General features: G+C 42.3%; 56 protein-coding genes, 9 long non-coding RNA genes and 1 other non-coding gene across 154 annotated transcripts; 35 read left to right on the top strand and 31 right to left on the bottom strand.

Moving 5' to 3' along the window:
- Window positions 1-2,769: 2,769 nt before the first annotated feature.
- On the bottom strand, window positions 2,770-4,792 carry LOC105692970 (protein farnesyltransferase/geranylgeranyltransferase type-1 subunit alpha). Its single transcript, XM_012412564.3, has 5 exons — window positions 4,375-4,792; window positions 3,852-4,206; window positions 3,544-3,744; window positions 3,267-3,453; window positions 2,770-3,188 (listed from the first exon to the last, which is right to left on the bottom strand). Exons 1-5 carry the CDS (start codon window positions 4,511-4,513, stop codon window positions 3,090-3,092), a joined length of 981 nt encoding a protein of 326 aa, XP_012267987.1. The 5' UTR covers window positions 4,514-4,792; the 3' UTR covers window positions 2,770-3,089.
- A 138-nt stretch (window positions 4,793-4,930) lies between these two features.
- Window positions 4,931-10,617, top strand: LOC105692962 (serine/threonine-protein phosphatase PP1-beta catalytic subunit). Of its 6 annotated transcripts, XR_002306044.2 has the most exons (8): window positions 4,931-5,125; window positions 5,542-5,616; window positions 7,227-7,714; window positions 7,836-7,934; window positions 8,175-8,414; window positions 8,503-8,652; window positions 8,837-8,873; window positions 9,229-10,617. XR_002306044.2 is itself a non-coding variant. In XM_012412545.3 (7 exons), exons 1-6 carry the CDS (start codon window positions 5,074-5,076, stop codon window positions 8,605-8,607), a joined length of 1,059 nt encoding a protein of 352 aa, XP_012267968.2. In that variant the 5' UTR covers window positions 4,932-5,073; the 3' UTR covers window positions 8,608-8,652; window positions 9,229-10,617. The 6 variants fall into 6 exon arrangements, 4 of the variants coding, with proteins under 4 accessions (XP_012267968.2, XP_012267971.1, XP_020712014.1 ...); XM_012412545.3 differs by lacking the exon at window positions 8,837-8,873 and having other exon boundaries at window positions 4,932-5,125; XR_002306043.2 differs by having other exon boundaries at window positions 4,933-5,125; window positions 8,503-8,873.
- A 171-nt stretch (window positions 10,618-10,788) lies between these two features.
- LOC105692963 lies at window positions 10,789-20,357 on the bottom strand. Of its 3 annotated transcripts, none has more exons than XM_012412549.3 (8): window positions 20,197-20,357; window positions 16,643-16,779; window positions 16,366-16,522; window positions 16,092-16,180; window positions 12,215-12,364; window positions 11,867-12,121; window positions 11,532-11,632; window positions 10,789-11,017 (listed from the first exon to the last, which is right to left on the bottom strand). In XM_012412549.3, exons 2-7 carry the CDS (start codon window positions 16,740-16,742, stop codon window positions 11,544-11,546), a joined length of 840 nt encoding a protein of 279 aa, XP_012267972.1. In that variant the 5' UTR covers window positions 16,743-16,779; window positions 20,197-20,357; the 3' UTR covers window positions 10,789-11,017; window positions 11,532-11,543. The 3 variants fall into 3 exon arrangements, with proteins under 3 accessions (XP_012267972.1, XP_012267973.1, XP_012267975.1); XM_012412550.3 differs by lacking the exon at window positions 20,197-20,357 and adding an exon at window positions 18,867-18,889; XM_012412552.2 differs by lacking the exon at window positions 11,532-11,632 and having other exon boundaries at window positions 20,197-20,356.
- On the top strand, window positions 20,358-26,779 carry LOC125502225. The gene is made up of 3 exons (XR_007280079.1): window positions 20,358-21,173; window positions 22,041-24,211; window positions 24,486-26,779. It is a non-coding gene; the product is annotated as an uncharacterized LOC125502225 (long non-coding RNA).
- Window positions 26,780-35,782: 9,003 nt separating this feature from the next.
- On the bottom strand, window positions 35,783-46,876 carry LOC105692948 (homeobox protein Nkx-2.2a-like). 3 transcript variants are annotated; one of them, XM_012412528.3, is made up of 4 exons: window positions 46,282-46,876; window positions 39,974-40,083; window positions 39,672-39,875; window positions 35,783-37,850 (listed from the first exon to the last, which is right to left on the bottom strand). In XM_012412528.3, exons 1-4 carry the CDS (start codon window positions 46,362-46,364, stop codon window positions 37,351-37,353), a joined length of 897 nt encoding a protein of 298 aa, XP_012267951.1. In that variant the 5' UTR covers window positions 46,365-46,876; the 3' UTR covers window positions 35,783-37,350. The 3 variants fall into 3 exon arrangements, with proteins under 3 accessions (XP_012267951.1, XP_020712005.1, XP_048516324.1); XM_020856346.2 differs by lacking the exon at window positions 46,282-46,876 and adding an exon at window positions 41,403-44,757; XM_048660367.1 differs by lacking the exon at window positions 46,282-46,876 and adding an exon at window positions 40,354-44,738.
- Window positions 46,877-48,901: 2,025 nt separating this feature from the next.
- LOC105692950 (Golgi resident protein GCP60) lies at window positions 48,902-52,186 on the top strand. Its single transcript, XM_012412531.3, has 4 exons — window positions 48,902-49,352; window positions 49,873-50,948; window positions 51,118-51,177; window positions 51,393-52,186. Exons 1-4 carry the CDS (start codon window positions 49,175-49,177, stop codon window positions 51,492-51,494), a joined length of 1,416 nt encoding a protein of 471 aa, XP_012267954.2. The 5' UTR covers window positions 48,902-49,174; the 3' UTR covers window positions 51,495-52,186.
- Window positions 52,187-52,674: 488 nt separating this feature from the next.
- LOC105692945 lies at window positions 52,675-63,067 on the bottom strand. Its single transcript, XM_020856354.2, has 7 exons — window positions 61,250-63,067; window positions 60,721-60,852; window positions 60,464-60,544; window positions 59,992-60,219; window positions 58,649-58,852; window positions 58,138-58,332; window positions 52,675-58,066 (listed from the first exon to the last, which is right to left on the bottom strand). Exons 1-7 carry the CDS (start codon window positions 61,271-61,273, stop codon window positions 56,174-56,176), a joined length of 2,757 nt encoding a protein of 918 aa, XP_020712013.2. The 5' UTR covers window positions 61,274-63,067; the 3' UTR covers window positions 52,675-56,173.
- A 1,198-nt stretch (window positions 63,068-64,265) lies between these two features.
- LOC105692957 lies at window positions 64,266-65,703 on the bottom strand. The gene is made up of 3 exons (XM_012412538.3): window positions 65,504-65,703; window positions 65,183-65,317; window positions 64,266-65,075 (listed from the first exon to the last, which is right to left on the bottom strand). Exons 1-3 carry the CDS (start codon window positions 65,556-65,558, stop codon window positions 64,795-64,797), a joined length of 471 nt encoding a protein of 156 aa, XP_012267961.2. The 5' UTR covers window positions 65,559-65,703; the 3' UTR covers window positions 64,266-64,794.
- A 388-nt stretch (window positions 65,704-66,091) lies between these two features.
- Window positions 66,092-68,116, bottom strand: LOC105692954. The gene is made up of 3 exons (XM_012412536.3): window positions 67,863-68,116; window positions 67,330-67,528; window positions 66,092-67,247 (listed from the first exon to the last, which is right to left on the bottom strand). The coding sequence occupies exons 1-3, from the start codon at window positions 67,963-67,965 to the stop codon at window positions 66,812-66,814; spliced, it is 738 nt and encodes a 245-aa protein (XP_012267959.1). The 5' UTR covers window positions 67,966-68,116; the 3' UTR covers window positions 66,092-66,811.
- Window positions 68,117-69,778: 1,662 nt separating this feature from the next.
- On the top strand, window positions 69,779-71,614 carry LOC105692949 (ubiquitin-like protein 7). The gene is made up of 4 exons (XM_012412529.3): window positions 69,779-70,310; window positions 70,475-70,680; window positions 70,763-70,899; window positions 70,987-71,614. The coding sequence occupies exons 1-4, from the start codon at window positions 70,166-70,168 to the stop codon at window positions 71,558-71,560; spliced, it is 1,062 nt and encodes a 353-aa protein (XP_012267952.1). The 5' UTR covers window positions 69,779-70,165; the 3' UTR covers window positions 71,561-71,614.
- Window positions 71,615-71,747: 133 nt separating this feature from the next.
- LOC105692947 (tektin-2) lies at window positions 71,748-73,724 on the top strand. The gene is made up of 7 exons (XM_020856358.2): window positions 71,748-71,877; window positions 71,951-72,113; window positions 72,231-72,491; window positions 72,558-72,728; window positions 72,800-73,022; window positions 73,092-73,315; window positions 73,379-73,724. Exons 1-7 carry the CDS (start codon window positions 71,832-71,834, stop codon window positions 73,578-73,580), a joined length of 1,290 nt encoding a protein of 429 aa, XP_020712017.1. The 5' UTR covers window positions 71,748-71,831; the 3' UTR covers window positions 73,581-73,724.
- A 51-nt stretch (window positions 73,725-73,775) lies between these two features.
- Window positions 73,776-76,585, bottom strand: LOC105692952 (U3 small nucleolar RNA-associated protein 6 homolog). Its single transcript, XM_012412533.3, has 9 exons — window positions 76,444-76,585; window positions 76,244-76,370; window positions 76,026-76,166; window positions 75,743-75,933; window positions 75,413-75,637; window positions 74,999-75,341; window positions 74,702-74,872; window positions 74,441-74,615; window positions 73,776-74,366 (listed from the first exon to the last, which is right to left on the bottom strand). Exons 1-9 carry the CDS (start codon window positions 76,533-76,535, stop codon window positions 74,029-74,031), a joined length of 1,803 nt encoding a protein of 600 aa, XP_012267956.2. The 5' UTR covers window positions 76,536-76,585; the 3' UTR covers window positions 73,776-74,028.
- A 375-nt stretch (window positions 76,586-76,960) lies between these two features.
- Window positions 76,961-78,386, top strand: LOC105692967 (aprataxin). Its single transcript, XM_012412561.3, has 3 exons — window positions 76,961-77,793; window positions 77,871-78,004; window positions 78,071-78,386. Exons 1-3 carry the CDS (start codon window positions 77,501-77,503, stop codon window positions 78,229-78,231), a joined length of 588 nt encoding a protein of 195 aa, XP_012267984.2. The 5' UTR covers window positions 76,961-77,500; the 3' UTR covers window positions 78,232-78,386.
- On the bottom strand, window positions 78,335-394,005 carry LOC105692966 (3-phosphoinositide-dependent protein kinase 1). 4 transcript variants are annotated; one of them, XM_048660351.1, is made up of 7 exons: window positions 393,967-394,005; window positions 323,248-323,289; window positions 247,192-247,272; window positions 178,846-178,896; window positions 82,891-83,136; window positions 81,080-82,366; window positions 78,335-80,959 (listed from the first exon to the last, which is right to left on the bottom strand). In XM_048660351.1, exons 1-7 carry the CDS (start codon window positions 393,988-393,990, stop codon window positions 80,849-80,851), a joined length of 1,842 nt encoding a protein of 613 aa, XP_048516308.1. In that variant the 5' UTR covers window positions 393,991-394,005; the 3' UTR covers window positions 78,335-80,848. The 4 variants fall into 4 exon arrangements, with proteins under 4 accessions (XP_048516308.1, XP_048516309.1, XP_012267983.2 ...); XM_048660352.1 differs by lacking the exon at window positions 247,192-247,272; XM_012412560.3 differs by lacking the exons at window positions 178,846-178,896; window positions 247,192-247,272; window positions 323,248-323,289; window positions 393,967-394,005 and adding an exon at window positions 90,451-90,666.
- LOC125502260 lies at window positions 150,441-156,806 on the top strand. Its single transcript, XM_048660376.1, has 2 exons — window positions 150,441-151,121; window positions 156,154-156,806. Exons 1-2 carry the CDS (start codon window positions 150,975-150,977, stop codon window positions 156,310-156,312), a joined length of 306 nt encoding a protein of 101 aa, XP_048516333.1. The 5' UTR covers window positions 150,441-150,974; the 3' UTR covers window positions 156,313-156,806.
- On the top strand, window positions 182,136-192,890 carry LOC125502262. The gene is made up of 3 exons (XR_007280144.1): window positions 182,136-191,891; window positions 192,047-192,274; window positions 192,433-192,890. It is a non-coding gene; the product is annotated as an uncharacterized LOC125502262 (long non-coding RNA).
- Window positions 374,879-381,001, top strand: LOC105690759. Of its 5 annotated transcripts, XM_048660369.1 has the most exons (5): window positions 376,855-377,387; window positions 377,575-377,776; window positions 379,921-380,013; window positions 380,224-380,475; window positions 380,550-380,688. In XM_048660369.1, the coding sequence occupies exons 1-4, from the start codon at window positions 377,167-377,169 to the stop codon at window positions 380,464-380,466; spliced, it is 759 nt and encodes a 252-aa protein (XP_048516326.1). In that variant the 5' UTR covers window positions 376,855-377,166; the 3' UTR covers window positions 380,467-380,475; window positions 380,550-380,688. The 5 variants fall into 5 exon arrangements, with proteins under 5 accessions (XP_048516328.1, XP_048516329.1, XP_048516326.1 ...); XM_048660371.1 differs by lacking the exons at window positions 376,855-377,387; window positions 380,224-380,475 and adding an exon at window positions 374,879-375,320 and having other exon boundaries at window positions 380,550-381,001; XM_048660372.1 differs by lacking the exons at window positions 376,855-377,387; window positions 380,224-380,475 and adding an exon at window positions 375,344-375,864 and having other exon boundaries at window positions 380,550-381,001.
- Window positions 394,006-421,297: 27,292 nt separating the features above from the next.
- On the top strand, window positions 421,298-591,211 carry LOC105690812 (myocardin-related transcription factor A-like). 2 transcript variants are annotated; one of them, XM_048660344.1, is made up of 14 exons: window positions 421,302-422,952; window positions 534,185-534,285; window positions 534,401-534,639; window positions 534,757-534,995; window positions 579,603-579,668; window positions 582,588-582,884; window positions 583,195-583,646; window positions 583,750-584,034; window positions 584,882-585,022; window positions 585,761-585,944; window positions 586,037-586,336; window positions 586,421-587,019; window positions 587,101-587,604; window positions 587,677-591,211. In XM_048660344.1, the coding sequence occupies exons 1-14, from the start codon at window positions 422,913-422,915 to the stop codon at window positions 588,016-588,018; spliced, it is 3,789 nt and encodes a 1,262-aa protein (XP_048516301.1). In that variant the 5' UTR covers window positions 421,302-422,912; the 3' UTR covers window positions 588,019-591,211. The 2 variants fall into 2 exon arrangements, with proteins under 2 accessions (XP_048516302.1, XP_048516301.1); XM_048660345.1 differs by lacking the exon at window positions 584,882-585,022 and having other exon boundaries at window positions 421,298-422,952.
- An 852-nt stretch (window positions 591,212-592,063) lies between these two features.
- On the top strand, window positions 592,064-597,796 carry LOC105690804 (4-coumarate--CoA ligase 3-like). Of its 2 annotated transcripts, XM_048660350.1 has the most exons (8): window positions 592,064-592,832; window positions 593,012-593,188; window positions 593,308-593,642; window positions 593,723-593,869; window positions 593,967-594,010; window positions 594,137-594,212; window positions 594,298-594,575; window positions 594,670-597,796. In XM_048660350.1, exons 1-8 carry the CDS (start codon window positions 592,491-592,493, stop codon window positions 594,993-594,995), a joined length of 1,725 nt encoding a protein of 574 aa, XP_048516307.1. In that variant the 5' UTR covers window positions 592,064-592,490; the 3' UTR covers window positions 594,996-597,796. The 2 variants fall into 2 exon arrangements, with proteins under 2 accessions (XP_048516307.1, XP_012264325.2); XM_012408902.3 differs by having other exon boundaries at window positions 592,067-592,832; window positions 593,967-594,212.
- Window positions 596,065-609,813, bottom strand: LOC105690805 (titin homolog). 5 transcript variants are annotated; one of them, XM_048660331.1, is made up of 8 exons: window positions 609,655-609,813; window positions 608,570-608,725; window positions 603,548-608,332; window positions 603,377-603,470; window positions 602,539-602,801; window positions 602,258-602,413; window positions 601,840-602,153; window positions 596,065-601,661 (listed from the first exon to the last, which is right to left on the bottom strand). In XM_048660331.1, exons 3-8 carry the CDS (start codon window positions 608,306-608,308, stop codon window positions 600,062-600,064), a joined length of 7,188 nt encoding a protein of 2,395 aa, XP_048516288.1. In that variant the 5' UTR covers window positions 608,309-608,332; window positions 608,570-608,725; window positions 609,655-609,813; the 3' UTR covers window positions 596,065-600,061. The 5 variants fall into 5 exon arrangements, with proteins under 5 accessions (XP_048516288.1, XP_048516287.1, XP_048516289.1 ...); XM_048660330.1 differs by lacking the exon at window positions 608,570-608,725; XM_048660332.1 differs by lacking the exon at window positions 608,570-608,725 and having other exon boundaries at window positions 603,419-603,470.
- A 123-nt stretch (window positions 609,814-609,936) lies between these two features.
- Window positions 609,937-611,348, top strand: LOC105690808 (probable 39S ribosomal protein L49, mitochondrial). The gene is made up of 3 exons (XM_012408910.3): window positions 609,937-610,157; window positions 610,731-610,920; window positions 610,998-611,348. Exons 1-3 carry the CDS (start codon window positions 610,056-610,058, stop codon window positions 611,270-611,272), a joined length of 567 nt encoding a protein of 188 aa, XP_012264333.2. The 5' UTR covers window positions 609,937-610,055; the 3' UTR covers window positions 611,273-611,348.
- A 160-nt stretch (window positions 611,349-611,508) lies between these two features.
- On the bottom strand, window positions 611,509-614,641 carry LOC105690807 (elongation factor 1-gamma). Its single transcript, XM_012408908.2, has 7 exons — window positions 614,488-614,641; window positions 614,212-614,361; window positions 613,988-614,051; window positions 613,527-613,669; window positions 612,710-612,973; window positions 612,100-612,558; window positions 611,509-611,978 (listed from the first exon to the last, which is right to left on the bottom strand). The coding sequence occupies exons 1-7, from the start codon at window positions 614,497-614,499 to the stop codon at window positions 611,823-611,825; spliced, it is 1,248 nt and encodes a 415-aa protein (XP_012264331.1). The 5' UTR covers window positions 614,500-614,641; the 3' UTR covers window positions 611,509-611,822.
- A 142-nt stretch (window positions 614,642-614,783) lies between these two features.
- On the bottom strand, window positions 614,784-616,915 carry LOC105690820 (actin-related protein 10). Its single transcript, XM_012408936.3, has 5 exons — window positions 616,701-616,915; window positions 616,363-616,515; window positions 615,854-616,138; window positions 615,495-615,774; window positions 614,784-615,393 (listed from the first exon to the last, which is right to left on the bottom strand). The coding sequence occupies exons 1-5, from the start codon at window positions 616,775-616,777 to the stop codon at window positions 615,058-615,060; spliced, it is 1,131 nt and encodes a 376-aa protein (XP_012264359.2). The 5' UTR covers window positions 616,778-616,915; the 3' UTR covers window positions 614,784-615,057.
- Window positions 616,916-616,929: 14 nt separating this feature from the next.
- LOC105690818 (nuclear RNA export factor 1-like) lies at window positions 616,930-620,193 on the top strand. Its single transcript, XM_012408934.3, has 10 exons — window positions 616,930-617,127; window positions 617,456-617,681; window positions 617,785-617,974; window positions 618,063-618,306; window positions 618,403-618,599; window positions 618,690-618,802; window positions 618,956-618,992; window positions 619,072-619,313; window positions 619,396-619,564; window positions 619,636-620,193. Exons 1-10 carry the CDS (start codon window positions 617,043-617,045, stop codon window positions 620,044-620,046), a joined length of 1,914 nt encoding a protein of 637 aa, XP_012264357.2. The 5' UTR covers window positions 616,930-617,042; the 3' UTR covers window positions 620,047-620,193.
- Window positions 620,194-620,363: 170 nt separating this feature from the next.
- Window positions 620,364-623,202, top strand: LOC105690819 (protein angel homolog 2). The gene is made up of 6 exons (XM_012408935.3): window positions 620,364-620,902; window positions 620,983-621,361; window positions 621,509-621,684; window positions 621,776-622,149; window positions 622,287-622,533; window positions 622,746-623,202. Exons 1-6 carry the CDS (start codon window positions 620,681-620,683, stop codon window positions 623,130-623,132), a joined length of 1,785 nt encoding a protein of 594 aa, XP_012264358.2. The 5' UTR covers window positions 620,364-620,680; the 3' UTR covers window positions 623,133-623,202.
- LOC105690821 (beta-1,3-galactosyltransferase 5) lies at window positions 623,117-624,509 on the bottom strand. The gene is made up of 2 exons (XM_048660378.1): window positions 623,870-624,509; window positions 623,117-623,809 (listed from the first exon to the last, which is right to left on the bottom strand). Exons 1-2 carry the CDS (start codon window positions 624,360-624,362, stop codon window positions 623,262-623,264), a joined length of 1,041 nt encoding a protein of 346 aa, XP_048516335.1. The 5' UTR covers window positions 624,363-624,509; the 3' UTR covers window positions 623,117-623,261.
- Window positions 624,510-624,562: 53 nt separating this feature from the next.
- Window positions 624,563-627,900, top strand: LOC105690791 (protein crooked neck). Its single transcript, XM_012408880.3, has 13 exons — window positions 624,563-624,719; window positions 624,826-624,915; window positions 624,986-625,146; window positions 625,227-625,423; window positions 625,513-625,814; window positions 625,887-626,001; window positions 626,087-626,262; window positions 626,348-626,560; window positions 626,623-626,769; window positions 626,850-626,926; window positions 627,002-627,119; window positions 627,190-627,450; window positions 627,529-627,900. Exons 1-13 carry the CDS (start codon window positions 624,684-624,686, stop codon window positions 627,697-627,699), a joined length of 2,064 nt encoding a protein of 687 aa, XP_012264303.1. The 5' UTR covers window positions 624,563-624,683; the 3' UTR covers window positions 627,700-627,900.
- Window positions 627,899-631,715, bottom strand: LOC105690793 (inositol-tetrakisphosphate 1-kinase-like). The gene is made up of 5 exons (XM_012408882.3): window positions 631,199-631,715; window positions 630,973-631,071; window positions 630,634-630,775; window positions 630,328-630,464; window positions 627,899-630,233 (listed from the first exon to the last, which is right to left on the bottom strand). Exons 1-5 carry the CDS (start codon window positions 631,310-631,312, stop codon window positions 629,661-629,663), a joined length of 1,065 nt encoding a protein of 354 aa, XP_012264305.1. The 5' UTR covers window positions 631,313-631,715; the 3' UTR covers window positions 627,899-629,660.
- Window positions 631,716-631,720: 5 nt separating this feature from the next.
- On the bottom strand, window positions 631,721-677,428 carry LOC105690788. 8 transcript variants are annotated; one of them, XM_048660325.1, is made up of 14 exons: window positions 675,132-675,874; window positions 674,434-675,013; window positions 674,233-674,326; window positions 640,814-640,988; window positions 640,219-640,400; window positions 636,516-640,126; window positions 636,083-636,449; window positions 635,954-635,990; window positions 634,254-635,805; window positions 633,895-634,083; window positions 633,213-633,702; window positions 632,684-633,041; window positions 632,353-632,544; window positions 631,721-631,855 (listed from the first exon to the last, which is right to left on the bottom strand). In XM_048660325.1, exons 1-14 carry the CDS (start codon window positions 675,147-675,149, stop codon window positions 631,721-631,723), a joined length of 7,980 nt encoding a protein of 2,659 aa, XP_048516282.1. In that variant the 5' UTR covers window positions 675,150-675,874. The 8 variants fall into 8 exon arrangements, with proteins under 8 accessions (XP_048516282.1, XP_048516283.1, XP_048516284.1 ...); XM_048660326.1 differs by having other exon boundaries at window positions 636,083-636,443; XM_048660327.1 differs by lacking the exon at window positions 675,132-675,874 and adding an exon at window positions 677,313-677,428 and having other exon boundaries at window positions 636,083-640,126.
- On the top strand, window positions 632,127-632,790 carry LOC125502267. Its single transcript, XR_007280153.1, has 3 exons — window positions 632,127-632,266; window positions 632,439-632,498; window positions 632,651-632,790. It is a non-coding gene; the product is annotated as an uncharacterized LOC125502267 (long non-coding RNA).
- Window positions 641,124-651,452, bottom strand: LOC105690792 (probable E3 ubiquitin-protein ligase IRF2BPL). The gene is made up of 5 exons (XM_012408881.3): window positions 649,712-651,452; window positions 645,433-645,587; window positions 644,356-644,542; window positions 643,869-644,113; window positions 641,124-643,745 (listed from the first exon to the last, which is right to left on the bottom strand). The coding sequence occupies exons 1-5, from the start codon at window positions 650,454-650,456 to the stop codon at window positions 643,605-643,607; spliced, it is 1,473 nt and encodes a 490-aa protein (XP_012264304.1). The 5' UTR covers window positions 650,457-651,452; the 3' UTR covers window positions 641,124-643,604.
- On the top strand, window positions 650,327-666,071 carry LOC125502261. 13 transcript variants are annotated; one of them, XR_007280140.1, is made up of 7 exons: window positions 650,327-650,477; window positions 656,904-657,706; window positions 657,810-660,189; window positions 660,795-660,913; window positions 665,130-665,326; window positions 665,414-665,471; window positions 665,568-666,071. It is a non-coding gene; the product is annotated as an uncharacterized LOC125502261 (long non-coding RNA). The 13 variants fall into 13 exon arrangements; XR_007280139.1 differs by having other exon boundaries at window positions 665,414-665,502; XR_007280143.1 differs by having other exon boundaries at window positions 665,130-665,330.
- Trnat-cgu lies at window positions 668,034-668,105 on the bottom strand. Its single transcript has one exon. It is a non-coding gene; the product is annotated as a tRNA-Thr (tRNA).
- LOC125502266 lies at window positions 669,786-674,139 on the top strand. Its single transcript, XR_007280152.1, has 3 exons — window positions 669,786-671,760; window positions 671,865-672,140; window positions 672,233-674,139. It is a non-coding gene; the product is annotated as an uncharacterized LOC125502266 (long non-coding RNA).
- LOC105690795 (transmembrane protein 50A) lies at window positions 675,928-677,206 on the top strand. Its single transcript, XM_012408887.4, has 4 exons — window positions 675,928-676,150; window positions 676,432-676,538; window positions 676,618-676,778; window positions 676,891-677,206. Exons 1-4 carry the CDS (start codon window positions 676,052-676,054, stop codon window positions 676,995-676,997), a joined length of 474 nt encoding a protein of 157 aa, XP_012264310.1. The 5' UTR covers window positions 675,928-676,051; the 3' UTR covers window positions 676,998-677,206.
- A 153-nt stretch (window positions 677,429-677,581) lies between the features above and the next one.
- LOC105690789 (hypoxia up-regulated protein 1) lies at window positions 677,582-683,635 on the top strand. Of its 2 annotated transcripts, none has more exons than XM_012408878.3 (9): window positions 677,582-677,732; window positions 677,888-678,025; window positions 678,233-679,193; window positions 679,275-679,537; window positions 679,762-679,895; window positions 680,107-680,300; window positions 681,083-681,371; window positions 681,496-681,925; window positions 681,998-683,635. In XM_012408878.3, the coding sequence occupies exons 2-9, from the start codon at window positions 677,894-677,896 to the stop codon at window positions 682,448-682,450; spliced, it is 2,856 nt and encodes a 951-aa protein (XP_012264301.2). In that variant the 5' UTR covers window positions 677,582-677,732; window positions 677,888-677,893; the 3' UTR covers window positions 682,451-683,635. The 2 variants fall into 2 exon arrangements, with proteins under 2 accessions (XP_012264301.2, XP_012264300.2); XM_012408877.3 differs by having other exon boundaries at window positions 677,583-677,732; window positions 680,107-680,345.
- Window positions 683,636-683,813: 178 nt separating this feature from the next.
- Window positions 683,814-685,442, bottom strand: LOC105690794. 3 transcript variants are annotated; one of them, XM_012408885.3, is made up of 6 exons: window positions 685,220-685,434; window positions 685,091-685,147; window positions 684,791-684,993; window positions 684,596-684,719; window positions 684,200-684,401; window positions 683,814-684,005 (listed from the first exon to the last, which is right to left on the bottom strand). In XM_012408885.3, the coding sequence occupies exons 2-6, from the start codon at window positions 685,142-685,144 to the stop codon at window positions 683,908-683,910; spliced, it is 681 nt and encodes a 226-aa protein (XP_012264308.2). In that variant the 5' UTR covers window positions 685,145-685,147; window positions 685,220-685,434; the 3' UTR covers window positions 683,814-683,907. The 3 variants fall into 3 exon arrangements, with proteins under 3 accessions (XP_012264308.2, XP_012264309.2, XP_012264307.2); XM_012408886.3 differs by having other exon boundaries at window positions 684,212-684,401; window positions 685,091-685,442; XM_012408884.3 differs by having other exon boundaries at window positions 685,091-685,433.
- An 18-nt stretch (window positions 685,443-685,460) lies between these two features.
- Window positions 685,461-689,233, top strand: LOC105690790 (vam6/Vps39-like protein). The gene is made up of 10 exons (XM_012408879.3): window positions 685,461-685,680; window positions 685,774-685,947; window positions 686,028-686,280; window positions 686,352-686,584; window positions 686,651-686,895; window positions 686,999-687,442; window positions 687,549-687,866; window positions 687,953-688,487; window positions 688,563-688,887; window positions 689,037-689,233. Exons 1-10 carry the CDS (start codon window positions 685,611-685,613, stop codon window positions 689,098-689,100), a joined length of 2,661 nt encoding a protein of 886 aa, XP_012264302.2. The 5' UTR covers window positions 685,461-685,610; the 3' UTR covers window positions 689,101-689,233.
- Window positions 689,234-689,632: 399 nt separating this feature from the next.
- Window positions 689,633-714,808, top strand: LOC105690802 (spectrin beta chain). 7 transcript variants are annotated; one of them, XM_012408893.3, is made up of 14 exons: window positions 689,645-689,925; window positions 695,774-695,962; window positions 697,206-703,112; window positions 703,277-703,368; window positions 703,776-703,880; window positions 704,228-705,592; window positions 705,804-705,946; window positions 706,028-706,086; window positions 706,605-706,661; window positions 707,877-707,981; window positions 709,349-709,504; window positions 710,084-710,351; window positions 710,468-710,650; window positions 712,455-714,808. In XM_012408893.3, the coding sequence occupies exons 2-14, from the start codon at window positions 695,827-695,829 to the stop codon at window positions 712,456-712,458; spliced, it is 8,580 nt and encodes a 2,859-aa protein (XP_012264316.2). In that variant the 5' UTR covers window positions 689,645-689,925; window positions 695,774-695,826; the 3' UTR covers window positions 712,459-714,808. The 7 variants fall into 7 exon arrangements, with proteins under 7 accessions (XP_012264321.2, XP_012264322.2, XP_020710809.2 ...); XM_012408897.3 differs by lacking the exon at window positions 707,877-707,981 and having other exon boundaries at window positions 689,642-689,925; XM_048660323.1 differs by lacking the exon at window positions 706,605-706,661 and having other exon boundaries at window positions 689,643-689,925.
- Window positions 693,999-694,673, bottom strand: LOC125502268. Its single transcript, XR_007280154.1, has 2 exons — window positions 694,439-694,673; window positions 693,999-694,349 (listed from the first exon to the last, which is right to left on the bottom strand). It is a non-coding gene; the product is annotated as an uncharacterized LOC125502268 (long non-coding RNA).
- Window positions 707,969-708,983, bottom strand: LOC105690803 (peroxiredoxin 1-like). The gene is made up of 2 exons (XM_012408901.2): window positions 708,589-708,983; window positions 707,969-708,485 (listed from the first exon to the last, which is right to left on the bottom strand). Exons 1-2 carry the CDS (start codon window positions 708,869-708,871, stop codon window positions 708,097-708,099), a joined length of 672 nt encoding a protein of 223 aa, XP_012264324.1. The 5' UTR covers window positions 708,872-708,983; the 3' UTR covers window positions 707,969-708,096.
- Window positions 714,809-717,126: 2,318 nt separating the features above from the next.
- Window positions 717,127-729,340, top strand: LOC105690796 (sortilin-related receptor). Of its 2 annotated transcripts, none has more exons than XM_020855137.2 (11): window positions 717,127-717,395; window positions 719,316-719,582; window positions 720,196-720,357; window positions 720,469-720,714; window positions 720,853-721,109; window positions 721,191-722,244; window positions 722,376-725,598; window positions 725,719-725,972; window positions 726,055-726,535; window positions 726,648-726,851; window positions 727,023-729,340. In XM_020855137.2, exons 1-11 carry the CDS (start codon window positions 717,144-717,146, stop codon window positions 727,082-727,084), a joined length of 6,462 nt encoding a protein of 2,153 aa, XP_020710796.1. In that variant the 5' UTR covers window positions 717,127-717,143; the 3' UTR covers window positions 727,085-729,340. The 2 variants fall into 2 exon arrangements, with proteins under 2 accessions (XP_020710796.1, XP_012264311.1); XM_012408888.3 differs by having other exon boundaries at window positions 717,128-717,395; window positions 726,645-726,851.
- Window positions 718,234-719,941, bottom strand: LOC125502264. The gene is made up of 3 exons (XR_007280150.1): window positions 719,800-719,941; window positions 719,255-719,445; window positions 718,234-718,490 (listed from the first exon to the last, which is right to left on the bottom strand). It is a non-coding gene; the product is annotated as an uncharacterized LOC125502264 (long non-coding RNA).
- On the bottom strand, window positions 728,018-731,650 carry LOC125502257 (MFS-type transporter clz9-like). Of its 2 annotated transcripts, none has more exons than XM_048660361.1 (2): window positions 731,251-731,650; window positions 728,018-731,183 (listed from the first exon to the last, which is right to left on the bottom strand). In XM_048660361.1, the coding sequence occupies exons 1-2, from the start codon at window positions 731,256-731,258 to the stop codon at window positions 729,965-729,967; spliced, it is 1,227 nt and encodes a 408-aa protein (XP_048516318.1). In that variant the 5' UTR covers window positions 731,259-731,650; the 3' UTR covers window positions 728,018-729,964. The 2 variants fall into 2 exon arrangements, with proteins under 2 accessions (XP_048516318.1, XP_048516320.1); XM_048660363.1 differs by having other exon boundaries at window positions 728,018-731,165.
- On the top strand, window positions 731,647-733,949 carry LOC125502258 (zinc finger protein OZF-like). Its single transcript, XM_048660364.1, has 2 exons — window positions 731,647-732,326; window positions 732,466-733,949. Exons 1-2 carry the CDS (start codon window positions 732,108-732,110, stop codon window positions 733,414-733,416), a joined length of 1,170 nt encoding a protein of 389 aa, XP_048516321.1. The 5' UTR covers window positions 731,647-732,107; the 3' UTR covers window positions 733,417-733,949.
- LOC125502265 lies at window positions 732,494-734,330 on the bottom strand. Its single transcript, XR_007280151.1, has 3 exons — window positions 734,195-734,330; window positions 733,050-733,283; window positions 732,494-732,631 (listed from the first exon to the last, which is right to left on the bottom strand). It is a non-coding gene; the product is annotated as an uncharacterized LOC125502265 (long non-coding RNA).
- Window positions 734,031-737,932, top strand: LOC105690800. Of its 4 annotated transcripts, XM_048660374.1 has the most exons (5): window positions 734,031-734,169; window positions 734,656-736,236; window positions 736,323-736,353; window positions 736,430-736,564; window positions 737,800-737,932. In XM_048660374.1, exons 2-5 carry the CDS (start codon window positions 735,868-735,870, stop codon window positions 737,859-737,861), a joined length of 597 nt encoding a protein of 198 aa, XP_048516331.1. In that variant the 5' UTR covers window positions 734,031-734,169; window positions 734,656-735,867; the 3' UTR covers window positions 737,862-737,932. The 4 variants fall into 4 exon arrangements, with proteins under 4 accessions (XP_048516331.1, XP_020710798.2, XP_048516330.1 ...); XM_020855139.2 differs by lacking the exon at window positions 737,800-737,932 and having other exon boundaries at window positions 736,430-736,782; XM_012408891.3 differs by lacking the exons at window positions 734,031-734,169; window positions 737,800-737,932 and adding an exon at window positions 734,372-734,513 and having other exon boundaries at window positions 736,430-736,782.
- Window positions 736,857-741,437, bottom strand: LOC105690797 (kelch-like protein 18). Its single transcript, XM_012408889.3, has 9 exons — window positions 740,289-741,437; window positions 739,755-739,885; window positions 739,381-739,521; window positions 738,937-739,296; window positions 738,692-738,870; window positions 738,421-738,601; window positions 738,095-738,311; window positions 737,852-738,021; window positions 736,857-737,770 (listed from the first exon to the last, which is right to left on the bottom strand). Exons 1-9 carry the CDS (start codon window positions 740,664-740,666, stop codon window positions 737,560-737,562), a joined length of 1,968 nt encoding a protein of 655 aa, XP_012264312.2. The 5' UTR covers window positions 740,667-741,437; the 3' UTR covers window positions 736,857-737,559.
- Window positions 740,631-744,440, top strand: LOC105690798 (sterol carrier protein 2). Of its 3 annotated transcripts, none has more exons than XM_048660354.1 (2): window positions 740,631-740,655; window positions 742,162-744,440. In XM_048660354.1, exon 2 carries the CDS (start codon window positions 742,170-742,172, stop codon window positions 743,793-743,795), a length of 1,626 nt encoding a protein of 541 aa, XP_048516311.1. In that variant the 5' UTR covers window positions 740,631-740,655; window positions 742,162-742,169; the 3' UTR covers window positions 743,796-744,440. The 3 variants fall into 3 exon arrangements, with proteins under 3 accessions (XP_048516311.1, XP_020710797.2, XP_012264313.2); XM_020855138.2 differs by lacking the exon at window positions 740,631-740,655 and adding an exon at window positions 741,627-741,743; XM_012408890.3 differs by lacking the exon at window positions 740,631-740,655 and adding an exon at window positions 741,714-742,055.
- Window positions 744,441-749,375: 4,935 nt separating this feature from the next.
- On the top strand, window positions 749,376-774,314 carry LOC105690784 (CDC42 small effector protein homolog). 2 transcript variants are annotated; one of them, XM_012408864.3, is made up of 3 exons: window positions 749,376-749,739; window positions 767,694-768,031; window positions 772,086-774,314. In XM_012408864.3, the coding sequence occupies exons 2-3, from the start codon at window positions 767,780-767,782 to the stop codon at window positions 772,092-772,094; spliced, it is 261 nt and encodes an 86-aa protein (XP_012264287.1). In that variant the 5' UTR covers window positions 749,376-749,739; window positions 767,694-767,779; the 3' UTR covers window positions 772,095-774,314. The 2 variants fall into 2 exon arrangements, with proteins under 2 accessions (XP_012264287.1, XP_048516334.1); XM_048660377.1 differs by lacking the exon at window positions 749,376-749,739 and adding an exon at window positions 758,930-759,088.
- On the bottom strand, window positions 774,158-777,542 carry LOC105690763 (another transcription unit protein). Its single transcript, XM_012408840.3, has 6 exons — window positions 777,384-777,542; window positions 776,231-777,169; window positions 775,767-776,140; window positions 775,100-775,690; window positions 774,803-775,007; window positions 774,158-774,692 (listed from the first exon to the last, which is right to left on the bottom strand). Exons 1-6 carry the CDS (start codon window positions 777,427-777,429, stop codon window positions 774,514-774,516), a joined length of 2,334 nt encoding a protein of 777 aa, XP_012264263.1. The 5' UTR covers window positions 777,430-777,542; the 3' UTR covers window positions 774,158-774,513.
- A 71-nt stretch (window positions 777,543-777,613) lies between these two features.
- On the top strand, window positions 777,614-848,732 carry LOC105690810 (tight junction protein ZO-1). 11 transcript variants are annotated; one of them, XM_048660334.1, is made up of 20 exons: window positions 777,628-777,997; window positions 782,679-782,829; window positions 798,484-798,685; window positions 839,764-839,933; window positions 840,514-840,716; window positions 840,793-841,224; window positions 841,309-841,375; window positions 841,467-841,617; window positions 841,722-841,873; window positions 841,963-842,257; window positions 842,345-842,516; window positions 842,607-842,832; window positions 842,907-843,081; window positions 844,389-844,598; window positions 844,817-845,080; window positions 845,161-845,402; window positions 845,698-845,893; window positions 846,114-846,535; window positions 846,831-847,033; window positions 847,458-848,732. In XM_048660334.1, the coding sequence occupies exons 1-20, from the start codon at window positions 777,688-777,690 to the stop codon at window positions 847,670-847,672; spliced, it is 4,458 nt and encodes a 1,485-aa protein (XP_048516291.1). In that variant the 5' UTR covers window positions 777,628-777,687; the 3' UTR covers window positions 847,673-848,732. The 11 variants fall into 11 exon arrangements, with proteins under 11 accessions (XP_048516300.1, XP_048516291.1, XP_048516299.1 ...); XM_048660333.1 differs by having other exon boundaries at window positions 777,629-777,997; window positions 844,742-845,080; XM_048660336.1 differs by lacking the exon at window positions 846,831-847,033 and having other exon boundaries at window positions 777,630-777,997; window positions 844,742-845,080; window positions 846,114-846,530; window positions 847,458-847,616.
- LOC105690760 (facilitated trehalose transporter Tret1-like) lies at window positions 795,096-797,745 on the bottom strand. 3 transcript variants are annotated; one of them, XM_048660355.1, is made up of 4 exons: window positions 797,495-797,745; window positions 797,019-797,249; window positions 796,666-796,852; window positions 795,096-796,585 (listed from the first exon to the last, which is right to left on the bottom strand). In XM_048660355.1, exons 3-4 carry the CDS (start codon window positions 796,772-796,774, stop codon window positions 795,225-795,227), a joined length of 1,470 nt encoding a protein of 489 aa, XP_048516312.1. In that variant the 5' UTR covers window positions 796,775-796,852; window positions 797,019-797,249; window positions 797,495-797,745; the 3' UTR covers window positions 795,096-795,224. The 3 variants fall into 3 exon arrangements, with proteins under 3 accessions (XP_048516312.1, XP_048516313.1, XP_048516314.1); XM_048660356.1 differs by having other exon boundaries at window positions 797,019-797,217; XM_048660357.1 differs by lacking the exons at window positions 797,019-797,249; window positions 797,495-797,745 and having other exon boundaries at window positions 796,666-796,979.
- Window positions 848,733-848,930: 198 nt separating the features above from the next.
- LOC105690815 (cytoplasmic aconitate hydratase-like) lies at window positions 848,931-859,074 on the bottom strand. The gene is made up of 16 exons (XM_048660346.1): window positions 858,908-859,074; window positions 857,902-857,994; window positions 857,655-857,821; window positions 856,928-857,073; window positions 856,748-856,817; window positions 856,331-856,654; window positions 856,081-856,252; window positions 855,782-855,999; window positions 851,206-851,365; window positions 850,876-851,096; window positions 850,624-850,780; window positions 850,328-850,563; window positions 850,114-850,250; window positions 849,872-850,019; window positions 849,633-849,799; window positions 848,931-849,546 (listed from the first exon to the last, which is right to left on the bottom strand). Exons 1-16 carry the CDS (start codon window positions 858,912-858,914, stop codon window positions 849,294-849,296), a joined length of 2,676 nt encoding a protein of 891 aa, XP_048516303.1. The 5' UTR covers window positions 858,915-859,074; the 3' UTR covers window positions 848,931-849,293.
- A 254-nt stretch (window positions 859,075-859,328) lies between these two features.
- Window positions 859,329-862,823, bottom strand: LOC105690816 (HAUS augmin-like complex subunit 6). Its single transcript, XM_012408927.3, has 8 exons — window positions 862,638-862,823; window positions 862,144-862,441; window positions 861,836-861,989; window positions 861,584-861,726; window positions 861,294-861,493; window positions 860,775-861,171; window positions 860,420-860,671; window positions 859,329-860,327 (listed from the first exon to the last, which is right to left on the bottom strand). Exons 1-8 carry the CDS (start codon window positions 862,725-862,727, stop codon window positions 859,837-859,839), a joined length of 2,025 nt encoding a protein of 674 aa, XP_012264350.2. The 5' UTR covers window positions 862,728-862,823; the 3' UTR covers window positions 859,329-859,836.
- A 341-nt stretch (window positions 862,824-863,164) lies between these two features.
- On the top strand, window positions 863,165-872,828 carry LOC105690822 (poly [ADP-ribose] polymerase tankyrase). Of its 3 annotated transcripts, XM_012408938.3 has the most exons (13): window positions 863,165-863,306; window positions 863,402-863,617; window positions 864,928-865,130; window positions 865,214-865,539; window positions 865,643-865,896; window positions 866,027-866,360; window positions 866,602-866,732; window positions 866,912-867,140; window positions 867,216-867,601; window positions 867,689-868,081; window positions 868,285-868,823; window positions 868,908-869,254; window positions 869,332-872,828. In XM_012408938.3, exons 2-13 carry the CDS (start codon window positions 863,425-863,427, stop codon window positions 869,570-869,572), a joined length of 3,576 nt encoding a protein of 1,191 aa, XP_012264361.1. In that variant the 5' UTR covers window positions 863,165-863,306; window positions 863,402-863,424; the 3' UTR covers window positions 869,573-872,828. The 3 variants fall into 3 exon arrangements, with proteins under 3 accessions (XP_012264361.1, XP_020710793.1, XP_020710794.1); XM_020855134.2 differs by having other exon boundaries at window positions 863,282-863,617; window positions 866,611-866,732; XM_020855135.2 differs by having other exon boundaries at window positions 863,282-863,617; window positions 867,689-867,895.
- A 7,264-nt stretch (window positions 872,829-880,092) lies between these two features.
- Window positions 880,093-901,091, top strand: LOC105690809 (protein phosphatase 1 regulatory subunit 3C). Of its 4 annotated transcripts, none has more exons than XM_012408912.3 (5): window positions 880,093-880,340; window positions 893,876-894,127; window positions 894,459-894,953; window positions 896,114-896,813; window positions 897,915-901,091. In XM_012408912.3, the coding sequence occupies exons 2-4, from the start codon at window positions 893,882-893,884 to the stop codon at window positions 896,357-896,359; spliced, it is 987 nt and encodes a 328-aa protein (XP_012264335.1). In that variant the 5' UTR covers window positions 880,093-880,340; window positions 893,876-893,881; the 3' UTR covers window positions 896,360-896,813; window positions 897,915-901,091. The 4 variants fall into 4 exon arrangements, with proteins under 4 accessions (XP_012264335.1, XP_012264334.1, XP_012264336.1 ...); XM_012408911.3 differs by lacking the exon at window positions 880,093-880,340 and adding an exon at window positions 882,800-883,829; XM_012408913.3 differs by lacking the exon at window positions 880,093-880,340 and adding an exon at window positions 882,804-883,829 and having other exon boundaries at window positions 893,876-894,115.
- Window positions 901,092-907,102: 6,011 nt separating this feature from the next.
- LOC105690773 (serine protease snake-like) lies at window positions 907,103-910,584 on the bottom strand. The gene is made up of 6 exons (XM_012408854.3): window positions 910,429-910,584; window positions 910,193-910,347; window positions 909,964-910,076; window positions 909,615-909,868; window positions 909,122-909,291; window positions 907,103-909,052 (listed from the first exon to the last, which is right to left on the bottom strand). The coding sequence occupies exons 1-6, from the start codon at window positions 910,514-910,516 to the stop codon at window positions 908,885-908,887; spliced, it is 948 nt and encodes a 315-aa protein (XP_012264277.2). The 5' UTR covers window positions 910,517-910,584; the 3' UTR covers window positions 907,103-908,884.
- A 2,297-nt stretch (window positions 910,585-912,881) lies between these two features.
- LOC105690764 (venom protease-like) lies at window positions 912,882-917,904 on the top strand. Its single transcript, XM_012408841.3, has 6 exons — window positions 912,882-913,037; window positions 913,877-914,110; window positions 914,198-914,465; window positions 916,467-916,726; window positions 916,815-916,981; window positions 917,077-917,904. The coding sequence occupies exons 1-6, from the start codon at window positions 912,977-912,979 to the stop codon at window positions 917,248-917,250; spliced, it is 1,164 nt and encodes a 387-aa protein (XP_012264264.1). The 5' UTR covers window positions 912,882-912,976; the 3' UTR covers window positions 917,251-917,904.
- Window positions 917,905-918,250: 346 nt separating this feature from the next.
- Window positions 918,251-920,028, top strand: LOC105690776 (serine protease snake-like). The gene is made up of 6 exons (XM_012408856.3): window positions 918,251-918,405; window positions 918,602-918,670; window positions 918,755-919,022; window positions 919,090-919,358; window positions 919,476-919,639; window positions 919,714-920,028. Exons 1-6 carry the CDS (start codon window positions 918,345-918,347, stop codon window positions 919,885-919,887), a joined length of 1,005 nt encoding a protein of 334 aa, XP_012264279.2. The 5' UTR covers window positions 918,251-918,344; the 3' UTR covers window positions 919,888-920,028.
- Window positions 920,029-920,735: 707 nt separating this feature from the next.
- Window positions 920,736-927,048, bottom strand: LOC105690770. Of its 3 annotated transcripts, none has more exons than XM_048660349.1 (9): window positions 926,712-927,048; window positions 924,648-924,858; window positions 923,629-923,989; window positions 923,271-923,567; window positions 922,881-923,104; window positions 922,489-922,719; window positions 921,918-922,446; window positions 921,579-921,842; window positions 920,736-921,490 (listed from the first exon to the last, which is right to left on the bottom strand). In XM_048660349.1, the coding sequence occupies exons 1-9, from the start codon at window positions 926,724-926,726 to the stop codon at window positions 921,304-921,306; spliced, it is 2,319 nt and encodes a 772-aa protein (XP_048516306.1). In that variant the 5' UTR covers window positions 926,727-927,048; the 3' UTR covers window positions 920,736-921,303. The 3 variants fall into 3 exon arrangements, with proteins under 3 accessions (XP_048516306.1, XP_048516305.1, XP_012264272.2); XM_048660348.1 differs by having other exon boundaries at window positions 926,694-927,047; XM_012408849.3 differs by having other exon boundaries at window positions 921,918-922,428; window positions 926,694-927,026.
- Window positions 927,049-927,651: 603 nt separating this feature from the next.
- LOC105690767 lies at window positions 927,652-929,816 on the top strand. Its single transcript, XM_012408845.3, has 3 exons — window positions 927,652-927,947; window positions 928,071-928,332; window positions 928,418-929,816. The coding sequence occupies exons 1-3, from the start codon at window positions 927,856-927,858 to the stop codon at window positions 929,063-929,065; spliced, it is 1,002 nt and encodes a 333-aa protein (XP_012264268.1). The 5' UTR covers window positions 927,652-927,855; the 3' UTR covers window positions 929,066-929,816.
- Window positions 929,636-931,695, bottom strand: LOC105690765 (interleukin enhancer-binding factor 2). Of its 2 annotated transcripts, none has more exons than XM_012408843.3 (5): window positions 931,557-931,695; window positions 931,022-931,328; window positions 930,638-930,944; window positions 930,272-930,529; window positions 929,636-930,191 (listed from the first exon to the last, which is right to left on the bottom strand). In XM_012408843.3, the coding sequence occupies exons 2-5, from the start codon at window positions 931,319-931,321 to the stop codon at window positions 929,905-929,907; spliced, it is 1,152 nt and encodes a 383-aa protein (XP_012264266.1). In that variant the 5' UTR covers window positions 931,322-931,328; window positions 931,557-931,695; the 3' UTR covers window positions 929,636-929,904. The 2 variants fall into 2 exon arrangements, with proteins under 2 accessions (XP_012264266.1, XP_012264265.1); XM_012408842.3 differs by having other exon boundaries at window positions 931,022-931,343; window positions 931,557-931,651.
- Window positions 931,629-933,020, top strand: LOC105690780 (proteasome subunit alpha type-2). The gene is made up of 3 exons (XM_012408861.3): window positions 931,629-931,775; window positions 932,170-932,502; window positions 932,588-933,020. The coding sequence occupies exons 1-3, from the start codon at window positions 931,735-931,737 to the stop codon at window positions 932,916-932,918; spliced, it is 705 nt and encodes a 234-aa protein (XP_012264284.1). The 5' UTR covers window positions 931,629-931,734; the 3' UTR covers window positions 932,919-933,020.
- Window positions 933,021-933,161: 141 nt separating this feature from the next.
- Window positions 933,162-1,117,751, top strand: LOC105690823 (RNA-binding protein Musashi homolog 2-like). Of its 7 annotated transcripts, none has more exons than XM_012408940.3 (5): window positions 933,162-933,394; window positions 949,441-949,546; window positions 1,036,390-1,036,531; window positions 1,112,802-1,113,039; window positions 1,113,319-1,117,751. In XM_012408940.3, the coding sequence occupies exons 2-5, from the start codon at window positions 949,477-949,479 to the stop codon at window positions 1,114,120-1,114,122; spliced, it is 1,254 nt and encodes a 417-aa protein (XP_012264363.1). In that variant the 5' UTR covers window positions 933,162-933,394; window positions 949,441-949,476; the 3' UTR covers window positions 1,114,123-1,117,751. The 7 variants fall into 7 exon arrangements, with proteins under 7 accessions (XP_012264363.1, XP_048516315.1, XP_012264365.1 ...); XM_048660358.1 differs by lacking the exon at window positions 933,162-933,394 and adding an exon at window positions 997,513-997,667 and having other exon boundaries at window positions 949,440-949,546; XM_012408942.3 differs by lacking the exons at window positions 933,162-933,394; window positions 949,441-949,546 and adding exons at window positions 995,372-996,444; window positions 997,513-997,667.
- LOC125502263 lies at window positions 946,041-947,340 on the bottom strand. Of its 5 annotated transcripts, none has more exons than XR_007280147.1 (3): window positions 946,863-947,302; window positions 946,373-946,748; window positions 946,041-946,294 (listed from the first exon to the last, which is right to left on the bottom strand). It is a non-coding gene; the product is annotated as an uncharacterized LOC125502263 (long non-coding RNA). The 5 variants fall into 5 exon arrangements; XR_007280148.1 differs by having other exon boundaries at window positions 946,373-946,627; window positions 946,733-947,292; XR_007280146.1 differs by having other exon boundaries at window positions 946,373-946,627; window positions 946,863-947,289.
- Window positions 1,117,752-1,142,861: the final 25,110 nt, after the last annotated feature.

The following is a 1,142,861-nucleotide window of genomic DNA, read 5'->3' as shown; positions in this document are numbered from 1 at the left end:
GCGCGGACTCGTAAATTTTAGCTGAAAAACGCGCGCCCCGTTGAATAATGTACTCGAAGGATAAATGTTGGAAGCCTAACGACAACTGTCCTAGAAACGGACTCCGGGTTACACACGGAATCCAATCGCAGAGTTATCCCACAACGTAAACTGCAGGATATGCATCAGAGATCAAAGGGCCTTGCTTATAGGTATATATGTCATCGTGTATTATAGAAACTGAAACCAGGCTACATCCGTATAAATATGAAACAGATTTCTTTCTTGTTAACTCTTCGAGCATATTACCTTGGAGTTCGAAAAATTATTCAAGTGCGACTTGGACTATTTAGTATCAATATTTTCTGCATAATCAACCAATGACACCGTTATTAGGCGATTCTGAATCTCGATCGAAAAACTACAGAAATTCAAACAATGATGATTACGAATAATTAGAACGTTCAAATATACCCTCAAGTACGGACCAATCGTATATTAAAACTTCAGTCCCTTGCGCTATTATATTGTATCTTGATTGATGTACCTATGATTCCATGGTAATTTAATAAAAGACAAACAGATGTGCAGTGAAAAGAGAAGATGAAGAAAGGAGAACATAACAATGTACACGTGCAAAAACATTCTCGATTCACCGATTGATATACCTAAATGATCATATTATACATCATGCCAATTAGTGAATGAATTATTCTAATACGCATAAGTGCGTAGAACGAATGGATATAATATTGCCTATCATAGGGTTGTAAATAGATCGAACCACGTCGTAAAGTGAAGCAAATTTATGAAAAAAACAAATTCGTTAGGCGTGCACTGCAGCAGATATTTAATTATCGTGACTGCATTTCGCGAACTTGCGAAAAAGACTAACGACAGAACAGTTGGTCGATCCCTTTTATTCTATGTATGATCATCAGGTGCTGACGATATAGTCAGTATAAATATTATAATATACAGTTTAAAAAGAACGAATATTATTATAATAAATTTTAGTGGGTGTAAGCGCGCACGTTATTTATTAATTATATTATACATATACATACATATATTATACATAGATAAATTATTATAATATATAATACGGTGTTATATAGATATGAAGGATTTTAAAAGGTGAAAATTCACATGGCGGTATATTTTCAGTGTAAATCAAGTGTATATGTATATAAGTATATCGTGGCAAGACTACGTGTTCCATAGCTTTAATCTTCACGTCAGATTGGTAGCAACACAATTCTATGCTTGCACAATTGAAAAGACGCCTCATAACTATCAATTCCGATGCACTGTAGGTGAAACTTATTATTAATAAAACGCAGCTGGATGGAAAACCTACAGAAAAACCTTGCTGAACTTTTGTCATTGAAATTTACGATTCATTCTATATTTATAGGCATACTTGGTCACACAGCGTTTCCCTTACGAGTTGCAAATAAATGATGAAAACGTCATGAGAGTCCTCAACATTATTTGATCGCAATGTGTGCTCGTTGATATAGTAGAGCGGCACTCTGAGACGGTCATTATTCGTGGAAATAAAAATCCAATATCTTTCATTTTATACTGCTCACGAGCTAAATAAATTTTACGTATCTCGATTCCAGTTTTGATTTAAGCCAGTTTATCTGTCCGTAAATATACTAAATCAAATATAAAACTCTCCCTACAAAGTATTCCAATCTATGTATAACGGTGCGTAACGAGAATGCCTATGTGATCAGAACGTTACATATGCTGAAAATATGGTGTGTTGTGATTATCTCTTATTAGTTGACTCGATGGGAAATGTCCTGTTTATACAATAAATATAATGGCAATCCCAGATACTCGAGTACGTATGTGAATTAATTTGCAAATCCAATTCAGAGAAGTTTGTATGAATTTCACGATGCAACACTAAAAATTATGCAAAGATCGACCGATGAATTTGATTTTTATAACGGAACGAGCATATTTGATTGGCCCCGAAGCTAATTACTTCATAAAAAATTTGCAAATAGGTCTGCGTTGCCACCAATGGGAACGAATGTGTAATATAATTGTTTGGATGTTCGTTGTTAAATGTTTAAGCTACGTATACCGAGTTCAAATTAATCGCGCGCCCCGCATACCCAAACCATCCCCCTTATCCTTGCGATACGTTAACTTATCAATTGATTAATCTAATTCCGTAACAATTTGGTAGGGAATGAAATAATCTACTGTATCAACGAGGTAAAATGATAGTCATCCGGTCAATAATTCAAATAAACTCATTTAATTTGGAAGCTAATTCCAAAAAAATCAAGTATTTGCTAAAAATCTATGTTACTGTTATATTTATGTATGAAGTGCAGCTGATTATTGCGTATAAACCAATATCCTCAATCGATTAGGCAGTATGGAAATGAGATTTGATTTTTTTATTGTATTTGAGTTATAGTTAAGGGACTGAAATTAAAACACGGAATACAAAATGACGATTATCAATTGCCTGGGAGATTTCTGGTCGACTAACTTTCGTTGAGCACGTGTTTCACGTTCCATAAATCACCGCATTGATATTCAAGCAAGTATAATATGTGTGCAGATGAGCCCTAGCGTAGCCGGCGTTGATTATTATTGATCAATTGTATTATATCTATGGAAATATATATGTAACTGTTTTATAAATAAATAAGTAATTACCGTTCTTGGTTTTAGCGCAACTCTATTCGCCAATTTCCTTGAAAGTGAACAGAATTGATGAGCAGAGGAAGTTTATAATCGAGGAAAAACACTTTCAGGTCGACTTTCATTAAATTTCTCATTTATTTCTGTACAATTAGATGGGTGGTTAAGAAGAAAAACGAAGAGTCTAAACGATATCTAAAAACCATTATTGAGGCGCTGCATCGTTCCGCTTGTCATGATGTTCTGGACAGGTTTTTTAAGTACCAGATGGGAGAAAATCTATACTTGCTTCAACAACGAGCGCCGTGAAACATCGATGGTCTGCAAATCGTCCGAGATCGTGATTAAATTTGACATTGGATGATTCAAATTAACACGGAAACACGTCCAATTCTGAATGGAGACATAAATCACACAAATATGTGGTGCGGGTGCTAAGACGCTTTTTCTGACATTTTGGATAGTTGCTGACTAATGTACTCCCAATATTTTCTTCTGATTGTATCGTGTTCCTCGGCTAAGTCTTTACACAGCTGGAACAAAAAACGTCAGTTAAGGATGAACACGTGGCTCTGAAAATTGGTAGTTAAGTCGGAGGACGTGCAACTTACCTCCAAAGCTCGTTGTACACTAAAAACTGATTTGGGTGGTTCACCCATGGCACATCTTTCTTGACAAATGTCGATCATGCAAGCGAGAAGATGGACCGTCCTTGAACCCTCGGCATACAAAGCCTCACAACTTTCCATGACTGTTTTGTTCCTACCAAGTCCACCTTCTTCATCGTGTTGTAAAATCCTGAGAAGATGCGAAGATGATTAACCGACTTCAATGAGACAGAACACAGAATAATACAGGTACCTAAAGGTACTAAAAATTTGAACAAACCCTCTCAAATAATTCCATGCACTTTCGTTTCCTTTTACCAGCTTAATCTTCTTCAATGTGAACTGAATTTCTCGATCAATAACTTGTTGCTCAAACTTTGTCGTGTTATTCAACACAAAGTAGCGCTGGTTCCATGCAGAATTATTTCTTATATCTTCATTCAAGAGCTGTTCTACGTACTCCAGCTCCCCTTCAAACAAACTGGAGGTACAAAATCTTATAGCCTTTGGTATGAAGAGTCTGATCGTTATTAGAAACAAGTATTCAACAGTATTTGAAAATTTCCATAGATGATATAAAATACTTGCTTGAAGGTTTTGATGAGCCATTGGCGGTGTTGCCATGCATGATAATTCTTTGCATCTTTTTTCAGGATAATTTCCGTAAGAGGTAAATCCACACTTGGATCTTGAAGCCACTCAACTATGACTTTCCTGTGATGCCAGACTTGGTAATTTTTAGGATTAGTACGGATCAATTTTTCTATGTATTTCAATTCATCCCAAAGATTCTTGTCCAAAGCTTTTATTATCTCCCTTCTGTACTGCCATACCGTGTAATTTGCCGGATTCAAAGTTATGCAATCTTCAGTTAAACCCAAAGCTCGCTCAGACTTCTCCTCTGTCTTCAAAATTGCTCGGAAGTAATTGTAGGCATCTGTGACTGCAAAAATTAATTTATGACAACGGATACGTAAATTATGAGTAGTTATATATTTCAAAACATCCACGAGTGGTTGACCCAACAATCAGTGAATAAGTAGGTGAACGAACAACAATGGAGAGAATACGTGAACAATGAATTCGAATAAAGAGCGAATTCGAAACTTACACTTTTCGGAATAGGCAATCGCAACAATGGGATGAGGACCGTCATCCTGTGGGATTGGCGTAACGTCCTTCCAATCATTCCTATCCCGATACAACACCCAACTAGTTTCTACCTCCTCTTCTTCGGATGAGTCCGACATATTATTCTACCCGGCAATAAAAATACTCCTACGTAGGTCACACTATCTCGAAAATGATACGCTGCTTTACGTGAAGTACATTCAACAAAACAAAGTTGCAATAACAACGATCAGCCGGGACGACTTCGCAGAATGCAGGATATGACATTTACGATAAGCCGGAGAAACCGTCACCACAGGTAACCATACCGTAAGAAACACTGTGGCTTCTATCCACGAACGGCAACACTGTGTGATGGTAAGACAGATTTTTGTTGAGGACTTCTAAAAATTTCTGGTTTCTTCAACAAGTGTGTATTATCTGAATACTATTGGACCTCAGACATGTCACTTTTATTCACCTTTTTATTGAACTTCATGCCTATTTACCAAATGCAACAGAAGCCATAACGTGGTTACGCTGTTGTCAGATCTACATCCAGCATAGATGGCGAAGCTGGTATTTTCCTAACGACAATGTGACATCTGGCGGTTGTCTGCAAATGATCGCGAGGCTAAGGAAAACATAGAGGGACTGAGCGAGTAGCAAGCGTTCTATTTTCCAGAGTAGTGCGGAAAAAATGGCGGATGCGGACTTGGATATCGACAATCTCATACAGAGATTGCTTGAAGGTACGTTAAATATATATAATAGGAAGTTGCCCTCGCTATGATTAAAGTATTATTGAAAATCGTAGCGCGCTACTCATATACAACGAGCCTTCTTTTCCCTCGCGGTAATTTTATTAATTGACGCGAACCAATTTTTTAATCCTGTGTACTATGATGTTTTCTACTGCCAATGAATATTATTTTCTCATCTATACGTAAGTGTGTTTAGTTAAGATCTTAGTTTATCTAATTGTCAAGTGTCTGTTTCTCTCTCTGCAACGAACATGGTTTTTCTATTAGAAAAAAAGCGAGCTGATTGTCGTCCAAATGCTACAGGCATTGTTGTTTATAGACTTCACATATCGATTTTATTTATTTTCGTAAAATTTCTGTTTGTTTTTCTCTCATGCTACGTTTTGGGATCTTTGTGGGTAAAGTATATCAAACGCAGAACGAACAACAGGTTCAGAAAAAGGCTAAGCTTAAAGACATTTTTACCCCAGACTTTGTCGGTATGCAATTTAGTCTGATTTTTTCAAAGTACTTATACTTCATTCTTATTGAAGATATGCATCCACGTTTAAATTAAAGGCGTAACATTCGTTGAATGCAATATCAGCACTATATTTCATCCATTCATTCATTCCTCACGTTTTTATCACCACGTATCCATATACCTGTATCTATAACTTGTAATCCTCTCCTATTTGGTGGTGCCAGACTTGAACTTCCGTCATATGGTCCCCTAATAACATAATGTTTACCTTACAAGATTTGTTCAATATATTTGTATTTTATGCTACCAAGTCCACGTGGCTTCGCTCGGATTAGACCAGGCTTTAAATCAAATTTGTTAATAAGACATACAAATTCCACACCACCGTTACACAGCTACAATCCTCCATTTTAGGAAATTTCACTCTTAGGCTTAGTAACGTTACACCATTTTCTGCACAGTTGTGCCCCACCCTATGTTCATTAGTGATAGCTCATTTTTTAAACGCACATTCTTAACATGACCTCATCCTACCATTACCTGGAATCAATTAAATATTCCTCAATTTTATGTGCATCTGATTCATACTACTCTAAAATGAATCATCTCACACTTTACACATCTCCTCTCACATTATCAGGACTAAATGATATGCTGCGAAGAAAACAAAAGGTATCTGAATTTTTATTCATGGTACCTTTCACCTGATTCAATGCATAATTATTAAATTCAGACTACCCAGCTTGAGAATGGCTAGAATTCGAACTTGAAAAACTAGATAATGGGATTCGATCCTTAATGTTTCATGCATGGATCATTGTTTCCTAGACGTGTATCATACTAAACTAATGTACCTATCTTGCATTGCTGTACAACAGGTGACCTATGCATTTTACTCCCCAATAATGATAATCATGAAAACTTATCCAACCATATTGCAAAGGCTTTCAAAGTCGTCTATAAATAACAAATTAACACCAGTAAGCTGGATAACATCTGCTGTAGTTTGCTGACGTCGCTATAAATATAATCCTCCATTTCAACTTGGCTTCATCTAGTGTCTTGGAAAAAATGATAACTATTATGACGGTAACAAGTGTGGCGATGAAGATCAACGCAGCAGTCATATGAATGAAATAAAAAAAACCCACAGGTTATTTGCATCTTATGAAAAGATGTGAACAAAATTTGTTTTTGAATCTACTTGCAACTTCTAAAATGAGAGAGGGGGTCTCATTCCAGCATTCTTGGCCTTGAGATACTTTTAACAGCACCTCTTGTTGGCACTATGTCATATTTTTTATGAATAATTTTTGGCCCTCGTACTGGGAACCCTATTCTATCATTTAGAACTTTACTAATGAAATGGGTATTCATAGCAAAACTGAAGCACATTCCAGATGATGGTCGAAATTCGATAAATTAAACTTAAACTTATAATGTAGCACTGCCTCAGATGAACTTTATTTTTTTACCTCGCAACAGTGTCGAGCAAACTACATAGGTATCATTAGATTCCTGTGAGTTTATATCCCCTTTGTTCTTGAGTCGCAGTTTTATTCATTATACCTGATATGAAATGTCTCTAGTTAAACGGGTAACTGAATATCGAAATTTTGGACGCAGTGAGAGGATGTCGACCTGGGAAGTCCGTGGTGATGACAGAAACGGAAGTTCGAGGCCTTTGCTTAAAATCGAGAGAGATTTTCCTTCAACAACCAATACTGTTGGAGTTGGAGGCTCCATTGAAGATATGCGGAGATATTCATGGCCAATACACGGACTTACTACGGCTTTTTGAGTATGGTGGCTTCCCTCCAGAAGCCAACTATCTCTTTTTAGGTGACTACGTGGACAGGGGAAAACAGTCTTTGGAAACAATATGTCTTCTCCTCGCCTACAAGATAAAATACCCTGAAAATTTCTTCCTGCTACGAGGCAACCATGAATGTGCCAGTATAAACAGGATATACGGGTTTTATGATGAATGTAAACGCAGATATAACATCAAGTTATGGAAAACTTTCACTGACTGTTTCAACTGCTTGCCAATCGCAGCTATAATAGATGAAAAAATATTTTGCTGCCATGGTGGACTAAGTCCCGACCTACAGGTAACTACAACATCATTTGAAACATAAAACCTATTTGTTTTTAAAAAATTGCAAACTCGAAAAGTACATGATAATAATGTTGCTGGATAGCTATAAATTTACACCAATATTGTCTTTACAGGGTATGGAACAAATACGAAGAATTATGCGCCCGACTGATGTTCCAGACACAGGTCTCTTGTGCGATCTTCTCTGGTCTGACCCTGACAAAGATGTTCAGGTGAGTGTTCGATAATTTATAAAAGCAATGTTGCAAGATTATAATGAAAATCCCAGTCGTTAGACGTGATAGCTTTAGGTCATGAATTTAAATCTATTCTATCTCTTTAATATTACGTAATAACTTATCAGATAACAGAAGACTATAGATTAGGTCTTGTTATTCCCCTAATATTTACAATGTTTTTTATCTCTGCGTAATGCGAAGCCTTGTGATATTTTTTTCGTTTTGTTTCATTAGGGATGGGGTGAAAACGATAGAGGAGTATCTTTTACGTTTGGCCCCGATGTGGTTTCAAAATTCCTCAGCCGTCACGATATGGATCTCATCTGCAGAGCTCATCAAGTAGTCGAAGATGGTTATGAATTTTTCGCAAAACGGCAACTCGTCACCCTTTTCTCGGCTCCTAACTATTGCGGGGAGTTCGACAACGCTGGTGGAATGATGAGCGTCGATGAAACTTTGATGTGTAGTTTTCAGGTAATTGCCAGCTACCTATTTACTACACGTTGAAAATCGATGATCTGAAGTCTGTTCTCAAAAAAATCCGGATTTTTTGAAATTCCAGATTTTGAAGCCGTCCGAGAAGAAAGCGAAATATCAATACAGTGGCATGACTGCGCAAGGCGGTAGACCCTCGACACCTCAAAGGAATCCAACGAAAAAAAAATGACCGCCTACTGCTGATCCCGCGTAGCAGCAAACACTGTCGTTCTAGGTAAGACAATAACCAGCTTCGAAAGTCTTATCCGGGCGCAAGTGACCGAATCATTTAAACGTAAGAGATAATCTATTGTGACTTTCGTGACTATCAGACGGAAAAAGTTCCCTCAATATCCAGATATTTCCTAATAGGAGATTCGATCTCCGTCTAATGAAACTATTATTGCAAATAAATGCAGGAAGGACGCGGGGCTTCAGTGACACAGATTGGAGGAGGTAACCTAGTCTCTTCAATTAGAAATATAGCAGAATATATTTATTAAATTATTTTTAATTCATACGTGGCAGGTCTAGATAATAATTCGTAACTAATATTAAAATGGAAGGAGGTTACAAGAGACCCTGAGTATCCCATCGATAATAGAATATCCTTCCTGATACTTAATACTTTTTGTTCCGATAAATGTTTATTTTTAAAGTTTTATCTCATTTGGGATTCATTATCGAATGATGGGGGATTAGTTCTGTACTTAGTACCTGTTTTTTGCCATTTGCAGCCGTTTGACGTAATCGAAAAGTTTACCAAGTTGCGTGAATATTGGGCTTGATTTTATTTTTCTATATGTTTCAGCTGTGGAACGCGTCACTTCAGTACATACTAAACTCATAATTATTCAATCTTGAAATAAGTAACAACCTTTTCCTTAATATATCCTAATACTACTGTTACAAAACGATGTTATGTTTCATTACAATATTCAGTGAAAAATTTTGTTCCTCTAGAATACAGTTGTCGAATAGGGACTACCGAGGCAAGACAGGGTGCTTTGGGGAAAGCAGGGCATAACAAAGTTTCGTAAAAGTAAGTTACCAAGAAACAAGTGATTTTTCTGTGCCGACCAACCGTATTCTTTCTCAAAGTACCCTATTTTGCCATACTTGGAATTCAGATTCTTCACGGGTGATCGCCAATTTTCCGATCTTTGCCATTTAGTCGACATTCATCTATCTATCGATCTATCTTTGCGTTTAACAGCATTTCAGTTTTCATTTAACTATTTATTTTTATCGTAAGCGCCTAGTTCCGAAAATGTAATTTAATAATTGGTGATATTCGGCAAGGAACGCCGTACTTACGTGTAAATTATTGTTGAGGAACCTCTATCATTGTTCATCGCTTTTTTTAATCGTTTATAATGTACCATTGTATCCTATGGTTTACCAGATACACAATTCCATGTATTAGCTTGTAAAGTAGTCGCGTAATGCACAGGACACAATGTTACGGCAAAAAGTTTGGTGATATATAACGATGGTGGAATTTGTTTTCAATGTAATAGGCCTTCATTTATTTTCTGCATTTAAAATGACTAAAGAAAAAAATCATAACGAAGTATAAGCAGTATTCCGATGATACTAACAATAAGATGATGCTTCTATATTGATGCGCCTTTATTCGACGTATATTTTAAGGGGATTATGTATTGATCGAGAAAAAAACGGGAGACAATGTAATGGTAGCAGGATTACAACCAGTAAATCAGTTGTTTCCTAACGATCCGTTTAACCAGTGAAATAAATATGTAATAGATCTTAAGGGCACTCCTCCCGGCTATTGTACAAAGTTAAGATACTCTATCGTGTTTTATTGTGTTGAAAAAAAAAAGAACCAATTAGCACGATTTAATGTTATGGAGAATAAGAGATATTTATTTTCACTTTACTCTCCTGTCTGTATCAACTTTTTTCTCAGCACCTACCCCTTGAATAAACGGTAAAAACATTTTCCCTTAGACTACGATATATCCGGAATAGATATATCTATATATATACATGAATTATGGGTATATATAAATATATATTATTTGTAAATGATTTTTCTGTTGCGATTTAAAAAATTGAATAAACCCGTCACAATCCGTACTTCCAAAAATCCCAATCGGTAAATTGCAACAGGAGAATTGTAACATCTACAGATGTAAAACTTTCAAAAAATAATAAACATACATATTGTTGTAAATCGTGCTTAATATTTTATTAAAACTGGGCGTTACAAATTTTTCAATATTTTACGGAAAGCTTCATTTTCTCTTCTGTCAGCCGGCTGATATCTTCCTTGTTTTTTCATATATGTATATTGAAAAAGTGTTTTGCGCCTGCGGGTTTTCATGAAAATTCGGGTAAACATTTCTTACATTTAGCAAAGAAGTTTATTTATTGATAATATTGATGAAACTATAATCCTTATAGAATTTCGAGGTAAACGAAAATGTTAATAAATAAAATTCCGGGGGCGAGTCAGACTTTGAACATCAAATTTCTGAGTGGGCGATGATAATATGTGTTTTTTTCTTTTTATTCATATTCGTCGGTTTCACTCGATTCTTCTCGGGTGGTAAAGAGTCCCTAGAAGACGTGAGCTGAAAATGAAAGATAACGTAAATATTTTCGATCCGTAATCGCAATTGGTTATTTAATGACGTCGTATTCACACTAATAAAAATTATTTCACAGGACTTTAAAACGTAATTATTACAAATCGACGATCATCTAGGACATAATAAACTACATTTAGATTTGCAAAAAAAAAAAGGATCACAAGTTTTTCTAACGAACTTCGACAACCCTATACCCTAACTAAACATTTACACAGTACGTATAACAATGAAAGATAAAAAATAGGGCTGAGCATTGAAGAAAATTTCCAAAACATGTAATATATGGGATAAGAAATGTAATATTCACAGATTTACGGAACGTTCACATGTAGAGACACATGTTAATCATAACTATTAATTAATCTTGAACGAATTAGGTACAAAATTTCGCATATGTATGTAGGGAAATGGGGGATTTCTGCACTCTATTGTTCTTCAAGTCACTTGATTGATTAATGACAAACGTTTTCCATTATGAGAGTATTTTTATTCTGACCTCACGTTGTCATTACCAATGGCAGTCATTGTACCATGGTTCCGTAAATAGAACTCGTGGGCATGGCTTTGAATAATAGCAAAATTGGGAGCAATAGTTCTCTGAAATAATAGATAAGAAAATTTCGATATATCATTATGGGAATCTAAAGCGCGCCAGAAACTTCAGATCACAATATATCTGTGGTATTTTTCTGAACCTGATCGCCGTTACTCTAATTTTTATCCTATACTCCTACAGAGTTGAACTGTAAATATTTTCAAAGAATTAATAATATCATCTATGATGATACAAAATTCCAGTCAATCGACCGTCACTGATTGTGAATTGCTTACCCAGAGGCCTGAGGGGGTGTCGGCTCCAGAGGTAACGACGCTTGACGGGGCTCAGGTAGCTATCCCTCAGGTAGAAGGGTGTCCTGAATTGCGCATAATTCGGGATGTAGGGCGCGTAGCTCGGGTACCACCATGGGTCCCTGGAGAACGCGCTAATCGGTGCCGTTGGTGAAGGCTCAAGCAAATCCCACAACGGCTTCTTACGCAGGAGAGATGGGAACTCGGTCAGTGCGGCCAAATCATCGAGCAGATTTCCTGTGTAAATATGTTTCAAAATTGTTTGTTAGTTAAAGATTCAATTCCATCGAAGGAGACTTAAAAAATCCGTCGCATTGTGGTGATAATTACCGTGAATGTCGAAAAGTGGTTTCGTCGATAGATGGTTGCCTCCTCGGTTTTTGTGTCGGTTCAACAAGGGCGACTGGCTGGGGTACATTTTATCGATATCGGCAAGACGGTCGAGATGGTCGTTCCAGGCTTTGTCAGCATCGAATTTAGCTGTTTATTTCAGAAATATGAAAATATTCAGTGAAAAAAGTACTTGTAGGCACGCAATTACGAATTGAACAAAATTTCCCATCTGCCTTATAATTATTAGTTACATAATTTATGGTTTTATCCCCACAGACGTAGCTGTGGTATATATTTTTAATAGACTCTTTTTTTTTTCTAATGAAAAAACGAAAAACAAGCCAATCACCAGCCGCTGTGTCCATAAGGGTATAAGAATTTAAAATCTGCTGTAAGTTTAATTGTCACAAAAAAAATCGTTGTTTTTTAATTTTAATTTTTGTTCGTGTTTTATCAACGAGATAATTCCATTTCACATATTACATGTGTCATCAATATACGCTTCTATAATTATACATGTACAGAAAATCACATTTCAACACAGCTATGAATCTACGTGCGCTAATAAATGACGAACAATTTGAGATGATTGATTCTTTCACAATGGTTTGTCGACTCGGCACACAATCTGAACCAATTTTTTACTCATTTAATTTTTTTTTTTTTTTTGTTTACTTGAAAAATGCTGATTGCTGCAAAATTAAATTCGCTCTTTCGATGATTTAGTATTTGAGCTGCGTTTAAACAGGAGATTTAAAAAAATATTTTACTTCATACATCATGCAACATTTCCCATGCTTTTTGTTAATTTAACCACCTTCGCATTACAAATGAAGACGACAAGCTGAGGATGCGACAAGATTTTTTCAAGAGATAAAATTGCTCGCTTGGTAATAGTACAAAGATTAGATTGAATGGTCATCTCCTAATAAAATGCAAATAAACAGCAATTTGAACAATTTGGAAGGATTAGAGCCATTTTATTCCGCGCTGAAAAAATCTTAGGAATTGAATGGGTCTTTCAATACGTCGTTCATATAATGTATATACGTTGTGTTTCAAGATGAGAAAATATAAATGAATTGCGAACTGGTTATAAAAATTTACTGCGTCTCTACGAAGCAGGTGAATGAAAAAAAAAACAAAAAGCACATACTGACCTTCAAGTAATTCCTTGTAAAAAATCTCCATATCTTCCCGCGAACTCGGGATGAAGAGGAAAAAAAAGGTAATCAACTCAATGTTGATTTAGAAAATAAAAATTTCGATGGCATATCACATTGTGCGCCAAAATAGGGCAGAGTTATTCTCTTTGTATACCGGATATAATTTTTGTTTCATTTGTGGACAAGAAAAAAATTGTATATAAATTATTCAAAAAATATGCGCGTAAAACTGCAGCGCACTACCCCCAGAGAAGTTCACCTTAGAACCGAAATAATTATTCGTAATTTCGTGTAAAAAATTGTCGATAAAATTCTATATCACTGTAATCGTGTGGTTCTCATTATCTCAGGGTGTTAGAAACAAAAATTACATATTTTGGTGGTCGTGGAATAAGAGCTTAAGCTATTGGGAGGTATTAAAGAAAACATGCCATTGCCTGAAAAAGACAGAAATTTTTGGATCGTGGTTTAATTAATTCAAATTAATTGTCATATTGTTTGTAATAAATTTTGCCTTATTCTGTTAGTAACACTTCCGTTTCCGTGCATATTATTTATTAGAGCGTATATTAAATGTTGACGAGTTTTCGCGCCGAAAGTTTGCCTCGAAGTTTGATGACACCATGAAGTGACTCACTCGTCGATCAAAATTTCGGGCAAAAAATCGGAAACATAATTAGAACACGATAAGCTTCATTAAAATTTCCAGCTTTTTCAAGTTTGGCGGCCATATTGAATGGTACTTCTTTTTTTTTTGGTTGACTACGATTCAATATTTTCTATGTATTTTCTAATTCTTTTTGCAGATCAATTCTTCGCTCCAAACATTTATGGCACTTTTTTTTCTGTACATTTATGTTTGGTCGTGTTATCGGAAATTCGTTGGAGACATATGGACACCAGATGCAGGAATTCGATAAAAAATACAAGTCGATAGGACGATTTACAATTGAATACATCATTTGTAAATTGAGCTGCGGCTGAGAGTTGGATCTATCCGCTGAAACGTTTAGTACTCGAATCGAGGAGTTTGGCATTATTATAAACAGCTAAACCTTAAAAGCCTACTCAATTCATAGATCAAAATAATTGAGGGGCGTATGCCGGCGGCAACAGGGAAAATTTCGAACCGGTGAATAGTGACTTTCTATAAACATCACGTCTCAATACCATACTGTTGAAAAGATTGTGTTCTTTTACGTTCCATTTTCGAGCGATCTGTTTACGTTTCAGATCGCTCAAATCGATCTCAAGATTCAAAATGAGCCATTTTCCGAGTAATGCTCCTGCAAAAATCAGAATCAGAAGCATGCAAAGTGAAAAACGTTAGCTCAAGGGTAAAAAATATCGAACACTGGTGCACAACGGGTTCGGGACGAACACGACGGATAAACGATCATTAGAATTTGTTAACCACCTTGTTTTTGTGACTGGATATAATTTATGCAAACTAGATTGTTCGCGACCAAAAAAACCGTGATCTGAAAGTGGATGTCGAATTCCGATATGAATTAAAAATTATTCGTCTTTACAACTGTCCTTATTACTCGATGACCAGTACATAGATTTCTAATTATTCGCGTGTCGAACTTCCGGTCATCGAATCTGAGAAACGATCTTTTTCACTAACGATAATTATACCCAGATATGGAATACGGTTCGTATTAAAGTATTTGTCAGTTCTTCGATGTGATTTTTTATTGAATTATTCGCATATATTAATCTTTGAAATATGATTGTCGCTTAAATATCAGCTATTTGCATAATTTTGAAGTTCATATTATACACCTAAACGAAACTGATCCGTATTCTTAATCCACTCAACGAGCGACATGTTAATGAGAATTGGGTTGTTTCGAAATATTAATTGACTTTTGGTGTGATTGGTATTCTTTATCAACGGATGTTATATATGTATAGATGACTGCTTGGCATATAAAGTATAATTAAAATTTGTATACGTATGTATTTAAATATATATACTAACTTAGATACAAATAGAGTAATATTAGTTTACCATATTTATGATATGATGCCTGATTAATGATAGTCATTAATTACAGTTATATATATTATTGATTTACTAACAGATGGTAGGGCTACAAGATGTATAGTATTATATGTATACCATTTTTATTACTCATTCGTAGATTGTGTTACCGAAGACATTATATACTATATCGAGTGTATAGGTACTTTTGTTTCAGGATGTTATTACCAGATCTCTTATATACGTCAGCGTTTTTACTTCTGAATTACATTTTACGTGAACGTGCCATGAACATACTACAGGAAATCGACAATTTAACGACTCGAATGACGAAAACCGAGTCAAAAATTATCTACCAATAATTGGTTCTCATTTTCACATTACTGTATAATACAATTGAAGTAAAAACGCCCGTATCTCACAAATTAGATCTTCAAACTAAGGTTCAAAAGGTTCCCCCACGTCACATACAGATACATTCATATGTGTGTATTATATTTAATGCTGTGACCCCGAGTGCGTTTTATATTTTGAAATCATCGGACGATTCTCTTGTCGGTATGATGCGATGGTTGCGTGAATGATAATTTTTTTTTTTCTTTTCTTTCATTTCAAAACTTTCGTTTTCAAGAACATTCATTTTTTTGTAGTTTTTTTTTTTTTTTAATCATTTTTTTGTAGTTTTCGTTTTTTCGTTTCTTAGCTGTTTAGTACGTACCGGGGGTGAAGCGCTCAACCGGTCTGTACTGGTGGGGGTACAGCTGCCTTGGGGAGTAGCCGTAAATCTCACGATGAACGGGGAGGTACCTTGGAAAAAAAAAATATTCGGGATACGTAATTATTAACTCCTACTATCATCTGCACTCCGCAATCGATCGATCAATCAATCGGATCGCAATACTCGAAGGAGATCGCAAAAATCCGTTCTTCAAATCGCCGGAAAATTGATAAGGCTCAGATTGATGGAAATTGAGGGTATCGTAGAAACATACCTGTATCCAGGCACGTTGATGCGGTCGCCGGCGTGGGTGGGGTCATCGTAGATGGACTTTCCCCATGGCCACGAGGTGGAATGCAGCTCAGGGAAATCGGAGCGGTAGATGCTACGGGGCCTGTGGGTGTGTTCGGGAGCCCTCATATCGTCGGTTCCTGAAGATGATTTAACGCGCGAGTGTGAATGAAATCGTCGTTACATCACGTGCGCATCTCTCCGTTATACATTCTTGATGATTATCCTCCCACATTATAAGTTGGATTTGTGAAACGTACCTTTAAGGGCGCGCACGTAGCTTTGCCAGAACTTGGCCTTTTTTGTGATGGGCTCATTGCGACCAATCATGGCGAGGTTGCTCTTGAATCGCGCGTCCATATTGCCGCTCTACTGATCTGCTAACCACACTCGTTCGCTGTTAACAGAAAATTAATCGATCGATCATTCGATGAACGTGGCGTGGTATTCGATCGAGCTGAATTATTTCTGATCTTCTATTTAAAAGATGGAATTTGCAAATATTTGAAGGAACGTTAACTATCCTGTGGATTTTAGTTTCCCGCGTTAACTGTTCCTGTTTATGTATAATAGGATTGCACGAACGGCAGTTATATTTATAACCGTCAGTTATGTTTCTGTAACCTTGCATCAGGTAATTGCCACGGATATATTTTTAGAGATGGCAATCTCGCGCGCTACTTGCTACTGGAAGAGGAGAGAAAAAGAGTGAAAGCTGATGTGCTAAAAATGAGAATGCCAAAATTTGAAACAAGTGTTTCCGGAATTCTATTCGACGCAGGAGCTCCGTGACTAACGCACCCCTTTTATGAAGCGTATTCGTGTGCTCACGGGGTAAAAGCTCGCCGTACGTGCCCGTACGCACAAATTTCTTGTTTTGGCCAGCCACAACGTGGATCTAAAAATATATTGAAAATATTCGCGATAATCGTTTAGAAATGTCTAGAGCCCACTCGAATAAAAGCTCTTTTCCGATTGGCCGTGACGTTTAGGGAGATGGCCAATCCAGAACACCGATGTAGACACCCGAGTCGCCTTTTATTTTTGTTGACGCAATGGCCGGATCTAATTTTAGCGGTTTCCTTCTGCCCGCCGATCTTTCACTGTGTGATTTCACATATTTGCAAACTCCGATATCCGCAGATCCGCGCCAAACGAATCAGGAAGCGAGCGAAATCATTGCCGCTAGTAGAAATTTGAGATAAATGAAACATTTTTTTAGGGGTCGTGTGCTCAAACCCACCCCTGGGGGGACGCGGAATTGTACAAGCGCAACTCGAAGGGGTGACGCTTGAGGAAAGAGGGGCTCGTCCGAAATTGCGGGAAATGACGAAGCGATGCACGTAAATCAAGGATGGTGCCAATGATGGCGAGGAAAAAGGGGCGAACGAAGATGCAAATAAGTATAATGGACGCACAGACGCAACATGCTTCCTAGGCGCCCACACTCGTCGCCTGACGCAAGAGGCCCAGATTCGCGCGTCTCTAATTTTAGGTTGGCCGGGGCGCGGCCATTTTTAGTTCGAAACAGGTGGACATTCAATCCCGGCTTCCCCTGCAACGTTGACTTTGACCGATTTCCGTCTCGCGAAACGGGCTTCTATTCTTTCACTGATAATGACCCAATAAACGACTGCGGGAACTGTCGGTGATCGTTTTCACATCCGGTTCTTCGCCGTTTCTCACCTCTTTTCAACTTTTCATGTTTATTCATTTTCAAAATTTAGAACCGGAGGCTCCTAAGGTTCACACGCCTTTCGCTGGTGCATTTTCAAAAATCGTTTTCCCGAATAGTATAAATTGGGCGATCGTAAAATCGTTTCATATTTATCCGGGAAGTGCTGATCCATAGTTATATATCCCCGCGGATGTTACATGGATAAAGCGATGACTAATCTAGAGAGTTGAATATCTCAAAGGTTCGAGTGCTCATCCGAGCGGGTGTAAATTAACGGTCTTCTAAATATAATCGTGGCCTGGTCAACCCAAACATCTAGGGCATAGGTCCAAAAACTGAAATACATCTCCGCGTGCGAGTTATCGACATCTTACGATACATCGCCTTCCTAACAATAAGATGCCTGCATCATTTGCTCTCGTATAATAATCTTCGTCTGAAATATTATCAAATTTTTGGCCTAAGAGATACTCCGTAACACGTGGCCTTGGCTCGTCTCTCGCTCGTATAGAATTCAGTGACACACGCGTGGGCTAGTTGTTTTTTTCTTCTTTAATCGCGGAAATCAACGGTCAGCTATATGCTATGAATTCCCCCTGAACGTCCGGTTATAATTTACAGAATAAAAAAGAGATTCGATAAGCCGGAATTCGAATAAAAATGTTCCTCCAATTGAAATAAAAAAAAAAAGTATTTACTGCACAAATCGTTGATAAATTTCTTTTCCGATATTATCAATTTTTCCGAAGTCAACGCAGTGTTAAATTGTTGTTTTGTGAAAATTTTATTATTCAATAGTTACGTACGTAATATAGCGTACTTTACAACCGTGACGAATGGCGGGGACGACGGACAATTAGTAGTCGAACGATGCGTCCGACGCAAATAAGTTCGTACTACTTTATTGCGGTTGCCGGTTGACAGTAGTAGAGGTACCGCGTTGGTCCGGCAAAGTAAGCCAGCAATCTCGGCGCTCTATTTTTACGCGAGCTTATAAATACGCGGCGTTATATAACCCCTAAACAAATCCTCGACATTATAATTATCATAAACAACGTGCTCATGTCTCAATCTAATCAACTGCACCTGCTGCATCCCTAATCCTCTATAAACTTTGACAGGAATCGTTGCCAACGTCATCGCCCGAAGCGCAAATAAATTTGAAAAGTAGAACCGCCCGCATGTTTCTCATTTTTCTCATTATTATTTCACCCCTTCAATCATCGAGTCAAGTGCGAGCTTGCCTTCGATAAACAAACTTATTTATACATCCTCAGGCATGGTCTTCTCAAGTATCTTACTGTTTCTATATTTTCATTTCTGATTTACAGAAAATCTTTTTTCACTTTTTTCTCTACGATCTTCACGCGCTATTTGCCTACGTTATTTATTCATATTCATAGCACTTCCAGATTGAAAAATCGTCGAATGTATAATTTAACGTGAATAAAACTGCAAAAACAATACGATCTGAAAATCGCCAGCATTTCAACACAAATAAAAATCAAATAAATGGGAGTATAAAAAAATGTGGCAAAAATTCAAACAGAAAAAAAACGGGAAATCAAAGACAAGGGTGTTAATTATGGATTCATGCAAAAACATTAGTCTTTATTAAACAAGTATATGTGATAAGTATGAAAAATCTTGTTAGCTACAGAGCTTTTCTCATACTAATAAAGTTGAAGTACATAATCACATCCAGAAAAATTATGTGTAGATGATTGTAGTCACACTATATTACCACAGTACATGATACATGTATGTATTATAGTTTTATTATTTGATACGTATGCAACGTATAATGTGTACGCTTACGTAGCTACGTGAAATAATATTTTTGTTCGTTTCAACACCGGTTTCGATTGGATCTCGTGAATAATTATTCAAATTTGGTGTTTGGGTGATTAGTCCGTGCACTCACAGCAGCTCTATAGTTGCGGTATGGATGAATACAAAATTTTCTCAATTTTTTTGGTTTTCTTTTCTCTTTTTGGTTTTTTTTTTTTTTTTGAATATAAAAATGACGGCGTTTATGATCAATGGATGGTGAGTTTAGTTTAAAATCCTCGCTCAAAAAACTTTGTTATATTTTCGTTGATGCGGATCGATAGACGATCGATCAAATTATTTTACCTATAGATTCGGATGACCGTTTGGTTCGGGGGTTGGACCTTACACTGCTCGTCCGCGTCGAAAAAAGCTCGACTAGTATAGGTCGCTCCGTGCTGCCGCACCGCGGGAAAATTTGAAAATTCTTGCGAGACATTTATGGCAACCCCCACTAGCATACTCCGATTTTGCAGGTCAAAACATCCAAATCTTTCGCTGAATGGACTCCATCTTATTACTCCTCGTCTTTATTTATTATTAGATGAATTGTATACCTTCGTATTTTTACAGCGATAATATGAATTACCCTAAACGATCGAACCGTGCGCAAAACGGAATCCACCGCAGCTTCTTTCGATCCTTCGTCCGCTTATTTCTCTCTCCTAGGAGGAACTACTTCGCGTGACGTGTGGATTTTCGAGGGCCACAGTCTTCCAGCGGAAGGGTCAAGGGGTGAAAATCGCGTCGAATCCTCCGAGGGGGGCTGCGGATTTTTCTTTTTTTTTTCTTTCTCAGCTAGACGCGAATCGGGTCGATCTTGACCGCGGCGACCTTCGATTTCCTGCCGATGTGTTGATATAGCAGGTGTCTGGTGGTTGACGTTCTTTGGCGATCTTGCCAGTGACAGTTGTCACATACCTATACCGCGTGTATGATGTACACATGAAATATGCTACGCCGAATAGGTGCGTCTGTTTACGACATTTTCAGTGACGTTGCCACCAAGCCGAATCCCGACGTCATACGACGGAAATAATGTATCCGTGTGCAAAATAGATATATAGCCACGGAGTAGAGGCGGAATCGCTGCCGCGGGATTTCCCGTGGTGTTGTTTCTTCATTTCGTTGATTCGAATTTCTTCAAGTTTTTCAATCCACTCATCGGGCGAGAATTTCGTAATTGCGTGCAACGTATCATAAATGACGGACGCTTCGATGACAGCTGCGAGACCGGAGCTGCCAAAGGTTGTAGTTCTCCACCTTGTCCCACTATCAACGGGGTATGTATGTCTGTCATAATTGCCAATTTCTCTGCCGTGGCCTTCGACTCTGTCTACATATATGCTACATATAAATACAAAATATATATGAGTCATAAACGACACCTATGTGACATATGTAGGTGCGTATGTGCATACGGGCGCATATACACATAATTATTTCGGAAATTCATCCTCGCGTTGCGTCCTCACGACGCCGTTGTACGCGCAAGCTATAAAATCTTATCGGTATAGGACGGGAGAGCCAGTATAGAGGTCCAATTATTGCTGCACCGCTATTTTTATTTGCGAATATATATTTTTGCGCTCGTATCTGCGGGATGTGTGTATTTTAAATTGGGCCACGCCCGGATGGTCACCGTCTCAATAATAACCGGGGATTTATAATCTGTTTCCCTTTCATTTCGTGCCCGACGATTTCTCACCGATTCGAATATCAATGTTCCGCTGCAGTGTTCGGATAGCAGCACGTTGGGCTCCGTATTCGATGGGACGTAGATCGTTGCCAAAATTGATCTAATTGTAAATATTCTCTAGTCAACGATTCGTCTAATCACTCCGGCGCATGATCTCTCCCTATTATACCTGTCGCTCTCGCCGCTTAACCTTCGGAACTATGACCGAGGGACATTGCCCGTTTTACTTTTCACCGTATACTATCATAACCAGTGTACATATGTATCTCGCAATACATAAAGACGCGTCGACCGTCTAATTTTAAATTCTCTACCCATAGACCGCGCGTCAATCGCGAACTAACGCGCACATACGCTATCAATCGATCTATTTATTTGGAACGCAAATCATTGGGGAGCCTCATCGAATTCCAAACATTTCCACCTGATCAAACACTCTATGAATTTTCAGATTTTGACGGACAGCGAGTCGCCAGATCAGATTTGATCTCCTCAAGGCCGCATTATTTCTTGGACTGGAAAGCTCGTCCTGCAGCGTGTCTCTCCTGAACACCCGAGACTTGCGAGGAAGAGGAGACAGTTTCTTTCTCTTCTTTGTTGCAGGCGAGTGTGCGTTACAGAATCATATTCTACTTTTTTCTGGGTGACCCAGTTTCTCTCTCGAGATTTGGTCCCACTTCAAAATTAGATGTTCAAGGCACCCCCACGTCGTGGAATGCCGCAAAAGTTGGAGCAAACTGGTTACTCGTCGACACGCCAACGTCGGCATTTAATTAAATTGTTTTATGAGTCACACATTCCCACCTAATTAATACAAAGTATAGGAAGACATTTCGCGGGGATGTGCCAAGTCGAAGGGAGAGTTTAGGCATAATTTTCCAAAAGTGACGCGAAACCCCGCAGATTGCGTTGAATATCCAAATAAAAACTGAGCGCTGAAGGCATCGAATCGTAAACTATAGAAGAATTATGTACCAAGGGACCGAAAATAAACACCGTGCAGTAATGGTTTAACCTTCGGGATTTAGAGAGCAGTGCGTCATCCGTCATTTGTTTAATTTTAACTCGGATTCTCATTCATATTTCGCAACAGAATCCGTCCGTTAGTTCCTGCAGTATTCAGGGTTCAGCCCCCGCACTTTCCTTTCGTTTATACGCGATGACTGAGGAGATATATACGAATGTGCGTACACGGACCTACGTCATTTTACGCTGACCGGAAGCTGGGAAAACAGTGAACATTGAACCCGATTAATTATTCGAGACAAACAACTAATCCGTGCCAGGAAATACCCCGTGAAAGATAGCAGACTGATACGCGAGGGCGGAAACACAGGAGAGTTGAAATGTTTAATTTATTATGTTTTCGGAAGTATCACGACCAAAATTAATTAGCTCCAAGTACGGATACGGCGATCGATCGACGGAATGTGGTTGACGGATCCAACAATTTGACGAATCGAACGAGCGGCGTAATGCGCCGTTGCGAGTGAATTGCTACTTTATTCGTATTCGACATTTGGGACGGTGATTCTAGTCAATTATCACGGTACATCTTGTGTTACAAAATTAGCTAGCTCGGCCACTCTCGCATTGGCAGTGTAAAAATAACAGGCAAGGGAATCCGTTGTTTATTCAAAGAGATACGAGGCCTCCGAGAACGAGATTCTTGTTCGAGATTACATCGACGTGCAAGAAATTTGCTGCTGAGAGAGTAAATGATTTATACCTAAAGTAATGGCGATAGCAAATCTGCTTTTTCGTTGCTTCTTTCGACGTTGTTTTTTATTTCTTTCCCTCCTTTCATGTCTTTCAAATAAGACTAACGTCTCGAAGACGAGGATGGCCACCGGGCTCGAGATCGTCGCGTATACGTATATTCTTCGAAAGGTTAGCTAGAATGGAGCAGACAAATGCGCGAAAATCAATAAGGCCGTCCTTAGCCTAAGCTCATCTGTAGACACTGATCCTTCCTAAATTGAAACTTATGAGTTTTTCCCTGCAGACCTTCGTAACGGCTTTTCTTATTTTCTCTTCGGTACCTACGCCATTCTTCCTGCGCGTTAAGCAGATCTTGTCTCTCACGTTTTCCCCCCTCCTCCTCTGAGGATTCTGTCGTCCTGGTAACGGATAAAGTCGAGGATTCCTTAACCTTTTACATCGGACCTGAGTCTTGATGTACCAATTTAAGACAAGCGAAACTACCCGATACAATCTCCAGTCTCGAGGGCGATTGTAAAATTACCTGCATGACGTTCGAACTGATAAAGCTTACCGATGTTTCTATTCCGATCTTTCTTTCGATTTTTTACGAGGAAATTGTTACGCAGCAGGTCTTGCGTTTCGAGTTTTCACCTCGTCAACTTTTTACGAAAGGATTGTCGGAACGAATAAGCAGAAGAAATGGGGAGGGGAAAAAATTTGACGCGATATTGGCATGTTTGCAGCTATACTTTGAGAAAGGGCGCCGAGGCATGAAACCAACCGGTCCCAAAATATTTGTAGATTCTGAGCTTTGTCCGTCTAGTTTTCTGAACGACAACGCATTGTGCATCGAATGGTCATACGAGACGCAGAATCTGAATACCCCTGAGACGGGCATTCAGCTGGCTAGTAATCCAGGTAAGTGTTAAAAAAAAAAAAAAAACTATATAACATCTTACCAAATGACACGATTTTTCTATCAATCAATTATGAAACGAAAAATGCTGGACGGAAAAATGAAAAGTGGAAGAATCTCTTCAATTTATCGTCGACTGGGGTATGCGCCTTTTGAAGGATCCTCTTCTTCGTCTCTTACTGTGGGGACCACCCCTGCAGCACGAATACCTTTAAACTGAGAATTATGGCAATGTAACAAAATTTGTCAGCGCACATGTCCTTTATACCTTTATAGGCTTCAGAAACTCGGCCAGTATCCAAAGACCAAAGGACGAGGCATCGGGCCCACCGAGGACTGCAGCAAAGGACTAAAGTAGTTACGCTCACCTTTCTTCACCGACAATAAGCGTTGCAGCCGCAAAATGGATCGGCTATTTCACGCCCATTGCTTTTGTCAATAGGCAGATGGTCAAAAATAAAAGGTCGTAAGTCACGCCTTTCAAAAAGTCACATTAACTGCCCCTGCAGCTCATGCCTTTTATTTATTAATTTTTTTTCATATATATTCTATCGAGTTTTTGTCATTTTGTTATATACGTATATACAATGTATTACGTTGAAACCGACGGAATCTTTCGGATGTTCGAGGAATCTTTTTGAATTTTCAAAAAGTTCGATCAACTTTTAAATATATATAAATGTGTAAGCCCCCGATGCAGCACTTATACTTTATATTACCGGCCTTTTGTTCATCTTCGACCGCATGTTCGGCAACGTTTTTATTAAGCGTTTAATTAAAACCCATCAATCTTTATTACCTCACAAACTTTCATATTGACTGTGATTTCATGACGTCATTCGGATCCCCCCCGAGGGGCTATGAATACGTTTATAGTCCGCAGGGCTCCTACGAGATCCACCCATCTCCTCTCCCCTCTCCCCTCTCGCTTCGCTTGTCCAAACTCCAATATAAATTTCAGTTTACATATATCAGAATCCAAAAACCGTCCGCATCGGCGAATCACTCGGGGAATCCAGATTGCATGTCCGATGATTTTTCGCTAAGATTAATGTTAGAATTTCAGAGTTCAAGACGCTACGTCGCACCGCACGAGACACTTGATCTCTGACCTCGTGTGTATCTGAAAAATCAATTCGTTACCAAAACCCCATACGCGGGTATTATCCTGGTCGGGTTCTCCTGATCTCTCCCACGGCTTTCATATGTTAATATTGCCAAGGGACCATGTAATATTAGTTGCGTACCGCTAAGTTCGGTGTCAACGTATCGTGAATATCATACCCAACACACATACACAGAAGCACGCCACACAACGCATACACATTTATTGACGTATTTAACGTAGAACATTGCACGAGCTGGCGTATTGTATATCGGTGCGTACAATCATGCCCTTACCGAACATGTGTGGAACGCATATAAGCCAGGCTATTTAAGGCTTACATCACGTTTGCCAGCGGCCGGGGCTGTGGCTGCGCGAGGGGTTAGACTCGGGTATGACATGTATATTACAAACTACGTTTATATCAATTAGCGTTGACGTTTCGGGGAGTAAGCGCTAAAAGGGTGCCTTATTCGCTCCTCCGGTCGGTCGGTCGTTCGTCCGTCGTCAGGACCTCAGCGCAGGATGTATCCGTGAATTTTCACCCCGTCTGAATATGAATTTCAAGAGCCGGTGAACACATTGTAGCGGAAAATTGATCGGCGAATTTTCTTTGTTTTTTTTTTTTTCCATACGTTTCATCGATACCGTCGTTCCCCCTCTGCGGGTGGATTTAAAACCGCAACGAGGGTTTCCTTTTTCACGGAATTTAAAAACGCTATCGAATTACCGCGATGTATTTACCGAGCTAAGACCGGATTCAATCACCGAAACGCGGAGGCGGTAAGATCGACCCGGCGTAGCTAAGCGAATTTTTGACTCGACCGAGCGCATAATTCGGCAGACGTTTTTATGTTTTCATTTGGAAAAGTGCATTTTCCGTCTGTTTCCGGTTAGCTTGCCATTCGGCTTTATTGCACGCTCGGGGATTCACCCTATTCGCGACGAGTATGAGAAATACACTAGGTACACACGCGCGTTTCTCATTTGTACTTTTCAGATAAATACACGGAGAGTTGAGGAAACGGATCGGCTAACGAATACTTGGTCATATCTTCCCGTCTTTAACCTTTCATCACCGGAGGAAAGGAAGAAAGAAGACGACGGCGTAGTGAAAAACTCTTTTAAATCGTTGACGTTATACGACGATTTCTGATGTCGTTTCTTATTCGCAAACTGTTTTTGATCTTTCGCGTCGCGTATTGAAAGGAACTCCCCGTGCCCTCGTTTGTATGTTTAGGGCGGAATTTTTAAGTTTCGAAAGTGATAAATCAAAAAATTTTTCGAACACCTGGGACGTGATGGTTGACGCGGTGCGTTATAACTGTTGCGTGGTTTGTAAACTGCAACTATGAACTTGGCCATTCCCACTATACCAGCAGCCTCGACATATTTTCATTATGCGACGCAACGATACATACTTACGCACATTTACTGTAGGGACGTATATACCGATACCTGTATTGTCGCAGCGATCTATAGACGCCGAATTGCCGCGACGCGTCGTTCGAATCTATTTAACTCGGAGAGAACCCCAGACTCCGGAAGGGAGACCCAGGGATGAGGGTCTTTCCGAAAGGCGTGTCCTTGTCCGGGTTTCTGCTCCTGTCGTCCGCGCGCCCTTTTAAATAGACAAAAAAAGCAAATAGACAAATGGACGTGACGGCTGACGCTGCTACTGTGGATCCCGAAGGAAATTGACAAAAAAATTTTCTCAGCGCTTTCCATGGCCCGTTTTACGTCGAGTTTACGTCTTAGGTATTCAAAATTATACCTGCCGAACTCGTGGAAACCGATTCTTCTTCGGGAGAAGTTATTTCAAAATTCATTAGCGCAATTACTCCGTTCATTAATTCCTTTTACAGTCGCCAATAAATTTGAGAATGACGCAAGGTATGACAATGTGTTCTGGTCTAGCCGTTTGAGAGGGATACCTTTCGTTGTTACAAAACCGCAATTACACGGGGGACAGTTTGGCGTTTAACGTTTAGCGTTTGGCGTCTGACAATTGGCCGGATGTTTCATTGTCGCCAAGTTTTCATTGTCGAGCGTTTAGGGCGTTTCGTAGGGTGTCACAAAATCCCCGGGGAGAACCGAGGCGTTCCGAGTCAAGGAAAAGACGCCGATTCTGGTAAGGAGGAAATGGGTTTTAAACGCGGAAAATTTCTCGCTTTGTCCTCCGCGTCGAGGATAACCTGTGACCCCGCGCTACCGGAGGGCGATTCCTCGTTGCGTTCACCTTATTCCGTTCATGCTTCGTTACCGAACCGCCGTTCGAGCTAACTAGAATACAATTTGCAGTCGGCACACCCTCCGAGCGCACGCTTTCGATCGCACAGCTTGACGGAACTTCTTTTACTCCGCTTTCACAGTTCTTTGATACGCTAAAGAAAAAAAAGTAGAAAAAACGCCGCTCGGGCGCTAAGATTTAACGAAGAAGGTCAGTGGCGTATTCATTTTGAATTTATAGAGCTCCTAAACTTTTCACGTTCTGACGGCCCGTTATAAACTTGATGCCCGCTAAGATTCAGCCGGTTGTGTTAATTAGTCAGCCGAAGAACAGAGGCGAGAAGCACCTCGAGGCGCGTTTGGTTTAAAACATTTTAAAACTCGTTAGCTGAAACTTACGCGATCAAGGTGTAAAATTTTCGAGTTTGGACGCCGGACGTTTCAGCGTCGGTACGAAAATTTCTCCGCTACATCATCAAGCGCGCACACCTACGCAAAATTGACCCGTCATGGCACCGCGACGCTCGACGATGACTCTAATCGGTAAAATCGAGCGAACGTTTGCGAGCGTGAATATAGGATACACCCTGAATCGGATGGTGCACCAGTCGTGACGTCAGCCGCGTACTAAGTGCTGGTTTCTGTTACCGGACGTCGGGTAATAGCAAGCTGTCCATCATACGAGCTACGGCGACCCATTGTCTTCACCGCTGATTGCGCGATAGTTCCAGCAACGCTTCCTCATCCCCTATAATTTCGGCACACCTCTCCCCGCAATTTTCTACTCTCTACATTTTTCGAGCAAAAATAAATCGCGGAATTGTTTTTCTCCATCTCTTTCCCGCTAAATGGGCTTCGAGAGACTCTATACCGAGTACCGCTTCGCGCTGGTTGACGCTCATATTGTTCAAAAATGGTTAATAGTTTCGGAAAAAATTGACGAAAAAAAAAAGAAGAATTTCCCATCGACTTCGCCCCTTCCATCGCGGTACGATCGGCCTTTGTAAGGTACACGCTTCTTATTATCATGATAACCGCTTTTTTTGCGCATCGGGGTGTGTTTCCCGGGCAGCGCTATCGACCACTGTCGCGTAGGCCACGCCTTTGCCCAGGTGAGGGTTGAAAAGCCACCCCTCCGCGTGTGTCACGTAGACAAACGCGTTTCTCATGTGTGCAGGGATACCGCTACGTACGTTTGTTGCTCCAATTGACCTGGAGAATCCCGTATCTTACCGAGCCAATCTCCACCGCTAATTATCCGAGAATCATCCGCGACTCGAAGCTTTTTCCTCACCTCTTCGTCGAGCAATTCTTTGGCTAATTTTTTTCCAAGAAATGCCCGAACGCGGGGCTTGTTCGTTCGCGTGAATGGATATGCATTATACGGAATTTGGGGGGGCATGTTTTGATTTTTCTCTATAGGCGAATAAGCGAGCTGCGGGCGATCGTGACCTCCGTGGGTCTGTTTAACGGGCTTAGGGTAGCCGGAAGTTTTGCGGCTTTGTGCCTCAATTCGACTCAATTCTAACAAATTCTAGTCGATTTAGCCCCCGACTCGATCGGCTCGATTCGGCCAGAATGTTTACATCGAAGCTTAAATATGGCTTAGCAGGGACTCCCTTCACTGCTGCAATTTTCGCCGAATATTCAGAAGAAATTGAGCGGGAAACGTTGGCACGCATTAACGCCTTTTACCAATAGATTTACACCGTTTCCAAATCCCAGATAATCCGCGCTGGTAACCGGAGAAAAACGTTTTGCTCGGTAATACCTCGAAAATACTTCCACATCTTACTTACGTCTAAAAACTCTTCGCAGATTCGTGAAAAAAATTTCAGAGGTCTTCGAATTCAATGCTCGACAGGTATAATTTCGCATCTTAATCGTCGTCGAGCCTGCAAAGTACGCCGAACTTGCGGTGTGGAATCGCGTCTTCGTACACCTCGTTTTCTCTAGATTCCCTCAAAATCTCTGACGTGGTTCACGGAAAGTAACGTACTATACATACCTACTTTCGGACGTTCGTACGAAGCCGGGTTATAAATGCGAGTAAATAAAAGTACGAGGCGATACGTTGGCGCAGTTATAACGCTCGGCAGCCACTATAATGTGGAGCAAACCGTAATTAGAAAACATAACTCACCGTAGCGCCTGAAAACAGCTTTATACCTATTACTGATTGTCAATCGTTGAAATATCAGTGTAACCATCGCTTAATGGTCAGCACGCGTGTGAGGCTCGTTGTCACGCACTATAAGTAACCCCTCGGGGCGTGGGACGGCGTCGCTAACGCTCAAAACCCGATCGCTTCGTGCACGAGAAACGGGTGGACGTGAAATTACCACCGAGAAAACTAGACTCCTCGGAGACGGGACCGACGATCTCGAAGCGAAGCTCAGTGCGAAAAAACTTTGCCGTCCATCGAGGAACGTCCGGAGTTTTGAAAACTCGTCGATTTTGGGGGCGCGAGGATCAACCCTCCATTTTTCCAAAGCCCTTTATGCGATCCCGTGAAAATAAACATGGCGATTCGGATACGATGTAAGAAAATATATCGATGTACCCGGCTCAACATCCCTTGTATTACCCGACCGTTGGCAGAGCAGCTTTTGCAGAGGTACAATGAACGCCGCGCTATTTGCTTTCTTATGGCACGCTGCGGAGGATCGGAGTTAGCGAATAACATATCCAGGTTATATTTATGGGGAAATGGGATTCCCGATGAAGAAAAGAAAAAGATTATAGCTGCTCCGTATCGAGCCGCCGAAAGATATATCTTCCGAAGATTTATTCAGCTTTTTCTGTGCGGCACGCAGTCTCGGAACAGATATAGCACGAGGACGTATCGAGGAGATGAGGAAACTTTGAATTACAGGGTAAACATCGATAGGATCGATATTCGTAATTTTGTGAGCTTCGGGACGAAAGTCGACCGTGCCAGGAAGAGAGTTGACTCGACTCCGACGGTGTGGTGAAATGTATTCGCCGAATTGAGAATGATACGCGCGTTATATTCTATTGTTTGATCACTTAACCCAGAGCTAACAGCGTGTTAACTTCTGTTTAACCGACGTCTGTTTATTCAATCGACCTTCCACCGTCATTTGAACGGGGGTGAGCTTTCCGCACGCGCTCTGATTAAACAGAACCTCATCGATTCCGCGTGGATATATTATGATAGCAGAAAAAAATTAGGCCGCGATATCCCCTTCACGCCCCGAAGAAGGTTTTTCCAAGATCCATTCAGGTTTTTTTTTTTTTTTTTGTAAAATTGAGATCACACCTCCGGTGGGTGTCCTCGTGTCTCAGTCCTCAAATATTCATTGGACTCGTCGTGAATTGGGCTAGAGTCGCAAACGCGAAGAGTAGATATCAATTAGGATGGTAGTTCCGGCCACGTGACCTCGCGGGTATACGTTCCGCTCTCGTCACCCTCTGTAATAACGGTGCAACGTTGGGCACGTGACCGGCGTTCGGTTAAAAACTTTACTTCCGGTAGCGTATCGCTCTGACAAAAGAACATCGCGCATCCCTCGCGGTGTTGTACCTTTTTTTCCACCCCCGCTTCTCGGCAGTCGCACGACCCGAGGGACTCAAGGGTTGAGAGGCCACGACTTTATACTCCACGCGAACGGCATTTGTTATACTTAATTTTCTATGAAAACAGATTACGCCAACGACGTAGACGAGCGTTGCGTTCGTTGCGCGTTACTGAAACTTAGTGGAAAGTTTTAACGTGGCGAGCTTTTTCAATTATACAGAGCTAATGACGAGTGGGTACCGCATCGAGACTAATTGTTATTTAATGTCGCTGCGAATTCTCTACTCGCCGGTACGCCATTGATAATATGGATTGAAGTGCAACGAGCAGGGAACGAGTGTCATAACTTTGAGAAATAATAACTTTCAGATCGTGTATAAAAACGCAGCGAAATTAATCAAAGCAAAATTCAGCGACCACCGACAAAGCATATTCGCCGTAAGAATTGATCGCTTCCGTTTCCGGTCTCTTTATGGTACACTGCGGCCCACCGATGTATTAAGATTACTTAATCAATAAAACCGAGTTGCACGCCGGGATCTAATTCATATTTTATTTACTTTTTTTTTTTATCCTCATCTCAAACAACCGCTCCTCCGATCGATGCGTTCGATCGAGTGAAAATAGCGAGGAAAATAGTCCGAGATCGATAAGAAAGTAAATGAAATTTTCTCAGTAAATTATATGAGAATCTTTTCGCGAGAGGCGGTTTTACTGCGATCCAGAATCCCGTTCGCCCGTGTGGACTCTAATATCCAATTAGGAGTGTAGAGTCGATTCCGGGGAAAAAGTGACCATCCGCGATCGAAAAGGGACGGTGTCGTATATAAAGAGGAGAACAATAAAGTTGGAAAAGTTTTTCAATTGTGAAACTTTCCCTCCCTGGTGTTGTGGCGCAGTGGCCGCTGACAATTGTGTTGCGGATAAAGTTTGAAAAACTCGCGTTAGCGTGTAAATACGATGTTGAGTCGACCGGTTGGTTCGTCCGGTTGGTGAGTATAAGCGCAGTGGCCAGAGAATATAACCATATTCGTATCTCCGACGAGAGTCTCGACAACCCAATGGAACGGGGGGGGGGGGGGGGGGGGGGGAAAAATCTAGACTTCCTACGAATCGCTAAGCTGGGGTATCGGCCCGGACCGTGACAACGGAGGCCAAAATCTGCCCCTAAGAAAAGCAAAAAGAGCTGGAAAGAGTACGTCGGAATACGGAAGCATAAGAGGGAGATTTTATTCAGTCGGGACGCGAATACCGTCTGCGGTGATTCGACTAAAAAATTCCAAGTAGTTCGAAAACCTGATGAACGATTAGGAGTCGGGGTAGGGTACCCGAGTTGCTCTTGGATCACTTCTGAAAGTAGATTTCCTAGGAATATCTTTTTCTAAGACAGATGAACTTGGCAGAGTATCGTGATTCGTGAGGGTGATTTTCAACTTTGGGCACTTGTCAAAATATCTACATACGTATGTACGTTTTTTTTTTTTTTTCTCAACCAAAATCCCGCCTCGAGTATATAGTTAACATAAAAAAAGAAAAATCGCGAATAGGGTCAGTCGGAATGGCCAATCAATAACAGGAAAATAAATTGATAGTTGTCGAACGGCGGGACGTCCCCTAATATTTCCGAATGTAATCGAAGGGGTGTGCGCTCTTCGAAATCTAAAGCAAAAAAAAAAGATAAATAAAAAAGTAGAGAAAGCTAGAAAAAACGAAAAAACATTGACAATGCTACAGCCGGGGTTGTATTCCGTTCCAAGGGTGTTTTATTGGTCGGTTTCCGTAGGGTCAAAAATTCTCCATGAATACATGCACGTATAATATACATAAGTTTAGCTATACAACGCTCCGCTAAATCTCGTGAAGTATAATAATTTTGCCACGCGGCTGTAACGAACTCGATCACGTTGGATGTTCAACGAAATTTCTTTTATTCGTTCACCTCGTCCATCTTTCTTTCAACCCTTTCTTTAGCATTTAAATTGGATTATCATGTGACGAACGACATGAGTCTTTTTGGGGTCAAAAATCAACATTTTTTTTTATTCAAATTCGAAGGTGATTCTCATGTATTTCGATCTCAGAAATCCGAATTCACAAGTTGAATTCAGCTATGTATAGAATTAATCGAGTTATCGCCAATTTTTCGCTTTTTGGAGCAGAAAAATCAAGATATATCGATGGGAAAAATTAGTGGCTCAATTTACTCAGCGGATTCGTGTTCCTGAGGTCAAAATACGTTAAAAAAGTGCCCTGCAATCAATTTTTAAAATACTTCATTTTTGGCTCAAAAATCGAAAAAATCCAAAGGGGTACCCCTTGAAATTTTGGCGATTTTCGACCAAAAAAAAATATTTTATTTTATATGCTATTCTCATGTATTTTGATCCCAGAAATCCGAATCCGGAAGGCAAATTGATCTATCTATAAAATTAATCAAGTTATCGCCAATTTTTCACTTTTTCAAGCAGAAAAATTAAGATATCTCGACAAGAAAAATTCGTAGCTCAATTTACTCAACGGATTCGTGTTTCTGGGGCGAAATGACGTTAGAAAAGCATCCTACAATCGATTTTAAAAATACTTCATTTTTGGCTCAAAAATCGGAAAAATCCAAAGGGGTACCCCTTGGATTTTTTTCGATTTTGGGGTAAAAAATTAATATTTTTTTTTATTCGGTATTATAGGCTATTCTAATGTGTTTTAATCCTAGGAATCCGAATCTACTAGGTAAATTGCTCTATCTATAGAATTGTTGGAGTTATCACCAATTTTTCACTTTTTGAATCAGAAAGATTGAGATATCTGGATCAGAAAAATTCAAACCTCCTAACATGCGGATGAAATACAATGATGTGAAATTAAAGAAAAATTACAGGACAAAAAATTCAACGCAGAATGAAATCCAAATGTCGGGTGTCCAATTGGGCATCGATCCTTTGGGCAGGACCTGATGAGGTGAACTAGAGCCTCGTAATCATCTTCCAAATATTTTCATACTCAGTTGGATCGCGGTACGTTTGCCTAAAAACCCCGAATCGTCGACGTCAAGAGTAACGGGCTATGTCCAAATCCAGATAACTCGTGGTCATATAAATCACGGGGTGCGGAGCTGGTACCGCGTCAATGTTATCTGCTGCTTCCGGTCGAGTGGGCAACCGTTCGCCATTCGCCGCTCTCCGTGACTTCGTATGAGTAGCATTTTAATATCCATCCGTGCACACGAGTAACGTATACGGGTAAAATCTATCGGCGCGGTTACACGTCTTGTCCAGGATAGGATGCCGTTAGTTTTAGGACCATGGGGACGTCCCCGTCCTCGATCGCGGAGGTCACCACGTGGCATATGCTGGCCGCTGTCCAGTCCATTTACTTTGCAACGTCATTCAACGAGACCCCGAAGAGCGAAGGAGCAGATAACTTAACTCGCTTCAGCCCTCGAGTCCTTAAAACAGCCATCCACGTCGAAAGATCCACCGAGTCTGTACGGATAAGTTTACATATAGGAATATCTCGTTAATTTACACGAAGTTTACTGTGACATACTATGCTGTACGTACGATGGAAGTAGAATTAAAGCTCGGATTAAACGATCTAATCGTCGGAAGAATAATAATTATTTGTTAAGTCCTGTATAAATGCCCGCAACGCCCTGTTGATTAATGAGAAATGAGAAAGCGATGATACGCATCTTTCAATGGTTTTAGATACGTAAACGATGTACCGATAAACATCTGAGCGATAATCAGCGATTATTCTTCATCTTCCATATACCTACGCGGCGCAGCTGTCTTTCGGGGAGTAACTTCATTGAAAAAAAAACTTTTTGTACGTTGGAATGGCTAAATAAATCTGCTACACATTGACCTTAATGATTCATGATATTTTCCGAACCGCTCGATTTGACCTGAAACCGTACAACTTCCACGATCGTTATCGCCAGATAAATTGCCGCGATCCGTTCGATAACTCGCCGCTAGTTGTATTTTTTCATACTCGCATCAGATTACGAACTGATGAAAAAATTCCACACATTACATTCCTCTTTTCGAAATAGCCGTTTTCACTCGTTCGCGATTGTTTTTAATTTATCGCGACCGAATTTACTCTGCTAGTCAGCGATAAATTGAGTTTAATATTTCGCTTCCTCCGTTCGGTTTGACCCGACGTCGCGACAACCCCTACCGTCGTTGGGGTAGTGCCCTCAGGAAATCTAAACCGGTAGCAAGATGGCCGATCGGAAACGGAAACCGGAAGCGTGTCACTCAAACTATAGCGGCATCCGGCGTCCCCCGAAAGTGGAATATATGTGCAAGTAGTGATCACGCGAGTGCAGTCCGCATACATTCGCGTTATAATACATGAATGATCTCTGCGGGGAACGAAAGAAATCACCCGAGTAGTACAAAGACTCGCGGATGGTCAGAACTGCGTGGAAGATCCAAAGCGAAATCTTCAAAAATGATCGGGTAAGTAAGAGCAGACAATATTTGTATTTTTTATTTATTAGTTTTATTAAATATGCGTCTGATATATTATAGTTTACTATGTATAATACACAATGTACATATATACAACCTACAACAATAAATACTAAATTACATAATGCGAAAGACGATCAAGAATGTTACGTAATACAATTTTTATACCTAAATGTCGTTCGGTGAAATTAATTTTCTGTTTCTACCTGACGTTTTTTTCTTTTTCTTTATTCACATTTCACTATATTATACATACATGCATCACTCTAAGGAGTCCACACGAGTAAAGTACACGCTAATTTTTTAAGAAAATGATACGCGGCACACACGTCGTCATCATTCATCATAATCTCCGATCATCGCTTCTGCATGAGGAGAAGAAAAAAAGGAAGAAAAAAAAAAAATTCGTCGAAACTTTTTTTCCTTCGAATCTCGTTGTCCTATTGTGTAATTGCATCAGACGTGCAAAACTTTTTCTTGTATCCTGAACTCTAATCACAAACGACATATACGAGATCTTTGAAAACCCTCACGGGTAGGAGTATAGCTGGCGATCTAAAATCGAATCTAATATACACCAGATGAGTAGATCATAGAGTTATCAATTACATCACCAAGTATATCACCTGAAGTGGGTCGTAAGAGACGTGAAAAAAAAATGATATTGTGATTAGGTTTTTTGACACGTTTCCCGCGCGTAATTTTCTATGTTTTTTTTTTTTTTTTTTCATTTTGTTTCTCTTTTCTATAAAATATTATGATTTTTTTGCTCGATCAGCTGTTCTGTTTTTTCGTTTTATTAAATTGTTTTTAATTTTTTTCCTTTACACGTGTGCACCGGATAGATAAGTAATCTTTGCCGCTAGCTTATCTACCTACGGTCTTAAAAAACGCCCAATATATACGCAATTGTCGCGTCAATCCATTACGTAACCGTCTTATGAAAAATAATCGTTCGACGTGACATGACGAAAGAAATGAAAAATCCCGATACGATCATATGCACATTACGATGGCATACACGGGGCAAACGCTAATCGAATATCGTACAACTGTTTCATAGAGGAAAATTTTTACCCGATAGTAAACTGAAGCGATTAAAAAAATTTCCACCGACTGCGCCGTCTATGAGGAATAGTGAGATGATTTATGGCGAATGCATAGAGAAGTCTATGGTGTTTAATTTTTATGAACTAATTTGAACTCTGTCTAGAATGAATTTGTACAAAACTTATATGGTAAGAAATATTCAAAAATCACATTAACAATTAACTAACTAGATATTATACGTATGTATTTATATGGTATATAATTCATGTACGCTCTAAATCACTTTTCGTCGTTATTAAGTTATACACACGTCTCCGCTATAATTCGTAATTCGACTATATAATCGCATCGGTATAGTACACACGATTTTCTGTCCCCGCCTAGCTAGCTATTTGGCGTACACCATTAGGACGAACCCTTTATCATTCAAATTTAGATACAATATATGTAACTACGAATTCACATTAGTACGCGTTTCACGCTACGCTACGAGACTTGCTACCGAATAATAACTCCTGCGCGGACCGGATTACGCGAGGGTGAAAATCCGAGTGAAAAAAGGAAAGGAGGAAAAATTCCGCGTACGATCAAAGGACTGATTGACAGACAGAAATCGTGAGCACGTTATCTACAAATATATATCTATATATATGTATATGTATACTGGTATCAGGTATTGCACTATGACGATCAAGGTGTGGTCCAGGGCAAGAAATTAAAACGTAACAATCCCGAGGCTTACCACCAGTAAGGTTTCTGCATGTACGGAGCCATAGGGACCTGGCCGGATCCCGGGTAAGACGCCGATTCCATCAACTTTGACTGACAAGGTTTACCGTCGCGTACCAAGACAGGTACGGCGACTCTTCTGGGCGAACATCCGCTTCCGCTAGCTTCGACCCTCTCGGTGGCGGCGCGCTTCGTCTTGTACCTGTGATTCTGGAACCAGATTTTCACCTGCGTTGGCGTCAACCTTATTATCGACGCCAAATGTTCGCGTTCGGGTGCGCTGAGGTAACGTTGCTGCCTGAACCGTCGCTCTAGTTCGTACGTCTGCGCTTTCGAGAAAAGGACGCGTCGTTTACGTTTTTTATGTTCACTTTCGTGGGGCTGAGACTCTCCCTGATGTTCCTCCTCGAATTCCTGTTCGTCCTCTTTGGACTCGTGACCGTTCTCCTGGTGCGATGGAAACGAGAGATCCGATATTGTCGGACTGGTCGAATCCGGCTGCTGCAGAACTGCGGGAAAACAGAAAAATAATCTTGGCTGATTTTCGGATCCCTGCGGATAACAAGCCCGACCCCCCCGCCTGCCCTGCCCTGCCCTGCCACTCGCCACTATTTATACCTTCCGTTCGCCTGATTGGAAATACGCGAACGTAAGCGGTCCGACGTGACCTTTGTCCCTGAGACGACTTCGACGCTTAATTTGTTCTATATCTATTTCCGATCGAGGGCAAACCTCGAATACGAACAAGATCACTTCCGGCGAGCTTTTTTTACCATTCCGATCCAGACACAGAGAATACACGATGTTTCCCGTGCCGCACGATGTCCGCAACGGCGGACGAAGACGCTTCGCTCGATATTTTGTGGTCAGTGGGACAATATTATTTTAATTATTCGAAAAGGTGGTTATGTCGCTATGACGTGGCGAATGAAATTCACTCTAAAGTCGAGAGCCGAGTGCAGCGATCGCTCACTGAAACTGACGACTTGAATAACCGGCCAATTAAGCGATGCGGAGCAGCTGCATCGTCTCACACGCTGGCATCGAATCATCGATAATCGTTAGGTTCTGATTGCTGCAGGGCAGATGGACAGCCCTATCGATTTTTTAATTACCAAAAGCGCAGATAGCCGCCACCCCACAACGCACGTTAACGGTCGATCGTTTTGAGTCATCGCGTACGATCGGAAATCAGAGTCTATCACCTTCTCCGAATGATCGACTAATTCAATAAACTATTTGCCATTGTTGCGAGGGTAAAACAAAGGAATTATCAGATCTTCCCGTCTCCTTGACCCGCGAGATCGTCAGGGTCGATGTTTCGGCTATTTCGTCTCGTAACTCGTAACAATATGCTGCCCGTAACCCCATAACGCGTTACTGGATGTCTGACTGGCTTCAGGGGAGGGTGTGAACTAATATAAATCCTATTTGATACCTACATAATATCCTAGGAGCCCTGCGGGACTGCAGAAGTAGCATTGATGAAACGCCCGGCGGTTCGTGGGGATGTCGTATCGTTTTCATGGGGGATTAAGCCCGGGACTTTGGTTGTGATTTCATTATTTGCTTAGGGAAAGAGCGGGTGTCTATTGGAGTACATATTGTCCCCTCGCTTCTTCGTACCCGAAGTTCCGCGGCCTGCTGCACGCGTACGCGCGTTTCGATGACGTACGTCTTTATACGCATTTATACACACCCGCACCTTCGTTCGTGATGTCGGCGGCATTTTATTCTCGCGGGTTTATAAAATTTCGGAAAACGCGTTGCCTCCATTGCTCGCTATAGATTTGGAATTCGAAACCGTTTAGATCATCCGTGTAATCGTTACCCCCTCTCCAGTAATTGGTGTAACCGTGTGTTCTTACGAGTAACAAAACGGAAACATGTTCGCCTATAGTTATCGACCCTTGAGGACGAGGTGTCTGAACGAAAAAAGAAAAAAAAAAAAAAACTGAAAAAAGAATCGGAGGGCTCGATGGTCGCCGCGTTTAGTAGGTACAAGGTACATTTCGAGCACAATGACACGGGTTGGGCGTGACAATCTGAATTCATTGAAAGTTTCGGTCGCACATCTGTCTCCGAGACATCTGCCAATCCTCGGTACACGTTCGACCAATCACTGAACAGATTCACGAACCTTTTATAGGCCTATTAGATCCTGCTTAGCTAGATTCGACCAATTGTAGGGTCTCTGGCAAATAAGGGTTGCAGCCTCGAACCCCAGAACTCCATGCGAACGTTTTACTCGATGCATTTTGCGGTGTTTTCGGTTTGAGTTTCGTTGATTTTTTATCGCGTTATATGATAATTACTCAAACTCTTCTTACCGTTCACTTCGTCGAGCGGCTGAGGTATCGTCGGATTGAGCGACGGTCCGGTAGGCCAGCCCAGAATCCCGGGTGGCGGAGGTGGTAACGTCGTTCTTGCTAGATTGGCGTGAACACCGGGTTGCAGCATCGCTGTCGTGTGTTCGAGGAGCTGTTGATAAGTTGATGGAACCTCGGTTGCCGGGGGTAAGACAGCGGTGGTTCCTGAAACACAGAGAAAATACGAATCGATTATGCAGGAGTCCGGGTAGGGGTGGAAATCACCATTCAAATTTTTAGGAATATAATGACTCGTTTATTACCTTGAAGTTCCGTTTCATCTGTAGTTGGTTTGGAGTCATTGAGCTCCAGAATGTCACAGATATGAAAACCGGACGTTCGCGCGGCTGGCATCTTCATGCTCTCCAGTAACCTGAGATGAAGAAGAAATTCATCAGTCAGAAAAGTAGTTATCACTGTCACTTGAAATTACCTACTCTATCTGTGATACAAATTTTGTATCTCTCAGAAAAATCGCATCAAAAACGTCCGGTTAAAGAAAGTTTCGATTGTGGAAGAACAAGCTGAAAAAGAGCTCGCTGATCTAATCCAATTCTACGTCAAAAAGTATGAAAATCTCAAAGGCAAAAGGCCACCAGTTGTAATGCGATTAAATTTCGGTTCGTTGTGTTCGAATCCGTACCGTCGACGGCGAGCGCAGGAGGCAGAAGTTCGAGCAGCCGCAAGGATAGGATCTACCTGCACCGCTTACTATTTCTCGAGGATTCCCCGGCGAACCTGTACCCTAAGCTCTAATCCATTTCGCCCATTATTTCGACACGTCCACCACGTTATTCCCAAACAAAACTGCAAAAAACAATCGATGGCCATTCCGTCTACCTGCATTCGGAATCAAATATTGTGCTACAAGTTCCACCCCCATATTGTACTTTTAATTATGATAGACGAGGGAGTAATCGAGATGAGGTTTGTGGGGAAAAATATGCTGACGAGGCGCGGGCATTTTAGGGGAGATGCTGTTAATTTCGCGCTGCCCGATAATTGAGAGAAGCTTTAACGGCGTTGAAATCTCCGAAATAATGCACCGCGGGTGGTTCGTGCAGCCTCGAGTTTAGTGGACCAAAATTTTGTGCGTCAAAACGATCATAAATTCATTAAATATGGAAATAAGGTTGCACCTGGGTCGCAACGAGCGAACGACGGGGCTTTATACTTTCTAAAATTAACGTCACTCGCCCTTTTTTTTTTGTTTTACTAAACGCTCGTTCCTCCGCCCCAGTAGTCAAAATGGTTAATTTCCCTAAGTGGCGCGTATCATGTCGACAGGATATGGTCCAATCTGTTCGCCAGTCTCGCGTGTCCGCATTGATTTAGGTGTATCTATTCGTTACGGTTTAAGGCTATAGGCACTCCTGTGCACTCTATTAGTTATCAGGGGTTATTAACTAATTCGGTCACAGCTCGTCTAACTTTGACCGCGCGTCAGATTATCAAATTTTGCAGCTACCAGTAAACTCTGCGGTGAAAGCAAAAAACATTTTTAATTAAAAAAATAAAACGAAAAAACACCAGGATCCGGAATAATCAACCTAAATAATTAACTATACGTGATGACCCCTTCATCATCATTACTCAATTTCATCAGAAGTCGTCAATCGGTATCCATAATCTATGGAATAAATTGATTGACAATAGAATAGTTACTCTATTTGTATTTTTTTTTTTTTTTACCTAGAGTTCAAAGCGAGCTGGCTGTACCAGACGTGGTTCAACAAACTCGCCGGATACGGAAGCAGGGGCCATGGTAAAATCTTGTTTTTATCCGCCATCTTGAAAATTTGGTGGATACTTTCGTCAGTACATTTTCGTCTTTCCAGAATGTTTTTTTTATATGCACTGCAGTTATGGAACTAAGAGGTTTTGCACGTTTTTGTTACCAATAGTTTTTGTACTTTCCGTACAAAAATAAGGAATTCTACTAAATATTACGTTCGCTTATTAGATGGTTAAAATTTGAAGAATACCGCACGTAAAATCGAAGCACACACTGCGGTTTATCACACAAACTTAATATGTACTTTATACTTTGACTAGATTATAGTTTGATTATTATCGAAATTCGCATCATGTAATTATTCAAAGTCCCCAGATGTATGAGGGAATGATATTTTGGAGTGCGTTCTTTTTGAAACTGAGTTAAGGACTTGTTGTACTTTTTGAGTGTCTCCGACGAGCACTTGACCAATAGTGTTCCCTACCTCCGGTGAGCTTGGCTCGCGCTCGAACTCAAGCACCCTCGAGCCAGGAGGGCGGCGTCACCCGGGGGCGGGACCACCGACTTTCGCACCCTACGACGCAAACCCCTGCGAGAAATTTCCAACTCTATACCCCCGAGTCGTACACCGTCTCCCTGCCACACAAAACAAAGTCGAAACCTGGGACTAAATTTTTCTATTCTATTCAGTTGAAAGTGCTCATTACCGAACACCCTTGATTAGACAGCAAATTACACACTCGCACTTTTTACCATTGAAAATTTGAAATTATTCGACATAAGAGAATGTGATTCTTAGGCAAAAATATTTGTCCTTGTTTTTAAAAAATGTCATGTTAATTTTGATTAAAAATCTGTAGCGCTCACTCGCCTCGCCAAACCATAAAAACTGACTCTTGACGGTCTGAAGATCCGGTGAGACTACTAAGCGTCCTTGGTAAAAATTTCCTTTCGATATTGACCGTGGAAATTTAGCGGTAAGTTACGGAAGGGCGGAGCAAAATACGACCCCTGCGTTAACCAATGGGAATAGGAGCACCAGGGCCAATCAGGATTCGGGTATTCAACCCCCGGTAACTTCTAGCCAATGGAAGTCAGGAATCGATTAGAACTTTTCACATCGAGGACATACTTTACTTTGAGTACTAATGTGAATGGGTATTAGCGGTCATTTGATTTTTTTTCTCTTCTTTTCTTTTTTACCATTACACTAAAGGCCCGTACAGCACTCCTGGATCGGTATAGCTGGTAATTCTACACGAAACTGTGTCATACGCGTGACTTTTTATATCCTCACTTTATGGGGTTGGTTCGATCCGACCTACTAGACATACCTGCACCGTGTAGCGATACAAAAAGATTCGATCTTTTCAAACCCTTGCAGCTATACAACTTTACGATCTCTGAGTCGCCGTAGAACGTCGGACGTAGCTGGCGAGCAAAATACAAATTGCCCCATATCTATGCAACGCATAGGTAAAGACGTAGGGTGAATCTCCTGCTCCATCAATCCCTGGCGATTGTCACGCAAACTCTGGTATACCAGCCCACCTTGATTACTCGGGGTCTTGGAATCGCCTACTTTGCAGAATGCGAGTCCTTCTAGAGTATAACAACGCAGAAGTATGGCGTGAGAAAATCAGAATCGAGACGATGCTATTTTTCCCGGTAACTACATTGTGTAAAAACTAACATCCGATTTTTTAAGCTTCCTGGCCTCACGCGTCTATAGAAAAGGCAAAAAACATCGGACTTGAAGAGTGCAGGAACGGCCGCACGAATTGAAACAGGTAGCCAAAATGATATATACCCAAGCGAAGCTACCCGTAAAAGGGCGAATATCCGGTCCATTCGAGTCCGTTCCGTCTCTTCCTTTATATCGCTTTATTCTCGGTGTCGAACTTTTGTATAAGAGTCAAAAACTGCGGAAGGGGGCGGCCGCGCACCATCCAGTTTCTCGTGGAAGATTTCACTCGTAGATTTATGACTTTCTGACTAAAAAAAATTTTTCGATACCTTCCCAACACTTGGCTCGAGTGCCGACCGTATGGGAATCCTATTATGATGTTAATTTTCACAAAAGGGCCGACGCGCGTTGATTTTTGAAAATATTATATTCGCGGGTCTAGAGCGCCGTAGACTACAACTAATACCTAATTCTGTTAGAATCAAGTTTAAGAGACTCATTTTATTCGGAAGAAAAAAACCCTCCCCCGGCAATCGAGCCGTGAACATTTGTCGAGTTCTCACGACTGTTTGGCGATATCTGTGCCAACTTGTTTCAAGCACGCAACCCAATTTGTCTACGTCTCGTTGCTGGTGCAGCAGGTTTACGGCCACGACACCATCGGAACACGGTAAACAGAATTTTCGAAAATAATAACTAGAAGATCCTCAGAGCGGTAGCTGTGTACTCGTTTTTTGATACCGGTGTTTGAATTCAACTCCAAACTCGGATGTGCGAAATGGGATTAGCTTAACGAACAGCAGCACGGTTAACCCCGACTTAACTCGTGCGGCTACACTGTAATCCAATGTTTATTTAAAACACTAATGAAGGATTCTACCAGCGGTTAAGTTAATCGCTGCCCAGCTGTAAAGTCGAGGATTACAGGATTTAGAGGCGATGCAAACGTGCGAACGGTACGGCGATTTACCGGACAACAACTTGGACACCGTAGTGTAAAATCTTGCTGCAGATCCAAAGAATGCATTTCGGCCGTGGATTTCAATGGAATCTCGACGTATGATCGGCAAAAACTATCATCGGGATTCGTCGATGACAATGTAATCGATGTCGATGGTAGAACTAATTCGACTCTGACTCTCTTGTTGCGTGGTGTTGCTTTTTGTGAACTCGAAAAGCTGGAATTCTACGGACGAGGCGGCAAGTGGTGGATATGAGGGGGTGGGACTTGGGGTTGACAATCAGACTTATTGTCAGGTGGCAGACAGTGCAAGAAGACGTGCCCTCGTCAATGGGCCTTTACCCATTTGAGGAATATTTTGAAAAATCTGAAATTAACATGACAATATAAATACCTGTTCGGGCGGCGTTAGACCCGAACTAGGCAGCACCTGAATGCCGCATTTTACTGCCCGTACGTGCTCGAGCAAAATTTACCGACATTTTCTAAATTCCCTGCAACACCCGAACACGCGAATCTGTCGTAAAGCAATCGACGGACAAGTGTAGGTGAATGACTACTGCTCGAAGATCCTTTGGACTCTTCGAAACCTGCTTAAATTTCAAAACGAGCCTCAAGTGTTTCTCCTAGTTCCTCTCGTATCACGATGTCGGCTCTAAAGAAGGCCACGATCCTTTTTTTTTCTATTCTTCTCAGAGATTTCAATTTCGTTCATATGGATTTCATGTCGGATAACCAGTGTTAATTTTTTACGATCATCCCATACGAGAAAAATCCAAGAGCGACTGAAACTGGAATGATTTTTCGCTTTTGTTCGCGATTTTTTGCACTTGTAGATTACAAGACAAGGGTCCAGGACAAGTTTTCTGAGTAGATGGATCGATAGAATCAACTTCAAAGGCTGTACTTCCGGTCATCGGACGCGCGGTGCAGAGTAAGCCAGAGCGACGGTTGTCCCTACCCGCAAAATAAACAGTTTTCAATGGAGTAAACTGCCTGGAATAACTTCTTAAACGTTTCTTAAACTGCTCCTTTAAGTTCGGACTAACTGGCCGTGAAAAGTTTCAAACACGTTTTCGAAGCTGCGATCTATAGACTAAGCCTGATGCCTGCAGCAGTTTTTCGAAAACTTTTCGCACTCCTGCAGTGTGTATCTACACAATAATATATAGGTATATATATATACATAAGTATACTAACATAACTGGAGATCCGAAAAGTCCCGCTGCGCGTAGTACTACGAGGGTCATACTACGACCATTCAAAATTTCTTAGGGTCAAGCTGAGCCTTTGTCGGGTTCCAATGAATGAACGTAAACCTACTGCCTCCTCTTACTTGTTTTCTTCCTTTTCTTTTTTACTTTTTTGTCGTCTCCTCCATTCCTCTTCGCGGAGTATAGATCAAACAAAGCTCAGAGTTGAGAATCAGTCGATCGTTTTTCATTAGAAAATTATTATATCCATGCAAACCATATTCAGAATACACGGTGGACAACTGTACTGTGACTGAACGGTAAAACAAGGGGCTCATGATTATTCATAAATTTATCGTGTGAGCCAACAGGTGTGCGTACTTAAGCGCAGCTATTATGATCATTGGTATCGATGGTGCAGAGCAGTGCAGCTAAGCAGCGGTGTAACATCGCGTACCACTCTGCACAGAAGGGCGCGACGAAACCCCAAACACGCCCGGTGGCAACCCCGGCTATCACCCCTCGGTGTAGTCGAGGTCTCGGGATTCAGTGAGCTCTTAAACGTTCGTTTCCGCCGAGGGTGAATCCTCCCAATTTACCTACCAAGGCATTCTCTTACCACCGTTGTTCGACAAAAAAAAGTTGTGCATTAATACACATGTGCACCGCTGCATCTGCGTGTGTTTCATATTTTTGTGACAAAGACTGTCGGGAGAATTTATTTGTATATTTTTTCATGCTCTTCGCAACTTTTTAAGAGTCTACCGGAATCGAATTATACGAGAAACTCGATCGGGTCCTCCCGATTATTGGAATGCGACGAAATGCTAACCGGCAAATGCACTCCTGCTGCACGCTTACTGCAATATACGTATATTCTGCCATGTGGTATCGATTGCTGCGGTATGAATATGGGCACTGTGCTCTGGAGTAGCCTTGAAATATGAAATTGCTTGGGCAGCTACTTAGTTTCAAAAGTCTCCCCGAACCCTTACCTGTAATCATCTTCATTGCTGACATAGTCCGGAGGTATAAGATGCCAAGATGCATCGTAACAGTCGTCGTAGGTGGCAGCCATAATTCTCAAAATGACACTGTACGTATATCAATATATTCCTTACGTTTTCCAATAATTATTTGGTCACAAAATTAGAAATCCCACGCGTTCCTTTGAATATTATTTTACAGTCGAAACCGACTGATTTTCGGGGAAAAGTCCATTAGAACTGTAGGTTTGTTACTTCTTGTAAAAACCTTTGCAGACTTGATAAACGGAGTTGATTTGATATGTTTTCGCGATTCACTTACAAATTTATTTGTAAGTTTTTCGCAAGCACTCGATCCCATTTAACGCTTGGAACCCCATGAATTACGTTAATTTACACCTCACGATGATGTCCGGGACAGATGGCTGTGGTAAATATGTCGTCGGTACAACTTTTAACGCGGTATAGGTATGCATACGGTACCCGAGAGCTTAGATGTTCCCGAATATTTTTAAGCTCGGGAAAATTGTGCTTGATATTATTGGCGTGTATGAATTTCAAAGCGATCCAACCTGTGCGCGATCGCAGACTAGGGAACATACTCGATGCATTGATTACCTATATATTATATCGGAAATATGGCTGCCAGATAGGAGCTTTGGTAACCTTATCTTTTTGATAACACCCTATATAGATTAGTTTGACTACTGCACTATGTAACAGGGACATACATATACCGAAAATCACGCGAGAACCTGATGTGATACTTGTTGGAAAATTTTATCCGTTAGAATTTCGACAAGGTAACAACATGTAACAACATAAAATTGTTGTGTAACATTAAAATTGTCTACCTCTGCATATAAGTATACTAACGTTTACGTGTAGTATATTTATTAAATACCATACTGCAAATATGAATAGTTGTGATTACAGTTTTTTTTTTTGTTTGTACCTATTCCGGTAGAGAATAAAAATTTACCATATAAATATCGATTATGATATGTATTTACTGTAAAGTACGCTGATGCTCATGTTATCAATGACTGCAGTTTTACCAATTATAAAAAGTCCACGTGCTGCAGTTTCATAAAAAGAAAAATTATTGATAGTTATCAATAATCGCTTAATCATCTCTTCGCGATCACTATTACTTTTATATGAACTTTCATTTTTTAGACTGTTATATAAGCTGACTACAATTAGCTATAGATAATTGTTATCATTTCTCACTGATTACTGAATGTACGATTGTACCAAACTAACACATCCAAGACGGTCGATTATTGTGCAGATTTTTGGATTTATGACGTGAATAATTTAGAATGACAAAGTGTTATTCTATATTGAATTCACCATGGAAATCAGTAGATCAATCGAAGATCATTCAAAATGATGCATGAGGAAACCTTAATTTTTTAATGACGATACAAACCCTCGAAGTGAAGTATCTGAGCTTAGCCTACAAGTGTTCCCAAACAGGCACTGTACACTAAGCTTTGATAAACCAATATTAGAACCATATCTGCACTTCTTAATAATGTACCGATTTTGATAAATTAATTTCTAACGAGTCCATATCTACTCCAGATCATTTCCTGCTGCTATTATTGGATTTTAGGAATCTCAAGTACGTGATTGGATACGTGTTGCTACGATTTACACTATTGTACATGCTCCTGAATAAACACCTCACATTTATGCAGAGATATCGATGCGTAATGCAGCAGCTATATAACATGTTTATATGCCAATTGAAGCAGCAATAGTAGCCTCAACGATCAATGCCAGGATGTTACAGAATCCATGTTTGCTTTGTTTTTTTTCTCCATCGGTCATACCCCGTTCCTGCCCCAGTACTTTATCAAGTTGAAATAATGCTTTAATTTTCAATCACAAAAAATAACTGTGATATTGCCGGTTGCTACTGTGCAAAAAGAAAATAACGAAAAGTGATCGCACTCTCTAAAGCCATTAAAATTCCTCTGGATCGAATCTCTTATTATTAAATTATAATTTTTCCACCAAATCATCGGTGAGCGACTCCTAGTATGACATACATATCATTTTCATCAAGCACACCGGTGACATATGGTCGCAATCTTGGCTTATCGAACTCGGCGATAAGAACATATATATATTTTTTTGTATTCAAAATTAACTGACCATATCTGGTATATTGAATAAATACATGGGAATAATATATAACTATGTTAATAAAGAAAAAAGGAAGAAAACGAAGATCATGCATATGTATATCTAAAATAAAAAATAAATTTTATCATCTTTATAAAGCATGATGATAGAGTTTTCAATTCTGGAATTCTGATTTTACAAGTATTTTATTAATTGAAAATTCAACTTGGTAACAACGTAACAACGCTATGCTTAATAGTACTAGCATTGAGAATATATATATCTATTCTCAACAATATATCTATGATGGGTACTAGTTTTCTGTTGAGCTTGAAATTCCCATTGTTGAGTTGAATTTTTTTTCTGCGATGCCCCGAAAGCTTGGCGCCATCTTCAGCGGTTAGCTTCAAAATTCAAATCGTCGTGGTTATCGACAGCAACTGACCTATAGAATTATAGTATAGCCTTACCGACCATTGCGCTTACGATGCTTTCGCTTTCAAGTAATAATGAATCTACTAAGCAATAATTGTTCGCGAGAAATAATAGTCGAAGCATACCACATCAGTTTGACGAATGTTGTTCGATTTTCGTGCATCGGAGCATAATTTAGCACAACGTGATGTGCCTATAAATAGAGAGCAATAAGTTTACGTCGCATATTGCAGAAAGGTTTCTTAATTCCCGGCATCGTTGACGCCGTCGCCGTCCATCGACGTGTCATCCAACAGCAGCAGCAGTAGTGAACAGCTAGGTATATTTGCAAATGGCGTCGTCAAACGATAAGCAGTCCGCTGCTCAGCTAGACTTAAATAAATTAAAACTGTCACCGGATAGAACAGTGATATCCGACGATGTCCAGGAAGACACGAAAATATTTGAGCCACATTTATGGGGCTTTGAAACCCGGGAGCTCTACAAGATCGCGTTAAACTTTTACAAAGGTAAGTCCACGGCTGCAGGTCTACCTTCTGACAGTTCTCATTGTAAGCGCGTATAGATCGAATACTTGCCTAAAATATTCATTTCCATCCGAAGGTTACGTGTATTACTTCATAAAAATTCCAACGACTCGGCAGCTATTCTCGAATCTAGAAACTCATCAATCACTTAGCGTAGCCAGTAATCCCGAATTTTTAATCACCGGTGTTTTCGAACTAGGATCGATGAGCGCAATTCGTGAAATCACGTCTGTTTTGTGTTTACATTTTCGTATTTTGCTGAAATTGAATTTTTACGTCTTTAGCTTTCGAACCTGCTAAAACTCACCACCAGACATACTAATGTTGCCAAGCAATATGTTTCCATAAATCACAAGCTGCTTTTGTATTTATTGCCACATCTTTGTCACATGACGATTTTCTTTCGTGGCATGTAGCTCTGCTGAAAATGGCCATTGTTTCAACGTGAGCCGCAAAGGATATAATAAGACTACGTCGTGAACTATTTTAATAATATTTTCAGAGAAGGAAGGAAAGGCGGTTCACTTATCTTATGAAGACAAATTGAAGCTGGTTGGATTCACACAACAAGTAACACATGGTAAATGCACTATAGACAATGCACCACCCCTGGGAGTATTGGATGTTATTGGCAGGGATCGTCGCTTAGCTTGGCAAAATCTTGGAGACATATCAAAGGATGAAGCAATGGAAGGATTCATAGTGTTACTGGACAAACTATGCCCACTTTTCAAGACTGTAGTTGAAGCGCAGAAGAGGGACTTTGAGGAAAAAGTTAGGCTCAAAAAGGAAGAAGAACTTAAGGAAATTGAGAAAGAAGAACAACGTAAGGAACTCGAGGAACAGCGAAGAATTGAGGAGGAGGAGAGAATAAAACAGGAAAATCAGAGGAGGCAGATTCAGGAGGCTCTCAACCAACAGACTTACCATCAGTTTAAAGCATATGCTGAACAGCAGTATCCAGGCAATCCAGAGCAGCAAGGAGTTTTAATAAGGCAGCTGCAAGAGCAACATTATCATCAGTATATGCAGCAACTTCACCAAAACCAACTAGTAATTGAAGAGCAAAGCTCAGACACTGAAAAAAAAGACAAACTATCAGAAATCCTGAACAATGAGGGTGAGAAAAACTGTGTCGAATCCAACGAAACTACACCATTAAATGAAAACGATTCAGACGAAGCTGAGCCGGACTGGCCCCCGATATCTCGAGCGGAGATGTGGACCAGGACTGGGGTAGAGGAATTTAAAGAAATAATTCGCAAGGAAGCCGGAGATGCGGTGATTAAAGTGGGCCATGGTGAAACAGTTACAGTCAGAGTACCAACCCATGCAGATGGATCATGCTTATTTTGGGAATTTGCAACTGATGGTTACGACATTGGGTTTGGTGTTTATTTCGAATGGTCAAAACCAGAGAGTTATCAGGTTTCCGTACATATTAGTGAATCTGAAGATGAGGATGACGAAGAGGAAGAATATGAGAGTCGAGAAGATTTGGAAAATGGAGCAATGAATAGAACTTCAAAGTCTGAATATAGCAAGCCAAGCACACCACCAATCAGCGTCATAATACCTGTAAGTCACATCAGACACAATATTATGTTTGTAAAATCAGATTCCTCACCTGATGTAACAATTTTTCATTTGCGCTCTCTGATGTCATACATGCACCATGAGCTGTTATTGCTGTGTACAAAGAGCTAATAATTAGCGCGCTCTTGATAATTTATGGTTTATTCTAAAGGTCTACAGGAGAGATTCTCAAGAAGAAGTGTATGCAGGCAGTCACCAATATCCGGGACAAGTAAGTAGAAACGAATTGAATAACATACGATTTATTTCTCTTTGTTGATGTATACAATCAATTTTTAAACGCATTATGGACACAGATTGAGTAAATGATTCGATAGACATGATAATTTTGATTACAAAAAAAAAGACATCCATTTGTGATACCTCACTGCCACAGTCAAGAGAACAATGCTTGTTGTATGGTGATAGAATTACTGTTCTCCACAGGGTGTCTACCTTCTGAAATTCGACAATTCCTACTCACTTTGGCGAAGCAAAACTCTGTACTACAGAGTTTACTACACACGGCCGGGCTTTACGAGTAATTAGTATTATTAAGTATTTAAGTAAATTAATCAATTATTCAAGTATGTACCTACATAGTTGTTCGACACACTAGCCTGAAAATGACTGTCTGTACGCTAGTCTAAAAAAAATCTATATTTCACGTACGGTGTCACCTCTCGAAAAAAAAAAATTGAAAATGAAAATAAAAAAAGAATATAAATATATATATTTATTATATCCATAAATCGAAAAGCGTAAGTAATTTTTTTTATTCCTCAGATAATTAATAATTAAACATTAATAAGAATATTAATAATAATAATTGAAGTAATAATATTCTTAATTATAACAGCACAATTATGAGAGAAATTCACTAATTGAATTGTTCTGACGTTGACGTTTAGAAATATCCTACGAGACGTAGTTTTTACATGATTAAATATACATATAAATCGTATATGGAGAGTTTTGAGTGAAAACTTGTTGGTACATCATTTATACATAATTTAATATAATATAGGTACGTATATCTAATTGTATAATGTGTATATGTGTTGCTGATGCAACGGTGCGACACGCGCCAAACAATGTGCGTAACGCGAAACACCTAAATAGAATTTGAAGTCGGAATGTAGATAATTTTGACTTGGGATTGATCTTACTGTATATCATTTATTATATGTTTAAAAATAATAATATTTGTGTTATCGGCAAACATATATGTCGGCTAAAAACCGTGTTCTATGCTTCAAAGTTTATTTCCCGCAATTTTGTACACCTTTTTGAATTATTTACTCGTATATGAACGCCGCAATAACCGTCGATAAACAACGATGATATTGTGATATACGCAGGTATGTATAATAGATGCCGTATATAATAGTAAGGAATAATTGTCACACCAAAGTGGCGATTCATTATTTAACATTTATTATACAGTGTTTTACTGTATTTTTCATGTACAGTAATAATGCGGTATATAATTAACAATTTTATCATGGCATCATCGTAATAATTATATTTAGGTACAATTTGACTGAACGACATTTGTCAACTACGTTTAAATCTGCATCTTCTCATTTATTTTTTGCATTCAGCTTTTAATTTTATTCTTTTTCAAATTTCTCTAAACTCTTTCGCACAGCTGTTCATTTACTTTTAAAGAGCACTTTTTGAGACGGCATACGTTTTTCTTTAATATTCATATTATACATTAACATACTTTTATTACCTATCATCATATTACCTATGTATTTATGTATCCTAGGCTCGAAAATAACTGGGCCTACGGACTGCCCGATTGTTAAAACCAAAAAAAAAATCCAACATCCGTTCACATCAGCTACAACGGTCTACGAACGCCAAAACTTTCTGCACAATTTGCCACGTATACCTGCTCCGAAATAGAATTACTTCGCACGGTGAAATGTCGCTAATGCTAAATATCGTTCCGAACCCCGATAATATAGTAATTGCCATTGGCTTAAGCTTCTTAAATTGACAGTAGGATTACTTGAACAATAATAATTGCTTAGTCAAAATACACAGATATAAGCTTTGAAATACAAATACAACAAATATATTTTTGTATATTATTATCAATAAATTCAATAACTTTCGATTATCGATTGAATACCTAATAATAATTAATGTAAATTTATGTATGTATATATTGAGCTATCGATGCATACCTCGAAAAATTCTGAATCACTTATCGTAATCTCTTTCAAATTTCGCTTTCGAATACGAAGATCCTGAAGAAGTATGTATGTACGCGAAGCGTTCAGACTTCACCGAAGTATAGTATATAATTATATATATTTGAAAGGCAAGTTGACTTTATTTTTACACCATACGTTGTTCGTACAAGCCCCAATTTTCATCTACTCGGTCGAAATAAAATTATAACATTCATCTAATCGGTATATTTTCATTTCACAAGGAACTCGTACGATTTTACTTACTGCCAGAATAATACCAATCAGGTATATGAACATAAGCTTCTAGCGGTATGTATATCAGAAGCCAAACTGTTTGACGCTAAAATTTGAGAATCTCTAGAGCGAATGCAGTCCCGATCTTGTCAGGGCATTCAGGCTTGTACAAACAACGCTCCAACTACGATTGCTATATGGTAAGCCCGCTTTCTCATATTATATCTACACGTAGATCGCAATGCAAATTCATTCGAAAGCTATTATTTTTTTTCTTTTAATTTGGTCTCATTTATCGACTAAAGCATCAATTAATTATTTAATTGATTAATCAATAATATAGTATCCAAACATTTTCTTACGTTACATCCTAAGGCCCCGTTATTAAATGCGTCTCACAGCTGGATATACTGTGTCCGATACTGTACAATTAGTATCAGGTACACCGGTAATCATAGAATATAATATAGTACATAGCAATAATCAACAAAAAAAAAAACATTCGACAACATTATATAATAACGTTAATGTTAATGTTTTTGTTAGTATTAACCGGTCAAAATAATTGCCTAAGAGGACGTATCAATTATAGTAGTATGCGATTGTTATACATATTTGGGAATGTCTTATTAATCATTAATTTGTATTGTACCTATTTTACCAGTGGAAGGAATCGCACCAATTCATCGATTATAGTTATTTCTATACCCTACGGCCGAATCATCAGACAGACCGCAAGTATACATATGTATAACCGTGCTATATATCTACATTTTTGTTTATTCATTATTTCTGACCACCGAACGGAGAACTTGTTGAATTGAAAGATTTGAATCATGTACGCTGCTATGCTGTAGATATATGTTATCCAGTCTCTGATTTTCATGTGGAGATTATTCGTGCTAGCTAATTATTTTCGCAGTTCGTGGTTCGATCGACCCTTTTCTTTTTTATTTATTTATTTATTTTTTTTTAATCTCATACACGTATAGCTATCTCATTGTCAGTACGTGTGACTGATTGTGAGGCGAATTCCTCAAAAGCAACTATTTTCTTCACATCCTCTGCAGAGATACCGTAATTGTGGTAAGTACTTTTCTATACGTATAATTGCTGCCGAATAGCGATGATGAAGCCCATAGCTCTGAATTGTACGTATACGTGTTCCATCCTCTATACTTTCGTATTACACATTACGTACGATAACATAATTACTGTTAGCGTTCAAGCTTTCGGTAAGTCGCCTATAAATACAACTCTTTGATTATTAACTCAGAGAAATTTTACGTAATAATTATTTACTTCACGAAATTTAATTCCGCAACGGTAATAATCATCCCTTGAAAATGAAATTCAATTTTTAAAGTCTCAGATGTGGATTAGCTACCCCTTCTCTCATACCGACCTTTGCAGCTCTCGCGTACGGATATTATGATGTATGGTCATATACATAATACCTATGTCTAAACTTAATTTTACAGCAACCCTGAAGAATTATTTAGCACAGCACACCGAGCAGTTAATATTACTGTTATCAGATAACTACCTATTCTTCAATACCAATAATATAATATAATCGTTACGTTTTTCCTGACATCGCGTACATATTCTGCCCGTATAGTATTTATGTATGCGTAAATTATTATATACGCGCGTATCGCATATGCTCACGATCAATACCCATATACACTTCGGCAGCTTCGCTATATTATAGTATATTATGGACATACTATCCCTAAATATGTACATGGTGCATTCCACGCCAACTCGCAAACCACCGACCCCGACCATTTTTGTGTCAGAACCAATTTTTTTCTGATAAAAACCTCATTTTTTGAAAAGCTTCAAAAAATTCAAACCTTTTTTCAACAAGTTATTGGAATACCTATACTTCTGGATATAGCCTGTTCAAGGCTTATTGTTAGTTGCTTGCTAATGTGAAATTTTTTCTAAAAATCATCGGAACGAGCCGGTCGCTCAGAAAAATTTGAAATTTTGGGTGGTTGAGGCGAATGTTGGAAGAAGAGATTGGTCGAAACAAAAATGGTAAGGGTCCAAGGTGTGCCAGTTGGCACAGAATGCTCCATATGCAATATAGGTATAAATGATTGTGCAATATTCGCGAGTTTATCGGGGGAAAAAAATGAATTAGTATGACAACTCACTAGTGCTTGTAATCTGTACGTATAACGTTATGAGCCCGTAGCGTATATTACTTATTCTTACTATACAATATACACGTATATGTATGTTTATAATAAAATCGTGCGGTGGATTTGAGCGATCAACGTCAGGAACGATTACCTACTTTTTGGCAAGCTCTATTTTAATATTTTTAAGATTGTTATCAGTTAATTACTCCTCATTCTGCTATCGATGCTAGGAGCTCATCATTTTTCATTATTTTATTTAACTTCTTTTTCATTCCCCTTCTTACTTGGTATTCCTTCTTTTTATCACAATAGAAATACGAAGTATTTCGTACAACTTAATATTCACGGACGCAGTTATGACAGTTGCATGGTATTCGGGATGTATGAAAAATGCCTGTGAAAATTCTTTTTTTTTCTCAACGTGTACGTATATATCTCTGAATAGAAATATGTAGAATCGATATATTTCTGTCGCTGAACTTACGGAATAAATTGTTCTCACTCAAACTTTTGGGCTTACGGCGCCGGTTTTATCGCTGTAAAAAAAAAAAAAATTATTCTTAAAATACGCTATAGGAATGAGAAAAAACGTCATCGCGCCGTCGAAAAGAGCTGTTCTAACATTCTCCACTTGTTATAACGAAGTTTCCATGTTAATATTTGTACGCCTGCTCCCGTTTCGCGAGAATTCAATTCTGTCCGTTAAACTCCTACGGAAGTTACGATCCACGTTTCTTCTTGACGATGTTCTTTCAGTCAGCGAACGCGTGAGTCTCGATAACCTTCCCGTTCCTGGATCTCCATCTGGACCCTGACAATAGGGAGATACTCCCACAGTTGTCGTATTAATTCCTGCAGGAGATACACAAGATTCTCTTCCCGTGCAACCGTCCTCGGAAATTGCCCTTCGGTATTGACTAGGCAATATAATTCTACTATTTTGTACCGGTATCACAACATCGTAAGGCATCGCGTCGCCCCGGTTACCGGAGAATAAATATTCCGGTTCTATACTGAAGGTTCGATGATGTTTTCTCACGTTCCCCCCGGTGTTTCGGGTCTCGCGTTCAGTGAAGGATCTCTTGAGCCGAGAGAGCACAGGAAGATCGAGAGCCTCCTCGTAATTTGGTGGATTCTCACTTGGAACGAGCGTCCTGCCACCGAAAGGATCACTTGGACATATTTCCTGAATCGGACTTGCGAATATAAGAGTTCTGGAACTCCCACCCTGTAAATCCCTTTTAGAAAAATCATGAATTTGCCCCCGGGAAGAACTCAAACTTTCAAGACTGCCCTGGCAAAGCTGACCGGTTCTGCGGAGGTGGAGGTCGACCGGTAGATTGTTTTCCTGCAGGGTGTTGGAATTTACGTCGACTCTTTCCCAGTGGGCACCGCAGCAGTGCGGATTACAGGCGCGGCTCATCGTCGAGGAACCTGTAGCGCTGGGGAAAACATCTTCACCGTTTTGATGCTCGGTTCCGACTAGAGTTTGGAGTTCCTCGGGCGTGACCAGCGTGTACCTTCTTCTATGTTGTTTCAAAATCGATTTTATGCAGAAATAAGTCCTCGAGTTCGGGATCTTCTTCACTAGTTCCGGCCCCTGCACCGGAATTTCGTATTTCTTCGGTATAGCCCCGCGACTCACGTTCGCAACGGAATGATGCTTCGACGAGCAAACAAGCTCCTGCGAGGGATCGTAAATTTCGTGCAAGGAATCGTCGTCCTCTAAAATTAACGCCTCTGCTCTGCAGCTTGAGTTTCTCGATTGATGGCCGGTACCAAAATCAACATCCGTCTCGTCGTGTTCCAATATATTTTCCAAACTTTGAACGTTCGCCTTTCCCATCAACATGTTACCGCTAAACAGCTCTGAATTCGTCCTCAAGTTCGGCGCCGAATTTTCCCTCAACATTGAAGTCCGTTTCTGCAATTCAAAAATTTGCGGCTCCCCCGTCATATAAGATGATCGACCGGAAACATCCGTCGAACTGCGTGCCGATTCACCCCCACCGTTAAGACGATCGTCACCGCGATTCGCTTCATCCGTAAGTTCCACCGCTTGCAGGAGCCTCGCGCTGTTCGAATCCTCGCTACAGTTCGAACATGTCCCTGTGTTGCTTTCCAAACTTCTCCTCGATACGTCGTCTACAATTTCCACATTTTCTCTGATGATAGCGTCTGATATACCAGCTACCGCCATTCGTACTTCTTCGGCACCGTGGCAAGGACACTCGCAATTCGCAGATGTATTTCCACCCTCCGGACACTGCTCTACCGTTACTTCACCTTGGATATCATAGGCGCGCTCGTAGAGCAAAGCCTCCGAATAACTAGGTACCATTTCCATGCACGGTTCTTCCGGAACGGCTGTTCGCACCGGTACCGGAGCTGGTTCCATCAGAAGAGCCTCGCTGTAACTCGGTACCAGCATATAAGAACCCGGAGCACTCAGCTGGCTGGAGGAGGCGTGAATCGGTTGACCGTTTGCCGATGGCGCGTCGTAATTTATCCCGAATAATTTGGTAATCTGTAAAATTGATCGTTGATTTAATCGGCTTCGAAGATTACGAGTATCGTCAACATTTCGTATAAGCTGACCTGGTAATCGGCATACTGCGTGTTACACTCGATTATGATTCTCAATGGCCAACTGAGGAGTAGCGCGCTCAAACTCCAATAAACGTAGGCGTTCGTGAACCAAGGTCTCCCAAGTACCGCTACCAAAGACGTCGGATTAAAGTTGTACCCCAAATCTAGACCCTCCCGCATCTCCATGTAATCGTCTCTGTGTTCCTAAGAATACGAATATCGATAAAGAAAAAAAAAAAATAATAGAAAAAACCAATAGATAATAATAACGGATATCATATATGAAAAGGAAAATAGGTATTTGCTGATGGAACAGAAGCGAAGACGGAAAATCTATTAGCTGAGTAACGTAGATGATAAAACATAGCCTCAGCAATTTTTCACCACAAGTTTACAACACGATCGATTGATAGAGCATTAGAAAGATTGAAATATCAATCTCTTAGAAAAGCCGCTCTCCGACACCTGCCGACCACCTGCAAGGTGGTACAGGAAATAGCTGCTAGCGTGATGAATTCACCTGTTCAGCGAAAAATCTTGATCTGGCCTCTTCAAATTCCGTTGCAGACCTCATGTTTGAAAAAGCGAATCCCTTACCGAGAGTTATCTTGGTGATCGGGAGTTTTGGGTCAAGGACTAGCTCCTTGCTGATGTCCTTGACGCCGCAGTAACCATAGAAGTAAAATGAAGTTGCCGCGTGCGTGTTCACCCTCTCGTAGTACACCTGTAGGTAAATTGCTATTAATATTGTGCATGTCTCTCTTTGTATCCTATATAGCGGGTGAAGTGGGAATTTTGGATTTTAATCAAACTACAATACAATCCTGCAGCGATGCGCATTAATAAAGGAATAGAGGGGTCTTTATGTTACCGGTGTGTAAATATCCGGGATCAAGTTCACGACGTAATTATTGTTTGCGTGACTCGATCTCAGTTGGAGAATATGGAACGCGTTAGTGGGGTGAGTTGACGAGCGTTTCGATGCTTCGGGGATAAAATCGGATTACGTAAATTCAAATTTCCCTCCGGATGCGAAGATTTCAACCGGCCCCATCGCCGCGCGCCTTGCCATATTTTTTATGATGTGATTATATGAAAGCGGAGTAATTACAGCTGGATCAGCAAAAATTGAAAATTATTAAATTATTCATGGTTTTCAGAATAAAAAGACGGTGATTATAACGGCGATGGGTACACGTACACCCGAGGGGTGAGATTGAACGGGTTTGAAATTAACGCGTTGCTGAACAAAGGAATTAGTAGCAGCAGCAGTAGCGGCAGCAACAGCATCATCGGGGGCAACTGGTGCAGGAGTTGCTTGGCTAATAACGTGGAAGAATTACCGGAGGTTACGTGCAAGAAAATCGAGTACCCTGACCTATTTAAAGCCCCTTGATTTTGCAGGCTGACACCGCGGGAACCAAATTTTTACGCTTTCCTTCCACAATGTTTTCGATTAGTTTTGCAGCAGCCGCATAGAGATAAATAAAATTTCTAACAACTGAAACGAAAACCCAAAGAAAACACAACCGCCGATTAAACTTAATTAAATTCAAACAAAGAAATGCAAACAACCGAGTCTTTTTATAGGTACAGAAGAGATAAAACAATTGACGGAATCCCATCACGCTCCGTGGTTATTCGATCGCTTCTTGTACATAGGTGTACGCCTCTATTTGTACATAGGTATATCATTTATATACGTACACAGGATTAACGAGTGAATTTCTATTCATTGGAGAATTGAAAGAAAGCAGATTGTACGTATAATTATATGATCGTCGGAAACATGCATATATAACGAGGTTTGACGGGGGAAAAAATGCGCGAAGATATGACGACAATGGAGTTTTAATATGATACCTGAGTCGTTGTGTAATTGTCGCCGTTCCTGTAACGAGTTATCTGACGTTTTCTGCGCACGTAATGATAAGAGATAGCCTTCCACCAGATCGTCGCCTGGGCCATCTTTAGCTGTGCTAATTTTGTTAGTATGCTGTCCTGGCTCCTCGCGTGCAAAAGGTCGATTCTTATCGGCGAGTGGTAGCACTCGACCAAGTAGACCAGGTACAGCATGCCCATGAAAGCCACCTCAAGGATAAAGAGCACCCCAAAGTTGAATGAATAAGGTTTTCAACACACGAGCGTAAATTCTCCGACCGAGAAGATCGTTGACAAATTTATTAGTTCTCTTTCATCGATAGTAATGGCCTCGCTGAGACAACGGGCGACTATATTTCACTCCAACACCAGCCATATGCGTATCCATCCATCTTACACCCAACAACTAACTTTCAAAGCGCATTAATTCAAAGAATAATTTACTTATACTAACCGGTATGTAAACGTAACCATCGTCGCATGGTGAGACGTGTTTTGTGCTTGTAATGGGATACTTTAAAAAGTCGATGACGACCTAAAATTAGATGAGATTGATTAAGAATCTGCACGGTATGCAGACCTTTCATTAGTCGTCGGTATAATAACTATTACCCTTCACGTAATTAGAACGTAACACAATATACTGCGAAATAAATTTGAAAATTCGAACTTTTTAATGAGACTATGAGCCTATGTGGGGTCGAAATTCACCTTCGTAACATTCGCACATCTGCACCACGTGACGGCTGCTAAACATCCGTAAATCAAAACGGACAACACCAGACATTTGCAGTTTGCTTCTTTTTGTAAGGCACCGCAAAAGGTCTGCGGAATCGGCCGCTGCTGTTAAAATTCAACAATTTTTAAATCTATCATTCAGATGCCGCAATTATAGGAAGCAGGAATTCTTTCTCCTCAACGCAAGAAAAGAATAAAATAAATAGGGAATGATAGGTCAGTCTGGGTGAGAACTGTAAGGAGATTCAATTTTTGCATCATCTCTGCGGAGATTTTCTGCGGAGAGCACGTGATTTTACGCTATCGTTATATCACGTCCTAAACTTTAGATTTTATTTTCACAAATTAATTCAGTTTTGTTCGGTGTTTGAAATGGGGTAAGTTGAGTAAAAAACAAAATTTTGGTACGGTCGGAAATGTCATTATATATGCAACAATGTGATGTTGAGTGATTTTTTGGAATACTGAAATAAATTAAATATGGAAGGTTCGCTCAACTCACCTCTTCGGCAGCTTCCTGGTTCATTTTTGCCCTTTGAGCGTTAGTGAGTCAAAATTAACAATCATCGATTCCGAAGAAGGATTTCAACTTTTATCAACAACAATATAAAGATACACCAACGTCAGCAGTGTCATATTAATTCATTCGAACCGCCGTTAGTTGATTTTTATATTTATTTCGTGGTAGAATGACATGGCATTTTTTGTTTATACTATTTAAAAATATTGCTGGAAACTATGACCAATCACCCTAATTTGATTGTTGTAGATGAACAATTAACAATATTAACGCGCGTAATTATAATAACATTCCTGTACTATACCTACAGGCTATGCTGCTCGAGCTATATTATTTTTCATGAAATCGGATTGGATTCGATTGATTAATCACTTTAAACATTTTATATTACATGAGCATCCATCCGAATTGGGGATGCAGATTGTCAGCTGCTTGAACATGTAATTTATATTATCAACTCGTCGACTCGTCATAGGATCGCGATCAACTTTACTTATATCACACCCCTATAATATTTGAAAGTGAAACGAATGAGATAAACAATGACTTTCTCAAAAGAAAAAATACTTTCATTTAAAATAATTCAAGAGACTTAATATATCGGAGGGTTTATCACAATTTGTCACCTCATCGCAATTTCAATATTTATCGAAGAGTAGTTGACTGTCCGAGACAAGCCGACAAGGGGACCGAAGAATCAGTCAAAATTTTGTACTTTTTCTTTTTATAATCCCAAGCCATGGGTGGATCCGCCTTCAAAGAGCGTTTAGGGGTAACTGCCGACGCCAGTACGGCGCCCTCCGTACTATAACGTGTGAAAACGTTGCCCGAAAACCACCCCTAGAGAAAATAAAGCTACCTACTAACCATCTCGCTTAAGTGAGCCAGATATTGATAACAAGCCGAATTTCATGCATTATAGATTTTATTTTATTTTTTTCCATTTTTATACTAAAAACACCAGACACCCTGCAATTTTTTACCTTTTTTTTTTTTTTTCTTTGGTAAGCGACTTTTTTTTCGTTGTTATTCACGTGACGCATTTTTTCCGACTGTTTTGCAAGCTGTAACGAATTCAGACTGGCGCCAATCACAGTCAAAAATTTTGTTAGCTGTATACATTCGTCGATTACATTCGCGACAATCGGAATCTCGTGGATTTAAATTTTCACACGAATCTCATTCAGATATTCCCTTGAGTTAAGGCCTCGCTCGCGTCATAGTTTCGAATCTGAAGACATCGCGTGCAAAAATTCCAATTATTCTATTCTGACATCGCTAAACCTAAGGGATGCATGTTCAGCCCTCGAAGAGATAGCATAATTGGCGCTATATGGTGAATTTTCAACGATTGTATTAAAAAAATTTATATAAAATGCGTGTCTCAGAAATACATAGAAGATTTTTAACTGCAGTTACGGAGTGTCGTGCTTAGAATTATCCTGTTGTGCGATCCCATACGTTTCTAAATATCTATGCAGTGTATAGGAATTATGTATATCAGTTGGAACGAAGATAGTTGATGGGGATGAAATTGAAGCTGCGAGTTGCGACGCGCAGACGAAAATAATAAGGACATCCTTTGGCGCCAGGATGTCGGCCCTCTATCGATTACAATTTGAGATGACATCATAGGTGTGGGTGTAGATGGAAATACAGCTAAGAAGTATTATACTATACGTATACGGGAATACTTTCCCATCTTTGCGGATCCACGTGATCTGAACTGGAGCTGGGGTATATTCTACGAAATATTACAAAAGACTTCTCTGTTTGCACAATAAAGATGCTTTTATAAAAAAAATTCCATTTATTCTTATTATAACTCTAGATGTACCGACCGCACGTTAATTCATTATTCATGCGTCACCTATCTGGTAATCAATCAAATTGCAAATGAAGAATTTGAATTATTAATTATATATCAGCCCACTAATCATTTTATTTAGTGAACAGCAGAATATTTGTAGGTATGCATTATTCTCGGTGTATACTGTTTCAATCACGGAGTAATGATCGAGTAGGGCAAATATAGGATGAACTCTTTTGCATTAGACCGAGAACTTGATCAGCGTAGGTACGTGTTTGTAAAAGTAACGTAGCGGTAAGTACATACCTATATAAGCTGAACTGGGACACTGGGAGACACAATTTTACTTTCTGGATGATCGCCAAAACCGCATACACTATACAGCATACAGAATTGATCCAACTAACGTAAAATTATAATAGATTTCAGCGCGCACGTGCCCGTGATTATTTACCTAGTGTGTGCATTGTAATATTTAATAAGTCCTCAGCCAACGACTCAAATCTGATAGTATATTGATTATTTCGCCGTTGCTTCACACAATCGAATATTCAATGTGGCATCCCGATAAAAATTGTAAAGTAAAGTAGAAAAATTAAGAATCAAGATCAGTTGTACTTTCGCTGTATAATTCCTGCAACCCCCAACGAGGGGTGTTATCGACCATTTTTCAGCGGAAACTTTTGAGTAGGTACCCTGTAGTCCGTGATCCTGCATAATAATAATGGCCTTGGGGCATCTTCGCTCGTGCTTTCGAAGTATCATCATTTATAACAGTATCTTGTTTTGTGTCGTTCTTACGGAATACGTGGGGTACTACTTTCATCTTTGAAGAAACAGCTGAATAATTTAAACGGGACAAAGAATAGCTACTGCATGGGGCTAGACGCCCAAAGATGTGTAAATTATTAATACCGTTTGCCATGCGTTACACATGCAAATACCCATATCCACATGCGAAGTAGGTAATGTATATCTAGCCAAACGTCAGGTATAAGTCTGCATACTTATGGGCTTGCGTAGCCGTCGTTCAATGTGGTCTATCCCATCCGATAGATGTAAAAAAGCGATCGATGAACCCGACAACCATAGGCGATCCGAAAACACGGGGCGATGGAAGATTTTTAAATTTGTCTATCATTACTGATTTACCGCAGTTCAAGGATGATGGTTTAATCCAGACAAACATTTGATGTGATATCAGGTCAAAGGAATGATCAACGATCTCCCTCTTTTTTTATTTCCATTACGTGTTTTTTTATACACAATATTTTGTTTTTTTGTACATGGAAAAAATCGCGTCGAATTTCAACACGATCTATATTAAAATTACTCAGTTAAGAAAGTTGTATAAATCGTAAAATCTACGTAGATATATGGGAATTCCTAATTATTAGCTATCTGATATTGCTGTGGAATGATAAAGCTCTGTAATTCATGTATACATATAAAAAATAGTGAATCTTAAGCGTAAGTGTATAATAATAAATATGTACTATCATCAATAATAATGCTTATAGTCTCAGACTGTACACGGTATGTATAAAGTGTATAGTAAAGTAACTCAATTTCTCGATACAAGAAATATCGATAATTTCATTAAAATTGGACGGATATCGTTTCTATGTACCAAATCTCATGGTACCTAGAGATCGGTTAAACCGAGGGAATTCTAAGAGTTAATCTCTTTCCTTAACAATTATGGGCATATCAATAATTACAGTAACCATTTCAGAGCTGAGTAAGTCAATGACAAAAGACTGACAGAAACTGTCAAACCAGCAGCACTGTTACAACGATGATCAAAATAACAAAAACACCACGTTACTTCGTCATAATAGTCCCTATGAATGTCGAGCTCCGTTATCGAATTTTGAACATAATGCCCCAATCTAACATCCTTTGCAGCTGGACGACAACCCTCATACTTGTCTGCTGGAATATCCGTCCTGAAGCCACGCAAAGTACTGAGACATTCTCTGGTGATTATGGTCTCCGCTGCAATTTGATAAATACAAGTTGAATTAGTCGTTACAACGTGAAACCAGACCATGTTGTCTAGATTTATAGAAATGATTCCAAAATAACAAATGAAAAGGGCATACCTCCCCTTCGTTCAATGACTTTGACACATTTGTCATCAGCTTCAGGACATGTCTCTCCCCAATACCAGAGCCAGTTCAGAGGTGTACCACACCCTGGATGGTTGCTGTTGCATCTGTAGCAATACAATGTGCTCCCTACAAACCAAAAATTGATAGTGAATGGAAAAAATTTATTTAACTTTGAAAGAAATGAAGACATTTATGGACGTATATAACATGAAAACGCTACTTATTTCTAATAAGTATAAATTACAATGTATACTGTTTGGACCAACAAGTGTCAGAGATATTCATGCTAGGTTTATGTGCCACTAAAGTTACCTGGTACACTGAGGAGCGCCAGCAGTACGAAAATCGTGAGACCTCGAACAAACATATCTCACAATTATAGATCAATAGGGTAGTTGAGATTCAAATGTGACAAATCAACCCAACGAGCCACAAAAAACAAACCTAGCTTCGACTAACCATTACCCAAGCCACACCCCACAACTTACAACTGCAACTGACGCTTTTCGGAATTACGCATGGTGTTTGGTGCTGCTCTCTAGTGATCTATTATGTCAGTGGCTATCATCGTCGATATTCAGTTGTTTTGTCGGACTCGTTGTCGAATAATTGTCGTTACAAACGGGAAGGTGAATAGCAATAATATAACTCAATAATTGTCGACAATTATAAACTGTACTGAATCAGTTGTTAACTTTGAAGGATGTGATAAACTGTGATGGTGATAAATAGTGGGTGTAGGGGATACGAAACTTCAAAGACCAGTTCCTCGCTCCCGCTCGTCATGTACGCAGGTCTCCACGCGTCGTTCCGTTGATGAGAGGTAAGTTATTTTCAAACTACTCTCTCTCACTTACAATTAGAATAATCTTCATGGTTTGGTAGCATCTACAGATATTATTATATTTTCAAACATTTATTGTGATCACTGTAAGAGTAAAATTTTAACAAATGTATCATACTCCGCTTTGATACGGGACGCGGTGTAAATATAATACAATTTAGAGAAATGGACGAAGCGCGTACCTACATACAGGTTTAATACAACTTGCCAGCAAATAATTCGTCGATTAATCAATTCTTCCCACGTCCTTAATTATTTAATCCTAATTAGTTATTCAATTTTTAAATACTTGAGCAAAATTTTAATTTTTGATTGCTTCTCCGTCATATATAATTCAGCGGTGAACAATAAGATGATGAAAAAGGCAAGAATATATTATATCATACAGTCTACGCACATACGACTATAATGGAACTAAAATAGGAAATCGGGGATGACTTAGATAACACGATTGAAAGTACTAAAATCTTCTAAAACCAACTTAATGAAGTCGCAAATCAATTCATAACGAGACAAACATTATGTATATTTTGCAACGTTTTCGGACTTAGTAGTCGCTTGCCACGCGACTATTTCAAATCGAGTCCAAGATGGCATAGGGTTCTCAAATAATGAGAGATTATGTCTAATGTAAATAATATCAATATGCTATTCAATAAATTATCACTCTCATACTCACAAGCATACATGCTCAGGTAATGAGCATGTGCCTGAAGTGTTATGTACAACATTGTCTTCAGTCTGTATTTATAATGTTAACCCACATCTTCGCGCGATTACTTGAATAGGACGAAGAATATGAAGAGTACAAAAACGAATACGCTTACGAAATATATAACTTTCTTAATCACGACCGGCCCTGCACCCCTGACGCTCCTTATTATTTCATTATTAAGTGCATATACAGTTTTACTTTCTTCTATCAACTTGTTCTTCGTATCCTCATCCAACGTATCCGCTATATCGTTCATTGTATTTCGCAAGTCACGTTTTAGTTGAAAAACATTGTAGTCGCCAAAATCTGTTACGCAATCACCACCCAAAGGAACGTCTTTGAATGGCGATAGCTTTCTCATCAGTTGCCTTTTTTTTCGTAAAATTATTCCGCCGCTCAGTAAACCCATGTACAAATGATATATATACGCCATTAGTTGATTTGGATCGGCGTCTTCAAGTTGACGAAGTCGCATTAGGTATCTCACAACACTGTCCCTGAAATGGCGATTAAATTCAATCACGTTGCCCCATGAACTGAGACATTGAATTATAAAGTTCAAAACGATTTCATTTATACCTGGGGGTGTAATTCTTCATCCATCCTTTTCCTAGATAATATTCGAGATCCAGTTCAAACGCTTCAGTTCTTTGAATACCAGGGAGTCTCAGGGAACCAACTTTTGTGTTTTTTAATCGGATCATTGCTCCTTCCAAATACCGAAAAATCTCATAGAATACTAGTAAGCCATCTGCCCATACTCCACTGTCTGAGAATGCTGTTGAAAAACATTAAGCAATGTTATTACGGTTTGAATGTTTCATCGATCTTGAATAAATAATTTTTTGACTAGGACTTATTAGAACGGATTATGGCATGCATTGACATTAAAGAAGCCATTGGTAGATAAAAATGAAAAATTAACTCGATTTTCTATGTTTACGAGGCTTGTACACGCCCATTTGGAGCAACAAGGGATCAAGATAAACGCCCCAAAGAAAACCAAATTCTAATTAACTTTTGTAGTACCCGATTATCAAGCTCGATACAAAAAGTAGATAAAAATTGAAGAGTTTCAACGTCCCGCTAAAGAACCTAATTTCGTTCCTCACCAAAGGCTAACTTCGCATTAACCAGCGCATCGCTGACAGCATGAATGTCTCGGGTAGCTTTCCGCATCTTCTTGCAGAATGTATCTTCTTCCGAATCTCCCATTTTATTCCGTGACGATGAAGCGGTTTTGAGAATGTTTGGATAGCACAAAGACCAAGTAATTAAGTCATCGCGTTACACCGAAGCTCCGTATTGAATCCAGCTCCGTACAGTGGCGGCCTTCTGACGCCAAATGCCAAATCGTCAATGTTTTTTGTAGTCACGTGGACCTTCACCTTTAAAGTAAAACACTAGATGGCGGGTTGGAAAATTACGCAGTACTAACGTCACGTGGTCCTGTTTGAACCCCGGTGCCAAGGTATCATCAGTGAGACCGTAGCTCCTACGCCCCTAGGTTCGATTGATTTTGAAATAGGGGTGGCGAACCATGAACACCTTATGGAACCCTGGTGAAAGGTGAGGTAAGGTTTCGTGTCGAGTGCGCAGAGAGCATCAATAATCCAACCAATCGAGCTAGAATTCTGGATACGGTAGACGAATTGGAAGTACCGAACTTCCACGACCCTCTACCATGCCACAAGCGAGCTTTGCACCATTTTAAAAAATCTAGACGAAGGTGTAGGAGTCCACGAACTTCACATACAATTCTTGTACTCCCATCATTTTGTTTTGGCGCGTACGACGCCCTGCGTCGTCCAGAGAATCCGTGCGGACCGCAAGATGTCTGGTGGTCGCGCAACATATCAGGAGACCACGAAGTAACCGGAGCTCATTGCCAATTTATGCTGTACCATCGCGATCGACTCGCCAATCTGCCTGGGCTAATAACAGAATTGACAATATACACGCATAGTCATCCTATACCACGCAAATACATTGAATGTACCGTTCAAAATTATTTCAAACGCCTGAGTATTTCATTTCGTCATTTCGTCATTACTATCCATTGCTGAGTTAAATCGCAAGTAGAAGATTCCAAGTTGTCCAGACCTAAATATGGTTGAGACTGAATTACGTTGTTATTTGGATGGCGAGAATCAGTTGGAATGGCCGATGGACGATAACAACTATGTGCATGTATACTGGTTCATTATGATCACCCTGTAACCATCGGTCGTAACTTAATCATTTTTGACGAGATTTTTGCACTCGAAACGCAACGCGTACACGAGACATATCGTCGACTGAAGGTACAATACCATTTATACACGTGGAACAATAGCAAAAGCAATCAACCACCGACGATTTTGTAAACACTTCATTGAAATATCGATTTGTGAGCAAAGACTTAGAACGTCCATAAGGCTCGGCGATTGATTAGAGTTGGATTGACAAGGGCAACTGGAAACCCGAAAGCTCAATCGTATGCAATAAACTGTTTCAGTTTATCATAACTTGACTTGTTCCATAAGGTGAACGAAAGAAATGTGGCTGGGTAGGTTTACGTAGCGCGCTAATATAAGTTGATATAGCCTCCGAAGTTCACATGATCCAGAGCACCGCCGCGGTACTCTCCAGGGCTCTATAAATCGAGCTTTGCATAAATGTTGTACATATGTATGACATGGTTGAATCACGTATGGAGGTCGTTGCCGTTTGTTGGAGGGCTTCGCTGTGTCCCCTGGCCGGGTCACAGTCGAGTCTTTCGTTCGTAGGAGAACATGCCCCGACATAGCAACGTTGGCACGTGGCAGCTGGGTTATCGCATTGAGACCTAAGACACATACGCGATTTGCCTCCATCGCTGTGATGTCACCCTGCTACGAAGCATTTATTAAAGGCGGTACAACAATTTAAGAGACTCCACCCACAACTCCCCGAGACAATCGCTGTCCATCAATGTATGATGTGTGTACCTACAAGGAACTTCGACATCCAGGCCATCAGATGTTCCTATGCACCCTTTGCACTTAGGTCGCTTATTGTGTGAAAATAGATTTATGGACTAAGCCTGAAAGTGAAAAAACCAGATGGGAACAGCCATCACTTTTGTTGAAGTTCCTTGAATGTACTATGAGGAGCATCTAGAAAGATTCCACACTGATGTAATGAATATTCCATTCAGATTGTGTGAAGCCTAAATATAGCGTGTCGACCGTTCGGACATTCTACATTTCGAGAATTATGTGGGAGAATAGCGATTTGGAAAAAGTGATATTTCGAAAATGGTAGCTTCCCGCCACTAGTGACGTCGCAGTGTGGAACTGACAAGTGACAAGTGGTCCGCCAACTGCAACACAACAAAGCCTTGACGAAAGTCTGATACTACTAGTAGTGAAATACTCGTGAAAAGTTGAAAAATATGAGTACTAAATTAATCTTGGGGGTGCGATTAACTCCACAAACATTTTCGACGGTGAAGCTAGATAATTTCAGTCTTGACAACAAAGTTGAACAGCTCAAAACTGAAGCAGCTTTTAAAGTTAACCTCCCGAAAGAATCTCTGGGTAAGATGACTCTGCTTAATTTGTGTACTTCAAATGGTGAAGACATTACAATTCTTTCAAGAATTATTGCTGTTCTTAATCTTCAAACCTACCATATGAGATTAAAAACTTATCCATTACAACATGATTGTTATTTTCTACCATCAATTCATCTATTGGTTTAGAATTAATATACTGTGGATGCATCCTGGAAGACGATGCAACGTTGGCATCGTATGGTTTGAAAAGTGGAGTTATGGTTCATGTTCTGAAAAAAAAAGAACCTGAAGTTCCTGTTCCTGCAAAACCTATATCGGAAGCAAGTGTTTTACATCTGGCTTCTGCTTTCCGATCATTCAATGTCAATCCAGCATTGCGTAGTGCTCTGCATGTGAGTCCTATGTATATCTTATTTACATAGTCTACGTGTGAAGCATTTTCTATTACTTGGATCACCTCATCCTTTTTCTTAGCGCCTAAGCAAGAGATCGGAAGTTATTGAAAATATAATTTCGTCATCACCGGGCTTGAGCGATGACTCAGTTGCCATTGCTATGCTTCAAGACCCAGACTTAATGGCACACTTCACAGATCCAGATACTGTCAGAAGGTAGTCACACCAGAGATATTCTCAATACAGAACTCACAGAATATAAAATTTGAAGACTTAGCTGTTGAGTTGCTATCTCTATTTCAGAATAGCTGAACTGCATCCTTGCCTTGTTGAAGCAGCGCAACATATTGCTGCTGCTGTACATGAAGAAGCCCACAGTAACTCGGCAGGAGCATCTAATGCATCTACCTCATCAACACATCATACAGCATATTCCTACAGCCTTGACAACATGAGCGACGATGAGGAGATGGCAGGAGATTCGTCACAGTCATCAGATTCCACTCAGCCTACAGGACTTTCAAGAAATCAGTCCAATTCAGCTATCACAACTGCTCAACTTTCAGCGGCGTTGGCTCGGACAAGATCCAGAGGCTTCCCACTTTCAACCTCATCATCTACGTCAGGCTCAAGACTCATAACAACGGAAATGTTTTCTCAAGCCATACAGCAAGCTTTTTCTTCTGGATCTACACAACCGCTTGTTCCACCTTTACCTCCTGTTCTTCCTCAACCATCTGAATTGCAGACTCAACTGGCTCAAATGCATGAAATGGGTCTCCAAGATGATGCTGTCAATGTTCAGGCATTACAGTTCACCAATGGTGATGTACAAGCTGCTATAGAGTTGGTTTTCAGCGGATTCAGTGATACCTAAGTGCGAAATTTTATCTTTGAGAGTCTAGACTAATAAACACCATTGCAGAAAGCACTTCGTTGCATTGATTTATTCCTCAAAACGCTAGTATAATGTTAAGGGTTAGGGATCTTGATGGTATTGTTACCCTGGCAACATTGTCTATTTATCTGTATTGATTTAATATCCATATTTCGAACTTTGACAACTGTCACAGACCTTTTGAGATCTCTGATTTACATTCTAGTGTAGCAATATTTGATAAATCCAGTGACTCGTTATTAGGTATCTAATGGCTAAATCTGTTACAACATATGAGAAGCCAACACCGCATATCAGTAAGTTGCGACTTGACTGTTCTTACCAAATTGTAGACATTTATAGAGTGATTGAGATAACTATTACTTTAAGCCTTGCCGGATTGGTATGCCAAGCAATGGGAGCTCCAGCAAAGTGCTGACACCAGAAGAAGTGATGCATTCGATTTACGAAATGCAGGGCGTCAAATACGCTCAGAAACCAAAATTAAAACAGAATGGGATACATACATGAATAATACCAGACTGGCTGATAGGTAAGACGCTAACTGTTATGAATCAGGCAAACTAGATGGAATTGCGTTTTTCATGAACAAGGTATGGAGTTCCTAGTAAAGAATGACGTGATAGTTATACACTACATTTTTCAAAAGAGTGACTGAACTATCCCGATGGCGTGAGCTTACTGATAAACAACTCCAGAGCTTAAATCGAGAGATAAATCTTCTCAAAGATGGGCGTAATGACACTGAAAAAGAATTGGAAAACTTGAACTTACCGCTACAAGTCACAGCCGAGTGTATCTCTATGAGAGATTGTAGGAGAGGGACGGAATTAACTTATGACGAGGCGAATGATGAGTTGAAAAAAGAGCTCTGTGTCATCGAAGGCGTTAAACAATTACTAACAAATAGGTAAATGTGAAACTGTAGAAATTTGCCATGGAATGAAGAATCGAAATGTTTACATCTGATGTGCAGGGTTCAGGCTGCATGGGAGAAACTGAACCGTTTGGAAGAGGTCAAGTTCAAACTTGGATTAGATTTGCAGGACAAGATTGATGCTATTGAGATTGATACAGAGAATTTAAACTTGAATCGCACCAGTGCAAGTATCAGTTACAAACCAAATGCTTTGCGAACACCAAAAAAGTAAAAACTGACTTGATTATATTATGAAAAACTAACTTACCACAGTTTGAAGTTTAATTCAATTTTTACAGAACTATATCATACGAGGCTTGGTTGGATCATTGCCGTTATTCCAAACTTCTAGCTGATAATGAAATGAGTGATACATACAGTTTTCGAGAAGCGATGCAAACTGTCAGAGAAAGAGCTCGAAATGATATAAGGGCACAACAAGATGTCACAGATTTTACATTGCGAAAGAGAATATATGAAACGCAGAAAGCTCGGAATGAACTTGATTGGCAAAAAATGAAAGTATGCTGTAATTATAAGGAACAATTCGACCATATAAATTCTTATTAATGGAATCGAAATTATTGTCAGATGCAAACTGAAATGGAAAGAATGTTAAAAGAGATTTCAAGATTGGAAGATGCTCTCTTGGCTAAGACTGATGCAATTAAATGTGCTGAGACAAGACTGGAAAGCCGGACATACCGTCCTGGGTTTGAGCTATGTAGGGATGAAGTTGAATTAGGTCTCAAAGATGAAGTTCTGCAATTGAAACAGACTAAAGAAGATCTCACTGCTAAAATTAATTGCGCTAAGTGAGTTATCTTAAATAACTTCCAAGCTCCAGGTGCCTGAATCTTTGCATAATTTTGTTTCAGAGCAACATACAACGGCTTAGAATCCTTGCTCATCCAGATTGATAAGAACTTGGATGACAAGCAACATTCTCTAATGACTGACATTATGTGTTTGGATTTAAGAGCTAGATTAAAAACAGGTGATCGTGCACCCTTGGCGAATGAAACTGACCGCAATATTATGCTTACACGCATGGAGCAGGAAATACCAATTGAACCATAATTGTCACACGGAAATTTTACAGATTTGATAGTCCTATACCAGCACTTTTGTAGCTTAACCGTTTTACTCGTATATTAAAAATGTATTTCAATGAATCTATTACTGTTTTAAAGCAGTAGTGAAAATAAAAAACAGTAAAATCAATCGAACGTACTGATACGCCAAGGAGCCTATTAATGCAGTGAAAAATGACAATTTACTGTCCTTAAATAATTTATTACATGGAATTAGGTTCTTTTACATTCATTTTCATAGATGATCCACGACTTCAAATTTAATAACTAGACAATCTAGAGATACATGAACACAACGGATCTTTAATATTATCCTAATCATCAAATACACGTATACCATTCACATCATGATCCATTACACAGTTCTCTCGATTAGAAAATTAAGGCTCTGAAACAAGATGAGTCTCATACGTATCCAGTTATTTTCTGGCTTATTAAACTTGTTCCATTACATCGCAATTGGTTTTAATCAAACTGTATTCGGTAATGAAACTATCGGCAAGGGGGGCTTCCAATGTTTTTACAGCCCTCATGTGAATCTCTCCTACCTTCTTGGGATCACCCACTTTTAACTCAAACATAACGTAATCCATCCAAACGTCTGTATTGCTTCCACCAAACTGCATTGTAGCCATCTCATGAGGACGTCGCGCATGTTTCAACGAAATCTCAGGCTGCATAAGTTCTATAGCTGCCATTTTTTTATGCAATTCCAAGCAGATTGGTGGTTGAAGACACAGATTATCGTACACTTTACGTGCAGCTTGGATATCTAAATCGCAAATGAAAGTATTTAGAATTGAATTTATTAAATCAAGATTTTAATTGTCTGCATAGTGAACTTACTCTTTGACAGAACTAGCCATTCGATATATGTGGGCTTTATGTCTTTAGCAATGGTTGGCCCTTCTTTTAACGCAGCTTGAAAAACTTGTTCAGTTTTTTCTGGGCTCTTAGTTTGGACGTGCAGCAGTCTCATTCTCCATAACGGCAAAGCCTTATCCCCTAATAATTCTATTGCCTGTCACATAAAATTGGAGAATGAGATAAATCGGGAATTCTTCAATTCGACAAGTTTCGATTAAATGTGGAAAGGATGAATATTACCTTCGTGAATGCGTCTGTGGCATTTTCTTCTTGGCCAGCTGCAAGATGATATCTTAATCTAGCTTGCCAGAGATCAACACTTTTGGGTAATGCATCAGTAGCCCAACACAAAACTTCATACAATCGTTTTTGAGAATTATCATCCTTTTTGTTATTACTGAGCATTCCAATCTAGAAAAGTTAATTATTGTAGATTATTTAATCAATTAATCAGGTTAATTTTTCTGACATGATGTGGCTTTTTGAAAAAATAGAAATTTTCCAAAGTCAATCTATAATTACTAAAAAAAAACTTACCCATTGCAAATAATATTTCTCTCGCAATTTCCCAGCCTGATGAGCTTGAGTCAAAGCATTTCTGAGTAACTTTCTCTTGTAATTAGGCAAAGACCCAGTATCTTGATTGATCTCAAGTATGCAGTCAATATACAGTGACCACATTTCTTCAGTTTTTATTTTTTTCACAGCTGTCTGATAAACCTCGTTGCATAGACTAATGCGATCTCGCAATGAACTTTGTTCAGATGTATCAATTTCCATTGGTGTTCCACTACTCGATGGTAATACAAGACCTTCAAGCTCTCGCCGAGCCATCGTGTCCCACATCAGAGGTTCGTGAGCATATTCTTCGACCATATCACTATTCAATAATAGTTGCTGTGATCACCATTTCAATTTACAAGTAAAATTAAAGGCAACCTATTTACTCACCACACAATCTTATTCTGGATTTTTTCGGTGTTATCATACTCCTTTGTGATATTCAGCAAATCGATAATAAATTTAATATCTTTGATGCGTTTGAAGGCTTGAAGATATATAACATAAGCCCGTTTCAACTCTATGGGCATATCCTCATCTTCTCCAACTGGTAATGGGTTTTCGCTTGAGCTTGTAGTATTTTGTTTATTGGCTAATGCTTCTGACAACTCTAGTCTGTTATAACGTTATAATTAAGATCGAATAATCAAAAGGTTTCAATGTAATGATTTCAAATAATTGAAATATCAATTTGCTATTTCCTAAGAAAGTGAAACTCACTTGAAAGCATCAGTGAAAAGTAATTGCGAATCTGGGTGAAAGTGAAGACCCCTCAGTAAAAATTGCCTTGCATTTTGCATGTTATGTGCTTCTTCTGCTTCCCAGCGTGCAGCAATATGCCAACACTTTGGCTTATCCTGATGTACTTGCAACATTCTGCCTATCATGCGGCTGATGCTGCTATGAAATTTCTGCAATATGGCAAAACGATGAATCAAGTAAACAGACGACTATCAATTGAAATATATTTTAATAAATCATGCAAAATTCTATCTTCACTCACGACGTGCTTGCAGAATTTCATGTATGCAATCCAAAATCGCAGGTCATCTTGGAACTTGAATATAGCTTGCTTGTACAGCATATTCACTTTATTTGCGATGCTATAGTCAATATCAGACTTTTTGTGATTGATACCTAATTTCTGTTGAGAGAATTCAAATTAGGGTTACATTCACAGCTAAATGATAATTCTAAAGGTACATCATTCAATATGTTTACATCTCTTCGCTGTCTGATCAGTTTCAGCAAATCCATCTCGTACTGAATATAGCGTAAGTAATCTTCCTTGCACTTAGTATGTCTCTGAAGTTTATACTCGTATTCTTTCCGTTTTTTAGCGATTCCCCTGGACATCAGAGAAAAACAAGTCTGTCAATAATGGGTACAACAGAGGTTAGAGTAACAAGCATTGAACAAACCTTATTTCATTTTTATCAAAGAGTTTAATCCGTTCCATTTGTTCCAATTCGGGGATCATATCCTCACATCGTTTTTCAACAAATTCTGCCATTTCGGTTCGTATTTAGGCAAAAATATTACAATTTAATCAGAGGATTTGTCAACAATGTGTTGGATTCTTGGCTTGGCTGAAAATACACATCAGTAGCACATGTCAGTGGGTCTAGCTTGTGAGCCATATCAGCCCAGTAAATCAGCCACAGCTGGTCTCGTCTGAACTTGTGCTCTATGGCTGGTCTAGTTGTCCTTTCTGATGATTGGGTCTGCCATATTCAGACGAACTTCCCTTGATTTGAATTTTTTTCGAATTGCGCATTTTTCTGTGACATTCATCGTCTTAGGGTTTGTGTAATCATTAAGTAACCATACTACGTACTGTGTGGTTACCCAATACTATAATCGTTGACTGAAAATTTTCAGTTAACGCTATAACAGATGCGTTAGTCATCAATGGAACCTACTGTTTCAAATCAAACATGATTCAAACATGGGTTCAAACCTTCGCAGCCGTTGTTGCAATGGAGTTTGCAGAGAGCGAATCATCATCAGAGTATTGCCTAACAAAAATTATATTAGCTCAACCTCAGCTCGACAGATTGACGTTATACCTTCGTGACTCCGTCTTTAATAACATTCGTTCACCGCTTGTACTCCTCGCAAAGCTGCGAAACTACCACTGCGAGACTGTGCTGGTGATTTTGTTTAATAATAATCTTACCTTGGATCTAAGTGATTATTTTAGAGCATTCACGCTGGTTCTGTTATCAAGTTGACTTCTATCTGTAGAATTTTGGAGTATTTGGAATTGCTGGTAATATATTGAATACACCAAGCACACCACGTAAAAATAAAAGGAACACGTGCAGTAAATAGTTCAACGGCAACAATGCGCAACAATATAAGAATCGAAAAAATATAGTTGCTTACTGAATATTCTCGTAAATAGTGAATTTTGTTTGTAAGTACCTCTCTGACCAAGTGCCCAAATTGACTATTTTCAAAAAAATAATCGTAACGATGAAGAAGCATCGATTACATTCAAATACATCATCCGAACCACCGGCGAAAAAAGGGCACTGGGCATTGGGATTAGTTGATTCAATGAAAGATCCTGAGTTACTAGTTGAAGACGATGATAAGGTTGTAGTCATAAAGGATAAATTTCCGAAAGCTGAATTTCACTATCTAGTGTTACCGAAAGAAGATATTCCGAGTATTCTAACTGTCAGAAAAGAACACGAGGACCTTCTTAAACATATGGAAAGTGTCGGAACTAATTTGGCCGCTAAACATCCTCACAGGGAATTCCAGTATGTATCAAATGTAAAGGATTTCGTATTTTAGTTACCTACTTGACTAAATTTAATACTTTCGCAATACCACGCAGATTGGGATATCATTCAGTTCCAAATATGCAAAGATTGCACTTACATGTAATAAGTACAGACTTCAACAGCACTTGTTTGAAGACTAAAGTGCACTGGAATTCGTACACAAGTCCTTTTTTTAGATCCTCGCAGGGTGAGCGACTATTGAATGACTTGAAGTATTATTTGTATCAATAATTGACTTTAGTAACTATTCCAGATATTCGTCGAGAGTTAAATGAAAACGGCAAAATAAAAAAAATGAGCTGTGAAGAATGCGACGCGTATTTAAAAGGGCCTCTGAAATGCCACAAGTGTTCGACTATCCCGAAGAACATGCCAGATTTGAAGAGACACATTTTATCCCACATAAAGAACTGAATATTGAATTTATGCATGGATGTAACTTATATCATATCTTTATTCGAATGTAGAATGAAAGGATTTTGGATTTTGTGAAAGGTTTTAATGAAGAAATCATATGTAATGCGATATTTCTGAAATTTTTACTATAAATAAATTTGATGTTCATGTTAGTAGGGTGTTTTCTCGCCAATAACATTACATGCTAAGTATTTACAGAGTCTTATAAAGTGGTTTTTTGTGTTTATGCGCGTGTGTGTATAATATATGGTGTATGGAAAATACAATGCTTTTTTTAATGTATATGTATGAGAATTTACGTATTAATAATACTGTGATTAATAGTTTCGATAACATTTCTTGAAAATTAAACAAGACTAAAATCAATTGCGAATAATTAATTTTAGACAAAAACTAGATATGCAAGACATTCACTGATATTGCTTGCATTTTTGTGTCTCAGTTTGAGTTCCTTTTTCTTATTTTTTTTTAATTTAAATTTTTTTATTATAAATCCAACATAAATTATTAAATTAACTATTGATTACTAGATTTAATTCATCTAAGTTGGCTTTGTAGAGAACTATGACCTTTTTTCATAAGCTTTATACAGCGAAAGCATTGCTTCAAAATATATCTTTATATTGATATAATCAAACCTATGTTTTCGCTTTCGATATATATATGCTTCCACATTAAAGTTTGCAACACCTATTTAAAACGATAGATTTTGTAAAGTTTACAGTAGAAATATAACATTTCCACAATTCAAAATCCACAAAGTCTCGTTATACGGCTAATACTACTTTGTGCATATTGATATCGGAAAATGTATTCCAACAAGCCACTATTTTTCGCCGCTATAATTTTTTAATCCCTAAATAACATCGATCGTCTCGCCTTCGTTAATGCTTCCGTCCGCCCGTTTTGTAGGTGACCCGCCAAAAGCGGTCATTTTGGAAAAGCCACTGAAATCGGGAACAATTCCGAAAAACTCTCGGTTGAGAATTGATCAAAATTTTTACGAACTTTCACAAAAACTTGAGTTCAACGACCAATAATATACCCTGTTTATATAAAAATACACGGGTTAAACTGCCCCAAGAAATACAACCTAAAGTTTTCTAAATCTATAATTTACAGTTTCCTAACTATACACAACTAATAAACACCTAATATACATTTAATATCATACAAGATAGGGGCAACAGTTTAACCGACTACCGACGAATAATTGTGGCTTGTTTTTTGTTTGCTATTTACAAGGACAAATTTATACTATATTAAGATATTTATAATCTTTCATAAACATTTAAACACACGAAATAAATAACAGACGACTTTTCATCATTCATCATAAATTAACGAACAGAGATAACTATTTAAATATTATTACCTAAGATGATAGTAATTAGTCAACATGAACATTATACAGGGATAACTACGAACTATGGTATGGTCTTTAGTATTTCTTAAGCTATGAACAGAATAGTTTTCGATACAAGTCTTTGAGACATAGGGACATGTCGTCCATCGCCTTTCCCTCCTTCTTCTAACTCCTCTTCTTTCACCCGACTTCCTCCTTGTACAAGCGAGAAATGAGTTCAGCAATATTTGTACGCAAATGTCTTTGCTACGTCACACACTTTGGGTTATGTCCGCGAGGGCGCCATATCATTTATACACGAAAAACACCTGGGTAGGACTGAATTGTTTCACGAAGCCTGTTTCTTTTTTTACCTATTCAAAATTACTTGCTAATATTTACAAAGACGCATACGAAGACCAAAAACTCGTATACTCCAGGCAACGTAAATTAAAGCTGCAAGATTGTCCGCCATAGCGTTTTCTTTTTCTTAACTTCGATTTGTTTGTTTTTTGGTTCACTCAAGGTTTACCCTAAATTTGCTATCTAAATTGAACTTTCGGGTCCAAACGTATTTCGCTAAGGTACAGTATTCGCTATTTATTCGCTAAATTTTCTAAGCCGAAGCAAGTGGATTCTTTTTCTTCTAGAATTCAATTTATACGTGAATTCGCATCGCTCGTAGAAACGAAAACTTTGACTGGAAAAGTAAATGATAATTGATTGATATCTGATTCAAGCGTTTCTTTTACCTATCCGAATGGTATTCAACAACTAATCATTTGAATGTTTATTTCAGTTAAAATCTATTACGGTATTTATTGTAAATTGTAAACTTTGAGATTTACGGGCAGTGTAAGTAATGATTTTGGTCTGTGGATTTCCTCCACATTTTTTTCTTAATTTCCGGCGGTTTCTTTCTTCAATAAGCTCCATTGAAACGAGCGACGAGAACCCAGTTCGTTTGATTTCGGTAGAAAAAAAAAAATCTCCATCTCCAGCAACGCACCTTTTGCGTATAGGTGCCTAACTTAATAAATACAAACAACACAACTATAACTAATAACGTGCAACTTCGAATTCACCTAAATTTTCCTAAATATTTCGTATCGGACACATGCCTTATACGCGATATAAATAACTCACATCAATAATTAACCTATTTGATTTAATTCTTCCTATGAGGCACCTCTCGCAGACTTAAATGTTTTTTGAAATTTTATATCAATGATGTTCACTTATGAGTTGTTTTTTTTATTTTGTTTATACTCAAGCCGTGGATTCCAGGAGGCCGTAATAATGGACTCGCATCTCTTCAATGGCTCGGCACCAATCCAGCGCAAAACCGTCTGGGTCTTCGAGATAGTATGTTCTGTTTGGCTGTAAAATAAAAGTGATCTGGTCAGTATCGTTGGAATTCGATTTTTGCTCGAGACCGCGTATTTCAGATTTTTTAAAATCGGGTCGAAGTAGTCTACAAGAAATTACGGCGATGCTTACCGTGTGGATGAAGAAGATTTTGAAGTTCTTAGGTTCCACCCGTAATTCGGGACTCCATGGAATTTCTCCTTTGACGACCATGTTAACCATATCGACGTAATACAGATGTGGTCCAGTTGTTAACAGAAGCATTCTTCTCCTGGCAAAGAGTCCTTTCCTCTTGTAAACCAATCCTTGTTTGAGAATTAGATTGCCTTCGACAAGGTAATCCCATTTGTTGGATGATCTTTGTTTCTTTAGTCTGGAGTTGATTTCTTCCGGCGTAAGATCAGCGATCCCTGCCTGCTTCCTTGGTTTTTCAACGACGGCTGCTCTCGGTTCAGGTTTCTCCTCCTCTCCAATTCCAAGACCAAGTAACCTCGTAAGTTGTTTATCGTCGAGGCCTGGCTCTAGATGATCTGGTACTCGGTAGTGCGATCTTAATTCTTCATGCTCCGAGGTACCGGGTAGGTAAGGATAAATTGGTGGTGGTGTTTGTTCGTGTAGTGTTTCAAAGTCAACACCTTCGAAGAAAGGATGAGCCCTGATACTTGGATATCCGGCACCATGTTCGTCCTGCGCCCCTAATCTCTGTGTCGGATCCAAAACGAGAAGTTGTTCTACCAAAGTTTTGGCAAGTTCGGAAAAACCATCAGGAACTTCGTAGTCGAGTTTTTGAATTTTTTGGAAGATCATATAGTCGTTTCTTGCTCTGAACGGCGGTAGACCAGCGACCATTTGATAGATAATGCAACCAAATGCCCATAGGTCTGATGATCTGCTAGCGTTTCTGTCTTTCAATATTTCAGGAGAAAGGTATTGTGCTGTGCCGACGAATGAATTCTTCCGTTCTCTAACGTGGGTCTCATTTTCGTTAACGGGAACTTCTGGTGGTTTCAATATTTTCGTACAACCGAAATCCGTGATAAGTACGTGCATCTTTTCATCCAGAAGGATGTTCTCTGGTTTCAGATCTCGATGAATTATACCAAGACCGTGAAGATACTCCAAACCCCTCAGGATTTCAGCTGAATAAAATTTCGTGCACTCGATGTCGAATGAGCCAACCTTGTTGATGTAAGGTAAAAGTTCACCATTCTTCGCGTACGAAAGTACGAAGTAGAGACGGTCTGAATCTTGGAAGGTGCAGTATAGACGGACAAAAGAATGCTTTGCACCCGCCAACATGTTCAGCACTTCCTTCTCACGTGTCACATATTCAGTCTTCTTCTCCTTGATGATGTGACGTTTATCGCACACCTTGATGGCATATTCCTTGCTCGTGTGAATGTCCTTAGCAAGGTAGACCTGAAGCAAAGAGAAAAAAAAAATCGTTTCGCGTTAAAATTCTGCCGGAGAAGAGGTACAATACATCGTGTGAACATGATTAACTCTACATCGAACTTCTTTGCACTTTTCCCACTAAAAATTGGGCAAATTAACCAATAAGAATACATAAAAACCATAATTATAAGCAGTCGAAACGTGTCGAGTAATGATAAGGCGTTCAACCGGTTCACAATCTTAATTAAAATTCGCTAACTCGTTACGAGTTTTGATTCAAACACGGTCACATCCGTTTCGAGGATTATAAAGAAGCATTGCGAAACGAAACAAGAAGGGAAATATTATATTAGAATATAGGTACTCATCACCGGGATTCCGGGACAATGAATACGTACTTAAGACACATGAAATATTCACGAAAATATTTGGCCGTGGTCAATTAGAAAATATTATAATATCCTCGGCCTTATGAATTCGTGAATTATAAATCACTATTTCGATCATTCTACAGATATATTTATCCTTTTTTTTTTTCTTGTACTTACAGTTCCAAAGCTACCCTCGCCGATGACCTTTCCAAAGATAAAGTCCTTGGGGGTGTATTTCGCGGGGGTGCGATTCGTTAGAACCAGGGCAGGGTTCGTGGTGGGAGGAACCCTTGGCGCCATGGTGGTTTGAGGCGCCACAACCCCGTTGGTCACGTCGTTCGTCGGTGGAGACATTTTTGACACCGGCCCCTCCACCGCTACTGCCGGCTGTGGCGAAACGGTAAGCGCCTGGTTCGCCACACGCTAAAACAGAAGATAGAGGACATTTTTATTAGTTGAAGAGCTAATAAAATATGTTATTTTAATTCGTGAATGTTAATTATGTTGGGTGAAAATCTGGACAGGTGTATTTTCAAGTATAATACCACCGCGCGCATTTTTTTTCATTTAGAATCGGACTGGCATAATATTCGTGTTTCAAACTAATTTGCAGCTTAATCGTATAATTTTATTTTAAATTCACGATAAAACTTGTTTTTAATTCTTTTTTTTTTCCCCCTCCAATTTTATTAGTCTGCATAGAGCTTTCCCCTACCCGTTCCATACTAGGCGTCATCAAATAATCTTTTGACCTTCTCAGCTTACGCCGATTATTATATTTGTATTTGATTACGTAGAGATCGCGGTGGTATAACGATTTATCAAGTTGACAAAAAGGTGTTCTCTATATCTCTTATAGTGCTACAATATACTCCAAGGTGTCCGCATAAGTTTAGACCTAGTTGAATCGTAGGAATGAATAAATAAAAACTAAAATAATCGCAACAATAACTGATACCAGTAGATACGTTAATGCCTATATCCCTCGGTTGTGTCCTAATTTTTCACATTTACGATGTCAAGGTCCCTTAGTCCGGGGTCTTATATTATTGAAGCAAATGAATACCACGTATCACAACGGAAGATCAAGCTCACCGGTGTGCTTTTTATTCTACTTTAGAGAGAACATTATGCCGTTATACCCCACACAATGTGCAAATTCAACGGCACGGGGTAAAAAATAAGAAGAAAAATAAATGCAAAGTTGGCGAAAGAGCAATGTGTTTGCAAAGCTACTCCTCGAAGAATAAGAATAAAATTTCGCAACTGGTCAGACTTGAGAGCGATTTGTGTCTGTAGCCAAACCGATAATGGTATACCTTATACCAACTAACCATTCTAGCGCAAACTGGTTAAATTTATACGAGCGAATTCTAATGTCAAAGAACCTGAACTTTGACGATATGTGGTACCACTGTACGGCTATAATACGAGCCTCAAGGGGAATCCACAACGTAAATTTAACGGCCGTCAGATGGTCGCATAACACACTCCTCGATCGAAAGAATAAAATATTATAAAAGGAGGAAAAAAAGAGCATGGAGGATACAAGAAAAAAAAAAGACCAGTATATACCAAAACCGAAACGTGATGTGTACGTGATCCGGTCGTGATTGTCGCTAACTCGACGCACTTTCTTTACACGTATGATACGTGTACGCATATTATATGCGATGAACTCTTTTTTTTCTTGCAATATATTCGTGGATGTTTTATTGGCGTGTCGGTGTATATCTGATACGTTCGTATATGTGTTTTCGTCAAAAGTAATTAGACATGGAGTTCAGACGGTTGACTTATGCGACATCGGACAGACTCGACGCTGTATAGCGTAAGTATTACAATATAAGAGACGAAAAAGATTACAGGTACATTAAAGGAGGGGGTGGGCGCCAAGGCACACGAGATCCGCTGCCGTGTTTTGTGTACCCTCCGGTGCTTTTGGTTCATTCTAAAAGCAAAGCCGAGGCGAGATAATAAAACGAAACACAACTATTTAGCATTTTGCTTTGAAACCGCGTCGGTCTGTACGAGAGAGCAGTAACCGCAACACGACGGTGCAGAGCTTGGAAGTCAAAGGAACAAAAAAGGAGAGAGAAAAAAAAAAAAGAAAATAATAAATAAATAAGAGGTCGAAAAGCAAATGAAGGAACGTACATGCTTGTGAAAAAAAAGATTACGAGTGCAGTAACAGCTGTACGAGGAGTGTAGATTGAGAACGTAACGTAACGACAGGTCGTGTTTTGATCATATTCACTGCCAAAGTGAGAGAATATTTGTTCAATTGTTTTCGTCTAGACGGTGCCAGCAACAATGTCAATACAGATTGGCGACTGTGAGGGGCTAAACAAGTAGTAGCATCGAGAGAAATATTAATAAATTATTATAATTGGTGCGATTTGAGACGTAACCTTTGATTATCATTTACCAGGTGGCACATATGTTTATTATATCCACATATCACACGACACCAAACTAAAACAAATTAAACCAAACTGAACACGCGGTTGGTTTCTGTTTCGACTCGGCGCGCGAAACTCTTAACAAATAAAGATCCCTCTCTCCGGTACGTCTATATAGCGTTCTGTAACGAGTCTTAAACCCGCACTTCCGGTCTAACAATCGTACACGATTATTGTTTCGTATAGTCGGGTGTTAGCAGAGGATCATCTCGACCGTCACCGTCGTCGACCCTTCCACGTAGTTAACCACGACCCGTCTAATCCGGTCTCCTAATTTGATTTCCTTCGATGAAATAATAATCAGCTATATATATATATATTTATAGCTTCGTTCGTTCTCCCTCTTCGCGCGAAACCGCGTAACTTTTTATTTTTCCACTTTCGTCGTACATTCGTACAAATTCCTAATCTACCTTCGTCCTTTTTGAGAATAATTGGTTATTCCGACGTTCCCTTTTTTGTAACCAGGGGTGGTACCGCACAGTAGTGAACAGAGGTGAAAATGCAGGCGGTTGTTTACGCGTTATTGGCCTAGCAACAGCTGTTTGGCATTGATGAGTCGGAGACAACCGTGGATGTTTTGATAAACAGTATTTCGCGGCGCCGGCCCGACGCCCCGACGCCCGACTCGAAGATAATCCTATCAACTATTATTTAACTCGCTGCTGACACATTCTTGTTAACGATAAGCTATTAGCAATTTTGATCTCTGGTATAACGTTCAAGTATTAAGTATTAGGTGTAATATCATAGGTACCCGAGCACCGCCACCCCACCCCTCGATCTACCTGTACATCTATGTGTAACATGTGAATATACACATCCACGAGATATAGAATACTTAAATCGAACGTCGATATCTTTATCGACCAGTTCGATATTTTATTTGAAACTTTACCGTTAGACGGCATTAACCTTTCGAAAATTTTACTGCCAGTCACACAGGTATGGTATACCTGAGTCACAACCGAGCTGAAGTTAATCTAGGAAGCTTGTCAAAGTTTTGACTCTGTTTCTACATCGATACGAAGGAGGGGAAGAACAAAATGAAACAACGCAAGACTTTCCATAATCTTCGGAAGATTGGAAGCTACAGTGATAAGAATGGAACAAAATGAATGAAAAAGAATAAATAAACAAAATAACGCGATGCAATACATACGTAATGCTTGTTATGGCATTTACGTGTTTTGTCGTACGTATTACTGTATATATAATTTTATTTTTATTTCAATCGCTGTACTTTGACCGAGTAATTGATCCACAAATTCCTAAAGATTATCTGGCGAGCATACTTAAAACGGGTCGGTTGGTACGTAGTCATTATCCGTTCGCACAATTAACCCAGACACTCATAAAAAAATACGTGTTTCTCAAGGATCAGTTTTTGTTTTTCGAACCAAGCCACATCCGAAAATATTTTTAGTCGCATCATTACAACAGTTAAATTCTGCCAACTTGTACTCTTACATAATGAGTCTCTCATATTCTGCATCAGCAATAATACAAGCAGCAACGGTAATGCGCGCGAAATTCCAGAATTAGTTACGTGCTCTCAACTGTATGTGGATACCTCCCAGGTATTTCACGATAAGCATCATCATCATCATCTGTTGTTTTTCATTTCAATTATCATTATGTATCATCGTTTCGATTCCCTGTTTATTTTATTTCTTTAAACTTGAGATAGCGAAGGAAACAAATACTAGCGGATACTAAGTCACCTCTCACATTTTCCCGCGTTCAAGAGCGAGATATATATCTTCGAGATCCTCAAGCCTTGAGACAAAAAGGAGCAATAATCCAAGGCTAGAGTATGAAAAACAGAACGCAACGGGTATTAACCGAGCCGTCGATATCCTTCAAGTGTTGAAGCATGTAATAAAATTGATAGGTATAAATATTGTATGTACATCACTTACTATACATGCACACAACTACGCTTGCATACCTCGACAGGTTCGACTGTAGATGATGAAGGTACAAATAAATCGCGGTTTCTCTTTTAATTGATCGAGTTCTTTTTTTTCCCTAGAAGATTTGTGCATGTGATTGACCGAACAGAATAAGGAATTTCTGTTTTATCTTTCAATTTTATTCATAGTTGTATTCTTTTATTTTCATTATCCGGCGCGTCGAATGATTTTAAAACAAACGGACAAGTACGTTAAAAGAATTACACGGTTTTCCTATACTAGTTTCCCTGCGTCATTCCCCTCTCCTTCCTTCCCCCGTCCTTTAGTCCTCCACGTTCTCCTTCTTGTACTTCTTCTTCTACTTCTTCTCCTCTTCGCGGGTATCCCTCCACGCTGGTTTGCTGTGGGGCCTTTCCAGACCATGGCGTTAGCCATCCGTGGAAGGCCGACGACCTCCACGCAAGTCTTGGTTGAGAAGGCTTTACTTACACACGCCTTGCGTCCGGAGTACGTATACTCTTGAAGCTGAAGCTACGGTGGTTTTATACATTTTCTTGTTGGTGAATCACCCGGTATATTACAAGCGGCATTCCAACGGCTTTCTAATTTTAGCTGCGCGCATCTTTGCTGTTGCTGCTAGTGATGCTGATGTCTTGTTTTGTTTTTTGTTGGTTGTTTTTTTTTTTTTCTTTTTTTTTCCCCTCTTCTATGTATACGTGTACACTCCGTATTATGTACTCTGCAGGACCGCGGAGGTCGTAGTTTTATTTCACGAGACGGAAAGATAGAAAAAGAGAGGTACGACGACTTTATAAGTATTAACTTATATACTCGAGTGTGTGTTCCTCGCCGCTTTGCCGCGAGGAACACCTCACAGAGATGACCCGAGACTACGAAAGGCACTCCGATACCCGCGTGCTGCACTTTTGTTTCGTGAATGAGATGCTCTGCATTCGCAGACGCTGATGATCGGACCGAGGCTAAATTGGAACTAAGAGACTAGAGGAGATGGATCAAAAATAGAATAGTACAGAAAATAGGTTGAACGCAACCGGAGTTTAAACTCAACAGATTAACGATACAGACGCCCTTTATTTCCGTTACGATCGTCGATGGAAAATATTTAATTTCTCGGCCTGCGTCACGCTAGAAAAATTATTTACTTTTCGCTTTCAGGTACGAGACTACCACCTTATATCGCGGTCAATTTTACGACTACGCATAATAAATCAGGTTCATCACGACCACGAAAAAGTGCGGATCACGGGCGTTGAGAAACTTGAGCGTCAAAATTGTTGTTGAAATTTTTTTCGGTGCCTTTTTTTTCGGATTAATATTTTGCTGCAGCTGTTTGGCGGGTATAAAACGAGAAGATTAGATATAAAGGTATATGGTGCTGAGTTTGTATAGATGAGACGAAATCACCGACGGCATAATAAAACTAAACGAGACAAACATGTTGCTCACACATACATCATTATTATAATTTTTTTCCTCTTATTTTTTTATGTTTGTCTGTTATTTTTCTTTTTTCCTTTAATGTTTTCTTTCATATTTTTCAACGCAAAGTCATGGGAAAATAAGAGCAACGTTGAGGAAAGTACGTGAAAAATAGGAAAATGTTTAGTTTTTTTTTTTTTTTCTCAACTGACGCGTGAAGAGGTGTGGCATGGCGGATAAGCTACTAAGGATATTCCCGTACATTCTTGAATAGAGTAAACCTAAGGAAATTAATCTACGTCTATTATTGTTTGAAATAACTCTTGCGTAACCGTTGGTGTTGTATTTTGCTAATACTAGATACGGACGTATGTACTATAAATAGTGTTGTACGCAAAATACTATCTTCGACGTATTCAAAACTTCAGTAGACGTATCATTTTGTCGGTTAATAATAACCGCGCCTGACAAGGGCTTCTGTTTCTTGCAATAAAATTGGAACAACAACAAAAGCGAAGTAAAACTGATAGGAGAAAAAAAAATGGAGGAATAGCGATGTGAAAAATAAAATAGATGATAATGAAATATGAAAAAAATAACAAAATAAATAAATGAATTTTGTCGTTTAATCTCGGCAATTCCCAACACATTATTTAAACCGCTAGGCGACCTGTGCGACTGGCAAAACAACTACGGATCTCGTAAACAACTTTCGAACTCTACGTGTGCGAGCGGCAGAGCTAGAAGCGAATTTATTTAAATACTAAAATCTTACATTATTCATGCCACGAGACAGTATGCCGCTAGCTTCTAGGTGTCAAGGGGGTTCCCATAATGTAATATCCCCTTTTTCTTATCCAAATGGCTACTCTAAGTCAAGTCTAGAAAAATATTGTAAGAAATCGTTGAATTTAGACCCGCGAGTGAATTATTTGACAGTTGTATAATAAAAATATCGTCTGGTCAATTTGGTATACCAACACCATTGGTAATTTGAATCGGTCATTATCAAAGTGCGAACGACTGTCGGGAACGTAAAAAAAAAAGAGAAATTTGGAAGAAAAAAAAGGAAACCTGATGGGAGCGAACGTTAGTGCGAGAGAATTTATACGACAGATTAATTTGATGTGATCTGTTTTTTGCTTGATGCAAGAAAACGATCGGCAAAGAGCGTCGGTGACAAGAAGAACTTAGTTGAGTAATACAATTCCCGAGATACGATGATGTTTTGCCGAGTTATTGAATGGGATAGTAACACCAGAGATGTAAAAATTTTCTAGCAATGATTTCGTGTTACGTGTAAGCGAAAAAATGTCAATTTTAGTGTTTTGATTTTTCTTTTCCATCTTCCGCACTAGGAAGATTTCGTTAAAGAGCATCGCGTTAGTAATGTGGTTTTTATTGATGTGTGTTTTTTATGAATTTTTGGGTCGTTTGAAAGAGGCGTTGTTTGTTAAGATAAGCACTGCTGCTCTGAGTTTTTTTTTTTTTTTCATACGTACTACCATCATCTCATCCGATAAGAAAGTTTGTCCGGACTAATTTTGAATAAGAAATCCTGTGGGTGTTGTCCTTCGCATAACTTGCTCTCCCGATCTCTCTCGTGTGTATTTGCAGTTATAGCCAATTTGGTTTATAACAGCAGTCGTTGAAGAAAAGTCACTTTGTGAAATTTTTATTTATTCGTTGTTTTGATATTTTTTTTTTTCTTTTTCGTATCACTCGTCACTAATTTAATACTAGAAAACAAAATTCACTCCTTTGATTTTTCATTTTTCGTCTCTCTTAACTATCCGATATTCATAAATTATACGAATAATCAAGATGATGAATCGTCTAAAGTCGTACTAGAAATTTTGGCAGTTCTTGTAGAAATCGTTGTTGAAAATTCACTCGTTTTTTATCCGGATATAGCTTACCTTGAATAATTTCTTAAGCCTCCGGTAGCCGCGATGTAATCGCGACACGTACTGCTTGTTGGAATCCAGTTTGAATGATTAAAGCCACAGTTGATGGAATGAAAACAAACTTGCAACTCTCAAAATAACGTTTATAACTCGAGGAACTCAGAAAACGCGTCCGTGGCTTTTGAGAGCCGATCGCTTACTGAACTCTGCGGGGTGCGCAACCCGGCTGCTAACCCGCGCTGGTCGCTGCTGCTACCGCTATCCCCTCCACTCGTTCTCCCTTACCGCCTTGCGCTTTACGAACGAACGGAGGCGGAAATCCCGCGCATGCGTATTCAACGAGATACGGTGCTCAACTGACGGCGCCAATACCCCCACCACTAATAACAACGGCTAAAGCCCGCGTACACGCGCGTGTGTTGCGCGTTTGTTTATAGGCGCGTTCTGGGAAATCCCAACCCGAGTAACGGACTCTGGAGCCTTCACATTCCCACTCCGGCTTTGCATCCGGTCGGTTGGACGGTCCTTAGATCGGTGCACCACCGGAGCAAGTCTCACTCGGAGTCGCGGTCTCAGACTCGCCGCAGTATTATGTAGCTGCAGTTCCCCATGCGACCACTTTTGGCAACGGAATTCCATTTGTATTTTTTTTTTCTTCTCTTTCTCTCCAATCAGAAATTTCACCGTAATTATCGTCTCGTGTCCGGTGATGCGGACGACTTTTTGCGCTCTATTTTAGGCGATAATATTTCTTCGCGAGGAGGAAAGTTTAGAGCTACGTACGGAATCATTATCAATTTATTCCTCCTCGCGTTTATCATCTATATAGGGAAAAGTCTTGCGCCAATAGATACGTTTTGTATACCAGTATCATATTTATAAATGGGTATTCTTGGTGGTGGCAATTCGAGGTTGTTACTCCAAGCACCAACGATATGTGTGTATATGAAATCAATTTAATTTCCATAAAATTCATTACCCGCGGCTTTCCGCTCTCCTTCAACGATATCTTGTTTACGCATATTATAATTTCTGTACATATATGTGTTACAAGTATATCATCACGAGCCACGCGTGCTTCAGGCCACTGTCAGCTCTCCGACGATCCAGCTGCTTGCTTCTCTTGCTGTCAAAGTCCAAAGGAAAGTCTGTGTACTGATAAAAGAATATATATGTTTAAGGTTCGATCATTCTTCTTGTTATAATACGCATTATATAGCTGTTTACGCATTCCCGTTCTACGCCCTATGTCATTCCTTAGTCCGTTACCAATTACTGTTCGATCCGAACCTACTGCGATGCTCCGAAATCATTCATTTTTCTATTCATTTTTTTTTTTCATACATTCCAACAAATTTCGTTTATGTACTCACTGTCAAATGCTGTAGAAACATGTTGTTGTTATTGAGGGATTGAGACTGACTGAAAAATGAGGGACAAACAAGAATGGACAACTGATAAGAGCGAGTCGGTTGCCCGCTGAACGGATCAGATTCAAAAAATCAACCGTGAATAAAAATATTTTCGTAGGGTACATACAATTGAAGTGTACGAAAATATGTTTGCGCGATTGACGAATGACTGTATGGAAGTCAGTGGCCAACCTACTGAGATACGTAAACGAAAACAAAGTCTTGTGATTTTGGGAGTACCCAAGTACGTAAAAATACAAAAATTAAGCATCGCATCGTATCGTCATTTCAAACATCGCTCGAATCCATAAGATTCGGAGAGTTTTTTATCTATGCGAAAATTGCTTACGTTAATTTACGAGTATTAGATATCTAATAGAGTTCCAGGATTTAACAACTTGGAAAAACAGTTACACTTACAGTTTGCGAATCCGTGCGCGATAAAGGCAATACGATACACCTAAATATACGTCAGCGCGAGTCAATAAAACTCACCGGTGATTGTTGAGCGATAAGAAATCGGGTGGGTAGGACGGGCCACGGGGTACGAGAAGGTAGAAGATTTTTTTCTAATCCATCGAGAGTGTGTTTCTGTTACGAGTGGATGCATAACACCCCTGGAAAATTTCTTGGAAAATAATAAAGAATCAATCAATCAAAATTTGAAAAAAGAGCTTTCTCCACTCGCTGCGTTTCAATGATAAAAATCAAAAGAGAAAACTACGGATGTAATCGCTGGAATAAGTTTGTTCTCGAAGGCACCAGTAAACGCGTTGTGTGTTTTAGAGCTGGTTTGAATTGGGTCGGTGCAGCTTGTGCTGCCACCTACTTGATGCATGGAAATAGTCGCCTCGGCGCGACGGGGAGAGCGATTCGTCTTTTTACCTCGCCTAATTCGAGCTAACAAATCTCCTTTATCGTTGACGTTGTTATGCCATTGAAACACGAATAAAAAGTTCAAATAGTTTACAAAAAAAAATAAAAAAAAATAATGAATAACAAAAAAAAAATTGTAGAAAAAATGTAGAAAAAATGTAAAAAAAATCGATTAAATAAATAGAAACATGGATGGGAACAAATGACAACGAAACGGAGATAAATAAATAAAAATGTAAAACGGAAACTAACAAACACGCGACATTTCGTATGTTTCGCTACGTCGCTTCTCTATACGCTCGCTCGAGCTAGGTTGTTCGAAATCAATAAATGAGTTCGCGGAGCTTGCAAGCTGTGTTCGAAACGCTACGAGGGTAGAAAAATCCCGTTTTTACCGTATATAATATTGAAACGCACTTTGCTCGAAGATTTCAAAATACGCGACGGAGGAGGGTCTCCTCTTCCAGAGTGATCGGAACTCCGTACCGACGAAATACGTGCAGAGGTGAGGAGGCGGATGGCAAATGTGGCGATATCATACATATATGTATATCATCCCCGTGCGTCGAACCCGTGGGCGGAGGGCAGAGATGCAGCCTCCTCACTCTCAGTCCTCGTACACGCGAGTGAATATACGTATGTAACGTAAATGCGTGGGTCTCTGCGTTCTGGTATACATATAACGCACGTTATGACCACCCAGGTTATGCATGTATCGTCGTTATTCGTATCATAACCGCGCTCGCAGTACAACGATATTAATTGTTTATGTACATTACACGCGGTCTAATGCACACGTGATGAAACCGTTTCCTTTCTATCCGAATCGCATTTATTTTTTTATTCAAAAGAAATTTTCTTATACTTTCGGTCACCGTTACTATTGCGTTGCAGGTATGCGGAATGGAAGAGGAGCGTTGTCGGGGGTGGTGGGTCCTCTATTGCGATTTGGAATTATAATTGCGTAGGTCGTCGTCGTCGTCGTCGTTGTCGCCGCGTCGTTGCATCGAGAACTATTTTAAGCGAACGTCATCGTGACTCATTACTCTTGAAGGGCATATCGGAATTTTTCGAGACCTTGCATATTTGATTTGTCGGAGTGAGAAGTAGGAGAAAGATTTTGTCTCACGGTTGCACCGCGTGGAGCCGGACCTCGAGTTGGTGAAGAAAGCGGTAATAACAACAGTTCCAGCAGCGGCAGCAGCAGTAGTGACTCGTAAACAAGTTGCCCAACTGCGCCGCACTACAGACCGTGTGTACGTACACGTATACCGTACAGCATAACGCATAAAAAAGCAAGAATATATCATTATTGCGCAATGATGGAAGTGCGCATTTAAGGAGTAGGTAGGTAGAAAAGGGGGTAAAGGGAAAAATATTGTCTTGCGTGCAAGGTGCGTGAGCATGCAGAGCGTGCCCACGACGTTTTTAAAATTGGCTTTCATCCTTGGGTAATGTACGCCGAGCATAATTCTGCCCATAGGTTGTAAGGTATTATAACGCGTCTTGTTGTATCATACCTATGGTTTAACTACCCTGTGAGCTAAGTTACAATCTCGACGTATAGACAATCGTGCCAATCTCTTGGACCATCTGGTGGCTTGCACAGCCCGTAAAAAATAAATAAAAATATAAAAGAAAAATGATCGTAAACTTTCTCATTCATCTGATATTCTTTTTTTGTTTCTTCGTCCTTTCTTCAGTTAGTCAACCTCGTTTGATTTCACCGAGAATCTGCTTTCTTACGAGGGATTTACAACCCTCTCGATACGTTCCAACGTCACATCGAGATGGAAGCTACCGATATCCTTGAGGTACTACAGGTGGGTATTTCTCCGTCATGGTGGAAAGGATATTTTTTAATCTTCGTTTTTCTCTAATCGTAAATGTTGCACGTACATTGGGGAAATTGAGGTCGAAGCTTCTCCAGCGTGGTGCTAGGCTGCTGGTTACTGTCTAGGTATAATACCTATATCTATATCCGACACAGGTACCCAACAAGATATGGGCACGGACAGCTGCTCTCGGATGCGGAAGTGCATATTTGATGCACTTGATGTTCGGAAGATATAGGCGAGCTACCGCGAATTTCACGTGTATCAGCTGTCACTCAAAAGTCACCTACGCGAACTTATATAGGTATACGTGTAATAAAATTTTACCCGCGTAAAAAATAAAGTCTTTTGCATCGACTCCCGCCGAGTGTTATCGTAGCAGGGGTATTACCTATACATATACTAATAACGAAGATGACGGAGTTTCGAATGGTTGTAGGACACGTCACAAGAGACAATTACAACAATAGGGGAGGGTGGCGATGGTGGTTTTGTGAACAAAGTCTACGCAGGTATACGTATACGTAGGTTTGAGCAACATGGCGAAAGGTATACGGATATAGTAGTGGTTACGTATACGTTTATAATATATGTATTCGAGTGGTAAGTTCTGTAAAAGGGTTAACGTTAACGGATACAAAGGCACTTTGCATAGACTGAAACAATGAGGGCTACAAAGGTTCGCGCGTACATAATCGTTTTCCAGAGTTGTTTGACGGGTCCGAAATTAATTACCCTGTACGGTATAACGGGAAGAGGGTATGCAGGCTAACCGTGGCTGGGGGTGGTGAGGGTGGTGAGGGTGTTGTATAAGGACAGGTGCGCAGATAATCGTGCCGAAGGTGGGTAGTACAAACAGTTTACGTATACCTGTAAGAAAGAGACGGAAGAAAGGGGTCGAGAAATATAAGGGATATTCATTTACAATGCAAACGTCAATTTTGACAGTTGAAGTAAATCGGCGAGGCTATAGGTAATTATATTGAAATAATAGAAAGGTGCGTTGTAACACGCCACTCGCAGAACCTGGTATAATACGATCAGAAAATAATACGAACTCCCTTTATCATCTTCTTGCGCAGCGGACGTATTTCGATGAGCTAACTAAACAATTGTATAATATCCATTGTACGAGCAGTTAAAAAGCGGCTATAGCGTACACGCCAACGTGTATATCTACCATACAGATTCGGATGACGCCAGCAGCAACGACGACCAAGGCGGTTATAACACGTTGGCGTTTGCGTTTGCGGCGTCGTTGGTACAGCGCGTCACAATGCGTCACGATGCGTCACAACGCGTCACAATAGCCCTTCGAATGTGACGTCTTGTTGTACTACATAAATTCTTTACCTCCTATGGGACCGATAGCCCTTCAAATATTATATCTAAGGGGTACATATATTTGAATATATATCTGTAGAAAGGTATTCGTGTTTTTGTCGCGTGTTGCGTGACGGGCTTCCGCAGCTTATTTATTTAATTTTTTTTTTTTTCCTATCCATCATTACCGTTGAATTTCTCTTCTTTTTTTTTTTTTTTCATTCTAAACTTTCTGGGATCGTACTTGCCAGAGTTTGATGCTATACTGCATATCATTTTTTCACCCCGTGGAAAGACAATTTTTTGATCTTTGTCAATCTTTTTCATTCTCGTCTGCAATATGTGATTCTTTTTCGCGTCCACTTCTAATCTTTGAACACGTTGAATATAATTCGAAGTAATCAGAATTAGGGCCACCATGATATCCTAAGCTGGTGATATATTTCCTTGGTGAAATGCGAGCCGCCCCGGAGGGTTATGGGAAGCGTGTATAAAACGGGAGGGTAAGTAGCATGGCGCGGGCCGTCACGTGTTTCTTCCTCTTCCAGTTCGGTTCGCTTGGTGCTTTTTTTTTTTTTTTTTTTTCTTTCTGTTTATATATTTTATCATCCCTCGTCCCGATTCCCTGTTCCGTGTTTCGGAAACAGTCAGCGCGAGACTAAATCCCCCTTTTTGGATAAGGATTTGCCTCCAACTCGCAGATGTTTACCGCCACCGTGACCCAGAAATCAAAGAACGAAACGTTCAACCTCCCATGATCCAATCACTTCGTATATAATACACATACGCATATGGTAATATATACACACGTATGTATTTTGTGCGTACACATTTTTTATATACCTTATACATTATTCCAGTGTCCGTGTATGGCTTGTGCCATTCGCCCGTACTTTTTCACAGGTATTTGTTCGCCTGTGCAGCACAAACAAACACACGAATCCGACTGCTGTTCTATTTGCACGAATAATCATGTTTTCTTGTTAAATACCCCCGCGTATAGCTTGTGTAATATAATTTATATGATGTACATCATCCCCCGCGCTACGTACACGCCACGCAATTTACATCCGATTAAAACGCCTATTTATATCATCCATGTATTATTACGTACATACCTTATTGTGCGATAAGGGAGGCTGAGACTAAATGGGTGTAATATCATCTTTTATTTGCTATAAAATACCCGCGAATGCAATCTACCGATTCACGAACACGTGAATTTTCATTTATTTTATAAATAATTCCTAACCATCTTCGGATTTTTACATTCCTGCATGCGAATTGTTCCATTCTTTTTTCTATCCTTTATTTCTATGTCACGTGGCACAAACGATCAAAAGTATACTGCGGTCATCGACATTGGATTGTGACTAAACTTTCAAAATTCGCGACTCTTAAAATTGACGATAATATCTAATGGAATTTGGGTTTTACCAGATTTTTCTCTTGCGTCAATACATGCCGATCTCTAATGCGATATTCGCAAGAAAGGAGAATACATTTATTTTATTAGCTCGTTTTTTTTTTCATAAAACCTAAACTCTTAGGGAAAGCGGAGGAAAAAATAAGATAGAATCAAAAGAATGGAGAGAAAAAAATTAGTTCCACGCGTCCCGGGCTGGTAACGATCACCGACGATGATCTCACGTTTGCCCAAATACTTATAATGTATATAATTAGGTGTAAAGTAACTAGGGAGGTGGTGGAGCGAGACGAGTCCCGGTGCAGAACGGAAGATTTTCAAATTTCAAGTAATAGCACGACCAGAGCTAAAGGACACCCGATTCGTCCGTGCAATTGCACCGGCAGGTATACGCGATATGTATAGGGTAACCTGGGTGTGCAGGTAGCATCGGTGCTCTGCGGCTAGCGACGACTTGTTTACCGCTCTCGTGCCAACTAGAATTTGGCACCACACGGACAATGAGTCTGTTTAATGCATTTCACGCGTGAGATAATCCGTATAGCGGACAGTTTTGTCCGTATCAAGTTCCCCACGCGTTGTTGCAGATCCGAGCGGAGCTCTCCTGCGGCCAGTAGCAGCGGTAGCAGCAGCTACCGTCCTCCACCGTGGTATAATACACGCTACGTACAAACGTGCGATATAATACACATACCGCGTTAGTTACGCAGATGTATATATCTCGGTTGCCGCGGGAGACCAAAAATCGTTTTTGCGGTAATTTCATGATGGGTTTCGCGTCATTTTGTTTGATTCTAATGTGCGAAAGTCGTCGCTTCTGCCAAAAGCTCGTGAATTAATAATATTGTACGAAAATATGTATAACGCAGAGGTTGTACGTAACGGCGGACGGCAACGCCCGCGACAGTACGCATAATATGACGCGACGTATGCTGCCGCCGAAATGAGCGTCGTTCCTGGTGCGTCAACAGGATGTGTGCAAAATTGATTTGACTTTCAAGAAGGAAGACCGCTACTGCAGGATCTCGTCAAACATTCGTAGTGGATTATTTATGTATAAAGAGACTGCGTCATGATCGTCAACGCCTGCGAAAAAAAAAATATGTAGGGAAAGAAAACCGATCGGGATTTTATTCCATATGTAACACACGCGAAATGAGGGGAAATTCTAGTTTTCGTGAAAATATATTTCCATTTTGATAAGATAGTTCGGGTTCTACTCGAGTTTACTTTTATTACCAACTCTGATTTCTGGTCACGTGTTTTTCTAGTACGACAAACTTATACACCTGATCGTATAACACGTTGATGGGTCGATCTCACCGCACGTATATTTCAACCTTATTCTCATTTTTATGCCCTATGTTTTCCGTCCCAACTGAAACTCGAGTATCCCACCAGCTAGAGGTCTGTACGAAGAGAGACACACCGTGCTGCCGCTGCTGCTGCTCTTCTTCCGTTTAATACATTTTCTACACACGTTTATTCGTTTTTGCAAAATAAATTAGCGCATAGCGTAAACTACGTACTTTCTCATTTTCCGGGCGTTCTACGGTTTTTGGTTTTGTACCTTTTTGGACCTATTTCACCCCCTCCGCATCAACTGCTCTGTCCTTCTCCCAATTTCTCGTTTAGTTGCGGTGTGAATATAGCCGGCGTACTATACTAGAACACTGGTGCGAATATAATTTCGCGAAAAGCGGAGGCGAGTGAGCGTAGCTGGCGATTGACGAAGACAATAATTGGCGCGCAACGATGGCGCCAACCGTGTTTCGTGCCAAGACCGACATATTTTGCTAGACTTATTATTCCCGTTTCTCCCTGATGCGCTCTCTCCGTTTCCTCGTCCTCCCCATCGCTATTTCCTAATCCTCATTCTCCTCGCTTTCCACATATTTCTACTATCTTCTCTATTACACTCGCTGTTACATGGTATTCTGTGGTCGAATATTCCTCAGGGACGATCACACTGGCACGATGGTTAAGAAGATACCCACCCGCAGAGTGCGGAACTCGACGGAAAAAAACCCTTCGTCCATAGAACCGAATGATCTCATTATTCTCGCTGAAAAATTTTTTATACCCGCAATGTGCGGAATCTATGCGGCATTAACGCTCGCGAGATAAATAATGTTTTTTCGCTTTCTATGGGTTGATCAAAATTTGTAAAGCCCTGCTACGGTAAACAGCGAATTTTTGACAAGGCAATAAATCGTAAATATTTCAACCGAATATGAGTCAAAGAACGCCCAGTCAGCAATTCCTCGAAAAGTTGGCGTCCGTATCGCGGGTTTCCGCGTCTACAAAACCGCGCCCGAACGAAAATAAATATACAGTAAAAAAAAAATAGCAGAAAGAAAATTATTACAAATAAATCATTGCAAAAAACAATGAATCATCTTATTCGGCTGACAAAAAAATTCGTAGGAAAAACCATTCTCAATTTGTCGCATAAAATAATATGACACATGCAAATTTTATGGCGTGTGATATATGTATGTGCGGTATGTATATCGCGTACTTCACCCTCCGTACCCTTCGTCAGAGCGTGATGTCGTAATCAGATCAAGATACAAAATTCCCCTTTCTGGATGTTACGTTGATATCCTTGATTCGGTAGTGTGGACCTATACGGATCGCAATAGGCTGCAGGTTCAGAACCTTCGAAGGGTAGTACAGGGACAGACGTTGACACACAAACACACGTGAGCGTTGCACCAATATATACGTATAAAGGAATACTCGATGGGCATTCATATGTGCACGTAATACAGGTATGTATTGGTATGTACCGCGTGTACATACTCTTCGGAATACGTGCCGCGGGAGAGCTCCACTATGTGGGTTTTTCATTGAGTTACCGAATGGCATTCACTGGTCGATGAATTCAGATTCTGCCACGATTGAATACTAATGAGACACACCACCAAGGCACCAACACTCGTCGGTTCAACTCTGCCATCTACCATGTGCTACTCTCCGGTTTACAGAGCACACTACATTGTGCACCGTGTACGAGTCCACTTCTGTTTAGTTGGGTATGCAAACCTATGATAGAAGGGATCGTAAAGCGCATAGATGAAAAAAAAAATAGTAATCATTCGGATCGCACGAATTATCCTTTTTCTTTTTTCTCTATTTTTCTCCATTAACTCGACTATCCACTCCGAAGTTATCTGGGACATCGGTCAAGATTCGACGCCTCAACAAAGTGGCCCTTCAAATCGGATTGAAGCCATTGATCTTGTAAGTGCACGACTACAGATGTTATTGAACTTCTATCCAGAAACGGTCCCATCGGACGCGATCACGGTCTCACTTATTGTTGAGAAAAAAAAAAAACACCTTCAACGTTGATTGCATACTGATCGAAAAATCCCGAACACTTCGGTGTAAGTTCAATCTCGAGTACGTACGTAGTGTTAAACGGTGGGTTTAATTCAAAGACGATGGAATGAACCGGGCAAAACGCGACCCAGGGGTGAAATGAAGAATTTTTCGTTTCCAGGCGATGCTGTTGGAGGAATCGTACGTTTTGCCCCTGAGGTTCGACCTGTTTCACTCTCCCCTATCGATGAAAGTTTTCTTGGAATGGCAGAATTTTTCATTACGCGTACGCTCAATAGTTAGATCTAACGCGGTAACGCGGCAGCCCACGGGTTTCGTCAGACGCTATTCTCGAACGGTCCTGAGAACTGACTTTCGAGTCCGACTCACGAAAACGTGTTGTTGGACAATGCAAAACAGAATATCCTTCGAACGTAAGAACGCTAAAATCAAAGCCTGGACTTTCAACTTTTTCGAGAGTCACAAGTGAATTCAACTATGATCCTCACTTACTCAAAGTAAACTCTAAACGTGCATGTCATTGTAATTATGAGCGCGATGAAATACGGTGAAAAAAAGTGTTAGGTGTAATTTTCATCATAATCTGCAATAATAGACATTCGCAATGACGAACCATTTTATTGCAATTCAAGAAACTTCGATCAGTCGTATCGAAAAAATTAATTTCAAAATCGATGTGGGGCCACGAATGAAAATATACGATCCTATATTTCACTGATGATAATTCGAACCACCGAAGAGTACATTAACTGCGAGACATCTGGTGAACAGAGTCGTTGCGGCTTCTGGAAAAAAACGGGTCAAGGAGCCATCATCGCGAAACAATTATAAATCAGATGATTTGGTCCTTTTAATTGTGAGACACTTGGCGCTCCCTTCGGTTAAATGAAAATAAGGTCGAGTGTTGAAATGTCATCAAGGACAGTAGAACTTAGAAGTGGTTCGAGTTGGAACAGCATCATCGGAATTCATTCGCCATTTTCTGTACGCTGAATGCCGGTTTCAGATAGCGTCGAACTGCGATATGATCTCTCAGAAATTCGTCGCATTAACGAAACAGCCCTTCGAGCCGGAATCGAAGTTCGCGATCAAAAATGCACGAGTAGAGATATCGAAGTTCTATTCAGGAACGGTTTCATCGGACACGATCGTGGTCTCACTTAAAAGAAATCTCTAACATTGAGTGCATACTAATCGAACAAGCCTGAGCAGTTTGGTCTAAGTTTAATCATGAGTAGTGTTCAATGCCATTTGAATTCAAACGCAATAGGAAATAGAGGTGGGGGGAATGAACTCTCGGGGCCAGCGCGAAGGATTCTTCGTTCACAGATAACGCCTCCCCAAAAAGAATCGTCCGTTTCGCCCCGGAGGTTCCTCTCGTTCCGCTCTCCCCTGTAACGAATGTATCCTCCAAAGGTTGGCCTATCACTGTGCGCTCAGTGGTTAGATTCAACGTGATAACACCGTTAGTTCCATCACAAGGAACGCTAGAACGGCCGTGAGAATTGACGCTCAGATTTTACTTACGAAATCACAGCTGATGGTTATTGCAGAACAAATATCCTCCGAGAAGTAATCACTCGACACTCGAAACTACGTTCGAGTTGAAACTTATTCGAGAGTCGCGAGGAAAAAACCTACGATACTCGTTCACTTGAGATAAAATAATAGACGAGTGATGTGTTTGGTAAAGGTTAATCATTGCAAATAAATGTATTTTTCTGTCGATCAGGACTCTTACTTCACGCGAAGCATCGGTTACTTAGTGTCAAATGAACCAGGCGCGAATCCTCAGTTTCGAGGGTTGCATTTCCTAATTGGGGGTATGGGATAAAATTTGACGCACCGAAACACACGACGATCATCCTTCAAAGTCTTAACAGATGCGACGATGGCTTGGAGATTATGTGAAGCGACTACATGACGAATTGGCGACGCGTCTATCGGGCGCCTCATTCTGCGGTCTCGATATACACATACATACATATATTCCCGCGAGTTGAACTATTTAGTCATTCCTAAGTTACAAGTCATACAAGTCACATGTCGAAAGTCACGAGTCACAGTCATACTTGTATGCATATAACTCGGGTCAGCGTTGGGTTCGATCCCTGAAACCATAGAGAGACTGGTGTTCGTCATTTCGTGGGTACGGTGATGATGATGATGATGATGATGATGGTGATAATGATCGAGACGATGATGACGATGGTAATGATGATAATCGCGATGGTAACACGTCGAGGTTGAGGGATCCATATGCGAGGAAGTTGAGAGTAAGGTGGCCCCACGCTACGTCGGCGAACGGAGTGGTGTCGAGTCGGAGTGACGAAGCGGCACGTGGGAGCGTTGACTCCGGAGCGGACAGCTAACTCGGCATTAGGCATATACACAGACATCTCGGTTAGTTTATCCTACGATTTGCACGACTCGCGTACATTCGTACCTACCTCATACATGCCTGCCTACCTACCCATCTGTTAGATTTCAGCGATATCTACTTCTCTATAACATATAACAACTTAATACGACGTTCTTTTGAATTCCGAGAACATAGGTAATGACCCAGACTATTAGACAGGTACACCCAGTTCCCCATAATTTCGATCGATAAAAATCATATAGATATACCCCTCCTTACTTACCGAACTGTCATAAAACAGACTTTGTGTGCGACACAAATAATTTATGTATATCGTACGTTCGTGTGAGTGGACACATAAGTTTGGTAGAGTAAGTTAGTTTCTTATATCGTTGAATATATCCGAGCTGAAATATTTCTCTTACTTCTAAAATAATCTTCGATTATCGAGAGAGGGAAAGTCAAGTGCAGGTGTACGTTTATCGCGACTGACTTTCACGCGGCAATTCAATATCCCGTGTCGTCGCTTTCGTTTTTTTACTTTGCCTTTGGATTTTTGATTGTCTACACGGTTAATTATTCCACGAGATACATGCACATTAATAATATTAAAATATTCGTAAAATCAGTTGGTAATATTCAAACTACGTCGTAGACTAGTAGATCTATGGCTGTTATCTATTTGCACCGCAAATATCACCCAAAGGAATCGCACACACGGTCCACACGAAGGTCATTCGTGAAGACGATAATAATGATTAGTCATTGTACAACAGAGACACACGTATAGTTATAACGAGATAAAAATTTGCCGTTACACAGCGTCGAAATTAAAAAATCATAATTAAACAGTGATACTACGTAATTTTGCGCAATTTTATCACACCAATGTACATACTACGTATACGATCTCTTTTCTTCCACGAGACAATCATGTATCTGATATGGTTCCCTCCTACTCTCCCTCTCACTCCTCTGGTTTTCGTCAAGATTTTCCACAATTTAATTACACGGTCAAATTTAACGCACGTACGTCTACGTGTACATCTGTATATAAGTCTCTGCATACGTCGCGTCGGTTGCGTTACAAGAACTGAAAGAGTACCTTTTATATGAAGGAGCCGCAGGAGCATCCATCACCTTCGGAGTGCTGGTGGAGCAATTAATCACGAGTCATTGTTGGCGCTTTCCTGATAGTGATAGCGCGGTATCACGTCACGGAAACTAAAGAAAGAAACTGGGAGTTCGCAGGTTCTACCTACTCGATTCATAGATAAGAGCTGAAACTTTTTAAGGGGTAAAAAGTTCTACTCTACCGTTGGCGGTGCAGCGCAAACCAGAGACTCACAATCGGTTTCTATGTTCTATTGTGCTGATCAGTTATTATCGTCATAGAAGCGAAAAAGTAAAAGAAAACGGCAGACGGGAAAGGCAGTTCTGTCGTTCTCTTTTTTTTTTCCTGTACCAAAGAGATTTTGACCAAACTAATTATATTCCCCGAACCGCGCTCGATTTTGTTCGCAGGGCGAGAATGGGAAAATCGTACAACCCCAAGCTATTTAGAGGGTGATGAGCGTGGGGCGTTAGGAATGCGAAATTTAAAGGGATCTCGTTAAAAACCGCGTAAGGAATAACGGGGGTTGCGGTGAAAGGTACGATTGATGGGCAGGAATGTCAATGACGTACTTACCATATCGTAACAAGATAATTAAAGATTTTTCATATTTTCTTTTTTCTTTTTTTTTTATTTCTTCTTCTTCTTCTTGTCTTCGGTATCCAGTCAAGGTAACGTCGTTGTAATTATTACCTACTTTTACTCGAATTATCGACACCTGATCGACTCAGGAATTCGGATCGCCTGCATGGATGATTAGTTCGGTCGAAAATATATAGTTTTTAAAAATTCGGCTTGGTCTTTGTTTCTTTTTTGGTATTTTTCCAATAGAACAAAAGGTGTTGCGGTACAACCGTGTGCTTTATTATTGATCGGCTGATCACGAGAAATTAATTCTTATCGATTTTTGACCAGGTAAAAAAACTTACGTTTGACATAATCCGTTGGCTTTTTGTTACCCTCATTACCGTGCATCGATCGAGATTAATAAATATCCATGTGATCGATTGTTCTCGATTATTACCCAAACATATTCCGATAATCTCAAGATCTGCAGATCCTCTTCCGCGTATTTTGCATATAATACAAACACAGTATGGAACAAGTTTTTCTTTTTTTTTTTGTTCAGAAATGATATAAAATTTTTTGAGAGTGGAATAAAATTTCACGGTCAAACGTCAAAAACATCTAGTCAGATATATGACAAACCACGCAAACACTTATCTGTCTACATATAACAACTGAACGATAAATTCTTTTCGCTCTTGTATCGCAGTTGTCTTGTGTTATCTTAAAAAACGTAATCTTCGTGGTCTAAAAAACATGTACGTAGTTATACGTACATAGAGTGCAATAATAATATTCTACGTATCTACATACATTGTATGTAAGATAATATGTTGACACAAACGGTTGCATTTTATTTGTAGTCACATAGGTGTAAACACAAAGTTGTTAACCAGGTGTACGTTCGTACATTACAACTTACGTGTAAAGTAAAGAACGAAGCGTTCGTACCTGGGCGCATTATTATAATAACAACAATGATGATGACAACTCGGGTATTACGCGAATATATCTGCAAATATATTCGCCGGATTTACAAAGCTTTGCAATTAGATGAGAATGAGATAAACCAATGTCGTCATCACCTGAAATTACATCACCAAATAATTTTCCCCTCCCTCGTAACGGAGACACTGTTGATCGTTAAATACGCGTACATGTAGCCCACGTCCGCGCCCAATAATAAAACTCCTTTAAACAAACACCGGGGTAAGTCACGCGCCGCGTTCGAAAAAGAAGTAAAAAAAAAAAAAAAAAAAAAAAAGAAAACGGTGAAGAGACGAAAATGAAAAGGAAAAACTATCGTATGACCGTCGCTGCGTCATAATACGGCCCGGAATAAGCGAAAGGGGAATCGCAGAGCTTCGAAATAACGAAAGCTCGCGTCATCCTCTGTTGGGGTTTTATATTTGGTGCCCGCTAAGCAGAACCCGATCTACCACTAGCCTTACATTATACGAGGGCACGTGAGTTAGGATCTACGAAACTAACTGACAGTCAACTCTGACAGCTTTTAGCTTTTAACTCTAAGTTCATTCATAACGACACAATAACGACCGACTTGAGGCGAGCCAAGAGCTGAAGCTCGCGGTATGTGCTGCAGCCTTTCCGCTAAAACAATCAATCAGTTACTCGACTTCGGGGGGTGCTCCTGTCATTTCTGTCAACTTACCGTTCCGGTGACAGGGAAGTCTGGTACGCCGAGGAGTCGGGGAATCGAGGGTATATATACATATACCGCGATGAGAAAAGAAAATCACACCTTCGAGATAATGAAACAAGAGAAAAAAACAACAAAAAAAAAAATGAGCAAAAATAACCGTCAAATCTCATAAAACCGAACACGTCCACGATGTTTGAAGAACCGAACAGGTGCGCGATCGTCCCCCCCGATGGCGAAGCGAATGAAAATCGACGAGTTGTACGTATGAGAAAATTTTCTTCCGTTTTTTTCTCTGCCTTTCCTCGTGAATTTTAATTTGAGAATCTGTTGTCCTAAAATTTCATTCATAGCCCCATTTTTTTTTCAACGATTTTGCCGTCGACCGCATCTCGTTCGCCGGTTGATATACGCGTGGGTGGGTGAGGTACGATACGTACGTGTACGTATATCGCGTACATACGGACCAACAATATGTGCAGTGCAGGAGAACACGACCTAATAATTTTCCGTCACCATAGTCGGTACGCGGGTACAATATACTCAACGTTACATACGTATGTTCCACGTGTTGCATATCTGTTCCCTGGTTGTAATTGCGCACGTAGATATAATAAAGCGGAGGTTTAAAGGGTTATTATAGGTGGCGACGTACGTACGTTACGACACGGTGATGCTAACGCTGCAGGAAATTTGCTACAAATTATACGTACGACATGTTGAAAATCTCGCTAAACTTTATCTACCCCTACCGGATCAAAAATTACACGTGGTGGCGGCGGCCTTTGTAATCGGGGCGATTATTGAGATCAAAAATTTCCGATGTAGCATTGACGATTCAATTACCCGACATTTCAGAGGTTCATAATGGAGGCATTAAATTTACGTTATCTTCTGCACAACGATCTGATTAAAACGCGCGTTAAATTTATTTATAGCCGAAAAAGAGAGAAGACGTCCCGAACGACGGTTTCGTCTCGCCTTTCACTGCGACTTTCCTGTCTAGATGTTAAATTAAAAATTTTTACCCCCAATCAAACGACAAATACAATAAAGTTCGGCGGTTTTTTTTTTTTTTTTTATTTTTTTTCTCTTCCTTTATGGGTTATTATATACTCATCAGCGCAATAATTGAACGAGTCTTCGGTTATACGCGATAAATACGAGTATTCATACACATGATGACCAGAGAAACCAATTTCCTGGGATGTAATAGCGGAAGATTTTAGTATCGGTTATTGAGGTATACGACGTACATATATATATATCCTCGTGGTTATATGTATATACGTACATACGTATATTTACATCTTTACGTACATATATCCAGCGTGACGTTCAAGTTGTAACAGCTGTCGATAAGGCTTCAGTTTTAGTAACCGGATAAGGCATAAGATTTGGTTATACGAGCGTCGGTTTGTTTTGTCATCGCTCAGTGACAGCTGCACCCCGATTTTTTTGATTATTCTATTGGGTCACGGAAGTGCAGGGAGAACGAACCAGAAACAAAAAGATAAAAAAAAAAAGAAAAAAAAAACAAGAAAACAAAAGAGATGGCAAAAAGCACGAAAATAAGATCGTCGAATAAATTTCCCCTGATTTGATTCTGCGTTGCATTTAGGTGTATCGTAAGTTCGAAACTCACGTGACGTACATACGTCCGAGCGTATAACTTCGCTCGGATTGGCTTACGCGCCAAAAATTGAACAAAAATAAAAAAAATAAAATGAAAAACCAAACGAGAAAAAAAAAAAAACTTCACGAATTCCCAAAGCGCGAGCGTATGTGTTCGGGCTACACATATATTTCAGCTGAAAATATGGTCTACCTTCAATGACGTCACTGCTACCCGTCACGAGTTGCGTGACGTAGAGTCCAGGCCGACTGCCAACCGACTGATTGATATAGATATGAGCCAACAGCGCAAACCAGCTATGGTTATCACATGTGATGTTACTGACAGCCGCAGCGGTGTATCTGCGTCGCCGCGAATCGACGAATGCGGAAAAACTGACGCCCGTCTACTTTTAGGGTAGCCGAGCGGAGAAGAGGGCGTGAAAAATAATCCGCACCAAAATTGACCGCGGGGGAAAAAGGAAAAACGACGACGAACAATTTTTTCAAATCATACAGGAAGGTTCTTACCGTGTCCTGTTTTCAGTAATTATGTAATTTCTGGTGTTTTTTTTTTTTTTGGGGGGGGGGGGGGGGGGATCGAATTTCGCTACTCACCATCGATTTTTTGCAGAACATTTTCCGTGTAATATTACCGATCCCGAAACCGTGCAATTATTTATCGAACGTATCACAATTTTTAGACGGCGATTTTTTCTTTTTTTTTTTTTCGTCGGTTTTCTTCTCCTTTTTCAATCACAGTTTCCTCACTTCGCTGGAATTTGATTCTGGAAATTCTCCTAAATGGGTAAATTTTCAATGCTATACGAGATTGGTGAGAATTTAATTACTAGTTTAAGTTACGTAGTAACCGTCTAGTACGGTATGTACTATACATTATAACCGTTCTCTACAAAAGCGTTTACATTATATATAGTATAACACCTTATCGGGATTCTGTAGTACATTACGTATAGAAAGTTAGTTTTGCGAGTAGGAAAACGATTTACGTCATTGAACTAATTACAAATGGCATTACAGTAGCTGGCATTCCCCGCGGTATAACTTATGACCGCGTAAAAGCAATCGTCTCTCTAATATTCTCCATTTTTATCGTTAGTATTCAGCTGGCGAGGTGAAGTACACGTACCGATACACACGTAGCCCAACGTATCGGTGTCGTATAATCAGAAGTTAAAAACAAACTAGAATAAAAATACAAAAAGATATTGAAAAAACAATTGTTAATTGTTGCAGTTTATTGCCATCTGCAAATAATGATAATGCCAATGTGGGGCGAATATTAAATAGATTATTACGAAGCTGCCTGATTATTTTATTCAACGGTGAACGAGACGTTGAAGACATCGGCGAGTGCTTCGTTGCTTCGTGAAATCTACAAGGGATATAAATTTCTCCATTTTTTTTTTTCTTTCAACGAAATCAAAAGTCTGTCAGATTATGCCGCAATCCAAACAACGTGCGAAATTGCGAGACGAGAAATATGTACGAAACGAATGCTTGAAAAAGATCAAATAAAATGGAAAAAATTTAGTTTACGTCTTAATTAAAATCCGCCGCGCTTTCTTCTTATCTGGTACGATATTATACGCTTGTACATTCTCAGGCTATGCGGTGTGTAAGTAGTTATACTTAGGTACGAGAAACTATAATAATAGCGGTACACACGAACGTACGTACACCTGAACGTAGATCAGTTGCGATGCACTTACGTACATATGAGAACGAAGGTTACCTGCACCCGCTGTACACACAACGTACATTGCGTATACCTATATGCATAAGTTCACTAAAAGTGCAAAACTACATCTTACAATTAGCTGTCGCACACGTGCACCGTACACCGTCGGGTAGTAAAAATTTTATACACATATAATCCAGAGCTGGCTCCTCCAAGGCTGTATCGTAATACCGAGGCGTCAAGGTGTGAAACTTACAATTAGTTGGACTTACGAACGCGTATTTCTTCCCCTCATTCCATAGGATTGGCGCGTTTTTGCCCCCAGAGAAACTTGCGCGAGAATTTGAGGACATTCCGTACACCGATGGATATATCGTTGTCTTTCACCACGTGCGGTACGTCGCGTCGGGAATACGATCCTCTCGTTTCTCATTGATTACTTAGCGTTAAATCGTTGCTTTTTCTTCATTTGATTATGTATTTTATTTTATTTTATTTTTTTTTTGTTTTCCCTCTCTTTCCTTAATTTGTAAAGTCGCGGGGTGCTGAGTTTACAATATCCGTGGATGAGGTCATGCGTACATGAGACCTTGGTAACGATATCTTGCGGCGCGTGTCGTTTAACGATTCTATTTTTTCCACAGCCTACATAGAACCGATCACGAGTGCATCAAAGTTACTGATCCTCTCGTGCTCCACGCGATTTCGCTCTGAATATACACGTACGTAATCTACAACGTAATACGTCATAAGAATAACGCTGACTCGCGTATCGCCGTGCTGCTTGCGTCCGTCGTACTTTTCTTTTATTCTTAATAAAGTTAAAGAACTGCAGTACGGCCACCCCGATAGCCGCTGCGTGACGATCCGGATCATTCTTTTCAATCAAACTTACACCGTCGTCAGTTGCGACGAATCTGTCGAGAATGTTGTTGCAAAAAATTACTTGAAAAAAAAAAATCGAAAAGTAATATACACATGAATGAAATACCGTGGTGCATTCGGAGTAGCCTGATGTTAATTTTTCAAAATTTCCATTCAACGTAGCGGTGCGAAATAAATCCTGCGACCGAAGATCTATTATCGCGAATACAATGTGGTACGTATCTATTCATTTTTCTTTCTTTTTTTTGCTCTACTCTCTGTACTTTGCTACGTTCGCCATGACATTTGATCTCGCAGCTTCCGACCTATATACATCGCTCTAGTTTTTCCTCAACATCTCATCATCGCGATCATCATCGACATCCGAATGTAAGGAGGGATATTTGGACCTTCGACCTCCGTCAAACGCCGGTCATGAGAATCGATCATTTTATTCGTCGTGATGTATCGCGGTTCGTCGGAGACCAAAAAAAGAGAAATTTGAAAGAAACGAGGAAAAATCAACTCGTGAGCTTCGAACAATCGAACAGCTTTTACGTGTAATTTGTATTACTCGCGGTGTACGTGGATACAATTTCGTCGAACAAAGGCCGCGGTGTGGTGGTCGTCGGGATGGATCATTGCGCGAAGTAATAATATGGAATGCACGTTGGACAAGGCTGGCATGTCACTGCATCGGAATGTAAAAGCGGCACGAAAGATCCGATGCCGATAAACAAACATCCTATTTGGTCTCATAGTATTTACGAACTATGTCGATTATTTTAAGCCGTTCAGGGTCATCTGATAACTTGTTGGCGGCTATAGGGTATATCGGACGACGCCAACACTTAACAGCAGTCCGTACCGCATCGTACAGAGACCGCGGCGAGGCTGCAACTCGACCAACTATACAGGCTTGGCTTCTCTTAGCTATGCAACCTCAACACACAACGATCCACGAACTAGAACCGCAACTTTACTCAAGAGGATACGACGGGACAGGATGGGATAGGTTAGCGTCAAACTATGCGAGCGATGCACGTACAACGCCGTGGCATCGATAGAGACACACAAAGCGTATGCAGCGCGATATGGAAACTGAGCTCACCCCGGAGCTGAACAAAATTATCCTATGCGCATCTGTGTAATAATAGAGAGAAAAAAAAGTAACACCATTCAGACATCGGTAAAGTTCAATCGTTTCGTGACCTATGCGCGGATTGGAATGGACTGGAAAAAATGTTGCCGATTCCCTTCTATTTTTTTCTCGTTCTCGTCTTCTCGCGCCGAACTTTTAACGGAGTAGAATAAATAGGAAAAACGTTAATCGTAAGTCGGAGATTCGATCCAATTTTCGAATCGATCGGTAACGTGCGTGTCGCATACTCAAGGGTGTTTTACGCGGTGCCAGGTATCGAAGATGATTCTATATCGTTCGGTATATTCGATAGCGGCGGTAGTTCGGCGAGAGAGGACAAAGGCCCGGCTTCGTGATTTGGAGGCAATCAAGATCACCCAACGTTGACACGTGCTGTCGTTACGTTCGCCACGACCGGCTATACGGTACAATAAAGATTTTCGTAAATATTTACGAGCTCGACCATGTAATATCGACAAACATCGGCGCGCAACGTCGACGCGGGACGAGGAGAAGTTTCATTTAGACTTCCCGTATAGGTACCTCGCGTGGGGTATAATAAATACAAATACACACATATATAATATATACTTATATATAACGATGCAAAATGGCGAAATGAATATAACGGCTATACCGTAAGAGTGGAGTAAGCTAGAGACGCTCGGGTTATACGAGAGACAGAAATCGCGTCTCAAGTTCTTCCGCCTCTTCGGGCGCGAGTCGCGCGTGAGGAAATATCAAATTTCCGACTATCGGATCTACATGGGAGTCTGAATTCATACCATCGTGCGTACGGTAATATATGAATTTTCACACATTTGGATATATTGGAGGGAGCGCATAAACACGTTGCGATAAGTTTTGACGCAAAATTGAACGTACGTCCGTATCTACGTTAGCGCGAGGGTCGCGGCAATCGTTGATATATACGTACGATGTTACGATCTACATGTACATATTCGCTGGGGTATGTGTGACCTGTATCTATGTACTTATTATACATATATATATATGTATATCGCATACGGCGTACAATACGTGCGGTTGGGAAGCGGCGACAATTGAACGTATGTGCGACTATGTGCGTGGGTCTTTACCCGTCAAAGTTAGATTGATTGCATCGCTGATGTCTCATGTTTTGGCGCCAGCTTGAGAGGAAAACATTTATCGAAATACATGTTCTGACGAGTCACGTAACGTTACAAAAAAAATCCCCTATCTACATACACTTGTAAAATCCTACAACTTTATCATTATCGTTAATATCGATAATTGATTAATCGATTGCCCATATCGCTGACCGTGCGCCTGATATCCGCTTCGCTATCTTTTGTGTGAACGTACAAAACGTTGAGAAAAAAACAACAACAACAACGAATTCCAAATAATAATCATCCGTACGAGAAATCACACACGAAGTTTACGTTTGTCGTCAAATAAAACCACCGACGCCTAGTATCCGTACCGTATCATTAATATCTATGTACTGTATGACACCTGAGGCGTCTTTTTGAACTCGCGGTGCAAAACATTACCGAGAAGTATATGGCCGTCATATTGTTAAATATTGGGCTTCGCATTACGAGTTTTTATTTGAATTTTTTTTTCACGAGTATCTATACGACTACCTCTGTACCTCGCGTACGTGTTTTTCGCTCCCATGCATCATCGCGCGCGGCGGTGCAGCGTTATTACCGAGAACAGAAACGTATGACGAAACTTTTATCGATAATCATTTAGGTGAATGTCATAGATTTTTTTTTCACGCGATTCTATAATCTATATTACATGATCGGTGGACGGTGCTAGGAAGAGAATAAAAATGTGTGGGTAGTACAGGCTTGTTGATATCATCGTTCACCGTTCACGGAAAAGTGACGATAATAAAACCAAAAGGAAAAAAATCTCTAAAGTTAATAACCGTGAGTGAAACCCGCTTTTTGATTCCGGAGAACCTGTACGATCCTGTGATTTTATTTTCGGTTTTTTTTTTTTTACGTTCGGACGACTCGTTCGAACATATTTTGTCATCTGTGGTCTTGGAAAACGGTGATTCGGAGTCCCATTTTGTCGAAGAATTTGCATGAGAAAACAAGAGAGATAAAAGAATATAATAAATGCGTTCTATCGATACGAAAATCCGGAAACCTTTGGAGGTCGATTCCGTAAATATTTACGCAACGAAACTGACCTATACTCAAATATAGACGCGCACCTGTAACTAATTTAAAATCAGTAGTCGAGAGGGGCGCTGACAAAGTGCGCGTCGTTTTGGACCACTCTTTTGGCGTCTCGGTGTCTGGAGACCCGGGGCGTCCACACTTTGATCTAACGGAAGGTCAGCGGGGACGGAAGTCGTTGATTGCGTCAGAAATACTGCGGTGCCGCAGCGTTTATTCGGCGTCGAAAAAAATTCTATTCCTCCGCTTCGATTTCCCTCGTCATTTCTAACGCGACGACGATGAAAAAAAAAAAAAAGGAAAAATAAAAAGAAAACGAAGAAGGCCACACTCTCAAATTTTTCGTATTCACTTCTTTGTTTGTTTCGATGCAGCAATGCCGTGCGTCCACAAAAGATTCTACCGGTGTTAAGCTCTTCGATTGAAGAGACTCGCGCGCGTTGACATTTCGTACGCGCGGAGAGTTGATGGACGTGGTTGCACGGAGGGCCGAGTCATCGGGGCCATAGGAGGCCAACTAAGACGGTGAACGATCAATCGGGCTCCTAGGAATTACCGGCGTTCCAATCGCAAACGAGGTCTTTCGTCGAGGTTCACCCTACGTATATATCCGTCTGTTATGCTGATGCTCCTCCTCCCGCTGTGTAACGTCCACGCGGGCTCACCAGATATAGATGAGGGTGTGATTGGTGGCGCGTACCCCGCACACGTATACTTGGCATTGTGTGCATCGCGTATATCTACGTTAAGCTCGGTAATTTCGCATATTTTTGTTGGTTGGCAAAGTGCTTTTGCAGTGACTGTGCACCTTGTGTTATATTTACGAGCAGAAAATAACGCACTCTGCCAAGTCGAGTAAGGTGTCGCGCGCAGAGATATAACACGCCGGTTAAATCCAGTTCGACGATTCAAGATGCGTGTAAACATAGAATCGGATTATTAAGCTCGTTTCACTCTGACCGGGTTTCGGTCACGTGACACGATTTTATCGCCGAACGAAATCAAGGGCTTGCTCAGTGCCGAAAATTGGCGAAAAAAATTTCCTCCCAACGAAGGTAACGTCGCGCGCGTTCCCATCGGTGAATTTTCCTCAATTTTTCCTCGCCGAACCGCGAAAAAATTCTCAACGATCGCGACGATCGGAGCTCCGCCGCAGGTTGAAAACGGCTTAATGAGATACGAAGGCGAAACCGAGGTGGGGGAAAAGAATAAAGATAGCTCCGGTGCACCCCGTGGGTTGGCATCGTCGCCGACCGACTGTCAGGTCGGTTATTTCCATCACTAGTCGGGGTTCACGACCTGCAGGCTTCTTACGTGTGATGTAATCTCTTCGGAGTGACGCTGTCGCCGTTCTCGCAGGTGAAGACGACGAGGGGTACGGAGAGCCGGGCGTAAAATCGGGGGAGGGAAGGAAACGTTCGCGCGATAGGAACGATCGTCAAAAATTCGAAACCCGACGATACGCGGCGATCGGCGTATCGTGGCCGAGACTCGGCCAATTTGAAACGAAACTCCGTACGTGACGAGTTTATGGAACTTGTTTCCAGATGAAACAGTACGGTGCCACGCCGATCGCCGCGATATAGTTCAGATATATCGGATCGCCGTAAGCTGACTTCCACCGTGTATCAGCCATAAGGAACAGCTCCGTACACCCGAGTTCCGCAGCTCCGCCAGCTTAAGCGCGTTGGCGGAAGTGCGAGCTCATAAAATTAGAGTCAATTGACGTCATGGCGGAAGTTGCAATTCGCGTGGGCTTGCGCTGAAACGGTTACGTGGAGTCGCGAGTTCCTGAACCGCAAAGAGTTTGATAAAAAAAAAAAAAGTGGCCTGTAACGCGAGCGCGGATCAAACTTTGGCCAAATAGTTTCTATAGACGCCGAAATTCACGGGGAAATTTAATCACACCTCGAAGGATCGTCAGCGAGATTCCTCCGTTACGAGTGGATAACCCGCGTTACCTCGGTAGGTCACATCCGGTACGGTGTACAGAAATACGTAAATTATATATATGTATATTTATAATATAGATATATACGTATGGTTTCGTATCTATAGGTATATTATAAATGTGCATACATGTATACGCTATATTCAGTTGCATAAGCGTTCTAGATAAATAATTCGCGTGGGCAATACACTACAGTATGCGCTTACTCGTAAATCAACTATACGTTCCGTGCTGCTTATTGAAACCGCGCGCCACGTTTGGTATAGGTATAATGTACGTATTGTATATACGTACATTGGCACACGTATATATATAGAGTACATTTAACAAACGAGATTTCTCGCAATGCATATTACCCGTATACAGGTAAGTAAAATGTGTAAATATATATGTACATACGGAGGATATGTACAGCGTACCTCACGTACAGGGGTAGGAGGCTAGACCTTCGTGTAAGAAGCAATAAAAAGAGTTATTATTGTTCCTAGAAAATTGACACCCGTTAATATTCCATTTCTTTTAGTCCCGTTTGCTTTTTGTCGTTTTCTTTTTTTTTTTTGTCTTCGGCGCCAACCCCGCGGAGCCGAGTGCGTTTAAACCGGCGCCTCGACTGGACGCGCGTACACGCGGCGCTAAAAATAGCAGGTATTTACCTCCAACCCTAATCATTCGACACACCTGGCTGGAATGGTAATCACGGGATGCAATTAATGCACTTTTACCGTACCGCGAGGTCTCGGAAACGCTGCCGTTGTCGTATAGATACATCTAAATGTACATGCATACGTATACTTACGAACACACGTCCGACCGTTATACCGCACGTATCTGGGAGCGCTTCGCCAGTTTTAATATCTCGAGATACCGAGCTTTGCTCGACTGTTCATACCTGCCGCGGTTGTATACCCGTACCTCTACGTACACCTGAATTCCACAAACATTTTGCATAAACGTGCAATTCGCAAAGCAAATCCAACGGCAAGAACTCTCGACGAGTTACTTGTCCGTATGCATATGGGTATACATTTTCATACGTATGCGTTCCACCGATACGATATAGGGTAGTTATTATCTGCACCACTTGGCGAGTGACGTTTCCTCGACAACTTGTTATTTCGTAAATTATTCAACAAGTTGCATATATTAAAGATTGTTGCACGCTTGTACCGGGGTTTTTTAACCCCAACTCGGTATACCCTGTCCTCGCATTTTTCATTGAAATAAAAAGAAACAGAAAATGATAAAAAAAAAAAAAATGCCTTTCATACCTCATAAATCGAAGACATAGGCGAATAGGTGATCGGTAATCACCGTTTAGGAATTATCGAAGAGTTAACCTAATACTTTGACTAACCGATATTATGATAAATCGGTGCGTCGGTGAACGCTGCAGTTAAAGTTGCACCTTTATACTTGTACGTAATGTATATACCTTTATATACTGGCCTCGGCTAACTGTGCAGGAATGCAAGCCTCCGGGGCATTCCTTGGAAGTTTGTGTCGTACGCGTACTCAATAATTATTTACCGAGTTATTCAGGTAAGCACGTGGTGCGGGTGAGGAACAGCGGCGGCGGCGGCAGCAGCAGCAGCAGCAGCCGAAGCAGCCTGATGTAGTGGATGTATACCTATGCTATAATGTATTAAATTATATTATATACTCGCCTATTTATGCGTAACAGACGACGGACGTGTTGGCGTATAGAATGTATGTACGGATGTATACGTAGATATTATATATTTTAGACATATACGTGTGGTTTGGTAACGAAATTCAATCCTATCCAACGTTTCCATCTACGCGACAAAATATGAATAACAACGAGACACGCGAGACTCCGCAACGACTGGTTAAAGAAAATGACAAATTATTACAACAAATTCACATTAATTTATTCCAGATGTTGAATTTTATAGTTATAACGGTCGTTTACTATTAGTTACCAAATCACCGTTCGCCCGTTTGATGTTCATCTCTGCGATGTATCCGTAACCACCCACACATCTTTGAAAATTTAGAATATATTAACGAAAATAATTCATGCAAAATAGGAATCTGTCGCTTCGGTGATTTTAAATTTAGAAGAAATAAGCGTAGTTATACTCGAATTGTATCCTTGACCAAGGATTAGTGCCTCTTTTCAAGACGAAAATTCCCCCTGAGATCAAAAAAAAAACGAAACAATAAAAAAACAAACATTTTTAAATAAATAAATAATAATTACAGTCAACGTCATTTTTTACATACCGATTCGCGTATGGTCGAATACGCCGTACGCGGAGTGTCGTGTTCCGTGATAAGAAAGTGATTGATTGTTATTTTTGTTACGAGTTGATATCACGTGACGCAATAACGTCAGCGAGTGCGTTTGCATTGTGCGAATATCAGGTATGGCGAGTGGCTCGAATCTCCCAATATTTTTGGCGATGCCGACGTTTGACGTCGAGACGGTACGAGGTTCTCGCCCCGGCGAAGCTCTGCGTAATAACGCCGCAGACCGCGGACGTGATTTTCATGGGAAAAAGATTTCCCGGCATACGGTAAATATTGGTAGAAGTGAAATTCGGTTTGACCCCGGTATTACGTGGAGGGAAAAGGTAGGAATCGGTAATTAATTCAATTACTGGAAATGTTGTCGGTTCGAGATTCTTCCTGGTAATCAGTCGGAGATTGAAGATCACGGTGTTCGCGACGTGATGATAGTTATTGCGATTTACCTGGTGGAGAATCGGATATGCGATCCAATGTTATTCTACGTTGCAATTTTATTCATTTCGCCTTGCCTACAGGAATCGTATTTCCTTGCTGCACGCGCCGACGTTAGTCAGAAAAGTCCCTGAACTGTTCCGGGATCGCGAGTTTGCTTTTTAATACACTACGATGATGCTCGATTTCATTGACCCTTGATAAAAATCATAACACGTTTCTTTAACTCACGTTTTCCACGTGTTTCATATTTATAAACTCGGCGTAGGTAGCAGTACACTCGATTATTATCGACGTTTACCTTACGTAACGACGTTAGTTCTGCAAGCTTTTAAAATATATTAATAATATACATAATATATTATACTACGTCATATTTTCAAGAATTCCCACCTGCGGCTTCGCAAAAATATTGTCATCAATTATCTATCGACGTTTCCCTCATCTCCTAATCGACCGCGGGAAAAGAAAATGCCACAAATTGAGGTATATAAAAATCTGAAGGCTCGAATCTCTACAGATTCGCATTCGCAAGTAACGGGCTCTCGTAGCGGCCAGAAGTTAATTGAGGTAATTCCAGTTGGAAAAAATTCGTCGAGTAGCTTTTTAAGCAAAAGCAACAGCTTCAACGGAATTCCAATCGATAATTTAAGATATCGCGATATCGCACCTCCAGAGGGTATTTAAGCTGAGTATACTTATTATGCGATTAACCGAACGGAATTATCTTCAAGTGGACTTTCAATTGCAAAAATAAAGCACCGCCGGAGACGACTTATTCTTTCATAAACCACTCGTAAAATTAACGATATATATATCGTAAAAGCGAAACCTCGTTCACTCCGCCGATCTTCGCCGCTGGAATCCGCGGGTTATAAGAGAGAGAATAAAAAAAAAAACAAGAATCTGAAAAAAGAGAATGTACGGAACACGGAGTTCTACACTAATTTATAGAATATAATAAGTGTGAATAACAGTCGCAAAAGCAATTCTAACGGTCGATTACTACGGTCCTGCTAGGGACTACCGGTGGGATCGTAGTCGTAGCAGCAAGATCGAGTCGGTTTTACAGCGAAACCAATACGAGAAGACTGGTGTGAAAAAGGCGAAAGGTGGAATTCCTGCGTGTTTGGTGTCTGTGTTTCTGGAAGCATTACGACGATACTTCCGACCTTCTAGGTGCTCGACACAGATGCTGTTGGTGGTGCAGCGGTATCCTCTGTAAGAGGTGTTTGTTCAAAGGAACTCGCGAACGCGAACGCGAACGTAAACGTAAACGTAAACGCGAATGCTAAGGAACGCGCGCACGCGGCCTTAGAAGGTCGCTTAGCCAAGAGGCAGCAGCGGCACTATAACCAGCACCAACAACCAGCAGCCAGTCTGCCTTCTTGTCATCTGCAGCATTACAAGACATACCCAGCTATGCCCACATACTCAATCCGCAACCTACGCGACTACATGTATCCTCAATCTTCCGTCCTCCTCCTCCTCCTCATTTTCCTTCTCCGGGATGTGCACCGCGCCGTGGCCTCAGCTGAACTCAAACTGGCTCAACGAGGCGCATCCATCGACCAGGTATAGAATGTACGTACGTTACTACGTACAGGCGCGAGTACGGAGAGTCACGAGGTGCATCAACATCAGAATCAGCAGCAGCAGCAGCAGCGGAGCGACATCCAGTTCCTATCTTGGTAAAACGCATCTTTTCGCGTCGATTCTTTTGCCCGTCCGTGTGGTTGACGTTGAAACGTCGCGGTTTCTTATATTCTTCGAACGAAGCAGAATTTCCCAACGGCGGAGGTTTCATCGCACGAGGGGGGGTTCGATGCTTTGGTTCAAATATCGAGGCATCCACGCCGAGATAAGAACCCGACCGATCCGTGACTCCATGACTCGCTAGTATTTCAAACAAGTACCATACGCACGTGACCGTACTCCTTCTCATCCTCGTTGGGCATTTTTGTCATCCGTTGCTCCCGCGTGTTAAAAATTTTCACGCAATGATACGTACGATGTAGTACGTTGATATATTTATAAAACACATGGAAGTGTTGGTCGTCTCTGTACTCGGCATTGTACCGTAACTAACGTCACTGTATGGGTTCAGTTAGCAGTTAGTTACTTACGACAATCGCCTCGAACATTCCTCCGCGTCTTGGCTCCCACGAGTTAACACCGCAACGGCGATTATAGCGGCTACACGTCCCATACACGTAGACTACGTACGATTCGGTAGGATACACAGGCTAGGGTAAAACGCCGAGCGAATCGGTCCAGCTATGCGAATCGTACGGTAAGTTTACGTCCACCCGTACACCGATTTACTTGGAAAATTGGAGAGGGGTATTCCGTATCGCGGTACCGGACTGAAAATAAAAGTAAAAAGGGAGAGAGGCGGAGAGAGAGGAACCCGTGAATACCGACGTTTGCCGTATATCTGTATCCACATTGTAAGCGAGTGTGCGTTATATTCCTGGGGTTACTAGATCAGAGAGCTCTATCGGAAGGCACGTGTTTGCCCGCTGAAAGTAGTCCGATGCGCAATAACGTACGACCCGATGTACACACCACGAAGCCATCGATGATTCGTATATATATATTATATATGTAAGCATATTTATTACGAGCGTATACATTTTCATATATGTGTTATAAAATACAAACGTCAAATTCACGTGTCCGTACAGATGTGGGTACAGATCCTCTCTAACTTCGAACCGACTCTCTCCTCCTTTCTTTTTATCTTTCTCCGCAAGCACCGCGAGTATCGGTAATAAGAAACCTTTCGAAAGATCGGCGCCCCTTTTTTTTAATCGTCGTACCGTGCGGATCCCCTTAAACTCGCCAATAGTTAAAGATACCGATCGACGACGAACGATAGATTTTTCCACAGAGAAACGCGACGTTTCGAACGCACACGGATCGATGAAACCACCCGCGAACAACACCTGCACGTATACGACGTAACCGTATCTCGTGTGAGAGTATACGTCACGTATGTATTTTTATTACAATTAAGTGTCGGATTCGCGAAAACGTCGAGCGGAGCGCGGGCGTGCCGCGATCCAACAATAAGTTAAGGAGTAAGCAAAAACGGTCCTTCTTGTAGAATATTATAATTATTGCGACGATTCCGTTTCACACGTTCGTGAGACGGTATTTTGAATCGTGTGCGACAGAAGAAAAGATATCGTTTGTTGCTCATTGTATAGAAGCTATTGCAATGAACGGAATCCGACATGAGATGGCTAGAAACAATTGGTACATAGGGTAGACGCACCGGTTTCGGTCACCCTAGTCCGGTTTTCGCTACATCTTATTGAACAAAGATGTTTTCTCTTTCTCCGTTTCTCAAGGCAATTGAATATAATAAATTTTTACATCATAATGTAGCCGAGAAACATTGACGTGGATATAGTGCAATGGAGTAGCTATGGATAACTTAAAAATGAGCAAGAACGACAAAAATTGGCGAGCTTTTTTTCCAAGAGCTGCACGGGAGAAAATGTTTTCAGTTTGATTTTTTATCGTAATTTTCCGTAAGGGTCTCGGTCAATTTATGTAATAAAATAAAATGATATTATACTTAGAATTTGAGAAGCCTTACTTCAAAGAAGAATCATCATTCTGCAGAGGCCACTGGAAGGTTTCCTTCGCGGTTCCGCCTGTAATCTAGCGTCCTTATCATCTTATATTCACGGAGCACAGCGCTTCTGCGGAAAGGGGGTGATATACTTCCCCTTCGTTTTTTTTTCGTCATTTCCTCCTTTTTTTTTTTTTTTTTTTTTTTTTCTGTTCTTCCGTTTCCTCCCTTTTCATCCGCATTCTCTTCTTTCACTTCCCGAATTCACCGGGTCTTATGTATGTATACTTTCTTCTGAAGTTATATCGACGTAAGTATATATATATTGGTGCACGATGGTATTACAGTGTTGGTATGCTAAATCCAATTTTAATACTCGAGTCAAACGAGAGGGCACGAGGAAGTATAATGTAAATCCCTATTGATTTTATGCGATAACGACATCGGGAATATGTCAGCGATTTTATTTTCCTCTTTTTTTCCTCTTTTCACCTCTCCCTCTCTCTCTCTTTATTCTCTTCTCATTTTATTTGTACATCTATTTTTGTATCAATCTCTCTCATTTCTCCGTGCACTCGCTCACGTCGGCTAGCTACTGTAGGATGAGGGAAGATGATGCTTATAAGACGCAGCGCGGGGGGAATAATTTCGCCTTTATTCACCTGGTTACGTTGCTTAATCATTTTTTCACATTCCATACGTACCGTATTTAACGTGATTGTGCGACAATGAAAAATAAAAATTATTCCAACCGGTCATTAGATTGCGCACCGCCCCCAATTTTGTCGCATCGCGAGGTATGCGCGTATGCCTATCGGTTTTATGCGATTGAATAAAATAATAGGAATCTCGTCTACGTTATACCGCCGACGCGGTGTTACGTATTCCTATGAAGAGACGCGTTCGCCGTACGTAGATACCTGTTGATTTACGAGCGAGTCATACGCTCTGAATATTATTAAGAAATCGCTGAGCAACTTGAGCGTTGGTTGCATCGCGTCGCCGGGATATATGGGAATATGTACCGTGCGATACATACGCGATATCGAATACATACAAGGCGGTAGGTTGAGGAAAAAAGAAAAAGTGAAAGAAGAAAATATCTCGTGGCGAGCGGTCGATCCGATCGTTGCATGGTAGCGCATCTTGACTTGGCAGTGATCGGTTCGTACCATTTGAAAGTAATCTTTTTTTTTTTTTTTCTCTCCATTTTTCCATCCAGAACAATTCCTGCGTTGGTATGTTTCACTTTCGTGTGCAGTAGCCCCCGTGTATACGTCGGGAGAAATTGATTCTTCATTTTACTTTGACCCCTCTTTGTGGCGACGAATGTCGAGAAGATTGACTGGTTCCCCTAACGTCCCTAGAAAAAGGGAAAAAACCAAAGAAAAAAAAAAAAAAAAAAAAGAAAGGAATACCGAAAATGAGCTCAAATCGTAGCCACTTTAGATCGATCGATTTATTTTCCATTCGTAGTCGAGGAAGGCAGGGGGGTCGATAGGCAATTACACGTCTCTTGTATAGTTGCTGCAACTCTCTGGACGGTTGCGACGGTTGAATTAGCCGCGCGTTGTACAACGTCGAAGGGGACTTTGGGATAATGGGGGAGTCGTTGGTAAATGGATCAAAAGGAAGAAAAAAGGAATGAGGCGAAGAACGGAAATAAAAAAAAATAAAAATAAAATAAAGAAAAAGCAGGGGGCGAGGGGGCAATTGCAAAGTGGTCGTAGGTGTTGCCTCCGCGGTCGGTTTTTGCTTCGTTGGTGACTAGGTCCTAGACTCTCAGCTGTGAACGAATGTGATTGATAGGTCGAAAACGCGCGCGGGGATCTTTGGCGTCTGGTTTTCGGAGTTATCGATCCCCTTTATCTCCAGACCTCTGACTATTCTCGCATACATCACCGAATACACGAATCACAACTACACGACCCACCTAACGTTACACTCCGGCATTTTTTTTCACCCGCAGTTAAAAGGCGCGTCCGGCCACCGTTATCGGACGAAGAAAATTTCACCGATCTCTATCGACGCACACGTCACGTCCGAGTCTACGTGGAATTAAAATTCTCGAAAATGTATACGCCTGCATATTACACGTGCGTCGCGGGGTGGATGACTTTTCTACGTCAGGAGTGGTAAAAATCGCGTGCGAATGTGGTGGGACAAAAAGGAGGAATTCTTTTTTATTTTATTTTATTTTTTATTTTATTTTTTTGTTCTATCCGTGTGCGTGCGTAACGTGCGTCTGGGTCGGGTTTGATCTAAATACCTCGCTGATACGATCATTCGTTTGGTCCTACGCGGAGCGTGTCTCGGCCTATCCGGTGATACACGTGCCCAGTACGTAGAGAGAAGTGAACCAGTGACTAACGGCGTGCAACGCACGAATATTGAAAATGAAATTTGTGTAGGTGGAGTAATATTCTTACTCGCGTACAAGGGCGGGGTGTTACCGCGGCTCTAGGAAGTATGGGTATATATACGTTACATGTATATTACGGTAGAAATGTACGTTTACCACCCACCTAAACCGTACACTCCGAGTTCGACTCCGTACTACTTTACTTGGTACTAAATTGTTACACCGCGATACCGATATGTTGGATCAATAACTGATCGAATACCTCGTTCCTGTTCACGATCCCATAAATCCTATTGCCGGTACCGCTACTTTGTTAGGATAACGTTTAGGCGCGTGATTTCAAAATAGAGGAGCGGGTAATGCGACAATTTTTACGATCTTCTATAAACCGAGTTTCAACTCGGGATCGATTGTCGGTATTTTTTTTTTTTCTTTTTATTTCCCTTTTTATTATACCGCCATCCTTCGAGGGCAGAGGAAATTCGAGTGAAGCGAAACGCACATATTTTTCCTGCTGAAAAAAAAAAGGAAAAATTAATAAATCTAGGTATTAAGTAACGTCAGTTACACGGACTTAGTCGTCATTTCTCATATTCCGATTCATTGAATAAACGCAAACGTACGTGTACGTCGATCAAGAGAAATCGTGTCGCGAGCAGCGGAGTTACAAGGAGTCTATAATAATTCATCGAACGTATGTGAGTGAAAATCCGTAAGGGTCGAGACCCGGTCGGGTCGTGAAACGGTGGACAAGGAGAATCGGGCAGATGAAAATAATATCTCAATCAACGTCCGGCACGAGGGTTAAGTCAATAAACGAAATCGGAAACCTCTCGGGATTCTTCAGACCCGGTTGGAACGGGACCGGCTTTATGTAGATTAGATAAAAACCAGCGTAACAAGCGCCTTCTAGATAGTTCAACTCAGAATGAACGTTATCTTTTCGCTTCTTTCGGGAAAGATTTCATCCGTGTATACAATACGAGGGGACTAAGTTTGACTTGAAATAATGCCCTCGGTTCAGTCCATCTTTCCGTGAATATAGCCTCTCTCCATACATCAGTTCTCCTCGAATGCCTGCTATCTGAACAAAAGGAGAAAAAATTCGAAACTAGACAGATTTACGAGTTCACATTTATCATCTCACTAACTCAGATAATTTCGGGCACCGGTTTTCCTTTTTCCCCCCCCCCCCCCCCCCCCCCAACAGAAGTGATTGAAATTAAAAAATTAAATGGCTCAACCTTCCGTGTGAACACTTTACTTTCACATCTCTTACGATTCGACAGGGACCGCTTGAGACCCCGAGTTTAACGGTGTTGTCGGAAATTGGGGGTGAAAATTGTAGTTTCGGCGTGTCGAATCGTCTATCGACGGATCGATGAAATTCCAACCACGCGTCGAAGTCTCCGCTGTTCACACGGAAAGTCGTCGGAGAAAGTAATGGCGAAAAAATACTGACGCGATTCATTTTTCGGAAAGGAAATGTGAGTAATATCCGATAAATATCCGGTACGTGTACATGTACATTGTACACGTACGACGGTATCGTTGAAATTGGCGTATTATTTTACCGGTGAGTTGTTTAGGCGTATTGTTAAGTAGGTATGAGTCAAGTCGCGCGCCCGTTCCCGCTCCCGCTCCCGCTCCCGCTCCCGCTTCCGCGGGGTTCGGGGTACTCCGGAGTCCCCGAGGTTGTAAGCAACATTGTCCAAGCGTGCAACGCGTTGCATTCCTCTCTCACGCTGCAGCAGCGAGCGGAGAGCGGTTGGTCGGGCGCAGCCCACACACAAGTTTTAAACATTAAAGGGGGCCCCACCGCGCGCGTATAAGGCCCGGTTCTTGGGCTGAAATCTCCCTCCCTTCCCCTTACTTCCATGCAGTCCACCCCCTGCGCCGCCTTACTACCGCAGCACGAGCTCCGAGAATGCACATGGTGTGTGTATGTATAAAACAACGTATGTGAAGTGTGTATGGTGATAAACCGAACTCGCTAGTCAAGGGCCTGCGGACGTCGTACTTCCACGAATCGGACTGCCTTCGCCGTTGCCGTATAGTCGTACAATAGCTGCTGTTGCCGCTCCCGCCGCAAGAGGAAACCCAATTTTATCGGTCCACGACAGTAGGGGTCTCGTTCTTTGTCCCGCGCTTCTGGTTTCTCCTCGCTCCTCCTATCCTTGACCTTCGGAGGTACGACGATCCTCGGAAGGTGACCGAAAGGCGGAAAGCCCCGTGCCAAACGTTATAAACTTAGGGTTGAATGAGTCAGAGCCCGCCGACCGTATGGAAGAAAGTCAGCCAAGATTCTCACCTTTTTTGGACGCGCTATAACGTTGCCAATATTTTAATTCAAAGTCCGGACGCGCCTTTTTTGTTTTTTTTTTTTGCACTTGCCGTTTGCACCGCATCGACCTTGGTCCGTAGATTTTATTGCTATTTCCGGCCCGAGTTTTTATACCATCGACTGGTCACGTGGCGAATATCAATAGCTGGGGTATATTACAGAGTGTATTTCGTGGCCTAGTCCGTGATAATAACTGGTTCGCAAAACTCCACGTGGCGCGACGTGGGCGTTCGTCGATAACGCACAGAGAGCCCGCCAAAATTATATTAACCGTATCCTCCGCACGTAGTGCGATAAGAATTATTAGAAAAGATCCGATAATAAGCTCGCACCATAATCACTATTAACGTCCGAGTCTCGAGGCATCCGGGGTATCCAGGTATTCGGGGGCGTCTATAGGTAGGTATCGGCAGCGTCGGGAATTTCTATGCTAATTCAGTCGGTTTTCATCGGCCCCGACTGATGTCGATTTATTTTTTTTCTCTTCCTTCCAGAAATCGGACACGCGGATTACGGATTATGGACAAAGAACTGCAGATTGAACAGTACGTTTGAGAGTGGATAGTTGTCGCAAAATGCCAATAAAGAAGGAGAAGCACGTACAACATTCGTTTCTCGTTATTATTTATTTTATCCTTCAAACTCTCGTGTTTTACGCGAAGGCGTTAATTTTTTATCGACTCGTTCGTACAACTGTACGAAAAATCAAACGAGATTTCGACTTTCTTTCCGCACACTTTCTTCTCCTCGGATTTATATTTGAGGAAATAAAAACCAAGCTGGCCACGTGTAATTTCGGAGTTGAATTTTATCGCGGTTAAATTCGCAATGCCGCTGAGCTAATCAAGGCACGCAATAATGGCCATCAAGTCCGCAAACGAACCGCTTCGGAGATCAAGGCTGCTCGATGCACTTTCCAAGGTTATAAAATTCTACTCGATCTTTTTTTTTTTCTTTGGGACGCCCCAACACACGCGAGACATGCGGTACACGTACGCCGAATCTTGCTGCAGGGGATGGTGAACGCCCTTGTCGTGAAGGAATATCGTCCACTCGTCTTTGATCATTTTTTTTTTTTCAACACTCGCAATCAGTGCAGTGCAACGATTGACGATAGGTACGATTCTCATCGATTTTACGAAGATCGTGTGGTTATTTTTTTTCCTTTCGTTCATTCTTTCTTTCTCCTCCTTCCTATGCCGTGCATATTAATTGTTGTATTTTATCTGACTTGTTTTTTTTTTCATTTTTTCATTTTTATTTTTCATTTTATCACACCGTCGTACGAGTTCGGCGTAACAGTAACTGTTGTAAAAGTCTGCACGTGGGATAAAGCGTAGTATGATTTGCCACGGTCAAACCATCGTACAGTTAACAATACGTTACATGTACGTTACACGTTACCGATAATCACGTGATGCCAAGTGTAAACCAGTGATCGCGTACACGTGTTATTCTTCTCATTATGTATATACTATACATATGTATATAACACTGGTATATCTACATACAAGGGAAGCTGCGAGAAGTAACGAGGTCCGTCGTACGCGATCCTCCCTATAAGTAAATCGTTTCACATGCCGCGTACATAGAATTAAAATCACGCAGAGACGTGAATTATGTTACACGTGTTGAGATAAAGCTCTATCGACGCGAATTCTCCGACATTGTATTTGTCGGCGTGACCTCGATGAATTTTTCGGGCTTCTCGTACGTCGTGTATCTCTTTTTTTTTTTTTTTGTCACCCTCGTCCCCGTAACGAGGAATGTCGACTCGCGAGCGAGACTGTTCGCGGTTGCCTAGCTGATTTTTCGATCTGTTAATTTTTCGTGGCGGCGGATGCAGCGTTCGAACGGCACGAGAGGCGCAGAGGCGCGCGATGCGATGCGATGCAGGACGTTCCCATTCAGCATACCATCATCTTCCGCGAAATGATGTTTACTGCTTTCAGAGTTTATAAAACCGGTCGCCGGCTGAGGAACTCGCCACTATAACTCCGTACGTTAGCTGTAACAATTACTCCCGAGTCGTTTTTCAACGTTCGACCATTTTAGCGATCGAACTTTATGTCGTACACACGTATATCTATCCAACGCGCGGATGTGCAAAAAATATGAGACCTTGGACGATTCTGCATGCCTTCCCTTATCGGTCAGATATTAGGCGCAGTGCACAGGGGGCTTATGCGCGCTATCATTTTCTACATCGCAATTGATAAGATTGAAAAGATTCTACGGACGATATCACAACTTTGTTTCGGAACGCTTTTGTCATTAAACCACGTTATTCCGAGAATCAATTGCGTCTCGCTCTGAACAATCTTTTGACAATTTACAAATTCGCGATTTTCGATAACGCGGGTTTTAACTCACAAGCGATTAGCTATTGAGCCGATCGTTGATTACATTAATGAATGTGATTTCATATCCTGGGCCACCGGCGCTGCAGGTGCGCACGATCGGTCATTGCGTAATGGAAATACCTGCGAGATATTGTCGGTCGATGAAAAATCGATGAAAATTGTCTTTCTTCGCACCGTAGGAAATCTGTGTTGACCGGCGATTAAGCATACAGCGAGCGATCGTAGAGGAGCCGTTGGAGATCTTCGAATCGCCGTGCGCGCAGGTTTGTATAGGTGCTATATAGGCCTCCGATAAATGCTGCGTAGTAGACGAAGATAAGCTAAGAATGGAGAGCGAAAGAAAGACGAAGAGGAACGTCTCTTGCGGAGGCAAGGCAGGAAAGCGGCTGGTTACCGACGGATGGGAGGACATCGAACTGAAATGGCCTCTGGGAGCGCATTCCACTCTCGCTACCTCAGCCTCAGCTTCGGCTTCAACCTCCTCTCAGGCTGCGGAGCCTCAGCCACCGACATTCCCACCTGCCCCTTCCCCCGACCTGAAAGAGCCTCATCCCTTGCGCAGCATCCTCCTTTCGGTCTACCAATCTTTTATTTCGCCCGTGCATTCCTCAGCTTCCAGTTGCCACGGGATGTTCCTTCGTTCCCCGAACGATTCTCATCGACTTTCCTCAATAAAACACCAACCTGAGTCTCGCTCACCATGCCCGCCGCATAAATATATCTCCTCCTTTTCACCAACCGTCGAATGTATATTTGCGAAAAATTTTCGGAGATCCGATTTTCATGGATTAATTATTTTCATCGGGCCGGTATTTTTTGGCGGGCTCCGTACAGAATGACCGAAAATTCTTCATCGTTTCGAAACGGAACGGTAAAACGTGACATCTGGGCCTCCTGGTGAGAAAATCGCCGTAATGATCTCGCAAAAATCTATGCCCGTCATCGGCGTATAGAAAAGCTAACGGTGGATCGCGACCAGCCGTTGCCGCTGTGGCGATTGATCTTTTCCAGACAAGGGAATCGATGGGACCGAAGTAATCGTTAAAATAAATGGAGAGTTGAAATCGGTAACTGGGACTTGGCGAGTTATCCCCGCGATCGAGAGCCGCCATTTTGGTTCATCCGCTGCAAGAACGTTTTGCCGCAGTGTTTGGCGATTCTTGAGATATAATTTTTTTTTTTCCCCCCCCATTATGGTACGAAAAAAAATGGGAGAAACATGGCTACTATAATTTTGCGTGGCTGGTAATTTTATCGCGCCTAGTCGTAGACACCAAACACGATATTATAACATGACTCGAATTTTCTTATCGATATTACCGCTTGTATCGAATTATATCAGCACTTAACCTTCAGCTACGTGTTTTGTTAACGAAATAATAATAAATATTTTACACATAGTAATGACAGATTATTATTTATTTATTTATTTATTTTTTTTTCTTTTGAGAGAGAATCAACACGTTTCCGAACGTTTAATAATTAGCAGATGTCGCGTGTGAACCGTCATGGAGATGTATATATATATACGTGTTATATAGGTGATACATACATATACGCACTAATACAATCGCGTTATAAATACGTCGATATATGTGTGTACCTGATGAAAAAGGCTTTGCAATTAGTAAAAAATGTTAAGCACTTGTCGTTTTACGACGAATCAAGTTGCTTTGCATAATAGTGAATTTTGTAACCAACTCTCATGCTTTGTACACGCAATCGCGTGTTTCTGTATTCAATTATATTATATATATTTATAAACTACGTATATAAATTTTTCAATTTTATGGAAAGGGCCGTCTCGCATTTTTGACAGAGGATTTTCATTGTAGTATATTATAGTTATTGTTACGTGAGGGGAATTACACCGGCAATTTCTATTCAATTACTCGTAAACGTCCTCATTATTGTACCTACTGAAAAAAAATTCTAGGGGGGAAAAAGATAAAAAAGGAATCACGACACATGTCATATGTTTATTCATGTTTACTCCGTTTCACGTATATATTTTCGTCTATTATAGTATCACTTACCATAAATATAGATATTTAAAACTGATTCCAGTTGCGGTTGAAAAATATCTCGTATAATGTACGAGCAATAGCCCATACAGTAAGTTCGTTCCAGAGACTCGGTTGAACTGATTTGAACTTTCTAATCTGTATCTTAAGACAACCGTTATCGCCCCTCGAATAGCTTTTGCCATTTTTTTGTTTTGGCTTCGCTAAATATATTTATATACATATATATATATATATATATATACAAATTTTTTTTTTTTATTCGGTTTCTATTTTTTTCACACCGTCTCAATGGATTTCGCGAGGATGTAGAATACGTTTTACTATGGATGTATAACGTATAACTGTATAAGGAAACGTTGATGTGCCGGAAACCTCCAACGAGTAGCTGAGATAAGATAAGCGACGTTAGCTCGCCCATTCGCGACGATCCGACGTACGCTAAGCACATCGATGCTAATTATCTAAAATCCTCTCCCTGTACCTTCCCCTTTCACCGTATAATTTCATTTATCTACCTACCGCACCTCCTCCCTTCGACCCGTACCTTTCTCCGAATCGTCGTTGATCTCACAGTTGTATTTGGCGTTTAACGCAATAAGCGGATCCGTACGAATACCGCTTTACATTGTAACAATTATATCTCCGCGGTGTTGGCGGTGTGTAATAATCGGTAGACTGTAAATCGTTCGAAGGATATTCGATCTGATAAAAGTTCGAAAGCAAACTGGTAGCATAAGGTAGGTGCGTATTTTATATACGGAACTCGTTGTAGCCGTGGATTTCACCGGCGTAATGTTCAATGTAACGATATAATAAGTTTTTGATAATAACTACGAATGTGTTCATCGTCGTTAGATTATATTCCGCGTGTGTGTTAAGGGCCTCGGAATTCGCCCTTGTTACGTACATCATTTGGCATTATCTACACACGTGTTTTTTAAATGCGCCGTTACGTTATACGAACGACCGTGAGCTACCTATTGTACATATGTGTACAAATGTGAGAAAATAGAAGAAAACAAAAAAAAAACGCGAATAAAAAATGTTAACGCAGAGATAAAATTCTTCGAAGCGTTGGACGAGAAACCGAAGTAACCGCGAGGATCGAGTAAAGGGAGAAATGCATTTGATCCACACGTACGTACGTACGTTCATCCATACGGAGCAGAGTCGCATATGGATACCGTAAAGCGTGTATGTATGTACATACGTATGTACGTATCTGAGAATCCCATTCAACTGAAAGACTATGAATGAGGTGTCAGAGCGAGGCGTAAGTGCATCATGAGTTTCGAGCCATATACCGGTCTTAGTTCTTCCCTTTCCCTTGATCCCAAAAAGAAAAGATGAGATCGTCGACAGCCTGCAAACATGGATCATTATTTCATTGATGACCGTGTGAGAATATATGTATAGCTGCACGAGGATCTCCGAGGCGCATTCCACGCTAGAAAACTTTTAATTCATTGTCGAGTCATTCGATCCCATCATTCTTCTCGTTATAACAAAATGAACGAAATTGATGTAAAAAATCTAAAAACAGTTAAAAAAAAAAAAAGTAGATCAAAGTACGATGAGAACATGGATCGGTTTCCACGAGATTCATTGTTTTTTTTTTTCGAGGTTTTTTTTTTCTATGCTGGGAACATTCCTTCAGGTTATTTCCTAGATTAACGTATTTCTGATTTCTTGTTCATCGCCCTCCATTGTAATTTTAAACTCGACGCTGTTACCGATTCATTGGACTCTTTGGACGGTATAGTTAGCCCACATTGACGGTTATTGGCGTGGCTGACGTCGCCTCCTACATGGACTTTACAATTATGTAGCGGGGGATTTAAGCGATCCTTTGATATATAAATGTTCTCTGTTTTAAATCATGCGGTTGACATCAATGAAAAAGTCCTGCGAGTCCGGGGGAGTTTAGGAGGGTGTGCAATTTTCAATTAGAAACGACATATTTCACGGTAAAAATTGAAAAAAAAAAATAAAAAAGAAAAAAATAACGTAAGGGTGGAGAGAACACGCCCGCAAAAGGGATCATTGGAATTTAATATACACCGGATGTAAAGCACGCCTTCTGAACACGCGCCAAGGCTTCGGTTTCGGTCCCAGTCAATAGTATTACAGGTATATAGGTATAGGTATAGGTATAGGTATGCGCGGAGATATGTATGCACAAGGGATATGGTGGAGGAATTTTGTATAGAAATTTAGTGAAATTCCATGAAATTGCATGTAATTTATGACATTGTCACATTTTTATCATCTCCTACTGCCAAGACAAGAAAAAGGCAAAAGGAGAAGTGGAAGAAAAAGAAGAAGAAGAAGAGGACGAGGATTGCACCATCGTGACTTGGACGACGACCGACCGTGTGACACGAGCTTCAACTCGGAGGCAAAAGGAGCCTTTCCCCCCCTTTTCTCTTTTACCCGCTATCCGTTTCTCTCTCTCTCTCTCTTGTTCCCCCCTGCCGAGTAATAAGGCCCCGCCGTGGTAAGACGATGTTAGCGGATGTGCCGTTACCAGGCCGCATTCCCTTCGGGCACGCATGCGCGACGCGACGCATTCCATTGTCTTTTACATTTCAGTTTGTTTCTCTTTTCACGGTATTCTTGGCGCGTATCGATATCTCCGGTTTCCATGTAGAAATAGAAAGGGCCCAATTTCGTACTTCGCTGTACCGCCGATTATTATCGGCCGTCCGTCGTCAAAGACCAAAAAAAATGAAAAAAAAAAACAAAAAAATGAACCAATTCAGCGAACTCTACCAGGATTTTGATTCTCGAAACTGGTCATGAAACGTCCAGTCATCTGTCCCTGGGTAGTAGATGAGAAAAAAATCGAAACGGTACCACCGATAATTTCCTCAGGACCGAGATAATGTAGCGTTAGACATTGATACATGCATCGTAATGATCGGACGTTAACAATGCGTAACTTCGCATGGTCATACGGGCGTTGTAGGTATACAACTTTATTGGTTATCGAAACGATCGAAACGGGTGGGCAAGCGAAACCAGAATATGCAAATCACTTGAATACGGTATGAAGATAAAGATAGACGGAATAGAGAAAGAAGCGGAAATTGCGGAGATTGTTGCGGTCGAACGATAAGTGAAAAGATGATGTATATTTTATTGTCGGACGAATCGCTTGGCCCATAAAATTGTTGGCAGTCAAGTGAATGTCTATGCCATACTAAATGTCCGGTGAAAACGTACCATCCGAAAGGGCACAAAACGCGAAAGATTAGTGGGATATGTCTAGCAATAAATGGTCCAGCCAAATATCCCGACTATTCGCCGGTCGGTTCCGGCGAAATAGAGAAAACGAGGAAGTGAAAAAGGATGGAATAGAAAAAAAAGAAAAAAAAAAAAAAATCGAATAAAATAAAATGAAACGTTTCGGTCAGTCACGATATTATTATACCTCTCGGCATTCGGGTCCAATCCATTCGCCGACCGGATATAGAATAAAAGGAATATAAATATTTTTTTATTTTCCAGAAAAAGTTCAACTATTTAACGGGGTAAATAACGTCGTTGGGTTTGTTGGTAGAGATGATTGGATTTGGCGTTGTAAATTTCAAAGGACGTACGCTGTGCAAGGTGATTCTGGTGTAACTTTTGAACAGATTCCGATGATCACTGAACTATGAGAGAGAAAAAAGTCGAGTCAAGTTGTAATACACAGGGAGGCTGCTAACTCACGCACAATGTGGATACGTATAGATACGGGGGTCAGAATCTAAAATGTGGAGAAGCAAACAAGCCAATTAGATTTGATTACGTAAGCGTAGCTGCACTAACAATAAGAAAACCGTTGACATAGCAGGAGCAGCAGCAGCAGCAGCAGCAAAAGCTCCCGCTTAACAGAGAGAGTCGCCCACCGCAAGGATCGACTGTTGGAGTTCCATAACAATAATTTTGTGGCCTATTAGGCATCAGCTACGACCTAAACCTACTTAGTTGGCGTTAGGTAAGGTTGCCGCGTTTGAGTCACATGCGTTCGATTAGGCCAGAGCCCCGTTACCAGAGGTTGAAAAAAAAAAAAAAGGGAAGAGATACACGATAAGAGAAAGATAGAAATAGAGAAATACTCGTGTGACTCAGAACTACGTTTCTGTGGCGACAGCCACCAACAGCACCAACAGCACCAACAGCAGCAGCAGCAGCGAACTAATAACATTAACTACCAATATGGTGGGGGAGTCATTGCCAAGTGAAAGAGAAATGGTTTTATTTCTGCTAAGCGACGTTACCTAAGCAACTCTTTCGATGGAATCACTCGTGCGAATGTCTGTCCCCCTGCTTTGTAACGTTGCTGACCATTGAGGGAGAGTTTGTCCCAAATTCGTATGGCCTTGCCACGCGTTTCCAAAGAACTAACTCAACATCGTCGTCCACGCTTGACAAACTGCCTCGTGACACAGATTGTCGTACACTCACTGTATTGTGGGACATTGGGAAGACATTTGCGATGAAAAAAAAAAAAAAAAAAAGGTGGAAAAAAAGAAACGAAAAATGAACAAAAAAATAAAATAAAATAACGCAAATAAACATGGTAGGCAAAAGGAAATTGATGGTAAAATCATGGTCATTTGGCATCTCGTTCCAGGCTCATTTTTGGCTAACGAAGAGAGTAGTGAATTTTTATTCTCTGGCACAGATTCGCTATCGGATGATCTTGCGAAACTTTATTGCGCCTCTGAATAGATTCTGGTGTAACGAATAGACCTCTGTATACGTATATTCGCGCAAAAAAGTAGGTCCTGCTTTTGCTTCTAGTTTAGCTTTGTTCCGTATCAAATATACTTGTAATGAAATCTTTGTGTATAACTCTACATAACACGTGTCCACGTTTCAAATGACAAAGCCAATGGGTGGACAACGCCGGTATACAGAGACGATAAGTATGCTCTATAGAAACGATATATTTTTCATTTATGGAGCTTATTAGATCGTCTGACGTCATACCGTTCTTATTAGTGGTGCAATTCTCGTAACGGAATGTCGGTCACTAAGTTATGAAACTGCAAGAATTCATTGGCTGGTATAGAGCCGCGCTACAGAACGGGTATAAAAGCATATAATGCGTAGTTGTGGTACACTTTCTCCTTTAGAAGATGGATGCCACGTATATGTGGTATTTTATATGTACGGATAATACCATATACGTGTGGACCGTATCCTATTAATTTCGAAAACATGATAAAACTCGCCCGGTAAAAACCTGCGTTCAAATAATCGTCGTCGTCATGAGGTGAACATGCCGAACGTAATACACGACGGATTTGGTACCAGTCAAAGGAAAATCGACTCCTCCGTTAAATCGCGATTTAAATGATGAATCCGGATCATTCGACAAAGGAGGTGGTAGAGTCCGAATAATTTTCATTCTCTTCACACTCGAAGACCCGAGAGGATTCTGATAATTCAAAACTTTTCTCCGCGGCGGTTGTGGTATTGGATTTCACTGCCAAAGGATTTCGGTTTAAGATTTTAAACAACCCTAATCTTTGTCGGAACCTAACGAGGCGGCGAATCAAATGGGAACGATTCCGATTAAACTTGGAAGATTTTTACGATCGAAGGAGGCCAAAGTGAAGAAAAAAAGAAGACCGTCGTTTCACGGCATAATTTTATGTAATTTAGTTTGGGGCTACGGGCCGCAGCTCGACGTGAGCGCAAAAATAAAAAAAAAAAAAAAAAAAAAAAAAACTAGAATAAAGCGAAAAAATAAATAAATAAAAGTAAAATGAAAAAACGAACGGGGGTAAAAAAAAAGTAAGGCGGCAACCCCAGCGAGGCACACGAGACCGGAATCACAAGTACTGGGTCCACTCGGATGGTCCCACCACCACCCGTTCCTGAACGACCGAACCGCGAATGGCCGAGACGCATCGGTCAGCAGAAGACTGCTGCGTTTGCGTTTTGTCAGACCTTACGTCTGTGTCTAGGTGGTTAGACATCGTCAGGATAATTGTAGGTTGTCGAGTTAGACCTCCTGGTGCAGTGCAGCACAGGGTACGTGCAGCGTTACGGGTATATCCTAGTGTTGTAGAGCGATATACTATACACACACAAGTATAAATGTACAAAGTTCTCGTTCCCGGCTCGCGGTCTGGTTAGCGTTTTGAAAGTTAACACCGCGGAATTCACTTTCCCCGCAAGGTTTGCAGTCTTGCACGCTTACCAGGTCGCCCTCTTTTTATAACTTGTCAACAAAACTTGGCCAATAACACCTCCGGGTAACTACAAATAATACGGCACCCACAATACCTGCAACATACCGGAGTTGAGCCAATCGCGCGTCTGGCATGGCCTCAAACTATACAGACGTGTAGCGTTTTATCCACGCAGCGCAGCGCAGCGCTTTGCTGTCAGGGAATGCGAGATTAGAAAGAAAAAAACGAGGGCGAGAACGGAGAGAAAGAAAAAGTATAATATTAATAACAACAATAATTCTGGATAAATGAAGGAAAAAACCTCGGGACAAAAACAACCTGTACGCGTCTGAATTGAATACCCTGGGGTTTCCCCTATCAGTGAACAGCTATCCAGCTGTAGCGACTGAATTTCAATCGATTCAATTCATTTCACCCGGACGTGTTTCACCTTTTCTATATAACCTTTGCTTCGGTAACGATCTAGAGACTAGAATAGAAATCACTCGTCCGTAGTCCCCGGGGATGGATAATAAGAGGGGGATCCTAAAATAAAAATGAAGAGAGAAAAAAAAAAAAGGAAAACCTATTTCGGACCGGCGTACCGATGTCGTAGGTGTGTAGGATGATCGCGCATGGGGTAGATCATGAGATTTGGAATGGAAAACAAATGTGGAAAAAATTAAGAAGAAGAAGCAACCTTACACACCGATCCTCCGCACACACTATACAGTAAAAATATTTTTAATTATCACCAAAGAGTGGCTCAAACTTTCGAGAGCATAGTTAAAATAGACCAGTTAATTGCTTACGGAGGTGAAGAAGAAAAAGAAGAGGGAGAAAAAAAAAAAAAGGATGACGACGAGGAGGTGTTACACCATAAATAGTAATGGCTCGGTAAACAGCGAGCGGCGAGTATCACGAAAATACAGCTGCTGCAGTTGTTGGTATTTCAGATAATATTACGAGGGTAAGGCCAATTCGGAGTTAGGCCCACCGTTACACATGCGTTACGCTTTTAAATTATTTATACCAATAATAACTATCCGGGACGGTTATCCGGTGTAAAATGTAATCGCGCACGTGTCGGTCAGTTTCTCACCTCTGGGTTAATAAAAAAACCATCGAACCCATCTCCCCCCTTCTGTCAACCCCCGTACCGGCGCTCTAGTATTTTACTATAGCGCATACGTGGTGATGCACACATCTGTGTACCGATTTAAAACACGGTGTAAATATCCATCTGAGGCACGTTAAATTTAGAAAGGTGTTAAATTTACATCCACTGAACTCATTACTGCGGTTTCTTAGCTCGTACTAGACGAGCAAGTAGCAGTTTATATCTTCATTCAATAAGACCAGTATTGAACACCCGCGCTTCGCAATTGAGATATTTCAATAGATTTCAATTATAGACTACCTTTGTCAACGTATTCGTGTTCCTGAGGTCGGAATACATGAGAGAAATGTCGTACCATCGGTTCTAGAAATATTTCATTCTTGGCGGAAAAATCAAAAAAAAATCCAAAGGGGTACCCCTTGGAATTTCGTCGATTTTGGGTCGAAAAAAAATATTTTTTTTTATATGCTATTTTTATGTATTTTGATCTCAGGAATCCGAATTCACAAGTCAAATTGGTCTTTCTATAAAATTGATCGAGTTATCGCCAATTTTTCACTTTTTGGAGCAGAAAAATTGAGATATCTCGATTAGAAAAAATCGTAGCTCAATTTACTTAACGGATTAGTGTTCCTGAGGTCAAAATACATAAGAAAAGTGCCATACGATCAATTTTAAAAAATAAAAATTTTTGGCCAAAATCTGAGATTTTTCCAAGGGGTACCCCTTACGATTTTTTCAAATTTTGGCCAAAAATTTTTATTTTTTAAAATTGATCGTATGGCACTTTTCTTATGTATTTTGACCTCAGGAACACGAATCCGTTATCCAAATTGAGCTACGATTTTTTCCCTTTGAGATTTCCTCAAATTTATGCCAAAAAACGCGAAAAAATGGGGATAACTCGGTCATTTTTGCAGATAGATCAATTTAACTTTCGGATTCGGATTCCTGAGCTCAAATTACATTGAGATAGACTAAAAAATCAATTTTTTATTTTTGACCCAAAAAAGCTAAAAAATGGCGATAACTCAGTTAATTTTAGAGATAGATCATTTTTTCTTCCAGATTCATGTTCCTGAGATCGAAATACATCGGAAAAGTGTCATACGATCGATTTAAAAAATACTTCATCTTTGGCTCAAAAATCAACATTCGCTTTATTTCTACGTTATTCTACGTATTTTCAGCTCAGGAGTCTGAATCTGCTAGCTACATCAAACTGTGTCTCGAAATGTTCGGGTTTCCGGTAATTTTTTGTGTATAATTATTTCTGGTTAATGGGGTGGATAAATCGGATTTTTTTTCTCCCTCTAGGTGTGAATAATATACAAGGAAGAAATGGGAACAGCGATAGATTACAAGTCGTGAAACACAAAACGCTAAACTACCCTAACTGACCGCCTCTTCGCTTCGGAGATCGCCGATGTGTATTTATGCGGGTTTCCGTATACCTTTACTTTGTTAAATACCTACCGAGTCTCCCATGCTCTATACCCACATAGGATACACTGGAGTGTGAACTGAGAGAGAAACCCTGGTACGGTGTCACAAAATATTTCCGTGTTACCTCCGTCGTGTGTGTTATTTTACGTTTAATGTCTACCGAGAAAGCGATGGCTCGTTTAAATCATGAATAGTTTCAACCATCCCAGTTACTTCGAAACCTTCGAACGAGAACAATCGATAGTGCACGTATGCCACGAACGTATGCTTCGACAACGACGACGATTTTACATCTAGTTTGATCAGGTATTTCCGAATTCGAAAGCATTCCGATGCCTCGATTCTCGAAAAGACAATTAGCCCCGTCGTTGCAGCCAAAGGGCGCGTTCCGAGTTATACACGCGCGTGAAATAAAAAGTAAAATTGACTTTTACCGTACAAGTTATAACGACGGTCACAAGCGTACGATTTTACATACCTTTATAAAAAGCGGCGTCATCATTTTCAATTGACGTCAACCTCACAAAAATGTGTTTACTGTAGTCGAGTTTACACGAAATGTCATAAAAGTTTCCAGGTCGTCTTATTTTTAACGACCGCGAGAAACTCGTACATCAACCGATCCCGGGTCTTGACCGTGGTTGAGGAGTTTGGTCCGGGCCTCTCCGCACACGTATACTACAAGAGTAAAAGGTTGACCAGGTATGTACACAATTACGCGCGCGTATTATAACGTACGTTGAATACACATCGCATACCTCGTACCGCGTTATAATGAACGGCGTTCAAGAGAACAGCGAAACGCGGTAGGTATGCGTGATTTTCCTCGTAAAACATTCTGACCTCAATTGCGCGAAGTCGATGACAATCGAGAATTACCTGGACAAACAAACAGCCTACCCAACCGAGCGGAGACGTCAAACCGATAACTTTATTTGCGTCGTCGAATTTTTGAACTTTGTACCGGCGCGTAGCCGTCGTCGGAGCGCTTACACATTATCCGATCCTCGTTTCTACTACGACCGTTGCCGCTGCAACGTTTTCATTGAATCGCATTTACGTTCCGCCGTACACATTAGTTACGCGGACTTTAGAAACTGACCCTGACGTCGTCGACTTATAATAAGATCGATATTAGAGTAATGAGCCCCGTCGTGAACATCGTCGTTATAGATGCGACGGTAGAATGTTACTCGATCGTTATCGGGGAAGGACGCGATGATTAAATACCCATAACATTGCCATTACTTTGTTAAGCTGTACCGTACGGCTATGTAACGTACAACTAGTTATTTATATAATAATTTCCTATCTGTAAATAGAATGGCTTATGCAATGAGCGTGGTATTTTGCGACGATGTGGTGGTATCAGCGTGCGGTATATGTAACGTTAGTTTACTCGGTTACTTGTGTAATATGTTTACGTTGTTTTCGAATAGCGATCCGCACCCGCGTAAACGTCCCATGTACGAGTGACCGTACGTATAGTGCGGACCGGTGTACGATATATCGGCACGGGACTCGGAATTCTATAGAACTCGGACCTGACGCATCCTGCCACTCCGCGATTATGATGGAATTTCATTTACCGAGTAGTAGTTGAACGCGAAAACATGTTTCCTGGTGGTACCAGTGGACTGCATGCGGCAATATCTTGTAACTGCCGCTGCCGCTGCTGCCGCTGCCGCCGACGACGACGACGATGATGACGATAATGATGATAATGGCGATGCACGGTATACTAATTGTGTGTATTCATATTTCCAGGAAACTCACTATCTCTCTTTACTCTTCGAGCTATCCGTGGAACACCCGGACTTCGGGGTGCTACTACTTTCAATGTTTACCTCCTCCAACACCTGCCAACTTTTTACCAAAGCTAATCGGGCTTTCCTGGAATGAGAGGAGTGCCGGTGCGGAAAAAATATTTGCTAACCTGATTGGCGGGGAACCACCAGCTGCAGATCGGGGCTGCAAATTTCGAGAAAAGATTGCAACTGACCCCTCGCTTCGTTACCGTTCGTTATTATTCATTCGTTTATTTTCATCTTACCCACGTTGAAGTAATGCGATGCGGAGCACTCTTATTATTTCCATATTTCCACGATCTGAGCAGGATGTTTTCTGGCTATAAATATCGTAATTATGGATTCGAAGGGGGGGATGGTGGAAAAAAAACAAAAAGATTACACGAAATAAAAATGTGTGTATCGGTGACAGTCGAGAGTTCGCGGTGCTCGGTGGGAATGGGAAATGTAATGTAGTAGGTGACGTGCGGGGGTAGAATATATAAGTAAGTAAGTATGAACCTTTATCGTTATATGGCTCGGAGGTTGCGTGTATATCTGGGGATACGGTACGGCAATATACTCTATTGTCGCGGACGTTCATTTTTACATCTGCAGTTAGTGAATACTCGATTTATGGCGTACTCCACCCACGCGTCGGTGGAGAGGCAGAGGTACATATATACCTGCCTACCCACCTACCAGCGCGTGAACGGCTTGAAATAGTGGTCTGAACTTGTCGTAAAAGGTAAAAAAGGAGAGCCTGAGTAAAGCAAAGCAAAGCAAAGCAAAGCAAAGCAGAGTAAAGTAAAGCAGAGAGAATTCGCGTGGGAGTCCCACGCTGAGTAGTCGGTCGTTTTAAAGTGTGGGTACTGAGCGTTGATATAAATTGCGGATGTGATGCAGTCAATCGTTTTGCAGTATAACTCTGATCGTGTGTAGGTAGACAGAAAATCCTCTGCTACAATGGAACGTCGAGTCGCGCGGAGTACGACGTCGAGCGACGTGGGCATGCATTCTATACCTGGACACGTTCGCGTGTAATATCTCCGTAATGATAACTGGATGATGCGGATTATCGAAAGACTAAAAAAGAAGAAATCCAAAAAAAAAGAAAAAAAAACAGCGCGGCAAATTCTAACCATAAACCGTTCCCCACCCCGCGATACTTATCAAAGGGTAATATTGAACCCTCATTGAAAAAAAGCTGAATCCACATCCGCGTTTCCATGAATGAACGTAGTACGGCGTACTCGTTATCAGCAGTTGTTTACAACGCCTTGTGCGGTTATCTATCTGGGCATAAGGCCAGAGTTAGCGCGATGTACACTAACAAAAGCTTCTGCCTTTATACGGAAAATGAGAAAGAGAGAGACGGAGGGAGTCGTGTTTGTAGTATGAGCTGCTGCTGCTGGTACTCGACGCCTGGCGCCTCGTTCCGTTTAATTATTATTTCAAATTACGTAAACGTTACACCAGCCGTGATTTTTATCATACTTATGGACATATGTCGGTAACTCACAGTTTATTCCGTAGTTCACACGCCAATACTTCTCTGGCTATTCGTCGGCTTTCGTTTGAGCACATGTCGCATCGTGACTCGTTGCCGGACTTTGATCGAGCATAAGTCAATATACTGTGTATACCGCGATCTCGTCGATCATCTCGATATTTTTTTTCTTTTTATTTCCCTCCTCGCTCCCTTTTCATCATTATTATTCTCTTTCTTTCCTCTTTCCTCTTTTTTTTTTTTTTTTTTTTTTCAGTTTGGCAGAGGGTGGGATGATCGCACAAGTTTGTTGTTCGTATTACTTCGTATATATACATATATACGCAGAACGAACCCTCGTATCACTTCTGCCTCGTAGCTACAGGGAGAGAGAATCAGTCGAAAGAGGATGAAGGGTGGAAACACACAAACACAAAACACAAAAACACAAAAACAAAAAACAAGAAAAACAAAAAAAAAAAGAGAAAAATCTGCAAAAGTTTTTGGCTCCAATCCGTTACCGCACAACGACCAGCTGGTGAATATTATACGCTCCCTGTAAATATTGCACACACCCTCCACCCCATGCCAGATATGTACGTTCGCTGAAACTTATCAGTTCTCTGCAGTCAACTCTGACGGTCAATATTGATCACTCTTCTTTTGCGTGCCGGATGCAAACAGTGAGACCTGGAAAAAATACTTCCCCGAACACTTGAAATTTTATTCCGGGAAACGTGGAAACCGTAGGGGTATATCGATGCCAATAGTAATGAAATTTGAAAAAGTGAATGATTCCGAATGAAATAAATACTACATGCAGCCTACCGCAACGTTTGCGGCTTACACTACTTCCAGTCTCATGTGTTGTTCGCTGCGCCGTGTGACGCGGAAGTTAAAAATGCAACACTATGACCTACTAGTGCTGCAAACGGCAAACCACGGTTGTAAGTAACAAGTAAATAACGTAGCGTGTGTATCGGTATTTTATATATATATAGACGGAGAAGCTTGTCGGTCGCGACTACTATCAGCTGCAGCCACTTCGAATGTAATATCCACACGATGCATTCGGAAACGAGAAATTGCATGCATATGTGCGTGAAAACTCACCGTTGGGTGTTACTCGCGCTTGCGGTGTGTTCCGGTAGTTTACACGAGCACGAGCACGAGCTCGAGCTCGTTGATATTTGCGGTTAAAATGTGTGTACGTGTAGATATTTTTTTTAGCCGGTGTCAATTCCTGCGATTTTCCCCAACCCGTGGGCGCCCTCGGGGTAATCGAGATTTACAGCCATCTGGTTAGGAGCGATGACGCCCGCACCGCTTCCAATACTTCCACCGCCGTTAACAACACCATTAACGGGTTCGCTCCGTCGAGAAACAGTCGAGCGGAGTGGAGAAGAGAAAAGAAGAGGGGCGCGGGGCGCGGGGGCCGCGTAAGGGAGGACGGAGGGAGAGAGAACTTCTTTTTTTTTTCCACCCCCTTTTTAACCGTCAACGTCGTTGTGACGCGCGACTGTTTCGCCACGTGTTGCAACGTCGACGTCATTTCACAACTGCGACGTACCCCGCAGCAGCGGCAAGAGCAGCGGGGCTCCCCGTCAACTACCACGTGCTTCCACCTTCCACACCTGTCCTATTTGACATTGTCGCATTACGTGTACCGGGTACACATTTTAATCCGAAGTAACGCGTGCTCCGATCCTTTTGACCCCCAACGTAGAAACCTACTCAACATCTCTCTGACGTCCGACGTAGGTCACGATACACGTCGGACGGTTGAACGCTACCGAATAATCCATCGGTGCAACTATATGGTGCGGTGGTGCTATTCTGGTAGGGCCGGCCGGCCACCTTTCGTAAAATCCAATCTCTCGCTACTCCCATCATTGTCCATCTCTCTATTTTCACTTCGTCTACCGACGTCATTTGACACGTACAGAAATATCCATCCCCCATTATTTATTTATTTTTACGTCTCTTTTTATCTCGTCTCCTACGTCTGATCAATTACGACGTTCTACTTCGTTCGAATTACATTTCGAAAGACGCACCGACGAAGGTATAGTACAGAAGGTACTCTATAAGGATAAAAAGAAAAGATTCAACGTCGCAGCATCCCTTAAGAAGCTAGCTCATGTTTACCTTTCTTTTCGAGATGCTGAGAAGCCTCCCTCCTCTCCTTTAGTTTTTTTTTCATCCTCTCGTTCCCTCGTCAGATAGAAGATTGGCCGGTGTTGTCCGACTACTTCATGTACACTCCACGGAGTGAAAGATGCACTTTACTTATCTCTCTTTTTTTTTTTTCTCCTATACACGGGGCGTGGAAGACAACTCATCGCGCGATAGACGAACGACTACAAAAATACATGGGAAAAGAGAGACGAGAGAAAAAAAAAGGTGTCGCAGTGGTGTACGTCGCTGTATGAATTACATCTTGTATTACCCGTACAACGTCATCGGATTCGATGACGACCGACGACCGACGACGACGACGACGACTACGACTACGACGAGGACGCGAGGAAGAGAAGAGGGTTGCGGGTTTGTTGTGAAGCTGCAGTGTCATTGAGCGATTTCCGGATGACCGGACATATTTTCCATGCACATACCTAACTATCGGGGGATCCCTATCGAGGCCAGGGCAGTCAGTCAGGCCAGGCAGGAAATTGCCAGCGCATGAACCACGACCACGTCACGTGTGTGCACAGCAACGCGGCAGATACTAACTACGCCTGTCGGAACGACCGGACCGGACCGGACGGTGGTACGTCGATAAACCGGCCGCGTAAATAGAACACATCGTATACAGACAGACGTGTGCGCGTATTACAGAGCGCGCGAAAGAGGGAGATGAGAATAAACGCAAGAGAGAAAGAACGGTCCGTATGAATGGTAAAAATGAGAAAGGATTCGAACGGGTGGAATGAACTAAGAGACATGTCTCGAACTTTATGTGCACCGGATGTAAAGTAGAAAAAAGGAAAGGAAAAAGGGGATAAGAGAGGCCAGAAAGAAGTAATGTGCAAGTCTGTAAAAACATCGGTGGGCTCGAGGCTTACGCCGCGCGTGGGATGTTAAAACGTGACGGGGCGGATCGAGGAGTTGCAAATTGATAAGAAACTCCCGTTTCTATTTTTAACGATAAGCCTTACGCCGCTGCGTTCGTTTATAATGTTGCTCTGTTTCACGTAGATTCTGCTGCTGCTGCTGCTGCTGCTGTTGCTCCTGCCGTTCCCGCTACACTGCAACAACGGCAATAATTGAGCGACCACAGCTGTGACAGCTTGCCTATTTTATAACGGTCTGTGTATATCGGGCAGAAAACGTGTTTCGCAGAATACCGATCGAGCGACATATTAATGGGTTTTGTTCTCGACGTCCGATCGCAACCGTATACCGGTCCAGGGTACCACGTCGAACCGTATCGCTCGTTTCGTACGACGAACAAATAATTCGCCCTACCTCGTGGATCGCCTATAGTAGTGCCGAGGTGTCGCAGATGCCCACATATTGACCGTGTGCGACACGCGGATGAATGAATATTTATTGGGTGGATTATTACCCGTTGATTTCTCGGAGACACCTCCGCGGATCGAATGAGCAGCGACGTTTCTTTCGAGCGTTGAAGGTGCAGCGAGACTTCTCGGAGAAGTAAAGGCGTAGTTCTCGGCCTCCTGGAAGTTTTAAGAATGCCCCGACGACTCGGTCGCAGCGAACGCGAACGTTCCACATTTCATTTCCTAGGACTCAACAATGGTCGATCGATATTAGCATATTTATCGGTTAAAAATAATAAAAATAATATGAATGTTCGTCGAATGAAAAATTCTTTGCATTTTCGCACGCGGTTTTAACGCCAACAGAGTGTGCACAGCGAATCATGGATTCCGCTCGGTCTGGTGAAACGGTGCGCGCATTCCGTATTAAAGAACAAGGAAGGTGAGAAGGTGCACTGCAACTTCTGAGAACCGGCAATTTATTCTTCTCCCAATCTTTCATTTTGCAACATTAAATGGTGCGGCGACCAACTTTTCAGCCGGGTACAATCCTCGAGGGAATTATAATAAATTCCTCGAACATAAATACACGTGCACGTGTACGTATCTCTACGAATAGTAAGACGTATTAATTAAAAGTCCTCTCTTCGTCCCACTCGGCGCGCTAGCCATTTTCGCAATTTGCTCTTAACGCGCGAGTACAAGGGTGGTTGAAAAGCAACGTGAACGAATAAGGGTAGAAAGTAACGGTAGGCTAATCTCAACCGCTTTCAACAGTCCTTTCATATTGTTTCGTTTCTGTTAAGGGAAAGTCTCTCTTAGCCGGCAATGGAAGGGTAAAGAAAATGCAGGGGAAGTGGAATGACAAGATCGGGTACAAGGTTCAAAAGTTAGGGGGTCCCATTACGATATAACGACTCAAGTTGAGCATGTTTTCGCGGCTTAATTGCCGCCCAAGACTTCCGCTAATTGCTTCGAATCTCCTCTACCTCGTGATTCACGTTCAAATTTGCCAGGCTTTGTTCAATTATTTCAACGGCGAACTTACCGTTCTTCCGGGGGGCCCCTCGTTCGCCTATGACTGCTTTTTTTTTCCGCAAAAAAAAAAAAAATCAGTTTTCTACCGCGAACGGTGCGTAATTGCGACGGATCGCGACGGATCGCGTCGGTCCCGGTTCCGGACGACGTGGGTGACGTCGACGTCCGTACGCTACCGACGTTTAAAAGAGTCATATGCGATGGTTGTGCGTCGACAGGAACCCGACCCAGCCGACCCGGCGAACAGCCCAGCCGAGTCAGCGCGACCCAATACAGTCAAGTAGGTCAGTTCGCGTGGTGTTCAGACGGCGGCGGTGAGTTACATAACGCCCAGGGGGAGAGAAAGTCGTTGTCTCCGCGACGGAGAGGTTCGGTTGCCTTCTTGCCTCTCCTCTCACCGTGTTTACAAACAAACCCCTTCTCCTCTCAATCTCTATCACCTCTCTTTTTACCCCCCCCCCCCCCTCCCTTCCTCCCCCTTTTTCCCTTGCCGTCGTCGTCGTCGTCGTCGTCGTCGTCCACCGATTACGTTGTCGTTTACACGTTAGCGAACAACAAATCCCAACGATCCCCGTCGACTGCATTGCGCAAAATTGTCAAACAAGGAAGGGAGGAGAGAAATAGAAAAAAAGCCCTTCCCTCCCCCTGAACTCCCCGTGAGGAGGGTACCGGTGAAATTCTCTTCAACCCCGAAGTTGTCGTCTTGTGCTTTCGTCGCGTCTCATTCACTCCGTTCTTTCCTTGATTTTTGTTATTTCATTTTCACTCTGAATATTCTCGCATTCTCTCTCCTCTCTCTCTCGGTTCCATTGCGAGGTTTTACTTTTTTATTCTTCCTCTACCTCTTCTCGGGTTCTGTACCGCTGCTCAAACCCCGCGGTAGAAGAAAAGCGGAGTTGGCAGGTCGGTCGCCTAGAAAGACGTCTGTAACCGTTTTACTAAGTTTTTATAAGCGCGTTCCGGATTCTTAGGAATCCGGCGCAGCTCTAGACTGTAACTGTATTTAATTGATGTTTACAATAACTGTTATCCTCGTTTGGTGGGAGTCGCGGAACGATACTTCACATCCTTGTATTGCAGGCCAAACTTCCTCTTCTCCTTTTCTTCTCGTTCTTGTTAGTTTTCTTCATCTTTTTCTCGTCGCGCGGTTTACGGTATTATCAACCCGCGCGTTAAGTAGCGGAGACAACTTTTTCGATATCAAGATCTGAAATACCGTCGAATTCTTTGTACGTAGTGGCCGAATTGCCTCCCGGACATGTCGCCCTCGTTTAGAGAAATCAACGTAGGTTGCACGTCGCGTCGGTGTTACTTCAAAAATACCTATCACACCTCCCCTCGTAGGTATGGGTATAGCGAAAGACGACGAGACCTATGTAGTACAACGCGAGAGTTGCTAGACGGACGAAAATAAAAGAATTTTCTACATCTGATAGGGATAATTTTGAAACGGTGCAGAACGGATTGATCGAGATCAGCGTGGCGAGCAGATAGATCGGAATGATTACGGAGTGAAAGAAAAGAGAGAGAGGAAAAAATAAATAAAAAATTTTTATCGCCATCGCGTGGCTTTCGTCCAACGAGCCAAGGACTGTTCGTGGTCGTGGTGTAGGATACATAAAGTTTTGCCTCGCGAATCAACTAGCATAGCGGTAGGACATGGACTTTTTAACGTACGGGAGGTCGCCTAGAGAGAAAGGGTTAACCCACTTTTGAAGCGAGTTATTTTGCGCATCTTGTTTATCTGTTATACAAGGACATTTCGAACCGAATGTTTAAAAATAAACTCGATTATTGCTATTCTCGTAACTGTAAATCCGATATTCTAGCTACCGATTCATCTATATCCACACGGTATATATCAAACATTTAAAATCGCTAGAATTCCAAATGTGAGAGCGACTGAAAGTTAGGACCAAAACCGGAAAAGAAGAGCAGCTAACAAACTCAAATAAAAAATTCCGCAGATTTAATTTTTCCCAAAGAACTCGCCGTTCGAATTCGAGACATTGAACTAGATAATGATCGGATGCTTTCACTGTGTGCGAAAACCCTGAAAACATATCCAGTGAATCGCATAGCTGCTATATTTGTAAAATTTCCCTCTCTTATCTCGAGCCCGCTGAATGTATTTTGTCGCGATACAAATTAGGTAAACGGCAAACCGTTACCGCTCTTTATTTTTCATTCGTCCGATCCTAATTTTTTTTTTTTTCATTCAAAAAATTTAACGCGCAGTTCGCCCTCATCGACTTACATCGCGTACGATACTCGAGCGCACTTCCATACACGCGTTTATTTGCTGTCCTGTTTGTTACACGCGCAATTTCGTGTTCAACGGTGTAGGTGTGAAACCCGCGAGTGCGTTGCATGACGTGTAAAGGGGAATTTCGCGGTACAAAACATTACCTGCATATATAGAGGCACCGAGAAATACAGGCAGAGTGGCCTAGACAAGTAGGTCGCGGCGCAATATACTCTCCTGTATATACGTGTATATATATATATATAGACTGTACTATTACATAAGTTGCTATAGGTGCCTACTTCGACGCCATACATGCAGTAGCGAGGGATAGAACCGAGTTTTATATAGCTATATGCCCACGTGGATGTTCTGGAAAAATTCGACGAGAAAATAAATGATTATCCGTTGTCCGAAAATCCGATTCCCGGATATCGCGGTGTACTTATCCCTTGCATCGATTCGTCCATATTTTCTCCCTCCACTTTTCGCTCTCGTACATCAGAGCTGATTATAATTTCACTAAATTCTCTCTCCTCTATCCGCGAGTGAAAGTAGGCGATTACGAAGTCGTCAAATAAAATACCGAACGAACGTTATAATTGCTTGCTATTTTTAAAAACCGTTGAATAATCGCGTGGAATAAAAATAAAAGGAACTAGACTTTTTCGAGAGGATAATTAAGCCGGGACGTGTGCGTACGTCGGTTCAACGGCGCGCAGATGTAACACAACAAGTATAATGGTAATAATTCGTGCAATAAAAAGTAAGTAAGCACAGTACATATCGATTAGCGCTGATTCGCGAAACTTACTTAAAGCCGAACGATGTTTCGTTCTCTCGCTACCAAACAAGATGCGAAACGTATATGAGTTTATGCATGTAAGTTGGTAAGCGTACACGTGTGCGGTATCCCTATCCGTATACGAATGTGTGTGTGTATAGAGCAGGTAGAGTTTATACTAACAATAAGTCATGGTTATAGAACAAAGCAAAGAGGTGGTTGTTGCTCGGCGTAAATTGTCCCTGTGTCGAAAGTTGTTGGTGAGTTATTGCGTTGTATCTGGACGGGCTGCCAGTAACTGGCCTACTTCCATGTCTTACTTGCCGATTCGCAATCACGTAAGTCTATATAAGTATATATGACCCTTATATATTTATTTACTCCATACCAATTTCACACACGTGTAACACACGTATACATACGCAAGACCCACATGTCCGTACAGGTATTGACACAGAGCCGAACCATTTTCCACGTAACAGTCACTGTCTCCTGACCATAGATGGATTCGCGATTTTCATTTTGACATTTGGTCGATTCGAATCAGCTGATTCCGATCGTGAGTCACGTCGAAAGTCAAGGATAATTTTTGATCCCACGCGGCGAAAATTTCACGCGAAATATAATCGTCGCGCTCGGTACGTTACTCGTAGACATTATCCCTCATTTTTGCATTCATTGAAATCCCGACGTATTCAACGACGAATTAAAATTGAAAAAAAGAAGAAGCAAAAAAGAACGAGAATCGTAAGCGAAGATACAGGCATTGATTAAAACTGATGTAATTCATGGGATATATATATCCACGTACGCGTGTATTGACGTAGAAAAGACGCACGTACGACGCACGATACCGTTTGTTTTATAATACGTAGAATATTTTCTCCGCGTAATAAAGTACACAATATACGTACGTACGTGTAACGAACGTAAGTCGCGTATACATGTACGCACGTGGAAGAACCGAAGCTACGTAAAAATTTTTCTCAAATTAATTTTTCATCCATTTTTTTTTTTTTTTTTTTTTTTAATTCCTTGCGATCAGCCGCCACGTGATGTTCCGTTATTGATGCCTTGTTAATTTTCGGGTGGAAATAAAAATCTTTCGTCGACTGAAAATAATGAGAAAAAAATCCGAGGCAATCGAGAAGTGAGAGAAAAGATTTCTGCAACGTCGAGTCGTCGTGCACACGATCGATAATTGACCGTCTAAAAGGCGCGAAAAAATGAAGAGTTTTTCTACCTATCACTGCAACGATATTTACGTTACAACGAGAAGAAAAAAACTATAAATAAACTTAACAACAATATTGATTGTAATAAAAAGTTGAAAGTCATCGCGCGCAGTGGCGGGAATTATGATCCATACGTAAGATAAGCGCAGCATGAAATATGACCGAGTATATAATATAATGTGATATAATATAATGTAACGTATAAACGCCAAGAACTAGGCATACCGTATTCATCCTACTCAGGAGAAAATTCTTCACAGAAGGTGTTGATAATCGACTAATAACGACGAATTTCCTCGTTTTTTTATTCCTCATAATATCGGGCGCCCGCTTATACGCGAAACGATGTCGATCGTTAAAATAGGAAGCCTTCCGCATATAAGAGGCTAGCGTATAATGATTAATGAATGTCAGGCGCCATTTGATTAGATGCGACGCGATCGCCTCTTTTATAGTTTTCTCGATTCAATGCCATTCGTTTCTCGGTACAGGAGCTTCAAAAGCGCAGGTCTTGGGCCGCGTTCATCTGGTTAAATATAGACCGTTAATTGCATTCGGGGAACGAAGAATGTATCATTTATCCATTTGTTTTATCATCGTCATTTTTTTTTTTTTTTCTCTTCTGTTTTCCTTCTTTTTCTACCTTTTTTTTTTTTTTTGTTCCTACCAAGGTCGGAGTAATCTCTGATAATGAGATGGAAATGGCCGACGACAAAGTTATGTATGTTGTACGATTACGTACGGCTATAGGTTACCTTTATTCGTGTATTTCTACCTCATAACCAACGCTCCGCAGGCTCGAAGTCGTAACAACAAACAGTTTCGCAAAGTTGCGCAATATTACGGCGACGACGCCGACGTTGTTAGCCGCAGTGAGTTCGGGTCGTGCTCGCGACTAGTTACTATACATATTTGGTAGCTCAAATTTTCCGTTTATAGATCCACCTTTCGCATATACATACGTACATACATGTATAGGTATGCGTGTAGATTTACGAGAGGCGCCACACGAGTATCATTTTTACCTCAAGCTCTTAGAATATTATTTCCGCGGTCCCCTCGTTCGGCAAGGGTCTTCGGGGGGTCCCGCGTGCGGTTTAATTCCACCTGCCTCTCCCTGCTAATGTCACGGCTATAAACTATTGCGAAATATTACGTAAGTTTTGCTAATTTTTTTTAGGGGAAAAAGTAGGTATTCCGTTCCTACGGTCGCCGCCACGTATGGAACAAAAGAGAAAAACAGGTTCTCTTAAGGTCTTGATACGTCTTTCTATATACGGTCAGAGTTTGCGTATAATAAAAATAGCCCCTTCCACGCCACCCCCCCTTCCCCCCTTCGGATTCCTCCTCGTAAGATTTTCTTGATTACGACTAAAACTGACCCACCGTATAATACACGTGATTACGTACAATATACATAAAATATGACGCGGAGTTGTTGCGAGGCTATGGGAATGCTTGAAAATTCGGTACTCACGATCTCTTTCGTCGCATTAAAAATAAAATGATGTAAAAAAGAAGCTTTCGATATACCTCACGAAGAATCCGATTCGGTTGTTTTATTCGACGAAAATTTTATGTCCCATTTACTTTATCTCTTGCTGCATAACCGCGGTGGGTACAGATATGAACAAATTACTTTTACAATAGAATCTTACGTTTCTTCCTCAGACTTTCTATCTCATAGTGATCGTAGTACCAATTACACGCAAGTTAGAAAAAAAATATAATTAAATGAATGAAAACACCTCACAGCGATTCTTCATAATTCACTTATTTTTTGACACTATTGATCGCGACGATTTGTGATTCAGAGATAAATCGATGTATGTGGATAGAAGCTTAAAATTCCCCGAGTCGATAATTTTGTTTTTTTTTTTCTCATTCTTATCATTTGCAAATTCCGTTCTGTTCGGTATCTGCAATTCTCTGCTGGGATGGAGTACAGAATGGAGGATTATATCGGCGCAAAATGTGGGGATGAAGGGGGAGGGGATGATGGTGATTCACGTCTCTAATTCGCGTCACACGTTGTGTCACAACAATGCGTTCGCTGTACATCCATCCAAAACAGGATGACTAAACCCGTAGTGAATAACTGTCCCGATATTAGCGGTTTGAACTGAAAAATAAAAAAAAAAAAAACAATTAAAATTAAAAAGACGACCAAAAAAATGAAGAAGAATTACGTAATAACTGCCCGGTATAGAGAAACTGCAGTATCGCAACGTATAAAACAAAGATGCGATGTATGCTGCAAACGTATATGTACGTATCGTACGGTCGTATGGATGTGAAAATAAATTAAACTACAGACAAAATGAAACGGAAGGTAACGAAACAAAATTAAATGAAATGACCCACGACACTATGTAACCGATGTACGTACACGTATGTACCAGAGTGAACACCTGTACATTAATTGTAAGTCGCCTAATGGCTATTTTTGGCACATAATATATAAAGTACATATATATACACGTCGTACATTTATACATGTATCAACTACCACCACAGGTTGGTGGCCACAAAGTGCGGTCAACAAACTTCTGATCGGTTAAATGATGCCACCGATGTATAAGTGGTATACACAATGAGATACCGTCTATAAATTTGAAGCGTAAGACTTGGTATTTATATTTGTCTATATTTATACATACATCTATGTGAACGTGTGTGTGTGTGTGTGTGTGTGTGTGTGTGTGTATATAGAAGTACATGAGGTTAAAAATGGCAACAGGTGGTTCCCCTCGCAGCGAACGGGTTCGCGATATCGGAATCAAAATGAGGACAGTTTCGTATTTGCTATCTCCGAACGAATTTGAGAGATGCGAGGTAGGGGGGGCAGGGGAGAAGGGGTGAAGATGGGGGAAGGAGAAAGACGAGATGGATACACGTGTACCTTGAGTACACGGAACTTTGGATCTAGATAACCGCTAGAAAGATCAATCCAATCCAGTTTTCCCCCGCGGAGTGGAGCCGTTGATTGGAGAAATCTTGGAGCGGTCTTTGTCGTCGGTTACAAATGTTTTTTTTTTTTTTTTTCTCTTCTATCTCTCTATAATGCACACGTTTGTACGTGTTCACGAACGTATATACGACTGCAAATCTAGGAACAGAGATTAGTTCCTGGATATTCTATGGATAATGATTTTATTCCGTTGTCGCAATATTGGGTTACTCGGTATTAGATGTATTATACCGTATACTTGTTTTTCGGTTTTTCTGTTTCTATGGTGTACATCCGGGATCTCTGTTGTATATATATATATGTATACATATATACCTTGTATCCTTCGGAGATATCTGGGATACATATGGTCTAGAAGTATAGTTACCGTTGCGCACAGTTCGGGATTACAAATCTCTTTCGCGGGAATATTGAATTTCTCGTCCAACGCGGACCTCGATTACCCACGAGACTGCAGCGCGGTGCAAACTCCTCCGGTGCGCCACCATAGGTATATCTGACTTTGTAATTTCTCCTCTCGCTATACACTAGCCGATATCTACCGCTACCGGCTACTGTGTATGACCCGCACCTCCACGTTTCCATATACATCGACTTTTCTCATAATGCACCGAGCTGCTCGTTCACGATATCCACATACCTACCTATACATAGGTGTTACACTGTACATACGTATATCATTCCACCGAAGGAAAAATGAAAGAATCGCACCGCTGGAACGATTGATCAAATTTTTCGTTCTCCATTACCCCCGATAACGTCGTCCCTCTCGACGAACGACGGACGCGTCGAGAAATTGCACTGTTCGAAAATTGACGCGATACCCGTGGCCATGCGGGGCGAATTCGTGACGTAACGTAATCGGTCGTAGCAGCTCCTCGGTCTGGCTTTAGCAAGGCTGTCGAGTTTTGAACCTCGAAAGACGGAGACTACGACACATGACCTATTTATATAACGTAATCATCGTCCGTCTCACACACGTCGGTCGGTGGTGTTCATGTACTGCAAGCTAGACTCTTTACGTCTGTATTGGATGGCATATAGTTTGCATTATACGCTCCTAGACGATGCTGATGCTGATGCTGATGCTGATGTTGCTGGTTATTACGTGTGCAGCTTGTCACTTGCCGCTGATTTACAACTGCCATTTGTTTTCCGACACAGGTACACGATACTCGGTATGCACGTACACCGCACCTATACCGGCATAACGCGGAGGCTCTTCGTCTTCCAACGTCTCCCAAGGCGTCGAGGCGATACAGACAAACCGAAGAAAAGTACGACCTACAATGTCGCATGACACCACGATTATACCGGATTTAAATTAACCGTAGAGTACATTATCAGTTACATCATTCGCACGTTGCACAATAACAACGCCGATCAGATTTTCAACTCCTGCAGGTGTATTCGCTGTTGTATCTGACGTACGAAAAATGAGTACAGAGTATTGATGAATAAAATGTGATAAAAAAAAAGTGCAACGGTATATATTCTACTTTCCGATGACAGGGAAAAGTGAGTGTATTTGTTTATCCCGTATAGTACCACCTGCCGCTCGAGGGTTGCCTTGACTTCCTTCGGCTTCCGGATTAACATTCCAGCGGGCCGAGCGGCTGCGGATAATGTGGCGTATATAAAGTCTAGCGATAGTAAAAAATATCGCTAATTCCCAGTCCGCGAGTCTAGTAGAGCTAGTTGGCTGCAGGTTGTAAACGTAGGCAAGAAACTCGCATTCATCCGACAAATTAACGAGTTTAATAATTTCCACTGTTCCAGGAGCAAAAACACTTTACTCCAACATTTCCCCTCCCCCCCTCCCCCCCACCCCCCCATCCATAAATATACCCTCGTTACACATCGTGTTCGCTTCGCAACACGTGATCCGAATATTTGCATGTCCAGCGTAGTGCAATATGTCGGTGTCATCCGCACCTGCACTGGACACTATCGCCACCCACCCACACTCGCAACGTTCTCCTATACAATCGAATCGACGCGACGGTGTTCAAGGAATAAGGAAATTGCGCGTGATCCCCGCTGCATCGAGCAGATCATCGTCGAAACCAAGAAATGGAATAGCAAATTTTTCCGCGCCAAGTTGCAAAGCTGGGTGGTGGTTTACCGGTCCTGGCGTTGACTGAATTGACGCAATCGCTGCATCCACGAGCGAAACACTGAAATGTGTGGGAATTGTAAATTGGGTTATAGGGTATACGCCATGACACGTGGGTAACTGGCACATTGCATCGGTCAACCGGGCGCACGGTACTCGTCGAGAAAATTCCCGGGAAACCAATCAATCTATTTTCATTCGAGAGGAGAGACAACACGGGTGTCGGAGCAGCCGGTGCCGTTGGTGTTCGTGGGTTCGTAGAACGTCGGATATCTCTTCGGTGTGCGTAAGTGGACGATATAGTACGCGATACTCCGATGCGGAGTCAAAAATGAAGCCTAGGGTCCGTTAATAACTGGAACACTCCTACTCAGGTATATTTATGTTGAGATATGCACGAAATACTCAAGTCGAAGTAGCGGACACGTGGCCGTCAATTCTATACACCTAACGCCGCATCTCGCGAGGCTAAAAAAAAAAAGGGGGAGATATTATTCGTAAATTCTGCTTGTTGATCGAGTGCGCAATAGTCGTACAAAAGTCGCAGTATCATGCACGAAAGGTTCCTCGTGTTTGCGACGCGTAGTGCAACGCGTAGCCAGTTGTTATGAGATGATACGTACTTTTGTACCGCTACGTTTTAGTTATAGTTGAAGAAAAATACGCGACTGAAGTAGGCAGAGATATTACGCACGCAGGAGTTATTTAGTGGGTCTCGGACCGTCGTCGGTGCACGGAGGACGTGATGTGCGTTGCCGAATTTTCACGTCTCCTTTAATCGAAGCATCGTGGCGAAGATCATGGAAAAGAGGGAATTTTTCAATCTAGTTAGACCCTTGGTTTTTAAACAGCTCTTTGATCCCCGTTTTGTCGAACTTCCTTAACTCTCTTGCTTCGCCATAACACGGAGATCACGGGGATGAAACCGAATAAGGTCCCGGAAGTCACGTTTCTTAGATTCCGGAATATACGGCATTTTTTATTTGAAATGTCATGTTTAACTTTATTTTCAAGCAATAATGTTTTATCGCTGGATTTCGAGGGTTCCAAATAATCTGCGGCTAGCGTTTCCCTTTCTCTTTCTTTCTTTCTTTCGTTTTTCTCATCGTTCGCGGGGAGATTTTAACGCGAACGTATATATAACTCGAGTTCATATCTTGAAATTATTGGATAGAACGGTGGGGGGTGGGGGGGGGGGTGAATCGAGTCCGTTAAGAGGGATGATCGAGGAACAAATGGATTATCGTTAATTCCAGGAGTTAGCGTCTCCTTCCTCTCTTCGGGGATGATTCACGCCTTGCTAAGACCAATGCTTTTCAGAAACTCTCGGCGAGGCATTGAACGTCGTCGCGGATGCAGAGATAAGTTGTATATACTATACGTAGTATCATAGCGGCAGTTGTGGCGTCGTAGTCGTAGTCTCGTAGTCGTAGTCTCGTAGTCGCAGTCGTCTAGCGATCTACTTTTCACTTCTGAATCCTATTTTCTAGTACTTGCCGCGATAGGGAAGTTTGAAATATGAGAACTGTATCGTCGTTCCATTCTCCTTCCGTAGAGCTTCTGCCGCTGCTGGTGTTGCAGAGAACGAGACAAACACCGGCAAACTATACACAACGCAGAAGTATATAAGTACGAAGTTGAGGGCAAAGTTGAACTTTAAGGCAAAGTTAAAGTTGAAGTTTGTCCGACCTTTGTCACTTGCAACGGGCGTGGCCTGCGGTTGAGCTATTGCTCGGGCACATGCGGCACGCTGCAATCTTCTCCGCTGCGATGTACTCGCTTCTTTTTGCTATTCATTTATTTATTTATTTATTTATTTATTTTTTTGCTCTCTCCTTCCATTTCCCGCCTTTTTCCCCTGTAACCCTCGATTTTCTACCCTTCGACCGCCACCCGCCGTAGCCGACGACGACTTTTCGTTCTCAAAGCACGAGGCAACCAACGTCGGTGGGTTGAGTTTTCTATACGGCGACGGGGATCCGAACCCCCACCGCACCCGTATGCCTCGCCGGTGCGACACGCCGACTAACTTTATGCTTCTGACACGCAAATGTTCGCCAACATTTCCCGACTTCTCGATATTGGCTATTTGAATTCAAGCCAGAGTTCTGGCGCCTGTACGTTGCTACACAGTGGGTACCAGACGCTAGTTTCTTTATGATATATCGGTGTATAGTTACTCGTAACTACACCGTCCGCCTACCATTTTTTTCATTCTTTTTGCGTCATTATTTCATTTTTTGCTCCTATTTTATTTTCATTTTTTCCTCTCCCCACCCCCCACACCCCCCCTTTTTTTTTTTTTATTAACAATTCATTTTTTTTTTTCTATTACTTTTTGTTGCAGCGCAGAGCCTAGAAAACTTGTATAATGTTATATCCCAACGTAACTCATGCACTTTTCACGGTAATAAACGTCGAATATAAATATTAAACTTCCTCTTATTCTGTACTAGGTATTATACACATAACTATACACAACTGCAGGAGTTGGTAATGGGCAGTCAGCTAGCTGGTATATATTCGTTCATTGTGCTCGTTTTATTCGGGAAAACCAAGAAACGCGTTCTCGTAAAATACCCGAGGATTAAGATTTATACTTTACTCTCAAAAAGGTTGCCGGGTTGTCTTCACCGAGGCGTATAGCGGAAGGTTTGAGAACGTTTTCGGGAAAGGGGGAAGAGAAGAGAAGAAAAGGCAGGAAAACGAGAATGTTATTTCGCCAGCGAAACGATTTTACTAATTTTCCCTCGCTCCTTTTTTTTTTTTTTGTTCGCTCGCTACGCTAACGGGCTGATCGCTTGTCCCGGCGTTAAAATACCTAATACCTTCCAAGAAGAAGTTATCCGGGATACGCGCGCATCGAGAAACGAATAAAAGGGGGAGGTGTGCGGGAAAAAAAAAGCGAGAGGGAGGTGGAAAAATAACGGCTTTTCAAGAAGTCACGGTGGCGAACAAGATGGACGGAATAAGAGGATTGCAGATTCGGTTAATAAGTGGTGAAAAACGACTCTGAAAGCTTCTCGGCCGAAAAACGCGGGGGGAGTCACACGGGGGGGGGGGGGGGGGGGGAGGAGGAGAGAGTGAGTGGCGCGACCTCGTACCGAGTTCCTTCTCGAAATTGGTATAGAAAGCTCCGAATCAAGCGACGGAGGAATGGAAAAGAGCAAAGACGATGACGGGGTGGGGAGGGGGAGGGGGAGGTTTTTGCGTTTGATTCCGCATCCTTGGAGTCGAATCCTGGGAGGGGTACGGAAGAAGGGGAAAAGGAAAGGAAAGGAAAGGAAAGGAAAGGAAAGGAAAGGAATGAGAAGGAGGGCCCCGTGCTTAGCCAGCTTGACGTGAAACCACCCGCGTAATTGCAGGCGCGGCGCAAAGCTTCATAAGACAGCGTCGTTATCGAGCTGGCGCGTCGCGAGACTTGAACCTAGCGGCAAATCGGATTAATGCCTCTTAGAGGAGGCGACGGCAAATGGCGGCAAATGGCTAAAGAGACTCGAGCGAAAAGAGCAGGCAAGAAATCTCCGAGCCAAAGAGATTTTGCACCGAGCGGAGCTATCAAGAAGAGCAAACGGCGCGCGAGTTCGCTGCAGCTGTAGCATAGGAATATATCTTTCGCGAGCGGACGATAATTGTGTGTAATGAAGGAGGAAATGAAAAGAAAAAAAAACATGAAAAAATCAAATACCGCGACAAGAACGCGTGTGCTTTGACTGAAAATTAGTAGACCCTTGTTCCACCTTGAAAATATTGCGTAGTTTTCAATGTTCGAATATTATTAGCCGAACGATCGGGAGTCGTACTTGTATATTTGCGAGGAGTGTGAGCAAGTGAATTGCAGCAATGTATTTCCGCGAGTTGTTATCGCTTCTGTCGGCGGATTGACCCCAGGGATATTATTGTTTTTCACTATGGTCGAGGAGAGAGATCAGAGTTTGCGGAATGTTCCACAACGCCGATTCACCAGCTTGCTTTGTCTCCGGATCGTATACCGTATACCACATATACGTATAAGTATTATGTTTTCCACTGCAGCAGCAAACTTCGAACCGCGTACCAAGAAGAATCGTCGCGTGCGTATGCGTGGGGGGGGTTCCTTTTTTTCCATTGCAACGCATCGAGGCGGATTCGAATGAACTTGCGATCGTAAGTGCGGTGGTTGTTGTACGACGTCGAACGCGGCTCCGAAGCACCGTGCATCAAAAGTACAAGGTATATAATACATACGAATGGAGATTGCCGAAGGATATCATTTTCTATATATCCTAGCAGAAAATATTTTTCCGCGTATTTGCCTCCTCTCAACATTGGTCGCGTATAAAAACGCTATTGAGGGTATAGAAAAAGAGCGAAAAAAAAAAAACAAAAAAAAGGAATCCGTGAAACGAGGCGTGCGCGTGTGTAGGTACGATGTCAGGTTCCTCGTATCCGCACGTACACACGTGGGACACGTAAGGCCCGCGTCTACGTATGGAAAATTTGTTTCACGGAGTAAAATTTGGTGATTCAGTGCACGATAAAATTGCCATTTGTGCCATTTGAATAACTGTGCGCAAACGTGAGTTTCATCTGGCAAGAAGCCATAATGTTCTTCTTAGTTACCTCGAGGAACGGGCGTTACATGTACGCGAGTAACCATGTACGCATCACCTATACACGTATAAATCTATATATATATATTCGTTGGGTACATGTACTAACGTTTTGACGTACGCGCGGATCTCCTTGTTCAAATTACGATCCACCCGTGCGGTTTATCAGGGCCAATAACAAATCAGCTGTGCGTATAATGTAATAACTGTCCACGCCTAGGCCACCAGACGAGACTACTGCAGCGACGTGTTCCGTTCGCGGTTGTTGGATCGCGGAAAAGCATCATCAGCCTTGCCAATGTTAATATATCGCTCGTTTTATTTATACTCTATAAACAAAGAATCTATAGGACTCTCGACGTAGCGGCATAAGGAACACACCGCAATAATATTAGGTTACGGAGTGCATAAATATCTGCATAGTCTGACTAACGGTAAATATATTCTTCGTGTTATGATACGTACACACGCACGCACACATCTATACACGCGTAAGATGTGTACGTACGTACAATGGGTATAGGTGAACGCACATCGGTACACCGAGCGGCGGCGGCGGCGGCGGCGGTATATAACGTGGTACGCCCCGGAGAAACGCGCACACACACGACTACCTTATGGTTTTCTAAACGCGTGATATAACGCGTGCATACCTCACCTATGCGCCGTATAAATTTCGCACACGAGTAAGCGTTAACCGCACATACACCTAAATATGAATTGCACGCGAGTTCGGTAAGGACTTTCGACCGCAGAGCCTTGCTGCGCTCTTACGAAACACCCCGTTCGTAAGGACAACACCACCACCTTCGCGGTAGAGCCAACGTCATATCTATCTACCTGCTCTGAATAGCGTCGACGCCAACGTATCTGTCATACGTGTTGATAAACCAAGTTTTTTTCCAACCACTTTTTTCTTTTCTCTCTCTCTCTCTCTCTCTCTCTCTCTCCCGGTGCAGTTATAATTGGTAGGGTAGCACATCGCAGGCGCGGTGGTCGCGCTGACGCGTTGCAGCGGCAAAGTACTTGATATCTGGAGCAGGTGGACGAGAGGATAGGTAAGCAGGTACATCTGCATGCGCTGAAGAATATTCTCTACCGGGAGTGTGTCCGGAGAGTAGAGTAGAAGAGGAAAAAAAAACGAGAGAAAATAAAAAAAAAAATATGAGAGAAAGGTGAATTATTACGGGCTTGTTTGTTGGCTGCAGTCGCTGCCTGATCCGAATTACCGTGTGTTTCGTGAACGTTGCACACACAGCGGCGAACCTTTTTTATTTCTTTGCTGCTTTTTTATTTAGTTTTTTTATTTTATTTTTTTTTTTTTTATCGCAAGCACCACGTTGTATACGTGCAGTTCTCTGCAGCACGCTTCGAGGAAACAAACGTGCTGCAGGTTGGATTAATTGTAATTCTAGGTTGTTTTCGGCAAGTCTGGTAAGACACGAACAAACCATAAGAGAGATTCGTGCAGTTTTCATGCGAGGCGCATAGCGTGAGGATGGATTTCTTTTGCGGTATTGTGAGAGCGCGTGTGTATTGCAAAGATTGAGATTTCGTTGCTCTCCGAATGCCGTTTCTTATATCGTTGCGAAATATCATTTGTACTTTTTCTCGATTTTTAATCCAATTCGGCTAGTTTTTTCGCCGTTCTTCTTTCGGCGATGATCCGCTCGGAGCTTTTTTTCCTTGTACACGGGGTGTCCCCGTGAAAAAAAGTTCGGATAAATTTAGTAGGGTAGTCTCTGTCGCAATTGGCGGCGGGGTGAACACGAAATTACTACTTTATTCCAAGTATATCTGACACATACATCTTATAAAACATTTTTATTACTCGGCTATTGCAATATTCATTATTCATCCGTTTTGCGACGCGTCGCATTGCCCCGTTCAACGAGCCATCCTTATTCCATACCATGCGCGCCCGTATACATACATATACACACGCACTTTGCACTTTGACAAATGCCACGAATCACCCTGACCTCTCCCTTTCTATACCGACTTTTACTTCGCCCCGTTACTTTTGGCGATAGCTTTTATTTTCGCGACAGTCGAGAATGTTCCTCTTATTTCACCGTTTCGCGCATACATTTCTTTTCACGTCGAAAGATCGAGTATCGGGACTCGGCAGCCGTCGTATATCAACGAACGCCTACGGATACGAGGTGTCGATTTAAAATAAACCGGAAACGAGATTTAGGGGAGGATTAGAACGACCGGTGGCCTACTCTCAGTTTGGATCAGGTGTTAATGCGTGAAACGTTAAGCTCCGCCGAAGTGCGTGGAATAAATGTAGGCGTATACTGTAGGTATAGTGAGCGCGTGTGGAGCAGATTTGTACATTTTCTACACGCCTTATTTCGCCGTAGGTATAGGGAGAGTCGTGTAGCCGGTGTACATGGCCGGGTACGAAGGTGTAACGATTTGTCTCGGGTGTCTCGTTACGATCCCCCAGGAAATCAGACGTGCCCGTTTACATAACAAAACACTGTCGCAAGTCGAGGTGAATGGGGCTTCGACGATATGTTACCGGATAAATCAACTAACGCCGCTGTTACAGAAGGTCGTGATTCCCAATGCCGTACGGTTGTTGCCGTTGCGCGGATTGATCGAAATGAATTTAAGCGCCATTCCGTCTCGTTTCGAACAATTAACCCGCGTCTCCCGACTGGAATCGCCGCGGTTCGCGCCGCACGAATATCCGAACATCGTGCGGCAGCGGCGGTAACACGCCATTTGCCATATAAATGTCATAAGGAGAAGAAGGAAAAAAAAAAAATTATGATCAACGAGGAGGATATTGTGCAATAAATAAACACTTACATATACCTACATTATGTAAATACGTTTACTCGTAACTACCGACCTATTTCCCCGCACGCAGATATAACGCCTAGTTACAGTTCGTCGATGTAGTTGACGTTCCAATAGCGCGTGTCTCGCCTTATTATTCTATGCCTGCATTATATCCGCGTTGAATGAATTAGCGAGGGTTGGTATATCGAAAACCGCAGAAAAGACGCCGGGCTATTCTTCCTTCCGACCTGCTGTTATGCCAATATTGTATGCATAATAATATACCTGTATCTCGGGACCGCGCGGCAGCCATGCACATGATGATTTAATGAGAACGCTCGTGACCGAAGAACAGTTGGAATAGACAGGCGAGCGAAGCGGTAATCGATACTTGAAAATTCGATTGAATTTTTCATTATTAAAATTTTCCACTTTTTCTCCAACCCCCCCCCGTACGGACGTCGAACGAGACCTGTGCGAGTGAAATGTCCTCGCATTGTTTGGCTGCATATTATTTTCCATGAAAAGAGCCTCGATGTGTACCTCGATATCCTCAGAAGTCTGTGCCGCCGCGCTGCGATTCGAACAGTAGCTTTAACGCTCGCTCGATACGTACGCTGTCGTAGTAGGAGAGATTGCGGTTGAATAATACCTATGAAAAGCTGTCTTTGGCCGTGACGCGTAATGTACGTATAAGCTTGCTTGACTTTTTTCGGCCAACTCATCATCTTCGTGACTGAAGATTTTCAGCCACGTATTCGGACGGTATCGCAATTGCGTAAATTAGATAAAATCGCGCGCAATCTACATTAATCCCTCTAATTACGTTTAGTCATCGTTTCCGATAACTTCCATATCGATGATGGTGGGCATAACTCGCTTGCGATGACGCAAGCGGATTTGCAGGCTTTACGTACCCAGTAATTCGGACTATCGCGATCTGGTGTTCTTTTCTCGAGAAATCGCCACCCCCTTCTTAAATAAATTATATCTCGACAATCTAACGATACGATAACGCGTAACGTGTTCTACAACCGTCGATCACCGGTAGAAATTCATCCTCGATGATATAAATTGTTGAAAAAAAAATAAAAAAAATTATTAGATAGACAAAAGTTGAAACGAAAAAAAAAAAAAAAATTGAATGTTAAATTATATCTCGGGTAATTGACTGGGCGATTATTACGCGATAGATCGGTTAATAGGTATCGCAAGTGGTTACCTGCAGGTATTGGCTGTATAGCAGTTTGTAAGATGTGTTCATAAATACGGTAGGTGCATATATAATCTCAAAAATCAATTAAATTATTGCTGGCGAATAAGTTGGAATGACCACCGGCTGCACATGCACCGATCAATGTCCACCTACACCCGATCGCTTTGTATTTATTCGATATTGCGGAGTGATAATGATCATATCTTGTTTGGCGTACCTGCAAGTGCATTACGATTCGGAATCGCCCAGACCAAAGGATAACATTCGCAATAATTGTACGATATCCGACGTGCTCGGGTGGCTTACCGGGAAGTTATAGATCTTCAATAATCTGTCTACGAATCGTCTGAAATATCTGAGTGTATAATAAATCGAGAGGAGAAAAAAAAAAAGATCTGTTAGATTCGTAAGATGGGGTGTTGAATATGATATAAATATTTTACAATATACATGAATGGGTTGACTCTATGACTCTAAATGGAACTTATTTGAACTGATAATCAGTGAGTGAAACTATAGCACGATTAACGACGATAATAAAATCAAGAAGCGATAACGTCGGCTCATTTTACGATAAATCCGACGATGCATATTCAAGGATCTGGACGGTAATCGAATGGATTGACCGTGCGAGTGATGGACAACAAAACGACGGACGTGGATAGACGAGACACTAGGGTACGCGGTGGACAGTAAGTATAACCAGCGCGGCTACGACGTTGGCGTTCTTTTCAATGCTGCATTATCATACACTTGGATAGTGGCGACATCCGGCTTTTCGATGCCGGTTATCACCACCTCATCTAAAAAGATTGGATTACATTTGCATACAATTGGGCATTATGGGACCTACTTTTTTTCTCTTCTTTTTTTTAGTCTTCTTCTTAACTGTTTTTTTTTTTTTATTCCGTTGAAATTGTTCCATCTTTTTTTTCGATTCTCCTTTATTGTTCTCTATTATTTATTCATTGCGACGAAGACGTCAACGTCGACCCTCTTAGAGACCGTTCTCGTTGATACCGCGAGAGCGGATGAGTGACACTCGAAAAGCTGTTGGGTTAGGTCTGGAATCTGTTGACTAATTTATTCTTCCACTATACTACCGTACCCGCGATACGGCGCTCTGATCCAGACGTTTGGCAAATCTGTCGGGGAGATATCGAGCTAATAAGTTTTCGCTAGAAGATTATTGTTACACGACGATCGGATATACCTGCGACATTGTTGTCGGTCGATTGTAAGGTAAATCGTTGAAAGAAAAGCCAACTGACAGTAGCTGCTGTTGGCTGGGCTGTGAATGCTGGATCTCTAATCAGGTATTATTTACACCGAACAAAGTAGATTCTGCTCTACGAGATATTTTCTCACTGAAAAGGGGGAGAATTCGAAATGGGACGGTGTAAAAGAAAAGAGAGCGGAGCCTCTTGTTTTCGTATTCGGTCTCTGTACTATGCACCAATACCTACGGCGTACGGAATTCTTGGGGGATGCGGAGTACCGAATGATTGAGCAACGCTGAGCGAGAGCGGCGGAGGTAGGGGATAAAAAAATTGAAAAAAGAATTTAGGGAAATGCGATAGGGAGTCTTCTTCTTTTTTATTCTTTTACTTTTCACTGGGGATCCTAGGCTACCGCCCTGAGAAATGCACTTTCAAAGGAAGAATAATAAGTATTCGTAATGCACCGTCGTACCTCGTGGATATCTACTAACGAACGAATCGACCCGAACACAATGAATAACTCTCTCATCTCGGATATCGCAGACGTTTAGGGATGATTTCCGTTTCCTATAGGTTCGTTATATAGGTACCGTACTTTTTGTTCTTTTTTCTTCTTTCTCTTTTGCTTCATACACCGGAGGGGGTATGGAGCACCGTTTGAGTTTCTAAGAGCAGGATGAAGGAGGTGCTAGCTGACACCTTACCAACATTGCCTCCACGCTATGTGAACACCTCGCCACCCGATACGTCTGATACGCCTTCGAACTTCCGTTACCTCAATCTCTTCGTATCATCTATACTCAGTGTTCGTTGCGAGGTAATTATGTTGAAATCGAACGCGGGGCGTAACCATTCGACGATCTATGCGGTACGAAATACCTTTCGTGTCCTTTTATTCTCATTCCTATTTTCTTTCTCAATCTCTCGCTTCCTCTCAATCTCTCTCTGTATGTACATCGCATGTACGAACGTACCTAATTGGATATTTACTTTATTTTGTTTGTTATGTCTTCTTCATTTAATCTTTCATCATTCTGCGACTAAAACTATCCGGATGATTCCATTTTTCGGCTCCAAAATGTGAAGAATTGGCGATAACTGGATCAATTTTACAGATAGACTAATTTAACTTGTGAATTTGGATTCCTGGGGTCAAAATTCATAAGAATAGCATATGAAATATTTTTTTTTGGTCCAAAATCGCTAAAATTCCAAGGGGTACCCGTTTGGAGTTTTTCGATTTTTGATCCAAAAATTAAGTATCCCAAAAATCGTCCGTATTGCCCTTTTCTGACGTATTTTGACCTCAGGAATTCGAATCTGAAAGAAAAATTGATCTATCTCTAAAATTGACCGAGTTATCGCCAATTTTTGGCTTTTTGGAGTCAAAAATATAAAATTGATTTTTTAGTCTATATTAATGCAATTTGAGCTCAGGAATCTGAATTCGAAAGAAAAATTGATCTATCTCTAAAATTGACCGAGTTATCCCCATTTTTTCGTGATTTTTGGCATAAATTTGAGGATATCTCGAAGGGAAAAAATCGTAGCTCAATTTACTCAACGGATTCGTGTTCCTGAGGTCAAAATACATAAGATAAGTGCCATACGATCAATTTTAAAAAATAAAAATTTTTGGCCAAAATTTGAAAAAATCGTAAGGGGTACCCCTTGGAAAAATCTCAAATTTTGGTCAAAAATTTTTATTTTTTAAAATTGATCGTATGGCACTTTTCTTATGTATTTTGACCTCAGGAACACGAATCCGTTGAGTAAATTGAGCTACGATTTTTTCCCATCGAGATATCTTCATTTTTATGCTCCAAAAAGCGAAAAATTGGCGATAACTCGATCAATTTTATAGGTAGATCAATTTAACTTGTGAATTCGGATTCCTGAGGTCAAAATACATAAGAATAGCATATAAAATAAAATATTTTTTTTTGGCCCAAAATCGACAAAATTCCTAGGGGAACTCCTTTGGATTTTTTCGATTTTCCGGTTGAAAATGAAGTATTCGTCAATTGTATGATGCTTTTCTGACGTATGTTGACCCCAGGAACACGAATCCGTTGAGTAAATTGAGCTACAATTTTTTCTCATCGAGATATCTCAATTTTTCTGCTCCGAAAAGTGAAAAATATACGATAACTCGATCAATGTTATGAACAAATCAATTGGGCTTTCAGATTCGGAGTTCTGGGATCAAAACATATAGGAATACCATATAAACCAAGATAGGAATCATCGATTAATTTGAGCTTCAACGGAAACCAATCGAGATATCTCATTCGCTAAGTGTGCGCTTACCTACTATGTAAGCCTTATAAAATGGCGATGCAAACATATCATATCATATCGCACATGCTGATCTTATATCAATTGCACTTATTGTTAGTCGTACCCAATAAATCGAATCAATGTCTGATGGATTTTTTTGGTTAATTCTTCACCCACTGCCCTGCCAACCAATATTGAATTATGAATGACTAAAATTTGTGCAGCAGGTGATATAAATTTTGTTTCTCCTTCACTCCGTTACACATTGTTATATCTTAGTCTCTTCCATACTTTAGTTTATTAGACTGCGCATTTAATGCCGAGTACTTGGGACCCAATAAAATCACGTGATCGTTGATGAATTTTACGACGTGTGTAAGCTACGGAATGTTGTCGATGCTCAATAATACTAAATACCTGCAGGGCAACGGTATTCCTTATCGCTACATGGAATTCTGACATTTTTGAAGGATTATAAAATCCCGAGTACTGACGGGAATAATAAACTCCTAGATCGATCAAGGCTCAATAACGATTACGTGACTTTTCCGATAAATTAATCCAGAATACAGCGTAAATGACAAGTGCAGGGGTTAAGGTATACTGCGAATGACGTATACGAAGAATTCAGGCTTATTCATGCGTTCAGATTACTTGAATTCTTCTACCATGTATTACCTCCGATGTCAACGAAAAATTCTCACAAACGCAAGCAAACTTAAATTATGGAATTCAGTCGCTGAACACTTCCTCGTTTGTCGTTGATAGCGGCGTTTTGACGAATCGTTAATGGAATTTATTAATTAAAATCAACGAGATCGATGGATGAGTAATGGGCCGAGTAGTCGGTCCAAGTGATTTATGGCTTCAACGAGTAATCGGTTCGATCTATTCCATTGATCTCATACAGACGCCATTAGACGGTCATTCGGAATCGCTATTTGTCAACTGCTCAAACGATAAGTCCGGGAAACAATTTATTGCAGGAACTCTGGACCCGCTACCGCTTGGCGTCGTCATCGAAGAAAATTGTCCCATACAAAACTGTCTACTGGTTTACAATCGGTTGACTGATCGGCTGGTTGCGTCAATAACTACTTTCATACCAGACGCACATCGTATCGTACGTGAATTCGTACACCGACGTATTTATTACACGCAATTTTTTCACATGTGTTACATAATCTTCTCGTACCCCCCACGCAGGGTTACACACACGAGCGATTTGTTTCTCTCCAAGGGCACGACGCCGCCGAAGGGCCGGTGCCGAATTATAATCGTCGAAAGAGCGGAGAATGCTCTCGTCGCGCAATCGGTGTTGTATTTTTACGATACGAGAGGCGCGTACCGCGTAGTGACGCGGATGCGAGTCTGGGTATCCGAACGAGTTTTGAGGGTGAAATAATTGAACTACCGAATATCAAACGATCCGGTGGAGTTAAGACGCGACGTCAGCTCGAAGCTGGTGGAATTTAGTTCATTAACGATTCAATTTAACGCAAATACGAGTTTAACTCCATTTTCCAGGTAGTTGAAACAGGACTTTGCCTAAGCCAAATAGGCCCGGCGATCGCCGCCGCTGCACCTACCCTTGATATATACCGGGTCCCGTTATTCACGGGGTTGATGTACGCCAGTTTCTCTTATCTATCCCCCAACCCTCTATCTCTCTATATCTCTATCTATATATACCTTCTGTAATAGGTACTCGAATATGGTGCATCGAACTGGAACGAAGGGCCGTTACACGTCGTTCCACCCGACCATCTATCTCTTCGTAATCGGCCCGGATTTGTACACCGAGAGAAAAATCATGGCGCTCTTAACAATCCGCACAACTCCCCTCGATCCAACAATCTATCCCTCTACGAATCCCCTTTTATTGTTTCTCTTTTACGTTCGAATGATCGAGTGTCTCCCGATCATTTTTTAGCACACATAAATCCAAAATCTTAGATGAATGTGACGTACCACATGAAAATTGTCGCACGGATACCAGTCTAGGCAAACTACCTGTGTACACATAGATCGTGAAATTGAATGCCGTATTTCATCCGGTTCGCATAAGCGCTTCTAAATTCATCCGTTATGAGTGACATTTGCATTACAAATTTGCAAATTACGTCAACACTCACGGCGGAGCCTGTTCCGGCGCAACGCTTCTATGCTTCTACTTTTTTTCCCCCTTTTTCTCTTTTTTTTTTTTATTCTTCTTTTTCTCCTGGTCGCGTAGTCGCTGTCAACCCGTCTCAGAGCGATCGTCGGTGTTTGCAAAACTCTGTGAAATTAACCGATCGGAGCGAAGCGCGCGAATGAGTCGGGCATACGTTGATGGTCAGGTGTCCGATGGACGTGCATTTAATGCGAATATTATAAAAAGATTGGTAAGGTAATCGGGAATGTTTGGAATTTCCTCTCTCCTGATAAATGTTCGATATGACGGGAATAATATATTCATTTCGATTTCCCACGATCTTATCAAACTCCGAGGTCACGGTAATGAGGAATATTGAAGAAAAAAGACGAACAAAAATGTAAAAGAAGAAAAAAAAAAAGAAAAAGAAAATAAATGGAAAGCTGGAGACACACGTTTGTAATATAATGAATTTTTTCATACGTGTTTGGCACAGCGGTCGTCGACGGGTAAAATTTCACGTTTAGGATCTAGCAGCGGCGCGTGGCGTTTTAAGAATGTATAAATAGCTGATGCGTAGGTATGATGATTCAATAATTGCTCGGTCTCTGCCCTGCCCTGTTTCGTATACATGCTTAATACCTGTCATCGTGGTGATGCCTTCATCGAGTGACTACGGAGAAAAATAAAAAAAAAAAAACTTGAAAAAAACGAATTCTCGTGTACTGGAATTAATTTTTTTTTTTTCTTCATTCGAAACACGGTGGGTAACAATCAAAGCGCAACACATGAATGAAAATTGAGTGTTTCCCGAATCATAAAGTCTCGAATTGTAATTCGAAGATAGCACCGCCGCCAATTTGGCGGACAAAGAGGCGACTTGAATCGAGATTAGAAAAGTATGGAGCGATCGTGTCGCCCGATATCGCGATTACATTGGGTCGTAATCGCGGTTCGATCTACTATATAAACGATCAAAATATGATACGATAACGTTTCTGGTATCTGATCAGATTTGTTGTTACTGTCACATTTCTTTTAAATCTAATTGTAGCGATATACCTACTCGCGATGCACGTACGAGGTGTATCCTGTGATACAATATAACATGCTGAAGCTATAAATGCGTTGAATAACAGCTTTGATATCACCTCGCTTCTCTGATCAATGTTTATTTAACGCAGTCAGGGTTAACTCTCATTGACGTCATTTTGTAGTTTTTCTTTTCGCACTGGCAACGACAACGTGAACCGCGACTCTTCGTCCGACTCATTTGATGCACGTGTTTTCGTGTTATCGCCGTAACTTGACAAAGCTCGTTTCTCAATTAACTCCCCCCCTCCTTCCTTTTAACACGACTATCGAGGTTTTCTACTCAAAAAAAAAAGGAAAAAGAGACAAATTTTGGAAATACTCGTGCACGGTGAATTCGTAGTTGACCGTTTACTTAACTTCCGTGTATAAAATTAGAAACAAAGGCGACGAGGATGATTCGGTGGTTGAAAATTGACGAGTTGGCATTAGATGGCATTTGACGTTCGTTCGGGCCTCTTGTCTTTCTTCGGGTTATTCCCATCGGTGGATGAATCGGCTGTTTTCATTTTGTTCGAATGGTTTCAGAGTACATAGCAGCGATCCACCGGGTAATCGAGTCCGAAGTTTAATGAATTTTCAGAGTGTTCAACCGATGGATGTTAGTTCACCGATCGCACGCGGTGCACATAACGTCTAGGGTCAAACTGATCGAGCCGATTGATTTTGATCGATATTGGAACGATCGGTCGATGCGGCCTTAGCACTTACAATTAGTTTTGAAAATTCGTGCGCCTGTCTCCTTATTGTCTTTCGATCATTCGATCGAAGGATCTGGCGAACTTTTTCAGACGCGATGGCTGGAGGGACGTTCGGAATGGACGTTGAGTCAGTGTTACGAAGAACCGCGATAACAATGAAAAATTTCCCAATCAACACCGCATTTATTACAGCAGCAAACTCTTCTGTTAACGAACCGCTATTCATGCGGCGATAATTAAGAAAATATCTCTAAGCAACCAATAAGCATTCTACTCACATTACCGGGAAGTCCCCGTTCGGACGAACGAACGCGTAAATATGTGTACGGGTAAATCCAAGTTGGAATCTCGTTGAAACTGCGGAGATACGATTAAGGCGGGGATTTATTTTTCTCTTCAGATTGTGGATTTCGCTCATTGTTAAATACTGCAACAACAGGAGTCGTGGTACGGAAGAGCTGAAGGGGCTGAAAAACTGTGAGGAATAAAAAGGGGGAAACGAGTTGGAAATTGTCGCGCTTAATCGTGCGGGACTTGACTCGAGTAGCAAGTAGTCGCAAGGAGAAACAAGCCGGGGAGTCGGTAGTTGTTCCTTCTATTGTCTCTTTTTGTACAATTAACTGAATTTCTGTCCCTCCAGATCCGCACCGGTGCATCCGGTGCGGCACGTTGTATACGTACGATTCCGGTTGGCAGGTCTGGTGCTCCAAAGGACAATAAACTAATCTAATGGTTCACCTACAAAATACCTACCGCAAGGGACAATCGACTTGAAAGATTTTTCTATCTCGGCACAGTTCTAATTTAAGTCGTAAGATCTGTAGTGGATGTACCGAACCACCGTCTAGATTCAGACCGGCGGCACAATTCACGGTGAAAAAACTCATCGCGTCCGACGGTACCTTCCGCCGTCGAGCAACTGGTGTCCAATGATGCGGAAAACCGCGGCAGTCGAGGAACCTCGTCGAATGCACTTCTACTTACATTTTTAGAATCATGGTCGGGTTACCGCGGTCTTTTCCTACGGTGGTGTAACAATTTTCTTCGCCAACGCGACGTCGACTTTATCGGTCTTACATTATATGAATTACCATTCGTGCGCGCGGGGTATATTCGAGGCGATGTGTTACAAGGGGAAGAGATAGAGAAGCGACGCGTTCTCTCGTGTGTTCGTGTGTACGGGAGAATCGTTGATCCGCACGTGTGCGATGACAATCGGGAACCACCTGTTGCTCGTCGACGGCGCCGCGACGCGCCGCGATGCGACGTGCCGTACGTTGTGCGTCGCGTCGACTTTATATATACATACACCTATGTACCCGTACCCATCTACGTACCGTCTAGATGCCTACGTACGTGTACGTACGTACCTAGTTACGTCTCGTTCCGTCCAAGTCATGCGTACGGCTTTACCCCGTGGTGGCCATGTTCACGTCGTCCCGTTTTACTTTGGTTCTTCACAGCTCCATTTAGTGATCCCGGCACCTCGTCGGTTCGGTGGGGTACAGACGAATGCACGCGCCCCGTTCGATCACCTGCGTCATAATCTGGCATCTCGTAATTTTTTTCTTTCTTTCTTTCTTTCCTTCTTTACCCTCGTTTTTTTTTTTTTTTTTACACGCGGCATGACCTTAATGGTTTGCATTACGCTACGATAGTGAACACATTCTTTTCCTCTACGATTACGTAATTAACGGAGTGAATTATTATCGTTGTTCTTCATCCTCTCGCGAGTCTCGTGGCTATGGCGAGTTTTCTTTATCAAAGATAAGACGTTGTTTAATCTCAATACGCGTAGTTGGATTCTCGGTAAAAACTTTCTCCACCGCAATTGTGATGGGATTTTATTCGGTGAGCGTACGCTATCGCTAGGAAATTCACCTAGGCAGTGGTGGGAGAAAAGTCTGCACACGCACGATTTTGATAACTGGATTTACCGAGGAATACCCCGCGTAACATCCGTAATTAATAACATCGTGGATTGTTATCGTATTTTTTCCAAACTTCTGAAATATCATTCATTCCTTGGAAGAATCTCGCTTCACTTTTCACTCGTCATTAATTCGCTAAGGGTCCCGAGTTTCTGGTGCTCGTTGGGAAGGCAGAAATGGGGAAGAAAATGAAGCGAATTAATCGTCAAGATGTAGGAGCATCGTGTGCGCGGAAAATTCGCGTGTGCGGGACGAGGGGGGGAGGAGGGGGGGAGGAGGGGGCTATATGCTTCGGAATATAGTATCACTAATTGTAATCAGGTAACTTTTAACGAGGTGGAGTACGAGGTATACAACAGGGTATGTGTGTACCTGTCGACTCGGGCGCGTGCAGCCGGATCATTATAAATTACTTATCTCTCAGTTTGTAGCAATTCCCGAGGGAAACGTTGGGAATTCCCGACGTAGCGTAGCGCGGCGCAGCATAGCGTCGCCATAAACTGGTCGATTCCCCGCTTCCTGCTGCGACCGCGGGACCCCTGCGTATTTTGTATTTAATATTCGAGGCTCGTTACAGACTCGAGATAGAGAATTCAGATTAAAATGCTCGACTCGATATGTGGAACAATAATGTATGTAACATGTATATAGAGGTATGTACGTATATACGTATGTACGTACGCGATGCTCTCCTCGTCCGTGTTTAAACCGACTATTAATTGTAAGCTGCAGTGTCTGGGTCGCACACGTGGAAACTAAACTCTTACGCTCTTGACGCAAGACGTCCGACGTCACGAGTGTTACACTTATACGCTATAGATCATGGACGAAACACGTCTCTCCGTGCGGTGGTTTTATGTACGGGGTAATTTATACGATATTACGCTATATACATATACCGTATAGTATAAAATACTCACGTATCTGCTATAGGCGTTACCGATTGTCCTCGTGGTCACGTATTCAACCCCGCGTTCGTTAAATACTCGCCGATATACCTATATGGTATCGACACAGGCGGGTAGGTAGGTATAACCAAAGAGAGTCGGGAAACCGGTGAACCGGAAGTAGATCCCGGTGTAGTCTTCCTCTTCTCTTTATCGACAATGCGACCCAACTTATTCGGAAGCCTTTCAACGGCGGTGGAAGTCGCGTATGGATATCGAAGGGTTTCCCCTCCCGAAATGATAGGGAAATGAAAAAAAAAAAAAAAAAAAAAAGACGAGAAATCTTTCGTTTCGTATCGAGCAGACGTATGTTTCGAAAAATTTATTTCCACCTCGCAGCTATCTAGGTGTGCGTCCACCAACACGTGAGAAAATTTGTCCTCTTTTCTAGTTTTTCCCTCGTCTTTAACTGGGTCATACAGATAAGATGGCTCACGCTTTCCTATCATTCGCGTTGTCACTGGCGCCTGTATCGGAGTAACGACTCGATATCTCACAAAGCATGTACATACGTTACACACATAGTCGTCGGAGGCAGAACGGCGTATGATCAACTTGTGTTCCAACAAAGTCCCGTGTTTACCTCCAAGCAGGTAATTATTTTTATCGTCGGTTCAATGACGAAATGGGGCTCGTGTTTGAATAGTCTGCGACAACGACGACAACTACGACGACGATCATCTGTCGTGCGTATCGCGTAACTGAGCCGGCGAGATGCGCTAACGTAAATATATGTATAGGTGTACGTATCTTTCCTACATTCTTACCTACGAAAAAAAAAAAAAACGAAACTAGAGCCAGTTGGCGCCGATCTTCTTCGCCTCGTTTCAGGTTATGCTTTACGTTTGGGGATACACGTCCCACGATTCTCAAAACTAAATTACGTACACGTTGGGGTGGTCCTCGTTTCGATCATTTTTGAATTCCGTTGCTCTCATAGCTCAGATGTCTGCAAATAAATACAAAGAATTCTCCCATTTGTATAACATGCGGTTTTTGAGACTTGACGGTCATTTTTTTCTTTCCATTGCTGCGCTGCTCCAAATAAGGACCACCTTGGTACGCGTATACAATTATAATGGTATCACTTTTTTTTTCCCATCCGGTAAAATCCATGTTTCTCGCATAGTCGGATGGAATGAACATGGGCTAGAAAAAATTACATGTATGATTGTAATTTTGTACGTCGTACACGCGAACGCGGAAGTGGTTAGACGACACGGTCGGCGTGTTATGTACTCGTAAACGTCAATCCGTCATAGCTAAGAGTGAAGTTAAGTGTCCTCCGCGTATGCAGTTAAAAAAAAAAAAAAAAAAAAAAAAAAACAATTACAAAAATGTTGCACTCGCATAGATCTGGAAAGGTAGATATATCCGGACAGCAGGAAGTACGACGATCGTTTTATCGGTATTTCAGATCTGCGTTGAAAAGCAATTTTATTCGCCGATTCGTTCCTCCTTCGATGCTGGAAAAATGGGCTCGGCAATTTTGTTTTTAATTCTCTCTTCTTCGTAGAAAGTGGAGCGATTCGGAGCGAGGAGATTTTACACACGTCGGATATTACAAGTGTATCGTTGCCTCGTACGTCTCTCTTTGCACTATGTGGCTTCTATGTAAGCTGGAATCTAATCCTGTACTTGCTGATCAATAAATTCAATGCCTCACTCGTGCAATTCACAGAGGCTATGCAGCTACGTGAAATAGGTTGCACCCGGTAGGGCCGCGTCAAATTCAACGGTGAAATGTACGTAAATTTTTTTCTCTCAATTACAGCGGTAATGCACGTGATGCGGAGAATTCGCGGAAAGAGAGAAAAAATTATCAATCACGCGTTGTTCACGTGTTGATGTTATTTAGCAGGAAACGAGAGACGGAGAGGAACGTATAAAAAAAAAACAAGGGAACACTACAATGTAAAATAAAAATGAAATGCTTCAATTGGAAAAGGAAACAAACAAGTTTAATAAAACGGTTCGTTGCAGCGAAACGATTGGATGATGATGTAGTCGCGGTGTGAATAATACGAGTTGTTTACGGGTTCTCTGTCTTTTCTCCGATACTTAAAAGTGTACGGAGTCTGATGCAACGTCGAATCTCTCTCTAACATCCGCCGGCATTGCTGTAATCGCCGAAGTACTACAAAAAAGATGCCGAGATATTTCGTAACTCGACATTCAATAAGTTAAATGTACAGCCGCTCTTACGGCTGAGGTTTAACGAGATAACCTCCTCCTCGGTAGCTTTTAACACGCCACGTGATTGTTGAATAGAATTTTTCATAAAAATACGTATAAATAAATCCAGCGGGATTTTCAGGTAGGCGTTATATTCCCGCGGACATTTCATGTATACATAACAAAACAGACCTGCGACAAAAGAGAGGAAAATCCAGACTGAGGTCGGTTGGATTTTTTCCTCATAGCTTTCCGGGAATTCTCGTCAATGGAGGTTGTGCTTGCGGCCTGTAAAACGGTCGTAATAGATATGGCCTTATACATCTTATCACGTATCGTGCGGTCGCCCACTTTGAGATAACGACAGGAGAGAAGTAAGCCCCAACTTAGTTGTCACATCGTACCTAGTAAGTCGCCGTTCATCTTTTCAACCTTTTTATTCATCAGAGATTTATACGCAGGTCATTTACCGTCGAGCGTAAACTAATCGCATCAGCGTTTTCAAACCACGACAACTAACGTGTAAGAAGGAAACGAAGATGAGAATGAAAAGAGCGGAGAAATTTTCCAGTTGAATTCGTATCGGCGGATTGTTTGGCGTCGTGTTGTTTCTTACGAAAGGTTTTTATTCGATAAAATAATTATCGAGCACTTACCAATTCAGCAAAAGGCAGATGATCGTCGGGTTGAAAAATTTCGGGTTCAATCTGTAACGTATAAAAGCATGTTAATTGGTATAATAAAAACAGAGAGGATGAGATATGAAGACGAGAGACATGGGAATAAGAAAAAAAAAAAAAAACGAAAACTGTTTTTATTAGCCGGTATACAGGGTCCGGTCGTTGGTGAAATCACTTAAATGCATCATTGGTTAATTGCAAATCAGTATTTCTAGTCTTGGGCAATTAACGAGGTCGATTGGTAAATAATTTCTTCACGACTGGTACGCAGGAATGCGTAAACCGGATTCCAAGCGTTCCGATCAAGGCCTCGCTGCAATCAATAACTCTCTCGTTTCAATCTTGATTCAATCCCATTTTAATCCCAATCAACCGTTTAATCGAAACCACCATTAATTTTGTACATTTCTGTTTGGATTTTTTTTTTTGTTTTTTTTTCTCCATCGCTATATTTATATACCGCGTCATTTTTTTTTTTCCTCTTTCTCGGCGTGAAATCTACGTATTATATTTTAAGAATGTTTCCTTTCCATCACGAGTCGAATAAATTATTCCATGTTTGTTTTACATACATGTATACAACTATACGGTGTACACGTGGACACCCGTGTGTATGTATATCTACACGGTGTATGATATTTGAAAATTTTCGAATGCTACTGCGCGATAGGCGAGTACATAACTGATATCACCGTTCTCGAGGTTACAATGAACGGCGTCTAGTTCAAAAATTGAGGAAGAATTAGAATCGGAAGGTAGAAAGTATTGTTCGACAAATGAATTCCACGCGTAATTAGCACCGAGTAATAATTGGCCTTCGAGAAAGGGGAGCCTCGTTAGCCCCACCCCGTATAATGCCCTGAGACGGGGGAGAAATTGGGACGAAAATAGTCGCGGTGGAGCTAAGATATCCTGCGAGATTTCTTCGCCCCCGAAATTTCTATGCACCGCACCGCGGGGATAAGGCTATACATAACAGGACTCGCCGGAATGGCTTTCCGTACCATTCATCCCTCTTAACACTTCGTATTTTATTCAACGGAACAGACGCTTCATATCGACTTTACCGCCGACCGGTCGAATATCGCGCAACGCCCCAAAAACTCGACCACGTGGCTTGGAACGTTTTAATGTACATGTGGAGGTATATGGTGTGTACGTCGAGTGTACAGGTATGCGTAGGCGGCTAATAAGGGGAAACTCTAATTACATTTTACCTCGTTGAGTAAGAAAATACATAAATATAAATCTTTATGAATATTTTTCATTGTTAAGTGCGATTATACGCACATTATAAGTTAGGGGGTAGCAACGGAGGGTCCACCGCTTTGTACCTGGGAGCCTACGTCGTATCGCGGGTAGATTTGAACGGTGTAGGCGGTACAACGAACAAGTAAAACTCACCCGCCGACAAAACGCTGTTACAAGTCTAACTATACCTATACGTAATTGAATAAAGGTAGTTTGTAGGCAAACTAGGTATGTTTGAAAACAACTCGTTAATTGTATTGCCATTAGTAAGGAATTGCGTATACCTTTCATTAATACGGTTTGAAGTGATTCCATTAGATAATGGCTTGCTGGTTGCAACGCGGCGTTGGCTAGAGGCGACTTTGTTTCTAGACCTTATACAATTACACTACGTGGGCGCAAAGCGTACCGGTGCAAGCTCTACGTATATTCCACCTACAAACGCACACGTACGTCCACGCGCATCTATACAAACGTCCCGCGTTACATCGGGTGGCTACCGGCCCCACATTCTCCTGAAGAAAGTAACTCGGTATGTATTCGATTTGTTAGATGCAGCGGCAGCAACAACTGCAGCAGCTGGGTCACATTTTCCGCTTACCCGTTCAGTTAATTGAATTTCTTATAACTGCAAATCTAATAGGATCGTTGAATAGACGGATATGGGTAACCTGAGGAGGAGAAAACAAAAATTTTGAGAAAAAACTGAATTTCTATGTCACTTGGGCACATTTGACTTTGTTAATCTCATCCTCGATCGCGTGCCACCGCTGCAGTAGCGTGGCGTGATAAATTCTTTCATTTTTTCTATCCATTTGTTATTTATTGATTTCTTTTTTTTCTCAATTTCAATTTTAATATTATTATCAAACGAAATCGGTGCCAAGGGAACCGGTCAAGGAATAATTCCAAGTTACCGGCTCTTCTATAAATAATTAACTATTTTCGTTTCACGGATGTTTAATATACCTGAGATATATGAGGTACGGTTACCTGGACTTTGATCTGTTTACAATCGTCACCTTATAAATTGACGTCAGTTTCTCTTGTTGTTGCTCAATATTTTGGTGTATAAAAATGTACGCGTGCAATAACTGCAATTCGTACGGGTGAATGTTTTATAAAAAAAAAAAAAAGAGAAAATTATATAAAAAAATAAAGATACACACGAGATAGCGTCAGTGGAATTTTCAGCGATTCGAAGGAAAGATAAGGAATAAAAAAAAAAAAACAAAGAATGATTGAAAAATAAAAAATCGATCGATGGAAAAATTGAATCAAAGAAGCGGACGATATATCCACACCCCGTTGATGTGAACGACCGAGAAAACCTTCAAACTTTAATTAGTCTACTTAAATCCAAGCGTCAGAAAGAAAAACATGAATTTCATTAATCAAATATAACCGAAACGATGACGCGCGACTGGCGTATCATCAGCTGTGCCGTCGATCAGAATCATATTGATTATCAACAAATAACATAACTGCTCTGATATATACGTGCAGAAACAGATGTCGAAGAGCCAAACAAAAAAAAAATCCGAGTCACAACTGTAGTTATTTTTTATAATACTGCAAATCTTGTACACGGTCAAAACTTTGATTCCCCTTCAGTTCAATCCGTTGCCATTTAGATCAATCGTTGCAAGGTATATTTTAATCTGCATGACATATGTCGGATTATAAGGGGAAAAAAGAAGAAATTTTTCGTAATCTCGGACGACATTTCCGGAATTGATTAAATTTTTTCCTTTTTCAGACCTCACGGGCGTGTATTAGCTGATATGCTCCGTAGATAAATTTATCCGGGTTTATTAATTTAAATATTTCCTTGTGTGCTGCCGCATCGCTGGAAAGTTGAGTGAGAAAAAAAAAAAAGATGAAACGTGATTTGATTACGATTTATTTTCGACAATCGACCAACACGCTGAAGAATCAAAAGAAAGGAAAAAATTGAGAAATTGAGAATCCAAAAAAAAAACGAGGAAATCATCACACTACCGTGATGAGAAATATACCTGCTACGTAGATACATATATTATTTGTTGATCAAATATTATCAAGTGACGTGCGTCACTGTGGATTCTCTCAGAATAAATATGGACAGTGCATCGATGACGTATACGGTGAAAAGTTGTCCAAACATTTCGAGTATAACTTGAAATATTTACAACCGGAGGGGGAGAAAAAAAAATACAGAAAAAATGAAAAATTTAACATCACAACGACACGTATGTAGAATGCAAATTTCGATGCAAATGTTGAATATCATATCACCTCACCTCAGATGCGTCTTTTTCACCTGCAGCAACACAAACTGTGTACTACAATGAGAAAGAAACGAAGAACGAATCGTCAAAGATCTCTCGAATTTCCGGTTCCTTGAAAGAAGCGCGACACAAATGCTTAGGAGTTGTGTATACTCGTTCGGAAGTATTTTTTTCTCACCAGAGAAAAAAAAAGGAAATGAAGGGAAATTACACCGTGAAATTGCATACCAGATATCGTTGACGAGTGAAAGTGCGACATTGGTGAGTATATAATGTAATATCGAGAAACTATACCGAGATATCTTCGTTAATTTGTATCGCGTTTAACTAGCGGCGATAACTAATTAGTCAACAATCAGTAATTAGACCGTTCTTCTTGCTTCGTTGCGGTCGGGCCGCGCGCACGCGTTCAGCTTATGTATGTACAACGGGTCAATGAGTATCGAATAGATATATTATTAAACCATATTGACATAATTGATTGTTTATAACGAAGACTAGAGATACGACGAACCGTTGACGGCCTTGTAATTGCGTTACTTTACATCTACATTAAATATATATAAATAACTGTACAAATATCGCAATAATAACTCATTACCATAACGCAGCGGAATTCAATGCGGTAAGACGTTACGATATTGTATAATTTTATGCACTCCGCGATCCGCTCTTCCCATACCGGATTTTGACAGGGAAAACCGCAGACGGACTTGCAACTTCCGGCAAAGGCTGAGCTTCGTGTACGTACGTAGCGTATACCGTGTTTATATTTTTATTTACGCACGTATATGTAACCGGCGCACATACGTTGGACCATGGAGGAAAAACTATTTTATTGGTCAATTTAATTAACCGCAAGAGGAAATTACGTTATAACGGGAGACATCGAGAACGTTGTGAAAAAACCAACGGACGGTGCGAAAGAATTCTGGTTCTTCTTTTCCTCGACGCAGAATTTGGAACATTTGTAGGTGCGAGTATAAGAGAATGTTTAACAGGGGTGACAAGTAGGGCGCGTCGCGATATGGGAATCAATTTTATAATCACCGAAGAGGCTATTTTAGCTGGCGACTCGTGGCTTTTGTTAGCCACGGGGGTGAAAATCCGTTGAGCGATCCTCGACCTCCTCGGTTGTTGTTGTTTTTGACACAATGGAATCGCTTGGCACGGTTGCCTATTTCTTTCTAGGAAGCAAACCTGGCGCACGGTTGAAAACAAGCAAAATCCGTAGAATTCAGACGAAGCGCGGTTGAGCCTTGCCGCCCCGTCGGGTACGCTATGCGGAGTTTCTCAATCCCGAAGGACCTCTTCTCCTCATTCTTCTTTGCGCTTTTGCGGCGTTGTAAATTATCGGGTCCAGCTAAACCGACCGAACGGCCAAACCGACCGTAGTTGCTTGTTGTTTTAGGGCTATTTGGTATAAGGTTAGGTAAAAGGGAGAACCGTTCGCTGCAGCGGATCCGTTCGTTTTGCCGACAGGGTCGAGGAGGCCTGAAAAGGATCGCGTGGAAAATAGACTCGGTTTGTTGAGAAACTAGTCGTCGTATTAGTCCGATGTCTGAGAATACCTAATACTTCTCGGAACGAGATGCAGAGAACTAACGAAATTAATGCCTCTCCTAAACGCCCGCTAAACAACACCCGCTCGGATTCCGTCAGGATCCTAATCTCCCGGATCCCCGAGCCAGGACCCTTTTCACCCATTATTCGATCTCACGATATTCGACAAAGAACGAAATAGAAAACAAGCTTCCCTGTATCGTAACGCGAACTCAAATTAACCCTTTTGCGAGGTCGAAGTTCGACGTAATCGTAATTTTACAACCCGCGCGTACGGCGTCAATCCGTAGCATCCGAAGCACACGTATGTACATACGTACGACGACGGAGTAGAATTTAGCAACGATCTCTCCGCATGGATCCGCGAGCAAACATCATCGAGACCGAATCGGCAGAAGGAAGGGGAATAAAGTATAAATATTATAAGTGGAGATCGTTGGGGGTTCGCGGAAAAAAAAGGGATCAACAGAATCCCCGTTCGTTCGTTGTACGATTGTTTGTCAGACTAGACATGAAATGCACGAGGCGCAAAACACACGGCCGAAAACAGAGGCAAACAAGAAGAAATGGAGTAGGTAATACGTGTATCTACGCCTCGGTTCTCGTACATCGCATATATGCGTATACGCCTTTTGCCACTTGGATATTAAATATATACAAACGACGCCGTGTATCTTCAAAACACGATGAGCAATCGTGTTCCGACTGCACTTTGCAACGTTGATCGTCGACGCACTTTCGCCGATTGTGAGCGAGATTCAATTGACGAGATTGTTAGGAACGTAGGAATAACTGCGTATCGCGAGACGGAGATTGAAAAAACCCAGCGGCTGCTTATCAGGATTTCTAATTTTGGAATATTATTCTCAAAGCAATCCGAACGTCCCTACGACGTCTGGGTCCGGAATATACGAGGTTCGTCGGATCTGGCGACAGAAATATGATCGCTGACGATATTTATCGCACTACGTGTATCCGTATTGCGTAGGTCTTGAGTTATCGAATGTATTGGGAGATTTTATAATTTCCGTGTTGACTCTTTCGATCAATCTAATTGAGTAATTTCGCTCGACTCGAGCTGTTTGGCGAGTTATGACGGAATATTTTCTGTTCAAAACTTTCCTATTTTCCCCCTTCGAACGCCCACTTCCCGCGAGAAATTTATTTTTCCCTTCCCGTCACCGAAACTTGCTCCATTTGCGTTATTCGTTGAAAACGAAGGACTTCGTTTTTCCTCGCGCGATGCAGATCACACTGCCCCTTTTTAATCACTTTTGGCAATTAGCTAATTCGGCCGATCAACGGATTAATAAAATCAGAGGATTCGAAATTATGGTCGTTTCATCTTCGACGTGTCAGAAATCCCATTCGTACGTAGGAGGTGATGGTGGGTGTTCGACGTACGCGCGTGATGGAAAACTGGCAGCATATATATATTTTTACGCCCAGGAGCTTATTACACGAGGGCACGCACGACCCCCGTGCAACTCCTATACGTGCGTACGTACGTAATAACACGCGCTGTGGGCTCCCTGTAACGAACAAGTAAACACGATGAATTCCATCTGTTTGTTCCACCGACCGTTTTCCGCCTCCCGCGATATTACATGTATTTTTTCCCGAATTGTTTCTCTCCTTTATTCCGCGAACGACACAGCGCGAATGTGATAATTTTGCGTTACAAAATATACGTATGGAAAAAAAAGAAAGAAGCGACGAAAGAGAAACAAGAAATCCGAGAGTCGCTGTGTGCGAGATTGAGATTGTGAATGCTGTTTGCCTGGGTTCGTTGCAGTCGGTGTGTATATATATATATCTTTTTAATAACGGGTCGGTAGGTTAAAACTGATTTGCTCCAATTTCGCAAAATGTACTCGTAATTATTCAAAATTATCCAGTATATTTATATTTCCACACGCGGAGTCGGCCACGAATATCGGCAGATAACGACGCCGAGGTCTGACGAGATAAACGAATTTCGCGCGGCGTTGTTGTACGTGCATGTTCGAGATCCTGGCGAATGTCGATTGATCGTTAAAACCCCGATGCGACTGCGGAGGATAATAATTTGAGAAGCGAAAAATCGCGGTTATTTTTCGCGCGTGGGATGGAAATATTCTTTTCCGCACGGCGTTTGACGGAAAAATTCTCAGTCCGCGCGTGTATGCTCGCAATGTTCTTTGACGGCGTGCGGCAGCCTGGCTTTTCTGGGTTAATAGGAACTGAACTATAGTTCAAACAAAAGACAAGTATACGAAGCGAAGTTTACCCTTTTAATTACCGAGACATTGCGGCGTTACTTTCTCGTCAACAATACCTGACATACCGTAAATCTTAGGCGCGCCCCAAAGGAAATTCCTAACCGAATAAACCGAATTCCAATGCCAATCATTATATGCGCGGCTCGAATGGAAACGGTACAATCTGTACAGTCGATCGGTAAACAGTTTTTCATTACGAGCGGGCAGAGCTTAAGGTGATTCTTTCCTCATACGCACCCATGTAGCACACGGGCGCAGTACGACCCCCCGCGCGGTAAGCAGAGGTGGGTACAATAAAAAGCTAGTGCTCGTGTAAAAGCGAAATACCTGCAGCTGAGGCTGCGCACGTTGAAGAAAAATATTTTCTAACAACGGTATATTGCCGGGGCAATATTTAATCAAGTTCTCCTCGGTGCTGTAATAAATTCATGGTTTTTGAAGAAAAATTTTCCCTTTGTAAACCCTAAAAGAATTCCGACAACCATACTTTCACCGTGGTGTTTGTTTGCTTGTCACGCGTGCAAAAATGTCCTTTCATCGTCCCTTTTATTTTTCCCGCAGGGTGGGTTCTCCGTATATTTTCAAGTACTTCGGTACTACGGAATTATTGCCCCGAGTGGAGTGAATTTTATGGGCTAATAATTAGGGGTGTCAGAATTTGTCGTAAAACAGTTGAGTGTAACCCACTCGTGTCTTGAGAATCTATTACCCGCTGCAGTTTTGTACGATTTATAGTTCGCGATTAAAACCGGTAATTGTATAGGCAATGAGTTAGCGCAATTACATCTTGAAGTCTAGTACACCTACCCCCGACGCTCCTCTAAATTATACCTAATAAACCGTATAACGCGGACGATTACTGCTTCTCCACTACCGATGCATAGTAGGGTAACGTTGTACGGTAACGCAACGTAATTTCTTCAGCCCCCTTACTTTTGCACGTGTGTGTATACATATATCCACCCGTACAAATTCTCGCGATTATTATTATACACGCCAATTGGTTTGTTCAATTTATATCCCGTACGCTCCGTATATACTCGCAATTTACTCGAAACACTGTCAAATATCGTCGCGCATACGTACGCGTATAATGTAATAATATAAAACGACAATTTATAAAGCTAGCATATTTATATATATACGTGTGTAACACCGTGAGCTAAGCGCGGGAAAATTGTAAATTGAATATAAACATTTGCTCCTGTTGTTCCGTGAAGTCAGCATAAAGGGTTCGAGAACCCCGGGGAGCGTAGATGGGTAGGTAGGTAGGTGGTGGGTAGGTACGTAGGGAAAGCGGCGAGTCCCTCGGGAATACGTAACAATATACGTGGGTATACACGCGTACGTAAAAAAAATGGGGAGGTAACGAGCAAAGCAAAGGTGGGTCGGTTGGTTGGCATGATTCGGCGCGGCAGGTACGCTTCGTGTGCAAGGTAATAATTATGGAAAATTAAACGGTGGTCATTCGCTGGATAAATGCGTCGTTGCTCCGCGGTTCTTTTAATGCATTTATAAGACTATATCAAATATTTGACCAACCGACTCTCGAACGTTCAGGTATACGTGCGCTCTACACAACCGCTGACTCGTGTGTTCTTTCGATATTAAGAGTACCGTCGTCGTCGTTTCTGCCTACCCCGCGAGTAAATTAAGTTATTCTTATTTTTTTTCTTTTTCTTTTCTTTTTTCTCTCTTCGTCGAACAAGTTTTTCGAAAATCGAATCCAACTGGAACGAGGTTACCTGATTAGAAAAAAACGATATCCGGTTCGTAATTAGCGAATTTTTGGTCGATCGACGGCCGTGTCCCAATCAGGTCCACCGAATACGGTATTATAACGTAAGTCAATAAATAAGATATCTACATATGTACGTGAGAAAATACGTTCACTCGCATGTGAATATATATTATAAAGAAAGAAAAAAAAAAACCAGCAGCGGCAATAAGGAAAGATGAATATTTAAACTGGCGCAGGTGCAGAGCGTTTATATGTATATCTACCTACATATAATACTTACATACCCTATACCCGTCGGCGAAAGTTTTAACTTTGGGAAATGTTTACGCAAGATTTGCCAAAACTTGAATTATTATTAAAACTTTCTCCCGGGATTCCTGCCGTCATGCGGTCTAGAGTAGCTAAAGAAGTATTGGAGTCTAGACTGTGGGTATAGATACGAAAACTCTGAATTTTCTGTGTTTGGTATACAATATACCTACAAAGATGGTTTTGTTCTCGACTCGTCGAAACGAAATGGAAAAGATAAACCAACAAGAAGAAAACAAAAAAAAAAAAAAAAGGAAGGAAAAAAGAAAGCATCTTAATAGACCAGAGTCGCGCAACGGAAATTCCAAAGTCACTTACATCACGTCGTAACGAGATTCTACTTATCCAACCTGTAATGGTTGTAACTAATTAACGGTGAGAAAATTCCACGTGCAATAAATCCGAGTCGATACTAAATTCTCTCATGTAATATATATATGAAGAAAAAGTTATAATGTTAAGTCCATGTAAAGCAAGATCTATAGGATTCCGTAAGGATCACGAATAAAGTATCCAGTCGCGCGCAGATCACGGATCTTTAGGTACACGTACCACGGGTCGTCGTAATATCAAAGGTGTTGGTAATATTCTCGACCGAGCTAGAGAGCCGGGCTCCGAAAGAGATAGACAAAAGGTTAAGCGAGTGGATAAAGCTGCCGAGACGGAGGTGCACGAGGTTGATCCTAGGATCGAGGAGAGAGGTGCGCAGGTATGTACGTACGTAATAAGGATCCTTTTCACCATATAAAACGCGCGCGGACACCGCGGAATTATATTACAGATCGTTTAATTTTAGCATGTCTATAATCTGCGGGTGTTTTGTCGGATACATTTAGTTAGCTCGGTCTAGACGAATTTTTTTTAGAAAACTTTTTTTTTTCCTCCTTCAACCAACGGTTAAATATGATCTCTCGCTCCTTTTTCGGCGCTGGTTATTTGGAGCGCGAAAATTCAGCGGCGAGACTTATTATCGGTATCCGAAATCGAGAATCTTCCGGTGTGAACGACGCCTAAATGCGAGACGGTCGTTCATTCACAAGAACCCCTGCGGGCCCCTGGACCGTTTCACGACGCATTCCATCGCCAAGACCACCGAGCCTTTGGCCTTCCATTTCCTCGACGCCGCACCGATGCAGAATGCAGACCAAACAAAGCTGCCGAGAAGAAAAGGAAGTGGTGGTCAACTTTCATATATGCGGAAAGGCCGGCGCGTGTTGATCGCATAGCGGGAATATATTTCGTAATATCTGGCATTTTTACCGAGGGGAAATTTTCCAAATACAACGGGGGCTGGCGATAAGCGGATCGCTAGCCCAGTGGAAAACGAAAACTTTCGTCCAGTTTTTCTCGTAGCGTCTACAGCTTTTTAATCCCAATGATTCGTCGGGTACTTGATTATGAGAGCGATTTTCAAGTTCTTTCTTATTTGGCCGCGCACCGACGCAATTGTGGTTTTGCGGTGTACCGAGTCGAGTCATGATTTCAGACATTAGAAGAAGCAGATTCTCTGGAGGGTCGGACGAGCCGGAGTCGCTCTTTTCCACGAAGCTGGGCGTAACGAAGTTCAAAAATTTTCGCCACGATTTTCATTTTCTCCACGTATTTCGCGCGGTATTTTTTCACGTTACTACTTCGGCCTTGTTCGCATCGGTTGAAATTCGAGGTATTAAGATCGCCTCAATTATCGAGATGCGCGTTAGATAAAAAAAAAACTCGATATTCGACTGGAAGAAAACCTGTCAATCTCATCGCGATAACGAAGAACTCTGTCTCAGAAGGACGCTCGTAAATCTTTGATTTTTTGCTCGAACATCAGCCGCACGGATCATCGCTTAAATTTACTACATTCTTATCGACGTGTTCTACCGCTTTATTTTATCTTTACGATTCGCCATACTTATACCTACCTACCCGCCAACCCGCCGCTATTGATGCCGGTAGTCGCCGTGCCATCACCTTACCTTGCTGCGGTTCGGTATTTTGTTTATAAATCAGCGACTCGCTTGCGAAAAAGAATTCAAAAAAAGAAAAAAGTGAAAGAGAACGCAAAAACCAAAAAAATGTTCGTCTCGGAAATAAAACTAAAAAAAAAAAAAAAAAGGAAAACTTGTGCCTCGAGAGTAAAAAAAACCTTAAAAACAGGAGTTAGCTGATCAGTTTTATTACCTCGTCTTCCACACACATCGCCACCGCGTGATTTGATCATGCCGATTTCATCACCGCTCGACGATCGGTTCAACGGGCCAGTTATCTAAAGAATTTCATTGGTCCATTGACCCTGGATGTCGGCCTCGTCCTTGTCGTCTTTGACTGAAAAAAATCGTCTGAACAAGGATCGCGATCTTCGATCAGGTTGGTTATACGCCGTAAGTCGCACGTTTTGTTTCGCCATTTCAATTCGGTAATATCCAATTATATGCCAACTTCGGTATCATTTCGTATAATCAGACAATGGTCAAATAATCGTTATCCCACCTGAAAATAACCAGGTTGCCTATTCTCGTTTCTTCGCAATCGTCGTATCTTACGAATGACCGAAAATCGCCGATTGTTCGGAACTGGCAATAAATGACGAATGTCAATTACCGGTGCATTGTGGGAGTTCGAAAAATGATTCGAAACGTCAAACTGTTGTCGTCATCGAGCTTCCTCTGCACCCATCCGCGGCGGTAAGTAAACGATGTTTGCGTTTAACGATGGCACATTGTATTCTTGGCCTTATTAACCGGCGACCTGCTGGCAGGGCCTTTTGTTCGGTGTCCCAAGTTTCTTGGCATTTCTCCTTGTATATTACACATACTTTTTGTTTGGGCCTGAGTTACCGCGTGTCTTCCTACCCCCGTGTAAACCTCAAACTTCTTCTACCCGGAATCCGGCCCGGTTTCGGAACACGAAAAGAGAGAAAAAAAGAGAAAAAAAAAAGAAAAAAGAAAAACTACTAGAAAGTGTCATCAACTTTTCCTCGCTACATCAATGGCCCATTCAGCGGTTAACATTGAAATTTAATTGAACCAAATGTCTTTTTCGGTTTCCATGGTGTACGAGCAATATAAACAGGAAAGTCCACAAAGACGAGAAAAGGAAAAAGAGGAGGAAGAAGAGGAAGACTGAAACGAGTCGATGTTGACTCTTGTTATACACAATCGGTTATCCAGAGCAGAGAGCAATGGACTTTAGGACACGAGTTATTATGCGGTGTGAAATATTCTCATGACCAAATACATCATGGAATACACATACGGAGTGGCGCAGGGATTGCCGTGCACAAACGTGAAATTTTTTGTACACGCGTACACCGCGCGTACACGGTCGGTTAACAGGAGAGTGTTTAGTTTTCGAGGGTGACGGACGCGTTGGGATCTAAAAATGCCTCGGATTCTGAGAAGATGACGGACACGAGTTTTACGGGGCGAGACTTTACCTGGTCGTTACCATTTGTGAATGGACGAGGAGGAGCTGAGCCACCGCGTGGGCCTTCGGCCTCACAAACCGGCACTGTACAAGCCATGCCAGGGCATCGTGACACAGCGCCGCAACCTTCCACCTTTCACCATCACCACTACCACCATCGTCATGACCACTAACACGTCGGCACTGTGCTGTGTACCGGCCAAGTTTTCATCCGAGGTAAACACGAGACCAACTGTCTTCGGTCGGTTTCTCGCTCGGCCATCGCATTCCATTTGGCTTGGGTCTTTCGAGAAATTTATGTGTGAAAATTTAGTTTCTCCTTTTTTTCGTTTTCCTTTTTTTTTTTTGTTCTTTCTTGTTTTTTTTTTCAGACCGCGCCGATGCGACCCGTGGCAACCGGTGGGTTTTCGGAGTACGTGTGGGCCCGGTCGAGACCGGAGAGTAGATCAGACCCTCGTCGGTATGTTAGTTTCTGGAATTTTGGCGCCAAGACGGCAATTCACCGCTTTGTGTGCGGCCATTCAAGTCCCCGAGAAGTAGACTACTAAACTCGTTTCCTAGATTTCCCACACGAGCTGCTGCGGCGTAATTAGTCCGAGGTACTTATCCAGCGGGGAGCCGAACTGTTGTTTTTTTTTTCTTTCTCTCCTTTCTTTTTTCAATTTTAAATTTTAAGAAGGGGGAGGGGGACTCCCCTCTAACGGGGTGCCCCGACGTTCTTGCATTCAAATGCTAATAAAAGTTCCAAACTAATTAGACGGTGACAACAGGACGTTGGGCACGTGTAGCACAAGGACTGTTCACGGGTACTTGCGTTCATGTTCCTACGAGGACTCACGGGAGTGTACGATGTTCTAGGTACCGTATATATATATTATATAATTATATGAAAATTGATGTAACTTACTGCTGTACACAACATCTAAATAAACATGTCCATGGTTTTGTATCGTGGAGCAATTTCACGGTGTGGAAGTCTGTTGATTTGTCTGAGGAGTTATTTTTTTATTTTTTTATTTTCCCCTGGCTCTATACTTGCTTTTCTTTTTCCTCTCCTCTTTTTTTTTTTTATATTTTCCTCTGTTCTCTTCCAACATTTAGAGTGAAATTCGACGCGGTCGTAGAAAAAAAGCAGCCCATGGCCATTGGGGTATGTAAAAGATATGGGTTGAATTTCTAAAAAATTGCGTAGTCCAGACCCGGATTCTCTTGAAATCTATGGATATATATATATTGTATATAATGCGTATGAAGAAAGCATAAAAATAACAAAGCGAGCGCGCTTTAGGAGAAAGAAAAAAAAAAAAGAAGCGAAAACATTCGAGTTCTCCTAATGTTGCTCAAAGACCCTGAACTAGGATTCTGCTCCGGCGGACCTTTCCAAGTTTTCTAGTTGACTGGGCAGAGCGAGCAGGTAAAATCCAGACACAAAGACACGCCGACATTCCTCGACAGGCCCTGCGGAGGAAACAATCTCGATAGCTTAAAAACCTGCGGGCTTTCCGTTAGCCGGTGCATTGTTAAGCAATGAATTTTCCGAAAACTCATTGTACCTATGACTTTGAGCGGTATGCAGCTGGCCAACACGAGGAACATTGAAAACTTCGTGTTGTGTGCTCGCGCTGCAGTCTTGTCCATCGTCTCACTGTCCGTGCCAACAGCCAATAAATTATTCATAAGACCAGCGAATGGCTGAAGGAATTGTTAGGAAAATAGCTAGGCTCCCTCTTTGATTTATTAAACTCGTATAATTTCATTACGTGTACCGGGAATAATAATTTAAGGAAGTAGTTATTACAAATTCTAATTGCACCAGGAAGATACTCCGTACAACCACGGCTAACGACAACGACTTCTCTCACTCACAGTCGGACCTCCTTTATTCTCCGTTTCGTTCCGCAAAAAGTCCTCACGCGGAATACGATCGTTGATCGGAATCGCATGATTTTTCTACACATGGTGAGATTCTTACGTTAAACGAAGAAAATATGTTTCAGGATACCGTGCTCTTTGGAAATAATAAATTCCGAACCTTCGTAACTGTCTATAAATTTCGGTGAAGAAAAGAGAGTTTTTCAACCGCTCAAGGATGGACCCGCGCGATGGATGGTCACTTTTTACCTGGAAGAACAGCTTCATTAAGACTCAAAGCCGGAGTTTCTCTGAAAGGCGGTGTTTCACCTTTCGATCGATTAATTGTCCTTCGCGTTACGGAATAGGCGCTCCGTCGTATTCGAAGCTTAAAAAATGGTCGGGTGAAACGCGTCTTATCGGCAGAGTCGAATGACCCCGACGAAGGAGTGGCACACGAGGTGCACACCTTCAAAACTCAGAGGCGCCTTCAAAGGGTTCGAACATTACGAGAGCACCTGCTCAGACACCTGCGCTACGAGATATGAGATGTATAGGAAAAAAAAATCTCTACCGTCATCCGTCCATCTGGATCTAGCTTTGAAAATACATCGGTAGAAGGTATACGTATACCGTGTATATGCTTTGCGGAGAAACGACCTCCGGTCAGATCGTGCGGAGGAGAATATCATTATTTTTGTCAAACACGAAAGGCGAGCGCTACCGTAGGTATGTATATATAAATGTATAGGTATGTCGTCGAAGGTAATCAACTAATTCGTTAGAATTTCGGCAGTAGATCTGAACCCGTGCAGGGAGCTATAGGAGCTCTGGAAAGAATTTAATCGAGCGAGTATCGCATGCTCCCTTCTTTTACTACCCCTTAGCGGCTCGTTAAGGGTAGATTGGTGTTCGATTATCGCATCATTTATCGAGCATTAGCTAGTTAGTATTACCAACACTATAGTATATCGGGGTGCATTTACGCTGATTGAAATAGGCGATAGGTCGCGGTTCGCGTCTGAATTTTGTTAGAATAATTCGTTGAACGCGAATTCGTTGGCCACGGTAAACGCGAGTCGTCGAACCCTCGGGCTGGTTCTGGAGAAGAAAAAATTTTTTTTTCTAATTACAACAGAGAGTAGAAATAATTGGCACGTGGTTCGTTTACCCGCGCAATTAGCACGCCAGACTTTCAGATGCAGGCGTAAATAGGATCGCGAGGGTTTCTTCCCAATCTTTAGTAAAGGAGCCAGCTGATATAATTTAAAAAATGAAACACACACACTCACACACACACAATGATAATAATATAAGGAAATAATAGCGCGATATCCAGGGGAGTATAATTGTTCCGAATTATTGCCGATGAAGTGAAACGTGCCGAGTCTTTCCCATACCGGTTGGCTGCAGACGTTTGCCAGAGATCAGAGATAAGACGGGTATAGGTAGACAAAGAGGGATAGAAATGTGATTCTGCTCGTGGAATTCGTTCGATATTGGCAGGACTTTGGCTAGAAGAATTTCCTCCGGTCGGTCCCCCTCGCTGGTTCCTCTTTACTTTTGCAATACAATACACACGTATACACGTACCTAGATGTATATTGCACATACGTTCACATCAGGGGGACTAAGGGGTTGGCGCAGCCAGTGGTACAGTCGGCTAAAGTCACGGTGCGGTACAACGCGACAGTCTAGACAAGATTACGGAGTGCTCGGCTTTGTTGCGGCTGCATATACGGAGACCGAAATTCTTCCTCGGAGACCTCTTCTCTTCTTCGTTTCTCGCTATCTTCTCTTACTTTGGTTGTTCGCCATTCCTCTCGCCGGCTTCTCTTTTCCTACGCTGGCTGCAAAGTGCATGACGTAACACCTCCTCCATTTCCCGTTTCCGGTAACACCGTACCGACCATACTGCCGCTGCACATTCTTACCTCATACTACAGAAGAATCGCTTTGTCGCGGGATCATTACCGGTGTAGACTCGCCGTTTGGATAAACACCGCTCGCTCATTTTTTAATTCACGCCTTCCTCGATTTTTTCATTATTTTGATATTCCCTTTTATCTCGCTACCGTTGTTTGATCGCTGGGAACCGACCCGAAATGTTATCTACTAACTGCGCCGCGGACGCGACTACGTCGAATTTTTCATTAGTCAAGCGGAATAACCGGAAGCCGCAAAACCGGAATCGATCGGCGCTTTCCTTTTGTGCGATATGACCGGATTTACGATTTTACCGCGGCGAGCGCGTGTTCGAAATAATTATAGACGAGCTCGATGCGACAGGCGAGGTATGCAAGGTCAATGGTGGCCAGTGGCCAGGGCGATCAAAAATGGTACTGTTACCATCCCACGTTTTCCGCCGAACGGCAAGACGCGATCTCTAAATGGCAAGGACGTAGGCATTGCGACGGTAGTCATCAGCAATAATCGCCAGTCCCACGCTCTTGCTATTTTCAGAAGCCCTCTCCACTTCGGCAACCAAAATTAGGACAGCCTAGAAAAACTTTCGACTTTGTTCCGGACAATTAATTCTAAAACATCGTGCGTGTGCGACCAAGGTAGAAACACGACGATGCGTGATGTAAGTATATCGCTTTTCAATGAAGTTTCGGTCTAGCTATCTCTACGATTCGCCTAGTTTCGTACGTGGGATGTCCGGTCGAAAATTTCAGTCCACCGCAGCAACGTTTTACATATACATATAATAATAGTCCGATAGACGTGGTCGTCATGTGCACGACGGTCGACGGTAACTTAACGCTTCCGAGATAATAATAAGTTTACGAGCACGAAAACTTGGACAGCGAAGATCAAAAGGGCGGAAGTACGAAACGTTTCGAAACAATTTCTATGGAGACAACGGGACGTTTGTTTGTAACCGTCACTGGCGATAGTGGGAACCAGGCCAAGAGCACCGCGTGCCCCGAGCGCGACATCAATCTTTCCTGCAGTCCCGTCTCCGTCCCATATATATATATATATATATACAAACCTACCTGTATTTCGTACGTACGTACGTACGGTACCTATCGCGTTCGCATTTCGTTCGGATCGGTTTGCGCGGCGGAAAAATATAATTGAATCGGTCGGTAGTCAGCGGCGGATCGGAATCAGCCCGATCGTCGTCGTCGTCTCGGGGCGCGCGTTGCGATACGCCGAGATAAAGTCGGATTGGGATAAGCGTGCTCCGAACACAACATAATATTGTACCTCGATATCACGCGCGTCGTTACACAACGGCGTTGGGGTTCCATGGTTCAGAAGCGAGGTACGGGCATTAATCGGGGTAGAATTGCAATAGTTGCAGTAGTGGCATATAAAGGAAAGTTACACGTGGAGAGAACGACATAAGACACCAGACACCAGTCAGTCACAAGAGGAAGACGAGACGAGACGATGCCGAGGGAATTTGCTGGAGCAGCGTCTGGTGCTACGGAGATAAGATATGTCGCCGCCTTCTATTATATGCCGTGACCCAGCGCGATGAAAATTAAGAGGAGAAGTGTAGGCAGCTATGGAGAGACCGATGACTGGGTCAGAGATGATTCCAAGACAATGTAGGTTAGTTAATCGGCTTGCTTCGCTGGGAAATGAAACGCGTGTCTCCGCATTGCCGTTTAGATAGGGAACCCGGTGAGATTCCGGGTTCTCTGTTACCGAATGCTTCCGCGGTACGAGAATTTCCGTACATCGAAATCGTTACAGAGATAAGAGAAATTTTATGGCTCCAGGCTACGTGCGGGCAGTACGAGAGGTATGCACCGTGACTCTTAACTCCCGAATAAGAAAATATTAACGGATTGTACGTCTCAATTAGGGTAATTTGAACGTTATAGAATTTCTAAGCTCTGCTGCTTGATGATCGTCCGTACGTGTTGAATTTTTATACTTTTTATTTTATAAAGTTGTTAAGTTAAGAGCGCCTACTTATATTCCATAAGCTGTATTCGTAAGAGTAGCGGTGGAAAAAATGAGGTAACAAAAACTGAGTGAGATGAGCAGCGAGATGATTATTGATATATCGCATTCACGCCGCGGAGTGTTCAAGTATTTTAACGACCATGACTAGCTGCTCCTCGAGTTGTTACAATAGAAACAAACAACCATATAACGCCAACGAATGAGCCCTGAGCAGTTAATCAACCTTCAAATACGGAAGTGAGCTACCTATACTCGGTTCGCGTTATGCAAGGCAACCGCGCGCCGCGAGCTGCAATACCATCGGGATGGGAATAAAACGAATAAAAGACGTAAAAAGAAACTGGCGAGGTAAGAGAGAAAAAAAAAAAAACTTGAAATAATTACGTTACCTGGCGCCTCGGATAATTGCTATTTACGGTTGCACATCGATAATTGTTTGTCAATATTACGCAACGAGCTACGACGTCGACGCGTGAACGGTAGGTACGTACGGTATCGAAAGGAGGTGAAGATTACTCGAGTTCTCCGTACGGCGTTCGAAACAATTTCAAACTCCGTATTTCAAACTTCTCCGCTTCACCCCGGTAAAAAAAAAAAAAAACAGAACCCGCCGTCTTCATTAGAATAATGAATTTTCTTTGATTCCAACGGGGGAAGCGGGGAGCGGGGAGGGTGGAGGGTGGAGAAAAACAACCGTCATTCGCAGCGCGCCGTTTTAGCCTTGCTCCCATTTTTGCCCAACCCTTTTACGCTGCAGTAGACAAGTAGGGCAAAGGGAGGGAAAGACGGAGGGTGGGTTGACTGATAGATCTGTAAAGGCGCGCCCTTCTTACAGTTATCTGGCGCTCTTCTGGTTGGCGGAGTGTTCGACACGTACGCGGGTGACATCACGTTAGGAGATATGCTCGTATCGACGGTAAAACCAACGTTCGCGAACAAGCCGCTCTCGAAGCGTTCGCTCGTGTTTTAAGGGTTGTTGTGTTCAAAGCAGGCTTTGTTTACTTCACGGTCCAATGAGGCGCATATAATGGCTCGCTTCTAGATGGACGAAAAGATATATGGGCGACGGTAAAAATATGGGACAAATAATAACGCCGCGTGCTCATCGGTCACGAGCTGTGCGCAACACGGGTTATATATGTACATCTACACATTCAGACATACACGTACACGCGAAAACTCTCCTCGACACAAAAGGCAACCAGCGTAACGTAATTAACCGTCCTTTCCATAATCACGAATAAATCAATTCTAGGAAGAAGGACAAAGCGAGAGAAAAAAGTTCGAAGATGAATAAAAATCGATGGACGAACGAGAAGGGGTGACTCTACCGTACGTAACACTACGACGGTTGAGAATTCAGGCTTTTCTCATTGAGTTTCAAAATTTGGACATGCGTATTATGGCCGAAATGATTTATCTCTTTTCTTTTCGTTTTACTTGTCTTTTTTATCTCCTTCTCTTTTTTTTGTACCTTTCTATATCCTTACGCGTATTGAATAATAATTCATACGCCAGGGGATCTTTGTACGGAAGATTTAAGGTTTGGGTTCTCGCGTCTCACCCCCCCTTGTTAACCATAAAAGAGGGAGAAGGGAAGAGAGGTGATCTGTATAAGGTAAGAATTATTGTATTGGGAAAGAAAGGTGGTGAGGTATAAGGTGTGTTAGGTAAGTAGTACGGTGACGCGGAGAAGTATGTCGTAGGTACGTACGCACGTAACGGAGTAAGATGAAAAGATGGTTGAAGATATTCGAACAAAATTGCAGCTGCCTCAAAATCCGAGCAACTCACACCTGCACCTCGAATAACACAGGGAAGCGTGAGCCCGAACTAGACCAAACCCAAACGGAATAGCGGAGTTGCGCCAAAACCTGGCTCACACATACCGGGACAAAAGAGATTTTCTCGCATTGTTCCCTCTCAACTTTCCCTCTTCTTTAGGTTCCCCTATCGGTGGTCTTTCGCTTTACGGAAAGGTGCAAGGTAGAAAGCGAGGAGGACGCATCGGGGCACAAGGTGTCCTAAATCTTTTGATACATTAAATCGCCAAGCAAATTGAATAAACCGATATTCAGTGCAAAGGTCGGGTCCCCCATGCCGGGCCACCAGGCTTTGTTAACTCATCGGCGTGCTGCAAGAGGGAAACAGAGAGAGAGAGAGAGAGAGAGGTGGGGGGAGGGGATGCGAAAACCGGGGGGTTCCGGGGGTCGCGAGGGAAGAAGGTAATACGGGAGGGAGTGCTTTCCAGAGTAGAGCGAAATTGGGGTGGTTGCTTCACTTAGCCCTGAACTAGTTATTGGGCCGCGAGCTGCGAACCGTCAAAAGATCAATTTGCCCGGTAATTTAGGGGTAGGTACACCTAGTCGAAGTGTTGGTATAGGTATAACACAACACGAACGGCGTCCATCGGTACCCACGGACTCGCCTACGTGCCTGCAATATGTACTGTTTAACCCTCGGTTACAAGAAACAGAAATATCGCCAATCTCTTTGATCTTCATCAAGTGCGCTCTCGAGTGTTCCGAGGAAAGACAAGCGGGCGAGCGCAAACGCCGCGAGTGATACGTATACATATGTATAGGTAGATCGAGGCGCGTATATACATGCATATATACCATATGTATATGATACACAGTCAGCGAGTCAGTCACCTGCACTCGTTAGGTCGTCCGATTAAAGCTGAGCGCGTAGCAATCTAGCAGATGCTGCTTCGTTCCAACTTTTGTTGTCGGAGTCGAGGTCCCGCGATCGCTCCGGTATATTTCGGGGCGTGTGCGTAGGCTCATGAGGATGCATCCTTTTCGGGTCTTTGCCTCTACCCTATACCACGGACAGGTGCAGCCTGCACTCGCGCGTTATTGAGGCAATCTGCTTCCTTCGAGCCTCAGGAAGGGGTTAAAGAGCTCTTAAAAGCCAGACAAGCCACTGCCTGTTGCCTGTTGCCTGTTGCCCGTTGTCTCGCACACATCGAACCGCCGCCGCCGCCGCACACACCGCGGCGAGGTGTGACGCGCTTACCTACACGCCAAAAAACGTAACGCGAGAGCGAGTAAGAGAAGGAGTACACGTCGTGCGAGAGGAGAAGAAAACGACGCGTAGGATTCGTAAGGGAGAGGGTAGGAGCGAGTGAACCCTTACTTAGATTATACCGAAGCCACCTGCCGACAGATGTTGCAGGGAGACGACGACGCAACACCGTTCTCCTCGTCGGACCGACCCAACCTAACGATTCCTTTACTATTTTCCCATTTGCTTTCATCCCTCTCCCCTGTCGCGACTTGCTTTCTTTTTCTCTCTCTCTCTCTCTCTCTCTCTCTCTCTCATTTTTATCCTCTACCCAGTCTTTACTCGCGCTTACAAGTTACACACTTTCAAGTGAGCAGCTACCCCTACAAGGGGCGGGGGGTTCGCGTCGCGATATAGTCGTTTACTTCAACCATCTCAACTCTCGTACCTCTCGAGGTTAAGGTCCTATTTACCGGCGTGTACGCGAGACAAGAGCGGCAATACAAACGCAGTACGACGCGCTTGAGATATTTCTAATTTTCAGGTCATCTTAACATCTCGTCTCGTCTCAAGGGAAAATTAGTAAATAGCTGTTACATTGGAACTGTTTCAAGTAATATGGAACTCCCCGTGTCAGATTTGTACGATTATTAAGCACGAGGTCGTAGCTCCGAGTAGGTGTAGGTGTACGTAGTTTTTATGTTTAGCACAAGGAGAGAGCGAGAGAGAGAGAGAGAGGCGAAAGTAGAAGAGGTCTCCGGAACGCGAGCGAATAAGACGAAGGATGAACCAAAGAAGGTAAGATAAGGAGGTTGCGGAGGTGAAACGTTATAGCGGTGTACGATCGTGAGCGCGTCCGCGTGATACCTTTTGCACTCGTCGGAGGTGGTGGGCAGGGGTATATACGAGGTGGGTAATACCGACGCTCGTTTAGCCGCTCCTGAAGCATCTAAGAGAAGCTGACTTGTGAGACGAACCCGAGGCAAACGCCGCGCCACTGCGGAGCACAGTCGGGTTCTTTCAACCTCGAAGAGCCTCGGGCGTCCAAAGACAGCTGCCCTCTCCTATAGTCTGTACTTATTGCGGGAAAGAAGAAGACGAAGGTGAAATGAAAAAAAAAAATAAGAGAAGAAAAAAAAATCATACAAAATAAGGAGAAAAGAAAAGGAATGGGAAGAAGAATGAATGAAAAAAAGAGAAGAAGATGGAAATAAAAACGAACCACTCACGGAGCTGCACCTGCCCGGCACGCGTCGAGTTTGTATGGCCAGAAACTCCGCGTCTAGGAGTCGAGGAGCAGAAGCAGCGGCTCTTTCCAAGATCTGACGTCATGGCTTCGCTCGCTCAGACGCACGCTTAGGGCAGAGCCAAGATGTATACTTTTTCGATGGTGAGAGGTGCGGTAAGTGCGATGCAAGGAGATTTATGATACTCCGAAACTACGTATGAGTTTTTACGTTCTCAACCGTGAGCTCGGTATAAATGGCGTACACCGGCTGCGAGATCAAATCGGCGAGTTAATTCCGAGGAGATTTTCAACCGCAGGTGATATTGCCGATGTACATCCGTTACCCCGGCGTACGTTGTACCGCGATATTTGTTCAGACGAGAAGACAAAATAAAATGAAATATTCACCGAGAGAATTTATTCAACGTTTTTCCCCGTCTTCTTTCCTATCTCTCAAATAAATTATACAAATTTTAGTACATTCCGCGCGAGAGATACACAGGACGTTCTACGTACACATACCAGTAATAACTTCGGGGTAATTTCTCGTGTATTACAGATGCGGAAAATTGCGATAGCGCAGCAACGTTACGTGATATTTACTATACGGTGCAGGCTACGAAATCTGTGTAGGATCAGAGAAAGTTTCTTCAATATAGTGAGACCGAGTGGCTAGACGCCGTAGAGACTGCGTAGTAGTAGACCCTCCATTATGTGAACCACCGCTTCGCGAGGGACGCTGTAAGAAGGCTGAGGCGTACGACAAGAGAGAGAAAGAGAGACGTAGAGGTAAAATTAGATGAAAAGTGAAAGTGTAAGAGAGACGGATAGAAAACACTGCTTCCTTGTTATTGTTCCGCCCAGCTGACTTGAAACTCTGTAGCGTCAAAAACGAACGAACGAACGAACGGGTTGGTATCCGGTACTGGAAACGAATTATCTGGAAGCGAAGAGCGAACGCTGACCGATACCCACGCACGTCAATTTTTCGCGCCAATTTTCTGCTCAAATGAATCAAATTATGAAACCACTCGATTCGCGACTCTCTCTCTCTCTCTCTCCCTCTCTCTCTTGGTTCGCGGGCTCCAGGATCGAGGATTCCAGCTCCTGCGGCACATTTATAAGCCTGTACGAAAATAAAGAAAATTGTTCTGAACGTTTCGACCACAGCGAATAGGTAAAAGTTGGAGCCGTCAAGGTTTTCAGAGTAAGCATATATTGGAACAAGGATCATCGGCGGTTGTTTTCAATATTGACACGGGGTGGTGCAGATATACTTTTTCCCCCCCCCCCCCCGTCTTAAATTCGTTCCAGTTGAAAAACCTTTGTCCCCGATAACTTACCGCGCTGTATAGATGGCAATGAATTAGAGGGAGATTCGGGCATTCTTTTCTTCAGCTCCTTTTTCTTACGTATTCCACGACGACAAACTCCGGGGTTTGAGGACACGCGACCCGCAGACGGCAGGTGTTCGAGAATGTTGCTCCCGGCAGATGTTGCTCGTTCGTTGTACTACGGGCTAACCTTACCTCGCCTCGGGGAGGGCAAGGAACCCCCACCCACCCCATCAAAGTAGGAATACAAGGAGGTATAATCTACAAGGTATTATAATGGTCGTGTTGCTTTTCGCTCTTCGCGAGGCATGGAAAGCAAGAAGCAAAGCAAAATGAAAAATCGGAGCACACGAGAGGGTAGGTTTTGTTTCCAAATGTATCGACTCGGCGTGGCACGATGTGATCGAATTTTCAAGCGCGATGCCTCGTCGCTGTAAAACCTCGGCGAACGTAAAATGAATTTCTGACAATTACCCACGTTCGGGGTTATGTGGGGCAAGGGAATTACGGAGGAGGGTTGAAAGATGCCCAGATGACGGTCGACCTCAGACAATTACCGTCTGCTTGGGAGAACAGCTGGTCCATAGACCGCGAAGAATACAGATATACGTGCACGCGTATCCGTATCATCGATGTGCCGAGTGAGTAGGTACAGTTTTTGGAAATCGGTGGTGGCGGGTAGGAAAGCCCTTCGGGGTAGAGATTATTTTTGATTTTTATACCCTGGAAATAACCGAAAATATTCCTTCGTCTGCCGTATTCGACGGGGTGAATACACGGGGTGGCGACGTGTGGTCAATGAAAAGAAAACCGATACGGTTGTGGTAATAGAATCCGCGTCCAGTTTTTGGAATTTAATTTTTCAATTTTTTTTCCCTCCTTCCTCGTCGACGTGTATACGTTCGCGTTTCAAAAGAAGCTTCTCCTCCTCTCGTAAAAACTATTCATCCGTCCTGACACGTGTGCCGTGCGCGTCAGAGGTGCTCAAATGAAAGATTTTATTTCACTTTTCGAACGGAAATTCCTCAGAGCGCACTTCTTGCCGGTGAAAATACCGACCTAATAACGAAATGTGAAACTAAAGCCGTAACGTTGTTTTGTTAACAAACCGCAATCCACGGGTAATCTATACCGGAGACAGCTTTCCCAAGTTACGTCAGATTGTTTTGTAGCTGAAGTACGTAGAATAGTTTGGAAAGCGGTCGAACGGGCCCCCCTGCCCGTGTCATACTGCAGCCAAGAAACGTAGGTATTCAATTCAAATTGAATTTACGATTATCACGTGGCGGCCACGTTGGCGTACATCGGGTCTTAGCGTGTCGTTGCATGATTCTCGAAACGAATTTCCGACGTCACACGGAGCGTCTTCGTTTTTTCCCCCCTTTCCTTTCCCCTCGGCGAGCGTTTTTTTTTTTTTTTTTTGTCCCGTCCGGGTTGAAACGGTTGCAAGATGTCGCCATTTCCTGTCTAACCCGAAACGGGACGTGAAGTCCTGCGGCGAAGCGCCCCCGGAGCCCTTCTCGCGTTTGAGCTTAAATTTAAAAGTTTGAACGAGCAGTTCCCGCAAGCACGATTGAGGTCCGCGACGACGATACTAGTTTTATGTAAATGGGGACTTCCTGCGTTTCGAATCCAATTGAATTGATAATTCGCATAGGAAACTCGTAAAACTAAAGGTATCGGATCATTTGAATAAAATTAAACCCGGACAGAGTGACGCCTTTGAAAATATTGCCGTCGCACGCCTCGGCTGCACTACCGTCCACCATAGAAAAACCAGACGAGGGCTGCAATGTCACCAATAAATGATCGCCGGTATGAAATTAGGCCGAATCTTCAGTCCCAATGCAGCCAGAGTTATGAAGTATATATGGTTTCTCTCATCTTACAAGAGCAATCTTCGATTTTGGCGCTCAACTAGAACGTCAACGCTACCGCGATCGAAGGTTCACTCTAAGGACGGCTAAGGACTCTCATGGGTTCATATGGCTCCGTGTCTTCCGCACGGAGGCGTGGATAAGTCCCAACATCTGCTCCGGCGGCGAGACGTGCGATTTTCGTAGGGCTGAACCAACCAAAGGGTACAAGTCGGAGCCCTTCGCTCAGCGTTGCTGGGAAAAAAAAGAAGAAGAAGAAGAAGAAGAAAAAAGAAAGATCAGCGCGGAAGTTGGGAAGAGATATGAAGACGGAAAGGGGTGATGAAAAAAGTGGATATTTTTGTGGGATGAAAACGTGGTCCGGTGTATTCAGATAGCTTATCGCATGGCCTGCAGTCATTGATCCATTAGATGCACGACTGCCCGACACCGAAGTTATACACTTTATAAGGTACAAACCACGTCTGCGAAGTGGGGGCGTCAAAATAGGCGCGTGTTCTCATTGGGTCGTCCCCACGTGTGCCGGAACACGTATAACCGATTCCTTCTCTATGATCCAGGCAACCGGATAGCCCTGGAATAGAGGAGTGAAGGAGCGAAGGTGCTCGAAACACAATCCGAATTACGAGGGCAGTGTAATTGATGCCCAAAAGTGTTGTCACCGCATGGTATTTTCGAATGATCCAGCGGTCATTGCAATATCCGAGACACTCCTACGGGAGATTTGTTTTTTTTTTTCTGTTTTCTTTTTTTTAAATACGCATCGGGTAGTCCACCGAGGTGTTCGAGCACTCTTCCGATACTCGCGACGATACTCGCTCGGTCGACGGATTCGCGATTCGAGGTCGAGCCTAGATACATTAGAGATGGTAAAACTTCGAACGGAAGTGTAATTTCCATTCCACGATACGGTCTAGCCAGCCTTCAATTGTTTTGCCATTCGCGGTGTTTGACTTGGCAAGTGACGCGACATAACATCGTTGTTACGGTAAGCTAGTTCCATAGCCGGTGACCCAGCAGCTTTGAATAACCCGTCTCGTCATCGGTGCAAGGATGCGACACAGATACCAAATAGTTCGACGTTTGCCGTAATTCCCCTAAATTTCAAATATGAGAAATATGGTTTTAGGACACTCTGATCACAGACGATCAATTGAAGCCAATTAGAAGAAATCAAACCTACTCGTTCGGATAAGCAACCGAATCGTTGGGAAAGTTTCGCGAAAAGGCAAAATCCTATAGTTGGAAAATAAGCACAGATTACGCGCGACACACGAGCTGCCGAACTGAAACGGCACATTAGTGGTGAAAAAACTTTGAAATCCAATCGAATTAGGAGGATCGTGTTATTTCGTTGGCTCGCTGAAGCAAGTATCGCGAGCGGAGGACGAACTTTTCCGTTGACTTCGACCCGCTAAGATTCCTCTTCGTGTACGTACACCCTACGTACCGCGGTTACCTGTCCAAAACTCGTGTAGTCGTAAAGCTGGTGCAGCAGTGCTACTTGTGAAGTTTCAAACCAGCTCCGGGAATTCCTAAGCTCCGGAATGCCTTGCGGTGCACCGTCTCCAAAATATCGTTGCACAAGACCTTAGCGTGTAAAAGTAGTATCCGTTGCAACAAATCTTTGGCCCAGATCCTCGAGGCTCCCTAAATGTTTGTAAACAAACTTGGAAACGTCAGGTATTTTGCCTCGAGAGAAACGTGCTAATTAATAGCGTCGGCGTCGGTGTATCCAACCCGCTCCTCCCCATGATTGTGGCGCGGCGTCGCGACGATACAAATAAAACTGATTTAGAAATTTATTCAACGTTATACACGCGTGAGCTTTTTATTCGGGCGTCCTTGACAACGTGTCGCGTCGACTCCGGTTTTGCCACTGCTGTTCGGCTAATGAACCGAATGAACGTTGAAATTTTTCACATCCATGTCCGTAAACAAATTTTACGACCCTTTGCGAACGTGGGACATGTGAACCGTTTGTTATAATTTTAAATTGTTCGAAACTTTCAATTAGGTTTGACGCGCGTAACTTTCCACAACTGCATATCGATGGAAGTGAATGGACAGCTGTTGCCGTGGATAATAATTTTTTTTCAATTTTTTTTTTTCAGGGTATTCTTATCTGTATTCAGATACATTCTCGACGTATCTATAACAGCTCTCTCGACGAGGACGACGACAACAAGCAAGACCGCAATACGCGATAGTGACGACGTTTGTTTTGTCTCTGACCCACCACGAGGAATGCAATTGACAAATCACTTCAGGAAACACCCAGTGTTGCGTATAAATGATTACGATTATATACCAATTTGTGTGTGAACTCTTTGACGGTGACATTTGTCACGTGGAGCGAGTTCATCCAACTGTATATCGTAGGTTCGGTGATCGCTCTTCCGTCTCGTTGGTGTACAACGACGACATCGAGGAGATGAGGAGGAGTCGGCAGGGGGATGATGTCTTTCGTCGTGATTCGAATCTCTAGCGACATACTCGATGACGTTGTTTGGCTCGCCAATAATACACCACCGGTGTCTAAATCGGTTTAACCTGGCCTGAATAATGTGTCTATTAATACACCCAGGTGCTGGAAATTTAGCTTTCTCGTTACGAGAACTTTTGGCCTTTGCTTCGTTCCTCGTTCTTCTTCTTTATTTTTAGTGATTTTTTGTTTTTTCTTTTTTTTTTTTGTTTTTCATTCTCCTCCCCTGTTTTCTTTCGGAATAAATACAACGTCGGAATGAGCTGGTTTGAAGAAAAACATTTCGAAGCGGAAACAAAGAATCGTTTACATTTTAATTTTACAACGGTAGTTCGGTTATGTATTCATTTTTGGCGAGTGACGACAGCAATCGTTTGGTAAATTCCAGACGTCGATACGACTTAACCGACCGACCGACGAGTTTTACCGCGCGGTGCAGTTTCGTCGTGGAGTTCGAGGAATTGTTTTTCAAAAGTAAATACCCAGAGGTAAATCGATTTTCCGCTAATTGAATGTCGCGTCGACGACAAAGATCAGGTTCTGCGGAAGCAAATGTGTTTTGCCGTTGATCGTTACCCTGCGATGTAAACGTCCCGGTTTAAAAAAAGATTTTCTACAAACTCGTGACACGTTCGGATCAGAAACGTAAATCAAAAACTACCGCTGGTCATTTAAATTGACAACGATTAATTCTGGCCGGTGATTCATGGGTTGATGCTCCGAGAACGCTCGTTCAATGGACCGGTAAAAATAGTCCACCCATCACATCCCATACTTCGCACATCGGCGACAACCAAAATATAATCCAACTCACCATAATCCCGAATCAGCGCCAAGCGTATTGTCGCATTTATCAATAAATCCGTCAAAATCCCCCGTAACGCCGAAAGCCTTCCGGCTTCCCAGCAAAATCTTCGATCATCGTCCGGCGTCCTCGTAACAACCACCAACAGAGGTACTCGTGACAGTGGTGGTCCGGCGGAATAGTAACTCGATGACTGTGTCGTCATTATGCGGTCGCTTTACTCTTCATAACGTGTACGACTCCTCTGTACGAGTGCAGCGGTGGTAAAGCGGTCTATAAATACGACTGACGTGGAGCATCGTCGTCGTCTGCGAAAACTGTGTATCTTCGATTGAATCGGATCGCACGGGTATGCCCATGGCTTCGGTCGACCTGACGACGGTAGCAACACTCGTGCCGTTGGGCTCTTGCTCGAGGATAATATAATATGTAAATGCGACCACGTATCAATTCAACGGGAGACGATGTGCATAGCGGAGGCGTATACCGGAGAAGGAGATATAATCGTGAATTTATCGATAATTCAACGGCAACGTAACGACCCAAACAAACAACGTCCACGAATAATGTATAATTAGAAGCGCGAGCTGACCGTGCAAATTGTTCACTTAATAAGGTGCAATTCGTACGTGCGATTATTAGAAGAACTGTGCGTACATTTGCTTGTGTGTGGAGTAAATTTGCGCAACACACATACCCGTGGCTAATCAACGTCTCGCGTGTGCACGTGGGACAGTGTACGACGAAAATTCTTTCTTGGCAAGTACATGTACTTGCGGAAGGTACGAGCGAACGAGTTGTAGAAGGTTTGGTCGAACGGTCGTAGTCTAGCACCTTGGATTGAAAAATTGATAACAGTTGTTTTGAAATACGCGGGACATTCGAAGCACCGATGAAGTTTAACGGTTGAACAATATAGGAAAACAATTCGAACGACGACCTCCGTGATCGATCGAATTTATCGGCGTTGAGGTCATATTTTAGTTTCGAGTGGTCGTCGACCGCTTCTCCTCGTCTTCCCCAAACTCCTAACGGAAGTCCTTAACTGTCGTGGTAAAATTTACGGCCCAGGGGTTTGAATAAAATGGCGAGCTCCGAGTGCAGCCACCCGCTACCACCCCCCGCTTTTATATGAGGCGCAGGTATCCCGAGATCCTCGGAAACTCTTCAGGAAAAGCAATTAAGCCTTTATTGCATCCCGTCGAACTTGTCAGCATCGCTTACGCGGAATGATTACCTTCTAATATTCCTTCTTCTTCCTTCGCTTCTGCCGCCTCCTTAATTTATTCGCGAGTTTCTACGCTTAATACCGCTGCAAGTCACCACGGATTCGGCTCTATACAACGAAACTTTGGCACATCAACTGCGTGCGTCGCGATTCTCTTATAATTCAACTTTACTTGTGAGCAGAGATCTTCGGGGCACATCCGAACGTTAAACTCTCGTGCCATCTGTAATTTGTAACAACATACCTTGTTTTACAAACCAGACGATTATGCGCGACGTATGTATAACCCCGTCTAACACGCTAATGCGAAAAGGTACGCGCCGGCATGCATTAGCGACGAAGTGCCGATTGGCAAATTGCGCGATGTGTGTAATTTGTTAGTTAAAATCGCAAAACTACCTCTTCGTATTTCTAATTTTGGCTCTCCTGTGTGTGTTTCTTTTTTTTTTTTTTTTCTTTTGCATTCACTCGCCCGTCGATATATCTTGTACTTTCAATGTTGGCACCCACAGATTTCGACCACGCTATCTTCGGAATTGTGACTCGAGCTTTTTGGCAGACTGAATTAACGTGGGATTGAATTAGAATAATCCTTGGCGAAGGACCCTTCCCGCGATCACACTTACGGATGCAATAACTAAAGATCGGTGATTCCAGTGATCGTAACCGAGAGAGCCTACCGGGTAATACGCAACTCTAAGGCGAAGGATGAGGCGATTCGGATCGCGTTGCGGATGTCGCTATAACAGACGTTTACGTAATTTTTACATTAATTATTATGCGTACATGAGGAATTGTTGCGTAATTTCTGTCAACGTTTATATACCCTGCATTAGCGAAGGAGTAAGAGATTTTCGATTCGCAGTTCCTCGAATGTCTATAAACGGAATCATTATTATTTAAGAGTGACACGACCTCGACTTCGTTCTTTGAAATTATTTTATGTAAATATTAATGAGAAGTAATACAGGTATTTACTCGGTCTCTTTTTTTCCCCGTAAACTCCTGTTTACTCTGCATAATTCAAGCGCGGACTAACGGACCAAAGAAAAAAAAAAAAAAAAATTGAAATTATTCTCACCGATTTCGCGACACTACGTTCGCGGAAATATCTCCGTCTCTTTGTCTCTTCCCCTCCGGCTCTCTTTTTCTAATTCATTTCCTCTTCTACTTTGCATCTCGAAATCTTTATTTTTTTTGATACAGCGCTTATTTTTCCGATCGAATGATTTCGATTCGACATGAATAACCAGGAATTGACGTTGTGTCACATCGCACGATCCTGGACGGTCGTCGAACTCGAATGAACAAAATTTCATCGATAGACGTTGACTCGTAGCCTAATCCTTGCAATGGATGAAACACTTTCTGAATGCACCGTTGTTCTAGGCCCGTAAATAGCCTGTGATGAAGTCTTGGAGGCTATCCACGGAGGGTTGAAGTCGCGGTTAAAACTACATGGTTTCCTGATCCTATTTTTCCGGTTTCGTGTATCATAACTAGACAAATGAGTCTGCATTAGGAGAAGATGAAAATGAAAGAAAAAAAAAACGAACGAGTCCGGTCATTGCATCGGAGTATTATTATCCGGTTGGAAAACCATGGGGCGGCAGAAGCGTAACTATAACGCTATTCTAATAAACAGAGTTGTATATAAGATAAAATGAGTAGGCAAAAACTCTTGCGCAAATTCTTGATGATTTACAGTCAGAAGAAAGACGCTTCCGCGTTGAATGATACCCTTATATACCTATACCTAGACCATACAGTGGTTGACTGCAGAAACAGCTGCTGCGTCGGCTTTTTTCGCCCTTTTATACATAAAGGATGAGTAGTATATTGTATATAGATCGTACGTAGGTAGGATAAATAGGGAAAAGCTTGCGTAAACCCAGGCCATATATATGCCTGTATAACCCGACGTATATAAACCAAGCCAGAGGAAACGACCTTGTAACGACCGAGCGAGGATGACGGAAAACTTTCGCCGCGAGTTCTAACCGCGATCTAAAAATCCTTAAGCACCGCCGCTGCTGTCGCTGTTGCAGGACCGCGACGCGAATGCCGTAGATTGGGGTCACCGCATTACGTCCATCCATCCATCCATCCATCCATCCATCCATCCATCCATCCATCCATCCATCCATCCATCCATCCAACCGTCCGGTCATCATTCGTCCGTTCGTGTTGCGATGTTTTCATTGTGTGCGAGAATATATACATATACACGTATATATCGCAAACGCGTACGCGTCCCGGCGAGGAGCGATCGTGGTCGAGTTGCCGCTGAATGTGACCAAGCCCCCTCCGTGCGTTCGTAGCTTGCGTGTATACTACCGCGATCAGCGAGGGCGACAACAACGTCCACGACGGCATGGGTGAATCACTCATTCATGCCACGGACCAATGCGACCTGGCCGGGCTACCAGCCACGGGCGTTGGTCGCGTAGTTGCCCGGTTACGCAAGAATCGAGCTCCCCTAGTCCACGGTTCATAGAGGCGCGATGCGGGGTATAGGTGTAGACTGGATGGTATGGCTGGAGGTATGTCGGCTTCTAAATAATCCCGGAGCTCGACGATCGTGCGGACATACCCGTAACGGAGAAATTCTCTTTTGTTTCTCGTCGAACTCACCGTCGGTCGTCACCACCACCCACCTTCGTCGGCCCAATTTTCGAACGCATGCTTCGTCAGATTCTCGATTTTCTTCATCTGCATCCCGTGATGTTGCTGCAATCCGAAAATACATGCGAGTCCGTGCGCGAGGACGTGTATCTAATTTGTTTTCGTCCTGACCGGCCACGTAGATTTTCGTGTAACGCGACAGAGATGGAAAAGAGAACGAGAGAGAGAGAGAGATAAAGAGAGAGAGAGAGACGGAGTGAAAGAGGAATGAAAAAAGGGCGTGTGATGCACCCGAGAGTGGTCGGGGTCTGGGAAAGTAGCGTGCGCTCTGCGCGGTTGAATGGTGACGTAGTACAAACGCGTGTTGTACGGATGTGTACGCACGTAACGTACGCGCGTTCGAAGCGCACGAAGCGGCTCGCGGGTCGTCGGTGGTTCAGACGCTCGTCGTGATAGAATGCCGGGTGTTAGCCGGAGTTATTATTGGTTTAATTGGTCTTAATTTGTTCGGTGGATTCCACTGGATTTATTCTGGTTTATGAAAGTTGTTAAAAATAGCCTCGGTAGCAGGAAACAAACAGTTTACCCGCGTTTGACGTCGCGTCGCATTCGTTTATATTTAAATATTGAGTATGTACGTTACGAAAAGAAACGCGATTCGAGGAGCTGATATAATTCAAGGGTACCAACGGCCGACACGCTCGGCCACTCGATGATTCTCTCTCCACGACTCTCTCGCTGTACTTTTTATCCTCGCGTGAATTCTTGCGCCGCGTCGCCTTGCCCCCGAGGAGAGAGAACAGTGCTCACGGGAGGTTCTCATCAATTAAGAATTATAAATAGGCGGGGATAAGATCTTCGGGTCGCGGTGGCCAATTAATTGAAAAACGGTTTGGCTCCACCGCGGTCCCTCCGCGCTATACACCAGACTCCGACGAAATTCTCTCTCTCTCTCTCTCCCTCTCTCTCTCTCTCTCCCTGCGCAGGATTGTGTACAAAACTTCTGGCTAGTTTGTCGAGACTGTGGTATAAATTCTACGGTATTCGCATATTTTCGCAGTTAATTTATATCCGAACCTTGCCAAATTTCCAAGTAATTAAGAGAGAGGGACTTCGTACGTCGTTCGGTCGCGAAGCACCGCGAACTCCTCGTCTCCTCCGCATCTATCGCACAGCTCGCCTCGACACGTCGAGTAACAAGTTCTAGTTGCGGACCATTTCGGCGAGTTCTCACGAAGGGTAGTTGTAGCAGGGGCTCTAGGGTTATCTTAGTTATGGGGTCCCGTGGAGAATTGCCAGATCTCGACTCAAGTTCAAGGGTTAGGAAACGCAGGGGTTGGGTCGCGCTGCCGGCGTACAGGAAATGTTAAATCATTCGCTTTATGGTTGGCAGTAAGTGGTTATGGCTTGGAACAAAATATTATGGGGTTTTTTCCCCCGTTTCTTTTCTTTTTTCTTTTTATCCGCGGTCTCTTTTTCTTTTACGAGTAGAGATATTCAGAGTTGATGTCTTTATTCGACGAAGATGGGTTTCCAGAATAACGCACTTACTCTCTCTCTCTCTCCTCCTCTTTTCGCTTCTCGAAAGAGGACGGAATGAAAAAAGTGTGGAAAAGAGTCGTCTGCATCCGCAGTGCGCACCTATCATACTCGACAGCGTCCGTATGGACTTTATTTCTCTTCTTTTTCTTCCTTTTCTATAAACACAAGAGTTATGGGATTCCTCGCTTTCAAATTGACTTACCGAAATTTCTGTTCACAATGCCGTCTGGCATTCCGCGCAATCACGAGATCGCTCGGATTTACTGTAATCGTTCTACTTACTTACTCGCTCGCTCGCTCGCTCGCTCACTTCCCACGTTCGCCGTTGCGTTATTATACCTACTCGGCAGTTGGTGCAACGGCAAAGCAACCTCGTGCAGGTCGCGCGGTGACGCAAATTATCTTATTCGAATGTGTATTAAAACTCATGTCGGATAACACGTAGGTTAACGTGTTCCGAGGTGCATATACGGTGCAGGTAGCTTACCGTTGCACTGTATAAACTTTTATATTATTTATACGGTATAAGCGAGCAGCGCGAGTGTCGGGGACTCTTGAAATCCAGGAGGACGAAGAGGTGACGGTGACGGCGGCGGTGGCGGTGGCGGTGGCGGCGGAGTAGGAGGAGGAGAAGTGCAGTTCGCTGCAACGTTCGTGTATAAGTCGTCTGATTTATTTCTCAAACACTATACGAGCTGCGGCAGCGTGGATATAGGAGTCAGTTCTTCGTTTACGAGCGTTTTATTTGTGCGGTGACAACTCTCTCTCCCAAAGGCACGCTGTAATCAGGGTTTACAGTTTTTCATATCTCGCCGAGCGTGACCAAAGTTGAATGAATGATAAAACCTGCAGCGCGATGCAGGTTATACGTCACTGGTAAAAATTTAAATTAAAAATAACAAGAAGAAGAAGAAGAAAAAAAAAACGAAGAGAATTAAACAAATAAACCAACAAAAACGAAGCGTATCCAACCACCCACCTATATCTGTATCTACCCACCTACGTGGACGTTTTACGCGCACGGTAAACGGAAGAACGCGGATAGGTATCGCGGCGGCGGCGGCGGCGGCGGCGGTGTCCCGTGACCCGTAAGATAGGAAAACTCAGATCTGTTAAATACACGGTTGTTTACAAGACAGGAACCTTTGGCTGATAGCCCAAATAAATTAAAACTCGCGTGGGCATCTCGGTATAAACACGTGAGACGACCGAAACCATCGCAGGTTTATCTGCCCGCGAACATAAACACCGTTTTGCCAAAGAGTAGCGTAGACTCCGCTTATATTCATCTTCGTCACGTGAAAATTTCGCGGCGATTATATCGACTCCCGAGAGCTAAATTTCTTCGTTTTTTTTTTTTCTCCCCCCCCCCCTTGGCCGTCTTTGAGAAATAATTATAGACAATCCGTATCGGAGTGGAGATTATATAGCCGTATAGATTCATAAGCTCCGCGGCGATACAGCGAATACTTTGAGAATAAGAGAAGAGATGAGAATGAGAAAAATGGTGGCTCTTTCGTGGTCACTTAGTCCAAACCCAATCTCTTGTTTATATTGACTCTGAGAGCTCTCTATGATATACCGCGAGGTAGTAGAATTCAATCTATATCCCCACGAAGAAGACAAACGGATTTAGGAAGCTAGTGGGCGTTTCGAGAAAATAAATAGAAATCTAAGATAAGATTTGCGTCGCCCTTTTCTTTCTCCCTGTCGCTCGCTCTCTCTCGTTCGCGCGTGGACATTTTTTTTTCCATCCATATCAGGGGATGTCCCAGCGTGAGAGAGAGTTTACCGAAAACGAGGTACCGCGTGGAAACCGATCGGAAATTTCTACCTCGTTTCAACGCGGTAATATCATCATTCTCAACCCTGTACATATAAGGACCCGTACACCGCGCGTAGCTACACAAATTCGTTATTCCAACACATGGAAACTCACTTCCTCTCACGATCTTCAATTCATGAATGAGTGTGGGCATGAATGGGCCCACAAGCTACCCGCGTAGGTGCGCATTTACAATATACATAATACACGTATATTTGTACACGATACATCGGTAAATACACACCGTAACGGATCGCTGTAATAATAACGAGCAGCTATTACACTTTTCACGTACCTTTTGCTCGTGATCGCGAGTCTCGCCACCACCGTCGCGACGACGGATATAAACGCGCGCTGCCGAAAAACCAAATGAAGAAAAAAAAAAAAACAAAGAGAGAGCGGAGAACCGCGATCACCTACCTCCCTCTGCAGCCGTAAAGATCGATCCTCGTTCGATGCGTAGGTGACATCGCGTTGGGCACCGTTAACGAGGTGTGTATTTCAAAAGGTGACACGAAGCCGTAATGACGATGAAATTTGTTGCTCGCAAAAGAAGGCCTTCGCGTTTTCCTAACACGCAAAGATGAAATGTGGTCGCGTATTATCTTCCGCCGATTGAACCATCACCATTTTTTTTCCCGGTATGTATATATAATATACTTTGGGCTGCGAGAGAAGGCGATACAAGGGATAAAACCTGATCGAACGATCGTTACGTTACGTATAATATTCTTGAAACATGAATATAATTGCGCCGAGAGATATTCGAGAACCTTTGTATATTATGTGAGGGAGGCGGTAGACCGCTATTTATCATGTCTTCTAAGTCATTGTTACGGGATGACTATGCGTGACTTCTGAAAACCTACTACGGTTTGTCCCTCCGTTATTTGTTGTTTTGTTTTTTTTCATTTTTCATTTTTCTTCTTTTTTTTCTGGATACACGTTCATCAGACGGTGTAACAAAAGTGTTCGGACGTCAGTTCAACGCTGAGGGATTGAGAAACGTTCAGATAACAAAAACTATATGTACGACGTTGAAATTAAAACGTTGCCAACGTACCAGCCGTGACGACACAACGCTGTAAACAACGCGACATTATCGGGCGTAATAAATAAAACGGTTATACGAGTCATATTACGCGTCGGCCCAATTTCCGTTGCACACGCGATGCAGAGGAAGCTGCAACGCAGGTCAAATAGAAAGAAACGAAACTTGGAAGTGGGACCGAAAAAGTGATGGTTCGAAATATCCGTTCGATTCAGAAAATCAATTGGGATGGATATTTCTGAGACGTTGTATCGGGCGAAACGGGACCGCTGGGTTATTGTAAATAGAAAATGTATACCAAACATCGAAGGGACGTGAATGTTCGGTGTTGTAATCGTTGGGTCAAAATCTTAAACCACTTTCCCGGTCTATAAGAGGACCCCTCGTCGAGGTATCTCGGCGTCGGCATCTCACCTTTGCAGTTGGATGACTGGCCGTTTTCTCGAACAAAATTATTCCGGATCGCATCGATGCATTTTCAAGAGCTGCTGCTGCTGCTGCTGCTGCTGCCGCTGCCCCGGCCGCTTCTTCTTTTTCTTTTACTCGTTCCGAGAGAAGGGAAATAACAGAGAATTACGGTGTACGACGCTACACAACCTACCGATGCACCCTATGGTATGGTATGGTACGGTGTAGAAGCAGAAACTGCATCAGAAGGAAGCGTCGTGGGGCGCGTCGCTTTACGGAGCGCCGCATATAAAGTCGGATTCCCGCCAACAGTTTATCATTCTAGTTCTCAGCTCCTTTGAAGAATCGGCAATGTTTGCAAAGGACTTCGTCCGGGGACCTCTCGCGAGCGTCCTTTTCCATTTCGTGCTCGACTCTCCCCCCTCCCCCCCCCCCCCCCCCCGTTCTCTTTCTTTGCGCTTTTTATTTATCCCCATTTTTTTTCTCTTGCGATATTCAGAGGAGTAGTTCGTTGCGGATCGCGCGGTCCCACCGGGGCCCCGGAGCGATGCCTTACACGGGGCGAGTCGCAGACGGTTAAACAAACTGATATTTTTTCCGTTCATATTTTATTTATCCTCGCAAATTGATAGCATCCGAATATAAGGGCGTGTGCACACGTACGCACGTATACGCGTGTACGTCACACGCACGCGGGATGGAAATTGAGGAGCGAGGGGGGTATCTCGCCATCGTCGTTGTCTGGCCGCAGCGATAAAAGTTGTCTCTCCGCCGAGGCGCGATGAATCGGTTCATACTTTCACTCACTCGAACTTGTATTTGTCAAAAGCGTGATGCATGCGAAAGAATAAAATCGCGAGAGATGTAGTACAACAAACGCACGCTCGATAGCCCCGGGCATTGCTCGAGGAAATTACGCGGTTTGTCACGACCCAACTTCCACCGCGTATACCTACCTAGCCCCCGCACTGCGGTATGAGAGAACGATCTGCCGTTCGCGATATTCCAGCTGTAATACATTTTGATACAAGGAGGAAGAAATCGCTCCCCCCCCCCCCCCCCCTCCTCAGACCCTCCCAATTTTTCACTCGGTCCTTTTACTTTTTCTCTTCGAATCGTGGAGGTGAGACGCGCGCTTCGAATCGTTTGGAAATATGCCGCAAGTGTATACCGGCAATAACAACGACGTAGGAAGAGAAGAGAAAAAAAGGGAGGAGGGAGAGAAAAAAACGTATGATATCTCGTGAGGCTAAAACGTGTGATTTTTCCGACTTTCCCACATGCCCACGTAAAATGGATCAACTCACTTTACAATGACCCGGAAATTGACGTTTCCATTGCATAATGGCAGGCTTCCGTTTACCGCGCGAAGAATGACTGTTCACTAGTTGTCACTTTTATAATGGCCTCGAAACCTGAATGGACTGACTCCCTTCCTCGCAGTAAACGGTGCACAACATACCGACACATTCGCACAGTACGTAAATACTATACATACGTATCCCAACACCGATGCTGTAAGTCATCCCGCGATCAACATCAGTGAACACGGGCGTTGTAAAACTGTATACATGCGTATGACGTACGTGACGCGTACACGCAGTTCCCGTGGTCAACGCTTCCGGACCACCACGTGCTCTCACTTCTGCCCTATATTTCCACGGGTTTTCGATCGAAAGTGGTTTACCGCAAGCGTAATTGGCTTTGGAACTAATTTTTTTGGTTACTTTACTTTATTTTTTTTTTTTCTCGTCGTCGTCGTCGTTTTTTTGTTTCGTTAGCCCGAAGCGCGACGTCGGAGAGTTTTTTAAAGGCTCCGGGGTGTCTTTTGAGATGGGGCGGTGTGAGTATCCTATGGAGGAGTCGTTGATGCTTAACGAATCTTTGTCCCGAGGAATAAGAAGAGGTGGGTGCCTCGGAACGGCGCGTCTGCCGTTAAAGTCTCCGAACACAATGTCAATCATTCAAACACTTGGCGATACATTAATACAGGAAGTTTCAACCGAGGAAGAAAGAACAAATTTCTTTTGTGGTCTGACTTTATACGCATTACTAGTCCATTGAGTCTGGCGGGCTTGCTTAAAGTGCCTCACAAAAGCGGGCATAGCATGGTCGCCTGTCACTACCGGTCAGACATAATAAGGAAGTCCGGACAATACAAGGATTTTCTCCACTTGCTCAGCGGCTCTCAACCGAACGAAACGACTGCAAAGTTGCGAAATTTTACGGTTCAGACGCGGCAAACGCGAGTAGGAGAACGCAAGAAAAATTATACCGCGAGGAACGAGATAACCGAGGACGAGAGGACGAGTCCATTCATTGTCAGTTGCACTCGACGAATGTTTTTATCTGAAAATAACAAGATGTAGAATACGCGGTAGCTGCACCGACAGGCATTGTTAACCGAACTTGAAATCGCCGCGTTTTCTCGTCGTCTTCTTAACGCCTTAACCGGCGTCATCGAAACGGCCGTAGTGAAACGAAAGCAACAATGGCGGCATCGTTGCGGAAACGGAATCGTTGTCTCGTTCAGCCTCGAAGCTTTATTCGAGACACTTTTAGATTCTCCGTAACAGGTTTACTTACTTAATGAGATACTCTTGAAACTTCCTCAACGAAATTCTCGCACCTCGAGGTAAAGCGATACTCTTAATTGGCTGATGTGGTTGAAAACTGCCACTTTAAGCTCGTCTCTCTTTTTAGGTAAATAACTTATGTAAGGTTTTATCAATATCCGGCATTTTCGGAGGGGTACACGACACGCGACACGACCCCCTCGGGTTTCCTCGCCAGTCTCCGAATTTCGACTACGTCGAATCTCTGGAAAAAAAAAGACATTCTCGGGACGATATAAAATCGTAACAAATTGCCGTAATTCTTTTCCACCGGCGAACACCTGCAGCTGACGAGTATGCGCGTTATAGCTCTCAATTCCATTCACGTCTTCGCCGCACTACTGCAGTGTTTACGAACGTGCGGGCGAAATAGGCAGTAGGGGGGAAAAAAAGTAAATTTCCAACTCTCTCAAGTCTCAGCCTCTTCGGTGAGAGGCGTGTGACGTAGAGATTCATTCATGCTTTCAGTCTTGTACAGTCTTTTGTTTCGCCTAGGCAGTAGGTAGGTAGGTAGGTAGGTGGGTAGGTGGGTAGGTGGGTAGGTAGGTAGGTAGGTAGGTAGGTAGGTAGTTTCTGAAGCGCGGGAGAGTTTTGTTCCATAGCGTGCAGGAGTTCAACGAGCGCGGGGGCGGGTTACAATTGCAGCACGTACAGTTCCGGGCCGTAGCGGAGAGCGGAAGACTGCCGAGAGAAAAAAAAAGAGTGACTCGCCGCAATTATCCACGTGTCGCAATTAAAAATAGAATTAACATTCAGCGGGATGTGTGACGGATAATTTTTTGATCGAAAATTCGTTCGGGTTTTTGAGTGAAACTTTCACGAACGATGGTGCAGTACCTGCATTAGTTGGTATACTTGAAAAGAGAAGGATAGGGCGGGTCCAATATGGCGGCAGTCTGGACGGCCTTCGTTGGTCCAGACAGCCAAGGAAGGAATCTGATCCGAAAATAAATAAGAGTTCGTCAGCGCGGCGTTCAGTGCCGTCACATATCGCTCGCACCGCGAGCTTCTGGGAACTTCTCCTTCCACTACGAAGTAGTTATAAGGTTGGGTGCGGTGTGCGTTGCCGCGCGGCACACCGTGTAGGAGCGAAAGAATCCAAAAAGGAAACGAGAGAAAAGGAACAGGAAAGGAAGGAATATAAGGAGGGAGAGGTAAGGAGGTGAGGAATGTTGCGAAACGGTCGACGTAGGCGGCTCGGTTCTTGTTCTCCGTTGCAGGGGCGCCCACCGTTGGGCCCCCACACGCGAACGCGACACGGCCGCCGGACTCGCCCAGGACATATTACGCTCGCGATCGCCACGCCGTTTTCGCTACTATTAGTTTTACACCTCGATCACGGCGTTCGAGTCCGATGCTTCTTTTTCGTCATCCCCGAGAATTTCTAGGAGAACGACGGCGAGGGCCGAAAAAAGAAATCTGACGAAAATGTGAGAGAAAAAAACGAGGCAATTCAGGCCGGCGATAAGGCCGGGAAAGCTCGAGGGCGAGTCTCTCGGTCGCGTTATTGTGAATGAGACTTTAGGCGTCCGGGACCCGCTTCTCCGTGTGCGGTGCGATGCATTCCTCGTCTGCCCACCTTCTTCGCCCTTTTCCCCTTCTTCTCCCCCGCCTTGTCCCCCTCTGCCCGCAACCTCCTATCCCAATCTCTCTTCCATCGCCTTGGCGGGCCGAGATCCCTTTTTTCTTTCTTTCGTCTTTTTTCTTCTTCTTCTTATTCCCTGGGACCGATTCCTGGAACGGACTGGTCCACGCTGAATACCTCGACGTCTCCGTTGTACACCTAATGCCGCTTGCAGTTCAGACGCCACGCGCCCTCGATCGATCCCATATATGTAAGACGGGTGAGAGGCGTATTTGTGGTGGTGCATAAATTGAGGAGGAAAACATTTTTCCTCGATCAAAAAACTCCTTTCACGAATGCATTCATTTTCAGAGATCACTTTCAAGATCAACCGATGCAAATAACAGTCCCGAATTTAACATTGGCGAATTGGAAACGATGGGGGAAAAAAAAAAAAGGAAATCGTTTCGAACTCGCCAGAATGTAGTTGACGGAAAAATGTAATTCGCTTGCCCCGGCAAAGCTTGTGTTGACCTGACAAAGATAACAATAATCTTTCGCACCATTGGCAAAAATTTTTGCCAGTAAGGCAAAAATGATTCTGCTTTGTATGTACGTTTAAAGCGATGCCATCTGCTTCTTCTGTAGGAAAAAAAGAGAATTCGTCTCGCTTGCAAAATCCAAGAATTAGGGCGAATTGTATTTTCTGCATTTTTGTCGCGTCACTTTGAATAGTCCCAAACATTTTTCGACACGTACCCATAATACCCTCGACCCCGCGGTCGGACTACAGGTATTATACATTTATCGTTTCCCAGGGAAAAATATCCTCAAAACAAAATATCCTCCAAAGAAAAAAGAAAAAAAAAATATATCCTCCAGAAAAAACATCGTCAAAATAAAATATCCTCGGGACAAAATACTCCCCAAAAGATAAGAGAGGGATCCTACGGGGGGGGATATTTCGTCCTCGGGATATTTTGTCTTAGGGACGTATGTTCAATATAAAACATGCATACACACGAAAATCGTACATTTTGTCGAATGTTAAAGTTTCCGGTCGATGTGTAACGAAGAGAGAATCTCGTTTCAGCCGATGATCGAAGCAGTTTGGCGAGAATTTGAATTCCGTGTAATTCGTGGAAAGTTAAGTTGGCTAAGCTCACCGCGTGGGAAAATTTGTAACGACGTTTGCAATACAAGTAAAGCTAGCCAAGGCAACGGCGTTCGGTTGACTGACACAGAGCCCAGGCCTGTAACGTCCACGTCTTACAAACATCGTCGGATGAAGAGCCGCTGCCGCTGCCGCTAGCTTTTGCTGTTAGATTCACACGATTACTTCTAGCGAACGATGCAGACTCTCATGCAAGAATTGATAGACGCCTGAAAGTATCAATTTTCCCACGAAGGAAGGAAGCCAGATTCGTGGAAACTGGCGTTATACATACAACTATACGTAATACCATATACTTTTCGAAACAACTATTTTTAATTGCCTTCCACCGCATCATCGCTAATTAACTTATCGAGCGCCCGTGCGCGCAACATTATTCGCATCTAGTTACTGCGATCTATACACGGAGAAACATTAGCATCGACAACAACGACCGGAGCTCGGAGCGTCTTTAAAATTCGTGAGATGAACCACCACCACCACCACCACCACCTCGCGATACACCGACTATCACGCGACGCAAACGATCCACGTTCGCAGGATCACGTGCGGACGTATATTTCAAAGGAAGGATATCGTATCGCTCCGAAAATCCAGTTGCAGTCTTGCACTTTGAAAAATATAACGAGGGTGAATTTTCTCCCAGCTTCGTTCTACGGACATTAGACCGGGTTCTTCGTACACGTTAGTCGTATACATTGGAAGATTTCGTGTAGTTTGGTCTCATTTTGGATTTGCTTCGCCTTTACCTATGTAGCTGTTTACACGCCTCCGCGGCAGAGTTCCCTGGGTACACAAAGGTGTCGGATAACTGATAGGGCATCCACTACGAGATCAAAGCTTGTAACAAAACGGGGTGAGCGAAGAGGAAAGAGGGTGGCGGGGTGGCGGGGTGGTAGAGGAATATCCGTCCTCTTTCGCGGGGTGGAGGCGGGGGGCAGGGGGGGTGGTGAGATAGCGACGTGGACAGGGGAGATTGGGTTTTGTTGTGGATAGACGCGCGCGCGCTCGCCCAGCGATAAGCCAACATAGCGAAGCGGAGCGGAGTGAAGAGCACCGAGGAATAGAGGAGAGGAGAGGAGAGGAGCGAAGAGAAAGGAAAAGAAGCGGTCCAACCCTGAGCTCGTTTCACTTACGGAAATAAAATCACGCAACCCCTTTGAGTGGGCTGACGATTCTGGGATCAGGCGGGCGAGAATTGTACGTCATTTTCGAAATAGCCTGTGGAGATGTGTATATATATACATATATACGAAGTCCCTTTCTGTATTTTGTAATAATGGGATATACGAGCGTAAAATGCAATAGGTGTATTACCTGTACGTGCGAGTCGGTGGTAGGCGTGAGCTTTTAACTGCGTTCTAACGTATAGATATATAACTACGTATATTCGTAAATAGAATTGGAATTGTATTTATAGAGCAGCGAGAAAACAAGCCAAGATGCGGTTATAAATAGTAGAAGATAGATACACCCATCGTAGTGATAACGTTCTAAATACGAGTCGCTCGAGTGTCGTCCAAACAAAATATAGCACATCATGTACTCGCGTTATGTATATGTATACGTACCTATCTATATACGACATGCGTGCGCGTCAACGTGACGAAACAAACTTATTATAACCATCCTCTCTTTCTATGTTTCTTTCACTTTTCAACTCCAATTCGTCAACCTGCCGATGCAGTAATGCAACAACGAGCTTCTTTAGAATTTGCACCCGATAACGTATAGGTGCGATCGTGCTAAAATACTCGGAGCTTGTGAAACACCGCAACGGCGGGTATATTTTTTTCTTCTTTCGCGTCTTCTTTTCTTTTTTTTTTTTCTTCGCATACGTTTTGGTTGATTTCAGTTGGTTTGTTTTCTCTTTCATAAAACGTTGCTTGAAATAATTACGCTCACTGCATCACCGCCGTCATCATCAGCGGCAACGGCATGTGACTTGGTGCACGATTTAACTCGCTGCTGGTGTTGTCGGTGGTGGTGGTGGTGGTGGTGGTGCTGCTGCAGCAGCAGCAGCGACGCCTTGACCTGAATCCGACTAGGTAGGTACGTATGTACGTACGACGTCGTACTCGCGGTATACGTGGCGACGACCACGACGACGACGACGACGTAGCTACAGAAACGGGTAGAAAGAACCAATTCGGCGATTAGAACAAAAATTATTCTTCACAGCACACGTTTAACGGCCGTCTTTGGAAATTTTTTTCCACGGCGATCACCTGCCTTCTTCTCGAGTGCGACCGACTCACCGAGCCATTGAGATCCGAAGTCGATCTTTTGAAGCTGCGGTGTCGTTGTAATACCCCGAATTCACAAATATTTATTGTCCGGTGAACGCATACCCTCTGTACACAGCTGGAATCGAAACGGAAAAAATGGTACGCTGCAGCGGTGCTACGAATTTAAGGGTCAACGTACAAGCTCCCCGCACGCGTGTCGTAAATTTAAGAATCTCGAGCTGTTCGCAAACGGTGTCCCTGCGGCGTGACTGGATCTCCGGTATATCAACGGAGCATGTGGAGATCCCGTGACGTCGTCGAATTCTTCTTTGTCAACTTCGGAAAATTACCCACATCGGGCGCGTTGTTTTACCCGCGCGGGTGAATTTCGGTGATAATTTCGACGCGCCTCCGAACTATCGCGGGATTCACAGTGGAGATTGGTCACGAGCGCACCTTTACGTTAACTAACTATAACGTCGGCGGTTATTTGTCCTATTTTACGGCGATTATGCAATCTTTGTTTACATCGAAGAAGGCGCCAGCTGGCTGAGACTGCGTATATACTCGCGCTGTGCAAAGCCCGAGCATATCGCTCCGGATAGTCTAATTAAGGTGGTATTATTGAAGGTTTTAGGTCGCTACGCGGCACGTTGCCTCTGTTGACTTACTCACTGCATAAAATTACCCTGATACTCAATTTCTTATCTGCGAGGGTTAGCGGGGCGCAAACATTGCTTTGTACATTTTTTTTTTTCCTCATTTTTCGCGCGACGATCGTTCGTCTCTCGAAAACGAAATATCTTGATAATGCCCGTTTCACGGCTCACGCGCGTACTACGTTTTCCAGATATTTTTAGTCCGCAAACACCCGTTGATTTATTCGATGTCATCCTTTTCATTTCAATCTCCACACACGCCAGGGGAGAAAAATAGAACGTCAATATTGCAAAATTTGAAGCGACGTAAATTTTTGGCGAACGTACTTGAAAAAAAAAAAAGAAAAAAACCGCAACGTCCGTCTGTGCTTGAGGTGACTTTCCCAGGATTGTATTGAATCGGATAACAAGTTTTTCTGCCGTTTCGCGTGGCGCCGAGGACAAAGTCGTCGCGATACGCGCTCGCGGTTTCCGGGTCCTCGAAAAAGCGCGTCGTCTCTGGCGCGGTTCACACGTAAGAGGAAGACTTCTTCGTATTATATCATGTACGGACGAATGCAATAATAATAGATACGCGCGAGAGAGGCCTAGAAAACGGGTCAAGGTGCAGCCTATCTCGCACGCCGCGCGCGCGCGCGCGCGCGCTCAATAACAACTTGCATAAGTTCGGCCCGTCTGACCATCGGCTGCATACGTTCGCCCGTTGCCCCGCTTGCGGTTGTCCGTCAAGAAAATATTACGAAACCCCGAAGAAAGTCATTACGGAACAAATAAACAAATTAAACAACAACCGACAAACAAACGAATCATCTCCCGTACGATACCGCGTGTATTGTGCGGAGAGTAGGCGAAGATAATTCGTGTAATTTTGAAAGAGAGAGAGAGAAAAAAATAAAATAAAATAAAACAAGTAATAAAAATGATTATCTCCCCCGAGACCGAGAGTATATGTATATACGCGATTTCCAAGAGAACTATCCAAACTTGTTTCGCATATGTTTACAAATTATTCTCAATCAGTTCAATTTGTGCAGACGTCGATGTACGTGGGATACGCTCGACGCGGAATATCTTCGTGTTCCCGACTCGCTGGGGATAGCTACCTAATTTCGTTGTATAAGAGAATTTTCATGCCTCGAACCGCGATGCTCGGATAATTTTCCCCTACCTCCGTTACGGGGAGCGCAGTAGGTATATATGTATATGTATACCGGTTCTGTTCCGGAGGATCGGGCGACATGCAGATGGCTCGAAATAATTAAATTGCAGAAAAGTTTTCGTCCTGAACTTCTTCGGCTATCGCGTACAGAGGTATGTATAGAGGTATCCCGCGTCGAAGGGGATAGGATGAGTGGAACGAGCCAGACCCGCGGTAGCAGTACGAGCTGTAGGCTAGGGTTCGGGTAATCGCGAGATGAAGAGAAAATTAGAGATAAGGAAAAGAGAGAGAGAGAGAGAGGTCGCGTGACCCACTCGATACAGTGAACCGGGCATAGGATAATTGCGAGCGAACGTTAAACATTTGCGCAGGTAATTACAGGTAATTAGGAATCGGGGCAGCTGCAGGGGGACCAGTTTGCGCAAATTCATACCACCGCGTCGCACGTCCGACCGATGAAGAGTCGCCTTTCTGGCTTCGAGCCCGCGCTGCCGCCGCTGCAGCGGCACTTACACGTACGGTGTGCCCGCGGTTCTAGGGTTGCACAAGTGCGCCATTTGCTCCATAAGAGATCCATTTGGTAACGACATCTCGTGCTCGTTTGTTTATTCCGTGGCGCTAATTGAATCCGTCTGTTGTTAGACGTTGGCTTGATCGATCCGCTCTCTTTGCGCGGTTATATTATATACAACCTATACCTATGCAACGAGTAAGATATGGGTTAGCGCTGTATATGTTTATATGCGCCTAGCTGCCGTACTCGATAGCGAAACAATAAAAGCGGCCGCGTGCACGGTTAACACACGTTCCCGGTGTATTCGTACGTACGCGTACCTATACGTATACGCTTACCGAGTAACGATGTGCGTCGCCGTTTGATTTAGGCTTAACCGTGACTGTCACGCAGCCATGACGTACGCTATTTCCCTCGAGATTAATAATCTCGAATCGAAGCGCGCGCAAAATTTATTTCCCACGCTCCGAATTCACAGCTGACCCGGGATCCGGCGAGATCGATCGACGCGCGTTCGTTGGTCATCGATGAAATATCGCTTTCCTTATCCCGCTTTTATTTCGCTTTTTGTTCTTTTTTTTTTTCCACGCGGTCGCCGGAGATCCCGAACAGCGTGGCTGCACCGTCGATCGCTGTAATGAGCTATTAGCTAATCGCGGATGCAACCGTTGACTTCCGGTATCAACTTGCCGCATCATATCGTCGCGACTGCAGCGTCGCTGCTGGGTTGCAACGCGATCGCTGAGAGGCCGCGTGGTCGGCGGAAGGAAGGACTTCTTCCTGTCTCGCTACTCGCGGTTCGTAGTGGTCGTCTTCGTTACGTAGAACGCCCGTTTTAAGCGTACCACTTCCATTGAGTACTCAGGAAGTCTTGCTAATTTGTAATTTGGCAGCGTTTCCTTTCCAGTTCGTTAAAAGTCTGCCCCCCGTTCGTATTCGCACGCGCATCCTGACTCGCCATCCTTATCCACGTACCTCACCCCTCCTCCTACTCCTCCTCCTTCCTTCGCTTAATTTATTTATTCGGTTTATTTTATTTTATTTTAGTTTTTCTTTTTTTTTGTTTTTTTTTATTTCGGTCGTTCCCTCGCTTCTCTTTATTTCTATTCTGGAATTCCACCGATTCTATCCGCATTCGGACGGACATAAAAACATACGTACGTATATACCGACGAGTCTTCTTTCGCGCGATTTTACAGTTCTCGGAGTATACGTATACACATATACGTATGGGTACGTGGAGCGGATACGCGGACGTGTTGTTGAGGAGTCGGAATAGTACTGCGGCAAAGACAGACTTTCGTAATCGATTTCGATTAGATTTGAATCAACTGGCACGGCCCGTCCCGCGGCCGTACACGTGCCGCGGTACTTGAGCACATCGAAATACCGGCCCGACGCGATCGTATTAGACGAATAGTAAATACGCAATTTAGCCGAGGATTTATAGAAAACGGATTCCATAAAACGTAACTTTTTATTGTAGGAGAACAGCTTTCTCCACGTAACCTAGATGCCTCGCTGTCACGACAGAAAATCATACCCGCGTGGCTCCCGCGGCCCGATCTATACGTATCACATGCGTATTATACTCGCGATGTGCGGTATTAAAGCCTACGTGCGGGACTACCGTGATCAAATGGCCGAACTTTGACACCGTTCGGCGGATGCGCGTATCGTACCTATTCGTATCCACGTGCGCGGAAAAACCGATTTCAAATATTTCAAATTCTCTACCCCTCGAGAGTTCTATTAACATTCGGAATTACCGATAAATCTCACCGTGGAACATTCGTTCCGTGTACTTCTCTTCATATTTGGCCATTCATCTCCCAGCGAATGCGTAAATACGATAGGTCCGAATAAAAAAAAAAAAATGAGAAAACCAGGCGTACCATTTTGCGTACAAATACTCGGGACATAAATTGGTTCGTTAGTTTTTCGAAGCGTTTTTTTTACTCGGTGCTTCGTAGTAGACAAGTGCGTAAGAAGAAACGTAGAATTCACCTCATCTTACGACCATTTATTCTCTGATACCGAGCTGTGCTCTGTACCGTTGGTTCTGGTGCCGGCGGAGGTTATAGTTTATAGGTACCACAGGGTATCCCGAAAGCTCTCCCACGCTGTACGTATACGCCGGAATATGCCGCAAGGAGGATTAACTCCCGGATTACGGTATACGCGAAAGACTTCCGGGCAGGTACACTGCGGCAGGTTTCTGCTTTCGAGTATTGTAAGCGTATATCTCGTAGCTCGTATCTTCGCGAAAGCTCGTTTCAGAGATAGAAATGTCTAAAAAGATACGAATCCGGCATTAGTTCGGTGGACGAATGGATAAATGAATAAACGAACGAACGAATGAATAAATTTTAACGCCCCGTGATCGTGTATCTGTGAAGGGCGGGGAAAACAAATACATAGAAAATCGAAGGTCGGTCGGTGGGGGGGGAATTCGCAAACATATTTTGCCAGTTATCTCGAGCAAAGACACCGCCGACCGGATGAGTCAGCTGATAGGAATTTTCTGTTTTTCCCGAGAGGACTTTTTCTCCTCTTCTCTCATTCGAGCTTTTTCCCTCCTCGGTTTTTTCGTTCCTCTCTCTCTCTCTCTCTCTCTCTCTCTCTCTCTCTCTGTTTCTCTCGACTACGGAACGGCGACCACCGCTACCCTAATTCATTCGTGCTTTCGATTTCACGCCTCTGGAAAATATCCCTCAACGTCGTTCCTAGATAGATAGATAGAGTCCCCCTTGGGCCCAAGCCCGTGCATGGCCTTAGGCTGTTCGTAATACGGAACACGCGACCCCTTAGCGCAGACTCCTCTCTCGAATCCCCGAGGCCATGAGAATATATGAGAATATGCGCGATATGCAGAGTTTCTAAGATTCGTTACTTCCACGATAATCACAACTCCCCGGAATCCCCTATAGCGGTATTATACCGGGCACATATGTACGTGTCTCTATGGCGGCGGTCTGTACATAGAAAATAATACAATACCCATGTAAGGTATTAAACATATAATACACGTCTGGTAGGTATGATACGGGCTGCACACGCGCCTCGTCATCGCGGGGGCACGTAGATCGAATTAAAATGCCGAAGAGCGTTCTACGATTATCAGAGCCAATCATGGATGGATGGAATAATGCCCTGGGAGCTTATGGACATTCTAGACCTGCATGTTCAAATAATTAACTATGGAATTTTCTCGCGTTAGTTTTAACCGTGTCATTTGTAGTATATTTATACGTTTTATTATACAGGCGGTTCGAGGTTGCGCACATCGTATCTAATTTTTCATATTGAAACGAAGTCACTTCATGGTAATTTTCCGAAAAGTTGACGTCGATTCGGATCTCGGAGCGCAAGTTGAAACTTAGAAAACCAAATACGCTGGGTGACATTTTATTCGTTTTCTGATTGGCCGATGAAATTTTGAGGCCCTCGATTAATTGTCGTTCAATTATTTCATTATTTGTAATTGTAATCGTGAGTGCATGTGACAGTGATATCCGTGAATGAGCTACGTGGCTTTTAAGTACGCGAGATCACAATTCAGGGCATATAGTGCGTTCTTTCTCTCTTCGGAGCGAAAGATTAGCAATAAATCAATCAATGTCATAGACGGATCAATTTGACTTGCGAATTCGTATTCCTGGGAGTAAAATACGTAAGAATACTATAGAAAATGCAGTAGAAAAAATGTCGATTTTTGGGCTAAAAATAAAGTATTCTTTAAATCGATCGCCAGACCTTCTTCCAACGTAATTACACCTCAGGAACACGAATCTGTCGGTCAAATTGAGCTGCGAATTTTCCCTATCGAGATATCCTGAATTTTTCACTTTGTTGATCGAAAAATCGGCAATAACTCGATCAATCTTACAGATAGAAAAATTTAACTTATGAATTTGGATTCCTGGGGTCGAAATTCATAAGAATAGCATATGAAATATTTTTTTTTCGTCCAAAATCGCCAAAATTCCTAGAGGTACCCGTTTGGATTTTTTCGATTTTTGAGCCAAAAATTAAGTATCCCAAAAATCGTCCGTATTGCCCTTTTCTGATGTATTTTGACCTCAGGAATGCGAATCTGAAAGAAAAATTGATCTATCTCTAAAATTGACCGAGTTATCGCCAATTTTCAGCTTTTTGGGGTCAAAAATGAAAAATTCATTTTTTAGTCTATCTCAATGTAATTTGAGCTCAGGAATCCGTATCCGGAAGAAAAATTGATCTATCTCTAAAATTGACCGAGTTATCCCCATTTTTTCGCGTTTTTTGGCATAAAAATGGAGATATCTCGAAGGGAAAAAATCGTAGCTCAATTTGGACGACGGATTCGTGTTCCTGAGGTCAAAATACATAAGAAAAGTGCCATACGATCAATTTTAAAAAATAAAAATTTTTGGCCAAAATTTGAAAAAATCGTAAGGGGTACCCCTTGGAAAAATCTCAAATTTTGGCCAAAATTTTTTATTTTTTAAAATCGACCGTATGGCACTTTTCTTATGTATTTTGACCTCAGGAACACGAATCCGTTGTCCAAATTGAGCTACGATTTTTTCCCTTCGAGATATCCTCAAATTTATGCCAAAAATCGCGAAAAAATGGGGATAACTCGGTCATTTTTGCAGATAGATCAATTTTTCTTTCAGATTCAGATTTCTGAGCTCAAATCACATTAATATAGACTAAAAAATCAATTTTTCATTTTTGACCCCAAAAAGCTGAAAATTGGCGATAACTCGGTCAATTTTACAGATAGATCAATTTGACTTTCAGATTTGGATTTCTGAGCTCTAATTACACGAGAATACCATAGAAACCCCAGTAAAAAAAATTGTCGATTTTTTACCACTTGAAAATCGATAAAATTTCAAGTTTCACCCATTTGGATTTCTGCTGGACAGATACTATACACACTTGGAAAGTCATGTCATCGTCTCTGAGTCTTTTTCTTTTTCATCAAAAAAGAAAGAGGAACAAAATGAGGGCAAATTCCTACGTAGCTCTGCACTCTTCCTCTCATCGGTCTAATCTTTTATTATTTATGGGGTGTTTATAAATCTTGAAGGGTTTATCTATAGCAGGGCGAGGGCGTAACATAGACCGAGAAAAGAAAGAGGATTAAACACATGATGCGGTCTCACTGCAGACATGAGCTAAGACCGTCCGTATTTATAAAAAAGAGGAAAGAAAAAAACGTGGAGAACTGAAAACATAAAACAAAAAGTGGAAATAATCATGCGTTGGTTAAATCAGTCCTCACCCCTAGAGACGGGAAGGGGAAACTATGCGGGTTTATTTCCGGGCAACAGAGAAGAAATATTTTTGCTTCTCCAAGTGCTAGACGATGTTGATGGATTAACGAGAACAAGAATTACGCCCATTTTCAATACCACGCTCTGTACGTTTCTTGACTTTAATTTCATGGGCCTTAGCAGGGGAAAGATGTCGGACGTAAGTGACATGTGCGGAAGGAAGCGATGCGTCGTGTGACTCACTGAAACAAAGTAGAAATGGAACGTCGAGCATCCGCGAGTACCGTCGCCCTTGAATAAAAATTGACTTTATTCCTTTCGTTGGGCCGAAGATGCGTTGAGACAGAAGTGATACCATCGGTTCGGAGTAATGCGGTTTGTTTACCGTCTCCAACCCTTCGAGTCTTGGAGACACGAGATAACGCTAAAAAATTAACGACACCGCGTGTCCCGATTTCCTCGGTACACATCAACCTCTTAGCGAGTCGAAATCCCGATGCCTACCCTCGAGGAAAGAAAAAAGCAAGGAATAATAGACATATGCATCCTATCGCTCGCAAATCATCGTACGGTAAATAGGGAGGCTTGATATTAAATGCAAATTATCCGTTGTCGGATAATGGGGTATATACAAAATGTAGCAAGAGGTATAAACTGGCTGTCCGTATACTTACGTACCCACAATATATATACCAACCTCAGCGACGTTTTACACATTTAAATATATCCGAGTGTACATGCGCCCCGTGCGATGTGCCTGTTACGGTGCAGGTCGGTTTTCCCATGAATCGGGAATACGTAATGAGGTTGAAGCGGCGGCGGCAGCGGCAGCAGCGCGTCGCGTTGGTCGGGGTTTAGGAGGGGGAGAATCGGTACCCGGATCGCAGGTGAATAGGTGACTTACTTACGAATCGGAAACGGTGTAAGTCGTCGTCGGAACACGTGCCGGGCCCAACAACTTTGATCCCATCGGGTTCTGATCCGTTTCGTATAGTTTCTCTCCTAAGTATTTCCGCGCGTATAATCATCCCGCGTGTCGCTCGCGTCTCTTGAATCTTTTGTCCGACATCCGGCTTCTTCGGGGGAGGGGGGGGGGGGGGTTACTATACCTGTACGGGAAGAGCCTTTTCACCTTAATCTACAACCCTTTATACGCCCGTACAATAAAACTGCAATGGAATTAAAGTAAAAGAGAATGATGAATGAGCGGGAGATATCTTTCTCCCTCTTCGTTCCGGCACGTCTCCTAGAATGCAAAGTCCAGACAGTTTCCGGCATGCACAAACGTAGTATAATATAACGGTGTATAGGTACACACGGTAACAACGTCAGGTGCGGAGTTGGCTTTCCATAGATTTCCATTCAACTTTGACCAAGCTGGACGTCGTTCGGTTCTCTATTCAGTTACAGCGGTTCGATTGATGGTCGTTTCGCGTTCGCTCGAGATATCTTCGGGCTGGACGATGCGGCTTCGAATTATTCTGTTTGTTTGGGGGTGTCTCGGCGCCAGAAGAATTATCTACTGTCTCTACAGGCTCGTTGATAGGGCGCACCGACAGTGTCAGGGCGTGCTTGGTAGGCGGCACGAAACCGCACACGTTCACAAGTGGAGGAAGAGAAAAAAGAGAAAAAAAAACAACAAATCTCATATACGCACACACCATTCGCTTCGTGCGTACATGTATTACGAACACGTGCGTATTCCATTCTTCCATCTCTTTCTAAATCATTAATCCCATTTCGAGTTCCATATCCTTATCTCTTTTTGTATACTTCGCGTACTCGTGTGACCCTCTATCGCAATCAGCTGCGCGAATACGCCGATATACGTTCCCTCGGTGTCGCGGAAACAAAAAAATGAAAAAATAAAACGAAAGAATAAATAAAATAAAATAATGTAGAGGTGGAAAAAGCGTGAAAATCCTGCACGCTTTACACGGCAGGTTACGAATCACGTACGGATCAGATGCGACGATCGAATGCTCGGATTTCGAATCCGAATGATCCGCGATGAATAATCTAGTCTGCAGACGAGGGGATTACGCGTGTGTATACGTACCGATGCACCGATTACACGTAATGTCTGTATACGTATGCGCGACGCATAGTGCATCGATTGATACGTCGGGAGAGCATCGCAACTGCGCGTGAAATTTACATTAAATTCAGAGAGACGATTTTCTACCAGAGCGTGTAGTATATCGTGGACCGACTAACGCACGCCACAATATGATGAAATCACGAGGTGGCGGTTGTTGCGGTATCAGAGTCTGGAGGAACGATTTGATTTCCGTTGACCTCACGGTCGTTCAGGACTTTTCAATAACTTACAAGCAATTCGTATTGACTCAACGTTGTCGCCGTCACGGTCAAGTACCCCCGTTAGTCATATTTTCTGATGATAATAGATTACGAGTGAAAGAAAAATAAATAAATACACGAATAAATAAGAAAACGAAGAAACCAGAATGAATCGCATAAACCAAGTTGAGAAATTGTTTGCCTTTCGGTGGTTGGAGATAAAAAAATTTATCTGTTAGTCCGAACGAACGACGAGGGCGAAAATACCGGATGAATAAGGATCTCGTGTGCCTACCGAAGTCTGTTCACGGGAACGGTGGCGGTTATACCTAAAGCAGCTATAGTACCGCGCGACGTACAGGCTGGTAAAGTTTTCAATAAGATTAGGGGTACATTAATTTTCGTTGGCGGAATTTAGCAAGGGCCGCTAAACCGGGTACCATAAATTCTGTCAAAACTGTTGTATTATTTAGATACGTAATATCGCGTTTCAGCATATATACATATTCGCCCATACGTAAATATGCGTAGGAAACGTAAGGGTAACGAACGCGGCTGGCCCACGCTGACTACTTTACAGCTACATACCGAACAGCGGCTACGCATGCAGCCGCGTATGCTCACCTACTAGGTATACAAGTCCGTTATAAGTTATGCGCGCTTTCTACTTTCGTGGAAAATCGTTGCGAGCCTGTCACATCGCACATATTTCAACGGTAACTCGTTGGAGAATTTCCAATTAATAAACTCTACTGGCACGTATCTCCGAATAGTCGAGGGAAACACTTTTTTTTTTACTTCTACCTTGTTTTAGGAAAAATACCAACAATTTTATTATATTTCTTTTATTTTTTTGCTACCATGTGACACGCGTGTCCAGGTCCATTAAAATAACCAGGCGTCGCCTGGTTTAGTGGAAAATCGTCAACAGCTGTGCGCGAGGAAAGGAGAAGAAAAACACGCGAGGGAGGAGAGCCAGTCAAAACATATATATATTCTTTTAAACTGGGAAGATCGAAAAGTCTGCCGCGTGCGCGGAGCGCGTTGTTCGCTGTCGGATCGCAGAAGCCAACCGACGAATTAATTGCCGATCGGGCTAATCAAAGGCTACAACCGAGACGATCAATTTGAGATTAGCGGACCCGTTAGGGTACCTACTTTCGACCGAAGAATTGAAATTACTATCTGAATAGGAAATAAAAAGAGAAATAAAACAAACAATAAACTTGTTCTTGACTCTCAGGCGCGTTAGGAGCCTTGAAACACAATACCTAAACACAACGTGAAACGAAAGATCGTTGATCCGTACGGGCTCTTGGACTTTCCCAAATCTCCGATCAATTCATATCTAGCGGATCATCGCAGCGTTAGATAAAGAAACCGGATCTAATTCCCGATCCAGCTGGACTCGTTAAAGAGAACGGCTCTTCGCGCGAAAAAAATTTTGCCCGATTCTCGGGTCGTCGCTCCAGATAGAAACGTTGTTATTATTTTTAAAATAACTATTCTTTTCATTTCTCTGTTCAGCACGGTTCGATTTTCAGTTATACTATTCCGATCTCCATTTTGTTTCGTCGAGATACAACTTCGTTTCTTCTGACTTTTGTTCCGTTTTCAATTTTTAATGCCGCTGGATGACTTTAGTCCGCGAGTTCTTTTCACCCGCGCGCGACGTGTACCGCGCGTGTACTCGCGCTCCGTACCTCTCTCGGTTTATTACACTTTGGGGACAGCAGCACGCGTATAACGGTCGATGAATGCCGTCAAAGCGACATTCAGTAAGTTAGCCAGACCAAACCTCATTGGTAGCGCCAGCAAGTCGGTTAACTAGCTACCAGTAATCACTTGGGTAATTATTTTACGTTGAAAAGCTCGTCCGGTAGCGGTGTGGGTTAAACCACCACACTGTCGCTGCTGCTGCTGCTTCCACTACTACCATCACCGTTACCACCGTTGGGAGCGTAACGTCGGACTGTCAAAGTCGAAACGCACGACTGACCGACGCGTGACATGTGGGAATTTGACGTACCTATGTTAATTGAATTAGAACGTGCGTTTAGAATGCGATTGGCGAGATTCAATCAAGTCAACGTACCGCGCTGTCGCGTCAATTGAATTGGCTATTAGTTTTCGTTCCAATATATCCATAACACGTCGACAAACTTCGTCTCAGCAGGGAGATGCTACCGGCATTTATTTCTACGCTACGTGCGACTGCAAGCTCGCATGCGAACGGGTCGAGCTCCTTGAAAAATAAAGCAAATTCCATACGATCCCCGGGGACTGTAACCCGGCCACTCCGCGTCATTTTCAGTTTCATTTTTTTTTTTTTTTCTAAAAAATCCGATTCATTGTTTCAAAATGTCGCTGCGGATTCCCGTGGTTCCTTTTTTTTTTTTTTTTTATTATTGTCAGCCTCCGACGGTCAACCCCAACTTTTGGCACACCTTGTCCCGGTTTTCCATGTTCCGGCAACTCCGAGATGAATGCAGAAAGTTGTAAATCCATATTCATACAGTCGGAGTCGTCGACAATGACGACTTTGTTCCGGTAACAGGTCCCTCTTTCATCATTCAAGTGATAATGTTGCGGTCACGAAGAATGTATATAGGAGAAAAAAACGTAGTATTTCGACCAGGTGTTAAATCCAGGAAACCGTGCTCGGTATGTCTACTGGTGGGTTTTATTTGATCGCGGTGGTTTTTTTTTTTTTTTTTTTCGTTTCTTCAGCTTTTTTTTTACCTCCAACTCATACTTTCTAAAGTTACACACGTATCGAAGGTGGGTTTTGATTGGTGATCAAGAGCGGCCACAGAAGCGAATATTTCTCACACTTCGTTCTAGCATATTCCTCCCTATACTCGCCATTAAATCACGACTGGTTTTGGCAAAAGGTTCAAAAGTTGGCACGCGCGTTTCCCGGCCGGTGACCAGGCGCGCAAGAACACGCACGTCCTTGTCGTCGCGCGTGTTTGTCGGAGGCGGGCATTGAACCGGACGACGTGTCTGGATAGGAGGCACATATTAGGTTGTATAACTACTCTATTACAGGCGTAACAACATTGTCGAAACGAACGCGGCGAGGAAGCCCGTAGGTACGCACGGTGTTAAGGTACAAAGCACGTTATATGCCTGCGTACCGAGTTTACGGCATAGCTGGCGAATCCGAGCAAGAAAGCGGAAAGAAAAAAAAACGAAGAAACACACGGGCAATAAATAGGCGGGTAAGGAACACGAGCAAGAATTACAGCATACCGGGATAATGCAGCGGAAGAAAAAGGAGAGAGAAAAAATAAATGAAAGGGAATCAGGAACAGAAGTCGAAGGAGTAGAAAATGAAGGAGGCCGGGTATAGAGGATCGTACGCTCGACCCTTCGCGTCCCAGGGATTTCAGGCAAAGTCACGCGGATCAAGCAGCCCGGATTTCGTAATCGGTCAGTGACACTGCCGCCCACGGTCCCGATATTCCGAAGTATTTCGTTCGGTGCGCCCAAGGACAGCATCGCGTATATATATATATATACATATATATTCACACAGTCCGGCCAGGAAGTGATATCGTTGTGGTTGGTTGTGTTCGCCGTTTTAATTGTCGTTTTTCAAAGTTTACGGCTCGAGTAAGCCGCCACTGCTGGGCTCGTTCATTGTGCTGTCATTAATATATACGTAAACTTGGCAATCCGACCTGTACCTGTGTTCGTATTCCACGGGCGTCATCGCGCGTGGATGGAACACCGGTCGAGGCGTTCGTATATCTTCGACCTCACACGTTATTCTTGCGTAAATTATACCGAGATCATGCCACCGACTATCCATTCAGATTTATAGTTGAAAAACGATCGGTCGCTGAATGAAAAACTTTCGATACACGTACGTTCCTTAACTGCTACTCGCGTCCGCATACATTTTTGAAAAGTTACGATAGGAGCGAATTTTCACGCAGTCGTCAAGACCGTCCGCAATTTGAAAGAAACCGAAATGAAATGAGGGCGGACGAACAACACCTCGAATCTTCGAGAACTATAGAACGAAACGACCCTAAGATTAGCGTGACACGTGAGAAATTAGCTTTCGTGGACTCACACGATGATTTTGTTTTTAGACGAAAAACAGATTAGATCTGGTGTATCGGTTGACGTTTCAATGAGCTGCTTTACCGAACATATATTTGCTCTCTCGTCCCCGTGTTTAGTTCACTCGCCTTGAAGTCGCGGCCGAGAAAATGTAGGTTTTACTAATGAAACTAATGTCCCCAACGTCGTTTCTGGTCTCGGAAGATTCTATTTTTTGATAAATGAACCGGCACAATTGTCGATGAATTTGTCTTCTTCAACGTTCTCAAACTCCTCCCAATTTTCTACCGTCCTCCACATTTCCCCTATCACCGTCGCACGTACCGATTTTGAAAAATCGAAATCTCCCTGAATCGAATTCGCGAGAACCACGTGTCTGCACTGCGACACGTTTTTTTACGGCTGTCGAGCGATCGGAGAACAAGGTCCGGCATGGGGTAGGGTGGTATAGTTCATGGGGAGAGGTGAGCGGCGGTACAGTTCTTTCGTACTCCGGTCCATCCGTCGACCGATTCATTCGTCGGTTCGTTCGTTCATGGTGTTCTCGGTTCTTTAACCGCGCGAAGGGTAGACGACCAGTTGAAATAACAGTCGTTCGCGGTAGGAGCACAACTCGTACCTGTCTCTGTGTATATAATATAAGATTCGAGTTTGTATTAAAAAAAAAAAACGAGGTGGTGAGAAATCGCACGCACCGAACGTCGTTTGATCCAGTCGTGAGAGAGAGAAAAAGAAAGAAGGAAGGAAGGACCTTGGAGGTTCGAAGTAGTCGTCGGGTACGAGGTACCCGTATACCTTAACGAAATTAAGCTTGTGTAAGTAGAAGAGCGTAAGGTATGGGAGGTAGAATAGAGAGAGGCGAACGGGCCACGACGTATGCCCGCGTGGTCTTTCGGTAGGCGAACGAGCAAACGGGCAAACACGCAGCGAAGCAGAGGCAAAGGTAGAGAGGCGGAGGTAGGGGCAGTCGTGTTTTGCATCGAGCAAAGGTCATTACCATCGACTGGATTCTAATTAGACAACATCAACCTGCCCTGGCCAGATCGTGGAGGCGCGCGCGAGCCCGTCGGCGGATACGTGCGCGACGTGGTGGCGGAACGCGGTGCAAAAACGTGGCTATTTATAGCGAACTAGACGTAGCTACGTGTGTATACCATTACGTACCCGACTCCCTTTATTCAACGTGCTCGTTTTACCGTGTACGATTCCTTCTTTTTTCGAGTTGGTATTTCTCCCCCTCCCTCCCGTCCGCCCATCTAACAACTTTTGTATATATCTATACGGCTATCGAGCATGAGATATACCTGCATATTTGATTGCCGGACGTTGCGATATTATACATTTACTGTACGCTCGTCGCGACGGAAAGGACTGTTTTACAATTTCGAACAAGATCTATAACGCGTGTAGATCCATCCGTTGGAGAGCGCCGTCGGAATCGGCGATTTCGTCTAATTGTTTCCAGGAGTCGTCGAATCAGTGAGAGAAAATAACGTGGTCGGGACGTCGCGTTATTTGCGCAGTTTGCGAAGTTCTACGCATCCGAATCGCACGGGTGCGCCGAACTGCACACAGCTTACAGGTCGCACGTAAATCGTACGTGCGTACGTCGAAAATTGGTTGTAACGGAGGTCGAATAAACTGGATTTGATATTTCGTCTTTATAACGTCGGCGTGGAACTGGGATACGCCCGCATCTCTAGGACGCGGTGCGGCGTACGTTAATGGAGAACAGCGTCGGCAAAGTAATCGCCCGCGTCTTCAAATTGGCGTGGGCGTATTATTAAAGGGGATGTATTTGTCTGGCTCCTCGTTTTTCTTTTATTAATCCGGGCACAGACCGATTAAAAGGAATGAACAAAAAAAAAAAAAATAAAAAAGTCAAGAAAAACAATTACGAATTAATAACGCGGCTGGAAAAAGTTTCGGCTATTTTTTCAGTTTTTTTCCGTTACCGTTTCAACGTTCGACCGCTTTTTCATCCACCGAACTGGTTTTAATCCGCGAAATTCAAAATTTACCAAAGATGATAAAAATGAGATGTGCGGGTATTTCCTGCAAAAAGGTGGAAATCATAACCGTCGGTATAATTGCGTTATATGGATTTTATAAGCTAATTCACGTACATTGTTCGACGAAACAACAAACGTTACGAAACATATTCGAGTGCGCAGTTAGAAATGTTGGTCACGTTGCGCTCGATAAAATATCGTCGAAACTCCCTCGTTCTCGCCGAGGTATAGCTGCTGATAAATTTACAGCATCGAGTTTATTTTACTTGGTTCGCCCTTCGAGGTTTGAAATGCAAAAATCGCCAACATCCGGAATATTTTAACCGGATGTCTCCCTTGCCCAAGGTCGCGCCAGGTTCGGCGAGATTCTGCAAGGGTTTTTTTCCCCGCATTGTTGTCGCAATGTCGTTATTATTTGCCGTTAGCACGTGGCAGAGAGGCGCGTGTTTTTTGGTATTGGTGCGTGTATCTACTTTTCCCGTTTCTCGACACGTACACCCGTGCGCGTGTGTGCGCGTGTGTGCGCGTGTGTGCGTGTTCGTGTGCGTTCGTGTGCGCGAGGAGGCACGCGCAATAAGGACTCAAGTGCGGGACGCTCCACGTGCAGGACAAATCGATCGTCCTTGTACTCGCAGGGCTCCCAAGGCTCGTCGACGCTCGGGGTGGGCGTTCACTCTCTGTGTACAATAATAGAATGGAATAGAATGAAATGCCACCCTAGAACAGGTTATAAATGACGTTCTCTAATTTTAGGGAAGTGGCGGTTACGACTCACTCGTTTTACTGCCCTCCGAATATCGTTAAATAGGACTCTAAAAGATCGGCGCATCCGGTCCGCCTCGTTACTTCTAGATTCTTATCTCCGCGTACGCGGACACAACAAACATAGCGCATCCGAACTCAAGTGACGACATATTATTTTCACCTTTTTTCCCAGTTTTCTTTTACTTCCAATTATTTATATTCCGACAACACTTGCGATCAAATAACACAGGCGAAGGTATTATTACACAATTAACGAAGCATATAGAGTCGCCAACTTTATATATATCATTGGGTTAAGCAAACTCGGAAAGTGTCGAGCAAAAAAATATAAGTTAGACGTTGGCCTTAGAGCAAACTTGTTCTAATGAAGGTGTAGCGGTACGCGAAGACGGGGGTCACGAACAACGTTATGATTTCCATATTTTAACTTTCATTTAATTATCTGTAATTAGAGACCCCCGACGTTTACTGTTTCATACATGGGATCGTTGAACGGACGAGGGTCCTTCGTCGTCGCAAAACGAATAAATACTACCTTCAAAGAACCTACGTATATTGTTTTTTTTTTTTTTCTCTCTTTTCCAGCTCTGCAGCGAACATTTGATATCGGTAGGTTGTTTATACCGCTTCAATTTCACTTCACCAAACACATTGAAAATATGTTACTCTGGTTCACCGTTGACCGAGTTCCTTCGACAGATTCTCTCGGTAAAAAAAAAAGAAAAACCGAATCTCAAAGATTGCACTCGAATTCTTCGGAGATAATCGTACATTTTGTCGATGCGGCTTCTCGTCAGCACCACGACGTTGTCCCGCTTTTATGAAACAACATTTTGTAATTTAAAGAAGCAAACTTGAAATCGTAGGTCGTTATATCACACACGATTCGAAACAACAAGATGCAAACGAAGAGTTGGTAAGTAAAATTTATCTTAAACACCGATCGATGCATATTTGTGACGTACGTGAACATCAACGTGTAATTTTGACGCGTGTGTGATGTGCTCGTATACTGTGCAATGGTCAACTTTTACTACAGTACGTAAGCAGCATCATGCTGATTACCGATCCCGCGGTCGTTGCGGAATCAAAATTAGCTCGACCTAAACGTTTATAATTTTGTCATTCGAACGGTTCGAAGGTACCGGTGATTTCGTAGCTAGCTTTCCCGAGGACTGAAGAATGCGAAACATTTCGTTTCGTCTCTCAATCGGATAGAGCCGGTTATTAGATGCATCCATAAATAAAATATCGCTTTTACATAACGATCATAGGTATATGGTAAGCAGACGACTACCGGGTGGTACTATACCGTTCAATGTGTGACTTTCATACAGTATATATACGTACTCTTATTACACCCTCGAGCAAACGACGTTGACTCCGTCGAACGATATCTAGGGTTGGCTTGGACTCCTCCAGAGACATCTCAAGACGCGAAAATAACCGTTTTTCCAACTAACGCTTCGGCAAATTTACCGAGCAAGCGACGCTACGTAAAGAAAGATATCGTGTGTGTGTAAAATAAATCTCGGACGTTTTTGAGGCAAAAGTGCGACTCACCGTTCCCAAAAAAATAATGTAATATTTTCGAACATTTTACGGCGAGTACGCAATGAAATTTTCGTCGGTCGATTCCCGACCGTTCTTCCGTATTCGAATGTATACCTACGTACGTACAAAACGTCGAAGGTTCTTACCATCACCTACCGCATGTAACTACTGCGTGTTCGCACGCGCGTGTAACGAAACAAGAGGCTCAGAAGCCGTTCAAGTATCAGTCAGCTCCGCGGCAAAGATCGGCTTTACAATTACAACGTGTCACGTATCGGGGAAAACAAGCGTCTGCGTAGACCTTACCCGTAAAGAATTACCTTCCCTATGCTTCACACACTCCCGGTATATATATATGTATACAAGGTAGGTTATACCCGCGTGCATTATGCACGAATGAACGTTGGCAGGTACGTAAGGTATATAAGGCAGGTACCAACCAACCACACACGTGGTACCCACGACATCGCGACGTGAATAAACGGGTTGCACTGTGCGAAGTTATGGAGTCCGTAGAGTCCCGGTCCTGGAGCGTCGAGTTCGGTTTGGTGGAGTCGTCCGGCAGCATGGAAGGCGAAGGAATTTGTTGGCCAGGCTGCGGGCCGCGGCTTGATGTTCCGAGGATGAAGAGCTTCGGCGTGAACTGAAGTAAACGGAAGGTGGAAGGTGCAAGGACAGGAAGTGAGTGGCGGACGGCTGCGAGGGGAGAAATGGAACGGGTCAGAAACAGTCGGTATAACAGGCTAGGACACGACAGCAAGGAAAGCTAGGACTACCGCTGTAACGTCCGCCCCGAGTTCTCCCGGCTTTGAGAGAGAACAAGCGGGTTACGTCGAGGGGAACATCATCGGATAGGATAGGATGGGACGAAACGGGAGGGAGGGAGGGAGGAGGGTAGGGTGCACGGTCGGGGAGGAAAATAAGGGGAGGCGGGAAAAGCAGCCATGCGGACACACGGGATAAACGTATGCCGACTACTCGTGTATACGTATATATATATATACTTATTGTTCCCCGTAGGTGTCTACCTACATGTACACCCGTAAAAATATACATGCGCTACCGTCGACGGAGACAAACCTCCCATGCAGATGTGTTTGAGCGTACAGCCATCGACTGGGTCTACCTTATACCCTGCACATCCACAAGAGGTTCCGTCTGACCTGTGACTACACACGTACGACCGCTGTATTGTTTTTTTTTTTTCTACACATACCTCGTACAAGTGGACAAGGATAAGTAGTCCTCCGCGTCGTATAATTTTTGATAGAAGAATACAAGGGGAGGCAAGAAGTCAGCGGTAGCGGTGGCAACAGCCGAGGCGGGTGAACGATGTTTGTTTTAGAAAAGTCACTTCGGATTCGGATAGCTTCCGCATGTGGGCGGTGTAGATTTTCGTGCGATGCCAGGTGCGTCGCGGCGCAGAGTCCCCGGGTACGAAGAAGGAAAGACGCAGTAGGTTCAGCTTGTACGGTGTTACACGGCTGGGCTCGATGTTCGATTTTGTTTTATTTTATTATTTTTTTTTTTCCTACTTTTTATCACCGGGTTCTTTGCCCTCTGCGACTTGTGACACGCCCTGTAGTATCGTTCGCAGGTACACAAGGTGTACCACTACGTACGTACGTCCTGGATGTATATAATACGTATATAAATATAGGCATTGTGGAGCAACAGGATATGACGATGTTCGCGTGAGCGCGATACGGGCGGTGAGCTCGAACAATTTCCTCCTTGAGGTCTGGCACCTAAAAGTTGACTTCACGTTCAGATTATGGGGGCGGCGGTGGCTCTTTGACTTTGTCATTTTCGTGGAACGGGGAATATTCAGAGAAGCGTTATTCCGATCCGAAGGTACGAGGCAACCGGAGAGTACCATGTGAAATTCGCAACTCGACTTTCGCCGAAAATTCTCCAAAGGGATTTCGGGATAGCGGCGAACGCCGATGGGCGATGCACCCTTGAAACGAACCGGACAACCCTGGATATACGGAGTGTCGCCTCTCGCAACAGGTGCGTGATTCAGGTTAATCTCTTTCTCCTTATCCTTTTCCACCGGTCCAAAAGTCCCCGCAACTTTCCCACCCTCTCCCTTCCCTCGGGCGACGATTCCGAGGGTAATGGAAAAAAGTAAAAAGGCGAATTTACATCGAGAATCATTGCACTCCGACGTCCTTTTGAAGAAAAGTGGCGATTCTTCGGGACCGAATTCGTGCTAATTACGGAAAAACCTCGAAGGAGCCCCGCTTTGTACCGAGGAGTCCTAAAAGTGGCCTGCTGCAGACGCGACCTAATGACTTTTCACGCGGCAATAATCGTGGCGAAGGTGGAAGTAGCGGAGGGGGGATCCACGGTGTTGGTGGGTATGTCGCGCAAACACGGAGATCACCGCGAAGCTGTTTTGAACAAGCCGCCTGCCTACCGTCCAATGACCGTGTTCGGTAATTAATTAATAATTTACTGCTAATTGCAACAATAACGGGGCGCTGTAGAGCCGTTCGCAATAACGAAACTCGGAGCGAGAGAGCGGTGGGCATGGAACGACTACCGTGACACCCCGGCATCACCGCAGCGGCAGAACCCATGCTATGGATTTCGAGTACCACCCGAGTGCGATCAAGTTCAGTCGAGAGGGCATTACCGTACCAATACAGCGCTCATTTCAATGGGATTAATGTAGAATATTCATTAAAATTAATGATGATGCCCATTAAGGGATTAATTGCATTCTGTCAGCGATTACCGTCACTGTAACGCTTTATTGCTGGTAATTATACAACAAACCCTACTTCCATGTAATGTAATGTTCGGATTTTCCAGGGTATACGCCGGAGCGATACGCGGGGATGTTTTGCGGTCGTATCGGTACAATTTCTCCGTTGTTATTGCTGTATTCCCGCGTTATAATATGAAATCAGCGTGATTTCTTGTTTTTGATGTTTCCGGATTCCGGCGTAACACTCACCGCCCTCGGGGCAATCTAATCTCGAAAGGATACCTACGCCCGACTACCGATCCGGAAGAAAGGATCGTTGGGATTTTTGAATGCGACAAAAAAAAAAAAATGAAAAAGAAAAAAAAACCGTCCGTTCTGACGGTCTGGTATAAAATATGGGTCCACTAAATATTCGGAAGCCTCTGGCTCCTTCGGCGTTCACACTTCACCCCCACGGTCTCGAGGAACGTCTCCTACGGGATTAAACTGAGCACATTCCGGGGTTTAATAACATTCCTGGATTTAATAAGTCGCATGAATGACGGGAATTAGTTCAATACGTCCAACTTCTCTAGGTATATAGAGTAACGAATTCGGCGTGCATTTCGTAATTAAAATCATTTCAATGGTTACATCCGATATTTTACGAAAGATGTATGTGTGACGTAACGGTACCGATAACTTTACGAGGGAGAAAAGTTATGACGCGTCGCGGACCGACGTCGGCAAGGTGTGGCGCAAAAGAGTCTCGACGTCGGCGAATCCAAGAGAAGGTTCATTCCGCCCTTGGACGACCTGGATTTCACTCCCCGGAGTAAACACGTGAACTCAAGGAGGGGAGGGGGGGATCACGCGCTTACCTGAAACGCCGTGGAACCGCCCATGAATTCTTTCGGAATGAACAAGTGTCTGATTAAAATTTTATGCCCTTACTATTAATCAGGCGAGCTAGCTAGCGAGCCATTAGTAGAGCCCGTATCTCGTATTAAAGGGACGTAAAATAAATATTCGGGTAACTAGCCGAGTCGTTAAGCGGAACAAGGGTACACCCTCGAAGTGATTTGTCTCACCTTTCGTTGTAAAAAAATATAACGTAAAAAATAAATAAGAAGCGGAGAAGCGATAGGCGAATTCGCACGCGGTTTAGACCGTAGCGATGCGAACCGTCGATCGGTTGTAAATATATTTCAATGTCCCAGAAATAGGATATCCTCCGCGATCACCCGAGTCCCGCAGGATTCACTGTTATGGCATTCCATAAATTGTAACCCGAGGCGCAGGTAACTACAGCGATAATATTAGTTTCTAGCGTCGTAGCGATGTCCATCTTATCAACGCGGCAACTTTAGAAATACGATTCCGAACGATTTTACCATCTTCAAGATATTTCTCTCCATCCTTCTCGCGTTTGAGGGATAATATCGGGGAGCGGCGGAAACCACCCTTTTACTTCCATCACTCCATCTGTCGAGCTTACCCCATTAATTCCGTTAACCCCTTTTCCCGTTCAACCCTTGTGGCAAATATTGTGGCGGTTGGATATCGCGGCTCGCGCTACCACGGCGAACGGCCTAGTTTTTCCCGTCGATGTTTCTCCCTTAATTGAATCTCTTGTGTTTCGAGATTCTCGAGCAACGGTTCGCACCGAGACGTCGACGGTCGATTCTCGACGAATTCGTTTGCCACCGGTGTATAACAAACGATCCAACTTCGACTTACCATCACCGGTGAATCAACGGGTGAATCAACAGAGGAGCCAGACGGAGACCCGATCGGCGAACCGCTCGCGGAATCGTGAATCTGTAACACGGATAAATAGAAAAGTTGAGTCATCGATCGATCGAAGCGGCGGCGGTAATGGTCGGGGGGGAAATGAGCGGTGGAAGAAGAAGCGGAAGAAAAATCGTGGCTTTTGAGTAACTCGGAACGCAATTAGCGCAGGAGTGCGCGGGGTCGGTTGGCAACGGGGGGGTGCGTACAAATGTCTTTTTAAAAGGATAGCCTCTGAGAAACGGAAGTTGTCGGATCTTATCTGTCATTAAGATCGACGTAACGCACGGCCGATCTCTTTTTAGAGTTTCCCACCCACCGGCTCGCGAGCAATGAGCCAAGGAATTTATTTTCTCGTGTATTGGTATTTTACGCTCAGTTAGTCTTTTCTTAGATACCCCCTCCCCCCCGCCGCACGAAAACCGCAGCCAGCATCTACACGACATACCGGAGCGAAGCGATTTGGTTTTTCTTCCGTCAAACCCACCGAACAGATTACGAAAAAGTCACGTACGCGTGTCTCCGCGCCTCTAACACGCGTATGTAACTACCTTTTCGTGCAAGAAGTCATCGAACCTCTGTCTCCCCCTTTTCCCGCCGTTCCGTCCCTCGCCCCTCCAATGCGCCCGCCACCTTGTAATCGGAGATTGGACGAGTCACGTTCTGGCAAAAGTATTTCTAAGCAGTTCATGGATTGTTTTCTAAACAATTTGCACATTTCTAAGGTCGATACGATCATATCCCCCCCCCGGTACGTAGGTATTTCCGTATAACTACGGGTATAACGCGATATGTATCCACCTTGTACTCGGGGACACCGCGGGTATCGCTGTGAGATTTCTTTTTTTCCCAGAACCGATGTGAATGACCTTGGGGAACGTGGAGTCGAATAATCGTACCCCGATCAGGGAGCATTTTATTACAAAGCGCGTGTCACGGTATAAATTACATACGGTATATTACATAGAGTATATCGTATTGTGAAATCGTATCCCCGTATACCAATATAATCTGAAAACATCTGCGGAGCGAATTTTTGTTCGTTTTCTTTTTTTTTCTTTTCTTTTGGTTTCGGTTATTTTATTCCGCACTTCGCAGTGAGAGAGAGAGAGAGAGAGAGCGTGTAACTTTTCCGAGCGAAGGATTTCCGCGGATGACGGGGAAATGACGCCGGGCGTATCGCGTCGTACGCCCCGGAGGTAATTTTTTGTTCCATTTTCCTTTTCGATCGAGTACGGTGTACCTCGTACGTACATAAATCGCCCGAGGCAAAGAGACGAGCTAGAATCAAAATCTGAAGTTTGCGTCCGATGGACGAAATGTTCCGACGTGCGCGTGCCTCGCTTCTTAACGGTCTAATTGAGGTACTCGAAAGCTCGGATTCCTGGAACACAGATTTTCGTCGACGCCGTCAAGATCGTTAGGCCGGCGGCGTACAGAATGCAAAAGAGGAATATGAATCGTAATTCTTCCTTCACTTTTTCCGCCGCGATCTCTTCAATTAAAGTTTCAACGTCACGTAAGCGTCTCCCCGCAGACGTATTGTACGGATAATCGAGAAACTCGCCGGTACGGTACACGTCCCGACGCCGCTTGTGGACTTGTGAGCAAAGGAGAATCACTCGGATTCGCTCAGTCGCGTAAACCGCAGAACCCGACGGGCAACACCAATATCTATCTTCCCGTCTCCGCTTCCTCCTCCATCTTCATCGTCTCGAACCGTCCAGCCAGCCAGAGGTGGATACGTACGGGGGCTGTATCTGCTAAGTAATTCGCGACTCGCCCGGAGACTCGTTTGATAAACAAACGTGCGTGCAAACTTGCAATTCGCATAGTTTCAGCGGTCCGGTATACCGCGTATACGTATAGCTGCCGGCCAATCCCTCCTATCCGAGCAGCTTTATTCTCATCCTTACCGGTGCACTCGGGTGTACGCGCTATAGGCTGCCGCTATACTACCGTTACTACTAGACGGTAAGTTTCCACCGTCGTCAGCTCGTCCGGCGCAACGCCCTTTCCCTTTTCGCGGCTATATCCTCGTGTTGATGAACTTGGAACTGCGAGATATCATTCCACGAGCCGACTTACACTTATCGTGTACGATGAACCTGTCTAGCTATGCGCCAATCCCGTCTCGCGTGCAATATCATTTCGGGGAATATATGTTCCCTGCGCTGCTTATTTTCGCGTTCCGCGCGGCTAATGGAAAAGAAGTTTTTCGTGCACCGCGCGGATGATTCATGTCTGATAACAACAACAACAACAACAACAACGGTAATATTACTCACCATAACGATAATAATCGAAATATCTGCAAAGGGATGTTTGTTCTCGTAGGTGAAGGAGTTTCGGGGCCTCGTTTCGATTCCGGGGCAGAGCGAGGGGGGGGGGGGGGGGGGGGCGGGGGGGTTAAAAGGAAATTCGTTGAGATTCTACGAGTCAATTTACGTCGTCGTAGCGAGATCAAAGTTAGTCTCTCTCGAGTCGAGAAATGACGTCGTCGTCGTCGGGAGCAGCAGCAGCAGCAGGCATGTAGCCCGAGCGAGGCTGGAGCTTTGAAATATAAGGCACCTATATATACATCTGCCGGGCTAGGTGGCTGTGTACGTAGGTAATACATAAGATATACGTACATCCAGCGGTATGTTTGCATGCAAATCGTAGGATTATCGCTGAGGATCTGGATCTTGAACTGAGGGTTGACGGAGGAAAGGGTGGATCGAAATGTGGGAGGAGGGGGGGGGGGGAGAAATGTGGGAGGTGGAGAGAGGGAGCTTCGGGTAGTCGGTGTACGAGGTACACCTATACGTGCGTCGTCTCTCCCTTTTCCAATAGTTACCAATCAGCCGCGCCGTCTCCTTCTCGGAATCTTAACGACTGGACCGAAGGATGAGGAATATAGGTATAGGCACCGAAGCCTCCGTCCATGCCTCATACCTATTTGAGAAGATCCAGTCGTCGTCGTCGTCGTCGTCGTCGTCGTAGTGCGCAGGGTAATCGGAAACGAGGTAGTGTTTTGTCGCGGGATAAGTCTCTGGAACGTGGAAAAATAAAGGACGAAGAAGCGGAAGCTACGATACCGAGCCAAACCGAAGGGGGACGTAGTGCAGCCTTACGGGGTCGACGTCCTCCTCGTGACAGTTTTCAAGGGAAAAGGGCATTATTCTCGTCGAAACGCCTAGAGCCAGACGGTCGCACGCCGGAACAGAAAGGCTGGGAGGCACGCGCGCGCCGATGCTGCCGCACCATCAGAACCAGAACAGAAGTCGCTTTCGTACGTCGTGCCAACCGAAATAGACAAACGGACGGATGGCATCGGATGGACGGACGAGCGTCTCGACTCGCTAGGAATGGAGAAACGAAGAGCAATGCTTTCTTTCTTTACCTTATTTCTTCCTTCGTTTATCCAACACCACCGAGGGATGCTTTTTCTCGCTCTTATTCTTTCAGTTTCCTGCCATTACTGCTGCTGCTGCTGCTGCTGCTGCTGCTGCTACTGGTGCAGTGACGTCACACGAGCCTTTGAACTTCTGTTTGAACGAACTTTTCATATCCGCATGCGGCGCGCTTTCACAGATACACTTATATGTATATATACATATATGTACATTTATATATTTTTATACCTTCGGTTTTTGTCGCTACCGCGTAAAGATCAATATCTTTTGCTGATTGATTCGCCATACCGCATCGATGAGATGTGAGGGATGCAAAAAAAATTTAATAAAAATAATAACTAAAATACTTCATATAATCCCGTATACTTAACTAGATTAATGACTCGACTTAACGATGGAAGGACTAAATTTCAAGGACGTGATTGATGAGAGAGTTGTGGTACGACAGAATTACGCTTACGGAGGGAAGAAAAAAAGAAAATGAAAAAGAACGAGGAAAAAGAAGCGAGTATATAGAAGTGCGAGGGAAGAAAGAATGCGAGGAGTTTTGTTAGAGAGGTAAGCTTTTCTGGAGAGCTCTCGAAAACGTTTAGAAAATCGTAAATATCAACGGTACCATGTAAAAGGGCCGCTAAGGGGGTTCCAAAGTGGGGAACAATGGCGTGATGCCAAGTTGGTACGGTGCGGCGGCGATAGTTATGCTGGCTGCGGTAAAAGTAATCGATGGGGGTCCCGTCGATGCATCTGGTTTATCAAATGACCATTCGATGTTACGAAAGTGTAGGAGTAAAACGGCTCCCGCTCCCGCATCATTGGCTCGGATGTATTATACAATATTGTACGCACATTACACCGCCGACAATGGGTATAACCGAGAACCGTTCTTTTGGCGCTTGCGAGGCTGAATATCCAGATGCCAATCGTGAGATAATTAATTTTCGCCTCGCAATTTTCTCCAGAGTTCGAAGAGCTCCGAGTTTCATCTCGTTCGCCCCTTTTATCCCTGAGATTAGGAAGACAGGAGCGAGAATGAGAGAGAGGGGAAAAGAAATGAAGAGAGAAAGAGGGCAGGGAGATTCGTGAGATCCGGAAAGTTGTCGTTGTGATCAGGTCCGGGGGGGATCGGAGCGAGATTATTGAGGTCTACTTAAAGTTACATTTCGCATTTCACCTAAGCCAAGATTGTCGTAGTTTAACGAGTTTCACCCGGGTTACAATTTTCGAAAGAATTCACGATCGCGAATAAATAACCTTCTACCAGTTTCCGCGTTGCTGGATATGTGTACGTGTATGTGTTGTATGTATACACGCGTCTAAGCAACGCTTCAGAAATCTCTTCCACCATCGCCGCCGATGTCCCCGACCCCAACCTATTCCGCAACAACAAAAGTAACCCGGTGACAATGGACCACTTTGTTTGTTGCCTCATAGATTAGAGGAGAATCACGCAGATACAACATCCGCCAATTCATCAGATAAGCTCCGATATACCGCGTAGTCATTCAATAGAAACTTCTCCGCGAGAGATTCTCTTCTCTGCAACGAGATAAATCAGATATCTGGATTCCTCGCCGTGTTCCCGCGTCCTTCTTATTTCTTCTTTTCGATACCAGAAAAGAAAATAATCAACGAACGAACGAATGAATAACTAAAAATAAATTATTCCAATGAAAATAACGGTGATAAAACAGAAAAGAAGTCAATTTAATTTGTTGAAATTTATCGCGCCGCTTTCCCAAAAAAATTTGCTAATTCACATCCTGTCGTTCCCGCGCAATTACGCGGTTATTTTGAAGATTTTCGGGTTGTGAGGTACGGTATGAAAATAAAGTAAGAAACCACCCCGGTTGGTTTATTTCTTTCTTTATTTCTTAGTTTTTTCAAAAAAAAAAACACATAGGAAGTAGGTATATGTACGTACCTACATCTCAGTTAGGCCGTCCCCCTCCCTCCCCCCTCCCATCTCTTCCCCTCTAAATACAAAAAGTGCATAGCTCTTACACGTACATCCGCTGCAGGGTGATGCTTTGCTTCAGAGTTCAAAAACCTTAATGCGCGTGCGAGGCGACGGGCGTTCGCAGCAGCAACAGCAACAGCAGCTAGCGACGGTTTTAATCGTAGCCGTAGATCTAAACGCTCGTACGCCCGAACAAGCCATAAAATTTTAGGGTCTTTTTCTCCGCACCGCAAACACCGACCGAATAATACGATAACCAAGAAAAGCTTGTATTAATACGCACGTATATACATGTGAAATTTATTCGCGATGCAGTTTGTCAGCTATCTTGATACGACCCGCAAAAAAAATAGAAAAAAAAAATAGAAAAATTGACACGTAACAAAAACTTGACACATCGGCAGACGTGAGCGTTTATCGGTGTCGATAAACGGATCAGTGCATCGTATTTTTTATTTATTAATTTTTAACTACAAATATTGCGACGTTTGTAAGACAGATACAATACGTGCGTTCACGTGTGGAACCTCGAGCGGAAATAATACCGGAAACGTAGGGCTTTCAATAATTGTTTGTATATAATATCGACGTCAGTATGTGTATATAGGTATAGAGTGAAACGAACCGCTTACGCCACGAGGCAATTTCTGCCAAGGGCGCGTAATCGTGACGTCATCGATTCGATCTTTCCCCGCCCACGACTCGTAACGACGCAGTGGACCAGATTCGATGCGTTAAATCGACGTACGTACGTCCGTATAAACTCGATATTGCGTCGTTACAATTTCGAAGATATTTCGAACGCAGCGACGCTTTGATCGCACTTGAGAGCGGCTCAAGCCTTTCGCTGTACGTTCGCGGTAGCGTTTAAGCGCATATAGAATAAGAAAGCCAAAAATAAAAGCAAAAACATGCGGTGCAACGGGGCCGAGATGCGTTGGCCCTGGGCTCTCAGCTGTTGCTCCGAATACCGAGGGGGTCCTCCGCACCGGAAGTAAACGAAACCCCGAGAAAAATGAGCCAGGGGAGCTGAGATACGAGATACGAGAGACGAGAGAAACGCTCAGTCGACTAAAAAGAAGGAAACTGAAATGAGAGGGGACAAAAAAAAAAAAGAATTGAATAAATAAATCAAAAAATGCGGTACACAATCTTTCTTTCACAGAGACAAAATTTCACACCGTAGCCGCACGTACGAAAGCGTTGGAGGAGTTGGAATCATTTCTTTTCTTTTTTCTCCTCGATTTTTTGTTCGTTCGCTTCAGCAAAGAATGAATGAATTCGCACTTTTTACGCGTGTACGTAATCGCAACGGGTTCTTAATCGTTTCGAGTAATTGCTGATTCTAAAATTGTCGCGAGGTCGAGTGTTTGAGAAAACTATTCTCGATGTAGATAATTGTTGTTTAGCTAAACTTTAAACCGTTCAGATATACAATATATGCAAATATATGTACACTAAGAAACTGACGATATTCGTGCGGTTTGTTTCTATCAACGAGCGTCGAGTCTTGACCCTTCGCTCACTTGAATGTTTTTTCCATAAAACATCAATGAAGAGGAATTTGTATTTTCTTATCTTCCTCCGAACATAATGTTGTAACTCCGAGCAGCTTATCAATTTATAGCAAATTTCCGGTATAATCTTTTTATTTCTTACGAATAAAATAACACGCCATTATTTCCCTTAGTTTTTCCCTCCCATCCGACTCGTCGCGTATTCGTGTCGTCCGCGGCGTATCTTCTTCTCCCGCAAGTATCACGAGCCCGGGCTGGTTAAGGCTTAATAGTTACGGTGGATGAGGTGATAGGTGAAGCGAGGCGCGGTAAGGTGAGGTTGTATTAATCCAACTCAATGAGCGTTCCGCTTCCGACTGTAAGGGAATCAAAGCGCTTTCAGCCCCGTGACTTAAAATTTCGTTTAATTAACCTCTGGCTTTCACGCCGGCAATTCCGGGAGACGTTAAATTTACGTAACGGTTCCCGTAGTCTCCGTTCCCTCGTATGTGGGAGAATCGCGAAGATGTCCTTGGAGCGTTTACGTTAATTCCGTCAATCGAGCGGCGCACATATCTGGCGAGGGGGGAATTGGGGAAGGAGGGAAGGGTGGCTTATAAGTAGGTAGCGTTCGCGTGAGAAATTCTACCCACTTCTGCAGGAATTAGTGATTAGGTTTTAGACGGTGTCTGAACTGGGTTACTCAAGATTCCAAAGTCGTTCGACTACAATTCCCGGCAATCAAGATAGGGCGAAATCGTCTCTCTCCAAGGAGTCGCGCAATTTCCCACGGACACGCACAACGTCGGGCGGCAGACACTCGTTAAGATCGCGAAAAATGTATTAAATTCAACTAGGGTGTGCGCTGTGGAAGGCGAGGCAGAGTCGCAGATGGTCTCCTCGCAAGTGGGGTGCAGGGCACGGAATTAGCTGTCGTCTGCAATTTTTCAAGGCGTACATAGATATACGGGGAACGGATGCGGCGGCGGGGGGTACACTGGGGGGGGGGGGGGGACTCCGCGCTCGTAGGTACCGATGGTAGGGTTGAGAAATTAAAGGAATCAAAGGTTGTTCGCGGAAAATTGATTTCAGCTCGACGTATAGAATCTCTTGAATCGGGCGGAGGAAACTGGTGTAGGGTGAGTAAGGTACACGTCTATCTTCCAATATCTGCGGCGCGTGGACGCGGGGACGGCAAAGGTTGGCCCGTCAACCTGCGGGTCGGACGAGGTCGCCCGGGCGCAATAAGAACACTCGCCCTATACCTTCGCGAAGCCTTCCCTTTGCCGATTCACCCTCTTCCTGTTCCTGCGCTCCTCCTCCTCTTCTTCTTATTCCGTTTCTTCCACTTTTTCTTTCTCTTTTTCTCCTTCTGCTTTTTCTTTTCTTTTCTTTTTTTCTTCCTTTTCTTCTTCGTCCTCGCCGCAGGCGATGCTGGCGTGTGCGCGACAGCGACGTGCCCGGACTCCATTACCGGACGGGCATAGCTGGAGCGACTTTATTCCACAGGATGAGAAACGAGAAAAAGGAAACTGAATAATAGAATGAGCGATAGAAAATAAAAAGGGCAGATAAATAAATCGATAAATAGAAAACGAATTAAGCCGGATGTGTTGTAGGTATTCGGAAGAAAAAAAAAAAAGAGTGATTGTGCAGCGTCGGAAGATCATCGCGGCAAAAATGTCGGACAAATGGGATTTTCAAGTACACGCGTAAACGCGCTTGACATCTGCACTGCAGAGTTGCGAGCGGTGAGAAAAAAAAAAAAAAAAAGGTGGGAAAAAAATTGCTCGGAAACGCGATAGCGTTATACCTACACGACGCAGACACGAACGCGACATTCATAATTCTGACGCAAGAAGCGTATACACACGGGGAGGAAGTTGCCAATACCGCGATAACTCTATAGTTCCCTCTCGGGAGTCGAGCGGCGGAGGAGAGTACGAATCTGCGGATTCAGCGGTGCACGCGCCATGCCGAGGTTATCAGGGTCCACGTTGACCGTATCCCCTTCTGGAAAACATGAATGAAAATATTCGCTCGTGCGATGTACTCGTATTATCGCGACCGTTATCGTCGTAATTGCCACGACGACGACGACGACGACGACGACTCCCCGTTGACGTACGCCGATCATAGCCGTACGCGCATAATGTACTCGTAAGAGCCGGAGACTACCTTTATCCGCCGTTTTTATTCGTCGAGGAACGTGTACTTTACGACGAACGAAGTTCACGTTGGCATTTAATATTTTGGCAAAAGTGAATTGAGGAAAATAAGTTGCAAGACGGACGAACACGGAGCGTATATATATATAATACCGTACGCGTACGCGAGGCTCGGGTTTCTCCCGGAGATTCGTTTTATCTCGCAAAGTCGTCGTCTTATCCGAGAGCCAGTTTTCGTCGCTGTTATTACGGCCATTCGCGAGGTCTGCTCGTACAACGAAATCCGGGGAGAATTGGATTCGTACAACCAATTATCGAGAGATAAGTTCGGCCGCGAGTGGTACGCCGCAGATGATTACGATTATCGTATATGAGAAAACGACGATAATCTGATAAAAGATCGATATATTACCGCACGCCAGCGACAAATTTACGCCCATCTAATTCCATAGGCTCTACTTGTCTCTGGTTGTTTCCGCTTTCCTTTTTCTCTGGCTCTCTCTCTTTCGCGCGCGCGCGTCTTCTCTCCAAATATTCCGAATATCATTTTTTCCACCCCGCGCAGGTCGGAGGTTACACAAATTCCGAGCTGTTCTCTCCGGTCCAGTCCTCCAATTAAACGCGAGCCTTACAAATGACTATTTTCGTCCTAACGTAAATATATATAGAAAGGAAAGTTTTCGTAATCCCTGCTCACCTGAGGGCTGCAGCGCGTACGTGGAATGTGTGCAGTACGTACACGGTTAACACGTACCTTGGCACGCGGAGGTTTTTTCCCCTGAAAGTTAAGCCGGGCCTTTCGTTGGTTGATTTTTAAAAATAATTTTTTTTTCGTCCCGATGTTTTTATCCTCCTCCCAGTCACCGCCGGTAAGTAGCCGGCGTAATGCACCGCGCGTTGCATATATCTGTGAATCTATCTCGAGTTAAAGAATGATTATAGCCCGTCGGATTCCATTAAGAGATAAACACGGGAGAAGGCTAACTCATTCGTGGAATTCGACATCTGGGTAATGGAGAATGCGAAGATGATTCGCTTTTTGCGCGACCTTACGTCAGGAACAAAGTATAACGCGCACACCTCACCTCACGATCGCTAATATTCTCGTAATATCATCTCGCACAGATTTTGAAGTTCGCAGCTCGGTTTTTTGTCCGCGTTGCTGCCGCTGCAGCAGCGGCGGGATAAAACGAGCGCGGAAAGCACCTCTACCGGCTTTGGTAGACGTGTATACGTGTAGGTGTTACATACATAGGACAGATAGATACGTAACGTAAAAGCAGCGAGGAACTCCTCGCGCGTTCGATCCCCGATTCACATACGTATACGTATAGCCAATCGCTTTATTACAGCAAATCCGTATTAAAGTTTGGCGCTCGTGCACAGGCTGAGCGTTGTGCAGAGGTTCGTTGCTCCGGCTCGTTGACTTAACAGAACACGTGTAGTATTGAGCTAGGCTTACCGTAGTAATAGATATATAATTACGCTGCTTATCGCAAAACAGCTCGAGCGTGGAGCGACGGTTTAGTCGGATCATTTTATTCTTGATTTATTTACTCATTTTCATTTCGTTTAATTTCCTCTTTTTTTTTTTTTTTTTTTCTTTCATTTTTACACTCGTTAGTTTTTTTTTTTTTTTTTCTTTCCCCCCCCCATTTTTATCATCGGCGATTCAGCTGACGTTCGTTAGATATTATCGAGATATAATGTTTACCAGCACTGTCAGCTTTGCGATAAACTTGAAATGTATCAGATATTTCAAGTAATTTATGCAAAATTAATTTGATGACGTTACACTCACGTGACCGCACATTTTTCACAACTCTGTATCGCGATACGGCGGGACGGAAATCGATAGGAGTGAAAGCCGCGCTTTACTTTAACCCTCTTCAATTTTCATAATCCCGTATGAGATCCTGTAACATGTTTCGAGAATTTCCGGGAATTTCGACATCGATCGGAGTTGCCGTATCAATTTATTTAGAGAAATTGCGTTAAAGACCTTCGGGATGTGTTGGTGTTTGATTTTCCTTCGACCCCATTATAGAAACTCTGTGTAGAAAAGGACGCGTGCAAACGCTGAACCAGAGGGTAGACTTTGATTGGAAAAACGTTAAGTTTAAAGCCGGAGAACTTTCGGTTGGTAGGATTAGAAAGCTCGGCGCTGTAGTTTTTCCTCGTTTTCTTCCACCCTCTGGTTCGACGCGATTAGATACAGATGCTTCGTTGACGTAGCGGTCCGATGGCTATCCGTGCCAAAAATTTCGGCGTTTTCTAATTCTGCAAAAAAAAAAAAAAAAAAATGATCGAAATACCAAATGGTAAAACGACACAACGCAATGAATAGGTGGCGTGTGCGCTGAGCTCTCTCAAAACTGCGTTACGAGGGCTGCTTCGATGTCGCGGTAACGGTCAGCGATGGAAAGAAAGAGTTGGAAGGCGAGAGGAGAAGAAAAATGAGTCTCCAGGTGACCTTTGACCGTTAGTCATCGGACTGTAACTCGCGTCGATTGGATTATTTGGTCTCACGTGTACCGACCTCATCGTCCCCTCATCGCCGTTGTACGGAGGACTTTATAAAGTGCAGTTAGTAGGTTGTTAAAAAGGTTGAAGCACCTTTTCACGACGCATTTCATGCAGGGAGTACCGCGGGCATATAATGTTATGTTAACTCGCTGCTAGGCGAGACGGATGACTCGTACGCGACGCAAGTTTTAATTTTGCTCTTCCCCTGACGGCCCCCCCTCCCCCCCCCCCCGTCTCCCCTTCACCTCCGTCGGGCCTGTAGGGGGTCCCGGAAACTTTTTAAAACGTGGCAGAGGTGGTAAAAAACACCCTTAGAAAAGTGGACGGGGGTGCCTCGGGCGGCGGGAGGGAAGGAGGAGCAGAAGTACGTGCGCCACATTGTGAGTTCGTTATAATACTTTGACATTCTTCGTGTCTTCTTTTTTCGCCCCTCTTCTTTTCTCTTTTCTTCTTCTCCTATTATTTTTATTCTTTATTTTATATCTCCTCTTCCCCGGAACCCGGAATAACACGCCTCGTATATCTATTTATACCGGTGTCACCTATAGGTGGCGGGATCGGTTGTCTGAGGAGCGAAGATCCCGAAATCGATCCAGAAATCGATGCTGCGTCGCTCGAATCGCGGTAGGATACCAACCCGAAAGGATTCGTTACAAAACACACGGATAGTCGAACCTCTTTTCGTATATATGCAATCCTCGCCTCTCCCCGTTCCCTCGCTCTTTCTTTCTATCCTCTATCCTCTATCCTCTCTCGTCTCTTTCTCGTTTTTCCCTCTTCATCCCTCGTTTCAACCCTCATCTTCCTCCCCCCGCACGAACCACCAGCGTTGCTCCTTCACGCCACGCGAATAATTCGCGACGTTTTAATATTGTCGGTGCGGTGCGGTGGTGGTGTTGGTGTGCGGCAAACGAGTGAGCGAACGAGGAGAAACCCGGCAGCCCGTCGATTGCCAGGGTGAATTTAAGGGGTGGAGCGCTTTCGATAAATTTTTCATGGTTTCCACCTCGGTGGAATCGGATTCTGGGCCGATATGCATTCGAGGACGCGCGCCTTCGAACGAAAATGACATTAATATTCATATTTCACTCGGAATTATTACCGATATAAAGCTCGTTCTCCTCCTCCGTATCCTTCATCCTTTCCTACCTCCCTCCTCATTCTTCACCATTCCTCGCGCTAGCGCCAAGGTTTATTGCTATGCGTGCGTGTATATTTCCGCGAGGAATGTATTCGAACCACCTATAAGAATCACCTCCTTCCACGCTTGTACGCGTATCGTGCGTAAATAACTCGCGCGAGCTCGCGCTGCAATCCCACGCAGAAATGATAACGAACGGGAGCGGAGAGCGCATCGCAACGAAGGGATGGTAAGACCTGGGGAAAAAAGATGGCCGTTAGACGCGTCGTCGTCGTCGTCGTGGCGCGCGGTCAAAGATTCAGTTATTATGACGCGGGGCGCCTCGTACTTGGCTCACTTTATTTTCAGACCTGAGGGTCTCGTTCAATCTACTTCACCGTTTCACCACCTCGGCATACTCGAACGACTGAATGGATTGGCTCTTTGACGCGGCGCCGCCTTCGGTATTCGGTATATTACAATCTTTATTCCTCGTATTTCTTGTTTCATATTTTCTTCTACCAACTCGGTTTCATTTCGTTTCTCCTCTTTTTACGCCTCGGCGTGGTTCGTTCGTTCTTTCGTTCCTCCGGAGCGCGCGTTGCCCGCACCCGACTACCGCCCCGTCGATCGTCTCCGTTCACACGCGGTTTTTTCTTTATGCCCTACTTTCTTATTCACCATTTCTCATTTCTTGCGGCGAACGTCGTTGTAATTATCATTCGACGGACGACCGTACGTACGTCCCTGCGTACGTGTCATCTTGCCGCGTACGCGATTCAGGATATGACGCGCCACGTCAATCGCGCCTAAAAACGAATTCCTCACCCACCGACGCGTCGTGTGTGCGCCTCTATAGCCGATTCGTTCCTATGGAATCACGATCGTTTCCCATCGCTTGGCAGGTATGCCTGAAAAGCATCGAAGCGAGCGTCGGACAAAAACCGAGTGGCAATTTATAGATAAATATTCGAAGGGAAGATTCGCGATGTGGGTAGGAGAAACATCGTTCGGCTCTTCCAAAAATTGCATCGGCCGAGGGGGTGGGAACGGGTGTTTTTGATCGAACGAGTCGCAGCTGCATATATACAATAATGTACACGGTCGACATATCGGATGCACAGAGGCAAAAAGTATGCATGCGGGTCCCAGGTTTTGGCTCTTGAAAAACGCGTTGAGTACCACTTCACGTTTCCCGCCGTTTCCCGTCGTTTCCCGCCACAACTCCCTCAACTCGCCCATCTCTCCCTCCTTCCTCCCTCTACCGCTTTACCTCCCTCTACTCCCGGGTCCCTACTACGCGACGAGTAGGGTCCTTGATCCCTGGTTCCCGCTTAACTGCGCGCGCACCCCGCGTACTATGGTTCCCCCGGGCTACCCTTCCCTGCCTCCCCCCGTCCCTCCGTCCCGCCGTCCCTCCGTCCCTCCGTCCCTCCGTCCCCCTCCACCCCCCCGCCCCCCGCCACTTCTTCTTCTTTGCGGACCCTCTTCGCCCTCCCGCTCCGCCGTCGCCGCCTCCTCCTCTTCTTCCCTCTCCTTCCCCAGGAGTCGCCGGGTCTTCGTCCTGAGAGTCTCAAGACCTTGGGCACCACGTACCTGCGCCTCCCGCGCGCTACTCGCCGCGTACGTCCCCTACGTACCACCTTCGAACGGCAGGTTCCCCGCACGCAGAAGGTGGGTACACACGCACCTATACTCATGCACCGCGGTTCCTTTACCAGACGTTATAACGTAAACGTAAACGTGAAAGCGACGCGACCGACGTACCACTCACTACGACGCGAATATCTTGAGAAGGAGCAGAAAAGCTGCTCTGGAACTCGGGACGTGCGACCAAAATCTCGGCGAATTTAATCCCCGAATTCTTTACTCTTTGAAATTATGAAGAAGGCTTTGAGAGGGATTTTTAGCAGCTCCTTTAGCTGGAAACGTTTGATATTCAAACCCCCTAGTTAATAAACGCAGTAGCGAAAGAAAGATCGTGGGACACGACGACGGGGTCGGAGACCGTACGAAATTTCACGAGCTTTGACGTTTTACTCGAGAAAAATTATAAGCCGGGGTGTGCGTGAGTCACGCGATATTTGCTAAAAACGATGGTGATTCAAGTTATAGTAGGAGAGATAGACACCCACGAATCGCGGCTCTGGCGATTCGTACGGATGGATAATATGTCTCTGATTCACGAAACCACCCCCACCCCCACCCCCGCCGAACGGCGAACGGCGAACGTACGCGTTACGGCGTTGGCTGAAATGAGCCCAGAGATTGACTCGGAACGTTCACCTCCGCCTCACCTCATCCCCTAATTAATTACCATTTGTAACCGAGGTTGAAGTTCGTCTAAATTCCACTCGACGCTGGGGACCGTCTAGGCCCTTGATCTTCCCATTACGAGCGCCATCAACGTCTCCGCTGGCATCGTCGCCACCGTTTCGAAGGCTGGGTTGGAACAGAGTCTCGCACAATTGTCGCTTCGACGAAAACAGATCCACAATGGTTTCCCGTATTCTCGAAAAAGGGAGATGGCGGATCGCGGAGAGTGTGAACCGAACGTCTAGACGCGTTTTTTGCCCCGGCACGAGGCCCGGCGCAAACAAAAGCTGCAAATGCCATTCAATCGCGGGTTCGGCGAGGGCTTTACGCCCTCCCCCCCCCCCCCCCCCCCCCCTTGCCCCCGGGTATCGCCCCGTATCCCAGTAGGCACGTCTAGCTAGCTGCCTGCTCGCGCTCTCCGTCTCCCTTTCGCTTTTCATCAACCACCAGCCCTATCAAACTTTCCAATTTCCAAAGCTTCTTAGATCATCCAACCGCACTTTACTCAATCGTCGCTGTTTTTTATGAAACGCCACGGGCGTCAACGGGGGGGAGAATTTTTCACCTAGACACTCGTGTTCTCAACACGCTCGTCTCCGAACAAGTTGAATTATTTTTTTTCAATTAAGTTATTGTTTTTGTTTTTTTGTTTTTCATCATCTCCCCTCTCTCTCTCATACCCACCTAAACTCCGAACGGAATTCTCGTCGAGGTCCCACGTGTCTCGCGGACACGAGGGGGGTATTCGTTGCTTATGGATATACATCCTACGGGAGCGATGCGGTCGACGTACACAGACCGTCCGCCGAGTTCTCTTTTCACGATGGGTAAGTAAGCGAGGGTTCAATACCGTATCAAATGTGCGAGATGTAACCAGCTTCGGGAATCCAACAGGTTCGACCGCAACGAAGAAGCAGGTACAGCACTGTACGGCGACCGCAAAAGGTGCAGCGAGTAAAACACGCTCTCTCTATGTTATAAGGAGAGCTCTGTATACGATACCCCTTGTTTTTACGTCTATTACGTACACCTATCTTCGACACCGGTTGGATACCCGCATATGGAAAGTGTTAGTTGACGGAAATACACGAGTTGTACACGCTCGCGGACGTAACGCCACATGTAACGACTCAAAGTACACCCCGTGGCTCGCTAGTCGTATCCGCGAGTGGCGAGTAAAATTACATTTACACCTGTGGAACGGTACGGCGGTCGCGAGGACGTCGTTTCGCCGGTAGATGCGGCGAAACAGAAATTACTCCGGCATATCTCCCCGAAGGACGAGGCCTCCCGTTCCCGTTTCAACCCAACGACGCTCGTGGTCCCGATCAGGGGTGCGGGATAATAGATTTGAGGTGTCCCGACGCGGAGACGCGGATACGGATATATTCAAAATCGTTGCACCCCCTGCCTTCGAATTTCCGAAGAGGGGAAACTCCGCAGGGTTCCGAATCGCGAATTTATTCTCCTTCCTCGCTATCGTCGGGCGTGGTGGACGTTGACGCGCGTCGGCGTTCCGCGCGTTGGCGTTGATCGCGAGACGAAAGTTTTCACCGGCGAGAGAGAAAACGGAGCGAGTAAGCGGCGTGTGTCGCGTATCGGCGAAAAACGAACGGACGGACGGGACACGCCGGGCATCGAGAGCCTCCGTTCGGCGGGAACGGTCGCACGTGGTTCTCATGACGATGCGAGAACGAGAGGAGGGAGTTGCACGGACGGCGGAGATGCACCCAGGACGACGAGGACACAAAGGACAATGACGCGACACCGTGGCCAATGTCAGCGGTCTCGGTGGCTACCGCCGTCCGCGACGCTGTTGATTTTAAGTATCTGATTGCACAGCAGCGGAATTTCCACCGAATATGGCTGCGGTGGGTCTGGCGATGATAGCCGTAACGGAGATAACGTAATTCCGGTATCAACTTCCGACCGAATGACAATAAGTGTACAACCCGACAATGTCGATGTCTACATTCGCGGATATAGGGGTCGACGTTGTCAACGACGGACTTACATTTACGTACGTTGCGTACGTACGTATATCCGTTATCGCGCGGAGAGCCGCGAAATATGGCAGCTTGGAATATATAAATATATTTTTAGTTTTCGTTTTTTTTTCCCCTTTCCGCCGCCTCTTTTTTTTGTTTTTTTTTTTTTCCAGAGATAACAAATTGCAGTTGCCACGTTTCTTTCGACTCGCGTACGAAATACGTTCTCAAAGTGTAAATAGGTATACGGGCGTCGTCATACCATCCATAGACCGTAGCGTTCGAAGTGAACCCGAAGCTTGCGGAAAGTTTTTATTAAAAAAGTTCTTTTTTTCCGAATTTCAACATGGCGCGATAACGTCGCCGAGACGCGGACCATGCATGCTCTACCCTACTTTCCACGTAACCAACGAGCGAAGGAGCTGGGCGACGAGATGTTATAGTTTTTCCAACTTACTTTTTCATCGTATGTGTGCCGCGTACGTCGGAGCGGCTATTGCGACAAGCTATACGCGGGAGATTGGAAAACCTATATGAGAAAGTTAAGCAGCTTCTCCGGCGTGTACAAAAATGAAAATTGAACGATGTACATACGTAGAGGGAAAAAGAGAGAGAGGAGTACACAAGCGGGCTGAAATTATTGTCCCGGCAGAATTGAATGGCGAAATTTAGAGAGGATCAGGATCGCTCCGGTTATTATACTCCCTGTACCGGTGTCGATCTAATTATAACGTTTAGATCCTCTTTGAGTCTAGAATTCGCTGGGCCGTCGCGGCCGCCGCGTGCGACGAAGAACGCGAGTTGGGTTACCGAACGAACGAGAGAAACGAGCGAGCGAGCGAACTAACCCGTGCAGAGATTAGTCGGGGCGATCAAAACTCTAGGTCTACCCATTTCGCATTTTGCACCCAAATATAATTGGGATTGGCTGGTCGGGTGCGTTCTTAGCCCTAATAACATGGGCGTCTCATCTTGTCTCGTGCCAACGGAAACTCAATTAAAATATAAATAGCCCGTAGCCCCATTAAGCCTCTACCCGCAAATAAGAGGGCATCGCATCGTCCGCTCTCACGTCAGCCGTCCATCTGACCTCGGTCCGTTACCGACCCGCTTATGCGGTTACAACGATTCGTGTATTACGTTACACATACACCGTAATACCGATAAAGTAAATTTGCATGTGCTTCGCGTATACGTAGCGACGTCTTTGTCGCATCATTAATAAAACGATTCCGTCTGGCCGTCGTCGTGTCATAGGTATACGAGAATAATGTGCGTACCCGACAAATCTGAATAAATATACCGGGATTATTTTGATGTCGCAATAACCGTAGGGAGAAACTTTTCGCGGTGTCTATCCTCCAGCCAAAGCCCGTTAGAAGATCGATATAATCGTTGACCCGTGGCGAGCAGCCCTTCGTACGATGCTCCAGGTGGGTAAAGGTTCCTCTTCGATTTTAGCGCCCCTTTCCGGTTCACCGACCGTCCTTTTCTAGTTCGCTGGTCCACCCACCCGGATTGCCGTTCGCGGTACGTACGCGCCCTTAAGTCTGGACAGAGAGGAATATACGACGGAGCACCCCAGACCTACCGCAAGCCGAAATGCTGGGACCCGCTCGTTGCACGCGGTCACACATCGGTCATTCACATTATCCTGACCTCTGCGAGCGGACGCGAACGGTCGCACGTAATCCCATTCGGTTTTCAATGTCAAATTTAAATATTTCTTTTTCTCTCTCGACACTCTTAAATCACGGATGTCTTATTGCGGAGAGAGCGCGCGCGCGCGCGCGCCGCGCAACGCGGGGTTCGCATACATTCGCCGATTTCGAACAAAAACAGAATCTCGTATCAACGGACGGACAAACACACGCTCGACGATTTTACGCGGGACTCCTCGAATGAATTTCAATCGGAATAAATGAATTCTCAAGTAAATAAATAACCAGTAAATAATGATGAATCTCCGCAGGATGAATTCCGAATCCTGTTCGCGGCTTATCGTCGACTTGATTAATTATAACGCGAGGCAATTCGTGGGGTGAGCGCAACGATGTGACGTATGTTCGGAATATTACGGAACATATTACGAGAGAGAGAGAGAGAGAGCGCGGTTGGTATACGCCGTCGTCTAGTCGTACCAAATATCCTCCTCGTCACGGTCTCACTTCTGACGGTACATTTACTTTGCTCAGCAGTAATCACGCCGGTATTGTTCCCAAAGAATGTAGTTCGGTACACCATCAAGCTTTTGTCTAAATCTGCACAGTCTGCAGAGGGATTTAGGATCTTCGGATTGACGATGCGTTTCTCGACGTCTGCAACGAGCGAAACTTCTGATCCCTGAAAAAATACCATTCGAAGACCGATATGCCCCCCTTTCCCCCCCCCCGATACGAAAGGCCGAATATCGATCGATCGATCGGCCGTAGAACACGCGTTCGCACCCCGCGGCCGGGCGATTCACGCGCGCCCCGATGCTCTCGCAACATCCGACCTTTTTACACGGAGATGAGGCCGCGTCGAGAGCACCGGTTGAAAGGAAGTCTGGCGAGCTGGTCCGGTGGAGTCTAGTGGCATTCAATGACCCGGGTGGGTTCCTAGTAGGAAGGCTCGGGCTTCAGGGTCAGGGGCCAGACACGCTACCAACACAATCGCTAATTTCTAGATACCTCACGCACGTCTCACGTTCAGACTCAGCAATGTGGTATTCGTCGTATTCGTACGCATAACAAGTCGCGCCGCGCCGCGCCGCGCCGCCGTTGCGATACGAATTTCGACGTACGCGAACGACGCGGTACATACGTATACGTATGCGTACACGTGATCACCGCGCGCGATCGCCATGGGAAAGTATTTCGGCGCATGAAAGAACCGCTCTGTTGTCCCTCCTGTCTTTGCTCGCTCGCAGAATTCAGACCTCCGTAGTATAATGTGTACGACAATACGATCGAGCGTCTCGTCTCGTCCGTACGGTGCGGAAGCCGCCGCTTAACAACGACCCCGATACGTTTGTGTTTCGAGAATCCTGCCGTGAAAGGATGAACCGCGAACTGCGAACTGCGACCTCGCTCCTAACCGATATACGGTACTAGTTCTCTCTCTGGCCTACGATTTCGCCCTTTTTGAATTATATCTAGCGGCCCGCTTCTTTTTACTCCTCTTTCTATTTCCCCTTCCTTTTCATCCTTACTCGGCTGTGGTTGAAATTTTGAAGATGAGAGTTTTTTGACGGGGTGCAGGCGAGAACGGAGTGAGTCATCCGCACAATGATCTGTTACATGTACTGCTATATAGATGTGTAAGAGAAAGATGTTTACAGCACCCGTCACTCCAGACTCACGACTTAAATTTATCGTTATCTTCGTCCCGGAAATAGCTCGTTCAGAAAGCTCGCTTCTGGAGACGCATTTTTCGGATCGGTACTACGTGCAGAAGAGATGAGATCGAGTCGATCTTTTCTTCCTTTCTTCTATTTTTTTGTTTTTCATTTTTATTTTTAATTAAATATAATGCGGCGATGTTTTATATTCAATGGAAATCATCCCGCGGAGAATGGATGCGTGTGTGTGTGTGTGTTAGGTGATAGCGGCGGGTAGAGAGAGTGACTAAGCGACGACGGAATTATATTAAGACATTTTCGCGTTCGGAATGTTAGCAGGCGCATAAATATTTTCATATTTATCACCGTTCCTAGTTTATTATGGGAATAAAAAAGGCACAAAGTTGATGTTCGTAGCTCGTACGAGTGTCTTTCTACAAATGCCTTGTTTCCATGCCACCGTATAATTTTCATCCGATTGCTCGATAAAAACCGAATGATACATTAAAATAGGAAGAGAATCCTCACGGTTTTGTTCCATTCAACGGTAAAATGGGGAAACTTTTTCCCTCCACGGTTACCGATAAACGTCCAAACTTACGGATGTCCAATAAAAGTCTCGAGTCCATTGGCTCCTCGCGTTATCGGCTTCCCGCCTCTCTCAGACTTGAGTCACCGCGACTAAATGGAACTCGATGTCCCCGTCGAAAAGACCGTAGGAAATGGAGAAAAAAAAAAAGAAAAAGAAGTATGGAGAATTGAAAAAGGTTCGATCCCGTCAAAAGAAATATTATACGCGAGGCAACGAAAAATTTGACTTTGACCGGGTCAGTGACGCGCCCGGTCGGTCGCACGCGCGCGCCTACTGCGTGCGATTTTCTTGCTTCATTTTTAGATCTTTGGGATCCCTGTTTGGTCGTAGTAGGCCGAAGGTTCGCCTGCGTTCGGCGGGGAGGAGATCGTCGACTGCAGATTATACTCTTTGTCCGCGGCAGGTTGCCGACAGATTCCGAGAATATGCATCAACGCGGTCGCGAATTAAGGATATTTATTGGTCTGGCGCTACCCATGGAATTTGAGAGCTTGTTTACGAAGAAATCTACGGCTACAAACTGGGTCTTTGTTCTATGTTAATCAGCCCGGTAATCGCGTCGGATGTTTCGCCGATGCCTATTCCATTCAAAAAAATCACCTTCGAATCCGTTCGCCGTTCAGAGGTCCTCGCATTTTTAGAGGCACGAGAATAGAACCCACCCTCTAATCAAGCAGCCTCTCCGAGTGCAGTCGTGACGCGGGAACCACTTAAAACATCTACTTCCAGTCGGACTATTATTCCAAGCGTAGAGAGAAAAAAGCCAGGCCGAAATTGAAATCCGCCGATTCTCCGTTCGGCGTATAATAAAATTTCTCTGAATCACGGTTGCATAATTTCAACGGAGGAGAAAATATCAAAGGAGAGACCGAGTACATGCGGCGAATGACGTGGGAAACAAGTTTCCTTAATTAAATTCGACCGTCTCTAAGGAGATCACGATTGTCGCAGTTCGCAAGGGTTTTACCGCGATGAATTATTAGCGATCGTTTCGCGCGTCGTCTGCGCGTGTATCTCGCGCGTCCTCACCTCCGATTCTAGGTGAATACATTGAGCAATTTGGCGATGTACGTTGTTTGTTTTTTTTTTTTTGTTTTTTTTTTCGTTTTTTTCCGTTGTTCCTGAGCTCGACAAGGACGACGACGCGACGGGCCGGGGGCAGGGAGGAGTCCTGTCTGGATCTCGAGCCGTTGGTGGGGCGTAGTACCGCGGTAGGGGTCATGTCCCTTTGGAGTCAGACGCAGCCGTCTACCCGAAACCCCTTCTCGAAGTAGTCAGCCCAGCCAGCAGCCAGCCAAGCCCCTCTCTCTGCCATCCGTCCGTTCGTATGTCCTGTCTGGCCCCATACCACGTCACGGCGCACCATAACCATACCGCGGGCATGGGGCACCGTCCCGAACCATACCGTTCGCTAAGTGTACCACCGAGCGCCTCGCCGAAAGTCAAGGCTTCTTTATTAATAAAAACTGACGCAAGATCCCCGGTCGCTCGTCTCTCGTCTCTCGTCTCTCGTCTCTCGTCTCTCGGGTCTCGCGTCTCGTTTGTTGACGCTATTTAATCGCCCGGGGGGTAAGACCGGCTCGATTTTGGCTAGACATTTATGGAGAGGCACGTGTTGAGCTCTCACAAAATACTTAATCGATCGGGCGCACGTTTCCCAGACGTCGACGAGTCGTTCGAAAAGGGCCGCGCGCATTTTGGATCAAGTGGAGTTAATCAAAGAGACGTCGTTAAGGCTGTTGAGCTTTCGGTTGAACAGTCAACGGCGACTGAGATCTAAATCACCTTCCACAATTTCTTCTTCTCCCTCTCAATTTTATTCTTCTTCCTTTTCCCCTTTCCCCTCTCCCCTCTCCCCCTTACCCTTTACCCTCGTTCCGTTTCACCTACGCAAACTAGGGTGGAAAAGAAAATGAAAAAAGTATCCGACCTACCGGTAAAAGCCCGTATAACTAATTTAGCGACACCTTTACACAATCTGCACATAGTATACATCGACTGTACGTATTTCACGTGATATAACGGCACGCGTTGCTCTTGTCAGCGTAAATAGTTCGTGTCCCGGATAACCGATTGAGTGAGACTAATTCGAAGAGTGTTTGACCTCGCCTCGACAAACGTCATGTCGCGATCTTCCACGGGACTCCCACGCTCTGCTTGATTGTAAATTGAATGCGACAGTAACTGATTCACCTATAAAAGAGGTTGTTGTATGCGGAATAATTGTTCGACTCCGAAGAGAATTTTTTCAACTTTTTCAGCGTGTCGCCAACACCCATTCATATCAGCTTATTACACTGCGATATAAATTGCCGATTGATGTAATCGTTGCTTCGTCCTCCAGCTCGTGGATACGTACAAACACTAGACTCGAATTAGTTCCAACTCGAAATTTATCAACGGCTGACGGATCGATCGTTACCCGCGATTCGGTCGAATCTTCGGTAGAGTTGTAGAACGAGGGTGAAATTTTGCAACCGGACAGGTGTACAAACCGAAGAATAATTAGGGTGTAGAGGATCGATGGGGTTAAGAGCTGGGTGAGAGGTGAAGTCCGACGTTTCTAATATATACACGGGAATTCCGGATTTGAAAATTGAGCCGAATTTTGTACGTTATAAAATAGTAGATGGGTAGCGTCGTTCGCGAGGATAGTGTGTTTTATTTTACTTTCTGTGCGTTTTATACTTTGTAATTTTTCTTTCAATGGCGTGACCGGGGATATAAAAGAACAAGAAATAAAAATGTTTATACAGTCTGAGCGTCGAGTGTTATATCTTATTGGCATGAAAGCAATAAAACGCGCGTCTTTTAGCGAGTAGGATGCTGGAGTGTGTGATCGATATGAGCGTAAAAGTGGGGGGGTTGCCCACCGACACGTTTATGTGTACGTCATATTTTAACGCATACCGTACACACCCACCTCAGGAATTATAGATCACGTACGAAATAAGGAGAATGAAAAAAAAAACAACCGAAAAAGGGGGATTCCGAAATTCCCCGCGCAGGTAAATTCCGTAAATGATTGAAGATCAGACTCGGTTACTCCGCGGCAATAGCTCGGAGCTCACATTATCCCGGTGCGCGTCGGTGATTTTCAGCATTGACGGTGACTGTTGTGGTTCTCGGTTAATGTGGCTCGTTATACCGTCGCGACGCCCGCGCCGCACCACCGTCAGTTCACCACTCGTGGGATTTTATCCTCTCAATTAACGTGCGTAGTAATCGCGGGATACGCACGTAAATGTAGTACGTATTACTCGCCAGGTCTTCGGAAGATGGATTCCCGTACGCGCGTACGAGTGTAGGCGACGTTCGCCGGATCAAAATTTTAACGAATTCCACTTTTGACGGGCTATGATCCGCACGTGTAACGGCAGCGTTCCTCGTATCGTTTATCGATCGACAATAATTGCTTTTTTCTTCTTTCAATTAAGAGTTTCATTCGGAGTAAATTGATTTATTCGTATTTACATAATATACGTAACATCCAATTATTCACTCATTTATCAAGTCTAATAAATTCATATTTCAGTTGCCCGCCGGTGGAACGGGTAGAGGTATTAATATAAAAAATTAAAAAATTGAAAAAAAAAAATATGATGAAAAAACAAAAAAAAAAGGATTTTTAAATAAGTTTCCGCGCTGCAGTGCGAAGCTATTGGAATATATTATATGGGCGGGATAAAATGTTATACGGCGTGTGTATAAATGGATTAATTAAGTCGGACGTATTTTACAAAATTTATCACACAACGCTAGGTCGTGTTGCAGGTGTTATACGTATAACCTACGGGAGTCTCGCTAATTTTCGCGCAGTACGTTATACGTGGGCGGGGTGTACCCGCGGCTCGGGCGACGGCCGCTTGCAGTAGGTGTTACGTTATGTACCGTACGGGTTATAGCAACGAGTTTAAACTGAATGATACGAAAGCTATTTTGCGCGGGCGTGTGGGTATCGCGTACAGTTTAAATATGGCCGGTCTAGGTGTGCGTAGGTTCAGTTGGTTGGTACGGTACGTACAACGGTTGGGAGTAAAATCCGCGGAGAGTACCAAATGAAGAGTTGTGCGCGCCTAGTGCGAAATAATATAGCTACCGCCGGCACTATCAACCTTGTCATTCTCTGAGTAGAATTTATGCTAATGATTCGTGTAATGATTAGCATGGTTTATGGCCTCTGATTTACTACTCTCGCAGGCTACGGATATCCCACCCCGTTATTAGATACAAAGCGGTTTAGGCCTCCCTTACTTCCACAGCTGCTCAAAACCGTGATTTATACCCGTTAAAAATGACGAATCGCTGGGGTCAACCATGAATTTCTAAACAACGTATTACCGACCTCCCCCCGCTGCAACGTACGTATCTAGAGACCTCGGTACTTGAACTTGCTCGATGACCCAACCCTTTCTCGTTCATCTCGCTTCCTTCGATCGCCAGGTACCCGAAACGGTCCTACCAACGAACATCGTGACGCGAGGTTTTTGGTTTTTTTTTTCTTTATTTTTCGAAAAACGAAAATTGCTCAGAATTGATCAACGCTGCGAACCTCGAGCCTAGAAACGTGGGAGAAATTTAGGGTTCGGTATTGTACCGGTACAGAGTATGTTTAGCGGCCGCTTAATTCTGCGAAGAAGGACGAAGGACGAGAAAACTGGTTCGTCCGTTGATCGCGGCTTTGCGGTTAGACGGTGGGTATTACACGGTGAGTCGGTAGGTTGCTCTCTCCCCGTTCATCCCATGCGCGTAAATCTATGATTTATTTAACGTTATAACTCACCGTACACGGTGTACAATACCCGGAGAGCCCCCGAATCACCTTTATCCACGCCGGTGTAACCCACTTCCAACAGGCGGTAGTAGGGTAGGGTAGAGGTACGTACGTACATATTACCTATACCGTTGCCACAACTAACGACGTCAATGTTGCAGGCGTAAATTTATTCAAATTATTCATGCGCGACAACGAACGGGGGGGGCGCGGACGGGGTAAAAATATTTGTCTAGGATCGGCGTGGCGAGAATTCAAGCCGAACGCGACGTACTTTCGGATTAGCCGATGAACGAGCTACAAATGCGCGGCAGAAGCGCGAAGGACCTCGGGGACGAGGGACGGGGTGCTCGGAGCCAGTTATTAATTTTACATTTCGCACATGGTCGACAAAGTATAACGGATCAGGGGTCGCCGCTGGGGTCAATGGGATCCGCCGATCGGAGTTGGAACTAGATAAGCTCCGAACGAGTCCGAAATTTGCGTTGAATTTTTTTTTCAAATTTCATCCTCGCGATACGCCGATATGGAAAAACGGGAGACACTTTGATTTATACGTCCAGAGCAGACGCCCGAATTTTCAAAAAACTGATATAATTGTAGGATTGTTATACATCTTTATTTTTGTTACTTTTATTTTCATCGCTTCGGTAGCGGCGTGGCTAAACGAATTCGAAAGCGTAAAGAACAGGTGGGCCATAAATTCAAACTCTATCGTGTTCAATCCTCGGTACATAATCCTCGGTCTACCCGCACTCGATCTTCATTTATCCCTTGCTCTTGATTTTCAAACAATTTTTGTACCAGATAGCGGCCAGTTCATATATTTTTTGTTTTTTTTTTCTAAAAATCCCGACCGCTGTAATCTCGCGAAAAAAATTCACGCGTTACATCTATATACTTATTGTTGGTTAATTTTAGATTTTATTTTCAACCAACGCGAACCATCGCGGACGACTACGAGTCGGGATCGATTCGATTCTCTCTCTACGGCGAAACTTTATCGAGAATTTTTTCGGCTGAAGACAAAAAAAAAAAAAAAAATAGTGAATAAACGAAAGTAAAGAAAAAGGTCGCATTCAGGTATCCGGAATCTCCTCCCCTGCGTTTCTTGGGGAGAGCGAAAAGTGGCAGAGAATTGCGGAAATAAATGCTGCAGGCTTTGTTTTAATTGCAGCGATTGTACGCCTTAGCTTTACAAATGTTTCCCCTTTCTACCCCCTAGAGTCGAATCTCCTAACCCCCTGCCCTCTCCCTTCCTTCCCTGCAGTTTCCAAACGTTCCTGCAGCAACTACCCTGTTCCAGTTATATATACTGAGCGGCTCTTTGAAAGCCGCGCGACTTCTACGCCCGACGCCAAGCCACGTGGAAAAAAATTGCGACTCATTATTTTGTAACGCATGACTTTTTATCATCATGGAGAAGCGGAATACGCCGAGGCACTGCGGCAGCGGTATTCCGTACTTGCTCTATATGCCATGCCCTATATGCACCGACTGCCGAGCTATTGCACGAGCAAAATGAGCGCGGAGTTTCAGGGGTTGAAACTGCGTCCGTACGTACGTATGTGTATTTTTTTTTTTTTTTATTTTTTTTTTTTTCAACGTTACGTACGCTATAAAACACGTAAAAAAAAACGTGAGCGTAAAATCTGAGAAGCGCGTTAAGTCGTAGCCACGTAATTCATAGAGTTACTTTTGAACAATTTGTTATTTTTTTTTTTTCTTTTTTTTTTTTTCAATTCTTTCTTCCTTTTGTCCGTCGTACAATCAACTCTAAGAAACATTTCAAGTTGGAATATTTCTCCCCGCTTTTATAACTCCGTGAGAAAATTAGTGATAATATTGTTACTGTAAAGTGAATTTTAAAAGTTTTGACACCGCGCGGTTAATAAATTCAGAAGTTTCAGTGACTTTGGAATAACGCCAGGAATCGAAAATCCTTCTTACATTTTCTTTCCTCCCGCATCGATGTTGCAGGTGCAGTATGCAGTAAAAATTTTATACCCACTACTCGCATATGTCACACGGAAAGAACTGATTTTACCGGTGAACCGTAGCGGGTAACCGTCAAATGATGTGCCCATATCTCGAGCACCGAGAAGTAGACTTTGATGCCCGAAAGAAGCCACCCGAAGGATGATTTACTTTTATCTTTCTTACCGCGTGTTTCAGGTGCCTCGATCGGATTTCGCGAACGCCGCGCGATGGGCTATTTCGTAGGTTCTTTTCATTTGCGGCAACTAAATTTGGCTCGCGTAAAATAAAAAGAGTACAAAACAAAAATGAATGTAACGAGAGCCGAGGGGTAGGAGGAGAGAAGAGGAATCGCTGCAGACGGCTAGTAAGAATCGGGAGAACAAAGAAAAAAGTATGTAAAACAAGATGAAAATAGAGAGGATGGCGCGAGTTTGAAATCGTTAACAAGGTAAGCGGCTGTTCATATAGCGTCGGCCGATGTTTTATTCAAGGTTTTAGGAGTGTGGATTCGATACGTCTGTAACGTTATAGCGTCAGAAAACTGGTCCCTCTCGATGGGTCCCTCCGTCTTTTTTCTCATTCTACATATTCTTCTCTCGCACGTTTCTTTATGAATAATCTTGTTTGGGTCGTGAGTCGTTAATGGTCGTTGCGTAACGCGACGAAGAAACGGGCACGCTGTCTACCGCAGCGTTAAGATCGCGCGCCGCTTTTAACCTTAGCTGTGAGGTGTAACAAAAACGTGTGTCTGGAGCTCCTTCTTTTTTTCTTTCTCCCTCTCCCTCCCCCTCTCCCTCTCCCTCTCCCTCTCTCTCTCTCTCTCTCCTTCTTTCTGTTCGTTCTAAAGTGTCGAGCATCGATATACTTACAAACGCTCAGGTGTCTTGGCTCGGGTATCGGGTTACGCGAATAAAACGACGATACCGCATACGTGTGTTTCTTCGACACATTCGTAAGATTACCCACCACTTCGCGTTGACGACGCAACGAGAGCGGACGCGAAACGGTCACGTCTTCTGAAAATCCATGAGCGTAATTAATCCCCTCAAATATAACGGAACGGCGGAGTACCGCAGGGGCGCGGGCTCCCGCTCCTGCGGATAGGTAAATACAAACAATAGCGGGCGAACGAGCGAATGCGTACATACGATATAGTAGTATCTTCCGGCTAGATCCAGTTTGCCGTTGGAAACAATTATTCGAGGTTGAAAATCTGCAACGGGGAGAAAAAACTGCGCGGAGATTGAAAGCGCGGATTGATCGTTGACACAGCTAACAAATAACAGAATAGTCGCCGGGCGAATCCAATATCATCGGTATAGGCCCGACTAGGATAGATTGGATCAGGATGGGCTAGGTTTATTGGGAGTTGCGGTCGAGTGGGAACCAGAGACACGCGTGATTGGAGCCGCTCCCTGCGTCCTGGGACCTACGGACGTTCCACGATCAACCGCGTACGACCCGCGGGGCCGAACGGCAAAGGTCTTCTTCGCTCGAAATCACCGGGCAACGATCGCTGATGAGTGATCAATCTTGGCGCGGGGGGAGCGGCGAGCTACCGACCTTTGCTCCGGTTTTCCCGCGCGTCCACCCCAAAGCGGAATAACAAGAACGGGCGAACCATGTGGAAGCGCCGGATATACCCTACGTCGCGACGTACGGTCGAATTACGAAGGTGCGGAGGAGAGGGCAACTGGTGGGATTTGCTATCCGCTTTTGATCTCTCGAAAGAGTCATGCGGGCCGGTTCGGCGGAACGGACACACGTCACCCTCCGTACGATTAAATTATTAATCAACTTCGGATTAAGTTCGCCGTGACCAACGGGCTTTATACTTCACACGCGTATCGCCGGCGGAACGCGATCGCTGAAATATCGCAAGGGCGGAAAACGGCGAGCGGAGAACGGATAACGGTACACCGATGGGTGTTACGCGCCACCAGGGTTGACTTTTGTTGGGACGGGATGTTTTGAAGACCGCGTTCGTCGTGACGAAAAGATGGACATCGGAGTCATACGAAAGGGAAAAGACCCGGTGGGCGCGTCGGGTGGTTCGTTTGCGGTTGCAGAGCGTAGAGATGTCGACGAGGTTTGACGCGGATCGTCGTGTGACACATGGCCACCGGACAACGATCGCAGCCGCAATTAAGCACTGACGCATAAATCAGTAGCGTATACGGGGAAAGTGCCTTTCGCAAATGGGGGGTGCAGGGGTGGCTAGGACGCGTCGGCGAGCGTTGCGGGAGGAGGAAGCGGACGCGGAAGTGCCGGAGCGCGTAAGATGGCCGACTAAACAAATAATAAAGACTCACGAAGCGCTCGTAAAAATACCGCGATAAAGTCTAGGTGAAGAGTCTGAAGGGTCCGTCCCTCGAAAAAGTCAACTCGAGTAGGGAAAGAAGTCCAAAAGAGAAGCACTAAACTTCGCACCCTTCGCATTCCGGGGCGTTAGGGCGTTTTCACACGGCGGAATAAGACGGGGGCGCGAGCGAGACGAACAAAACGTTACACACCTCGACGCCGGCTATGCCTGCCCAAAAGGAAAAAGCCCGACCGAGCGTTCCGAAGAATCACGGCGTGAAACTTACGATATCCTAACCTACCTACGACCCGGCACCCTGCAAAATACCCCTATTTCCTTATCCGCTTGACAGCCGCCGCGCCGCTCCGAAGAAAATGACGACACGCATTGCACACGCGTCAAAACTACGAAGAATTCTCCGGGGGGATCGAGACGAGGGGTGCTCACCGATAACCGTCTTTAGACGCGAAAAAACTCAACCGACGATCCAAAAAAGCCCCTGTGTTTCCCTGCTACGCGGGAGAATCGCACCGTTTCCCACTTCCTCGGTTATAGGTACGTACCTACCTACCGATCGCAAGGAACAGATTCCAAGTGAAACACACGCGCGTACGTACGCGTCTTTTATTATTTTTTTTCTTTTTCTCATCGCTCCTCGTCTATTCGAGTGGGTCGTATTACGTGCCAATGTATGACTGGAGATTATAAAGAGATCGAAGATTATTGATTCGAGAAAAGAAGCTGAGGGTTGAAAGTTGGAGTATTTATCCCCCTCCAGGGTGCTCCGGGGCTTCTCTTCCTTCGCCAATATCTTTTATTCGTTTCCCCTCTCTCTCTCCTCCTTTTCCGCAGTCCGTTTTCTTTTTTCTTTTTTTTTTTGTCCTCTTTTTCTTCACATTCTAATTTCTCTTTTTTCGCGTCCGCGTTCATTTTCTTCCGCATTTAATTGATATTCTAGAGTCGAATCGGAGAGAATTAGCAACTCCGCTCTCTCGACGGGTGATTATCGACGAAGGCGAAAATGAACGCGTTCGCGTGAATATGTGCGGCGGCGCCTGGCTAAAAGTCACAGAGGGACCGAGAAACCGAGAGACCGAGGGATCGAGGGACGTGAGTCATTGTCGGGCCAGACGCGATGGTGCGAGGAACTGGTCGCTGCACCGAGCCAACGAGGTAGGAGAAGGAACGCGGTGGTAGGTGAGCGGCCACCGAGAGGGATGTTTTAATGGCTAGTTACGTTGGATTCGCTGGTATTTAATCACAGAGGCTCTCATCTCCGCCTTATTTTCCGAACTTTCGTTATTACCATTCCTTCCAATTTTCAGAGTACAGGTATTCACACGTACATACGTATACGTATAGAAATTATGCAGGTACCTCCGATTCTCTTTTCTCGATCGGATTAGCATTCGTCGATTTGATAATTGGGCGTCTCCGACGCTCCTCTTTTCCCCTTTTAATTCTCCCTCGCACCCTTTGTTCTCGATTCGCGAGGGGGCGGGGGAAGCCAAACTTTATATCATATTTCGAGTCGAACGGACGCGCGACGGGTTCGTAATGGTTACACCGAACAACGAAACGACCGAGTTGCACCGGGTGCGAATTCACGGAAACACGAATGATGCATCAAATTAGCGAGAAAGGGGTTGGTATGTATCATCGGCTGTGCGGACGACACTCGAAGGTGTCCCGGAAATTAAAATTAAAATAAAAAAAGCGAACGAAAAATTGCCAAACGGTTCGTCGCCTGCAGTCAGCGCGCTCCGAAAGCGTCTTTTTTTCTCTCAAAAAAAAAAAGAAGAATAGAAAAAAAGAGACCCGTATGAAACCGACTTTCCCATGACGTTCTCCGTATCGAGTATACGCCGTACATACCTATACACGCGGGTATATTATATGACTAATTCGTCGCAGTTTCCTCGGGAATTTCCGTAGGTACGTGTACATTTTTCCGATGGGTCGTACCATGGTCGTACCTACGTTCGGATAGCGGGGCGCATGGTCCGAGGATCGGAGTAAGTTTAACAAATGGATATCTTGGCGAACGTGGTGTATCGAACTAGTAACGGACGGGGGTAGATTTTGCAAAGCAAACACCCGGTATAATTGCGTAGTACCCACGGTTAATAATAACGAATGCCGGGCTTAGGGGTGGTCTGGGGCGCGTGGCACCCTACGTTGAGCGAATGCCGCGTACGGCGTGCAGTTCCCCCCCGGGGTTGCACAGACCCCCTCGACCAGCGAATGGGAGGCGTAGCCCGGGGGAGGAGGGATGTCTGGAGCGTGGACCCGAGGGTGAATGCCCGACGGCAGGCAGGAGCGATATACGAACCGCGAAACGTTTTTTCCCCGCTGAGACTGTACCCGGACTCCTATGCTGCCGCTGCTTCTGCAGTTGGTACCCAACCTAAACTCTATCTACGAGGTGTCTACGCTATGATACCTATCCCCACCGTCTAGGTTATACTAACCCCTGCCCGCAACCTCCTGCGTCTCTATCTATGTATTATACCTACCTACGTATGTACGCGTATACCTATAATATGTATCTTCGCGCAAGGGCGGTTCCCGAGGGACTCTATTCTCGAAGGCATGTCTGCGATGCAGCTTAAGCTTTATGCTACGGCCAATGTTATTACGCTCTTCTTTTCCCTTTTTCGTCCTCCATTTTCCTTTTCTTTACCCGACAATTTTTTATTTTTATTTATTTATTTTTACTACCTTATTTCTCTCTCTTCGTCGACTTTTTTTCATACTCACTCCTCACACAGGTGGACGTATTCCTTCGTTATCGGAAGCACGGGGCGATTCAACGCGGACGGAATCATCCCGTCGTGTATCGTCGCAACGCGCGTGGGCAAAGCAGCGCGAAAGAAAATTGCTTTATCCGTACGTACGTACGTACGAGCTCTACGAAAAAAAGATACAACGGGGGCGTACGACGCGCGCTCCGAGTTTCTAAATTAAAGTTTACGTCCGATTTGCGCACGCGGGGGATGATTTCTCTCGAGAAAGAAATAAGGGGCCCCGGTATACCGCGCGTGCAGTAGCGTCGTGGTCCGGATCAGGGGTTGGAGGGAGGGAGAGAGGGAGGGAGGGAGGGAGGGTCAAGACGTCAGGAAGAGATTAAAATTTGTTCGGCCATGAAAGAGTCCTGCCGCGGAGGGAATGGGCGAGTCGTACGAGATGTCGGATAGTAAAACGTCGCCGAGAGGATATTCGGGATGGTGTGCGGACGGTGTGCGGAATCGAATAAAGGAGTAGAGAAAATTGTCCGTTCTCTGAAAAGTTGACGGACGCTGGTACATGCGACGAGAGTCGCGGAGCGTCGGCTACACTACGGGAATTAGCGGCCGTACGTTAAAGTACCGGGAATGAAATCGCCCCGGTGCGGTATAAAGTTCCACTTGAAATCTTTTCAAATACCGTGTCTTTCGTCTGAACGCTCCATTTCCCTCATTATTATTATTATTATACATCTACGCCAGCTCAGCGTCGCCGTACCGCAGGTATTTTTCGAATGGGATACTTGCGAAATTTCATGCGTTACCCGCGCTCCAAAAATTTCGCCCCGACGAGGATATTATCGAATCTATACGTGAGAGCGAAAACGAAGGAAAGAAATTTTGAAAAGAAGCGATACGAGCCATCCGTGGTCCTTGGTAAAGAGAGAAAAAAAAAAAGGGAAAAAAAAATGAAAAATAGAAAGGAAATATAAAAGCGATCGATCCTAATTCTCATTCCCGCCTTTTGCGGTGATGCGGCACACGGTGTAGGTACGTTATTCCGACCACCTGCGCGAAAAGAATCAAAATTTATGACGCGCATCGCGATCCGAATAGCTACATATATACGAGACGAATCTTTATGGAAGGAATGAGAGAACCTGTGTAATGTTCTTCTTCGAACATCGTATCTAGGATACGGTTGCATCTGCGGGGAAAACGCATATTAAGCGGAGAGTCGTTTTACGGCAGATATAGCTGCGCGTTGCAAGATTCCTAAATATTTATAGCCGCGAACATTCGTTTGGCTTACGAGTTTAGGTACTACTTTACGTGTTATGGCGCATGTTTTCATAAATTGTTCGCTTATATCCTATACCTATCGCAAACTTTCCAGCCTTCCGAGACTAGCGCTACCGCCGACCTGCACACAACACCCTCCAGGTTTTGTGCAACGTCGTTGCCCCAACGCAGTTACGTATTGCCCCCCTCCGCACTACAACTGCGAGCATTCGTTGTAACGCTGTTAATTAGATTCGGGTACAATTATGCTGCGAAATTCAAAGTCCGCTGAAGACGTCTCTCGTTGGTCAAGCGGATTCGACGCTCGATTGAGATGATATGGGAATTCTCGAAAATATGAATGAAAAAAACGAAGGAATAAATAAAAAAATACGCCAAGCGCACGTGCGACCGCGTACGTCGGACGGTACAAGTGACAAGGTGCGTTCTCGATTTAACTCCCGTGACCGATTGAACATTGCACCGGTAAGCAAACGTGTTTTCCTAGCCTCGGTACAGCCTGTAACTATACTTAATACGATATTATTACTCTCTAAGAATGCGCGGTGGAGAACCTATTTTATTTTTTTCCATCGTTTAATTGCGATCGTTAACGTTTTATATCGACATTCGTGAGATATTACGCCGCTGTGACAGTTAATTGTGATCTAGTGGCTTTGCACGGAATGTCGTACAACGAACACGCGTGAACGGATGCGGTTAGAAACCAAAATGGCGTATGACGTAGCAAAAAAATTTTGATCCGCTGCCGCTTGAAAGGGCTTGTATTTCTGAAACCGTCGCGTCTCAGTTCCACGTTGTAATACACCAATCAGTTTCACCGAATGGTAATTTTTGTTCGATGCGCCCTTAATGGGTTTTCAGACCCCGCGTGCATGACATAACGTTTGCGTACGAATGTGACGATGCAAGAACCTAATTGTGATTGATATTTGGTATTACGCACGCGTCATTTGTCGCGTAATGGGTGGAGAGTACGCAGCTTTCGTTGGGAAGAAACACAAAAAAAAAACAAAAAAAAGAAACGCAGGAATAAAAAAAACCATAATCTACGTTTATGCACGGTTCGATCGGCATGCAACGAGTGAGTCTTTCATGTACCTATACATTACTCGCCCTTAATTATTACAAATAGTCAATACAGTCGACGAGCTTATTTGAGGGGGAGTAAATCGACGGTTTTCTTCTTTTTCTTTCGGTTCCCTTCCTTTTTTCTTCTCTCTTTCGTCTCTCTCGCTCTCAATTTTTCTTCGGTCTTCCTTTTTCTCATCTCCCTCTCGCCAGTTTTCACTTCCCCTCCGCCCATACATACCCCCGTAGATTGCACGACGAATTTTCAGACTGCTTATATAGCAGCTACTCTTGCAGGGATGGATCTGTAGACAGCATAGCGATCAATCTCTCGCTAGGGACAATATTGACGAGTCTGTCTCGCGGAGGCTTACGGGCGTCTCGTGCTTCGCATTATAAGTTAGAAAAAAAAAAAACTAAAAAAACTAAAAAAAAAAAAGAACCGAAAGAATAAGAAAGAGGAAGAAAAAATAAACCAAATGAGAAACGAAGATGGAGAAAAAGAAAACAGAAAATAAAATAACCACGGCACGTGCCTCCGTATTAGCTACTCTTTTACATTTGTTTTATCTTTTTCCCTCCTCTCTCTCTGTCTCTCTCACCTTTAATTTTCTTTATTTTTGATTTTCGTATTTCTCTCTTTTCCTTCTTTTTTTTTTTTTGGGTTTAATTGCTGCCTGTTAACTCTTCAACACCCTCCAGTTTCCATGCTGTTTGATAATTCTACACATGAAGCACGACGAAGGAGGAGAGACCCGAGCGTTCATTAATTCTGGCTGTTCGTTCGAATCGTCACATTTACGCTGACGAGTCATCGCGAGGTACTCCACCCGCGTAATAAAAAAAAACAAAAAAAAAAAACAACAAAGTCCTCTTTCCTCACGTGCGCACATGTGTACGTCGTGCGTTTATCTCGTAGCTATGTGTGTGCGCGCGCGCGTCTACGGACGGCGTGTATTATTGCTGCACGTATTTAGCCGAGAAAAAGAAGAGACAATATATAATACGTATATATATATACGACAATAATCGGGGAAAATCGAGAAGATTATTTTGTCCGTACGAGTTCTCGTCAGTTAGTCATCCGCGCGTGTGCACCGTACACGAATATCTACGTACGTACGTGTGCATATGTATATTTTATACGCGGATACGTATCCTAGGTACACTCCTATCTACGTACGTACAAACGGATATGCACATATGCTCGCGACCGGAGGGAGAAAGAGCGGGAGAGAGCGAGGTGGAGATAGTTGGCTGCTACACGGGAAACTACAAACAGAAGCGTAGAAATCTGCAAGCTGCACTCGAAGCTGCATTGGAAAGTAGCGCGCGCGGTTCTGTTTACAAACATAGGGAGCGAGGGAGAGGGTGCTGTCGGGGTCTATGGCCGACGACGCACCAACGCACAGAGAGACACCGACGCATTGGTTATTGCCCCCTCTTCGGTAAAACATAGACAGAGTCCGACCGTTCCCCCCACCCCCCGTTTTCCACCCTTCCAAATTGTGCAGTCCAAGTAGCGAGGGCTTCGAAACACGTGCCCCATTGTCGAAATAGGTGGAAATAAAAATCAAATAAAACTTCGGATAACGCAGGTGCGGGGACTGTCTCTGAAAGGAGAATGGAAAAAATACTCCCCTGCCCCTGCGGGCCCCGACTATAATCCCCGTCTCGTAGGAGATGGAAAATTAATTCCACTAGGTGAGCGGCGCGACGTTACCGCTGTGGAAAAAAAATTATGCTAATTTTTTCTTTCGAATGTGACGCTATAATACGAAGGCTTCCCGAAGTCTGTCGATTTTCAAGATCTTCGCGCGGACGCGGGTAATCGCAACGATAACATTTTTAGTCCGGTTCAGGGTATAACGTACAGCTGCGTTTATGTTTCGAGATCAATTCGTGAGTCGTTCGAATACTTCGCTTGACGAGGTTTTTTTTTTTTTTTTTTTTTTTTTTTTCTCTTTTTCTTTTCTTTTCTGTGAAAGTATAGGTGTCGCTGTACGTGGGGAGAGCAGCACCCTAAGCCCAGACGGCGCGGATAGGGGTGACTGTCCCTGGGCTGGGCGGACCCTTTGCTCGAACCCTACTGGGACATTTATCTGTCTGTCTCAGCGTCTGTCCGTCCGTCTGTCTGTCTGCTGCTACCACCGCTCTATATTGCGTTTTCAAGCCGCTCGATTTGGCTGGTTTATTTGTGTTCTTAAAATTTTTTTAATTTCAACGAACGAGAGAACAAGAGAATTACGAATGGTATACTGCAGCAGTTCAGACAGCTATACGATTGCCGGAACGTATAGCGGTGGAAATTCTTTCACCCGTTATCCTCAACCCCAAACCCTTTTCGGAAGGGGTTCTTCAACCCACCCATCACCCCCTCGGAGCATTATTAGAGAATCGTTCGTCAGTCGCGTTCCCGACGACGACGACGACGACGACGACCCATTTGTCCGGACGTGACGTAGCAAGGATCTCGCTTCTTAGACAGCTATGCCAATGAAATTTTGAACCCTAAGTAACGGGGAGGGGGGGTGGGGGATGAGGAAATCGAGGGAGAGAAAAAGAGAAGCAGCGATGCTCGGATCGGAAATTTTAAACCAAATGTCGTATCGTCGTACCACGAACGTATCGAAGATCGGTAAATTGAATTTAAATTTTTAACTTTGTCGGTTCTAAAGTAGGTACCTATACGTAGGTATATGCGTATACCTCGTCGGCGAACGTTAAACCGTACCCCGTTGTGTATCTGCTTGTAAAAAATTCATCCACCGCATATTATTCACATCACAAATCTGCACTTTAAAAGGAACCCTATAAAATACCTATTAAACTCGTCCGCATCTGACCTTACAAAAGTTTCAAGTGCACGAACTTACACGTATACACGTCATCGTTCACCTGCGGGAAGGTGAACCCTTTTGGAGCTTTTTTTTTTTTTTGTTTTTTTTTTTTTCTTCTTTCATTCCCTCTTCTTTCAATCTCTGCTAGGTTTTTATTTATGTGCAAGGACCGTACGTCGATGTACAGTTGCGGTTCGAGCTATGTCGGGTATTTCCTGGCCCGTAAAGCCGCGAGTCTCGGTCGTTCGAGTGCGCCGAAATATCGAGGGTCCCCACCGCGACCTAAACGACGAAAACCTGTTTCTCAGTTACACGCCACAAACTGGAAAACGCTCCACTTGGGGGTTACTTATTGCCTCGCCGGTAGATAATTAAAAAGTTTGCCGATTTAAATGGGCGGTTACTTAAATCTTTGAAGGTCTTTTTGATAAGGCGTTTTAAGGTAATCTATATGTATACCTGTTTAACGGGTAGGTATATATGTATTATACGGCGAGAGGTATGTATACATACGTAGATTCTTGATGGCGGAGGTATTCACCGTGTAATTTATTCCCTTTTTAATGGGGACAAGTTATTGTAACTCGAACTACCCGATCCGTAAGAGACCTTTGTTACGTAGGTACGACGACGATATCTAAGTATCCGACCGAACTCAAACTGACACTCTTTACGCGGGAAAGTAAGTTTGGAATTTCAGTACTTTGGATTACCCGGAGATCCCTCGCGGCTATTAAGAGACTCGCGGAATCGGTGTTAAGGAGCAGATTCATTTCACGATTTATCGTCACCGTTACTCGTCCGGATACAGGTATCTCGAATTCTGCATCCTCGTCGAACTGTACGCGTTCGGATTTTAATAGGAAAAAAAAAAAACTAAACAAATAAATAAATAATCCCGCACCGCTCGATATCGACTTTTGCGATATTCGACGTTATTCTGAAAGCAATCGGTGCGAAAATTCAACGTGCGATCGCACGCGAATTTCATCCAACAATATACGTCATCGCAGAAGCTGCTTATCTCGAATGGACAAAATAGAATACATACAGTGGTGCAGCAGAGCCGCAATGGCGCGTATTCGCAACAAGTGAATTTCTTCGCCATTTTCTCCCTACCCTCGTTACGCCGCAGCGGAAATAGTTGTATAAATAAATACATATAGATATAAATATATATACGTAGGTATATGTATAGCCCGCGCGTACGTCGAGGTCACGAGCTTCGATAAGCCTGGATAAATTTCCATCCGATAGATTACTCGACAAATTCGAACGTTTCCATTATTATTTATCTGTTGGAAAATTCTGCTCGGACAATTCCCTTCGAGCCGCTCAATGTCCGTTTCGCCGTCATCGCGCCCGGCGTATACTCGTCTTTTACGCGAATAAAGTGTTGCATTGTACGTTTGTATGTATATTACCACGGGGCGTATCGCGATTGCCCGTCTCACATCGTTCTCGTTTATTGCTCCTTGTTTAACATTCGATTCGTTGACCGATCAATAAAATTCTGACAAGGCCTGGAAAGTACCGTTGATTGATTCATTCGGAATTTCGCGTAACGGACCGCCAACGTCGATGCGAACGATGTTGTTACAACTTCCCACGTCCCCGTCATTGATGCCCATTTGAAAAATTTATCTCTCCGCCGTACGCGATTATTGTCGTACGGTACGGTCGTCGTTGCAACAACGGTCATTAACGATACGCTCGTCAAGTGAATTTTGAAAGTCGCGTTATAACTCCTCGCTATATCGCTATATACGGAGCGGCGAAAAATTTTCGAGCGACTTTATTTCAGATATAATCTGACTTTTCTCTTCTTTTATTTTTTTCCCTACTTCCCGTGTATACAGCAGAAACTGTTTATTATACGGAAATTGAATAAAAATCGTATAACCCAATCGTATAGACAGTTTTTAATTTGAAATTCTATTGTCGTCGTCGCTGTTCCATATAGGATTACTTGATGATCTTTCTATAAGAACTTTATAGTACGTTCGCACACATACGCGTACGTAGAAAGCAGTTGAATCGCAGTAACCGGTAGGTAGGTAGGTAGGTAGGTAGGTTTCTGTATATCCAAACAATGGATCTCGAACTCGAAATGATTCCAGGAGTCGAGCGTTCGCATGGCGCTTCCATTGTGACTACCGGTTGATTGCTCGGCCGTTAAGGTTTTTAAGCTAAAAGATTCGTTATTCTATTGTGTACACAATCCAGAATGGAATAATCAATGAATCTCTACATAGCCGCACCGCACCGGATGCAAGGTCTCGATTACACGCCACGCGTTTCTTTCCCCTATTTATTTTCTCTTCTCCTTCCTCTCTCTCTCTCTCTCTCTCTCGCACGTACAATGGTATTCGCGGCTCCCACGTGCGGGTGCAAAAAACATCGCCCGCGATCTCCGACTCGACTCAGAAATTGCTTTATCGGAGTTAGTGTGTTACGTGGGGTACGTACGTAGACGGGTACGGTCGGGTCACGCCGTTGCGGCGCCAAACGCCAAGTGTATAAAATATGCCGTAAAGTCGGAAAGTATTGTGCACGGTATACGGTATAGGTGAGTCGCTGCGCGGACTCTGCCCACCGCTCTGCAACCCCTTCGAAGTTCGTCGCGCGTCCCATGGATCCCGCGTGTCTATATACGCGCGTATTACGGTATCGGTAACTCGACCTCGGTTACCTGGGCAAATAAATGACCCATCCGTGTAAGCCGAGGCTTAAGTTCCGCAAACGCGGCGTATCGAACGAACCTACGAAACGAACGAAAGGAGCGAACCTCCGGGCTCGCAGCGGAGAGTCGAGTTCGGTTGAGTTTTAGGGGGAGGCGAGAGGGTGGCCGCGAGGGGGATGGGGGGGGGGGGAGGGGGCTCGAGGCGGGGTGAACGGGGCAGGGATCAATGGACGCTTCCCCGTGGGGCACTATACTCTGTAGTATACTACTACGCTGTTTCCCCTCCCTCGTGGAGAGTCGCGCATCTCTCGCGCGGGCTAACGGCCTTCCCGCTCTCCTCGAACCACTTCGACGTCCCACCACCGTACTCGCTGACACCCCCGCATCCCTCCCCGCCGCGATTCAAGCTCGGGCTCCGCTCCCTCCCGTACCCCTTGCGACGGAACGACCAATCCGCGAACGAAGCGGCACTTGCCGCGCGCGGGAAACTGCATCGCCCGCTCGTTCGTATGCGTGCGATGCACTAGCGTCTGCATTCTACGTATATTTCGCTCGAGGTAGACTCGAGTTCTATGCGAACACAACGCCGCCGGTATAGGTATGTCTCTGTACCTACGCGCGTGTGTACGACGTCGTATAAACGCGAATACGATGTGAAGCGCGCGATGAGGACCGTAAATAGTTTTTTCACCGGCCTACATACTCGTATACCTATACCTACATACATATATACCACTCGTCGTGCAGATTTTGCGCGCGAAATCACTTCTGGGTGAATATGCCACGGATATGCGTGTCTTCGAGTTTTCGATTAAGCTGTGCAAAAAGTAGGCTATTTTCTTCTGTAGCTTTATTAGGGTGGGTTGAAAAAAATTTCCCACCTAATGATTACTCGTTCGATTGCACGAGTAGATGATTTTGTCTTTCAGATTTGGATTCCTGAGCTGATTATGTGTGAGATTACTCTTAAAGTACCAAAAAAGAATTCGATTTTTGAGTGAAAAATAAATCACTGTTTTAATTGGGTTTAATATGCTTTTCTTACGTATTTTGACCTCAGGAATCCGAATCTGAGAGAAAAATTGATCTACCTGCAAAAATGACCGAGTTATCCCCATTTTTTTGTATTTTTTGGCATAAATTTGAGGATATCTCGAAGGGAAAAAATCGTAGCTCAATTTGGACGACGGATTCGTGTTCCTGAGGTCAAAATACATAAGAAAAGTGCCATAGGATCAATTTAAAAAAATAAAAAATTTTGGCCAAAATTTGAGATTTTTCCAAGGGGTACCCCTTACGATTTTTTCAAATTTTGGCCGAAAATTTTTATTTTTTCAAATCGACCGTGTGGCACTTTTCTTATGTATTTTGACCTCAGGAACACGAATCCGTCGTCCAAATTGAGCTACGATTTTTTCCCTTCGAGATGTCTCCATTTTTATGCCAAAAAACGCGAAAAAATGGGGATAACTCGGTCATTTTTGCAGATAGCTCAATTTTTCTTTCAGATTCAGATTTCTGAGCTCAAATTACATTAATATAGACTAAAAAATCAATTTTTTATTTTTGACCCCAAAAAGCTGAAAATTGGCGATAACTCGGTCAATTTTAGAGATGGATCAATTTTTCTTCCAGATTCGGATTTCTGAGATCAAAATACGTAAGAAAAGTGTATTAAATCCAATTGAAAAAATGATTTATTTTTTGGTGAAGTACCCCACTTGATTAATTATTTATTCAAAAAACGAGTGGGCTACCTCAAAATATCAAGTGAAAATTTTTTTTTTCAACCCACCCTAAGCTTCATACCATTTTGGCACCGCTCGGGGTTTTTCAATTTTTCATACGGATTCTACCGTTTCACCGGTACGTTTATCTTTGTGAACAGGATCGGGATAACGTTCGATGTCCCGAATGAAAATTTCTGTGCGTAGGAATCGCTCGAGCGCAGGATGCGCACCGTCAAAATCGACGTGAACTTTATCATGATCTAGAGCAGCAGATGTCCTGCGCGGCTGTAAAAATATAAAAAGCAGCGATGCATTTAGCCGGCAGTATGTTGAGTCATTATGTGTAATCAGTAAGCGCGCGCTGATTACGAGATCGGTGGTCTTGTAATTACGTGTAATAAGATTGGTATATATACAGAAGGAGAAGCAGGTGCCCGACGCCCATGCTCGTACCGCGTATACACCGGTATCCCCGCGTCGAGACGACCGCGTGCTCCGCCACTTGGCGAAACAAAAAAAAAAAAAAAAAAAAAAAGGAATCTAACAACAACAAAAAAAAAAAGAACAGGAGAAGTGGATAGAACGCGCCACTTTACCTCGTGGCGTGTGTAATAACTTCCTCGCCCTTTTCACCGGATAGACAGAAGTAGACTCGAATCGTGAGTTTCGATGCCCCCAGGACTAAAACGGCAGCGATAAGATCCCTAATTGAGCTTGAAAAATTCCGCGGGTAAGTTTTGTTGTAGAGTGCGGCGAGTGTCGGGCGCGGAGTGTCGCGTAGCGCGAGTCTATTCTGGTATGAAATGTAAGACGAGTATAAGAATTCGTAAATGAGAAGAGGGGAAGAGAGAGGAGGGAGGTAGGGTACAGAGGCGGTGGAGCCTACCGTTCGCGACCATATCTCTCGGTCTAACCAAGGTAGGATTCCTCTAGACGCGAATTCTTCGGTCGCGCGAACCGCGTGTCGCGACTGCAAAGTTACGCACGAGTAGAAGAGAATTTCGTCGCGGAGTATCGGAGCGCGAAAAGCAATTCGCGATGCACGGAGATGTGAGAAAGAGAGCTGCGGCGAAGATAAATAAAGATAAATAGAAATAGATGCGGAGGAGAAAACGCGAGGAGAGCCGGGAGAGGGGGAGAGGGGGAGAGAGGGAGAGAGGGACGGGTGCGGACGTTACATGTACGTGTACGTCGTACGTACGCGATGCGCGCGTATCTTTTCCTTTTGTCGTCTGGTTTCTTTCGTTCTTGCAGTGCGTCGCCGTCGGGTTGGCGGGAAGTCGCACGGAGAGTACAGTGACTCCGTAATAGCGGGTATAGAATGCAATGCAGGTTTGCGTGTCACGGGACGGTCTGACGTCGCGCCTGCATCCGGTGGTGGTGGTGCTGCTGCCGCCGCCGCCGCCGCCGCTGCCGCTGGAGTAGCGACGTCGTTGAGACGGCGCGGTGTGTATACGGTCGAAGAACCGATTCGCCAAACCCCCATAACTGATGCAGTTTGTAACGTTGCCAGTATATATATTACGACCGCAGCGATGATGCAGTCCGCGTGCTTACGAAGAACAAACCGATGGAATTTTCAACCCCATTACGTTACCAACGTGCGGCGGCCTGTAACGCGCTAAATCAGACTACCTGTTATACGGTATCAGAAAACCGCGATACCGCGAGTATACATATCGTCCCCATACTATTGAGACATTCCTCCGAGTTACCGCGCGTCGACGAAATTATCGCAAGGATCAAAAGGCGTACAAGGATCATCGTACGGGATTGTAGACAACGACGGTCGATGACCTACCCAGGCGGATGAGGTTGTAGGGCGTTGCCTGCGGAACGTGGAGACGGGAAATACAATGGCGAGCGTGTCATTGCCGCTGCGGCGTTTGCGCGAGGGCATAAGGCACGCGCCACACCGCCCTTATGTACCCGTACGCACCCCCTTCGGGATCCGTACACCGCGCGCGCTCTCTATAACTATTCTACGAATGTTCGTATTTATTATACGTGTCCATAAGCTCATCTATCACGATAATTGGAGGATCCCACGCGAGGCGGGAAAGTGGATAGAAAAAAACAAAAAAAGAAATAAAGAAAAAAAAGAAAAAACTAGGGAAAAAGACTAATGCGAAGAGAATGAGCGTACGGTAAAACAATGCGAGCTACGGCTTTTGAATGATTAGGTTTGACTCGAGGTTGTCGGTTCTCATTTTTCAAGGGGCTCCGCGGTGCGCGCCCCTTGTACGACCACTCGCCGCTGCGGTGAACGAAAGCGAAATAGGTATACCTACGTAGACGTATAAAACCGCGTAGGGCCGTAAAATTTAGTCGTTTTGAGCGTCTGCCGGTCCGTTCGTATCGTCCTTTCAACCGTGAACCGTAGGTCTTCACCGCCGGGAGAAGGACGACGAGAACGTACGAGGGATAAGAGATGGAGGATACCGGAAAACAAAACTCGGTATACGCGAAGAGAGATACGAATTAATACCAGTCTTATCTCCGGAGACGTATAATTGAGTCCGGAAAATTTCTGACCTGCGCTTTATTGCGGCATTCCAGAGAAGGATATATAACCCATTCCTTATTCTCGGAGCCATGTGATAAATTAATTACCACGTGACCCGGTGAGAACGAAGCGTTGCCTCGGACAGCGAACGCGAGCGTGTACGTAATGAAATACAAGTATAACTTTGGGAGGTGGACGACATCCACGGTCACCGAATTCAAATACCAATATCTTCACTTTTTCAATTCTCACCCCTCAAGACGAGGAACGTCGGCGGCGGCTCATCTCTCCGCCGATATACGATTCGGCCGATCGAGCGGGGTACAAACAAAAGTTTAATAGCCAATTCCGGGACGTGGTGGTGCATTTCACCGTGCCGACGCGTCACGGCAACCGTCGACCGATGTAGGGTAGGGTGAAAACGGCGGCACCCCTGGAGAATGTACTCGGCGTCAAATATTTGAAATAAAATTGCATGCGCGCAAAAAACGACGCTGGAGAGGGCTGTGCGGGAGGAGGCGTTATACTTCGAAGGAAAGCGCGAACCCGTTGGGCTTGTAGTTTTCTTCCAGTTCCCCGATCCCCCGGCAGACGTACGACACGCTTGACTTTGTTTTATTTGCTCGAATTCCACGGGCGGGACGACAGTGCGACTCCGCTACTGTCTTCGTACCAATAAGACAGCTGAAGCACTCTCCTCCTCTTCGTCGTCGTCGCCGTTGTAACACGTGGCCAACTATTCGTTTCTTGACTAAATATAGCGGGTGTAGATTTCCTCTTAAAGTTCACCGTCTCGTCGCTGCAAAAATGCACGGCAATTTCTACGCCCTCGTGGAAAATAAAATCAATGGAAATAATACCTCTCTTCGATTTATATCAGAAACTAGCTGCGCCAAAAATTGCAATGCGGATGAAATTAGCAAAAAAAAAAAGACAATCCACTACGTGAATGTAAAGGAAATACTCTACTCGGAGTTAATTGACGTACACAGAGAATTGGAATGACGATGATTGGAATTAGGGATGTACCCCATAAGGCATATAATAACGCATTCCTGAGTCGAGAAATGATGTGGACACAAAGCAGGGTATATATAATGGGGAGAGTGAAAGAAAGCGGATCGTAGTGAGCTGCTGAAGCCTCGCGCGGAGTTGAACCCCAGGGGTAGTTTGAACAATGATTCACTCGGGTGGTGCGGAACATATTTTTCCGATTCCCCCCCCGCGGTCACCCCGGTGAGTCCTCGTTGTCACACGCAGGCCTATTTTCATCGGGGCTCTTCGAGTGACATATTTTTCAGAGGCGGTGCGCGCCGACAGGGGGAGGCAATCGCGGCTTATCCGGATCGGACAACTCCGGTAGGAAGAGTAAAATAGAGAAAGCGGAAAAAAAGAAAAAAAACATTATTGGGAGAACAAAAAACGGCGGGGGAAAAAAAAAAGGAACTAATGATGATAGGAGCGAAGGATCGCGCGGCGCAAATATTTTCAACTCTTGGTATAGCCACCGCGGTGTGGTAGCTCCACTGCAGAGAGAGGTGAGTAGGAGAGTAAAAAGGATTCGAAGCTCTGTTTTTCTCATTACGTCAAAATGGGGCGAAAACATCAGCTAGTGGATTATTAATGACGTGGTAAGAACCATCGGGACCTGGAGAGTCTTATCCCCGTATCCCCTAGGCAGGAAGGGAAGGAAAAAAACACGAACATTCGCTAAGCGACGAAGCGAAGCTTCCGGTTCGAACTTGCGGGCACGTGGAGCCAGCCACGGTTTTGTCTATGAGGATTTTTGTTCGAACCGAGAAATTCTTCGAGTTGTTTCCCTCGTTCCGGAAGGTATAACCGCGCAGATGAAATGAGAGTAGTGAATTTTGAATTTATGATATTATTTTTCAGGCGCGAGGGGGGTCGCGAGTTTGTTACTTTTTGACGAAAACTAAAGTTTCTCACGGATATGTTTCTTTCGGATTTCGGTAGGGTGGATATCTTTTTGAAATCGTCGGTCGAATTTCCTCAAGAGAAACGGTTTAATCCGGGAGTAGCAATTTTCCGCGAAAAGGCAATCAACAACGGAGCCTATCCCTCGAATTGACGGGTATCAGAGTCTGCCGATCTAAACTAAAGACAGGGCGCGGCTTCGGAATTCTTGCGGTGAAAAGTTTCATCGATGGATCGAGAGGTTCGCTTTCCCCGAAGTTCGATGGCTCGACGCGGCGACGTTGGAGTTCGCTCGTTCGAGGCTTACGTGGCGTCGAATGAAAAGCAACGACAAGATTACGAGAGGCTGTCCAAAGTTTCTTTACACGGGTCGGGCGAACCGAGGCTAAAACGGGACCGTATATCGATGGGCTGCGTTCAAAACTGCTTGCTCTAATTCTCTCTAGCTGGCGCGTAATGTGTCGGGGGAGCGACTTTAACCCCCAGCGTTATTTTCTACGGTGCGGCTAACGTTAAGGTCTCTTGAATAGCGAAACCATGAATTTCGTTTCTCCCGCGTTTCTGTACACCTACCTTACACGTATCTACCCCTCGGCAAAGTGGGTAGAGGCGGATTATTAAGAGTAGCGTGAAAAGCGAAAAATAAAAAAAAACAAGAAAAAAACGAAAAACAAAAAAAAAACCGGTAAAGTGTACGCTCGTATTATACGGCAAGTGAACTCATACTACCACGGGTTATAAATTAAATTAACATAATTTTAACTATTATGACGTATATCCTAGATAAAAATGCCAGAGCGAAATGCACGATTCAGATATTATCGTACGATAAGCGATCCCTTGCTCTCATCCCTTGCGTGCGAGTCACGCATCAGCCGAGCTGTGGGGCTTTCTTCTTTTGTTGGCCTCATTTTTTCCTTCGCTCGCCATAATGCGTCAACGTGTTGGCAGAGATGTGAGTTTTTGTTGGGGGAGAAAAGAGGAAAACAAGAAACGAATGAATGAATAAAATTGTAAGTATATATACGTATTCCACATTATAATATCCAGGGTGGATTTATTTTCAATTGTGCCGAGTTTACACGCTGAGACCCACGCGTTTTTTTTTCTTATTTTCTGTTTCATTTTACATTATCAAGATTTTTTTACTCCCGACACCCAGACGAAATATTTCAATATTCATGTTCGTTTGCTAAAGGTCGTTTCGCGAATTCCTCCCAAATCCAGCGTTCGAGTGCTCGTTTGAAGGTGTGCTCTATTTTCAAGGGCGCGGTGTAACGTACATCATTCGGATGAATTTTCTATTTTTCAAGACACAATAAGACACCCAGACGCCGTAGACGCGGCCGTCTGGATTCCGTAGGCACACAACGTGGCCCCATATTCGTTTCTGAGAGAGCGCTAAATTACGGCCGTAGCCGAGTAGAAAAGCTTGGGAATAATTATTTAAATGGTTCTGTTACAAACCTATGCATACGTATGTACGTGTACGGTAAGTGAGCCGAGACGCGACTAGTAAACAGTTTTGAAAGACACGCTGCATTAACTCGATAAAGACCAGCGCTTAAAATTAGTTATGTCTCACGAGTTTGCCAAACTTAACATCAACTCTGTATACCGTAGAGGCGAGTAAGAACCGACGTACTGCAACGCGTACACCTATAGTACACGTATAAGAGAGAACGGGGTGCGGAAAATGTTGAACGACGCTCTCGGTAATTCGATCTCATCAAAATCTTTCGGAGTCGGGACGGCCGGGAGGAACGCCCTTGAAACCCTAAATATTTGATCGGCGCTCGAAAGGGTGAAGAAAAATAAAAGTTGAAAGTTAGTGGAAAAAAAAAACGAAAAAAAAAAAAAAAACGAAAAAACCCGGCGTGGCGTTCGCTCTACCGCCGCACCGCTGTGTACGTCGTACTTCCGCGTCTTACCGTTGACTCCGGGGCGCCATAATTTTAGTTGGAAGCTACGGCTGCTATATACCGGCACCCTTTGGAAATAAAATAAAAACTCTGACTTCCTCTATTACCAATTCATGGGCCGATATATTCGAGCCATCGAGAAAGGACTAGTCATCGTAACACCGTCCCACTCCGATTCACGTTCGGCGCGTATCTCCGGACTTTCTCCTATGGAGAAAAATAGGAGATAACCCGAACCACACGCTGCTAGCCACGCCACGCCGCGCGTTCTATTCTCAATAGAGCGAAGATTCCTTATCCCTGGCTCGCTCGCGGTGCTCCCCGCATCGTTTCGTTCTCTTCTATTTTCTTCTTTTCTCGTTTTTCTTTATGCTTCGTATAAATCGACGAAGCTGGAGCTGATGGCGGGAACGAGGAGCGCGTCGCTCGCTCCTCCGAGGTCTTTCAATACTCCGCCGAGGTCGAGGGATGTGTCTGCGGCAGCGACTGTTGGGGTGCGAAGGGTAAAAAAAAAAGCGACGTAAAAAAAAGTTGAACAGATCGTAGAAATAGGGCGGAATGAAGAGAATGTGGAATCGACTGGGACAAAATCGTAATAGAGATTTAATTTTTTTTTCAATCGTAGCTAACGCGTATCGTGCGTCAGCGTCGCGACGACGGGGATGACGTTTGCCTCCGAGTGACCGCGTCGATGAGACTCGATCGATCGACGGTCGAGGAACCGATTTCGATACGTTTCGAATTTCTCCGTAAGGCAACACCTTCAACGATTCACGAATACGGATCAACGTCTTGCGGAGGATAAGTCGAAAGCGTAGGGAACGATCGTCTGCGTAATGGCGTCGGTTTCGACGACGCGGTAACGCGACACCGTCCGCCTTTCGACGTGAATTTTGTCAATTATTTACGAACGATTTGCCGGTAGCGAATATATCACGAAGGGAAAATAATGGCGGGTAAAATTGGAGTAAGTAGGTACACGCCGGGGATAAATTCTCTATAGCGAGAGTTCGAACAATTCTCCGTAAGATCGGTCCAACGACGATTGGGAATATGCGGGGAGTGGAAGATGACCGTGGCGGGCACAGACTCCGCGCGCTCCTCGTTTTGCACTTTGCATACGGCTGTGTTACGCACATGCGACGACAAAGAGCGGAGAGAATCGCGGCAGTCAAAACAACTTTTTGAAGAATCGTGGCCAAATGTGCGTCGCGTCTGTAACGCATAAGCGGGGTAAAGGGAGGGGGGGTGAAACGTGGAGAAATAGCGAGTCAACGCGCCCCGCTTATAGCCGACGCGTTTCGGGCGAATCATCGTCTGGACTTCCGAAACATGCGGAGTTCATTTCTGGGCGCCTATACTTGACAGGGCAACAACATCAACCGGGTGGGAGCGTAGCGAGAACCGGCGGTGAATGAGTGAGTCTAGACGGGGCAGGTCGTGCACCCGATGCAATTTAGCGCCCCTCGGTTAAATGCGGATTCAATTTCAGATTCATTCGCACCCTGCCACCCGGTCATACCGCGAACCCTGAGCTTCCCGAGCGATGAATCATTATTCGGGGATAAACCCGGAGGACTCGCTCCAGTCGTTCCCTTGTACCCGCTGGATTTTGCCAGCGCTCGCCGATCGCAGGGGGGGAGGGGAGGGGGAGGGGGTCGTTCACTGGTTACGGAGGTTTCAAGAAATACCCAACCCCGTTCGCAGCCTTCGCGAAGTTGGCGGGGCGAACCGAAAGATCTTTGCTTACATTGCGGTCGAAGGCAACCGTGAGCAGGTGCCCCACGGTTTTCGTCCTTACGGGCGAGCAGCAATCGACTATCCGGAGGACTAGGTTACTCGGCGTCGGGGAGAGAGACGCGGGAGGATAGGGTTTACCGAGGACGCCTGGAAAAGCCGTGGGCAAAGCGCTTTGCTCCCCGGGCAAGTTGGGGTACCCCGAGCTAAGTTAACCCGACTCGAGGACCCTTACGGGGAAAGAAACTCGGACGCGACGAGGTCTCGGATTTCAAGCGATTCGTATACGAGTCGACTCTCCCTCCCCCCCCCCCCCTCCCCCCCCTCCCCTCCGAAGCGATACGGCTCTCGGGCACGCAGACGGACCTCCCTAGGAGAGTAGCTGACTCTCGTTTCCGAGTCTCAACGACTCAGGCGAACACCGTCGCGGTAACGCCGACCGCCACGAAGAGGTGGTCTTACGCACCACGACCAATCAACACCGTCGTCGTACGACCGTCGTCGGTTAGCGGTAAGGCGGTATAACGCGCGCTCGCTTTTACTGCGAAGAATTCGCAGTCACAACACGAGTCGGTGTGAGACTCGTTTCCACGCCACGCCGTGCATAGGGCTCTCCGTGTGTAGCCCGTTGCTGCTGCGATGTGAGTCGAGACGCTGAGACGCGAAGTCGTGTAGTCGCGTAGTCGGGTCGGGTCGACACGACGTTAGCGGGTGGGTAGTGGCGAGAGATAGCGTCGGAGTCTAAACTTAGACGACAGCGGGTTGTCGCGTTTGTCAACCGCCTAATATCTTCGTGTCTGCAAAAATATTCCACGAAATTTTATCTCCGAGGCGCACACGACACATTGAGTCACACCGGTTTCATTCATAGCTTATACACGAGAATGTTAATGTCGTCCAGGATATCCAGCCACCCGCCTCGACCGTTAAGGAAATGCAACTCGTCGTATCGCGCGCGGATCCCCGTAGATTCCGGATACGAAAAACCGTTAAAAATACAGCCGACCCCGCGTATCGACGAAACCGACCCGAATTACCCCGTGAATTTTTGACGAAATTTTACCGTTTCCCCGGTAGGTAACGTCCGCGGTACCTCGACCCGATATTAAAACGAGACACCCGACGCCGCCAACGGCATCGAGTTACGCTCGCCACGTCTCAGCTGCGTAACAATATTTCCCGATGCGTGAATTTTTTCGGGGGTTCAACGTCGCCGCGAACTTTCAGAGTCCCGAGGGACGGCCGAGAAAAATTCGATCCTGCAGGAACGCGAGGTGAAAACCGTTGGACGATCCGTCGGCACAAGAAGCGATTTCCTATACGTATTGTCACGACCGAATGCAGTATCATTATGCAGTTATGCGCGACACGTTCCACTCCGTCTGCCGGTCAAGGTAACGGGTCCCTGAGTCTACGGAATCTCGGATCAAAGCAGTTACCGCAGTCCTTGACCCGAGAGTAGCTATAATATAGGTATAGGCATGCACCGACTGCTTATAATACACCTTTTGCGCATCGAGTCACGTTGAACCGCGAAACGTACTTTCCGTCGATCTCGATCCGGAATGGAATTCGGGTTTACCGCGACACCGGAAAAACTGAACAACGAAATATTACTTCCAGAAGTCGGGCGAGATCGTTCACTTTCGCGATGAAAACTCGCCCGTTTTCCCTATTTCGCTGATACAAATTTTTAGTCGCGCCTTTGGCGTCAAGGGGTCCCGAGAACGACGTTACGGAATACGGGCCATGGGGGCCATCCGGCAACGTTAAGTTGCCGCGTTACAGAAGCTGCTCGTATAATATCAGCTACGCTTCCGAACCGGGACGTAGATCTGCTCGCGTCGCGTCATAGTCCGAGCGAACGATGATAAGAGGCATAAAAAGGGCGTGCGCAGTAGTAAAATGTGACACTTGAGGATTTTTATCCGGTCGCGAGGCGCGCGGTAAGGTCGACGTTCGCGATCGCCGTTCCCGTATCCTGCAGTACGCCCATTCGACTTTTATATTTTACAACCTCATGCAGCTCGGCAGAGTCGCGGGGCATCGCTCGCATTCCAAATCACCCTTACTCGTTCCGCTACGACCCGAAATATTATCACTCCTATAGGTATGTACACACACACACACCTATATGTAAGGAAAATGAGATCCCATAGACCAGCGGTCTTCGGTACCTCACTTCACCGTTGATCTACCGGGTGTCTTGAGTTCCGCAAAATTAGACCCACGCCCGAGTCGAAGAGGCGAACTTTACCGAGGAGCGAATGTATAATAAATCCGCATCCCTTAAACCTGGTCCGGCTTGACAAGACGTTGAGAAGATCGGTATACATACACGTATGCCGGAGTACGTGATCGCGGTTACCACCTAGCTCTGTACGTACTCCGGCATATATGTATAAAGTTATTCGTACGCGTTTTCGGAGCAGCTTTAGCGAGCGAAACCTCTGGCGCCGTCTTCTTGAATAATTCAGCAGAGAGGAGGACGACGCGGACTCCAACGTCCCACTATAAGGTACTAAGTGCGGTAAGTTTCCTATCATACGTGTACGTATGCTGAACGTGTAGATAAAAAGAGGAGAAGTAGTAGACTGCACCGACTTAAATGCAAAGGTGGCTCGGTTAGGTACAACGTACACACGTTACACACGGTGGACGTCCGTAGGATACACCGAGTGTGTACGCGCGATGCGGATGATACAGGGTCTATATAAACTGCATAATCGGTAATTATCAGAGGCGCGATGGGCGGCGGCACATGAAAGGTGCGTGCTTCAAAAGTGCAGCGCGTATCGCGGCGACGCGCTGCACTTTTTCGGTCAAAAGTTAGCCGCCGTAAAGCGGCTCGGTGGTGAGCACCGAGGAGGACCGAGGGGATGTGTACGACGCGTGACGCCGGGATGAGGCAGAACTAGGCGAAATATCAATTAGCTGTAATTAGCCACCGCGGTAGTAAACTTAATGTTATACAAGGGACGTTGGACCAATTAGCCAGCTGTTTATAACAAGCCCGTTAATGGCCCGTGACAGTGACGCCTGTGACGTCACCGTTTATCGTTTATTGCAAGTAAGTCATTACGTACGTCGGTGTTCCTTACTTCGGTCGACGACTCCTTTTTTTCGCCCATTATTCGAACTCGAACGAGATCGTCTTCCCTCGCTACGCGAACGGGGGCGGGGGGGATAGTCGGCAATATTTTCCTCTTCCTGACATGGAAATTTCGAAGCGATGATGTTCGCGGAGCGTGGCTAGTAAATCTGCCGATCCACCGGAGCGTAACTCATTGTCGGGATCGACTGATGTATGTATATGCAAAAATGTCGATTCACCGAGCATATTTACCCAGAGGATGCCACGTGGCGTCTATTACCAAACGTTGTCGACGCTCGGATCGGCGGATACGATGACTGGCGACTGGTCTTTGATCCGCGACACGCCGCGTCTCGCATCTTCGATAACATACCACCACCGTGCCGAGAAGAGAACGTTCCTCGTACGAAGTCGTACGTGTAAAGCGCGGCGAGATCAGAACTACGAGTACGTCGAACGCGCCGTGGCGGTTGTGCAACCGTCTTTTGTTTTGATTGGCACTTCCTGGTTGTAACCACCCGGAGTACAACCGGCCGTAAGCAAGCGCAAAGAGAGTAGATTATGCCACGGGGACGAGGGATCAACCTATTTACTTATACAAACCCGAAGCGAAGACGCCCGTCGGCGCTTATCCGTCGGAATTGACTAGGTTCACGCGGTTCAACTGGCCAACGAGATCCTAAGCGGAGAACGTCGGCGGTTCCGCAGCGAGAACGATGAAAAGGTCGAGTGCAAGATATGCGTGTAATATCGAATCTTCCACTCTTCTCAGCACGTCGTACACGTCCATTCCTCGCGTGCTTTTAGCCCTCGTTCTCACCAAACTCTCACCCTTTAGACGCCGGACGGAGCATTCCACCGAGTCGAGTAGTGAAAGACGTGCATCTGCCTCTTGATATTACCGGTTAACGGACAGCGATGGGTTCGCCGGTGATTTTCACACGAAACTGTAATGTCGTCGTGAACTTTGAGGCACGTCGCTTCCTGCGTACGAGCGACACTCGTTCGACAATCGTCGGACGATAAGAAATCGAAGCGCGAAACGGTATTCCGCGGTTCCGATGAAAACTGATATATTCATTTGTTGAGTAACTGCAGGCGTGAATGGCGAACGACGTTCATGCATGGGCAACGGAGCATGTTCCAGGGACGTTACAGAGGACTGAAGAGAGGGCTTTGTGAACCGAAGACCGCGGGAAGATCTCCTGATGTCGGTGCGCACGGGCACGTCTTTCAGGTGTGAGAGCCCCTTAGCAATATCATTAATATCATTACGGCAGACCGGAGACTATGCAAGTGTGACTAACAAAGCACTTACACACACCGAACCGCATCTGTAACGAGGAGTCCACCACCTCCCATTGTGTGGAAGATCGGCTAATCAACCTGTCTACTCGGATCGTTGCTGCTTCCACGTACACCTATTAACGTGTATATAGTTATACCCTCCTAGTTGCATCCTTCCAGTCGAGAATGACGAAAAACAACCATACCACCTGCACCGCGGAGCGCGTCGCAATTATCCGTTTTACTGGTTATTGTATTCCATTATAGTATAGGTATCTAGACTCGCGCAGCGAATTCTTTTTGCCGCATCTTGTTACCCGAACAGGCGTAATTATTGGGCGGCACTCGGTTAGAAAATTAGAAGATCCTTCGATTTCGGTCATCTCCAGTAATTCGTTCGTCTCATATCATTGGTAAGAATATGGAGATATCTGAGTTGTGAAGTGGAACGCTGAATGGAGTTAATAAATCGATGAAATGAATAAAATCACATTTATATAATGTACGCCACACTTACGAAGATATAATAATATTATTGGCTCCGATCTCCGATACGGTTGTTTACGAGACTTCTGTAAATTTTCCACCACGCGTGCTCCGTACAGTCGTTACGATACATTCGAGACATCCGTAGAGCGCGGTAATACAAACAGCAATATCTCACACTTAGCTCCAGGCAACACCACCGCTATCATCGCCGCCACAAAATCGTCGAGTAAAATAGCGGTGGCATCGGCATCAATTACGAATATGTATAGTATGACGGGCACGTGCTACGTACAAAGTCACGCAATAAGATATATACGCAACGTTTGAGCTAATATTAGCCAAGTAGTTAACGGGCTCGTGCGTGGGTACGGTTTGTTATCGGAGCGATGATGTTGCAAAATTTGCAAAGTTATTCGTTTAAATCAAATATCATCGTCGCGATGCGATTGCGTACACCTGGCTTCGAGGTCCCGCGAACGCGATCGTCGATCGATCGGGGAAAAAGTCAACCGCTATTGAATGATCGCATGTCCGTGTAAATAATCCGTCTGAGGCGATAAACTCTCGACGAAGAAAAAAAAAAAAACGCCTTCCCCAATTTTACCCACCGGCACCTCTCCGACGTGTCTCTCCGCGGAAATCGATGACAACCTCCCGTCTCTGTCGCGTGAATTACGATTTTATCGCCGAATCAACTACAGCTGATTATTTTCCATCTCCTTGATTCGCCTCGACGTTGACTCGTGCACGGAAAACGGCGGCTCGTAGCGTGCGCCGTTGCGTTTTCTTTCAGCTCACGTGATTCTACTCGTCAATGGGATTAGGACTCCCGTTGTCCTTTGCTAACGATCGAGTCGCAGGGGACGCCGTCCGCAGGCAGTTCCGCAACGTTACGAATCCCGCCTCCTTGCAGTGCTCCTGTTTCGTTCGACATGCTCTGCACCCGAGTCTTGCGTTCGTTTTTACCAACCTCTCGCGTTCCCTCAACCCACGCCATCCCCCGTTTTTTTTGTTTTTTTTCTCTTTCCGGGCGCTCTTTCGCGGCACGAAATTCTCGACCGATGATCATCTCCGGACCAAGCCTCGTCAGCGAACTTTTGTCATAACGCCGTTTCATTATTAAGGAAGCAAGCGAGGCGAATAGGAGACAGACGACGCGACGCGGGGACGGGACGGGAACGAGGGGTGAGGGGTGAGGGGTGAGGGAGGCCGGGGGTGCGGAAGGACGAGTGGATATTAGATCGAATCGCGCGGGGCCCCCGAAGCAACAAGAACGTGCTTCACTTCCCAATGGGGCGAGGAAGACGTCATTCTTGCCGTTGAAGCTCGGGGCGCTTCACCGGTCGACAAACTCACAACTTCGCTCTATCTATGATTGCCACTCAAATAGTCATTCGTCACGGTCCGAAGTCACGCCGTTGCCAGATGCTACGTTCTTCGGAGTAGTGCAGCTTTCGGGGAGAGAAAAATTTTCGAAGATATGAAAGTTTGTCTTATACGATCCGTATGGATGCAGGCGAAGAGCGAACGGATATTATCTTCGAAGAACGCAGGGGCTGGACTGGCGAGCTCGTAGCTTTTTTCGACACCGACTAACAAGGCAGCTCGTCCATTCGCACTCCTATTCTTCCGACACCGAGCACCCGGATCACCGAACGACGTGACGAGGATCATTCATTCTTCCGCCAGCTGCTCGCACGTCATTTCCGACTTAATGAATGAGCTTAACACGCCCATCGGATCTGAATCCTGAACTGGATGCGATATAGCCGATTCTGCGATGTACAAGAAAGCACAAATAATCAAAATTAAGGGGGTCCGGAATTCGCGGGGGGAATCGTTCGCGCTCCGATGATATTTCGAAGAGTCGCTGAGTAAAAATCGGTAAAAGGAATGCGAGTTGATGGCAGACCGGCCGTTGCGAAATCGACACGCGGTGAGAGACGACCGAAAGTACGGTAACTCGCAACGTGTGTAACTCAACCCCCTTTCCCTCGCGTATGTCCATACGAATACCTGTACGCCGAGGCGAGTACGTACGCGTACGTACGTCGTATACGTATATCATATGCGATAGTTACGCAATCCGTCCCTCGGTCTGGGTTCATCGTCACAGCTATTACATCGCGCGGGTCTTCTTACGCTCCTCCTGCCCGCCGCGAAGAAGAAGAGATACGAGGCAACGTACGTCTACGCGAGTCGAGCGAACACACGAGCGACGTGAAACATGTACAGTCGCATTCCTCCAATGATTTAGCGTGTAATTGCTCGAATGACGGCGACCCGTATACCGCAGCTCTCGGCATCGGCATCGGCATCGGCATCACAGCTAACATCGAGTGTATCGGAAAGCATCGCTGTATCGTTCAACTCGAACCGATGCGCTCGGGAGACGAACGTAACGCACGCTCCATTTCTACCGAAACAGCATCGAAAGCTCGTGCACGCTTCGCAAACATCGAATAAAGAAAAGATCTTATCTCAGCTCCGGTTCCTCGCGATTTTCTCGTTCTACCCGCTGGTCTGACTGGAGTTGTAACCGAGATTGCGCCCCGTCGTCGTGTATCCGGGTAAAAATTTTCACCGATAACAAACGAGGCGTTCGCCGAGGGTTTCGCGGTCCCAGATGTTCGCGTTGTTCTCGAGTTGCGGCGCGAGTATTAGCCGCTCGGTTATTACCCAGGTCATTATACAGATATATCCGGCAGGTGCGTACTTTATACAAGTGAATTTGTGACACGCGTGTCGCGCGCTATGATTCCGGGTTGTTATCGCGCGGTATCGAGGCGCCTCGCAACGAGACTAATGTAAATTAACAACCAATTAACGTTGTCACGCGCTCCTGCGTGCAATCAATGAGCGAAACACGCCCCGCATGTCACGGTCGCTCACTGCTCACCGTCTCTACGTAACTACACACGTGCACACCCACAACGGTAGGTATACCCGCGTCCGTACGACAAGAAACTCCGCGGGTTGTGCCCAAGTATAATGTAACGATATTACATATACACCGACAAATAATATAACGTAGTGCACCAAGCGAAGCGCACGTTTCTCGCGTGATTCTCTCACTACCTCTCCTCTCCCTCCCCCCCTTCCCCTACGCCGCCACCCTCGGAACACATATTTAATTAAGTTAAACAAGATGCGCGACACTACTCGTAATTAACTTTTCGCACTCGCCGCCGTGATACGCAACGTCAGCGTCGCCCCATGAATCGAATGATTTTTTCCAACCGGCGTTCCGAATGAACGAGGACGCGTCGTCGGTAATTCACGCCGAGTTGCCGAAGGTTGAGAATGGAAGGAAGAAAGAAAAAAATGATACGTTCGTTTTAAAAACGCCGATTCCACGAATATATACATAACGATATACGGGTATAGCGGTGATTCCGATCTAGCTGCAGGGATAACAAACGGCTTTTAGATTCGACGGTAGTATTCATGTTAAACTCATCTTATGCAAGAAAATGGGCAGGCGGTACTTTATACTTTATGTATATAACGCCGGCTACCGTAGCTACGGTTAAATAAGAGCATCGAAAGATCGCTATACCGCGTTACGTGTATTACGTAGCGTACAGATATAGCGACGGAGGAGTACGGGCGGCGGAATCGTAATGCGCGTAGGAAACCAGCTAGGAGGATATCCGAAATCAGGAAAGAGTCCCGGAAGCGCATCGATTACTGGGGCCAATAAATAAAATAATCCGTAGAAATGGACGGAATAAATCACGTCGCGCGTAGGCAGCCTTCCTGATCGGATCGGAGCCGGAGGAAGATAAAAACGGAGCGGCAACGCCATCGCCGGCGTTAGCTCCGTATCGGTGTGCCCGAATCGGAAGGAATTGATCAGCGAGGAGGACATTGTAGCTGTCGGCCGGTCACCGACACTACGTGCCGACGACGCTCCTCGCCACCCCCCACCCCCCCTTCGGAAAATTCGCACGTAAATCTTGTCGCGTGATCGTTATAACCATTGACGATCGCGAATCGCAATTAACGATCGCGTTCGTTCCCGAAGGACCGCTGTACGCACACGCGCGACACCCGTACGCGAAGTACAGTTGTAGAATAAACGGCCCGCGGCGGAAGTTGATGTAAAAAATATCATTTCGCTACACCTTCGAAACCGTATCAAGAATCCTCGATGCTGGGAGCGTCGAGTTTGTCGTAAAAAGAAGCTGAGAGCTTTTTCGGCGGTGTAATTAAGAGAAATGGGGTGAGCGACGAGGATCAATTTTCGCGAGGGTCGGAAAATGTGCAGCCGCAGTTATACGCGAAGAGTCAAAGGAGACGCGACTGCCGGGCTGCAGCGATAGGCGACACTCGATTTCGAGTGGCGAATTTCGCGGCAGTTTCAGAGGGTAGCGGGAATATCGCGGTAGGCGGCGAGGTATACACGGTTCCAGAAGAGGGAGGGGAGGGTAGGAGGAGACGGGGTGGTGAAAAAGAAAGGGGACGATAGGGTGGGTTTGCAGAAACGATGGTTTGAAGGAGATATTTTTGGCTGTTCCTTCTGGCAGCAGCGCCATCGCTAGCAAGTATCGCGTCGAATATTAATTTTACCCGAAGAGCTTTAGCTACGGCGAAATGCTTTCGAGAATACAAAATAGGCGCTCTGTGCCGGGGTTGAGTTTCTCGTGCTTATACTCCGCTCTCCACTGTTTCGCTCGGCTCCTGCAACGGCAGCCACCACCACCACTCGCCGATAAAGCAATAAAGCAATAAGGCAGAAAATAATAATCATATATTACACGGGCGAAGCAGCCAGGGGGTCCGTTCTTCACCCTCGCGCATTCGACGCCGCCGCAACGTATCGTCGAACGGTTGTAACGTTACATTTTTCCGCTACTCCGCTCGCCTAATATCAGACTTTATCGAGGTATAACTACGACTCCGCATTATCACGGGATACAGACGGTACAGTTATTCACCGCGGTTCGTACACCCGATGAATCTGAAGATAAAAAACCGGTGTTGTTAGCGTTCGACGTTTCCCGTAATCAACGCCACCGAATTCGTACGATACGAATTATCCTTGGCGGTTACATGAACAAATTCATAAATTCATCGAGGGAATGGAAGAAGTTGAATTTAACTACCGGGTAATACCGTTGGGAATCTGGTCGCGGAGATAGTGTAGCCGGTACCCCAACAACGAGGGATTCTACTCGGAGAAAGGATGTACAAAAATTAGCCATACACGTGCCATTTGCATACGTGCAACGGTGGCAAAACGGCCAATGTAAACCTCCGGATATGGGGTATTTTGAATACAAAATGTACGTTGTTGCTTCGAAAGCACTCCGTGCCGCCCCACGTGTCGCGGTACCATCGGGAACTCTCGCGATGACCGCGGTTCGATGTCGCAAGGGACTTTCACCCCCCCCCCCTCCCTTCCTCGTGTGCCCTTACCCAAGCGCTCGTATTCACCGAATCACGCACCGGTGCAGAGGGAGAGATGGGAGCGGAAAAAAGAAAAAAGAAAAACTTGAAAAAAGAGGAGGGAGAGAGAAAGAGCGAGGAGAAAGCAAGGGAGGGAAGTAGGTCCTAGAGTCGGGCAGATGCGCGCCCCGGATACTCCATATGTCGCCCTCAATATCGGCAGTCATCGATCACTTCTTGAGGGAGCCACCAGCAGGTGAGGTGATTTAGCGCACCCAGTAGATATGAAAGTGGCTCACTCGTGAGTGGGCCCGTCGAATATATACTACCTCACTCATACCACCGCGGTAAACGCAGCGAACTACTCGTACCTCGTGCCCTCGGTGGTTCGTACCGGTGTGTATCCTCATATTTATACACCCCGTATACGACGATATGGTAGCGAACGTTCGCGACGACCCTAACGTGAAACACGTATGAGCCGCTATAGCGGCTATGGTATCGGGAGTAACGTTGGCGCGTAAGTATCGGGCGTCGTTGAAATGCCCTATTCTAAACGTACCGGCTACGCGTAATATCTACACCTACGTAACAACGTCCTCCGTGTGGTACCATCCATCCCTTCTTCAGGAATTTATGGGCGAAGGACAAGATCATAAAAAAAACCTATACACAGATGAAGCGCACAATAGCCGCGTTGGGGAAATGCTAAATTTCGGACGTTTGCGTATAACGGGGGTATCGAGGGGGACGTTGTTTTATTTGATTTTCTTTAATATTAGACCCGATTGCCTAAAATTTATGAATCTTAGCAAGATATATGCGGCGGTAGCGGTTGTCTCCCCTAAAAAGTGAAGAGGAGGAAAAAAAAAAGAAGCAGATCCATGTTTCTTCTTATTCCCCTCATTCCGTGTATATAGATATATATATATTTCTTTTTCTTTTATTTTTAAACAGACGCGCGATCACCGAGTCGGAATAAATAGTTGTAAAATTTATAAGCGTTAACGTAGCCATTTTTATTATACCCGTGCGGTCTTTTTCTTCTTCTCTTCCGTTTCTTCTTTTTTCATATTACATTTTTTTCCTTTTTTCCCCCTATCCCTTTAACCCCTGGAAACCGCCATCAGGGGTTTTGGTAACTCGATTATCTTGAAGAAATAAAACGGAACGACTTGATTACGAAGAGCGGTACGTATACGTATCTACACGAACTTTTCAAACCAGCCGAGCGTGCGTCTATGAAGAAAACCGAAAGCTCCGTTTTTCCACACCGTTGGATTTCCTAATTATTGCAAACGTATACATCACATTGTCTCGAAAATAAAAGAGACTGAATGATAATAATAATAACGATAACGATAACAATAATAAAATTCTACTACGTATATACGTCCTCTGACTCCGATACCGGGAGTATCACCCCATTAAAAGGGGACCGAAATCCCACAGGATTAAAAAAAAAAAAGCATGGAACAAAAAAAGCAACGAATTCAGGAGACGGCGCACACGGGGTTAATCCTACACATATCCCACCTCTAACGATAACTCTCAATCACTTAATTTCGGCGCTACACAGCGACAAAAAATAAAAAAAAAAAAAAAAAAAACACACAGAGAAAAAAGAGAACAGAAAGAAACACCATGAATAATAATGATTATAACGATAACAATGACCCCAAATATACCTACAATAAGTATATATGAATGTACGGGGCTGAATTTGATGTACTTTATCTAAGCACCAGCCGGGCTAACGACGCACAAATGTTGATATCGCTTTATTCAGTTCGTTCGGGTGGGCGGACACATCTGTTCACAGAGTGAAATCGTCTATGTATACACGTAGTGGAGAAATTTATATAAATAATGTACCCATATGACGCGTGTGTTGCAAAGAGATACGGGAAATGTTATAGGGGCGGTCGAGCTACCTGTAGATTCTTCGAAAATCTCTGACCTGATTCCTGATATTTTCGGCTTTAATAATCCGGATACTGGAAAAGTGGCTCAAGTTTTAAACCTCTGATCCTCACGATTTTCCGACTTTTCAGATTTTCCTTATCCTTGTCAGATTTCATCCCTTGTGCAGGGTTCCGGATTGTCTTCTTACGAGGTCGGGACGACGCGGCTCGTACGATGCGCCGGAGTGAAACGCAATGTGAATCAGAGGAGATGGAAGGACGAGGAAAACGGAAGGAAGCTAAGGAGGAAAAATAAACCGAGGGGAAAAAAAATAAAATAAAATAAAATAAAATAGAAAAAAAAAAATATAACGGAACAAAACAGAAACAGATGGCGGGGGAGGAAAAACAACAAGAGCAGCAACAATAAGAGCGCAGCCGTTATAAGATAAAAGTTTCTTTAATACCTTTGAAGTCGCTCACAATCAGTGGGTTCATTCCCGTCCCAGACAAACTCGGCTCCGCGGAGATTTCGTTGTTTTAATTATTTTTAAAGGTAATTACAGGCAATGGCTGACATCAAAGATCTCGGCCGGGGTTTAACGATACCTTCACCTTTATACGGTATTATTCTTTTCCTTCCCCCACTTCCGCTCGCTTCGACGCAATTATGTGGCCCAATGCAAGATCATCCTTCGTTGCAGCATCTCTCCGCATCAATTTATATCGTACGGCGAACGTACAACCTCTAATTAGCCGTACAACCGAATATATACGTATATATATCTGAGCATTTATACGACGAGTGAGCTGTACATTCCGAGCAATAACTGATGCTGATTATCGTTCACATGCGACGACGAATTCACAAACGGATCTCCTCCCTCCCCCCTCCGCCCCTCTGATAATTATCGAACACCCTAGGCGTTGCGCGACCTTTGCCATTTCCATGGAAATAAAAATTTGCCGCGTTTCAAATTATCTCCGAAGCACCCCTGTGGATATTTCTTTACATACGTGTGCAAGAATGCGTCTATAGGTATGAGGTATCGCCTACATAACAACGATATGAATCGATTTCACCTCCTGGCACTTCGGAGTAGCAATAAATCGGGTAAAACTTCTTGATAAAATCCACACTGGCTGGCTGCTGCCTGGGCGAGCACCCTCCTTTTCCCTCGCCCCTGCACACGCGCGCGCGCGCTTCGTAGGTGTGTGTGCGCGCGTGTGTGTGTATCCTCTCTGTTTCTTGCCCTGATGCGAAAAAGCTCCGGTAAGAAGTTTGGCAATTTGTAAGCTGAGTCGTCTACCGCGCGCCGATCCCGTGAACTCACCGAGCGACGGGGTTGGTTCCCACGTTGTGCAGCGCAAAGAGGGAGCAAGAAGTTCACGAGTCTAAGGGAATTTCCACAACGTTCGCCAATGTCGGACGCTAAGAGAAAACCCGCCACCTTGTAACGCGTCTCTGAGAAACGGGCGAACGCGGGCTGCGGTTATCTCGTTGCACGGATCGCGGGAGAATCGGGCCAGCCACGCTCACCGTACAGCCGATACTCTTTTCGCACCGGGTGCCTCGATCGTCAAAAAACCCACCGACTATAATAGATTCTTTCGATCACGCTAATCCCTACTAACGTTTAATAACTTTCGGCTCCGGTAATTCGTTTCCGAAAGGTGCTCCCGCTGGCCCTTTTACGACTTCGGAACGACTTCTGTTCGATCGCTCGCTTTCTTTCACATAACGTGAAATATACTCGACTACCGGGTTATTTATTTATTTATTTATTTTTTTTTTTTTCCCCCCCCTGTTTCTCTTCGCTTTTTTTCTCTACGGGATAGAGGAAAAATAACGAAAATTCCGAACCACATCTTGCTCAGGCCGAAACCTAATTCTTACGGTTTTGAAATGAGAATTTTTATTCACCGTATTTTTTTTATGACACATTTCGGCCTGTTTATCTCCTTCGAAATTTTTTAATCTGAATTGTTATAGAGAAAGAAGGGAGTTCTTTTTTACGTTCAATTGCCTACTATTCACTCAGCGAATTGTTTTTCCTTCGAGGGTTTGTTTGTTTTTTTTTCTTGCGTTTTTTACTATTTTGTTTATAATACATTTTCACCATTTTTTACTCCCATCTGATTCGATAAAGTAGAAGAGGTCGTAAAACGGATGAGCGGCTCGACGAACACCCGGAACCACGTGGCTCTGCCGCTATGTCTTTCCGAAAGCTGAAATTTGTCACGTGTTGTTGGGTGAGGAGGAAGAAAAGGAGAGAAAAAAAAATCGTTACTTTTTGCTAACGCCAGTAAATTTCACGGGCGCACATATTGCGGAAACCTAAGCTCTCCGCTAACGATACTCTAGATTTACCCGTCGAATATTGCTCGCAACGAGCGCCATAACTCATTTTAAAATGCAGTCGCTAATGGGCCCTTCTTCGCGGGACCTTTTCACCCTCCCGCACCCCCCCCGCCCGCCCCCCTAGTTATATATAATATAAGTTTCCTAGGCAACAAGAAATACGGGAATAAGAACCGTTGGAGAAACAAGTCCCTACAAATCACTCGATATCACCAGAAAACCACGCGGCTTCTTCTTCCTTCCCTCAAAGCCGTTGCACATACATATACATACGCGTAGAACGCGGAGGGTAAAACTCTATGGCTGAAAGTTTCGAGGGCGATCGAGGCACAACGACAACTTTTCTTATTTATGGGAGAGCTTATTTTCGCAAGGTCCTCCGTGTTGCACCGCTCCTGCATATGGATATCGCCCACTTCCTCTGACAGAGGAGGATATGTGGGTACCTACTTTCGACGTGTGCATGCACAACTGCGGCAACTTCTCCCGTATATATAGATGAACGTAATTCTTAAGTCCTTCCGCATCGGTTTATCAGCTCTTGGACCACCACCTTTGCGACGGTGAAAAATGAAAAAATAACCGTGACAACGTCGGTCGGTTCGCAGAGGAACGAAATTCTCGTACTTATTCGTCGATATCCGAACAATTCGTTCGCTACGCCACGAAGTTCGTCCGCCGGTTTCCGCGCGGGACATCGGAACTTCTTTGTGAAAAGTTTTTCCAAAAGGCGGTCGAATATATATATACCGACGTCGAAGATTTGATCTCCGGTGGATTCGAGTGTGTCACAACTTGCCTAATGCGAGGTGGTTTCCGAGTACCCTTGGGCACCCTTCGCCCCTTTCATGGCACAGTTTCCGCCTCCTCTCTGGGTTATATGATGTATAGTCAGCTGTACGGTGGTTTGTTCTCGGCGTACTGTACGTATAGAGGTATACGCGTATACGCGGGGCGAGTTGACGGATTAAACGAAGCTTTCATAAGTTTCCCGGTCTTGTTCGAGACTTAACTCAAACTTCGAAAGGTCTAACTACCGTTGAAAGTACGTTACTCAGCTGGGGCCTCACCGTCAGTCGTCCGGTTCAATTATTGTTATCTGCGTCGGGAAATCAGCGCGATCTTCAAAACAACGAACTCCCCGACACTTCGCTCGAATAGCGGGAGTCCGTTACTCCGCACACGACCCAACTTACAGCGGTTAATATTTAGGCACGATTAGGGAAATAAGCGTCACTACCGCGTCGTTGTCACGTAATTATCAACCCGCACAATTCCACCCCGGCAATTAGACGATTTCTTCCTCATCGGAATCATCGTCCGTTGTGGTATTTTTTTTTTCGTTCCAAACGAACGATTGATATTTTTAATGATATTTTTCTTCGAGGTGTGGCTCGAACGTCGTCCGCCTCAGCGTCTTGAAATACTTGAAGCGCTCGTGGTTCGCGGAATAAAAATCAAGACGGCGCTAAAATAAGCCGATATTATTTTTCATGGGGTTTTCGTGCGGCTCGTCGGCGGTTCTGAACAAATATTTTTTTAACATCGAACCCTGGGCGGGGAACGCAGCCAAATTGATCGAGGAGTTAAAAGCACTTCACACTCGTCAACGTATAGGTATATTGGTAATAGGTATACGAAGGTGGTTTTTTTTTTTATTAAATCTGCAGATTGAATTTTCGCCATTCATCTTTCGCAAAATGGAAAACTCTGTTTACCGGTCAAATATAATTCGGAGTCGTTGTCGAGTATCGGCGAGATTTCGATCCGCCGGATGTAGAATTACGGGTGAAACCTCGATACGGGAAGTGAGCCGGGGGTCGCAAATGGCGCGTGAAGATTTCCCTTTATATTTAAACGCACGTTCGATTCGGGCGCGAAGAATTTTGATTGGCCGTTCCGATGATGACCCGATCGAATCAACCGTATAAAATATTCAACGCTCTCTCCCGTAGAAATGTACCTATACTCCCGAACAGGCGTGCGGCACCTCTGAAATTTCTACACACGTAGTAACCACAACAGAAAAAAAAAAATGATGAAAAAATGAATAAATAAATAAAACGAATCGAGTATCACGATCGCGTATAATCGAATAAATTCCGTAACACAATTCAGACTGAATAATTCACGGAATTAGTGACAATAATTTTTCATTGCCTTGATAGATTTTCTTCGTTTTTTTCGTCTTTCTAATGATCGTTGTTATCGCGTCGTCTCGGCAATAAAACAGAGCTTGATTAGTTCAATAAATGAATTTGAAAAAATAAATAAATAAATAAAGAAATACCTCTGTATACCATTAATATTCATTAGCGTATTTAATTTCACTCGACTCATTCATCATTTTGACGAGCGTACAATATATAACGCGATACAATAACGCATCAACCCTTTTATACGTTTCGCGTATACCGCAATACACAACGCGTACACCCCGACTCGGTGAAACGCGTAAAAAACTGTAAAATGAAATATAAAGAAACCGAACAAAATGAAATAAAAAAATGACGAATAAAAGGAGAGTGGGAAGTACCGCATAAATAAATAAATAAATAAATAACGGAGAGAGGGGAGAGAGAGGGAGGATGGACCGTCCCTGCACTCCGTTGAGGTGGCGCTCTTTACCTTTCGTTTTAATTGAATTTTTCGAATGCTCGGTGCGACGTCGCTGCGCATCACTGTTCGATGTTTTTGCGGTATCCCTTTTCGGTTGTAAAACATTTTATAGGGCAGGGGTTAGAATATCGTCAGCGTTGGTTCCGCCGGCACGGGGGTGCGCAGGTATAGTACCTACGGTGCTCCGCTCGGTAGTAACCCCGAAGGAGCAGGAGGGAGGTATGTGGGATGGAGCCGCTGTCTCGGTTGGTTCGAAGAGGCCCCGTTTACTCCCTCGCTATTTTATCTCAGTCAGCGTTGCTTTTTCCTCTTCTTCTTTTATTGCTACGGGAAAATGCGAGAGACGCGCCTGTTCCGCGTGACCCGCGTATTTCCACGATACGGCGAGAGTCAGCGGCATTCCTCGCACGTGAGCCGGATGTCCGATAGACATTGTTTCAGTCATTTGTTAAATAAAACACACGAACAACTAAAAGGAGAGTCACCGAAGGTCCCGCGGATCCCTGACGCGGTGAAATATTCATCCGACGACGATAAAGCTTCATCTCCGCATGCGAACGTTTCTATAAACGGGCGAGTCATATTGGAAAAAGAAGGGTGAGTTGAGAAAAAAAGGAATATCGACATCGTGTGCACCGAACGTCGTTCTTCTTCTTAAAAAAAAAAAAAAAAAAAGAAAACGGTTAACAAGGGAAAGGTAGAACGGACGATTTTTCACCTCCGATAAGCAGACTGCACGTACGCCCAACTAACAATAAGTCGTAATAATATAATATATATATCCGGGGCATCGTGGATTATACATTAGCGTTACCACAACGGTTACAAACACGAGAGTCAATTGTCTAAAGTGAGCGTGTACCTTTCCTCGGAATAGGTTAGCGTTCATTTTTTATGTCTCCTAATTGGTCCCAGGGGAATAGAAAAAAAAAGAGAGAGGGACGGAGAGAGGGAGAGAGATCAAGAGGGGCATGGGGGGATTAGGAGTACCGAGAAGGGCGTGGGGTGTACAAGGGAGTTTTAGAGTACGTACAAGGGCGAAAGAGGGTGCGTATAACCGTACGCCGGTGAGGATCGAGTTAAACAAGCAGCACCACAGGCATTGGAAGGTATACAGGAACTATTCAACGAAGCTTATACGTGTACCCAACTTAACCTGAGAGTACACCAACTCGCCCCTGTATTTCAGGCAAATTCCAACCTATTAGGATGTCAGGTAGGTATTTGCAGAGGACTGAACGCCGGTAGAATGTATGATTTTGTTGAAGAATGTCCCTCTTCCTTTTTTTTTTTCTTTTTGGTTCTTTTGTTTCTCCTCGTTTCTACGTGCAAAATTGGACACGCGGAGTGAAAATGCTTCCGATATGTCTGACGACCCGGCTGTACAACCGGCTAATTCCAGGTGAGAAATTATCTCGGGATTTCCGGTGGGAAAATTTGTCACGTCTCTTATCAAAAGGCTGAGCTTTCTAGCGGGGATTTTTGTCGCGGAAGGCGAGGCGAGACCTCTATTAAAAATTCGCTCTTCTCTCTTTATCGCGAAACTTGGGCAACGCTGTCCCGATCGCGGTGTGTGCGGAGTCTGCTAGACGGATGGAGTTAAAAGTAGCGACGTATACCGGAGGGTTGCGATTGGCTGCAAGTTGCAGGTAGCAACGGACATCGACCTAAGCTCGGTAATGTAACCTGCGGGATTCGTTACCTATAGAAACAGCTGCGAGCTTTCGGCTGGCTTCTTGCTGCAACGTTCCGGCCGGAGTTTGCGATGTTAGTTACGACTTATGCAAGCTTTATACGAACGGGATGAAAGTCCCTCCCCATTCATACGGTGTCCGAAGCGGTCGGTGTCCCTCCGGTTCTCCGATTCGTATCGTATCCCCGTTGGAAATAGAATTTGTCGAAATGTCGTCGGAGGCAGACCCAGATCAAACGAAGAAGCGCCGCCGAGCTGATGTTGCGAAAGGGGACGAAGAGGGCGAAGAAGAGCGGTAGCGGGAGGGAAGAGGAGGAGGGAAGAGGAGGAGGATCCCGGGGATACGGAAGTCTGGCCGGCTAGAGCGAATATTGTTTAAAACTGGATAGTTGGTGCTATGGGACGACGGTGGCGGTGGTACCCGGGGGAAATGTAATTCGATGAAATACGAAACGTGGCACGTGAACTCCTCGAGAAAGCTTTCCAGAAACAATTCTATGAAATTTGTACACATCTCTGCGTCTCCGAGATAATCTCGCGACACATATTATCCTACGACGTGGAAAGAAGAAAATGGACGACTCGTTTATGCGGCTTACGATACGCAGCGACGCGGAATACACACGTAGCTCCCGTACCCCTTTTTTTTCTCCGCGTGTACGTGAAACGGAGAATCTTGCAACGTTATGAATTTATTTATGTAATAATAACTCATCCCATTAAGATTACAATAACGTATATAATTTAATTAGATATCTTCCTCTTAGTACGGCGCAACGGTATACGGGAATATGTATGCGGTCTGCTCCGGCGCTGCCGGTGCTTCTCCTCAAAGAGATATAGGTTCGGTATAACGAAGACGCGAAAAGCTTCGCCGTTGGCCATCGCGTGTTTAATGAATTTTCGCGAATACGTACGAGCACGTGTATCTCCGCGTTCGGAGGTATAAACGTACCAAGGGACACCGCAGAAGCGCCGTGGCTCGTCCTTGTCGTTGATTCTCCGGGGAGTTGGTGTAACTCATCCTATAAAATACGATAAACGGCGTCAGCGCGTGTCCTACCTCTTATGTATAATAGGTCCATGCAACATCCTGTAGTAACGATGTAATACGCTGAGTGAATTTCTTCTCCTGTGGGAAGGACCGTTCGGCGATAGAAGGAACGGTAGCAGGTATAGGTAGTTCCTACGAACCGAACCGTGGCGCGAGTTAATCGAGTGCACGGAAAAACCAAAAATGAGAAGTTCTCAGGTCTTGATCATATAGGTAGTACGTGCACCTGTTCAAATACTCGAGAAGCCAGTGCACCGATTTCCGCATGAACGTAAACCCATTTTATACCGTATATATTGATTCTTCGATATTTTTATCCCATAAGCTAAAGTCCGGGATCCGCGGAGGTTGTAAACCGCTGAATATTATGCTTTTCATTCTACACCCGATACCCAACGAAAGACTTCCTTCTATTTCGATATAGTCGCCAGCGAATATCGATTTTTAACGAAACGTAGAAATTTACGGGTAAATTTTTGGTTCCGAAATCGCGATTTCCAGAGCCAAAAATTGAATATTTTTTGAATCGTTTGAACGACTGCAATCGAATGAATTTGGACTTTGGTATCACGAATTGGCCGATTGAATTCAGTTACGACTGAATCTTATTGAAATATCTCAATTTTTCTGCTCGGAAAAACGAAAAATTGGTGACAATCAGATCCAAGAAGCTTGCATGTCCGGATTTCTGAGCTTGAAGCTGACTGACAAGATTAAAAATACACCAATAAACCAAAAAATGTAACTCTCGCAATCAGTGTTATCCTTGTCGTATTTTTTTCTCCCTCCTCGACGCATACGCGATTACACAAGCAAAATCTCAATTTCATGTACAATCTCATGTACCCATATTTAGTGCTCATATCTAATACGGACCGTTTGTATTCTTTACTCTGCAGAAAACCCATTTCATTAATTTTATCTACATTTTACGAGGGACGTCCGGACTGAGGGCCAAACAGATTAATTGCTGGGCGCACTCAAAATAATTATTGTATCGTTAAACGCGTTGGTGGTTCGAGGCCCCGGTATAAGTGTCCGTTTGTTAGAATAAAGTGAGGAGGAGTATCGGGGTAACGTTTGACTGGCGGCAAACAGATGAATTGTTGTTAATATGCCATCGCGATCGTTGTTACATTTTTTTTTTCTCCTCCCATCTTTTGCTAAACACATATTTTAACAATGTTACAAAACGAGCGTGTTTTCATTATAATAACTATACGGATATTTTCATCGCTGTGTGTATTACACGTGCAACACGGATAACCGGTAGGTAGGTGTAGCGCGAGCGGCGGTGGCGGTGGCGGGTTGATTTACGCGAACCGGACGTTTCTCAGATAAATAGCCATGGGAACTTTATAAATGTGCAACCATAGAATTGTTTTACACTGCGTAACACCCAGCTAACAGATAGTGTAAAATTCAATTATAGTATATAACGATAATGGCGAGAACGTAAACGATTTAATGCCGATATAATAACCTGGCGTAAGCTTTTTTACACTTTTAATTACGGTTTCGAATATTATCATTAATTAAGCGCAAATTTATTGTTACACGGTCTTTTTTTTTTCTGTCTTCGTTTTCTCTCAACTTTGTAGACAACGCGTAGTAACGAACACCTCGTTCCTCGTCCTATTCGACGTATAACTCTCTGTATCTTTCTCTTCTATTTTTTGGCCCATCTTTTCAAGTTACAACTTTGACTTGATTATCGCCCGAAACATATTCACGGCAGTTTGTCGTACGGTAAAAATCCCGCGACGACGACCGTCGTTCGTACAAGTTCTAAAAATTCCTCGGAATGGGATACTTTCCAGCGTTGTTCAAAACAACAGCGAAATCCACATTGCTCTTTGAAAATCAGTTTGAAAATATAACTTCAGACGTTGCAATATAACGCTTGTTCTCGCGTGGATATAACGTCGAAAAGTTACGTACCTTGCGCACATTTTGCGCAAATTTTTCGGATAACTTTTCCATGTACACGTAATCGAAATCAATTTTTCACCGCTCATTGAAAATCGTAAACGGTTTCGCGCGATCTCGTTCGATCGTCTTTCAATTTGGTAGAGAGTAAATTCTCGTCAGGTCGGATGCAGCAGGTCTTCCGTTTCGGGGGTGGTGTTGCAGTAAATACGAGTTAATGAGAATTAGAGGAGTTCGTTGAGCCGGCGAATTAAAAAAAAGCACATACCGTAATCCGGAAAAAGATGTAAACAAAATGCGTTTAATCCACTTAGCGAGTCATTTATTCTTCGGTAGCGGCGCGTACGGTGCAGTTTACGTACGACGCGTGCTTGATGAAAAAGGAAGACGAAGGAAGGAAGGAGCGCGTTAATTTGAGTATCCCCAGCGTCTCGCTATACGTACAACGGCGCATATCTTCTCTCTCGACGGGATGACGTTAACTTGGGATGCTGCAACGTGTTTTCCCTATAGTCGTCCCTCCGTACATGTAACGGTGTTGAATGGTTATTGGATTGAGAATCTGACAGACACGTATCAGCCCCCCTTCTCCTCCATCTCCTTCTTTCCTCCGCTTCAAATTACGCGGTGCTGTACGCGAATACACCTCCGTATCGCGCGTCTAAAATTTCACTCTACTGCAATTTACGTTGTATATACCCATAGCGATGGAAAATTCTGCTTCCGAAAACTTTCGACTATTCTCATTTCTTCATCTCGTTTGTGTTTTCTCTTATACGTCAAATCGTCCGTAGCGATAATTCGATATTGTCGAGATTTCACGAACAGTTGGCCATTCGCTAAAATTTATAGTACGTACATACGCGTACCGGTGAGTACGAAAGGCTCAATAAAGCGGCAACACGTTGCAGGTACCGATACCGCGATGCGGATTTTACAACGGAATCGTTACCTGCGTTGAAATGGTTACCGATATTACCAGCCCACTGGAGTTAAGTTCAACCTCTCGCCTTCCGGTCTACCAGGTACCGATGGCTGGGTTCTTTTTATGGGAAGCGTTGGCCTCCAACTTGGTACTCGCAGCGGTATATAGAAACGGCCGCAACGAACAAAGAGAAACGTCACGATGGGTGTAAAAGTTAAACTTGATGTACTTTCAGACGATGGTTGAGTGCAGGCAGCAAAATGTTGCGCGTATACTTTATTGTTATTGTTATTATTATTATTATTATTATTATTCTTTTTGCAGGAGCTTTCTTTTTTCGAGCTTTAATAGCTGCAGCGGCACCGCGGTGTTTGTATTGTTTATTATGCGGTGGGTGGGGGGTGGGGGGCAGGGGGGGGAAGGAGAAAATTTAGGGATGGCGAGGGTGAAACAACGAGGAACACACGCTGCGCAAATATTCGCTATTTCCGGAGTGCTTTCCGCAGGGATAAATAATTTGGGACACCCGAGCGAGTCGTGCATTATTTAAAGGCGTGCCCCTGGTCACAAAATCCAATTTTGATGTGTTCATCATGGCTGTGGGAGCACAACGGTCTAGTCGTTATCGATTCAAGACGGAGTTCCGGAAAATTGGGAAGGGACACGCACCGAATAGCGGTGATAAATAAATAAATAACTAGAAGCCACGTGGTGTGCCATGTGGTATAATACGAAACGGAATATAAGGCCGTTAGGCGAGGCCTATAGCGATGGCTATAACATCGGATCAGAAGTATCGAGATCCATCTCGCGTTACGTCGCCACGTATGCCAAAAAAAATTTCTCTTCGAATATGTAAATTTTTTTTTCTCCGTTCTCCGCTTTCGACGCGTGAATATTATTTGTTTTTTTTTTCTCTCGTTTTTCTTACGGTCCTTCAAAACGGTAACCGTGGAACGAGGGGAATTTTTCACCTGAAAATCTCGGTGGATAAAAAAAATGTGATAACGTTGACCGTTGAAGTGTCGGTGAGATCGCGGGTAAGGCACACCGCAAGATTGCTTGTAAATTTTGATCGCGTTTAAGCAGGGTTTGAACCCGTCGCTTATACCTATAGTAAGTATGGCCCTTATATTGGGTTCGGCAGAAAGAGGGCACGCGCGGGCTATCGACTACAATCTAAATGGTAATGTTCCGAGCAGCTCAAGTGTCCATTTTGGATTTTTGCTTCACTCCCTGGAAGTATTCTCACATATATGAGAACTTATCTGTAGATATATCGGATATTTGGAAAAATCGTTTTTCTATACCCATCCCCCCCCTTCCCCCCCCCCCCCCCCCCCCCCGCCACCGCCCTTTGAATTACGCGCGAGGGATCAGCATCGAAATATGTAATGATAACTGAATGGCAATAGCTACTCCGGATTGGACGTAGAGGCCTTACACGGGGTAATATTTTTTTTCGCAGTATACACGCCAAGGGATCAGTTTCGAGTAGACTTCCGACATAAAGTAAATACTCTTGACCACGCCGCTAAACTACCGGGCCCCGACGGACCCGGATGACCAATTCGCCGCGTATGTACACGGAAACTTGTTCATTTTTATTTTTTTGCTCTTTTTTTTTTCTCGGTTCGTACAACCTGCAGCGAATGCGGAAGAAGTTCAAAGATCTACGGAACCCGCGGGTTGATCTGGTAGTTCGAGACCGTAAACTTTTATCGTTGAAATTAATTTCACCTCATCCCGTTGCCACGGTGTAAAAAGTATTAACGAAGAGGTCGGTTGGGTTGGATTACACGGTGTAATCGAGAAAATTGGTCTTTTAAAGTAAAACGAGGCTAAAATTGAGTCGCTCGCATCTGCTCCGAGATAAATGTATACGTATACAATATACATAGCGTACGTCCGTGTATTCACGATCGTCTTACTTAGCGGAGTCACGCGTTAAAGTGTTGAACGCAAAGTAGAAGGGTACGAACCCGAAGAACCTCGAGGGGTTGAAAAGATCGAGCTTGCGGAGAGTTTCTTTAACGGGTGACCTCTTTGGCGTGAGAAAATTACCACCGGATTCACGTTCGCATTACCCTTGCAAAGGAGACCGCTAAATAGATCTGGGCAAAGCCTTCGATCGTTCCTCCCTCATTACGGGATTTACACCCGAACGAAGCCTACGGTTTTGGTGGCCCGTTTTCATTTTTGATCCGCAAATATCTTCTCGCCGCTGTTTCTCATACGATGAAAATATCAGAACGAAAATCACAACGAGGACGAGGGGAAAAATTGCTGAAAATTTTTCAGAAGCTTGTACGCGTTGGTCACTTTATGGAAAGATTCGCTAACTTTGTAGAAAGAAGCGGGGGAGAAAAAAAAGCGAAAAAAAAAAAAAGGGAAGGGAATAAAGAAAAATTGCCTGGAGGGCCATTTCGTGAATGTTAACTAAGAAAGTGAAGTTAGGTAAAGCAGCAGCCTCAAGGCTAGTTGGTCGGTCGTTCATCGATTTCCTCAAACCCGACTACAGGAGTTGCCCCATATCGACGACGGTTTAGTCGTTTCTTGTTCCTCTTTTCTTTTTCGCAGCAATTACTATGACCCGACGCAACCTAGATGTAATAGATATTTATACGTATAAAGAGGACGAGATTAACGTAACAAGTTGGGGCTTATTCAGAGTTGAGGTATACGTTACGGGGGACGAAACAATATTGGTTCAACGACGGTGAATTTCATCAATTTCGGCTCGTTTCCATCGTCGACAAATACATAGGCGGGGTAACGAGTACTCGCTATCTCGTCGGTAGCATATTGAAGTTCGACAGTCGTCGAATCGGAATATCGTGTGATTATTGTTACAGTTGAAGACTTACTTGGTCTAGATGCAAATTATCGGTTCCCGCGGGACTGCTAATCTGAAATACAGGTAAAACGAAAGGTAAGTATTATTGATCGGTAAGTGGTATATATATCTATAATGATGCGGAATAATCGCTGCGAAATTATATGTTTGTACGTACACGTCGCTCAATGGACAATTCGATCACTTTAAACGCTCTATATGGAAGGTCTGGAATCTAACGAGCACGTAGAATCGCATGATTGAAGACCATCATTGATAATAATCATCCGCGATTCGGTATTGCCAATAGCGTATAACAAACGATTCGAACAACGTGTACGTGTACTGGGTACACCTACGTACTCGCATACACGTACGATTTACGATCCCATACCGTGTACACTGGCACGTGCTACCCGGTGTCACGAGATTGAAACGATCCTACTATACGTTTCCATTACGTTCAATCTATAATTTGTTTATGAATTACGTTACGCGGCTAATATAGGCAGGTGTATAAATTCGAACCATTCCGACCGTGTTACACGTTCGCTTTATATTACCGATCCGCTTCGATCGATTATAGCGCTGCTAATTTTCAATCGAATGACACCGAATTTCCGTCATGCGATACCGCGACGATTCCAGCGATAATTAATTAATTCCCCATTTCCTGTCGTTATAAGAATCAAAGAAAAGCAAAATCGATAAGAAACAACGAATGCAACACCGCGGTTCGGATTGCGGATGAATTGAAAAATTCTCGAGTCGCAATAACAAACGAAAGAATCACGCAGTCGTGTCAATGAACAACAATAAATAGTATATGAAGAATAATTGATTGGTGTCCATTGGCACTTGGCTTCTGATGCAATCGCTGTTTGACGTTGCGTAAATAAGCCCCGATGGCGTAGGCACGTGATACAATATTTTTGCTACGCAGTTATCGTTTATCACGATTACCCAACGCACTATCATCCGGTGCGATAACAGATTATCGCACGATAAACTCACGCACCTTATACTCCCACGTACGTAGGTACCGCGCGCGCGGTTCGCTTCCGCGGAACGTTATTACACGGAGTAGAGTGAGGGGGATATATCCCTTAAATATGTTCGCAGCTCCTTTATTCGGCGACTGCCGCTCTCACCGAAAGAAGAAATAAGGGGACCGAGAGTTAAGTTATCCTTGATAAGCTCCGTTTCTCGCTCTCCTTTTTCACGAATCCGGAGGTAAAGCTCCCGCCGCCGCTTCTCTCGGACCGAGCGGGGAAACTATTCTCGCAATAAGATCAACCCGTAAACCTGTTACCTTTGCAAAACAGAGGAGAGAAACGATGAAAAAAATTCGTCAGATCTACAACCCTCGTTTCGAATTACTTAAAACGTTTACGGGGGGGCCACCGTTTGGTTTATCGTTCTCATTTTTGTTCCATTCTCATAATGTCGCGAAAAAAGATCGCTCGGGAATAACAAAATCTGTATCCTCGGTATACGTACGGTGGAAGAAAAAAAAAAAAAAAAAAAAAAACGGAACGAGGGAGAAAAATATTATGGCAAGAAAATGAAATAGATTTTGGTAACTACGCGGTGGGTGGTAGATATACGTGTACACGTAGGGTACGTAACGTGGTGAGGTGCGACTAAAAAGCTTTTCGCGAAACTCGTAGAATGGGTACGTAGGTGGCGAGTAGAATCGTAAGACGATCGTAAGTCTGACGAACGAGAATGGTTTTTTGTAAAGTGAAAACGCAAATAGCCTTCGCACAGCTTAGAGTTCTTATACGTCGGACTGTTTTCCATAACCTTCTTCTTGGCTACGTTTCAACCCCCCTCGTCCTCCCCCCTCCCCCCTCCTCAGCCCACCGAAGAAAAATCAGGAACTCGGTTAGATCCGCTGCATTCGATGCGGTGTACGCGACGTTCACTCACGCTCCGTTTAGTTCGGTTCGATTTTTTTTGTTTTTCACCTCCGTTTCCTTATTCTTTTCGTTACTCGCATACCATTTGATATTTCCCCCGCTCCGCTCCTCTCCTCTCATCTCGTCTCATCTCATCCACTCTCTTTTTCCTTTACTTTACTTCACTTTCCTTTACTCTCATCTCCCACGGGACTAATGAATATTAACGCCTCTTTCCTGGAAATGTGCACGGGGGATACTCCCGGCGCACGCATATCAGGAACACGCCGCCGCAGCGTCATGCGGGCAGAAACGCATTCGACTAAACTGGCTACCTAATACACCTACGTATATTTTCATTTAATTTATTTACTTGTTGTTGGTTTTTTTTTTTTTCAGTATACAGTTTATTCACTCGTTTATCTCGCAGTGAAAGTACGGTACGTATGGGGTGCGGGAAAATTCGGACTCTCCGCAGTTTTAATTAATGTATTTATATAATTCGTAATTTCACAAGAAGAACAGAGTCGAGATGTTCGTCATAATAGTCGGGCGCGATGGCGTAATATACGGACTAAGACCCTCGGAGATCATCGCTATAATTTACCTAATCTTTTTTGATTCCGAGAAACTCCGTTATAAACGTCGTTTGAAGTTGTCGGAAATAATAGGAAATGACCTGAATTCTAGCGGCGTCTTTTTTTATCCCCGTGGTGACTATTATTAAACCCGATGGTGGCTACTGTCTGCTCCGATGATGATTATGCCTATACATACATACCATCCTATACCGCGATGTTCATCGCGCTCGAGCCGAGTGACGAAACAATTCGTAAACAAGTATATTATTCCGTTATGAAAGGTGCTAACTGCCGCGAGCACCGTCATCGAGGGAATTAAAGTTGAAAACTTAATCAAACCACCCCCACCAGCATTCTTCCGAAAAAACCTCTTATTACGAAACTCTCCGCGGATTCGCAGCTTTGAATTTATAAAATACATTTGCCTTTCCCTCCCGATCCTCAACCACTGGAAACACCACCCCCGTCGCTCTCTCCTTTCTCCGATTCTCTTTTTCTTTCTTACTTTCTTTCTTTCTTCCTTTTTTCATTCAATTCTCGTCGGAATCGAAAGATTTAGGTGCGTATGAATAAAAATCAAATCAATCATAATATTCCCCCCCTCTGTCCCCCCTCCCCCCGCCCCGCCGGCGATTGCCTCGAATGCCTCGTATCCGAACACGATCGAGGTGGTGGGGCGTGTGTGATTTTTGGCTCTTTTGATTCGCAATCGCAATCGGGATCGCGGTGTTTTGTTTAATACGCCGGGGTGGGAAGCCCTAATGGGGTCTTGCAACGCATCCGAGAGGCCTGCAGGTCGGTTGGCTGGCGTTTGAATAAATTAAAGATCGAGGCTTTACCCGGCTACGGTGAAATTTTCCGTGCCGAGGGTATTTGAAAGCGGGCGGTCGGTTGTTTTCACTTGGAAATACAATCTACTTCCCCGTCTGCGTGCTCCGGCTAAATCCGCAGTATTGAATAAAACGGTAGAAATTCTCTCTTTATAAATCTCCGTAATACCTCCAATTTGCGGCATTACAATGCAGACACCACTGAAAGCGGATGCGAAAATGAATCCTCCCTATATACAAACACACACACGTTGCTTTACGTATCTCCTTCTACCTTGGCGAGCGTGCCGCAGTAGGATAGCGCGGTTCCTCGACGCGCGCGAAACAACTTGAAATATTCATTTTGAAAAAAAAAAAAAAAAAAAGGAGAGAGTAAAAGGAAAAGGAGAAAAATCACTCGGCTACGATAAAAGAGTATCCTTATAATACGTACACGCCAGGATATCGCTTTCCCGCAGTTGTTCATCCCTTGCAGCAAATTCGCCACATCTATGCATAAATAACCGGCCCTTACACTTTATCTTCCCGGCGCTACGTACTCGGGTATCCGAGAATTCTCTTTTCTGCATTATCTCGGCAATTCTTCGTAATATGCGAATTATAAAAATGCGGGACAATAAATTCTATCCGCATCTATATTACGTACCATATTTTATCTCTGTAATACACCGAGCATTCCCACGCCCCGTTGAATATTTCCACTCGTCGTTGGCCCGGTGTTGTTAATCCAAACCGCGTGGATAGGATTGCGCGCGGTATGAGGTACCGTCGGTTGATCGCGAAAAATTTTTTCGACCAGCGAAAAGATCGTAGCAAAAACTAGACCTTTGCAAAATTCGGGGAAGCGGGTTACCGACCTTAGAAGGGTTCAATATTCTCCCGGGTGCGGGACACCGACGCGTTGATTCAACTCGGAAGACGTGTAGTAGGCGTAGGGTGTGGATGTATAGGGTAATATACATACGGCATTCGGGTAACCGTCGACTGTACGTGAATCGGAGGAGGAAGGGGCTGGTATATACACGTTCGCAATATTCGCTCGCATTTCCTCGTTCGTCGGGCTACGGTGGTGCAGGATGGCAGGTATACAATGTCGCGAGGAACGCCGCACGCGGCATACATACGCGGGGAGTACGACGAGTACACGTACACCTGTGTACAGAGGGTACACACGCCCTCGCGATCTCTGTGGGTCGCTAGCTCGTTGAAACCGAGCCTATCCCACTAACGTGGGTTGGGGAGGCACCGGTGTGGATCAATAGCCCCTGTCTGGCCTCACCCTCTGGTCCTCAGTGCCCTCATTCGCTACCGACTCAAACTCCGAGCCTTCTTCTTCCCCCCCCCCCCCCCCCCCCCCCCGACACCCCCGTCGGCCCTTCACCCCGTCGCATCTCCTTCTCTCTCCCCCCCTCCCCCTCTCTCTCTCTCTGTCTCGCTGTCTCTCTCGCTTTTTGCACTCCTCTCCACCACCTGTACGACGCTCGGTGTACGTACGTACGGTGCACGTAATTTGTATATAGGTATACGAATATAGGTACATGGGGTAAATATGTATCACCTGTATTTATACATGCATGGGATATGTACGTATATTGTATCGCCCTCGCGTTTTCTGCCCATCCATTCGTTCGTTCGTTCGTTCGTTCATTTTCGCAGACTCTCTGTGTACGAGTAGAGGACGTCTCATCCTACTCGTTCTATAACGTCGCCGTCGACTCGAGTGGGTACGTACGAATACGAACCTACCTCTCGTATATAGGCGTTTTCGCGTCTGACCCATTTTTTTATCTTTCCATCTCTCTCTCTCTGTCACTCTGTCTCTCTCTCTCGTTCGCTCATCTTCCACATTTTTTTTTCCGTACCACTTTTTCCTTTTTCACAAGTTTTGTCCGTTTTATTTCATCCCCTTTCTTACGCTAACGCCCCAGTTTACTTGCACCCCTCGACTCTGCCGGAATGCTAAATAATACCAGACGGGTCGACTCCGAACGAGAGATGAGGAATGAAAAAATGATTAAATAAAATATCGCGTAACGATATCTCAATCTCTTTCCCTGACATCTAATCGTGTAAATAAAAATTCAATGTAAATTTTGTTAAAGGGGTTATCTCCATCATCGGCTGCGGCGGCCGTTGTACGTGTAACGACGAACGAGAATCAGGTGAAAGAATTATTATGACGGAGTTGTTCGAAAAAAAGGGATGAGGACGAGGCGAAATCGAGACCGTGAGACTCTCGGTTGGTAGCAATCGGACGATTCACCGCAACGATGGTTGTCTTGGGAAACTTAGACAGGTCGATTCACATTATACCGCCGTCGCCGTCACCGTCACAATCGCCGTCAACCTACCCACCGAATCGTATTCCCGTCCCTCTCCCTTCCCCCTCTGTACCTCGTCGAGTATATTCTAATTTTTTAGTAGATAACGCAGCATGTGGTGTTTGCTCTCGTGGACACATCGAGATCTATAGGCGTCTGGATGGTTCTGCGTCATTTCGACGGAACTGAAAACGGGTGTAATTGAAGAAGAACGAAAAAGAGAGAGAGAGAGAGAGATGAGAAATCCGAGTGAATACGCGAAGCAATTTGACTCGGCGCGTGGCTTCAGATTTCGCGCACCCATTCGACGAATAAAAAAAAATTGGATGGCCAACGGAGAGAAAGGTCCACAGTTTTCATCGAGTCACGGGCCAGGAGTAAGAAGAAGAGATAGGATATTTTTTTTTTGCTCGATATTAGTCAAATTTTTCTCGCCGTCTCGAGTCCTGAATTTTTCTCTTCTTCGCACGAATGAGGATGAAAACGAAACAGGAAGTCTCGGGGAAGAGAGAAAATCACGCACCAATATCCCCCGCAGGGTGTAAGCTTTCCCATTTGGTATAATAAATTTGACCGAGATATGCAAAAGCTTTTAAGGAAAGCAAAATCCGGTATAACAACCCCGCCACTATCGAGCGAACACCACGCATCAAGTTCTTTCATTATGATTGATGATCGTCATCGTCATTTTTTTTTTTTTTTTCACCTCAGCTCTCGTAAATAATTGAAACGCCGAAATAATAGACCTGGGAACCTGTAGCGATTTTTGGAAACCGAAATCTGTCCGGGCTGAAGCGAGGATAATAGAACGTGAGAAGGAAGAAGATTGAACCGAAAGTCAGAGGAGAGTCGACGTGCGGCGAGACAACGCGATCGGAGATGTTAAAAATAAAAATTCTTCCAAATTTTTCCTCGCTAGTTGTTTGATTGATCTCGAGCGAGTCGGTGCGCTGACTGCTGTTCTCATCATAAATTAATCAATCCACGTCCCACCTGATACTCGAGGGTCTGTGTAAAAGGCCGTTTCACGCGTCTGGCACTTGTGGCTTTCATGCACTGCATCGTCCAATTATCTCAAGTTAAGAGAGGCGAGAACACTAGACACAATAACCATATCCCAACGGCGGACGACGGGTCGCGCATTTCTCAACCTGTCCGTCCTCGAGTCCGTCATTATACGACTATGACCCAAAACGTATTTATAGTAGCCGCTGCCGCTGCTTCTGCTGCAGGGCCACCCACTGTCGTAAGTGACTCTACCTCCTAGGTGTTGTAAACAAGAAAGAGGAGAAGATCAGAGAAAATGTGAATAAGAATAAACGGGGGGGGGGAGAGGGAGGTAGGGGGTGGGGGGAGGAGGAGTAAAAGAGATTGAGATGCCGGTGTCCGCGTCTACAATTTCTCACTCTCATTTTTCTCCTCGTTCTTATTTCACCTCCCCTCTTCCTCCTCGTAGATGCTACATAAATATATATGAATATATATATGTATAAAGATAGGGAGATAGATAGATAGACGGATAATGAGAAACGGTGGCTGTGATGAGACCGGCGCAACTTGGCATCTCACGTTAGACCGTTACGTCACTTATTATATTACACGCCCATCATTAACTTCACGTGGCTGCAGTTTGTCGTTCCTTACGTCAATTACACGTTTGATCGACCGCCCCGCTATACTCAGATACACGTCTACGCATCCCTGCGACATATTCCAGCGAACGATATTATATATATATACATGTATACGCGAAACACAAATATATTTAAATTTTAATCGTTGCTGAATTAACCCCCTTTCGGAAAAATTAGTCTCATGACGTCTATTAGCTGCTCGTTGAGCCCCCGTATCTCAGAGCGCAATTATCTCGACTTCGTTTGGCGTCGGCTGGTTCATTGTTGAAGAATAGGAGGCATGGGCAAGAAAACAAAAAAAAAAAAAACACCAAAAAATTGTGTAAAAACGCCAAAGGACGAGTTTTTTTCTATTTTTTGAGGTTGTTATTTCCCAACGTGTGAAAAAGGAAAGGCGGTTGACGATTACTTAACTTTATCTCAAAAAATGAGAAGTGAAGTTCTGCCTTCGTAGTAGGGGGTTGACTTTTTTAGATTTAAAAAAAATATTCTCGTTACATCGAGACGCGGAGTTTCGAATTTCGGAGAAGAATACACAGCTGCGTTAGAGGTTCGGGGTAAACCTGGGACCATTAATTTTTCAGTCAAAACAGTATTTATTACGCAAATAGTTCGGAATGTTTCAACTGACCTATACTAACACCGGTGATGGCGCCTGGTGTCATAATTGTTATTCTTGGACTAGAGGAGGATAACTGAGACAGTTATTTGCACTTATACCGTAGCACCGGGTGCTGTCGGAGAGACGCGTTTAGTTTCCTGGTAAAAATACAACTGTCAAAAGCCGTGGACGCGTAATTATTAACCCGAAGAATTTTACACATTATTTTGAGAAGATTCTTGTAAAATTTCGAACATCCATCAAATGATTCGATGGTCCGAATCGGGAGCCGCAGCTGTTTCGACGAATATCGTCGTCTCGAAAGGAGGAGAGGTGTGCATCCATTGCCCAGAATATACGTCTAAGAATACCCGATTTCAGGTGCAGTGATCTATTTCTTTTCTTTCATTTTTTCACCTCCGCCAGAACCGGGATTTTTACCCGACCGCGAGAAGAAGAAAAAAAAAACAAAAAAAAAAAACGAACAAACCAACCGCTTGAATAATTGCACCGTTGAATTTTCGACCGATGTGACAAATGATGCGATTCGCGACTCGCGCGGCGAATATAACGAATAAATCAGATCGGATCGAGTGCGAATTTTCCCCGTCGTACCTATCCGATGTTAAAAATAGCGAGACAATGAAGAGAAAAATAAAAAGGAGAGAGAAAAATTGCAACGGAACGGGGGTAACAAAAATAATCGGTAATGATGTATACGTACAAGTTTCTGTGAAGGGTAACACCGCGATTCACGCCACCGCGACGTGACTGCGGTGGACTCAAGTGGATAGAAAATCTGATCGCAAGTAAAACTTTTACCTCATGGTCGGTGAGGAGGGGAAATCGAGGGGGTGGGCACGAGTGCAAAACTACAAACTGTGCGGGGGCCACTTGACGTAACAACCGACCTGCAGACTCGAACACGACAGTTCTCTGTACCGTACAGTCGGCGCTGGAAGTATTTGTAAAATTCATTCGGAGCTGTGAACTTTGGAAATTTCACGCCGCGTCAGGCGGATGACCTCGACCCGCGTTTTTTACAGACTCGTCCCAGACGCGGCGATAGGGTTGGATTTCCTCGGAAATGTTAGGAGCCGGTATATATACGACTCGTTACACTCGAGCAAATGAGGGTTCTTCGCGACGTTAGAACCGAAAGTTCAAGCTACTTTGCTAAATATTTGCACGTTATTAGCCCGGGGTTTGAGGGAAATTCAATTACCAGGGAATAATTTTATCAAAATTAATAAGTATGCGCCTCTGTATGTATACGTAACTGTGAACAAGTTGGGCGATGCTAACGATACATACTGTAGATATGTAGTACATATCGAGTCGCTCTCGAGACCACCAACGTCTCGAGAGCGACTCAAAGTTAAAGTCGGGGGCTCGCCTAATTTTATCCCGGTCTTCAAAGAACCCCCGGAATCGCAACCCGCTCATTCCGCATCGAAAGTATAATGAATTCTCACCTGAACGAAAAAACAAAAAAAAAAAAAAAAAACAGAAAAGAAAGACGAAAAAAGACAAATTTCAAGCGTCAAAGAGATAAAAGCCCTAGCGATTCTTGTGCGCGGTAACAGTTTTAATGGATACACCGCCACTCCGTGTGGGGCATGAAACGCGACTATACGGCGTCAATCTGGTGACAGATGACATGAGAGAAACTGAGGGTAGCAGTTTTGTTTTGAAGAAGCCGAGTTATATAGCCGTATTTCGGCGGGTGAGGTAGGTAGGTGGGTAGGTAGGTAGGGGTGGTTGAGAAACGTATGACACAAGGCGAGAAGGGTAAGGTGAGTGACGACTCATTACTTAAAGTTACCGCCCCACCGTAACTCCTCGTCGTCGTCGTCGTCGTCGTCGACGTTGTCGTGGGGGACTCTGAATATGTTAATTACAGTTCCTTAGTACCGTCGGTATAAATTGGGTGAGATTTCGGGCCCGAGCCGTACCCTAAAGTCTGGTGGTTCGTCACCCTCCGTTGTCCCGAGCGCCCTTTTCGTCGTCTTCAATGTCCTTGCTCCGCGTCCTTGCCCCGCGCGTCCTACCAAATGGTTAAAGGCTGCCATTGTGGTACCACCGCTACAACCGACCATGATTTATTTAGTAAGACTGAGTCGTTAAGTCTCTACCTAGGATCCCGTTGAATACCCATATGCCGTATGACGAATGGCTTTTCAGCCGAGTATCTTGTAGCTTCAGGCGCCCCGTAATAGTCCTAATTACAAGCAATAGACGTCAACCCTACCAACCGACCTGATATTCTACTATATCGCGATACGTGTAAATAACGATCGCCCCCCTCCGCTTTACAAAAAGAGAAAATCTTTTCCCCGTACGGTTGCCCAGCGTCAACCGAGTCGCCGAACCGACGAAAATTTCGAGAACGCTCACCGATCCATCCAAAGAACATCCCTTTCGCTCGTCTCGTTCGCCGAATAAATCTACGGACGTTTGATCCATCGATCCACATACGGCGAAACTTTCAATGCTTACGCGGGACCCGTGGGATGATAAAACTATAAGATAACGTTCGCGGTAATTTCCGAGGACACAGTCTACGGGGTCGAAGTGTGCCATTCTGACGAGACTCGGCCCACCCGTGCGATAAACAGCCCGTCCCTTTCCTGCATCGACGCTGGGACCACTAGGTGGACCCGGAGGGTTGGTCGAGCGGTAAGGGAAACCCGGTAGACATTTCTTTATCCGTTCTGCCGCGTAGGAGTTCTACATAGAAACACACTTCACACAGGCAGGTGTGTACGTGTGTTGTTCGGAGTGTGCGGTACAGAGTTACAACAACCCGTTAACAGCCGTTAGAACTAAAAAACAAGAATCGTTAAGCCCGTTGACTCGAACCCTCTCGGTTTAATTCTCTGAAACTCAAACTCGCCGTGAGTTTGGCGACGGAAGGTCGGTAGGTTCGAAAGTCCGATACCCCGGGAATCGAGGTGAAATCGCGCGAAGGGGTGTTGGAGGTTGTTGGTAAACATGAAAAGGTAACAAATCTCGTCTTGTAATGAAGGGATCACATTTTGCGGTTACGTGAAAAAGAAAAAAAAACTGAAAAAAAAAAACAGCCGGGCAAAAACCAGCTCCTTTTAAGGTATCTCTGCGCGAGAGATGGACGGAGAGGAGAAGAAAAAAAAGGGAGAAACGAGAACGGTAGAAATATCGCCGATAGTCCGGGCAGGGTTTCTTTCGCAGGGGAGGCCTCAAAAGGAGGTCTTTACGCGTTACGGCGTTAAGTACATTTTAAGGTTCACGAATGTGTGGCGAATAACGGTAAACACGTGATTCCCACCTATCCGTACCTCGTGTATAGATTTTTTTTATTGATTTTTATTTTATTTTATTTTTTTTTCTTCCACCGTTTAAAAGCATCCGATACACCACACCCGTGGCGATGATCCGAATTAGGGACTTCCGGCTTCCTAAAAAAGGCGAGGAGAGAAAAAAAGGAAGTCGAATCGGAGTGGGAAGAGTAACGGGGGGTGGAGGGGGGTGGGGGGGAAGTAGTATCGATACGCTCAACGTTAAAACGTCCATCGAGCAATTTGTAAATAGGTCGGGATTAATCGAACCAGTTATTGCGTAATTCGATCGTTTGTCTATGTAACATTACCCACTAGCGAGAGACCGTAAAGTACGAATGCGGGTGCAGGTGATTGACAAGCAATAAAACTCCCATATCTGCGGGAAAAAGTCACGTTGCACCTCCTACGCTGTTGCTGCAAGCAGCTTGAGCACGCTCTATCTCGCCATTATTACAATCTTACATCTGCAGCCAACCGATACTGCAACTTCCGCTAGGCTGTAATAACTCCGATACGTACGAGTAACCGACCCACGGTTACAATATACTTGGTTCAATGACATTTATTCCTACGTCGCCTCGATACCAACCTCGTGTAACAGCGTGTGAAAGCGGATCAAGTTCACCGGACACGGGAATAAATTCAACGACGAATAACGCGGACTAAATATATACATATATTCATAATCGCTCGGGTACTCGAGCCGAGCTTTCGGAGGGTAAAAACGAAGGTGATGAAAAGAGGCGACGACGATCGTTTGGCGAGGAATGCGTGAGGTGATATCGCCGGAGCAAATCATCCCGTAAGATATGTCCGAGTAATTTTCAGTCGTAAAACTTGACCGTCTGACTTATTGCGTGCGTTTAAAGTTAAGAGCGGCGCGGCGCGGCGGCGGCGCGGGAGCCGGTCGCATCGGTTATACGTCAGCTATTAATTGCATTCCGGAGCTGATATGAATTTTGAAACGATGTGTCTACACATCGCGATCGTTATAAATGAGTAGATAGCATCTGCAGGCGATTGGAAAGATGAGTGAGGAGAAAACTTGATTACATTTCTGAAAGCGTTGGAATAACTTTTTAAATTGATGTTTACCAAAGAAATCAAGCATTGCAGCGTAATATTCGAAGCGAGGAGCTCCGGGGTTTAGGAAATCATCTATAAGATCAAGGTAAATATATGCGGCGTAACAAGTAATCTGGAAATAATTCGCGAGGTAAAATTTTATAATTTATTCTAAGGGTTGTACGTACGTACAGCGGCGCGTAGCGCAATGTATATCGAGGTATATGCAAGCGTATCGTTTACCCAATTATTATATCGGAGAAGATTTTCGCCGAGAAACCGTATTCCGCGCGTCGGAAACTCCGTTGAAAAACTTTCGTTCAACCCTTCGCCTCCTAATTCATTTCCATTCCACGTTATAACCGCGCGGTAACTTATACCACCGCGCGATAATTATCGCTCCACACATCCGTATAATTATTCAAAAAGTTATCCGCGCTGCAAAACGCGAACTTTACCCGCGCCGTCATTCGGATATAAAGGTGGTTAGGTGTGTATATATCGGACGGTAGCTCTACTTCCGATTTTCCCTCTCTCGGAGCACGTATTTGATTTGCTTAACTCTAAACGTTTAAAGCTTCTCGCTCCTCTTCGCGGTGGCCATAATTCGAACCGAACCAATCTCGGATTCGTATAGCTAATACATTCGCCTCTTCCTCGTCACGTTTCAGATCGTTGTCAGCTGGATTTACCATTTCGACAGTCAACTATCCGGCACCGCGGCACTCTCCCCGCATTTACATGCTAATGAAAGCTATACGCTTATGGGGAGGCCGCGAGTTGATATACATACGTACGTATGTACGTGTCTCCATGTATATATATATAGAAATTGCGCGCTATGTACCGCGGTGCAGCATCGGGAAATAGGCAGTGCTTCAGTTACGGAGTTTTATTACCTCGTGCGTAGCTGGGTGCGACGACGGCGGTAACGTTTCGCGGGTTGGACATGAAAGTCGGATGCGGTCGTGTTCGCTCGGATGGTCGTAGGTTGTGTAAGGTTGTAATGGGCGATGCGAAGGAGTCTCCCCGGGTGGCGGTGGGCGGCAGACGGGGAACGGAGGGGCTGGGGGACCGGGGGGCCGGGGGGCGTTCGGTATACCTGTAGGGTACGTTTGGTATGCATTGGACCAACGGGGTGGACGCGAAGACGATAGCCTAGATTCCAATCAACCTTTTACTGCCTGTAAAAGTACTCCATTTCGTAGCTCGGCACGGCAGCAGCGGTACGCCACCCTTAAACCTGGTAAGTTCTACTCTATTACCTACACCCGCTCGTGCAGCTAGTGGGATTATGCTCTTAGCCTCGGAAATACAATCTACAAGAAACGATTTTTCAAAGCTTTTTCCCCCGCGCAGACTCTTATTTTTACCACGCGTTCCACTCCCTCCCTCCCCCTCACCCCCCTCCTGCTGCTGCAGTCTCACCTCGACTACTGCACACTCGCCGAACAGCCATGGCGATGCAGGCGATGCAGGCGATGCAGGCGATGCCAATGGCCATCGCGTCGTCGTATACATAAAACTTCCGAGGGGAAATTCATCCGACGTGTATATCCAGTTCAGGGGTCGCGATGGGCTAACAATATTCCTTTATTGGACAATTAATTCCACCCCTTTTCTTTGTCCAACGGAATTACGGATATACGCGTCTATAGGAATGATCAGCCGTTTCTGAAAATTTCAGACTCGGGTCGTCTCGTCGAGTATTTATCGTAAGAGGAGAACGTTACGTTATTTTTGTTTGTGAAACTTGAACGCGAGAATTTCCCGCTATCGCTTCATCGGTGCACGAGTCGTTTTTTTTTTTTTTATTCTTTCGCTTAACTCGTATCGGAATATACATACATATATACGCGAGTCAAATCGCACAAGCGGGACCACACGCGTCGTCAATTATCTAGAAACTACCGCATATTCGCTCCAGGTTGGACGCGAAGCGACGAAAATATCGCAGGAGGACAGGTATTTCGAGCGGAGGAATCTTGGTAAGGGACGTCTGGTTGACCCGTCGAAGTACGAAGGTCGGAGGTCACAGGTCGAAGAATGGAGAGCGATCCGCGTAGTGCCTGGAATTTAATTGCCTTCGGGGTGAAACGGGAATCAATGAGACGTCGACCCCGGTTCAAAGTACTGAAATATGCATTTCCCTGCAGGATGTAGAGGGTAAAACTTTACCACGGTTGAAGCACTCTGGATATCACGTCCCGGAACTCTGATTCGACCGGATAGCGGGACGATATAATATGCGACGCGATCGAAGGAGAGAAAAAAAAAAAAAAAAAAAAGAAAAAACATCGCGATAAATAAATAAAGGGATAGAAATAAAAAGCAGGAGGGAGGGACGGAGATTCGAGACAAATTTTAAGGCGAAATATACAATAATATATACCGGAGGTTGGTCCATCGGACCGGACATTCCTCGGAGCCCTCGTCACCTCGCTGTCACGTAGAGCTTTATTTACTGGTGCAAAGCCCATCAACTGGGCTCAGCTTATGGGTGAGCGAGGAAACTCCGATCTCGTCTTGCCTCCGTAACGCCTAAAAACACTGTTGCCATGGCAGGGGGGCGCGGGAAAATTCGTGGACACAAAACCATTGCGAATCCGACAGCCAGATGGGGTCCCCGTAGGCCTAAGCCTCGTAATCTAATATTCCTCTATTCCTTCCTCATCATTCTCTCTCTCTTTTTTCATTCTGTATTTCGGCAATTTTTTTCATCCCACGTTTCCGCTCCTCGGTCGTCACCTTCACCCCACCCTTTCCCCGGCTGCACTGTCAGTCCGAGAGATATTCACCCTACTACGCGACCCGTGACGACTTCTTCCAGTATGAAACAGGACCTCTCGTCGTCCCATCCCGTTTCCGCATTTCTTTATCCCCGTTTCATTTCTCGGTCTTTTTATACGTAGCTTTTTTTTTTTTTCTCTCTTTCCTGCAAGGCGTTAAAATCTCATAAAAACTTCTCAAATTTTCCGAACATCCATAGAGTTCGCTTCTTTGAGCATCCGTCGATAATCGTCTTCGTTTCTCATTCTTTATGTACCGCGACTTTTGTTGTTTGTCGAAAAACTTCAGACCGCTCTGTAGCACCACGAAGAATTTATTCAACTAGCATTTCCTCATCGAGATATCTCGATTATTCTGCTCCAAAAAGCGAAAAATGGGCGATAACTCCATCAATTTTATAGATAGATCAATTGAGCTTTTGAATTCGGATTCCTGAGATCAAATTACGTAAGAATAGCATAGAAAACCCCCAAAAAAAATGTTGATTTTTGGGCCAAAAATAAAGTATTTTCAAAATTGATCGTATGACACTTTTCTTACGTATTTTAACCTCAGGAGTCCAAATTTGAAAGAAAAATTGATCTATCTATGAAATTGACCGAGATATCGCCAATTTTCGGCTTTTTGGGGTCAAAAATAAAAAATTGATTTTTTAGTCTATATTAATGTAATTTGAGCTCAGGAATCTGAATCTAAAAGAAAAATTGATCTATTTGCAAAAATGACCGAGTTATCCCTATTTTTTCGCGTTTTTTAGCATAAAAATGGAGATTTCTCGAAGGGAAAAAATCGTAGCTCAATTTGGCCAACGGATTCGTGTTCCTGGGGTCACAATACATAAGAAAAGTGCCATACGATCATTTTTAAAAAATAAAAATTTTTGGCCAAAATTTGAAATTTTTCCAAGGGGTACCCCTTACGATTTTTTCAAATTTTGGCCAAAAATTTTTATTTTTAAAAATTGATCATATGGCACTTTTCTTATGTATTTTGACCCCAGGAACACGAATCCGTTGGCCAAATTGAGCTAGGAATTTTTCTCATCGAGATATCTCCATGTTTCTGCTCCAAAAAGTGAAGAATTGGCGATAACTCGTCCAATTTTATAGATAGATTAATTTAGCTTTCGAATTCGGATTTCTGAGATCAAAATACATAAGAATAGCATATAAAAAAAAATATTTTTTTTCGACCCAAAATCGACGAAATTTCAAGGGGTACCCCTTTGGATTTTTTTGATTTTTCGGCGAAAAATGGAGTATTTTCAAAATCGATCGCTTTCTGGACACTTTTCTGATGTATTTTGAACTGAGGAACACGAATCCGTTGGCCAAATTGAGCTAGGAATTCATTAGAAGACAGGAAAATACTAATTACAAAAAATGGTTGCAGTTTAAGAAAATTATTTCTTACTCTCCATACACATCTTCATAACACGCGTACGATATACTTCGTCGCTAAGGGGCGTTGAAAAGAAGCAATAGGCATAAATCAGCGGCGATTAACAATGAACAATATATTGCCGTACCGGCGAAAGCAGCGCGTAATTCCAACCACAGGGCATCGCAGTGTGAAGGCGCAGGTATGCACCCATTTACCTATAGTCGACATACGTACGCGACGCACACATACTCGGGTAGAAGGGTGTATAAGGATGTGTCGAGTTATGATCACGTTCTCACGATAAAACTGGGTTATAGCCAACCACGAGCCAACCCGATCCTGCTGCGCACACGTAACTACGTAGGTAAGTACTGCACATGTAGATCATACGTGTCAAGAAAAGATTATGTCTTCATCACGTGCTCACCTTACTTCTTCTCTTTTCTTTCCTTTTTCTCTTCCTTTTCTACGCACGTTATCCAAATTACCGCGATATCTTCGAGGGTTTTTCTTTCGCCGTCCTTTGTGCGACGCCCGTTGAACAAACGAGGCGTGAAAAATTGAATAATTTCCTCAGTGGATCAGGAGGAGGTAGGTGGGTACAGCGCGGCCTGTGGACCTGGTGTAGGTCGAAGGTACAGGTAATACGAAGGCGGGATAAGTGCCACGTGGAAGGCTCCGTAAGACTTCGTTTTGGTAAATAGAGATTAACGATAGTACATCACATGCTCTAATAACTCGTAATTGGCTCAAAGTACCCCGCGTCAATGTTTTAACGATATCACGGCTCCACGCATCTGATTTGCATAATAAATTGGTTCGACTGGCGAAAGAGGAAGATAATTAAGGGGATGCAGGTGAATAGAGAGAGAGAGAGAGAGAGATAGGGAGAGAGACAAGGACAGAGAGAAAGGGTCTCCGTTATACGGGCATTATAATGGAATTAGTTTTCACCCCGCGACGTCGTATATATATATATACATCGATGAGGATTTGGCAAAAATTTCAACGAACTTTATAACACATTATACGGGGGTGTACAGATCCGTGTGAGAGTGGTGGAAAAATATATCGAACGAATATGCGGAGGTGAAGATGGTAAATAATTTTTTTGTTACCTCATGTGCGCGTAGAACCGCGCGAAACGTGGGTGAAGATGGAATAGAGAAGGGAGTGAAGAGACGAGGCAATCTTTCAACGTGTTGTAAAAAGTTTGCCAAATCTTCTTCAAGTCGAGGGTTCAGGTTCGAAATTTTTGGCTAGGAAGGAAGTGGAGGTTACGTCGCTTAGCTAAGATACGACTTTAATCCACTAAGAGCGTCGCGACGCCGTAGGTCTTCTAAGCTCTTTCGTTTTCGCGTTTTAAGCGAGAGACGTTGGCTGCTGTTACCGTTCCCGTTTTCCCGGTGCCATACCGTTGCTGTTGCCACCACAGCAACGATGTTTAAAAGAGAAGCAAAAGAAGGAGAGGGAGACAAACGGCGGCGGCGGCGGTGGTATTCGCGGTTGCTTTACGTCGAGGCAACGCGACGTGAACGAAGTAGAAAAGCCACGACGCCGATGTCGACGTCGAGAAGTCTACCTCAGAAGAACTACGCCCTCAGTCAGTCGTCCGTCTACTCGGTGCAACTCTTTCCCGTGCCAACTTAACCTGATGTTGCTGCCCCGAAACTTTTTCCAAAAGTAACAACCGTCGGGCAATGCACGTAACTTTTCGTTAAAATAAAATTTCGCCGGTTATCATTTTTATTTTCTCTCCTTCTTTCCGTCTCTCTCACTCTCTGTTTTCGGTAACCGACGACGTTCGAACGTACGAGTCCCCTTGAAATTGTTCGCCGTTTCTTCCGGTTCACCTGGTGGGTCCAACGGCGACAAACGTGTACCGCCGCAGCGCCACTTTCCTCGGACACATTTCGTACGGTAATTTTTTTTTACGAGTGGTTTCCCGGTAGGTCCGCGGTAGTTGCCGGGTCCTACGGGTACGGGAGGCTTTAGTGGTCGTAGTCCGAAAGGGATGATAGAAAAAAAAAAAAAAACGGAGGAAAAAGAGAGCGCGAGTAGCCGGCGAGAAGTAGGATAAGAATGGGAAAAGAGAGATATCCGTATCCCAGCAGAGAAGGAATCCCGAGGAGTTAGCTCGGGGTGGCGGTAGCGAGTTTGCTTCGAAGTCGATTGCTTTCAGAGGCGTTAGGTAACGACCTGTGTCCGGAAGTCCGTCTTACGTTTGCGGACGAAATATCCCCGCTCGCCCGCCCGCCCGCTCCGGGCGGGGTGGTACTTTTTATTCTCCACCGGTTCGCCAATCCCATACAATATAAGAGGGACGGTGCGTCACTTTGGAGACTTATTTCCGTCCCGCAGACCGAGAGAGAGAGAGGTTCGGTCTCCGGTCCCGGTCCCCCTGCAGTCCCGTACGTACGTAGGGTACGTATAGGTCCAGCCGGTGGTGGTCCGAGGGACCCTCGCACGGGACTCGCCGCCAACTTGGTCCGTCGTCGACGCGATTGAGTTACCCGCGGTACACGTGGGAAATACGAAACTCCTGGAGGCAAACCCGCCTCCTACGTGCCGCGAGGAGCTAAGGCAGCAGTGGCTCTCGGTTTCCTCCGTTTCTGATTCATCCGTTCGATCCCCCGTTGCAACGCGAACGCGAACGCAAACGACGAAGCCAGAACTACTCGTATATCGCTCGCTCTGATTGACGTCGCGGCGGACCACACCTAAGGGCGGCTCGTTCCTCCTCGCCCGGTTCAATTCGTACGGAATGAAAACAGAAAAACAAATGTAAACACGTCGTACCGATGCGGAGAAAACTGAAAGGATCACATCTGGATTCCTATGATTATTAAATTAATATCTCGAGCGATTGGCCGCGACCGTCGTCCGCTAAATATTATTTTCTTCCGAGAAATCAAATGGAATCAATATTACGGGGGTATTATAGGAGAGAGCGGACGGCGTGGGTTGGCGTAAGACGGGGAAGAAAAAGGCCGTCGAATAATCCGGGGTCACGTATCTCATAAAAAATATTTCTCCCCCTTCGGAAAACTATTCTTGTAAATCAAAATGGGCGGTCTACTCCGCGAGACGATGTGATGGATTGTCATTTCATAATATTCCAACTCGACTCCCGCCTTCCCGATGAAATCGTTCGTTCCCCGTGTTTCGATGAGCTCTTGAATCCCCCCCCTTACCCACCCCCCTCCCATTACGGTACACCAGAGCGGAGTACGGTGTAGGGCGTCCGCCGCTGCAGATGTCATGGACGATTGTTTTTTTTTTTTTTCTCCCTTTTTCCCTTCGATTTTTTTCATTATTATCGTCATCGGTATTATTATCATCGTTCCCCTTTTATTCCCATATTGCAAATATCTTACCCGCTTCACGATCGGATATAGCGAGCGACGCCAACCCTCCGCGTTCTCATCTGCGTATTAATTACTTTCCCTTTATATTTTGACGGGAGTGCAGCTTAAATCGCGAAATCTGCATCGATGCGCCAGAAGTGGGGGATGAAATATATGCAAATACTTTTACGGTCTGAAATAAGGTTTTAATAAACCGTAAGCGTCTCGATATTATAAGGCGCGGGGTGTGTAACTCCTTTATAAATAATTTTCGTAAAACGGGTAAAATTTTCATAGTTTACGCAGCGGTACAGAGGCGCAAACCAGAAAACGAGAGATATTAAACGGTTCGAATGCTTTACGATCGCGTACCGCTGCTCCCCAGCTGTTACGGGAGAAAATTGAAGATTCTCAACTGGATGAAACGCTAATTGCAAAAAGTTTCGGTTATAAATTAAACTGATTTCTTATTTCCATCTTCAACTCTCGCGCTCCCGTTGAAATCTCTCCGATTGAACGGCTCTTTTAAAACGTTCGTTTATGAATATCCGTAAGTACGCGAAGTCGGATGTATGTTGCGTCGATGCAGTCGACTATAAAATCGACTCGTTATACCGTACAGCGCGATATCGAGTGGTAAAAGTTTTTCCGGAAAAAAATGAATGATATGATGAAAAAAAAAGAAAATAAAAAAAAAATAAATGTACATGCAATAAAAACGAGAACCTCGAATCGCAAACTCCTAGTTATCCGGTTTTCCGTGAATAAAAATTGGATATTACAAATGGGTCAATCCTGACGTCGGGATGGGTCTCGCACGGATGATTTTCGCTGTCGATGTGAAAAGTACCGCGAGTAACATCGCGGTAATACGGATGCTGCGAAGTACGCGAGAATATATTACAAGTTATACCTATATGAAATAGGTAAGAGAGATCCATCGTTTCCGCGCGGTACTACAGACGAACCGAAGGGGGAATTTTTCCTTCCGTCATAACAACGGGGAGGCTCGCACATCACGGAGATCGAAAGATATGATTTCCTTCTTTTTTCTCTCTTCTTCATTCAATTCCGATTTCTGGTAGTTCGGGAGGTGGAGGTACGCCTTGCGATATTTGAACGACGCTAGACTATAAATTTTCTTGCTATTGAAACGATGAATTTAGACTATTTCTTCCCTCGGCTATCGACAGCGGTAGCTGACTTTATCTGATATTTAGTTCAGCCAGACGTCGATCGATCCTTTTCCATCTCGCGGTAAAAATACGTGAAATTGAAGGAGGAAAAAATCAAAGAGAAAAAAACAAAAAAAAAAAAAGAACACAGCAGAGGAACGATATCCGGAAAACTGTACCTAATTATCTTCCGGTGAGTACACGGGTACATGTACAAGGACAATAATATGCATCCGCGACGTCGTTGGGGAAAATTATGAGCGCCGGGAAACGGATTTGAATATGTCACACGTCCGTACACATGGCAACCCCCTTTTCCTCCAACCGCCACAAAACTCGGCGAATCGCAGCAGAGACAACTTGACTGTGAATCGCAACTCACGACCCGGGGAAACGTAACTTCACCCATCGCAGTCCCTGAAAACACCGTAATTTTCACTCGCGAGTCGGAGTCAGAAAATATGAGGAATCCAAATTTTTCAACTACACTCATCGTCGGCTGAACAGTTGAACGGGGTCCGAATGAATTTTGGTCTCTGAAAAAAATATCTTGGTGAGTTTGAGCCCGACAGGCGGTGCAGCCCGACCGAGGCAGCTGAGAAAAGGGGTGAAAAGGGGGCGACTAATACTCAGGGGGATAAACGCACACGGTCACGTAGCGGCTTTAAAAGAGGTCACCGTACTCCAGGACTCGTAACTTGGGCGTTTTAAGAGCGTACTCTTAAATCCTGTTTCTTAATAAATTACGCGCGTTAAGCCGGCGCGGATCTCGACGAAAGACAGTAAGGCGAGTTTACAAGAAGACGAGGCAGAAGAAATGAGACGGAGGCCTGAGCGACGTCACTCCCTGCACGGGGTCGTCAGCTTCCGTAGGAGATACAGGCTGTATCTTCGCTCGAGCCATCGGTATCTGGAAAATAGCAGGAAATGGGAAGAAGAAAAGGAGTGAAGTGAAAAGAGTTGGACGGTTTTCTCCGCGGTGTCTCTCCCTCGGTTCCACGGGGCAACGTAGTGGGTAGAAGGTGGCAGAAGTAGCCCAGGGGTTGCCCCGGGTGGGAATGGTCGGAAAATTAGATGGAGAGTATAACAAATGCCTAGCTATTACGCGAACTCCTACGAGGGTGGTGCGGGGGGGTGGCGCGGGGGTGGGTCGATGTGACTGACCCAATTCTACGCCCCTCAGCTGCAGCCGCATCAAGACGGTTCTTAGACGCGGGTGCGATGGTCTTCGTCGCTCCTCGGGTCTCCGCTGTGGTTCTCCTGCACTCCGCAGCGTCGGATCCCACTCTCTCTCTCTCTCTCGCTGTGCCGAGGGGTAGAAGGAGCCGAGGGGTTCACCTTGTACGGGACGTCCATAGGTGTATGGGTGTAGCTGCCGATACGAAGCTCCAGGCAGCGTGAGCAGCAACAGCGGAAACGGAGGCGTGGGTTGACGGACTTAACGACGTGGATATCGTGAGAGCACAGCTATCCGACAAATTGACACCTATTCCCGGTCTAGTTACACTCACTCGCTTTAACTCCCGTTAAAATACCTAACCTTTCGACCTTCTCGCCTTATTTGCTTGCTCGATTCACCGAACATCGAATTCCCGACGGAGACAAGAAGCCGGAGTTTTTTGATAAGGCGATCGGGCATTCCATTTTTTCTTCCTCCTTCTTCTTCTTCTTCTTCTGCTTTTTCACTTTATTTTTTACCCGGTGTATAAATTCCTCTCCTGCATACCGGACGATCGGTGTCGCTGAATTGCGTTGATAAGTAGGTAGGAACGTATATAGGATCAAGTTGTTTTATGACACGAGTTTACCGTATATAGTACCACATCAGGTCTACGACGTGACGAAATTTTTCTCTTCCTTTTACATATAATCATTCACGAAACAATTTTTTCCCCTTTTTCGTTTCGTTTTTTTTTCTCTCAACCCTCTTTCAAAGACAGAGATTCCCCTACGGAGTCTCGGGCAAAGTTTGACCAAATCATGAAAACTTCAAAGTCTGATATAGTTCAAAAACTAGTATTTGATCAAAGAATCTGCGACCTGACGGAACCCGTCGTTCCTTCAAACTAATCCAAAAAGTTTAGGGAAATAGGTAAATGAAATTAAAATTCACGGCAAACTTTTCAAACCTTCAACTACCGTACGTGCTCGATACGTAGATGCAACAGGGAATGCGCGACATTTTTTTACACGCTGCGTACGTACGCAATATTTAATTGCTCGAGAAAAATCGGGACACGATCCGTGTGTCGGTGATAAAAATGTTGAAATCGAAATAAAAATAAAAAAACAAAAAAACAGAGTAAATAAAAAAAAATACACACGGAGAGAAAATATCCCGCGGCTCTGCGCAAAATGAGAATTAAGAAGAAAAAAAAACGAACGGAAAGAAAATAGCTGCAAACTCGTAACGGCCGAGCGATGCAGCTGTACGAGATGCATTTTATAGATGGTTATAACGCGGGGTTTTATTTTAACGGCCTGCACAAACCGTGGTGCGCGTAGGGGGGGGGGGGAGGATTGAAAAATAAGAGAAGGAGAAAAGAGGGAAGGAGATGGGAGAGGAAGAGGAGAAAGCGGATACGAGGTGGAGGTGGAGGTGGAGATGGAGGTGGATAGAGGGAAAGGGAGCGGAGGTGGTGGTGCAAGCTGTCGCAAAGTTCATGGGTCAAAGGAGCGGGGCCGCGGGACTAACGATAAGTTCAGAGTTCACGCGCGACATAATCCCGAAAGTTATCGGGCGCAGCGGTGAACCAGAAATGCTATTTACCCATTTGAAAGGTTACCTTCGCCCCCTCAAAGCGGCATTGTTCGATTCCTGTAGCATTGAACGTCCTGCGACAAACGCCTACCGCAGTTATATCCGGAAGTGCAATCAATGCGGTCGTTTCTACCATCCGACGATTCCGCCAACCTCCGTACCCAGAAAACAGTAAAACTACTTCCGCCGTACTACGCCATCCATTCCCCGATCCTTACTTCAGTGTTTTTTTTTCTTTTTCTTTTTCTTTTTTTTTTTCTGTTCCACACGAAAATCCCGCACAGCGTAAAGTAGGAACGAACGTTCGCTGAAAAACATTTTTAAAAAAGACCCCTTCAATCTACTTTACAACCTACTTCTGTAAATTTCTACTTTCAACCCCTGCAGTTCACATTAGGTAAAGTAATTATGCGAAGCTTGCGCGCGCGATAATATGCCCTGTAAAGTGTAAACGTTCCTCCTACCATCAAGGCTTAAATTGTACGTATATACATATATCTCCACCTACGTACTACGGCAAAGTCTCAATTTAATTCGCGAATTGCGTCCCTTCCCGTCATACTCCTGTACATATATGTATGTATAATATGAAATACAAAATTTTGCTGCACATTCACCGTCGTGCGTCGTCGGGACTCTCGCGAAGAAGGAAGAGAAGAGGAGGAAAAGCGGTGCGAACTGATACCCTACTATGCACTGCAGTATGTATAATAGGTATACGTACACGTATATATTATGTGCGATGTTCGAGCGAACGTGTGAGTTCTGTCCAATGAAAATATGGCGCGGTGGTATTATGTAGAGAAGAGACCTATAGTTTGTGCAGAAGTGAGAGATGAGGGCGGCGAGGCGAACGGAACTGAATACTCCGGCAATATTGAATTTCGCAGCTTTGCAACGGGCGTTGCAGCAATTTTCCACGACTTATCACTTTGATGTTATATTTGCATCGTCTGCCACGGCGAGAGTGCAGCCTTTAACGTAGTCACTCGCCCCCGTGCTCCGTCAGATCTGGAAACCCTTCAAGTACTTTGTATCGACTAGTTAGCTGTACGCGGCGTGTAAGGTAACCTCGAACGATGTCTCGAACCGTGGGGGGTTTACCGGTTCCAATTATCGGGGTTCGACAACAGATTAAACCCCGCGTGTATTGTCGTGAGATTAGTTGCTCGCTATATTTAAGCATTTCCGCGTAAATACGCAGTCGAGGGCGCGCGACGCGAGCGTGCATCGGATATGCACGGGGTGTGGAAACGCTACGGATAATTCCATCCGGATCGGTGAGGATCTCCAAAGTTGCAGCAGCGTTGTAAGCTTCCAACTTTGATTGTTCGTACAACGTGTATAACGAGGGTTTTCATTGTTACGCGAAAACTTTCAAGTCGATTATCGTTCAACGTCGGTACGGGTGCACTCCGGCTCAAATTTGACCATGATCTCACCCCGTATAGATTGCCCACGTATAGCCGCCATTTTACATAGTTTTGTTCGGCCCGAAGTTTCCCTCAAGGTTCTACCCGATGCGGAGACCAATTCCCCAAGATGTATGGCTGCTTTTGTAAACTTCACGGACAATACGAGCAGTTTTGTTATTGTTGTTGTTGTTGTTGTTGTTGTTGTTGTTGTTGTTTTCGAACAACGTCATTCGAATCTTTTCCCATTCCTCGTCAACTTATATGCCAAGCTTCTGTTTTAATTATGCCCTACCCGGTTCTTGATTATCAGCACTTAATTGCAAGTCAGAGGCTGGGCGTACGTAAAAGGGTGCGCGCTTATTAACATTTTCGAAAGGATTAATAAGGAGACTATTGCGATTGCGAGCAGCAGTTGAACCAGAAAATATGTATAATACCAGGGGGTGTAAATTTTCCGAACAAAATCATTTGATCATTGAAATTTGAAATTACTAAACTCGGAGCCCGGCTGGGATTGCCAAAAATTTATCATACCGCGGGAATAAAGCGATAACAATCCAATATACGTATATCCGCATCGTCTGCGTTTCTCTCGTTGCGCCCTGATGCGGATAACGAATAATGAATTCATAAACGAAAACGTTTGGAACGCGGCTGCAGATTTGTATTGACGCGGAAAAAGCTCTTCGGCGTTGCCCCCGTGCCATGCCGGTACGCGCCCCCTCCCCCTCCCCCTCGCCTCGCCTCGCTCCAACGGTGTGCGGCTGACCTAAATTTTACACGGCTCGATGTGGAGGCCGCGACCGTGAGGGTTTCGAGATGTTGGGTTTGCCTTTATTACACCCGACTTGACGTTTGCACGGTCGTCCGCCCGCCCACCTGGGCAATCCGAGTGTCACTAATTCTGGTCTGTTTATTTGACTCGTCGTTTTCACGGCTCCGTTGTTCCTTCCGTTTGAGGTAATAAATGAATAAGAGGGGGAGGGGGAGGGAGTAAGGAAAATAACCTCTATATTCCACGGTTCAGAGAATTAGGGGATGAAAATCAGAGCCGACAATCTCTCGCGCGGCACATCCGTGCGTGCGACCGCGATCCTCGCCCCGTCCGATACGAATCGACGACCAACGGCTCGATCTCCGTCGCGCGGAAACTCGGGGCGGCTAGTTTTTTTTGTTTCTTTTTTCTTTTTTTTATTGCTCTCGTGCACCTCGACGGTCTTTCGAAGTAACCGGCATTCGCCACTGCTGCATAATATTCGCGAGTTATTTCAGCAAAATGATAAAAAGCAACAAGGATCTCACCGGCGGCAGGCTGCGAGCGTTGCCGCGCACCACGTTTGCGTTACGTAAGGTATTTAAGGTCGTGTATATTACGACCCCCGCCCCCCACCGCGACACACACGGAGAGCGGAATTAAGCATGGTATACGTAGGTGCACACGTACGATATCCGTGAAGTAGTTGGAAAATGTCGGGGAATCAACGACGCCGTTGTGTACGAGGTAAAAAGAAAAGAGGGTAGGGTGTAGTAGGCAGCGGTTCTATAGCGCGCGTCGGGCCTGGGGAACGAGTGAGCTGTGAATTCCAACCGTGTAATGCCAGCCTAACGTGCAATCGCTTATGAAACACGCGATGACCCAGACAAGCTGGCGACTACAAACCACTAACCCCCTTTTTCTACCCTCCCCTTGACTGGCTGCCTCGCCGGACGACTAGGCCGTGTACACCGTATATATAAATACACCTATCCCTACAACCTTAATACACCAGCGTCGCCACTATATTGCCTCTATTACGCTGGATTACGTTTCGATTAGATTAGATTTGATCGGATTAGATATTTATATTCGTCGTCGTAGACTCGCGTGCTCTGTGCAACCGAGTTCTAAGCTCCCGTGGTACTGAGAGTCTGCCTCTACTCCCAGACTATCAATCCTTCGAGCCGCGATTAATTGTACTCCCGCATAACCAATCGCTACTCGATCAAATATCTCCATATAATATCCGTCTAATTTTTATATTAACGATGTATAATACCGATTTCGTGTAAGCCGTGAAATACTTTTTCTTAATGGGAAACCTTTTAGGCGTGGTAATCCATCGATAGAGGAGGCCAAAGTCCGAGGCTTTTATACACGCGTGTAAACGCGGATGTTCCATTCCTGTCCAAATATAAAACAAAATTAGGGAAAAACAAATTACCGAGGTAATGGTATTAGTCCCACGGTAGCGTAACGCCGTTTTCCCATGCAGTCAATTTGTATAAATGCTTCGAAATTGGGTAGTATCCGGTGTTGGCCATCCCCGAATTACGCCGGATGAACGAGAGTCCCTTTTGTGGCTGGTGTAAACGAGGTAAGACGCGTTGAAAAAAAAAAAAAAAAAAAAAAAAACAAACAAACAAACAATACGACAAGGGTGGACGACGTACGCGTCTGACGGACAGTCCTCGGGATTCGACGCAGGTCCGCGAAACGACGTGACGCGAGGCTGAGGCGTCATTTTCGGAAAGTTGACACCGATGAAGGGTCAACCGTAAACTTGGACCTTTCGGAAAATGGTGAAACGATATAATGATCGTGAACCTTTCAATGGACGAACGAAGGGAACAGCGGCATAGTCAACGGTGCGATTACGTGTAGCATCCGAGGTGTAACGAGAGCGCGTCAGGGCAAAGTTGGACGGGTTAAAGGGACGTGGTAGGTAAAAGGTAGTGTCCGCCGCTTCCTCGTTATTCTTGTTTCAGTTGGGTCTACAGCCAACGTTGTGCGGATCGACTATAACGCCGTACCGTAACCTGGGTGCAGTTATGGTCTTGTCCATCGTACCCATCCTATCCAGAGGGTGTTAATGATCAAAGTTAGAAGTTAAGTGAGGTAACTTTGGTTTCAGGTTATTCAACCTGGTAAAATGGCTTTTGACGCGGTCGAAATACGATCATCGTGCATTATGTACGTAACCGTCTATCACGTACGTATAGGTAAGCCACGGTGAAGTATAGTTGAAAATCGTGTGAGAACGCGTACTTTTTTTTCTTTTTTTTTTCTTTTTTTTTTGCCCACTCCTACCTTTTTTCCTTCCGACAAGATTTACTGTAAGTCATCGGTCTTCCTTTGTCGTTCGACGCGTTTCTTCGACACTATTTTTATTTTCTTATTTATTTATTCTTCCTCTTCTTCTCGGTCTCGTGACGAGGTCAACCGTATCCTAGACGAACGAAAGACTCGCGAGAATACGAAGGCCAGAGTCAAGGATGTCTCGCCGTCGTCGCTCAGACTTCAAGGCTATTTTAGTTGAATGGCTACATAAGAGTCACCTTGTAATCAGAGGCGACAACGATTCCTAGAGCGTACGGACGGACACAGCGCTATTATTTTCCAGTTAAAAACCATGGTCGCGTTACCCGTCGTATCCTCGCACCTCGCGTTACGTCTTCTTCACCATCCATTTTGTAGTTCTAACTCGTGATTTTTTCACCACCTTCATCATCATCTCGCCGACGCAATTTATTTCCCTCGCATTCGTCAGTTTATTTCCCAACCGTCGCATCGGAGAAAAGAGTTTCTTCTTCTTCGGTTGTCCTCGGTCGTACGCGGTGCGCCCACCCCCGCGACTTTTATGCACCTTGGAAAAATTCATCGAATTCTCGATACGTGCTCAGAATTCAGCACCGCGGCATGCAGCTTGTACGTATACGTTCCCTGCAACAAGGTAAGCGGTATACCGTGCTACGGACAACGAAAACTTGTTGGTAAGCTACGGGAGCATCTCTAGCCGCCTGTTCTTCCTAGCTGAGATGTTGATGTATTCCGAATGCTATTTCCCGATACTGTTCACGATGTGTATGTATATGTATCGATACAGCGAACCGTACAGATACGATATGAAGTACCCGAAGCTTACGCGAGGCATCCATCCGTACCTCGAGATCGAACCAAGTCCGTGAAGCGATTTATCCCGACGATGACGATGACGATGACGATGATGCCGCGGATGGGATAAATATACGGAATCGATTGATTCGCAATCGAGTAGCGACGAGTGGCGGCGCGGTAGCGCCAAGCATCGGTTTATATACCGCCATACCTGTTATAACGTATCTGCCGCGAGTTGAAACGCTAATTAATATTTTACCCCGCAGATAATCGACTGGTGAGTAATTTTCATTTTTCCTAGCTATATCCATCCGACCGCGTACACCGTGACGGAAACATCGGAGAATCTACATGCATATTTCATCACCTACGTTGAATTTATGTAGGGTGAGGAGTGTACCTGTTCGTCGTGTGTACGCGGTTACATGTTACATAATTTATCAGAACGCACGTGTATTCGGATAATTGTTCCTTGTACGGCGCTGTTGTACTCCCATCATTCCCTAATATCTTCTGCAATGCTACCGAGTAGAATTCCAGATCATGGATAGTCGTGTGTATGTATATAACTTATATATATATACATCCGTGTCTGTATGCCTCGAGCATTATATTAATTGAATCGGTGATACCGAGGAGAGTCGAGCAATTGAGGTCACCCTGAGTCTTCGAGCCCTGCGACGTGGACGCGAGAATTACCGGAAATAGAAAAAAGCTGAGGGTATGAATTTCGTAAAAAATCAACCCCTGAAAATCGCTAAAAGTTCCAAAGACATATTGCGCCTCTTCCTTTCGGTTTTTTGTGTTGTTTTCTTCTCCTCCTAGCTTACACTTTTGTTCTCCGGTCGACAGAAATGAGTATAGGTAGCGACAGATGTTGGAAAAGGGTGACCAAAAATTACAATTTCTACCTCCGTATACGTTTTCGTAATTTAGGGATTCCGGTCACACGCAGAGTACGTCTTTCGGTATGGGTATACACACGCATTAGAAGGCGCGAGCTGGCTGCTGCTGCTGCTGTTTCTGATGTCGCTGCTTCTACGGTACGGTGGGGGGTGGGTGGTGGTGGAAAAGAGCTAACAGCGAGCAACGGGTGTGTCAGCGGGACCGCAGCGGTTCCTCCGCGATAAATTGTAATTTTCATTTACGAGACGCCGCTCTGAAGAATTCTAAACACAGCTAGCGTACACCGAATATGGCGACATCGGATGCCCGCGTATACTACAAGAAACGACGGGTCACGTTGCCGTGAAAAGAATAGTAAGGAAAAAAAAAAGAAAAAGAAACGGACGAAGAAAAAAAGAAACTGTAGGGGAAAAAAAGAATAGGAAGAAGATGAATCTTCCAAAGCGGATCTCCGCGGGTAAGATATCCGCCATTGCGGAGCTTATTCTTCGTTCCAAATATCAAAGCTATGTGTGGTACGGGGGGGAGGGGGGGGGGGGGGGGGGGGGGGGGCGTCCACTGCAGCGGGATATAGAAATAGGAAAAGCTGGTTTTGGTCCTGGGTATCTGATGCCTGCCTGCATCAGCCCGCGCACTCTATACCCCCGAGACTCGCGAAGCGCAGCCAACGGAGAAGCGTCGCGGCGTCGGTGGTAGCGACGAGCGACTACGGAGATACAGTCTTATACCTCGGCCAAAAGTAGCGCGGATTTTACGCGGATAAAGATTTTTGAGACGTTGATAAACGACGCGTAGCTATAGCCGTACCGGGGTGCCACAGGACGTGTTCCCTTCGAAACAGTAGCTTTCCACTGTAAGACAACGAGCTACTCGGATACAGAGACACGCGGCTTTCCCACCGGCGACGCCGTTGCGGCCTCGCCGCCCGCTTCTCCCGGAGGCCTTCGGGCGTCGAAAACAACGAAATTCCAGACGCGTGTACGATATTTCCTACTCGCGGAGCGGCGAACGTGTGGCGAGCAACCGCGCCGGCTAAAAAGCCGACATGCGTTGCCTCGCCAACGCCCACCGCGCACCGCGTTCGTACCTTCCTTTTATATCGCTCTTGTCTCTTCTAACGGAATTTCTAGACACTCGAGGCTACGCGACGGTATCGCCGACCGCCCGCGTCTTCGGCCACGCTGCTGCCGCTGCTGCTGCTGCAAAGATACCGGATAGCGGGAGGGCGTCGTGTGCACACGTACATGTGTATAAGATGCGGAAAATAGGCGTGATTACACGTACACCGTGCGCATACCTCCATACGTAGGAATACTCGTGGAATAATCGTGTCGTATCCCGGTGCAGCCACACCTACCCAACACTTGGGGTAACGCACGTAACGTGACGCGTACAACGAACACCGCGATACCCACCGCGAAAGGTGGTTAACACCGTCGTCAACGGTTGGTACAGGGTGTGCGTTATACTCCCGCTCCTTCGTTGCGACGACACATAAATCCGTGCTGAACGTTTCGCCCGAGACAGTACCGGAGCAGTTAACCTTTTCCGCGTGATGCATCGTACTTTCTTCTTAGCTGGCTAACGCTCCGGGCTAACCGTACGTACGTACGTAGATATAATACGTGTGTACGTTAACTCCTACGAGTTCGCTTGACGCGCAACGTCTGCTATGTCGTTACGCCCCCCCTCGGTATCCTGGAATCCTCGAATTTTTTCATACAGAAAACTCGGGAGAGATTCGACGAACGATGCACCGTTACGCTAACCGGCGGCCGAGATTTTTCGAAATTAACGAACTGGGTTCGCGTCGTGCGACGTAAAGTCCCGTGAAATTTATGCGCTCAGTTTCTCCTATTAAATGGCGAGAGCGAAATCTTTGATCGCGCGGACGGGGTGCTCGGATCTCGGGGGTACGTCGTAGTAGGGAAGGTTATCGAGGCGGTTCGCGCAGTTTCCAGACATTGTTTTCCAAACAACCGCGGGCGCGGTATTACGGAGTTTCACCTTTATCCTAGCTGCTACTTGAACTGCACACGCCATTCCAACACTCGGCGACGTATACGTGTATACGCAATTGTGGCGAGACCGAGTGAGAGCGAAAAGGCTGGGAACGGGTAGCACCTCGGCCTCGCCAGAGCCCATTTGCCGGTGTAACAGAATCATAACACACGTGAGTCGAGTGGAGTGAAGTGGAGTTGCCTTCCGCTGAACAAACAAGCGTTAAAAGCGTACGGAACACGCGCGCGCGCGCGGTCCACGACGGACCCTAATAGGTGCAAAGCATGCGGAGCGTACGTAAGACGTATGCGGAAACTACGTGGAATCGGAGCGCGAGTCCGAGTAAAGAAAATCTACGCGTACACCGCGTGTTTCCGCTACCCCTATATAGAACAATGCCAATATACGTGAAAGCCGCGGCGCGCGAGATCGCAAATTTTTATGAAATACTTTTTCCGAATAAGTGAACGAGGGAGAGAAGAAGAGAGAAACAAAAAAGGGAAGGAGAGTGAATGAAATAAAAATACACGGTGGGATTTGCGCAGGGAGAGCGGGGAGGTTGCGTCTTCGCGGGTATCTGTATATTGGAAAGACAGACTTTAAAGTGGAGACAAATCTCGCGGGCTCGAACTTGAGAATTCAATTAAATTCGAATTTACGGAAACGCCGCGGAGAGAGAGAGAGAACGCCGCCGATGCGAGGGAAGTATGGAAGGAAACGCGGAGGGGGGAGGGGGTGGTGGTGGTGGTGGTGAGGGAGCGGCAGGTTTAGAGGATGAAACAACAGCGGTGCCTCGCGTTTAGCGGCCGGAACGTGGTTTCGCCTCGGAGTTGATGTACCGGTAGAGCAATACAGCTGAGTTTTCCCGCTGGTGTAGCTATACCCAGCTTCCCCTTCATACTGTAATCCGTCTTTCGTCTTCCTGACGCAAGGTACATATCCGCAGCTTTGAAACCCACGTGACTGAGTCATTCGTCTCGGGCTTATCCTCTGCCATGCTCTCCCGCGCCTCACGCTCTCACGCAGTCTTGCACTCACGCACCCCGTCGTTCTTATCTATCTCCGCAAGCGTGCTAGTTTTTTACCCCCCTCCCATTCTTCCTCTTCGCCACCCCCCTCCCCCCCCCCCCCTATTTTGATTCCTTTTTTTTTTTTTTTCGTACCAAAGGAAACGCATGCGCCGCCGCCGCCGTAACTATATGAACTTCGACTGGAACATCATCTTCATTTCGCCTCGTGTCGCCGGGTCCCTTTCGCCTCGCTCAAAGGGCAGAGCAGCAACAGCCACCCACCATCGGGCCTCGCGTGCGTCGTCACATATTAACTCAGGCTCTCCGTAAACAGCGAGAATGTTATATATCGTCGCCCGATTCCCCTTTCTCGTCTTCAGCCGCTCTATATGTCGTGAATTTACTTCCGTCCCTGTTTCCATTTCACAGTCGGTTAGATTTCGCGTGTATCCCAAGGGTCGCGTTTTCACACCGCGTTGTAATTAATCGGATCGAAACTTCTTTTGCTCTCTTCTATTTTACCGTCGCTTCGACTCGTTCGTCGGTGGTGTACGGTATTGACTTCTTTTTTTGTTCGGTTTTTTTTTTTTTTTTCTTTGCAATCTTAACGAACTTGTCAATTTCAGCACATCCGCGATGCCAAATCTGGTGAGCCGAAATCATAAAGTCGGTCACCTCGTCGCGTACGCGTACATATTACAGGCTCGAGAACTTTGAGAAGCGTTATCCAGGCAGGAGGTCCCTGAGCTGTCGATGTTGGGGAGAGAAGATTGATTAGCAGAGATTCAATCCGTTCGTTAGTCAGCCGTCAGCCAATTTAGAATTACGCGGAGGATTCTCTGCCGGTGCACGACGGGACTTGCCGTATACGTAGATTTCGCGCGATATTGAATCATCGTACATCGTAGGGAACTGGCGCGTTCTACACGTACGCGTATATACGTTACACGGCGCGAACGTCTGTACGATTCGGATGCTTTCGTTTCTCCTCATCTCGAAACACTCGAGTCGATCGTTCGCCTTCGCCACCCTGGTATAATTTCGAACGTAGACTTATAGCAAGGGAGTAACAAATTTTGAAACGGCGCTACCGAGAATCGGACGCGATAGCGACGAGCGAGGTGATACCTTGGCGAATTTCCCTCCCCCCCCCCTATCTCCCCCCGTCTCCCGCTTCGTCTTTGCTTCTCCTTTATCCTTTCAACCGAGGAGACGTACTCGTTTCACGTGCAGACGCTCTGTATGAAAATTGCGAATGAATTGACTTTTGACCCCGTGCAACGTACCGCGGCACCTCCCAATTATAATTCCACGCGTACGCGTACACCTACCTATACACCCATCGACCGACCAATCCGTCCGCAATCCTTTGAAGTCCGAAACAAGACATGGGCTGCGGTTAACGTGTGCGTAGGTATATTGTTACACGACCTGTGAGTTCTGAGCGACCCTCGTAAAGCTCTCTCCTGTAGGCATCGTGACGCCCAGGCGTCCGTCCTCCTCCCTGCGGCAGAGTATATATTCCGCCCGTACGCCAGAAAACGTAGATATATCCTGCACCCGCTGCACCGATACAGAAGTGTACACGTACACGTGGATGTATTATAGCTTTTGCCCGAGTGTATTCGCTCGCGACCCTAGTAATTATTTAATTGGTTTTCGCGGCACGCTTACGGTTTTCTTTTCTCTCCGTTCTTTTCTTTTTCTTTTCTTTTCTTATTTCTTCCGTTCCTGTCGTTCGGCTGCATCGCATTCACACAATTTTTAATTTTATTTTGTTACGAAAATATACATACAGTATATACAGGGATACGTGTATAGATATATCTTTGCTCTTCTCAATTCCGGCGTTAAAACGGTCGATCGATTTTTTCCTCGTTTCACCGGTTTTAGCGAGTGTGGTGGGGTAGGGGTGCCGTTGCAGGAAACGAAATACGGGTCACCGGTATATTTACCCGATGGTAAAAAGAGAGAGGGGTTCGGAAAATAAAAATTTGCAACCGCAGCGGCAACGAGTCACGTGTTTATTTAATTTTCATTTTTAGTCGGACACCGGGGCGCCACCGCGAACAGATTTTAATGAGAACTTCTTCGTATTTTTATATTGTTTCTAATTTTCACGGTTCCGCTATTTTACCATAGCCGTTGCGGGAAACCGTGCCGTTATAACGTCCGCGTACCATTGTTGTTATCAGTTTTATTTTACAAGCACTCGGTGAGGCGCGTGATCGGATTACATGGCCTCCGACCACGTGCAACTATAGAAGCACGGTGTGTGTCCGATGGCCGTACGCCGCGCGGCCGCCGCGCCGCCGGGGCGTTTGCAGGTGCGAACGGTGCGAAATCTTGCTACGTTGATCGTCGCCGCGTGTACGGAACGTGTGTGTGTATTGGTGCCGACAATGAATTGTAACAAATCAATCGACACCCTTTAGTCGGCAACGCGCAGTCGATTTCTCAGATAAAGTTTTCCATTCGAAGTAAAATTCAAAAGTAACTCGATTCACTCGCTAAATTATTTCCATCAATGCGAAAGCTGAGTCGGGAATTTTCTATTTTACACGGCGTGCGTAGCTACCTGGTGCAGACGCCTTCCACGGTTTTCGAATTTCTCCGAATAAAGTGGAAAATGAAATATTTCGTTACCTGGGTGTAACGAATGTGTCGATGTAACATTCGACACCTTCCCCTGTAAGCTGAGCGTTTTACAGAACACGTAAACTACTTGTATTCGTGTCGGTGGATGTTGAGAAATTCAGTTTTGTCTAAAGTTCGAACTGCAACGAGCGTCGGGAACGAGAATCTCCCGTTTCAGCGTTGGGTGTTTGCATTTATAGCGCAGTTGTAGCTACTTTGAACTTTCCGTCCTTTCCGCTTTTACGTATACCTCGCAACGTTTCGTCGATATTCAATATCGACTGGGGAGGGGTGGAGGGGAAGGGTGGGGGGCATCGGGAGGATGCGGGCCACGGAGCGATTGGAATAATTAAAATTGTCGAATTGTCCCCGAGTTTCATTAGCGCTTTTTTCCCCGTTTAATAATTTTCATTGGAAAATGAGGGGTGACGCGGTGGCGAAGGGCGCGATCGTAAGCGCGATTGTAATCACAATGCTTTTCAACCGTGCGCACAAAACGCACAATGCGCTAGCCCAACCTCGTGGCATTAACCCTAATAACCGGCATTCATAAGCAAATTTCATTTCTTTTGCCGTTCAACGCATTCATAATATTTTCGGCGTTCCTTTGTGGCTAATTCACGCCCCGCTTCTCCTACCGAAAATTTCCCGCCTCCGCTCCCTTGCATTTTGCTTTTTCCTTTGCCCCTTTCTTTCGACTCCTTTTTTTTTTTTTTTACTTTGCCAGCTTTTTCACGTTTTTCCACGGCGCTTCTCGTCTTTCTTTGATAAGGGAAAAAAGAACCCTTCCGAGACGTATTATTATAATTCGATAAAAAAAACTCGGGTAACACAAGCCGGGGGTCAGGGCATTAAAATAATCAGCCCCGCGCGGCTCATATATGATTACGCGTTCCACGTGGTAGGTGGGTCCATAGGTATACAAACTTTGCAGTTTGTGCTTCATACCCACCCCGAAGGGATTCGGGTATTTTCGGCGAAGGGCGCCACGCGACACGGTCGCCATTACCATATTGGCGCGGGGCTCTTTGATGTCAACCCGAACATGACCCGATCTGACCTCCGACGTACCTCCAGAATTTCAGATGCCTGATTGCCTGTCACGTGCAAGTCATTCTGGCTTTCAGTACCCGCTTTTTATTTTGCTCTTGTTGTTTTACGTTATACCGCCACCGCTACCGCCGCTGCCGCCGCTGATGTTGCTGATGTTGCCATCCTTCCCTCACCTTTATCGATCCCATTTTCTTGCCCTATACCCTACCGAACCTAACGCGCAAGGGTTGACAGACATTTCATCAAAAAATTATACCACCTACCCCCGTCAACCGTCATCCGACGCTCGCGAGAACGACACAACGACTCGCGACTGTACACAAAAAAAAATAAATAAATAAATAAAATAAAAACCAACAACAAAAAAAAAAACGATAGTAAGTTACGTACACCATTATCCACTTAATGCAATGAATCTATTTTGACCGTAATTTATACGACCCTAATAAATATTCGTCCCTCGGACTTTTCGTAATACCGCAAAGTCATCGTATCCGTATACTCCGTGATTTTTGTCTAGCCGCATTAGAATCGAGGAGGTCAGCTGACTCAAATCTCAGTACAAGTTAGCCTTCTACGGCTAAAGGTGAGGAGGAGCTCGATACCTGTGGGATGGATGCACTTAGCGCGCACCCCGGTGAACGTCGGATGATCCGTTTCTAGTATTTTTGAACCCGCGCGGATTCGATTCTACGGCGGCTCTTTGGCGTTTTCCCTCGAAGAAATTGGATTTACCCGCTCCGTAACCTCGATATCCGTGCGTATATCTTCGAAGTGCCCTCGCACCGATTCCATGACTCATACGCGAAATCATTTTTCCTTTTTTCCCCATCTTCCCGTTTCTCCGCGGAGTCACGTTCGCCTCGTCGCGTATATCGCAACCGTTGCAGATGCTCGGCCGATCGCCGGTCAACTTTCATTCAACGAAGTTAGTCACCCTGTACGTGTACAACACTCTCCCACGTTATAACCGTGGACCAATCAGTTTCGATTTAATTTAGCACACAGCCGAATTGGTAACGACCTCGCGACATTTTACATAACGGTCGTCTAGACACATCACAACAGATTTATTTATAGGTAGATCTAGTCATAGACCACGCGCGCGCGCTTCCTCCTCTCTCTCTCTCTCTCTCTCTCTCTCTCTCTCTACTCTCTCAGCCTTACTAATGACTACTCGCGAAATGGATTCGAACTAATTGTAATTTCGTTCGTTTAATTCGCTTCACATGTAATGTACGCTCGAGACAAATATCGCAATTATCCGTAACGAACTTTGACGGCTGTATCAACAATCCGATGACCGTCATAAATTTCTCTCTCCCGCAACAAAAATTGACGAACGAAAAAGCGAAAAAAAGCTCTTTCGACCCTCGAGTAAATTTCACGCAAAAAAAGCGACGTCGAGTAAACAATTTTCGAAAATCTCGATATTCGTTACGGGTGATTCGCGTCGTCGTCGCGTTGCGGGTATAATTTTGACCATCCCTTAGCTGTTTCGGTCTCAACATGAGGTGGTAACACGACTCGGGTATGTGCGGAGCGTATAAAGGTACCTTTACCCACCAACTACCGCGACACAGTATTGCTTCTAGCAATAAACCTCGCAAAGTTTCCCATCGTTCCGGGCGGCAGTAATGGAACACTTCGCTATGGTCACGAGAGGTTGTATATGTATACCGGAGCGAAGCTTTTTCAAACTCGGTGTCTCTGCCGCTGCGGCACTACAACGGCCGGCGCCCACCGTACACATCGGCGAGAGAAAATTCCGCTAAACATTCTCCTCTACTTTTTACTTGGTCAAAGTTAAGCGAGCTTCTTCAAACAAGTATCTGACGTCGTAGCGCCACCGGTCTCCTATATTTATTTGTACCCCTCCGCTAACTGCGCCGAAAGAGAGAGAGAAAAAAATAGAAAAATACCAACCAAACCAAACGAACGAACACTCGTGTGCGCGAGGATCCCTGTGCCACCGAATGCTTGTATCTGCGACGGATGAAGAATGAATGGACTTTAACCATAAGTGATGATCGCGGGGCGCGGGACGCGATTCCAGACCCCTCCTAGTTTTCTGAACCGAGTGTCAATTACACGCGTCGTTCTCTCAACGGTCGTCCGGCAGGACGGACACCTGCAGAATGGTCGTGGCAAATTGACATTCGCCATCGGAAACGTTAACTCGGAATCGGAGCGGTGCCAGTCTTGATTAGGGAGTTGCATGTCGATGCTACGCCCGGTTCCTAAGGTCGATCGTTTTCCGTTACCACCGATACACACACCAGGCGCGATCGGTGCGCTTGTGTACGACGTGTACGTGACGTTCGCCAGCCCGGTGCAGCGCAGTTCGAGATATCGAACATTTATAAATGCTAATGGCAAGTTGTTACGGTCGGCGATAAAACGCGAGGCTGCATTCCCCCCCTCCGACGGGCCGCGCTCTTTTCTCCACCGTTTCTCACCCCCTTCAACCCCTCTTTCGCCGGCATCCGGTTAATTATGCAGCTACACCGGTGTATCCCTGACTCCTAATTTAACAGCGGACGGAACAATATGAGGATATATATATGTATGTATATATATATATATACGTATAAAGCACGTATCGGATGTATTCGTGTAGAGCGATGAAATTCTACAAGTATAATGCGAGATCGCTATCGCGCGCAGTTGTCGCTTCTAGCTTTTGGCTTTTGGCTTTTGGCTTTTCGGTAGTACGTTATACATTATATATATATAGATATAAAGCTGGAGAGTGAAGTAGAGAAAAAAAGGTAGGGAAGGATAACGATCGAAGAGAAGGAGGACTAGCTTCGCCCTGTATAACTTACCCCCACCCCGGTAGAGATAAGATGATTTGCAATAAACGGCAGGAAATACAACGAGGCGATTTTTACCGTCGGGTTCATCGACGTGAGTCCAAGGTCTGTAAGAAACGGGGCTGCGGTGTATAATAATGGTAGCTAGCGCGACGAGGGAAATAATGGTAGCGTCATCGCGTCTATTGGTCAGCAATCGCAATGATATCCTCGTGTCAATCATGGAAAACAAGTTTTATGTCCAATTACGAGGCTCGGCAACGGTTATATAGAAATGGATCATCCATCCTTTACTGGCCCTAAAAATCCCAATTTATATTTTATGCTCACCTCTCCCCCGTCCGCCGTCCCTCTTTATATCTCCGGATTAAAGCCTTCGGCACGGTTCTCGGGAGGAACTGCCTCCGCCTCGACAACCCTCTTCTAGTATATTTCTACGTATCGGTAGTCCTCTCCGAGCGCTTATCTCATACGGGGCCGTGACACGCTTCTACTTTTATCCAGTTCCCGTATACGCGCACACCTAGACATCGCGGTATCCGTGTGTAGGTGTGTGTACACGCTTCGCCTTACGTACCATCTTTATTACAAATTTGATTTTCAATGCGTTCGTTCTTGCAGTTCGACACGCAATCCCAAGTGATGTAAAAAGTACGTATAAAAGGGATTGCGAAAACCGTAAGCTTCGATGTGCCAGACGTTGCCGCGCGATCAATTCGCTACAAAAGTTTAGTTTTCTCTTTGAATGAAACGATGACAACGAGGAGAAAAAGGAGAAAACGTAAAATAAGGAGGAGGAGAAGAAGGTGACGACGAGGTGTACGTGAGGTCGTCGTGTACCTCCGTGGCGGAAGGAAATGGCGCGAAATCTCCGAACGATGTGGGGCGCGTGATCTCGAAACGAGCTGCGTTAGCTCGAGGGATGATTCGAGCGAGATGTTGCGGAATATATATATTTTTCGAATGAAACTTGAACCGTGAGAAAACAAAAGGTGAAGAATAAAAAATGTCAGAGATATTCAGAGTCGGACAAATTCCGTCGAAGAGTCACCCCCCCGTTTCATTCGATTTCACCTTTTTTTTTTTCTCGACTGATAATTTTTTTGTTTTTTTTCCCTCTTCTCTCGCGCATCCATCTTCGCTCCTACGCCGAGAGTGTGTGCAAAGAAAAAGAGGCGCTTGGTTATTGGCCAAGAGGCTCGAACATTTGGCCGGCGAACAATCGAACTCCTTGCAGTTTCGCGGTGAGTTACGTTTCGTTCCGGATGCTTCTTTTATGCGCATCCTTGGTAATCGGCTGTGAAACGCCCCCATAAATAAGTAAAGTGGCCGTTAGAATTGACCTCCCACCCACCGTTCTCGAGTGTCCCCAGATTTCGCGACTTGGCACGCGCGACCATAACCACCGCGCGTCTATACTGCAACTATGCAGTAACATCACCGCGCGATTTTCACCCCATCCTGCGCCACGCCTCGACTCATCCGAGTATAATGCGGACCCGTGTACCGTCGACTTCGATGCACATATCCGAGGGGTATTTCGATCGCGTGAGCGATCGTTGGCTATTTTTTTCCTCGGCATTTTTGCCCTTCCTTCGTTGGACCGGATAGCGTCGAAGACACAAGTCGAGGTGGGTAAACGGAAGGTCGCCACCTGTTAGGTAGTCCGACGGAGGAGGTGGAAAGTACGTCGAGATGGTGTATATACGCGGTTCGATGACGGGCGGGGTAAGCTAGCTTCGGTATAAGGATTTAGCCGAGGATCAGAAGCGGAACGTGGCCGAGAGTGCTCCGTAGTAGTCGTCTTTGCGGTCGTTGGGATCGTCGTGGCGGGAGCTGCGAAGCTATGCTTTCCGAGTGATACTTGCGAAGTACTTGATTCCAGAGATCGGCGGGGCGGGGGGGGGGAGGTATATAAGACCGCCGGAGCTCGCCGTTCAAGGATGCTTCTGCTTCCCTTAATTTCCCTCCAAAACGGAAAGGCAACGATCCTTCATTCACTATTCGCGTGTTCGTGCGGAGCGAACGCCGCTTCTAGTAGGCTAACCCCGTTTTCTCCCACCTCCGCTTCCTCTCTCCTCTCTCCTCTCTTCCCTCTTTCCTCGGCCCTCGCACACCCGCGTAGCAGGGAGAACACGGTAATACGGGGGAGAGGTATGTACGGGCGAAAACCGCGTCCTATACGGATCGCTCACATCCTTGCATTTCCTCTCCGGTATGTGTACACGCGGAGTGGAGGAGACACGGGGCGCAAAGCGCGCGTGGGGGATGAAGGTGTGGGTGGAGGTAAAGGTGGGGGGGGTATGCGTAGTACTCGAGAAGGTGTATCGACCGGTGACGTCATCCGCCCCCACTCGACTACGTCACGTAAGCACTCCCACGCAGGGGTGGAAGGACAGTGGCGTACGACAAAATTGGTGCCCCGTGAACGCGACGCCCGACGAGGGATGTCGAAAGATATTTTCAAAAACGGACGTATTTCGTCGCTTGGTAGAAGTCGCGGCGTGATACGTCGTTTCTGAAAATTTCGAACGAGGTGTCGCGAGAGTTTCGGGGTTTGATTAAGAAAATTTGACGACGTCTCTATTCCATCCGTATGGATGTATGCATTGTGATGTTTCGCCTTACGAACGTAAACATTATACGGGGGGTAGAAACTTTGTCTTCTCGAAGTTCCGCAGATTTTAGGGTTCTCGGTATAGGTACCGAAATTGTCACGTGAAACAGAGAGACTTGTTAAGTGACGAGATGGGAACACCGAGAAGGAGTGACACTTCCGTACATAGTTATAGCCCTTAGTACGGTATACATTATGTATTTTGGTGAGATTATGAATTTCTGATTTCCGAGAGTCGGGGGGGAGCTACGAAATTCAGACTCGAAATAAAGAGAATCCGTAGTCGTTGTATCGCTGGGTTGATATTACGATAAACAAGAATTTCTTTTTCAGAAAAATCAAGAAAAAAAAAAAATAAAGCAGCAACGCGATGTATAAGAAGAGGGAAACTTTTCTTCCGATCCCCGGATGATATAAAGCCGTGCAGTGTCACGGCCTACATCCCCTCGTTGTTTCCCGCTACACCCCGATCGTATATATACGAAAGAAAATCCGAAATCCTCGCAGAATCTCAAAGAAGAAGCTTTAACGTTAAACACCGTCAATGACTACGTAACGAAGTAACGATAAAGCCTGGAAAATCTGTCACGATCGCTAATAGCCACGATGTCTTTATATACCCCATGCCGTAACGTTCATCTCAAACTTCGAGTCGTTAACGTTTCCCCCATCCCTGCGGTATCTCCTGCAACGGTGTACCGATTCGGTACCTCTTATTTTTCCTTTACACATACTAAACTAATTCTTCTCTCTACTTTTCTTCCATACGGTTCCTGTTTAGAGCGCGTTACCTAGGTAACGACTAGCTACGTCTAGCTGCCTCGCGCGAGAGTTCAAGATGCACTCGGGCCAACGGTCCGCTGCTCTCAACGGCGTGAGGTACGAAAATGATATCCGTGGATTTTTTCCCTCATTCTTCCGTACGCCGTGACAACACCCCCCGAGCCCTGAAAACCTCGCTCGACGCTGAAAAATGCGCGGGTAAAAAAAAAAGTCCGCGTCGAAACGCAAAACGGATAGCGCGTGCGGGCGCAGAGCCGTTCGTAGCACATGTTGGTACGTGGCACGTGGCTCGCCCCGTTACGCCCCTGCCTTGTCTGAGTGCAAGAGTATTGATCTCAAGTCTCTTCCGGGGCGCCCCGGCACTGGCGCGCGGCAATACGGGGGGATGACGCGAGGCGAGATGAGGGAAAGGGGGGAGGAGGCGCGGGGGGCGCGGAAGGGCGCGGGGACGGACGCGTCGGAGGGGCGGTTGGCGGGGAAGGGGTGGGAATCGGACGCGGGAAAGCGCGGGAAAACTCGCCCCCATTTTTCTCGAGGGACTCGGCGTACTCTCGGCCTTTCGTCCCTCGCCGCACCCCTGCGGGTCGACACCGGCCCGCAGCAGCGCGGCCGCACCCCCTGCTCGCTGAGCGAGCGAACTCGCGGGCCTCGGAAGTTACGGAAGCTGTACGGAAGAATCTGCGGAGCCGCGGCATCCGAGGGGAAAGACGGGGAGACGTAAACCTCCGTCCCTTTGGCCGAGAGAGAAAGAGAAAGAGAAAAAAAAACAAAAAAAAAGAAAGGGTGTGTTTTGTCTTGGTTCGGTCGTTTGTTTTGCTCATTATCCTCGGCGAGCGCGGTTTCATTCTCACATCTCTCCGTATGTGCGAAAGTTTGTTTTTATTATTACACCGTTATTATTCGCCACGCATGATATACCCGCGCGGGTGTTCGCGAACGTACTCGTCGCCTCGGACGAAAAGTGAGTAAACAGGGCGAGATACCTAAATGATACGACTTCGCGGTCCATTACGGATAAGCCGTTAGACCCGAAGACGGAAAAAAAAATGAAGCAAAAAATTTTTGTTGTCAGGGGTAACGAGGGTCCGACAAAATCGGCGTATAATCAACACGCGAGAGACAAATCCAGATTCGGCGTACGACGTTCAATGCGACAAGATGCATGTGCAGAGTGGGGTACGATTTTTTGAAACTGCTGGAAGCAGCTTAGGCTTCGACGATCCAAAATTTGGGAGGTTAAATAGGAGGAGATGTACGCGCGGGCGGGCACGTTGAAATATACATGAACGCCACGCGTAATATTTCGGTGGGAGATACTCGCGGGTTGTACGAGGAGGTTGAATACATTTGAATAAAAATTGCTCATCAGGCGTTTAGTCGTTTTAGCCGTGACTGTTGGAATTGTAAGGCATCGCACAATGGGTTTGTGGGGTGACTCGGGGTAATTCCGGGGTTGTTGGTAGTCTGGAGGCGAGGCGAGTCGGAGTCGGGCGTATAGGTTCGATCAAAGAGGAAAGGCTGAAGATCGCGAAAACAGATAAATAAAAATAAATCGACGGGGCAGGCGGCTCGAGAGAGAGTCGAGGGTCGCGCTGGTAGCAAGTGTCGTTTAACGCGTCGTTAAGATAGGCATCTTTGAAAAGTAAAAATGAAACCATCGAAGGACCGTTCTAAGGACACGGGAAGACTTTTTCCATCCCGGGGGAACTGATCGGGACAAAAAAAAACAAAAAAAAAAAAACGCTTTACCAACGCCTCGCCGAGGCAGCGACCGCGCATTTTCACCGAAGAGACCGATCAGCCGCGATCGCGAAACGTGACGTCCATTTCGCTCTTGCTGCACCTCTGACCGAAGAGAAATTTTTTTTCCTCCGACTCGAAAGTGACAACTTCTCCTCACGTAGACGTAAAAAATACGGCGAATAATTATTAAACCGACGTACGGCGGGTTCATTCTTACACAATATTTTTGCCATCATGCGTTCGCGAACGGTGGGCAGGGCATCCGCTTTAATTACAACTTTCGAGTAAAAAGGGCGGATCGTATGTGATGGCAATCGTATGTTATTTTTTTTCTTTTTTTTGTTTTTTTGTTCTCTTCGTTTAATATTCCTTCACGTGTAATAATCCCGCTATCTTTCTTTCATTATTCGGCTTACTTTTTTTATCCGTTTTAAAATTATTTTCGTTTTTTTTTTTTTCGTTTCGCGTTGTTCGTTGTTTCATTTTTGCGAGTTTCACCGCTACGCGACTTCCTTTCGCATAACACGTGGAGGGTACGATGTTACATATACATACATATGTAGCTGGCAACAGTTCGGTTGCGGTACACGCGTTTGCACGCGATTGGCACGCACCGTACGCGTTTGTACGCCCGGTAAACACCCACCAGGATTATTTATTTAATAGCTGCCTACCGCCTAGCTCATTTCGTACGTGTTCCCAACGTTACGGTTTGTCCCGTGATTGCGTTGCCTAAAGTTAAATTAGCCCCCGACGATTTACGTTTAACTCGCCAGCCACGAGCGTATTACACGTACACGTGTACACGTGTACACACGTATCCGCTCCACCGTTCGCAGAAATACCTACCCGAGTGGTACGCGCGTGGGTGTGCGATACGTTGATTGTAGAAATTTTCAGGGCGTAAGAGAGACGTGAATTTTGGCGCGGATAGACGAGTGTACGTATATTCGTAGGCACGCGCGACCCCCCCCCCCCGAGACCTCACTATCATGAGATCCGTATCCGAGCGAAGACGATATCGAGGGAAAGAGTGTCTTAAAGAAGGGGATTCTTCGACGTGATTAAAGTTTAAGGGATTCTCGCAAGCGGAAAGGCTGTTCTTAGAAATTCATGAAGATACATCGAATACCGTACCAGTCGGTCTCCCGAAGCTAAATCTAAACCCCGACCCTCGATACAGCCGTATCCCGATAAGAAAAAGCAAAGTAACGCGTTACTTCGCGCTTAAATTTCACCACGGCGAACGGAACCCGTTGCATTCCGCGGCCCACCGCCACTCGCGTGATCCTTTTTTTCTCCTCCATGTTTCGCACGCGTTTCTTTCCATGCATATTGCACGATTACTCCTGCATACATACATATACATATTCCGACGAGGACCGTATAGTAATCCTTGCGAGCGTTGTTCGTACCGAGGGTAGTTGCGCAACGCCTAGCCGCTCTGCCAGGATTTGGATAAATGCACCCTCGTATATAACCTTGACCGTAGCCGGTGGAGAACACGTGAGGAAGATAGAAAGGGATTAAGAATTTAAAAAAGAAGAGTAGGAAGAAAAAATAAAAAAAAAAAACAGGGGAAAATATATACGTAACGAAATAAAAATCTGAGCTTAACCCCTCTTTGTAAAGTGACCAAAGAATCGCAATGATTTACCGCACAACGACCGTGATATCTAGCGAGTGCTCTTAACGGAATTAAACCCACCTATTGCCTGAGCTCGAGGGTCGTACACAACGCCCTTACAGTAGCACAGCGGCGCCCTGAGTAACGTCCTCTCGTGGTCCTCGCTTTTACTCTTTTTTCCATCCTTTTTTATTTTGTATTTCTCTTTTTTAGCAACTCTCTTTCTTCCCGTCTCGCTATTTCTCTCTCTCTAAGCACAATACCCTCGCGTGCCAAAATGGAGTCAAAGTTTACGATGATATTTATACGCGTTTCTAGGCGCGCTAGATTCCGTACGTCTAACTGTGAACTCGTTTTCTCTATATACGAACGTTTCCTCGCCTCGGACCATCGGGACGGCCTATAGTTCGGCCCAGCGAATGAGGAAACCGAGGCGACTGCGAACGCGTTCGAGCCCAACGCACAAAAACGACGCACAAAGCCGTTATTGTTATTGTTACTGTTATGCGTTCCTAGTTATGTCTGCGGGGGCTGGTTACCCCTATAGTCCATTTCGCTTTGATATTCACTCGAGTTTCAGCTTTTCGACTCTGACTTTGTTCCCGTGGGGTTAGACCGTACGGCGTGTATGTGTATACATACAGAGTATGGCCAGGCTCGTTCGTATCTCGACGCGTGTCCCTTTCCCTTGAACTCTGATTTTCTTCTTTTTTTTTCTTCTTTCGTACCGATCACCTTCTCCCAGAGTCCGGAGACCCGGTAACTTTTGTCGAAAAGCGATATACATCCGTAGCCCCCGTGACTTCCGGATTCCGAGTTCGGTTGCACTCGTCCAACTCGAAATATCGTCCTCTTTCGCTTTAGGTCCTCAATTTTTTTCTTCAACTTTCCGCTCCCCTTCTTCGACCGCATCGTGCGGCACCCTTGTCCCAAAATGATCCTAACGCCCCGAGGGCAGCGAAAGTCCGAGGTCCCGAGAGCGATGTAACCCTGAGATCTTGCGCCCGTTCCCAGAGTACCCTATTATAACGGTGATGCGATTCCTGTCGGGATTCCTCCTTCTCCGTAACGGGAGTTCGAGAAGTAGCCGATAAAGAAAAGAAACCCTTCTTCCTCCCCCCCCCCCCTCTTTTCATTTCTAACCACCCCTCGCTCGCCGATGAAAACTTTTTGGAAGCGAATAAAGTGCCTGTGCAGTACGCCGTACCTCGGTCGCTAAATCAGGTATCCGCAGTAAAACAGTTGGAATGGAATGGAATGAAAGAAAAAAAAAAAAAAAAAAAGTCCAACAAACAAACATGAGAAATTGAGATAAAGAAGAAATGGCGAGAAGTGCGAAGCGGAGACCACACATCGCGAAAGGTGTCACGTAGCCGGGTTCGCGTTCGCACGTGTCGCTCTTGAGGGTATCCCGTGGTATTGCAGTAGCCGGGGATAGGAATGAAACGGCGAACGGTGGGAAAGAACGGAGGCCATATGGCGTGCGGAATGAAAGACTAACGTTCGTTGCGTGGCACATATTGCTTTAGAACTCCTCGCTACCTAACCAAGGAGTCTATACGGTCGTGGAAGATGCGTCGTTGGGGTCGGCACCTCTACGTAGGTAGGCGGAGTCGACGGGGTCGTTGTAGAGCCGACGAGCGCGTCAATAGGTCCGGCCAATATCCATCAGGATAACGATAATGTGGCCAGAGATCGCACCCCCGAGTCCAATATAGAGCCGAGGTGCGCGGGGGCCGAGGACGTGGACGTGGCGGAGGGGCGTCGCGAGGGTGGCAGAAGCGACTTGGCCCACTCCGCTTGGGCAACTGATTTTTATCGCTAAACAGATTTCTACCCCGCTGCCCGTTTATACGAAGATATTTATTTTTTATTTATATTTCCTCACGTAATTTCTTTTCCTTCCATTTCCTTCGTCGTCTTCGGCTCTTCCCTATAACCCCGTCTCTCCCGCCTCCCGTACACGACGAGGAAGAATCGGGAACTCGAGACTTCGAAATTTTCGACCTACGATTCGTATGTACGTAATTGCCGCGGTACAACCTCGGATGCGTGTACGGTAAAAATAATAATAAAGTAGCATCGCGGGCAGTGAAGTGAATCGAAGCAAAAGGATTGCGGGAAGATCCGAACAAGGGAAGCAGAACAGGGTATATACGGTGGGTAGTTGATGAAAACTGGCTCTTCTTCGCTGCCCATTACGTCGGAAGATAGGGCGGCGGGATAACGGAAACACGGGGACGTACCCCACCGAGGGGTGGTGTGTTTACGTATCTCGGATGCCCGCGCGTTTCCCCTCCGCCGCGGTGAGATCCATCTACTTTCTCCGACCTCTGCGCCTTCCGCCCCCGGTTCTCACCGATATTGCGCCACGTTCGGCCGAATCGCTGCAGGTTCGACCGGGTTTCGTTGAGCCGAGGCCCCACCGCCGACGGTAGGTGCGTTCCAATTACGAGATAAGATCCCCGAGGTCTGCTGATTTATCACTGATCCGCGCCACGTTCCCCGCTGAGATTAATGCCCCGCACCCGAGCTGACGGTCCGCTCGGATGAGTCGCCGAACGACGAACGGGTGAGTGAATATGAGAAAGAGCCGACGGTGAGTAAGCGACGCGTACCGATCTCGCTTTCGTGCCGCGTACCTCGGATCTCGTCCGCCCATCTGTTCGTCGATTTTCATTAAGATTTTTGCCTTGTTCGAGGTGGATACGCGAATATACGTTCGAATCGGACGGGGGGTAAGGAAAAAAAATTTGGACAGAATTTTCGCGTAGCTTGAATGGAACGGACAAAAAAAAAGTGATACGGTAGACGCCGACGAAGCGGCGGAAATATGAGGTTGAAAATGGGGGAAAGAGAAACGTGCAGAGGAGACCGAAAGTTCCGAGGCCAGAAACAGCCACGGAGGGAATTCCGTTTGTTCACCACTCGCCGACTGTTGACTTCCTCTTGCGCGGAGGTCGATTCCCCGACGTGGTCCCTGGCAAACATACGACTTGAACAATTTCATTTATGTGATTTTAGCTATACACGTGGGTGACACATACGTATCGGACACGCGTTCCTTTATCCCCCTTGGCATTCTGGTTACAAACGACCGAGGAAAACTCTATTTGAAAAGGCAATCAACGTCCGGGCGCTCTACGGCCAATGAAACTCGACTGTGGTGCAGGCGGCTCCACGTAATCCAAACCTCTTAACGTCCTCATACAGCAGCGGTACTTACCTATCCCCTACCCTACCTACGTACGTACGTACCTGCCGCGCTACCTATACCCTCCGATTGGATTTCCAGTACGAAACTATTCTTTACCCGAATACATCGATATCTCCACGTCCACTTCCGTACCACGTCGCGGTGCGGGGATACATACCGCGCGAGTTATACGAGCCATTCTCTCGTCCGATCGCGAGTCTCGGTACGATCTCTTCCCTACACTTTGAGAATCGGAACTACCCCGGGTGTAACGCAATCACGAATCTCTCCCTTGGCGAGTCCCTCGACTCTCGAGTCTCCGGTATTCGCATCTTTTTTTTTTTCTCTCCTTCTTTATTTCTTTATTTCTTTATTTATTTCTTTCTTTTTTTTCTGCAAGGACAATTTGTGAAGAGGTTGCGACGGTCGTGGAATTGCGTACGAAGTTTTTTTTCGCATCCGTCATCCAATTAAAATAACCGTGCTCCGACGAACTTCAATGAAGAGAAGACACTTGCCAAACAGAGGGTACGGTCGTCGGCGTTGTTTTGCTACCGCACCCGGAAGTGAATGGCGGTAAACGGGGGGCATGAATCGGATAACGAATATACCGCGAATCCGTAAGACGTGTTGTATAGTTTCACTTTTTTCATCGTCCCGCCGCCGATAAATGCAGCGACGGCTCGACACGCCCGTTATAGCTGTCGCAACGGAAGCACCTCGTGGTTCGAGCGAATCAAATACAATGCTCGTAGGAAGCGCAGAGTAGGCGATCCGGGATCCTGTTTGTTGCACAACAACAACTTCCTTTCATTTTGCGTCGGTACATTAGCAGTACTCCGGGGGCTGGCGGTAGTACCCGGAAATTGGTAGACATCCCACAGTGATATGGGCATTAAGCTCCACGCCTTCTCGCTCCTACCCTAATTCAACCCCCGGCCCCAGGAACCCCCGACCTTCCATTTTCCTGGAATCCAGCGTTTACGGGGAACGAGACGAGCAGCTAACCTGCCCGAGGCTCGATTCCACTCGTTCTAAGCAAAAGGACAATTTAATTGATCTTCTCCCTCGCGCACACGTTCCATTCGCTCCACCGGCTGTCTGAGATAACTTTGCAAACACAATCTCAACATCGTCGCATCTCTGCACCGTAAAAAGCTCGCATTCATAAACCGGCTCGGATGAGAATAGCATTGAAATTGAAAATCGCACGCGTCGGGTTATTCCCCAGATTTTTCCTCGTTCAGTTTTACTGCAGAGTTTCACGAGGTCACCCGAGGCCTGACGCAAATCGGAGCGAACGCCTGACTCGGATGCAGCAGCAGCGGCAGCGGCAGCGGCACCAGAGCAGCCAGCCTTCTGCACCTAATTGAGCTCGAAGCGGTCCGCTCGCGTTGTGTCCGAACGGTGAAAACTGGGGCGTCTGCATCGTCCACTACCTTCATCCTCATCCTCGTCGGCACATCGTTGCGCCGCGAGCTGCTAACGGCGTCGCGGGTAGGGTCAGCGTCTATTTTCGGGCCAGACAGAAGAAGACGAGGCAACGGGTGCTATTGCCGTTGCTCCGCTCCTCTCACTGCTCTCGGTGCAATCCCCGGCCCAGAATTAGTGAGTCATGGATTATTTGTGTTTATGTAATCTGAGAATTTAGACGCGACGCTGAAGACGTCACGCGACGACGCCCGAACCCCCGATCCCTCCTCCCCTCCCCCTCCCGCCCCGGGGAACGGGGACGAAGTCATCGGACTTTTTGGCCAAGCACACGCTCGCTTTACGCCAACTAATGCACGACGCGTATCTATACCAAGGTGCAACCTCATTCCTGACTTCTGCTGACCGGATATACTCGCCTTTATATGCTTCCAATTATACGTCAGAATTAAATACGTACGGATGAGGATAAAACGAAGTAAGCGAAGAAAGAGGGCAGTTTCCATTTTCTCTACCTCTAATAGTAAACGCAGTTGCCTAACTAGTTTGCGGATAGCCAGCGGAGCTCGAAAAAGCATTCGTTGCGGCGTTGACCTGTGGAATGGGATGTGCGAGGGAGAGACAAGTTTCGCGAACACAGTTCGAGAAACGGTCTGGTCTCGTTAACGGGGCGAATGTACAGGCTACGGGGTGGAAAACCTAAGTGTTCTTTCTCCGTTCTGGCGAGCCAATTCGCATAAGAGTAGTATCGTTTGCCCCTAGCGCAATAAAGACGCCTAAATTTGCAAAGTTTATTCTCACAGAGATAAGAAAAGAGACTACCGCTCGGGCGGTGATGGTAGCGACGGTAGTTGCGGGTATCCGCGAACAGTTTCAAAGCGAAATCTTTTAAATCGACCGCGGTGCGTTTCGTCGCCGTACCGCCGCACTCTGCGTTCCACTATAAAACTACGCAGAGCTGGTGTGGGGTAGTCCATTCGAGGATAAGCACGAGATAAAAGTCCTAGCGTTGTGTGTGGGAAAGAAACGGCATCGGATGCCATTGAACGGAAAGAAGAGAAAACGTGGACGCCAGGCCACACCACCCCTCGACAAAGAAACGAAAAATCCAAAAACTTCGAGTGAACTCCCGCAAACGAAGAACCGAAGTAAAAGAGGAATAAAGAGAAAAGGGGTATACGTATAGCGTCAGATATCCAGGAATTCTCGATTTCTGGAATTTCTGCAATTGCGATGCCCGGGAAAAGTAGAGGAGCGTCTCACAGGGAGGACATTTCTCGGAAGATGTGAGAGACGCAAAAGCATAACGACGCAAAAAGCTCCGACTAACTTCCCACCACTATTCCCGATCGTTCGTATCTCTCTCTCTCTCTCTCTCTCTCTCTCCCGGTACTTTTCGGGGGTGAGGTGATAAAATTATCCGCTGGAAAAATTCGGACGGGTCTAAGACCTCGTTGAATATATCGTGCCGAGTCAACAAAGTCACGAAAACCGGTGAACGAACGTGTCTCGATATTCTATTGCAGAAGCTTTGCAACTTTCGCTCCACTCTCGAAAAAACAAAGACAATTTTTTCGTCCCCTCTCGGCTGGATCGAAGGAGAAATCCCTTTTCTTGAAAATTCCTTCACTTTTCTAATCAAATGTCTATAACGAAAAGCAATATCTGGAATAGGAGGCGAACTTTTGAACGTAGTTCCAAGAAAACTAAAGTAACGATCGGTGGTTTCGGAAAATAACAGCCATTGGCACGTGAATAACGGCGCAATTGTGACGGACAATGAATTTCGATGGTGAACGGTATACGCACCGGGTGTAATAATAATGTCTGGTAAGAACGTCAAAAATAAATAGTGTAATAGTATAGCGCGATTTACTGTACGACCGTTGGTAATAATTGTCTGAATCCTTCCCTCGTGCGTCACGGTTTCAACCCCTGCGTACTTTCGGCTTGGCTTTTATTTCATGTACGTAACGCGGTGTACGAAATATTTCCCGCATGTGCGGGAATTCCCGCATCCGTGTTGTAACAATAGCCTCGTGCACCGATATCTGCGCTATTTATTGGCGGTACTTGAATAAACGGAACCCTCAAGACCCTTCGCTGTAAGTTATCATCGAAGCGCTAGGTAAATAACAGACTTTCCATAGATTGCGCAATTTAACATCGTACAAACGATTTACGATAACAGAACCATAAGACACAGAGATTTTCTGCTAGCAACAAGAGGAAATCATTCGTCCATTCGAAGATATACACTATAAAGTCCCACGTATGCAATTCCGCTCGCACACTTATTGGAAAATCGATAAAACAATTTACCGCAACGATGGGATAGAAGAGTTTTCTGAACGATAAAATCAATCGGTTATGGTAGGAGTTTAACACATAATCGAATGAATCCAACAAGCGTATCTGCCCGTCGTTGCTGGTCCGTTCGTTATTCGATACGTAAAGAGAAGTGGGTAACGAATGACGAACGTATATTATAAAAATTAAAAACAACCACGTGCCGCACGCAGAAAGCAGAATATACAGTTCAATGTTATATCAATTACAACGGTATCGTACGGATTTCATATTCAAAGGCTGCAACGTGTACAGCGACGAATCCCGATGGGTTCACACGGGCCTCGTTCATGTAGTTCGCTTGTAGGCAAATGACAATGACAATTAACGCGCTGACATTTCCTACCTCCTGAGCGAACAATGCGTAATATTTATATTTGTCAGGTCAGTGGTGCGGACGTGGGAAGTGCAAGCATTGTTACAGATTGTCACGAGATTTTACGACCGCAGAGCTGTCTCTAGCGGTTAGAAAACTCGCGAAAATTTGTCAAACTCTACGATCATACTTTTCACCTTAAAACTCCCAGCACTCTATTCTATTCCGACTTTTCGTTTTCCGATCAGGCGAATGAAATTGATCGACAAAGTAGAAGCGGAGTTTTGAATTTATAGCATACATGCGCCGGTCGTTGGAAAAATACACGAGGAGAATTGGGTGTTTTTCGCATGGCGAAAATAAAGGACACGTTACACGTTGAGACATTACGCTTTTCAAAAACGATCATTTCAACGGTACGGTATAAAACTTGTCCGAGTTTAATGGGCGAATAACCCAAAAGATAAATGAATGTTACGGCCCTGAAAATCCCCGAGGGCTCTCCCGGCTGGTATAAAACGGATATATTCACTCTCATGAGTGCATTTTGCGGAAAGGAATTAACGATGAAAGTGATCAAAGCGTTGGTTCTCGTGTTAATCGGTATTCAACGAGCAAACAGCTCCGGGCCATTCGTCCAGGAAGCTTTGGCGAAAGTTTTCGGGCCTAGCTGGGGTCCGTATGCAAAGTAGGAGGGCTATCAAATTCATTAAACTTTTTATAAAAAAAAAAAAAAAAAACGAAACGAAATTCCGATCACTGCCGCACCTTCGCGTCCGCAGAGAGCGATTCCGTAACTACGACATTTCTCCCATACATATTATTGTTCGTTCGTTTCTTTTTCTCGGTCGTTCTTCCTACTGCGACTACGTCAGCCTTCGCACGGTCCAGTTGTTGAATCAATTGTGCAACGAATCGCAGCTAGACGACAACGTAAGAAAAGATGCCTGCTACGGATGTTTCTTCAGAGCTAGCAATCAAGCAGCTTCTGGTTATCCGATGTTACTGGCCATGGCTACCTGCGCCGACACTTATCTCAACAACACGAATTACGGACACTGTCAAACTTTTCTCAGGGTATGTATAGTTTACTTATTGATAACTAGCGTTGTACGCGCATCTCGCGTCGTGTAATGGCAATTTTTTGAAGGTTGTAGTTTTTGATTTGCTTCGATTTTCGGATGAAAAATCCAAATATCTTATTTTAGTTTATTCTCACGAAGTTTGATCTCAAGAATCCGAATTCACAAGCTAATTTTTGGGCCAAGAATAAAGTATTTTCAAAATTGATCGTATGGCACTTTTCTTACGTATTTTGACCTCAGAAATCTGAATCTGGAAGAAAAATTGATCTATCTCTAAAATTGACCGAGTAATCGCCAATTTTCACCTTTTTGGGGTCAAAAATAAAAAATTGATTTTTTGGTCTATATTAATGTAATTTGAGCTCAGGAATCTGAATCCGGAAGAAAAATTGATCTATCTGCAAAAATGACCGAGTTATCCCTATTTTTTCACATTTTTTGGCATAAATTTGAGGATATCTCGAAGGGAAAAAATCGTAGCTCAATTTGGACAACGGATTCGTGTTCCTGAGGTCAAAATACATAAGAAAAGTGTCATACGATCGATTTTGAAAAATAAAAATTTTTGGCCAAAATTTGAAAAAATCGTAAGGGGTACCCCTTGGAAAAATCTCAAATTTTGGCCAAAAATTTTTATTTTTTAAAATCGATCGTATGGCACTTTTCTTATGTATTTTGACCCCAGGAACACGAATCCGTTGAGTAAATTGAGCTACGATTTTTTCCCTTCAAGATATCTCCATTTTTATGGTAAAAAATGCGAAAAAATGGGGATACCTCGATTATTTTTGCAGATAGATCAATTTTTCTTCCGGATTCGGATTCCTGAGCTCAAATTACATTAGGATCGACTAAAAAATCAATTTTTTATTTTTGACCCCAAAAAGCTGAAAATTGGCGATAACTCGGTCAATTTTAGAGATAGATCAGTTTTTCTTTCAGATTTAGATTTCTGAGGTCAAAATACGTAAGAAAAGTGCCATACGATCAATTTCGAAAATACTTTATTTTTGGTCCAAAATTCAACATTTTTTTCTGGGTTTTTCTATGCTATTCTGATGTAATTTGATGTCAGGAATCCGAATTCAAAAGCTGAATTAATCAATCTGTAAAATTGGACGAGTTATCGTGAATTTTCCACATTTCGGAGCAGAAAAACGACAATATCTCGATGGGAAAGAGTCGAAGCTCAATTCGACCGACGGATTCGTGTTCCTAAGATCAAATTACGTTAAAAACGTATCCTGCAATCGATTCTAAAAATACTTCATATTTCGCCCAAAAAACGAAGAAATCCAAAGAGATTTTTTTCCGATTTCGGGATCACAAAGGACAATTCATTTTTTTTTAAATTTACTTTGACATGTTCTTACGTATTTGGATGTCATCAATCGAAATGATCGAGTTTTGTACTTGATGAGTTCAAATCGTAGCTCAACTTTCATTTTCCAGTATCTTCAGACATGAGAAATATATTTCACAAAGGGTTGATCATCAAATTTCCGATTGGCAAGGAAACGCACCAGTGCGTAAGTGCGGAAATAGGTCGAAAAACTCACTTTACTCGCATTTGCAAATACAACTCGACAAGTCTTTAAAATGTAGGGCTATGTGAATCAGCAGAACGAAAAAAAGTTTTCCGATGGCTGTTGCGGAGCAAATTATCGGAGAGAATTTGCTACGTAATAGTATATAATCAAGGATAAACTATACGCAAGTATAGTTACTAGTTTGATGGCGTAGTTACGTAGGGTGAGTACGAAAAAAGATGGGAAAAGTTGTGCGTCCATGACCACGATCAAGGATCATGGTACTTCGCTAATAACGCCAATTGAATAAAGTTTTGCCTAGGCACCACTAGAATAGAACCCTCGAAAATACTGACTACGCAGTCAGTTGATTTCGCCATGACCTGAAGTGGAAAGAATATAAAACGTGTCTGTGTCCAAGTTATGCTTGACTCTCCGCCTCGTTGTTAGCGAGAAGAAGACGTTTCCACCAGGGTCGATGTTCGCGACAAAGATATATAGATATACGATACATACCCGTGATATTCCGCTAGGGATCGTCCGTCCTCCGATCCCTGCTATCCAACTATTTCTATTATTTTTTTTTGTTTTTTTTTTCATTTTTCAGAATGCAACCAACTCCATATCCACGCGCACGAGTCCCGGAATTATATACTGTTCCTTCCTCGAATGCATCCGTCAAGTCAACAAAGATATGTTGGTAATTACATTACGAAAATTTTCTATTCCACTTCAACCTTTTCATTATCATTCCGTAGACGTAAGGCATCAGAATCTATCACCCGCAATTTGGTTGTTCGTGCACATATCGCATCGCGGGGTCCTTCACTCTAAATAAAAAAAAAAAAAGGAAAAATCACCAGCACTCTTCTTTGTAAATAAGTACTGTAAATAAACTGCAAATAAACAGGATGCGAATAAAGTAGGACCAACACAGATCGACCCTCGTCGACTCGGAGATAGACGATCATCCCTTAAGAAGGTGTCGACATCGAGTAACAATGAGCACTCTTCTTCCTCTTCTTTTGCAAGCTTCCACTTTAGGGTTCGAGATCTTTCACAGCCAACGAGGAATTCGATCTGCGTCATCTTAAAAAAAGGCGTAAGAGGGTCCACGGTGAGACCCGGCGCGGAGCCGTTAGATCCGAGATAATTAATTCAGGTGAATCGATCGGTTGTACAATGATTGAATATTGAACGGCACGAATTCATGCACTCCGAATGTCTGTCTTTCAGATCAGACGGTGCGTCGGTGAGGCGGTAAGCATGTTCCCGTCGCCGTTCAACTGCACCCTGACCCAGCTGTCTCAGGTTTTCGTAAACGCGACCGCCTGCGTCCTGGCGAAGACGAGATGCAGCTACACGAATCCGGTAACCGGTGCCGTTTCGGAGGGCCCCTTAGCCAACAAACTGAACATCGTCTCCGTCAACGCTCTTCAGGTCAACTCCGACTACGATTTGAACATCATTCGAGTGCCTTTCATGCACTCGGTCAAGGGCGACGAGTGTGGGAAATTTCGTAACATAGATCAAGCGTCGTGGCCCTCGGCCGAATGTTCGTGATTATCGTCCCTCTGGTTACAGTCGTGCGTAACGGGATAACATTTTTTTCTACTTTCAATAAATACTGTCGTCGATAGGCAAAAAAAAAAAAAAAAAAAAAAAACAAATCGTAGCCAATTGTTGAACTCTCAAATGTGAAAGGAAGATTATCATTTTTCGACGAACACGGCCCATTACGATTTAATTAGGATGCCTGGTATATATATATACATGTATATTAATACGCGATACCTTGAGATCAGCAACCTGGATATTCGGACAGATTTAGTAGGCAGATCAAATTGCAAGGTAATTAGTTTCCTGCCTGGCCAATTAATATGCTTCCAATTTACGATCCCATTTACCAGGATATAACGTATGTACACGGTACAATATACGGCACAAATGTAGCGGGCATTAGGATGTTTGGAACGTACTAATTGACGAGGAGCGAATAATTATCAAGTCCGAAAAAGAAAAAAAAAAAAAAAAAAAAAAATAGAAATAGAAATAGAAAAAAAGCAAACTTTCGTGTCTACATCGTTAGAAATTGAATTTTAATTGCCACTGCACACGTACGCGTGTAATCGTTGCCCCTCGAAAAATCATTAGAATGATTGAAAAAAAAAAAAAAAAAACAAAAACAAAAAGAAAAAAAGGAACGAGTAAATGAAAAAGTTTATCCACCGTAATTGGACATGTGCGGGGATATTAGAATCCTAAACTGATTTAGGTGTTAGCGGAACATTAGAGGCGAGGTGAGCTGATTAAATGTTACATTACATATCGGCGGAGATTTCGAGGAGCAAGAAACACCAGGAGCACCAGCCGTTGGTTTTGGGGGCAAAAGTTGGTTGAATAAATATTTGCACGTTGTACACGTGTACGAAATATACGGCAGACACACCGCTGCGCATATCTATACAGAAATATGTGTATACTATATGGATTAACGAGGTACAAAGGAGTTTGAGAATACGTATAATATAAAGGGAGAGTCGGAGGCCCGAGCCGAAGGTACAAGGGATGTAGTACCGCGAGGACAAGGGAGGTATATAAGGTAGATAGGTGAAATGAGTAAGGGAGGGCGAGGGGAATATTGCGGACGTATTATATTAGAATTAATTCCCGTAGGTTCCAAAAGCATTGTTATGTAAAGCCGAGCATGACTCGGCCAAGCATCCGGATCCACATCGATCCCCATAGTGGGGCATCGCGTCCCGGCTCTCCCTGTGTTTCTTAAAGGGCCCGAGATGACTAATCCTCGCCGCCCTTGGCGAGCTTTCATAAAATCAAGCTCGCGTCATCGTCGCTACGTACGAACTTTCCTCCCTGTCATCATCGTCGTCGTCGTCGTCGTCGTCGTTGTTCTAGAAAATCTAGCGTTCGAAAAGGTATATTGAGTTTCATTTGCGCCGGTATAGCAATTTCGCTGGATCAGCTATAAACAGTGGAACCCCTGAAATTAGTTCATAGGTAGGAACCCCCAGGTATACGACAGTCGAATACCTGGCCGTATTGCCGCGAGTCGTAACCAGCGCCAGGAAATACGAATACCTGTATTTGTACCGAATAGTAGTGTAGTTTGTTCACGTACACATAGCTATGCATATAGTTACGAGTATAGTTACAGGGAGTAGTATCAGAGCGTTATGTATTGCCCGTCATCCGTTGGGGAAACTATAAACTTGGGTAGACATTTCCGAGTTAAGCGGGATTCACACGTGCTAAAATAATTTGTCATCGGATGCATCTACTCTCGTGTATGACTCACAGCTATGTACCGCGGTATGCTCGACTCGCGGTATATACCGCGTTGCGTCGGTGGCGACGGTGGCGGTTCCGCGTACGGCATCTGCATATTAAGTCAGATTGGCTCTCGGAGAATTGAGCCACGAGTTAGATTAACCCGGAGATGTATTCGTGAGGTTTTGCGTGGGTGCGATAAATACAACACCGAGTGCGCTGAAAGAATGAGAGAGACGGGAACACGTAACACAAGTTTACTCGCATTAGTGTATGAGCTACTGCAAGTAGAAGCATAAGTTTCACGTACCCGTGTACACCCTATAGGTATACCCACATAGACGGGCGCGCGTACGTAAAATCAACTCGTGTACGCGAGTCGGGCGTATTGAAGTAATTTACATATTTCAAATTATTTCGAGGAAAGGGGTAAGTGGAGCATCACCGGGACTTCTCATCTCTTCCTCGAATCATTCGTCTCTTATTACCGCGAACAGGCGCGAGTTCGTTCGGTGTAAATAAATAAAATAATATTATACGTACCCGTCCCAATGTTGATCCCGCGAGATGAGAAAAGACGCGCGACGTCGCGATGTCGCGGTGGCCGATTGACATAAAATAGCCCGAAAACTCGGATCAACGTTTCGCGATACGTTTCGGATCCCTCTCCCCGGATTTGGAGGAGAAAAAAAAAAAAATAAATAAATGAATAAATAAATGAATATTATATTAAGTAAGAGAATTATTTCCGCGGTCAATTAGGCGGGCGAGAGTACGAATTGTAATTGGCAAGGGTGACTTGGCTTGGCTTCAGCTGGTAATCGATGTTACGTATATGACCATCGGGACAAAATAAAATCAGAGCGAGTTCCTCGTCTGGAGGTCTAACTGGAAGGGTGTGGAAAAGAGATGAGAGAAAAAAAGAGGAGAAAAGGAAAAAGAAGTTCCGAAGAGGGAGATCGTAGCGCCTCGTTTACCTCGGTCCGTTTAATTAAAAGGGGAAAATGAGAATGATGTAGCTTCTCGTTTGTGTCCCGCATACCGTAATACGGTTTCTGCATCGCGTGTATATAGGGGGGAAACGCGGTAGAAACAGAAAAACAGAAAAACCAAAACAAAATTAAGGAGGAAATGAAAAAGAAGAACAAGAAGAACAAGAAGAAGAAGAAGAAGAAGAAGAGTGATCAATAAAATTAACTCAACGATTTCGATGAATAATTTAACCATTGATGACAAGGTGCGTCTAATCTCTGGATGCGACTACCGGGGTACCGGGTATATATTATTACAAGAAAATACGAACAAGTATAATCAGCGGGCTGATGACCAGCTATTAAGGTATACGATCAAACGAGATATGTGATGAGGTATATTTTTCAGATCGATTCATCGTCGTTTCATCTCACCACGGATGGCCGGCAGCCTGCCACTTTGTTAATCCGGAATATTATCCGACGCGGGGAGATGATTCACGAGGTATCTACGTACGGACGTCGGCGTGTCCGATCTCAAACGGTTACAATTAGCGGAAAAATAATAATATTTAAGTAACATACCTTCGTACCACTCGTTTGCAACAAACAACCGACAGTCATCATCGTAGAATTTATATTCCCTCGTGCGACGTTGGTATTGATACTGATATATTCATTTCCATGCCGTTATTGGTTTAAATTACGTCACTGCTAATTCTCCGCCGCCTTCGGAATTATGAATTCCCTTACTCCCTGACTTCATCTCGAGCCTATCTCATTTCCGTCTCTATTTCTATCTACCTCTCTATCTCGCTCACGTCTCCCCGTACACACAGCTCCGCATTGTCCCAGATTTACGTGATAATAAGGCGGAAGGCGTAATTCCAAGTAAACGCGTGAACGCATCTATTTATACGTACATGTACGTACGTACGTACGTTCGTTATCCGCTAGGTAATGAGGTAATGTAAGTAAATGTTGTAATTTAATAATCGCTAATGTTATTGGCGCGCGTTGCAATAACAGTATAACGCACGTATATGGGAATAAGAAGCGGTTAATCGGTAAGGAATTACGAGATGAATATGTGCCAGAAATGATGTCACCGTTAACGTCGTATCCCCGATATGTGTTGCGCGATGACGATGCCGATGTCGATGGCAATGCGCGTGCCATGGTTCAACACTATTCTTAGCACAATGACACCCGAGGAATGCGCGCCGTTGTATATTTTCATATTTCTCCCTGAATCGCTCGCTATTATACTCGGGGGCATATCGTGCCGTTGGGAATGCGTGGGCGATGGATCCGCGTGCTGTCATAAGTTTCGCTAACTCTTCATTTTTTTTTTTGTTTTTTTTTGTTTTTTTGTTTTCCTTTCTTTTCTCCTCGCGGCACATCTGTCGAAATTGCTTCCTCATTCTCTTCGAGCGATACGCCGAATTGTCTAAATATTATTTAAAAAAATATGCGACCCGCAAAAATTATCACTCGTAAATCAATTTGTTTATAGCGTTCACGGTAATTTGTGGCACCCTTGGCGGCTCGCGATAATTCACGCATAAATTATTTCCCTATCATATCCCAGATATACAATTTACACCTCCGACTTTCACCTCAGCTTCGGATTGTACATGTAGAGTAGAGACAACGCAGGTTAGATGGAAACCGCTTATCGGTCGCATATCGGAATAAATAATTTATTCGCTCGTATAAATTCTAGCGATCGAGAGATCGTATATAATATATGCGGAAGTACTTGCACATAATATTATTGCGCATCGGATCTATTGGAAATTATTAGATAAGTTTGAGAAATAAAAGCGAAATTTTTTTTTTTCATCTATGTTTTATATAATTGCGGGCAATCGGAATATCACGGACAATTGAATCGAATGAATTTTCGAAGGATAACGAGGATCGATGGAAGGCGTCGCTTGGGATACGGTAAATATATAAATTTTCACCGTGGAATTTATTGTTTTTTTGTACAAACGAAGAAAGATAATTGCGAAGGGATGTAATGTGGAGTGTCGACTAAATTGTTGGGGAAAAAAAAAAAAGGAAAAAGCAGGGAAGGGGATTGCGAATCATGAGTAAAGAGAAATGAGATAAAAAAAAACAAAAAGGAGACAGAGGTAGAAAAATAAGGTGTGGGTGGCCGATTGTTTATGAGGTACTAACACGTGCCACGGGGTAAATGAGTTTATAAAATTCTTGTTAAACAAACGATTGAATTACGCGTGTTTTCTAGATATATTTTTAGACCTTATCTTTATACGTTCTAACCTTCCGTTTATAAATAAAATACCATTTGGCTAAATGCTTCGCGCTCTCATTTCCGCGCCAAGATTTCTCGTACAACCGACGACATCTTTCGGAAAAATACCAGAGTCTGTTCGTTCGGAGTTGAAACGATGATGCCGCCATGTGCCGAGCCGTCCGAATTGCAAATTCAAATACCGACATCGGTACAGTCGATCGGGTGTAACTTTGACCAATTTTTTTTCATCTCCGTTAGTCGTCTCTGAATTGTAGACAAGTCGGAATCTGACCCGAAATTTTCCGACACCAATTTTTACAAACTCCTAGTCGATTCTCATTCTGCGAACCAATTACCTCGGCACTTCGTTTCAATTTTTTTCAAAGCGCATCATTTTTTTCCCTCTGCGCCGAATCGTTAATAAATTACATCCGTACCGTCTCATTTGCGCTAATAATTTTCCACGAGTTAACGAACACTTTTTTCTAATTAAATCGAATTAATTGGTCGACCAGTCACACGTTACAAAATAGGAAACGGCGGCAGCGGCAGGTCTCGTCGACCACAATGTTGCGAAATAGATAAGCGGTGCGGCATATCCTTCCGCCACTTATCATCGCCATTTGGAGGCTTTTTTTTCCCCCTTTTCATCCTTTTTGTTCGGAGCAGCGTTGAAGCGGGATAAAATGTTCGATCACGAGTCTCCGTTGCATGTCCATCGAGTGGGTACACATGTAGTGTACATACCTATGCCCTATATACATACATATGTGTATACCTACATGTGTAATGCGTTCCCTAGCATTTCGCCATTAGCCACGAGATGCGATCAAGTTCCGATCTAGTGGCGAGTTCTGAAGGAGATATACTCGACGATCTCCACTTTGCTACATTATTGCGAGCGTAAGTATCCGGTATCAAATGGCCTGCAAAGCGCCGTAACCACAGCCGCGCAGTCGAATAAAATGCTAAAATTTATACCTACCCATGTCTCTACTCGAGGTAAATATAGTTTATCTATAAGACTCCGGCGATCGACCCCCGCCTCTGTATGGGTATACGCGTATTATCCCGTCTGTTTATTACATTCATATATGTATGCCACAATTAAGATACGAATAGGTAATTAAAAATCATGAAAATCATTATCATTTACACTCACTGCAATATAAGCGGCAGTTGGTATAATATCCGTGGGCATTAGATACCATTGCGTTGTTAATTAGATATGACACGCAACGTGATCATACGGCCAAGTGCCTTTGGTGATTGCTTACCAATTATTCTAATGCCATTTCATATATGTACGTCCATATACGTTCTTCCTGTTTAACTGGATAATATAATGGGTATATGTTGTATATATGTACAATCAAGATTTACAAAAATTATTTATTTATTTATTTATATTTATTTATCTTTTTCCCTTTTTTTCGAGAGAGAGAGAGAGAGAGAGAGAGAGAGAGCCATGGAGTTCACACGTGCATACCTGAAAATAATATTTTAATAAAACACGATTTAATTATCACAGGTATAATGATATCGTATATGTACAGGAAGTATAATTCCGCTATTTGACCATGCGGAAAATTTTTTAAAACACGCATTACGTGTACGTAAGACATTAGAAAAAAAATTTACTCTTCTTTCTATTTTATTGAGCAAAAATAATAAAACAGACAGACGGACTTCTTTTTATTTTTTTATTTCTCGTAGTCAGAAGTGTGTGACGTCAACCAACTCGCATCGGAGGGTAGAGGGTAATGATGTAACGTTGAATAATGTTACGGGAAAAAATAAATAAATAAATTAAATTCCAATCAGACGTTCGGGTCATTGGCAAATCGAGAGAACGCGAACGTCCGCGTAAACGATGGGGCGATTATAGGGCGCTGTCAAAACTCACATCAGACGCATAAATATCGTCGAAGCAACCTCTGGCCGTTACGCCAGCAATAATCTTATAAAATTCGCCGCCGATATTAATAATAGGCCATACTATTATTACATGTAATTAATTAGCTACGGGGATGATTTTTTTATTCCGTTCGCTAAGTACCGCATCATCCACGTAGCCACCTCGTTAACGACCTGCACCGCGAAGAGCGGACTCGGCGTCAAAAGTTATCTTTCGTTATGTATTTATAAAATATACTGCAGCCGATCTAAGGCAGGTTGAATTGAGACGACGACGCGAGAAGCAGCAGCAGCAGCAGCTTTTTGACGATAAAACGAGCATTCTTTCGGATTATCAAACTTGCGTGTGAGAATGTAGAGTTGAAATAATTATAATTCTGTGTGATACGAACAGCGCGACTCGGCCCCGGCCCCGGATTTAAGTGTAACGGACTGTTGCTATCCGCGAAATAGAAGCCGAACTCTTACATTTGAAAAATAAAATGTATAATAAAAACAAAAAAGACAAAATGAAATAAAAAAAAAAATATTCAACGAGCAGAATTAGAAACGAAATATATGTGAGCATACATATCTCGCGGTAGCGTTCCTTCCATCTACCTATACGACGATGAAATTCAGCGTATATGATAAAATATCTGAGCACCTGTTATAAACCAGCATTAGGTCCGCCACCACGCGATCCGAAGAGAGGAAGAAACCTGCGGTTGCCGATTTTCGGACGATCGGACAGTCCGAAACTACAACGGCTTGCGAATAATTGCGAACAGACGTTCCTTCCTCGGCCAATCTTATGCAGTTTTGGCGTGCCGATTTTTTCACTCGCAAAATTGTGAAAATCGAACTATTCCGCGGGTAGCATCTTTCTAACATTTGAGTCTTGAGTCTTCTCCAACGAGCCACAGCTGCAGCTAATCCGCCGGATCTCGTTTACTTTTTATCGCTATCGGTCGAGGCTTCTTCTGGTGTCAAAATAATCGATCGACGGATCTGAAATCCTCGCGGTTTCTTAGGAAAATTTTGGCTTAATTGAAAACATGAGCTGTCGGGATACGCAGTAGACGGATTTTCTGGAGCTCTTTCGTACCCGCGGGGTAGACGGAGGCTAGACCGTCCGTCCGTCCGTGCGTTTAATATCGTTTCTGCTCGATCTGTCTGCTGTCTGTACGTCTGTCTGTTTGCCGTCTCGTTCCATCGGATTGGCCCAGACGCGAGCAAGCCCCCCGTATTACGGTCAAAATCCAGTTATAGCCATAAGCTCAGCCGCCAAAGGATGGGATGGCCGGTTAATGCTTTGCTGAACACCGCGGTCTAAATTGAGATTATTATTTCTGGCTAAATTCCCCGCGCCGCTATTGCTACCGAGTGAGTACCCGCCGGTGGTGCTGTGCTTTTGCTCCATCCATTATAACCTATATAATAGCCACCGATTTTGCCCCGCACAAACGCGGAATTAATTCAATCGTGAGAAATTATTAAATTCTCCACTTCAATTATACAAACTCGATTTACGCGCGCATCGATTCCATCGCCCTAAACCCGACAGCTAGGCCGGCCCTCGTTGCCGCTCCGGAGAAATGTGAAATATAAAATTTCCAACATTTGCATCGGTTCCAAGATCGAACGCCAAAATCATTTATATTATCGTATAAGGAAGTAGTTTCCACCCTTTCACACAACCCGAACCAACGATTGATCGAGATTAAAGTACATATACCCCCTGCATAGATTTAGATTAAGATCGATGTATAGATTCGCGATACCCTATTGGAATTGAAACGGCTATGTGCATACGACTATATCATGTACGTAATAGTTATTTCTGCAGGTATCGCGGAAAAGTCCAAGGGAAACAGCGGTCGTAAAACTGAATTGTTCTTTTAGGTTGGTCCTGCGGATGCTGTGCAGTACGGTGGCAGGCTACTCGCTATTACGGGGATGGATGAAATGATCGTTGATCGCCGAGGGTTATTGTCACCGTTTCTTTTCAGTAAGGTTATTGGTTATGGGGGTGGGTACGACATTTACACCACCCACCGACGGTGGATCCCCGCTCCGAAGATCTCTGATCGTCCGCCGTTGCATGCATTCCGAAACTCTTCGATATCCCCCATTCACCCGGGAGAAAAAAAAACAAAAAAAAAAGAAAAGAGGAACGAAAAAAAAGTCTGAAGTATTTATTCAATCGGCACCGCGGCGGAGAATAGATCCCGAAGATTTATAGCTTAAATATAAAAGAATGAAAGGAGATAAAAATTACCATGTAATAAATAAATAAGTTCGCACCGGCTCGTACATCAGCTGATACGGATTCACCGATTGATTTTACCATCGGCTAATCGTCGCGAACGGTTCGAGAGATTAAGAAATGAGAAGACGTGGAATTTTAAGTGCTCGCTGTTATCGTATAATAATTGATCCATCGAGAAGCTTTATTTTCATCGCGAGCGGAGGTATAGCGCAAGAAAAACACCGAGTTGTTACGGAAAGGTGTTGAAACGATGATGAATAAACGGCATAATCGACCCATCTATATATCTGTGATTCAAATCGCCTTGAGGTTCGCTCTAATTCGCAAGATGATTCAGCGATACCTGGATTTAAAAAACTCCTCCGCAGAGAGAATATTCGATTTCATTCGCGGCGTGAGGCGTATATTATACACCGAGATTTTTAGTGTACAGGCATGTAAGTTAGCGCATAGGCACGTGTGAACTATACCTATACCCAATAGCCGATATCCGCCGCGTGTAAATTGACTGGGTATCGATACACGTCGATTATAGTATGTATACCTATGTGCGCACGTATACACGGGCATCTACCCGCTGCGTCGAGCCCCCAGGAACGCGTGGTCGACCTTGAGGCACGCAGACTCTGAACGCGCAAGGATGAATCTTGTATAGGATTGTATCTCGCGCCACGTGCCAACGCGTGGGAAATGATTTCCCCTGTATAGTTATACTTACAGTGGACCACGTTTGTGGGTGGCGCTGGTCTTGCATTATAAACCTTCCTAAATATACGCTTCATATACCCGGCTATTATTTATTCGTTTTTCCTCCCCGGACCTTCTCTATTTCTCTACCGACTATTTTTCTCTGTTCTCCTATTTTTCGCTATTTCTTTACGACGCTCAAGCCAAAAAGAAAAAGAATCCGAGTCGCCCCGATATCCCTGGCATATATTCGACCGATACGTCCACCGCGGTCAGACCAGGTTGGCGAAATTCGCATTTTAAAACCCGCAGGGAGACGAATATGTCTGTCGAACATGCGATGTCGACGGTGTAAGGATATAGATCGAATTTGGGAATGAAAAGAATAAGACGAAATAAAGAAGACGAATACGCAGAAAGGGTTCGTGACTTAAATTTTGATAAGCTTATTAATTTAGACGAAGAATTTTTGCCCCCCCCCTCAATTTTCTCATCCATGACCCGTTCGATTAAAGGAAAAAAACGTACGTGTACAGGTAGGTATGGTATACGTGCGTACTCGGAATCGGTCGGAACAGCGTGCGAACCCTGAAATACAGCTCATATACACACGCATAGTAGATGTGGGTATATTACTTCTGCATATAATACACACATAGTGGTGGAACCACACGCGGAAACAGGAAACAATAATTGAGCATCTACCGTATATATTGCGCAGCAGACAGCGACCAAAGTGCTCAACCCCTAGGGGCGGGACAAGGTCGCCGTCACGGGGTGAACGGCCCTACCGATTCTCGTAAGCCTCATGGCCTAGCTTTCCCGTACTTTCTGTCTGTCTCTCTCTCTTTTTTTTTTTTTTTTGTTCTACCCTTCAACTCACTCGACATAAGTGCTCCTATTTATGTACTCATGTATACATATACCCGGTGTATCGACTATGCATGAGCATAGAGGCTCCTCGCATTTTAATTCGCACACTCGTTATACGATATTATTTATTACGTAATCGTTGTGCTTTTTTTTTTCTCCTCGACCCTCGGATCGCGAGGAAACGGCGGATAAAAATCCTTAAAACAGAAAAATAAAATGAATAAAAAGAAGCGAAAAACTCCGAGAAAGGGGAAACGATTATTACCTACCTTGATTACCCGTTCGCAGATCGATTGAAAAATTAAACGAGAGAGGTCGAGTGACCCGCGGTCGTAAATAATCGCTCGATTACCAGGTAGAGATAGGTTTCTACGTATATTCCACGTGTAGGTATACATATATATGTATTATAATTATACCGATCAGGAAGTAAGAGTGGTGATCTCAGAGTCAAAGGCCAAGCGAGCAGCTGATCCGGAATTAGGGAGAGGATTACATCACGAACATTTCGATACAGGTCTACCTGTTATACGTGCGGTATACCTATCTATACTCTCGGGATTATATCTTCGCGACGAAGAGACTGATCTACGATACGGTTGACACATTTTTTTTTCTCCATCTGGCGACAGAGGTATACGTTTGAAAAATTAAATTGAAATCAAGAAATAAAAAAACACCGCTGAAACATATACATATATATATTCTATAAATTTTGCTTAGCGTGAAGTTTCTAGGCGTTGGTTGAGCAAGCGATATGAAGTACGATATAGGTATACGAGCTAGGTTTTGCCCCAATTTCAGGTCACACGCAGAGACGAACGTTCAACAGCAGCAGCCACGTGTGATAAGTACGAGATTCTGACGAGGACGTTGTACGTATTATATACGTACGTACGTACGTGAAACATATAAATCTAACGCCTGAACTCTCCTTGTGTTCGCTGAAAAAATAAAGAATAAAAAAAAAAAGTAACACATGCAAAATGGAGAAAAAAAGAAAAGAAAGGAAAAAAAAAAAAATACCGCCGTTTCAAACCGATCGAGTGAAAAGTTAAAGACCTTCGCTCCGCGTTCGCGGATTTCCGCTGAAAACGTTTTATACTACACATCTCGTTGTAAGATAGCGGTTAGATCGGGCGTGTATGTAATATGGGTATAACGTTAAGTGTGCACGTACCTACATACTTACATGAGTTTACGTAGTACGTCCACACGTATTATGACGGGTGAGATTCATGCTCGGAATATAAGTACATACACGTGCGGTAAAAAGTAGGTAATGCTAGAGAGAAAAAAAGAGTGGATGGGAAAAAAAAAGAAAAAAAAAAGTAATAGGAAAATGAAGGAGAAAAAAAAAAAATTTATCGCGAATCTTTGTACACGTGTGGTGTCTGGAAATTTGAACAATTTCGAAACACATAGAATCACATTATTATATTGTAATAAAAAAAGTTGGCGAATACGCGATATCCAGATGTAGGTGTTACACATTGCATAGTGTGCGTAGATTTTTGTATTTTATCATTTTCCTCATGGGAGTCGTGGTTTATTGGGCGATTGCGGTATCCATATATATATAATTTGAAATATTTCGCTGAAATGATAACATGGATATCAGATGGATAAAGAAAATATGTTGATTCAGATTATGTGGAAATCGATATCGTCGTTGAGAATTCCAATTGGATAATCGAGTTACACGCGTGTCGGTACGAATTCCGAAATATTTGACGCGTACGCCGAGGCCTGCGACGCATACAGGGGGAATGGTACGGACGAACGATTTTAGCAAATCGACGTAGTGACAACTCTCCTGCCATTTGGTGGATGTGACGTCAAAACAATGCGAGCGAAGCAAGCCGATATCGGCATTAGGGAACATCGGTATTCGGCATTCGGCATTCGACGTTAAAGGCCAATATGCCATACGCTATGCGGCAGCGGCGACAACAGAAAAGGAGAGGGGAGCGAATGGGAGGGAAGAGCGGGGAGGGAAGTTTGAAAGCTCGCTTACAGCACAGCTGAGCATTGATAAGAGGTCACACATTGACCCCTGTAGTTGTGGGCCGTATTTCGTGTGGATACATAAAAGCCTGAACGCACACGAGCTCGCGATCGCGAGATTGTGTGGGTTCGGCGCGCGTGCGCTATTTATTGTATGGGTTATAAAGTATGCGAGTTGTGTAGAGGACAGAATGTGTGTTATAACCACACGTATTATGTGCGAGGACTCAAAGGTGTGTGACGTGATATCACATAGAGAGAATAGCGTGTACGTGACATTGAATCATTCATCATTCGAGTTAATACTCGTACACGCAGCTATGGGATTAAACGAATGGAGTTGTCATTTTATATTTAAGTAAGAAACATGAAATCAGAAATGACAATGCTTACCATCGGTACCGGAGAGTCGGACATTCTTCGAAGAGCAATTGCAACTCGCTGACAAACAAATAAAACTTTCACTAAATTTTAATTCACTGACACTAACCCGGCGCACGTAGAACCGCTGCTCTTCAAATACCGAAAACTGTCAGCCATAGTGGAAAATATCTGTAGGTACTCGCCGGCGTCACACCGATCGAATCTACGTTCACAGCTAACCGTGCCGCCATCTCGTAGGCGGAGATGAACCTCGTGGAAACGTCCCTCGAATCTACTCGGTCGCTACGTGAAACACCGCTGGCTGCTGCCGGAGATAGAATCTGTTCGATGATGAAAAGTCGATCGCTCAGTCTCTCTCGGATGCGGGGCGATCTTATTCGTTCTGTCTTTTTCTGAGGCAGATATTACCATTGGAGTTTCGGTTTTCGAAGGCGCCTCCGAGTTTTCGACGCATGCACCGTGTCGTCGAACAAATGAATGCCTGCTGGTCGCTGGCAGCAGTATGGCCGCCATCGGATCAGACTTTGATTTGTGACAAGTGAATTTGTGACTTTTTGAATGCCGTGCAAGCGAAGGAGATCGTTGACACATTGGCAGTCGCCCCTCAGGCCCTGGGGGGGCCTACGGATCAGGTGAGCCCTGAAATTCTTATATTCCGTTAGCGGGGTATTTATAATTTTTGATAAGGTGTGCGCGAGACGTGCTCCATGCATCTTGGGAACAAGTATTCCGGGAATATATATTTTTTTTTTCTCTTTTGCACATTGCCGTCTATCGTCGGTTGTTTAGATTTTGGCGTTCGAATCTCCGAACATTCCTGTTTTTCCCTGCATTCGATCCGATAAAATATTACTCGAGGATCAAAATTTCTCGAGCTTTCAAATTCGGAGCAATTTTTACTAGCGTGTTGAGCGATCGGGAATTCTGTTTACGCTAGGTCGGGTTATGTTGGGTTATGTTAGCCTCCCGCAGCGCTTTCGGAGCTTTCCATCAGGATTTCTTTGCCGGTAAAAACGGCCAATTTTTTTATTACGCTTTCGCAGCCCTGATCAGATGGCGCTTCATGTGTTTAAACAACGATCCGATCTCAGAAGCAACCCCTTCCCCTATATTGATCGGTACACGATCTAATTGATTATTTATCCACCAACACCTTTGAAAATTTCACAAAGAATCGACAAAGTTACAGCGGACGAGTTCCATCGTTCACCCAAATATCAAAATCATCAAACGTTTTTTGAACACAATCAAATTGATAACCGATTTTTTGGACTCCGTACTTCTTCTTCTCCTTCCTCTTTCTTTCAAGTAATTTTTAAATTTCTCCAAACTATCGTAGGCGTTTCCAGTACCAGCTGAAATTCGACAAAAAACGAACATGATTCACCTGGTAATAACATAAAATTTGCATCACCCTGTTAAGCTGCGAAGAAACCTTCACTTGGTGAAATTTGAATAAAAAACTCGATTGAGTTATTGACCGCGAAGAGAATGAAGAAAATATTCTCGAATCGTTAAAAATATTTTAAATCACCGATAGATTATCATAATCAATGCTCGTTACAGGCGATAAACATACGCGATAATAAGTCGATATAAAAAGAAGGCGTACCTACTGCTGTCGAAATTATTTCACGTACAGTGTTTTTCCGCCGAACTTTGTAGGTATCAATCGAATTATATACTCGTACTTTATTGGGGTGTATAATTTGTAAACGCCTTTAGATTTAGTGGTGATTTAATGTAGATTTATTCGAGAGATCGTCGTGGAGGCAAGGCCGCGAAACGCATCGCTGAGGCTCAGTTTTCATCCGAATGTTCGAATCCTTGGAAACGTCGATGCCCGAAGATCGTTCCAGAGTGCGTTTCGCGTTCTTTCGAACGCTTTTGTGGATACCTATAGATCGGATACCTGTAGCGGTCGATCAACGCGTAACGTTGTAAAAACGGCGATCGCGAAGTTCGCCAATTTTTAGTACAAGGCAAACAGCGATCTGATCCAGAGTTCGCGTTTCGTCAAATAATTATATATGAGAAAAATTTTTTACTTTACCCGCGCGCCGAAGATCTTAACTTTTTCACTTACAAAATTCCTCAAATCCCACGGGAGCTTGGCACGGTCGGAAAAATTTTGGTATTTCCTATAAAAAACGTTTTAAATTCAACCGCCGCCTCGCTGAACCGCAAACACATCACGCCGCAAGAACTAGAACAAACGCGACGTCGACACGTGCTGCTGTTGCGGCTGCACCGCAAGATCCGCTGCATCGTGGACCACACACGTGGTGGAGAAATTTGAAAAATACAAACGACCGCCAGTCAATCCTACACGGGATTACAAATTTATTTTACGATACGCCACCTGCCTTCCCCCACCATTTCTAATCCGCTGTATAGCTAATACGATGCTTGCATACATAGGCAAAACTTGGAGCGGTGACCGAAACGAGAGGGATAAAACGTTAAAAAAAAAAAAAAAAAAAAACGAGACCAGAAAAATGCGTACGGGAGTAGGTAAGATTAATGAAATTGATCCGGATAATTTTTCTCTCCTGGTGTTGGACGGTAAAAAATGGAGTCTCGTTATTTCGGTGGTTCAATTCTTTTTGTTCATCTTGTCCGCGGGTTTATTTCAGGAGGATATAATCCGAGTGATCGATGCAATAAAATGTTCACGTCGAGACGGCTCGTATGGGTAAATCGGTAAGGATCGTATCTAGATACGTATTTATTATATCCACGATCGTAAATTGTAACGCGTTTTCGGAACGATCTCAGTTTTGGCATGGTGGGTTAATATCGAAATTTACTGTGGATCGTTGGAACCACCCAATGAACGCAAAACAGCCGCGGCGAAATAGAGAAAATCTGTGACTTATATCCCCCATCCGTATAAATATTAATGTCGTGACACGTATGTGAAAGATCTCGAACGTCACGAGGAGAGAAGAATCTCATTACTTCGCTTCCACCCTTTTCATCAGCGTGTGATGGATTATCGTACACACGGTCTCCGGTGAAAAATGATTTTTTTATTTTTCAACGTTCCACCGACCGTCCGACTAGTACATCCGGCGATCGGCGATCGTCCCGTAATCACGTGGTCAGCGACAACCTCGTCTGTAATTGTATAGGCCCCCGTACCTACGCTGATCGATTTATTCATGAATCTGCCCACACGATTCCGTTCGCACCTGCATTCGTTATTTAATTCTGTCAATGATATGATCTATATCGCGACGTTCATTCAATTTTCGAGTCAGGGCCAGACCGGAAACGGTGATATTTTGCCTTAGGGGCGAATGTCGTCTTTGGAATCGCCCGCGGTACAAGTAAGACGGTCGGCGATCAGGTAGGTTTTTATCTAGGATACACCCATTCATGCTTTCCTATAGAAAATCACGTGTTCTCACGTTCGTATATTTTATACCTATGTATACCTATGTATATATATACAGTTGCAGCGTTGATCGCTCGAGCGAGTAAAACATTTTTCAAGTGTGGCAATTGAATGAAATTGCCGGAACGTGATCGGGGCTTAATCATCGCATTATACGCCGCGCGGCCTACGGAAATTGATTAGATCGGATAAGAGATCGTGGAGAGATGATTTTTATCGGATGTGTAACAGCCGTAACGATGTTCCTGCGGATTCCCGGTGACCCCCGGTACCGACACCCCACGGCAGCGTCTCGTGCGGTATATTATTTATTTTAATTTTGGCACGGTTCAATATTTGGCACTGTTTTACAATAACGGTAATATAATGAATAACCGTTATTGTAGTCGCGTAGGCATACGTACGCTGATTCAAAATCTGAAGCTCACGCGTTGGCTCCACGAACTCGTTGTGGTTCGTTGTTGAGGTATTACTGTCATTTTGGCAGCTTTTGAAGAGATTTGATTTAGCGTTCGCGCAGTTTAAACTCGCTAAATTTGTACGGGTACGTTTTGTTTATAGCCCAATATCGCCGGGTATATACGTATAATTAAATACCGTGACCGTCTTGTACAAGTGATTATTGGACCGAAGAAAACCCTTGCGTTCGTTTCGATTCGGTTGTTAAAATTCTTTTTTTTTTTTTCCCTTACATCTCGGTTGGAGGAATTTGGTCGGACTTGTAATATTTCTAGGTAGTATTATACACGTGACGCGCGCTTTGGAAAAAAGTTGCACATGTGTTTTGTCCGAAATCTCGAGACTCCGAAGGGTCGGACGCCAGGACGTATTGCTCGGATCTTTAATTGATCATCTTCCACGGGTCGGTTTGTTATATTTGGTTGTCGGTTGGTCGGCGGTTGGAATGGTTTCGTGTCTTTTACGACGTTGGACAGACCAAATAACACGGGACTGTCGCCAAGCTGGTCTTTTTATTTTATTCGTTTTGTAGACGTGCCGATCCTCGTCGCTAACAGGAGCGTCGGATTAGATAAAAGACATTTCGTCACTTTCCCGAGCGTCGCACCTACTAACCTTACGTTAAATTCCGCGCAAGTCGAGTCGCCTCGTCGCGTTCGATCTAAGTTGCGTAGCCAATGAAACCGAATGCGATTCAACCGCAGGTACCGACCGATCGAGTATTCCTCAAAAAGAACAACTCGAAGCGAGACGAAATGGAGAAAAAAAAATTCAGCATCCCCGGGAATTTATTTGATTACAATTCAAATCGCTCGCTGTGTATGTAACGTGTTTGATATACGTACGTACGCACGAGTATATGATATTATTTTATTTCGCGTGGGCGTCACGAGCGTTACATCCACACACCCGGCTGCCGTATTATAATGATCATTTGTTACTCTATGCACGATGTGTTATTATACGTACACGCATATAGCGCATTGCGTAATATCGACGAATGAATAATGGCGATCCAGGCGAATGCCAAGCGAAGATCTGGCCAATTTGTAGAATTCCACCCGCGAGTGAGATATCTGTCCGCGTTCTCGCGCACCCGCGATACGTGTACGCGTACGTACCTATCCGACCGCAGAATTTGCATCAGGCGCCACCGGCGAACCTCCGCCCCCAGGTGTGCGAACACCGGTGCCAATTCTCGTTCATGAATGTAACGAAGGTTCGGATATATTTATAGGAGGATCGCCTCGAACTCATCTTTCGAACGGTTACTCTTAATATCCTTCACGCTGCACTGCGGACGGACCAGCCTGCGGGCTGTCATCTAGAGTAAACCATGATGCTACTCAGACTGGCGACATTTCTCCAACTTTTTTCAACGACTTGGCACCGGCTTAAAAAATCACTTTTTCTCACCCACCATTTTATTTATTCATCGTTTTTTTTTTTTGTTTTTTTTCTCTCCGTTCGGGGACCTCCTCGAACACTTAGACACGCGTCCGCGTCACAATTTGTTTCTCACTCTGTTTGCTCCGAGTACGAGGTAAAAAATAAGAGAGTTTCAGGTCCCGAAGGAAGCAGCTGCTGAACTCTGGCGAAAAAAAAAATATATATTTATATATATATATATAAATTTGAAAAGGAAGAATAAAAGTAATATACACGCCTCGCGTGGGCTGCCTCTAAGAACGAGCGCCATTGTCAGTAGAGTATTCTCTTTTTACATTGTCGTAACATTGTTTCTCCTCCCTCGCTCGTTTATATTACCTTCATATCCTCCCGAGGGGTACAAAGCTCGCCTGATATGCCATCGCATTTTCTTTTCTTTTTCTTTTTTTTCTTTTTTCGGTGCTCAAAGAATCACGCGAGATAACGCAAATGAGCCGACGCGTGACATTACGCAAAAGAGACAAAACAGATAGGGCCAATGCCCATAGATTCTAATTCCGCGATGGTTGTAGATGAAATAAATCGCGAGGCTAGCCACAAATCTGTCGTCGAAATTTGCGCCCCGGTGACCCGCGTCCCGTCATTCGTGGAACGCGTAGCCTATCTATACGTGAAACGGGCGTTAAATTATTAGAGATTCCCGCGAGCTTTTATCCGACTCCCGACCGCTTCAGTCGGAGAAGGACGGCAGCGAGCAACAAACCGTCAAGTGTCAAGTGCGGGGGTGTGACGACCGTCCGTACCGGTGAAGGGACTAAAATTCGGAGGCTGGGCCGACCGACTGCCGCCTCTTTTTCTTCCTCTTCTGCTTTTTCTTCGCAAACGATATCGAGTAGGCGTTATTTGGGATACGATTGTAGAATCTGTTATTTAATTTATTTATTTTTTTATTTTTTTTTTTCTATTTTCTCGCACACCGACTTTCGTCTCTCACGATTCCGAAGGTTTCACAGCGTAGGTACGTCGCATGTACACCGTATTCATAAATCAGATGAAAGCTACCTAAAACTCGAACACTTTCGGCAGATTTTTTATTTATCGTCGCCATTACGGGAGACAACCAAACTAATTTCTTTCTCAGATCATTTATTTCTTCCTGTAAATTTTATAGGATTCGTGGGAGAAAATTTAGATTTCATAATTTTTTTTTAATTTTTTTTTTCATCGGCGTGCGGCGTGTCCTTTGACTCCGATACGGATACGTGGGTTGCTAATATGCTCGTCGTACGGATGTGTGCACGTAGTACTCGTATGGGTATTATTTGGAACGACGACGGGGGGCTCGTGACGGGTTGGCAAAGCTAGACAACGCATTTTCGAAGGCTTCAACTCGGCCAATAATAATTCATTTCTTACCGGCTTAGCTTAGCGAAGTTGAAGTCGAAGTCGGAGGCACCCATGGTACAATCTACCTCTGTCGTACGAGAGCGTGGGCGTTGTCAAATGGCACGACTAGAGCTCTCTTCTCTTCTCTTCTCTTCTCTTCTCTTCTCTTCTTCTCTCCTCCCCATAACAGAATCTATGTGTGGCTTAACCCCGCGCTATTTTTGTTCATCGCTTGTTTACGCAGAGACATTTTTGTGCGCCAAGACGATGCTTCGCATTCTCTCTATATCTTTTCTCCTCCCCTCTCTCCCTCGCCACCTACTTTTCAAATCCCATATATATCGCATAGATATAACGCCGCGTCGAGTTAGCCCATTTAAAAAAGTCAAAAATTGATGGACAAAAAAAATATATCGCACACTTTTTCATAATTTTTTTTTTTTTTTTTTTTCATACGCAGAGGCGATACCGCAGGCAGTCGCGTATAATTCGAATCGAATACGCGTGTATACCTGTGTATTATTATATTCACCTTGCAGCGTTTTATGAATGGGAAGCCTCCCTCTCTCTCTTTCTCTTCGTCCATCTCCCTCTCACTTGCGTATGTATTATGCTAATCGTATATAAAGATCCGTTTGCACTATACCTACGGAATGGGGATTATTATGCGGCGCAAGGCCCCTGCAGCGGAGTGAATTGGTCCGTAAAGATCGTTTGAGAGATCTCAAGTCCAACGGTGTAAAGCAATTATATTATTTATGACCCAATTTCAATTCGATTACGATATTGTATGTACCCCGTATGCAATCTACTGCGAATATTGTATACTTAACGCTTCCTCGACGCGCTTTTGAAAATATTATAGATTATGCAACGTGCGCGATAACGTCACTTTCGACACGGTCCGCGAACCGAATCCTAATCATTACGCCCCTCGATTATTCTCATCGAAATATCCGGAGTGCCGCTAGATTCCTGAAAGATCCTTTTCTCCTTCGTCGCTTGACTCATTTTCACCCACGCGCGGTACGCTCATAAGCTGCAGTTGACCTACTGCCGTTGAAAACTCGCGACTCTGTATAACTTCTACAATAATCTGTAGCAAGTTATAATGTATTTTGATGGCTATGTTGCAAATACACGCTGCAGCACCACGCTGCTGGTCTTGCTAACGATCCTCTGGCACGCCCTAAATTCGCTCTATAGACTCTAGTGCAGTCTCTCTCTCGGCGAAGAATGCAGCGTGATATCCGCATTTTAGTTTTTCCCATTATTTCTTCGCCTAGGTAACCCGATTGATTTATTTTTTTCTAAGTTTCGAGGAGAAACATTCGTTTGATGTATTAACATTGTACGCGGAGAGAGTGAGAGAGAAAAATTGACGAAACAACAAAGGAAATTGAACCGATAAAAAATATTGAGATAACGTTGGACTATTTGCACAGATGAATAAATATTACGAAATTTACACGTGGTGTAACAAATAAAATTTGTCGGACAACTTGATTTGCGGTGACGTCATCAAACGCGAATGAATATAATGGGATGTACACCGATTTGATTTACCTATGGAAGATCAATCGAAATTTCTGGTAAATATTAGCTTCGTTACTAAAACACTAGGCTTTGTTTTTAGCTGATCCACAAAATCCCCTTGACCGCTATTCTGCAGTTTATATTCTGTGGGTTATCTATAACAATTTTTCTCACAATTCGCCCAGGATAGTCTGTGAAACGAGAAAAAGAAAAAAAAAAAAAAATCAGAAACATTGGCCGAAAATGACATATTTCAGAGAAAAATAAGTAACGTCATAGGTGCACCTAAATTTTGAAAGTAATAAGAAGAAAAAAAAAATTCAGAGGCGAGAGGTAATTATAAACCCCAAATATACGTGGGGCTTTAACAGCTGAGGACTTGCGACTAGGTCAAGGATGCCAAAAATTCCGTACAGCCTTCGAAGTTCACCTGGAAGCTTTTGGCTATAATTAACGGTATACACATATATTGTTACTTTACGTGGACCGAATCGACGGAACGAGGTTACTTGGTTATTTTTTTTTTATATTTACGATGAGAAATAGAATTTTTCAGATACAGAGAACGCATAAAAAATTTCATTTTTTTATTATAATTTCCCTAAAGACTTTAAACGCCCGGCTCCGCAGCAAGTACTGTCCGTAATGATTAGAAAATCCGGTGCCAACTTTATATTTAGCGCTGTGAAACATTTGAAAGTAAAAATGATACGCGCGTTGTAGAGCTAATTTACCCACGCCCCGTAACATACGGAGTCCTGCAGCGGGGCCATTGGTAAAAAAATTTATTAGCCTCCGCCCGCGCTTGTACCCGTTCGTAATTATTTATTTTTTTTCTTTCTTTCTTTCAATTTTTCGCTCGTCGGGCGAAAGCGTCGTTACCGCGAGTTTAACAAGTTTAACTACCCCCCTACTCGCAGCTTCGCCGGGTATCGTAGAATGTTATAAAGTTGCCGTTGCTCGAGTGCCACCGTTACCGTACTCACAGGAAGAAATTCGAAGTTGAGCCGAAGCGAAGAAGTGTACCGAACTGCACGGTGCCGCGGAAGCGTAGGCGGCCAGCAAAGACATTATGCGAAGCAAACAGATAAATTAAAGCAGATACATTTCGCCCCGTTTTATGGGATTTTCTCCGCGCGTTTATAACCGACGTCGCGCTCTCGCAGCGCCGTTCGCTCGTTGCACAGATATGTGCAGCTCCGCGGCAATTTCGCGCGAAACTTCCGCACGTGCGGCCTCGCGTATTTAGCCCCGTGCAATCCGACGCCCCATCGCCGACATATTCCGCGAGGAACGTCGCGAGCCCTCGCCCTCCAGGGAAACGGGGATAATAAAACTTCGCTCGCGCATCTCCGCTTATTTTACGGCCGTGAAGGCTATTAAAGCTTTTCTTCGGACTTCCACCCCCCCCCCCTCGATAACCCTGCAAGCTTGTACCTACTTTTTATTCTCCTCGTATATTTTCTCCTCCTCCTCCACTTCTTCTTCTTCTTCTTCTTCCGCGTCTATAGGCTCGTCGGATCCGAGAGGTAAGAAGACTCCGTCGAGCGGTCGCTCGATTTCGAATCAGATCCAAATTTTTATCGGGATTGATATTCGTCTTGGTTTTGGCATTGTACGAACGTTGAACACGTATATATAGGAGAGCGCGTCTGTATACGCGTGCACGCGGCGAAGAGAGGCGAGGCGTAACACGGAGCTGATGTCGTCGACTAGGGAAGAGCGAAAGGCAGCTGTTCGGATCAAAAGGGGCAATAAATTAAAGTTGCCGATAAGAATAATTCTCCTACATAGTAAACGTTGCGGTATAGTGCGCCGATATAGGTATACGGTAGTTGAGAAAGTTTCAGAATTCTCCGTGCGTATACACGAGACTCGCAAGACGTATAATGCACGTATAAAACTCTAGTAATACCGAGTTGACATTTCTCTAAGGAATGTTACTGTATACGTTACGTACCTTCGAGCCTAAATCTCGTGATTTTAAATGCTGACCGTATAACGTCCTTAACTCCGACCGTTCAACGGTATACTCATATTGTAACACAACGTTCAACGCTTATGTTTATCCTGTTATTAGTTTAATGTTGCGGTAATTTTAGAAAATTTCAAAGATAAAAGTACGACATTGTCGGTTTTTTTTTTTATTTTCATTTTTCTCCATCGTACGGAAGGTGGGGTATTCAACGGGGTGGACACCACCGAGCGGGCAACGTAGAAAAATCTCGCGCGCAGCGTTGCGTAAATGAGCGTATAAATTGAGAGCGAGTTGCGACGAAGAGGAGCTGAGGTAAAAAAATATAACCGCGATAGGGACCCCCGTATACTTTAATCTTGATGACGGATCTATACAACACATACCCTCGTCTAAGCGTCTCTCGCAGCATCGGCGTCTCTCGCAGCTTCACCGGCAGCAGCAACGTCATTTTGTGCTGTGCTAAGGAAGTTCCGTTACGAAATCCAATTACTGCAGCGCACCGAGCCGCCTTGGACTCGAATATTATATGAATAATAAAATGCGCCCGCCTCGGGATCACATCGTAATAATATCGTATCGTGTGTTTCATTAACTGTATTATCCGCGACGTGTACGGTATAGCCGTAATATACCGTCGCGGATTACCGGGCGAGAAATCGCGTTGCGCATTTTATAAAACGCTCGCAGATTACGAATTCAATCCGAACTGCACCTTGCAATTTAAAAGCGACAACCTTTTTTTTTATATCTATGGTCGATCTATAAATTTTCAAAAGCAATCGCGACCTTAGCCCAGTTAACGGCGTCGTAACATCGGATGAGAGTGGGTTATCGTCACGGCGAAGTGACGATCTCGCGAAACGGCGTCTCTCGCGTTTACAGTATATCCGGTATTTTCTACAATCGTATTTATTCCGAACTGGGTCAACGCTGAATCGCCGGTTACTTCACCGTCAAATTCCATTCACGAATGTGACACAAAGGTAAGGTACACCTATACAGTCTGATGTTTACGCGCGTGTGGATCGCACCTATCCATTTGCGGCGCTTGGACAGTCGGGCGAACCACTCGAACGAAGAGATAAGTCGGAATGAAATCGCGTCACAGCTTGACTCCTTTAAGGGCTCGCGGGTTGATAAATCGCCCCTGTCTTTCGGGCCACACGCGCGTTATACAGCGTATACACTATACGGCGTCTCCACGCTTGACCACCGGTCAAATGCGGTAAGTACGAGGAAGAATGTCTGGTTTCTACAACAGGAAGCGTTTCAACTCAATTTCGATGCAGCACGAAAGCGGACGATTCAATCTCGTTGAATTTTTATCCGGACGACTATTCATTTAGGCTTCTCATCGTCAGAACAAAATGTATAATATACATCAAATTTTTGGGAAAAAAAAAGCACCTGCGTAGATCTTGTGAATATTTCGTTTCCGATCAATATTGTTGTATAAGTACAGCTGCGCTTATTGTTAGCCATAGGTAGGCGCAGTTTGGGATGAATTGCCGGATGTGGTTTTTGAAGAATTACACGACGATTATGCGGATTTATAGAGCGATTCGTTGTTCGGATCTACGCGCTACTCGCCTGTGCTGAATTGGCTGGAACGAACTTGTACACCCACCCAACCAGCTATTATGTTGGAAATGTTGGAAATACCGATAACTAGAGGGAGAGAATTTCAATCTAGCAAAATTTAATTGCCGACAGTTAAAATCTGCAACCTTCTAGCGCCACGCAGCTATTACCTCGGTGCTGTTTACGCGGCTAACTAGCTCCTCGAAACGGTTTGAAACAGTGCGCTTCTCGTCGAGCACGGTATTGCACGCGCTCGTTCGGAGTTATAAAAGCGAAATTTATGAAACTGTACACACCGAACTACATCGCGGCGGCTCGACCCGGCTGCTCGAAGTATTCAACTACACCTTTGAGAATCTGCAGAATTACATTCTCTACGTACTTCTGTGTAGCCGCTAAAAATATACCGATTCTCCGGAGGAAACTTATCGAACCCGATTTCACCTCAGGATCGGTCGACGCTATACGAAACACGACGAGGAGTCATCCTTCAAAAGTCGGCCAATTTAGTGGACAGCTGCCTCAAATTTTAATCGATCGATCTTTTTACCCCGTTCAACTATTTTCGACCCGATGATTTCACCCCACCGGACGGCGAAGAAACGAAAATGCGTTTCGCTTCACGTAGTTGATGTTCGACACATTTGATGTTAGAAAATCTCCCCGTACACCTCGATAAATGGCCCGCGAGTTCTCATTCGGTGGAGATTAATCAGAACGTCGACGGGTGACGTTGCCGATTCCGGGGGGACGTCGCAGTATATGTATATCTACGGATGTGTAAAAGTTACGCGTTGTTGGTGATTCAACGTTAGAAGTCGCACTCGTCGACTCCTTCTCGCAAAATTCGAATGCGACGAGGGCGTTCCAGGACGTCACTGTATGACTATACGATTTTACGCACATCTCTAACGACGTAGAGAACGTACGTCTGTGTGTCACATTGTTGTACGTCTCGACGTATGTACGTCGATCTCTTCGCATCCCCGAACGACGGATTCGAAGGGAAATCACGCGAACTCGGCGGCTATATCGATACGAAGACTCACGTCTCTCTCTTTCTCGTTCTCTGTCTGACGAGCTACGATCTTGCCAAGTTTAATAAATTGATGACGTCCCTTGAAGAGAGAGAACGTTAACGTTCGTTAACGTCACGCCGCCGGTTCGTCCATAGATGCAGGCAGATTCCCGTATATGTATAGCGACATCCTGCATCTAGACGTCCAGCTTAACCACTGCCAAACTTTGACAACATTTTACACCGTATACCTTTCCGGTGAATCAGACTTTATATTTTCGCGACGTTGATCACACGTGCAATTTTGCATCGTCGTAATTGGCATGATTTCCATACGAATACAAATTATCCCGGTCACGAACGGACCGTAGTTTTTGCCACGGAAATATCGTCGGCACTTTTTTCTCTGGTTTAATCGAGAACGACTCGGAGATTCGACGATATCGCGCAGATGTGATATCTTCTCTCCGTCGAGTGTGTTATGTACCCACTTCACGTGACGTCTGATATTGACTTGAGTCCGCGGTCGGTAATTATATCAGGAATTTCCTAGTGCAGGCCGTTGGCTCCGTATATTCATTCTGTTCAAAGAAAAAGTAAAAGCCTTTTAATCACCGTAGCTGCATCGGTTTTTCATTACGAAATCATCGGCGCGTTCCTATTTTTTCCCGCATACCTTCCCATACGTCCAGCCTGAAACATGGGTGAGCAGCAGCCGCATGCGTCTTCGGATCTCTGAACTCTAAACTTCAATCCGAATTTGTGGTTCAGGTCAGGCAGCTGGTACTCGTGTTTCGATCTTTAAGCTTCTCTTGTTCTAAACCGAACTTTGAATCATTTGGTCGAGATCTTTCTCTCTCTCTCTCTCTCCTTCTCGCGTCTCTTGAGAGCGCCCACCTGTCTTATGTTTAGCATTCCTGCGCAACCGAATGACTTTTCTGCTTCTACTATGCAAGCTACGTACACATATCTAGGTGTTATCGTTCGTTCGTTCTTCGTCGGCGCCCAGCGACGCAAGTAGAAGAAAAAAAAAAAAATTCTCCGAGTCTCGATTCGTTAAAATTCGAAAAACAAAATTTATCCAGAAGTCGTAAAGAATTTGTTTTTCACAGACGTTACGTCCTCGTTCCCAAAAACTGAGATAAACTTTAGCGACTCTACCACTACGTTAAAGATAAACAGGAACTTTCCACGGCGTCCGATACCTTTTTCTTCACATCGGATCTCATCTGATTAACCAGATAACGTAGTCAATCGAGAACTCATCTCTTGGAATCAGGACGAAAAAAATTCATCGAATCGCATCATACGGAATTTTCTAAAGATTTTTTCGCGCAGAGTCCTTGCCGGTGAAATTTGCTCGACGTATATATTTTTTGAACGATCGTACGAGAGCGTCGAGTGCCATCAATTGAGGGAATCGTTGCTTCGATTATTTCTTTGTTCTCGCTAACGGATCTGGGGGCGGTACGTCCCCGGCATCATCAAAGTAAAAAACGGCTGAAAAGCTCCGGGAGGAGCACCCGTCCGCAAAGTAGGGCCTCGCCGAGCATCATCGAGTGTCCTTTCATCAAGAACGTGACGAAAACCGGCCTCCACCTTTGTAGTTTTATACTTATATGCGGGACACACGCATCGAGCACACGCCTGGATAATTATTCTTTGTGACTCGCGTACGAATTTGCATCTCTTAACTCGCCGTCGTCGCTCGTGCGGAGATTCGTCATGCGTTATACATGTGTACGCATCGTACATTATTTATATACGTACCTGATATTATTTATTTACTTTCTCCATTAAGATTTCTTTTTACCTTTTACTTTATTTTTTTTTTTTTTTTCATTTCATTTCATTTCGGTTTTTTGCTCTTAGTTCTTCGTTTATTTATTCGCTAACGAGTTAACAAGGGGGGCAACACGGACCACGAGCAACGAGGACCGTTCGGATAAAAAGATTCAAGGCACGAATCTGGTCAAATTAAATCTGAATTCATCTCACGTTAGTCAGCCTACACGTATACCTTTCATGTATGTATTACGCGGTTTATATTATGAAGATTATTTTTTATTGCCGGTATACCGTTGGTCGGAATGATATTCTCGCGGGGTTCACCATCGGAATAAGACCCCATTCGGTACCGGTGAATTCGTTAATCGGATGACGACGATCATTGGCGCGGTGTAGGTACGTAACGATCGAAAACTATAGGAATTATTTTAATCCGATTTGCCGATCGTTCGTTTCATCATTATCGTCGTTTTCGTATATTATAAGAACGTGAGTCGTTTTTATTTTTCATTTTTTTTTAGATTTTTTGGTTCAATTTTACGTATTGTAAAGCTTTAACGCCGCGAGTTACGCCGCGTAAATCAATCGTCTCCTGCTTCGTATTAAAAAGTCGCGCTTATACTGTTTTTTTCCCGTATACATAAATACTCATTACTTGCGCGGAGCGAAAGAATGCGCTTGCTACTATAGAGGCAACAAATAATTCATCCCGTATAATACGGAATATATCCAAGTTATAATTTGTCTCAGTCCTGGGCGGTTCCCCTATAGATATACGCTCGCCACCAGCTACTTTTCTCGGTGGACAAACTCGCGCGAGTTTAGTATTCCCTGTATACTTACAAACGCTCCACCGAATCACGATATAAATCAAGCTTTATTTTAGAGGAAAAAAAAAAAACAAAAAAAAAATATACGATAACCGCTCCGAGGGAACAGATGTTTCGCGTGACTTCTTTAATTAAGAGACTATCATTTACCTTAAAAACTTCGGTAACGTATGTAACGAATGTTATATTATCGGACCGTAATTATTTTCAACTCTCAACTTTGTTGGACACGATGTTAGAAAATGCGAAACTTTTAGGATCGGGATTCAGATTTTGAAAAGCCGGAGCGAAACCAGCGTCGAAAATTCTGGGTCACGATTTCCATTTTTACAAATTCTCACAATATTCTCTCCCATTGTACACCGGTCACTAATTTTTAGAGCGTGCGGTGTCGAAAAAGAGAATATGATGGATGAGGGAAAATTATTCAGAATCTTTATTTAGAATGAAAGAATAGGGGGAGGGAGGGTACGCGGGAATATTAAAATGATTCGCTTGTGTCAAATACGAGAGTGGGGTAGGTAAGTAGAAGAGAAAAAAAATCAGAGAAAAAGAAAAGGACGTGGGTGAGAATTTGGTTAGTTGACGTAAAAACATTAGCGTAGATACGTATACCTATCTCCTAGCTTGAAGTTGCGTACGTATTTATAGATACTCACCTATGCAGTCTAGGTATAGAAAAATAAAATAATTGACAAACGCCGCTTGGCACGGTTTTGTAGTTTCCAGCATCAGTTCGTTTCTGTCAGCATGACTGCAGACAGGGGACGTCAACTGTTGCTTTGTTATTTTAAGCTCGATTTATCTGATGTCAGATGGGACTTATTGTCACCACGAACCGCGCGTACGTACACCAGCCCCGGACCTTCGTAATATTTGCGTAATGTAACTAGTTGCAAAATTGCAAAATGCGAAAATTGCCCATTAGCCCAAGGTGAGAAATTTCGGTAAATTTCCGCGCTCCGATGATTTCGAAGCCGACCCTCCCCCGGGGCATTCGGTTTTTCCCATCCCCCGTTCTTTTTCTTCGTCCGTTACTTTATGTAACTTTATATAAAAAAAAATCAGCAACAGAGTCTTACAATTCTCTCGCTTCGGTTGCGTCAATATAATCAAATAATGTATCCGGATTTATCGATGACACAATCGCTATTAACGATAACTTTAAACATTTGTATAAAAGAACCACGTCGCCGATATTTCAATCTCTCAAAATTCTTCTTTTTTTTTTCCCCTCTCTTTTCGTCGGTATAAAATTTTTACCTCGCACATTATTCGTACCGTTCGAGGGCCGTTCTGTCCCGTGTGTCTCTCGTTTAAAAATAATAATTAAACATTTTCGATATAATTTATCGTATCAACCCGCAGCGAGTCGTACTTATAGCTCGGTCACACGTATTTAACGTGAATAAAAATTTATCACCTCACTCGCATGGGTTGAAATGTAAAAAAATACTGTGTACGTATGTATAATACATGTTCATATAATATAAATTCAATGTCAAATGAAACTTAAATGTCTCGACGTTCGTGAAAAATTATTTCATCCATTTTGCGGTCTGCGAAAAAAATATTTAAACGATCCAAAATTTACAAATCAATCGGAAGCTCGAGAACCAGGTGGGCGTGTCTGTTGAAAAAATTTCAACAAATTTGAACCGCTGAACCCCGTTTTGCCGAAATCAATTTGACTTCGATATTTCGGCGATACGCCCCTTCTGGCAGCGAAGAAAGCTCGAATTTTTTTTCAAAAACCGTGCAAAATTTATCGCCGTGGAAGTATACAGCCGAAAGAAGAAAAAGAATCGTACGACGAATCGCGAATCTTTCTTCTTTATTCTTCGCAGCGATTCGAGTGGAGAGAATAAACGCGCGCGAGCGCGTGGGTTGTAAACTAAAGATACCGGTGATTCGAGAGGAGAAAAAAGGAGAGAGAGAGAGAGAGGGACGAGAATATAGCGAGATTATGCAGGTTGGATATACACGTGTCCGGTAATCAGTTGGGATTAATGCATGAGGTGTGAAAGAGTGGCGAAGCCCTGACCTAGGGCTAATTGGGCACTCACCGCGTTGCGTATCGTTACGTCATTTCGTATGCAACCACCTTGTGTGAATCATCACGCCTTCACGCTGCAACGTATTACTCGTTTTGCTCGTATACCTACTTCGATTCACGCAACAACAACGCGGGGTTATACACTCGATGCGGATAGACGACGCTTGTTTACCAACATTGCGTACGGATACACATACGCGCGCATAATACTCGCTGAGGTAATTAGTCGCGTGCATAATAGGTATGCTCGAATATATAGTTATTCGAAAAGCACACTTGGCGCGAATCTTCATCAGATCATTCAAGGTCTCCTCCTCTCCGGAAAGGAGCGAGAGAGAATCGTCCGACGAAACGGTAAGATCTCGAAGCTATTTTACGTCAATTATCTCGTATTCTTATCAAAACACATTAGCGTCACCCTCTATCACCGCGAAGACAACTCGATCTGGACCACGATTAGTAACTGGTATAACGTAATCCCGACACCCGCGATCACCGCGATCTTTATCGCGTTTATAAATCTCATCTCGACGATATGTTTTCACCGTCTCGATACCACGGACTACCGTTCGATCTACACTGTCCTACTTTGTTTGGCGGCACCTTCGCGTATTACGCATAACTGTGCACAAGACGTACGGATACGGTGTACGATCTGTACATTATCACTTGGGTATATTACGCGGAGACGTCAGAAATCGCTTCGTGGGAGGTCGTCGCTTATCGCGTGCGGGGGTGTGCGGGTCGCCGTTCCAGATGATCGTGTCCTGTGATTTTCGATTCTTCTTTCACTCTTATTTTTTTTTTTTTTTTTTCTCCATTCGCGTATACATTTCGTAGGCGCATCTCGGCGACCTGGCATCCAGAGACACGCGCATACATACGTATATATTTTTACGGAGAGGAGAGGAGAGGAGAGGAGAAGAGAGGAGACACACAGTGGTAGGGTTTTACTTGTGTGGATTCCGTGAGGCGTTGTATTTCTGGCCTCGGTGAGTCACTACCTCCTACGCAATTCCACATGCATGCATATTATGCCTTTGGACATCGCCCGCAACACGCGTATGCTCACGTATGTTATGTATTATGTTCCCACGTACGTGTAATTCACCGCGGGAGTAGAGACCGATGAATCCCTGAAGATTTTCGCTCCGCGAATCGAGCGTCGGAAAAAAATTTCATCTTACGTAATTTCTCCGAGCTAAGAGCGTACAGAGTGTACACGCCGTGGTCGTGACGATAAGAAATCGCAATTCTTACAAACGTCAGCTTAACTTTGCTTAAATTTACTTTTTCCTTTCTATCCGGGAATCCGAAGTGGCTTTTGAATCGAATAGAGCCACTCGGACAACCGATCGTTGTATAATTGAAAAAATGATCTCACCGGATCACTGAGAGTTTCGGAATCGGGAAGTTTCTCGCTCAATTTTCACGCCAGCAGAAAAAAATTTTCATCCGCGCGCACGTGTTATGCCACTCTTCGCCCGATTTCCGGCGATATTAAAAACACACGGAGGTTATCCAGATCGTGTCGCTACCCTCGCTTTTTATTTTATTTTATTTTATTTATTTTTTTTTTTTGTCAAATATACGGTACAACGTTTTCGTGTTCGCGAGCTCTGCTACGTAGCAAATTTGTCGTCGTTCTTGTCCCGGCGAGTGTACGGCGAGAAAAATTTCTGCGCTTCGTACATTTCATCGGCAATCTTTGGTCCATTACAGCTCTCTTTCTTCGATGTTAATTTTATTTATATTAACCGGAGCGTTTTTTTATTTTTTTTCTCGACAGATTCGCGTATTTTCATTCCTATGCGAGCTGCTCACGAGTGCGTTCCGAAATTTTTTTCAGCATTGCCCGCGTCGCTGGCAGTAATTTTCATGCCGTTTCGTATTTTATGTTACCACTTTGCTTTTGCCTCTTATTTTTAGAGACAATTTTTTTTTTCTGACAATGAGATATACACGCGAGTACACCTCGAATCGTAAATCGATCGTGAGTAAAAATGCGAATCGGAGTAAACGAAAAAAAAAAAAAGGAGCGAAATTTTTACGAGAGTTTCGAAAGTCGACCGTTTTGAGGCACGCGTGACGTGATCTAAATCGTTGCACTATACACACATTCGTGCAGCGAATCAGTTGCAGAATTCTACCGGTTAGCGCGGGCGTACGTGATAAAAGCCATGCACGATGATTTCATTAAGAAAAAATTTCGAACACTACGATCTAAATATAAAAGTGGCTTAGTTTGGTACTCGGCCAACATTTTCGATAACTTTTATCGCTTTCAACTATGTAACAACGACGACAGAATCGTTATCTTCCCCGAGGCTTTGTGGATTTAGAAAAAGACTCGGCTTTATCGTAACTCATCTGCGACGAACATGTGAAAACTCGTCTCTCCGAAGATTAAAAACGTTGCCGGTCTTCCGAAAGCACCTCAGCGATCAGCCGTACACGAACTTCGTCTTTTTCGGAGATGTCTCGTATTCGTTTGTAACGGTGGGATCGGAGATACGAGATGTGTCGTACAAGGGTGCGTTGTCTTTAACCAAACTCCGAACGGCACCTGGCTAACTCAACGTACACGGAGGAGTGTTAATTACCCGAAACAGTCTAAACTCGGTTGATGCGACCACCGAACGAACGAAGAATTAACGACGGTGTCCATCCGAGCATTGGTCACCGGCTGCACACACGTATCCCGTTGATGTAAAATCTGGGTCGTTCAGAAATAAACTTACGTCCGCCCTCGGCGGGCGTATCTTTCAATGAAATATCCCTTTCTACCTTTTTACCATAAATTCTTTTGGAAAACAAAAAAAAAAACAAAACGATTTTCCTTCATTTTTTTCATTACCGTACACATTTTTGCCGCGCACTCGACTCTCGGGTCTCCCGCTCGCGTTCGCGATGCAGCTTCAATAAAGAGACAACGCGGAGCGTGTCAAGTTTTTTTCCTTCGACTTTTATAAAAGTTTTTGCGGATTTCTTTTGGTCGCAATTAGTTTCTCCGCGCGCTAAATTGAGAGATCGTAAATCTACACCGTTATATGCGGCATATGCTTCTTCGGAACGACTGATCCCATAAAGTTAAAATTAATTTTAACCCTTTTATACCGTGCGTCTCGACCACTATATCTTAGACGTAAGGAATGAAATAATCTGCAGAGATGAATTCTGAAACAGATGAAATTATCCGAGTTGCGCGATCGTGAAAACCCTTTTGTTCCTCACCTTACCTCATACCCACGCCAATTAGATTGGATTTGTTAATTTTACGATCTTGGGGGGAATCTGAAAATATAACCAATTCGTTACGAGTCCAATTTCACAACTCTGTTTGATCTAGCAACGGTAATAAGCACGCGCGGTATTAAATATGAGAAAACCTGACGGTATCAACCGAAGTTGAAAAGCTCTAGCAAAATCGTCGGGCGCCACATCACGCGAGGCACAAGGAAGATCCATCGCGCGTCGTACGTTTCGTTGGTGTGACTCGATGCGTGGATAATTATTGCAGCACGTATCACATTCGGTCGAATCGCGTGAGCTCCGACAAGTGAGGACAACAGTAGCCTAACGGCAAATCACCTGTACGATATTAATTCCCGTACGTCATACGCGCGCACCTATTATAATCGCTCTGCTTCGCTCGAGTTTTGGGAAAATAACAAGGGAAAATCCGTCGGGCAAAATATCTCCAACTTTCATTTTACCGGGCTGTTTCCCGCAGGTGTCACCTGACGTGATCGCGTCTTATATACTGTTTTGTCTGGCCTAGTAATGGCCAGATATTTGGCGACAGTTGTGCGGGAAGATGGGCGCCTGCGAATTAAGCTAACTTGAATTCCTCCGTGCCGGTTTGGTACCGTTCTACCGAACGGCAGCTTCGTCCGTATTTCTCGCCAATTCGTTAAATATCCAACAGCACGTAACGTCGCACCCGCGCTACCGTGCACGAGCAACCGATCTGCTCGGTTTTAAATTCTGTTCTTTTCTCTTTTTTTTTTTTTCACTCGCCGAGTTATCGACCATTCCCGAAGTACGGAATACGGATCGTTGATTTAAATACGCGAGGTTACCGTCCGCGCGTATGTCACACGTTTATTTTTCGTTATATATTTATTGCTTCCTCAGTAAAGAATTGTAGAGAAGATGAAAAAAAAAAAATAAAAAATGGAAAAAATTCACATTTACCGCACGCCAAATATAATTATAGGGGTAAATTAGAACGGTGTGAATAAACTGCAAGTAGATATAGGTGTCGTACCTCGTATAAGTCGTAAATATAAATTCAACGCACGTTCATGCTAATTCCGGGAAGCCTTAACCGTGACACTTCTCCGGTGAAAATAGCAGTGAAAAACTAAAAGATTTCCTCAAACTAAAATTGTCGAGAGTTTTATACGAATTCATTTGAAAATACGAACAAATGCGACGTGTATACTTTTCGCGTTTACAACACCGCCGCCCGTAATACCGCCGATGCAGAAGTGTATAGGTCTCGAGTCAACGTGTGTTGGAGCTATAAATTAAATCCAACCCCAAGATTTGACGCAGCGCGAAGCAATTTGTATATTGCGATTGCGTGAGTAACTAGGTCATAATAGCGTCTCGTTAAGCCAAAGCACTTCTTCTGTGTCTCAAAGTCCTCGTGTGCAGTATAACATGGCCGGCAGCGAGTTGCCGTACCGTTGCACTATCCGCGAAACATCGAGTGCAGCGGCAAAAACGCTCGAACGCGGTAAGCGCGAATCTCGGTAAAGCGAGACGAAGAAGCCGGCCGTAAAGATTGGAAAAACAAAAATCCCAAAAAAGCAAATGAAAAAAAAAGAAAACCTGCAGGAAAACAAGAAATCTAAAAAAGCTCGAAATGAGAGGGGTGGGGAGGGGCGAGAGGAGGAGAAGTGTGAGGATAAAAATACGAAGGCTCCCGTTAAGAGGAGGGAGGTACTCGACCGACGCGCAGGAAGCAGTGAATCAAACCGACAGCCTGGTCTCGAACTGCGGAGGTGCAAACTGCAAAGTCCTGCGTTACACCGCTTTTCATTGCGTAGGGCTTACCGCGCTCCAACTCTTTTTTCCATACCTCCCTTCTCCTCGTTTCACTCTTCTTCCTCCTCCTTTACTCTTTTTCACGTGTGATGACAGAGCTTTGTATTCATGCATTAATCTATCTTGGCTTAGCGTATCATAGCCGCGCAGAGCTACGTACAGCGCGAGCGGTACCAGAGATAAACTAACCTGCCGCGCCACTGCCGCTGTATCGTGTATTATACTTTCAATCCCCTGCAGGCGGCAGTCCATAAGCCCTAGGAAAGGGCGTTTCCTGTACTTAATCTTTTTCAAACAATTACTGAAATATCCACCCATATCGCCTTCCGCATTCCCTCGAGAACTTCTCTCCACATTTTCTATTAGAAGATCAAATATAGTACGCGATGCTCCGTTGTACCGGCTCGCGGAGGTTTCTCGGCTTAAATCTCCTAACGAACTCGTTCTATTTTATTTTTTTTTTTCTATCGGGAGCTGGTCGCCCCGAATCGCGAGACGAGACTTCGAGGGGTGGCGTGCTTTTTCAACATTTTAATTTCCTCGTTATCCGAAGAAAAATAAATAAATAAACATACACAACGTTTCACGGATTACGTCATCCAGGTGCGATCAATCGCTTCGTCACAAAGCTCTTTTTCCCTCCGTTTCCAATGCGCCTTTTCGTTTGTTCCGCTTTTTTACTTATCCCTACTAACGTCGAGGCGAGCGTACCCCGCTAGGCCGTGAATGAACACGATTTTGCGGTCGTCACTCACTCGATGAGAAACCCTCTTTTTTTGGGTCAGAATCTACCATCTTTCACATCTCACACCGACATCTCTCATCTTTTCCTCATTCGCTCTCCTCCTACTGTCTTCCTCCGGCTCTTATTTACCTCTTTTTCACTCTCCTCCTCGCGTGCCATCCGTACGAGGATGTCCTACGACCAGGTCCTACGTATTATAACATCTGCATGCCGCGCAGCCCGCACTCGAACATCAACTTGGAATCCGATAGCGTAGGTAATTTACTCATCGGTACCAGATACACCGAAAGTGATGGACGTTCGAGGGATCGATTGGAACTCGTATACTTTGAAACGCCCTTGTCGTAATTATCTCTCACGGCTTTCAAGGCTGCAGTTTTAATTCAGTAGCAATACCGATTCTTTTATACACCGTATACGTTCTCTCTCCGCCGTATAATTATAGAGGCTTCGGAGAGTACGTGATGCATCCAGCACCGACTTCGACTTCAACATCGACGATACGATGTTTATGTAGCGTGCACGGTGCACGGTGCACACCTCGAGCGAGTAATTTCTTCCTTAATAAACAATCAACAAAACGATTCAGCTGTGCAATTATTATTCCCGTAGTTTAGAGATTTGATGAAATTTTATGAGTACGGCGTAAAAAAATATGTAAGGCGCAAATATGCGTATAAATGAATAATGTGCATTTTTTTAAAAGGATGTAACTTTAGGCGAAGTGTTGTCGAACAGCGGATTAGCGAGTTCTCTGTAAAGAGTGCGAATTTATATATATGGTATCAAAATGGTGTTGGCTAAGATAGACGAGCAGCAGCTGCTGCTGGTGAAACTGATTTTAATTTCATCGTCGTTTCATAAATGGACGAAACAACTCTGATGTCGTACGAATAATGCATTTAACATTGCATCACTACCTCATAACCGCATCGGTATATTATCGGCTATAAAAGTGCCAGCGAGTTGTTCTATTTTCTCAAGGTATAAAGTAAAAATCAAAAAATAAAAGAAACTACTGATTACAAAAACGAAAGACGAAATAAAAAAAGAAAAACAATTCAGACATCTTCACGACGGTCGTAGTTTCTCTGGTGCTGCATCTAGTTAACGCTTCGGGGTGGATAATTCGTTCATCCGGAAGTTTATGGGCGAGAATTTGAAGTTGTTTCTTTTTTTCGTCTATATTCGTAGGGCATACTAATTGAATTCACGGAGTCGAACAAGAATCTTCGACAGTTAAATCCCGCCTCGACGTCCTCACCGTTTCTCCGTTTCTGTAACGGAATGTCGGAACAACAAATCTGCGTTTTTTAGTTCAGATTTTTCTCTCGTCACGACAACACTGCAAGGATACGCTAGGCACGATATAAACTGGTTCGTCTTAATTTGGCTCGTGGTTCCTCATCCGTACGACCCTCCCGCGCACTCTACCACTTGACTTTATTAATCTTGATAGATATTTCGGTAGTCGCCCCGACCGACCATCGAGTTAGCCTCAGTCTAGTCGGATCCAAGGCTAGAAACTAAAGCTGATTCGACCAGGAACGCTACCAACTGTAATCACAATAAATCACAGTGAATTGGTCAGAGCTTCCAGTGGAATAACCGAACCTCCGCAAATTAAGTCACCGCTCGCACCTTGAGCACCACTTTACGCGCTCGATGATTCGTACCTAATGAAAATCGAAGAAAAAAAAAAAAAAATAGAAACCGATATCCATAAAATCAAACGTTCGCTGGGTGACCGATGATGTCTTTACCAGTTCAGCCGCACGTTTGTCAGGAATTGAAACCTTAATGTGTTAGACAAGTGTGGATAAACGATTACTTAATGATCTTTGGTCAAAGTCAGACTCTGTAGCGACTAGTCATCGTACCCCACGTTATGCGATACGACGATCGTCTTGATTTCGATACGCATCGCGTCGGAGAGAAAGTTGGACAGGTTTTCAAGTGCCCCACGTCTTTTGGTACCCCGCTTATCAAAAAAAAGAGAAAAAAAAAAACAAACAAACGGCAACTTATTAAGAGCGCGGCCCGGTGTCATCTCCCTAATTTCGAAGCAATCGGTTCATTCGGAGTACGATTTCGGTTTAATTAGCGTGACAAAATCACCGATCCTTCGTACCTCGAAACCCTCACGGTATGCGCGTGTATTCGACGCAGTTTAGTGCTTATCAACGGACAACTTTCTCTCCGGATACCGACTCTCGTTAACGCGACCGGCGCGGCAATCTTTTCGTTTATTTTAATTAGGGTAACCCGTCGGTGTTGCTGCCGCTACCGCTGCACTTCCAGAGCTATTTCTCTCTCGTCATACTTGCCGGAGTACGCCCGGGTCTGCCAGGTTATATACCCGGTTTGAACATTGGTCAACCGTTACGTCCGACTGCAACAGCACTCACAGGCAGTGGCAACTACAGTAGCTATACGGCGAAGGCCGTTCTAGGCCGTTTGCGCTCGTTGCGTAACACGCGCCTGACTTGCCACTCTATTTTACTCTGTCACTGTTGCTGTTGCTGTTGCTTCTAGGATCACTCGACTCTTTGATCGTTTCTTAGGCCATTTGTTCCCACCTCCTTCGTTTTTACCTCACGTTTGATATTTTTCTAACGAGAGAGAAATAGGAAGAAATAAGAAAAAAATAAAATATATATAGAAATGAAAGAACATTCGTTATTTTCTTGACAAATGCATACTGTCTTGATACGAGAAGGGTGCAGAGCCCGTACGGACGGTAAATGCAGTGAAGGTATTTAGCGGATGTTTAAAAGCGAATTGCTCGCTGGATTATCGCAACAATTACGTCAGTGTTGGTTGCGAAAATTAGCGGATATATAGGAACGAGGTCTTGCGGATAGCTGTTAGTTTGGTTCTGTTTGCTTTTTCATTGAGAGAACAAGTTGGTGAGCTTCGCGGAACACAAGGTGTTGGTGGAGCTGCGGTAGTTGATGTTATCGCGCGTGGTTGATGCCGTTTTATCCCAAGTAGGGGGATGACTCGTGCGCGGTAGGCCGTAGGCGTTTGCATAGATGTTACGTATCGGTTAGCGGTATACCTATATGCGTAAACTATGGCGTTCACTTGTTATGTGAATAGGAAAAAATAGCGAGAAACGGAAATAGGTCGATCGAAAATGGCGACCGGTTCTACCGACGAGTCAGCCGATGCCAAATGAGCACCGGCTACTCCTAGACAAACATTTCCCGAGTTGGCGTATACAATCGAAAATACTCCGCTTTCGAGTTTTCCTAAGAATCCATACTTCCGAAGCTTTGTCGTCTTCCTCACTCCCTATAAAAGCCATCTGTTCGCCTTAAGAGACTTTATACCGGTGACGTCATAGTCGCAGATAAACAGGGATATACGTCAACACGCCCACTCGACGTTCCGATGCTGATGCCGATGTTATGCCCTCTTGCGTCGCGACGTCTTCCCAACGCTTCGCTCATTCTCCCCTTACATCCGCAAACGTACCGTCTGGTTCGCGACGTCGCGTGCATTATAGTCCTATCTTGACCAGGGACACGGTCTCGATTTTTGAAAGAAACAAAAAAGGAACCAGAGAGGTCTGTGTAACCAAAACGACGAAGTAGGATTTTATGCCCTATAACGGTTAGCACGTCGTAGTTTCGACCCTGCAAAGCACTTCGACCGGCATGATTCACTGTTCTCGATGAAAGCTACTTGTCCGTACACTTTTTTTTTCTCTTATACGACGATGATGTACTGACATTAGAATAATAATCTCACCGAGCCCTAGATCTTCAACATTTCTCCACCTGTGACTATTATAAAGGTTGATTTATGATCGCGTCTATTGGTTTTGGACTACGTTCCACACTCGTCGTTGAGGAAAAACCACGTTACGTTCGTTCGTACTTGAGGGGCAAGGATCCCACCATTAGACAGTGCAACGTTCGGTAAATGACGAAGGAATACGGATAATGATTTGAACGGTGAAAAACTGAAAAGAGAAGAAAGTGAAGTAGAAAAAGCTCGTCGCAAAGTCTCAAAAAGCAAACATTGGTCGTCGACGGCGTGCATTTGGCTTAACGCCAAGCTTTCCGACGCCCGACGAAGCAAGTAACCGAGTCTCGCCGAAGACGACGTACCGGCGTCAGGGCGTCCGTCAGTGCGTGTGTGACATGGCTGCGAGACGCTCCGGCGACTACGCGTCCTCCCTCGCAATGTAATCGGCGTGTTTTTAAAATCGACGCACTTGTGAATGCACTTGGACAATCACCCGGACCCACATTTCGCTCTATGACGAACGAAGTTGCCCCCAGACCAGCTGGAATCGACGTTGATCTACGCGTCGTCGAAGGCGAGCTGCTCTCGCAGGTGGATTTCAGGTTGAACGGACCGGGTGAGCTACCGATCGGCGGATATCGCGGGCAAGAGCAAACCGGATACTGAAGAATCAGTTCTTACCGATTCGCCAGAAGGTAAAAACACCGGGAAACCAGACAGGAAGTAGTCAAGAAATTCAGACAAGAACAAAGTACACTGTACGGTGTTCCTTACCATCCACTTCGGACTCGTTCGAGAGGGAGAGTGGTTCACTATAGCTTGGTGGAGACCACCTGTCAGACGAAGACCCAAAGATCGCGTGGTGCAGAGTGTAGAATTTTGTGGAATAGTTTTACGGTTTGGGACTAGGCGTCGTGGTTTCATGGTTCATAGCTCGTCGAAATAAGGAAGAAGTCGTCGAGGAGTTGGTCGATCATCTCGAGTTTCAACGATTGAGACGATTTAGCTGATAAATGATGGAGTGAATTTTCAAGATCCTGGAAAGTCTGCAACGTAGAAGGGAAACACTAACAACTGTTGCTTCCGATCTTGAGATAGACTTTTTCAGATGTAAGATATCGAAGAGCTAGAGTTTCATTCCTGGCTTAAGAAATGTGATATGGCTAGCAACGATTAAAAGGCCATCATCGACATGTGAGCAGCTAAAGTGGCAAACGAACGTATACGTATATAACGAAAATTATTAGTTGAAAAAAATTTACGAACGAAATACGACTCATCATTCCCAGTGAGAAAAACAGCATTCCTTGAAAATAAAGAAAGATAAAGAAAAGTTAAGAAAATATCACGAAATTTCGAACATTAAAATTATTATCGGACGATACCCATGGTCTTTCGATATTTCCTACGTACATTTGACGGAAAGACAACAGCGATAAAAAATTTTAAGAGAGGATGAAAAATTTAGTAAAACTTTAAAATAAATGCTCACAGATCCAGGACCACTATTGTAAAGCCAGTCGAATTTAACTAGCTTCTTAAGATATCGTACATAGTTAAGTTGTAAAACAAAGAGTTTCACGAACTCTCTAAAAACAGTTAGAAAAAAATCACTTATTTCACATCTCCTCGACTAAGCTTTGATGCTGGGACCACAAAAAAAAATCGCCATAATTCTGAGAATTGGGCAGAGGATACCAAACATCAAGCGTAAGAAAATGGGTCGAAGATGATGCCATAAAAAAAAAACATTTGTTGGTACGAGCAAACGATCAGTCACGAGGTCATTATACCGGCATAAGTTCCAAAGTTGGGTACCCAACCGTACAAGTTGTTTAGTAAAAAGGAAGTCCTTGAGGTACCTAATAAAGTGACGATTGATGTTCAGTATAGTTAAACCGACAGTGAAGTGAACTTGTTAAAGAGGGGGAGGTACACCGACGATGGAATATCGGTGAGGTCACCAGGTCATCACAGAATGCCTGAGCCGAGGGCGAAACGCTGCAAACACTGTGACGGTACGCCATCTTGATTCGTCGGCGTTTCGTTGATTGGAACAGACACATAGAATTATCCATGCAATAATAAAATAACACGAAACATAACCACGATGTTACGATTGTTCTTGTGGAGTTGATTTTGTAATTTTTCTGATTTCTTTTTTGTTTTTTTTTTCTCTTGTCGTGTGACTTTTGTATGTTGTTGTATCACTAACAATTAACATAATAAATGTCGTTTTCACTGAATTAATGTCGTTGTCCTTCATTAATCACCCGGCTCCGTGGAACTCTGCTTGGTTCCGCGGAGTCGTATGGCTCCGGATCATTGCATAAATCCTCATCACAGCATCGCCCTCGACTGCGCCGGGCATAACAAAGCAACGCCGTAAAATCACGCTGTGTTTTCATTGCGTCACGCTATTTCCGTGGATGGCGAACACACGCCGTTGATGTTGTTAAACTCACGGAGATTTTAACGGCAATGCCAACGTAAGTAGTCTGCGAACCTCCGCCGCCCCTCCGTTACAGCATCCGCCTTCGAATTCCAACAAATTGCGAATAGTTTCGGAAAGAATGAAACGAGGAATAATGAACGCAACGAGACGACTTTGTCGTCGTGCGTACGTACTGACGTTGCACTTAGGTGCATTCGGAGCGATGGTTACGTGCTCGGTAGCACGGATGGCAGAATACGAGCACTTGGTAGCAAGGTATATAAAAGGGTTCGAAGGAAGTGGGACACTCCGGGGAGTGCCTTGGTGCTGACTCCTGAAATATTTTTTCACGGTGAAAAGTCAGTCTTAATTAGGAACAGAATGAGCACTTTATCTTTAGGTCAATCATTCCTTAGTGTCCGTACGGTTGGACTGACACTCTGGCGCGGGGCACATTCCAATCAGACGACTATGCAGTCCAACTAGTCACTCTTCTTCTACACCGCGCAACGTATTTTTATCTCAGGTTGTTCACCTTCTTATCTGCGAATAAAGTTGCCATATACGCGATTCGAAAGCCTTTCGATACCAATAAATTCGAAGCTATTGAACTTTGCGCTCGACTCGACCAGAGATGGAACTCTGAAAGACCATGGAGTCGAAGGCAATGATGAGAGAAGACAAGACACAAAGGAAAAGAAACACGTCATCCCTGGTTCAATTTCACTTTTTCACTTTTTCATTTTCTTCAGTTTTTGGTACGAAACAGACGTCAACGTCAGTGTTTGATCATTTTACCTCGATATGACAGTCGTAGGGAATGATAACCGAAATTCCTTACACCGATTACTGTAGATGACGTAGCTACGACTTTGTGTCCTAAGCTAATATGCATAGTATATTGGCCCAGTGCTTCGGTCTCCGAAACGGAATGATGATTAAAATGAATAGACGATAAGAAGATATGTCTGAAAAGTAATTTTCAAACGTTTTCTGCTACAGAAAACAACATCCCACTGTTATTTATTTATTATTTTCTGTTTGACCGAAATCATGAGTTTGGCAACCCCAGTTGACTGAGCGAGAGACAGCTACGAAACGAAGACCACTGGTAAAAATTCATTAAGGCCAACGGAACCATTACGTTTGCTCGTTTTTCTTTTATTTTCTTAGCTTTTTCCTTTTCATCCCGTCTTAACGTCGCGTAGTCTCTCTCGCTTTATCTCCTAGAGGAAGGAAGGACTAGAATCACTACTCGGTCTCCCCAGATGACGGATGGTGTCGTATGTATTATTTTAGTACCTAAGCGACACTAATTATATACCGGGTAAGCAGCAAACTACCGACACTCCAAATTCACTCATCTAGTGATAGCATCTCCACTAGACCAGACTGAAACTGATCAATGATTGACGCTACTATTTTGCTTTATTACCGCGACGGAAGAACCGCTCGTCTAAGCTTCTCTCGCCTCTCAGTTTTTCAATGGAAAACCTTTGGGAGGTAGGCCTTTAAACCTTCTTCTACCATTGAACTACCGAGATTAGAGGGACGCCGCCGTCGACGTTGGAATACGTCGGGACCGAAAGATGGTAGATTTTTATTTTCCGCTCTGGTAACCGGTCAATCGAGAAACCGCTTTTTTAAGGATAAAGAAAACCATAAGTTGATTTAAAAATAAAGAAAATTATGTGGGACAGGTGCAGAGTATATATGGGACGTATGTGAACGTACATTATTACGTAAACTATTTTTCTATTCTATTTTTCAATACTCCTCAAGGCTGTCTTCGGGCGTAAATTTTTACGCGGGCGGTGACAATTAGATGGTCAGCTGGTATTGAACGATTTGACCGGGTGCGGACATAAATTTGACAGCTAAAATTAACGTTTTGATGTAGGCTAGATGGTGGGGTGGTGGCCAGGGGCCAGAGGCGATCGTAGAGAAGCTATGTGTTGAGTTCCTAATTTTTTTCTACTTCTCCATTTCGTTTTCATGTACTTTCTGCTTGAATATTATAGATGTATATACACCTAGAGAGTCTTATTCCGGCGTTACCATCGACCTTTAACTCGTCACCGTATAAATCTTTTTGGATAAACTAATCCTAATGATAAATGTGATCCAAATTGCCAAGAAAAAAATTCCTCACATTACTGGTACATTCTAAATCTCGGAGAAGAGTTGAAATAATTTTTTATTCCCATTATTTTTTTTATTTTTTCTACATTTGCCGAGATTGACTCTCCGATCCTTCTTTTTTCTTCTCCGTATCTCTCTTTCCACGCGCAAGAATAAAACTTGGATAAATTTTGAACGTTGACTTAGGGACACACCGGAATAAAAGCGATCTGTTTGTAAATGGCTCGTAAACGAAAAACCTAACAGCTGTCGAAGGAAAATAAACTCTAAATTTATCCCTGACTTCTATTTCATCTATAGAGCCGATGATATCTCGCAAACCTACCTTACCTTTCGGAACAGAAATTTTTTTAATTTCATACCACCGCCACCCCTTCGAAAGCTCAAAATTTCTGCGCTTTCAAATGCGTGACGCGTGACAATTTTCTTTTTTTTTTCTTTGTCCAAGAGCCACCCGTACCATTTCGTAACGCGCTTCGAGATAGTCCGCGAAAAGAATCACCCTCGTATTTATAGAGTGCAAAATTTCTTCGTCTGACATTTATCGGTGAATCAACAAGGAAAGTAATGTTCCGCCAGGCTTAACGGTGACGCACATACAAATCTGTATTACCGTAGATCATTCCCACGTCTGGATACCGCAGGTGCATATATCCAAAAAGCTCCGCGCATCCACAGGTACCGGCAGCTTCTGCTTCCTACGCAATTGCTACGTGTCACCTCGTATCATTTATTAAAAACCTTTATACCGTTAAAGAGCGCCGCATTAACTTATACGCAGCAACATCAGAAAGTGCATCAGCGTAACACGACGTGTACACTATAGCGTAACGCGTAACACGAGGAAAACCATTGCGTCGCGGTTCTTTGGTAAGACGGAAAGTGGCGAGGTGAGGAGGAGCCGGAGACGTTGAGGTGACGGCGGAGCGAGTGACGGTAGTAGTAGTGGCTAGTAATAGCAGTGTGGCCAGTGCCTCTGCCGAGGTGACGGATAAGAGGATGGCGGTGGAAGAAGCGAGCGTGTTGGTGTCGCCGTTTGGAAGTTGGCCAGGATCGCCCACTCGGCACGCATACCTTGTCGATAAATAATCGAAGATATCTCTTGCCAAAAACTTCCAAATTTCTGTGAATGTAGTCGGTCGGAGGGATCTAAAAAAGAAAACCAAATTTTCGTCCGTCAGAAGGAGGGTATATAGGGTTCGCGGCACTCGTGTCGCCGCGTCACTACCGTCACCACTTTAGAAAATGTACGCTATAAGCGAACGTCTTAGCGTTTGGTTTTTCCCGATGGAAACGGGTGTATAAACTTAAGCCCGCTATACCGAATACCACTTTCTTTTCACACCCGTCGTCAACGTTACCGACAAACGTTCGCGTCATAAAATATGTGACTCAACGTCCCAGCGAAACGCCCCAGTCCAATTCGCGATCTAATTTCACTTGGGCACGTAGAACATTCCGAATGCTGACGGTGATACCGTGGTTCAGTTAAGCTCAGGTTGGCTGTGATACCCACCGTTCTGTACAGTTGCAAGAACTGCACACGTTGAAAGGAAAATTACGAAGCCTTTGAAATCACTGTGAAAACGTCAACTTCACAGACTTCCTATAAGCTAACTATATCCGCAAATTACAATAGAAATATGATACGCCACCGCACCTTTCATGGCCAAAATTCTTCCATCGGTTGGTCCCTGATCGAAAGCGTGAGAAAATAAGTGCGACCGACTCGATATCTAGGAAAATGTTAACCGCTAAGAACGACTTTGATCGATTGGTCTAGACCTTGTGTAACTTGTTTCTAATCCCTGCACATAGTGGACGAGCTTTATTCTGACCCACACCCGAAATCGACTACCGTTTCGTGACACCGCATACGTACATTAAATCTCAACAACCTTTTCACAACCAGCTCTGGACTCTGTTCCATTGAAAATTTTCCAGCCTCCGAAACGCTCGTTCGAATGAAAAAGGAAAAGATACGCGGTAAAAGAGACACTTGGTTGAGACTCGGCAGACGGCGAGCACGATGGGATCGGGTGAGGAGGAGGAACTCATTATTGTTTACGATCGTGGGGCAGGGCGCCTCCCGGGGCTCGGCTCCAAACAGTGAATCAAACTCGGTTCACTGATATCGTAAACGGTTCTCGTACCTCCACCATTTGTTTGTTTTACCCCAGCCAATGCCAGGGTGAACGTTCGGTACGGTGTAACCGCAGCAACGGCATATCGGCTGCGATGCGGCGCGGGTTGAGCCGCTGCAGTTTACCCCAGGTCCCCTGAGTGTTTCTTGGCAGGTGTTAATTTCCGCCAAAATGGCGGGATATAGGAAAATTAGATGTCGGGCGTTGGATTATTTGTGGCCTTCTCGCCTCCCCACGGTACACGTACACACCTTCTGACAAAGTTGCTCGCGCCCAGCTGTTCATCCGACACGAATGCTTGCCAAACGCAATAATAAACGCGTAACTGCACCTAGATAATAAAGTCATCCACACTTTGGTGGACACGCATCGTCTAGAACCACATGACCGTGGTCGATCTGATATCGGCCGATCTCCAAATTTCACAAAATGTTTGTCCGAAAATGTTTTCCTTCTCACCGAAATCTACAACGGACACGGTTATGCCTAGCTTCGGTCCAGAGGGTGTCCTATATTCGACGTTAGCCTCGGGGGAATTGCGTGAAATAGATTTTGGAACGTCTGATGTGTTCCGTTAGTGGGACGTGACCGTGATGTAGTACCCGGAGCGAGGAGCCTTATGCAACGCGGAAGTCAGGTGCGTCTGACTACCATGCGTGCACTTTAGATTTCCGGAAACGGAAATATAACTCCGTTCGCCATCGCTTCATTTTTTTGGCCTCTGTTTGTCCTATCGCGGTCACAATCTCACGATCCACTGCAGCGTCTGACCGAACAGTCACTCCTACTACTTATTTCCCGATATTAGCGTGATCCTTTTTTTGTCGGATTGGAGATGTGCGACTAGAAGTGGCGGATTAGAGGGTGTGAGACTTTGTCCGTACTTTAAACGTTACTGTCAGTGCGCCTCCTTAGTGTGGTATATTATGCCTCCAGCTGTTTTGAGAATTCGCACGTGCTACGATCTTTCATTACGACGCTCGAGCTGTTACTCATGGGCAGAGATCGTTTCTTTGTGCAAAACATGACGACTGTTTTTGCGGGTTGAAGAAAAAATCTACCGTCTCCGACGCGATACAACCCGTAAGGTCGAAGACTTTTGGGATATTTTTAGATGTGAATATTACCAGCAGCTTGAAGGGATTATAATTTGATTATAATTTCTTACAGACACGATTTGCAGCTTAGAGCTTGACTAACTGCGTTTTCCCTTATCCTGTTCTAGAAAGTTCTAGATGACTGATCGAAACTCGAATCGCGAGATAAGACAAGACGAGCCTTGTAAAATTGAACGAGTTATCGCCAATTTTTCGGTTTAAAAAGTGAAAAATCAAGGATATCTCGGTGGGAAAAATTCGTAGCTCAATTAAGTTGACGGATTCGTGTTCTTGAGGTCATACATTGAAAAAGAGTCACACGGTCAATTTTTAAAATACTTCATTTTTGGCCCAGAAATCGAAAAAATCCAAAGGGGTATCCCTTGGAATTTTGTCGATTTTGGGTCGAAAAAAAATATTTTTTTTTATATGCTAATCTTATGTATTTTGATCTCAGGAATCTGAATTCGAAAGTTAAATTAGTCTATCTATAAAATTGGACGAGATATCGCCAATTTTTCACTTTTTGGAGCAGTAAAATAGAGATATCTCGAAGGGAAAAAATCGTAGCTCAATTTGGACGACGGATACGTGTTCCTGAGGTCAAAATACACAAGAAAAGTGCCATACGGTTGATTTTGAAAAATAAAAATTTTTGGTCAAAATTTGAGATTTTTCCAAGGGGTACCCCTTACGATTTTTTCAAATTTTGGCCAAAAATTTTTATTTTTTAAAATTGATCGTATGGCACTTTTCTTATGTATTTTGACCTCAGGAACACGAATCCGTCGTCCAAATTGAGCTACGATTTTTTCCCTTCGAGATATCCTCAAATTTATGCCAAAAATCGCGAAAAATCGCGAAAAAATGGGTATAACTCGGTCATTTTTGCAGGTAGGTCAATTTTTCTTTCGGATTCGGATTCCTGAGCTCGAATTACATTAAGATAGACCAAAAAATCAATTTTTTATTTTTGACCCGAAAAAGGTGAAAATTGGCGATAACTCGGTCAATTTTAGAGATAGATTAATTTTTCTTTCAAATTCGGATTCCTGAGGTCAAAATACGTCAGAAAAGTGTAATACAATTAATTTTTAAACTACTTTACTTTTGGCCCAAAAATCGTTTTTTTTTTTGGCTTTTCAAGGGTAATCTCACGTATAAACAGCCCAGGAATCCAAATCTGAAAGCCAAAATCATTGACTTATGCAATCGATCGAGTAATCATCAATTATTCGCTGTTGGGAGCAGAAAAATTAAGACATATCGATTGGTTTCAGTCGTAGACCCACTTTGATTCGTCGCAATCTATGCATGGGTCGAGATATTCGAATTTCTCGGTCTATGAGGGGGTCCGAGCTTTGCTGGAGTCAGGTAGCCACGGGCGCGCGGTTTGTTGTGGGGCGTCACCTCTGCTCAGCCCCCAAGGTGACGTCTCACAACAAAGCGCTACGCTGCTGGCTACGCTGACTCCAGCAAAGCTCGGGCTCCCTCGTAGACCGAGAAACCCTTTGGAGTTTTTTTAATTTTGGGCAAAAAAATTAACATTTCTTTAAATTAGGTTTTTTTATGCTATTCATATGTATTCTGAGCACAGGAATCCGAATCTGAGAGCCAAATTGATCTATTTACAAAATTAATCGAGTTATCGCCAATTTTTCATTTTTCAGAGCAGAAAAATTGAGATATCTCCATGAGAAAATTTCGTAGATCGACGAAAAACAACTCTTAACATGCGTGTAAAATATGATGATGTGAAATGGAAAAAATATTACGGAGAAAAACTTGAAATGTCGAATAAAATTAATGGCGTCCAACTCTAGTAGCTACATAAAATTCACTTCACCATTGCTAGCTTGTACATTTTGTACCATTCTTCATTTGATACGAATCATACTATGCGCTGATATTAAAGTCTTTGAAGTGATTTACCGATTCCGTTGCGAACGTTTTCAACGAAATAATAGAATTCAAAATACTTTGGTTTTAACTGCGTTCGTCGCAGTTAAAGTCCAGGAGTTTAGTCACGCGCCTTTTGTAAACCGCGTGACCATCACTGCACTCGCTAAGTCTAGGAAAACGAAAATGAAGGTAGTGGCGAAATCGAGGAGCCAGCTGGGTGGCAAAATGAAAATGAAAAGAATCGAAATAGGTGCATCACGATTCACGGAACTACGTAAGCGCGAACGACCCTTTGCGTCATCCGTAAAGATGCGCGAATTCCGGGAATTCAAGTAGAGCGGATTCTTATCCATTTCGGATATCGCCACTGGAGCACATTTGTCATCGTCGTAGTCGGCTTCGTTCGCGAGATATATTATTAAACCAACTTGGTTGGACAATACGTGAACGCCTCGCAAGTTTCCGTGCATAGCTGAATTCAGAGCTTTGAGCTCCAACATCGAAAACGTTGAAACTCCGGGGTGGCGTCGGGACAGGCGGGATATGAGATATGACACCGTCTGCCTTCTGTTGGCTCAGTGTCTAGGAAGAGGTTAGCGGCGTGCGCTGTTGTTGTCCTTAATGAGTGGAACTCCAAGTCCGTCTCTGCTTGATCCTCTTTACCAGTTTCTGTCAACTACGTCTTGACGTTGAGCACGGCTCCGCGTCGTGAGCTACCACCAACGCCGCTATGACCTGGATAGAACCCAAGCGTTGCATTGCGTACAGTGGCCCTCGTATATTTTATTGAGTCGTTAGAGATTTCCTCAGTCTCGCGACATTGCCTTTCGGACAAAGCTCTCTTTCTCCCTCTCCCCGAGGATTTTCATTCGGGGATTCACCTCGGGAACCGATCACGTTCGAAAGTCAGTCGGTGTCTCCTTGCTAATCGAACCGAGTCTTTTTCTATGTTGACCTAAAACTTCGTGAATTTTTAAGGTCTCGCGAAAATTTACGTGTACGATACTCTCGAAAACAACTATTTTCGAATCCGAGAATTATGAAACTTGGATCTGTTGTACGTACGTTGACTGAATTTTCAACGAACATTACGCGAGGGAGTCGTTGTCTGGTGAACCAACAGCAGTTGAATTTTTAAACCAGCGTAACTGACTGCCAAAGTAAATATGAAAACAATAATAGCTCCAGTTGTACCTTTCAATTTGCCCTCTGCCAGTAGTCCGTCAAGTCGAAAATGGCTCCCTCGATATGCCTACCGAGAGGATTGTCAATTTTTAGATTCCTCCATTTTTTTCTTTATCATAATCGTCGTGTCCCGATACGCGAAGTGCTGCGCAGGTTTCGGATGAAGAGAAGTTTCGTTTCCTTGGCGACTCCGACGATTGCGAGCGTAGCTCGGAATTGATAATCGTGAATCGAGAATCGAACGGCTAAATTTGCGTTCGTATTTGGACGGCACTGGCAAACCGCGAACCGGAGCAAAGCGGAGCAAAGCAAAGCAAAGCAAAGCAAAGCAAAGCATCAAGGCATTAGCACTCCCCTTGTCCTTGCGCTATGGGTATTTTCGTCCAGAGTTTTAGCTAGTAATGGCTCTCCCCTCCGTCATTCCCGACATGGCCAGACGCGCGCCATGCTATGTAAAGCGCCTTGTTCTGCGCTAACTCTAACTACCAACTCCAACTTCAACTCCAACTGTAAGATCTGGGACTGCGACTACCGCTACGGTATATGTATATTAACTGTACGAATCTACTTAGTTGACCTGACCTAACCCATTCTAACTCCCTGGCTGCTGGCGCGACGGATTTCTTCATTTATTTTTCTCATTAATGACGCCTTTCAAATTATTCGCGACGCCGGGGTGATCCTCGTCATCAGCTGCACCGGCAGATGTCGAGTGACGAACTAACAACCGCTCGGAATATTCGAGAATTTCAGTATGTATGTATACGTGATCGGTATTCCATTAAAATTCCCCCTTCTTCCCGGCGACGTAGCTATAAAAACTGTATATAAAAAAGAAGAAAAAAAAAAAAAAAAAATACGATTCTTATGAAAGCTCAGGAATATCCCCTCGAAATATTTGGCATACGGTTGCTCTCATGTGAAGTCGATTTTCATTGAGGTGCCGAATGTAGAGTAATAAATCTGAATTTTACGTTATATCCGAAACATATGTGAAGCCGTAAACCTTGCTAGAAGAGAAAACAAGGTTTGGTAGTTTTACCAGCAGATTTAATATAAGGTTATGTAAGTGACGTGTACACCCGATCCGAAATTCTAGCGCAAATCGCGGATCACCTTAAGGCCTTCGATCCTAAGTACCTAACACACTTAAACTCCACGCTCTCGATTACGCGGGCGAAATTGCTGCGGCGCGTACGTATATCCGCGCGAAACGTGTTGCGTTCAGATTTTGAAACGGTCGAGCACTTTGTATGCGTCTGATTTAGCGTCTAACGGTATAAAATTAAGAGCTAGCCATGAATTTTCTACGAAAGGGTAAGCTGCTATTCGGTCGACGTAAGAATTTCAAGTATTATCATCGCGCGTCGTTGTTACGCAAAGTATGAGACGGTATGCAAAAAGCGCGTCCACCTTCCGCCATGAAGGAACCGTGAAATTCAACTGAGGTATGTCGAGGAGGAGGAATTCATCGTGATCGTGAAAATACCAAAACTCCGTTCCATCGAGACCGTATCTCTCGTTTGGATGGTTAGTCAATAATTTGTCAATGGAATTGTGCGTCGTCGGCGTCCCGAGACCAACCGCTTAGCACCATCACGTACCGCTAAGCCAGGACGCCCTCTCCGTCATCGCCTGGCACTCCTCCACGTCTTTTCTCTGAGTCACAGCTACCAGCTATCCTCACCGGACGCTTAATACCTACGCTTCGTTTCGCCGCCCCCACCCTCCCCGACTTCCAGAGTATTTATTTTGCTTATTGAGCCGTCGTCCACACTTCTGCACAGACCTGGTACCGACGGAAATGAAAATTTCGGTAAAGTCGGCGTAATACATATATATCGAAAATTATGCCGTACGTGTCCACGGTTAGCAAATTTAGTTACCCGTATTCTCCCGGTTATCCGCGCGTTCCTACATCGCGGTTGGTTAATTTGTTGCTCTCCGTAGCTTTTATTACGCAATTCGCAAGCCTGAATTATAATATCGTCACCTATATTAGCTCGCGTACATACCTGACGCATATCTAGGTTACCGTTGCAATCACTGTCATCGCGATATGCGTAACGCGGTAGGTATATAATATAGACACAATGTAAACGATCGCCAACTGCGTCGCGACACCTCAACGACGAATCGCAAGCCCCACATTCGAAAAGCTCGTGCGATTGAAGTGGAGAAAAAATGGAGTCTGGATACGGTGTAAGAAAGAAAAAGAAAAATAAGGAAAAAACATGGCCATATCATCCGCACCCTCGTCGCAAACATTTCATCGCAAACTGCGCTATAACTTCTCCTCCGAGGGTGTCCGCGGCAGCGGCAGCAGCGTCATCATCATCGTCATCGTCATTAACCGCATCTGCATCTGCAGCACACGCATACAATAATTCAGTCACAATACAACTCGACCCGGAATTAAATGACCGACTATACCGCAACGGCGACTAGTGCCCAGACGTGTTCCGCACTCCCGATCTTCGTATCGTCTTTATATCTGCACTTTTATATGTATATATATTTATATCGGATACTAAGTGCGTCGTTCCATACGGTTACGGGACACATCGCGCATCGCTGGAGGCTACGACTCGGTATTTTTGTAAGTGCGTGTTTTACCGCGGAAGCTTTGCAGCTGTTCGTCGTAAGCTTTCGTTCCGACTTCTGACACTTTTCCCACCCCTCTTCACCCCCTTCGTTTTTCCGCTTTCTTTCAATTCCTTACGGACTCAGTTTTCCTCATTTTATCACCCGATTTTCCTCCTCCACCGTTCCTGCAATTTTCGAGCGAATATCGCGGTTATAATTTGAATATCGCGTAACAAACTCTACGTCGTCGTCGTCGTCGTCGTCGTCGTCGTCGTAGGTTCGTTCAACGGTCGTTGCTTCTAAGAGGCTATGAGGTAATTTGTGAAACGTGAAGAGCGTTCGATTAACGTTGATGGTATTACAATATTAGCAAGTTCGTGGGACGATGGAACGTGTAACAAGCCACTTGCCTGTCTCGAGACGTCGTGATTTAGAAGCTTCCGCTAAACGGTTGCGTCTGATAAATTGGGAAATAAGAGTCAACTAAAATAACGCTTCGTTTTATTTTTAGGGGTATATAACGCGTCGACGCACTAACGCGCCAACGCGTGCACTAACTTCAAATGCTACAGAACTAGAGGAAAGAGTACTACCTCCGCTCCTATACCGCACGGACGCTATGAAGAATTAGTTTTTTCCCCTGATCTCAGAATACGAGTATGGCGCCCTTCGATGTTTTTCCCCATCCACACCTTTTCCTCGAGCTTTATTTTCCGTTTCTTTTTCTTTCCTTTTCATTTTCTTGTTTTTTTTTTTTTTATTTATTTATTTTTTTTTTCTTTACTCTTGAAAGATGGGATGAATAATCATTCTTTCAATATATACACACATATATATATACAAACAAGTTTAACGACCCCGCGAGGTCTTATAGGGTACATTACCCGAAATAAGGTTGGTTTTTTTTTCACCGTGAAAACACTGCACTAGGTACTAGAGGAGGATCCACGGTTTGTGTTCATTTCATAAAACTGTCAGCGGTCTTCGTTTCAACCCTAAACAGAAACGACGAACCTGCGCACGCTTGAAACTACTACGAGTATTAACGTAGTTATCAAGTACCCTCTACAGAATCTACATCCGTAGAAAAGCTCGAATCGCAACTTCCTTTTCCTCACGCATAATCACCGTCCACGGGTTCAATGAAATAAATCCCGATGCAATTACACGCTTCATTTCTTCGTACCAGTTCTAAGTTCAAAGAACGTTATTCGCCCGTCCCATATGTATTCCGACAAAGTGCAGCGGTGAGGTCAAGATCCGTTCCGAGATGATGGAAAAAAAAAAATAAAAATAAAATAAAAAAAAAATGAGAGAATTAAAAAACACGCGGCTCTGGTCTCGTGCCGCATGCATGCGAAGATCATTCCGTGAGATATCTCATATGTTATATCCCGGTATTTCCTGAAGAAGGTTCGTCCGTCGGGTTCAGTAGTTTGGCTTGGTTTCGTTAGCACGTGCCCCGCAATTGCCGTTTCTTGATGCCGATGCTCGGAGACTCGAGCGAACGAACGAGTCTCGGTGCCTGGTGCGCTAGTCGCTCGCCTGCTGATGCTGCTGCTGCTCCGTTAGGCTAAGTTGGGCGAGCTATTTACGTCTTGACTTCTTCGTCTCCCTCCTCAATCTTCCCTCTTAAACCCCCCCCCCCCCGGACCCTCCGCAATATCCCTCGGACGATCCGTGCAGCCTCCGTGAAGATGCACACAGACTCAAGCGCGCGTACCGTTACCCGTGTGCGTTCATATCGTCCGAAAACCCTCCAGACTTGGAAGTAACGAAATTTTTGATCGGAAGAGGCGACGCCCTCTCCGGAGGCATGGCGGCATCTGCCCGACGTATCTTATAAACACCCATTCACGAATATACATATATCCATGTCTCGTTATCCGTCGACTCGCGCACGGTTATTTCGGTAAATTTTCACCGCTTATCGTAACCTTCTTCCCAATGCGGGAAGTGGACGGATTATATTCTTGCACCGGAAACGTCGGACGGTGAGGTAGACGACGCGTAGCGTTTCCGCAACATGACAACGCGCGGGATGGCTCACTCGAGTGCAGTGGTGTATAAATATTTGACGGGGTTTTGTCTTTTCGTTGGTCGGGATCGTGGAAAATTTGACGTTTGTTTACCGCGTCGAACGATGCCGAAGCGAAGCTCGTAATGACGGTAAAACGTGGCAGATCCACCACTGGGCTCATTTGGGTTATTAGGGCTGCTGCATTGGTGGATATATTTGGTCTGTAATAGTGCGGCGGTGCATCGTCAACTCTTACGCAGTGTCCGGGGGTGAACGAACTGGAAGACCGCACGTTTACTTTTATGTATATATAAGGTATGTGGGTATGTAACTATACATGCTCGTATCCCGAACTACGACTGCGTTTTCAATGGCTCGAAATTTCACCAAATTACATCCCAACTATTTTCTTGGGCACGTGGAAGTAAGTTGGAAATGGAAAATGCGGTTCTCCGGAGGAACGCGGAGAAGAAAAATTTATTTTAGTTCCTGGTCGAGACCTTGATTGGTTATTACCCCTCCCTCCGAGCGTACAACGCGAACATATACCATACCTCCTGCGTTACGAGGCTCAATTTTCTCCCCCTTCCGCCCCCCCGCCCCCCCTTCGCGTCGACGCTACACCACGGAGTTTTTCTTCAATCGTCACTTTTAATTATTTTCGTGTCAGACGATCCGAGGTTATCCCTCGCTCGTGACTATTCGCCCGAGAAATTTAAACTCGACTCGATCTGCCCGCGCCTTCGAATTTCAAATTATTCTTTCTTCCGACGCGCGGTCCTCGTTATCTCACCAAGTTTATCCTCCGCGTTACAACCGAGAAAAGAACTACCTTTCTCTCGGGTCCTTCTCTCGCCCCATTGTCCGTTACGGAATAATTATTATCGGCGCAGCGGGTGATTTTACTCGGTGATTTTTTTAACTCGGCGAAAGCTCCGACGGTGCACGCACGTGGATACACAATATGTAAAATGAATCAGAAAAGCCCCGCGTATGATCACCCTATCGAAACAAGCTTTCACCAATTTCCTTCGAGCGTACGAAAACAAAAAGAAAAAAAACAAAAAAAGAAACGAGTAAAAAATTATTCGATGACCGGATCGAATTGATGATCTAAAATAATTTCGGTTCGGTGAAACGAGCCTCCTCGTGATACCTGTTGCTATAAAGCATTCTACCTCGTGCGTGATTGTCATCTCGGAGGCATTCGCAGACTGCATCGCTTGGCACTCTTACCGACTATAACGTACGATATAACTTACGGAGGTAAAGTCTCTTGAATCTCCAAGCGGCAGAACTCGGCGAGCAAATTAATGCCTTTGTTTGTTGGAATACGTTTTAGCCAATTAAGAAGGAAATTAGAGTCGAGTTGGAGTCGTTGGCTGATCTATACCGTGTACACGTCCGAGCCACCACACCACCACGCTTTGTGAAACTTTCGGGAATTAGTTGTACGGATATTCCTACCGAAATTAAAGTAATTTGTCAATTCGTGATCGTTACGCGTATGCCGTAACGATAATAACCTCTCTCTAAGGCAATGCTTATTACTTTTCATACATTATTTTTAACTTTAACATTATTTTACACCGTATTATATTTACACGGGATGTATCGAGTGTCACGTTTTGCTCAAAACAGTCGTACGTCAAAACTTGTATTGAAATTATTCTCCTTGTTAAATATGAGATGGTAAAATATCTCTCGGATATTTTTTTCAGCCCATGAAGATTTTTTACGGTTATTTAAAGCCCTTGTCACAAGTAGTGAACGACGATCCTTTTGAAAAAAAAATTCAATAAAAATGTAACAAATCGTAGAGAAAAAAAAAAGTAACGAAATCCGCTCGTATAATTTCGTCCCTCCCGTCAACCCGCCCATTCCGAATGAAATGCAGGCAGAAAAGTTTTGAAAAATCTGACCGATCTATTATTTATTTGAAAAACAGATATCTGAATAATAATGATAATAATGATAATAAAAGGAAACCAGCGATGATAAATCTGACTCGTGGCGAAGAAGCAGCGGGTTGTGTCACAAATCATTTCGATGTCGCCGCTGCCCAGGATGTGAAATCTTTGCTGCTACCGCTGCTGATGCCGATGATGGCTCTCGACCCTTGTGATACGTACGATATTTCCGTCAGATTAGCAATTTTAACTGAACAATACGTAATCGGTCGCCATTCATCTCGTTCGACTGTCTGAATTCGCCTGAATTTTTCTTCGGTAGTGGATCCGATTCTCTGTATCGCGGTGAAGGAAATTCGCAAAATGTCATCGAATTTGAGAAATAATTTACGACCCTCTTCATAGTTTGCTCTATTTATTTATTCTCTCCTTTCCTTTCGGTTAGTAGTAAAAAATACGTATGAATAAAAATATCCATTCTTATTTTGTCAATCCACATAACTGACCACGTAGAACACTCCTAGGATCTATAGTATTCCGAGTGTGTTTCTATTTGAAGTGTCTATGTGCCATTTTTTTCCATTTCTTTTTTTTTCTTTTTTCTGGAGACAGTGAAAGAATATTTTTAAAGTTCGCAGTCCTCGAGCAGACCAGGTGCGCCTCACCGTGTGTACTGTAAGAATATTCAAAGAAGTCTAACAAGAAAGTCATATTTCAAGTTGCGTCACGGAGCGAATATTGCAGCGCAAAACGCGTTAGTTATATTGGAACGAGGTGGAAGGAGAGGAGTGGAGTGTAAAAACTTCACGGATCTTTCTCGTTTGCCAAAACTGTACCACGTGTATGTATATGGTACTTATACTTTTTACATCCCTCTCTTCGTCTTCTCAGCTGCACTCGAAGCTAACGGATGCTCCTCATTTTTTTACTTTAAAACTTCTTTTGTTCCTCTGCTTTTTCCATATTTTATTTTATTTTATTTTATTTTATTTTATTTTGCCTCTTTCTCTCTTTCTTCCTTTTCCTTCAACCGTCAAGCGAGCGAATACCTGCCGCTTACGACGACGTGATTTATCTCGCGCGAAACATGTATGCGTACATATGTAAAGAATGATACAGAGGCGCACACGCGTAAGAACTGAAACTCGCCAAATTGAAACTTTTACAAAGACTGTTCGAATTAGACAATATCGATATTTTTCTTCTTCAACGCTCCGAATTACCACAATCGATGCGCACGGTCGAAACACATCGTATAAGGTATATCCCCGGTAAATGCGCATATGTAAAGAAAACAAAATTCCGAAGCCAATTAAGAGTTTTTTTTTTTTTTTTTTTTTTTTTTTTTTTACGAGCGATCTAAATCGACCAACGATGGAGGAGCTAACAAGCCATCTTCTTGCCTCTACCGCCGCCCACTACCGCCCACGGGTACCTTGACAGACGGCTGAAATAAAAAAGCATTAAAGATCGTACACAAAACACGCACGCCCTGACGCTCTAGGACGGAAATAGCAGATGTCACCCAGTTCCGAGGGACCGCTATTATTTTGTAACGATCGAAAGTCACGCTGGAAGATTCCACCGACTGGAGAATCATCTCCTCGTCGTACCCACCGAAAAATCTCACCCATGAAATCTCCCATTCGCTTTATTGCCGTGTAAAAACATTTCCTCGTCCAACTGAACCGTCAGCCTCTAAAAATCGCCCTGTGTTTCGAGTCGATCCGTTGACGGATTGGCGAAAATTTTTCGGCTAGAAAATCGTGCTGCCGTTTGACATCGGAAATACGCACGTGTTTTGTGTTATATAAATAGATAGACGAACGACTCGCGAGCTCGAGCTGCAACCGCTACGTGTATGCAACGTAACCCAAATTATTCGCAGATTTGCGGTAGGGTATACAGAAATTTTGCTCACGGGTTCAGGGCCACGATGATTACGCTGACCTTGGTTAACCACGCATGCTTCTTCGGGCTCCGCTACGTACCGCGCCGGAAGTGACGTAAAAATTTGTTGAACCAAGTGCAGGAATATCGTACAATAGGTGTATATAACACGCGAGTTTTGCCGGAAACGGGCTGAATACCAGAATCTAATTTTCCATCCCAGAAGCGAGATCGAGCTAGAATGTGGCGAGTCCAATACCGGGGAGGATCGTCGGAAGCGAAATTTTCCTTCCAAAAATATTTCACCCCTGATTTATTCGCCGGATTCACGGCGTCGGGGATTGCAGCACTTCGCGGGTGGGAGGAATGAACCACCACCTCGCAACTTTGTAGCTTGGCAACCGATTCGCATCCCGCTTATTATTTGCATAATCAAACTATAGTATGCAACTGCATAACGACCTCGCGTAATTGTTGCACAAGTTTTACCGCGGCGGAGTCCGAGAGCGAGATACAAAGTCTGCGTTAGCTATTAGAAATTCGCGCGCTTATTAACCGCTATACTTGACACACCTGAACGCGACGGATCAAAGTAATTCTTAAGCGAACCACTTTTAATAAGGACGATATTAATACACTCTCGGTGGTTCTCCTTCAGCCGTTCGACTCGCGAGCTACTCGCTAGACGCGAAATAGATCCGCCAATCGTCGGCTCGAATCGCCGAGGAAAAGTAAAAGAAAAAAAAAAAAACAACAACAACAAAAAAGCAAGCACGAGTAATAAAAATAATAAAAAGTAATTACACTGGCGGTTAAATCGTCGGAGCTAACTCGCCAGATATGAGGTTAGCCGAGACAAAGTTGAGTAATAATAATAGAATTAATAACGTTGATAAAATGCGTAATCCCTGCCAATTTGAGAGACGCGGGAGAAAGGAGTTGAAGCGAGACGGATAAACGGTCTCTACGGCCCTGGGCTTAAAATAATGACTCAGAGGACTCAGCAGAATTCACAGGTTCAATCAGCGCCCGAATAATGCCTGCCTCGCGTACGTACCGCCCGTAATCATTAGCCGAGGAGAGAATATTAATTACTTTAATAGTATCTACCCCCGAGCCACGGTCTCGATTGACATAATTATCGGGACAAAATTGCAAATTATACCTTCATTATTGTATCGTGTAACGCGATTCGCGGACGATAATCCGCACGCAAGTAGTCCAATTTTCAATATTTGGTTTCCGCTCCCCTTTTTTTCCCATCCGCTCATTTTTCGGCCCTTTTCCGCGCGGGATTTCATCTTCATATCGTCGTGCGTCGAGCTGGTTCTTGAACTTTCCGAATCGATTTAACTGTCCGCAAATATAGCCGGACGTGGTCGCAAAAATAGCCACCGGCTAATGAGAATAGATTGAGAACGCTATCGCGATAGAATTTGGCAGGCTGCGTCGCCCACACGTTTAGCATCTCGGTTACCCTACCTGATACCTCTCAGAATCATCATCGTAGGTACTGAAATAGTTCACGCGGTATCCCATACTTGGTTGAAAATGATTACCGATGCCAACTGCGTTGCGGCGAGCGATTATAATTGGCATCTGGTGAGTCGATTATCATCTGCATTGACCGTGGTCAAGACCGTCCGTTGTAATTTTTGCCGATTTCTCACGTGGCTCCGCGACATCGCGGTGCTGTCGAACGGCACGGAACGGAGGTGGCGCAGGTGGGTGTGGTGAATTGTGGATATTTTTGGTTCCCACGAAATTTACTCGCCCGTCAAACGATGTATGAGAAACCAGTCGTGTGCGTGTAACGCGTGTTTGTTTGCTTTTGTTTAGAAAAGTATATACTGTTCAGAGTCCCATTAACAGGTTAACGCCCCGGTACACCCATAACCATGGGACGTAAGACGCTATAAAAATCAACCGCACGCAGTATTTCGATATTAACGCGTGGATTTTTTTTTTTTCCGAAATCTTGTCAAATCGACCTGTGAGAAATGTCTCGTGGAGACGTGTAGAGACGAAGTTGATGAATGGGAGGAATAAAAAGTGTCCCCGAAGTAGGTGTGCGACGTGTCGTCTGTCCACGAGGAATATTGGATAATTTTTAATTCGTGAAATAAAAATTGCTAATTTTCCCTCTTATCCCCTTTCGAGAGGTGGACAATTCTCGTCACCACTTATCGTGTGGGTGTCACGCACGTGAATACACATGTTCAAATATTTGGTCGCTTTGATGTGACCGGATGACAAACGCGTTGCGTTCGCTAGACACAAGTTGGGGTATAACTGCAAGTTGATTTTTCAAATTTCTTTTCTTTCTTTTTTTTTCTCACCGTTCAACGAATCAATGGAGTAATAAAGAAAACAGTTTTCAAAGCTTTATCGTCGGAGGACTCGGTTTTCTTTCTTTCTTTTTTTTTTTTTTTTTCACGTTGAAAATAAACTTGGCTCCGTACTGTTACGCATACGTCGTGTAGCGTGGAAGCCTGTAATCTGTAGCTACAAATTATCATCCGACGAACTATCAACTTTGTGTTTGCCACAGAATTATGAGATTTGGCCGGTCGTTAGAATTAGACTTTTGAAACGTGCCACTGCCGACCAATATACTTTGCAAATCGTCCGTGCTACTTTGAATTTAACCACGTGATTACCGTCGCCGGTTATTGGAGTCTTTGGAATTGTGTCGGTCCACCCCGTTTGCGCCACCGCCTTAATGAAATGATATTTCATTTTACATTCGAACTGGCGTAAAACAGGAGAAAAAAATAAATAATCAAACGTAGGCGCCCAACAAACGATGCTTTCTTACGTAGCCCGAGGCGACGTCCGGCAGTCTTACGATTAACGTCCAGCTTGCCTCCGACTTGAATCTTCCTCTGCGGTCTGATGCTCCGGCACCGAAAGTTGTCTTGTTTTGGTGTTAAGACACTACCTCTGTCAACCCGAATTAACCCTGACACAAGGAGGGCTTGTAGATCAGTTTTGATTGGACCGTAAGGATTTTTTGTTCTACAGCCAGTCGGCTCATCTCTGACCGCGCCTTGGAGAAGAGAAGAGAAAGAAAGAAAGAAAGAAAGGAGGAAAAAAAAAAGAAATGATGTAATACACGTATACCGATGTTAGATTTTGTACGAGTAGGAGATAGAATCGGTGTGGGTACGGTATAATATCTTTCGTTTAATACGTGATCTATTTGACGGAAAATCATTCCGTCAATCAAAAATCAAGGAGAAGAGGGCTGCGGCTATCTTCGCCGAGACAAGATCAGGCGAAGATCATCGGGCGGCGGTATTCGTGTATTTAATTAACCGTGCAGGGCAGGTACATCGCATAAAGATCTACGTCAACTATAAATCTCGAGCCGTCCATGGGTGCCCGGCACACCGACGAACCGACTTTTCAATGGTTGCGTATACCTCATGGAGCTCCGAACGATACGCGGCTCCCCGGTTAATTCTGACAAGTTGAAAAGAAGCGAAGAATTTTTCGTTGTGTATAATTGGCTCTTGGGTACTGCGGCGGCACGTACACGCGTACCAAGATCGTGAATCATCGCAAATTTGTACAACCCCCGCGTGGCAAATATGACGGGCGAGGTTTATTATTAATGAGCTTAACACCGCGTCCCGAGGTTCTTTGCAACAACTTATCGATGTCTCGCGGTGAGGTATGCGAAAAAGATGAGGCACGGGAGGGTACGGCGATATGCCGCGTATATTTTGTGTTTACAATGATCGTAAAATATACGATACCGAAGGCTCTAATCGGGCGTATTTCTAACCACAACAAACACGTCGCTCTTAAGTTTATTACGTAAATTATTCCGGTGGCCACGGTGGAAATAAGTGATCTCGTAGCGGAGAAGAGATGAGATTCATAAAGCCGAGAAATACTCACGGTGTTGCATACCGGCAATCAAACTAAGTTACAATGATTATGAAATAATGCATGATCGTAGCTCGTATACCTCCGCTTCTGCTTACCGCTGCAGTCAACGGTTCAACCTGACACAGGGGGAGGGGGAGGGCAGAGAGGATTGGACAGATTAACCTTCTTCTTGATAGGGTCGCGGTTTTGTCTTTGCGATTTACTCTCCTGGATTCCAAGGAGACACGGCGCGCTAAGGATCTCCGACTGGATCCGAGGATCCCCGTATACCTCTTATACCGTAAATCATTTCAAGAAATTCTTTCGAGAGTGATTCTGCGGTTTCGAAAGATGTCAGCTAAACCGCATTCAAGGCTGTCCCTTTCTAACTGGGCGGTCATAGATATTTTTTATTTTTTTATATTTTTTTTTTTTTATCTTCGACTTTTTCATTCAGCTTTTCTCATCTCGATATTCGACAATCGATTACGCTTCACCCACCCCCCCGGGGGGGGGGGTCGACAGCCCCGCGCGAAAAAGTCTGAAAAAAGAGGCGAACGTTCGCGGGGTACGACGCGGGCTGCCCAACCGCAGCTATTTGCAAAATGTCCATATCACGCCGGTAGGATTTCAAGGATTCCAGAAAATCCTGAAAACACCGTGGAATGCAGTCGGCTGTACGTGGAAGCGGAATTGCGACACGGGTGCATTTCTGCAGCTCGGTTGAAACTCCTACGAAGGGTCCCCGTACCCCGGCCGATCCTCCTCTCACCTGGTGTACCATGCAGGAGTGCTCGATAAGAGGGTATACAACGTGGCCGTTCAGGTTCTTCGTAAGTCATCGGAATGCGCGTGACAACGTGCCTGAGATGTTTGGTAGTGCAAACCAGTCGGCGACGTTGCATAACCGATGACACCTCGGGAACGGAAGAAGATCGAGCTGAGCTTTGCCAGCGCTATATGCGGAAAGTCCAAAAGTGCACATGCTGGCTGCGTCGTTTTGAAGCCTCGACGTCCTCTCGTTTCTTGTCCGGGTTCCCAACGTCTGGCTACGGTCTGACCGCTCCTTTCTTCGACTACTCGCTATTCGTCTATTTCATCTTTAACACCTACGCATTTCTATTTATCGAATCGCGATATACGCACGTACACACGTATCTGATTCGGTGGGAAAGTAATGAGCTGCTAATGTAGACGCGAACTATAATTTCAATCGAATAATTGTAATTGATTTTCTATGAGAAGTTCAAACGGCGTCAATGAACTATTACCTGCCCACACCTCTCGCGCGGGTTGCAATTAGAGACGAGATCATTCTTGAAGTTTTATGACTGGTAACAGCAGCTGCGCTTGTGTTGTTGATGTATGAAAGAAGACAAATCATTACGTATATCATTGTCATTAAACATCCGAGTATACAGTGTTGAAATATCTCTTTTACGTTTGTATCTAACGTTTGGTTAGTTTTTTTTTTTTCTTGTATTTTTTTACTCATCCACCGTGTAAATTGATCGGGCGCTAAGGGCGACGCTTAACCTAAATGAAAGGAATTGGAAATGAAAAAAAAAAGAAAAAAAAAGAAAAAAAAGAAAGAATTACGTACAACTCTCTCTCATCGCTTACCACAGATTTTTATCTGCGGTTCATCAGCATGGGAACCGGGGGTCGCGCAAACACAATGCAGTTAATGAAGCCCGGCTTATTACCGGTGGAACTGAGACTTGGGTCGAATATTAACCGTTGATTGTCGAACCTCTGATTTGTTGATCGTAAACCGAGAGTCCACGGGTTTATCTCTATATACTTCTGAATTGTGACTCAGCTCCGGCTGCCTTTAAACTTTGAAGTAATTGTCGATAAATCTTCGCGTAGTTTCATGCGTCATTCTCCCTTACGGTTGGCTATTACCGCGTTACCCCGATCCGAATGATGATCGGCGGTAGCGGAAGAAGAAAGTACGGAATATCGAAAGCGGGCAAAGTTTCAAGGCCCCACCCGACACGCGATCGTAACTCGTCCGACCGATTTGGATAATTTTTCACTAAAAATTTCAGATGAATATTTTACCCGTGCATTTCGTTTGACGGCCAGGTGGGCCGTACGAGAGGGTGGTTTGTTTCCGTTCGATTTATTGAAAGGGGCGGTTAATTTACTGGGATATCCGACGGTCGAACTACCGCATGTACACATAACATTTGACGAGTTGACGGACAGATGAAACGGAAAATGTTACGTCAGCTGTCTTCGACGTTTGGTGAAGCGGACCCACCTGCTTTTGGCCCGTGACGATTGTCAGTTAAATTGCAAAATTATTGTAATACGTACAAATTCGATCGATATTTTGTACGGGTGGTTATTTGTAGCGGAAATTCGTGCAGGGGTAACGTAAAGTCAGATCGTGAAATAGCGATTTTATCGCGACGATTACCACGGCTAATTATTTCAAGTACCCACTCCATCAAGATTTTATCTCGGTGTGTCTTTTGTTCTCGTTTTTATTCCAGTCATTTTTATGTACATATCGTAACGAATGTTACTCGGGATAAAAACACTGAATAACCTCGTACTTTTCACATTTATGTTGCAGGTAATTATCAGCAATCTTCGTCTTCCCCCCCTACCCCGAGATGCTATCAATAGAAGTCTTCTTCGCGTAAGAAATGATCTTTATACACAGCATTCCTCATATTCGTTCGCCAATTTTTCTCCACTTCACCGTTCGTATTAATACCAAAAGTTTTGCCCGCGGCAAGAGTTCTCTGTACTCTCATGGCCGCGAACGACGTATATTTCAGCGGGCGATAAACATCCATTTTACACCAGCTTCGCCTCTAAACATCGGGACAACGAGACGATTGTCTCCCCGGTTTAAAAATAGGGAAATCTTTTTTCTTCGCGGGAGGAGACGGCAGGGTCCAGGGGCGGTCAGCTGTTTCTTCCTCGTCAGCGTCACCTTGAATAACCTTCGCAAACATTCCCAGGAATTGTATATCTCCGTTAATCTCGCTCCGTTTTCTCATCTTCTTTTTCGAAAACCCACAACTCTTTTATCCCCGCGTTTTGAAGGGAAAAATGCTCCGAGAGAGATGAAATATATCCGGTACCTCGAGCGTCACGTCGTAAAATTCGGTCACCTTTTGACGCGGGTGGAGGAGAGCCGGGGACGTTGGAATACCATTTCAAATTATGATCTTGTCCGGTTGAGCGGAGCGCACGTCCCATGGCGAGACGTATGGGGCCCCTGATTCCCATAAAGCATTTCACTCACTCTCAGCGCAACAACATTGCAAGTGCGTACATATTTTATGTGTCCGCGATGATAAAAAGTCCGCGGACTCACCGCGGCGAACGTCCAACGGATCTCTCGAGACCCGGTGAGTTCCGCCCGTAGTCACGGGACCGCCCGATGTTGAGCATCGCATGTTGAATTTTAAAATCCGTGTTACGCTCGAGTAAGCACACGACTTGACATGCATCCCCGCGAGTCCCTCCCGACTTTCATTTATCATATTACGAACATTATTTTTTTTTTTTTTTGTCATTATTAATTCTTTCAAATCATCTTTCATTTGTAATATTGTCAAGTTTAACGGCTGCCGAAATAAAGAGGAAAATCCACGGTGACGCCGGGACACGCCGGCGTGGGCCGAGTGACGATAATTTTTCGTAACGGGCCACTCCAATTCTCAAAGAGAATGGAAACGCTCGGGCTGGTTTTCAGACGTACGCGAGTGCGCTATCGACTCGGAAATTGGGTCATTTTCGTAAATTCTTTTGGTCTAGAAACGCGCGTCCGTCGACGGTGGGGTACGGTGGCAATGCTAATGTAAATGGTATAATCTAAATGGAAATGGGAATGGCCTAGGCAGGCCATCAGGTTAAATTTGGACGCGGGAAAAACTTAACATTTGCCTTCGCTTTGGCGCTCGCGCCACACAACGTTCGTTTCTTCGTTTATTATTTCCTCTTTCGTCTCGGGTCTCGGGTAATTACGTTCCGCATCTGTTTGCCGACCGTACGGGTAGACCTTCGCAGCCCTGAACACATCCCACGCGTGGCGCCCCTTCGAAATCTTAACACGTCGTTAAAGGCCCAATAATTTTCATTCAAAAAAACAAGCCGCGCGAAACAGAGAAAAAAAAAAAAAAAGAAAAAACAACAAAATGAAAATACCTTCGATCGTTCTCTTCTTTTTCCCGTACGCGCGCGCCTCGCGATACATCGGCACTACGTCAGCGGTGACCTTGTCATCGAGCTTGCTCCTGTCTTTCGACTCGACTGCGAGTTTCGCGGAGTGGGTCGATGTCAGGATACCCACGGCGGAGGCGAGATGCGGCGGCATCATCAGCATCTCGCCGTCGGGTTGTTGTGGACGTCGCAGACCACCGTGACGAGTGACGCGACGCCAAGTTGACGCGAATAACGCGCGCTGACCACGACCAGAACCTCGCCATTAGCCAGTCATCCGTCATTCCCGGCCGCCGTCCTGTCCCCGGCTATTGTGACGACGACGACGTCGTCTTTGGAACGAATACGTACGGAAATAACTTTGCTTTTTTCTCTACTATTGACCGACTTCGGCGTTAACTCCGGCGTTGATCGGGCTCCCGCGTACCCGTAACCCCCGTTCGCACCCCCGCTCCGCCCGCGCGATCGCGGAAATTCGAAAAGCGGCGCTCTCTCCTCTCCTCCTCCTCCGAAAATTATGCCGTCGATCGATTTCGAAGACCGACCTCCCCGAGGCTTGGGCTTCGAACAGAGCCGAAAGACACCGCGCGCGGGTACGAGATAGCCGACGATGCTGCGAAGCCGTATAACAAAGGCAATTAACGCTCTAAAATAACGCGGTGTAATGGCGCGTGGTAATGAATTTGGTAGCGAACCAACGCGAGTTTCGTCCCAGTTATACTATGCGTTGAGAACGTTCGCTCTATTCACCGGCAAAAGCAACACGGGCATCCGAACGAGTCAACGCGTACCTACACCGGCGACGTTGGGCGCCGCTTCGCGGGTGAGCGCCTGCTTCCCTGGCACACGTACTACATTGCCGATTTATTCTTGCATAACGCCAGGCTTAACCGCAAAAGACAGTTGAAAATTACCAGCTCCGAACGATCTCTCGACTCGCCGTACGCACGCGACGAAGACGCGATGACAAAAAATGCGAAGAAGAAAAGATAATTTCTGGAGATCGTTTGGAAAACATCGATACGCTTAGATCCTCGAATCCCGTGATCTTGATGAAAATAAATCTCGAACAGTGTCTCTTTATCCGCTCCTCCGAGCCTCATGTAGTCGGATTAGAAAGTTAAGTCGCGAATTACGCAGGGACCCTGGAAAAACTGAAGAAACTACGTGATGCGGATAGCAGAAATTTCATTCCGCGTGTTTAACGCGAGGGAACGCACGGGCGTGTAGAGTTTGAAAATGATGGACAAACTTTACGCCGCATACTCGCTTAACCGTAAAGTTATTAACCGTGCAAAACGAGGCATGAATAAGAGGCACGGTGTAATAATTGTAACTGTCCTGCCGTTGCAGCGGTGACCCGTATAACGCGCGATACAACGTATAATAAAACACTCACGCAGTCCTTTATATTCTTATATCCTTTATTGGTCACGATCCACGGGGATATAACGTTAGTTCGTCCGTATCCTTTCTCGTGTAACGCGAATGTAAGTAGGCAGGTAATTGATTCCCTTTGATAGAAAAGACAGTGGTTGAGTTTGTAATTTCTTCGATGGAACTCCGTTCGCCGGTGTAAAATAAAAGGTGTCCACGTTAAAGTTTTACAACTTATCCGTATGATTATACGGGGATTGCTGCCGCGGCACCGGCAGCAACGTTGAAATTATACGTCAGAGTCGTAGGGGTCATCGTTCCAGGGTCCCTTTATTCATGCGAATCGTACGTGACGTCTTTATATTCAAATGATTGTGTGCGGGGATCGTTCTTTATGACACATCTCAACCTTAAATAGACGAACGATCCAGGTGATGCAATATCTTCGGATTTATTCTCTGCAGTCCCGCGTAGAGGTGGAAAATCCATCGGCGAAACGCGAGGCGAAGAACGCGAGAATAAGCCAACGAACGTCCATGGTCCTGGTTATCTTTTACTAGATCAGAGACCCGCGCTCGTTACCTTGAAAAGAAACCAGTCAGTGACGATAATTACGTTCAACACTTGCCGTGCAGAAGCCAAAACTTGAAAACTCGAAGACTGCACAGCGGCCAGCCGGGTTGGCCTTCTGGTATTCTTCTGACCGAATAATATCCTCTTGGCACTAAAATCCATCGTAGCGATCCCGACAACTTGCAGCAGCGGCAACTTATCTGGACAATGCAAATTCCCGAATGTAAACGAGTCTTGAAATAGATCAACGCCGTTGGCATAAACTCGTACGATTCTCGTATGAACGGCGAACTCTCTTCCTCTTTTATTACCCTATACCGACAGACGCGAGACTTAGCTCTAGAGCGACGACGGTCAGTGGCTGTTGCAGGTCGCCGCTACGGAAAACCGAACGCCTGCGGTTTCGAGTATTACGTGCATCGTGCGGTGCGCGCCTTCGAATCGGGTTCGAATACCTTGCCCGGTGTACTTGAGGATCGTACAGAGAATTATCATAACAACAATAACGAGTGGCTGAGAAAAATAATTACGTTCGGTAAATAAACATTGACGTACCTGCCGTACGTACGTACGTACGGAGGCAGAGAACCTGGTGCAACGGTGCTGCTGCTGCTGCCGTAACCTCGTGTGTTTCTCAGGCCACGTTACGGACTCTCCGAGTCACAGAGGAGACTCACGTGTTGCACTCGAACCTCCGGGCGCGCGTGTGCATGTGTTCCCTACCAACGGTGGACGGACGTAATGAGTCTCGAGTTCGTTGCGATGTTAATTCGTTGTATAATTATAAAAGTAAGAAATTCAGATCATTAAGATTATGCGCCTTAAAGTCTCGCGCGAACTTATTATCCTCTCCGCGCGTTACACGTTGCACCGATGTGATTTCACGATTTCAGCGATAAAATTGAAATTAAGTACATCGGGCGACGCCGAGTCGACGATCGATCGATACGACACGCATTCGATCGGTATATCGTCTGGGTATCGCCGAGTCTGGACTCCGTTATTCGTCGGGCGATCGGATCGGCGTGTGCAGAGCAATATCAAAGACCAGTTGCCGAAATGTTAGAACTAACGTAATAGACGAACGCAAATAATTACGCCTCCGTCAATCAACCGGCGTTACCGATGCATCGCCGTGGTATCAACGCGTAGAGGCACGCGTCTGCGAGAATATATCGAAAGATCTTACGGCCAACGTTGGGAAATGTTATCGTTACCCTTTTACGAACCACGACGAATGTTACGGATCTTGTACGTTATACACACCGCGAAGTAGCGATTAGAGGGAATCGCGTTGCTGCGCGATGATTATCGGGTGGTTGTCAAAGGCGTTCCGTGCATTTTCAAATTTCATTTCAACCGGGTAAATAATCCCCGTTGAGTACGTGAATCGTATCTCACTTCCGAACCGTTACAATTACCTGCTTTTACCTACCTAGTTAGAGATCGTTTATTTTACTCAACGGGTGGATTTATACCGACGTAAACACCCGTCGCAGTTGCGGAAACGCTCGTTGATCATTCACAATGCGTCACGACGGGGTTAGCTTTATATTATATTACATTATATTATGTTATACACACACGGCGTATCATCATCGTACCTACAACGTACGCAGAGGCATCCGCCGAGTGTACCTCACGCATTAACATACCAGGCTAATAAGTAATTGTTAGTAATTGTTGTGTACACCCGCATATTAATACGTACGTACGAAGAGAAAATTTTTACCGTATTTATAAATATCGTATAAACATAACTATACAACATAACGCTGCATAATTACCTCTTCTCGCGAATCGTTCGCTCACTTCGAATCAGTGATAAAAACAGGCTCGTTAATTTATCATGTGCGAACGTGCTGCCGATCCAGCTGAAGTACGACCCGACCGCGGCAGTAAAATCATTCTATACGCTACGTAACGGCGACGCGGTCGTATGGGTGTACGTGTAATACATTCGAGCGACTCGTGAAATACATTCGAGAAATCGGCACAATGAGTTCGACCGGCGGATCCGATAGGAAAAAATGAACGAACCGACGAAGATCCGTCGATCGCGTTGTTCGATATTTTCGCTGGATCTTACAGGGGTGAAGGTGAGGAGGACCGGTTGATTTCGGTTGAGGGAATTGCGTGGCGCGGACGTAGGTCGCGTGGCTAAGGCCACGACGGAGTCGGCGGTGTTATCTTCGCGTGTTCGAGGATTTATCGTGCGAGCAAAAGACGTCGACCGATGGCTGAGATAATTTGCCAGCAGCATCCGTTGGCAGGAGCAGGAGCAGCGGCAGCAACGGCAACGGCAACGGCAGCGAAAGGGTAATTAGTGAATTTTTGTATCTTTTATTTTTATGCAAATTCAGCGCATGTTAGAAGTCAACGCCGTATCAGATCGCGCTCTTTGACGTCTCGATTCCTTCGATCCTCGCGTCCCTTGGGCGCCGAGACGCCTATCGAAACCATCACCTTCCTTATAAACGCGGCGCAACTCGCGCGGAGACTCGGGTTATAAGCTGCGCTATCGATAAATAATCGATACACTCATCGAAACCATTACACACCGATGGTTATCGGCCAAAGTCCGCGAACGCTGCGCGCCTCGCCACCTCACGCGATTCTTCGAGGGCCCTCCTCCCCTGCAGCCGGGAACGATCGTTCCTCTTTTTTATTTAAAAAACTATTTCATTCGCTTATTTTATCTACTGCTCAACATTAGTTCATTTAATTCACTCCTTTATTTATCAATTTTTTTACCTTAAAATAATTACACGATTAATCTCACGCTCGAACTGCGACTTCCTACTGTATACCACGACTGCTTTGCATATAATCGTAACATTTGATCAACGAGCTGCTACTAGTCTTCTTCTTTGTACTTTTATTTACACACAATTAGTCCAGATATGGTGAAATAAATATTTCTTTTTCTTTTCTCCTTTTTTTTTTTTTTTTTTTCGCAAGTGAGATCTCATGAAAAATTCTTAACCGCGCAGCTGCACTCCTACCGCATAGCTGATGAACGATGTGCACGTTTATAAAACTGCTGCAGTTTTACATTAGGTGAAGCTCTATAGCCTACGAAACTACACCTATACCAACGTTGCGAGCGTGGTTAACACGCGTGTAATGAATGCGTTTGGAATACCGTGAAGACAGCGGGGAATCGCCACAATTTCGGAGCGAAAAAACTTATCAATTACGGAAACGTGCTGTACACCGATCCCCGGGTGAACGGAAAAAGAGGTCGGATGATATCGAACTACACCCCGTTGTGATTTCCGGCTGTTACGTCGTTGCGCAACGATTTCGTTGCGACGTTTCCGCGTGTACGCAACGGTTACCCTTGGACGTGACGTAACGTACGCCCCGCTACAGGATCGAGAGTAACGCTATCACGTCTCTCAACGTCCCGTCGTACGGTCACCTCGCAGCTTGTAATTAACTCTCAATTAATTTAGTCTTAAGATTTCACCGCGAAGAGCGTGAACGCACCTTAACAGATTAATGCGATAATATCCGATCGGTTCTTGCGATATGTATATAGGTATATATAAGCACACGCTGCACGTACATATGTATATATATCTGTATATATCACCGATCGATGTGTATCGATAAAATATAAACGCGTAAATACCTATCTCTATGAGACGTGCGTAAATATATGGATAAGTAAATTTTGCTGCCGGCGAACGAATGACTCGTCGTGCACGTAGGTATACGCGTTCTATACGGTGCATTTGGTCGGACAATTCGGCTCCGCTACGATACGATCTTTGTTTGCCAATGTTTAGACTTTCAATTATACTAGGTGTTAAACCTATCGGCCGGATTTAGAAAGTAGTCCACCCGGTGTAAGTATCCCGTACGTATATATCATACCTACGTGCACGCAAGATATAGAGACTCGCTATAGGTTTTATCTCGGCACTTTATACTCCGGTGGTTGATATTACTTGGCGAAAACCATTTGTCTCCCCATCGGACGTCCATAGGTAGGCAAGTCGAATCGACATATATATATATATATATATCGCAGGGAAACGGTGCAGATTTTATCGCCGTCGATGGAATCGAGGAGCAAAAAAAAAATTCCTCGAAACGAAATCGGGTGGATGGAAAAGCGAAACGCGTCTTTGGGGTCGACGTCGAGTCCTCAGAGGCGTCGAATTTCTCGGTAGGCGGTACCTGTTGTCGCGTAGCCATGACGTGAAGTGGTAAGATATCGAGATTGTTTAATTACCTTAACTACCCGCAATGGTATAATATAAATTTCATAAAGTTACTCGGATATATTTAACCGTTTGTGAGTAACCGCATAAAGAACTCTAGGAATCCCTAGAGAAAAATTCTTCACAATCGGCCTCGGTTTGGAATTACCGCTTGTGCATGGAAACTTATGGAAGATGACCAAATCGAGCACCCAACTAGACGCGTGTTCGCACAGGTACATAGGTGATTATATAGAAAATGAGCGTTACTAAAAACTCCGCGGATACATATATATATATATTGTATATGTACAAACATCGGATAATTTTATATCACTCCGAATGACGGCTACACAATATAGCCGGAGCAGCTGTGTCGAATCATGTGCACAGATGACACGTCATCGATACCCCGTCGACTCTTTTTTTTTTTACCCGTTTCCGTTTTTTGTTTAACATTATTTATCGATTGAGACCAATTTGCCATCGCCGCAACAACGGACTGACGATGAAAAGAGAAAAGAGAAAAAAAATTAAAAAACTTTCGAGTACGGTGATTAATAGTCATTCATCTATAATCAACGAATAATCTACTCGCGGTGTAGATTTAATATTTTTTCAATCAAAAAAATAGACGAATAAACAATTGAACAAAAAAACGAACAAGAGTGCAGAATCTCGAGAATGATTCATCGTGCGGATGAACGGGAGGATCGTGCCTCCGCAACGGTACGGTGTATGTATTTCATTTATGCTCACGTCAACGGTTGAGAGGCAGCTCTAACCCAATTTGCAATTTTTTCAATCACGCGAAACGTCGGCCCGTTTGTCCAACTTGGTGCTCGAAGCAGAACCGCGAATGCAGCAGCAACAGTACAGTAATGCCGTAGCGCTATAACCGCTGTCTCTTCGCGCGTAAGTAAGCCATGTCTCGTTAAATTTATTGCATTCGAAGAAAGGGGGCGATGGAGGCCGAGGTAAAGAGCAATCCGATCGCAATTTTATTAGTAGTACTTGAGTAGCGTCACGTATTATTCGATCTAACAAACCACGAGATTTTACCATATTGCGTTTTTTTCTTTTATTTCGTCTCTTCAAATGCATAATACCGAGCTTTTTCCATATTCGATTATTTACCTGCGGTAAAACGCGCGCTTCGAATCGAATAAATTATCTACCTCGACTCCGAATACTTCGCTTTTTCTTACAGATATCGTACAAGCTCGATAGAGGGTTTTTTTTTTTTTCTTCTTTTTCTCATTGCGGATCGCCAAACAACGAACGCTTACGTATAAAAACGTATGTAACAGTCTAAATTTATAATTTTAACATTTGCCAGGCAAAAGTGAATTCTTGTCCATATGGTCGATTGCGGTAGTCTGAAAAAATAATCGTATCCACGTAGCCCCATGCAGGTATGTTTATTTGGAGATTTTTTCCAACATCCTACGCAAGGCCTACTTCTGCTTATGAAAACTATAAACATTGGCAAATTCCTAACTTCAATACGTACAATTTCACGGGCTACAACACTTCCGATCTACACATTTCTAAATTCGGTTGTCCAATTCACCGCTCCGATCTTGAGTGTACATATCCGTACCTCGATGAAAACCGAAAACTCCGACTGCGACGAAGAACTGAAAAAAATAAAAAAATAAAAAATAATAAAAACTAAACGAGAAGGGAAAAAAGGCGAAGGATTTCGCGTGTAGTCCAGTTTTCGTACTGGGCAGCCCCTCGTCGGATGCGAGGATGCGAAGAAGTGCCGGCTATTAATTCGTCGAATATAACGACGACGGAGATTATTTTTACGAGTCAACCTGCACGCTGTACCGCTACCGAAATTGATTGGGGATATTCAGATATACCGATGCGGACCTGTTATTAACTGATAACTACCCTTTCGCTTATGAAATCGAAGAACCGCGCGTTATGCCCGTGCCGATTTCCTTTTTAATAAACGTAAATTTTGTACTCCGATAAACTGGTTGGTTACGGCAGAGCTTTACGCGTCGCGAGAAGCCTTCGAAAAATTCAACAGCTCTCATTATACGAATGCCCGCGCGATGCGTCTTCAGTATGCGGAAATGTACGCCGTGTAACGCGAAAATAAGGGAGTGTGTTCCGATATGTCCTGTACACGTATGTACGTATGTCGGCATTTCTCCAAAATGTATACGGCCCGAAAAATTATCTTTCAAAATATTTGAATTTTATACAATTACGCCCCAATAACAAGGTTATCGAACGTCTTGTCGAACCCGATTGGTTTCGCCTTTGTACCCTCCGGAATTATAAATTCGGGTTACTATATATTAGCTATAAGTTACGTATATTTTCTACCGAATTGTTCGACGGCGTGGATAGTTTTTTTTGCTCTTTTCCTTCATCCATGAATCCGTGGCGTAATGTGGGAGGAATTAATAACTCTATACGGAGAACGCGATCGGAATAAATTTTTGCCGCGATGCTTTCGAAGCTACTGCTACCGGAGATCCGGAATAAGTGCGTCCTGCGTAGCGTTGCAGTAGTATCTAGATACAGTAATTCATATTTCACGCTCGAACTGTAACGCGTTTCAGGATATCACGTGTATTCACCATGGCGAATAATCGTCGTTTCGTTCTTGTATGTTATTATTATTGTAACGCGTGTAATACACACGGGTATTACAATAACGCGTTCGCGTCTCTTCTTCGACAACGAGCAAAAGCGTCCATTTTCCTTGAAAAAGAAATAATATATACGAGATTGAGCCGTCAGGATTATCACTTTGCACTCAGGTGCGTGGTGGCGTCGCGGCCGTCGCTGCCGCTGGGGGCCTTTTATTACACCTGTGTACGTATATTAAGTTTATTTGCGAAAGAAATTTCGGGGAGGGAAACCCGCGGCCACGCCGCCGTTTAAAATTGGCATCGCATCCGAGCACGCTGATGATATTATGCCGCGCGGTGCTCGTGTGCAACCGGGCGGAGTGGGATCGGCTGATTAAGTTGTAAATATGATTGCGCCGCTTTTTTGTGAAGCGGCTTACATTAACGCCAAAAGTCGCCGTTTCATTTCGCTCGTTCCACCTCGCGGGAGAATCACCGTTTCCACTCCTCTACCGATGTGCGGGCTACGGGTACACGTGGTTGTCGTACCCTCCTCGGTCTTAGCCTTCTTGTTATTAAAAGTCGTTTTCCCAAGCGCGCTTACGTCGTGAGTCAGTAGAGGCGAAGGTGTATTCGCGAGACCCCTTCGGCTCCTGCGATTGCCTTCTGCTTTTCTTTATGCGTATTGCTGCTTAACGATCCGACCGGTAACGAGGCTGCGTAAATAAAATATACTCGCGCACAGGTAGGTACGTTCGCCGATTTTCGTAACCTTTTTTAAGGTTCGATAATTCGCGAGGCCGAACTTTCCCCGGCGATTTTCTATCGCGGATACGACGTAGTGTGCGCCCGCGTCTCACGTTGTAATTTACGTTTATATGGATAATAATTTATTACAGTTATATGAACTATTTTCGAATCGATCCTCTGAATTCTCAACGCCCCGGCGCCGCACATGCGACGCACCGCGACGCCGGTGAAAATTATTGTTCCGTTGAAAACGACGACGTGTATTACTTTTAATATTATAAAACCGCTGATCTAAGCGAACGATTTTATAATTTACGGTATCACCTGTCGTTTAAATGCGGCACGTGTGCGTTTCAACTAGGGAATAAATATAGATATATATATATATATATATATATACACCTATCTTCGTTAAATCTGTCAATTCGATTAACGTGGGTGAACCAATATTTAGAAAGTATACATACGTTACGAATAGGTGCTCCTGTTGCACCGCTGAGTAAACCGTATTACTTTATAATCTTATCGAGAACGTCGTTGCGTGATTTACGTGATTTTCGTGAAAAAATTACATCTGACGTAGTTTAGACTTTGAATATACCGATTCAAAAGTTGAACCGGCACTCTGTTTCGTAATAGAAAAAAAAAAAGATAAATTTCATTTTTTTTTTTTTTTTCTCTCTTTCAACAAGCTTCACGCGCAAACGTTCGGATGTCCAGCGGTGTTCTCCGAGTTCGAGCGACACTACTATTCGTAAAATTATGCGATATTTGAACCGTGATATTTTTCTTTCATCTCTTGACCCGACCGACAATGAGCTTTTTCTGGTTTGGATCGCGATACACATGGAAATTGATTACGGCAATTTGATTATCAGAAAAAAAAAAAAAAAAAAAAGCTATCTACGGTAGAAGAAAAACGTGCCACTGTAATATCTCAGGGTAAATAATCACCCCCGCGATCTCCGAGCGTAGGTATACATCTATTCGGTTTCTTATATATATATTTCTCACGTCTTCTCTCCGGATTGACCTTCGCTCGATTTATTCGATGTAACTTGGTCTAACTTTTTAACTCCTTACGAACTAGCCGCCCTGCAGGGTTCGGTAAAGTTAAGGTATATAGAGCCACGACGACTATAACCGAATTTAATCTCACCTCAACCCGTCAGATCGAACGCGTGGTGGTTTTTAAGCGTGCGTTGCGCACTGCACGTGGCGTTCATTGAATCGGATTTTCAGATCTGGTTCCGCGATGCGGCTGGTTATATTTTTTCTTTGTCCTTCACTTCGTAACTGAACTATACACCCGAGTTATACGTAAGCTCCGTATACCCTCCCCGTACACGAATCTTTTGTAAGATCTTGTACCGAATTGGTACCGATGTCTTGTTGTACAAATTTTCTACCCACGGTTTCCGATCTTGCCCACGGTGAAAACAGCGGGGGATCTTTATCAGATCGTTTGAATCGAACCCGCGGACTGCGAAAAATCGACCAAGATATTCCTCGGGTCCATTGAATTCCCTCTTATCCCGTGCTATCTTCTTAATAAATCGCGCGGAGTTGCTGTGAAATATCACGTTCGCTGTACGCTGCCGTTTTTTTACCCGGCTCTCCCGAGGCTTCATTGACGCTTCGACTCGATGTGGCGGATTGAAGAAAAAAAATGAATAAATAAATAAATAAAAATAGTAACGTAATAACGCACAGATTTCAAAATTCCACATGATCGATGGTATTTATCTCCTCGTATTTACCTCGGCGGTCACGCTATTCAATTTATTTTCGACGCCGTTTCGTTACCTCCATTCATCGGGTGTATTTTCAATCAATGGACCGCTGTGGCGTGTCCACCGGTAATTCAATGTATAGGTATAAGTCGATAAAACTTTCCTCACGGTGAAAAGATGCGGTCCGTAGGATACCCGCGTATAACGCCAATTTGCATGATATTATTATAAATTTTATATGCGTCAACGTACCGTAGGTTGATTCAATTCGATCGTCGGGTCCTCTACGTATCGCACTTGACTCACCGCGTCGAATCGATCGTCCTCGGATCGAGGGAAATCGTGGTCCACGTATCGTTCGGAAGAAACGAAAGATGAAAAATTGGTGCGTCGAAGGGATCACGTGAGAGCGATCTCGCTGTACCGGTTGCGGGGCGTTATTACAGCTGGCTTATCACGCGGCAAAGGATATTGTGGATATAATTGAACCGAAAATCGATCCGATCTATCAAATAAATAATAATCCCATAATTCTTCTTCCGAGTCGCGGTTAGGGATCACAGCTCGACGCGGTAGACTACCGATCCGGCGCACGGTGCACGGTGTAACATCTTTATTAAATCTCGGTAACAATCTTTCGGTGGCATCTAAATCAGAATTAACCAACATCGAACAGCCCTTTTGGATTTCTTACGAAGCGCTTTTAAAGTTCATTCGTAACGCGCCCGCAGCGGTCCGCGTATAAGAGGTGGGGGAGGGGGGTACAAGGCGAAGAATTTTCTCGTTCCTCTGCCCTCAGCTCTTAACGCAAGCGCTGCAAGTACCTCCGACCATCAACTTGCATACACATTTTTACATTCGTAGTAACAACGTGCGCCGTATATACACCTACCTACCTGTACGCCCAGGTTATATTGAGCTCCTCTTACACGTACACAACGTTACCTTTGGGGCCGTTATCTCCTCGTTGGCATAAGAAGGGGTTTAAATCTTACCCGTATCTGCTCGAGTCGGTAACAACTTTCAATTCCTACCAATTCCCCGGCCATTCATCACTCTTGTAGATACAATGGGCACCACAATGCGGTGACTTGAGACCCGAGAAGAGTCCCGAGGAACCCAGGCGCTGATGCCGTTGCCGGGACCGCTGCAGGTACCATCGGTGATGCTGGAGGCGCGGGAACGGCCCGGCCCATCGCGACGATAACTATCTACGGGAAAGAGCGCGAGTACCTGTAGAGGTATTGGGACGAAGAATCGAACGGACGGCGCGTCGCTGAAATTTTTTCAATTCACTCAAATTCACCGAGAATACTCAATTTCGGGACTCCCCGACACCCTCCGTCCGCGGCTCGACGGGGTGATCCTTCTGGGTGGTACCCGTGATGCCTTTTCTCGACGGTCGAATGTTTTCTCTTTTTTTTTTTGCCGGTGAAAAGGAGAGGAGGGACCGAATGTTCGCGACAATTTGTTAATTGGAATTTATCTTTTGTCAGGGGGGTTTATTTTGGGATTCCATCGATACACGGGGAGGGTATCAAATCCCGGGCAGCTAATTGACCGCGGGCGGGTCATACCCGGTGAGTTTAATAAGTTCGGAACACGTTATTCGGTATGCGAATCTCTCGGCTAAACAGATCGCGACACGGGAACGCGTGGGCCCCGTCGACGTCGAATTAACCGGAGTAAGTCGATCGAGGTACCAGCGTTCCGCAGCTCCTTCTCCGCCCTCCCCGTTTCAATTCTCACAATCAGCCGAGGCGAGCCGAATTCGCAAGCAAAACAAAGCGACGTCCCAATTAATTAGTAATAATTAGTAATTACCTAACATTGGTTACCCGGTGATCGGTGGGCGCAATTATCCTAAGGAGATGCTCACTAATTTTAACCTGCTGTATGCGCCTTACAACGTCTGACAACGAAGAGCAATGGCGCCATGCTTATGCCCGTGGCTGCTTCTGCTGCTCCTGCTGCTGCTGCTGCTACCGGACTAATTAATTAGTACTTGGCAGTAATTAGTGACCTTCGCTTATTCATCGAGATGACCAATCTCTTTTTATTCGGTAGCTATTCGTGCACGGACCTCGATCATCAATTTTTTATTTATTCATTTTTTTATTCTACCTTCAATCTATTTTTATTTATATTTTTTTACACTCACTCATTTCACCGGTTATGTACCACCAGAGCGGCGGCTACCTTCGGCTAGCTCGGATCCTCGAAATAATATTCACCGCATATATTTCATTTCCATAAATTGACCCGCCCTATAATTATAACGCGTATTATATACTTAGGTATGTACGTACCTACGTGACGCACGAAGAACGTCTATTATATAATTTCATTGGTTTTAATTAAAAAATTTATAAACCCCCGTTCGACCCACGCGGAAGTCGAACGATGCGGTGTACGTAAAATATGAGAAACGAAAAAAAGAGACGCCCGCACACGTACCCCCGCGACGATCGTTATACTCGACGTAAACGCGATGGCCGAGAATCCAGAAAATGTCGAAGCGATTCATAAAAGATTCCTCGTCGATTTTTTTTTTTCATATTTATCCGGCGTCGCCCACGCCATTTACTCTCAATTATCGGCCGAGTGTTTCTGAAAATTGATACGGTGAGATTTTTCAGAAATTTATCAACAGTACACGTGTACCGCGGGTCGTTGGTGTATAAAAGTACCCTAATACCTTTCGCTCAATTTTTAATCGGAACATACCGAGCGATTACTTTGCCACTATAGCGTGCAGAGGGAACGAATCTCGACTTTTATACATTTACATCTATGTTCACTTTATTATACTCGTCTTATATACGTATACCTACTTTGCACAGACAGAAAACGTTCCGCCGTCGGACTCGATCCTGCGGCAATATAATGTGACTACTGTTCGTAACAGGTTTCCAACTTTGCATATCACACAGCGTTACACCTTGTTACCTTGGGCGATCATTAATATTCCAATTTTTACTCCGATGTTGCTGCCGTTGCCGTTGCCGTTGCCGTACGTTTCGATGCACGACTGTAGCCGCGCCATGCAGGCCGCCACTAATATCACGACTCGCACCGCCACTTGTTGCGGCGAATAAACGCGGTCGCGGGGTTGTTGATGTTACACTTGGTAGGTAGGTATAGGTATAGGTATGGGTATATAAAGAAATTAAGGCAGAATCGCGGTGCGATCTCGATTAATCAAAAGGTAATTATTCATCAACCTTCATTAATTACTTTCTCGTTGTTATATTTCCGCAAGTAATGCGTAAAGTTTTGCGTTAACGAAGCGCAGGTGTCGCCGGTTTATAAATTCGGTCGGACGACGCGCGTTGCAACGCCGACTTTTTGTCGAATCCATCAACCTTGTTGTACTTCTATATCGAGTGCGTACCTACCTACTTTGCGAACCGTAATGTTCCAGCTGCATCGAAGAATTGAGGTGCACGGTTTAAAAATTAACCGTGGGGCTTTTTGACACCTCGAATAATTGATCGCTTGTAAATTATAACAGACTACTCGTTGTACGGGGAGATATTTATCGTGTCGATAGATATCAACGCTTGTTAGCGAATCAGTGTTTTATACGACGCTGATCCGACCACCCCGAATACGCGACCTCACCTCGATAGACCGTGCGTCGTAAATCTGAGAGTTTCTATTTTTTTTTTCTCTTTTTTTTTTACTTCGTTTCCATCTCGTTCCTTTTTTCGTTTCTTCTTCGACTTCGCGTTCGTTATTCCTGCGTACTATTCTTTAATTTATACCGCCGCGGTGGATATGTAGAAAGGAATGACCCCGTTCTGACCGCTGGAGCTTTAACCAGCTGATGCCGATGCCGATGCTGATGCCTGCAAAGAATTCTTCGAGTCTAATTTTCTGGCACGACGAGGGGTCTCTCCGCCGCACGTCGTTCTTTCTATCTAGTTTCGTCCAACATTGCATAATAACTAAACTCGAGAAGTGATGTAAAAGGTAACACGTGTGAAATGAAGATTTTCATCTGATACACCGCGATCCGAGCACTCCGATTATCCGATATCGATCGTTGGAAGTAGTGAAAGAAATCGAGAAGAAGAAACAACCAGATCAAATGCCGAGCTAATTTTTCAGTAATTTCGGATCATCGCATGCCTATTGCCTGTTGATGTAACCGCTTTTACAACGGAATCGGTCGTCGGAGGTTAAGCTGCACTCGTGTTACAGGGCACGTGGTAAATGCTCGAATGCTTCCAGCGAGCTGGTAACCATTAACACATTTGTTCCCGGCTCCTATCAGATCTGAGAAACTATGAATATAATGAATCGAAATTGAGTCAGTACCCCGCAGACCGGCAAACCATCACCCCCATGCACCTATCGTTGCGTTCTCTCGATAATGACATGGTCAAAAAAAAAAAAAGAGGGATTTTCAAAAATAAGAAAAAAGTACATCTCACACTGGAATACAATTTGAGCGTTCGTGCGTTGAACAAAAAAAAATTGACACAAATTTACGGTTACACAGCAATATTTGACACACATCGTACACACCTCGAGATCGTTTGACCAGCTGTTACAATACGTAATAATTTCATCAAGGTCGCCAGCTGGTTTTATAGGATGTTTTTTTTTTTGGTTTCTTACAATTGTTAATGTGGGTTAGGTATGAATTACATTATTAACGCGTTACTCGACGTTGTTTCGTTGCGAGTTTGGCGAATCGCGCGTGTCCCGCGTCCGGACACGGATAAAAAATCAATCAATAACACCTGTAACTAATTAGAAATGCTTGCCTAATTTCGCGCCCATAGAGGGTGTGTTATTTCGAATTAAACTAATAACCGGCGAAAGTGGTGTATGCCAAAAATGGTTTCGAAAATAAAAGTTCGAGGAATTGAAATAATGGTGATAATAACGAAGAAAACGGCGCGCCTCTGAGGTACCAGATACACGGGCTATCCGTGCGAATGAAAAAATCGTAGGAAATAATGATACAACCGTAGCCTAGATTCGGACATCGGTCTTTAGTTACACTCGTAGGGGAAAAAGATTGGTTTTGCCCGACCTCGAAACATGCGGGTCAATGCTTCGACTCGAATAATTGACGACTCGGCTTTTCGAAGCGGCGAGAATAAATAAATTGGTAAAGAAATACCCCGGTTAATTTGTTCGGTGTCACTCCGTTCCCTTATCTGTTCCACGCATCTCTCTTCCCTTTCCTTTACTACGCGTGTAACGTAAGTACAATGTACTCGTGTACCGTCGATGTAACGACGGGTAGGTCACGATCGTCAACCCGTGATTCGAACGAGACCGCTTTCCGATCGAATTAAATAACTATAACCGAACGATACACGAACGAAATAAAATGAAACAAAGATCTAAACCGAAACAACACCGACCCGCGCGATACGGTTGTAATTGTATCAACGCCCGATCCAAAATGTACCGCGATGTAAATCACGAGAGCTGTCAATTACGTCGCGTTATACGTACAGCGAGCGTTTTAACTTCGACTCGCGAACAACGACGACGACGACGACGACGACGACGACGAGGAGATTCGATGTTGCATTAAGACATCATTCGCTCGTTGTACAATACGTCCGATTATCGCGCGGATGATACGAAATTGCAAAATCTATCCATCCGTTGGTGTTTAAACGTCGTAATAGTGACACTGGTAACTACTAACTAGACTCTAGTTGTGTCGCTATTATAATATACACGTGGGTCGTATTTACTCCTCGCACGTGGGCCACAATTACCTCAAGGTGTCTCACGGCTGACGTTTCTTTTTTTCTTTTTTTTTATTCTCCGTCGTCGTCAACGCCGTTGTCGTCGCACGGCCAGTGCAATCACCGGGAAGTTACTTCATCGCTCTCGTACGTCGTTATTACGCTATCCGCGATTATTATTGTTACTCGCCGCCGCGAAATCGGCCCGGACAAAATCGACCGCCGAAAACGCGCCAGTCGAGTCTATTTTTTCCTAAACTCTTTCGAATCGTACCTACACGTGCGAGTCATTAATGTTAAATCTATTACACCGTGCAACGTTTATCTTTTGTTTCATACATTTATTATCGCTATTACGATTATTATTCACCGGTTTTTTCTTCTATCTTTAATTTATTACGTAGGCACGAGTTAATAATTAAAATACGATCAGGGCGAGCCTCGCCTTAGGAGTTATCTCTAATTGCGTGACGTTCCGGTTCGTAGAGAAGAACTCTCTTGCCGGGTATACGACGTTGGAGTCGGACCGCTCCGAAGGACCAATCTCAGATTTTGTCGGATGATTTTTTCCTTTCGTTTTTTACCGAAAAGATCGAGTCGCGTGGCCATTCAAGCTCGTCTCTTAAGGAAAAAAAAAATGCGTTAAAGCTACGAATATATGCGTGCGTATAGGTACCATGAAAATATTCCCTCATAGTCGTAAAGTTTAATTTTTATCTCCGTAATATCATCTCGAAAGAATATTATGACGTTTGGATGATGGTGAAAAAAAAAACATATTTATATATATTATTATATCTATTTTTTTTTTTTTTGTTGTTTGCTTTATTTTTCTTTCAACGTTAGAATAATGGTGAAAATTCAAAAGGTATAAGGAGATTACAAGAACAGCTGATGCAACAGTTTTATTTTCGAGATAAGTGTACGGAGGGACTTTAACTCGGCTTTTATGTACCGTAGAGGTATGTAAGAACGTATACCATACACCACATCGTACGACAGGAATGCTGTATTTCCATACCGAATACTGACGCAACTGTTGTTGGGCAGTGACCTAGAGACGCCATTTCTGTACTCTCGGCCGATCCGATCCCCTGCTGACGCTGCTGCTGCAGCAGTTATACGTAAGTGCACTTTGCATCATCCCGCAAACTCGTTCGTTATCAAATCGCACGTTATTCAACATTTCATTCATGAGCTTAGCTGCGATATAGATTTTCGTTCGGCGAACGATCTATTATTCGGTCGACAATTTTCGCTTCACCCCCCCCCTGGAACATACAGGAATAATGAACGCATCGAGTGAAAGGTTCAAAAGTTACGACGATTAGTCGTAATAAGAGTGGCGACCCAGTGGACTTGCAGCGGTGCAATAGCGTTTCGCAAAATGGTATAGCAGCGGGTACCGCGGTGAAATATACGAGAAGTTTCGCAACTCCCTTCGTTTTGTTCGCGAGTCGTTTGTCGTTTGTCGTATGTATACGTATTAACTTTTGAGTTTTCAATATATCCAGTTGAGCCAGGGGGGGAATTCCTGAGCCGTGGGTTTATTCATTTATCTATATTTATATTGAGTTTTCTATCTGTCCGTTTGTTACACGCCGACCGTAAAACGCACGTCTCCTCGTTCATTTCCCGTTTAATAATAATCCGACGAACAACAATCGCTACACGCGGTATAAACAAGAGAGTTTTTCTCGCCTCTCTCGCACACGTTTCGTACACGTAGTCGTACGTACTTCTAGGTGCGCTAGAGATGTATAGGTGGGTACATAACCGGATCATGCGATATAACGAACCCGAGATGCTATTAATATAACCGACAACACCTATGCGTATAGGTATATTACACGCGATACAACGCGTATAACCCGCGCCGGGTTTGTCGATCGAGATAAAAGGAGGCCCCTTGGTATTTCTGCCGCAGTTGATAAGGTATACCAGCTGGCCGTGACGTCATTTTATACATTCGTATTACGTTGTACACACACGTACGTAATTCTCTGCTGCAACGTTACACGTGCGTGTACGTACGGTATATGTCCGTATACCTGTGGCGTGTACCTTCTAACTGCAGAAATGCAGAGATCACTATTTAACGGACGTCCCGCGATCTTATCTGAAGTAAAACACTCGCGCCGCGTGTGCGCTCACCTATACCTAGCGATAGACTCACGAACGAACGATCGGGAATTATTTTTCATCGGCTAATTGAATGCCCTTTGATTATGTAAACGTAATAAGTGTTTATTCGATGTTTTCCATATATAGGAAATATTTTCTCACACAGTTATCTGCGGGGTGTTTGGTTATACGTTAAGTATGAGAGGTATTTCTCGTCTCGATCGTCAAAGTTGCAGCGACGCGGTGCGTAATTTGAAAGGTGACCAATCCCTTTCGTATATCAAAGAATCACCGCGTTTCATAGGTGGGTATGGGTAACGTGGAACGCGGTGTCGTTAACTAGCTTCGCGCGTCGCAATCATCGTTAAATAAATCGAGTATTTCGACATTGGTTGGATGTAACCGGGACACCTTTGCTGAAAATTGAACTAGCTACATGTACGCATGTGTTTTTCTGGAAACCCGGGACTGTTCGAAGGTGACGATCGAGCCAACGGAAAATCGAATCGATCGATTCCCTGATATTTTGTCGATAATTTCTTCCGCTCGGACAAATGTTGTTCGCATCTGGGTGACTGAAAAAGGAGGATATTACATGACTTGAGGAGAGAGCTATTCTCTTGCAACTCGTAAAGCAGTAGCGTCAGGAGCAACGGATTGTGCAGGGGGCATCAGATCAGAGATGGGGCACCTTCGCCGCCAGACTACAAAGTGATATCCGACAGAGATTGTATGTGCTCCATGTTAACCGATTACGTAAGTCGTTGGAATGATTCACCATCACGAAATTGAGAGAAGGAGAAATAACTTTATGGAGAGCGGGAACAAACGTTGGAACCGATTTCGATTTTTGGTCTTGAAAACGAAGGATTAGCGATACCTAAGTCATTGATTTCGATAAATAAATCCGGCTCGCAGATTCGAATTCCCGGGACCAATGTATATAGGAATACCATAAAAATTCCAATCAGAAGAAATATCGATTTTTGGGCCAAAAATGAATTATTCAAAAAATCGTCCGTATTGCCATTTTCTGATGTATTTTGACCTCAGGAATCCGAATCTGGAAGAAAAATTGATCTATCTCTAAAATTGACCGAGTTATCGCCAATTTTCAGCTTTTTGGGGTCAAAAATAAAAAATTGATTTTTTTATCTATATTAATGTAATTTGAGCTCAGGAATCCGAATCCGAAAGAAAAATTGATCTATCTGCGAAAATGACCGAGTTATTCCCATTTTTTCGCGATTTTTGGCATAAATTTGAGGATATCTCGAAGGGAAAAAATCGTAGCTCAATTTGGACAACGGATTCGTGTTCCTGAGGTCAAAATACATAAGAAAAGTGCCATACGATTAATTTTTAAAAATAAAAATTTTTGGCCAAAATTTGAAAAAATCGTAAGGGGTACCCCTTGGAAAAATCTCATATTTTGGCCAAAAATTTTTATTTTTTAAAATTGACCGTATGGCACTTTTCTAACGTATTTTGACCTCAGGAACACGAATCCGTTGCTCAAATTAAGCTACGAATTTTTCCCTTCGAGATATCTCTATTTTTCTGCTCCAAAAAGTGAAAAATCGGCGATATCTCGTCCAATTTTATAGATAGACTAATTTAACTTTCGAATTTGGATTCCTAAGATCAAAATACATAAGATTAGCATATAAAAAAAAATATTTTTTTTTGACCCAAAATCGACAAAATTCCAAGGGATTTTTTCAATTTTTGGGCCAAAAATGAAGTATTTTAAAAATCCATCGCAGGGCAGTATTCTTACATTTTGACCTGAGGAACACGAATTCGTTGTCCAAATTGAGCTACGATTTTTTTCCTTCGAGATATCTCTATTTGTCTGCTCCCAGAAGTGAAAAATTGGCGATAACTTGATCATTTTGGGAGATCGGCCTATTTTTTCCCATTTTAGCCAATAGAAATCGTACCTTGAATCTTCGCCGGTCATGTCTGGATTCTGTGAGCAAAAGAATGGTCGATCAACAGAAAAAAAAACCTGATAATATCGAATCAGAATCAGAGACAATGTCGCTGCAATGTTCTCGCCGGTGGCTAACGTCATGAGATGCTGTAAAACACCCCTTGTGTTTTAACGATGTTCGCTGGATGTTCCGAAGCTCCCGGGTGTCGTGTGTCATCCAGGTTCAGCATGTCTCGTGTATCAAGCACGCCTCCAGCATCAGCGGCGACTACACCGCAGCAGTTCTCTCAACACTTTTACTCTCCGCATCCCTCGGCTGCATGTGTACATCTTCCTTCATTCGATCCGCCAACTCTCTCTTTCTCCTTTCGAAGCGGCTGCACAATCAACGGAGCATCAGGAGACCACTCGGGTCATTCGGACGGATGATTTCCCGGAAATTTAATTATCCACCGAATTTCGGTTGAATCGAGTCACCCTGTACCAGTGACACACTGTACTTTTGCCGAGGCACGTAGAGGTTAACTGCGTGGGAGTGAAACACTACCTCGAAAAGGGACGATGCTGCTTCCAGACCAGGTTGTGCCTCGATCGTATCTACAAGTTGCTACGAAACACGTGGCGGTACAGTTTTACCCTCCTCTCCCCTTTAGACCGTGCATTTCGTGGCGCGGGCGGATTATATTCAAATATATTTTTTTTTTTTTTTGCTTCTCGCTCGCAACGCGGCTTCCATTCGCCCCCGCACTCGCGTCCGATGTACGCCCGTTCGGTGGTGCGCTGCGCGAATCGCACCCCATTTGCTTTTTCGACGTCCCGGTTGATCGGGTGAAACTTGAATGTTTAACGATGACGCGTATGTACGGTCCAGATATTATATGCGCAGGTATGTTGTACACCGTACATATGTACGAGTTATGTAAGCGTCAAGCGATCTTCCCGCCGTTTGATGATGAGAAGTGGGTCGAACCAGCCGTCGTCGATGATCAGTCACTTTCTGCCCCTAAAACAGGTTTCAGTCAGCGTACGTCTTTTCATCTTTTCATCTCTTCATCTCAACGATATATACGTAAATACCTGTGTATACGTATACAACCTGATTTCATACCACCGCGTTAAGTGACAACGATTAGATATCGTGGCGCACGATATGTACGCCTCCCCCTTTTGTCTCTCCCCGAAGCCAATTTAGCATCCTTGGAGTAGAATTATCGGAGAGGAGTTGCGAGGAGAGGAAAAAAAAAATGAATGAAAAGAAAAAAAAGAAGGATGTGGGCATTACGTTATACCGGTTAATTTTGTCTCGTCGTCTCGCGATGTTAACGCGATCGCGCGAGTGTGGAAATTGGTTGAATTTGCATTCAGCGAGGGCCAAGCGTGGGCGTCGGGACGCTTGGCGCCGGTAGGTAGGTAGGTAGGTAGATTATAAGTAGGTAGGTGGTGTAGGTACACATACGAATATACCGTATAGGTATATACTTGACTCGCGAAACTTTCCCATGCCGGAATTTTTATCGTTTCGTTTCATATCCGTTCGCACTTCTTTTTTATTATTTATTTATTCTTGTTTATTTTCAATCTGCTTATGTTATTCGCTTCTCTCTCTCTTTCTCCTCCACATTTACTACAGCTCCGCTGAGCAATTTATAAGTAATTACCCGTTCGAGCGAGTCGTTGATTGGTCGACGTTTTAGACGCTAAGGTTGAACGGCGGCTCTAAATGAGTTGAAACACGCCACACACTTTTATAGTTGCCTACCGTTGCGTGGGCGCTTTCATTGATAACTGAATGGGAATGAGTCGACGCGTAACTCCGAGCTATTTCGCCGACAACGCGTCGTCGCCGCTTATATCACGCGACGTCTGTGCGTCGAAAAACAAATTTGAAAAGAGAAAAAAAACAAAAAAAAAATAATGGAAAAAGGAGAAAAAGATCACGTATGCACGAGGAGACGCGTAATTTCTCCTCTAACTCAAACCGCGTTTCCGCACCGCTGCATCTGGACAACTACCACCGCGCTGCAGAACTCAATTTCCTGGATTTCAGGACGAACGTTTACGACACCGATACACATTGGACGTCCGAAGAGCCCACGTGGAATGAATCGTCGATGGAGCGACTCGAAATATCCCGTCTCGTATCAGAGTCCACCGTTCCACGGATCTACGGGGTGAATGTTACTTCGCTTCGTTTTTCTCTACTCGTTGTGAAAAATAATTCATCCGATGCCGCGCGGAGTGGGTCCCCGGGTCCCCGGGGTTAAACCGTTGTGTCGGTATATAATCTAACGTAGGCCATAAGTCGTCCTCGGTTTGCAAAAACTTCATCATCTAATCGTGGGACAGACATATCACGATCCCACGTGTAGCATGTTGCAATCATTGCGATGGTAACGAGCATAAAGTAACGACAAAGAGCCGGTCGAGCTTGACTTTATGGTTTGGCTCGCATCGCCGCGGCAGAAGGAATGAATATTCGCGAACAACGTCGGTCGTCGTTCGTGCTTAGCTAGCGCGGTCCGCGTCCGAGCCGAGCCCAGTTTTCCTCGTTCGCGACGAGTTAATCGCATCGCCGTTACAATTGGCGGGAAACTAATAACAGTCGAAAGATCACTGCGCTCGGTTTTCTATTGAAAGTAACAGGTGCAGGTGCAAATTTCGCCATACCATCCAACGTCCGTCCCGTGGTCGTGGGTAGTTCGTCGAGCGGATAATGCCGACGGTTGTTGTCGCGTAATAGAAAACGAGAGGACGCCGGTGGTGAGAAAAAAAAAGGAGGAGCGGAACGAGAGACCGCGGACGCGCTTAATCACCGCGGCGTTAAAGAGCGAAAATTACGACTGGGGGGGGGGGTTCGCGTGACCGAACCTACGCGTGCATCGCGCGAAGCTCGCATCGCATGCAAACCACCACCTGTCGACGCCCCGATCAACGAAATGAAACCGATTTCCAGTATTTCATGCACAGAGCGGCGACCCGATCTTATTCGCCCGCGATCGTACGCGTCCCCTCGTTCTTCGTTAAGCCTGAGCTTCCAGAAGTCTCTTTTATCTGGTGGCCGTTTACCTCGCTTCGAAGAAAGATGACACCTTTGATATCGAAAGAAGTTATATACCTCCACGGGATCGCTCGGTTAACCGGTGCGCACCGCGTTCGAGTACGTTGCTAAATTAAACGACTATACGAAGTTTTTATCGGTAATTACTGGGAAACGATTACCCGATGACCACTCTTCGGCTAACCGCTGCTGCTGTTGCTGATGCTGCTGCTGCTGCTGCTGGTTCGCGAGACCCCCTCGTATCTCGCGGCTACACGTGAAGGGAGAAGCTAAGCTCTGATACAGCAGCCGTACACACTATCTTAGTTCACATGTTGGAATACCTCGGTTCACGCAATAATACGCGAGATCGGAGATTTCTCGAACAGGTTTATAACCGTCGTACGTACGTACGTATCCGTACACACCGCGAAGCGGCGTTCGCCAGGTTCAGAAATTATACGGAAAAGGGTCGTTCGGTCGAGAGAAGTTAGGGGAATGAGAGAGAAAAAAAACGAAACAACGCACGGTGATCATCGATACACCTCGCGTCACTTGCCACGAACGTTTATCCCTCGATTTAATTTCGTCGAAGGTCTTAATTGGTGAATGAAATAACGTTTAATTGAAATCGAATGAACGAGGATTATTTTATTCAGCGCGATCTCGACGATGGACGATGTACGTACGATACGTTGAGCAACGAAAAACTGTACGAGGAAAAGAAGCGAGACTCGATACGCAGGAACTTGACTCACAATTTTGAATATATTTAACCGAACTCGGCTCGGTTTCTCATATAGCGCGTTACACGAAACTTTTATCCATCGCTTAGTTGTACACGGTACACCGTATCTCTTTGGAGCGATTCACACACCGCCACACCTAATACATTTCAAATTATAATTGCTCCTGCGCTTGCATATAAATTTATTTACTGTTTCGAGCCAAGCCTAACTTTCTTCAACGTGTATTATACATACATATATACCCGTAGCCGCCGGGTTGCGCAATAATTCCATCGGTAGGCCTTTATTACCCCCGTGGTATAATTAGTTGAATCACTGAACCATTTACTCGTGATACCTACTTGTTTCAATAATCCGAATGGTTTTGTTGATATGATCGTGACGCGTACACGTATACGTATACTCGTGCATCGTGATATATTCATCCTACGCTTACATTAAATGCGATCGTCAAACTTTACCACGACTTTCGGGATCGGACAACCAAGATAATAAGTTAATCCGCGGACTCGCCGGCGTTCGGATTCTGAAAATTCCGTCGACCAATATAATTAGCATTTTCATTATCTTCGCCACGACATCTGCAGTATTTGGATTCGACCGGGGATCAAATCAACGTCGGGACGTGGGACGTGACGACGTCGAAGGGACGTGTCAAACCGCCGTGAAATTTCATTACGAATTTTTAATTAGCTATCGCGCGCTTCGAGTAACGCCGTTCGATTGACAATAATTTACGGCCTCGAGAAAGAGGAGGAAAAACGTGCGACGGGTAACTCGGGCACATGCGTCATAAATAATAACGCGAAACGTGGTGATAATGAGAAAAAATTGTACGCCCGAAATGACTGATACGTTATACTCGCGCGAATCTTGTCGTTCGTGCATTACGTACGTACCGTACACGATATTCTCTGTATACCTGTATCGCGTCGGCCCGTCGGCGCATCGGCTCCGCTTAATGTATAGCGATTTAATGATAAGCCTGCAATAATATGCGTGTCGCATCGCGTCCCTGGTAGCAGGTAGCCAAAAAGAGAGGATGCGAGTAACGTTAAATTGGACCGTAACGGACTTAATACGACCTTAATAATAACCCGGACTCCGTGCGCGAGCGCGAGACCCCGGTGAATCCGCGGCGGAAAAATCGTCGCTACAAACTCGTTCGCAGGTAGATGAAAAACGTACGTGTCGGCGGTCAACTTTTAGACGCATTAACTTCGAGATAGGGAAGGGTCCTCGCCGTGTGTCCGAAATTACCGTCATTAGCGAAACGATTCGCGATTAATTTCACCTAACAAGATATTCCTTGCCAACTCGTTCGCGTTTTCTCACCGTTTCGTTCGAGCGTTCGAAAATCGTCCGGAATCTGGTGGTATATCGCACGTGGAACGCGACCCTCCTTGTAACGTATCCGTTCCATTCAACGGATTCGTGTAATTTGATTGCGCCTTACGCGATCTTTCGGTTTTTTTTTTTTTTTTTTTTCAATTTATACGAAACGGGAGTATGACGAATTCGACTATTAGCTTTTGGAAGAAATGAAATATAGGTATATACCTGGGCCGGTATGCGCAATGCGCCACGACGAGTTCCGAAGGTTGGTATTATAGAAACGACGTACGTACGTCGTCGTTGGCTACTGTAGTGTCCATTATATCCATATAATAATACTCTTCGGCTGTCTCGTATGGAAAGGTAGTTATGAGAGGAAAGTGATGGTATTTTTTTTACATTTAATTTCTTCCTTTTTTTTTATACACATATATATTCATTTTATTCTTCACTCCTCAATTGGGCTTGGTCGGATCATTTTTTTCTCCACACACGATACGTGTGTGTATAATATATATATTTTTTTTTTCTTTTCATTTATTCAATTTTTTTCGACTCTTGCGGACGAAATCAGGTGAAAATTAATTGGTACAGGAGATACGTGATTGAGTACCTACCTGACTTCGTACCCGCGGTGCGTGTAATAATAAATATCAGTTGTTGTAATTTCATTCGATTAACAATCTCACATATGTACGTATAACGTATGTGATTGGCAAACACGTCGCCGCATATTTCACAGCATCGTTGTATATTATATATCACCGCGTGCTGTATCTACAGGTATGTATACGTACACACCCGAATTCGTAGTCATTAATTTCAACGAATATTAATTGCCGATACGACCCGAGGTTGACACTTGAAAACAGCCGCCCTGAAGAATCTCGTGCACAAGAAGCAACTGTATATGTGGAAAAATTGACAACGTGCCGATCATGTCAGTCAAATTAAAAGATCAGAGTATAACTAGACGGATTTTTTGATCCCCGTGAATTCCTCTTTCCTTTATTTCGTGCGTTTTTTTATTTTTTTTTTGTTTCTCGTTCAATTCCCCCTCGATCGCTTTGTATATTTTTTTTTTCTTTTTTTTTTTTTGGATTTCATCGCGGATATCCCGCTCGGCTAACACAAGTTTCGCCAGTCACCGCGGATTCGCGGTCGGCTCGCAGTCTCGCTCGCTCCTCGGATTGCTCGGAGGGTTTGCTCTGGCGAAGATGAGAAAGAACGAGAACAGATCTCGCATCCGAGATACTCGTCTCATTAACCGATGAATCGATAAAAAGTTGAATAGTTTATGTTTCATCATCGCGCTACTTGTTCCACGTCCAACTATCATCCTCCGTAACGCGTGTGTATGTAATACACGTAACATAGGTATAATATCTCCGCCTTGTATAAATTTATACATGTGTACGTGTTCTTTAAATTTTTTTTAGTTTTTCTCTTTCTCTCGACGAATTCGCGCAGATCGTTATATATCGTTATAACCTATACTAGAAAAACTTATCACAATAAACGAGTCCGACCGCACACGCCTGTTCATTTTATTACGTCATATCGTAATGGAAGAAAAGAAAAACTTAACTCATTCGGTGTTGAAAAATCATGGCAACTGTGTTACATATACATATATATAAATGAATCGGATCATTCGGTAGACCGAGATAGGAAAAGAACTAGACTATATTCCGATCGGTATTCTCAATGCCAGCTGGAGCTATTTCTTGAACAAATATACAGTCGACTCTCGGAAACAGAATGGGATGATTTTGAAGACGGTAATCAACGTTGTTAGCGGTCGGAAAATAAGATCTGTGACGGCAGTCGAAATTTCATCCGGAGTCAAGCTACGTATGTACGTATCGAAGTTCGTCTCGAGTCGAAGCACCTGCACGCGACTTATTATACTCAATGTACCGCACGGCGGTACCGATTCCGAGGGGCCGTTCGGTAGAAAATCAATATCCGAATAGTTTTCGGTTTATACTTTTACGAGCACGCGTACGATTTTATTACCCGTGAGGCTCGTTAGCCCGGCAAAAAGCGGGGGACTCGCGGTCGTTGAGTTCGGTTTGCCGCTCCCAATGCCGATGCCGATGCCGATGCTTCCCGATACTGTAAACGTATGAGTATCCGGTAAAAAAGCCTTGCAACGGCACTCGCGTATTCACTCGATGATCGAAACTTCAAAGCTCGAACCTCCTCGAGCGAACGATTCCTTCGGTCCTCTCCACGAATTTTATGGCATTCATTCGAATTTACAATCGGCGTTATCAATCGCCCGACGTCACTCGCCTTCAACGAACGTTATAACTCATCTAAACAAAAATGCATTATTTCAAGGTACATACCTACCTTGGATTTATTCCGGATCAAAAAGCGGTTACGAGTAGTCCGGAACCACAAATCATTCGACTCGCACAAGCTATTGGGATAAATTGTGCGATGCTTTTTCCCTTTTTTATTTATTTATTTATTTTTTTTTCATTTCTCTCCTCTTTTTTCCTTTTCTCGTTGTTGCATCGAATCATTCGCAATCGATCTTTTGGCGCCAACCTACCGGCGCAAAATTTCTTTTTTTTTCTCATCGTCGTCCCGTTGATTTATTCCGTTGTCCGGTCCCGTTGATCTAGGCGAGAGATCGAACGGGTGGGTAATGCCGCAAAAAGGCGATCCAGCTGTCGAGAGCGTATAGCGGTCGCACGAAATAGCCGGTGTTGTAAAAATGACAGGAGGTGGTAATATTCAATTACGCGTATACGCGAGATTTGCCGGCTGATTTTGATCACGTGTTGATCGAAATTTTAATAATTCGATATACACGCGTACGATTGCGAAAGATTGGTACTCGCGTTGTCGAGAATTGAAATCCGGTGACAGCTCTTGTGCACCACGTAGCGGATATTATTAAAATATCCGACGTACGTACGTACGTAGGTAGGTGTATACCTCCTCGCGTATGTGGATCAAGTTGGATAATGTGACGTACGTCACAAGTTCGCCTTTTAATAACGGAGGTTCGCTCTCGCTCTCGCTCTCGCTCCCGCCTCACCCTCTGCCAAAGAACAAGCCAAATAATAATATCACATGGTCTGCTTTTACAATCCATTACCGAGGAATGCGCCTTACGGTATACATGTATACACACGCACACACACACACGACCGTACGTTCACGAATAGACCAGAGTTCGTTCGTTCACCGGGCGAACATGACCTAACAAACGTAAAACGTAGAAACATGTAATACTCGTAGACGGACACACGTGTGTGTGTGGAACCTACGACTCTATATATCCGCAATCGTGTAGTTCGTTTTCTACATAAACCGACGTATACCTATATGTTTTATGTTTCGTGTTTCTGTAGCTGTTGTGTCGATCCCCGTAGTAATGGGCCACGGACTCGACCCCTGCGACCCGGGCACGCAATACGATTGAGATGTAGCAACGTTCGTGTGATCCAGACTTTAGTTACCGATACGTCTTGATCCTTAAATCCATTAATTTTCGTGCTCCAGGACCCGGCGGCTGACGTCCCTACACAAATCCGTCGTGAAAACAGAGGAACAAAAAAATCGACGACTTCATTCTCCTCGACCATTTCATCTCCGTTCCACCCCCGTAACACGACGTTCGATTCGCGGGGTTGGCCCACCCCATTAAGCCGATCTCATCCGCCCCGATCGGCTCTCGAGCTGATCTCGGGCTCGATTCTTAAATAATGTAAGTGCGCGGCGGTGGTCACGTATATAGGAAAATTATGGGTTTGGAGATAATGGGAAATAACTACGTCCGTTTCGGTTGACCTCTAATGAGAGGACAAATAGGGTCGGGTAGCGCCCGCCGCGATTTCGGTTTACGAAATTGTATGAAATTACAGCCGCATTCAGAGGTGTGAACGCGGGGGGGGGGACGACGAGGTACGAGAGAACCAGAATCGGAAGAAGGGGAGAGAAGAAAAAAGAGGAGCGCAGAGATCGAAACTCGCCGACTGATTGATCGCGAGATCGACGCGACGATCGGGGTTGGATCGCTCCGAGTTGCGGACGATTTAATCGCGAATATTATATCACCAACTACAATTCTTTCCAAACTAATTAACGCCCGTTTTCCCCCGATCGCCCCTGGCCATATTTTGTGGCGAGTTACTTTTGATTTCTAAAACGTACGTTCCTGAGAGCACAAACTAATAAATATAATTACTATCATGTACCTACTTACGCAATCCATATCCACCGGCAGTATATTATATACAATGTAAAATATATCACGGTAATATTTTCCAATTGCGTTACAAAAGCAATTACATATCTCGCTGTTGAAAATATTGAAAATCGATAACCGAGGCACGAGTCAAAAATCATCACAACTGTAGGGAAAGTCTTGCCGATGGCATAGCCGCGTTTGAAAAGGTATCTCCTTTACCTGGATACCCATTCCATTTCAGTTGTAGGTGTTGCACACGTTCGTGAACCGTACCGTAAAACAGCAAGAGTAACATCGCGTTGTCGGATCGTAGCGGCCATTTCATTTGTGACGGGCAGATCGGCCTGTTTTTCTAACGTAATTGAATTTCGCCTTACGCGCCGTTGTCCGATAATTGACGCCTGCCGGTTAGATACCGAACCGATGTTACGGTATAATAACGTCGCTGTAGACGAGAAATAAAAAAGAAAAAAAAAACACAATCCGCGAGTGCTTCGCAAAGCGTTTCGCTAATTCCCCTCGTCTTTTTCCCCCCGGGGGGGTGGTGGTTATTCCGATTCGCGTTTAAAGTCTTTCCATCGGTGTATTTATACCCGCGAACGCACTACCGTAAGATGATCGTTCGCGCCTCTCTTAGGGGGCTACGTTGTACATACCTTTGACAATTGATGTACCGCCTCTGATTTGAATAAGACGCTGATTATACGGTGGAAAATAATAAAACCAGAGATCAAGATTGTACTTCAATTATTTAGTCGATTTTTTCCACGTTCCGCTCCAGATGGACAAAAAAAAAAATTCCTCGGATCCGCCCGTGAGAGTGACCGGAATAGAACTAAAAAAAAAAAAAAAAAAAAAGAGATACATCGATCGATTTTTATCTACACATCGGTATTTCCCGTTTCATCGACACTTGACGGTGTCAACGATACGCGACGACTTTCTTCCCCCCCCCCCTCCCCCTCTTCGTACATCGTCATTTCTTTTCTTTCCTACCTTTGCTTTTTATTCTACACAATTTTTTTTTTTTTTCTTTCTCTTTCTCGCCCGGTACCCGCACACCTTTCCTACCGATTCGTGTTAAATGGAACACAGGGTACCGCGACGCAACGTACAGTTGGGTGCCTTTGAGCACCCGGCCGACTGACTGACTCCCTGCGTTAGTTCGGTGATTGGAATTCCATCGTCCAATTTATGCATAGCAATCACGGATCTATACACATTCACACTCGGTGCTCGTGCACGGCCGTATCGTCCTCTCCTCTCTTCGAGGATTTTGGTAGCTGCACCGATCTCTCCTGTACACATGCAAGCGTACGCGTGTATGTACACGTCTTTTTATCGGTATACTCCGTAGCACCTCTGAGCTACGTGTAGCCCTCGAGCCTTTTCGGCTGTAAAACCGTCCGTGTACATTCGGATGTATTTTATATCCACGTAGTATCGTGCGTTCGTATACAACGGAGTGGTTACGCACGTGCGTGTGCATCGTTACATATTGTCGATATTTTACACACCTGGATATCACATAATTCAATACTTACAAAACGCGAGCGATCGATAAATCGGCTGCGTGTAGGGAGTAGCGGATGAAGTAGGAGTGTGGATCCTCGCGTCGTACGGTAATACCGTGTGTTCCGATGTACGTACGCCGCACACACGCTCGTCTCTTATCCCCTCGTATACCGGCACCTACTTAGCCGGGTTTTCTGCCTACAAACAATCATCGCGCGTCGATCGCGGTGAAATCTTCTATACGTCTATCCGTGTAGTTTTTTTACGCATGTGTGCGAGTAACTATCGGCAGATTACAGGGTTACACCGCCGCCTATACCTATACGAGACTCATGCCGCTGCGTCCTGAGCGTACCCGGGTATATAATATGAGTAGAGAGAAAAAAAAAAAAAAAAAAACTGGTCGAAGGAAAAACGAAAGAGATACGTAAATTTGTTTTTTTTTTTTTTTATTTTTTTTATAGTAAAAGGAAAAAATTGGAGAAATGAGGTATTAAAACGAGCGATATTAAAACGCTTCCTCGATGCGCCGATCGGATTTATTGTATAATCTAGAGTGCTTAACGCCCTGTGATAAACTTTTCTCATATTTGTTATCCTTTACTTTTTCAGGTAAGCATGGAATATCGTCTACGTGATTTTGGAATATCTCGACCCGGCCGTGGGGATCGTGAGTAGAAAAAGAGAGGAAGGAAAAAAGGTATTTCGGATACTCTTTTTTTACAGGTACATATGAAAGAGTGTGGGTAGCGAGGCGAACCGAGTCTTACGTCCTCGTCGAAGCGCGTGAACTTTTTTGCATAATTTTTAATCGCGCGGTTAATCATCTCGGTGATTTTCAACTCGGCGAACAACGACCCCGATCGTGACTCGAAGACAATCGTTCGATCGGAGTCGAGTTATTGTGCGGTGGTTAAAAATTTACCAACGTATCGTCACGTCTGTAACGTGTGTACGTATCATATGTTATAGTTTTACGTACAGCCTGCAGTGATCACGTTCTTTGAAAAAATGCTTTTGTCAGCTCGCGTAGTTCCTACTCTCAAATACCGATGACGGTACCTCGCGGTGACGTCACGACGAAATATCGCTCAACGTCGCCGCGTCGTTACGAATCACAAGCGATTTCGCTCGCTGCATATTCGTCGTTCTCTCTACAAATCGAACGTCGCAATTTTGCCGTTGCGCCGCTTCGGATAAGACTCGTATCGCGTTCGAGTTATAGTTTTCTCGTGTAGAAACGCGATAGTAAGAAAGAGGATGAGGTGTGCGCGGGTCCAACGGCGTTCCCGTATCTTCTACGGGTTCGGACGTACCTCGGTATATACATATAGAGTGGGGGTGGCAGGAGCGGTGGCAACGAGGAGAACACATACCTTTAACCGCTTATACCTGGGAGGCTGTAACGGGCGGCGACTCTCCGGTGCATCGAGTAGCATCGGCGTCGGCAGCAACGGCAGCAACGGCAGCGGCGGCAGGAGTGGTGCGGGAAAACTGGATCCTCCCGGAGCCGTAAATAGGGGGAGGGAAGGGGGAGAATAAATTAAAGAACGGGTTCTCCCTCGCTTTAGGACCTCATTACGTCGAACTTCATTTGTTCCCATTTTCATCGGACCGTTCGAACGCCTTTGGCTGTTTGGAGAACCAGTACGCGAAAAAATGTTACGCTCAACGATAAAGAAATGTACCAATCACGATAAAGTTACCGCGAGGAACTCTCGCGAGATATTTTTTAAATTTTTTACTCGACGTCGGGCACGCAGAGGTACGCGATTGTAGTAGGTACGGTTACAACGATTTGCCAGGTGTATATATGTATATATATATATATATATATATGCGTTATATACCTGTGCGTATGTCGAGCGTTCCGACGATCTGGAAATGAAACTGAACTCGACCGAACCCGTCCGCGTGGCCTACGTGTCATACGCGTATCGCCCGATTTCGGAGGATACGTTAAACCGAAGACCTGTAACCGATGCGTTGATTACGTAGTTTGTACGGCGGGTTTCTTTCGAGCAGCGCAGAAGGCGCGAAGGACGCGAAACGCGACGCGACGACGATGTATATTACAACGAGCTACGCGACCGCTCCGACTCACCGTTTGCCATTTTTATATATTTATCGTTAAATTGCATTCTACGAAGACCTACTTGCATTTTCAATTTATCCCAAGCGACAAAGTTAAATTGACCATGTTTGATGTGCGTGTCTCTACGTATGTAAGATGTTTCAGCTGTGTAACGTACACTTATACGTACGACACCGGTGTACAGCTACTTAGAATTTAATTTCCAGGTAAATGTCACGGTGCATAATATTGCCTTGAGGTACTTTCGTCCGATCGAATTAATTACTGATTAAGGAAAGCAAGGTTAATTGCGCGTAGTCATTATTACGAAGAAACGCTCGGTAGAATTTTATCCAACTTTTTTCCTATCGGGATATAAGCCGTTTATTTTTTTACCCAAGTTTCTTCCTCTTCTTCCCCGTCCATCTCCATCGCGCAATCATCGTGTGATGAAATTTCGAATTTCTCGAATTCACCGCCCTAACGAGGGAACGTATTTCGCGCATATTTCCGCGATCTCCTCCGTTCTCTCGAAGTAATCATCGTCCGCGGAAGCGTAAACGGGCCGCTCGTCGGACGTCGCCGATGTAGAATAACTCGATAACATCAATGGCCACAATTCTGCGAAACGTTTGAAATAATCAATCTCGCGGGAATTACGCTAATACACCTTCAAAAGAAAACTAGACAGTTTACTCGCACGGATGAAAAACACGAGCGCATCTCTCTCCCTCTGCCTCGGCATCGTCGTTTAGATAATCGCCGCTCATCGATACCTCGTGGTTCGTCGGTTTACTCGGAACATCTTCGACTTTCTTGAAATTCAAAGCATCGGACGAAACGATCGCGACTCGGCGCTCTTCCGGTCCAACTGAAATGAAGAATCGTTTTTCGATTCGGGCAAGAATATCGAAAGGCGGGAATTTCTCAATCCGAATTTTACTCAAGTTTCTTTCGACTCTTTTTTTTTTTTTTCTCTTGTTACACTTAGCGTGAAACGTGAAAGTTTCGACAATACGTTTGTTCACAAATATACGTTGCGACGAGGTGGTTAAATTACTCGAGTCAGTTAGTACTGGTTCTAACAATTCGTACCATTCTTCGGGATTCGATTGTTCTTCTTAACTATCGAATTCTATACTTAATTTATTTAGGTTAATGGGAAGTTCTCCTCCGGAGTGCTGTTCCTGAGCTCTTTTTTTCTTTTTTTTTTTTCTTTTTATCAATTCGTTCGATTGCCATAGAGTATCATTACACACTTTTACCGACGTATAACGCCATAGCCGCAACACACTAGACGAACGAGACTTCAATAGCTTTGTCATTTTGACGGCGCTGGCTCCATTGCTTTATTGTCCAACGACCGTCGACTTTCATCATTCATTAGTTTAGTGATTATTTAGAGCTCGACCGAACCGCGTCATCTCCTTCTTTTCGACCCTGGTGTACCACGACGGTGAACTAATCGAGAATTACTGCCACAATAAACTGCGTGAAAATACCGTATTCAGCGCCGGTTGATTCGGCCGGGACTACTGGAAATGCTTTTCTCTGAAATTGGGGCGCTTTTAAATCTCCGAGGAGTTATCAAATAATGATCTCCGAAAGGCGGCGTCGGTTTACCGGTCAAAGAATTCCCCTTCGAAACGTCCTGCTTTTGCTCCTCGCGCACTAAACGGTCTAACAAAATGCTTAATATACGCGACCCCGCCGCAAAGTTTCTCGTCGAGGTAATAAACGAAATGGACCAATAAAACAAGAGAGGTCCAAAGTGTCCGTTTGATTGTCGATTCCTCCGTAGTCTGTAATAAAGGCGGTTGCGGCCTTACGGACACCGTCGAAAATGAAGAAAGCAAAAAAAACGAGAAATACATCACCCTTTTAAAGTCTTTAAAATCTCGCGAAAACAAAAGACCGTACTTACTCTCTACCGAACCATCAGCAAACTCTTAAAAAATGAAACGGGCAGAGACGATTACTCAAAACGAATCACCCGGAGGAAAAAGGGTGGCGCAATTTTTGGCGATTCGAAATTTCGTTCGAGCTGTTCACTTCTAGAAACTTCCATCGCAACGTTCGTCGCTGCGGAGTGTAGTAAAAATCGTTATACATCTGGGGCGAAAAATAAACGTACGTTTTGCATATCTTCGTGTTTAATGTACGAGATTATTAATGATGTGTCATTTTGAAAAGTGGCTTTGTCTTCGCAGTCAATAAGCCACGCACGAGGCGATAGAGCGAGTTGTAACGTCGTCGTTGTTCCAATTAAATAATATGAATCAGAGTCGGATTGTCAGGAGCTAGGAGACTTCGGAATTGAATATTAATTTCGAAGTGGGAAAGGAGAGAAAAATAGAGACGGGGGGAAAAAAAAAAGAAGAAAAAAAATATTAAATTGACACGAGAAGACCTTTTAGAGTTGAAGGAATACCGCACTTTATGACCATGTCAAACGTGAGGCGCGTAATGATGTGGACAAATGATTGGAAAATGATTAAGTCCAGTGTCAGTTCTGACGCGTATAACGTCGCTATCGATTTAATCATTCCGAAGCAAATAGAATCTGACGTATATATATATATATATACCGTCGGTTCTTTAATTGGTATATAGTTTTAAAAAGTCTATTTTCAGCCGAGTCGCAGGTAGGTACGCGGAGAGCTATAATTTCGCAATCGTCAATCGAGGGAGAAAATGGGTAATTAGTCGATCGTTATTAACCGGCCTTTTATACCCATACTCGTGTAAGTTTATATGGGGAGAGCAGTCGTCGTCGTGCGCCTATGGCAATATTGACATAATCGTCGGTCTCGTGGGATCGATGATTGATTGTCAGGGTCGCGTATACTTTCGATTCGAATCGAACGTTCGAAGAAAAACGAACGTCTGTTTTTTTTTTTTCTTTCTTCTTTTCCATCCTCGATTTCGGTCCATTTCTCGAATCTCGAATAATTGTTCCGCACGGGAGGACGGCGTATCTTTTCGCCTAATTGCGAGTCCGCGTTCAAACGCGCAAATAGGACGATAAAATAAGAAACTCAGATTGAGATAAAGATGAAAATAGGGAGGGAAAAGGAATCATTGCCATTGCCATTGCCATTGCCATTGCCGTTGCCATTGGCATCGGCGGGATGGAACGGGGGAACGGGAAGGACGGAGAACAAGCGCGATATATTCCAATTAGTCGGGTAAAGATACGGTTTCCGAGGTAACGGAGGCTTTACAGGTGTCCAGCTGTTGGAAATTCATATCGACGACTCGCTTCTTCGATATCATCTCCCACCTTTGCATCTATCGCCGCCTACATGGTCTCGATGCTAATTCGCGAATCGACTTCTTGTATTATATATCGCTCGTACAGGGACGGAGTCGAAGCTCTACGTACCACGTTTCGCGCATAAAACCTCTTTGCACGATCGCGAAGCGCAGTAACGCGTTCGCCACGAGTGTACAAGCTTCCTCCGCTCATTCTTTTCTTCTCAACTCCTTAAGGCGTATATATATAATGTTTCGATCTGGTCGTCTACGTCATGCAGGTGAACGCGTTGGCGTATCCCATACGTTTTACAGTCAACAGATTTTCGCAGCATCGGCAGCTACGTTATAAACAGGTATATCCGAACCGTCGTGGGATCCCGTCCCATCTACAAGGTGTTTTTAAAATAAAGGATCGTCGGTTCGTCTCCTTACTCCACGTCGAGCGTGGAAACGTGAGCCTGAGATCGCGACACTTCCGGGGAGTGTACGCTTCGAAAAATGCTCTTCTCCGTCTCCTACTTTGCCATCGTCGTCGGATCTGTGGGTAAAAATTCTTGGAACCCGGTGAAATTTGGCGTTACGAAAATTGTGGTCAAAAGTAAAACGTCACTCTCAGCGATACTTCTAAGCTTCCCGGTGTATATTATTTTTGCGGAGGTAGACTCGGACGCGTGGGTTGTCCCTGCCCTTCTCGACTTGTATTCTTGCGGGGACCGATCCGCGACGGCCACGCGATTGCAGATCAGTGTTTAATGCTATTCCTGTTTGAGAGGACTGTGGCTGCTGCTTAGTGTTCCGCTGAGTGGGACTCGACACCCGGTGCACGCCGGTTTACCGACCACCTCCAATAACCACTACCACAATCACTACTACCAACCTCGATTACCACCACGACGTATCACCGTCACCACCTTCGGTACACGCGAGAGAATTCTGGTGGGGGTCGGGGGACATTCTGCTCCGGATGTCGACTGTCGATGAAGGTGATAAGGTACCGGTACTGTCTACGACCATGACGATATCAACGCCATTGTTTTATTTCTAAACACTTCGCGAAACGAATATGACATCGCGATACACCGCTCCACAGTTCCCAATGTCATCGCGAATTTACTTCTTCTCTTTAATTGCTCTCCATTTATCCGCCCGTCTCGTTTATCTTACTTCTACATTGTTCCATTCGATTCCTTGTACAATTCGTGGCGGGAGATTTCTTTTTTTGTTTCCATCTGTCTTTTCATCAATATTTCTCGCGTTGTTTATTCATTGCCTGATGAAATTGAAAATTCTACGAACCGGCAGTACCTCGATCTTGTCACTTTTTGTACGACTGTTTGATATTGAGAGTGATTGAAAATCATATGAAATGCCTAACGATCCAATGAACACGAAAACAGCGATGCACGCCTGACGCCGAAGCGAGGGATGATTGAGGAAGAAAAGCGTGAAACACGAGTACGAAATATATAACGAACACGAAGACAACGATGAGGACAGGAGATGCGGGCGTGATTATTATTGGAATCGTATGAAATAATTTTTGACTCCGCATCCGAACGACCTTCGATAAACGACGACCCGTTTCCCAATTAAACGGAAGAGACAACGATCAGCTGCGTATACATATATACCGACTACTGGAGTTGATCCGGCCAATCGCTCCGGGATAATTACGCCAATTATTACTTTTTCTTTTTATCATTATTTTTTTTATTATATTGCCGGAATTCGACGTGAACTGGACGACACCGTTGGTGAGAATTTTTTATTTTAATGATCATCCTATACATGTACCAAACCGCGATTACGTGATGCAAATGATAATTCATCATTTTTATAATTAACACGACCGAATATAACCGCGAATCCATAATAATACACACAATTTTTACAATCTTGTACGTACCTCATACCGATTGCTATCGTCGTTTTTAGCGAGTCTTTAGTTTAGAGTGAAAGTAAATTTGCCACTATAGCTACAACGGGCGATCGAGTTGATGATGATTGATAGGCGTTCCTTTTTTTTTTTTGTCAATTTTATTTTTTTATATCGAGTAATTTATCATCGCTCTCGATTGCGTCGAAAAAGACTACGATTATCCGACCAATAAATTCTCAAAGTTGTAACGAAACGTAGAAAACGTTGATGAATTCGAGTTCGACGAACATTAAAATCGAATGATTCATACGCCGTCGAACATCTCAATCCTAATTTTCTCAAATAATATTCAATTCTCAAACAATATGGCCGCTGATTAAATCACCGGTGACGCGGCGCATACGCTAGTTTGCATAACCACCTATACCTGTACATCTAGAGGCTTTCAATCCTCACCGATCAACCGCAAATAAAGAGCGAGGAATAACATATATATATAAATATAATTATAACAATTACAGTACCAACAATATACCGACTGACCTATGTATCTACCTATGTAATTATAATAATATCGTATAAATTCATCCATATGTTAAATCATTGTGCAACTTAACACGCTTTGTTTGTACAATAAGCCACCGCCAATTATAATTTTACCACCCATTAGTCATTCATTATTTATCTACATGGGAGTGTGTGCATGTTACACGTAGATAGATAAATAGATAGATATATATATATTCACGGGTATCTATAGATACACCGATAAATCATATTAAAGATTATTTATCTATACCGAGTTGAATTTGTCCGGACTAAGTACGAGATTATGTAAAAATTCTTACGTGCATTTTCAGATCTATATACTCGCTGTGTAATTCGTGTAATATAAACGCACCTCACTTGCTCAAGATCAGATATAATCGCGCGTTGCGCCGTATATATTCGGCGTGCACCTTCTACGGTATAGAAAAAGAAAGATAGAAACTTGAAATCGTTGCGCGGTTGTTAAAAAATCATCCAAATTTCACGCCGCGCTCCACTTATTCGCGAATATATTTACGTACGTACACACGTCCACGTATATTTGTATCGTACGTCGTCGCGTTTGCCGCGTATCGTGCACGTATGACGTTGCAAGTACAACGCTGCACGCGTGCATACGAAAAGAAAAAAGAAAATAAAATAAAAATAAAAAAAAAACGACACAAATATATATCAAGTACATAATCCTCGCGGTCGTATAATAATAAAAGAATCTTAAATCTCTTATCGCGATACTCGCGGACTCGTTTGGCCAATATTTTGCAACAACCCGACCCGATGCAGCTGCTGAAGTAGGTATACCAAAGAAAATCCTACTCCGTCATCGTGATGCAGCGGTTTTGTTTGTGCCGCTGTTTTTTTATTTTTTATTTTTGTTTTTTTTTTGTTTTGCTTCTTTTCTTCACAATATCCAAAGTAATAATCTCGATTCAAAATTTCTCCGTCCAAAAATAATCTGGAGTCTATCGAATCGTGCGGTACCTCGTATCGTTCGCCGTTCGTCACTGTTTCGAACGGTCGGAGTGCCTGTAACGTATATCGGAATCTTCTGAGTCGGATAAGGTTGCCTGTTATCGGCAACGTAATCTTGTCGATATCGAGGTGATTTCAGTTGACGCGCACCTGTGAAACGAGGAGTATGGTTCCGCTTCCTAAACTCTACTTCCTGTCGAAGGTGAACGAAAAAAAAGCTTGTTGGAGTAAAATATGGCGAAAGTATAACCCGTTGTGTGTCACCGCGAGTGAACGACGGTTATAACCGATCCGCGTCGGTGTAACTTCTAATTTTAACGCGGTTGTATATGTATATACGTATGTCCCGATTTTACAAGTGACGTGGGATTTTTGGAATAATACTTAATTTACTTGGCAGTTTATAGTACGCTTTGACTAATCACAATAAGCAAGAGAGGCGTCTCACAAGATTTCCTGGATATTTGAATCAGAGAAAAAAATCATCACATCGTCACCAGATAAACCATGCGCTGTATTATTGCTAACGTCATACTTCGAACAACATCTATATGGCTTTGATTATAGGCAGACTTTTATATCCGGGGAAATTCTTTCTGTATATTTCAGAGATAGAGAAAGAAAGGAAAAAACGAGAATAAAGAAACGAACAGACGACCTCGGGTAACCTTTGGATTCGTTGAGGCGGTGTAACGTCAATTAAAAAATGTCGAAAAAGAAGAGACTCGTAAAATACTGACAATTACCGATCTCGTCGGATGTAATCTGGTTGAAATCAGTCAACGAACGTTGGGAATAAATCCCGAGATAAAGACGCCGCCGCGAAAGTGACTTTAATAACCGTAAATGTGTTATGATACGAGTCGACGAAACACGTCGTGAAGAAAAAAAGAGGAAAAAGAGGACAAAGAAAAAAGAAATTTTTAATTAAAAAAAAAAAAAAAAGAAGAAGAAGGAAAAAACAAACGGTTAAGAGAAAAAAAAAAAAGAAAAAAATTAAAATAACATATCAAACTTGTAAATCAGCCGATAAATCTGCCGGAATAACCGGGGACCGCTAAAAACGATTCACTAAATCATAGCCCGAAAGTCTTTTGGGGCGAGTGACTGAGGCCGGAGAGAGTGTGAATTAAAACTGGCTTGTAAACTCGGTGACTTATCGAGCGGGGAAGCCGTCCGTTTGTTTCAACCGTACGAGAGATCGGGGAAGCCCTCGACTCACGTTTATAATTCATAAATCCATAAAATGAGATAATCCAATAAATCACGTATATCGAGGTTATAAAAATGCAAGGGTGCAGATAAAATACGCGCCACGTTTCTCCGAAGACTTCGTTCGCCTTCACGAAACAGTCGACGAAATTGCACCGCAGAGTTTTCGCCGGAGATTTTTGGAGAAGGAAAATACGAGGTAATAATAACATACATGTTCAGTTGTAAAATAAGAGACGGAGCGATTCGACCATTTTACTTGTTTTTTGTATTCCTCCAACTTCGAGGGCGATAAAAGTACACGCAGCGGTAAGAACGATTCCCGAATTCCGTAATAGCGCGCGTGGGAATAATTTCGCTCCCATTACTCTCGGCAGACTGTAAGCGTATAGACGTAGGTACGTACATGTAAAAACGCGCGATATTCTCCGAGAGGAAGTTTCTCTATTTATGCGCAAAATTACTGCGAATAAAATTTCATTTATTACGAAACGTATACAGTTGTGTATACATACACGTAATATACGCACGTGAGATCTTGCGAGAGATTATATAGAGTAGCCTTTATGAGTTAGGCGTACCCGTCGCGCGTTTTGAATCCAAAATGTTTTTTTATCATATTCGTACGCGGCTCGAGTGTACGATACTTTTTTCCCAAAATGATCGTAATACTTATTCGTATCAACGTCGTCGTAAAATCCGCGCAATCGGTCGCAAATTTCCGATACGCGGTGCGGATCTCGCGAGCGTCGACTTCGCACGTTCGTATTATCCTTAATTAATCGCTGATCTCCGCCGTAGATCCGCAGCTATATTTTACGCGAGTTCAGATAGAACTCTACCTGTAGAGAAATAAACGAAGCGCGGTATCACGGGCTTACATTATGCGTACCGGAGGCACAAGTAGCTTTGTAGGTTAATACCCAGGTGATCGGTGACTAACGGGCAGACCATCCGACGATTCTAATACGAGAGATATCCGCGCATCGATGTTACCGGAGGTTGACGAGTGACGAAGGAAAAGGATAGCTGAGAGGGACGATAGACCTGAAGTTTGTGTAAATCAGTCGGGTTTGCGACAAGTTGTTGGAGATATAATACCCGGCATTGGCTTGTACGTGTGCACGCTGCGAACTCCGTGGAGCGCGGTGCTCGGCAATGCGGTGCGGCAACATCGAGGATTGTTTATAAATTTTCCAATTAGGAACACCTGTACGGGAATAAGTCAGTCACTCGCATGGTGGGAATATCTACCGCAACTTACTGGCGTCCTTACGGAATGCAGATATATTATATATTATACTATATTCGTTGTTACGAGTTTCTGAGCCTTTTTATTTTCACATCCAACGTCTAATGCCGTCTCAGCTGACGTAAAATCCTTCACATTATACGAGGGAGTCCTTGATCCTCCTAGTCGCCTCTACTCCGTCCGATCCCATAAAATAATTGTTACATCTGCTTCGCATCGACGAACGGAGGGGAAAACCGTCACGATAATGCTTCGTACAATAAGTGACGTTTCTTATCACATTCCCATCATTTACACCGCGTTGCGTGAAAGCGTTCTCTACGAATGTTGCGAAATCGCGTTATATTACTTCTTTCATTCGCATCGATTTATATCTGTTCTTTTGATATTTCGATTTATTTTTTTTTCTCTTATTTCTTATCCCTTTTTTTTTCTTCCTGCTCTCTCGCACCTGGAAGGTCGTCGTATAATTACCGCCAAAGAGACTTCCTGCCGATATTTCTTATCGATGAAAAATTATTCGGTACAACGAGCAATTTAACGTGGGCGAAATACATCGACCGTCTATCACGTTGTATGTATATCGAGGCATGCGACTCCCGGAACTTGGAGTACATTGGTACCTTTACGTTTGGCACTCTTACCTGCCCACTCGATCATTCGAACTTGTCAGACTCTCTCAGCGCTGCAGCGCTACCAAAGTCTGCTTGAATAAAAATCGTATAAATACGCCCGGCCCTGTGCGGTACGTCGAAGCTCATTTCGGAGCTTGCGATTTTTTTTTTTTTTTCCTTTCAACATCCTTGTCGATTTAACAAATTGCAAGTTGGTATCTTTTCATGCTAAAAAATGACCCACTCGTTGAATCAGTCTTTTTCCATTGAACTAGATCGGTTTTTTTTTTTTCTTTTTTTTTAGAAAAAGAAAGAAAAAAGGTACAAGATATGAATTTTTAATGCAAAGCCGATAGCATTGGTGACGTATGAAAAATTTTGTTCGTCTGTAATTCGTGTTGTAGAGATCGAATCTGGCGGATGATCGGCTTATAGTAGCGGGTAGTCATCGTGCAACCTCCGAAATTCCCATGTAGAAAACTAACGAGATATTAATCTGCTCGGAGCCATCCATCACTTAATGTTGTTAGTCTCGGAAGTTAAACTCTCGCCCTTCCCATGTAGCTGGTCAAACATCGTCGTCGCTGCACTTGCGAACGCTCACGGTATTTTTACGTACAGATATAACGCGCGTCCCGACCGTCCGTCCACCTTTTATTTCTATACGCCACGGAAAGAACGCGAGATCTCAACAACGCATACGTAACCGGTAGCTAAAAAGAATGATAAATTATCAACTTATCGATAATCATGTCGACGGTTGGCGGGAACCGCGAGTACCTGGCGCGTGCGTAGGATACTTAACGTACCTTATACCTTATACCTTATATCTTATGCCTGTATACCCATACCCTACTTCGTGTCGTCCGTATCTCCTTGATTTTTATTTTTTGTGAGTTGATTCTTTTTTTTTTATTTCTTTTTTTCTTCTTTTTTCTTCTTCTTATTTCTCCCGGCACATATACGCTCTATAGTTATCGTATTAAGGTAGGCAGTACATACGTAGGAAGCAGCTAGCAAACAGAGATAGGTGGGAAACCTATAACTCTACTGGTCCTCAAAACCCACGCGATACGGCCGAGCCCAAATTATTTATTTCAGATAATTCATCTCCGCTATGATTCTAGACCGGAAGCGCGTATCGTTTTTCGATCCTCGTGGATACGAACGGGGGACGAATAAAATCGAAAAAAAAGAAGAAAAGAAAAGAAAAAAAACAAACAAAACAGGGACACAATGTGCGGAGAAGATGAGATCGCGTTGCGGAAGATGACGTTAGTAATACTCGTACGTACGATCGGATGCCATGGCTGACCGAGTGAATCGGTCAACGTACGTTGTACGTTGTAGGGGTTTTGTCGTCGTTGAAAGCTATGTCATACGCACGTAACTCGCGGCTACGGAAAGACGAAGAGGAGAAGGAGGAGCGCGAGGATGCTGCCGGTGGCGGAGCATCGAGCTCGCTGGTTCGTGCCGTGCGCGTTCCCACGCAGGTGTGCATACTTTTTGTACGGTTTTTCTACGCACTACGCACCGCACATATTTATTATTTCCCTCTATATACCGTTCTTCGACGACGCGCGCTTATTTACGAAAGAACGACAGAAGACGGGCGCGCGCGCGCGCGCGCGTTTTCTCCGATATCAGCTACGCTCGCGGACTTATCATTATTTTTACCTCGCTCAAGCTGAAACACGAAAGCTCAAAAGTACGGGTCAAGGAAGCCACCTCGTATATAATACCTTCGTCGCGACCCGTGCAACTCCTGGCGAAAACGGTACTCGTCGTAACCGCAATATTCAATAAGATTTGCCTCTCGTACAAGCGATACGTATGCGCGCCTCGCGTTTATTCAAATAACGAATTTGAATATCAACTGAACATCGCGTATTCTCCGCAGAAATTTTCTTTGTCCTACTTCGTTCCAGGTGAAAATTTCAGTTATTTCGATGCCGCGAACGAAATCGAATCACGGAGAATAATCTCGGTGTACCGATAATTTTTTTTTTTTTTTTTCACGCGTGTACCACACGTTCCTATATGTAAGTGGAGACACACGCGAAATGTAATTTGTGCCTAGACTCTATTTACGTGCCTCAAGGCTACGAGATTAAATTATTGGATAAACTTAGAAACCAGCGGTATATATACGTGCAGCATCGTATACGCTAAATACGAGGTGGTATAAAAGAAAGCAGTATAGGTAGTCCAGCTTTCGCAGAAAAGAATTCTATGTAACACGTAGTCTACATGTAACAGCGAACAACTGTATTTTTAATCGGCTTTCATTCCTGCGGTTTTATGTGCCCGGTAATTGAATTCGTCAAATCAAAACTAGGATCGATGATATTAAGTGGACGTTTTTCATCGTCGTATCTATACCAGAAAATCTGTCTCATCTATTTGATACCGTACGGGATCTAGTTCGCCGGATATAATCTCCGGAGCGTAAAATTATAGGGTTTGTACGGGTAAGGTTTGTAGCCAGAAATTTATCGGACCCTCCGTACCGCGGGATTCGATCGTTCTCGAATCCGGTGCGTTCGGTAAAACGCACCGCGGTGGCGCAGATTTAATATAAATTCCACGGGGATCGTATCCACCCGGCAAGAATGTAAGAAAACTGTGATTTATAAATCAACGATGGTACCGAGATAACGACGTATTTATGTCGCATTACACCATAAAGACACCGTGCAGTAGATGCGGCCTAGCGCCTTGTGCGGCGATATGGTAAAGAGGCAACTGCACCGCTTGCAACGGCAACGGCAACGGCAGCGGCAGCAGCGGCAGCATCAGCCGCTACCGCCGGACAATAAAGCCAACAGCTCACGAGGCACGTGCTCGCTAAATCACGAGCATTAGTCATCGAGCGCGCATACAATGATCGATAAACAACTGCCTTTATACTAAAATGATAATATCGCCCGCGGATAATCGAATTTTTTGGCAAATTTATTCCGATTGTAAAGAAATTCAGTGATTCTCATCCCGGGACGCTGTGTTGCACGTTACGTCGCCTATGGTGTACGTTACGTGTTTCCGTACGATGAAATTGTTATTCCATTTTATTTATTTATTTATTTATTTTATTTATTCATCTCATCGTGTAGCCCATCGTCGCTTATTCGACCGTGAAACGCAGCTGCCCACATAAACGATCACGCGTAGTCGGTATGTGTTATAAAAACGATTCAGGCGTAACTGACGGCGCCTTCCATCAAGAAACCACCTGTACGCCCGTACCTCGTACTGACCTATGACTCTCGTGACTTTCAGATTGTGATGGAGAGCGTTTGTTGCCCGCTATTGAAAATAAACAATTGTGTTACAGACAGTGTTGCACTGTCGGCTAAGCGAGCGAGCAACTTCACCTCCTTATCCCTCTCTGTCCAGACACCTGCGCTTACCTGTAGATATATGTATGCATACCCCGTGAATTACACGCCGCTTCTTTAACCCCGTCATCCGATGATCACGTTCGACTTTCCTCGCGTGCACCGATCCTCGATCTCTCCACCGATCGACGAACAATCGCTAATCTATGACGCGCAGGTGTGTAGCCAAGCCGCGAATGCAACCGCGGATGTTCGTATCTTACCTCTGTACGGGAATGTGGAATTTCGACTAGATTTCATGGGGAATCTTTGGAACATCATCAGCCTCGCGAAGCTCATCTGGTTTGAGATAATGCTCTGTTAGAGTCTGAAATCGGTCGTCGAGGGTGGAACGATGATCCGTGCGGATGTCGTACGAAGTATAATAGCAACGGCGGTGAGGAGGGTAGTAGTAAAAGGGCGTCGATACCTCGGTAGTCTTCCTCGCCTCGGACAGCTCGAGACAAGGGCTAAGCGGCGTTTCGTAATAAGTCTGGTATAGTTGCGCGCGGTGTCCCTGAGTGATAGTGGTTTGTTTGGAAAACAATAGCCACTGGTTGGCAGCGGCCGGTCGGGTCCCCCGTGCAGCTTCTCATCTACATACGCAAATTCCTGCGATAGATCTTTCGCGAGCGCACGCCCGTGAACGTGGCCCGTCGTGCGTCTTCAACAATAGCCCTTCCCGCGACCGGCTCCTTTTTTCTCCTCCTCCTTCTTCTTCTTCTTCTTCTTCTTCTTCTTCTTCTTATCCTCCCGTAGCGCGTCCACCTCTCTTCGCGAGTTCCTCTTCCAGAACAAAAAGAAGCCCGAGAGAGAGAGAGAGAAAAAAAAAAGCACAAAAGTTAACCCGCACATGAACGTACACGCACGTAATCACATCTCCCGCGGACCGGTGGCTTCTGCTTACCAGTTACAAACGGGTAAGAAGAGAAGAGAGAAACTACACTACCGTGAAAAACAAATAAATGAAAAATACAATACAAACAGTGGCTGATAGTTATTGTAGTCCAGTTGTGTCTCTCGTCGAAGCAGCAGCAGCAAATCGCGACAGAGAAGAAGGAAAAGAGCAAAAGGATAAAAGGGATGGAGGTATCGAGTCTACGGGGAAAGCGATGAAGATAGAAAGCCGACGAAGGACTCCGGTAAGATGAAAAGGGGCGAATGCCTTACCGTTCCAGTAAATAATTGCACGGTGCGATTGCGGTTGAAGTACGTCTTTTCTGTCCTCTGGTGCGCTCCAGAAGCTTGCCGGGGTTGCCGACGAGCTATCCTCTTGTTCCAGAGGTAGAGAGGATAGCGCTCGGTCGCTCGGTTCGTTGGTACGGATACACTTCGCGGTTTCTTCCCCTCCCCTCCACCCCTCCAACCCCTCCGCCCCTCCTCTCCTTTCCCTACTTCTCGGACGCCGCAGTCGCCGGCAAAAAGATAACCAAAGACCGAGGAGATGCGAAGTCACAATAGTTTCTTGTCGATGTCCGATGAGGGTAAATAAAATACATTCGGATCTAAAAATAACCGGCGCAGGCTGACGAACGCACTACGGTAGAAATATCTGGACCTTTGCGGCTGAGTTACATGAGAGAAGACTTATTGTTGTTAGGGACATACTTCTCGGTATTATATAAGGTACGAAGGTTTAATTTAATTTGATACGGTAGCGGAATATGTATCCGCAAATTTCAACTCCGCCGTGTTGCGGGACCGACGACGATTCTGTGAAGAAACGGAATGTTGGACAGGTGACCGGGAAACTAATGATCGCAGGTACGGGGACGCGTTGCGTATATTTTCGTAGTTAACAGAGCTATACCCGTACCGCGGTTGGGTACTTGTAATTCAACGATTCTACGCTAACGATCGCTCGCATGCAATTGCACCGGTGAATCAAATCGATTTAACTTGTACATTCTAACCAATCAACGAAGCATAAGCGAAGAGTCTCTCAGGTATACCTCGCCGCGCCGGTGGATTTACGACCGTTGGACAAAGAAATGAGTCGAAAAAAAATGGGAGAAGAAATCGCGTACGGTTACAGATTTGTACCTCGACGACCTGAAATCGACCTGAAAACCGACCTCGTCGCCGCAGCGCAGCGCTTCGCGAACAGCCTTCAAACTTGCGCGAGCGCTTACCGAGAGAGAAATGAAATCTCCCGATCTGAAACGCGTCACCAATGCCAAACAGTTCCACGATCCGGCAGGTTCCAGAGTCGCGTTATTATCGCCGATCACGTACCTACTTAGAAGCCGGTTGCGGGTTTACATGAGCGCTTTTATACACCGGCTGATACAACTACTGGTGAATTCTACGCTTCTTCGCGGTGTCCCTACGAAGCAACGGGCAACAGGAACCCGGCCTAGGGAAGCGATGGGAAGCCAAGAACTCCTCCGAGGCTCGGCCCACTGGTTTTACTCGTTCGCCAGGGATGTATTTGTGCCTCCACGCCAGGAGGCAGACGGCTTCGCCAGACAGCACTGCGCCTCCGCCAGGTTCCAGGAATCACCAGCTCCCCTCGTCAGCTAAAAGATACCAACCGGGATGACTAGACGGTGGGAACTACTCCCACCTCTTCGACGGTAGCCGAGCACCGCTGGCACTCTTGCTACTTCTACCGCTCCTACGATCTCAACGTATCTCTGCCGAGCTGCACCGGCGGAACGTATCGGCGGTGTGTTTTGACGTCGGTGACTGGTGCATCGACCCTAATGGCTTTAAAGACCTCGGAGGCAGCGTTCGTTCCAGAGGAACGGTCGGCGTATCGAAACTACTCGTGTCGTCGAACCAGAATTTCGTTAGGATTCGACGCGATTAAGTCCTGCGATATTTTCTAACAGTCGACGACCCGGAAGACTGTGCGGGATCGGCGACACTATCGGCGTCCCGAAGGACGGAAATCTCGGACACGGACGACTCGTGACACTCGCATCCGCGATAATCCGCTATTTTTTTTAACTCCTACGATTTCTCCGACGGCTCTGTTTCGCCAGCACATTGTTATACCTTTGGTCGGGAGCGCGAAACGATGAAGACGTTATATTCCTTTTCCTCCCATTACCCGAGGATACCTATTCTTAACGCCCCGAATGTTACGGTCGGGAACTGAATGGAGACGTGAATTCAATGAGATGATTTCGGAGGTACCTCCGCCGTTCCCCTTTCGGCAGAAAGAGGGCAAACGCTCGCGACGGATGTCGTCTCGCGGTGCAAGATTCACGCGTGATTTACTCCGTGGAACGCAAGAGTTTGCCCCTGCAGCGCCGCCGCTAATGATATACGACTTAATTGGCCTCATTTCTCATTCCATGCCCGAAAATTGCGAAAATAGAATCCGAGGGAGGCAAAACTGATCAAGTTATAGAGCTCGGCGTCGCGACGTCTCCGCTGCCGAATGCGTCGTTACCCTCGAATTCTGTGACTGTCGTGGAATTTCTTCACGCGGTTTCAAGAGTTTGGGGAGAATCGCGGGAGTCTTTCGGAGATTGAAATTGAAAACGTGCGGTATTCCTTTTATGTAATACTCACTTACTCAGTTACTCACTTACTTATATCCTCGGGGTAAATTACCCGGCGCGAATTGAAGCGAGATGAATTATTAAGCGCTCGTATCGCGTCGTTCCCTTTTTTCTCATCATACTCCGCGCTGAACCTTTTCAAAGGAATCGACTACAAAGGACCCCCCTTCGCACGTAGCTTCCCGAAAAGGGTATGTAGGGCGAAAATTGGCTCCGCAAAGACCTGCTACTCGCTGGTACGCTACTCGCGGTCCAGCCCGCTGCCTACCTGGCGTCTCGACAATTACTCGATTCCTTCATTCCTTCATTCCTTCGCTCCTCCGATCCCCCATTCAAAGAGTTTCGGCTTCACTCATACGACTCAACCGATCCACTCACACAAGCTTTCTCTCCCTATCGACCTCCTCTCGCTTCCCTCTCGTTTCTCCGTGCCGACGCGGTAGCGAGTTTGCGAGCCACACCCGAAACACACCCCGCCCATTAGGCTCATAAGAGGATGCTTTGGAAGCGGGCCTGTCTCAGAGCTCCTCGGTAAATTAGGTAGTTGTCCGAATTAATAAGTGGCTCCGAAAGACTGAGAGATGGTAGAAAGAGGACCGAGGCGTGGGGAAAAAGAAAAAGAAAAAGAAAAAGAAAAAGAAAAAGCTTTTCTCCTACCTCATCAACTCGGAATAATGCGAAGTCGGGTCTGGGAACGGGGTACTTGACTCGTTTAATGACTCAGGTGTAATCTAGCACAAGTACGACGACTTCGCGGCGAATCGGTGCTCGCGAATATCCATGCAGGTAACCTTGACGAAGATTCAGTCTACGACACACGAGGTCTTCGAAAGGTGATACCTACGCACGAGATGCGTACGGTGCGTGGAATCGATCGTTTCCGCTCAAGGTTGCCGTACGATGCGTGCGTTACTATCCAATTCCGTATGAAATTTTTCGAACGTACGACAACCTCGCGTTGGCTCTTCGCGTTTCGATTAAATCTCAGCTGGTATGCAACCGTAAACAACCGGCGCTTACCTACCTGGTGCGGACGCCCGACGCTGCCAAAGTTCCGAGGATTCCGCGAGTGCGAACCGACCGCGAAAAACACCGCGAGAGATGAATATTTTCATTTTCGGTTACGCCCCCTTCTCCCCCCGTCGTGTATAACGCTCACATATATTTTCGCATTCAACCTTTTGGCTCCGAGCCTTTCGCTGGACAATCGCGTGCTCGCCGCAATGAACCGCTGCTCGAGAGAGTGAAACGCGTATTTATGGGTTCACCCACCTCTCGTCCACGTGCCAAACAACGCTCGGAATCCTCGGTTTACTGTTCTTTATGTAACCGAGGCTAACGCGACGGTCATCCAGGTGCAGTTATTGGTCAGTATTGTCTTTTATCTCCGCTGCACTTTCCTCCGTTGGTTGTTGCTCGAAAATAGTGTATTCGTTGGCGCGGTAATATAGGAAAACTTGACGCTCGTTACCCCGTTTACGGGTTTGTGTCGAGACGACGGCTGCAGTTTGCAACGCATGAAATACCGATGAATGACGAGAAAACTATAGCGAATTAACGAGGCTAATCTTACCGAGCTTTTTGCCGATCGGTTTTACAGAAGAAACGAGCACGCCGCTTCTCATTCTTTACTCTTCTTTTTCCTCCTCCTCTTATTCTTCGACGAAACGAGTCCGCGTTAGCACATAAATGGGATTTATTCGTTACGATAAAACGTGACAGTTTTCTCGCCGCGAATTTAACTCCGACGATCGAAGATACAAGTGTACAACCCCACCGTAATTCCTGGCGGTTGTCTCTCCGGTGGCGGCGAGCGACACCGAAGAGACCTAGGTACCTACTCGACCGCTTGTAAAACAGCCTGGTTTACTCGCATCGTATGCGAAAGGATCCCGGAGGATTCTAATAAGAGCAAATGTCCACCGCGTGTACTCCGCAGTCCGCTCCCTCTGTGCTCTCGTCGCCGAGGGATCGCTAAACCGAAAACAATGAAGAGAATTCGTTTCGAGATGATTGATGATTATCGTATACCCGGAGGGACCGGGTAGCAGGTGAAGACCGAGAGATCGCGGTGGATAACGTTGGCAGTTTGTCGTTAAGAATCGAAGTTATATGATCTAAATTCTGCGGCGGGGAAGTTGACCGTTGAAAAAAGGATCGCGAGATGATCGCGGAGAGAAGAGAACGGACCCGCGGGGATCCCCGGGGAGCTTAATCACGTCCTTGGGCCGGGTATCGTTTGTTTTCAAAGACGCGGTAGCGGTCGATCGTATAACTCGGTTCGACTCGCTCGAATGCCCGGGGAATTCGAATTGCGGTACGAATCGCGAATCGCCGCGATATTTTGCTCGTTGCGAGCCGGCAATCGGGTGGCGGCAACGGAGGCATCCATCAGGTCTCGTCAAACCAGCCGACGCGTCAGCGGATCGGCATTCGCTCCCCGCGAGCCCTCGTCTACACAAAACCTTCAACCTTCTTCCTACAGAGAGACTGCCTCCTCGCTCCTGCATACGGGCGACATGCTCGCTTGTCAGCAAGAAGGGGCTAAAAATCTGGCGGCACAATCAGCTGACAGATCAGCCGACGCAGTAAATATTCTCATCGTGCTCCGTCCCTTCGATCGGCAGCGTGCCTTGTCAAAACTAACGACATTCCCCGGACCCCCCCCTCCCCCCATATCATCGACCTTCTCTCCAGAGTCCACTATTATGCCCATTATACACTTTTTTGCCATCGCCATTATCCCCTTCACGCCGTTCGCGACCTTTCGCTTCTCCCGTGGAATTCATTTACAGATCGCAGATGAAAAAAAAAAAGAAAGAAATTCGTTCCGGGGACGTGTACCGGAGAAGAAATCGTGGAGAATTCAAAATTCAGCGATTCCTTTCCCCGATTCAGCCGTCGTTCGACTTTCTCTGAATTTCGGTCGACGTACGTTACGCCTTCTATCGCGTTCAACGTCGCTCCGCAAACGAATGACAAAAGTAGGAGGATTCCAACTTCATCGGGTCGGTCGGTAGGAACTCGCGCGCGCAATGACGGCTTTGATCCCACGTCACTCGGTGTTGAAGAAATGCGGCAGCTAAGAGAACATGTCAAAACTAACGACATTGCCCTCGGACTCCCCGGAGACGACTCGAGGGGATATCAGGGTGAACCCGAAGGGAGAAGCAAGAAGGAGAGAGAGCGGACCGCGAAGAAGTGGTGCGGGGTGGGGGGGGGGAGAGGACGACGATGAGATGAGAGTATCGAGTATCGGGACGAAGCGGGCGAGTCATCCTGGTAGGGCAGTTCAGGCAATTCCTGGTAGCTGCCGACGACGTGCTCCGAGAGACAACTAACTACAAAGCTATGCTGTCCCGCGACAGAGTCAGGATCATGCTTTGTGTATAACCCGGAGTTCTTTGGCCGGTCGTACCTCGTCAAACCGGGGAAGACCGGTGGATCGGTTGAGCGTCTCTTCCCCAAAGGGTTACCGCTGGCTCCCCGTGTCACCGAGGCGACGATATTTTCGGACCCAACAAATTGAGACCAACGAAACTCACCGGAGAAGGGATCGCCCACGCCTAATGACATCAGGGTTATTTCGAAAGGGTGAAGAAGAAGAAGAAGAAGAAGAAAAAAAAGGCGAAGGAAGAAGCGAAGCGCGTACGATACAAGAAAAGAGCGGCGCAATAGTTGGGTATGGGAAATTGTCGCGTCATCAGCAACACCTAGATGTCACCCGTCCACGAATGACGAAGCACCTGCGATACTCGGTCGCTCTGCTCGGCTACGCTTTGCCACAATTATCATCCATTTACCGACCATCACGAGCAGTTAGCACAATTACAGCTATCATAGCTGGTTTCGTCAGTCTCCCGGTGCTCGACCGGTGACAGCCGTGAGCTGGTAATAACCTCTCCTGAGGTGGAACGACGGTCGGTCGTGAGCGAGTTGCGCGAAGTCTCGTCGTCCACGCTCCCCGATGCCCGATGCCCGACGCCCGACGCCCGAGAGCCTACCGCCGCCGCTACGGGCCCGCCGCCCGTCAAACGATTAGCGGATCTACCTGTCATCGTAGTTACAACCTTCGAGAGGACTGACTGCTGCCGCACCCAATCGACCGACGATTATCGTTGCGTCCCTATTAAAGAGGAACGACGCGCAGCTGCGATGAGGAGATCCGAGAGAGTCGTCCGACTAGGGAGGTGGAGATTCGGATTCAGAACTGGACGGAGTAAGAGGAGGCCAACGCATCAATTCACGACTTCCGCTCGCACGGATGACGGTCCCGGGGATCGCTTACGCGCCATTATAAAAATCGAACGTTTCGCCGTCGTCGTTCGAGTCGTTCCACGAGCGAGAAGGGTACATTACGGCCTCTGAATTGCACGGAATTACAAATCGCTTCGTCAGTTTCTCTTTGGCTCCGAGGTTCTTCAAGGATATATTCGTACGTGCACACGTACGACGTATGCGTGTACGTTTAGTTTTGCGCAACCACCCGCAACTTGTTCTTAAAATGGAAAAAATTGTCGTCGTTAACAGTTCCTCCGTGTGCCCTCCGTTCGATTATCTTCCTTTTTTTTCCTTCTTATTCTTCGATTTCCATCGACACGTCATTTTACAAAATAGAACTCGTCGTGTCCCGCCGACGTAGATCGAACGTCTCGGATGGGTCCACACGTGTCCCGAACCCCGCGAGTCCGCGCCGGTGTCCCGCGTTCCCGAGGCGTGTACATTATCAGTCACCGATGCTTATTAATTTCCATGCAATTCTTAACTGTCACACCGATAACCGATAAATAAATGATAATCCCGACGTGGCCTGCGGTCCTCGCCAGACAACCGGTAGATATAAGATATACGCAGGGCGTGGCGGGGAGTGGTCGACCGAGCGAACGACCGGACGACCAGCGTGGATTCCCAGCCTTGAACCCACCCGGCACCGAGATGCACTTCGTGACTTCGCACCTCGCGCTCCCAACGTCTTCGATTTTAGTCCTCCCCGACATTTTCCTTTTTTTTTTACTTTTTATCTCTTTCGAATTCGACAAGTGGTCGGGGTGATAAATTTATTAGCGGGGTAACTCGATACGGGTGTTTTTGTATTCGGAGAAATCATCCGCCCCGGCTAAGCCACGGGAATTTCTGCCGTGCATCGCAGTTCGCTTGAGACACGAATTTTCGTCTAATGGGTGAATGTTTTTTTCTGCTTGTTTCAGGTAAGGAAATTTTTACTCATCGGTTTCGAACCGACACGCGGAAGGGGATGTACGTCAGCGACGAGGCGCGCGCGAAAATGGTAGGTTATTTTTTTACACCCCGTAGATCGCGGTCCTGAAAGAGGAGCGCGGCACCGTCGGCGATCGGCGATCGAGAGGAGATCTCCGGAGGGCGGAGAGCGGATCGCGGCCGCGCTTCGTAGCGGTACGTCGTAAATTCAGTAGGAATCGAAGACGCCGCCTTTTTCTTCGCGTAACGACGGTCCGCTTCCTTCTATCGAGTTTCACTTGCAAATTGATTCCTAAACTCCGAGAACCTCGGGATCGAGGCCGGGGACACGGGGACGAATGGTATCGTGTTTCAAGTCGGTTGTCATGTTTTATCTGGAGTTCGTTATACCGTAGGTATACGGTCGTTCGGAGACGTTGTACTTTGTTCTCGATGCTTTACTGCCTTTCGGTGACATTAGTTTGCTTTTGATATATCCGAAGGACTCGCTGATACCTCGTGCTTTTTCTCCATAAGATTGTTGACTCTGTTTACGCTTGAAAATTTATGTGCCTTTCGTGTCTCGCGTCGCCGCTCCAGGTTATCCGACGTATAGCTGACGTTAAACAAGTTTCTATCTACCGAATCGCGCAAGAAAGGATCACTGCGTGGATCATGACGAGAACGAGACGACCAGACCAACTCAAAGTATGTAGGTAGGTAGGTAGCTACGTGCGTACGTACCTCAGCTACTATACCTCGTTCGTTCGTTCGTTCGTTCGATCGTTCGTTCGTTGGTTTGTCTCCGACGCTGGATACTAGTCGGTGGTACACAACATATCCCCGGAGGTAAAGAAGCGGTGGTGGGAAGACCTGCGACGCGATGCGAATTAAATTTATTAAGACGCGCCAAAAGTTCCGACACGCGACGTCGTTCATCGAAAGCTGTTCACCTCGATCATCGCGATGGCTAACCAAAATCCCGATCGCAGCCAGAGCGCTCGTCTTTGTAGTCCACGTGGTCCAGATACGTCGGTAACCAAGGCCGTACACGTGCACTCCATCAATCTTAAATTTCCCTAATTTTACGCATCAGATAATGACTCCTTGCCCAACCGATCACCGCATCCTTTTCGCTTTCCGATCGGCGATGCGCTTTTTCGTTTATTTACTCATTTTTCTTCAGATCTTTCCTCTTTTATCTTTCCCTCTTTCCCCTGCTTCGCTCGATCCACGCGAGATCCAATAAATCTTCGCTTTATATTTCGCACCGATCTTTTTCGCCTTCTCTTCAATTTGCCAATCGGTCACGCTATATTCTACGAGTCGCGAATTATACGCTAATTAACGGAGACGTCTCACTTCTCGCACCCGCGCTGACCGACCGCTGCAAAATATCTCCTCGAATCATCGGCTTCGTCTATATTACGCCGTGTAGACGCGATGAAGTCTCGTCTACTCGGCGTGGTCTTCGGGCAAAAAGCTGCGGCGGAATAGACGCGACTATCCGTCAGATCGCTGATACGCGCCGCGCTTACAGCTAATGGTTTCGTCGGAGCTTCGGGTCTCCCAGCTGGACACTAGACGACACCTTTCACCTTTGACCTCCGCCGAATCGTACCGGGGGAAGGGGGAGGGAGGAAATTTCATTTCGCGAATAAATAATTTTGTCCGCTTTGGCGTTGGGACGCACAGTTCCCGGCCCCCGATACACGTGCGATATCGATCTCGTCGTCTTTGGCAATCGTTGCAAAATTAATACCCACCGACCGACCGACCGACCGACCAACTATAAGAGAAAGTGCGAGCTGAATAATTAACCCGCGAAGCTGACATCGCGATTACCTTCATCCGCGCCAATATAATCCATTTGGTTAGGAATTACCCGTGGAAATGGTGACGCGGGTCGAGGACATGTACGCCAATTTGGGCCGATAAACAGCACGAAGGGGGAACAAAAAAAAAAAGAAAAAGAAAAAAAGGATCGAAAGAGTAAAACGAAAAACACACACACGTGTGCGACGAACGAAGGGTATCGAGGATATTTTTCGACCGTTAGAGTATCGGACCGACAAAGACCTGTAATTGCAGTATTGCTGGTACGGTTAGTCACACTTGAGTCATGCGGTCGCAAGAGAAGAAGCGCATGATTCGCCGATGAAGAAGATGATTGATAGCTGCAACGGGAGCGTTGGCGAGCGCCCGATGAAGATTACACCGATCCTTTCGGTACAACGATTCTCCGTCTTTTGGTACCTCGGACCACCGTCCATCCGCGTACAGTACATACAAACGTCATTGCCTACATTCGGAAGGTATACCAATACCCACTTGATTTCATCTCTGGTACGCGTATCAGATGTGGGTACCACACGGTTCTTTGCGAGTTAAGAGTCTTTGATACGCACGAAGCCAGCGCAGATCTATGGTGATTAATGTCCCTACTACTGGAACTACACATCTCGCCCGAGGCCATTACGCCATTGGTTTCCATTACCCGTGAATCCGACCGAGAGAGTTGAGGCTATAGAGAAGAGAAGAGGTCGATCCCGACGGTGTTCGTTGTTCCTCAGTCAATAACTGCTCGGACGTCGGCGCCATCGTCGAGTCCTCGTCATGTACCGAGGCTGTGTTTCTTTTTTATCATTATTATTATTGTTATTTTCATCTTCTTCTTCTTCTTCTTCTTCATTCCGAAAGATCAAATCCATAATTACATCGGCGAAGAGACTTTGCCGCTCGTTATTCACGAGCAAACGATTCGTGTGTAACGACGCGATCATCTGGGTCACCGCGCTCCGTACGCGCACTGTTCTCCCCGGCATTGAAGTCTCCCGCGACACGCCCGACAACCCAACAAATCTTTAATATTCCATCGATGCCATAAAACGTCCGCCTTTTTCACGGCTTCTGTAATCGAGATGAGCCGCCGCTCGTTCCTCTCGTAATTCGGGAGACATGCGGTATACGTGTAACGGGGTCCACTTTCGCCGCATCGGCGAGCGACCAGACGAGGAAGCCCATCGGTTCGGATGGATCGTAGCTAAGAATACGACGACGGCGGCGGCGAACGTCTCGGTTCATTTGCAAGAAAGTAACGCTAATTGGCTCCACGCCTCGCGCGATAACTGTCGGTCGTTCGTTCCGTACCGAAGGCGTCGTAGACGACGTCCAGCGTTCCGCCGGACAGCGAAAGATATTCGCAGACGAATCCCGCGCATCCTGCACGCTCTCGAAAAATTTCTCCGCACACACGCAGTCGTTCGTCGAACGAATGATCTGAACGAAAAAGCGGAGAGGTCGTTAAAGAAAAGTTGCGTTTCCCGGGGGAACGAAACAAAACCAAAAAAAAGAAAAAAATCTCGCTCAATTCCGATAATCGCTGCGTTGAGGTGTTACGAACTCTGCCCCCCGACGCATCGCGCAGCGACGACCGCGGCTACGAGATATCACCTGAGATTTACTGTTGTTATTGTTGTCTATTCGTCGTCGTGACGAAGAGCCGAAAGTGGAGGTGGCGGCGCTTCGAATCCCCCCGTTCCTCGAGGTCGACCATCGACGGTGAGTCACGAGCGCCCTGCGGCGCGACCGACGTGGCGCCAGCATTGCGCAATACGTGGCACCCCCTTGCTAAGAGTTCTGACTCGTGCGCTGCCACTATTCGCCGTTATTTCGCACGTTGATTTCGCGAATATCGACGCGCCGACTGGGAAATGAAATGACGATCCGTTTTCCTCCTTCTCCCAAAGTTTCGTTCGCCTGGAGGTTCGTTCGTATCATTAGCTAGATGGCGACGATAGACGTAATAGATCTCATAGCTGCTGCGATGATCTTTACGGTATTTTTCTAATGAGCTAAACCGTAAAATGGCGTATTAAAAAAAAAAAAAAAATGGAAGCCATCGTTATAATATATAATTTCCGCAGCTGTTTGTCTATTAGTTTCTCTTCTCGTTGCCCCTCGTGTGCAGCCCACGTATATTAATAGATCGCCTTATGACAGCGCGACAGTAGCAGCGGTAGCGTCTATCTATCCGTCGTTCCGCGACGTGTCCTACTACTCATTCAAACATCGACCGGCGAAACGGCCAATTCGGACCAACGGGAGGAAACGAAGGCTTCGGCAATCAAACGACGTAAATGATGGCCAATCTACGAATTCAGCGAAACGTGGTATGATCTGAGAAATCGAGTCAATTCAAAGTTGCGCGGCGCGGCGACGTCTGTAACCCAACTTTCGTAACTCTCGCGGCTCTCATAATTCCGTTATCTCGTGATTCACGTGAGATCACGCGGATCATCACCTCGTCAACTTATTAATATCCGTGCAATAAACGAAATATCCTCGTTCTCGCATCGTCGGATTTCCGAGTCGTCGTCCCTCTCGTCGACGCGTACAAACTACTCCCACGCCTAATTTCAACCCGGCTGCCGCTTCTCCGCTCGAAGAGACGCGCGAACGTAGCGCGGTCCTCGTGTGAAAGAGGAGGAGGGAAAATCGGAGGAGGTAAAAGAGATTAAGGTTGTGCATTCGAGGTGCGGGAGTGTGGAAAAAGTAATCTAGCAATGGATAAAATTTAATCTCTGTGGGAGCTGGAGGCGGCTTTTTGAATCGTCGCCGGTCCTCGGCTCGCTCGAAATACCGAACGCGCCCGATCGTCTCGGAATCAGCGATTAATTAACGGCTGGCCTAATTGCGACCAAATACCGCATCGCACCACGCTGCATTCTTACAGGGATTTTTTTACCGATTTATTTAGTTTATTTTTTTTCTTTTTTCCACCGTGTACGCGTTATCTTGTACGTTATTAAACCTTATTCGGACTACGAAATCCTTCACCAAAGTGTAGGTACATATTAGTGACGAGGCAGATTTCGTTTATGGGATATTTATGACACGAGATAATCAAAACACTGATTGTTGAGATGCTATATGTGTCGAAATATTTCTCTCTCATTTTTCACGTTTTTTTTTCTTTCTCTTCCTTTTTCTTTCTCTTCATCGTGCGATGATTATTCGAGATTTGCGCCGATGCTGCTATCGAGATTAAATCTTGGATCTTATATAACGATTCTTTTCGCTTTCCCTGATGCCGATGCACTTTTGGCGACGTACCGCGGTTGTTATTCAGGGTGAGAAGTTTTTTTTTAGTACCGTAAGTGAAGTGGGTACAGAGTAGTTGGGTAATTGAAGATGGTCGTTCATTAGCCGGTGAAGAGAAAAAGCTCAAAAATAGAAAACGAAAATAAGAGAAAGATTAAAAAAAAAAAAGAAAAAAAGAAAACGGAAAAAAAAAAGGAGAAGAAAAACTGTTATAGCCGGTGTACTCTTCTCTGCACTTTTGATTTGTGGCTTCTCGCGTTCTACCCGGGCCCACGATCTCACACCTATTAAACTGTCACTTTGACTAATTATTCACAACCGTTGCCGCGTTGTTTTTAAGATATATTAACACGCGCGCGCTTCGCTAAGAGACTCGGACCTACCGAGACATACCTGGACGGGTATGTGAAACTAGATATACATTATGGTACTACTTCCGAATATTATTTCTCTGTAAACATTCGTTGTTTCGACGACGCGATGCGACGATGATAAAAATTCGCTCTCTCTTTGCCGAAAATTTTGATCATTTTTGTTTTCAACTCAAAATTCATCGCGATTCGGTAGAGCACGTTGTACGTAGGTAGGTAGGTAAGCGTTACAAGGAGGAGCGGTATCGTCGCGCAAGCGCAAAGAGCGGGAGAAATAAGGCCCTGGGGTAGCGATCGGAGAGCGTTGGTACCTTTGAGATACTCGGAGATATACCTCGAAGATGTTTTCGAATATGCTCGTAAATCTTGTCTTAACGCCCGGTTTATTGCTTGTAATCAAGCAGCCATGAATTCTGCTGAAATCACCTACGTTAGAGAGTCGCTTCGTTGCCTTGTACTTACCCCAACCGTTTCTCTCAAATTTTACCCCGAGCCGGTACGATCGTCCAAACAACCCTCTGATTTTGTACAGGCTGCTCGCCCGTTCCGAAGTGACGACGTATTTTTGGTACATCGAGTTTCCCGACTCGCCATTTTATCATTTTTCAACGATCGTAATTGCCCGCGGGGTACCGAAGCGATGAAAATCTCGGAGGGGTCAAAAAGTCCGACCGCGATGCGTATAAAGTGCGAAAGGTCTTATAGGTGAGGTCTTTAGGGTTACGCGCGGGAGGTTTGACCGTTTGCCACGTAGTATAAAAAAAAAAAAAAAAAAAAAAAAAATGAAGAATTGCCCAATATCAGGCACTTCTGATGTCCCGAAAGCTCTTTTACAATCATACGCGGTCGGATCCGGCGTCGACCTTCGGCCGGTGGTCCAGATATAGCGTAATATAGGCAGAAACTATACTACGCACGCGTTAATAATTTCACAATATGTTTTTAATAATCGACGCTGATGAATAATGCCTATTAATCTGCCTACATTTCTCAAAGGCGGGCCGCGTTGCTTTCCCTCCGGTTGTACGTGTAAAAAAAATTAAAAGCAAACGCTGCACTCGCTACGATCGTGGCTACTTAACACCGCCGTTGATAATCACCCGAATAGTCGTTCTCAACGGATAATCGACGCCTCAAAGTTTTTCATACGAAAGTTACTGGGGTTCATCTCGCTCCGGGATGTACTACGTGTGCAATCCGCATGTATTCGTAAACCAGTGATACGAAAGCGACGCGTTTTCCGCGCGTCGTTGGTTTTGTCGAGTTGCGTTTCCTTTATTATTTTATTGTGCAATCTCTTCGCCTTGAATATATAGGCGCATAGGAATACACGTACGAATGCGGAGGACGCTGATGATGCGTGGATTCTTGCTACTAATGCGCTCGTAATAGTATAACCCTCATGCGGTAGACGTATTTAATGTTACGCGCGATACGCCAATTAAAAACACGAACGTTGAGCTTATTTGTTTCTTAATCTCCTTCTTCTTCTTCTTCTTCTTGTTGTTGTTCTCTCGGAGCGCTTGGTTTCGAGGAAGTAAAACGAAATAAAAATCTTGGCGCATGGGTAGGTATGTAGGCATATACGTGCGAGGTGCGTTACGAGAACGTCACGCGAGAAGATGCCTGCAGTCTCTTTCCACCTCTCGTATAGATCGTAAGGACGATAACGGAGGTGGTCGTCGAGTCGCGCGGCTCATCGCCTATCTGGAGGTAAAAACATGACAAAGTATGAAGTGTGTCTAATTCATAGTCCACGAGTGGCATAACTATGCGACTTCATTAACCGTCTAATCTGGTTGATATTTTCAACCTGAAATTATACGCTTGAGAAAAGGAGGGGGGGGGGGGGGGGGGGGAAGAAAAAAGAATTCTTTCTTTTTGAAAATAAATAACATCGTGCACCTGATGTCACGTTACATCTTCTCACTTCATATTCCGAATTCATATACGTATGTATACGTACATGTAGAGGGATGTGTATATATATGTACATATATATGCGCCGAAGATATTCGCCGGATTGATTCGACGTTTAATTAAACTAATTACAAACGTCAAACGTATATATAAATTGCGCTCTCCGCCGCAGTGTCCACCTCTCGCAACTTGTAATTCCCGATTGATTTACGCTCTGCACCCGCCGACGATGTCTCCTGCCTCCACTTGTTGTCCGTCTCTTTCACCTTGCCCGCGCGTTCGCCGCACAGCTACCGTGCGACTTCCTTCTCATACCATCCTCGGCGCGTCATACGAAACTTTCCAAAGATACGATCGAATCCGCCAATTTCGTCGCCAAACGATTATCGTTGTCGTCGAGCAAAAGTTATCAGCGAATTTATTTCTACGAGAATCCAAAGCAATTTAATTGAATTAAATTAAATTAACAAGAAGATGAACGGGGTACGAGGTGATACATTTCGCTCGAATGGAAGAAGAGTCCAGAGGAACAACGAGTCGGTGGCGCGCTGGTGCAAAATTTAATATTAAAAATAATCGTCAGCTGTCACACGCTTCGTGACCCCCGTGCTCCGTTCAATTCGTGGGATTATTCGTCGTCTTCGAAAGAACGGCGATATTCACATCTGACTCGTTTCGTTCTTTTTTCTCCATCGGCTGCCGTTGCGGCATAATACCGCCGCGATATCTTCGTCGTTGTTCGTCGTTAGATCGGTACGGTTTTACCGATGCGCGTACGGTCCGGACGCCCCGGCGTCGGCGTCCCACAATTCGTACGGAATAATTCGGATATTTATCTCCGGCATGATCCGTACACCTCGCTCTGGCCCACCGTTCACCGTATACCATATATATACGCCTTATGAGAAACGGTACGAATCCAAACGACGGCGACCACGTTACACGCTCCTCGGTGACTGAACGACTCGAGTTTCTCATTCGTGAACTTTGACATCGTCAATTGTCTTCTGAAAAAGCACCGAACGTTACACGCATAAAACACGCCCCGCGATATCCGGACTTTAAATTTCGTTAGTTTTCGGTCACGTTTGCCTCGTTCCCACTCCGTAGCCCGCGAACAAAGACAACTAACGAACTCCCGCAAATTTTACTTTCTCCGCCGTAAATTTGGACCGACGCTCGTGTCACGTCGTTTTTCGAAGAGAATAACGATAAAGCGAAGCAGAAATCAATTAAAACTTGTGAACCCATGCGGACTCGCGAGTAACGTACGAAAACGCGTGCCAGCGTCGTTCGTGCACGCACGCGGCAGTGCGTGACCGGCGAGTCACGATCGCGAGCTTCCGTGGTTCCGGCGACGTGCCTCGGGCATTCGATTACTTAACGACGACCCGAATAATCCACTAACTATCCAACCGCGAGCACCTCGACGTCGCCCGATCGGCCCGTGCCCGTCGCTTCGCGACGCCCCCGAAACTCGCGCATCCGGTGCAACTCCGTTCGGATGCACCTCTTTTTTTTTCAGCACCGTATTTTCCGATCGTTTATTCGTTTGCGATATTTTTTGATTTTTTATTTATTTTTTTCTTTACCCACCTCCTCCGTGCGTGTTTTCGATTCTCTTTTTGCCCGCGTCGTCGCTTCGCTGCTGCATAACGAATAGCAATCAGGTGCGGTACGCGTGGATTCCATAATACAGACCGCGAAAAAGTATGTTGCCGTCATGAGGCGTATCAATCTCTCATCCGGTAAACTTGTAAAAAGTTACAAGTGGAGAGCTGGAGGCTTCGATGACTATGTATATGTATATACCCATACGTACGATACTCCGGAGCTTTTTCCCGCGTACGTTTGTGTGTACGTATTTTCGATGCACGCCTATACATACATATATTACGGCCATTAGCTACGCTTCTATGTATTTATTCACGCGAGGCTCCGTTGCATTCGCCCGATGTACGAACAGTCCTCTTCTTTCAATCTCATTCGGGACTCGACGTGTTACACACATGATGAAATACGTTATACCGTAATAACGTACGTACGTACGTACGCCCCCAAATTAGCCGCCGTGTGAAAGTGAAATGGCGAGTTATTGAGCGTATGATATGTAAGATGTACATACCTCGCACACGTATCTCGCGGGTGAACGTACGTACGTATAAGAGGAAAAAAATTCAATCCCATGATGTCCCGGTGTGTGCGTATATGTATACTAAATTGTATAAAGGAAGAAAGGTGCGGGAGGAGGACATTGCGTATACATATATTATTACGTCAAGATACATACGGTGCCGGAGTATACATGTACATATATTTCTCCGTGGAACACGATGGAACCACGAAAACGTCGACATCGGGAATCAATCAAAGCCGAAACGGCACCGGGATTTCGGCTGATCTTTGGACCCGAGGGTTTTCGAATTCGCCATCTAATGACCGTTCTTTACGGCGCTACGGGTGTGCTTATCGATTACTGATTATATTATTTTGGTCTTGTTTGAACAAACTTAGGAGATACGAGCAGCTCCTGCTCTTGCCTTTCTTACGGTCTCAAAACGTTTTATCATACACACGGTACGAGAAAGCGGTAATTACAGCTTCCGTCGATCATTTAATAATAATATTCTGCGACCGAACGACCGAGCACAGCGTTGCGGAAATATTTAAATATTCGTTTATGAATTTTTTTTTTTCTCTTTTCTCTGTCGTAGAATTTTCACCGGAGACAAAATTATCGCCAACCCCGGAATATCAAAAGGTTTTTTGGCTCGTATATAAAATTGCACAACACGTAATATTGTGTATCAGATTTATGTGTAACGTATACGGAATCGTGTACATACGTACGTACGTACATAAATATATGTATACGTGAGATTGCGAAATGAGATAATGACAAATATAAAGATGAAAAAAAAAGGCACGTCCTCGAGATTGCTTGACAGAGATTAAGAACCATTATCAAATAATTTGCGTAATTTAAAAACTTTCGCTCTAAACCCTCAAAGTCGGTTCGTCAAAATTTCAAACTCGTAGCGTGGCTCCATGATCTTCCTTACGTTATGGTGTGTTCGTACATAAAACTGCTTTCTCCGAGCTATAGATATGCCGCGTTAACAATCTCCGCAATATCTTGACCGGCAAAAAAATAATTCAACTGTATCTCTCGACTAGAATCCTAACAAGCAATTAGGGATTTGAATATTTCCGCGTCGTTTTTTTTTATCAACGTTTCTTTTTTTTCGAAGCTATTCACTCGCGAATTCCGGTATACCGAACAACTTGGTCTTAAAATAATTCCCACAATTATATTTAGTAAAAAAAATAATACACGTACCCGAATTTTCGGGCACAGAATTTTTCTCAATTTTTTTCTTTTTCGATTTCTAACGCCATCAGGCACTTGTCCAGATATTACCGTGTCCGATTTGGTACTCGTACTTAGCATTACCAACTATAATAGTCGGTTGTTGCAACACCCAAATTACATTAGTGCGTGATTATAAGGTAACGGTAGGTATCGATCAGTTTCGATAGAATCGATTCTTCGGGTGCTACGGCAGCTGGTTACGGCGCTACGAGGATCTCCGTAAGATCGATGAGGAGATATATTGACGGCTCTATGGGCATATACGCACGAGGTGGTGATGCACGGGTATAGAGAGCTATGGGTAGGTACGTAGTACCTACTCCCGAGGTTTGTATACAACGACGCTATTCACGTCCGATATTTAATTAGGAGTAACAATAAATAATTTAGTGTAATTTTGCATTGTTAGGGTGATCGGTTATACCGGGCGTACAAAGAGCCGACAAATTACCGACTTTATCTATTTACCCATTGGTCGTTGCAGCGGAGATGCGATGATTGATTTCCTCCGGCCGCTGTGCGACTCGTAATTATAATTGCATCGCGTACGATAACGAGATAGGAATTCCTCGACGTTGCTCCATTTTTCCGTTGGAAGTCGAAAGTTTTCGATTTCCGCGGTACCAACAATCCGTACACGAAAAGTGGAGGTGAATCGGCGAATGCACGAAACGGCTATTTACCCGAAACTCGACGAATAGAGAGGAATTTCTTCCTCATCGGTATCACCGGCGCGACGCGTCGTGATTCGCGTTACAATGTCGATGACTCACGAGACTCGTCGTTGAGCAATACGAGAGTGAAAAAAACTACGATGATATTCAAGATTCGGAAATATATCTCATCGCGACGTTTCAAAACTTCGTCGCGCGTTGATCGCGACGAGGAGATGTTGACGATTTCACGTAGGCGCTTTGGAATAATATAATTTTAATGAAAGGAAAAATCATTCTTCTCGGCGGCACGCAGGAGGTTACACGTCCCGTCGATATCTGTGTTCGAACGTGAAAGAGAAAAAATGAAAAGAAAAAAAAAAAAAAAAAAAAAAATCGAAGGAGGGTAATAAATAAATCGCGTTTTATTTATTCGGATAATATATATACATATGTATAAAATGGCGCGATATTCGACGGTCGCAATTATTATTGATCGGGTATTTATTTCAACGCAATAGCTATAGATATATATATACAAGGTGTTCTCGTGGGCGCTACTAAAGTTATTGCGTTTGTATATCCAGTGCAGCGTCGCGGCGGCGGCGGCGGCGAGCGAGTCCCCGATATCCTGGATCGCGGCGAAGTGCAGTTCTCTCGCGGTGACGATAAGATTTATACGTCGGGATAGAAACGTCTAGAATGCCGAATGGTATCTCGTGTATACGCGACGTATATATAATGCCACGGTACAGTTAATAACTTATCTAATAATTACGTCTTAACACGAGAAGCTAAAAGAGAACCGAATCCAAATAAACGTCCGGCGGCCGGTGCAGGTGCGACTCGTTCGTACAGCTAGAAACAAGAACGGCACGGCTCACAAGTTACAAAGTTCTGATTGCCAAACTTTCATCCTGGATTGATTGTTCGATCGATACGTACGTACGTATACGTGTACAAGTTTGCGTACCTCCGCGGGATTGTTACGCTGCCGCGGATCCGAACGAAAGAAAAATAAAATGAAAAATTTTCAAAGAGAGAAGAGAAAAGAGAAAAAAAAAAAAAAAGGAAGCGGCAACTTTTGTCCGCTTGTCAATTAGCCATAAATTATTTAGTCTACTGCGGGCTACAGATCGATTCACGTAATATAATCTCGCATCTGGTCAGCATATTATACAGTCGTCGTGTATACTTCGTTGATACGAAGGTATGCGGTATTGACGCATGGCTCCGTATCATGCGATCCGAATAGAGATGATAGAGCGAAGTTGAATTGAGTTTGAAAAATTTTTCGACTCGACTATTATACGCACCCGAGACTCGTACATCTTATTTTTCACCTGGAAGCAATTTATCTCGCTGCTCGATTATTATTACCTATGCAAACTTTATTCCGTAACGCGATTCATTAATTACATCTCGTTAACGGATGCGGTTCGTATTTTAACCGAGGTAAACCCAGCGCGGACGCACGCGCGCCGAGTCATTAATACACGATATAAACTCAATTCGATAATGATCCCACCTAGAACACGTACGATATACGTACAACAAATAATCCTAAACCCGTACGGATCGGTGCCCGCGAGTAAATAGCCAAGTCCTCGGGTTACCACATGCAGCGAAACGCGCATAGATAATCGACGCGCCCGATCGATCGCGTCGTACGCGCTGCAGCTTTCCGAAAGATCGTCGATCCTACGCGAAGAAGCTTTGAGAATAAAATAATGTAAAATGAATAAAAATTCCCTATAAAATAATTCAAAGTTTTTTAACATCCCGTCCTCGGGGATTTTATGTAGGTATCTCCGTATGACTCGAAATTTTCTCTTCGCGGTAAGAAACTTACGGAGCTACGTATCGTCTACAGGCATCGGCTACGATGATCCCGAATCTGGCTTAACGTTCGGCGATAAATCTTTTTGTATATATAATTTCTATATACCTTTCGCTAGATGCCCCGTGTACTACACTACATTATTGCGACGGTATACGGGGTATATCGGTACGGCGGTCTCTTACCGACTCGAATGTCGTATATTAATTAGAAAGATTTATGATCCGATCGATGCCTACGTGACACTCTTTGACGGGCGCTACTCCGCCGCACCGCTTCGCCTTCGTACCTGGGTCACATTTATCCCGCTCCCGTTCCCGCTCTGCAACGCTGTTCACCAATCACTGATTTTCCATCGACGAATACACGCGCGCAACTCACTACGCCTGCATTATACGTACATAGACGTGGATTTTTAACGGAGGCGTATATCCGTGTCGGATACCGATTGAAAACAAAACGCTAAATCGCGCTATCTACTTATCTGCATACGACTGGTGGACACGCGGTAATCCGCGTATGCTAATAACGAGCAATGTCGATATACGAATATACAATATATCCTATTCTAATTCTCTGCGAAGGTCTCTTTTGTCGCGAACAACCGGAGCGTGCACGCAAGTTGAATCCGTCGGCCACGTCGCGGCTTTTTTTTTATCCCTTCGTTTTTTTTTTGTTTTTTTTCGGACTTCGAAAAGCTGTAACAACGTTGCACGCCGGCGATGCACGTACGTACATACGTATATTGGGCAATGCCCGCGGTATTAATTTGACCCCCGCGTCAGCGTGTTAAATGCTCATCAGAAACGAGCTCTTAAGTACCTATCCTCAATCAGCAGTATTGTAGCGAACCGTTTAATAACTGTATAACCCCTCGCTTCCTTCAAAAGAGGAGGTGTGAGGTGGAGGCGAAGCGAAGGAAGGTAAAATGGAGAGACGCGACGCTACCGGGACGGGAGATAAAAGATGGTAAAAAAGTGAAGTCGGGTGGAGGTGAGAGGAGTTTAGATGTCACCGCGTAACGACGACCACTCGACTGTGCATATATGTGAAATATAAAGGAGAAGAATTCCGTTGCGACATACACCGAAATACCGCGTCCGGTCCCCTGTTCTCGTCTCTCCGCACGCGGTGAAAATTGTTTTCGAAAATTCGGTTGAATTTACGATTTTTTCGTTACTTCCTCCCCCCTCATCTCTCCCATTCGTTCTCCCGAATTCGGACGGAAGAACCGCCGCCGATCCGTTTCCCAAACAGCTTTCGTTGATCGTACGTATAATACATAGGTACACGTTGTATTATACCACATTACGTGCACCGCGGTTCGGTCTTCTTCGCCCCGTTTCTTGGCCCTGTGAAGATTTATAACCCATTTCATAACGTCGGTTCGCAGGAGGTATAATAGGTCTTCCTGTTGCACGCTGCTGCTGCATATGCTCGTATTATACACATTGCGCAATCGATAAACAGTTTCATTTTAGACATATTTTTATTTATATACCCTGACTATTTTTATTTTTATTTTCTTTCATCTAATTTTCCTAATCATTTCAAATCATCTGAAAAGTTATAAACCTATCAAAGAAGCTCCGCAACGGTTTGATTTGTCTCCAAACAGGTGATCGAAGATTGTATGTAACGTACGGACTGATGAATATTGTAACGCGTACGTTTATTGTATATATTTTATATGACAAATGTAATCTTCGTTATGACAGTTCGATCTACGCGCCTCCGGGGGTAGAAATTTTTTTTTTTTTGCTTCTTTCGTCCGGTAAAAATGTACGTTCACGTGCGACCGCCGTGTATATACACCCATCGATGCTAACATAACAGGTATAACGTAAACTTTTCCGCCAAAAAAACACGAAAATAAACCGAAGGATCGTTACGTATCAGGTGATATTTCGCAGATCTTTTTCACATTTTTTCTCAACGTCAATCGGCGATCAGCAGCGAGGACGAGTGACGCGAACAGGTTCGACGTCGGCCTATTTTCTTAAACAATTGTTGAAAGAATAAAGAAAAGTAAGAAAAAATTTAGAAAAAAACTATGCAAATGTTATAACAAATTCCGTCCTACGAACTGGGCTATAAATTAGTCGTGTTTTAACATCGTACGTCGGTTATATTTATATGCGCGTTACCAGCGTGAATCTAATTCGTTGGAGAACCTCGTACATTATTATCCTGTATTTCATCTTCAACCCGTATTCGACTCAATCCACGGCGGATCGTCACGATCTGTAGCCCCCGGAGTCCCGAAGGAAGGTGCGGATATTACCGTATCACGTGTACGCGTAACACAGGGCGGAACCTCCACCGGTTCGAGGTTCGATCGCGTATGTGCTCTCCGGTGTACCAGAAATGATGGAAAAATAAGCCAGAGGCCGGGCACGGATCTTCCGTGATAAAAGCACTACGCTCTTACGAAAGCGTCCTTGCGCGCGACGTCGCGTTACGCATATATATACGAATCAAATGTGTTATTCTCCTCCAACGAAATATCAGAATGATTAGAACACACGATCGCTGTCTTCTGGCAACGGATTGCCGCACGGTGGTGCGCTACCGTTCGCCGCATGACAGACTCATTGTGCGATGAAGATAATGGTTCATATGGTTGTAATATACACGTAGAAAACTAGAGAGAGAGAGAAAGAGAGAAAGAAAGAGAGAGAGAGCGAATGAATGAGCGAGCGAGCGAGTCGGTTCTTACGAATCTATTAGTAGCAGCCATTCGAAGATGACGTTTCTGTCCACCGTGTCAAGTCGATTTAATTCAAAGGTATACGTACGCACTGTTAATACAAATGACAAGCTAATCTTGACCGCCTGGCGTACGCGGGCACTCGAGTTATATTTAAAAGATGAAGAAATAAGAGAAAATAAATCGTTAAATTTTGTCCTCTCTTGTCGTCCGTATCTCACGTACGCTTGGTACGAGTCGCTAGTGTGCGCGTATCTGCGCGATATTTTGTACCCTGTAAAAATTAAGACACGCTACCGCGTAGATTTCAGACAAAATAAGAGCGATAGGCTGGCACTATGCCGTATTTGTAATTGGAATTTGAACGGCTGCCGCCGTCGCCGCTGCTGCAATCGACCGCGTGTATCGATTCCTCTTTCAGCTTTCAAAATACTCTTACCCCGCGTGTGGTCCGACGCTCATCTAGTGTAATAATAATCGATTACAATCCGTTCATTACGGAAGTTTTGATTGAATATTACCGCGGTGAGGATATCGTTCCACTTACCTCCTCGGTATTAAAGGGTCAGATCTCCACGAGCGCGGGTTTCGCGTGTTCCGACGAAACCGTCTTCGACCTGTCCGCCTTTATCTTCCGGTAATTATTTCACACACCGACGGTATTTTTCCGCGTAATTATACTCATCGCGTGCGCCCATCGGTTTCACCTATCATCAATATCGAGACCGCCGCGCGATCCGTCCATTCGATTTCGTAAACTCTTCGCCGGTTTTTTTTTAATTTTTTTTCCCTCCCCCCCTCCCCTCCCCCCCGAACGAGATCCGGCAATGAGTTTAATTTCAATAATTTTTTTCGCCTCGATGAATCCGACAAAAAGAAAAAAACTGCGTGAAAATAAACAACTTCTCTACCGCGTCGATTCGACGGCATTTGTACGAATATTTTGAGATGAGCCCGTTCGATTCTTAGACGGGGAAAAAATAATTCTCGATCTTGCGTCGCGGTTCGAAATGAGCGGAACGGAAGGTGTAATAAATCATGTGAAAAGATATCGGGCATCGGCATTCGCCCGGGAGCACCAATGAAGCAAACTTTATATATATATATTATTATAATACGCGCCGGCTACCTGCCGGACCATCGGATGCGCTGGATGATCGACTGCGAGAGGAAGCTGTAACCGTACAATTATACAATCATCGCATCGATTCCGATTACACGTTGAAGAGCAAACGCGCCGCCGTAAGATAATAAAACGTTAAGCCGCGTAATCGTCGCTTTCGTAAAACCACATCGACTCTGGATTCCGAATTCAAAATTTCTCTATCCTCTCGCGTGAAGAGAGAAAAAAAAAAAAAAAACCAGAGGGAAAAGAGGAGAGTCTGTGAACAATATAATCCGGGAAAAACGTCGATGATTATAATGATCTTTTTCAAGGTTCGCCGAGAGGCTAAAGCGCCTTGAAGTCCGAAAGATTTAACCTGCCACCACCCACGTGGTTTCACCTAATAACCCTAAAGCCCAAAGCTTTCGATGTATGGGTGGGTATGTATCGGTATACACCCATGTATTACGTAGGTATATATCTCTTGGTGTATAACGTGGGCGGTGGAAGTCGCGTCAGCCACCCGCAGGAACGCGGTATATATATTAAATATTGGAGATTTCGAGACCGCGACTTTCACGATGTTTAGGGTCGGAAGTATATCCGTGAGGCGGACGTTTCACGAACCGAAGAATTGATATCGTCGCTCTTGTTATATGGGAGAGAAATTCGATACCGAACGAAAAAACGAAAAAACGAAAGAAAAAAAAAAAAGGAATAAGAATTACATGAAAAAATAAATAGGTAAATCAAATAAAAAACGAGATTATAACGTGAAAAAAGTTAATAACTTCTCTTCATTAATCTATCCGGAAGAGCAAACGATGTGGATGTAGGAGCCGATAGATTTGACAAGACGAGCGGCGAACTTGGAGGGTAAGGTTGTAGTATATTAGCCGCTGCTTCTGCCGTAGCCCGCACCAGCTCCACTTTCACATACCAACTACACGTATTAACTATAAAGCTTCGCCTCTCTCATCTCATGTGTTATTATACCCTAGCTATGAATAATTAATAGCATCCGTTTCTTACCCCGCGATCTTAAATTGGCTTTAAGAGCTTTTCGTGTGGTCCGCACGTTACGGATTTAAAAGAGAAGAGAAAAAAAAAAAAAAAAAAAAAGAGATAAAAATGCATATTTTTCAAGATAAGGGCTCCGTACGGAGTAATAATATTTTTCGGAGGCGTGTACGCAGGTATCGTTACTCGTACAATTAATTGCACTCGATCGACGTTGAAACGGTATGGAAAAATTTTAAATCCCTATTAATTTCTCGTCCAAGTAGGTTTTTATAATCAAAGTCGGTGGTCCCTCTGTGTGCACTTGTAACTACCTATATATACTTTCGTGAAACGAAAGGTCGCCGCTTCTGCTTCTGCTTCTGACTCTGCTTCTATTGCTTCTCTGAATCCGGAATCATAACGGAATATTATAATATTATATATACACACGTGTGCGTATACCTACCTACCTACCTAAGATGCGGTAACTAATGACGGGTGCGTGTACGCGAGCGCGTGCTCAAGCTTCCGTTTCTATCTACCGATTAATCTGATCTTTTTAAACCTCGCACAGCAGTTACATGCCGCGGTTGAAGAATTTTAGTTTTAGACTCTCGGACTCGCATTCGCGCAAAATTGTTTTTTTTTTTTTTCTGTTTTTTTTCAATTTTGTATATTTCATTCATCGAAATTATACAGCCGACTATACAGAGTCGGTTTCCTACGACCACGACGACGAAGTGGCGAGAAATCGAGCGTACGTTTTAATGAATTCATACGCTTGGATATCTCAATTGACTACGTGTAACTCGTGTATATTCGAGTCGGCTGTTATGACCACCGCGTACCTACGGTAGAATATAATATCGACGCCGAGTACACAGGGAAATCCTTGATATTTTCTATTAATTTTATTTCGCGGTTGAATTTTATCTTTTAATTCGATTCTTTCGTACCATTTATTCATCCTTTGGTACCAGCTACTACTACTACACCGTAGCATATGTTTTATGATTTTTCATTTTTCACATTACTCGTACAAAGTAGATATGGCTGCAGTTCGGAGAGCGGTGCGTTCGCGCCTGCTAATCACCGACGATCCGCTGCAACGGTTACCTATACCTCGTATTCCAACTTGATTAATGATACGGCCACGAGGCTGTGTACCTCGAACAACATTAGGAGTCAACCTACCGCAGTCTTCTATCAATCCGCGCCCTTTCTGTAACATCACGTGTATTACCCTCCTTTTGTACCGCACAACAAGCTCTCAACAACTACTTTTACTCTTCTTTTAACCGCATTGTCTTTGATAGAGAAAAAAGAGGAGAGAATGTGAAGAACAGAATATAATGGTGAGTAATATCATCCGGTAAATTTTCCGCCACTTTGTAACTGAACTGGTACTTCTCAACTCGTCCGTTTTTGATTTGAGTATAATTTGGACGACGGATTCGTATTTCGGAGCTCGAAACATGTCCGAAGACGTCGAAATTCGGTAGGAACAGATATTGATTTTTGAGCCAAAAGTGAATTATTTTTGAAAACGATCGTATGATGCTTTTTCCATGTATTTTTACCCCAGGAACACGAGTCCGTTAACTGAATTAGGCTACGAATTTTTCCCATCGAGATATCCTGAATTTTTCACTTTTCTGATCGAAAAATTGGCGATAACTCGATCAATTTTACAGATAGAACAATTTAACTTGTGAATTTGGATTCCTGGAGTCGAAATTCATAAGAATAGCATATGGAATATTTTTTTCTGGTCCAAAATCGCCAAAATTCCAAGGGGTACCCGTTTGGATTTTTTCGATTTTTGAGCCAAAAATTAAGTATTCCAAAAATCGTCCGTATTGCCATTTTTTGATGTATTTTGACCTCAGGAATCCGAATCTGGAAGAAAAATTGATCTATCTCTAAAATTGACCGAGTTATCGCCAATTTTCAGCTTTTTGGGGTCAAAAATAAAAAATTGATTTTTTGGTCTATCTTAATGTAATTCGAGCTCAGGAATCCGAATCCGAGAGAAAAATTGATCTACCTGCAAAAATGACCGAGTTATACCCATTTTTTCGCATTTTTTGGCATAAATTTGAGGATATCTCGAAGGGAAAAATTCGTAGCTCAATTTGGACAACGGATTCGTGTTCCTGAGGTCAAAATACATAAGAAAAGTGCCATACGGTCAATTTTTTAAAATAAAAATTTTTGGCCAAAATTTGAAAAAATCGTAAGGGGTACCCCTTGGAAAAATCTCAAATTTTGGCCAAAATTTTTTATTTTTTAAAATCCACCGTATGGCACTTTTCTTATGTATTTTGACCTCAGGAACACGAATCCGTCGTCCAAATTGAGCTACGATTTTTTCCCTTCGAGATATCTCTATTTTTCTGCTCCAAAAAGTGAAAAATTGGCGATATCTCGTCCAATTTTATAGATAGACTAATTTAACTTCCGAATTCGGATTCCTGAGATCAAAATACATAAGATTAGCATATAAAAAAAAATATTTTTTTTCGGCCCAAAATCGACAAAATTCCAAGGGGTACCCCTTTGGATTTTTTCGATTTTTGGGCCCAAAATGAAGTATTTTCAAAATCAATCGTAGGACACTTACGTATTTTGACCTCAGAAACCTGAATCCGTCGGTCAAATTGAGCTACGAATGTTTCCCATTGAGATATTCCAATTTTTCTGCTCTGAAAATGTGTAAAATTGGCGATAACTCGTTCAGTTCGGTAGATAGATCAATTTACCTTGCGGATTCGGATTCCTAAGCTCAAATTGGAACAAGCATACCATAAAACCCTCAATTCGAAATAATGTGGATTTTCAACCCCGAAATCGAAGAATATCCGAGAAATGCCCCTTCAGATTTCGTGAGTCATTTTCACCCACACGAGTTGAACTTCCGAACTTACATACCTGATACTCGCAACTCGAGTTTCCTCTTTCTGCCTTTTTTCTATTTCTCGCCGATCTTTCATTAGCATCAATCGCTGCGTGGGAGATTGTTTATCTCATTTTCCTTCGTATGGAGCATTGCGATATTCTTTGCAGCGGTCGCGTCAGAGGCGCCAGGTCGCTTCATGGTCATAATTTACCTAGAGTTCACGAGTCTTTCCATATTATATATAGGTATATTACATGGTACACATATATTTAGTGTATAATACTCTCCTCTCTTCTCCCCCGTAGAGCTGCACGCCGGCAGGGAGTAACATTAAGTTGTCAGGGACGCCCACGCTATCTCCCTGTCCCTGACGCGCGCGTTCAGCGGGATGGGATATATACCCCGGAGGAAGGGCCAGGACGCGTCCATCCGCGATAAATCTTATTATATGCGTCTAACGCATAATTACGCTGCAATATACGCTGTATCCGAGCGCCCTTTCTCCCCCCTCTCATTTATCCCTCTCCTCGGCTACGGCGTGTCCTGTATCATCCCTTCTTCAACGGTCAGGACGTGTGGGAGAGCTTACGCGTTCGTCTTTCTCTTATTCCAAAAGATTCGGGCGACTCTTTTGTACACGTCCATAAATAAAATCACCTGATTCAAACGAGGGTATAACGGGAATCGTCCTCGCGCGTCGTCCGACCCGGAGAAATGTCGCGGTGGCGTCGACTCGTCGTCCGACGTAGCGCGAAATATCGACGTTTTATCATAGGATTTGGCGTGATAATTATGCGCACATATAACAGATACCTACCTGTGTACAAACATACGTTCTCCTCAGATTGCTGATTAGAGCGACGCCGACGCCTACCGCAATCGCTACACGTGTGGGCGGTTGGGTCGCGCGAACGCTCGCGCGCGCGCCAAACGGGACGGAAAAATGGCCTTTCGAGTGACTTTTTTTTATTTATTTATTCACTTATATATCTTTTATACGCATCCGATATTGCGAAGTTACGATCGATCGTGGGTGAACGCTTTTAGGATTATTTTATTCCGAAAAAAAGATTTTTTTTCTTCTTCTTTCGTTCAATTTCATCTCGTTTGAAAAGGATGAATATATTTTGATCCTCTTCGCGTACGCGGATACGAGAGTCCTGAATAATACGAATTTACATACAAATGCCCGTATAAAGATTAAATTTTATAGCCCACATGATCAGAACCAAAAAATTGAGATTTCGTGACTCCGAGTTCGAGGACTAGAAAAAGAATTCCAAAAAAATATCGTACTCGCTCGAGAAAACAAGACGTTCCATATCGCGAAGACTATGTCACATTTGATATAACCGCGGCGTGAAGAAGCCGCTATACTAATTGTCCTACGGGCAGGACATACGACGGGGGTATAAACCGTGAGGAGCTGAAATGCTCGATAGCCGTTCGAATAAAAACGAGTAGCGTTGAGATGATTGGGAGTCTGAATGATCGTATGAAATCAAGAGTAACAGTGCAGCGTCGAACGCGAAGATCTTGACGATGGCATAAATTGGCCGCAAAGTGGTTCGACGCGTGATTCCACCTCGTATCAAAAGACTCGGTAGAACCGATGACAGTGGTGAATTTCTCGGAACGCGATTCGCAAAAATGGAATACAGCGAATTTTTGTACCGAAAGCATCGGATGCTAGAATTATTAATTAGCGGGTTCTTACCCGGGCGGCGGTCTTCGCGGGTCCTTGGAGAACATTTCGTTATAGAATTAGCAATTTATTCGCTTCTTTTCACCGCGATTCCAAGATCGGTTTCCGTTCCTGCAGCGGCAGTCGGATATCAATTATTTCGCATTTCTTCTGCGACTCTCCCGATGCCAAGCGGCACGAATTCGACGCGATTCCCCCGCGTCTCGCATTCTGCCATTCGACTTTTTCTCGTGTTTTTTTGACTTTTCTGCTTCTTCTTTCTTTCTTTCTGTTTTTTTTTTTTTTTTTTTTTCCACCACATCAGGCGGTAAATTTCATTAAAAGAGTTTCGACAAAGACGCGTCGTGACTCCGGAGTCTGCACCCATGCTGCACACGAGTCCGCAACCCCGTCAGACACTGTTACTTTTCGAGTCCCGTCGAATTCGATCGTTATGTAAATATCGCTCGTTTCTCGGGCCGTTAAACAGGACGAGTACACGTGCGTTGCTTATACCTAGGTAGAGGTTGGTATATAACAAAAGTAACAGTGGTCATCGCGTGGCCTACGCAAAACGAGATATGTATGAGACGTACCCTATACCGGTTGCTTTGCAATTAACTGCGGTGCACGAATAAACAAAAGATCGCGATCGAACTATTCTAAATGAACGGTCGGCGAAATGATGCGGGCCAAAAAGTTAAATAAAGAAATGACCTTTCGCACGTGCCACTTATTATATAAGAATAAAATAAATAAAAAATTCCCCAAAGATCGGATCTTTCATGAAGTGTCGAAGAATGAATTTTTGGTGGCAAATATAATCGCCGAATAAATCCACGAGCTTTGCTTATTGTCTTTGAAATTTTGTTTCTTCGACGTACCGCGCAGGGGGCCTTAATGTTCTTCCACACCTGGAGCGCGCGTGGGCCCGTGAAATGCGCATGGTATATATATATAATATATCTATAGTTGCACACGTACACGCGCGTGAGCGTGAACGACTCGCCCCCACATGACGTCACAGCCTGGCATACGAGCGAGAAAGTATACAGGCAGAAAAAATGAATGAAAATAAAGGATCGGATGGAAAAAAAAAAAAAAAGAGCAAGAAGATATTTCGTATAAAAGATACAAAACTCTGAGAAAGAAAAAAAGCGGTAAGAAAAAAGATACAGGGGAATTAAATGACCCGGGTCGACCGAACCGGTCTCAACTGGCGGGTCAACAGCACACCGCCGTACCACCCCTGCATGAGACCCACGAGGTCCATTTTGCTCGGTCGCACAACGTGTGCTCATCTCCGGTTTTAGGGAAGAGGTAATAAAAAGAGAAAAAAAAAAACCATCTGCGATAGCGGTAGCGAATCATCCGGTAAAATTTACGAATTATAATTGGCACACGATGTATAGTTTATGACGTATTTACCCACCCATAGTCCGGTGTAAAATATGTAGAAGCTGGTAGAGGCTGTTATATAGCAACTGACACGCGACCCACACACGCCGCGCGCGACTCTACTCAGGAGTGACGCGATATACGCGAAGGAAGAGAAAAAAAAATGTAAGAAGTAGAAAGAGGGAGAAAGAGAGAGAGAGAGAGAGAGAAAGGAGATAAGAAAGAAATAAGATACGACACAGCTGATACGCCTCCGTGCTCAAGTTACGTCTAAGTTATATGCAGAAACTGTCGATGATGTCATTTCTATTTCTGACCACGTCCGAACAACCGACCGGACCGACCAACTATCTAAGGGAAGTACAAATCCTTTGACGGTGCACTTCGGACATACCACCTATAATAGACGTTGGTACTATACATATATAATGCACAAATGTGATTCAGTTATATGCCCACTTGCAGGCAGGTCGATTAGGTGAATGGGGAGGCCTTGCCGAGGGCTTTAAACTCCGACAATCTCTCGCGTAGGCGATAGGTAGCTAATTCTTATCTGTACCCGATATCTGCGATTCGCGCTACCCTTTTTTTTTTGTTTTTTTTTTCTTTTAACGTCGCGCCGCACTGTACCAGATATACCGGATCGCGCGATCGGGAGTAACTATCGGTCGTTGTTCGATGAAAAGTAAATTTGCCCGCGAACGATCGGCTTATCGTCGTCGTCGTCGTCGTCGTGGTCCGAGGTGCGATGCGCGGAACACGTTTAACTATTCGGCATCAATCATCCGACTTAAATGCAAACTTTCACCGTGTCGTACAAGTTCTAAAGACGTCAGCCGATACCTGCCACAATATTTACACCCGGCTGCAAATCTGGACCGTAACCGCCTACGCCTGACAATCATTCAAGCCTGCCAACGTTGCCACCGCTAAAAAGCGCAATAAAAACCTTCCATTCATCTCTCGGGCATTATGCTTCGGACCTACCCGCGACTCCGCAAATTCTATACGAAAATTGCGGGAATTGTTGCTCGATGCTTCCGCAGCTGCTTCTGCCCGGCTGAGATTCTCCGACGTTGTAGCTCGCGCATCGTTCAGTTTATTGAGGAAGTTACCCGCCGAAGAGGAGGGTGAAGTATTGAATTCATACCGATCCTTTGTAAGAAGATATACTGACTTAAGGGTTACGGGTTAAGTGGTTCAAGCGACTCTCGCGGATCGTTCGTAACTTCTTAGCCTCTCGCCGACTTGTATTCGCGTACTTGTAATCTATGTAACCAACTATAATGTGGGTGTCGAAGAACAGCGGTACCTATGGACCGGGTAATTTATAATAAGCTTGTATAAGTTCGATGGAACGCGTGGGACGCGAAGTTGAAAACTTTGATACAAAATTTTCAATCCAATTTACCGGTCTGTACTCCTCCTCCCTTTTCTCCTCTATACCGCCAACCCGTCAGCCAGACCTTATTACAGCGCGGTGAAAAAATAGAAAGATTTTCTTCAGCTTGTCCAGTGATTTGCTGGAAACGAAGTAATTAGCCCTCGTCTCAACGAAATACGACGTACGGTTTGCTGCTCGTGTTTGAATTACTTGATTACAGCGACGCGCATTGTTCCCGCGGTACCGGAGATACTGCCGTAGAGACTCCGCGCGTGTCTTACCTCCAGGCCTTAAAAAGCCGCTCATGTGTGGATATTGTGCGCTTAAATACAAAGCGGCGCGTCTTCCGGACCTTTGACCCCGCCTCTAATGAGCAGCAAAGCACGGCTATTGTGCCTTGTGTCTGCATCGTGTGTTTTCTTGCTTGCTTGCAAGCGCCTTCTATTCACCGCGTACCGGTCGTTCCGTTCCATTCCGTTCCATTCCTTTTCCCCATCCTTTTCTCTCCTCCTTTATTTTCCCTCACATTTCGCCATCCCACCGAGTTCTTTACGCGAGTACCAAAAGAACCTCCCCTCGCGCCCCCAGAAGACCGATTGATCCTTCTTTCGTGTTTTCGCGAACCCCCCGCAGCTCGGACAATTACGCCGTAAACTTTCACGACGAAGGTACAAGTATGTATGTATACGATATTGTGGATGAAATCGGTGAGTTCGACAGTCCAAATAAACGATTGTTCGACCTACGGGATATTTTTGAAGGAAAGACGTACGCGTTGCCGCGGCACTACTTCCTCGACAAACGGATTTTCTACAGCGTCGCCTTTCACCTTGTCCAGTGACATCGGCCAGGTGCAAAGCTTGAAACAAATACGGAGCGAAGATCGACGAGTGTTTAAAAGTTTTCAAACCCTATAGAAAGGTGTCAACGCTAACCAGAAGCGCTCGTCCTTCGCTCAACAGATCTGGTAAATCGCTCTCGCGGTGTGGCATAGAAATTTGTATCACGTCCCCGGCCACAAAACCAACAGTGATTTATTGTTTAAACATCGCGTTCAAAATGATTGATTACCCCGTACCATGACCGGAGCAACCTGGGGCCAGCCCAACTGCCAACTCCCAACTCTAGTCCCAGTCACGCGGTTATACCTCCACCATCCTTTATACCTTCTTGCCCGGACTGGTATCGAAGATCCGAAGGTCCTTTCATTCGGGTCACTACAGATTTTACTTCGTTTTTCTTCGTATCATTTTCTCCGAGGACGTCATCGAGAATTTCCTTTGCCCACCGCAATGGGAAAATTCCTCTTGTGAAAACTAATTTTCTCCAAGTCCAAGGTTATCCAAGGTCGTGGGAGGCGACTCGCGGTTTTCTAATCCTTCGGCTGACTCTCGTAATATACCCGTGTGGTATTTGTGACACACGTATCTTCGCCATACCTAGAGATACCTATATTCACTCGTGTCACTTCGGTAGCAGACATCTGTCCGTTTTGCTGTAATCTCTTTGACTTATATTAGCACGATGTTCTGCCCGAGTGCACGAGTCCCATGGTAGGATATGAGATACGATGGTATCGCGCTACTCGGGTACCTTACTTGCGAGCCAATATACTTTATGGTTTATCGAGACCATTGCGGGATTATTTGGCATTCCGGATGTCGGCGGTTGCGCTAGATTAAAGGCCAGTCGGAGCCGAGCTAAAGATCGTCCGAAGATTAAGCAGATATTGTTACTGGCCATAGAAACCCCCCTCGTAATGTTTGCTGCTGCTGCTGCTGCTGCTGCCGTTGGTGATGCCGGTTGTGCTGCCGCTCGCAGTTTAAAGGCGTCCGGGCATAAATTACGCTATCGCTGGCCGTTCGGTTTTTTAAACGAACGACGATATTCGAACTTTTAAGCGACGCTGATTGTGAGTACAGATCCAACGTTCCGATTCCGTTCCCAAGTGATATTCGTCTGGCGCGATCACGTAACAACGCACCTCGGGTAACAACGCCCGCTCCGATATCCCATAGGGATGAATAATCGCCCGATATGCAAAGTTTTGAGGTCTGGGGATTTCAATTGGAAAGCTAGAAATTTTTTATACCTCCGCCACGGTTGCTACATCCCTGAAACACATCGGTTACAATCAAATATACTCTCACGCTGTTAACGTGACGTTTTACATCTAGTCCGGTCACACCGCCGTACGTCGTGTTACAGTATTATAGTGCCGGAGCGCTGAGCTATCGAGCGGCAACCGCGTTGCGCCGCGGTGCTTCGAGATTTCACCTTAACCCAATAAATGATTAGTGGGCTATAGTCCTCGAGAGCAGAATAGATAGTCAATCAGTATGCATACACGAACTAGCAGCTCTATAGCAGAGCTGTAAATCACGCGGTGAATCATTCCTGACCAGGTTAGATCGCAGTCTCGTTGCTCGTTGGCCGTTCGACCGGTCGGGTTAGCAGTCGAGCGGACGTCGGTTGCTCGGTTGGCACACATCTAGCAACGGCTCGTCCCGTCGTCCGATACGCTGTGTACCTTTTATTACTTATGGTTAAAACGCGTGTTCGGACACGATGTTAGGACATGCGGAGTATAGGTGGGTATATTTTCTCGTATAAAAAGCTCGCTGAGCGATGCGCCTAATAGCGACGACGCGATGCTCACCACCGATACATCACTATCGGGATCTCGTTCGTCGTCGGATATTACAAAAAAGTATCGGTGATTGGTCCGAGCGACGGAATTATTAGGAGGGTCACGTTCCGCTCCGACTCCCGTAGGGGAAAAGGGAGAAGAGGGGGAAGGGGTGTCCGTTTCTCGATATCTTCGGTTACTCGAGACGATCTTTTCACGGGTCGGTCGTCGTCCCAGGTACGCATACGTTGCCCGGACGTATCGTGACGTAACGAAAAGTTTCACATGTATACGGTACGCGTTTATTATGTACAAAAAGGAATTGCAAAAGTTGACCGTCGACGTCGTCGATCGCAAGAGTGCAGCGTGTGTCGGAGCGAAAACAATAATAGAGTTTCAGTTCTCGTTTGTAATTGAAAAGAATAAGGAAAAACATGAAGTCGGTAGCTGGAACATATTCCGTGAAGAGGATCGAATGCGAAATAACATTCCTCGGAATTGCGCAGACATCGGTCCCTCGACGAAATTCGGGCAGATAAATCTCCCGGACCGGGACCGTGCTCCCGGAGAGTCGAGTGTATATCGATCGGGTCTCTCGCGAGAGTAAAAGAGAAGAAAACGGAGAGGAGAGCGAGACGCGGCGATGAGAGGAGAGGTGGATGAGAGAGGACAGGCCTCTCCGAGGCTGAGTCACTCGTCACCGCCTCGGCAGCCGCGAAAAACTCCAGTGCACTTCGGGAATGTCGTTGGCATGTCTGCTCGGGTGTGTTCCCACTGGCTGGTTCGTGACGAAGAAAGGTGGTCCCGGTGCTTTTTAAAGAAATTATCGAACATCGAACGGTCAATTGTTCTTTCTTGTTCTATGTATTTCCAATCAGCCCCTCTTCCCACACGAACGTACCCATACTCTTCTCTAGTTTATTTATTCTCCTTATTTATACGCACTCGACTCCCCCGCGCAGCTATTCTTTTCTTTTTTATTTATTTTCTCCTCCACATCGAAGGGAGAAAAAATTTGAACATACATCCCTTCTCTGTTCCTTATTGCTTTTACAGCTCTGCGTCGCGAGGGCTTTGTCGTCGTCGGGTAGGTTACCGCGAAGAACTGATAAATTCGACAGGGACCGGGCAGCGGAGTACGGCGCAGCCCGAAAGTCCCGCGGGAGACATCGGGGAACGAGCTCACCCGGAGTTGATCAGGAAGGCTGGGCACGCGTCAGGCCCCGGTCAGAGAATGCCGTCGTAACGAGGTCCCCGTCTCTTGGTCTCCTTTGGCTCTCCTCTCCTCATCCCCCACACCCCCCACACCCCCTCGCCCTCCCCCGCTGTTGATCTTCAACTTTTAAGTCTTTACTTCGCCAATGTCTGATGTGATCATGTGCAGACTCTCGATACTCCGTCCGTCCGTCCGTCCGTCGCGTCGCGTCGCGTCGTCGTCATCCCCGTCGGCTCTCTCCCCGCCGGGGAGGAGCCGACCGAACGCGCAGAGTAAACGCAACGCGACGCTTCCTTTCCTCCGTTGCTTTCAACGCCGAGGCGACCCGACTCGACGTTTAAATTAGACAGGGAATTCCATGGAATGCGCGAAAGAAACCGCAACGCTGGATTCCCGAAGGTTTCGATGCGCCGGTGTTAACCGCTGAGCTATCGGTCGCTGCTGACCATTAGCCCTTATGGGGAAGAAATTATTTTTAAGGGGCAGCAATGGAACTTTGAGTATGCCGATGAAATTTTTCAGTGTGATCGAGAACATTATTTTGATTGTCGACCGACTGCACGGACAATTCCATTGTCCACCGTAACCACCGTTGTTTTTTGCCCGGAGGAACCGGGGTGAAGCCCTCCGATACGACTCGGCTTCCCTTGCCTCGATATTCCCGCAAAAACCATTCCATATCTTGTTATACGATACTCCTTGGATTTACGCGCCGGGCGATCGTACCTCGCGGGGTTAAAGGCCCATCGTTCGATTAGAATATCGAAACGCGATCTGGCACGCGACCTAGAAGACGACTGAAGAAATTTTTTCACTTTTTGTTACAGAGTCTAGCCACAGGTTGGACAGCGGCTCTCCCTTTTGGAGGATACAGCTGGATCAAGACCTCCTTGATACCATCAGTGCTATCTATCCCGAGTGGTTTAAGGTAAGAGTCTCCGACCTTGAATCTCACGAATTCGCCTACGAGTCAATCGGCATTTTACGTATCGGCGATGCTTTGCGAGTTTTATTGGCAACGGGGATCGCTTCGGGTGTTTCAGGATTACACGAGCAGCAGGGCGAGCGCTCCGTCCTCGAGTAGCAGCAGCTCGTCGTCCCGACTGACAAACGGTACCGCTACGGTAGCTGGTAGCTCGGTTGCTCATCAGCAGCAACCCCACAAACCCGTTAAAAGCGGTACCAAAACCAAATCGAAAAGTAAAAAGGCGGAAGGGGTTAAAGAGAAGGAGAAAGAAACGAAGGGAGAAAGGAAGGAAAAACGCGACGCCAAAGAAGAGAGGTAAATATTTTATGTCCCTCGAGTTTTTCACCCTCCGAATTTCTTTTGTTACTTTTGCGCTCCGCGTACACTGAGATCAAAGGGGGTGAACACGGGCTTTTGTTTGTTTGGTGGTAGCAGAGACCGTTCCACGGTCGAAGGTGGAAATAATAAGAAGCAACAAAAACAGCAGCAGCAGCAGCAGCAGCAGCAACAAGAGAAAATATTGGAAGCAACGGTGGCATCGGTGACATCGGCACCAGGGAAAACAGGAACGTCGGCACTAGCCACGGGGATGGCAGAGGGCAACCAATCGCCGCCAAAGGCGGAGGTCGACGACTCCCCGCTTCAACACGCCATGGACCGCAACAAGGAGTGTGAGTACTCTTTGGCTCTCTTTCTTTTCTCCCTTTATCCCTTTTTCTCTTTCTCTCTCTCTTTTTTTATCTTCTTTCTCTTTCTGACTCGTGCGCGCGCGTGTGGTATGTATAACTATATATATATATATGATATACCAAGGATCGAACGAACGAAGTTACACACTTTGATCGCCTATGCACGATCATCGGTCCCGGTATCCCCGGTCTCCCCCGGTAACTACTTATATCCGTTGAAAAGTAGTAGCACCATGACCATCGCCGCCACCACCACCGCTCTACGTACTTACATACCGTAGTCGCAAAAGCGCTACCGGACTTGTCATCTCGTTAGCGACGATCGCGTGGCGATATTTGCGTTAAAATGAAATTCAACTCGTCACGGCGTGCGTGCAGTTAAATGGGATCGTCAAACGTATGAATATTCAGACACGATTCGACGCCATTTAATTTGCGATTTAATTAATGGGAATCGGTAAGCGTGATACAAACGTTACGGTACGACTTACGTACGTAAGATCGGAAATTAAAACAATAATTATGATAATTAAAAACAGCGACGATGTTTATACGATCGCGCATCGGCAGTTTTCCATCATTGTTCATCGAGCATTTGAACGATTACTCTCGAACACCCGTTTATTAGCGTTAATTTAAGCGCGGTCGGTTAACTCGAATGCAAACCGTTGGCATGTACCCTTCAATAAACGATACAGTTATGACTTATAATCAGCGTCGACCGGCCGATTTCATTTACGATGCATTTACGCACATCGCCGTATAGCTCGGGCGCGCGCGGTGCCACGTTTTATTACGTCTTCCCGGGTAACCCGAGAGAGCATAGCCGATGATGCGGGACGAATAGTTTCTCTACGCTAGCTCGATGGTTTCTAAGCGCCGATAATTGCCACCGAGTCAAAAGCAGCGCTCTGTTATTAGTCGGATGCACCACGAGGAGTTGTTGTTGTTGTTGCGCACCGCCCGTTCGTTCCGCCCGGACAATTGTTTCGAGTTTCAGCGCCGATAAACGCGAGGTAAACGTAACGCGTACCTTCGGCACATGCGATCTCTCGCGCGCTCTCGCGACGGGCGAGAGGTTCGCTTAGCTACAGATCGAAACCTCATCGCGTCTGCGACCTTCAAACCTACGCGGTAGGGTGACGCCCGGGTCTCGGATAAACACTCCCGGCCCGACGGTGATCCGCTACGTCACGCGTGTGGGCACACGCCAGCCTGCACCCTACGGTCCGAGCAAAGACTCGCTCCGATCGCGTTGCATGCGCGCGGTTATGATATCGCGAAAGCGTAGGAAACCAGAGGTGACATCATCGGTATAAATAGACACCAACCCGTATCTCGCACCGCCGTCCCTTCCCTTCCCTTCCATTCCGTTCCCTTCCCTTCCCTTCCCTTTCCTTGTACCTTTCGTTTCTTTTGCTTCGCCCGGCTTTGCTTAACTTAACTTACCTTACCTTACCTTGCTTTACCTTGCCTTGCCTTGCCTACCTTGCCTCGGTTTTTCCCTCTCGCGTATAGCCGCGTTGAATTGTGTGCGTGATATCGGGCGAGCTGAATGGCGCGCGCGCGCGCGCGCTCTTGAGTAAATAAGCTTCGTAGATCACCGGGCGCGGGCGACCACCCCGGGGATCATCGGCGCACTCGAGTACCGCCACATTATTCGCCGTTTACGGGGTAAAAAAGTAATTACGGTAAAAGATGGATAAGTGCTATCGAATGACGTTCCGCAGGGCTGAAGATCCAGCGACGACTCGCTTCGACTGATGAGACGCGAGCCGAACGATTCGAACGATCGGAGGAAGACAGGCTACCGACGGCTACCGGTCACCCCCTTTTTCCTCTTTCTTCATTTTCTTTTATACTCGAAAGATTCCTCGCACGTCAGCCTCTTTGACTTTAGAAATGAGGAGGTGGAGTTTCTTTTTTGAAATGCTCTGAAATGTTTTTTTTTTATACAAATCGCGTATCGGAGCGCGATCGGTTGTCCCTTCGGTCTAGGTAGATAAATCAACTACGATATCGTTGCATATTCATACGGGAGGCGGGCGAGTGGGCGAACCGGCTATAAAGCGATGCCAGAGTAGTGAAGTGAGGCGATCGGAAAGTAAAGCACGCCGATCTTTGTAAATCGGTGGTCTCGCGAGTCGCGACCTACACGTGTAACACGGTGCGTCATGTTTCGATGTCGAGACGAGAGAAGCGTAGGAAGGCGTCGAGGTGGTAGGCGAATGTCAAGTCTAAGGGAGCGCAATTATATAAGTCGTACAAAATGAAAATAAAAAGTAAACGAACGAATAAATAAATACATAAATAAATAAATAAATAAATAAATAAACAAACAAACAAATGGGTTGCGTTACGAGATTTTTGTGTATGCAACAGTTTCTTTTCTCACAATCCTTTGAGACACTGTAACTCGAGGTCTTCGGACTTTCACTACGAGTGGGATGAACAACGGATCGAAATCACGACGAATCACAGTTATATTTTGGGATGTTGAACCTCCGTGCGGATGTTGCGTGGCATTAAATCGGGGAGAGAAATAAAAATAACAAGTTGCCGCACGGGCGTGTGCGTTACGATTTCAAGCTTGTAGAATCCGTCGCGGTGAAAAGTGAAAATTTTCTGAGGAGGAGCGGAAAAATCGTGAGGGACTGTCAGGGTAATTAATTAAGATATCTTCTTACAACCTGTGCATTATCGCTGTTAAATTAATAACCATTACCAAACAACGGGTGTGTAATCAAAAAATAATTTCATATCTTCCGCTAGGCTGAGCATCATAATTACGCCACTAGCCGGCAGCGAATAGTAATAATTCTGAGGATCGCCCATAGCTTTAGAACCTCCGAACGAACGAACGAGCCCAATTATAAGACTGGACAAAAACGTGTTTTAACACCACCGACTCGACGTTGCGTCGCCTGCCCGCTTCACGTTTGCCTTCTTTCGCCGATCTTTGCTGCCTTGCTTCCTTCTCCCTTCCATAACGCTGTACCGCCCGCTCAAGAGTACACCTACCTACCTACCTACCTACCTCCCTTCGCAACCGCAAACGCGACAGACCACGCGGTCGAATTAATTAAACGAAAACAAGATCATAACTTTCCGTTTCTGCTCGTAAAATCTCGCCAGTTTTACGGCTCGTACTCCTCAAACGGAGCAACGTTTGTATCGGTGTAAGTTGCTTACGCGGTTTAGCGCCGTAACGTCAGCCAAGAAAACGCGGGCGCGCGCGCCACTTTTCAGAGGAGTGATCTCGCGCGCTTGTTATCCGAGTCGAATGTGTAAATGTCACGGCTTCGAAATATCGGGCTTTATAAAAATACGGAGGAGGAGGAGGAGATAACCGATCGAGAAACGATTCGATTTTTCGCATACGATTTCTCGCGGGCGCGATATCGCATTCTACCGGTGTAGTTTCTTCGCTCGGACAATAAACACCTTATACCATTCGATTATTGGCAGCACTAAAATAACCGCTGGTCATCGAACACGGACGAACGATATCCCTTGAATTCATAAAGAGGACCGCGATCCAGACGTCGCACTTCCCCGGCGGAAGCATTTCCTCGCTTTGGCTACGGCTAACGGAACAAATCACCGGTAACGAGCCACACCAACACTTGCGACGGTCGTTCGAACGCTGCTCAAATCTTTTGAAAAGTATTATCGGCGGACTGCGAAGCCGCGATTTCAAGTGCGAGATGTTCGGTCACGAGGCGTGGTCTGTAAACCGCTCGTTCAACTTCGCGATACGCAAAGTCTCGAAGAATTCGTGTCGCCGTGCGCCGAAAGAGAAAAAAAGAAAAAAAGATAAAACGTGATCGATTATAATTCAGCACCTAAGGAACGTCGAGCGAGCAACGAGCGAAGCTCTGACGGGAAAAACATTGACGAGAGGAAGGAAGTGCGTTTTTTAATATGCGCGACGCGCGCGGAGACCCTTGAGCCAAAGAACTCACATGACCGAGTCCTGGGCACCACCGGCACCCGCGACACGTTCCAGGGTCAACGGTACTTCCTCTCTTCCTTCCGCGTTGGTCGATTTCGTACACGACTCGCTGCTGTCCGTCGAGCGATCGTTCGACAAATCGGAAACATAGCGAAAAAATTCGCGGACCACCCAGGAATTACCCGTCGGTGGGCAGGCTCCCTCTTTTTTCGTTCCTTATTGCAGTAGGTATAGGGGCTCGCTCCGTACATTCCTTACGCTCAAATTTATACGCTCTATAATCCATAGATTATAGACGCACGAATATTACGAGGCGCATAAATTCACCGGTCCAACAATAACAGTTTTCCCCGGTTGTATAACACCGCGCGCCGAGCGTTTAACTGCATCGTTTCAAATCGGCCGCACCGAGTTCCATTTTATATCGAAACGGTCCCGGCCGACCGGCGTCGCGCGCGACGCCACTCCGCGGGACCGATTTCGTATACCGATCAACAATTTATCGGAGAGTCTGAAACGCTGAGGTACCTGCAGCATCGATTCCTCTCGCCTCCTACATCCTGTATATCCGATACCACCTCGGTACCTCGTAGCCTCCCCAACCGTATGCGGGACTCGTGTTTACGATCCATCACCCCGCCAATCGCACGACGTGTCACTCTCTCTCTGTAATCGGTAGGATCGACAGAAACCCGAATGCCTACGCTCTCTTCTCTCTTCTCTCTTGCTTTGAAACATCGCCGTGAAAACTTAACAACCCAACGGTGTTTGTCGCGAGGAGCGGATACTCCGTACCCGTGCCTGTTTCACGTCCACCGATACCAAAGTATTTTGGCGAGCGTGAAATTTCGAATACCGCTAAACGGATCGACCCGCGAATTATTTTCGCTCCGATTCGACGTTCCGTTGAACGTGTCACGGCGTAAAATGCAAGTTTTCAAAGCCGGACCCCCCGAACCGCGTGGGCAGTCTCGGAGGTGGGACGTAACAATCACCGTCTAATTAAGATAATCATGCGATAATTCGCTCGATCACCTTTATCTTTTTACAAGGTACGTTACAGGGGCGGCATCGATCTGCCTATACCTGTTATGCGAAACCGTCTAACCGATTGACAGCTACAAAATATCCTATTCGGGCTCCCGAAAAATCGTGCTTGGATTTTCAGCTTTACCTTCGAATCAATCGGAACTGACGAATCGCGCTGATAACGAGAAAAAAAAATAAATTCTCGATTACCTCCCAAGTGCGCGAGTAACGTGATATAACGTAACGGGGTAGGGGAAATACGTCTCACGTATTCGCCGCTAAAATATTATAACAGTTATACATAATATACAATACGGAAAGGCGAAATTGACGCGTAAAAATAATTACACATCGGGTAAGATAATTGCCTTTTCGCGAGGTTAATTAAGCGCGGAATATTCGATAATTTTTCGGAACTTTCGCAGCGACGAACAGCTCGGTCGCGATTCGCCCCGCGGGCAGGATTTCGGAAGAGCGAAAGAACAAAAAAAAAAAGAAAGAAAGAAGGAACGAACGAGAAGAAGGTTGACCGAAAATCTCACGTTAACTTTTCAGACATCTCTTCGCTATTAATTTCGTAATATTATTTCTTCTCATTTTTTTCCCTCGCTCGGCTCTCCCCCGCGGGGTAAACTCGTGCGATATATATATATATATACATATATCGTTACTGAAGTGAGATAAATTGCTAATTACTAATTACTAATTAGACCCACTAACCCATAATGGCCGATGATGTCCCGCCCGAGGTACGTTACACGGTTTATATATTTACCCGCGCCTTGTACACCTCGGGGAAATTATAATACCGAGAGAATTAAAAACCACACCGGAATATCAAAGACATCACGTATGTGGGTACCGACAACATTTTGCCCCGCAGTGCCGTACCGTCGCAGTTAAATATAAGAAGTTTCCGCACAGCGTAGCATATTACACATACCCTACACATACCTTACCTATAATACCCATCGCGTTGTGGGAGTTTGCTCGGTTGTATCTCAGGTAATTTCGCGTTAATAACCCACGGGATAAATAATTAGCGAGGCGCGGGGCTACGGCTTGGTGACCCCTGCGGAGGGCAAATCCTCCCGCTGCACCGACGGCGGTACGTATAACTCCGGTACCTCGTATACCTTCGTGCCCGTGGCACGCAAACCGCAACTTACCGGATCTTTTATGTATCGCGCTACCTACGCTAATGTTACCTATACCTCTGCTGGCCAACAGTCGCGCACCTAGATTAATTCCATCTTTCATTTACGCTTCTGAATTCGGATAATACATAGGTACGCGCAACGAAGGAGGTTCCTGGCAGGGGCTAATGACCCCCCCTTCTCGCAGAGCTCGCCGTTCGGTTTCGAAGGGGTTGTGACGTTGCGCGATAGATTTTTCGGGCGTCAAGGTCGTTACCGAAATCATCTACCGATCGAACGTTAACGAGCGTACGTACGTTAACAGGAGCGCGCTACGTGGAAGGGATCGCGGTTCTCGAAAGCCGATTTGTTTTCAACTCGGTCGTCAAGGCGATAAAGATATCCCACGCATATAACACCGATGACTTCGACCCACGCTTCCATTGTCCACACGGAGAACGAATCACCCGGCATCAGGTATCGCTCGGGGTACCACCTGGTTTCGTCCGGACGTCACCTCAACCACTCGGTGACAGTGTCCTTCCTTTCCGCTTCGAACACCTGATCGTTGCGTCGATAGAAAAAAAAAAAAAATAGAATATTAAAAATCAAACGGAAAAAAAAAAAAAAACAAACAACCAATCATTTTTGATGCACCTGATCGCTGGTTTTGTACTCGACGATTGTCCCGCGGAGTATCGTCGTACGGTGTGTATCATATATATCGGTTTCTTTTTGCTTTTACCGATCTAACTGCACTATCGCCTTAATCAGGTACACGTGCCGCGGTATACAGTTTATATTATAAATATTTTAACGCACGCCAACTTCCCCGCGGATATTATGCATCTGGTGTACACCGGACTAGCGATATTCTTATATAGATATTTCAATTATGGTCGGTTCGGTTTCAATTTGAAAAACATTACTCGGTGTCCTCGTAAACCTGATGGAAAGAGAGGAAGCACGGGATGCAATGATATAAACGTTACTTTACTTTATTACAGTTTAACCAGGTGCAGATATTCTCGTCATACCTACGCTATGACAATTGCATGAATTATTCTCCCGGCTTATGCCGCGAGTGATTTGTCTCTTTATTGTGCGTTGTGTATCCCATTAAAAATCCGACGGACCCCCTCGAGCCGTTTCTCTTAAAACTTGTAACGAGCCGTTGCCGCGTATAATATAATTCTATCGCGGACAAGCCGCGCGGAGGTATTATAATACCTTCAGGTAAAACATTCATCGTTCGGTAGAACATATTAATGATAATGTTCACACCGTTGACGTCTTTATTATACGCCCGTTACAGTCGCGCCTAGTTTACGCGAGTCGCCGGGGTGAGTTAGCCAGCGTTGTGCGAAGTTTCGAATAAATTTTCGCTGAAAAACAATTGAAAAATTTACGACGCGCGTTACCCGGGGGGGGAGAGTGAGCGATCGGCGATCGTTTGTAAAATTTGGAAAAATTCTCCGCGCCGCGAATCGCATTGCGACAGTTCGATCTTTTGCGCGAGGATTACGAAGCCCCTCGCTGCCGCTGGTATATCACTTACGGAAGAAACGAAGCTCGAAAGGAAGGAGGTAGGACAAGCTCGTGTCCTTGGACGCCCATGCCGGGTACGACCACGCGGAAGGTGCAGGAAAAACAATTTCTGCAGTGTAGGCGAAATGTATCAAGGCTATTTTCAAGCAGGTTACAAACCAACTCCTTACCTCCTTCGCCAACATTTTTCAACGTCCTTATATACGAATAAAACGCGAGTAAACCGCACTCCGCTATTATATCGCCTTTATATATACAGCGGCCTTCTTACGCACGATCTTCGTCTCGCTTTTCCATTTTTCATTCCGTCTTATTTTATTTTATTATTATTTCCGTTTTTTCACTCGCATCGAAGAAACTATTCGACGAAGATCGGCGACCAATGTCACGGGGAATTTCACGTGTCTCTCTGTACATATTTGACGAAGACACGTACGACGACGTCCCACGCTTTTTGACACAAGGAAAGGCGCGAACGCGCGTACGAATCGGTTGTTAGACAATATTTTTTTTTTATTTTCTTTTGCATTTTGGCGTGACGGTGCGAATAAAATCCCGGCGCCGGGTCTGCGGAGGCCTTTCTAAATAATTAAGAAATTTTCGATCGACCGTTCGTTCCTCTCTATTATTCGGACGGATAATTTTTGCGGTTTTTATATTGAAAATAAAGATATAACTGCGTTTTATTCGTTTATACAACGTTGACCGCGCGACGTGGGCGACCGAAACTTGTTTTCGGAGGGAATGGGGTATTCGCGCGTTGACCGTGCCAATTAAAATGTCAACTGCGATACACCCCGCGATTTTTCATCCGATATAGAAAATTACGCGTACGCGAGCCACGGATAATAAGTTCAACGTTATTCTCTCCCACCAAAGATGCGGCTACGTGTAATTTCATATCCGTGGCGTATAATTCTTTTTATCTCAGCGGTTCAAGTTTTTCTCATTTCTCTTATTTATCCTGGAGAATAATTTTGTTTCAACTAAAACTGCAGGAATAATGACGCCGTGGCGTAATTCCTCGTCGTTTTCTGTTATTGTAACACATAACTTCGTTTAATCTTTGGACAACGATAACGAATCATTTGCGACAATTTTGCGGACTGCGGTAGACCATCGCGTCTCTAGCTCTCGTAACATTCCTAATTCAAAGTCGAGCCTCGTCAGTCGCTATTATAATATTTCTGATGCTCTCGCTTACTTAGTTATCACGTATTGTTGGAACTACCATTGTGTTTCACACTTCTAAACAACACGCATAATCCCAACATAAATAATCTTTTGCGTAATGTACACGATACCTACGATACTTATATTTCAACTCCCCACGCGATACCCCGCCGCCACGCGAGGTGGACAAATTTTTCGTATCTTAATGAATAATTTATGTGTACACCCGGAATACAATATTACAGAGACACGGGTAATTTATAGACGATATATGACGTCGTCTGTCTCCATTGTTTGAAAGGAAAAAGTAGACAAAAAATATCGATCGCGTCTCCTTTGCCCCGAAGTTATTTCGAGCGGAGCTTCATTTTTTCGTTATATTTTTTCTCTCTCCTCTCCTCCCCCCCACCCCCGAGTCTAATTACGTCAAATGGTACCGCGTGTAAAATGAAATAAAAATAAATTCACTCACGAAGGTATGCGAAACATTTGAAGACAGGGAAACGACGTACGAGCGATTAATTCGAGCTCGGAGGCATTGCTTTATGCGGAGATAAGAATTACTGAAATCGAAATCGCGTATGAAATCCTCGGGGTGAATACGTCGCGTCGCGGTATCCGTATATTCGTACACACTACCTATATACCATCGTTCGCAAACCATTTACCGCCAATAAGTAACGATAATTACAAGCTAATGGCTCTCGAGGTACATATTCAGTATTTAAATTAACCGATCGATCGAACGACGTTCACCTCACAGATTATGCAAATGGCGCGAAAACATGTAAAAAAATTTTCTGCAGTAAAGCCAATTACGTACACCGACGCATTACCTATATCTTATACGTTACCACGTTTAATATGAGCGCTATAGCGCACGAAGTTAATTGCAAATTTTTCTCTCGTTAAATCATTATTTCATAATATTGTCAATTGACGTAAATTGTGCGGACTTTGCCCGTCGTTCGCGGGCCGCTGAAAGAAAAAAAGAAAAGAAAAAAAAAAAATCAAAACGCGCCCCCATTTGTCAAACGTACGAAAAAATTCAATTCCGAATAGCGTTACCTCTGTACTCGTACCGCCTTTCATTATTTTCGTACGGAAATTATTATCGAATCGACAGGTGACGAGGATTGTGCAACTCTCATTTGTTTCTGGGATCATATTTGACCCTAGAAATTTGGGGTCATATTAATACCACCTTATGTATTCTTATCTTTATCTCTACGCGTATCTCCGCGAGCTCTCATTGCAACGTGAAAGAAAGGAAGAAAAAAAAAAAAGAAACAGAAGGAATGGCTTTCATATTATTCGTTGCGAGTCGTATCTTTTTTTTTTTTTTTTCTCTCTTATTCTTATTATCCTTCTTTTTCGATTCATTTTTTGGGGTCGCACAAATTGCGTCGCCAATGGCGAATCGTAATAAAAATTTACCCGCGCATTCGTGGCGGATAAGAAGTTTCGTCACCGCACGTTGAAGATTCACTCCCGCAATATTATCATCGCGTAGGTATGGGTGTGATACACCTTACGAAAAATAATCGCTCGCAGAATGCATGTGTAATAATAATAAACGCTGCCAGCGCAGCTTTCACATTTCGCGGCAAAGAGGATGAAAAAAATATCCCTCGAAAACGGCGGCTCAAAAAATCTCGGGAGGGTGCAGACGGAGCGCGTCGACGCGTTTCGCGAGAACGAACGTGAAAGTTAGCCGGTAATCGATTCGCCTGGGAAAATTCGCGATGAGTAAAATTGATGAGGAGGAAAAAAAATTAGCGGCGTGAAATAATAATAAACCGAATTTCGTACAAACGTTGCCCCAGAAGTTTCGTGAATTCCCCCCTGAGGCGCGTAGCTCCGTACAACGCCGCAACGTCGGCGTCGTCTTCGGCCGTTACCGAGTTCACAAAGGTCTGACTCACTGGCCCGGGTACAAAACTGAAAAGGTCAGAAAGGTCGAGCGCGGGGCCCTGTGTTCCCTGTCACGCGATATGTTGCTCGTATGTTATGATACCGGTGTTAGGATCTGTTGTTTCATCTACGAAGCGTGCGCGCGCGTATGGATGCGCCGAGGTCGGCCCTTCACGAAATCCTCTTCTTGTATTCTTCTTCCACTCCTTCGAATTTCCTTCTCTTTTTTTATTGCTTCTTATTCTTTCTCCTTGCCAACTTGGCTCAGGCGCCACTTCGTGCCCGATGGAATACCGAAGGATGATGAACGAAAAATTTGTATTTTTCGATCCGAATGAAGTGAAAAATGAAACGCGATACGAGAAGGGCTGCAGGTACGCGAATATATCGCGTACGCACTTACGTAATTTCGAACGGCGCAGGTATCGTGGGGGTTTATTAACGAGTGTCGTCTCTTTGGGGTTCGCTACCTTTTTGGATTTGATAATAAGTCGGTGGGAGCTCGCTTCACTACCCGTATAAACGCGAGTGCAGCGGTCACTTTGTAACTCTTAAAGGGACGTGTGCGATGAATATTAAAATTACTCGGTTATATTCTCTCGCTGCTGACCACGGCATGAGCAACACCGTCCGAAACATCCGACACCGTGTAAGTCGTGCTTCCTTACAACTCTAACTACCGTATTTACAACGTAATCAGCTCATTAGCATACCGCCATACTTATCTACCGTACGTACGTATGTACACTGCGGGACAAATGGAAAATCGTACGCTGATCATTTCGATCGATACGTAATTGATCGATTTTTTTTCTCTCTCTCGAAAAGGTCTACCCCCGAATCGGTACTTCGAACGGCGACTTTTCGCATTTTATCGAACGAATATCACCGCGGGATCTGTTGAACGAAAATCGAGTATATTCGTATGGGATGGTCACAGCGAGATCAAGAGGACAAATTTATCTTTGTTTCTTACTTTCACGCGCCGACAGTTGACGAGGAGATGAACGAAGTGCGAGGTGAATACAGTCGTGCGATAGTGAGTAACAGGAACGTCGAGGTGATATTTGGCTAGGTTTTTTTTTTTTTTTTTTTTTCTTTGCTGGCAATAAATTATACGTATTATAAGGTGTACAAGTGTTCGTTGCGTCGTTAAGTTCGTTACTTTTTTTTTCACACGCCTAACAACAAATATACATATATCGTAGAGGTATACGTCTCAGGAAATTTGGGTTACGCCGAGATGTGTCCGTTAATCTAGATAACGTTACGGGGATACGAGTGAAACGATAACGCAATTTATCTATACTTACCTTCATATTTCACGTGTAATATCGCAGTTATACGAATATCGTGGATCGGCGTATCGGCGTAGATTATAATCGTAAGGAGGGAAGTAGGGGAGAAACGAGTTACCCTCGGGGTGTTGATTTTCTATTTGGCGTCGATTATTTACGAGAGAATATAAAGTATCGGGAGGTATCAGAACTCGCGTGCGACTCGACGGTTGTATATAATCCGCGATCATTCATGCCCGGGATGTATTCCGCGTACGATATCGTAAAGTTTAAACCCAAGCGCGCGACTTATTGGCGGATAAAATGAAAATTTGCATATCTCATTCGCCTTGCGACGAGCGGAGAGATCGATGCGTGGTTCGCGATATACGCGCTTATATACGTATGTATACCTATCTCAGCGACCGATGACTCGTTCCTCGGATAAAACTTCGATTCGAGTATTATATGTTCTTCGAAAAGCGAACGCCGAGAGAAATTCAAAAGCACCCGGGGACCACCTGCGTAATATTGCGGAATCGCTCTTCGACGCAACGTGGTTACAAATCCGCTCCTCGGTGTGTTTCAGGGTATCCCGATGCGTAACATAAAGTCCCATGACAATCCATACGGAGGTGTGAAAAATTAATTATCGAAATGGTTCTCGAGTGCGCGATCGTAATGTCGACAACTCCGCTGGTTTTAATATACAAGGATAGGTAGGTAGGTAGGCAGTTTAACCGGGCTTCCACGGACACTCGACTCAATTTCTCGAATAACTTCTTATACGACGGGGTGGCGGAACTTAGCGAACAATCGGTACTTAAAACCTGAACTTCTACTGTGCCGGGAGGATATAGCGGCCGCGCTCGCGCGGTTCGTTGAAGTCGAGAATAAAAGCTAAGCCGCTGCCCCGTTGCCGCTGCGACGAGAGAAGGAGAGGACACAACGTTCTCCGTACGACTTCGTCTCCCTCGCGGCTTACCACCCACCCTCTTTTGTTCTTCTTATTTTTTCACTTATTTATTGTCTCCTTTTTTTGTTTTTTTTTCTTTTTTTTCTTTTTTTTCTCGTCTTACTTACCGAACGTACGATATAACGCAAGCGTTGCGGAGCCTCCCGTACTACCGGGCAATACAACAAAAGACGAACGCACGCCCCGACGCATAAAGTCGTAGAGCAATGCGCTTCTCTACTCCGATGATCCTCCTCCCCTTCATATCCCCTCCGTGCCTACCATATACTCTTTAGCAGCGGAATACGTACTATAGCCAATTGCTTTGCTTTTGCTGCACCACCGTATCGTTTCTGCTAACCGTCCTGAACGTTGCCAATCTCTCTACCGAGTTCTGTACCAGGTACCGCTTTTTGCCGAAGAAAATCTCCTCGGCAGGAGCTCGACGCGACTCAACGCGTACAAGAGTAGCTAGCTAGCTTCTCATACCTTCCCGTACGCAGGGTATCATCCCAGCGTCAACTTCCAACTTCCAAGCAAAGCGGTGCGACGACGCGATCCTACGGTCGTTCCGCAATACTGGATCACTTGGAGATCGCACGTTGATCACCTCATTAGGATCTAATACGAATAAATCTCTGCGGCCAACGCGCGTCGCTCCGCGGTGGAACGAGATTCGCCAACTTTTTCACAGGATCTTTTTTTTTTTCGATTCGAAGGATTCCGGGGCGTAGCGAAAACGAAAAATGAATAACGAAAGATAAGGGGGTGAAAAAAATGTATAGATCCAGTTCCGTTGGGAATAATTCATGGAAATCTATGCGCGGCGATACAAAACGAGTATAGTTCGGTGTAACGCTGCGGTGTGTCCCGAGCTTTTACCGCGGGGCTCCCGGTGATACAGATAAGTGGATATGTATAACATCGCGTACCAGAAGCTATACAGCTCTAAACCGGCGCATGGAACATGCAGTAGAGAGAAACTCGACTGAAAGCCTCCGGGGAACAGGAAATAAGATGAAAACAAAGAAAAAAAGGAGATGAAAAATGGAAGAAAGAAAGAAAGAAAGAAAGAAAGAGAGAAAAGGACGGAGAGGTAAGGGAAGCCAAGAATAATAATAAAACGAGATATCTGGTACGACTCCCGCACGTGGGCGGTCGTATTGTTAGCGCAACAAGGTATGCGCCCCGTACTTCGGCGCTTCTGTGTCCCTCCGGGATAGCTAGGGGTATGTATATACGTGCGCTACGTAGCTACGTAGGTACGTGTAACCGATGTGGGTGTGCTTAATAATAAAAGATGTGTTGGTCGACTCCGCGCTTAATAATGGCACGTGTGTGCGTGACTGCAATGTGCACAGCGCGTATGTAAATCGGACGGACCCCATCTGTACGTACGTACGTACGTACGTACGGTATATAGTATAAAGAGAGGTACGTTACGGGGAGAGCATCGGGCAAGTCCCGCGACCGGACCACGAGCAGCAATCTTCAAAAGCAATGCCGCCGTGCCGCGCAACTGCGATAACACACATTATTCTGCCCTACGTCTCCTCTCGTGCACTCCACCTTATGTATATAGATAATATACGTATATATGTATACGTATACATAATTTTATCTTTTTTTTTTTTCAGTTTTATTTTTTTTTAATTTATTTATATATATAGTTATAGAAAACGTGTATACTCAGAGGCGATCCGCTACTGCAATATTGGATGTTTTTTCGATGTGAAATCGAGCGCAAAATTCGATATTCCTTGTTGTGAGATTCGATATATCATCCAGCGACGCGATTCCGTCGAGTGAATTGAACCAGGAATAGATCTCACCGAGATGTCTTGATATTTTCACTTTTCACAAGCCATAAATTGGCGATAACTTGATCAATTTTAAAGATGGATTATTTTAATTGGCAGATTCGAATTCCTGAGCTCAAAATACATTGGAATGGCATGAAAATAATAATTTAAAAAAATCTTGATTTTTTACCTCAAAATCGAAAAAACGCCAAGGGGTACCCCTTACGATTTTTTCAAATTTTGACCAAAAATTTTTATTTTTTAAAATTGATCGTATGGCACTTTTCTTATGTATTTTGACCCCAGGAACACGAATCCGTTGGCCAAATTGAGCTACGAATTTTTCCCTTCGAATTATCTCAATATTGCTGCTCCAAAAAGTGAAAAATTGGCGATAACTCAATCAATTCCATAGATAGATCAATTTAACTTTCAAATTCGGATTCCTGAGATCAAAATACATAAGATTAGCATGTAAAAAAAAATATTTTTTTTTGACCCAAAATCGACAAAATTCCAAGGGGTACCCCTTTGGATTTTTTCGATTTTTGGGCCAAAAACGAAGTATTTTAAAAATCGATCGTATGGCACTTTTCTTACGTATTTTGACCCCAGGAACACGAATCCGTCGGTCAAATTGAGCTACGAATCTTTCCCTTCAAGATATCTCAATTTTTCTGCTCTGAAAAGTGTAAAATTGGCGATAACTCGATCAATTTTATAGACAGATTAATTTGACTTCCAGATTCGGATTCCTGAGCTCAAAATACGTCAAAATAGCATAGAAAAAAAAATATGAATTTTCGACCCCAAAATCGAAGAAAATCAAAGACCAGACCGTTTGAAAAACCCCAAAGTAATACCCAAATGCAGTGCAAGTAAATAATTACAAGAGACGTATTATTGAAATTGAAACTTGGCGTGGATTGTACGGTGGAATCGGAATTGCCAACCCTTTGTCAATTAGCAAGTAACACAGAGAATGCAAATCCCGATACTTGACTGATTCAATCTTAATCCCTACGGAGGATTGACTTTGATGAAGTGTCGAGCGTTAACTTATATGGGATATCTCTATCTCCCTTGTACGTTTATCACATACGTATAAACTACGTTGCGATACAATCGAGAAACACCAATTATACACCTGATTTCTATAGAATTAAGTTTAGAAAGGTTATTTATGTACGAGTAAACGTATCGTAGCCGTAGCGATGGAAGTTGCAAGGACCTTTCAGTCTCGCGATGGCGCGTCTGTAGAACTCAATCGAACTCTTCGTACGCACTCGAAAGAAAAATAACGTCAACCACCTCGCCCCCGTCATTCAAATGTCGGGCCCTTGAAGTGGGTCAAATTACGTCATTATTCGTATCATCCAACTTATCGTAAATATCATGACGTTACAATAGCTGGAATTTTCGAAAATACGTTTATCGTCTGGTGGTGAAGCTCCACGCGTAAACTCGTCGCGACACATGAATCTCGTTACCGAGAAGTCTGCAAAAAGAAAATCTCCGTTGTAACGTAATTCGCGAGCACTTATTTTATATCCAGACATTACAACTTTACTGCTGCAGAAGAGTCGAGCATTTCTTACGAAGGATGTGGTCTTTTGACCGACATGTAATCATTAAGTTGAGAATTATTCTTAACTAGATTGTCGTTAGTCTACCGAAGAACAAATGTTACGTACGCGACGAAATCTGACATCGCTACACATCGTGGTGATGAACGATCGCTCAATCAGTCATTTCGATAAAATTCGAAAAAAAAAAATAATCATTCATTGCCCAAAACTAGATTCGTGTAACGTGCGCCTTTCGCGACACATATGACGACAAAGTTTAGAGTGTAAAGTTTTTTTTCCGCTTCATTTTTATCATATCTAAAATGTCGAGATGGAGATCGACGGAAACCGAGGGCCGCAGACTAATCAGCTGTGAAAAAATTCAACCAAGCAGCATCCACTTGAAGAAGAAAAAAGAAGAGAAAAAAGAAACTCGTCTACAAGGCAGACTTAATTCGCAATGCGTGACAACTGTACGACTTTTATAACGCGTAGGTAAATCAAACGGAAAAGATGTTAGAAAAAATACCGAACAGTTTTCAATTTTTCTTAATTTATGGCCTCGCGTCGTTTTTAATCTCATCCGCAGCGCGTGTACGTTATTCGGCGTGATTAGAAATCCGAAAATGAATAACTATAACATAAATCTGAACGTCGCGATGCAAATTATCATCAACCTATCTTCTCACCACCTACGGATTAAAGGGACCCTGGATTCAAAAATAAATCAGAATTACAAGCGATATAATGACGACGACGACGACGACGATGATGATGATGATGATGAAAAAATTCTATCATATAATCTCCTCCTAATGCCTGCGGGAGTGACGAGATCGGTCGTACATAAATTTTGAAAAATTAAAGCCCCTATAAAATTGAGCAGGTACCCGTACGTACTCTGGGAATAAGTAAGCTCTCGGCGTTCTTATAAATTAACTTTGGATCGCGTTTAATTTCGTACGCGCTCGCGTATGTACGCACATTTTATTTATACATATTCAATTTGTTAGGTTTTATTTTTTATTTTTTTATTTTTTGTTTTTCATTAATAAATCTGTGCACATTTCGTAAGACATTGACAACGCGGCCGGGGCGCCGTAACTCAGCGCGCATCTTCCGGCCCGGACGACGGTGGTGCTCGGTCCAGGGGATACGTATGTAGTGTATCATAGGTATATACACGACTATAAATACTCCGAATGTTGAAGAACACATAAAACACATAAAACGCATTGAAGGCAGCATTAATTCAAACAGTTTACATGCTATGGGCGGGCGAAACTTCCTCCGAGCTTCTGTTGTTAAATTTAAGAATAAACCGAATGATGGGAATCTCATATCCGCAAAGCTTTGCTATACGCGCTATAACATTTTACTATATACGTACGTTTGAGAGAGAAAAAAGAAAAAAAAAAAAAAAAGAAAAAAAAAGGAAGGAAAACCGTCTGTACGGATCTTTAAATGAAGATTGTGATAATATTTATTCATCGACGCGACAACAACCGCCCCTACGTGTATCGTCCCGAAAATTATCTAAACTTCGCCTCTCGCGATCGTAACCACGTAAAATATTGATAACGTTAATTCCGCTAATTCCGTTCGTTTTTCCCCAAACATTACCGCTGAAATTTTTATTACAATACGCGCGCTTGCAAATCGTCAGGGTTCGCGACACTAGGCTAAGGAGTAACAGCTGTTCCCGTACATTACGTTATTTCCATACGTACAAGAGAGTTAAGCTAGTGGCTATTTTCCGCGTTACATAAAAGAGAAGCAAGTAATATAATATAAACCCTCCGTTTTAAAAATGTGTCTTCTCTCTCCTCGCCCGGACCCTCTTAATTTTTTATTCACTTTTCGCTCAATCATCAAAAGTTTTTCCTCCCTGATACTTTTTCTTTATTTATTTATTTTTTTTTTCAGTTTTTATTCTGCGGTCGTGTTTTTTTTAATTTCCTTCTCGCCAGTCGCGTAAAAAAAATTGTTTTTCTCTTTTTCCCTCGTTCCTTTTTATCGTTATATATCACGCGGAAAATTGGCAAAATTTCAAAAGCACGAGGACTTCATATATACTGTTTTCGTAAACTCAATAACTCGCAGACACGGGAATGATTTTCGCAATTTTGCTGGACCATTAAAAAATTGGATTGTAACGAATTATTTAAACAAGCTCGAAATGAAAAAAAAAAAAAACAAATGGAAGTATAATAAAATGAGAGACAAATCAATGGTCGAAAAGTCGATGGTGCGTTCGATCGGGTCTCTGGCCACATCAAAAGCCAGACCGAATAATTGCACAAGTTGTAGATAACAGACGACGAGTAGATTCGAATGATAGACAAATTACTATCTATAGGATTTCTCTTAACTACGGTCTTTCATCAACAACTCGCCACTCTCAAAGTCTCTCAAACTCCATTCTCTGGTAGCACCGTTGAATTAATTCGTTTCTACCACCGCGCCGCTGCATCTCAACTAATTTAAATACTGTACAGATCTCAGACGTACGTAACTTCCTCCAAAAGTCCTCCTGCAGACACTCCAAAGACTTGCTGACGATTGCCAAAGCGAATTTTCAGAAGCTACGTCTCCTCGTACTCGACGTACTTCCGGTTCAACTCGAGGTGGTTTGATAAGACCGGTTGTTTTATTTTTTATTTTATTTTTTTGCATATTTTCGAACCGACGAATTATCTACCGCAAACGATAACAGAGGTATTCTGTCTCGGGTTTTTTGGTCTTCGAGAGTCCAATTTTATCCATGAGCGTCTCGTTCTAGTTTAATATCGTACGTCCGATGCGTATTCCTATAACGTGGTTGTGTCGGCAATGCCGACGGTATACCTAGAAACTTATAGAAATACAGCTTTTACCAGCGTGCGCGCGAGTAAAGGAAGGTACGTGTAAGTGTGTTGGACATGAAGTTGTTCGGCTGAGCTCTTATGTTAGCAGTAGGGGGAGTAGTAGACATTAATAAGACGACACATCAGGAGACAGACTTAGAATAGAGCTAGGAATAGATTTTAACAGCAGTGGGCCACACAGCATCGCTATACACACTCGCGGGATATGTGGACGCTAAATATCCTACGAGACAATAATAAAGCGTGTGTTTGGCAAAGAAAACAACGCGAGACGAACCGACTTCACGGATTTGGTACACGACGCTCCAGTTTTCACCCTGATCCGTAATTCTTCCGTCATCGCGCGGTCGCATCACCACGGATACCATAACGCACGTATACAATACAATGTCCACAATCGAATCCCAATTTTCGTAGCATCGATACTCTTTCTTGACTTTTTCCTCTCCTTTCCGGTTTGTCTTTCTCATTTTTTTTTTTTTTTCGTTTTTTTTTTCTCGGTTTTCTTTCACTCCGTGATTAAGCGATGACATAGACAAATGATACACCGATGATTGAGCAGCAAATCGCCAAACTAAAAGTAGAAATAGAAACACGAGCGGTGCGGCACACGGGTATGAGTACAAAACTCGTATGTTGTATACGGGATAAAGCACCTGACCAACACTTTTCACGTAGGAACAGCGGCGGGGCCGGGTTCGATTCGAAAGTAATACGTTTCGAACGATCGAAGTGGTTCGGCCAGCGGTCGACGTGTCATTAAATCGTCGGGAGGATTTAATGAGATTATTACCGATGGATTGGCAGCGGGGCTCGGGGGCTCACAACTATATTGCTACGAACGTTACGTAATTTCATTGCCTCCGCAGGAATGTGCCCGGATTCTATCCGTCGAACCGAATCACAATCTTCGGGTCACGGGGCTGAAACGCCCTCCCCCCCCCCCCCTCCCCCCCCTTTTTTATTCGCCCGTCTCCGAAAAGTATCTTTCGTTCGCCCCGATAAACTGTGCGGAATGTTTTACGCGGTCGTGCGAAGTGTGCGATAGGTGCAGTTATAGTTTAAAAGAACGCGTCGAAGAACGAAGTTATATTAGGTGGATTTTGCGTGTGCTGTGGTATTCGCGCGCGTTGGAGAAGTTTTTTTTTTTTTTTTTTTTGAAAAAACACCGGTACCATCTCGGCGTAGCAGGGCGCTTCGTAGCTTTGTGTGAATAATCGTGTGAGCGTATATGTGGCGCAAGTTTGAGTCGGTCGTGGTTTCTTGTGCGGCTTCGCGGTTTGCTCGAAACAGCGCGCAAGAAGAAGAACCCAGCAGCGAGAGGCGGGTAACAAACAACTCGCAAATCCTCGCTGTCAATTTAATCTCGCCTCGGATCCCGGAGAAATGTTAATAAGGTCTACAGGCCTTGGCGCACATGGACCCGGGGCAGGCGGCACCCACAATCACCGGGTTTACTCTTTCTTGAAAATAAATAAATAAACAAGGGAGGATCTTTCGCTGCTGCTGCTGCTGCTGCTGCTGCTGCTGCCCGATGCCGGTAAATGTCCAGGTGGAAATTGTGTGCAAAGCGAACGATAGCGCATATGGAATACATCGGAGCTCCAATTTCCACCGATACGCGGTGGCACCGGCAGCACCTGAGGTACAAATAAAAAGAGCCAAAGTTATCCGAGCTCCGTAAATTATCTGTATAGGCTCGCGTTATAGTATACATACACCGTGTAAGTATAGACCGGCATACAATATAGCAGGTACGCACCGTACTTCGAATCACAAATCAAGAACAAGGCGAAGGTTCGGTTAGGAGTATGAAGCTCAAAAGAGGCACCGCTGCGATGCACCTAAACAACATAACAGTTTCGACAATTAGCGAGCAGCTTGGAATCCACGTGTCAATCCGTCAATCACTCATATCATCCGTTCGTCCGTTCGATTTAACGTACGAATCGTTTTCGGTCCTTCGGTCGTCTCGCGGCGATAAAGAAGAGAGAAAAGTCTCTCACGAACCGCGGGTAGGAGTTGAAAAAATAGTCATGTTCAAATTTTACGTTATTTTGATAGGAGGAGAGTAGTTTTATGGGATTAGTGTACATCAAGTACGTGCGGTAAAATTCGCCGTACGCTTCTAAAAATTACAAGTAGGTACGTCGTACGAAACGGGATGGGCTGGTGTAGATTTATTTGTTCTGGCAAATGCCAGCAGGGTTGACCGAACGAACGACGTTGGGCCTCCCCGTAACGCTGGCGCTTCGCCTATGCCAACAACCGAACGACCGAGTAACCGCCCGGATGAAATACAGGTATCCAGAACAGAAGAGACCCGTACTCCGGTACTTCGGGAAATATACGCGTTACGTTTCTGAGCGGCGTTTTTTTTATATATTTTCTTTCATCTTCGTTACGATGAAACGGGGGCTGTTCAATTCCAATATGGCAGCGTTGTTCGAGTCGTGGAGATTTTAGCGTCGAATGCGACTTACGGAACATACCGTGATTAATAGAATTTTGACTTTCTACCTTTCCCCTCTCGAGCACCCGATCCGCCTCTTTTTCTTCCCGTCACCTCCTTCCCTCCCTCCCTCCCTTCCTTCCTCTCTATTTCTCGTTAAATTATCCAGCGAACGGTATTGAACTCGCGCCGGGCCCCATTAGAGGCGCCAAACAAATAGCTGTACCTCTATACGCGTAAATTTGAGTCCCATCGCGTTCGTCGGTGCAAAGTATTTCTTAACGCGGTACACAAGGTGTACGTACGTATACGTGTAAAACCACGTACACGCACGGGTAACACATCGTCGCGCGATCACACACAGGTATGTACGGTGTACGTAGCTAGCGTGTAACATAACTATTATCAGCTCCGCCATCGATCTCTAGGACGAATAGCCAACGGCCATTGTACAGTCGAGCGATTGAAAAAGCCAATTTTTATACTTCTTCGAAGAATGTGTCAACCGTTCATCGATAAAACCTGCAGGGTCCGGACCCCTTCCTCCTCCTTTTTTCTCTTATTCGGCTTCGTCGTCGTCTTCTTCTTCTTCCGCTCGATCGGCTGGCTCTTACATCACTGGAAAACCAATTAAAATAGGATTATTAAAACGTCAGAATATGTCAGCGGCGAAGAACCCCAAAATGAATTACTGGACACAATGGTCTTGAACTCACTCCGCTCCACGATCGTTCCTATAAACAAACTCTATGGTTACGTACGCACGCCGTACCTTCCTCGCTATCCTTGTATTACTTACACGTGTTCCGAAACGAAGTGTAGGTACAAGCGCGCGGACACGTGTCCCGATCTTTCGATATCACCGAGCCGAATTTCTCGCCACATATCCGGACAACGTCGAATCGTACGTACATCTTGTTTGAAAAAATAAATTCAATTGACTCGAATTTTCTACGTTTTACTCGGACGACGCCGCGCTGACGAATGCGATGAGAAAATTTATACATTCGTGGAACGTCGAGGGCCCCTATCGAGCCTACGGCGCTTAATCAATGAACGATAACAATTACGATCGATAGACGGGCGCACCAACGGCGGTCTCCTCCGCTACCATATCCTCCGACGATTACAATACCTCCTACATATGTATGAAGACGAGGAGCAATAATTTCAAGCTTTCGACGCGTTTCAACTCTCCCAAGACTGGTTCCTCAACATCCTCGATTTAACATTCCATCGCAGAGTCCAACGGGTGGGTATACTCTACCCCCTCCCCCCCGTCGTCATTTTATCGAACGGAATTGTTCAGTTGTTGGATTTTACCGCCGCGTGTACCGCGCGTCCTTCATACATATATTTCGTCGATTGTCCGCCCCTTCGCAACGTCCGGACAAGAACCGTATCAACTTGCGGTCGATCGCGTTGATCGTTGGGAATTTTTTTCCGCGCTCGCGTAACTCCTCCTATGTATTTATGACGAATAACGGAGAGGATGTCAAACCCACTCTCATCCAACCTTGAAAATCTGACCTATTTTCCGAAGCTCGAGTCAGTCGAGTGTCTCGATTCACGCTGCGGCTTTCGGAAAAATTATGTTAAACTGGGTCAGAAGTCGAGTACGACCGTATCCTATACCCGTGATGAGGAATCGGCTGGACGTTCCAGTGGCGCTTAGGATTCGAGGTAATCGTCGCTAGCGTACGTGCTAAGGCTTGTGAGTCCTTTGCAGCGTTGGCGATAATGAAATATAAAATAAAGAAATTGAACACACGCGCGTACAATGTTATTGTTACCAACACACATACCACGGCAAAATGTGCGCGATGTGCAAAACCGTGGCAGATATTATACCTAGAGGAAAAATATCAGCAGTCGTGGTTGGGGTCAGTCGTCAGTGGTCCGTGGCATTGTAAACCGCGTGCGAAACATTCGTTAACATTCTCTTGGTGCTTTAATGATAGTTGGCAAGAAACGCCGGTTATTATACTTATACTTCTCTGTTAATCCCAGCTTAATTGTGTGTTAGAAAATTAATAGAACAAGTCCGACGGCAGAGTCAGTGGTCGCGATACTGCGACAAACCTCCGGCGCACGATCTTCGCACGGATACTCCTATGGTCCTTTCGTATCCTCGTCGGCGTGTCGCAAAAACGTGTATTTATTCGCGAGAGTGTGTACGGTGTGCGGCTACCGAGTCCTCTTCGCCTATCCGAGCGAACGTATTATGGTACATAAGTATATCTATGGAAACAATTATCTTCCATTCTGTTTTTTTTTTTTTGTGTTTCAATTTTCTTTTAATTATTCGGGTAAGTGGAGAAAAATTTTCTCTTTCGCGTAGCCGCTGTGAAATTCGAACGACGAGTGTATATCACCGGTTGTTTATTGAGGTTGTGACGAAAATGTCAAGGGGGCCTTAAAACGAACGTTTTAAACGTAGGCGAATTAAAGGCGATTTCGACAATCGCGGGCGGCATTTCGTTCACATTATCGTGGGCGATTAAACCGCAACTAATTCGATCTCATCGTGCGTACCTGAAAAGTTTTTAAACTTTACAAAACGTCAATCCGTGGGCGAGATACCCGCGCCGATCGTCGTTTCCGACTGCCTCGGGGCCTCGAACCTTGTCACGGGTACTCTAACACATGTGCGCGCGTTATTACGTCTCGTCTACGGGCGAAGGAGTTTCTCGGTGTAGGTGGTCGTTTCCGGCTTCGTACGTCTGATCGACGATCGTTTAGCTGTAATATCGACTTGCGTAAATCTTACAACGTTTCAAAACTGTCATCGTCGCAAAATCACCCTCCCTAACCCCCTGCCCCCGCGTACGTTTGCGTCCGCGCACGTTATCCCGTACGGCGGAGCTTAGAATGACTAATGTATATTTACAAATAAATCAAAAAGCTTTTAGTCCAACTTACAGAGTCACTTAATTAAAAATCGATGTTCGAACTAGTGACTTCCAAGCTGCTGCGGTGCAGGGGCCCGCCCCGCGCGTTATTCAGATTAGATCTTGAATAATCATCTCCCGGAAGAGATGGACGGCGGTACAACAACATCTGAACATGAAGAGAAGACGGAGAATAAACGAGTCCCTCTCACTCTCTTCGTTTTTCTTTTCGTCTTTGAAGAAATAAAGCAAAAAAATAGAAGAAAAAAAAAAAACAACCGGCCGAGTTCGAGTCAGCTGTGATTTTCTGGGCCCTTTAAATTCCCTCCGCCTACGAGCGAGCAACGCATACTACACTGCGGAAATCCGACCCAACTTCCTCGGGCCCAATTAGCACTCGAGGCACGCGTTTCGCTTCGTCCCTTCGCCTCCGTCTCCGTCTTCGTCTTCGTCTTCGTCTTCGTTCCAGAGCCCCAGCTCTCTGACTCCCGATCTTCTTCCGTCCTTACCTGGGTGAGTTTCCCCCACACTCTGCAAATGCGTTTCGCCACGTACCCCGCCGATAAAACGTCTTTGTGTCATGTCTTTCGTTCCACGTACCATACCAACCCTTGTTTCTGCGGTACCGCAATCGTTTCGTCCAAGAGGGAAATTATTACGTCATAGTCACTTTGCTGTAACTGCGGTTATCGAAGGTCGAAATTGCCCTCAAGATTTCTGGGATAATCTCGCTCCTCTCGGGATCAATCCGGTAAAACTTGGAGATGTCAATTTAATTAAGAATCGAGATTCCAACGAATTGTCTTCGTCAGACGGGTTTACATTACGAACGAATGAAGAAGGCTAATCTACACTTCCAGCAATTAAAGTACAAATAAACAGCTCCATGTATACCAAAGTTCGTTAAGTCGATTAGACATGAAAAGTAAACACGAGTGTCTTTCTTTCTCCGCAATCTTTTTATCTCCCTCTGAATTCTTCTCGTCACACTCGACCGCGGTGATCGGTGTTAAAAGCGCGCGTACAGGGTGGAGCGCAAACCCGTGCGGAGAGCCGGAATTAATGAAAAGAGTGAGAAACAAAAAAAAAAAAAAAAAAATGCGACAAAAAAAATGCGACAAAAAAAATCGAAAAAACCGTCCGTACCTAAAGAACCGTAAGAACCGCAGAGAATCGGCGGGCCGAAAGTCGCGCAGGAGTAAAAAGTGAGATCGGGCACGCGCCTATGGGCGTTCTCTCTCTGTGCCCTCTTACCTCCCCCTCCTCTGTCCCCCCCCCCTCCCTACTTTTTCTCCCTCACTCTCGATCCTCTCTTTTCCTCCCCACCCTGGTTTTTTATCCTCCTCCCTCTCTCCGCGATCCGACTTTCTCTCTCCGTCGCACCCGTTGGTTCGCGGCGTGCCGTCTCTCCCTCGCCGGTGGTGCAAGCGCGGAGCAAGGCCCGGTCCGCGTACGTCCCGCGTCCGCGGAGGGCCCGTTCTTCGCGGGAGTTGGGTCCCCACCAGGAGGGTCGAACGGAGTCCCAACCAACACAACGCGGAGTGCACGTAGAATTTTCTACCTCCTGCAGGGGCCGTCACGTGGTCCCCGGACAGGCTCCGCATCGCACACAACCTCAGTGTGGGACGAGACGACGGACCGGGTGATCGCTGCAAAGACTTTAAAACCGATTCCCTCTTGGAGAACCGAAACGGTGCACGCACGCAACCGTGGTCATGCGTTGTTTGACGCGTTATTCCATATTTGTCGAGCGGCGATGTATTGTTCGTGAAAAAAATATCACCTGAATACCGATACACCCCTGAGAAGATTTCAACCCAAATTTTTATTTATTTCTCTTCTCCCCCTCCAAAAAAATATTTCTGCCTTTTTTTTTTTTTTCTTTCATTTTTTCCCCTCCTTCAACGTCGTTAACCTTTTTCCAATTTTTTTTCCCACGTCCTTTCGATCTCGGATCGGCATACTCGTCCGCCCCGATCCGCTGCCGATACCTCACCTCTTTCGATTTCGTCCTTTTTGCCGCCTCGAGGCACGCGCACCCCGAGTTTTTGGGCCCCTCCTCACAGGGTTCGTGAAAGTGTCAAGTTATTTTTTGGTTTTTCTTACCCTGGTTTTTGGCGGTGACAAAGCCCCGATACGTTCGGATGTGAATACAGTGCAACGTAAGCCAAGTTCTTGAAACTTGAAATTACGATATTTTATTGAGCAAAAAAGATTTTTGTTTTCTCGTTTGGAGGAATCGAAGATCACGATCGTCGTATCGATCGAACGAAAACCTACGATTCGTGTCGTTTGAATGAATTCTAATTTTTATTCTCGAGAGTTTGACGTACGTGTGAATTATACTCTCTGCAATGAGACGTTTTTTTTTTGAAAAACCCATCCGAGACGTATAACTCATCTTCGTTTACTCTGAATCAGTGTCAATATTAAATTTTAAATAAGCTATTCTTCGACCGATCGTATGACGTGAATTAATGCGATCCACTACCACCACAAAAATGTCCGTCCACTCGTCATCAGAGAAACGAGTCATAAACCGATATCGTTAAAAAAAAAAAAAAAATCCAGAAATAAAACAAGATAATAAAAAAAAAAAAAAAAAGTCCCGATACATTTCGTGTCACGATCCAATTAAAAATCATTGTGATTTTTTTTCTCTCCACCGGTTCGACGTTGGAACGATTTTCAGTGATTTTTTTGGTGTTTCGCGCGTGGGAAGAGAAAAAGTAATTTTTTTTATCTCCCCATAAAATTTCATCGGGTCGATATTTTTCAAGGTGGTTATCGAAAGGGGAGAAAAGTGATAAATCTCACGGCTATATAATCGAATTAAGAATTTGATTTCATTAACGCATGTGTTCCAATCAGAGAGTACGGTAAGGAGACAGCGGTTCAGGACTTAATGAACTGATCCTTATCTACCGGCGGTATAATAATCTAATAATTATATCAAATCGAACGGCACCTAATGTCAATTAAAATATGTTCAGTGATTGAATCTTCTGTCGGTCTGTGAATACAAAATTAACAAACTGACAGTTGAATCGTGCAGCGTGCACGGAGGCTGTGCAGCCCAGTACCGAGCCGAGTGGCAGTCAGGCGTGCGTGTACGGATGCTACGGATTTAACGATCTGTCATTCCTTGCTTGCTTTCTTTCTTTTTCTTTTTTTTTCTCTTTACGTTTCATTCAATTATTCTCGTCAAATTAATTTAGTGAGAATAAATCCCAGCTCCTCGTTTTGCCGGTGCTCGGTATATATCTAGACCACTAGTCCGTACGCGCGGAGGGCGCCTCCTCGTTAATTGGTTCGTTCAAACAGCTCCTAAACACGAAAAGTTTTCGCTCGTTCCGAGGCTCCTAGCTACCAAAGTTTTCGAGAACGTTTCAAAGCTGAAACTTTCCGCGCGTGTCGAGGCGATGGGAAAACTTGGTTTCAAAATTTTTTCACCCCCCCGCAGATTTAGGGAAACGAATATCGAGTTGCGGTGCGTCGGTTTCACAAATTACATCGGCGAATACGTGGTGTGACGCGGGTTTGTGTGGTACCGGTAAATATTTAACAATCTCTCTGTGTTTGAGGATACTATTACCTAAATATGCACAACGTGTTATATATACTTTGGAGTACGTGCGTGTACCGCTGATGAAAACTCGTTTGAAAATTTTACCATTCTTTTCATTCCGAGTGTTTACCTACTCTCGATATAAGATATTCTTTTACGACATTACGATCGAATGACTAAAGTTACAACTCGGTCGGTCCGCCCACTTGCGTGTATGTGTATAATATTGTTCGAAAATTCATTCCGCGAGGCGTATTCAATCGAAATTCTTTGGGACGCGCTCGCTTAGGAGTACATACGTTCATTTTATAAATAAAAATTCTTATCGATTCATCGAATCGGCGCCAAATATCCTAGTCGTTGCAATAATACGTCGTCGAACATCCGAAGCCGCTCGTACAATCGCCGTTGGGGTGCAGTCGGATCGAATGTCAAAATGTTTCTTTTTTTTTTTTGCAATCGAGGAGCGTTCGATTTTTGAAGAGCGCGTTAAAAATATTTTTACGCCGCAGGTACGTCCCACGTCTCGAGCGTGCAGAGAGCTAGGATATAAATTTCGTAACTTGATACATCGTTACCTCAACAAATTATTCAATTAACCCTCGTAATCCGTTGATTCAAATACGGGGTCTTATACAAATGACAGGAACACATTTTGAATTAATCTGCAGGGCCCCGCGCGATCTCGTCGCCTTGTAATTAGATGTATTAGGCATACCGGCTATTATACCTACGTATAACTATACGTATAATACCTACATCGCGTTTACCTCGCGTGATGGGTAGCGGTGCACGTGCGCCCACCCATACGTTATGTGTACCCACAAACCATCGCTGCGGTAAATGACCTGACTTAGAAATTTATCAAACCTTATTAAACGGAATTAACAAAGCCGAAACTCCCGGTACCCCCGAAACGAACCCACCCGAGGAACCCGCTCGCAGGACTTACTTATACTTGTGGAAAATAATTTCATACGCTAGATAAGTTACGATCGGAAGTTTGCCGAGACGAACGACCGAGTCGACTATTTGGACGTTTCGTATAATGAGGAAGAGAATGTGTCATTTTTTTTCTTTCTTTTTTTTTTTTTTTTTCTCTTGAATTAAGAAAAAGGAGAATCGGAAATCGCAAAAAATTTATAGGCTACGTACGGCGATTGGATTAATTCCGAACCGATTACCGCGGTTGGGTTGCTCACGATTTACCACTGGGCGAGCTAATTGCTCCAAGGCTTCAAGTATTAATTAAATTGAATTAAATTTAATTAGCCGTATAGTTACCATCCGCGTCGGTCATGTACTCCACTAGTTTTGCCAGAGAGTCTAGTTTATTTATTTCTCTATTTTATTAGTTTCTTTTTTCTTCTATTTAACCTGACGTTATTCGCCGGATCATTCGTAGTAAGACGTGTACGCGCGTATACCTGAAATTTCGAAATATATTAATATTTCCTTTTGACCGCTTTCAAACGCCTTTTCAACGCATAATGTCGACTGTATATTGACATCGAATCGTCATTAGTATACCAGTTATACCAATTAACATGCGTCTGGCTACTCCATAAATTTGATTGCGTTTATAAATCCAATTTATACTATGCCTATACCCACCTTGTACTCCGCGGTCAATTTTGAGCGCGACCGCTTTGTTCTACACGCACATTATCTTATAAATTGGCTAAACATTCGCGTTACGCCATTCGATCCAATCGCCTAATTATAATAAAACAATTCAATTAGCGGCTACCCCATCGAATAACAATTAAACGAAAAATTTAATAATAGAATCGACGATATTCGAATGATAAATTGAATTTTCTCTTCTGGTTTTTTCAAATTTCATTTTTCTAATTGCGACAAAACTGACGCGTCGAAAATTTTTATTAATCAAAGAGTCGTCTGTCTACATTAAAAGTGCATACGTATACTACGTAGATATAAATAAATAAACTTTATACGTATAAGAAGCGTCTAGACCACAATGGTGGTGGTGGATGAACTGTAATTTATAATTAGCAATTACAACAAGCTTAGTTGTTAATTATAAATTACAGTGTTTGTAATATAAACAAAATTTGCTACGCAGAATCACGTTCCCGCAACATAATAAAATCACCCATGTGTTGGTACACGTATTAGTACCTACTTGAAGAATTGAAAAGGACATTTGGAAAAAATATACTCATTGAGAATTTATCTAGTCAAACGTTAAAAGAAGTGAAAAATAATTATAAAAAAAACAAACAAACAAACAAAAACGATCAATCAACGACCACTGTGATCTTCTAACGTACAACGTACTTCAGTGCCAGAGTGACTAAGTTACCTTTTGCCACAAAAAAAAGGAAAGAAATTAAAAAAAAAAATAAATGGACGGAGGCAATATTGAAAGTGAATGAAACAAAAATTAACAGAAAAAAATCAGTTACAAAAAAAAAAGAAAACTTTTCATATTAAAATATATATAAATATATATATATATATATACAGTTTACGTATAGTTTATTAAAAATTAAGATAACCATGGTTACCTTGGACACGGAACAAAAACCGGAAAGGCAACACTGCGGAAGGCGGATGTGCGCAATTTGCAGACGCATCAAACGAGATAAAGGTAAAAATTCCTATACGATTCATGCAGGAGAAAATAAAGAATCTGTACGTACCTTGTCGGTACGAACTGCAGTTGCAATCGAACATGCCAAGTCAACGAAAATAGACCGAAAAAAGTAAAGTAGAAAAACGTTCCGCCGGAATTTATTTTTTTTCTTTCTTTTCTATCATCATCGAACGTAATACAACGTCTCTTGCATTTTTGGGTCATTGGGTAGGGCCATTGTTATACCCGCGAACTTTCACATCATGACTTGAAATAAACAACTTCACGGTATGTACGTAAGTTATGCCAGAATTTGTGAGCCGCATTTTTTCCGCTCATTGTCGGCTATTCGGTCCTGAAACAATCGGACGGGATCGAACGAACCCCTCAATCCCCATAGGACGTAACGAGTATTCATGGATTCGTATTACGTTAACTATCCCACCCCAGGGGAAAAAAAAGACGAAAAAAAGCAAATCCGAAACGACGTTCTTGGCGTGGTTAAAATCTGGACGATATAAAATTTAAAGCTCGTTACCATCGTGTACCGATTATCAGCTGGGCTTGTTACATAAATTAAGCGTACGCATAATAACCGCAGCCATCGTCCCACGCTTCCGCAAGCTCGGTTACGTATATATTTATTGTACGTAATTTTTCATTTCATTTTGTTTCACGATGCCCACATTTCACTTACACGGGTGCGAGATACGCGCGTTTATAAATTGTATACAACCTATAGCGCGTATACGGTGTATGAAAATAAAATGAATAATCAAAAGTTGTTTGTCGCAAATATACACATACATGTATTATACCTGTGTCATATCACCGAGTCTGTTATAATCGCGCACGCCACGGATTCTTGTGTAGGCTGCGTGCTTACGCCGTTGTACATGCTGCGCGCATTGTCTCGCGTTCGGCTTTTCTGATCGTCAAGAGGCTTCTGCATAAATTGAGCCGTTATAATATCGCATGTTATCTTATGATACACCATTGCAACGTTCTGATCATTCCAACGAATTCATACGATACCGAATATACATACGAGCCATACCTATACCGTAACCGCGTTCGCAAACATGTCAATCAAACGTTAATGAATTAAAACAATTTCTTTACTTCTTTTGCTCTTTTCCCTCGCAAATCTAAAGCACAATTAGCCGCTAGACATTCCTGTTCGACGCGCGCTTCGAAGGTAGATGATGGAGGAATTTCTGTTGGGACGTTCCTCACATGTAATTAATACAAATATAATCCGTACGACGTACGTACGTGTGGATACAGGTATATCTCCGATGCAAATCCATTCATAAGTTTGAAACGCGACATGGAATATTTGTGTAGGTTGGCGGTATATATATATATATATACATATATACACAGCGAGTCGGAGCTTTGTTTTCTCGAACATCTCATAATCATAAGCGTCAGCAGCATCGGTTCGGATGAGACGAGAGGACCACCTTTACTCGCCATTGATTATACATTCCGTACATTATAGTTGCGGTAATATTATATCGTGTAACGACGCGTGTCCCCGCGCACGTGAAAGTGACAGCTATACGTATTCGCTCGAATGATAATACAACGGGTACATGCACACACACCCAACGCGGTGAACGGGTGGAGGATCGAGAACGTGAATCGAAACTGCGACTAACCGCATCTGTGCAACGCTCGCCTCGAGTACGTTAGATTTTTGTACGAGCTTTTGACGAATCTCGCGTTCTCCGCAGCCGGGGCTAAAAATTCTTCGCTTACAGTTTCTTGCATATATATACAGCTGCACGTGTACACACAGCTTATACACCTATGCAGCTACGCGTGGTCCGTACGAGCGGCCGCGAGAGCCGAGCGCGAGAAATATACAAGGTTCGAATTTATGAATGAACACGAACCGAGCGGAGTAAGGTACGAGGCGAAGGATTGAATGAAGGGCGAGTGTGGGCGAGCGCCCACGCGTTATCATAGACCGAGCGAGCGCGGCGCGGCGGCCGCGACGCCCGGTGATTTCGATGCATGGAGAGTAGAATTTTTCAACATTCGACTACTCGCGTATCTACAGACTCTGGTGGGTAACTCTCGGCGAGTCCCGTACCACCCGAAGCCCCGCAATCGACTCAGCCGCGACGTATCAAGGCTGTTTCTACCGCGCGGACCCTGCTTTTACCGCACATAAAGGTGTGTGTGTATATACATACGTAACGTGCGGGACATGTACAACGTATGTATACCTATGTAGAAACTGGTATGGGGTGTATCTCAACAAATTGTTCGCGTGTCGTCGACGCTAATTCCACGTGCACGTGGTACAGACGGTCTATCTGCTCCGGCGTCATTAGAATAATCTTCTTTTCACGATAGAAGGGCGTGACGACCGCGTTTCTTCTCGTCTCTTCGCCGCGTACACTATACTGTACAAATAGGCGTCGATCGTGAACGGAGTACGCGTTACGTTACACGTACATACATATATGCACGCAGACACGCCCGCGTGCACTCGACCAAAAAATAAATCATATTTCTCGATCGCGTGATTTTTTAGCCCCAGGGTAAGCAGAGGCTGGAAAAACTACGAGTCGATAACGTTGCAGTCAGGTGTAAGGTACGCAAACTTTTGCGTACGTAAAACTTCGTTTCCACGTAAACAAATGATACACGATGATTTCGCTGACCCTTTTTTACGTTACGCCCGTATACCTCGCAGTAATATTGCTACACGGAGACGGCGGCTCAACCGAGATCTGCTTAGGTCTGGTCAGGTCGCAACATTAACGCACACGCGTGGGCGGTAAAACGTTGTAATACACGCGGTCTCGCGTTATACCAAACCTGGCTTGTAAAACTAACGACGAACACAACGATAACGACGACGTGGCGATGAGTAATTCGATTCAACCAGCAGAAAGATAAGAAGACCTTTTTTCACAGCGCGATGCACCTCCCGCGCACTGCACTCGATGGAATTTCGGGCAACCGAGCGTGTCTGACGTACGGAGTGCGCTTTTTGTCGTCGATGCGGCTTCTAGTTCCATATTTCTACGCGAGTCTCGCCCGCTGCAGCAGCATCCTATCAATCATCCTTCCCCCCGCCCCACGTACAATTACACTACGTGTCGCGTCGGATTTTATTTACCCTTTATTTTGCTCGATAATTTTATTTCGTTTATTCCGGCTATTTTCCCCCGACAATTAATTTACTTTTGAGTCGATGGAGAGCGTTCAACGGCGCGTTATATACAGTTCGAAACTGCGCCGTGCGGTTATCCAGAAATGGAGTTGGTTTCGCCGGTACGGTGAGATACGATCGGCGCGGAAAAACGCCATAACTTCGCTTCGTATATGGAGGCAGTGCACAGGTGCATGCCACTGCAAATCCCTCTCCTCCTTCTATTGAATGTGCGTTGAATGCCAATTGTTTTAACTGAGCGTGTGCAGCCACCGAGCGTACGCTACCGTACGCCGCGCCGCACCGCACCGCACCGCGCCGCGATATAGCGATGGCGGAGTCGCCCCGGTAACGAATAAAAAATAATTAGTGTGTCTCTCCGCGCGCGCGTTGCCCAGCGCTTTTGCTCCACTGTGTATATAAGATGTTGCTGCTGCTGCTGCTGCTGTTGCGGCTGCTCCACCGTCTTTCCGTCTCTGTTATGCGCTGCGGTTCTAGAAATAGACCGGTCGCATAATAATCGCACATCGGGAATCGACGGTTTTGGAAACTTGCAGTTTATATCGATATAACTGAGATATATATATATATGCGGCGACGCACGTACGCCTTATACTTTTATATCTCCGATGATCGTGCGTCGTATGTGCGGACGATGCGAAGAATGACGAAATATATGCAGTACGCGTGAACCTTTACCACTCGGGTAGCGGCTACCGCGTGTATCTCGCAGCTGAGTGCGTTACGCGCTACGGTTTCACCGTGTATACCTATACGATACATTAACGCCGCCATTTGTTAACATCGCCATTTTCTTTTCGCAACAGTTTCTCTCAAATACTCTCTCATTGGTCAGCACCGCGAGCCTCTTTACCCCTCGCAATTACTGCACTACGTCGTATGCCCTATACCGTATGTTTATACGCGCGATCCGCGTGCACGGACTTCTCTAAGTATAATATAAGATATCTCCACAATTTTTCTTCGTATCGCTTCTACGTTTGCATATACCTGCCTACTTTATCTTCTTGTATAATTTAATATTCACCTCCCACACACCGTCTTTCGCAAAAAACATACCAAACTTCCGGTCGCTTTATGCAAATATCCCTCATCCCGCCTGAATCGAGCATGAAGATAAGCCGTATAAATAGAATAAAATAGAAATAGAAATCTATGTATGATGAATTTTCAACCGATTTTTTGTCGTCGCAACGACATGTAGCACAGGTTGAACACCTGTGACCCTTTAGCGATACGTAATCGCTGGCTGAATTTCGAAGAATTTGAAAAATCCCGCAAAAAAATCGAGAGATAAAGAAACGTGGACGATGTGATTCGAACCTTCAAAAGCGACTTCTACAGACTCAACTTGCACCGCGACGAGGCACGTAGCTACCGATTTACCGGACCCCGATGCCGGGGTATACCTTATACTGTTAGTGGGTGTAACCAGTTCCGCGGGCTTAGCTGTCAAACCCACGTGCGCCGCCTACGCGCTCGCGTATATATATTACTATCGGACGACAAGGACGGACGTGAGGATAGCGGGGTGTCTCGAGAGCGACGAGGATCGAGAGAGAAAAATAAAATAGAGAGAAGATCGAGCCCTTCAGGTATATATTGTGTATGAAAGATGCTGCGGCGGCGGCGGCGGAGCGCGCGCTTGCGACACAGGAAACGGTTTCACCTCGAGAGAAGGAAAAAAAGAAAGAAGAAGAAAATTTCTTCTTTAAAACAGACGCCTCGCATCCGCACTGCAGCGTCTCGCATACAGCCAACCCAGATGTAACGCTTATTCGTATTATTCGAGTATTATCCCGCGTATATCGTGGGCGTTTATAGTGCGATTATAAAAATTTGTAAATTTCTTAAAGATCCCGATTCTCCGAAAACTCCGAAACCAAATCTCTATTTTTTTTTCTTTTTTCTCCTTTATCCGCTGCAGTTGCATTCGACATACACGCGTATTATGTAGGAGATCCCTACCGTTGGGAAACGTTTCGTAATATATATATATATTTGTATGTACATATATCTATACACGTCTTTTGAAAAGAAGTAGTCGAGAGACGTCCGTTCATCCATCTTGTCTGCGGCGGGTTGCATAATTTTTTTTTTCCAAAGCTCCGCGCGAAGATATGTTTGTTCTGTAACCTAGAAAAATTCCGAACCGATAAACAATTCTTTCTAAACTCGTGTGCGCCCGTGACACGTCCATCCGTTAAACGTCAGTTCTGTTATAGATGCGCTTCGGATCTAATTTCCAGTAAATATATATCCGACCGATGAGAATATTTAACACCGTGAAATATCGGACACCCACGCACCTCAGTGTAACAGGTACACCTACAAATGCAGCTATCTTCCTTTTCAAATCTACCTACTTACGAATCCTCGGGGATTTTTTTGCCCGGCTGACGCGAACCGCGAAAGCGCTTTCTTTTTATCCGAAAATTTTATTTCGGATTCGAAATACCCCGATGTATATATACTTTATCTCGGTGATCCCGTTACACGCGTAGTATGCAGAGTTCGTTAACAGTATTTTTAATCTCTTCTTCCTCCCGGTCCCCTCCGCCCTCCGCCCTCCCCCTCTACGCCCCTTTATTTCGGTTCTAGACGACATCGGCTACGCTAAAACTACGCACGGTCACCGTCTCTCTCTAAAAACGGGGTTAACAACACCGAAGAGTTATTTATTTTACCGAATAAATCACACCGGATCTTAGCTGGCGTTTTACACGTTACGCAAATCGTTGGCGCTACATTAATCACGTGATATTCCTCAGGAGGGCTTTTATACGGATACACGTATGGGTGTACATCTGTATCCGCGTATACGGATATCTAGCGAAGTGCTTTTTTTGCCTCGTAAATGCGGTAATACGGCAATAATAATCAAGAGGGATGGGACCTCTTATTTTTGCGATACGTGCGTGCAGCGACGTTGTAATAAAATGCGAAATGAGGGGGGATAAGCCGGTAAAAATATAATTCTAGAATTGTCGTTTAAATATGAAGGAAAATAAAATCACACCACTCGCGTACTTCGCTACTTTATTTCAGTATTTTATAACTACATTCACCCGAATGATCATATGACCCAAATACGAAGCGCCACACCGCAGCATCCTCCTCGCGCTTCTCTGCCGCGAATCGCGATAAATATCATCCCGTTCAAATCGCGAACTGAATTAGTCAGTTTACGAAGAATCTATTATTTTTTTTTTTTTCTTTTCTCTTTTCATCGCTTCTTCTTTTCCCTCACTCCGTATGACCCAGTAACAGGTTATTCCGTGTATAATACAGGATCTTGATACCCCCGGTAGGTACGGTTCGTTCGATCGACGTGCGTGAGCTAGGTGACGAAAAGAAGAAATAATAAAAAAAAAAACTAGAATTTATTCATAATAACGAAGGCGACCGGATGTGTGACGCAACGTTTTTCAAGAGTTTGAAAATTAGGTACCGAAAGTAGCGACTTTTATTTTTTTTTCCAGAGAAAATTAAACTTAATATCCCACCGCGCCGGCAGCTGCGGGCTGCACCGGGGTCAAAGTGGAACCTGCAGGGCATTTAACCTGCACGCGTCACTTTATCTCTCGAATCTTCTACGATCTTCTTTCGAGCGGACGAGCGTATACCGGGTGTCTTTTGTAAAAGCGTCTCGAAATTTTTTTCACGAAATCGAACGCACGTGTGCCGTACGTACGGATACAACTATAATGTTTTTTTTATATTCCTCGGTACGAATCGCCGGGTACGTATCGAAAAGTAAAGCGAAAGTCGATCTCGGCTTCGTTTATTCAATGGGGTATATAACGGCGAATTAGAAGGCGTGGCGGTTAACTGGGAGGAGCGATGAAATTACAAGTTTCAGCCGAGATTACGAACGTGCGAAAGGGGATTGTGTGTGAGACGCCGGGCGTCTTTACGCGAACGTAATATCTCGCGGATACGGGCGTCGCGGGTCCCGATCGTCGTCGGACGTCGAACGTCGAACCTCAGCGGGCGTCACAATTGCGAATATCATTTGGTATTCTTATCGAGGCGCGATCGACGCCAAGAAATTATACATCCATAACGACGATACCCGGTAACACGATGGATAAAAAACTTATAAAATTCTTCGGTCGTTATTGCGGTGTACGCAGCGGCAGCGAAAACAATGGCGGGAAATGCGCAAGTTATCCACACGTATAAACCATATATATATATATTTACGACATATCGGCGATCCAAAATTTATATACTCTCGCATATATACCCGGAGAATACATACAATAATCGACATTCCGACGCGCAACTTTTAATTGTACACCTATGGAAAATTATTTCTCTCAATTATCCGGGGGTTTTTTTTACGAATGTCATTATATTCGGCTTCTCGTTCGGTTATTATCTAGATGGGGAAAATATATTTATTAACGGTGCAATCGTCCGCGCGCCTACAAGGTGTCATACAAAACTTCTTTAATAAATCACAATCTGGCGCTATTGAATCGGTTTTTGGGTCAGTGGGTGTCATGTGAAATCGCGGGCGAACGATCATCGTATACACGTTACGTGTATATATATATATATATATATATTATTTTTATACATAATAATACTCCATACATATGGCGGGTACACGTGTGTACATTTTATACATCGGACAACCTCCGCGCCGGACAATTGAAAAGTGATGACCGTCTCGAAAGGCTCGACTCGGACTGCGCGCGGTCTCTACCAATAATAACGTGTATATACATATAATCGACGTATACGGTGTACACGAGACCTCCGTATCAGATCAGTCCGACTAATATGAGTATGTAAAAATTATAACGCTTATAGATATACAGTTGTGTAAGTTTGCGCAATCGAGAGACGAGATCAAAACCACGATTTTGTCACTCAAAGATTAGAAAACTTCTACCCTAAACGGACGTCGCGGCGCGCGTTGCGTGTACCTTGTAATTTGGGTGCGTGATGTACGACGATTTTTATTGTGTATAATTGACGCGAAGTTAAATGAGCTACGATCGTTTATTCTCGTTTACGTATTATGCAGGCGGTGTGATAAACTGATTCTGTTCGTTTTTTTTTTTTTTCCGATCACGTGTATTATACTCGCGCGATGCATATACAATACTGTACGCGATGATTGGGAGATCTCGAAAACGTTTAACGCCAATGTATCTTTATCTCGATATCGAATCTATCTCATTATTATCCCGATCGCGAGCGAGATGCTCTTTATAATTTCTCGTGCTCGAGCTTCGTAATGAAAAGAGAAAACGAGAAAAGAAAAAAATTTCAACAGTCACGCCGAAAGGGGTATTACAATTGCCGGATTTGAATTCCGAGAATCGATATCGTTGCGCCCGGCTGCACCTTCTTTATTATCATCGAAACATTAATTAAGAAATCACCTTAATGGTGTATCATGCGTTGTACACCTCGCTTTATATGATGAATGAGTTATTAATGTTCGAAATCCTATCGAAACCAATAAATACATACGTCATGTGTATTTATTGTACATATAGCCTGCGTGTGCGTGTATATACGCGGTCGTATAACCGAACCGCGCGAGAAGAATTATTTAATTTTTATTGTCCGATTTTTTTTTCTCCTCTCATCGATATCAATATCTCATTGGCTTTGGATTTCGAACAAGGACCACGGAGAGTAATAATGGTGGTCGCACGATATGCGGGATGACTATCTCGCGTAGGCGGTGTTAGCCACATCAGCGATGTGTATAGTGGAACAGAGTTCTATTTTAAAGTTTGAAAAATGTCACCGAGTTAGTGGAAAGATAGAAACTGGGGGGATAACGCAACGAAATAATACGATGAGCGAGTCGAGAAGAAGAAGAAGAAGAAGAAGAAGAAGAAGATTATGACGACGGTGCTGGGGGTGGTGAAGGGGAGATGCATGTGAACAGCTAACGGACGCGAACGAGAACGAACAGATGAAGAAGAGGTCGCGGCAAAACAAAGTAAAGTAAAGAGCCTAGCGAAGAGAGGCGAAGAGCGGACAAGAGAAGAGAAGAGAAGAAGAAGAAGAATAAGAAGAAGAAGAAGACGACGACAACGACGACGACGGTCTCCGGGCACAGACTTTATTTATACCCAAAGCTACGTATTATTGGCTCGCCCCCGCTCGTAGTCGGTTGTATACGTGCGTTAAAACTTTGTCCGTGTATCTCGTTTGTGTTTCTTGGACGGTGTTTTTCCATTTTCATTGGCCCCGTCCTAGCCGGTATATAAGACTTTAATCACGGAGAACGTTCTAGCCGAAATATATCGCAACGCGATAGTTTCTACGGTCAATGGGCCGCGGCTTCGTTATTATAACCACAACCAAAACTGATATCGTACACAAGAAACACACGCGCACGAAGCACCGATTGATATCGCATTTTGCTATAGGTCGGGGTTAAAACAAAAATCAGTCCAGATCGATCAAGAAAGTTTATCTCTGAAAACTGTACGGTAACTTTAGTCAAATTTCACCGAGACCAGTCAGACATACAACGTGCGAGTTACTCGAAGAGTAAAATAAAGAAAGAAAGAAATAAAGAAAAAGAAAAGAATTCTTTACGGCGCGTGCACGTTAATACGGTGGGCAGGATATCGCGTGAGTTCTCGGTTAGTCGTTGTACTGCGGGGTCGTCCTAAAGAACGCGCGAGCCTTATTCACTCTCCCGTAAGTTAAAAAGATTCCACCTAATGATATAGTAACTTCATCTTCTCCCCCGCGTATGCAACAGAAGCAGCAGAGGCGGCGGCAGAAGCGGCAGAAGCGGCAAAAGTTGGGATGCCAGTCACCCGGGTTTACGCGCTTTACACCACGTTGTAGGTGTGCGTCCCGCGGCGGCGGTGTGGCGACGTAGTAAGCGGTTTAAAAAATTTAAGAAATTTCTAATTAGGCGCGTAATTATCATCCATCTTTCTTTCGGATTCCTCGGCGCATGTCTCTGCCTCATTCGCATTCGTCGGAGGAATCTGAAGACGCGGTATTCCGCGCCCCCTTCGAACGGGGTTAGAGGGGAATACCGCCATTGTGTTCGAATTCTATGTATATAAGGTAAGGTGTACGGTATTATACCTGTGTACGTGTCTACGTGTCTACGTGTGTACGTGTTTAACGTAAAATCTGCACGCGCGCGTCGAAGAAACTGACCCGTGCGGACCTCCCGTATTTAGAAGAATTAAACGCCCGTGTGCGTTACACCGTTTTCAACGAGGGTCGGTGTATAAAATGTGTGTACATGCGCGTGTGGTAGGTGGTATACGTAAACGACGCGTGCACGTGCGTTGAAAAGGATGAGGACCGCGAAGATGCAGGAGCACCGCGGATGCCGCGCGGTCACGTACCGGGCGTACAATTCCGATAAGACCGGGAGGACGTTCTGCATGTACCGCGTGCCGCTTCGATTCAACCTCTATACCTTTTATATCCGAAAGCTTGCGGGGGGAGGTAAGGGACGGGGATGAAAAAAAATTGACGATAAAAAATTAGCACTTCTATATCCGAAGGGCCCGATGCCCGGCTCGTGTTCGTCGAACGACTCGGATATAATTATAATTGTCCCGCTGCAGCACTACCCGTAGCCGCGCTCCCCCTGCACCTCCGTACTCTTAATTCTCCCGAACGAGTTATATGGCATGATAATTTCGCGTGTTTTGCCCATTCCACATTTGGCGGTGGCACTGGGTGTTCACCCGGTATAGATTCAACTTATACGCGCGTATGAGAAATTAATTGTTAAATGAATCGACGAGTTTTTTTCTATATGTATACATGGTCGCAATTTAATATATATCCTCATCTTCTTCCACATATCCCCGGGCTCACCGTGCGTCCATGACCATATTACAACGAGCCGAAACCAAAACTCTCCTCGCTCACGACTGCATTCGACATAGTACCACTGTACGATATGCCGCGCCGCGCCCAACTGCAGGGATGAAAGTTTTTCTCGCTCACCTTTATTTTCATTCTTTACTTTGTTTTTATTATTTTTTTTCTTTCTTTCATCGTAACAAACCTCTCGAGAGCTCAAACATTTCTTGTACTTAAATTCCGAGCTTATCGGACACGCGACGGATAAACACAACCGCTACCGGGCAATTAAAAAAAGCAGGGACAGTCATTTGTTCTCGCAAAGGTGTCACCCGGCTCCGTTCCTTATACCTACCCAGAGGCTATTATTTTATCCTCTTGAATTTGATAATAAACAGCCTCCGACCTACCCATTAATTGGTGACTTAGGATAGAATAAGGGGGGAAAAAAGGAAGAGGGCGAGGATCCGCTGCCGGAAGTTTTCACGGAGAAAATCGAACGAGGTATCGCCCTCGCGGTTGAACCGGGGATATTCCAACGACGCGCGGGGGTCATACGCTAACTCCTTATGTCCCTTCTGTCTCCGATATGCGCGCTCGTGCCGCTCTGGTCGTTAGCATCTGTCTTCTCCGGACCACCGAGTCGACTTTATTCGCCCCCGCTTGACTCCGACGGCTTTCTCTTGCCCTCTTATTGTACGCGTGCAAGTATACCGCCGCCGTTATATCGTGCGGATATTCGTTCGTCGGGAGGAACGAAAGAAAAATAGATTTCGCATCCGCAGATAACGATGTCGCAGAAACGAACTGATACAAATGAATAAAACCTGATCGAATTTCATTCGGTTTCTCGCCCTCGCGAAATATCTGTTCTATATAGATATATATATATATATAGAGAACATTTCTCGCGAGCATTCGACGAATCCGGTTCTCTCGGAGCGGCGGGGAATCGTCGCCGATTTTGTTGCCGGAGATTCTGCGGTCGTCCGACTCACCGGGATCTGGAAATCCTGTAGCTCGCTTCCCCGAGTGGATCGCGGCCCGCGCGGTAACACCGAGTGCCCGTAGGTTCGTAAAGCTTGGAATAAGAGAAGACCTTTCCTCGCCTACTGCATCGGGGATCGAGTCCCCCCCCCCCGTGTATACGAGGGGGTGCCGCACTCGTTAACCTTTAGGAGTATTAGTACAAGCGGGAGTCCCTTTGTCGGTACGAAAAGGAACTGTTGCGCGGGTGTTACGATGTCGTGTGCTTCGTATTATATAGTTTCAGAAAGTCAGGACTCTCGCCACTTATATATATATATATGTATATGTATAGGTATATGCATTCCCGTAAGTCTAACCTATGCGTGAGATTATAGAGGCGGTGAGAACACGTGGTTTTCTTACAGGGCAAAGCGAAGCAAACGGGTAGAAAATATAGGGTCTATGGGATAGCGAGTGGTACACAAGCGACACTCCTACGCAGCCCTTGGTGCGGCACCGCGGCACCGCGACGCCGACGTCGCGACGTTGGTAACCAACGATGCTTTTTATTCTTATTCTTCCGAAGTTGGTTCACCGGCACGCCACCGGTTTACCTGCCGGACAATAAGAAAAAGATAGCCGCCCTTAGGTATTTCGCCCGATCCTGCTTTGAATTCAGATTGTGTGATTGAATTGCTTTTATTTTTCCCGGTATTCAATTTATGCAATCCGCTTCGCGTATTTATAACTCCGGATCCTTTGTGTGTTAATTTATTGTATAGTTATCAACCGTGGAGACGCCGATATAGCCGCGCTGCTGCTTATATGAAAATCTCAGATACTTACTTATAGAAAATACATACTTTTCAGTATCTCATTCCGGGCGCCAGTGATTCATATGGATTTCAAACAAATCACCCAATACTTTCCATCCGTATAATAACAGCCATCCAAAAACTTGAGGGCAGGCAATAGTCGTCCTCACGTAATCGAACAAAATGCGAAAATTATTTCGCGCCTCACATTTATAACCTTTTTCCCATAAAATCTCATTACCTAGAAAATGAAATAGGGTCATCGTTCCCGAGGTACGATTACGATTTCGATCATCAAAGAGCATCGATAAAAATATACCCGCCACGTATAATAAAGAGCGAATTTTCATCGCGCGATATTACGCGAAACTTTGCTGTTCGGTATCGCGCGAGTCGTACACGTGGGGTGTAGTTCGAATTAACGACCCCCGAAAAAACGAGAGAAAAAAAAAGGAACATAAAAAGAAAAATAGTGCCAAGAAACGGTTGAAGTATATCCGCGAAGTGTGAGTTTTTATACATCTCGCGAAATGTGGTTTTTTTTTTTTTTTTTCATATATACGCATACATAACCGTCGCGCGTTCCTTGAACTCCCCTAATATATAATATTCTAGATCATTCCTATATACTTTTATATCAGTCCTCCTTTTCCGGAGCGGACTGCACGGGCGTTTTACACGCGCGCCATATGGACTGGTTTATTCGGTACGCGGAAAGAAAATACCACATCTTAAAGGCATCAGAGCTACGGAGTTTAAGTGAGAGCAGCTTTGATCTGTCGTTTTTATAGGACGTGTGGGATTCCGCGGGCCGTCTCATGCCCGTTGAGTGAACGAAAATTGCGCGTCTTTAAAATTCATCGGAAATCGCCGATATATAAAATATAACAACCAAAATATACGTCCGACAGCTTCGGAATAGTTACTTTTCCATCACCCCTCACGTATAATTTTATTCCCGAAATGTCTACGCGAAAGGAATAATTTCTTCTTTTTTTTTTTTTCAATTATTACGACCGATGTGTATATACGGTGTTCCTTTTTTCTGTTACAGCGTTGAAGGTGAAGCTGATGCTGAGGCGACCTATAAACCAACTGGTCGCCCAGGGTATCATGCCGCGTAAGTATACGATTTATTGATTTATAAATTTCGCTCTTTTATTCTAACGCGTAAATCTTTAATTGTACTCCGAGCATACCATACGGTGTGTCTACCCTACCCCCCTCCCCCCCTCGAAATGTCTGGACTTTTATACGATCCCTTACAGCCAGCCTGTCTCTGATCGCCGCGCCGCCGTTCCGCACGTATGGTATATAATAGATGCAATAAAGAAAGTTATTTTCGTTACACTCGCACTCCTCCCTTATACAATTATTTACACACCGCGGTAAGGAAATTGTTATTTATCACTTTTACACAACTTTATTGTATCGTCGTTATTATATTATTCAAAAATATTTGCTACGCGAAAGAGCTGATGATAATTGTTGAGAAATTGAAACAAATTTTGTACGTACGTACGTACGTACATACGTATATACCCGTTTCTGTACACGGATAGTTATTGTACGCGGTATATACATATATACATCGTTCTTCGTTTCTTCGAATTCTCATTCGTTTCATCTCGGGGTGCATTTATACCGTATGTAACTTGGCCTGCGTGTAGCAGTCAGATTTATGCCTCTCGGTCGTCAATGTCAGAACATCATTCCATTTTCTTGCCCTCTGCATCGATACCACCCGATGTTGCAGATCGCGCTGCACTGTGGACCGCAGAAGCCTCGAGTCAATTGCTGACAGAAGTGCTCATACGTTGGTTTTTTTCTATTCCTATACACTTTTTCTTCTCCTTTTTCTTCGTATATTTCATTTTTTACTTGCATTTATTTTATTTTGTTTTGTTTTTTTTTTTTTTTTTTTTTTTCCTTTTCGTTTCGTTTGCTCGGCTTAGATCCACTCCATTGATCCACTTATACCACTTAATTGCAGCTTGATTGCCAATAACTTGGTAAGAACATAAACCTGAATAACTGGGACGTACGTCGAACCAAACGTCAATTATCAGCCACGTGTAGCTGGTTAATTAACTGTCGATTACAAATCATGTTTTTCTCTAAATACGCAGTGGTTATTGTCATTTTCTTTATTTCAAATCTATACCAAATGAGGATTATTACCCGCGTTATTCACATTTTTATCCACGGCCTGTATACCTCTGATGTAGGTATATTGCCGCATCGATTCACTTTATTGGTTTTCATCGTCCTTTTATTTTTGAAACATCATCTGGATCTGACTTTCAATTTTTGACCGCACGCTGCATTCGAAATTCGAAAGATCTCACACGGTAGTTCGCATTTTATTACAGCAATTACAATACCGCCGTTATACTTTTAGAATTATATTTCCGTACAACTATTTTTGGTAAAGGTGTTAGAATTCTCTGGCCAGCTACTAATATTAAACATTTATAATTTTCGCGTAGCAATAACGCGTTACTCAATTATACCGCAGCCACTTGACCTCCCGCGCGGAGGTTTTCAAGTGGATTAATATTTTACTTGTATATAACATGCGAACGTAATATTTATGCACATATGTATACTCAATTTATGCGTGACTTAATTTCTTCTAAATTTCAAAATAAAAATAAAAATCAAGAAGATATATAAAGTAAAAAAAAAGAAAAAGAGATTGTTTAACACCGAATTTTGTTTTTTTCATCAACTAATTGGATGCGTGTATGTGATTATAACGGGGTTCTACAAAAGGACAAATCAAACAAAATTAGTAATATTGGATCTGACGGAAGTTAACGACGATATGTGGATGAAATTTGTACGCAGTGAAATAAGAGAACCAAGGATGCAGATATATTTGAAGTCTTGGAATTCAGTAATTGGAAAAATAAAGGAATTTTTTATGTATTTCAATTTTTGTTTAACTTTTTCTTCGTTTCTTGCACCGTCATACATTACGGGGGAGCGCGAATGTGGATGTCGTGAGCAATATAAAATTAAAAGGCGCCTGATTCGATGTGAGTTGTTTCGCGGGATAACGCGACGCAACCATACCTATAGCAAGTCCGAAGCTTATGGGCTGCATCAGCAGCAGCATCAGCATCGTCGTACGCGGTGCAAGATTTAATTCAAAAGATTATAATCGTAAACACCTTCAGCGAGGGGGCAACGTCTGGACACAGCATGGCGTAATTATTTGGGTCACGCGCTGAAATATTATTCTTGTTACTGTCCTCTCGCGTGTTTATAGCACCCGATATATATATTTCTGGCTGATGGAAATACAGCGCCTGATATAAGCTGGATAGAAGTTTTGGACGGTTTGACGGTTCTGCATTTTATTTATCCTTTTTTTTCTTCTCACCGCCGCTCGTAATCAACTCAGTTTTCTTCCGTTCGGTAGTCGTCATCTCATCCCCTTAACGCCAACAGTTTTTCGGGTCATTGAGCTTCGCTTCGTGACCCAAAAGACACCGAACCCTTGCAAAGTTATTCAGAAAATTTGTAATAAATCTTGATACCCGTGTCACAGCGATACATGAGACCTGGCAATAGCGACTACATTTTTTTCTATACTATTTTTCATCTCTGTCCACGCATCTGAGAGCCGAATGTGCGTAAAATTTTTGTCAAAAGTCTGAATATGCGTAGTAATATGCATTTCACGTAGTAGGTAGGTACTTAGAAGTCTGTTAACTCCAGTCATCCGTCGTTGCGTCACGTTTTATAACGGAGTGCGGGCCGAGCGGTCTCCCATATGCTCTGTGAATAGAGTGAATCTAACTAATGGTGAAAAGCACCTACTTTCGCAAACTGGATCGCTTATTTTGGGACTCTATGTATCGCTTGGATACATAGGTATTGCAATTTTGTGGTCAGCCGAATTACAAGTGGTTCGCAACACCCCCGATCCATGGGATAAAAGGAATAAAAATCAGAGAGCACGCGATCCCTTGAACCGTGACATTATGATAGCGTTCGTTATTTTATGTATATTTTCTTTTTTCTCTTGCAGCTCTGAAAACACCACCAGCTTTCCACGAGCAGCGAAAGCAGCTTGAACGCGCGAAAACCGGGGACCTTCTGAAGGCGAAGATCCAGCAGAGGCCCGGTAGGGAGGAATTGGTGAGGCAGCACATCCTGGAGGATGTTGGACACGTGGACCCGAGCCTCGCTGAGAGGCAGCGAATGCTTAAGAAGGCGAGATTGGCAGATCAACTCAACGATCAGCTCAGTCATCGACCGGGTCCATTGGAACTTATACAGAAAAACATCTTGCACACGGAGGAACCGATCGAAAGGGCGGTCAAAGGTTAGCGATGGTCTATTGAAATAAAAATAGAAATAAACTCAAATAAAAAGCTATTGCGTCAATTCGAGTTATTGTCTGTGTCGTTTGTTTTTATCTGAAGCGATGTCATCGCCGTCGCGATGATAGGAAAAAAGTTCCATTCGCTAAATGCAATTAACTCTGTTGTAAGTTGAAAAAGCTCGAGTTATAATTTGAGTATGCTTAATTCGAAGCGTGCTGAATTAGCCTTTTTGGTAGTTCAACTTATGAAAAAGAAGATTGTTGATTGAGAGATAGAGAAACCCTGAGAGATGCTTAATTCGATTTTCAGAGGGTCACATACCCTTCAAAGCGACGTGTGAGGGTCAAGTGACGAAACCGCAACACCCGGATCATTATATTACCTTTGAAGATGACTCGCAAAGTTCCGAAGGTGCACCATCGCCGCAAATCGACGCCCGCACCGACGTTCTAGAAACCGCAGCAGCTTCGGCGGGTATCGTAACAGTTTCTTTGAGCATCCCTACCACCGGTGGCGCGGTCGTTGTCACTTCAACATCACCGGTATTCCAGCAAGCTGCAGCTACCGAACCGACGATACAAACTTTCGCTGAACTTTGTAACAGCGTCGTTGGTACCCAACAGCAACAGCAGCAGCAACAGCAGCAAAAACAACAGATACAACAGCAACAACAATTGCAACTTCAACTACAACAACAACAACAGCAACAACAACAACAACAACAACACAGTCAACAAGGACAACAGCATGCGTCGACACAGGTAAACAGAATTTTGTTAGCTGATAATACCTAATGGTTGCGAAAATTCAGAATTTTTTCCCGATTTTTTTTCCTCGACTTCATAAATTCGTTTAATGTTTCAGGCGAGTCAAACGACGGTCCCAACTGCGACGCTTCTTCCCCTGGCGCCGGCGCCGAGTCCCATGTCCTTGGGATCCACGACCTCCAGTCTAAGTCCGCTTTCGAATATTTCGATCGCATCACCCCCAGCGCCTCCCCCTGCCGCTATCACCCCGAGGCCCCAGCCTAGTCCCATTGCGGTTTCAACCTGCCAAAGAAGTGACGCCCCCGGAAAAGATAAAAACCGGAAAAAGTCAAAGACCAAAAGTCAGCCGAAGACCCGCACCATCAAATTTCACGAGTACAAGGTGAGTAAAAATACTCTCATCTAGCGTAAGCATAAGGCATTATTATTCTCATCGTTGTGCCCCTTGAAAATCTGGATTACTCGGGAATTTCATATTGAGCGCGGACGATTTTTCGCCGTTATAAAAATTGGACAGAAAATGAATGGATTATAAAGAAAAAAAAAAAAATAAAGAAAGTTGGAAAGATTCGATGCATGCAACAGCAGCAGCTTGTTAAGAGTGATGTGCCACTAACACTGGAGGAGAAAATTTTATAGGCGCAAAATAAAGAACACCCGAAGGTAGGGGCCCGACCATGAATCTTCACCGAAGAGTTAAGATCGTATCGAGTGATTAACTCACTCTCGCGCACTCTCGACGCGGTCCACCTCGTTAGCTCCGAGTAATTCGAGCGCTAATTGCACTTAACTTTCGTGGCCGTGTTGAGGAGTAGAGAGAACAGCTCAACGTGTCAAATTCATGCCGAGCGTTTACAAAGTCTTGTCAAAATCCGGATACAGAAAACTAATAACTTTTGTTTGAACCATTCGATATCAATTCTCCCCAAACTGTAATACTCAATCAACTCTCCCCTCTTCATATCTCACTCTAAGAATATATTTCCCTCAGATTGTTGTAACTTTTGAAACCCATTAAACAACACGAAAAGAAGAGTTTATCTCGTATATTTCGCTTCTCTTTTACTACCGCCCTCCCGTTATACCCAAATGCCTTCAACATCTTACAATAATAATAATAATAATAATAATAATAATGAATGAATAATAATTACTAGTGGGCTACTTAGAGCTAAAGCACTAATAAGTAATAACTAATTACTAATTTCGAGCGGTAAATGTTGTCTTAGGGTCCACCCAACGCGCAAAAGTCTTCGGTGTCGTCTGCCGCTGCGGCGCTAAGTTCCGCTACGCCCGGCGAGACGAGCTACGAGCTGCTCCTACAACAGCAGCAGCTCTTCCTGCAGTGGCAGCTCGAATGGCAGCACAAGGTACTCGCACGATATCCAATCACATACACATCCTGATCTTGATTAACACGGAATAATAATCAATAATCAATGTCCCACACAAATACCCTTTTAATAACATTTATCGGTATCGGCCACAAGCAATGCCAGAGTATGCGGGAAAACTGATTGCGACGAAGATTGTATTCTCACTGTATTCTCGAATCGAAGTATAAGACCGAATGATAGATTCTTCGGATATCAAGATTGAATTTTTAGCAGAACCGGGCATTTGTTTGAAATCACTTTTGAATGACTGACTGATTTTGGTGTGTTATTTCAAATTCATTGGAAAACTTAGCGCGAGGCACCTTTACGACAACCCGAATATGATCGGAATTCCTCTAGATGTTGAGATTATATTTTTTTGAAGCGCAGGTCACCAGATTAACAATAATAACAAATATAGGCCCACTAATATCGCTTTATTATAACAGCAACCAAATTTTGGGCGATTAATACATCTGATCGGTTGAAAATTCTTGTTTTCCGAATTTCACGGGCCATTCGAAATAATTTTCGCACTTGATTTACTTGAATTTTTCTACTCGGAGCCGCCTTGCTTTTTTACTCATATTCTGTCTTCGGCTAATTTCGAATCAAACTGCAACACTGCAGGCGCGAAATCACCCAATCGTATAGATGCCTGGCTTCCCATCCTTCGACTCGTTAGTCCTTAATTCCTCCTCGTAAATTCAAGGAAGCTTACTTTTTGCGCAGTACCCGCAGATCATTCTGCCAGCCGCCCAGAAGCCGCTATCACTGACAAGCAGTGGGGCCAGTGACGCAGGAAGCGTCAGCGGGGGAAGCGTTAACGCTCCAAGTCCCGCACCTTCCAATTCCTCGACGAATCCCTCGGAGCAGCCACCTCTCAGGCCCCTCGGAAAGTTGGAGGATATGAAAGGTGAGCTAGAGAAATATGATTTCAAAACGAGATCAGTTACATCGATTTTCGGATGAGATTATTTTATTAATAAACCTTTTCCGGTCCCGCAGTGAGCGACCTTAAAGTGGAGTTGAAGCGACGAAATTTACCCGTGTCAGGATCAAAACCCCAACTAATCGAACGGTTAAAACCTTTCACCGAATCCTCCAGCATTAATTCCTCCTCAAACTCTAACGGCCCACACGTTACGCATATGGGACATATACTGATGGACACACCCGGTCCTATGACCTCCGATGAGTCAAGCTCGCATGCGAAAAGTCCAGGATCTCCTATTAAGGATGAACCGAATAGTCCGAGGATGGATTCCCCACCCGGGAGCGAACATGACGATCCATCGAGTCCACCAGGTCAGTAGAATTTCTTTTTCTCCCGGAAGCTCAGCAGTTACGACTTTTTCTATGATTTTTCCAATTTGCCCATTACTATTTCAGGCGATGATATAATCAAAGAACAACGCAGGCGAATCGAGGAACTTCAGCGAGAGCTGTATAAGTCACAGCAGCAGCTGCAACAAATCAGACAAACCCAACCAGCGGTTAGAGCTGAGAAACTGGTCCTTCAGCAACACATACAAAATAAAATGCAGCAACAACAGCTCGCTCTGCACCTCCAACAGCTCCAACACCTCCAACAGCAACAGCAAAGTCAGCAGCAACAAAATCAACAAAGCCAGCAACAAACCCAACAGCAACACGCAACCTTCCAACAGCTAAACGCTAAGGCGAGCTTAGCTGCCTTTCTACAATCTCAACCTAACAACACTACCGCTATTTTGGATTCCGCCACTCTCACCGCGATAAACAACAAAAAAAATCAAGCGAAGAACAACGCGACCGTTCAAATTCCGACCGCGATCGTTTTAAATTTGGCTAAACCTACGAAATTGAATGGATCCCTGATCGGCGCGTTAGTAGCACAAGCTCAGGCTCAAGCGCAGGCACAGCAACAGCAACAGCAACAACAAACTGTCAACTCTGAAGAGGGAAAACCACCCCCACCACAGTACGATGAGGCTGCTAAATTGCTCAAGGTATTTTCATTTTCCTTTCGTAGGATTCGCAAGCGCAAAAATTTTACTGGAATTTTCCTAACCATTATTTTCGATCACCAGGTGAAGATCGAGCCCGTGCAAAAGAGTCATATAAAAAGTCAGGTCGTGGACGACGTACTGGAAATCCTTATAAAAAATGGTGAGCTTCCGCCCAGCGCGGCACAGGATCCAGCGACACCGACAACTCCAAATCGGCAGTTGCCCCAAAACCTGGTATTTACAGCCCCGGCTGACAGTCCGACGCAGTCGATAGTCTTCACAGCAGCAAGTCCAATTAGTCCAATCAGCCCAATAGCGATGGAGGTGTCTCAGAGCAGTTGCCCCTCGCCACCTGCTCCGCCACCACCACCCCCTCCACCTCTACCCTTAGCAACCTTCTCGGTACAATTGCCAACGACGCTGCAGCAGGAGGAGATCCCCTCATTTAGTGCTGATCTTCTTTCATCTGGAACAGAACTAACCACTGCAATGCTGCTTAGCCCGCAGTCTGTGCACCAGGGATCCCCAGACCCGCAGCCTCCACAGGAAGTTACCTCCTCGGATAACGCCAATCTGGATCTGAAGGTGGGTGCTCTTGAAAAGTTATTAATTTTAACATCGAGTTACGAATATTATGTGACGTACAATATTCTCCAGGAGTTGGGTCTGGATCTGGAAACTTTGGACACGATGGACTTTGGCCCATTAGATTGCGATCTGGGTGTTAAAATAGAAACGCCACAGGAGCTTATGGACATTGGCGATATGCCCATGGATATGGATGACCCGGACTGGTTAGATTCTTTGATGCCGCAGTCACCCGTACCAAGCATTCACCAACCAACACCACCTCCCGCCCAATCTTCAGCTCCGGATCTGTACGATCCGTTGTTCGCCAATAGTCAGGATCCCTTCGATCTCTTTAATATGGAAGATTCCGACTTCAAGATGTCCGCAGATCTTTCGCTAACTTGGGATAAGGGTGACTTTGCTACCTAGCAAGAAATGTGCCTCTGGGAATCGGCTTTGTGTACTTAAGTTAAGCAGTTATAGAAGGCTGAAAATCATCCTGATATCTAGCGCGTTTCGCGAAGTTTTGTAATAGATGTAATAATAAATCAATTGATCGCCTCCACTCGTCCGTATTGCACGTCACGCGATTACTATATTATTTAATTTCGTGATCTCGCCTGAAATGCATTCTCGTCGAAAATTCAAATTAACCATGAACGTGAATTTTATACGATCGTATTCTATCCAACTGCTCTAATGCAATGAATAATTTTCCTACGGAGAAGACGAATCACAATTTTCGGTTATTAACTTTCGAGAATATATGTCTAGAGTGAACCTGAAAATAATCGGTACAAAAAAATTAAAAAAAAAAAAAAAAACGAGTTTTCGCTGCATCCGAGTGATGATGGACGGCGAAATGACGGGTAAATGAGTTACGAAGATTGTACGTGAAATGCGCTGAACATACCTGATTAATTAGTGTGTAGCTTGAGCTGAAGTAACTTACGTGACGAGCTTAAGTGCGAGTTATCAGTTTTAAGGAACGAGTACGAATATAGGTCCATTTATCAATTAACGAGGTATTTACGACCAGCTGAGCCTTACCTTAAATTTTTATCAACATTGAGATTGTGGTTTTCTACTTAAACAAAAGGTCTTGTATTAGAATTGTGTCTCTGAGTTGAGCAGAATCGTGGATATCATTTGTTCATAAGGAGAAAAAATGTATAAATTCAACTTAAAACTGAATGAAACGCGAAGTGAAACTGTAACGAAATAGCGAATTCGAGAACAGTTCGCGCTGGAACTTTGATATAAACGTACGAAACGTTATCAATGATTTCGGAATTCTCCAAAGAGTCTTTTTACAAAATTTTAACTAGCTCTAATATCCAGTTCTATTCTATCCTACGTCGTGTGTTGCTTGAGTTTTAACTGCGGATAGCGTGTGTGCTAAAACTATATAATGATATAGCGTCGTCTGAACTTTACCATAATCATAATATAACCGCATAATATACAAGAATTAATATAATGCTATAAACTTAAGTAAATAATATACATAATTCATATCTGTCTGTAGCAAAAGGCCGTCTACTCGATACTTCAACATTTTCCACGTTAGACTGATAGCTTTTCAATGGATTGTAGGGCATTTTTCGCTATCGAATTGAATTATACCTTTTACAAAAAGATCTTGCAACAATGCTTCAGTAAAATTAAAATATCAGCCGAGATTGAGCGATGACTTTTCGCCACAGATGTATATTGCTAAGCCAGAGCATGTGATGTTAGAAAATACATATGTATATTGTAACCAATTGTAACACCGTGTGAGAGTGCGACGCGGTGATTTTATCGTATATTGTCGTTTTGTGACATTCCATGTTTTCAAACTCAAACGAACGAGAGAGACGCGGTTTAAGCAAAAAGGCGTCACGACGCGAGAAAGTCATACCGCGTCGCCTGTCTAGTGACCGAGCGAATGAAATTATCGAATGAATGATTGATACTGAGTGAATGGACGCGTAATACTATTGTCCGAATGATACCGAATATATTTCAAGGTGAGTTAAGGTGCTACTAAATACTAACTAATTAAGCGCGCGAATAGTCAACCGGTAGTTGACTATTTGTGCATCATGAATGTATGAAAAAAAAATATATATGTATAAACATAAATATATATCATATGTATATTCAAATATCTTTTACAAAGATAATTGTAAACAGCAACGTATTGTACGAATGTACAATCATTATTATTATTATTACTTATTATAATTATTGATGTTATTAATATTATTAATATCAAAATTATTGATCTTAATAACTTTGATGTTATCGATATTATCATTATTATTATTATTGTTATCATCATTATTCTTATTATTATCATTAATATTATTATTATTTTTACGATAATTATTATTGATAACCGTCGTTGTGGCTGATGGCAGCTGAACCGAGCAAATCTGCCGTTCATAAAACGAGATGATAAATTAATTGAACAAGGGCGCCTTACCAATTCAATGGATACTCTGATCAAGCACAGCTCGTTGGGTGAAGCCTAACACATTCTCAATATCAAAGAAACAGCCAAAAGCAACATTCCAAACATTCATATACAATCAGCCCAGCGGCTTTGGGAGAAAAGGAACGCCATGTTCTAGTTAGAGAGAGAATTTGTGTAGTGAATTTTTAGATGAACCGAAAATCGAAACATTTATCAAACGGAGCAAATTTGGCGAGGATAATTTTCCTAACAGTCAACCCTAAATTGAATATTTGTTGAACAAATGTAGAAGAACACAAAAAAAATCATGAAATCAAGGCAAATTGTAAATGGAACGTGGCATTACTTTGAAACTCATGAGTGCCAAATCCACCCTTGCCACTAGATCGACATCGCTTCATATACAATAACTCATCATCACACGTTGCCATGACAATAAGCGTTTATTGTTCTGTAAAAAATGTAATATATATAGAATATATGTGAAAATCGCATAACAATGCGCTAGGCGTAATATAATTTTTTTCTAGACCTAAGCATCATGAAGCCATTTGAAATGGTTGGTATGTAATATGATTTAAGGAAAACGGAAACACAAAACATTTAGAAAAACAAAAAATAAATACGAATGTGAAAAAATAATACGATAACACAATACGATATGAAATCGGCTATTGCGTAGTACGATTTTGCATATTATCACGGAACAAACAAAAAAAATTGTAATTATTTTAAGCGTAATCATTGAAAAATTCATCGATGATTTATTTGTAATCTACAATTTGTTAGGCTGTGCGAATCTGGTAGTCTGTTGTGAGAAGTGTGTTTTAAGAAAGATAAAAATAAAAAAACGTAAAAAAACAAAAAAAATTGTTTTAATATAGCGTTTGATGAATTATTATCACTATTATTATCATTATTACTATCATTATTTTTATTATTATCATCATCATTATGGCTACTTTCATTGTATGATATTTTGTATGAGCATGCGAGCAAAAAAAATTTGGTTAAGCAATATTGAAATTATTGTAATGATATTTTAAGTAACAACGTATAATAATTGCTAGAGAGAGTGTTATTTATTTTTATTTGTTGCAAATTTATCGATTGCCTTCCATTTGAGTATACATAAAATAAAAGAATATTGGCTAAAAATTATTAATTATGTTTGTTCTGTTTTTTCATGTCACGCCATGTCCTACAAATGGTAATATATGAATCTTCGGTGCGACCATGGAAAATAGGAACATTACCATTCATTTTCAAGTTCGCAAGGTTTTTTACAGAGACACGGGAATTCTGAATAGGTGACAAATATCTTATTTTTCGCGCATCTTAGGTCAATTCGATCATCAGATTCGATTTCCTTAGATTAAAATACATCGAAAATAAATCACACAAATGATGTTAAACGAATTTTTGGGCCGAAAATTAGATCTTAATATCGTTCATGCGTCTGGTCGCTGAAATATTTCTCAATTCGGCAATCTGAATCGGTCAACCAAATTGATTTGCCATTAGAAATAATGAAGTTACGTATTATCTCTTTTTTGGGTCCTTGATTATTGCAAAGAAATTTCCGAAAGATGAAATGTGGGCAAACTATTGTAGGCAATAGCCGTTTTACTTCCCAAATCTTGATTTACGTAATCAGTGATAACGATGAGACTGCATTTTTGCTTATCACTTAAACGTTTAGTCGTACTCAATTCGATGGAGTACGTGATAAAGCACTGTTCTGCACATACGATATTTCATGAATACAATACGAGTACTGTAAGTCTTTTGAAACATTGATGTGAAAAAATTATGAGCTAGTTTTTATGCATACCTAAAGTTGAATTTCCCTACGACTAATACCTAATTTTTTTCTTCGCCAAGTACAGACAGTTGTCCTTGGTTTGTTATTCTTTACGTTCGTACCACCGTTCACTATAATTTAGATCATTATTATCTACGAACCTGTCGTTCACCAGCAAACCACATGGGTATTTTATTCTTGATGAATAACAGACGCAAATGTTGAAAATGTAATCAACTGCACGCGATACCGAGTTAATTCTTCTAAGCGACAAAATCAAGGTTGAGAGTTCAATGACTGGGGGAAGTCTGAGACGAAAAGACTGCTGACCACAAGCTCAGTTGACTTGATCAGATCCTACAGAGCACTACGTCTGTTTGAACGTGTGCGTTAAGTTTGAAAATATCTCTTATTGTTAATCGACCAATAAGTACTTGGAGATTCGCTGTCGCGAATCTTGATACTTCTTTCAGTTCTTGTGCTCCACAGACCACACGAGCTGCTGTTTTTCCACTTCAGCAATCGCTATAGCTCACAACTCGTAGTGAAAAGTCAACCATTTCTCAATCAGTCAAGTTATCGCTGTTGCGCTGGGTGTTATTACAAACCGCTGTAGATCACAATATAAGTACGATAATGTCAAATATTTTTCGTATACTGAATCGATCAGTGTTAAAATTCGGATGCTGGAATGTTAGACCAGATTTCAAATTTTCTATAAATAAACGAGGAATGTTTTTTGCTGCCAATGGAAATCACCGCGATGAGCTTTATGTTGATACGCAAAAGAATGCATTTCTATCCACCCCGTCGATTCAAACGAAATGTCAGAGCAACTGGTACTCTACAAAAACTAAGTTGCGAGTGAACGAAGAAAATATTGTGAGCAGTCCATTCGAAGAATTGGAAATTAGTCAAGAACTTTTACATGAATTCGTTTGGAAAAACATAAATCGATGGCCCAACAAAACAGCAGTGGTAAGGCCATCAAATTGTACATGCGAACATTGCTAATCGCGTCGTCATCACTCTTAATTTAAAAGTCATATCATTTCAACACTAAGATATGGAAATGCGTGCCCAGAACAGAATTGACTCACACTTGGTGATTCTAAATTTTTTTTAATCACATTATAGGTATTGTTTTTGATCGATAGGTCTGCCCAATAACTGGTAAATCATATACTTACGCTCAACTACGTAAATTGAGTGGAAAATTCGCAAATTCTTTGCGTAAATTAAATTTGCGCCCCGGAAGTATCATCTCCGTAATTTTACCGAACATTGTTGAATTTCCTATTGTTGTTTTGGGAGCTTCAGAGGCTGGGATTAAAGTAAGTTTATCAACTTTTCGGCAACATGAGGATATATTGAACTTGAGTCTTTGCCAATTGCTTTTTTATGTTCATCTAGATTTTTTAATAAGAATGTAAATTATACTCTACATTTACAGATAACTACGTCAAATCCTGTATCCACGGCAAAGGAAATCGATCGTCAATTAATAAATTCCGATGCTTGCGCAATTATTACCATACCAGAACTATACACCCTAGCAAAACAGAGTATCTCTGGAAATTCCAATATTAAACTACCGATAATCTTAATTGACGAATCAATCAATAATTCTTTGCCGGAAAGTACTATCAGATTCAGCGAACTGGTATCAGATTCCGTTGAAATGATAAGTGAATCCGAAACCTCAAGAGATAACAGTAATGAAGCTATATACTTGCCATATTCCAGTGGGACAACTGGATTGCCAAAAGGGGTGGAGTTGTCGCATCGGTGATGAAATAATACTAAACTGAGATACGTTACAAATAGATTATCGAATTCGGTACCATAGTTTGAAACATGCTTTACAGAAATATGATCATGAACTTCAAACAGCTAAGCACGAAAGGGGTGTATACAGGTAGCGAAACAACCGAAACACATCAAGACGTACTTCCCCTAATATTGCCGGCATTTCATGCATACGGAATGGTCGTCGTACTACTGAATTATTTGTGGTGAGCGACAAACTACACGAGTTCTTATCGATCTGGCCCTGTCCAGTTCATCATCTTTTCCAACAAAATTGGAGACGGTTTTTCATAATCTTTGTAGCAGAGGGGCTAAGATATTATGCTTGAGAAAATTCACTCCTGAAGGTATGGTAAAATGTCTAGAGGCTGGATCGAATTTGTTGTACCTAGCACCTCCACTGGTACTATTTTTGGGAAACAGCGACCTAATCGCTTCGAAACATTTAGAAAGAGTTAACTTTGTTATGTCAGGAGCTGCGCCAATTGGTGAGGAGAGCGTCCGGCGTTTCTTGAATAAAGCTAATCACGAAATTATAGTTGCACAGGGGTGAGGAAATCCTATATTTATACCGTACCGATAATTACGAATTTATAATGCTTCAATATATTCACGTTAACGAAGTATGCTATAGATACGGAGCAACCGAAACTGGTCCAGTTGTTTCAACAACTGATAATGGACTGGACAATTTAAACGCAGTTGGATATGTTGTGTCAAACACAAACTTGCGTATTGTTGGTTTAGATGAGCAGAACGTAGGAAAAAATTTGGGGGTCAACGAAGTGGGAGAAATTTACGTTCGAGGTCCCCAGATAATGAAAGGATATCACAAAAATCCTGTAGCTACGGCAGAAACGATGGATGGTGACTGGTATAAGACCGGTGATATCGGATGTTACGACGAGATCGGTTAGCAAATATTAATTCGTGACATTTATCCATTTTGTTTTTTCATTTAACTTTTATCGGCTTTCTTATTTTCGCTCATTTCACCTGATTCCAGGTCACATACTAGTTAAGGATCGACTGAAAGAATTGATAAAAGTGAAAGGTTTCCAAGTTCCCCCAGCAGAATTAGAGGAACTATTACGATCTAATGAAAACATATTAGACGCTGCAGTAGTTGGAGAGCAACACCCTCAGTTCGGTGAATTGCCCAAGGCGTTTGTAGTATGCAAACCAGGAAAAAGACTCGACGAGGATGCGGTAAAAAAATTCATCGCCGAACGTGTACCAAAATACAAGCGATTGGGAACTGTCAAATTCATAGACGTAATCCCGAAAAGTGCCGCCGGTAAAATACTAAGGCGGGAATTGAAGAATATGTAAAATGAATCGATCTTGCTAGACAACTAACGATTCCAAACTTTTATCTTTTGTTTAAGATTTCCTGCGAATAGTTCATTTTTAAATCACCTTTTGATGGAAATTATCTTTTACTTCGGTTATAAGAGAACTTTCTTTTTTTTATTCCAAGTATTAATTTACACCCACAAAGACTTATATTTCTAATGTCTATTTATGTTTCAGGAACTATTATTTTTGTTCAATGAATAAATAATTGATAATGATGTACGAGAATAGAGAGTGACTCGCTTCCTAATTGTTCCCAATCGAAAACAATATAGGTATTACGTAAATGTGCGTATAAGTTCTTGAAATATAAAATTGTTTCAGGTTGTTTTTTAGTTTTCTTTTTGTTTGTTTTTTTTGTATTTTTATTGAATGTTGCGAATATATACAAAGGGAACTAATAATAACTATTACATGATATAACTAAATAAACAAAAGTAGTTATAATAATTGTAACGTATGTTAATATTACTTTAAATAACATATAATTTCATAACCAAAATTCAGGTGCGCTGACGTCGTCATTTTCATTTGAATTAACAATCCACTCGCTGATGTCAATTCCAAATTACACAGCGCGTCTGATACCTTAGCATTTAACTGATCGTACCCATTTTCTGTTGGTCACCCATTACAGATTATCAGGCTCAATTGAAGAGAGATCAACTTGTTTTAAATTGTTTTCAATGATTTTTAAAATAATCAATCTCTCCAGTATCAAATTGAAAAGGTAGCACCTATTTACGAAAACGTTAATTCATAAGTCAATTTTTGTTTTCGCGCATTCAGATGTTCAAATAACGTGAGGAGAACTCAATCAGGGAAGAATTCAGTTTATCGCGAATTTTTATTATTACAAACCTAAACCACTTTCATCATTTCCATCAATTTTGAATTTTGTTGCGATGATGGTGAAACAAAAAAAGAGATTCAGATGAAATGGTAGTTTTCAATTCAATAATTCAATTTTCTTTCATTTTTTCTTTATAAAAAATATTTTTAATGTGTAACAGGCTTGTAAAAATAGTAAGCCCATAGGTATCAAATCAAATTGGCAGTGAAATACCTAATCCTTATTGCGACTTTTATAAATTTCCAAAAATATTTAAGTCGGTGAATGAACAGACCACAAGTAAATATTACTTTTCAAATAGCAATGACATTTTTATTGCTTGTAAAATATCTCCAGCCTCTAACCATGCATGGGATTCAAATTATTATCTTTTTTCTCATCTTTTTTTGCATTCATATATTCTTTTTAATATACAACACACATGCAGCATTGAGTAATACAAGACACTTTGGTGGAAGACGATAAAAGTAATTAATATGTTCGCGCGCGATATGCATCAATGGAAATTACAAAAAAAAGTGAAAATTAACACGATAAATTTTATTGCAAGTTTGATGATTTAATATACATATGTTATGTTATACAAGATAAACGATCAAAGATTAGGAACAACACTCGAACAGCCGATACTGAGCTACTTCAAAACTTATTGTTGAAGAATATTCGAAGAAAATTTGGGATTGATTATAGATGAATATTTGAAAGATTCATGGTTTCAGCCTTCCTTAAATAGATGCTACCATTAAATCTGGATAAAGCCCTTAGAAAGTGTCCTATATCACTCTTTACAACACCTGTTTAACGTCACTATCATTTTCCTCAGTCCTTTTACAATAGATATACCCTCTGCCACCAGAAAAATAGAATTCTTAAAACTTAAGCTTAGTTCGTAGATCTATCATACGACCTAAGTGTGTAACACAAGGATGAGTATGAGATACCGAGAAAAATATACAATGGAACAAAATTCTACCCTCTAATTCAGGATGCTCGTCTGAATTTCAGGCCAAACCACAAAATTTATGTTCTGATGAGAGGTGCAGGAATTATACACTTGATACAATATTCCCAATACTTTGTCGTGCATCTTTGCGCAAATGTATGTAGTTACATCATATTTTTTGCGGAAGAGTCGAATTTCACTGTCTACTTTGCCGGTATCTCTCTCTTCCTTAAACTCTGAGACATAACTGTCCTTTAACAACAATAACTGATTATCGAGCGTTTGCAATAATTAATTTGAATTCGATATATATATATATATAATATATTTATATATATCAAAAATATCCTTAGTAAAATAGAGAATTTATATGTATAATGTATTATTTATATACTTTGCATTGTATTACACTCTGTTACATGTAATTAGTAGCTTTCATATATGTAGGTTGCTGCAATATTCCGTTGTAACATTTTCTTGTTATTTTTTCTGTTTAACTTTTTCAAAGTTTCCTGAACTACTTGCTGTTTTGTAATCCACAAAAACGGAGGATAAAGAGTGCCAAATAACAGATGAAACTTCAAGAACTCAACCTTACTGATAAATAATTTGTACACAGTACGCGAAATTATGTTTCTGTCCTATTGCAAGAGTATGGATAATAGAAAGGAATTTGTCAAATCTACTTGAAAAACTGACGTCGATGTTAAAACACATCAACATCTTGGAACTTACATCTTACTTATACTTCAGATCTTCTACACATGGATACATCTCATATGTTTTGGTATGTCAATCAATGATTCAAACTTTGCACCTTGTATTATATAAAGTCGATACAAAATGTTACACAGCCCTTAGATTGATTTCTCCATACTTACATAAATACGCTTCTTTATGTGAATTATCATGGAAAACTTTTTACACCGTGCAAAATTTAATATATCTGATTGGGTAATAGAGTGGCACTTGGGGGGGGGGGGGGGGGGGGGGAAAGACTCATTGCAATAGATATAAGCAGATTTTGTGTTCTTGAAAATAATCTCAAATATAGCAAATGAAAACTTCTATGCCATAATACAAGTCAGTATTACTCAGTAACAGTATTTACAAAATACACAGATTAAAAAAAAAAATGGATAATGATCGCTCAAACAGTTCTTTTCATTTAATTTGAAATCCGACACCCTCTCCTTACACACTTAGCTGCTGCTAAACAGTTGAGCTATCACTTAGTAGACAGGCTTCAGGCCCATGCATAGGCAGTTTTTATTCAAATCGATGCTTTAACGCATAAGTGGTAAATGAACCGTATCTGGCAGAAATTTTATGCCGGTTGCACTATATACAAATTGTATGCACACTATTTATATGAAAATTGATTCACACTCTTTTGAGATAACTGCATAAAAAAAGCATTGTAAGTGGTTAGTGATCGCAGTATCAGGAATACCCTTTATCAAGGACAGATAATTTCTTAATGGTGGCAAATGTCAATCATTGCCGTGCAGCATGGGTCTCAAAAACTGTTCATTTTATATTACCACTTTTAATAAAACTAAGGAATCTTACGCGAATTATGATCGTTATTATTTATTAATTATGTACATTATAATTATGTTATAATAAATAAGCTCAACGCATGTCCTAAAATTGAATTAACTATTTATACTTAATTTCATTTCGTAATTACAGATTACTATTATGCTCCTCGCTTGAGACGCATTATTTTGTGTGTATATATATATGCGCGCGTGTGTGTGTGTGTGTGTGGTGTAATGTGTAAGTCTATATAATTAAAAGATAAAAGGCTAATCATTCTTCTAAATCTAAGAGTATAGATAATACGCACAAGAGTGCTGGATATTAAGCAAAAATAAACCAGTGGTCGCACAGACATGATGGCATACTGATACTCTCAACAATTTGATAAATCATTTCATGTAGCAGATCTAGAGCTCGGTGAAAAATTGATGAAAAAAATTAAATTAATAATAGCGCAATTAATGGGTTACTTTTAATAGGGGTTGATTAAGGCAACACGAGGGTAGAGGAAACTTAGTTCGCAAAGCAATCTGCTCGGTGACATCCAACACTCTTTCCTCACACTTTCACCCTAAATTATACACGTAAAAAAATGATTTAGGTAGCGCTGATATGGTTCTGTTTAGGTAATAACTAATATTTATATATACCGTCGTAAGTCATTTTAGCGTATTAGGTAGATAATAACTATCATGTTCTCACAATGTTTAGGCACTTTTCATAATGAACATTGATATATTCAGTAGTGTAAGGTCTTGTGCTAGAATAACATAAGATTTACCGGACCGTTTATATTTATTTAGTATCACTGCTTGGCCTGTATAACCATTTGAATGTTTTCAAATGTTCTAATTAATCTTTACGATCTGCAAATTTGTTTTCTAGAATATTCGATTCATTTCTGCAGAATCATTCTTTTACAGATATATATTAAACGTTGCACAATACGTTATTGTAAATATTACTTGCAGACTTTGCGAATTCTCGAAATATTCGGGTATTTGAGAAACGTTCGGACCTCGAAACCGTTTGTTCTTTGTCTACTATATATTGGGTAAATTCTTCGAATATCTGATTCACTAAAAGTCAGTGACTAATTCACCATTACGTTGTGATAATTTTATATCTGGTAAAAAAGGCTATATTTCATTATCCATCTGAATTCAACAATTCGAATATTTTACAACGCGGAATTTCAAATTTCTAATCCGCTGTTAACGCAGGCCTAATCAGTCCCTGTTATGCATTCAAATAAATCAAGTATTGCATAGAACATGGTGAAAATAAAGAAGTGCGCTCTCTTAGCCTACATTCTCATCTACTACAAAAAAAAAACATATTAGAAAAAAAAAAATAAAAAAACTGTACAACTAATAAAAATCGCAGTACACGCGGTTGATAATATATAATAATGCAAAAATATTAAAGGCTCAATGGTACTATACATATATCGATAAAGAAAATTTTCAACACTCTAGATAATAAATAATATGTGTAAATCCAATTGATTGACCATAACCAGACGAAACTCATTTGACTGTATTCTAGAAAGGTGTAAAGCAACTAGTGGTAATAATCTAAGTTACTTCAAGAGAGAATTCTCATTTTTTCACTACAATATAAAATTGTCATGATAAAGTTTTTGATGCATAACGTGGCCCAAAAAGTGGTGCAAATTAATAAATTGATTATTTCAATTTTTTATTTATCAGTAGGTCTGGTGATCGTTTGTGGTATCACGGTCAGAGATTTTGGAATTTTTGGCATTATTGGAATCGTGTTCGGAGGTTTTGTAGTAACTTGGATTGATTTTGGTAAGTTTAGATTATTTATCAAATTTTGTGTCGGGCTGTTTTCGTTTGATAATGACCGAACGTCACAAATCAGTGGTTCGAAATCACTTCTGCTTTGTCTGCTGAGCATTTCCTGCTGCATTCGCAAATGTTTCTGAAATTGCGTCTGTGCAGCTATTTGTGCCTTCTGATATTGAGTTGCTGGTCTGTTATGTAGGTTTGATGGAGATACAGAGCCGCTGCTAGTTGTTGCCATGTTAACATTTGGTGGCATTGGCTTCTCACTAAGCATTTGCTTCTGCTTTTTCAAGTTCTGCAGTTTTTTGTATTCAGGTTCGCTCAACTGGAACACTTTACCACCAGACGTCACAGGCAGTCTATTGTCTTTACGCTTAGCATTATTTGTGGTGCCTGTACTCGTTGAAGGCAAATTTAAGCGATGTAAGTTTGGTGGAGGTTTTTTTATGATGGACACACCTGTATTTAATTTCAAAATATGTGGTGGACTTCTTTTCGATGAATTGGACTGCGAACTCTGATTAATAGAATTCATCGTTGATAATGTAGGGTAAGAACTAGTACTGGGTATGGAAAGTCTATCTCTCTCCATCATGAAACCCCCGCTCAATCTCCGTGGATTGGCAAATTCTGATGAAATTGGTTCCAGAATTGGTTCGTCGACCTTTTCTGGTCCCTCATAAGATATTAACCGATTCTGAACAGACGTCGAGTAGTTAATTGCATTTCGAGATGCATTGGGGGCTAACACCAGATCACCGGACCTGTAATACTTTTCCAGAAGTATCAAGTGTCTAAGAAATGAGCTTTGATTGCCATATGGTCTTTGTAATTCTTGCCAAAGTAGTTTGGTATCTCTGTCATACTGTATCATGGTGGCACACTTCTCCCAGCCTTGAGGCGTAACCTCACGGACGTTGTTAAATTCAACATTTGCATGTAAATTCATGTCTTCTTCTCCAGGGAATAGTGTACGAACACTGATTGAAGGATTTGCCCCTAATCTTTGAACAACAGGAGTGATATCACTGTTTGTCCTTGCCCTTTTTGGTAGCCTCGTCAAAGTTACTTCTTTGTCCATAGCTAGTATCTCAACAAGATCATTCGTATTTTCGCTGGTAATGTTAGAGCTACTATTGAAGGCTTGTAGGTCAACAGATTTCCGCTTTTTAAGATTTTCTATCGAATCCTCAACATTCAGAATTTGAATGTCAGGTCGATCTTGATTCAGGCTCTTTCCAATCGTTAAATTACGATTGCCAAAGCTATCATTATCTGTTTCGAAGTTGATTCCGTCATTTTTATTCGGTTCAGGTGTTGATTTTTCAGATGTGGAATTCTGGGCACTATCAAGGGACTTAGAGCTACCACTCTTACCTTGTCCACATTTCGACTTTTTTCGTTTTTCCTTGTCTTTGGCAGGCTGGTTCTGGGAAGACGAATCGTCTTCTTCGTTCTCCAGTATTTCAATATCGTGGTAGTGTAGAATACTGTAACAAATATTGTTCAACAACATCTATTTCATCATCCCAATTATAATCGTACTGAAGCTTTTCTCTTTTAATTTTGAGGTGAAATAAAATTGGAAACATTTAAAATGCTAATTTGATTTATGGTGTATGATAATTAGTCGGTTGAAGTAAAATTGTGCACTACAAAAATACTCACCGTTTCCGATAACTCTTGAAGAAAGACTTGTGGTTCGCGTTCATGTTTTCAATATCTTTGTACTTCAGTTGCAGCTGGGTAAAATACCTACAGAGTTTACAGACAAAAGTACCAACTGAAAGGGGAACTGGTATCCCCTGTTGTCTAAGTCGTTCATTCAATTCTTCAGTTTCAGCAGCAACTAATTGATGTGTGTGAGTTCTGGCTAGTCGACGCTTGCAAAGAGCACATGTTAGAAATCTTTCAATCTTTGAGTAGTGGTTCACACAAAAAGACATCGAAGTATGCTGGCTTGATTCCCAGTCTATGTCCACCTGTATTATTAGAACATAAATTACAAAAAAAAACTTTTTATTACCAATGAACAGTATGGTGAATATGAGTAGCGGGTCCATGAATTTTTAAGTATAATACTTGCCTGATTTTGCAGTCCAGCTTTAATTTTGAGTAGCCATCGTCGCTTTACGTGATGTCTTGCTGGTTCTCTGCATTCTCTCGCAGTACATTTAGATACCATCAATTGCCGATGTTGCCTTTGCGGTTTACTTTGCATGTTGGTAGGACTGGTATTCGCCTTCATTGGTTCATGCAATAAAATTTGTTACTTCACAAATTTTTCAACAACTGACTCAAGTGTTGATAAATAGTACTTTTCCTCCCATTAATTATATAAATCTAAAAGGTAATGACTCGTTTTACCTTTCTATCAACGTGGCGATAGCAAGCATCGCAAAGGCACGAATCCTTTGTTAGATGCCTCTCAACATTCAAAATCTTTTTACGTCGTTCGTCAGATTTCATTGTAGCCAGGTGCATTGGTGTATCTAATGAACCAAACTTTCCGAAGCAATAGCAGCATACATCTGCACACAACCTTCCTGGATGTATGGAAAATGATGAAGATTTTTCTGGAATAACAAGGGACTGTCGATCCTTTGACGGTGATTCCTCCGGATCTTCATCTGCAATAGCCAAGATTCCTATTACAATGCAGAGCTTTGCATAATGAAACTTGATTATTTCGAAATATTTGTTGATGAATAATAAATGATGAAAGTTCAAGTATTAATAGGTATCTCTGAAAACTCTGCTGTACTGAGAAATAAATTTCTCGTAAATAGGTTTTTCAGCTTATAATTTTTGCTGCCTGTATGGATCTTGATCTGATCATTGAATTCGTCTAAAAATTACAACATGATTTTGGAAGCATGCTTGTTATACAGAAACCAAGTTGATATCCAAAATAATTCAATAAACCAAACTAAAAGAATTATATCATAAAAGATTGCTGTATCTATTTTCTTCATAATTGTTATACTCTCATCCAAGTGTTAGAATCATATTATCCCAATGTAAATGGCAAAGTCACAGCTTCAACATTACTTCTACATAATCCACTTAATACACAACAACCTTTTTTTTTGTGTTAAGTTTTATGAGTATGATAAAACAATTGTAAATTTTAAAAAATTTAATAAGCATGGGAGAAAGAGGTGTGATTATGTAGTTATTAGAAAATGCCCGCAACCAAGATTACCGCAAGAATGTCTGTGATTAGTAGAGAACTTGCGGTTCGCACCGGAGCTGCTGTCACCTAAGCCGCTGGTTCCAAGCTGAAAAAATAAATTTTGCTGTATTACCGACCATTAATTCAATGAACGACAAGTACTCTAAAAATGAAAAATTTCTCAACATGAATATATCTCACCTCCTTTTGGATAGTATAGAATTCAGGTGAGTCCCCATCTCCATCACTGCGTCCTTGTTTCAGAACCATTTTCAATGGGGATCGCGATCGCTTCTTGTCCTTTTCTTTTTGAACCCTTATAACAGTCTTCAAGGTCCCTGTATACTGTTCCTTTTTAGCTTTCTGATGATTCATACGTTCTGCTGCCTTCTCTAATGACTCCAAGCCAAGAAGCCTCAGAATTGACTCCTTCTTTGCCTTGTCCTCAGGAGTTTCCAGGATTTTGGGAGTTACTGCAGCACTGCCAGATGATTCACTTGAGGTTGAGGTCTCATCTAAATCCTTATGCAATGTTTCGGGTGTTTTCGAGGTATGGTCAATCATTTTTTTCCCATTATCTGAAGTTACCGAATTTCTAGACTCGCTTTGGATTTGGTCAGATAGCGTAGTGAGGTTGTCTGACTGTTTCTTATAAAGCACAACATTTTCCATCTCGAATTTTACACTTTCCAAGTCAGTCTCTGAATGGCTACGATCATTGTCACTCTTACGGATTTTGTTAGAGCCAAATATGTTTTTAGAGCCACCTTCTGAAAAACCTCTGAAATTCCCACTTGATTTGAATGTTTTTTGATATTTTTCTGCCAAAGACTGAGTATTTTCGTTTATTTTTGCCACCTCGTTGTCTAAGAGAGTTTCTTCCTTATTCTGTTGGTCTGATTTCTTGTTATCTCTTTTACTACGTTTCGTTTTTGCAACGTTCTGTACTTGTTGTTGTTCATCCTTGCGTTTTTTGACCTCCCGACCACGTCGGGTTCGAATTAATGGTCCTGAAGCTGCGCCTTTTTCAATTGGTTCTTGTTTTACAACAATTTTTTCAATTTCATCCGTGCTGGATGAACGATTAGAATTAGTCTGATTACTCAATTTTGATTCTTGACCATTATCAATCCTTTGCAAGTCTACTTGTTTTGTTAGATGTGTTTTCTCATTTATGTCTGTATTCTGAACAGTCTCTTGTGATTTTCTACCAGATTCCACCTTCTTTTGTCTATCTCGTGCTCTCAATACCCGCTTGTTCTCCTCATTTAAGGATGATTGCTCTTCGTTAATAATATTTCTTTCAGTGTTTTCTAGTTGTGAATCTCTTTTCATAGTGCCTTCTCCATTGGATACATCGCTTTTCAAATTCTCATTTGCCACAAGTGAAGATTTTTGGTGGTCGTTCATTCGTTTTTCTGATGTTTCACCTGAAACAGTCGAAGATCGATTGTTTTCATTGCTCTTATCTATTTCTTTTGAGACTTCTGGGTCCTTTTCAATATTTTTCTGATTCATCAACGCCCCTTGTGTTACTGCTCCGAAATCTCCGCAGTTAGAACTTTTTTCTACACTTAAGTTGTTCGATTCCATAGCATTATTTGTGTGTACCAAATGTGACACACTCTGAGATGATATTTCTGACGATTTTTCCGTTCCTTCATCTGAGACCTTTGATGTTAGAGATAAATTTTGACTACTGAGAATGTTTTCCTGACCATTTAATGATAATTGACAATTATGAGCTGCATCGTGGTCAAAAATTATTCCATCCCCCTTGCTATCCCTAACACTGTCTACTGATTTTTGAGTCAATTTCTTCGAATCTATAGTCTCTTTTGAATAAACAGCATCAGTATGAGACAGTTCTTTTTGAGCCAAAACTTCACTAATCTCTGGGGCCATGCTCAAAATATCAGAATCAGTAAATGAGGATTCTAATGCATCCAAAAATCTGTTAGTTTCCACTTCGCTGTCAACAATGTCAATGAAGTCTTCACAAGTTGCGTTTTTATTTGGATTTTCCAAACCCGATTTTGGATTTTCACCAACATCTGCACTTGCAATTGGTAGGCAGCTTACATCATCTCTAATCACTTCATCTGTTGTCTGTTGGACAGATATGGTAGGTTTTGTATCTGCTGATTCGCTTTCAGCCACCAATCTCTCTACTTCCCTGGAAATACTTTCCAATGTTTCAGATTCTTCAGATTGTATTGTGGCATTCAAACAAGTCTCATTTTTTTTTACATTTGCTGCATAACCCACAAGAGAGCCTAGGTCTTCGGAGATTTCTATAAGCTCATCTTCAATTTTAGTTAATTTCATAGTGCCATCAGCTGTTGTTGCTAATATTGCACCTTCTGTAACATTCGAATTGCAGTTATTGCTGGAAACGTCTGTACCATCTTTCAACTGCGATTTGAACGTGTCGTAATTGATTGTACATTGAGAGGTGTCTTTCATGCTTGATGATGAATTAGCAGGTAATGAAGCATTCTTATTCTGTACTAGTTTATCCAAAACTATCAAGGATCTCCTTTTTCCTTCATCTGAAGCAGCTTTAAGTGTATTCTTATCACATTCTACTAATTTGGCAATGATAATCGGTGAGACCGCTGAAGTAGGCTTATTATTTTTCTCGTCATTCATAAGTAATTCAACATGAGAGCTACAATTTCCTGCTGGGAGCTCTTCCTTTTTAGTATCCACCAAATCCTGACATGTATTTTTACTGACTTCTATCAAATTACTGACGGATGCTACATTGCCATTGTCGCTGCCAGTCTTTTGACGTTTTTCTGACTGTGTATCTGCTATTTCCATGTCACCCATTACCATTTTCTCAATTTCTTTGGCAGTATCAGCAACCTTAGGTACAGAGTTTTCTGAATTTTCAGAGTTTATTTCATTCTTAGAAATATTTGGGGTATTTGCATCAACCTCTTCCTCGTCGTGACTTTTTTTTTGTGACTCAGTACTCAACGGTGCAACTATCTCTTCCATCTTTGACATTTCGAAATTTTTATTCAAAACTAGACCTTTCTCTGGACCAAAAATTTTACTTTCAATTGACTTGGCGATATTTAATTTGATGTTTTCTATCATTTGATCAATCTGCGATTTGGGATTATCTGATTTATCTGCTTCATAAAAAGAACCAACAGTTTTCTTCATTTCAACATTTAAACTACTTCGGCGACTCTTAGGTTTATCTGAAATATTTGCTAGAATATTTTCCTTACGCATATGTTCTAGACCAGTGCCTTTTTTTGAGTCGTCTTGTGTACCAGCATCCTTTGTGATTATTTTCATTTCTTCGTTCTTTAGATCTGTAGTTGGCTTGCCATCAACACTCACAGTAGGATCTGTGGTCTTAGCTTTGGTTTTTGAGCGTAACATTGGCCCAACTTCAGCAGTTCTATCCCCACGTTCTCCATTATTATTATTACCAATTTCAATACCGCTGTTCTCGTCATCTTCAAAGTGTTTTATCAATCCTTTTTCATTTGTAGGAGTCGAGATCTCGCCTTTAGCCGAACTCATATTTTCTCGTGAACTTTCTAAATTGGATTCATAAAAAAATGTATCAACTTCAAGAACATCCATTGATGAATCACCGGCACAACTGTCAGAGCCAATTTGATCTTCTGTTTCAAATTTGATTTCGAGTTCTGATGATCTGCGCAATTTTCCGTTCCGAAGGCTTCGCTGTGGCAGTGTGCGATTATATCTTGTTCTGGGTAATGTGTTTTTTGAAGTATCAGGACTACTTTGGTTCATATCTTTAAAAAGAAAACTTGCTTTTGGCAGCTCCTGGTCAGATTCTCTACTAATCTCATGCAAAGAGGTTTTCAATTCGTCTATATCTGGTTCTTTTTTGATTTCACTTTCAGACAACAACCTTTCGGAAACTTTTCTCCCTTTTCTGAACCTCTTAGCTGATCCCTGCGACTCTTCACCTGTCGGGTCTATAACTTTACAGGCAATCACCTCGTCAATTGTAAGATCTACCAAGTTCTTAGTATCAGATAATGCTTTGATATTTTTTAAATCAAACGTATTTCCACTCCGTGTATTGTTCTGAATGTCTCTTTCTTTACTAGTGTTTCTTTTGAGTCTAAGATTTTTTGAGGCACCTGCTATATCCTTCAACTCACTCTCAACGATCTTATGACTATTATCCTTCTCTTTGATAGACTTTTTACCAATAGCTCCTGCTTTACAAAGCTTATTAAATTTAGCGTCGGTCTCTAAGCTTGTATTCTCTTCAGTATCCTCGTTATTTAAATTTTGGGGCTTCTTATAAGTGATTTTAACTTTCCTGCCAGCCTTTGGACTGTTCCTTGAAATTATCACAGTGGAGTTAGTAGCTTCGGTTTCCTTGCCTGGAATTTCGGTAATACAATTATCAACTTCTGCACTTCTGATGGGGTACTTAATTTGTTTGGATTTCAGACTATGTTTCAATGTGTTCAAAGCTGTATGTACAGATTTCACAGTATTTCCAGAGGTACCCTTTGCACCAGTTCTGTTGACACTGTTATCGTGCTCAGGATTTTCAATGTCAGTTTCAATAGTTTTGTCCTCCTCTGGAATTTTTTTCGGCCTTCTACCCCTAACAGCTCTGATGGTTTCTGCGTTAGTTTTCCTCAGAGCCCTAATTGGTGCTTTCTTTGTAATCTTGACCTTTATTAGGTTGCTTTTTGTCGCTTTGAGTTTTGGCTTGCGCCTTAAATTTTTTATAGCTTTCTTGCGTGGCAAGCTAGCGTTTATTTTCACAGGAAGTTGACTGCCAGTAGCTACAGCATCTAAAATATCCTGAGCAATTTGTTGTTGCCTTGTGTTTGTCTGACCTTTGCCCTTTCTATTTTTTTGATCGATTGTTGGTAATGTACAATCATTATTCACCTTCGATTTTGACTTTGAAGGCGCTAGGGGTCTCTTCTCCCTGGATGCCATCTCACTTCCACCCACATTGGGCTCCTGAAATCCCGTTCATATCCATTGTTAATACTAGAGAGGAGCTTTCATTTTGCAATTACTGAGAAATTAATGCCACTAGCTGCAGTTGCCCTAAGTCTTATTGGGTCTTACAATACATTCGGAGTTATAAAAGGCACCTTTTACAACAATTACATGCTATTTAATAACGATTGGCTTTTGTTTTGTATTTGATTAATGCTCAGGGTAGACAAAAGCTGTTTCAGAATTCTCAGTCACCTTGAGTTACCTTCGAGTACGAAGGTACTTGAGCGAAAGCGAAGTTCCAGACGTTATTTCTGTAAGCACGAAGTTTCCCCCTAGATCTCGAATTTTCATATCAAACTTGCACATGTTTAAAATGAGACCTCTCTTGGTGTTAACGTTAATTCACATCTGCACATACCAGCAACAAAACAATTGAGCTATTTCAAGAACTTGCTGAACAATTGCTTTAAGTTTTAAAAACAAATTTGTATGTGTAAAATTATTATTTGAGGGTAACAAAGAAGAATAAGTAACTGTAAATACCTAGAGATATACATTTTCGAGGTATAAGATAAAAGTGTGCCAATCTAAATTATGCAAAGAGTATAAATAATATTGAATTTCTCAAAACCAAATCTATCGCTGGTATCCAAAATGTAACAAATGTCGAAATCGATGCAAAAAAGTTTTCGAAAAGATTCTATGCAAAATAAATTGATGGAAAAAATAAAAAATGAAAAATAGGATGATGGCGTGTATAATAGAATGGAGACTAGTTGCCATGTGATACTTTCTACAGGCTATGCACACGGAAACGTGAAATGAGTAAGGAATTCAGACGAAAAAAAGACAAAATAGAATTGTATACAAAATTTAAAAACGTCAGAGTTTCCTGTAAACTTGCAGTCACATCTCTTGTCTCAATAACAATTCGGAGCAGTAGGGAAAAATTATTGTTCGGGGGTTAATTGATGCGGCCCTGGCGCCAGAAAAATTACGTGACAAACTTTGCATTTACACGGATACATCGTGAACCTCTTCTTGCCCAGGGAAATGCCCGTGATATTTTTACCTATATCTCACGTTTGATGGCTCGAATTGTTGAAATTTTTAGCTCAACACTAAGCTGGGATCACGTATTAACTTCTGAGAGTGAAAATCGGACGGTGACTTGACGGTAAATCGTGAAAATCTTGTAGGAAATGTTTGCGAAAAAATAATCACGAATAAACAAAAGGTCGGCACTGACTTGATACTTGTACGACTTATTCCAAGAGTCCAGGTACCCTGGGGTTGGAATTTTTGATTTTATTAGAACAACAATGATGAGCACTCACCTCTGGGGCCAAAAATTTTCGCGAAAGTGCGTCGTTTTTCCGGTAAAATAGAAAAAATTACACAGTGAAAAACACGATCCCGTTTCAGGGTGTCTGTACGCTGTCCTACTGCTTTTACGCTAACACCATCTGACGATAAAACGATCAAGTTTTCTAAAACGTATACTGCATTTGTGCTAACTTTTCGTGCTTTATTTAGCGATGGAACCCTGTTCAAGAATGCTTCGAAGAGATTTATTTTACGACAATAATTAATCCACTATAGGAACTGACTAACAAACCCAAAAATTTTATAAAAAACACTCCCGAGGTATGAATTCACGATTGAATTTCAGGAACGAACAGGAGACGCGCCCATACGCATTAATGGCGGCCACCGACCCTTATTTACCGAAGTTAAAATGGCCGCCCTTAGAATTTTCGCCAGGCCCTGCGTTTCACCCATTTTTTCAAACTTATTGCCTAGCAATATTACAAAAACCACACTTTTCAACAATTTTAAGGTACTTTTTAAACTATTCCCATTCTAGATGCAATCTTCGAGACTTTAATTAGTTTGAACGGAGATCCAAAAATTCTATTTCCACGTAGCTCGTGCGAAGGGCCTCACGACAAACCTTATCGCGTACTACTTGTGTCATTTTGAGGAATTTTCATGAATTTTTCATCATCATCGCATAAATATGTATTTTCTTCGTAAACATTCGTCCTCTATGCTTTTAATAATATATTATAACCTTAAAATTATATGTAATCGACGATAGAAGGCATATGACCCGTATAAATGTTGATATTTTTTTATATTACGAAAAAGCACAACACAGTTGCCCTTGTACTGAAGATACATTCGACCATCAATGATCTTTTGAATGGATGTTCTTCAGCTCTGTACTACTTCTTAGCAAGCAATCTAATGTTTACTATCTGATTAATCTGAAATAATATTCCATAAATATCGGTTTCTTTTTAAAACCTAATCAAATGTCCAAATGATACATACAATTCTAAAATTCTTATTCATCAGTTAGATGGTCTGAAGCAAAGTTTCTAATTCTTTTACCATATTAACTTCCTAGATCCAACAAAGATGCAGCAGTTTCAAAAGCTCTCCAAAAGTTGGAGATCCATCAAATTACACAGAATTTGAAATTTCAAAAGACCCCAAAGAATGGTTCTTTGTGGAACGAATCCTGGCTCTAAAAACTGTACCTCCTGCTCCAACTTCAACTGACACAGAATTACCTTCAGGCTGGAAACCCCAATCTGGTACAAATTTAACTTTCCTCTCTACTGCACCTTTAGCATGTAAATTTATTTTCTTGATTGATTCTCTGTGTTCAAAGCGGATGCCAAAAAATTACCTTACTTTGTTGCCCGAACCAAAAATCACATGCAACCAGTCTACATCGCACGAACACATCGAGGTATGCGTAGGATTACAGAGCTTCACAAAATTCAAGGTGACATTTGGACTCTGGAGGCTGATTTGAAGAAATATTTGGAAGAACAGTCTGGAAAGCGAGTTGCAACTCAGATTCACGAAGTTGTGGGCCAAGTGAATGTTAAAGGAGACCATGTGATCCGAATCAAAGAATGGCTTGATAAAAAAGGGTTATAGAATAATTATGTAAGAAATAGAATAACGATAATTTGATCGTTTTCCAAAGTGAATAAAAGTTGATTCTTATTTATAATTAATTCACCACCATTATTTACTATAATTTTATTCCAATGTACCATATTTTTATAACTCTCATAATTTTTTCCAAGCACTGTTTAATCACTCACTAAAATATTCTGAGTAGTAAGGATATGTTCTGAGCTGGCAATAATCACGTTTGAGTCTTGTACAAGTTTACTGCAAATATGTTTTATTTTGCAAATAATAACATTCTTAACTTTACAAATGGAGGGTTCTGGTTTCTTGCTTTGCCGGGAAAAAAGTCAAAGTCAAATTATTCAAAGGATTTAATATTGTTCTGAAATCAGAACTGTTATAGTGTTATGTTGGGATACATGTAATTCATTTTCAAGCTGAGGCATTCGTAGACATGTCATATGCAAAGGATTCATGAGGATATTGCGTGGAAAATCTCATAGCCGGAAGTTCATTGTTTTATTATTTATTTCGTGTAAATAACGATTTTATTTCGAGCTTTAGAGGAACTCTATTTGAAAATTTTTCCTTGGTTAAACTTGCGGCCTTCTTTGTCAGTGCCAGTCCAGCTGAAGTACTGCTGTACTAACTTTTTAGTTTCCTCTTTAGCTGGGTCTAATTTTTCCCAATTGTACGACTCGTAATCAATCTGCCAGTCAGGACTGAGCTGCAAAAGATAACCAAATATGGTGTCAAGTATCAAGATTTTACATGAACGGTCATCAGCAAAACACTTTTCTGAGGTCAGTTGGAGGTTTGAGCTTAGAAAAATGTTGATAGAAACTAACCGGGAATGCCAACTCTTGTCCGCGCCATACCCAAATACCGCTGATAGTGCTGTTGTTGTCTTCACCAAACAGACAAACACTGGCAAAAGCTGCCTTCCGCATCTTATCAAGTCGCTGGTACATACCACCGATGAGATTGCAAGACATGAACACCTTTGTTAATTCCTCAGGGTATTTATATTCTCCAAACCAGATACTGTAATGTGCAGGATCGAATTCTTTCCAGAAAAAAGGTATTGAAACGGATTCATCTTCGTTCGAATAACAACGCTTGAAGCTGTCCATATCAAAGGTACCCTTAGGCATTAAATCGAAAGGATCCTTAGTTTTGGGTTCAGCAGGTAAATCATCAAGTAGCTCAGCTGGTTCTTTCGTATCCTTTTTGTGCTCCTTAGCCTGTTTTGGTTCCTTTGCTTCCTTAGCCTCTTTGGCTTTCTCTTTCTTTTCTTTTTTTGGGGCCTGCAAATTCGGACAAGGTTATAAACGGAAAAAAATGATACAACCTACGTTTCACAGAATTTGGCGCTTTCTAATGATATGCTCAAGATAATGATACAATTAGAAATGAAGTTGACTCTATATTTAAACTAAGCATGTCAAAGCTACTTACGATAGTTTTATCAGCCAATTTGAAGTTGCCAATGACTTTGATAGACTCTGGTTGATAAATGATAGTCTGGAACCATCTGTTAACATTTTGGAATGACTTTCGGAGACTTGGTTCCAGAACATACTGGTATAAATGTAACAGAGTCATAGCAACGCTGATATCTGCCAAAGTAAGACGTTCACCAACTAAGTAGGTCCTTGTTAACAGATGCGAGTTTAAAACCGTTAATGCTTGATGCACATCCTGCTTCGCATGATCGATAGTCTGAAACACCAACAGATGACTGAAACTGAATTCGGAAAAAAGTGATTTTCCATCAGGATTGTGAACGCCTCAATAATTGAAAATTTGACAAAAATTCCCGTAACAATTTTTGATCAAATCCAAGAACAAAGAGCACTAAAAAGCGAGAACTGATGGTCGATTGTTTGCAATCTCAGTACGCAAATGTCGAAACAAAAGACAGATACGTGTGGATTTCCTGCATAAATTCATCTGCCTTATCACGTTACAAGACCTGATTTTAAAGAAGTCAGACTTGTCTTTGAACAAAGGCATAATACTAATTTTATGCTATCATTGTGAAAATACGTTTGTCAGCTGACATCCATAACATCCTGCACATGTTTACACAGCTGCAACATTTGTGAAGTTGAGATGTAAAAATAGTACAAACACATCATTCTTGCAGATAAACTCACTCATGTTATTGTAAGAATTTTTTAATAATTTTGGAATTCTTATTAAACTCGATTTTTTATTAAAAAATATTTTTCTGTAATCTTGCATACTCATAGGACTCAAGAACTATTAATACCTGTTTGTTGTATTGCATGATGCCTAGTAATGGGAAAACCCATGCGCAGCTAGCAGGAAGAATCTCTGAATCGGCAAATCCAAACCATTGTACGATCTCAGCTCGTTCAACATCGGTCTTTCCTCTCAACTGCTCGTTGGCAACTGAAATAATGACACTATCAACACTTGTTTGAAATGCAAAGTTCATAGAGACAATATACCCTATAACAGGAAACTGCTGGGAGGAAACATTCCCACAGGACCAGGAGTGCTTAGCAAATGTGCCTTAACAGATATCTTAAAAGTAGTATGAACAGTCAAAAGATCACCAGTGAATACCTAATATAATGACAAGCAGTTAGAGTTTGATTATGTATCTGTAACAGCTACTCATTTTTGAACAATTGAGATGTTTAATGATGATGCACAATAGATAAAGAGAAAGCAATGAAGTTGGAAGAAATTGTCAAAGATATTTACCATAATAAGCAATGGCATTGCTTTCCGTAATGTATTTTCCATCAGCAGTCTCAAAAGCTGGAACCTTGAATGAATATATTATTTATAACGTATTAACAATGAAATATAACACAACCCAGTGTCAGCATATTGCAGCCAAGAAAAAATATGAAGGCGTTAAGTCGTTGCTAAGTGACAAGTTCATGAATATGTATCAAGAAAGGATGAAAAAATGAATCACTTACCTTTCCAAGGGGGAATTTTTTCAAAAAGGCATCGGACTTGTTGGTTTCACCAAGAACAAAGTCTTCGGCGACTTTAACCTGCGCACCGGAAAATTGGGCTGCGATCAGGGCCTTGTACGCCCTGAAGTTCTCTGGGTACGTGTAGAGGGTCTAAAAAAATTTACACGCCATTGTAATTTAGGATGTTTAATCGTCATTTTTCACACATTCCCGTCACCGATTCATTCGTTAATACGGTGATGTTTTGCGAAGAATATTTCGCGCAAAGACACTTACTCCGGACGCCATTGTGCCGTGTTACAGGAAGAGGAAGTGCAGAGATCAAAAGCCGGCTCCTAAACGAGCGCATGCGCCCCTTTCTAAACAGCTGTTTTTTCATTCCTTTTCGAACTGTCATTGGGGAATCCCATACGTCACACCGCACACAAGTTTCTACTACATTTCTACCATGGTTTCACACTAACGGGATACTTATGTGTACCGGATACGGTTATCGAGGGAGAACCTCGGAAGAACATACAAAAAATCACGAAACAATAGGGCATTGCGAATGCTCTTCGAGATTGAAGAAATAATATATGAATGAACGATGTATTTAGTTTTTTTTCTTTTAGTACACAAATTATAAATATAAAGTAAACTGATATAATACAAGGTATTTCAAATGGTTTGATTCGATTTTGCTTATACAACCCACGGGTATTATTTCCATTATTTAGCGCAGTCAGAATAAAGACACTGATCTCTGTATACACAGATTAGCGGGAAAACAACAGTAATAATACCACAGCTACCATTGAAATTATAAGATTGCTGATCTATCTATTACCTCCTTTCGGGAAATATTCATACAATATTTCTAATCGTATCAGGTTTTTGGTTGTCAATCAAACTTGCCCAATCTGGGACTCGGTTTAATTTTAAGTAATTTTCTTTAGTCAGACATCTTAATGGGAGATCTGTGATGCCAAATATAGCACCACCAAGCCATGCTGTGTAATTAGGCTTACAAGGTGCTGTGTGAAACTTAAATGTCTTCAGTTTCAACTTATCCGAGTATAAGTTGCTTTCCAAGAGAGCTATGAGCTCAGACTTTAACCGTGGCAAAAATCCTTTACTCATTGTTGTTCCTCCAATAAGCAATATGTTTTCTGCAAGTGGTCGTCTCATATCGACAGGGCACTAGAGCAAACAATAGAAGTATGTAATTTTGCACATTATTGACAGAAATATTCAGATAATAGTTCATAAAATACAAATAAGCGGTAATTTAAAACAGTTACTTTTACTATAGCATCCAATATCATAGTTGGTATACTCAAATTGTCGTTATCTCGCTCCCACAATAATTCGAAAGCTTTTTCTCGTACAGTTCCCGGAATGGTTACTGTTTTGACTCCGGGATAACTGACCGAAGGTGGAGCTACCGGAGCCTCCACAGTACCTAACTTGGCAGATCTTTCCAAAGTGGTGACAAAGCATGTTCTCACTTTGATATCTTCAAGTATCTTTTCATCAACATCCCCATCAACCAGCACATCTTGCAATTCCTCTTTAATAAATCTGCAGAATATGTAAAGAAGTATAAAACGATATATTCGGTGAAAATATTGTTGGAAATCTTTAATCTAGTTCCATTTACCCATGGACAGCTTGACCTGCTAATGGTAATGCTTGCCATGCCTTCAAGACTGGCACACCTTCATAAACTGGGATTAAAGTGGCCTCTTTATATCCCACATCTAACACCAGAGCAGTAGAAATTCCTAACGTACTCACAGCTACAAGGTGAGATGGCACAAGCATCAAAGAACCGATTTCAAAGTGACGGAAAAGCACTTTTGCCAGAGTGTTTCGGAAGTCTATTGGAGTTAATATAGACTCTACAACAATAACTTTGATATCTTTTGGGCTGACAGCAACATGCCTGTAAATCAAGCACATGCATTATAATATCATTCAGAATTACTTGTTTTTTTTTTTTGCTTTAATAAACTAATTTCATATAATGATATGTCAAACCAGGAATGGTATTGTCAAGTTCTACACACTCTAGAGTTTTGTTTCTATGAACTGAAATTCAGAAAATATCAAAGCAAAGTATATTAATCAGAGTGTCCAACGGCAAACTAGAGATTAATACGCCGTTACCTGAAAAAGAGTAAATGGATGAACTCAACTAGAAGTTGATACAAGTCATCAGCATCTTCATAAAGAAAAACTTTTCTAATTTTTGGTGTTTCTGGACATCTGACCTCTGTCCTTATTATACCCCGAGGTACGGATTCCCCAGTAAATCCATATCTGTTGACAAGACAAGAATTAGCTATCAGGTGCATTACTGAAATGCATTGAATAACTGACGATCAGTGTTTTCAGTCTCTTTTTTAAAAATTCTGGAATATTATTCAAAACGATAGACAATGTAATGTGACATACTATAACGTAATAGGGTGTTACATCTGCTCGAGTTGTCAGTGTCAACTTACTTAGTATACGCACTTCCAATATCAAAAACAACCGTAAGCTTGTCGGATATCAATCTAACACCCTCGTACATTGACATTGTGAACTGTAGTCCCTTAACTTCAATAATTTTATATACTAGTTCGAAGGAATAATATGTAGGTTAGTCGTAAATGGTCGTAAATGAACTGTCAATCGCTGTCAATGCGATGGATGTGTGCCTCTGCCTGTATGTGCACAAATGCGTTTTCAACTGACCCCCCCTCGAGAATTTTGATGGTACTAACAATAAGAAGGTCGGGACGCAACTCGTGAATTCGTGCTCCTTATTTATTTGGAGAGGGTTAATTTTTATTCAGTTAAAAATGCCAAGAAAAACTGGCAAGACTCGTGGCTGGAGTGGCCAAACTTATCAGCGACACGATAATCCTGAAAGAAAGCAGCACTTCGGCAAGTTTTTATTCGTTTTCTCACGAACTGCAATTTGGAGTCACTGATAGGTTAACTGTACTCAAACTACTTTCCAATTTTTATAAAAATAAAAGTAATCACACCTACTAAGAATTCTGAAGATGTTATTTTGTTGAAAACCAACAACGTTAAGCAGTCCATGAGAATATCATGAGGTGTCAGAACGTACTCAAAAAAAATAGTCTTCAAATTCAAAGAATAACTACAAGTTTCAGTCATACCATCACATGTTTCTGATATTTTAACAGTTCGGCACCTTTCTATTATCCAGTGTTTGTCACTCACGTAAAAGAATTTTTCTCGTCAGGTCATGATGACAGGACGCTATACTCAGATCGGGGTCCAAGACCAAGGGTGTCGTTCAAAATGTCACGAATTGGTAAAGGTGGTCGAGGAGACCGAAATGATAGGGATAGACGAATAGATATGGAAACTGCTGTCAGACGACACTTAGAAGATGATGTGGATATGGCTAGTGAAGTTAGTCAAAGCCGCTTTCGAGGAGGTGTAAGAGGTGGTTTGAGAGGAATTAGGTACAGTTTTCACTAGTACATTTAGTTGATAATGAGAATTAAAGAAACGTCACTTTAAGCAAGGGAACCTACTAGATGTTATAACAAATTTTCTCTTCAATAGTCGAGGACGAAGAAATAGTCCAGTACCTCTAAGAGGAGGGGGTGGACCTAGACAAATTCAAAGGAAATTGAATCTTGCTCCTGGAAGCTGGTATAAAATCATGATTCCATATGCAGCCAAATATGAAAAGAAATATGTACTAGAAACGTTGTTGTCTCATATTGCTCCAGAGATATTTGTTCCAATCATGGTATGAACATCATTTTTCAACTATATTCACAATTAAAATCTTTCTCCATCACCTTGAATGCAACTGACAATAAATTTGTGTTCACTAGTATAAAATTGAAGGAAACAGTGCATGCTTTTATGTCGATGACTTAAAAGTAGCAAATAAACTGTTGTCATGTGATCGTCAAATAACCGCAACTGATGGATTCAAATTGGGGATCAAAGTAAGAGCTGGTTTTCCACAAGTTGAAGTTGATCAGCAGCTGAAAGATCGCATTAAAGTTGCCATGGCAAAGCGTTATGTAGCTACCACAAATGCCCTTGACCTGTCTGAGTTTCACAGAGATCCAGGTAAGTCTATTGGCTAATAGAAATATGTTATACAACTTGAAATTTAGATAACAATATTCTAATGAAAGTAATTCATTTTTCAAACCTTGCCTCCAGATCTTTGTCAAGATGTTTTTGTTGCTTTGTTTCGACCTACTATATTACTGGCTGTGATGGATATAGTTGCTGAGCATACACCAAACTTAGAGGCACTAAACTTAGATGGCAACAAATTACAGAACATTGACAGGCTTGGCGCGGAATTGCATAAAAAGCTGCCTAATCTGACAATATTATACCTGGGCAATAATCGAGTGAGTAATTTCATTCATAGATAACATTTGATAACGTACATCAAGTGGGATACAAGTTTGTCTCGTAACTTCAATGAGATTTTCATATAGATTCGAGAATTAAAAGAAATAGATACACTGAAGCCATTGAAGCTGAAAGAGCTGCGATTAATGGGTAATCCACTGTGCGATAAATATAAACATCGACCAGAGGACTTTGTGAGGTAATTCACGTATTTTCATTTTGCATTAGTTTCTGCGGAAAAACTATTCCTGCATTTTCAGTTGCCAAGTTATTAATTTCGGTTTCATCTATTTATCTTACATCGATTCAAACTTCTTGTGCTGTTGTGCCTTGGGTGTTGATGCAAATCCAGTGATGTAAGGAAGCGATTTCCCAAACTGCTCAAATTGGTAAGTGACACTAATTCAATGGGTTTGTCATCATTATTTATAGATTTTCATGTTCATATTTACCTGTGTTTTCAATTAGGATGGAACGGAACTGCCACCTCCAATTGTGTTCGATGTGGCAGGAGATAGTGAGGGAGTAAAATTGCCACCATCGCAGAGAGCATTTGCAGCTAATAATGATGCACGTCAAGTTGCAGCAACTTTCCTTCACCACTATTTTCTCATATTTGATGGCGATAGCCGTCAGCCACTCCTTGATGCATATGACGAACAAGCATCTTTCAGTTTGACTATTTCGTGCACACATGACAACTTGAATAGGTATTCAAAATTCTCATGTTATTGAATAATAGAACAATTCGTGGTTGTCATGGATGACTCTTACTTTTTATGCATTATACAGATATAGTAAATACCTGCCGCACAATAGAAATTTGTTCAGAGTTAATGACCGGGAAAGAAGACAAAAATTATTGAAACAAGGCAGATTACCGGTGGTTTCGTTCTTATCTGAAATTCCAAAGACCAAACATTTTCTGAACACTTTCTCCATGGATCTCAGTTTAGTTACGGTAAACTACCTAATAGTTCACTCATCAAATACATAATCAATGAATTTAAAAGTTTATATCAAACTTTTTAGGAAGTGATGATGGTTGTTACCATAACAGGAATATTTCAAGAAGTGGACACTGATAAAAAACCGCTTCGTTACTTCAGTAGGACAATGATTATTGTTCCCCAGGGATCGGGTTACTGCATTCGCAACGAACAGTTGCACATTACCGGACCGACGGAGGCACAACAGAAGCATGCCTTGGCAGAAGTTAATTCTGTTAATGTCAACGAGAGAATAGGGGGGTCTAACGAACCAACAAAGGAACAAGATACACACCTACAAATGGCAATTGCGCTGAGCCAGCAGTCTGGAATGAACCTCGAATGGAGTAAAAAGTGCTTAGATGAAGTACAGTGGAATTTTGATTCAGCCCTTGCTGCATTTAGAAGTTTTCACCAATTGGGACAAGTTCCACCTGAAGCATTTCAAAATTAAATGAGAGCATTCCTCACGCTAGACTTACGTCAACAATATTTGATTTGTTCATTAATCATGTTCGTGCTACAATCACGATCCTCGTAATGTGTATATACATATAATTAGTACAACGGTACAGATTTGAATAAATATATGTTTTCTACACTCGTCGAATGCTTTGTAACATGAGTCTTGAAATTGATTTTTTCTGATGGCGAGTTTTGTGTTCGAAAAAAAAGACCACTTTCGAACAATGGCGGGAAACTGTGGACAACGTAACCATTGAGAATAGATAAAGGACGTGGCCAAACGATAGGTTAGTTCATTTCATTCCACTGTTGATGACTAAACTACATTAACCTCGAGTACTTTGAACGATCAATTCAATTTTCATTTAAAAATACATACGACAGGCCTTGGAATGAAACTATAGCCAATCTTAAACACTCATGGAATATCAGTTTAAAAAAATATATTACAATGTGTAAGCGTTTAACCGAGGAAAAAAGATTCGCTACTTAACCCCAATCTCGGTTTGCAAATAGAGAATATCTGTATAGTCTTCGATGCTATGTAATATTATTAACATTGCTAGGGTATTTTTAATGAACTTTCTGCTCCTGCTGTGAAACTCCTTTTTGCATTTTTACATATGACCTCGGCGGCTCGGTTGATAACAGCTGTTTCCGTCACAAACAAGTTCAAACGAATTATTTATATTGCTCAAGTCTATCACGATTTCAAGGTAAAATTACAGCTTTTCATCAGAAATGCTGAACGTTTATTACATGAGAAAAGAAAATTTTCGCGCGCAAACCAGTTTTTGGAGCATAATTCATCAATTTCGTCATTCGTTTGTGCTGTAGAATTCAAGGTAAGACACTTTTGTTACTTGACCATTAAAATATTCATCATGTTGTATCTATTATTTAATTTTTAATTATCGTTCATTAGGTCAAACACATATCCACGATACCACCGAAATATTTGTTGATAAAAAATCTCAGGAAACTACCATCAGGACTTGACGCACTATTTTCAACAAATCTAGACCTATTGAAGTCTGACATTGACCAAAAAACGCGAGCAGAGTTCAGAAGAACCATTATGGAACCATACTCAAATAAATGTTATGGAACAGTAGACCAACAGATTTGTCCCGCCGATATTATTACTTTTAATGACGAAGCTGTGCAGCACAGAAGTTCACCATTACTACCTGAAAACCCGCATCTCAATTCAAATTTACCAAACCAATCAAAATTCGAAAAGGCCGTTCACCGTGGAAAAGACAATTATACTGCAATGCGTACTTGGAAAAAAGTCGGGAAAGGTGAGTACTTAAATCACTTGTAATAGTATTTGTTTTTCAAACTTCCAAATATTCGAAAATGTGACAAAACTACGATGATTTTGTTCTATGTATAATGTAGAATTAGATCAACTATGCATGTTAGATAATTTACTGCTTGTTTATCAGAGCACATGATTGACCCCAAAGAGAATTGCTTGATCAGGTTATTTTCTTATAACATCTTGGCGCAATATCTACTAGCAACACACTCCTACCTATACAAGTATCATGATAAACGCACACTCAATTGGATAGTACGAAGCAAATTATTGACTCAAGAAATATTACAGGCTCAAGCTAATGTAAGTGTTTAGGATTCACAGGCGTCTAGTTGAATTTATGAACCAAACATTTGTCCGCTATGTTTGATCATATACATCCGACAATTTTCAGGTAATATGTCTTCAAGAAATGCAAGAGGATCATCTCGAGGATTTTTTGAAACCCTTTCATGAAAATGGATACAACCATCTTTATAAAAAACGGACTAATGATAAAATGGATGGGCTTCTTCTGCTATACCGTTCAGATACGTTTAATTTGATCGACTGCACTTATGTTGAGTTTTATCAATCAGGTGTCAACATACTTAGCCGAGACAATGTTGCCATAATTGCTAAATTATCATTAAAAGATAGTCCTGAAACAAACATAGTCATTGCCACAACACATCTGCTCTTTAATCCTAAAAGAAATGACATTAGATTGGGGCAAACACAGATATTGATGGCCGAAATAGAGAGGATTGCTTTTATCAAACATACGCCGTAAGTGTAATAATTCAAAATTTTATCCAAACAGGCTATTATTCGGGTAGTTTCAAGAGAAGAAAAATTTTTGTGACGATAATTCCAAGATTTTAGTTTATAAAATATGACCATAAAAATTTTTTAAATGGTAACAGGAAAGGGCCGATATATCATCCCATCATTATCAGTGGAGATTTCAATCTAAGACCTCATTCAGGAGTGTATCAATTTATAACTAAAGGATCTTTTCAATATGTTGGAAAAGGTCGCACTTTAGGGCCACCTGATCATCACCGTTTAACCAACTCATTGATCCCACCGCACTTGTATATAACAGACAGCTGTCAGCACTATCACCTTTTGCTCAAACGGCTGTGTAACCAGGGAGAAGGCCAAATTATGGTAATAATAAAATTAAAGCTATCTTCACTGAAAGGCGTTTAGTTGTTGGAAAAGTACAAAATATAATATAACGTAAAGTAATACAAAAACTATGATGGTACATGAGTGAGATAAAGTAAAATTCTACAAAATAACCGATACCACATACTGCTCTGTACTGTACTATATACATACTTTTTATGATTGGTAAACTACAATAATTTTTTTTACAGTTGGAAAATAGTGAAGTGAGGTTACCAAATACCGTTCATAAGAAAATTCAAGAAAATGATGTTGATGTGCAAACAACACAATTCCAGAAACTACAGATATGTCACAACTCATACGTGAGTTTTGGGTCTGGACATTTAACGCATCCGTTCCATTTGCAAAGTGTTTACACGCACAAAGATGATAACGGTCAGGATGAAGTAACTACTTATCAGGATGAATGGCTTACAGTGGACTATATATTCTATCAAGGTGTAGAACTTTTCGAAAAATATACACTACCTACACAAAGACAGTGCAGAGGTTTATCGACCATACCGAACTTAGGTATTGGTAGTGATCACTTCAGTCTTGGAGCAACTTTTGCAATACGGAAGAAAAAAAAATAAAATCAGCCTCCTGAACATAAAATGTACAATACACATCGATATTTTCAATAAAAACTGTTGACTAATTAAAGTCATACTGCTCATTTAACACAAATAAGTGAACTAAGTACTGGGTAGTTGAAGATACTATTACTGGATGGCAACTATCTGTGCCTGTCCTCTGCCTAAAGAAGGGTCATGCCAAGCAACAATGCAAGTATTATTTACTGAAAAGTGTTCAGGTCGTGGAAAACAATTAGTTGTACAGTATTTGGCAAAATTTTGGAACTTCACTTGTAACTCTGTGTCTCCTCCATTTGGTCCAATAGCAAAGTCGCATTGAAATTTTTTTTCCTTGTCTTTTAAGCAGCAATTCAAATATTCATGGTTTGTTGTGAATATTTCATGCATATCATATAATTTTATATCTAATTCTTGCCTTACAATACCTGTTAAAAATAGATCATCTATCCAAAAATATGTTGGATAAATCTGGGCAGCATTAACTAAGGTTCGAGCTGTTTTTGGAATGGTTATGTATAACCAGCCAGATAAAAAGTCTGGATAAGAATTTGAAGGGAATTCATCATAAGTAACAAACCATTTGTTCATAGGTTCACGTATTGGTTTCATATTTTTCAACACATACCCCATTAAAAGATCATCAGACACGCTAACTGTTTTTATTACATCAATTACTTTGTAGAGATTTAATACGATATCATGATCCATTTTCATTATGTATGAAACATTTTTACAGTGGTCAGTGGCCCATTTAAGGCCCATGACATGTTTATAAGTAAGGTTCTTGTAAGCTTCAAAAAAATTACCCTGAATTATGTCGTTGTGTCTCTTTGATTCGTGCAAAATAGCACTTTGGCTAATGTGGTTTTCACTTTGCATCTCATCTCGCAACAACGCTAACAGAAATATTCTCTGGATACCAAACTCTTGCAATTCTGAGTTGGGATATGCTCTGCGCAAAGCACTTCTAGCTCCCACATCTGCTGCATAAGAAGTTACGATCCAAATGAGTAAACTAGCATGGCAGTTGGTCTTTATTACATATTGGAAAGATTTTAGGTTCAACAAGTTTCTTCTGTCGATTTCAGTGATATTCACATGCCATAAGAATACGGGAGCTGTAGGCGTCAATTTTATAACCTCAAAATATTTCTGAACAATCACAAATAATACTATAACGCAGAATGTGCAAAATATAACATACGACAATCCACGTCGTAGATACATATCAAAACGAAACAGGTTACAGGTAATCGTCGAAAACCAATGAAATTGTCCTATTCAAAAAGTGAATAAATTTAACACTGAACAAAAATTAAACACTTGTTCACTATGTCGACCACGTGAAAAATGACAGCGATAAAATCATGTCGCAGCGCGGTTTGTTCGCTTTGTCGCCGCAATAAAAATGGTGCTTGAATCTTCCGTGTTGCATTAGTGTTGCACAGCAACTGCACCGCGTACGGATTCAAGCGCGTCAGTAATTAAAATAACGATAATTGCATCCTATAATTATTAGATACACATCGTCAAAGTACATTATTAGTAATGGAGAAGCCACAGAAGATGCCGAAAGTGGCGAAGGTGAGTTCTATTAAAGATTTTTTCACTACTCTACACATTTGGCGAAGGTTAGTTTTACTTACGATTAGTTAATACCTGGCTGTGTTTAAATGTATGTAAATTATAGGTGAAAAATAAAGCACCAGCTGAAATTCAAATCACCGCTGAGCAGCTCCTTCGAGAAGCAAAGGAAAGAGATTTGGAAATTTTACCACCGGTAAGGCAATGATACTCTAAAACCTGGATATAATAAAGGCCCAGATTTTAATATTTCTATACTTTTATAGCCGCCCAAACAAAAAATCTCCGATCCACATGAATTGGCTGATTATCAACACCGCAAACGAAAAGCATTTGAAGACAACATAAGAAAGAATCGTATGGTTATTTCGAACTGGATAAAATACGCACAATGGGAAGAAAGTCAGAAGCAAATACAGAGAGCAAGGTGACTGACTCCAACAATTTCCATGAATTGTTTTAATTCATATGATTATGTTTTATGTAACTCACACATTAACATTTCAGATCAATATACGAGCGTGCGTTAGATGTAGATCATCGAAATATAACTCTATGGTTAAAATACACGGAAATGGAAATGCGAAATCGCCAGGTCAACCATGCGAGAAACTTGTGGGACCGTGCTGTGACCATTCTACCGCGAGCCAATCAATTCTGGTACAAATATACTTACATGGAAGAAATGCTGGAAAATATTGCTGGTAATTTAACAATTTTGTAAAATAATTGATTGCTTTACATTATCATTAACTGAGCCATCTAATTAATTTTTGCTCGATATGAATCTAAGGTGCACGTCAAGTGTTCGAAAGATGGATGGAATGGGAACCTGATGAGCAGGCATGGCAAACGTATATAAAATTTGAGTTACGCTATAAAGAAATAGACAGAGCGCGTTACATTTATGAACGTTTTGTCATGGTCCATCCTGATGTTAAGCATTGGATAAAATATGCAAGATTTGAAGAGTCTCATGGCTTTTTGAATGGCGCTCGCAAAGTATTTGAGCGTGCTGTTACTTTCTACGGAGATGAAAGTTTGGATGAAAAACTATTCGTTGCTTTTGCCAAATTTGAGGAAGGCCAGAGAGAGGTGAGCTTGTAATCCACTGTAGTCGGAACCTCTGTCAGTAACACATTGGAATTCAAATTCTTCATTTTCCAGCATGATCGGGCGAGAGTCATATATAAATATGCTTTGGACCATATTCCCAAAGATCGAACACAAGAAGTTTATAAGGCTTACACAATACACGAAAAGAAATACGGAGATCGATCAGGTTTTTTTCCTATTATATACTGAGCTTGTAGTAGGAGGCTATGTAAGCAATATTAATTAATTCTGGAATCTGTTGTGAAAAATAGGCATAGAAGATGTTATTGTCAGCAAGAGAAAGCATCAGTATGAACAGGAAGTCAAAGAAAATCCATCGAACTATGATGCCTGGTTTGATTATCTGAGATTAGTTGAATCTGAAACTGATTTTGATATCGTGAGAGAAACTTATGAACGAGCAATAGCCAACGTACCACCTACAAAGGTCATTATAATATATCATGTATTGTACGATACCTGCGAGCTATGAGTACCCGTTTATGATTATAATTCTCCTTAAATTTCTGCAGGAGAAGCAGTACTGGCGGAGATATATTTATCTCTGGATTAATTATGCACTCTTTGAGGAACTTGAAACTGAAGATACTGAAAGATGTCGTCAAGTTTACCGAGCATGCCTCGAGTTAATCCCACACAAACAGTTCACATTCTCAAAAATATGGCTACTTTATGCTCACTTTGAAATTAGACAGAAGAATCTACAAGTTGCGAGGAAAATGCTGGTAAGTTCCGATAAAATCTATAGGAATGTAAATTTTCATTTACCCTTGTGTATGTCTAACAGGGTATGGCATTAGGAATTTGTCCAAGAGACAAGCTCTTCAGGGGCTACATTGATTTGGAAATACAACTCCGTGAATTTGATAGATGTAGAATATTGTATGAAAAATTCCTCGAATTCGGACCAGAAAATTGCACAACATGGATGAAGGTATTGTGTTCATTTAGTTGTTTCCAACCTTACTACTAGTTAGTTACTCACAGCATCTTTTACCTAATTATCTCCTTCAGTTTGCAGAGCTCGAGACTCTTTTGGGTGACATTGATCGAGCAAGAGCTATTTATGAATTAGCAGTTACTCAGTCAAGGTATGCAATCCAGTAAGACACTACTAAAATTCAAGAATTTGAGATTTGTCAACTAACAGTCTCTTTCCCAAATAGATTGGATATGCCAGAGCTACTCTGGAAATCATACATTGATTTTGAAATATCCCAAGAAGAGACTGAAAATGCGAGACAACTGTTTGAAAGGCTTTTGGAACGAACAATGCACGTTAAAGTAAGATGAATTCATTTATCGTAGTACACTTTGGATTTCGTCTAATTCAACTTGAAAATATTGATTTTAGGTATGGATCGCGTTCGCTAAGTTTGAATTAGGAAATTATACTACAGAGGATGGTCCAGACAATATAGTACTGGCCCGACGTGTTTTCGAGCGTGGTAATGATGCACTGCGAACAAATGGGGACAAGGAAAGCCGTGCGTTTCTCTTGGAAGCATGGCGAGACTTCGAAACTGAAAAAGGTGATGAAGATAGTCAGGCCAAAATTATGGACAAAATGCCCAGAAGAATTAAGAGACGCAGACGCATCGTTGGAGATGACGGGGTGAGTTTAGTTCATTATATAGTTAGGAAACTACTCTAATAAAATGTTATGAAATTTACAATATTTTTCTTTAACTAGGCGGAAGAGGGCTGGGAAGAAGTATTTGATTTTGTATTCCCCGAAGATGAGTCACAGAGACCAAATCTCAAACTATTGGCATCTGCAAAGGCTTGGAAGAAACAGAAAGAAGCAACACTGGATACGGCGTTGAATGTCAGCTCAGTATTATCGGAGACCAGTCCAAGTTAACCCATTGATTCTAAGCTCAATCCTTTTTTATTTATTGTAAAATATTTGGCCAATTGTGAAAAAATTTGTAACGACACGAATTATAAGCACAACGTTTTTAACGGAACAGTATCTTATTGACAAACTCAAAATTGCTAATGCAATGTTGTACAGATGTTGACCCAGGTGAAACGATTACAAAATAAAGAAGCTTACGATCTACGAAGCTTTAGAGTGACATTTATTTCTACCTATTGATAAATGCCTACACAGTCGCCAAAGTCTATGATACAATAATTCAATTTTCTACATACTAACCTTCGTAAAAAACCTGAATAGAAAGTACCATATAAACATATTCGTACATTTGGTATTGTTTTTTTGATAAAGATAAGTTTACTGATAACTTTTGTACAATTAAATTAGTTTTCTGGATATCACTACGACCCAGCTTTTCAATACTACAAAAAAACCACTTTCTAATTAAAACAATCGACGAAAAAATCAGAAAAATGATTTTTCAAGATTAAATTTTGCGAGGGAATTATTTTCTAATACTAGATGTACAAGAACGATTTCTCAAAAGTGGCGTTCCTGCTAATGTAGAAAAAAATATACATTTTATACAAAATGGTACAACAATTTTATGAAACAGCAGATTCGGTATTCATTACCTCATAAACATGTAAAGGTATATTATGTATTCATGTAGTATTTGTATATACTATCTAATGTTTACGCTACCTTATTGGTATACAAATAGTTCATGTTCGAAACGCAATCTCATCAAAGAGCTAGCACTGCTCGTCCATTTCATTGAACTATTAAAAACCTGGCCAAAAATCGGAATTACGTAATGTCATATAAATGCGGAAAACTAGCATTTTTTGACCGATATTTATCTCTACTTTGAGCGCCTAAAATATTTCTTATATGCATTTTTTTCAAGGCTGTAACTAACGTACAAAGAAGCTGTTCTTTATTCATTCATTTCAATGAACATTGACTTTATTATGGAATTGCTTCATGTTTATGTATATTACTATTTGTTAACTCTGATCATCTTTTTTAGTAAAGCAGAATAAGTGGAAAAACGTCAATTATCTACATAGCAATCATGAAAAATGACATATTCGCTTAAAGTATTAAATTATTGCTAAAAATTGTATTTTTTGTCTTCTTGCAATTCTTCTGTGAATTGCTCCGTGCCCCTCCGCGTGCTATCTCTCTCAGGACTTTTCTCTTCACGACCTGAATATTGAATTCACGCTGAAAAACTTTGCAGATAGTTGCGCAATTTTTAATAAAGGTCAATTCAAAAAAAAAAAAAAATGTGATTTTTCGGATTTCTTGATTTTTTTGGCTAAATTTCTAAAATTCTCCTATCAAAACTCACTCCGAAATTTGTGGCTACTTTTGTCGATACGCTGAGTACGATGAAAGTATAGAAGAGTCAAGTGTCCGATATATCTCAAAATAGCAAAGAATTAGCAGGATCTGGAGAAGATTCTGACGAAAACTAACTTTTGCAAAGTGAGAAACAGTTGACAGAAGTAAAAATATAAATAAGCAAAAAAATGAGAAAGTAAAAAGCAAAGAAAAGGGGAAAAATTTGAAAAAAGTAGAACAATGTGTTTAGAGTTCCCCCGCCAAACCTTGTCGTTGGTAAAATGCGTGAGTAGATTTTTATAATCGAAACTAATTGAGTATGGGCAAATCAAAGTATAAAAAATGGTAATAACATTAATTTTCAAATCGAAAGTCCAGATTTTTGATGGTTTGACCTTGAAATGACCTAGAAGGGCATATATCCGAGTCTAGACACTATTTTTTTCGTACTCATTGTCAGCGCATCAAAAAATACGGGTATACCAATTTTTGTAGCACGTTTTTGTAATATTACATTTTTGGCCAGGTTTCCGGGTAATTCGGCCTACTGTGCAGATTCACAATAGTACCAAAAATTAGACTATGCTTCTTAGTCATAAATCTTTGAAAATACGTTTCTTATCATCACTCTCAAAACCTGAGTCTAAATCTTCATTGAGGCACTTATTTGAAATAAAATTACAAGTTTTTCTGTGGGTTTTTTGGTCGATCAAATTATTTATGCACATAATTAGATGTTCAAAAAAGTTCGGGTACCCGTCATAACCAGGGAAAACATTCACATCTATAATCGCATATTTTTGGGTATGGTTTTCAATGACAACATCGATCCCAATTAAAATAAGCCCAAACGCTTTAGCGGTACTTTTGACAATCCGTTCAAAAGTTTCAAAATTTGGTTTCACTGTGAGGTTCTTATCATTATCTGAAATAATCGACCACTTGGATCTGGAGCCGCTTTTAGAAATGTCAGAGTTGAAAAAGATTGTTTTCGATGTCAGGCAGTCTTTTGGATAGAAATTTTTCAGACTTGGACGTTCGACCACATGAAATTTGTCTGCAACCACAAATAGTTTGTATAAAATAGCGTTGTGATTGATAAAATCTTGCGCCACACATGGTACTTGGCAATCTCTTAATCCCTCTTCGTTAAAGATTACCATCATCTGCAATCAGAAATGAAAGGTAACATTAATTCAATTAATTTGAATGAAAATAAATGTAAGTGATAGTAATACATAACAACTTTCATTTACAAACCTTATGCGCTTCAGTTGAGCCATGCGCAAGCAAAGGCTTACATAAGAAAGGAAAATTTACGTTCTTCTGTTTCAACAGGTTTAAATTTTCTTGAACATTCATGGATTTGAACTCAACAAAATTTGGAGTGAACACATCTGTAAAACATAAAATACATGAAAAATTGGAAATTATTTGAAAATCTTACATTATACATAGATCTTACACCTGAGTAGCAATTAGTGATACAAAATATCAAATTCACAGAAATTAACAGAATAGAAGCATATTTCACTGTAAAATTGATTAATAAGTGTCATATATTACCATCCTGTTGCAGACTATTTCTTATTATCGTATAGCACCTATGTCTATTCCGTAAATTGGTGACATTTTCCAGAGGATCAATTACAATCATTTCTGAATGTTTCTTAATATATTCTTGTATCCTTGATACGATAAACTTTGCCTTTTAGGAAAATAAACAACATTTGAGATCCAGGCAAATTTTACAGAGTATTTTCGAACTTATTAAATGATACCTTATTACTGAGGTAATAATTAATGTATGACATGCATGAATTAAGACAGCCACATGATGCTGGCACACATAATATAAACATTACTATCGAGGTAGGCAAATGATAGGATAAAAGGGTGACTCACATCTTGGTCTCCATACTCAGCTGTTGCAAGGGTATCAGTCAACTTGTGTACAAAAACATTAAAGGGTCCTTGTGAATCAAGATTCGCGTTGATATCAACCTGAGAAAGAGTTAAGAATTATGCTATGCGGGCAAACTGTGAACAAGTTTTAACCTAAATCTGTTTAATCTGAGTATAGAACCTTTGTTAAGTAGATAGATTGAAATCAAATATTCGAGATACGTACCATTTTCAATATAAATCCATTTCTCGCACATACTGTTTGGAAGTCAGACCAGTTTAATTTTTGGCGTTTTTTTTCCGAAATCCAATAACCGATTATTTTCCGATTGTCACACATTTTCTACCAGTAACTAATTAACACTTCAAAACGATCGAGAATTTGTTTTGGATTCCTTATATTTAGCTCATTTTATCTACATCCAAATATTTTATTTAGCTCAATTCATTCATGATGACTTTACGGAGTCTCTTTACTCTTAATCCTCAGATAACATGAGCCACAACACATGGAATGTTTAACAAGTGGTGCCATGCCCAACGAATTCAGACTTATAGCCATGCCCCTGTGACTGTTGATAAGGTTCAGTTGGGGGTTATGTGCTCATTACACTGATATAGCTTATCGCATAGCTTATCACCAAGTTTCGCAATCGTAAATTATTTCCAATTTAGCCAGGAGCTTCATTTACGGCTATAGCTAGAGGCCATCCAGCAACACATTACTTTTACTATTCCATTACAACACCTACTTCCACCATCCATGAGCAGCACACAGGTAACTACTTGTGCCGCGAACGCGCGACCAGTTGTTTTGAACGTTGCACACGAAGATATATGGTGCCAGCTCTAATGCTTTTCCCATTTCAATAGAATCCACGTGCTAAATGCATCAGAATAATAGGAACGGAATAATATAATATCACGCAAGAGAAAATAGAAACGTGTCACACATTATGCTGCATGATACATCTAAAAAATTTTATATCTATTTACAGACTTTGTTGCTCTAGCCTACAAATATTAGAGACAATATTAAATTACAATGATTGTCATGATCCTGTCCGACTAATACATAACTCCGACCATTGAATATCTTATACTTTTATGGGGTTGAAATTGCAAATGGGCGAATGTCTAAATGATAAATGTATGTCCAGTCTGTTGGAAAAGTTAAGGTTATCATTTTATGGAATGCTTGAGAAATCAGTGTCTTCACCATTGATCTCTGCTAGAATTTCTCCTGGTGACTGAAAAAACAAAAGGGCACACTCTGAAATATGCTGGTCCAATCGTAAGTACTATCCTGAATTGTCAATACAGTCCATCAGTCAAATTTTAGAGAGATATGTGATGAATAATCATTTTAAAATAGCTCACTGTGCATGTAGCTAATGTTGAGTCAAGGACGCTTTTTGTCACAATGACTGTGAATCCATCCGGATCTCTATAACTTTTTTCCACAGTTGTGCTGCAGCTGGATGTAGTGATCCTCACTTCCCCCAGTGAACGTGAGCATGAACTAGGTAGGTTAATTTCACCTTCAGACAAAGTATCACATGATGTTTGATCCTGAAATTATGAAATTTACATATACTTATCTTGGCTTACATGTAGCCATGGCTTACAAATAATCACTAACAACTCAATGCTATTTCTTTGAATTTCTAAAATTTAGTTGCAGCAGGTATCTGAACATTTTTGAAAGTACCAGATATTTACTGGCACTTTGATTAAAGTTTGTCAAGTTGGTTCTTGGTATTCCTGGCATGCTTGAAGCAAAATACTTTTGCATATCAACTTGTGACACGGAGTGATCTAATCTTTTGCCAATACCAATATTTTCCAAATCGATGGTTGTTATTGGTGTGAGATGAGTACAATCATTCTTATTAATATTTATGTTCTGAATTTTCATATCTTCAAGCCTTATTTTTCCCAGAAAATGCTCAATGATTTGTGGTCTGTTGCTAAATTCTGTATCATTCAAATCTTTGTCAGAATATTTTTGCAAATTCTCTATCTTGTGATTCCTGGTATCATCTTTTGTACCCTGAGCCACTTCTAAGCTGAAACAATCATTCATCTTTGTAGGCTCCATTATTGAATCAAAATATTGCAAATAAAATTCTGGTAGAACTGATATGATTTCTTTATGAAACCTAGTGCGTTAGCATTTGTATGAACTCACCAGACTCGAAATGAGATTGTCAAATGCTATCTGAGAATTTTTTTCATACCTATGTGATTCAGCTGAAGCACCCGAGTCAGCTTGCATTCCATGTTCGTTTTTCTTCGACTTAGAGACATTATTCATAGATTTTTCAGCTATTGTCGATTTTTTAGCTTTTTTGATAGCTACAGATTGTACATTATCCGCCGAAATTTCTAATGGCTTCATATCTATTTGTTGTATAGCCGCTTGGGCCACAGATGTTAAATGTTCCTGGATTTTAGGATCCTTAAAGTTGAATGATGTATGTTCAGAATCTGATTTGTTGAAAACCGAATATCGTGTCTCAGATTCTGGCTTATTGAAAGTTCCTGACACTAGTGGATCTGTACTATGTAATATCAAGCGCTCTAAATTTTTACTAGGATGGACATCAGCGAGCCCTCTTACAACATTTGGCATCATTAGACTCCTCCGATTCTTCATTATCAACAACATTTTTTCATGTGATTCCCCATATTGAACACTACTTGCTCGCGTTCGATCCTCATTAAACCCTGCATTAAATTCGTTGTTCAAGAAAATGCTATGTTGTATATCAATTATATATCCAATCAAATTAGGCATAAGATATATTTAGAGTGAGGAATATTTAGTGTCATAGTTTGCTGAAGAATGAATGACAGTGGTCAAATATAAGTTTTTAGAGAATTATATTGCTTTACTGATGTAATCATCGTAATTCATACTTGGTTCAGCTGCTTGTGCCAATTCCACCGCGTTTCTGACTTCAGTATCGTTTTGATTACTATCGTGTTTTGACGTTTCATGAAGTATTTGGTGTCGATCTCTGTCAACGTTCTGGGAATATGTGACCTTCTCCAATTCTTGGATAAGTGCTTTTAAAATTGGCAGTTTGACACTTGACGCATTATTTTCTAATCATGCAGGTATAAAGAAAACATGATCTCAGATACTAAACTTGAACATAAGCATTATTTTTTCTAATCAAATTACTCAATTACTAGTGAAAAAAAAGTTGTAACAGTAAAATAAGCCAGTTACATCAAAGTAATTGAAATGAAAACATATTCGAAAACCATCTGACCTGCTAAGAATTTTCTCAATATTCCATCAATATTAATTGAACCAAATTGTAACGTCTCGTCAAAGTCGGTAATTGCTGCACAAACTTTTGAACACATTTCTTCGTCTAAACAATCTTGGCTGCAAGGAAACTGCGAGTTATCTGACTCTGAAGACGATTGAAGACATATCAAACATTCATCATCATTTGAACATGAATCGTGACCTTCTTGAGGTTCTTTCTTATTGTTAGAGCCGGGATTAGAATCTGTTGTGTGCTGGCACGCAAATATAACGGCAGATTGCTTTTTGTCTGTTGAATTCGCCATGTCTTCAACATCTGAACAGATAACTTGACACTCTTTATTGTTTATGTGATTGTCTGCAGGTAATGAAACATTCAGTTGTGAGGGGTCATCAGAGTTTGTCAGTTTCTTGCTAGTTTCATTACAGGATTCATTATATTTGGTCACTTCTTTATTTGAAATGTTGAAATTCGCGTTTAATCTTTCTTTAATTAACTTACGTTCCTCGAAATTTGGTTTGGCAATAAAATATGTATGATCCAGTTCACTCAAGGGCTGGAGTACTAGAATACTTTGATTTTCAAATATTTCAAGGGACTTTTCTACTGATGTCGAATCCATTTCCACCTCTACTGGTATAGCCTTCAATGAATTTTTGTACCTTTCTTGTAAAACACTGCAACTTTGCAATGTCTGACATTCCATTGATGTAAATTCTTTTATGTTTGTTGTAGATGTTATCTGACTCTGACAATCAACGTGATCATTATGAGTTTTATTTATCATAGAAGGCTTGTCTGAACATTTGAGGACTTGGGTCTCTTTTGCTGGATTATCAAATTTCTTCATATTGACAATTTTCTCTAATGTTCCTATCAAAAGTTGGCTGGTATCGGCTAAAATTGTTGCTTCTTGCCAAATTGTTTCTGTATTCGTAGAAACAGTTTTACCTACACACTTCGTAGTATTCTGTGATTCATCTTTCATTATGGAGCATTCTAATTCAGGGATTGTACCTTGTGAAAACTTTTGACAGTCTTCTGGTCTATTTTCAGACTTTAATAACTGAATGCTATTGAAAGTACCATTGCTCGTACTTGCAGAATTGCGTTTAGATTTAGATTTCTGCGTTATGGGAGAACATTTTTTGCCAGCCAGTGGGTTTGTGGAATTTTTAATAATTCTCGGCATTCCTTGCCGGCTGTTCATACTTTTATCGTTCGACTTTTGTGCTAAACGTTTCACAGAACCAACTTGGTGTGAAGTCACTGCTATTGATTTAGGGAGCTTGGCTTTTGTTACTTTTATTATTGATGATACTTCTTGATACTTCCTAAAGTTCACCATGCAATTGCTGCAATTTAGACAGCTACAAATTCCATGAAATCGTATGCATAAAGGACACATATTTTTGGAACTAGATTTTTCAAAGTCACGGTTTGCTGTACCAGCAACAACCTTTGACGAATTCTGATTAGCATCGCGTCTCTGATATGGTTTCTTTTTTTTCTCGCTAGCTCTGCTTGTCTTTGCTGCTTTTCTCTCATGCTGCAAATGCATTTGAATCAATTCAAAAGTAGCAGCTGAGAACTATCTGAGCATAAGTTTTTCTCCTCCAAGTATATTGAGTGGAATAGTTGACACTAATATTAGATAGAATTAAGAATTAATCTAAAAAGAAATAATGATTACTTACACTCTGTGATGTAGAATTTGATTTTAATGAACTCTCCCTGTAAATGATCAGCTGTTAATACCTTGAAAGATTGAATAATTTGATTGGTATTTGTGTTTGTTTGGAAAAGATTGGAATTAATTAGATTACCCTGTGATTAATATTGTTTTGCTCGGAGGAATCTGCATCTTGTTACAATTGCAATGGACAGCCCCTTCCTGTGAATGTTCCCCTCTAGATGGTTTGTTGTTATCTTGTAATGGTGAATGTACTGTAGCTATACCAGTATCTGAGCCAGTATCCAAAGAAGATTGGAATAGCACATCATTGACTTCTATTTTCAAGGTGTCTTGTTCTATGGAATTTATATGTTCACATCCAAGAGTTCTATTGCTGTGGTCTGGAGATTCAATCAAATTTGTTTTTTCTGGCGTAGAATTTTTGGGAACTTGATCCTTTTGTTGTTGTGATTTAATGGCATCAATAACAGTTTTATTAGTAATGGGTATCTCTGGAACTTTATCATTCATATGAACATCAAGTGGAATTGAAAAATTAGAATTCTGATCAGTATTGCTGTCACCTTCATTCTTTTCATTGATCATATAGCCAAAAGACGAATTCTGTAAACCCATGTTTACATTGCTCTGTTCGTTCAATATGGTATTCACATGCCTAGGATTTTCACTCTTAGAGGATTCTTTTCTCACTCTTCCATCATCTGCTGATATTATTCTCTGAGCCACAGAGACTTGCTCCTCATTTTCGGAACTCTGTACCAGAAGATTACCAAGAGGTGATAATAATGATGATGTTGATAAGCTAATCTTATCTTGGAAAGCAGGTTTAGATATATCAAAGTTATCATGACTATTTTCCAAGTATACTTTGCCAATATCTTTGTCAGGTGCAACCAAGTCACTTTTTGATCTATTTTCTGGAACCTTATCACCTTGACTATTAGTATGATTCATCAAATGTGTACAATCATCAGAAAATTTTAGGTTCATATTCATGATCTGATCTTTTGAATTTATCTTGTTATTTATGTAATCACCAGCAGGGTGCAAAGTTGCGGAATCTTTATGTCCGTTATCCGTCTCTTGCGTCATGACAACATTCTTTCCAAGTACGGAATTTTCTTTACTTTTTTCTCTCAATGTTGATAAAAATTTGTCAATTACAATTGGATGAATTGCAGCCACTTCCAAACTTCGTACAAAATCATCAACTGAGTCAATTTTCATTCCATTGGCCAATAGAACAGCCAATTGTTTCAATAAATGTGAAGATCTTTTCATAGCGTCAAAAATTTCTCCCAGCCCTTGGAATTCTACTCTTTTATTTTCTAAAACAGGCTCTGCAGTGACTTTTTCACTTGGACAATTATTTGATGAGTCAAAATTATATTTGTATCCAGGGGTAAATACCTGAGACTCATAGAATCTAAGGTCTACAGTTTGATCACCATACATATTGGCATTCGGACGTTGGCACAATCTTGTATTTTCACCGCTAGCATTTTCCAACTGTAGGTGCATGTTCATTGAACTTTTCAAGTTAGATGAGCTCGTATTTTTGTCTGATTTAACTCCGATTGGAATTTGAATCCCAAGTGGTTCGGTGATACAATAATGAACATCCATGAATTGCATACCGTCTGGTTTTCGCGTCGGCTTTGCCACTCTTTGTTGTAACATTGGACATTTAGGTTTCATATTTGCCGAATTCGGCTCGTCAATTTGGGACATAGTAATAGCATTACTTGTGTCATCTATATCAGTCACCGATGTACTTACTTCATCTATGCATACTGAATTATCCTCATTGCTAAGCTCTGCATCGTTCCTTAAACGTACTGGAAAGGTTTCAGACCGTGGAGTCCTGATTACTTTATGTTTTTGCTGCTCAACTTCTGTAACTTGCATTCTGTTAGCACAGCTTTTGACAGATTGCTCAGGAGATTTTATTGAACTACATGAAATAAATTTTTTTTTAGTGCCAGGTATAGGTAGAGATGCAATCTGATCAGCTGTAGACGAAGCATTCTTCATTACGTGGTGTGATATTAATTGGGACAATTGTTCAGTACCTTGCCAAATGGCTGCCATGGATTCTTGATAGATCTTCGAAATTGCATCAACTTCCGATACACAAGGTTGTTCTAAGTTCAAATTCATAAGATTATTCTGTTGTTCCTGATAATTGTTTTTTGAATGGCTTTTCTCTCTCTGATTATGAGCGAATTTTTGCTTCGGTAATTGAGCATTATCAGTAGCTGGGCGTTTTGGGTATTTGTTGGGTTCTCTAGCTCGCTCAATGGGTGACCGCCATGCATGCGAGGTTGAAGCATTATTTTGGGTAACAGGTAATCCATCAATTCTATTTCCACCCATCTTAGGCTTGACTTCGCTTCCTCGTCGATATTCCATTTGGTTTAATTTGGGAAACAAATTTGCCTGCTTTGAGGCCTTAGCTACCTTTTCTGCTTTCGTCATAATTTTAATCTTATCAGTTCTTTCTTCGATTCTTATGGCTTGTCCATTTTGTATTGATATCGTATCATGATTATCCACATTCGAAACTGGATACCGCGAATTGCCACTTATCTCGAAGAAAATTTTGACAAAATCATCCATTGCTTCTTTGAAAATTTCGGAATTGGTATCGATTTCAGAAGCTCCAGTTTTTGGGCTGGACTTACAAAGTCGCTCTAAAAGTCTCTTGAATTGGTCAGGCTCTGAAATTGGTTGAAAATTAAGATGTTTCGTATCCGCGACACATTCATTTCTGTCGTCGCACATTTGCGTACACTGAGATGGAACAACACCGGTATCTTTCATATCATACCTGAGTTTCTGAATGTTAACTATAGCCTGTAGTGCATCTGTCAATTTCTGCTTTTCTGTGTGTTCTACATCTCTCTCACATTTCCTTGAACAAGAACCAGTTCTGCACTCGTCCTTGCAAGCTTTAGACCGCTGTACATAATCCTTGTCTGACTGCACCAGGTGAAATTTTTGATTATGATAAGAACTAGCTGAGTCCAGATTGCTTGGAAACTCTTGATAATTTTGTGTGATCTCTGTATTTTCGATTTCTTCTCTCTCATTCGCCATCTGTACTTCCAAGTCTCTTGTGGAAACAGATTCAAGAGTAGGTTCAATGGGATCTGAATTAATGCTCACTTTTTTTTTCGAATGTGAGTTGTCTCTTGTATCCTCTGGAGATCCCAGTGAGATTTTCAATTCATGTAATTTCTGATTATCCATTATTGTTTTGTGTATAATTGGGTGATGATTAACACTACTATCAATAGATACCCTGTTTTTGAGAATACTTGTAGCATTCTCATCATATTTTACACTATGTTTATTCTTGTCATAATTGTTACTATTATTGTTAGCTGGTATCACATGCGTGGCAACTGTATTATACTGTATGTAGTGATTAGTATTTTCAACCTGTTGTACCTTTTGTTCATCTATATAATTTGTGGACTGAATGTGTTTCTCTCCATCAACAATGCAATGTTTTTTTCCATTGGAGGCCATAATACTCGACTTACTGGGTTGATTTTCATTTGAATCATTAATACTTGAACTTGCCAATGGCTCGTGTTGAAAACAGTACATAGCTATGTTGTTGTGAACTGGTACCATAGAAGGATCCGGTGATATGTGTATATTCTCGATATTCTGAATTGTCAATCCTCCTCGAATTTCTACGGTAGGTCCAGTTTGAACTTTAATACTTTTGTTTGGAGGAGTTTTACTGTTAACTTCGAATACTCCAGTGTTAGCAACAGCACAGCATGAAGCTGCAGGTGAACTCTTGGTGTTTGATTTTTCATTGCATGTTGTGGATGTCGGAAAAACATGAATCTGTTTCTGGAACCAATGTGGAGCTTTTTGGAGAAATGGTCTTTCGTTGGTTGATAATGTTTTCTTTGGTATCTGATTCGACAAAAATTGTGAACTTTGTTCCGATATTTCTAATGGCTTGTTAAGTATGTTGCTTGATTCTCTAATTTGAAATCGACCAGGTTGTAATTTTCTGTTTGAACCATGTACATTACTTGTCAAGGTTTTCTGATTGGGAATTGTGTCCGGCTCATTGGTGTCTTGAAATTTAGCTTTGACGATATCGCGAATGTATGATAACCCGTCATCCAGATGCTGTTGTTTTAAGTAGCTAAGAAGAAGCGACTGATTATTTTTTATCCCATAAATACGGAGTAATTGAGGGAAATACTGAATTCATTAACTTAGCGAGCCAAAACCTACCTCGGAAGATTTTCGTTCAATGGTTCCCTCGTAGAGTTAACGCTGACTTCCATTAATTGTCGTTGTGCGTTTTTTAAAAGTCTCTCTGCATTTTGTAGTACATCTACAGTTTCTGGACTTGACACTGGACTTATTGGCGATAACAGTGATCCCCCGCTCAGTGTCTGCATATTTTGGTTGATCTATTGCAAAAAATAAGAACCAAATAACAAACTTACTAAATATTTCTGGTGACAGTGTGAGGGACAGGAATGTATTTTATGATACTTAGTATACTATAAGCCAACAGTTTAATCTATAGACAAGCCTGAAGACTCAAATTTGGCTCACTGCAGTAATTCAGAAGGTATGCTATCAGTATATTTTAATATTAGAAAGACAAAATTTATCTCATTGACAGTAAGCTGACAAAACTGCATAACATTGACCAATGAGTGCAGTATCATAACACTGATGAGGCAAATGAATTTAAATTTATAGATTTACTAAAGGTATGTATATCTATGGCTAATTAGGGCACACTTATTGTTTGTGGAAATCCTAATAGAATCTACATCATTCATACCACTAATGAATAAATGAAGTTTGTTTTTACCAAGTAATCATCTAGAGAATATTTTTGCTTTTTAACACCTCTACTTGTCTCGTTTTCTTCTGCATCCGGGTTCTGCGATCTGGTAGTTCCATTTGCATTCATATGATTTTGCTTTGAACAAGGAGTAGTAGTCACCTCAGGAATCTTTTGCCTGGTGCTTTGAATGCATTCGTTCCTGTAAACAGAATTATTACCAATTTCAGACCAAAACTCGTTTATGCAAAAACAAATCATTCACTTGGTGCATGTCCGTTTGTTGGACTGGAAAAAAAGGATGAGTAGGAAGGTGAAATTAAAAGTGCACGAATAATTACACATCAACACATATATTTTGTTTATGCTTCTTGCATACATACAATAATCAGTACGGTGTTAACGTACCATAAAGTATATGGTACACTAAAAAATGTATATTAACTACATTACTATCTGACGCTTGGTTTCGTGTTTTTGTGTGATAGTACATAATCATAGAAAATAACTGAATCATACAAAATTAGGGCAACAGCCTTATCGGGCTTAAGAAGATGTACAGATACACAGTCTTCGAACCAACAGAATTAAAATTAATATACGGCAGACATTCAAGTGAAAACAAAATAAAAAATAATAATTACAACTCGTAACGGTTCTCGAAACATAATAAATAATCGAAGTAAATGGAGATAGCATGCAGAGCTGAACTCTGCATTTTCATACTTAGTGTTAGCAAATCGACTCAGTGAAATGTTTTAAATCACGTCAGTTTTTACAGCTAATACAAATAAACTACTCATTATTTTCAGAATATCATTATACCTATAGATTCTATGTCAATGTACAACAATACTCGACTCTAGCTTCTGGTGTCACAATATTGATTTCAAAAGTTATGGATTGCATGTACCAAAGGATAAAGAACGAATTTTATAAATTCATATAGAAATAAAAATGTTATGATTATATCCTTCTGTATTTATTATATGCATTAATTATTATAAATGAATTTAATATATCATGAGAACATCTTCAGAAGCCCATTATTAGGACGTAATATTAACTTTTACAAGACAATGTTTCCTGGGACAGCAGTTTCACGCTGCTTTAAAACATATAGATACCAGGTCAAGGATATGATGCATCAAAATATAATCTTAAAAGATGCGAAGGTACAAATCTGTCATAATTTTTGAATCGTTACCTTCTGCCTGGTACCATTATTATAGGAACTACCGATAGAAAGAGTCAGAGAAAACATGAAATCTGTAATCAAATGAATACAATATTGCAATCACAAATTTTCTCTAACCCGTCTATTTACTACAATGTTTGTAATATTGGTACAAGTTACTTATATGATGCGATTGAATATAATTTACTCAGTTTTACTATCGAACCAATATGATCAAATTTTCGTTACTGAAAAGCAAGCACAAACCTCAAATCAATGGTTTCTCTCCTCACATGAGTTTGTAATAACTTTTCTAAGACAATGAAATGCGCTTAAAATCTAATCGTTCGATCTGCCGTTTGTACAAATATATACAAAAAGGGCCAGGTGTCAAGGTTTTTGACGTATACGTTTCAGAAAAAAATCCTCGATCACCGGCAAATTGTGATTTTTTTTTTTTCTCATTTATTTTTCAGACATAGCGAGTGTGTGGTTCCTATTTTTCGGGCGTACTTTTTTCATCAGGAAAATGAAAAACCGAAAGGCCCTCACTTAAAGTCTAGCGTTAAACTTAAAAAAAAAAAGGTTGAAATAAAAAGGGGGGCGAAGCAAAATTAACGATGAAAGCTCTACGATTGAATTTCGGCTGTTACTTTACTATTTCTTACATTGATAAAACAATCATTACATACGTGTTTCCGAATTATAAAACCGGGCAAATATTTGAAAAAAAATTAATTTTCATGTCCAAAAATGATTTGCCTTCATTACAAAGGCGTCCCCATACTTTGGGAAACAGTGATTTGTGCTGTTCACTAAAAAATAGTTTACGGAAAAATGAAAAAGTTTGTACATTAAATGATGAATATTCCTTTAATTATACGATTCTTAATATTTATATGTACACATATACATAATGTACAAGAGACCCCGTGCGATGGGTTCAAAATGTCTGCTTCTTCGTGAGAAAGCAAACAAAGCAGAAAGAGTATACAAATGTAAATATAGCAGCCCTACATCATTTTTTACTGACATACAATAATGCATCAAAAAGATTAGGCCCAAAAAAATTTGTCTATCATCAGACGTAGTTAGAGATATGGAAAAAATAAAACTGGGAGAAAAAAAAGAGCAAAAATAACCTGTAGGACCGCTTGGTTCTCAAGTGTTAAACATCCAGCTAACGCTTGAGATTAAACAATAAGAAAAGGCCATGAAAGCCTAAGTACAAACCCAGAAGAGGGCACAAGTCCAATCAATCAATGGACGAATATTACATTCAGAGTTGTCGCCATAAACTCCAGAAAAAATGCATCTTTGTACATTTTCCGCTACGTTATATGTACAAAACCGGTGCCAGCACGAATGCGCCGAAGACTTCTGCTCAAAAACCAATCGGTATTCTCCGATATCGACTGATATTTATGTCGAATCCAATTTTACAGCAATCGAAAATATTTCGATACAATTTTACAAATATCCAATTGGCACCTACAACGTCTCCGACTCGAGTTAATTGGTTCTTGAAACCAACATTGACCTTTACCAAAAGTGTATTTGGTGAGCCTTCACGGTTCCACCAAAATACCCCAATAAGGGGCATAAAACTTGAGCCTTGACCTTAACGCGAATGCGATCTTCTTAAGTTTCTCGCTCTTTCTTCACTTTGAGGCCAGAGCCTGCTGTGTCTTCTCCCAAGATGGTCGCTATCTCACCTTGCATGAAGGCCCAAGGTACCTGGCTATTCGCCAATGGACACTTTTCACCACTTGGACAGTATACCTAAATCACAATAATTACAACAAATTACCATATAGATTATAATGACAGGTTGAAGAACAACTCGAGTAGATGAAGTACCGAATTCACATGGCATTCAGTAGTAAGATGATTGTCCAATCTTACCTCTGATCCAGCGCCTTGTCTCTTGATGCTCTCCCGACTGCATGGAAAACAGAACTTATGATGTGGCACGCTAGGGCATTGGACAAAATGCGTATCTTCGAGACGTTCCTGGCACAACGTGCACTTTAGGGTTGGAGTAGAAACGGGCTCGGCTCCCGTAGCCTGAGCAACAGCACCTTCGGAAGAAGTTGTTACCGTTGTAGAAGATACGTGCCTAGAACCACTAGACCTTCTGCCTGATGACCCTAAAAAACAGGCAGATGAGATTTCTGAAATTTTACGTTTTCTGTCTTTGAATTCTCTTTGGAAACGATATTCGTAAATGAGACTCCGTAACTTTTATTTCTAGTCTGTAACTTTGTTTGTAAAGCAGTTTCTTGGCAATAGATTCCATCCAAAGCAATAGATTTTGTGATTCTTAGGCAACTAACTTTTACATTCAGAAATTGGGTCCATCTTTTTGTTTTAACAAAAAATAGAGACCAACCTGAGCTATTTGGACTGTGCTGAGATCCTCGAGAAGCACTGCGTTGTTGAGCATTAGCTGCTGTTGTAGGTGGACTGCGGCTAGTTGGGCTTGGATTATTTGGGGGTTGTGGCACCGGTTCAGGAGATGTCAGATTGTCAGCGACGGACATTAGGGCAGCCATCGGGGATGGGCCACTTGCTGTTCCCTAAAAATTAATCAGGATTAGAGATTAAAACCAGTAGCTAGAAAAACCTAAGTAGACAAAGTTGCAAGGTATTATACGTGAGAGAAGCAAATCGCTCGAATGGTCAAATACTGCTATTCTAGGTCTGCACAGTTCATAACTCTACTTTATTAAAAAGTACACGAATCGAGGAACGTAATTCAATCAATTTGTACACGTCTAGCTCATGCATCTAAGAATAATAATTGAGAGGTGCATTCCTTGACTATCAACATTTAAGCAACGTATACATTGTGTGCATTGGTAGTTCACTGCAAAATTCAAGATAACTAGATTTATATCTAGCACTGCAAACCCTCCATTACAAAACAAACGATAAAATGAACAAATAATAATTAACCAGACGATGATATATCTCAGTCCACTGGTTTATCATCTTTGTTTTAAATTTTATAATCCTCCAGCAATCAAAACCCTTATCCAAACCTAGAGATCACGCCCAATTGCGTAGAGAGATTTTGAGATTAGATAGCTCTGGCTAACTCACTACAAAAGATTACTTGTCTCTTAGGTATACTCTAAAACCCGTTCAGTCATATTTTCATGAAAGACGTAGTATGAGGGATGAAACAAATTGCTATTTTGAAATTGAAAGCTTTGTTATGAAATGGTAAGTCCAATACGGTATTTTCATCACAAAGTAATATTCAGAGTTAACACAACAAATACGCCTAAACTCAACCAATGACGAAAAAATTGTGTTAAGGTTCAAGTTAAAGATGAATATTTACTCAATCCATCACTATCATAGACAGCAGCCAAAAAACAAGTTGAAAAAAAATCTAAACATAAAACCAATGATAATTCCAAGCAACAAAAAAAAGCCATACATTCATGGAATACGTACTAACCTGATGATGGTTTGTCTGGACATTGTCTCCAGTCCCTTCTTGGGCTGGAGGTGGTGGAGGCGGAGGACTCGTTCTTGGACGAAGGGGTGACCCCCCTCCATTTGTTGCAACATTAGCTGCTGCCAAGGGAATTGTTGTTGCTCCAACGTATGCACCTGGAAAATAAAAAGGAGGACATAAGATTCATTCGTTCCAAAACACATTATAGTAAAAAATAGAGGTTTCTACCCTCCTGCTGTTCAATTTTTCGTTTGTTTAATTCATAACTAAAAATACAGGTGTGGTGAGATATCGTCAAGGATAGTTTAGCCACGAGTATCAAGCACCTTGAATTTACAGTTCGTGACTTGAAATTTGTTTTCTCGCATCTATATTCAAAGGTGAATGTGTCTGGGATACCTATTCTGTTAGGAACACAATGGTACTCATTACTATTTTACTATTATACTATTTACATGTTTTCTATGCACATCACGATATTCATATCGAACCTGACGGAATTTCAACGTTTTATTCATTGCCTTACGCCTGCTCAATGCATTCTAGAATTGTGTTTTTTTACATACTTAACATCCACTGTTCATTTTTATCAATATTAAACGCAATACTATAAGCTTCATTATCGACGAAGAATTTTTTTTTCTATTTCTGTACGCTATGCAAATTCAGATGAGGCTTTGTTAAAACCTCGACAACGAGTTGACGGATAGTTATCGATGTAACGGAAGTAGGAAGCTCAATTCTCAGTATTATTGATTGAAGTTGAAATAATTTATTTCATCGCAGTTTCTAGTATTCCTATTCCACTTCTAAAAAAACGAACAAAAAGAAAACTGAATATAAATGTGCCAGTCAGTTAGTTATTGGAACACCAGGTGAACGAGCCCATTCAACTCGTCATATCGTATTTTACTAAAAATAAAAAGAAAGAATTAACCAACTGAATTATAATAGCTGATCATCCTGAGAGCGTAACTCAGAAGTAAACGATCGAAAACATTCCAAGTGATTAATATACATGACGTATTAAGGTATATACCTAATATTTCGGTAAGAAAACGTGTCATGGGTTACTAAATGTCCTCGACTTGCCGCGCGCTTCGTTTTTGCAATATTTGTCGTCACATTATTTTTCCCGTCACCTCTCGAGTCGAGTCAGGTCTACATACGTAGCGAAATGACCAAGTTTATTTTAATTTCAAAGATATGACGTAAACAGCAACGATGTGTGCCTGCAACATTGAATTGTTGGATGTCTACACGTGGATCGGAACTAAAAGAACCGTTATCATTTGACCTGGGATAACATTGCAGAGCTTGATATATTCAATTGAAAAATAAACGAAATAAATTAGACGTAAAAAAATACATGTAAAGTACAGATATATATATATATATATATATATATATATTTTTTTTTTAATGGACATCTCTAGAATGTGTCACGAGACATGTATGTATGTGGATTATTTCTCCATAGAGAAATGTGAGATAAAGAATAAGGTAAAGGGTACGCATGTACATATGTGTATACGTGCATTCGCCATTTCTACGCAATAGGAGAATTCTTTTTTTCCAACGCCTCGCACGGTGACAAATGTTGCGAAACAAGTATATCGCACCCGGTTATAAAGAGCGACAAACATGTGTAAATAAAATATTATACGAGTCACACATGTGTATTTACGTACGTAGATACGCAAGAAAAAATAAAAGGAAAAAAAAAAGGCGCGGAATCATCGTTGCGGATCTGAGGCGTGACCAGTCCGATAGACGGTGGCAATATCAGCCACTGGCGAGACGTGTGATCGGTAGTTTTCCGTGACGATTTCAATGTAATGCACAACTCTCTCGCTACCCTCGATATGAAGTACACGTGACATGCATAAATGAACAACACATCGATGAGTACTATACAGTGAAATGCCTATGCCCAATAACGAAGCTGAGAGGCGTCACGTAGCGTATACGTGTGTTTGCACAACACGTGCATGTCGGGCGAGCGCGCGCGCGCGCGCACCATCGCGCATTTGTCCCGAGGGCCTACTTCCTCGGATCTGAAAACCTCGGTAGCATTCATTCGTCCGTCATAAGGCGTGTTGTGTATACGCTTGCGCACGTGTGCAGAGAGAAGCGGCAGTAACCAGAAAGTAAAGTAAAACGAGCCGTTCTCCGCCTCTATGTTACGTTGTTTATGTGTGTAACTGGCAACAGATGTGTAGTCGGCAGCTACGAGACCGGCAGCGGGTGTAGCATCAGAGGCTTAGTCACCACCAGTCGGCGTTGTCGAGGTAGTTCGATAGTGGCCTTGTTTCGAAAGTAAATTGCCTCTTGGTCTCCTCGCGTACGGGTTTAGATCTACATCCTAATGTCTCTCGACATTGGCTAGTATCTCTGCACGGTGTGAATGACGCGTCCTATCTTTTTTTTTTTTTTTTTTTTTTTTATTCACAGACACAGCGGTACGAGATGATCCGCAGATGATCAGAAGCGTAGCTTCGAACACTGATTTGTAGATGTTACGATTGCGAAGATGAGGTGAACCTTGAGACAGCTGATTATTAGAACTTTCTTTGAATCAACAAATGTAAAAGTTATTACTATTACGATAAAATTGATAAAGAAATAATCGATGTTTGCGATCATGATTTCGAAAAAGAATCTATTCTCTCGATTCAACGTTTCTTTTCATGATGTGCGTTTATTTCCAGAGACTGATCTTTGCCAGCATCTCTGCTATTTTTAAACAAGCACAAGCGTATGTTAACTGGGTGTATCTTGGAGCGGAAATAGTAACCTCAGATATAAAAATGGGAGAAGAAAGCTAAACAAACTGAAACTGAGTGATCTTTGCGCAATGAAATCATATGCAAAGTTTGATCGGAGCTACGTCGTGATTGAGTTGTTAATTTTTGTCGTGACAATAACGATACACCTTTACAAGAAATTCGGTTAAATGGAAAATCACAAATTCACAGCCACATTGCCTCTGTCATACTTTTGAGACAATCCAGTCTCTCGTAGATTTTGTTTCGTTCAATTACTCAAACTTTGTTACCGGCTTAAGACTAGCGAAAGGTTAACGGTCGAAAGTTAATAAGAAATTGAAAAAAGAAGTAACCCAACCTTGCAGTCGGAGAGGTCAAGCTACTCATCAGTATTTCACTCGGGGAAGTAAAATTTTGTTAAGAATAATAACAAAATAGCGAAGGTGTATCTAATACACAAACAAAAAACTAATATTTAGACCCCGAGTTAAGGTCATAATAGAAAGTCTTCATTGCAAAAGAATCGTTACGATCCAAGGTTATCCTTTATTCGATAAGAAGTTTTCAAATACCCAATGGGCGTACCGTGCGGTTGGGTGCGTACAAAATAAATAAACAACGTTTATAAAACAACGTTGAACAAGAAGAGGATCGAGAATACGAAGATTTAATGGGTTCATCGAAATCATCGCATACTACTTCTCAGAAGGAGACGAGCAACGGTAACAGACGTGATCTGTGAATTCGGTAGTATAGTTCACAGTTTGATTTCAATTTACCCAGAGAATTCTGGCCGAAGTATCTGAACTCGATATGTATCGGGAAACAAGGGGCTCATTCATTCGTCTAAATATACGCAGTGACGTCACACGCCGCCGCCATGACGTCAGAGGTCAGCACAGCATTTTTGTCGTCCAAACACGTGCATTCGTAGGTCGTACAACTCATACGTGTAAGAAGACACGAGACTGCCGTCCTCGGTAATAAGGGAATATCGGAGTCCTGAAGGCGATTGCTCCCTTCATTGGGAAGAGAGTTCAGAATGATATCCTAGAAACTATTCGAACAATTTGTTTGATATTGTCGCTTTACAACAGCGTATGCGTACGCCGGTCAGATAATCGAACATCAGGGACATGGGTGAATCTAGTATAGAACCAGTTATTTGTTTAAAACGATGTGTGAAAAGTCGCCGGTTATTTTTCCCTACCTATTCGAATTTCTATCAATTGTTTAAGTGTCTTGGGAGGCGATAAAAGTAACGGCCAATGAATCTAATCTAAAATTCAAATATAATTTGACTTTTACGTAATATAAAAATAAGGAGCGATAATTGCAATCGCTATTCGACAGATAAAAACCGCGTGTATTCCAAAGTCTAAGCCGTCGTCGAAGTTGTAATTCGATTTTGTAACGGTACCTGCGTGCGAGAGCGTCAAGTTGCGGTTGGTGTTATTTATTTATTTTAACGACGAAACGCCACAATCAGCCAAGGAAAGGCTCCTACTCACCGTTTGATTTGAAGGTAGTAGCGGTGTCGAAGCTTGGGGCTCTGACTGGATGTTTTTCCTTGCTTCTATCCTGAACATAACTAACGGCTAGACTAACGGCGGGCAGAGAATCACCCCTGTTTAAAGGTGGCCTGACCGGATGTTGTTCCTCGAGGGACAACCTTTTCTCCGATGTATGTTCATCCTCGTCAATAGCAGATATTCCCCTCTTTAGGCCGGTTATTCCTCTTGTATGACTGAGATTAACGTGATGAGCAACAGCGGCCAAATGTGCATTAGCGATTCTAACATTGCTCCGCATTCCGTCATGCGATTCCTCGTGCCTAGAAAGTTGTTGCTGTTGTTGTTGTTGCTGTTGCTGCTGCTGTTGTTGCTGCTGTTGTCTTGAGCTCGTGTTGAATTCCGTTATAGAATTTCTATGATGCAGCTGAGAGTATCCACTTCCGATATTGTGGTGCCTTGAATGGCTCTGGGCTGTATTTTGTATCGGTAGAACGTCCAGATTCGTACCACCGTTATGCTCCGTATGACTAGACGTTCTGTATGTCTTCGATGCCGATGGCCTCGAGTCTTGAAAACCGTGTGCTTTTTTCAGTTGCTTGGCAGACTCGAGAACCAAGTCTATCCTATCCGCGCCCTCGTAGTTGACGCAGCCTCGGCAGACGGGCTCGGAAAAGTCCATTATCATCGCCCAGGGCATTCTGGGAAGATCGCAGAGGTAACACTGCGTGCGTTTTCCCATCATCTTTGGGTCCTTTTTTCTGAGGTACTTATTTTCAATAAAAAAATTTATTTATTGATTTATCAAACCACCCTCCCTAACACATGTTAATTTTATAAATACCGCGGTTTTATTTCATCCGTTATGTCTCTATGGTTTACAAAGGTATAGTTATTTTTTGAATATGTTTTTTTTTCTCAGGATTCGATGAATTGAAAATGAGTCTTTGAAAGGCTCCTCGAGTTCGTTGAAAAATAAAAATTTATTCACAGTAAAAACTAACTCGAAGCACCACACTCCAATTTTTTTTTAAGTCAGCTCTTTCGGTTAGCTACGTCGTGAAAAATGTAACTAGCTGATTAAGAGCCACGTTCCGCGAACGTAGTTCGATGTTTCCGATTTTAGTTGATTTTTCTTAACAATAAATTCGATCAAATGAAATCCAATCGATGAAAATCACACGATGAAAAAAATAGTAGCACTTTATTTTTGAAACCGTCAAAATGGTTTGTTATCAATCACCACTTAAAATAGCGCGTGAAATACGTCACTCTGTATGTGGAATATGTAACCCTATTCCAAAAACGACGATGAAAATCGTTTTTAAAGCCTTCTCAGGATACCACGATCGCGATTTCGGACGGTGGAAAAAAGCACGCGCGACACATTCGCACGCAACCGTACTCAGAGACGAACGCTGGAGAATGCGGCGGCAAAGCGGGCGACGGGCGACACCCCCCTTCTCCTTTCCCCTCTACGGGTAAAAGCTCTCGGCCAATCCGGTCTTGTGGCGTCATAAAATACGACGTCATAATTGGCTGCGCATGCGCGGAGATACACTGTTATAGACGACTACGGATTATGTACGGAGAGGGGAAGACACGTAGCCGGGAATCGGGGCGAGCGCGCGATTTGCCGGGGCCACCTTTTTACTCGAGAAAACAGCAGCGGCACCGCCGACAACGACAACGACTACACTACGATAACGCGTTTGTGCGTTTTTGGGTCATGCCACCGGGATTTTCAACACGCTCTCTTTCAATTCCACAATAATGTGATATCGAATAGATTAACGGGTCCGTCCGTGCTTCGGATTTTCGTATTAACATTACAGGGTTATTCGTATATGAATATACGTCTTTTTTTTGTGTTTGGTATTATCTAGTTTTCCGATGGATTCTTCCTGCTATGTACAGTATACGTAACATAGTTTCTGCATTGGTACGAGTCTTGTGCCTACACTACGTAGCGCGGTGAGCAAGCGTGGTATGTACCAACGAGCGACGTGGAGGCATTTCTTATTTTCACCGATTGCGGGTCTATGAACGTAACTAACTGCACCGGGTAAGCTGTTGGCGTTGGAGTCGGTAGTAAACGGAGTCGGCTAATGGGACTTTCGTTTCTTTGAAGAAACGCAGATAATATAACAAGAACCGAGAATGTGGTCTCTGGCATATTGTAGGGTTGTGAAAAACCCTGGGCTCTGGCTGTTGTAAGGCTTACCAAGAAATCATGTGATCACCGTTATACCTACACAGAGCATATTGCTGTTAGGTGTTTATTGGCAGGACGATTATTTTTGGCGTAGGGTATAACAGCGGTTTGTTTGAACCTCCTCTCTAACCCTGCAGCACAACTAAACCGCAATAAACTTAGCGCCTGCGATACCTCTCCACTCTATCTACTACTACGTCATGACCGTAACGATCATCCGGACCCCTCCTCACCACCCAGCCCCGTTGCCTTTGCTAATGCCCTCAATAAAAGTGGCAACAAAAAGTACCGTACATATTTTAAGTATGGGTAATACCGATTATGTCGTTGGTGGTGTAGGTTCGTAGTTTATAACAGGCTCGCAGCTATTATGTATATAACACCAAACGAGACAGTTAGGCGACGCGATTCCCGAGAAATTACATAAATTTACAAAGACCGAATTGCTTCGGTTTAACGTTCCGTACCTAACGGGCCCCCGCGAAGAAATCTCTCAGTTTTACGACGATCTTTTCATTTTCACTTCGGATGGAGATATACTCGCGTCGTCACATGGGCATATACGCATACGTACATCGTACGATGAATCGATTAATCGAGTGATCATTTTCCAATGGATATTTTTTATTGAAAAAAATGACCAATCTTTCATTATCTATCGTGATTATACTCCGAATGATTTCCAGCAATATCAATCAGGCGTTTAATAAATAATACATACAATATCGTGCCTTGTAGGGTGTAGAGAATCGAGAGCTGCGTTGTATATGATAATATTTTATCGCTTTTTCTTGACGCGATAAGCGACGACGAAGAGAACGAACGACGATAACGCGAGCGGTTGCAGGGCTGATAGAGGAATGTGTAGTGCAGCATATACTCCCGTGCGACTTTCGCTACGCGGGTTCTCGTTAATATGGAATATCGAATTCAATGCAGGCGGTGCATACTCCCGGGGCAAGTTATGCAACTTATTTACCCGACTACTAGATCTACCAGTGTCGTTGACCGGCTTTTATAGACTTTTTTCTATTATGCAATTTACATACGATTTAGTTGAGAGGCATCAAACATCGCGCGCCTCTTATAACGATTATCGTTTGTAAAAAATCCTCCTTGTCCTAGGGCTCGCGTTAATCCAATTCCGTACACGAATTATAATATATGCGCGACATAACATGAGCCGCGCGTGTTGTATTAATGCTAATTTCTGTATCAGTTATCGCGTATAGGTATATCTGTATAGGACATAGGTATATGTATACAGAAAACTTAGATGAGTAATATTTACGAATTTTCTTGTGTACGTTATATCATCGATGTTATCTATATGTGGTGCAGCAGGTGCATATAAGTATGTTTCCTGCATATCGTCGCATACCATAATTATTGATTCATCCCTTCAGCTGGTAAACATATAACTGCATAGACGATTATCAGTGAGATGCACAGTTCGCATTCTATGTAGATATAAAAGTGGACGGTAATTCCGTTGAGGTGAATATTTTCATTAATTTCGAAGTGAAATATACGTACGGGTATGTAATTAAAATTGAGCGTCACAAGTTTCAATGGCGTCCGCCATCTTAGCGTCTTTGATGACATCACTCTGACATCATTCGGTGTTCCAACTGTTCGCGGTTCGCACGAGCCTGTAACGTGAACCATTCTATCGCTATCGAGTGTGGAGTAAAGCCGTTCACATTGTATTGTATCGCGTATTGTACTTTTATATATACAGATATATTTATACCTATAATACTATAGATAGCACCGATCCGCGCGTTTCGTTCTCGCGCGGACGTTTCTTTGCACCGTGTGTCCATGCATAATATTTTCTTTCAGTTTTATTTATTTTTTTGCTCATCTGTCGGTAATTCGCTGATAAACGTAGACATGAGTGCAATGCGCAGACCAATGATAGTACAATATATGTGGATCCCTTTTATTATATCATTATTGTAATGGTTTTGCTTTAAATTCACTTATCGTGCGGATATATAAATGGCGTCGCAAAACAAGTGCGCGCGCCTTTTCAAACAGCAATTCCGACAAATCTTTTTCGGTATTTAAATATCTTATGTACAGTGTATATATATTTCGCGGGCGACTGCCAAACGAATGTCGACGATATCATCGTCCATACGAATATATATATATATGCGCACGTTATATCTACGAACGAGGCTGCAAATTAACCCCGCGCGTCCGATTGCTTTTAATCAGATACCACGCACTCATCGTTTTAATTTTTATTCTCCACATATACGATAAGCAAATACCCAATAATTATATACTATGCCGTACATAACCATCGTAAGGATTATGTTGTTCGTGATATAACGTATATAAGATCTGGATTTAGATGACCTTGAAATCTTTTACCTACACACTCATAAGTACAAGTATATATACATGCGTGTATAAAATCTACATGGATATATGTGTACATTTATCTCGACAGTATATAATTTTGTATCCACGTGATCAAAAGATTCCACACGCAGGTTGCGTGTGAATGAAAACCTGTTTTGCAAATGGTTGCCGTTTGACTTTTATTGCCGTTCAGATACTTGCTGTTATTTTATGTATTTTAATTTTTTTTTTTTCTATCTCTTTTTTTTGTCAATGGTTTTTGTTTCCATTTTTTTCTTCTCTACTTTATCATAAAAAAAAATCTCCATTTCGAACGATGATAAAGTAAAAAAAGAAACATGTAAAAGTGAATGCAAACTATTTGATTGTATGTGATGTAATACACGTCTTTATAATGAAATTTAAATTTATTTTTTATTCATGTCTTATCTTTATAGCTGTTGGCGTGTATGTGCGACTGTTCAGATAATCATCTGGTTTGATAACCCAATGTTTCGATGAAACGCTGGACTAACAAATCCGAGGCTTATACTCTCCCATGCATCGTACGATCTCCTATATCTCTAGATACGCGTGCACGATTCAAATATAAAAGATACACATTTAATCGTAATCGTTCAATTCTTATGATAATCGTCGTAACGCGATTTAGGGGATAAAATCGCGTTGTGCATGCGAAATTACTAATAGTAGAAGCTTCCGTGTTGATTATACGTACAAAAAATTCACGCACGTATCGATCAGTTACATGTGCGTTTGTATATAGAACGGTATAAAAATGTACACAGCTATATGCGAGTCATCTTTTTTTTTTCCGGCGCAAGAAAAATAAGATAAAAAAAAAAGGTTCCATTTCAAACAGTTTCGTGACATTTTAATGTTTTTTCCAATGTAAGTCACGCTTAGCTGCTCTCGAGTACGTGCCTCGAGTTGTGGCTGTGTGACGTCACCACAAAGTCTGGCAACCATGTTTGCAGTGTTGCCAAGAAGCCCCTCACTGCTGTTTCTGGAAAGTGTATATTTCCGTTAGATTATGTGGAATTCCGTTGGAACAAACGGTTCAAAGTGTGAAAATACTCTTAATTTTAAGCGAAAACTCAGATATTCGGTTATCTAAAATTGAATTCGATAATTCTAACGTGTTTTTGGAGTGTGAGAATAAAATTTTTTAAAACAATATTTCGAATCTGTACCCAAGTCCTCGGGGCTGATTCAGCCATTTTGTCACGTCACAGCAGCGGCTAGCCGGAGAAAATCAATCCGGTTTCTCTACTAACCTTTCGTTAAAAAAAGCGATGCCGTTTATACTCTACTACCATATTCGAAAACGTAGAGACCTTTAAGGGTCCGTTGCGATATTGACCCGAGGTTGCGTTAGGTTATTTCTGTGGAGTTCGAGCACCTTTTCTGCAGGCTCGTTCTCCTTTCTACAATTATTGTACATACAATATTTTTTTTAGGATAATTTTCACAACTCATCGTATTATCACTGTAATTACTATCTGTATACCCTATATACAACGTGTACTCGATCGTTCCAGATGAAGCAGTATAGCAGCCCTGGAAGACCTTGATTTAAAAATGTCCCACATTCGCGTTTTCCTTTTTTTTTTTTTCGAAAGCGCCCGTCGTGCATCAGGGAGTTCGGAAATAAATTACGAAAGACAATTAAATTCGCTGCGACCGCTGCAGCAGCAGTATCATTACCAGAACCAGCACCAGCACCAGCACCAACGGCAACACCAGTATGGGAGGGATCGCGCGTGGGGCTTTTAATTTTTTCTCTTTGGAACCGAACAAAGGAAACGAATCTCAGCTACGTCGGGGCGTATATTAAAATTAAAAATTTCTCAACGGACAATGACGATGCCGAGATATAGTATGAGATAAAACATCTCGTAAAACACATTTTTCCATTAATATATTCCTATAGCGAATAATTTCATTTTTTTCGCGCATCTCTTCGTTGGTACTGGCGAGCTCATAGCCACCGAGAATATCGGATTCTTGGTTCGTTTACTTAGGCCGGAAATAGTTTCTGTTTGATTTTCTGGGCTGAGTCAATGGTGTGACGTCAGAGTGAGGGGTGCTAGCCCAGTTTTACAGAAATGCTTCGCATGAGAAAAAAAAAAAAATACTATTTCCCAGATAAAATCTCGTCCTAAGATGATTACGTTTCGTATGAATTTGCACTATTCTACACACGAATACGTCTTGAAAAACCTATTACATTACTAATGCTGCAGCAATCTCGTACGACTACACATATTCATATTGCTTTACGAGAAACAAGATTACACGTGGTATTATATCATAAAGGTGATCCTTTCTATTTTAAATTCCACCGCGTATGACAAATCTCATGAGTGACAACTGAAATGTTTTTTCATCTTTCATTTTTCTCTTCCATCAATTGTCGCGAGATTTGTGGAATTGTTTCGGATGATGAGACAAAAAAAATTTATCGCAAAAAAATTGTCTTCGTCGAGTACAAAGTATGGAAGGTTGAATGTATTTTCTATCAAAAATTAATTCCAAATGTCAAGAAGTATGTTATACGTGATGTCATAATCGTTTAAGTTTGTGCTTGTTTGTAAACAGGTCGTGGTCTGCAGTCGTCGCGACGCCCCGCGTGCTGTCGTACACGCTCGTGACGTCACGGTCGCCCAGGAGAGGACAGACTGTTAGAATGCGGTATAATGCGAACACCGTCAGCACACCCAGTACGAAACACATCACGCCGTCGCTCTATAGTTTGTGCCTCGGTCAATACCACGCGTTCAGCTATGCACTGCGCATTAAAGAGAAAAAATTTTCCACATATATTTTTTTTTTTTTCTTTCATTTTTATTTATAAAAATTTTTTTTCAATCGTCCATTTTCTTTTCCTCAAACGAAAATAGAAGCTCCGTATCTTACGTAAATACGTGCGTATCTATATCTATTTACTCTATGGGTGAGGTTTACTCTAAGGCACGTTTTCAAATGACCTCCTCCGCCTACGATTTTTATTTGATTTCTGATGGAGCTGATTAATGTTAGATGTGTATGGTATACAAACATGTTTGACTGAAATTGTCATAGACATGATCAAAGACTGGAGGGGGTAAAATGAGTGGGTTGGGTAATTTTGATTTTTTTTTTTTAAGCAATATCATCATGCGATAATACGTTACAGTGTACAAAACGTTATACAGCTGTGCAGAACGGATAGCGTGAATTCTATCAATTTTACACAGACGGAGCACAAGAGCGCACAACGACCGCGGGTTGTTTATCAATTTTACTTTTTTCATAATCGAAACAGCAATAGAAATGGAGGGAGAATGACGACGATTGTAACGTAAGTTATAACTATTCGAAGGATGGTACAGGTCTCGTGCTGCAGTACGAATAATAAATAGGTATTTATATGTTGTATATTTAAATATATGTATATATGAATCTATCCTCATGTGGCGTTTACGAAGCGTTATAATGTAATGAAAATTGTATATAAATTTCTAGGGGAAGCCTTGTGACGAATTTTCATGGAAATGCAGTAGGCATATAATTATTATACTCGTCATGGGTGATGGTCGTCTACGGGTCTTCAGGTCTACTGGCCAAGTGACCCTGCTGCTTCTTCTGCCACGGAATATGCGGCGTGCCGACCGTGTGCCTGCAGCAACGTGAAACGTGCTTTTGCCGTGATGCGGAGAGAAAAATAAAAAATAAAGAAAATAAAAGACCGAGAGAGGGTGAAACGAAGTCTGCTGCAGCGTGCAGAGGTATAACGTGATTGGTCAGACGTTTGTAATACGGCATGTCGTCGGTGGGACTGACGATGTGGTTGCTTTTATACATTTATTGCGTATGTCCGGGCAGGTGGCTTGTGTATACGTACATACGCACGCATTCGTTTGTTATAATTGTTTTCGCTTCGACGAAGGGCATCGCCTCGACGTCCCACTTTGCCCGCAACGCACGTTTAAAATTTGCAGACTATTAAAAAGAAAAAGAAAATTAAGAAACCTTTGCTTCCAAGCGGCATTAAATTATTCCCATTTACCATACTATATGAATTAACGCGTGAAAAGTTATTTAAAATAAATTTGTTCCATTATATTCATTTTGTACGTTCGGTAAATCTCCATATATACCAAAGGCACTCGGGTACAGTGATATTGGGATAGGTCAACGTAGTTGCAGCAAAATTTTTTCCTTTTTCTATTCGTGTTATATATTTGAAGCAAGTTTCGTGACTCGAAGCTCGTTGCTGCGATATCAAGTCGTATCCGGACACAATGTATGATAACAATGCATTCGTCAGGTGATGCGGGAGGAGGTTCTCCTTCAGGTTTATGTTATTTGATTTTATTCTCCCATTTTCATTTCTCTGTTATGTATATTCATATCTACATACATATACGTATATCGTTATTTCCGAGAAGTTTATTCGCTATCGACACGGCAAACCAAGTAGATCCTCGAGTTGCATATTGCACTGTGGGATAATTGTAGAATTGCGTGACTAAGCTTTTTATATATATATACTTATTATCTGTATGTGTACTATACAGGTAAAATGCAAAGCTGGAGACTATACACACCTATGTAGACGCGTATCGCGTATACGCTCTCAGACATTATATACGCACTTTATTCACGTGTATCAACCACATGCACTGCAAGTATAAAAGCAGGGCGTTACACACGTTCGCGTACCTTATACCAGAGACTTTATGAACGTACATACGTATGTATATGGGTGGGTTATAACGTACTATATGTAGGGCGGAGCGAAACGCTTTCAACGCAACGTTGCGTGCACAACGTCGGAGCCAGGGTATATGTATATATTTACACCTACCATACAGATCGCGTGTAGCACGAATATAATCCCTGTTCCTGATCCTGATCCTGATCATGATCCTGGTTGCCCTTTAGTTAACTACCTTCACCCACGAACCTGCAGACACGGGTACAACTTCCAACTCTCCTTTCATTTTTACAATTCTCCATGCTTGTGTATTACATGTGTGAAAGTACATATTTCATACGTATATATTTCAGATTATACGTGTACACGTATAAATGGATATATATATATATATTTTTTTTTTTTTATTTCAACGGCCACGTACGCCGCCATATTTGATCCATATATCGGCAAGGCATTTAATGGCGAGAGAATTTTTTCGTTCTCTGATCCACTCACTTTTTTCTTTTCTACCTTCCTCCAGGAATTTTGCACGGGTATTTTTATACTACGATTGTAAGGCGTATAATTTTTCTTCTTTTGTGTGCTTCGTGCTTCTTTGTCGCATTCATTTATTCATCTTTTTCTTTTCGCAGTTATCGCCTGCACGCGTTACGGTTACATACATCGTCCGTTTCCGTCTCGCGGTATCATCGTACAACTATATAAACAACGATCTAAAATTAATATATTCATTCCTCTCTCCGATGTCCGTGACTCCATCCAGTTCGTCCTTCGGGAGTTCAAGCAAAGATATGTCGGTTACGCGTGTAGGTATATACGTACATTCGTATTACCTATATACATTTGCACATCAATATCATACATACGGTGGAAACGAATGTCTTCCCGGAATTTTTGTTTCCTTATATGCCCATTTTCTTCATATTACATCTGTGGTTGAAAAAATTATCAGGAAGTAATATATGTCTGAAAAATAATATTGTCACTGCGACATGGAGTTAAAAAATCAGGTACTTCGGCGTGATACTATTACAGACATTTGCAGGATCGGGATCTGATGGAGTCGCAGACGAGTCACTGCTGTCGAGGCAACGAACCGATCATCGAGATTGATAGGAAATGCCCGCAGGGGTTTCTCTCACTATTTCCCGTTATTTCTTCGACTATAATTCACGTACATATGTATGTATAAAGCGTTCTTTTATTTTCTCAGGACCCCGGATACGTTATTTAGTGCCGCGCGAGTATCGGCTGCCGAAGACAAGGTGTTACCGCTCTGTTGGTGATTTCATCGACAGTTGTGTAGTAGTTTTACAGTTAACTTATAGAAACTTGTCGGGAGATTGGTGTGTAAAAACTACACAGGTAGATACACGTATACAAAGTCTGATGAGTTATCTTTATACGTACATAGAAAGAAAAAAATCAATGGATGTATGACACCGTACGTATTCCGCAGATACTACGTGTCACATATGTGATACGTATAATTATAACTACGTTGTTGGTAATATCAGGTGTCCTCCCTACACAATATTGCAATGACGTAAATGCAGACTAGACCAGTAGGTTAACGTGTTATAGTTTTACAAAGTCTACAGTGACCGGACTCGCTCGGTTCTTTTTTTTTCTCCCTTTTGAAATAAATCGAACCTTCGCGATTTGAAATTGAAAAAATTCCTGGATACAGATGAGCACGGTTCGGCAAAAATTTGGCGAAAATTCATCAACATATAAGCTCAATTTATGCATCAAACACTATGAAGATGTGGTGTATTTTTCTACAGGTATGGGAGCGATCGACGCGAACGGAGGGACGTCTGGAGACCAAGTGACGCATCCCATCGAATTTCACTTTTCTTTGTTTCCTATGGGGCTGTTGGTATCCACGGACACCTTGCACTAGGTATTATACCTGTATAACGAAGTATACGTATGTATGGGATGCGGCCGGCGCGTCGTTATAACCTGATGCACCTGACGCAGCGACGTTTTCTATATAGATATATATCTATACTGTCCTGTGGTGCAGCAGGAGCAGCAGCGGCAGACGACGACGATGGCGACGCCATGCATATAAGCGTGTATACCTGCACATCGGAGCGCAGGTGAATTTCAGTCAGGTGTTCAACAGATGGGTGCCTCTAGTCCACTCAAGAAAGCGTTATAAACGGTCTATCGTAAAATGTAGGTTACTACTGCGCCGTCGCCACCGACTGATCATTCTGACGATGCAGACGGCGTTGTCCGTTGAAATATACTTATCCGAAAGCTGAATAATATTTAATATGCATCTATTGTACGAAGACGTTCAGATAGAGTTAACATGGGAGTTTTTGCATGTACATATGTATATCTCAGCGAGATAACGAAGAAGTATGGTAGATAAAATCTGAATCATATAAAACCTGAAGACGCTGACTTGCCGTTTTCGTGTATTTTTTGTACACTCGCGGTTTAATTTTTTTTTTTTTTTATTTCGTCTTTTTTTCTAAATTATTCACATTCACCTGTACAGCCATAGTATTGTATTTTATGAACGCGTTCTTTGTTCTCAGTTCTTCATCAGCTCATATGTCATTCATTATCATATCTGCGAGTAAGCAATTCTGAAATTTGAAAACTATATATGATTGTTATATTATACGCGACACGTTGGCAGGTATTATAATATTCATTCTGAGCGTCGCGACGCGAACTCTTACTATACTTATATCCTTGAATCGGAAGAGCGTATAGTAGCGGAGTGCAGGGGAGGGAATAAAAAGACGATTGCGAGTGGTAGGGGCACGTGTTCAGTGCATCAGGGGGGAAATGTATGTACTATACATATACGTATGTACGTACATACCAGATATATTGTACGAGGTTCGTTAGTGACGTCACATGTGCTCGTTCTTGAGACCACACGCGGCTGCATTTACGCCGTCGCGCTCCACGTCGTCGTCGTCGTCGTCGTCGTCGTCGTCGGCGTCTCGCCTTTCGTTCCTTCGCTGCGTCGCGTCGTAGCTACTCCTGCTGCAGTTTCGAGAACATTTCAGAGCGAGAAATTCATGAGGGGATTACGCTGCGCTACGCAGCAAAGAACGAAAAGTTTCCGCCATCATTCAATTTTATACGCTTCGATGCGTGATGCAGAATAAAACCCGACTGCACGGTGCTCGTCGCTTCTACATCTACGCTATACGCCGTAGATTTATAAAATATCTGCCACCTACAGAGGAGCACCCGGTGACGACGATGATGAGTTTGTCCGTTATATGGGGAACGGAGATAGGTGGGTAGGTGTGTCCAACTCCGCTGCATGTGTTCCCAACGGACCGCAACCGGAGGACGGCCATTATATGCGATGTCGTACTGCACACGCTGCAGCGCGATTCGCGATATATCACGTACGCGTTTGCGATACACGCGTATCACACGCGTGCACGAATAGATATATAAGTATACGTTTTTTGTATACCGATGAGTAGCGGCAATATGCGGTGAACGGTGTTATATAGTATCGAAAAAGAATTCTTTACTTTGCATGCATAATATACCTATGTTGAAATCAAAAGCACATTTTTTCATGCTCGTCTGAGCAACGGCTCCTCGACTCACGTGCGAGAGCATGATACAACGTATTGAACATACGTGATGCTGATCCCCGTACGCAGCTTTTCATCATTTCTGCTTATACCAGCGCTAATGTGTTACTGCGATACTGTACGCAACGTACACTGAAACGTCATGTTTCACGATACACTTAGATTTTACACGTGCGCATCAAGAATTTTTCATTCCTTAGATTAAATTTTAACCCGCAAATGCATCCGAAAACGCGGATGAAAAAAGTTCAATATTTTTCGTATAAGTGTCGATGATTTATACGCGGAATGTGTTATTCATCTAATTCTTACTTTGCATGTGAAGACAAAATTTCAGCGAGATTTTCACTTGCAAAATTACCTTTTCAATTATCGTGTGAACATTTATCGTTACATCTTATAAGAGGCAGAGTTATCTCAATTATTATACGTCATATGGTATAATCTCCGGCACTTGCTATATCATAAGTATGTATTTTTTTTCACACAATAAATGATCTAGTGCGCGCAGACTTGTTCTCCACAAAAGGACAGCTGTGGCTGAATTAGATTGACGATACGATGATCGGATGTAATCAAATTGTAAGCCACTATACTATAATGACTTCCTTACGAGAGATTAGTATTTCTGTTCTGTTTTTTTTTTCTTCTGTTTTTGGACTTCTTATCATCCAGAATCACAGCTGTTTCCGGCCTGTAGTCTTGACACGCTTTGACGTTCTCTTTGCCTAATTCCATCCACATTTCCTTTTCTCAAACTAATTATACCCACTCGTATGGCTCGTTCATTAATTTATCATTCATATGTTTTATACGATATATATATTCCATATATACGTTAAACCTTGGGTTGAAAATTTTTAAAGTATGTGTTTGTACGTAGCTAAGTAGGTACATACATTCTATCTATAGAAGACGCAGATTGTATACCATACGTATGCGTATGTACAGCCAACATCTTGCGGTTACTATCATTATGATACCACCACTGACGGATGGAAAAAGGAGAAAAAAATGTTAAGTGCATTTATACATAGACAAGTTATGTGTGGACTCTAGAGTACATTCGTTATCAGTCGGTGTCTGAAAAAATCACGTTGTGTTCGCATGAAAGCTGATAATTTTGTTATCGAGATGATAAGGTCTTATCGCATTAATGATACGACGCGACTTACGAGAATTGTGCATGTGTATGTATATGAAAATGCCACGTATAAAGGAACGACTTTGCCGGTTAGTGATAACGCGCAGAGAACTGATATAACATCTATTTCAGGGATGACGTAAATTGCTGCCACATCAATGTGATATATATCACACAATTTATACCCCATATTCAAAAGTATACATTTTTTTTTTTCTCTTCGCGCTAACAAAATCGCCTGTGAAATTATCAATTTTTCAGACGGTGTGTAAAAGTCGGATATATTCTCGATCGACAGGCCCATTATTGTGGAAATCTATTTAAATTCAGATTTCGAAGCGTACATTCGTTATCTCGTTATATAATCTCACGCTACTGTGTAAAATTAACGATGTGATTTTTTCGATCATATTTTCGTATTAACGTAGAGATGTATTAACATCGCGGTAGCGGTGTGTGTTGCACGTGTTTAATTTCGTTAAACCAACAGTTTGATAGGTTGAATCCCCATTTATACGTTTCGTGCGTCAGAAAACGCACGTGATTTCACGCACGTTGTGTATATGATACAGTTTATTCGTGCGTCGTAATCTTCAAAGATAAATTTATAATACCTCGGCTCTGATACGGGGGCGCGGTGAATCTACGCCTGTTTATTTGCAATAATTATATAATCAGGATCATCCGAAGCGCAAGCGAATTTTTTGATAAACGTTGAGATTAAGGGAAAAATGATTGCGGGCGAACGTCGTAACCGATGGCGATGTTCGAGTAGGAAACAACATTTCGGAATGGTGTTGTGCGACGAACAACGAATGCCAACGAGACATTATTTTTTATTTTTTTTTTTCTTTCTTTTAAATTCGTTATCTGAAATTCCGCAGTCTGCAGTATCTGTCAACGTGATTTCGCGCCGGGCAACGTACGCGTATTTATATAAAGTGTATTTCCTATTCGCACATGCACGTTGTTACGATAATTTTCGGAAAGATGCACATGAATAGTAAGTAATCTCGCGATATCGTAAAAAGTACGTTATCGCCGGGTACAGTTTTGGGGACGGGTATAATCGTCACAATTTGAAAACTTTTCATCTGCAGTACTTTGCCCTGTTCGCGTATACGCGAATGGTGGCGAATGGCGAACAGCGAATGGCGATTCTTAGCCGTGCAGATCTTATGCTCGGCACGTTTTCCCGTAGTTCCGAGCGAGGGTGTCGTCTCCCTTCTTCCCACCAAAGTCCCGAACACGCCACGAATACTAGACGGCGGATTGTGCCGTGAATTCAACGTCATATTGTTGCCGGTGTAATGCGCGTCACGTTGCGAGTGCTTATACGATGCTAACACTCCGCTATGGTCTGATATTCAAGAATGCTTCGTTTTCAGGCGTCGTCGTTCACTGTGGCGAACCGTACGTGAAAAATTAGAAAATACAAAAGAAACGGACGAAAACGCAACAGAAAAAAAAAAAAAAAAAAATTGGAATGATCGTAGCGGAGAAAAGTTTTATCCGCATATCGCAAAACTAATATCGGTGTACGGACGTACACGTCTGTATCATCTATAGCTTGATATTTGCATACGTAGGTACATTATTTGAAATTTTGTTCAACCGCGTTCGCCAAACTTTTTTTCGTTCCATCATTCTTTTTCTCTATTTCTTTTTATAGGATCTGCAGAGAAAATTCTGTATTCGCGTATGCGATAGGATGTAGAGACCAACTCAATGTTCGTGTATTGCAACCTATACATACCTATGGTATACGTATAACCGTGTATACCAAAAGAAAAAGAGTTGAAATTCATGAGACTTTTTCCCTACAGCAGTCGTATCAGCGGTCAAAAACATGGGGGAGTTGAAGAGGAAAAGAGAAAACGGTAGGGAAAAAAAATGGAAGAGAAAAGGGAAAAAATAAAAAGTTGGAGGAAAACGCTACCTACTTCGCAGATATTTTACGGAAACTGTACTACTACACCCCGTTGGCGTAACTCTTGAATACCGACTAGTCCGGTACGTGCAACGCATTTGCAGACACTGAAACGTTACCTGAATTTCCAATCTCGTCATTTTACCGCCGATCCTCTTAATTGACCAACTTCACAGCTTGTGTATGTAGGTATACCTATTATATCCCGCGCGATATTCGTACAATTGTATCATACCCATTCTCGGATTAGTGCTATCGACCTGTAACGCTATTTATCTCCATTTTCGACTCCGAACACGTGTACACACCCATCTTTTTTTTATATAATTATATTCTTGTTTGTTTCTTTGCTATTCGAATTTAAAAAATTTGATCATTTTTTTTTCCTGTCGGCTCAGTTGTGCCTTTTATGGCATATAGAAATTAAGAATGACAAGAGAGATTTAATTTGTTATACGCGTGTTTGTAAATTACATATAGACAAACCTGAACTGTTTATGGAATCTGTGACGAAGTAGCTGCAGCTATAGTATAAGTATATTGTGACTTGCATTCAGGTTGAAAATCAAGTTTTTACGTTGTAAAACCGCTTTTCAAGTGGCGTAGGTAGGGTAGGTGAGTACTTACATGTATGTACTGAAGCACTATATCCGAATATGGCCACGATCTGTGTGGCCTGATTGAATGGAAAAATGTCGTTTTTACTCGGGGAACCAGTTATTCTAGTTATTCTGTCGCAGAAATAATCTCAAATAATTTTCAACATGCATTGCTGCACAAGCGTCATCACCATATATCGTTGAATCATTGAAAGAATACCCCTTAAAAGTTTATTTATACAAGCATTGCATTGTGGCGTCAATTCCATTGAATTTATTCCACATAGTCGATATTCATTATCCACTATTAGTCTCGTTGTTTAAATATTCTTCATCAGGCTTATATTATTTTTCTCAACTTCTTCTCTACGTATAATTTGGTCGACGGATTCATGTTCCTGAGGTCGAAATACATTGGAAAAGCGTCATACGATCGATTTTAAAAATACCTCGTTTTTGGCCTAAAAATCGAAAAAATCCCTTGGAATTTCGTCGATTTTGGGTCAAAAATCGATATTTTATTTTATATGCTATTCTTACGTAATTTGATCTCAGGTATCCGAATTCGCAAGTTAAATTGGTCTATCTATCAAATTTATCGAGTTATCGCCAATTTGTCACTCTTTGGAGCAGAAAAATTGAGATATCTCGAAGGGAAAAATTCATAGCTCAATTTGGCCAACGGATTCGTGTTCCTGAGGTCAAAATACGTTAGAAAAGTGTCCTTTGATCAATTTTAAAAAATAAAAATTTTTGGCCAAAATTTGAGATTTTTCCAAGGGGTACCCCTTACGATTTTTTCAAATTTTGGCCAAAAATTTTTATTTTTTAAAATTGATCGCATGGTACTTTTCTTATGTATTTTGACCTCAGGAACACGAATCCGTTGTCCAAATTGAGCTACGAATTTTTCCCTTCGAGATATCCTCAAATTTATGCCAAAAATCGCGAAAAATCGCGAAAAAATGGGGATAACTCGGTCATTTTCGGAGATAGATCAATTTTTCTTTCGGATTTGGATTCCTGAGCTCAAATTACATTAATATAGACCAAAAAATCAATTTTTTATTTTTGACCCCAAAAAGCTGAAAATTGGCGATAACTCGGTCAATTTTAGAGATAGATCAATTTTTCTTTCGGATTCGGATTCCTGAGGTCAAAATACATCAGAAAAGGGCAATACGGACGATTTTTGGGATACTTAATTTTTGGCTCAAAAATCGGAAAAATCCAAACGGGTACCCTTTGGAATTTTGGCGATTTTGGCCCAAAAAAATTATTTCATATGCTATTCTTATGAATTTCGACCCCAGAAATCCAAATTCACAAGTTAAATTGGTCTATCTGTGAAATTGATCCGGTTATCGCCAATTTTTCGCATTTTGGAGCAAAAAAAATTGAGATATCTCGAAGGGAAAAATTCATAGCTCAATTTGACCGACGAATTCGTGTTCCCGAGGTCGAAATACGTTGGAAAAATGCCATACGATCGATATACTTCATTTTTGGCCCAAAAATTCCGAAAAAACCAAAAGGGGTACTGCTTGGATTTTTTTCGCTCAAATTTTTCGCTTATGATTATATCCGGAAAGTATTATTACGGTTATATTTCTATTAAACTTATTGTTGGACTGAGATAAGTTGGACTTGGGCATGTGTATATTCGCTTCGCGGTAATCGGAAAATTCTTCAGAGGATCGTTCATCGTTATGAGAAGTCTGCTAATTGCAAGTCATGAAAAAAAATAGAAAGCAAAAAAATCCTGCCTCCTGTGAGGTTTGAACTCACGACCCCTGGTTTACGAGACCAGTGCTCTACCACTGAGCTAAAGAGGCCCACGGGTTGAGAAGCCATTGGTATTCGAGTCAAGCCATAGACACCTTTTCGCTTCATTTTTCACTAACTAATTGTGGCTTTTCCACGTTGTAACAAACATCAGTGAGAAAGTTCGAATTCCGTATAGTCCAAAGATGATCCTCGGATCTAATATCGGAATTTCATTCAAGGTATATTAAAACAAAAAATTTCAAAATACGAGTTGAGGATTACAATAATCCAATCAGATACAAACCAACTTGGAATTAAAATCCAAATCGTGAACCTAGTTACGCGCATTGCTAGAGTTGTGTGAGATTTTATCACACTAATCATTCATGTGATCGTAGAAGACGTTTCATTGGTGTATACTTCGAGAAAAATAGAGTACATCACCTACGTATAGGATGGGGAAATTTTTTGTCCTGTTTCACGATGCAAATTTAAGTTGGGTATCGCGAAAGATTGAGGAAAAATCAATTGGGAACGCACAGAAACTTTTGACGAGTCTATGGAGAAATAATAATAACGAAGGTGAAGATAACAAAGTGAATAAATTTTGCGAAGGAATTATACATTGTATATATCCCGACGTCATCCCCCATCTATTGCTCCTGCGTGACGTTCCGCAGCCTTTCACGTTTTGTAATCTTACACGCGTATAAGGCGTACGCAGGGTAGAAAGCGAAACAAAAAAAAAAAATAAAAAAATAAAAAAGAGAGTATTTTTGAAAGAGATTAACCGAGTATATACAGTGTGTTAGTGTACGTGTACAGGACATTTCTATAACAGTGGTTCCCAGAATAACGCGACATCTCTTATAATAATACTTATAGCGGTGATGGTAGTGGTGATGCAGAAGGCTGCAGGCTGCGTGACGCAAGGCAGATGTCTTTTGCGAGCATGTATAATGCACATGAATAAGGTATACATACTTATAGGTGTTCCTACTTTACTTCCCGTTTGCGAGGCTGCAGTTGAAGCTGATTTTATATATATGTATATATATGCGCGTAAACTCGACCCCCGTATTTCCCCTGGCTTAAAAATATGTAGGTATATATCCTCAAAATACCCCCACTTCCGTGATGTTATTCAAAAGTCCCTGCATCGGTAAAGTAAGCAAGGCGAGGCAAGCCCTTGAAAAGGACAGCTGTTGGTACGTCTTTAAGATCGGGTGGGGTATGGCAAGGGGATCTCGCAGACTATAACGGGCCTTTTCAGATGCAATAAACGAGACCCAACAGAACGGTCTCGCTTTTGGCTCTTGCAGGGCCCATTGTGCGATTAAGCGCAGATGCTATATCCAATGAATGTCCGATATAATAGAGAATAGGAAGTAGCTCAAGATCTCACAAAAGGAAATTGGTCTTTCCCGACCCTCTTATTATATCGTCGCGTATGTATACCTGCGTAGGTAAACGCAACGCTGCCGAATACATCTTCACTTATTCATTTTTCCCATTTCCCTAGGTGGAAAAAAAATCGTTCCGTACTATTCGTTACTGCTACGTATGTGCGTACGATGCTAGGAGTAGTAACGCGAAAACAATAAAAACAAGTAAATATCTTGTAATAATATATTGAGATTATGCAACTGTATTTACACGGCATGCACGAGGACACCAGACACGTGGACATCAAACTCTCCGTATGATAATTATGAGAAATGAGTCAAGCTGGGTATAATTAGCAAACTGTGACTAAACGACTACATGTTTACTTCCTTCATACATGAGAATGACATGTCTAGTTTTGCTATAATATCCGACCAGCTACGGGGTGTTCAATTTATATATAGTAAAATGGAGTGTATATACATATAATAACGTCGATTTCATTACCCTCCGACATTCGCGTTTCGCGACCGCTATGCGAAGAAAAACATATTTCCTCAAATCGTTACGTCACTCGCTCGGATCATGGATCTTATGTCGTATAGCTATACATATATTATCATAAAACACGTTATATGGCCGGCATAATATTACACATCATATACATAGTACGTACCATAGTACTACGCTACATCGATTCAAAAATTATACAGCTGTTTAATTCGTTCGAGTCTGTTAATCAAAGTAGAATATCTATATGGGCGTATATATAAATATTCATAAAAGTTAGCTGTCCTTGCGTCGTCATAAAGGAACTCGAGGGTTTATAAAACTATCTGCTGCATAATCTGAAGTATATACATGTGCATTGTACATACCTATGTGTATCTATAATATGACGCGGTACAATTCAATCTACAGATAATTATCAATACAAAAATATATTCTGCATTGGATTTATAACGTGAGATTTTCAAGAGCTCAAATTCAAACTTCCTGCAAGAGTTCTTAACGAATTTAATTCTTTGACATTTAATTTCGAAAGCGGAAAAAAAAAAACAGGAACAGAACATAAAGTAAAAATGGTCGTTTAAATAGAAGAGTTCTGAAGTCACCTTTATAATTGATTCTGATCATGCCACGTGCGGTTGTGGGAAACAAAAAAAAATAAAAACAATCAAAAAAAAACTAGTCGTATATGCAAATATAAGAACTGGATCGGAAATATATGCGCGGATTAGCCTGATATAAATTAAAATACGCCCCCCGCGATGCATATAACAATGGATATATACGAGTTCTTCGAATATATGTGACACATATGCGAGTGATCGTAGGTGTATATATAGCTGGTTTTAGCCCACATTCGACATGACGAATCGCAAACGATATATTTGCCCTCTCTTCGCGAACATTTCCTTACGACGTTATATTTGTCGCGTCCCATAGAATTGATCGGGAAATAAAGTTGAAACGTGTGTAGATCGTGTAACAATGACAAATTACAGGATCATAAAATTTGGATCACGATACGACCCGCATACTCAAATTGCGTGTACAGCCGCATAAAAATTATCTGGCTCTATAAAGTATCGTTCGCTCTCAAAACAAAGGGGCGGGGGGAAAAAAGAATCGCGGTCAGTTGAAGAGTATAAAGATTTGAAATTAAAAAATGGCCGCGTCTCGCCTCGAAGGTCTAACAAATGTTTTTTTATTTCGATCCCATCGGCTCGTAGCATTCTTGGCGCGAAATTTGTCCGCGACCATCCCGTCGTCCTCGTCGTCGCGACGCTGTGCAGCTCGCAGTGCTACGCTCGGGAGTGCAAAAATTTTACAAGGACGGACTTGCGCACCTTCGTCTCTGGGTTGCGAGGTATATCCTATACTCCTGCCGAAGGATCGTCGGCACGCAAACACATAGGTGTAGGGCAAATATACGTATACGTACATACGTGGAACGTACACATCGACGAGGAGTTTCTCTCGTGCGCTGCAAGTTTACCGGACGAATCTCCCTCGCTTACCCTTGAACCCACCAGACACTCGATCCCGCATCTCAAGAACAGCTATATGTATACATATACGTGCACGTATACCTGTATATTATGTATCCTACACGTGTATACGGATACGCGGGCAATTTCGCCGCAAAAATTTTTATACTGCGCGGCGAGCACGGTGACGGTGACGTCAGTAAGCGAGGATCGCAGACGCTTACAGCCGCTGGACCATGGCTTACGTAAAAATCGCATAATTTTATACCGAACTGGATATCCACTTCTTTGTCGAAAGCGGCACAGCGAGCGGTGACGGTATCAATGAATCCGTAGGTAAAACGTACGTACACGCAACTTATGTGTATGCAAATATTCAGATACCTGAAATTAAACTTTTTCGGCGTGGCTCGGAAGAAAAAAAGCATTAATATATTTCGTTTCTAGTGATTGATTCGTGCTGCGGGATGAACGCGAATGTTAAGATAATCACAAAGAAAACGTAGACGCGGCTGTATACCAGAAACCTATATTGGGAGTATTAACATACTGGAATATCAGCACGGTTATCTGAGAGGGCGTTGAACAATTTTTAACCGCAAAGACCGGTTCACCTCTTCGTACCGCGGTGCACGAATTTCGCTATATAGTGACGTCTCGGACACCATGCTCGTACAGTTTCTCATGGCGTTTTATATGGACGTAAAAACGGAAGAGATGAAGGTATTTCGATGAATATTAAAAACATTCTATGACGGGTGGATGTGGAAATTTTTCAAAATAAATAGATGAATCAATCTCTTTATAATTTTAAGCACGATTCATATAGCGGACGTCAGAACAGGAGAGGGTACGTAAGAGGGGTCCCTGAGCAACGGACGAGAAGTAAGATCTGCACGTGTGCTTTTTTAATCGAGCACTAAAAACAAGGTAATAATTAACGTTGGGCCATAAAACACGGTAGGTAAGGTATATCGATTCGATTTTGGAGTTAATGTATCATTTGTTATTGGAGGCGTGGCGCGCATGACCAAAAAATATTTTTACTATAATACGTGCGTGGAATTGATGATAGCGAGCAATCAAGGATCGTCCATTGTTCTCACTAACCTACAGCACTGTTATTAGCATTTTTTAGTCGTGACTGAGATTCGGAAACAAGGCTCCTCTTTAAATAGATAACGAATCGTGTACCGACGCTAAATAATTCTCATCGTGCACTTTTCGTTAATCGGTTTCTTCATTCAATTCTTACGCGAAATTCGTCGCCATTCCGCACTACCCAGCGATTGTGAATTTTAAAGACAAAAATTGAATAATTGTTCTACCAGAACGTCCTTTCCGTGTACAATTTTATACTCCATGAGAATTTTTCTCAATATTGTAAAAACGTATTCTTCTATTTATATACATACTCAAGCGTGCGATGAACGAACAATATCGTCAACGTCAATAAAATCAGACTAGAAAGTAGAACAGTTCTTCGAAGCTCTCGAAGAGTCGGTCGAAAACCTGAGGGAATTTTTTGTCGACTCTTCGAAATAAAGTGGGCAAAAATATGTATTATTCCGTTAAGGAACCACGTGTATTATACGCTACGCATAGTACGTTCTACGTATGGATCATAACTTCATGTTTAAAATCTATAGGCGGGTATACGTGTGTATATTTCATCCAAGATATGGTATACGTCAGAACCGGTTATTGAGACTTTCGAAAATTCCAAGATGACGTACGTATGTGCACGAGGCATGGAACTGCGGACACTGAACAGAGTTGTGCCAAGATAACTTCGCGGAAACCCGTCTGGATCTTGCGATCACTAACAATGCTGGGCTTCGTACTCTTACTCATTTTATAGGGCTCACCTGTCTCTCGCACGCTATCGTTCAATTAATCGCTCTCAATACTTATGACGTCGGTGCGTATGAATTAAATTTACAATTGAATCGAGTATAATTAACAGACATTCACACTAACTATATACACCTATCCACGACAAGATCATGCTCAATCACGGAAAAATGAAATCAGAGAAAATTCCGTTGTTATCCAAGAATGTCAATGGCGATAGAGAATTCTAATTATTCGGTTAAAAAAATTGAACAGCAGTAGGACAATACTCTGATTGTTTACGTAAGAGATAATTAATAATTATTATCGCAATTGCGGAGGATTGCCAAAGTAATATGTTTGCTGTGGTTCATAGAAGTTAATGAGGATGAAATGAAAGGTAACTGATGTGACTCACTTACCTTGAAAATTTTTTAAATACTTTTCAATGAAAAAGTTTTCATTCAGTCGGATATCGTAAAAACGTAGATCACATCACGCGACACTATATTGACGGCAACACCAGATGAACACGATTAGTAGGTGGAGATTTTTTGACGTAATATTGTAAACACGAATCGTCGGACTTGACACTTTCAACGTGGATTTAAATCGTATCCTAAACTACACTGACTCGATTACTTTGAAGAAGGTAGAATCCGGTTTCGCGAATTCGGTTATTGCAATGGTGCTATATACATATTATACAACACTCAGCCCGCGGTTTTGACGTTTATTTCGGACTTGAAGGAAGAGAAAAAAAAATCTAAATAATAACAATAATAATGAGAAAATACCGACAGCTGTTCTCTGAACTGGTTCCACACGAATACCGTGCAGGAACTGGGTAACGATTAATGTACGAATATATAAATTCTCTCAAAAGGTTTCTTGGCCCATTCAGTGTTTCAGAAATACCACGAGACGTTGGAGAATTTTAATTTTGAAATGCCAATTTTTTCTGTATCTGAAGACTACTCACCCCAGGAAGTATGACGGCCGGTTGTGGCGTGTGTTGGAAGATGATTTATCGGAAGGGTCCTTTGGAGGTTTAACTGGTAGCCGTGTCAATTCAACTGCAATGAAAATGTTAAATGACAGACGAATCTCATTTCCGTATCCGGCAAAAAGCCCAAAATCAAGACCTGCTTTTTGGACTAACAAAGGCGCAATTTGCACTTACGATGTTCCGTAGGCGTCGTCATCTCAATACCGCCAAGCAGATTTTCAACTTTGTTAGTCAAAGCCTCGCGCACTTTCCAATCGTGTATCTCTTTTCGCAACACAGAAGTCTCGTCTCTCGAGCTGCCCGGATTTGCATCGTGGGCTGCCGTTTTTCCCGGATTATTAACCCGTTCGGTGAAGTCTTTCTCTTTGTACCGCCGCCCATGAGAGTGCAAGAACGATGACGCAGGAAGTTGATACTGAACGTTATAAACATTCCTTTCATCTAAAAGAGAACACAAGCTGCCTTTTTTGATTGGCACGGTTTCCCGCGGTTTTTCCTCGCGTTCTGGACTCAATAAACGGGTCGATGCCAACTTATTCGCTATGCTTGGAGCATCGGCAGTTGCCTTAGAATTTTCAGACTTTGATCGCGGTTTTTTCTTCATCCTAGTGCTGTAGGTTATCCCACTTGCCGGGGCTGTCCAATACTCCAGACCATTTTTCTTCGCGGGTTTTACCGCATCCGCTATAACTCTAACTGGCCCAGCTGCTCTGGGACTTCTTTGGTGCTTATCTGCAGCGGACTTCTTCGTCTTCTGTAATTTGAATTAATACGTTCATTATTAATTAGCGTCACATTAATGTGTTGTTCTAATGTTCTCGATAATCTATTTTATTGCATATAAAAGAAAGACTAATATAAATCAAACTCACAATCATATTCCCATTCATTATACACAATAATCAGTCGGAATGTGTGATAAACTACCGAGTAAACACAAATAAGTCGCCGGTTTACGAGGCGTCAGCAGCAGCATTTCGTTAAAATGGGACAGTTGATAGAACATCGTTTTATCTTTGCAACTACAAGTCACCGGGAATTTGTTTAAACTTTAATTATCAATGAAGGTGTTATGAAATTGACACAGATTCCGGATAAGATTTTCGGTATTGCTTTAAATTTAACCAAATTAACATAGAAAAAAAGTTTGATGGACGCGTTTCGGACGTTTTGAAAATTTTGTTTGACTGACTCTAGGCTAGCCGTCGCCACCTGTCAACTGCTTTCGATATGAAAACATCTGTTCGATGCAGTTGTTCGATATCAGTTGTTCCATAATAAGAGAAATCGAATCAAATAACGTTTACAAATTCAATAATGAGCAACTTGATATTTTATGTTTAAGCTAGATTCAGGCATTGTCGGTGTCAAATAGAAATATCAAAAGTAACACAGCGTACAAATAGGAAAACGGCGCTCAATTTTAAGTCCCATGATGCTCTTGAGCGGTGATATTGGTTCTAGCTATAAATCCGTTGATATTACAAGTCGGGTCGTAGACTAATGCACTGATCATCTATTATCATATCACACTATTTCGGAGAGAAACTTCTGAGGGTTATTCTTGTTTGTATAGTAGTATTTGACTATTATTTAATACCGCTCTGTCATTCATTTGTGCTTGACTGCAGTAGTAAAACAAATGATGGTTTTGCTTTTACTTCTCTTTAATGCCGTTTGTCAACTAGCGCCAAAGGATAAAACGCTCTGACGTTATCGCGCTGTCATTTGTGTTTTAGGTTATACAGAATATTTATTATAATTGTTTGGAAGTAAAACATTCGCAGTGGAAATGGCATCTTGTTTGGAGAATATTCAAGTTTCATCATGCATCTGGTTCGGGGCCGGTGAGAAAAGGAATGGTTTGGTGTCGATGCTTGCTGGAACTTTGGTAAAAATATCATTATTGCTACAATTTTGGTAGCATCGATTACTAATCGAATAAGAATCAAGAAAAGTTATTTTCATATAATATTTTCGTGTAGCCACTAATACCAGAATCATATCATCTTCCATATAATTGTATCGCCAAGTAATCATTACCGATTTCCTCAAACCAAGCATTCATTTGTTGATGCATTGTTTGTTGTGCACACAATGCGTCAATAAACAAAAAAATATCATTATGGTTCGAAGAAGAATACATGCTGGCTTTGATATTCTATGTTACAGTTTTTCATGGGATGGTGGTTCATCATCGATGCTACCGCCAAGTATCCTGATTCAGTGCAAAATGCATATCATGTCTGTGGAGTGTTCGGCACTGTATCACTTCTCATGTGAGACTCAATAAATATTTATGTGAATAAATATCGGCTGCAAAAATAGAGGGTAACAGGAGTGAAATTTTTTCTTCAGGGTGAACACTGTAACAAATGCGCAGATTCGAGGAGATGCATATGATGGAGGCTGTCTCGGAGCTAGAGGTGCACGCATGTGGTTATTTTTTGGATTTGTTATGGGGTTCTCAGCAGTTATTGCAGCATGCTGGATCTTATTTTCTGACTTTATAACCAACGGTTTGTATTCTAATAAAAACGCTAATTGAATTGTAGAATGGATCTTGTCCTATGGATTATTTGAAAAAAAATGTTAATTCTCATTCATACTAAACACTACATTTGTGTACAGGAGCACTTCACTACTGGCCTGGTGTAGGTCTGTTCCTACAGAACGTCTTTATATTCCTGGGATCATTAACTTACAAGTTTGGCCGTTCCGAGGATCAGTGGGGTTGAACAATTGGCTGTACACTAATCTATGTATTTTAGATGGTGTTAAATTTTTCAAATCACAATCTCATACATTACTTTGTGACTAAGATGTAAATGTTACTGGATAAAATAGTATAAGATTAGTACCGAATTTGTTGTAATATAATTATAGCTGGCTCTTAATAAGTGCTGCTTACAGCTTTATTCATAATAAATATCAACTTCTGTAATAATTTTTCGAACGTGATGATTATTTAGAATTCTAATTTTCATCCGGATCCAATGTTGATCTAGAATATTCTACCATCTCTGATCAAGAGAATTTATGCAATTAAGTACCTGCTATACCCAATTTTTGAGAACCTGGACGTTTTCCTCAGTAAACCAAAACTATTTTTCTTCCAAAAATAGCACTACAATGTGTTCTAATTTGTCGATTACTCCTTGATTCAATGGGACTAGTAGAGTAGTATCTGCAGTGGTGTTGAATTATTGCGGCTATTGTTTACTGTTATAGCCTTTTGATTGGTCAACGGGGACCAATCTGGATAGATTTTGTCATTCAACTGACCAATGACAATTCGCCACACAAACACATGGTCCTTGCAGCCGACAAAAGTCTGCAACAGTAGACTGAAAACTGTTCAAGTTGGATGGATAACTGCTTTTACTTGAAAATAATTACTGCGTGCGATTATCAATGATCCAGTAGTGCCTATCTTTCTCAAAGAAGCATTTTACTTCATAATTAGATAAACGGTAAGTAAAAGATCTGGAATATTCCTCTTCAAAATATCAGCCGTCCACCCGCCGGCACTCTTAACCCAATTTGACAGCGTGACAGCTTTACTTTGACTTTGTCGTTTATGCCTATAATGTTCCAATTTAGATTCGTTTAAATATCGTTTTTTCAGTTCAAAATGATTCGTGACAGGATGTTAGGTTTTTCACTGGCGTTTATTGCGCTCTGTGCATTCATAAATAGTACTCATGGTGTGGCTGTCATGAGCATTGACATCGGCAGCGAATGGATGAAAGTTGCCATCGTATCAGTAAGTTTACTATACTTTTCGATAATTCCAACAATACATTCAATTTTTACTGCTTCATTATCAATGCCATATTGTTGTTGCGTTGTTATATTATTCAATATGCTACTAGCAGCCAACACTGCTAGGAGTATACTAATTTCATGAACCCGTCGTCTGATAAGTTTTTAGTCTTTGCAAATTATTTTCATCCATTGAATCCTATTTCAGCCTGGAGTTCCAATGGAAATTGCATTAAACAAAGAGTCTAAAAGAAAAACTCCGGTAACAATCGCATTTAGAAATGAAGAGCGTACTTTTGGAGAAGATGCACAAGTCGTTGCTGTAAGATTTCCCAAAAACAGCTATTCCTACATCTTGGATCTCTTAGGAAAACCAATCGACCATCCTTTGGTTCAACTGTACCAAAAAAGATTTCCGTACTATGATATCGTAGCTGATGATGAGCGTGGGACAATTATTTTTAAGCATGATGAGGAAACTTCTTACACACCGGAAGAATTGCTAGCACAATTTTTACACAAAGGCAAAGAATTTGCTGAAACCTCTGCTGGACAAAAAATTAACGAAGCTGTGATTACAGTGCCTGGATTTTTTAATCAGGCTGAAAGAAAAGCTTTACTACAAGCAGCCGATCTAGCTGGTCTAAAAGTGTTGCAGCTTATTAATGATTATACAGCAGTGGCATTGAATTACGGAATATTTAGACGGAAAGAGATTAATGAGACGACTCAGTATATCATGTTTTTTGATATGGGAGCCAGCAGTACGACTGCAACTGTTGTCGGTTATCAAAATGTTAAAACAAAAGAAAAAGGATTTGTGGAAACCAATCCTCAAGTCAGCATTTTGGGCGTTGGTTACGATAGAACACTTGGAGGGCTTGAAATGCAAATTAGATTGCAAAACTATTTGGCTCAAGAGTTTGATGCACTGAAGAAGACCCCAAACTCTGTGTTCAATAGCCCACGGGCAATGGCAAAGCTTTTTAAAGAAGCTGGGCGTGTAAAGAATGTTTTGAGCGCCAATGCTGATCACTACGCACAAGTGGAAGGATTATTAGATGAGAAAGACTTCCGCCTGCAAGTCACCAGAGAAAAACTGGAGGAGCTATGCGCTGATTTGTTCGAACGTGTTGCTAATCCAATTAAAATTGCCCTGGAAACTTCAGGTAAGATTTTTCCTAACTACGTCTAAATTATCAGAAGCAAGAAAAGAAATTTCGGTATATGATTGTTCTATTTAATTTCAGCATTAACCATGGATATTATCTCGCAAGTTGTACTAGTTGGAGCTGGTACTCGGGTGCCCAAAGTTCAAGAAAAACTAACAGAATTTGTGAACATTGAGTTGTCCAAAAACATTAATACAGACGAAGCTGCTGCCATGGGTGCAGTTTATAAAGCTGCTGACCTGAGTCAAGGCTTCAAAGTAAAAAAATTCATCACTAAAGATGCAGTATTGTTCCCTATCCAAATCGTCTTTGACAGAACCGTTGATGGGACAACCAAACGGGTAAGTATTTTTTTTTTTAATCAATCCCGAAACAATGTATATCGTCTATTTTTCTAATTCCTTTGACTAACGTTTTCACCTTAAAGATTATACTAATTTGGGACACTAACTAAATAAAATTTTTTCATAACTTCCTGAATTTATTTGATCATTTTTAGTTATCAAAATTAAAAGTGCCCGGAAAATTTCATAAACTCTTTCAACAAGAAAAAAACTTTCTGCAGGTACGACGAATGCTGTTCAACAGAATGAATGCCTATCCACAGAAAAAAATTATCACTTTCAATAAACATACCGACGACTTTGAATTCAGCGTGAATTATGCTGAATTAGACTATCTGCCAGCGCATGAAGTCGCGTAAGTAGTCTAACGATTAGAAATTCCAACGAATTCATCAAACTATTATCACTACTGCTTTATCTAACATATTGAGTTTGATAACTATATCATATCTTGTAATCACGTCATATATTGTGGCAGGTACCACTCACTACTCGCATCACTTACTTTGAATATTTGAATATATTTACAATATTTCAACTGCAACAATTTTTCATATTCTTAACAGGGCTGTTGGCAACTCGAATTTGTCGACAATATCTCTCACAGGTATAGCCGATGCTTTGAATAAGCACACAGATGAAGGTACAGAGAGCAAAGGAATCAAAGCTCATTTCGCAATGGACGACAGTGGAGTACTAAATTTGGTTAACGTCGAGTTGGTCTTTGAGAAAATTGTTGTTGCAGCTGAAGAAGAAGAGGGTACTTTTTCAAAGCTTGGCTCCACTATAAGTAAACTGTTTGCAGGTTTGTGTTACCTGCCTTGCAGAAAATGGTCGTACCTTCAATGTGTTTGCTATTTTGAATTTTGTTTTTCCTTTTTCTCGCCTATAACATGATTGTTTATGTGCCCACGATTTTCGTTCATCATTTTCTCCAGCTTCATTCTATTTTTGTTAGTATTTATTCCCCCAAAGTAATCTAATAAGTAGTGTGCCAATGTAACATAAGAATTTTATTTTGTCAATACCTTTTTTTTTTGATTTCTATTCTTTCAAGAGATTGAAAAGGCATCGCAACATTCGATTCCTTTGCAGCAACTCAGAATAATCAATTTTTTTAGTTGCACAATAGAGAGGAAAATATCATCATTACCCTACAAATAATATTACCCATGCTCCAAATGTCATGGATAGATTTTCCAGAAGATTTTTTCAATTCGTACCAATATCTGTGATCCCACAAAAAAATCTATCATCAAATGTTTCTATAGCACAAATACTTGAATGTTATTATTGATATCTTGGTGCGATACGACCATTTTTTGTGAATTATTCACCAATAGTTGTTGCACAAAGATTATTGCGATGTTTTAATTGTAAACTCACTCAAGGTATGCGATGGTTTTAAAGCATGAAATACAGAATTTTTATATCGTTTGTTTATTCCTGCCGTCAGGTCTTGCTGAAACGTATAATAATCAGTGTATAATTGTTATTGGTCTCTCAATGACCTTGGAGCAGTATAGAGCGCGTATGTTTTAGGATCTGACGACAAAGAGCCAGCAGAAAAAGTTGAAGAGCCACTGAAAGAAGACATAAAACCGATTCACGAAGAACCAGAATATCCTGGTTTGAAAAAAGAAGCTGATGCAAGTGCAGAAAAAGTGAATAAGACAAAATCAACTGAGAGTAAACAAAGTAACAAGACTGAGAACGTAGAAAAAGATAAGAAACCCAGCCTAGTTACTTTAAAGGAGCCAATTCCAGCTGCTGAAAATAAATTAGGACCAAGAACCTTGGATGGAGAGAGACTTGCACAGTCTGTTAAGAAGTAAGTAATTACAAGACACACACAAGTTTTGTTATTCTTAGAGATTCTCAGATAGAGAGATATGAAAATTTCCACGAAAATTTATATGATATATCTCAATACAGAAGGTTCATTTTTTACCTAGAATCGAAGCCCTTAACCATCATGACCTTGAAAGAACTCGCCGCGAAGGTGCCCTGAATAATCTCGAAGCATTTGTCATTGATGCTCAACAGAAACTAGAATTACCAGAATATTCAGCAGCAGTAACATCTGAAGAATCTGAAAAGATTTCCAAGGCATGCTCTACGATCTCTGACTGGCTTTATGAAGACGGATTTGATGCAGATGCGGATACTTATGAACAAAAATTGGCTGAGTTGAAAGGGTTAACTAATGATTTATACATAAGAGTGTTTGAACACCGAGAACGACCAGAGGCTCTGAAAGGAATGGTTTCCATGATCGAAGGCAGCACTACATTCCTTCACAAGATGAGTAACGTGACTACCAGCAGTGAAATTTTCACCACAGTCGAGCTGGAAACCCTTGAAAAAACGATTACCGAAACACAGGTAAGAAAAAATGTTATTTTAATTGATCATCATTCCTAGCGTGCAGTAGTTATTATAAATTTAATTATTCAGGAATGGTATGACAAGATTGTAAAGGAACTAGAAGATGTGCCACTACACGAACCAGTAAAATATACTGTCAGAGATATTGCAAACAAGATGGCAATTTTAGACAGAGAAGTAAAATACTTGGTAAACAAAGCTAAAATTTGGAGACCCAAGCCAAAAGAGGAGTCAGCTAAAAATAAAACATCCGAAACTTCGGATGAGGGAACAATAGAAACACCTGATGGTTCGGAAAGTCCTGAAGTTTCGACTTCTCAAGACGAAGCTCCTGTAAAAATCGAGGAACAGGAAAATGAAAGAGAAGAAGCTATTGTAGAGGAAGTAAAGGATAATAATGATGAAAGCATCGATGAAAAAATTTCACAGAATATCACTGAAAACATACCACAATTACCAGAGTCTGATACGACAGAGACTACCGAGAAACCTAGCCAGGAAGGCTCACACCAAGAACTATAAGTAAAAATGTATTTAAATATGTATGAATTTTAAGTAATGTTTGAATGATGTGTGTGTTAGCCAATTATCCATTACCTGAACTTTTCATTCAACTATACGTCAATTCTTCGACATTCATGTCGAAGATCATCTAATACTCTGTTAGAACATGGAACACAATATACTGGAACTGAGTTTTTAAATAAGAGGCTTGCAAAGATGGTTCTGAATAAACTTGCGGTAATAATTACTTCTGAAGATGATGAAAAGTGGTTTGTCGTTGAATTCGTGTTAATTATTACCTCGCGAGCAGGCTGGACTGTTGTAGCTTGATCTTTCGTGTTGAAGCCGACATTATTCCATGTTAATTCAGAGTAGAAATATTTTTCTCGTTTTTAGAGCATTTCTTTGACATCTTGCATAATCTGTTTGATAATAATTCTTTGTCCCCACATTCTAGGAGTTGCTATTGATTCATTATTATTTTGTATAATTTTTAATTACGAACAGACTATTGTAAATTGGTGGAAGCTGGAATTGCTTGTGAGTTATTTTTCGGAATCTAAAAAAAATCTTAGAGAATCTGGAGATTTCGGTGCTAGTAAACGTGGTGGAATATCACATCTAGATCGAATTATGGTAGCAATTGGAGTGATGAAATATAAAGTTGATCACCTTAACTTAAGTTCATAACTTGTGAAAATGGCAGCACATTCATAGTAATAAAGGACAGTGCTGTGCTCTTATATTTTTCAAATACTAAACGTTGGGCACACGCAATTTGAGATTGGCATTGTATAATCTGAAATAATTTCAATACTACGCTCACACTTCGGTATTCGTAGTCATTTATATAATACATCATTCCAGTTAATATAGAGTAAGAAATTGCCGTAGGTATAATAAAATCAATGTAGTTATGAAGTTCTAAACATCGCGATACCAAGGATTGTTAATAATTACTGCAATATAATTTATCTGTATTATTTGATAATGGAATCAGTCGTAACCTTATGTATAGCATCTCAAGAATTACATTACCCATCACCCATTCATTCAGCAACTATAGCATTTGAACAATACCAACAACCACAGTACTATGCAGTTGTACTGGTTCACTTCATTCCATTATAAATTTATCCATAATATTAACGATGAGATGTGTTATTTATTGATTTGGGTGAATAAAATGTATTTGTTAGAAAATCATTTTCATATTCTACATTATACAGGATTCCTCACAATTTATAAATATAGATATTTTCTCTTCTGAATTTTGATCTAAAAATTTAATATTGACCAATTAGTCGCCTTTTCAAAATAGCATTCTGATGAACAACACGATTAGAACCACAGAGGAGCTTCAATAATTAATTCGAAGGTGTAGGAGGAGATCCAATATTCAATATGTGTATATTCAAAAATGTATAAGTTCATTTACATTATGATGACACCAGAATCTCAAGAAATTGCAGAAGTTAGGAACTGACAGAATGGATTACCTTGTCTGGAACTGCCTTTGGTAATTCAGTAGATACTAGTTCTTCTTGCAGTTCTTGTGGAGCCTCATTTGTGGCTATATAAAAATAAAAAATAAGATTAGTTAGCTCTTGTGTTTGATTTCATCATTCAACATGATCTGTTCCAATCTAGAATTGCAGAATACGACTAAGAAATTCTGAGCCTTGTCAAATACTAACAGAAATTAGAGGCTTGTAATTGAACTTTAGATTTTGGTTTTCATAAATTAAGATTTACAACGCTCTTTACATTTCATTATACATTTTTGTTGAATATGACGGTATTCCTCCTCCAGTTGGTTGTTTTGATCAATTTCCCTTTGCATCTTTATCAGAGCATCATCTATCCTCTGGCACAGTGAGGTTGACAGATTATCCATGCCGGCTAAGAACGTTATTTCCGAAGTAGCTACAACCATCTTATGGATATATTCCATAAAGCCAACTAATTGCTGGAATTTATGAACTGAAGATAGTATTCATTTTGTACATTTTAGAACTGTCTATTAATTTTGTTCTGAAGGCTCAATTCCAGACAGTTCCTATTGAATTTCATTTGATTATTATCTGAAGTAAACATATACAGTATAAAAGCTCTTCCTGACATATTTAACAAATTCTCCGTAAAAATAAAAACTAATCTTACTGTGACAATTTGCTTTTTGAGTTGAACCTCAGCTCGTAGTGCAACTATCATATCCCAGTGAGTATCACCTACTTCATAACTTAATGTTTCTTGTAAAAGGGCTATTAGTCTCGATAAAATAATCCTGTGAAATGATTTATAATTAAAGGCTGCTGCTGAACAAGCAGTGTCAACATATTATCCAGAATATATCACCTGTATTCTTTACTAGCTGTTTCAATTGCAGAATATGTAACTGTTAACATTTGTGAAGCGGTATTTACTGAATCTATTGTTGACTGCTTTATCATGTAATCATATGACAAATTTTTAACATCTGGAGGTTCTAATGTCAGCTTCTGGTTCGCAGATGGTTTTGCTGTGGATGTACTATCGATGAACATAGTTGTCGAAGCATACTACAATTTTGAAAAGAATCATTATTTTGGATCAAAGATACGAGGTTAGGTAATTTAAAATTGAATAAATTTGTTGTTTCGGAATTCGGTCTCTCACCAAGATAGGTCTCGATGTTCTGATGATAGATTTCAATACTTGTCGGAATGCCATTATCTGGTAATTATAATGTGTAAGTGGAAAACTCAATGATACAAGAAATCTTACACGTTTTGAAAATACACTAACTTGAATTTTCAGAACAACACATGATACTCGTCATCACTCAAAGATTGAAATATGCTTTATATAGCATTCGTTAAATAAATTCGTTTCATTTCCTTGGGTCCACTTCACAAGGGTGACTGAAGAATTTCACGACACATCATTTTTTTCTTTAACGAAAATCAGTCGAAAATTAAATGTTTAAATTTTAAAGAACTGTATAAAAAACGCGGTGTTGTGCGGTGCTGCCCTCGGTCCACCTCCCTCTGCATTTGAAGACGAATAAATCTATCGTCTCCGCCGAACCAAACATTCGTAGGCCGAACTGTCATGTGTCACATTTTGACGTATGTAACAAACTACTTGGGTACCTACATATGTCTTTAGTCTTTATTCCTCGGTATTTACTTCAAAAATGCATGAAGCTTACGAAGCCTCGCCACTGTTGAAATTGACAGTTCAAATAGAATCAATTGCTGCTTATGGTAAGACACATAACCAGAACATCATACAACTATCATCGCTACAGAAGCTATGAAAATTTCTGATAAAACTATACAAGTAACATGATATTACAGATGATAATTTACTCATTGGTACAAGACAGGGACATTTGCTGATGTATAATGTTCCTCCAAAGTCTAACGAAAAACAGGAATTGGAACTACTACGATACAGAAAAAATTTCAGTAAAAAACCAATACTACAAATTGAAGTTGTTCCAGAGTATAATTTGTTGATCCTCCTGACAGGTGATTATTGAACAGTGAAGTAACAATTGGCAAGAAATCTGTTGTCAGAAGTATAATATTTATGTATTGATATTATACAGACAATATCATCTGTGTTCATGATTTAAACTCTGCAAGTATTCCGCAAATATGTCAGCTCCAAAAGACAAGGGGTGCCACACTCTTTGTTTTGGATGTCCAGCGCACCCAGAGCTTGACAGGTGAAAAAAATACAGTTGTTCGATTATGTGTTGCTGTTAAACGGAAATTGCAATTGTATTACTGGAAAGTGGACCAATTCATAGACTTTGGAGATGAATTAGTTGTGCCCGACGTACCTCGTGTGTTGTCATGGTATGAGATCAAAAATGACTGACTGAACCTGCTATCTCATTCTATATTCTATCCATATAATAATTCTTTAGGTGTGGAGAGACTTTAGTTCTAGGATTTCGAGGTTTGTCTTACATACTCTTGGACTTGAATGGTACTACCAAAGAACTGTTTCCAACTGGAAAATCTCCTGAACCTGGAATAACCAAATTATCTGATTCTTCATTTGCACTGGGAAAAGATTCCCAGTCAATTCTTATGAACACTAAAGGAGAATTAGTGCAACACAACTCAGTTAAGTGGGCAGATTCGCCCATTGCTACTGGTACGAATAAATAATATTGAAGGTCACTGAAAAAGATGACTGTAATATTCAAGTCTCTACTTTCAGCTTGGGATGATCCATTTCTCATGGGAATAATAAACGATACTTTAGAAGTATACACGTTAGAGGGATGTTTACAAATGCAAACCATACGTGAACTTAACAAAGCCAGGTTGCTGTACAGGTGTAAACAAGGACTGGTTTATGTTGCATCTGTTGGCCAGGTTTGGTGTGTAAATGCAGTGGAAGTGACGCAGCAAATTAGAACACTTCTTGAGCTAAATCAGTTTCAACTAGCTTTAAAATTAACCGTATGTATTTGATATTTTAATTTATATCTGATACGTGTTAGAATTTTTAGTACTGGCATACTTTGTTGTTAACAATTCAAATTTAATGATTTTCTGTCTTTAGAATTTGTCTGATGTAACAGAAGAGGAAAAAGCAAAGAAAACTTACAAAATACAAACGTTGTATGCACACCATCTCTTTGCAAATAAAAAATTTTCGGAATCTATGGAACAGTTCTTAAAATTGGGAACGGATCCTTACGAAGTCATTAGACTCTTTCCTGATTTAGTTTCTCAGCCAACAAATGCTAATGAGACGAATGAACCCGTTACAGTTATACCAACGCTGCAAGATAGGGATTTGGAACAAGGATTACTCGCTTTGATCAAGTTCTTAATAGAAGTGAGACATAAGTTAATGGGGGATACAAAAACGAAAGAAAAAGGATCTGAAAATTTTTTTGAAAAAGATCCCTTGAAGGCAGAAAAGTCAAAGAATATGACTGCTATCGCAACGGAACAACTTCTTAAAATAATTGATACTACATTGTTGAAATGTTATTTACAGGTGAAGCTCTACTAGCATGCTACGGTACTATGAGTAGTTTAAAGCAGAATTTGTCATCTAATTTTTACATTCAAATTTTTAATTCATACATATTCTCAAATTTCAGACCAACGATGCCCTAGTAGCTCCGCTATTGCGATTAAATCACTGCCACTTGGCAGAGTCTGAGAAAACTCTTCTAAAGTACCAGAAGTATCCAGAACTAATTATCTTGTACCAAACAAAAGGACAACATAAAAAGGCCCTGGAGTTACTTGAGAAACAGTCAAGCGAGAGTGATTCCAGCCTCAAGGGTACTGAAAGGACAATTCAATACCTACAGCACTTGGGCCAAGATCACATGGATTTGATATTGAAGTTTTCTGGCTGGGTTTTGGAACAAGACCCAGAACAGGGGCTGAGAATATTTATGGAAGATGTTCAGGTAAAGGTCAACAACATAAAGCTGTTAAAAGTCTTCATTGCTGTCATGACTATTTTACAACTGATTCTGTAATATTTTTTTCATAGGAGGTTGAACATTTACCACGACCTAAAGTATTGGATTATCTTCTGCGTTGCCACAAGGACTTGGTGATAACATACTTGGAACATGTAGTGCATTTTTGGGTAGATACCACTCCTTTATTTCATGACGTCTTGATACACCAATATAAGGAAAAATGTGTAACAGGCTTGAGTCCAAACGCTACACCCGCGGAAAAGCAAAATGTTCAGCATATTCGACAAAAACTACAACAGTTTCTGGAAAAATCGACTCACTATACTCCAGAAACGGTGTTAGTTCATTTACCATTTGACTGTTTATTCGAAGAACGTGCAATCATTTTGGGTCGATTGGGTCGACACGCGCAAGCAATTTCTATCTACGTCAATCTATTGAATGATGTACCAAGGGCGATACAGTACTGCAATAACGTATATGCAAAATATGAAAGTCAGAAAAATTCGGAAAAAAGTAAACAACAGGATGGTGCGGATGAAGTTTATGTTACTTTGATCAAACAATTATTGAAGCCTACTAACGAGGGTATCTGGACGACTGGTAAGTAGTCTCTTGAAGAAATGTTTTTCACTTGCCTTTTTGAAGAAATTATGCATATGAATGAACATTTTATAGGCACTGTTACGGAAAACCAAAGGATTGCTCAACCTGATTTGGAGACAGCACTGGAATTACTGGAAGAACATGCTGCAAAAATTAATCCTTTGAAAGCTCTTGAGATTTTACCCGACAACGTCCCAATAAGTCGCATAAAACATTTCCTTGAGACAAGCTTGCAAAATAATCTGAACGAACGACGAACGACTCAAGTTTTAAAAGGCTTGCTATACGCCGAACATCTACAAGTACAGGAGCAACGAATGCATCACGAATCTCAGAGCGTTCTTATGACAGAATTCAATATCTGTCCTGTATGTAAAAAACGATTCGGCAATCAGAGGTAAATGAATAAATAATAAGTAGTAATAATAAAACTACAAATTGAAATATAACTGGCGTTGTTCGTCTATCAGATAGCAGTGGAAAATCAAAGTTTGAAGATATCTATTTGATTTGTGATAAGCTAATAGTTGTTTTTCTTGTTTTCAGTGCCTTTGCGAGGTACGCGAATGGAGATATTGTACATTACTCGTGCCAAGAGAGGAAATCATAATCTGTTGGATACACTTTGATTGCTCCATCATTTACTATTTATATCCAACATTTGTACATCATATACCTATGTAATTCATGAAATATCGATGCATATTCATGTACCATGAAAAAATATACGACCAGCTACCATACTCATCGTTACTGAATTTCAAAAAAAAGTAATTGTTATTAGTCGAATTTGTTTCTCCTGCATTGTTAAAACACAAGATAAGAATTTCTAAGACTCAGGTATGATACCCAGAACACAAAGCATAAAGCCATCCATAGAATACAATGATGCGTTTCTGTTGACATTATCGTCTAGTAAAACTGTACAGCATTTTAGAAAAATGCAACGAATAATGAGGATCATTGAAGGATGGGGCGTGCCCATCGGCAGAAAATGTGTAAACGGGGCCGATGATGTCATACCCGTAGTGTATTCATACGCCTAATGTCACTACTATGTACTCAGGCGTATCTATACCTGTATAGTTTTTGTATGTACATTAGATTTTACAAATAAAATTAAATTGTCAATTAGCGGGTGAATACTACATTGGTGAGAAATAATGCCGAGCAGATATCACATTATTTGAGTTGATCGATACTTGTGAAAACCGAAATTTCCATTATAATAATCGAGCTCCAAGTAGTCGTGAGTAAAAGGGACTAGTTTTCTGCCGCGACGAGTGGACGCCGTATGGCCACAGTTGGTTGCGCGCCGGTCGTGTGAGTGAGGAGACGTACCGAGTGAATCTTTTAAGTGGTTTTTCGTGTATTTTGTGCAGTTTTTATGCAAGTTTGGAAGTGAAACATTGTTTGGGAGTATTTTTTTGACAGGGTAAGTCACCTGTCCGTATAAATCTTTTGGAACGTCGAGTATTTCGAATAAGTTCGAAGATCTTTGGATCAACGGGCGGATTTTCTCGCATAAAAATGGTGGTCGAGTTACTCTCAATCTCGTAAATTACTGATTGTAACAAGTGTACGGTAATTTGTCGTGTCTGCATCTCATCATCAGATACCACATTCAATGAGACATCGTTTAATCTAGGGCAAGCTCATCTACGTTCGATTATTCAGGTTCAAATAGTTTGCCGAATGTATGTCAATCCGTTTAAACTTACGGCGTCCACTACTGTGCGAACAAAAAATTGAAGCTTCCTCTGTTCCATTATTCATTTGTATTTTGAGGCAAACGTCGAAAAAACTCATTACCTCGAGGTAAAATGTAATAATTAGATATCGCTAGTTACACTTTCAACAATTGACGAGTCGCCATCGTCCTTCGAAATACGAAATAGACACGCATAGTTCGATCGCGTTTCGAAATCTTCACCTGTCATGATCGTATTATAATAGGGTGGTGGTGTATCATAATCCGCCGTAGGATAAAGCCAGCGATGACCTAATTTTAATTCAATTTATAGAACGGGGGACAACAATATTCCCTGTGTTTTCAATTTCATCGCTAATTACCTGGTTCTCCCATCATTATTCAATTGTTGTTAAATCCTCCTCATTAATGTTTACTGTTACGTCAAGCCTGCAGTACCGGCAAGTGCGGGCGGAGGTTGCTCAGCTCAGCGCTTACTGAATAAATGAATAGATTAACAGTACACGGAGTTTCTGTTCATCCGTTCTATCCGAATAAAACCGATTAATTCCATCACGTACGGATTCGGTAATCAGAGTGTCTTCTCCGTAATATTATTATGTTGATAATGTTATAACCGTTGTCGTCGTCGTTCCGCAGTTCCTCAACGCTCGGTGCGTATCACGAAATCATTCATTTCGTTTTCCATCCCTACAATTACTCGGTAGGCGTATACTGCTGTGCTTTTTCGTCTTTACTGGAGGAATGTTCTAATTTTGGCACAATATAAAATACGCTTCACGCTAAATGGGAAACTAGTATGAAAACGTTTCTTTCATAAACATTGCCTGTAAATATTTGAAAACTCATAAAATCAAATGATGTGCTTAAGAAAAATGCGAAATATTATTTATATTTTTAGGCAGCCGTATCAATGAGTATAATCCTATAAGAGTGAAAATATTTGAGAGGAAATTTGGAATCAGGAAAATGACTAGGGAACATTACTACGATAAGCGAAATCTTATCAATCATTCTCACAGATATCACATCTCTGTGGATATCCGTAAACCGAACCCTATTCCTTCTATCGTATTTTCATTCGCATGGAGACCAAGGGTCCCTTCGTCGTCGTTGTAATATTACGTAACTAGCAATAGAAAAAAACTAAAAAAATTTTCTCAGTCACTTCTCTATCGGATCGTCAAATTAGATGATACGTCATAGGTGATTAAATCGACGAAATACCTTAATATACTTTTTACCTTATCAAACGTGCTGCTCGGAGCTTCGGCTAATGACTTTACAAGATACATCGAAAAATCCGATACCGTATAGCACACGATATCTTCTCAGACCGTCTTTCGAATTCTATTCGAAATTGAATAGAAAAATAAAAACTTATAAAGAAGTGCGGGAGAATTTTTGAGCCCGGAAATCGAGACTTCATTTTTAGAATCGTCAACCACAGATTGAATGGCTTCTATAGGAACTTTCACAACGCAAAGAGTAAAGTTTCGCCTTTCAATTCAGTTTATTCAATCTATCAAAGTAGAAGCTGTCTGTACCTCCTAACCGTATAACGGTTGTGCGAACAAGGTACAGACCTATACCTGTTCAAAGTTGTGTATGTATCTCGCGTTTTGTTCCCATCGTACAACAGTAGATTATCGTAACCTTAACTTGTAGAAGCCGTCAGACGTTCCGTTAGAATAAATTATGACTAACTCTAACAGACGTTAGAATAAAAACAAATTGAAAACGCATGGAAAAGTTATTCTTAGACCTTGCACATAGATAGGTACCTATAAATTGTAGGCGAACCCTCGGTGACCTAATTTCAGTCGAGACCATAATGATAATACCATACCCTCAACACACCCTTCCGTCTTTTTCACATTACATCCCAAAATTGGGTCAATAACATTTTTTCAAATGTGTCCCTATGGAATTTTATTTTTTCCTCAAAGCCAAGATAAGTTTCACTTATTCATTTTGCAAAAAACCATCGTCTTCTCACTCGCTTCTAATCCTTGTATTGTCCTCCTGTTAGGAAAAAGTAATTTGAGTTTACGAATAGAAGGAGGCAAAGCGTATTTTTCATTTAGACGAAGTAGTAAATTTCCAAGCATTTCCAGATCGTTAGAGAAGGCGGTATCTTAATAATTATTATTCTCAGTTCGTGATTAAACTTACAAAATGCGGAAAACCGTTATAGGAGTATACTGTATTACTGATAAACAATCGAGAGTTCATATAAATAGTAGGTGAGTCGGTGGTAGCGAATGGTAAATTAACGTAAATGCGGATGTGACGTTATAGTTGAGCGACGAACCTGCAGCGAGCTTCATAATTTAGGTTTACAACTATATGCTCTTCTTTTAGCTACCTATTTATTACGTGGTTGTACAATTTTCTGAGTTCAATATTCGGTTATTCTATTCATCTAGGAGGTATAATCCTTCGATCCGTATAGCCGTATATCATTACATGCGTAAGCCGATGATTTTGTTGCCAAAACTTACAACTTTTATCAGAAAAATGAGAACGATTTCTATGCTCGCCTTAATCGACTGACAACGATCCTTACACGTACCACGATTACTTTATACCCTAGAGAAAAACGATTATGTTGATAATGGTCGTACATTAGCGTTGTTTAATCATGGATTAAAAGATTCTGTTGACGTAATTGGGTATTGCGTAATTATATGTATACCTGTATACCACTCTCTTTTCATTTTGCCACTAGCAGTCGACGTGTTCAACATGTACGGATGTAATTTGATTATAGAAAATCCACGCAATGAGCTGCGATGGTATAGAGAAAAGATGATATCAAATCTCTTGATAATAACGAATCGTACTGCTTCAACTTTATCGAACGGTTGATTGAGTTTCTGAAAATCACGTCATCAATATTCGCGTAAAATTTGCTATCTAATTCGGAATGATATGAGCACTGTTGGTGTAATCTATAGGGTAACGCAATTGTTCGTAGATTTTTTCATCAAACCGAGATTACAGGTGTTCAAGCGTTTCGGGCTCACGTTATGTCTATAGACAATCGGTGAGACCTGGCGTCATGAAGACTCGAGTAGAAAATCAATAGCCATCTTGTGTGCATGGTTGTATATAGTTGTATATATGTGTGTTATGTTTTCCGTATAGCGTCTAATGCTCACTTCGCGAAACGACAGGTCAATGATACAATTAATTCGGTTAGTTATTTAATCAAAGATCGTGAAGATTCACTCCGCTAGCTTTGATTCATCAATTCATCTCGTATGTGCGTGTGAAAAATTTCGTTCAATGTGAGACGGCGGAATTATCCTTCGAAGCCAGGTCGCAGCCTCGCGGATTTTTCTACCGTGTAATACGGTATGGAAATTTTAAGTGAAATTGTATTTCAGGCTTCGAGTCATTCACTTTGTCATTTTATGACCCGTGAACGCCCACTTCTTTCCTTCGTAATCGTGCATCAAAATGACGTCACTTGATTGAACTTAATTTGAGACAAGTGTGGACCAGACACATAAGAATGTCATTCATTATTTTTTAGGATTGGTATTACCGTGAAAATCTTCTCACGGATTTTTATCCAATGAGTATAATATTAGGTTTTTAATTACTGGCATACATCGTGTTATACTTATATGTATGGTCCTTGGTATTGCATGAGAGTACGAAATAATTAGCCGCCAGTTACATTTTTTATAAATGGTTCGATTAATTAGCTCTACTAATCGATTATTTAAGTTTATTCTAAATTTTATCACGAAGTTCTTCATTTTTTTTTAAAGTTTTTGATTTCAGGATCATGAAATTACGCAAGCAATTTATTTTACCAGAGTGACATCACGCTACAATGTCGCGTCATCGTTACAGCATATGGGACACATGAAACTTTAAACCTTCGTTCGCCCACCATTTGAGCTGGATTAACCTCATGTATTTTCTTTACTTATTAGAAATCACAGTTTCAATTTTGAAAAAAAAAAAACTGTGTGCATTTATCTCTTCGTTCTTGATATAGTAATACAAATAAGTCGTCTGTGTACTTCACAGCAACTTCAGAGATAAATTATCAGGCCTCGATGGTTTTCTTTCGTATCTTTTTCCCCTCGTTCGTTCCTCGTATATTATGAAAAGCATCGAGAGACGTAATTCTGATAAAAAATAAAAAGTCCTCACTTATTTTATGGGTGGTAACTTGCTTATATTATTTAAAGTTATGAAATGTGGATCGTCTGATTACCAGCTTAGCAGCAGGATAGTACAATTCTTGGTAGTTCCTGAATACAACTATTTATAATATAGTTTCTTAACAAATTTAATCATTCGATAGGAATGTAGTAACCGAATTCCATGTGAATAATATCAGGGAAATAAACGCTCTCCGTTTTCAAATATTAAGTAGACACCATTGCGTTAAAATAATATTTCTTCAAATTTAAACAATGTTAATTATACAAAATATTTTATAATCTCTTTTATCGATCTTCTCTCGAAAGAAAAATCAAATTCACCAAATGGTCATTCGTATTTATAACTGCATGAATTCACCGCATTGATGACGTAATATTTCATCTTGAAGTTGATTCCTTTTTTTTCTGTGACACGTTATTGCCAAATCTATGGAGCTCTTCATTTTTTCCCTTCATTTCCGAAAGTTCTCGTTTATTATAAACTTACCAAAGTAATAAAGTAATCTTCATGGCTAGTCCTAAAAGAAGACCGATAAATTTAGATAACGTACTGACCATACGAAAGACATCACTCTCTAATACCCGGTGTCCGGTAGAACGAAATATAAGAAATACAACTATACGACGAAAGTATTCTCTATCGACAAATAAACAATGTAATCCATGTAGTTTTTCACAAACCTGAATTTGTTGTCATCAAGTAATACGAGCGCAATGACAACCTTGCAGTCAACAATTACGTGATTCTAGTCAGATAAGAGGGCGCGGTCGATTCTCACTCTAGTCTCCCCTGTACTTCCTACCTGGACGGTTTGAATAAGGTTAAGCTAGGTTATGTTTAGTTGGATCATGTTTATTTCACCCGTTTCATCTCACGATAATTCCGCAAAACTTCATAACTACGGTTAATCATTTGTCAATTGAGAATAACTGTCTTTTCATTCATTACCGTTTAATTAATGTATACATTCTTGATCGAAAGATCTGAATGAATGTTTAAATTTCGAATCTGTTTATTATGTTATTGTTATTGATGTTCCAGGTATTATTAATTGAGATATTGATTTTCAAATGATATTCCTTGACTAAATTTATTCTTTCTATTTTATTGTTCTGCTATGACTTAGCTTAATGTCGTGTGTCTTAATTGGATTATTTGTATCTCCTTTAGTTATTTTTAGACTACACAACTTTGTCCCCTAATATCAGAGCATTTTTTTTCTTCTCATTAGCTATAAAAATACGTGCTAATTTGATAGTTCATACTCGAGTTCATAGTTATTCACGATGCTTTCTAGAACTGTAAATGATACAACCAACACTGATATTACATATCTTTGATAATCATCGACAAAAAAAAATGTTTCATGTTCAAATTTTTATAGGAGTGCCCTTCACAAGGGTAAGGAAGTAGTGAGCTGTTGGTCCGGCTGCCAATATGACGACCGACATCTCGGTGGTGCGCGGGGGTTGGGACCCGACGCTTCAACAGGAGATTGTCGACGAGTATGAATACGATGGAGGAAACTCTAGTTCGAGGCTCTTTGAACGATCTCGTATTAAGGCATTAGCAGGTGAGTTCTTAAATTACTTGTCTCTACTTATAGCCAATTTGAAATAATTAATTTAATTTATCAATCTGTTAGTTTTTTTATGTTAGGAAAAACCTTATCACACAATAGTGATACTGTAAAATTTCTTTTGATTTTTACTAAGATCTTGTGCCACTTTATATTATGATATTCAATGTGTGGCATTATTTTCTAGGAAGTGGTTAAGTTGAGCCACAGTATCCTGTGATAAAGATATTGACGTTTCCCAGTTCTCGTATAATTTTAAATATTGTTTTAACAATTCAGTTGCCACTTTGTGACGGTAGTGCAAACATGTATCTGTAGATTACTGCAAATTATCAAAAAGCTGTTATTCATTGACCACTTTATAATGCATACAAAAAAAGTTTTAAATTTCTGTTCTATATAGTTAATAAAAATTAATCAAATTCCGTGTGACTAATTCATTTACATTAGATATGTTGCAAGAAATATTTATTGTGTATTACAAACGCAAAAATTGAATGATTGTCTCATTGATTGCTTTTCATGAAGACTAGACAATATCTGCCTTAGATTTTTGAGAGAGAGTAAGACGGTATTGTAGAATTGTCCTGCAAAGTTTGGTCAAGTCTGACATATACGTTATCAAATGGCATTTACTTCTTATCACACTGGGCGTTGACTATAGTATATAAGCTTCGTGTCTTCATATCAATGAATGCAGTTTTCTACAAATTTTTTAATACATGTTCTTGGGTATTTCGAAACTATATGTTTAAACGATCTGTCCCTTACGTATTTAACAATCTACAAATCAATGTATCACAATATTTCATACTTATCCGATATTTTGTAGAATATCTCGATCCAATCTAAGGAATTATAAACGTTTGCTTTTTTGAAGTCACTGGTGATGGGCTTGGCTTTTTCTAATCTGTCAGAGTGATTTCTAAGGAAAATATTGTTATAAGTTATTTTGGAACAATCTATTTTCCAATTTGGTTTTTGATATTCGTATTAGTTCACTCATAGTGTAAAGCGGATTCTGACCAGTTTAATCCTTATCAATTAGTGTAATGGATACTTCTCGGAGGATTTCTTTCAATGAACCTCTTGAGGAATACTATGATAAAGTCGTTTTTGACCTCCGAGGTAATCTTATGTAACAATTGCTTTAATTACTAAATCTAATGATTTTTTCTTGAATGATGCTTTCAAATAGCTCTTCTCTAATAATTGGATTTTTTTTCTTTTTCATTAGGTGAACGTGAGTCAGTGCAGAAAAAAACATTTCAAAAATGGGTAAATTCTCACCTGGTTCGCTGTTCTTGTCGGATTGGAGATCTTTATGTAGATCTTCGCGATGGCAAGATGCTTATAAAACTGCTAGAGATATTGTCCGGCGAACGTTTACCACGACCAACTAAGGGGAAAATGCGTATCCATTGTCTAGAAAACGTTGACAAAGCGTTGCAATTTCTGAGAGAGCAAAGAGTCCATCTTGAAAACATGGGTTCACATGATATTGTGGATGGCAATCCAAGATTGAGCTTGGGATTGATTTGGACAATCATCTTACGCTTCCAAATTCAAGATATTACCATTGAAGAAACTGACAATCAAGAAACTAAATCAGCTAAAGATGCACTTCTCCTGTGGTGTCAAATGAAGACTGCTGGGTACCATAATGTGAATGTCAGGAATTTCACAACATCTTGGCGAGATGGTCTAGCGTTTAATGCTATAATACATAAGCATCGTCCAGATTTGATTCAGTTTGACAAGCTGTCGAAATCAAACGCAATATACAATTTGAACAACTCGTTCAATGTTGCTGAAGATAAACTAGGTCTCACAAAATTGTTGGATGCCGAAGACATTTTTGTTGATCATCCGGATGAAAAATCTATCATCACTTATGTTGTAACTTACTACCATTACTTCTCAAAAATGAAGCAAGAAACTGTACAAGGTAAAAGAATTGGTAAAGTAGTAGGAATTGCTATGGAGAACGACAGAATGATTCACGAATACGAGAGTTTGACCAGTGATCTTCTCAGGTGGATTGAAGCCACTATTGAAGCTTTGGGTGATCGTCATTTCGCTAATTCACTTGTTGGCGTTCAGTCTCAACTTTCGCAATTTTCCAATTATCGTACAGTAGAAAAACCACCCAAGTTTGTAGAAAAAGGTAATTTGGAAGTTTTATTGTTTACACTGCAATCAAAAATGCGGGCAAATAACCAGAAGCCCTACACACCCAAAGAAGGAAAAATGATTTCTGATATCAACAAGGCCTGGGAGAGATTAGAGAAAGCCGAACACGAGCGTGAATTAGCTCTCAGAGAAGAATTAATACGTCAAGAGAAATTAGAGCAATTGGCTGCAAGATTCAACCGTAAAGCAAGCATGAGGGAAACATGGCTATCTGAAAATCAAAGATTAGTATCTCAAGATAACTTTGGTTTCGATCTAGCAGCCGTGGAAGCTGCAGCTAAAAAACACGAGGCCATAGAAACCGACATCTTTGCTTACGAGGAACGTGTGCAGGCAGTTATGGCAGTATCTCAAGAACTAGAAGCCGAAAACTACCATGACATAGATAGAATTAATGCACGAAAGGACAATGTTCTCAGGCTATGGAACTACCTCCTGGAGTTATTGAAAGCTCGAAGACTACGGTTGGAGCTTTCTCTTCAATTACAACAAAACTTCCAAGAAATGTTATATATCTTAGACAGTATGGAAGAAATCAAGATGCGATTGTTGACGGATGATTATGGTAAACATCTAATGGGAGTTGAAGATCTTCTGCAGAAGCATTCACTTGTCGAAGCAGATATCAATGTTCTGGGTGAAAGAGTCAAGGCTGTTGTTCAACAAAGTCAAAGATTCTTAGAGCAAGGTGAGGGTTACCGTCCTTGCGATCCAACAATTATCATTGAACGTGTCCAGCAACTTGAAGATGCTTACGCAGAATTGGTTCGTCTAGCTGTCGAACGCCGTGCTAGATTGGAAGAATCTCGTAATCTGTGGCAATTCTATTGGGACATGGCCGATGAAGAGAACTGGATAAAGGAAAAAGAACAGATTGTTTCTACGGGTGATATTGGTCACGACTTAACTACCATCAATTTACTTCTATCGAAACACAAAGCTTTGGAAAATGAGATTCAATCTCACGAGCCACAGTTGATGTCAGTCGCTGCAGTTGGTGATGAGTTGATTCGTCAACATCACTTTGGTTCTGATCGTATCAAAGAGAGATTACAAGAAATATTAGGAATGTGGAATCATTTATTAGATCTGGCAGCATTCAGACGTAAACGGCTAGAAGAAGCCGTTGATTACCATCAATTATTTGCTGATGCTGACGATATTGATATTTGGATGTTGGACACTCTCAGACTAGTTTCATCAGAGGATGTTGGTCGAGACGAAGCAAACGTTCAATCATTGTTGAAAAAACATAAAGACGTCACAGACGAACTTAAGAATTATGCAACGACTATTGAGCAGCTCCATCAACAAGCTTCACAACTTGGCGAACATGATTCTAAATCTCCAGAAGTATTGGAGAGACTTGCTTCGATCGATTCCAGATACAAAGAACTTCTGGAATTGGCCAAGTTACGTAAACAGCGACTATTAGATGCTCTGTCGTTGTATAAATTGTTCAGTGAATCAGACGGAGTCGAGCAATGGATCGGCGAAAAGAATAGAATGCTGGAAACCATGGTTCCTGCTAAAGATATCGAAGATGTAGAAATTATGAAACATCGTTATGACGGCTTCGACAAAGAAATGAATGCTAATGCTTCCAGAGTCGCTGTTGTCAATCAGTTGGCTAGACAACTGTTACATGTGGAACATCCTAATTCTGAACAGATTGTTGCTCGTCAGAATGAACTCAATCAGAAATGGGCTGAGCTGAGAGAGAAGGCCGAAGGGAAACGAGACGCTCTTAATTCCGCTCATGGAGTACAAACCTTCCATATTGAGTGTCGTGAGACTGTATCTTGGATTGAAGACAAGAAACGCATTCTACAACAAACAGATAGCTTGGAAATGGACTTGACTGGTGTCATGACATTGCAGAGACGTCTTAGCGGTATGGAACGGGACTTGGCAGCTATCCAAGCAAAGTTAGATGCGCTTGAAAAAGAAGCTCAATCAATTGAACAAGAACATCCCGAAGAGGCAGCTGTTATCCGTGAAAGAATTACCCAGATACACACGATTTGGGAACAACTTACTCAGATGCTCAAAGAGCGTGATGCTAAACTCGAAGAAGCTGGCGATTTACATAGATTCTTACGTGATCTTGATCACTTCCAGACTTGGTTGACAAAGACTCAAACTGACGTTGCTAGTGAAGATACGCCTACAAGCTTGGCAGATGCTGAGAAATTGTTAACCCAGCATCAGAATATCAAGGAAGAAATTGACAATTACACTGACGATTATCAAAAGATGATGGAATATGGAGAGAGGCTCACAAGCGAGGCTGGGGATGGTGATACGCAGTATATGTTCTTGAGAGAAAGGTTGAATGCACTGAAAATGGGTTGGGAAGAACTTCACCAGATGTGGGCAAATCGTCAAAACTTGTTGTCGAACTCGTTGAATCTACAAGTGTTTGACCGTGATGCTCGCCAAGCTGAAGTTTTGTTGTCTCAGCAAGAGCACATTCTTACCAAAGATGAAACTCCTACAAACTTCGAACAGGCAGAAAACATGATAAAACGCCACGAAGCCTTCATGACTACAATGGAAGCTAATGATGATAAAATCAATTCAGTTACTCAATTCGCTGGCAGATTAGTAGAAGAAGGCCACTTTGCAGCCGACAAAGTTAAAAAGAAGGCAGATGCAATAAACGAACGCAGAAATGCTAATCGTGAAAGAGCTAATCAAGTAATGGACAGATTAAAGGATCAACTTCAATTGCAAATGTTCCTGCAAGATCGTGAGGAGCTTGTTGAGTGGGTACAGGAAAAACACATCACGGCACAGGATGAAACATATCGCAGTGCAAAAACTGTTCACAGTAAATGGACCAGGCATCAAGCGTTTGAGGCAGAAATCGCGAGTAACAAAGATCGTCTGCAGCATCTGCAACAAGCTGCTGATGAGCTGATTCAGTTGAAGCCTGAATTAGCAGAAATCATCAAACCTAAAGTCACGGAATTATGTGACCAATTTGAGGAGCTAGAAACGACAACAAAGGATAAAGGGGAAAGATTGTTTGACGCTAACCGTGAAGTCCTTATACACCAGACGTGTGACGACATCGATTCATGGATGAATGAATTAGAAAAGCAAATTGAAAGTACTGATACTGGTTGTGATTTGGCATCTGTTAATATTCTGATGCAGAAACAACAGATGATTGAAACGCAAATGGCTGTGAAGGCTCGCCAGGTTACGGAGCTGGACAAACAAGCTGAACACCTACAGAGAACTGTTCCAGATGAGAAAATGGAAGAAATCAAATTTAAAAAAGAGAAGGTTGCGCAGAGATTTGCTCAACTTAAGGCTCCACTCAACGATCGTCAACGGCATTTGGAAAAGAAGAAGGAGGCATACCAATTCAGACGTGATGTCGAGGACGAAAAATTGTGGATTGCTGAGAAAATGCCACAAGCCACCAGTTCGGAGTATGGTAATTCCCTCTTCAACGTTCATATGTTAAAGAAAAAGAATCAATCTCTTCGTACTGAAATCGAAAACCACGAGCCAAGAATTAATTCTGTATGTAACAATGGTCAGAAACTGATAGACGAAGGGCATGAAGATAGCGCGGAATTCATCCAGCGTATCTCTGACCTTTCTGACAAATGGCGTGAATTGAAAGATGCCGTTGATGAAAGGAACAGGCATTTGTTACAAAACGAAAAGGCACAGCAATATTTCTTCGATGCAACTGAAGCTGAATCATGGATGAGCGAACAAGAGTTGTATATGATGGTAGAGGATCGTGGAAAAGATGAGATTTCTGCACAAAACCTAATGAAGAAACATGAATCTTTGGAACATGCTGTTGAAGATTATGCTGATGCAATTCGTCAACTGGGTGAAACAGCTAGGCAATTAATAAACGACCAGCATGCGTTGAGTGATCAGATTGCTGTCAAACAGTCTCAGGTTGACAAATTATATGCTGGACTCAAAGATCTGGCTGGGGAACGTCGTGCTAAACTAGATGAAGCACTTCAGTTGTTTATGCTTAATCGTGAAGTTGATGATTTGGAGCAATGGATAGCTGAGCGAGAATTAGTTGCTGGTAGTCATGAGTTAGGCCAAGATTACGATCATGTCACTCTACTCTGGGAAAGATTCAAGGAATTTGCACGTGATACAGAGACAATAGGTTCAGAAAGGGTAGCTGCTGTAAATGGAATTGCAGATTCTCTGATCGCAACTGGACATTCAGATGCAGCTACAATTGCCGAATGGAAAGATGGCCTGAATGAAGTTTGGCAAGATTTATTGGAATTAATTGAAACGCGAACTCAAATGTTGGCAGCTAGCCGAGAGCTCCACAAATTCTTCCACGACTGCAAAGATGTACTAGGAAGGATTTTGGAAAAACAAAATGCTATGTCCGACGAATTGGGACGTGATGCTGGCTCTGTTTCAGCGCTCCAACGAAAACACGGCAACTTTATTCAAGATTTGTCCACCTTACAATCACAGGTAGCACAAATTCAAGATGAATCCTCTAAGCTTCAGGCTAGCTACGCTGGTGACAAGGCTAGAGAAATTACAAACCGAGAGGCTGAAGTAGTCGCAGCTTGGAATAACTTGCAGTCTTTGTGCGACGGCCGCAAAGCGAAATTGGAAGATACAGGTGACTTGTTCAAGTTCTTCAACATGGTCAGAACTTTAATGATCTGGATGGACGATGTAGTTAGACAAATGAATACACCAGAGAAACCTCGCGATGTATCTGGTGTAGAATTACTAATGAATAATCATCAAAGTTTGAAAGCTGAAATCGATACACGAGAAGACAACCTCACAGCTTGCCTTGATCTTGGAAAAGATCTATTGGCAAGAAATCATTACGCCAGTGTACAAATTAAAGAAAAACTGCTAGCATTAACGAATCACAGAAATGCTCTGTTACATCGTTGGGAGGAAAGATGGGAAAATCTACAACTAAGTAAGTTATGTTTAACAAATAGATGGATAAATATTCTCAAAGGCTTAGATGTTATTGAATCTTATTTGAGTTAGCATGCATATTCTTTCGACTGATCTCGAATATACATATGTATGTATAGTAGCCAGTGAAGTATATGAAATTACGCTTTCATATTCTTCCAGTTCTTGAAGTGTACCAGTTTGCACGTGATGCTGCCGTCGCAGAAGCCTGGCTGATTGCACAGGAACCATATCTCATGAGTCAGGAGCTCGGAGTAAGCATTATTTACATATTTTCATTTCAATCGTTTAAAAAATCTGGGAGCGAAAAATATCATGGGCATCCCACATACTCATTTTCAAAAGGACGTTATAATTAAATCCTCCTACAATGGATATTCACGTAAAAGGTTGATGAAGCCATAGAAATTAGAGTCTGAGGCTACAGCAGGATCGGCTACATTGATAAATTGTTCTAATAGCCAATTGCCTTGAGTGAAGTTGGTAGTGTTATTCTAAATTCTGAAATTGAAAATAACGTACTACAGTAATTTTCTGATCAAAGTTGCTGGGGCCAGAATTCTGTTCGCATGAATATTGGAAAGATTTTTCAAATTTTTTCAAAGCTTTCATAACAACTCATGTTATAATATAATATAAATGCAATCTCAATTTTTTACAGCATACGATTGATGATGTTGAAAATTTGATCAAGAAACACGAGGCATTTGAAAAATCAGCAGCTGCACAAGAAGAAAGATTTAGTGCCCTACAGCGACTCACAACGGTAAGTCAACTATAGTAAATGTATATCCAAAAAAACAGTAGATATCAAATGTATTTTTTTTTCATGCTTTCACTTGATCTTTGAACACATTAATTCAAAACTACTGATAAATCTTTTAGTTTCAAGTTAATACTTTCATTGTGGTTGATTTCTGCTTTAACACTGTAAAACTAAAGGTTTTGTGTCTATTATTATGGTGGTGGAAACAATTTCATTACAGTAATGGCACTGCATGCTCTAATGTTACATGATATGGATTTTGTAGTGTATGACTTCATTACTGTGTCTCATTTCTATGTATGTTGCACGCGTGTTCACCATGTCGTTTGTGCTTGTGTCTCTCGTAGTCTGAGCAGCTTCTTGGTAGAGAGTTTGGCCTGGATGTACCGGTGTTGGAATTCAAACACGAATTAATCTTCATTCCAGAATATCCGCCCTCATCTCAATTCCTATTAACGAAACCGAAAAAACACATTCGTTCCCAAAGTCAGATTGTGCGAGAAATAATTTTAGACTCTGATAAATTTTACAAACCAGCTAGAAGATACAGACGTGAAAAAACGTCTACGGGAACTACAATCATTTATCCAGGAACTTCATCATATCCCAATAAAAAAAAATATGTACGATCTAAGTCTTTCCTATGGGATAGTGAATGGAACTCGAGTTCTAAAGGTTCTCAAGGATCAACTGGTAGTCAACCCGTATCACCTTGTGTAGACCTAGATGATATTCCGGTATTTGAGGATGATATTTCTACTAGTTTTGAAAAAAAAACTTCAGGAAGACTAGATACACTAAGCAATCATAGAACAGAACAGCCTCTTGTAGAGAACAATCAATTTGTAAAATGCGTCAATCATGATCCTATATACCAAAATACTTTCAAAGGAAAGCAGCATTTGTTATCTGAGTTAGATTATGTGGAACTCCTCCCTTCTTCTAGTGTGCGTATATCAGAGTCTCAATCGGACGACGAAAACGCCGATGATATTTCGACCCATAGTCCACCTCCATTATTTAAAAAGGATAAAAAGTCTAGTTCCATTACTGAGGAAAATCATCCTATATTAACCCAAAATCTCTTACCAAACACATCAAATCACGAATATGTAAATATCGTGCTCAAATCAAGATCCGCGGAATTGATGACACCTCAACAAACAAATCATTTTTCCGAAAAACCCATTAGAGAAAAATGTCTGGAAATTCCGAGTCCAATTGGGAGTGATGAAGAATCATTGACTGGTGATAGGCAAAGTCTGGATCTCGAAAGTTCAATTTCCAATATTAGAAAATTACACCTACAAATTGACGCGTTAACAGAAGACTTGATAAACACTTCTCCACAGAAAAAACGGGTTGATCCTAATGACGCGTTTCTCTTAGCCGAGCGCTGTACTTATGAGGAAGAGCACAGTAATCAAAAGTTTAATCATTTAATGCAAGTTAGATTAGATTACGATTTTCCTTCATCTTTGAGATCATCTAAATCATTACCTCAGTCCATGCAAGAAATAGCTGATGAAAGTTACAGTAAGCGGAAACGTAGCCGATCAAGTTTAGGTCCAAAAGACAAGTTCCAAAAGACTTCTAACTTGAATACAGACAGTCCTAATCCATTACCTATCTTGAGCACGTCTGAAACATATCCATCTCAAGGTCCATCCCTATCTGCGGACAATTTAACTGTGGCAAAAAATAGTTCTGAAGTAAGTAATATGCATGCTACTTCACAACATTTCTGTAATTAGTAGTCTTGCTTGATTATGTTCATGTAAATCATTGACCTATAATTTCTATGCAGTCGTATCATGTTCATAGTGGTATATTATATAGAATCTTTGACTATATACTTTTTTTAGTTTTATTTTATGGGTTCTAGTATTCTCAAAATATTGACAGTGTCTTCTTGTAATGTAGTTTGAGCTGAAAGAACTTAAACGACGAGAACAAGAACGAGAGGAAGAAGAAAGGCGTAAACAAGAAGAAGCTGCAGCAGCAGAAGCTGCCAAGTTAGCCAAGGCGACACCGGTTACGAGCCCAGATGAGCCACCCAGTGACAGGTAAATTTAGTTGAACAGGACTTTGAACAACGAAATACATGAGTTTGTACCCATTATTACAATATGTTTTTTGTGTTGCAGGGTTGATGGTGAAGGAATCCAAACCGGTGAACATGCAGCTGGTGAAGAGGACAGTCATGGTGAGTTGAAAATTTTTCTTTCATACTTAATTAAAACACTACCGATCAAAGCAATTTCTAACGGTCTGTAACAAAAGTATAATGCTAATTGCACAGCGATATCTTTTAAACTTAAAATAGATCGTTATTGTGGAATTTATCAGTCTAATGTTGATTTTGATAACGAATGCATTTAATGTTCAGATTTAAAGAGGAATTAATAGTATTCGTCATAATCTTGTGATTAATACTAAAGTCTTCTTTTTTTTTTAATACGGAACTCAGAGCTTTGATTTCCTATTGTAGTTTAAATTTTATTCAGAAACATTTGTTATGTTTCAAGACGTCGCGTATCTCTTAGAAAGATATACGATCTCTGAGAATTAGTTTTGATAATTAAGTTTGGGCATGAAATTGCTAACAGCACGTTTATTTTTGCCTTTCATTACCGAACCTCTCTCAACCCTTCCGGTAATTTCTTTCAATCCAAAATATTTTCCTAACACACCCCAATGCTGCACGGAATGCACGAACCGCAGTGGCACTTCGCAAGGCTTCGACTAGATCGCCACAAACCCAAGAAAAGCCCAAAGAAGGTGAGTGTTGGGTTTATAAACTGATAAATAGTCATCTATTTGAAAATTCGAAAAGATTGTTAGCTCCTCTTGTCGATTGCTACAGTTTCACAACTCACTCATTGATCGGCAGTTATATGATGATAGTAAAAGATGAAATTGATACACTGATCATGCAATGGCAAGGTGAGATAACATCACACGATAAAACTGAGGGATATCCAAATTATGCATTTGTATTGTTTGGTGAATGTTTTGTGAATTATTACAAATCAGAGTAACTCAAATGTGTAAATCAGATATCTCAGGATCATAAACTGTGTTTCATTATTGGCGATGGAAACGTACGATAACACCTATCATATTTGGCACAACTAAACACAATTGATACATTTATTAACCCTGTATATTGGAACACATCTCAACAAAATCTCAAGTCTTTCAGCACAACTGCAGCAATATCGCACCAATTTTCAGTCACACTCATTTGCTTTTGTTAACATGTTTCTTAGCAGGTGGAGGACCATTACCAAAGATTGAGCTGTTTCATTTCATCATATTTCATTTTGATAAGCGTATTTTGGTGAACATGCCTTGGAAACGGCACATTCTAGGTGTATCTGTAATTTAATTCCTAACGATCTTCTAGCCGCTTTGAAAGCTGCTATATTATTTTATGATGCTACACAAGTGTTAATACCCATGGTTTAATTGTTATCTATAACATCTTTTAGGTACGTAGCAAATTGCAATCTTTTCCCTTGCTCATCTATTGGAAAATTTTCATGGTATTTTGGCTCGTAATATACTTATGTATGGTGACAATGACATTAGCTACTGCATTTACTGTATTATTTCACTACAGGCTTTTTTTTAACGATTAGGTAAGTGCAGCTTACAACAGTATATATTTTTCTTCTTGAATCTATTGATCATGCTTGGTGAAGCTTTTACCTTTATTCATCTTACTGGTACAACTTTTCTTTTTTCCCGTTCAAGACTTGTTTTCCTATTTGCCTTGTGTGTTTCATGATGCAATCTCTTCTCTTTGTCATTATTCTTTTCGTTATTTTGATCATAGAATTATTACATGGAATATTTGATGAAATCGTTTCTTCGTAAGTCCATGAATCTTTTGTTTATGCATATATGTTGCGTTTATCACGTACATATCCGCAAATCCTTATGGTAGTATTAAAAATTTTACCAAAGCATGATTTAATTGGTGTGGTGTAGTGCATGTTCAGAAACCTGCACGAATGTCAACACCGGAAGTGGGAACACCGCCGATCACCCCAACTTCGCCAAAGTATCTGTCATCATATCCATCGACTCCGACAAGTAAGTGTGCAAGAATACAGATTTGGATAAATCTTTTTTTTGTTTGAAAGAAGTTTGATTTCGAAAATAACTTTTTCATTCTACAACATGCCTTCTTAATATAATACATTCATTTTTATACAAGGCGAAAGAAATCCTTGCATTCATTCGTTTCGAGATCTTTAGCCTGTTGTTTGGGTCTCCAACTAGCAGGACACATATCTCCATATTTGTCTGTAAATTGATATGCTTGAACTAGTCTTAAAGTTTCATCAACGCATCTAGTCACTGGTAAGTCATTAACGGTGATTTGACGAAGATTTTGTTTATCATCAATGATGAATAATCCTCTCAAGGGAACTCCAGTTTCGTCGATTAGTACGCCGTAATCTTTGGCAATCTGTAAACTTTTGTCAGCCAATAATGGTATTCTCATTTCGCCTAAACCACCCTGTTTTCTTGGTGTAGTTATCCATGCATAATGTGCAAATTGAGAATCGGTTGAGGCAGCCACAACTTCGCAATCTATTGGAAAAATGTACAAACCGAATTTTTCTATTAATTGTTAAACTAAAATGTATTTATTAACGTATACTAGCAAGTGACTAGACGATGCTGATTTTACTACCTATGTTTCTAAATTCGTCAATACGATCGCTGAATTGAATTATTTCGGTAGGGCAGATGAAGGTAAAATCATACGGGTAGAAGAAGAATACTAGATATTTTCCTCTGTAGTCGGTTAGTGATATTTCTTTGAATTCCGAGTTTACTACAGCTATGCCTTTCCAGTGCGGAGCTGGCTTCAGTAATGCTGGAACATATTGCTTTTTCATACAAGATTGTGGTTTTTCATTATTGGTTTCAACAGAGCGTTTATAATAATTTCCAGTAGAGATTTCCTTAGACATTATATTTTGTAACTTCTATTCAGCGAATTGAACTTATGGTTAATTTTTATCCGTGAATGAGTCGAAAAAATAATTTTATGTCAAAATTATGCCAAAATAAAATGTTGCATAGTTCAGGTTTCAAGTATTCAAAAAAATTATTCATTGAATCAGTGGTTTGTTTTTTATATTATTGCCCAATATTTGCAGCATGTTTTGGGGATTTTAAGTAGCTCATTTTAGTCCGAATCTATCATCCTCTCGACTCTGATTTAACATTGACCATAATTGAAGATGGTTACGTAAATTGTAGGTGTTTGATAGAATGAGCATGCTGCATGTTGTATTTTCATAGTAACTTTATCTACGATCCAACAAAACACTGGTTCCTGGAACTCTGGTGAACATAGATCATTCATTACAACATTCTTCAAACTGCAAATTAATTAACAGTAAGTAGTAAAAATAAAATAAATTGAATTGTGTGTAAAAATGAAGCTCCAAAAGGCGGCAGTGGTTCTGAGTCTGGCACTTTACGACGCAAGGAACGAAGCCGTAGTAAATCACCATTCAGGAGTTTTCGCTGGAAAAAATCAACTAAATCACCCAGTCTGGATCGGAGTGGTGTAAGCGATGATGACCACAGTTATACTGGTATGTAACGATGGTATTTAGTTTTTTGTCACAAAAAAAGTCAATTTTTACTCTAGCACTGTGATTTGATTAATTTAATTTTGAATTCAGACCTGTTGAAAAACTCCAAAATTATTCAATATGAATTATGACAAAATTTAAATGAATCTATGCGTATGATGACAACTTAATCTCACTTGTCCGCAATTTCAGATCACACGATGGCTGTTATCTACATATTACTAAGAACTTTGAATTGAAATCACATATCAATTTCCTATACTTCACACATTTTCAGGAGCATTTAAATAATTCATAAAATAGTATTAAATTATTTACTAATAAACCTCCACATCAATCGAGTTGAAAAAATTGACAGGAACAAATTTACTGACAACATTGGCATACTGGCAAATAGCACAGAGATTCATAACACAGTACGCATTTTTATTTATTTTCCAGACCTCCAGCAACCAAAATCGACGTCTGCCCAGGGTGTAAAAAGTGTCTATTACATAATCTTGTTTAGCAAGAAGTTTTAAATGTGTAACTACAATCGAGAATATAATTTGACATTGTTGTATTTTTTTTCATCTACAGAACAACGAAGTCCTGGCGATGACGAGTTTGAGGGAACATTGATAAGAAAGCACGAATGGGAAAGTACTACAAAAAAAGCGTCGAATCGATCATGGGACAAACTATACATGGTTGTTCGTGGACAAAATTTAGTAGCTTACAAAGACCAGAAATCTTACAAAGCTGCAGCTGATCAGCCATATAAGGGAGAGCCATCTCTAGACCTCAGAGGGGCCAGCGTACAGGTCGCTAGTGAATATACAAAGAAGAAACATGTCTTCCGAGTCAAGTGAGTCTGAGAAATAAGAATCGTATCTTACAACACATAGCATTGAAAATTAGACATTTTTTCATTCGAGATTTTGTCAATATTTCATAGTTAATTTTTTTTTAATATTTTCACAGGTCCCAAAGTGGAGCAGACTTCCTTTTCCAGGCTAAGGATGATGCAGAAATGTTGGAATGGGTATCGGTATTGAATCAAGCTGCGCAAGGTGCATCCGGCGCCAGTACATCTAGAGCACAAACTCTGCCAGCACCAACGCAAGCTGAAACTAAGCGGCGTAGTTTCTTCACACTCAAGAAAAAGTAAGTGACATAAAAGATCGCTATATCTCAATCTTCACTCACACTTTGTGACGTGTGAAAACGGAACATTATTTAATCGAGTCGAGGATGCGGCATTTTTCATTCGATCATGAATGAAAAGGCCAGATTTGTTTTTTGTGACCTATATATAGAATAGTAGCAAAGCGGTTACGCTGTATGGACAGCCCGAAAACTTTTTGGAAATCATTTTGCTGTGTCTAACATCATGTCACATTTGATGTACTGCATAAATTCGAAAAATAGATAAAGTAGTACTGCACGTTCATTACAAAGGGTTACTCTCTATCTTTTAAGCACTTGGTGATCTCATGTTTTTGTGTTGTGGAACACGTTCATCTTCTCGTTCTTGGATGAAACATAATATTCAACCACTGGTTACGCGTTTTAAGTTGTTAATTGACATTCAGTCATTTTTTTTACAACTACCCATGTTTTATTATTCAAATCCAGAAATTACTATAAGTTAATGATGATACATTGTCACATGGCTTTTCTGTGCATCGATAGTATAATAAAAGATAGAAAGGAGCCCGCAGATCACATCTCATTTGTCATATTTTAGAAAAGCGAAAAAGTAAAAACGAAACCAAAGAACTTAAGAACCGGTACACAATTGGAACAACATTTAGATGCGGTGAGTCGCGCCTTACAACAATATATTATTGTCTGTATTTGCACGTTAAATGAAAATTTTTATTTAAAATATTACGTTCTTCGTTTTATTTTATTTTTATGCGTTACATTCATTTTGCATTATAATTATTTATCTGGAAACCTGAGAAGAATGTTCTTCCAATTGTCGATGCGGAATGACGTACTCCTTAAAAGAGAAATCGTTGTATCTAGTCCTCATAGCTTAGTGAACCTTGTACGTACACATACTCTGAATTAGTCATTTTGTTGACCCTGTTGAATTGGGCATCACTTTTGAACAGCTGTGCATACCGAATAAGTATAGGTTACCTTATTGATATCTCTGGTTACAAACTGATAAGCAAATGTGAATGAAATGAGAAATCTTTCTCAACGTACTAGTTTTTAAACACAATCACATTTGACACGACGGTGCACCTGCCGTAATTTTTTCTAATGCGAAGATCTTGTTTTTTACTTTACAATTTTAATCAAAGAGTTCAAATTCATGTGGCAAACATATTTAGCACACTAATCTATGCACAACATTATCTAGTGTGCACTTGAATAGTCATTGAATCCATTGCAGTCTCATGACAGACAAGTGTATCACTGTATATTATATATTATATTTTTTCCGCGATCCTGTAATGTTAATACGTTCAATTAATTAATTGTTGAACCTTGGGTTATTTTTCCGTATGATTTGGTAGAAATTACTGTCTTTTTATCATTGGTGATGATTTGAAAGATGAGTCATTGCCAGAAAATATGCAGTAACGATAGAATCAATTGTTCAGCCTCATTTTAACACCTTTATCATCTACATACGTCATTCAGGAACATTGTATGCAAACAGTTTTCATTTGACACAGAATTCCTTGTAGCTGGAATCAATTACAGATAAATTTCAACTATAAATTGTATATTATGACGTTGATCTCGTTACTGGCTAATTACGAAATTGAGAAATTGAATTATTTTATTGCAGACTAGGTTTACGTATGGTTATTTACACGTATAACTATGATGAATTATATTCAACGTAAATGCATCTTAATACATGTACGGCAGTGATGTTATCATCTTGACACTAAAGTGAATTTGAGATTCATTCGAAATACTAAAACGTAATCTAATTTATTTTCAGCTAAATTGGAGCAGTGAAGCGTGCTAAGAAGCCGCCAGAACGCGCCAACGCAACAAATAAAATTTGAAAAAATAAAACGGAAAAAAAAATTTGCCAGACATCGCTTAGCTGAAAGTCGGCAAAGTGCTAAAGTAACACAGATAATTAATTATTTAACACGTAAAGACGTCTGTAGACAAATTAAGAATGAAAATCGATGTAATTTTCAAAAATCAAATTCGCTTTAAAAGTTTAAACCATTAGCTATAAAGCAATCTTTGAAAATAGTGGCATGAAGATTTTTGAGAAATTGATGGATATTTTCATTTTGTTGTTAAATACTTCGATTCATCACGATATCACTAAACTGGTCAAGGATAAGTAATGTTTGGTGTCCTGAATTAACATGGCAATGTATTCCATTGTTGCAATTAATCATTCAAAATTTTTGCTCTTATTCAGATTCTATCTAGGAATTTCTGATTAAGAATCAAGAGTGTTTTATACTAGCGGTAATTCATAAATTAATTCCTTGTAAAAAGAGATTTTATTTTCACAGATGATATTGACCTATATAGACATATTAGGAAATCATCATAAATGTTTCCCTAGAAAAAAAAACTAGCAGAAAAAACAAGGTGATCAACGATGTATATTTGATTAAGTTATTTCGACACGAGAAAAAAGTTCCAATGTTGATCATATTCCACTGAGAATACTTACGACACGAAAAATTAAAATTTGTACGAAATATGCTAGAATAATATTTCTCGTCCATCCGTGGCACTGAATATCGTGTACAAATTAAGTTTTATGCTTCATAATGATTGTCTCTTTTTGGTTTCGTCTGTCCAATAATCGTAACTGTTGCAGGTTTCTTACTAATTATTATTGTATTTTGGTTTTGACCATGCTGATGCAGGACACTTAACGATAGAATAGCTTAATGAAATACATTTTAAAGTTACGTTATAAATACGTCTATGAAAAAAAAGAGAAAAAATATCACTTTAAAAAATTATTAAAAACTCGTAATAATTAAAATCAACTCCTACACAATTCCCTAATCTCATACATATAGTTCAACTGAAAAGAAAGATTTTAGGTCATCTTAAATTTTGTAGCCGTTTCTAAGTAGTCTTGGCCTGTGTCATACAACCAACAATATACATGCACATAATAAAATGAAGAGCAGTAAAGCTCTGGGTATATGTATCCATCATTCGAATTATGAGTTATCCTTGTTTGATACAGGTCTACAACATGGCGTGCCGAGTGGTGGCTTTGTATATTTTTTATTGTTACTTTTTCAATATTTTAAATTTTCTCATCTTACCTTTTAGAGCCTAAGATTGGATTCTGAGATTAAAAATCCACTATGTGAACTTCATGGACAGCTGTAGGGCGTCGATGCCTTCTTAATATTGTATGTTCTTCGTTCTTTTATCATAAACGTAACTCGAATTGAATTAAAAGAAAATATATATATATATATAAATATAAATTGCAAACTATGATTTTTGAAAGGGCATACTGATAATTCCAGCAATCATTTTATTCTCTTCATTAAAATACGTGAATAAACTAGCGAGCTGCGATGTAGGGGAGAAAAAAAATATTAAACGAAACTATATTGTTTGCCCTGTGTTTTTTATATATGATATAATTAAAAAGAAAATTACTAAGTTATAATAAATGAAAATGATTGATAATTATATATAATATATAGAATAATTATTATTGTACAAGTAATAGCCATCTCTTTCCTAAAGAGGCCTTTTCTACTAGATTTTTATCTTGACTATGTAAATTCAAGAACAACGCCGAAGGCGAGACATCCAGCAAATGATTTGAATGATCAAAAATCAATACTGAGTTTATCGAATGCAAATCAAAAACTTGTTTTGAAAAGTTACATACATGAAATAAAACATTGTGCGTTGATAAGACCGCTTTAGCGAAAGAAAAGAAATCTTTGCAAATAAGTTTCGCGATTCATAATATTGTTAGCCTTATGCTAGATGCCGCTGTTTTAATGTAACGAAAACGAGACCTCAATTTAGTTCGGTAAACTATTTTTCAAACAATTTTCGGCATATTATTAATAATCGAACTGTGCACACTACGATTGCAATTACAAAAATTACTGTTTGTTATACTTTGCGCGTCCGGTTCAACAAATATAATTGCTTCTTCGTTCCAAAATTTGACGATTATTTGCTAGCGAAAGTATACAAAAAGCATTTTCAGTGGAAAAATGAATTTCTTTAACCTACGTTTACCGAATAAAAATATGGCTTCGACTTAATGACTGCTTGGGAAGGAATATTATCATTATCAAATAAACAATTATACAATAAATGCAAAAATTATTATTGTGGTACATCATCTTTACTCACATACAATATTATGTGTACAGTATATGTATACCTATACATCTATGAGGAGACATTATATTTATACACAAGCATTTATTTATCTGATATGTAGCGCGTACTATACATACAATATGTATATGTTGCATTGTGACAAAATATGCCGCACATTGCTCATCACGCTCTTTATTGCCATTCTATCGTATGGTCATACGATTAGCTCTGTGGAGTAAAATTTTTGCTGATATAACTTGATGATAAATCAATTCATTTGTCCACTTTAATGAGATAGGCTTACCGAAACTTTGAGTGAATTAAAAAGTGGGAAGTTCCCTGCCTTTTTAAGGTTATTGCTAAACCCATACTAGGTCAATGATAAATTGTGCTAATGAGTTGTTTTACAATTTATAATAATTAATTAACCACCAGACATGGTAATTTAATGGTTATAACATCAACAGCTATAACTTTAATAGTTATAACATCAATACTAGTTGAAAAATCATCGTCAATGTTATGCTTATTTAATCACATTATATTGTTATAGCAATTCATCTCTAAATCGCTGAATATACATATGTAGTGATATGTATTAGGACCGAAACGCGCATTATTTGAATTATTGCATGATTTTATATCGGGATTCGAAAGCAAAGCTATTCCATACCATTGGAGCATTTACTCGACCCTTGATCTTTTCCCTACAATATTCTTAGTTATTTGAAGATTTTACTACAAAGTTGATAAACTTATATCGCAAAAAGGGCGTAGACAAATTTTGGAGACCATCATATGTTTTTTTTTTGTTTCTAACAGACCAGTGCTTGGTATTTAACAAAATTGGATTCTGAGTATCTCTGATTTTGGGAAATATCAAAAGTCCGCGGCTTGGGTCGTAAATGATATGAACTTTCATTTTTATACATAATCAATTCATGACTTCTTAAATAACGCGTATATCGTCACTGCCGGGATGTGGTTTCGTAACGAGTAACGAGCAAAAAAGATAATAATGAACAGCAAGTTTTAAATGAATAACGAATAATAAAACACAACAATGTGAATGCTTATAATAAATCACTGTTGAAAAACTAATCGCCTGCAATTGAGTTTCAGACAATCCTTTTGATCTCAATGCTAGAATTAAAAGAAGCAGATCCAGTGATGGTATATTGGTCTGTACTTAGATATTATTTTCATAATCTTGATACAAGACCAGTTAATTATTTTCCTTATCTTGTTCCTACTAAATACAATAAAACAAGTTCAGTTCACACGGATATTTTTCAATTATTGAAAAGCAATAAGAAAAAATCTGCATGGAGATACATGTACCACGTTCAATATTGGTTGTATTCTTTGACCAAACCAGTTTACACTATAGTTCGGCAGTGAGTCCGGAGGACGTATTGGGCTTGCTTGTCTTCAGCCCGGAGGTTTTATTCGTTAATTTTCGGTGAGATTGCTACTTAAAGAGCATTGTAAAACCTCTTTGTTCAAAATGCATCGTATGGGAGTTGAAATATTACATAACGTAAGATGCGTCACATACATAGGTATGCATGTATGAAGCATCTAAACTTATATTACTTCGCTGACGAATGAAACGCTGTAGAACGACCGACCCTGATTTTTACGTTAGCCAGAGGCAGACTCTTGATCATCGCGTCAATAGGATTGATGACAAGCTGAGGGCATACCAACGCGGCATCCGGAAATTAACGCCATTATCTCATATACATTTATTATTACACCAAGGGGCACCAATGATACTTATTACTCGTTGACTCAAACGCCGCGTTTTCTATACCTTCAACCATCGGATCCGTGGATGGGATTAGAAATATGTTTCGCTATGAAAGCGCAAAATACCATTTATTTTCTGAAGATGATTCTCTGACTTGCATTGAACCATTCAAATTGAAGTAGTGGAATATTTATATTCAGAGAAAGGATGAAAGATTTTGTATAGGAAGAAGGGATTGTCTGTATCACTTGCGCCCTTACAGTACTCTGAATATTTTTAAGTTTTTGAGTATGTGGTATACGCATGATAACCGTTGTGATAGGTTCGTCTATTGATCAGGATATTGTTCATTTAAATTTGCTTTCCTAGAGGTAATAGATAAGCTATCACGGAGTCAGTCCAGCCACAGCTACAATTACGCATCCCTGTGGAAGATAAAGACCAAGAGGAAACCCCTGGGGTAAAGTAGAAAAGTCAGTTTTCACAGCGCAGGCGTATTGGGGAGGTAGAGCCACTTGTTTGGTGTATCGCGTCTTTTGTTTACCCCTCCTACACGGCTGCTTTTAATTAAAAGTCAGTGTAGACAAGATGGCCGCCCGGGCGACATCGGCGTTTTATCATTTCATGTTAATACTACATTTATTTCTATTAATCAATTACAATTATGGTGAAAGGATTGGTGACCGATCTCGAACACTTCATATTGAACCAGCAGACAATTTTGGCCGTCATAGAAGTCCATTAATAATTGATCGAGATGCAGATAGCGGCGACGGCGAAGACACACTCATCCGACTTCGCAGAGATATTGCGACGAATAACCCCAACATCACTACAAAGGTTTAACAAGCTCATTACCTATTTCAAGTCATGAATTTTTATAATAGGAACACGTCCTGTCAATTTATACATCCTAAAAACAAGGTTACCGATCATTAAATCTTGTTCAAGGATATTATTGAAACGCTTGTCTTTTTTCACCCCTAATGTCAACTAATGACGTCTACATTTAGTCCTCCGAAATTTTCACGTTGATCGTAACATCCTATTGAGTCGTTTGCCTCTTCAACACGACTCTTCATAGCTGAATATTTTACCATCCCTGCGTAATAATTCGCTGCTTTCTATCGTATGTATCTCTAACAAGAACGTACAGCCTTAGGGTATGTTATTTTTCTATCAAAACACGGGATTTCCAACTGAATTCATTTTACAATGTATCGCTGTGTTATCCACATTGTGATTGCATTAATTTTTTAGCTAACTGCGTACAGCATGAAATGAATTGAACGAATTATAAATCGTTGAGAATATTTTTACTTTGCTTTAAAAATAATATTTCTAATGTCCCACTAGAATGACTAATGAGTTTTTCAGTTGTCACTAACCCGTGACATATTTCCTTGACAAACACCTATCTATTAGTCACATGACTTGCGGATACATATCATTTTTGTATGTGTGATTGTATGGACTTGGTGGGTTATCAGGATTCATAATAAAAATGAAGAAGACAGAATAGAATCCAAAGTACCAAAGAAAACTTATATTTTTTATTTATCCATGTACATATATTCTTTTCTTTAATCAGTTATCATTAGTCATTGAAGAAAGCTTGTTATTGTGTGTGAATAATTTACAAAAATAATTTATCACTCCACATACAATTGCAACAGGATTTCAAAATGAGACAAAAAAGAAAAACTCTTATCTTACAGTTGCATCCAACCGTTGTTAACATTGCGAGAAGGACATCCTCCTTTAGAGATTAAATATTTCCAAGAATATGTTGTTGTCGATATCATGAGTCAAAAAAGATGATCAGTGTTGTAACTGTATAATCATACCTTACAGCTACCGTTTCATGAATTCACTTTGCTCTCTTTCCAAGAAACCAAGCATTTATCCTGTTTGTAGAGAGCTGGCCAGCTGTAACTAATTTTTTTAACAACTTATTGGAATCACTGGAAAAATGTGGCTCACATCGCTGTCAATGAATGATGTTTCTAAGAGTTAATATCAATTTTGCCGGTAATCACCTCAATATCAATAAGTTCAGCCATAGCTTTTTCCTATTCAGGTGTAAGTTTGCCAGGGGAAAATAATTCTGATGATATTAGAGCGGAGATATTTATAAATCATGTTTTTCGAAATCATCTGATCATCCACAGCTCAGTGAGAATTTTTTAAACCCCAACTTCAATTTCATACTTAGTAAACACTCAGAGATATTGCTTGAGGTATGAGAAGATTGCATCTAATGGTGCCAAGAAATTTGCTTATGCAACATAGAATAAAAAACACAATTGTAGAAGTTTGTACTGCTTTGTTTGAACAGCTTGTTACCGTGTGGTATATCTACGCACTATACATACACAATTACCCCACAGACATCTTCATGAGTCACTTTAAAGCTCTGAGTATATGAATTTATAATATTTTTTTTTTCATTTCTTTTCACAACTCATCTGAACATACTCAAATGTAGTTAACATATCAAACCTGCAATGGCTGGTTTAGGCAAACGAATATATCTGCCAATAAATATTAACCAGATGTGGTACATTCATTTACATAATGATTATACTTTCACTTTACCCATTGACCAAATATTCTCACGTATAACCAGTTTTAATTTAGTATGATCTTGTTATGATAGCCGATCGAGCCATATAACTGCTTTATACATCATTACGTACCTGTAGTCAATGTTGATGACATACAGTTTAATTAAACGGTCGTTCTTTTTTTCTCTTCCAGGTGAATTCATTGAAGGACTCTCATCAGCAGTTGATGGTGCATTGGGTTGGCGAAGGATCAAATGTCATAATTTGCCTGGCAAGGGATAGTACACCTTTGATTCGCCCACCGGTTGCGACTAACCCCAGTGCTGTTCATATAAGTTACGATTATGGGGAAACATTCGTGAACAAAACTGAAAGTTTCAAGATTTCTGATGCCAACGAGCCGAATTACGGATATGCTACATTGGACAAGTTTTACAACCATCCCAAATTTAACACTCATGTAAGATAACCTTGGATATCTAGAAATTTAAATACTGGCTATGAGGATAGATATATTTCTTAGTATTGCTTTTATTGTATAGTTATTTATCGACTATCGTTCAGTAAAAATATCTCTTAATAAAAACACGTTGAGTATCCGGATCTAGATGGTCATCACATAAAATTCAGATCATTTGGGTATTTCTAAAAAACATAATGACTTTTAAATTTCTCACCGAATTTCAATATCGCCCGTTTTATTATTTACTTTCACAAGTATGTACAGTCATCAAGTAATCTCACTGATGTGTTTTTATTTTTTCGACAGCATAATCGGTCGTCTCGGTCGATACTTATTTTAGATGTTTTTCCATTATGATATTCATTGATGAGAATCATTTATCACGCATGATACCAAACGTGTCAAATGAATTTTGTTTTTCAGTACTGGCTATTGTCTTATCGGAATATAATCAATTATGATAACAGACATCGTTTTCCAATGCTGAAAAGAAACAATTACATTCAGATAACGAAATATAATTAAAAAAAAAATAAATAATAATGCCAATGATGTCCAGTTACTAATCAGTTTCTTATGTTAATTTGAACATTTCCTTGTTTTTTCTTAGTGCGTGTTCGCAGATAGCACTAACCAACTGATATTTACGACTTGGAATAATGGCAAGGATATCACAAGACAAATTTTGCCATTCCATCCTAGTGATATTTCATTCCACGAAGACGATCCTCTTACTTTCTTAGCATTGGACAAACTTGATCCAGAGCGAAAGGTGAGATTGCGTACTAATACTTTTTCATAAATTTTTGTTAAAAATATCGTTAGCAATAATTTTAAGGTATGCATCGTTTCTGTCTCTTATATCTCATCTATTCATTTCTAGTTATGGCTCACGCGAGACTTCGGAAAAACATGGATCATCATTCAGGAGTATGTGAAGGCATTCTTTTGGACTACTACACAACCCAAGGCTCTGTTGGTTGAACGAAATGAACCATCCGGCGTCAATACGGTTTTATCGAGCACAGCCTTGTTTCAGACCCCAAGAAACTTCACAGTGGTTATATCGAATGTTGAAGATTTTCAAGTGAGGGGTGACTACATGTTTGCAACGAAAAAGAATGGAAATGTTAGTATAATCATATACGTTTTCAAAACGTTAAACCACAGAAAAAATATTCCATTGTTCATGAATGTGTGCTGGAATATTTCTTGTCGTTTCGCATAATTTGATGATTGAATTAGAAAACAAATATTAACATTTCAGAATGACTTGGACTTATATGTCTCTTACAAACAACAACCATTCGTGGAAGCTCAATTCAACTCAGAATTGGATCGAAGAAATTATCACATCGCTGATGTTTCTAATAATAGAGTTCTAGTTGCTGTTTCTCACACTGAGTATATAGTCAATCTCTACGTCTCTGAAATGATTGATCATGAAAATGTTGCATTTATGTTGTCCCTGGAAAGAATCTTAACGTTCTTCCCAAATAGCACCTGGAAAGAGAGCTGGCTCAAGTAAATCAAATTTTATATCTTATAACATTATAAAAACATTATAGAACAAAATATTAAATATCACTCCCATAAATTTTTCAGTGACGTTTCAGACGAAACCTTCACTGACTTGTACAAAGTAGAAGGACTGCGTGGAATTTATATTGCTTCCCAGGTAAAAGAAATTCCAAAAGCTGGGGCGATTGGTCCTGAGCATCTTACATCTATGATAACTTATGATCACGGTTCAACATGGAAACAAATCAAAGCTCCAACTGTCGACAATGACAAATTCTTTATTCCGTGTCATGATGATTGCTCCTTGCATCTGAGCCAAAAGTTCAGTCAACTGTACCCAGCTACTCGTTCAGTGCCTATTATGAGTTCAAAGTCAGCGCCTGGTATGATAATAGCGACCGGGGTAATTGGAAAAAGTTTGAAGGGACATCCAGGTGTTTTCGTATCACGAGATGCAGGATTAACATGGAAACAAGTACTGAAAGATTTGTACTTCTTTAATATGGGAGATCACGGAGGCGTCCTGGTCGCTGTCAAGTATTTCAAATCGCGCGGTGAGACTAGAGAAATCGTGTATTCTACTGACGAAGGAGAAACGTGGCACACACATGAGTTTACCGGGGACATGTTAAGAGTCTATGGGCTCATGACCGAGCCTGGCGAAAATACAACTGTATTCACAATGTTTGGTTCGGGAAGCGGCCATCATCAATGGTTAATCGTTAAAGTAGATCTACGAAAAGTATTTCCAAGAACTTGCACGGATGATGACTTCAAATTCTGGTCTCCCAGTAGCACGGATGAACCTACAATGGCTTGCGTACTTGGTCGAAAGGAGACATATCAAAGGAGAGCTCCTACTGCCAACTGTTACACTGGAGCTAATTATGACCGGCCTGTGAAACTAGATATCTGTCAATGCGATGCAAAAGACTACCAGTGCGATTTTGGATTCATTCGCAGTTTGGATCCTCATCATTGTATTCGTAACAAAACAACATCAATTAAAATCTATGACCCTTATGCTGTACCTGCAACGTGTCGACCAGGAGATTTTTATAAACGCACAAAAGGATACAGAAAAATAGAAGATGACGACTGCTCCGGAGGCTTGGCTAGGAATTTTGAACCTGACGAAGTACGTAATTATGATTCCCTGTAGTTAGTCAGTAATATTAGCTCCATCTTATCGTACGTGTGGTTAGTACATGAAATTTTTGCCGAATAATTTTGATGTACATATCTTTTACTTCTATCGTTACATTACAGATACCGTGTCCCATGGGAGAGATTTCCGAATTTTTATTGGTTGCACAACGAGATCATATATCACGAATTGACTTGAAAGAGCTAAAATTGGAGACATTGCCACTTCATGGTCTAAAGAATGTAATCGCAATCGAATTCGATTTGCAGCACAACTGCCTTTATTGGGCTGATATTGTGAATGACACAATCGGGAGACAATGTCTGAAAGATGGTACAAGTTATCCTGAAATATTAGTAGAAACAGATCTTAGCTCAATTGAAGGCATGGCTTTTGACTGGGTTTCCAAAGTGTTGTATTTTGTTGACGGTGTCAAAATGCGGATCGAGATAATCAGAGTTGACATTTCCACAATGGGGAGAATGCGGCGTACGATTTTGGGCCCAGATAAACTTACAAAACCAAGAGGTATTGCAGTCCATCCAATGACAGGCTACATGTTTTGGACTGACTGGGCTCCAGGTGATGCTTCAGTTTCGCGTGCTAACTTGGATGGTTCAAACGTTAAACGGCTTTTCAACAAGGATACCGTTGAATGGCCCAATGGAATAACTATCGATCACATTGCGGAAAGAATATATTGGGTGGATGCCAAACTAGATTACATAGGTTCCTCAGATTTCGATGGGCGTATGTTCAAAAAAATACTGGCCAATGACGAAAGATTAGCACATCCTTTCGCAGTCGCGGTATTCAAAGACAACATGTACTGGGACGATTGGAAACAATCCATGATATTTTTAGCTGACAAAGATCATGGCCATGGTTTAACTACTATCATTGGGCAGCTAGTTGGGTTGATGGATCTGAAAGTATTTGCAAATAGTGTACAAGTTGGCACAAATAAATGTGCAAATAACACTTGCTCTCATATATGTTTGGGTGCTCCGAATAATGAATTTGTATGCCTCTGCCCGGATAGAATGGAAATGTCTAGTTCACAAACATGTGTATGTCCTGGGGGAATAGTACCGTATGCTAACTCTACTTGCCCTCGAATCGCCAATACCTGTTCAGCGAATCAATTTTCCTGCAGTAATAACGTTTGCATACCTGAACTATGGAAATGCGATGGTGATAATGACTGTGGTGACAATTCGGATGAAGAACATTGTAACCAAGCTTCGTGTGGGCCAAACCAGTTTGCCTGCGATGAAAATAAATGTATTCCTAAATACTGGGTCTGTGATTTTGACAAAGACTGCATGGATAACACTGATGAAATGAATTGCCGTTATACAAATTGTACGGATACACAATTCAGATGCAATAATGGCCGGTGCATATCGCATCGATGGGTTTGTGATGGAGAAGACGATTGTCGTGATGCTTCTGATGAGAAAAATTGTACCGTTGTCAGAACAAACACATGCGAGGAAGGTCAGTTCCTCTGTAACAAAACTAGCTTCCAAATGTGCATTCCAACAACTTGGAGATGCGACGGAGAGAGCGATTGCGAAAATGGTACCGATGAGGCGTTTTGTGACAAGCAAAAATGTGAAAGCTATCAATTCCCATGTGAATCTACCAAACGATGTATCTATAAATCCTGGGTTTGCGACGGAGATCAGGACTGCGTAGATGGCTCAGATGAAGTCAACTGCACTGTATCCACTCCATCTCCACTGTTACCTTCTAGACCACCCATATCACCAAATTCGAATTATTCTTGTAGTGATTGGATGTTCATGTGCACCAATAAAAAATGCGTACCGTATTGGTGGAAATGTGACAGTGTCGACGACTGTGGAGATAATTCGGATGAATTGGGATGTGGAAACCCAGATGGTCCCACAGAAGAACCAGTTACCACAGAGCATCTACGAACATGTCGGGAATACGAGTTTCAATGTTACAATGGTGAATGTATAGCAGATGCATGGGTTTGTGATGGATCCTCAGATTGTTCTTCAGGGGAAGATGAGTTGGATTGTGGCGAAGTGACAATTGGTTGTCGTAACGATCAGTTCAAGTGCCGCTCAGATGGCTCTTGTGTTGCTCTGACAAGCATCTGTAACGATCTTATCGAATGTCCAGATGCTAGTGATGAAATAGGCTGCCACGATCACATGGTGTCTAGTCCCGCTTCGACGTACTCATGTTCTTTTGGATTTTTCCCTTGCGACGAGACACGCTGTCTCCCAAAGACCTCATTCTGCGATGGCATTCACGATTGCTATGATGGTTTCGATGAAAAAGACTGTGCAAAGAATAACAACTCACGGGTATATCAAGTTCTGGTTATGGGTGTTGATGAAAGATCAACTAATGCTACCAGCTTATTTTTGTTCTGGTGGATGTCGGTACCAGATAACATCACATTTGAATTTTTACCTTCAATAGCAAAGGCTGAACCAGGTGCTAGTTGGGTGAATGCTAGCCATTGGATCGAAGAGTCGGAATATCAATTTAATGATCTTCAAGTTTATACCAAATACAATTTCACAGTTTACGTCAGAATAAAAGGTCAGAGTACCGTATTTCCTCCTGCTAAAAATTTGACTGTTATGACCGGTCAAGGCGTCCCTTCACCCCCTTGGAATGTAACTGTTGCTCAAAAGAATGGCACACGTGTAGAGGTTTCTTGGCGACCACCACTACATCCTAATGGACCAATCACTGGCTACGAAGTATTCACAACTCCACCAATTCCACCTAAATCAATCACATTGACAAAAACATCGGTGATTATTGATACGCCATTCCAAGCTGGTACGAATTATTCATTCTGGGTCATTGCAAAAACCAAAGAGCATGACTCAAATTCTTCCAATGTGGCAACTATAACATTTGATGGAGCTGCTAACATTGATGGTATAGAGAATTTATCCGTCGTTGCCACTACAAATTCAACTGTTACTTTGACGTGGAATAAAATAGTAAATGCCAGCGGATATCACGTTACTCCAAAAGGTCCTCCACCATACCCTGCATTGTTCACAATAACGACTGATAAAAATACTTTGGTAGTGAAGAATCTGGCTCCAGGAACTAAGTACATATTCGAAGTAAACGCATTTAAAAATAATTATGTTGGCAAAGTTGTAATGGTCACTGCAACTACAACTGGTACACCATTACCTTGGGTTCCGAATTTGCAAGTGAATTTAAATAAGGATCATGGAACAACCGTTAAACTTAGCTGGGATCCGCCAAAAGATTCTCGAAAAATAAAATGGCAGTACGGAGTCTATTACGCGTTTAATATGCAAGACTTGTTGAAAGGTGCGTAAAATTTATTTGATATTTTTTTAGGACATAACCGAGGCAAAGTAGTTTATGAAAAAGTAAATTATTATCCCTCACCGTAGGTAATAAGCACCATTCCTTCGTTTTTTTTTGCAGAAGCCAAGCTGATTACATCTAATCTGACAGCGGCTGTCAGGGACTTGGATGCATGCGAAACATATTTGTTTGCAATCGGAGTTTTAGGAGACTTTGGTGCAGGCCCCCTGAGCCCTCCACGCACAGTGTCTACACATTACAATGCTAGAGCAGCACCAAAACGATTGCGAGTTACACCATCAGACAGAAATGATGAAATCATTGTATCCTGGAGTTCGAGCTGTCCTAGGATGGATGACAAGATAATTTATACGGTAGTATAATTGTGCTGAATACATCTTACAGTCATTCTGTTTTTTATATATTTTGTAAAACTATCTCTTTGTACTTTTTCAGATTTCAATTACTGAAATGACTCATAACATGCAACGTACTGTATCATTACTTCCAACAAATGAAACAACGCTGAAACATAGGTTCCATCCGATTCAATATGGGGGTAAATATCGAGTGACGGTCTCGACTGATGTTGACAATGCTATTCCCAGTCAACCGGTGATATATTTGGCTCCACCCATATTACCTCCACACCAGCTGAAGGTTCTGCATGAAGAATCTAATTATCTTATTTATTGGCAAGAGCATGACTTACCAGAAAGCATCGCGAACAAAACGGGATATCATTATGAGATATTGGTATCCGAGGGTGAACGTGAAGTTAATCTAACTACAGCAAAGATTATCAAAACCAACGAACCTTCATATATTTATAAAAATGCAAAGACGGATGTCATCTATTCATTTGCTGTAAGATTGGTCACAGAAAATGGGTACCAAAGTCAGCTTAGTGAAACCGTTAGCATTAAGAGTCCTGAAGGTGAGTTGATCAATCCATATCCTTACCAAGTCTTCAATTATTCAGTGTCGAACATTGAATATCGATAAAACAGACTTACAATAAGTATGATGATCTTCTTTTTTTACAGCAGTTGTTGAGCCCGCAGCTTTGTATACGTCAAACATCCTCTCGTTTGCCATCCCAATCTGCTTGCTGATTGTCGGTTTGGGAGCAGCTCTTGGGTACTTCGTTGTGCGTCATAGAAGACTTTCGAACAGCTTTACACAATTCGCAAATAGCCATTACGACACAAGACGCGGACAGGCCACGTTCCCTGGCACTACGGATGGCCTCGGTATGTTGTATTTTATTTCATTCAATTTACTTCGTCGCACTTGAAAGCAATGTTAATACACACATGATGATAAGAGATGCTCGTTATCTATTTGAGAATGCGAACTCATTGCATTAGTTCACAACTGTGCGCAACTCAACTACAGCATATCCTTTTATAATTCTTTTACAGATGATGAGGACAGTCCTGTGATCCGCGGTTTCTCAGATGATGAACCATTGGTAATAGCGTAAGGAAATTGCAACTTTACTTTCTCTAACAGACCACAGATTCTTTTCGGAATTCTGAACATCTCTAAATCTACATACTACCCATAATAGATGGTCATTTTTACATTAGACATGTGCAAAGAAATTAAACTATTATTATTATTATTATTATTATTATTATTATTATTATGTGAGATAGATTTTTATCGTGTGGAGAAAAAGGTTTCGTGTGAGTATCTGTACAAGTAATAAAAAGTTTACGATCAGCATACTAAGTCGTATTAGGCAGCAATTTAAAATAAATATAAAACGCCGTGTGATAATGAAACTTGCGAAATGATGGCGATTGTACAAAATAATGCGGAGAAAATAAAAATCAATGAAAAATAGTTGATAGGGAATGGGTCCTTAACGTGAAAATTGATCATTCATTTTTCTTCGTCGCCTGTTAGTAACTGTAAATTTTGGATTATTCTTCGAAATATTTGTTTCACTTTCTATCGTCAAGTTAGGATATTGTTTTGCTGTGTCGGTAGATTTGAACTCCAAGGTGAGTGTTCTAGAACTGATCTCTTTTGATGGCAGGTGTGATATGTTGCTGAATGTCTTTGTTGCTCATCGTTTGTTCATGAACATGCTGTTAAAGAATATACTTACACGAAATCCTTGTATAAATGATAATTATAACTGTAAGAACTATTATTCTATGTAAATCATGTTACTGTACACTGTAGAATTATTGAAGAAACAGTCTATTCGCAAATTATTTCGAGTACTATTGCTCATGGAAAACTCACTTGCCAATGATACTTTAATGGGTTTTCTTTTTATTTTTTTTCATTGCTTCAAATAATATTTGTTGCATTATAGAAGAAGTGAATGCTGGACTAGTGAACATACCCAAACTTCAGCCGTTGATATTTTATCCTTAACAGTGTATTATTAAAATTAGATATATTTTAATTTTTTTTAACAGATTTATGTATGTTAACACGAAGCTCGATTTCTAGAGGCATTTCGCATGTAAATACCGAAGGATATTTATGAGCAATAGAATTTGAAATGAAATAATTCCATGATGCCATAAAAAAAAGAACAAAAAAAAAAAAACTAAAAACTCGAGAATATCATTGCAATGAGGTATTAGAAAATTTCTACATCTGTTTATTTTCGTCATCTAGAGTAGCTCCGTCCGAAATGAATATTTCTATGTGAATATTACAGGATAATTACTAAGCCTGCTGATGAATGATTGCTAGAGCTTTCAAATTCCAAAATCAGACAATTGAACTTGCATTGCAAGGACGGTGCTTTCTAGAAAATAATATTTGTTAAATTAAATGGGAAATCTTCATATCATCTTGGAAATGAGTAACTTATGTCATTTCTAGTGAATTATTCATTAACAAGTTGATACACTTTTTAACTTAATAATTTCCTTCTGTTTTATTTATTTTATTTTTTTTCACTTGACCAGTTGAAGTCCTGCAATTGTAGCAGAGTGTTCTACACGGCCTGACCAAAAATCTATTTTTTTAATACTTGTACACCGTTCAATATATTCGAATGAATTTACTCGATTCAAACTCCAGACTAACGAATGAATAATATTGCTTCAACGACAAAGATTTTCAAGAGGATATATTAACTTTTCAATATTTGTTATTATGATTATACTTGTATTTTGATAAGAACAAGAAATAGACTTTAAATATAAAAAAAATATTGAAATAACAAGTCTAATATAGGACTGTATTAATTAGAAATATAGAAATCGAGGATAACGTTCGCCCAGGCTAAAATACAATATATTTACCAATAAGGGAATTGGAAGACTGAAAATTTTCACTGAACAGTTAATTGACCTTGCAATAAAGTGAAGTTGGTAAATAACTAAATTGATTTTGAATGACAAATATACTAAATGAATCTTGTAATCCAAAAAAGAATTGATATCGGGGTACATGAGGAGAATGACAGCACAGTATTGATTCGAAGTTTATAATTCATCGTTTGGACCTTGGAATTTAAGATATCAAATTTTCAAATCTAATAGCTTCTGGAAATTTGAACTGGAGTAACACGACAAGGGTTGTGATCGATGAATACAAAGTAAGAATTAAATATTAAGGATGAAACGACTTCTTTTATGTTCTTTGTTTCTGCTTCGATTAAACATTGAATGGTATTCACTAGTAAATGATGATTGTAGTTGTTACATGTAAATCAAGAGGTATAATAATATATTTGTGTGTAAATAAATAAAACATAAAGACACAATAATGAGCACTCAGGCACCTTTCTAGTGGCATCATTGCGATGCCACAAATATATAAGAAAACAATGGAACAAAGTACATGAAAATAAGAGAGAATAGAATGTCTTGGACCGGTTTTACAATTATTGACCTTTTGGTTAGTAAACAATTTATCACTGTTTGAAGATAGTGTACAATGTTTTTATATTCTACCTTCGATTCAAAACTTGATGTATTCTCAAACTAGTCTTCCACCACTCCTGTTATAGTTGAATTTAAAGAACTGGTCGGGTTTTATAAATCATTTATCCTTCAAATTACGGCTCTGCTTCTCGTGTATAATCTATTTACAAGTCGCAACAGGATATTTGTTCCTGCAAGTCGTTATGCACACGTTTCGAATGCTTCAACTTTGCATCCCATGCAGCTGATTGACTTTCTAGCACATGAGTTACAAACGAAACAGTATCACGTGTATTATTTTTACTGGTTCTTAGTCTCAACAACTAGGTCCACTTTGTGGATATCAATTGTCTTTCAATAGAAACGGATATAACCATTCGACTGTTATGTGGTTGGTGTCATCCAAATCACTGTCGCTTGTTTATGGTTCAACATATTCAAGTTCGTTCTACATTTAATACATCTTAAGCTGCGAAATAATGATCATTAAAGATATGCCTATTTACAGGCCATAATCCTGAGCTTCTGAAAGCTTTCTCAGCTATTCCAGCACTCGCCACATGGCTATATGCTTTACCAAGTAATCCTGATACGTGAAACGGTGTCATCGTGCTATCAACATTAGTTTGAAGCCACTGTTCTTGAGCTAGTGTATAATAAGTTTGAAGGGGTTTGAAAAATGCATCGTCGAGTGGTTGTAGTCTATGTGTTGTGTGACCAGGAACCTGTAATAAAATGATTCCACTCTCACGTGCATACGTGATAGCGTCTATATTTTTGCTGTGAGTTACATTGCCATCAAGTAGAAGAAGAACAGGCATTTTTGGTGAAGACTGCACCATGGAATGGAAGTGCTTCAGCCAGAGCACGAATAATTCTGAATTAATGTAGCCAGTGTCTGATATTTGAATAAGGCTTCCGCTTGGTGCGCCAACTCCCAATTCAGGTGCCATGTATTTTTGTTTAAAAATAACCATCGGTGGAATGTAAAAGCTAGAAGCACTGACACAGCAGACAATCGTTGTATTGACACCTTTGTCACCATATGCTGATGGATCAGCTTGTGATCTTTTTTTGTAACCAACTATTTTTTGAGGCTTTCCTTGAACTGTCATAAGCGCAGATTCGTCAACATTAAATATCCGATAACCATTTAATTTATACTTGTCCACGATTTTTTCAAGGATGTTGAAAAATCCATCAACTCTCTCGCGATTAAATCCTCGCGCACGAATTGTTGACGTAGATTCAGTTTGTCGCTGAGACAATTGTGTATGACGAGCCATAAAACTATAGTACCATGCTTTTCCAGCCATTCGGGTTTCTTTATTGAATCGATGCCGTATTTCGCCTCGTTCTGCAATTTGAAAAGCCAGTTTTCGTATATCTTTGGTTGTCATTTCAAAGAGTCTTTCCTCAAATATTAATATTATCGCTTCTAATTCATCCTCCAGCTCCTTAGGCAGAAACGTAGTCCGACCCAGAATTTTCACCCTATCATTTGCACGGAGGTTTCGATTTTCTAAATGTCTCTTCAAAGTGGCTTTCGGTATATTGTACATCCGAGCGCATTCATTAAGCCCACAATTTCCATTTCTAAAAGCTGCGAGTGCTAACGCTAACTCCGTAGAAGACCACTTGCCATAATTTCCTCTGACAGCCATTCTGTAGTTTACAAAATCGCTACAAAAACTTTAATAAATTGGACTGGTCCAATTTCAACAATAACTCATGGATCAATTTTACCGACCTTGTCATTTCAATAGAAACCTAACCCCATCCTAAAACCCTTGCAGTAAACAGTTTTCTGTGTATTTTTTTATCGTCTATCCAACACTGATAACAAGTGGTGATGAACTCGTAGTATCTACACCATAGGGGAAGTGAGCCATGGGGTTCGAACCTTATAAAACCAGCGAATTCAACTCATTGGCGAGGCGCACACAGAAAACAACAGTTTTCAAAGACACATTTGGCGGATTTTCCTACTTAAAAGTGGCATTTTGCAGAAATAAAAAAAGTATATCGAATGTTTTGAAAGGTTGTGATTGCTTTTGACAGTTGAAGTATTTAAAACTTTCGCGCCACAGCATTAACGCAAGTTAATCCAAGCAAAACTTGCAAGCACAATGTATACCATGTATGTACAAAAATAATTATCAGGAAGTAGTTATGCACATGAAAGATCTTCAATCTGATGACTCATTGAGTTGATCTCACGTATTTTGATTGACAAGTAGTACTAATTTGTGTAGTGCAATGACGAGAGGATCATATTCTGATACCATATGCCATGTAGTATACAGATTCAATTAATGGCTTGTTGGTGGTTATGTTTGCGCACAACTCGGGCTTTAAATATCTACGTGACAGATACCAATCGCATTTTTAAATACAAAATCTACATCTATCATTATTCAAAATTCATCCATACCCACAGATAGAATGAATTCGAGCCCTTGGGCATGCAAATAATCAGTAAATTGTGGCTGAATCCTAAATGAAAACTGCAAATCCTGTCTCAGACAACAGCGCGACCCTAACCTAAAACTGTCTTGTTTGGAATGAGAGGTCAATGAGATAGAGTACCTTTATACCAGAATAGTAATGGAAACAAATATTGATACAGGATTCAAAGTTAAGAATGACTCTCCGGCAACGGAACACGCTTCCAATTGTCAAGAGTATGTTGATCAGTTTTCATCTCCATACGTCAAAGAAGAATTGCCTTATATCAGCGAGGAACTTGTTCACACTAACACTTTCTCTCGATGCACACAGGCTGGGCGTCTTAAGGAATGTATACGGCCACAGGACCAAAAAATTGTAAGTACAAACTAAAGGCAGAAGGAAATTGTTTTGCCATGAAGTAACAACTTATTTTGTAACAACACCATATGTTCTACATTACTTTGTATTCAAATAATTACATTACATAGTTTTGACATTTTGCTCGTTGTTTCAGACTGGATTTGGAACAAAGGATGATTTTGCAGATAATGAAACATCGTCGGAGAACAATTTCAATTGCAGAAATGGTAGATCGAGCAGCATTTTTTCGTGGGATTCTTTAATGAAATCGTGGCAGGATCCTCCAACTCACTGCGATAGAGATGTTTCAAAAAGTAACACTGTAATGGAAAATAATTACAAGTACACAGTTCGTTCTGACCAAGAACAGTCAAGTACTTCCACCGAAAATGTTATGCCTGGACAATCAAATGATTTTGCACAAGCTGAAAAAGAGGTAGAAGAAGACAGGGCGCAATGTGAACTTTGTAAAAAATGGGTCAGAAAAAGCTACTTGATACGTCATACCAGAGGGCATTATGCAAAGAGAACTCATAAGTGTCCCCAACCGAATTGCAATAAGTCTTTTATACAAAAATCGAAACTCCTAGCTCACACTCAGGTACACAACGGCACTAGACCGTACCAATGCAACATTTGTCAGAAGAAGTTTTCCCAGAGTTCCCACTTGACTGTTCATATAAGTGTTCATACAGGTGAAAAACCATTTGAATGTAACATTTGCAACAGGAAATTTACCCAGAAATCCGCATTGACTGTACACTCCTTAATTCATACTGGACAGAAATCCTATGAATGCGGTGTTTGTCAAAAGTTTTTCAGACAAAAATCACATCTGACTGTTCACATGAAGTTTCATGCTGGTATTAAACCATATGGTTGTACCATATGCAGTAAATCGTTTACTAGAAAGTCGAGTTTAAATCGACACGAGTTAACTCATAGTAAAATGAAACCACACAAGTGTCGTATCTGCAAAAAATCGTTTATACAAAAATCGAACTTGAGCCGGCACATACAAACTCACATGGAGCACGGTGTAACGAATGAATTTGTTGAGTGTATATTGCCGGAAATGAAAACCGACCAATTATATCGTACTTGAATGTGATTGTTATATTGTATATTTTACAAGAAATGTTATTTATTATTATCACAACAGATTGCAATATGACTTTGTTATTCGCATTCTACGTATTATGTAAAAAACATGTATGTGCATATTGATTATGAAAAACGTTTTCAAAGTTGATGTTGAGATGTGCTAATTCTCACGACAGAGCTCATAAAGATTTCATGTTCTTTCTTGTGGGAATTTGATAACAGGAAATATAACTCCTGAAAAAAACAGATCTGCATATGCCTGAGACAGTCTCAACTGATTAACAATGTATTGAATTCAAGATTCATTGAAATCTCCGACAAAGATGTCTTGCTGTCGAAGAATTTACACTTAATCAATTCTCATCACCTTTCAGATATGTAAATCTTATTACATCAAATATGTTTATACCTAGTACGAATATTGAATCTTCCGTTGTACAGTAATTAGGAATCTAAGATAAAAGATATTGCAGGCCCTCGAAATCATGTCATAATATACATATACATCTAATAATACACGATTTTTTAAAACTACGAGGAAAGTATTTTCAGTGCATGTATTTCCTCCATTCGTTCATAATTTGAAAACGGTGCCTGCGCAACTAGCGAACGCGACCACTTTCGAGAACTGTGACTGCGCGGTGCCGCTGTAGCTAATGCGTCAAAATGGCTTCCATCAGTGAAGATACAACGAAAGAAAATTTTTATGATACGTATGACGGAAAATTCCGCGAGCAGGATATACTACATAATGGTACGCTTAAGATAATTTGTGTTACCTTGAATAATTATCGGTGTCATTGATCTAGTGCAGCACAAATACCAAACGCGTGATGTTGTGCAGAAAGGGCCTAACCCCGATAATCTCGATGCAAATCGAGAGATATTATCATGCTGCTCCGAATATTCTGGGAGTTTTTGATTAACTCTACGGTTCAGATCTTTGATCTAATGACAAATGTGGTTTTGCTTATAAGTAAAATTGTTTGAAAGAACATTGCACTACTGTACGTGTAGCGCCACCTAATTCATTATTCGAAATTACAAGGAGCGCCGCATTTACTCCTTGAACAAAAAAATCTTCAATTGGTCCTTAATGTTCGTATCACATACCAAGTTTATTTAATATTATTATGGGATGTGTTTCTTTACGTCCATTATTTTACATATTGAATTTGGCATACATGATATTTTGAAATGCTTATTGGTTTTGTCAATGATTTTTACTTTCAAATTACAGAGAAGGGCCCTGATATCCATCTAAATGATCCGAGCGTTGAAATTGGAGAGTCGACATCCAGATCAGTGAAAAAAACTTCCCGAGAAATGCGAAAACATTTAAAAAATACAGGTCAAGAGTTTGTTAATGCTGCTGGAAAATTAGTACCTGCCAAAGTTTTTGTTAATAAATGTTGTGGCTGCCAACAAGGATGTGCAAAAGTGATCTCCGCTGCAAGACGCGAAAAACTATTCAATACTTACTACGAAATTCCTTGGGAGGAAAAAACTACCTTCATTAAACAGCACGTTCAATTGAAGCATGTTAACAGAAGATATTCCAAAAAAGAAGAGTCCAGGCGGACTTATTCTAGGGTATATAGACTGTCTGATGAAAATGGGTCTCTAAAAATTGTTTGTAAAAAATTTTTCCTGGATACTATTGCCGTTAGTTGTAAAAGAGTAAATGGAGCACTACATAGAAATATTGTATTTGGTGAAATTGAACCTGATAAGCGAGGAAGACAGAAAAAGGTGAAAATAGAAGATGAACAATTTGCATATCAGTTTATATCCAACTTACCCACGTATGAATTAGATGGATTAAAATATTTGACAAATGAAGTTAGCGTTACCGGTATGCACAAGTCTTATAAAGAAATATGTAGCCAATTCCAACGACTACCGGTATCTATATTTTATTTTCGAAAATTATTTAGTACAAAATTTGAGCTATACTTTCGACCTCAGAATAAGTGAATTATGATTCGTGTTTAAAATTTGTAAATAGGAAATATTATTTGCAACCAATCTGATGGTTATCTACATGATCTTATATCTATCCCCTATGATTAACTAAAATATAGTCAATAATATTCACAGTGGGATATGCAGGGCAATTTCGAATCTCTGTAACCAGAGTTCTATTTGAAGTGAGTTGAAGGTTGCTAAACAATCTCACTACATTTGTTACCAAGATTCAAAATTGCCTCACTGAGATGCGTTCAATACCTAATTTTACCATACCATGAAACGGGAATTTATAGTAGCCATAATTGATTCTCTAATGAAAGTTGAAGATCACGACAAATTTTTGAGATCCAATTCTCGTTATTGATATTATTAAAAATCGATGAAACCAAATTCAATATTCTGAAATGAACTGCATTATACCAATGATACATTGTAAATGAATTAGTAGGTTTGAAAGTTACTATAAATTTATTGTACGGCAATGTCATCTCCAATAAACAGTTCTGTCGCCAGTGATCTCATCAAGTTATCAGATCCAAAAAACAGCACCAAAAATGCCAGCATGGATGATTCCAGTCACCATCCACGGTATAAAGATGACACTTCATTAACAGAAACATCGCAGCAAAGTAGAAGTTACACGCACAGGTCGTCTATTCCATCAGTGGGGATACAAATTTCACCCATATCAATCCCGGAAAACAGCGTTGATGAGGGAACACCAGAATCTACGATATCGTTGAAAACTGAAAGAAACTCGACTGAATATCTGCGAAGTGAAGATGACTCCATCAATTCTAGTATGCTCTCAGATCGTGAACACATGACTGCTACATGCATGGACATTCTGGTAAGTTTCATTAAATTGAGTAGGTGATGCTGTATCAGTCTTCATATAGTGATTTGCTATTTAAAAAAGAAATAACTGTATTTCAGACCGATGGAGACTCGGACTTTTTAATGAAGGGTAATTATTAGTATATCCTTGATATGAGCCATGAACTATATTACATTCTTAGAAAATTTCCCATTCTAATTTATAGAAAAGCAAGATAGTAGTCTTCTTACTATTGGTAATAAAAATTCGCATAATGCACAGAGGCCTGTGCTTAGTGGGGATGCTTTGAATGACCTGGTCTCAGCCACGCAAGCTTTCAAAGAAGCGTCTCAAAATCAGTGTGAGTTACTCAGAGCTCAAACTAGCGCAATAAACAGACTTGCTGCAGCGATAGAAGATCAAAATATTATGATGCGCCTCTGCTATCATTCTATTCATGAGAACAATTGCAACAATTTGGTGGGAAATGAAAAAAATCCTAAAAAATAGGAAATTGTACAAGGTTCAATGGCTTAGTCACTGACGTTACAACCAACCGAATAAACTGAGTTGCATATAGAAAATTTTATTTAGTAAACTCTGATGTTCAGAAAGATCGTAAATAATTAAAAAACTGATGAAAAATTATTAAATGAGATCAACAGTATTTATCAGTAATAATCACATAATAATGATTTACGATTTGATAAACAATAAAATTGAGACATTCTAGAATAGGTACAAAAACAAGGTACTAGCAAATAACATTATGGGTACAAAAAGTATAAGGTATTCGTAATGTTAGGACGGCCCACAATTTTCTCATACACGTTGAGTCATCAGTCCATTGCCCATTTGATTAACTCAGGTAAATTATAACATATATTAATTCTCAATTATTATTATTCAGATATTAAAAATCTTACCATAAATATTTCTTACCTAATTCAATTCAACGCAGGAGTCAAATTATACGAAATTAATTTATTCAAAATTCATTGGCACCAGATAATCGTTAACTAATAGGTGAGGCAATATGCATGGTGCAAGTAAGTCTTTCGTTGAACTTAAACTATAAAAATTAAAACTGTCTCGTCAAATATTGTGACCACCGATTGCCTTGTAAGACAATGCATTGGGTGGTATCAGACCCGTAATTATCTATATTATTTGAAGATTAAAAAAAATAGGAATTTTTGCTGGGTTGAATAACGGCTAGATGGTCTAGGATTTGAGTATGAAAATAAAATAGTTAGCCATCTTCGACAGCTAGCTGATTTTTTTTCTTAGGACTAAAAATTGCAATATTGACCACAGGAGTGGTACAGAAAAACAAGGCATAGAAATTATTGACTGTTAACAGATAGGGATTACTCCAACCCCCACGCCACCTTCGTGCGCGCACATGGACGCGACAAAAGACCAAGAATCCGCATTTGGGTCATAGACTTCTACCGTTGACAAATTTGAAACTCCGTCATAACCACCAATCGCCCACAATTTTCCCAAATTTGCGACCAAGGCCACACGACTCCTCATGACATTCATTGAAGCCACAAATTTCCACCTGTGATATACAAATATTTTTTTTTTCAGTTCTTCCAGCCGAATTTTTTCGTCAATTGCAAGAAAGTGGTATTAGACTTACGTGTCACTGAAAGGATCATAGACCTCCACGGACTTTAAAAATGTAGATCCATCATATCCACCGCAAACATATAATTTGCCATTAAGAGCTGCAACCCCTAGTCTACATCTTCTTGTCAACATTGGCTTGACTACAGTCCAAATTTCAGTCAAAGGATCATACCGCTCCACCTAATTCAATTCATGACAGAATAAGTATTTGACCAGTATTCATTTAAGTATCCTTACATAGTTTTCAACGTACTGAATCAAATATGGATAAACCATCATGACCACCCAGAGCATAAACGTAGCCTTGGAACGCAACCACTCCACCAGCAGAGCGATGTTTGTTCATAGAAGTAATCATTTTCCATTTGTCTGTCTTTGGTGAGTATCTTTCAACTGTATTCAAAGAAGTCACCCCATCATAGCCGCCACATACATAAAGGTGATGACCAAGGGCAGTTGTTCCAACAGCACTATAAACGTAAATTCATACATTTCATTCTTCATCTTCAGTACATTCATGTATGAGATTTGAATAGGCAGAACGTTTGAAGACCATACACGTTTTTCATCCAATCTTACCTTCGTTTACACTGCATAGGGCCAATCTTATTCCAACTTCTTTGACAAGGATCATAGACTTCAACTGTTGATAGCCTTTCTGTACCATTATAGCCCCCAAAGGCATACAATTTATTCTTGTGTACTGCAACACCTACACGGCTTCTGAGCATTGTCATAGCCTCTGATGTTTGCCATCGACCTGTACCAGTAATGATTGAGAAAATGTGAAGTCCATTCTCAAATTGATAACCAGGTATGTAGAAAGACTGTATAATTACAAATTACTGACCAATGAATGGGTCGAATACTTCAACAGTGCTTAAAGAGTCTCCAGATTTTGTGAGACCTCCCACTGCAAATATATGTCCCATAATATAATTACAACACCTTGGGCGAGATCGAAAACTTTGTAGCAGATGCCTTCTTTCAGGCATAAGATGATAATCCCGTGCTTCGTCAAGTAGATCTCTGAAAATATGAAATTATATTTCAATTCTCAACCCACAGATGCAAATTTTTTATACCAGCGAATACCTGCATTGATGACAACTTCTGATTAAATCTTCTTTAGCAACATGATCAGCCAGGTACTGTGGTGTCAGGAGAGGCAATCTTACGGAGGCTAGAAGCTCTGGTAAGTTTTTTGTTCTATTTTTTTTATCATGTCTGACCCATCTCATAACAGCTTCAAATACCTGTTCCTCGGAAACAACGTGAAGTTCATCTCTGCAAATTAGCTCTTTTAGTTCTGCAAACGATTGTGCCAAAAATTCGTCAGCCAGTGATACTTCGTGGAAATACTGTTGAATATATTTATCAGCTTCTTCTACGAGAATCATACAACTAAGGGTATCGGCAAAGTGTCGAATTCCAAGTGCGTTATGTGGATGAAATCTAGTAGAAATTCATCTGGATTATAATTTAGCTTGAAGACAACATTTTGTTGTATCGGATTTGATTCTACAAACAATGTATTACCTTCTTGTGAGAAATTCAGCACAAGCATCCCGTACTTCATGTAGATGAAGAAAAGACGCACCCATCATAAGACTTTGCACGTTGCTCTCAGTTAGCGTGATTCGACCGCTGTATGCAAAATTAATTGCAGCTTCCAAAGCCCTGGAAAAAAATAATTATATTGTGTAGACTAGTATAGAATTTTTACTGCTGACAAAGTGAAGAATAGAATGGACAGCCACTGCTTATTAGTAAATGTGATATCATGACTTTCAAATTGTGAGTATCTGGCAAACAGAGAAATGAGCAAGTACAGTAAAAAATCTGGCTTTTAGCCAAAATTGACAAAAGAACTTATATTCTGGCATTTAAACAATGAGTCAAATTGAGCTTACACAGCGTCAATCCCTTGTAATGTTATATCGTTTTGTTTGCTTTCGATCATATTGGTCAGAAACATTGCGTTGAAATATGGTATTGTTGCTGCAAGTACTATTCTATGAGCGCTGAAACTTTGATCATCTACCTGAAACATCAATAGTTATACATGTAAAATAAAATATCTGATATTTTAAAAAGAAAAATAGCAATATTGCCTGATGGCAATGAAATTCAATCACAGGACATGACTTTTAGAATCGAAAAAAAAAAATTCAAATAACGTGTAAATTCCTATAGCTGTGAGATGAAGAATTTCAATTCCAGTTAAAAGTTCATTGCTTTATTCTATAAGGTCGCGGGAGTATGGATAGGTCAATTCCCCCGCTTTGTTATGAGCAGAGGTTTTTCATAGTTAGGGTACTCGGGTACTCGCGATAAATCCCGTGCGTCATGTATGTTCCTTCTGTCATAACAAAAACAAACGACCGAAGTGGGGTTATACTTTGTCTTTCGGCCAAGAAGGCATTTGACTATAAATTATTGCTTACCTTGAGCGTGACGTCGCATAGTTTTCCTTGTCTTCTAATCTCTTCAAACACTGGAAATCCCTTCGCATAAAGGTCAGGTTGCTCGAATATTACTTGTTTCTCGTTCTCTAAATCCACGACCTCTACATTCTCGCATTTTTTATCCTGGCTTTTTTTCATTTCCATGTTAACCCTGCGGACTTGGTGTGTCACACCTCCCGGTACCAAGGCGCGTGTGCTTGAAGATGCCGTCAGTGGATTTCTGTTCCAGCCTTGAGGTCTGTCCAATGCTTGGGTGAAAAGGTTCAACCTTCCTCGTCTGGTCAGAACTCTGCTTTCAACGGGAACTAAAACGCCGGGCACTTCACCTTCTAAATTTCTTCTCGACGTACGAGACATCTTGCATTACTTATGATATATTTTATGCAGCTATGCGTCGAATTATACCTATATTACACTCTCGCTTTCAAACTTTCGCTTTATAAATTATTATTTATGTTTATATCACATCAATTATAATTATTATTTCGTTTACTTTCAATTATTATTATTATGAAAATCATACTTTCAGATCGTCGCGTACAATTATTAAAATTGAAAAATCAAATAGTTTCACAAAAATAATTAGTGAAGATTACTCATCGAACGATTTTAATTCAAGGCAGTTATATTATAAATACGTCTGTTCAATACCGCTCGAGATGTACGACTGACATTCAAAGTTTAAATTCAAGATGAGATATACCCCTATACTGATCAAGACTTGTAGACGCTTTGCATACATATAGATAATCCGCTACAAAGTAAAATTGGTATAGCTTTGTGTATACTATTCAGGGTTTAATCAGTATTTACAATTAGTGCTATAATATTAATTATATTTACGAGGATTAATTGATTATTGTTGCGTCAGAGCCGTAGTCAGTCAGTCATTTTTCAAATATACCATTATTAGAGTGTTTAATTGATGATTAATAAATTTCGTGTTTCCAAGTGGACCGATCGTCTGGAAATGAATCACCGAAAGGCAACGAACTCCTTTTAAACCCCTCGTTCTTTGTGTCTAAACTTGGATTTGGATTTATACTTGGATCTGGATTTATACTTGTTATAGAAATGAACCCTCGTTTTCCAAAATGATGCACGATAAAGTTCTAGTCTTTATATCTAAAACAGGCTATATACCCGCGTAATTAACAGGTAGCAAATGTTGTATGTGAAATTTATAATTACCCACGTGGGTATCATTGATCGATATTCGAATCAAATATATGCGTATTTGTATTTACCTTAGAATAGATAGGTATAATGCTGATACCACAATGCATTGCGGATGACATCGCGGAAATGACGCGCGCGTGACGAGGTACAGGTGCAGGTATAAATGAATTTACATACTGCTTGTAAGGTTCATTATTTATATCGACTCGATTACACGTCTCGCTTCGCGGAGTCAGAAAGGCAGGGCCCAGCTAGGTAAATTTGTCTGCACTGAACTGTTTATTTTCATATTTTCATCATTTCGACGCGACATCCGTGAACCCAGCTTCACCAAGTAACAGTAGATATAAGTCTACGTTAACTCGTAAGCAGAACAGGTCGAGATCTGGGTTTTGATTCACTGACGAGTGACGAACATTGAGTTGCATATGTGTTCGTATCTGCTAGGCGTGTAAATTGTGTTGAAATTGGACTTTGCGAATGGCGCGAGCCACCATCCGTTGATCTCAATCGTTGCCTTGAAGTATATGAATTATATAAGGTTCAAAGTTCATCAGTGTTTAAAAGGTATAACTTTGCACTTTCTTTTTTTGCTGATTAGTGTTAAATTTCAACTTGAACTTGGAACATCTTTTTGTACCATATAATAATTTGAAAAAAATGACTATTGAAGGTATCAAGATGGTTTTGAGACCCAAAGTATACGTTGTGGGTGTTGGCATGACCAAATTTGAGAAACCAGGAAAGAGGGATGATTTCGACTACCCAGATATGGCCAAAGAAGCTGTCACTAAGGCATTGACTGATGCCAAGATTCCCCATGCTGCCATCAAAGCAGCTTGTGTCGGTTACGTCTATGGAGATTCTACTTGCGGTCAACGAGCTCTTTACGAAGTCGGTATGACTGGATTTCCAATTTACAATGTCAACAATAACTGCTCCACGGGATCTACAGCTCTTCTAATGGCCAAACAGATCATAGAAACAGGAAATGCGGACTGCGTTTTAGCTTTGGGATTTGAGAAAATGGAACGGGGATCACTGATGCCTAAATTTATGGATCGAACAAACCCCATGGATAAGCATGTCGAACTTATGGCTGATATTGCAGGAATGGATGCAAGCCCCGTAACTGCCCAGATGTTTGGAAATGCTGGAATTGAGCATATGAAAAAGTATGGTACAAAGCCCGAACACTTTGCAAAAATAGCTTATAAGAATCATCTGCACTCTACCAACAACCCTTACTCTCAATTCCAAGAAAAATATACTCTCGAGCAGATTATGAAGTCCCCGACTGTTTTTGGGCCTCTAACAAAGCTACAGTGTTGCCCCACATCTGATGGCTCAGCCGCTGTAATATTGGCTAACGAAGATTTTGTTCGGACACATAATCTCCAAGCGCAGGCTGTGGAAATTGTTGGTATGGAGATGTCAACCGACCTGCCATCTACATTCACTGAAAAAAGCTGCCTGAAACTCATTGGCTATGACATGACGCAGAATGCAACACAAAAGTTGTTCACCAATACTTCTTACAAACCGTCCGATGTAGACGTAATTGAATTACACGATTGTTTTTCTGCCAATGAACTGATCACATATGAAGCGCTCGGTCTTTGTGCACCTGGAAAGGCAGGGGCATTGATAGATGCCGGAGATAATACGTATGGTGGGAAATATGTAGTAAATCCAAGTGGAGGATTGATTTCTAAAGGTCATCCCTTAGGGGCAACTGGATTAGCTCAGTGCACAGAACTCTGCTGGCAATTAAGAGGCGAAGCAGGTAAAAGGCAGGTGCAAGGAGCAAAACTTGCGTTGCAACATAACATCGGTTTGGGTGGTGCAGTGGTTGTTGCTTTGTACCGACTTGGGTTTCCCAATGCCAGAAATTCGGTTCAGAAGAACAACGTGAATGCCGTAGATCCAACCCTTTTCCAAGCCAATGTTTTATTCAAATTTCTAGAAATTGCTATGCAAGAAGACACAGATAATCTTATTGAGAAAATGCGTGGTGTTTATGCTTTCAAAATCATCAATGGTCCGAATGGTGCAGAAGCAACCTGGATTGTTAATGCAAAGACGGGAAAAGGAAGTGTGGAGTTCAACGGAAAGACGAAACCTGATGTCACGCTCATTATTAGCGACAAAGATATCGTAGATTTCATAACAGGGAAACTAAATCCACAGAAGGCATTTTTCCAGGGAAAAGTCAAGATTAAGGGAAATATGGGTCTGGCTATGAAGTTACCTGACCTACAAAAGCGGGCTGCAAAGAAAATCGAATTGATTCGCTCAAAGTTATAAGTCACAAAATAAGTTTTAAATAGTTCTGTTATTCTGCATCAAAGATTTTACGTTCAGGATAGAAACTATCTCCAAACACCGGGGTCTACTTCAAGTATTCAAAGGGTTAAAAAAGCTTCCACATACCAGTGATTCTATGGTGATTTATCATTGCCATTACTAAAATGGCTAGTAATTATCATGTTCTGGAATTCTACATAACAGAATATCAGTACCCTTTACTCAATGTATGAATATACATAAGAATATTAGTAGGTTACAATTGGGGCATCCAATTTAAATAAACAAAAATTTTGTTGTTGACCATATATCGAGCAAATGGAATTATATGCTTTATATTTGATTCAATCATATTGTTAAAGGTGATGTTTAACTTCTGGGTGTCTTGTTCGCAAAAATTAATTCATTCCTAATAAGGGTATTAGGTGCTATTTTTTATGAAATTTATATTTTTATAGATATATTTACATATATGTATGTATATATATATGGATATATACACATATACACACACATAGGTATACAGGTGAAATGGTATTTCAATGAATTTTAAATGGGATGGAAAAAATATTTTCATGATATCCACAAATGCACAGTTTTGTACATGCAGCACTTCGAATAAACGGTTAATTGTGCGTATTTGTATATTTTGATTTACCGTAAATTATTAAATATAATACTAACTAAATTCGCATATCGCAATTTTATTTCCTAAACTAACATTACTCCTAAGCTTTTATTATTACAAGATTGCTGCGGAAAGTAAGACCTAACAAAAATCTGGTTCATGTAAGAAAACTTACGTACGTATCATTCGCTAGACCCTCATTTTCCCCGTCGAGCATTTTTGATGATTGAAGTTTCAGATACAAATAGGTTGTTTAGTTTTCTGCGAAAAATTCATGAAGTAATATTTGTAAATCAACCAGAGTTATTATTGATTGAACCTTATTTGAAATTTCTGAAATCTGTCAATTAACTAAAGAGCCTCTGCCATTTCATTTGTCTCGCGCGATGAACAAAATAATTTGTGCATGACTCTGCGAATAACGATGTAATTGAATATTCATGAATTTGACACCATTCCTTTTCGCGAATTCCAAGTCATCTTTATTTCGATGCATTGATTAGTCAAACGGTCAATCGAAACAGTCGCTGAAATACTGTAAGCTTTTTTTTTCTCTTTTAAGATATTTGTGTGTCATATGCTTCAAATAAAATCGCGCCAGGATTTACAGTAAGTTACGGTGAATCCAGGATCTTAGAGGGCACCACCGACCTAAAAAATCTTTATATAACGCTGTTATTTGAATCAAATTCATATGCCGTCTGATTATGAACCGCACTTTGCAGCTGGAAGATTGCATAACGGATCTATGCGGATAATTTATGCCATCGACCTAGAGCGCAAGCACAGAGACATTGGATTATACCATTTAAATACTGGTCTTAAAAATGAATGAACCAACGGCTTCTGAAATGCTCTGTCCTCGGTAATGCTCGGCAATGCAACAGTATTTGTCTTGTCACATTATCAAAGCCTGGAACTCTGTGGCCTGGAATACGCCTGGAAATGATCATTGCAATTTAATGTGCAGACTTGAACGTTTACGTATCAATTCCCTGGATTACACATCGTAATAAGATAGTTGTTGCACCTTATATGCAAAAACGTTTTATATACCATATATGTATATTTAATTAACCGTACCACATTCCCATACCGTTTTAAACGTTGGCCGGCTGTTGGATGAGTTTTTTTGAAACCAGTTGTTTCGCTGCACCCCCATTTGCTGCAAATAGAACACTTTACTTCGTCACTTATAAAAAACCTGCCGCTTTGTCTCATGTGGTAAACCATCGAGCCGAATGACGTGACTCAGAATTCACCCATCGCGGGTGGCCTTTATCATAGTAATAAGGGATAAATATTAGAAAAATATTTCGAAGATTTGAATAGAAAATACTTATACCTATAATTTCAAATGATAAATCGATTCACGATACTTTCGTACGCACAGCTATTAAAGATAGTTTCGTGGGCGAACTACATCGCTGAACAGATCAGATATACATATTCGAAACCTTACATGGTGCAGCACGAGGTGCAGCAGCTGTTCAGTTTGCACATTGTGACTTGTGTAGACCTGGATGCAGAGGCTGACTACTTGAGATGAATCTGAAGTACGAAAACTGCTCGGATTGCAGAATCTTCGGGAGAGGTTCTCAGCGTTTATTGATTATATTTCAAGTTCTAAACCGTGTTGTAAAATGAGATCATATTCGTCATTCTATGAAACTTTATCAAAAATCTTTTGCAATAGAAGAAGCATCCAGTATTTCTCGCGGACCAATCCTCTTCAGAATTCGAAGATACATGAATGTAAAACGCCGAAGAGAAGAAGAAAAAAATTCCAAAAGGAACAAAATAATCATAAAAATGACATAGGAGACAATGGAAAAAAATAAAACTGAACAGGGACGGGACGTGTAAAAAAGATATGGATCACTTGTGGGCTCGTTGCCAAATCCGCGGAACACATTTTGCTGCAACAGTAAACCAACGCGACTATGCAGCCTGTAATTTTTTTACAGTGCCACGAAAATTCCGGTTGAAAAATGGAATGAAAACAGGATGAAGAATATCTACTCTCGTTCACCGTTTTCAAATCATCCTTATCTCTCCGGGATGGTGACCAATGAACTTTATACTGCGAATTATGACTCTGACTTTCTAAAATTCATAGATTAACATCTAACAGCACCTAATTATACATATACCTGGAGTTGATTATACACGGCTCATTGGTTGGATGGGCCAATCTCAATATATTGAGATTCCATTATTTATTATCATATAATTAATATTATTTTGAATTATGGAAATGCAACGTAGTCGCGTTATGTCGGACCCCTTCCGAAGTGAATCGGTAAAAAATGATAAAGTGGGTGCGTAATGTCAGAAGACAAACAATTAAACGAAAGAAGAGAAGACAATTGTCGACAGTCAAATACCGCCTTGGGCCAAAGGATGTCTATGTGCAGTGTATTTATTTATACACATTTACCAGTGCAACCGGTTCACCGATTACTGGTCAACATTGATGGATGTCCGACGACCCAGATACTGCAGCAGTGGTTCGAGATACTTTACCCCGCCATTGTGGCCAATACTTGTTGAGTTTTATACGATGCGTATTATTCTTACCTATACCGTCATCGACGAACGGAGACGCTGTCTGAGGCTCAGGATAAGGCGACGAATTATCAAACCAGACACACGAACGAACAACGAGGACGATGGATTGATGACCTGAGTAATGGAGCCTTAATGGGGCAACGTCCAACGCAAGTTTCAACTGAAAACTACGACACGGCTATACTAGATCTAAGAGGACTATGACACCTCCGTTATAATCGGTGGCTACCAGGTCACGGAAGATAAGCCTCTATATGCTTATTAATCTCGCGTTTCATTATTGTACATGGTTAAAAAAAAGTCCATTTCAACCTCGTTTTCATTACGGACATACCGTTGTGAATAATAATCGAAGTGCAGAGAAATATTAGTTTCAAACTAGGGGCGGAAGTGAAGAGATTTCTTTCATATAACTATGCGAATTGAATAGTTTGTCCACTCGAGTAACTTTAAGTGAAAGGGGGAATGAAATAAGTTTACATTTCGGTATTGCAGATAATTGCTCAGTTTACTTCGAACTGATCGAAATTTGTTACGATAAAATTTCTGAAGAAAAAACGCGGATCACCCGAGATTCCAGCCTCTTTTTATCTATATTACGCGTGCGGAGTATACGATCCTCTCATTGAAGCTCGCTAGGAATTTTGCTAATTAGCCATCTAGGCCCAACTTGCATTATTGCCACGATTATCCGCGGCAGAGAAGCCACGTAATAGACCAGACGAGATCAGACGAGATCAGGCAAGATCTTCGGGCGAGCATTACTTCCGCAACAATTTATTAATCTTTTGCTCGCTGCTTTTGCTGCTGCACAATCATCGCAGCGAGATGTGATAGAGGATACCAATCATGTAACGATCCGTGTAATCATATCTTCCTTTTTAATTTTATACGTGGTGAGTACATAAGAAAAACTTTGCACGCGAACGCAACGACGGGTTCTTCCGTTGTCTGCTTTTTAATTGCGGGACCTAATAATAGCGAATCTTATCTCCTCTGAATTGCAGTTCTGCATTATTATTTATACAAACAGTCGTACAGTTTGTTCAGTTTCCCGAAAATCATCGTATTATTCAGGTAACTGTAATATGACACGATATTATAAGCGAACTATAAAAAGTATCGGGTTATAAAAGTAATACAGATGACATAGAATCCTCGTTTGTGCTTGTGAGTGTACGACATGTTCTCATGAATCAGATCAAGATCGAGATTATATATGAGATCGAGTTGGAGGATTCAAATCCGGAAAAAAACCACCGACGCTGTATGTGTATAATGTCGGAGTTACAAACTAATTCGATTAAAATACTAGAGATGCCGGAAGTTGGGAGATTGAAATCGTAGATGCATTACACCTATTAAACGGGTCAGTTATAAAGGGTGGAGAAATTTCAAATTATCCCATTTCCACAAGTCTACTTTATACCGATCATCATTTTGTATTATCACGCAAGCGATCAGCGATCGATGAACCGATGATTAATTATTGTTATCCCGGAGATATTTTTTATGGACATAGGTCACGCGAAATGTCATTAAAATCGGGGGAAAAATAATATTCTTATCCTACACCGCCTCCACATTACCCTGTATAGAAATAATGATTAAACCGAGGCGCATGATAATCACCAAACAACATTATCATAATTTACAACTGTAAGGTAAACAGTAACGCAGAGCGGGCGCGTGATTCGGACGAAGGGAAGTTCCATTTCTACATCAAGGTTTTATGGGGTGGTGAGTTTATAATACAAGGGAGAAACTTTCGAGCAAAGGTAGTTGTAGTTTTGTTTGTGCATTGTTTACATTTCCGAGGCGCCGTGATTCAGTTCTTCTTGTACAGAAACCACGCACGTCTCCATTTGCTTTATTTACTCGGGGCTCAAAGCGAGCTGCTAAAAATACCTATAGATATGTGTGCATAGGGCCCCTATTCATTCTACGTGAGTAATAGCGGTGCAAATTTTCAGACGTCATGTACGTTACACGGAAGATTTTTGTTATCGTGATTTTCGGCTTCCCATATCTATTTTCAACAGATTACACATGTATATCATCTTTTTCAAATTCAACTGTTGCACAAATCACGGGATAACCATTCGTTCCCTCGAATTCATCGTGCGTTCGAAAATTTTCCGTCTTTATTTCATCGTCATTATCAACGCCCGATTTCGTATGTTCCAGCCTCAAAGACAATGAAAAAAGGCCATTAAAAATTAGAAAAATTCAAATGAGAACCGCGGCCTTTTGGTCGCGAAAAGTGGTTCTCCGTATTTCCACGACGAAGAGCGCCACCGTCCAAGATGTCTAGGATCGAGGATTCCCCCACCATACTCGCCGCCCACACGCTGCCGTTTGTGTTCGGTAAGGACGGTAAGTTCGGATCAGTCTCGCTGTGTTCGCCGTACGGTTTTGGTCGCGTGTAACGTCACTTCGGGAGCGGGAAGCAAACGCGCTAAAACCGAGATATTAAACCGGATAAGTAACTGAGAAGAGTTGAAGTTTCGTACATCCGATCGCCCGATTGGTAGCTCGATCTTATAAAAGTGATGCAGTTTTTTAAGTAAAAGAAAATTCAAACGGCTTCGGTGTTCGAAGTTCGAATTTATTGTGCTTCCATCGTTCTCCGGACTTTTGTACCACCGGGGGCCTCGCCAGTGTCACGTGGACGGGTTATTCTCTTTTGTTTTCATCGAGTTTGCAGAGGGCTTCTTCTTATCAGTTCGAAAAAAGAAACACGAGGTACGTAGTTGTTGATCATTCTTGAATATTAATTGTCTAGCGAATGCAAATATGATACCGATGTATTCCGTACTACCTACCGATTTTTTGTCTACACCTTTCGTTCTCTCGTCTAACGGTCCCCGCGGACATCCTCACTTTGTTGAGAGTTATTCGAAATTATATGGATGCCAAAATCGTGCGAACGACTCGCGCGAGTCCGTGGAACCGGCAATAGCGACGCCAGGTTCAAAAGGTTATTTATTTATTTTTTTTTTTCCCCCATTCCCTCCCCGTTTTACCGTCAGATTTGGACCTCCGCATACCCAACAGACGTAACAGACGCCGTCGAACATCCACAAACATAATTGTACGGCACAGTCGAATAAAATTCTTCAAGTGTATTGCGCCGGTGGGAGGCGGGCGCAGAGATTCACACGTACGTACAACGCGTACTTGTATTTAAATTAAACGTCTTCTTTCAGTTTCCGTTGTTTATAATTCATTCGACTGGTATTCGTAGTTATTTGTTAGACGGTTCGTAATTTATTGCTTGCGTTGCAAATTATGTCGATTCGCTCGGTCGTTTGTTCGTTTTTCTTTCTATTTTTGGCGATTTTATCGGTATGTAAATACTTCGCGTACGAAATTTTAACGTTCGCGGAGAGTCCGGATGAGGGAAATGCGAGGCTGCACTCGATCATCGAACGATTAGTCGTGGTCACGGTACGTTTACACGGCAGTATAATTCGCACGTATATCCAGTAGTATACAATTACGTTTTACTGACTGGATGCAAGTGACGATAGAGATATCGGTCTATTTGACATCAGGGTCAACGGTTCGGCACCTCATCTGTCATTCGAAGATCAATCGTTACCAAAACCTAGGGAAATCAGAGCTGTATAAAAATTCAAAAATTCATGCGTGATGAACAATTTTTTGACGAGTAGAACATCAGTCCAGGGATTGATATGTTCTATCGCGATTTCGCTCTGCGTACATGATAGAAAATCTTCGAGATCGTGGAGGTTCGTTCTTGACTACTAAACCTGCCTCCTCTTCGAATGAACAACACGCACTTCGCGTGACGCATTCCTGAACGACATCTGGTGCTTCTGAATCGACCCTTTTTTGGTTCAACGTCAGAGAACGCGTTCTCGAATAAATTCTATTTGCCGAAACATGCTGCACAACCAGCAGCGCAGCGCGCACTGTTCAATGTTCTTTTATATTTGTTATGCCATACCATCGCAATAAGCGCACGCACTCGTGAACACGCATGTCGAATCAACGGCGAAGCGATCATCATTTCAGAAAGAGGGTTTCGAATCGTCTAATCGTTTCGCCGTACGTAACTTAATCGAGGTAGAAAAAAAAAAGATTTCCGTCGAAACAATTTGACTCGACGCGTTCGATAGCGATCAGATTAACGCGAGGCAGTACAGTGCACTCGAAACCTTGATCTTCATTGATAACTAAACCACGGTCGAACAGCAACTCGATGATGATTAATGAGTAACAAGGCCCGCAATTAACACAGATCTACGAATAGACTATGCCGCCTATTGCACAGCTGGGGGGTTATCACGATCAGTCCTTTTTTGTTTTTTTTTCAAATTATTCATTCCATTTTTTTTTCCAAACGTTTTGAATAACTCTGACTCTCGATTGAGGGAAATTGCAATTTGAAAGTGATTCACCATCGACGGATACACATGCGTTGGTATTGGAAATGTGAGAGAGGTAATATCGAGTGGGAGAGAAAGGCTAGGTATAGGAGTACAAAGAGGATGAACCTCGTCCCGTCGGAATTAACATTTAACAGTAGTTTCCCGTCCGGTGGAAGTGATCCCTATACGATGTTAAAACACATAGAGACCGGAAGCACCTCCCCAGGAGAAAGGGGTGCACTTTAAACACCGTCATAATCTCAAACAACTACTGGGGTGCCCGAGTTGCAATCTTTTTTTTTTTCCCCCTCTCACGGTTCCCCCAACGTCCCGATTGAATACGCTGTGTTTGATTAACAATTCCCGGATTTCGTGTTTCAACAAATCCTTTGTTTTTTTTTTTTTTTTTTTCCAAGTCGTCCAGATGTTCTTTCCTAACGCGATCTACAGAAATTTCGCTTCGTGTTAAACGTAGATACCCCTATTATTGTCGCGCCGCAGATCTAACCATTAAGGCTTAACGAAGGTGAGATGAGGTGTATAACGTAATTAGCAACTTGTTTTGGTTCGGCGTTCTGTTACGACATCGTCGGTATCGTGCGACATGCAGCAGTAGCCAGTACAAGTAATACCCGAACTGAATAACAATCGTAACGCGCCCTCGGACTTATCGACACGATGTGACGTCATTTCTACGATAATTAACCGTGCAATTCCATAAAAAGCCTCCAAAGCCACGATGGAACGGTGCAGGCTGGGGGCAAAAAAAAAAAGCTCGTTAAAAAAGAGTCCCCTCTTTGATTCGATCCGATTCGTTTCAACCGTGAAACGCGCGTACAATTTATATGGGATTTCGATTTCTCGTGGTCGTCGTTATTTCTGTTGTACGTATACGATATTTCGTAGGCGTATAATCTATGCAATAATAGTCAAACGACGCGGCGACCTCCACTTGTGGGAACTTTCTACTTCGTTTTCTTTCTTTTCAAATTAATTAATTCTTCATCACTTTTTTATCTATAATTTCGTTCATCATTAGTCAAGGTACCGCCAGTTTTTCGTTCGGATCTCGCCCGGAGCTCCTCGTTTGCGGGCAATAATTCTTTGACCAATGAAACGCGACCTCTCTCTTTATAGTGTCGGTAATTACAAGGGAGAAGTGAAACACGTAAATCAAAACCTGTAGCGCGCTTTTCATGCGTGCGGTAAATTGTTATGCGCCGCATCCACACACGATTTTTGCATAGCTTATTAACCTCCCGCCACGCTACCGCCGCAGACTTACTTCCGGTTCGGAAGTTGTTCGTTTTTCACAACATACCCTACACGCGGTCGAATAGGGAAATAATAACGGAGGGAGAAAAATGCGCCGTAGGCGATATCGTCGCCGCGTATCGGCGCAAACCCCGCGCGGTCGGGGTATTCAAATTTGAAAAACTATTTTGAAAATGTACTTCGATAAGTTACGGGTGTGTGTGTTACGCGGTGGTTGCGAGGGCTCGCGTACACCCGATGACTGTGTACAGAAAATTTCGTATCAGGTGTACGCGTGGGTGTGTAATTCGTTGGCACGTATGGGCGCCTAGAGACTCGGAACGCATTACCCGCACCTCCTACGGAAGACGTAAATATTCCACTTTTGCTCTCGTAAAACGTGCAGCGGTGAAAGTGGTGTGTTGTGCCGACTACGATGACGACGACGACGACGACGAAGACGACGAAGACGACGAAGACTAGGAGTTCGGAGAGAGGAGGAATATATGTATAGCCGATGCTTGTGCTAGAATTGTGTCTCACAGACACGAGAAGACGAGTGACTAATTTCTTCTTACCCTCTTTGGACGCCCGTTTCTTGTAGCTGCGTTGCCGATCGTTCCGGTAGCACTAATGTACTTTTTTCGATTTCTTTTTTTTCATTTCTTGCTTCATTTTCACAACACGGGGCTAGGGTGGTCCGAAGAGTCACCCTTACGCAATACATTAGTTCGACGACACTTCACACTGTCTCGAGTACCACGGAAACGTATATGTATATAGAGTATTGATTTAAAATGGAGGCACGCCAGAATTTCATAGGCTCGTAAGGTGCCAAGAGAATCGTCCGTCGTTCTGGAATAGAAAAGAAAAAAATGAAATCAATGTCAAACTAGAAATTAAAAAACAATTCATCGATTAATGCCTCTTTATTGAAAAATTTTATATCTGTGACATACATATTCATTGCATAGATATGCATATATGTAGATATATGTATGGAGAAGGGCAGGTCTTCCGTGAACCAAATAAAGGTCAGGTTATGAATGTTATATCGAGTTGAAAAATAATACCTATACGCTGAAATGTCGGAGGGTTGAATTCGATAATCTATATAAATAGACTGCCTGCAGTTTGAAAGCGAATAAAAGTAAAATGAAAAAAAAAAGAAAAAAGGTTCTGCCTCTTGTTTCGCGGACGATAAATCTGCGACAGAGTATTTGCAACATTATACATGTATACAGTATGTTTCGATAACCTTACAGATATCATTATTTAACGCCTTTCACCTGCACACTTCTCGAAGCCTTAACCTTTGGAATAATAATTTCGGAGTCGATGAGTTTTTTGGCGTGATTCTTTCTTTTTCCATTATTCATTCATTTAGTTTTTTTCTAAACAGAGATGGGTGTCGTTCAATTTTTACGATTACTTTTATATATTTAATTTCTTTTCTTTGTTTTTTTTTTTTTACAATACGTTTAACCCGAATGAGCTTTTCGACGGTGTGACTAAGTGTAAATGAATCTTTGATGTATTGTATAATTATCTACAAGTTTTTATTATCGTTTACGTAACCGATTCGATATATGCGGTGAGCACACGCGGGGGATGCCGGATGGCGCAATTTACACTGCGGAGAGGAATTTTATGGAGAACTAAGTTTAGTCCGAAAGAAAGGAAGTTGAAAGTGTAAAGGAACAAAAAAAAAATTGAGAAGTAAAATAAAACAAAAATCTTATTGATAAAAAAGGCGCAATCGTAACCAATTGTATTATCTAGTACAAAATAAAGGTGAAAGCGTGCAGGCGGCACGTTACGATATATTTACCGCGCCTTTTTGTTATATATATACCTTTCAATTGTCGATTATTATCGATCCTCGATATACACTTGAATATGGATCCTATGAAGCAGGTCTGATTTAAACTGTGGATTCAACAACGCACCAGGCTTCGGTATATCCACCATTTATCAATCCACCTCGTTTTTACTCACCTCTACATCCAGGTCCACGTATATTTGGATACAGGTCATTACATTGTTCTCCGGAGTTTCAAAGAAATATTGCAAAATAAGCGAAAGTTATTGACTTAGACGCCCACCGGCCGATCTGTAATGTCGTGTATTACCGATAAATCGATCGATCCGAAGAACTTTTACCTTATCGAGAACTCGCGCTGATGATGTACCGAGAAAATTGAAAGAGAAAAATGACGCGAAAATTTCACTTCGCTTTCCTACGGGTCGTAAAATTTTCGAACTCGCGGTGCGTCGTTAATTGGACATACCTAATTAAAGCCCGCGTTCTCTCCGTTATACGCGTGTACGCAAGTAGTTTCGGACGATTGCCTTGTAGTTTCGTACACCTATGTACATATTTGCGCGACGTTTGTCTGTATCTAACCTTATAACTTTATAATCTAATTGAAGCTGGATCGCGCGGTATAGCTACGTACGTAACGTACATTTCGTGTACACAATACCTATATCTCTGCATATACCTATACATGCTAAACTGGAGTTTGTTCCTCCCGGTCGGAGTTGTGGTTGCGTGACCTAATTAAATAACACCAACAGAATTTCTGTACCGGACTCTACGCTTATTCAATTAATTGTTGTTGTTATTGTTAGCTTTGAAGGTAGATACGTACCGCGTTATACGCCGTAAGATTTTTTTTTTTATTTTTATTTTTGTTACAAAACTGAGGAAGATCAAATAAAAATGCGAAAGTTTTTATTCCCGTTTATAAATATTATACTTCTCGTTGTTCAACGTTTTCGGACCAAGTGGCACAGGTGCATTTTTATCTATCACATGAAGCAGCTATTCAGGCCGCATGTGGTACGGTACGAAGTTGTAGTCCCAAGTTCGCATAATACTGTACATAATTTACCATAAGTATGTTGCGGAGGCATCTCTGCAATATACATACCTGGCTAACGAGTACGCGGTGGAGAGTAGGTACATTTTGAGCACATCGCATAGCTGCGATATAGCGGTATACATCCGTTCGGACGAAGGACACGGAGCGGGTGCACTAGAAAAAGTAGAAGAAAATTATCCACTTATACGGCGTCGCGCGGTTCGCGAAATTTCGGCGGACTCGAGAGCGTCGAATTTCTCGTCAAAGGTTCAAAGGAGACGAGGACGATGAGAGGAAGTTGTTACGTGGATGATTCCGGCCGACTGTTGCGTACGTCCGTACAATAAAGAAAAGAGCAAAGAGCGAACGGCAGCGGCGGCAGATAAGATAACAAATAGAAAACGAAGAAAACAAAAAGGATGAAAGGTTCATTCAATTTGCGAACTACCCTGCAGGGATATTTTCTCAAAGGTTATAAGTAACCGTGTCAGTTCGCCCACGCTTCTGCGGACATCGGAGGACCTCCCGGGTATATGTATACGTTTATACGCACGTGTGTGTCCTACCGTATGTATACAATGTTTTATGTACTGTGTATGCAGATTGGCAGGGAACGCGGTCTTTGATATCGTCCACGGTCATTTGGGTAGGTGAAAAACTTTCGGGGGTTTACCGGGCGAAGCTCGACGTCACAGCTGGAAGTGATTCATTCGGCGAATCGACCCCAACTTGCGCTAAACATCGCATCACTACTCGGTCCAAGACGCGTAAATTGTACGGTACATAAAGATATTTCATAGCGTATCCTGCCCACGTTTAAACGTACCGACTCGAAACGTGTGCCGCGTACTGGAGCGGGAAAAACACTTTCGGCGATTGGTGTGCTCCGATGAATCGTAATGCGTGTTAACCGACGAGTTTGTATTTAGAAGAAGGAAAAGGAGCGAGTTACCCCTACGCGATAATCGCGATTAATCCGCGAGACCCGGTAAAGCGAATATCGTCCATCCCGCAACCCGTCGAAGAGCATATTCCTTTATGGAAAGTTTTGCAACGAACTTGGGGGGGATGTTAGTTATGCGGTGATGCAAATTTAAAACTGGCTATGGTTTAAATTCCGGCTGTGTTCCGTTATGCATTGTCTTCGAGAGATAGCGTATAAATCTGGTTGGTCTCCGCCAGCGCCAACAGCAGCGGGGCACACGTGATGGACCACACCGCGCCATCGACCGTCCGACAGTTTGTTTCGTCGGTGTGTTCGGTTCGCAGGACGTTTAAAATTCGTTTATTTTTTCTGTCATATTTTACTTTTTGCTCTCGATTTAGTTTTTTTTTTTTTTACACTTTATTTATCATACGACGGCGTTCCGAGGCCCAAAGATCGCGCCCTAGACTTATTACAGCGTAGCGAACTTGAGGGTCCGCGGCGTGTTCCGCAGTCGCAATGCTACACACAGCTTCTCTTTTCTTTATACCGCTTGCGCTCCGTACCTTCGGCTCATGTTTGGAGCGATAAAATCGGCAGCGGTCGATGCTCGGCGATCGAAGTTGTAGATCGCGCAATGGAGAATCGAAAAGAACCGTTTTTCGAATCTGAATACCGGTCGTGTTCGATGCAGCTTTCTGATTATGCTGAAAAATATCGCAATTTAAGCGCAACACCTTCGTGCATATCGACTGCACACTTTTTTTCCATCACTTTTCGCACGTCGCAGATAAATAGGATACCGATGATCGAAGTAATTCGTGAGAATAAACCCCCGCAAATATCGTGACAAAATTATCATTTTTTCATTTCACTTGAATGCGGATTTTCTTTTGATATTCGCACGTGAAGTTACATTTTTTTTCTTTCTCCATGGGTTGCGTGTGCGGTGACTTTTATTCATACATCGTACGACGCGTGTCAAGTTTGAATTTTGAATCGACCTGATGAAGTAGGCGACAGCTATAGGCCAGCCTTTATATCACACGGAGGAAACCCAGCGAATGTTGAATTTATTTTTTCTTCACACATTATTTATAATATCGTGAAAAAAATTTCTCTCAACTTTTCAAAGACCGTTGCACTTGGCGAAAAACTAACGAGGGAACGTCTTTATAATTTTATAGCGACGCGGTATACGTTTTGTCAGTTCAGCCCCGCGAATCCTCTTTGAGTATTTTCTTTTTTTTTTTTTTCTAATACTTTCATGCGGCGCGTTGAAAAAAAATGACGAAACTTGAACCGCTGGATGTACAGAGATATGTTCTACGAATTGAAATTAGGTCCCTGAAATAATTTTTTTCGAAAAATAACTTTCATAAGTATATTCTACGTTGTATATGCTCGTGCACACATATGTCGTACTTATACTACCGCGTCGCTGAGATGATTCTACGGTTATTCCGGTCGAAACGCTTAACCCATTTTATCAACCGGACAAAGCAATTCGGAGCAATAACTTAATAAAATAAAAATAAATGCTCGGTTTATATTTCGTTATCCCGACCCGTTTAACGTATGTGCGTATAAAAAATTTTGAATCGATCCCCAGATATCACATCGCATGAAATAAAAAGTGAGAACAGAAAAAAAAAAAACTGAAATAACAAACGAACGACCGAATGTGATCAATGTGAGATAAATCTCGTGTATAAAATGAAAAAAAAATGGGGCAATGCAAATGCCTCTTTATCTTTATTTACGTTAACCTTGCCACGCGTGTTTCGCCTCGGAGATGAGAATCTCTGGTCGAAAACGTGACTCCCCTTCTTTTTTCCTTCCCTTTACTTTTTGTTTTATTTCTTTTTTTCACGTACGCGGTTATAAGGTACTTATACCATCAAACCCAACACCGTACCGTTTTATAACCAACACATAGGTAGGATACCCTTACAAACCAACAACCGACTTATAGTTGAACCGTGTTCCTCCTACTTCGTTCGGTTTACCAACGTAAGCACACGATCAGCCACGAACAACTCATACGAACCATTTCGTCGTTTCTTCTCTTCGCGGTTCACGTCATCTACTTCAACCATTCGAGACTCTTCCGCCAATCGCGTCAGTTTTAAAAACCGAGACTTTTCGAATTTCAAATCGTCGAACTCCGGAAGCAATCGCGAATTTTTTTCAAAAAAAACTCTCGCGATGATATTCTGAAGACTTCCTCGTCTCGTGCAGGTGGAATCGTAGCTCCATCTCCTTTTTTTGTCCTTCCTAATCCTGAAAGAGTGCACGTGCTTTACGGTACACACGTAATAGCGTTGAGCTTCTCCGAAGGATAACCCGCTTTATCACGGACAATAAAGTTTTCGGGAAAAACTTTGGAGCGAAAAGAAGTTGAAGAAAAAGAAGAAGCGGTGTCGACCCGCCCCTACGTCTATACCGAACACTTCGAAATGATATTATACGCTGAGGCTTCTGTCAGCTGAAGAAGCACGTGCTTCGAGTGACAATAACCTGCGTGAACGTATACTCGTACATGACTTGTACACATTTATAACCGCGTTGTGTGCTTAATCGCGAGAGAAGTTCACTCATACCTCGCTGCAAAGACGACTTATAACTATACGTATATCAACTCGTTTGAGGTAAGCCACAGCTGATCATTTCTCGAAGATAAGTTTTTTCGCATATTATCGTTTCACGTTCCTCCTATCAAATTGCGCGAATAACGATTGCATGTAAAAAGTCTACGAGTTTCATCAATCATTTTTTTTTTTTTTACATTCGGACGATACCTACCGCGTGTTTAACGTTAAATAATTGAATAGTTTCGTAACAAATCAGCGCTAGTTATCGGCAGGAGGATTTATTTCCTGTTCTTTTTTTCGCATACCGTATAGCCACAAGCCTTATCTTTGCAAAATTTTCAAAACGCTACCGGACTATCGCGTTTCACGAGTCGCTATTTTCGTACGATCTGCAGTGAGAAAGAGAAAGATAAATGAACGACGATAAAAAATGGTCGAAATCGTATCTCAGCGTTCAGACGCGGGCCAATTTACACTTCTTATCGTACATACATGTACGTTATACGTACGATGGTACGCATTCGTCATTTCTCTCTAGATTGTGTCGGAGCTCTTACGGATTCCTGTGCGTAACTCCGCTTCCGGTCTATCTATTTATCCTAGTCGTGTTCGAACTCCTGCAGCGTACATTATAATGTCGTCGTGTGTACATGGGATAAAAATGATAACTTTACTTCAACGTAGGTGAAACGAGTTTTTTTTTTTTTTTTGTTCCGATGAAATTAGTGATTTTTTTTTTTTTGTTTCTCTTCGATAATCGCTGGCCTACTTTGTTTTCTATAAATTGCTGCGTGGTCGATCTCGAAGGATATAAATTATATGGCCCTTTAGTTCCCGCAGCTATAATATATTCTTAGGCGACTCCGTTAATGGGTTTTATTTAAATCGTTTATATCCGACATCTTGACGGATATTTGCTATACCTTCTCTCACGCGTTAACGATTTTACAATTCAGGTTAAAACTAATAGATTGTAATAGAGTTTGACTTTCATCCAAACTTTGGATCGCTAGTTAAATGTGCATATGCATGGTATTTTAGTATCGAACGTTTGACTTTTCTCACATTATTCAAATTTCGACATCAATAATAATGAATATCATTCGACGTGACTCGTCCCTTTAAAAAAAAGTTCTGTTCCTTTTTATTTATATTTTCTTACTTTTTTTCCTGATTTACGATCTCGAACGATCTGAGGATAATTTTTTAAATGTCATATCTCATCATGCTAATTCTTTTCCTCTGATTTTTCTTCCTCTGACGAAAAAAAATAAATACGACTTTCGTTTTTTCCTTTATACGCCCGTGTGACAAATTTAAATTTATATTTATAATTTTTACGGACCTATTTAATTATAAAGCGCGCGTGCAGCTGCAATACGGGCTGATGGATAGCAATGAAAATTTTTATCGTCATTTCGAAGGTGGTGTAGGTGTATCAGGTATACCATAATTCCACCACCACCACAGGATGACGTCGGTATACTAACCCAATTTTTTTTTACGTTGTTTAATTTTTCTTTCTTTCTTTCTCCCTGTTTTTTTTTTTTTTTTTTTTTCTTATACCGCCTATAGTCGTCGTTCCTATAACAAACGAAATCTCGCGTCTTGGTCTGTTAATTTGTCGGTGAATTCATATACCGTAGGTATATGCACGAAATAAGGAGAATAAGAATTTTAACCGTAAAAAATCGTCACCCGGAACACGAAACTCGATGTTGTGTACGCGTTATGTACACGTATATTACCTATATATATATATATATATATATATATATATATATATATGCGAGAGTTTTTGCGTATAGAACATACGTACGAACTGCAGATGCAGAAACGCGAACCGGAGAAACCATAAGGAGATTGAACGAAAAAAAAATTGACAATAATAATGATATTAAAAAAGTAAAATGAATTAAAAAAAAAAAAAAAAGGCAGAACAGAGATGAAGTTAGTGGTGTCGTTATTATACGCGTACAATACATACGTATATAGCGCAGTCGTCTCGACTTTATAGAATGACAAAAGGCGCAAAGCGAATCGCGAACGCGGTTAAACTTCCTCAGGCTTATTTCCTGCCTCGCAATACTATAACGTTATGTAGGTACCTTATACTCTGCAAGTGCGGCTCGCCGCTGCTGCTGCTGCTGCTGCTGCCTGCTCGTTGTAAGAATAACTTTTCTCACTCAGTCAGCTTACTTGACATTTTCAAATGCCTATACTACTCGTAACTGTGCACTTATATTACTACAAATATATACATATAGGTATACTGTATTGCTGATGCATTTGCGTTCGCGGTTCGGAGAAACGCGAATATTGTAGTATAATTTTACCATATCCAAGATTCACTTGGAAAAGAAAGTTTTTATTTCTCAAAATCCGTCCATGTAGGGTGAATAATTGGTGAATTTTTTTTTTATATGAAAAGAAAAACGAAGAAAAGGATGCGAACACCGGTTTGTTGTTCAAGAGATTAAAAAACTTATCAACGCACTTCATAATTCCGTATTTTCTCTATCTCTTCCAGTTACTTAATGCACGGAAAAGAAAAAAAAACGATAGAAAAAGGAAACCGAAGGAAAGAAAGCGAGAAAATTTGTACCAATTTTCTGTGAATTAGATACACGTCACGGTTCTATCGACGATTGTTTCATTACAGTTAACGGAATCGAAACAATAGTTTTATGCTCATTTAATGCCTTGACGATGCGAGTGAATTTTTTTCCTCTTCCTCTTTACAATCTGTGGGTATAGTTTCGAATTTTCCGATATAATTTTCGCTCTTCCATGCGGAGAAGAGGAGCGACCGAAAGCACAGCTTTAATAGGGGTGACCCTATAAGTCTGGTTGGTTGCGCACGTGTGTACGTACGTCAGACGTTGTTCGCCGCGTTGCACGTCGTCGTCGTCGGCTACGTGGATGTGGTGGTTCGTAGTTTCCCTTGTAGCGTTGCACGCGATGACTCACGCTACCTATACGTTCGCCGCGTTCTATTCGTCCCGCTTCGTTTGGGGTGCGAGACGATAAAACTATAACTTTGGATAGGGACTGGGAGCGAAGGAGGAGGGACGAGGCGAAGGATCGCGCTGCTTGGCTTACCTACTTGCTCGCTTTCCGGCTGTAAGCTCCATGTGTATTCACCCGAGGGTAGAAACCTCACCGAAAAAGGGGGATCGGAGAGAAAAAGAAGGACGAAGATTCCTATCGACCGAACCTTTTGCTTCGGTGTTTTACTGGAACGAATCACTCCGGCCTGCCTGCATTCGTGATGTGACGAGGATTTTTCGATATTATATTTGCGTTGCGCGCGATGCACCGAAAGATCGCGTCTCAAACAGTTTTTTTTTTTTTTTTCTCTCCTTTTTCAAATATGTGCGCCGATAGATACGGTTGAGACGCGACGCCTCATATTTTACTTCGGTCGATCCATGCGTCATGGTTGTAACGTGAGGTACACGCATACGTGATCGCATCTGAAAAGTTAACGACCTAACTCAGTTTCGGTATATACGTATAGAGCTCGGTACCGTATAGCTATGTATTTATTTTCGTATATTATTTCTATACGATGATGGCGATGCGATATTTGCAGAGAACTTTTATACAGGTCGTGTACGAAAATGCCGAGATGAGTAAGACCGGGGATTATACATACATATAGATGTTCGTAGGACACCGCATTAATCGGGGATTCGGAGGAGTTCGATGTTTGAATATTCAAATTTATCACCTGCAGTTCATAATTCAATGATTGACCAAGGGATATAATAATTAATACAGATTTGTGTAGTGAAATTTTAATTCGGTGATGATTTATTCGTCGAGAAAATGATGTATATTTTATACACCTGTATAATGTATACTTTCCCCATAGGATATTATAGTTTGATGACAAATTTGCATTAATTATATCAGCAGGTATATGCGGGAGATGAATACATATGTATACATAGGTTTGATACAGCTGTAGATTAGAAATAGTGGGTCGTTTTTTTTTATTTTTTTTTTTTAATTTTACTCGACGATTATTACACACCCTGATTATCGCCGTTCAGTTTCTGTAATGATTTATATCCTTCGATTTATCAGAACATAATTAATCCATCTATTTTCTATTTCTTGTCCGACAAGTTGCTGTCCAATAGAATCTCGAAGCGCGAGTAGGTGAAAACTAGAAAAGCTATCTGTATACTGGATGATATTTAATTCGCATTTTTACCATTTTCAAAGCCAAAAATTGAACATTTTATTTTCTCTTGAACGACTGGAGAAACCTTCATGTATTTTAATCTGAGGAGCATGAATCCATTGATCAAGGTAGGCAGCTGCGACTGCAAAAATCGCTTTTCAAAGCGATAAATCGATTATAACTCGATAAATTTTATAGATAGATCAATTTGGCTTGCGGATTCGGATTCCTGAGATCAAAATACATGGGAATAGCATGCGAAACCCAATTTAAAAAAATGTTGATTTTTTACCCCAAAATCGAAAATTTTCCAAGGGGTACCCCTTTGGATTTTTTCGATTTTTGGGCCAAAAATGAAGTATTTTTGAAATCGATTGCAGGGCACTTTTCTAACGTAATTTGACCTCAGGAACACGAATCCGTTGTCTAAATTGAGCTACGAATTTTTCCTTTCGAGATATCTCAATTTTTCTGCTCCAAAAAGTGGAAAATTGGCGATAACTCGATAAATTTTATAAATAGACCAATTTGACTTGTGAATTCGGATTCCTGAGATCAAAATACACAAGAATAGCATATAAAATAAAATATTTTTTTTTGACCCAAAATCGAAAATTTTCCAAGGGGTACCCCTTTGGATTTTTTCGATTTTTGGGCCAAAAATGAAGTATTTTTGAAATCGATTGCAGGGCACTTTTCTAACGTAATTTGACCTCAGGAACACGAATCCGTTGTCTAAATTGAGCTACGAATTTTTCCTTTCGATATATCTCAATTTTTCTGCTCTAAAAAGTGGAAAATTGGCGATAACTCGATAAATTTTATAAATAGACCAATTTAACTTGTGAATTCGGATTCCTGGGCTCAAAATACATCAGGATAGCGTATAAACCCGAATAAAAAAAAATGTCGATTTTTGACCCCAAAATCGAAGAACATCGCATGTCACTAATCTTGATCTATGTTTTGTCATGGGGTTTTTTTCATCAGTAATCTGTACGACGCTTCGCATAGTATAAGAGAATCAAACTATATATCACAATTGACGAACATGTCCTCGGATTCTATGTATAATGTATAACTTAATTTATACATACTTTTCTCTAATCCATTTTAAATTTATTTCGTCACGGTCGATTAATTGTCGCACGGAGGCGGCGTCCACTCCCACTTATTTAACTTATAATCCCATACGTACAAAGTTACATAGGTGTGATGAAAATTCCGCCACTAATCAATTCGATAATGAAAACCACTTTGCGTTGCGGATCGAGAGTACAGCGAAAAACGATATTATAATATCGTTATAAAATTTCTTTATCACGCGAAACCTACATGGCTGAAACGCTAACGCCCAGCTGATGACGACGTGCTGATTTTGATTTGATTTCTTTTTTTTTTTTTAATCAGTAATTATTAGGCGGATTAATTCCCACGAATCAAACAAACGACAAGGTCATAACTACGTGTGTACATGAAATGAAATAATTACCCAACTAGAATTCAAACACATCTCTTGTCTCAGTCGCCCAACCCTACAAACCACCAGACTGTTCGGTTATGTGGTCTGAAGCTCTGCGTTGAATTTTCGTTCTCCTTTGAATTTCGTCGTCTTTGTTTCATTTAATTCGTGGGATTTTCTATGACTTAGGCCGGCTTCAGATGCTCTAAAACAAAACAGGTACATATACATATATACCCAGGCACTCTGTTTAATTTTCGTGTATCACATCTGCCACGTATTGTATAGATATACACGTACACTCGTATCCATATACCTCAACCCGAACAGGAAGCGTTGAGTACATATGTACAGTCGAATTTACCGTCATGTACCTCAAAATACCTGCGGGGTGGGTCAGAAATGAAGGTATAGATCGAGTTGTATATCCGTTAGGATCAGTTTATCGCTCGGCTTTAGTTATGGTATACCTGCGGAGGTCTCAGCCGGGCTTTTATTCTTGGATTCTCGTTCGAGGAAACTCATTATTTTATAATACTTTATACACCGGGTTTTTCATTAAAGTTGGAAAATTCCCGATCCGTAAATTTCTCGACTATTTAAACAGCGCGATTTACTCCGCGTCTACTGAAATCGATGATAATGTGACACCCGGTAGAGCGACACACGAATTGTGCGCGTCAGACGACGCTACAGATATCTGATTTCTTTAGTTCTCATTCAAAGTTGTTCACCACTCGTTACATACATACGTATACCGACGTGTATGTACGCGCTCACTTTACATAGGACTGTGCAGAAACCGCGCGCGGTTCATAGCCTGACCGTGGGTAGGGTCGTTGAGATAGACGATTAATAATTCATGCGACCTGTTACTAATTAGAATTAATTCACTCGCCTCTAATTAGAACAGGAAAACGACGATCCTGCAAACATCGTGCCACAGGTAGGTATATACGCACGCGTTTGCGACGTATCCCATACACGTTGAAAAATTGTTCCGCAAAATCGTCGCGTCCGTTAAAAATAAAGAAGAAAAATAATAATCGCGGATTTCCGGTGCCCCAATCAATGTTCGATAAATATCGAATAATTAAACGAAGAAAAAAAATGTATGCGTATATTATTTATCGTAGAAACTATGTCCCGAGATGGAAACAAGATACGCGTGTAAAATCGATAGAAAAGAAAAAAGAAACGTATTACATTTGAAATATAAATTCTTTAAGGATACCTATATGTAATATTATATGTAGTGTACGCATGTGTGTGTACACGTATATGGATTATCGTTTACATGGTTTTGTAAGTAGGAAATCTATATGGTTGACGCGCCTCGTAAGTACTGACCGCGACTTTATTTATATTATATTTTTTTAATAATATATAGAGAGAAGAAAGAAACTACTATATACGCAAGTTTAGAGCTTTCACCTACCTTACTTTTGCTTATTTATACAATATACCCGCGATCAATTTCGTGGTGTATATCTCTTGTGTACAGCTTGCATCTTATGTACGTACACGTATACACCCGTATAGGTATATAATACCACTCAATGTAATGTTCTATATACTTTGAACTAAAAGACAACATCTAGAGTCACGCTTCTGCACGCGGATCTTCGCCCACGCCTCTTCGCGCATGCCACTTTCCCGATTATAATGATAATAACGCTAATAATTATGATAATAATATAAAACCACTCGAAAATACGGTAGGTACAGTTAGGATTTTACCGGAGACATTTCACTGTTGTACGTGCGTACGTACGTACGTAGCTACGGTACGAAGAAAGTTATTCAACTTGCATAGTCATTGTTCGAATTATTTATAGTATAAAATAAAGCTATCATCTGCAGAGAAAGGATCGAATATTTTCATCGTTATTTACAGTCACGCGAACTGCAGATGTATATTTTCTATGTACAGCGAATCAAATTGGATCTAGATTGTACAGGTGCTAATGGGTATATAAATATACAGAGCGGACAACGTGAAATTGCGCACCCCAGTTGCACATGCGCGATCGTCGGCATTTGTTTCGCAGAATGTCCAACAACACTCCGCTTTCAGATTTAGCTGTCAAATACAAGGACCTAACCTGAACTTTTCGATGAGTGTATTTCTGTCTACATTTAATTAATCTCTCATTCAATTGATCAATTTTATTTGATGCTATGCCACCCTACTTATCTGTGTCTGGTTTTGTGTCGCATTATTCACCTGACACAACATACCTCAGTCATATTTAAATACGGCGATCTCAGCTGTATTGGTGATCGACAATTTGACAGCTACAGCTGAAATCTGAGGCTGTTGGTACAACACGCTAGCAGATGATAAATTCGACTGCCGTTTTGATTCACGCTTGCGCACAAAATCTGGGTGCGCAATTTCACGTTGTCCGCTCTGTATATATATATATACATACAGATTGTGCACACATTCTATTATTTTTTTTTTTTTCAACTCTTACGGTTTTTTCGTTGTACAGGGTTATACTCTGTATACGGTGGGAAACAAAATGGCGTTTTTTTTTTTTTCAGCTCGTCTACCCACGGTAACTCGTATGTACCTGGAGGTGCGCGATGATTATATGATTTTGTTATACGTATACCTCGGGTTCAAACCCTCCCCCTGTACAATTCGCTCGCCCTTATTCACGAGACGTGCGATAATGTACGTACGTAGTACGTACGTGTACCACGTACACGCGAAGTTAGTTGTTTGTGACGAAGAATTACGCTCGCGTTCACAGCGGTGTTGGCGTTCTTATATTATGACGTTTTAATCCGATTACAGGTATATAACGCCGCAGTCGCTGGTATCATGGCCGTTGACACCACGCGGTGGTCCCTCCTCAGAAATCACGTATAACCGCCTTACAATTAGTTCTCCCTCGGAATTGACGTACATGCATATTTGTAACGCGTATACCAGAAATAATGATGACAATAATCGAGGATATTAGGTGTAAATGTGGATTTTTTTCTTATTCTTCTAGAGGCTCGCAAAGTTCGCCGCAGGTGGGATCCTTTGCCATACGTACGTACGTGGAGGAGGATCGCTAATACCTTATATAGGACCAAAATGGCGGGCGCAGGAGAAGTCTGGGTGCAGTGGTTCACATGTTGTTTGACGCAGCAGGGTCCGGGTGCTCGTAGTAAACGACAAAGACCTCAGCAGAGGCGGATAGACCGAAGTATGATCGGGGCGCCGACGAATTTCCAACATACAGGTCACATCGGAAGTGGTGATCTGGACATGGCTAGCGCTCATCTGTCCGCCATTCAAACGCAAATGCAAGGAAAGGGCGGCTACGAGGCGTCCTTCGGTGTTAAGGTTTGTGGAAATGTATAATCGTTGGAGTCGCGTCGATCGTGAAATTGTGTAAAAGTTTTCGTTAACTTTTTCACGCTCCGTCGTTCGCGCGGCTGCACCTCGTCGATTTTGTTCTTGCGGCTCTCTCGACGCTCGAAAATTCGAAATCGGATCCCGATAATTATGCCAATTTTTTATCTATATTTTCACCGCTCGATAATTCGTTAGCGCAGTCGTTGCATATACGAGGGGGTGAGGTGAAGCGACCCTGCGACCGCGGTATTCACCAGCTGTGCGCATTCTTTATGGTAACATCCATTAGTTACTGGCGAGCGGGCACGTGGCACGCGTGAAAAGTGAGTTGACCGAATTGAAATTAAGTATAAGTTCGGATCCGGGTGAACGCGCCGTCGAAAAATTTCTCGGATGAATAATATTCGATACATAATACACACAGCTTTGGAATACATATATACCGACGAGAGTACCTCGCGTACCCTCATGCGGTGATCGAGTGGAAATAATCGGAGGGCGCCCAACAGATTTTACCACATTTTTCACCACTCATTTTTCGTAAGCGTGCACGCGCTAATCGCGACTACGATTTTTTATAATACAGATCGATGTACGAAAAATTTAAAGAAATTTATGTATAGTGTAATAATTTTATAAAATGAATGAAATTTCATCGCGTGATGTACACAATTATATATTTTGATGGAGATACTATGGAAAAAAAAGAATCAATCCATGTGACACGTGTCACAAAAATTTATTACATCGTTTGCATTCAATGTAAACATAAAGTTATTTTTTATTCCTTTTCGAAAAAAAGTAAAAAAAATCGTGTACATAGAGACCGCACGTATGTGTCGTACTGTATACATATATGTATATGTTTGACGAATACATATTTATTTATAAGCATATCTATATGTAGCGATTCAATTAGCAAGCAGACAGTGTTGGTTGTTGAGGACAGTTATTTTCGGAACGTGATGCATGCGTCACTGGAGGTTTACTCATTCAATTTTTGCGAATGCATGGTATTATTTTCCATTTTTTACATGTACCTCGCGCACGGACATACCTATATACGATTTCGACCGAATTGTCGCTATTTATTGATGCGTGGTCTTTGAATTCATATAAATAAAATACCGAAATTTCTACGTAGAAATAAAATCCGTATCGATTATGCAATTGATATAATTATAAGTAATTCGTCTGTACCAATGTCGTAAATTTTATTTTTTCGTCAGGTTCAATGTCTGTTAGCTATAATTCGCGGGTATATGTATATCTGAATTATTAGCTGCACTTGAATTACGTAATTCATGTATACGTATAAAGCGAATAAAGTTGGTCGGCAGGCCACCTATATTTGCGTCTTCTTCTTTATCCGCGTACGTACAGTGTAGGATAAATAAAAAATATAAGGTCTCGTACATATACTCAAAGGGTAAACGATGAAATGACGCAAATACTTATACTCACGATACTCGAGCTCTAGTAAACTAGAACAAATTCCTTTGCCTCTACACTACATTTTAAGGTCGGTGCGCTAGCGTATTACAGTACACGCGGTTAACGCGCTAGCATTGTTTCAATTGATCTTAGACCTCCTAAGCCGTCGTTTTAACACTCGCGTAACACAAAAAACGCATAGTATTCTACACGTAATTTATCGATCTAATTTTTATTCACACGCAACCGTATACTTATCGTATGAATTACATGAATGTAGCATATGGATCAGCTTATACAAACGCAAATATTTTTATTCATTATCCGAGACAGGATTCGACCCTCCCCATTATTTACCTACACGTGAAATATCCGTGCAGGCGAGATGCGAATTCAAAAAAGCGACCGTATAATTCTTTCTTTTAAGTGCGAAGCATTTTTCATTCTGACTTTCTTTACTTCTTTTTTTTTTTTTTTTTTTACACCTTTTAGCGGTACACTCGTGAGTCGATGTTAAAAATTTTGCTCATCTACGTAACGAGAAAAGTAGGTGTACACGGTATACATAAATATATACGTGTGCGTCAAAGCGCTCTTTCTGCAGAATATCAAAATCCCACGTCATTTTCCTTTTTGCCTGGTTTGCCGCGGGGTACATAAAACAAGTATCGTATACCGCGAAAGAAGAAAAAAGGAATTGAAAAAAAAAGTAACTGAAAAAAGAAAATGGCGCGGTAGCTGCCTGTTTATGGTACAGAGCCACTGTATACCTATGTATCATCCACTCACAATTTAGTCCATTGCAGACCTAACAGATATCAAATACTTGAAAGAGCAGAGAGTAGTGCTGCCGTATCAAACGATCACGTGCGGTTTGATCATCTACTCTATACGTTGTACGCTCGTAAATTGTGACGTATTTTTTTTTCTACTTTTTTACTCGTAGTTTTTTCGCCATTACATCTGAATTTTCCGCGATATTCTATAGTGTGTGTTAAAAGGAAGTTCGAGATGTTCGTTATATCGTAATATCTCTGAGAAATCCCACAGGTCTCACATTCTCTTGCGCGTATGAATCGACTTATGCTTATCGTTATAACGGACATACCTAATTGGCGAATCATTATAATATTAACGATAAAAATAAACTGTACATTGTTCGTATGTAGACTCACATTAATATTATGTACATTCATGTTTCACTCCAAACATACACGAGGAATAGGAACCTGATCTTTTTATTTATGAATTTTTAATCCACATCTACGAAAAATACTCTCGTGTACATATTATTAAAAAAAAACATTATTATTTACGTAGATGGAAGGCAAATCAGGGAGCCAAAGTTTACACGGTATACAACCGCAGCAGCTACCAAAACGCGTAATTTACTCGCACACGCTACATCGCCATCAAAATTCCTCCCTCTTATATCCCTGTACCAATAAAGCTCACGTATAGTAACGACTCGACATAATTATTATCGTACAACGTTGATCCTCTACACGTATTGAAGAAAAAAAAAAAAAAATTTATACTCACGCCTCGCATTACCTGTAATTAATTGACCGTGCATGCGATGGAATTAGGATATGAGCGGGAGAATTTTCTGGTCAAATGCTTTTTTTTCATCATCATGATCGGAATTTCGGAGATCATCAAAGATAGATTGAGCGCGGTGATGAGATGAATTTTTTCCCTCGAACAATGCGGAGGTTCTCTTCGATCTATCGGTTCAAAGGTCGCGGATCGTTGGATAAGAGAAATACATAAGTATTATGTGCGTGCCGCGCGAGAGAGCGAGCATAAAACGAGAGAATTTTCAAGGCTCAAGGTTCAAGGTTTAATTCCCGAGGTTCAATGTCACGGCGAGTTATAAAGGGCGGGGTAGTGAAGCTGGAGCGTAGTGATTCCGAGAGCGAGGGATTTATTGGCGTATGACCCACTTTAGTAAGATAATGTGCAGGCTTCAATTACAAACAATATAATAAATATCGCGGGTATATGGTACGGAGAAATAATTATAAATAAGACTCCGCGCGACGGTTTTCATTAAGTATAAACAAAGAGAAAGAGAGAGAGAGAGAGAGAAAAAGAGAAATTAATAACATTAATCGAGTCCCCGTAATCTCTTCATTTGTATTTTACCTCTGTCTTCGAACGCGCGAGCACAGGCGGTCATTGACGTCGATGACAACTTGGGTTTGATAACTTGTTAGCGTCACTCTATTTAACATCTATATATGATGTAGGTACGTATGTACATCGATACATAGCTGATACATATGTATGTACCAATTTATCTCATACGTATATGGTTACGACTTACGATCACGATTTTATGCTATAATGCTTACACTTATGTCTCGCACTATCGCGGTAATACACGATAAATGACTCACCGACTTTTTGCACAGCAGCTGCAAATTTGACAACGTCGGCGGTATTAAAAAAATTTACGTTCAATTCACGTATAATCTAATCACGAATCAGATTCCTCTGATCCGTATCAATTCTTGAATGAAAATTTATAATTAGAGATTCATCAACTCTGATCTAATTGTTGTACTATATTTGAAAAGAATTTTTTTTGTTGTTCATTTTTCAGGCTTGCTGAGACACGGTTGCCCCGAGGGTGTTGGAAACCGACTTGTGATCATTCGTCCCTAGCTGGGATTCGAAGATTTAAAATGAGAGGAAAGTGTGCAGTGAAAACGAAAAAAATGATAAATGATTTTAAAAATATATTCATATAACGCGATGAATTTTACAATACGGCTATAGCTGTTGTTAATCATAAAATGAAAGTGAAAAGAAAGAAGAAAATAATGAATCATTGCGATTCCTCCTCCTTGTATATAATACATATTACATAGGTATAATATTATTGAAACATGCGGTGAAGAACTATACAAAGAAAACGTATGTACGCGAATATTAAATAGAATGAAACAAAAGTTGCATATGTAGAATACAATTTTTAAAGACAATTATAAATATTTTGCGTATATCGTCAACCGCCTGTATGTACAGGCTTTATATTATACATAATAGTCCTCCGCTAGAATTTTAAAAATATTATTTAAACGATAAACGCGAAAGAAAATAAAAATATGAAGAAGAATAAGATAAACTTGCTGTGGATTACTCAGCTAATCATTATTATTAACATTATGACTATTATTTGTGTAAAGGATATGCCACATACTATAGTCTACGTGACTACTACATAGCTAATTATATCGTGAAACTGCTGCGTTGTGTTTTTGTTGAAAATGAATTGAAAATTGGTCTTGATTCAGACCGTTGACGAGTTCTAACTGTGTCGAATTAAAAATTTTTTTTAACCATATAATTGACTAAGAATGTACGTAATTGATCACAACATTTGATGAGTCAGATTCGTAGGCAATTTCTGAATATGAATTTCGAAAAACTAATCACTATATATACGCTTCTATTTATTAATTACTTCAATCCGCGAATTGCGACGTCACCGGCTTGGTATCATTCACTGTTTATTGATTACAAATTTACATACGTGTAATTTTACATATAATTTGGTGACCACCGACGATGCAGTCGACGTGAATTCAATTTACCTTTTTTTCTTTTTATAGTTTCGAAGATATGTTTTGAACAAGTATTCCGATTAATTGGACTCGGTAGAAATGATCTATTATTGCCGAGCGAATTTTCAATTTAATTATGTACGATTATCAATATCATAGAGCCATTTTTAGTCTTCCGATTAGTTTTTATTAACGCGTAACAAAATACTATATCATACTGCCGGATTATTTCTACTTTCTCCCAAAAGTTGAATAATCTTTTCTGAACTACGAGGAAAAATAAACAACCGGTATACGGTAACACGCACTGATAACAAATTACAATAAAAATCTTTAAATAAATAAATAAGATAAGGTTCATTCTCTCTATACATGCGAAATATTTTCGCGTCATTTATAACTACACAGGTTCATACGCAGAATTTATACCAATTCATACATCTTCATTTCGAGCATGATTAAAGTCTCAAGTTTTATTGAAGATTTATTATAATGACCAATTGTAAGTGATTATTATTATTTTTATGAGTAATATTATTATTGTTTTTTTTTCTATTGGTTTGAGTAAAAATTTATAATTTAATTTAGATTATGTTTTAAAAGTTTATTTATTTTATTGTAAAAAGGAAGAACATCAGAAAAAAATTATATCAGACAATTTTCAATTGACCAATAAAAATTTAGGGAAGATATAATCTGTAGAATAGTATGGAGAGAATATTTCTATACTTAATACCTAATGTTACGTAAACTTATTAATTATTTGCGAATCTGTAATAAGGTAATTGATGAAGAAAAAAAGAAATCTTTTTGTCATGCTTCAATATTTAATACTCAATAAGTAATAATTCTCGTCAGCAGTTTGCTTGCGTCGGCGATGAACGATAGCTTTGTATTAAAGCCAAAAGCAATGAATTCTAGCAATTGGTATGATTATAAATTGCGAAAAAAAATGGCGTGCAATAAATTGTTGAAAAGTCAGAATGAAATGTGCATAGAATTGCTGAAGAAGAGCAAAAGTAAATGAAAAAATTAGACACACGGATGGAGAATATACAGTTCTTTAAAAAAAATAAATAAGGAAGGCAATATTAATAGACTGTATACATGATTTTTAACGTCACTATATTTAATTGCGTTTTGTGATTACAGTAATGATTAATGTATATCTAGTTAATGATAATAATGTCAATATAATCATGACTGTAACTCCTAATAAGAAATAAAAGATACCTACTGAACTGTCTCATGGGGACCCTATAAAATATGGTTTGAAAATTGTATCTTTTATTTTTTTATTTTGCGTGGATCAAATGTAGATTCATGTTTATGTACATAATTAATTACTTATTATTATTCCGCGTGAAAATACTACAACCTACATTTTCCGGTCCGACTGAACAATTGAAATATTTTTCATGCGTCGTTCGGTAATCAATCCTTTAAAAAATGAAATTACAAATTCTAGTCACTGGCGGCATCTGCATCGCCATCACCCCCTCCGCCACTTCCTGAACCGCTCTCGGATGCAGAGTCTGAATCTTCATCGGAATCTTTCAAAACTTTTCCTTTGTGGGATTTTTTGGATCTTGTACCTTCAAAGTCCGATCCCTCCTCATCCGATGAATAAATGTTTGCAGCGGCTGAAAGGCAGAGATTTGACTTTATAATCTCTTGAGTCATTCGGTTTGTATGAAAAAACTTCGCTAAACTCATTACTGTATGAGCATGGTATATGTTAAGGATAACTTACACTTAGCAGAAAGTGCAGCTCCCCCTTTTTTGTATTTGTTTTTAATAGCTGCCAGTGAAATGGCCCCTTCGTCGTCAGATCCATCATCGTGATAAGCTTCCGTTCCATAACTGCCTGACGCTCTACCACCACCCCTACCACCTCCGCTTGATTTTTTATTTTTGCTCTGAGCTCGCATCGCCATACGAAGCTTCTCTTCCTCTTTCTGGAATAAAAAAAGGTAAGAGAAAAGAAAGTTGAATCATCATTAGAAATCAGAACCACTTAAGCGATATTCAGCTATAAATTTTTACGTACCTTTATCATTTCATATCTGTTTTGATCTGGGTTCATTCCAACTTGAGATAATACTTTGATGCCAGTAGTTTTTTGCGATCTATCCGCCAACGACATGGTCATTTTTCTGTGAGTGAATGACTCAGTCGAGTGAGGTCTGAAGGTGAGTTTTGTTCTGAAAACTGCTTGTCCTTGAAGACCGGTACCTTGTCGAATGTACAAATGGTTGTGATCGCCCTGAAGCGGTTGCCTGTATACGTCAAATATTTCCGAGCCTAGATGCAGAGACATGCTTCCGTCGGACCATTTTATAAACCTAGCGTTACTTTCTTTCTCTGTTTTCCCTTCTTTCGTGAAAACTTCTCTCCATCTAATGGTATTCTCAACTTTGAGCTTCAATCTTGCTCTTCCCTCCTCATCCAGAGTTTCTTCCTCGTCAATTTCATCCTCATAAGTTTCATGGTCAAACGGTCGGGTTTCTACTGATAAAAAGTTAGGCAACTTCACAAAATGAATTTCACGACCCAGGTCTGTTGTTATCTTGGGAATTTCTACATCTATTCTCGTTTCTGGTGGTGGCTCTGGTTCATCCTCCTTCTCCTTCTCATCATCCTGTAAATTAAAAGTAAATTTCGGCGGATCTTCGAAATTAGTTCAAACTACGTCATTTGGGCGATCATTTACTCACGTCTTCAATGATGGCCCGGTGACTAGGTCCTTCCCCGCCACTGTCCGATCTTCCCCTACTTCTACTCCGACTTCTACTTCTGCTACGGCTCTTACTAGGACTTTTACTCTTACTTCTACTCCTGCTTCTACTCTTACTTTTACTCTCCTCAACCGCTTCTTCTTCTTTTTCCTTTTCATCATCCGTACTAATATCACTTGCATCTCCAAACAGTGCGTCTGCTGTCGGTTCTACATCATTAGTCTTTTCTTTAGTCGATGGTTCTTCTTCTGAATCTGAATCAATGAGGCCCTTCAATTTCTTCAGATCTTTACCAGATTCTGAGGCACTATCATTGTCTCTTTTACGTTTTGCTCCCTCTTCATCTCCTTCAGCTGTGGGTTCCAAATGGATATGATTTCATAAATCGAAGAAAAGGCAAAAATACATTGGTGAGTAAAATTAAAAATAGCAATATTCTCTACCAGCAATTTGTAGTGATTTTTCAGATTCAGCATCGCTTCCAGCAGCCTTAGGGCTGCGGGATCTACTTTTAGATTTTCTTGAATGTGGGCTGCCATCAGTCTTTGGACTACCTGGACTCCGAGATCTGGATTTATTGCTCCTTCTAGAGCTGGCACTTGCAGATCTATGACTTGCCGGTGAAGCACTACGTGATTTGTTGCTTTTTGGGGATCCACTGGGAGATCTGTGACTCTTAGGTGATCCAGGAGATCCCGATCTTCTACTTGCATGAGATGTCTGACTCCCAGACCGCCTGCTCTTAGGGGAGACTGACTTATTGCTTCCTGGAGAACGAGGGCTTCCTGATCTGTGGCTTTTTGGCGTCACAGATCTTGACCTACTGCCTCTATTTGAAGGAGAATTTGGAGTCTTTGATTTCTGACTCGGAGACCTTGACTTTGATCTATTCGATGTAGGGCTGACGTGAGACTTGGGACTTTCTGACCTCACACTACCCCGTGGTGTATTAGATCTGGACCTAACAGATTTTTGTGACTCAGGACTGGGTGATCTTGCCGTTTGAGGTGAGCCACTTCCAGATCTTCGTGATCTAGGGCTGGCTGATCTATCAGTTCTTCTAGATCTTGGGGATTCTGGACTTGAATGTCTCGACCCACTTCTAGCAGGTGATCCGCTAGGTGATCTACGAGATGTTGGACTCGCGATGGATTTATTGGCACTAGGAGACCGACTTCCAGATCTATTTGATGCATTAGAACGACTACCATCTGATTTAGGACTATTCATGGATCTAATTGAATCCGGTGAGGCAGGCCCTTCCCTCTCATCATCTGAATGCTCGCTACTTCTTCGTCCAGGAGTTGGAACAGGGGCTCGGGAGGCTGGACTTCCGCTGCGACTGGATGCACTAGATCCTGATGCGCTGTCAGATTCTGAACCTTTGCATATTATAATAGTAAGTTGTAAAATTGCTTTCCAAGAAATTCGAAGCAATAGGAACTTGTTTAATTTCTAAGGCAAGTTCAGGAATATAACCTAAAATACGGTGTGCAATCAGAGCGGAGAATCAATGAAACTGTGGAGTTATTTTCTTTGAATGATAGCGTGTATTTTATAAAAGTTTAATTGATGAAAAACGTCAATTTAACTCACCGGAATCACCACTGGAGCCTCGAACGATATCCCGCGTCGGCGACATATCGTTATTTTCTAAGATGTTTTGCTGGCGACTTCTGCCAGTCAACGCTTCTGCATAATGTGTTGCAGCTAGTTCATGAGATGTACGAGCGATGGCGATGGTGCGGAATCATTCTTCATTCTGATTGGAGGCGGCCTTTGAGTTTGAACTAGTTTCGAACACTCGGCACGCACCGAGACTCGAAACGGTGAATGTTGAATCGAGCATTGAGCCAGTGCCACCTGTTGCTCGAGGGACGTTAGACGCCGCGACGCGAGTATGGCGGGCTCCGGTGAAGTGAGAATACTATTGTCAAGACACAAAACTGCGTTGCTCCGTGAATTAAATGTGACCAATTTACTCGGTGTGTTAGTTAAACAAGGTGTTATAGAGGAAAACGATCGGGATGCAATCACTAGAAACGGCAATGAAACGAAATCCGGCAATCAACCTGACTCTGACATCGACTTACTTATTGACGTTATTAGTGCAAAGGGATTCGATGCCTTCAGAGAATTTTGCTTCGCCCTTGAGGCAGAATGTCCTCACGTACTCACGGATTTACTCGTGGATCAACACAATATCAGTGGTGAGTTTTACCGATATTTTATTCCTACTTGTTTCTTATCATTCGACTATCTCACAACGTAATTACACGTGCAAGAGAAAAATTTGTTTTCCCACAGTCTGCATCTGATCGCGCGAAAGTTGTCTGGTATTAATGATAGCGCAAAGAATAGCCATAATTATGATGTAAATATATTTGCATTACACCTCACGTCTCTCCACATTACATTATTACGTGATTTACAAGTCTGGCAGAGCAAACGGCGGCGATGTAATTAATAATTATAACTCGGACAGCGAGTTTACTTTAATTACGGCCATTCAGCTGAGACATTGAAATGCATTACTCAAAACGAAAAGAGGCAACTCCTTTCGTGTTTAATTTATTTTTAAATCTTCCGTAACAGTTATTAAGTAGTAACCCACCGAAACAGCGATTCATCCTACGTAATCTTGCTTATTGTCTTTGTACCGACAATTAGACCCTCAAGTTGATTAATTTCTGTTTATCGATCCGAAAAATGCTCAGAAAAAAAAATAACGTACGAGCTATGGTATCCATATACCTATTCATATACACGCCTCATATATCGAAGCCACACAATACCTATATTAGCCATGTGTTTTCTATCACAGAAAATACTTTCACTCTGAGAGACGGACTAACTCCACGCTGTCTGGGAGATTGCTATTAGTATTCAATAATGTTCATGAGATTAGTTTCACACATTCCCCAAAATAGATGAACAAATTTTTACCTCAAACTGGTCATTCGACTAAATTAAATTGGGAATCAATCGATTGGTTAAAGTGTGGGGTTCTCAATCGCCTTATTTTAATTGGAAATAATTGATATCGGGGAATGGATAAAAATTATCGAGCACCATCTGCTCTTACGATTAAATTCTGAATTATCGTAGTAAGGCTAAAATAAAACCTACGAAGAGTATGATAAAGAACAAGGTTAACCATTTCATTTTCTCCTCACACAATAACAGAAATTTTTCACCCGTTGGAAGTCGATGTCTATCCTGACATGACGTGGGATCAATTTTGAAAAAAATTGATATTTCTCCTGATTTATTTTCTGCTTAAAAATAAACGTAAAGATGGAACCCCGAATAAGAATGTTTTTTCAATTATCTGTGCGGCGTGGTACGGATATAAATAAAAAATGCAGCAGAGTGATTTCGATCAGTTTGCAAATCATAGCTGGTGCAATCCAGCCAACCCTCACTTCTCAAGTTCATTGTCTTGCGTATCTTTTGTATACTGTATTGTGGGAACTTCTTTTTCTGATCTCACGAGGCGAGCCACCGCCGTTTTCATGTCGTAAGTTCTTTATATTTCTTAATTACTGAATCCACCTGGTCTCGTTGCTCCAGCCCCCGCATAACATAACTATAACTTCGTATCTGCTACTCACATCCGCTCGTTTTACACATAAAATAGTAAAAAGAAAATTGGATATACATAATTAATTTCCATCTTCTACATTCACATACACTCTCATCGCCGCAGCGTCCCTTGCCGCATAATATTTAAGTTATACATTTCTCACTTTTACTTATTTCGAATCTATTCGTTGAATTATTATTCTCATCGTTTATAATTTCCCGTGTAACCTGTCACGCATACTAAGCAGGCCTAACGAGGTTACGAACCCTTCTTCTGGAGATCGAGAAAAGATCTAACTCATTCTTCCTTGTAAATTACTGAGGACCGAACGACGGCCTGAAAATTGATACGTGGAAAACTTTAATATCGAATTCAAAGTATCGTCGTCATTACATTCATATTCCTAAAGTTAAACTCACTTGCCGGCGTCGTTTCTGGAGGTTGATAAGCGGAATGTGATCCTGAAATGCTGACGGGTCTCCGATAACCAACTAATCCCGGACAGAAACAGTAGATGCTTAGGGATATTACTACGAACATAAGAAATCCGCTGCCGACTACGACGGCGTAAATTACTCCCCCAGTAAGCATTCGCCACGGTTCATTTTATTGTACGGAGAACTTTTTATTTTTTGCTCGTTTTACTTTCTTCCTTACACGTTGTAAGACGCTGACCTTTGCAGTATTTTTTATTACGTATGCACCGGTCGCTAAAATGTTGCGAGAGTTTGTGATATCTCTCTTGATAATTTCCGTGATATCGTAACCCTTTTTTTTTTATATCGTAAGTCACCGCGTCGATTTCTAATTTTAACGTCTCTTGTTCTTTGAGTTTATTCAATTAAACGATTAGCGACAGTTTCATGAGACGAATGTTGACCGACGAAGAGAACAGCGACTCGCGCTTTCTTTGGTAAAAAATAAAACCAGTTGCTACAGTGTACCTCGAAGTCGTATTTTCACAACTGACCTTAATTATTCATACCGTGGGAATTGAGGTGCGAATTAAAAAGTTAGTATTATAGTTTCGTCATAATTTCACGACACATAAAATACCAAAAAACAGACTCTTGAACGTCTAACAAATCCTTAAAATCATATACAGAAATGGATTTTATGTTTTTATTATTTTCATCAAAAAACGATATTCCGTAACTTTCCAAAGTCACACATCTGCATATAATCCGAGACGGGGGACGGCATAATTTCTAGCCGCGAAATTAAAGTTATAAAATCTACGCGCGTATCTGTACGGTTCACGTGTCGCACCGTGCTCGGTCGTCGCGGAAGTTTGGACAAAAGTAATGGACAAAAGTGAAAAATTCTTCCTTTCTTCGGTACCTGTGATGCGGACACGGGATAGTCCGCGGGCGCGACAAGCTTCTATACGACGTCGACGACGGGGTCGTTAACCTTGACTTTCAGGATTCGAGATTCGAGAAACGAGATTCGAGAGTTGTGTACACAGCTTTACACGAACCCGATGAATGAGTTACAGAAGCAACTTTTCTCATCAAACTCAATCAGAATTCAAGGGTCGTCTTCGTTCACCAGAATACGAGGAGCCGAGTAACTCTTTGAAAGTGCAGCGCCAGCGACAACTTCACATATTCCATTTCGGACGTTACCTACGTACGTCCCGTGAAGTCCAGGGTCTCTGAACATTTTTTTTTGTTTTCTCATAAAAATAACTTGGAAGCGAAAATGAAACGCAAAGGATTATCGCATGAAAAAACTGCAGGAGATTTTTTTTTTTTTTCGAATCTTGAATTTTTGCTTTTTTCATCAGAAACCAGTTTTTATATATATTTATACGCATCATCGGCGAGAGAGAAAGTTGAAACTATACAAATCGCACCGTTCCCCTGTACAAAACGCGTTGGAAAATAATTTTTTTAATATTTAAAAACATTTTTAATTATCTTCACCTCAATTTTTTACGAATAAAAATACCGCAAAAGTTCATCCGTCCCACACACTTTTGTGGAAGGTAATTATTTTTTATCGTACAATTTTTTTTACAATCGCGTGTACGATCACTCGAAGCTGGTCCATAGAAGCTGTCAGCTGGATCACGATTGCGAGTCCTCCGCTATTTGAATATACCTTCGATGTTTTATTTTCTTCATCGCTTGATCTGAATTTATTATCGTACAGCACGCATATCGCGCCGTTTCGCACAGGTGAAATACGTACACACGTGTTGTATATTCAGATATACTCGTTCGCCTCGTTTGCTCGTTATTCCGATGACCTTACTTCTTCTTCCTCATCTTCTTCTTCTTCTACTTCTTCTTCTTCTTCTTCTGTATCTTGGTCTTTTTGTCGTCCTCTGCTTCGCCCGTTCGCGGGAAACGAGACGCAGGAAGTCAGACACCGAGGAGTCGCGGCGTAGCTTATCACCGATACACCTTCTCAGCGAGAACTCGACGGTGGTAGATACTAATTACTAATTAAGCTCCAATTAACCGCGGAACAAGATCGACTGTGAAACTAGGATCGAGATTGCACATTCGCAGCGGCAGGCAACAACAACTGCGATTGCGTTGCAGCGAAACTGTACAATAACACGAAACAGTGTTCGCCGCAAGTCTCGTCCTTCTCTCTAAATATAAACCTTCGGAAAATTGAATATTAAACATTGTCATTATTGAGAAACGGAATGTAACTCGGCGCATTTATATTTCTTGTACCCGCGTTGCTCATTTCGATTCTTCTCTGGGTGGCCCTTGATTGGCGGGTATATACGTATATAAGAGGTACGAAATTGCACACGTCGAAGCTTTCCTTTCAAAGGACGACTCGCGCGTATATCGCCTCGATTAAAAAGTCTACCGCAATTATTTAAACACAAACCACTGTCCGCGTACACGTCCATTCGGACGACGCGGTGTATTATATCCTGTAATTCCCTACCCTATGTTGTTGTTCATTACACATCAATCAAAAATCCCATCCAGATGAGAGAGACGCACATGCCACGGATTGTATAAATCATCGAAAATTTATGTCAATTAATTGACACTCCGAAGTTGATTTATTTTTCTAATAATTATAATTACGGTAGTTCGTTAAAATTCTTCGTTACGAGCTGCACCGTTTTTATTTTTCGTTCGGTATAGGTACATATACCCACCTATATACCGTACAACTTTTCAAACGACCGGATGTTGGCGATCGCGAGCTCATATAGTTACCAGCCAGGCTGAAACGATTCCAGCACGGTACTCCTATCCTCGTTCTCCTCGCACACACGGTATATTAGCATAATTGCAACATTCACTTATACTTATTTATTGTCGCAGGGGACCAGCAGCACAGCCTATCCCTATCGGGTTCTGACATAGGAGAGTTCTTGCAGTCGGAAGATAGAACGGGCGAAGACGACGATCAAAATGGAGGCGAACGAATCGACGTCAATCTGCACCACGAATCCGACAACGACATCAAAAAGTGGTGAGCAATAATATTCACCCGAGATTACTTTTTTCCTTTACTTATTCTCGTTTCTTTATTCCGAAACGAGCCGCGGCGAACGCAGCGGGTGTGATGTTATTAGAGAAACTCGACGGGGAGAGAGTTTGATGATTTTTTTTTTCTTTTTCGCTGTCACATCGTGTGCACTTGACCGTTCTCATCTCCCAAAGACCTCTGAGAAGGTCATGGCTCGATACACGCGCTCATATAATGGATATCTGATATGGGAAAGTACAGTTGGGAATTGTAATCGTTCGTTGACTTCTGTACGCCTAAAATCTGCGCTTCACGTGCAGTCAAGTCTGGATACACGCTGCTCCTTCAGTAATCGTAGTCCTTTAAAGTCCCTCGTGCATGAATTACGCGTATTGTCGCACGAGAAAATCGATATAACCGAACGAGGACATATCTGTACGGTGAATTTAATGCGAAACTGGGATCGGTATATAATACGATGTTTCAAGCGCGACGTCCTCGCGTCCTTCTCGACCAGGAAGTCGTTCAAGAGCCCCCGACGCGTTCTTGAATAACCTGAAATCACCTTCACACATATCTCTGAAGTATAAAGAAAATATTTCACTCTTCCATTCTCTTCCATTCGGCATCGGCGAACGCGAAGAGAGCGGAAAAGAACAAAGACTCGTGACAAACGCTACGTATTCTCGTACAAAAAATGTCTACGAAGTTTACCAAGTTCCGATCATACTTCACCTAGAAGTGATGTGAAAGAAGCTTTACAGCGAATTACCACCGCTCTTGCGTCCTGGGAGGTGTCGATATACGCTGCACTTCGATCGCATACGTTGCAGGTACAGGTTTCTAACGGTTTTTGCCACCTACTTTGAGTCATAAATTTTTCTACCGAGTACACAGACGACGGGTGCCGTGACGGGTAATTTGATAGGACGATGCACGCGTCCTGAAAAAAAAAAAAAAAAAACCAAAAAAAAAATGAAATATCTAATGAATGAATTTTCCGATTCATCAATCAGGGTTGGAATATATCGGAGGACGTACACGTACGCAGGATTAATGTTTCGCCGCCCGGAACGGCTCGAACCCTTATACATTTTAACCGCGTCGCGTCACCCTCCGCCCTCCTCCTCGTCGCGTCTGCGGGTTTTCCTTGTGCGGACGGAGTGAGGAAGCGACGCAAACGATGCGAAACGCAAACATAGGGAGTCCGATGTCCCTCGATCCTCTTCTTCCTTTCTTCTTTCCTTCCGGTTGACAGCTAGTAGAACGGGATCTCCGTTCGATTCCTCAGGGAACTCCCCTACGCCGCATCAGTTACCGCTGTATGTATATGTATATACGTATATTCTGATCACCGCGACCAATGAATCCCAGTTTCCGTGTACTCGATCTTCCGACCCCTCCTATCGTGAATCGATAATCACGCGTGTACATTCAATTTCACGAATAATGGTTTCATCTATGATTTCACGTAGCGTGATTTGTACTCGCGCCCTGTTTAGCCCGTTCGTTCCTCGAGTACGTAAAGTAGCCAGCACCTGCTTATTAACCTTTTACCGTACACGTGTTTAGCCAAGGACTAGTTTATGACGTTCGTTCATCGTTGCCGGTGGTTGTTGGCCTCGTGTTTAACGCACTGTTTTAGTTAGACGATAGATGCAAGACCGCAGCTCGTTTGTACGACGATAGAGCTTCGCTCACCGTGTGTACGTGTAACGTACGTACGTTACAATAAAAATAAGTGGCCAAGGTAAAAGTAGGTACTTCGGGAAGAAGTCGATCAACCGTACTCTCGAAAAAACGAGTATTATACATATACACGGTGTAGTAATGCACGTGTTCCACGCACACGTTCGATATGCACGTTTGTATATTACATAAAATATACGTGGATACATTTTTACCCGAGGCAAATACATGGGCACGTTACGTACAATGGAAAAAATTGCGAGAAAAAGATCGGATCAAACTGGCTCGTAGAAAGCCTCTAGAGCAGGTTTTTTTTTTTTTATACACCGGTATACCTATTCACCGTTCAATGTATCGGGAATTAGGGGAAAAGAAGAGTCGCTGGTTCGGCATCAATTGAGACGATAAAAATTATTTTCAAACCTTCGCGAATGGGATCGTTATTTCGGCGTCACCGCGTACGCGATGAAGTTGTTGAGGGATTTCATCGCTTCCGAATGGATAATGAGAGTCGGTCCGTCTTATCCAATCATTTATCCCGATAAGTAGGGATTTATTCGAGACGATTTATGGCGTTGTTATAGTTCGTACCGGTTTCAATTAATCTTCCAACTTTTTTTTTTCTTTCCTATTTTATTTGTTGGTCGGTATAAATGTGTGCCGGTGTGAAACGACGATCGTTCAACGGATTCGAAAATTTACCATAGGTTCACTCGATTGATTATTAGGTACCCGTATTATTATCATTAACGTAATTCGATATAATAAGAGAATTTCTATTTTTCCCCGTATTTGCGACACATACATCGGCGACAGCTGCTGGTAATTCGATAGTAATTTTATGGGAAGTGAATGTAACACCTGGATAAATCTGTAATTCTAGATTCCAATAGTTGGAATTTATATGCCTATCAATTTTCCTTGTTACATAGGTGCGCGTAGAAAATACCGTAACGTTACAGAAAAATTTAGCAACAGAATTGGGTATTTTTTTTTTTACTACCAAAGTAGAACTATTTCTATTTCACCGGCATTGTACGCGCCACATTTTATTTTATTCGTCGTTTAAATTTTTTCGTCAATTTTACATCATTATATTTCACATGCATGCTTGAAGTTTATGTTTGTCAATCTACGAATTTTTCTCATCGAGATATCTCAATTTTTCTGCTCCGAAATGCGAAAAGTTGATGATAACACGATCAATTTTCATAGATAGATAAATTTAGCTTGTGAATTCGAATTCCTGGGATCAAAATACATAAGAATAGCATGAAAAACCTAATTTAAAAAAATGTTGATTTTTGACCCCGAAATTGAAAAAATTCCAAGGGGTACCCCTTTGGATTTTTTCGATTTTTGGGCCAAAAATGAAGTATTTTTAAAATCGATCAAATGATGCTTTTCTTATGTATTTTGATCCCAGGAACACGAATCCGTTGAGTAAATTGAGCTACGATTTTTTCTTATCGAGATATCTTGATTTTTCTACTCGAAAAAGTGAAAAATTGGCGATAACTTGATTAATTTTATAGATAGCTCAATTTGGCTTCCGGATTTGGATTCCTGGGATCAAAATACATGAGAATAGCATATAAAATGAAATATTTTTTTTTGGTCCAAAATCGCCAAAATTTCAAGGGGTACCCCTTTGGATTTTTTCGATTTTTGGGCCAAAAATGAAGTATTTTAAAAATCGATCGTATAGCGCTTTTTCAATGTATTTCGACCTGAGGAACATGAATCCGTTGAGTAAATTGATCTACGAATTTTTCTCTTCAAGATATCTCAATTTTTCTGCTCTGAAAAGTGAATAATTGGCGATAACTCGATCAATTTTATAAGTAGATCAATTTGGATTTGAAATTCAGATTCCTGATCGTCGTCAGCTGTTGCACAGTATAGGATCAAAAGGTCTGTGCTCTACGGGGCTTCGATATAGGGTTTTATGGGGTATGAAACGCAGTTTTTTACGCGATGGTGAGAGAATTCTCAAACGTACCTACAGACTCTCCAAGGTCTGCGATGTCCTCAGACCGGAGAAGCTCATGTTGCGACAGTAACTTTAAACCGAACTGCGGTAGTTATGGCCTGGAGCGATATCGAGTAACTTTTTTGCCCACGCATCTCCGTGTAATACATCGAACGAAAATTTGACAACGAAAATTCCGCTCCGATTTCTATAATAATTCGTCAAATGCAGAAGAGAAAGCACACGATTTGATACCTCTTCAAATTCACCTTTTGGTTTTCTCGAGTTTCGGTTATGACGTGAAAATCTGAAAATGTATACCAAAGGAAGTTCCTCCATTTGTAGAAAAAAAAAAAAAAATCCCACAACGATCGAGAAACATTTTAAACCGTCGAATAATTTCGCCAGAATTCTCACGGCAAACGGACGTGCGAATTCAATAGTTTAGCCTCTGGATATTTTCTGCAAATTTCGGAACAACTGTAGGTGTAATGAGTGTGTAACCGTCCGCGTGAAAGTACTTTCGAAATATTTTGCTCGATTGTGAGTATTCGGGTACCTGTGCCGGTGGTGATGTCGTTTGTCACGTTCACGGTGTCGTTGCAGATTGACACCATAAAGGTACGTAACGTGTTTCGGTATTACAGGTGGAGGAATAAGCCGGGATTTATGCTTCGCGAACGAATAATGCAACGAAACTTGAGGTTTCATTTTGCGAGGCGTTACGTAATTTCAACCGTTAAATGTTCGAACCAAAGTCAAGTTGCCAAACTATATAAGAATAACGATTTGTCTCAACTTTGCAGATTTCACTTTTGATTGTGAAACTTTTTCCGGTCCCCAAAACCGTACGCAGCCCGTTGTTTCATAGGTGGTTCATTAGGGCGAGTTTAATTATTCATTTTCCAAGTAATTAAAAGAAGGCGTTCATGGGTAGGTGGTGTTAATATTTTTTTTTTTAATGGACGGAACGCCGAAGATTTCCGAAAGTTGAGCCGATTTTTCTTTCTCGATCCTGTTTGAAAAATTTCCGATTTTCGGAGTTTCCAGCGCACCAAGGAATCCTTTTGAAATTAGCAGTTCGCCGGAATCGGAGCGTCGAAACGTCGCGATTTTTGGACGGGGATTAAGTTTCAGCGCGTAGAACTTTTCGGAGGACTTTGAAAGCAGCTTGCACCTGGGTTTGGGTGCTGCTGCTTTTCGGCGGTTTCCATACAAATGCAACTTTGGGAATTGGTTTGAATTGAATCTCGGGGGATTCGAACACGAGACCGCAGGAATTCAATTTTGTGATTGAAAGAGCGAGCTTTCAGGAAAACTTCAGTCAAATTACGCGACGACGCGATAGAGAGCGGGGCTTTTATGCGAATTATAACCAATCCGACGTCGTACGGTTTCAACAATTCCCACAAAGTGAAACGGGACGGGCGAATCGATATCGAATTATTATCTATACCTTCGTCAATCCCCACAGACGCGGTGAACTTTTCATCGTGCATCTAATAATCCCCTCACTCTCGATTAGCGTAGGTATGAATTTTTTTCTTTCTTTTTCTTGTCAAAGCAAATCCAATGCCGAAACCAATCGATCAACTGACTTGTCGGGATTTTCAACGATATCTTTCTTGCGGTTGCGGCCTTTGTTCAGCTCGTCGATTCGACTTATTGTTGGTTTAATTATGGAACGGAATGATATCAAGACATCCTTGGAATTCACTCGCATCGACTATACCGTAGGGATCAGCTATGAAGCAAAAATAATTTCTACCAATTCATGAAAAATCCAAGCGCCCAAATTACAAGAAAAAAAAACAAAACTCAACTTCCACGTTTAGAACGACGGAAAAATTCTCTTCAAAAATCGAAGCGGTTGATGTTCTTCACCGACTAACGTCTGACGATAGGCAACCACACCTACGGTCGTGTCGGACCTGCCCGGAGCTCGATTGGCAGGCGTTTCTATCCAGTCGATTCGATTCACAGGCGCGAAGTGTTGAGAACGATTTTTCCACGTTACTAAAAATTGGACGTGGTCAGTTCAGGTGATTTTGGATTACGTTAGCCTGGGTCAGTTGAGGTTCGGATTAATGGATTTAAACATTATTACGGTACAACCCGCCGGTACCACGCCGGTGGGAGGAGATCAACGTATGGCAAGAGATGCGTGACCGCGCACACGATGTGAATATTAAAAGGGGGAAATTCGTTCCGTCCTTGCTGCAGAGTTTAACGCCTGCACGGTCGTTATCCCTCCCGAGTAAAGACGAGATTTTCCGTACAACCTACGTAATTAATATTTTTAAATTCCTAACGGTGCAACGTTCTCGAATAAGGAATTAAAGAAAAATTCGGACATTTCGATTACAGTTGGTAAAGTCTCTGTAATCCTAACGATCCGGAGGGAGGGATCAGCAGCAGCTGCATTCGTCGTGTGTATAAACTTGACTCGAGTTTCACAATTACTCTGGATTGCGTGAAAATGTATAAAATCTCCCTCTATCACCCTAAGCGACTTCCTGCAGCGGCGCGCATCTCTCCAATTAAACTCCCCCTGTACCGTGCAGGCGGTTATCGTGTAGTCAGTCAGTCATTCGGTCCGTCGGTCGGTCGCTGAATCATCTCCGAAAAAAATAAAAAACGCTTTTTCAATTGAAAAATCTCGGTTCGTTCGATCCCGAAAAAAATTTTTCCTCCCCAAAATATAAATTCGAAAATTGGAGTTCTTTGAAATTTTTCGTAATTAAAATTTAACCAGTATTCTCCAGCGAAGCGACTACTGCGCCGACCATAGAGCTGCTTTTTAATGGTACATAAATGGAAGTTTATTGGTCCAGGAAGTATTGCGTCTGCTTCAAGGTATTCCACCTATAGGTATACCGTGCACACATTTTCCGTGGGCCATCTCGAGCGTGATACAACGCAATAGAAATTATGTGATGTAATTGATCATGAGCTTGAAACTCGCGCTACAAACGCCGGGGTCTAATTGATAGTAGATCATTTTTGTCCGACCCTATATACAGCGGGTTACAGGAGTAGTCCACTTGTATGCGTGAACCAATTAGTACCACCGTCTCATTTTTTTCTTTTTCTATTTTTCTATTTTTCTATTTTTTTTTATCTATTATGCAAATTGTCGGGATTCGCGGCTTGTAATTTTTTTCTAACTTAACTCCGCGCGACGTCTTGTGACTACCGGTTACAAGGCATGCCTTATTACATCGCCTGGACGGCTCGCGGGAAATGAGATTTTATTTTGATTCGATGAATGAAATAAACTTTTATAATACGACGATGATTATACTCGTTATTCAATAACGAGGCGGCATCGGCGTGTGTTACCACATTTTAATTATACGCTCTACGCACTCGAGCTCCATTACGTTGCTTTTTTTTCTCTCTTTCGTTTTCTTTTTAATCTTGATATCGGTAAAGATTTTCTTAGACCATAACGCCGCTGTATTTTATGGGAATTTATTGTTTTTTTTTTTTTTTTGCCTGCGATATTCGCGCATCCGTGCGATGCAGATAACAACGATATAATTATCCCAGCGATTCGGAGCACGAGAAATAATTTGAAAAATGGCGAAACAATCGCGGCAGGGAATATCTTTTCTGACCACTTGACCTCTCATGGGATTACAGTGAACAAGAAGAAACGAAATATATAAAAAGTCGAATGAGGACAGAAAAGAGGGGAAAAAAGAAATTAAAAAAAAAAAAAAAAAACCAGCTGCCCCGTTTTCTTTTCTCATAATAAGAGGAGGCAGCAATTCCTCCTGCTCCTTGAGATCCTCTGACTGTACATATAATACGGGGAATTCGAGGAACGTCTAAACCAGACTAAGGAACAAGTTGTTCATATGTAATCTTATATCTGTATATACATACTTTTGCGCGTATACGTGGGTATACATGTATGTGACAAAAAAGCGTATACGCATTTACACTGTAGCGAAACTCATTGAGAAACTTTAACCATACGACAATTCTTGGAAAGTTAAACCATAGTAAGAATCTCGATCTAATTGCACTTGATTCTTTTTTTTCTACTTTTTTTTTTTTAAACGGGACTTGGAAGTTTTATGTACTATATACCTATTATGTACCACGTTATTGCGGAGAAAAATCTCAACGCCATTTAGGAAATGATGTATTACGAAAGATTTTACGGTGCTCTGTTGTAGATCTCTGCGGTAACTCTCGCGTATTTAGAACATCTAGAAACTCGATATATAAAGCAAAAAGAAAGAAAAAAAAAAAATCATTCAAATGCGGAGTGATGTACGTATGTGAAGTGGATATTTGAGACACGCCGCTTCTCGGTGCAACGATCTTCTGAATTTTCTAAAACTGGAGAAAAATATCTTCATTGAAAAGTCCCGGAAAAATAATAATTATACACGCGTTATACCGCACCGAATTTAAACGAGTTGCAGAGAAGACGCCAACGATTCTAATTCCTCCACGACGTCCCGCATGTGCATTTAAATATAAGTATATGGGGTGTCCCGAAAAATATTCATGCTTTAAGGTGACAAATGAAAAAGAAAAAAAAAAAATAATCGCTACACTTTTCTGTGACCAAATATCTTTGATTTTTCTTTTTCTCATCGTTTATCTACAAAGTTTTCCGCATTATAGATCGCACCGTGTCCAGTGAATTTGGAAATTTTCAATGATACATTTTTATTTTTCCCCCCTTTACGTATGTGGTTCAGATGCAGGAGATGGTGAGCCCATAAGCTACCGAATGCGGGTGTCTCACGGATCTCCAGCTGGTCGTAATTCGTCATTTGCGTTTTACTCGTAGAATTTGTAAATGTGTGTACACAAGATGGAGTAGGACCGATTGAATGGAGTGGAAAGACGAGAAACGTGATATTGATTTTTATTTATTTATTTTTTTTCTTAATGTACCCAGTTTTAGCTACATTGATACAGAGTTTTATAAAATCATGTTTTTTGTATCCTATAGAAATACTTCTTACAGTCCACCCTTCGAACTATGTATACGTGTATATTTATGTACCAGCATCGCATTGTGCAAAGACTTTTAATTAACGGAGTTTTTTCGCTAGTCGATTCGCGTGTCGTCCAATTACAAAACTTAAAAAACGTTTCTCTGCAATTCTGTAGAATCGGTAGAAAAATGCGACGCGGAGCGATGCGGAGTTACAAGTTTCGCTTCACGGGTACCTATTCAAATCGAACACCGCGAAAAGTATACAACGATGTATTATACTCCGTAACTTTTTCTCGCGATCCTCGGAAGGCTATACTGGCGAATAAAATCAGAGTACGTAAATTCACCTGTTGCTCGTATCGACCGACTTAATCCCGACGATTTTTATCCACGGTATCTCCTCTCGTTCTCCGCACGTTATTTCGACGGATCGCGGCGCATCTTCCATTAGCCCGGGTGCGACTGACGCTATTAAAGCGATCGCTATGCGCCGCGACGCCCGACGTCGTCGTCCTCTTTCCTCGGGCGTACAGCACGTGTCGAAGGGTGCGTCGACTGTTGACCGTCGACTTTTGAGCCCGCAGCGTCGTGTAAGGCGGGAGAAGTAGCGACGCCGGTGCCCGCGACACCCTCGTTATATTTTGAGAAGCGTCGCCCCGTTTCATCCCGCTTCTTCATCCCGCATAGCGCGCCGGTACAGACGCGCGGGGTGCCCGCGCGTCGTCGTCGTCGTCGTCGTCGTCGTCGTCGTTGTCTCCACCGCTCCCGTTCTCCTTATCCAAGCAGTTCCCGTACAATTCTCCCCGTACACGACGTTCAGTCGTCGCGACGCCTCCGTCTAGAGTCACGCGCTGCTCCCCGACCAGCGGATCTCGAGGCTCGACTCCGTACCCGCAACATCGCGCGCTTTTGGTATTTTCATTTTCGTTTCCATCTTTTCTCATCTTCCTTTTCTTCTCCTTTTGCTTCGCGCGTTCGTTTTGCTCTTCCCGCGCTCGACTCCAAAGACGCTCGCAGTTTCCTCTGCTCGTCTCTCTCGCTCGTACGCACGTAATCTCGATTAATCTTGACGCGCGCAGTGGCGTCCGAACCGCATCAAAAAGTTTTCCTCATTTTGTAAGCGCGTTACCGAATCTATTTCGTTCGCGGAACCCTTTGATTATCGAATAGATTTTGTCTACGGGAACGAGAAACTCAATCCGATAGATGGAAAGTGGTTTGGCATCTGTGCTATTGATCTCGTAACATCTGTGTTCCTATTTTTCGGACGAGTTTTTCAAAATTACGCGATCGTTCGATCGATATCGTATCTGGCTTCTGGTTTCGGAATTGACGAATAAAAATGGAATGAAAAAAGTAAGAAAATCTCCGAAGCTAGGGGCGACGAACGAGCTGCTGTAAGATCGTTCGAAGCAACAACTCGGGGCGCGTTTTCCTCGCGTGACCCTATCCGTAACGAGTCAGCGAGGCGACCGAACCGGGACGTGTTCACGTATTTGTACTTTGAGACGCGCGATACCTTGCAAGTGTTGCTGCGAGCAAACGACATTTTGTCAGACAGCAACGGCTTTAGTTGGCACAAGTACATCGTGCTACGGCACAAGCCGTGCACCTAATCGTATAGGTCGTACTACGAATGGAAAGAAGATTCGCGAAAATTTGGAACAAGAGTCACGGAACAAAAATGTCAAATCTTTCGGCCCACCTTTGCACCACGTGCCCCGTTCTCGTTTCCACGAAACTCGGACGTGACGTCCGACTCAGAGTCGCGTGTGAAGTCTCCGTTGCCCCGAGAGATACGGAAATTTATTTACGCCCAAAACGAACGGTGTCTATATAATCCGTTCGGATAAAGTTTACCATCCGAATCGGTTCGTTTACCTTCGATTTCTATCGTTGTCGAACCACATGGGAGTCGCGCACTGCACGTAACGTACCCCCTCGAACGGATCTCTTACTCGCTCAATTTTATACGTAAAGCTGAATCTCCCACGTTCCGATGTCCAAATGAAACCGATCCAACTCACTGGAATCTACGTTAAATAACAATACCAGATGTTGCGGTTCTGTTCCTAGTTTAGAAAATTTTCTTACCGTCCCCCTAGTCGGTACAAGGATCGCGCCTTAATAAACGAACAATGAATGTTTATTATTGTCAAGAACTTTCCTACGTTATGTATATTATATTTCCGCTTTGAATTCCCCGGAGACGTTCGTATCGCGATTAATAAGCCGCGTCGAAGAATGAAAAGTGTATAATTTACGCGAGTATTTCATACGCAGTGATTAGAAATATACGACGAAAGAGAAAAAAAATAAAAAAATAAAAAAAAATAACAACTATGCAGTTGTTTCGTGAAAAAGAAAGAGGAACTTTTCCTACGAAATACGCCGTAGGTCGTCGTTACGATGTGTCTCGGATTATTCCGACCGTTTTTCTAATTTCTCATACACACAAGTGAGATATCGTGAAACGATTCGAGAGAGCAGAAGAGAAAGAGTAAAAAAAAGACAAATGCATTGTGCGTGACGATCGTCGGACAGTGCGGTACTGCAGGTGAATAAAACTAGTGGTGCTAGTAGCGCAGACCACCGTGCCGAAGTTGGAAGTCTCCTTTCGTTTATCGTACGTATCGTATAGAGTCTATGAAACGAAGATGTACGCCGATGGAAGTCAGCGTTGTTTCTACGGAGGTTATAACACTCTGCCGCTTCCTGCCCAGCTGGGATATTTCGTACCTTTGAACGCCCTGTATTGTGTCGGACCTCCGGAGACCGGGGGACCAACGTCTACTTCGCAATCGCCGCATTCGTCGCGTCACACTCTTTGGTGAGTTTTCGGTTTCGGCACGAATAGTTGTTTCAGCGGGAAAATTATTTTCAGACTTGCGAAACGCACCGCGTAACCGGCGTGTGTATCGTATTCTCAACCGTATGACGTTGTTATAAATAAGTTGTACCGTTTTCGCAATTATAGCGTTCAAGTTTTGTCGCAATTTTGCATTCTTGGAATACGTATATCGTACGATCTATTTTTTTTTGGTTAGCGATTTTCGGTTCGCCGGAACACCCCTTTACGCCCTCGCTTTACGGTGAACCGTCGTCGTCGCGAAACGGGCGGTAAAAAGGGCGCGGATATCGAGGTGGAGAAAAAAAATAGGATTAACCCCTGGAAGGTGTCTCGTATTTTCTCCGGTCATTTGGTACATCGCGTGCCGTGAAAGCCCTACTAGAAACACGCATAAACCAATGAACGACATGCGGTAACTCAATTACGTCAATTTATTACCCTTCTTTCGAATGTTGACGACGGCGTTCGCAACGTTTGACTGTTGCAGTTGTTCATTTCTACTTACTTGGTGATTGTACGTTTTCAGTGAACTGCAGATGCACGGTGCACTTATGCTAAAATTGTCAATCGCGGTTCACCGCGATGGGGTCAGTATAATTGATAGACCTCTCGGCTACGTGCTCGATATATATCAATTGACTATTATTTTTATATCGTCATTCGCGAAACAGTGCGCGAAGCTACGTGAAAATTAAAGACGTTGGCTACGCAATCTCGAATCTAAGAAAATAGCGTTCTCCAACCTTTCGGTGTTTATGCTCCGTATAGGATGGTCAGGAAACTTGACATCGTGCGAACGATACTTTTTATTATTTGACGTATAATTTGTTTTTTTTTTTTTTTTTACCGTGAACTAAAAGCGCAACATCGATTACAACAGAGATACCTGCGAGATCTTTCGACCGATCATCTGACTTTTATCAAAGATTAACTCCTTGCGCATTTCCGAAGGTGTGAAGAGATACGCCGGTCCTTCCTCTGCTCAGTTTCGACTGTATCTGATCGAGTGATTTCCCCTTAGTCTCGGGTACAACGAGCAACGAGAATAGGGTTGCCAAAATCATAAGCGCCGCGAATATCCAGAACGTTACGCTTTCGCCGAGGTGCTGAATCATCGTTGGGAATAATTTAGTAACGGCGAATACCAGCGCCCAATTTACTGCCAGGGAAATGCTGCTGGCAACGCCCTTGGTTTCCGGGGGAAATAGTTCGCTTATCATCGTCCACGGTATGGAACCATAACCGATGGAAAACACTACGTTGTAGACGGTCAAAGAAACCAGGGGTATCCAACCGACACCGCTGACGTCGGTACCGGAATTTTTCAACTTGAAATAGTAGCCGAGAATCGCCAAGCACATGGCCATTATTGTACCGGAAATTATCAACAACGGACGACGACCTACCCTGTCGATTATGACGACAACTGTCACCGACATCACGACTTCGACGAGGCCGATGATAACGGTGGCGACGAACGGTTCTATCGTACTTCCCGCCATTTGGAATATCGACACGGTGTAGGATAGTACCGCGTCTATTCCGGACAATTGTTGAAAGAACATCAGGCCGAGGCACGTAGTCATCGCTTTTCGACCCGCACGGGTTCCCACGAGGTCCCTAATCCCGCCCTTTTTCGACTCCTGTTCGACGGCATGGGATTGAAGTAGCGCGATTTCCGCCTTGGTGTCGTACTCGGGACCCCTCAGTTTCAGGAGCGCTTCGTTCGCCTCGATTTTACGACTCCGTTGTACCAGCCACGTGGGCGATTCCGTGAGGAAAGGGGACAGGACGAAGAAAACGAGGATCAAGACGCCGCAGGACGTGGCGAATATTCGGTAGCTGAGCATCGAACCGGCCGCGTACGCGTACAAAATTCCGCACGCTATCAGAACGGCGAAGGTCGACGACAAAGTACCCCGCACCGAGGTCTCCGCTATTTCTCCGACGTACATCAAAGACAGAACGCAATTAGCCCCGCTGCCGATACCGGCGATCAATCTCGCCGCGTAAAGGCTCCATATGTCCGTCGCGAGTACCAACAATATCCAGGACAGTAGAAACGGGCTGCCCATCACCAACATCGAACGACGTCGTCCGACGCTGTCCGCCAATTTTCCCGCCGGAAGTGCACCGAGTAATCCACCGATCGCGGCCAACGAGGTTATCCAGGAACTTTGCTCATCCGTAACCGTGACGAAGGATTCTTCCGACGTCAGGTAGGGTAACATCGGCGACGTCCACGCCAGGACAATGCCCACCTGAAGAGCGAGCAGTCCAGCTGTACGGAACAAAGTAACGGATTATAGTTTAGTTTCTCTAGGAAATTTTCAGCACCAACACTTTTATTCGTCAACTGACCTACCCCTGCGGCGAGGTATTGATAAAGTTTTCGACCTTCGCGCAGCGAGGACGACTGCCCGATGGAATCGGGTAGCAGTTGCTGAACCGGCGCGCCGCCTCCGACCATTTTACCGACCTCCCGACGATTCTTGTCGAGACTACGACGATCACGATCGGTTTCTTCGATTCTCGGATAGCGCTGAATCTAAGCAACCAGATGTTTCATTTCGCAGGACTCCGAGGTGAAGAAGTAGTAGTATTGTTTTTTTCTCTTCACGTATAATCCACGAACGAAGATGAAAACTATGTTATTGTACGTATCGTGCAATTAGGTAACGCATGCAATTTTCCATCCGTGTGAAGGCACTTACGGTGATTAGATTTTTTTTTTTTTGCTCTCTCTCTACGAATAGCCGTGAGGTGCGTGGCGCTAAGGTCAGATGGTCACGTGGTCATGCCTCCTTTCGTCGTTTCGTGCCTTTTTTTAACCATCGATCGATATTCTCAGGGTCCGATGATATTCGAACGTAAGGGCTAACGATTCACCCCGACTACACGTTTCGACGAGACCTGGTTGTTGTTGACGAATTTTTTTACCCTCGCTAACAATTATTCGAACAGAAATTCAATCGGAGAAAAAGCGATGCGACGACGTTTGTCAAACGCACTTGAAGAAGTTTTGTATTCGTCGATAGACGAATATAAAATTGAAATTAACAATTCGATTATCATCGATTGCTATTGGAAACGTGAACGAAAGACAAATTGTTTCGTTACGTGTACAATCAACGTTCGACTGAAACTTTTCCTTGCGATATTTAACGAATAACGATTGATAAAAACTTACCAATTAATAAAATGGGTCTAAAGACGTCTTAGCGAAAAACTATGTGAAGAGGTATCGATGCCTGTATCCGATCGTCCGAACCGCGTGCATACGCACTCGATAAATTTCGCGGTGTATCGCGACGAGATCCGATACTTATTATTCGTCGAGAGTTGCGACAGTTGCAACGTATCGCGATGATTCGACGATAAAATACACGGGGATAACAATTGCAAGTACAATGACATTCTCGCAATAAGTAGCGCGGAGGAGTTCCACGGCTGATATACTCTGGCCAACCTCCTTGTATACCCTACCACGGGTTTCGACCGTTGTCACGTGACGAAAAAATATCATTCTTATCACGCGAGGCAAAAAGAGAGAAAAAAAAAAAGAAAAAGAAAAAAAACAACGCTGTAAGGAAACGCTATAAAGAGAAGCCTGAGAAGAAAATCGCGCCGAACGTCGACGCCTTATTGAGCAGCTGTTAACGTGCAAAAAGTGCGAGTGCAATGCCATAACTCAAACTTATAAATTGTAACTCTGATTCCATAACTTCAATTTCAAGTGCGTGCTCGTGTGACTCAGTTGCTATTAGTAAACGCTGCGGTTGTAGTGCCGTTGCCGTTGCTGTTGCTGCTGCTGCTTCTGCTGCTGTTGTTGCAGCTTCTGCAGCCTTGCAGCCGCACAATTAGATCAATGGACTTGGCCTGTTAGGAGATAACTTCTTGGTCATCGGCAATTACGTGTGATCCCCTACTTGCGTGCCATGTGCCAATCGTGATTTTATTCAATAACGTTTATTTTTTTTTTTGTTCTTTTGTTCTTTTTCTTACCAAGCTGTTAATTACCCTTGTAGAACACCTGTTAAATCGGCGTTCGGTTGGCGCGAACGATCACTTTTTTCGCACTTGTTCAAACGTCGATAATTTTCTACGCGAAGCGATCACTTCGTAGATGCAGGGTATATGCGGACACTTTTTAATCGTAAGATTTTCCGTTTGTTTCAGCGCCGAAGTTGAGACGAGGAGGTGCAGCAGTGTTGTGGGATTTTCCGAACCTCATCGGGGTCGCTCTATTTCACCCGCACCCTCGTCATCGCCGCCACCTCCACCCCCGCCAAATCACAGAGCGTCCTACGCGCATCCAAATATCATTTCGGCGACGTCTGACCCCATTCTCGAGGTCCTCGACGAGCCTGTCGACGAACCGGTAAGTCCTGATGCCGCAAGTTCGTTTGAAAATCCTATCCTATTTATGGGCGATTTTTTCCCTTTCGTCCTTCTCGAGAATCGTAATTCAGATTCGTTGACGGACCACTCGATCCTTCACGAATTGAGTTTCTATCGTCGCCGGTGGTTTTTTCTCGTCGTTTATTTTCACCGGATCGTTGATCGGCCTTACGAACCGAGGAGATTAACCAGACAGCGTTCATTTACGCGATCTACGATCGTCGTGTGCCTTTTCCGATTCCCGTCTGCTTTCCGTGCGTTATCGACCGGTTTAGTCGATACACCGTTTCACTTACTTACCGAGCACCGTACGAACTCCACATTTTGTGTCGAGTTCTGCTTACCCTTCACCGCTGAGCTTTTCCGGTAGGTATTAAACCACATAGGACTGGTCACTCGAAAGCTCAAACATCACACGATGTGATCACCTCGTTGCAAGGAAGATGTCTCTGCGAGAAAATCGTACTCTCGATAGGAATTTCTAATTCGGAAATGACCCTTTCCTTCGGTCTTCCGATATACGTATGTATATCTTGACCTATCACAGATCTCAGCGCAACCCGTTCGATTTGAATGGATCGAATGTCACTGAAATCGATAGCGATTCCCATTTTTTGATGAAAAAAATTGCTCCGATTAAACCTGAAACATTTTACCGATCCGAAGTCTTCCGACGACCGGGACAGCATGACTAATTAACGTACTGCGATCGGAAGTAAACGCCTGCAACCTATTTCGCATCCGGGAATTTCAGCGAATCCATGGTCTACGGATACGGAGAGAGCGTTAACTGTATTAAAATCTGTTGGTTTATAGTGCACGGGGTGTTTGCAACAAGGAAGCAAAGGTACACGAAAGGCTTCCACAACTATAATCCAATAATTAGTTTACTCTTCGACGCCTGTAGCCGATGCATACCTACTCAGCGAAGTTTGACATGAAAAGCACCTGCCCTTTCTTCCGCATTAACGGCATCCATCGGCGATGCATCGCAACGGGCGTAATAATTGATCAAGGTTATTAAAAAAAATTTGATCGATCGCCGTTAACGGACCTACGAGACGGTGACGGAACTTTGACATCTGCTCGAGGTAGTCAGAGATCGAGATCCGAACGAGATCGACATAATAACGAACGCGTGCGGTTCGGCCATAATCATACCATACCTATTAAGTCCTTAAAAAGAGGGCGTTCGTAATCGAGAAGTGGTTACAGAATCAATCAAGCGGTCAATGGATTAAATATATATTGGAAACGTGGTACATCTGTGAATATAATCAAATAGAAGGGATTACAGGGTGGCTTAGCCGGTCGTCGTGACTCGCGCGTAGCGTCGCCTCTCGTATACCGACAATCACCGGGGACAGATAACCGCTACAGAAACGCCCCCGTTACGTTGCGGCTACACCGTTTGTGCCTTCTTCGATTCTCTGTGGAATTTAGTCGAGAAGCCCCGATGAACGCGAACTGGTCACTTTTCTGTATATACGCAGTTTTTCTTTCACAGTTTCACTGATATAACGCAACCCCCTCCCCCCCCCCCCCAACCGAACGAAAATTCTCTACCTCGTCGTCGTCGGATTTTTTTTTTTTTACTTTTTCTCCATCTTTTCGTTACCTCGGACCCCTTGGGCTCGACTCGCGTGTTTCGAAATTATTCTCACGGGCTCGTACGCAATCGGGAGTGAAGGGATGGGGATTTTTTAATTCTCTCAAAATTACCGACCAGTGATTCTCTTTTGTGCTTACAAGGAAGAGGTGTCGTTGCACAAGTAGAAACCGGAACACGTAGGAACAAAAAAAAAAAAAGTCATGAAGATTTTCGGTAAAATATTTCGGGGTGGAACCAAACGTACGACTAAAAAGAAGGTGGGAGGTAGCAGAAAATCGTCGAACAGGCGAACTACCGCCACAAAGTCTTACGGTGGTCCTCCGCATCTTCCGCGAGATGACTTCCTTCTAGGGGGTGGCGGAAGTACCAGAAAACACCGACGCAGACATAGGGTACGTGGTCAACGAATTTCTCCAAATTTTTCATATCCTCGATTATCTGAAATCTATTTCACCCCGTTGCGGATCGGGAGATCGGTGAAGATTCAAATTTACGGATACGAGAAATATTATTATTTTTTTTTTTGCCACATTTAGTTTCGCTTCACTCCATCACTTGTCAGTCGTCGCATACGCCCAAAAGCAGTTACTGATAATTTACGCTAATCGACCAGTATCCGATTTCATCGGTCCATTCGTCGTTTCTCTGTAGATGTATTCACGTATTATACCTACGTGTTTATCTTCTTGCGTAGCATATACGCCCATTGCATGTCACATAACGAGATCGCGAAGCGTTACTCTATACATATAAATACCTGCACGCATGGTGCAGCGGCAGGTCATTACGCCTCGGTATCGTAGCTAGTAAAATATTTACATAAATTATAATAACGAATTAATAGCGAAACTGAGAATAACGACGCTTCCGCCAAAATCATCATCTGCTTATCGGCGCATTCGTCTTTTATTTTATTTTATTTTTTTCTTCCATGGCTCGAAGAAGAGGGGGCTATACGCAATTGCGATTTTTTGATAACGGTTCTCGAAGACGATCGAATTAAAACAAATTAACTCCGAGATATTCTCACGCCAACTGAGATATGTCCTGTACTACCAGTTTTCAACGGTAAAAGGTTGAGCGTGAGATTAAGTGAATCAAAGGATCGTGCGTGGACTTGGGTAGATGAACCGTGCAATTCCGATCCTTTCTCTGTAACGTAGGTGTATAGCGGTGAAAATTTTTGATACTGCGCAGGTCTCATGTAAGGAAATTACTTGAGATGATTATCTGCCGAGGGGTTTTTTGTGAAATTCGTTAATTACGGTGCGCGATCGATAAGAGCTGCCGTAGGTCGCGTTGCAGATTCCAGTAGAATTCGAAAAAAAGAGGATGAAAGTTTCGGTGCAAAAAATGTCTATTTTTTTTTTTTTCAAACTGTTTTACCCAAACATTCCCACGATCCTAATCGAACCGAAACATTCTTCACTTTTTACGAAGTATTTGAAAGGTATAGGTTGTTCACTATCTCAGGCATGCGTTCGCCTCCGAATCGTTAACCTGTTTTAAAGAGGATCGGTGAAATTCTCTGTCACTGGTTAGAAATTTTTGGTACCGTAGACATGAGAGAAAAAAAAAAACTAAAATTTATAAATATATTTATCACCCATCAAAATTCCTATGGTATATCTCGCGAGATACCGACGTCGAGGGATTCGGAGAGCAAAACAGAAAATGAGAGAAAATCGTTTCACTCAACTTCAGATTCTCCAACGATTTTTGCTTTTATTTTTTTTCTCCCGTCACGCGGTACACTTGTACGATACACGTTGAAAAGATTCTTCGTACCTGAGTACTCCGCAGGTGTAGATATGATGAATAAAATTGTTCGTCGAACGTTTTGAGCACGAAGGGATGAAGTAATTGTTGTACGTAAGTAATTGCACCACGTCGTTGTATTCTTTTGTTTCGTCGTAGAACGATGAAAGAAAAAAAAAAAAAAAAATAAGAGTCAGTCACAAAGTGCATTTCCGCTCCCCTTTATAATCTTTCTTACCCCCCTTTTTCTTTAACCAACCGCCACACTTTGCGGCGCTCGTCGATTTCTTTACCAACATTTTAGCAAGCCCTAAAGTATCTTTTGAATTGTATAACAACGTATTCCCACGGGGAGTGATTCGGACAACGAACGAACGATCTCCGCGCCCTTGACGGTCGTGTGATTTCTTTATTTTTTATTTTTTTTTTTTTTTTCTTACACTTCTTTCCGGTTTAGAGCGGGTTACAGGTACGCGCCGTCGAAAATCGTTGCTCGAAATTAAATGAATCCGAAAACTAAACTACGCGTTTCCTCTTCGCTCCTAATTAGGCTTTCGTGTATGATTTATGGAAAAGTGAAAGAGAATATCGTGCGACAGTGCCGAAGGGATTCGAGAAAAGTAGGGCAATATGGAGGATAAAAAAATTTCACCGGACCACCGCGGAGGCATCGAATCCGGACGTCGTCTACAGCCCATGAATATATTTACCTACTTGCTTAACCCGCACCTGCCGTTCCGAAGGTATAGAACACACGTAGGTACGGCTACTTCTATTGAACTTCAGTCGAGCCATGCGTGTGGATAGCGGTGGTCAAGCACCCGAACATTGATTGCCGTTCGATAGTTTCTCGGTGGGAATTAACCTCCCGTGTTTATTGCTATTCACATCCGTTCGTTCGTTCGTTCGTTCGGTCATTCATTCCCCATTCATTGGAATAAGAGAGAAACGAAGGTGAACGCGTTTGTCTTCATGCGCGTGTCTTCTTCATTGCATCAAAGTTCTCGTTTTTATTGCCCCCCCCCCTTTTTTTTTTTCTCTCATCCTCTTCCCTTCGTAGGCTTTATTGTTCCGAGAAATTGAACTCTAATTTCTTCACGGTAAGACACGCAAGGTGGAAATAAAGCGACGCCGAAATGTAGATGAGGTTTTATTTGTCCAGTTTTTTTTTTATTTTTTTAATTTTATTTATTTTTTTTTCGTTTTTTGCTTTTACTCTCTTTCGCCGACTAGCGCACGCCGAATGAGTACGAATGCTGGCTGCGGCGGTCGGTTCTCGTCTCGGGTAAAAGGAGAAACAACAGTAGGTGCATTGTATGCAAGACTTGTTAATCAGCGCGTCTCCTCACCCTCACATATGGTACAAGGTATATACCTACTCGAGGATTGAAGTGCGTCTCCCTCAAGAGCTATGGCTGACTGTAAGAAGCAGACAAAGAAGTAGACAGAGTGGATGTACTGATGGTGAAGCAAGGACTCATTGTCAGTACAGAACGAGGAGGAACGGAAAATGAGCAGAAGAAGAAGAAGCAGAAGAAGAAGAAGCAGAAGAAGAAGAAAAAAAAGGAAGGCGAAGGAGTGAAGCAAGAAGAAACGAAGAATGAATAAGAGGGAGGGGGACCAAGAGGCGCGTGCAAGTGTAGAATGGTGTTCACTCGAGTGCAGTCCAACTGCATTCCTTCACCTCCGCCCTCCTCTGCGCGCCATTACTCCGTTCCCCTATCTTTCTTTCTTTCTTTCTTTCTTTCTTTCTTTCTCCTTCTCTATCTCCTTCCCTAAGAAAGAGCCGGACCCTCACACCATATGGGCGTGCACACATTTACTCGCGTACAAACGTGTCCCGCACACGTATTATGCATCGGACATGTCCCCCTCCGTTGCACCGCACACGGGGATATTATACATAACGTTTGTGCACCGCAGCGACGCGAGAGGCGATACGATGCGACGTTCGTACCTCTCTTGGGCCACGCGGTTTCTCTTATAAATATTGAACGACCTTAGCCCTAAGTCTTATACCTCCGTGTCACGGACCTCGAGGACGTCGAGACGAAAAGGTCGTTGCTTTCGGATCGGAAAGGCCAAGTTTACCACTCGGTTACGGCCCTCCGAACGAAATGAGGCGCGCGATACGTTCGCATTACAGGGCAGATTTCCACGATAAATTCTCCCTTTTTTTTTTTTTTTTCATCCCTTCACGGCAGGGTTACGGTGCACGCGCTCCGCGTTTATCCACTCAATTATCGTCGAAGTTGGATTAGCTTCGTACGTCATCTCCGCGACGCGCCTCAGATCAACTCAGATGTACAGAGAAGAGAACGGACTGCTTGCACTGGTAAGAAAACCACGCCTATAAACGCATCAACTTCTCATCTTTCACACATTTCTTTATGTCGCCTACATGCGCCGCGGTCTTCATAAACGTTTGCTTTGTACGTACCACTGGATGGATTCCGGTAGTACGAACTACCTGTGTACGATCTTATCCGAAGCCTTACCGTACGCTGCAGCGTCGAGATTCAATTCTTGTACGTACGTTACGAACTCTTCGGGGGCCCATACCGTCGTAACAAATCACTCTATAACAGAAGATCTACACGTATACAAGCGTTGTTTCTTTGGAAGCAGTCAGCGATGTGCAAAGAAAAAAAGACAACGAGATAACTCGCGTTCGTATTTTTTGTCGCTCGGTTCTCTTATCTGAAATCCTCTCGACGTTCGATTGACATTCGGAAAAAAAAAACAAGAAAAAAAAAAAGAAGGAGAAAATTTCATTTATTTTCTATATCACTTACTTCATCGAGCATCGCGGTTCTCCATATCTGGTAGCTCGAACGAGATGAGATTGTAAGACGGAAGCGAAGAGTGAACAATTTGAAGCGACGCCGATACAGGAGAAGAAGGAGGAGGAGGAGTGGAAAAAAAAAAGGAGTGGAAAAAAGTAGGTACAATCGAATTTCGTGGCTGATAGGGAACCCCCGGAGCAAAAGCGCAGCATGATCGTCGTGCGGCCAAGCCTCTCCAACCGAGTAATAGCAGAGCAATGAAGGTAGCAATTACCTATCGTAAAATATGTGGGCAGCCTTAACATATACCACCACGTACAGTTGCCGGCTGGATATTGGAAGTCTGCATTGCGGATTTTATACCTCGGTACGCCTCACTCCTATCTGTACCCACGTCGATACTTTACGCGGGGTAACACTCGGATATACATACGTAATAGTAATACCGATATCTTTCCGTACCCGCAATTTACACGGTACAGCGTGTCCGTGATTTTATTAACGAGTGAACAGCAGCCGATGCAGAAATTATCCCTTACGAATATATTCGAGATTGAGAGATTATTCGTATTTTTCGTTCCTCGCCATGCTCGTCGAGCGTTCGTTCGGATTTTCAGATTTCGCGGGAGAATTCGGATCGTCGTTTCGTTTCGATCGAATAACTGAGACGACACCCGCGAAAAGTATAGCGTACACACCGCGTGGGATTGTCAACGTCGAAACACCCTGTATAAGAAGGCGGGAGTGAGTTAAACCGCGGAATAATGTAGTCGCGGCTTACAAGGGAATGCAAACCCAGCCCGACGGACGCGTAAGCGCGTAATTGAAGAGAGGTATTGAGTGTACATAGGTATGTTTGTTGTGTACGTACAGTATATTACGCCTATTCTATTCCGCGTTCCACCTACCTGTGGCATTATCGTGTTCCACCCAAGGCGTACGGACGCTGATCCTCGTACAGCTGTGCTCGTACGCGATGTGCGGCCCACCGCGCGAATCGAATTCATTCGCGTTAACGTCCATTTTCGCGTAACGGACGACCAGCGCGTCCTTCGATTCTTTTTTCTCAAAAGTTCTGTGCCGAGTAGGCGGATGAATTGAAGAAATTTCCCACGTGGGTGACGATATCATCGACTCTTCGATTGAGAAACGTTTCACGGGACTCTATTGAAAAGAAGAAGAAAAATTAAAATGGGAAAATATTTGTAGAAATCTAGAGTAAATATTTTTCATCGGAAAGGAAGTATACGCACGTTTCTCTTTTTGCGAAGGTTTTTTTTTCAAATTCTCTGAATTTGTGCGTAGAAAAAAATTTTCGTGACTTATCTATTCATCTTCTCGATCGATTGACCCAAATTTATCGAACGGTGGACCGGCAAAACCGCTAAAATTAACCGCGGTAACCGAACGACGGTATGAAGTATCCCATGCAGTTCACGTGATAGGTGCCGAAACTTTTTTAAAAATTTAAAGGGCTCCAAACCCGTTTGACCGCCTCTCCGCGTTTCACGGTAAGCCACTAAAGAGCAATACCATTATATCGCGTGTGTGTGTGTGAACGCGCGCACACTTGAAATATTTTGCGGTTTACTCATCGAGATGAGGACGAAAAAGAAGGAGCTTCGTCAAAAGTCGGCTTCTCGGCATAATTCCCTACGTGATGGACAACTTGAAATTGTGTTTCTTTCGGCTAATGTACTTACCTTATACTCTCGCTTACCCCCCCAGCCACTTCCTACTTCCTCTTAAAAAATCTCCGCATCACGTTCAACTGCACCCACCTGCGTCACGCAACCGCCGCACTCGTATAAGCGTACAATTAATTGTAATTATTGTTTTGTGAAAAATACACTGTAATTTTCTTACGATCAGCTGATTGTTTCGTAGAAACGGGAAAATTTTCATTCTCCGCTACCGTGAATCGAATAAATTTTATATATATATACATACCTCGGTAGATGCCATCCACTTCGCTACTCCGGTCGCATACCTTAGAACCGAATCGTTATCCTGATCAATAGACCGAATCCGTTGCGTGGAAACTTGGATATCGTAAAATCCGTTGAAACTTTCAGGGGGAAAACGGCTCTACGGTTTAATCCATGGAATGACTTTTGTCCCGCCCTTTAGAATCGCTCCTTTGTAACCTCGGGCACATCTTGATCCGCTCGTGTTCCGAACGTATTTGCGAAAAAAAATTTCGACCGTCACGCCATCGAATATGTTTTCGATTTTTATTCTACAAAAGTTCTTCTGACGCGCTCAAAAATCCCGAAAATCCACGCAGAGTTTTGGTTCGTATTCCAAATCGATTCCTAGTGCAGCCTGAACGCAGATCGAGTCACCCCGTTGAAAAAATAAATAAAAAAAAAAGAAAAAAAATCGACTCGAATCGGTTTTTTGCCGTGTGGACGAACCTTTACGCACGAGTTGGGAGACGAGGTGGGAGAAATGAGCTACCTGTAGGACCTCGGGAGCCATGAGGTGGCCTAACCCGGACGACCGGCCTACCTGACTTACGCGCAATATAAATTCCCTGTGGGGGTAAAAAAATTTACCCGATGTCTCATCGCGCAGGAACTCGACAGTCAAAACTAGCTTCAATTATCGGAGCAGCTGTGCACCACGTAATACTTCTTTCACTCAACTCTTCTCGAAATAAAACCCATCAATTTACCTAGACATGCACCACATCGGTAGAAAAAGTAAAATGGCGCCTGTATTTTATTTATTCAACGAATTGCAATATACAAGATACAGGTATACCCTCCTTATCCAATCAGAAATATCGATGAAACTTGAAGGGTGATTAAAATTTCTATAGAACGAACGTAACGCAGTGAAGAAGAAAAATATAGGTGCGGTAACCGAACACACAATTAAAATACACCGCGGAACAGTCTATGTGGACGAGAAGCTCGGTAGATCGGTTTACGGATGTAAAAATACTTGGGTGACCCAAAATAACTCCCCGTAGGAGTAATAAGCAACCTTCGGTCGATGCAGACACGAGTCTTAATTATACCGGTCCTAGGTCCGGCCGGCTGTGAAGAGGAACACACCCCGTCCTCCGGTTCGGTATCCTAAAGCTATAACCCAGAATCGGAAAATCGTAGCCGACGCGCTACGGGAGTCCGGTGATCCAGTCAGCTCTCGGGACGGTCGCATGTGACCGTGAATTTTTAAAGAAATCGACGACGACCGGTTCGTTACGAGTGAGTCGGTTCGAGGCGTTCCTCGTAGTAAAACTCCAAAGACGATCTCCCCCCAGAAAGACGTGCACGTTGCGATCGGCAACCGTTCCGTGCCGGCCTCTACCTGGAGGCTCGTGAAGTGGAAAGACCTCGTGCCAGGCCCTCGGTGCTCTCAGTAAACCGGTGTCTGCCTCCAGCCTCTCAACTAGCATCAAAACCTTCCACTCCGGAGTGCATGGACAGTCCTTCGGCAGCGTTGCCAGGTCTTTAAGGGGGTTTTCGCTGCTCGGAGTCAATTTTTTACTCATTTATCGGCTGAACTAGTTTTGAGAAAAAAAAAAACAAACATTTTCCAGTTTTTTAGCGATAAAAGAAGGAAAGATTTTTTTTCCCCCCGGTTAAAATGCCCGGTTGAGGAGGTCGCGGTGTTCAGTCGGTGGAATTCTTTGCGCGCAACTTAAAAGTCTCTCACTACTACCTGTACGGCGAGTTACGCGTTCCGTGCATTTGTGTGTGTGTCCCGTGATGAAAGGTGTAGTGATTTTGTTTCTGCGTCATTTGCAGCATCGCTACCGAACAGATACGTGTGCAAATACGTACAACTGTGAGGAAAATTTTAATCTTTGATTTTTTATTCTACGAGCGCCGTTGATCGGCGAATACTGGATATTGTATACTCGTACGCTGACGTACGATCGTTTTTTCACCAACGCTGTGGATTTAACGGATGTCGTCATATACCCGTGACAATTATTGGAATACGAAAATCTCTCCGATAAGATTAACGGAGGAAAGGGTACCGCCCAGATTATCGGCTCGAGGCTATAAGTGCAGCGAAAGGTTGCCGATGAAAAGTTTTCCTGCAGAAAACGAAAGCTCGTGTATATCTGCCAAAGTAAAATACCCGATCGCCTACGCTCGGCTGTAGAAAAGAAGAAGGCGGTGGCGGTGGGTTGTACGTACAGGTGTTCGTTATAAACCTGGCCCAAGAAACCGCGCAGGTGATTTTTACCTGAGATAATCGAATGGATGCTGCGGCAATCGATTATCGGCGTGATTTACGCATTCCTTATAAATTACACGCCTGCCGCGGTTTTCGTAATTAGAAAACGGCGACATGTTCCTCCGTCCGGGTTAACGAGAATAGGACATTTCTCTTGAATTTCTACCGTCGACGAAGTTAATCGAAACAACCGCAGAGGGAGGGTGATAATGTCGCCCGACGTTTGAAGGAAAAAGTGAAACGCAGAAAGAGGACCGCGAACTGGTTATCAAAAACGAAAGTCGTTACGGGACGTGTGTTCGACATTCGCCGGACATTGAATTGATATGGAACGAAATGACGGAAACGCTGGTGCCGGCGGTCTTGAAAGGAATTCTGGAATTCCATCGCTGACTTCAGCCAACCACGCTTCAACGCTGCATCACAACAATCCAACGAATTCTGGAATCAATGACAATCTCAATCAGGTAAATCACCACGTCCAACGGTAATCGGCGGCACGGGCAGAGTTCACTTCTCCGTTCCTTTCTCCGTCGCGCCGTTCTTACGTCCCTTTTCCTCAAAATACTCCTTGAATTTTCACCTCGTTTTACTCCTCCGAACGAAAAAGAGACTCCGTATACAATCGATCGAACGAACGAATACGAATTCCATCCCGCGAATTTAATGCGCGAGTCGAAAGCGACTCGAGATAAGCGCGTTGCGAATCTCACGAAACTCAAGCCGAGAGTTGCATATCTTAGATAAGACTTTCTTCGGTTCCCGCGACCGCCGAAGTCCTTCCGTTGCGATGTCGGCTAGTTTTGCTGATCCGTATCCAAACGAACGAGCCGCTACTTATATTTTTTCGCAACGGGATGTGCGTTAACTAATGATCGTACTTAAACTCATTGGACGAAATTATTATCCCGTGTCCCGAACTACCGCAGGATATCAGGATAGACAGACACAACCTGTGCCGCAGTGTTAGACCCCGTGCAGGATGCAGGCCGAATTCCACCGGTCTGAGTCACGAGCGGTGGCGTCTGTCGGTCTTTTTTGGTCGAAAGATTTTTTTGCCCGGGTGGTATATTCGGCGGTGCGTCGTCTACGCTAGAAAACTTTTCGATGGCTTGTAAAAAAAATGTACAAATCCGAAAAAAACAAAAAAAAAAAAGAAACTCACATCATCGGATCGTCGGAGGAACGGATGATTCGGTAACGAATATTCTATCGACGACTACGTTGACATTTGAAAGGTTTCTAATCGATTATGCCGAGGTCCGCGCGATGGAACGTGACGGTCTACGGCGATCGTAGATTCAATTTTGCAAAACCCACGTTTTCAAATGACTCACTTTGCGAAACCGGTGCTCTCACTCTGTGGTATTATACGAGGTGTGCTGCAGCTCCGCGCCTGCTCACCTGCTCGCTTAGCGAGAACGAGTCAATCAATGTATCGCGGCGTGTAGGTGTCCGGCAAAACGACATTATTATCGCATCGTCATTACCGTAGGAAGATCGATACCCACATTCGCATTCCCAAAAAATTTTCATCGACACGCGGAGTGAATATTTCGGTTGAAATTGACCGTTTCAAATTCTATCGTATTTCAGAGCATTCGCGCGGACGAGCTTGTTCGTCCTGTGCGGAAGTCCTTCATTGAGCGAATAGACAAATGGTCCATTCAATTTTACTGTACCAACGAAGTCACCGCGAGGCGGGTTTCTGCAGTAAACTGCCTTCTGCCTTCCGACGACGGTGTCTGCCCGTGGCCTCAAAAAAAAAAAAACAAGAAAAAAAAAACAAAGATTGAAACATTCACTTCGTGGACCGTAATAACTGGCGTAATAGAGGCAGCTCGTTTGTCCGACGACCATGTGCAACAGCAGAGTTCGCGGGTCATAAAATACTGCTGCAAATCTCAAATGGGGTTTAATCCGGTCAACGGTTCTGGAGAATACGGTCGAACGGATGTACGAAAAGTTATCCGGAATTTTTCGCTGAGGTTAAAAAAGAAAAGCTCTTTTTCTTTCCGCTTGTGATCTTCTCGAGATTTGAATATCTGATATATTTGAATAAAAAATTTGGCGAAGGGGCTCCGATAACCGGGTAGGGTGTACGGACGGACGGGGTATCTCTTACGTATATATATGGTGCGTGTACGTGAAAATTCATCGAAGCATATTTCGTAATATGGAAAAATAATATGAGGAAGAAAAATTCACTTGGAAGGTTTCGAAAGTATAAGGAGACCTCAAGGTGCAGGCTACTTAGCTGCATTCCCCAGCGATGTACGTACGCTTGTCTCCCTATGTAATACAGCGCTGCGCAGCCATAGATACTGCGAATCTATGTATCTCGAATACCGTACAGGTATATTGAGGTATCTGTGCCAGCGGCTATGTATTGTTTCACTTGTGCGCGCGGGGACTCTTACACGATTTTCCTTTACATACATATATTCCTCACAAACGGCGAATCCTACTCGTCCGCAGTTTTCTTGTGCACCGCGTACACTCGACTCTTTTTTATATCGGTCTTTGTCACGCATCGGTTAATCACGTGAACTAATTAAACAAATTGTCTATCCGATATCGACAGAGGTCTCTCGACGCGTTGTGCATGTAGAAAGTTGATAATCGGTTCTCAGGCGTCTACGGAAACTGGTAATTCTTTCTTTTCATTCCTTTTCCGAATACCTCCTCCTAGAATCTGGATTACAGTCGAACCCGATCGATCGGTCGTAGTTTCTCTTTAAATTGTAAATTACCGTAAACCGCACCCTATTCTACATCTCATGAGTGGACCGTGCGTCGTATATCACGAAAATCTCCGTATTCCCCGGAACCTCGGGCCGCCGCCTACAATGCATTTCGAATAAAATTTTTAATCGCCGTTTATCGATCGTCATTCTTAAAATCCGGTTTTCTGTTTTATCGTACGAACAAACGTCAGAGGTCTACCAGCTGTTCGTGTGCCTGAAGAATTTTAATCGGTCTCTTTCAATGCAAAGAAATCGCTCGAGTACCTATTTCACGACAAATTTTTATGATAAATTATGCGCGTTTGATGTACCGTATACGCCTGAATCTGAACACGTTTTGATACGAGACATTGTGCGGCGTCGTTATATTTAATGCTGTATGTATGTATACGTACTTCGTACACGTAGTTACTTGTACGTACAAACAGCCAACCCCGAAGAACAACTGCAGAATTCTAGTACGTGTATAATTTTCTATATAGTCAATTCTTGGTACAGCGAGCCAACTCGACAATAAAACGATAATATTCTTCGTTTCGTCTTACGTATTCAAAGCTCGCTTCTGACATAGGGGAACATTGAACCGCGCGAATATGCGGCAGCAGTTTGCAGACCTGACGTAACTTACAAGTTTTCTCGGGTTTTTTTTTTTTTCTTCTCTTAAATTGTTTTTTTTTTTTCACATTCATTCTTCAACGTTTGCTTTGTTTTTTCTCACCTTCGTCTTCGAACCAGCATTCCATCGATCGGTCATCAAAGTTGAACGATTTTGCAAAAATTTCGTTTGTCATAGTTATGATGTTCGGGACGATTCGAAGGTACTGCGAAAATCATACATCCCTTTGACCAGTATCGTTCAATCGTGCAAATTGGATTTTTTTTTATTCGTTGAGCGAATTAATTCATTCTGTTTTACTTACGCGCTCTCGATTATTGCGAGTCTGAATTCACTTAGGCTGGTAACAGAAAACCTCGAAGAGCTGGAATATAGCAGGGATGGTATTTAATATAAGTAGGGATCTGCTTTGAACCTGGAGCCTCTTACCCGCAACGAGAAGAGAATTCCCGCTTTAACGACGGTCGGCAAAGAAATCTCCTATTCCGTGACGGTAACCGCCTCGAATTACAATTAATATTCATATATTCGTTCAACAATCCATTAAAATATTTCCAACTAATTTAATACCGGACGAGGAGATTACCTCGCAATGCTTTTTTTTCCACATTTCTCACATTCCAAAGATTTTTCAGCCAAGATCCACGCACGATAAAAAAAAGGAAAAAACTGACAAACCAGCATCTCTTTTCGTTTTCAAAAAGCGTTTTTAAATTTTTCTGCTCCCGGATATTCCCATTGTATTCAACTTTTACAGTTACCGCGTGTACTCGGCTATCGGGTTTTTATTGCTCGTGTACGCTGTTGGAATTTAGGCAATGAAAAGGCGATAAAAATTTTTCAAATAAACGCAACAAAAAAAAAAATGTCTCACTCGAGAGACCCCGTCGCGAAGAGGAGGGTGGGAATGTGAATTCACGGTGGGGGTAAGTTCCGTACTTCTCGTGCCTTACTTAAGTATGACCTCACGACGGCCTTGTCTCCGTGTTTGACCCCCTCTCCATATCCTGTACGGTGTACGCGTACGGTGTACGGACTACGGAGCTCTGCCCGCTCACTTTGCTTTCAAACGCATCGATGGATGTTGGTTTTCACAGCGGTATTATACGTATATATATATATATGTATAGGTACGGAGTTGACTCTGGAATAACGAGTTTTAAACTAAAGCGGGACTTTGAGAGGTACGGGTTAATTCGTACGTCATGCATGCCAATTAACTCAAACTCAAAGATACGCTTGTACACGTATACCTTACGCACTTATCGTGACACACGCATACTTTTTGAATTTAGGTAATTTTTTTTTTTTTTTCTCTTTCAAACTATGCGGTGAATTTTAATAAGTCGAAGTACGTAATAACGCAGATCTTTTCAAGGCAGGTTCAATACTCGCCTATATGTAATTCTATAGAATAAGCTCTGCACACTTACGTGCGAGAAAGAAAAGTGCGGCGGAAGTACACGCGGGTGCATCCGTCCTGATTTAATTAGATTTGATTGGAGTTTCGATCGATTCGATAATTCGATTTCTCAACAGCGAACGCGATCAGTCCGTACGGGAACGAGAAGTGCGCTGTACACGTCTGACGCGTTGCCGATCGGAGGAGGGTCTTGACCGCAATTACGCAAATCTTTGACTCAACGTCAGGCGTTTGCAAATTACCGAGATTCGCCGGGTTCCCGCCGCTCGCGTATCCAAGCATCGGAGCGAAAATATCCGATAATTCGACTCGCGAAAGAAACGATCGTTTGCAGCGAAAAATTTCTTCATCTAGTCGACATGAAAAGCTCGTCAGAGCTCGGGAATTCACCTGTTTCCTCGCTGTTGAACGTAGAGGTTTACACTTACCGACGGAGTTGCACTTCCCACGTGTACGTACGCGAGTATATCTTAAGTTATAACGTGTCGCGCAGCATTCCTTACACCCACCATATCGAATGATAAATATTCGTTCGGTGGTTTTACCTCGATTAATTTAACGAAAAAGGCGTTCTAACCGTATAACGCGTCCGCTAGTTCGCTCTGTAATGAAATGCGATTCGATTTTTCAGTTTTGGTATTTATAACCACCGGTAGATATGGAACATGAGACTACCTGTGTATAACATACCTGAAATCCGTCGTGTATCTAGTACGTACCAATAACTTCGTTACGTTTCTAATCGTGCTCGATATTTGCAACAGCGATTACCTTTCAATTCGATTTGACATTTGTTTCAATTTTTTTCTCGTTAATTACATCATCGCATCGTCGCACTCACATATCCTGCATATATGCACGTTATTTCCGTATAGCGTCCGGTTTGTATCACCCATCGAGATTACGCGTTCGTTATTCGCGTTGTGTGTTTTTTTTTTTGCCATTCTTATAATGTGATAACGTCACATTTTTCTAACGGCCATTTCGACGACAGAATTTATAATCGCTATATTCGTCAATAAACGCATTCAATAATCATGTATGATTTTATTTTTCTGTTCCAGGTGAGTTTGCATCAAATTATCATATACGATCGATGGAAATCATCTTCCGCAGGTCATAATTTTTTTTTCACATTATAATACCATTATTATATAGGTACGTACGAAAAATTTCTCCCGCGCACATCGTAATTTACATACAATATACCGCGAGATTTTTATAATCTTACATTGCACAACGTCTCTCTTGCAGAATTGACAAAAAAAAAAAAAAATTGATTTTCATAAGCTGAGGATATCTTTGACGGTTTAAATACCACGAACCGCACCCCGCGAAGCACACATGCATTATACCGACATTCCGAAGTCGATTTAATAATAATAATGGTTTTTTAAAAAAAAAAAAAAAAGGAGGTAACGCGATTCGTTCATCGTCGCGGGAACCTCAACCCGTCGATCAAAGACTTCGAAGACCTCGCATCATCATCGGCATTTCTAAAAGGTGATGAATGTACGTGTCATCGATACGCGAGTCAGTCACTTATTCGCTCGTATATCCTATACGCCGTAAAAATTCGGGAATATTCATTCATGCGAGAGGAAGAGAAAAAAATATAAAATTCATAGGCGTGTGTTATACCTATACTTTTGATTCATTATCCGCGGGTATTTTCTTTACAGCATGATGTAGAACGTGACAAAATTCGATGGTATAATTTCTATGGTTAATATTCGGTTGTCATATACCAATGTCGGGGTGTAACACCTGCGTTAATATGTAAGTAAGGTATGGAGCTTTTGACTCTGTTGGGAATTAGTTGAGAATTATATGCGCCGGGAATTTCATTAGCGCCGTTTATTCTGGTTCGTTACTATGCTTTTTTCTTCCTTTTTTTTCCTTTTTTTTTTCTTCAAAAACATATGTAGTACGTTCTATTCAAGCGGTACACATGCAGTGGAATGTTTACATAGTTTCTCAACAGTCGGGAGCACGTCGTATCATTCAGTTTCCTATACGTACGTAAATACGACAGGTAGTTTTCGAAGGGATGATAAAAATAGTAATAATTAATCAACGGTTTTTAACAGATCATACAAAATAATCCGATCATGCTCTCAGCGCCGTCGATCTAACGAACCGTAGGCGAAAATTTTTTGAAAGTCGGTCGATGAAACGGCGGCGAGAAAATAAGTTGACAAAAAAAAAAATAAATAAATAAATAAATAAAAATAACGAGAGAAAAATAGTTTCGGAATAGAAACGGGGGAAAGCCGCGCAGCGGCGACCAAAGCTGCTGCTGCTGCCGATGCGGTTTGCTGCAGCAGACAGCGTAGAATTAAATAGCATTCATCGTTACAAGTGCAATCTCCTCGGCGAAGATTAAAGAAGGGCAACATGAACCCGGCAATTGCAGATCGCGCGTACTTCTATCCTAGGTATGCATGTAAGTAGTGCCTATGTAGGCAGATGGATGCATATTATACTCTCTCGTGTTCTCGTCCGTTACCCGTGTTTCATGTAACACGTGTGCGTGAAACGTGTGTACAGATGCCTACGGTGTATACGCGAATATCTGGTATAGGTATAGGATATATATCTTGGCAGAAAACCTACTAGATATGCAGATGTTGATACATTGACAACCTGTGAGAAACAGAATTACAGAGTATACCGTGTCTGTACTATTTATTCCGTGTAGGAATATACAGAGCTTGGATTAATGGATGGTATATAGCTAGGAAATTTACACATCTGTGTATACACGTATGTCGCAGATGCGAAAATATTTATTTTTTTATTTCTATTTTGAAATGGTATTCATACACCTATACATGGAAGTCGTTTTGTCTCGTCTGTATTTTACTAGATACAGTTTTTCCATTTTCTATTTCGAACGTTTTTCAGCTCTTCATTTTTATTTGCCTTCCGCAGGTTTTCACGATCAGTATTACGCAAGAGGATACGATACGAAGAGAAAAATGCACGTGTGTAATTACGTGCATTCGCTGTACGTGTATCTGTAACTTTCCACACGCGTGTATATGTGCATATGGTTATAGAGTTACTAGGTACTGCATTTCTTCTTGTTTTTTTTTTTCCTTTTTTTTTTGTCATTTCTTTTTTACGATTCGGCATTTTTCGAATCGATTTATTCCTTCGCCCTCCGTGAACGGCAGTTAAAGCGCGTATAGCACGCGATTATATAGTCCGAACCGAAGCTGCTGGAGTCGCGGCTGCCAGTTTAATCGTCGCAGCAAGTGCTTCTGTAGAAACGAAATATGTACGTAACGCCGCTGCCGTACGTTGCATAGGTTTAATATGGGATATGCAAACGGCTGGACGTAAATCAAAAGTTAATTATCACAAAACCGCGCTCTCGACAACCTGATCTATCCCTGTATGCCTTATATTTATTGTTGCCCTGCTCCCAACACGCTGATGCAATGCTCTCAACTACGACCCACCGAACAACAATCGACTACGATATTTTCTAACAGAGTCGATCACGTCTAAAAGCATTAAACCGTAATTTTTTCTAATATCCTTCGTCTCATTTTGCTGAATAAGTCTTTTCATTTACATTTTTCATAACTGATCAGAGTTACATACCTGTACAACTTGAATTTCTAACCGACTCGTGGATGAAGAAAATCGGAAAGTTTTCGCATTAGTAACTGATGTCATTTGAGGTGCGCTCATCGCACCGTAACTGTACACACTGATGTGTCGCTACGTAATTGAGATGGTATTCACGCCCGAAAAGTTTGACCGTCGCGATGATTAACGCCAGATAATGAATATTGTTACACTGGAGGTATATAATTTTTTTTTTTTCTCTGTTACTATACATACGGTCACCGTTACATCGAATTCCCGGAGACCATTTATTCTGACTCTTGATATTTTTTTTCTCTCAAATTGATGCGCTCAGCGCGTCTCGCTCTGATAAGAAATGAATTATACTATATAGTATACACTTTATCGACTATACGGACGGTACGTACGTTTGAATCGTTACCATCAAACCACGCATGTAACAACACCGGATGAAAGCGAAGGCTAGTTACATCCGGATATTTGATTTCCGATGGGAAAATCAGATTGACTCGCGTGCCGCTGCAGCCGGGTCGCGACATCCGGTTTATAAGTATTACAATATCCATTCTCGTAGTTTGATTGGAATGAATAATCTATAAGCGATCAGAATTCGGTGTTTGAATTACAAATACGGTGGACGGGCTCGGTTTCGATTTTTATTTCTACCCGATCGCAGTCGATTCGTTTCAGATTTTCATCGAGTCCCACGCGTTGAAATACGACGGACTTTAGAAAACGTCGCGAATAAATATATCGCGAGTGGATGAAATTTTCTTCGTCCCATAGCAAAAGTTGTGCCGCGACGCCGCTTCGCCCGTTCCACATGGCAATTATTTCACCGGTAATTTATAGGAGCTTTCTCGTATAGTACGTTGAACTTTGAATCGCCACTTTACATACATATATACCACATTTCTTGGAGGAACATGAAAACATACTTTAGTCATAGTTCGCTATGCGCTCTTCATGCGATACACGCATACAATTATACACACGGATGTAGGATACCTATGTAAACGCGTATATGTAACACGCCACTTAATATACGAACTCTATGATGTCGTGTGATATACGCACCAGAAATGCGTTGCGATCTCGAACATCTTCGTCGCTCAGCGTCTGCTTATCGACGTCGCTGCGAAGCGATAAATCAAAATTTTCAAAAGTAACGATCAAATACGCAGGATTAATACAAGAGCAACATTAAAACCGTATCCTAAAAGTCTGCGGTGACGCATCGTCGCGACGATGCGGGGTGGGTCCCCCCAGCTCGTGTGTGTGAGAGAGAGAGAGAATATAATAATGATAATAATCGCGTAAATTTTAAAAGATAATTACGCGTCTGCAGGAATGTGTGGGCGTGGTCCGTTGCATACGTATCTCGTCTCGCGACGTAACAAAAAAAAAGCGAGAAAACCAAAAAAATAATTAAAACGACATCACGGTCACCACCGGAAGTACACGTTAATTCGGACGCGAAAAAAATTCTCTCATTCTTTTTACAATCAACGCTATATCACCGAGGCAATCAAAGAATTTTTTTTTTCTCCATTCATCCAAATGCATCTATACCACATTCACGCAAGAGGATATACATGTACCTTTGAATCTTTGCAAAAATAAAACCCGCATCGGCAGCGCTACATAGATATGTATTTACCTATATATATATATACCTACACGTGCACGTAGTATGTATGTACCTTCGCATATAAATAAATTCCGATCGTCCTCAGAGATAATATAACTGGATAATATTAACATATCAGGACGATCTTTTCGGGTCCTGCTGCAGCAGCGTGTCGACTGGCGGAGTTCGGCACCTGGAAAGTTCTTTCGGAACAGCTATACATACATATATATAACAACAACAATAACAATAACGGTAACAAGAACAGTTTAGGAATTTTCGTTGACTCGAAATTTTATTGGGAGGATTTGTTTGGTTTAATTCGTCATTTTTTTTTTTTTAACTTTGGTCACCGTGCGGCTACCGGAATTCAGCGGCGAGACTTTCGAAGGGTCACGCATGATTTTTAAGGTGTGATAATTTTATGCGACGCATTAACCTCGCGCGAGCGGCGGCGCGTACCTGCGCCGGTGAAAATAAATGCGAACGAATGGCAGAAATAATGCCCCTTTGATCATCGGGGCCGGTGTCTGGAGTACGAGGAACGGTTTTCTTCCTTTATGTATCAACGTGAACTCTCACGTCGTGTCGTGTCCCAACTATAACAACGTCATCCGCAAATCCATCCACGTACCACACTCGGTCTCTGTGCACCGACTAAGGTATAACACATGCTATGGCACATACTCATGTACCTATATACCTATACCTATTTACGATCCTATGTACCGAACGTGTAATATATACTCGTAAGTAGTATTGCGGGTAAAAGACCGCCCGGACAGTCTACGAATTACTCTTGACTCTACGTTCTACATAACTCGTGTGATGTACGATGAATATAAATTCAAGAACCTACTATCCAACCTTTTTTTCTGTTTTTTTTTTTTTTTATTTCCAGTCTTTGGGAATAAAATTCTTGTATTACGAGGTCAATTTCGTACACGTACGTACGTACGCACCTAGGTATGTATGCTTGTACGCTACCTACAGTTACAATTTTCTCTTACAAGATTTGGTCAAATTCTCGCCCACGTCCCATTGTTTCTGGGGAGTATTTTAAAACTATACCTACCACACGGTGACATGAGTCAGGGCCGACGGTCATAAATGTCGGGAATCAACGCTGAAAATACATGTGATTAATATTTTATTTTATTCTTTTGTAAATATGGTCGAACGGAAAAAAAGAACCTGACAAGATATTCAAATATTTTGCGTGATTTAAAAATCGCTTTTTCACCGTACAGTAACCGAGCACGTGCGCATTGCATACAGCTGTTGGAAAGAACACAGAGAAAATCTTGTCGGACTCGACATGTATAGGAGGCGGCTTGACCATAAAGAAACTCGTAGGATATACATTCGTTAGTTCGACTGTCTCCCATTCCATTTTGAAATCTTTTTCTCTTTTATTTATTTATTTTTTTTTTTTTAATTGTCTTTATCCTACGGTTCACTCCTCGCGATTCGCGATTCGTGTACTTGTATTCAAGTACATACGTACCACGAACACCTACGAGAGCGAATCTTTCGCACTTCTAAGAAACGTCAAAGACAGCGCGAGTCTCGTGTTACTACATGCTCTCCGCCGCAACGCTGTCCGAGTGTCTTCCGACCGTTGAGATCGTTGGAGGAGAAGTTTGAAAAATTACAAGCAACAAAAATCGGAACTGATACTGACGATCCACCGCTCGGATAGATTTTCAGATCCGCAAATGGCGCAGGTATATATATATATTTTTTTTTTCTCATCAATTGTCGATGACTATGAAATTTCCGTGGCTAATTCCGCAGCCCCCTGATTACAACGATATCGAGACCGTTTGACGTCTGAAACCCGAAGTTCGCCGCATCGGAGTCAACGACGGGGTATTCGATCGCGCGACCAGCTGTTACGTTATAGAAACATAAAGGAGTATGAAAAAAGAATGGAAAAAAACAACGTTAAATAAATAAAGTAAAAGAACCGGCGCGGCTGTACCCGAAGGAATTGAGAGAGTCTGCGGACGGGACTTGAGAAGCCCGCATAACTTCGAACCGAATAACCGGGAGCAGCGGCGCGCGATGCACGCGTCTGACCAGGCAAGGCAGTCCGGGTTGTTTCTACTTTCAGTAGTTTCATCAGTCGTTGGTGAGACACCGAAGCGCGCGGGTCGTTTCGCGCTCCTGTCATTACCCGAATACCACGTGCTTCCCGGATAGATGCAGAAAAAAATTTAAATGGCTCATTCGCGCTGGATTTTAACGACCGGTCCGATATCCGCCGGTTGAAGAATACCTGTAATGTGTCTCGATATTTGGTTTACTTGAAAATACCATCGAGCTAATCGAGTCGGTGCTAAAAAAAAAAAAAGGAAAATTATGTTCAATTGAATCGAAGAGTGAGTTTGAAAGAAAATCGTCATCGTCATTTTTGTTTTCGAATGAAGGATGAAGATAAAAAAAATTGTCAGCGAAGTTGAGGACGTTGCCTGATGAGTGACAAATACTTTACGGCTTTTCTGTATGATTTGTGAATTATTACGGTCGTGTGAACTGAATTATTTAAACGGACTGCGCGTTAATTGTTGCACCACACCTGCATACTTAACAACGAGACTTCGTTGTTGTCATATCATTTCGCAACGCGGTGCTGTACTTCGTTATTGAATATCACCTTACGATATTTTACTTATATTAACAAGTGAATTATGTAAGAGCTGGTAATTGTGCTGTTTAAATTTATAATTTATTTATTTTTTTTTCTTCTTTTTCGTTACGTCGAACTTAATTCCTTTCCATTCAAGGCAATGTCATTATTTTTTTTTTCTTGCAACAATAAAACAACGACTCTAAAAGATAAAATTATGTACGCACGAAGAATTTCGTTTATGGAATGCACGCGCCTCACGAACTGCCATCTTCTTCTCTTTCTTTTTGCATGCTTTTCATTCTTGTCGAGCAGTTCCTTTAAACAGTATTCACGCAGCTGTTGAATAGATTTTTGTACTTTGAACGAAAAAAATTGAATGAAAAATGAAGAAAAGTAGAAAAAAAATAATGAAGAAACCAAGCAATCAGGATCGAAGACGAAAGAAACTCGACCGCTGCCGCGCACAACGTTCGAATTTTCAAAATTTTAGATACTAGAAAATGTATGGAGAAAAAAAAAGAAACCGAGAAAATTTATCTCCCGTGACAGAATATGCTGTTCACTCGTTGCGTCGGTTATTCGAATGAATCATTCGTCGTTAATTGGATGTAAAATTTGTCAACAAATGACCCTACAGTCGAAAGGAACGCGCCTTTTTGAATATTATTCCTATAAAAACAAACATCAATGGAAAGCAGATGAATAAATAAATTAGATAAATAACGCGTAGGCGTCAGGTGAATACCTGTAACAGTCGTTCACAGCTCTATCGGACGTTATGTACGACTGAGAATTATGCTAATTCAAAATTTGTCGGATTTTAGGACGGGCATCTTCGATTCTCCCTGTACATAATACGTGGGCGGTCGAACGATCGCCGTTTTCATTCGTCCCGATCACTCTGCAGCTTCCAGTCGCATCTGAAGCTTTTATACCGCAGGCACGAGCCACGCACGAGGCGTAAATTAGTCTTTCTACCTTCGATTTCACCGCGTCACATAATTTTCTTTTCTATCAATAAGAAAGGGGTCGAGATATTATCCACGTTTTGATTGTAACGTTTTTTCTTTTCTGTTTTTTTTTTTTTGGGTATTTTTATATACCGTAATCATGTTCTTTTCATTTCTTCCCCTTCCCTCGTACGTATCTGCAGCTTTTTAGTCGCACGCTTGACGTAGAATGCAAAGATGACTCGTTTCTTAAGAATTGTATTGATAATTCATTCGAAAAAAGAGTAAGTGAAAATTACTCATGCGACGAAAAACGGAGAAAAGAAAAGACATGAGATAAAAAATGTATGAAAACTGCGCTGGCTTCCGCTAATAATTACTCAAAACCATCGCGATCTCTCTTTTTCTCTATCTCTATCTCTCGCGATTATATTCCTGTATATAAGTCGATAAATTAATTCCTTGGCGCCGTTGCTTTGACGGATTCTCGCCCTGTGACCGCGATCACGTATGGTAGATACGTGCGTTACGTTATATGTATGTACATAAATGTACGCTGCATTATAATACATATTTAAAACGCCCACTCGGAATCAACTCAAAGAGTAAAGACTCGCAACTCGTAAGGGATTGCCACAGAGTAAGGTCTCATTTATTATGCAGAATCTCAACCGTGCGGCTCGAAGAAAAAAACATCGAAAAATAGCGTACATGAGTGAAAAAATTTACCGTCAAATGAATGATAAAATATGGAGGAATGAAAAAAACTCGGGGTACGCTTTTAAACTTTTCTTTTCGACTTTGGAAATCCCAAAATTGAACTAAAATTCATACCTCATTGCCGGATCGCGAATACTTACGTCCAGAAGCGAATCGCGCGCGTGTCCATTATGATTGACTTTGAAAATTTCTTTTCTTTTTTTTTTATTTTCTTTTGATTTTTATTTTTGATGCGCTCACGACGATTGCGATTGACGGCCTGTAGATTATTAGACGGCGATCGGCCGTCTTTATTCTTTCAAAGGATACATACATGTACCTGTAATACTTTTACACGTATATACGTGCCCCGCGGGTGGCGTTGCCCAATTAATGAAATATGGTCAAAGAACACAATATAATAGGCGTGTAAAAGTTTAGCGGATTTCGATCCGCAAGTGGGCGGCCTAGAAATATTTTTTTATTTTTTTTTTTTTATTTTTTCGTAACGCGATTCGACTTTTCGGATAAGTTGTCAGGTGTTAGAGATACTCAAGATTACCCGCAGGATAATATCGGTGCTAACCGCGTATGATTTTTTTTTTTTTTTTTGCGTAGGCGCTATTAGACAGGTTATACACCAGTTGTAATCCATCCAGATGCCGTAGCGCCAAACTTTTCGGATGTTATTAATTAATGAAAAGTATCTACTACTTATACTACGCGCGCTCCTCGTCACTAAAATTCTAATGACAACTCTACTACTCTCACGTAATTAACGCCCACTTGAATACCGTCGTGGTTTTAGGACGATCTTTCCTATTTGAATATACCAAACGATCTTAACCACCTCCATAATAAATACCCGAGTACATGTATACATAAAGAAACCTGAGCCTGCTCGTAAATTTACAAAAAAAAAAGGATCAAAGAAATATAAATAAATAACGAAGCAAATAAATTTCAAAAGTGACTTGGAAAAAAAAAAAAAAAACAACCCCTGCAATGCAGTAGCCATTGCACGGCGAGTTAATGTATCGCTCTCGTGATAATTTTTTAATTGATTGAATAATTTTTTTCTTGCAACGAATGATTGTTTGGCTTTCATTCAAAGGATAACTTTCGCGTACATTTGATGGGGAAAAAAAAAGAATTGAAAAATTTCGTTGCAGGACTATAGCGCGGATGATCTATTTTTATTTATTATAAAAAATTAGTCTCGCTCTGCACGTGCCTCGCTTTATTTCCCACGATAAATCTCGCGAGTTAAAATCCATTCTTCGTACACCCGTTACGAGGTAGTGAAAGATTTTTGGTCGCGATATATTTCTCTGTTGTACATTACGCAGATCGAGTAGAATTTTTGAGTAATTTTATTACTCTCTCTCTTCGTTCAACCGTTCAAAGTTTTGTTGAATAAAAAAAACCAGATAAGATCCCGGGATATTTTGCATCTTTGCACGATCCATCATACAACGTTCTTGTGGAAAGTTGATGTTTATAAATTGCCAGGAAGTTAGAATAAGCATGAGAATAATAATCATTTGGTCTCATAATAACGGTCTCGGAAGATACTCTAATAAGTTTATTAACCGGATCCTTTTATTCCTCGGAGCGTATTCAAATTCGCATAAAAATTTGAAAGACAAAAAAGTAGAAATTTACGAATTTCAACTACGCTGAAAAAACGAATCACCCCACCCGTTCTATGTATGGAAGATACGATTCGCGTTACTTTTTGATTTTTTTTTTGTTTTTCAATTCAATCTATTTTATTCGTCAATCGCATGCGATTCGCTGATATATTGTAGTGTGTACAGTCTGTTGAAATGATAAAATAGTATTCAGTACTTATAGGTATACGTGCAAAAGGCTCTCCTATACGCATGTAATACGGGAGAGCGTTTATGTTATCATTTTTTACAACACGTTTGTTGGCCTATTTTTAATGAACGTAATCAACCATAATTGGTAAGAGTTAAATAAATTGGTTGGTCGTTGTGCCAATGAAACGAACTGACCGCCGACCATCAACCTCGTTCAACCAGATAACGGACGGGCCCCGGCTTACATACAATATGAAAAGGCACTTGGCCAACTTGGCGCCTTTTGCCAGAGACTATTACCCTTTCATTCCTCTTCGTTTCTCTTTCTTTTTTTATCCAGCTTCCGACGTTCCTATATGTCTTTCCACTGCAGCATGGCGTGTCTGATGCCGATGATGCACTCATCTGCCCTGCATGTCTGCAACCTTTTCTCAAATTTTTTCTTTTATTTTTCATTCGCTCGTATGACGTGATCGAGACAAACGTTACATTGCACGTTACACGCTTCGGCCTTGAATGGAAGGGAACGATTCGTTGAAAAAATTCTGCGAACAATTCCCAATTTTTCAACTCCCTTTTTTCACGTGGTCCGCAGGATCGCCCGAAGATTTACTTGGAAACGTTTGCGCTAGAGAATTTGACGATAACGTTGCAAGTTCCGAAGAAAATACATTTCCTCGTAGAGCGCAGATAACCGATCTGGGTTACTCTTCTTGAAATTGAAGTGAATCATCCCAGCGACGGTTTATCTGTTGTGTATGAAAACTTTTGTCGTCGATTCATCATAAATGTCGTAATAACGGACACGGTGAAGTTTGGGAAACTAAACTTATCACTGATGTTCTATCTTTTACGAATCATCCGTGCGTACAACACCGAAATGTGTAAAGTTCAATATCGAAAAGGAGACAATTTTCGTACCGTATGCACGTCAAGTGTGGAATAAATAATCTGCTGTGAAGAAAATTTAGTCTCTAATTTAATAAAAGGAATGCGAAGAAATTAAATCAGTGATAACGTCATGTGACGCGAACTGATTAAATCCAAGATCTAATATTCAAATTTATTATACCTGTGAACGTATAGCAATTATAAAATTGTCATGCGGATCGACTACAACGAAGTTGCCCAGAAAGAATATTTGGTAAGAATATTATAACAATACCTATAACATATTTTCATTTCAATTACCGACAAATATATGCGTATAATTGCACAAATTACATGCCTATCAAAGCGAAAAATGAAATGAGAGAAACACCGAACACTTTTCGGCGTGCCAAAAAATTTCTAACAAATGGACTTTTCTCCAATTATGATTATCTCCTTTTTTTTTATTAGTTTATAAATTTTCATTTTATCGAACAGAGTAAAGAACGTTCGATTGTGCAATTGAATTTAATTGTTCGATGTTTTCGTTTCCTCGTTATTCACGTTTATTATTTTTAATCATTGATAATTGACGGTTATCTTATATCGACGTGCAATTGGATCCGGTATACCTAATATCGAAATCTTAAATATCATAGTGCTGTGCGCGCTTTATTATGTTATTGCCTATTATAATATAGCCTCGACGAGATTCAATTAATATTAAAGGAAATAAACCACAGTTATCAATTATATATCTGTTCGTACGATCGGATATATGTATACATAGAAATGTGTATACGTAAAACCTATACACACCTGTTCGTTATAATTCACCTTGCATTATTATACGCTTCGCTTAACTTTACCATATGTATGAACATATGTATATATATACACACATACATTTCACGTTGTTATAAGTTTATTTTTGCAATATAAAAATGCAGATATCGATGTTCTTTTTTCCATTATTATTTATGTTCTCCGTTTTCGCTGCAGCTAAACAACATCGCAGTTATTAAATGATTACCTAACCTAACGATATCTTCACATCACAATTAGCGAATTAATTAGCGATATACAGTTAACGAACACGTTTCAAATCTTAACAGGTGTACCTATAGATACAATTCTTAACGGTTTTAACATGCCTATCTCCCGTTGTTCTCTTTTCTCTCGCGCGTAACCCAATTTCATTTTCGCAATGTTCTATATAATTTCTTATTCGAGTCTCCATTCGTTCAATTTTTCTTCTTAGCTCGTCACTTATTGTCTAGTTTTTTGCTCGCAACGTCCGACGAGCGATCGAACAAAAGAAAACAAAATTTCTCTATGCAGTGGAGATTGCAGGACTACGTAATTACATGTGGAGTGATTTTCTCTGTACCTACTTCCCTCACGAATTGTATCGCTCGGTGAAATTCAAAATAGATAAACAAATTAACAATATATTTGTTTGGACATATATGCGCATAAATTTTTAACGCTATTATCTGCGAATACCAGCTCTGGTTCAGAAGAAACTCACTTTCTCCGTCACCCTGATGCAATTCTTATTTGTCTTTTCTTCATTCACCTACACCGTACATTTATATTATTGGAGGTGATTCGAGTCCTTCCCGAATGAAAATTAATCTACTCGCTTCTTTTGGTCCTTTTTGTTTCTTCGTCTTTTCGAAGATTGATTAACGTAACATTGAAGTTTTGTTTATTTCTCAGCAGTTTTATAGACATACCAGTTTATGGCCCAGGGGCGATTCGCTGTAATATACCGCAGTTAAAAGTTTTAATTAACACGAAATCATTCGGACGTTTTGTCAATAAAATCCGGAGAATTCGGCTCCAAATATTTGGCTAATTAGTCACCGCGGTTATAATTTTCGCATTTTAATCAGCGACTTCGGGAAGAAGTAGAAACTAGATGATATAACGAAAAATTATTATTCAACTTGAATTCTGCCTTCGTCGGTCCCAAAAGTTCATACCTGGCATGTACCGCTAAACGTGGCTAAGAAACTTCAACAAATGAAGAAATTAGGAAATAAATTGGTACTAAAACAAAATTCTCACCGAAGAAGAAGGCGAGAGGTTTAGAAACAAAGAAACCGGATGCCTAACGAAGCATTTCGTAATCACTTTTTTCGAGTCTTGACCTGCCAGGAGACCCGAACGCAAACCCAAACCCGAACCAACAACGAAGGAGCGAAAAGAAAGAGGGAAGGGCAAAGAGAACCCCAGCAGATGGTCTCTGGGAACATTGCGGTCGGAACGGAACCGACGGTACCTCGCAGGTTCGGACAGGTCGTTGGAATTTCTTGATGTGTTTGAACCTGCGCGATCACATCGGAATCCGAGATGGATCTGGGTCAGCTTCTCGGTACCTGGGCGGGCTACCGATCGTTCGGTTTTTCTTTCCTCTGCTCCCCTTTTTTTTTGGGTCTCCAGGACGCGTTCGTCCCATGTGCAAAAATTAGCGAGGCAAAGTGGACGGAAAATTCCGTCCCCGAAACGGAAATCGCAGCCCCCCCTCCCCTGCGTTCGGCGGTAGACTTTTCGACCGGGAACTGAAAAGAAAAAAAAGAGAATGAAAGAAAAAGGCAGAGAAGCGGACGGCTAGCTCGTTTGACCGATCGGTGCAGCCGTTTCGTAAGCCTCTTTTTTTTTTTAGTTTCAGAGGTACGATAGCCAGGCGATGGACGTAATCGTTTCTTTAAATTTTCCGGTATCACGAAGGTGTACAACGCTAATGGCGATGAGTGCCTATAATTGATATGTTCGAGGCACGAGCTCTTCGGACGGTAATTCCATCTCGTGCGTACACATCATCCGATGGCGCAGATGCTGCTGTTGCCGCTGCTGCCGCTGCTGCAGGTATAGCGCAAATGGATAAATATTCAGATGAGACACCTTCGGCGCTGTAAGTGGATTGGTAATATTAACTTCTGAAGAAATTTTCAATGCCGAACTACCATTTGTCAAATACCAGCAAAGGTGGAGTGCAGGGAGAGTCGGATTCCTAAATGGACGCGACGAAACGATCTTTTATTCTTATCGATGCTATCGCCACCCCCCAGTTCCGCACATTATATCGTACCTATGCCGAGATATCGCGCGAAACCAACGCCCGCGTCAGCTAAAAGGAAGGCAAAGTGTTATAATATAATGTAAGGACGGAAAGCGCATACACACGTATCTGGTGGTCACGTTCCATCGAGAGGTACTCTGACCTGAATTCAAGAGGAATGAACGTAGCATATCACGCGTACGGTGGGAGTGCTCGGAAGCTACCGAAATTGTTCTGATCTACAAAGTTTTTCGATTTTTTTTTTCTTTTTTCACCGTTTTGTGATAAAGAAAAAAAAAATTCCCCAGCTAACGAACGTCATTACCTGTCGATTCTGGATCCGGTCGACTCTTTCTCCTTTTCTTTCATTCTATTATCGGACGATCTAATTACGACTTTCTGAATTTATGCAAAGGACGTAGAAATGTGTACCACAGTTTTACACGTAATACATATGTATAGGCATCTACTCACGACGCGTTCCGTTTCACTGCAGAGTAAATATTTCTTGAATTGAATGAATATGCTCGGGGCTGAATATAATCAACGTCCACAGTATAGAAACAACTTTCAACTGGACAAATTTTCGTTAAAAATATCCACCACATTTACAATATATTTTACGTATATAATATGCGTGTTTACTCGCGAGCGCAGCTGTGGTTTGTCATGTGCTACACTTGTAGTAAATTGTGCGGTTTAAGTATTCACAAATCGAACAATCTGGTTCGGTGTAACCGCGACACACGCGCGGCATGCGCCAACTTTTCCCGTATATCCACGTCAACATTTTTCACGGATTTATGGGACGCGCGAAAGTTTCCAATGGGAATAACGAATATCGACCTACGAAAATCGCATCTCCTTTCTAATTTTAGTATCCCTATTTGTTTCCTCGATCGAATCAACTGCCGATCTGAATTAACCTGAGCGGAGAAAAAAAGTAATCGGGGAAAGTGTTTGAAAAGAGTTTTGGGGACACGTTAAATCTATATCATCGATTTTGCAAATATGACGGACAGCCATTATCACCGCATAAAATCTAGTTGGCTAGTAATTTTCGTAGCTAATTCCCATGAATTATCAGTTAATTATACACGTGCGATCATATTATAGGAAATAAACATTTTTTTTCATACTCGTTCGAGGCGCAGGGGGCGCCAAATTAGGATATTCATGCCCTCGAGGGAAAAAATGTCCTATACGTATCACACGGCTCTCCGGATTCTCATGTATGCAGATAAAGTCGTAGCGATTTTACGGGCGAGTGAGAGCGTCGAACGATCAACGCGGCGAAGGAGGTGAGCGAGCGCGCTGTCTTCTTACGGTACGGAGAGAGGCTGCAGGCGGCGGCGAACGCTCGATTCCCGATGCCGATGCCGATGCCGATGCAGGTTGCCTTGCCGCGTCCTTGTCGATTTGTTACGTCATCGGACGTTGCCTCTTACATTACCCGTTCAAGATTATTTCCTAGTGTTACATTACCACCGACAACGTACCTGGATACCCCTGACAAATCGAACGCGTGCGTTTAACAATACTTGCACTTCGTCGTGCTAATCAATTCGCAGATCCCTCGAATCGAGAACTTTGTTGAGAAAAATCGAGAATCGGCAGCGAGTCCTTTATTTTTCTTTCTTTCTATTTTTTTGTTAGGATCTCGCAGCATCTCACTTTCTCCTTTCACGTTAGCCCAGCTTTGTTTGGAGTTTGGAACGACGTTGCGTTACATCGACGATGTGATGAAAATGAACGATCGAAGAAAAATCTAGGAAATATTTTCCACCGCATTCGCGATCTTATAAAGCCGGTGGGGGATCTTGCGCAAGGATCAAGATCGTGCGGTCGGTGCAAATTGCGGTGCGATCGCCCCGGAACCGCGAACAGAATTATGAATTCTTGATCGATCGGCTAGATTATTTTCAAAAGGACCTATTGACACTGGGGTATAGATTCTCACGGTTCATTTTCAGCTCATCTTAATTCCCCGCTGAGCCCGCCCGACGACGTAAAAAACGCCTCTCGGTTCACCTCGAACGTCATCTAGATCGGCCGCACGCTCATGTCCTCCCGGTATCCGAACGCTAATTTCTAAAGCAAATTCAATATACGTAGAATATAAATAAATTTAATTATCAATTAACCGGCTCCTAACGCCGCAAAAAGCAGGCAATGATCCTCCTGTATAGGTATCTACTTTTCACCGTTGCAACAGGTTGGTCTGTACGAGAATATAACGTAATACAATAAAGGCGTGTAAAAAATTGTTGGTCACGAACGCGATTCCGAACAGGTATTACTCGTGTACGTATGTACGTGTACGTCTGTTGGGTGTGCACGCCTTCTCTGTCTACAAGGATAAATAGTAGCGCGGCGGTGCACACCTAGCGGAATAATGTGGGTTAGGGTAATCCTATCCATCGCTCCTGCGGAGGCTGCTGCGTAACCGTTGAGAGCTATAAACGAGGAGTTAACTTTTATATATATATGTATAGATATGTATGTGTACGGTATAAACTACGACTAGGTGCATCGTGAGTGTAAGTCGTGTATACATCGCTGTACGCGGCGTGTGTATGTATAAGGTGAACGGAGAACGCAAAGCAGAGCGGCGGTGGTAGCGCGTCGTCGAGCGAAGACCATTTCAACGATATACGGTACACGCGGTACGCGGTATATTTATACGAAACCTGCAACGAGGAGGAGACCCATGAGAACTACTCGCGGAGAAAACACCCTCGCCGTTCGTCGCTATACCTGTGTGCACTCCGCTGGTATTATACTATACGTATATACGCTTGTACGTATTATACTTGTGTACGATACGAAGCTCGACCTTTTGCACGACGCGGATGAAATATCGCTGAACGAACCGCTGAACCTATTCTAAGTAAGAGTCAGCTCCTTTTCTAGCCGCTGCATTATTAAGGCCATTTATATTTACTGTGAGATCGAAAAGTACGTGCGAAAATTCAATTTTTTTCTCGCCAAACGTGCTCCTCACTGTGTTTCCGCACATTCCTATATAAGCACGTTTTATGCGCACTACGAAAAGTCGTCTTTTGGGCCGAGTCGAAAAATTGACGACAGAAAATTTACCGATCGTTCTCGACGAGTGTACAATAACTGTATGAGTATCTCTGCGCGTAATTTCAGTGACGAATGGGATTCGTGGAATTTATTTCGAAATTTTCTAATTCTCATCCCGATCGATGCAACCGAGGCTAAAGCAGCACACACGTCGTACGAGAAAGTGGTTATTAAATATAGCATGTATTTGTCTTCTTCTAATACCGCAACGTGATGTGGAGCTAATCGCTCGGACTGGATGTACCTACGTTTCGTCTCGAAGTATTGCGTTTTTAATGGTGGGTTAGGTATACGATTAATTGGTGGGCGTGGGTGGAGCGCGTTAATTATTCCACGACATAGGTATACGAGCTCCTCCTTTTTTCCACGTGAAAAAAAAAAGATCGCGCACGTAACACGGGCGTACGAATTACCTACGTCGTTGCAAGTGTTGGTTTTGGAAAAAAAAAAAAAAAAAAATGGATAATCGAACAACGTAAGATGTCAATATCCTAAAGCCGATGTCTACCCTATGGGGAATTTGAATTTCTCGTTTATTTTATAGAATAGAAAAATTGAAATCTTCTTTTTTTCTCAATTTTTTAAATCGTCGACGAATGCTCGTATAAATTTCTCCGTCGCAGCGGCAGCAGCAGCAGCGTTAGTACGGTAGTAGGTTACACCTTGCCAGTCTTTCATCATTTCGTTTACAGTACATATAAAATTATAATCGATCTGCTTTGGCGCCACTATTAATAAATTATTCATACATCATTATACGACTCGATACGTTATTTTCACACCGCTCGTTCGTTTAGTTTTTCTTGTTGTACCGTCGTTATTATCACTGGTTTCTTTCTTTTTTTTTCTTCATTTATTTCAGATTTTTTGTACCAGTGAATAACATCACGTAGGATATACTTGCATTTGAACTTTAGAAAAACTGTGTCTACGATTCGACGAATTCCTTGCTGTCGCGTTCCTCCGTCTGTGCAAATTTAAACGATTTGAAATTCGCGTTGGCTAATTATCTAGCCAATCAATCAGTATTTCGCGCAGAGATTACCTGTATATTAATCCGTATTATAATTACTCATTTTTTTTTTTTACTCACGATCATTTTATTGCCCGGAATGCGAAATAACCGGTGAGTTCGAACGACGTTTGAGGAAATACGTAAATATGAATATATACTGTTATATGGTACACAGGTATGTAACGTAATGATTTTCCACTTATTACCTATTTCTCCCGCGTATAGAGAATTTTCTATGTAATCGCGCAACATCGGTACAGTTGAGTGACTGTTAAATTGCGAAGAGTGGAGTTTATTTTCTTCGAAAATTGTGAACGCCGCACGGATCGAAACGGCAATTAATCGGCCCATTTACACTCGATAAATCATCGAGCGGTGATTAATCGCCCATTTTATTGTCCCCGCGCATCGGCTCGCGCTGCGCCATTCGCCGCGGCGCGGAGATCAGATTTCTCCGCATGCGGTGAGCAATTAAAGCTGCACCATTGAGAAATGAAATAGCTGCGGCGGCGGCGGCGGCGACGATCCTCCGCTCTCTACCCTCCTTTTTTTTTTTTTTCGCCCTCCACTTCGAAAAATCAGGGAGATCGCGGAGTGGGTCGTAAAAGCTCGACAAAAATTCGATACAACTTGGCGAAAACGTTATATAGGCTCTACGCGATGGGGGGAAAGCTCGCGCTTGTAGGTCTTCTACGTGTATACCTACTCAAGACCCTCACGCGAGCGACAATGCGAAGGTATCGTCTTACGTCATGCGGTGACTTTAATGACACGCAAGTGGGTAAACTCGTCATGCGGCGGTGCACTTTGCAGGTCTTATTATACGCATACATACGAGTATACCGAATGCACACGCACGCCACGCTGTACGTATATATGTATATTCATGGCGTAGTTTTTCATTTTTCTCTCTTTTTTTTCTGTTACTTTTTATTTTACACCACGAGCGCACCGTACGAGCCGCGTAATCGCATCGGGGAAATTGTTTTTGTCCAAGGAATTCGTGTCAGCTATTGTTTGAAAATTCTTCGAGGGGCTCGTTGCATATAGGAAATTGTATCAAATGTTATGCGTTTGAAATAAAATAGAATTGCAGTAAGAGTCTCCCGTGTCTCGGTCACGTCGGTCACATGGAAATAGAATACATACATACTGTATCAACGATTTTGTCACGTGGGGAAAGAAATCTGTGAAATTACTTTTTATGGTTTCACGATCGAATTTCCTTACCGATAGATAATAACGTGTAATTGAATAAAAGTTAGTCATGACCAAGTCCACCGGAATTAATCCATTTTATTGTTATGTGTAGTACGTATACACATATTTGAAAATTGGGTTTACCTGACGCGTGCGTAGAGTATTTTAGACGCATCGTACACGCATCCGAACAGACACATTACCTTGGGGTAGTATATTGGATTCGTGACGAAAATCTTTAGGCCTTGACGGAAAGAAGCCCCGTGCTTCTTTATTTTCACTTCCGGTCTCCCGGCTTCCATCGTTCCACAGAAATTGTAAGTACGTGCGCCGACCTCGGTCCCGATTGATCCGATTTTCATCGGCGCGAAAGAGAAGTTGGTATGATCGAAATAAAATAAGACTGAAAAAAAAAAAAGAAAAAAAATGGGAAAAATTTGAATACGGCCGAAGGAATCCGTTCACCGCGCGCCTCGCGTCATCGTCGTGGTTTCATAAATTTGTTATATTTTCATTGTGCATCGCATGTTACTAACTTCCTGTGCAGAACAATGAGCGCACGCGCTTACATACTGTCTCGGAATATCTACTCAACGCCGCGATAAAATCAGAGGGTGATTATAATTTTTATCTTTCAACTCCGCGCTTTGCAACGCCTTATAAGAACGCAGCGTACGGCTAATTCACCGCGCCGCAGATGCAAAGACGTGTCGGAGTTTTTTTTTCTTTTCTTCTTTAGCGAGGGAGGGGAAGAAAAGGATTTTTGTACAGGTGGGTATATATGAAGAGATATAATTCAACGAATGGTCGACGTCGATTGAAGCAGCATTGATTTATCGTCAGGTGTAATATACGGAGACGAAGTTACAAAGAGACGTGGACGAAACGCGTCGGGACGTATTTAAGTGAGATCGAGATTTATCGCGATCCTGCAGAACCACCGGCAGCGCTTCAACCTGCGATACGTGCACATAATGTGGGTACATATACCCCATGTACCTAGAAGGTAGTCCGTCGGAATGGTGTAGATGCGAAAAATATTTTCATCTCGCGAGCTTCGAAAATCCGTGTAGAATAAACGTATGAATATCGTCGTTATGTATACCGCATATAACCTATATACATACGTATCGGTACACGATCGGGAACATGATGTATGAAAAAATATTCTCATTTTTATTTTCTCTCGCGTTTATATTCCGCGGGTACGTACGTACGTACGTACTGGTTATTGATATGCGGATTTTGCATAATATGTAACAACGAAAGATGCAGAGTTTCTCAAGCTTAAATATTTGCATGCGATGAATTTGCGCAATGCAATATATATGTATACGATGTATATATACCTATATATAATAACGACGCGGCTGGAAGAGAAATATCGTACGTACGTACGTACATAGAGGTATACGCGGATTTTATTTATATCGATTCGCGATGTTTGCGCGAATCGAAACTGATATCGTACGTTATACGAATATTATAATCCAGGTGTATCCTATATAGTAGCTATGTAGGACCAACCTACGCAGGTATGTCATACGAACGGCGTACGTTATGCGACGTAGATAAGTCCAGGAGAAATCTGCTGACCAAATTGAACGGTCGACGACCAGAATTCACTGGAAATATCCATGTTCGCCGCGTTTGCTCGGTAACGTTGTTATAGGTATATCCTATCGTAGACGCAACTGTCGCCGTTGGACACATTTCAACATGCAAACGGTGCACCGGCTTTATCAAAGCTGAGGCAACTTTTCCTATAAACACTCTTACGATTAAACGATCGCGACGCGACGCGACGCGCGGCCTCGGATTAGCGCCTACGCCCGCATCATTGAGGACTTTATAAATCTCGTGACACCCTTTTATCACGGATTAATTTATGACGAAGAATTCTTTTACTTTGGTTACAATAAGCGCAACTAGCTACTTTATACATTTATACCGAACAAAAGACGTTACTGTCACGTTCGTGCGCTCGTGTTTCTTGGTATTTGAAATCATACGACGGTATGTTATACTCTACATGCTTAATTATACTCGCGACGTATGTTCGTCACCTTAAACCTAGAACAGTCGGGTTCCCAGGAAGAAACGCTGCAGTAATTCCTTAATTAACCGGGGAGGTATAATAAGTCGCATTCGTACACAACTCAATTCTTACAACGTACAATTTCGTAATTCGATTATAACTTTATCTCGCTCACATTGAACTTTGACTCTTTCGTTGAAGTTATTAACACGCCGGAAGTGTGAAGAGAGTCATTAGGCGTTTTTTTCTTCCAACTCTTTTTCTCCGTCGTACAAATCGCGCGATTAGCTTTTCTCCGATTCCATCGTATTTCACATGTATTTGAGATTAGCGATGCTCCGTAACGTTGACAGCCAAGATAAGTGATTAAAAACTCATCGTTCGAACGATTTTCGCGCTTAGCGGTCGCTGAAATCCGACACCGAGCAAGGACGCGAGGATCCAGGTGCGGGTATCGGAGACAGCCCTCGTATATTAACCCGATCTGTACGGCACCAAACGCGTTTCGTTTCGATGTCGTAGCGGTGAACGTGGCCAATTAAGTCTCGTCGATCGCCCAGGAGGCACGTTGCACTTGTGGGTGAAATCTGACCATAAACAGTATCCTCCTATCTTTACGGGGAAATGCGGCGTATCGTCACTGAAGTACCCACCTCTGCACCGTCTACACTGTACACGCCGTACCGATCCTACTCGAAAATCACGCGTCGTGATATAATACGCGACATCGCGTACACCCGGTGCGTGCGGAGAGATCAAAGCGAAACGATTATTCCTTTTAATAAATTATACTCGAAAACGATCCTCGTCAGCGATCGCATCCGTCTGGGTGTGTAATGGATGTTGAAAAAAAAAAAAAATTGCCTCTACGATTCTTTTTCTTTTTTCGAATACGATAAATGGCCGGATACCTATCATACGATTCGTATAGCTGAATTTATAGTATACTGTAGATACCTATTGTGTTATCGACACCGATCATGCCGCAGTGTATTATTATATAGGTATACGATATCGACCGCAAGTCAACCGCCGTAATCAACGAACTGTGTAACGCAGTAATCAGATTATATATTTATTAATATGATTTAATTGCCTTTTGCGGTTTTTCGTCCTTGTAGGACATTTTATCCCGTAACATGGATATACACTTGTAAGAATGCTGCGGCGCAATGTGCAACGATTTAAAAATCATTCAAATGACGCACTTGCATTATACATATATTGCATTGTAATGACGATGCACTAACGACGAACGATATTAACGCGATCATTAACGTATTAGCTTGATGATTCCGACATTATTTTTTTGCACGTAGCGACGGTTTTTAGTGCCAACGATTCAGGTGACATCATTATAGTTAATTTCTGTACAGTGTTCTGTTATAAACCCTACAGTACACACCGGTAACGGATACGATTATTACAACAAGTTGTAACTATATATATATATATATTTAAGTTTTACAGTTACGAAGAAGGCGGAGCCATCTGGCACCAAAGAACTACTTACGTTAGGTGTGCAGGATCATTAACGCGGCAAATTTACCCTAACTTTACCATAACAGTCATGGCGATATTTTTTAGTTCGGTCTCATTCAATCCTTGCATATTATGATTCTAGTTTGTCGCAGAAATCCTGTGCCCATATCACACCCGTACGGGTTGCTCCCGTGTTGTCGATTTTTTTTTTTTTTTTCTCCGGTTTTTTCATTTTTCAATTAGTAAAACCGTGGGAATGTACGCAATCACGCGGACACCGGCTACCGTACGTTGTTGTTGTCCGTATCTCCGTCCTCGTCCTCGGTCTAATGAAAGATGGAAAGAAAATTCATGGCTAAATCTCGTCACAGGTTATTCGTAATCTAATAGAGACGTGAACAGAGCCAAGAACAGGCAGTCGACCAGCAGCCACTGCACTTTTAAACATCTGGGGAACACGTGCATTAGTCACATCGCGGCGACGGGTACCGGCGTGCCAGTTTCGTCGCGAGCTGTACGGATAGTAGTTTTGATCCTTTAAGGCTCGAACGACGCGACGCCCGAAGCGGAGTTAAGATTATACCACGAATGCACGTGTTCAGGTTATCATCGACATTATCATTATCGTTATCATTATCATTGTCATCGAGTCATATTATACCCCATGGGCTGTAGGTACCACATATACACGCATCGAAGGAATTATGAACGAGTCGTCAAAGTATATCATAATGCGTATACGTACGTACGTACCTATAAATGCATCTGTACGTATATTCAAGCACAGACATCGTTCTGGAAAGTCTCATGGCAATGAGGACCGTAATCATATCGTATGCGAGATGATGCTGTGGCGCACGTCGTACCTTCGAGTGCGAGCAATAATCTCTGTAAGCTCCGCATTGAACACGTTATTATACACCATGTTCGTACGTGTACGTAATTTATGTGTATGCGGCAGATTGTTACGCACAATCTTTCACGAATTATCCATTGTTTGCTTTACGGAGCTGGCGCCAGAAGTTACAGGACACGGTGGATGTGGGTATAGAGCGTAGACTGGAAATGGAAATTGTGGTTGTTAGTTTTTTTTATCATTGTTTTTTTTTTCCTAACATTTTCTCATTCTTCGGACTCGACTATATTTCGTCTGTCTTCATAGCTTTTGTCTACTCGCGTTATGCGGTAACTGGATTATTTTGCAGAATATAAATTGTACGTGCAACCGGGCATTCCACCGTCGATGCAACGGAGTCTCCGTGAATTTACGTTTAAAATTTTTCTTCTCGAATAATAACACCGATAACGTCATATCTAAAAATATGATGTTTTTTTCCCACACAGTTTGGCCAGGGATGAATCACGTTGATCGGTTCAGCCGATCACATGAGATTATTAAAACTTATACGAATGATTGAAGAATCTTTGATTATGCTTGGTGTGCGGTTCGGATGTACGTAAATAACGCGGAATATAAATATGCATAATCGTATACACCTAGATGGGTGGGCGACACGCGGCAGCTCGTAAAATCAAGGATTTACAAGGTAGATCTTGATCGCCTCGCCTCGCGCCTCGCGCCTCGCCTTTTCCCTTCTCTATAGGCGCCTACCATAATTAGCGATAGTTAGAAAGTACGCGGCAGGTTATTTTACAACCGAATACGGAGGATGATGGAAGACGGACACGCGCTGATCTTTTTTTTTCTCATTTCTTTCGCGTTTTGTTCAATAATTTTTTACCCCCCTTTTTTCAACGTCTGACTCTTGGTTCGCCCGCGGATAAAATGACGCTCATGTTTCGATTCGATGTTTCAGGTCGGAGACAGAGGATGGGAGGTCCACCACGTTACTGTGACCAGAGTTCCCGGCTACGGATTCGGCATCGCCGTCTCTGGAGGTCGAGACAATCCCCATTTCACTAATGGAGATCCGGCGATCGCCATTTCTGATGTACTGAAGGCTGGTCCTGCGGAAGGGAAACTTCAGTAAGTCCGATATGGAATGGCATTTTCAAATAAAATTCACCGTAGTGAACAGATAAAAATCAGACTTATATTGCCTCGTCTATGATGTAAAAATTGCAAGGAAGATGTACGAGGTAAACTCTAAAACTCCGAAGAATATGACCAGTTATCTGGTTGTAATGGGATTTCAGTTCATCCTTGGTTTATTCCTATGCACAGCTCAGTATAGCTACATACATCCTTGCTATATACCTCGAGACTCTAGCTTAGGTCCTCCTAGATTTATCCGTTCTCCAGACTTCTACGACCGATAAATCTCTATTTCATTTGCATTTCTCAAGCTGAAAAGGTACGTGGAGAGTTTTGAGAGAAAGATAAAGAAAAAAAAAAAAATTCAACTCCCGAAGGATAAGAATCTGATCTCGAACGACGACCCTTATCCGTCGTAAATGCATATTATGCACCGCGCGCACCTAGAACGCATAAAATCGACTCCTCCTCGCTATTTCGCATTCTAATCTTTCTTCTATTTTCAATTGAATTTTTTGACGAATTTGCGAGCGTGCATGCAGTGATATTTTACTGTTTTCCACCTTTTCAGGGTGAACGATCGCATTATTTCCGCCAATGGTGTTTCTCTGGAAGGCGCGGATTACGGTGCAGCTGTCAGAGTTCTTCGGGACTCTGGATCCACGGTTCTTTTGGTCGTAAAACGTCGGGCCACCGCCAACGTTCCCGGATCACCGGGAAGTTCTGTGCCTCAAAGTCACAGGCTCACGTTAACCAGAAATAATAAAAAAGACGGTGAGTAAACGGGTTCCTCATCAACGATCGCGAGAATCGTCATTTTTCTCACTCGAAGAGATCACATTCTTTTCAGACTTTGGAATTATTCTGGGATGTCGTCTTTACGTGAGGGAAGTTACCCGAGAGGGAACCGGGGTCCGACCCGGAGATGTGCTGACGAGAATCAGTGGGGTAGCTGCCGAAAATATGAGCCTGAAGGAGGCGCGAAAACTGATGGATCAGTGCAAAGATCGGCTCTCAATAGTCGTGACGAGAGAAACTCCCGTATCTTCGCATTCGCATCAGCCAAGCAAAGGAGAGTCTGGTGAATACTTATCTGCAGCGAGTTACAGTAGCCAGAATCTCTACGTACCGCCACCCACCAGGCAGCCAATGGAAGATAAAAGTAATTTGGCACCAAGAGGAAGGTCTAGAGGTCCGCTTTTAGATGTTTCACTTAGTCAACTTGATCTCCCAGCTACTCCAACGGTCGATCCTCCCAGACCACCTCCGCCTAGACCGGAAGGTGAATTTCAAAGTTTCATACGAACAGTTTGAAAAAAACGTATACTGGATTATGATTTTTATGTCAAACGTTTGTAATTCGCAGATTATTATAGCTCGCGAAGACAGCTTTATGATGAAGATCCTCTCATTCAACGAACAAAACAACCAATGTAAGTGAAAGTAGTAGAGAAAATTTTTTGATCCGCTGAAATTAATTTTTGGTACTCTTTTTAGAACTGATTTTTTTTTTTTTATTCCCAGGCCAGATCCCAGGTTTATCACCTTTCAAAAGGAAGGCTCCGTTGGAGTACGATTAACCGGAGGAAACGAGACCGGGGTTTTTGTAACTGCGGTTCAACCGGGTAGTCCAGCTTCGCTACAAGGCTTACAACCAGGCGATAAAATACTCAAAGTATGAACAAAAACTTCATCGTGACTTTGATTCTATTATTCATCGTATTGTTCAGGTTTTTTTTGTTACCTCAATCGATGCAATTATTATTTTTAATGTTTCAGGTCAATGATATGGACATGAAAGGTGTGACTAGAGAAGAAGCTGTCTTGTTTTTACTCAGCCTTCAAGAACAAATTGATCTTATAGTGCAACATAGACGTCAAGAATATGATCAGATCGTTGCATCGGGGAGAGGTGATTCTTTCCACATAAAGTAAGTTCAAAGATAGTGTCTAACTTTATATTCAATTCATTACATTCGACATCCTCTGAAACACTTCTAACAATTGGCGATTGTTGTAGGACGCATTTTCATTACGAGCAACCTGAGAAAGGAGAGATGAGTTTTCGTTCAGGGGATGTGTTTCACGTTGTTGATACTTTGCACAATGGTGTAGTTGGCTCTTGGCAAGTTTTTCGCATCGGAAGAAATAACCAAGAAGTCCAGAAAGGAATTATACCTAACAAGGCTCGTGCAGAGGAATTGGCTACCGCTCAATTCAATGCTACAAAGAAGGAATTGAGTGCCAGCGAAAGCAGGGGTAGTTTCTTCAGGAGAAGACGTGGTAGTCACAGAAGATCCAAATCACTTGGCAGGGTATGCGGTCATTTTTAATACGGCAAGGCGCCAGCAGTTTTCCGAGCCACTTCAATTGATTTCATGGTTTTTGAACGCTTTTTCTAGGACCACTGGGACGACGTTGTCTTTTCCGATAGCGTAAGCAAGTTCCCGGCATATGAAAGAGTTGTTTTACGGCACCCTGGCTTTGTACGCCCCGTTGTTCTTTTTGGCCCAGTGGCTGATCTAGCCAGAGAAAAACTTCTCAAGGATTTCCCCGATAAATTCACATCCCCTCGTAAGTTTCTCATTTGGTGGTGCACATATTTTGCACTCGTTTACCGTTCGGGCTCAAAATATCTGTTACCCAAAAATATTTTCATTACAGAAATGGAGAGCCAGATGGATGAGAGCGGTGGGAAAAGCACCAAGTCCTCTGGAATCATTCGATTAAGTGCCATACGAGAAGTCATGGACAGAGGCAAACACGCGCTTCTAGACATTACACCAAACGCTGTCGACCGTTTAAACTACGCTCAATTCTATCCAATTGTAATATTTCTCAAGGCAGAAAACAAACAAACCATTAAAGAAATGCGTGCTGGGATACCAAAGTAAGTATTTTTATTCTGGAAAATCTTCCGACATCGTTTACACAGAGAGCTTATTTCGTACCTCGTTTTAACAGGTCAGCCCACAAAAGCAGCAAGAAGCTATTGGAGCAGTGTCAAAAATTAGATAAAATCTGGGGCCACGTATTCAGCGCAGTCGTTACTCTAACCACTCCTGAAGCTTGGTACAGAAAACTTCGTGAATTGATAGACAGACAACAGCAAGGGCCACTGTGGATGAGTCAGACGAAGGTGAGATTTCCAAATCTAATAAGCCCCGCATCGTTTATCAGATTATCACCGGATGTTGCATTGTGGGTGCAGAGGTTTAGTCAGCGTCCGAAAGTCTTGGAATAATTGTTGTCGTCATTGTTTGAACGCTACGTATTATTATTGGCAAATTACTACCTGTGATACTCGCACGTGCTCATAAGATTCATCTCGATTTTGTGCATGCTAAAAAATTGAAGCGGTGTCATATTATCCGTTAATTGAACTGGAGATCACATAACGGAATGAAATGTTTTTACTGTACAGTGATATCGTGTGTTTTATAATCGCAATATGAAATTCAAATCCTATCCGATACTGTATGGTTATTTCTACTTATTTCACACTAAATATTTTATACATACCTACATGTGTATATAATTTCATGAGAATTCGTCTGTAATAATAATTGATTCTAGAAAATTTATGGTGTTGGTTGTAGCCAATAGAGATGGTGTCGGACCTGTATCTTCCACCTTACCATCCTTGTCGTCCACCTACTCCTCCGTCGTTTTGTGACGTGGGGCCATATTACGAGCACAATAATAACAGCATTAATGTACTGCCGTTACCACCACGTTCACCAAGTTCCCATCGTCCATCTCCACCCTTACCACCCCCTCCTCTATTGCCTATCTCCTCAAATGTCATTCACGAGCAATTTTTCGGCTACGTATAGATCCCTCCACATTTATTCACATCCTTACCCGTAATTTGTGTGTAGTTATTGTTTTGTGATGTGCGTATGTTATAATAATTAGTCGTTAGATATAATATATTGCATGACACGTATTATTTGTAACCGTTATATTTATGTTTGATTCTTGTTATCTAGATTATTTTGATAACTCTGCGATGATATAATCTCCATCATTTATTTGTTTCTTGTGTAACGAGAACTTTTTCTTACTCTTTTGCTAGTTTGTTTAATAATGTAATAACTCTCTTTATTTTACCGTTACTCTTGAAGTCGTATTGAGTATTCAATCACGTCACAAATGAACAATATTCAGACAACATTTTTTACTCTCGATTTAAATATTTTGCAATTTTTGATACTTCTGTAAATCAAATATTTTCAATAGTAAAAGATTAGCACTAGACTAAAAATATTATCCAGGTATAAAAGGCTTTTTTTATACATATTCTTCGATAATATCCGTCAGTGTAAGCTTATTGCCTATGAATTGCACTACCATAATAATTCCGCATTCACAATTATTTGTTGTTTACGTACGTCTTATCCCGCTGTTTTGTAATGTTGCGACACGTGTGTTCTGTGAGCGTAGCCGGAAGAGGCCCTTTCGGATGACTTCCTGTTCCCGATGACTTCTCGCCTCTCCTACGCTTCCTCCCCGGAGAGTGACCTGGAGCTGAGCCCTGCTCCCCCCCTTCCTGGTGCTTTGGGGCCACCGAGCAGATTGAAGAGTAGCTCTGATCCGAGCATCGCTACTCAGGATGACACCGCAGCACCACCTCCTTATACAACGAATTATCAGGTATTTTATCTATTGTAACTTGTCGAATGTGCTCATTTACACAAATATAAAACAATTTTCATTATTCGAGTTAATTAGAAAGTATTTATTACTTGGTATAAGTTGAAAATTTATGAGAAAATATGTATTTCTGTAAATGATAGGCATTTGAACAACATAAACGGAGATCACAGGGCGGTGTAGGTGATAGCAAGTATGGTTTTTCATTGCCCGGTCAGACCAATGATCAATCAGGTCCACCCCAATATCCGGGGGTTCCACCTCAGCCAAGATCTCCGCATCAAGGACCTCCCGACTTACCACCGAGGGTAGATCGAAACGTTAAACCACCAAATCAAATGCAGCGTGGGACCGTCGGTCGTACTGCTCAGGAGAGACTCGCTAACAAGACTGACTCGGTGTTGGATACGGGAAATTACATCAATGCCACTCCTCATAGGGCCAATACAACTTCATCCTTAGAAAGAGCACAGCCAAAAGCAGTAAGAGCCAATGTTTTTTGGCGAATATTTCTTTCGATAATTTGCAGTAAATAAAAAATAATCAATTTTTTGTTTTTTAGGGAAGTTACGACAGTATGTCCTCCTATGACTCTTATAATAATACTAACGGAAATGGGACGTACACCGCGACAAACTTAAACACATCGACTGGGCGACTAGGACCAAACGTTCCGGATGATTTAAAAAGTGGTGGAGTTCCGGTTTCACCGAGGGCTCACGATCCTTATAGATTCACCAGGTCTACGGCTCAGCCTATTCCGGCTCAAGAGAATCAAACCCGAACCGACTATGCCAAATACAGGTATATTTAATTCTATCCCATCACACTTGTTTCATATCATACGTTGTTATCAGTTGCGATAGATTGGATTATATTTCGCCTAATATAAGCTGAATTATTTAAACGGTTATTTTTTGACAGGGTGTCTCGAAAACCTCGCCCATTGCGAAGAGCTTGTAGAATATACATTTCTAAAAGAGATACCTTAGTTTGATCTCATCCCCTTGCACCCTATTTGTCACCTATTGTGCTAGTGAAATTGGTCGTTTGCTCCTCAGTCCAAGTAAGCTAGATATTTGCTTTTCCCCTTCTGCAGCCGAACTGGAGATTATAAACCTGCAGTTCCACCGCCCCAAGGAAAACCAAGTGGTTCTTACAAACCAATACCACCTCCAAAACCCAAGAACTACAGGCCCCCGCAGCAGCCAATACCACAGGATGAGACAAACGGCGGTAATTTGTATCAACATGCCAAAAGTTATTCCATCGCCACATCCCACATGCATAATGGGGTGAGTTACGTCATAAATGTCTTAGTTTATCTTCAGCGATTCTGTTTGAGTATTTTTTTGAAATTGAATGCTTTCTTATTTTTTATTTCATACCCACACGAAAAAAAAAAATTTGGATATGGCAAATCTCGGGTCCAAGCACTTAATATAGTCAGTAAATTAAAATGTAAAAGATTTGTGTGCGACAGACACCCTGTAACGTTTATGGAACCACTTTTAGGCTGAGAATGGCGGTAACATTCAGCGTAACAGCGGCCAGTACTACTACAACATTCCTCCACCTAATCGTAATAACGAAGGTTACAACGTGAACTCGAATCACAATCATAGTCACAGTCACACTTCTCCGCCAAATCATAGTCACAGTCTTAGTCACACGCATCCTCACTCCAGTCCTCCTATGACGCATTCGCACAGCAACAGTGCCGGCCAAATTAATCTTGGCCATGCACATAATCGCAGTAATGTAAACCATAATGGACACAGTCACAGTAACAGCCATGGAGGCGTTACAGGGAGTACATCAAATGGGAATGCTGGACACAATCGAGAGCCCAGCGGACTCGACTTAGCGGGAAGCAGGGAGCAAAGAGGCAGTGCCTTTGAACTTTACAGGAAACCGTTGCATCATCACAATGTAAGGTATGAACCGTCGTGTCATCTCCTCTCTCAACCAACCGCATACTGCTCTTTTAACATAAATCCTGATCCTAGGCCTGTAACTAAACTTGAAACCCGTTGTGCGTATCATAACATATTCGAAAATGAACATCACTAATTCATTAGCTTTGAAATAATACTCGTCATTATTCACGTTTACCATTATCAGACGGATGAATAACTTTTGTAAACCAATTACGTAACGCCAAAAGATATCCATAATAAAATGTAAATAATAATTTAACTAACGGATATCAACGGTGATGGTTGATCATAGGAAACTTGGTGTGGCACGGGGTGTGTTCTGTAGCAATGGCGGTATTTTGGAAGGGCCAGGGGGTGTTACACTGACTGTACCCCCTGGAGCCTTACCTCCGCAGTCAGAACAGGAGATCTACTTCTCTGTAACAGCACCACGTATACTCGAATCGAATAACACTACCGGGCATTGTTCGCCTGTATCACCACCTATGCATCACGGTGAGCTTATCAATACTGATACATGGTGATGGAATTCAATTGTCAAATTTTTTAACCCCTGCTATTCCATTAATAATTCAACAAACACGCAATAACATATTTAACCATGTAACTTGAGAGGCACAACGGCAAACTATTTATTACGTATACCTGTATGTACATACTGTACGAAATATACAGTAAAAAAAAACATCAAGAGAAATAGTCTTATTCTGTGCAACCTAGGAATTACACCACGAGCATTGCCCATGTGGTTATGAATCTGTTATGCCATATCCAAAGAATTCATGATTGAACCTTGAATTAATATTTTGTTGCACTGTAGTATTCTCACAAATTTTGGTGTTATTATTTTACATGTAGTTTTATGAGATGGAGAGCAGCGGATGCAGGTCTACTAAGAAATTTTATTAAATTTATGCAGGTGAATCTCTACTGAGTCCAGTAGTTGAGTGTGGACCTCGTGGCTTGGATTTTTTAGCCCCTGTAGAACTAAGGATTCCTCATAACGCTACACCCGCACATCGGTTGGCGCTGAAAGCTACCGACACGGAAAACCATTCGAATGCTAATTGGTTGGATGTCAAACTGCCAAACCATACTTCTAATTATGTCACTGTACGTCTTGATCATTTCTAGATTGTTCAGTCTATTTATATTCACGTATCAAAAGCAAACGGACTGCTAACTCTGCCATTAATCGATTCAGTTTTTAAAAAAATCGGAGACTCAATGAAGCAGGATTGCAAGTCTGTCTTCGAAATTATAATCTGGCAAAGCTAACGAACAGACAGAAGAGACCATTAATTTATATTTTATCGTACATTCTCTATGAGAATCTTGTTTTTTTTCTTCATTTTTCTGTTTTCTTCATTCTATTATTTTTGTTACGATTCCAACAACTTTAATTACAACTAATTAAGATACGAATTAAATTACGTTGAAAGTTTTTTGTTTCTTCACGACATAAAGAAAGTAAGACTAAAATACCAAATAAATTAGACTATTACAAACTGAAGTAAAAAGATTCTGTCGAATAATAGACAGATTACTAGTACTACTTTTATCATTGAGAATGAATTAAAAGAAATATAGGACGTAGAATACGTGATTACGTATACCAACCAGTCTTGTTGCAATCGGTTTTTGCGATCGAGTCAATATATACACTTTATGATAAATGTTATTAGCATTATTGATTAATTTTAATGTTTTGAATTGTGATTTTTTTTAACTTTGTAAGCTACATTTATTTGCAGTAATTTCGTAGTAATATGTAATATTAACATACCCTGTTAGAAAATCGATTAGTAAACTCGTTGTCAAAATAGTAGTAAGATTATGACATCGTTATGCAATTGCATAATGCAGATGCGAAAAATAAATTTTCATAATGCTTGATAAGCTCCATATCGACCTACGAGTAGATGACGTATCTGAATCATTTTGGAAGAAAAAAAAATGATTTATACAACCTCTACTCCGGTCTCATCTTTTGCTGTGCTGATCGTCACTAAATAATTATGTGTGCGCGAACCTCTTAGACTCTTATGAACCTATAGAGATATTATAAACGCATTAAAAATCTGGAGGCTCAATTGTTAATTTGCAAAAATGACGTATGATTGGCGAATCTTGAATCTCAATACGATTTGTAAACAAATAATGAATAAATAATTGCAACACTTTTATTGTTAAACTTCGTTCTCTAATTTACATGATCCCCACCTCTACGAACGGGTTTTATTTTATACCCCAGAATCGGATAAAATCTTCAGTGCGCGAAAGTATTTCGGAAAACTTTTTAACGATTAGCCATACTCTTGATGTCCTCCGCTGTGATTTCAAATCATATTTGAATGCTGCAGGTTGAGGTTCAAGAACAATAATTCCTATATTTTTCAATTTACCCAGCTTTCTTTATTCACAAGTCTTTTTAACATATGTATGTATATATATACAAGTATATACATATATACATATAACTCATTTATTCAGAAAAACCTGTACATTGTTCGATACCTGTGTCATGTAATTATCCTGGTGAAAGCGCCCCATAGATGACCATTTAGAAATAACGAAAATATCAGTAGCTCAAGGATTATACCAGAGCTTTATCTTTTTCCCAAATAATACTTTAATTCCTTATTACGTTTGTAATTTATATACGTATTTTAATTTTTAAGTAAATATTTATAAGTCAATAATAGAATTACATCGTTGTAATATCATTAATCGATTTTTTCGTCTTTTCCTTTTATCAAACCATTGTTCTTATCATATAGTTTAAAATACCTCCATGTCTGAAGTAGGTCAAGTCAACTTCTGTATCGAACCGAACAAGTACGTTGAACTTTTTTCCATCATCTGTAGTTACTTCGATAGTTTGGCCCGGGCGATAATCGTCGGGAATGCTTATGTTATATAATTCCAGTCCTGTTAATCCAAGAGATTCCGCAGATTCTCCAGGTAAATACTGCAGTGGAATTATACCCATTCCTACCAGATTAGATCTGCGAAACAAGGACAGATAGTTCAGCGTTCACTCGTAGCTAGTTTCGTACATGTAGACAATTAATAACGTCATAAATTCCGTTACCTGTGTATTCTTTCGTACGATTCTGCTATAACGGCTTTTATGCCCTGTAAGAATGGGCCCTTAGCTGCCCAATCTCTGGATGAACCCGATCCATATTCCTTGCCCACTAGTGCTATAAGTGGTACATTATCCTCGGCATACTTCTCGGCCGCATCGAATATGTCCATCTACGTGAGCAAGTATTGATAGTTATTTTCTACTAGAGGACATGTTGAATATTAGAAACATGGCCGACTTACTTCTTCATTAGTTGGAATGTATATGGTACGAGGACCAGCTTTGCCAATGAATTTATTCACTAATCGAATATTAGCGAATGTCCCTCGTGCCATTACCGCATCGTTACCACGTCGCGAGCCATAAGAATTGAACTCTTTTGGCTTTAATCTGAAAAAGCAAAAAAATTTTTGATGACTTATTCATTACTTTAATACAACATTATCACTGAAACAAACTTGTTACAGAAAAAAATATAACCCACCCTCGTTTGGCGAGGTATCTCGCAGCTGGAGAATTTCTTGCAATGCTACCAGCTGGGCTGATATGGTCTGTTGTAACCGAGTCTCCAAGGTTGAGTAAGACACGAGCTTTTACGATGGGATTCGTGGGGGGAATTGTCTGAATGAAAAAGCTCATCATTAGATTGATTATCAGATTGATTGTTCGATTATCAAAAATAAGTCAATTATTCTTACTTTTGTGAGTCCGTCGAAATAAGGAGGATGTTTTATGTACGTTGATTCATCATCCCATGGGTATAGCTGGCCTCCGGGTGCCTGAAGACTCGACCAGCTTCCACTGCCAGACTCTATTTTACTGTAAACTTCTTTGAACATAGCTGGGATTACGTGTTTTTGTTCAACAGCCTGAATCTCCGCTCGCGTTGGCCATACATCTCGCAGGTATATTGCTTTGCCGTCAGCTCTGTATCCTACAAAACAAAATAAGTTAGTTTATGGTTCAATAATTTCTACAAGTTGACGACGCTCACCAAGAGGTTCCGCTTCGAAATCAATGAGGACTGTTCCCGCAATTGCGTATGCAATTACCAATAAAGGTGACGCCAAATAATTTGCTCTGGTGTTCGGATGAATTCTGCCCTCAAAGTTACGGTTACCGGATAGGACTCCACAACAGACAAGATCGTTCTGAAACAAGTCATCGAACCAGTGAGAATTATGCACGAAAGTCGTCTACTCCCCTTGCTTTCTAGTTCTGAAATATAAAGTAGATGTAAAAATACCTTTTCAATTGCATCTATCATCGAGTCTGGGAGGGGTCCACTATTTCCTATACAGGTCATACAACCATAGCCCACAACATCAAATCCTAATTGTGTGAGGCTTGGAATAACTCCACTTTCTTTCAGATAATAAGTTACTACTCCAGAACCCGGAGATAGAGAAGTTTTTATATAGGGAGCTACTGTTAGACCAGCTTTGACTGCTTTCTGCGCCAAAAGACCTGAGAAGTAAGAATCTTACATTATAATCGGTCCATGGAAATGAAGTTCGAAGTCTAATTTATAAAGTTGGATTCAAGCTAAAAAAATGGATAAAATTCAGTCGCTTACCGGCACCAAGCATTACGCTGGGATTACTTGTATTGGTACAACTAGTAATAGCTGCAATGACGACCGCTCCATGATTTAACTTATAGTCCTTGCCTTCGAATTGGAATGTGGCCTCCACCTTCAATTTTTCGGGTTTCAATCCGAATCCTTTGAAGCCGATCTGAAAGGAGTAAATAAAAATGTATCAATAGATTTTTCTGTTAATTATGATAAAGAAATACGGTGAGTAAGAAATTAGATGTAATGCCAGTCATAAGAGTGGTTGACCTCCTCAGAATATGGGATCATTGCCCAAAGTAAAATCTGCTGATTCGTGCAAGTTTGGGGCGATACCGACGTGTGACGAACATCGAAATAGACAATTCATGATAAATGACACGAGGTGAACGTCCTCAACAGCACATGATGTTAACGGTGTAGAATTTACTAGATACTGTATTATTAATATCATATTCAATATTATATTTCCCTAATTTAAATAAAATAACAATCTATTTTATACGTACTTAGTTCGAGCAAAATTATAACATAAGATCGGTGCATGAATTTTACTCTGCAAAACGAGTTATTTATTGGTTCTTAGAAATCATCGTCGTGTGACGAACATTGTTCGGAAATCGGTCTAAAAATCTTCGAAGTAATTAAAGGGGTCAGTGGAAACAATTTCGAGTAATGGCTTTGACAAATATCGACAAATCTATACGAAGGATTTATTCGTCAAATGATCGTTAATTTCCTAAGTAATTTTAAAGATTTCCTTGATTCTTACGAACCGGTCAGTTAGCTTGAAAAATTGTATAATTAAAGTCGAAGAATCTACCGAGGTGACATGAGGTACACTTAGGTACAAGAGGGAAACTTGGGGGAAGGAGGTACTTCCAGGAAGGTAAGTTCTCGATTTCTGGTTATTCCTAAGACCCTTCATACCTCCGCTACAGTACACCTTTCTGATTATTGAGACTCGCTGTCCTCAAGTCTGGATTTCTTCGCACTTATTCAAACGTTGGTCTTATAACTGTTCTATGAACTGCGGAGGTATTTCTAACGCGCATCCTTGCATACAATAAATTTTTACGCATAAATATTTACGCTGAATTTCATTGACCAGGACCAAGATTCAAAAAATGTACGATAGCAGAATAATTATTCATTCCGGATGTAAAAAGATAGGATAAAAATAATAATATAGCGGGTTATCTGAGCGTACATTGAGCGAGTACAATGGAAATTGTGAGCAACGCAAAATAAGGAGGATGTCATATCAGCAATTTACGAAGGCGCGTGTACCGGCTCACGTATGTTTCGAGTTTCTATGCAGTTCTAATTCGACTGCAGTCCTGCTTCATCCATCATTCAGTCTTTTTATTTGAATCGGTGCAAGCGTACTACCAGGTGCAATAATTGAAATCCATTATTTTCTATAATATTAGACAATGTGCTAAAGGCAACCGTTTTCGATTCTATTAATCGTCACAGTTTGGGTAAGTGAATTAAGTTTTTGGGGCTGGACTTTTCGCTTGACAAAATAATATTATACTTGGAAAAATGTAGAACAATAAAGAAGATTAGCGCGCTGACCGATTCAGAGGTAAGAAAAGGTCCCGCTCCCATAAAGCAGGTGTTGGAAAGGCGCGTCTCTCCGAATTACCGTGCAATGTAAATTACAAGAATAGGACTTGCCCTAGACAATAGTTTGGACTTTGTAATAAGATAGTTGACGAACACCTTGCGATTGTTGTAGGTCAATACCGCGAATAGACAACTTAATTTTGGTCACACTCTATCGAGTTCTAAAATATACGTACGATGTAATCATCACGCACTTTTGCTGTAGGCGTTATTGTATGCAAGCCATTTATTATTGGGTGATTATTTTCGCTGACTAATGTTATTCTGCTCCCGAAATATTCTAGAAAATAAAATTTCATTGTTCAATAGAGCAAACCAACGTCACGTTTCATTGTCACAGGTAAACAAGGAAACCCGAAAAATCTCGTGAATTATAGAGGTATAGTTGAATCATCGGTGACAAAATTTGCTTTTCTGTGTAATAAATTCCTCTGTACTAGTCCAGCGATCATCGATGACAGAAATTTGACAACGTTTGAAACGGTGGACATATTTCACGGAAGAAAGTATTTCTCCAATTTCTAAATTGCAAAATTATTACCCCAGTGACTCCAATTTAGAAACGACGAAACTTAACGGGGTTCTGGCGTAGACTTTATCAGCAGCTGCCGAAAATATGGGAAAATTCCGGAAACGCTTAACGGAATCACAAAACTTAGATATTACAAAATTCAAAAAACCCCCAGGCGTCCATGTCAGTTGTTGGCGTCGGAGGGATAATGAGGTTTCTAATTATTATCGGCTTCTCATAAATTGAACGGTCGTCCGATTATTTCAACTCAAACGCATAGAAACTTGGCAAAATTTATTTATAGATCGACAAATATATAGATATTATTTTCAATTCACAATAAATTATGGGCAGCACGACGCCGACGAGAAATTGATAATGCTCAGATTGGTATTTTTTTTATTTCACGCAGCTCTTGTAAGTCGCGTATATACCAACATCGATTTCTATTCAAGATTTTTCAAAATCAGGATCGTTTTCCGAGCTCTTACAATGAGTCAATCGTTACAGTTCGATTATTATAACTTGTACAAACCGCGATGGATTGTCATTTAGTAAGGATCATTTAATCAACGGTATGCTTCATTTTTTTCTACGGTCTCATTAAACAAATACAGTGCGTACTTCAGTTATTGAAATAACTTTGCATTCGATTGATAATAATGTTCTACGACATTAAGAGAGAAAGAGATGGGCAGTATATAGTTTTCCAGCGGACTCAGGCATTTGTGATATAAGAAATTTCAGCAGATTAAATTATAACGACAGACAACGAGTAAAAATAAGCAGCCTGATCTTCTTATTTTCAAACAGTGTTATACTGAATTTAAAACAAATAGATATCAGAAAACTTCAACAAATATTTCCTGTTGTTAGTCGAAAATTATTGAACGCAAGAATAATTACTGCACAGAGTAACCAAGGGCTAAAAGTGGGCGAGAAATCCGGACTCGGCCGGGCAGCGTATACCTGTGCATAGTTGGGGCCAATAGGGTCGCCGATTTTTCAAAATATCTTGGAAAGTGACCGGCGGGGGTGGACAACGAAGAGTTTTGGTGGGGGTGGCTTACGTTATGTATATATGGGGCCTACTGCCCAAGGAGTTTATCAGTTGCAAGTTAGTTCCAGTAGTGTTAACTACTAGGTGAACATTGAAATAAGTGGTCTTGACGATTGTTGCATTCAATCGTTGTTCAAGTTTTAATAATTTTTTCCAAGTTTCACTTAATTTCCCTTATACTCATATTTCTATTCAACGGCAAGTGCACCGCTCGATTTCCGAAGGACAAATTCTATAGTTATTTGAGTTAAAAATAGTAAAAAATCTTATATATTCAAGATATGTTAATGCTTGACCATCGTTTCTTAGTTATTCGCAATTGCTGAAGGGGCAAAATATGAAACGGCTGATGTCGGATGTCATCTCACCCGGTCGTGGTAGAATTGAGACCTCACCGGGTAGGATTCATCCTATGCTAGCCATCGTTCAACAATATTATAGAAATAAATGTGCGCGCTTTTTGATATTTGAAATTTTTTTGAAATATCTTGCTGCTGGAGGCGGAGTATTGGTCTAGTGACACGGTCTTTTTAACTCGTGACTAGATCGAAATACTCGTCTCTGACAACTAGAACAATCAATAGGTGACACCATTGATCAATCACAAAATCTCATAATCAAAAGTCCCATATATTTTTCTTTGGTGATCTAACTGTATGGTGAATCGAAGTATCATAAAGCTAGATCAGCAAGGCAAAATGTACGTGACATAACATCGAGGGAAAATATATAAAAAATTAATCTATTTTGGTAAGTATGAATTTTTTTAAATGGGCTAATATCAGCAAATTGTATCGTTGTAAATTTGTAACTAATTTGCTTCATAGTATGTACAACATGACATGCGACTCTGGAATGGAATCTTTCACAGGTGTACACAACAAGAACTCATTAAAACAGGACATTGTGGTTCGGAGGAACTCTTGCAGTGATGTGTGGTGATCAACTTTCATATCACAGCAGTAGTTACCTGCGAATTCTTTGCCCGATATCATCACCAACACGCATCTATTACTCTCAGCAGTTTATCAATTATCTTCTGCTTACATAGAGTTGACATACCTATGCAGTAATTATTTCGAATGCATTAGATTAGCTGTATAATCCTTTTGTTTTCTTTCTAGCTCATATCAAAATGTACAGTAACAAAGCACAATATGGGTCAAACATGACTTTGTTTGACGGTAAATCTTATTCGTCACTGGGTTATGTTTGTCCCATTCAAGTGTTCGTTTTTCATCATCACCTGCATTTGCAATCTCTGCATTATGAACTGCTGAATCCGCTCAAAAGTAACTAATCCCTATTTTTTCTAAGTTCGTGTCTTTACAATATCAAATCCCAATATGTGGCATGCAATTTAAATCGTGTCTTACCTTTGCAGAGAGACAGCTTGTGAAATCCTTCTTCATTTCGGAAACGGATACTCGATCGTGCGGTCTTTTGGGTCCACTAACACTGGAGACTACAGTAGATAGATCAAGGGTGACTACTTCAGAGAAAACTGGATCTTGACTAGAGTCGTTGTAATTTCTCAGCATTTTCACAGTCCTGAGATATTCTTCGATGTACTTAACGTGTTTATCAGAACGACCTGTTCATTCATATTAGTTAATAACTTGAAAAAAAATTATATTTCTATTAGAATTTCATCACAACGGTTGATGATACGTACTCGTTTGTCTAAGATATGCCAAGCTCTGTTCATCTACAGCAAAGAATCCAACAGTGGCACCATACTCTGGACACATGTTAGATATTGTTGCTCGATCTGCGATGCTCAACTCCGCTACTCCTGGCCCAAAGAATTCAACGAATTTTCCAACAACTCCAAGTTGCCGCAAGTTCTGTGAGTATAATAATTTTCAAGCTAATTTGACAACTCAGTTATGGATATACACTAAGCATATTTAAATCGATATTACCTTCGTAATTGTCAGCACTAAATCCGTAGATGTAACATATTGGTTGAGTACACCCTCTAGTTTGTAACCAACTACATTAGGCAAAAGCATGGATATTGCTTGGCCAAGCATAACTGCCTCTGCTTCGATACCCCCACAACCCCAGCCAAGTACTCCGAGACCGTTAATCATTGTGGTGTGAGAGTCTGTTCCAACTACACTGTCAGGATACAGAAGACCATTGGCGTCGAAGACGACTCTTGCAAGATATTCCAAGTTGACTTGGTGAACGATTCCACTTCCCGGAGGAACGATCAACATGTTTTTAAAAGCCTTGGCACCCCACTAGAATTCAAAAATAAAAATTGTATAAGCACAGCATTGTACAAATTGCCAATTTGATCAATGCTTGAAAGCTACTGAAAGTTTATTACATACTTTCAAGAACATGAATCTCTCTTTGTTCCGCTCAAACTCCAGGTCTTCGTTCTTCTTGAGAGCATTGTCACTAAATTGAGAAAATAATGCGTTAAAGTTGTGAGTGAATTCAAGAGTAAGAATTAATTAACTAACACAATGATTAAACACAGGTTTGACTATACTCAGGTATTGTCTTACCCTCTAGTAAAATCAACTTGGACAGAATGATCGATAACAAGGTCTGATGGGCAGATTGGATTTATTTTATCCGGGTCTCCTCCTAGTTTCTTCACGGCATCTCGCATTGCAGCAAAATCTACTACTGCTGGTACTCCAGTGAAATCCTATAAATGTTCACTTAACTAGTCATCAAAATTATGGGCTATACTTCTATAATTAATACAATTACATACATGATGAGAAAAAAATTAGCTCAACTCTGAACCAGGAATTTATGTTCAATTTTTATTGAAAATCCTTTGGAATAATTCAGACATAGTTGTTGACACATGTCTATAACTGAAGTATTGCAACTGTTTAACTCAGCAGTATTATTGTTTAACATTTTATGCATAATTATCAAAGAATATTGAAAACAAGCATGCACAGCATCTTACATAGTTCAGTAACAAATCTCTTAATGCTGGGTTCAAAAGAAATTCGATCTTTAGCCTTTGATAATAATTTCTCAGTGCTGTCAACTAATACCACAGCACGTGTTCGTATTACTTATGTAATATCTGTCATATAATTCTTTCATATCTGTGTTGAGCTTATATTTTTATCTTATTAAATTCGGCAGCAAAATATATACTTCTGATTATGATATTATACAATATTTAGGATTACTGAATATCTCAATCTGACTTTTCTCAACTATGCAACTGAACTAATTGTAAGATTGCAGTATGATTCTTATGCTCACCTGTAGAATAACTCTTGCTGGTTTGAAAGCCACTTCGACACCCTCTGGAATTTTCTGGTTCCTTTCCCATTCTAAAATCTTTTCTACGTCAGACTTTTTTACTTGGAATTCATCACAATTTCTAACTGCACTTTCCAAGAGAACTCTTATGGAAAAGGGCAGTTTATCTGGAAGTAGACCGAATCATTTTGAAATAGTGACACAATGGAGGAGGGTAAGGATGTATCAGTTAAAATAGAAGTCTTACCATATTTATCGCCAAAGTTAGTGACATCATAGTATTGGCAATCTGTTTCTCCGATCTTGATAGTTTTCAGTAAATTCTTATAGGGGTTCTTCTCTAAAATAAAACACATGTGAGCCTTGCTAATGTTCAGAAAGTTTTTTTTTTTTGACAATTACAAATTCAAGATACTCAGTATCCATCTACTCATCAATTAGAATATCAATACAAAGGTTTAATGCTAAAAATAGCCTTAATCAACAGGTCAAGCCTAACTTTTGACCCATGACAACCAATGGTGAGTTTACATATCTAATGAACCTGAATACAAACAATAAGAGATGCAAATTATACTATTCACCACCAAGGTACTATTACATTTCATACAATGATATGGGAAATATATAAGGAACAAATAGCACAATTATTTACTACTGACAGCCCCAAGATTTGTTGAAAATTCGATTAGCCAAACTTCAGCTGCTCTCAAAATGCCAGCAACGTGACATTTTGAGGATAAATTGAACTTATATGAAAAATCAGTGATCAGTCTTAGGCACTTGAACATAATATTAAACGAATATTCTCATTTACATCTTAATGACAACTTATAACATGTAAGGCAAAAGATCTTGAAACATCGATGATGTGGCAATAACAAAAGTAATGATACTGTACAAATGAAACAGCATGAGAGAAATATTTTGTTTTGATGTGGCAAGTGGCTAGTTGAGTCTCAGATTTCATCTGAGTCACTTTAAAAATTAGACAACCGACGTAAACGCCTAGAAAACTTGTGAATAAATTGAATCTTTGTTGATACTTTGATCGGTGATACTTGTGAATAAATTAAATCTTTGCAAATACTTTGATACATCTTTACTGATCTCGTCACAGAAGAACCAGATATTACAGCATAAACAAATTCAACAGCGATTATTCACAATTCTCAGAGTATTCAATTTTCCTGTCATAATATTTCAGGATAATTAGGGCGTAAGGTCGTAAACAGAAATTCATCCTAACTCACCAGCCATGATTAGCAATCGGAAAGTCACGTTCACCAGGCCACACAGCACAACACAAGCACGAGAATGACGATAACCTCACGACTGGAACTTGAGAGTCGGAGTTGGGAATTGGGACTGGTGAGGGCCGAGCCGATTAGCGTCGCGACGCTGATACATGTGTGTGGCGCATATTACGCACACCACGGACCCACGGGGAAATAGTACATGCGCATATATTGCTGTACTGACAAGCGTAATGTAGAAAAAATAAAAATTATGCCTCTAGCTCTGCCCCTAGGAATGGGAATAGGCTTCCAAATTTGATATTCTGTTTTCATTTACGATGAACTTGAACGATGCCGAAGTTTATTGGAGAATGAAAGTACGGCGTATCATGATAATGGAGACAATTGTCTCCATTAATAATTCTGAAGAATGAAATTTTTTAATACAAACGTTTGAAAGTTTTATTTATATTATGTAATTGAGAGAGGCTCTTTACTCATACTAGTTATTAAAGATTTATGTTTGCAGAAGTAATAAAATTTTTCATTGTTCATATCTATCAAATTAATAATTACAGTATCAGAGATTCTTATCTACAGATATATTTGAAAATAACACGTACGATAAAATCCGTGAAATGGCGCAGGCTTCAATTTATACACTATTTCTTGTTCTAAGTGAATCATTCAGTACAAACTTTTCGATCGCCCAGACAAATTTGTTTAGTAAGGCACGCGAGTTCTTGTAAGAGCAGTAAAGCAAACGAGTATCAAAAGTTTCTAATAGTTCTGATCATCAGAAATTACTTGTAGAATTTACAGTATTTTCCAGTAAATCGCACTATCTATTGACAACATTTCGGTGTTATTTGCAAAAATATATTATTCAACGATCCTAGATAAAATAACAGCATGTTGCGTAAATAGACAATACTCCAACGATATTATGTACTATCATTGCTGTTCTCACTGGTTTCCATATGCGATGAGATACTGGATTTCTGTAGAATCAACTTGTAGCGTTCCACCAAGTCACTGATAGATCGTCTTTTATGATTCTTTGGGCTTTCAGTGGCCGATGTGCACTCACTAGTTACTTCTAGTTCTTTATTGTCATGTAAATTCGGTTTTACAACTTTGTCCAACAAAATTGATGAGCCATCATGGGCCTCGATGCTTTTTTTGAGGTCATTTGCTCCTTCTTCCTCTTCAACTACGACGTTTGGTTGAGGCTTATTTTGCTTTAGTGGAGATTGATTATTAGGATGCGTCATCCCTGATACCACACTAATGATCTCTTTGCTAAGATTGAACAGACTTTTCGCCGTTAAATCGAGGGTCATTTCTGGTATACTGCTCGTTTCACCAATCGTACTTATTAGAGCAGTAGAATTTGCTTTCGGACTAGATGGGATAGACAATACACTGGAGTTTGCTGTAACAACCACATAGGAATTATCATTTTGGATAGTGATATTTAATCAAAATTTTAATAAACATTAGGTATTAATGAAAAAAGATGCTGACCTCTGTTACCAATTGACTTAGGATGGCTCGAAAAAAGTCTAGAATATTTCCCAGATTTTTTACCCATTGCAGAACTCAGTCGACATGTCATTTTTAGCTTTCGGTTTTGTGGGGTAAGTCGTTCACTTGTTATGGAAGACATTGTATCATCAAAATTCATCCTCGATACTAGCAAATTAGTTCTCAATTTTGATGATTGAGGTGTTGTTTCCTCCATACGTTTGTGACGAGAAAATAACGCTTTGTGAGCTCCTGTAAATAGGATCGTAAATCAACCGAATTTGAAATCTTCATAAGCTCATCTGTATCAGAATTTATTTAAAAAATGTAACAAAGAATGTAATTCATTGATTACCTTCAACGGGTGTTAATGCCAATCTATTCTGAACATTCATCTTTTCCACTTCCGGATCTGTATCGATACAAATTGTTGGTGACGGCATAAATAGAACATCATCCATTACTTGCAGGATAACTTCTGTGCTTTCAGCGATATATTTAGTGTTCTTTGTTTTCAAGCTATTATGAACTTCTGTCGCGAGATTTTTCACTCTGTCGAGTAAAAGAAGAAACAGATGAAGCATGGAGGCTGCATCTTCATTGCTCGCTTGAATTTGTAATAGGTATTGGGATAAATTTTGCATTCTGTGAGCTTGTAACTGCAGCCTCAAATTACATAGTATTTTATATACTACTGTGAGCAGGTTTTGTAATACTAATTCTCCTTCCTTATACATATGTGAGAAGAGAACCTAAAGAACCAACATAATAATTATTCCTCAGATGAGCTGAATGGTATCATCATATGAACGGTTTTATTATTTCATTAAAATGAAATTTTCGAATATCACTGAGAGCATTTGATTATGCTCACCTGTATTTCTGGTGACACCAATGAATGTAAATCATTATTCACATCTATGCTGGGAAGTTTAGACACATCCAGAGTTCTGGAATCATTTAGTAAACTCATTGTTAACTCGGCAACCTCCATGCACAAATCTTCGATAGATTTCAAAATGCTGGTCCTCTCTTGCAACAGGCTGATTTCTTCAGATAAGTTCTTTTTCCACACTATAAACGTCACATAATGTTAACAGGAGGTGAAAATGAAAGAATGTTATTTTTTGTCAAACACATGAACAAACAAAGGAAATCCCTTACTCTCAATAATTTCGACATCCTGAACATCTACCACTCTCTTTTTAACGACTTGAGATGCTAATACTTTTTCAGCCAGTTCAGAGATTGCTTTTCTCTTTCCAAATGTTTCATTCTGAAGGTTGTTTATTTCAGTGGCTTCCTCTCTGGAAATTTTTCGATACATAATTATGACTAACAAAATACATTAAAGGACATAACATAAAAACAAACACACATTCAAATTGCTTAAGGAAATTGTTTTAAGATACATACTCCACAGTTTCTTTAGCTTTTTTTACAGTCTCACAGAACTTTTTGTTCAGTTCAATGATATTTCGATGCGAATGAGAGATAGCATGGCTCAATAATGATTTAGTTACTTCATCAGTAATCCCTGATTGTGGTATTGACAGCACATCACTTTGCCCTAAGAATGTAAAATCAATTATGATGGTTCGAAGATTCAATAAGGGGAAATTTTTCTGCACGTTGGATTTAAATCACATTGAAGAGTTATATTTGGTATCTCATTTTGGATGGTTAAACTTTACACATTAACATGAAAAGTTAGTCAAAATTACCTTGGCGTTTGATGTAGACGTAAAGAACGACCTGTGATAGTTTCCACATTACAATGGTAAACTTTGTACCTCCGGCATGCAACAAGTATGTGCCTAAAATTGGTGGAAAGCCAGCTTCTGGGTGTTCACTAGCTACGATAGCTATAAAGTCTTTAACATCGGTTCGATACTTGCTTTCGCTCTTTTTACAAGCTATTGGCCATTCTACCAATTTTTTAAATCGCTCTGCATCGTATATCGTGAGCAAAAAGTGTGATACGCAGATGAAACCTGCTGTATTGGGTTTCTCAAACATTCCCTGTGATAATATAATGGAACATAAAGTTATGTCTGCACTATAATATTCCTGTAATACTTCATCAACGCTGATGAAGTACCATGTTAATTAATCCTGGACCAAGAGTAAGCCGAATCAGAGAAGAAAAGTGTTTTATCATAATAGGTTAACTCTAAGACTAGAAAATTTTGAAGAATGTATTTGACATCATTCATACCTCTCGAAAATGTCTTCTGAAAGCTTCGTTTGGAGAGACCATTTGCGATAAAAGATACACATTTTTATGGAAAGATGCACTCAATGTCATTTTGGCAACACTTTAAATTCCAAGTAACCTGGATGCTGTCAATCACGCGGCACTCACAGATGTTTGGTTTGATTCTCATTCAAACTTATGAAACTTTGGTAATGATCCACCCACTTCAAACACATTCTACCACTAAATTTATACTAGGTCAGTCTTAAGTTATGGGTTTGTGATCTAACGTTACATTTACGACTTTAATTAACTAAAAATCAGCAGCTATCAGCGAGACGTCAGTTATGCTGATCCTCAGTTTAAAAACCCTGTATTCTGCAAATTAAGCTTTGATTGGTCCGTGTCGCATAGCAACCGATGATGACCCACAGCTCCGAATAGTTACCCTCAAAGAAGGATTTAATTTCACAGTGCTCCAAATGTCATATTAAAAACTTTCTAAGGCGTTAAAAAGAATCATTTTGAAAATGTCATAATGACAAGGAGAAACTGGTCACCAGCATTTGCTATAAATCAAATAGTTTTTGAGCAAATTACACCCAAGGCCCGTCGAATTCGTGTGACAGCTCTGTGAAATGTTGGTTGATGCGGTACAGCTGGCGGATTGGTCCGTAGCAGTAATGACATGTATGTATGTCCTTATACACGCGCGAATGTATGCTTCTATGTATGTGGTTACGTAGTAAATATAGGTATACCGTATGTCTCGGGTTGCTCGACAGTAGCATGAAAATGGTGGTGTAAAATGACTGGACGACGGGCAGTGTTGACGAACTCTGAGCCCTTGCCAGGAACTGGGGGCGCAGATCCTTTTCGTGAACTTTTCGAGGCATGTAAGACTGGTGATTTAGTAAGGGTTAAACAAATCGTAACACCGCAAACAGTGAATGCTCGGGATACCGCGGGACGAAAGTCTACCCCCTTACACTTCGCAGCTGGTGAGCGAATTTTTATTTATTTTTATTCTTCCTGCTTGTTTAGCGAATTTATTACCTTGAAACAGAGGATTATTGGGGAAGAAAATCGTTTTCACATGTTACAGTAGCTTGATCTCCTGAAGTAATTTTTCAGAGAACGTTTTTTTCTGTCTTTTTTTATGGTTAGGGTTTGCGCAACTGATATACGTACCCCAATATTTGTAATCACCTGTCATTATGCAGACGAACGTTCGCTCGCCTAATCGTGGGGTGAATGTGAATGGGAAATTAATATCGGAGCTGGTTTTTTCGAGCATATAATGTTTGGATCCAATACAGCTAGTTTTTCATTTAAAACGAATCTGTAATTACGCTGATATGCCCGTTGATTTAAAGTTTTGCATAATTGGAGTCGTTTTTTATCACACGCGAATGGGCTGACTCCAGTTTGTCACTACATCAGTTGAAAAATTTACATCTCATTCAGTTGGATTCTAATTTTTTTTTAGTAATTTTCATTGTTTTGTTTACTTATTGATTAGCTAGGAGCTCCATTCTATCAATGTTTATAAAATAACAATTTTTGATTGGTCAGCCTATTCATGTTTGCATTAATCTGATTCCGGTTAAGGCTTGTTAGATCATAATTATAGTGAGCTATGAAATAACGTTATTATTGTATCAAAGAGAAAGTGAAAGTACAGAAATTTTTGGAGCAGTACATTAAAAGTTGGTGCCCTGCTGTACATATCAATTATATCAATGTTACGATAAATAAAGAAATATCAGTTCCCAGTCTGCTTTGTGTTGATAGAAAGGTGGTGCCTCTGCTTACAAGGCAGAACCAAGTCCTAACTGTACTCATTCTTGGTTGGCTACCTTATTTCCATATACATGTATATATTGATGTGTATACATAGGATGTTCTTCTACTTATATAGTATATAAATATATACATATATGTATGTACAAAATATCATTTTTGTCATCATTACTAGTCTCAAATTCAGTTTTATTTCCTTCAACATAAAGGTAGGTAATTGTAAGTACTTAAACATTGTATTGCCAGAACGGAAGAGACTACAAAAATGAAGTAAAAGGGGAAGTGAGCTTTCCCAAAATAAACTGTCTCCACAGAAAAGTGAGGAAAAAAAATTAGTGGCCGTGTGTTTGCCGGATATGTGCATTTGACTTCAAAGTCTTTCTAATTTTTTTTTGACGGTGCGATAAAAATACACCAGCTCATTATTTCCGTGTATTAATTGCTTTGCATTGATCTGCACGATGATTCATTGGTCTCAATTTTCAATTATGTATGTGCTTATCAACAGGATACGGTAGAAGAGACGTAGTTGAGTTTTTGCTATCCGCTGGAGCCTCTATACAAGCTCGTGACGACGGAGGGTTGCATCCGTTACATAACGCCTGCTCTTTTGGTCATTTCGATGTTGTAAGATTACTTTTGGAAGCCGGGGCTAATCCCAATACCAGAGATAATTGGAATTACACACCCTTGCATGAAGCTGCTATCAAGGTAAGATAGCAAATGGGAGGTAGATGCTTGCTTGTTGCCTAAACGAAAATTGAAAGTATTTTACAAATAATGTAATTTTGCAGGGCAAAATAGACGTTTGCATAGCTCTGCTTCAACACGGAGCTGATGCTAATATCAGAAATACTGAAGGAAAGACAGCACTTGAATTAGCCGATCCAGTGACTAAACCCGTTTTGACTGGGGAATACAGAAAAGACGAACTATTGGAGGCTGCTAGATCTGGCAACGAAGAAAGATTGTTGCAGCTGTTAAATCCCTTAAATGTAAATTGTCATGCTAGTGATGGGAGGCGATCAACTCCCTTGCATTTAGCTGCGGGTTATAACAGATCGAGAGTTGTGCAAATTTTACTACAAAACGGAGCAGATGTGCATGCCAAAGACAAAGGGTGAATAACTCATTCATAATAATAATATAAGTGGACACATGTAAGTTTGTCTATGATGTCACATTAGGTAAGCATGATTTCAACAATAAGTATCTACTTACAGCGGATTAGTGCCACTTCACAACGCCTGTTCTTACGGTCATTTTGAAGTTACGGAAGCTTTGTTGAAACACGGAGCTGCTGTGAACGCTAGTGATCTTTGGGCATTTACTCCGCTTCACGAAGCCGCAAGCAAATCAAGGGCGGAAGTCTGCTCGCTGCTTTTGAGTGAAGGCGCAGATCCTACGCAACTTAATTGCCACAGTAAAAGTGCCATTGACGCAGCACCAACGCTGGAGCTTCAGGAAAGGCTGGCTTGTGAGTGCTTCTTCTAAAAGTCTCTTAAAAACCCGAATTTTGCATGTTGAGTATTTTCCTTGTTGTGAATATGAGTTAAATGATGATCATCTATGTATCCAAAAGTAATTGTTTATTTTGTCCATTCTAGATGAATTCAAAGGACACTGTCTCCTAGACGCCTGTAGACAAGCGGATCCAACGAAATTAAAAAAATACCTGTCGCAAGATGTTGTTAATTTCAAACATCCCTACACAGGTGATACAGCTCTGCATTGTGCTGTTGCATCGCCTTATCCAAAACGAAAACAAGTCATTGAAACTCTGATAAGAAAGAATGCAGCTTTGAACGAGAAGAATAAAGACTTCCTGACACCTCTCCACGTAGCCACAGACCATTCCCATTACGACGCGATGGATGTCTTATTGCGGCATAATGCAAAAGTAAACGCATTGGACGGATTAGGGCAAACAGCTTTGCATAGGTAATTTTGTAGAATTTTTTTTAGTGTTCACGCAAACATGACTTAATTACCAGGCCTTTGATAATAGTCTATCTATTGAAAGGTTTTAAGCAAATTGTTCTGATTTTTTCAAGATAATTACCATGTTCTTTAGCAAACAGGTAATTGTCTATTTTTTTTAATTTTTTGTCAGTAATTGATGCATCCCAAAGGCCTTGTAATTAAAGGAATTCAAAATAAGAATATTAATAAATGCGTTTAGGTGCGCCAGAGAGGACAACGTTCAAGCATGCAGGATACTGTTGTCATATAACATTGATCCTTCGATAGTCTCTTTGCAAGGATACACGGCAAGCCAAGTTGCAACGGAAAACGTTCTCAAAATATTACAAGGTGAGTGTCATGACTTACAAAACGACGTTGCATAAGAGTTAATCAGGTGATTGTATAACAAAACGCCTTTCAACTTTAGACTAGAAATTGTAGATAAAGTGTTGCTTGACTTTGAAAAAAAACATGTGCAACGATGAATGATTGTAGTTAATAAGTTTGACATGGAAATTACTCATCAGATCCGCCGAGTGGAACTGAAGATATCGAAGCACAACTTCTTGAAGCAAGCAAAGCCGGAGATTTGACAGCTGTTGAAAGAATACTTCAAGCTAGTCCACATGCAGTGAATTGCCGGGATTTGGATGGCAGACATTCCACACCCTTACACTTTGCTGCAGGATATAACAGAGTGCCTGTCGTCGAATATCTTCTAGCGCATGGAGCTGATGTTCATGCTAAAGACAAAGGGTGAATCTCTGATTCAATGACATGCATTCTATTTAGTTGATGTTTCATAATTTTAACTCCACGATATTTTTCCAGGGGTTTGGTTCCTCTTCATAATGCTTGTTCGTATGGCCATTACGAAGTGACGGAATTATTAGTTAAGCATGGAGCATCTGTGAATGTAGCAGACCTTTGGAAATTCACGCCCCTACACGAAGCTGCAGCAAAAGGTAAATGCGAAATAGTTCGTTTACTGTTGAGACATGGAGCAGATGCAGCTAAAAAGAACAGAGATGGTGCAACGCCGTTGGACTTGGTCAGAGAAGGTGATCAAGATGTCGCTGACTTATTGCGAGGAAATAGCGCGCTTCTAGATGCTGCAAAAAAAGGCAACTTGGCTAGAGTACAAAGGCTGGTTACACAAGACAACATCAATTGCAGAGATGCCCAGGGCAGAAATAGTACTCCTCTACACTTAGCTGGTTAGATCAATTTTTTGAAGTTGGAGTATCGAAAAAATTGATAATTTTGCTGAGCAATATTGAGTTATCTTTGAACTTATCTTCCAGCTGGTTACAATAACCTGGAAGTAGCGGAATTCCTTTTGGAACGAGGAGCAGACGTGAACGCACAAGACAAGGGTGGTCTCATACCTCTGCACAACGCGTCGAGTTACGGTCACTTGGATATAGCTGCATTGCTAATCAAATACAACACAGTTGTGAATGCCACAGACAAATGGGGTTTCACTCCGTTACACGAGGCTGCACAGAAAGGTAGAACGCAACTTTGTGCTCTGTTGTTAGCACATGGCGCAGATCCTTTCTTGAAAAATCAAGAAGGACAGAGTCCGGTTGACTTGGCAAGCGCAGACGATGTGAAATGTTTACTGCAAGATGCCATGGCATCACAACAGGTGGTGCCATCGGTGCCACCGAGTCGACCACCCAGTATAATTGCTGGTAAGAAAAAACAGTTTCATCGGAATGATGTCAAACACCTCCCAGCAAATCGCTGAACTAGGGAAACGAGAGTAACAAAATTTAGATTCAGATCGAAATACGTTTTTGTTCAAATCTGTTAAAAATTTCCTGGTGTGTCGAACCAACTACGAAACTTGAAAGGTTACACATTTGTTGAGTTTACTAATGGTAATTGTTTTCAGTTCCAGTTACCCCACCTCCTCTGTTGACTCAGGAAACTGTAATAATGCCATCGGGGGCAGCAATGACCCTTTGTGTGCCAATGGCTAGACCGACATCCTGTCTGAGTCCAATGCCATCCATTGAGCCTTATTCCGAACGAGAGGTCAAAGAAGTATGCGAGGATCGTAATACAAGTGGAATCACATCCGTATCTGGATTTTTGCAGAGTCTGAGCTTAGAGCATCTACTGGAGTTGTTTGAAAGGGAACAAATTACTCTAGATATATTAGCAGAAATGGGTCACGAAGATTTGAAGCAAGTTGGAGTATCGGCATATGGCTACAGACACAAATTAATCAAGGGAATGGACAAATTGCTGTCCTCTGGTGCTGGTGGTTCTCTTTGGCAACCTTCCATAAATCCTGGAACTTTATTAGTCGATTTGCTAACAGAGGATAAAGAATTCTTGGCTGTAGAAGAAGAGATGCAGAGTACTATTCGTGAACATAGAGACAATGGTCATTCAGGAGGCATATTTTCTCGATACAATATTGTTAGGGTGAGTACCTAACGATTATGAACTGAAACTGTAGCCTTCAAAATTTTCCTATAATATTATTATTGAAATTTCTGTCAATTTCAGATACAAAAAGTGCAGAACCGCAAGCTTTGGGAACGCTATGCTCATCGTAGGCAAGAGGTTGCAGAGGAAGTTGGAGCAGCACCCGCTTCTCCAAGTACAACACCCAGAGCTACTCCCAGCCCAGCTGCGCCACAAGCAAATGAAAGAATGCTGTTCCACGGTAGTCCCTTCATCAATGCAATTGTTCAAAAAGGATTTGACGAACGACACGCTTATATCGGTGGCATGTTTGGAGCTGGAATTTACTTCGCCGAGCACAGTAGTAAAAGCAATCAATACGTTTATGGGATTTGTGGTGGTACTGGTTGTCCGGCACACAAAGATCGGAGTTGCTACATCTGCCACAGGTTAGTATTTATTCCGGTAGAATATTACCGAAGACGGGTAAAATTATATCTCCATATGACGATAAATTTTGTTCTAGGCACCTCGTCCTCTGTCGAGTCACTCTGGGTAAATCGTTCCTACAATTTTCAGCCATGAAAATGGCACACGCTCCACCGGGGCATCACAGTGTGGTAGGCAGGCCGTCGCAAGGAGGTCTTGTATTTCCAGAATACGTAGTTTATAGAGGTGAACAGGCGTATCCCGAGTACCTGATAACTTATCAGATTGTAAGACCCCAACAAGAGGCAGGTGGTGGGGAAGGTAGTGAGGAACGGTGATCAGAAGAGGTGAGCCCTGCGGCCAGACTTTATCGCCTCTGTTGCTGTCAGAGGCCTAAAACTTGCGGTGTGTTGTCCTAGGTTGTGTCCTAATTTTTATTTTAACGACATATTACATTTTTTTTTTTTTTCCATCCTACGGTATATTGTACAGATGGTTCATGCAGATGATCGAAAGAATTGATTTATTATTGTTATCAAAGATCCGACAGTGACTACAAAAAACAAAAGAAAAAAAAAATCGGCAGTAGTAGAAACTCGTCGCAAGGCACTTTACTTTTATTCCGATTTTTACATTCGGCTGTCAGTGCGTGATCCTAGTATTTATTTGTATTATTGTTTGGTCCCGATAGATCAATTAGAGTAATAATTGCAGGACAGAGATGAATTCATAGTTATTATTATTTGGAAGATTTTTTTTTAAGGTATATCTTACTCGTTTGAGATAGTATAATTTTTTCCATTTCGTTCCCTGAATATTCATCTGGATTGTAATACTTTATTTGTATGTAGATATTTATAGGTACATATTATTATACAATTAAAATAAAACTTAGGCATGATCTTTGCCGGGACACAAACCATACACGCGGATATGAGAGACACATGATTTTGCTAAATCTTTCAAGGATATGAGGCGCTATTCTTGGAATAATAGAGAATCTAGTAACGAATTAAACTGATCTCAGTAGATCTTCGACCCTTAGTTAGACTTGGCGTGAATCAATTGATTCATTATCTATAATCCTTGGATTACATTGTCACAGAGACATTAAAATAAATAATATAAAATGATGGTTGTTTAAGACGCTTAATGGTAACGAGTAATTCACCCAAGATAAATCCAAGTTCATTAAATGTCACGGTAACGAATCAAAAAAATACAAGAAAAAAAATCCAGGAATAAAATAGAATAAAAAGGGGAAACACGTTTCATTAAAATACGAGTAAGTTTATCATGTTTGTGAAATTTGAATGAACACGATAATAGAATGAAAGCTTAGATAGCCTTTACAAACGCGTGATCTCCATGTTAATATATTCCATCATTATTTTCACACATTAACATAACATTAATCATTAAAAATAACCTCATTTATTAAATTGAAGATTTGCCAGGAATTGCATTTATCAGATGCTACGAGGATATTTTACCTATTTACATTCGTAACTATTCATTTTTCAGTATTTTCGATTCTGTTCACTATGGAGCAAAAATTTGCTTCTCAATCAAATCATGGTAAAATTAAATATACCAGTATGCTTATCTTTTGTTATGATATGGAAAAGATATAACAAAAACGTTACGACCACGTGCTGCATTTCGTGTATTTAAAGAACAGCGTATTACAAATCGTGTGATGTTTATACTTTTTTGGTAATAGGAACTCGTGATTAACTTAATTACGAATACTCATATAAATATTGTTATTCAGTTTCACCGAACTGGAACAATTTACTAATTTCGTATCTGGCGAACTATAATAAGATTTCGAGAAGTATCTCCATGCCAGGCATTTTTTTATATAATAGGGACGATCGATCGTTAGTTGTCACAATGCTATTATTGCTAATTAGCATCTAGAATGGACGCTTCCCTTTGATTAAGTAATCGCTTTGATACTATAATGGTCGTTGCAATGGACCTTAGCTAGAATTACGTCTCACAATTATCTTGATCCAGTAGAATTCCACTGCAAAAACTGCACTGCTTGTTTACTTTCGGAACTGTACTAGCATAAATTGAATTGGCTTGCAATTGACTTTGGAAGCGAAAACTCTAGTTCCAGAGTCCGATGAAATATAACACCACTATTTTTCAAAAAATCATCCAACCGAACAACAAATTCTAATCTGTATTTGAGATATTCCCACACCACTCATAACATTTAAATTTAAATACTCCGTTTCACACTAATATTCGTACCAAATTTCTTTTCACGATTAACTTTTCATTCTTATTTTCTTGAGATAATAACAGGATCGTCATCGCAGCCCCTCCAATTTCGTGTATCAATTTGGAGTATTACATCATTATTGCATTCCTATTAATACATAATCGTATAATTGCATGTTTAATTTTCATTTCGGAATCTGGACCAACCGCCTTTATCATCTCAATTTCAATTGTTCTTATATTTTGTCATTTATTGCGAACGTTAAATTCTTCTCTCAAAATTCCTGGCAAATCCGTCATACAATTTACCTGTGAAATTTAGTGATCTGCTCAATAAGACACTTCGTTAAAATATGAAACAATAAAAAATAAAAAATGGAAATCAAATATTCCTAACGCTTGTCGGATGTACATTGAATAAAAGTATACATATGATAAAGATCAGGAATATTTATCTCGCCAATATGGGTGATGGTCGCTTTTATTTATGGGTATTTAGCTTGATTAAATATCTATTAAATAAGATTAAAAAAATGAGAAAAATAAAATAAAATAATTAATTAAGCAAACAGATAAAATACAATAGACGTACGATTATTTTTAATATGTAATTAAACTAGGGTGAATTAGAATTCGGATTTGGCTTTTATACCTTTTCTTTTTTCATCACTAGACACATAGCGCTTCAATAAAAAAAACTTGGAGGCCTGAAACTAGCATGTGCGTCATTCTAACTTGTTTAAAATATACGCATACCCTATTCACAAATAAATCTTCACGTCATGTGCGCGAATCAATCCAAATTCTAAAAATAAATAAATTTCCAGTTTGTTTCTATCCACAATTTTGTGCATCCGGTTGAGCGGATAAAATTAAAAAAAAATCACATCGATGCCTGCAAACTTGGAAACATACAAAAATAATGAAAAAAGAAAGAAAATTGAAAACTGTATAAAAGCCAAGAATTTCAACGGATAATCGATGAGTACGTGTGGTGCGGTTGTGTTAAAACACAACAAGTATCTAAGTCATTTCACGACTGTGAAAATAGAAAAAAGAAAAAATGAGAGAATTTTTAAGAAGTAACAAAAACAAATAAAATAAAAACGTAAGAAAGATTGTATCGAAAATGATGAGGGTCGTGCGGTTTGATATATCGTGTTAATGAATAATGACAATACCAATATTCCTGAATTTTGACAAGTTTTTACCGTACATGTTGAAAAATTGAATATTGAACGGATAACGAAATGGTCGAATGTAATTTAAATATTATATACCAACCGATGTATTTCCATTAACTTATACTCTAATGTTATACATAATATTACATGATATAATAAAAGAATATTCCATAAGCATTGATTATTTGTTATTGATTCATATCACAGATCAATGATGTCGATGAAATAAATGAATAAATAAATCGTCCGACTGTGTAGACCGTGAATAAATGATCTTTCGAAATCGGAGAATGTAACCAACACGATTTGAAAATTAGAGGACGTGAATTTGCTTCGTGATAAACTTTGCCAATAATTGCTACGATAACTCTGCATGGAGACGGTTATACGTATATTGAGTAACGTAACTCCTCACGGTGCTACGATCAACTCAATATCTCCCGAGGGATTAAAAATTAAACAAATTTGTATCCCCTTATTATATGTTGATTAAAAATATATTATAAATACACTCGTACGATAGTCGATAACCCACCGGGGGAATGATCATTAGCCAAATTACAGAACACATTATTATGCTCGATAAGAAAACAAATTATCATATAAATATAAACAGCTTTTATACGAGTCATTTAAAATTTTTGGGGTGGAAACCCGGCGTTTTATCAATTCGCGTAATACGCCGCGGGGCGATTTTTATAAATACTATAAAAGGCGCATACCTATACCGCAGAATCGCCATGTAATTCTCAGAGTCATGAGAGCATGACGGTAAAAGCTACCGCGATAAGCTTGATTTATACAATACACCCGACTTATGTTAGACCGTGAAAGTAGTATAGTTAGAAGTAAATCTTCAATTAAATTTAACGACTGTTGGTCCCGCAGCCATCTTTTTGCTAGGCGTTTACAGAAGAGCAGCACACAATCGGCGATCATATATCTTCTCCTAGTTTGAAAACTGTTATAATATACATAGGTGCAGTCCGAAAGGCCTACAGCAACTATCTGCAGATATTACCCCGTACACTGCAGAAACCCATGTCCGACACCCACTCGAAAAACCATGGAACAGATTCTGCAATATTTTTTCTTTCGCATTTAGTTTCCCCTCCAAGCTGCAGCACTCCTCGGATGTTTGGTGAATAAAATTACTGGTTTTACGGCTCAGATTTCTTATTTTCATTTTTTTATTTCCAGTAAATCGCAGTTACGTATATATTTACTTTGAGAAGGAGAAAAAAAGAATGAGCTTTTTCGCGTATACCGAGCGTATATCCAGATAATGTCGATGTTATAAGCATAAAAAGGTATGGAAGGCATCGTAGAGTGTATGTCATGTACTTTTTTAGAACCAATGTCCACTTTGCACGTAGGTACATGATCTCATGTGGTGTACCGGTCAAATATTGACAAAACTATTATACAGCTGCTGCAGAGGTAATCTTAAAAAGTGAATAAATTTGAATTTTGGCATTAGGATGCGCACACTTGAATATTAATCAGAATTTTTTCGTCTATTTGTCCACTCATTTTCTCAGATTCATGAAATTGAATAAACGTGACTTGGTGTCGCGCTATTCTCTGAGTTTTCTAGTTCTGTTGGCAACAAAAGATTTATCAGAGCGTATAGTGTCACCTTACCGCGATACGGCGTTATAACTTAAACTGGTTTTCCTACCCTTGTCTGCGAAAGCTAAGCGAGTCTGTCACGCTTCGTACATTTGCCATCAACTTCCTATGGAGAGAACCGCGCCTCCGCGATAATTACAGGCTTGTACGTTGCGTACAGTTTTATTTTCCGAAGGAAAAAAAATCAGATCGTCCAAACATCGCTTTGAAATATCTTTCGTAAGGCGACACATCCTGTAACATATATATTCAATTTCACGGGCGATTGCAATTATTATATACGATCTACAGAAATTACCATCAGGGTGCAGCTTATTTCTTGGCTGGCGGCGGTGCTCAGCCGATGGTGTTGCATATTTGCAGGGCTACGAATTATTCGATCATAATTTTGCCGAAATTCATGCACGTCTCAGCGAAAATTTTGTGGATACAAGTAAAACGAATACGAGGAAGAGAGGACGGAGAGGAGAAAAACAAAAAGCATCGGATTACGACATCCCTTGCATAAGGTGTGTAAGATGTGTCGAAAAGTTTTTGTCTTCTTGGACGTCCTCGGGGTTCTGTCGGCCTCGCTCGCAATATGTCTGACTAGAAATATATCGAGGAACTTGGCCATCATGGTTTCGTTGCGAAGCACATAATATGCAAGATTTCAGATTTCGGCGGGTTTCAAAGTCAAGACACGATTGATCGTGCACGAGGTTGCGGACTTCTGAACGTGCTTTGGAACTCCGCCAAGAATAATCAGAAGCTCTTCTTACAAAAGAGCTAAATTAGTCCGACTTTTTGAAGCGGCGCATCCGTACAATTTTGACCACATAATTCGGTTCGATGTACCTACTTGCATGATTTCACCTTTTTTTTTTTGTTTTGTCACACTACGAGCAACGACCCGAAATAAGAATCATTTACGATACTGGTGCATCATAAATCTTTGTCGAATTCATTGTGAAACTTATTATGAAAATTGTCAACGAATTTATGTTTACCAGATGCGATCACGAGCGCTTCGTGAATTATAACAAGTACACACGTCCGCGACTTGATTATGTAAGTGAAATAAAAATTATTAGTTGGTTTTTTATTATTCCAAACCTTGTAATAATTCGATTAACTTATCGGTTTAATTAAGAGATCCGTTGGCTTCGCATGTGCGACCAATTCGGGGATTATAATTCGGGGATAAAATATATATTTTTTTCTCTTAATTCCCCCTATTCGCATAAAATATTAAACACATCTTATCGACGTTTGCTGGATGCTGCGAGGAACGCGGAACGCGGCAAAATAATTTTCGATATATTTTGAGGTGGGGCGATCGGAGAAGCAGAAGAAAAAATAAAAATATTTTTTCGCAGTCAATTAGGAAATGGAGACGGACGAGTTGTGAGAAAATCGAATGGAAAAAAATTATAAATAATATAACGGAAAATAACGCGTAAATTTATAAATTATATTGAGTTATAATTACGGCGTTAATTTTTACGCGCAAAAAGTAAAATAATTACGGGTGCATCTCATTAATTCAAATCGTAACACAATATTATGTTGTGTGGAAAAAGCATCCAAATCAATCTAGAAGAGATAACCTCGAGTTATATTGGAGGAGTGAAAAGGCGCGGGACCGCATCGCCAATTTTATTGATTTCTCAACGAAAATTCACGCTCCATTTAATTGTACGTTGATTCCTTTTGCAGTATGATTATCAAATAAATTTGAGATGGGCAAGGGCAAAAGAACTAATAATAAATAATCGATACAATGGAATCAGCAGGATAATTCAGCTGGGTGCATACAACGTACGCCCCTGCATGAAAATTTTTCATCCATATCACATTACTAACGGAATCGCAGGCGCGCGCGCCGCATCGCAATGTTCGGTTGTGTTGTAAATTTTCATTTACATTTTTTTTTCTCAATTTTATATGCAAGGTCACGCGAGAAGAAGAGAGATTAAGAATTCTCGAATTTACTGGACTAATGAATCCAGTTGCGCTATATTTCGATTTTTCTTCTTAATAGGAGGAAAACAATTTAATGAAAATGGCCACGAGGGATGAATCATTCTTCAATTTTCTATATCGCATTCCATCGACGAAAAGAATCTCTGCAGCTCTGATAGAATATAGCGATGCGATTTGACTTTTGGAAATCCTGATGACACTTTTACGAATTTTCATCATCCTTCGCCGCTGCAGTAATCCTCGCGCGCGTCTTTTTATATAAATTCATCACGATGCAATTATACTATTTTCAGAGTGTAACAAATACTGTTTATTTATTTAAATATCTCATACCCAGTATTATAATTTATCCCCGACTATATTTATATTAATTCTATGAATTTTTCCATCCGCGTTATTAACGAATTACGATACATATTCGTTCGCAGCGCGGATAAAATAACGTTGTAAAACAACGTAGCGTGTATAACATACAAATACACACCTCGTCATCAAGGAAATAATAACCTTTGACTTTTAAATTAATAAAATAATAACCGAATATAATACACAAGGATCAGCGCTTCTGTCGGAGAATTTCTGCTGCATAAACGCTCGCGAGAGATGAATCGGAAGATGACACAATTTATAAACTTCAAAAAAACTGATCACCTCTTGACACTCCGCAATCGTTCGGAGCGCGGATTGAATTTCCACCGATAATGTCCGCCCTGTATATTTTTTCGCCGTATTCTTTTCCTCTTTTTTCACGATTACTTCTGGGGCAGAACTCGCCGGCATATCGGAACGCCGTTTTTAAACTTTTATAGCCTCGATATAAATGCATGCGAATATCAGTTACATCACGCCTAATTTATAGAGCGTATGTTTTTTCCTCTCTCTCTTTTTCGAGATTCCTCCGATCGTCAACGATGATTTTAATCACCCTTGAACTTAAATCTATCCTGTTTCCGTACCGCTCGGGAAGCGGAAGGACGCGCGGAACTGGACGTCCGTGTCGTGTTCTTCGAGGCGAAGAAATTCGCAAAAAAAATAATGAGAAACAAAATTGCGATATCGGGAATTCCGAGAGCGTCGACGTGTGTCTGGGTCATTATTACGTTAATTGCTTGTTTTTCATCCCTTTCGGGACAATGCAAGGTCCTCGTCATCGGGGCTTTAGGGATTTTGACCAGGTGAGGTCACTCTGCCCACGTGTTATTCGGCTCGTAAACGCGTCCTAATCTCTTTCGAACATCTGTTGTTTTTCTAGACGAATTGAGTCACTTGAAATATGGATACGCGAGTGTCAAAATTCGTTGCATATAAGCCAGCTGCAGCGGCTATTTTGGTATTTTCACATAAATTTTTGTTTGCTCCCAAACGATTGTTACTCTATCGTTTCGCTGTATCTCTATCGTTACAATAAACACGATAAATCATGCGCGTATGCACATACCTAATTATTTGCACGGAATGCAAAGCGTATAGAATTTTACGAACCACCTAAAACCCCAGCTGGACAAAGTCCGATGCAGCTGCTTGGAAAAAAAAAATTATTATTTTCGAAAGTTTATTTTCCGATCCTCGCAGGTGTAAAAAATTTTCTTCTCACTCTCGTTTCTATTACTATTCTTGCTCTGTTCCTTTATCAAAACGAGATAATTATATTTATACACACTAGGAAAGAGACGATGCAGACGCCAAATTAAAATCTCCTCTAACCGCGACCGCAAATTCTTATCAAATAAAATACTGCATGTATATCTGCTGAATTATATACACGAGTTTCCTTTGCGATTACAAAACGTGCGCAACAGGTGTTTTTTTTTTTCTTTCTTCAACATTTTTCTACATAAACGCAACAGGTGACGAACACTAAATGTATAACGTTGGCAAATAGTAATCGCGTGATAAAGAATATGGGGAAGAATGTTAAATTACATGGAATCACATGACGAAAATAGGGAGTGAATCGTGTTATATTTTCATTTTATGTACAGCTTATGTATACGTATTCATTATTATTGATTGTGTATTGCTCGTATAAATGCGTCGATATACATTATTGGCAGTTAGAAAGAGGTATACGCCTGCAGCGAGATGATCACCGGTCGTGACCCCCGACACTAAGGAGATAACGACTGGCGCCTCTGCAGCTCTTGGCAATTAAATAATTTTTGCAGTTTTTTTTTCCCCTTTTTTTATACTCAACAGTTCTTTTTTTCCTCTTTCGAACGATAACGACAAATTCAGATGCGTATCGCTGATGCATATATGTACACACACACATACATAACAAATACCTGCACCGTGTACAATAATTCGAATGCTGCAGTCAATCTACACGGACATGCATTGGCTAATTAATCGGGTCAGATTTCTACGTATAAAATTTTCTATCCACGGATTTCAATCGGATACATAGAAATTTAAACGCAGATTCAAAACGGCTGCATTTAAACTTACTCGATTATTATAAATTTGATTAATGTCCGTGCGCCCATTAATCTGGACTCGATCGAACGAGAAATAATGTGCGAGATGTATGATAAATAATAACAACAATAACGATAATGATAACAACGAAGGGTCCTGATAAATTGCTGCAGCACTTCGAAGAGTCGCGCGAGAATACTAATTACCTGCAATTTTCGCTCCAACGAATAATTTGTTATTGTAATTAACGTATGTATGTATATACGACGCGGAATATAATCCGCATACATAATTAGTTAGTTAATTATATTTCAGATGAATAGACCACGTTATATGTAGGGATATCTGATACATATGTGTAATACGTGTGGTACGTATATAGGGTAAAAATTTAATCTATATTTTAATATTGGCGATGGACTATTTTTGAATGATGAAAAATTTCTATAATGTAATAAAAAAAAAAATAAACGGAATAGATAAAATGAAACTGGATGACATAATAAGTAATTACGAGATATGCAGTTTCGTATTAATTGTTAAATAACCGTCGGACGTTCGTGTACACGATAATTGGCATCGATATATAATTGATGAGAAGAAACTAATGCTAATGATATCGCTCGTAACTACCGTTAAACCCTGAACCATTAATTTTTCATACTCAGATAAATGTCAGACGTTTCCTAGTCTGGAAAGACCAGTGTAATTAAGAAAGCTTTTATTTCTGTATTAAAGGGGGGTGAGACACACGGCTATCTTATTTTTAACACCGGCTAAAGATTGCCGATAACGAATCCGGCCTCGACTGTAATATTATTGATTATTATAATAATACGTATAGGACGGCGGAGAGAGCTATACAATACGCGAGTGGAGGAATCGTAACTTGTATTATTATTTTTTGTCCCGCGAGCATTTAATTATATATTAATAGCGCGTATAATACATGTAGCAGATATTTGTTGAGAAAATAGTAAAAATCACCGTGGAATATAACCGATAAAATTGTAACACAGAATTCCACGCCGTTACTCCGTACGTCGTTATTGTATCGGAAGAGAGCGCCGAGAGAGAGAGAAAGAAAAATGAAAATTAGCAAAATAGAAAACAGAAACTCAAAAAATGGAGGGGAAAAAGAAAAAAAAAAAAAAAAAAAAAAAAAAAATGATCACGTTATTTGCGCCTTGTTTGCGGCACTCCGCGCATGCATTCGCTAATGCTGTATATTTTACTTGCGACACTCACGAAAGATCAATGATTGTCAATTTTTTACGGAAAATTATTTATAATAAGACATATAAACGTTCTCGTACATGTTTGTCCGTCAGTGGAATTATTCGATGTTTACGTTGTGTCGATTATTGTTGTTAAAGAAAGCGGCGACGACGCGCGACGTGATCGAGATTATTTATGTACAATTATTACAGATGATACGATAGAAAATCACTCTCTTTCATCTGAGCTTGTAACTTTACCAGCTCGTACATTCGCGCGTTTAATTATATTCACCCGAGATTTCAATAGTTGACTAACTCTTACGGAGAGTGGAATCGCCGATCGGGCTATCCGCGTTCAATCGAAAGTACACACTCGATTTCCGAACTCGTCGACCGACCATTTTCATCCGGAGTGTTGCCGCGCTTCGCTTTTCTCCTCTTCTCCGAGAACGGTGAGTGAAAAAATTCTCAACTTTTCCGTTGTTGTTCCGTTCTGAAAAAATGCAGAGAAAAAAAAAAAAAAAAAATTAAAAAGTCGCGCCAACTCGTTTCGTCCGACCGAAACTCGGCGCGCACATCGGATCGGTGAAAATAATTATCCGGACTCCGTTCGAATTCGCGGGTCGTACGTCGACCCGGCGAAAAAAAAAGTTATTACCGAGCTTTTATAGCTCGTCGCTCGTATAAATTCGATCTCGAATTACCGTTCAATAGCGGCTCGTTCATATTCGCCCGTTGCCGAGTAACTTCCACTCGGCGTAGGGCGGTTCGGATCTCAGAAAAAAAAAAAAGAAGAAAAAACAATTAAAGAACATCGTTGAGGAGAAAAACAATTAAATGATCAACGACTGAGAATTGGGAGAGCGAAAATTGTGCGACGTTGTCAAGGTGGTCGTCGCGTACACCCGTATATCCACTAATTAATTAATTCAATCGCTCTCAGTCAGCGTCCTCGACACTTAATTCGCGACGTACGAATACGCGCGGTACGCGGTACCCCCCCGGGCAACGCTAGAAATCCATTGAGATTATTTTTATCCACCGACGGAAGAAGTCATTGCGTTTGGAAAAAAATAAAGAACGAAAATTTCCAAAAGTATCTAGACGTCGCGATGATCGGATCGCGATCTCATTCGAAGAGACTGACCGATTCTCAATGAGCCCGTGGGTCGAGCCCGCGACGTCTCGTGTGAGGCGCGTAGGGCGCGGTTGTCTGGTCCGCACGCGATCCGAGGTGCAGTTAAGGTCTGATGAAAACTTATGCAGGTATGTTGCACGCGGGGCATGTGTATCGTACGTACGGGTATACGTACATGTATATTGTGTACAGGTACAAGCGGCATACGTACTATACTCACCTGATCCAACTTCGTTTCGAATAGCGTTTTAAAAGCGTGTAGAAAACGTTCGAAGGAACTCGTTCGAGAGAGAATCTATAAATAGAACGGAGCAAGCATCTCGAAGGACCCGATATATAGTCAACTTTCATGTTACGCGTGTTGTACTTATGCGTACCTACGTTATAGGTACATGGGCGAACGCATAACGTACGTATGTACGAACGAACGAATGCATATACATATACGAATGCCTGATGGGGCCTTACATTATATTACGACCCTGCCGCAGCAACGCTGATGCGTATGACTAACAACGAACTCTCCGGTGGCCACTATTTTTCACATACGGCTGTTACAGACAAGTAGAGCGCACGGTGAAATTTATTGAAAATTTTCGCATCGCGATCGAGTTTGCATTCGATTTTTGTATCCGTGGACACTATCCTCTAACTGTATGGACAATTCTCAAACTACGCATTTACATATTTTCGAACGTGAGATTATTTTAATACTCGGCAGCTATTTATTCCTTCGTGGATATAACGCACGTTGCAGGCAATTTTAGAAATTCAGAGCCAAACAGACTTTGCGGATGAAGTACAACGTCGCGAAGATGAGGTACGCAAACATAGCGATCTGCATCAGCGTTATCTCGTTGACTAATTTTGATGTTTTGTACATTAATGGATTTCGTTTTTTTTTTTGTTCTTTTTTGTTAGGAATTTTGCAGAGTTCTTCTGCACTCAAAACGACGGCAAAGATTTGCATTACGGTAGCAGTTTTTGAGGTCAAGGGTATATACTTCACTTTCCTCAAGTATAATATATTCGTAGAACGTTTATACGTATATTATTATGTACATTTTATACACGCCATGTTTGAAACGAACCAACGCGAGATAATGCAGCTTCCAGTGATCGATCGTGTCGTAATATAAAAGATCGTTTATGCTGTCGTCAGATTTTTTTCGTCCTCCTTAAAAATAAGCTCGTTAAACACGCTTGTTTTAAATTATATAAGCCGGTCCGTAGATGAATGGGTGTACAAATTCATCGGAGATTTTTTCGAAATACTCTTCAACAGCTCTACCAACACAGTGAATTGCTCTCGTTCGTCACGCGAAACTCGAGGCAAACAATTGCGTTGTTTTGTCGAATGATATTATAAACGACATGTGCAGGACACCCGCATACACGTAGCCGACCGATGTGCGGACACGAGCTTCTAACGACGACTCTCGAAAGATGAAACCGCAACGCGAAAAGACGCAAAAAGATATCACCGTCTATACATATACGTATAGTAGATCGGCTGCAAATCGACACGTGCAAATTTCCGATCCGATCCCGTAAACGTCGATCGAAACGTTTCCCCTGCACAGATTAAACTGTGACATGTACGCGCGAAATAATTCACAAGGAAAAAAAAGTCGAACGATTTGTCGGTTTTTTTTTTTTTTTATTGTATCAAATGATGACGAAATCGTTACTACGATTTACTACGTGCCAAAATATATATGATAATATACGAATAATTATCATCGCAATGGTCATCACGCGTGAATAAAAAGCGCAAAGACTTGGAAACACGTGGCGCAGGGATCATCGTCGGCCGCTATCTAATGTTCAAAAGTACAAACATAATATACCACAACAAAACTGGAGAACAAATGTATGAAATAAATAAGAGCAGAAAATATCTTGGTCGGGCGCGCGGGTCATGAAAAACGCGCTATCGGGGGACGAAAAGTGAAGAAAAAATGATAGGAAGAAAAAAATGCGGAAGGGCAGAAACAAGAACGCGACCTCAGGCTCTTCTTCTTCGTGCGTGCAGTTTGACCGAGATACCGAGCCACGGGTCTTCCGTGTCATTGTGGGCCGGGCTCGGAAAATGCACGTGGTCATTTTTTTTTTCGGAGGCAGTGTCCGTCCCAAAAATCCTCGATCCGTATACCTAACCGGCGGGATGAAATCTTCGGTGTGAAAAATTTCTTGGCCCGAGGGTCGCTATTGGCCCCGACTTCCGACCACGCTCTCTGCAAGCGATTTTATTGGTCTTCGTGCATCGTGCACGTGAAGACCACGGGTGTGGAACGCGCATGCGTAAACTTCTTCGATATGTCAGGACAAACCGAAGAATCGGTCTCAAAAAAACACAGTTGGCGCGGCCGGCTCAAACGATGAGGTCTTCCGTACCTCACCCGTGTAATTAGTCAAATAATTTCTACTGAACATAAATAAATGAATAATTAATTAAAACAATATTGTTCAAAGATGAGTATAAATAACACGATTAATAAATACTTATGATGTATCATTTGTCGTATGATTTTAATAGAGTAACTAATAAAACGCCGTACAGTTTCAGTTTAACCGGCGGGAGAAACTGATGTCAATATATTATTTATAGAATTGTCGTTAAATGTTAGTTAAATTGCAACGTTGATGAATTGGAAATTTTAAAACGTGAACCGGTGATTTCTATTAAGCACAAACAAGACTATTTTAACGTATATTCGTAGAATATTCATAAGTCGAAAGTAAGAAGAGGAACAGTGAACTGTGTTTTATTTCTCCGCTGACGGAATTCAAGAAAAAATCGGTGAGTAAATACCTCGATATTTTGGAAAACATTGAAAAATCTTACAGATTCGTGAGAGTTCGCTCAACCCACGATCAAGTTGAAAGCGCCCGAGGAGTTCATTCCGGAGGTCGCGCCCTTCAGGTATATAAGTTTGGCTGGAACCATGATTTACTTTTCCCACCACTGCGTACGGTTGTTCTGAATTCAAGGGCGCGCCGGACGTCTTTTTTTTTCTCTCGTACCTCGTTTGTTACCATCTTTTCAAATTCGCACGTTCGTTCGACCGGCTTACGGACCGTTTTCGGAGGCTGTCCTGGAGATGGAAAAAAAAAAAGGTCGGAATTTGGGAATGTGGTTCACAGAAGTGAAAACGTTTTAAATCAAATCTCCGAGAGAGACGCGTGTTTCCTGTTTGTTCACAGGTTCCGTTAATCCGTCGATATTCGTTAGATTCTAGGGACGGACGAGTCGGACTTCTGCGCTATTGTGAAATCTATTTCTCCAGGGGCTAATGATCATTCGAAAGAAAACAGTGTAAACATTTCACCATGTAACTAAAATTCACAACGTATGCGTATCATAATATTGATACACACACACGTTGTAATCGTGAATTGCGCGACGGCTTAACAGTTGACATAATTAGATAATACCGCTAGAAATCTGCAATTACGATTAACGAAATTTTTGCGCTTAACCAGAAATGTTTGTACAAAAATTTCAAGATTGCTCTAATTTTCTAACTCTCAATATTGCGGGTTAAAGGTTCAACGCGCAATATTTACGTATAGTAAGTACGTTGTATCTAACGAAACTACTTACAACTTGTCCTACAGAGAAGAGAAATTTGGAGAATATTATTTCGTATGCACTTGACGAATATCGTTATTGTACCCACGGTGGAAATGGAGAACTGATTACAAAATGAAATTCTAAAGGGAATACGAGTCGTCTCGTCTCTGAATAATGCAGATATATAATAACACGCGGAGTGCATATTATACATATAATAAAACCAACCTTACGTATAGGAAACTCGATACCTAGTCGCGAGCTATATAACATCATAGGAGTTATAAACCTGCTGTAGAATCCGACTACTTAGGGCTTGTGTTCTACAAGCGTGAAAGAAAACTTGTCCTCCGCTTCTCGATATATACATACATATACTACTCTATATGTACCTATATGTATATTCCTTTTTCACAACACGGCGGACATTTTACATAGCCATATAATAATACCTATACACATACTCGCGTTGCAGGAAAGGTAACTTGTACGACACGTTTGAGAACCCACGAACAGTGACTAATTAACGACCGGTATTATGGGTACGGACGGTGGTCCCCGCAAGACTCAATTTTTACACGGGGTCACGCGTTCACCGTTGTAAATCTGTATCTCGTTAATTGAGACGTTAATCGAACAAATTAACGCGAACTCTCCAGCGCCTACCATAAACCGGATGAACGCCATTACGATTAATAATTACTTTCGAATTTAACTGTGCCTAGTTCTCCATGGGGTCGAAGGCTGCTACGCGCGAGATGTAGATGTATAAAGTAAGATTTCACGTACGCGCGAATCGTCTATATATGTATATATATCACGGTGGATGTACGGAATTCGCGAAGCTAATGTACATATTTGCGAAACGTTGGTAAACATATAACGAGACTTTTCGTAATTAACATTCGCTCGCTAAATGAAATGTATAATACGTATACATATATTCGCCCTGCAGTTTTCTCGTCCCGCTGAACAAATAATTACAATTGTCGACTCTTTCACCTATAGCGAAATACACACGTAATTTCCCCGTACGTGCGAGTCTTGATAAAATGTCGAGTGACGAAAGTCCTGGAATACACGATACGATAATTATTATCAAATCTTCGAATACGAAATGCGAAATTTCAAGGCGAAACCATCCAGCAGCGGGCGCGTATGACACTCGAAAATTTAGGTCGATCGAGCGATATGTCTTCATCGCGTGATGATCGCCGCTAAATCATCGTTGAATCTATATATTCCAATTAACCCACGTGTTAACCAATTAGCCACTTCGTAATTAAAATAGTATACACACCGCGCTTATACATACATACAATGCGTGTTTCGTTTCATATATACGCGCGATCAAATATTTAACAAATTTTCTGCAGAACGCGCCGCGTGATTTATAGTTTTTTTGATATCCGCTCGGGATTAATCTCCTCCGTCTAAATTAGACGTATACATATAAAATTATTTGAACTTGTCGTGTCGTGCGATTAAAATTCTCACGCCACATCGACGTGCAGTCCGAGTGAATCGGACCTCGTGATCGTTCGGTGCGAGCAAAAAAATATATTATAAAAATAAAAGGCGGGGAAAAAGTGTTCGGTATATTATACATACTATATCATCGCACACGCACGCATATCGTCGGCTATCTTATAAACGTATAATAAAAGATTATGGAAAGCCTAGGTCAATATCGTAATTGTGCGGCGGAGACGCACGCGTCTCCGGTTGATCCGAAACGTCATGATACATCGGCGGCGAAACAGCATGGACATTGTAAAATTCCCCGGAGATTTGAATGCCAGATATCGTAAATGGCGGCGGGATAATTCGCCATTTTTATTTATGCTACGTGCAGGTTACGTTACCGCCGCACGACTAACAAGGCTCGAATTTCGTTCGCTCGAGTCGCGAAATTCTGTCTCGGCTGAAAGAAAAATGGAATAGGTAGAATAAATAATTGGAATTCAATATTTTTGCAGTTTCGCGGTAGAAGGCTAATGTACACCGTTGATTAAATATACGTACATAACGTCTGCGAAACGGTCGCGCGGAGACACTCGATCGGCGGCATCGGTATAGCTGTTCTGTATTTAATTTATTCCAAGCTTTCGCATTATGCACATTACATAGCTGTCGCTATATATAAATAATATATATGTCCCATCTGAGTGCCTCGTGATAAACGCGTGGTCAAGAGCCAGTTTAGTCTATCGAACCCGCTTATACGTACGTAGTATACGTGTAGGTATATAAATATGGCGCCATCGACGAAAGTTTAAAATATATACGTGCACCACGTATAAATTATAATCGACTTATTTATTGCGATCGTATTTCCTTTATCTCATTAAAAGAAATCCCGGTACATACGTCACGCATACAGAGATGATACTGATGTTCCAAAATGTATGTACCTGATTGTCCGGACCGGTTTTCACCATCTTATCATAAATATATTATACAGATTACACGCCACTGTACAACTTGCATATTGCCGGAATATAAATTTTTGTTTAAATTTTTTCGTTCGGTAAAAAATTTTGTATCATCCAATTTCAAACGTGCAATGAAAAATTTCGATCGAGTCTCATCCGCAGGGACAAAATGTAACAGCTGTTCAATTATTCTAATAATAATTTTTCCCTCCACATCGACGTTTGTGTCATATGTATATAGGTGTATACGTGCACATATCTGATGAAACGAATAACTGGGTATATAACCAAGAATCTGGGCTCGACTTTCTGGAATGCGTTTAAGCGGTATATAAATAAAATGTTTACATACCAATGTGTACGTAGATGTATATATATATATATATATATATATATAATGTTTGAGGTTGATGCCTTCGATTCCTAAATAAATTTCAGGACGATAACGCGATCGCGAGTTGATTGGACGGATCTTGGTCTTAAAATATATGATCGTACGTCGCGTTGTCCACTTATCGAGGATATAGTTTTAATCTTGTTTGCAGACATTTGTTAACACAGGTATCTGTATACGTACAATACAATTAACGTATGTAACGCACGATACAGCGTGCACATACATATATTGCCGCTGCTCAAGGCGATAACGGCGAATTCTATAGCTGCTTTATAGCACATACATACCAAGGGGTAAAGTTCGAAAATCATTCGACGTATTCCACGACGAGGACGGGAAGATCCCCCTGTACATTGAAACGCTGAACAGCGCTGAAATTTCGCTGAAAATTTGTTGAAAAAAAATAAATAAATGAATACGCGGTGCATAGATTCGCCAATTGTATAATCGGGTAATCCTGAACAATGGACTTTTTTCACGGGCAATCAACTTTGTAAAAAGAGCAAAAAAAAGTGAGTCGAAACACCCACGGAGTGCGGTATACTATTTATCATTGATTGACCGCACGGTTTGACCTCTTCGGCACTTGTATAATTTTAACCCCTTCAACTCTCGGCCAACACCGACGGCACATTCGTAATCTGACTTATGCACCGAGCTGACATTCTTCGACCGATCAGGTGGATAAACGTTGTGTAACATTATTTACGAGGTTCTACACGTGTATACAGGTATACCATGTCGCGATCCGTAATAAGGATTCTTTTCACGCCGCGTCGCCTGTGTCATCGTCGTGTCGCGGACGGATAAGGCTTCGGAAAATCTAGGGTGAATTATTGTTTAAAAATTTTAAATACTCCGCTCCGATGTATCCCATTATCTGTACAGACAATCGAACGGAATTGTTAGCCGAAAATTGGGAAAATATCAGGAACCGATTGCGTCAAAAGTGGTCCTCTCAATTTAACGCAATTATTCTGATATAAATTTTAGCGAGGTCTAGCCATTACATTATCACTCCACTTGGTTGAAAATAAAACGGCTGCTGTTGCTGTTTTTTTTTTGTTTCTCTCGTCGGGAGATTATTGGCAGACACATCGGCCGTTCTGCAAGAGCACGTTCTTCTAAAATTATACCTTATTCTTCGTCGCTCTGCAGCAACACGCCTGACCACCAACAGCGGAAACATCGGCTCGTTTCATTGTATACCCGCTCGATTACCAATCGAACGATATACGTCGTTGGATTATTTGATTATCTATTCAGAAATTCTCCTCTTCTCTTTTCACGGCCATTTCTTTGCAAAAGGTGGACTCCGGTGGTCGTCGGATATTCAAACGACATTTTTAACTCGGGTCCGTATGTACTCGAGGAATTCTGTATTACATCAGGTTTATTTCTAAAGATTATCCCTGTTCCTTTCTCTCTCTCTTTCACTCTGTATCTCTGAATATCATTACGTCTATTTTTAGAGAAATGGAGATCTATTTTCGTCGAGAGTTTCCTCATCTTCTACAAATAGGTACATATGATACGGTAGAACAATGTAAAATTTTACAACGCGTTCGCTCATTTGATTTCTCGAGAAAAATCTTATCATATTTCATAGGATGCGTAATGTGGATATACATCAAATGACACACCCCTCGAATATCCGTGGAAATTCATTCTCGATCCGCAGCGCCTTACCACCCGCACCCCGAACGACGAGGTCATCCAAGTTGCGGATCCTCAGGCGTTGGAACTGCAGTTTTTTTTATCGCGTATGCAGCTGGGTGCAGCGTGTCTACGCCCTCGTCGAGGATTCTTACCCGACGATAAGGATTGTATCGCGTGGACTGACCGCGCTGATCCTCTCACTGTTGAAAAGTCAAACGGGGAGAACGCATTTTATCTCTCGCATACGAATATATTCCTATACCGTGTATATGTAATTGTAACGGGAGAGAAAGTGCGATGTATATATTCAAGCCGACGTTGCATACGTGGCGTACGTACGTGTGATGGAATATAGTCGTTAGATAAGCGCGCGAGGTCTAGCAGATTCTATAACAATTAATCGAACACACATGAATTACGTTATCGTCGCGAGTATAATTATATACCGCGAAGTTATTAGCCGCAGACTTTCCACGACATTGAATATCGGCGTACGCGGCGATTGTCGCTATTTTTACGATCTGCGAAAGCGGAATGAAATCGCGGGAAAATACGTGACGACGACGAGTCGAGTCCGTTTGCCGCGACAAATTTCGAAGGCCTCGTTACAACGGAGTATAAAATTAAGGAACAACTACGTACACTTGACTCTTGAGTTAGTTGACCGACCGCGCGTGTCTGACACATAATCGAATCGAGAATAATTGCAATATCGTACGAGTGCGCCGAGCGTACAACGTACGAACGTATAATGGATAATAAAAGGAACGATTGTGTCCAGCGAATCGATAAATCAAAGTGCAAATTACATGTATATATGCGTGTAACGCAGATACTTACATTCATCCCGAATTACCAACATAGGAATATGTAGATCAACGTCGTTAATAATAAACTGAAATAAGAGAATATAAAGGGAAGCAAAGTATCGATCGAACGCGATCGAACGATCGAATTGAAATTATGGAAAAATTCCACCCTCGCGAAATGCGATCCATATACGTACACTGTCGCGTACTCGCATACATATAATACATTTAGCGTCATAATGCAAAGACGTTTCCTGATTTACATAATTACTTTTTTGTTTTTTTTTTTCGCACACACCCATATCGACAGAGGTCATATTTCAATGAATGTAGATGTAGTTTAATAGACGTCACGTGATGTTTCGTCAGACGTATATCTATTGGATCGGTTCCAAACGCGCGGGGTGTTCGCCGCCCGCCGATAAATTTAGCGCAAGAATTCTGAAATTATATTTCGCGGCATGCGTGAAACCAACGTGCGAACTGTCCATGTGTAGTCGGTACGTGCGAGTATATGGGTTTTGTACATATGCACGTACTTATGTACGGTATACACATATTAGTGGCAGACAGTTGTCTCGAAGCTTCGTTTTTTTTTTCTTTTTTTTTTCTTTTTTCGTTGAAACATTCGTCGTACAGATCGCGCGTAATACTTAACGTTTATTTATTGTTCCTCCCACGCACATCACGAGATCGTATCGTGTCGACGTATATTTATAGAGGCGAGTATCGCACCTATGCTGCACATCAGGCGCGCGACTTTGAAAAAAATCGGTCGAAATATTACCTCCGAGTTGACCTAGGCTCGAGGTCAAGGTCGCTTACGAAGGTCCCTTCGGGTATTAGGATCTCGTACGAAAGTAGCGTCATCGGTGATCGTGTTGGTATATATAGTGCAACTGTGTATATTAATATTCGCACACAAGTGGAAACGAAGGTCGAATTTTTATGATACATGGGTATATATTCGTACCACATATCCTTGTCCTCCTAATCGTTCTTCGAATTCGAGGAGTATCGAATTAATTTCCGACTCAAGTACGTCGTGTATAACGATACCTGTAGCACAGGTATAATTTTTTTTATCTTCAAAATCATTGAACTCGCGGTGACTGTATATAGTATAAGGCGTTCTAGGTCCATCGGATAACGTTCAAGGGCTGCGGATGCGGAAGCGTTTTTAAAAATAGACATTTTTTTAATCGACGTGTTTGATTTGATTTAATGTTATACAAACTCGCGTAGCCTTCGATCGGAATTACGTCTGGCAAATAATCGATACAGATACGATCGATGATCGCTTGAGAAAAAAAAAAAAAAAAAATCAAATAAATAAAGTTTCACTTCATACACCGGTTTTTGGGATTCGATCGGCGGAGAGAAAGCGACGCGCGATACCCCCCTCGAAAAATGATCGTCCGATTTTCGCGGCGCCACCGATTTATTTCATACGCCGTTAGACGAGGTGATCGATAGTTTCGTTTAGAAATAAATTCGCAAGTTTCGATGCGATAACTTTACGATTACGGAGGGAGATCATCCACGGCCCAGACGCGTGTGTGTGATAAACGCACACGTGTGCGTACGTAAGAGAGTTCGCCGACTGATTAAAATTGCGCTCGATTAATACAATACACGTATATATATATCTGTGTAAATATTAAACTTACTCACCATCAGGCGATCCAAAATACGCCGCACACGTGATCGTTCATGCGATACATTCGTATGTACGTATTTTACATTTGATCGAGCTTTTTCCTCGCTCTCGTTGATAGCGCATGATTTCTTCGGGCATGTCATCGTATCAACCGATGGTTAATTAATTTGTGGGGATTAAAATTGTCGGATCGATCTAATATATATATATATATATTTCATTCGCCTGTATCGTTCGAGTGTCGCGATGACCCATATACAATTCGAAATTTTTTAGCGTATAATAAAAAATTTTTTTTTATTCGAGCACGTTCTGAGATTAAAAGATTAAATTGAACACACGCTTTCCCTGCATGTGTATCGAAACGAAGATTAAAATTCGTCACCGATTTTCCGCGATACTCTCGACTACTCTAAATTTCACATCTCTTCCGATCGTATCGAACTTCTTTTTTTTTCTTTTTCTTCTCGTTTTTCGCGCTCTTCTTCGCCCGCAGTGCACGCAAGATCGAAGGCAATTTTTCACATTCAGCCGCACACGCCTTTACAAATTGTATGGATGTGACGTTAGTAGGAGCAACGCTTCGCCTCGTACATTATACTCATTACAATAATAATGCCACCGATGATAATATTATTAAGTACAATATAGCTGACCACGTGGTACCTAGCACGTGGATATCGCGTTGTCTGTAAATTTCCGTTTACATAAATGCAGCTCTCATTGTAAGAATATAAAAATTCGGAGCAACTATATACGAACGAAACAACGAACCTTACTTAACACGCGTCTACATTCATGTGTACGTGTGTACCGATAAAATACGGGAACGAGGACGTCCGAACGACCCTGCGGTGTTCGTGACTAATTTCAAATCTCAACACGACGTGTTATATCATAATTTTCAAGTACACATTCGACGCGCCCATTCATCTCTCGGAGATCCTTCGATCGGCGGCGCTTTTTTTTCGGGCGATTCGTTTGAAAGCAATTTTCCTCTTTCTCTCGTTCGTTTTCGTTGAACAACGTCGCGTCTCCGTCCGTCACGCACATTCCGCAGTCCATTGGCCTGTACGAAATCTAATTTTAATCGTATGTCGTACGCGCACAATATACGCATCCGACAGACCGGAATGTCAGACGTAGGATAACGTGCGCGTGGGATGCTCGAGACAACGATAAGGAGAGAGCGGATAGATCGAGTCGAGATAAGTCTTTCTACGTACGCTAATCCACGCATAGGTCGAAATCGTGTACATCTATGCGTATTGTAGATTAATCGAGCAATTACTGGTACATACGGTTATCGCGAAAAGACGCTTCAAGGAGAAGATACGTGTATTATAGGTGGACATGTGTCTGAACAAGCATAAATAATTTGCTCGATCTGTACTATAAATAAATGGCGCGATTATTTTTTTTTTGTTTTTTTTTTTTCTTAGCAACTTTGCTCGTATCGAATCAATTTTGCGAAGCTCACTGTACAGATGCGGCGAGCTACGGTACACGCGCTAAAAATAGTGTAGGGTGGAGATAAATTTTTTTCATTGAAAGAATAAGAACAAGAAGAAAAAAAAAAAAAAAGGGAATGAAACGAAAGCGCGAAGAAATGAGCGAAGAAAAGAAAGAATAAAACTAGACGCTTCGATTAAACGGCGTTATCGCGGAACCCCTCGATATATAATATACGTAGCGTATCGCCGCTTGCGGAATATACGTGATAAAAATGAGAAGGAGAAAACCGCATGCGAAAAGCAGTGCGCAAAGTTGATATTGCATAACCTTCCGAAGAGAGTCCAGTTCCAAATGCTGGGGTTATCGCATTCGCTCCGCTAGTCTCTCCTCGACTTTCGAAGCACCAGGTTCTCGCCTGCGTCAGAACAAAAAGGAACCCTGCGAAGGCTGTGGAAAAAAAAATTCTCTCGCTCAAATTCCCATTCACGAGATGACAATATGATCTCGTCCGCTGCAGATTTCTACGCGGTATCGATCACGTGTGCGAATATTAAATGGAAATATAACAAAAGTGAACTGTACGAATTGTAGTGCGGACGAACAAGCGGAGAGTAAAACGTCCGAATAAAATGACGGTGAAAATTTTTCTTCTCTACGACAGGAAGAAATGAAATACTAACAATATTAATTGTCGTTAATTTTCACAATTTTTAAAGAATGTGAGTATGATAAGACGGCGAATTTGAGGCGACTTGCGCCACGCGATAAGTAATGTCATTCGAGCGGCCGACGTCGTAATTAATTAATTATTTTCTCGATCAATTAATTAATTTTGTTTTTTATTCTATTGCTTCCAGATCTCGATGTGCTCGATAGCGATGCCAGCTGAGGTGATACTCGGGCACAGTCCGCCAGTTTATAGCACCTTGCTTTATCGACCACTCGTCGTTTCACCGCAAGTAACAACGAGGTCGGTACCACCCAGGATACGACCATGTCTCTCGACGGGATCTCTACCTCTCGACAGTTTGCACAATAACAATAAACAGAAGAAGAGGGTCGTATTCGCCGATGATCGCGGCCGACCGCTTACCCAGGTAAAATATTTCGTAAGTGTCTCATCTGCGGCTCCCCTTCTCGCTTAAACGTGATCGATTAAACGATCGCTTTTATCAATTGTCCTTAATTTAGAAGTCTATCGATTGTCAATTCTATCAATCAATTACCTAACGTCGTTGTTGCGTAACGCACCCTCCGCCCCCGATGGGATTCGTGGGGCGGATCCGCTGATTATTTTTTTCAAGAAAAAATTCCTCGCCGTTTCCGCCAACAGACATCTGATAAACATGCAATGACACAATCGGTGACCTCTGTAAATTGAGGATCGCATACTTCGCGACCGGCGACGCTGACCTACCCCCTTTTTCTCCATGATTCCAGGTCAGGGTCATGTCGGAGCCGAGCAACGTACCACCTCTATGGAGCAGCGCTTATTTGGCGGGCGTAACTCGGGGTGTAAAAGTTGAAGCGGCGCCGACGCCATGGGTGACGACGTTTCCCCAGCCGGCCAGTGACTACCTCGCGTTCCGTCGAAAATTGGATCAAGATGCGGTCAGTTTAGAAAATGTGATAGTAAGAGAAGCCGAACAGTGTTTGGTTGGAACAGTAAAAGTGAAAAACTTGGCGTACGATAAGGAAATAGTCGTGAGGGCGAGCAGCGACAATTGGCAGTCGCACGAGGACGCTCATTGCAGTTACGTTGCTCAACCCGGAGCCGCTCAAGCAGCCCTTGTACTTTACGACACCTTCCGCTTCCGCTTGACCCTACCGCCGAGGTCCGAGAAAATTGAATTTTGCGTATGCTATCGCGTCGGCGGCGAAGAATACTGGGACAACAACGAGGGGAATAATTACATCGTTAGAAAAAAGCCCGAGGTGAATATTGAGCCGATATCTAGTGAAAATTTACAAGCTGTGAAAAATTTCTTTTTACTGACTCTCTAGCGAACAATTGTTCTCATTGATATTATTTATTTCCCCTCATCACTTTCGCTGCATCGATGTAGATTTTCTATTAAAATACTGCACCCACACACACACATATATATATACATACACTCCCACGTATATTTTTTTACAAAAAAATTTTAAATTCGTTCATTTGATCTTTTCTCAAAGGATGGATGTATCGTAACGCGTTCGGAAACCTCTTCCGTTTGTATATTTATTTATTGAAATTACCTAGTTTATTTGCGCTTTTTTTCCTCCTCTTATCGGACAACTCTTATATTTTTTCTGAGTATCTAATAACGTTCCGACAAATGCGGTCAATTTTCTTATAAACTCTTTATACTGGTGGGAGAGAAGAAAAAAAAATTTACGATTAACTCTCCTTGTATTGTGTAAATTTGACATTCCCCTTCGAAAGACTGTTAGATTTTGTATCACTATATATAGACGTTATTTTACACGAATGAAATTCAAAAAAAAGAAAAAAAATTTCAATAAAACGAACAAAATTTCCTAAATATAATACTCATTTCATTACTCTGGTGTGAATAGAATGCGATTAAACATAGAAATACTCTATACATTAGCGTGTACATGAGAGTAATCGTTATACGTAAGCAGCTCGATCTAGATATAATAATAAATTCATTATTATAGGCGATAGAAAATTTATAGAAAAATAAAAGAAACGCACGATTAAATTATGTACACGTAGTTTATAAGAGAATGTTATCTTTTTTTTTGTATTAATTTTTTTTCTGTTTTTTTTTTGTTCGAGAAGCGTAGATAATTATTAGTAGACTATATAGACGATACCATGCTATGGAGAATGATATGAATGAAAATACATATATATATATATACACGCACATATACACGCCCATATATATATATAGTCGAATATTTTTGATGATAATATTGTAAGAGAGAAAAAAAAATGAAAAAAAAAAAAAAAAATGAAAGAAGTAAGAGATAAAAAAAAAATTGTAATAGATAAAGAGAAAGGTTATATATATATATGAAGAGATGATATGCAAAGAGTGAATCGTTTAACAAAACGAGAACGTCGTTGGGTGCATTTGCAGCCTCAGCAATCGCCGAAACTGCCGCAGTCCAACGGAATGACATTGATAAGTTCGACGACTACGACGACGACCTTATCCAACGGTTGCAACGGCAACGCGACCGACGGCACATCCATCCAGATGGGTATCAACGGTACGAATTACCGGGAAGCTAACAGACTCCGCGACGCAACTAGGGCTAACATGCAAGCGTGGAGTGAATTCGCATCGTGGAATCACCTCGTCAACGATTCACCGTATTGGTGATATCGGCTTACTCTGCGTATACGAATTATGAAATGAAGCTGGCTTATATTGCTATGGTATACGAGATCTGTGTTAACGCGCAGCTTCATAAAGATATATACAAAAGAAAAAGAAACAAAATTTTTAACAAACAAAATATTCATACACACACAACAACAGCGGAGCTAAATAAACTAGAGAAAATAATCAGGAAAAACGAGAGAACAAAAATTGGAAAAAATTAAAGAAAAGAAAATCGACAAATCAACAACAACCGAGTTCGAAGGCGTATCGCGCAGCGGCTCAATGATCAACGTCATACGGATCCGATGAAATTACTACGATTCTCATTCAGCGACCAATTCTTCGGAAAATCATCGAACGAGTTCACATCCACGTGCAGGGATGAGACGAGAATATGATACGCGGTGAACGCGCAGAGGGGGTTGGAAACGCTGCAGCTACTGCTCTTGTGGTGAGTTTCAAATTGTCAGTCAATAATCTCAAACTTCATATCTCGCATCGCGAATACTAGTTATTTTTTTTTCATCCGTCCTTTCTTCAAATTCAAAAGAATTCTCGCCCTCGAAACAACTCTCCGGAAAATGAAAACTAGAGAAATAAAATCGTATCGAATCGATCTGTACTAATTGAAATTTATACGTCAGATACACGCATATCGTTGCTCATAACGTATACGTGATACGACGTTAAACTTTCTCTCTATAAATAGAATCGCGTCTGTTCGCCGGGGTATACCGCAGGTATATAAGTTAGTCAGTCTGCAATCCAGAGCTATAAAGGCCAAATGTTTACGACTGCGTTAGAAATTCCTTCATTGCTCCGTTGTACGCGTCGCGCGACAGGCAGAGCAACGTCAACGGCATAAGTGTACCGGTTATATGAACGCCCATTCATGCACAGCACTAACTCTTGAATGCTCCGGGCATATTTTACTCGACGGGGATCCTAAGTTGTCCGCAACTTTAATACAGATATACATACGTATGTAACACGTACGTGCTACGGAACGTGCGCGAGAAGACCTCATTAGCCGCGGTAACACCGCGGCGATACGCTTCCGTCCGTAATTACCAGAATCGCTCAAAGTCGACGATCTCCGGTGTAACCCCGTGCTCGCTCGCACGTACGGAATTTCGATGGAATTATCTCGTCGGTATTTTTCATATCGCTCGTATCCTCGTATCTCAATTTCCTATAGCAATTCGCATTGTCGGCGCAGCGTTGCGGTTTACTGCCGAGTGAGTACGTGCGTACAAGTTGGAATTATTTGAAAGTCAGTTACTTACCGGTTTGCCGGTTACATAGGGGCGTGGCAGAACCACCTCATAAAATCTCGCGGGTCGTCTAGACGCGTGGGACGACCACGTACTGTCGTCCTGTTAGGGCGTCGGGACGCCCGAGGACGCCCTCCCTGCGAATAATGTTTCGATTTTTCCGTCGCTGCATGTTCGCCTCGCCAAAATTATCCCCGAGCTTTTCTCGGGCGTGCATGCCTCTCTTTTATTTATTACACCGCGAGTAATTTCCCATGTTCTTCATTAATCTGTTACAGGTTTAAAACGAGCAACGTGAATTCGCTGTGCCAAACAATTAAAAGGTCGCCCGTTCGCGTCCAATCCTAATTTTATCCTTTTATTTTATCATTAGTTTTAAGTTTACTATTTACGTAATAGCCTGATCCGATGCGATGCATACCTACTATTCTATTAAATTATCAATTTTTAACCGTCAAACTTACTTTCATTTTATCATAGTTTAATTTAATTTAATGTAATTTAATTTGTTTTTCATACGAAAAACGCTGAGGAGTTTGTCAACGTAATAATATGACCTAATATTGAATCAGCAGTTTACATAATATCACCTGCCAAACAATTAATCATATACCGATGATATACCAATTACGTGTTATAAAAGAAAGGAAAACGCTGTAAATAACTCGGCTTATATCCGTCACTTGTATGCAATTATGTTTAGACTTCCGATTTTAACATTATATATTATTAACGTTATTGTTATTTTTATTTTTATTTCGTTTTTGCGAGTCAGATGGAAATGGCGAGAGATGATGATTTTTCAAGGTATACGTTAATATATACATCATATATAAAATTTGGAACACTTTTTCGTTTTTTTTTTTGTTTTCGAATTTCACATGAGTGTATGATAACGCGAAACGTATAAACTATTACAATATTAGTGGGTTTTGATGAAAAGAATCAATTTACATAATTTTATTTTATTTATTATCGTTACTATCGTTATTGTTCTTTTTTGTTTCGTTCTTTTTTTTAATCGCCACATATTCGTTGCTATATATAAATCATGATTTTTTCGAGAATATCACATATATTATATATTATATTATACGAATCGTATATTAGGTATACCTGAAGAATTTTTTTTTTACTTTTTAAGTGCCTTACGATACGAGAAAATGCATGAAAATGATTTTTGAAAGAAAATTTTACCTATCACATGGTTTTATTTTTCATGAAATAATGAATAATACGGTGCTACAAGATTCCGAGGTCGCAATTATTCACTTTATATATATATATATGCGTACTTTGTATTATATGTATATGTACTCAAAACGGCGGCGTGAAATACAAATTTCTATTTCTCTATCTTTTATTTTTCATTTTTCTTCACTTTTCTTCCGACAAAAAGAACATTCGAGCTACGATGCATTTGTACGATAACTTGAAATTTTCATCAGACGTATGGGAAGAAAAAGGAAAAAGAGAAGGAAAAGATAACGAATGACAGAAAAATTATTTGAAACCGAAAAAAAAAAAAAAAAATCAAATAAACTTGACGAGCTATTATGCATATTTGAAAGTACATGTCTTCGAATTATATACCATACGAGTAATACTGATAGCTATTTAAGAGGAAATAGAATCGTTTTCGTGAACAGCACGCAAAATTCGACTTATATATCCCGATCGTCGCGTCGCGTCATGCGGTATAATGGCGTCGCGACGTCTCGGCGTCGTGCAGGGAATATTTTTCGGAAATAGAGGAAAAATAATGGGAAGAAAAACGGCTAGTGCAGATCCGAGAGAGTGAAGATATGAATCAAAAAAATTAAAATACAAAGTGATATCATTAACGTCGGTTCCGTCCTCGTGCTGGTCAGGAAAGAGAGATAAAAAAAGAAAAATCAAACAAAAAAAAAAAAAAGAATTAAAAAAACGTAAAAACTCTTCAGCGCTGCACTGCAGTAATCGTAAAAATGAAATTCATTTTTTTCTGCGAATGTCCACCGTGCGCATCTGTGTGTATGATATTATTAAATATGAGTTAGATCACGCGTTAAATATATAAGTACAGTAATTATTATTACTACTATTTTTTTAATTTACATTTTTAACAACCGTTTATCATCTTCTCGCGCATATATTGTTATATACCTATACCATATTATTATACATGTTATACAGCCATTTCTTATTGTTGATGTTTTTATTTTATCGCCGAGATATTTAGCATGTGATGTTGAAATACTGTAAATTAAAGGCTAAGAGTGCAAGAGTCTGTGGTAGGAATTAAAATTATAACGATGACACGATCACGTACATTATAAATAGAAATAATAATCTGAAAAGTAAGAAGAGGAGAAGAAAAAAAAAGAAAAAAGGCGCGCAAATTACACCGAGTAACGTTATATATATTGTGGTATTAAAAGTCGCTCTTTTTTTGATGAATTTACATTTCACTCACCATAATTAACAATCGCTTGCATACAACGTCTGTGAAACGTACAGTTGAAATCCACTCGCAGTGTTTCAAGAATTTTTATTCTAAAAACACTGTGGAGATTCAATCGAATATCTCTTCACCTCAAAGTCTAACGACGGGGCTCTTATATCCATACACATATATATATATATCATTGCGTGTGAAGTGAAATAGAAAATCGCAAAGGGTAAAACGAAATAAAAAAATTAACGAAGAACAAACAGATGAATGTGAAATTGTGAGTACTCTTGTCTTAGAGAGCCGAAAGACTGATCATTTATTACCTTTGAATATGTTCACGTATAGTTAGCATATTATTATTATTAGTATAACACTATTATTATTATTTTAATAAATATTGATTTTATCATTATGAACAAGGCTATAACTGAATTGAATCCTTGAATCACCCGTGACCTTATATACGATTAATTACTCTCTGTAAATATATTGTATGCTACGTAAGACATCGATTGTTCTTTCATCTAACTCATCCATCTAACCGTGTACATGTGTATAAGTTGGGATATTATGTTATATGTATGCTAAGGTTATAGCCCCAAACCATTATCTGTATATGCGTATAATGTTTTTTTTTTTTTATTATTCCACACTTCCTCCCTACCCCGTGTCCATCTCCCGCCCTCACAAACGCGATTATCGTTATTGATATCATTCGTTTTATTATTATTGATATTATTATTGTTATCACCGATACCCACTATTATCACTACGATTATTATTCACACGAACGTTTTATGTCTCTACGTAGATGTTAATCAATTTGTTGTTAAATATATAAATAGGTACAGGTTCATATACATGAATATTGAAAAGAAAGAATGAAAAAATGGAATAATCACTGCTGTAGAATTCACTGATCTACCTATTGCAATATACTATATTATGTACATAAATAAAACCTGAAAGAAAAATGAAAAAAAAAAAAAATAATAAAATAATTAAATCAATATATTACAAACAAATGTGTAAGTTATTTATTTGGATTCCTCTGTTATTGAAACATTTCCTCAATTATTATTTTATATATATAAATATATTCATGGTCAGACGCGTTCTTCGATTTTTTTTCTAAATATTTATCTTGATGAATGATTACATCCACTAGAATGACCTCAATTACTTCGTAATTTTATCACTCATTTAACTCATGTACGAATTATAATGTTGTACAGAGTTTCGATGTAGAAGACAAAAATAAAGAAAAAAAAAAAAAAAAAGAAACTTATTGAATTCATTACGAGTGTGACGAACGGCGCCTTTTTTTTCGGACGATGCTCTCGCGACGTTTCATATCACACTGGTTATCTAAATGCGAACAAAACTCCCGAATTATTATCAGTCAACAAATATATCAGACGAATAACTCCTCGCTTCTTATACATACGTGTATATCGACTTCAAAGTTAGAACTAGTATCCGAAGAGTGCCAATTAGAAAATAAACTTCGTGCGCTCACGATAATTGTAAAAGTAAAAAAATTTCATTTCTCTTTTTTCATGCTCTTTTTGCGGGACGAACGTGCGTACTGAAAATTGCAGGTGTTCAATGATCGAACGGTTCGTTCGAGCTACGTTGAGATTTATTTCCCGAGCAATAAAAATTTCAGATGAATGAGAAAATGTCCGAGCTCAACACGTGGGTGAACAACTATCATTTACTGCACGAGTTTGATTACCGATTTCCATGAATGGCGAATTAAGATTACTGTACATGGCGTACCTAAAAAATGAAAAAAGGAAGAGAAAAAGTGAACGTAATCGAGTCGATCCAAATTGAACGTGATTCCCTAGGAAGTTCGATTTTCCAATTGTTTCAATTCTTGAGGTGAGTTACACGTAATTGTTTTTAGGATGAGGACATGATCGAGTCTGCCATTTTTAGGTATGAATGGACTTGGTCGATTTTCAGAATGAAGTCAGACGGGCGCGTGGAGCCGAGGTACATAAATATCTGGAAAATTGAAATTTTGCCCAAGTTGGATCGTACAGACGTAGGCACGAGTCAGAGAAGTTATTTGCGTACATTTTCGCGAAACGGAAGCGTTCGTTTCGTTGTCTGAAAACTGGTTGTACTGTCTATCTAACGCCCACGTAATTTGAAAAAATTCTATATCTGTGCAGATAATTGTGCCGATCAGACGGACGTATAGCGTAGGCGATGACAAAAAAAAAAAAAAAAAATGGCGATTTGATTTCTACGGAATCATTTCGACGAGAGGGGTACAATCGATATTGTTGGATACGTATTCGATCCGGCTCATGTAAAAAAAATTGATTTATTGGCATGAAACAATTATCACTTCAATTGAAAATAAATTGTTATCCAGAAAACAATTTTCGAATATTTTGTAATTTTGACGGATTGTATTATTGATTTACCGCCGATGGTTTATCAATTATTTATCAATATCGCGCACGCATGCGATGAAAAAGAAGTCGCGTATGAAAATATTCTGCACGTGGTTAACGCCTGTCGCGTGCACTCGATTTGCGCTTCTTGAACGGTCGATTACACCTTGAACGTATTATCTGACTGCAGTGTCCTGATTTTCAAACGTTGCATGTTCTTGCCCTCGTTCGAGTTCAAAAATGTTGAATAAACAAACGTATGCACGTATACACGTATATTTGCTCCGTGCATAGTAGCGACGGCGAGAACGCAACTCGGGGACGCTGGTAAATTGCATTGATCCATATTTCATCTCGGCACGCGGTATTTTATTGATTTATCCTATTTCGTTTTACCTCGTTTTCGCTATTGTCAAATTAACGCGACAGCTGGACGCGTCGAAGGTGCAATTTTGACTTTTTTCATCGCGGAATTTTTCATCTGTCACTCGCGTGGCTACGAAAATCGCGTTTTTGAAGAGACCGAAAGAAGAGAAAAAAAGGAGAGAAGCGAAATATCGTCGACAAGCGAGCAAATGAGTCGGACGAATTTTTCCCTTCGGACCGTAAAAGCTGGCTATAAATCAGATGGCGACCCTGACGCGCTTGTCTCTTATTACAAAGCTACGGGTTTCGCGTGCGGCGAGAGATACAGAATCGCGGCTATCGTCGAATCCCGGCTTGCTCCGCAGCACCGTGTTCGTAAAATATACCTACCTACCTGTACATTATAGCGGTTACCTTCGCACCTGGGGGTAAAATTTTTATTATGCCGCCGCACCAAGGAGTGGTCCAGACGACGCGGCGGCGTATCGCTTCGCCGACGCTGATTGTCCGATTGTGAAATGCCGATCGGACGACACGATCCGCATCTTCTCTAGGGAATTAAAACCTCGTCCGCATCCTTATAATGTCTCAAGATTACGCCCGTGGATTAAAATCTTCGAGGCGACACGCGCGATCGGTACCTCCTCTGCACTTTTTCATCCTCCACGAATTAATTGATTTTATAATTAACCGCCTATAGGTATACCTATGTACGTACAACGTCGACTTCGATCGACCCACGAGTTATGAAATTTTAATACCCTCCTGCGATTTCAACGATTCGCAATGGGAACATTGCGAAAATATATCTCGTACGAAGGAAAAATTCAAAATCGCCGTTAATCGACGAATTATGTGGACTGCTTCGGTAAAACGCAGTTAGGTATAGGTATTCGATACAGAAATATATTTTTCCTTTCTCTCAACTAATTTGAATCGTCAATATTTTACGGACGCGCGTATCACCCGGCGGAGCTGGTGATAGAATTCCTCGGTTAATCATATGATAATGAATTTCGTGAAGCGCAACCGAATCGAATCGACTGCGCCTTGCATTTCCTGCCGAGTTTCCATCCAATCGGCAAAAATATTACTTTTCACTTTTTACCTCACGCTTCGACAGTCGATTGGAAGTTAACATTCCATCATTCGGCTGATACTAACAGGAAAAAAAGAAAAATAAATAATCCGAATCTCCGGACGATAAGTTTTATATACGCTGCGTTCGAAATCGCACGCGATACGGACGTATTTTTTTTATAAAAAATTAACTCATGTGTTGTAGATTATATTATATTTACACGTATAACACACAAGCTACCACCTGGTAGCGACACGGTTGACCTCAAATGTCTTCTCAATTTAATACGAAGTGTTCTTTCCCTCTACTTCTCCCTCTCTGTTCTTTTCATTTTTTTTTTTTTTTTTCTCTTTATAATAATCGCATATCAAATTTGATTTACTGTCGACGTGTTTTCACGATGAACTTTTCGAAGTATCATAAATGTATTAATATAACGTACGTCTTACATCACATTCTGTGTACGTAGATCGGTAAAATCTTTGACATTAACTGAAATCGACATCCCGGCGAAGTGAATCCGCGAAACAAATTTGTTTGTTTGCCGAAAAATCGCAAGTCTGTGGTAGAAAAAAAAGAAAAAAATTGAAAAACAGGCAAGTAGAATAAAAATCCTGGACGGACCCGTCCCAAGGTATTACCCGGTAGATCGGTCATGTAATTTGATTGTAAAAAATTTGTAGTATCAGTTTCGGTCGATTTGAATTTTTTTTACATCGCGATACCCGATACCGCATCTCTCGAGGAAACAAAAAGCACGTCCACGCCTTTTCAACAATCGATCGTCACGCAGGCGCTTCCGGATTATAACGCTGGGTATGAGATAACGAAATGATAAAATAATGGAATTCGAATCATCGGAAACTTTAGCGGCATGTGAATCTCTCGAATTCAGAATACCCGTACACGCGTAGGATGTCGTAGCGATGGAATTTTCTCCGAGAAAAATTGATCGTTAAAAAAGCAAATCGGTTACTGCGCGTTGACCCGAATAATTTTGGACGTCGCAAAATTTTTCGTCTCCAATTCCACGTCTCGTTCCGCCGATCGTTCGGTTGGCTCGAGCCGTTTGAACTTGGCAAACCTTTTCAGTAAGTCAGTCAGTCAGTCAGTCAGTCGATGGTACGGGTATATAAGTAAAATATAAAAATTCTTTGGCTCGAGATACCGAGAAGAAGCTCCGGCGGAATGTAAAAACGAGAATTCCAGAACGGACCAAATAGTCAACGACTTTTTTCAACGCACCCTGCAGACGATCTCATTCGCGTGCGAGACATCGATCGAGGAACAAAGTATACACGGGGGAAGGAATTGAAAAATCTATGGTATTAGGATCGTCGGATCAGGTCGATGACGAGTAGTTACGATATATAAGTTCAGAAAATCCTTTCCGACGATTCAAAATTTCGAGTGAAAAATGCATTTTTCGAAGATCTAGATCACGAATTTCAACATCATATACCGATAAGTATGCGGTCAGGTAATAGCCGCACAGCGCAGTTGATCGAGTGATAAAATTAGTCGATTGAAAAGGAGCCTGCAGTTAATAATAATCCGCATTGTATAAATACTTCCTGGTCGAGATCGAATTTTTGGCAACGAGAGAGCTACACGAGGACGTGTCGAGTACGTGACTGACATCGCGCAGGATGTGGAAATTTTCAAATTATTTTAGAAGCGTGCATACAGTTTCTATCGCATAACCCAGCTGTCGGCATACGGCGGGAGAAATTTCATTTTCCAACCGAGCGATGAAAAATTCGCACGATAAAAATTTCATTCTTTATCGTCGATGATTAATGGGAAATTACGAAAGAAAGAGAAGAGAAAAATAATAATTATTATAATATTCTCGAGAAATTTATTTGACGGATAACGATAGTTTGGATTAATTACCGACGGGAAAAAATAATTCCCCGTCGCTCTGTAAGGATGTAAATTAAAACCGCGCGCGTTGATTCCGCAGTTCCTGAGACGTGCATTTGACAGATATGTATAATGAGTAAAGAAATAAAAATGGAGCTCATTTCCAACGACGTATATCATTTCATGAGACACTTTACTCGATGTAATAACTCAACGGTGTTGCTGACCCGTTCGGCAACTTTGTAATGAAAAGTAATTTGGTTCCGTATATAAAAAATTAAATTCAAACCCTTTTTCCCCTCTCAAGTATCAGTCTTCATTTGCGGGTAACGAAGTCGATGAATGTGAAGCACAGTTCGGATAGTGTGAAAGGCAACAATATTTTTGCATGAAATTTAAAAAAACTAAAAAGATTTCTGCAACGACCGGAGGTACAATGTACGTGCAATGTACACGTATCTAAATTCTTACCGCGAATTTTTCATTTTGTCTCATTCGTTGTCCCTCTTCGGAAGTTTAATCCCGATTATATTCCTCCCTTTTTCGTTCTTCATTTTTCCACGTTCTTTTTTTTCGCTCTCCGATGCGGTCGGATGCGAACAGTTAGCTGCGGTGAGATGGTTATCTACTTATGGAAAGGTAATAACAGACGGATATCAATTTTTCCGATGTAAATGACATGTCTTGGTAGGATTGATGGAACCACCCAGATGAAGCTGATGGTGTACCTGGAGGCAGCGGCTGTCCGGAGCTTTAACGGTCTCAAAAGCCTGGCCGAATATAGCGCAATCTCGGCAAATAAATAAAGGCGGGCAAAAAGGGATTGCCGGTGTGTCTGACTTCAGTGGCTCTCACTTATCGCTGAGTTAGACTCAAAATGCGCTACGCATGTATCGTTGAAATTCGCAGTTAAACGTTAACTGTGTTATTTCATTATTTAAAGAGGCGAACCTCATTAGCACGGCTGATTAGACGTTCGTTTCTCGTTGCAACCTCCGGACAATAATCGATTCGCGTTAATTGTAAGAACTGTATATTATATACAGCTTCTCGTTGTTTTACGTGTGTACGGTTAATTGGATCGCCGCATTTCGAAGATTATATAATTTACACAAGTTTTTGATACGAATCTGATGAAGACTATGAAGTAATTGAATGTTACGTTATTTTTACATGTACATACGTATTTGTCTACCACTGTAACGTGCAGCGGCACATGCGAGCGGTTAACTTACGTCCGGAGAATGAGGTGTAATGAGATGTTTCGCGTACGTTACGAGAGCTTTAACTTATCATTTTTTCGTTTCGTTCATTCGATATGTTTTTTATTTTATTTTATTTTATTTTTTTCAATTTCTTCAAAAGCTGATCTCGCCGCACCGCATTACCGGGCGTGTTAAAAGTTGATGTACAACGCTAAATACATTACGGGGGTAGGTACGTACGGATATGTATACAGTGCAAATACGTACGTCGGTTCGGCGCAAAGTTGAAAGAGTTGCGTTTATTGCTGTGATAATAATGAGAATTAAATTCCTCGCGTTCTATACAGGAAGCGTTCGGGTTTCATTTGTAAACTTTTGTGCAGCAAAATAACTAATAGGAATAACGTGTATCCGTTAATAACTTTGAAACACTGCGGTGGTTAAGTTCATTTGGATTTTTGCCAAACTATAGCGAAAATGCGCGAGGTATATCATCCTCTGCGTCTATTTTAGATCTTGAGCATTCGCTGTCTGTGTAAAAAACACCTATGTGGCAAAAGTCTTCTATATTGGAGCACATGAAGACAAACGCGCGGAGACGCGCTGCAAGGTTAAACCTAATTAGACGAGTACAATCTTTGTAATATTTATATTGTACGAAGCTGCGATTAATAATAATGATACCGTCCTTGCTCCGCTCCGCACGAGCGATACAAAAAAATTTTTAAATATTATTTTCAATTCGTTTCTTTTCTTTCTTTTTTTTTTTGTTTGCATACAATTGGAGGAATTTTCCCCTGCAAGCGCGATACATCGAGGTCTGTGGAGAAATAATTAACAGCTTGATTTCAATTATATTTTATAAAAATTATTCAACGACCGAAGATTCTTTAGGGAACGATCCGAGTCGCCTGACCAGACTGATGTAGAAAAAAGAGAGAGAGAGAGAGAGAGAGAGTGGAAAAAACTTGCAGACCAGACGGCGGGCTGTGATAAAATTTATCGTAATACATTATTGAATTATTATTATAACACCGTATATTGAAATTTTATAATTACAAACGACCAATTAACGTTCTAATGAGATTTTCTTGCAGAAAATTAAAAAGAACTTAACAAAAATAAATAAATAAATTCTATACGCGAGCGAGGAAATAAAAAGTTCCAACGAGATCACGAGGGCGAACGCCCTCGGCGACACATGAGATAATTAATTACGGCAAAATCCCGAGTTGTTCTGATTTTGAATTGCAGTTTGCCCCCACTAGCTTATCTACGATAGCAAAATTTCAATTATGATTCTACTCAAGAAAGAAGATCGGTATTTTGGCAAAAATCAATGAAAAGACAAGAATCATGAACCAGCGATAATTTTCGTTTTAAATCCGAGCGAATTTTGAATTTCGGGGAGAAAAATTCTCATTTCATCGGCGAATATGTTATAAATTTGAATTTTGCAACATTAGTAATGAGTCATAATTTTAATTTGTTGTTAAGCCAATGCCGCCATCTCTGGAGTTAGTTAAACATTACTGAATTACCGGTTGAGAAAATTGTCCTTCGACGAGCGACGCGACGTTTGCCTCCATGGTAAAAGACGAATATAATTTTTTCAACTGAGGGTAAAAACCGATCATAGCTTTGATCGACTCGGAAGATGAAAAAAATTATTTGAAATGAAAAAAAAAAAAAAAACAGCAAAAGATGAACATTCGATTTACAGTCCATCCAATTAATTTGCATTGAGATGAATTATTTTACCAGTGGAAGTTTAGAGAATACGGTTTCGATTCTATCGGGAGAAATTTATTGGGACGCCGCAGGTGAAGTCCGTTGCAGGGATATTATTATTTGAAGAGAAGAAAAATCGAAAAACTCAACCGATTCAAGGCCATACAATGCCCTCGATCCAATCCACGTACGAACTGACCCTGCTGTATATGGCGGGTGAATTTTTAAAGCCGCAAAATTTTCCGAAACTGGTTATACCCACTATACTGTACATACAGTAAGGGTCTTCCAACACCCTCTGGATGGGGCCTCCGCTGTCGCCCTGGTGTACAAGAGGAAAGAAAAATTTCACACATCGAGAAACAAGGAAAAACTGGCAAGTTTTTATTACCTGGCAGGTGTCCTTGCCTCCCCCCATCTCTCCGGCACAAATTAAGCTCGTAATCAAACCGTCAGGCATTTGCCTTCCCCCGAAATCTGTTTTGAAAGTATCTTTGCATACTTCCTCAGAAATATATGTCAGTTGAACCTTCATGAGATCGTCGCTGCCGTCCGCCTCATCTGGGAAAAATAAAAAAATTAATGAAAATGTGTAACCTGCTGCAGATTTTTTCTTCCTCTTTTTTTTTTTCACGTTCTTCACAGATGTACGTTACGATGTATCGTCTACGCCCGTCGGGCTTTTGCATATGTAATTAATTGCCGTATCGGCTGAGGCTATTATGGAGCTAAAAATATCCGAATTTGTTATTTACGTGGGCGTGATCATCAATGCAGGTAAAATGAATTAAACAAGACAACGAGTCGTCCGAGCAGGTTTCGGAGCGAGGAGCAAGGAATCGGTAGAAACAAGAGAAGAGAGAATGCAATCTCGAGTACAATACCATATGCAGTTTTTCCGAAACCGGAGGCTATCGATTTCGTTCCAGGAATATCTTTTTCAACGTGAAGACAAGCCGGTCGAACGTCCGCGTTGAGATCGAAAGGCTCCTTCAGTTTCAACAGCGCAATGTCGTGGTAACGCGACGGAGGTTGATAATTCGGATGTTTGATTCTTTCCGCAACGATCCTTTCCTGCATTTCCTCGCCCGGAGTTTTCTGGTTTATCAAACCGGCGCGGACCTTGAACGCCGGTCCTCTGGAATGAGTTTAATTTCTGGGAAGTAAACTTTTGGGAGGTAAACGGGTGATTCGTTATAAAATCAACTTCCGCGAGTTTAATTACACACTAACTTGTCTCGGGAATCCAAACAGTGGGCTGCGGTTAAAACAAAACTTTCCGAGATCAAAGAACCTCCGCATTGCCAAGAAACATCCTCGTCAGAATTCCCGAAGCCGATTAACGCCTGGGAAATTAATCGAATTCCACTGTTTTTTTTAAACAATCTCTCTTCCGCCACCGTCTCTCCATTCTATTCTACTCGACTCCCTTTTTTTTTTTCAACTATGTGCTTTCACGAACCATGTGCGGAAATTCCTTTCGAACGGCTTTCGTGCCACCGATGATGAGAGGGACTTCGACGATTCCGCAATGCGATATTGAATTGGTACCGGCGTTCATTCTGAGAATCGGTGCCGCCTCATCCGCGTAGACGTAATTCGCGTATTCCTTGCATTCTCGAGGGTGGAAATGAAACCAAATACACGATTATGGAAGTGGTGGTCCAAGCGATTGTCATAACTCTTATTGTTACCTACTTTCTTTGCTCTTTTCACCGGCTCCCAGGACTCCGCTGCATCGAAGAATCAAAAGGAATGTTGACACGGTGTTGAGAATCGGGCGCATTTTGAAACGAAGTGATTTTCATTCCGGCTACGACTTCGTCTATATCAACTACGGGGGAACTAAATATACCGTCGGTAGCGTGATGAATTATCAATGACATCGCGACGAAGTTAATCAACGTTCATTTACACTGGCGCGTTATTCATTTCCTCCGCTCTGCGAGACGACCGTACCGAATCTAGCGATAAAACTTGGTTGCGTTGTTCATCCACAAGGATTGTATTTTGGCTTCTCAGATTCGAATTAACGAAGTGAAGATTGCACGGATCTCCGTACCAGCTGATCGAATAAACTAATTTGGGCGTGAACGGAAAAGCGATAAGAAACGTACAATATTATTTCCGCCCGATCGAAGCTATCGGTAGATTGTACTTCAACTTGAATTGTTCTTTTTTTTTTTTTTTTGTTTAAAACGTATCTCTGATATACTACAATTTTTTTCGTTTATTAATCTTTTTACCGCACGCACATATTTGGAACTATACGTACACGGAAGTGTGTGGTATACGTATAAGATTGACTCATCGAAAGTAGCGTGAAAAAAAAAAAAAATATATATATATATTAATAAATAAATAAGAAGCCGTCACGATTACGTGAACTTTAATTTGTCGTTGGGTCATTTGCCTCGAGTAGAAAACGTCGTGTTTTCTAGTATACGTTTCAGCTAGGGTTTTCCGGCAACAAACGACGATTATGGTTTTCAGGATGTACGTATAATTACGTCGAGAATGATAATCATTCCGCAAAACGTCACGTCGGTACGTCAGTTCCTCGGAAGTATAACGTGTGCATGTCCGACGCGAGAAATTTTCGCAACACTCATTATTTTCGATAATGGTGATATAGCTGCGGTGAAATAAATAAAAATTCCAAAGTGGCGTGAACTAATGGCGTTCTATTAGTGGAAATGTACGGGCGTCCGATGTCTCGGACATCTCGATCGCCGATCGGATTTGAAAGAGAACCGAAAATTCGTCGTACGTTAATGGGGAACGATCGAACGGAATTTCTTCGTAATCGAAAATGATTCTCTCCCGATAATTCGGTTTCGATGAAATACATTTCTACGAGATCTAGTTCCCTGACACCTGCGGACAGTCTAGTTACGTCACATAAGAAAACGAAGGATTCCCCGCGTTCCGTTGCGAATCCGGGAATGAAATCCAGTTGACGGCGATCGAGTTGATCCGAGTAACGGTCACCGTGCGTGTTTTCCTTTCGGAGAAATTTTCTAGCTCGAAAGAAAAAAAAAATCAAAAACAATCCATGAGAGGAAAATCAAGTTTTACCGAAATCCGAAGTCATCTGGATTGGAAGCAGATAAATCGGAGTCGAAACATTGAAAAAAATAACTTGAATTCTTCGAACGAAAAACGTCGGAGACAAGAAGGTGATTCTCTACTCGGATTTCCATTTGGTATAATTCCCCAAACGACACGGTTATTCGGAATTAGCGGCGATCGGGAGAGAGATTTTTCCCATCAGTTTTGATGAATTCAGAGATAATCAACCGGTGAAATCAGAGCCGAATGTTGTTGTGTTCTTCGATGGCGAATCTCTCGTTTTCGACGAGATTCGTCCGTTTCATGGAACACTGAATGGCGTCTAGCTATAAATCGACGCGTGTTGATCATTCGGTGAAAGATAAATAGGTATCGATTAACGTGTTCAGTTGCGTGTCTCAACAATAACGACAACATTTATGGGGGGCGTAGTCGCTGACATCACGCAATTATAACGCGCATACATATACCGGCCCCGAATAATTGCTACGGAAAAATTCTCTAATTGAACGCGAAATTTGGTACATCCATAAAATTTACGACCAAAAAATTTCGGGGATCCTAAAATCCCGGAGTTATCGCTTCCGATATAACGCCAATTACTACGAATAAACCGGTTTGTTTTTATTTCTATCAATTATACGTTTTACTAGAAGTAAGGATAAAAACAAAAAAAAAAAAAAAAAAGAAAAAACGAACCAAAACGCGGACGACTGTGTATCCGAACGGTACAACTTTTTGTCCAGAAATCCCTCCGCAAAATTAGCAATTTTTTTATTCGGATCTCAACGAATCTGCGCACAGTGAAACGATCCTTCTATCTTTCGAAATGATCGACATGCATCTTGTGAAAAAAAGTCTAAACAAATGAGTGAAAATCTTCTCATTGCATCTGATGTGTTTCGATCGGAAACGGTAGTGATACAAACTTGTGACGTCACCGACGACCTTACGATGATAGCTGACGAAGCGAGCGTGTCCAACTTGTCTTGTACAATGTATGATATACCAACGTGATTATATACCTGTGTTAAATTGCGTACGATGAGAATTATAAGGAGGTAGAAGTCTTTCGAGTATATAACGTGTGGTGGGGATTTGGAGTTGTAATAGCGGAGTGCTTTACGTTTCCACATCACTGTTCGTCGTCGCGGACTCAGAAGTGGTGTCCAAGATGATTCTCCCGGTTCTTTTCATTCTCTACTTTGCGACTTTAGCCGATTCGGCTTACGAAGGTAAGTTGTACTCGTACGTGTGCGGTAATTGGCACCACAATTACATTATAATTACCCTATTTGTGATCCACGATCCGTATTATCGTGGAGATCGGCGTTGGAGATCGGACAGTGGTACCGTCGTGTGACTCCGGAATCCCTCAGGATCGGTACCGCAGGATCTATTGGCACGAGACAATAAAATAATTGGGTGCATTAAAAGTGACGATTTTTCATTCGAATTAAGTCAATCGAGATTGAGAACTCGTTGAAAAGATACTCGTGATTTGTGAAAGTGTATTTTCGAGCTGTGCAGACACCTGTTTTTCATTTTCGAGTTTCTTCCAGAACTTGAAGAAACGCCATTTTGGAGTCCTACTTTTGTGGTGAAAAACAAAAAATTGAATTCAAAGAACAAGCCATGGGCCAAATGACGATGATTTTTTTTTTTTTTTTTTCGAAAATATCAATTAGTATTGGTCACGTGACGAATTTATAACGTAGAACCTGTTTGTCATATCGCATCTGTGTATTCCGGGATTCCCTCATGGTAATCGAGATTTACGATAAGGTTTGTTTGCAGCGATCGGACAACAAGCGAAAAATAAGTAGGTGTGTACCAAGTTGATCGTACACAGCCGACCGGCGATCGCGTGTCACCCGATTCTTGGATATATCGTTCTCCCTCTTTCTCTCTCTGGTACTTTTCCCGAATTTTGATCGCTTCGATTCCGCAAAGTGAACAACAAAACGTGAATAAACAGCGCCCGAATCCGAGGGAACGAAAATAATGAACAAAAAATCTTATGGACAAATTTTATCTGCTAATTGCGACCAACGAATTGTGAAAATTCTTACAGGTGAATCCTGCAGTCTTACGGACGGAAGCACCGGAATCTGCGCGCTCTTGAACAACTGTCAACCGGTGCTTCAGGAATTGATGGCCGGAAATGCGCCGGATAAATTATGCGGATATGCCGGATTCGAGCCGATCGTATGCTGTCCGACGAGTAGACCGACGACTACGTCAACGCGACGTCCTACCATCACGGAAACTCCGACTGGCGATGGGAGAGGTGCGATCGCCAGACAGAGTAAGTGGATTTTCACCGTTTCGCCGGATTATCGGAGTTTCGTCAAAGAATTTTCCCTGAAATAAAACCGATCACGATTTTCTTCAGAATGTGCCGAATACGCCACGTACGTTTACGCGCTGGTGTATCCGCCGGTGTTAACGATACACCGAGAGAAGGTCAACGTTTCGCAGTGTGGATTTAAGATCCAGAAACTTGTTACGGGTGGTAAGAAAGCCGAACGAACGGAATTTCCGCACATGGCTGCTGTCGGTTACAATTTGGATACGGCGGGTATAGGATGGTACTGCGGAGGTACGCTTATCTCGGAAAAATTCGTACTCACCGCAGCTCATTGCACGTACTCGACGATGTGGTGAGTTCAATATCGATACCATTTATGGTTTTTCAATTGAATCGAAAATTGCCAAGCCAAAAAAAAAAGCGCCGAGCTATTATTGACTTGGATTTTTCTCAAAACCGGGGCGGGAATTCGACATTCTTTTCAGTGTTTTTCATGTTATTCTCGAATATTCTGATCTCGGAGAAAGCCAAATGGATCTATCTATAAGATTGATCGAGTTATTGCCAATTTATCGATAAAATAAGTGAAAAATCGAGGATATCTCCCTTGGAATTTTGTCGATTTTGGTTGAAAATTTTTTTTTTTATTTTATATGCTATTCTCATGTATTTTGATCCCAGGAATCCAAATTCACAAGTTAAATTGATCTATCTATCAAATTAATCGAGTTATCGCCGATTTTTCGCTTTTTGGAGCATAAAAATGGAGATATCTCGATGGGAAAAATTCGTAGCTCAATTTGGTCAACGGATTCGTGTTCCTGAGGTCAAAATACATAAGAAAAGTGCCATACGATCAATTTTAAAAAATAAAAATTTTTGGCCAAAATTTGAGATTTTTCCAAGGGGTACCCCTTACGATTTTTTCAAATTTTGACCTAAAATTTTTATTTTTAAAAATTGATCGCATAGCACTTTTCTTATGTATTTTGACCTCAGAAACACGAATCCGTTGTCAAAATTAAGCTACGATTTTTTCCCTCCGAGATATCCACAAATTTATGCCAAAAATCGCAAAAAAATGGGGATAACTCGGTCATTTTCGAAGATAGATGAATTTTTCTTTCGGATTCGGATTCCTGAGCTCAAATTACAATAAGATAGACTAAAAAATCAATTTTTTATTTTCGACCCCAAAAAGCTGAAAATTGCCTATAACTCAGTCAATTTTAGAGATAGATCAATTTTTCTTCCAGATTCGGATTCCTGGGGTCAAAATACGTAAGAAAAGCATGATAAATCCAATCAAAAAAATTATTTATTTTTTGCTCAAAAATCGAAGTTTTTTAAATTGGGATTTATATGCTCTTCTTATTTATTTTCAGCCCAGGAATCTGAATTCACAAGTTAAATTGATCTATCCATAAAAATGCTCGAGATATCACCAATTTCTCGATTTTCGGAGCAGAAAAATTGAGATATCTCGATGAGAAAAATTCATAGATCAACCAAAAAAAAATTCTTAACATGTGTGTAAAATATTATGATCCGACATTGAAAAAAATTACGGGACACAAATTTAAATGACGAATGATATCAAAAGCGTCGCGCGCGAAGCTCGCGTGTGCGATGCTAGTTAGATGAAAAAAAAGACTTCATGCATAAATTTCATTTTTTCATACAAATATTTAGATCTCCTTTTTCGCACTTTTTCGTTTGTCAAATCGATCAACGTATTGTCGCATAGAAAATCAAACGCTCTACAAAACAAGTCGTTTGTCAAAGTATCGTAAAACAAATAGAGTTACAACTACTCAACCTTCAATTAACTCTAAATTCTACCATTTTCTAGATATCGTGGTCAGACTTATCACCTTTGTTAAAAAATATGCAGTTTATTTTTCTGAAGGATAAATTTTACTATCAAATAATGTCCACTGATAGTGTTTTACTACGATAAGTTCAAAATTATATACTCCGAACCGACATTTCTAGGAGGAAATGACTCTAAAATTACTATATTAGGTACAATAACGTGCCTCACTATTTGTTCAAATGAAACAATGAGGAGTGTTTAACTTATTTTTCACTGGAAAAGTCGTTCCAAAGCATGTCATTTTGAAATTATCGTAATAAAACAATATCAGCGGACATATCATTCGATAGTAAAATTGATGCTTCCAGAATAGTCCTATATATATTTTTTATTATAACAACGATAGCTTCATTATTTTTTATTTTTTATTTCTCTGTTCAAATACCCTGGAGTATATCGTCCACGGTACATAATTTGTAAAAAAAAAGAAATTCTCAATACTCACGTTCACACTTGTCGTTCGTTTTCAAATTTTAGGGGTGACGCGTCGTGGGTGCGTGTCGGAGATTTGAACTTGGAAAGAACGGACGACAGAGCGATGCCGGTGGACCGGCGGATCATCGAAAGGATCAGACATCCCCAATACAGACTTCCGTCCCAATATCACGACATTGCCCTTCTCCGACTCGAGTCTCGCGTGACTTTTAACGCGTGGATAAGACCGGCTTGCCTGCACACCGCACCGGTAACCGGTACCCGAAGCGCCATAGCGACCGGATGGGGTCGCGTTGACTGGGGTGAGCAAATCCGCCTGATGAAAACTCAGAAAATCAGAACAGGCTTCGTTGAATTCGTGACGACCTTCAATTTTCATCTCGTTTACAGCCGACGACGAAGGTTCGATGGACCTCTTGAAGGTCACGCTTCCTCTCGTGAGTCAGGAGAGCTGCAACAGGAGTTACACTTCCGGTACAGTGGATAACAAACTTCCGAACGGAATAGTTGGACAAACGCAGTTGTGCGCGGGAGAACTCGGAAAGGATACTTGTCAGGTAGATTGAACGAATCATCGCCGTTGCTATCGATGAAAGAATCGCGGAATAAATTTTGAAGCGAACGAATGAAATTATTTCTTTGCATTTTTCAGGGCGACAGCGGCGGACCTTTGGTGATATACAGTAACAAGGAGTATTATTGCATGTACGATGTTATCGGAGTTACCAGTCTCGGAAGATTATGTGGAAGCACTATCCCCGGAGTTTACACCAAGGTTTACCACTACGTATCCTGGATAGAGTCCGTAGTTTGGCCGAGCGGATAAATTAGTTGTACATGACATGAAATCGTTTGCTCGATCGGAGTGTAATCTGTGTATAAATACACGGTTGAGTCTCGTGCCGAAATAGTAAGATGAATAATAAATTTAAATCAATTCTGTAGCGGAAATTGAGCGGAGTGTTCGCTAGTTTGTTGATAATGTAATAAGCATGATTGATTGATTGGGGGGGGGGAGAGGGCCGGATTGAATTGACCGGAGGCAATATTCGTTCTAAGATGACAATATCGCGTTCTGATCTTTTGACATCGGAAATCTTCTAATTTTCGTTCACGTTGTTGAACCTCAATCGATTATTCTTAATGATGTAGAACGAGTGTAGGTAAAGTAGATGTATTTATGGAACATTTAATTTTAAGCATAACATTACCATAGTCTTTAAGAATTTAAGCACCCTATTATTATCGCATTGTGATTCTTGGCAGGCATATGAAAAACCTGACAATTATAACTGCCGTATGATATTGTAAATAGTTGAATAGTTAAAGAATTTTAATGGATTTCATAACTCGAGACTCAATACATTCAAATATTCCTGACTATAATTCAATTCGTCACGACGTTTTGATAAATTAGTATTCAAGTGTCGCAGTATCACTGTGTTGTATTCAAACAATAAATTTTATATGATTTAATTAACGCCAAGTTGTCACTTACTTGCCTTTTTCCTCCATTCTTCCATACCCACGAATCTCAAGGTCCGTTCAAATGAATTTACCACGTTGTATATCGGCGAATTTTCTATTGATTTCCGGACGTTATACCCGCAAAATTTTCGTTGCCATGTTTTTCCACGATTATTTGAAACAACACGTCCTCTCGTACCGGCGTCGATATGAACGGCCGTTGAGTTGATTGAGGAAAAAGTGCGGCTATCAAATAACTGGAATCGACGGAGGTCAAACTCTACACACATCTTGATATTATATACACGCTAGATGCTTGTATGTTGCTTGCATATTTTACCATAAATAAAAGAGTCATCTGCGTTTGGCGTGGTTCGGGTGGGGATCTGGATTTATATTGCAGCGATTGTTCGCAATTTCTGATCACAGTACGCGCGCCGTTGAGTCTCAAGGATGATTCTCTCATACATTTATCTCCTTCTCTTCGCGACACTCGCCAAATCCGCATACGGAGGTAAGTTCACCTCAGAGATTTAATAAAATGTTGAGACGTGGATTCGAAAACACCTTTGTACGAAGGCTTGCCGAATTACCGGTTAATTGTTTGGACCAAATCGAGCATACTTAACATCAGTTTCGCCAAACAGAAAAACCAGTCGAGCGGCGAAGTATATGTTGAATTATTCCGAGTGAATTTTTGAACATTGCAGGTGTTACAAAAGCAGGAACTGCGACCGAAGCAGAAAATGGCGATGGAAGGGGTGCAATCGCTAGGCAAAGTGAGTGCTGTCTTTTTTGCCTTGTGAAAATGTACCTATATGTGCAGTTTACGAGTAAAAACTGTGATTTTTTTTTTCTTTCAGAATGTGCAGAGTACGCGCGATCTGTTCACAGTTTGGTCACTTTACCGACATTGACTTCCGATCAAAAGTTAGCGAACGTCTCCCATTGCGGTATAACGTCCGAACCCTTGATCGTAAGTTCTTCGGTAGCCAGGCGTCATGAATTTCCGCACATGGCTGCGGTCGGTTTCGATAAGGAAGGTGGTGGAATCGACTGGTTGTGCGGCGGCACCCTCGTCTCAGAGATTTGGGTCCTCACCGCCGCTCACTGTGTTCATTCCCCGCATGCGTACGTATTCTTTCGTCTTCGTTTGCCAACTGAATCGACCCACCGATTTCAAATTTCGAAATTTCAGCGGGTCCGCTTCATGGGTGCGTGTCGGTGATTTGAATTTGGAAAGCACTTCCGACGACGCCTCGCCGGAGGACCGTCGAGTGATTGAGAGGATCAAGTATCCGCGGTACAAACTACCGGTCAAATATCACGACATCGCGCTCTTACGCCTCGAGTCTCGAGTTCCCTTCAACGCTGGGATCAGACCGGCTTGCCTACCCAGCGGACCGAATTCGGGCTCGGACAACGTAAAAGCCATTGCGACGGGATGGGGTACAAGAGATTGGGGAGGTAAACGATATCCTGAAATAATCTAGTCAACCGATTCGTTCGATTGTGCTGAGTATCGGACTATCGATGCAAATATGATCATGTTTTGCACAAAATCGTGATGTTCTTTCTTTTTAGACACCGAACGTTCTTCCGAACTCAAGAAGATCACGATGCCCATCGTGGATTATCAGAGTTGTAACGCGAGTTGGTCGACCGGTTCGACTAGCAGGGACTTACCTGATGGAGTAGTCGACGAGTGGCAAATTTGTGCGGGTGACTCTGTAGCGGATACTTGCCAGGTAACATCGGGACCGAAGCCTCCATCGATCGCATCAATTTGTAAAACGTATTTGACACGGAAAAAATGTTTCAGGGCGACGGAGGCTCACCTTTGGTGGTCTACAGCAAAAAAGAACACTGCATGTACGACGTGATCGGTATTGTGAGTTTGGGTAAGCTATGTCACGGAGGAATTCCAGGACTGCACACCCGTGTCTACTATTACATTCCCTGGATAGAGTCAGTCGTCTGGCCGCAAGGATCGTAAGCCTGGAGAAATCATTTGTTCGATAAGAATCTAATGAAATTCGACAAAAATAAATTAAAAAAAAAATAAGACCATAAATTGAAGTAATCCGTGTTCAACTGAAATTGTATTTTTTGATAATAAATTCAGTTTGGCTCGATATTGAATGATAGTTCACTGCAAGGCTCACTACTCGTAATGACTAATTTTCATGAACATTGACAATCGTAAATCTTCATCGAAAGTTTCACAGCACATTTTTTCGCGTAACATAATTATCCGACGTAGCTTTGATTTATGCTGTTGGTTTCCTTGACGAAGGTTTATAACTCTGGCGAGGTATTTTTTACCGCATACTGAAGGCAGAACAACTTTTTTTCATTCCGGTTCAGCGTTACTGGTGATTGCTTTTAATCACCAACGAACCTTCATAGGTATACATATAACAGGGTGGAGATGGCAGGGATTCTCAGATTCGGGCAGCGATTCTGTATTCGTTTGTCGCAGCCCACAGCGGTATTTCTCTAACGAAAAATGATTATCCTGCGACTTTTTTTTATTTCTCGTCGCGTCGCTCGATGAGCTTTACTAATTTCACCATAAATCAGAGAGTCGCGATGAATAATAGACCTAGAAGACGAAAACATGTTTGCTTTGAAAGGCTTAGCAAATTGTCAGTTTTTTTTCTGATCTCGTGACGCACTTTCGATAGCGAAACATTCACTCTTTGATAAATTGATACGGAGAATTCGGAAATATTTCAGGTGATACCTGTAATTTTGTGGATGGTAGTCGAGGCGTCTGCACCTTGCGGAAAATTGTGGATGGCCGTGATCTTGAAAAAGACTATTTTATTACTACGCAATGTCTACACATATCAAAATGATAGTCGTTTATTGTTACGCTTCAATTCCATACAGAATAATAACTAAAAGTAATATTTTGGTAAATGTGAAAGAATTTAAATTTATTTATAAATCTAACTGTAAAAAATTGTCTCCAAAAATTTAACCGCCAATTGGTGCAAACGGACTTAAATGCAGCTGGCATCAGGTACGGTTGTTGTGAATTATATTTTATACATTTACGCGTTATCATGAACTTACAATCTAAACTTCGACTACTTACGTCCTTACTCTGATTTTAATTTCGTGATAAAAAAAAAACTTACCGAAATAACGACGATTAAATTCTTCATTTTCTCTGTCACGGTGTCGTTGATCTCCAAAAAAAATTGCATCGGATAGTTAAGAGCCTCGAAAAATGACAGATTACGTAGGAGGACGGAGAGTGCATAAAGGTTTTATCGAATCCCCCTCGAGTCGCCGATTTCATGAATCAGGAAAACCATCCGAAAACGAGACCCGTAGCGATCAGAATATTGAAATGGGCCAATACGTTACCGGTGCCCGTCGCGAGGCCAGAAGCCATCGGGAGTCATGGGTCCGGATAAACCTGATCTGGTGGATCTACGAGAATATCACCAAGGGTTCGCGGTCTTACCAGCATTCTACTGGTCTTCAGACTATAGTCACCGCGCCAGTGTTCCCAAATTACTCCTCGGAAGGGTTCGTGCGGTCCATTTTCTTGGATGTAGTCACCGTTCAAATTCGCCTCGAAGCAACTGCGAGCAGTCATTGAATTCTCGTCGATTATGGATTCTGAGTAGGAATAGAATCGGAAATTTTGGGTAAAAAAATAACGACTCGTACCTGTAGAACCACCAGCCTCCTCCGTACGCTGGTGCGCAAGGGCAGCACGGCGGAGCGCCATCGTTGTCCCTATCAACCGTGGAGAACGGAGTCCCATCATGGGCTCCAAAGGCGTCCGTCGCGTTTCCCTCGTATCCGCTGATCCATATCCTGTAATCATCCCCCTCGGCGTCAACCCTGAAGGTCGAGTATTCGGCCCAGGCCGTCACTCCGTTCCAATCTTCGAGCTCCACTCTCAGGACGACGTCGGTCTCGTAAGTCAATCTTGAAATTTACGATTCGGAACGATTTTTGAAAATTTTTTAGTCCCGAATTCAAACCAAGAATAGAGACGCTCACCTGTGAATGTATTCGTTCCCGAACCAAAATTCTTTATTAAGGTTTCCAAATCCTTGGCTGTATTCCTCCCAGGACTTGGTGAAATTTTCAACTCCACCCCACACACCACCTCTTTGTTGAACGATCGTCCACCCTCCCCCTGAAGTTTGTAGGTCACAATTTCTCGTGTAGAAGTCGCGACCAGCTGCGTTAATGTCCCTGGTATGCCCGAGCTTGAAGACCCCCGAGGGTCTTCCGGACTTCTCGAGACTCTCGCAGTTCCGTTCGTCGACCTCGACTATCTCTTCCACGGATCTCGGTGTCAAAAGCGTCACGACATCGGTCGTTGATGGTGGCCGCAAAGTCGTGACGTTCGGGAGATTATCGAATGCATGATTTTTTGGTATCGGGTAAACCGCGGCAAATGTAGTCGTTGAAACAGTCGAGCTCGAAACGCTACCGTCTTCGTCCTTCGAACGCCCTAAGATTCCACCCCCCAAGGGTATCACCGTGACTTCGCCGTCCGCACTGCCTGCAAAAATCGGATTACCTGTCTTTATTTTATTTATTTATTTTTTTTATCAGAGCTTACCTTCTGGGGCGTCCTCATCGTCGCCGCTTCCCGCGTCGTCCGTTGTGTCACCGGAACCGTCGTAGTCAACGACCGGAAATGTGTTCGTTGGTCGCGATCCACCGTTCGCCTGGGGGTGGACGCAACCGATTTTCGCAAGTAGATGTTCCAAGTGAATTTTTTGCTCGGAAAAACGACGCTCCAGCGCGTTTTGACCGCTGGAAGTCTCTCCGTGAACCTGGTTGACAACTCCTGATGATCAAAGATCAAAACGAAGAGTAACTCCAACGCGGTTATCAGGCTTAATGATTAGGACATTTTAGAGTATCGGAAACCAAATATTTAAGTTGAAATTTTCGCGTCTGTTTTTGGCTTTTCTAAGGATTCAAATTTTTCATTTCTGTAGGACAAACCTTCGACGCGTTTCATGATGGTCTCCGCATTCTCCGCGAATGAATTGACCCTGTGGCTGCTGGCGCGACAGCAACTCAAAAGCTCCTGAATATCGTGGTCCAGATCGTCGTCGGAATCGCCGTTGTGACACGAATTGGTGTTATTCATACCGCGTACCAGGCTCTCAATGGTCTCCAATGATTTCGTCATCTTTCGTTGAGGTGCTAACAATCTTTTCCACAGCCTAGAATATGACGAAACCAAAAAAACAAACAAACGCCCTCGGGTCTAGCATGGCTCTAGCCACCACTGAGCATTCACATTCAAAACTTAAAATGTTAAGGTCACCCCATCCATGTGCACAACGCGTAAACATCATCGTGACTGATATACGCGACATTTGAACTCACTTGTTGAGAAGCTTCGCCTCGGTACGAGGAAGGTCAGAGGTATCGGGCTGGTCGTGCAACTCGTTGCTCTCCGGTTCCGATACGAGTTTGTCGTAAACGAGATCGACCTTGGCCTGGACGTCCTGGAGGGCTTCTTCCACCGCGGGTGGTGTGTTGCATCGGATTACCAGCTTTCCAGAAGCTTCCTCAGTTTCGTTCTTCTTTTTCCTCGACTTCAAATTCGTGCCTATGGAATGTATACCCGTCTGAACGCGGTCGACCTTCCTTTCGACGATTTTCAACGTCGACAGTACGCCCCTGAAAATTGCGATGTAGAAACAATCCGTCGCGCATCCATTCTCGTTCCATCCATTCTTACCTGGTGGCGAATTCTCCCATCAAAGGATCCCTGGGTGACTCGAGCTGTTGAATTCTTTGAGAAGTTTCCTCGAGCCGCGAAGTAATTCTCTCAAGTTTGTATTCCAAGTTCATCAATTGGGATACCTTGGTATCGAGCACCACCATTTTTTCTTGACCCCTCGATAAATGGTCCATCTTGTTGTCTAGACTTTTTATCTGTTCGTTCCAAGCGGCTACGTGTAATTGAAAAGTATCCCACGCGTGACTTCTTTCTTGGAGTCCGTGAATATTGCTGTCGATGCTAGCGAGAAGAGTCGACGTAGTGAGCATTCTGTGCTCAAGTTTTCCCAGGTAGAGATTGTTGAATTTGTCCAGCTGACCTAACGCATAACTTTAGTTTTCTAACAGCGGTCTAATATCGAGTACAATTATACTTATGGTCTCGTTTGGGAATTAGTTCGTCGTTCGATCAACGAACGCGATAGAAATGTCGGTGCTTTCAATTTCGTACACAAAACGATTGTGGGAAAGTTTGGTGTACGCAGCTGTCGAACAATAAATGAATTCGATTTGTTTGTTCGGCTATTTAAGCAAGTGACCTTGGTACGTCGAATTGATGAGCCTACCGAGATTGCCCGTGTGGTCCGCACGTGTTCCTATCGTTCACCGGAGGATACGAAATCAATTTTTTGCCTCTCCTCGCTATGAAAAACAATCTCATCTCGTACGTTTGGCGATTACTCAAAAATCTCGACATACCGCAGTCTTTAACTTTCTTGTCTGTCTCACCGGCTGCAGACACAGCAGACAAGAACAAATAATTTCAATTGTCCTGAGGTCTTCGACCGTCTGACTTTCGTGTTAAACTCTTCAACGGAGTGCGCCGCGTTGAGAGAAAAAGAGGTGAAAAAAAATTTCGGCTGTTTTTTCTCCCGAGCCTAGTTTCGCAGATGGTTTTCGAGGCTCCTTCCTTCTTCATACTCAAAAGCGTGGGAAGCACCGCGCTATATCGTAACTGATTTATTATTATTTTCTCACCAGCTATGGTAGCCATCATCGTTTTAACGCCGCCGATTTCTTCCCATAGTCGATCTATCTGATGGGACGACCCCTGAATCTCCGACCGTCTTTGATTTACTTCCGGTAGCCCCGTAGTCAGGATTTCCGGAATCGGAGGTGGCTGCTGGGTGGTGGTCGTGATCGGTCCAACTGCCCAGGTGGACGAGACTATCGAAATCGCCCATAACACCTGGAGAATTAATTACAAACATCGCTTGTTTGTTTCCTCGATAGTTTTCAATGGAAAATTATGCCGATATAGAGCGTGGGATTTTATCATTCGACGTGGGGCGTGTGTACAGATTATTCTGAAAGCGGCATTTGCGCGATTGATGAGAAAACTAAAATGACAACCTGGTAGTCGGGTATAACTACAGCCATCGAAACGTGACGAAACTCGACGAAACGTAACCGGTCCACCGATAATCGGCAATTTGACTCTCCCACAGTGATAAATGTGCGTAATTAACCGAAGTTCCGGCTCATTCTGTCTTCGCTGTATAATGCAAAGACTTGAACATACCCAAGTGATCTATAATCACGGTCTCCATCTCGTTCAAGTGTTTCAATCATTCATAATTTACCTCTGCCCATAATGAATCCCTTCAAAGATATCCCAATGTTGTTTTTTTTTGTTTCTCTTCTTTTTTTTAATACCGTTTTCTTCTCCTCTCTAATTTCTCTTTCAATTGAACCAATTAGCATAGATTGAGATCGATGAAGCCTAATCAATCGATGAGTAATAATCCGTTTTAGTGGCTCGATACACAACCTGTTCAACATTTGAACTCGACAAAAATTTAAGGATCAATTTTTCCTGAATTATTTTTCTTTATCCACGAGTAAATTCAAGGCCGTTTATTATTTTATAACAGTATCAGCGGTAACACTAATCCGGTGTAACAATCTTAAATTTCATTCTCGTCATTCTAGAGCCTTAGGTTCGAATCATAATTATACTTCAGAAGAGGAAAGAAATTGCAAAACCCGTTCGAAAAATTACGTAATCCGAAATATTCTGCACAGGAATACTTGAATAAACTTTGCATCCTATTTTATCAGAAATTAAAAAGTCGGATTCGCGAATTTTATGCGAGTCGGCAAATGTCGAATAATTTTCTTTAGAGTGTCATTTTCATGGTGTAATAATTACGCATCGGCTAAATCGTTCGCCGTTATTAAAATGGATTGTATATAAATTTTTTATTATTCGATTGCTGATGAGATAAGCAGCGGGATAGAAGACCGAATGAAATTAAAGGAGGGGAGGGGAGTTCGACGCTTTCAAATGAGGCGTATAGGAAATCTATTATTTCTGATTCTGAAAAAAACGATCTCCCCGTAGTATCTAAGCATAATCTAATGTTCTCATAATCAACCAATATTCTTGTACCCGACGAAGTCTGTACGCTGTAACGATTGAAATCTGAAAGGAAAGATCGGTAGATGGATCGCGTAGAGCTGATGGTCAACTTCGAAGCCTTGAGAGTATATTAGGTACCGACACACCGACGGACAAAATTTGTTGGCATGAAAGAATATGATTGACGTTTTCCCGGCTAAATTATTGTCCACTGTAATCAAAACAGACTCATTTCGATGGCAACGCGATGAGGGGACTATAATATTCCTCCGATACCGATTAGCGGATCGACGTGATTTCTATTCGATAATCCTTCTCACCTATAAGAGATTAAAGAAGCGCCTCGGATTAAACCGGATTATAGATATGCGTTTTACCGAAAACAATGAGAAAAATTGCAGACATAAAATTGTAAAGAACTCGTGAACGGTGGAGCCCAGAAACCTCAATTAAAAACGAGATAATATTTCACCCGTAACTCAACGTTATCTTTATAAATGCAGTATTATTTTACTATATTCATCAACGTCAAAGAGTCGTGTTCGTGTTGTGAAAGGAAATTTGTTCTATTGGCGCAGTCGTTTCTCGTTTCGATCAAATAAAGTTTATTCCAAATGCCAAGAGCGGTTTGAAACGCAAAAAAATTTAACAATTGTACGTACCTGATAAATGCGGCTCACCTGATAAGCGCGCATATTTGCGTGCCCCTGGTGTCAGCGATCGTTGCGTATCTCGGCGGAGCGTCTTGTGGTACGAGAAAACAAATCCAAGTACAAAATAAGAAAATGAAAATTTAAATAACTGGTAAAAGGCGAGAAAAATCCCCCATAAAGCCGACTATTGTTAGGCAAACACGTTGATCTCAGACCACGGTCAATATTGAACACCGTACGTTCGCACCCAGCAAAGTTCCTCTGCGAACTAAACTGACAAGCTGTGTTCTGTTCTACAAACTCACCGACTCACTCTTACCGAGTGACAGTCGTATGATAGAATAACAGATACACCGACACGAGATACTCGTATTATACGTTTTGCGCCTCGTTTTCTCATCTGCACGAGAGTCCATCATCAACTACTGACTCGTATACGATGAGTGACGGGCGGTTTTTGCGTCATTTTCGTTTTTCTTATTCCTCGGTGTTAGTTACTCATATCTCATTATCTCGTTTCTTTTGAGCTTCGCGAAGAGAAGCACGCGTCTCACGTGAGAGTTTGGAATTGAATTACTAAAAGCTATGCATAAAATCGAAATGCACTCGCACCGCGGGTATGTTATTATGAAATTTGGTCGTTGGCCAATTCCTAAAAAAGATCAGTATGCAGGGGCACTTTTATCCTCAAAAGTGGAGCAAAATTATCCAGAGTATTTTAACTCGGACTAGTTCTCTTGATATCGTCGATTTCCGGCAGCGCGGACCTTCTAGGCGACGAATAATTCAAAAAAGATTACCGCTTCGATTCATACGAAGCGTTAAAGCAGTCGGCTGTTTCGAAATTTTAAAAAAATGGAGCGCGCAAACGCTCTCCGCTTCTTTGGGCGTCGCGACGCCGTGATCAGGCATCGATCTTTGAAAGCACGTACAGGCCAACTAGCGCACGCGCTGAGATTCGCTTTATTTTCAGCTTTGTATAAACCCTGCTACGAACTCGATGGGCTGTGCTTCGAAAATTTCACTCTAAAATAATGTTCGTCTATTATTAGTCAACCCCTAATATATAATAGCGTTTTCTCGTCTATGAGAAGGGGAAAAGTCGGCTATAACTATAATCCCGAATTTTTTCTTCTATCTTGGCATCGCATTGATCGCAATTTCAATATCCATGCACGCGATGTCCAAACTCGATGACAATCTCTCGAACAGTGATAAGCCCCTCATAAAACACAATTTTAACCAGAACAATAATGTCGTCAGGTGTGCAATTATGAATTTCAATTTACGTATATTATCATAATTCAGAAGCTCTAAAATTGCTCTTCAAACCGTGAAAATAAAACAAACATCAAATCGATTGCTCATTTTTTTACGCTTCCACAGCATGCAGGGAAAGCCGAAGGGTATCTTGAAAGATGGAAATAATTCGCTGCATTCCAGCAGCGTGGAAGTTCGATCGGAAAGAAAAAGGTACTGTTTATGGACGCTGATATTTTTGCTGGGATTGATGGGGCTCTGCAACTTGTTCCTGAGTATCACAATCATAGCCGTTCTCCGTGTGAATCAGGGCCAGGGCATGGAGAGCATGGAAGTGATCCCTGAAGAAAATCTGATCAAATTTTTCGGTAAAACCGATTTGGACGGGGTAAGCATGAGCCTCAAATTTTCTGGAGGAATGCAAAAAAAAAGGCGTATCGAAAACAACCGAATCTTTTAATATTTTTTTACAGCTCGGTCTACGCAGCGGTATTTGTCAAGGGTACGGTGACGAACCGATGGAGATTTCGGGGGACAACGGCGGTGTGCAGATAAACCTGAGGGTCTTGGATACCGTAACAAACCGTGATCCTGTTCGTTCAAACGTGCAGGTCCTGCACAACGGGACAACCATATCAAAGGTGGAAACCTTTCAAATAAAAGACCCGCAAACAGGGTCGACTTATTTTTCAACTAATTTCCCCAACTTCGAGCTGCCTTCAGGGGTTGAAAAAATTAACATCGCGATAGCGGAGACTCATAGAGTAACATCCCCGGTTAACGAAAGCCTCACGTTCAGATCCGACAGAAAAGTAACCGTTCACGGATCTGAGGGGGTGCGAATGGAGGCGAAAGAAATTGTGTGGTCCGGCGTCGAGGATGTTTTTCTAAAGAGCGATAACGGGAGCATTATCTTGAGTGGAAAAGAGGGAGTTTCTATCGATCTAAAACGTATTCCCGTTGTTCCGCCGGATCTCAGAACCCAGAGTAAAAGTAACCATTATAAAGTATGCGTCTGCATGCCTCAAGGAAAATTATTCCGGGTCCTAGTGCCTCCGGGAAACAAACAAGTGAATTGCGCCCACGTTAGTATGACATCGGAACATAATCCTTGCAAGTAATGGCGAAACTCAGCGATTTATCGATGCCACGTGTTCAGCACATCGATATCCAAATCTTAAGCCGTCTTCCTTGCAAGCATTTATTTACAACCTGAAAGGGTAGAAGTCGGTAGATCTGACTGCTTCCAGGATTTACGGGACCTGAATCCACCTGGCATCGTTGGGAATTGTTAGAAATTTATACGAGACCCAGAATAATGCAGATTTTGGAAAGTTTTGTTGTCGAACATCTGTAGATAGCAACACACGGTCAATTTTTATCGAACAATTACGCATATAGTGTTCAGGTTTAAGATTTGTTACAGCTTTTGTCAGATTAAATTTATTCATAGATTTCGTTATCAAATACATTCACATTTTGTAGAAAATCAATGTCACTTGGATATAAATTATTCATTATTTGTCGTCGGCGAGTATGATTCTAGTTCAAATTCACGAGACACGCATATACACATCAATATAATAGTCGATTGCATAATATAATTAATAATAACAGAATGTTAATCTAGATATTCATGAATGTATCGAATATAATAACAATCTTAGTCGCATTAAATATTAAATGTTTGTCAAAAAAAAAAAAAAAAAAAAATCGTTTGACCAAACGAATTACCCACTTGCGTAATAACTGAAGAATCACGCAACGACGATCGGTTTTTGAAAGAACTGAATTTTTTACCATCATAATTAATTGTAATAAATACTTTTTATGTGGTGAAGAAACATCAGAGAATATACATGAAAAAATTGACAGCGTTCTCCATTTTCTTGTCACTCCTACATAATTTTTTCATGAAGTAAAAGATCACCGAATGCAAGTTTTTTAGTTTGAAAACCGCTTAGGCATCTTGAGTTACCATTTCTTCATTTCCTTCTTCCATTTCCTCCTGCTGTTCCTGCTCCGTTGGAGGCTCGTAGGCCTTGTCTAAGGGACTGGCGACTACTCCACCGCTCCAAACACTCATTTCCACGGCTAGTTTATTACCACCTTCTAACAGGGGGCGATAACCACCATGAGCAAGTACTCGCAACAAAGTCTGAGCCGTTAGGCAAACTTGATCTTGTTGCTCTAAGGTCATAGCAGTGTGTACACGAATGTTGCCTCCCTCGCAAGGATCGGAAATGCCTGCGTTAGCAATGAAGATACGTTAATCGGATAAATGATCAAAGTTTGGAGCATTTTGAAACAAATGTAAGCACACTCACCCGCAGAACCCGGCAAAAATAGTCCGGAAGCTAGGAGTTGGAGTACTCTTTTGTAGGCTTGATTAATTGGCAATGCTTGTCTACTGGGATTATTCATGATAGCGTTGTGGGCTAATAGATCCAACATCCATGGAGAGAGTGGTTCAAGGCCCTCGAATCTGGTTCGTAAATCTCTGAGGAGTCTAATCAAAACCTTGATGCTTGAGTGGTGAGCATTTTCTTCAAACCATCGAGAGTGTCTGATGGCTGCTAAGTGACCTGGATAACATTGAGATGTGAAAATTAGATATTAAATTCATCAATTGTGACACTAGATTGATCAGAATGGAAGAGCATTAGCTATTCTTAGACAGCTCAATTATTTACCTTGGCAGATTTTGACGTCGAGATGTTGCTCGGATTCTAATTTACGTAAATTCTGATGTAGAGTGGTAATTAGTACACGAACTGTGGCTTCATTAGTAGCGATATCGAATCCGCGTTCAGTTTGAACCAGCCTAAATACTTCTTTGGGATTCCCTGCTTTTAAATCAGTGTTTACTTTTGTTCCCAGGGCTTCAACAGCAGTTTTTGTGGGAAGTGTTTTAAGAATGACGACTATATCTGCTATGTTGTGTCCTTTGATCATCGTCCCTTTTTTGAAACTGCCCACTTGTCTGACCTCTTCAAGTTGCTGCCATTGAGAGGAATCATTCGGTTTTGATAAGATTAGTTATAAAAACACCTATATTCAACAACAGTTTTACTTACACAGGCCTCAAATGTACCAGGTGCGACAATTAAATTATCTAAAACACCCTGTAGTTTAGTGACTAGATTGAGAATAGAATTTTGCTCCTTTGCCGTTGGGCACATGTCAGAATTTTTCTTGAGAAGGGCAGTGGTGAAGTCAGCCTCATCCGCTGCTGGCTTAACACGAGGAAATGCAGCCTCGCATAAAGTGTAGTCAAATGGATGTCTGGGCAAAAATTGTTTCCTGGGAAATCCCATTCCACGACCCATTCCACCTCGTCCACCTCTGATCATACCGCCGCGTCCACCTCGAACCATGTTACACCTTCAACATCAAAAGCTGTTTTGAAGTTTGAGTTGATGATGTTTGTAAACGGTAGTCTTGTGTTGTAAAAAAAAATCGATACAGGCTAGCAGACCTAACCAAGCATAGTAAATTCACTCCTTCAAGAAAATCTCAGTCTGTACTATTATTAAGTTCTTGTCAGTATGGTACTGGGCAGAAATTAAGTACATTTAGATAAACATTCCGGAATATTTGGACTAAACTCACCAGATCCAAAATAATATATAATTTCACTGATCGTTGAACCGGCGTTGACTTTTAGCGTCCCACAACGTGAAACATGAAGCGGTATTCAGAAGGCAAATATTCGAGAGTGCGTTCGACTCACGCCAACTCGCAAACCAACCCAGTCGACTTCAGTTAAGTGTATTGTTGCAAGGTAATCATGGCTTCGGAGCGGTACAGTTTTTCGCTCACTACTTTCAGGTAAAAAACTCTGAATTTATCACCTTTCGCATATGATCCACTCTGCAAATACACCAATCTAGCAGTTCCCTGTAAAAATATCAAACTTGCTTTTCTAATAGCTTAATAAATCGCATGATCTTCTCCTAACCTAAAAGTACAGAGCGTAGCCAACTTCTGAATTCTCATTAAATTACAGACTTCTCTTCATTATTACCTCCAATTAGTAGAGTTAAGCACTACTTATATTTCAACTGGGAATCACCTTCACCTCTCTTTAAATAAAAATATTTACCTTTTTTGTCATGTCATTGTCACCTACTGTAACTGTCAAACATGCAGGATTTGTTCCACCTTTTTTTTGGTCATTGAATTTTTGGAATTAATGTCGTCAATAAATTATAATGGTTTTCAGTCCCTCGGGCAAACTAGTGCAGATAGAATATGCATTGGCAGCTGTATCAGCTGGTGCACCTTCTGTCGGGATTAAGGCATCGAACGGAGTTGTTTTGGCAACAGAAAATAAGCACAAATCAATACTCTATGATGAGCATAGTGTCCACAAAGTAGAGATGGTGACCAAACATATTGGAATGATTTATAGTGGAATGGGACCCGATTATCGCCTGTTAGTCAAACAGGCTAGAAAAATAGCGCAGCAATATCTACTTGTCTATCAGGAACCTATCCCAACTGCTCAACTTGTTCAACGAGTAGCGATGCTGATGCAAGAGTACACGCAGTCAGGGTGAGAATCAATTGCTCTTGCTAAATCGAAATCAATGGTTGAAAACACGTGCGTCAATTCTCTTCCCTTTTTCAATCCTTTACAGAGGTGTACGCCCGTTTGGCGTATCTTTATTGATTTGCGGGTGGGACAACGATAAGCCGTATTTGTTCCAATGCGATCCTTCGGGTGCATTTTATGCCTGGAAAGCGACTGCAATGGGAAAGAATTACATTAATGGTAAGACATTCCTAGAAAAAAGATACAGTGAAGATCTAGAGTTGGACGATGCAGTCCATACAGCTATTCTTACCCTGAAAGAGGGATTCGAGGGACAGATGACTGCTGATAACATTGAAGTTGGTATTTGCGATGCAAATGGGTTCAGGCGATTAGATCCGTCCAACGTTAAGGACTATCTAGCAAACATCCCCTAATTTTAATAATCTGATTTTTTTGTATTCTAATATCCATTAATTAATTGAGGAATTCTAAAACAATAAGAAATTTGCTTGTGGATAATAAAATCTTTAAACAAATACGATTTTACCTTCTTTCGTTAAATCTATCTGCGTCGATATTTTGAAGTCCCACTTCGTTTTTTTTCATGCTAAAGGTACGACCCTATTCGATCCCACTTTGTTGATTCGCAATTTCGAAAATCGAATATGCTGCGCCATCATCGACTGATTCTACACTAACATGTAGATACTAGACCGAAATCTTTCAAAACAAATATATTCCACATCAGCGACGCTACCAGAATATTGCGTAGCGCCAGTCTCTGGCCTGCCTTCCGTTAAGTCTGACTGTGGTGCGTATCGTGTGTTCGTCGCACGTAGTTTTCAATTTTTCGGTGATTAGTGTAGGTATAAAGATTCACAGGTGATAATCATCCCCCGACGAATTTCAGGTAACAATATCACAGTATCATAGATGCATAATTACTAGAAAAATTATTGCCAATCAACGGATATTCGCATAGCTTTTACTGCTCTATTCAGGAGATAGGGTCTGCACAATGTTGGCGATATGACGACGACACATGTGTTCTGTTTAGTGTTATGAGGTCACGACCCTCATTTAGCATTGAATATTGTTTTTTTTTTTTTTGTTTCAATCTCATTGTAAGTAGATATACATTCGAAGTTCGAATCATCAATTTGGACGAATTGTTAGAAAATAGAAATAGATCACTATCGCGACTCTTCCAGCATCGCTTTTGTTGTTCTATCAGTGTATGGAAATGTACTATATTTCAATTATTTCTTCGCTCACCTATGCGTTCATTGTTATTTTACCACCGAGGTAAAAATTTTACCTGACATTAATTACCTACCACGTGAAATTTTCATTCCCTCGCATCCATTGTTCGGGTCAGATTTTATCGAGCCCTCTTTCTGAGCTATTATTTCAACTGATCTATTCTGCGACGAGAAAAACGGATGATTACATTCCGAGTTGCCTGTATTATTCATCGGACGCAGAAAAGTTTGTTTCTGCCCCATTTTTGAGGGGGGGGAAAAAAAATTTCTCGTAGGTGAATTTTGACAGTCGTGGGCTTTAAGAAGTAATCCGGTGATGAAATAATTACGTGAGATGAGTTGTGACGAGTCAAGATTTAAGTTTGTAAAGTTGAAATTTTGAATTCTTGAGCGATAAATTTAATCTTTGAGATTATGTGTGTATATAGATTATACAAAGTTTGATCCTCCGAAAACTTCAGAGACTTTACCTGCTGTGGAGTCGGTAGTACGTCGAGTAGAGATTGAAAACGCCTAGTAAATATAAACTAAAATACGATAAAACGGCCCGTGGCCTCCTATCAAAATTCGAATTAAACTATTTCGTTGATTAAAAAGCTGGGCGGGTGCAAAAACGTGCTTCATCATGAATGTACCAGTCCTCTGCTCTGCTGATTGCGAGTAAACTCTAAACTTTGGCGTAAACCGCGATCGTCCTCGGAACAAACTATTTTGACTTTTGGTCAATTTGGAACTGTCGAAAATGCCGATATTAGTAAAATACAATACAGCTGGAATTTGGAACTGAGCTAAAACACGCGAATTTACTCGGCACACATTTTCGCGTCATAACGCGAAACGCGAACGGCCAATGAACCATAAATCTATTGCCCTCGCTGCCTACCTACCCCATATCGTGTTTTCAAACTTCCCTTATACTCTAACCCCACGTATACCTACTACTTTAGCGTAGGGCCATTTTGCCCAGAATATATTGGAGGAAATTATTAAATTTCACCCTATATAAGCACGCGCTGAACGCCTCCGGAAAAAGCTCCGGGGTGCCCGAAAGTTGCCCTTAAACCCACCTATACTTATACCTCTCTTCCCTTTCTTACCCTTCACCCCCCTTGCCCCGAGTTTAGACGATGAATTATAATTCCCGTTAACAATATTCTCGCCAAATAGCTTATAAAGATGAAAAAAAAAAAAAAAATGAAATTGTACGATCATTTCTCTCGCGATCAAATCAGAATGGGATTTTTTGTAACACGAAATAAAGAGCGTACGACGATCCGGAAAAAAAATTGACGTAAGGGTTGAAAACGACCTAATTATTGGATGCTATAATAATATACAGTTACACTGAATATGAGAGAGACATTTGACACACTTGTGGGAGCAGAAAGGCGTGCGGAATACGTTGAGTCTCGAATCAACGGAGAACCTAGCTACCTACAATATATCAGAAAGCATCGAACCGAAAATGGACAATGGGGAGAGAACGTCGCCATAGGCTTTAGAATCGAGATATCGGAATGCCGAGTACCTGCTTTGTGTACATCGGGGGTTCTCCATTCTGTGAGCTGCAGTCAAACGGGGGTGCTGCACAAAACGAATGGAATTGAAAGAAAAGGCTTTTAATTAGTTGTAATTGAGTTATCGATTTGATCGTAGGGTTGAATAGGTAGAATTCTGGAAAGGGGTTCAAGCTCCTAACTGCACCTGGTGACTTTGAGTGGCAGCCATTAAAAGTTGTCTCGTTAAAATGCAATCCTGGTCGCCACACATAAATGCACCGAACAATGACATAATTTGCTATACCTTTTCATGCTTCACTTGAAAACTTTAACGCAGAGTCAGCATTTTAGGAAAATGACGAATCCTACCCCCTCGAGCGATAGCTTCTTTTTATTTCATTCGTCCTCAGAATTCACGTGACGGGAATCGCCCAACTTATCTGAGCTTGCAATGACGTCATTTTGAAAACAAAAAAGTAGCGCGTAGCTTTTTTCCACCCCTCACTCCGGTCGAACAAAAAGTAAGTAACATCTTTTCTATTCTTCTTCCCTTCTTATTTTTCATCTTCCATTTCTTATTTACACATCACTCGAAATCTGTACGTGTATATGTATATATATGTACTTCTGGCTATTTTTTTTTTTTTTTGTTTTTATTTATTTATTCATTTTATTTCTCTCATATAATCCTACGGATAAAAGTTTTCCCAATGCGGTCGAATAGTATACATCTGCTGTTGTGCCTTCGTCAATTTTTCTGAACCTTTTTGACTCGCCAAAAGTTACAGTTGTGTCACGTCAACTTTTATCCCCTCATAAACACACGTACGCCTGCGATTTGTGGGCGTACGTATGCGTATGATACAACAAAGTTTTTTCGGCGTAAGAAATTAAGCCGCCGACTGGCTGACGATCGATCAGACTGACAGATCAACCAACGACATGCAACGACCATGTTCTGTGGAATGTGCCCGACTTTCACAGGGTTCTGAAATGAAGCTTTTTCAATTTTTTACAACGTTTTTTTAATAACAAAAAAAAAAAAAAAAATGGCTTCTGCTCAATTCCACGGTACGAAAAGCATTGCATTTAATTGCGTTGGTATAGCGTGTGGAATAAAATCGATGAAACCGCAGGATCGTGCACGGAACACCCCGTTCGTTATAATCCACACGTGAATAAGTTGAGGTCGTTAATCGGAAGTGCGCGCCGATTTATACTTGGTAAAATATAAGAAAGTCTCTAAAGCTACATCCGCCTCCACACAATCAGAGGGATGATTTCTCCGGTCTTTTATTTGTACGCTGAAAAAAAGAGAACAAGTCACGATTTCCAGACAAGTGCGAATACAGCCAACGACCGGTTCTTAATTGAACCCCGGAAAAATTCAGCGGTTTTTTTTTTTTTTCAAATTTCGAGCTCAGAATTATCGTTTCGTTTGAGCTCGTCGGGGGGATGGAGAATCCGTTGAATTCGATGAGGTAGAAAAAAGATAATGAAAAAAAGAAAAACGAGATAGAGAGAAAAGGAATGAAAAATTGCTTCACTTCAGAGGCCATCGTTGTAACTCTCGTCAGATGTCTTTAAAGGGCGAGTAAACAAAGGACTCGGTTTATTGGTAGGAATGTTGAGCTGAGCAGAACAGTTAAGATGGTCATCGTGCTGAAGGCGGAAAAGAACGACGTGACTATAGGAATTTAGCGAGATTTGTTGAGACGGGGTGCGCGGAACGTTGGTCCACAGGATCATTCGTCTACTTAATTGGTATAAGAAAAAAGTCGCCGAGTCACCTCGAGGGTCTTATATAGGTATACGCGCACGTATAAGTAAATAGGTACGCCGCTCGAGGAGGATGAGGATAGAAAGAAGCTCGGCGGCGTATAGCCAGAAGGCCAATCTGCGCCAATGTCCTCGGTGACACGTCATTTACTTCCACCTTTTCTCTTCTCCTATCTTTTTACTCCCCTTTCTTCTATTTTACTCCGACGACTCGCGGAACGAAATCAACCAGACGGAAAACAAATAAGAGGCGGCGAAATCGATGAATTTTCTTCGGGTCGCGGTCGCCGAAAATCTTTCTTAAAAAATTATAACGACGCTCGAGTGAATTTTGCAGTCCGGAGCGAATTATCCCGAGATTGTTTTCCACGAGAAGTGCTCCATCCCATTAACGGCACGCTTTTAGTCGGGGAATGGAAATGAGTTGAAAAATCTTTGAAACCGTAATAGACGTCTGAAGTGACATCGGTGTATAAGGGACAGGTTTTAGCCGAAAAGACGTACAGACGGATAGCCGTGGAACTCGCTCGCGGTCGTCCTTTCCGAAAACGGGCATAACTCTGTCCGCGAATATAATGAGCAGTAAACATTCGCAAACAGTGGGGAGGAATGTAATTAAGGTGACATTCGGATGGGAGACAAAACCCGTCGTCCCGTCAGAAGAACGAGTTTCTGAACGCTAGCCGTCTTAGTCGTCGACTGTCATTTGTCATGCTGATTAATTTGCGGCCAATGAAAGGTATAAGGGTACGATGGTACATCCGGAGGTTACACTTCTAAGACTCACGCGTATTCCCTTGGGGCTCAGCGTTTACCGAGTTCTCCTTATCGGGGGATACGCGAACGCGTCCCCGCTATCCTCAATCATTAATACCCCGGTTTTTCAGTAAACGCATCTGCTCCGCAGGTGCGCATAAAATCCTCTCGCCTTTTACGATTTCGAGAGAAAATTCTCACCCGAGGAGTAAAAATTATTATACCGAGGACCACAAACTCTCGCGTTCTCCTCGACTTCCGAAACGAGATAATTATTTTCATCAGTCACACATTCGCATCCCGATTTCAGCTGAACGCGGAGCTTTATTTAGCTCGATCGAGGGGGTGGGGTCGTCGGGGGGTGTATTGGTCTTTCCCGCATAGAAGGGACCACTGTACGTAGGTGTACGTGGAGTGGTCACATACTAGGGGCATGTTTTGTCACGCCTTACCGCCTCTGGTCAAAGCTACTTTACACCAGGCAAGTCTCGCACGTTTTTCCGCAAGCTCGAATGAACTTTGCATCGAAACTGCTCTCGGCCTTCTCACTCGACACGCTAACCCTTTCGATGGGGTCACCTTTGTTACAACGACACCCATATAACACCACTTTGCACCTATACCGACGGATTATACCATACCGCGTACTAGATTTAAAAATAGATCTCCGCAAATTCCGAACCAACCTCGACGGCGAACGATTTTTCATTTTCTTTTTTTTTTTTTCTTTTGGTTTTTCTTCTCATTTTCCATTTATTTTTCGACGTAATCCAACGATTTTTTTTTTTTTTTTTCTTTCCAACAAACTCGTTCGATGCGCGATGCTAGTCGGTTCGAAATTTAACGCGAGGATCGATACGTCTGAACGGAATTGTAAATCATGAACGGCCTGATGACGAAGTGAATTCGCATGTTTCTGACGTAGTGGAAGTACGTCGTATAAATATACATATAAATGTACGCGCGATATTGTTCTCATCGTGAGCGACTTTCATTCGTTTGATGTGTTCCGGCTCGAGTCTATACGGCTCTTTTCCTCTTACGTTTTCACTTCTCCTTTTTTACTTTGGTTTCCTTTTTTCCTCCATCTCCAGCTAGTGCACATCTCGAAACAATTTTTTTTTTTTTTGTTGTTTTTTTCACCCTTATTTTCTCTCTCCGCTTTTACTAAAAATAGAAAATGCACTATGTTCGGAGTTGTGCATAGGAAATGAGACGTAATACACAACGTTCGTAGTTGCGCCGGGCGTCGTGAAATCGCTCTACCGATCCCCCGGTAGCTTCTTCTCTTCAAAACCTGGAACTGGAATGCACAAGTTACATGATATTTGTACGCGTACCTATTCAAAACTGAAGGAACCGAGTGTTCAAAAATGAATGAACAAAAAAAATAAATAATATACATGAACACGTAGCCGAAATTATACGCACCGCACGCATCTCGTCTGGTTCGTTTCATTTCTCGTGTAGATATATGCATAAGCTTCGTCAAAAAGCAACGGAATATAACAGCAGCTGTCTGTCTGGTCGGCGGGTAGTAAATTTTTACAAAACTTGTACGAAGTAGTAGAGGTAGGTATGTACGTACGCTCGCTTTAAAATATTCTACAGGTTCATTTGTTCGTATAAAATCGTGTATCGCGAGTACAATCGCGCACGTCGTTCGTTTAAAAAAGTGTACCTACGGTCCGAACGGGTATAATAAGTAAACTGCGTTTGATCCATTAGCGAAATAATTGTAAATTTCGAGTTAAACAAGGCGTGCTTGAATTAATTCGTATACCACGCGTTTCAATTTCATATCACGTCCGCATAACTACGTACGAAATAGTTACACGGTGAGCATTCGTGATCTATCGCGCTGTTGCACACCGATTAGATATATCCGATAACGCACCGCTACCAGCGAGCTACCTACTCTACCTACGCGTTTATCGGGGGCTAGGGAACGAATAGGTTCATCAAATTTATGAGATCGTCGTCCGCGAACTGATTTTCCGAACGTTAAATAACTCGGGCAGCCCGGGTCCATCTTCGATGTGATCGTAAACCGCGTCGAACTTTCCTCTCTCTCTCTCTCTCTCTCCCTCTTTTCCTCCGTTTCGCTGCACTTCGCTCGGCTATTTAGCTCGGCTCTCGCTCTCGTTGGGACAAGGAGTTGTCGCGTATCTGCCTTGAATTATCCACCACCACCACCACCACCACCGCGGTCGATGGTACCGCGTCTCGTGTTCACTCGCTAAATACAGAGTAACGACATCAGCGGCAGCTGAGGAGGGTCTTCGTTACATTCGTTACGTACACGCATAGTAGAGATAGAGATATACATGTATATATTCGAGCGAGGCGCGAATTTCAGGCCATGGTCAGTTTCGTACGTTGCCGAAGGGAGGACGTTTGGTCAAGGACGTCGAGTTGTCACAACTCTGCGTAACTAACTACTGTCCGCCGCGTGCACACTGCACACCTAACGACCAACGTCCCTTCGAAATTTTAAAAATCTCACGTCCAACCGACCAGATCTATGGCGACAGAGATCTCCTTTATGCCTACGCTTTGCCCCTCGCACTCCCTTTATATGTACGCGTACTATACTTTGAATAAAATCTCTATAAATCGAGTTTATCGCGTACAACGTATATATACGAATAAAAAAAAAAAAAAATAAATAAATGATACCTATATGTATTTTTTTTATGTACAAAGTACATGTATCTTCTCGTATATAGGTATAGTGTCCATGGAATTATAAATAACTCACGGGGAATAAAAACAGATTTGAATCTCGTGTTGGGAACCGGAAAAAAAAAAAAACACAAAAAAATTGGTCGAAATACAATTCGTTACAGGAATCCCGTAAAAAAAAACAAAAAAAAACAGAGAAATAAAAATACCGACCAAAAAATAAAATAATAATTTTTGTTCAACTCTCGCGATCGTTGCTAATCGCTCCGTATATAATTCATTACCTCGCGGTCCTCAGTCGTCGCTCTCGGCGTTGCGCTACGCAGCTATCATAGCTGCACTCCGATAATTTTTTCTCCTGAACTTTTAATTTATACGCGGCATATAAATTGAAAAATATTCATAGCCATGCATGAGATTTATCAACGCGGTGAATGCGGTAATGAGTAGGTAGGTATACGTGTAGCTGGGTGTACGCGTTGTATACGTGTATGAAAACTAGAGAAAGCAAAAAAAAGAAGAAAAAATTGTGAAAAAATTTGTCGCGTCTGGTTGCATCTAGCGCGGATGAAATGCGGTGAAATTAATTTGCACTTCAACGAGTTTGTGTATACATAAACATATACATATATGTATATATATGTATAACAGTGTAAACAGCGGCGGTGAGGCATCGATATAAGGCGAGTTCGTTTCGAACGGGCGGTGGCAACGTCTGCAGGGTAAAACTGATCCTGCTCCGGAGCTCTTTGACGACTCGCAATAAGTATTGATTCAGCCATCTGAACCGCAATAAATACTCCCTCTCGTTAACGATCACTGTACGCGAACTGTACGTACGTATGTACATATACAGCGTCGAGCGAAGTACGTCGTCATCTACTATCCTCGTATCGCTTGGAAACTTGCGAGGGATCGCACGCGTCGTCCGTCATCGTAAAATTGGAAACGACGAATATGTGTGTTGGAAAAGTTGAACGAAAATCGTTTCTCTCGTCGTCAGATGGGGAGCGTTTTTGACGAGTCCTTTAATTAGATAACAGGTGTAAGTCCATAGGTTGCGCGACGTGTAATTACGCGGAGAATTATGCAGGGATAATTAACGGCTGATGAGCGAGACGTCGGAGGAGGTCTGCCGCTAACCCGAGGATACGAAGTCGACTACGAAGTCGAGTGGTTAATAGGCGAATACGTAGGTAAGGTTACGCGGAAGGGGTAAGGGGGATCAGTGTCTCTTACGGAGTTCATTTCGGTAACAAGAATTCGTGATTATACGCCAGCGCGAAAATAAAGCGAAAGGGGGTGGTCGTAGATCTGCGGCCCGGGTCTTATATAACCGACTAATTTCGTATACATATGTATGTAACATGTAGAACGGGAGCACCGTAGCTCGCCTAGCGAATTTTGGAAGGACCCGACTCGACCTTGCCCAGCTTTTCGTCGGGGCACCACTTTTTCTTGCCCCCGCAGGAGCTCGGGTGCCGGGGCAAGAACGATTACGCTCCCGAAAGAGCAGGTCTCGAGTTTGCCTATATTTACTCACTCGATTCACGTCCCGCGGCAGGATCACATGTTACAACCGCATACCCGAAAACGTTCAATTCCAATCTCTCTTTATACCTCCTTCGGGATTTTTATAAACGGTGGAATAATTCGCGTTCCACTTTCGCGTTGTTGTACTATATAATATACCGCGCCAAGGACCCGCTGCACACTCGCCGACAATGTCACGTGATATTTCGAACCCCCCGGTGCAACCGTTAACGTTTATCGTCCAACGTCACGTGGGGGTTGGCTGCGCTCTCTGCATGTGTACGGTGCATATGAAATACTTAAAAGTGAAGTCAAACATGAAAACAGATCGCCCAGATTCAGGGATATGATAAACATTATAACATGATATCGAGGTGAAGTAGATTGAGCTTAAACTGCGAACTTATACCTATATAATACGGGTACCGCGAGGTGACATTTGGTTTTATTTATACCCCAGAATTACTCGCGTCTCATTGTCGGTGGATGCGGAGCACGTCGAGTGTCAGCGAGTGGCGAAGTAGCCTGAGCAGAAAAAAAGGTAGCTCAAAAAAAAGGGTAGAGAGAGAGAAAGAGGCACAAAGCCGGAGGTGGATGGGAACGAGCGGGCCATCATCCCCGTCGTGCCACCGGCCGGACGAAAAAACTCCGCGGGTCGATTAGGGGGAAGCAAAGTTTTATTTAATCGCCATAGCCATAGAAAAGCGCGCGTGTCTCGCGTGCCGTCCAGGCAATTAGACCAACTGTAACGGTAATTCTGCGTCGTGGAGATAAAAAGGCCGTTACGACTAAAGCCGTATAGCACGAGGTACTCGCGCTCCTCATCTCTCTCTCTCTCTCCATCTTCTTCCCTCTTTTTCTGTTCTCTTTTCTTTCGCCAACTTCCAGCTCTTTTCCTTCCCCTCGTTATAATTTTTCTTTTTTACACCGACGCATTCCATTACCCCGTAATACGGACTGTGCCGTTTCATTTGTGGCTATCAAAAAATTGCGCTGATAACGAGCGGAACGGGCGAGTCGATTTCGACAAAAATTTTTCTCTCTCCTCCACCGACCGACTATGGACAATCGAAATACGTCGGATGTGTATTTCGTCGGTCGGGAATCTCAAATATAATATCAAAACGCCGAGTCAGTAGCTCGATCTTTGGATACCTATTCACGTAGGACGGTTTAGCTGGCGTATCAGGTACGTGAGAGGAATGAAATTTTTAAAATATACGTCAACCGAAGGCGCACGATTGCCACGGATTTAATTACTTACACCCTCGGAATCCGAGGGGTGGGGGTGGCGGGGGTTAACCGTTTATTTCTTCGTTCGTTCCGGGTGTCCACTATAAAGTACATCTGCAGCCAGCCTCGCTAAAGGAAGTCATAAAAAGTGCGTGCGTGGGCCCGAAAAATTTTTCATCCTTTGAATTTAAAAAGCCGAATTAGAACGACGTGGGACGTCGCGAACTAGTTGCAGCCTCGGAGAACAAAAGGACCGATGAAATATTGACGGTTGAACGTTCGTAGCCGGCTAAATATCGAGGTCGGTACACGGTGTATACGATTAGTTGTACACGAAGCCCCCCCCCATTGAGGTAAATAGAAGATGAGCCGAAAGCTGTTGGATTTTAATCAAAAGTATCAAATTCCTACACAGCGTCAGCTCCGGGATTAGAGACTTAGGCTTCGCGCTTTGTTGCCACCCTGTTAGTATCTTGTCGAGGGTAGAAGCTTCTCCGGCCGATTGAGAAGTATCAAGTAGATACAGCGGTACGACGACGACGACGACGAGGACGAAGACGAAGACGAAGACGGTACCCGGTCGACGGGAAGCGGATGAACTCGGTCGAGTGAATTGGCTGCAGCTCGAAGACGTGGGCCGGTAAATCCTTGGGGGAAATTTCTACTGATGAAAAAGTGTAATCTGGGAAACAATTTGGAGCCAACCGATCGCCCGGATAGAGACGGAGAGCAAAAAGATGAAGAAATAGAAGAGCGCGAGAACGTCGAAGGAACGAACAAACGAACGAATCACGCCCCCCGCCAAAGCTGAGGTCTGCACGTCTGACCCTTGGAATTGCAAGCGACACTTTCTTCGCTGCAAACGACGACCCGGATTTTTTTTTTTTTCCTTCTTTTTCTTCCCCTCTACTTTTTCGACAGCTTCGGACTCCGGGTGCTCCGCGGGTTGCACCGCAAAAATACTCCACATCGCGGAAGACAAATGACTCGTCTCTCTCTCTCTCTAAATGATAGCGGAGAAAATAGGATTAGAAAAAAAAAAAAAGGAAACGCCATTCCCTTCATCCGCCAAGGTAAAAAGTGCACTTCCGTCGAATTTCTAGCGCGACGCGCGTTACCGTCACCTCTTACCCCGAAGGATTATCGGCGTACATTCTCACGCCCGCCATCTTGTTCGCTTCGGATCTGGAAGCTATTACGGTGCTAGATTATTGGTGGTATGTACGCCTGCAGCCATTAAGTCCCTGTATTCTATTGTGTCCTAGAACCAATGAGACAGACGTACCACTGCAGTCGGTATAGACACGGGAATCGGCTACGCGAGACAATACCTACAAGGAGACAATAGCTGAGGGGCTATACCCCCCTTGTTGTCAAATATCCCTTTTCAACCCCTCCCCCCCCCCCCCCACATGTTTCCTATCCGTCTTTGTAGTACACCGCGTGTTGTACCGACCGCGTAGTTCTGTTTACCGTACCGTCTGCGTGCATGTGTACCTGGATCTCTGTGTACCCGTGGGTACATAATCATGCTCCACAGTAAGCGGTTATACTCGGCAAGAAATAGTAGTTTTTTGAAAAGTTGGACCCTTGAAACGGTTCGATTACTTTATCGAGGCCCTCCGGAACGTGATTCGTAAGACACATTAGTCTCTTCCATGCTCCACCGTTCCGTAACGGCTCGTACAATGGATAATGTAGTAAAATAGATCCCGTCCACGATCTCGACCTCGGGTCAAAGCCTTGAGTAACTCCGGGATCCTCTTCCGGCACCATCACGGACACCTGTTACTGCGGTATTTTCCGATATCGTGCTTCGATATTATATCGTACGTACGGTAGAATCTTCATAGTTTTAGTTTGCTTACCCGGCAACACATCCCCGATTTCTTTTTTCTTTTTTTTTCTCCATGGGAGGATATGCATGCGTGTATGGGATATTTTGTGCCGAATCTCCTCACTTGTATACAACCCTCGACGTTTTGGAATTCTTTTTTTTTTTCACTTCTGGTAATATGGAGTTTGTTTGACGAAATTGAGCTACGAATTTTTCCCGTCAAGATATCCTCCATTTTTAAAAAAAAAATTTTATCGATAAATCGGGGATAACTCGATCATTTCAGCTCGAGCAGATTCGGGAAATTCTTGAAAACGTGGAAACGGAAAGTGGTAATTTACGTGACATTGAAAAAGACGTCTATAATGTGTTATATAATCTACGATAATATCGCGCGCACGTCAATGCTTATTATACGTGCACACATGTGTTATTTGTACGTTATAACACACGGAATAGCACCTGCAAATGCGATATATATATATATTAGATTCTTGATATATCGATTTTGTCGGAATCTATACGAAGCACGTCGTATCGCTACATACCTCTTGGCAGCTCGCGAATTGAATATCAAAGAGGCTATGCACCGTGAGTAGGTGTAAACCGACTTCCCGTATCACCGATAATACACCTGAGGGCGATGTTGTGAAGATCGTCCATCCGACGTCGAGATGTCGGTGCTGCTGCGGAACGCGGACGCGACTCGATATTTTGCACCGCGTCGCAGATTAGTTTTTTTTTTAGAATCGCCGCAAACCTCGTCGGGGCGAAGATCGAGCACCCCGATTTTTCAACTCACGCTTCATTGCTCGGAAATCCAGAAATCGTCGAAAAAAAAAAAAGAAGAAATTCATTTCGATACGACGCGATATAAACGCACCGCGTATAATACGCTGTACAAGGTATGCGAGAATAATTCGTAAAAATCCGAAAAAACGAACGATAAATAAAAATGAGCACGAAACGTTCTTTTTTTTTTCATTGTTAAAATTTTTTATTTCGTTCAACATCAGAACGAGTAAATGCTCTCTCGGGAGTAACCAGCTATCTCAATTTCCATCCCTTCATTTCCTCGCGTCGCTCCTTTTTTTTTTTTATTATTTTATTTTGTTGTTTCGTTCCATTTTTCTCCTCTCTACCGTGTCCAAGGTAAAGAATTCCTGAACATCGCGTACAATAGCATTTATCAGGGGTCGTATATTTCAAAGCGGCGAGGGTTTACCCTTTGCGAAAAAATATCTCCGGTTATACATACATATATATATATATACATACAACTATACATAATACGGGGCGCATACCTGTACCTGCGTAGGTGATGAATATTTGAAAAGTTTGCCAATTGTCCCGACAACGAGTTCTGCTTGTGTTTCATTCTTCAAGCGTGCACGGCGATACCCTTAACTTTACCCTCGCATACTTTTTTTGAATAATTTTTTATCCCTCCCTCATTTTTTTTGTTTTTTTTTTTCTTTCTCTCCGGTCGCTCCACAAGCGTTTCAACTTCACGTATCCCTGTTCGGAAAACGGAAGCGAATCGAACGTCACCTCGTTGTCTAGTGATAAAAAGGAATAACGCTGTACATCCGAACGTTTCAAGTGCGCGAGAACTCGCGTCCTTGTCAGAGAAGGTGTGACGCTATTTATCCGAGTGTACGTACATACAGGTGTGGGAATCTAGTTGAAATTTACTGCGTTACGACCGTATACCTTATTACGTACGGTTGCCTTATACGCAAACCTCGAATTTTAGCAAGTAATTGACTGTCTCGATTTTAATTCGGTAATTACCTGGAGATTTATCGTAATATATATATACACCTCCGTATAACACTTCCAGTGCACGTGCCACCTGGACGCGAGTCGAGCCGAGTTGGTACGCCGGGACACTGTATATTAAACTATACGGATACGTGTATCTAGGTATACATTATATACCGGTCACACATACCCCCGTAGGACGTACGTACATACCTCTGGCTCTCGCGATTACTAAATGATTGTTTTCCTCTCGCAGAAGCGGCGAAATTGAACTGCACAACGAACTGAAACTCCGACCACCTATACCGCGTTGCATTCGCTTCGTACACCCCTTCGCGTGTTACCCATGTAAATACGTCGTGTGCATATACATATGTATACCCGTTCGTATAATATGTTCATCTGGGCTACCTACCCACGCTCTCTATGCACATAACACAAACGTTGAATTTCCTACTGTCCTGTGCGCCGCCTGCAGGAGTACGTAAACCTACCAGTTTCCAGCGGATCGTAGGTATGCATAAGCTAATACATTTGATATACACCCACGGAGCTTGGGCGAATAAATGTTCCTCGTATAATTATACCAGCGGTGCGGGAAGGTAATTAGCGATTACTAATGACCGAAGATATTCCAGGAACACCGCACGATCGCCTGGGAGGATTTCTTCCGGTCAACGAGGACCGTTCGAATTCGAATGATGAAATACATAATTGGCGCTTTTGTCGAGAGTCGCGATGTGAGAAATGCGGAACATGAAAATGACGTAGAGGTACGGCGATCGTTCGTTATTTGTTTCTACGGTCCATAGATAAGGTGGAGTATTATTGCCGGCAGCTGTTTGCCGTCAACCCGGTCGTACCGGGCGATATGCGACGTCGATCACGCTTCTTCACGTCCAACCAGAGTTGAACAATGCGGGAACAATTCGCAAACAATTCGCAAACACCGGCAGGTTTTAATATATGGCGAGGTAGGGGGGGGGGGGGGGGGGGTTGGTCGGCTCCGTGCCTGTATACAGCTGACGCTGATGCGTGAATAGGGATGCTGCGAACGGCAGTTTTCATTCGAGGGATCCTCTTTTTTTTCCCCTACGTCTTTCGCCGTGCGTTCCTTTCTTTTTCGCGTATTTTTTTCCTTTCGTTACTTTTCCTTTTGTTTCTTTTGCTCCTTCGAGTTGGTTTTTTTTTTTTTTTTTACTTTTTTCGTTCCTTTTCGTTATTTTGTCATTCATCCCTCTCTCGCTACGCTTATCCCGCGCGGTTCATCGTCGGCATATTCAACTCGTTCCACTCTGCCCTCCTGCGGCCTCGGGGGATGGCTGGATTAGCCATTTCGCGTTTTGCAATTTTAATATGGGAATTATAAGGTTTGCTCGTCCGTTTGTCTGCGTTGCAAAAGCATTGAATTTGCATCCCTTCTTCTCCCCCCCCCCCCCCCCCCCACCCCCTCCTGTCACTCGATTGTATATCCTAAAATCCCTCATATTATACCTTCTCTTTACTCTATAATTCTCTCTTCTTATTCTCTTCAACGCGAACAATACTCACCCTGCGACTATACCCACGAAACGTTGTAGTATTAAACTTCGACAAGAATTATTAAAATTCCTGCTCGATTGTAAGCGACGTTTAGTTGGTTGTTTTTTTGTTTTTTTTTTTTTCTCTTTTTTCTCTATCCTCAAATATGGAGACGAAAAATATTACTGAAATTAGAAGCACGCGGAATACGATACCGCTGTACATGGAGTATCGTCATTTCTTATGGCTCCGATAACAAATGGCTCTATTAAAATGCAGGAAATCTTGAAAACCCCCGAGTAATCCCTGAAAAAGATCCTTATATAGGATCTTCGGAATCCCTAAATCCTCGCTATTCCTCTCGTCCAATAGCGATGTTTCGGCTCTCGGCGCTGGCGCGCGTCCTTAAATTCTTACGCTTCCGAAAGAAAAGCGAAGAACAGAAAAGAAAAAAAAAAGAAAGAACCGTATAAGAATCGAGTTGTTTGGGGATGTAAACTAAAGCAAGGGGTGTTGGGAAACGTTAGTCGGTACGCCAGGCGTCCGCCGCACCGACGTGCTGGCTACGTAAAATAACGTGTCTCGATTATTTTCGTAAACCGGTGTACCATGCGCACACTCTAATATATATTTATAAAATAATAATCTAAGAAAAACGGCGGCTCCTCGCTACGCAGACTTTTTTTCTACTGGCAGCTTCCGTTATTCTATGTAACGTACGTATACGTAAGAACTTGGAACACCGGCGGAGCTGTCTCAGGTGCTACGGAACCAGCCTTTTTCCGAGGCATTTCCCTAAGCCTCGCAGATTGGAAGTTTCTAACTTTTCTACCGCTTTTTTTTTTCTCCTCCCTTCATTTCTATATACCAGCCACTCCGACCCCATTTTTCTCTCATCCACCCCGCCCGCCCTTCATATACTTGCGATTCACTTTTTTCTATCTTTATTTTCGTCATCAAAATTCTTTCACTTAGATCCGTCAAATGGACCGTCGCGACGTTCGAATATTTGATCATATTGTACTTGAGATAAGAATACGGGTTATCTCGTTGTTATTTGTAATTTCGTTCTTCTCAATTTTTCCAGATTTGATTTTGTCGGCGTCATCGTAGCCTTGCGGAGATGACGACTCTGTCGGAGATGAGAGTGGAGGAATTGTTGAGGAGCGTACTGAGCCGCGGCGGATCGAAAGGTAATTAGCGGGAAATTTTGTCGAGATTATAAAATGTCGTAATTAATAAAAATGATTCACTGGCGCGCGCGCGCTCGCGCGATGCTGCGTCTGCGGTAGTTCCTTCCTATAATTATACGTACGTAATAAATATGTATTTTAATATAATTGGCGTCATTGGCAATTACCAATTATATGCGAAACGGTTCCATCGCTCGATACCAACGAACTTGATTGGCAATTAGCAAACTGCGGAAATTTCTCCATTCAACCAACGACCTGCACGCTGTTCAACTGTGTATATGTATACCTATACACATATTATCCTAACTATACATACCTACCTACATCTTTGTTTTTGAACATTACGTACCACAATGAACAAATACATTATATGTATCGGGTAAATATTCTTCTTAAACAGAAGAAAAAAAAAACGAAAAAAAAAAGAAAGAAAGAAAATGACCTCGCGGTTATTATGATCTGCACTTGAGTACATATGTACACGCGATATGCACGTGAGTCGCGTTCTGAAATTAAAACATATACATCGTAGGTACGTATACGTAGGTATATAGATATACGATTAAATGCAAAATGCACGTACGTCTACATATACCTAGCTAGCTTTCATGCAAATTACTGTTTTGGCGGGACAGGGTGAAAACATGTTTATTCGAGAAGAAGAAAGAAAAGAAAATGAAACAATTTTCGCACAATACGCGATATCGTATGGATTTGTTTTTTTTTTCTTTTTTTTTTCTTTTTTTCATTTTACGCGTACGTATTTCCGCACTGGGAGTGATAATTTCAGTTTTATTCCTCCTTTTTTTTCCTCCCAGTCATCTGCCAAAGAAGTCTACGCGTTCAAAGACACAGTGTGCAATTTTATTCGGCTAAATAATGTGTATAGGCATGCGAGTTTTCCCGTAATGCACCATATACCTATATGTAAGCATCATACACTCTATAGTCGGGTATCCGTTGGAAAGCAATTTAGAAAATGAATTTGAACTTATACGCGGTAAAGTATACTCGTATAACGTAACCTGCGGCACACGAGTCGGAAATAAAAAAAATAAAAAACAGACAAAAGTCCTTCCAGTGAGTACGAATATACATGGCTGTATACCTATATTTACCTGGGCATGTAAGGTATGTGCGGTGCGAGTTTGGCGAAAAGTCCATTAAAACACCTGTTCATTGTCGCAGGAATATACGTCAGGTAGATATTCGATGCGAAATTGTTGGCACGTATGTACGTGAGAAACGAAATGACGGTAACAAAATTGTGTACGCGTACCTTGATACTAATCAGTTCAGATTTTTGAGAGAATGAGATTCGTTGTACACTGGGGTGTTTCTGGGCTACCTCAAAATATCAAGTAAAAAATTTTTCCCACCGAATGATGACTCGATCGATTGCAGGAGTAGATGATTTTGGCTTTCAGATTTGGATTCCTGAGCTGATTATACGTGAGATTACTCTTGAAGAACCATAAAAAAAGTCGATTCTTGAGCAAAAAATAAATAATTTTTGTAATTGGGTTTCATATGCTTTTCTTACGTATTTTAACCTCAGGAATCCGAATCTGAAAGAAAAATTGCTCTATCTCTAAAATTGACCGAGTTATTGCCAATTTTTAGCTTTTTGAGGTCAAAAATAAAAAATTGATATTTTAGTCTATCTTGATGTAATTTGAGCCCAGGAATCCGAATTCGAAAGAAAAATTGATCTATCTTCAAAAATGACCGAATTATCGCCATTTTTTCGCGATTTTTGGCATAAATTTGAGGATATCTCGAAGGGAAAAAATCGTAGCTCAATTTGGACAACGGATTCGTGTTCCTGAGGTCAAAATACATGAGAAAAGTGCCATACGATTAATTTTAAAAAATAAAAAATTTTGGCCAAAATTTGAGATTTTTCCAAGGGGTACCCCTTACGATTTTTTCAAAATTTGACCAAAAATTTTTATTTTTAAAAATTGATCGTATGGCACTTTTCTTATGTATTTTGACCTCAGGAACACGAATCCGTCGTCCAAATTGAGCTACGATTTTTTCCCTTCGAGATATCTCCATTTTTATGGTAAAAAATGCGAAAAAATGGGGATAACTCGGTCATTTTTGCAGATAGATGAATTTTTCTTTCGGATTCGGATTCCTGAGCTCAAATTACAGTGAGATAGACCAAAAAATCAATTTTTTATTTTTGACCCCAAAAAGCTGGAAATTGGCGATAACTCGGTCAATTTTAGAGATAGATCAATTTTTCTTCCAGATTCGGATTCCCGAGGTCAAAATACGTCAGAAAAGTGTAATACAATCAATTTTCAAACTACTTTACTTTTGGCCCAAAAATCGTTTTTTTTTTTTGGCTTTTCAAGGGTAATCTCACGTATAAACAGCCCAGGAATCCAAATCTGAAAGCCAAAATTATCTACTCATGCAATCGATCGAGTAATCATCAATTATTCGCTGTTGGGAGCAGAAAAATTATAAGAAATATCGAGTGGTTTTAGTCGTAGACCCACTTTGATTCATCGCAATCCATGCATGCGTCGAAATAGTCGAATTCCTCAATTTACCAGCGAACCCGAGCTTTGCTGGAGTCAGGTAGCCACGGGCGCGCGGGTTTGTTGTGGGGCGTCACCTCTGCTCAGCCCCCAAGGTGACGTCTCACAACAAAGCGCTACGCTGCGGCTGCTCAACTTCAATTTTAAGTCAAAAAGAGAGCATGTCATTTTTGATTTTATACTCGAATCACAAAAATAATAGGAAAAAAATTTTGAACAGTAAACGAGTAAAAAACAATCACAATCGACAATTTTTAGATGTTTTCTATGATTTTTGACCAAAAAAAAAACAAATTTTCTGCTGAAAGTACCCCACTTGATTAATTATTTATTCAAAAAACGAGTGGGCTACCTCAAAATATCGAGTAAAAAATTTTTTCCACATTTTATAAGGTACAAATTCTGCCCCCATGTTAAGAAAATAAAAGAAATTTTTTTTTTTCAACCCACCCTATCGTACACGTCTACGTATAATACGTAATAACGTGGAGTATTCGTCAGCCGTTTAGATATTTCAATATCTTTGTGGAATATGAAGCGGAATTTCCTGCTGCATCGGCGGCAAAGTCGAATGATATTTAACCGAATGGCGTTACGACGTTAGCTGCGGGGTAGGAATTATCTCCGTTCCTTCTGAGAAAGCTTTTGAAACTCCTCGTTATATTGTTCTTGCATATTACTCACTTACTGATATTGCCGAGTTGCTTACTCAACTCGTACACAGCTTATCTTGCAAGTCTACCTTAAGTTTTAATCAAAGGTTTGAACGATCGCTCGTCTCCGATCCGCCGAGTGGTTTTTCGAGAAAAAAACCCGAAGAAACACGGTTCGGATGTCCGATGAACGGTGAAAAATAATAACGACGATAAAATAAATAGATGGAGAAAAAAATATCGCAAATATAAAAAAAATTATACGTACGTATCGTTCGAAAAAAACTTGCGCTGCAGTGTGTGTTGAGCGCGCGCGGGCGTCGGATATTTTATAATTAATTAACGCTATATTTTATCGTCAGAGTTGCCCCGTGAGCGCGTAAACCGTAAACCTCCGCCCTATCGGAGTTACCTACTTTCATAAAAATTCCAAAGGCTCGGTAAAAATGTGAGGAAAAATTATGTTATTAAAACTACCAAACGCCTACCCAACCCCCTACCCCCTCGCCTTTTCTCCGCCATCGTACCCGACGACGACGACCTAGGCGGTAGGCATATATTTCACATGTATGTACGCTATTTCGCAGCCCTCGAACCTCGCGATCAAAAGTGAGATATTTCAATTTGAGGCACGTTAATTGGAAATATCGTTGCACTCTGAGTGGAGTTGGAAAACAAAAAACAAAAAAATTAAAAATTGAAGAAAATTGTTTGGCGACGTTTAGCTAATTTTTTTTCCCACATGCAGGGTGTACATATTATTTATTTCACCCTTCCTCCTCCCCCACCCCCCATCCCTCTCCGCCTTTTTTTTTTCTCCGTCACTGAAATTAACTTTTGAATAATATATGGCAGCCGTGTGATTAAAATACATATACCGCATGTGCCGAGCAGAGATACAAGTTTTTTCAAGTGTGCGTAACGCGTGTGTTTGATGTAGGTAAGTTATATGTATATATACCTATAATGTGTACACACATACCTCATGAAGATGTGAAACACGTGTGTAATTGTGCAGTTACATAACCGAGCGGGGAGTGGATTCCTCCCGGCGTGCTTTTTGAGGTGGAATTATAATTTTATTTTTTTTTACCAACGAAACAAAAAACCAAAAAAAAATACAGAAAGAAAGAAGATTCAGCGGTAATTTTAAAACACATTTTATGCAGATGGAAGCCGCTGTATCCGTTGAAGCTATTCACCTTCATTTCTTTCGTTTTTATGAGCGTTTATAGGCGCGGGTTTTGTACGTCGTGCGGTTTTGATTTTGCGCGGAAAAGGGAGCACGGGATTGTTCGAGGAGAGATTTTCCCCGGGATCCAACGCGCCCGGCTTGCTGACGTCTGGAATTTTCTTGGCATTGTTGTTGTTCCCGTTGCGTTCAGGGGTAACACGCTGTAGACGTTGGGCAGGTTTATGCGTCAGCCAGAAAGGAATAACTCGAGTAAATCCCCCCCGAGACAATAGATTTACCCGATCCAACTATAATGGTACAGGGGACTTCGCTTTGCGATATCAGATATATATATGTATATTCAAAATTTCATTCCTCGTCTCGAATACACACGTCGTACGTCCTGCGTGTGTGTGTGTGTTTGTGTCCGCGGCTCGTGAAAATTATGTTTATTAAAAAGTATACGTGTTATAACTGTAATTATTTTAATCTCGCGACGAAATAAGCATGCCGCACCTGCATGCTCGACTCTTCGAGCTATAATCACGATGCACTTAAACGCGAGATCGATAACTGTAATCGCTTAACCGGATCGTTATTTTTATCGACCGACTGGCTACTTACCGCCAGGGTAAACACGTAGGAATAAGGAAAAAATAAATTATCGCTTCCAGCGCACCGTGCAGTCGCGAGTGGACATCCGATGGGATTTTTCTTATCTCTGATGTACGGTGAAGGTCGAAGGTAATCCGACGGTCGACGAAGTTGGAGCGATTTTGAGAAATTAGGAGGCGATATAGGCGATCTCCCCTCGAGGAAATATAACGAGGTATAGAATTTTTTTCGGGCGCAGTAATTTTAGGATGGAATATTCCTAACCGGAAATGCAGCTCGTCGACGAGGGAAATTTATCACCGTGTCCGCGTGCTCGCGGACACGAATGTGAAAAATAATATAAATTTTTCGAAAGCATATTTTCACACGTAGCACCTCTACGTGTACGTGAAAGCATCGCGTCGTTAATTTCTACTTCATTCGCATTCGGGGAATAAGAGTAAAAAAATTTTACGGCCCCCTTACCGCCGTGCGTTCGCTGCTATACGTTTCTCATAGTTCTTTCCCTACCTTAATGTATCGCCGATGAAAGTTTTATTAAAACAGAAGAAAAAGTTCTGAGAATTTTTTAACCCAGATTTTAACCCGTTGCAGCTGCGCGGCACTTCGTGAAAAATTCCTCCTGTTCGGATGCTACGTTTTTTCGAATTTATTTACTCCACGCGACTTATCCATCATTTGTACCATCGAACGTTATTATTTGGCGACGGAATTATCTCGGGAAACAAATTTGGCTCCCGCGTACGTCCCCGGGTAAAATTCAACGGTCGTATACATAATACGAGCCTGAAAATTACACAAGCTTTCGCGCGCGCACACGCGTCAATCTGTATAACGTAAGGTAAAATTTTCATTCGATTCATCGATCGGTTTCGCTTGACGTACAACGCGTTAAACGCCCCTGTGTACCGAGGTCGTAATTTCGCCTTTTTTCACGTCGAGCGCCCACCGTTTCGTTGAAACAGTTTTTTTTTTCATCCAATTTTTCACGCGGTTTCGGATAGCGTTTTCAGATCGTTGTTCGCGGCGTTCAAACCGTGGCGTATAAAATTTTGGAGTTTTTTTTTTCAACCCGGACCACACGTATTTTCGCACGATTATGCGTATCGTACGCGTTGCGCGGCGTTTCGATTCGCCGATATTTATAGTTTCGGTAGCGGGTAAAATTTAATTGAAAGCGCGAAGCCCCGCGCCGCGAAGTCAATCAAAATTTCGAACGAACTGCCGCGGAAATTTCCGGCTTTGCTGTAATTATGCAAACTTTGTCGGAAAATTCATGTGAGATTTTTTTGTAACTATCGACAAAAAAAAGGTGTCGATTAAACGTCAACGCGAACTGCGCTACGTTGACCGACGTGTGATGGGATTAAAGGGTGGCGCGCTAAAAGCGAATTGAGATACGTACGTAAAATGGAAAATACAAAAATAACGACGCAACATCGAGGGCCAACGGTGTACAGGTGATTGAATTTTATATTCGGAGATTACGTCGGGCGGACAGTTGGCGTGGGCGGAAATATTATCGATGTAACGATGTGAATTGGGTTTTGTCGTGGGATGTGAGAAAAAATACCGTCACGCATACACGCGTGCGCGCGATAATCGAATGTGTTACACGTACACGTGCTCAGGGGGTTTTTAGAAAAGGTATTCGAAGTTGTCCCTTCAAGTTTAGCGAGCGCGGGGGTCGGTTATACACCCGCTCGATTATATTTCAAATTTCAATACGACCCTTTGTCGAAAGCGAACCGGCTTCGGGTCGCGTATATACCGGTTATACGTTCTATGATCTTTGGGAAAACAATAGGCGCGCGATTCCAAACTTTACGATGTAAATTTCAAGCTTTCCCCAAGTTCAAAGGTGATTTCTCAGCAGAGCTAACGGGACGGGGGAGGGGACGGGGAGGGGGGGCGACGTTTTGGGCTGGAGGTTCAACGGAGAGCTCGCGAGTTGCTTCGACGGGACGTCTCTGCGGCCGTTTGATATTCGCCCGATATGGAAAAGCGTTCAATTATTTAGCAAAAGCCTCAAGCGAACGCCTGTCTCAATCTATACAATACGCCGCGCACGCAGCGTCCGCCAATACTCGATTACAGAAATAATTGAATCCCTTTTACCTTTTTTCATCCCACCCCCGAATCGCTCGATTCTACGTGAATTAACAACGTCGGATCTGAATAACCGTCGCAATGTTTTGCAGCACTTCGCGACTATTTTTTCCCTCTTTTAGAAAAATCTTTCATCGCACATAAAACGGAGAAAGAAATTTCGAATTGTTCTTCTGTTTTACTCGAAGTCACGACGAACGTAATATTCTAATTGCCACGGATCGTGCGCAGTTTGAATCTCTCGCTAATTATGACAAACGATCATCGTTCGGTAGCGCAGTCTGTTTGCGAAGTTTATTGTGGGGTGAAACCCGGCGCGACCGCCCATTTCGTGTTACGTCGTTGACTTTCGACGGCGGTAGCGCAAAAAAAAGGGAAAAAATATATATATACGTCTATATCGCTGCCATTGTCAAGGACTTTGGCTTTGTCATACAAGGGTGGTTATTCTTCTTCTTCTTTTTCGATTTATCCCCTGGAATGATTTTGTCGAATCGTTTTTCTTTTACCTCAGGTTTATTAAATTGGGTAAATGAGCGAATCGTTTCGCATTCGTTTATTCGGATCTCTGTACGCTAATCGAGCACCCGAACCAGCGCCCCGTCATCTTTGAAATTGATACGACGACGTCCTCGACGATCGGGACATTCGCCTCGTCACTCTCGAACTTTTTCGGCTCCTGTATGCTCCTCCCTTTCTTTTTTCATATACCATATTTTTTTTCAAGACCGCGACCTCCACCGTTTCGGCGAAGTTCTAACCGTTATTTTACCGCGGATATACGTCCTACGTATCTCCTCGTCGTACGACGAGAGAAGAGGAAATGAAGAAGAAGAAGAAGTAGAAGAAGAAGAAAAAAAACAGCACACGCACCGTATGAAAAAGGGAGAAAAGAAAGATAAACCATCTCTGGAATTGTCTCCGCAGCGACTCCACTTCCTGGAAATGAGATCTTGGGAATCACCCGCTAAAATTTTTTTCACCTTTACCTTATTTTTTTCCCCCCTCTTTTCCCTCCCTTCTCTCCGCCGTCGTACGGCGACCGCCGACGACGACGATCGTTGCGTGGGTCGATGTAAAAGGCACGTAGTTATTCATTTCGCGAATTCTTCTACTACGTAGCTCTCTCATCTTGACCTCTCAAGTTCCGTTGAATGGCGTCTACCGGTCTGTGCCGCGTGTATCGATTCGCCTCGTTCTATAACTATTATCTATATCCCTCCGTACCCAACGTACCTGAATATATACACCTAACTTCCTTCATGCTCTCAAGAGATAGATGCTCGACTATCCTCTCCGCAGTCGTTTGTCTATTTTCGAAATTTATGGTCCTCGGCTGGAAATATTTTCCGTTCTTCCTCCTCTCCGCTCACATACCTAACTAGCATCGGAAGTGCGCCTCGCGTCGCGTTGTTACTACCGCGCTTTCATTTATCGTCGGCGCAAAGTTGAGAGTGTCCCTATTTTTCTTCCAGCTTCACACCACGCGTGAATCTCGCTGGTCGTCATCTTTTGTTCCCCACCGGTTGGTTTCCCCGTTTTGCATTTGCCTCGGTTCGTTTGCTCGCCGGTACCGCCCGCTATAGGTGGTCGGAATCGGGAATAATTCGAGTGGCGTTAACGTCACGTGATCGAGATTCGAAGTATGAAAAAAAAAGCAAAAAAAGATGAACCGCGCAGGGGGAAAAGCTCGACACGTGTACAACGTTAGATGCTGAGGAGCCGCGAAGAGTCGCGGCTTAGGCGACGCGTTCGTTGCGAGATAAGTGAGAAAGAGAAAAGAAACGAAGAGAAGACGATAAATAAAGGGCGCCGGGGCCCTTGACAGCTCCGGTTAAAGTCTTTGTTGAAAATCGTGCGTCGCTACGAAACATCGCCGATGGTGACTCACCGCGATCCCGTAATTCAATATCGCGCGTAGATCTCACCGCGTCAACGTCTTTCGACGAAGGGTGAGCGCGTACACGTGATAAATAGAAAGAAAGAAAGAGCAGAAAAAAAAAAAAAAAAAAATCATCAACCAGAGTCCGTGGAGGAGACGACGCGCTGCTAGACTAGAGGGAGGGTGCGCGACTACCCCGAAATGCAGCCGCAAATTAACATAGTCCTGACTAAGCTGAAAAGCACGTATTCGCACGCACGAAACCGTCGGTACTACGTCTACTCGACAAAAGGCTTCGTCTGTATTACGGTGACGGTGACGGGGACGAGGCAGAGGAAGAGGATGGCCTCAAGGATGCTTCGAGAGACCCGCATATCCTGCGGTGATTTTTATGTGGGAAGTTTTAGTAAAGCTTGTGCTGACAGGACACGGTTATAGTGCACCATGGGAAGTGTTTCGCATAAATAGTATACGTAATGTGGTGTCGGTCGGTACACGCGCGTATACCTATGTATAACCACGTGCATAAATATGTAAGGTACATATTGCGAGGCGAGAGCTAAATCAGCGCTACTCCGCGGCTCGCCGGGTCTCGCGTTCGATTTTTCCCCGTCCACGCGAAACGCTCGATGCACTTTCGGAGGGAAACTGAAACCCAAGTTTCCCGCCGGACGGCCGTGGCTCTACGGAATTTGATCCTTCGAAGGTGCTCTTCGCTCGAAAGTCAACACCGACGCGCCCCGACGGTTAAATATATTTTCTGCCGTTTTACAATAACTATAATAATCGATATGAAGCCGCTCAACGTTTGAGAAATCGAAGCCCATAGATTTGGCGCTCGTTCAACCGTCGGAACAAACACTGACGTTTTCGACGTTGAATAATCACCCGCGATATCGCGCCAACGAAGTACGCGACGTCGCCCGCAGCGGCGAAACTAACGGGATATACGGGGTTCCCCGTGAATTAAATAAAATATCCGTTTTCAACCCCATTTTACCGTCATCGAAGTCGAAGGACTTCTTAAATCTGGATTTCCTATTTTTCTCATTCCGAAAAAGTCTCCCTGTATGATGTGGACCCTCGAAATCCGGATGGCGCCTATAGACCTCCAAGTGTGTCGTCGAGCTTCGGTACACAGGGATTTTCGAATGACTTTGTATCGCCCTTACTATTTACCCCATCGATGCGCCGAGAGTCCTCGGAAGACGAGGTGAACGGGGATCCGAGAATCGGGATTTTTTCCCACCCACCCTCTCTCTCTCTCTCTCTCTCCTTTTACTTTCCGCACAATTTTTTTCATTCTCTGTTTACTTTTTGCCTCCGTTTCGTACACGCGCTACCTACCTACCTACCTACCTACCCCTCTGCAGCGACTGACTGGATTATACGGGATTAGCGATAAATTCAAGTTTGCGAGACAAGTGCTGATGAAGTGGTCCGGTGAGAACGAAAGCGGGGAGAAGCTCGAGACGCGCGAGCGAACAACTACTACATTAATTCTGTCCCGATGTCGCCTCTTTATTTCTCCAAGGTAAAAAAGACGATCCCCTTACTTACAATTAGTCACCTATGCGAGATAACCTGAGAAAAAAATGCCGTCGGTTCCTCCGCGATATTTTCCATTGCCCTTTCGCTTCGACGGCGGGCGTTACATTCGGTGCGGAGGAGCTTTCAACCCCGTGACACTCGAATTTCGGTTCAAGATGTTCGCGAGTGTTGCGGACTTTGGTGAAAAGTCCTCCGCTGCTCCTCTCATTCTTTCGCAAGGTCTTACGGCCCTTCTTCCATTTTTTGCTTTTTCTTTTTTTTTTTTTTGTTCGTTCGTTCGTTTCAAGTGCACGACTCGAGCGTTTTCAATACGGATACGGAATATTTCATCCCCTAGCCAGAGCCGTCGCGTAGATATAAATACCTATGTACACCCGTGTGCACGTGACGTGTTCGTTATTTAAGTATTGCGAGAGAATAAGAAAGATCGACTAGAATTCCGCCGAATGAATTTCACTTTTTTTCTCATTCGCATTCTACTTTTTCTCTCTAAACAAAAAGGGAGAATGAAAAAAAAGAAAAAAGAATCCACAACCGAAAAAGGTAGACCTTGTTTCGCTCGAGCGTGGATGTATCTCGATGAAATTTTCTTCGAAATCTAAATGACGGAGATATTGCTCCGGAAGATAGGGGAAAAATAAAAGAAATCCGGAATGCGAATAATAGAGAGGAACAGACGTAGTTGAAAACAAGTGGGATCCTTTTTTCTTCTCGTTTCGAAACAAAAAAAAAAAAAAAACTGTAAAAATAAAAGAACTCGGATGAAGTTTCCTCGGAGTTTCCATGTAGCGGTAAAGAGGAGAAAAACAGCCGGGGGTGGAATGAGCGGTGCGCAGGGCGTTTCGAAGGTAGATGGCTGTCGCACCTGAGCCCAACAGCGGGGGTTGATTAACGAACGACTCAACAGTCGTTGCGTAAAACAAGAGAGGAACGCCCGTTCGTACGAATGTATAGGTTAGATATTGTGTACTATAGTATACATGGGTATAATAATTTACGTCAAGATCCGACCTTAAGACCTCCGCGAGGCCTTCGAAGGACTTGCAGAAGGATTCCACGGGGGTATTCCTGAAATACCCGACGGTGAGCCCCGCTCGACATTTGTCAAGCTCAGCGAGCGCGGAGAAACGAAGGCGGGAGAAGGCGCGAGGGACGAGAAAAAAAAAGAGAAGGGTTTAAACGACGCAATCCTAATTACGTATCAATTCGTTATTTATTAAAGCGGCTTCGCATCGCGAATGCCGACGTTTATTTATCGCTCATATTTCTCACGACGAATTACGAATATTCGAAAACACCTTAAACCCCCGTCGTGTATATACGTATAGGTATACCTGTTTTCTAAACGGAAACTGTACGCGCGACATACCTTCGAGACGGACTTTATATTCGAAGCAATTAAAAAGCTGTTTTGATATTCCGAAAGGCTAAGTGCCACCGTTGTTTACGGCGTTACAAGATTTGCTTCTAAAATTTTAATGAAATTTGCATTTACTTAGAATTTTAAAATAACTGCGCTTACTTCTCCCTTATTTCGCGAGAAAAAAAAAAAAAAAAAAATAACACCTGCAATGCAAAAATGAAATACTTCTTGCGGTTTTAACCCAACGACAAAAAAAAACGAAAGGATTAATCTGAAATCACAATCTGTTCCTCTCCGCTTCCTCTTCTTTTTTCGGTCTTTTAATTTTGCATGATTTTTGCACGGATTGGGAGAAAAAAAAAGGGGGCAAAAGGAATGACGAAACTCATCACGCGCAATGTGATGCCGTAGCCGCTAATACTTCCAGATTACGTATACAGACCGAATTTTCCCTCTCCAGAGATTTTGGAAAATGGAGGATCGGAATCCCGCGAGGGGGTGGGTGGGTGGCTAGACTATACCCAGAATTCCTGATATTTCCAATAAATTACCTGTTATGATATTCCCCGGTGGGATACGAGCTGAGGGCCTATACACGAACGGACGTAAAGGACACGTGAACCCTTATCAGGATCAGGATATTCTATTTTGGGTACTCCGCTGGAACACGAACCGCTGGAAGAGAAGCTACTTTGAAACGAGCGACACGCGCAGCCGCCGAGGTCGATCTCCTTTCTCCTCAAGCTTGCGACACATGATTAGGGGTGAATACAAAATTCCGGTCCCTCTACTCCGTGGCCGGATCGCAACGAATTTAATCCAAACGACGCGACGGCATTCCGTAGTCCGCCGTGCGGGACGATCGCCCCTCCGGTCAACCGGATCACCACTCGATAGCCTCGATTTCCGAGTTTTCCGGCAAATTAACAGCGAATCGCTTCGTTTTGATCGACCGAATACGCGGTAGGGGGGGGGAAAAAAAAACAAAAACAAATTACCCGGGAACATCGGCCACCGTGTATAGAACGACGCCGGTAAACAGCCGTTAGACATAAGTGTTATGGACTAGAAGGTTGTCAGTTGCGGTCCAACTTTACTCGAACGTAATTATTATTCCAGTAAACCTGCTTTAGATCCATTACCCCGGGTCCCTGCGGTGCAGAGCGGCCGCTGTAGTATTACCTAATTTTACCCTAGCCGCTGCCGCCGCCGCCGCCGCCGCTGCCGCTGTACGCAGAGACCTTTGTCCTCCTTTGTTCACACGCGGATCAGAAATCCCCCGGAGATTTGTCGGAACGAGCGACGAGAGGCGAAATAAAGCGGAAGTTACGTTCCTCGTTGAGGTACTTTTTTATTATTTTATTTCCGTATCCCTGGGCGCGATTGCGGATAAAAGCGAATCTTAATTTTTGTCCCTCCCTCCCCCCCCCCCCCCCTCCGACGATGTGAAAAACGTCGCGGAGTCAATCAGGGGCGAGGGACAGGTGGACACAAGGGCGACTATACAGTATCATCTTATTACGGAGCCAAATTTCGTCGGCGAAAAATGAAAGTAAAAAAAAAAAAAAAAGCAGGCGACGGGGTATATCTTTACGCACGGTTGCACTTGAATTCGAGGATATACGCGAGAGAAAACTGAGTATCTACCCCACGCTACTTAGCCTAATGAGAATATAATTGATGATTTACTACCGCCAAGCTTAATCATGCGAAGAGATACCGCTTCTTATTACGAACCCGCGCTCGCCCCCGTACAGACCCTTTCAACCTCCCTTCCGTTCGCGGAGCGCGCGCGCTTTCCTTATGCGATTCAAAATAGCGCGCTTTTTTTTTTCTTTTTTTTCGTTTTCTTTCGAGAAAAGCGACTTTATCTGTTACAAGTGCAAACTAGGGACGTGCCCGCGCTTACGAAGTTAATTGAATTTTCGTTGCCACCCCCGATTTCCGAACAACCAAAGTGTAATAACGCTTCTCGTATTTTTACGTTCGCGATTTTAATGATTTCCAATATTTGATATCCACAAGGCGAAAAGCGCATCCCTGTTGCAAGCCGCGGGGGGGGAGGAAGGCGGGGGCGGTAAGGCAGTAAAGCATCTCCCCCGTATTTCCAGTTCTCGCTCTTTGCTTACACCTCGTAAACTTCTGAGAAGCCACGTGCCGCGCCATAAAAGTTTACTCTCCTTACTTCGCACGTCGTCGATTCGGAGTCACCGTATAGACCGAAAATGCGGAAGCTTCGACCCCAACTTCTTCGATCTACTCCTCTCGTCATTTGTCTCCCGTGATTTTTTTTCCACCGTCGGCCCCCGTCCCCTTCGCGATAGAGAAAAAAGGGAATGAATAAAACGTAAAGCCGATCTGTTTGCGGAGTCGGTACGCAGGAGATTGAGCACGAATTAGACGTAGCTTTGTTTTTTCAATCATCGAATAGCGCGTCGTTAAAATTCCATCAAACCTTCGCCGCGTAATTTTCGACGCATTATCGCAGGTGCGCGAAGGTTCGATAAAACGGGACGATAGAAAAAAAAGAAAAAAAACGCCATCCCCTCGAAAGAACAAAACCGATCGGTGGAAATGTGCACGCTTTTATTTTTTTTACTTTTCGTTCGCCCCCTCGATATTTCCAGGGAAATTTTTCACCTACGAAGAATTTCTGATAGCGTACGCCGCACACACGCGGGTTATCAAGTACACCTACATGGTGTACGGCGATGAATCGCTGGCGGAACGCGGAGGAAGTATAAGGGTGGCGAAAGAGTTATTCTTTGAATAAATTGTCTACGCTCGGAGCTCCTTCTTTTGTTCAGACACCGGGCTTCAATTATTTCAATTCCGTTACCCCCGTTTCCCACCCACCACCCCCCCGCCACCCCCGCCACCCCTCTTACGGTACATACCTCGTTCTCCTCCTATTCGTACACCATTAAAAATACCTTCGCGTTCAGATTCATCCATGAGCCACCACGCCGCCGCCGCCGCCGCCGCCACCCCCAAACCCACTACTCTGCCCCCGCCACTCGACTACCCTCGACCGACTCGACCTCTGCGTCTATTCAACTGGATACCTTCCCGACTTACTCGTGTACTTCGGTATCGCTGTACGCTCAGCGATCGAGCAGGTGAGTTCGGCCATTTGCATTTACGAGCGTGTAACTCAAATTTCCAAAATAATAAGAGCCCCGAAGGTTGCTCTTGTTCGAAAATCCCTCTTTAAGGTATCGAAAAGGTATTGGAAAAAATATTATTCTCGAAGCGAAACCACACGAGGTGGGAATTGTTGATTCCGAATTCGCCCCGTATCGCTTTTACGGCGTGGGTTGCGAGAGAAAGATGAAAATAAATATAGAAAAAAACCAAAAAAAAAGAAAAAAGAGGGGTCTCGGTGGCACGACTTTACAGGGTTTTCCGATATTGCGTTCGCCGTTTGGTATAGCGCGCGGCAACTTTACCCCTTTAACGGAACATAACAAATGAAGTAACTTTTGCAGTTGATATACGGAGCCGGGTATAACTGTAATGGCGGTGCATAGTCGTTTCTACTCTCATGAAGTTGCAGCTTAATCTGATTCAGGTATATTCTTGTGTACGAGGGAGATGGAGGTACGTACAGCACTAGTTGGAAAATAGCAATCAGTTCAAAGCACCCAGGGTGAAAGAAAGGAAGCTAAATGGGTGAAAAAAAAAAAAAAAAATGACACCGTTGCACCGGGGAATATTCGTAAACGGTATAAGGAGAAATGGACCGAACGATCGGACTTTTTCCCGAGTTCCGATACAACGCCGAGTATTTTTATATACATTTTTCATTCGGCTTTTTCTTCTCTACAAGCGAACCCACGGGGGGGAGGGCGGGGTGGCGTTGCGCCGGTGAATTATGTACTTATTTTTCTGTCCTCAGCAGCGCGCGAACCCCTCTTTTTGCCTTTTCCTCTTCTCTCGGGGGTTTCGGGTTCCGTTTGGCGCAGGTTTTCGGAAGATTAATTTCTCATTAACCGCAGCTCGCCGCTGACCGGCGGTCAGCTGCAGGTTATGAAAACTGACCTCATAGTCGAAACGAAGCGTACGTAACCCCGCGGGGTTAGTTGCGGGGTGTATATTAATTATTAGGATGAAAAAAAAGAAAATAAAAAACTATATTAACGAAGAATTGAAAAAGGAATTTGAAAACTAAACGTACGGGGGAGGGAGGGAGGGTAAACTGGAAAGTGCGCATTAATTGTTGACGAACAGTTGAAGGGGAGGATGACGCGAAACGAGGAGTTAAGGACAGCCGCGTGATGGCCACTTCCACGCTCTTCGCTATAGCTATATCTACTTCTGACCGCTCGTCCGGTCCACTCATTTATCATCATACGGTATAACCTCGTTTCCAGGGCGTAATTAATTTTGGTCAGTTTAATTAAACTCTCGAGTAAACTGTATAATCCGTTACACCGTCAGGCGATAACAATTCAATCAAAAATACGATTAGAGATCCATAAATTACGCGTCACCCTAGGGATCGATTTTACCCCGCGTACGTGTATAACGGCGACGCCTTTTTTTTTTACCTGTTTTTTTTTTTTTTCTTCTTTTTTACTTTCCATATTTTCGAGTAGGTACTCCGTTACACTCGTACTCCACATTTTATTCCCTCCACGTAGAAATATTCGCGTTCGCGGCTGTCGATCAATTCCGCGAACATTCCGGGCTCCTGTACAGCCACCGACGCTGTCGCTGCTGGAACGGATGCGGAAATTTGGAAAATTCGCTCGAGCCGTTTGACACCCGGCGAGTAGGAAGTTTCGGGGTTGCTCGAAGACTTGCCGATTAGTTTCGACGAAACTTTCTCACCGTCTAATAGCCCGACGTGCCGAGGCGACGATCGACCCTTATACGGCTGCTGGAAGTCGCTCGCCTCGGATTACCTGAAATTATCTGGAACGGGGTGGTAATTGTTTTCGAGGGGAAAACTTCGCAGCGGAATCATAGCGTAGAGTACAGCTCCGCGCGTACGACGAGCGAATTTCCGTACGGTTGGCGCTTTTTCCATTCCATTTTGTTACACGTATACGTACAAGGAGCACCTCTCCGCTGGATCAAAGTACGCGAAAGCTTAAGTCTCGCGGCAAATAGGATACCGTCTATGTCTATGTCGTCGTCGTAGTCTACTTGACGACGTCGTTGCACATCTCAACTTGCATCATCTCACTCACGTTACACAAAGCGCATTGTAGGCAACGCGGAGGAGGTATAACGTCGCTCGCGTCGTCGTATAAGTCCGTTGTCGGGTGTTTCATAACGTTCTCGTATAGGTGAGCGAGTCGACTGACGTCGGTTATATGTACTCCCTAAGAATTACATAGAAGTTCGCACATGCACTTCGCCTCTACGGAATATATACGTATACGCGCACACGTATACCCCCCTACACCTTTCGCCCGTAATGCGGGTATTATTTAACACTGGCAACTTTCCAACCCTTACCGCTTCCCGGAGGACGACGACGATTCCCCCCCTCCCCCTCCCCCCTCATCGGTTACACGTCATTCTTTTTCTTTTCGTTCTGACGCTTCGGCCTTCACCTTCTCACCCGATTCGGAAAACTGCGCGTGCCGACGATCCGCGCGGTGACGAATTCCGGAAACTCGTAAATTGAAAAATGTCATCGATGAACCGAAATGCGCATGATTTATCATCGCCGTGGAAAACCCCGGAACGGACGGGTGTGTACCTGGTTCCCGCGGATATCAATTTCGAATCGGACGTCATCACCTTTGCATCGATACCAGATCATCGCGGTCGAGCCGCGCAGCGCCTGCAGTATCGAGCCGGCGACGACGAAAATTGCGGTGAAAATTTTCCTCTCCTTCCTTTTTTTCGAATATCGTTTTTCGTCAACAGCGTATATTTCTACCGAAGGTGTACGCGGAAGTGTCGGCCTTTTCGCTACCCAAATATCGAGCTAGCGTTCGGTTTATTTTTTATTTGCGGTGCGGCAACGTAATCATTATTTCGGACCGCACCAGGAAACCTGACAGTGACGGGCCAGACTTCACGCTCGAGAACCCTGTCTAAAATAAGATCCGTAATAGCCAAAGCTGACGTTTCTTCGTGGCCTAAGTTGACTCCGGGCTCCTTTCCGCGTAAGAAATTACACGCCAGACCGCTCTCGACGAAAATTCGAATAATCTACGTACATACATACGTAGATACACCTTTCGAAAATTGATTCCGGACATTCGCCGTATTATGCCGATTAATTGGAACGAGCGTGACCGTTCGCTCGACCCGCGGCGTCGACACGTTTAGCATAAACGACGCGATAACCCCCGACTCCGAATTGTTTACGTGACGAGCTTTTCATTGATCGAATACATCATCATCGCGCCGACCAAGTTGCCGGGGCGATCGTTGAACTTCCGGAATTTCTCGCGCGAACGTAAAATCGACCGAATGACTTTTCGCTCCTCCAGTGATTTCGTATCCGCGTCATTTTAGCGTCGATTTTTTTTTTCCCCCCTCCGTTCGACAATTTCGTCCGGCTCCGGTTTATATTTGATTTCGCGATCCGCGCGACGTGGGACGCATCAACATCCGTATTATTTCTCTATAATTTCTCTCTTTCGCTCGCCGCGTTGATCACCCCGTTGCGGAGAGTCGGCTTATTTCCCGCCACCGGAAGTCAGCGAAAGCTTTTACCAGAATAAACCGCGAAGCTTAAGCAGCTACCATAACTAATTCAGAGTAGAGAATTTCGGGCTAGGGCAAAAACCCCCTGGAAAATAAACCGCTCCTCGTATATTTGAGGAAGATGTTATTTTCTCGTAAACTTATCGCCGAGTCGATGCCGGCCCGTTGCGATCAATCATCGTTTGCGGTATATCCTGATCGCTTCCACAAATATATACATGTACACATACCGAGAGATTATTAACGCCAGACGATTACTGATTCTCTTGTCTATTACCTATTGTACGATACCCACGGTATACTACTTGATAGCCGATGCTATTCACACTCGCACGTTGACACGTATTACGATTGTAACGCGCGAGTCTCTATAAACATGGATAATTATTTAATTAAAGCTCGTAATTATGACGTCGCGATGATTAATTTGAACGATTGCGTCGTTCGCGTGATATACGGCCTACGATACGACGCGTTAAATACCACGTGACGCGAAAATATGTGAGCGAAACGTTCGTTGTGTTTGCTTTAAAACTCGTTTCGTTCTTTTCTTATTTTTTTTTTTTTCCCCTTAACGCCGTAAAAACTGTTGCAGACGTAAAAGCGTATCGGGGCTGCGATAATCGTTTGATAGAGAAAAAAAAAAAAAAAAAAATGGCCGTACAACGAAGTAATAATTATCACCATTTCGTAACCACGTTCCAGTCAATTCGGTCGCGGTTCGAATAAACGGAAAAAAAAAAAACAATAAAGCGAGAGAGAGAGTGAAAAACGAGAGGGGAAAACAAAAAAAAAAAAAAATTTCCGCGCAAGAGAGAATTGAAATATTTTTATTTTTACTCCGACCAAAGGAGGATATTGAATTATTCAGCAGCTCAAGATACCATTAATACAGCTCGTTACGCCCAGAGCTATATAATTAAATTATAATTAATTAATTAATTCCTCGTCTTACGATGAGCTCGTGCAGGGAGGGGGGTGAGGTTTCAGATTTTGATTCATATTTAGCGACAACTGACATCCGGACTGGCACCTCGCCTTCAATTTCGTTGAAAATCTCTATTTTCTTCCTCCTCAAATTTTCTCACCATAATTTATTTACTCGCAGAATTCTCGATTTGTTCTCATTTTTCAATATCGAATCCCCCAGATGTTCTTTCCGTAAACAATACAAATTCCTACCAAGAGAGAAAGAGAAAGAGAGAAAAAAAAAAAAAACATATATACCCGAATGTCGAGTCGCAAGGGGCTGATTTTTAAAGCTCATCGTTTGTTATCTCCTGTCATCCGTCGCTCGAACCGACGAGTAAATATTTCCAATCCGAATAAGAACAAAAAGTTCACCGAAAAAAAAGAAGAAATTCTCGTCGTTTTGAAAAGCTGGACTAAAAATAATGATCGAACGAGAGGGGGGCAAGTCGCTCAAACGAATGATCGATTCGAATGTGTGTTGATAAATGGAAAAAAGAAAAGGATGAAAAATTTTCAAGTACATAATGAAGAAGGGTTGATTACGCGACATAATTTCCGAATCTCAGTCTCCCTTCACAAATTTTCCCCAACGATTTCATGTACTCTTATTTTATTTGAATTTTTTTTTTTTTCTCCATAAACTGCAGGTACGAGAAAGCAAAGTCCTCGTCTCGTTTATTATTTCGATGATTCGACGGTCCTTTGAACCCTTTATTCTTGGTCTATCGACTTTCTCCCGTAATATATAAAGTATATATAGGTATAGGTATATAATACCCGATCCCGAAGGTCTCGCCTCGTTTAACGTTATTACAACGACGGCAACCGACGATCAACCGCTCGGGGACCGCCGCGCGCGAGACCTATAGCGCGCCGTCGTTAAGAATTTTCCTGACCGAACCCCCTTTTTCGCGGTGAAGAATTTATTAAGTTTTTTCTTTTTTTTTTTTATTTCTTCTTTTCCTCCCTTCTTTTTTTCCATCCCCCCTACCGAAAGGGGTGGTCCCCGTTCGCGCTGCACCGCAACCGGCGAGTCGGCGGTATTATATTATTAGGCGGTGGGTGTGTATACCTATAGGTAGACCGCGTCACGGGGTAATCGGGTGTATGCTTCGGCTGTCAACGGCAGAAAATGTCCCCGGAAAAAGTATCAGAAAAATTGCGGGTTAAAGGATAAGTTGCGGGGGGATCGTAAGACTACTCGAGCGGGGCAGGCCGTGAGTCGGGAGTCCCGGGGTTTGAGGTTTTCGGATCAGCTTCGGAAGGGGCGCGGACCGTGAACGGCGAGAGAGAGCTGGGCGGGCTTTCTGTTGCTGACTTAAGAATTACGGGTCAGCGAACAACTTGCCTTTAATACACCGAACGATAACCGCAACTGTTACATTTGTACAGAAGGCGTCTCGCTAAAAAACTCCGAACATGGGAGGAGACCAATTTCACCCCACTCCCCGCATTTTTTGGGATCGAGCTGTGTACTTATATTTTCATTTTCGTTCCACCCCTCTTGTTTTCTCGTTTCCGAATCGCTCGAAAGCAAAAATATCCCGCAGTTTAATTTCGATGAAATTCGAAAATTTTACTTCGACTCCATTAGCGTTCACCGGTGCAAGCTCGCTCGCTCACCGCGAACCGCACCGACGGCGGTGGTTATATTCGTACGATCGAATTTCATTCCATTTAACGGAATCTCTAATGACACCGAATACCGAAATAGAAATCTTGTTATCGTTATTATTATCGTCATTGTTATCGTCATCGTTTTACGAACTGATATTTTTTATACGTACGCGAATATCGTGCATACGGCCCGTATTATATACAGTTAAATTGTAGACGCATATCTCAGTTCAAATCTCACCTATAAATACGATAGCGAGTGTATAAGTATAGAGGAATATTTGTTAGAAATAAGGTGGCAGGTGGACTTGCATCCTCTCGGCCTTAATTACCGTCATGATTTGAGGTGCGGAACGCGAATTAAGCGGCTGTTGAGATCGCGGGGTTTATGAAAGCGGCTCAGGACGTATACGTATACGTGTATATATATATATATATATATCTATATATTTAGTTTGTGCGGGTAAAATTTTGACGCCCGGAGAGATTTACCTGAAGCGAGGCCGCACTCGAATACGTTAGCAGGAAGAGGTGGTATCCGAATATCTTCAGTAAGTAACGCGGTATGACAGTGACTAAAAACGTATAAGAGCAAATAGTTGCCGGTTTCGTCTTTTGACGCCAAATCTTGTATCAATTTTAGATTACACGCGGATATGAAGCGTTGTAATTTATTACAAGGCTCAACTACCACTTCCGCTTTATCGCGTTTACACCGGCTCTATTTTGCCACAGAGCTACGACAAATTTTCTCGTCTTTCGCACACGTAACGTTGGAGCATGAAAAACGCTCGCCGGATTCCGCCGCACGCTTTGACGTCTTCTGTATTTTGGCGCCGGTCGCTAAATACGTTAGATAATAATCGGCGTGATTGCAAAATGTATACAAGTATAACCCAGTTAATGGGGATAAATATATTTCTCGGAACGTTTAAATCGTCACTTAATTGCCACGCCGACGTCGTCCCACGCGAAATTCATCGGATTCGGATATAATCGAAGAGAAATCGTTGACTTGAGGCTACTCGGTCTCTGTGGTTATACATGTACAATTTTTCAACGCGGCTACCAGTATTTTATCCTTGACATTTTCGACCGATTCTTGCGCAATCCGCATGAAATAGAAAAAAAATTCTATTTTTTCGATCCACCAGATTTTTTCGTACATCGTGAGAGATCCGGTAGATGACATTTTTGCCAAACTAAATTCCGTTCGAAATTCCACATATCTTTTCCCTACGGTTGATTAAAATTAAAAATTCATCAATACCACCCGCGTGCAGATTCGAATCGCGTACACCATGTACACGCGAAATAGATACCGCGTACGGCGGCAAACGCGGTCCTCCGATACGGGAACGTAGTTGACCAAATCAGAGTTATTACTGATGGTATTGGATCAAAAAAATAAAAAAATAAAAAAATAAAAAACGTTTACAAAAATCAGTTTCTCTGTAGCACGGTAATTGACTCCCCGCTACACGTAACGGCATCCCAGTACGCAGAACGGAAGCTGACCTGAAACCAGAAAAAAATAAATAAAAAACCATCGAATCAAATTATACGGAACATTACGAAATACCCGTGCCTACGGGTAAACGGCGATAGGATACGGAAATCAGTGTGCGAAACGTTTTCGAGTTAGGGAATCGGATTTGTACGGTGCGGAATAAATCATAGGGCGTTCGATGATTTGTGGCGCAGGTGTAGGAATCGGTAAAGTTTTCCCAGGCAAGTGGCCCGTCCCTCGTTCAATTTTCTCGGGGCACCCTTTGCCCTCCCGCCTCTCGAAAACCCGGAGCGTCGTTCCATCATCCTCGACCGTCCGTGGCCCGGAGCCGGTTGAGCGCGTGGGCGTTAGGGATTTTCACTAGATTAATTTTGCGCACTCGCATTTCGCGATTACGGGGAGAGAGAGAGCACCCACGCGTCCCGCGAAACAAAACGAAACCGCACCACACCGACCCTGCGTAGGTCCCCGGCGATATCCTTCGCTATCCTTCCTCACTACTCTCGGGTACGGGTGTGTATATACGTATATACACGTGAAAACTCTTTGTCTCCCAGACTCTAGAATTTCACCTGGTGGTACAGAGTTTCCTGGGATTGTTCTATTTCTCCCTCCGTACGCCACCCCCGTTTCGTACACGAGACTCTACCTTTGTCTCGTCCGTTCGTCTCTTTCTATCGCCATTTTTTCTCTTACCTTATCCGCGTCTCACTCAACCTCGCGAGGTCGAATCGAAGTCGGACTACCGGTCCCTCTAGCAATTTGGGTAAGTACCCAGCCGTTGGATCTATACCAGAATTGGACAAGGTTCTTTCTTCTCCTGCCATTAAAATACAAAAGTTGTTACTCCGGATACGGTGAGGAGGGTAGTAGTAGTAGTAGTAGTAGTTGCGGTAGCGGGTAGCGGGTGGCGGTGGTTGCGGTCGGATGCGGCATTAGCCTTGATGTGCAACTGCGGCGATATAAACTGCCACGCGCGGGGACAACGAGGGTTTAGTTTTCTATGCATGTAATATGCGAGGGAAAATTTTCTTTTCTTCTTCCGTTTCCCTACCCCCTTTCCCTCGCTGTGTCCCCGGGGCGCCCCGATCCGCCTATACCGAGTTTGTTGCACCGTGAAGAAAAAGGAAATAACGAAAGAAAGAAGGAAAGAAAGAAAAAAGAAAAAGGAGCGACACCAGCGGAGACATCGTCGTCGTCGTCGTCGTCGTCGTCGACGCCTCTAAAAGGATTGACTGTACTCTTACGTATTCCGACTTTAGCGGTCCGCGTCTCACTGACGGTGACAAAAAAACACGCGGCGAAACAGCACCTGACGCGAAATAGACGGAAATTACGGACGGGAAACGGTACAGATATATTTTAGAAGATTGTCTCTCGAGCATATATCAACGCTCGTACCATTGTAGGCATAAACACTTACGCCTGCAACGGTACAACCGCGCATAATGTAACGCGTGTACACCTGCAGTTCACACCCCTTCTCCGAGGATCGTTCGTTCGTTCTTTTCGCATCTTGTCGGGCAAATGCGAGCTCTCGAAAAAAAAAACAAAGTAGACGGAGAACGAATGCCCACCGTTCAGAGGCTGCCGCCTCTTCCCTCGCAAACATCCAGCCGCGATATCGCGTACGAGCGTATTGTATACGCGGTTGGTGCTGCAGGAAATTATTTTTTTCAAAGGACTTCGACGGAGGCGAAAACTTTTCGCTGGATAGTTCGGAGCGATTCGCGAGCCTCGGAACGAGGATTTTAAAACAGTAGTTTTCTTTTCTCCCGGTCCCGTGCGCGTCGTTCCCGCGTACGCACACGCGCGGCGGTCCTCGGGCGTCACTTTTTATATTCTTCGCGTCTGCGAAGTTTTCGTCGTAAATTTAATACCCTAACAACGGGGAACCGGGGCCAAATGATCTCGGACTTTTTTTTTTCTTTTCATCGTCGACGATCTCGACGTCGGATTCCCTCGAACCGATCCAGGAGTACGCGCGGAGGGGGATGGACGAACGAACCGTTCCGAGAATATGGAGCGGAGCGATCGTCGCGCATTCGATGAACCGTTCGGTGTATCGTGGCCGTGTGCTTTCTTTTCCGGTTCTCGATTTCTCCGGAACAGGGTAAAACGCTCGACTTTTTTTATAAAACGGTTGTATTTTTTTCATCTCGTTTTTATTTCCACTCTTATTTACTTAAAGAAGTCACGAAATTACACGGTTGTCGGTCGCAGGTCGGTACGGCCCGTGGCGTCTACGGTGTACATAAAATGCGAACAGGCGGGCGGTGTATCACGGTAGCTGGGGGGGAGCTACGAGAGATCGGAAACGAAACTAAACGAAACGGAACCGGAGTCTGAAGAAGTTGGATGGTTTCGAGGCGATTTTTTTCCTTTCATTTTTTTTTTTCTTTTTCTTCTTCTTCATTTTCTCTCTCTCGCTCAACTTTCATCCGTCGTTTGACGGTCGGTGGCAATATCTCTCTGCCGCGGTTTCGGAAAGCTCTCGAAGGTATACATACGTTCGTGGCTCTTCGGCGAATTCCGTGATATTCGCTATAGATTTAATCGAACGGAGAGTACCAACCCTCGCGCGCTTCCCGCATGCGGACAGGTAGGAATCAATCAAATCTACTCGCCGGTTGCTCTTCGGGGTAGAAAGACCTTTCTTCTTCTCCCCCCCCCCCCCCCCCCCTCACCGCCCTTCCCATCTTTTTTTTTTCCCCCCGTAGTTTTTTCCTTCCATTCCTCTTATATCCCACATGCCCCGCGGTTCTGGAACCCACATCCCCCTTCCGCGGGACCGCATTAGTCGCGGCGACGTTTTCATTTCACCTCAGCGATCCGCTCGACGCCGCGCGGTATATATACCTTGTATCTCCTTCGTTTGTATGATTTTCGTCGAAAATAAGCAGACGCCGCGCGTACGGGCAGCCGCTCCCTCTCTCCGGCTTTCGTGGAAAAGCGACCCCGCCAAGGAGACTCGAGCGAGCGCGTGGCTCGAGCATGTACGTACGTACGTGGAGAGACGACGTAGCGCTCTCCACGTACATACGTACATAGATGCATGTTTATTGCCGCATTAGCCGTTGGCTGTACGGAAACGCGAACGTGGCGTAAGCCGGCTCGTAGGTTTTCAAGGTTTACGGGGATTGTAAACTGCCATGTGAAACACAGCCGCAGCCTACGTAGCGGGAAAATCTAGAGCCTAGCGGAGTCGGCCGGGACTAAACCACCCCTTACCCCGTTCTACTTTGTTACTCTGTTCGGTAAAAGGATCACCTAGCAGCTGTCGTTATCCTCATCCCTTCGCCTCCTTCCGATTTTCCACCCTCGGATGTTACTCCGCTTCATATATGTGTATAATGTATATACCTACGGGGTGTGTAGTATATCTATTCGGCGATACTCGCCCCGCGTCTTCGCCGTTAACGTTTTTTTTTATTATTCATTCGCTTGAAACGTCTTAATAATCTTGACCCTTTGCGCTTTAACGACGAGCTAACCTCGTTCGCTCAACTCGGTCGGAATCGCCCGGCAACCCGCGGTGCGTTTATTTTTTAATATCATCGGCTGTGCGTACAAGTCAGCTTCTTCGGGGTGTTCATAAATTCTTCAGCGGTAAGAGTTTCTCGGCCAAACCGGCAAGGGGGATAATCGTTTCGCGAATACAACCCTCCCTCGCGGGCGCTAATTAAGATTTTTATCAATTTCATTAACTGTATATTCTCCTCATTATTTTCTCCTTATTGAAACATTTTCTTTTTCCTCAGATTTCTCTCTCTCTCTCTCTCTCCCTTTCATCCAACCCGGAATGAAATCATCCCGCGGGAACGTCTTCTGGAATATTCAAGGTTTCCGAATGAAAGTTTGAAGTTTTTAGTAACCTCTTATTTTTTTTTATTTATTTATTTATTTTTTTTATTTTTCTTCCGTCTGAAAAAGATCAAAAGTTTCGAACCCCGAGTGTTTCACGGTGTAACGCGACGCTGCCGTATATATCCAGAACTCTTGGAGCACACCCTCGAGTGCCACGGGGGAGGGGTGGGTTGGCGGTAGCGCGCGTACGGTATACGGTCGAGCGTCAATGAGGGTAAGAAAAATATATACGTAACGTCGTTGAGGAGTTTCTCACATCGACAGACGTCGAGATAAAGTACAGAGCGAATAAAACCCCCTTAATAGTAATACGTCGACGGGATTCTCGAATCCTAGAAAATGTCCATGCTCAGGATCAGGTGTGACGGCTCAAGCTCGAGGTTCGACGCTCCATTCGAGGCTCAGGAATTTCCCTTCCCTTCCCTTCCCTTCCCTTCCGGTAACGGATAAGCAGGGCTTTTGTACACAACCATTTTCACGGAATCGGAGACGCGGATACGATTCGATTTCACGCGGGGTAAATCCACCTACCGAATAGTAAAATATAGTAACGCGTATACGTACACGATTCCCTCCACGGGGTTGTACGTTCGGTTTTCTCTAATTTCGAGGAACGCGGTACCGATCTCTCCTTGCTCTTTTTTCCCCACCATCTACTTCTCCATTTTTCTTTGTTAACCTACCCTTTTTTGCTTTTCTTTTCTGTTCTCCTTTTCCTCCCATTCAAGCCAGCGACAAAATATATATCGCGGCCGAAGTCAGTGGGAACTGACAAATTTCCTCCCTTCAAAAGGAACGGGTGTTTCCCGGGCAGCGTACCGGCAATACACCGGCAGCTTTTCCCCGTTTTTTCTTCCCCTTTTTTTACTTTCTTTCTCGCTCCGACGGTTACGTACACCGGAGTCCTGCAGAACCGTATTTTTTTTTTTTTTTTCTTGATCTCCTCCTCCACCTTTCCTCATCCCCGTACGTACGGTGTTCTCTTTTTTTTTTTTCTTTTTTTTGTGTTTCTTCGACGAAACAAATCGGGCAAGATTTTTTCTCCTCTCATGACGCACGTAACGCGAATCCTGGGGAGCAGCACGCGAACGTCCCGCAGCATGAAACGCGGTACCTTTCACGATTCCCGGAAACCGAACGTTCGTCGCAGTTTCTTTTTCGGTTATCGAAGCTTATTCGCATTCCCTTATCTTTCGCGGCAGGTAGCTAATTTACGGAAATTCCAGCGGGATGAGAAGAGAAAAAAAAAGAAAAAAAAAAACCACCACCGCTCTACCGACGAACCGTTATAGTTACAGGGTCCATCGTAATATCTCCGGTGAATATATACAGAGGTGTGTGTACGTGTGTTCGCACACACACACACGTATAATAACATCGCCGGTGTATTAATACGTAATGACGATACGATTAGTCAGGGTGGTGGTCCGCGCGTAGCCAACTCCGCCCCACTTTTGCGGTTGTCCTCTTCCAAGCCTGCAATTGATTTACGCACGGGTGTGTACCGTACCGAGAGAGAGACTATCAAAACCCACCGTATAATTCATTTCGTCGAATATCCCGCTGTGTCACCGCCGCACAACTACTGTGCAGGTACGGTATATAACTGCAACCGCGTTATACGTATATACCGCACGGAATCTCCGTGACGATACGGCCACACCCCGTAATAACAACTAACGCTTTTACGGTTACCCTAGCGGCTGCTAAAGATACCGGAGAACAATAATCCGCAGATCCCATGCCAACCGCTCTTCGAATCGAAATTGAAACGAGCGCGCGCCCGCCCGTCCGCCTGCAGCTTTCTTTCGCCGAGTAGATCGATTTCGATCGACGTTAAACGATCGGGGGAAGTACGGGAAAAAATTATGGCGAAACGATCGCGGATGGCGACCGGTTGGACGTGACGCGATCCGACGACGCGCCGCGACGCACCCCTCCGCCGTCGATTTTCGGGGGGGGGGGAGGGGGAGGGGGGGAGGGATGAATTATATCGTGTCGGTTACACGATCCCCCGATGACACCGTCGCGGTGCCTGGCATCGCTACCCGCTGTTGTTGACACTGTCATCTATCTGCGCCATGTTTCAGCACCGGCTAGCACCAGCTAATGACCCCGTTGGCTTTCGTCCGTGAATAATATCCGACAGCACTCGCTAAATATCGGTGGTGATATAGCGGCGAACCTTGATGCAGTTTGCATCGGGGATTTCGCGTACGTACGTACGACCGGCGAACGGGGTGTACCCTTGATTATATCCACCGCCGATATATATATGTATGTACGCCTATGGCGGTTTTTCAAACCGGATTATATCATCTGTGGAAAAAGGCGGATAGGCGAGCCGTTCGTCCGATTATTGATCAGAGAGATTCGATTCACCTGGATATTCCCGGTAACGCGGCCATTATTAAATTGTAATGTTTATTTTTGGATCGGGATAGATGGGGGAGGTACACGAGGACCGGTAACAGCGAAAGGATTAAATAACGTCTGGTCACGAGTTATGTCGCTCAAGGATATTTAATAGCATCGACCTTGATAACGTTTCGGATCGATAGGTCCTCGCTTACTACGGGTGGATATTCGACGTGACCGGCGACGGTGCAGTGTCTCGCGCGAAAAATTTCCTTTCGACGCGTTTAAGGAACAGCGTATACACGGAAGTGTATACTTTGGAGTTGTAATTTTTTTCAGCCGAATTCCTTAGACGAGGAGAATCCAGGGCGCAGGAGGTGTGCGAGGTTGAAAATCGGAGTTTCTAAATTTAGCAAAAACTGCAACATTTCAAGGGCTGCCAACCGCACAAGCGATAGAGTCGAACAATTTCGCGTGTGAATTTGACCCAAATCGACTAGCTTCCTAACTAATGTAAACTCCCTGGGTATATCCGAGCGCACGTACACGTGTATATACGTTGCACGTATACAAGGTGTATCGCGATAAAATTCAACGTAGAACACGGAGATTTCGGGGGGGATTGCCAAATCCGCCGAAAGAGTAAGTAATTAAGAACTCGGCTCGGACGGCTGTCCATTTGGTGGAGGTACGTTAATGAGCGGAGATGATTCACCCCAATTATCCGGGCCCGATCGCACGATAGAAGCTTTGACAACGTAAAACCACCGATAAGGGATCCTTTCGGGCTCATTACCGAATAACACGGTAGCGCGCGCTACCCGCCGCCCCTCCGTCTCCTTTCACTAATTAATCCCTCGCCGATCGAAGCGACTCGCAAAAAATCATCCGAAGCGAACTTCTTCATTTCACTTACTCCGAACGGTTGACCTTTTAAAAAAATAAACCACGTCTCTCTCTCTCCCTCCCTTTTCTCTCCCGCGTTTCGCTCCGCCCTGTCCGTCGCGTCATACTTCCAAGCAAGATTATCCGAACGGACCATTTACAGTCGAGTCTCCGCGCCATAAACGAACGTTCTGCGTATCTCTATATAATAGTCGCGACAGTTTCCGGACACTCGTTCGGAACCGCGCTCCGCACATTCCCTCGTTTCGACGGTGGACTTCCTTTCGGGACACCCCGTACGTGCCCGTATAATTGTATGCCGCATATGAACGGCCCTACCGAACCCCATCCCCCATCCCCCCTCCACCCCGGTACACATAGGTACCCACTTTGACCGAGCCCAACCTGGAGCTCGCGTTGGCTTACTCGATGCCAAACCTACCACCTATCACCTAGACGGATGAATGGGTTTAGACTCTGTACTCAGGTAGATTAACCATTACCCTCCCGGCAGTCATACGCCCATTTGACGACGGCCCAACCTCACCCCCCCGGAAAACTGCTACTCCCTATCTGTACACCGCTACGTACGTACGTACTTACAGTTTATCCGTGTACGTTGGGTAACCGTACCGTACATAACTGTATCTTTGTACAGGTCCGATGTAAATGTATACGAATCTGGCAGTGCCGCGGTCCTACTGCTACCGTAGGGCAACCTCTCCGGAGCACTTTGGCACGAGCGAGAGACGGCTTTCAAAGTCCGATTGGTGGAAGCGAACCCTCGTCAACGACACACGTGAACGTGAGAGAAAGACAGCCGAAAAGAAGGAAAAAAAACAAAATTAAACAAAAGTAGCGAAATTCTCGGGCGACCAGATATCCGAAATTGTTTCGGAAACAATTTCCACCCGTAACGCGGGATATCTGAATTATTGTAATACGTCAGCGGAGAATTTTGGGGGGGGGAGGCCGTGTACGTGTGTACGCGAAGTAAATGTCGTTACGGGATCGCCATCGCCGTTTTGACGCTGCCGCCGCCGAGGTCGTCGTCGTCGGTACCGTATACCGTCCGAATAAGCGAACAGCGGGAGTATAATTCCATAGGGAATTAATTAATCGGCCCATAAATTAGCGGCGTTACAATGGCGCGTGCCGAGCGAGCGAGCGACCGACCGACCGACCGGGATCGCTGGGAAGGCGTCTGGAATTTCTGTAAGCCGTAAGAATATCGCTGATCTACGAGGTATGCGAACGTGTACGGGACCACGGGTTACCCGTTTCGACGTGTAACGCCGTTGCAAGGGTCACTTTTAAAGCTCCCACTCGTTTCTCATACGCCATTCCTTATTCCGGACCCGATGCGGACGATAAGGAGCGACGACCGCTAACCCTCGCAGTTACATTGCTTTGTACGGTCGGACGGAGGGTGAGATTTTTTTTTTTTTTTTTTCGTTCCGCGGACTATCGACGACGCCCGAGTGAAAAGCTGATTCCGAAGGAATGGAAGAAAAGAAACAAAAAAAAAAGAAGAAATCAAAAAATAGCGAGGAGGCGAGAAGAAAGTTATAACCGCGGTGTTCGCCGTCGATGAGAGCGAAGTGTGGAGATCGATGACTACAAATCCCCTTGAACCCCGGTTGTATAGCGAAGGGATTTCGCTCTCGGTGCAATTCCTGATTTTCAGATGCGGTAAATTCCTCGAGATCCTCTCTCGAGGGAAGGAGGAGAAGGGATAGAACGCGCTACGCTATGATATACTTATTTTCATTGAAAATGGCAAATCCAACGGCTAATGCTACTCAACGACCGCGTCGATCCAACGCGGGGCTTCGCCAACGCCCGTTCATTATTTTGTTAATTTCTCGGAGTTACGTACGTATACGTATACGTACGTACCTACTCGTCGTGGTCGTCGTTAACGAAATAGGAACTAATTCGCGAGTCTGATGGGAATTCAAAATCTGGTTCAGCGCACGCGGAAGAACTGAGAGCTTAAATTCGTCGTACGTGGGCATTATCGTACGCGCGCAAAGGTATACGTATATATACGTATATATGTATATATATATAGCCCGGTTCCGCGGGGGTTCGCTTCTGCAAAAGGCCATTTCCGAGTTCTCGAATTATTATTGACAGCGAGTAACGTAGAACCCTCGACAACGAGGTTGCGGCACGGGTAGCCTCTGGTAGGTATGGGACGGAGTTCGACGTCGACGCGATTGCCCAGGTTATAGTCGTGGAAGTGGTGTTGGTCGTAGCTGGAGAGTAACCGCTCACGTCTGTTTCACTTATCGGTTTTTCATTTGACCATACAAAATAAATTCCGACTAGCTCCAGCCGCGGCGGGGGGCGGCCACCAGACATTTTACGCTAAACGATTCTAGAGGTACTTAGCGTGTGCCGTGCGCGCTTATGTAATTGAAAATTTTCTTTCTTTTCTACGTTCTTTTTTTTTTTCCCCCTTCGTTTTAGTTCTCTCGTTGTTTTTTTTTTTTTCCCCCCTCCCTACCTTGTCGCCCTTAAACTCCCGCGCCACAGGCACCGGCAGCACTTCACGACTTGGCAAGGATATTCGATATCAATTTTTAAAGCCGTCCATAAAATAGCGGACTAACTTCTTTGCCAATTTTTAATCAATTAGCGGATGATCCATGCCGACGTAACGGTCTTGGCAGATTTCCTTCTATTTTTTTTTTTTTCTTGTTCCTTTCCGCAGTCTACGGTGCTGCTATTTGCACCGACGATTAACACGTTTCAATTTCAGATGGTCCGGACGTTTCGGTAGGGCGGTAAAAAATTCAACGATTCAAAGATACCGCGGTCGCAAATTTTGTCATTGGTCAGCGAGGATTTTGCCCGCAAAAAAAATAGAAATAGAAAAGAAAAAAAAAAACAAAATACCGGGGTAAAACTGCACCGCTATCAACGTGTAAAGGGGGCACTTCGAATCCGGCGACAAACGGCATATTCTAGATACCTATCCCGACCCCGGTAGTCGTCGTTTGTTTTATTCAATAGGTTCATGTTTTAATCTTGGATTATTCAATCCGCGTTTCTTTCAAATTCCGAACGGACGAACTCGCTTCGTGGCTCCAGCTTCCCATCTCACGTTTTCCCAACGATTATCTGAGTGGAAAAGTAAGCGAGCGAGGTCCTCCGGTTTCCGCCATCCTGGATGCGGCTCGTCTTCGCCAAAAAAAAAATATCCAAAAAAAAGAAGTACACATGCGACTAACGATCCAAAAACAACTCTGTGTAACGGGGCATTTGCAAGATATGCTAAAAACGGTAAGAAAAAAAAAAAAAATCAAAAACAGGGCGAACTTTCGGTCCGCCTGTTATTGTCCGCCGGAGATCACCTCGCGCGGAGTTGAAATATATTTAGACACGAAGCAAAGATAAGCGAAGCCCCTTTCGCGTCACCAGGCGGGACTCCCGCACTCGGCGGTTTCACTGTCCCGGCGTTATTGCGTGGAAGTTTGATAACGCTTTAACGGTCGCAAAAGGGCGAAGAGCGCGGGAAAGCGCGGCGTAACAACCGAGCAAAATATTACACATCGGAGGAGAGAAAAGTGACGCAGAAAGAGCGGCGGACGCAACCCGGACGCGTTGGTATGTGCGTGTAAATGCACACGCGCGCACACACACACAGACAGAGACAGATTTCCCGACGTGGTCGGTTCGGATAACCGGGATAAACTCCGTCGTCCGAAAACCCATCAAAGAGGGACACGCGATATACTACGTACAACCATCTCGCCGAATACCAACACCGATTTAGCCGCAGAAAGTTAACGTTAACGCTCAGTCATCGCTGCGTCATTAACGACTCGGGTTTTTTTGCCAAATTAAGCTCACTTTTTGCCGTCGACTCGATGCTCACCCCCCCGGATATTCACTTGTTATGTGCTTTACTCGGACTGTAGAGACGACGTTTCATACCCTCGCAGGGAGACGACAAAATCATCCCACTCGTGTCGCGCGGACTGGATATGGCGAAAAATAAAAAAATGTTGATTAAACGGAGAGACGAAAGACGGATAGGTGTAGCGCCTAGTTTTCTAACTAACGAATCGACGGTCAGCTTCCATCTCTTTTTGCTACGAGCTCGCCGTAGCCCTTTTTTTTCTCAACGACGGATACCGACGCGGATTCGCAAGTTCTCTCGATGTAATTGACATCGCCGCATCGATCAGGTGCTCGACTCCGGTTCCTTTCCTCCGCTTATATTTCACTCCCATTTCTCTCCGTGTTTTTCTCCTCTCCTCCGATTCCCCTTCCGGAGATCCACGGTCGCAAGTGCGTAACGTACACATTTTCGTCGTGTTTCCGCGCTTTTTTTTTCTCCCCCCCGTTTTCTATTTTACTTTTATCACTTTTTACCGGGCGCACGGTCGAATAGGCCCGCCGCGCGTTACGATCGTCGTCGTAGTCACGTTTCGTAGCCCGCCCCGGTCGTGTTCGTAGCGGTGGTCGTGTAAACGCGCGGGTTCAACAAAACGTGTTAAATTGAATCGAGATACCGCGGTGGCTACATGCGGCGATAATTCACTGAGCCGTTAATTGACGGGTAATATGGTTATGATATCGGCGAAGCGTCGCGACGCGACGGGATCGAACTCCCGCGGCGTTTTCGTGGTGCAGGCAGGGTGCTCGCCGAATATCGTACGCCCGTATACTTAGATAGGCGTGTACGTATTTTATACACATATGTATGTATACATACGAACGGGAAAATCTGCGCCATTTGAACTGCGTACGAATTTTCGACTAAAATATTACATACGTATGTACGCATACGCAAATATTAGGTCGTCGTAGGGAAAAAACACATCGCCCCCGGCATGTAGACGTGTGTATCCACGCGCCATATTCTAAATCAAATTCCTTGTATCTAATAAAACGTGCCCGTTTGATATTCGAAAATAAACACGGTAACGTTCTTCTCCTCGTATAGTATATACAACACGCGTGTCTATATACGTGAGTTGTAAAACGAGACGTGGGGAACTAAATCAAGTGCGGGAGGATGAAAAGAGATACAGGAAGAACTGAGAGAAAGGAGAGCGAACTGAGATTTTCTTTTTTCTTTTTTTTTTTTTTATCTCGAATCGTAACTAGACTACTTTTTTCACGTTTCCGAAGCAAGGTATTCCACAAATTTTCCTCAAATTATGCCGAGTTCAATTTTATTTTATATTTTTTATTTTCTATCTTCTCTCCAGTTCGTTGCATTAACTGCAGTTCTCTGCGCAGTAAACTGAATCGAGTGAGAATTTATTTCCCGGTAGAGTTTCTTTCTTACAATTAGTCAACTATCGCGATGAATTAGTCGTCGATATAGTTATACTACGCACGGTATCTCGCATTTACGAGTCGCTAATTGTACGACCAGAAACCCCGTGCAACTGTAGTGCATCGGTACTCTTCGTTAATTGTTCGTAATTGTTTCGACTCGAAAGTCGACGACCCGAATTCAGTCAACCGTGATCGCTGCTATTCTCCCAACTATACTCTGTTGAAATACTGCAGAATAGTGTCGTACGAACGATTTCAATTTTTCGACGTAAAACCCGAAATTTTTCGCTTCCAAACATTTTCACGTGTCTTCGAATCAATCCCATCGAGTTGTCTCGATTTTTCTGCTCCGAAAAGCGAAAAATTGCCGATAACTCGATCAATTTCATAGGTAGATCAATTTGGCTTGCGGATTCGGATTCCTGAGGTCAAAATACATAAGAATAGCATATGAAACCTAATTTAGAAAAATGTTGATATTTGACCCGAAAATCGAAAAAATTCCAAGGGGTGTACCCCTTTGGATTTTTTCAAATTTTGAGCCAAAAATGAAGTATTTTTAAAATCGATCAAATGATGCTTTTCTAATGTATTTTGACCTCAGGGACACGAATCCGTTGAGTAAATTGAGCTACGATTTTTTTTTATCGAGTTATCTCAATTTTTCTGCTTGAAAAAGTGAAAAATCGGCGATAACTTGATTAATTTTATAGATAGCTCAATTTGCCTTCCGGATTCGGATTTCTAGGATCAAAATACATGAGATTAGCACATGAAATAAAATATTTTTTTTTGGTCCAAAATCGCCAAAATTTCAAGGGGTACCCCTTTGGATTTTTTCGATTTTTTGGCCAAAAATGAAGTATTTTCAAATACGATTGTAGGGCACTTTTTTAACGTAATTTGAGCTCAGGAAGACGAATCCGTTGAGTAAATTGATCTACGAATTTTTCCCTTCGAGATATCTCAATTCTTTAGCTCCGAAAATTGAAAAATTGGCGTTAAATCGAACAGTTCGATTTAAACAGCAGACTTGAGAGATTCTTGAGATCATGTGAACAAAAAATTTTGCTACGCAAGTGCAACGCAACCAAGTGCATCGTGCGCTATAGCTAGTCACAGCATAAAATGAAGAAGAGGCGCGAAGGTGGCTAGACCAGACTCTCCTGGACGTGAAAGAGAAATCACGACATGTGCCAAGAGAGACAATTATCGTTCACCACTCGCGCTCCTCCAAATCACCGTCACCTATTCAAAGACTCGGTGGTTAACCAGAAGCGTTGAAAGCTCGGTTGTTCTCGAACGCGTTAACCAAATCCCACGCGAAACGATCAAAGAATCTTCGCCACATTTCCTCTGCAGTCACCGTCTCCGTGGCCATAGAATTCGATAAATTTCTCTCGTTCCTCCGTTTCAACGATTTTAACACACCCCCCCCCCCCCCCCCATTTTTTCTTCGGCGGAGTTCTTATTTCGTCCCAATTCCACCCCGAAAATCAGACGCATCGTCGAACTTGTTACAATTTCACGAGGAATCGGAAAATCCCGCACATGTCTGCAACGTGAATTATACGAGCGTCGAGTACCACGGATTGATAAACGGCGTCTCTTCGCGGGGCACGTGGCCGTTAAAAATACCCAAACCGTGTGGGAGTAAGGCGACGACAGGTAAGAGCGTATTTTAATATCTATAGGTTGCACGTGTGCATAATTTTCCCGCACGCCCAGCGCTCGTATAACTCGAGTAATTGCGCCGTGAAACCGGCGGGGGGGAAGGGGGCCTGCAGCAGGGCGTCGTCGTCTCGCGAGTAAAACAGCGGTAGCAAAAATTTCGCGCGAAACAGCTGAGATACCGGAATATTTTCCTCGCGCAGGTGAAACGCCGAAGATCGACGGCGGAGGGGTGCGAGCGATCCGATTAATAACGCCCGTGAAATCCGGATCGATCCCGCGTTACGAAATACCTCCGAGCGCGCGTTGTATGTATGGCAGGGATCACGTGGTCATCCCTTGTTAACGGGCGAAAAGATTCCGAAAGATTCCTCCTTCAACGTTGAAAAATTATTATATACCTCGGTAATAACTCCCGAGCTTTTATCCCGCGCGATTCCGACGGCTCGTCGGAGGTCTTGAAGATTCTTTTTGAGCGAAACTGCCGCTTGTAGCTCGAAAATACTCCTCTCCCATACAACACGGCCATCCGTCGGGGTTTCGGGGATTCTGGGTCGCGCGGGGGGGGGGGGGGGGGGGGGCGCACGGATAAAAACCGATTTCGGTATCTGGCACCGGGTTCTTTTGCCCCAACGATCGAAAACTAATGATCTATCTCCTCCGGGCGGTTCCGGCCTCGCCGTACCGCGAGCTCTCTTTTTATCTTCGTCTCTTTTTTTTGTTTTTTTTTTTTTCTCTCTTCGTCTTCTCACTTCCTCGACGTCTCTCAAACTTCGCGCTTGTAACTTCCTGCAACGTCGGGAGTCAGCGGTTATAACGGATCAGGGACGACGTCGCGAGTCCCCTTCGATCTGAAAAGATCCAATTATTAGCGCCTTCGTACGCTTTGACGACTCTCGTATAAAAGACTCCGCTATACATACGACGGCGCTCGGTCAGCCACCGAAACGTCGATGTGAAAAAAAAAAAAATTTATACGGTATAAGGTATTCGCACAATGCACCTCACGTTATTCATGCTAATAAAAAGTACACGGGCCCTCTCTTGTTACCGTATCGCGTTCTCGTTCACCGAAAAGCCCGATGGACCGACGGAGAAAAAGGAACAAAAATTACATCGGCATTTTCCAAGTTCTGTTTTCATTTCAGAAGATGCGCCGTCGTAAGTGTTGTCGTAGGATTTCATCTCACCTCATGCGGAATTGCAGTAAGAACTTTAAAATTGATACCTCGATCTGTATTCGTTAGTGGGCAATTGAATTTTGAATACGTAGGTCGACGAGGTTTCCGAATACCTCTATAACGCAACGTGTTTACAGACCGAAACGATCCACCGCGCGGATATTAGAAAATTTTCTTTCACTTTCCTAGCGCGAGAATACCCTACCGTTGAGATGACACGCGGCGGGCGTGGGTTTCCGCGAGATTCAGAAACTGACCCGGTACAATAAAGAGCGAAATCATTTCCCCCGACATTTTACGAGTGTGCGCTAACTGTTACCGCAAAATAAACGATACGTACACACCGCGGTTTTCGTATATGCACATACGCGTGAATACACCGAAGTCATTCATTCGTTCGTTCGTTCGGTCGGTCGGTCAGTCAGTCAGTCAGTCAGCGACTCCTCCGCGTCGATGTATAATTCAAAAGTCTCTCTCTCACCGTCCAACCTCCGAGTCGGCATAGATATCGTATTGTGCTGTACACAACGCGTCGTTGTGGGATGAAACTGGCGTTGAAATAGTGGCGGGAACACGCGTTCGCTAAATATACACGCGGTACGCGGCGTAGGTGTGAATGAACCGTAAAGTCGTTCTTCTCTCTCGTATACCAGCGGCGTACACTCTACAAGCGATGCGTCATTGCATAACCGAACGAATGATTCGGAGAGAAATTCACCAGCGTATTTGGGAAACCTGTATGTATGTATGTACATCGTATGCGAAATTCACGAACGAGCTCGACGAAGTTCGGCAACGATTTCGAAAAATCGTTCGCTACGTTGAAATTGGTTTCGTTCGTTTTTTCTTTTTTTTTTTTTTTTTAGTTTCTTTGAGTTTGTTTTTTGCAGCTGCGTCCGTACGCGAATTTTTTCAAATCGTTCGAAACGAAGCGGTTTCCATTAGAAATTGGAAAGAAAAGTTCGTTGTTAATTAACTAGCCTTCGGTCGGGGGCGGCGAGCTGCATCGGAGGTGCGGATCCGACGTTCGATTTATTAAAATTCATTTCGCCGTAGGTAGGTACATAATGTGTCGACCGAGAGACCGCAAACGGAATAGGTTGTGCCTCGGTAAATTTAAACGCTGATCATCGGATTGATTTTATCCGTTTCGACTATACCCGCTATATCGGCGATCTATATATCGATCCAAGTACCACTATGCGTACGGTTTCGGACATGTACCGCGTCTCCGTTTCACCGTTATATATATATATTTTTTTTTTTTTTTTTCTGTTTTATCTCTCGCTCGATCCAGATCGTAGAGATCGTATCATACGCGTCATATATGTATACGTTTTGCAGTGGCGGCTAATTTTTTTCGGCTTTCTCAATTTCATACGGAATAAGGACAACGGTAGAGCGATATGCTCGCGATCCGGCGTGACTTTTGGATCCGTTGAAAGATTCTCACTCTCTCGTTTCTTTCTTGCTTCTTTGTTTTTTTTGGTTTTTACCCGTTACCGCGCGCTTGAGGTAGAAGCGAAGGCGCTAAATAAAGTTAAAAGTGTAAATAATACCCACTTGGTTATTTCTCACTCCGGGAAACACCGTATAGCGCGCGCGCGCGCGTTCGTGACTAAGCGTTTAAATTATTGTACGAAAGTTATTTTGTTTTCTCACGCTGCGAGAATCGCGAATGAGAGAAGGAATTTTAAATTCGACTACGCACAGCGCATCCCCATTATTCTCATTGATCCGTCGAATGTTCGAATATCTGCCCGTCGTCCCCGATCTTTTTTTCTCTCTCTCTCTCTCTCTCTCTCTCTCTATCATCGCCGCATTAAATGTATCGGAATTCTGTATTAAAATTCCGTATTGCTCAGCGATCATATCTCGAATAATAAATGACTGAATATCGTCGAACGTGTGTTCGCACGTATTTAGGCACAATTTATCTCCATCGCATCTACTCGGCTCGTCCATTTTTTTTTTTTTTTTTTATTTATGGATTTATATGGTAGAAAAATTTTTACAAGCTTCCAACAGCTTCGAATGAATTTTTCATTCCGATTTCTTTTTTTTTTTTCTTCTCTCCCTAAAGTATTCAGGGCTCGCCCTTCGTTCCGCGAGAAAAATACTCATGACTAATAAACGAACTTTCACCTGTTACAGGTGAGCTGGACACGTCAATGTCAAGTCGTATTATATCGCTTGGACGTGACTCACGTCGCACGTTTTTACCTTCGAAACCTGAACGACTCGTACTCCGATTTCAATCAGAAGCTTGGGGGGGGGGAAAAGAAGACGTGTCGCTAAGCGTTTGTCGAAGGTGAGAATATGCGAAGTAATTTCATTGGAAGAGATCGTACGGATAGCCAGAAAAAAAAAAAAAAATGCTGTCGTTCACTTGGCCGTGATTCGAACGTTTCAACGTCGTCGAGAGATCCGCCGCCTGTAATACCGCACGGTATCCCGAATGCCAACGTCCGTGCCCCTGCCCGTGGGGTAAGGAGAAAATTGGCGCGAGCGACCCAGTTCCGAAACGGGCCTATAAATTATAAATAATTGCGTGGGAAGACGACGCTCGCTTATTGTCAAAGACAAAGTGAGAGTTGCGACGGCGTATAGCGGTAGTAGTACAACCGGAGTGTAATAACCCCGGTCACCAGCGCGTGTGTATGAATTATTTCGATCCAACCGGAAAAAGAGAAAAAAAAAAACGAATCAATCTCTCACCGCTCTCATTGACGTAATCGACGGATTACACGTTCCAAGGTCACGGAACGCGCCGATTGATTCGTCATACGTTCGAGATCGTCGTACACACGCCGAGGATTATTTTGCATCCGAAACCAGAGTTCTCGGTAACAATCTCTCCGCTGGAAACTCTGTCTGATAAGTCTCGTCTCCTTCCCCACTACCCTCTCCCTCTCCTCGAATCCCTTAAATATTTCGCTTTCCCCCGCGACTGCCACCGGAGAGCAGCAAAGCATTAAGATAGTAATTCTAAACCGAGCAGCGATTACGGAGTTGAGTCGCATATTCCACCCAACACCTGCACGCTTTATACTAAATGTTTCTATAAATACGAGTCGCATTAGAGCTTCTATGCACGCCACGGTACAATTACGCGGAGCGAAACAAAAAAAAAACAAAAAAAAAACAAAAACAAAAAGGAGGAGGGCGAAGAATGTCGCTGAGGAATATCAACCGCCGATGGGTCAACCCCGAAATCCGGAGCGATCGATTCGGAGCTGAGAAAAAAGAGGGAAGACGATACAGCGAGATTTTATATAATCCGTGAACGCGAGCGTTACGGATCTCACTTTTGGTATCGAAGTATACGATTCAGGTGTTCTTCTTCCTTCGTATGGATAATAACGCCGAGTGCAGGTTTATCGTCCATTGTTCTCCCCGCCTGGATTGAATGTAATTGATACAAACTCGTGATGCGAAGTGTGTAATAACGTTTCCCACAGGTTGTAAAATTCAACTGATTTACATTCACCTGCGGCATAGAAGGACCGCTTTATTACATCCCCGTACAGTTTCATCAGGGTTGTAAATGTAACCTAGGAATAAAACTGGGACGGAGGCCGATGCGAATGATTTTTTTTTTTTTTTCATCTCCTTCTTCGTCGTTGACCGCGACGAGTAACCTTCGAACCGACCGAGGAAAGAGAATCGAAAGCTGCCGACTTTTTGAAATTGTTCGACTTACGCATACGCGCGACGGAAGATATTCGAATCACCGTGTCTGTATCTCGTCTCATTTTCAACGAAGACAAAACACGGCCACCCGAGCACGATAAAAAGACTAGGAGAGTCTTCGCCTCGTTCCTCCCCCCCCCCCCCCCCCTCCGCCCCTGAAGCATCGTTCGTTTTTCGAGCCTAGGACAACTTTCGTCAAATATACCAAGCGCGGTTTGAACTTCTAATTTTGGAACTCTGACGCAGCTGCTAGACAAAGGAAATCCCGGGACGGAGTTCCGATAAAGAGAGCGGTGCACAAGCGTACCGCGGACACGGCGACCAATCTCTTAAATTTCTTACCCTCGATAACGAACCCCCGCCCGTTTATTCGGGTGGTTATATTTTTCCATATTGTTTTCGAAAGCCGGAGCGGAGAGCTAGCGGGAGGAGAAAAAAAAAAAGGAACAAAAAGAAAAAAAGGAAAAAAAAAAAACAGCAGGAGCGAAAGTCTGCGCGGCACTTGGGCGGTGGTCGTCGGGGGGCACACAAAAGCCGCAACGTGGGCGTGGAAATCGGAGTAATTTACGAGGCGATTACGTCCGCGAAAGAAAGCGAAAACAAAAAACAATAAGAAATAAATGGAGGAAAGCGGCGAACAACGAAAATCTATAAATATATGTATGCATGTATGTGTACGTACAAATTATACACTCGTACACGGCGCGCTGTATACCTATATATATTTAAACAATTTGCGAGGGTCGTTTGCAGAGAAGTAGAGTCGAGGTAGAGTCGAGGAACGCTTTCCGCTCCACGGAGTTCCTCTCAACGAAATCCTTCGGTCAGTCCCGGTATTAGGTGCTTCCGAAATGAACAGCCAACACTTCGAAAAGGTAAAACCAACTCGGGTGAAAGGTCACTAGGTTGGTTTTACCGTTAACGAGTGTTAAGAGGACGTCGCCCAGCTTTACGGATTCCCCTCTCCCTCCCCCTCTCTCCCTCTCTCCCTCTCCGTAATACTTATGCATACACACCCGTACCAACCCCTGCCCGGCGAGTTTTTGTTTGTTAACCTGCTGAAAACGTGAACGTGCGGACGGAAGTGGAAACGCGTACATATATTCGCGTATTAACTATGGCTACGTCTATTTATACGTGTCCAAAGTATCTCCACGCGAATGTATTATATTTGTATATTTATATAGCATAGTACGAGCGCCCCGGAATCCAGGTACATAACAGGTATTCGAGAGCAAACATATACGGTGCATATGGTCTCTGCGGGATTCGCGTAGTTTCAGCTCTTCCGCTAATTGGAAGCGATAAAAAAGAAGATGAAAAAAAAAACAAAAAAAAAATACCACCAAAAGGCAAGGGTACGAAAAAGAGGAATATTTCATTTTAAACAAATTGAAAATATGTTCGGTGATTAACGGGGGGCGCACCCTCATTGTTCTAGGGTTTACCCTTGTAAATTGTCCGAGTATAATTTCGAATGAGCGAAGGTCGAAACGATGATTCAAATCGGAGCGAGATGGAGGCGACAGGTGTCGAAGGGAAAAAAGGAACACGTAGCCGCGGGGTTAAAGAGCGAGTCGGATCGTGGGGTAGGTAGGTAAATAAATCGAAGTCCATCGATCTCCGAGACGTGTATCGCGCAATCGTTCTTATTTCTATACATAATACGTTACGTGAAACATTACCTATACCTATACCTACTTCTGCCGAAGAGATTATCGATTCTATGGAACGCGCGCTCCGCGTTCCAACTCCGGGCCGTCTACCGCACACGGTCGCGTGTTACGGTTTGCACAAAAGTGCAGAAATCGTAATACAGCTGGTATTATGAAAAAACGAGGATCGAGAACCGGGCAACAAAAAAAAAACAAAAAAAAAAAACAAAACCAAACGAAAAAAAAGACCCAGAAACGCGACGCATCTGAAAAGTTGAAGTCGCCCGCAAAACGCGGAATCGTATAGTGGAGGAAAAAAGAAAGATTTTTATTCAAGCCACGTAACGCAGGCGGGTAAAAATTCTTCGGCCAAAAGACGGTACATCCGCTACTCGCGGCGAAGGAGGAGGGGGCGGTGGGGGGTAGGAACGCCTCGCGTTCGCACACAGGGGTGCTTTCTGCACGCGGAAACTACTACGCGGTGGTCGACGTCTGCGGCAGCCACACCGAGATGATGGGTCGTTGAATATTTTACCCCGGTGTATATCTACGTGGTAGGCGTCGCAGTCGTCCCCGGCACCGCGGGTAACCAGCGCGCTCACTTTCAATTTTGGCCACGCGATACATACGATACAAATTCTTCATCGAATAATTTTCACCGTCTGTATGTAGACGCGGTCGCGACGTCGTCGAGATTGAGCGGTAGAATTACGCGCCCCTTCGAATAAAAGAGAGAAGAAAAAAACTATTTTTTTTCAACGCGAACGCGGAAGTTGAGATGCAGCGAAATCGACCGGTCGTGAATATATAGACGCATCGTTCGCGGCTTTCGGTTCACGTATACATACGTATACGTATACGTAGTTGTAAGCGGAAACTCCCGGCAACTTCGCAGGTACAGACGTAGTAGCGTCGTTCCGGCGGCTCATCCCGCGCGTAGTAGATACTACCGTACCTTCGTAATAGACATTAATAATCGCGGTTGAGTCTGACACGACGCTATAGGGTACCGTACCTACTGCAACTGCGACTCCGAGTACCGACCGTTTCTGTGCTACGGTACTTGCGGATGTTTCTGAATTCCGGTGCAGCTGCTGCTGCTGCCGCCGCTGCACCGTAGGTCTGCCGGTGCATTCTGAAAACGGGAGGGGGGGGCGAGAGGAGGGGAGGAGTTTGGTTCTTCCACATCGAGAGACGCACGGATTTCAAGAGCCTCCGAGTCACTCGGCGCGATCACCTGACTTCGCGTGAAAAAGAGGAAATTCGCGAAAATAATAAGCACGCTGTCCGCGTAGCTGCCCGATCGATGGATGAATCGATATCATCGAGAAATGGAATAAAAATTTGGAAAAAGAAGGGTGGAAATTAAATGGTAGAAAAATAAAAAATCTACACCTTCGACTAACGAAGCACCCCTCGAATGAATATCTCGTAACGAGAATGTTCGCCAGTTCGCGGGGTGCACGAAATGTGTCGAAAATATACACGGGGATTAACGGAGGGAAGGGATGAAAAAAGTAGGTCCCGGAGTAATCGTATGTAAATTGTTTTTCGAGCACAACGGCTAAAAGTTTGAACGTCCGTTTTTCGCACCTGCGGACGACGCGCGGATAGATCGGGGGGCGGGGTGGGTGCGATGAAGAAATCATGAGATTTTGTCGGGCTTTAATAAAGCTAAGTGCAAATTTGCCGGAAGCGTTGAGTCTCGTTCGGTGCTTTTGTTGGTTCGGTCCAATCGAGAGAACGTAAATTCTAATATTCAACGCTCCAGGTGTTCAATTATTCGCGATAAGCTCGCTGCTACCTTACCCCTCTCTAAATACGAATTATTCCGGCTTTCCCTTCCGCCCGCGCACAGGTACGAACCGACCAAACGAATTTTCTTTCCCCCCCCCCTCCCCACTTCCCCCAAAAAAACTGTCGGAAACTCGAGTCTGCGGGTGCCGAACAAGCCTCCCTAATAATTACGAAAATTTCGAGCGAACAAAACAAACGATTTTTCATCGTCCCCCGGGATTCCGTTCCAAAAACCGCGCATCCGCGATCCACCTGTCGAAACTGTTATGATCCGCACGCAATAAATACCGCTCTCAAAAAACTCTATCTCAAAGTTTTCCTTTCCCCCCTCCGCCACGAAGTCGCTCGTAAATAATACGGAGGATTATACCTAACATAAATACATGATCGATAAACATTTTTTTTTCCCTACCACCGCAGAACGGAGGCAGCGGCGGCGGTAAATCTACCGGGTAGGTAATTCGAAGAGTATGAACGGAGTCCGCGAAGGCGTCGCGACGGAGTTTCGCCTCTCAGTGATACGGAGAGGCACCGCGATAGTAAAATGCGCATGCGTCGCGACGCGCGTATTCGCGGGGTGGGGGCCGGGGGTGGGGGCAGGGGGGCAGGGGGACAGAGGGGGAGCGACACGAGAGGGAAGCGGAATCAGCGGGGGCAGGAAAAGGGGCCGCGGAGGAGGAGGAGGAGGCGGCGGCAGCGGAGGAGGAGGAGGGTGAGGGGGCTGGGGGGATGCGAGGTAACCGCGCTCAGTACTAAGCCGATCGCCGTAGACAACGGGTGAACCACCCCTTCGACGAATACGACGCGTGGCACCCGCAGGTGCGACGAACTGACGTGTTGAGAAAAACGTGGTGAAGGATACAGTTCGCTTTTTACCCCCATACGTCGATCGAATCGAACCGCGATTAAAATCGCGACAAATCGATCGATTCTCGTCAATTTGTTCCATCGATTCGTCCGGATAACGAACGTCGATCGTTCGATTTTCAAAATTCGCGCTCGCGTGGAGCACAGTGACTCGAGAGATTGAGAGGAACGAAAATAAATAAATAATAAGTAAATTCCGTTACAGATACAGGAGCGTGAAGTACAGTGATCGATTACGTTCTAGTTCCGATAGCTGTAAGGGTTGTTTTCGGGTTTTCCCGTTGGTCAGAAATTGGAGATAAAGTAGAAAAAAATTCCGATAAGATAAGCGAGAAAAATTTTCGAAAAGTGAAAGAAAGTGCGGCGTTGACAGGTGCGGGGGAGGGGGAGTGACAATAATTGTTCGGTGGTTAAACCACCTGTGAACCGCTGTCACGCCTCGTGTGTAGTAGTCGGTGAAAAGGAGCCGCAACCAGCGACTGCACCGGCACTGTGGGTGGAAGAAAACTGCAGAAGCGGAGCGTTATCTACTACGGAAGAGAAGAGATTCGTCGCCACTCCGACGTAACTGAAAAACTGCAAAAAAGGAAAAAAAAAAAAAGGAAAAACCGAAGAGAACACTACACTCTTTTACCAAACGTCGCGTAGCCCTGACGTAGCGATAATATCATAGATAGATAGATTAGGGTAGATAGATGACATACGTATGATGTGCAGTGATTGTCTCGATTAAGTGGCTGAAACAAAAAAAAATTGAGTATAATAAAAAATAAGGTGATACTGTGCGCAGGGAGTAATAGGGTGAAAGGGGTGGAAAAAAAATAAAAAAACAAATCATCCAACGTCCGGAATCAAGAATTGATCAGACATCGATCGACGACCCGTGTGCAAAATCATGAATTAACAAGAAAAGAAGTTCGACGAGTGATCTCGATAGAAGAAAGGAGGTAATCCCATTATTTTCGCCGCCGATGGATACTGAACCATCGTCATCGTCATTAGCTGGTTCATTATTATCCGCGTTGTCCGCGAATGGTTTATTAATAAATCGTTGCGAAATATCCGATGAAAATAATCCGAAAATTTTGGCATCGACGGAGCTTAAATTGACGATACTTTTTCGTCACTGCGTATCGAGGTGCTGCAGATACTGCACGGACGGGCTATTAGCCGGTTCGCACAATTAATTCCCGAGGGGGGCAAAATTCACGTTCTTATTAAAAGACTCGCGTTGGCGTTATTGCCTTGAAACGGTGCCACAAGGACGGGACACGCTCCGACTAATAATCGACAAACTATCGCAATTCGTAAACAGTCGAAAGTCCCCCGAAATCTTTTGAGCCCCGTTTCCGAAACGCTCGCGTGCGGTTTCGAGCGAATTCTTCTCCTCGCCGTTGGAAAAACTCGATGAAAATACAAAATAATATATAAACACGGGAGAAGAAAAGTCGAGCGAAGCAACGCGTGTACCCAAACGTCGACCTGTACGATACGGACACGCGAACCTTACGCGGCGTAATTGTTATTGTTCGGTAAGGTAAAATATGCCGTCAGGTAACGGACCCCGGAACGCGCAACGCTGAAAGAACAACATCCAGCCGGCGCCGCTTCGTTTCCCGTTGCAGCGAAATTTCCCAGGAGCATTACGGTCGCTCTTTCTTTTCGCGAGATAGGCGAGGAGTGCGAACGTTCGACGTCTCCATTATTTGCGACCGATATGCGGTTAAAATCTTGAAGACCCAAGAGGAGGACTTTAGCTCTCATCCCGTGACCTCGTCAGTCGCGGGTGCATAATTTTTCGGATTTATCTTTTTCCGTCGCGTAATCGTATTGTTTGCAATCGGAGGCCGACGTTGCGCAGAGAATACGTGAGGTCGTGATCGCCTTGAGTTTGTGCGCGTTTCGTATGAAAAATTCGCGGAGGATATACAAGGAGGAGGGAAAAAAAAATCATTTTTTAATTCATTCCGAAGAGAGTAGAAAAACGTGGAAAAGTTTTTACATTTATTCCGCAGGAATTTTACCTCGGAGATTTTAGAGTCGACGAACGTAGCGACCCGCGGGGCCGAAAGGAGTTTATCAAAAATTGATCAACGGTGGAAAAAAGAGAATATTCTTTCCGACACCTTATTCCGGAAGATCTGCCGCAGAACGTCGTGCATGCCAGCTGGTGAGTTTGAATTAATACTATATTATACCGCATATATATATACATATATATATATTTCAGATCCGCGTGTATGTATATGCAAATATTTTCGAAGGGAAGGGGCGGATGTCCCGCTATAAATACCACCCTAAGCGATTGCCTATGAGTCCAAATGAAATTAACTGACGGCGGTACAAATTTAGCTGACATCTGGTCCAGTACGTTTCACCAGCTAGACACGCCGCGGACTGATTTGAAATAACTCTCAGTCTCTATCTCGTCTATTAGGATATCTCCGACATTTTCCATTACGTATTTATCTCCATCCCGCGCGATCTCCTCAGCATCCGCGTATGTCCGCCGCGAAACGAGCAGAGCCGAATGAAAGAATATGAGGAATGAAATTTCGCAGTCGCTTTGTCGCGTTACATTGCTTCATATTTTTCTTATTTCGCTAACTCGCTCGGCTTCGCCAGAACATCCGTCGGACGGAGGATCGAAATCATTCGCGAATCATCATCATCTTCGTTTTTTTGTTTCTATTTTTTTTTTTTTTCTTTCTCCTCGCAATAAATAATCACACACGCGCGCCGCGCGTATATATAATTGACCCAATATCGGAGTCGTTCACCTTTTCTCTGCAGCTGCCGTCCAATCAAGTTTCGAATCAAAAAAGTAACTTATAGGAATGTTGCCTGTGTAGGATCTAACGCGTTATTGAAGACCGTGAGCGATACGGAATCGCCGTTCGCCGTCTCATCTTACCTCGGCCTCGCACCGCACAGAACTCGACTCCGTCCGTCATTTTCGTCATTCGTCATTCCCTCGGTCATCGCAAACGGAATCACCGTCTGCCTGCAAAGATGCAGATAATCCCCTCTTTCTTACTGTTCGTTTATTCGTCGATCTTCAGTCTCCATTTTCTCTAGCAAATGCGTGGATAGGTCAAGTGGGATTGCTTTCGTAAAAGTGTTTAAAACTAGAAAACGGTAGGAAAGAAAAAAAAAGAAAAGAAAAAAAAAAAAACACCGTTTCAAGTCCTACCTGCGAGCAAAGTAGGAGAGTGCACCGTGATATCAGTTATGAGAGCAGGCAAGCCCGTGCACGTCGGATGTTCCGCGTTGAGCCGGTTGGTTAGACGGGGGTGGTGGGTTGGCGGTGGTTGGTTGGTTGTTGTACCTCGGTGCCGGAGTACAAGAGTGCGCAACCTTATACTCTCAAAGCAATATGTTTCACTCAGAGCGAGTTTCTACGAGACACGCGCGGGCAGGGGGTAGCGGGGAACGGAAAAACGGAAATGGAGAGTCGGCAACGACAGGGTTACTACACCGACGTTTGTTAAACAACCCACCGGCGTGCACCCAGATTGTGTATATAAGTACGTACGTACCTATGCACGGTGCACGCGTACCTGCTAGGCCAGCGATGATTTACTTCCTCAAACTATCTTCCTCCTTCGTTCTATTTATTCTCCACTAATTCTCTCACTCGACGCGTGTACACACACGTATACGTATACGTAGAAGCCGCCACCGGCAGCTCTGCAGAATTCCTTTGAAGAACGATGAATGAAACTGGACCGAAAAACTCTCACGTGTATCATCCGAGCTCCGTTACTTCTCGACTCTCCGCAGCGAATGGTATACAGTGACTCGGAAAACCAGAAGCGGAGATATTCGTGATGATCTTTTTTTTCTTCGCCGTTCGAAAAATCATTGTTTTTTTTTTTTGCTCCACGCGAGTTCGCTCGTCGATTCTCGTTGTCGAGGTGTGCGAGAAAATCAGGCTAAAAGACTCCGGGAATCGTGTACAGCTACACGTGTGACTCGTCTCGTGCTTTTCTTTGCGACGACCCCCCCGGTACGTAACTAGAGAGCACGAGGTCGCTTCTGTGAAAGCTCCATCGATTTTTTACGATCGGCTCTCACGTTCCGTCAAACATGCACACCGCGACGGGGGTGAGTAATTTTTATCCTCTCTAACGAGGGTGAAAAAAATTGGATCCACCTATAGCTGGAATCGATTACCGCGCGTTTGTTTGAAAGAAAATAACGTAAACTGAGAAAATTTATACTCCATTTAGCTCTCGCTTCTCTTTATTTCACTGTACGCGAACCGCAGGTGTGGATGCGATGGATATTACGTCGTCGAAAGTTGATCGCCCACATCGATCGAAGCCACTCGGAATTACAACACGTACAACGGATGTACGTACATATATACATACACGTGAACATATTTATTTTTACATCGTTCACGTGTGCGCCGCCACTTCTTTGAAGCGGTTCACGCGAGAGAACTCCTCGCGGTAAACCGTACGGACCACGAAGCTGTACGCGAATGATCTTGAATAAATTGACGTACCTACGACGAGTCGCTCCGCGTAAGATACTGCGAAAGTCGAATAAAACGATGCGGAGTATCGAAACTCCGTAAGGGCGTAACCCTTCGATGGTCGATCGACGATCGGCTCGAACTTACGCAAATTTTCGTCCTTTTAATTCCTTCCTTCTCGCTTCCGAGAGAGCGAGAACGCACGCACGTGTGTCTCGATTTCGGGAACGGCGAACGACAAATCGTAAAAGGTTAAACGGTGCGCGGTGAACGTATTCCACGTTGTCCCAGGATACGCGCGCGATTACATTCCTTTTTGGTCTTTCCCCTTTTTTTTTTATTTTTTTTTTTTTTGTTCTTTTTCACTCTCCCGCCCCGAGGAATCGACGTGGGATCGTAGATCGGTAAGTCGCTAGTCTGGAATCACGAGTACCGTTCTACGGTCAATCAAAAATCACGGATCGCGACCTTTCCAAACGTCCTCCAGCGGATTTGATCCCATTCACCGGCGAAGATAATACGAGAGCGGCGCGTGTTGCCGGAGTTAACACCATATACGCCTTCTCCTCTCCTCTCCTCTCCTCTCCTCTCCTCTCCTCTCCTCTCTCCGTACGTCTAAATTGTATACATACATATGTGCACGGACGCTTGTATACCTACGTGTAAAATATACTCCACACTGTCGCGCGTCGCCCTCGTACCTGTGCTCTCTATAGTTCCGCAATAATGCTGTTCCCGCATCGACGAGAGTCACCCGTAGGTATATATGTATATCTGCCGGGTGGTGCTGAATTTATCGGAAACCCATACGGCTCACGTTGTCCGTTGAATGCGCCTGATTTTATACCGCTCTATATATACGTATACCTGCGGACGTATCTCTGACTATACTCTACGGATATAGTATAGACACACCGTGCATGCCCACATGTGCATACGTGATCTGCGTATTTATATATTATGTATATATATATATAATATATGCTCCATGTAATTCTATATACGAACTTGAGCGCGCCCGCGGCACATTATGTACGTGTACGTGATATATATATATATATTTTATCTATGTATGCCTAATGCGTATACGATAACGTACATGCGTGTAGCGGACAATTTTTGTTTTTTTGTTTTTTATTTTTGCAGTTTTCAATTTTCAGTTGCCCCCCAGTCATCCCTTTTCTCTGATTTTGTATCGTTTTCGATTATTCATTTGTCGAAAGGTTGGAGATATTTTTTTCACGCCGATTTATTTAGGTTGAACTGCAATCTCGCGACTCGATCATTTTTCGGATAACGTAGGTGTACCACATTTACCGTATCCTTCGATCAGATTATTAAATGAAATGGTGGGATATGCGAGTAATGGCATGTTTACATGGTAGGTACGCTAGTGATGGTGGTGGTGGTGGTGGTGGTGGTGGTATGTGCGGTACGTGCTTACATCGCTTTGTAACTTTTACTACCTCATACCGCTGATGGGAATCAGATGTTGTCTGTTGGTTTTAATTATAGGTTTAATTTAACGTGGGTATATACTGTACAGATATAATGCCCTGCTGAACTGGACGTTCTAATTAGAATAACAATCCCACGGAACACAAATAACGACTTTTTGTTGCATCGCTGCCACGGACCGATTTATTCCTAGAATTGTAAAATCATCGTGAAATCCGAGACCCTCGGCATCCGGATGAAATATTTTTACTCATTCCAATTATTAGCGATCTCGTAGTCATCTGGTCCCCTTTTTTTTCCCTCCCCCCCCCCCCCCCCCCCTCGAGCAAATGAAGTGTGAACCGAACTTCGTACTGGAATAGAACTCGAGGTTGATTCAAAGTTTGCGCTCCATCCGAGGCGTGTAAGAATGTAGATTGACTTTTTTTTTCAAACCACTCGTAGTGACTCGAAAGAACAAATGTACGTAGGTTACGTCCCGCGCGGAGAACCGATCGGTGGTTTCGTATCCGCGTATCCTCGGGGTTTGGTAACTCCGTTGGAAAACTAGGCTAAAGGTGTAGCCGTACGAGTCGTTTATTTCTTCGACGGCAGCCAATTTAAAGACCATTTAAAGTCAGCCGCCGTATCGCGCTGGAACTTTGGGCGCGTTGAATTTTCTTTTTTTTTTTTTTCTTTTCTCTCCCTACCCCTTCGCCGCCCATTCCGCACTCGTGTTCGCATTGTTTTCGTCTTCGCTCAGGAGCAACCATAGAAAACACCTCTTTCTATATGATCATAGAAAGTTTACATGCGCGCGTCGTCGACTGACTAACCGACTCTGATTTTTACGCTCGTAACCACACCGTAGTCTAACGTTTCGTATACGAGATGTCGAAACACCCGCGCACGCTCTCTCTCTCTCTTTGCTCCGTTACACATTATTATTACGATATTTGTACTCCTATCTCTCGCGGTTACGGCGACGAATCGAAAAAGGAATGAATTTTAAAAGAGAAATAATAAAAACTCTTTCCAAACTTCGAATTGCGATACGTTGTACGTGCAGTCAGAGACGCGCATCTCCGTATTTCAGCCAGTGGTAATCTCCGGCTACTGCGGTTGGTTTGACGGACGGTATACATATAGTTTTGTCATTATCGTTACGAGTTGGAAAAGTTTGGGCCGATTTTTCGCCTCGAAGATTCCCGTTCGGTCCACAGGGTGACGGAAGTTACGGGAAAACGATCCGACTCGATGAATTCGCGAATGAAATAATTTTTGGCGCGTTATCGGCCTGACGAATTTCAAGGAGATCCAAGCGCGCGTGTGTCACATCGTACGCGATACGTACTTTACGTATACGTATGTAACGTTTGCACGGATTATATTATGGCCGGCGCGGTAATAGCGTATACCGCGAAACCGGAAGAATTCTATCATCGCGTTCGTAAATACCGCGGAGGCTTTATGAATTTTAATATCATCTGAGGAAAGTTCTCGAATTTACTCAACCCGCGAACGGGCTGGCTCATCATTTATTTATCCCGCTCGCTCCGTTCGTACTCGCTTTTATTCGGCCTCGTGGATACGGGAATAACTGTAAGTTGCGTATATAACGGGAACCCCGTCACTTTCCATTCATTTCCGACGAATTATCTCCGTAAACAGTTTCGCCCATTAGGCGCCGATATTTGTTCGTCCGTTTTTTTTCTATTTATTCTACACTCCGTCGAGGTGTCCGAAACCCGAAATTCTCCTGAAAAATTTCCTCACGTCGCGCTCGGTTCGCGGTTGATTGTGAAATCGCTTCTCGGTTCCCACCAGGTGAGACGAGGCCGAGAGGAGGAAAATTCAGACGAGATTTCGTCGGAGATCCATTAATTCGGGTACTTCGATGAGCCGGATGCTTTTGTATTTTCGTCGTCCGCCGTTTAATTACGAGACCCTTGTTTCGATTTCTTTTGTTTTTTTTTTTTTTTTTCTTCTTCTTCTTTTCGTTTCGTTATTTCATACCTGCTGTAAATACCTGCCCGACTCGGAGGCTCGTTTCGTTGTTCGTTTGAAAAATGATCTAATTCAATCCGGTCGGTCGGGCGGCGGCCGCTCGAAACAAGAACTCCGAGTGGCCCCAGCTGCGCTCATCTCGTTAAACTCGAGCCAAACACAACACCCCGGTTTCGTTCAATGAATCGACAAAATCTCCGGTGTCATTTCAAAAGGATCCACGACGCCATGTTTCTCGTACGCTCGATTCTTTCGCGATTAAATTCTATTTTTGTTCTTCCGACGCGAAAACCGCCGCGATTACTTGACCGCAAAAAATATTGTCATCCCAGATTTCTCTATACCGGGTGCAGCCGCTGAGTTTCACCGTGCAGCACCTAGGCTGCTACTATTTTCGTGGAACGATACAAAAGGTGGAAAATCTTTCACCCGTGGATCGCGGCAGCGGGCCGTTGACTCGGTTAATTAATCAACTCCTCTACGCGTGACAAGGAGTGAATTTTCCAAGGGTTGTGACTAAAGTGGTTGAAAAGGGGAGTGAGTAGAAAAAGAAAAAAAAAAAAAAGAAAAACGTCATTGAAAAATATTGTATGGGGTAAAGTGAGAAGAAAAGCAAAAAAGGGGGAAGTAAAATAAAGGAAAAATGTCCTAAATCAACTACCTCTCTACGCCGAGCGTATAGCGCGCAGGAGGAGGAGGGGGGTGGGGGAGGGGGGGAGGGAGGGAGGGAGACGTGTCTCCGGCAGAAGACTACTCACCCTTACCTCCTCCGCACCGCCATATCGTATCAACTTTGAACTTACTTTGAATTTCAAATTTTTCCTACCGGGAAGAAACCCCGCCGCCGCCGCCGCCGCCGCGCGACGAAAAACCATCGGAGCTTTTCTTCTCCCCCTTTTTTTTCCCATTCATTCGTCGTATTGTTTTTTTTTTTTTTTTTTTTCAGCCTTCATTTTCTTTCATCCCCTCACCATACACCCGTTGTCCGTAATACTGATCGTACGTATAGAGCGCGCGATATCCCGCGCCGACTTTCGAATAAAAATTTATTTCTACAGTTCTGCGCGACGTCTCGTCTACGTGACGCGATCCGATATAATCGCTTTTATATACCTTCGAATTGAAGGGTAAATTTTTTTTATCTCCATTTCTTACTTAGAATCCGAAATCAAATCTTATTTCGAATCATCGAAGGCTGTTTCGTATATAGGTATATCATGTACATAGCTCTAACGGAAGATGTACATCGTACACTGTAACGAAAGTTCTCTAACCACCTTACGGCGAACGTCTGGGGTCCTCCGTCTAATTTCGCGGATCGTTTGTTTACCGAGTGGTTCCTCCGATACTCCGGGAGGCTACGGCTGCCAACATCGGAGCATAAATTGACGAGCTTTCCTATCCTAGAACTGATACTCAGCCAACCGCAGACCGCAAACCTCTATAACGACTATCGTTCGGCCGTTCCGTTATACCTATACATCGGACGCTGTGGATCCTCCACTGCCCGGAGAGGAGATCCTTCGTACGGATCGCGGTTCTCGCTAGCCGTAGCATCTGGGGGGGGGGTATTAATATCAATTACCTATGCACAACTTGTATCCACATTATACCGAAAAGGCGTCTACAAGGTGTACCGAAAATTCCTATCGACGGGCTATTTTTTCTATAAAAATGACTGAGATGTTTTTTTTTTTTTCCTGGAGAAATCGAATCGTGAAGTAAAAGAGAAGAAAGAATCGAAGCGAATCGGTAACTTTTGAGGCTCTAACCCCGTTCCCGAAGAAAGAGACGAGTTAACCTTATTGCCGCTTGGGAAACAGTAGAGAATGATTGGTGGTATACCTGGGGATTCGGGGGGCAATTATAACTCTCGGGAGGCGAAACAAATAGAAAAATCGGCCGAAAAACTGACGTATTAATCTTTTCAGAGCAATTATCGGATTACATGGTTCCCCTATATCTGGACCCGACGTATCCACCTACCCGTTATTATATATATATATATATCTATCTATCTCTGTGACGCCAGAGAGTGGATGTACAGGGAGGAAAATAATAAGAAGATAAGAAAGTAAGAAGCGAAGCGGCGAGTTTCTCCGGCAAGGTCGGCGTCGAAATTAAATTTTTCAATTTAATAACTCCCGCCTCGTGAATTTTTTTTCAGGGGACTTCCGTTCGCGGAGGTGCAACGAATTCTTACGCTCTCACGTCGTCCGTCTATCTGTCCGTCGACGACGTCCCGCGGACGCTAAAAATTATCGAGATAGATTTCGCTCAATTTCCGTTCGACTTTTGCCCCGTGAAAACTAGTAACCGGTGCATCGTTCGCCCCGCGTTCGTTGCTTGGGACGACGTCGAGCGACGTCGCTTATCTTGCCAGCGTCCTCCTAGCCTCCTCGCTGCACCGAGACGTTACAAAAACTCTCGAAGGAATAAAGGAATGCCGTAGCGACGCGACGCGACGCGACGCACCCTCGTATGTAACCAAAGTATGAAGAGACCGAGGAAACAGACAGCGACGACTACCTTTCGGAATACGTCGTCAAAAGAAGAAGCTCCGCGTATTGTAGGCACCGTATATATTGTACGGTATCTTGCCTCCCCTGTCAAGAAATGAGAAGCGAAGGACGCGCGGTAATGAAACGAAACGAATGACGAGTTTTTTTTTTTTTTCTTTTTTGTTTTTTGGCTCCTACGCGGGGGGAAGACCCACCCTCCGCATTTTTGTTTTTCCTCCCCTATCGTACCACCCGATGAAAGAAAAAGGAGAGAACATTTATTGCCACTGACAACATTTCAAAGAAGATTGACGCGTCGCGTACGAAACTAGAAGACAAAAAAAAAAAATAAAGAGGGAAAACTTTGTTTTTTTTTTTGTCGCGATAAGGACTTTGAATCAACGGAGAGAGAGAGAGAGAAAAGAAAAAAAAACAACAAAATTACAGAGGAGATTAAACAGGACACTGCGGCTGGCTGTTGCAGCTGCAGGTGCATTTTACTCGGTAATTGCTAATGTCTCTCGTACGAACTCCGTTGGTTTATTTGCTTTTGCCTTTTGTTCCTTCTGGTTTTGTTGCGCGTAGTCCGAACGAAGTACATTCATTTCGGCGCTACAATGGCGGCATTTGATAATTTTTCCAGCAAAAAACTATGGCGGTGCTCTCCGTCGCTGGCAGCAAACATTGAGATTGGGGATGTGCTCGAGTGCGAATCGTTATACTATACATGTATATGTATACCACCGTGTCGCATCTAGCTGCCGCCGCCGCCGCCGCCGCCGCCGGTGCGTTTCCACACACAGCGCGGAAGTAAAACCGAGTGAAAATAGAAAATGGGAGTTAACGAGGGAGGGAGAAAGAGGGAGGAACAGATGATACTTTTCGGTTGCGTAGGTTTTTCATTATCGGAATTGCCTCGTGTGCCCAACGACAATGGTTGACACACTTCCAGCAGGTTCGAATCGCGTACCGCCTCCTATCGTCAACTTTCCACCGTCGCGCGTACACGTACGTACGTATACGTAGGTAGGTACTGTAACGCGCAATTTTATAACGTGTACGAAACTTCCGCGAACACGGTGTACTTTTTAACCGTATAAAACTCGCAGCGGTATCGCGTTGTTACGCCGGAAAATAGAAAAAAATGAATCAAATTCGTTGAAATTTTTCGTCACGGTAATTATATTTTCAACGAGGACGTTATAAGCCCGCAATTTTCTCATCGCGCATCTCCTTCTCTCTTTCCTAATCCGGTCGAGTGGCTAATTGGCGATAAAAAAAAAAAAAAAAAAAACCCTCCTCGCTAATTTTTCATCCGACTCGCAAACGTTGTACTCAAAACCAAGTTTCATACAGAGACGATATTGCCCCTGTGTGTATCAGATGCGCTAACCCGCCGGCTCATCGTACCTACTTGCAGCGGCAGTCCTCGGCTTCCACCGTACTCCTTCACGCATCTCGAGTGGGCTCAACACACTCGGCGTTACGCATGACGAAACGCGACGAAATTCGTGTGGGGAGGGGGTGGTGGTGGTGGTGGTAATTATATTAATTAAGCACGCGAGTCGAAGGGTGGGTCCGAGGAGGGGGTGAGTCGATTCCGAGATGAGGTGGTCCACAGCTGTACGAGAAACGTTACGAAAGCGTAAATTGAGGAAACCGGCGCTTCACCTTATTCCGCGTCCTCGTAACGCCCGGATGTCCTCCCGCGGGTATACATATATACGTATATCCAGCTGATGGAAGGTACCGTTTGATTCAATAGCGCTGTATGTCGCAGTTGTTCTGCCCCGCAATACCTCTGAAACAACGAATGGCGACGGAATTCACCCCCTGAATTTCTCAGCGCTCAACCATCACCACCCTTTTCCCGTCCAGATCTTCCGTTCGTTCACCCCCTCAGTTTCAACGCTCCGCGTCGCTCCGATTCTTAACGTCGCGGCGGACGTCGTTCCGCATCAACTTCTTCGATTCTTCGTTTCGGCTTCCGAATCGCTCGAGATCTACGGTAGCGACTGCGTGGGTACGGGTTGGGACAGAGCCCCAAATAATTGGGTTCTTCGGGGTTAATTTCATTGACTTTCGGCGGCACGATCGCTAGGCGAATCGTAGCCGGAAAATCCGTGACCATATAGAAACCGTGGCTGATTCCGCGTGACAAACCGCATCAGACCCGGTCGTCGTCATGGATTGAAGGTGGAACGATGGACGGTTATCCCGCTACGGCGAGGACATTTTTGGCGCGATCGGAAGCCGAAGTTTATCGCGAAACTGCAGCGAGCGTACGTACCCGTTATTGCTTGATTCGCTCGAATTCGATTACACGGAGTTTCCCCGGTATCCGCACCTACTTCCGCACTCGAGTCGCGAGTTTAGTCACCCGTTTTTGTTCATCCGCACGTATCGGGCTTTCTTCTCTCACCTTTTTTTTTTTCCCCCCTCCCTCATACCTCCTTCGGAATGGACTCGAAAAGTTTGTCCCTCGGGGATTATTCCGCAGTCGTCGTCGGGCGTTCGTATGGACCCGGAATAAGTAACGTCTCGTCACACTTTTCAACCCTACGACCTTTGTGTTTTACTTTACCCACGTCCCATTTTTCCCTTTCGGACTTCTCGACGGAAGGTTGTACCGCTTCCAGACTTCCGTGCGAATTCGGGAACTCTGGATCAACGATTCTCGAAACGGGAGGAATTCGGAAACCGATGCAGGTCCAGAGTTCTCGTTGAAACTCACGCTTGTTTATCCAGCGACGGGAATTTGACGCCGACGAACAGGAAGAAAAATTAAATTGGGAATCATAAATAAAAATTTCGCATTTCAAGGAGACCGAACATGTCGAGACGGTCGTAAATAAAATCCCCGAAGGTGACGTAAAAATCCTATAGTCTAGGAATAAAGTATAATTTTCTATTTCTTTGATCCGAAAACCTCGGAGTATATATACACATATATATTCGTCTCTGAGGTGGTCGCGGGGGCGTCCGACGGGTTGGCAACGTCATTTGGATTTCTCATCAACATTTAACTTTGACACTTTTCCAATACTTGTAACTTGAACCTGTCGCTTCTTCGGCTTTATTCATGCTACGTATATCCTTATTGTTGGGAAACTTTTCAATCATTTTACGGACACAATAAAACTCTCGCAGAGTGGTGAATTTTTTCGCTTCTCCTTTTCGCCGACGGTTAGGTCGAGGACTGCCGGCGAACCGCTAGAATTCAAAATGAAACTTCACCTTCCCCCCACCCCCGTTACGTATAACCGGAGAATAGAAACTAACTGCTGATAGTATACACGGCCAGATATGGTTCACCGCCGTTTGTTTAGCCAAACATCGATACCTCGGGAACAACTATGTACAGTTTCTCCCAACTCCGGATACGCGAGCTCAGAATTAACCATCCGTTAATTCGGCTATCATCCCGTGTGTTGTCGGCCGAGCGTTCTCCCGGCGTCGAAATACACGTGCACGCGGCTGTACCCCCCGCGAGAATCAATTCTGTAAATTTCTGTTTCCCATTCCGGAAAATCGTTTCTCAAAATCGACGACGACTGCGTCGCCGAGAATAAAATACGAAACAGCTGAGCGGTACGATCTATATGAAGGGGGAAGCAGCTGCCTCGTCGTCTTTGAGATTCGACGAAATATCACCGAGCGTTCGCCGCGTACGATAAAAGGACAACGGCTCTTGACGGTAGCGTCGATACCGCCCGCGTTAATATTAGCGGAGCTCTCCTAGAGGGGTGTGATGTACATACATAACGTATTATTACGATGATCTATACGACTGGGAGCGCAGCCCCCAGTCCGGGCAGCTTCCTTCCGCAGATTTGAACTTATGTATATGTACCGGAGTTAGAGATTGTACATAGCTATCTAGGTGCGGGGCGTGGATACGTACGTACACGTATAGCTGTGAGCCACGCGTTGCTTGTTCCATAACCATTTGATATTTAAGCGACGATCGACCCGCCGCAAACCTGTGCTTCCAGAAATTGTGTTTATCGGTCGGAGAGAGATACGGGCTACACGTTCCGCCGGTACCCGTTGCGTATAGCTACCATCCACCGCGGTTAGAATGTGGAAAAGCAGCGGTGCAGAGTGCAGGGTCTACGCGAAGGGGGGGGTGGTAGAGGGGGGAGTAGGAGGGGGGAGAAACCGGGGTGAAAACCAGCCCCAACAGTTTCCCTGAAAATCTGATTTTCAACCGGATTAAATTTGCATGTAGCTTGAGTGGTAAGTTGACGGTGCTTCTCACCCCCCCTACGTCTCTCTCTCTTTCTCTCTCTCTCTCTCTCTCTCTCGATATATTCGTCAGGTGTTTTGCGATGGATCGACTCTACGTTTCGTATTAACCGTTTCGCTTTCAGATTCCTTAATTTCTGTATCACAAATTTACCGTTTTCTCTTCCTTTCATCTTTTCAAATACCTTGCATAATTAACTTCACGTATTACGATCGTCCCTGTTCCGGTATGCACGTCTTCCACTTTGCATATAAGTACATATAAAATTCATGTGTTTCCCTCTGCAGCGCTTACGTTTTCGTGGATTCCTGCCAGTTTTACGAATGAGACAAAAAAAAAAAAAAATACAAAAAAGGGAATAAAACTTTATTATTCTTCCTTTTAAACATTCCGCTGAGGTATGTGGTTCCCGATTTCGTTTTCCAAAGGGAGAAAAAAAAACTGAAAAAACATCTTTTAGGCCGAGGATACGATGTTAACGTGAAAATGAATCGATATATATATATATTTTTTTGCGTTGCACGTCGCTGGTTCCGAAATTCGAAAAGTTATAATGCTGGGGGCGTTTTTATTCGGTCGCAAATATTTTCTCGGGCGGAAATTAATTTTCACGTTGCGTGCTTGTTTAGCGAATACCTACCGTATAAACCTATACCTGCATTCGCTTACTTTTGCATTTCGATAAATGTTTCGCGCCAATGAGTATCTATCCGCGGTACTATCCGATTTTCCATGTACATTCGATTGCCCCCGCGTCGCGCGCTCTTCATTCACGTTTTAAACCGCGGGAATTGTAGTTTCTCTCTTTTTTTTTTCTGTTTGTTTCGTTCCTTCTATTTTTCTTTAATCTTTCACAGGGTATCGTATGACGCTGAATAAATGAAACCCCCTTTTATTTATTTATTTATTTATTTATTTGTTTTCATTTTTTATCATCGAATTTGTTGAAGAAAATTTAAAGAAGTTACGACTTTCGAACTGGATGTATACGGTCGGGCTTGTTTGGCAGGAGAAAAAAAGAAAAAGAAAAATAAAGAAAGAAAGAAGAGCCAAAGAAAAGCAGACAAGGGAAGGAAATTTTGTTTTTCTGCGAAGCTTTCTCGTCGAAAGCATCTCTTTTATAACGGACGTATAAATTTTATACAGCCGACGTTTTCTTTCATATCCTTTTAAATATATCAGATATATAATCGGCTCGGTGCCTCACAGCCCGCGCTCTCGAACACTCCGTGCTCATATTTTAGGGATAAATCTTTACGACTGTCGATCGGAGAGACGGCGTTCACGGATACGCGTCGGTGCGACAAAAGAGATCGAGTCTCCCGACAAAAAAAAAGCAAGAAAGAAAAAAAAAAACCGAAAATTATAAAATTTCGCAGATCGAAGAAGGAACGACGAGAAGGACGGAAGGAGACTCGGTCTCTTTCTCTCTCGAGATGAGCGAGTACGGATGACGTATATTAGGTAAAGTAAATTCGGTGACCTGTGTAAATCGCGTGTATTCGGGGACGTAATCCCGGCGAAGTAAACAAGAATAAGGTTTTCCGGATGAGGATGTGTATATAACCAGGCCGAAAATAAAGGTAGGAGAATCGACCCCCTTTCCGAAATCCCGTTTCCCGTATCAAGTACGGCGTCGACCACGAGTCCCCCCCCGAACTCCTTTAAAATCTGAGGAGAAACTCAACTCCGTCCGTCCGTCCCTCCGACCGAGTGTCCGTCCCTCCGACCGAGTGTCTGTCTTCAGTTCGAGCTCCGCGAGTCTCCGAGCGATTAGAGATCGGATCAGTGAACGGTGGGGCTGCTCGCAGCGTAGGTGCGGTCGCCCTGGAAACTGGAAGTTTCTCGATCCCTCTGAGAAAGCAACGAAATCCGGCGGCGAGGTAAACCAAAAGCAGAAGCGGAGGCGGCAACCTTCGCGGTTCCCGACACACACAATACCCGGTTTACCACATTTATTCATTCCCTCTTGTTTTTACCTTTGCGTATACTCTTCTTCTGAAAATATTCTTATACTTATTCCTCTTTCTATCTCTCTCTCTCTCTCTCTTCGCCGAGCTTTTTCCTCCCTCCGGCTGCCATCCCCCCGTCGTGTAGCTTCGCCCGTAGAAACCACCGACTAGCTACGGCGCAACCAACGACTGCGGAATCACACTCAGATGAACTCCGTTATATATATATCGTATGATACATACAAAAATATATACATACGTATGTATATATTTACGTATACGTATTGTTGCAGCTTCCTACGAACATCCATCTACCTCACATTTAGTTCTGAAATATCGTACCGTGCACAATGGTTTGTTTTTTTTTATTTATTTATTTTTGGTTTTTTTTTTTTCTTCTAATTTTTTTCTTCTCTCCGCTGCCGATGTACCTTCAAGAGTTTTACGCATATACCTATACGTAGAACAATGAAACTGTACGTAGATGCGGTGAAAATCTGTGCCGACCGAATTTTTATATTACCCTTCAAAGTGATTTTTACACGCCGGTGTTCTGGAACAAGTTTTTTTTTTTTTTTCAAGGTTCGTATGAATTATTTTCATCAAATTTCAGGACGGATCAAGGGAGGGAATAACCTTTGAAAATTTTCGCCCAACTTTTTTTCGTCCTATTTAATTCGGAGCGATTCCTTTGTGGGCGCAACCCTTATATTTTTGTTCTCTCGGTTCTTCGACTTCTCTGTCCGCCGATTCGACGTTATTTGTAAGCGCGTTTTCATCGGAACCCACCTGCCCGCGCTCACCTTATATACCTATCCGCTATCGGTATTATAAAGTTCGATCAATTTTTCTTTTCCAAGTCGACTACGTGAGCCGGGTTCACCGTGCGAGGAGAGTTCGACGCGTTTTACAGAGGGCGAAAACTGAGTTTGGCGCGGGTGTACGTGAATTTTCTCCTCGAAGGAAAAAATTCTAGACACCCGACGCGATCCACGATCTCGTTCGTCCCTCGGTCTCGGACGAGCGGAAATATTTTTTCCTCATATCCCCTCGGTTCCGATCGACGTTATTTTTTTCCTCCCACGCGTTTCATACTTTTAAGTCCCGCGGCTGAACGGGATCGCGTCGATTCAGTCGGAGTCCGTTTCGGCGATATTTCGGTGAAGGGAGAACAAGATACGCGATACATCGAGCGTCGCGTATAGCTGCCGCCCTCGATGATCCCTCGAAAAACAAGGAATTCATCTCAGGTTTGAGCTCGCGAGAAAATGGGAAAACACGGTAGGAAGAAAATAACAGTAGAGCCGACCGAAAACGATTAGTTTTGTGTACACGGTGGTCGCGGCGCGAGGCTTATTCGACGGTGTGCTTTCCAATGAACTGTGCCGGAGGAGAGCGATAAAAATAAAACAAAAAAAAAAGAATCGAGTAAAAGGAATGAAAATTAAAAGAGAAGAACCGGGCTAAGGAGGGTCGAGAGAAAATTAGAAAAGAAAGCAGACCGAAATCATTTCACCCGAACCTGTTACGCTCCTATTCCTAATCCATTGCTCCCAAAAAAAAACAATGTCGCGCGCGACTGGAGCCAATTTCTCGCGGTGTAGAGATAGAAATAAAAACTATAAACGGTATTCTCATAGAGAATACGATGTGCAGTAAATAATTCGTTGATCGGTCGTCACTGGATGATGAGGAATTTCCCAAGGGGCTCGAAAATTTTTCATCAGTTTCTCGCAGGACGACGCCTAAGGAGGAATAAAAAAGGCGGTCGGAAGTTTTTTTCAAAATCGCGTCATCCCTCACGACTCGCGGTAGCGAATTCGAAGTAAAATCAGTTAGTAGCGTATCGCCGTGGCACCCTTTAAACTTCCATTAGTTCGCTCGGAAGTTCAAAACGAAGGTAAGAAAACCGAGAGAATTCCAAGCGAGACGGAATTGTAGAATAAAGTAAGACGAAAACCTGGACTTGGACGTGACTAGGAGTAACAGGTGACAGGCGTCCCTCCTTCCTCGCAACAACCCTCCCCCCCCCCCCCCCCCCCCCCCCGAAGCCTCCGGGACGTCGCGACGTCGCGAAGAAGACGGCAAAGTGAACGGGGGGAGACCGTCCTCAATTTAGAAGAAATCGCAAAAATTTAAAAGAAAAAAAAAAAAAACGAATAACCGAAAGCAGAAAATATACGAGGATTCCATTCGTTAATTCTATCGGGGATTCGGATATTCGTAGGGAAATTTTGCGTGAAAAAAGGTCCCGGTGATTCGTCGCGTGACGTCCCACGCGTATTTTTTTTTTTTTTTTATTTTTTTGCCTCGCGTGTACACGCGGCTATCAAGTATGACACACGACCGAAAACCAAAGACTAAAGCTGGTAATTAGCGGCGGGCGAGACACACACATTTCTCCGCTTTTCTCTTCCCTTTGGATATATTTCTACTTTTCGAGGAAAATTACCACAAAGGACGGCGTCCCTTGCCCCGTTTTAATTGCGACTGAGGCTAAGGCCTCGGGTACGCGGGGCTACGCGTAAGCACGTTACACCCACCCGCTCTGCTCAGGACCAGAACTGAAGTTAGGCTTGAGGTTAACGCGTAGAGGGTGAGTTTCCTCCTATTCACGGTGTAACGTTATGCGTGACAAACGCAAAAGCTCATTTACCGAACACGCAACTTCTCGTCGTACCAAAAAAAAAAAAACATATAGCAACAATAATGGTGAAAAACGTTTTTCACCAAACTAACAAATACGGGGAATGAAAAGAGTTTCGAAAAAAAAAAAAAAAAAAAAAAAAGATCGCTATACATTACAGACAATACCGAAAGATGGCTACATATTGTTTGCACGTATTCGATAGCCATCGAATCGATATACCCCTTGCCATTCCCCCCCCTCCCCCCCCCCGCCCTTCGTTCGTTCCTCCCCCCCGTCCCTCTTTCGCCCCACCCCGCGCCGAGCTTTCGTCGCGTCACTCGAGCCGCGAAATGCGAATAAAATTGTTCCGTGTCACCGGGATCCGGTGATTTCGGGCGAAGCTTCTGTTTCGCGTGAGATCCGGAATGCCCTGCGGCGATGGCCGGCCCGTCCTGTTTCACCTGTTTCGAAAAACGATTTCGTTTCCAATTAATTCGGGACATGTCGCTCGCCGCTTATACGCGATAAACCATCGTTACCCTACAACCGCGCCTTCCACCGCCGCTCTCCCCGTACTCCTTTTTTTTTTTTTCTCACAACGCACGCATCCTACGCAACGCTGAATTTTCTTCCCCCGACTCGCGCGATCAGCCGGAAAATTCTCTACGTCCGTTTTCTCGCCGAACGCGGCGTTAATTTATTCATATCAATTACGCATACCACGTTACCAACAAAGTTCAAAAGATTTCGACGCGCCCAAGTAAACGTCATATGTACACACCCATCTGCATATAAAACGCGAAATTTCCGCGCGGCTGAAAGCGGAGGAGAGCGGAATGAAATGAAATGAAAAAAAAAAAAGAATTATTTCCAATCGAACCGCGATCGTCGATGGGGGTAGAAGGCGAGAGGCAGGCCGGGAGATTTGGACGATCGCGACGAAATCCGGGATAATCTTTCAGCCCGGGGTAACGCTTTGATATCGTTGGCTTACGCCGGCGTTAGCACACGCGCTTCCACATAAATCTACTCGTCCTCTCGTCAGCCGCGTGTACGCATCCCGTCTGTGTATACCTGTACATATACCTATAGTATACCTCGCGTACGTATAGATCTCTGCGCTATTCCACGTCGTGTCGGTTTCCTCGTTCCTCTCGCACCCCCGTCGTCCCTTGACATCGTACGGACAGCGCGCTGGCTCTATACCCCCTTCGACCCCAGAGCATTATTGTATTTTTTCTATATATGAGCTTTCACCGCGGTCACAAAACCACGAGGTCATTTTTCCCCGCTCGCTTTTCATTTTCCCTCTTTCTATTCGGCTGTTCTGTTTTATTTTATTTTTTTTTTGTTTCGTTTCGTTTTTTGTGGTTTCAACGAGCCAAAATACTCCCGTCACCGAATGCACAACGAAGCTCCGACCCTCCGCGACCGCGCGTTCGTAAAATCGTATCGAGTATTTTTATAAATTTGATTTTTTCGGGGGAAACGAAATGTTGAAACGGCGACGAGATTCAAAAATAATTTTCGAAGAATCGATCGTATCTATCGCTACTCGTCGGAGTCGGTGAAAACCAATTTCTCATAAAAAAAAAAGGAAAATGAAATGTGAAATTCTGCTTTTGGCACGTGTGTGTATACGAGTTTTTTTTTTTTTCTTTCGCTTTTCATAATGTATGTTTACGGATAATGGCGGCTCGGCTGGTCCCGTACATATACACATCACGGAAGCTGTTCTCGCTGTGGGGAGAGAAATGGTCGGCCGGAATGCCTACTTTGTCATTAATCATCTCGACTGAAGCAACAACCCTCCTTTTCTATATACGATGTACGCAACGCAACGCGAAGCGGCGATACGCGTCCGCTCGCGGATCCCGCTCCGAACAACCCTCGTTCTATCTCCCTTCGACGTAAGCAACAACCAGACCCGTACCCACCAGACCGCAGAAAAGAAGCGAAGCTGAGGCGTGTAAGAAAAGGAAAAGCGCAAAGTGGAGAGGAAAGGAAAGAAGAAACCTTTTAACGGTCGATACCGAACGAACGAACGAACGAATTCGCGAATACGTTTCGCGGTGACCCAAGCAGCGCGCACACACGTAGGGTGGACGCGACAGCGAGCCAAGACGGAAAATGGAGACAAAGAGGAAACGGAAGAATAGGCGGAAGTCGGAGGATCGGGAGAGAGCGAAATGGAGATGAGAGAAGGGAGAAGGGAGAAGGGGGAAGATACGCGGTACCCACGTCGAGCAATCGCTGATAAACGCGCGGCAACGAGCATCGCCGCGCGTGTATCACTTTTAACTTCGGCAAGCCCCGGCAAACCAAACCCTCTCCATTTAACGTTCACAATCCTCGTTGCCTCGCGGGTTGTCGAACTCCACCGCGAAAGTTCTCTCTCGGTTTTTCTCCAGCTCGCCTGGTAATTACTAAAGCATCGATTTCGAGCCACCCCGCCAACGTAACCGAGGCTGCTCGCGCATTCCACCTACCTACCTACCTACCTACCTACCTACCTACCTACCCACCTACCTATACCTGTATACACGTATGTATATCGGCCGTGTAATGTATAGTATAGGTATACGGAGTTTACCGTTCGTCACGGATTTTGCCATCGTATGAATACGTTTCAAATTCACCCCGCTATTTCGAGACTGTGAAGAAGGGAGAAATAAAAAAAAAAAAAAAATAATGGAGGAATATACGTAGTTACCTGCTCGATCCCTCACCTCGGCGTCGATGTTCGCGGTATCAGCTGTCAAATTTTCAAGGAATACATAAGCCGAGGTATTGAAACAGCCGTGCGGTGAGGCGTCCCAATTTCTCCGAGAAAATGGGGGAGAAGAGGGTTAAATTGATATCGATTGGCGCGTGGGTGAAGAGGGAGAGAGATATAGATAGATAGATATTTTCGAGCACGGAGAACCGACCGGATGAAAATTGTCGCTTTGCGCCGAGAATAAGAGGGAAAGGAAGGAAGTGGGGAACGGGGTGTATACACGGCTATTTGGACTCTTCTTCTTCTTCTTGTTATCGCCGAGTTGTTCACGGATAATAATCCCGGGTTCAAAGCTCGAAGACAGCCGGTTAATTACGGGATAATTGATACCAATCTCCTGGAAATATCGTCGAAATGACGCGGGGGCCTTTAAATGCTTTAAGCGGCGACAATGCCTCTAACGGAGAAAACTAATTATTCCCATGGCGGGTCCAATCAAGCGCCAATCCTTCGTCCATAATAAAATCCCCCCCCCCCCCACCCCAACCCCGGCCGAACCTCCCGCTCCCTCCCCTCCTCCTTTTTCAACTCATCTTCGTCTGTGCGTGTTTCGTAGGTCCGATCCCTCGGGGGTGGAGAGGTCCTCCGCGGGATTTCATAATCGGGATCCCGATCCCGATAAATTTTTCATTCCTTTCCATCGTCGTTCGTCTCCGACCTCTATTTGTATATACCCGCGCCAACTATTAGGTGAAAGAATCTTCCGGGGTAGAGATACGCGAGTTCGTGTACGAACGTGATTTGATGCCCACCGGTTGCGAGTGTAACGAAACCCCCCCGAGCTTATCAAAATTAAAATCGTCTGCTGCGCATTGTTCGTCGCCGCTAACTTTAATGGGTTAAAATTCGCCTCCGCGAACAGCGAAATCCCTACCGTTGAATTATTATCGAGTGAACGTGACGACGCGGGCGGACGCCCCCGTAACTTTTGCACAGTGCCGATACCGTGCAGTCGCCCGTTCGCGTGCGCTCGCCGAGTCGCTTATTGTTTAGTGTATTGGACAGTCGTACGCAAAAAGCAAATAGCTTCGGTGAACTGACCACACAAAGCGGCGAGCCCCGTTGTTAATTGTTGTTTATCTTTGACCTATTCGTAGCCCGTTCGTTGGTTCAGCGGGCGCCTCGCCCCGTGGAAACCGGAGGCACGCGTTAAATCCGACGACGTCCGAGACTGCCGAATCGCTAAGACGGATGAGCGATAACGTCGTGTGCGTCTCGAAAAAATAGAAAAAAAGGAGACGTCGCGTAGGTACACCTTATCGATGTAATTCATATCGCTAAACATTTCGCGGTAACTATTCACCCCGTGTGGGAATAATTTGGAATTCCGTTCAGCGTTCGCGGGTTGCTGTGTTTTTTTTTTTTTTTTGTCCTTTTTTTTTTAGCCGCTGCAACGCCGGTGGAGGACATTTATATCGTCCGCGCTTTTACGTACCGCAGCAGAATAAGTCGGTGGCGCAAAATGCGCAAATGGTTGACAAAATTTCGCACGTAACGTGTGTGTGTGTGTGTACACGTATAGGTTGTTACGTACGTAGAGGTACGTAACAACATCGATCGACGCTCCGTGTGGAATAGGCTTCGTATTAGCCGTTGCCGTTGCGGAGAACTTGGCTTCTGATAGTCGATAATTGTTGCGATGTATAATCGGATCGAAGCTGTACGTGCCGTAATCGACGTGATGTACGCTCTGCGAATTCCGCGCGAATCGTGCACTGTACATTCGAGTTCGTTCACGTTAATGTATTTACCTTATTAATTATTCAAAATCTATATGCGCGTATCAATCAACCTGACGCTCGATAGCGGTGAAGCGAGTTTTACGGGGCGTTGAAATCGAGAAAATTCCGAAAAAAATCGCGGCCTCGTCATCATCCGCTTTTCATGAAGCGAAATCGAGCTAATTTTCGATAATGAACTTCTCTCCGGCGGAGTTCTCGAAATATATACAATTATACACCGAAAAGGGCCAGCTGCAGAGGCCGTTGTCGTTGTAATTTAAATATATTAACCGGGTAGCTCCAGTTCGCTGAGAAACTTTGACCACGGCGTTAATCGTTGTTTCACTTACCCGCCCCCTCCCCCGAAACTTTGGAGATAAGACGGAAGCTGCTGGGACAACACGGTATAGAAATAATTCAAGTTATACACAAACCCGAAAGGTTTTCGAGGTATGAGAGGAGATCTCGTTTTCCCTCGATTCAATTTAAATTGGCTGACTGGTGTAAAGCTCTCGTAGTTCTCACAATTATTATTATCATCATCGTCGTCGTCGTCGTCTTTATTCCGATTATCCTCGTATCGTCGAGATGTTTTTTTTCGCAACTAGTCGGCGCTAACTGGACCGGAAGTAGCCGGGCTGCGAGCATCGGGCGACACGCTAACGGAAAAAAGAGGAAGAGCTGCGATGGAAGACATTAAAACCTCGTCAACTATCGCGTATATTATAAGGAGAAGCTGCTAAGGGGACGGTGCGGGGTAAGAAAAGCATCGCGAGCGGCAGCTAGGTATAACATGGCGGCTGATACGCGCGAATAGGTCTTCCTCGTCGGGTGGAGGTACGCGGGACTACAGGGCGTATATACGTGTATATATATATATATATATATGTATATATATATGTATCTAGGTAACCCAATTTGCAGAGACAAGCTAATACGGAGACTCGAGAGATCCATTAGGAAAGTTGGCTTTAATTATTTGTAATTTCAAACCCCCTCGGCTCAACCCTCCGCATTTTTGCATCGACCGTTTTCTTAGACGGTCGCTGCCGCTGGGCGAATCGCGTCTCAAAATTCGCGAGATATCGCCTAATCGGACACAATGATTCACCGGCTAATTTCCGCACTCAAGGATTTCACGTAGATAATACATTACGACGAATAAAACCCTCGGTAATCCGAACGAAATGACGAAAGATGAAAATAATAATTCACGGAAGTTGAGGTGTGGTATACAGCGCGAGATCGACTGATGATTACAGTTTTCATTGATATTATATAAATTACCCGCTTTCCTTTCGACTCCGCCGCGGGTCGGACAAGGAACGAGATATTTTCTGAGCCGCGGAATGATGCGATCGAATGACCGCGCGTCGCGACCCAGAAAATGGGATTTTCGACGGCGTGTATATTTCGCTAAATACGGGCGCATTGATATCCACATTTAGCTCTGTACGTCGGACGCGTGCAAATTACGCGCGGTACAGATAAAGCGAATACACGTATCCGTATCGAATGAATATTAAAGCGAACGGGAGTGGCTACCGCCCACGTGATTCCGGTGAATGTATATAGGTAGGCCGGTGCATTCGACTGAAACCTTCGGATTATTATCCATACATTCGTAATACCGCTACTACCGATATTACCTCTATGCCTGATCGCGTGCTAACTGGTTTTCCCACCGTCAACGTCACGATTCAACGATACATTCGATACGAACTCGCCAATAATCCGTGCTCTCAACGATATGTCATACGATTCGAGTGGATTTTTTCAAAAAAAAAAAAAAAAACATTCCTCCTCCTCCTCCTCCTCCTCCTCCTCCTCTCTTTCTGTTCCTTTCTTACTCATTTTGGTTTCACGTGCCCGCGGATCGTTACGTTATACACGTCGGTTATACGTATACACACACACAGAGTTCGGTAATAACCAAGTTGCACGGGCAGCTGCAGTTGCCGCGAATTCAATCCGACCCGCAACTTTCCCTCGCTTCGATTTGTTTTCTCTCGTGTGTTTTTCTTTTCCATTCTTTTCTTGTTTTTTTTTTGTTTTTGTTTTTTTTTTTTCTCCATTTTTCTTTCGCCGATAAGTTTCGACGATGTATTCAATAAAATTTCCGTTAGCGAACCGGAGTTCTGACCATCGTTATCGCTCTTATATTTTCAACGATTTCTCGAAAGTTGTTGTAGAAATTTTTCTCTTACCGTCGGTACATGTTTTTTTTTTTTTTTTTTTTCACTTCGAAATTCGAATCCGCTTTATTTTTCTCGCGTCGTCATCGGATTTTTCTCACCTAGAACAAAACGTGTTTCGAGCGAAACGAGGTTCGGTTTAACTCGAGCGGTGTTTTTTTAATTAAGGGAATCCCTTCGTTCCCCTTCCACGGCGAGCTTTTACTCCGCGCAGTAATTTCCCGCGGTGTCTCCCTGGGGAAGGACGTCCGTGAGGGAGGTGAACCCCTCGACACCCCCGAAACATCCCAAGTGAACGGTGGCAACGACGTTCCACATACAGAGGTATGCTACACGTTTGCGGTAGGGATTCACCCGGTGACCCACACCATCCGACAACGGCAGCAACAACCGGCGGGGCCCGCCACTCGGCTTCCCATAAACCTGACAACTTTTTATTGACCATCCAGCGCGCGCGTTCGAACGAATAGCCAAGCTTGTATATATTCCGCTCAACTTTATCACCGTAACGGCCAATGGAAAATCGTCGGAGAAAATTCGGACCCTTTATACGTTTAACGATCATCCGTTCGGAAACGACAAAAAGAAGGTAGGATGAAGAAAAAAAAAAAAAAAAAAAAGCGGAGTAATAGAAAGTAAATTTACAAGAGGTGAAATCCTACTCTGGTTGCGGCCCGTAGATTTTGAATACCGGAACGATATTCGCCAGCTAATCCCCTCGGTCGAAACTGCGCGCAAATATCGCGCGCGCGCGCGTCGATAAATTCACCAATAATAATAGCTTCGAATCAAGTGCGTACGTACAGCGAGTGTCGGAGTTTCTCTCAATTACAGTGGTTGCAATTTTCAATGCGAAAAAAAAAGAGGGAACTCTGGAAACGCTCGTTCGTTTGTAGGTCTGATTTCACGATGTTTTACACCGCGCGATATATCGAGTTCGACACGTACGCTCATTACATCGATCGTAGAGGGAGAAAAAAAAAACAGGCGAACCGACCTACCGAGTTACGTATGTATATCGCGTCGTCGGGCCTGGCTGTACGTAGGTATATACGGACGTTTCACAGACAATACGCGTTATCTACATTGCGTGGGGAAACCTCGGCACGCGGTTGCAAAAAGGTGCGAATAATCGGTTGGCGTATTATCGTACCGTCGGATGTGGTCGGAGAGCGCGATGGCGAATAATACCGGTAACGCAGAAACGATCGTCGTAAGTAACTGAAAACTCGTCTGATTTTTTTACGCCGTCCGAGATCAACTCCTTCCCGCGAATCGAGGAGGTGGGTCGGCGCGGTAGACATAGGTTTCACGACCGACGAGATTTACCTACACCCGACAACTTCCTACGCCGGAGACACACCCGATAGAGAAAGTCGCGGACGTGAACTTATGGACCAAATTACCGCTCGCATTATGTCTACGGTAATTCCCGTCGGTTTATCGTTTATTTATAACATACGGGTCGATTTTCACGCTCCGTTTTCTTCGTTCCCCTCCTTTTGTCCGCGACGACTTTTCAATTTTACGCGACGGAGATTTTTTTCCAAGCGGCGACACAATGATGATTCGCGTTCGCGTGAAATCGGAACGCGTCACGTTTCGGATGGGTCGGACAATTATTTCGAACGTGCGTGCGTATCCCCGTCGAAATGGCCGGACCGAAATTTCCGAACATTAAAACGAAACTGTCGTTGTACGTACCGCACGGTGTTCAATCGCGACGAACTATGTGCAGGACTGCGTCGAAACTCGCTCTCCGATAGAACGTACCTATGGTAGCGGTTGCGGAACATACCTCCGAATTGAACTCGGTCACACGACCGATCGGAGCGACCGATAAGCCGAAGAAAAAACTTCGTTCGTTGGAGAGAAAAGAGAAAAAAAAAAAGGGGGGGAGGGGGAAGAAATATAATAATCGGTTGAAACAATTAACGAACGAACGAACGTCGGGCATGAAATTGTTCGCGTGGACGGAAGAAAGTGAGAGGGAACAAAGTTCGTATCTTGAGCGTGACTGGGTCGATTGTCGATCTATGAATTGATAGTCGACGGGTGGGTATTTTCGGTGTTCTTGTAGCGAAATGTAAACACACGCGTCGCATCGGGAACACGCACCCCTAATTTTCTCCCCTTTTCTCCTCTCTTTCTTCGTTCAAAAAACTAATTTTCTGCGTTTATATACGTGCGAAAAAAGTAAAACTTTGGAGAAACACGCGCGTACGAATTAAAAACCAACTCATCCAGGACATCGTCGAGTCGTCCTTAGGGTAAAATGGAGTCGGTGTCGGTAATCGGAAGCGATACGTACCGCAATTTTCCACAATTCTTTTACCTCATTTTTTTCTCTGTATTTTTATTTTGCCATCTCCGTGTCTCCTCTCTCTCTCTCTCGCGTTTGCTCGTACGCTCATTGTCCGGAACCGTACAGGTGTGCGCGTGTATTTTACCCGCGTACCAAGAGATGATCCATACGCGGCACACTCAGTAGTCTCGTCGTCTAATGTGTAGCTCTTTTGCAGCCATTGTAGTTTCCATTGTTCTGCTTTCGCTCTGTATCTACAGATATACACATACATGTGGGTGTACAGCTCTCACGCTTTATGCCCTATTCCTGGCGTTTTTCCTCTACGCGATTCCGCCGTCGACCCAACCCCCTCTTCTCCCCCCCCCTATCCGTCCTCTTTTTCTATCCAGAGCAAGCACATTCGCATTTATTCGGTATGGTATACGTATTTTCCAAGGCAGCGTCGAGCATGTCGTTTACAACCGCTGTTTCCAACCTAGGAAGTGTATACAGGGGATGAAAAAAACAGCGGATAGTGCGTACCTAGGCCTATAGGCCGAATCTGAATTCGAATCGTTATTATCTGCAACTTCGCGGTGCTCGGGAAAAACAAGAATCACGTGCTCCTCTGATCAGGACTCTCCGAGTAATAAATTGTCCTCAAAAATCTGCAAAATTGAAACGTGGTCGAAAGCACCTCCGAAGGTATGGCGGATCCGGGCTTTTGACCTCGAAAAATGTTCCCTCCTTTTTACCGGTCGGTGAGGAGAGCGCGCGGATCCCGATCCGGTTGTCTCTCATCGGGATGAGAAAATGGGAAGTTCAAGGAAAGGTCCCTCGAGTCACGTAGTTACGTCCTCTTCCGGGGTACGCGACTGGATGACTGACTGTTGTAGGATGAGGCCCCGTAGCCCAGAATTTCCGACGATAAATTCCCGTGTGCACTTCGGGTAACCCAGATTTTGAAAACGCAGCAGGGCGTGATAACCAAGCAGCCACGAAATTCGCTTCCCTGATTTTACTATGACCCCCTGAGGTCGCCGTGGAGGTGGAGGTGGAGGTGGAAGTGGAAGAGGAAAAGGAAGAGGAAACGGAGGTCGTCGGATTCGGGTATTCGCGCGTGGCTCTCCCCGTAGATATACATCACCCACGCAGATAAGCCCTCTCGTCATTCTTTGATCCACTGTATGGCTATAATTCGCTCTACACGCATTCCGAACTACTCGTCTAGCCGGTGGCTTCGTATTTATCCAATGCCGCATCGGGAGTTAGACATTTTTGTTTACTCCATCGCAAATTTAGCGACGCGTTCGGTTAGCGTTATAATGCAATATATCCTCCTCGCGTTCTCTCTCGATACGTCGCGCAGCTGCCAAGTATAATTTGAGGATACAGAAGTTGTGTAACTACTAGACCCGAATAACTTTCCGAACTTGTTACGGGTTGATATAACCCGCAAATATCGAAATGTATATTGGAAATTTTTTTTTTTTCATTCTCTTAGCATGGGGGCAGAATTTGTACTTTATAAAAAAAAAAAAATTTCAAATGTGGAAAACATTTTCTACTTGATATTTTGAGGTAGCCCAATCATTTTTTGAATGAATAATTAATCAAGTGGGGTACTTCCAGCAAGACATTCACAATTGACAATTTTTAGATATTTTCTATGATTTTTAACCAAAAAAAAATTCGATTTTTGAGAAAAAAATAAATTATTGTTTTAATTGGGTTTTATATGCTTTTCTTATGTACTTTGACCTCAGAAATCCGAATCTGGAAGAAAAATTGATCTATCTCTAAAATTGACCAAGTTATCGCCAATTTTCAGCTTTTTAGGGTCGAAAATAAAAAATTTATTTTTTAGCCTATCTTGATGTAATTTGAGCTCAGGAATCCGAATCCGAAAGAAAAATCGATCTATCTGCAAAAATGACCGAGTTATTCCCATTTTTTCGCATTTTTTACCATAAAAATGAAGATATCTCGAAGGGAAAAAATCGTAGCTCAATTTGAACAACGGATTCGTGTTCCTGAGGTCAAAATACATAAGAAAAGTGCCATATGATCAATTTTAAAAAATAAAAATTTTTGACCAAAATTTGAGATTTTTCCAAGGGGTACCCCTTACGATTTTTTCAAATTTTGACCAAAAATTTTTATTTTTTAAAATTGATCGTATGGTACTTTTCTTACGTATTTTGACCTCAGGAACACGAATCCGTTGTCCAAATTGAGCTACGATTTTTTCCCTTCGAGAAATCCTCAAATTTATGCCAAAAATCGCGAAAAAATGGGGATAACTCGGTCATTTTTTAAGATAGATCAATTTTTCTTTCGAATTCGGATTCCTGAGCTCAAATTACATCAAGATAGACTAAAAAATCAATTTTTTATTTTTGACCCGAAAAAGCTAGAAATTGGCGATAACTCGGTCAATTTTGGAGATGGATCAATTTTTCTTCCAGATTCGGATTCCTGAGGTCAAAATACATAAGAAAAGCATATTAAACCCAATTAAAACAATAATTTATTTTTTGCTCAAAAATCGAATTTTTTTTTGGTAAAAAATCATAGAAAATATCTAAAAATTGTCAATTGTGATTGTCTTGCTGGAAGTACCCCACTTGATTAATTCTTTATTCAAAAACCGAGTGGGCTACCTCAAAATATCAAGTACAAAATGTTTTCCACATTGGAAAAATTTTCTTTTCTTATAAGGCACAAATTCCTGCCCCATGCTAATAAAATAGAAAGAAAGTTTTTTTTCAACCCACCCTAATGTATATACAAGGCAGAAATTTATCCTCGGTAAATCATCTTCCACATCTTGCAGGAATCGTTGCCTCGGAAAATCCGAGTTCGAGTTACAACTCTCGAAAAGGCTCGGTGGACAAAAAATTGGAAGACCTTTTTTTAATTATTCGCATATCGCGAAACGCTCCGATTCCAAATGTAAAAAACCAACAAGGCGTACCGCAAACGGTTGATCGCCAATCATATTACCCTATGTTTGACGATTTTCCACGCATACCCCAAATAACATAGAGAGGAAGCCCGTTATATTTCACCCTTTCAACCGTCGATTTTCACCACTCAAAATCTGCTGCGATTCCCTCATTTATTCATACCGGCATCGCACGCGCCGCACTCCAATTTCATTCGGCGTTTGATTCCTGTTTTTTTTTTTTTTTATTCATTCTCTTTTCCTAGCCTCTCGTAATTTTTTAATTCGAATCGTACTTGCGAACATTCCAAATTTCACATCGTCACATTTTACGCGCCTGTCGGTGAATCGAAGTTCGAATTTCTCTTCATCATTTCTATCATTTTTTGATAACTCCTCTCCTTCAATCGCCGATTTTTCTCCCCGTCGTTCGGCAAACTCTCTGGATTCCCCGTTTTCCCGATTCCGGCAGATGCTCTTCATCCTTCTCACCCGTTTCTGTTTCCCTCATCTCTGTATCCGACTCACGCGTTTCCCATGTATCACATGCTTATAATACACACGCGATCCCATAAACTCCGGCATCCGAAACTCATGGTCGACTTTACCGCATGCAACCGGGTTTACTTTACTCGGCAAGATATCCACTTCGCACGTCGTCTATATTAACATAAGCCAAAAGTTCTCCCCTTACCTTTCGTCGGTCGCGTTTCGATCTCAGTTTTCGAACGTACGCGATACTTTCCGCGTAACGATTTTACCCTCACAGCCGATCCGATCGTCACCGCCGCGTATAACGTCGTTCTTGCTACGCGTTGCCAAATGGCAGAAACGAAGGAAGCTACGGGTTCGATCCAACTGCACGCGGAAAGTACGACGCGTTAATGACGACGCGCCAGCGGTATTAAACCATTCTACAATCTTCCCTTTGATTTATACAACCGCGGCTGGCCACGCGCCTAGATTCGTAGCAATGCGCGTGCCGTACAGCCGCCGGTAATCTCGCCGAGTCAGTTCACTGCCGAAGCAAATCGTTCGCGTATTCGCTCGCCCTCTTATTCCGTATTTTCATTAAGACGTCAGGCCGCAGAAGAAGAAGGTGTAATAAATCGGTTCTAATAGACATTCAGCGTTGACGAACGAGCCGCGCATACCTTCGGCCTTGCTTTCTCGCCGGACGATCCGTTCCACTCGTGGGGATTTTAAAAGAGATTTTTCGTACCTCCGCGAGTTCGGAGGGAGGGAGGGAGGGAGAGAGGAGAAAAGAGGAGAGTCGTTGCCGCGGTTAAACAAAACGATAATTCGGTATTATCCGAATACCGAATTATTGAAGGAAACTTTAACACGGGTGTATAAATCTGCAGCGAGCACGGTTCGCGGGTTCAATGCTTTTATTACTCCAATTAAATCGAGAGTAATCCAATTAGGAAACTAAGAATTAATAAAGTCCTCGTTCCACCCTTGCAAGTCTCGCCCGAGCCACGACGACATTCCTTCATTTTCTTCGCCGCTTCTGCTCCGCCCTCTCCCGCAATCACCAGGGATTGTTTCTTCTTTTTTTCTTCTCTTCTCTTCTCTTCCTTATACCGTTTTCCTCCCTCTCGTTGTTTTTTTATTTTTATTTTTTTATCTCGCGGCCATTCGAGCTCGCAAATTTAAGGCAGCTGGAGTTTCGCTGAGCGAGGTAAAAGTAAAAAAAAAAAAAAAAACGAACAAGCGAATCGATACAAGTAAATATTTTTCTGGCACCGAAACGCGTCGTCGCTGACTTCTTCATGCTCCGAGCAGCGTATTCGTCAAGTTTCGTCTCAACCCCCCACGGAGTATTTTACTCCGGATCGCCCGGTTTTGGCGCGTCTTTAACGGCGCCGGTTCGACTGGCCAAATCTGGCCGGGTCAAACGGTAAATCGTACAGCGAATGACGTGAAACGGCGCGTCCCAATTTTCGTTTCTCTCTCCGGATATAATATTTATATTCGCGGGGTGCGCTGCAGGGCCGTATACCCGAGTAATTTCAATCGCTGATAATTGCAACAACGTCGCGTTAGGTATGCCGGTTAGATTTATGCGATTCGAGGGTCTAATTTTGACTCTCCAATCGACGGAAGGTCGGTAAGAATCTCTAAAAATCGTTATCGGGCTGCAGAGGTGTATAAACGCTGACACCGAAAATCTGTGCGCGTCCAGCGGCTACCGCTTGCGTTTAAAAATCGTTCAAACATAATATCCTCGTGTCCGGATCCGTTGGGGTGATAATTGCTTCGGTTTAAAATGGGAAAAGAAGCGAAAAAAAGAAAAATTGAATTCCGGAGCCCTGATTAACCTCCGGCGGTTTCGCGTACGATAACAAACCCGCGATTACGCCGCTACGGATTTGGATAATGAAATCACCCTCGCGAAAATTCGTTCTATTTTTTTTTTTTTTCTCTCACATCTCCTCTTACGCACGCGTTATCATTTCGGAAGAAACGTGTAAAAAACACCGCAAGCCAAAGGCTTATACCTAACCAATTTTCCCGATGTGGGTAATTGTTCTCCGCGATCCATTCCGCGTACACCTATAAGCTCCGTCGCTGCAACGCATCTCGCGGTTCGAAGTTTGTAGTAAAATTTTGGTTTTTTGCTACCGCGAGGTAGCGCGGAGCTTAAAGCTTTGAACGTCGGCCAAGGCGGTAGTCCGCCACTTGGAAGGCCACCAACTGCTGGCGGGGGATGAAACGTCCACTACCCTGGCGCCGATCCTATCCGTTTGATAATACGGAGGAGGAAAGCGGAGACAAAAAGAAAGAAAGAAAGAAAAGAAAAAAAAAAACAAAGAGCGAAAGAAACACGCAAAAAAATCGAATCCTGCACCAAAACTCCGGGGCGTCGAATGGAAGATATAATTTACATTTCGAGCCCCGCGTACGTACGTACCTCCCGGTAAATCTCTGACCTGGATTCCCACCATCAACCTAACCATATCGTGACGTACCTTCGAGTTTTGTAACGCCTCCTGCGGTGTGTAAAGTTCTCTTCGCCTGAACATTCGATGATTTCCAAGGATTCGGCTACCCGGCCGGCTCTCCCGGATTTTCGATGCAGGTTTCCCATCCTACTCGTTTTGCAAATGGAGCAAAACTGCACCACGTGTACAACAACTTCTCGTTAATCTGTACGTAGGAGAGATAACGAAACGATATCATTACATTCGTTATTGTTTCGAATATTCGTTATCTTTTTTACGCTCGGAGATTAATTCTTATCGGCGAAGAAAGTCGAAGTGCAGTTTCGGGCGCTCGACTACGTTTAGGGATGGAAAACGAGCGGTAACTTTACTTTTTCTGTTTCTGTTTTTTTTTTTTTTCTTTGTCATTCGCCTTTCGCGCGAGTCATTCGATATCGCGCGTTTTAGGGTTCTTAAAAACTTGCCAGACCCATGAAACGCATTTTTATGACGCAATCAGGGTACTCCGTGTATATTTGTATACCTACCTACCGATACACACGTACGCGTGCACCCGACACGCGACGCCGAAACAATTTCAACCTTCTGATACTCGCATACCTACCCAACTTAATATACAAACAAACGTTGAAAACTTGATGCGTGTCTGGCGTTTCATTTCGTAACGATAAACCGACTCTAATGCGGCGATTTGTCTGCCCACCCTTTAAACCGTGTCGTATTCGACCCTCCCCCCGAGTCGCTAATGGCGGCGGCCTTAAAAATAACGGAGGTGAGAAAGAACGATTGAAACGCGGTGGAATTCGAAGAAAATTATCGTCAACGACGAGGCGAGAGTTACAGGTGGGGAAAAAAAAATATACCACGTTCGAAGATGACGCGGAGGTTTTTTTCGGAGGAGGTGAATCCCCGATATTGATCGGAAGGAGCGACGTGTAATCGGGAGGGTAGAGTCGATCGCGTAGCCGAACGATGGTACGAGGCATTAATGCCGTTGAAGATTTCCTTCAATCGTTAATGGCAAAGTGACTTATAAGCTCTTCTATAATTCTACTTCTTATACGGGAGTTGGGTAAGGGGACGAGAGAGAGAGAGAGAGAGAATAGTTGATACGGAAGAGACTCCATCCTGCGGCTCGTTACAGCGAAAGGCAACTCCCGACCCGCCGCAGTTGCACCTATACACACACACACACACCCCCGCGATCTGAAACAGCTCCGTATAATTTCGAGCCGGTTGAATACATACGGTTGAATATCCATACGGAACGAAGCGAAGCCGGAGATGCAGTAGCCTTCGCGTCCCGTTCATTCGCAGTCTCTCGCGGTCCGCGGAAGGGACGTGGAAAAGGAAACGACGGCCGGAGAAGGAATGGTGGGAGGAGAAGGGAGAAAGGGGGACGGAGTTCGGGGGCGAAGGGAGTCGGGGCGGGCGCTCGCGTGGGCGTCGGGACGCCCGGGGGTCGTGGGGACGTCGATACCGCGACGCCAGACTCAGCGTCGCTGCTGCCGCTGCCGCTGCCAGGGCACGCGGGATTCTCTACTCGCTCTTCGTACCTTCGTTCTTTCCGTAGCTGCGGCATGCGCGCTATGAAATTCTTTCGGAAAAATAATTAAACGAAAAAAAAAAATAAAAAGAACGGGGATCGCGCGCGCGGTAGAAAATATTTATAACGCGCGTTTATATCGCGTCCTCTGTGTTACGACACGCGTCACCCCTACACCCTATCGCGTTATAAGCGCGCGCGTATACTACGTGTAGTCGTTTGTTGTATCGCCGAATAGTTCGTACAGCGAGTTTTAAAATACCTCGAGGTACGGTGAAAATCGCAAAATTCCTCACGTATCGCGAATAAGTTTGATCGTAATTATAATCGCGATTATGATAGAACGTCGCCTCGTTTCAACGACGTGAAATAGAATTTCAATAACGAATTATACGAACGACAAATATCGTCATGGCCGTTTTTCAAAATCCGGGAAACGTTGCACACCGTGTACGGCCCACACGCGTTCGTCCTAATTCGAATTACAACGAGAGCACGGAATTTGCGGCGGTTAATTTTTAATAATTAAAAAATTAATCTGTACGCAGCTCGTTCGACCGGGCGTCCGGCTGACGGGAATCGCGGCGTAGGTGCATGAAATATTAGCGATACATTAGCCGTGTTACCGACGAGCGCGAGGATATAACAATTACAGGTAGTCATGCAACGTACAGTTTGTGTCCGATTATGCCGAGTATCGATATCGCGTTTTCAGATATCCGGAATTCGGTAACGTTGTATAAAAAATTTTTCAATCCGTCGAGGACCACCACATGCGAGCTGTCTCTACGAAGTGGTTGCAACGGATGAACCTCGTCGCATAAAAAAAGAGGAGAGAGAGAATGAAATAAAATAATATGACGTTTTGACTTGGTCTCCTCGTGATCCGATAATCCGTCGTTTGCTCCGACGGGTTCATCCGCTCGTAAAAAGCTAACGAAGCAGTAAAAAAATCACTTCCGGTAACGGGAACCTGCGGCTCACCTTTTACGCGCGAAGACACAGGTATACACATCCGTCCTCTGTACCTGTGTACGTTCGAAAGAGGGGGGAAAAAATAAAATAGAGAAGGCAGACGCGCGCTACGCCGGGGGGATCCGAACGGGAACGCGAATAAACAAACAAATAGAATAGTAAAAAAATCGCGCGGAGCGAATCCTCGGAGCATTTACGATGCGGTTCGTCGGGGGCCGCATGTGCGTCCCTAACCTACGTCAAGCTCTCTCGTTCTCGTTAATTGAAAGCTGATCGACACGACGAAAAAAAAAAAAAAAAAAGCGAGCGAAACGACGATGCCTGCGCGAGTTTTATGCCTTCGGTTCAACGTCACCCGTGCCCTGCGCACACCTGTAATGGCGAAAAAAAATGAAAAATAGGAAGGAGAAAAATTCAACTTCCTCCGCAGCGGAAAGACAAAGTGATATCGGTCGCGGGTTGGAAAACTGAAACGCGACGAGATTTATTACATGCGGTAACCTCCTACCCTCCCCACCTTTATTTTCGCGTCCCGCAGCGTCGTCCTCCGCGGGAGGCAGAAAACTCACCCCCTGCCGGGAACAGCGGGGCGCCGGTGCTTCCCGTGGCATTTTGTAATACGAGACATCGCGCTAAAAAAAAACAAAAATATATATTATATATATATATCTACGTATATACCACCTGCATGTGAACGAGCGCGGCACGCACACCCGGGTATTCTCTACGTGCAGGATATCGGGTTCGCGAAATTAACCTCCGGGCAAAAACCACCAGGAAATGAATGGATATATAACATATATATGAACGCCCTGTATTGTATATACATATGGACGCTTGTGGCACAGATACCGAGCGGGCCCATAAAAAAGAATTTCCCATCCCGATTTTTTTCACTTCGCTATCGACGGTGCGACGCTTTGTAAACCGCTGAAAAAATTGTATTTTTATTTTTATTTTCGCATTTTTGAAAGCGGCCGATGAAAGCAATCGAAAAACCGCGAATATAGAATACACGAGGAAATTCGGCGATTCCGTGTCGTACCGCACAAGAGGTCATCGAAGTGTTGTAATCCCGGTTTCGCGCTGGCATTGTTCGTTGTTTCCATCGATGAACAATCTATTCCTACAACCGTCGCGTCGCTCCGTGTCTCACGTAGACTCGGTTTTCGGGATAGCGAAAGAAAAAAAAAAAGAGTGAAAAGAAAAAGCGAAAAAGTGGTTATCCGTAGCGTAAGGGCTCAGAGGGGGCGTGCGAGGGTGAGGCGTGAAAACGGCACTGGTGGTTAATGGAGCTCCTCTCCTCTTCGCAGGCAGCCGAAATCCTCGCCCCAAACCTCACCCTTTTCATTCAACCCTCCATTGTGTGTATCGTTATCACGCAGACACCGAACCCGGCCCCTTTCGCAGACACGCGTACCTAATACCTGTACGACGGTACCTGATGTGTACGCACACTCGCACGCACGGTATACGCGGGGCGCCTCAGCGATTCTCCGAATTCTCGGATGTGTCCGTGATATAGGAATGTTCGCGAATCCCCCGGTTCCCTCGATCCGACGCCACATCCCACGCCCGGCGACAGACCTCCCTTAAAACACTTGTACGGTAATTCCGCAAACAGGCAACCTGTGCCCGCGCGATATTCCGAACGCGTTTCCCAACGGCTTATGGATTTCTTTGTATACGATGTGTAACCGTTACACGCGTTCGTTCGATGGGAATCTATCGAGCCCCCCGTCATCGACGCAGATACGAAACTTTTCAATCGCGCGCTTCGCATTTGAAATTTCCACCCTAATCGCGTTGAACTTTTATTGAGGCGATTCTCTCATTCGTTTCATCAATTTTTTCTCATCGCGTGTTTCTTATCCAGATATTATAATTCGGACGTAAGCCGTGCGCTGCACACGTATACGGAATCAGCGTAAATTGGAGCGTGAAATTTGGGGGGGGAGGGGGGCGGGGGTAGCGTTCGACCCGTTTTATGGGTCCATTATATCGGGGTAGCAACTTTTTGACCTGAAATTCTACATTTTTTTATACGTACTCATCCGCACTCTCTGCACGTGCATTCGGGCGAAAGTGTCTTCCTCCAAACGAAATAAAAAAAAAAAATAAAAAAAAAAAAAAACAGCGAACGACGGAACAAATGAAATTCCAATAAATAAATAGTTTGCACGTATCGTTGCAACGCGAACCGGACACGGTTAATGGGTAATCATTATTCGTTGAGGTGAAATTTATTGCGTTAAAATTGTTGAGCTTCGTCAAAAAGCTTCTCTCAATTGTCGACCTACGACCCTAACGAGGTTCGTATAGTTCCTGGGACGAGCTTAATGGGACACCTTAATTCGGGCTCATTGTTTGCGTTAAATTTTCCCTGACGCGAACGGGGGAACGAAAACGAGACCGAGAACGAGAGCGCGGCGGCGGTGGCGATGGCGGTGGCGGGGGTGGCTCGACTCGCGAGAGCGAACTGCACAGTTCCTCGGCGGCATGGGCCACCGCTTTATTAGCTCGCGATAAGAAGCTAATTTACATTTTCCATCTGGCCCGCTCCTCACTTTTCACTTCTACGTTCTATTCGTCCTCTCTCGACCTACCCCGTTCCCTACCTCGTTCGGGGTACGTGTGTATATGCGCCCCTTATTATATTATAGGTACCTGACTATATATATATATCTATATGACGGAGGAGTGCTAACAGCCTTCGCGCATCATTGCACTTAATTCTCGTAAGCCTCATTAGTAGTTTTCGACGTACGATATTATCGTCATCGTTATTATTATGCTGATCATTATATCGACCGATACGTTACACGAGTTGCACCGTACCGATCGATGCGTCGCCGCGCATCCGTAGAGATGCGAAATTCCGAATCACGTCGATACAAAAACCGCACAGGTTTTTTTTTTTTTTCATATAGTTCGAAAGAATTTGATTAAAATACACGGTTATGAAGTATCGCCTGCGTTCGTCGCGCACGAGAGAACTCCGCGACTCGACGAAATTCATTTTCCGAAAGAACGCAAAAAAACAAAAAACGAAAAACAATCGAACATTTCGTGATTCGTATTTGAACGATTTCATACACATCGCTCTATTTTTTATATATTTCTTTTTTTCTTTCGGTTTTTTTTTTTTTTGCAACGATTTTTTACATAACTGAATTTTTACGTGTCCGTATAGGAGGTGTTGTTTTATTGTTATTTATTTGTGAGCTATGGTTTGTTTGTTTGTTTTTTTTTTTCACTCTGGTACACTTTGCGGCAACGGCTGCAGATTTTTGTGACAATTTTCAAACGTGTCCGCAAACCCGATGACCGACTATGTTGTACACCCTGATTTTACGGCCAATGCGCTTCGTCCCGTCCACATATAGACGAGGGCATTCGACGTCAAACGGGCAACTTTTTCCAGAATGTGTGTCGAACTCGATGAACAATTTTTGTAAATTCTTGTAAATTAGTTCATTCCCTCCAGTTTAACTCCTTGTGAATTTCAAGATGGGCGAAGAATCACCGATGCGTGAGACAGGCGTTGATGCAACTGAATTCCATCAGTTTTATCGATGAATCAATTTGACTTCGAGATTCGGATTCCTGAGATCGAAACACCTGACATAAAAATACCATGGAGAACACACAGATTTTTCGAAAATCGAATCAAACGTGCGGAGGTAATTTATCGTCGGTGAAAATATCATCGGGGTTGTTCGGGTTGTACCTCGATGTTCGCGGTACGAGCGTCGGTTCCGCGCTGTGGGGCGCTTCCGATTGGAAAGTTGAAAAACCGCAAGGGCGATATAAAAGATGGCAAAGCTTCGCGAGAGAGATAGAAAAATAGAAGTAATACGGCGAGACGGAGGGCCAGTCTCACGTCTTATTGGTAATATCGATTGTACGATCGCAAACCTACCTCTCCACCATTTGTCTCACTTTATCTATTGTTTTCCAAGGGCGTCTATTCTCGTTTCTTAAGCTCCGGATACCCATTCTTACGTAGCTGGCTATAGAAACGAAGATAACTCTTCGAATTCATTGCATGTATAGGTATACATCGGTGCCCGTGCAATGTGCGCGTACAGAAAAATTACAAAAAAAAAAAGAAACCAAGAAATACGGGGTGACATTTGAAGGGCACTTTTCGGCGACTCTTCCGCGTAACCCCGACGTTCAACGTGCGTTTCCAGATTTGATGTACACGATTTTTTTTTTCACCCAATGTTTCAGCAACGTCGTCGTTGACGAGTACCGGAAGTGAGGCGGCGGCAGCGGCAGCGGCGGCAGCAGCAGCAGCGAACATACTGTTGCGTCAAATGGCGGCTGCTAGTTTCCCCCCAAATTTTTCTAACGTCGGTGTACTGGAAAACTGGTGAGTGCAAAAATCAGATGATATTTTCTCAATTTTCCCGTTACGTTTACTTTTTAATAACCGCAACGGTTATTTATTGGTGTATACATATCGTACGCCATGTTTCTCACGGTCTTCGCCACGATCTGCAGTATATTTGTACACACCACATATATATATACATATATATTTAATTATCATCATAATCACTGTTATTGTTATTATTTGTTATTTACCGTTACTGTTATCTTCATCGTACATATACGGCAATATTAATTAAATAACGCTATAGATATGTGTATCTTATATATATATATACACACACGTAATAAATACCCCGTATATTTGTGAAACACTCGTCGAAAAGTAAAGTAGACTAACAATATACATAAACATATAGCGCATGGTAAAATTTGCTAAATTGGGTAAATTGATTATATCTATACATATACCAGTAGCGTCGCATTATATATATCCATATATATTTACGATTAGCCAGTTTCGTCGGGAATTGATTTACTGTACGTAATTACTCTGAACAGACGATGATCACTAACCGTATATCATACATACATAATGTATTCGCTAAAATACTACCCATTACCTATACGTATATCAAAGGCTTCGCTCGGCCCATGCACAATTAAACCATCCCACGCGCTGTACTCGCCACTAAGCGAACGATTATACTTGTTTTTTTTTTTTTGCGCCAAGAAACATTCCGTAGACTATAGTCGTTATCGCGTCCTTACGAAAGGCTTTAAGTATACACCGATCAGAAGGCAAAGAAAACCATCGCTAGACTTCACTCTTCCAAGTCGTTATGCACACACATACATATACATATATATATGTATATATTATTCTTCCCTACGACTAGGTCCGATTGATTACCGACGTAACATAGTATATGTAATGTAAATAATTTTATACGGTGCGTACCGAGTCTAGCTTGTACAGATTTGATTGTTAATCCCGACCGGGTAAACTATACACCGCGGTATATTTCCCACGATGACTTGCAATGTAGTGTACATATATATTAACGTATAATACGCACCCGGCACGTAACGATATAATTTCAACGTACCCAACTCGTGATTCGCGAATTATCGAAACGATGTTATTTTATATCGTCAACTTAATTCAACGCTAATTGGTGCACTTTTATACCTCAAACCTGTGCACCTACATATAACATATACCCACGTATATTCGGCATTGACAAAAGTTTATCAATGTTATCAAGATTAATTTTCTAAAGTTAAAAATATTTAATATTATTCAGGATTGTATTATGGCATTGCGAATTTGGGGTAAAATTTTCAAATCGTAGGTCGCAGAATTGCATCAGAAATAAGTACGTAACAAAATGAGGTGAGAACGTCACCTAAAAATGTCCACGCTCGAGTTTCAATCTTTTTTTTTTTTTCTCGCAAAGAAACCGTGTAAAATTCCTAGGGAATAGCTGCGATGGAGTTGTCGCCGAGTGGCTGTGTTATACACACCGTCGCGTCGTGTGTGTATATTTTCTTTTTTCTTTTTCTTATTTCTTAGCTCTAGGGGTGAAGTGCAGTTCGGAGTTTACCGCGAGCTAGAGGTGACAATCCTCTTATTTCGTCAGTCAGCCAGAAAATAAGAATTTCCGCGAGGGAAACGACGCCGGGGAATGGAAATTCCCGATTTATTCACGCTCCCGCTGTAACCCCGTCCGTTTTGTACATTTATTTAATTCTCTAATTGGGAATTCTAAATTACATAATTCGTACTTATCACGTATCCGAACGCGTATATGCGTTATACGCTTTACACGCGGACGTACAAAGGTGTTTCTTTTGCTTTCCAGTTTTTTTTTTCTTTTTTTTTTTTTTAATTCTTCTTTCAACAAATTTAATGAAACCTTGACGAGTGAAGGGTGCTGGCTGTCATGTCCACACATACGTAATCTACAGTTTAAAACACTGCTTTACACGGTTCCCTGTAATTGAAAACATTTACCAGCACGCAACGTGTTGTTGTTCTTTCTGTTCCGACCATCCGCGCATTCCAATTTTTTTTTTTTTTCATTCTTTTTTTTTTTTTTTGCTCGGTTTTTTCGTTTCTCTTTTTTGTTTTCGAGAGAGACCGCGTTTCGCCGCGTGCGTAGAGACGAAATAAAAATGAGATAGAAGAAAAAAAACAAAAAAAAACCGAAAAAAACGAAAAACGAAAAGCGCAAAAGTGCTAATTGCCGTTGAGTGTTTTTCGAGGGGTATATATAATATAAAGTACGTCGCGATCACGGAGGTACGAGCGCGCGTGGGATAATTTTTATTAGCGTTTTATGGAGAGTGATATTAGCCAAATGTACAAATACGCGAGGAGAGTTGAAATAAAATAAAATAACGCGAGAATAAATATTATAAATCGGCGGCGATACACTCGAGGCGAAAAGGCCTGGTGAAATAGGGGGGGAGGGAGGAGGGAGGGATGAAAAAAAAAAAAATCCGTTCGAATCACGAGACTAAAGGGGTGAGCGCTGAAGGCTTTTCCGATTGAAAGGAAACCATTAAAGAGGGTCACGATTTCTTCAAATTCCCCACTCGCCCTCCGGTAGGACGACACGAATACCGATACGACACCCGGCGCACTGATCACTCACGTAGACGGTGTCGAGTGCGAAATATATCGTAGCGCGGTTTTCATCGGTCTCCATCTCGAGAAAGAGGAAACGAAAAAAAAAAACTCGATTACAATCAAAGTCGCGACGATGAATTAATTTCTTCACACGCGAGGACTATTTATGAAGTTTTCCTAGAGCTATGCCGTGGCAAGGAGACTTCGGGACTCTCCTCTTCCCATATAATTCTGCGAATTTCGGATCCGGAGCGCTGGATTCCCCAGGACGCGTACGGCTCGTAGGTACATCGGCCATGTACACACGGCGTGTATACCGTGAAATATTCCGACTACACTCACTTCCGACGATGCGAAGTGGCCAATATTGAAATTTCACTGAATTGCGGCAACCGCGACTCGTCGTCCTCTCGATGGTCCTCGATCGGGTCGAGATGCTGTACGTAAAAGTCCGGCCCACTCCCCAACCGGAGAGAGAACCTCCGCTGTCTCTATATGTACATACGTTGCGCAAACGTACGCGTACACGTTACGCATATATCACAAAATGTATATCGAGAGGATTCGGGGAACGGAAGGGGGGTAAAAAGTTCACCTCGGTTCACCTCGGTTCGTTTCATTTAATTTCAGCGGTTCGGTCGTACGGTCGTCCGTCCGCGGGGCACGCGGGGGTTTTCGCGAAGTAGTTACGCCTACGCGAACGAGCGAGGCCCGCGGGGGTAGGCCGGCTACACCGGGCGGGCGGTAAAGGGTTCGGGGCAGGGGGATGGCAGCGGAGGTACTTCCGGTGGGAGTTTCAAGTTGGCTCCGCGAGGCGCTCCCCATTCACCACTCGAACAATAAAATGGCATAGACAATGTACGAAGAACCATTGTTGTCAACTCAGGAGCTGAAACGCGCTATAAAAGCCCCGCGAGCTTGATTCCTTAGAATGGTGCGAATGAAAAGTAGGTCTCCCTCTTCCCCCCTCACCCCCCCCCCCCCCCCGTATTTCCACCATTCTTCGCCGTCCCCTACGTACGTACATCTCCTCCCTTAACTCACCTCGTCATCGCACCTTCGCTCATTTCTTATTCTCGCGCTGCAGTTTTGATTAAAGTTCTTTTTAGTCAGTTTATGCTGTATATACCTGTACGTATATATACATATATATACTTATATCGCAGAGCTTGCTATAATATGTATAGAGCAGAGTTCCGCAGGCTCGGTGTTCGCTCTCCTATATATATATATATATATATATGCGCGTCTATCTTCGCGCGCAATAATAGTTTCTTTTATAATACCGAAAGAATGAGGGCGTGCGCGGGTTGCTTTTTGAATATAACGTCAGAGGTCAGAAGAGATGGGGGGGGGGAAGAGGAAAAAAGCGCGTCCCATCTTCCAAAATGCAGGGTTATCTCTGCACTGATTTCTTCCGGATCGTAGCGCGTTATAGCTACGCCGTAGTTAGTTTTTAATATTTCACCACGTTTCTCGTATAGATCGAGTGCGGGATTCCGGGATTACTTACCTCCCTCAATTATGTAGCCGGGATTCGGAGGCGGTGTATTTCACTTCTTCGAAAATGTATCGGACGTCGTTGGAGCCGGGGGGGACGAAGGCGGGGTCGCGTCAACCGTGAGACGAAAGACTCGCTGATTTTAATCTGGAGAACGAATTCCTGAGAGATACGTTTAATACCTGTACGAAGGAACTATGCCGTCGGTATTACCGACGTGTATCTCGGTTGGCAAATCGTTGCGATATTCCTAGCTAGGATATAACCATCATTTGCTGAAAATTCCTCAGTGGCAACGAAAACATTTCCCCAACTATTTTAATTGCGCAAACTTGGAAAATGGTGAAAATATTTTTAGAGGTCTGTACGTAGGCGTGTAGTTCAGCTGAACGTCTGAACGCGGAGTTCCGTCCGCGCCCTTCCCCCTTATTTTCCTTTTATCATTATTTTTTTTTTTTCATTTTTTTTTCTACCTCCTCCGCGGAAGCCAGACCGAGCTTTCGTATCCAGCTAGTTATTTTAATGGAGAATTTAACCCAGTTGTAATAATATCTTTTAAAAATATTTTTCAACTTCCGTTTCCCCGGTACGCTTGCTCGGCGTCGAAAGGTATGGGAACCGAAGACGGTAGGGAACGCGGCTCGCGCGTTAAGAGAGTCTCGAAGTTGGGAACGAGTGGAGAGAAAGCAAAGAAGAAATCGAGAGGAGTCTCCGTGGGAGGAGGAAGAGCGATCCCAGGATTAAAGGAGAGTGGATAGTTGAGTGAGGATTAGGGGTTGGATGTTGCCCGGGCTCCTGTTGATTTTCTTTTGTTTTCCTCCCGCTTTTATATCCGCACGATCCTTCCTCTTTTCTTCTCCTTCTTTTGCTACAGATGCACTTAAACCACCCCGGGAATTTTCCCGTTTGTTCGACCTAAGTGGCCGTATACACACTCGAATTATAATCAGGATTTAGAATATAATTAGCCGACGAATAAAATTTCGAGCTTTTAATAAGCACCGCTCGCGAGTATTTTCTTTGCTTTTTCCACCCCTCTTTCGATTCGCGCGATAATCCCCCTTCCCCTCCGTCGCCTCAATTTTATAATTTAAAAGATCGCGCCGCCGCGACTGTATATACACATTATTAATTCGAACCAAGACAGCTCGGATCAAATATCCGTTAATCACTCCGGTGTCACTCAATTAGCCCAAGTTTATCCAACCGCGCGGCCATTGTTAACGGTCTTGAGCTCTGACACAATTCAATAACGATCGATCGATAATTATCAATGTACAATAAACCCCGATGGTTGGAATATTTTCCTACCCGATATCGATACCTCGCCTGTATTATATATATACATATCGGTGCTCTAGATTATCGTACTCGCCTCGACTTGAAAAAATGATAAAAATTAACTGCGCTGAACAGAAAAAAAAAAAAAAGAAATTCCGAGCGAAATTTCATCCCCCCGCCGTTTATCGACCACATTACGAAACGTACATGCAGGGTAAAGAGGCGGACTTTCTGTTTTTTTTTTGAGAAAGGATTTTTATCCTTGATTTTGCGTGGCTCGTTGCCAGAGAAGCTGCAGAGGAAACGTCGCTGCGGTATACAGGGGCCTGTACCAAACATTATACAAATTACAAGACATTGTCTAAAATCTGAACATTTCTCAAGTAGCTTACAGCGTACGCTCGCCCCTGGTCGTAAGACAATCTTGGCGAGCACCTTGCTAGTTGCGACGGTCTACTCGAACCACCTCATAAAACATGTCCCAATCCTATATATATATATATACGTATAATACGTTGGTACTTTATACACCGCGGGGTACTCTCTCGCCACTTTCTTTCCCTCCGTCTCTCTCCCTTTTTCGCTTCTTCGGGAGTACGAGGAGGAGGAGTAGTATACGTATACTGCGGCTATAGGTATACCCGAAGGAAGGGAGGTCGGGAGGGAGGAAGGGAGGGAGGGAGGCCAGCTCCCGCGTGGTTCTCTAAACTTTGAAAGTGAAGATAAATTTAAACCAGCTATCCCCAGGGGTAGAAGGTTGCGGCCACCGAATACGAGAAGAAGACGAAGAAACGCGAGGAACGTGTACGCGCGCGCTGTACAGACGTACGAGGAATAAGTACAAACCTCAACTTTTTCATTCCATCCAGACGACCTCTCGCACTCGACGGCACACCTCGTACGTTCAATTGTAACGATCGACGTTCCGATTCTCATGAATTATGACGTTGAAATTTTTTCGCTAACCGTCGGATTATTATTGCGGCGCCGCGTTCCCCTCTTCTCGCGTTTGAATACATCCGAGGTATGACGGGGCGCTTAAGTTTCCGCGAGCTCGAGGTCAGGGTCGCCACCCCTCTCCCCGGGAGAGATTTCCCTTATCCTTTTACTCGCGTTGGGGTGCTCCGAACGTTACGGTTGGTCGTGAGTCGGGTCTGCCAATTACGCGTCGCTCGCCGAGGGAGAGTGAAAAATAAGAAAAAAAAAATAAAACGATCGACTGCAAAATTTAAAGAGAAACGAGAAAAGAGGGCGGCGAAATTTCTCGATCGAGGGACTTCCTCGCGCCGACGAGATACGTTCTAGTTTTTCCTCTTCCGCGTCGTCGCGGGTTGCCCGAAATTTTCTATACCCGCGGATGGCGCGGATCGGGAGAATAACATTTCGCGCTCCCGCACGTGCGAATGACAGGCACGCGACGACGGTAGCGAAGTAATTAGTCCTCAAAGTGAGGCTTCCTCTGTTTTTAACCCGTACCTTTCGAGGTACGGCGCGCGTCAACCCCCGTCTCCCGCGTACGCCACTCGTGAATCATCGTCGTTCGCACGCACGTCTCGTCAGCCTTTGTCGTAGTCGGTTTCGGATCTTGAACAAAACCTTGCGACGCTTGCTCCGCTGTTATTTCGTAGCGAAAAAGTGAAGGGAAAAAAATACGCGTACCGAGGCCTCGTCCCCCTGTAATATCCTCCTCGAAGGACTTGTCGATATTCGAGTGTCTCGTCAAATATTTTACAACACAATTTTCTCTCCTCATTCTTTTAAATCGTGGAAAGATTGATGAAAATCTTCGGGAATCCATACTTCTCTCGCTCTCTGACGAAATTAATATTCAGACCTTTCGAATGCTTGATCCCTTGGCACGTGATCCTCTCCTCCTCCTCCTCCTCTTCTCTTCTTCGAACACGTTGTCACATTTCCATCCGCATCTTTTCGTCGAATATCACGATCCTCTTATTTCACGTTGGCCGTAGTAGCGGCCCCATTTTCTCGCTATTGGAACGTCGTACAAACAAATCGTGATATAAGTATGTAGGTTTCGTATAGCGTCTGCCAATAATTTTCTCTGTGTCGTACGTTCGGTCGGGGGTTGGGGGAAGAAAAAAAAAATAAATAAATGATAGAAACCAAGCTCATCAGTTTTCTCTATCTTCGACTTTCGAAGCTCCGACGGATACACGACTTCCTTCATATTTCCCGATAGGCGCTGGAATCGCCGTGTTTATTTCCTACGAGTCGGGAGCTTATTGCTCGTTCGATGAGGTCGGGAACATGGCGCGGTGAGAATCAATTTTTCTTTTTCTTTTTTTTTTATCCGCACAGATCTCGCCGCAGGTCGAGCGTTCGCAGGTGAGCGACCCTCTCGAAAACCGGCCGTTCGTACCTCGGCGAGCGATCTCGTGAACTCGAAGTAGCGGGTGGAGGGAAAAAAAGAACGGAAAATCAAAAGAAAAAAAATAAGGAGAAACGCGAGAAAAAGCGGGAGATCCTTACGGCGGGGTGAAAAAAAAAAAAGCCCGAAAAGGAACAAGGCTGTTTCTCGAGGCTGTGGGGGGCGAACACTTTGATGTTCGCATCAGTCTAGCACCTTGAGAGTCAAAGGCGACCTTTGTAAGCAGACACCCTCGGGGAGGCGGCGGCGGTGGTGGTGGTGGTGTCGGGGTGGTGGTAAATGAGTTTGTGGCCCAAACAAGCCCATCTTGGTGTGTTTTCGCGGTCGGTAACATACCACCCCCGAGTTCTACGTTGCCGTTGTCAAGCGTTCGCGTTATACGGTTTGCAACCCTCGCCGTCGGGCGGCCGGCTCTCGCCCTCTGGGCTAACGCGGAGTATTTCCGCGGAATTTTTACATATCGCCGAGAAAACGTCGTTCGGGGTCCGCCCGCGGGGACGAGGAAGAAATTGATTGAATCTTTTCTTTCAGCCGATTCGAGGTACGCGCGGACGGGAGAGTCGACGTTCGAAATAACGAAACAAAATAATGATAAAAAGCGGAAAAACAAGACCAGGGAAGAGAAGTTAAACCCCGGTACTATTTCCGGTCGACCGACGTCGTTCGATTTTATGCCGAAATTTATCTCACCGGTAGTTTACTTTTATCGCATCGGAAGACCCCACCCGGTATTCCGATGCTAATTTTATTTCACCGCGCGGTATAAGTCGGTGTATCTAGGCTCGTACCTAGGCACCCGAACCACGGGGATTAATGAATAATAGAAGGGCGAAGATCGATCCTGTTTCAAAACTGTTGCGTTGCAGATACGACAGGCGTTCTCGGTCCTCCGGTCAGATTCGCCGAAAGATCGCTAATTACCGGGGTTGGTGTGTACGAAGTGCAGCTGCCTCACCGGCTCCGGTACTTCTGCGTAAGATCGTCCGCGGGGTGTTTATTCTCCTCGCCGCCATCTTGCGCTCGAGGGGTTCCTTTAATTCTTCCGCCGGTACAGCCGGAGACCTCGGCAAGTGGGTGCTTAGTGCTCGCAATTAGTACGTCCTAACTCGTTGAGTCTCGACGCTCGACGTTCAGAGGAAATCCTTACTCAGAAGACAAAATTCACTTACATCTTCCGACCCCCGCGTGACGTGCCGTAATTCGCAAATCTTTAATACAATCCGGCGAGAATGTCTGAACTGTAACGCGCGAGCGCACGATGTACACCCGATGTATTTACGTGGGGAAAGTAAACGCGGATATTACCCGTTCGTATAAAAATCCGTGGATATGGTTTATACGCTACTCCCCGTGTATCGCTCCATATTCTATACATATACCGTATAACGCTGAGCATTCAAGTGCCGGAGCTTAAAGGTTTTCCAAGAGGTAGGAAGTAGCGAGGCGCGCATCGCGCGGGCGTTTTTCTTTTTCTTCTCCTTTCTTCTTTTTTCTTTTTCTCCTTCTTCTTCTATTTTTCCCTCCGAATATATATACCTTACACTCAACGTTAAATGTACGTACGTGTACTTTACACGCTTTCCGTACGTACACGCTCCCGTTCGTACGTGTACATTTAAACTCGTACCGCAACAACGTGGCGTTTCGCGGCTTCTGCTCGACGCTGCGCAGGTTGGAAAAGGATGAAAAGTCGCGTTGGCCGTGAAAAGCTCGTGGAAATTCTCTCCTATCTAAAACCACGGTCCATAAAGCAAGAGCAATCGAAGCTTTCGAGTAGCGACTGCCAGATGGTGGGCTATCGCGGTGCGCGCCACTTTTTTTTTTTTTTTTTTTTTGCTCTCGTTTCGTTCCGTTATACTTTTATATCGCACGCCCCGGTACGTTGGGGGTTATACCGTTACACTCGGATGAACGAAGTGTGGTAACCGGTAAACCAAAAACATCTTCGACGCTCTACTCCACCGCCAAGTTTCGGTGCGCTCTTTTTCATCGCGGCGTCTTTTATTTCGATCCCGCAATTACTATTTATACTATTTATCCTCCCCTCTCCGATTTTCCCGCAGGTGCAGTTTCGACGTTTTCAGCGATATAAAAATACCGGAGAGAGAGAGAGAGAGAGAGCGTCGTCTTCGTCGTTCGATTCGAACCCTTCGGAATTTTTCGTAAACGAGCCGCGTGTAACGGCGGTGCGAACGGAGGGCGAGATCGGTACCAGTCCGTCCGGGTGGTTCTCGAGTGGCGTGTGCGCCCTCAGACAAAATTATCCGTCCTAGTAGAAAAGCGCGCGTTACTTGGACGTCTGGCGATGCGCCGGTACGCAGGCGATCGAACGACGATCGTTTTTCCGGCCGAGTGAAGAAAACTCGACGGGGACGGGGACGGGCTACGATTTTTCTGCGATTTTCCAACGTCGCACGCCGAATTTCGCGCCGCGCGTCCAACGCGCGATTCGCGGGGGGGGGGAATTCGACGTTCGACCCGACGAGATTCGCGGAGAGTGCGAAACAAAAGTAGCGTACGAGTCGCCGGGATTTTCGGACCCTGTGTATAATAAGACCGAAGATTACTACGAACCAGAACTCGCCCGGTTGGATTCGATTTACGACGCCGAGTGAGCCAGAGATATCGCCACCAGATTGCCCTCGCTCTCCACCGTCACAACTTCGTCCTCCTCCTTCACTCGTGACGGTGCCCGTACACCTCCCTTCCCCCTCCTCCTCCTCCTCCCGCCCGCCCTTTCCTATTTCCGCTACCCCTCCGCGCCTATCGTTATCGATCAGACTTACGGCTTTGTGTACGCGGCTCGTACGTATATACCTGTACTCGGACACGCACGTACGGTTCCGTGTCGCACGCGGAAATATTATATCTTATCCGCGCGGTACGTCTCTATGTATATCGACGTATATCAATACGTGTGTGTATACAGGCGGCGTACGGAGTATAGAGAGACGTACTCAGCGGTGGCGGGAACCGACTCCCCTTCCAGACGACCGCCGTACGACGAGGGATGATGAAGACGCCTGCAGGGGTGCGTTGCATCCTTCTCAAAAAATTTCGTTTCTATACCTGTCCTTTTTTTTAACCCAGTCGTTCTCCGGATTCCACCAACTTTTTGAAACTCTCATAGACTCGACGTAGGTTATCCACATCTTCGTGCATCCGGTAGTATTTCTAGGATACGAGACCTTCTCGAGTGGCGTCTGTTTTACTTCTATCCGATAACGGTGAAATTTCGAAGACGTACAAGCGCCGCAACGGTTTCGATCGGACGATCTACGATAGATGAAGGAAGACAAAAAAAAAAAAAAGAAGAAATAACCAAGACTCGCCGAGTATTATTATTTCTTTTTCTTTCTTTCTTTCTTCCTACTGGAAATTGTCGCCTCTCCCCTGAAACGGAGATCTCGCAGAGCTAGCTCAGGATTTTACGAGATAGACGAGGTGAGGAGGGGGTGGCGGTGAAAGGGGGGTGGGGGGTGTCGTTATTGCGACCGTGTCTGCAGTAAGGCGAGAATGTTTACTTCTGTAACAAACTGCCTCGTCGTCGTTTGTACGTAGAAGCCGGGGCAACGTCACGTACAACGTTGTACACGTTCGCTTGGAGAGATAGCTCTTCCGATCGATCGAAAATGTAGGAAAGCTCGGTGGAACCGCGCGCTCATAATCACTAGATTGAATCACCCCCGGACGGAGTTATACCGTATTGCACAGCGGCCCAGACTATAGACCGAAGATCTCCGATACGAGAGAGAGAGAGAGAGAGAGAGAGAGAGAGAGAACTGCTATATATATCGCGGCGTTTGCTTTGTTATTACACGTATACGACTAGGCGAATAAGTTTCCTTCTCCACTTCCCGCAACGCATACGTACGTCCAACGAGGCATCCTCCTCTTCTACCTGCTTCTGCTTCAGCTTCTGCCGCTATCCTCGTATCCGCCAGTGGGATCGATCGAAGAACACCTGTTAACCAGCGGTGAGCGCACCCCTTTACACACGTCTAGACCCAAAAAGTCGCACTTGGCACATTTAACGAAATTAATTACCGCGACTCAATTACGCGTATCCTCTTAAGTAGGGGGTGGGTCCTTCGCCCCTCTCGGATTAACCGAGTGCGTGTTGTATGGTATAAATATGCCGTGCGTGTATCGGCCGAAATCTGCTTTAAAATCTCGACGGTACGCTTTTCGGCGGCGCGCACTGGGTCTAGTACGCGAATGAGAATAAAGTATCGAGAACTCGAAGCGGAGACGTGCGGTCGGTGGAAGTGAGTGAAAATTGCGAATGCACGTAGACACACTACGTATACGAGTATCGGGAAATACTGAGCGCGTTCCTTTTGGAGATTTATAAAATTCTAGAAGCATACGAGCGAACCACCTCAGACGAGTTTAAAAATGGAAAATCTCTAGCGGGGAATAAACAGAGCTTCGCAGCGAGAGTTTCGAGATTTTTCTTGCTCTGTCGAGAAACAAGCTTGAAGCAGCCCCGACTCAACTTCTTGATCTCGGTAAGACTTGCGAGATGTTTTCTGGTCGGCGGGGTGACTGCCGCACGCAGAATTGGGCGGGGGGGGGGGAGAAGGGGCAACGAATTTATGGTAACGAAAATTTATTAGTTCAATTTCCGAGTCGTTTGAGCCACCACCCCCACCCCCTGCGTCACGAATAGTCAAGGCCGCGCGATTTCTCCACCGCGAGAAGGTCAGGGCCCCGTGATTGGCGAAATTCGTACACGCTTTTCCCCTCTCATAGGCGCGCCAAAGATTAATATTCCCATAAAAAAATTTCAACCCTCGCCTTGTCGAGAATTCGCAAATTACGTGCACAGAATCTAAACCAATTTTCTCTAATTACCGGAGCAGGGAGGAAGTGCCAAAATTCGACCCGTCCACTCATTTCACTCCAGTGTTCTAAGCGAATCCTAATACAAACCGCTCCCGAAGCCTTCTACCCCGAATATCAATCGCGACTGCACTCTATTCCGCTCGTACCGAATGTCCTCGGAGGGTGGGAAAAACGCGAGATGATAACCAGTCGGTGGTCAGTCAGAGGGCGCGTTGGAGACGGCAATCAGAACTCATCTCCTCCGGAGACGTACGTGTAACACGTCTTACGTACGTACGCAATATTTCTATCGGTGACGAGAGCGGCGTGCTTCACCCAACTTGCACGAGGGTACAACGTACGTGGCAAAGCGGAGCGCAAAGCGGCGGGCGTTCTTCCACCGGTGGGTAGACCGCGCGAGCCGGTTTCTCGACTCTCGAGTATACACCATCATCCATTCGGATACGCGCACGCACATTTTGTCCTCCCGCGTTGCACCGTCAGGAGTGCACGGAAGAGCAGCAGACCAGACCCCACCACCATCACCACCACCACCGCCACAACATTCGAACGGAGTCGCGACGTGTTGCGTGCGCGTCCGTGCGAAGCTCACGAAGAGACACGCGTGCAGACAGACGGGCAGACAGGCGAACGTAGAGGGACCTGGGGTACGAACGGACGGACGGACGGATAGACCGACCGACCACCGCCAGACGTACAAACGAATGGCTTGGGTACGACCGGCTCGCGGCGTCTCTCTTCGGCCCCGTCGTTCGCTCTCCGTTTGACTAACGCGCTTTTCAGACATCTCCGAGTTGTATAATGAATATACAGCGCATTAAACAGTAACGTCGTGTTTTCCTGCAACGCGATGCAACGTGTGTCTAGTCTAGTCTTCGTCTCTCTCTCTTTTCTCTTTTCATCTTCCACTGGATACCGCGTGGAAGCCGTGCCCGCTGCACACCGACGCGACGTCGTCGCGCCACGAGGACAGAACGCGTTGTCGCGCCACGTAGATTTGCGGGATGAATTTAAATGTGCTTTTTTCTCTCTCTTACGGTTTTTTTTTGCTGCTTTTTTTTCTCTTTCGTTTCTTACTCTCCGTTCGGTTTAACCGTCACGTGGCCGTACTAACGATAAAGGATTTACATCAAACGAAATTATACGTATCAAGTGCTAACGTTCCGTCACTGCGGCTACATGCGATCGTGTAATGGACTCGTACACGTTACGGTTAACGTATACATATACAACTACGTAATCGTGCGCAAAAATTTCTTCCTCCACTTACTCTTCTTCACGTTCCATACGTATTTCACATTCCCACCGTGCGCTATATCCACCTATACCGTATCGACCGTAATTGGCTCAATCGCCCCACGCAACCTGCGTACTCGCGTGAATGGCCCGGATTTCGGCTCACTCGCTCCGTCGAATCGGAATCAGAAGGTGACCAGGCGGCACAATCGATGACGAATTATACCTCGGCGATCGCTCGATTCCTGAAATCCTTGTCCTTTGACAGGTCGATAGCGGACAGCGTCCGATGCCTGATCGGCATTGACGTTCAACGGCGATTCAGGCACGCCACCCTTCGCGCGATACGTCTTAGACTGGTGAATGGGCATGTCGCTGTCCAAACGTCACATGGACGATTATACCATTCGCACATACTCACTGCTCCAACATTCTGTTCAGTTCAGTTCAGTTACATTACCTGCAGTAAACGTGGTCGCTTACCCCTATGCGCGTATAAGGTATGTGGGATGCGGATGAGCGCGCTGCACGAACTTCAATTTTTACGGTCTGTCCGGTCTCACAGTTGCCCCACTTTTTCCGAATCACCGATGACGAGAATTCACGACTCACGATTCACGAGAGTCGGAAAAAATCTGCGAGGTCGTCGATCCGCGGTATTTAACGTCTGTGCGAGAGAGTTTGCTCGATTTTTTTGGGGTAAAATACATGAACCCCCGAAGGTAATAAATCAAGGGTCGATTTAAGAACACTCGGGAATCGTGACGGCGTTGGGAAACTCGAGTTCGGTAAAGGTAAAAGTTTAGGGGGGTAAGAAAGACGACCGAAAGAGAAAGAACAAGGAGAAAAAAAAAAAAAAAAAAAAAAAAAACAACCACGAACAATGTGCGCACCCAGCCCGAACAACGGAGTCCTACCTATACGTACATTTGTACCGAAAACTCCTTCGGTTACAGCGGCGGGCGAACGACCGAACGCGGACGTTTGCTTACGAGTGTAAGTTGCGTTAAGTCAGGTCGGGTTAGAGCCGGCCGTTCTCCAGCTCGCTGACCGATCGATAATCCCCAATTGGATTGGATTGGTTCGAATTGGCCCCGAGCCCCAGGAGCCATCCATCTCGCCGTTCCGCTCGCTGATTGGCACCGCGTGCCGTGTTGGCTTTTAAACGACCGGTGTCCCGTCTCACTACCGACCGAGACGTATCAATCGAAACGCCTCCGATCGGCTCTGGTGTAGGAAACGATCGCGATTAAACGAATGGATTTTACACTTTTATCCTCATAACCAAATCGACGGATCGACGATTTTCCAATCGTCTTCGCATACCGTCACGGTGAAACTGACGCGAGTGCTTGCTTTATACGTTTACGTTTATAGGTGACTTTCTCGCCAAGTCGCGCGTTGTGAAATTAAATTTTTTCGGATCGCGAGTTAATAGCTCTCGCGATAACGATAAAGCTCCTCGAAAAAATTACTCCGGTTTCGCCAATTAACTTTTTTTTTTCAGCGACTCGTACCTACCGAGCGCGGGAAATAGTTTTACAAAACTCATTACGCGGTCAGGGCACGCTCAACGGTCATCGCCGCTAAACTGCGCTCCGCACTCGCGAATTTCTCGAGAGGAAACTCTTCGGATCGTCGAGGGTCAAAACTTGCGGAATTCGCAATCGCGCTCATACACCGTCAAATTTTTGGGACGTGAGAACACCAAAAATCGGATCGAGTCGAAACGTTTCCGAGGCTCTTCCGTTGTAAAAGAAAAAAAAAAAAACTGAAATTTATACACCACCGGTAGGGGGGAAGGGGGTGACGGTGGTTCGGGATCTGAGTCGAACGGACGATTGCGGCGAAGGGGACGGAAGTCGCCCCCGGTATCGAGTTTTCGTCGTGAAAACCGATGCGATTCTAATTCTCGACTATCACGCGACGCGTACACCCCGCGCTTTGTTTCGATTTAACAATTCGTCCTCGTTGCGGAAATAGAGCCGATAATCGAAGACCTCGCAGTTGCGAAGATCATACCGCGGGCGAAGGCCAAGGTAGCAGGAAACGGAGCTCGTCGTACGGGCCACGCAAACCATATGGCGTAACGAATTATAAGTTTCAACGACGCGAGCTATAGAAGCGGACGTGTAGAACCGGACTTCGATCCTTCGTCTACCGAGGCCAGGTGCAGCCGTGCAAAACTCGGTCCTTTTGATTAGGTGGACGACGTAAAAAAAATATATATATATGTAAGGCGAAAAATTTCAACCGAAAGTCGAACGAGCCCTTTTTTCGCGATTATCCCGTCATCGAATATCGAAGAAGTTGCGAACCTCGATGGCGCGCGGCACGCGCCGCGAGAGGATAATCACCATATGGTGGTTGAAAAAATTAAAAGGGACTTTACAAAGCGTCAGAATTTCCTGCCGCGGGAGACTCTCTGGTTCCTCGACTCGTCTCGTGCCAGGCGGCAGGAACTACGCTTTCGTAGTCCGAAAGCAGCGGCAGCGGCAGCAGCAGCAGCTGACGGATCTTCGCAGGTATCGTACGTGCTAACGACCGGTTGCCGGTCGCACTCACCTGCATTTAACCGTAATTATTGTATCGCGATGTCAAGTTATGCTCGAAAAGTCTCACAGCCACGAAGAGCATCAATTTTTTATTTTTATCGAAGCGACGCACGTATTTTCTCACTCCGGATTACTCCTCCTCGAGTTGATCGCCGTTTTCCGCAACACCTCCGCCAGGCTGTACGTAAATACGAAAAAAAAAAAAAAAAAAGAACTAAGTAAGCTACTCTCGTTACAAATAATTGAGTTTCAGTGATAAACCCCCGCGCTTCGGCTAATGTGCTACAGACGTCGCGCACAGGTTTCTCTAGGCGAAGCCTCGACGGTGCCACAGGGTATCCCGTAATGCACGTATGTGTATATATCCCCCCCGCCTACAAGACCCACACATCGAAATTCTTAGGGGTCTTTAACCGTGTGGCGTTACGTTACCGGTGTACGTGTGTACAGAGTGTCACGTCGAACTATGAAGTACAAGCGGACTCTTTTTCCCAAGTCCTCCCCGTTATGCTCTCGAGGCTTGGGTTACCTTTAGCGGCTCGTGGCCCGCGGGACTCACCTACCTACCTACCTACCTACCTACCTACCTATAGGTGTAACGATCACCGTCCCACTCGGACACGGGATACGCCATGGCAGCTGAACTTCTCGAACGTTACCGACCGGCTCCGCTAACGCTTCCGGCCTTTTGTTCTCACCTTCCTCGGTGACCTTCTTCCAGTCTCCGGGCCGCGGGCTCCCCGCGAGCCCGCAGATTTCCTTCTCGAGCACACCACGTGCATATCGTCGAAGAACCCACACCGCGCGTTATCCGTATACGCCTTGACCGTTCCGAGTGCTTATCCCCCGGCGGATTACCGCCTCGTCACGATATTCTTTTCGCTCGAAAGTACGACGTTCTTGAAAGGTATCTTCTCGCTGCTTCTTATTTTTTATTTTTTATTTTTTTTTTCATTTTTATTTCTATTTTATTTTCTATTTTTTTATTTTTTTATTTTTCTTTGGTTTTATTTTCCAAACTACGTGATGAATGGAATGTGATAAACGATCGTTTTATGCCCCATTGTCACCTACAATTTCTATAGGTGGCGAGTTCCGTTATCACTTTGCACGGAATCCTGATGGAACATATTGCTTTCAGAGGCTGACACGGAACCGTTGTGTAAGACGAAGGGAACGATTTTTTTCACTTTCTTTTACACGGTATACGCTCCCATTGTGGCGCGGTATCGTGTCCTCGAAAGATCACGTTTGTCGGTCGCTGGGGATCATCTTTTCTCGCAATGCTGCCTCGTATTGCGGTTATACGATCTCGGCAAAGTGGAAAAAATCGCCCCCCACCCCCCTTCCCCCGCCCCCCAACGATCCGCTCTCGCGGGGATCGGATCGGGCCCGGAGAAGCGGTGGACAATTTTTCGGAACTCGTGCCCCCGATTTCCCAAAAAATCTGTCCAGGCTAACCGACGAACGAGATTCAAATTATTTCCGCTCATTTTCTTCGCGGTCTAATATCGCGCCCATATACCACACATGCAATTACTTTGCATTGCCATATGTACGTATTTCACGCTTAAATGAAAGTTACAAAAAAGACAATTTTTGGATGTTTCCTATGATTTTTGAGCTAAAAATGAATCATTCTTTTAATTGGGTTTAATATGCTTTTCTTACGTATTTTGACCTCAGGAATCCGAATCTGGAAGAAAAATTGAACTATCTGCAAAAATGACCGAGTTATCGCCAATTTTCAGCTTTTTGGGGTCAAAAATAAAAAATTGATTTTTTGGTCTATCTTCATGTAATTTGAGCTCAGGGATCCGAATCCGAAAGAAAAATTGAACTACCTGCAAAAATGACCGAGTTATCCCCATTTTTTCGCATTTTTTACCATAAAAATGGAGATATCTCGAAGGGAAAAAATCGTAGCTCAATTTGGACGACGGATTCGTGTTCCTGAGGTGAAAATACGTAAGAAAAGTGCCATACGATCAATTTAAAAAAATAAAAATTTTTGGTCAAAATTTGAAAAAATCGTAAGGGGTACCCCTTGGAAAAATCTCAAATTTTGGTCAAAAATTTTTATTTTTAAAAATTGATCGTATGGCACTTTTCTTACGTATTTTCACCTCAGGAACACGAATCCGTCGTCCAAATTGAGCTACGATTTTTTCCCTTCGAGATATCCTCAAATTTATGCCAAAAATCGCGAAAAAATGGGGATAACTCGGTCATTTTTGCAGATAGATCAATTTTTCTTTCGGATTCGGATTCCTGAGCTCAAATTACACTAAGATAGGCTAAAAAATAAATTTTTTATTTTCGAGCCCAAAAAGATGAAAATTGGCGATAACTCGGTCAATTTTAGAGATAGATCAATTTTTCTTCCAGATTCGGATTCCTGAGGTCAAAATACGTAAGAAAAGCATAGTAAACCCAATTGAAAGAATGATTCATTTTTTTATCAAAAATTGAATTTTTTTTTAGTGAAAAATTATAAGAAACATCTAAAAATTGTCGATTGTGATTGTTTTTTACTCAACTTCAATTTCAAGTCAAAAAAAGAGCATGTCATTTTTTCATTCTATACTCGAATTACAAAAGTAATGGGAAGATTTTTTTTTCTTCAACCCACCCTAGTATATAGGTACCAGCTATGGTGGTGCTGCCTGGCCGGTCTGTTGGTCCGGAGACGAATGTTTGGACAGTTAACTAAGCTGCGTTCTGCTTCTCGTTTTCCTTTTCTCTCGGTGAGGATCGTGCAGCTGGAACGGCGTACTGTATAGCTGGTAAAACGTGGAGTGGCGGTTTCGTCAGCATCAGTGCGTCTAATTTGCTCTAAAATTCAAATCTCTCAACGCCCGCGCACGCGGTCTACTCCAAATTGCCGCCGTAATTGCAGCTTTAAGCGGTTTTTCTCTCTCTCTCTCTCTCTCTCCTCTCCACCCTTTTTTTTTTCATGTTCTCTTCTCGTTCTCAAGTTTTTTTTTTTTTTTATTTTTTTTTCTGTCGTTTTTCGTTTTTCTCCGCACTCGCTTTTTGTTTTCTCATTTTCTTATTTTTTTTTTTTCTTCTTTCTTGTTTCGTTTTTACTCAGATTATTCCTCATCTCTTTATACTTGCAAAGCGTGAAATACAAGGCAAACATCCGAGACTACTATCTTGGCGCTTATCCAACGAGTGTCCTTCTCCGCATATTGGTACATAGGCATGTATACGTACGCGTATACGTACTTACTATACATGCGAACGTGTTCTCCCCGATCGCCCTCCTCCCCCCCCCCCAGCCCCCTCGAGAGGCCAGCTTTAGAGCAAATAGGGTCGGCCATATTTGGCGAATTTTGGGCGATATTTGATGTAGCTACTGGCAACCGGTAGCGATTCCGGACGGCCCCTCCTGCACGACGCGTCGTAAGGTCCTTTTCAGTTTATACAGCCGATAATGTCCTCCTTCCTATATTTTATACGAGTCCGGCTCCGAAATCCATGCGCGCGACTCGTTCGAATATAACGAGAATGACCGCGTTCGATGTAATGAGGCGAGAGGTAGCAGCTCACAGCGCTCTATTTTATTCGAGCGAGACCTTGCGATGATCAATTCTTTTTTTTTTTTTTTGTTCATTCCTCACCGAGACGGTCATTATCGCGATCTTAGCGATTCTCCGGTTTTCCATTTTCAACCGAAACTCCGTTGGACCGGTGCGAGACGGTCGAGCGATTCGCGCGCGAGAGGAGAAAGTGCGAGCGAGAACAGGAAACGCGGTGAATAGTTTAATTGCGGCTACACACCACCACCATTGTAACGAACAATCTCCGAATACTGGAATATGTCCTGAAACGTTGAACAATGCGCGGCTAAGATTTTCAGCTCACCCGTACACCACCACCGACTCGGTCGGTCTCTACGTATTATACGTGTATATATACGAGTGACAAAAGTCGGGCGTGTGTCTCCTCTATCCGCCTCGATATTTTCTCTCTCGTTCAACGGGAGATCGAGGACTTTTTCTACGCCGTGTTTCATCCTCGTTATTTTCTCCCGTTTATCGCCCGTTACTTCCAACCGTAAACTTTCCCCATTTTTTTTCGTTCGATCCCCCCTGCGAACACTTTCGTCGAATCGAAGAATTTCTAATTCCTCGTTATCCTGCAGACGATATTCTATACACGGACCACTTGGCTCGACCATTTATAAAGCGGCGCTGCTACTTAGGCTGCAGCATCTGCGGGGTTAATCGCGAACGGGCGACGACCGTTCCCACCCCCGTCGCAAAGAGCTAATCGCTGTAAATTCATTCGGATAACACGATATATGTATGTATGTATAACGAACGAAGTGCTGCGCCACCGGTGGCTTCAGCTAGCTCAGGAAGCTTCGACGATACGAATCGGCTTTGAATTCGCATAGCGATGTTGGAAGCCAACGTCGCCACACCACCACCGAGACACACGACCGCTATTACACATATCGGGGTTACTCAGTTGGCATGAGCCAGGCGAGACCCGGCGACTAGATTTATCGCTGTTATCGGTTAGCGCACGCTTTCGCGTGGTTGTTACTAATAGTGGTAGTTTACATACATGCACCTAACCCAACGACGAGGAGGAGGATATCGACTAGCGAAGCGTTTCGGGTACGTCGACTTCTTCCCCTCCCCCCCCCACCCCCCCGCGCCCCTGAATATTAAAGGGGATGATTCCGAGGTTCTTCTCGTCGGAGATAAGAAAAAAAAAAAAACAAGAAATCCAACGACGACGAGGGCTCCGCTTACTTCGTCGGGTTTTGACTCTGTACACGGTTTTCCACTTTTATGCAGTTTTCCTAAAAAGGGGATTCCCTTCCCCCCTCCTTCCCCCCCCCACCTTCCCCCCTCGACCCTCGCGGCCTTATTTTTATCACATCCCGCTTCGTCCGGCATTTCTCTCTCTCGGCATTATTTTAATCCAGACTGCTGACGCTCTTTTCCGTCGCTGCTCCGAGAAATCGAAAGAGAACGGGTGGCGAGCGATCATTCGGCGAACGAGGGGGACGACAAAGGGTGGAGTAAGGTGAGGCGAAGTGAAGAGAAAAAAAAAAAATAAAAAAAAAACTAAGCAAGCAACGAAAAAGACAAAAAGGGACAGAGGAGACGGGCTGGCGAAGAGGGAAGGAAAGAAGTCGGGCTTCGAGTCTGGTGTAGGTATATATACGACCGTGTGCTCGTTTGACTGGTTGCAGTAGCACGCGGTTACCGGTATATTATCCAAGTTTCAACCGCATCGGTATAATGGAGTATACGAGAGGAGAACATGCGGGGAAATGATAATATGAATATACGTATACGTGTATATATATATATATATATATATATATACGTACGCGATGGAGCAAGGTAAAAAAAAAAAAAAATTAAAATAAAATAAAATACAACAACGTGTATACGTATACGCGTACCCTCCAACAACTCGAATACCTTGTAACAATTTTCGCAATTTTAATTTCACGTCTGATGTACAGGTATATATCCTATGACTCGAGTTCGTGTGCATAGCAGTGGTGCGGCGCAGTCGAGAGGGTAAAATTGTGTTTCCCAGCTATAACGGGTATTATATTAAAATCGTATACCTATACGTTACGTTTTACCTGACAACGTTTCGTCCCGTGTATATGTATACCTATTGCGATCGGTGTTCGGTTTTGACGACTATTTTCATCCCTCGACGGAGTCAGGGAGTCAATATTTCCGGAAAAAAGAGACGAAGAACAATATTCTCCTCGAATCGAAGAAACTCGCGAGTCGATACGGAGGATATCCCCAAAAGCTGCTCCGCTATAGCTCGCCCGTGACGATAGCGTGACACGCGACTCGCTTGCGGAATGACGTAAACGAATAAGTCACCGACTGCAATTGGAATTAAAACGTTATTCGTGTCTCTCGAAAAGTTCTTTCTCGCAAATTGGACAGGAATAACAATGAACGTTGAGACGTACGTAAACGTACTACCGCCGAATATACCACGGCGACCTTCGCGACGACGCGACTGTAATTCGCGAATTCAATTTCGATGTTTACTCCGCGATTTCGTCGTACGTCGAGCATTTTCTTCTTCCTTTTTTTTTCTTCTTGCTTCTCTCTTTAGAATGACCAGCGAACTCCGATCGTTGTCCGCAGTGCCGAACGTCAACGTGTGCGGCAACCAGATGAGGAATTCCTTCGATTTCCTTGTTCGGCATCCTTATACCGCGTTTCGTAGCGCGTATAATATCGTACGTATCTACCTGCAGTTTACCTGCGTGAAATTCCTATCTTCTCTACACGGGCTCGAACTCTCCTTCCGAGCGACGACGACGACGACGACGACGACGACCGTTGAAAGTGAACCGAAAAGCAAAGGTGACGATAAAAGCGGGCCTCCACGTGGAATCTAATTGAATATAATATAGCGGTCGAGATTCGGGCGCTTCCGCGTATCTCACAATGAAATTATCGAGCAGTCGATGCGCAAATATAACGCGTGTGATACACGTGCTTTCGAGCGGAGGGAATGATTATAATTTCAGCATAAAGGTGCACCAGTAAACGACGCGGTACGCGATGCCCCGATGTGTAACGAGGAGCGTGCGTCGTTTCAGGTATGTAATATACGCACCTGCACGATTCTCAGAAGTGCAGCAGATTGAATTTAATTAGTGAAATGTATTTTACGAACGGGATCCTCGAGGATGGAAGATCCCCCGGTGCCCCGCGGGCGCGGTATACCTATACATATACCTATATATATATATTATATATACGACGAAAAATTATTCCATATCTCGCATAAAATGTTTATTCCAATTTACACATCGAGCGTATTATTATTGCCTGTATACTTCCGCGAATGGGGGTCCTGCACACGGGATACATACTTGGACGATACGTCTACCCATGTATCTCCCATTTACCGTCACCGTTGCGGTCATCTATACCGATACCGTTGGCATAATTGAATATAATATTGACTATCGATTTCACCGATCCACAACGGCAGCTGATCGTCAGTCGATCTCGCGAGATTCGCTGCACCAGCGTGCGCGGGGAATTACGCGGGGAAAGAAAATATATTTTGCCCTTCCTTTTTCAGGATATCGTTACGGATATGAATATACATCCCGTATTATTCGAGTCTTGGATCACGCCGCGACGATATAAATCATCCGCGAAACAAACCGTCGCGAATGGTAAACAGCGCTTCGTTTTCTCACACCGTACCATACGTATCGCAATTAACAATAAGTATACATACGTATACGTATGTATGTATGTGTACCTTTGAATTTTGCGTGCGGCTATAAAATCACGCATCGTAAAACCAATTGAGATTCGTAAACACTCTCAGACGACGAAAATTACGTGTGTATAGCGAGTGAATTTCGTGGACCGAAATCGCGCGGTTCTCGTTGCGAAGCAGAATTGTCAAAAACTGCTTAGGTCTATGTGAACACCATATACGTAATGCTTGTACATATGATTTTGCACCCGATCGCGAGCCGCTGCATTTTTCTCTCAAGAGTCGATAAATTATACCCCTCCGGGAGTTTTCTAGGAGGGTCGGAAAACCAGGGAGCGAACAAACGAGACGAGGTATAATATGACTGCATGAAAGAAAATTTCATCTTACCTGAGTTAAATGGTGCGAAGATTTTCTTATCGCAAAAATACACCGCGCCCGTTAATTAATTTATCTTACGCAATTATACAAATGCGCAACCGTAAACTTTTAGAGAATTAAAAAGAGCAAAATGTGTACAAAAAACAACGTACATATTTCGCAAACGTGATCGTCGCTTAGATTCGAGTTGCAATTTTTCGAAAAAATTCAAAGAAGGAGCCGATTGTGGGAAATTTTTCGACGGGGTGTCGGAGCAATCGATCCCGAACGATAAAGGTGGTATGAATCACTCGAAGTTCTTTGAAAAAGGAAAAAAAGTAAAAATTCACACGGGACAATAGGGAGAAACGAATTTCCGTTCAAGGCTGAACGAATCCTTTTCGTAAAAGGGATGAAAAACGTGCCATCGGCGAGGAAACAAAAAAACCCAGAAACAATTAAACAAACGTAACAAAATCCCTGGAAAAATCGCGGCGTTACAAAAAATGGACGAACGGCAATCCTCGGGTTGAGAACCGCTGGGAGGAATCGCACGGCTACGGGACAGCGGTGTGCGTGTGCAGCCCTACAGAATCCTGAGCCTTGAGCCCTGCTCCGTGAGCCATGTGGCCCGAGGCCTACGAAGGGCTTCGGGTGCCCGCAGGGTTTCGCCGTTCCTTGGTTCGGCGGTAGCGCAGTACGCCCTGCGTCCGTCGGGGCGCGTGGGGTCGCCCCGTTTCGCATCCCCACCCTTAGGGAGCAGCGGCGGCGGCGGTCCGTTCTCTCTCCCTCGTTCGGCCGTCTTTCTCTCTCCCTTTTTCTCCCCATCCCAGCCCGACGAACGGCGCGCCGCTCTCTCTCTCTCGCACCCGCCCGGTCCCCTCCCCCCCATCTCTTTTCCTCCCTTAGCCACTCGCCGTCTCTCTCCCGCTCTCATTTTTCCCCTTCGACGTCGTCCCTCCTCCGGGCGCTCTGCCCCTCCCCTCCTTCGACCCTCTCCACCTCCCGACGAGCGGCAAGCGGCGCACAGCTGCCAGCCAACGCGAGAGACGCACCGCGACTCTGCTTGTATTCCGTTCATTCTCCGGTCTCTTTAGCGCGTAGAGTTGTGTGTATATTTATTGTATTTATTTATATTAGAACGTAAATACCAATTTAACGTACGGTTAATTATAAAGTCTTTGTTTCGTTACTTGTTTTCCATCGATTAACATGACAACGATAAATGTGGATACGTAAGTCCGGTTGGTAGACCGAAAGAATCTGAAGAGAAGGAAGGAAGGAAGGAAGGAAGAAGGAAAGAAAGAAGGGAAGAAAGAGAGTGAGAGAGAGATACAGAGAGTATAAATTATTATGTTAGTTTTGTGGTATAGTGTAGTATTCCTCATTACACCCTAATTAACCAACCGTACCGTGCGTTCTCTTCGAATTATTATTTGTTCCTCGCCGTGTTCGCGTCACGTTAAATAACAACAATAGTAACACCAACAACAACACAACAATATCATCGTGTGCTGCCACCGCGTGTACGTAATAATAAATCGTAACAAAAAAGTGTCGAAAGTGAACGAAAAGAAAACAAGAGCCGAAGAAGAAGAAGAATAAGAAGAAGTGGTAAGAGAGAGAGAGAGAGAGAGCAGAAGGAGAGCAAGGGCAAATCAGGTTATGGTACGTCGTCGTTGAAACGTCAAAAGGGAGCACGGAAAAATTGAAAATATCACCGATACACGGCGAGTTCGCTTTCGTACGTAATACAATCGTCAACGTTTCAACGTCGAAACGACGTCGATTTCGTTGTGTGTGTTTTTGACATCGGGATAGTGTGCGTGCGCCGTTTTTCCCTCATCCTCGTCGTCGTCGTCGTCGTCGTCGTGGTCGTCGTGTGTTTGCAGAGAAAAAGAAAAACCACGCGTGTGCGTCTTGTCGGCGAAAATACGAAAGGATAACGTATCGCAAATAAATAATTAATCCTCCGTTCGTCCATCACGTTTATACCGTTCTCCTGTTTTTGTGAATTATCGATCATCCGAACGAGAATAATAAACCGAAAAGAGGTTATAATTTTTCTTCCTACCAAAAATCAAAGAAAGGAATAAAGGAAGGCCAAGGAACGGCCATAGATCCTTTTTGGCTTGTGCGGGGTTAAAAGTAATAATAATATTATTCGTGACCACGACTCATCATCGTGTAAAAAATCACGAACGTAAAGAAAAAAGGAACGAAAATATTATAACAATAATAACAACAACAATAATAATAACAATAACAACCATCTCAAAAGGAGCAACGCTCGTATCCTCTCTCTTTATCTTCTCCTATTGACAAGGATGTTTCCGTACACGACGTTCCCGGCAGTTGGGTAAGCACCAAATAAATCTCCGCATCCTATTATCTATCGTTATTTCTTTTGGTTAATTAATTTTCTCGTTATTATTTTCATTATCATTGAAGGTTGTTCGATAATAGATATGCATATTATCGTATCTATGTGTATGAAGAATTGATTAATTAATTGATTTAAATTAATGACGTTACATAAAATAATTAACTAAGTATATCGTGCGTTCATTTTTCCGTTAATTTATTCACTCGTATTTTATTCTCTTCATTTTCCTTTTGTTTTACATTTTTACCTTTGGTTTTTTTCCGAAACTTGGTTTCATTACTTTTGACGTACGCGTCGTGTATGTATCCTAATATACATAGTGGTTGGTTGTCAATGTCATGCTCGCTAGCCGGCTCCTATATACTATGCACGCTGCATCGTTGTTTTCTGTATATCCATGGAAACAATATAACAAACGACGATATTCTATTCACCCCTATTCACCCCACCCCGAACCATCTTCAACCCTTTGTCTAATCGTAATTATGCTCCTGTTTTACCTAATTTCTGTCTATTCGTTCATTTATCTTCGATGTACAGTGTAATGTCGGGAAAATGGGAATAATCGTTGCTTGTATGAAAAGACCAAAAAGAAAAAAAAAAGACCCAAAAGTTTAAGTAAACCTTAGAATTACAATTCGATACTATAGTTAATGAGATTAACGATTGATTAATCCAATTAATTCTGACGGTAATTGACTAAAAATTATGGAATATGGTGCCTTTATCTCCCCATTATGATTTTACATTGTAATTATTGTTGCAAATTGATAACAACTGAATTATTCTCTATCTGTAGCAGAGGTACGGTATAATGTATCGTATGTACGCATTCTAAAGTTGTCGGTGCAAATATTTAGTGGGGTATCCGACTATCTATCTATCTAATGTATATACCAGTATACCTGTATATCTATTTAATACTTATTACGAGCGTTGGGACACGTTTGTTCTCGAAAGTCACGTCGCTTTGCTACGGTTTCCTCATACATCAATATCGTCGTTATCACGATTTTCAAAAAGGATGGGCCTTGTACACCGACCTTCTCACGAAATATCACCCGTCCACTCCAATTGTCTGGGCGCAAAAATCTGTGTCCCTGGATCGAAGTTTCATCAGAAACATTCGAATACCCGACACGAGGTTCGTTTTTTTTTTCTCCACCTTCGCTTCGCCACCTCCATTTTTAAGTACGGGGGGGATGATTCGATCGTTGGGAACCGGTATCGATTTTCACGTGCGACTTTTCGTCGGGGAGGGGGGGGGGGGGCCAAACCTTTTTTTTTTCGAGGATCTATCGGAGGTGGTTCGATGGTTTCGAGGGCTCGTTTGTTCGCGCGAAAAATACGAGAGACATAGAAACGTTGTAATTATTTTCGCGCGTTATTTAGAGCTCGGTGTACAGGTGTGTGTGTGTGCGCGCGTATAAAGGCAACACACAGTGGCGGTTAGGTGGTGCACGTTCGTACGTAGAGAGGTTTGGTATACCGGTGGCTCGTTCGGACACACGGCAAACAAAGGAGGTACCGTACAAAGCCACACGGCCGACTGCCACCATCCATCCGTGCAACTCCTCGTTGTTAACCCGGAGAACACAGAGAGATAGAGAGCAGAGAAGCGACTGCGAACCTTAGCCCTAAAAAGGCGAAATAAAATCTCTCCGAATCGTCGGACGGCGGTCGGTCGCTCCAGACGGTCGCACCTGTGCCCCGACACCGTGAACTCTTCTCTCTTTTTTTTTTTTTTCCCCCCCCCCCCGACCAGCCTCTCCGTGTCACCGCGTTAATTTCGTCTGTTTTTTTTTTATTTTTCGCGAGGCCCCCAACGATTATCCAGGGCGAACGGCTGTTTGCCCCCGAACGACGGTGACGAAATGTATATTGTACACGTCGAGCAAAATCGTCGGGAGATATCGTCGCTCTAATTTCGAAGAAGGATATCGCGGAGACGTGTGGTGTGCTGTGGTGTGGTGTGTACGACGAAGAAGAAACCCGGAGCGCGCGGTAGCGGTCGATGCACGTGGTGCCTGACAGCCTCCATCTCCACCGCGTCTCGACGCGCTCCTCTTTCCTCCTTTCATCCTCCTTATCGCTCCTCTCTGCTCCCGCCTCTCCCGCCTCTCCCCCCTCCTCCCCCCCAGGTTTCGCCTCTTCTTCGCTCTCTACCGCACCAGCCGATCGCCCCCTTTCTCTCTCTCTCTCTCTCCCCCTGGCTCTCGCTCTCCGACGTTACAACTCGCCGAGGAACTATTGTCGCTTACTCCCTTCCTCGAAGCCGGTTTCCATTGTTCCGTTCCGCGATGTACTCCTCCAACTGTCAAACTCATCGCCGACGTCGTAGCTCACGGAACCTCTCGTTCATGCGTAAAATATCGAGCCGTATCGACGCGAAGGAATTATTATCGGATATTTTTTACTTTACTCTTTACTCCTGTTGTTCCGCTCTTTTATGAAGCCTCTGAAAAAAGTCGACTTTCCTTATTCAGTCGGGCGTGGACGGATTAGAATTAGAACGATTTCGTTCGTTTTTTTTTTTTTTTTATCTATTTTCTTCGAAATTATTTCTCGATTATCGTTGGACAAAAAATTTGTAACGTTTTCTACGGTTATTGTAACTTTTGACGGATCGAGAGCGCGGATATATTCGCGTTGTAACGCTGCTGCATTTTTGGATTCTTATGTAATTTAGTTTGCTCGACGTCGTAATCGATCGAATAAAATTCATACAAGAGAGGGTTATGTAAATAGCGTATTACCGCGATACGAAACTTGTGCAACAATATGTAGCCCATGTTTGGTTATTTTTATATATTTTTTTTGTTGATTTTTTTTTTCGACGTTTTATCACGCCGCAGAGAAAAATGTACATCGTTAACCAATCGAGTGTGACGACTGATAATTTCTAGTATCCCAGATGCACACGTTTTATAAACGTGATGGATTTCATTCACCGATGAACTGGATTCGAAATCGAAACTCTCCCTTTCTACCTTTGTTATACTCATTTCTACTTTTTATTCCACCTTCGTAGTCGTTTTATACCAATTTCGGTTGAGGTTCGCGAGCCGATGTTGAGAGACGGTGGAGAAGAAATCGATCTCTAATTATCGTTAAATCTAGTCTAAACGGAAATTGGGTCCTCCTCGATTCAGGGGGGATATCGCTTCTATCTCGTAGCGTTGAGCTTTGCTCACCTCAATTTCACCTCCTCCGTTCCAAATCCTGCATATCAACGCTCCTCCTTCCCCCCTTTTTTCTTTTTTTTCTTTTTTTTTTATTCTTCTCCTCTCCTCTTCTCTCACCTACTCTTTACAAACCCCCACTCGGCGAAACGAAACTCTCTGACGTTCATTTTACTCCGAAAAGTTAGTTATACGCTCAAGCACAGAAAGTGTTCTCGCTGCAGTTTCCCCGGTTGGATTTCTGTTTGTCTTTGTCTCGCTGTGTAAACGTAACAAATGAGTAGAACTGCACCGATAGTTCAGACAGTGCGATACACTGGAACGTTCCCCCCCCCCCCCCCCCCGTACCGTATATCTCGGCGATGTGTTCGTTTTATACAATTTTCAACCACGGCCAGGATATAATGAAATAATTTTTTAATAACTCGCAATTTTTTAACCCTCGCGACATCGAACGATCGATTACCGTATTGTACAACGTTGCGAGTGTAGAAAAGTATCGAAAATTTCGCTGGTGGTTCGCCAAAATGTATAAATATATGTTGAAACTTTTTTCCATTATTTTTTTTGTCGATTCTTTTTTTTTTCCTATCCATTGTTTCGTTTTCTGACGCGGTTCATTTGCGGCTTTGTTGTACGTAAACTAACGCGGTCGATCGATGCCGTTATATAGTATATAACATCTATACAGGAGGTTTTATCAATAGTTCGTGTAACGTACACTATGTATCCCCTACAAACTATCAAATTTAATCAACGTATAGCGAGCGAACGGTGATTCTGCCATTGTTTGAGCTCACTGCCGCCATTATTTTGAAATCATGAGCTCGCTCGTGCCGCATGCTAATGGATCGTTCCGTCGAGTCGCCGAAAATCGTTTCGCTAATTCGCCAAAAACTTTTTTTTTTTTCTTCAAAACTTTTCTCTCAAAAACCAGCCTCTCTCCTCATCGAACTTATCGTCGCTCTCACGTCTCACGCGTGGCGACGAAAAATTTCGATGACCTCTCCGAAATTCGTACGGGGTGGCCGAGAGCATTACAGGAGCCTAAGGAAAGAAAGGAAGGAAGATTGAAATAAAAGGGAACGGATCGGGTATCTCGGGACGCTCGGATTCCAAATTGATCCAATGACGTCGCGCGTCGATCTTGTTCGGATTATCGGACCGTTCCGCAACGTGCGAGGATTTTACCTGAAAGCGAACGAGCGAAATTTTCGAAACTGTACAAGGCGGACGCAAATTTATGGTGAAAAAAAAACAAACGGTGACAAAATTCGTTGACGGCAGCACGGCAGCTGCGGAATTTGGAAACGTACATATCAGACCAGCGCCGCCACTGCGCGACGAGGACGAATGTCGCGCACCGAGGGGCGTGAAAGTGCATACTAATTAGTGAACGCTGTTAGCTCAAAGCTTATCTCATCCGGGAATCCGATTGTCTCGGAGAGTTAGTTGTTCTCATTTTTGACTCGCGTATTCGCCGTTTTGTAGCGAACGTAGAGCGAACTTATAAGCCGTCGCACGTACACGTACGTACGTACATCGGTGGTACACGTATCGAAATGGATTCTGCGTAGCTCCGTAACGTTCCGTCGTTCGCCGCGTATTCGTTCTCTTATCCGTCTCGCGATCTGTCTGGCAATTGGCGAGCTTGAAAGCGAATCGCGAAAAGCGAGTCAACGGTGCAGAAGCTCCTCAGCGGCAGCAGCGCAGCGTCGTCTCTCGCGATACAATTTTTCCTCTTTTTCGTTGACGCGACCGACCGGTCGGTCGGCCGCCTTCTGCCGCCGCGGCATGTTGGCCTCCAAAACGGTGATTGGCCTCTGGGATCGGCGCCGATCGCGCTGCGGGGATTTTAAAGAGAAAAATTTCTACGCCTCTACCTAATGGAACGTACGGCGGCCCGCGGGGCTGAAAACCCGACGGCCGATGTCGTTCGGCGTTCTCCTACGCTCGGGTGAGTTTGGGGCCGCGAGGATCCCTCGGCTTGTTGTCGGATCCTCGTCACCGGGGTTCACGAGGCTGGCCAGCGGTCGTCCCGTAGACACCGCGGGCTGCGGGGAAGCGGAGGACGACGTCACGGCGATACTCGATTCTCCGGCAGCGGCGGGCAGCGGGCAGCGGCGGAGAACCTCCTCCGAACCTCGTCCCGGCGGCGTAGCGTCGAAACGCCCGCGACTCGCGTTGCTCTTGGTCCTCCGAGGCTGCGAGTCCGCTCCGCCAAGGCCAGGCACATTCGTTTAACTCCCGTGAATTTTTACCTTTTCACTTTTTATTCGCCGTTCGCGTCATTTCTTTTTAGTTTCATTGTTACGCTCCGCGCCGTCTTTACGGACTCGCGTACGAGCTAACCCGGCTATGCGAAGGCGAGTCCCGAGTATTTAGGAACCGTGACCGTGCGTATCATCTACCTGTGCGAATAGGTGTACTTACCCGCGTTGCAGATGTGTGTAGACACGGATCGAGCTGCTGCCGCCGCTGCATCGGGAAAACGCGGAGCGTATTTTTATTTCTTTTTTTTTTTTTTTTTTTTTTTTCGGTTCAACTTTTGTAGAAAATATGTTTGTTCAATATCTTCGAAGAATGATCACGCGTTTATTCGGCGGGGGTTGTAGACCTGTTTTACGAAGTGACGATAAAACTGTAACCTGTACATCAGCGATTGTATGGTACAAGAGCGTTGAATGTGTTTACCCAAAATTTCGTACAATTGCGTAAACAAATATAACGTGAATAATCGCGTTTTCCACATAATCAGTGACACGAACGGTGTGTATAATACGAACGTCGCGGCTATATATACTACAGAGATAAAAATTACGGGGTACCACCGGCCAACGAAAGAGCGAGATGGAACGAGAGCGGCGAGGGAGAAGTAAACTACTTTGCAAATGACCGTGTGTGTATATATTCGGAAAATCTGGTTTCGACCCCGCGGCTATTCGAAAAAGGTGGAAAATTCGTGGGTCGCTGTCCGGCACGAATCGAGCCCAGATTGCCCCGGGAAAAATCAAGTTACGAAATAATATCCCAGCTGTTTACTGCGGCGTGTTCGCTGTTATATCGCCAATTTTAACAAACGTTATTGGTATCCGCGGCTATATACGAAACGTGAACAACTTTTACCAATAGCCGGGCAACGGGATCCTTTCGTTCAGATTTCTCAATTTCACCGATAGTTCAATAATTTTTTTTTTTTTTCCCCCCTTGTTTTTCTATTCTTTTCACTCCCCGATTCCTTTCTTCGTTTTATTGCATTTCAACGTCACTCGATTCGACGCTGCTGAAAACGTTATAATATTCCGATATTCTATTTAAAAAAAAAAAATTATTCATTGACGTAACAATCTGTACGTGTGGCATAGATCGAACTTTTGGCTCTAATCGTGATTAAATTTTTCTGTCGCGTTTAAATTGAAGAAAAAAAAAAAAAAAAATGATATCCGTATCGTGCCATTTAAACAATTACCGCAGTTTAACGTCATCGGTTCATCACATTATCCCGTAGTCGATTCATCTCTGCGAGTCGAAAACCGCACGCAAACTCGATTGCGGTGAACGTATTTATCGCTGTTCGCTGTACGCGAAATTCAACATTTCGAAGCAACGTTATACACTCCACAAAAGACTTATACCGATAATAAACTGTGAATGAACAATGAAAATTTATCCAATACTCACCACCGAACATCACTGTTATCTGATCAGTTAGAAAACAAAAACCAAAAACTATAGTCAACGTTGTTTTCCAAATTTTTAAATGTTTTAATCGAACGATGGAAACCCTTTTATCCCATGCAAACTGAAAACGAAAAAAAAAAAAGAGAAAAAAAGGGAACTTATCGAAGCGATCGCGTCGAACGCCGTTGGCATTAATTTATCGCCGAGGATCGGGTTATGCGCACGAGGATTATCGTCTCTCCGCAGATTTTTCTTAAGGTTAGAGTTAAGACGTTCGGCGTCATGTCCCACTTTGAAAAGTTTTTTAAACGTTTCGGCGTTAGCGTGGGAGGGTTTTTGTGGGCGGCGAAGGATTCGCGAGAAGGCTGCCGCCGGAGTAAAAAGTAAGAAATAAAAGCGAGACCTTACTAAGTTTTCGCCAAAACGCCCGAGGCCAAGAAAACCCCTTGGGTGAAGCGAACCGTGTCCGGGATTCTCCAGGTGCAAGGAGCGGCTCCTTCGCTCCCCCGAGATAAAAAAAATAAGAAAACAAGACTCGGAGAGAGGAAAAAAATAGAAAAAATAAAATCTTAACCTACGATGAGAGTTTCCGCGATTCCGGGACGATAATGCACCGTCACGACGTTTTGCGTTCGCCGTCTCCTCTCCCAGCTATCTCGGGGAAAAGAGAAAAGAAAACTGCGCCGCGTATCAAGGATGGAGAGGAAGGATAAAAAAATAAACGGAAAATCTCAGCCCAACGTCTGGATCTCCCGATTCGGAATATTTTTTTTTGCTCTGCCGCACGATGATTTCGCGTTTATAAAAATCCGCATATTCCAGCGACGCGCGTTTCTCGGTTTTCTGAATAGGTGCGTTTGTAACGCGAGTTTTCCCATCTGATATAGTATAAAATTTTATCGTCGCGTACAAGGGGCTGGCGTTGCTCAAGACTTTCGCTCGATTCCAGTCGCGCGGTAATAACGGCATTCCATTCCATAAGTTGAGAATCCTGCCACCGACTTCTTTCCGCACGATCGACCGACTCCATGTGCAACAAATGCACGAAACTCCGCCAAACGAACGCAACGTGTTTTCATTCGAAAAGCGCACTCCGATCGATCCGCGAAACCGTAAGAAAAACGCTCACGCGGTGCGTGCGGCCCTCGATAAAAAAAAAAGAAATGAGGTTTTCGAACGCTGAGGAATTCGCGGTACCGGGTGTACGATAAATTGAGATCCACCGGGCCGACGGTGGCAATTTAGCAAAACGGTCGGTCGTTGCCGCGAGAACAACATGGACGTTGCCGCCACACCGCGTGTTGTGGGTGGCGATACGACGGATGCGGAAGCACGTACAACCGAACTCTGAGGTGTTCCTGGAGAAACGGGATATCGGGAATGCTTCCGTCATCCCCGCAAAACTACCCTCTTCCCTCGCTCGTCGAGGGGGGAGGGGACATACCTTTGCCCGCGACTTCATCTCAAGTTTCGCCGGTACCGCGCGGTGTCTCCGAGTCGCGTGCGGCGACCGTCGCTGCTTTATGCCTCCTCCTTGTCCTCAGAGTAAAGCATCCTCTCTCTCCGGGAGAGTCGGTCCGCGTCTCTGGATTTTATCCCCTTCGGAGACGACGAAGAGGGGTCGGTCTCGTAGCCGTGAATTTACCACCCCGCCAGACAAAACTGAGACGGATAAACGGAGGAGGAGGAAGTAAGAAGAAGGACAGGAGTCGGTGTGACACCGAAGGCTCTGCTGCAAGACTGCGGAAGACGGAAGTACGGAGATAAGAAGAATACGGAAAGTAAACTCAAGCTGCCGTTGGCTGCGAACCTTTTCCTCGGTCAAAAATATGGAGATGTTTCTCAGTGCCGTACAACCGAGTACTACCCCAAGGGGGGGCGGGGTCGCGGATTTCTGTCGCTTCTTTCTCACCGTTCTCTTCGTCTCGTCGCTGATCGCGCTTTCTTTTTCTCTTCTCCTTCTTACTCTTCGTTCGTTCGCCGCTCGATCCCCGGAGAAATTCATCAACGAAATTCGTGTTTCGAATACAAAAGTCGTCGTCCCTCATCTACCGTGAAATTTACTACTCCGACTACGCCGGTTTCTATACGCCGCGCGAATATGTATATCGCTCATCGAACGGGGAATCGACCGTCATTGCCGCGCCTTATACGGGACGAGAACGGAGAAATTTGACTCCGTCAATCCTAGAGGTGTTCGGGTGTGTAAAAGCGGTGTTCGTTGTCCCGCGGCGTCGCGATAAAAAGTCCCCGATATTCCCCTTAGGCTAAGGGAGCCCAACGTCTTCGGATGGCAATATCCTTCACGCCAACAGCTTCCATAGCGTCTCGACCCCCGCCGGAAAAACTCTTCACCAAATGGTCGCGATGAATCGAACTTTGTAACTTTGTATATACGTAACGCACACCGTGCCGTAAAAAGCGAACACCATTCAGCTGCTTTTACTTCTTTCGCCCTTCTGCTTCTCGAACGACTCGAATTTCTCTCTCTCTCTCTCTTTCTCTTGTATCGGAGCGAGCTCCAGAAACAAGGGATGACAAAAAAAAGAAGAAGGAAAAATACAAAACCGCGAATAGGAAGAATGAAAAACTTAATGGAGTCTCGATATACGCCGTTTGGTGCAAGGGAATATGAATATATCGGTGAGCCGATGAATCAGAATATTCTTTCCAATTTTGTCTGCCAGTTCCTCTGTACGTGGATTTATCTATTGTCTTCGCGTCCACGTTTCTTTTGTGTCTATGTACCGCGGTGTACCCCGTAGTATATTTGTAAAAGTATGTATAATACACCGAGTTCGCTGACTCTACGAATAAGAGACACAGATGGTTTTCTGTATATTACAATACACGCAACGCATATTACATTCGAGTTGCAGCTATGTTTATTTTATCTAACAATGCAGTTAATTGTTGTTGAATGGGTTGTAACCTCGACATTTGATGGGGAATAATGCTGTACGTTCCGTACGAGTTCAGCGTCTTTTATCATCGCTATAAATTCTTAATTTTTTCATCACTTTCTTCTATTTTATTTTATTTCATTTCGTTCTCTCTCTCTCTCTTCAGCGCGCGTCGCGGCGAATCGACGTCGTTCACCGTTTCACGTTCAATTACAGCGTGGCGCGATCGTACGTCCTCCTTCCTCCTCCTTCTTATTCTCGGGCGAAATGAAATTTGAAAATGCGTCATTCTGTCTCTACATATAATACACATATATATAACTTGTTTATTCTACACGCCGCGTTTTATTGGCTTTTATTTTATTCCATTTTATCTTCGTCCCTCTCTCTCTCTCTCGCTCTCTTTCTCTAACCGTCTGGGTGGTTTTTTGACGTATATTACACGCGGAGGTTTCTCATTGTCAGTTATGGACGTTATGTTCCCGGTGCCAACAACAAACCTATTCCATTACCTCTGTATATCATTCTCCTTTTATTTCTGCTCGTTCCGTTTCTCCTTCCTTCCACCGTGCGCGGTGTAAGACCTTCTTTTTTTCTCCCACGCGTCTGGAATCGCACGGTACATATGACACATATAAAACGCCCGTATACACCTTACGTACCTGCTTAACTCTCGTTCGCGTTTCGTTCGGCTTCGCGGGACGCGCGTGAGTAACGCGAGTTCGTCTCACTGTCACTTTTGTTTGCGATCGTGAGCCGATTCCCAAATCGTTCTCACAACGCGTATAATGTAAACTACCGCAGAATCCATGCCTATGTATAATATGTAGATACGAAAAAGAGAACGGGTTGCGCCGAACGCTAATCTACCTTAATTTTTATCAGCAAATCTTCACACGTACGGGATGACGTTTATCGTCGTAGTAGAGGATCGAGATGCACATATTTGCAGCAGCATGGCGAAACAGAGCTCGGTGTTCGGTTGATGGCCTCCGAAACAAAAAAAAAAAACTCATTGTTCTTGACGCGCGATTTTAACGAAGGCGGTGATTCTCCGCGATGCACGTACAGAGAGTTCTGTTCCTTCGGTATTAAGAAAATACGTTGAATACCTCCGCGTGGTGCACATCTGCACAATCATAGGGTACGACGACGAATAATATACCCAGACCGTCTTGTACGTTCAGCGATATGTATACTTTATCTTTCACCTTTCATCTCGTAGTCGCTGTTTAATTTTTTCTTTTTTTTTTTCAACTTTGCTTTATTCCTACGTCTTTCCATCCAGCTTCTGTTTTTCAGAAAACATCGTATCAACTGGGAAAAAAGAAAATAAAAAAATATGTACGTAGACGAGAATTTATTGTTCCTCGTTTGGGAATCGTGCAGTGTTGTTATACGGTGTGTACGTCGCGTTCGCCTCGTACCTACCTACCTACCTACCTCTCTAGTCCTGGTCGTAGCTCGATCCCGGTATTCGTTCGTTCGTTCGTTCGTTCGCTTACGTCCCGACACAAACTCTCCCTTGTACACAAACTTACGCGCGCGCCCGTGGAGGTGCCCCATTGTCCCAGGTTCAACGGGTCTCTTTGTGGAGACACCTGGCGAGTCCTTTTTCCCCGTGGGTAGTCACCCCTCTTTCTCCCTCCCTTTATACCTACCTTCCCTTTTTTCTCTCTCTCTACTGTCCCTCTCTCGCTAGGGCATCATCGCCGGCCTTTAGGGGATGCCGGGCCTGCCCCTCAGGACCCTCGGAGCCCCGAATCGAACGGGTGAACTGCAAAAATGTATCGGGGAAAAAAATCTGGCGCCCGTGGTACTAGGTGCTTTTTGTGTATTCTCTGTTTTATCGGATTCGTTTCTTCGAGCGGCGGCGAAAATCGCCGGATTTTGCGTTCACCCGGTACACGCGATCTAACTCGCGCGCATCTTATGTGCAGACGTTAAAAGAAAATGAAGAAAAAGAAGGTGAAAAACTGTAAAAACGTCAATGTCTATAACGTATCGCGTACAGTTTCTCGGTTTATTTATCCCGCGTAGGTGGTTATATTATATTACACACAGGTAGACGCAAATATTTACATACCCATATACGAATGTGAGAATCCCCGGAATGTCGTAATAAATCGTTATATTCGCTTGTGTTTCTTCGCAAAACCCGAAGAGGGGAAAAGATGAAAAATAATTGAAAGAAAAAAAGAAACGACGAACGAAGTCTTTTTTTTTTTTTCTCCCCTTCATATTCTACGCTTTACGGGAGACCAGGCACGATGTCTACCTACCCTCCGAAAATATGCATGATATGCAGTAAGCACAAACAGTTTCAACTCCTACAGGCCTCTCCAGTTAGCTACGTACGTATGCCGGTCTTGAAATATGCTATAAATTTTTTGCCTCCAAATATTATGCGTATATATTACACGTTTTATACTTCCAAAGGATCAGATGTACGAATAAAAATCGAGCTCGACGTAAAGTAGATTGATTTCATTTGATTTTATCGCAATCGATTCGAATCAGTCGATCGATTTCTAAATTTTCTTTACTAATTCCACGGGCTTTCGTCGTCGTGTGTACGCGCGGGCCGCGCATAGGTGTATAGAAATTTATGACGTATATATTCGGGCCAATATACACGTCCGAGGAATTGAACGACAGCTGCTTTGGCAAACTGTGTAGTAGTAGTAGTAGTAGTAGTAGTCGTCCTGTACATTAACGTCGCAGCCGACTGCCTCCCGATACAACCGAAATTATTCCGACCGGTCGGGAACCACCTGGTCAAAACGCACGTCACCCGTGTGTGTGTGTTACGTTTACCTATAAAACACGTAGGACGCGTCGTCTGTGTGCGTCGCGCGATGCAGGTTACATCGGTATATTTCGACCATACAGAAGTATAAGCCCAAACGATAACGCCGATGCGTATCGACGATAATACGGCGCGGAAATCAGGTCCCATGGCAAACAACCACCTGCGAAGCAGCAATTCTTTATCGAAAAGATAAAAGTTATTGTATTAGAGGGCATCTATATTTCAAAGTCGACACACCCCTTCTCGCAATGAATTTCCGACGAGAGGGAACAATTGAATGAGTGAACGGCGGTTGTGCTACGGCGAGGAAAATTCGTATAATGTGTGGAAATCGTTCGTTGAAACGCGAGGATTGATTCGGATATCGCGTACGTTTTGCCGGATTCATTTCGAGCGTCGCGACTCGTTGACGAAGGAGTTGCCCCGTTTTTGATGTACGTACGTTAGCAGCAGCACTTCCCACGTTCGTTCGTTCGTTCGTTCGTTCGGTCTGAGAAGTATCTGGCAAAAAGAAAGTCTAGCTTAAGTCGAAAAGTTGAGAGCATCCGTTATCGGCTTTCAAAGCTACTCCTTTTAATCTGCTAATGGTATATACCTGTACCTATATTCCCGGCGTTTCACACCGTCTATACACATATTTCCAAAGATCCCGTAGCTTTTCCTTCGTCCTTCGCGGGCCGACTCTCCTCGCCATACACTCCATTCCTGTTTCTCTTCTGTTATTTTTTCTTCTCTTTTAATTTCGAACGAACGGAGTATCGCCCCGCGATCTCTGCGCGTGTGCGTCCAACGGTTTTTTATCGTACGAGTTTTTTCGGTCAGAAGAGAAGAGAAAAGAAAGGAAAAGAAACGAAGGGGAGTTACACAAATAATATACATACGGGTATGGACACAAGGAAGACGTCTGTGCTTCTTTTTCGGGTCGCTGGCAAAAGGTCCTCCTCCTCGTACCCGTCCGTCCGTCCGTCCGTCTCCCCGTTATAATATTCGGCGATAATTTTTAGCCCGAGAAAATGTCGGAAGCTCTCCTTTACGTCGGGAAAAGATAAGAGGGTATAGTTTTCTTTTCTTCCCTGACATATTCCTTTTTCATTCGTCTTTTCTTTCCTGCCTCCGTCCGAAGCTCCTCGCCGTTCCTTTTCCCTGGCTCCTCTTTTTTCTTTCAGCCGTATACACCCCCAGCTTCGGATCCTTCGGCTCCTCGTTTTTTACCCTCTCTTTTTTCGCTCCCCCTTCTCTCCATTTTTGCTCAAAGAGCCACCCTACCACTGTTCCTCGTTACCGACGACGTACAACGTGTATACAGCCGCTGTACCTCCGCGGACTTATCAAGTCGGGTACAGAATATTCCCTCCGTTCGTCGGCCGCGACGCTCGGCGGTCTACGAATGTGGCGGGGGGGTGGTGGGTTGCGGTCGGTGGTCGCGGCTACGTCGTCGACGCGTTTCTCTCTCTTTGTTGTTGTTTGTTGTTGTACGGAAAATGGCGGACGGCAGGTAAAGCCTATGGGGGGTTCCCAGAGGCTCACCGCGGCTCTCTCGAATTCAACCAAGCCAGCAGCAGCGGCGGCGGCAACCCCTTCGCCGTCGCCGAGATATCACCGCGTTCGCACCGTGAGGATAAATTCTGACGCCGGGTCGATGTGGAAAGGATATTCGGGGACGACGGTGATCCTCCGTCTCTGTACCCACCCATACCCCCCCTCCCCCCTCCCCCCCCACACACACACGGTTTTTACCGCAACCACAAAACCTGGCAAATATCTTTATTCGGAGAAATTCCCGACGGGCCTACGTGTGCACGAGGTGGTATATAAAACAACGGATTTTGATAGAGTCGAGGTTGGTTTTTTATTTTTTCGTCACGTTCTCATCTGGGATCTACAAAGTTGTATATATATAGACTCCAAACTTGAATTTAGAGATCGAAAATCATTTCGATTCCCGAGTTCGCTTTATCAATTCCGGCGGTATTTCCCATCCGGTTTCGTCTTCTCCGATTTCGTCGGTCTCGTTTCCGTTGGCGTCCAACATGGGCTCGTGTCTCATCAGACGATACCTGTTGTCCAGATGAATCGCCGGTTGCCAATCGCGCGTTTTCACGAACTGCGGGGAGTTGCAGAGTTAATCGTTAGCATCGCGACGATCGACGATCCGTATATAACGATAAGAAAAATGGATAGAAAAAAGGAAAAAAAGAAAAAAAAAACACTATGTGCGATTCTCCCAGCTGCGGTCACCCCGGGCAATCATAATCAGCTGCAGCTGCTGCAGCGTATCGCGCTGGAATTATATATCGAAACGAATTTTAATACCGGGAAAAATTTTCACACCGTTTTATTCCCGGGTTTTTTCAGACATCCGAATATTCATCGAGTTTCGATCCCTCGTTATTTTATACAACCGACTTTACGGCGTAGCTACATAACGGCACGTATATGTATGGTAACTGTGTTATTATATACGGAAGACAAGCATTTCTCTCGTTTTAGTATACATTAGTTTTCCCATTTCAGCTGAAGATCTCGATGAAAGTCTATACATACGTACGCGCGAAGTAGTCTCCCCGCGATCTTGAAAAGAGACAGATAAAAAAGAAATCCAATTTAACGCCGCTAAATATTAAAATCTCATCGGCGTTACCCCGCTGGTTCCAGAGTTGTTTTTTTTCTCTCTTCTTATTTTTCATTTTTTTTTTTTTCATTTTTTTCAAAAAGTGCAACGAAAAAAAATACGTTCATAACAAGTGAAAAGAAGAATGAATTTTTTTTTCCATCCACCCTAAAAAATTAGAAATTTAGCGGTCCAACGTTTTTTTTTGTCGAATTTCCTCAAACTCCTCGTCATCTTGACCCTACGGTCGGACCTTTGCGCCTCACGAATACATTCCACCGATACAGTTTCCACGTAGAAGAGTCCTGTGGGTAATTCTAGAAGGGATTCCCAATGCGTCCACGTTATACACCTACCTGCGAATGTATAATTCACGATATTCAGAGAAGCTCTTCACGCGTGTAGAGGGGTGAAGAGGTGAGGGAAAATGGGGAAGAGAAAACGAAGCGTTAGGAGCCAGGGGGAGAGGGAGGCATCCCCTGTGCAGCCACGGGCGCTGAACCGCGCGGGTGTTCCTTGATTTTGATCGAGTTTAATCGAGGCGACTGACTACGTTCTACTAACGAGTAACGAGTTTCACCTCTCCACGTTTCACGGTGTGGGTACATTGCGTATACATGTAATATACACATCCGCGTATTTATTATATATACATCGGTGGGTACATAAACGCGGTCTCGGGGCTCACCGAGAGACGAGCCACTTTAAACTTCGAACCCACCGCCCACCGCTGTACCCATCAACCGGATTGCGGAGACCTGCGAAAAGAAAATTTCTGTTCCCTTCACCTAACCTTTCACTTTTCTTTTTCTTTTGATATTTTCTTGCGTGCCTTTTTTTTTTTTTCGTCCGTTCATCGGAACTGATTTCGAATACACCGTATGAAAGAACTTCCGAGGAGATTCAATTTAGCAACGATACTTATTAGCATTTTAATCTCTTGAAAATTTCTCCCCCACCTCCCCCTCCGTCTTCGTTTTTCTTCCCCTAACTACCCGCCATATACAAGGAGCGACGAACATCAGCTGCTGTACCTACTCGAAATTGAAATTTCGCAAACTTCTTATACCGGCCCTTGAAATCGAGGTATAATCACTCGAGAAGTGAATACAGCGCACCTAATTTGAAATATAATATAATTAAAGCTAAAAACTGTACGTGCAGTGTTGTAAGTTTTTTTTTCTTATCTTATTTTCGGTTCGCGGCGATCGGGCGCGGCAGATGTGCGATGATCGAGGGGTAAAAGGGGAATGAAAGTTGGGTGGGGTGGGGGGGGGGGGGGGGGGGTTGGAAGAAGACGAAGAGAATAATTTTCGTGTAAAATAACGAATTGTGAAATAAATTTTCCCAAGTGCTGAGTTGAAATTGTTATTATCATTAAATTTTTTTCCTCTCTTTTTTCAACTTTCCTCTTTGTAATCAAGACAATCTTGTTAACTCAGTTTCTGTGTTTTCTTCCTAATCATATTTTGCGTAACGAGGTATGCGCGGGAAAGACGACTCATTAAATACTCGGGAAAGTTTATTATAAAGATAGAACAAGTGAGCGGTAAAAAAGATAGTGTTATAACCGAGAATAACAAGTGAAATATTATATCATATCGTATTCGCCCACTCACTAATTAATTCATTCATCGTTCGAGAAAAGATGTACGATCGTTCTTTGCAAATTTTATCTATCATCTGACTTATTTTTATAAAAATTTCAATAATTCACTCTACGTAATCTAGTTTGTTCATCTTTGTATCGCGCAAAAAGTCTCCCGTGTGTTTTCTTAAACTTTTTTATTCAAATCTGTTCTTCGTCGTTTTCTTCACTTTTCTTTGCCCGTGTGATTATTTATACTCTTCCCAATTTTTCCGAAAAATCTTTCCACACCCCCCCACCCACCTAGCCACCTACTTGAATATACCGCGATAAAAAGTTAGTTTGGTCCGTCGGAATCGCTGTCACCGTTTCGCAGGGTTTATCTCCTTCTTCGATTTGTATAGATTCGAGTGTGGGACGTCGAGAGCATCCGAAGACGTGTTGTGTGATGGAAAGGAAGAAAAATGAAAGACGAAAGTAACGAGAAAAAAAAGAAAGAAAGAAAAAAAAAACGAGAAAACTGAAAAGGAGAAAGGAAATCGCGTAGACGCGCGCGTTTTACTTTTTTAGGTATATACCTATAGGTACTGCGAACGTTTCTTAAAAATCGATCATGTTATATTCATAGCACGCGTTCAAACGAGAATTATGAGCTTCCGGAAAAATTCGCAGCCATTAGTTGAAAAGAAGAAGAAGAAGCAGGAGAAAAAGTAGAAATGAAGGAAAGGAATCGGTGAAGTAAAATGAAAGATGCGATTTTTTTTTTTTTCTTGTCTTACTTTCGCCAATATAATACGAAAAAAATACCGCTTCGAGCAGCGGGATCAATTTTATTTTTATCATTACCCTATTTACTAAAGTACATATGTACGTACATGTGTATTTTAGTCGCACGTCACTAAAAAAAAAAAAAAAAACGCGATTATAGGTATACCTACGTTATAATAAGGACATCGATGAGCTGCGCTAATGGAAAATGTGGGGGGGTATCTATTCTAATAATTCGTATGGATTTGACAGGAAATTAATCAAATTGAATCTTTGACGTGTATATTATATATTTGTGTGATATATAAGAATAAGACATTACATAGGTACGATACCTAAATTTTTTATCGATGCACGGAACGAACGAACGAACGACGATAATTTATCAAATCTTTACCGCACGCGCGCTCCGAAGAAGATGGCGTACGGAAACGAAGGAGAGTTCCTCCGTCGTTCAATTATTTATAAATAACCGATGAAAAAAAAAAAAAAAAAAAAACTCCGAAAATAGAAAGAAAGTAGAAGTGGTAAAAAGAAAAAAAAAAAAAAAAAAAAAAAAACAACGGAGGGGAGAATAAGGTCGATTTCGATGTTAAGGAATTGGTAAACTCGTGGAAGTTATGGGGCCGCCTCGTGGATATCTTTATGTATTTCCACGAGTGATTCGTCCTTATATCCCAGGGGGTTTTTCCACCGCATCGCAGCAGCTAGAAGGGAGGGCGGGTTTGGTACCTGGCGCCAGGTGCGCTTCGTGCTTACTTTATACCTGCATGGCAGGCAGGGACGGCGATGTCTCTGCTTTGACGTTCTATATCTACGTGCATATAACTTGGCGTCAACGATTCCAACTTCGGCCCGCCGCGAACCCTACCTCCTCTCTTCCCCACTTCCACTTTCTATGCATCCATGTTCCAACTCGCGTTTATACAGCAAGACCGACAGACATGCGATCTCGTCATCCGAATGCTACCCTACCTCCATCCCCCAACTTTTTTTTTTTTTTTTGAGAGTCAGCGACTCTCAAGGAGGCTGAACTGTGGTGCAGAATTTTTTACACAACGAATACTAGAGTCACACGAGACGACGATTGACAATTATCGTCGTCTCGTGTGACACGAGGAAACGAAGCAAAAGTGAACATTTTTTCCTTGCCAATGAAGGTAATAGTGAGCGAGAGCTTGAAAAATGGGGAAAAAACCGTGTGGAATAATCTTAGTTGTTTGTTCCGTGAAAATGACCGCGGATACCGGTATATCGTATGTTTTTTGGAAGTGTTTGTTCAACGCGCTGGAAGTTGACGTGGGTCATAATACTGGATATACGTTGAATCCTACGTGAAATACAATATATAACGGATGTGTGCGTCCGCCTTGCCGTGTGTACGGAAGGCTGTTTTACGGCAACTAACTCCGTTTTTTTCTTCGAGACGGTAGAAGAAGAAGAAGACGAAGAAGAAGGAGAGAGAGAGGGAGAGAGAGAGAGAATTTTGAAGAGGGAAGGGTCGAGTTCAAGGGTGGCAAATTGCAGGCTCTCGAAACGTCGTCTCGTCGTGGACGACCTGGTGCGGGCCTCGCATGTGGTGCATATATTTAGCGTTTCGTCTTGCGAACGTAAACGAGAATCTTCCAAACTTGTATTACCTACTCGCGACTATCGCGCAATCGGTTATCTTCGCCGCGACGTTTTCTCTCGAGCCGTTGCAACTTTTCTCTTTTTCGCTCTCCTCCGAGGCGTTGAGGAGAACGTCCTCGTTAAACCTGCCCTTATTAAAACATGGACGCGTCCTGCGTCACCGACGTTAAATAAACCAACAGCCTCGACGCCGCGACGCGCCCCGACTTCCAGTTGTCGCATCTGCACTTACTTACTTATATACTGTACACGTACAAACCGCGGAGTTTGGAATTTCACACACAACCGTTCGAAACTACGTTGGCGAGCAACAGCGCTCAAAATAAGCAGCTTACCCCCCCTTCGAACCGCCCCCTCTTTTAAACTCGCCGTACCGACCTACCTTTCTATCCATCCATCTAGCCACACGTGTCTTCGTCTATTCTCCCTTGCGCGAAACCATCCCTTGCGCTATTCCTCGGCTAACGCTGACGGGCGGGCATCGGGATTTCCCGTAAACGCGGTACGCGTTTTCACCGTGTCGTCGATATATCTGGTCGTGTTGGACTCAACCTACCCCGGAGACGCTTCGTAACCGAGCGCGAAACACCAGCGTTTCGCCAAGTTTTCGAATCCCGAAGCGAAGAAATTGAGATATCTCGATCGGTCGACGGAAAATTTGAAACGTCGAACAGTGATTCCCAATGTTTTTTCGTTTCGTTTTATGATCACGGCGACGTTTTGTTTCTCCCATTTTTCGCCATCGTCATCGACGCGAGGCTGATTGTGAATAGGAAAAGCAAAAGCTTCGGTGCGCAATCTATGTACGATACGTTTTATATGTACTCGAGTCGAGTATAAAGCGCGCATCGTATTCTCTGTATATCAATATCCATAAAGAGCAGATAGGAGCAGACAGACGTAGTACAGTATCCGTTCTCTTTTTTTGCATCTTCGGTGCTTCTGAGGAACTGCACCGCTCGAAAATCGCGAGAGACAGAGGGAAGAAATAGTTGATGCAAATCGCACGTCGGCGTACAAAATTTCCGCAGTTATGACCACTTTGTGCCCCGCCGTATACGTACACCGAAAACGTGATTCACTGCGGACTGCCGTCCTTCAATTGAATCCTTCTGCGGTACAGAGATACCTATACCCCTACGTTACAACGAGAGCAGAATGCGACCGCGAAACTTTCATACGTATATATATGTATACGCAAAGTATGTTTTACCGAGTTTCTACACACATGGTATCGTAATTAAATTTATACACGTCACGTGTACGCGGATATTCCAACTGTATATACGTGAATGTGTGTGCGCGGTGCAGCTACTTGCGGCATGGGGGCGCCGTAGGTGGGAGGTGTATATTTCAACTAACAAAGGAGCCCTTTGACCAGGGTGACGACAACGCGCTCTCATAGCGAATTTGATTAATTAACGGTTACCCTGAAAATAGCCAACTGCTTGTTCCCACCACTACAGGCCGCTAGATAACCATATACTTTATTAGCTTATCTCGAATAGCTCTCTGTGCATCGTGTAATACCATATATTCGTGTGCGTGGGACGCAAAAGTTTCGCATCGCTGATATTATTATTACTATTATTTTTTATATTTCAATTTTTATTTCACACACCCCGGCGAGATCGGGCGACGTTCACCTCGGATTTCTTGAGGCTAGATTTCGTTTTCGTATATTTTCTCCAAAATTTTGCCACGAGGTATTCACGATCTAGCGAGGGGTGGGTATTTTATCTAATGTATATACATATATGTATATAAGAAATGAAATGTGCCGGAAACGAAACTCCGACTCGATAGATAAGGACAAACGTCAAGAAACGGTGCAGAAGTAAGGAACAGCACTTACAGATATCCCCTCTCTGTGTAACGCGTTACGTAGCGGTGTAAGTGTGTGTTGTATTTTCTTGGAGCGCGAGTGCTCGCACTTGAGCCGAAGCTCTTGAATATCGCGATAATATAAAGCGAGCGATGCGCGACGAGTAGGGAAACCATATACGAGGCACCGAGCCACGCCACATCGCTGTTGTGCGGACGTACGGAGTTTATCGCTTCGTTGCAGAGTCGTCGATTTCGACAACTAGAAACCAACGAACGAACCAACGAACGAATGGGGATACTCCGTAGCAGCTTAATTCTATGATATCGAATGACGCGTGGTGTATATCGTTGTACGCGTACCGTCGAAAGAACCGCAAATTCGGGAACGATACGAAGCCCTAAAGAACGCACACACCCTCCGGATCCCTTCGTGGGAGCCACCGATCTTTGGAAAACCGTGTGGGGGGGGGGGGGGGGGGGGAGCCACCCCGAAAAAGCCCCACAAGCCCTCGGAGTCACGATTTTCTTTTATTCATTTTCGAAATTGCGATGCCGTCGAATTAGTAGGTCTCCGTATACCCAGCGAAGCCCGGTAAAAACAAAAGACCAACGGGAAGCCGGAAAAGAACGCGGTGTCCGTTGCCGCGAGTAAAGCTACTTCGAGGTGACCTGAAATTGACGGGTATCTTCCCGAGGACTTTAGGTCTTCTTCGCAACTGTTTTACGATCATTTTTTCCTCCTCCCTCAACTATTTCAACGTAACTTGCTACCCTTCTCGCTTGCCTTCCGGGATCAACGGAGCAGCAGCACCAACGGTGCTGAGAGAAAGCGAGTAGGAATCGCCCACTCGCGCAAGCCCTACCGCTCTCACCCGCAATGGTTTCTACCGTATATCTTAGGGGTGTCGGCGAAATACCCATATAATATTATATGGCTCTACTATTCCGCCGTCCCTGCGAGATTCCCGTGGGGGACGACCTCTCGTCCTCTCCTAGTCGTCAAAGAATTTCGCGGCTTCCTTTTAACCCCCCCCCGCACGTGCTATACTTTACCTTCGAAGCGGTATTCTTCGAAATACCGGCATCTACGCGATATCTATTTTATATAAACTCCTAAAAATGAAAGCGTAGAGAACTCTCTTCGTTCATCTTTTGCTTCAATTTTTATCTCCTCCCGATCATGAATTTTATACGCGCTTCAAACTATGACGTCGTCAATTTATTACCGAAGGTCGAACGAATCGACGATTTTGATTATGAAAAATCCAAAATCCAAACTCGTGATTTCCGCAATCGCGTGCGAGTAAAATTGTCTCGCGGTCTGAAAAAAAAAAAAAAAAAAAAAAACCCCGGTCAAAGATTTTAAAGAGCAATTGTCCGACCTCGAGGGTACGTTTCGCTAGCTTATCTCGACATGAATTTATAAAGAGGTGGGACACTGTCGACGGATTCCCGAGGGACAACCCTATCCCGCAATCTCTCGACGAACTATGCGAGAAAGCGGACCACCGCTCATGCACTTCAAACATACTTCATTTATTAAAACCCTATGACCGTAGTCTAGGTACTCTAGCCACCGTAAATCAATATTTGTTCTCTTTTTATTTTTTTTACGTTCCCTTCTTCCGACGCCTAAGGGTTTTTATAAAATCCGCGTCTATCATTATCTACTTCATCGTCAGCTGTGTATCGGATGAGAATTAATTAAAAGCTTCTCAAATACCGGCAGTCAGTCTTCCTCGTCCCGTTTTACATTAGGTTTTTTTTTTTTTTTTTTTTTTTTTGCTTTTGTCGTTACGGATTTTATCAGTCCGACGATTTTTCCGGGTTTAGGGGGTTGAAAAAAGTGGCGAGTCGGCGGATCGCGCGTGATTTTTTTTTTTTTCCTCGATACGGCGCAATACAACTGATACAGCACGCTCACAATATTTGGAAAATATTGTATAAAGGGCGATGATATTAAAGCTGAAAATGAGCACCGGCCCTGGAACCCTCGTGTTCAGCAACCCCTGTCTGGCCGCCCGCCCCTTGCCCAAGTATTGATCTGCAGGGGGATGATTTTTAAGACAAAGTTTCCGACGCCCCCCCACAGATGGCTCCACCGCGCGCATCCCACGTTTCCCTCCATCTCGCTCACTCTCTACCGTGCCCCCCTCCCCCCCTCTCACTTTCACCGGTAGTCGTCTTTCCCTCGTATTATAAACCACCCGCGGGGTACCAACCCCTTGCTCTACGGATGAGCTTAAACGTCTACAACTATGCCGAACGATAGGATTAATTAATGGACAAGGAAATCTACCGACGCCTCCGCGTCACGCGATCAATTTATATTCGTATATACGTATGTACCCTTGATAACAAAAAAGCGGTAGGTATAGACGGGTAGGCAGGTATATAAACCGGATGATACGTACGTCGGCCTGGTATGAAATCGTATCCCCCCCCCCCCCCCACGTCGTGTAGAGCCATTGAGAATTTTTTACCATAATTTTTTTTTCACCTTCCTTCCATAATTCTCGGATAATTAGAAGGTGTACATATAACGTATGTGCGGAGAGACTCTACACTCTGCTGAATTAATTTCTGTCTACGCAAAAGCGAAGAAAAATTTCGAAAAGTGTTTCACTTTTTTCGGTTTTTTTTTCTTTTTTTTTTTTTCTTTTTTGTTCTCTTCGAATGTACAACGCATCTGACTCTCCAGGTGACAATCGAGTTAAAATCGGTTGGGGTTGAAACGAAGAGTTTTTTAAAAATATTTAACGATCGACGTAAGAAGATACGAGAAATAAAAAGGATTTAACGAGAACCACCACCCCCGATCGAAATCGCGGCGTATCACGCTCGTGTATATTCACGTGAATTTTGATCCCCGGAGACCCACGGAGTACATATTAAACGTTGACGATGAGTTTTATCAGAGGAGCATCAAATATAAACCTATATATACGTAGCTATGCAGAGAGTACGCTCAACGATTCTCTTTCGGTTTTAATTGCGACGCAATAATTATCTCGGGTTTGTTCCAAAACTGTGTCTGTGTCCGCGTAGCTCTACGCGGATACGTATGTATACATATATCGTATACACCGTAGTAGTACATCTGCAACGTTGCGAAGGGTGCTTTTGCCCCCGTCTGCTCCCTCTCTCTTTCTCTCTCTCTCTTTCTCTCTCTCATTCTCTCTCCGCGAACAACGAAGACCGTCGCTAAGGGGGGATGAAACGCGCGTGACTTTGGCGTGTATAACGTTTCGACCAATGGGAATCCCTGTTTATGGGGGTAAACTGCAGCGCATCGAGGGTGAATGAAAACGCTCGCGATGTCGCGAGACTCGTAAGGTGCGGAGACCCGACAGTAAAACGTTCCACTGTACGTTTTCGATCATTTCGTTGATCTTGATGAGAATTAGGTATCATCCCGATCGTTTTTGAGCCACTCGTCGCCAGATATATCGACCTTCCTCATCGAGGATTTCGTTGCAGGGGATTGAAAATGGACGATTCGAATACTGGAGAGTTTTTTTTTTTTTTTGGTTTTTTTTTTTTTTCGTTTCTTGCTCTTTGTATCGGGGATTAAAGTCGGTTTTTCGGAATCCTCTCGCGAAGATCGCCCTCAGGAAAGAGAAGAAGAGAAAAATAGGGAGGGACAGGGCTTGAGAGACAAGGGTGAGTCAGACGAGGTTTAGAGAGGTTCTTGACCCTCCGTGAAGTCGATATCTTTCAGAATTATATCGCGCGCAGTATGCCGCTTCTTTTTCACCCCCGTGATAAGTACATCTCGCGGCTTTCTCCATCCGGTACGATCTTCGAGCGTATCGTCGCGACAATTTATCCGTACAGATATTTTCCAATAACTATTTGGTGTGTTTATTTTCTCTAACTTTTTTTTTTACGACTCGGTACGAACACGCGTACCACCGTACGCGGACACACGCACGAGGTACGCGGAATTATTCGAGCACCGAAACATTCGCTGTAAAAAGTAAAATTTTTATCGATCTAGTTCGCTGCATGCAGCAGGTGCAGAACTATGTGTGTAAAAAAGCTGCGCGACGTCGCCGCTGAGCGAAACGTAAAAAAGGGGTTGTTTAAAATTTTTTTCATTACCTTACCCGTGGGGTGCGCTGCAACGAGAAAAGTTGACTCGGCTCGTTTCATTCGTTTGTCTATCTCGGATTAGGTTTAAAAAAGTTTAATGCCCAGGTTCTTCCCTCGTTTCGTTTATTTATTTATTTTTTTTTTCTTTTCTTTTACTTTTTATTCGCCCCGTTTTTCCGTCTACGGGCGCTTTTAATTTTATTTATCGGGTTTCTTTCACTTTTTCTTTTTTTTTCTTTTTTCCTGCTTAGGAAGTCAAATTCTTGACACGTACGTCCTGGTAATTATAGATGTATACACTAGAGCGTCGTTGTCGCGTGCGTTTAGTTTTCATATTTATTATTCATATAGTTCATGGTTAATTAGACGTAATTATGGTCCGAGGGCTATTATATCGTTTGTGTGAGCTAACATTTTCGTGCGGAGTACAGGTATCTACACAACGAGACGGACGATCGCGTATCGATCGATTTGAAATCGATATAAATTTTCCATTTTTTTCCTTTCGTTTCGCACAAAATTTGAAGCTGACAAAACTCTAATGGTGAGGGTGTAGTTTTTGTTGAAATTTGGGTGGGAGTAAAAAAAAAATGTCTCGTAGATTCTACCGATTATTCATATATAGGAGCTTACTATTATGTATTTATATCATGTACTAATATATACCTATACCTATCTACTGTTAATTACGTCATATTAATATACTTAAGATAAACAGAGAAAAAAAAAAGGAAAGATACGTAGAATTAGAAATTTTGTCTTAAAAATTAAACATAATAATCTTGATGTTTAGATATGTAGATTTTGTGTAGATTCTATATATATATATTGAACTGTATAACTATATACATTATATATATATATACATACACATCATATGCGTATATATATATATATATATATGTATACTCGCACGCGACTATTAGTGCTTTTCACGAACGATATATATATAAAATATATATATACATATGGATATTTTATGTACATACCTATATAGCAATGATCGTGTGACATGAAAATGGGATACACATAGTATTAGTACTTGAAAATATTTTCCTTTTCGTATACCTATAAATGGGAAAGAGTAAAATTTCACCGAGTGTAGATGATACATTGCTGATTGAATTACTATGAACACAAATAGATCCGTATAGCTATGTATAAATCGGGTAGTTCCATTTTTTTTTTTTTTTTTTCATTTTTATTATATCTACGTCCGTGCAGGCGCCTATAATTTATTTCGCGATAAAATCATTGCCAATTTTATCGTAAACTCCATACATACGTCAAATTTCAGTCAAATTTTGTTTTTAATGTTTTCCAAAAGAATTGAAAAGAAAAAAAAACAGAAAAAGTCCGCACCTCAATTTTGCCGAAATATTGTACAGAGTGGATGAAAAATTGGTTTATATTACGTTGACTGTCGATACCGACGTTGTGATCTAATTTGACGGTGGCGCGTGCATGTGTTACATAGTCGCGTATGTGGTACATAGGTACTTCGCGTATGCATACCATTTCACGTTACAGCTATCGGTGTATATATGTATGCGACGCGCATTCCGCGTTCATCAGATTCCACTCGCGGTTGATTGTGTCACGTAATTACGCTACACACACACACACACACATTCACCTTGGAACGTTAAACTTGCGTTGTACCTGCCCAGGTATACGTGTAACCGAAAATAATATTAGAAATTCTTCTGAAAGTTTTTTTTTTTTTTTTTTGTTTTATTATTTTAAAGTTTCGATAAAATCATTACCGCTCTGCATCACATAAATAGCTGCTGTCTAGTATATAGGTAATATATTAATTATCATTTATTAAATTACATATTGTCGAACGGAGATATGATTATATTAGAATAACTGGTTGTTGATTGATATACAAATATATGCAAATAGAATTTTAGTCGATGTTTTATTATAAATCTTAATTAAATAGTGCGTGTAGTTGTGTATACTAATTACCACCAGTAATTAACGAAAATACATATTTCATGCTGTGGAAAGTGCATATATTTTTATAGTACCGATACACGTAAAAAACAAAAAATGACAACAGAACGGATAAAAAGATTAGAGGATTATCTGTATGGTTATTATACGGTAGATACGAATATACAGAGTGAGTCGTTTCAAACTCCGAAGATGGGAGGAGCCTCGTTCGGTTTCCTCGTCCAATCGGAGCGCCGCGCACGAGAAAAATTGAAAGAATGAGAAAATACGACTGAATAATTCATCGTGTCTTTCGAATCAGGCTCCTCCCAATATCGGAGTTTGGAAAAACTCACCCCGTATGTAACACACAAATTATGACATCCATATCGCACCAATATACGTATAAAATTGATACTAGGAATAATTTGTGTAGCCATTAGCGCCAGTAGTTCTTGGTAGTTCGATAATTAATCTATATCACAATTTGGATTCTATCTTTTCTGAATGTCTCTGCTGTGCGTGTGTCTGTGATTTTACGCACACACATATAACTAACGAACACGTGCACACGGACACACACACACGTAGTGCTGCTGCATCGTATAGGGCTGTCGCAGATCTTATTATATGTGTATTGGATAATACAGAGGATATACCGTGTGCGTTATATCCTCGCATCAAAGCACCACCATTTTATTATATCATCACTACTATCTCGGCATACATATTCATAGAAATAAAACCAAATATCTATACATATGTTAGTTCAATATATCGCACAGTAGCTTCGTAGTGAACGTTGAATATTATATATGTAACGCAGTATTAATTATCACGATTATCATTTATTAATCAGCTTCTATTTTTCCTTTATTTTTTCCTAATTTTTTAAACTCGAAGAATTTCGGTGATTCGAACTGTAATCGTCGTATCTACGTCGATGGAAATTCCATTTAATTACCTTTTGGTTTTTTTTTTTTTATTTATATCTTTGCATATCTAGCAGTCCAAGCATCGAGCATTATAATATATGAAGTTGTACGTACGTAGTGCAGATGAAAATCAAATAAATGACAAAATCAATGAAATAAGCTAATCAGTAATTGATGACTTTGATTTTTCAGGAAGAACAAAATTATCTGCCGTTGTATATTAACCTTATATATATGTGTCTATAAGCACATATATATATATACACACATAACTGGAAATAACAGTCAGTTTTTTTTTTTTTTATACAAATAAAAAAATTAAAAAAAGAAAAAGTGTTGTTCCCTAAAAAACAAACAAAGTCAATCATACAAAATTCCTCACGATACATATATAGAAATTTCACCGCATCATTACCTATCTCTATTGTACATGTATAACGTACCCATATAACATTAGGAATATATAAGGAGTTAATTATAACCTATATGTACCTATATAGTGTCGTACAATAGTAAAAATCATACAAATTAACAATTAGTAGGTAGGTAGTTGATAATATTATTATTATTCTTATCGTTGTTATTACATTATATTGAAAATAACGCTCTCATTGGTTAACCACCCTATTATCTGTATACCAGTAACTGCCTATATATATATAATAATAATAATAATAATATATACACACACAATTAATATTTTACGACTTGTACTAATTAAAAATCTAGTTAGAAACTTTTCAAATTTATTTATTCATGTATTACGAATGAATGAATGAATTGATTAATTCATTAATGATTAATCAATTGAGTGTAATTTGATTAAGGAAAAGCATGTGGTAAAAGGTGTCCATTATGTATACGTTATCACCTATGTTTTATAATACCTATTTATACGTAAATCTATATTAGATCCTGAAATTTTATTTAAAAGAAACAAAATGATATAAAAGTAATCAATATGTCATCCAATGAAACACTTCTATTTTCACTCTTTGTCGCTCGAATATCTTGAAAAAATGAATGAAAAAAGTTAAAGATAAAGAAAGAACAAAATTCGAGTCAAAGGAGTATTAAAGATGTGTCATCACGATTCCATTATGTTTTTCAAGGAGGCAGGTTACATTACTACGGATCGAAAGGCGTACTCGTAAACGCGGTCGTAAGATGCGGACGCAGGAACGCGACGGAAATCAAAATCTGGACCATCGCTGACAGTCCTTACCTCCAACTCCCTTTCCAGGTAAAACAAAAAAAAAAAAAAAAAACAACAACAAAAAAACAACAACAAAAAACAACTCAAAAAAAACTTCAAAAAGAAAAACTTTAAGAGAACAATTATATTTCTGGCGTATGAATATACCTGTACAGTGTATTATATTGTTCTATATATAATTGTTTGTTAGATCGACCTTTCATTAAAGTAGCTCTGTCTCTCTCGCTCTCTCGTATACTAAATTGGTTGGTTTGGACTGTATGGTAATTTAATTTTTGATTAAAAAAACGAAAAGAGAAGATAAAAAAAAAAAGGAATATTGTTATCGTTCATTAATATCCAACGATATTGTATCATGTACCAATAAATGTATTTATAAGTACATCGTCGTTTATATATACATATATACTTATATACTTTGTTCTTTACACGCAGTGAATTTGTCAAAATTATACAATCGAATGTCGGTGTATAATTATATACGGTGTTGTCAGACAATCATTAACGCGGACGTTGGCTGTCGTAATTTTCTTCTTTTTTTCAACAAAAAAATAATTAAAAACCAATTAATGTCGTATTAAAATACGATAACTGCGATTTTTCCTTGTTCATCGAACACCGCAGTCCATCTATAGCGGAGGAAAGAATTTTCTTCTCTATTTCGGTCAATAGATGCGGGATTTTTTATTATTTCATTTTTTTTTTTTGGTCAACATTTTTAATCAACGCCTATTCGAATATATATGTATATATGTATACGTGTGTGGCAGAAATGCGTCACGTCAACTTAAATAATATACCTAATTTACCTACAATTAGAATAGTTTTTAGTCTAACCTTACCTTACCTAGACTAATATAGAGCTGGTCATACGTTAACCCAGGCTAACTGGATGTTCATTATTACGTTTATATACTTACTATCATCATCATCATCATCACGTATCGTATTTATACCTCATCCTTAATCAATGTCGTCTTCACTCTCATTTATGTTGACTTCATTCCTCCCAATAATCGGCAATGAATATCGCATCACAAGAAAAACCGCCATGTCTGCAATCTGTTTCGAAATACCGTACCGATATTTCATTCGCCGATTTTGGGACTGAATTTGTTTTTTAGTTTGGGTTATGCTTTAGGGGGAGAATATATGTATACTATTATGTGTATAATGTACCTGATCTACCTGTCACATAGTGGTCATATAGGAATCTATCAATTAGTGCCTTGGTTGTGTATGACATACATATATATATCTATAAATTGAGAAAAAGAATAGGAAAATTCTTTATATACAATTTTTGATTCGTCATATCACGCGATGTATCGTTAATGGCATGGTATGAGATATTTGGCGATTCATACATAGGCACATAAAGATCATTATCTTCATCATAATTTACACTTTCGTTGTGTCTATCTTTCATCTAAATATTACGTGCAATTATTCATCACGTTATTACGCATAGATAGTTGCTCACATACGTATATCGGTGATAATTATAAGAGTAAATACGTTTCGCTAACAAAAATAGGTATACATGTAACAGTGGGAAATGTATTTTTGCATAGAAAAATTATTAATCCATCACTATACGTATTCGAACGAAGTAGTTGAAAATCATCACAGTTAAAGCGTCGTAGAGGAAGTCAATGATTGCCGTAATAATTAATGATTGAAAAATAATAGACGAACTCTTCAGTGATTTTTACTTTTGCCACTGTGTGTAATCGAACAGAAAACGATAAAAAAGAAGAAAAGAAAGAGAAAGCTTTCGTACTAACACGACGTGTAAAACTAAACTATTTCTCTTCTTGTGTGTTTTATTATTATTGGACTTAATTGACTTCTTTACGAGGATTTAAAATACCCCGTAAATATAGGAAAACATATAATAAAGTTAACCAAGTAGGTCTCTGGGTTTATTGCATGCGGAAAAGCTCCCGCCAGTGGAGAGTACTAGTCGTTATAATGAAAAACTTGGCCTATAGATATTAACGTAAAATAAAAAAGATAAAAAAAAATCGTTTGGGTAACTTTTCACCTATGTGAAAAAAGTTATACATGGGAAATTTATCGCGTAGCTGTACGTACGATGTATAGTTGGAAATTCATAGATAATTGACACGCATATATTTATGTTAACATAAATAGAAAATTTATTTTCCAATTATTTTTTTTTTTTTTACAAATACTAGATACTCGCTATTAAAAATGATAATTTTCATTTCAGTATAAGATTGCCGAAAACGGCTAGAGTTCGTCAAAACTAGGTTCCTGTAATACCGACGAATGGAAAGACCCGCATGAATCGAACGAAAAACTCGCAAAAAAAAATGAAATAAAATATGAAAGAAATTTTGACACGTTATCGATGAATCTTGATGCATTAGAACCGTGGAGAAACAAAGATATCACACCTCCGTGCAGCGGTATCACGTCGAATCGATTTTGATGAATTCGATTTTTAAATCGAGACGAATGACGGAGTGGCTCTAATCTTCAGCAAGCGAAGATGAAAAATAAAATAGAATAACGAAAAAAAAAAAAAAACTAAAATAGCACCGATTTATCTTACAACAGAATGGACGAAACTAAGATTAAGTGATTTATAGGCACCTTCGCGCCGTATCTTCAATAAGCGATACATCAAATTTGATAAATTTCGTACATCCCTGACTCTTTCGAAATTTGACGTCTCGTGTCACGTGGGTAACGCGACACCGCCAAAGAACGTCGACTGGCACTTTTTGAATGAAATTTTTTTCCAAATCAATCATTTCACGCGAGACTGATACGTTGAGAATTATTGAAAATCAAATTAGGTACTTGGATTTACATTTTCGAATACTCCTTTCGCTTTCGGAGCGATAATTATATGTAAAGAAAAAAAAAAATTCCCCATTGGTCACCTCAGTTCAAATATTTGCTGTAAAAAAATTGGACGAAACGACCATTCGTCATTTTTATAGACAATATATGGCGCGCTGCACCTTCCCTGATAAAATCATCCCCCGAAAGCAAAAAAAAAAAAAGAAGAAAAAAAAATGGTTGATAAAAAATCGTAAGCCCCGAAGCTTTTGAATGTATAGAATTTTCGAGTGGTCCATAATCCCCTCGAAAAAAAAGCAGCTCGAAAATATATATCGAACTTCGATTGAAACGTGAGATGAAAAAATCTAAATTTTACGCAAAAAAAAAATTGAAAAGAATCTATTCGCAGATGATGATAATAATAATATGTACGAAACGACGGAGCAACAGCTGGGTGAATATATAGTTGAAAATATTATGTCGCGTGGCAAAAAGTCGACGGAGCTTATTTGACGTTTTTTTGAATAAATTAGTGCGGCTCGAAAGTTGCGTGGAAAAGCCGGCTTATTACGGAATCCTTCCTTACGTGCACCTCGGTTGAAGTTTCAGTCGGCAAGCCTTTAATCTTCGAATTTTTATTTATGAAAACTCATTACCTAAATCTGAACGTTGATGAGTCCCCTTTATCTGCGTTACACAAACATGGAACGATACCGAGCTTTTCCACATTTATGCCAAGTAATATAATAACTTGACTCCAATTACCAGATATGTATGTATGAGGAAATTTTTTTTACCGATTTTACAAACGACGAGATGAAGAACGATTCAATAGCGCGAAATGTGATTTCACTCACAACTGTATTATATCGCGTAATTGAATCGATTTGTGCGTTAAAAATCCCACTGGAATTCTCAGCTGCATCGCACACCGCTAATCTACTTTTTAATTTACACCAACGTAACTTGAGATAGCGAGAAAAGCGATACGGTAATACGCTAATAAATAAGAGGTAATTGAATAACGCCCTTGTATGGACCGTATAATGATAATCGGTAACGTTGTCGCGATTGAAAACGAAATTATATGCGGGGGGTAAAAATAGATGGCAACCCTCCACGGATATCGCGGAGGCAGGGGGTCGAGGAATAAGGTCCCAGGAATCGTCATGGTAGAACATGGTGTATGGGTATACCTGTACGTATAATGCAATGACTGAGTCGCGCGGGAGCGTAAATTAATTTTCGTCAAGTTACCTTGAACTCGAAGAGTCTCATTACGAAAATTCAAAGAGACTTTGTCCGGAGTTGTAATTCGCTCGGGGGCTTTCATTGGTCGAACAAAACCATCGGGAGAGAAACCAAAGCTCGAACCACCGACTACACCGCGTATAGTAGGGTGGGTTGGAAAAATTTTTTTTCTATTTTCTCAGCATGAGGGCAGAATTTGTGCCTTATAAAAAAAGAAAAATTTTCGAATGTGGAAAAAATTTTTTACTTGATATTTTGAGGTAGCCCACTCGTTTTTTGAATAAATAATTAATCAAGTGGGGTACTTCCAGCAAGACAATCACAATTGACAATTTTTTGATATTTTCTAAGATTTTTGACCAAAAAAAAATTCGATTTTTGAGCAAAAAATAAATCATTGTTTTAATTGGATGTAATATGCTTTTCTTACATATTTTGACCTCGGGAATCCGAATCTGGAAGAAAAATTAATCTATCTCTAAAATTGGCCGAGTTATCGCCAATTTACAGCTTTTTGGGGTCAAAAATAAAAAATTTATTTTTTAGTCTATCCTAATGTAATTTGTGCTCAGGAATCCGAATCCGAAAGAAAAATTCATCTATCTGCAAAAATGACCGAGTTATCCCCATTTTTTCGCATTTTTTACCATGAAAATGGCGATAACTCGAAGGGAAAAAATCGTAGCTCAATTTGCACAACGGATTCGTGTTCCTGAGGTCAAAATACATAAGAAAAGTGCCATACGGTCAATTTTTTAAAATAAAAATTTCTGGTCAAAATTTGAAAAAATCGTAAGGGGTACCCCTTGGAAAAATCTCAAAATTTGGCCAAAAATTTTTATTTTTTAAAATCGATCGTATGGCACTTTTCTTATGTATTTTGACCTCAGGAGCACGAATCCGTTGTCCAAATTGAGCTACGATTTTTTCCCTTCGAGTTATCTCCATTTTTATGCCAAAAAATGCGAAAAAATGGGGATAACTCGGTCATTTTTGCAGATAGATGCATTTTTCTTCCGGATTCGGATTCCTGAGCTCAAATTACATCAAGATAGACTAAAAAGTAAATATTTTATTTTTGACCCCAAAAAGCTGAAAATTAGCGATAACTCGGTCAATTTTAGAGATAGATCAATTTTTCTAACAGATTCGGATTCCTGAGGTCAAAATACGCAAGAAAAGCATATTAAACCCAATTGAAAAGATGATTTATTTTTTGCTCAAAAGTCGAATTTTTTTTTGGTTCTACAAAAGTAATTTCACATATAATCAGCTGAGGAATCCAAATCTGAAAGCCAAAATCATCTACTCATGCAATCGATTGAGTAATCATTAGGTGGACAACATTTTTCACTTGATATTTTCAGGTAGCCCACTCGTTTTTTGAATAAATAATTAATCAAGTGGGGTGCTCCTAGCAATAAAATTTTTTTTCAACCCATTATTTCGTACTATATTTATTCCTCGATCTCGAGAACTCCTCTCGATTTTTTCTTCCTCTGCCCTCGCGTCGATCGGCGCAAACAAGTTCGACGACGTTAAATTCGCGACATTTGTAGAGGCGCTGCTAGGTAGAGAAAGGGGAGATATTTCTCCGTGGCCTGATTGCGGCGATAAGTCATTCTCTCGGAACAATCGACAATGATCGTACTTGCAAATCCCGAGATCCAAGGATTAGGCAGGAATCGCCATTTCGTTCCGGGGAGCTAGCTGTCCGCGTATACGTATACATCGGGGGAAGCTCTTGAGGATTTATTATCCCGGGATCAAACCCAATAAACGTATTCCTACCACGAGGAAATTTAGACGCGTATACGAGAATCATTCTCAATCTCCACGTACCAATTGAACCGTCCGCAACGTCGGGGATCGGATTAAAAATGCAGAACAAAAAATTCAAAATCAAACTCTTTCAATTTTTCATTTATTTTCCACTCCTCGTCACATTCTTCTTACACGCTTACAAAATCACGGGTCATATCCGACATGAATATAATGAAAATGAATATTTTTCCGTCACGTTATTAAAATTCAAACTAGTATATGGAAATGCCGTCTGGTCGATTTATATCACATACATTTGAACGAACGAACTCGGCAGAGCAGAGCAGAGCAGAGCAGAGAGAGAGAGAGAGAGAGAGAGGGCTGGTGGCTAACGAGCTCTAACTGCGGGCACGTGGGTTCCACCCTATCCAAAGAAACAGACGAGCTAGTTTTTTTTCTCTCGCGTTTTTTTTGCTCATCCTACTCGAAAGTACCTTCAACGTGACGAGGAGGCTAACGCGGTTATCGTCAACGCGACAAAACAACGCAATGAAAGTCAACCAATTAATTTGACGATTTTCCGAAAATCCTCTTCCATTAAACGTCGCTTCGATGTACTTGCTCGACTCGAATGGTCGCCCGTAAAATAATCAAGAGAAAATCGGAATCGCTTTTTCAAGTACCTAACAAAACCCATCTCACGTCACATAATTTTTTAGTATCAAAAGGTGGACCTCGAGGAACGCTTCAACGTTTCAAAAAAATCTATCGTCAATTATTACGAGTATATCGCGAGAGTCGAACGACGAATCAATTGACTCGTTTCGATTGGAGCGAACTCGATTTTGAGAAGAAAATTTCGCGAAAAATCGGTGTGCATCGCACGGCTGCGACGCGTTCGCAGGATCGCGAATGTATAACGTACGTGTAATATGTGTGTGCTCGTATTATGGGACCAATGGGGGGTGTTGTTTGTATTGGGTGGGGGACGGCTAATCGATATAGTAGCTGTAGACCGCGACGAGGAATAAGAGAAGAGGAAAAGTAGAGGAGGAAGAAGAAGAAGCGGAAGAAAAAGGAGGGAAAGAAGAGGGAGGGAAACGTAGTAGAACGAGGACTACCGTCGTCGTCGTTGTCGGCGTACGATACGCGCGGTCGTTAAACGTATATCAGAGATGAGGAAAGCCGAAGGTTCGGCATTTCTAGTTATGCTGTACGTACGTACGTACGTGTGTATCGGAGCCGCGAGGTCTAAAACCGGCAGAACTAACATATTGGAGTTAAGACGAGCAGAACGAGAGCGAGAGAGAAGTATCCTCCCTCCCGCCGGAGGACCCGAGCGCCGCGTTGGAACACGGAAATTATATAGGATTCTATGGAATTCGCGAACGATCTCGTAGCTTGTTAATTGCGAAATTGTTTGCCACATACTGCAACCGACGGAATTGGCATGCTTTTGAAACATGAATTATCAACGGATATATTCCGTGAGGATTATTATTGCACGGGAGCAACATCGCCTCGTACTTTGGGAGATATAGATTTCGTCGATTACTCCGCACCCCTAACGAGTCGTCGGTTCGTCCGTTTCGTTTCATGCGTCGTTACGTATTTTTTGGATAATAATTTGATGGCGTGCGCGGTATAACGCCGGGGATTTTTCTGCGGGGTAGCGATCGCGGGAACGGGGGGGAGCTCTTCTATTTCGACCACCCCTCCGAGCTCCCGTTTCGTAATTGAAATATTTGTTTTAAACTAAAAACTCATTCTAACTGCCGCCCGTCCTCCTCCCCCTCCCCCCGTTAGCGGCGCGTTTACTTCGACGGTTTTTAAACGAACTCGCTTTTTCCCATCGCCACTCGCGCGCACCTAACAATATTTACTTTTAACGAAAAATTTACAATTTTACCCAGAGGTCGTTACGTATGTATGAATACCCCGCTCATCGATTTTTCTCTTTTTTTTTTCCTTTCTTTCTTTCTTTTTTTCAACTTCGTAGACACCCGTACACGCACACCCTCCGCCCCTCCTTTTCATACTTCGATTCCCTCGTTTTCTATCTCTGTATATACGTGTTCGTTTTTACGTTATTGGCCTCCGTCGTTATTACTGTTACTATCGATATTTTTATCGTTATTGTTACCATCGTTATAACCATCCCGTCAACGATTTCCCAACGATAATGGGAAAATTGTTTTTTTCTCTCTTTCCATTTTTACGCGCATAATTTTTCGAAAAAATATTCCCCCTCTTCGTCGATAGATCGATACGATGAGAAATGCAGAAAAAAAATTTATTCGTACAAGCTTAGGGGGGTCGAAAGTAAATCAAGACGGAAACCACGTTCCACATATTACACCCATGTTATAATTCGTAATTTAAATCTACTTCGCTGATAGTTGCCCATGTGGTAATAATAACGATGCTTCCATTAAATCGAAACCAAAATGAAATTTCGGTCGAACTGTAGTCTGAAATTATAGTGGGAATTGATCGACCGCGGAGGTATGCGCGCGGCGGATGTGGCGGTCGAGGGGTAGTTTCATCGGTCGGTAACAGCAGCGATCACAACCCTCAAAAATATCAAGTTATCGACGTCGCGACCTCTGCGCCTGACAAACCGACAACCACTCGACGCAACGTTCGCGCCAAACTTCCCTTCGAGCTCTTGTCAGTGTACGGTAACGCCATCGGGCGACGGAATTTCTACCCCAAAATTTTATCGGGCAAGGGTTGCTCTGATGAGAAAAAAAATTTTCTTTCTCTGATAACGATTCATTCATTTATTTAGTTGATTTCTTTTCATCGGCGGACTTCAAATGAAACGATGATAAAATCTGTCGAAAAATCCCCACGTTTGATGCCCTTTGCTTCGGCAATTTTCTTTTCTCTTCATTCTATTTCATCAATTTTCTTTTTTCTTCCGATTTTCAAAGCCACGAAGAGATCATTGATATCGTTCCGCGGACGGTGCAGGTCCTTCGCCGTTACGAATATTCATCGACTCTAAAGGGTGACCGATTTTAACATCGATTATGTACATCCGTTTTACACGCGATGTTGTAAATTCTTTTGAAAATTTCATCTTTTTGCGACGCGCTGGCCTTATTGTACTAGACGATAAAATTCATACGCTCTAAAACTTGTTTGTTCACAATTATTTTTCAAGTTGTACGCGGCACACGACGTTATATACATGAGTTTTATGTATTTTTCAACGTCGAAATGCCGACGTCGTCGTCATGGCGCATATTTTTATATCTGTCGCGCATTTAAATATTCCGTTGCGATATTAAATTTTCCTTAACATAGCTGATATATAAGCGCGCGTATATACGGATACGTAAGGCATGAAAATCTTTTGATCCCCTTTTTTTTCCGGTTTTTTTTACTTTCTTATTTAGTTATTTATTTATTTTTTCTCTTTGACCGGATATTATATACCCGTGCTATGCACGCCTTACTTCTTCTCGTATGTAATAAATAAGCAGAAAGTACACAGGATATATGCGATACGATACTTCGCTCCTTTATATTCACCTCGTTCGCAACTTTCGACTTACGACTACGCCGTGTGCGAAGCCCTTTATGCGACTCCTTTGACCCTTCGGTTATGCGAAAGTGCCCCGGTTCCAGAAGTATATAAAACGGTACGAAGGGAAGATAAATAAAAACGATAACAACAATAATGATAAAAAATAACAAGAATCATAATAACAACGGAGAAAAAATTCAGCAAAGGAGGAAAACGACAGCAGAGAATTCAATAACTTTGTCCTCTCTTTGTGCAACCTTGTCCCGTCGGGATTCCATTTTTTCAAATTTTTTTCCTTTTCCTATAAAATACAATTTAGTTTTCTCCACTTTTTTTTTTTTTTTTTGCTTTCTCTTCATCTTGACCGCCGATATTATATCTCGTGTCTCGATATTTCTCTTCGCGGTGAACGGACTTTTATCAAACGAGTGAATTTTTTTTTTTTCTTCCGCTCACAACTTGAGTGCGCTCCCGTTGTACCGTGGGGTAGAAAAGCTCGCGTGCGATCGATGAGAGATGCCAAATTTTGATTTCACTCGTTTCCAGTTCCGCGTTGCACGAACCGCGACACACTACGCGATAACGTATCTCTTCTTCGTAAACTCTAAACTTCGATTCCAACGATCGCCGTTCTGCGATACGGCCGGGCTATTTTCGCGGGCAATTAAATCTCCCACCGAAATTTGTACCGAATAATTAACCTATCCCGGCAGCATCGACGCCACGTACAGCACCGTGTATAAGCTTCGCCGTCAGGTAGTGGAAAATCCCTAATTGACGGATGTCCGATTTCTCCTCATTTGACTGACAAGCTCTGCAGCCGGCTAAGACGAGGGATGATTTCCGGCCGATATACATAATACACCTGTAGCAAAACCTTCCCCACGCCACGGAGTCGACTTCCTGAATTTAGCGATAACAAAATCTTCTTACCATCGATCGATCTATACCTCCGACCCTTGTTTGTACGGTTACTGTACACCGGGTGTCCCAACGTGTTTACATTGCGGCGTGTCCGGTTGCCTGGCATCGAGCGCCAAGTTTACGTTACACCGACGAGTCGGGCGTGGCGCTACGGGGAAGAAGGTCGCGCCCGAGGGCAGGCAGCCGGACGCGCTGCGTTGCAAACGCTGAGACACCCGGTATGTTCGGTGGCTCTCGTTCGCGCTACGTGTTTTTTTCGCCCGGATGCGACAGGGTGAGCTATTCCCCGATCGCCCCGCTATTTTCTTACGATTCCGAAGTCGTCGCTTCGAGGGCTCGACGACGAATTTCCTCCCTCTGTCTACCGTTACGTAACGATGTGACTAATGAGCTGCGGGACGAATCCCATAATGGAAATACCCCGATAATATCATACATATAATACGAATACACATAATAACGTCGCATAAATACACGCAATATTATAGCAGCCGATTGTTTTCCCCTCTCCGCTCTGATGTCGTAATTAATTATAATTGCGCATCCCTATGGCTGTATTGTTACAGCGAGAACAATATGATAACCGCAGTGATTACGATACGAAGTAATTTCGTCCGATTATACAGATCGCGATGCGCGCGATGACCCTGTCATTAGATACAATTATTCGTTCGTCGATTATTTTTCAATCGGCGTCGCGTCTCCGGATGAGATGAAAAAACGGAGTTTTAGTAGACCATTCGGAAGCACCGCGAACGCAGTGTCCCTTATCACGGTCCGATCGTTGCCTATTTATTTTCAGCGTAATAAGTCGAATCGAAATTATCGATTCGGCTGATTATCGCCGTGGATACACCGGGGCGTAAAAACTTTTTCTAGAACCTCGAGCGGTTTCATTTTTCACCACTTTTCCGCCCTCACTGTAAGCTCGTGTAATACGGTAATTGATAAATGGGATTGTCACGCGCGGATTTTGGTCCGTTGACCACGTACTCCTGTACATATCCTGGTATACGGGGTGTGCGCAATGTTTATATATATTTATTATTTACCAGACGTATACAATGTACCTAATACGAACTTGTTTACCTAAGTATCTATAGCGACAGCGCGCGAGCCAAATGCGTGCGGCCTCGGTGTTTTCTGTTGGCCATCTGTCGAGATACTCCCCTGCGGATTAATTGAACCTCCAACGTATTGATCCAATAATGGGAGAAAGAGAACGAGCGTGCACGAGCGTGAACCATGTACGACGCTATCCGTGTCCGCCGAAGTAACGAAAATGAGAAGAGACGGAAAAAAAAACAAAAAAAAAAAAAAAAAAAACGAATGATAAAAAAAATTCCGACCAAACGAAAACGGAGAAACAGATTTTTTTCGAAAATTCCTGATGGTATTTAAAAGCGGCAAAATCCGTCTCCTCGTTTCTGCAGAGAACTTAGCGCGGTTCGCCTGCCCCGCTTTATATCGCCGGGGGAGCTCGCCGGTGAATTTAATAGAAATCCACCCTCGCAACCCGCAGCGAAACGCGCGGTAGCAACGAAGCGGTGGTAACCGCACGGGACTAAATATTCGCGATTCTTGCCACGTTTGTAATAATTTCTCCACCGAGATATTTAACTACCCTTAACGACCAGGCGCAATTTAGTGGGATGACGCGATGGTCTGAGGTGAAATTAGTTTCCCTCACCCGCCCATTTTCGTTTATTCCTTATTTTCGCAATGTATCGCTCTGTGCAGCCGAGATACGGTGCACGCATCTCTAGTTCCTCTCTCGCCTCTCCGAAACCCGTACCGTACGACGACACGTTCGGCGTTAATTAAATGCCTAATTAGAATGGATATAATTTAAATTAGAATATATTTACAGCCTTCACGGAGATTATAACTTTCTCTTCATTTTTTACTCGACAAGTTTTACGTTTTTACTATTCTCATTTATTTTTTCCCCCCTTCGCCCCCCAAAAGAGATTTTTCTCATTTCGATTTTTTAATTTAAATTATGCCTTTTTTCCATAACAACCATCTGTATACATCGACTTTCCACTGAAACCACTGGTAATTTAACTGAATAAAAAAAAAGAAAAAACAAGATTGACGGAAAAGACGCGAGAAACGTTAATCTTAATCGGTTGATTGAATTTGCTGACGTTATTGAGTTGACGAGTTCAGGTGTCCATATTTTATAGTTTACGCTATTTTTCCGGTATTTGCGGTGCTCTTCAAGCAACGATCTCCTTGCCAAATGAAGCGGTATATAGCGATATACTTAAAACGTGCAATATTACGCTTTTCAGCGCAACGTTGTGCCAAATGAAACAAGATATCGAAATTCAAATCTAAAGCCACATTAATAACTATCGTTCGTTATTTTCTAATTACCTATGTGTGCAGCGGACTCGTCGTTACGTTATCGTAATTTTCATGTAATCATCGACGTGAAACATATCGGGAAGGAATGGACATATTTTTATAAATTGTAACACATTCGTCGTAAACGAGTCTTTATTAGTGTAAAAGATTCAATTGGTTCAAACGTTCGGTGATATAATCAAATGAGCAAAAAAAAGAAGAAAAAAAAGAGGAGATCAGATTTTAATTAATTGAAATCGATTCGATTGAAAAATTTCTTTATTATTTATTCATCTCTCGTGAGTGCATATATGTATACATACCTACGGATAGACTACCAAGCCACATACCTATTTTTTGTTCTACATGAAAACGGAACACATACATCATATACCTATACGTATATCGAGACTGTTGTATAAAATTAAATATATACGTACAGTTGTGCGAACGCCTTGCGCTGCAGGTGAAATGATTCACGTTACTGTACATGTGTGAAATTTTGATTATTTTTTGAAAAATTTTCTGCACGATCTACGTTATTTGAAAACGATAGACCTACGGTGTAAAAAATTTCATACGAAAAATAGAAATGGCGCAATAACGATGACTCATACGTGGTGTGTATTCTACGGATTATTCAAAGTGCTTAAAATATATCAATAATCTACACACTTCTAATGCCGTATATATATATACATATTTAAAAATGTTATACATACTCAAGTAAAGCCTATCGTATGTGTGATATACCGTGAATTGATAATTGTATTCGATAATATTCTACGATTCTACACATCTAGCTTGGTTTTTTTAAGTCTCTCACATTGTCGGCTGTCGTGGGTTCTCTTCCTCCTCTTCTCTTTCTTCGTATAAAATTAAAAATCGCCGTTTCACCGCGATCGCGTTTCCAGTTACGCAAAACACCCTCTTCGTTAAGCTTCCCTCATTCTTCCTCCCATTTTCGCATTCCATTATTTTTTTTTACTCTTCCTCGTAACGCAGTATACATGTAACGTCGCGTATCGATAATAAATATTATACGGAGAAACGTGGAAACGGCGATAAAATGACGAGACTGAAAACCGAACGGAGGAGGGTCGGTTACGCCGTCGATGCCGTCGTCGCTGTTTCTGACCCTCCTCGTCGTATCGATTCCCGTAATGTTACCGCGCGGCTTTTAGCTCTGTGTCAGATGTAGATGCTGCCCGGCTCTACTGCCGCTTGATATTTCTGCTATTCCTGCCGCAGTGGCGCCACCCGTTTCACCCTTAAGGAGGAGCAACCCCCAGCCGCGAGGCGCGAGGTCGTACGGGGTCGTTGCGGGCTCGTGCGGAGCGGGTCGGAGCGGGGCGGAGGATCGTTCGCATTCGTTCGCGTTCCGAGTTCTTCGGGGGGGGTTGCCGCGAGCGGAACGGTATCGCCATCGCGCGGTCGCGCCCGTTACTTTTCCGCGCGAGGACCTTTGGTCCTTCGTCTTTCTTTTTTTCTACTTTTTTTCCGCCTCTCGTTCGAGTCCTTCTCCTCCTCCCCTTTTCAACCCTCTTCAACTCTCGCTTTCTTTATTTCGCTCTCCTTCTCTCTCTCTCTCGCTCCTCGCTCCGCACCCCCCACCGCCTCCAACGCGCACCCCTCGCTACACCCCCAATTTTTTTACTCCCGTTTCTCTCCTCCATCTCGCTTTTTAGAGCTACGGAAAATTGGAACAAGCTTTCGCCGCGATACGTGCCGTACACGTTAATCCACGGCTAATCAATCGGTAGCGCGTCTTCTTCCGCGCCCTTTACTTTCCAACGACCGACAAACCAAACCACCCCCCCCACCCCCTCCCCACGATAGACGAGTTTCGCATTCCAGTTCATTCCTCCCCCGGTAAATCGCGCCGACGAATTTTCATATACAAGCTTGCTTTCAGACGTTATGTTTTTACGGTATTACCCCAATGGCTGGAACCGGCTGGAACACAAATGTTTCACTTTTTCCGACATATTTTCACGTTGAGCGGTAATCGTCAGTCGAAGCAACACGCGATTTCGGTTACGCGATGCATTCAACATTATGGTATACCTGCACGTGTTCCGTTCTTAGAAAATTTATCCGCATAAGCAATTTTAGATTATTTTTTACATCCTTCGCCGTGCACTGTATCGAAGAAATCACAATTAGTGCTCGCGATATTCTTGACGCTCGGAATCGTCGGTTTCACGATTGATATTATTTGTATCGCGTGTAATCCGTAGCTGCGCAACGACTCGAAGGGATTTCGGTTCCCTTTGACATTTGTCGTTCCGCCGTTGCGAAGGGGGGCGCGAGTCGGGATGAAACAGAAAGAAAAAAAAAAGAAGAAAAAATGAGAAGAGAGAAAAATACTCGCGAAGGATAAGGGCACGGTTCGCGTTTATCATTTCGTTTCAAAATGGAGGAAGGAAGGAAATAATTACGGAAAGGTTGAGGCGGTAATATTTCGCTGTACATAGCTACCTGACCCCCCCCACCCCCATTCGCCGGTTCATCGTTCGCCTACATATATACGTCACATAAAAACGTGTGTATATAGGTATATATATATATGCACGTAACGCGATGCGAAAGGTCACTGGCAGTAGACGCCGGAGGTGGAGATCGCGAGTCGCCGGTGATTTTGACGATAATAGGGAAGGTCCCGCTACTCGGCGCGTTATATTATCCTCTTCGTCGATGTTCGATATGAGAAGGCGAAATTTTTTACGTACTTTCGTTCACGTGTACTGCGGTATACGTGGATCGTCGCGACCCCGAAATATTGAAGCACGAATCTATAGACGAGGGGCGCGTTCGTACGAAGTCGACATCGAACTTTGGAGGGCGTACAAAAATATACCCCATGAAATTAGCGGAAGAGCTTCATCCCCCGTCATTACGTAAACTGGATCGCGTGTCCCGGATAATTACGATCGGCCATCCCAACGGCGCACGTGTATCATCGGCTACACCGTACACTCCTCCCTCGTAGGGAGTAGTTTACTCGGGAAAGTTATTAAAAAAAAAGAGAAAAGAAAATAATGAACAAAAGAAAGTGAGAAACGAACGTTCTTTTTCCACATCCCTCTCGAAAAATCGAAAATCTCAACTCCGGCTCACCGAACCGTTTTTTCGATAATCATTTAACGGAGTCTCGATCCGAATAAGTAATTTTTTTTCTTTTTCTCCGCGCCTCGCCCCTGAATCGGAGGACGGGGTGAGAAGGAGCAGGGTGAACGCGCTGCGCGGTGGGATATTTATTTATTTTTTTTTTGCCAACGAAGATTTAGAGCGAGTTAATTACGGGCGTTGAATTTTTCGGAGGATTTTTTTTTTTTGTTTTTTTTTTAAGGAGGCGTATTATGCGTCGGTTTTTCGTACAACACCTGGGTGTGATCGATGCAACTACCAGGTGGATAGTAGCCGCGCCTATATCGACCGGAAACCATTTTCATCGGACCTCCCCGACCGTAGCGTTTCACGTTGTCGAGTCGCGAACCCTACCGAATAGCAGAGAGCTGGCGGCTGATTCTCCAGCGGCAGGAGCACCGCACCAGCGGCGAAAGCTTATTTTCTCTGACTTTGAGCGGCTTCAAAGCGTGACGAATGATTATTCGACATCCATCGCGACCGACCAACAATCGCAAAAACTCGAATATCCCCGTCATCAAATATATTCGTACGAACTATCTTTATACCCATCCACGTCATCGATTATAAATTGGTCACGACGAAATTGATTCGTATCCTTCTTTCATCCCCTTACTCCTCGTCCACCGTACATTTCCGCTTACGTGTCACACAAATGATTTCATATATATTTTTTTTTGCTTTCTGTTTTCCGTTTTTTCGTTTTACACCACATAACATCTCGCATCATCGTCGTACGTCTCGTGTTACATTCGCTGCACCAAAAAATCAAACGACGACGATATTCATATGTAGGCTGTATGTAATAATGTATTTCACCGATTTTTTTTACGATGCGACACACTTTCGTAATCCCCTTTTCTCCGATTACTTTCGTACTCCTCCCAATCGAGCGGCGATATTATTTCTCCTCCGACGACTAGAATACTCCGAGTAAAACTTTTTACTCCAACGGGGGTTTAACAACGTCGGATTTTCTCTCTTCGAGGTAGTACAAAAAGTCTATCCTCTCCGCCTTCTTCGTATCGTAGGTTTGCTCTGGGTCGAGGACAATGTCCCGCCACACCAGTAACTCTGAAAAGGTGTACTGCTGTGACAGGACAATATGCCCGGCCCTGGCTTTTTTTTTTTTTCTAATCTACCGCTGCTCGTTGCGGTTGAGTGTCGAGGTTTTCAGGTCGATATATCGTTTCCCTTCCGTCGTCCGGTGTTCCCCTAGCGTTTCTTATCTTCTCGTTGTATGTACTCCACGTAGCTCGCCGGTATACGATTCGCGTGGTTCCTCCTCGATTCGACGGTCGAATTTGTCGAAATTTCGTCGGCTACGTCGAGCGATTGTCGGGCGTCGACGACGAGCGTAGGTAAATAAATAATCGAGCGAAGAATAATTGAGGGTAAAATCGAACGAAGTCGGATAAAACGGAGGGACGTACGTAAATCGTATATACTATATTACTCCTCGTTGAGACGGTATTTTTAAGGGTAACACGGTGCGTGCAACGATGTTGTGTATAAATGTCGAAAAGCTGGCTCGATCCCAGCTTTTTTTTTTGTTTTTTGTTTTTTTTTTATCCGTATACGAGATAGATTATTTTATATGACGTTGATGCGGGTCGGACGGTGACGGAGCCAGTGCGACGGTTACGAGACGAGGGCGATCTAGAGCTACTTGGTCGAGCGTCCCGACGGCACTGCGTCGCTCGCGCTGCGGCGCCTCCGCACCCCGAACCCCAATTTCCCTCCCTCGCTACTAGGGGTAGCAAACGAACTGGGCGACGTAGGTGGAGCGGTGGGAGGGTCGGGAGGAAAAAGAAGGAGAGAGACGGACAGAGGAGGAGAAAGAGACGGGGCGAGGGTCGGAAGAGGAGATGGAGGAGGAGGAGGAGGAGGCGGAGGCGGAGGTGGAGGCGGAGGAGGAGGGGGAGGGAGAAACGACCCCTCAGCGGCTTACGGAGAGCGGGGCGTATTGATCCACCAGCTGCGCTCTCTCTCACCGGGGGACGGCGCGTGGTGGAATACGCCGCCGAGGGTACACGGGAGACGGCGACGACGACGACGACGACGACTACGACGACTACGACGACGACTACGAGTAACGTTCTGCCGACGTGGACGACGGGAACGACGAGTACGACAGTCCTCCTTCTTCTCGTCTTCGACGATTCTCTCTTACTCCCGCGGTCGAGTCCGCTGCACTGCAACTTTACATATCGTATACATAACTATGCGTCTTCGATACTCGCGGTATTTCCACGTACACACGGATATGCAGCAGAATGCAAATACTCTTCCTCTCGTGTACACGTTTTCGTACGTATCCCTCCCTCCCTCCCTCCCCCCCCTCCCCGCCCTTCGTATACCCCACCCTCTGGCATAACTCGCGCGCGGATATACGCTCGCACATATAACCCATATATAGGTATAATATATATATATAATATCTGTTACATCGTTCGCTGTATATTCCTCTATATATCTAGGTATATGTATTATTGGTACAGTACCCTTCGACGATATACTTTGTTTTTTCTTATACTTTTTCTTTTCTTCTTCTTCTTTCCCACTTCTTTTTCTCTTCTATTTTCTTTCATCCCCCGCGAATTCTGCTCGTTGTTCGTTAATCTGAGCTCTTCGGGCTTCTAGAGGCTAGCGTTACAGCACCTGCTCACCCAGCGAGAGAGAAACTCCCTTTTTTTTTCAAGGTGTATCCGCGAATTTTCGTTCTTCAACCATGTGTACCACATATACCTACAGGTTGGACATATTTATATTTTTTTTTCTTCTCTCTTCAGCGATCTTCTTTCGCGTCAATTTCGGCCTACATAATTGTATTAATTTTCTTTTTCTTCGTACACCGCCGCTCGATTATTATTCGATTAATCTATATTACGACACTGTTATCCCACGGACGTACGTCGGATATTATGGAATGAATATGTAACGCGCGTGTACACGCGTACACACAGGTGTGTACACGCCGGTATCGATATCGATTCACCATACCTGAACGTAAGCTATACCGATAATATCTAGATATTCGCAGAGATACGCGTGTGTACGTAACACTCGTACAACGCGCCGCGGGACCCGAGGGGCGGTCAACTGCCAGCGACGCGGTTAACCCGGCAGCAATCAGAACATCGTTTGCATCATCCGGAAGAAAAGAGTGCGACACTCGCCCTTGTAGCGTAACATTATTTTTTTTTTCTTTCTTCTCTTCAATTTTCACGTGGAACCGACTCGTTCCCTCCGACTCGCGATAAATTGAAAAATTGAAAAAGTGATTTTTACTCGCGATTCGTTATTTTTTTGTCGGATTATGCGTAGTATATATTTATTCCGGGGCTATATACCCACTCATGCATATTTATATAATAACTCTCGTACATATATATATATATATATATATATATGTATGTACTACTCTTTGAATCGTCTCGCTGATAAGCGCGAAGTGTGCACGAATGTTCGAACGAACTATACATCCACGTGCCATTAAAAATGTCCCTTTAGTACGCGGATTTCGTTCATATATACTTCAAGTATTTCGTCAAATTTATCATTATACGAGGCGCTGGTCGCGCGATGAGAAAATAGGTGCGATAACGAATGAAAGGATAATGATGTATCTTTACGCTCACCTTCAGATTTCGCGGGTTTCGAAGATCGAAGAATTTCGGCTTCGAGGGTATCTCCCAGCGCTGATAATCGGTCAGTCTGAAAAATAGTATCGAAAGATATCCATGCCATTACACCGTATAGCCGTAGAGTCCCGATCGCGTTTTTGCGGAGGGATGGAGAAGGAGAAAAAAAAATCTGTCCCATTTTCGTGCGTCATTTTCTTGCAATTGTCGGAACGCCACGAAACGACGCACGACGGGGTTCGTTCACCGTTCGCGTTCGTCGTCCAGCTGCCTCCTCTCTCACTCCCGTAGCTCGAGTCTCCTGGGAAGCGTCGCTCCCGCGGGAACCTGGCACTCGTATCTCCCGGTGAGTTCAACTCGCTTCTCCCCAGTCATAAATTTAGTACCTCTTTCTCTCTTTGCGCCGTATCCTCGTACTCCGCCATCCTATATAACTCTGGGTTACTCTCCTTCATTTTCTCGCCGAAACCGAGCCCTCTCGCATGCCGTTGCAACGCTCAACGAAAGGAGTTATGATTCGCAGCCAGTCAAATTGCCGGTCCCTGAGACGCCTCTGATACATTAGTGATGAGGATAGAACTGCAAACTTACACGGTACCACCCTACCAGTTGTATAATATATATACGTACCTACATACGTAAGGGTGGCTACTTTCGGGAGACTACATCCAGTTTAGCCGATGTACCTTATATACCTTCGCTTAAAGTTTCGTCCATTTCGTCCCGGAGCGGCGAAAAGTGGCCGCTCACTTGTATCCGTATATACCGCTTTCGTAATTTCTTCGACAAAACCGATACGCAAACACCGACTTAGCTATACTAATCTACATATATAGGGTATACGAACTTACTTCTTCCCTTCCCCCGATAATGCAATTGGCCAACCACATTCTCGCCCCATCCCCTCGCGAATTTTCACTCGGTAGAGAAAACGAAAAGTTTCGAGTGCGCCACCCGGTGTGCTCGATAAAAAGAAAGGGGTAACGATTTTCTAAACCGATCGTTCGAGCATCGGTTGTTAACGATTATGTGACGAGAAAATGACGCATAATTGCGAATCACTCACTGAACGTCCATCGAACTTCTCATCGTCTTGTGCCATACAACGAAAGCGATCAGAGATCCAGCCATTATCGGTATCGCGTACAACGGGGCGAGCTGAAAAACGAGAATAGAGAATTTATTTTGAAAATTTTTTCACGAGAATAACCCGAAAAATGTATTTTTTCCGTTTTTGTTTTAGCGCCGGCATGGAAGCGAACGGTGCCATTGAACACGATTTTCACAATGCGCTAGTACCGATAAACGGCAGCCATTCAGGCAGCTCGGGAAGGAGCACCCCGAACGGAGGTGATCCGGCACCGGGGAAATTATTCGTCGGTGGACTGTCTTGGCAAACGAGTAGCGAAAAACTCCGAGAATACTTTGGAATGTTCGGAACGGTCACAGACGTATTAATCATGAAGGATCCCGTCACGCAGGTGAGTGAAGTCCCCGTTGGTCGATTGCTTTTTTATTTTGGTCTTAGATCCGTTGGATAAAACCGCGGTATCGAGGTGAAGGTGGTTCCGCTTGTACGTACTTCTCGTTACCGTAGATCGATGTAGATATAATAATAATGACGATGATTACGGTGGCGATGATGAAAGGGCTGTAGAGAGGGTGAAGAAAGGGGTGAACTGCGGAGGATCAGTTTGGGCGAGTTTAAAGTTGGTAATCCTTTGGACGGGATTAAAGTTTTTCTGGTTCTCGTGTTGCAGAGGAGTCGGGGTTTCGGTTTCATAACATTTGCCGAGCCTGGGAGCGTTGACAAGGTTCTGAAATGTCCGATTCACACGCTAGACGGTAAGAAGATCGACCCGAAACACGCGACACCGAAGAATCGGGCGAAGCAAGCCAACCGTACGAAGAAGATATTCGTCGGTGGTGTGAGTCAGGACACGAGCAGCGACGAAGTGAAAGCTTACTTTAATCAATTCGGAAAAGTCGAGGAAACGGTGATGCTGATGGACCAGCAAACCAAACGGCACAGAGGATTCGGTTTCGTTACATTCGAGAACGAGGACGTGGTCGATCGCGTCTGCGAAATTCACTTCCATACAATAAAAAACAAGAAGGTCGAATGCAAAAAAGCTCAGCCGAAGGAAGCCGTTCAACCGGGTGCGCTCGCTCTCGGGAAGAGGGTGGTTCTGGGAGCCTTGGGTGTTCGTCTGGCGCCCCAGCAGCCGCATCCAGTCGCTTCCCAAATCGTAGCAGCTCAAGCTCAGGCCCAAGTTCAAGCAGCGGCAGCCGCGGCAGCAGCGGCTCAGGTTCAAAACGCGGTGGCGGGTTACGGAAAACTTTTCGGAAGCTATCCGGCTTTATCAGCGTACAGATACGCACCTTATCCAATACCTGGTACAATGGCGACCGCGCCACCTCCGGCACCGGCACCGCAAGCAACGCCAACGGCACCGGCAGCTCCCGGTAACCCTTACCAAGGATATTCCCTGACAAACGTCGACATGTCTAGTTTCCAGGGTGTGGATTGGGGGTCCATGTACGGTATGGGAATGTACGTCTAAATACGCCCCGCGAGATTATTATTCCTGTCATTTCACGACGGTGTAATCGCATGATATTATGAATTATTGCGTGATGAGGATTATGCGTGCTCGGACACACACTCAACTAATTATTATCACTGTATAAACTTTGTTTTGTTTTTCTTTCTTTTATTTTTTTCACGTCTGAATTGAAATTTGAAACTTCAAATTTTACCACCTTGCCTCCACACGTTAATCGATATTTTCTATTCTACATCATTATCGAATATATACATCGCCTGTGTCTCGCTCGCCAAGGTGCGTTTTGAAGAAAAAAAAAAAAACAAAAAAAAAAAAAAATACGGCAAACTAATTTACCGTCAAACTTTGAATATTAATTAAGTTCGAGCATTGAGGCTGGACCAGGATAGAAGCTGTACGAATGTTATTACGGCTTAAACTATGGGATTTCCATCTCAATTACGGAGATGAAGTAGAAAAAAGATAAAAAAAAGAAAACCAAAAGGAATACAAACAATCACCGCAGTCTAAGTGTACATGCATGTAGCGCGTCAATTTTCGTCGACATTCCTACAAAATACTACTACTACTACTACTACTACTATACTACTACTACTACTTATGCTACTTCTATTACCACTACACTACTACCTGGTAATAACGAGTGTCGTTAGGTATATTAATTATCGTTGTATTATTATTGTTAGACAATACACCGAAAATATTAATGCATGTTTGCAAATGCATATTAAATTATGTTTGAAAGAAAACAAAAACGACAAAAAAAAAACTAAAAAACGACAGAAAATAACAAATATGCCCTAACTTCGAAACGAGGGATAACTGTAACTATACCTTCTTTTTTATGGTCCAACCCGATCGATCGACTTATCGACTTTAAAATATACCTACAGCGACCTTTGGCGAGACAAGGTCGTACGCGAAGACTTGCTCAAGGCAAGGGCTTTGAATTAAAAATCTAAGATAATTTGATCTCAAATTCACGATTATATAAAGTCATGCATAAATTCATTCATTAATCGGTAACAATTTCATCCACCCCATGCACTCATGCATCGTCGACGCATCACATTTTTTTTTTTTCCCAAAAATATTCAAAACTTAATCCTCGATCGAAGCCAAAAATCGCAAGTCTGAGGTGTTACGAATTATTCTTTTTCAGTTTTTTTTTTTCTTTTCCGTTATTCGATTATCGATTGTCTCGTTCTTATCGTATGATATACTTGTGTATTAATTTTCAGTTGTCATTATTTTTGATAAACTTTTTTTTTTTTTTTCTTTTTCTTTCAATTTCAAAACCAACAACTGTCGTTGATATCAACTCGTTCGAACCACAGTCGTTGCGTTTGCATTCGGTTCCTAATTTATAGTTCATATCGTTCACATATACAATCCATCTGAACATAAAAGCAAAAAACTATCATAAAATATCATTCGTTAGATTAGAGGGAAAAAAATTTCAAAAATAATTATTTGGTCAAACGTTATATAAATGACACAATGATATTTGACGTCGAAGCAATAATATCATCACGATACATACGCATTATATATAATACGAAGAAGCTTGTCAAATCTTTTGAATTGATATTTTTTTACGTATATAAATGATGGAGATGAACAAAAAGAGAAAAAACAAAAAAGAGAAAAAAAAGAAAATTAAAAGAAAAAAAAAAAATAGGTAACGAGAACAACAACAGCAACAACAACAACAATTGCAGCGCTTGTAAATTATAAATATTCGTTTCGAATTGAAATCATTGAAGTAATCAAAGACAATATTCACTGCTCTCCACGGTTACATACCTATATTTATATATATTTAATAATTTGATAAGACTCATTTGAACTATACATAACATTATACTATACATGTTGTACACATACATAACATACCTAATACTTAACTATACTATGAATACTCGAAAGCGAAAATAAATGAAGATGATTGAAAAGAAAAAGAAAACAAACAAAAAAGAGGAAAAGAAAAAATAACTAACAATAATTGAAAACTGCTCTACCTAAAATTGAAACAACATAAATACTTAATGCTAAAAAATACTTAATGTAGCCGTTAAGAAGATACTTGAAAAGTTCTAAGGGTAGCTCAGTAAGTAAGTCGTTACTTAAATTATACATATGATAATAATTTATTTATATATAGGTGTATACATACCCATAGTACATTTCATATAGTGTTACAGATTTTTATCTTTCTATATGCGTATCTAACCGTTATGTATACACTTATATATATGATAATAATTAATCGATAATCATATTCTGATATTATGAATAATAACATTAATTATAAATTAAATATCTCGTGATGTTAAGAATATAAGGACTAGCTTAACGTTTTAAAAAGTATTCAATGAAAGAGACTCGAGTCATTCGAACAAACGAACACATTAAGCAACCGATGAGGATGAAAAAGAGAGAGAAAAAAAATACAACAAAACGAAAAAAAACGTAAAGAAAAATAATTAAATAACCGTTAATGATAAGTAATAATAATGGTAACGATAACAGCATTAACAGTAATATTAATTATTATAAAAACAATAATAAATGATAAGTAATAATAAGAAGAAATGCGTGAAGGGCGCAGGAGTACATAGTTTCAAATCGAGACAAATAACGAAATATTGAGGGCAAAGATAAAAAATAAAAATAATTAAAAATCGAGTTAAAATTAACAAATAAATAACTAAACTTTAATCTATACATACAAGAGGAAATTCGAGCAATAAGTGATTACTCAACTATACTTAACAATAATTAAAATAATAAAAATAATCATAATAATGATAACAATATTAATAATAATAATCATTATTATTTAAATATTGCTTAATCATTGAACGAAACGGGGAGATAAAATTAAACAAGAGAACGTAAGAGATACGGAATTATCCTGTTAAACGATAAGTAATAATTCTAGTGATATAACGTGCGAGTGATATGCATTATATTATAATGGCGACAAGATGACTTATATTTGTGTACATCAATTAATTATTCACCGTTGTAAAACAGAGAAAACAAAAATAAATTAGGTCACATTACAGAAACAAAGGACAGGAAAAGAGAGAAATGATTAGGTAAAGAAATGAATAAAATCGCTTCGGGTCAATATCGAAATTCGTTTGATATGGAGAGAAAAAAAGGAAAAGAAAAAAAAAAAAATAATCGATAACGATGACACTTTGATGACGTTGAACGATAAAAATAATACCTAATGTGATTATTTATTATGAATGTATAAAATTATTATTCGTGTGCTCGAGATTTTAAGAACCTTCGGCGCGTATACATATAGTATTATTAAGTAAGATATTTTGGAAACTTGAATGCAGGAGAAGAAAAGAAAAAGAGAATGAAAAAAAAAAAGGAAAAAGTAGAAAATTCACATACGCATGGATTAAGAGAGTGAAAAAAGAAAAAAAAAATAATTAATTGGTATTAACCTACCATCCTAATAATTATCAAACTAGGTACTTACATACACACATGTTACATACATGGCTACACTCAACTCACCGAAATACGCGATCGACGTAATACTTGGACGTACGTTCAAAATCGGCATAAAGTTTGTTAAAACGAAAGAAACAAAAAGAGAAATTACTCAGCAACACATGATGTGTATACATGTATGAATAATTAATATCTAGGTATCTTTATTAATGTGAACATGATTACGTTTCAAACGAACGAATATCGAATATTACGTATAGGTGTCGTGAATTTTGAATGAATGAAAAATTAATCTTCATTAGAACAAATTTGAAAAGAAAAAGAGGTGAACAAAAAATTCGCTCACGTACATACCTGTATACATATACACATACCACCACCACCACCACCACTACAACCAATAATAATAATAATGATAAATATGAATAAGAATAATATTGATAAGAATAATTACAACAACAATAACAATAATAATAATAATAATGGTAATTAACGATCATAACACTAACGGTAAATAATCATAAAAAAAAAATCTGTTAATTAACGACATGTATAACGATCGATCTAACACGAATCATTTTTCATTTGTCTAGAGAGGGAAAGAAAAAATTCAGTACTGACATGAGAGTGTGACTGCTGTGTGCGTTCAATTCGCATAGATATTACATCACCTATGTATAGTTATACGTTTCATACATTTTTTTTTTCGTATAAATTTTTTCTTTTCTTTTTTTCTTTCTTCTCTTTCCTCCCCAATCAATTCTCTCGTGTATTCAACTCTGTGTAAGTGGATATCTTTGTGTTATGTATATTCACCTACGTGATGCAAGAATGTATTTTAAAGCAGCAGCTCGATTATAGTATAAGCAAAAGTATTTTTAATTATTTAAGTATAAATATAACGATAACAATAATAATAGTAATAATAATAATACTGAAACTAATAATAACAATAATATACATATTGAATATAAAAATAAATCTATAATTGATATTATAGATATCGATTATAAATAATAATAATAATAATAATAATAATAATAATAATAATAATAACGATAATATCCAAGAGCGATAAGTCAGAGAAGCGAGCGATTGTGTGTGTGTAGTTTTATCTTAGTTGGTATTATACAGTATAATGGTTTTGGGTGTTCGGGGGGTGGGTTTTTGATTTCATGTTCTTTTTTCATTTTTTCTCGTCATCCATTTAATCATCTTCTCTTCTCTCGTCGTATCTTCGACGCTCTTCACTCGACGATTGACCGATTGTGCGAGGATATGAAAAAATACAAATTTTGCAGCAGTAATTTCGTTCATCTTTAACCTTCGTGTTTTTTTGTTTTTTTTTTCTCTCTTTTATATCGACGAAACTAGGGAGACGGATTTTTCTATCTTCAAGTTTTTCTTTCTCTCCTCTAAAAAATTTTTCTCAATTTATTTTTTTCTGTTTTTCAAACAATCTGCCTTGTTTGCTCCTTTCAAGCTCCGCTACACGGTCGTCGATCGATTTCAGATTAACGTCGTTATCACAAAGAAAAACGGTAATAAATTTAACAAGGGAATGAAAATGAAAAGAATTTTTTACAAGTAGGTATACCACCAATAAATGCTTAGAAAATTGGGCTCGTTAATTAATGTAAATGAATTGATCACGCAAAGTATTGATATTATGCCATGCGAATCGTACACACTGTGCGGCGACACGCGACCAACGTTATTTCCGACTTTAGATAAACCGGTGCCTATCTGTTACAGCAGATCTTCGATGAAAGAAAAAAAAAAAAGAAGAAAAAAAGAATGAGAATAAAAATTGTTCAGATATTTTGAAAATTGTTGTCCCCGTGTCGCTGTCATTCAAAATTCGTGTCTTGTGTGTGCGCATACGATCAATTTTCTGCGATATTATATATACATAGTTGATATAGATCATTTCGAAATGCACGAAAATTATTCCCGAGTTTGAAATAACAATTATAATTTCTTCTGAATTTGTTTGGATTATTTTTCTTTCTTTTTTTACGTATGTCTACTAACACATGTATTTTGTCTCGAATGCGAGTATATATTGTTAATAAGAGTAAATAAGTAGTTAGTTATACATTGCTCAGCTAAAAATCCATTTATACATCTAACTTCGAATATCCTTGTGATGTGATCTTTTTTTTTCTTTTGTTTTTATAGAAATATCTGTGTAATGTAACGATCAGCACATATTTAGATAAATTTAGTTGTAAAATTCAATTCCTTAGTTCTTTTCCCATATCTATTCCTTCTCCATCTTTTTCTTTATTTTTTTTTTTTTTTTGCTTTCCTTCACCGTATATAATTCTTATAATTCTTTCACTGACGCGGTAGTGTACAGTATGTGTTGTTTCATGTAATCATATATCGTATTACTTAGACCTACTCGTATACGCTGCAACTGCCGCAAAATTTCCTATAACGTTCCATCGCTTGTTACATGTGTTCTTCCGTTTCTTTCATTCTTTTTTTTTTTAAATAAACGCTGTGAAAAAATAACTAGATGAACAAAACGAGAAAGAACAAAAGAAAATAAGGGAGATCATGTAACACTTCTCCTCGACGAAGAGTTGCATAACTTTGAACGTTTGATGTCGAACGTTGATCGTTGCAAATCGATCGTCAATTTATGAACATTGAAAGCTTTACCACCGAACAACCCTTGTACCCGATACTGCATTTTTTCCCCCGTAAATTGAAGCAAAGTAAAGAGGAGATAGACGGTATTATTATTAGACTTGTACAATTTAGATCATTGAACAGCAACAAAAAAAAAAAGAAAAGAGAAGAAAAATTACAAACAAAATACCTGCACTGTAGTCGCGCGCTTAGTAATATCCTCGTAATTCTATATGAAATTAACAACAACAGCAACAGCAACAACAACAACAACAAATACAAATACAAAAACAAAAACAACAACAACAACACGAAATACAGTCAGAAATTGATCAAGAAAACGAATACCATTCACGAGCAAATTATATCTTACGTATATAGTAAATTAAATTGAAACTAATAATTGTCATCATATCGTATACGTTTCATCCCACCTATATAATATATATATTTATTAAATATACATATGAATTATTATATCGATGATGACAACTAAAACTCATCCTCCCACCATCTATTATATCATTATATAATATCCTAATACTCAAGACGTATTATTATTATTATTAATTAATTAATTAATTATTTAAATAATTCATTCATCGATTCATTGAATAATTATTAAATTACATTACCCGATTATTGACTGCAATTATGGTGAATAACGTTGCATCGCATAAACAACTTAATGTTATTATATAATTAATTATCTTCTACTACAATTTTTCTCATTGTCGCAATTATCGGACTATTATACTATGAATAATCTATCATTCGGATTTTTGAAAATGTAATAATATTATCCCCGATTATAATTGAGACTCTATAGGCCAAAATTATTACAGTTCAAGTGTCGCGGTGGACGGACCCCGCGAATTTATTCAAATAAAATTGATCGAGAGAAAAAAGAAAGGGAAAATAATCGTTAAAATGCAATTGCAAGTAATGAAGAAAAAAAAAAAGATAAATGAACAATTAATAAAAAAAAAAAAAAAAGTAAGAATAAGCTCAATACTCGGATCTTCTCGAAACTGAGGATGATTTTCCTCTAGGTCAGTCTATCGCGACTCTGCAGCGCAGCTTTTCATTTTCAAAAACTATATTAAAAAGAAACAAAAAAAGAACAAACGAAAAAATTTATATATGTTAAAGTTCTAAAATTAAAATTTGAACGAACAGGTATGATATAATACGATTACACTAAACATATACTTACCATAAACATTAAATGAAGGAGAAAAAAGAAAAAGAAAAAAATAAGGACAATTGATATCGCATCGCTATACACAAAATATGACAACGTATATAGTTTAGGTAACTGCCTAGAGAAATTGCCAATAAAGTAGTCGATAAAACTAGTAGAAAACTTTGTTGTGTTTCCCCGTATACCTCACTATCACCGTATTTATCTGTATCTCATTATATATATATATGTATGTATTTTTGATTTTGATTTGATTCGATTTCGTTGTATATATGTATTTCTGATTTTTTTTTTTTTTTGTTTGAATCTTTTTTTTGTTACTATTTTTCTTTGTGTTATCTAATTTGTATCTATATCTAATATACCCTATAGAGTATTTAGACGATTAATACACATAAATATTATATGTATTCGTATATACATATATTATTGGTATACCTATGTATCACGTACATAGAAGTTAATTTTGTTGCAGCAGCTACATACTCCGGGTTTCAAGGGGTAAATATCTCGTTCGGAGGGGGGTGTGGTACACGCGTTTTCCTAATTGGCTAATTAATATTAAGTCATAATTAGGAGGTTTAATCCGTTGGGCGCTAATCTCACAACGCGCACGCATTCTAGATTTCATACGTTGTATTCTCCATCGTAACATACCGAATAAACTACCTACTCACCACTCGTATAGATCGAGCTTCAAAGGTCACGGTTTTCCAAAAAATATTTCAAGGCGCGTAAAATTGAAAAGGAAATTTTTCCGGTGCTCCATCTCCTCTCGTTCATAACAAAAATAAAGAACAGAGAACGGAAAACTAACGATTAATTGAAACAGAATCTTTTCTCATTTTTCGAATAACTTATCAATAGTTTTTCAATTCTTCTCGCTGGCCAGTCGGTCCACGTGAGGTGCATCGTTGAAGAACCTCCCTCTAGTTTGCCGCGCGCGGTGATTTCGGTCTCGAAAGTTGGCCCAATTAAACTGGACCAGAAACAGGGTCATGAGGGTTGGGTATAATAACGCGTGAAGAGCGATATTCGCCCGATACCGAGTCTCGTTATACAACTGTATCTGTACAACGGATTGCGCACAGAACCAAAAAGATTCCAGGTGTGCGGAGTACCTAGCCATTGTCCGCGGGGTGGTCGTTTCGCGGTAACTGCGCGTATCATTTCCACACGTGGAAGAAGGGAGGGGAGAAAAATGAAATTCATGTAGGAAAACCGAAGCGGCGTGGCGGGAATCGCGAACAAATTGCAACGTGGAAAAATCGGGGGTAGGAGTGAAAAGAATGTATAGCAAAGGGAGGGGGATGGGGAACGAGAGAGCTTTTTTCTGTCATTGTAGCGCATGCGTTAGATTTAGAGCACCGATGTCAGTCTAACCACTTTTGAAAACTGTTACATTCGATTCTTATGATTTGTTTTAGAATGATTTTCACTTTTTATCTCCTGCTCCAAAAATCTTGCCAAAGACCCCTCAACATTCCTCTTCCCACAAATATTTTTTCTTCACCTCGTTTATTTATCTTTTTGTTTGTAAATAATCATTACGTACTTATGTATACAATAATATCGTATATACCTATATATTCAATTATACATATACTATTAGAAACGCAGCAGTATAATTGCCGTGTTTTGTAAGTAGCTAATGGTATGTGTATTTCTTATTTTTATATACATATATTTTAGTATTTTTTTTTTTTTTTCTGTTCTACTTACATAGGTAGCTTTGAAGTTGGTATAATATGCAAACATAGTAGAACCTGTATTCCCACCTTACGTAAAATCGATCGAAAATTCTGTATGGAAACTTAGGAAATATGTAGAAAAAACCACCATACGGAAAGAGAAGAAAATCATCATTCCCAATTCAGTTCAAATCTTTCATTAAAAATCTATTATATCCGAGTGCCTTAATCTTCTCCCACTTTCGATCCTCTCAAAAAATTTCTATCGCGCCTCTTTTCCATGAAAAAAGAAGAAAATTGAAGAAAAAAAAAATCCCTCTAGTGACAAAGTTTGACAAAACCAAAATGCCCTGTGAATCATACTACCCATAGATTAGATAGCGTATTTTTTTTTCTCATTTAGAATCTGTTATTAATACCTCTTTTCTTTAGTTTTGATTCTGTACATTCTTCTTTGTTTTTCTCACATTTTATTTATTTATTTATTTAATCAATAATTTATTCATTTGGAATACTGTGTGTCAACGTCTGGAGCTGTGATGCCAAAATGTGGAAAAGATCGGATACCAGGTAAGATATTACTATACAGTAGATTTTTCTATTAGCTAATTAGTCGCCCTTTGAATATTTCGAATAATACCTCAATTAGAAGTTTTAATTGTTTGTAGTAAATTAACGGATGACAAAAAAAACTTAATAATTATTATAATAAAGTATGGTAATTGGTGTAGTGTAGTTCGTGTGCAAAGGCTTTGATTTTTTTTTTCTCCTTTTTTTAAATCGACGAATACAAATACAAAAAAAAATAAAATAAAAATAAAACTAATTCTCTTTTCGTTCAATTCCTATACTTTTATGCAGGTAGATTTTATGAGCTTGACAACGACTCACGTTTTTATAGCAAAAACTGAAGCCTTCGATATTGAATCTATTATACATAATTATAATCGACGTAATATATTTAAATACTCGGTCTTAGGAAAATCACCCGTTAAATTTTCTCACTCAAATTTAAAAACTTATCGTCTCACGTTACTTTTATTCCGTACGAACTCAAATGGCTCACAATCGGTCGTTGTAAAATTAAATTTATAAAAATGTAAAAAAAGGTAGTAATAAATTGGAATATTCAAACTTCAAGTTCAAAGTCGGTGGTCAATTGTGGAATCATCTCTTTAATCGTAAAGAGCAGAAATAAAGTAGTTCGAGCTTTCAACAAATTCTAATCGTTCGCACAGGGTGCACCATGCATGTCACTAACAACCAAATCCAAATAATTAACACCAAAATCATATCCATTCACTGTCATTGTTATTATTATTGCTACCGTTACTATATCATTGCACAGCTCATCGTATCGCTCTCTTATTTGAACAAAAATGTAATTAACAAAAGGGGGGGATGTGGGGTCGAATAAAATTCGAGACATTCGATTGAATAAAATATTAAAAGAAAAAATCTTTAGAAACAATAGGAAAATTAATGAATCGTGAATCGCGATTAATGATAATTACTCACTCAGACGAATATCGCGACTGAAATAATTGATATCAAATCGCGAAAATTTGTAAGTGAATTTAAAAATAGCAATTAACACAAATGTAACTCGATCGGTATTCGAATAATCAAACTTTGTATTAATTCTCTATTCGCAAACAGGAATTATCACGTTGCGTGATTACACTAAACATAATAATGCCATATATAGTTATACATCTTTGAACACAATGGTGCACCCCGCAGAAACTGATACGAGTGGTAAAAAAAAAAAAACTGGATTCAGCAACGAGAACATGGGAAATATTCAATGATAAAATTATTATCGTAATATCATGATCGACATTTAGCATCGTTTTTCAGTGATTAATTATTGGAAAATTAATGATCGAATGGAATTAATGTAATTGCCATTTGATGTGATTGTTATACGTATAGAGGCGTATTGAAATTTTTGAAAAGAATGTAGAGAAAATTGTTTAAAATTATCACGAAGAAAATGAAGAAGAAACGAACGACACAGTTCATTTTAACCATCAGCAACATTTGAATATCCAATTACACTCGACATGTCTTTAATTATTTTCATCGAATCATTATAATACGTCATTGCGGAATGTGATTGATTGTACGAAAAGTATGATCGCGAGAAGAAGAAAAAAAGTAAGAAAAGAAAAAATAAAATTATCAAAGAACGAACAAAAAAGAATTAACAAAAAGATTCGAAAGAACAATTTGTCTATACACATGTGTATAAATTTGCGAAAACTATGTAACCCATTATCTTTGAATATATATAAAATATTACTGAATTTAGAAAGGAAAGAAAAATAAAATAAAAATAAAGATAAAATAAATTTAAAAAAAATTTAAAAAAAACACTTGGACAAGGGACCCACACACGATTCGTAGCGTTTTCTGGCTCTTATTTTGACCGGGGCCATACTGCTCTTCCATAATTAATATTTAAGTATATATAATATATATATACAAAAAAAAAAACATATATGTATATATTACGATTACGTACTTGTAAATTATTACATATAATATATAGGTACTCCCGAACGTTTTAACGTTATAATTATATATTATATATGAAATACATATATACACTATACATATTATTAATTTATATAAATATTAACGATACCATATATAAATGTAATAGAACAAAAAAAAAAAAAAAACTTTTTCCATTCCCCGTTGTGTGTGTGCGCGCGCGCGCGAGATTCGATCGACCCTTCCTCATGTAGTTTTTGTTGAATTTTTTATTTCTCTCATTTCAATTTCCTTTTTTTCTTCTTCCGTTTTCATACTTTCATTTTCACCGTTATTCTTGCCCCGTGGTGAGAGAAAAAAAGAAGATAAAAAATCATGATATACTTCTAACATTTTCATATACATATTATACTGTCAGAAGGTGGTGTGAATAAAGGGAAGTTTCGCGACACCTCCCCCCGAAGAAGAAGTTGTCGGAGATGAGAGAAAGTAAAAAAGTTAAAAACGGAGAGAACAAAAAAAAAGGAAAACTTAAAGAAATCAGGAGAAATGAAAATAATTGACGTGGGGAAATGAACGGATAACGGATAAGAGCTGATAGGAGCGGGATAGTGTAGTGTAGAAAATAGATGAAGGAACGAACCAAAAAAAAGTAACGAAAAAGTTCAGAAAAAAAAAAGAAATATCTGTGCATATATCCACGCATAGACGAAACAGTTGTGCCAGCGAGTAGTTCCCCATCCGAGCGCCGAGTGGGACAGATTTTTTTTTACCTTTGACAAATTGAAAGATAAAAGAAAAAAGGAACCGTTGAAAATGAATATAGCGAGATAAAAAAAAAGATAAATGAAAAAAGGAACTAAATTTGAACCAATTATCAATCGATATACCGATACAAATAATTATGAGGACCGAGTTACACGAGGCTCTCGGCTGTAAAGAGTTGTATATATTTTCCAATCTCAGAGCACTCGCAAAAATTTTACCCAAGCTAATTTATAAAATACATGATATAATATTTATATATTATATATCATCAATTACGATATTTATATAATTACGCGCAATTTATCAATTTCTCCATTCGATACGTATTCAATAAGAAATTTCATTGGTATCAATTCATTTTATTCGTTTTTTCTTTAGTAATTCCTTTGGATTAATAATAATAATAATTATGATAATAATAATAATAATGATAATCGAATCACGTTTCAAGTTGTACGCCCAGTTTGCGGTACATACAATGATATAATATAATATGTATATATAAATATATTATTATGCAGTATGAATAAATAATAATTGATGTAAATATTTTAATTCTCTTGTTCTACATATATATACGTATATAAAAATTGAAATTAGAGTATTAATATTTAATATAAGGTAACAAGGAAGTAGTTGACCTATAGTTATTATTATTATCAGTAGTGGAATACGCATTATCTGAAACACTAGAAGAACAAAGTGCACACCGTAATAGTAAATATCACATTACATAGTATTATCACATAGCCGGTAGTGAGTAGTTATTATTATCATTAATATTATTATTATTATTATTATTTTTGTCATCATCATTATATACATACATATACGGGGTAATGTCTCATTGAACGAGAAAGCAAGAAAAAATAAAACAGAAGTGAGAGAAACAAAAAAAAAAAAAACTTGAATCAATAAATAATGAAGATATTGATAATAAGAAATAAGAAAAAATTACATTCTAACAAAAATTAGTTATTTATTAAATATGAATATCATTAACAATTGTTGTCGTTAACAACAAGTGTACAAGATCTGTCCCTGATGCCGGTCATTCCACATGCGATTCGATCGCCAATTTTTTCATTCATCCATTCGCATTCTTTTAATTATTTTCTTTATTTTTCTTCGTTTCATGACTAGTCATTGTGATATGCATCTATTATATCGTTTCATATCTTATACGCCGATATAGTCTGACTTCGAATGATAATTTATTTTAATGTGCAAAATTATAATTTTTTTTTTTTCTCTTGGTTATTGGCCAGTATCAGGGCAAAGACAGACTGCATTTTAGTCATTCATTTATTTATTTATTTATTTATCCATTTATTTATTTATTTATTCACTTAGTCAATACCTATCTATATTTAGTGAGATATACTGAGATTGTACCGAAAATATTGAGAAAAAATGAAAAAAAAAAAAAAATGAAAAAGAAAAGAAGGAAAATTCACCCGTTCGAATTATTTTCTAGCTAATATTTATGATATTGATATCGATATTGATTGATTGGTATACTATTATATTATATATATAGGTATACATAGGCGTTGGTATTTTGCCAATAATTTTTTGACAGCTTCAGCGTAGCCTTCCTTTTGTCTGTCTTTGTCTTTGGCTCCCAAGGGCCCCCAGCGAACGTACATACAACCCATCAAATATATATTTTCCCGTATGTGTGTACGTATGTGCATATACTATACATATCTCTGATTATAAAACAGAAAAACAAAAAAAATTCCAAACAAAATAGGGAGAAGAGGAAAAAGAAAGGGGAAGGAAAAAAAATAAACGAGTGTAAGAAAGGAGAGAAAACTTTTTCATCCCTAAATTTATCGACCGAAATGTTTGAACTTTTTCTTCTTCTTCTTATACTCAATATGATATTACGTACGGTAACATAGGATGGGAAAATTACGACAAAGAAGCAATCGAATTCGGTGAGAAAGAGGGAGGTCAAAAAAAAGAAATGGGAAAAGAAAGAAAAATTTGATAATTTCTTTCGCTGGTGGTCCGAGGGAGCATGTAAAACTTAACAGATGTTTAGCGGCTAGCGTAATTATGTAATAGTAATATGTGTAGCGAGTATACGTAATTAATTAATTGGTAATCCGTAACAAGTAAAACATGCAGTATTTGAAGCAGAACAAAAAAATAAAATAAAAATAAAATAACATGATAAGTGACAAAAAAGTATCGATTGTTCAGTAGGTGCAGTTGAAGTATTAAAGAAAGATAAAAACAAAAGAAAAGAAAAATAACCACCGTATTTACCGCAGGCTGTACCTGTTGTTGTTGAAAACATTAAAAAATACTCTTATTCCATGCTACATTTGACGCTTATTAAAAAATCAATTGTTTCTCCCTAAAATCCCATCACTTATCATAGAAAATTCCAGGCAACTATTTAATCCATCTCAATACCCCCAATAGTTATATATTTCAATATAGTATAAATATATCTATTATGTATTGTGCTGCAGCGATTATATATACATCACTGATGTTACACGTTGACGATGATTTTTTTTTTTTTTTTTCTTATTTTTCTTATTTTCACATAGTCAAATTTCGTCTATTCCTCACGCTGTACGTGTATATATATATATAGATAGATATCACATTTCCCAACTATGTATTCCGTATATGTATATATGGTAGTGCCTATACAAGTATACTTTGAGACGAGTTGTGCTTTTGGCGAAATATCAATTAAGCTCGTCGCTAGGGGAAAAAGCAGAGCAAACCTATAATTCTACCCTTAGTCCACTCTTCCCTAGCGGCCGATCAATTTCACCTGATAATTAAATTTCCCTGCCGTATGCGTAATACATACATATATGCATCCCGTAGGTATGTAACAGATCGTAATATAACAATTTGACTGTTTTTTTTTTTTTTTCTCTCTTCATCTTTCGAAACGGAGGAACCTGTTGGCAGCTCTGGACTTTGACGTAGAAATCTAGTAGGGAAAAGAAAGAAATGAGGACAAGAAAAAAAGAGAAAGAGGAAGAAAATAAAAAACGTATAGCGAATGGAATGAGATGAATGAGGGTAAAGCAAACGACGACGAAGAAGCCCTGACGAAACACTTTAAGCCTTGTTCATTTTGTGGATTATTGTGTGCTTTGTGCTGCTGGGTGACGAAATTAGAAGAATTCTCTGAATTATCCATCTCTTTCTTTCCCTCTTTCTCCGTATTACTTTCTTTTTTTTTTTTATTTCTTTATTTCTTTATTCTTTCATTCTTTTCCCATATACCACCACCAGCTATGGATCAAGTGACGCGTATGTACAATAGATAAAGCATTTCCGTAGAAAACATTGCGTACGTATAGGTAAGGTATATATGTAGTCAGTATATACAAAAAAGAAGTATTAAAGAAAAAATGGCGGTGTATGGGCTATGGTTGAGGGGGGACCATTATTCCTAAATCATCCCCCATTCCCCGTACACACTGTACCTACTCCTGCACCAGACGACGCGCGACCTGGACGTTGCACGGCGGCGGAAGAATAAAAAAAAAAAAAAAAGGAAAAAGGACTAAAAAACCAAAAAAAGAAAAGAAAAAAAAAAATGAAGAGAAACTCCCGGATTTAGAAGTTGGATGGCTTCGGAAAGAATGGCAAAGAGAAAATAAAGGAGGGTTAGGACCTGTGGGAGTACATCTTAGAACTTCTAAAAGAATCTCCTCATCCCCTAGAAGTATAGCAGTGCCTATATACCTTTATTATCTATATAGTGTATATGCAATGTATTATCAAATGCTGCACCATTTCTTACAACACACATCATGGATATTACAACTGCATATAATATCCTATGTATACATTCCTATACATTTGTTAGTTAAATAGCTATGCGAATACCCACCCCAGGTGTATGTCCGTGAATGTCTCCGCGTGATCGTCGAGAATTATCGCTATTATTATTATTATTATTGTTATTATTGCTTACGTGTGTACAATCATTTGGAATTATTGTAATATTGCGGTGTAATGAATTCCAAATGATAATTTGGAATTAATTACATACGTCATCGAAAATAAGGGTAAAGAAAAAAAAAAAAAAAAAGAACAAAGTGTCATATCATGTGTATAAAAATAATTTGAATAATTTGAGTATATAGGTATATGTATATATATATATTTCTATCGTCTATGTACATCGAAAGCAATCAAGTTAGTCAGTTGATATTGTTATATTGTGCATAAGTGTGACATATACTTTGTATAGGTATAGGTATGCCACGGTATCGACTCATTAAATTATGGTCGCGTGCTACGCCGCCAAAATAAGTGTGTCTAGATGAATAATAGATAATAAGGTTACGTTCTTGCGACTGATGAGCCGAAAAAAAGAAAAAATAGCAATTTGAACTAGTCAGAATAATAGATATCCTCGCATCGTGTTTAATGATATAATGCAAATGAAAAGAAGAAGAAACAATCACTCGATAATCGTATAGATAATAAATTGAAGATTAAACGAAGATATTTTTTCTTCCCTTTTCTACTGCGTAAAAATTTCGCTCTGTCTCTTTCTCTTTTTCTCTCATTTCTTTCTCTCTCTCTCTCTCTAATTATCTTATTGGGAGAAGGTGATCGAGTTGACGATAAATAAATTAATCAAGGTATATAAAATAATGACACGATACTTACGTGCATACGTATAATTATTTATACAGACGTATAAGTATATTGTGATAAGAAAATATAAAGAAGATAAATGAATTGATCAAAGTTTTGGTACATAGATGAATAAACAATGAATTACTTGTGATTGTCATGTATGAGGTCTTAAATCTCAATGAAGTCTTTCTTTTTTTGCAATCATGGATTGAAATTATTCTCTATAATCAATTAATTATCGTCAATGATCGAATAAGATTGAAATTTTTTTTCAACGAAAATAAAAAAAAACAACGATCGAGAAAAAGAAAACCAATAAAAAAAAAAAATCTATGTCGTAAACCCTGAATAATCAAAAAATACACATAAATATACAAATATACATTTATAAAAATGAATCACTGAGTGTTAGAAAACTATTTAAAATTTAAGTGCTTTTATATATTTACCCAAGTACAAATATGTACATATATATAGGTAATAATATATACACGATAATTTATATATTATACATATATATGTATACAAGATAATTTTGAACGATGTTCATACATAGGATTTAATTGAAATTGATATGTCTATAAATTATTTCTGTAATAATTCTAGTCATCGAAGAAAAACGAAACATAAAGATAAAGGACATACCATAGGAGAATAGAAAACGAATGAAAAAAAAAAACACGAAGCTCGAAGCAATCAACGAATCATTCCTGATCAAAAATGTTTAATTGTATACCAACTCTGATTATCATTATCATCATCGTCATTATCATCAAATGCCGCAGGTATACAACACATAATCATCATTCGTCGAATGATACAATAATATCATACAACTTCATTATTACATCAATTCAATATACAATATATTTACGTATAACAATTATCTATTACAAACTCAGATGAAATTATCGATATTCAGGTACATCTACGTCTATCCATATCTCTATTATCATTATCATTATTGTTATTACTATTGTTACGATTACCATTATCACTTATTGATATCTTTATACATATATATTTTAATCGATGCACTACCTACATGGTTACATCTCATTTGTGATCCCACAACCCCTATATTAGCTAAACTGAAAGAAAGGAATTTGAAAATTGAATCAATTATGAAATCGATCACAGCCCGTCATATTATTATTTTCAGTTCCCGTCACGTTTCCCCATTTTTTCATTTTTCTTTTCTCTTAATCAACGCATAATAGGACGATAGTTGAAATATAGAATACGATGTGCAAAAATATTGTCCATTGGGATCCTGGAACCCGGGGTTGGCTTAACCTGCCCGTCAAGACGAACGTGTTGATTTGTATGTATATATATATAGGTGTACGTAAGGTTTAATTGATTTATTCGGAGTCAAGGTGATCTGGCAAATTATACTCTTTGATGTAAAGTGATAAAGTAAGTCCAATTAGCGCGGCACGTGTCAGACCAGTTTAGGACTGTTCCCACATGATTCATCCCCCAACGTCCTGTACCTATAGCAATGTGATATTTATGTATGTGTACATATGTATATATATTTCTATACACGCCGGTATATACATATACCGAATTACACGTTAGCACCACGTGTAGAGTAACCGTGTGGATGGATCCGCGTCCTTTCGGACGATCAATCTAATTAAACATCGCTCTATCCGACGCGTGTGCGAAATGTGAAAATCAAGATGTCTGATCGCGTGAAAATCCGCAGCGACGCTTCGAAAATCGAGTAAAACGAAATAACGAAACAGATGGAATGACAGAACGCGTACATATCCACCCAGTCTAAGAAAAATAAGACGAAAATCAAAAAAAGAAACTAAATAGAAAAATAGTGAAAAGAAAAAGAATTTTCTTTCAGGTTTCCGCGTCGAGTGGAAAATCTTTTTTCCCACCACGGGGAATGACGCGGGGAAAATAAAACGATCCGTGAACCGTACGAGGAGTAGAATGAGGAAAGCCAATTTTTCTACGCGAGTGAAATCCTCGGAGCAGTTGCCGGCGTATCCGCCGATTGAGGGAAACGTCGTTATTGTACGCGCGGCAGCTTTGTAGGCGCATACAACCGAGGATGCGGGGTGGCAGACGTCGGTCTCTCTTCGTAGTTTCCTCTTTCGGTTTGCCACACGTAAGCCCGGAATCCGTAACTTGGTTTGGCTCTCCTAAATATTCTGTAAATACCACGGTAAGAGGGGATGACGCGGGACTGTGCAGCAGAGAGAGAGAGAGGAGGGCTCGACGCCACGAGGACATGCACGGGGCGAAGAAAAGTACCGAGCAGAGGACGGGGTAAAAGCGCGGGGGAGGGAAGGGAGGGAGGGAGGGAGTGAGAAATGTCGGGGTTGATTCACGCTGGGTCTGCGGGGTCTGTGGGGGGATCAATATTGGGACCCCCCAGGGGCACACACGCCCAGCCCCTAACCCAGCAAAACCTAACGTACGTATAACCAAACCCTACTCACTCAGCTGGTGTCTAAATTGCACGGGGAGTGGGATATACCGATACAAGCGGTGTGTACGGTTTACTGTATACGTACGCGAGTGTGTATCACATATGCACGGACAAAGGCGCGTTATTTCATCAAATCTTTAAGGTTTGCCCTCCTTTTTTTTTCGGTCTTCTTCATTTTATCTCGTGCCATTTGTTTTATCCGAGTCCTTGCTATTTTTCCATTTTGTTTCGCACCGCTGCACATGGATCCTCCTTTTATTTTAGGCTTCGCTCGCGCGAATCCAGGAGAATAACTTTTCTTACGGATTCCGATTTGCGTTTGGATTTTGCATCGGATTTTTTTTCTTTTTTCCTCGCGTTCGCGCCGAGCTCCCTAGTGACGAGGAAATTTCGCTCGCCCTAAAGATATTGATAACGTGATTTCTTTCCCTTTTCACTTCATATATATATATATAAGCAGTAAATTGATTTTCCTTCTTTCTTATTTTCCCCATTCTTTTTACTTTGCAACTTATTTTTTACGTCCACGTCTCGTATAACGTACGTTTTGAAATTATGCTAAACTTTTTAAAATGAACAAAAAAAAAGGAGAAGCCGCGAATACCTTCTACTTTTTATTTATGTGTTCAGAATTTTTTTTTTTTTTTTTTTGTTACATTGATAACGCGAATGACAATGTCGGAGATGAAAAGTTTCGAGATCGATGTCTTCGTCCGCGAGATGATCCGGATACACACACGAGAGTTATTTTATTTTTTCTTTTTTTGGTCCATTTATTTTTTCCTTTACCGTTGACACATAAATATATATATATTTATGCAAGACACACGCGTATGCGCGCGTGCAAGTATATAATATATAACTCTAGTCAAAAGAGCTGCGACTCATTTTGAAATCAAATGTTTGCCGAGAACGTCAAAAACAGAACCGAGGACAAACGCTTTAGTATGTATAATATAGGCACATATACCCATTATACATAGGCACATAGTATAAGGTATACATATATATATATGTATAGTTGCTTAGTAAAAGCCTACAATGCGCACGTAGAGGTTGAGAGGGAAATCGGGGTAAGGGGGAGAGGGGAGAGGGGAAAGAGGTAAGAGGAAAGGATGGAAGGTTGAGGGTGGAGGCTCGCTGCTTTCGCTGCGAGGCCACCGACCCCTGAACCCGCTGACAAGGACCCGTTCCGCGCTCCCTTGGCTCCCAGCGACTCTGGATGCACACAACCCTTAAGGAGCAATACCGAAGAGTACGGCGCGTTGTCGTTACAAAATCGACGACTTAAATGCACATATATATATACGGATGTTGAGATTATTTTTCCATCTTTTTATTTTCCATCCCCGTCGTATCGTTTATTAATACATCGCGGTAATTACGTCGGCGGCGGTTAATTGCGGTTGGAAAATTAGCGAATCTAATTATTTATTTTCTCTGCTCTCCTCTTGTGTTTTTTTTTTTTTTTTTTTGTAACTCCGGTGTTGCACGCCAGTCGGCGGAGTGTGGTTCATGCGATTTTGTCACGATATAATATACGCGCAGCGAAGAAGATACAGTGGATGTATAAATTGTTACCCCTAGTCGGAGACAACGGCGCACCCCCTTCCGGGAAAAGGAAGGCAAGGGGAAATTTTAAAGTAGCAAAAGACGAGGGGGGCCCGCACGCGAAACCACCCGGCACACATAAGCCGAAAGCTACGCTACGAAGGATCTCATTGGTGGTTGTTCCCCGTGCAGGGTACGTTGGGACCCCGCAGCTATGCACCTCTTCCCAAATCTTATCCTCCCAGGACGCGCCCACTGATATTCCAACGACGACTCGTCGCGCGAATCGCTAAGATTAAGTCATCGGACTAATTACGCACGCGACAAATAAGAGATGACAAAAAAAAAAAAAACTCTGCCCAATCAATTTGCCTGGATATTCAATTCGTCATTGAAGCGCGCTAAAGAAAGCGGCTATTTCTTATTATTTTCTCGTCACAATTTCCCGATTATTCTTCCCCAGCCAGAAATTTACAGCCAGGGCAGGCGGTCGCTTGGAAGCGCTGCAAAAAAAAAAAGTATGAAAATTACTACGCCGAACAATTTACCCAGAGGTAATTTATACCATTTAAGACCCCAAAGGTAAACCACGTCGGTATAATAGCTAATGTCCTCACCTCGAATTGAGGATGAAAGAAAAGAGGAGAGAAAACGAAGAAAAAAAAAAGCGCTCCAAATGTATTTTTCAAAGGAGCTTTAGAAAAAGTTAAAAAAAAAAAAAAACGATAATTTTCTTGCCCATAAAATATACCGCGGAAATAATGGCGCGTGTGCGGATCGGTTTTGTCCGAACAAAAAGAAAATTGCTTCTAGTTATCCGTTTTATTTCTGACAAATTTTTTTTTGAGGGACTTTTTCCGCACGTATACCTACTCTCCGCAGTAGTAACGCCGACGGTACGGTCAGACCTGAATGCAGGCTGCAGGCGAAGCCATTAGTTGCCGACTGAAAACTAAAATAACGAAGTGTGAGACGAGAAGAAACGGAAAGAAAAATAAAAGAAAAATCAAAGAAAATGAAGACGAAAAAGGAAGAAGAAGACGAAGAAGAAGAAGAAGAAGAAAATTGTGAGAACTTTCGAGGGAGAAAAAATAAAAAAAAAAAAGTAAAATAAAAAGAAAAAGAAAAAAAGTAAATCACAAGTCGTCTCGAGGTAAGCTATATAACTTGATTCTGAAAAGACTTCTCAGCGTCTCCGCAGACCCCGGGCGCGCACCTCGATTAACGGTGACGATCTTACACTCGTGACGTGCAGTTGTAAACGCTACACGTATGTACCTATACCACGAAAGTTTAACGATGAGCACGCAATTAGCCGGCTGTTATACACCGAATCGTTTATAAGTATATATATACGTGTGTGTGTGTGTGTAGAAATATAATAATGATATCAAGTACTATACGTAGCCGAGTCGAATTTTCCGACCATCGGAGTAAGATGATTTCAGGCAATTATTCGTCGAAACTCGTGAGCGACGACGACGTTGGATAGAGATTATTTTCGAGGAACTTGTCCGATCGGTGATCGGATCTCGCAGATTTTCCATTGATTTGCCAAAAATTTTCTACGATTCTTTTCAGCGTTACTCCGATCGACTATACCGATTGATCTCTCCTCATCGCTCGTGTACCGAAAACAAAACGTAGCGCAAATCACTCGATTACAGGGGATTGTCCGTGTAACAATCGAAACCGACTACGCGACCCCTCGGAAGTAGGCGTGCATCTTTAATAGCGATTTTCAGGTCGTTCTTCAGAAGTGAGAAATAACGCGTACCGCCGGGTTGTGTGAGGGCATTTTTGCTAATGACAAAACTTGCGCGGAGCGAAACTGCGTGGCCCTCGGTACGTCGGGGTGTGCACTTACCGGGGAAGGGAGCGACGTAAGCGACCAGCTGGGTACGGGTAAAAAGTGAGGAAGAAAAAGGAGAGAGAGAGAAAAAAAAAAACAAAGAAGACAGAGAAGACGGGAAAGAAAAATGAAGAAGAACAAGAGGGCATATAACGGGGCAGTGTGCAGCACGCGACTCAATCCAACCTAGACATGGTACATATAAGAACGAGGGAATCGTATAACCGAATTGCTAGTGGGTATATAGGTATATGACATATGTAGGTATAACGTACAACCGTACGACCCCAAGAATGTCTCGATCTCGCAACAGACTAACTAACCACCTTCAATCCACTACGACCAACGAACCCTCGCGGTTCGATCCCGTGTGTATATGTACCAGTTATATACACGCCGCTCCCAGATCGATGCCCGTTTTCCTCATCCCGTCCCGTTTTCATCCCCCTCTTCCCTTTTCTCTATCTCTCTCTCCCTCCCTCTCTCTCTCTCTTCCGCTACCCCTCCCTCTTTCATCCCCCGCGCCGCTTTTCCTCTCCTTCTCTCTCGCTCCTATCTTCGTCCCTTCGTTTTCCTCATTCCCGTGTATAGCCTGCGTACCTATATCGCTCTCCGTTATACGCGCGTTACGATAGTTACGCTTTACGGTATGCGTTATACGTGCGGATGACACTCCCCAATGTTCCTCAGAGCCTCCCCTCCAGCGCTGCGTGTGTGTGCGTACAGCGTGTACTCGGACGTGCGTCGGTGAGGGTTTATATGGAGGTTCGCAGCGTGGATGTGGTGGTATATATTTAGCGCGACACCCTCGGGCCACCTCACCTATATCAACGGATCGAGTTACCGCAGCCTCTGATCTGTGCCGCGTGTATAATACGTGTGTTTTACCTACGCGTATGATTCTCCGCATAGGTATTATACATATATCTATAACATGTGTGTTGGTTATAGTTACGTTGCGTACGGTAGCAGTTACCTAGCTGACGACTGATGATACCGTGTCGAGATTTCAATCGAATTCTTTCGTTTGTATTAGTCTTCGATTTTTATCGACTTTGAAGTAGGAAATCAACATAGGATTCTTCGGTGTGTTGTAACGAATCTTGAGCTGTAGCAATTCAAATCCGCAAGCTACATTGATTCATCTGTCTCGAAATGCTCGAGTTGTCGTCCATTTTTCACTTTTCAGAACGAAAAAATGAAGATATCTCGATGGGAAAAATTCGTAGCTCAATTTACTCAACGGATTCGTGTTCCCGGGGTCGAAATACATTGGAAAAGCACTATTCGATTGATTTTAAAAATACTTCATTTTTGGCCCAAAAATCGAAAAAATCCAAAGGGGTACCCCTTGAAATTTTGGCGATTTTGGACCAAAAAAAAATATTTTATTTTATATGCTATTCTCATGTATTTTGATCCCAGAAATCCGAATCCGGAAAGCAAATTGAGCTATCTATGAAATTAATCAAGTTATCGCCAATTTTTCACTTTTTCAATCAGAAAAATTGAGATATCTCGATAGGAAAAATTCGTAGCTCAATTTACTCAACGGATTCGTGTTCCTGGGCTCAAAATACATAAGAAAAGCATTATTCGATTGATTTTAAAAATACTTCATTTTTGGCCCAAAAATCGAAAAAATCCAAAGGGGTACCCCTTGGAATTTTTTCGATTTTGAGGTCGAAAATCAATATTTTTTTTTTCGCCGTATGTTGACGATTTTTCATGTATTTTGAGCTCAGGAATCCAGATCTGCTGGCTGAAATACTCTATCTTCTAGAATGATTAAGTTATCGCCAATTTTTCACTTTTCGGAGCAGAAAAATCTAAATATCTCAACTGGTTTTAGTTACAATTCATAATTTGTAGTTGACGGATTCTTGTTTCTGGGATTAAAATGCACAGGAGTATTTCCTAATGACGCTAGAAAAAATTTCCCCTATTTTCGGTCAAAAATAAAAAAAGCTCCAATCGTTTTCGATTTTAGGGGCAAAAATTTTTTCCCCGACGTTTGGATCGTGACCTCTCGCGCACGTCTCGAAAAGATATCTCTACTTGTCTCGGCTCGAGGAATTCGGTGAAGAAAAAAATAAATAAAACAGATGCAGTTGATCCAAGTCAAAAGTCTTCGAGCTCCAAGATCCGCGGGATCAACTCCCGAATCCTGGAAAGTTGACCGCGCTCGCGAAATAATGAAAATAAAATACAATAAAATAAATATGATCCTTCGACATTTTCGCTCTTCGCTTCTGAACTCGCTCTCCGGTAATTTCGTGTACGCAATGACAAAATAACACCCGGCGAACCGCGAATGAAAATATTTGTCGAACGATCTTCGGTAATCAACGGAACCGACAATTGAGTAAATTCGAAAATCGCAAACCACGATTTCCCGCAAAGAGATTAAAATGGCGGTCAAAACCACGCACGTCACCGTTCGCAAAAAGGAATTTCAGTTCTTTCTCGCTTCCCGCCGTATTATATATTTTATTTCCGTTCTCGTTCATGTTTGTCAGCACTTTCCCAGGTTGTTACCACCTGGCATCGCGCGGTAAACTCATCAGCAAACAATTACCCGCGCTACGCGTCTCTCTGTTTGTCAAACGGGGTGTGGTGTTACATCCCCCGTGACGGCTCGAAGGTATAAATTCCGAAATACTTGCGAGAAACTCAAGACAATGTAGCGAAGACGCGACGGAACGGTGCATTGAATTCCGACGATATTCCTGAAATTACCCCCGGACCCTCGACGATTTCTTTCTACATTTTGTTGAAAAAAATTGTCAACCAATTTCGCGACACGATACGATCCCGCGAACCGACGTTCCTCCGGCGCACTGTTTTCTGCATATCTTCTACACAGTCTCGATTTTTGCATTCACCGAGCTCTCTCTCTCTCGGCAGCCAAAGCTCGTCGAACGCACATACCTATACGTATATACACACGCGCATCCGCACGGCATCTCATCCCATCCTTTCCATTTTATTTCCTTTCCTCCTTCCCTTCCCTCGAAAACTACCCCACGTATATCCCTCGCCCCTTCGCCCGCCTCTGTGTGTGGTCGAGGTTCGCGGCGCACCCAGAAAACCATCCTTTACATCCGCGCGAGCGTGGAGAGAGAGAGAGAGAGAGAGAGAGAAAAAAAAAGGGCGAAACATAACCGAGAAGAAAACGAAGAAAACGAACCGACTCGCGAATCTTTTCAATGGACGATGGTCACGCCATGTAAGTTCGAGTGAAATATCATATTCCGATACGTTGTTGTACTTATCAGTTTATGAATAAGGCAAGAATTATTTTACACACGACGAGGTGTCTGATTTATATACCGTTTCGATCTTAGCGCCGAAATTCATCACCCCCACTCGACCTCATTCGCGCAGTTTCTTTGGATTTTCCGTTTTTCTTCACTTCATTATTCGACGATAATAAAGGATCGTAAACCGATGCAGTTTTACGATGAAGAAATAGATCATCGGGGAGGGTGCCTCAGAGATACTTATAACTATACCTATACGTGTATACCATATAACTCACATACACGCGATATAATCGAGGGGGTTGTGAGCGCGTGTGTTGAATTACATATTATTTGTGAATACATATGTACGGGTCTATGTATATATGTATATAGGAAACGGAGAGGCAACAGGCTTGCTTCGCCGCTTGTATTCCTCGCCGAGATGATGGGAAGATTCACGCTTCGGTTACTCAACGTGGATTCGCAAGTAGCACCGCGCACCGCGCGTTTCTCTTCAAGCGGGGGTTGGTTTTCTAGCGATGCGGGGTACCATTCCCGCGGGGTAAAGATCCCGCGCCTTCTCCCGTCTGTATACCAATATACGCGCGCGTGTGTATATGGTATACATATATACACATGTGAACGGGAACACCCCCTTCTTGATTTACCGACATTTTATTGGCAAAGATAAACCATTTACGACGGATACTTCGCGCTCCCGCCTGCAACTCCAGCTTATACTCAAATCTTGATCGCGCTTATTCCTCCCCTTCGAACGCCGGGTATTTACTCCTTTTTTTTTTTTTTTTTTCTCGGTTCTCCTTTTTCTTTCCTTTGTTTGCCCCAAATTTCTCCGTTATCCTAATCATCTGTTTTTATAGCTTCGTTCCAAATCTGCGGGTTCCCACAGATATGGTATTTGTACATATGTTTGCCGAATCAATCGAGTTCTTTCATTTTTTACATTTTTCCTCATTTATTTATTCTCTCGTTTCTACGTGGTGGGAGAATAAAAATCATTCGATCCGCAATGTACGTGGAGGCCATTTCTTTTTTTTTTCTTCTTCTTCTCCACCGGTATCATATATACGTTACGCGAATCCGGCGGGGGGTTTGAGAATTTGCTATACCTTTCGAGAGTGTAAAGGTTGCGATGGGAGATAAATTTTCCTCTCTACTTGCTGGATGCAGCCCGAATATATATCACGTGACGTCAGGGTGCGGGATCGATTGTTTCGCCCCAAAAAACGAGTTGGGTCCGCCTGGTTTCGGGACGTCGAGGACATCCTGCCAGGACTGTACTCTATATACGTCGCATGGAGTGGGCTAAAGGGTAAGAGGGTGACTGGAACGATTGTCGGGGCAAAGGGTGAAGAGGCGAGAAAGAGAGAAAGGGAGAAAGGGAGAGGAAGAAAGGAAGAAACAAAAAAATATATACATATACGTAAATATGTACAGAAAAAAAACATAAAATAAAATAAAAATAAACCGGAGAGTTGCGGCGTCGATAATAAAATCCCCATTCGCGTTTGGGGTCGGAAAAGTGGTTCGTACGCTCCCAAGGATCTGTACGGTGAGGTGAATCCCTCCGCCACCGTCGAAATACGAAAGTCGGACGAACCGTTGGCAAACATATTTTCCCTACACCGTAACCCATTATCCTTGCTATTATCCTGATAGCACCAAAATCGCGGCGGTAATATCGAATGTCGCTCCCGGAAAAAGCGCGGCGAGAACCTGAGCCGTCTTTACGAGGCGTCGTCGCGCCCAGGGTGAGGGAGATCGAGGTGGAAAATATTTCTTTGGGGCGAATCGTCGTCTCGCCCCGAAGTTTTAGTTCTCGTAATTCGCTGCGATATTTTTTAACTTTATTTCTATTTCCCACAGAAATAATCAGCATATCGCCGTCCTACGTGTGGACGCAGTTTTTTGAGATGGTTTATTAAAAAGGATTATGAGAATTTCGCGTGATTCATACAGTAATATGAAATGCCTTCTCAGGACGCGTTGGTATTCCATCGAGTCGTAGAGCGCCGAATTTTTCGGAACGATGGAAAAAAAAAAAAGTCCGACCACGATTAATTTCGGTCCGGCTATACCCCAGTTTTTCCAGGATTTTCGAGGACCCCGAAAACTGCGGATGACTTCCAACTCGATCTTCATCTCGTGGCTGCGTCCTAACGTCGTACACGTCAGGGAAGATGCTGTACAACGTAAGGACAACTACCGGAGTAATGGTCGAGTTGTCGGAGAGAAGGGTGGAAAAAAAATGAAGAAACAAGGGATGCGCGATCTAGTTGGGATGCGGGGAACGCATTCTCGTACGCTTCAACTTCAGGTGGTGGCCAACTTTTGCCACTTACTCTCTCCGCGATGCCGTTGCTTCTTCGTTACATAATGCAAGCCGCCATATTGAATATTTTCGTCGTCTAAAGTGATAAGAAAATCCTCGGAAAAGCCCCTCAACTTGACGCCGATGGAATATTACGAAGTCCGCTTGCGTCGAGGCTACTCTTTTTATTTTCCTTTATTTTTTTTCTGCCTCTTATTTTCCTTTTTAACGTCCGTTGGGAGTACGACGAAGCTCGGAATAAAGGCAGGATGAGGACGACGGGAAGTGTAAGATGAGGGGGGTGGGAGTAACGGGTCATGACCGCCCGTATTTTCCAACGGTTACGTCCCCTAAAGTTGCGGTATTAATAACGAATTAACGAGA

Source organism: Athalia rosae, chromosome 1, assembly GCF_917208135.1.
Source record: "Athalia rosae chromosome 1, iyAthRosa1.1, whole genome shotgun sequence".
NCBI lineage: Eukaryota > Metazoa > Arthropoda > Insecta > Hymenoptera > Athaliidae > Athalia > Athalia rosae.
The sequence above is the reverse complement of the archived record's forward strand: the minus strand, read 5'-3'. Positions and strand labels throughout refer to the sequence as shown.

Coding starts and splice junctions, on each gene's coding strand:
- LOC105692970 (XM_012412564.3), bottom strand. CDS start 4,513: ATGTCGGACTCATCCGAAGAAGAGGAGGTAGAAACTAGTTGGGTGTTG. Junction 4,207..4,374: donor GATTGCCTATTCCGAAAAGT/GTAAGTTTCGAA, acceptor TAATTTTTGCAG/TCACAGATGCCTACAATTAC. Junction 3,745..3,851: donor TGGCTCATCAAAACCTTCAA/GCAAGTATTTTA, acceptor TTGTACCTCCAG/TTTGTTTGAAGGGGAGCTGG.
- LOC105692962 (XM_012412545.3), top strand. CDS start 5,074: ATGGCGGATGCGGACTTGGATATCGACAATCTCATACAGAGATTGCTT. Junction 5,126..5,541: donor CATACAGAGATTGCTTGAAG/GTACGTTAAATA, acceptor TTGTGGGTAAAG/TATATCAAACGCAGAACGAA. Junction 7,935..8,174: donor ACCCTGACAAAGATGTTCAG/GTGAGTGTTCGA, acceptor TTGTTTCATTAG/GGATGGGGTGAAAACGATAG.
- LOC105692963 (XM_012412549.3), bottom strand. CDS start 16,742: ATGGACGCGCGATTCAAGAGCAACCTCGCCATGATTGGTCGCAATGAG. Junction 16,181..16,365: donor ATCAACGTGCCTGGATACAG/GTATGTTTCTAC, acceptor TTTTTTTCCAAG/GTACCTCCCCGTTCATCGTG. Junction 12,122..12,214: donor ACCACTTTTCGACATTCACG/GTAATTATCACC, acceptor ATATTTACACAG/GAAATCTGCTCGATGATTTG.
- LOC105692948 (XM_020856346.2), bottom strand. CDS start 41,500: ATGGCGGATAAAAACAAGATTTTACCATGGCCCCTGCTTCCGTATCCG. Junction 40,084..41,402: donor CAGCTCGCTTTGAACTCTAG/GTAAAAAAAAAA, acceptor TCTTCATCTCAG/GTTACTGGAGAGCATGAAGA. Junction 39,876..39,973: donor AGATGAAACGGAACTTCAAG/GTAATAAACGAG, acceptor TCTGTGTTTCAG/GAACCACCGCTGTCTTACCC.
- LOC105692950 (XM_012412531.3), top strand. CDS start 49,175: ATGGCGTCGTCAAACGATAAGCAGTCCGCTGCTCAGCTAGACTTAAAT. Junction 49,353..49,872: donor CGCGTTAAACTTTTACAAAG/GTAAGTCCACGG, acceptor TAATATTTTCAG/AGAAGGAAGGAAAGGCGGTT. Junction 51,178..51,392: donor GTCACCAATATCCGGGACAA/GTAAGTAGAAAC, acceptor TGTTCTCCACAG/GGTGTCTACCTTCTGAAATT.
- LOC105692945 (XM_020856354.2), bottom strand. CDS start 61,273: ATGAACCAGGAAGCTGCCGAAGAG. Junction 60,853..61,249: donor ACCAGGAAGCTGCCGAAGAG/GTGAGTTGAGCG, acceptor GAATTTTAACAG/CAGCGGCCGATTCCGCAGAC. Junction 58,067..58,137: donor CGCAGTATGCCGATTACCAG/GTCAGCTTATAC, acceptor TCAATTTTACAG/ATTACCAAATTATTCGGGAT.
- LOC105692957 (XM_012412538.3), bottom strand. CDS start 65,558: ATGTTTGTTCGAGGTCTCACGATTTTCGTACTGCTGGCGCTCCTCAGT. Junction 65,318..65,503: donor GGCGCTCCTCAGTGTACCAG/GTAACTTTAGTG, acceptor TTTGGTTTGTAG/GGAGCACATTGTATTGCTAC. Junction 65,076..65,182: donor AGTCATTGAACGAAGGGGAG/GTATGCCCTTTT, acceptor ATCAAATTGCAG/CGGAGACCATAATCACCAGA.
- LOC105692954 (XM_012412536.3), bottom strand. CDS start 67,965: ATGGGAGATTCGGAAGAAGATACATTCTGCAAGAAGATGCGGAAAGCT. Junction 67,529..67,862: donor TAATGCGAAGTTAGCCTTTG/GTGAGGAACGAA, acceptor GTTTTTCAACAG/CATTCTCAGACAGTGGAGTA. Junction 67,248..67,329: donor ATGAAGAATTACACCCCCAG/GTATAAATGAAA, acceptor TCGCCATTTCAG/GGACAGTGTTGTGAGATACC.
- LOC105692949 (XM_012412529.3), top strand. CDS start 70,166: ATGAGTACTAAATTAATCTTGGGGGTGCGATTAACTCCACAAACATTT. Junction 70,311..70,474: donor CCTCCCGAAAGAATCTCTGG/GTAAGATGACTC, acceptor CTATTGGTTTAG/AATTAATATACTGTGGATGC. Junction 70,681..70,762: donor CATTGCGTAGTGCTCTGCAT/GTGAGTCCTATG, acceptor CCTTTTTCTTAG/CGCCTAAGCAAGAGATCGGA.
- LOC105692947 (XM_020856358.2), top strand. CDS start 71,832: ATGGCTAAATCTGTTACAACATATGAGAAGCCAACACCGCATATCA. Junction 72,492..72,557: donor AAACAATTACTAACAAATAG/GTAAATGTGAAA, acceptor TCTGATGTGCAG/GGTTCAGGCTGCATGGGAGA. Junction 72,729..72,799: donor GCTTTGCGAACACCAAAAAA/GTAAAAACTGAC, acceptor CAATTTTTACAG/AACTATATCATACGAGGCTT.
- LOC105692952 (XM_012412533.3), bottom strand. CDS start 76,535: ATGGCAGAATTTGTTGAAAAACGATGTGAGGATATGATCCCCGAATTG. Junction 75,934..76,025: donor TGAAATTCTGCAAGCACGTC/GTGAGTGAAGAT, acceptor GCCATATTGCAG/AAATTTCATAGCAGCATCAG. Junction 75,342..75,412: donor ATCCAGAATAAGATTGTGTG/GTGAGTAAATAG, acceptor ATTATTGAATAG/TGATATGGTCGAAGAATATG.
- LOC105692967 (XM_012412561.3), top strand. CDS start 77,501: ATGAAGAAGCATCGATTACATTCAAATACATCATCCGAACCACCGGCG. Junction 77,794..77,870: donor CATCCTCACAGGGAATTCCA/GTATGTATCAAA, acceptor AATACCACGCAG/ATTGGGATATCATTCAGTTC. Junction 78,005..78,070: donor TTTTTTTAGATCCTCGCAGG/GTGAGCGACTAT, acceptor TAACTATTCCAG/ATATTCGTCGAGAGTTAAAT.
- LOC125502260 (XM_048660376.1), top strand. CDS start 150,975: ATGGTTATAGAACAAAGCAAAGAGGTGGTTGTTGCTCGGCGTAAATTG. Junction 151,122..156,153: donor ACTTGCCGATTCGCAATCAC/GTAAGTCTATAT, acceptor TTTCCGACACAG/GTACACGATACTCGGTATGC.
- LOC105690759 (XM_048660368.1), top strand. CDS start 377,167: ATGAATGTTACGGCCCTGAAAATCCCCGAGGGCTCTCCCGGCTGGTAT. Junction 377,388..377,574: donor AGCTGGGGTCCGTATGCAAA/GTAGGAGGGCTA, acceptor CGACTACGTCAG/CCTTCGCACGGTCCAGTTGT. Junction 380,014..380,549: donor AAGTCAACAAAGATATGTTG/GTAATTACATTA, acceptor TCTGTCTTTCAG/ATCAGACGGTGCGTCGGTGA.
- LOC105692966 (XM_048660351.1), bottom strand. CDS start 393,990: ATGTCCGACTCTCCGGTACCGATG. Junction 82,367..82,890: donor GCGAGGGTAGCTTTGGAACT/GTAAGTACAAGA, acceptor TCTTTGCTTCAG/GTCTACCTTGCTAAGGACAT. Junction 80,960..81,079: donor AAATCTTCTTCATCCACACG/GTAAGCATCGCC, acceptor TTTATTTTACAG/CCAAACAGAACATACTATCT.
- LOC105690812 (XM_048660344.1), top strand. CDS start 422,913: ATGCCTGAGCCGAGGGCGAAACGCTGCAAACACTGTGACG. Junction 582,885..583,194: donor GATCGAAAGGGCGGTCAAAG/GTTAGCGATGGT, acceptor TTCGATTTTCAG/AGGGTCACATACCCTTCAAA. Junction 585,023..585,760: donor AGCTCGAATGGCAGCACAAG/GTACTCGCACGA, acceptor CTTTTTGCGCAG/TACCCGCAGATCATTCTGCC.
- LOC105690804 (XM_012408902.3), top strand. CDS start 592,491: ATGTCAAATATTTTTCGTATACTGAATCGATCAGTGTTAAAATTCGGA. Junction 593,870..593,966: donor GTACTACTGAATTATTTGTG/GTGAGCGACAAA, acceptor TAATCTTTGTAG/CAGAGGGGCTAAGATATTAT. Junction 594,576..594,669: donor CGGATGTTACGACGAGATCG/GTTAGCAAATAT, acceptor ACCTGATTCCAG/GTCACATACTAGTTAAGGAT.
- LOC105690805 (XM_048660331.1), bottom strand. CDS start 608,308: ATGGCATCCAGGGAGAAGAGACCCCTAGCGCCTTCAAAGTCAAAATCG. Junction 603,471..603,547: donor TCTATACTATCCAAAAGGAG/GTGAGATATATT, acceptor TCGGTAATACAG/CAAAATTTATTTTTTCAGCT. Junction 601,662..601,839: donor TTCAAGAGTTATCGGAAACG/GTGAGTATTTTT, acceptor TATTTGTTACAG/TATTCTACACTACCACGATA.
- LOC105690808 (XM_012408910.3), top strand. CDS start 610,056: ATGGCCGCCCTTAGAATTTTCGCCAGGCCCTGCGTTTCACCCATTTTT. Junction 610,158..610,730: donor CACTTTTCAACAATTTTAAG/GTACTTTTTAAA, acceptor TTAACTTCCTAG/ATCCAACAAAGATGCAGCAG. Junction 610,921..610,997: donor AGGCTGGAAACCCCAATCTG/GTACAAATTTAA, acceptor CTGTGTTCAAAG/CGGATGCCAAAAAATTACCT.
- LOC105690807 (XM_012408908.2), bottom strand. Junction 614,052..614,211: donor AAAAATTCCCCCTTGGAAAG/GTAAGTGATTCA, acceptor TATTCATTCAAG/GTTCCAGCTTTTGAGACTGC. Junction 613,670..613,987: donor CAATGCCATTGCTTATTATG/GTAAATATCTTT, acceptor TCATTATTTCAG/TTGCCAACGAGCAGTTGAGA.
- LOC105690820 (XM_012408936.3), bottom strand. CDS start 616,777: ATGTCAATGTACGAGGGTGTTAGATTGATATCCGACAAGCTTACGGTT. Junction 616,139..616,362: donor ATCCATTTACTCTTTTTCAG/GTAACGGCGTAT, acceptor CTTGATTTACAG/GCATGTTGCTGTCAGCCCAA. Junction 615,775..615,853: donor GCAGGTCAAGCTGTCCATGG/GTAAATGGAACT, acceptor CATATTCTGCAG/ATTTATTAAAGAGGAATTGC.
- LOC105690818 (XM_012408934.3), top strand. CDS start 617,043: ATGCCAAGAAAAACTGGCAAGACTCGTGGCTGGAGTGGCCAAACTTAT. Junction 617,128..617,455: donor TGAAAGAAAGCAGCACTTCG/GCAAGTTTTTAT, acceptor TTTTCTCGTCAG/GTCATGATGACAGGACGCTA. Junction 619,314..619,395: donor ACACATGACAACTTGAATAG/GTATTCAAAATT, acceptor TGCATTATACAG/ATATAGTAAATACCTGCCGC.
- LOC105690819 (XM_012408935.3), top strand. CDS start 620,681: ATGACCTCGGCGGCTCGGTTGATAACAGCTGTTTCCGTCACAAACAAG. Junction 621,685..621,775: donor TATTACAGGCTCAAGCTAAT/GTAAGTGTTTAG, acceptor GACAATTTTCAG/GTAATATGTCTTCAAGAAAT. Junction 622,150..622,286: donor GCTTTTATCAAACATACGCC/GTAAGTGTAATA, acceptor AAATGGTAACAG/GAAAGGGCCGATATATCATC.
- LOC105690821 (XM_048660378.1), bottom strand. CDS start 624,362: ATGTATCTACGACGTGGATTGTCGTATGTTATATTTTGCACATTCTGC. Junction 623,810..623,869: donor TAAATGGGCCACTGACCACT/GTAAAAATGTTT, acceptor ATCTCTACAAAG/TAATTGATGTAATAAAAACA.
- LOC105690791 (XM_012408880.3), top strand. CDS start 624,684: ATGGAGAAGCCACAGAAGATGCCGAAAGTGGCGAAG. Junction 626,770..626,849: donor ATTGCACAACATGGATGAAG/GTATTGTGTTCA, acceptor TATCTCCTTCAG/TTTGCAGAGCTCGAGACTCT. Junction 627,120..627,189: donor AACGAACAATGCACGTTAAA/GTAAGATGAATT, acceptor TATTGATTTTAG/GTATGGATCGCGTTCGCTAA.
- LOC105690793 (XM_012408882.3), bottom strand. CDS start 631,312: ATGTGTGACAATCGGAAAATAATCGGTTATTGGATTTCGGAAAAAAAA. Junction 631,072..631,198: donor ATGGATTTATATTGAAAATG/GTACGTATCTCG, acceptor ACTCTTTCTCAG/GTTGATATCAACGCGAATCT. Junction 630,776..630,972: donor CTGAGTATGGAGACCAAGAT/GTGAGTCACCCT, acceptor TTTTCCTAAAAG/GCAAAGTTTATCGTATCAAG.
- LOC105690792 (XM_012408881.3), bottom strand. CDS start 650,456: ATGATGGGAAAACGCACGCAGTGTTACCTCTGCGATCTTCCCAGAATG. Junction 645,588..649,711: donor TACTACCTTCAAATCAAACG/GTGAGTAGGAGC, acceptor TTTATTTTCCAG/GTGCATACGTTGGAGCAACA. Junction 643,746..643,868: donor GACAAGGCGCTGGATCAGAG/GTAAGATTGGAC, acceptor ATTGTGATTTAG/GTATACTGTCCAAGTGGTGA.
- LOC105690788 (XM_048660324.1), bottom strand. Junction 640,401..640,813: donor ATTCTCTAGATGATTACTTG/GTAAAAACAAAC, acceptor TTTTTGCAATAG/ATCAACCAAAATATGCAGAC. Junction 633,703..633,894: donor GGCACAAGCAGCTGAACCAA/GTATGAATTACG, acceptor AATTTAATGCAG/GGTTTAATGAGGATCGAACG.
- LOC105690795 (XM_012408887.4), top strand. CDS start 676,052: ATGGCATCTTGTTTGGAGAATATTCAAGTTTCATCATGCATCTGGTTC. Junction 676,539..676,617: donor GGCACTGTATCACTTCTCAT/GTGAGACTCAAT, acceptor TTTTTTCTTCAG/GGTGAACACTGTAACAAATG. Junction 676,779..676,890: donor TTCTGACTTTATAACCAACG/GTTTGTATTCTA, acceptor ATTTGTGTACAG/GAGCACTTCACTACTGGCCT.
- LOC105690789 (XM_012408877.3), top strand. CDS start 677,894: ATGATTCGTGACAGGATGTTAGGTTTTTCACTGGCGTTTATTGCGCTC. Junction 678,026..678,232: donor TGAAAGTTGCCATCGTATCA/GTAAGTTTACTA, acceptor ATCCTATTTCAG/CCTGGAGTTCCAATGGAAAT. Junction 679,538..679,761: donor TTGATGGGACAACCAAACGG/GTAAGTATTTTT, acceptor AACTTTCTGCAG/GTACGACGAATGCTGTTCAA.
- LOC105690794 (XM_012408885.3), bottom strand. CDS start 685,144: ATGGCATTCCGACAAGTATTGAAATCTATCATCAGAACATCGAGACCT. Junction 684,402..684,595: donor TCAAAAAGCAAATTGTCACA/GTAAGATTAGTT, acceptor CATAAATTCCAG/CAATTAGTTGGCTTTATGGA. Junction 684,006..684,199: donor ACAAAAATGTATAATGAAAT/GTAAAGAGCGTT, acceptor ATTTTTATATAG/CCACAAATGAGGCTCCACAA.
- LOC105690790 (XM_012408879.3), top strand. CDS start 685,611: ATGCATGAAGCTTACGAAGCCTCGCCACTGTTGAAATTGACAGTTCAA. Junction 685,681..685,773: donor AGAATCAATTGCTGCTTATG/GTAAGACACATA, acceptor ATGATATTACAG/ATGATAATTTACTCATTGGT. Junction 686,281..686,351: donor GTACCTCGTGTGTTGTCATG/GTATGAGATCAA, acceptor ATAATTCTTTAG/GTGTGGAGAGACTTTAGTTC.
- LOC105690802 (XM_012408893.3), top strand. CDS start 695,827: ATGACGACCGACATCTCGGTGGTGCGCGGGGGTTGGGACCCGACGCTT. Junction 703,113..703,276: donor ATGGGAAAATCTACAACTAA/GTAAGTTATGTT, acceptor ATATTCTTCCAG/TTCTTGAAGTGTACCAGTTT. Junction 709,505..710,083: donor TGATGACCACAGTTATACTG/GTATGTAACGAT, acceptor TTTCATCTACAG/AACAACGAAGTCCTGGCGAT.
- LOC105690803 (XM_012408901.2), bottom strand. CDS start 708,871: ATGTCTAAGGAAATCTCTACTGGAAATTATTATAAACGCTCTGTTGAA. Junction 708,486..708,588: donor TGACGAATTTAGAAACATAG/GTAGTAAAATCA, acceptor TTTTTCCAATAG/ATTGCGAAGTTGTGGCTGCC.
- LOC105690796 (XM_012408888.3), top strand. CDS start 717,144: ATGGCCGCCCGGGCGACATCGGCGTTTTATCATTTCATGTTAATACTA. Junction 719,583..720,195: donor ATCCCAAATTTAACACTCAT/GTAAGATAACCT, acceptor GTTTTTTCTTAG/TGCGTGTTCGCAGATAGCAC. Junction 726,536..726,644: donor TAGCATTAAGAGTCCTGAAG/GTGAGTTGATCA, acceptor CTTTTTTTACAG/CAGTTGTTGAGCCCGCAGCT.
- LOC125502258 (XM_048660364.1), top strand. CDS start 732,108: ATGGAAACAAATATTGATACAGGATTCAAAGTTAAGAATGACTCTCCG. Junction 732,327..732,465: donor GGCCACAGGACCAAAAAATT/GTAAGTACAAAC, acceptor TCGTTGTTTCAG/ACTGGATTTGGAACAAAGGA.
- LOC105690800 (XM_048660373.1), top strand. CDS start 734,082: ATGGCTTCCATCAGTGAAGATACAACGAAAGAAAATTTTTATGATACG. Junction 734,170..734,655: donor GCAGGATATACTACATAATG/GTACGCTTAAGA, acceptor TTCAAATTACAG/AGAAGGGCCCTGATATCCAT.
- LOC105690797 (XM_012408889.3), bottom strand. CDS start 740,666: ATGTCTCGTACGTCGAGAAGAAATTTAGAAGGTGAAGTGCCCGGCGTT. Junction 738,022..738,094: donor GTTTATCCATATTTGATTCA/GTACGTTGAAAA, acceptor GAATTGAATTAG/GTGGAGCGGTATGATCCTTT. Junction 737,771..737,851: donor TATGATCCTTTCAGTGACAC/GTAAGTCTAATA, acceptor TGTATATCACAG/GTGGAAATTTGTGGCTTCAA.
- LOC105690798 (XM_012408890.3), top strand. CDS start 742,016: ATGAATTATATAAGGTTCAAAGTTCATCAGTGTTTAAAAG. Junction 742,056..742,161: donor AGTTCATCAGTGTTTAAAAG/GTATAACTTTGC, acceptor TGACTATTGAAG/GTATCAAGATGGTTTTGAGA.
- LOC105690784 (XM_012408864.3), top strand. CDS start 767,780: ATGGCGGGCGCAGGAGAAGTCTGGGTGCAGTGGTTCACATGTTGTTTG.
- LOC105690763 (XM_012408840.3), bottom strand. CDS start 777,429: ATGTCGCCGACGCGGGATATCGTTCGAGGCTCCAGTGGTGATTCCG. Junction 775,691..775,766: donor ACCGGGCCATCATTGAAGAC/GTGAGTAAATGA, acceptor TTTAATTTACAG/GATGATGAGAAGGAGAAGGA. Junction 774,693..774,802: donor AGCTGCACTTTCTGCTAAGT/GTAAGTTATCCT, acceptor TCTGCCTTTCAG/CCGCTGCAAACATTTATTCA.
- LOC105690810 (XM_048660333.1), top strand. CDS start 777,688: ATGGCGGGCTCCGGTGAAGTGAGAATACTATTGTCAAGACACAAAACT. Junction 841,376..841,466: donor CAACGAACAAAACAACCAAT/GTAAGTGAAAGT, acceptor TTTTATTCCCAG/GCCAGATCCCAGGTTTATCA. Junction 846,536..846,830: donor TTGCATCATCACAATGTAAG/GTATGAACCGTC, acceptor GGTTGATCATAG/GAAACTTGGTGTGGCACGGG.
- LOC105690760 (XM_048660355.1), bottom strand. CDS start 796,774: ATGGTCGGAGGCGGCGCGCCGGTTCAGCAACTGCTACCCGATTCCATC. Junction 796,586..796,665: donor ATACCTCGCCGCAGGGGTAG/GTCAGTTGACGA, acceptor TGTTCCGTACAG/CTGGACTGCTCGCTCTTCAG.
- LOC105690815 (XM_048660346.1), bottom strand. Junction 856,000..856,080: donor GGCATATCTTAGACAAACGA/GTACGTATCATC, acceptor ATGAATGAACAG/GTCGTTCTGATAAACACGTT. Junction 849,547..849,632: donor TCGTACGAAAGAATACACAG/GTAACGGAATTT, acceptor CTTGTTTCGCAG/ATCTAATCTGGTAGGAATGG.
- LOC105690816 (XM_012408927.3), bottom strand. CDS start 862,727: ATGACATTGAGTGCATCTTTCCATAAAAATGTGTATCTTTTATCGCAA. Junction 861,990..862,143: donor CGTCTACATCAAACGCCAAG/GTAATTTTGACT, acceptor TTACATTCTTAG/GGCAAAGTGATGTGCTGTCA. Junction 860,328..860,419: donor TAAGTCAATTGGTAACAGAG/GTCAGCATCTTT, acceptor TGGTTGTTACAG/CAAACTCCAGTGTATTGTCT.
- LOC105690822 (XM_012408938.3), top strand. CDS start 863,425: ATGACTGGACGACGGGCAGTGTTGACGAACTCTGAGCCCTTGCCAGGA. Junction 863,618..864,927: donor CCCCTTACACTTCGCAGCTG/GTGAGCGAATTT, acceptor GCTTATCAACAG/GATACGGTAGAAGAGACGTA. Junction 865,897..866,026: donor GCTTCAGGAAAGGCTGGCTT/GTGAGTGCTTCT, acceptor TGTCCATTCTAG/ATGAATTCAAAGGACACTGT.
- LOC105690809 (XM_012408912.3), top strand. CDS start 893,882: ATGTGCTCGATAGCGATGCCAGCTGAGGTGATACTCGGGCACAGTCCG. Junction 894,128..894,458: donor TTACCCAGGTAAAATATTTC/GTAAGTGTCTCA, acceptor CCATGATTCCAG/GTCAGGGTCATGTCGGAGCC. Junction 894,954..896,113: donor TCGTTAGAAAAAAGCCCGAG/GTGAATATTGAG, acceptor GTGCATTTGCAG/CCTCAGCAATCGCCGAAACT.
- LOC105690773 (XM_012408854.3), bottom strand. CDS start 910,516: ATGCGCCCGATTCTCAACACCGTGTCAACATTCCTTTTGATTCTTCGA. Junction 909,869..909,963: donor TGTTTGGATTCCCGAGACAA/GTTAGTGTGTAA, acceptor AACTCATTCCAG/AGGACCGGCGTTCAAGGTCC. Junction 909,053..909,121: donor GAGGCAAGGACACCTGCCAG/GTAATAAAAACT, acceptor CTTGTACACCAG/GGCGACAGCGGAGGCCCCAT.
- LOC105690764 (XM_012408841.3), top strand. CDS start 912,977: ATGATTCTCCCGGTTCTTTTCATTCTCTACTTTGCGACTTTAGCCGAT. Junction 914,111..914,197: donor AGGTGCGATCGCCAGACAGA/GTAAGTGGATTT, acceptor GATTTTCTTCAG/AATGTGCCGAATACGCCACG. Junction 916,727..916,814: donor ATGGGGTCGCGTTGACTGGG/GTGAGCAAATCC, acceptor TCTCGTTTACAG/CCGACGACGAAGGTTCGATG.
- LOC105690776 (XM_012408856.3), top strand. CDS start 918,345: ATGATTCTCTCATACATTTATCTCCTTCTCTTCGCGACACTCGCCAAA. Junction 919,359..919,475: donor GGGTACAAGAGATTGGGGAG/GTAAACGATATC, acceptor CTTTCTTTTTAG/ACACCGAACGTTCTTCCGAA. Junction 919,640..919,713: donor CTGTAGCGGATACTTGCCAG/GTAACATCGGGA, acceptor AAAATGTTTCAG/GGCGACGGAGGCTCACCTTT.
- LOC105690770 (XM_048660348.1), bottom strand. CDS start 926,726: ATGCGCGCTTATCAGGTGAGCCGCATTTATCAG. Junction 924,859..926,693: donor AGGTGAGCCGCATTTATCAG/GTACGTACAATT, acceptor TTAATTCTCCAG/GTGTTATGGGCGATTTCGAT. Junction 921,843..921,917: donor GGGAACGAATACATTCACAG/GTGAGCGTCTCT, acceptor GTAAATTTCAAG/ATTGACTTACGAGACCGACG.
- LOC105690767 (XM_012408845.3), top strand. CDS start 927,856: ATGCACGCGATGTCCAAACTCGATGACAATCTCTCGAACAGTGATAAG. Junction 927,948..928,070: donor CAGAACAATAATGTCGTCAG/GTGTGCAATTAT, acceptor ACGCTTCCACAG/CATGCAGGGAAAGCCGAAGG. Junction 928,333..928,417: donor GTAAAACCGATTTGGACGGG/GTAAGCATGAGC, acceptor ATTTTTTTACAG/CTCGGTCTACGCAGCGGTAT.
- LOC105690765 (XM_012408843.3), bottom strand. CDS start 931,321: ATGGTTCGAGGTGGACGCGGCGGTATGATCAGAGGTGGACGAGGTGGA. Junction 930,945..931,021: donor CTGGTACATTTGAGGCCTGT/GTAAGTAAAACT, acceptor TCTCAATGGCAG/CAACTTGAAGAGGTCAGACA. Junction 930,530..930,637: donor CGACGTCAAAATCTGCCAAG/GTAAATAATTGA, acceptor AATGTTATCCAG/GTCACTTAGCAGCCATCAGA.
- LOC105690780 (XM_012408861.3), top strand. CDS start 931,735: ATGGCTTCGGAGCGGTACAGTTTTTCGCTCACTACTTTCAG. Junction 931,776..932,169: donor TTTTCGCTCACTACTTTCAG/GTAAAAAACTCT, acceptor AATGGTTTTCAG/TCCCTCGGGCAAACTAGTGC. Junction 932,503..932,587: donor CAAGAGTACACGCAGTCAGG/GTGAGAATCAAT, acceptor AATCCTTTACAG/AGGTGTACGCCCGTTTGGCG.
- LOC105690823 (XM_012408940.3), top strand. CDS start 949,477: ATGACGACTCTGTCGGAGATGAGAGTGGAGGAATTGTTGAGGAGCGTA. Junction 949,547..1,036,389: donor GAGCCGCGGCGGATCGAAAG/GTAATTAGCGGG, acceptor CCAATGTTTCAG/CAACGTCGTCGTTGACGAGT. Junction 1,113,040..1,113,318: donor TGAAGGATCCCGTCACGCAG/GTGAGTGAAGTC, acceptor CTCGTGTTGCAG/AGGAGTCGGGGTTTCGGTTT.